This window comes from Polistes dominula, unplaced genomic scaffold (genome assembly GCF_049000335.1).
Source record: "Polistes dominula isolate Pdom_NZ unplaced genomic scaffold, Pdom_raw_medaka contig_80, whole genome shotgun sequence".
Taxonomy (NCBI): Eukaryota; Metazoa; Arthropoda; class Insecta; order Hymenoptera; family Vespidae; genus Polistes; species Polistes dominula.
The window spans coordinates 1-1,153,433 of NW_028301111.1; the positions used below are offsets into that span (position 1 = coordinate 1).

General features: G+C 26.4%; 36 protein-coding genes, 5 long non-coding RNA genes, 19 other non-coding genes and 3 pseudogenes across 93 annotated transcripts; 34 read left to right on the forward strand and 29 right to left on the reverse strand.

Moving 5' to 3' along the window:
- Nucleotides 1–8: 8 nt before the first annotated feature.
- Nucleotides 9–6,113, forward strand: LOC107072745 (nose resistant to fluoxetine protein 6; the record flags this gene model as incomplete). Its single annotated transcript, XM_089176593.1, is given in 13 exon segments — nucleotides 9–304; nucleotides 2,520–2,764; nucleotides 2,837–3,030; nucleotides 3,118–3,230; nucleotides 3,496–3,723; nucleotides 3,839–4,055; nucleotides 4,205–4,370; nucleotides 4,449–4,528; nucleotides 4,627–4,722; nucleotides 4,958–5,087; nucleotides 5,192–5,366; nucleotides 5,452–5,594; nucleotides 5,685–6,113. Coding segments are annotated over 13 exon segments (2,124 nt in total). The 3' UTR covers nucleotides 5,811–6,113.
- A 1,562-nt stretch (nucleotides 6,114–7,675) lies between these two features.
- LOC149031089 (5S ribosomal RNA) lies at nucleotides 7,676–7,794 on the reverse strand. The gene has a single exon (XR_016178041.1). It is a non-coding gene; the product is annotated as a 5S ribosomal RNA (ribosomal RNA).
- A 19,111-nt stretch (nucleotides 7,795–26,905) lies between these two features.
- LOC149031090 (5S ribosomal RNA) lies at nucleotides 26,906–27,024 on the forward strand (annotated as a pseudogene).
- Nucleotides 27,025–28,356: 1,332 nt separating this feature from the next.
- Nucleotides 28,357–34,495, forward strand: LOC107073609 (nose resistant to fluoxetine protein 6). The gene is made up of 13 exons (XM_089176616.1): nucleotides 28,357–28,686; nucleotides 30,902–31,146; nucleotides 31,219–31,412; nucleotides 31,500–31,630; nucleotides 31,878–32,105; nucleotides 32,221–32,437; nucleotides 32,587–32,752; nucleotides 32,831–32,910; nucleotides 33,009–33,104; nucleotides 33,340–33,469; nucleotides 33,574–33,748; nucleotides 33,834–33,976; nucleotides 34,067–34,495. The coding sequence occupies exons 1-13, from the start codon at nucleotides 28,476–28,478 to the stop codon at nucleotides 34,190–34,192; spliced, it is 2,142 nt and encodes a 713-aa protein (XP_089032742.1). The 5' UTR covers nucleotides 28,357–28,475; the 3' UTR covers nucleotides 34,193–34,495.
- A 7,114-nt stretch (nucleotides 34,496–41,609) lies between these two features.
- LOC149031091 (uncharacterized) lies at nucleotides 41,610–44,883 on the reverse strand. Its single transcript, XM_089176615.1, has 4 exons — nucleotides 44,663–44,883; nucleotides 43,215–43,368; nucleotides 42,456–43,056; nucleotides 41,610–42,269 (listed from the first exon to the last, which is right to left on the reverse strand). The coding sequence occupies exons 1-4, from the start codon at nucleotides 44,881–44,883 to the stop codon at nucleotides 42,103–42,105; spliced, it is 1,143 nt and encodes a 380-aa protein (XP_089032741.1). The 3' UTR covers nucleotides 41,610–42,102.
- A 26,244-nt stretch (nucleotides 44,884–71,127) lies between these two features.
- LOC107072743 (basic helix-loop-helix ARNT-like protein 1) lies at nucleotides 71,128–212,833 on the reverse strand. Of its 5 annotated transcripts, none has more exons than XM_089176597.1 (16): nucleotides 212,743–212,833; nucleotides 211,619–211,870; nucleotides 184,500–185,172; nucleotides 125,037–125,708; nucleotides 115,567–115,638; nucleotides 106,397–106,634; nucleotides 88,714–88,806; nucleotides 85,568–85,685; nucleotides 80,901–81,083; nucleotides 77,229–77,475; nucleotides 76,869–77,007; nucleotides 76,677–76,795; nucleotides 76,510–76,592; nucleotides 76,016–76,176; nucleotides 75,206–75,353; nucleotides 71,128–74,745 (listed from the first exon to the last, which is right to left on the reverse strand). In XM_089176597.1, the coding sequence occupies exons 2-16, from the start codon at nucleotides 211,641–211,643 to the stop codon at nucleotides 74,561–74,563; spliced, it is 3,156 nt and encodes a 1,051-aa protein (XP_089032723.1). In that variant the 5' UTR covers nucleotides 211,644–211,870; nucleotides 212,743–212,833; the 3' UTR covers nucleotides 71,128–74,560. The 5 variants fall into 5 exon arrangements, with proteins under 5 accessions (XP_089032723.1, XP_089032720.1, XP_089032722.1 ...); XM_089176594.1 differs by having other exon boundaries at nucleotides 75,206–75,374; nucleotides 212,743–212,831; XM_089176596.1 differs by having other exon boundaries at nucleotides 75,206–75,374; nucleotides 211,619–211,838; nucleotides 212,743–212,795.
- TRNAK-UUU (transfer RNA lysine (anticodon UUU)) lies at nucleotides 90,490–90,569 on the forward strand. Its single transcript is given in 2 exon segments — nucleotides 90,490–90,526; nucleotides 90,532–90,569. It is a non-coding gene; the product is annotated as a tRNA-Lys (tRNA).
- On the forward strand, nucleotides 111,554–111,672 carry LOC149031093 (5S ribosomal RNA). The gene has a single exon (XR_016178028.1). It is a non-coding gene; the product is annotated as a 5S ribosomal RNA (ribosomal RNA).
- Nucleotides 120,758–120,876, forward strand: LOC149031094 (5S ribosomal RNA). The gene has a single exon (XR_016178039.1). It is a non-coding gene; the product is annotated as a 5S ribosomal RNA (ribosomal RNA).
- LOC149031095 (nose resistant to fluoxetine protein 6-like) lies at nucleotides 127,989–152,671 on the forward strand. The gene is made up of 14 exons (XM_089176742.1): nucleotides 127,989–128,337; nucleotides 145,229–145,369; nucleotides 147,391–147,635; nucleotides 147,708–147,901; nucleotides 147,989–148,101; nucleotides 148,369–148,596; nucleotides 148,712–148,928; nucleotides 149,079–149,244; nucleotides 149,323–149,402; nucleotides 149,501–149,596; nucleotides 149,832–149,961; nucleotides 150,066–150,240; nucleotides 150,326–150,468; nucleotides 150,559–152,671. The coding sequence occupies exons 1-14, from the start codon at nucleotides 127,989–127,991 to the stop codon at nucleotides 150,682–150,684; spliced, it is 2,403 nt and encodes an 800-aa protein (XP_089032868.1). The 3' UTR covers nucleotides 150,685–152,671.
- On the reverse strand, nucleotides 129,831–129,949 carry LOC149031096 (5S ribosomal RNA). The gene has a single exon (XR_016178042.1). It is a non-coding gene; the product is annotated as a 5S ribosomal RNA (ribosomal RNA).
- Nucleotides 160,139–170,601, forward strand: LOC149031097 (nose resistant to fluoxetine protein 6-like). Its single transcript, XM_089176612.1, has 13 exons — nucleotides 160,139–160,507; nucleotides 162,726–162,970; nucleotides 163,043–163,236; nucleotides 163,324–163,454; nucleotides 168,287–168,514; nucleotides 168,630–168,846; nucleotides 168,996–169,161; nucleotides 169,240–169,319; nucleotides 169,418–169,513; nucleotides 169,749–169,878; nucleotides 169,983–170,157; nucleotides 170,243–170,385; nucleotides 170,476–170,601. The coding sequence occupies exons 1-13, from the start codon at nucleotides 160,297–160,299 to the stop codon at nucleotides 170,599–170,601; spliced, it is 2,142 nt and encodes a 713-aa protein (XP_089032738.1). The 5' UTR covers nucleotides 160,139–160,296.
- On the forward strand, nucleotides 175,789–180,747 carry LOC149031098 (nose resistant to fluoxetine protein 6-like). The gene is made up of 9 exons (XM_089176614.1): nucleotides 175,789–175,999; nucleotides 178,219–178,463; nucleotides 178,536–178,729; nucleotides 178,817–178,947; nucleotides 179,197–179,424; nucleotides 179,540–179,756; nucleotides 179,907–180,072; nucleotides 180,151–180,230; nucleotides 180,329–180,747. The coding sequence occupies exons 1-9, from the start codon at nucleotides 175,789–175,791 to the stop codon at nucleotides 180,426–180,428; spliced, it is 1,572 nt and encodes a 523-aa protein (XP_089032740.1). The 3' UTR covers nucleotides 180,429–180,747.
- Nucleotides 183,389–183,507, reverse strand: LOC149031099 (5S ribosomal RNA). The gene has a single exon (XR_016178038.1). It is a non-coding gene; the product is annotated as a 5S ribosomal RNA (ribosomal RNA).
- LOC149031100 (5S ribosomal RNA) lies at nucleotides 206,590–206,708 on the forward strand. The gene has a single exon (XR_016178043.1). It is a non-coding gene; the product is annotated as a 5S ribosomal RNA (ribosomal RNA).
- Nucleotides 212,834–218,045: 5,212 nt separating the features above from the next.
- On the forward strand, nucleotides 218,046–218,164 carry LOC149031101 (5S ribosomal RNA). Its single transcript, XR_016178044.1, has one exon. It is a non-coding gene; the product is annotated as a 5S ribosomal RNA (ribosomal RNA).
- A 3,847-nt stretch (nucleotides 218,165–222,011) lies between these two features.
- LOC149031102 (5S ribosomal RNA) lies at nucleotides 222,012–222,130 on the reverse strand. The gene has a single exon (XR_016178029.1). It is a non-coding gene; the product is annotated as a 5S ribosomal RNA (ribosomal RNA).
- Nucleotides 222,131–240,152: 18,022 nt separating this feature from the next.
- Nucleotides 240,153–240,271, reverse strand: LOC149031103 (5S ribosomal RNA). Its single transcript, XR_016178030.1, has one exon. It is a non-coding gene; the product is annotated as a 5S ribosomal RNA (ribosomal RNA).
- Nucleotides 240,272–279,585: 39,314 nt separating this feature from the next.
- On the forward strand, nucleotides 279,586–280,401 carry LOC149031104 (uncharacterized). Its single transcript, XR_016177997.1, has 2 exons — nucleotides 279,586–280,115; nucleotides 280,193–280,401. It is a non-coding gene; the product is annotated as an uncharacterized LOC149031104 (long non-coding RNA).
- Nucleotides 280,402–281,459: 1,058 nt separating this feature from the next.
- LOC107072754 (uncharacterized) lies at nucleotides 281,460–285,656 on the forward strand. 2 transcript variants are annotated; one of them, XR_016177998.1, is made up of 3 exons: nucleotides 281,460–284,172; nucleotides 284,848–285,039; nucleotides 285,120–285,656. It is a non-coding gene; the product is annotated as an uncharacterized LOC107072754 (long non-coding RNA). The 2 variants fall into 2 exon arrangements; XR_016177999.1 differs by having other exon boundaries at nucleotides 281,460–282,459.
- Nucleotides 285,657–290,673: 5,017 nt separating this feature from the next.
- On the reverse strand, nucleotides 290,674–294,535 carry LOC107072747 (plasma membrane ascorbate-dependent reductase CYBRD1). Of its 2 annotated transcripts, XM_015332925.2 has the most exons (6): nucleotides 294,330–294,535; nucleotides 293,935–293,985; nucleotides 293,194–293,424; nucleotides 292,848–293,056; nucleotides 292,602–292,759; nucleotides 290,674–292,198 (listed from the first exon to the last, which is right to left on the reverse strand). In XM_015332925.2, exons 3-6 carry the CDS (start codon nucleotides 293,420–293,422, stop codon nucleotides 292,042–292,044), a joined length of 753 nt encoding a protein of 250 aa, XP_015188411.2. In that variant the 5' UTR covers nucleotides 293,423–293,424; nucleotides 293,935–293,985; nucleotides 294,330–294,535; the 3' UTR covers nucleotides 290,674–292,041. The 2 variants fall into 2 exon arrangements, with proteins under 2 accessions (XP_015188411.2, XP_089032901.1); XM_089176775.1 differs by lacking the exons at nucleotides 293,935–293,985; nucleotides 294,330–294,535 and adding an exon at nucleotides 293,564–293,915.
- An 809-nt stretch (nucleotides 294,536–295,344) lies between these two features.
- On the reverse strand, nucleotides 295,345–311,568 carry LOC107072746 (uncharacterized). Of its 2 annotated transcripts, none has more exons than XM_089176774.1 (6): nucleotides 311,505–311,568; nucleotides 309,107–309,312; nucleotides 308,851–308,983; nucleotides 306,731–306,864; nucleotides 298,154–298,349; nucleotides 295,345–296,330 (listed from the first exon to the last, which is right to left on the reverse strand). In XM_089176774.1, exons 1-6 carry the CDS (start codon nucleotides 311,551–311,553, stop codon nucleotides 296,218–296,220), a joined length of 831 nt encoding a protein of 276 aa, XP_089032900.1. In that variant the 5' UTR covers nucleotides 311,554–311,568; the 3' UTR covers nucleotides 295,345–296,217. The 2 variants fall into 2 exon arrangements, with proteins under 2 accessions (XP_089032900.1, XP_015188410.1); XM_015332924.2 differs by having other exon boundaries at nucleotides 311,177–311,555.
- A 942-nt stretch (nucleotides 311,569–312,510) lies between these two features.
- Nucleotides 312,511–322,272, forward strand: LOC107072749 (uncharacterized). 2 transcript variants are annotated; one of them, XM_015332928.2, is made up of 14 exons: nucleotides 312,511–312,704; nucleotides 313,148–313,322; nucleotides 313,405–313,580; nucleotides 314,073–314,194; nucleotides 314,284–314,400; nucleotides 314,798–314,960; nucleotides 315,448–315,687; nucleotides 316,813–316,923; nucleotides 318,068–318,201; nucleotides 318,356–318,487; nucleotides 318,609–318,776; nucleotides 319,088–319,179; nucleotides 319,270–319,382; nucleotides 321,778–322,272. In XM_015332928.2, exons 1-14 carry the CDS (start codon nucleotides 312,524–312,526, stop codon nucleotides 321,978–321,980), a joined length of 2,127 nt encoding a protein of 708 aa, XP_015188414.1. In that variant the 5' UTR covers nucleotides 312,511–312,523; the 3' UTR covers nucleotides 321,981–322,272. The 2 variants fall into 2 exon arrangements, with proteins under 2 accessions (XP_015188414.1, XP_015188415.1); XM_015332929.2 differs by having other exon boundaries at nucleotides 318,086–318,201; nucleotides 321,778–322,271.
- Nucleotides 318,018–325,021, reverse strand: SmB (small ribonucleoprotein particle protein SmB). Of its 5 annotated transcripts, none has more exons than XR_016177984.1 (5): nucleotides 324,780–325,021; nucleotides 323,816–324,350; nucleotides 323,643–323,720; nucleotides 323,280–323,340; nucleotides 318,018–318,133 (listed from the first exon to the last, which is right to left on the reverse strand). XR_016177984.1 is itself a non-coding variant. In XM_015332931.2 (4 exons), exons 1-4 carry the CDS (start codon nucleotides 324,780–324,782, stop codon nucleotides 323,333–323,335), a joined length of 624 nt encoding a protein of 207 aa, XP_015188417.1. In that variant the 5' UTR covers nucleotides 324,783–325,020; the 3' UTR covers nucleotides 322,631–323,332. The 5 variants fall into 5 exon arrangements, 2 of the variants coding, with proteins under 2 accessions (XP_015188417.1, XP_015188416.1); XR_001476639.2 differs by lacking the exon at nucleotides 318,018–318,133 and adding an exon at nucleotides 322,631–323,080; XR_016177983.1 differs by lacking the exon at nucleotides 318,018–318,133 and adding an exon at nucleotides 322,631–323,080 and having other exon boundaries at nucleotides 323,280–323,720.
- A 4,366-nt stretch (nucleotides 325,022–329,387) lies between these two features.
- Nucleotides 329,388–329,506, reverse strand: LOC149031105 (5S ribosomal RNA). The gene has a single exon (XR_016178031.1). It is a non-coding gene; the product is annotated as a 5S ribosomal RNA (ribosomal RNA).
- A 630-nt stretch (nucleotides 329,507–330,136) lies between these two features.
- On the reverse strand, nucleotides 330,137–332,007 carry LOC107072755 (uncharacterized). The gene is made up of 2 exons (XM_089176608.1): nucleotides 331,280–332,007; nucleotides 330,137–330,997 (listed from the first exon to the last, which is right to left on the reverse strand). The coding sequence occupies exon 1, from the start codon at nucleotides 331,719–331,721 to the stop codon at nucleotides 331,281–331,283; it is 441 nt and encodes a 146-aa protein (XP_089032734.1). The 5' UTR covers nucleotides 331,722–332,007; the 3' UTR covers nucleotides 330,137–330,997; nucleotide 331,280.
- A 34,323-nt stretch (nucleotides 332,008–366,330) lies between these two features.
- On the forward strand, nucleotides 366,331–370,978 carry LOC149031106 (uncharacterized). Of its 2 annotated transcripts, XM_089176622.1 has the most exons (3): nucleotides 366,331–370,195; nucleotides 370,351–370,644; nucleotides 370,716–370,978. In XM_089176622.1, exon 1 carries the CDS (start codon nucleotides 367,402–367,404, stop codon nucleotides 368,833–368,835), a length of 1,434 nt encoding a protein of 477 aa, XP_089032748.1. In that variant the 5' UTR covers nucleotides 366,331–367,401; the 3' UTR covers nucleotides 368,836–370,195; nucleotides 370,351–370,644; nucleotides 370,716–370,978. The 2 variants fall into 2 exon arrangements, with proteins under 2 accessions (XP_089032748.1, XP_089032747.1); XM_089176621.1 differs by having other exon boundaries at nucleotides 370,351–370,978.
- Nucleotides 370,979–377,497: 6,519 nt separating this feature from the next.
- On the forward strand, nucleotides 377,498–377,616 carry LOC149031107 (5S ribosomal RNA). The gene has a single exon (XR_016178032.1). It is a non-coding gene; the product is annotated as a 5S ribosomal RNA (ribosomal RNA).
- A 13,390-nt stretch (nucleotides 377,617–391,006) lies between these two features.
- On the forward strand, nucleotides 391,007–391,125 carry LOC149031108 (5S ribosomal RNA). Its single transcript, XR_016178040.1, has one exon. It is a non-coding gene; the product is annotated as a 5S ribosomal RNA (ribosomal RNA).
- A 2,719-nt stretch (nucleotides 391,126–393,844) lies between these two features.
- Nucleotides 393,845–397,611, reverse strand: LOC149031109 (uncharacterized; the record flags this gene model as incomplete). Its single annotated transcript, XM_089176647.1, is given in 5 exon segments — nucleotides 393,845–394,215; nucleotides 394,294–394,486; nucleotides 394,585–396,388; nucleotides 396,390–396,933; nucleotides 397,410–397,611. Coding segments are annotated over 5 exon segments (2,910 nt in total), but the record flags the coding sequence as incomplete, so codon positions are not given.
- A 4,901-nt stretch (nucleotides 397,612–402,512) lies between these two features.
- LOC149031110 (5S ribosomal RNA) lies at nucleotides 402,513–402,631 on the forward strand. The gene has a single exon (XR_016178033.1). It is a non-coding gene; the product is annotated as a 5S ribosomal RNA (ribosomal RNA).
- A 4,689-nt stretch (nucleotides 402,632–407,320) lies between these two features.
- On the reverse strand, nucleotides 407,321–407,439 carry LOC149031111 (5S ribosomal RNA; annotated as a pseudogene).
- Nucleotides 407,440–409,485: 2,046 nt separating this feature from the next.
- Nucleotides 409,486–411,455, reverse strand: LOC149031112 (uncharacterized). The gene is made up of 3 exons (XM_089176617.1): nucleotides 411,236–411,455; nucleotides 409,586–411,135; nucleotides 409,486–409,521 (listed from the first exon to the last, which is right to left on the reverse strand). The coding sequence occupies exons 1-3, from the start codon at nucleotides 411,453–411,455 to the stop codon at nucleotides 409,486–409,488; spliced, it is 1,806 nt and encodes a 601-aa protein (XP_089032743.1).
- Nucleotides 411,456–416,360: 4,905 nt separating this feature from the next.
- Nucleotides 416,361–428,442, forward strand: LOC149031113 (uncharacterized). Of its 2 annotated transcripts, none has more exons than XM_089176648.1 (4): nucleotides 416,361–416,605; nucleotides 424,546–424,623; nucleotides 425,305–425,470; nucleotides 427,724–428,442. In XM_089176648.1, the coding sequence occupies exons 1-3, from the start codon at nucleotides 416,440–416,442 to the stop codon at nucleotides 425,451–425,453; spliced, it is 393 nt and encodes a 130-aa protein (XP_089032774.1). In that variant the 5' UTR covers nucleotides 416,361–416,439; the 3' UTR covers nucleotides 425,454–425,470; nucleotides 427,724–428,442. The 2 variants fall into 2 exon arrangements, with proteins under 2 accessions (XP_089032774.1, XP_089032775.1); XM_089176649.1 differs by having other exon boundaries at nucleotides 427,728–428,442.
- LOC149031114 (5S ribosomal RNA) lies at nucleotides 426,815–426,933 on the reverse strand. Its single transcript, XR_016178034.1, has one exon. It is a non-coding gene; the product is annotated as a 5S ribosomal RNA (ribosomal RNA).
- A 736-nt stretch (nucleotides 428,443–429,178) lies between the features above and the next one.
- Nucleotides 429,179–430,033, forward strand: LOC149031115 (uncharacterized). Its single transcript, XM_089176650.1, has 2 exons — nucleotides 429,179–429,310; nucleotides 429,608–430,033. Exons 1-2 carry the CDS (start codon nucleotides 429,208–429,210, stop codon nucleotides 429,865–429,867), a joined length of 363 nt encoding a protein of 120 aa, XP_089032776.1. The 5' UTR covers nucleotides 429,179–429,207; the 3' UTR covers nucleotides 429,868–430,033.
- Nucleotides 430,034–444,021: 13,988 nt separating this feature from the next.
- Nucleotides 444,022–445,519, forward strand: LOC149031116 (uncharacterized). Of its 2 annotated transcripts, none has more exons than XM_089176684.1 (5): nucleotides 444,022–444,235; nucleotides 444,316–444,656; nucleotides 444,737–444,805; nucleotides 444,900–444,941; nucleotides 445,021–445,519. In XM_089176684.1, the coding sequence occupies exons 1-5, from the start codon at nucleotides 444,171–444,173 to the stop codon at nucleotides 445,179–445,181; spliced, it is 678 nt and encodes a 225-aa protein (XP_089032810.1). In that variant the 5' UTR covers nucleotides 444,022–444,170; the 3' UTR covers nucleotides 445,182–445,519. The 2 variants fall into 2 exon arrangements, with proteins under 2 accessions (XP_089032810.1, XP_089032809.1); XM_089176683.1 differs by having other exon boundaries at nucleotides 444,024–444,235; nucleotides 444,861–444,941.
- Nucleotides 445,520–448,936: 3,417 nt separating this feature from the next.
- On the reverse strand, nucleotides 448,937–451,213 carry LOC107072739 (dehydrogenase/reductase SDR family member 11-like). Its single transcript, XM_089176721.1, has 5 exons — nucleotides 450,902–451,213; nucleotides 449,761–449,887; nucleotides 449,489–449,621; nucleotides 449,185–449,328; nucleotides 448,937–449,053 (listed from the first exon to the last, which is right to left on the reverse strand). The coding sequence occupies exons 1-5, from the start codon at nucleotides 451,206–451,208 to the stop codon at nucleotides 449,000–449,002; spliced, it is 765 nt and encodes a 254-aa protein (XP_089032847.1). The 5' UTR covers nucleotides 451,209–451,213; the 3' UTR covers nucleotides 448,937–448,999.
- A 1,419-nt stretch (nucleotides 451,214–452,632) lies between these two features.
- TRNAS-GGA (transfer RNA serine (anticodon GGA)) lies at nucleotides 452,633–452,710 on the reverse strand. Its single transcript has one exon. It is a non-coding gene; the product is annotated as a tRNA-Ser (tRNA).
- A 9,318-nt stretch (nucleotides 452,711–462,028) lies between these two features.
- On the forward strand, nucleotides 462,029–467,043 carry LOC107072751 (RNA polymerase I subunit F). The gene is given in 6 exon segments (XM_089176624.1): nucleotides 462,029–462,799; nucleotides 462,873–463,015; nucleotides 463,351–463,546; nucleotides 465,126–465,303; nucleotides 465,306–465,415; nucleotides 465,976–467,043. Coding segments are annotated over 6 exon segments (1,677 nt in total). The 5' UTR covers nucleotides 462,029–462,608; the 3' UTR covers nucleotides 466,835–467,043.
- A 136-nt stretch (nucleotides 467,044–467,179) lies between these two features.
- On the forward strand, nucleotides 467,180–470,468 carry LOC149031118 (uncharacterized; annotated as a pseudogene). Its single transcript, XR_016177987.1, has 2 exons — nucleotides 467,180–468,506; nucleotides 468,602–470,468. The product of XR_016177987.1 is annotated as an uncharacterized LOC149031118 (transcript).
- Nucleotides 470,469–472,992: 2,524 nt separating this feature from the next.
- Nucleotides 472,993–776,977, forward strand: LOC107072744 (uncharacterized). Its single transcript, XM_089176696.1, is given in 9 exon segments — nucleotides 472,993–473,182; nucleotides 473,462–473,745; nucleotides 473,747–473,857; nucleotides 475,159–475,206; nucleotides 647,335–647,469; nucleotides 651,374–651,849; nucleotides 651,951–655,969; nucleotides 656,505–657,511; nucleotides 775,397–776,977. Coding segments are annotated over 6 exon segments (1,944 nt in total). The 5' UTR covers nucleotides 472,993–473,182; nucleotides 473,462–473,499; the 3' UTR covers nucleotides 652,879–655,969; nucleotides 656,505–657,511; nucleotides 775,397–776,977.
- On the reverse strand, nucleotides 671,349–672,772 carry LOC149031119 (uncharacterized). Its single transcript, XM_089176631.1, has 2 exons — nucleotides 672,084–672,772; nucleotides 671,349–671,732 (listed from the first exon to the last, which is right to left on the reverse strand). The coding sequence occupies exon 1, from the start codon at nucleotides 672,388–672,390 to the stop codon at nucleotides 672,085–672,087; it is 306 nt and encodes a 101-aa protein (XP_089032757.1). The 5' UTR covers nucleotides 672,391–672,772; the 3' UTR covers nucleotides 671,349–671,732; nucleotide 672,084.
- On the forward strand, nucleotides 679,312–679,430 carry LOC149031120 (5S ribosomal RNA). Its single transcript, XR_016178035.1, has one exon. It is a non-coding gene; the product is annotated as a 5S ribosomal RNA (ribosomal RNA).
- On the reverse strand, nucleotides 704,969–709,380 carry LOC149031121 (uncharacterized). Its single transcript, XM_089176646.1, has 3 exons — nucleotides 709,130–709,380; nucleotides 707,653–707,808; nucleotides 704,969–705,599 (listed from the first exon to the last, which is right to left on the reverse strand). Exons 1-3 carry the CDS (start codon nucleotides 709,330–709,332, stop codon nucleotides 705,248–705,250), a joined length of 711 nt encoding a protein of 236 aa, XP_089032772.1. The 5' UTR covers nucleotides 709,333–709,380; the 3' UTR covers nucleotides 704,969–705,247.
- LOC107072378 (thyrotroph embryonic factor) lies at nucleotides 763,788–952,556 on the forward strand. 8 transcript variants are annotated; one of them, XM_089176703.1, is made up of 7 exons: nucleotides 763,793–765,250; nucleotides 796,545–796,574; nucleotides 941,707–941,852; nucleotides 945,588–945,828; nucleotides 947,096–947,244; nucleotides 948,040–948,177; nucleotides 949,806–952,556. In XM_089176703.1, exons 1-7 carry the CDS (start codon nucleotides 764,812–764,814, stop codon nucleotides 949,890–949,892), a joined length of 1,230 nt encoding a protein of 409 aa, XP_089032829.1. In that variant the 5' UTR covers nucleotides 763,793–764,811; the 3' UTR covers nucleotides 949,893–952,556. The 8 variants fall into 8 exon arrangements, with proteins under 8 accessions (XP_089032824.1, XP_089032829.1, XP_089032823.1 ...); XM_089176704.1 differs by having other exon boundaries at nucleotides 763,798–765,250; nucleotides 947,141–947,244; XM_089176699.1 differs by lacking the exons at nucleotides 763,793–765,250; nucleotides 796,545–796,574 and adding exons at nucleotides 835,904–835,979; nucleotides 836,065–836,954.
- Nucleotides 938,890–939,008, reverse strand: LOC149031122 (5S ribosomal RNA). Its single transcript, XR_016178036.1, has one exon. It is a non-coding gene; the product is annotated as a 5S ribosomal RNA (ribosomal RNA).
- LOC149031123 (5S ribosomal RNA) lies at nucleotides 939,396–939,514 on the reverse strand. The gene has a single exon (XR_016178037.1). It is a non-coding gene; the product is annotated as a 5S ribosomal RNA (ribosomal RNA).
- LOC149031124 (uncharacterized) lies at nucleotides 950,094–955,074 on the forward strand (the record flags this gene model as incomplete). The annotated part of the gene is given in 2 exon segments (XM_089176618.1): nucleotides 950,094–950,174; nucleotides 950,177–955,074. Coding segments are annotated over 2 exon segments (195 nt in total), but the record flags the coding sequence as incomplete, so codon positions are not given.
- Nucleotides 955,075–963,093: 8,019 nt separating this feature from the next.
- LOC107072381 (juvenile hormone epoxide hydrolase 1) lies at nucleotides 963,094–969,987 on the forward strand. The gene is made up of 8 exons (XM_015332254.2): nucleotides 963,094–963,281; nucleotides 963,831–963,945; nucleotides 967,125–967,317; nucleotides 967,712–967,953; nucleotides 968,270–968,385; nucleotides 968,477–968,673; nucleotides 968,782–969,016; nucleotides 969,347–969,987. Exons 1-8 carry the CDS (start codon nucleotides 963,226–963,228, stop codon nucleotides 969,615–969,617), a joined length of 1,425 nt encoding a protein of 474 aa, XP_015187740.2. The 5' UTR covers nucleotides 963,094–963,225; the 3' UTR covers nucleotides 969,618–969,987.
- A 5,083-nt stretch (nucleotides 969,988–975,070) lies between these two features.
- LOC149031125 (uncharacterized) lies at nucleotides 975,071–976,792 on the reverse strand. The gene is made up of 5 exons (XR_016178012.1): nucleotides 976,646–976,792; nucleotides 976,336–976,496; nucleotides 976,139–976,226; nucleotides 975,354–975,985; nucleotides 975,071–975,257 (listed from the first exon to the last, which is right to left on the reverse strand). It is a non-coding gene; the product is annotated as an uncharacterized LOC149031125 (long non-coding RNA).
- Nucleotides 976,793–983,103: 6,311 nt separating this feature from the next.
- LOC149031126 (uncharacterized) lies at nucleotides 983,104–984,849 on the forward strand. Its single transcript, XR_016178011.1, has 5 exons — nucleotides 983,104–983,250; nucleotides 983,400–983,560; nucleotides 983,694–983,781; nucleotides 983,935–984,566; nucleotides 984,663–984,849. It is a non-coding gene; the product is annotated as an uncharacterized LOC149031126 (long non-coding RNA).
- An 8,741-nt stretch (nucleotides 984,850–993,590) lies between these two features.
- On the forward strand, nucleotides 993,591–995,472 carry LOC149031127 (uncharacterized). The gene is made up of 3 exons (XM_089176662.1): nucleotides 993,591–993,729; nucleotides 994,027–994,340; nucleotides 994,563–995,472. The coding sequence occupies exons 2-3, from the start codon at nucleotides 994,074–994,076 to the stop codon at nucleotides 994,617–994,619; spliced, it is 324 nt and encodes a 107-aa protein (XP_089032788.1). The 5' UTR covers nucleotides 993,591–993,729; nucleotides 994,027–994,073; the 3' UTR covers nucleotides 994,620–995,472.
- Nucleotides 995,473–995,482: 10 nt separating this feature from the next.
- LOC107071795 (acyl-CoA Delta-9 desaturase) lies at nucleotides 995,483–1,001,535 on the reverse strand. The gene is given in 7 exon segments (XM_015331108.2): nucleotides 995,483–996,429; nucleotides 997,965–998,147; nucleotides 998,253–998,370; nucleotides 998,373–998,457; nucleotides 998,937–999,067; nucleotides 1,000,232–1,000,406; nucleotides 1,000,902–1,001,535. Coding segments are annotated over 6 exon segments (1,023 nt in total). The 5' UTR covers nucleotides 1,000,377–1,000,406; nucleotides 1,000,902–1,001,535; the 3' UTR covers nucleotides 995,483–996,068.
- Nucleotides 1,001,536–1,004,145: 2,610 nt separating this feature from the next.
- Nucleotides 1,004,146–1,027,939, reverse strand: sxc (O-linked N-acetylglucosamine (GlcNAc) transferase sxc). 2 transcript variants are annotated; one of them, XM_015331049.2, is made up of 12 exons: nucleotides 1,027,056–1,027,939; nucleotides 1,023,489–1,023,639; nucleotides 1,023,158–1,023,401; nucleotides 1,022,335–1,022,403; nucleotides 1,017,606–1,017,802; nucleotides 1,011,896–1,011,985; nucleotides 1,011,025–1,011,205; nucleotides 1,009,098–1,009,700; nucleotides 1,008,374–1,008,891; nucleotides 1,007,329–1,007,782; nucleotides 1,006,233–1,006,609; nucleotides 1,004,146–1,005,843 (listed from the first exon to the last, which is right to left on the reverse strand). In XM_015331049.2, exons 1-12 carry the CDS (start codon nucleotides 1,027,240–1,027,242, stop codon nucleotides 1,005,666–1,005,668), a joined length of 3,249 nt encoding a protein of 1,082 aa, XP_015186535.1. In that variant the 5' UTR covers nucleotides 1,027,243–1,027,939; the 3' UTR covers nucleotides 1,004,146–1,005,665. The 2 variants fall into 2 exon arrangements, with proteins under 2 accessions (XP_015186535.1, XP_015186532.1); XM_015331046.2 differs by lacking the exon at nucleotides 1,027,056–1,027,939 and adding an exon at nucleotides 1,024,023–1,024,770.
- A 720-nt stretch (nucleotides 1,027,940–1,028,659) lies between these two features.
- On the forward strand, nucleotides 1,028,660–1,032,426 carry awd (nucleoside diphosphate kinase). Of its 6 annotated transcripts, none has more exons than XR_016178005.1 (5): nucleotides 1,028,660–1,028,889; nucleotides 1,029,315–1,029,416; nucleotides 1,029,503–1,029,767; nucleotides 1,032,105–1,032,189; nucleotides 1,032,289–1,032,426. XR_016178005.1 is itself a non-coding variant. In XM_089176658.1 (4 exons), the coding sequence occupies exons 1-3, from the start codon at nucleotides 1,028,710–1,028,712 to the stop codon at nucleotides 1,029,743–1,029,745; spliced, it is 525 nt and encodes a 174-aa protein (XP_089032784.1). In that variant the 5' UTR covers nucleotides 1,028,660–1,028,709; the 3' UTR covers nucleotides 1,029,746–1,029,767; nucleotides 1,032,289–1,032,426. The 6 variants fall into 6 exon arrangements, 4 of the variants coding, with proteins under 4 accessions (XP_089032784.1, XP_089032785.1, XP_089032786.1 ...); XR_016178004.1 differs by having other exon boundaries at nucleotides 1,032,292–1,032,426; XM_089176658.1 differs by lacking the exon at nucleotides 1,032,105–1,032,189.
- Nucleotides 1,031,923–1,036,915, reverse strand: LOC107071772 (lipopolysaccharide-induced tumor necrosis factor-alpha factor homolog). Its single transcript, XM_015331052.2, has 4 exons — nucleotides 1,036,670–1,036,915; nucleotides 1,033,213–1,033,352; nucleotides 1,032,449–1,032,593; nucleotides 1,031,923–1,032,212 (listed from the first exon to the last, which is right to left on the reverse strand). Exons 2-4 carry the CDS (start codon nucleotides 1,033,307–1,033,309, stop codon nucleotides 1,032,110–1,032,112), a joined length of 345 nt encoding a protein of 114 aa, XP_015186538.1. The 5' UTR covers nucleotides 1,033,310–1,033,352; nucleotides 1,036,670–1,036,915; the 3' UTR covers nucleotides 1,031,923–1,032,109.
- Nucleotides 1,036,916–1,037,150: 235 nt separating this feature from the next.
- Nucleotides 1,037,151–1,068,004, forward strand: LOC149031128 (uncharacterized). The gene is made up of 3 exons (XR_016178006.1): nucleotides 1,037,151–1,037,666; nucleotides 1,037,863–1,037,912; nucleotides 1,066,599–1,068,004. It is a non-coding gene; the product is annotated as an uncharacterized LOC149031128 (long non-coding RNA).
- Nucleotides 1,042,559–1,075,047, reverse strand: LOC107071786 (uncharacterized). Of its 5 annotated transcripts, none has more exons than XM_089176652.1 (8): nucleotides 1,074,416–1,075,047; nucleotides 1,073,517–1,073,832; nucleotides 1,070,596–1,071,469; nucleotides 1,060,827–1,060,935; nucleotides 1,048,451–1,048,783; nucleotides 1,047,426–1,047,658; nucleotides 1,046,661–1,047,038; nucleotides 1,042,559–1,046,558 (listed from the first exon to the last, which is right to left on the reverse strand). In XM_089176652.1, the coding sequence occupies exons 3-8, from the start codon at nucleotides 1,071,048–1,071,050 to the stop codon at nucleotides 1,046,276–1,046,278; spliced, it is 1,791 nt and encodes a 596-aa protein (XP_089032778.1). In that variant the 5' UTR covers nucleotides 1,071,051–1,071,469; nucleotides 1,073,517–1,073,832; nucleotides 1,074,416–1,075,047; the 3' UTR covers nucleotides 1,042,559–1,046,275. The 5 variants fall into 5 exon arrangements, with proteins under 5 accessions (XP_089032778.1, XP_089032783.1, XP_089032780.1 ...); XM_089176657.1 differs by having other exon boundaries at nucleotides 1,042,559–1,046,572; XM_089176654.1 differs by lacking the exon at nucleotides 1,073,517–1,073,832.
- A 132-nt stretch (nucleotides 1,075,048–1,075,179) lies between these two features.
- On the forward strand, nucleotides 1,075,180–1,075,967 carry LOC107071788 (U6 snRNA-associated Sm-like protein LSm5). The gene is made up of 3 exons (XM_015331086.2): nucleotides 1,075,180–1,075,365; nucleotides 1,075,474–1,075,670; nucleotides 1,075,767–1,075,967. The coding sequence occupies exons 1-3, from the start codon at nucleotides 1,075,320–1,075,322 to the stop codon at nucleotides 1,075,797–1,075,799; spliced, it is 276 nt and encodes a 91-aa protein (XP_015186572.1). The 5' UTR covers nucleotides 1,075,180–1,075,319; the 3' UTR covers nucleotides 1,075,800–1,075,967.
- Mos (proto-oncogene serine/threonine-protein kinase mos) lies at nucleotides 1,075,788–1,077,038 on the reverse strand. The gene is made up of 3 exons (XM_015331085.2): nucleotides 1,076,822–1,077,038; nucleotides 1,076,352–1,076,737; nucleotides 1,075,788–1,076,267 (listed from the first exon to the last, which is right to left on the reverse strand). Exons 1-3 carry the CDS (start codon nucleotides 1,077,036–1,077,038, stop codon nucleotides 1,075,953–1,075,955), a joined length of 918 nt encoding a protein of 305 aa, XP_015186571.1. The 3' UTR covers nucleotides 1,075,788–1,075,952.
- Nucleotides 1,077,039–1,077,409: 371 nt separating this feature from the next.
- Nucleotides 1,077,410–1,108,778, reverse strand: Ae2 (anion exchange protein Ae2). The gene is given in 10 exon segments (XM_015331080.2): nucleotides 1,077,410–1,084,465; nucleotides 1,084,467–1,084,746; nucleotides 1,084,830–1,085,931; nucleotides 1,086,001–1,086,601; nucleotides 1,088,096–1,088,158; nucleotides 1,088,466–1,089,153; nucleotides 1,092,241–1,092,741; nucleotides 1,094,483–1,094,564; nucleotides 1,095,355–1,095,532; nucleotides 1,106,193–1,108,778. Coding segments are annotated over 10 exon segments (3,993 nt in total). The 5' UTR covers nucleotides 1,106,298–1,108,778; the 3' UTR covers nucleotides 1,077,410–1,084,072.
- Nucleotides 1,108,779–1,118,591: 9,813 nt separating this feature from the next.
- Nucleotides 1,118,592–1,119,734, forward strand: LOC149031129 (uncharacterized). The gene is made up of 2 exons (XM_089176663.1): nucleotides 1,118,592–1,119,098; nucleotides 1,119,453–1,119,734. Exon 1 carries the CDS (start codon nucleotides 1,118,787–1,118,789, stop codon nucleotides 1,119,090–1,119,092), a length of 306 nt encoding a protein of 101 aa, XP_089032789.1. The 5' UTR covers nucleotides 1,118,592–1,118,786; the 3' UTR covers nucleotides 1,119,093–1,119,098; nucleotides 1,119,453–1,119,734.
- Nucleotides 1,119,735–1,153,433: the final 33,699 nt, after the last annotated feature.

The following is a 1,153,433-nucleotide window of genomic DNA, read 5'->3' on the forward strand; positions in this document are numbered from 1 at the left end:
GTCTTCTGATAACTTTCCAACGGATATACTTCGGGCTTTTATGATCATTTAGTATTATTATAAAAGTAACTAGAAGACAATTACACAGTGAAAATGGCACGTTCAGGATTTCAATTGATCCAGTATTTTGCAGTATTTATTGTGTTTTTAAATGATTGTTCAGCAAATGGAATAAAAGAATGGAGTACATTGCCAGTTTATGGGATGCTAGCAAACGCAGAACTATTAAATTCAACTAAATGTGGCAAGGAACTCACTGAATTTCGACAAGCCATTGATAAGCGTATATTATGGAGCATAAGAGGTACGTGAAAGTTATGAAATATAATTTCTATTACTAGAGATTTGAAATATTATTGAAGAAAATAATTATTCATCTCATTATAAACAATATATTTCGAATGAATATTTTATTCAAACAAAAATGTACCATAACGGCCATATATTTACGTTAACCTACCAAGATCGTATTGAAATCGTTGTATATATGTTCATTCAAGAGACATACAAAAACCAAATTTAAATTTTTATAAGTCCCTAGCGTACGTTATTAAATGAAAAAACAAAGGATTCTTAATTGTTCATATTTAGATAATTTTTAATATTTTTCTATTCCTAAGTAAAATTTCTTGCGGGCACATACATACGTACATACGGAAATATTTATATTTTTATAGATATTTTCAACTGAAATTAACTCAAATTAAATTAATATGATTAATATTTGATAGCTAAACCCTTATTTCTTAAAACCTCGGCACACTTACGTTCCATAGTTTCGATAAGTCAAACGCATCGACTAACTGGTATTAAAGACCAAGCTTCTTTAACTATGGCATACAATTCGTTAATATTTTCTAGCTTTGTTTTTTGACATGTTTGTCCACATCAATTAATAACATTTTAATGGAGTTTAATTCCGGAGATTGTTCTAGCAACTTTATTAAACTAATATTTTATTACACTTAAAAGAGATTTTACAACACGTACGGTGTTTTTCTGATCATTATTCGCTTGATAAATCCAATCATGCGGCATATACTCCTCAGCAAATGGTACTGACTGATTCTTTACAATATTTAGATAAATAAATTTGTCCATAATACCTTCGACGTGGTGAATAGGGCCCGTACCGTTTATAATCATTGCACCCCGTACCAATACCGAATCACCGCCACCTTTTACAGTAGGTCTTAAACAATATTTCTTATATTCTTCACTTCTCCGACGTCTAACATACACTTTCTCGTCAGAACTTAATTAAATAAACTTCGATTCGTCCGTAAGTATAACTTTGGACCATTGTTCGAGTGTCCAATAAATATGCTCTTTTTCGAAGGAAATCCAGGCCCTGCAATTCTTTTCTGGTATGAATGGTTTTCTACTGGTAACACGCCCATTTAATGGAAATTCATTCAGTCGTCGTTGAACAGTCCTTACACTTATTTTAGTATGTAAATTTGCAGTCATCTCTCTGTGTATATCGACTGCAGTTTTAAATCTATCACCTTCAAAGAGACGATGAACTTTTTTATCCGTTCTTCTATCATTTTTTTGAAGTCTTGACTTACAAGGAGTGTTGTCCGATGTACCATTATGTTCAATATATTTGATTGCTTAGTGACACGCCATAACTGACAGCCCCAGTTCTGCAAATATTTGTCGATATGATTTTTTACTTTTGCGAAAACGTCGTACTAATCGTCGTTGTTCTAGCGCTATATTTTATAGCTTACTCATTGCGAAAAACTTTATATCACGTCTTAATTATTCAAATTGTCGATGAAAACTAAAAATTACTGTTTATATTCTCAAAATAGCGCATTAGATACGACAAATCTCTATGTACGTAAGTAGTTGTCCGCTACGAAATCTATACATCGGAGTACAATGTTTAAAAACTGCTTTATTTTTTGGAATGCATAAAAACGCTATTGTTAGTAGATGCTTAACCATCGAAACTTCTTAGAAATAAAGCGCTGAATCAGATAGCTAAGTATAAAAAAAACATAAGAGAGTTTAAAAGTTAAAATGTACAGTGTACGTAAGTATACTGCCGCCTCTGTATATATGAGTATATGTTTGGTTATTATAAATTTTAGGCAGCAGAAATTGTAAGAATTCTACCATCGATTGTAGCTAGCTAAACAAGATAAATAAACAATTTTTTATAGTTTACATTTATATAAAGTCAGTGAATCACTATACTAAAAACATTTTAAGAATATATAATAAACAACTTTAGGAAGAAAATTTTTAGATTTTGTATAAAATTTCAACTATGTTTTTTGCAAAACTGCTTGCGCGTACTAAGATGAAATTTTCTAAAAAAAAAAATACGAAATAGAAAGTAAACAAAGTTTTCATAATTTTATACAACTCTATATGAAAAAAAGAATTCATTTAAAATTGATTATATTTGCGACCACATTACTGGTTTTATCATCCTAAGCGGCAAATCAAAATTAAATTTGATAAACAAAAGGATGATTTTTGTATTTTATTTTTGTTTTGTGAAGTAATCGACGCAAGCGGCAGACCCACATCTGGATTCATTTTCGGAAATAATTATTGGTTCGGTAGTAAAGACCAGTGCGAAGATGTCGAAAATAGAAATCCTTTAAGTTTATCGAAAGAAGTACTACAAAATAATTCGAAATATCGTCCCATCGAAGATGAATTTCCACCTTTCGAAGTGAAATATTTTGTCGCTAATATTCGACATAATAGCACTATGCAATATCACATTGTAGTAGATAACGAAGTAAGTTTCTATCAAAAATTAAATATAAGTTATTTTAGAAATTCAATCAAATCTTTTTATTTTCTTTTATAGGACATAATAGTATTAGGTATGTGTTTACCAGCATCCTGTTCAAAGGATCAACTTTTTACTCTATTAGAAATCTCCTTAAAAGATGGGACTATTCTTCAAGACGAACTATATTTAGCCCACTTTTCATTGGTTGAAGTCAGAGATCTAATCGATGACTTTGAATGGTTGTCAAGTGGAAGATTTATTATAATGGCGTATGTAAACAATTCTTCTATATTATACAAAAGTCCCTCATATAATATACAATATAATTATATTTCTTATCTTACTTCTCTTTTTAGTGTAATAGTCGCAAATACAATTCTATTTATGATAATAGGAACGATCTATGATATTCTGATACACCAAGAAAGTTTAAAAAAAGATAAACAATGCGTTCAGGAACCTAAAAATGGTAAGTCTCTAACTATAGGTAAATTTATTTAATAATTTTTAACCCTTTTGTTATAAGATATTATAACGTAAATATTATTCTATAAAAAATCCTTTATATACTCTACTGAAGGATGAAGAACAACGCTAATATTTTTTGGTAATTCATACGAAGTATTTGCATCAATAAGATATGTGTATTGGTAACTAGTAACAAAAGGGTTATAATAGTTTATTCTTTTAGATAAACAAATAATTATTTAATATCATAATATTAATGTTTTTAGAAGATCCACAAACTCTAAACGATGATAACAAGGATGAAATAAAAAAATTCAAATACCAAAGTTTTATTTGGAAATTTTTCTTGGCTTTTTCCGTATATTCAAACACTAAAATAATATTTAAAACAAATTCTGAGGATACAGATGTTCCGGTTATACACGGATTAAGATCTCTCACAATGATATGGATTATCATTATACATATATTTTTTTATTCGAGGGATTTTTACGGTAAATTACTAATGAATATGATTGAATTTGATTTATATTAATATAAAAGATTTCATTTAAATTTAATACGATTATCTTCATTATTTCATTTTTAATCTTTTATGTTTATTCAAAGACAATAAACCATATTTTCTAAGAAGTTCGGAGAATTTCATCCAACAATTGATATTCAATGGGGGCCTCGCAGTTGATACATTTTTATGTTTTGGTGCTTTTCTGGTCACTTACTTGTATTTAAAGAGAGACATGGGCAAGAGTATACGTAGTAAACCGTATAATTATTTAAAAATTATCCAATTATATTTTCTCGCTCTCCTGAAAAGATTTATAAGGTAAGACAATTCTTGTTAATGCTACATTTTAGTGTATTAAATTATATTTACATCTAATTCCGAAAATCACAAGTATATTATTAGCCTAAATTTGAAATATAATAATTTAAAATACATCTCATTTATTCATCGCTACTTTTATGTTGTAGATTGACACCTACATTCATGGCTATAATCGGATTACTGCAAATAAATATGATGCGAAACAGAAACACTTCCCTTTTTCCTATAACGGAACGGAACTTCCAAACTTGTGAAAAAAATTGGTGGAGAAATCTTCTTTATATTCAAAATTTCTTTAGTATAGAGGATATGGTATGAAAAATCTCAATAATTTAAGTAAAAATTTATTATATTAGGTATAACATTTCTTATGAATATTAATCTCTCCAGTGTATGAATTGGAGCTGGTACTTGGCAATCGACACGCAATATTACATGATTTTAATTTTCCTGTTATTTTTATCTTCAATGTAAATATCTTTACTTTGTAATTAACATATTTGTGTATAAAAAAAATATAAAACCTCAGACAATCTTAATAACATTAATAAACCAAATCTTATTTCAGGTACTTCACAGTAGCAGCCGGTTTATTGGGTCTTATGTTTACATCATCGTTAATCGCTACTGGAGTTGTAGCATACATTTATGATTGGGAACCAGCGTAGATATCAATATTAATGATTATACATATAAAAAAATTGAACACTTACATTATTAGCGACTTAAATATTAGTTGACTGTGTAATAACTCGTATATACAACTAGCCGATGAATCAATTGTACTATTCTGCAATTAATATGCAAAAGCAAATTTTAATAGAATCATATTCTTCTCAAAATACGCTGTAATGAAAGTGTTATTTCATCAAATAAATAAGCGTTTTATTGATTTATAGATGGGACAAAGTATTCCGTCTTGTAATAATGGTGTACTATTCACCATTGACTAGAATAGGACCTTATTTCGTTGGTGCGATCACTGCCTATATTGTTTTTAAATTAAATAATACATTACATTGGAAAAAGGTAAACAAATTATACTAATCGTCTGTTTCTTCGACAATTTTTTATCATTAAATATGCATATTGATGATATTAATGTTTACTTTAATGTTAATAATTGATTTTAGAAAACGATATTATTAGTTTGGTTACTCGGCAGTCTGTGCAATATATTGGCAATGTTTGGATTGTATCCGAACAGAATATCAGGTTTAACTGCTGCTCTTTATACTGCTCTTAACCGAACAGTATGGTCAATTGGTATTTCATGGATAATTATAGCATGTTCTACAAATAATGGAGGTATAAATAATAATATAATTCGATTCTTTTTATTTGGATATTATTACTTTGTAATCGTTATTAATTAAATCATTTTATATTGTAGGTATAGTTAAAAGTATCCTATGCTGGAAATGTTGGATTCCGTTGAGCAGATTGAGCTACTCGGCATATCTTTTAAATCCATTTCTTATACTTTCTTTTAACTTTTTAAGTAAAAGTACCGTGCATTTTGATAATCTAGCAAACGTATGTATTATTCTTTCTTGTTTCATCATGTCGATAGATTAATATGAATTTTAATGAAATATCATTATATTGTTTTGTTTTCTTTTTTAGGCAATTACTGGTTTAGGATTCGTTATAGTTACTTACATATGTTCTTACATCGTTTCGTTGATGTTTGAAATGCCGTACGTTTTCTTGTTGAGGGAGTGGAGTAATTATTCGAACAAGGGAAAATGATTCGTTTTTTTCACTTTTTCGTTAGTATTTTCACATCGCAAGATCAGGAAGAAATTACAATCATTAGTGTAATACGTAACTTATTTTAATCCATTCTTTATATTTTAGTTAGTAAGTTTGTTGTATTAGTTGATAAGTTTATGTTAGCTACCAAGTGTATGTTCAGTTTTCGATGCCATGTTTTCATTTTTATTGCTTGAATTTAGAAAAGTGTAGTTTTTATCATCTATTCCACCTACTGATCATACAGATGCTCTTTGTTATGTATGGTAACAATATTATAATAAATAAATCCTACAATTATCTTTCTCTTGATACTGTGCATTCGTCTCATTCTCTCATAACTTAGTTTTTTGAATATTTCACTTCTAACACATTTTATCCGCACATATGTTATTTTTGTTTTATTTACTATTATATTTAACTACATAATTATATATTTCAATAATATATTTATATGACATATACGTATATATATAAACATTTAAATATTTATGCATTATACATATAATATAATATAAATTATATTTATGATTTATTTTATTATATAATTATTATTTTGATATCGTAATAAACAATACTCTTGTTAGTAGTTTTTTTTGCATTTAAAATTTTAATTCTACTATCAATATGTTCATTTCATAATAGATCTTTTTATTTAATATTTATTTTTTTTTTTTTTTTTAAGAGAAAGTTTTCATTGCTAAACAATAACTGATTCGTAAGCTGTGGAAAGTTACTTAGAAAAAATCAATGCTTTCATTTTTTTTATTTTGTATTAGAAACGAATATATTTATACACATTTAAACGTGAGAATAAAGAAACGTGTAGAAGTAATGGTTTCAAATCGAAGGACTAAACCACGTGGGAGACTTTAATGCACGAAATAACAGTACGAGGATTCTCAATCAACTACCACTGATGAAATCATATTTCTATGGTAACCGATGAATATATATTAATAAAATTTAAGAATAAATATATACAATGGGTGTAGCAAATATTCGTACACCAATCAATTTGAAATAAAATGTTGTGAAATTGTAGTTTGTTTACTAATTTTTTATAAATGATGAATTTGTACATATTCTTGAAAGTTTCTACAATAGATATAATGAAATAAAAAAATAATTTTTTTTAATAAAAAATGCATTTCTCTCTGCTCTGCTCTCTCTCTTTGGGACATACACCTGGTCGATTAATTTACACTAATTATTCGAATATACTCGTCATTGCATCTCTGTACGTTGTAAACTTATCCTATTATCCGTTTAGGTATACGCAACTCGCATAACTTCCAAATAACGATCTCCGAGATTATTCCCTATCGATCGTTTTTTGTTTTTTTTCTTTTTTATTTATTTATTTATTTATTTACTCATTTATTTATTTATTTATTTATTTATTTATTTTATTTGGATTAATCCAATAAATAGGGAGTTAGGTAACTGTCCTTGAGTAAAGTAATATCAACTAAAGATTATTAGCAATAATTAAGACTTAATTTTATAAATGATAAAAATAATACGCTGATAATTAGAATTTATATTTAAAAATGTAAGTTATCATTTCATCCGATTTCTTTATTTTTATCATTAATTGTTAATATAAATTCGTGAGATAGGTAATAATGATTTTGTTTATTTATTTTTTCCTTACTTTTAATATTTGTTAAAGTAATAGTATATAAGCCATTTGTAATAAGAGTTTGTATATAAACGATAATGTAAACACAGAGAAGAGAATAAGAAAATATTATCAAAAAATGTTAAATTAAATTTGATTTTGATGATGATTTTTTTACCATTCATTAATAAGATCTTTCATTAATAAGAAAAATAGAATAAAAAAAGAAAAAAAGAAGTGTTACCAGCACACGGTGTTCCCAAGCGGTCACCCATCCAAGTACTAACCGTGCCCAGTGATGCTTAACTTAAGTGATCGGACGAGAACTTGTGTTTTCATCACGGTATGGCCGTTAACGATAACTAACCATATACTATATGTACTTCCCTTATACTTCGTAATATTAAGTATAAAAATACATATGTGTAGATCACAGCACGTTAGGAGTGAAACCTTCAAAAAAAAAAAAAAAAAAAAAAACCAAACTTCAAGAAAATGAGACAAATACACAGTATCAAAAGTAAGTTAATTTTAGAGTTCATTTATTATAATATTGTAACTATATATATATTCATATAAAAAAATAATATTATATTAATTATTATATATTGAATTGTGTGTGTGTGAAATAATAATAAATTATTAATCATATATACATTAATAATTAATATAAGATATTATCAAAAAATGTTAAATTAAATTTGATTTTGACAATGAATTTTGTACCATTCACTAATAAGAAAAATAAAATAAAAAAAGAAAAAAAAAAGTGTTAACAGCACACGGTGTTCCCAAGCGGTCACCCATCCAAGTACTAACCGTGCCCAGTGATGCTTAACTTAAGTGATCGGACGAGAACTTGTGTTTTTTTTTTTTTTTTTTTTTTAATTGATGTTTATTTTCTCTTTTATAAAAATACATTTTTCTTTTACATATATGGTGTTTGAAAATACATCACAAAAATATACCATAAATCTTACTGTCTATATTTATTAACTTAGTCTAGTGAACGCGTTAATAAACTAATTTTATTTATTATTCCAGTAACATATTACTAAAACTAGTATAAATTTTCAGTCAATTATTTTGATTATCACTTTTATGTTTCCAAGTTTTGGAGAAAAAACAGAGATCCTGTTTACGAATAAACTATCCCTCTGCAAAAAACCTGTTCTAACCGTTACTTTATATTAATTTTTTAAATCTTACCTTTTGCTCACTATTTAGCTTATTTTAGATATGAATTATTTAATAAAAAAGGATAAATATAAATATAATTATACAGTATAGTGAACTCTTAACAAGAATCTTAAAAACCTACTATTTACATATGTACAAGAATACTAATGCTTAATATCACAACTTTTGTGGTTTAGAGAAACTGAGTCTATTACTTCTTTCTATCCCTTATTACTAAGTCATATCTTTTTTTTAATTCTTGTATAGAGTTATCCTCATTACAAATCCACCAATATTTTTTAGCTAATCTTGAGAAGTCCATAATATCTTTCTTTGGTAATGCTGTCGAGTATCTAAGATTAACTACTTGCTTATTTCTTATTCTGTCTTTATAAGTAATTTTTTTATTGGCTTTATTTCTAAAAATGTGGTATATTATTGGTACATTGTTTTGGTTTTGTATTAATCCATCCTGGTCCATTGTTATAAAAGCTTCAGGGGGAATAAATCCTGATTCAAACGATCTTTCATGATATTGTCTATTCGGGTATACACTTGATCTTATTAGATTATTATTATCTATCTTTTTTATATTAGCAAAATAATTTCGAGTAAGCTTGATAATAAAATTATCAATTCTATTAATATTTACTTTTCTATATAGTGTACCATTGCTGATATATTTTTTATATCCTGTGTCTGCGGACCTGTACAATTATAACAAGCACGTAAACATTTTCTTTCAAATACTCTGAGTTTTTCAGCAGTTGAGTCATTAAAGTTCATCCATACAGGGCAGGCATACGTTATTATAGGTCTTATTAGAAGCTGATAACATATTTCTTTGATCTTAGGATATAGGTGCCTCGAATAAAAGATTCTGCAGTTTGCCATGAAGGCCTTTTTTGCTTTGCTAAGTTGGATGTCTATATGTTTGGTGAGTTTTATCCTTTCGTCTAAATTCATACCCAAATATTTAACTGCATGCTTGTGAGGAATTTCTATTTCTTCTCCAGTCTCTTCATTTTCTATTTTTATTTGAAAATCTCTCCAATTTCTTGCCGATTTGGCAATTTCGCTTAAATTCCTTCGGAATAAAATTGTCTCACATTTCTGCGGGTTGGCTTTCAGTTTCCAAGTTTTATAATATTTAATTATTTGATTTACCTTGATCTCTAGTTTTTTTTGGATTTCAGATGGTTTATTCCCTGTAATATATACTATGAAATCATCAGCGAATGCTAATGCTGATGTATCTTCCTCTTCGTTCATACCATATAAATGCAATATGTCGCTATTATACACGTTGAAGAATATCGGTGCATTCACTGTTCCTTGTTGCAGACCATCCTTTATTATGAAATCTTTATCCGAGGTATGAGTCCCATCTGTGATTATAAAAGTTCTGTTATCGAACATATCCATAAGTAAGTAAATTAGTTCCCTAGGAAATTTCTTTTTTAACATTTTGTACAATAGCCCCTTAATCCAGACAGAATCGAAGGCCTTCTCGAGATCAATTAAACAGGCACCAACCATTTTCTTGCCATTGAGAGCCCAACATAAGTCTGCAAGAAACTTGTGTATGGCGTGCACTGTCGAGTGTTTATATTTGAATCCAAATTGATGATCTGGTATTGTTTTATTTATTGTTGTAATGTGATTAATTGTAGTATTAATGACTATTTCAAATAATTTACTTATATTAGACATTAGGCAAATTGGTCTATAGTTGTTAACATTATTCCTTTCTTTATTGGGTTTTAAAAATGGCATTACTTTTCCCTTTTTCCAACCTACAGGATAATATGCATTATTAAGAATGTTATTAAATAATATTGCATAGCACTCTATTACATTATCAGGTAAATGTTTAATCACTATGTTAGGAATGTTATCCACTCCTGAAGATGTTTTATTATTTAATTTGCTAATTATTTTACTAAGTTGTTGTCTATTACAGAGGTATGTTAAATTCTCCTTCAAGGATTTATTTTTTGGATAGTTTGCTTTATTTTCACTGTTGAATTCACAGATGCCATTCCACTTTTTTCTGTCTTTATTTAATTTATCATATTCTCTGTTGATTATATTGTCCAATCTGGACTCATCCTTCATTTCTTTTGATTTATAAACTCTTTCCAGGTGTGCCCCAATTAAGTCCAATTTTTGGATCGGGTCACTTACTACATAATGATCATCAGTTTGGTCGATCTCAGATGTTTTGATTTCTATTCTGTCTATAGTTTCCTGATCTTTTTTTGATAAGAGTAGGTTGCCTATCGAGGTAGCTTGTTTACTTCTAAATTGTTTATTAAGTTTTGGAAAAAAGGAGGAGGAATCATTATGTTTAATTTTTTTTGCAGCGTTAGTCCAATACTGATTATAAGAAGCAGTGTATTCTTTTTTAATAAGTTCAGAGATTTGTTTCAATAATATGTTAGTTAACTCGATCTCAGCTCTATTTTTTTTCTGATCCCTCTTAAAGCTTCTCATAATAGAATTAAGAGTCGACTTGGTTTTTAACATTTTTTTGATTTTATTGTTTTTATATTTTTCCATGCTATTCTCATAATGATATTTAGGTATACTTTTTTCCATACTACCTACTATAAAAGTCTCTAATTCCTTTATATAAAAATCTATTTCTGTATTTTTTAAATTTCTTTCTACTGGAATATTGATATTGAAGTCTTTCGCTGCTTCTTTTTTGAATTTAATCCAATTAGTTTTTCTGAATACGTATCTCTCCTTATTTAATTCATTTATTGGTAATTCGTTAGAGAAATGATCTAAATTGATGGGCACTATCAAAGCACGGTGGTCACTTTCATAATCTGCTGTTATAATTTTATCTTCTCCGTTTAGATTGATCGATAATCTAGAATCAATAATAATAACATCAAGAAAAGATTTTCCATGCACATACGTTGCTTGGTCCGGTCCTTTTATGGTGCATCTATTTATTGTATTATTATCATCGATCCAAGTTTTTAATATTTTTCCTCTCTCGTTACTCATGTTATCTCCCCAATCTAAATGTCTAGCATTAAGATCCCCTGCCAGGAGATAATAGTTTGAGGGATTGCTTAAATCCAGTATCATAAATAGTTTTTCTAATTCTACTATAAAGTCTTTCTTATTAATGCTGCTAGTTGCATATGCACTTATTATAATAAGATTCTCGTCCTTGAGTTTTAAGGAGATTGCAGTCGCTTCTAATATTTCGTTGTTATAGGTTTGGCAATTTACCTGTTTACATGAGATATTTCGTTTATGTAGAATTGCAACACCCCCGCCTTGTACCGAGTTATGTCTATCTTGCCTTATCAATACGTAGTTTTCGAATTGCATCTTATGTTTCTCATTAAGTTTAGTTTCGTTCAAGAGTAATATATCAGGATTGTGTATTTTAATAAAATCTAACAGATAATTTCTTCTTTCATTGGAAATAATTGAGTTTACATTTATAGCAATTACTTGTAGTGTACTTTTGAGCAAACATTTTTTTTTATCGTTGTTATTATTTACTCTATCCATTCTAAGTTTAGTCTTCTTAGTATAAAGTCAATTTTTCTGGTATTAATATCTACTTGATTTACAATATTATCTAATTTGATCGAGAGGGTGTTTATTATATCATTTTTAAATAAAGACAATATACTAGCAATATCATTTTGGTTATTCATTTGGTTATGCTGAATGTTATCTTGATAGTTATAATTAATTCTCTCTTGAAAATTATGAATTCTATTTCTTCTATTATCAGATTTGGAGACTGCTTCTGCATAAGTTAACCCGGGGTTTACTATTTTGGATATTCTTCTAATTTTTTCCATTCTTTTATTTTTTTCTTCCTCCTTTTGTAGATTAACTGTTTTTTGCGCAAATTTTAAGAAATCACATCCTCTGTATGACGCCGGATGTCCAAACGAACCGCAATTCACACATTGTACTTCCTCGCTGGGATTTTGGTTATTTAATTGGCATTCACCAGGATAATGTTTTTTAGTACATTTAACACAACGGTATTCTAGATTGCAATTCGAACTCGTATGTCCCACTCGTTGACATCTATGGCATTGATAAATTTTCGGGTTTCTGAAAGGTTCCCATCTAATTATTTGATTAAACAATTTGTTTATTTGTATAAGATTCTTTGTTTTGCTTTCTCCTGTCAGATTCACTAAAAGTATTGGGTTTAAAGATGTTTCATTACCTTTATTATTTTTTAAAATTGACACTTTTGTAATTTCTATCTCCTTTACGTTTAGTGCTTTCAATTCATTCTTAACTTCATCTACATTGTAGCTGCAACAGATACCTTTTAGAACCAAAGTTTTCTGCTTCATACTCTTTGGTGTGTATGTGTAAAATTTTATTGATTTTTCTTTCAAGATATTCATTATTTTCCCATAGTTTTCTAAGTCATATGTATATATTGTTGTATTATTTGAGTTATTTGTTCTTAAACCATATTTCATTTCCGCATGATTCTTAAGAATCATGTTAAGCTTTTTAGCATCAATGTCTATAGTATGAATAGGCGGTGGTTTGTTGCCCCTTTTTTTGTTTTCGTTTTGCTCACTAGATTTGTAATCATTGTTCTGTATTGTTAATTCAGAGGAATAATTAGGTTTGGTGTTCTCTGATAGTCTATCAAATTTATTACTTACTGAGACTGTATTTAAAGGCGTAAGAGCTATTTTGTTTTGCTTCTCTGGAGATAAAGATTTTTTCGGAATTTCCCATATTTTTGAATCGCAACCCACCTCATCTGATCGTAGATGATCGTCATCATCCATCACTGTTTCCACATCATTGTGAATATTTATGTTAGTATCACTTTTGTGTGTATTAAGTGCAGTTGGACGTATTGTTGTTCTTTGTACAAGGTTAGGTTGAGTAAGGCACTGAGATTTATTGTTTCCTAATTCTCTAATTACTCGTTGGTATTGCTTTTCAAGACTCTCAGACAGAGCCATTTTTGCCGGTTTTTGTCTACCACCGTTTGTTACATCACTTTCATGAGTGAATTCCCTATGCTTTCTCTTCTGCGAACTTTTAAGGTTAGGTCTATCTTTATATAAACTAACGTTACATTTTATATTGGAATCGTCTACATCCAACATTATAAAAGATAAATTGCTTCCATTATTATCAATATATACAAGATAACAGTAAAAAACTGAAAACTATTATTACTTAATACTGTTTATTTACTACACGAACTAAGCACGTCTTTACGATTTCACGAGAACTTGTGTTTTCATCACGGTATGGCCGTTAACGATAACTAATAATATACTAAATGCACTTGCCATGCACTCCCTAACTTCAAGAATAAAAAAATAAATATTGATTTTGAGGTTACTAGGTATGCATATCATAAATGTAGGATTTTCGTTTGGGTTAGAGATGCGAGGTTAACATACACCCAGTTTAATCCTACTGATAAGATATATTGAAAATAGGCATTAGAAAAAGATACAATAGTGCTTCACAGTCTTACGATAACAACAGATATAAACAAGTGCACTCTTACAACTGAATAACGACTGATGACGACTTCTGACGAGAACTTGTGTTTTCATCACGGTATGGCCGTTAACGATAACTATTAATATACTAAATGCACTTGCCATGCACTCCCTAACTTCAAGAATAAAAAAATAAATATTGATTTTGAGGTTACTAGGTATGTATATCATAAATGTAGGATTTTCGTTTGGGTTAGAGATGCGAGGTTAACATACACCTAGTTTAATCCTACTGATAAGATATATTGAAAATAGGCATTAGAAAAAGATACAATAGTGCTTCACAGTCTTACGATAACAACAGATATAAACAAGTGCACTCTTACAATTGAATAACGACTGATGACGACTTGCGACTACTACTACCCTCTGACTCAATCCTCGTCCCTTTATATCCATCCCCACGCTGTTCTTGAATTTTCCAAACGCCCGGTCCGATGCAATAAACAAAGCATTGATATCGCTCGAAAACCTTCCTGACTCACACAGAATTACACATACAACTTACACAACTTACAAAGCAGACCACACACCGTCTTTCTTTATTTCGACTATCGGTTCGTTTGTCTTTTATTCTTTCGTCGCCTATCTGCTTATAAATGTTTATTCTTCTACACTTAAAACTCTCCTACATAAATAAAACAAAAAAACAGAGCTTGGAGAGAATGAGACGAATGCATAGAGAAATGCATTTTTTATTGAAAAAAAATTATTTTGTTATTTCATTATATCTATTATAGAAATATTCATGAATATGTACAAATTCATTGAATATAAAAAATTAATTAATAAACTACAATTTTTCAACATTTTATTTCAAATTGATCGGTATAAGAATACTTTTTACACTTACTGTATATATTTTAATTATAAAATCATGAAAAAAAAGAGAAAAAAGGAAATCTAAACAAATTAAAAGACAATACACACATTTACACACACACACACACACACACACACACACACACACACACACACACACATATACATATTTACAAATTTGAAGAAAAAAATTAATGTTGAAAAAATAATAAAGAATACTATAATAATACAAAAACGTATCGATAAGAAAACTTACTCTTGAACAGTCGAAATATTAAAACACCTTCTTTGTTGTAAATGTTGTTGTTGTTGTAGTTGTTGTTGTAGTTGATGATAAAAATGTTGACCGCACAAATCGTGGGCCCGTGTTTCCTGATGAATATGAGGACAAAATTCTTCCAACGATATAAATTCTTGGGGTTCTTGAACTTGATGAATAAGTTGCGTGTAACCTTGTGCCATATCATCGGCCATCATTTCTTGTCCCATTGGTGCAGAATATTGTAAAATATTATGTAAATCTAATCCACTTTCTACCTTTTTTTTCCTCTTCTAAACTTTTTCCTTCTCCTTCTTCTTTTCCTCCACCCCCTCCACCACCACCCCCTCCTCCTCCTCCTCCTTCTTCGTCTTCTTCTTCCTCTTCCTCTTCTTCGTCCACTTTTTTCTTTTCTTCTTTTTCCTCTTTTTGCGAATGACGAAGAAGACGTTGATCTGGTTTTTCTTCTTGTTCTTGTTCTTGGTGCTGTTGTTGTTGTTGTTGTCGGTATCGTCGTTCTCTTTGTTGCCGACAATGACATTGAGAACGTTGACGATGATTATGAATACTCATAGAACTGCCATCTTTAATCACCGTCTCATTTTCAATAATATCACCATTGTCCAATGGTAACTCATCATCGTCTGAGGAAATTTATTGATGATGTTTTTTTTTTTTTTTTTATTAAGGTTATGTTGTTGTTTTTCTGATTTTGTTTTCTTTTTTATTTCGTACGTCAGAATGGTTGCACTTTACTATAATACTTGATTGTCTGAAATGTTCGTATCCGTTGATTGCTCATTGCGTAATAATTAATAGTCCAGTCAAATTAGGAGAAACCCACGGAATTTGAGATACCAAGCTATAAATTCGTATAAACTTGTATTTTGACATTTTAAAAGTTGTCTCAAAACCTACCTATGGTAGGGTGTACGTGAATATTAAAATCTAAAGTCAAAGCTCACAAAAATCGATTTTTTGCATATTTTTTGCAAATATCTCGTTTCCTATGGGTTTTTCGCTATTTGTATTTATTATCAATATTGTAGAGGATTAAATTCCCTACAACTTTTGTACAATAAATTTTTTTATACGTTGAATCGTTTTCGAGATACACGGCGGAGAGTGCGCGGTTAGAGCATCATTTAAGGTCAACAGGTAGTCCAGGTCAAAAACACGCAATATTAAGTTTATTAATTATTGATAAATACATATTAATAATAATCTTCATTTCTTATTAACTATTACATTATATTTAATAATTATTTTATTTACGTATCTATTTTTAATTAGGTTTCAATTTATTTAATAACACTTACCTTCCCCTATAGTTATAGAATTGTTAAGGAAAATACTTAAATTGAACAACAATTAACAATATTACAATTACAATTAACAATTAAAATATAAATAATTATTATGATTAAGTAAGAAGTAAATTAGTAATTATTATTAGAATTATTATTATTATTATAATGAATATATATTATTATGAATAATGTTATTTACAATTAACATTATTCATTATTCATTGAATACAATTGAACATCTGTCCCTACTGGCTAAAATGATACTATATAAAATAGTACAATTTTTAACGTTATAAAATAATTTAAGAGTTTACAGATTTTAAAGAAGATGTATTTAATTATTTTCTATTTAAAATGTATTTAGAGTGAAAATTAGGATATAAATAAAATGTAATTAAAGTTTGTCCCTTAATTATTTTTTAATTGTAGGAATCGGTTATAAATGTTATTCAATAGATAGGTATTTAATTAATGAAAAAAATTAATAAATATAATGTAATAGTTATTAATAAACGAAAATTAATTATAATTATGTATTTATTAATAATTAATAAACATTATATTGCGTGTTTTTGACCGGGACTACCGGTCAACACCTTAAATGATGCTCTAACTGCGCGCTCTCCGCACGCTATCTTGAAAACGATTCATTGTATAAAAAAATTTTTCAAACAAAAGCTGTACGGAATTTAATCCTCTACAATATTGATAATAAATACAAATAGCGAAAAACCCATAGGAAACGAGATATTGGCAAAAAATGTACAAAAAATCGATTTTTGTTACCTTTGACCTTAGACTTTAATAGTCGCGTACACCCTACCATATGTAGGTTTTGAGACAACTTTTAGAATGTCAAAATACAAGTTTATACGAATTTATAGCTTGATATCTCAAATTCCGTGGGTTTTTTTCTAATTTTGACTGATTTGACTAAACTATAAACACAAATAACATTTTAAGATGAGCTTTGTTGTTTAGTTAAAAAAATTTTTTAAAAAATTTTTTTATTAATATATTTACGTTGGATAATTTATAATATGGGTATAATACGTGTTTCTTATTATTTTAAAAATAAAATTTATTTATTTTTATTAATGTGTTATCGTTGGATTACTTATATGTGTGTAGTAAAGTGTTTTTTATTTCAAAAAAAAATAAATTATATTTATTAACATATTCGCGTTAAATTATTTGTAATATATGAGTATTACGTATTTCTGATTAGGAATCGGATAACGAGTAAAATATTATATGTAATTGAAATATATTTCATATACATTGACTCACGATAATATTTGAATACTTATCATGTGTGAAACATTTTAATTATTATAATAAATAGGGGTGCCCCGCTACGCGTTGTAGACTACAGGCCCGATCTAAAAAATCGATGGGTCATATGATCCCGCAGGAAACCTGTATTGGACGATAGAAGGGCATAAAATAATAATTTTTAGCACTATGCCGTGACTTGTAAGCTGTCCAACTGAGTGCAGGTGAGAATTAAAAAGCACAAAATAACCGGGTGCTTTTTTATCAAATAATTTTTTACGGCATTCTTACCACTGATAGATCCATTGAAAATAATGGAAAAACACATAATGCCGTTAAAAAATAGTAAGCCACAATGTCGGAAAAAATTTTTGATTTTCTGACAAAACCCCCGGTCTATTACATCATTTGATTATTTACGGCGATGGTTTCATACAATTTAAATACCTATTCTAATTGATTATTTCGCAACGCCGTGCAAAAATCATGCAACAAGGGAGAAAACTCCAGGGTTAAAATCCACCTTTCTCCACGGGTATGGGGGATGATCTAAAAATCAACGGCATCAATTTCAGTTTATTTTTTAGCACTCAGAAGTATTAATTAAAATAATGCCGTTTAAAAATTGTTGTTTTTTGAATGTATATCAATTATTAACTTAATTTAATCGTATATTTGATTTTTACAGCTGTAAAATCATTTGATTCTGTACGGCAACTTGTTTTTTAACATGATACTGCTAAGTACAATTGTTCTGTATTATTGCCGATAAAAAAAAACTGTTCTAAAAAAAAATATAAAGTAAACAAAAAATGAAATTTTTTCAATTTTTGTAAAAGTTTAAGTTTTCGTACATTAATAGCATAAAGCAATATCTTAAATGTTATTGTTGTTTTAAATAGTATAAGGGGCAATGAATTAAGAAAAAATCATGCTGTTGATTTTAATGCAGACCATATTTTCTGGCAGATAAAAATAACACTACTGTTTTAGGGGATACATCTAATACTGTACGGCATAAACATATTTTTAAGGGGAACAGTTAATGATATGTAAAAATCATTATGCCGCTTATTAAAAGTTAAACAATGTCAATATTATATTCAAAAAATAAAAACTATCAAACTCAGTATTAACATTTTTCAATAATTTTTGATGAAATATACTTCAAATATTGTTATAATTTGTTTAAATAGGAAATATTATTAAAAAATAAAAAGTACTACAATTTTATTAAATAATTTTACATATGTTTTATGAGTAAACAATAAAATTGCTGATAGTTGACTTAAACTACACAATATTTATGTGGAAATATATATATTTTTAATTTTATGACTTGCTTATTTAATATTGAAAGTACAATTAAAAATAACTAGTATTGTTAAACTAAAAAGTTGTTATAAAGAATTTTTTTTTGTTACAGAATTCCCAGCAAGAAAAAATAAAATTAATGTCTATTGTTGTTTATTTGGTTGTACAAACATAGCTTGTCGTGATGAAAAAATTAGGTTTTTTACCTTCACGTAAGTATTTTCAACAATTATTTTTTCTGGTTATCATAAATTGTTAAATCAATAAATTTACTCATGCCTATATTGTTTTTGTGCATTGTTATAGCTATTGATTCAACTCGAACTTATTTAAAAAAAACAAGTATTCCTAGTCAAAATCTTCCTTTAGGATCATCCAAAGAATGTGCTTGTCCTATAGATCAAATAGATTCTCGAGAAGAAAGAATACGTAGGAGATCAATTAAATTAGTGACAGTTAATGATATTGCAATACTGCAACAACATATTTACAAATACCACTTAAACCAGCCTTGTATGAACAACTCATTCCAATTATTCGACCATTTTTTAATATTCTACCAGTTATTTCATGTGGATTTCCTTTAATATGTCAAGTTTGTAAACAAAAAGCTAAAATACTTATAATATTACAATCACGATTTGGTACTTGCCCATACTTAATCACATGTCCAGCATTTAATACACTTTCACTACCAACAAAATTTTTATTGCTTGGTTTTGTAATATGTTTATCTAATATACACATATACATACATATACAATATGCGTATATATTATATTGTATGTATACTTCGCGTTCGTACTACCCTCCTGAACACTATATGTACGTATTACAAATGTAAATTAAATAATAGACAAGTATTTTAATAAATAAAACATTCATATAATAAATAATATTTACTATTTGTTTAATATTAATTTTAAAGTAGAGTTCATTTTACGAAGCAAACAACATAAAATAAAAATTATATATATTTATTATTTTTATTACTTTTTTATGAATATAAACTACCAGATTTGTACGGCATTGAGTTTTTGTAGACGATTGCATTAAATAAAAATACACTTTCTAAATGCCGTACAAAAAAATGTCGAACTAAATATCACTTAAAAGAACATTTTTTTACATGGATTTTTCTGAAGTTTTTTTCCTCCTACAGACCCTTGGACCAAAAAAAATTTACAACATGGGGAAAAATGTTATCTATGCATAAAATACATTCAAAATAAAGTAATTTTATGTAGTATCAGATCATCCCCCAGACCCGTGGAAAAAGGTGGATTTTAACTCTTGATTTTTCTCCCTTGTGGCATGATTTTTTCACGGCGTGTCGAAATAATCAATTAGAATAGGTATTTAAATTCTATAAAATAAACGCCGTTACTAATCAAATGATGTAATAGACCCGGGGTTTGTCAGAAAATCAAAAATTTTTCCGACTTTGTAACTTACTATTTTTTAACGGCACTACGTGTTTTTTTATTATTTTCGATGGATCTATAGGTGGTAAGAATGCCGTAAAAAATCATTTGATAAAAAAGCACCCGGTTATTTTGTGCCTTTTAATTCTCACCTGCACTAAGTTGGACAGCTTACAAGTCACGGCACAGTGCTAAAAATTATTATTTTATGCCCTTCTATCGTCCAATACAGATTTCCTGCGGGATCATATGAACCATCGATTTTTTAGGTTGGGCCTGTAGTCTATTGCTGTAGCTCACAATCGGTATTACCTTCAGAATATTATTAAAAATCACGTCATTCATTGCCAGACACTTAACATCGTGGCAACCCCTTCTCAGACACCCTGAATGTTCATGAAATTATAATTCTACTTATGTTATAGTATAAAAGCTAATTTTTATGTACAATACTTTGGTAATAATTAGATGATGTTTCCTCATTAACCAGACATTTTTGATAGTTCTAACCCCTTGCCAGAAGAGATTCGTGATAAGAATGACTTATGCAAATAAACTTTTTGGCATTTCATGAACATTCAGGGTGTCTGGCAAAGAGTTGCCACGATAATAAGTGTCTGGCAATAAATGAAGTAATTTTTAATAATATTCTAAAGGTAATACCAAAAAATCGCACTTTATTATTTGATGAATTTAGATCGATATTTTACACACCTTTAATACTGCTTACCTGCAAAAGCCACGGTAACCCAAACTTCATAATGGTCCATCGTTCTTACCTGTGTTGGGAGCATGCGCTGATAAACTTCTAGCGTTTATAAAATAACGAAAATGTGGCGTTCACGGGCCCTTAGACTACAAGTGTTACAAAAAACTTACTAAAGTGTATGCATAATAGTTTACAAAATGTTATTCATGTTATATTTAATTATATTAAATATTAAATATATTTCAAAGTTATTTGTTCAAATATTTTTGTGAGGCTTTAGCAATCTTTACGATAATAAGTATTAAAATATAACATTGTATTTAAAAAAACAAAGTGGATCAATAAATTTCAAAAATGATTCAACTTAATAAAAAAAATATTAGGATCATATAATAGTCCTAAGTTTTTCATGCAACTTTTTTCTTATTCACTTTTCTGTTATTATTATACTTTCGAAGCTATTAAGGTGGCAAGAGCTGATGAATAACACTGTATATTTATATTTTGATTTTGCTTGAAATTTGACTTATATATAATCAAGAATTATGTTAGATAGTATCTTGGTAAATGTTATATAATATAATTATTATAATTAATAAAGTATTTCACTTGAAGTGTTGAAATACTTTCGTGAGTCACTGTATTTATTGAATGTCATTTGTATTTATTAGAAATTAATTTATTATATAATTTATTATTTTGAGATACACATATATATATATTAAAAAATAAATATAATAATTAAAATAATAAATAATATATATATACATATAATTAATATATTATTATATAATTAATATATTATATAATTTTTATGTTATATAATTATATAATATAAATATTAATATATTTAATAATATTTATTATTTATATTATTGATATATGATAAAATTATTATATTATTTATATAATTAATATATTATTATATAATTATTAATATATATATATATATATTAGTAATAATATTTTTTATATATGAATAATTACAATATTAGATTGAATCTTTGATAATTGCATTTAGAAAATTTATGCGATATAATACGATACTAATTAATACTATAACAATTTTTTAAATTCTTCGAAATTTTTTAAATTAATAATATTTATAAATTATAATTAATAAATTTAATAAATTAATAATTTATATATATATATATTTATTTATTTATTTATTAATATTATTCTCTATATATTTTGAACCCGATGAAATTAAAACAAATACCTCATGCTTGTTTTTTCTTTTAATATAAGAATCAAATTAATAGAATTAATATATTACACATGTGTGTAATATTATATATATTTTATAGTACACGTATGAGAAACGATACGAACTTTTCTAGAATAATTTAATAACACTTGATTTTAATTTTATATTCAACTTGTCGTTTCTTCGAAGAAAAGAAATAAAAAATACTTTTAATCAAAATATTCTAAAAATAAAAAATATAATATATAAAATTTTTGAAAAATTACATTTTCAGTTTCAACATTATACAATATTTGATATATTCAACGAAAAAAGGGGGAAAAAAAACTACATAAAAAAAATAAAAAAAAATAAAAGCACGCCTTGCAGAAATCTTCAATTCGTCGACCTACTTTTTAATATCTCAACTGATTCATTTCCCATACACCTAATCATCACGTTTACCATTCCACATCCTACTGCTTATAATTCTAATTTTTTAATTTACTTTTTCCCATTAACCTTTTTTCTTTTCTTTTTTTTTCTTTTTTTCTTTTCTTTTCCTCTTTTTCTCTTTCGTATACAATGACTCGAAAATAATAATGTTTTCCTGTAAAATATTAAATAAACTACAGGTAGCTTTCTTATAACACGGTATCTCATAACACGATTCATAAATTCGGGAACTCTCCTACAACACGGCATCCTATAAAACGGTTTTCTTTCAAAAAAAACCTTTGTACAACACTGTAGTTCTACAGCCTCAGCGAGGCTTGCCGTCTTAAAGATACTGTATTACGGAAAGTATTTACTTTCATTTCTATGGCCTGAAAACAAAAGTGTCTCATGCAGTTGTGAACTGAAAACATCAACGTTAAGTGCGTGTTGAAAGAAGATATGGCCTTTTTCAGTTGAAATAGAAAATGTGCGTTAATCGTCACAAAATGAAATTGGTGGCATATTAGAACTTGCTAAATCAATCGGAGACAAAGATTTTGTGGATATAGCTATTGAGGACGTTCAAGGTTTATTAGTGGAAGAAGAAGTTGACGAAGCAGATTTGATGGAAATGGTATCCGAAACTGTAAATCAAATTGATCCTGAAGACGCTAGGAATGATGAAGATTGTGCAGTTAATAAGTTAACATTAAAAAAATTACAAGAAAGCCTAAGCTTAGCTGAAAATCTCGAGTCATTTTTCTTGAATGCAGACCCTTCCGCAGAAAGGAGTCGAAAATTCAAAAGGGAGTATCAAGACTGTCCAGTTCCATATCGAGAAATTTACAATGACTTGGTAAGAAACAACAAGCAAAGTAAAATTACAGATTTTTTCAAGAAGGAAGAAAATGCAAGAACTTTAAATGAAGAAAAACGTTCTGAAAGTGAAGGCGATATCATTCCACCGAAAAAATGTTCTCGGTTGATTATATTGAGCAGTGACGATGAAGAAATTAATTAAATTAAAGTTGCGTTATATTAAAATAATAATTTTTTGTTTTGTATTGTACATACATTTATATTTTTAATAAAAATTAAGTTGTTTATTAAAAAAAAAAATATTTGTGTTTTTAAAAAGTTTTCAGAATGTAACCCCTCTTTTTGCATTAGCTCTGGGTCTCATACAACACGGTTTCACACAACATGGCATTTTCTAGAAACCTATCTACCGTGTTATCACGTTCGTCGCCATGGCACCGTATACCGGAGACGGGCATGCTTCTCCAGGGCCCTGTCACCGTATACGGTGACGCTCTTCTTGTTAGAGTTATAGTATTTTTAGTTGAAAAAACTTATCACATTTCCCATTTCGAAACAAAATTATTTTTGGTAAATAAAAGGTAGTTTTATATTTTATTATTTTCAGTAAATAAACAATATTTTTATATTTTATTATTTTTTGTAAATAAACAATATTTTTATATTTTATTATTTTTGATAAATAAACAATATCTTTATATTTTATTATCTTTGATAAATAAAAGATGGTTTTATATTTTATTATTTTTAATAAATAAACAATATTTTTATATTTTATTATTTTCGATAAATAAAAAATATTTTTATATTTTATTATTTTTGATAAATAAAAGATGGTTTTATATTTTATTATTTTTGATAAATAAACAATATTTTTATATTTTATTATTTTCGATAAATATAAAATAGTTTTATATTTTATTATTTTTGGTTAATAGACGATATTTTTATATTTTATTATTTTTGGTAAATAAACGATATTTTTATTATATTTTATTATGTTCGATAAATAAAATATAATAACACGTAGATTGGAACTTAAATAGTGGCAACTATTTATTCACAACCGATACAAAAGAGTTACATGTTTGTTCCTGTTACTGTCCTTCAAAGTAGTCACCAGCGTTGTGTAGAACCCGTTGCCAACGATTTGGAAGGCGTAGTATACCGTTAGCAGAGCCTGTTCTGTTGATGGTGCGAATGGACCGGTCTACTGCCATGAGACCATGTCTCATCCAGTGTTACGATACGGCGTAAGAAAGCCTCTCCTTCGCGCTCATAGCGCTCCAAGTGCGTTTGAGCAGCTTTGTAACGCATCCATTTCTACATTTCCATCAATTCATGCGAAACCCATCGTGGCATTCGCTTCAGAACTGTTCCAGAGATTCGACAGGCAGTAGACCGCTCCATTCGCACCATCAACAGAACAGGGTCTGCTAACTGCTAACACAACGCTGGTGACTACTTTGAAGGACAGTAACAGGTGCAAACATGTAACTCTTTTGTATCGGTTATGAATAAATAGTTGTCACTATTTAAGCTTCAACCTACGTATAATGTAACCATAATACTCGGGTCGCATTGTTGATATTTCTACTTATCGCTTCTTTACGTTACGTAGGCGCGCCGACAGTCGAATTTTGGGCCTGGCGAGAAACTCAATCGAAACGGACTAGGTGACGAACGTGTTACTTATCTTTTAAAATAATATTTTTTTATCTTTTTTTTTCTTTTTTTTTTTTTTGATGTCATTTGAAAATATTCTACAAATGACTGTAAATTCTGTTTGTTAATTATACCTAGCTACCGTTTAGTATTTACATATTCTTACATATTAGTAGTTTTGAATAATAATATATTATTGCAAAACAATTTTCCATGAGTAATGCTCGAACACGCACAAAAAAAGGGGAAAAAAAAGAAGGAAAAAAAAACGTTCGTACATAATGATAACAATGTTTATCACATTTATAACAAAACAAAAAAACAACCAAAAGGCCTTGAATACAAACGTAACATTGATTATAAATAAAAAGATAATAATATTTTAAATAAAAAAAAAAAAAAAACTAATCCATAAGCGTGCGTGAATGCGTCCATAATTTTTTTTTCATCGATGCACGTTTAAATTAAAAAAAAAAGAAAATGCGATAAATAAACAAAAAGTTGTTAATTGTTTCCGGATCAAAGTAAAAAGAAAAGGGGAACTTTGTAAGAAATATGTGCAAACAAAATAACACGTTACGTAGACGTAATAATATTACATACATATTAACAACCTTCTACCTTCCTACCCCAGTCCCCCCCCCAACCCACCCCCCACCCTTCACTCCCCCTGCTTGTAGTACGGTAATTACGATATGCAAATGTCACGTATTCTTAAAGGTATTTAGGCGACGTGACCGGAAAGTTACGTAACTTATTGAACATTTAATTGTGACGTCAAATAACATGGATATTATATATATATAATTATTGTTATTACAAAATGTAATTATCCAATTGATCTTCATATTATATATTTCGATATTTATTATAAGAAAATATTAAATGTTTAATATATAAACTGGTGTGTGTGTGTGTGTGTGTCGTGTATTTTGAAAATTTCAAAAAAGAAATATTAGGAATAAGATTATATTATAAAAAAAAGAGAATATTTTTTAAAAGAAAATATATATTGAATATTGTGTAAACTTATTCTTTGAATTTTAATAAAAAATTTTAATAATTAAAAATATCTTATTTGCAATAAGATTTTGTTTAATTATTAGAATTTTTATATTATAAAAGCAAGATTGTGAAAATTTATATAATTTTTAGAAATTATTTTTTAATTATGTGTATTATTATAAGATATTTTTTAATTATTTCATTTTTTATATCATACAAAAAAAGTGTTAAAAAATTATATAAATTGTAAATTATTACTTCAATAAGTATATTTTAATAGGATTTTTTAAAAATTATAATTCTCATATTATTATATAAGAGCAAAATTTCGTAAATTTATATAAATTGCAAATTACTCTATTTAAATACGTATATTGGATTAAGATTTTTTTTGTACATTATTAGAACTTTTATATTATATAAAAACAAAATTTTGGAAATTTATATAAATTAGAAATTATTATTAAACACGTATATTAAAATAAGATTTCTTTAAATTATATATTATAATCCTTATAGAGTTAACGGCCTTGCCGTGATGGAAACACAAGTTCTCGTCCGATCACATAAGTTAAGCATCACTGGGCACGGGTTAGTACTTGGATGGGTGACCGCTGGGAACACCGTGTGCTGTTAACACTGGGAATGGAAAGGAGGAAAAGAAGAAAGAAGAGAGAGGATGAGAGGACGCGGGCCGGGTGCACGAGGATGGCGATGGGGTGAGAAAGGGAATGCTCCGGATTGCGACTGGAAAGATGGAGGCAGGATGCTCCAGAGATTGAGATGGAGATGATGGGACGGGCCAGTGACTATGTAGGAAAGATAATGGAGTGGAGGAAGGAAGATGGCCAAAGGAGTGTGTGTCTGTTGGAGGAGGCGAGGTGCACAGAAGACAAGGAAAGGAAAAAAAAGATACCAGGAAGGAAGGGTATTGGACGAAGGAACGACGAGAGGAGAAAAAAAAAACAGGAAAATGGATGAACAGACTCTAAGGAACTTCAGAGAATGGGAAGAACAACAGAGGGAGAGAGGACCCCGGAGCGTGAATGGTAGGGAAGGCTCTTTTGGAAGGGAAAGTGTTAGTAGAGGAGAGATGTGTGAGGTAGCAAGGTCTTTTGAGAGGGTAGCGAGGAGAAGAAGAGAATAGGAAATGAGTAGTTATAAGAAAGTAGGATAAGGAAATATGTGACACTGTATGTAGCAATAGTCCAGTCAAAATAGCCCTGAAATCGGGTTTTTGAGCTATACGGCTGAAAAAATATGGAAATTATCAGAAAAATGCGTACAATACTGTGGGCAAAGTAAAAAAGTTCTCAACCACCGGGAAAAAGGGGTGAAAAAAATTAAAAACTACCCCAAATTACGATTTTTGGATTATATGTTGAAAATATCAAAAAAAGTTTCAAATAAAAGTTGTAGAGCATAAAATTTTAGGCCTATCTCTCTCAGACCATTTTTTCCCCTAAAACGTACCCTTTCATCCCTACGACGGTTCAAAGTACTCAAAAAATTAAAATTCAATAAAAAATATAAAAATTGGACTTTAAAAAATTTTTTTTTTTTAATTATCTTTAAAAAACTACAAAGAACAATCGTAGGGAAACAAAAAATTTTTTTTTCATCCCTTCTATTAAAAATCAAGGGGTGAAAACGGTTTTTGCTCGATATTTCGCTTAAAACGGGTTATTTAAAAAAATTTTCTTTTTCATATGAATTTTTAATTTATTTTTTAAATTTTAGTGTTGAATTTATATTTATAAATATTTACCTGTAGGAAATATCCCAATTTAAAGACAGGTAATTACTCCCTTAGTCCTACGCCTTTGTAGAAAGAAACAGAAAATGAAGCTATCCTGCTCTTACTCATTGCGACGTAGGTCGCCATGGCACGCATGCGCAAACTCTTAGCTTACATGCGTGCAAGAGAGATAGACAACCTATATTAGCTTCGTCCAAATGTAAACAGACATTCAAACAAAAGTTTTACTTCAGTTCGGGTCTTCTGATAACTTTCCAACGGATATACTTCGGGCTTTTATGATCATTTAGTATTATTATAAAAGTAACTAGAAGACAATTACACAGTGAAAATGGCACGTTCAGGATTTCAATTGATCCAGTATTTTGCAGTATTTATTGTGTTTTTAAATGATTGTTCAGCAAATGGAACAAAAGAATGGAGTACATTGCCAGTTTATGGGATGCTAGCAAACGCAGAACTATTAAATTCAACTAAATGTGGCAAGGAACTCACTGAATTTCGACAAGCCATTGATAAGCGTATATTATGGAGCTTAAGAGGTACGTGAAAGTTATGAAATATAATTTCTATTACTAGAGATTTGAAATATTATTGAAGAAAATAATTATTCATCTCATTATAAACAATATATTTCGAATGAATATTTTATTCAAACAACAATGTACCATAACGGCCATATATTTACGTTAACCTACCAAGATCGTATTGAAATCGTTGTATATATGTTCATTCAAGAGACATACAAAAACCAAATTTCAATTTTTATAAGTCCCTAGCGTACGTTATTAAATGAAAAAACAAAGGATTCTTAATTGTTCATATTTAGATAATTTTTAATATTTTTCTATTCCTAAGTAAAATTTCTTGCGGGCACATACATACGTACATACGGAAATATTTATATTTTTATAGATATTTTCAACTGAAATTAACTCAAATTAAATTAATATGATTAATATTTGATAGCTAAACCCTTATTTCTTAAAACCTCGGCACACTTACGTTCCATAGTTTCGATAAGTCAAACGCATCGACTAACTGGTATTAAAGACCAAGCTTCTTTAACTATGGCATACAATTCGTTAATATTTTCTAGCTTTGTTTTTTTACGTGTTTGTCCACATCAATTAATAACATTTTAATGGAGTTTAATTCCGGAGATTGCTTTAGCAACTTCATTAAACTATTATTTTATTACACTTAAAAGAGATTTTACAACACGTACGGTGTTTTTCTGATCATTATTCGCTTGATAAATCCAATCATGCGGCATATACTCCTCAGCAAATGGTACTAACTGATTCTTTACAATATTTAGATAAATAAATTTGTCCATAATACCCTCGACGTGGTGAATAGGGCCCGTACCGTTTATAATCATTGCACCCTGTACCAATACCGAATCATTGCCACCGTTTACAGTAGGTCTTAAACAATATTTCTTATATTCTTCACTTCTCCGACGTCTAGCATACACTTTCTCGTCAGAACCTAATTAAATAAACTTGGATTCGTCCGTAAGTATAACTTTGGACCATTGTTCGAGTGTCCAATAAATATGCTCTTTTTCGAAGGAAATCCAGGCCCTGCAATTCTTTTCTAGAATGAATGGTTTTCTACTGGTAACACGCCCTTTTAATGGAAATTCATTCAGTCGTTGTTGAACAGTCCTTACACTTATTTTAGTATGTAAATTTGCAGTCATCTTCCTGTGTATATCGACTGCAGTTTTAAATCTATCACCTTCAAAGAGACGATGAACTTTTTGATCCGTTTTTTATCATTTTTTCGAAGTCTTGACTTACAAGGAGTGTTGTCCGATGTACCATTATGTTCAATATATTTGATTGCTTAGTGACACGCCATAACTGACAGTTCCAGTTCTGCAAATATTTGACGATATGATTTTTCACTTTTGCGAAGACGTTGCACTAATCGTCGTTGTTCTAGCGCTATATTTTATAGCTTACTCATTGCGAAAAACTTTGTATCACGTCTAACTTATTCAAATTGTCGATGAAAACTAAAGAATGCTGTTTACATTCTCAAAATAGCGCATTAAATACGACAAATCTCTATGTACGTAAGTAGTTGTCCGCTACGAAATCTATACATCGGAGTACAATGTTTAAAAACTGCTTTATTTTTTGGAATTCATAAAAACGCTTTTGTTGTTAGATACTTAACGATCGAAACTTCTTAGGAATAAAACATATAATCAGATAGATAAGTATGAAAGAAACATAAGAAAGTTTAAAAGTTAAAATGTACAGTGTACGTAAGTATACTGCCGCCACTGTATATATGAGCATATGTTTGGTTATTATAAATTTTAAGCAGCAGAAATTGTAAGAATTCTACCATCGATTGTAGCTAGCTAAACAAGATAAATAAACAATTTTTTATAGTTTACATTTATATAATGTCAGTGAATCACTATACTAAAAACATTTTAAGAATATATAATAAACAACTTTAGGAAGAAAATTTTTAGATTTTGTATAAAATTTCAACTATGTTTTTTGCAAAACTGCTTGCGCGTACTAAGATGAAATTTTCTAAAAAAAAAAATACGAAATAGAAAGTAAACAAAGTTTTCATAATTTTATACAACTCTATATGAAAAAAAAGAATTCATTTAAAATTGATTATATTTGCGACCACATTACTGGTTTTATCATCCTAAGCGGCAAATCAAAATTAAATTTGATAAACAAAAGGATGATTTTTGTATTTTATTTTTGTTTTGTGAAGTAATCGACGCAAGCGGCAGACCCACATCTGGATTCATTTTCGGAAATAATTATTGGTTCGGTAGTAAAGACCAGTGCGAAGATGTCGAAAATAGAAATCCCTTAAGTTTATCGACAGAAGTACTACAAAATAATTCGAAATATCGTCCCATCGAAGATGATTTTCCACCTTTCGAAGTGAAATATTTTGTCGCTAATATTCGACATAATAGCACTATGCAATATCACATTGTAGTAGATAACGAAGTAAGTTTCTATTAAAAATTAAATATAAGTGATTTTAGAAATTCCATCAAATCTTTTTATTTTCTTTTATAGGACATAATAGTATTAGGTATGTGTTTACCAGCATCCTGTTCAAAGGATCAACTTTTTACTCTATTAGAAATCTCCTTAAAAGATGGGACTATTCTTCAAGACGAACTATATTTAGCCCACTTTTCATTGGTTGAAGTCAGAGATCTAATCGATGACTATGAATGGTTGTCAAGTGGAATTTTTATTATAATGGCGTATTTAAACAATTCTTTTATATTATACAAAAGTCCCTCATAAAATATACAATATAATTATATTTCTTATCTTACTTCTCTTTTTAGTGTAATAGTCGCAAATACAATTCTATTTATGATAATAGGAACGATCTATGATATTCTGATACACCAAGAAAGTTTAAAAAAAGATAAACAATGCGTTCAGGAACCTAAAAATGGTAAGTCTCTAACTATAGGTAAATTTATTTAATAATTTTTAACCCTTTTGTTATAAGATATTATAACGTAAATATTATTCTATAAAAAATCCTTTATATACTCTACTGAAGGATGAAGAACAACGCTAATATTTTTTGGTAATTCATACGAAGTATTTGCATCAATAAGATATGTGTATTGGTAACTAGTAACAAAAGGGTTATAATAGTTTATTCTTTTAGATAAACAAATAATTATTTAATATCATAATATTAATGTTTTTAGAAGATCCACAAACTCTAAACGATGATAACAAGGATGAAATAAAAAAATTCAAATACCAAAGTTTTATTTGGAAATTTTTCTTGGCTTTTTCCGTATATTCAAACACTAAAATAATATTTAAAACAAATTCTGAGGATACAGATGTTCCGGTTATACACGGATTAAGATCTCTCACAATGATATGGATTATCATTATACATATATTTTTTTATTCGAGGGATTTTTACGGTAAATTACTAATGAATATGATTGAATTTGATTTATATTAATATAAAAGATTTCATTTAAATTTAATACGATTATCTTCATTATTTTATTTTTAATCTTTTATGTTTATTCAAAGACAATAAACCATATTTTCTAAGAAGTTCGGAGAATTTCATCCAACAATTGATATTCAATGGGGGCCTCGCAGTTGATACATTTTTATGTTTTGGTGCTTTTCTGGTCACTTACTTGTATTTAAAGAGAGACATGGGCAAGAGTATACGTAGTAAACCGTATAATTATTTAAAAATTATCCAATTATATTTTCTCGCTCTCCTGAAAAGATTTATAAGGTAAGACAATTCTTGTTAATGCTACATTTTAGTGTATTAAATTATATTTACATCTAATTCCGAAAATCACAAGTATATTATTAGCCTAAATTTGAAATATAATAATTTAAAATACATCTCATTTATTCATCGCTACTTTTATGTTGTAGATTGACACCTACATTCATGGCTATAATCGGATTACTGCAAATAAATATGATGCGAAACAGAAACACTTCCCTTTTTCCTATAACGGAACGGAACTTCCAAACTTGTGAAAAAAATTGGTGGAGAAATCTTCTTTATATTCAAAATTTCTTTAGTATAGAGGATATGGTATGAAAAATCTCAATAATTTAAGTAAAAATTTATTATATTAGGTATAACATTTCTTATGAATATTAATCTCTCCAGTGTATGAATTGGAGCTGGTACTTGGCAATCGACACGCAATATTACATGATTTTAATTTTCCTGTTATTTTTATCTTCAATGTAAATATCTTTACTTTGTAATTAACATATTTGTGTATAAAAAAAATATAAAACCTCAGACAATCTTAATAACATTAATAAACCAAATCTTATTTCAGGTACTTCACAGTAGCAGCCGGTTTATTGGGTCTTATGTTTACATCATCGTTAATCGCTACTGGAGTTGTAGCATACATTTATGATTGGGAACCAGCGTAGATATCAATATTAATGATTATACATATAAAAAAATTGAACACTTACATTATTAGCGACTTAAATATTAGTTGACTGTGTAATAACTCGTATATACAACTAGCCGATGAATCAATTGTACTATTCTGCAATTAATATGCAAAAGCAAATTTTAATAGAATCATATTCTTCTCAAAATACGCTGTAATGAAAGTGTTATTTCATCAAATAAATAAGCGTTTTATTGATTTATAGATGGGACAAAGTATTCCGTCTTGTAATAATGGTGTACTATTCACCATTGACTAGAATAGGACCTTATTTCGTTGGTGCGATCACTGCCTATATTGTTTTTAAATTAAATAATACATTACATTGGAAAAAGGTAAACAAATTATACTAATCGTCTGTTTCTTCGACAATTTTTTATCATTAAATATGCATATTGATGATATTAATGTTTACTTTAATGTTAATAATTGATTTTAGAAAACGATATTATTAGTTTGGTTACTCGGCAGTCTGTGCAATATATTGGCAATGTTTGGATTGTATCCGAACAGAATATCAGGTTTAACTGCTGCTCTTTATACTGCTCTTAACCGAACAGTATGGTCAATTGGTATTTCATGGATAATTATAGCATGTTCTACAAATAATGGAGGTATAAATAATAATATAATTCGATTCTTTTTATTTGGATATTATTACTTTGTAATCGTTATTAATTAAATCATTTTATATTGTAGGTATAGTTAAAAGTATCCTATGCTGGAAATGTTGGATTCCGTTGAGCAGATTGAGCTACTCGGCATATCTTTTAAATCCATTTCTTATACTTTCTTTTAACTTTTTAAGTAAAAGTACCGTGCATTTTGATAATCTAGCAAACGTATGTATTATTCTTTCTTGTTTCATCATGTCGATAGATTAATATGAATTTTAATGAAATATCATTATATTGTTTTGTTTTCTTTTTTAGGCAATTACTGGTTTAGGATTCGTTATAGTTACTTACATATGTTCTTACATCGTTTCGTTGATGTTTGAAATGCCGTACGTTTTCTTGTTGAGGGAGTGGAGTAATTATTCGAACAAGGGAAAATGATTCGTTTTTTTCACTTTTTCGTTAGTATTTTCACATCGCAAGATCAGGAAGAAATTACAATCATTAGTGTAATACGTAACTTATTTTAATCCATTCTTTATATTTTAGTTAGTAAGTTTGTTGTATTAGTTGATAAGTTTATGTTAGCTACCAAGTGTATGTTCAGTTTTCGATGCCATGTTTTCATTTTTATTGCTTGAATTTAGAAAAGTGTAGTTTTTATCATCTATTCCACCTACTGATCATACAGATGCTCTTTGTTATGTATGGTAACAATATTATAATAAATAAATCCTACAATTATCTTTCTCTTGATACTGTGCATTCGTCTCATTCTCTCATAACTTAGTTTTTTGAATATTTCACTTCTAACACATTTTATCCGCACATATGTTATTTTTATTTTATTTACTATTATATTTAATTACATAATTATATATTTAAATAATATATAGTTATATGATATATATGTATATATATAAACATTTAAATATTTATGCATTATACATATAATATAATATAAATTATATTTATGTAGGGATTTAATTTATTTAGGGTGAGAGGTGCGAGGTGAACATACACCCAGTTTAATCCTACTAATAAGATTTATTTAAAACAGGTATTAGAAAAGGTACAATATTAGTTTCACAATCTTACGGTTACAACTTAGATGAGCGACTGAATTCTTACGACTGTTACAACTGATACGACTGCGACTGTTACAACTGATATCTAACTACGGCTATGACTGCTACTGTTCTCCTTCTACGACTGAGACTCTATTGCTTCTACCACCGAGACTCTCCTACATTCGGCCATTCTGCGAATCTTCGGTCCCCGAAGATTGAGTTTCTTCTTCGTACTGTTTATCGCGTTCTTTTCTTTTTCTCAACAGGCCGTTTTCCAACGTGAAATCTTCATATGGTCGTGGTTCTGCAATCGTCCTAATCGCTTCTATTTTCTTTTCTTCGGATATCAACATTGTTTCGTCTTTTTCAATCTCTTCTTCTTTGATTTCTCCGGTGGGTTCCACTTTAACCGTTGTTTTTATTTTTTCTGGAATTACAACTGCATTTACTGTAGGCTTTTCAAGTTTACTTTTTACAACATCTATCATTGGTATTTTTTCTTTGCTTTCTTCCACCGTGATCTTTATCAAATCTTCTACAATTTTTATTTCTGGTTTAATTTCTGCTTCCTCTTGTATTTTTTCAACATGTTCAGCTAATACTTCTTCTTTAATTTTCATTCTTTCCTGTACAACATCTTCTTTTAATTCCTCTTGGTCTACTGGTTCTGCGATCTCTTCTTTGGCTGGAGGCACGATTTCTACTTTTTCGTCAAACTCTTTAAATTTTTTAACTTCACTAGGTGAGACACTTTCGACACTTTCTTCCAAGTATTGCGTTATCTGTCCGTATAAAATTTCTTCATCACACGGAGCTAATCTACGCGATTTTAAAACTACGGATTTATTATCATGCAACTTAATTCGTACTTCTATCGGAGTTTTTACCTTTTCTACGGGTTTATGATCTTTAATCAACTGATTTACTTCCTTCGCACACTGTGGTCTAACATCTAACTTACGCACCGTTATATCAAAAACACCTTTCGTTGTCTCTTCGTTCAACACTGTGTCGGCGTCTTCTTCGTCGACGGATCTTGCATAATCTTCTTGATCGGCGTGGTTCTTGATTTCTTCTTCTACATCTTCTCGTTCGGCGTGGTTCTGAACTTCTTCTCCTACATCTTCTCGTTCGGCGTGGTTCTGAACTTCTTCTCCTACATCTTCTCGTTCGGCGTGGTTCTTGATTTCTTCTTCTAAATCTTCTCGCTCAGCGTGGTTCTGGATTTTTCCCTTCTCTTCGTTTTCTCGTATTGTACACATTTTCACAACTTTATCCTGTATCGCCATCGACTTTGAATCTTCCGAAGCGGCGATAAGGTTGACACGCTTTTCACAAGTCTTTGAAATGTGTCCAAATTCGTTACAACGGAAACATTTTGGACCTTTCTCTACCATCGGACATTGTTTTATATTATGATCGAGTGAACCACACGAGAAACATCGTAATTTTGTCATCTTAACTTCCTCCGTTCTTCTTTCTCTTTTGACAACATTATCACCTCTGCTTGAACTCTTCGTAGCTCTTGACTTTCCTTTCATAATGTCGTAAATTTCCATATTTCTTTTCAACTCTTCTAAAGATCGTGATTGATACAGAATCCCTTTATTCATCTCATCGTCTACCACCCCGTTAATTACGTATTCTATCAACGCTCTTTCTTCTACTCTACCAAATGCTGCTATTCCCTTCATCACGTAGATATATTGACGACCTGTTTCGTCCGGCCGTCTCTTTCTTTCAACCAACTGAGCGTGAATCGTCGCGCTACTGACATTATCTTTAAACTCACCAGATAACTTCCTTTTTAAAACTGCCCACGAGATGATACCTTGCTCCGATTCTACAAATTGCTTAGCGGAACCTCGCAGCATCAGTTTTCCATGGATCAACTTTTGCAGATCGTTCCATTGGAGGATTTCTGCCATCTCTTCGAATTGGTTTATCCACTTTTTTACTGAGACTAAACCATCTCCATCAAATTTTGAAAGACTATCTTCCACATCTCGAATCGAAAAAGGCGACGGTGCACTTCTCTTCGTTTTTTCGTATTCATATTCCGATTCTGTGTCTTCGTCCATCTCTTCGTCTGTTTCTTCGTCTGTTTCTTCGTCTGCTTCTTTATTTATTTCTTCGATATGTGTCAGCAGTCTCTTTCTTAATACTTCCTTCGTGCCGCTTGTTGATAACTGCAGCTTCCTTGCTTCTGCTTTTAATTCAACTGATTTCATTTTCTTAATCACTTCTTTTGTCAACTGGGTCTTGTTATTTTTGCAACTTTTGCGGACAACCGTTCTGTCCAATTCTTTACCTGAGCCGCAGTCTACGGGTTCTACGTGTGCGTCGGTCATCTTACGGTGTTACTTTACAACTTCACAACTTCACAACTTCACAACTTTACGATTTCACAAATTGGCAAATTTGCAAATTGACAATTTGGCAACTTGACAACTTTACAACTTTACAACTTTACAACTTTACAACTTTACAACTTTACAACTTTACAACTTAACAAATTGACAACTATGCAATTTGACAACTTTGCAACTTAACAACTTTGCGAATAAACAACTTAACAACTTTCGTCATGTGAAACTAACAGTAACTTTTTCTTTTACCTTTTCAATCCCGGCTGAGCCCCCAAATGTAGGGATTTAATTTATTTAGGGTGAGAGGTGCGAGGTGAACATACACCCAGTTTAATCCTACTAATAAGATTTATTTAAAACAGGTATTAGAAAAGGTACAATATTAGTTTCACAATCTTACGGTTACAACTTAGATGAGCGACTGAATTCTTACGACTGTTACAACTGATACGACTGCGACTGTTACAACTGATATCTAACTACGGCTATGACTGCTACTGTTCTCCTTCTACGACTGAGACTCTATTGCTTCTACCACCGAGACTCTCCTACATTTATGATTTATTTTATTATAAAATTATTATTTTGATATCGTAATAAACAATACTCTTGTTAGTAGTTTTTTTTTGCATTTAAAATTTTAATTCTACTATCAATATGTTCATTTCATAATAGATCTTTTTATTTAATATTTATTTTTTTTTTTTTTTTAAGAGAAAGTTTTCATTGCTAAACAATAACTGATTCGTAAGCTGTGGAAAGTTACTTAGAAAAAATCAATGCTTTCATTTTTTTATTTTGTATTAGAAACGAATATATTTATACACATTTAAACGTGAGAATAAAGAAACGTGTAGAAGTAATGGTTTCAAATCGAAGGACTAAACCACGTGGGAGACTTTAATGCACGAAATAACAGTACGAGGATTCTCAATCAACTACCACTGATGAAATCATATTTCTATGGTAACCGATGAATATATATTAATAAAATTTAAGAATAAATATATACAATGAATGTAGCAAGTATTCGTACACCAATCAATTTGAAATAAAATGTTGTGAAATTGTAGTTTGTTTACTAATTTTTTATAAATGATGAATTTGTACATATTCTTGAAAGTTTCTACAATAGATATAATGAAATAAAAAAATAATTTTTTTTAATAAAAAATGCATTTCTCTCTGCTCTGCTCTCTCTCTTTGGGACATACACCTGGTCGATTAATTTAAACTAATTATTCGAATATACTCGTCGTTGCATCTCTGTACGTTGTAAGCTTATCCTATTATCCGTTTAGGTATACGCAACTCGCATAACTTCCAAATAACGATCTCCGAGATTATTCCCTATCGATCGTTTTTTGTTTTTTTCTTTTTTATTTATTTATTTATTTATTTATTTATTTTATTTTATTTTATTTGGATTAATCCAATAAATAGGGAGTTAGGTAACTGTCCTTGAGAAAAGTAATATCAACTAAAGATTATTAGCAATAATTAAGACTTAATTTTATAAATGATAAAAATAATACGCTGATAATTAGAATTTATATTAAAAAATGTACGTTATCATTTCATCCGATTTCTTTATTTTTATCATTAATTGTTAATATAAATTCGTGAGATAGGTTATAATGATTTTGTTTATTTATTTTTTCCTTACTTTTAATATTTGTTAAAGTAATAGTATATAAGCCATTTGTAATAAAAGTTTGTATATAAACGATAATGTAAACAAAGAGAAGACAAAAAGATAATATTAAAAAATAATAAATTAAATTTGATCTTGATGATGTTTTTTTTACCATTCATTAATAAGATATTTCATTAATAAGAAAAATAGAATAAAAAAAGAAAAAAAAGTGTTAACAGCACACGGTGTTCCCAAGCGGTCACCCATCCAAGTACTAACCGTGCCCAGTGATGCTTAACTTAAGTGATCGGACGAGAACTTTTTTTTTTCTTATTAAACTTTATTCAAAAATAATAACAATATTATGTACATTAATACATTTTTTACAAATATATAAAGGCACTTAACAGTTTTACGTTTAGATTGTAGCACCTACTCTAATCTAAGAGTTTAATCTACAGTTCTTATTTAATATTATTAAGCTTATTCTTTGGTTTGAGTTAACATTATCAGATGTGGTGTATAAATTGGTAAGTAAGTGTCTGTAGGAAAACAATATGAGAAAAACCTACTTTCGGAAATGTACTAGTTTTATGTGTAATTAATCTATGAATGTGTTAAAGATGTGTAATTTATCATAAGGTAGTTTATGCTTATATTCGAAAGGCATATTGTAGCTTCTTAATTTAGTAATATCTCATAATAGTCTATTGCTCTTTAATTGATTTTCATAAAATCTTTCTCCTAGTTGTTTAATATAATCATCGATATATTCTATGTTTGTTTCATCATGTAGGTGTATAATTGGAGTGTATCTGTCTGCAGAAAGTATCAATCTTAGGCATTTGTTTTGTAAAATTAGCAATTTCTTTATTTGTATTTTAGCTGCACTGCACCAGACAGGTGCAGCATATGTAATTATAGGCCTTAGTATTGTTTTGTATATGAATTTTTTGTTTGAAGACGATAGTGGTGAGTTTCTTACTAATAGTGGATATAATTTCTTCATTACTGCATATATTTTCGTTATAATTTGTTTCATATGCATATGATATGTTAATTTGGAATCAAGATGGACTCCTAAATATTTTACTGAATGTACGGGTTTTATTGGATGGCCATATACTGTGATTGGCTGGAAGATTTTTATGTTATTGTATTTTTTACTGATTACAATTACCTCTGTTTTGGTTTCATTTACTTTTATTTTCCAGTTGCTATAATATTTTTCTAGTAAGGAGATATGTATTTGCAATTGCTTCGCTGCTACTATTGCTGAGAATGAGTGTGAGTATATGGCTAAATCGTCGGCGAATAAGGCAGTATTAGTTTTTTCAAATTTTGGTATGTCGTTTATAAAGATGGTGAACAGCTTCGGACCGAGAACCGATCCTTGTGGTACTCCTGCTCTGACTTTACGTTTGGCAGATTTTTCGCCGTCTACTGTTACTATTAGATGTCTATCTTTAAGAGAAGAGTGTATAAATTTAATAAGAACGTCCGGATACTTGTATTTAATCATTTTATATAATACGGCATATTGCCAAACCTTATCAAATGCTTTTTCTATGTCAAGCAATGCCATCACCGTTACCTTGTTTCTGTTAAAGTTGATGCTAATGTCGTTTACTATTCTTGTAACCTGTTGTACCGTGTTGTGATTTTTCCTGAATCCGAACTGCTCATCTATTAAGATTTCGTGTTTACTTTCGTGGTTATGAAATCGTTTTAATATTATTTTTTCTGTTAATTTGCTTAGTGTACTTAGTAGGCAAATTGGCCTATAACTACTTGGGTCATTACTCTTCTTACCAGGCTTAAGTATCGGAGTTACGAGTCCAGTTTTCCAGTGAGATGTAAAGTGAGCATATTTAATCGATGCATTTATTATATACATTATTTGTACTATTATTTTCTTTGGTAAGTTTTTAAGAATTATATTTTGAATACTGTCCAAACCAGGTGCTTTTTTCGAAGGTAGTTTATTTATTTCTTGAGTGATTTCTTTAGGGTTGGTGTAGTATTTTTGAGTTTCTTTGGTTACTGTACTTTCCAAATAGTTCTTTACTGTTTCTATAACGTTTTTCTGCGCTGTTGTATTATTTGTGAGATTAATATTGTACACATCTTCGAACTGTGAAGCCAGTAGATTAGCTTTTTCTTCTGTTGTTATAGCCTCAATACCGCTTTTCTCTAGTGTAGGTATTCTATTGTATTCTGTCTTGAAGATTTTTGTCATTCTCCAAAGAGAGTTATCCTTGGGATTGAGTTTTTTAAGTTGTTTATTCCATTTTTCATTTCTATATTCTCTTATTTTTCTCTTAATAGTCCTATTTGCTTCATTTAATTCTATTTTGACTTGTGGCATTCGAGTTCGTTGCCACCTTTTCCTTATCTTATTTCTACTCTTAATTAAATTTAGTATATCATAAGGCAGTCTATCATTAGTATTACTTACTTGTCTAATAGGAATACTTTGTTGAACACAATAGTTAATATTATTTGTAAGTTTTTGTACTTCTAAATCTATTTCTTGTGAGGACGTTAGTTTTGATGTAATTTGTACTCTGGAATTTAATAGTTGTCGAAATTTTCCCCAGTCTGCTTCTTCGTAAATGTAGCATTTTATGTTTCTATATTTTTTGTGCTGAGCTCCAAGGTAAAATATTATTGGATTATGATCTGAACTTAGCTCGTGTTGTACTTCTATATCTGAAATGTTTCTTACATTTTTATTTATTATTATGTCTATAGTTGATGGTGTTGTATTATTGGAAGGGTAATTGGTTGGTTCATTCGGAAACATTATTGCACAGTTATTATTTTGTGTAAAGTCATGTAAGATTTTCCCACTCTTGTTGATTCTGTTGCAATTCCAAGCAAGATGTGTTGCATTTAGATCTCCTACGATCAATACTTTTTCTCCTGTGTTCATTAATGTATTAATTTCCTGTTCATTGAGAGTCCAGCAAGGCCTTCTGTAGGTGGATATTATGTTGATGTCGCTTAACAGCTTTATTCCAGCAACTTCTAATGTTAAATTAGTATTAATACTGAGTGGTTTATGTGGAATAGTATCCTTAATCAAAATAGCTACCCCTCCTGCGGAGTTATCCCGTTCTTTTCTGTAGCAAATATAACTTTTAATTTTAAATTTATCCCTGCAAGTAAATTTGGTTTCATTAAGTAATAATATATCTATCTTATTTCTATCTAAGTACTCTATTAATTCGCCCATTCTTCCCCTTAGTCCATTTGCATTCCAACTACAAATTTTTAATCTGTCCATTGTGCCTCCAATGATTCAGAGAAGTTGACAAATACCAAAAATTGTTCCCTTCTATTGTGACATTTTTCTAGTTTTTCCCTTAATTCTTTTACTAATTTAAGCATTACATTAATATTGCAAATCTGATTTATTTTATTAATTTCTGATGATAGTTCTGTAAATATAGAGCTTTGGTTAGTAGTAGTGTTTATGTGTGTGTTTTCTTGATATGCATTCTGTGTGTTTTTATTTTGAAATAACATGCTCGTGGCGTTCCATGGATTTGTAGTAGGTACTTTTGTTTTAAGAAGTGGAAATTCCTTGTCATTATTTAGTTGGAGTGTTTGTGTGGACACCCTACCTTTTTGTAAATTCTTGATATTAGTACTATTGCTTTTATTTGTAAGGAGATTGAGTCTTCTTTGGTATGCCTTACATACTGTTGCATTTGCTGGATGGTCTCCACCACAGTTGGCACAAGTAGCAGGTACATCTTTGGATTTATTACAATCTTTGGTAAGATGATTTTTGGAGCATTTTAAGCAGACCGGTTCTGCATAGCAATTCGAGGTTGCATGTCCCCACTCTTGACATCTATGGCACTGAGTTATTCTTTTCTTGTTCATGTATGGTTCCCAAGTGATTTTTGTCTTGTTAAGGTACCGTACTTTATGCTTTAGTTGTGTTAAGGTTATGTTAGCACCGCATGTTACCATAAAAAGTGGGCTCGCTGTATTTTTCATCAAATTAGCTTGGCTAGTGTTAATGTCTTGATCATTAAGTTCTTGTATAATTTCTGTTATGTTTGTATTTGCATTAAGCCCCCTTATTACAAATACACGTTTTTTATTGTCTTTTTCTGTAAACGTGTGAAATTGCACGCTGCTGCTTTGCCACTGCGTTTTTAATGATTGATAGTCTTGTTTCGTTTTAGTATACACTTCTGTGTAACCTTTCCTGTACTTTATGTAAAATTTATCTTTTAGTATTTTACTAATTGCGTTTAAGAATTTGCTATGCTCACTTATTTCTCCATGTATGACCAAGGATGGAGGGATTCTTTCTGGTTTAGTTTTTTGTATTTTTAGTTGATCATCAGTGCGATGAGCGTCGTTTTTACTTTTGGTATGTCAGAGTCTTCGTCATCCGTTTCCATGTCACTGAGAACGCTGTATTTGTTATATGTAGGTACATTAAGGGTTATGTCCCCTTCCAAAATTTTGCTTTTTTGTTTCTTAGATTGCATATCAGAAACTTCTACGTTTTGTAATTTTCTTTTATTAGTTTTGATTACGAAGTCATTAATTTGGCATTTTTCGCTCTCCGATGCATCAGAGACGACGCTTTCGTTTTGGAGGTTAGAATCGTTAATTTTTTATTTTATCACTTTGCTTATAAATTGCACAGATCTATATTGCACAATTTGAAAATTTACAATCAATATCTATCACAGACGTGATTTCAATTTGTTATTCTTAATTTGCTTTGAGAATATTGTTAAATTCGGACAAGAACTCACGGACGCGTCCGAACCGCACGGTGGTCCGAGTCGGACTCGGACGAGAACTTGTGTTTTCATCACGGTATGGCCGTTAACGATAACTAATAATATACTAAATGCACTTGCCATGCACTCCCTAACTTCAAGAATAAAAAAATAAATATTAATTTTGAGGTTACTAGGTATGCATATCATAAATGTAGGATTTTCGTTTGGGTTAGAGATGCGAGGTTAACATACACCCAGTTTAATCCTACTGATAAGATATATTGAAAATAGGCATTAGAAAAAGATACAATAGTGCTTCACAGTCTTACGATAACAACAGATATAAACAAGTGCACTCTTACAATTGAATAACGACTGATGACGACTTGCGACTACTACTACCCTCTGACTCAATCCTCGTCCCTTTATATCCATCCCCACGCTTTTCTTGAATTTTCCAAACGTCCGGTCCGATGCAATAAACAAAGCATTGATATCGCTCGAAAACCTTCCTGACTCACACAGAATTATACAAACAACTTACACAACTTACAAAGCAGACCACACACCGTCTTTCTTTATTTCGACTATCGGTTCGTTTGTCTCTTATTCTTTCGACGCCTATCTGCTTATCAATGTTTATTCTTCTACACTTAAAACTCTCCTACATAAATAAAACAAAAAAACAGAGCTTCGAAAGAATAAAACGAGCGCATAGAGAAATGCATTTTTTATTGAAAAAAAAATGATTTTGTTATTTCATTATATCTATTATAGAAATATTCATGAATATGTACAAATTCATTAAATATAAAAAATTATTTAATAAACTACAATTTTTCAACATTTTATTTCAAATTGATCGGTATAAGAATACTTTTTACACTTACTGTATATATTTTAATTATAAAATCATGAAAAAAAAAGAAAAAAAAGGAAATCTAAACAAATTAAAAGACAATACACACACACACACACACATATACATATATACAATTTGTTTGAAGAAAAAAATTAATGTTGAAAAAATATTAAAGAAAACTATAATAATACAAAAACGTATCGATAAGAAAACTTACTCTTGAACAGTCGAAATATTAAAACACCTTCTTTGTTGTAAATGTTGTTGTTGTTGTTGTTGATGATAAAAATGTTGACCGCACAAATCGTGGGCACGTGTTTCCTGATAAATATGAGGACAAAATTCTTCCAACGATATAAATTCTTGGGGTTCTTGAACTTGATGAATAAGTTGCGTGTAACCTTGTGCCATATCATCGGCCATCATTTCTTGTCCCATTGGTGCAGAATATTGTAAAATATTATGTAAATCTAATCCACTTTCTACCTTTTTTTTTTCCTTTTCTAAACTTTTTCTTCTCCTTCTTCTCCTCCTCCCCCTCCACCACCGCTACACCCTACTCCTCCTCCTCCTCCTTCTTCGTCTTCTTCTTCCTCTTCCTCTTCTTCGACCACTTTTTTCTTTTCTTCTTTTTCCTCTTTTTGCGAATGACGAAGAAGACGTTGATCTGGTTCTTCTTCTTGTTCTTGTTCTTGGTGCTGTTGTTGTTGTTGTTGTTGTGTTGATGTCGGTATCGTCGTTCTCTTTGTTGCCGACAATGACATTGAGAACGTTGACGATGATTATGAATATTCATAGAACTGCCATCTTTAATAACCGTCTCATTTTCAATAATATCACCATTGTCCAATGGTAACTCATCATCGTCTGAGGAAATTTATTGATGATGTTTTTTTTTTTTTTATTAAGGTTATGTTGTTGTTTTTCTGATTTTGTTTTCTTTTTTATTTCGTACGTCAGAATGGTTGCACTTTACTATAATACTTGATTGTCTGAAAAGTTCGTATCCGTTGATTGCTCATTGTGTAATAATTAATAGTCCAGTCAAATTAGGAAAAACCCACGGAATTTGAGATACCAAGCTATAAATTCGTATAAACTTGTATTTTGACATTTTAGAAGTTGTCTCAAAACCTACCTATGGTAGGGTGTACGTGAATATTAAAATCTAAGGTCAAAGCTCAAAAAAATCAATTTTTTGCATATTTTTTGCAAATATCTCGTTTCCTATGGGTTTTTCGCTATTTGTATTCATTATCAATATTGTAAAGGATTAAATTCCCCACAACTTTTGTACAATAAATTTTTTTATACGTTGAATCGTTTTCAAGATAGCGTGCGGAGAGCGCGCAGTTAGAGCATCATTTAAGGTGTTGACCGGTAGTCCCGGTCAAAAACACGCAATATAATGTTTATTAATTATTAATAAATACATAATTATAATTAATTTTCGTTTATTAATAACTATTACATTATATTTATTAATTTTTTTCATTAATTAAATACCTATCTATTCAATAACATTTATAACCGATTCCTACAATTAAAAAATAATTAAGGGACAAACTTTAATTACATTTAAATTATATCCTAATTTTCACTCTAAATACATTTTAAATAGAAAATAATTAAGTACATCTTCTTTAAAATCTGTAAACTCTTAAATTATTTCATAACGTTAAAAATTGTATTATTTTATATAGTATACTTTTAGCCAGTAGGGACAGATGTTCAATTGTATTCAATAAATAATGAATAATGTTAATTGTAAATAAAATTATTCATAATAATACATATTAATTATAATAATAGTAATAATTCTAATAATAATTACTAATTTACTTCTTACTTAATCATAATAATTATTTATATTTTAATTGTTAATTGTAATTGTAATATTGTTAATCGTTGTTCAATTTAAGTATTTTCCTTAACAATGCTATAACTATAGGGGAAGGTAAGTGTTATTAAATAAATTGAAACCTAATTAAAAATAGATACGTAAATAAAATAATTATTAAATATAATGTAATAGGTAATAAAAAATGAAGATTATTATAAATATGTATTTATCAATAATTAATAAACTTAATATTGCGTGTTTTTGACCGGGACTACCGGTTGACCTTAAATGATTCTATAACCGCGCATTCTCCGCCCTCTATCTCAAAAACGATTCAACGTATAAAAAAATTTTTTAATCAAAAGTTGTACGGATTTTAATCCTCTACAATATTGATAATAAATACAAATAGCGAAAAACCCATAGGAAACGAGATATTTGCAAAAAATATACAAAAAATCGATTTTTGCTACCTTTCACCTTAGATTTTAATAGTCGCGTACACCCTACCATATGTAGGTTTTGAGACAACTTTTAGAATGTCAAAATACAAGTTTATAAGAATTTATAGCTTGGTATCTCAAATTCTGTAGGTTTTTTTCTAATTTTGACTAATTTGACTGGACTATAAACACAAAAAACATTTTGGGATAAGCTTTGTTGTTTAGTTAAGAAAATTAAAAAAATATATTTTTTTATTAATATATTTACGTTGGATAATTTACAATATGGGTAAAATACGTGTTTTTTATTATTTAAAAAAAAAATTTATTTATTTTTATTAATATGTTCTCGTTGGATTATTTATGTGTAATACGTGTTTTTTAATATTTTAAAAAATAAAAATAAATTGTTTTTATTAATATATTGTCGATGGATTATTTACATGTGTGTAGTAAGGTGTTTTTTATTTCCAAAAAAAAAAAATTATATTTATTAACATATTCGTGTTAAATTATTTGTAATATATGAGTATTACGTATTTCTGATTAGGAATCGGATAACGAGTAAAATATTATATGTAATTGAAATATATTTCATATACATTGACTCACGATAATATTTGAATACTTATCATGTGTAAAATATTTTCATTATTATAATAAATAGGGGTACCTCGCTACGCGTTGTAGACTACAGGAACGACCTAAAAAATCGATGGGTCATATGATCCCGCTAGAAACCTGTATTGGACGATAGAAGGGCATAAAATAATAATTTTTAGCACTATGCCGTTACTTGTAAGCTGTCCAACTGAGTGCAGGTGAGAATTAAAAAGCACAAAATAACCGGGTGCTTTTTTATCAAATAATTTTTTACGGCATTCTTACCACCTATAGATCCATCAAAAATAATGAAAAAACACATAATGCCGTTAAAAAATAGTAAGCCACAATGTCGGAAAAAATTTTTGATTTTCTGACAAACCCCGGGTCTATTACATCATTTGATTATGAACGGCGTTTGTTTCATACAATTTAAATACCTATTCTAATTGATTATTTCGACACGCCGTGCAAAAATCATGCCACAAGGGAGAAAAATCCAGGGTTAAAATCCACCTTTCTCCACGGGTCTGGGGGATGATCTGAAAATCAGCGGCATCAATTTCAGTTTATTTTTTAGCACTCAGAAGTACTAATTTAAATAATGCCGTTTAAAAATTGATTTTTTTTGAATGTATATCAATTATTAACTTAATTTAATCGTATATTTGATTTTTACAACTGTAAAATTATTTGATTCTGTACGGCAAGTTGTTTTTTAAAATGATATTGCTAAGTACAATTGTTCTGTATTATTGCCGATAAAAAAAAACTGTTCTAAAAAAAAATATAGAGAAAACAAAAAATGAAATTTTTTCAATTTTTGTAAAAGTTTAAGTTTTCGTACATTAATAGCATAAAGCAATATTTTAAATGTTATTGTTGTTTTAAATAGTGTAAGGGTCAATGAATTAAGAAAAAATCATGCCGTTTATTTTAATGCAGACCATATTTTTTGGCAAATAAGAATAACACTACCGTTTTAGGGGATACTTTATCATCATCTAATACTGTACGGCATTAACATACTTTTGAAGGAAACAATTATTCATATGTAAAAATCATTATGCCGTTTATTGAAAGTGAAATAGTGTCAATATTATATTCAAAAAATAAAAACTATCAAACTCAGTAATAACATTTTTCAATAATTTTTGATGAAATATACTTCAAGTATTGTTATAATTTGTTTAAATAGGAAATATTATTAAAAAATAAAAAGTACTACAATTTTATTAAATAATTTTACATATGTTTTATGAGTAAACAATAAAATTGCTGATAGTTGACTTAAACTACACAATATTTATGTGGAAATATATATATTTTTAATTTTATGACTTGCTTATTTAATATTGAAAGTACAATTAAAAATAACTAGTATTGTTAAACTAAAAAGTTGTTATAAAGAATTTTTTTTTGTTACGGAATTCCCAGCAAGAAAAAATAAAATTAATGTCTATTGTTGTGTATTTGGTTGTACAAACATAGCTTGTCGTGATGAAAAAATTAGGTTTTTTACCTTCACGTAAGTATTTTCAACAATTATTTTTTCTGGTTATCATAAATTGTTAAATCAATAAATTTACTCATGCCTATATTGTTTTTGTGTATTGTTATAGCTATTGATTCAACTCGAACTTATTTAAAAAAAACAAGTATTCCTAGTCAAAATCTTCCTTTAGGATCATCCAAAGAATGTGCTTGTCCTGTAGATCAAATAGATTCTCGAGAAGAAAGAATACGTAGGAGATCAATTAAATTAGTGACAGTTAATGATATTGCAATACTGCAACAACATATTTACAAATACCACTTAAACCAGCCTTGTATGAACAACTCATTCCAATTATTCGACCATTTTTTAATATTCTACCAGTTATTTCATGTGGATTTCCTTTAATATGTCAAGTTTGTAAACAAAAAGCTAAAATACTTATAATATTACAATCACGATTTGGTACTTGCCCATACTTAATCACATGTCCAGCATTTAATACACTTTCACTACCAACAAAATTTTTATTGCTTGGTTTTGTAATATGTTTATCTAATATACACATATACATACATATACAATATGCGTATATATTATATTGTATGTATACTTCGCGTTCGTACTAACCTCCTGAACACTATATGTACGTATTAAAAATGTAAGTTAAGTTAATATTTATTTTGAAAATAGTGAGAATTGAGAACATATACAAATGCTAATAAAAAAAAAAACTCTTATAAGGTTTCTAGTCATTTAAGACATTTCATTTTCAACTTATTTAAACTCTATTATGTATCTTTACATATAAAAATAGAAAAAAAAAAATTTACCTCCCAAGATTCGAACCCTAAAAGACTTGGCCCACTATTGGAAGAAACCGCCGAATCGTTGTCATTATCCTAAACCTATTATATACCATTGCGAGTGATGGTCGAGCGTTCGAAGCGTACGGTCACGGATCCAGGTAGCTCGTGCTTTGCGAATACATCTCGGACAATCAAGTGCAACATCGAGTGCAATATCAAGTTAACAATTGAGTTTCTTTCTTTCTCATACCCCTGCTTTATTTCTACACTATTTTTTATTTTTTTTTACTTTTTAATTTCATCACTCCCCTTTGTTACCGAAAAACAAGCAGTGAGTGCACATAACAAACACGAAAAATCGGGCGAGAAAAATGTGTAATCCCTACTTCCCCGAAACACCCCTCCGAGCCTAATATCGCGGGAGATAAGTAACAATATGGAAATTGAAGAGCAATTAAACGATGTGCTAGACAGAACAATGGCCTCAAACGACAACACAAAGACAGGACACCAAGAATGCTCCCCACCATGAGCTTCTGGCCCAGCACTGCACGATAACCGGTATAAACAGACAAAAGGACAAGGAATAACTCCACTGGACAAACTATTTATCCAAGCAAGAAAACAGCTTGGATATAGACCAACAACACCGACAGGCTTAGCACCAAACCTAGCCGCAGCGAGAAAAAGACCACTGGAAAACTCGCCAACAAGTGCAACAACACCGCAAATACTCACCGAACAAAGCGGCCACCAACGTTCGTCCGAATGGAACGAACCGAAAAGAGTGGCTAGACAACCACAATTACCGGACAAAGCTAAAATTCAAATTGAAAACAAATACGCGCGCCTGCTGGATTACGAAGACATCAAGCAGGATGCCAACCAAGGGAGGGAACACAGCACACAACCTGCCACTGCAGCATTGTGGGGAACAAGGTCAACGGAAAAGGTTGATCTGGAGATTTACGCGATAGTCGTCAATTTAAGTAACAAAAATATATAAATTTATTAACAAGATACAACTAAACTCTTGGACGCCATATATAGGACTAACTTACATTTCGACCGTTACGTTCAACTTGGGTTTAGTTAGTCTAGTACCCGCATAGGGAGGAAGGGCGCCAGTGTGCCGCGTCGATACACTAAGCACGTATCGCCACAACCACTCCCTCCCTAACATTTAACCTATCTTATTCTTAACAATATGTACAGTCTTTGAGGTTAATAATCTTTGGTACCTAATAAGTTTTAAATTGCACAGTTTTCTTTTCTTGTAGGTTTTCAAAAAATGCTGGTTTTAAACGTTCTGTAGACATATTTGTTGCTATTCCTTTGTAATCTATTTTAAAAACATGATCTGTCAGTCTTTCTATTATTGGAAATGGTCCTTCGTATGGTGCGTCTAATGACTTTTTCATTGCGTCTACTCTTACAAAAACATGGGTGCAGCTGTACAAGGTTTTGTGTACGAAAGGTTTGCTTTTTATATGATGTGCTGTTGGTACAGGACGTATACTTCTCATATGTTCTCTGAATTTTTCTATATACATCTGTGGATTATCTGGTAGCTCTTTATTTAGAAAAAATTCTCCGAGAAGTCTTAGCGTTACTCCATATAGCATTTCTGCTGCGCTTGCTTTTAAATCTTCCTTATAGCTAGTACGTAAACCTAATAAAACTGTTGGTAAAATATCAACCCATTCTGTTGAACCGCTACAAATTATAGCTGTTTTGAGAGATCGATGCCATCGCTCTATTATTCCATTTGAAGCTGGATGATAAGCTGTTGTGCGAGTTCTCGTGCAACCTAAAAGTTTAGTCAGTGCATTAAATAATTGAGATTCGAATTGTGTACCTTGGTCTGTAGTAATCGTAACCGGAGCTCCAAATCTAGCGATCCATGTGCTATATAATGCGGTTGCTACTGTGTCAGCTGTTATATCTTTTATTGGAGTGGCTTCAGGCCATCTTGTAAAACGATCTATCATTGTAAGACAATATGTATATCCTTTTGATGGTGGTAATGGTCCTACGATATCTATATGTATGTGTTCGAATCGTCCCCTGGGTACCTCTATTTTTTTCGGAATGATTTTGTTATGGCGTTGTATTTTGCTTTTCTGGCACTTAATGCATGTTCTACTCCATTCTCTGATGTCTGCGTTCATTTTTGGCCATACGAAACTTTTCGCGATGATTCTCTTGGTGTTTCTACCACTGGGATGCGATAAGTTATGGGTGGCATTGAAAATTCTTTTACGTAGACTGTTCGGTACGTATGGACGTATATCATCTTTCTCTATGTCACAATACAGGTAGGAGTTTGAATCGTTTATTTTAATTTTGTACAGCTTCCACATAGGCATGCTTCCCTTTAAAATCTGTTGAAGTTCTTCATCTGTAGTTTGTTCTCTGATGAGTTCTTCAGTGGAGATTATGGTTGGCATGTCAATTTGTTCGATTCTCGATAGCGTGTCTGCTATTTGGTTATTTTGGCCTGTTATATGTACTATTTTTGTTGTAAATTGGCCGATATAATCTAGGTGTCTTAATTGTCTTGGAGTGGCTTTGTCGGATTTCTGGTGAAAAGCTTGAGTCAATGGTTTATGGTCTGTTTGTATAGTTATGTCTTGGCCTTCTAGAAGATGTTTGAAAAATTTTATACTTTTGTAGATGGCCAAAAGTTCTCGATCATAAGTGCTATATTTGAGTTGAGCTTTTTCGAGTTTTCTAGAGAAAAATCCGAGAGGTTTCCATTCGTCATTTTCCAATTGTTCCAAGACAGCTCCAATCGCCTTGTCTGAAGCATCAGTTGATAATCGTAGTTTTGCGTTTTCCTTAGGATAGTGTAGCAGTGATGTATCTGATATTTGTTTTTTACATAACTCAAATGCTTCTTCTGCGAGTGGAGTCCATTTTATCGGACGTTTGTCTCTTTTTTTTGTTCCAGTTAGTAAGGAGTTTAGCAATATATGAGTTTCTGCTGCTTTTGGTATAAACCTCCTATAGATATTTAGTATACCTAGAAAACGTCTTAGGTCTGTTATCGTTTTAGGTTTGGGGTAATCCTGAATTGCCTGAACTCGTTCTGTCAACGGTGCAATACCAGCAGAACTTATTTCAAAACCTAAATACCTGACTTTTTCTTTTGCCAATATGCATTTGTCTATATTTATAGATAAACCGTACTCCTCTAATCTTTTAAATACTGTTTGTAGATGTTGGTAATGTTCTTCTACTGATTTAGAAGCTATTAATATGTCATCTATATAGCAATAACAGTAGTGAAGGTTACGTAATACCGTGTCCATAAATCTCTGGAAAGATTGTGCTGCATTGCATAAACCAAAAGGCATTACCAGATATTCGAATAAACCGAATGGTGTAATTAATGCTGTTTTTTCTCTGTCTTCAGGAGCTATGGGAATTTGATGATAAGCACGAGCGAGATCTAAAACTGAGTATATTTTTGAGCCTTCTAACTGATGTGTAAAGTTGTGTATATGAGGAAGAGGATACCTATCTGGTTGAGTTATACTATTGAGCCTACGGTAGTCACCGCATGGTCTCCATTCTCCAGTTTTCTTCCTTACCATATGTAAAGGACTAGCCCATTGACTTTTTGACGGTTGACAAATACCTTGTTTTAGCATTAATTCGAATTCTGTTTTTGCAGCTTTAAGTTTTTCGGGTGGAAGACGTCTCGCTTTTTCTGTAATTGGAGGGCCTTTAGTTACTATGTAATGTTGAACTCGATGCTTTGTACTATTGGTGAAGTTTGGCTTGGTGATCGCCACGAATTTCCTTAGCAGCTCGTGACATCCACTACTGCTATTGATCGTAGTAATTGTGGGGTGACTGGAATTGCTAATTTCACCTCTGCTAGAAAGTTGCGTTTTGCCATCAATCAATTTTTTATTTTTTATGTCCACCAGTAAATTATAATATCCTAGGAAATCTACTCCCAAAATTGCTCTTGTTGTTTTTGCAACTGTGAACTTCCATATAAATTGTCTACGTAAGCCTAGGTTTATGGAAAGTACTTTTTTACCATACGTATGAATGGTTGAACCGTTTGCAGCATATAGGTTATATTCGCTGTCTAATGTTCTCCTGTCACCAGATGTTATTGGGATAACAGATATATCAGCGCCTGTGTCTATCAAAAATCTTATTCCGGATATTCTGTCTGGAATTATGAGGCGGCTTTGTCTCTGTGCACCATCTCCAATCGCCTCAATATTAGATGGTGTATCTAGTTTCCCTGTTTTCGCTGATCTGGGCCGGTCCAGTTACAAGATTTACGACATCTCCATGACTTTTCGCCAAATTTTGCATGGAAATAGCATGGTCTATTCCTATTACGACTCCTAGATCTTGATCTATTCCTGGAATGATAAACTGGTCGATCATATTGTCTGCCATGATATTTACCTCTTACTAAGGTTTCCAGGTGGGCCATTTTTTCTGTGAGCTGTGCCATTTCGTCATGTAGTTTTCTATCTTGTGTTTCGTCTCCCGAGCTTTTGTCAACTATGGTTGCTACCTCATAATGCCCTGTTCTTTCTATTGTTTTATCGGCTAGGGTTGCTAGACGTTCGAGACCAACGTCTTCTACGACTGCTAGTACTTCCTGTATTCTCGTTGGCAATCTCTGTAACCATAGGGTTTGTAGGACTTGGGTACTTACATTGTCTCCTGCTAATAATTTCATTTCTCTTAGCAGAACTGAAGGTTTTTTGTTCTGTAGCTCCAAGCCTGTAAGGAGTTGTCGAAATTTTGATTCTTCCGACGCTGTTAAGCGTGTGATCAGTGCCTCCTTTATTTCAGTATATGAATCGTTAGACGTGGTGGCAATTATGTCCGCCACAATTTTCAAGGTCGCAACATCCAAATGTCGGACAACTGCTGCGCTTTTTACGGCATCAGAGCGTACATTATAAGCTGCGAATTCACGCTCTAGCATCATGAACCATAGCATTGGTTCGTCTCTCATGAAAGGAGCTAATTTAACGCTACGAAATTCGCTTGCCTGCATCTCGGGTCCTTTGTTCTCTGTTCGACTATCTGCGCCATTTTTTGCTGTACCGGTCTTTGTTCCCTGAATTTCCATTTTTTTCTTTTTTTTTGTATTCCCGGGTTTCGGCACCAATTATTTATGTGGGGAACAAGGTCAACGGAAAAGGTTGATCTGGAGATTTACGCGATAGTCGTCAATTTAAGTAACAAAAATATATAAATTTATTAACAAGATACAACTAAACTCTTGGACGCCATATATAGGACTAACTTACATTTCGACCGTTACGTTCAACTTGGGTTTAGTTAGTCTAGTACCCGCATAGGGAGGAAGGGCGCCAGTGTGCCGCGTCGATACACTAAGCACGTATCGCCACACATGCTGTGTATCGACGCGGCTCACTGGCGCCCTTCCTCCCTATGCGGGTACTAGACTAACTAAACCCAAGTTGAACGTAACGGTCGAAATGTAAGTTAGTCCTATATATGGCGTCCAAGAGTTTAGTTGTATCTTGTTAATAAATTTATATATTTTTGTTACTTAAATTGACGACTATCGCGTAAATCTCCAGATCAACCTTTTCCGTTGACCTTGTTCCCCACAGCATGGCCAGCCCTAACGCCACCTAGACCGACAAGGAATATCGAAACGACCAGTAGCGCCACTCCACTCCACCGCGCAGAGGGCAATGAACCCTGCAACACCGACGGAACATCACCCCAGTCAAAGCCAGAGGGCACCCCTCGCCGAGCGAAGGGTGGAGGAACCCAGACGCGGCAAGGACCGTCCACCGCCGATTTACGTATGTGATATACAATTCGAGAACATAAAAGGTGTTCTCAAAAAAATGAACTCAAAAGACCTTATTATAAAAAAGACAGATAGTGACTCGTGCACAATTTTTGCCTCGTCACTCTCCACCTATAAAGACACTATCAACATCTGCAAGGTTAATCAATTTAAATTCTACACCTATACTCCAAATAGCGCGAAACCTAAAAACTTAGTCCTCAAGGGCATAGAAGGCAATGTTTCAGCTGAGGAAATCAAAAACGATCTGCTCAGCTTTAACTTGCCTAACACTAACATCATAAAGGTATCAAAAATTAAATTCCACAAAATTAGCGAGAAAGAACATTTTTTAATTCAACTAAGCAATCATAGTGATACCCAAAGTATCACGAAAATTAGACATTTAGACATGCAAAGAGTCTATTGGGAACCTCTCAAAAGGAGAGGTCTCTTCCAATGTGTAAAATGCCAGCGTTTCGGACATTCTAGCGTTAACTGTTCACTGGGATACCGATGCGTCAAATGCGGCAAAGACCACGAACCGGGAAAATGCACAATCCCGAAAGGCATAAATGAACCCAATACTTTATACTGTGCGAACTGCCAAAGCGCAGGACATCCAGCCTCATACATAGGCTGCCCTTATTATAAGTTCGCGAGAAAAATACATGTAGAAAATCGCGCTTCCAAAAATCTAGAAAGAACTAAACGTATAAATCTAATTAATAATTACGTCGACAAAGCCACCACACCCCACTCTGCCAACCCTAACACTCAACATAACATGCCAGCAAGAAATAACATCCCTAACCGCATCCAAAACCTCAATAACACACAAAACGCATGGTTCAGTACCAAAAACACAAACGAACACCTTTTCGGCAATAACAGCCGCAGTAATGCCATCTATAACACTAGCAACAACAATAACAGCTTCAATTTTGAATCATTTCTCACCCGCATAGAACAACAAATAGACAGAGCAATTAACAACAAACTAAACCAAATACAAACAGCGATTAACGACAACACTAAGCGAATTGACACCATATTCGAATATCTCAACACAAGCCTCGAATATGTTGACTAACACCAGTAGCATCGCCAATTCCAACCACACAGATAACAATCAAATAATCGCTAATAAGTGTATCAAAATCGCAGCCATTAATGTTAACTCCCTCATATCCCTCAGTAAAAGATACGAACTTCTCAACTTCATCAAAACCAATAACCTCGACATCTCCTTAATCAGTGAAACCAAACTAAACAAAAACCATAAAATACAATTCAAAGATCACAATATCATAAGAACAGACAGACCCAACAGCACCAGAGGCGGTGGTACTACAATCATTATAAAAAACAACATAGCTTATCAAGTAATTTACTCCCCCTTCATCCAGAAACAACACCATCCTAGAATACACAATAATTAAATTAAAAACAACCAACAATAAAAACATATTCATCATTGCACTTTATGCCAATAATAAAGACAACAAAATATTCGCCACCGAAATCGAACAACTCTTCAGTAGCCTAAAACTAAACAATCCTAACAATTACTACTTAATGGCTGGAGATCTAAATGCACGTAACATCCTCTGGGGGGACACTACCACATAAATTAAGGGCAAGCTTCTCAAAAGATGGGAAGAAAACAATGGCATCCAATACTGGACAAAAATCTACCCACCATCCACGGCCACCTTCCCCAGTGCCAACTCCTTCCTAGACCTTTGCATAGCCGATAATAGACTCCCAATCAGCAACCTAGTTAATGATAAAATAGAAACCCGCAACTACAACAGTAACCACAAAGCTCTCCTAATTAACATCAGCCTTGACTACAATCTAAATCACACAAATCCCTCCGCAAATCTCAGATAAATCTACAAAAAAACAAAATGGTCAGTTTTTACTAGAAAACCCAAAAATATTTACAATGTCCCAGTACCTCACAATACCAACCTCACCAACACAGAAATAAACGTAATGATAGAAGAAATTGATAAGACAATCATAAAAGCAATCGAAAAATATGTACCAAAATACAAACCACAAGACAATGTTCTTAATTACGTCAATTTCAAAATCAAAAAACTACACAAATACAAATCATACCTCGTCTCATCCCTCAACAAATCTTACAGGACAACATATCAACACAACAACCAACACTCCCCACCATATCTCAAATACCTTATACACAAAATTAATGACATACTTAAAAACGAATACAGAACAGCCTATGTAAAATACTGGGACACACAGTTTAAATCAATAAACCACAGGAGCTCCGAATCCTTTTTCCCAAAGCTAAATAGATTCTTCAGACCAAAAAAGCCAATATCCATCAACACTATCTCGATAGACCTCAACAAAAATCACTTGCTACACCGATTCAATTGTAACACATCCGAATTACCCGTAATTGATAATAAGTACCTCCTACAAAACCCACAAGATATCCTCAATACGATAGGAGCCTTCCTAGAAACCATAAATGCTCCTAGGTACTTAAATAATGGCACAGCCCTCAAAAGAACAGTCGATACAAAAGTAGAAGAACTTACAAACAACTTTAAAAATAGAGAGCAACAGAAACTAACTATTACCCAATTCAGTGAAGCAAACCCAGCATTCTACCCCTCACAACAGGCTAACAACACATATTTTCACAACACAACCCAAGTTCATAAAATTATCTCCTCACTACCAAACAAAACCTCATCTGGTCTAGATAACATTCCCCCAATAGTCTTAAAACACTTACCTGACACTATAATACGCGACTACACGACCATATTCAATAACTGCCTCAATAACCGATATTTTCCAGAATCCTGGAAAAAATCCAAAATCCTGCCTTTGCTCAAAAAGAATAAACCACCCGAGGACGTAGCCAGCTACCGCCCAATCAGTCTAACCCCAGCAATCAGTAAAGCGTTTGAGGCTGTCATTAATAACATAATCAAATCACACTCCTCATCGAACAATATAATTCCTGATAACCAGTTCGGTTTTAAAAGGAACCACTCCACAACTCATGCCATACATAAAATCATCACGGACATAAATCGACATCTTCATAGAGGAGAGGTGATAGGTGCATGCCTAATAGATCTAGAACGAGCCTTCGATTCAGTTTGGATAAATGGTCTCATATATATCCTAAACAACCTCGAATTTCCCGAAGATTTAATCCACTTGGTCTGGAACATGACCAATGACAGGAAATTCGTAACATGGAATGGAGACACATTCTCTTCTGCTACCTTCAATATAATTGAAGGCCTTATGCAAGGCACAGTAAATTCACCAGAGCTATTTAACATATTCACTCACGCAATCCCAAACCTCCACCCACTAAACACTAACAACAATTCTTACTCCGCAGCATTTGCCGACGACCTCATAATCTTATATGGCGACAAGTCTCCTCTGACGGTCCAATCCAAACTAGAAACCTTAGTAAATAAAATCAACTATCGATACCTACAATGGAACTTAAAAATCAACCCAGCTAAAAGCGAAACAATCCTCTTCCACAAACCACTCAGATTCCTAGGCCAAAAAACCAGACTCGAAATTAAAAACTTCCAAATCCATATCCATGACAACAACGTTAAGCACCCAATACAAAACAGAAAGAATGTTAAATATCTAGGCATGTCATTAGACTACCTACTAAGACTAACGCCCCACGTAACAAACCAGATCCAAAAAGCCAAGGCTGCATTTAAGGCTAGTTCTAGACTATTCTTCAACAAAACGTTATATCCTAGAGCCAAAGTAATTTGTTACCTAATACTGATCAGGTCAATCATTACATATGCTTCCCCAATCTGGTGGAACTTAAGCGCCTCCACTATGGAAAAAATGCGCAAATTCGAAAGACACTGTCTCCGAGTTTGTCTCCACGTTTTCCGCAAACGCAACTCAGACGACTTTGTTAACAATAGAACCATTTACAATTTAGCAAATATCCCCCGAATCGACAACTTCCTATTAAAAATAAACAGGGAATACTTTGCGTAACTAAAATCCATAGACAACAAATACCTAAAAGAATTCAGCCAAAATGGACTTAAAAACATCCAGGACGAAGCAATCTCAGGCTACATCCCGCCACATGCATTCATTTTCTTCGACAAATTAGGATACCTACAGAATGAATCAAACATACCGATCCTTTACCACACTCCCAGAAATCCATCCAATAAATCCATTCCCCGGAATCTAGCCGATACCCCTAGCCGATATCTAAAATACTCTACAACGATTCCAAACAGAGATACCAACGACTTCCACAGACTTAAGACAAATAGATATTGGTGGCTTTCAGAAGACGCCAGATTCATTGACGATATCAGGAGAAGAAAACTCAGCCTGAATCGCCCATAAAGACTGGCATACTAAGTCAATAGATATAGTAAATAGGATAGTATAAGCGAAACCAAAGACATTTGATCTCGTTGTAAATACGTCAAAGTAGGATAGTAGGCGAGCGTACACGTAATAAGCGCCCACATTGTGATCGTTAGATTTAATCATATGCTCCTCCCTTGTAAATATAACCCCTCCCCCACTAGTATTAAGGCTAGTTTATAATTTTAAACAGAGTATACGAGTTTTTCGTTAATTTTTCTCGTAACGCATCCACCGTCATACAAAGTAACATCCGGCGAATGTGCCTTTCACTATTAGTATTAACATAGTACAAATCTATTAGAAATAAGCCACCGTGCAATAGCGAGTTCGCCCTACCCAATGGGTCAAACTATTGTCTAGTCTAATAAGACAGTAAGTGTATGGTTTTTGTTAGTAGTTTTATTTGTACCAATTTATATATTTTATATGTTATTGTACACTTTTAAACAAATAAAAACTTTAAAAAAAAAAAAAGAAAAAATTATATACCATTGCTTACTTCAGAAGTAAATTTAAACACTAGATAGCATCATAAGCATTTTTAATGGCAAATATCTCAAAAATTATTGAGTAGTGGCTCCTATAACACTATATATTCGTAAAAAGGTAAGCAAAATCTATCATCCTGCAAAATTTGAACAGAATCCGAGAGGGCAAGACCTTGCGCTGTCCTTGTCAGTGGTGAAACTTAATAAAAAGTATCAGGTAAGAGAGTAATCATATTTTTTTAAATATATCTCGAAAAGTAAGGAAGATATAACATTTTAGTACTAAACCTTTTTTGTAGCAAATAAAATTGTCTACAAAACATAATTAATACAAAATCGCTTTATCTCGCTTACTTTTTGAGATATTTTCAAAAATCTATCATGCTGTTACAGATGCGCGCGAGACTCTCGAGCTATAGAGAATATAGAAGAAAAAGAGAATATATTTAAGAAATAGGGTGCATCGCGTTATACTGTTTACATTTAGACGAAGCTAACAATAGGTTGTCTATCTCTCTTGCACGCATGGAAGTTAGGAGTTTGCGCATGCGTGCCATGGCGAACTACGTCACAATGAGTAAGAGCAGGATAGCTTCATTTTCTGTTTCTTTCTACAAAGGCGTAGGACTAAGGGAGTAATTACCTGTCTTTAAATTGGGATATTTCCTACAGGTAAATATTTATAAATATAAGTTCAACACCAAAATTTAAAAAATAAATTAAAAATTCATATGAAAAAGAAAATTTTTTTTAAATAACCCGTTTTAAACGAAATATCGAGCAAAAACCGTTTTCACCCCTTGATTTTTAATAGAAGGGATGAAAAAAAAAATTTTTTGTTTCCCTACGATTGTTCTTTGTAGTTTTTTAAAACTACAACTTTTATTTGAAACTTTTTTTGATATTTTCAACATATAATCCAAAAATCGTATTTTGGGGTAGTTTTTAATTTTTTTCACCCCTTTCCCGGTGGTTGAGAACATTTTTACTTTGCTCACAGTATTGTACGCATTTTTCTGATAATTTCCATATTTTTTCAGCCGTATAGCTCAAAAACCCGATTTCAGGGCTATTTTGACTGGACTAGTTATTTCTTTTTATGGTAATGCACGTGTTTACATAGGAATCCGAAACTCCTCAAAAATCCCGACACTACACAAAGGGTTTTAATTGCACCAATATATCTCGATAATTCTTAGGTTTGTTTTTAGTTTTATGGCCTTCCTAATCTTTTCTTGTAGTCTCTGAATAGAGATTTCCTTTCTAGAAAAAAAAAAAAATAGAAAGAAAAGAACTGAAAACTAGTTTTTCGTCTACATCTTCGATACTTAAGGGGTCTACTCCAATTAGACACACTAAAGAAAGACAGTTTTTTAGAATTTTTTTAACACTTTTATATTATTAATATTGATATATAATTTATTGCACTGTATTAATACACTATCGAACTACATTAAACAATTTTTTTTTGTATATTTTAATAACTTCCTATACATGAAAATGATACTTCAAAAAACGTCCTAAAAAAAGGTGTTTCCTCGCTGTTGATAAAATCTCTGGAATAGTAGGTCTGAAAAAAAATCTAACATTATTTGATTTAGTATATTGATAGCTATAGCGCATATCGAACGATTTTTTATTTTTCATAAATTAAGAAATTAGCGGACATTTTTCGAAAAAAAAAGAAAAAACGCGTTTTTTTACTGTTTTAGGCAAAAAAAAATAGTTAAAATAAAAATCTAAAAAAATCCTCCATATGCGCTATAGCTATAATAATAAAGAATGTGTGGAAAAAATTTTAGAGGGATCGGGCTAGTAGTTTCGGAGATTTTATCAACAAGGCTTTTGAAAGCGTCGTTTTAAGAAAAACGCGTTTAAAGTTTTTTTCAAGAAAAAATCGTGAAAAAATTTTACCTGTTCTTAATCAGCGATACCTGCACTATACATTAAACCTTCCTCTTCTTCATAACGTTCATTTTCATCCAAAATAGCGTTTCTGCGTTGCGTCCTGGCTTCTTTAGAGGCATTATAAACTACAGGCCCGACCTAAAAAATCGATGGGTCATATGATCCCGCAGGAGATCTGTATTGGACGATAGAAGGGCATAAAATAATAATTTTTAGCACTGTGCCGTGACTTGTAAGCTGTCCAACTGAGCGTAGGTGAGAATTAAAAAGAACAAAATAACCGTGTGCTTTTTTATCAAATGATTTTTTACGGCATTCTTACCACCGATAGATCCATCGAAAATAATAAAAAAACACGTAGTGTCGTTAAAAAATAGTAAGCCACAAAGTCGGAAAAAATTTTTGATTTTCTGACGAAACCCCGGGTCTATTACATCATTTGATTATTTACGGCGTTTGTTTCATACAATTTAAATACCTATTCTAATTGATTATTCCGCAACGCCGTGAAAATATCATCCAACAAGGGAGAAAAATCCAGAGTTAAAATCCACCTTTTTCCACGGGTCTGGGGGATGATCTGATACTACATAAAATTAATTTATTTTGAAAGTATTTTGTGCATAGATAACATTTTTCCACATGCCGTAAATTTTTTTTGGTCCAAGGGTCTGTAGGAGGAAAAAAACTTCAGAAAAATCCATGTAAAAAAATGTTCTTTTAAGTGATATTTAGTTCGACATTTTTTTGTACGGCATTTAGATAGTTTATTTTTATTTAATGCAGTTTTCTATAAAAAATCAGTGCCGTACAAATCTGGTAGTTTATATTCATATAAAAGTAATAAAAATAATAAATTTATATAATTTTTATTTTATGTTGTTTGCTTCGTAAAATGAACTCTACTTTAAAATTAATATTGAGACGTGTCACGCGCGAGTTAGAACGCGAGTGTAAACAAATCGTTTACATTATAGTGAATGGTTCAGGGTATAAATTTAAAGTTCCACTGTAAAATTTAACTGCTATCTTGTAAGTGATTAAATAACGCATTCAAACTGCTTTTGCAGTTTGAAATGCAATAACAATCCAACAACATGGCTTCTGACAACAGGGGTCAACTATATAAAACTGCACTACAAAAAAATACAGCATCATACGACAATGTTACCTTTCAATACACCAGTCCAAAGAAAGAACAAGCAATAATACTTGACTCAATCGAAGGTTTTTCTAATGATTATTATATTGATGAAGAAGTAAGTGAAGAATGTAAGTGCTGCCTTATACAATTTTAATACTTATTAAAATGGCTAAGTTGTGTGATAAAAATTTAAAAATACTATACTGGAACTGTCACTCTATTTCTGAAAAAGAAGAAGAAGTACGTCACTTGCTAACTGACTTAGACATTCTAATATGTGTCGAAACATGGCTCACCAAAAACATCGAATTTCCTGGATTTAGAACATTCCAAAAAAATAGGCTACATTCAAGAGGAGGAGGTATTCTAATTTTAGTACGCAAAAACCTGGTATGCTATGAAATTAAAAATTTAAGAGTGCCGGACATAAGTGTTGAATTAATGGGAATAAGTATTCAAAATGTTAAACCTGCCATTGATATATTTACGTGTTATAGAGCCCCAGGTGGAATCTTATCTGAGTCACAGTGGGATACGGTTATTAATAATATAGATAATACTAAATTTACTCTCTTCGCGGGAGATTTTAATTCCCACCATACAATCTGGAATTGTCCAAAAAATGATTCTAATGGTGAAAATTTACTAGAAAGTATTAATAAATCTAATCTTTTATTACACAATACAGATACTATAACATACATTCGCGAACCAATTAACTATACATCCAATTTAGACCTCATTTTTTCTAGTATTAATCTAGCTGATAAATTACATGTACAGGTCAAAGATGAAACTTGTGGCTCCGATCACTTTCCTGTTAATATAGACGTAAATATTCAAAAATCGGTTTATAATAAAAAAGTTTCAGACTTAAATCTATGAAAACTAATTGGACCCTATTTCTAGAAGTATTGGAATTAAATTATGTAAAGTTATTTACTGTAGAGTATGAAAGCTCTAATGCAAGCTCAAAATATTTAATTCTCACTGATTTAATAGTTAATGCACTTTAAAAAGGCACTCCAGAGAAAAAACTTGTCAATAATAATATACACAGAAATCCTGTTTCTTGGTGGGATCCAGAGTGTGAAAAAGCCTTAAGACTCAGAAAAGCTTCTTTTAAAAAATGGCGGTTTTCCAAAAGTATGAATGATCTTATAGATTATAAAAAGAACTATGCTATTGTAAGACGTTTATTCAAAACAAAACGTAGAGAAAATTATAAAAAATTTGCAGAAAAAATCAATATACATACTAGTCAAAGCTACGTTTGGAATACTTGTAAAATAATGAAAAATAAATACACAAGAATAAGGCCTTGTCACACAACAGAAAACCATCAAACCGATGATTGTTTATTAGGCACAGCCTTAAATAAAATTAGTCCATCTTGGTGCCATACTGATCCTAATTTTTTACCAAATTGTGAAAAGAATGAAATGCTTAGTAAATCATTTAATTTCTCAGAATTTAATATTGCCTTAGATAGTAGAAACGTACATTCTAGTCCGGGTATGGATGGAATAGACTACGAAGTGCTAAAAAAACTACCTGTTAAATATAAACTTATCCTACTAGACATATTCAATGAAATGTATAGTACTAATAACTACCCTGTTTCTTGGACAGACGTATATGTACATTTTGTCAAAAAACCAGATGGTACGAGCATGAGACCAATAAGTCTAACGCAGTGTCTATGTAAACTCTTTGAAACGTTAATAAAAAATCGTTTGCAATGGTGGGTTGAGAAAAAAAATTCTTCCAAAAAGCCAAATCGGATTTAGAAAAGGACAATCAACATCAGATAATCTATTAAGTCTAGCCCTTCAGGTAGAAGAATCATTTATTAACAAAAAAGACATTTTAGCTGCTTTTCTTGATGTCAGTGAAGCATTTGACAATGTCAACATTGAAATTCTATTACTTAAAATCACACAAATAGGCTGTCCACAAGAATTGACTAAATTTATAAAATTTATTACATTCGAAAGATCAATATACACTGATAAAACAGGTAATGAAGCTAGAAAAGTTTATAAAGGAGTGCCTCAAGGTGGTGTGCTTAGTCCCCTACTATACTGTATATATGTTTCTAACGTTATTGATAGGATTCCAAAAAGTGTAAAGATATCACAATTAGCAGATGACATTGCACTTTACTGCAATAGAGGTTCTTTTGAAACAAGTAAAAGACTGCTTGAAAAAGCGTTAAAACAAATGTTCGAAAATCTTTGTGAACTGGGGCTCTCTTTAAACGAGTCAAAAACAATTTTTATACATTTTAACAATCGCAACATTAAGCCTGGCGAAACTAAAATAAATATTAACAATACGATCATAAAATCTAGTAATCACGCACGATTTCTTGGAGTTTTATTTGACTATAAATTAACATTTAAAGAACATGTAAATAAAGTATTGAACAAATGTACAAAAGCAATAAATATCATTAAATCCTTGCGAGGTACTAAATGGGGTGCAGATCCTGAAACTCTAATTATTATGTATAAAAGTTTTGTACGATCAATCATTGATTACGCTAGCTTTGTCTACTTTCCCATACAAAAAACTCAAATAGAAAAACTAGAAAAATTACAATATATGGCTATAAGACTAGCCTTAGGATACAGAATCAACACCCCAACTAATATTCTTATCTCCGAATCAAAACTAACCTTTATACAAGAACGTACTATATATTTATGCAATAGTTACTTGTACAAGATTGCCTCAAATACTAGTTTAAACATATATGAAAATGTTTTTGATTTTAAAAAACAGATAGAATGTAAGGAACATTTGTTTGTAAATAATAAACGTATTTTTGTGAATTACATAAAAAATATCAATCAAGTAGACTCTCTTATATTCAAAAGCGATTACTATACCTGTTACAAGCATGCATATGATATAATAATAGGTGATATAAATATCGATTTCGAATTTGGTAAAAAATTAAAAAGTTCTAATGATCCTAACTTGCTGGTGGACGAACTTACTAAAGATAGAAATACGTATGCAATATATACTGATGGAAGTAAATCAGAAAATTCTAACTCTGTTGGTAGCGCTTGCATCTGTCCGAAATTAAATATAAGTATTCTGACTAGCTCCAACAAACATGCTTCAATATTTACTGCTGAATGCATAGCCTTATCGAATGCAATCGACATTACTTTGAATCGTCCACACTGCAACTTTTTAATTTTTACTGATTCTTTAAGCACTTTAGTTTCATTAAAAAATTGTAAAAATAGTGTACATACAAACCCTTATATATACGAAATCAAAAAGAAAATCCTTGCATCAAACAAAAAGCGCAATGAAAATTGTAAAATTAAGCTTGTCTGGGTACCGTCCCATATAGCTATCAAAGGTAATGAAGAAGCTGATGCTACAGCTAAATTAGTATCTGGAAAACCCTTCTCAACTCATGTTAAAATTCCGTATACTGACTTCAAAGAACTAGCAAAAAAAAGCTTTTACGGCCACTAATAACATAATTATTGAAGAAGGACGTACAAAAGGTTTTGAATTTTTCCAAAAGTATCATAACACTAAAGCTAAACTTTGGTTCAAAAATAAAAAATTACCACGTAAATTTATAGCTACAATTAACAGATGTAGATCTGGCCATTATAGTTTAAATGCATCGTTAATAAAAATCAATGTCACTAATGATCCGTCTTGTAATTGTGGTTACCAACAACAAACTCTTGACCACATACTTTGGCAGTGTCCTCTGTATGAGGAACAACGAAAAAAGTTTAAAAAGAGGCTTCACAAAGTTAAACTAGCCCAACCTCTAGCATCTTTTGTTTTGCTCCATTCTCCTACAAGGTATATTTGTAATAGTTTCTGTAATTACCTCGAAGACTGTAATCTTAACTTGTAGGCATGCGATTATAAAGTAATGTATTTGTATATCTTCTTTTTTCAATAAACTACACAAAATAATCTCTCCTTAGAGATTAAAATTGTTTATATAAAAAAGTAAAAAAATTAATATTAATCAAATAATAAATATTATTTACTAAATAAATGTTTTATTTATTAAAATACTTGTCTATTTTTTAATTAACATTTTTAATTAATGAAATAACTGGTGGAATATTAAAAAATGGTCGAATAATTGGAATGAGTTGTTCATACAAGGCTGGTTTAAATGTTATTTGTAAGTATGTTGTTGCAGTATTGCAATATCTTTAACTGCCACTAATTTAATTGATCTTCTACGTATTCTTTCTTCTCGAGAATCTATTTGATCTACAGGACAAGCACATTCTTTGGATGATCCTAAAGGAAGATTTTGACTAGGAATACTTGTTTTTTTTAAATAAGTTCGAGTTGAATCAATAGCTATAACAATACACAAAAACAATATAGGCATAAGTAAATTTATTGATTTACTAATTTATAATAACCAGAAAAAATAATTGTTGAAAATACTTATATGAAGGTAAAAATCCTAATTTATTCATCACGACAAGCTATGTTTGTACAACCAAATACACAACAACAGACTTTACTTTTATTTTTTCTTGCTGGGAATTCCGTAACAAATAAAAATTCTTTATAACAACTTTTTAGTTTAACAATACTAGTTATTTTTAATTGTACTTTTAATATTAAATAAGCAAGTCATAAAATTAAAAATATATATATTTCCACATAAATATTGTGTAGTTTAAGTCAACTATCAGCAATTTTATTGTTTACTCATAAAACATATGTAAAATTATTTAATAAAATTGTAGTACTTTTTATTTTTTAATAATATTTCCTATTTAAACAAATTATAACAATATTTGAAGTATATTTCATCAAAAATTATAGAAAAATGTTAATACTGAGTTTAATAGTTTTTATTTTTTGAATATAATATTGACATTGTTTAACTTTTAATAAGCGGCATAATGATTTTTACATATCATTAACTGTTCCCCTTAAAAATATGTTTATGCCGTACAGTATTAGATGTATCCCCTAAAACAGTAGTGTTATTTTTATCTGCCAAAAAATATGGTCTGCATTAAAATAAACGGCATGATTTTTTCTTAATTCATTGACCCTTACACTATTTAAAACAACAATAACATTTAAGAAATTGCTTTATGTTATTAATGTACGAAAACTTAAACTTTTACAAAAATTAAAAAAATTTCATTTTTTGTTTTCTCTATATTTTTTTAGAACAGTTTTTTTTTATCGGCAATAATACAGAACAATTGTACTTAGCAATATCATTTTAAAAAACAACTTGCCGTACAGAATCAAATAATTTTACAGCTGTAAAAATCAAATATACGATTAAATTAAGTTAATAATTGATATACATTCAAAAAAAAATCAATTTTTAAACGGCATTATTTAAATTAGTACTTCTGAGTGCTAAAAAATAAACTGAAATTGATGCCGCTGATTTTCAGATCATCCCCCAGACCCGTGAAAAAAGGTGGATTTTAACTCTTGATTTTTCTCCCTTGTTGCATGATTTTTTCACGGCGTTGCGGAATAATCAATTAGAATAGGTATTTAAATTGTATGAAACAAACGCCGTAAATAATCAAATGATGTAATAGACCCGGGGTTTTGTCAGAAAATCAAAAATTTTTTCCGACCTTGAGCGAGCGTGAAGAGAGGAAGGCGGGAAGCAACATCTACGTTTGTTACAGATGCAGCGGGAGAAAAGTAGGCGCTTTTCGCCCGGGTAGAAAAGTAGGCACTTTTCGCCCGGGTAGAAAATTAGTATATTATTATTTAATTACAAGCGAACTTTCGATCCAGGTGTGAGAAAAAATTGTATACTCACCACGGTAGCAAAGTATGACAATATTACGCGGGTCGGGATGTCATACTTTGCTCCCTAGGTGAGTAATATACTATTCTCTGTCTGAAACCACCCCCACAATAGGGACGATAAATAGCAGCTTCTTCGGTGAACAAAAGAGCGCGCGGTATCAGACCGAGCGTAGTAAGGTAAAGGTCGCAAAAAAATACAGTTACACTGCTCCGATCTTTATAAAATTTTAGTATGCTACTTCTAGATATGTATACTTTCGAAAAATGTAAAAAAAAAAAATCGATTTTTTAAAAACTCTAATTAGGGTAGACCCCTTAAAACTCTCTTACATATATACTTGTAAATAAAACAAAACTAAATAATAAAAGGAATAAATAAAACCTATGTATAGGGTTTCACGAAATATTTCGTTCTTTTTCTTATGATAAGTAGCACAATATTGTATGCGCATAGTATTTTTTATATTATTTTATTAAATAATATCGATTTATCTCTATATACTTTTTTCTTTACTAAAATGCAGTATTTACTGAATATTCTGTGTTTTCTTTACTATATTTAGTGTATATTAAACACTAATAAAATTGTGATCGTAAAATTATTTAAAAAAAAAAAATAAGAAAAAAAAACTTTTGGGATGAGTCTAAACGAATATAAACAAAATGGAAGATGTTTAGTTAAAGTTTAATAAAAAGTAAAATGTTTAAAAATGTTTATAAAGCGAATAATAATAATGCATCATGCGAGATCATTGTTCATTAAAAATTAATTTTTTTTTCAATTGCTTATTTTTTTTCTTTGTTTTTCTTTTTTTTCTTTTTATGGTTGTTGCCTAATATCTCAATAGCATGATTAAAGGCTTGTAACTCCCAGTAAATGATGGAGTTTCAGTGGCGTGTGTTGGCTTCAATGGTGGTTTAATCGTAGACGATTCCTTAGTTAGCTCCGTTTAAGATTAAAAAAAATATTATTTCAATTGAACGCAACTTTAATTTAACAAATTTCTTCGTCGTCTGCTCAGTTTAATCAACCCTTAACGCCTTTTTTCGAAGAAATGATATCGCCTTCACATTCAGAACGTTTTTCTTCATTTAAAGTTTCTGCATCTTTTTCCCTCCTTACGAAATCTAATTTTACTTTGCCTGTTTTTTCTTACCGGGGGTATTGTGAATTTCTCAGTATGGAACTAGACAGTTTTACTAGCTCCCTTTCAAAATTTTCTCCTTCTTTCTGCGCAATGACCTGCATTCAAAAAAAAAAATGTCTCGAGTCTTTCAGAAAAGCTTCGGGCTCCTTTTAATTTTTTTAATGTTAAATTATTAACTGTTTTTTCTTCATTAGTAATAGAGGTTTTATGTTCAGCCCTTTGCTAAACAACGTGGATTGTAGTCTCACGTAGATACGTATTCTTCTTTTAGCTTTAATCTAGTATAATTATCTAAAATAGCATCACTGATGTGTCAATGAAGTTGCTAATACCTAAATCTTAACTCGACAGTACAAAGTATTTTTATTTTCTTTCCTATTATAGTCTATCAATATTTTCATAGACTACTACAAGTGTGTAAAATTCAATAAATATCGCAGGGGTTCCTACCTTACCTTCCGATGGTTAGCTACCACCGGGACAACTAGAGATCGATGGTAGGTACCTTACTTGGTGATGGTAAAATATTATCAAGGAGCGGTAAGTTATTATCAAAGAACGGTAAATTATTATCAATGAATAAAGTGTTAAATCCTATTATCACCTACTGATGATTAAATTAGTAATTAAGATAAATCTATTTAGACAAAAAAATTCATGTGTACAGATCACTCGTGTTAGAAGTGAGACCTTCAAAAAACTAATTTTCGAGAGAATGAGACGAATAAACTGTATCAAGAATAAGATAATTGTAGTATCTATTTATTATAATATTGTTACCATAAATAAGAAAGGGCACTAGCATTATCTCGGGGTGGGATTCCTGATAAAAACAAAACTTTTCCAAATTCAAGCAATAAAAATGGAATGCTGAATGCGATAGCCATAGATAGACATCAAAATCGTAGGATGTCTACTGAGGAAAATATAATTCGACGTAAACTAAGTAAATATAAAAGATCGTTTTTGTGAAATTCAGATATAAAAATGTAAGGATTTTGTTGTCACTTGTTTAAATAAACATTTGTCTTAATTGGTGAACAACTGATTCCTACATCTGATATATATACACATATATGTTAAGAGAATTTGATTTTTTTTAAATTTAACACGTCTAATATGCTCCGCGCGCTTCTATGAATCCTGCTAGATGTCTCGGCCATTATTAAATTAATTGAGAACTATGAGAGTAATCGACAGCTAGGTAAAGGAAGATAGAGAAAGAGAGATAGATAAAAGAATTATAAGAGAAAACAAGTAATAAGATAAAAATTACATAAGGATAATTAGTTGTTATAAACAAGATAAATGATTAAAACAGACTTGTGAAGAAGAGGCGAATAATTGATCTTAATTTTCGTCTCTTATTTACGGAAAACTTGTAAATTTTGCATAAATATTGTAAATAATAATATCAGTTATAATATTAATCTCTTATTTTATAGAGAAACTTATTTGGTTTATTTATTATGACAATCACGACTCTTTATATAAAAAATAATTATATATATTTACTACTCATTCTTTTTCTCAACTTCCTGTGTTATGAAGTTAATCAATTTGCCAAATGTAGCATCCAATAATCGATGACGTAATAACAAGTCGCACTTTTATTTTCAAGTAATAAAATAAAATTTAAATAAATAATGCTATCAATTTAATGCATGTTTTTTGCAATATCTTCATTTCATTCATTCTTTTTATTGAATGAAAACAAATATTTCTAATTATAAGACAATATCGCGTTGTACTATGTTTGTTAAGGCAAATGTATTTTATTGTATGTATTTTCTTTTTTTCTTTTTTTCTTTTTTTTTCATTTTGATTTAGAAATATAGTAATCTTCGTTTCTTTACAACACTAGATAAATCAAATATAATGTTAAAAGAGGTATAGTAAAATAAATGATAATAATTCTATTGCAACTTATTATAAATTTTTTATATCTTTTATTCTAAGTCTAAGGGATTATCTTAATTCTAGATATATAAGCAAATTGTTTTATAATTAATCTATTACTTCAAACAATTTTCCTATGTGTATGTCTTTTCTTTTTTCTCTTTTCTATTTTAAATCTAATATCTCTCTCTCTCTCTCTCTCAGCTTTACGAATTTTACACATATAAAGCAATTTTACAGAGCAAAAGAAAATCAGTTTTCACAGCCTTGATCTTCACTCTTCGACGTATACTATATATTTAATTATTTGGCGAGAAAAATAAATTAAAATATATTAGGTCGAGTCATAAGTAACTATTTTCCGTATTAATCTACTATAAGCAACCGAAACAAAGTTATTTTCGATATCATTATACAGATAAGGATTCAGTTCGTCTTCTGTTAACTTTTTTAAATAATGAATGTAACATTTGACAGTTTCTCTTAACTGCTGAAACGGATATTAAAAAATTCACATTACACATTTGACATGTAATATTTTAGGAATTTAAATAAAGCAATAGCACTAAGGTGGCAGCTGAAAAAATATGCACTGTGTACGGTGTAGATCTGATAACTGACAAGGCAGTCAGAAATTGGCTTGTAAAATTCCGTTCTAGAGATATGATCTTAAATGACAACCCATGTACAAGATGTCTTTTCGATATTGACGAACCTTTCAAAGGTAATATTGGAAAGATATCTAATATATACGTTCAACAGATACAAATAGTGCGAAAAAAAATCTCCATTAAAAGTGTCTTGCACATTTATGTCGCAGAAACGCCATATTTTGTCTAATAAAAAACGGAGGTTATTTGTGACTCGACCTAATATTTAAAATAACCCCAAAATTGTGGACGAGACCTTACAATTTTTTACTGTGTGTGTGTGATTTTCTTTTAAATTTAATTTTCAATTTAATTTGATCGTTTCTGATCATTTAATTAGAACAAAAAACAAAAAACAAAATTAATAATAATATCAGTTAATAAAAGCGCACAAAAATATAATCCATCGAAGAGTAAGATATAGTCTTCTTCTATATTTCATATTTCATTGAAATAATAATGAAATATAAGTTATATTCGTAATGTGTGTGTGTGTGTATTAGGAGTATTATTTATAAAATGAAACCATATATCTAAATACATATAATGGATATGTTCGAAATAGTCAAATATTTAAAATTCAATAATTTCTCGGACATGTAATCACATAAGTTACAAATACTTACATAACACATATTTGAAAAATTAACATTACAGTTTTGTGTAGAGAATTTATCATTAGGAATTCCAATATTGCACAATATTGACATCCGCAATACTCTAAACACCATAGTTAATTCCACAATAGTGTGATAGAGATATCTTCAAATAGATGCTGAAATTCTTAATTATTAATTAGGTACACTTAGCATCATGTTACAATAATAGATACCTTATTTATATTATTTACAATTAGAGCGTCTATATCATTATTTTTAGCAAAATTTTTGTAAAATATTGAAAAATTTAATTTTTTTATCGACATCATCATCATCAACATTTTTCCTTATAGGATATTTTTTCACAATATCGCATATTTAATTATAAATAAATTATTTTCTATTAACCTAATTTGACAGACATCAAATTTTGGTCTTACACACAAAAGTCTATTTTCTTTCTAAACATTATGAATGATAGATACATTCTTATTTTTTTTCCATGTAGTATTATTTAATTTTAAGCACATAAAATGTCAAAATATTCTATCGTGTTATTCTGTTTTTTGTTTGTTTGTAACATAACAATTAATGCTAAGGAACATGTTCATAAAACGTCGACAATCAAATGTCACATATGATTCACTGATTTATATTCCACATAACACAACTTTAGCACCATATATAAATTCTATACGTCAAAAGAACAAGCATTATCAAGTTTTTACTAACCTATGTGTACCATTTAATAGAAATACTTGGAAGTTTCATTGAATAATTCATCTGTATATATATATATATATATATATATATATATATATATATATGTTTGAGTCTTTAAAAAAATGTTTTTGTCAAAATTTCGATTACAGGTACATATGGAAGTGTCATTTATATACATATATAGTATATACACTTTTTCACTAAAGATTCTTATACAAATGTGTTCACTAATTTTCAATGGAGGTAACGAAAAAGAAAGTGTAATAAAATAAAATTAAAAAAAAATCACTAAAGTAGTTCACATTATGGTAAAGGCCAAGGTAATCCGGTGAAATCAACAGGTCCACCCAAACCAGCATCAGCTTCCAAAAGGCTCATGATCACAGCCATAGCTGCTTCGTCATTTCCATCGGAGGGTACTGGATTTGGGGATTCATTAATTGTTGTCCCACTGATCATTTCCATCATATCCTCGTCTGGTAACGGTCCTAAAAAAAGTTATATTTAACGTTGCGCGTGATTTTTACTATTTGTATCCAAAGAGAATAATTGTATATAGGAACCGTGCAAGATTTTTTTTTATTCAATGCCCGTTAAAAGATTTTCTACCAAAAAAGAAAAAAAAAAGAAACTAAAGAAAGAAAGAAATCCGTATAATATAACAATATATTTTCGTTAAAAATAAATATACTATATGAAAAATAATTATTGTCCATGAACATGCATATATATGAATATATATGAGTATTATTATGTTATACATATATTTCCATGATCATGCACATAAAATCCAATTATGTCGTTTTCCTGTCACAAATTATTTTTTCTTCTCCTTTCTAATTTATATGATTTTCCAATCTACATATTTCTATTCTTCTCTTCTGATAAATCCGGCATTCGCACTACACACCAATATAAACGACTCCTAGAGACAGTAATAGCTATGACCTTGGTCGTTCGCGATGCTGTTGAGTTGTACGTTGTTGGCTACATGGTTGTACGTGGACGTTGGGTTGCTACTGCTGTTATCAGCACTTATTCCTGCTTGTGGGACCTCGTGAATTCTTTTAGGCGAAGCTGTCGTCGTAATCTGCGACTTAGGTCGGAAAGATGATCCCTAGTGTATCAATCGTTATAGATAGTTGGCTCCTAACACATTTTCATACATAGTACAAATATTAGATTGTCCCAAAAGTTTTTTCTTTTTTTCTAATACCAAATAAATACACAATATTTACCATTCAAAATATTATTTATTTTGTTATATAAGAACCCTTTTGCTTTAATACCTTCTTCTATCTTTCAGGCAGCATTACTATGCCTTTTTTTCTAAAATTCTTATGTTTTTGACAAAAAATAAGTCAGAAGGTGCGCTTTTTTCCGCTGATTTCTTTGAAACGCAGATCACGAAGAAAAATTTTGAAGGGAAAAAAGAAGTTATTATCAAACGGAATTCTGGAGAGTATGCAGGATACGGTAAAACATCCCAATCAACCTGTAAGAGCGTTTTTTTTTTATCGCTAATGCAATATGTGGTCTCGAGTTGCTATGCCTTATCAGTAAGTGTAGAATCCAAAATTTGATGCGATTACCATATCCTGAATGACTAAAACGTACGATATAGATAGCCTAATAGATAAGGCTGCATATTTGCACGAGCAGAGCAAAATAAAGCAATTTATAGCGTGATGAGAAATAAACTATTGGGACTACCTAATATTTATATTTTTATGAAATTTAAATACAGTTTATTTTTACCTCGGTATTTAACAATGCGGATTCTACACCTGGGCATGGACTACTTCCTGAAGATGAATCTTCACCACGTCTTTGAAGATCCAATACGTTTTCCGCTATTTGTCGTCCAATTTTACTTACCTCTACGTGACTCGTTATAAGTCTTTCCAAGCCTCCATTGCCTAGAATTAAAAAAAAAATAAGAAACAACTAACTATTATCTTTTAATAAGAATAATTTTAGAATAGTCTATTAAGATGTTGCATATATGAAATATCGGATTTTTAAATGAATTTATAAAACTATATATAGGAAGGGAATACCTTTGAGAAAATTTCCTATGTTTAAATGTTACTCTGACAATAGACAGTACAATTATAACAAAAGTTATGCCAAAAACAAAAGAATAACGAAAACAGTGAATGACAAATGTTTACATTTGTAAAGAAAATCCGACATCTCATGTGTACCAACCTAATATTTATTCGACACTTAATATATTTATAAATATTTACTTTGAGTAAAATATTCATAATTTTCTTGAACGCTGGAATCTTCGGATTTATTCGTACTACTTCCAGCTTGTCGAATGTCACAACTAAAAACAAATATAATATTATAATGAAAAAAAATATTTAGAAAAATATTATTTAAAAATCATATTACAATAGACAAGACTCACTAGACGGCTGAATTCTTGGCTATCAAATATTCGATATCTTTGGTCCATGGATTCTTAAAAGATTTCCATTCAGACTGTAACCTCACAAAATTCGAACTTTTATTTCGAAACCTATAAACCTAAAAACACAATACAATACAATTATAGTTTAGTCCCTTGTAGAAGATAATCGTCATTTATTATTAAACTTACTTGGGTTGTAACACGTTCGGAAGATTGTAATGCAGATTTGTGTGATTCTGCTAGGTGTGGTATATCATCGTGATGATAATATTCATACATGCTAGTACCCAAAAGTTCCTGAGGAAGAAAACCAAGTACCAATGTGGCTCTAAAGATAGAAAAAAAAATTATATATTATTATTATTATTATTATTATTATTATTATTATTATTTTGTTATTATCATATTCTTTACCACAAAAATATAGAGAAAAGAAGAACTTTATTAACATTTGCGGTCATTCAATAAAACGGCACAATAATTTCTCTCTTCCTCATCAATAGTTTTTCTAGTCGTTTTATTGCAAAATAGTAGCTGATACTAACTGACCTTTGATCCACGAACAAGAATTTCCCGTCCATGGCGTGTCTCGAGATAAATTCTATCGTTCGAAGACGTGGTCTTCTTGGTGAGGTTGACGGTGTTGGTAATACGCTTTGAATTCGACCTACTGCGACCAAACACGACAAATTGCAAGCTTCCCCATCGGTTTCACCTTCTTGTTCTTCCAAACCAATTTTTGCTGGTGCCCATGACTTCAGGTAACCGGTACATTGTATGACGCAATACTTCCAATCTAAGGATATACGTAAAAATGATTATACAATTAAATAATTATTCAATATTATCATTTTAATAAGAAAACATTTTAAATAATTTCTATCAATATGTTCATAAATTGATATATTATTATTCGTATAAGTGTAATGTAAAAGAAAACAAAAACAAAAAAAAACAAATATTAAAAATGATATATTAAGGGTACCGAAAAGAAATCAAAATTTCTTCGATGAGTACACTCACATTTAGATTGTGTCAATAAAAATTCAAAGAACTTTTTAAAAAGGAAATTGAACAGTTCTCTTTACGTAAGGTAAAATGAGTTGGAAGATGATGTAACAATTTTTTGTTAACATTTAGACATATTTTTTATTTCATTTTATTTCATCTAGAAATGAAACTCATTCTTAAACATTAAAAAGAAATAAAAATAAAAACCCCCATAACTTAGATGAATATAAAATCTATTTTACTTTCAAAGTATCAATTATCCAAAGTATATATACATTCATACACATACAAAGCATAGATACGTAAAACGATAAAGGAAATTTATGCGAATCTACAACATCTCTTCTTACCATGTTATTATGGGGTTTGAGAAAAAAAACAAAAAAAGAACGTTATTCCCGGGATTCTCGAGATAGTAATAACGATATTTCAAGTGATGCTACATGAGTAAAACGCGCCAACAACATTCCACGTCCTTTCACCGATCATCAAGATTTTTCACATTCGATGAAGAACTTTGTGTGTTACCTGAATTATAATCTTTTTCTCTCTCTTTCTCTTTTTCATTGAACGCAAGGAAACACGAATTCCTTTCGAAATATCAAATTTTTATAAGTTAAAGTTAAACGTAACTTTGTGTTTATACGTGTATTAGTGTGCGTATGTATGTAATTTCCATAATATATATATTTTATTAATAAAAATATTCACCATTCACATTACGAACAAACTAGTTAAAAGAATAGCTAAGTGTTATTATTTTAAAATTATTTTTTTTGAAAAAGAGGACAACACACGAATCGGTCATTAACATTATGATAACTTCAATTACATCATCACCAATCTAATATTATTTTTATGAGGAAAATATAGTATTCTCTTAAATATTATATGAAGTTTATTATATTAAATATATCACTAAATTTATTTTATTAGTATATTTAAATATTATATTATTATTATTATATATTAAATATGTTATTATAATATATTATTGTGAATTTATCATATTATTTTTTATTTAACATTTGATATCTTATAAATAGATAATTATTTTAATTTACAATCTGTTGAATCAGTAAATGATTTTTTTTTGTTATACGTAATATTATAATATTATTAAGATGTGGCTTTGTTATACAAAAAATGTTAATTTAATATATTAGGTTATTAACTACGAAATGTCTGATTACTCGAACTATTTTCATCTCAAGATCAGACATTTCATATTTAATGACATAAAAACTCTAAACTATTTACTAATTTATAACAATACTTAAAATAATACAACAACTAGAATGGAATACATAAAATAATAATACATGAAAAAATTTAAAAAGCATGGTTAGGTTATGTCATGTGTAAATCTGAAATAAACGTATGACGTGAATGTATCAAAATAATTGAATTGAAATACAATGCTATCTGTTGAATATTTACAAAACCTTGAGACATTGATAATCTCCAAATAATAAATCATTTAATTCTCCCGAAAAAATAAAAATATACGCGAAAAAACTATCCCATATACTAAGATGTAGAAAAATACACAGAACAAAAAAATTTCGTTAAGATAGGTTTAGTAGTTTCGGAATTATTAGTGAACAAAAATATTGTGATACTGAATTTTTATATATAAAGAAATTATTACAATAAATTATTAATTTTATTTAATTATTATTTGTATATTTTATTATTCCTATTATTAGGTCATTAAGTATGAAATGTCTGAATTGGGACGGAAAGTTTGGTTTATTATATCTCGGACAATAAATAATATAATTAATCAAAATATGCACCTAAATTATCAATACAACGTTGCCATTTTACCGATAGCTTATTAATACTGCTAGCGAAAAAATCTAGAGAGCAGCTGGTGATAAAATCGTGAAAGGCATTTTCCACCGCATGTTGGGAATTAAATACTTTTCCTTGCAAAAAATTGTCTAAAGCTCGGAAAAAATGGTAATCGGGTGGTGCACGATCTGGCGAGTACGTTGGAGTGACAAAGTTTTTCCTGGTCCAGTTCCTGTAGTTTAAGTAATGTCGATCTTGAGACGTGTGGTCGAGCGTTGTCCTGCAGAAGGATTGGTCTGTCCCTGTTGACCAATCTCGGCTGCTTAATTTGCAGCTGCCTCATCATTTCTTCTAACTGTTCACAGTAAAGTGTTCACTTCTCATCGCACGTGACTATCCGATGCCAAAATGAATCGCCTTTTAGTCTTAATACTAAAGAACAGCAAGCTTTGAAGCGGTTCCGTTGCTGACGCTCGTTTAATTCATGCGGAACCCACCTATCCGTCTCCTTTACTTTTCCGATTGCTTTCAGATGACTTAATATTGTTGGGATGGTAACTTCAAACCTTGCTGCTAGTCCAGGGGTCGTTTCAGATGGATTTGCTTCCACTACAGCTTTCAGTTGGTCGTCATCCGCCTTGCTCTTAGGCCACCCGCGTGGTTCATTTTGAAGATCAAAATCTCCAGATCGGAATTTTGTGAACCATCGAGATTCTGTTCTATCGTTAGCTACATCCTTGCCGAATACTTCGTTAACATTTCGGCTTTTCTGCACTGCATTAGTTCCATGACGGAAGTCATATTCGAAAATAACTCGCATTTTTGTCTTATCCATGGCTTACAGTATTTAACCTCCAAACGTCAATACGATAGACAATTAAAAACAAAAGAGTGCATCTGAAAGCCAGATAACGTACCTTCTTAATGCCAAAAAGAAAAATAAAGGACAATCGAAGTAAAATTTCGGAGATATCTGGTATCAAACGTGAGGCTTTAGGTAATCAGACATTTCATACTTAATGACCTAATAAAAACAAGTTTCTAATATTTCCTACTGTACATTTGATATAATTATTTAAAATGTTACAAAAATTATTTATTTATTTTTGTAGTTTCTTATATTATTTGATATTGTTGTGATATGTGTTCTGCAAATAAATCTGTTTCTATTGTATGTATATTGAATTACTGAAACCTTTTTAGACCATAAAATCAGGTAACGTGTTGGCATGAATAAAAAAAAATGAAAGAGTGATTCGTTCCAAAAAATCACAAACGGTGTGTGCTATTGATTATTCCACATAATATATTCACTGATAGAATGGAATAAGTATGAAAAGGTTTTTCTTAAAAAGTTACTTGAAATCGTCAAAAGGGGAAAATAAAAAACAGAGTGAAACATTTATAACTAACCGACATTTTGTTGTTTCTTTCGTCGGTGACAACCAGTAGTTGTATCGGCTTCTTCTTTGACTTGCAACTCGTTGCATCTAACACCTTCGACCTTACGTTTCATTCGACAAAAGAAGGATCTTCTTGCACCAGGACAAAGTCGGGACACTCCTTGCGGAACGTCGGTTTTTACTGGCAGCATTGCTAAAATAAAAATATTACGATAACATTTTTAGAAAGCATGTTAGTCGTTCATTGTCAATACTACACGTAACACATGACTGGTTGTAAGAATTTTTTTTTGCACAATTTTGTTTAAAATTTATTACAATTGTTATTGAGTGATTAATATTTTTTGCTATACGTATATAGTAAAATATATGACTTTTTGAAGATGGGTTATTTGATTTATTATAATAAAAATAACTATTAGGTGGCTTGGAAAGTACTTTCATTTTTCTTTTGTAAAAATGAAGATAATTTTTGCTTCGAGGTTAAACCTAAACCTTTCAAGTGGTCATAAATAGTTGAATTTGATAAATCTGACCTCTTATCGATCTCACGTATTTTTATTTGTCGGTTTGCATCAACTAATGCATGCCATTATTGCGTTAGTAAAAAACGAAACGACTTTCCGAACCACCTAATATATATAGTATTAATAAATTTAATGCTAATTAAAGCTGATATTTACTTGATCAGTAGTTTTCGATATTTTTACTGTATATTTTAAACAAATGATAAATTTATACAAAAAAATGTCAGTATAAACATTTTAAATTAATAATCAAACTTTTATGCAGTCCTGTATTAACGTGTAATCTATCAAAAATACTGGTCTTATCTATTCATTAACATAATCCTAATAAACATAATCATTGCAAGTTACAATCTATTTTAAACATATTACCTTAAAGATTGATATACAAGGATACGACGCGTATCGTTGCATTAGGCTTGTTTAGAATGAATAGGAATATTTCAAATACACCTTTTTAAAATATTAGACTCGTAAAGGAAGAAAATAGCATTTTACGAACATGTTGGGGAAAAAAACCTTTGCAGAAATATATTTTAAAATAATTGAATGTATAAAAATAAAAAAAAATGCAAAGATAACATTAAAAAAATCACTTCAATTGAAAATTTCAAATCATTAGGTTCTTGCATAAAAACAATAGATTTAAAGTATATTTTTGTTAATATTTATAATAAATAAGTATTAAGTAAATATATATATATAATTATATAAATAAAAGTATAAATTATATTCTTAATAAAATAATAAAAATAAATATTAATATAAATATTAAACAGTTATTATATATTTTATTGTAATATTTATTGTAAATATATCTACTCTTTTTATTTATTTATTATTTATTTATAAATTATTTATTGATTTTTCTTTTTTCTATTTTTTATTGCCACTAATTTCTCTTCGTCTTTTTTATAGAAATTTTTGTACCAATGTACAACCCTTCAACAAACAAATAAATATACAAAATTATTATTTTTATTAATAATAATATATATATTTAATAATTATTATTTATTTCATTGTAAAATTCATTGTAAATATCTTTACATATTAGTTATTAATTATTTATAAATATTTCTTTAATGTAATTTATTTATTTTATTTTATATTTATTTATTTATTTATTTTTCTTTTTTTCACCCTTTTATTTTAACTATTTTCTGTTCTGTCTTTTTTTTGCAAATTAAAATATAAATAATATTGTAATAATATTGTAAAAAAAATATTAAGCTATTTAATATTAATAATAAATAAAAATAATAATAATATATATTGTTATTATTATTTGATTATTGTATCATATTATATTTTTATTATTATTGTATTAATTTTATATTAAGAATAATAATTATTATTATTATATTAACTATTATTAATATTTATATTTTATTAATTTTTTTATTGTTATTATTATTATTATATTTAGGTTTTTATTATATTATATGATTATATTTTTAAATAATCAATTTATTTATTATTAATAATAATAAATTTTGTTAATATAAATATAATAAAATATATAATAATATAATAAATATATAAAATAAAATAAATATAATATAAATATTAATAATAAATAAATAAATTAATAAAAAGAATATAAATAATTATTAAGTACATATATTAATGTTTATTGATATATGATAAATAGAGATAGATGATGGTTGTGGTGAATAGGTCATGATGAATATTTTGCATCATCATCATCATAATCATTATTATCATTATTATCATCAACATCACCATAATCATCATCATGATCATTCTCGTTTAGTCTATTTTTCTTATTGAATGCATGAATCCTTTCGTAATCTTTGGTTTATCTCTGCTAATACCGATTTTCAAAGATGTTTATCGACAAACGGTCTTGGAAGCAAATGTTGCAGGACGACTGACATTTCATCGGGTGAATGTAGAAGAAAATCTTACTGAGTAATCTGCGTTATCCTGATCAACGCGTAAGCCACAGTCAGGTGAATGTCGAAAGGTGCTATAATTAATGGATACCTGGGTCGAAAGTCAAATATGGATGTTTTAAGGAGATACACACAACTTTTTCTAACCGAATATAAACAGAATTATTTTTTTTTTCTTGGAAAATAAATGTATCATTATTTGTTTCTTATTATCCTAAATTTGATTTTGCTTGCTTTTATTATTTTTTCATTTTACTGATTTTTATATGAGCTGTTGATAATCAGAAAAAAACCATCTTGTTAGTTGTGATTTTGAAAACAAAAAATAAAAACAAAAAAAATTCTTTAGAAAATTGTACAAAATTATGTCAATTTGTTTTAGATCACATCGCTAGCTTTGAAGCTAATTTCTTTTTTCAATTAATTTTAATAACAGACAGATTTTAATAATGAATCAGTTTTATTACAAAAAAAAATACCGACTATTTTTGAAGAAAATGAAATATAATTGAATAATTCACACGGTTATCAATGCATCATATATTATCAAAATATTATAAACACATACAGTGGATGTAAAAAGTATTCGTACACCAATTATTTTGAAATAAAAGTTTCTAAAATTATAAATAAAAAAAAATGAAAATTGGCGAACTTCGAGAAAATAACGGTTTTTCTAAAAAAAAATCCGAAAATTCAGGGAGCTTATCATCTCAAAATTTTGTTGTATTTTTTTCTCATAAGTACATCTAAAAACAAAAATTTAAAAAAAAAACGTCCCAATAGGTAGAATTTTGAAGAATTTATAGCCATTTAAAAAAAAAAGCCATTTTTTTTAAATCATAATAATTTCTTTTTAGGTTTGGTAAAAAAATTTGAAAAAATTCTGCGAACTGTTTTTCATAGGGTAGAATAGGATGAAAAACTTTCAGCCAACTCGAAAAGGGTCAGGGTCAAAAGTGATTGATTTGGTATGGAATACCCCATATACATTTATTTTCTCTTCTGAATCTTACAAATCTCTAGTTTTTCGATTGAATAAAAAATATAATTTGGCAGACCAAAAAATCATCAAATTTTCGTGCGAAATTTGAAACGTTTCTTTTTTCAATTCCGCCATTTTGATAAAATTTCAATTTTTCGTTGCGATCGAGTTTCATGGTACGGGAAATTCCTTCTACTTTAATCAACTTTTTGGTTTTTTTGATTTCATGCATTGTAAAAGTCGCTATAATTGCAGCAGTAGGAGGACTTTCTTTTTGGGGCCTTAGGAGATGGCGAATAACTCGCATAATTTTCAATTTTTCGGTTCAAAAATTTGGTCATATATTATTTACATATCCATGAATATCTCCTTAAAAAATTAATACATTTCATGCAGTAGTTTGCTTTAAAAAAAATTCCGAAAAATCACCTTTTTCTCAAGCGGTCACACTAGCGGTTTCTCTTAACCCTTTGACTACTGTTGGCGCCTATTGGCGTCCGACACATGTTGGCTTCCTGGTACTGTTGACGCCTATTGGCGTCCAAATCAAATTTCGCTTGTTTCGCACGTTTTAAAATTTTATAATTGGTCTTATGGTAATGTAGACCTTCAATGGTAATGTAGATTACCTATTTCGATTAACTTATTTAGATTCATTTAAATTTAATTAAACAAATATTAAGAAAATACTTAGATGAAACTAATGGATATAAATTAGGAGGTAGAGATACTAACAATGAGTCTTTTCGTTTGACGCAAAAGCATTTTCCGTCTCTATATGAAAGTAATACAGCAATTCGGAAAAGTGCAAGGCGTAGATGTGTAATGTGTGCAAAAAATGATAAGAAAAAGGATACACATTACGAATGTAAAATATGTAATGTAGGATTATTTATTCATCCGTGTTTTGAAATATATCATACGTTATTATATTATCAAATTTTATTATTAAACATTTTTATTTAAAAAAATAAAATAATGTTATTTAAAAAAAGCTTAATATTAATGTTCACTTCAAGTAATATTTTTTTAATGTAATAAATTTCAGTATTTTGAATATTTTAATATACTTCCGCAGAAATGCGTCGTTCCCTTTTTATGACGTCGTGAGTGAATTCGTACCGTACCGTACGGCCAGTGCGTGCCTAAGTCTGCCGTAGTCAAAGGGTTAGTAACTAACTCAATTTAGTTGAAAAATGAACAACTTCATTTTCCAAATAAATGACAGATATATACTTATACTTACTTTTCGCATCAATGAGTCGTTCTCTAGGACTTAAATCTGACGAGGATAATTGCTCTTTTACTTTGGCCACGTCTTTCGGATGAAGTATGTCGAACCAACTTTGACCCAAAAGGTCACCCTGAAATATATTCTTATTATTATTATTATTTTTTAATTTTATCCATTTTAGACATTCAATTATTTGTATTGTACTATATGTATATACATAGCGAATAATAATAATATGTATTGGCATATAAAGTAAAGTAGAGCCTGTTTTTGAGAGGGGGCCTTTTCTATGCAATTTTTTTTGTGCGATCTTTTTTTATACGGTATATGAATTTCAGCGGCGTCAACACCAGTTTAATGTTTCCTATCAGTGTACATATACATGTATGGACAAACCCTGACTACGTGGACTCCTTGACGATAATGGAAATTTATACAATCACTGGATCAGGGCATAATCGAAAATTTTAAGAAACATAATCTCAAATTTACTTTTAGCTACATTCTGAAAAAACTAGAGAACGATGAATTAGGCCTGACTGAAGTTTGGAAAAAATTCTCAATTTTAAACTGCATAAACTATATTACTGCAGCAGTTGGTCAAATAAAACAACACACATTAAATTCGTGCTGGAAAGCGATCTGGCCTGAATGTGTAATTAATCGAAATGTAACCGAAAACGCGTCCACGTTATTATCTGAAATTACTGCACTCGCACATATGGTAAGATCAGCGGAGAGGGCTTTGATACTTTCGGCGAAAATGATCTTGACAAAATGATTGAGGACGAAACTGTCAATGATGGTGACATTATATATATATGTTTTTTTATTTATATTATATTTAGATCGGGTCATAAATAACTTCCCTTTTTTATGAGACAAAGAATGGCGTCTCTACCACTGATAAGTGCAAGACACTTTTCATGGAGTTTTATTTTGCACTATTTGCATTTGTTGGACGTATCTATTGGATTTTGAACTAATATTACCTTTAGAAGGTTTGTCAAAGTTGGAAAGAAGTCCTGCAATTGATTCCTCTTTAAAGGTCGTATCTTCAGAACGGAATTTTACAAACCAACTTCTGACTGCCCTATCAGTTAACAGTCCTACACCGTACACAATGCATATTTTTTTAGCTGTCACCTTAGTGCTATTGCCTTGTTTAAATTCCTAAAGAATTACATGTCGAATAGGCACTTTTTACTATCTATTTCAGAGGTTCACCTATTTGCATCATTGCGCGGAATATTACACAAGCCGTGAGTATCTACTATCACCAAGAGCGAAATAATCCGCATAAGAAGCATTGGTTTTTCTACCTGTAAGCATTTTACCGGTGATACCGGTCAATCGTAAGTTTTATGTCTTGGATACTTAAGCAAGGAAGACTAGTTTTAATCATGATGCAAATGGGTTAAGAAAAACGGTTAAATGTAACATTCACAACATAAAAAAGTTGACAGAAAACTAACTAAATCCGTATATTTTGATGACTAATATTAGGTCATTAATTATAAAATGTCTGATTTGAAACCGAAAGTTTGGTTGACTATATCTCGGGCAATAAATAATATAATTATTTAAAATTGTACCTAAATTATCAATACAACGTTACATTTTAACGATAGCTTATTAATACAGCTAGCGAAAAAATCTGGAGAGCAGCTGGAGATAAAATCGCGAAAGGCATTTTCCACCGCATGTTGGGAATTAAATACTTTTCCTTGCAAAAAATTGTCTAAAGCTCGGAACAAATGATAATCGGTTAGCGCGAAATCTGGCGAGTAAAGTGGGTGACAAAGTGTTTCCTGGTCCAGTTCATGTAGTTTAAGTAACGTCGATCTTGCAACGTATGGTCGAGCGTTGTCCTGCAGAAGGATTGGTCGGTCCCTGTTGACAAATCTCGGCTGCTTAATTTGCAGCTGTATAATCATTTCTTCTAACTGTTCACAGTAAAGGTCTGCCGTTATCAATTGCCTAGGTCTCATAAAACTATAGTGTATAACACCCGCGCTGGATCACCAAACAGACATCATTAGTTTTTTTTTGTGTATACTCGGCTTTGGGGTTTGTTTTGGCACTTTATCCTTGTCCAACTATTCTGCTGAGCGCTTGCGATTATCAAAAAGTATCCACTTTTCATCGCACGTGACTATGCGGTGCCAAAATGGATCGCCTTTTAGTCTTGATACCAAAGAACAGCAAGCCTCGAAGCGGTTTCGTTGCTGACGCTTGCTCAAGCCATGCGGAACAAACCTATCCAGTTCCTTTACTTTTCCGAGTGCTTTCAGATGACTTAATATTGTTGGGATGGTAACTTCAAACCTTGCTGCTAGTCCAGGGGTCGTTTCAGATGGATTTGCTTCCACTACAGCTTTCAGTTGGTCGTCATCCCCCTTGCTCTTAGGCCACCTGCGTGGTTCATTTTAAAGATCAAAATCTCCAGATCGGAATTTTGTGAACCATCGAAATACTGTATGTTCGTTAGCCACATCCTTGCGGAACACTTCGTTAACATTTCGGCTTTCCTGCACTGCATTAGTTCCACGATGGAACTCATATTCGAAAATAACTCGCATTTGTGTCTTATCCATGGCTTACAATATTTAACCCCCAAACGACAATACGATAGACTATTAAAAACAAAAGAGTGCATCTGAAAGCCAGATGGCGTACCTTCTTAATGAAAAAAAAATAAAGGACAATCGAAATGAAATATTCGAGATATCTGATATTAAACTTGAGGCTTCAGGTAATCAGACATTTCATACTTAATGACCTAAAAATGGGTAAATACGAAAAATAGATTCTGCATAGCCGCATCGGAAGTTACTTATGACTCGGCCTAAAAAAATATAAATAATTAAAATTTATTAATATATTAAATTTAAATTTAATTTAAATATAATAAAATAAAACATATAATTACAAATATATATAAAAAAACGATATACTAATCGATAATAATAATAAATAATGAAAATATAATAAAATAAAATAATGTATTATCTAACAATTAAATATATGACAATATAGGTAAAGTATGATATCGATTATATGTATACATTTGTATGTCGCAACCATTAAAACCATAAGTTTAAGCTTGTCGTAAAGCTCAAACTCGTGAGTTTGTTTCTTATATCGTGATTAGGTACCTGAGAGTAATTGAGAGTTTGCGAGACCGACTCGGATACGTAGAGAATTCTTCCACGATCGCAACCCACCACGAAGACGAAGCCTTCCGCGGCCTGAAACAGGAGAAGTTGACCGTTACGTCATTGAAAACAAGCATTTAATTGAAATTACATAACGTGCAACTAATACAACTGTTTTAACAATGTTGCTATAACCACGTTACCTATCATCTTCTCCTTATTTATAATGCAACTATTTTCAATGGGACGATTTGTTTGTTCTAGTTTACAATTGTTTAAATTATTATTATTTATTTTATTTTATTTTTGTTCAGTTTTCTTTTATATATATAACACTTGGACTGAAAAGGCTGTTGGCTAACATAGTAAAACACACTTTTTTAATAAAAATCAATTTTTTTATTTAATATAGTTGCCTTCAAGAGCAATACAACAATATAAAGCGGTCATATAATTTTTCGATACCATTTTTATAGTATGATTTCTCTTTAGTCTCAAAATAAACCTAAGTTTCGGCAATTACCTCTTCATCAGTGCTGAATTTTTTTCCAGCGAGTATTCTTTTGAGATCTGCAAACAGAAAAAAGTCACTGAGGGCCAGACCTGGAAAATACGGTGGATGAGGAAGCAATTCGAAGCCCAATTCATACAACTTTGTCATCGTTTTTTTGATCGATTGTGAGCACGGGCGGCACCCATTTTGCACACAGCTTTCGCATGTCCAAGTATTCATTTATTATATGTCCTACACGTTCCTTTGATATCTTTAGAGTCTCAGCTAATCTAATCAACATTACTTGACAGTCATTAAAAAATATTTTGGGGACTTTGTTGATGTTTTCGTCAGTAACAGCCTTTTTCGGTCGTCTGCTGCATGCATCATCTACGACGCTCATTTCACTTCTTTTAAACTTAGCAAGCAACCTCTCAACGGTTGATTTTCCTGGTGCAGAGTCCGAATTATGTTTATCAAGCCAAGCCTTGGCTTCAACAGTATTTTTTTTTCAATAAAAAGCAATGTTTTATTAACACACGAAAATCTTTGTTATCCATCTTTTTGAAAATAACAAAAGCCGCTTCACTCAAAATGCTACATCTCAGGAATCAACTACTCGACAGCTGGGAAATTTATACACATATTTTTTGAAGATTAGTACTAACAAAAAATAATATGGATTTAATCTTAATAATGTCATCTGTGTGTTAGTTTATGGACTTTTCAGCCCAACTGTTATATATATATATATATATAGGTTTTTCTGGTCCAAATAACAATTTTTCATTTCAAATTAACATTTATTCATTTCAAAATAACAATTAGAAAAACAGTTAGAAATGAAATAATAAATGATAATTTAAAAAACTAATTCACATAATCGAGCAATGTTAATTTTTTAAATTTATGTGTAGTCATATTTAAAACAGTATTTATGGAATTAATGTCAGAAAATAATAAACTTTAAAAATAAATAAATTTGATTAAAAAATGCATTTGATTTGCGTCCGCTACGCACCTGTCAGTATTTTTAGAATTTAATAAAACAAAATTAGAAAAAGATATCTTCATTTATATAAATAATAAAAATAATAATATAAATATAAAAGATATATATTATAATAAATAATATAAATACAATAAATATAATATAATAAATAATATAAATATAAGTAATATAATAATTTAAATATTCAAAATAATAATAATATAATAATAAATCAGAATAAATAATATATATGTATAATATATATACTGTAATAAATACTTTAAAATTTATAGGCCTGTTAGCTCAGTGGGAAGAGCATCGCACTTTTATGTTCTTAGCGAAGGTCGCGGGTTCGATCCCCGTCACAGGCCGGTGGTGTATATTTTATATAAAATATATACAATAATATTTTTGTACAATTTTCAAAATAAATGTATCCCATATGTCATGGAATGTTTTTTATATGTGTTATAAATATATACACGTATACATATATATATTAAATATATAGGTTTTTCAGGACAAAATAACAATATTTCATTTCAAATGAACAACTTTTAATTTCAAAATAACAACTTTTCATTTCAAAATAACATTTGTTCATTTCAAATTAACAATAAAAAAACAATTAGAAATAAAATAATGAATGATAATTTAAAAAATTAATTCACATAATGTTGCTATGTTAATTTTCATAAATTTATGTGCAATTATATTTAAAACAGTATTTTTAAAATTAAATTCAGATAATAATAATATTTAAAAATAAATAAATATGCTAAAAAATGCGTCGTATTTACGTCCACTACACCACTGTCAGTATTTTTGGAATTTAATAAAACAAAATTAGAAAAAGACATCTTCATAAAAAAAACATATATTTATATATCTTGTCAACCAATGATAACTATTTATCATTGATATCATCGGTATTTATTATTGGTTACTAAGTTCTCCATTGATTAGATTAAATGAGATGATTCACTAATTAATAAAATGGACAATGTTTATAATGAATTAAACAGTAACTTGAACAATACGTCCTCAACGAGATCCAATTATGGCAGAATTATGGAATCAAGTAATGATTTTGATAGCCGTAGTGATGAAAATGTAGAAAATTTAGTTGTTGAACGGAAAAGATATCGTATTTCAACAATAAACCACAAGATAGGCTTAGAAAAGAAAGAAATTTTAATAAAACTATATGAAAAATGTAAAACAATAGTCGAATCAGCGCAAATATCAGTTATTAATAAAAATACAGCCTCTAATGTATTGAGACGTTACAAAAATGATGCTGGTGTTGTTTTAAACAAAAAATGAGTTGGTAAAAAAATGTTCAAACTGTCCGACGAAGTTTTAACACATAAATTTAATTAATAATAGAACGCAGTCCAGCAATTACATTAAAAAATATCAAAAGTGAACTTCTGCAAAGGAAAACCGTAAATCTTAGTACTAAATCAATTTTGAACGCATTGAAAACTTTGAAAATAACTCTTAAAATTGCTACTTTGCATTGATTATTAATCTTAGTTCAATAAATTATCATTCATTATTTTATATTTTTCTATATTTTTTAATTGGTAATTTGAAAGGAAAAATTGTTATTTGTTTTTTATAAATTATTGTCATCTCACTGTTTTTTTTAATTGTTATATTGAATGAAATACCTATATATATGTACATGACAGTAACTAATTAATGTAATATTTTTACAAATACATATATTATTATTATTATTATTATTATTATTATTATTATTATTATTATTATTATTATTATTATTATTATTATTATTATCTCGAAATTTGTAGAAAATTTCTTTTTATATACAAATCATTATTTACCGAAAATAATTTTCCAGAAGAAAAAGCAAAAATTAACAAAATCATAAAATATATATTTTCATTGAAATATATTCTTTTGTTACATATTTATATATGAAATGAAATAATAATTTTAAAAAAGTATTACGTATAAGCCGTCTGTATACATAAATATTAGTTATAACAAAATGTTGTGTATAATAAAAAAAAACCATTAACTGATTTAACAGATTGCAAATTACAATAATTATCTATTTATAAGATACCAGATTTTATATATAGTATCAAAACGTTTTCAAATAAGGAATTAAAATATTATACAATATATTATATTATATATGAACTGAAACTATCTTTAGTTACTGAAAGTTTGCAATAGAAGGCACTATATTACAATTCAATTATTTCAATATATTCACGTCTCATACGTTTTTTTCTAATTTATATAGAACATAACCTTACTTTTTCTATTTTTTATTGTATTATTACTTTATGTATTCCATTCTAATTGTGGTATTATCTTGTGTGTTATTATTTATATATTATACATTGTATAAATTAAAAATATTATGTTGTTTTATGCCTAATTTGAATTCCCAGAAATTATTAGTGAATATTAATTTCATTGTATTAAATTGTTTAGAGCTACTAGGCTGTCCAATAGGTTTTGCGGTTCGATAAGAGCGGAGGTTGCTACTAACCTAAATTTTTTTTGTTATGTTGGTACACTCTTCATATGAACGTATGTAAAGTTTCATTTTAATTTGTTAATTCATTCTTTGTTTACAAGCCATTTAGTATCGACGTGTAACAGTATTTTTTTACATTGAAAAAATCAAGTATCGTGCAATGATTGAATTTTTATTTTTGGAATGTTTAAAAGCAAAGGAAATTTATGAACGAATTTTGAAAGTGTATAAGGACTCTTCGTCTTCAATCAGACGTCCAAAAACAGCAACAACACCGGAAATCGTAGAAAAAATACAGGATATCATATTGGAAAATCATCGAGTGACTGAAAGATATTTAGTAGAAGCCTTAGGCACCTCATTGGGCAGTGTAAGCAATATTTTGACTGAAGTATTGGTTTTCAAAAAGCTGTGGGCACAATGGGTGCCGCATTCGCTAACAATGGAAATAAAACACATTCGAATGCGACTTTCTCAGCAACACTTAGAGCGTTTTCGAAAGGATAAAGTGGATTTTATGCGTCGATTCATCACTATGGATAAGACTTGGGTCTATCACCATGATCCTGAATCAAAACAAGAGGCTAAAGAGTGGTGTAAACCTGGTTCTTCGGCTCCGAAACGAATTCGTGTCCAGAAATCGGTGAAGGTGTAATTACCATCAGTTTTTTAGGATGCGAAAGGAATTTTGTTTGTGGATTACTTGCAAACTGGTAAAACAATAAATGCTGAATATTATTGTAACCTTTTAGACCAGCTAAAGGAAAAAATTTGTGAAAAATGACCCGGTTTTCAGAAGAAAAAAATCCTTTTTATCAGGACAATACACCGTGTCACAAGAGCCATTTTGACAATGGCTAAAATTCATGAATTAAAGTTCGAATTGTTGAAGCATCCACTGTATTCACCACATTTAGCCCCTAGAGATTTCCATCTGTTTCCCGACCTAAGAAAAAATCATGCGTGGAAAGCGTTTTTCATCACATGATGAGGTCATAACAGCTGTGGAAGCGTATTTTACAGCCCTTCCAGATTCTCACTTCAGGGATGAAATTCATAATTTGGAATCTCGTTGGAACAAGTGTATTGATGTTCAGGGAGACTATACTCGATAATAAAGTGTATTTTAAAGCATAAAATTGTGTTTTTCTTATCGAACCGCAAAACTTATAGAAAAACCCACAATATTAAATCAATGTCTTATAACAAAGTCACAGCAACACTTGACCGGAGAAGTCTAGTATATATATACTATACATATATATACATGACACAATAAATAATGAACGTAATTGCTTACTCTCATATGCTAAGAGTTTTTTTTAACTTTTTTTTTATGTATATTTTGTTTTTCTTACTCAGGAAATATGCACCTATACGTATTACATAATTTTCTTTTTAAGGGGACACGTCACCTTCGAGTGCAAAAAAAAAGCGGTTTTTTTGTGAATTTTTTTTTGCAGCCAGTTTTATTAATATCAATACAAATTGTTGGCATATGTCAGTTATATATCTGAACTATATTTACAATTTTTTGTGTGTAAAAATATTGTAAATTGTGTCGTCTGTGGCCACTTTTCTAAGAGTCCAAAAAAAAAGGTGATTTTCGATTGCCCTCACTGGCAAAAATTGGTTCATCAGAAACATAAAAACCGAGTGTTATCCTTTAGTAGAGATGTTGGCGCAGGGAATGAACGGCAGGAAATTTTGATTTTTTAATTTTTCTCAAAATAGTCGACTTTTTCCGAAAAAATTGACATTTTTGCAGAAAAATCGCCGAGTTTTTGAGAAAAGAAAAAAAAATTTGCATTTTTTCGAAAAATCCTTCCGTTCATTCCCTAGATACGTGTATCTAGTATTACTGTACAAAATTTGGTAAGGATCGGATAAATGGTCTGGACGCAGCGAGGGCAACCGTTTTAACCCTTTCGCTACTACGAGCGACTATAGTCGCTCTCCATGTGATGCCACTCAGGTACTACGGGCGACTATAGTCGCTTTCCATGTGATGCCGCTCAGGTACTACGGGCGACTATAGTCGCTCCCGCTAAAGATGTCGCGTAATTGTATATATGATAAGCGTCTGCAGTTGCTATGCACAGAGTATCTCACTCTAAACATGCCGCATGAGTCTTTCGTTTTGCATCATTCGTTTTTTACGGGCTTCAATAATAAACCAAATGCCTAGATCATAAGTCTTAAGACACCGGCTCGAACGTTGCGTGCACCGTGCACTGTTTCGGTGTAGCGCGCCGTACTGCGGGAGTACCTCGGCGGAGATCCGTCCCGTAGCGAATGGGTTAAAAACGGGAATAGGAGAAATTAAAGTTTAAAGTTTTGGACACTTACTTGGAGCAATACGGCGCGCTCAGTTTAAACTACTACAGTTTCGTAAATAATGCGCGGAACTTTACCAAAATTTGAAGAAATATTTTCGAAATAATATTCTTTCAGAATATCGAAAAAGAAAAAAATCGATTTTTTTGTTGACGTGTCCCCTTAAATACAAACAAACACTCGCAATATCCTATATCGTTTTATTTTTTATTCTTTTATTATTATTATCTTTAAACTTTTCGGAAAAGCTTTCCGAACGAACGATAAAACAAAAACTTATCTAAAATAATGTAAAAAAAAAAAACAATTAAAAAAAACAGTAAACTAAATTTTGAAATTAATTACAAATTAAAATTTCGACACGTTTGTTATAATAGTATTATTAGAGTTTAAAGTTAAAATACTTAAAATCTTGTTAACACATTAACGATTGTATTAGTATAACGATATATGTATTGTATATATGTGTATACATTCATGAAAATTTCGATAAAGATTACAAAAAGGAACGTACTTAGGTAACGTGTATCTATTAAATAAATTAAAAAATAATAATTTCATTAAATTTGATCATTATTCGAATAATTAATTAAATCAATAATATTAATAAAAAAAGAAACTCATCAAAAGAGAATTCAAAAAAAAAAAATTATTAATAACTACGCACATGACGACTCCTTAACACTAAGTTACTTTTATTGCTTACAATGCAACAACAATATTTCTCGTAAAAAACTTACAATAAAAAATAAAAGAAAATTACTAACAACAAAGAAACAAAAAATGTAAAAAATAGAGGGGAAAAAAATAAAACTGTAAAAAAATATCGACATTGTTTGAAAACAATGCGGAAAATATATTTATTTATGTTAATATATAATAATACATCTGTATGTGTCTATTCTCGGTCATGTAAATTAATACTAACTACGTAATATATTTTTCAAATAGATAAGTCTCCTTGCTGATTCATCAAATCGTTCATAGAATTATCATCATTGCCATTGCCGATGATCTATGAGAATTATAGTCTTAAAAAAAAAGAAAAAAATCAAAACGATATTATCTCATGAGGATTAAAATAGTACGATTAAATTCTTCGAAAGATGTCTAATGATTTTTATAATTGTTAGTTCATTACCACAATTTCGTTATTATATTTCTTAGTATTGTTCTAACATTAGATAAATAAATGATTAGAAAGGTTATATAATTCATTTTTAATCATTCATTCAAAGTATTACAATTTGTTTAATCATCATCATCTAATTTATCTTTATAAATACAAATTCAGTTCCACATTGTTCGTTTCCAATGAACTTTGAAGCTACTGAACCGATCTTAACGAAATTTTTTTAATTTTGTGTCATTTTTTTCAACTAAGGACATTGGATACTTTTTATAGCGATTAATTTTATTTTTTATTGCTAATTTAATGATTTATAGTTTAAAGCTTATCTAGATCTTTAGGTACTGTAAATTTTTAATAGATGTCGCTGTATTCCAACTTCATTATTTCGATATATTCACGTCATACGTTTTTTTTTTGTCGAAATTACATATGACATAATCTAACTATGCTTTTTATATTTTTTCGTTTATTATTATTTTATGTATTTCATTGTAATTGTGATATTATTTTGTGTTTTGATCGAATTTATCAAATAACTTAGAAATATATTAAATCAACATTTTATCAGAAAAGGGAGAATCTTAGTATATATTGGGTATAAAAGTATGTTTCCAGGGTTTTTTCATAAAATTTGAGGGTTTATTCCGAAAAAATAGTAACATATTTTTCATTCAAAATATTGTCCATTGAAAGATACAATTTGTTCCCATCTTTCTGGCAATTTGTGAATTCTGGACCAAAAAAAAGGTCTCGTCTTTTGAGCCCAAGAACGTATTGAGCCAAATTTTGATCCCTCTACTGAAGTAAATCGCATTCCGGAAAGAGCGCTCTGCATTGACCGAAAAAACAGGTAGTCGGATGGCGCCAAATCTGAACTATAAGACGGGTGAGGTAGAATTTCTCATCCACTATTATCCATGTAGTTTTTGACCGGACGCATGTGGCCAAGCGTTGTCGTGGTGAAAAATTACGGACTCGTGCCTGGTCTGATATTCTGGCCGTTTTTCCACCAATGCCCGCTTCAAACGAATTAGTTGGGCTCGATAAAATGGTCCTTTGATGATTTGACCACTCGGAAGCAGTTCGTAGTATATGACACCTTTCTGAACCTACCATATGCAGAGCATGACCTTATTTATGTGAATATTTCACTTCGGCGTCGATTTAGCCGGCTCGCCAGGCTTTGCATATGTTTTTTTTGCGTTTAGGATTATCATAATAGATCCCCTTTTCGTCACCAGTGACAAAAAGATGCAGAAACGACTTTTTTTTATGCCGCTGCAGCTACATTTCTGACATGCAAAATCGCCATTCGACATTTCTCGGCTTCAGCTCATACATCACCCAATTTCCAACTTGTTGGATAAATCCTAAAGCTTTCAGGCGCAGGGAAATGGCTTGTTGTGTGACACTAAATGATGCAGCAAGCTCTTCTTGAATTTGACACGGATTCTCATCCCGAAAAGCCTCCAATTCCTCGTCTTCAAAATTTTTCGGCTTTCCGGAGCGCTCCTTGTCTTCAACGTCAAAATCACTATTTTTTAACCGTTCGAACCACTCACGACACGTTGATTCGCCAATACATTCCGCTCTGTAAGTTTTCAGAAGCAAACTATAGGCCTCAGCTGCACTTTTCTTCATATTTAAAAATGGAAGCAGTGTTTCCCGCAAATGACGCTTATTTGGCGCAAATAAATCCGTTCATTGGCGGAAAAACGGCCAGAATAACAGACCACACACGAGTCCGTAATTTTTCACCACGACAACGCTTGGCCACATGTTGCTGCTCCGGTCAAAAACTACATGGATAATAGTGGATGAGAAATTCTGCCTCACCCGTCTTATAGTCAAGATTTGGCGCCATCCAACTACCACTTGTTTCGGTCGATGCAGAACGCTCTTACCGGAATGCGCTTCATTTCAGTATAGGGAATCAAAAATTGGCTCAATACGTTCTTGGGCTCAAAAGATGAGAACTATTTTTGATTCAGAATTCACAAATTGTCAGAAAGATGGGAAAAAATTGTATCTTTTATCAGAATAAACCCTTAAATTTTATTTTTTTTAAACGCTGGAAACTTACTTGTAGACCCAATATATTATTAAGAAATGGCCTCAGAATGAAAAGATCATGTAAAAATGTAACTATTAGGGTAGCTAACACGATTTTGGGGAAAATTGAGTTAGGCCAATTTCGAAATAAACGGCTAAAATATTTATTAAAAAACTAATTCAACTGGAAATCATGTTCATCCTTATTATACAAATAGTAAAATATCAGTCAAATATGATCGAAATAAACACGAATAACTTTATTTATTCGCGTATAGTCAAAAACCGGATATACAAATAATATCATATCGACGTTTAGGTACAGAAGAAATACGAGGCAATTCACAATGAAACTTTATGCTGCAATTATAAACTCATGCAGTCACGACAATAACGTTGAAGTCTGGTATTTTGGGCGTGGTCACTTTTACACCAAAGGAAATATATATATATTTACTTTATAGTAGTGTACTTACATAGAAAAAAAAAAAGAAAAAGAAAAAGAGAGAGATAGAATCGTTCAAGTATCACCTTTTATCTGTGATAAATAAAAGAGAAAGAAGAAAAGAAAGAGAGAGAGGGAGAAAGAGAGAGTGAATGTTAAGAAAAGTTACAATAGTAGATAAAACTAACTTGTATGTATGTATACACCTATGTATACGTATATATATATATATATATTTATATTTATATGTATGTATTTACATAGTTACATGCACAGGACAATGAGAAATGCATGCAACTGGCTAACCACCGTTTCAAACTCTCTGTGCTCAGCTGCGTAACGGAATCTGAAGTGAATCGAAATTATGGTAGGCTAGTTGGATTGTGTCCCTTCCACAAACGTTATTCGATTATCGTTCGTGCGTATCGTGCTATTAAAAAGTGGTCCATATTATCGTAGATCTTAAGCTACATACTTAAATGTTTATATTTTACCTTTTTTCTATTTCACTTTAAACTATGCGATTGTTATAATAGAATTTTGAAGAAGCAAACGGGGAAAAATAAATTTATTTAAATTGTCTATACGATTGTTGTTAAATTATTAATTGATACTTAGTTTTTATGTGATTTAATAATTCATCTGTTTGTTATATACTAAAATACACGAAAAAAATCGAAAAAACAAGGTTATATCTTACGTAAATCTGAAAAAATGAAATGAAATACGGCGCCGTCTATTGAATATTTACAGGAACTAGAGAAGAAAAATTACCTCTATATAATAAATTATTTAATTTTCCAATAAAAAAGAAAAATAATCTTGATAAAATCTATTCTATATTCTAAGTCAGAACAAATCAAACAAAATTATAAAAAAATTTTCAATTAAATCGAGTAAAAGTTACGGAGTTATTCGAAGACAAACATTGTGACACCGAATTTTTATATATATAGATATATGATTTAAAAGAGCGTATAACAATGTATTGTTCCAATATCAATTAAAAAATGTAATGAAAAATGTAAAAAAGCGCGTTAGAGAATGCTTAGAATGCAACGGAGGAATATTCAAACACTTATTCTAATGAAAAACATTACTGATACAAAACTTCAAATATCTCGTAAACTATTGACATTTCAATGACCTTCACTTAATACTTTTTAACGCAGAATAAAAAAAGGAATCGAACAGTTTAAAAAAATATAAAGTTTCATTTTAAAAAAAAAAGTGCAACTGCATCTAGCAGGTGCATCGATGCATTTTCAAAAAAAGTAAGGTCACAGGAAGGTGACATGTGATGTGCCATATAACTTCTTTTATAATCATTTTTCTCTATTGTTACTTAAAAAGTAGTTATTACCCGTCCCAGTTACAAGATTCGTCCTGTATAAGTAGTCCAGTCAAATTAGGTAAGAATTTCGGAATTTGAGATACTGAGCTATAAATCCGTATAAACTTGTATTTTGACATTCTAAAAGTTGTCTCAAAACCTACATATGGTAGGGTGTATGTGGTTATTAAAATCTAAGGTCAAAGCTCAAAAAAATCGATTTTTTGCACATTTTTTTGCGAATATCTCGTTTCTTATGGGTTTTTCGCTATTTGTATTAATTATCAATATTGTAGAGGATTAAATTCCCTACAACTTTTGCACAATAAATTTTTTTATACGTTAAATCATTTTCGAGATAGAGGGCGGAGAGCTCGCGGTTAGAGCATCATTTAAGGTCAACCGGTAGTCCCGGTCAAAAACACACAATATTAAGTTTATTAATTAGTGATAAATGCATAATTAATAATAATTTTTATTTATTATTAACTGTTACATTATATCTAATAATTATTTTACTTGCGTATCTATTTTTAATTAAGTTTCAATTTATTTAATAACACTTACCTTCCCCAATGGTTATAGAATTGTTAAGGAAAATACTTAAATTGAACAACAATTAACAATATTACAATTACAATTAACAATTAAAATATAAATAATTATAATGATTAGGTAAGAAGTAAATTAGTAATTATTATTAGAATTATTATTATTATTATAATTAATATGTATTATAATGAATAATGTTATTTACAATTAACATTATTCATTATTCATTGAATACAATTGAACATCTGTCCCTACTGGCTAAAATGATACTATATAAAATAGTACAATTTTTAACGTTATGACAGAATTTAAGAGTTTACAGATTTTAAAGAAGATGTATTTAATTATTTTCTATTTAAAATGTATTTAGAGTGAAAATTAGGATATAAATAAAATGTAATTAAAGTTTGTCCCTTAGTTATTTTTTAATTTTAGGAATCGGTCATAAATGTTATTGAATAGATAGATATTTAATTAATAAACAAAATTATTATATATAAGGTAATAGTTAGTAATAAATAAAAATTAATTATTATTATGTATTTATCAATAAATAATAATCTTTATATTGCGTGTTTTTGACCGGGACTACCGGTTGACCTTAAATGATGCTCTAACCGCGAGCTCTCCGCCCTCTATCTCGAAAACGATTAAACGTATAAAAAAATTTATTGTACAAAAGTTGTAGGGAATTTAATCCTCTACAATATTGATAATTAATACAAATAGCGAAAAACCCATAGGAAACGAGATATTTGCAAAAAATGTGCAAAAAATCGATTTTTGTGAGCTTTGACCTTACATTTTAATAGTCCCGTACACCTTACCATATGTAAGTTTTAAGACAACTTTTAGAATGTTAAAATACAAGTTTATACGAATTTATAGCTCAGTATCTCAAATTCCGAAATTCTTACCTAATTTTGACTAACATAAGATGACTGGACTAAAGTATATGTATAAACGTTGTTTGATTATATTTCAATATTATCATCCAATTACATACATGCAAATATATATCATATTGTAATCGTATAATAATTCGTCTAGACTTGTAACATAACTGCCATGTTAGTTGACTTATCAATTATTACGAGAGATCATTAAATTCGTATTTATTTGTTACGTTTGAAAGTAGTAACCGACAATGTATAATTGCATGTAATGTATACTTTCCTATATATACACTATAATATACTCTCTTTTAGTTAGTTGGAAAATAACGTTAATTGGTTCAAAATCAAAAGCGTAGGTGAATAGTTGACCTAAGTATTATACTGATTGTGAGTATTGCATGGGTACTGTTAAGACATATGTTAGAAAGAGAAAGAGAGAAGTATGTTACCTGGTATATACCATAAATCTATGTGCTTTGGTATACTAACCCTTTCCTTTCCCTTCCCTTCCCCTCCCTTCCCTTCCCTTCCCTTCCCTTCCCTTCTCTTTTCTTTCCTTCCCTTTCGCTGGCACGAGACTTAAGATCGATGAAAAATCTGTAGCACGCGGGAGAAAGGTTACCCATGGATTTTGCCTCGGTTCTATCTCTACATTTTGTCGAGAAAAAGAGAGAGAGAGAGAGAGAGAGTAGAGAGAGAGAGAGAGGAGACAGAAAGAGAGAGAGAGAAGACAAGAAACAACATTGCAAAAGCTATTAACGAAAGCCAATGCTTGTTAAAAGTTTTACGAAAAAGTTCAATAATTTTTATTATTTATATTATTCTTTTTTTGTCTCTTTTTTGTTTTTTTTGTTTTTGTTTTTGTTTTTGTATTTACTTATAATTATAAAAAATTTTGATTATCTTTATTACTCTTTCTCCTTTTTGTTTGTTTATTGTTCTACGAATAAATAATTTTTATTATAATACCTTTGTAATTTTCTCTTTTTTTTTGGTCCTGTTTTTTACTTATTATTATAAAATTTTTATAGTGTTTTTATATAAGTTCTACGATAAAGTTAAATAATTTTTATTACTTTTATTATCCTTATAATTCTTTCTTTTTTTTTCTTTTTTGGTCTTAAGTTTTTACTTATAATTATAAAAGTTGTATAGTATTTTCATTTAAATTCTACGAAATAATATTTTTATATATAATTATATTATATTATATTATATTATATATATATATATATATATTATATTCAATTTTTTTATAGTATATAATATATTTAATTTTATTATATCATATATATTTTATATTTATTTATATTATATTATTATTATTATTATAATAATAATATTATTATTAAATTATATAATACTATTATTTATTTATATAAGTTCATTCGACAAATTATTAATTTATTTTTTATTATTCTTATAATTCTTTCTATTTTTATTTTTTTTTGTTTTTTTTTTGTTTATTTTTACCTATAATTTAAAAATTGTATATAGTTTTCGTATAAGTTAGTTCTACGAAATAATAATTTATTTATTCCAAGAATAAGTAATTTATATTATCCTTATGTAACTTTTCTTTTTCTTCTTGTTGTTTCTTTGTTTTTACTTAGAATTTAAAAATTCTATATAAATGTATAATACGTAATTGAAATTAATATATATAAAGGTAAATGTATAAAAATAGAAAATACAAAAAATACAAAAAATAAATGATAAATGACATAAATTAGAAGGTGTTAGAGAGAGAAAGAGAGAGTATCTTGAGACAAAAACGTAGTAATACTATAAGGTACACGTAATATCGGCATTTAGAATTACGTAACCACTTGGAAGTTACCAGGAAGTCTTATACCGTGTTTGTACATAAGCATACACATACACGAACACATACCTATGCACAAATACGTAAACTAACTTAAACTTTCTCTCTCTCTCTCTCTCTCTCTTTCTTACTCTCACACTTTTTGTTTCAAACGTGTATAAGTTAGAGTAATAGATGAATGGCCACCTATCGAGCTACGGGAATCCCGCGAAATACGATTTTCTAGGAACATTAATTCTACTTGCATTTGGTAATAATAATAATCATAATAATAATGAGACAAGCATTTAAAAATTCCTCTTCTTCTCCATCTTCTTCTATTATTTCTCCTACTTCTTTTTTATCTTTTTCTTCTTCTTATTTACATCGTTAAAATATACTCAACGTTTTTGTTATCCTCATTAAAAGAAATCAATGATCACCGTATTCCTTATACGATTCTTAAGCATTTACCGCTCGTGAGAATTTGATCTTTTACTTTTCATTAGTAATACCAAATAATACTTTCACTTATAGTTTAAACAATACAAGAAAAAAAAGAAAATAATCAAAAAAATAAAGTAACTCGTTTTATAAATGTATTTTTATATCAGATTTACGAAAAAAATTTGACTGATTAAAAATTTAATTACTATTAATACTATTTATTTTATTACTATTATACTATTATAATATTTATTAATTATTATTATTACTATTTATTTAATTACTGTTAAATATATATTAGTTTTTAAATTATTATTTTCAACGTTAGTTAAAAAAAAATTAATATTCAAGAAAATAAATTATCTCTTTATGTAAATGTAATTTAAGACTAGATTTATAGTCAATTTGATTCATTATTAATTTAATTACTATATATTAGGTCATTAAGTGTGAAATGTCTGATTTAGAACCGAAAGTTTAGTTTATTATATCTCGGGCAATAAATAATATAATTATTTAAAATATGCACCTAAACTATCAATACAACGTTGCCATTTTACCGATAGCTTATTAATACAGCTAGCGAAAAAATCTGGAGAGCAGCTGGAGATAAAATCGCGAAAGGCATTTTCCATCGTATGTTAGGTATTCAATATTTTTCCTTGCAAAAATTTGTCTAAAGCTCGGAAAAAATGGTAATTGGTTGGCGACAGATCTGGCGAGTACAATGGGTGACAAAGTGTTTCCAGGTCCAGTTCCTGTAGTTTAAGTAACGTCGATCTTGCAACCTGTGGTCGAGCGTTGTCCTGCAGAAGGATTGGTCTTTCCCAGTTGACCAATCTCGGCTGCTTAATTTGCAACTACCTCATCATTTCTTCTAACTGTTCATAGTAAAGTGTTCACTTTTCATCGCACATGACTATCCGGTGCCAAAATGGATCGCCTTTTAGTCTTGATACCAAAGAACAGCAAGCCTCGAAGCGGTTTCGTTGCTGACGCTTGCTCAAGCCATGCGGAACAAACCTATCCAGTTCCTTTACTTTTCCGAGTGCTTTTAGATGACTTAATATTGCTGGGATGGTAACTTCAAACCTTGCTGCTAGTCCAGGGGTCGTTTCAGATGGATTTGCTTCCACTACAGCTTTCAGTTGGTCGTCATCTGTCTTTCTCTTAGGCCACCTGCGTGGCTCATTTTGAAGATTAAAATCTCCAGATCGGAATTTTTTGAACCGTCGAAATACTGTACGTTCGTTAGCCACATCCTTGCCGAACACTTCGTTAACATTTCGGCTTTCCTGCACTGCATTAGTTCCACGACGGAACTCATATTCGAAAATAACTCGCATTTGTGTCTTATCCATGGCTTACATTATTAAACCCCCAAACGACAATACGATAGACTATTTAAAACAAAAGAGTGCATCTGAAAGCTAGATGGCGAACCTTTTTAATGCGAAAAAAATAAAGGACAATCGAAGTGAAATATCGGAGGTATCTGGTATCAAACCTGAGGCTTTAGGTAATCAAACATTTCATACTTACTGACCTATTATGTAGTAAAATAATTTATATAGTCTATAAGTCTATAATTTAACTACTATATATATGTGTGTTTAATATTTTTGAAAAAACATGCGTTGGTATTTAGTTATGTAATAAAATATATACGTAAATATTTATTTCTTCCCATTAAATTCAATTCTATCGTTCAAACGATGTTTACAAGTCATTAAAAATCAAAGAACGAAACACGTTCGTAAATCTTATGTTAATGAGACTATACGATTGACTATTTATGAATATATTTGAATATATAGAATATATATAATTTGAAATAAAATCTTGTGAAAAATTGTACTTTGTTAACTAATTTTGTATAAACGATTAATTTCATTATATTTTAAATTGATAGGTGTGCAAATACTTTTCTTACCTACTCTATATATTAGGTTAGTGCATATGAAAAGTCATTCTTTTTTTACATGCAAACGTTTCTCTTCTTGTTTTCGTTATATTTTTGTTTTTGACATAAACTCTTTTATCACTCTGACTGCCACGTCGCCCGTATTCGGTTGCCAGTAAAGTTTCTGATCGGGCTGCGTCACCCGTATTGGGGTGTCACTTATCCGACTACTTGCGAAGAATATTCGTATGTGCTTGAAAATATATTTCGCAGAGGAAGTAACAAAACTATTAAATATTAATTAATATTAATAAACTATATTTATTAATATAAACTTAAATTTATAGTAGATTATTCATTAATATAAACTATTGTTATAGAAGTATTACGATAATGATTTTTTAAGAAAATTATTAAGAATGTAAAACTTTAGAAACAAAAAAAGCACTTAAAAGCACTCATGTTTTAAAGACTTTTTGGGAAGTGTATATTAAAGCGAATGGAGATTATTTGGATTAACACATCGAGCGCCACGTCAGCCACCGATGACTGACAGCGTTTAACATGCTATATCTAAGCGGTACTCGTGGCCTGACGGAGACGACTTCTTTGAAAATGAGTGTGGCCTGACGGGGACTTCCTTGAAGATGAGTATGGCGCTCAATGTGTTAAATAAACAGCTTTTGTAAAAAGATATGCACTATTATATATTCACTTAAAAATCTGAAATTTTATACGCAGCAATCTAATGTAAATGTTAAAAATGAAATATCTTACTTGAAGTATTAATGTTTTGTGTTCTTGATCACTGAGAAATGCTGGCTTGTAATGACCCTCAGTATATGAGGTAACAGCACCCAGGATTGTTTTTAAATGTTGAACAGCCATTCGTAATACAGTCAACTTGTCTAATTTCCTTGACATAGCGTGACACATTGGCACCATAGCTGACAGTTCTGTGATGTATGTATTCATCTTGTCTCTTCTTCGTTTTTCTATTTCACTGTGGTTTTGCCTAAAAAAAAAAAATCCGTGATTTTCGTTAATCGATTTATCTATTCGAGATTGGATTTTTTTAGAAGTGGGGTGGGAGGATATTATTTCTTAAATTTAATAAAACAAATTTTATTAAATCTTTACAAGAGTTGAAAAGTTTTGAATCTTTTAAGAGAAAGGTTGAATAATTTTGCACCTAACGCACGAAAAAAGTCATTAAGAAAAATTTTATAATTTTAATTATACATTTCTTTTTGTATATAATTTATTTGTTTGTTTGTTTTTTTTTTTTAATTTATAATATATAATAATTTATATAAGAATGTAAATATGAAATTTATCTATTTATTCCCACATAACACGAAAGCTTTTAAAATCTTTCAGTGAAAGTTTCGTAAAATATTTCCAAAAACTCTTTTAGAAACCTTGCCGGCATCATTCTAAAATATTTTGAATAAATGATTTTACAGAAATATTTTTCAAACATTTCTAAAATATTTTACTGATAGAGTAATCTTTTGCAAGTCTCTGAACGCGGTCATCCTCACCTTGTAGAAAGATTTTTTAGAAATCTTTTGAAAGATTTAAAACTTTTTAAAGAAATGTTTTAGAAAATTTTTAGAAAGTTTTTGTGTTATATAGGTTGTATTTCTTTTTTTTTTTTTTTTTTGAAACGACTGAAGAAAAAAAATTTGATTTATTATCAACTTTGTTCCTTCCTTGTTTTTATTATTGTTCATCGTGTAATTAAATTGTAAACTTTTATTTAATAATAAATAAATTATATTTTAGGTCTGAATTTTTTAAATATTTAAAAGTAATGATTTTATCACACAAGGAAAATTGCATTAAAATTATTAATTAAAGTACAATTAGAAAAAAAAAGAAACATGACAAAACGAATACGTCGCATTTAATCGATGAAATAATTTTTCTTACATAATAATAACATTATCTAATTATTATCTTTCGAATATAGTAAAAAATGAGAGAAACGAATTAAAATTTGTTTATATAATTGAATGCAATACTTTTTATACAAATACGAGATATATTTATTTATTTCTTGTTTTTTTTTTTTTTTTTTTTTTCTTTTTTTTTTTAATAAAAATATTTATATATCGGATAATTTGGAAAGACAATCAAACTTTTGATCTACAATCCGTCTTTGATAAAAAAAAAAAAAATTCAAATGCAAATCTCGTAAGCTGTGTGACTAGGCGTCAATACACGAAGAACGTTGGTATTGAAGAGATTTATGTCAGCCGGTTCAACAAGCCATGAACGAGAAGCTTTTGAAAGACCGTGAACCGCTGATTTGCTAACCAAGAATTCGCATTCATATCCCGGAGCAATGAATTGACCAGCGGAAATCTCGCATAGAAACTGGTTCAACGGTTTTATCCAACCATTACACGAAAATATTATATATACCTGTATTTGTCTTTCATGTAATTAATGTAATAAAATTTAAGAAAAAAAAACACAAAACAGTAAAAAAAAGGAGGAGAAGGAGAAGGAGGTAGTGGTTGGGAAGGGGTGGAGTGGGAGGGGGAGGTTTGAAAGGTAGGAAAAAAATAAGATCACACGATTATCCCAACATCCGTTGTAACGGTTTACTATACTTATAGAAATTAGATTATTATTCTAGAACGATCAATAATTTCCATAATGTGCCATGTAGTATAAACCCATTTGTTATTTTTTTCTGTTTTTTTTTTCTATTTTTTTTTTTCTTGCTCGAATTTAATAACATACTTCGTACGTTCCACTAGGTATATTACATAGATAGAACGTATTGGCAACGTATTCGAGACATGCGAGACTTAGGTTTGATGCAATATGTGGTTTGAAAAAAATGATTGAAAATAAAAAAAAAGGAATTTTCAAGATCACTCGTAAAGGTATCTAAGAAACACAATAAGATACTTTCTAAATCTTGTTCGTCATTTAATTTGATAACAAAATAATATATTATGCAACTAGTGCGGAAAGTTGTCGATTACTTACGAGAGCGAAGTTGGTCAATTCGCTCGAGTGGTCAATCGACTACTTCGCACTAGTTGCATATACTATTTTTTATTAATATTTTATTACGAATGCGGGGACATATTCGGTACATAATTGGGGTCCAGGGACAGAACCTTAGCGGGGATTGGGGAATTTACATATGACATACCTAACCCTACTTTTTATATTTTTTTCGTCCATTCTAATATATAAGCCTTTTATTTTGAAAGTGACCTAACTCCATTTATGTTCGAATCGAGATATTGAAAAGTTTGCGTTTCAATGCAATTAAAAATATACGTAAGGGATACTAACAAGTTAAACTCTGCTTAAATGTATCTAAAGGTTTAAATTTACAGTTTCTATTAAAATAGTGACAATTATTAAGTTAATAATATGCGTTTTCTAACTACGAATGGAGTTAGGGCATTGTCAAAATTATTAACTAAATTCATTATAAAATTTGAAGGAGTCCAAGTCCATTCAACATAATTTAAGATGCTTCAAATTGAAAAAAACAATACTCAATTTATTTTACATATATTTCAAACACTCTAGAAAAATAATTTACGCGATTCAAAACATTTTTTAACTACATAACGTACAACATTACAAACATAACCTATAAATCAATTTACTACTTATCTACATTTTGTGTATGTGAAAGGGATTGGAAGAAATCATGATATTCCGTTGACATATATCGTAATAGGTTAATTATGCCCTTGAATTTTGCTGTTGAAATTTGTCTGATATTTTCATACAGTGAGGTCAATACAATATTTTCGAACTTTCTTTGTCTATCCCGACGTGGTAATAAATTCAGGACTTTAAAATTTTCATTCTCATTCATCAATGTCTTATAGAAAATTTGATACGGTTCATTACTGACAAAACAAAATTTCTCAACAAAATTAAAAAATACTCTATTATTATATTTTCACCAATTTTTTTGTATTTTCATTTTTATTTAGAAGAAAAAAAATCTTCCACATTTCTTACTTAAACTATACAATAATTAGTGAACGGTATTAAAGTCCGATGAGTATGACTGGGAATAAAAAATTGTAATACAATCTATTTAATAGGCCTATTTAAAAATAAGTTTTACAAATGCGATTGAGCTTGAGTTGTCTGTTGTCTTGCTAAAAACTTCAGATTATTAAGAATACTCATGTTTTCGATCCTTCCAATTTGATTTTTTTTTTAAATATGTTAAAGATTTATATTTACAGTGTTATTAATTATCAAATTTCCAATTTCACTTAATGTTACGCAACCAAAAATCATTATTAATACTTTCAAATTTTGTAATACAATATATTAATTTACCATTTTTTCTTTTATTAGAAATTTAATAAATAATTAATATAAATAATATATGTCTAAAAAGATTAATAAATGACCTAATGTTGAAAACAATATCTCCAGGGATTGCTTTATAAATAATCGAATTATGAAGAAAGAATTGTGGTTAGTCTGTATATTTTTGAGAGTTTCATTATATTAAATATTTATTATATAAAATACATAATATATAAAATACATTGAGCCAATTAGCTGCATAGTCCTCATTGAAAACTGTGTACCAAAAATATTTTGCCGAATCAACGCGATGATGAGTATACTCGTCAAACGTAAAATATTTATTTAGCTGTAATAATATTGAATTGAGTTTTAATGGAATGAATATTTTATTTTTTCGAAAAAATAATTTTTTATTTACTATTAGCATATATTTATTGACTTGATTTAAGCATATAGTTTATGAGATCATTTAATTAGAAAAATGTAATCGAAAAAAAATTTGTCTTCCACTCGCTTTTATTTCGGGCGAATGCTCTGTATCCTTCTGAGCTACCTAAGAACAACTTTTGGACCAAATTATTCAAACTATTTTATCAAGAAAGTCATCGACAATATTGATATTGTATCAAACAAATTCCTTTGTTTCTTTCTAGAAATATACACACTCCGCATAGTATCTATTCTATTGCAAGTGCGTGATTTTTCAAGGATGATTGAACATTAAGGAAGAAGTAACAACGTAACTTAGCAATATTGTCAAAGATTGTCTAAATAAAACCTATTGAACAATTCGGGCTTCGGTTGTTTATAGACCGGGACTCGAACCCAGGACCTTTCGCTTGCCGAGCGAGCGCTCTACCATCTGAGCTATGAAGACACATGAAACTTTAATTCATAATAATGTATATATAATATGATGTATCTAATTATCCAATAAATCCGTACGGTTTGAGCTGTATTTTTGTACTTTTAATTAGTACCTAAGAATAGAACATACTTATGTATGTTCATAATTCATCTATCCATAAGAAAAAAATATCAAATTATTATATCGTATAAATCATAGTGGGTCCATTATGTTCTTGAATTTTGCCGTTGTAATTTTTCTGATATTTTCATACGGTGGTCCCGCAATACATATATTGAGTTGTGGGAAAATATCTTCGATTGATTTAGCAAGTTCTAATATCTCACCAATTTCATTTTGTAACGATTAACGTACGTTATCTATTTCAACTGAAGAAGGTCATATCTTCTTCCAACATGCATTTAACGTTGAAGTTTTCACTTTACAACAGCGTGAGACACTTTAGTTTTTAGGCCATGGAAATGAAAATAAATACTTTCCGTAATACAGTATCTTTTAGACGGTAAGCCTCACCGCGGCTGTAGAAATACAGTGTTGTTAAAAGGTTTTTTGAAAGAAAACCGTTTTATAGGATGCCGTGTTGTAGAAGAATTCCACAATTTATGAATCGTGTTATAGCAAAGCCGTGCTATAAGATACCGTTTTGTATTAGAGCTACATGTACCTAGTAACCTCAAAATTAATATTTCTCTTTTTTTATAATTGAAGTTAAGGAGTGCAGGATAAGTGTATTTAGTATATGGTTAGTTATCGTTAACGGCCATACCGTGATGAAAACACAAGTTCTCGTCCGATCACTTAAGTTAAGCATCACTGGGCACGGTTAGTACTTGGATGGGTGACCGCTTGGGAACACCGTGTGCTGTTAACACCTTTTTTTCTTTTTTTATTCTATTTTTCTTATTAATAAAATATCTTATTAATGAATGGTAAAAAAATCATCATCAAGATCAAATTTAATTTATTATTTTTTGATAATATTTTCTTTTTCTCTTCTCTGTGTTTACATCATAGTTTATTTACAAACTCTTTTGTAAATAATTCGAAATAAGAACTGTACGATTATTTATTGCTCGTATGTTTCTGCCAATTTTTTTCATTTTTCTTATCAATTTGTTTATTTATTCAAAAAAATTATTTCTTATTTCATTATATCTAATGCAGAAACTTTTGAGAATATTTACAAACTCATTGTTTATAAACAATTAAATAATAAACTACAATTTCTCAACAATTTATTTCAAATTGATCGGTGTATGAATACTTTCTACACCTACTGTATCATTTCATATTTGCTTTAATTTATTTTCGTACGTTATTAAGACGTACTTTGCTAGAACGTAAACGTAAACAAAAAAAATATCTTGTTATCATATCAAACTGCTAGATGGAAACATATTGTTCAAAAATTCCACGTAAACATTCCTTTTACGGACTAGTGCAAAACCGAGTCAATCCATTTTGTTTGTCAGTGCTAAACGAGGAGACATTAATTATTGAAAAAATTTCTGATGCTACTTCTAACTTAAATAAAACTTTTTATAATGTTCATTTTTTAATATTCATTTACATTCTTTTAGCAATATAATGCTCCTTACTGTATATCAAAAGTAAAAAAGAATAAGATACATTTTATATTTAATTTTTTACCTAATTTCATTACAAGAAAAATATAATCATTCTAGTTAATGATACGAAAATGACGTATATTAATTAAAAAAAAAACAAAGACACATTGAGGATGCGAATAAAGTAATTAAAAATAAAATTAAAAAAAAATTAAAAATGAAAAAAATCTCAAAATCACACGAAAATGTATCCAAGAAAGTAAATAAGATAATTTTTTCATTTTTTGATTTATTTAATTTTATTTAAAAAAAAAAAAAAAAAATATATATATATATATATATATATATATATATATATATATATATATATATATATATATATATATATATATATCGTTTTAGTTAATGGTAGAAAAATATTTCAAGATCACTGGAAAATTTATCTATTATAAAAAAGAAAAGAAGATCCTTATGTTAAATAATATCTCGGTAAGTGTTGTATAATATAATTATTATAAATAATAAAATATTTTACTAGAAGTGTTCAAATACTTTCATGAGTCACTGTATTTATTGAATGTCATCTGTATTTATTAAAAATTAATTTATTATATAATTTTTTATTATATACATATAATATGTAACCATTTTGGTACCGGACACAAAAATATTTCAAGATCACTCGAAAACTTATTTAAGAAAAAAAATAGGACACTTATTAATTACTATTAATTTTGTTCCTTATTTATTTTGATTAAAAAAATATATACATACATATAGTGACTCAAAGAATTGATCAAATGTTCTTACAGTTTTTAAATTTTTACATAGCTTTCGTAATTTACATAGTACAGAAATAATTTAAATATGTTACACATTTTACATAACTTTTGTTGTTTATATAGTACAGAAATAATTTAAATATGTTGCATATTTTAAGCAGAATTAAAGAAAATTAACAAATCTGGGATTTGATCAATTTTTTGTTTCTGGGAAAAACGAAATTTTAGTACTTCGTATACCCTCTTTTAGCTTTCAATACGGTTTTTCTGCGTCTTTGTATGCTATCTACTAAATTTTTGCACTGTTTTCATTATTTTCCTAGCAACTTTTACTTTTGACCACAATTCAAATATACATCTCGAATTACGATCGAAATTGACAACTGCTCTTTTCAATAAACCCCATAAGTGATCTATTGGGTTCAGATCGGAAGACTATGGGGGAAGTCTAAAAAAGCAAATCCATGAGCTTTAAACCACTTTTCGGTGATTTCTTTCTGGTATTTAGGGTTGTTTTCGTGCTAAAAAATGACTTATTCTGCTTTCATATTCTATTTTGCCAAGCTTCCAATTAAACTTTTCTACAGAATGGATGTGTATGATGTTGCTGTCATTCGACCTTGAATTTTTTAACGCATCCAATGACCACACTGGTCATGTAACCCTAATGTACAAGATATGACCTTCTCCAAACTTGGAAAAAACTGTGAGAAAGTTGAAAAACTTTCAAAATCTGTGAGAAAATTGAAAGACTTTGAAAATCTATGAGAAAATTGAAAAACTTTGAAAATCCAATTAAACTTTTCTACAGAATGGATGTGTATGATGTTGCAGTCATTCGACCTTGAATTTTTTAACGCATCCAATGACCACACTGGTCATGCAACCCTAATGTACAAGATATGACCTTCTCCAAACTTGGAAAAATCTGTGAGAAAATTCAAAAACTTTCAAAATCTGTGAGAAAATTGAAAGACTTTGAAAATCTGTAAGAAAATTGAGAAACTTTGAAAATCTGCGAGAAAATTGAAAAACTTGGAAAATCTGTGAGAACATATGATCAATTCTTTAAGTCACTGTATATGTAATCATTTTGGTTAATGATACGAAAAAGACGTATACTTAGATATAAAAGACAAAGAGATATTAAAGATGCAACGAGATAGTCTTACTGGAATTCCAATCCTCTCGCGCAAGATGATGAACATCTTTTATTTAACGAGTTAAATGTTGCCAATGACGTAATCGGTAATGATCCTCCCATAAATCTTTCTAAGACTCATTCATTCCTTCTATTACTTCGAAATCGTTTGTATGTTTTTTTATTTTATGTTTTTTCTCTCTTTAAATGCTAATAATTTTTGACGCAATAAAATGAAAGAGAAAGAAAGAAAAAAAGGAAAGAAAAGTTGAGGATAATATAATTAGATGAAAAAGAAAAATTATACAGATAAAATGATTAAAAATATGATATTTTCTATATAGATAAGATAGTTTAAACAATTTATTTAATTTCCATCCAAGATCACGTAGAAATATATTGGATTAGTGACGTTGTTGATGAAGCCAGAGAATAAAGTACTATTACTTAGACTTAGGTCAAGGTAGTGGTCACCTTGACAATATCTGACATAATACAACGTAATCGTTAACTGAGTCAGTATAATCTCTTTTATCTAACTAACCATAAGTTCATCTGAAGTTACATCAGTGTATCACGTAATTTCTTGAAAGATCATTGTACCATGAAATGGGATAAATGTTATAATAAAAATAATTGAAATAATATCAAATATTTAATTACAATAAGATAAAAATAAGTATAGAAATTATTTCAAAAAATAAATAAATATTGTATTATAATTTATTATTTTTAAATTTATCAATATTTATAAATAATTAAAAATAAAATAAACAAAAATATATATTTCACGATTTTTTCTTTGCGATATTTTTTCACAAAACTAGCATAAAAGAAATTCTATTTTACCAATTAAATAGGTAATACAACAATATTATTAAAAGAGAACAAAACATACGCATATTATATATATATATATATATATATATATATATATATATATATATATATATATATATATATTAATTATAATTTAATGATATAATTGTGCCCATAATTATGAGAGTTGTCTAAGTCATGTATCTCTTGTTTCGAGATATTTAAAGATTTATATTTGAACACTATATGAATTCTATATAATATTGTAATAACAAACATTATCCGACGATACATTTTTGACATTATCTTGAAAATTACATTGAATTTATTTAGTTTCTAATAATGTGGTGCGTAATAACTGGTAAACTCATTTTTTTTTGTTTAATTTTAACTTAGACCACTTTCATAACTATGGGCACAATTATGTATATAGATATATTAAAAAATGTACTTACTTTTTACTATCATCGTTTGTGCGTACTGATTTAGCATCATCCCCAATATCATCCAACAAGTCGCTTCCATCGCTTTAAACAAAAAAAAAAAAAAACAATTAAACAATTCTATAATTATATTATATTATTTTTTTTTCTTCTTCCTCTCTCTACTTTTGATTTTGTTTCTTTTTTTTTTTTTTTTTGTTGCGTCGAAATCTTTGATCGAGATTATTTTTACAGGAGAGAAAATTTAACACACGAAATAAGAATTTCTTTGTACTCGATGTACTTCAAAGAGTTAGCGAACCCTTTGACGAGTTGAATTTCGTCAAGTTTCGCAGATCTATTGCTTCCTCGTACCATTGAATTTGGTTTGATGTTACGAAAAGGTTTCCTTCTTCGTACGAAGAAACATTCTTTGTAATTTGACGTTACATTACTCTAAGAATACATATTTATATACAGGGTGTTTAACGAAAAAGCATTCAATATTTATATGGTATATAGGGCTCACTTTGTTGTATAAAAAAGTTCTTGTAAACATAGGTCGAAAGGTCAACCATTTCCGAGATATTAGGACCTTGAATAAGTTCTCGCTATTTTTTACAAAATAAAAACTTTATTTAAAATGTAAGGAAAAAAAAGACGTTTTATTGAAAGTATTGCTTATCACTAGAGACCACTTTCTCCCATCTTTCTGGCAGTATATGAATTCCGCGTTGGAAAAACGATATGTCTTTTAAGGCTATCCAAGAATCGACCCATTTTTTGGTTCTTCGTAAGAATGAAAACGCTGGCCAGCTAAGCCATGTTCCATCGAACGAAATAGGTGAAAATCGGAAGGGGCTATGTCAGGTGAATACGGCAGGTGGGGTAGAACTGACCATCGAAGCGTTTCCAGGTAGGTTTTCACTGGTTTTGCAACATGAGGCCGGGCGTTGTCATGTAACAAAATCACTTTGTCGTGTCTCTTCTCGTATAGCGGCCGTTTTTCTTTTAGGGCTCGACTCAAACGCATCAATTGAAGTCGATAGCGATCTCCCGTGATAGTCTCATTCGGTTTGAGCAGCTCATAATAAATTACACCCTGCTGATCCCACCAAATACAGAGAAGAAGCTTCGAACCATGGATATTTGGTTTTGTGGACCATGTTGATGCATGGCCAGGCTTACCCCATGATTTTCTATGCTTTGGATTATCATAGTGTATCCATTTTTCATCGCCAGTCACGATACGGTGCAAAAAACCTTTTCTTTTCTGCCGTTGAAGCAGTAGTTTACACGTGACAAAAAGCCGTACGATGTCTCTTGGCTTCAATTCATATGGCACCCAATGTCCTTGCTTCTGGATCATTCCTAACATTTTTACACGTTTTGAAACAGTTGACTCATCAACTTGTAATGTTTTTCCAAGTTCTGCTAGCGTCCGAGATCGGTCTTCATCGAGTAATTCCTCCAATTCACTGTCTTGAAATTTTTTTGGTGCGCCAGAACGTTTTTTATCCTCAAGTTCAAAATCATTATTTTTGAAGCGTCGAAACCAGTCTCTGCATGTCGTATCTGACAGAGCATTGTCACCATAAGTCTGAACAAGAATTCTATGTGCTTCAGCTGCCGATTTCTTTTGAATAAAATAGTGCAATAAAATTCCCCGCAAATACACTTTAGTTGGCACAAAAGTAGACATTTTCAAAACTTATAAAAAATTACTGTGTTTACACTAAAGTGAACTATCATACACTGAAATTTCAGGTTACATACAGTACTTCCTTGCAAGTGCGTTACCAATTTCAAGCACGGAGTACTGCTATTGCCATCTTTGATGAAACAGCGAGAACTTATTCAAGGTCCTAATATAAACATTTTTTTTTACTAGTATCATGATTGACTTACTTGCTTCCGTCGCATGCGTTATTTACTTCAGTGTTTTTAAATCGCGTTCTGAGGTTAGTCGTGGATCAGCAATTGTAGCTGTTAGATAGTTACAAAGATTCATTAAAATGTTGGAATATTATTCAAACGAAGAAATGGCAGACACCCATTTTATGTACGGTCGTACCAATGGAAGTGCTTTAGCGGCAAAACGTCTTTCTCTAATCGAAGGGTTCCCTCTCATACACTCTTTCAAAAACTTCACCAACGACTTTGTGAATCCGGCTCATTTAAATCTTGCAATCGATGTGGTACATGCATTATGGAGCATCAGCTCATTTTTTACGTAATGTGAGAGTTCATTTAAACACGGTGTTCGGTCAAAGGTGGATTGGACATAGTGGACTAGTTGCATGGCTTTCTCGATCCCCCGATTTAAACCCTTTGGACTTTTTTTATGGGTTATCTTTAAATAACCCCATAAAACTTTGGCTTTTTAAAGCCAAGTGTAAGCCTTGCCAATAAACAACGTAGAAAAATTACGTAAGTGAATCCATCATACTTGTCAAGTAATTCTACAAAAATGGGAAATTTTCGAGAGAGTTTGTGACTCTTTAAAAAGAAGATGCCAAACGTGTGTAGAAATGGATGTTGGACAAGTAGAAAATCTTCTGTAAATAACGGCAATTCGGTAGAAAGTCAATCATAATAATAACAAATAAAAACGTTTATATCTCAGAAACGGTTGACCTTTCGACCAATGTTTACTTGAACTTTTTACTCGACATAGTGTGCCCTTATCTACCATATAAATATTGAACGCATTTTTTTAACACCATGTATATATATTAGGGTGGATCAAAAAATCAATTATTTTTTTGTTTACAAGTGCCACGGAAAAATGGGTTGCTAGACACCTTAAAACAATTCTCACCAAATATGAGTTCTTCATTTTAATAGGTAGATCCTCCGCATCGCAGTTTTTTATTTTTTTCTCAGTCTAATAGATTAAAATTCATACCTCATTATTTATTGATTGTACAGAAAAATGTTCTAGACGAATTTTGTAGGAAATTTAATGCTCTAAAAAACAGGTATCTTATATTTTTTCCGTAAACCTCACCATTTGAATGATATTAAAGATTTAAATTTGATGATTTTTAGACATATTTCATTTTTGTTTATGAATTTTATAACTCGACAATAAATGACTATTAAAAAGTGCACAATACAAATTTGTGTAGGAAATTAACTGCTCCATAAAAATGGTGTCTTATATTTTGGCGATTAAATTAAGCGTTCAAAAGATATTCATCATCAAACTTTCATGTGTACTGATTTTTGTCTCTGAAGAACAGACAATGTCGTTCTCTACGCGAGTACATTAAAATAAAGTATTTAATGATTAAATTAAAATTTTTCTTTAAAATATATTGCATATACTTTAACTTTAACAATTTACTTTAATAATTAATAATACAATTAGGTATGATATATTTTTAAAAATGTCATCCGCGAAAGTCACTATAGTGACGTGTCGTACTGGAAGATGGCATCCGCGTAGTGCCTAAGAGGTTAATATCTCAATTTATATTAGCAATATTATTTTATTGCGAATTATTTGTTTATTAACAAAGAGTCATGATTATCTTTGTTAGTTCGACAAGATTCTAACAAATGGCGGTAGAAGGTAATTCGTTGATTTAAAGACGTGTGTATCGGACTGATTGTGAGCTACAGCAACGCGTGGCGGGGCACACCTATATATATATATATATATATATATATATATATATATATATATATATATATATATATATATATTTAAGACAAATGTTTTCGTCCTAATATGAGATTTTATACGTATGCATTGAAAATTTAATTTTAATTAAATTTTTTTTAATTAGATCACATATGGTTTATATGTAATAATTATTAAAAATTAATAATACATTAAATATAAATATTAATAAATTAAATATAATATTTAAATATATATTAAATATTAATAATAAATGTTATAGTATATAAATATAAATATAAATAATAATTATGCAAATATTATATCGCATATTTACTATAAATGAGATATATAGAAACAGCAAGGTTATTTCGTATTTTTTATAATATAATATAATTATGCAATAAAAATTATGCAAATAATAAATAATTATTATATATATATATATATAAATATATATATATATATATATATAGGTATACATCCTTAAACCAAAATATTGATGTTATTGATTGATTAGCAATTAATTTGAATGGTATAGGTTTAAGATGAAACGTCAAGGGTGTAGTTTCTAGAAATCGTAAGGACGAAGGGTAGGAAGAATAAAGGTCGAAATGGGGTTTGCAAGTTCAAGATTCCAAACTTGATAGGTGTCGAACATTTCGATGGTTTCTCTTTGGTTTCTGGTAACATTTCTATACGGTATAACGCGAATTCCTATAGACGTCGTCAAACATATTATAACTAGAGTTTTCAAATAAAACGATTCCTCTTGTACGCTACATGTGTTATTTATAATAAAATGCGCGAATATCTACATTTTAATAATCAATAATTTACTTTTAATTGACCAATTGCATCGTCGTTGTTTTTATCGTTAGTAATTTTTGTTTTACTCTTTAGTAATTGTTTCGTTTTTTTTTCCTTCTCTCTTTATTTTCCTATTTATTTCAAAACTCTACGTTATCAATTAATTGTTTGCGGAAATGAATAATTATTTTTTTTGTTTCTTTTACATCTAATAATATTCTATATTCTATATCTAGGAGCGATATAAGTGTAGAAGAATAAACATAGATAAGCAGGTAGGTGACATAAATGACAAACGAACCTACTGTAGAAATAAAGAAAGACGGTGTGTGGTTTGCTTTGTAAGTTGTGTAAGTTGTATGTGTAATTCTGTGTGAGTCAGGAAGGTTTTCGAGCGATATCAATGCTTTGTTTATTGCATCGGACCGGGCGTTTGGAAAATTCAAGAACAGCGTGGGGATGGATATAAAGGGACGGGGATTGAGTCAGAGGGTAGTCGTAGTCGCAAGTCGTCATCAGTCGTTATTCAGTTGTAAGAGTGCACTTGTTTATATCTGTTGTTATCGTAAGATTGTGAAGCACTATTGTATCTTTTTCTAATACCTATTTTCAATATATCTTATCAGTAGGATTAAACTGGATGTATGTTAACCTGGCATCTCTAACCCAAACGAAAATCCTACATTTATGATATACATACCTAGTAACCTCAAAATCAATATTTATTTTTTTATTCTTGAAGTTAAGGAGTGCATGGCAAGTGCATTTAGTATATTATTAGTTCTCGTTAACGGCCATACCGTGATGAAAACACAAGTTCTCGTCCGATCACTTAAGTTAAGCATCACTGGGCACGGTTAGTACTTGGATGGGTGACCGCTTGGGAACACCGTGTGCTGTTAACACTTCTTTTTTTTCTTTTTTTATTCTATTTTTCTTATTAATAAAATATCTTATTAATGAATGGTAAAAAAATCATCATCAAGATCAAATTTAATTTATTATTTTTTGATAATATCTTTTTGTCTTCTCTTTGTTTACATTATGGTTTATATACAAACTCTTTTGCAAATAATTCGAAATAAAAACTTTACGAATTGCTTGTATGTTTCTGCTGATTGTTTCGTTTTTCTTGTCAATTTTAAGATTTATTTTAAAAAATTATTTTTTATTTCATTATATCTATTGAAGAAACTTTCAAGAATATGCACAAATTCATTGTTTATAAAAAACTAGTTAATAAACTACAATTTTACAATATTTTATTTCAAATTGATTGGTGTACGAATACTTTCTACATCAACTATATAAGTATATACATACACTACAACTATATATATTATCATGAAGTAAATTTAAATAATTTTGAAAAAAAAATTAAGAAGAAAAATAAAAATCATTTTTAGAGATTATTTATGTTAATACGACGTGATTTCTTATAATGTTAGTTCGAATAACGCATTACAAATTAACCGCAGTTTGCCGGAATATGTATAAGTACAATCTCGAATAACCTTGAAGTTACATTCCGATATGATAAGTTTTTTTGTTTTTGTATAAATAAATTTTTTCCTCCTCTTCTCCAGTATGACGTTAGCGTATTTTTTCTTTTTAATATCTCTTATGAAATAGATCGATAATTTTTGTAACGATCATCAATTTTTTCTTGTAATATCTAAATAAATGTAATATTATTGTGAAAATGGTTACTTTATTGTTAGTTTGTGTTTAATGGTAACTATTTGTTGGTAAAAACCTATCAACGTTATTCAACTCATTTATAAAATTAAATCTTCATATATTATTAATTTTTTACACAAATTAAATTCAATAAATTTGAAAATAATTCATGAAATATTTAAACGTTTTTGATTTAATATAAGAAAATAATAAATAAAAAAAAAAGCAAATAAAAAATTCTATATAAAAAAAATTTAAAAATAATAATTTTGTGCTTATGAAATGTCGAATTTTTTTTACATATGAACGTTTCTTTTCCTGTTTCGTAATTTATTTGTTTTTTGATATACCTTCCTTTATATATTATTTACTATTGCTAAAATCACATTTCTACAAAGATTTTCTTAAAAGTTATTAATTTTGTAATTTTTTTGGGGGGGTCTACAAGTAGGTTTTCAGCGTTTTTTAATAAATTGTGTAACGAGTAGATTTCGGGCAGAAATGTCTTAACTCATGTGTCATTTTTAAAGCTTGTGTATCTGTTAACAACATTGCATCATTATATTTGCGCATTTCTATCAGCGTCTTATATTTTATGAAGCAGAAACATGGTAAGTTATGTGCCAAATGAACGTCATTTGCAAGAAGCGCTGCTTCTATTCTTTAATATGAAGAAAAGTGCAGATGAGGCCTATAGTTTGCTTCTGGAAACTTACGGGGCGGAATGTATTGGTGAATCGACGTGTCGTGAGTGGTTCAAACGGTTCAAAAATAGTGATTTTAACGTTGAAGAGAAGGAGCGCTCCGGAAAGCCGAAAAATTTTGAAGACGAGGAATTGGAGGCTTTGCGGGATGAGGATCCGTGTCAAATTCGAGAAGAGCTTGCTGCATCATTTAGCGTCAAACAACAAGCCATTTTCCTGCGCCAGAAAGCTTTGGGATTTATCCTAAAAGTTAGAAATTGGGTGCTGTACGAGTTGAAGCAGAGAGATGTCGAACGGCGATTTTGCATGTCAGAAATGTAGCTGCAGCGGCATAAAAAAAAGTCCTTTTTGCATCGCATTGTCACTGGTGACGAAAAATGGATCTATTATGATAATCCTAAACGCAAAAAAACATATGGAAAGCCTTGCGAGCCGGCCGAATCGACGCCGAAGCGAAATATTCACATGAATAAGGTCATGCTCTGCATATGGTGGGATCAGAAGGGTGTCATATACTACGAACTGCTTCCGAGTAGTCAAACCATCAAAGGACAATTGTATCTAACCAAACTCATTCGTTTGAAGCTGGCATTGGCAGAAAAACGGCCAGAATATCAGACCAGGCACGAGTCCGTAATTTTTTACCACGACAACGCTCGGCCACATGTTGATGCTTCGGTCAAAAACTACTTGGATAATAGTGGATGGGAAATTCCGCCTCACCCGCCTTATAGTCCAGATTTGGCACCATCCGACTATGAGTTGTTTCGGTTGATGCCGAACGCTCTTACTGGAATGCGCTTTATTTCAGTAGAGGGAATCAAAAATTGGCTCCATACGTTCTTGGACTCAAAAGACAGAACTTTTTTTGGACTGGAATTCACAAATTGCCAGAAAGATGGGAAAAAATTGTATCTTCCGATGGACAATATTTCGAATGAAAAATATGTTACTATTTTTTCTTAATAAGCCCTCAATTTTTATGAAAAAACGCTGAAAACTTACTTGTAGACCCAATAAATTTCTTAAGGATACGAATTCAAGCCGATGTTTGTGTTATTTTTTTTTTTTTTTTTGAATATGAGTATAAACTTAATAAGAATGTTGTAAAAACTGCGAATAATATAAACAAGGAGTTTAGGGAAAATTCTGTTAAACGTTAGTTTTAAAAATTTCTGTTTGGTAATTTTTTCCTTACAAATTGAATTGCATGGAATAACCAAAACTTCTATGAAAAATAATGAAAGCATTGGTGGAAACGAATCCAATTTCATCCACAAGGGAGTTTCCTGTCATAATGAAAGTTGATTATACAAAATCATTGCGATATTTTATTGAAATTACCAAAGTGAAAAAAAAATTAACTAGATTGGTTAAACGTATGTTGATTGTAACAAACTCAATTTTTACACATGAATTAAAATATGAAATTTTGTAGAGCACAAATTATTCGTTGAATTTTTCGCTAATTGAATTTCATTCTTTTTTTAATCGTTTAGAAAAATGTTTACAGGTTAAACAGTTTGAAAATGAAGACATTTTGAAAAATGTCACATTAGAGTTTATTGATACTAAATGATAAAAGTTTCATTAAGCCCGGCGATACATGTAAAATAAAAAAAAATCGAATTTTTTTCATAAATAGTTAGTTTACCATCTTAAAAATATGCCTGTAAATTTTAGGAATGAAATTCCCATTATTTGTCGATTAAAAATTCATTTAAGTGGTCCGCCTCAACTCGGCGCTAGTCGCGAACGCTAAACTTTGAACGCGTTTTTCTCGAAGCGACTATTTTCAAACTGTGGTGAAAGATAACTCAAAGAGATTTCAACCGATTCTTATGAAATTTAGTACACATTTTCTTTATAGTATGAGCTTCTAGTTGAAATTTAAAAATGCCACAAAAATTTTCAAAAATTGCCATTTTTGACCCAAAAACCGTTAAAAAAAGGGTCAAAAACCAGACTTTTTTGTCTGAGTCGTGCCAATTTACAATTTTTTAACTTTTTAGTTTTTCCTTAGTTCAAATAGAAGATATATGTTTTATGAACACGCTCCGACCTTTTTTTTTTAATTTTAGATTGCTGTAACTAAAGCTAAAAATCACCATGATTGATGCGTTTCGCCGCGAGGGCCTCAGGAAATTAATTACTACGGCGGCCCATTTTGAAAAAAAAAATCAGATTCTTATATTATAATATGTAATGAATAAACATGCTGAGTTTCAAAATGATTCATTTATTCCTTCCATTTCAAATAAGCCTCTGAAAAGCGGTCAAAATTTAGGCGTTTACATGTATCGCCGGCCTTGAAACAAACCTACATGCATTAAAATCTCATTAAGAAAAGTGTATTGAAACAAATAAAGTTCATTTTGAATAAATAAAGAAATTATTTATTCGCAATATCAATTATATATTTATTTAATTTATATAAAAATAGTATATATAAATATAAAAATATTATAAATTATAAAATATAATTAGTATATATAAGAAATATTATAATATTATAAAAAATATATTATAATATTATATTAATTATATAAATTATAAATTATAGAAACAAATATATTATATCCAATCAAAATCCGAAATTTCATATGCTCCAATCTAATAGATAACAATCTTTGATAAAGATGAAAAAAAATTATAAGAAGAAGAAGAAGAAAATTACTTACTGACAAGAAAGTTTTCTCTTCTTAGAAACAGGAATAAAATCCTCAGATGTGTCAGTGCTACTAGGTTGACAATTATTGGAGGTATTACGAGTGGGGCTGCTGTTTGATGATCCACGATGATGATGATGATGATGGTGATAATGATTATGATAATGATGTCCGGTGGCGGGTGCCTGGTCTGGAACCATCGTCGGGGATGTCTCCATGTGCCGGGGCAGTTCAGCCCCCGTTGCAACTTGCGGGGTTGTATCTGTGCCAGTTGTAGTGGTGCTAGTTGCGATACTGCCCTTGTCGTTGTTGTTGTTGTTGTTATTATTGATATTGTTGTGGTTGTTGTTGCTGTTATTATTATTTTTCGTAGATGTGATTGTTGTATTAACAGTTGTCGTACCAACGATATCTTCTTCCGAAATATTACTATCGGTAGTAGAAATAGTATTGTCAAAGGTTGTAGTTGTAGTTATAGTAATGCTTGTAGTGGTGCTAGTTGTTGTTTTTATTATGGTGCCGTTCGGTATTCTAGGGGTGATTACGTTGTTACCAGTACCGTTACCGTTGCCGGGGGTTGGAGTTGGGGTAATCTCGTCGGCACTCTCAGTCCCGACCCCCGTCAAATCTCCCACCCCCGAGACCGAGCCTATCTCGCCAAAATAGACCGTAGAACAGGAACTTCTAAAAATCAAACAAATTTATTTATTTTATTTTATATTATCTACTGTGAGACGAATTTTTATTATAAATTAAAATACACCTTTTTTTAGAATGGAAAATAACAATAATTCAGAGGTTTGGAAAAACGGTTAAATGTAACATTCATTACATAAAAATAGTTGACAGAAGACTAACTGAATCTTCTTCTATATAGTGATATCGAATATCCGTTTGTTTCGGTGACTTATACTAAATAAATACGAAAACTAGATTCTATATAGCCGCAACGGAAGTTACTTATGACTCGACTTAATAATATTATTAAAAAAAAAAAATTGTTAAATATCTTCGTTTTGAAAGTTTCATTATTTCTAATAATATACGTCAACGATATTTGAAGAATTTGCGACGAAATGATTTTGAAATATTTTCCTTTGTTATTTTCTTTATCTCCGAACGATTCCAAACTCACTACAAGTGTAAGTCATTAAAAACCCGATTTAAACTGGTTTTTATTGTGTGTTACATATACAGGGTGTCCCATGTAACTGCATTCACAATTTTCCAAGTACTTACGATAACCTGACAAAAAATACGTAAACAAAAGTTGTACTTCTTTTTGATTTACTATACATTGGAATAAAAACAAAGTTTCAAAAATACCTTTCTTTTTTTAACGTTTTTTAAAGGCTACTTTTATTTTTTTCGGCACCCTATATTTTTAATCTTACAATATAATATTCCCTGTTAAAACGAATTACATAAACTAATAAACCATGATCATTAAATAACCTTAAGAGTTTAACCTATCGAAGCAAAACGAACAAATTTCGATGAAACGTAAGGATGATAAAATATTATTAACAAATTTATTTTTAATTGGTAATGTTCGACAATTCCTAGAACATATTTCTACTAATACAACTCTTACTCAAAGTTTCTGACATTCATTACAATTACGAGTATTTGTGTTGATTACAATACGAATTGTAACTACGGATTTTAATTACAATACATAAATTTTTTTAAATTACGATTTAAAGTTATAAATTAGTATTAGTATTTAAACGATATTACCAAAGTAAATAATAACTACATTATAAATTTACATTTATAATGTAAAAAAGAAATTATTAAATGAGCCGTTTATTTTGAAAATGGCCTAACTTCACTTATGTTCTAGTCGAGATATTGAAAGGTTTGCGCCTAAATGCAATTATTAGTCCATTAAGTATGAAATATTTGATTACCTAAAGCCTCAAATTTGATACTAGATATCTCCGATATTTTACTTCAATTGTCCTTTATTTTTTTTTTTGCATTAGGGATCCTATAGAAGGGATGCGCCATGTACATTGTTGGGGGACCCGGAACTTGATTTTGTGCGCAAATGATTCAAACATTGAAATAATTAAAAACTAATGAATTGCATCAAATACAGAAAAAAATGAACTATATTTAATGATAATTAAAAATTTATATTACAATAGAATAGGTTACACGAAAAAATTATTATAAATTCAAGCGGTCCCCCAAAATTTTCAGCCAATGGCACATGAGGTGAATATGAATGGCGCATCCCTCCTACAGGATCCCTATTTTGCATTAAGAAGGTACGCCATCTGGCTTTCAGATGCACTCATTTGTTTTAAATAGTCTATCGTATTGTCGTTTGGGGGTTTAATAATGTAAGCCATGGATAAGACACAAATGCGAGTAATTTTGGAATATGAGTTCCGTCGTGGAACTAATGCAGTGAAGGAAAGCCGAAATGTTAACGAAGTGTTCAGCAAGGATGTGGCTAACGAACGTAGAGTATTTCGACGGTTCAAAAAATTCCGATCTGGAGATTTTGATCTTCAAAATGAACCACGCAGGTGGCCTAAGAGCAAGGCGGATGACGACCAACTGAAAGCTGTAGTGGAAGCAGATCCCTCTGAAATGACCCCTAGACTAGCAGCAAGGTTTGAAGTTACCATCCCAACAATAATAAGTCATCTGAAAGCACTCGGAAAAGTAAAGGAACTGGATAGGTTTGTTCCGCATGGCTTGAGCATGCGTCAGCAACGGAACCGCTTCGAGGCTTGCTATTCTTTAGTATTAAGACTAAAAGGCGATCAATTTTTGCACCAGATAGTCACGTGCGATGAAAAGTGGATACTTTTTAATAATCACAAGCGTTCAGCACAATGGTTAGACAAGGATGAAGCGCCAAAACACATCCCAAAGCCGAGTATACATCAAAAAAAACTAATGGTGTCTGTTTGGTGATCCAGCGCGGGTGTTATACACTATAGTTTTATGAGAGCTGGGCAATCAATAACGGCGGACCTCTACTGTGAACAGTTAGAAGAAATGATGAGGCAGCTGCAAATTAAGCAGCCGAGATTAGTCAACAGGGACAGACCAATCCTCCTGCAGGACATCGCTCGACCACAGGTTGCAAGATCGACGTTACTTAAACTACAGGAACTAGACCTGGAAACACTTTGTCTCCCACCGTACTCGCCAGATCTTACGCCAACCAATTACCATTTTTTCCGAGCTTTAGACAATTTTTTGCAAGGAAAAATATTTAATTCTCGACATGCGGTGGAAAATGCCTTTCGCGATTTTATCTCCAGCTGCTCTCCAGATTTTTTCGCTAGCGGTATTAATAAGCTATCGTTAAAATGGCAACGTTGTATTGCTAGTTTAGGTGCATATTTCGAATAATTATATTATTTATTGCCCGAGATATAATAAACTAAACTTTCGATTTCAAATCAGACATTTCATACTTAATGACCTAATAAAAATATACGTACAAGATACTAACGAGTCATAGTATTTATATGTATCTTAAGGTGTTAAATTTATAGTTCCTTTTAAAATAGTGGCGATTATTAAGTGAATAATATGCATTTTCTTGTCAAGAATGGAGTTAGGCCACTTTTAGAACAAGCTTTTTCATCACTCCATTAATCAGAAAATTTTCTTCTTACAAAAGCTTCATGATTTTATATATATATATTATTAAAAAATTACCTCAGAATGAAAAGATCATGTAAAAATATAACTATTACGGTAGCTAACTCGATTTTATTGGAAAATGAAGTTAGGCCATTTTCATAATAAATGGCTCAAATAATGTATTTATTAATTTATGTTGTTGTTAAGTTATCGCAAGTTCTTGAAAAATCATGAATACATTTATGTGGGACACTCTGTATGTATAAATTAATCACATATCAAAGAACAATCTACGAAAGTGACACTGATATATGCAAGGGGAACGTAGCATGAATAAACACATAACCGATCGTTCTACCGATCACAACGACAGGTCCGTGCTGAACATGGAACATTATCGATAGGCGAACTGATCTAACTGTCTCGGGCGTCATACTTATCGCCTCTAACCACTTTTCTACGAACAATGCTAGTTGTTACTGCTGGCACTATTATATTCAGCTGCTGCTGCTGCTGCTGCTGATCCATTCGCTTTTCTACAATATTTTTATACTCGTTAAAAAAATTTTCTTCCCTTTCCTTTACTTTTCTCATTATTATTATTCTTCTTATTCTTTTCTTATTTTTATTCTTCTATTTCTTCTTCTTATTATTATTACGAAATAATATTCATCTTGTTGAAACGACAAATCTATACAAATCAATCATTTTTCATAGATATTATTGATTCATCAATTTCTTTTATATCAAGAATATAACAATTCAAATATACATATATTTATACAGTGGGTGTAGCAAGTATTCGTACACCAATCAATTTGAAATAAAATATTGTGAAATTGAAGTTTATTAATTAATTTTTTATAAACAATGAGTTTGTAAATATTCTCAAAAGTTTCTGCATTAGATATAATGAAATAAGAAATAATTTTTTTGAATAAATAAACAAATTGATAAGAAAAATGAAAAAAATTGGCAGAAACATACGAGCAATAAATAATCGTACAGTTCTTATTTCGAATTATTTACAAAAGAGTTTGTAAATAAACCATAATGTAAGCACAGAGAAGAGAAAAAGAAAATATTATCAAAAAATAATAAATTAAATTTGATCTTGATGATGATTTTTTTACCATTCATTAATAAGATATTTTATTAATAAGAAAAATAGAATAAAAAAAGAAAAAAAGGTGTTAACAGCACACGGTGTTCCCAAGCGGTCACCCATCCAAGTACTAACCGTGCCCAGTGATGCTTAACTTAAGTGATCGGACGAGAACTTGTGTTTTCATCACGGTATGGCCGTTAACGTTAACTAACCATATACTAAATACACTTATCCTGCACTCCTTAACTTCAATTATAAAAAAAAGAAAAATATTAATTTTGAGGTTACTAGGTACATGTAGCTCTCATACAAAACGGTATCTTATAGCACGGCTTTGCTATAACACGATTCATAAATTGTGGAATTCTTCTACAACACGGCATCCTATAAAACGGTTTTCTTTCAAAAAACCTTTTAACAACACTGTATTTCTACAGCCGCGGTGAGGCTTACCGTCTAAAAGATACTGTATTACGGAAAGTATTTATTTTCATTTCCATGGCCTAAAAACTAAAGTGTCTCACGCTGTTGTGAACTGAAAACATCAGCGTTAAATGCATGTTGGAAGAAGATATGACCTTCTTCAGTTGAAATAGATAACGTGCGTTAATCGTTACAAAATGAAATTGGTGAGATATTAGAACTTGCTAAATCAATCGAAGATATTTTTCCACAACACAATATATGTATTGTGGGACCACTGTATGAAAATATCAGAAAAATTACAACGGCAAAATTCAAGAACATAATGGACCCACTATGATTTATACGATATAATAATTTGATATTTTTTTCTTATGGATAGATGAACTATGAACATACATAAGTATGTTCTATTCTTAGGTACTAATTAAAAGTACAAAAATACAGCTCAAACCGTACGGATTTATAGGATAATTAGATACATCATATTATATATACATTATTATGAATTAAAATTACATGTGTCTTCATAGCTCAGATGGTAGAGCGCTCGCTCGGCAAGCGAAAGGTCCTGGGTTCGAGTCCCAGTCTAAACAACCGAAGCCCGAATTGTTCAATATGTTTTATCTAGACAGTCTCTTGACAGTATTGCTAAGTTACGTTGTTACTTCTTCCTTAATGTTCAATCATCCTTGAAAAATCACGCACTTGCAATAGAATAGATACTATGCGGAGTGTGTATATTTCTGGAAAGAAACAAAGGAATTTGTTTGATACAATATCAATATTGTCGATGACTTTCTTGATAAAACAGTTTGAATAATTTGGTCCAAAAGTTGTTCTTAGGTAGCTCAGAAGGATACAGAGCATTCGCCCGAAATAAAAGCGAGTGGAAGACAAATTTTTTTTCGATTACATTTTTCTAATTGATTGATCTCATAAATTATATGCTTAAATCAAGTCAATAAATATATGCTAATAATAAACAAAAAAATTATTTTTGTGAAAAAATAAAATATTCATTCGATTAAAACTCAATTCAATATTATTACAGCTAAAGAAATATTTTACGTTTGACGAGTATACTTATCATCGCGTTGATTCGGCAAAATATTTTTGGTACACAGTTTTCAATGAGGACTATGCAGCTAATTGGCTCAATGTATTTTATATATTATGTATTTTATATAATAAATATTTAATATAATGAAACTCTCAAAAATATACAGACTAACCACAATTCTTTCTTCATAATTCGATTATTTATAAAGCAATCCCTGGAGATATTGTTTTCAACAATAGGTCATTTATTAATCTTTTTAGACATAGATTATTTATATTAATTATTTATTAAATTTCTAATAAAAGAAAAAATGGTAAATTAATATATGGTATTGCAAAATTTGAAGGTATTAATAATGATTTTTAACATAACATATAATGATTTTTAACGTAACATTAAGTAAAATTGGAAATTTGAAATAATTAATAACACTGTAAATATAAATCTTTAACATATTAAAAAAATCAAATTGGAAGGATCGAAAACATGAGTATTATTAATAATCTGAAGTTTTTAGCAAGACAACAGACAACTCAAGCTCAATCGCATTTGTAAAACTTATTTTTAAATAGACCTATTAAATAGATTGTATTACAATTTTTTATTCCCAGTCATACTCATCGGACTTTAATACCGTTCACTAATTATTGTATAGTTTAAGTAAGAAATGTGGAAGATTTTTTTCTTGTAAATAAAAATCAAAATACAAAAAAATTGGTGAAAATATAATAATAGAGTATTTTTTAATTTTGTTGAGAAATTTTGTTTCGTCAGTAATGAACCGTATCAAATTTTCTATAAGACATCGATGAATGAGAATGAAAATTTTAAAGTCCTGAATTTATTACCACGTCAGAGTAGACAAAGAAAGTTGGAAAATATTGTATTGACATCACTGTATGAAAATATCAGACAAATTTCAACAATAAAATTCAAGGGCATAATTAACCTATTACGATATATATCAACGGAATATCATGATTTCTTCAAATCCCTTTCACATACACAAAATGTAGATAAGTAGTAAATTGACTTGTAGGTTATGTTTGTAATGTTGTACGTTATGTAGTTAAAAAATGTTTTGAATCGCGTAAATTTTTTTTCTAAAGTGTTTTAAATATATGTAAAATAAATTGAGTATTGTTTTTTTCAATTTGAAGCATCTTAAACTATGTTGAATGGACTTGGACTCCTTCAAATTTTATAATGAATTTAGTTATTAATTTTGACAATGGCCTAACTCCATTCGTGGTTAGAAAACGCATATTATTCACTTAATAATTGCCACTATTTTAATAGAAACTGCAAATTTAAACCTTTAGATACATTGAAGCAGAGTTTAACTCGTTAGTATCCCTTACGTATATTTTTAATTGCATTGAAACGCAAACCCTTCAATATCTCGATATATATATATATATATATATATATATATATATATATATATAACGCAACTTTAATTTAATAAATTTCTTCGTAGTCACTGCTAAGTTTAATCAACCGAGGATTAAACTTAGGATTTCTTTTAATTTTTGTAATGTTAATTTATTAATTGCACAATTTTCATCAGTGCCTAGTGTCCTCAGGATCAATTTGATTTACAGTTTCGGATACCATTTCCATCAAGTTTCCAGTGTTAGGAGAAACCGTGTTGTTAGAGGGATTGCCGCAAATTGTAAATCGTGTAATTGCGAAACCATGTTAGGAGAAACCGTGTTGTTGGAGGGATACCTGTATATATAAATATAGAGTACTTTTAAAAAGAAAACAAATATTTACATTGAAATCTCGTAAAAAAAAAACAAGATCAACATTGAAGAAAAATTCTTTTTATCATTGGATACCAGCATTAATGTAACAAATTTCTCTATAAAAATTTGTTGAATATAATTGAAAAGTTAATGAAATATTTTAAGTGTGTGTTCCAATTTATATGGTCCACCCAGTATATATAATACTATAATTCGATGATAGAAGCTCTCGTGTATTAGTAGTATGATGCTAACAATGGTCGCGTGCATGGTCTCGTATCTATGAATAAACAGAATTACGCTAATCGCTAGAGTTACATCACGATACACGGAACCACTTGCGCTTTCTATCGGTTGGTAGATAAGTGGCTGACCTTGGACTGACATTTTTCCTAGAGCAATGCAACACACTTTGACGTTGCGTAGAAAAGAAATTTACCTCCTTTCTTTTTAACTTTCGATAAGATCGAAAAGCTTGTTTCTAATAATTCAATTTTTTTTTCTTTTTTATTATATCCTTATCGATTCTTTCAACTATCACGATATTGACCTGGCACAAAACCTTTATATTGATTTATTACAAAAATGTATTTTATCGAAATTATTATCAATTCTTCCTTATCAATAAAATCAAATAATATCAAACATATACTTATAAATAAACAAATATATATTAGGGTGGGTCAAAAAAATGACTTATTTTTTCTTTTTCAAGTGCCACGGAAAAATGGGTTGCTAGACACCTTAAAAAAATTCTCACCAAATATGAGCTCTTCATTTTAATAGGAAGATCCTCCGCATCGCAGTTTTTTATTTTTTTCTCAGTCCAATAGAATAAAATTCATACTTCATCATTAATTGATTGTACAGAAAAATGTTGTGGAAGAAATTTTTTATCATATATGAAAAATAAATTTTAGAAGAAAAAATGTATTACGATTTTTATTCTACTTTGAAATATATATTTAAATATAAACATTCAATGTCACGTTGTTGGTTTTCTAGTAAATTTTGAAACTACTAAATCAGTCTTAAGAAATTTTTTTTTTATTCTATGTGTTTTTTTACAACGTAGTACATAGGATAGTATTTATCAGGATTATTTTTATTTTTTTCTGGCAAATTAAATGATTTATTATTTAGAGGTTATCTATGTCTTTTAGGTTTTGTAAATATTCAACAGATAGCATTGTATTTCAACTCAATTATTTTGATATATTCACGTCATACGTGGTTTTTTTTTTTAAGTTTCTATACAACATAACCTTACTTTCTCTATTTTTTAATATATTATTACTTTATCTATCCGATTCTAATTGTGGTATTATTTTGTGTGTTGTTATAATTTACTAAATCGTTTAGAATTATATTAAATCAACATTTTATATCAAAGCCACATCCTAGTAATAATATATATATATATATATTACATTTAGCTAATATCAGGAATTTTTAAACATTCCATTGTTATTTATTTTGATATAAAATATTAAAGATTCCTTTTCAGAAAAAAAACACAATAATTAACAAATTCATAAAATATATAATTTCATTGAAATACATTCATTCGTAATGTATTTATATATGAAATAAAATAATAATAATAAAAAAAGTATTATACGTATAAGTCGTATGCATAAATACGTATTAATTGTAATAAAATATTATGTATAACCAAAAAAAAAATGTACCCATTTACTTATTCAACAGATTGTAAATTAAAATAATTATCTATTTATAAAATATCAAATGTTATATAATATATCGAAATGTTTTCAAATAAAGAATAGAAATATTATACAATATGTAATTTTCTATATGAACTATTTAGTTTGAAAGTTATCTAAATACATTATTATTTTTTTTCCTTAAAATAATTTTTTTTTATTATAACTAACTACGTACTCGTTGAGTTACATTTTGTGTAAGTCAATTTTTTGATTGTACTAACTGTAACTCGTTGATAGTACATTTTACTAATTGTAAAGTTAACAAGAAACAATATTGATAAGAGTACTTGAGCTATCTTCAAAATATAAATGACTCATAAATTGAAATATAAATTATTAGGTTCAAACATTATTTATCAACCAACCTAACCCAATACATACACACAAACATATGTACACACTATCTTTATGTATAAAAATTCAGTGTCACGTTGTTGGTTTTCAATGAACTTTGAAACTACTGAACCGATCTTAATGAAATTTTGTTTATTTTTTATAATTTTTTTCAACTTAGAATATAGGATAGTTGTTATCGAGATTATTTTTATTTTTTATTGCTAATTTATGGAATTATTATTTAGAGGTTAAATAGGTCTCCAAGTACTGTAAATCTTTAATAAATAGCGATGTATTACAATTTAATTATTTTGATATATTCACGTTATACGTCTTTTTTTTGGATTTACATATGACATAACCTAACTGCTGCTTTTTATATTTTTACGAGTATTATTATTTTATGTATTCCATTCTAATTGTAGTATTATTTTGTGTAGTGTTATATAATAAATATATATATTATCTTTAAATATAAACATTCAACGTCACGTTGTGGGTTTTCTAATAAATTTTGAAACTACTGTTTCAATAATATACCATAATATATGTACATTAGGGTGGGTCAAAAAAATCAATTATTATTTTTTTTACAAGTGCCACAGAAAAATGGGTTGCTAGACACCTTAAAACAATTCTTACCAAATATGAGCTCTTAATTTTAAGAGGAAGATCCTCCGCATCGCAGTTTTTTATTTTTTTTCAGTCCAATAGATTAAAATTCATGCCTCATTATTAATTGATTGTACAGAAAAATGTTGTGGAAGAATTTTGTAGGAAATTTAATGCTCTAAAAAAAAGGTATCTTATATTTTTTCCGTAAACCTCACCATTTGAATGATATTGAAGATTTAAATTTGATGATTTTTAAACATATTTCATTTTTGTTTATGAATTTTATAACTCGACAATAAATGACTATTAAAAAGTGCACAATACAAATTTGTGTAGGAAATTAACTGCTCTATAAAAATGGTGTCTTATATTTTAGCGATTAAATTAAACGTTCAAAAGATATTTATCATCAAACTTTCATGTGTACTGATTTTTGTCTTTGAATTTAATTTTAGTATATATATATATTAAAAATTAATGTTGTTTTATGCCTTTTTTGAATTCTCAGAAATTATTATTAAATAATAATTGTACTGCATTAAATAGTTTAGAATCATATTAAATCAACGTTTTATAACAAAGCTACCATGTTATCGAAGAATCCTATATTCATATATGAATAGATGATACTTACTTAATAGTTATTGAAGAAAGGAGAAGAAAAAACGATAGGAAATCTCATCGAAGATTCCGATACTTTAATGTCGACCGATGAAAGATGTAACGACCGGACGGTAACACGCCAGAGACAACGATAATATCATCTTACGTAATCATCGTCAACGTTTCTTATATGTATCTATGTATATGTATGTAACTACATATGTGTATATGATATATATATATATATGGAGGGTAATTCTTGTAACGGGGACTGGTAATAACTTATTTTTAAGTAACAATAGACAGAAATCATAAAGGAAAAAGTTATATGGCACAATAAATGTCAACTTTCTATGACCTTACTGTTTTTGAAAATGTATCGATACACCCGCTAGATGCAGTTGCACTTTCTTTTTAAATAAAACTTTATATTATTTTTTTACACTATTCGATTCCTTTTTTTATTCTGCGTTAAAAAGTATTAAGTGGAGGTCATCGAAATGTCAATAGTTTACGAGATATTTAAAGTTTTATATCAGCAATGTATTTCATTACAATAAGTGTTCAAATAATGTTCCTCCATTGCATTGTAAACATTTTCTAATGCGCTTTTTGAAGTAAAAACTACTTTAGAATAGGAGTGATCTGAAAAGTAAATAAACGCGGTCGGTCAGGAAACGGAGCTATGAAACGGCTGCTATACTAAATAACGAGAGAAAGAGAGACAAACATATAGGATTGAGCCTGCGAGAGAATGAGACGGAATATAGCTATACAGTTTTTCCTATTCTCGGTCTCCTCTTTATGCTATGCTTCGTAGTTATCGCTCATGGTTGTATATATGTGTGTTTGTGTGCGTCTCCATACAACGAAGAGTGGACACATATTATTACGATACTCAAAATGTTTGTAGGTAGGATCTATAGAAGGGTAGAAAAATAAGCAGAGATAAGAACGTAGGTATGCGACAAAAGAATAAGGTACAAACGAACTGACGGTCGAAATAAAGAAAGAAGGTGTGAAGTCTGTCTTTGTAAGTTGTATAAGTGTGTAAGTCCCTGCGAGTCTAGAAGGTATATATTTTTTCTATTTAAAAATGTTTCTATTTTATTGAAAAATCAATATTAAATTTATTATTTCGCAAATATTTTAATTAATAATTATGAAATATATAGAATATAATAATTGTATTGTCTGCAATATTTTACAAAAAAAAAGAAATGATTATCAGATACATCAGAGAAAAAGAATTAGACAATATTGTAGAATATTTTTCTTATAAATATCCAAAGACATGTTTTTTAATTATAATGTTTGCGTATTTAGGAAATTTATACTAATTTTTCAATAAAATAGAAAAGTTTTTAAATAGAAGAAACTAGACACGTGACAAAAGAAAATAAATCTTATTTACTTTATATTTCCAATAAAAATACAATAATATATAACTTATTTTACAAATATAGAAAAAAAATATAGAAAATAAATTTTTAAAAAAATTTTTAATATTATAAAATAAAACAACGGAAATAATAAATAGATATTAAAATCGTTGTAATTCAAAACCCGATGAAACGAAACAAATACGACCAGAATTATTCCTTTCTTTTGCAGCATCTTCAGATATTAGTTGCAACACAAAAAGAAATACTTGTGTGTGTTAACCCATAATAAAGATATCTCACATTCACAGAAAGTGTGAAAAGTGTAAATGAAAAAAAATTTATCTACCTGAGTTTCAAAAAAAGATATATTATATTTACTTAGGTTAAGATAGGATATCTTTCCACCGACAAACATTCTACCATTTTTGTTTCCATCTATAGCTATCGCATTTAGCATTCCATTTTTATTGTTTTAATTGGGAAAAGTGTACTATTTATCAGCTATTTCACCCAGAGACCATACCGGTGATCTTTATTATAAATGGTAATAATATTATAATAAATAAATCCTACAATTATCTTACTATTGAAACTGTGCATTCATCTCATTCTCTCGATACTTAGATTTTTGAAGGTTTCACTTCTAACACGTGTGTTCTGCACACATGTTTTTTTTTACATTTTTCATTACATTTTTTAATTGATATTGGAACAATACATTGTTATACGCTCCTTTAGACCATGTATGTTCATTGCGTCTATTGAACATTCCATTATTCGTAAAAGTGCATTCATCTGTCCATAAAATTCTTTCTGCAAAATTTTCCCTTCGTTGTACCTGTCTAAGAAAAAATTGACAAAAACGCATTCCTCTAATATCATTCCCCACATGTAAAGTGTGTCCTATCAAATAACGATATGGATGTGTATTCACGTCCTTTTATATCAGTCGATGATTTAAAAGAGCGTATAACAATGTATTGTTCCAATATCAATTCAAATCAATGTAATTAAATACATTACTAATATAAAACTTCAAATATTTTGTAAACTATTGACATTTCAATGAACTTCACTTAATACTTTTTAACGCAGAATAAAGAAAGAAATGAAATGGTATAAAAAAATCTAGAGTTCTATTTAAAAAAAGTGCAACTGCATTTAGCGGGTGCATCGATACATTTTCAAAAAAAGTAAGATCATAGAAAGTTGACATTTGTTGTGCCATATAACTTCTTCCTTTATGATTTTTTTCTATCGTTACTTAAAAAAAGTTATTACCCGTCCCCGTTACAAGAATTATCCTATATAGAAGAATAGCATCTTATAACATCATACGTAAATTATATATCGTAGCATATGTGAAAAATAAAATGAAGAGAGGAAACTTTGAAAGTTATCCCCCTCTTCCCCCTTTCCCCTTTTCATCGCTCTACTCAATATTTCGTTACACCATTATTCTGTTATATATATATTCATATATTATTATTATAAATTTCGTATTATATTTATAATCGTCGCGAATCAAATCTTTACACAATTTTGGAAAAATAATAACCTATCTTTGTTTTAATAAATATATATTATTAAATTTTATATATAAAATAATTTATGTTTTATATTATAATAAATTTCACATATATATGTGTGGAAAATAATTTATAACTTATATATATAATATACTATAATATATTATAACATACAGTAGAGCCTGTTTTTCTGCGGTCCTTTTTTATGCGACTTTTTTTTTTGGTGCGATTTGTTTTGTGCGATCTTTTTTTATGCAATTTTTTTGTGCGATTCTTTCTGTGCGGTATATGAATCTCAGTGGCGTTGGCACCAGTTTAATGTTTCCTATCAGTGTACATATACATGCTCGGACAAACCCTGACTACGTGGACTCCTTGACGATAATGGAACTTTATACAATCACTGGATCAGGGCATAATCGCAAATTTTAAGAAACATTATCTCAAATTAACTTTTAGCTACATTCTGAAAAAATTAGAGAACGATGAATTAGGCCTGACTGAAGTTTGGAAAAAATTCTCAATTTTAAACTGCATAAACTATATTACTGCAGCAGTTGGTCAAATAAAACAACACACATTAAATTCGTGCTGGAAAGCGATCTGGCCTGAATGTGTAATTAATCGAAATGTAACCGAAAACGCGTCCACGTTATTATCTGAAATTACTGCACTCGCACATATGGTAAGATCAGCGGAGAGGGCTTTGATACTTTCGGCGAAAATGATCTTGACGAAATGATTGAGGACGAAACTGTCAATGATAGTGACATTATCAATAATTTGATAGATTATGAAGTCAGACAAGAAGAACCGGAATCTATTACAGCCGATAAATTATATGCAGGAATCCGGATTTCTAAAAAATTGGGAACGCATTTTCTTAAAATCGATACTAATTCTTAAAAAAGCTTGAAATTCCAAAAAAAGCTAAGATCATGCATTTCTTGCTATCGTAACGTGTACAAGCAACTGACCAAAAAATTGATCACTGACTTTCTGGTGCCAAAATCAATTGAAATCGTATCTTCAAGTGACGAAAGCGATATGAAACCAATTCGTCACAAGAAAATGCGCGTTTTGGATTACAAGTAGCAGTGAATTATTTATAATATATTTTGAAAATTTCTGCATGTATACAATGAGAAATAAAGTGTTTTTAAAATATTTCCAAGTCTCATTTACTTATTTAATTTGTTGTTAAGCATTTTCTGCTATATTTCCTAAATAATTGATGTATTTTCTAAGTGTGACTTTTTTTATGCGGTCCCTCTCCGCCGCATAAAAAAATTTTATTTAATATATCGTACAAAGTTGTTTATTATATGTAAGTATTTATAAAATTTCCGAATATTCTTTTGTATGATTTTTTTTATTCAGTCCCTATCCTCCGCAGAACAACAGGCTCTACTGTATTTTAAAAATAGACACCAAAATCGTAAGAAGTTTATCTATGGAAATATACCCTGTCCTAAGGTACGTAAATATAATTTATTCTAATTTTGAAACTCATGCAAATTTAAAACTTTCTATTTATATGAGATATGCATATTAATGTTAAAAAAAAACCAAGTATTTCCCATTATAATTAATTCCTTTAGAAATTTACCGACTAGGAGTCGATTAATCGTCTTGTTGTTGTTCAACTCTTAACAATCCGGTTGTTCGCAATCAAACCAGTAGTTGATTGATCGATTTTTTTATATATTAGACTTGATCACGATCTGAAACGAGCCAGTATTTGGAAAGATCTGCGGTTGAACGGTAGGGGGCAAAGGCATAGAATCTTACAAATCCACCGATCGTTAAAGTGTTAAGCGCTGAGCAGCAAAGAATCGATTAATCGACTGCCGTTCGGTAAAGTATGAATAAATCTTCAATCTAGTCTAAATAGTCTCGTCTAAAAAAACATCTGAAAAAAAAAGAAATTCTAAAAGAAGCATTGAATCTTATAACTCTCTCAGCTTATGGTGTTTACGTAATGGACTACGCGGGAATCTCATATATAACATATTATTTTATTATAGAAATATAGGTAATAAATAAAACATAACTACTAAAGTTGGAAATAAATTAAAAAAATCAAAAGAAATTAATTCGATGAGATTCGATTTAACGATGTATCAAATACGAGTTTGCGTTTATACACGTTTTGTTTTTTTTATTTATGGCTTATTTTTTCTTTTACATAAATTAAGATATAAATTCATTTTTATTGTCAGCTTAAAATTATGGAATAAATTGGAGATTAAATCTAATTGTTTTGAATAATACGAAAAGATTTGGATTGACATAAATGAATGTATGTTGCAAAAGCGAATTAGGACAATATCGTTACGTTAGATTTACAACTTCTGAAGTTCTTTAGAAATCTGACAAGATTTGCAGATATACGAAAATGTATTAAAGACGAAGAATATTCAACAAAAGCTACACTACGATTATTAATCCTATATTATCATTTTTAAGGGGAATAAAATAATCGACACTACCATATTATAATTTGTCTTCTGTTTGACAATTATATCTTCACGATAAACAGACTCGATCTTTACATCAACTTTTATTTCTCTTCTCGTCGATTAAAAATAAGATTTATCGAGACATGCATATTTATAGACATAAATTCATGAATACAATATGTATATAAGGTAAGTCGGGGGAATGTGCCACAGCTAAGGAAAAAGTCAATCTAAAAAGTACATAAATAAATTTAATGAAACTTAAATACGTGGATTTAATAAACACTGCCTTTATTTATTATTATATGCTCAATAACATTTGTCTAAATATTTATTTATTTATTTATTTATTTATTAATAAGAATAAATTAGTGCGTGTTGAAAGTAGCATATTCCCCACATGTAGGGATAATATGCCACTTACTCAGAAAAGAACTTAATTTCATATAAATATCACAAATAACTCGTAATTTAATACTTTTACAGTATAACAAATATAATTTCGATTAACTACATTAATAATTATAATAAATAGTTTCAAAAAAAATGAGATAACAATAATAAATTTGACAAATTTTATGATTTACATATAGGACACGTTTAACTTTTACAACAAGTTTCGTACATCCTTTCTTCACATTTGCCACATTGCACCCAATCACATTTCGGTCCTTTCTTACTATCAAAACTTATGTAGCACACAGGACAAAAATCACCACTGGCATATTACCCCAACTCATTTTGTGGCATTTAGCCCCAAATACACAAAAAAAAATGTTAAAATAAAAAAAAAAAAGAAAAAAAATCTTACTTATTATGTTTTAAAATCAGTGGTGTTATGAAATATTATTAATTCTACACAATATACAAAAACTTGTTTGAAGAAAAACGTAGAAAATATGATAGAAAATAAACATTAAAGTTACAGAAAATTTAAGATTCTCATCAAGTTAATCCAACTGTGTCTAGAAAGCAACTGAAAACTACGTCGGTATACTGTAGTATTTACGCAGTGTAGTCAGCTGTACATAATAAACACCTCAATCTTGCTCCTATCGATATCTACTTATAATTATAGGAGATATAGCAAAGTGACATATTACCCGCACTGGCATATTTCCCTGCTAATTTAAGGAATTATTATTTAGAGGTTAAATAGGTCTCTAAGTACTGTAAATTTTTAATAGATTACGATGTATTACAATTTAATTATTTTAATATATTCACGCTATACGTTTTTTTTTTTTTAGATTTACATATGATATGACCTAACTCTTGCTTTTTATATTTTTACGAGTAGTATTATTTTATGTATCCCATTCTAATTGTAGTATTATTTTGTTGTATTATTTTGTGTAGTGTTATATATATATATATATATATATATATATATATATATATATATATATATATATATATATATATATATATATATATATATATATATATATAATATAATATAATATAATATAATATAATATAATATAATATAATATAATATAATATTATATAATATAATATAATATAATATAATATAATATAATATAATATAATATTATATAATATAATATAATATAATATAATATAAACTAATATAATATATATATATATATAATATGTTATATATATTATCTTTAAATATAAACATTTAATATCACGTTGTTGGTTTTCTAATAAATTTTGAAACTACTGTTTCAATAATATACCATAATATATGTACATTAGGGTGGGTCAAAAAAATCAATTATATTTTTTTTTACAAGTGCCACGGAAAAATGGGTTGCTAGACACCTTAAAACAATTCTCACCAAATATGAGCTCTTAATTTTAAGAGGAAGATCCTCCGCATCGCAGTTTTTTATTTTTTTTTTCAGTCCAATAAATTAAAATTCATACCTCATTATTAATTGATTGTACAGAAAAATGTTGTGGAAGAATTTTGTAGGAAATTTATTGCTCTACAAAAAAGGTATCTTAGATTTTTTCCGTAAACTTCATCATTTGAATGATATTGAAGATTTATGTTTGATTATTTGAAGACAAATTGCATTTTTGTTTATGAATTTTATAACTCGACAATAAATGACTATTAAAAAATGCGCGATACAAATTTGTGTAGGAAATTAACTGCTCCATAAAAATGGTGTCTTATGTTTTGACGATTAAATTAAGCGTTCAAAAGATATTCAGAGATAGAAATCAGTACACATGAAAGCCATGATGCTCAGTAAGAAGAGAAAAAAAGACGAACATATAGGATTAAGCCTGCGAGAGAATGAGACAGAATACAGCTATACAGTTTTTCCTATTCTGGGTCTCCTCTTTACGCGCTGCTTCGTAGTTATCGCTCCTAGTAGTATATGTGTGTGTTTGTGTACGACTGCATACTACGAAGCGTAGACACATATACAATAATTTCGATACTATACCTGTTTCTAAGTAGGAGCGATAGAAAGTTAGAAGAATAAAAAGACATGAGAATTCTAATAAAAAGTTTTATATATATATATATAATATATAGATATAATATATATATATATATATGATCTTTGACGTAAAAAAGTAAAACTAACTTTAAAATATTTTATCATTCATGCCAATACATTATTTTTGTAAAAATATCGATAAAATATAAAAATAAAGATATTAAATATAATTGATAAAAGTTTAAATAATAAGAGTATAATCTAATTTAAATATTACTATAAATATTAAATGAAGTATATTAGTTTTATAAATTACCAAATTAATAATGTTTTCGATTTTCTAAATATTAAAGTAAATTTGAAAAAAAAATACAAAAAAAATCTATTAAAAAAAAATAATTAAATATAAATTACATTTAAAGAATTTCACATAATTATGAGGTCATCGCATCATTATGAGGTATAATTAATAATGCCTAATACATAAAAGTATTTGTCCTATAATATTACGTACACGCTCTCACAAATCCATCAATATACTCGAAAGGCGTATATATAAACTCTCACAAATCCATCAATATACTCGAAAGGCGTAAATATAAGCTCTCTGTATTTTTTTATTATAACATCTTTATTGCTGTTTTACCGATTAATTTTACATGGAATTTATTGTGATATGTAACATAAAAATTAAATTACTTTAAAAAAATTTTTTTAAAATTCATATTTTTATTTTATTTACCATTATTATCTGTTTTGGTTAGTTGTCAATAGAAAAACAGTCGCAGCGACCGACATACGAAAACTGCGTCCTTCATATTAATGGATTGGTTCGAGAGCGCGTTGTAGTAAAAGAATTTATGGTAATTTTGAAAGTTATGGTGATAGTAGATGGGAATGAATTTATGAAAGGACAGATTCAAGGAGGGGATGAGCTATAAGAAGCTACGCATTTTGTTTTTCAGCATTTGAAAAGATGTTATACTTCAATTTAGATCTTGTGATAAATTTTTAACGGATATACTTCAAGATTTTATGTTCGTTTAGTATTATTATAAAAGTAACTAGAAGACAATTACACAGTAAAAATGGCACGTTCAGGGTTTCAATTGATCCAGTATTTTACAGTATTTATTCTGTTTTTAAATGATTGTTCAGCAAATAGAACAAAAGAATGGAGTACGTTGCCAGTTTATGGGATGCTAGCAAACGCAGAACTATTAAATTCAACTAAATGTGGCAAGGAACTCACTGAATTTCGACAAGCCATTGATAAGCGTATATTATGGAGCTTAAGAGGTACGTGAAAGTTATGAAATATAATTTCTATTACTAGAGATTTGAAATATTATTGAAGAAAATAATTATTCATTTCATTATAAACAATATATTTCGAATGAATATTTTATTCAAACAACAATGTACAATAACGGCCATATATTTACGTTAACCTACCAAGATCGTATTGAAATCGTTGTATATATGTTCATTCAAGAGATATAAAAAAACAAATTTAAATTTTTATAAGACCCTAGCGTACATTATTAAATGAAAAAACAAAGGATTCTTAATTGTTCATATTTAGATAATTTTTAATATTTTCTATTCCTAAGTAAAATTTCTTGCGGACACATACATGCGTACGTACGGAAATATTTATATTTTTATAGATATTTTCAAATTAAATTAATTTAAATTAAATTAATATGATTAGTATTTGATAGCTAGCAACTTCATTAAACTAATATTTTATTACACTTAAAAGAGATTTTACAACACGTACAGTGTTTTTCTGATCATTATTCGCTTGATAAATCCAATCATGCGGCATATACTCCTCAGCAAATGGTACTAACTGATTCTTTACAATATTTAGATAAATAAATTTGTCCATAATACCTTCGACGTGGTGAATAGGGCCCGTACCGTTTATAATCATTGCACCCCGTACCAATACCGAATCACCGCCACCTTTTACAGTAGGTCTTAAACAATATTTCTTATATTCTTCACTTCTCCGACGTCTAACATACACTTTCTCGTCAGAACCTAATTAAATAAACTTGGATACGTCCGTAAGTATAACTTTGGACCATTATTCGAGTGTCCAATAAATATGCTCTTTTTCGAAGGAAATCCAGGCCCTGCAATTCTTTTCTGGTATGAATGTTTTTCTACTGGTAACACGCCCATTTAATGGAAATTCATTCAGTCGTCGTTGAACAGTCCTTACACTTATTTTAGTATGTAAATTTGCAGTCATCGCTCTGTGTATATCGACTGCAGTTTTCAATCTATCACCTTCAAAGAGACGATGAACTTTTTGATCCGTTCTTCTATCATTTTTTCGAAGTCTTGACTTACAAGGAGTGTTGTCCGATGTACCATTATATTCAATATTTTTGATTGCTTAATGACACGCCATAACTGACAGTTCCAGTTCTGCAAATATTTGACGATATGATTTTTCACTTTTGCGAAGACGTTGCACTAATCGTCGTTGTTCTAGCGCTATATTTTATAGCTTACTCATTGCTAAAAACTTTATATCACGTCTAACTTATTTAAATTGTCGATGAAAACTAAAGAATGCTGATTACATTCTCAAAATTGCGCATTAAATACGACATATCTCTATGTACGTAAGTAGTTGTCCGCTACGAAATCTATACATCAGAGTACAATGTTTAAAAACTGCTTTATTTTTTGGAATTCATAAAAACGCTTTTGTTGTTAGATACTTAACGATCGAAACTTCTTAGGAATAAAACATATAATCAGATAGATAAGTATGAAAGAAACATAAGAAAGTTTAAAAGTTAAAATGTACAGTGTACGTAAGTATACTGCCGCCACTGTATATATGAGTATATGTTTGGTTATTATAAATTTTAAGCAGCAGAAATTGTAAGAATTCTACCATCGATTGTAGCTAGCTAAACAAGATAAATAAACAATTTTTTATAGTTAACATTTATATAATGTCAGTGAATCACTATACTAAAAACATTTTAAGAATTAATATTAACAATATAAACAACTTTAGGAAGAAAATTTTTTGCTTTTGTATAAAATTTCAACTATGTTTTTTGCAAAACTGCTTGCGCGTACTAAGATGAAATTTTCTAAAAAAAAAAATACGAAATAGAAAGTAAACAAAGTTTTCATAATTTTATACAACTCTATATAAAAAAAAGAATTCATTTAAAATTGAGTTTATTTGCGACCACTTTACTGGTTTTATCATCCTAACCGGCAAATCAAAATTAAATTTGATAAACAAAAGGATGATTTTTGTATTTTATTTTTGTTTTGTCAAGTAATCGACGCAAGCGGCAGACCCACATCTGGATTCATTTATGGAAATAATTATTGGTTCGGTAGTAAAGACCAGTGCGAAGATGTCGAAAATAGAAATCCCTTAAGTTTATCGAAAGAAGTACTACAAAATAATTCGAAATATCGTCCCATCGAAGATGAATTTCCACCTTTCGAAGTGAAATATTTTGTCGCTAATATTCGACATAATAGCACTATGCAATATCACATTGTAGTAGATAACGAAGTAAGATTCTATTAAAAATTAAATATAAGTGATTTTAGAAATTCAATCAAATCTTTTTATTTTCTTTTATAGGACTTAATAGTATTAGGTATGTGTTTGCCAGCATCATGTTCGAAGGATCAACTTTTTACTCTATTAGAAATCTCCTTAAAAGATGGGACTATTCTTCAAGACGAACTATATTTAGCCCACTTTTCATTGGTTGAAGTCAGAGATCTAATCGATGACTATGAATGGTTGTCAAGTGGAAGATTTATTATAATGGCGTATGTAAACAATTCTTTTATATTTTACAAAACTCCCTCATAAAATATACAATATACTTATATTTTTTATATTACTTCTCTTTTTAGTGTAATAGTCGCAAATACAATTCTATTTATGATAATAGGAACGATCTATGATATTCTGATACACCAAGAAAGTTTAAAAAAAGATAAACAATACGTTCAGGAACCTAAAAATGGTAAGTCTCTAAGTATAAGTAAATTTATTTAATAATTTTTAACCCTTTTGTTATAAGATATTATAACGTAAATATTATTCTATAAAAAATCCTTTGTACGTACTCTACTGAAGGATGAGGAACAACGCTAATATTTTTTGGTATTTCATACGAAATCTTTGCATGAATAAGATATGTGTATTGGTAACTAGTAACAAAAGGGTTATAATAGTTTATTCTTTTAGATAAACAGGTAATTATTTAATATCTTAATGTTAATGTTTTTAGAAGATCCACAAACTCTAAACGATGATAACAAGGATGAAATAAAAAAATTCAAATACCAAAGTTTTATTTGGAAATTTTTCTTGGCTTTTTCCGTATATTCAAACACTAAAATAATATTTAAAACAAATTCTGAGGATACAAATGTTCCGGTTATACACGGATTAAGATCTCTTACAATGATATGGATTATCATTATACATATATTTCTTTATTCGAGGGATTTTTACGGTAAATTACTAATGAATATGATTGAATTTGATTTATATTAATATAAAAGATTTCATTTAAATTTAATACGATTATCTTCATTATTTTATTTTTAATCTTTTATGTTTATTCAAAGACAATAAACCATATTTTCTAAGAAGTTCGGAGAATTTCATCCAACAATTGATATTCAATGGGGGCCTTGCAGTTGATACATTTTTATGTTTTGGTGCTTTTCTGGTCACTTACTTGCATTTAAAGAGAGACATGGGCAAGAGTATACGTAGTGAACCGTATAATTATTTAAAAATTATCCAATTATATTTTCTCGCTCTTCTGAAAAGATTTATAAGGTAAGACAATTCTTGTTAATGCTACATTTTAGTGTATTAAATTATATTTACATCTAATTCCGAAAATCACAAGTATATTATTAGCCTAAATTTGAAATATAACAATTTAAAATACATCTCATTTATTTATCGCTGCTTTTGATGTTGTAGATTGACACCTACATTCATGGCTATAATCGGATTACTGCAAATAAATATGATGCGAAACAGAAACACTTCCCTTTTTCCTATAACGGAACGGAACTTCCAAACTTGTGAAAAAAATTGGTGGAGAAATCTTCTTTATATTCAAAATTTCTTTAGTGTAGAGGATATGGTATGAAAAATTTTAATAATTTAAGTAAAAATTTATTATATTAGGTATAACATTTCTTATGAATATTAATCTCTCCAGTGTATGAATTGGAGCTGGTACTTGGCAATCGACACGCAATACTACATGATTTTAATTTTCCTGTTATTTTTATCTTCAATGTAAATATCTTTACTTTGTAATTAACATATTTGTGTATAAAAAAAATATAAAACCTCAGACAATCTTAATAACATTAATAAACCAAATTTTATTTCAGGTACTTCACAGTAGCAGCCGGTTTGATGAGTCTGATGTTTACCTCATCGATAATCGTTACTGGAGTTGTATCATACATTTATGATTGGGAACCAGCGTAGATATCAATATTAATGATTATACATATAAAAAAATTGAACACTTACATTATTAGCGACTTAAATATTAGTTGACTGTGTAATAACTCGTATATACAACTAGCCGATGAATTAATTGTACTATTCTGCAATTAATATGCAAAAGCAAATTTTAATAGAATCATATTCTTTTCAAAATACGCTGTAATGAAAGTGTTATTTCATCAAATAAATAAGCGTTTTATTGATTTATAGATTGGACAAAGGATTCCGTCTTGTAATAATGGTGTACTATTCACCATTGACTAGAATAGGACCTTATTTTGTTGGTGCGATCACTGCTTATATTGTTTTTAAATTAAATAATACATTACATTTGAAAAAGGTAAGCGAATTATACTAATCGTCTCTTTCTTCAACAATTTTTTATCATTAAATATACTTATCGATGATATTATTGTTTACTCTAATATGAATAATTGATTTTAGAAAACGATATTATTATTTTGGTTACTCGGCAGTCTGTGCAATATATTGGCAATGTTTGGATTATATCCGAACAGAATATCAGGTTTAACTGCTGCTGTTTATACTGCTCTTAACCGAACAGTATGGTCAATTGGTATTTCATGGATAATTATAGCATGTTCTACAAATAATGGAGGTATAAATAATAATATAATTCGATTCTTTTTATTTGGATATTATTACTTTGTAATCGTTATTAATTAAATCATTTTATATTTTAGGTATAGTTAAAAGTATTCTATGCTGGAAATGTTGGATTCCGTTGAGCAGATTGAGCTACTCAGCATATCTTTTAAATCCATTTCTTATACTTTCTTTTAACTTTTTAAGTAAAAGTACCGTCCATTTTGATAATCTAGCAAACGTATGTATTATTTTTTCTTGTTTCATCATTTTGATAGATTAATATGAATTTTAATGAAATATCATTATATTGTTTTGTTTTCTTTTATAGGCAATTACTGGTTTAGGAATCGTTATAGTAACATACATATGTTCTTACATCGTTTCATTGATGTTTGAAATGCCGTACGTTTTCTTGTTGAGGGAGTGGAGTAATTATTCGAACAAGGGAAAATGATTTGTTTTTTTTCACTTTTTCGATAGTATTTTCACATTGCAAGATCAGGAAGAAATTACAATTATTAGTGTAATACATAACTTATTTTAATCCATTCCTTATATTTTAGTTAGTAAGATTGTTATATAAGTTGATAAGTTTATGTTAGCTATTAAATGTGTGTTCAGTATTTGATACTTAATTATCATTTAGTGTAATAAATATTTTTATTTAACTAATATACGATAATTTTTGCTTTAAATACTGAAAATAAATCTTGTTTATCTTTTGCTTAGCTTACTAAAATTTGCCTTAACGAATATGTAACATAAAAACTTCATATAGAGATAATCTGTCTTCTATGTGAATTATTTAAAATGATTTTGATTGGTTTCATATATACTTCTGATTTAATGTTACTCTTGGTTTAATTGTTCTACTGCGAAAATATTTGACGTCACATTAAACTAAAAATTTTGAATATCTTATGAAACAATACTTACAAATATTAAAATAGACAAATAAAAACCACGTTTCTATTAATTTATTATTTTTCTGTGTTCTATCCTAAACAAAATACGTGGATAGATCTTTAAAGATTTAGATCATTCGTTATGAATATTGTAATATACATACTATAATTATGTAAATAAATAATGTTACATACTTGTAGTGAGTTTAAATATAATTAAATAGATACATCTTTTTCTAATTGTGGAATGTTTATCATTGAACATTTCATAGTATCTTCTCTTCCCGTCGCCTTACCACTTAAAAAAAGTAGAGTGCTCACCTGAAGCACGAATGACGTTTTTGTAAAACATTACAAGATTCATAAGTAAATAAACACAAATAGAAGACAAAGAATAATCAATGTCATATGTAATAAGTGTCGTTTCTCTCTTACATTTAAATAAATCCTATCTAGCACCTGTATTACTGTTCAGCTAACGTAGCACAGTAATCATAAATAACCATCTGTTCGACCAAGAATTTTTAATCTTGTGCGCGTGGATAATTATCACTTGAGTTATTTCATTTTTATTTAGAAAATATTAAATTTAGAATGCAACATATTTATATTAGTAAGCTTTTCTTGTCCCCAAAAAAAAAATATTCTTTCTGAAGTGAAAATTTCTTTAGAATAGGGTTGATCTGGAAAAAAAATGAAACGGCTGTGATGTTACGGAGCTGTGAAACCGAGCAAAGAAACGGCAACAATAGTAAATAAAAAAAGGAAAAAAAGAGACGAACACATAGGATTAAACCTGCGAGAGAATGAGACAGAATACAGCTATACAGTTTTTCCTATTCTGGGTCTCCTCTTTACGCGCTGCTTCGTAGTTATCGCTCCTGGTTGTAAATGTGTGTGTTTATGTGCGACTGCATACCAAGAAGCGTAGACACATATACAATAATTTTGATACTATACCTGTTTGTAGGTAGGAGCGATAGTAGGGTAAAAGAATAAACATAAATAATCACGTTGGTATTCGACAAAAAATAAGGTATTGGGATGTTCAGAAAGTAATTTCGTTTTTTCCCGACAGAGGATTTAATTGTATTTTTTCGAACCTAACCTCACACTTAAGCCGCATAATTATTATATGTTTTGAGAGCTGATATAGCAAGGCTTGTGTGTGAAAAAGTTCAATTAATTCTAGACAGTAGTTTTTGGTTGGTGCCTTTTTTTTAATATGGAGAGCAATAAGCAGCATTTTCGTCATATTTTACATTTTTGCTATAGAAAAGGTAAAAATGCTGTTAAAAACCAGAAAGAAATTAATCGATGTGTATGGAAAAGATGTGTTGACAGTACGCCAGTTCCAGAACTGGTTTGCAAAATTTCGATTCGCCAATTTTGACGTCAAAAATGCACCACGTTCTGGAAAGCCGGTTGAAACTGATAAAGACACGATAAAGGCATTAGTTGATGCAAATCGGCAAATAACAACATGTGAGATCGATGAGAGGTTAAATTTATCAAATTCAACTGTTTATGACTACTTGAAAGGCCTGGGTTTAATCTCTCGAAGCTCGGTATATGGGTTCCCCATATTCTCACGGAGATAAATTTTTGTCGTCACGTTGACGTCTGTGATTCGCTTCTCAAACTTCACAAAAAAGTATCCATTTTTGAAACGCATTATAACTGGAGATGAAAAATGGGTTGTATATAACAATGTCAAACACAAGATATCATAGAGCAAAAAAGATGAACCGGCTCAAAGCATTTCGAAAGCCAATATCCTTTCAAAAAATGTGGTTCTGCCTGTTTGGTGGAATTTCAAAGAAATTGGCTTTTTTTTTTGAGCTTTTATCCAATAGCACAAAAATTAATTTGGAAGTCTACTGTCATTAGATGAACAAACTGAATGATGCACTTCAGCAATAAAGGCTAGAATAATCAACAAAAAAGATGTAGTGTTCCAGCAAAATAATGCGAGACCTCATGCAAGTTTGGTCACTCGCCAAAAGCTTTTAAAGCTTGAATGGGATATACTGTCACACCCACTATACTCTCCAAATCTCGCACCTTCGGATTATTATTTGTTCCAGTCACAGAAAAAGTTGTTAGACGGTAAAACAATTAATTCAAATGAGGAAGTCAAAAATCACCTCGATCAGTTTTTTGCCAGCAAAGAGCAAAACTTTTATGAGCATGGAATCATGCTACTATCAAAGAGATGACAAAAGGTATTGGACCAGAATGGCCAATATGGTGTTATGTAAAGGTGCGATTTCATGCTGACGCTTGATGCTAGCTTTGAGCGTCAAATTTAACCACATTATATAATTTCGATTGAAGTGCCATCTAGATAAGAAGCAGCTTCAAATCAGAGCGTCAAACTTTAGCGTCAAGCGACATTGACGAATAAAAATAGCGTTTTGCAAGTAACAAAAATCGAAAGTTGACTTATCGATTTATATTATTCCCTAACCTATTCAGATCAACAACACAGTTAAATTAACAGTGCAAAAATAATAATTTATAAAATACTTGTTACTTGGCATATTAAAATATTTGTTTATATTTTTATGAGTATCAATAGGTTAGAATGTAGTATTTAATTTTTTACAAAGCAAAAAATGATTTGTTTAATTTATATGAAACAGAGAATTGTTATAGGTATTACCTCTTCAAAATCTATAATATGTTATATATTATAATATTTCATAAATAATTATTTTAAAAAACGTAATCGATGTAATCGTAATTATAATCGTAATTATAATTGTAATCGTTTTTAGCGTCAAGTAAATGATACCAGCGTTAATTAATTTAAAGCTCAGATATTTTCAGCTTTATCGCTGCTTCTTATCTAGATGGCACTTCAATTGAAATTATATAATGTGGTCAAATTTGACGCTTAAAGCTAGCATCAAGCGTCAGCATGAAATCGCACCTTAAGACTATTGCATTCAGCATTCCATTTTTATTGCTTGAATTTGGAAAAGTGTACTTTTTATCAGCTATTCCACCTAGAGAGCATACCGTTAACGCTTATTATATATGGTAATAATTTTATAATAAATAAATTTTATAATAATCTTATTCTTAATACTCTGCATTTGTCTCTTTCTCTCGAAACTTAGTTTTTTGAAGGTTTCACTTTTAACACGTGTGATCTGTACACAGGTTTCATTTTATTTATTTTTTTGTTTTATTTTGTTTGTTTGTTTGTTTGTTTGTTTGTTTGTTTGTTTGTTTGTTTGTTTGTTTGTTTGTTTGTTTGTTTGTTTAAATACGCTGTCGATCTTAGTGAAAGAAAAAATTCTATTCAGAGATTACAAATATTATAATATAATATAATTATAATATAATTAAAATTTAATATACTTAAAATATAATTATAATATAATTATAATATAATATAATATGATTATAATATAATTATAATATAATATAATATAATAAACATAATAATTCTGGAGGGCAATAAAATCCCAATCAATCTTAAGAGTTTTCGAAACATATTGGTGGGAAACAAACGTTTGTAGAGTGTCGAACCCTTTGAGTGATCTTGGACATTGTCTCTTACGTTAAAATGTTATTGTTATCAGGAGTTTTCGTTCATATCTGTATAAAGTGCTTTATGTAAGATAATACCAACACGATGAGGCGCTGCTTGAGAAATAAAAACACTGAACCACTAAAAATCACTAACCGTAAAGTTAACTCGTTGGTCAAGTGGTTAAAACTTCAATTATATATGTCAAATAGTTGATAACTTTTTAATAAATAAAATTAAAAGTTCGACGAACTAGAAACAGGGTAAACGAAGTAATGTGACAGATCAAACGCGATTACTGGGAAAAATTATCAGCTGGCATGGAACACGATCTATACGGAGCACAAAAGAAATTATGGAACATGCTAAGAAACCGAAAGAAACATGTAAACGAATACGTACAGATCGCTAGAATCACAACAGACGAATGGAAAAAAGATTTCTCAGAGCTGTACAGAAACGGGACGAAGAAAACTAATAATATACGCATAGAAGAGGAAGAAGAAAAATCACATGACTAAACCATCAACACTGAAGAAGTTTATAGAACAAGGGATAAATTAAAAAACCGAAAAACTCCAGGTACAAATGAGATTAAAAATGAACTAATCAAATATGGAGGAAATGCACTAACAGAGAAATTAAGTATCCTCTTCGACAAAATATTAACCCTTTCGCTACGGGGCGGATCTCCGCCGCGGTACTCCCGCAGTACGACGCTCTACACCGAAACAGTGCACGGTGCACGCAACGTTCGAGCCGGTGTCGTAAGACTGATGATCGAGGCATTTGGTTTATTATTGAAGCCCGTAAAAAACAAATGATGCAAAACGAAAGACTCACGCGGCATGTCTAGAGTGAGATACTCTGTGCATAGCAACTGCAGGCGCTTATCATATATACAATTACGCGACATCTTTAGCGGGAGCGACTATAGCCGCTCGTAGTATCTCAGCGACATCACATGGAAAGCGACTATAGTCGCCCGTAGTACCTGAGTGGCATCACATGGAGAGCGACTATAGTCGCTCGTAGTAGCGAAAGGGTTAAATGAAAAAAAAGTACACGTGCAGTGGAAAGAGCGTATAAACTTACCTATATTCAAAAAAGGGTCAAAGACAGATATAAAGTACTACCGCTGAATTAGTCCTTAAAGTGCAGTACAGAAGTTGATGACAAAAATCCTGGCAAAGGAAATAGAACAGACTGGAATAAGCGAAGAACAACAAGGCTTCCAGCAGAACAGATCCACAATGGACGCAATATTCATACTACGACAAATAGCTGAAAAAGTGATAGAATTAACCAAACTAATATTTATGTGCTTCGTTGACCTCCAGCAAGCGTTTGACAAAGTGAAGCTTGGTGACGTGCTACAGCTCTTAAGAGCCAGAGGAGTGAACGGAAATATAATACATAGAATAAAAGAACTCAACACCCAAAACAGAACAATAATAAGAACAGGTAACATGACAATACATATCCGAATGAATATGACATGACATATCCGAATAACAAGCGAAATCAGACAAGGAGACGGTCTAAGTTCGATCCTTTTAAACCTGATCATTGACGAAATAATCGAGGAGGTGGGAAAAACTGGAGAAGGAGTTAAGCTAGGGAAAAAAAGCTAAAAATTATATGGTACGCCAACGACGCAGTCAACATGTCGGAAGATGAAGATGATTCTAAATGGATGTTATACAAGTTCGATAAAACGGCAGGTAAGCTTAATATGACTATTTTGGTACAAAAGACCGAATCACTCACCATCTTCAAGGAGCTTAGACGATGCAAGTTAGCAATATACAATCAAAGTGTCAACCAAGTGATGCGATTTAAATACCTATTAACGATCATTACGAGCAATAGAATCCTAGAAGAGGAGGTAAGAGATTAAACAATCAAAGCTTCCATAATCTCTGGATACCTTAGGGATATCATATGGAGAAACAAACATATGAGCATCAAAAGCAAGACACGAATATACAAGACTTGCACCAGCCCTGTAATGACTTACTTGGCAGAGACAAGTGCAGAGTTAGCGATAATCAAACGTATCCTAAAAACTACAGAAATAAAGGCGCTATGAGCCACAACAGGGAACTCACTAGAAGACAGAAGAAGGAATAAAGAAATGCGAAAAGAATGTGAGACCCAAGAAGTGATAAGGTGAATAAGAAGGAGGAGAAGAGAGTGGCGAGACCATGTAGACAGAATGGACGACAGTAGGCTCCCGAAAGTGGCAAAAATAGGAAAGATAGGAACGAGACCACCAGGAAGACCTCCAAAACGGTGGTATGAAAGCTGGACATCAATGTCGCAGGAACAACAAACGCCTTGAGTATGACTATACAGAAAAAATATAACAGGACAAAATTCTTATAAAAAGATGAAGAGGAAGAAGGAGAAAATTAGAAGATTATACTTCAGTTTTTATTATCTGAGACTCGTAATAATGAGAAAATAAATGTAAATAGATAATTAGACATAATTGAAGAAAGACATTTTTAAGTATTATTCTACAATTTTTTGTCTAATAGAGAAAAATAAATGTAACATCATATATAATAATTTGAAACAAAGTATTAATAAAATGTTTATTTATTTCTAAATTTTATAAATAAGAATTTTAATAAAATTTTATATTTGAAATAAAAAGTTTTATATTTATATATTGTGACGTTCCGCCACGATTCGCCACCCAAAATTTTTCGCAGTGATTCAAATCCAGTTGCGCGAGACATCATTCCAGTAGTTCACCAAATAACAATAGAAACAATTATAAGTAGTACATATAGAAGAATAATTATTACTCGTAACTCTCGAACATTCGTTCTCTTTATCGAAATAAACTAGTGGAAAGACTGTCCCGTGCAAAGCACAAGTCGGAACCATAGAAACATTCCTTGAAGAATCTCTTCCTGGAAGAATAAATACCGGTTTATACATTAAAATCTGACACTACTCCAAGATTTTCCATGGCATCAGTAATATTTACTGCTGAACCCCTAACTTCCTTTAACCAACGTTTAAGGACAATCAAAGAGTAAATAAATGTTAAAGGAAAAGGGTCAAGTTCGAGACTCGCTATGTAACCAACTAAAAGGTGTTAATAGCAATCGATATGTTCCGATTTTCTCGCGTGGGCCCACTAATAAAAAAAAGGGGAGATCTCCCCGGAAATTCCTCCACCTTCGCAAGCCTCTCATAAAATCACCACCTATAACGCAGGTAGGCAACCCTTACCTGCATCCTGGGAATGACCGTCCCCCTTGCAACCGAATGTTAACCCCCTCAAGTCATAAAACCTTTTCCCGCGACTGAGTGCCGCCAGGCTAGGAGATGCTGGTAAAGGCCACGTAGGCCCAACGAAATGTTACTCTGTAGAACCTTCTAGAATCAAGGATAATTCTTAAATACCTTCGCGTCGAGACAATGTAATTTGCGATATTATGCGCCTGATTGAATATATGTAATTAAGGATACCTTAGGATAAAGTATAAATAATTAATTTCTAGAATTGCGCCAAGTACGTAGCTAATCGAAGAATAATATAATACAAACGTTCGAGAATAACGAATTCATGGTTAATTAAGTATTAACGAGATGTAAACGAGAATAATTGTCGTATATATAAACGTATAATAAGCATAAGAAAGATGTTAACACACGAGTAGTAAGCTACGAGGTTATATGTATATGTAAGAAAATGTTAGATATATAAATGTATTTGTAGTCCATGCAGACAAGAGAATTTTCTCGAACGAGGATGCCCGGGACGCTTGGGCCAGCTAGGACTCCACGAAGGATTTTCGGGGGCTATATAAGCCAGAGTTCATCGCCCCCGCAGTCACTTACGGTTCACACGTCACTTACGGTTTTCATTCACTTATAGTTTTTCAGTAACTTACGGTTTTAACTTGCCACTTACGTTTTATTTCAACATTTATAAATTCAGTTAGTCATTTTGATACTTATAATCTAACTTATAGTTTAGCTTCGATTTATATTTGGACGTCAACTACTAGCTATCAGCTATTCAATATTTAAATAATTAACTTCGGGTCTTTGAGTGTCTCAACCCCGTTAGAAAGAAACCAGCCCAAGCCTCCCGTGCAATCTCGGAAGCAACCAGCAACTGTACTAAATACTGTAAGTCACCAATCATTTTCATTATCATTAAATTGTTGTCAAACCAGAGCTGCGGTCCTCTAATCTTCCCACTTACTTCAAAACCTTCCTCAATCCACCCTCTTACCGTACGCTTTTTGCCAGATTATATCACTATTTTAAACGAGAAACGAACCAGCCTGGTCCCGGTTAAACTCGGTGAAAGAAGAGTGACCACAACAGGCATTACAATTACTACTTAACTTACTTCGTCCTCTAGGACGTAACAATATATATACAGTAGAGCCTGTTTTTGTGCGGTCCTTTTTTATGCGATTTTTTTTGTGGGATCTTTTTTTTATGCAATTTTTTTGTGCGATTCTTTTTATGCGCTATATGAATTTCAGCGGCGTTAGCACCAGTTTAATGTTTCCTATCAGTGTACATATACATGCATGGACAAATCCTAACTACGTGATCTCCTTGACGATAATGGAACTTTATACAATCACTGGATCAGGGCATAATCGCAAATTTTAAGAAACATTATCTCAAATTAACTTTTAGCTACATTCTGAAAAAATTAGAGAACGATGAATTAGGCCTGACTGAAGTTTAGAAAAAATTCTCAATTTTAAACTGCATAAACTATATTACTACAGCAGTTGGTCAAATAAAACAACACACATTAAATTTGTGCTGGAAAGCGATCTGGCCTGAATGTGTAATTAATCGAAATGTAACCGAAAACGTGTCCACGTTATTATCTGAAATTACTGCATTCGCACATAACATCAGCGGAGAGGGCTTTGATACTTTCGGCGAAAATGATCTTGACGAAGTGATTAAGGATGAAACTGTCAATGATAGTGACATTATCAATAATTTGATAGATTATGAGGTCGGACAAGAAGAACCAGAATCTATTACAGCCGATAAATTATATGCAGGAATCCGGATTTCTAAAAAATTGGGAACGCATTTTCTTAAAATCGATACTAATTCTTAAAAAAGCTTGAAATTCCAAAAAAATAGCTAAGATCATGCATTTCTTGCTATCGTGCCTATAGTCACCCGCTCCAAAAATGGAACCAAATGTTAAGATAAATGGTATCGCTTCGTGTATTGTTAATTGTATTGTTGAATTAAAAATATATCCATGGAAAAATTATGAACACAAATCATTTTGTTTCTAAAAGTAATGTCACAAAGCCGTTTTTGAGACAAAAGTCTTGGCTCCGAATGCTAAAGACTGCGCGCGCTTAATGTTCCCACTTTCGGTACGGCGCTCCGTTCTAGACGAGGTACTCCGCGGCGAGGCCCACCGTAGCGAAAGGGTTAAGGAGGGGATGAGCTATAAGAAGCGAAGGATTTTCATTTCCGACATTCAAACAAAAGTTTTACTTCAGTTCGGGTCGTCTGATAACTTTCCAACGGATATACTTCGGGCTTTTATGATCATTTAGTATTATTATAAAAGTAACTAGAAGACAATTACACAGTAAAAATGGCACGTTCAGGATTTCAATTGATTCAGTATTTTGCAGTATTTATTCTGTTTTTAAATGATTGTTCAGCAAATGGAACAAAAGAATGGAGTACATTGCCAGTTTATGGGATGCTAGCAAACGCAGAACTATTAAATTCAACTAAATGTGGCAAGGAACTCACTGAATTTCGACAAGCCATTGATAAGCGTATATTATGGAGCTTAAGAGGTACGTGAAAGTTATGAAATATAATTTCTATTACTAGAGATTTGAAATATTATTGAAGAAAATAATTATTCATCTCATTATAAACAATATATTTAGAATGAATATTTTATTCAAACAACAATGTACAATAACGGCCATATATTTACGTTAACCTACCAAGATCGTATTGAAATCGTTGTATATATGTTCATTCAAGAGACATACAAAAACAAATTTAAATTTTTATAAGTCCCTAGCGTACGTTATTAAATGAAAAAACAAAGGATTCTTAATTGTTCATATTTAGATAATTTTTAATATTTTTCTATTCTTAAGTAAAATTTCTTGCAGACACATACATACGTACATACGGAAATATTTATATTTTTATAGATATTTTCAACTTAAATTAACTCAAATTAAATTAATATGATAATTATTTCATAGCTAAACCCTTATTTCTTAAAACCTCGGCACACTTACGTTCCATAGTTTCGATAAGTCAAACGCATCGACTAACTGGTATTAAAGACCAAGCTTCTTTAACTATGGCATACAATTCGTTAATATTTTCTAGCTTTGTTTTTTTACATGTTTGTCCACATCAATTAATAACATTTTAATGGAGTTTAATTCCGGAGATTGTTCTAGCAACTTCATTAAACTAATATTTTATTACACTTAAAAGAGATTTTACAACACGTACAGTGTTTTTCTGATCATTATTCGCTTGATAAATCCAATCATACGTCATATACTCCTCAGCAAATGGTACTAACTGATTCTTTAATATATTTAGAAAAATAAATTTGTCCATAATACCTTCGACGTGGTGAATAGGGCCCGTACCGTTTATAATCATTGCACCCCGTACCAATACCGAATCACCGCCACCTTTTACAGTAGGTCTTAAACAATATTTCTTATATTCTTCACTTCTCCGACGTCTAACATACACTTTCTCGTCAGAACTTAATTAAATAAACTTGGATTCGTCCGTAAGTATAACTTTGGACCATTGTTCGAGTGTCCAATAAATATGCTCTTTTTCGAAGGAAATCCAGGCCCTGCAATTCTTTTCTGGTATAAATGGTTTTCTACTGGTAACACGCCCATTTAATGGAAATTCATTCAGTCGTCGTTGAACAGTCCTTACACTTATTTTAGTATGTAAATTTGCAGTCATCTCTCTGTGTATATCGACTGCAGTTTTAAATCTATCACCTTCAAAGAGACGATGAACTTTTTGATCCGTTCTTCTATCATTTTTTTGAAGTCTTGACTTACAAGGAGTGTTGTCCGATGTACCATTATGTTCAATATATTTGATTGCTTAGTGACACGCCATAACTGACAGCTCAAATTCTGCAAATATTTGTCGATATGATTTTTTACTTTTGCGAAAACGTTGTACTAATCGTCGTTGTTCTAGCGCTATATTTTATAGCTTACTCATTGCGAAAAACTTTATATCACGTCTTACTTATTCAAATTGTCGATGAAAACTAAAAATTACTGTTTATATTCTCAAAATAGCGCATTAAATACGACAAATCTCTATGTACGTAAGTAGTTGTCCGCTACGAAATCTATACATCGGAGTACAATGTTTAAAAACTGCTTTATTTTTTGGAATTCATAAAAACGCTTTTGTTGATAGATACTTAACGATCGAAACTTCTTAGGAATAAAACATATAATCAGATAGATAAGTATGAAAGAAACATAAGAAAGTTTAAAAGTTAAAATGTACAGTGTACGTAAGTATACTGCCGCCTCTGTATATATGAGTATATGTTTGGTTATTATAAATTTTAGGCAGCAGAAATTGTAAGAATTCTAGCATCGATTGTAACAAACTAAACAAAATAAATACACAATATTATATTGTTTACATTTATATAATGTCAGTAAATTAAAATAATAAAAACATTTTAAGAATTAATATTAACAATATAAACAACTTTAGGAAGAAAATTTTTTGATTTTGTATAAAATTTTAGCTATGTTTTTTGCAAATGTACTTGCTGGTACTAAGATGAAATTTTCTAAAAAAACACGTAATAGAAAGTAAACAAAGTTGTAATAATTTTATAAAACTCTATATAAAAAAAAGAATTCATTTAAAATTGAGTTTATTTGCGACCACTTTACTGGTTTTATCATCCTAACAGGCAAATCAAAATTAAATTTGATAACTAAACGGATGATTTTTATATTTTATTTTTGTTTTGTCAAGTAATCGACGCAAGCGGCAGACCCACATCTGGATTCATTTTCGGAAATAATTATTGGTTCGGTAGTAAAGACCAGTGCGAAGATGTAAAAAATAGAAATCCCTTAAGTTTATCGACAGAAGTACTACAAAATAATTCGAAATATCGTCCCATCAAAGATGAATTTCCACCTTTCGAAGTGAAATATTTTGTCGCTAATATTCGACATAATAGCACTATGCAATATCACATTGTAGTAGATAACGAAGTAAGTTTCTATTAAAAATTAAATATAAGTGATTTTAGAAATTCAATCAAGTCTTTTTATTTTCTTTTATAGGACTTAATAGTATTAGGTATGTGTTTGCCAGCATCATGTTCGAAGGATCAACTTTTTACTCTATTAGAAATCTCCTTAAAAGATGGGACTATTCTTCAAGACGAACTATATTTAGCCCACTTTTTATTGGTTGAAGTCAGAGATCTAATCGATGACTTTGAATGGTTGTCAAGTGGAAGATTTATTATAATGGCGTATGTAAACAATTCTTTTATATTATACAAAAGTCCCTCATAAAATATACAATATACTTATATTTTTTATATTACTTCTCTTTTTAGTGTAATAGTTGCAAGTACAATCCTATTAATGATAATAGGAACGAGCTATGATGTTCTGATATATCAAGTAAGTTTAAAAAAAGATAAACAATGCGTTCAGGAACCTAAAAATGGAAAGTCTCTTACTATAGGTAAATTTATTTAATAATTTTTAACCCTTTCGTTATAATATATTAAAGCGTAAATATTGAAAGTAAACACTGAAAAATATGTATTAGTAGTACTTGTATTTACTCGGTCATGTATGTGTATATTTTCTTGTGGAAACGCGTGAACGTTTAAATTTAAATTGAGTAAGCTCCGAACTGGCGTTTACTCAGGAGTGTGCCTAACCATTCTCCTCTTCCCACGTTTTTAACCAACAGGTTATGGGCCCAGAGCTCTCTGTACTTAATCAAGAAGACGAAGACGAAATCGGAAATTTTTGAGAAATAGTGAGAGTGAGACTGAAAGTAGTGATTCTGAACTAGACATAATGTCTGAACCAAGAGTTTACCATATTCACCGTTTCAACGGTCAAAATTATCAATTATGGAAACGGCAGATGGAAATTTATATGGTTGAAAACAAATTGAAGAAATACATTGATGGATCTACACCGAAGCCTACTACTGCCATCGACATACCAGCTTGGGAATCGAAGGACGCTGAAGCGCAAGCTTTTCTCATGCGTGGTCTTGAATTGGAGCAGCTACGTTTTCTAACGGATTGTCATACAGCGGCTAGTATGTGGGCACGTTTACGAATGATTCATGCTGAGAAAAGCGACCAATCTATACAGGTACTATTAAATCAATTTATTAATGCAAAAATGGAGCCAAATGAAAGTATGGCTGATCACATTGCAAAAATTGTATCTCTCGCGCAAAGACTTAGAGATATGAATATGGAACAAAAATCGCCTGTAGTTATTGCCAAAATTTTATCGAGTTTACCATCGAAATTTGATAATGTACGCACTGCTTGGTACGCTGTTCCGAAAGATAAACAAACTATCGAAACTCTAACGGATCACCTTGTAAATGAAGAGTTGCTTTTGAATATGCGTAAACAAGAGGATGTAAACGACATTTCTCAAGAAGTGTATTTAACGCGTGGTAAATATAATCATAATAATGCTAGAAAATTTTTTCAAAACAATTCTAAACGTGCTAGCATAAATAATAATAATAATAATACTGAGAAAAATTCGAATTCAAATGATAACGTAAAACGTGGAAAATGTCATTTTTGTGGAATACCGGGTCATTATGCACGCGATTGTCGTAAAAAGAAGGCGTATTTAGAAAATAAAAATTCTTTTAAAAATTCGAATAAAAATCAATCACTAGTTGCCGAAACAAAGTCAAACCAGAGTGATACGTTTCTTTTTAATGTAGAATGCGTTAATGCTGAAATCGAATCTAATGTAAAAGAGATATGGTTCGCTGACTCAGGAGCGACTGAGCATATTTGTATTAGGCGCGATTGGTATACAAAATATATTCCGTTTAAAGATGATAATTAAAAAGTTCGAGTTGGTAATGGAAATTTAGTAAGTGCGTATGGAACTGGAGATATTAATGTAAATGTTAAAAATTCTGATGGTCGTGTAGATACTTATACTATTGCTAATGTTTGGTATGCGCCTGGAATTCATAAAAATTTAATTTCTATTGGTCGTGTATGTGAAAAAGGTTTTGCTGTTGTTCATGAACCAGGTGGTAAAGAAATTGCATTCTATAAAAATGGTAAATTAATTGTTAACGGTTCAAGGCAACATGGTGAATTATATAAATTAAATTTACTACCATCAGTTAAAATTAGTCAGGCAAATGTAATTGTTAATGGTACTTTGATGGATTGGCATGAAAAATTAGGCCACGTAAATTTTCAAACTTTGCGTCAAATGATTTCTAGTTCATGTGTAGATGACATGAAAGTAACAGATTTGAATGTAGAAAATCCATTCTGTAAAGGCTGTGTTTTTGGTAAACAACACAGAAATTCTTTTCCACAAGGCGAGGCTGTCAGAGCCAAATATCCAGGTGAACTATTTCATGCTGACCTCTGTGGTAAAATGAGTACGAGTTCAATTGGTGGTTCCAATTATTTTCTATTATTGAAAGATGATTTCTCAAGGTTCTGTTATGTATACTTTTTAAAAGAGAAAAATAATGTTCTTGAAGCCCTACGAAAATTTATCACAGATATGCAAGCTGATAGTTCTAGAAGTAAATTGTTCAATAAAACGTATGAAAAAGATCCTTCTTATAAAGTTATTAAAAGACTAAGAACTGACTGTGGAAAAGAATTTTGTAATGACGCGGTTGATACTTTCTTACTCCAAAATGGTATAAAACATGAATTAACAACACCTAGAACTCCTGAACAGAATGGATATATCGAAAGACAAAATCGAACTATTATTGAATGTGCGAAGAGTATGTTACATGCTAGAAATATACCACTGTATTTGTGGGCTGAAGCTACTGCGACAGCCGTGTATGTAAAGAATAGAACGGCTACTAATACTTTGAAAGGAAAAACACCGTACGAGTTTTGGTTTGGAGAGAAACCTTCCGTCGGTCATTTAAAAATATTTGGTAGTGATTGTTATGTACATATTTCAAAGGACGTTCGAACTAAGTGGGAGAAAAATTCTGTTAAAATGATGATGATTGGATATAGTGATGGCAGTAAGGCTTACAAAGTGTACGATCCAGTTTCCAGAAAAAGTTTTGTTAGACGAGATGTTATATTTGACGAAAAGTTTAACCAAAATGATACTATTATAATTCAGGAAAATTCGCAAAATGAAATTGATGATCAGAATGATGATGTTTTTGAGAACGTTGATAATCAGAAAGAAAAACCAAAAAGAAGAAATCCAAGGGAACCTATCCCAAGAGAACCTTACCCGTTTAGATCACGTGCAATCAGTGCACCTTCTGAACAAACGTTCGCTAAAAATGAAGCTGAATTAAAAATTGCAGAAGCCTTACTCTCAGTCTGTGAGCCACAAACTTTGTATGAAGCGATAGAATCATATGATGCATCTCAATGGATCGCAGCAATTAATGAAGAGCTACAATCTCTTGAAGAGAATAAAACTTGGATTCTAGTACAACGTCCTGAAAACAAAAATGTAATATCCAATCGCTGGATTTTTAAACGAAAATATTTAGCTAATGGTGAAGTTGATAAATATAAAGCACGTTTAGTAGTTAGAGGGTTTTCACAAAAAGAAGGCGTTGATTTTTATGAAGTTTTTGCCCCTGTTGTAAAATATGATACTGTAAGAACTATATTATCAATTGTTGCTGTAAATGATTTACACATGAAACAATTCGATGTGAAAACCGCTTTTTTGTATGGCAAACTCGAAGAGACTATTTACATGGAACAACCTTTCGGTTTCGAAGTAGATGATAGAGTTTGTCTCTTAAAGAAAAGTCTCTATGGTTTAAAACAGGCTCCTAGGCAATGGAATAAAATGATAAATAAATTTTTCACCGACTATGGTCTAAAACAATCACACGCAGATCCATGTTTATATTATTTAATAAATGATGAAATTATTTTGTATGTAATCCTATATGTTGATGATGGAATAACTTGTTGTATTAATGAAACTAAAATGAATGATTTATTGAAACAAATGAGCGATTCATTTAAGATTAAAATATCAGAGGCTGAATGTTTCGTTGGTATACAAATAGAAAGAGACAGACAACAGAGAATGTTAAAAATGTTTCAAAGCGCATACGCTACTAAAATTCTAGAAAAATTTAGACATTCTGATTGTAATCCTCTTTCTATTCCAGCAGATCCTGGTGTTAAATTTCGTAAAAGTATTGAAAATTTATATGATGAAAATTCAGAAGTTTTTCCATATCAACAAGCAATTGGCTCTCTGATGTTTCTTATGACTGGTACAAGACCGGACTTAGCTTATATTATAAGTTTGTTGAGTCAATTTTCTAACATGCCAGATCGAAGTCACTGGAATGGTGTAAAACATGTATTACGTTATATTAAAGGAACAATTGATCATGGTATAATTTTTGGACGTATAAATGACGGAAATCTTATTGCATACAGTGATTCCAATTGGGCAGGAGATTTAAATGATAGAATTAGTACGACTGGATGGTTATGTTTATTGAATGGAGGACCCGTAGCTTGGTCGTCACGTAAACAGTCGACTGTTGCGCTTTCTACAACAGAAGCAGAGTTTATAGCTCTATGTTCAGTAACAAAAGAAGTGATTTGGTTAAGAAAGTTATTAAATGAATTAAAATTGAGTCAAAATTTACCTACTACTGTTTACTGTGACAACCAACCTGCTATCCGTTTAGTTCAAAATCCTGCAGCGAGTAATAGATCAAGACATATCGAAACACAATTTTTCTATACTTGCGAAAAGGAAAGAAATGAAGAGATCAAAGTTACATATATTCCAACAAACGAACAATTAGCTGATCCGTTTACTAAGGCATTGCCTCGAAAGAAATTTTGTTATTTCATGTATGAAAGTGGAATCACAAATTCATTTAAATAATCATTGTATTTAAAATATAACATTTTTTCATTGAGTGGGAGTATTGAAAGTAAACACTGAAAAATATGTATTAGTAGTACTTGTATTTACTCGGTCATGTATGTGTATATTTTCTTGTGGAAACGCGTGAACGTTTAAATTTAAATTGAGTAAGCTCCGAACTGTCGTTTACTCAGGAGTGTGCCTAACCATTCTCCTCTTCCCACGTTTTTAACCAACAGTAAATGTTTTTCTATACAAAATCCTTTGTACGTACTCTACCATAGGATGAGGTACAACTCTAACATTTTTCTTTAATTCATACGAAGTATTTGCATCAGTAAGATATGTGTATTGGTAACTAGTAACAAAAGGGTTATAATAGTTTATCCTTTTAGATAAACAGATAATTATTTAATATCATAATATTAATGTTTTTAGAAGATCCAAAAACTCTAAACGATGATAACAAGGATGAAATAAAAAAATTCAAATACCAAAGTTTTATATGGAAATTTTTCTTGGCTTTTTCCGTATATTCAAACACTAAAATAATATTTAAAACAAATTCTGAGGATACAGATGTTCCGGTTATACATGGATTAAGATCTCTTACAATGATATGGATTATCATTATACATATATTTCTTTTTTCGAGGGATTTTTACGGTAAATTACTAATGAATATGATTGAATTTGATTTATATTAATATAAAAGATTTCATTTAAATTTAATACGATTATCTTCATTATTTTATTTTTAATCTTTTATGTTTATTCAAAGACAATGAACCATATTTTCTAAGAAGTTCGGAGAATTTCATCCAACAATTGATATTTAATGGGAGCCTTGCAGTTGATACATTTTTATGTTTTGGTGCTTTTCTGGTCACTTACTTGTATTTAAAGAGAGACATGGGCAAGAGTATACGTAGTAAACCGTATAATTATTTAAAAATTATCCAATTATATTTTCTCGCTCTCCTGAAAAGATTTATAAGGTAAGACAATTCTTGTTAATGCTACATTTTAGTGTATTAAATTATATTTACATCTAATTCCGAAAATCACAAGTATATTATTAGCCTAAATTTGAAATATAATAATTTAAAATATATCTCATTTATTTATCGCTACTTTTATGTTGTAGATTGACACCTACATTCATGGCTATAATCGGATTACTGCAAATAAATATGATGCGAAACAGAAACACTTCCCTTTTTCCTATAACGGAACGGAACTTCCAAACTTGTGAAAAAAATTGGTGGAGAAATCTTCTTTATATTCAAAATTTCTTTAGTGTAGAGGATATGGTATGAAAAATTTCAATAATTTAAGTAAAAATTTATTATATTAGGTATAACATTTCTTATGAACATTAATCTCTCCAGTGTATGAATTGGAGCTGGTACTTGGCAATCGACACGCAATACTACATGATTTTAATTTTCCTGTTATTTTTATCTTCAATGTAAATATCTTCACTTTGTAATTAACATATTTGTGTATAAAAAAAATATAAAACCTCAGACTATCTTAATAACATTAATAAACCAAATTTTATTTCAGGTACTTCACAGTAGCAGCCGGTTTATTGGGTCTTATGTTTACATCATCGTTAATCGCTACTGGAGTTGTAGCATACATTTATGATTGGGAACCAGCGTAGATATCAATATTAATGATTATACATATAAAAAAATTGAACACTTACATTATTAGCGACTTAAATATTAGTTGACTGTGTAATAACTCGTATATACAACTAGCCGATGAATTAATTGTACTATTCTGCAATTAATATGCAAAAGCGAATTTTAATTAAATCATACTCTTTTCAAAATAAGCTGTAATGAAAGTGTTATTTCATCAAATAAATAAGCGTTTTATTGATTTATAGATTGGACAAAGAATTCCGTCTTGTAACAATGGTGTACTATTCACCATTGACTAGAATAGGACCTTATTTTGTTGGTGCGATCACTGCTTATATTGTTTTTAAATTAAATAATACATTACATTTGAAAAAGGTAAGCGAATTATACTAATCGTCTCTTTCTTCAACAATTTTTTATCATTAAATATACTTATCGATGATATTATTGTTTACTCTAATATGAATAATTGATTTTAGAAAACGATATTATTATTTTGGTTACTCGGCAGTATGTGCAATATATTGGCAATGTTTGGATTATATCCGAACAGAATATCAGGTTTAACTGCTGCTGTTTATACTGCTCTTAACCGAACAGTATGGTCAATTGGTATTTCATGGATAATTATAGCATGTTCTACAGATAATGGAGGTATAAATAAAAATATAATTCGATTCGTTTTATTTGGATATTATTACTTTGTAATCGTTATTAATTAAATCATTTTATATTTTAGGTATAGTTAAAAGTATTCTATGCTGGAAATGTTGGATTCCGTTGAGCAGATTGAGCTACTCAGCATATCTTTTAAATCCATTTCTTATACTTTCTTTTAACTTTTTAAGTAAAAGTACCGTCCATTTTGATAATCTAGCAAACGTATGTATTATTTTTTCTTGTTTCATCATTTTGATAGATTAATATGAATTTTAATTAAATATCATTATATTGTTTTGTTTTCTTTTATAGGCAATTACTGGTTTAGGAATCGTTATTGTAACATACATATGTTCTTACATCGTTTCATTGATGTTTGAAATGCCGTACGTTTTCTTGTTGAGGGAGTGGAGTAATTATTCGAACAAGAGAAAATGATTCGTTTTTTTTACTTTTTCGTTAGTATTTTCACATCGCAAGATCAGGAAAAAATTACAATCATTAGTGTAATACGTAGCTTATTTTAATCCATTCTTTATATTTTAGTTACTGAGTCTGTTTTGTTAGTTGATAAGTTTATGTTAGTTATGAAATGTGTGTTCAGTTTTTAATATATTAAATTATTATTTAGTGTAATTAATATTTTTAATTGACTAATATAGGATAATTTTTTCTGTAAATACTGAAAATAAATTTTGCTTTTCGTTTTGCTTAGTTTACTAAAATTCGCCTAAACGAATATTTATCATGAAAATTGAAAATTGCGATAACCTGTCTTTTATGCGAATTATTGAAATTAGTTTTATTGGTTTTATATACACTAATGATTTAATGTTACTCTTGACTTAACTGTTCTACTGCGAAAATTTTAAACGTCACAATATACTAAAAAATTTTTAATATTTTATGAAATTATACTTACAAATATTAAAATAGACAAATAAAAACCCCATTTCTATTAATTTATTTTTGAAGTGAAAACTTCTTTAGAATGGGAGTGATCTGAAAAGTAAATAAACGGTAACGCAGCTATGAAACGAAGCTATATAACGAAACTGTGTAACGAAGCTATGTAACGAAGCTATGAAACGGCTGCTATACTAAATAATGAGAGAAAAAGAGACAAACATATAGGATTTAGCCTGCGAGAGAATGAGACGGAATATAGCTATACTGCATACTGCAAAGCGTGGACACGTATTCTTTCGATACTCGAAATGTTTGTAGGTACGAGCGATAGAAAGGTAAAAAAATAAACAGAGATAAGCACGTAGGTATTTGACAAAAGAATAAGGTACAAACGAATCGAAGGTCGTAATAAAGAAAGAAGGTGCGTGGTCAGTTTTTTTTTACCAAACGTGTCATCTTTTTCTATTCTTAAAAATGTTTCTATTTTATTGAAAAATTAATATTTAATTCTTTATATCGCAAATATTATAATGAATAATTATAAAATATATAGAATATAATAATTGTATTGTCTGCAATATTTTACAAAAAAAAATAGGGAAAAATGATTACGAGATGCATCAGAGAAAAAGTATTAGATAACACTATAAAATACATTAGGAGCAGCTGAAAAAATTATATTCAAAAGCAAGTAAATTACTGTCACATTTTTATTTTGCTTCTTCATAAAATATATTTCATTCATAAAGACAAAATATGTCTATTAAAATTAATGTTTATATGTTTTTATAAAAAATATACAAAGATTTGTTTTAACCCGGGAATACAAAAAATTATATTAATTATTTTAATATTTACGTATTAAAGAAATTTTCTCTTAATTTTTTAATCAAATAAAAACATTTTTAACAGGCTGAATACCCAGCGTGAATCGGTGGAGTTTACCACGTGGCCCAAAGTGAGACTCGTTGTTTATACAGTTCGATAAGCTGAGAGAGTGATACGACTCAATGCATTTTTTAAATTTTTCGTTGTTCAGACCTTTATTTAGACGAGAGTATTTAGAAAGATAAGTTTGTGATCCAAAGAATAAGGACAAAAAATGTTATAAATAATAAGGGTCTCGAAGTATGACAGGCTATGGAGTTTAAAAAGTATTTCTCGAAAAGATCTCTATTTGAATTTATACCAGAATTTTCGTTCAGCCCAGCAGTATATTCCATATGTTTTGCGTAACATCTTATTTCGTCATTCCTAAAATGTTTGTTTGACAGTCCAAAAATGTAGATGAAAACGACAAATTGAAAACCATAGTAAGAAATACAATTTTATAACAGAGTTTCAAAAAAAAAGATATTCTATATTAACTTATTTTACGACGAATTATATTTCCCTTGATAAAAATCCTACGATTTTGGTGCTATTTAAGACTATTGCATTCAGCATTTCCATTTTTATTACTTGAATTTGGAAAAGTGTACTCTTTATCAGCTATTCCACCTAGAGAACATACGGTTGACGCTTATTATATATGGTAATAATATTATAATAAATAAATTTTATAATTATCTTACTCTTGATACTCTGCATTTGTCTCTTTCTCTCGAAACTTAGCTTTTTGAAAGTTTGACTTCTAACACGTGTAATATGCACACATGTTTTATTTTAATTATTTTTTTTTCTTTTTTTTTTTTTTGAATAAGCTGTAGATATTAATGAAAGAAAATATTTTATTCAAAGATTAAGAATATTAATAATATTATTATAATTATTAATTAGCATTAGAAACTTGAAAGTTCATTGCCGCAAATACCAAATCTCGCCATTGTTCCCGTCCTTGAACGCGATTTTTCCATTCGCGGTCTTCGTACCTATTTCTTTTAGGTCTCTTCTAATATTATCCTTCCATCTACGTCTTGGTCTACCTAATGGTTTTTTCCCGTTTGGTATACCGACTAATATTTTGTGCGCCTTTCGATCCTGCCTTATAGTCGCCACGTGACCAGCTAATCTTAATTGGCGTGATTTTATGACGTTTATAATGTCCGGTTTGTTGTACGATCGATGTACTTCAACGTTATGGAGTTTTCTCCGTTCGCCCCTTTCCTCATCACGTTTTGCACCGAAGATTTTACGAAGAACTTTGTTTTCGAAAACCCTAAATTTCTTTTCGTCCCGTATCGTAAGCGACCACGATTCGCTACCATTAAGAACTACTGGCAGGATGATTGTCCTGTATATCCTGATTTTTAATCGCCTAGAATGCAACCGTGAGCTGAGTAATTTGTTAACCGAATAAAAACATGAATTGCCTAAATTGATTCTTTTCTTAAGTTCTTCGTTAATTTTGATCGTCTGGTCTATGATCGATCCTAAATACCTAAAGTTGCTGACCCGCTTAAAAGTTTTATCCCGGACAACCAAATTTCCAGTACAAAGCTTATTCTGAACTTTATCGGTTATCATATATTGGGGTTTTTTTGCGCCTTTTTGCCGTCCCATATCTTTAGTATTATCTATTAATATTTTCGCGTTAAAAATTAATAACTCTTCATTGTCCCCTAACAAAGCAATATCGTCCGCGTATGTCAACAATTGTGTTGTACCGTTCAACTGTAGACTATCTTTACTTTTCTGCAATTCTTTGACAGTGAATTCCAGTACTAAATTTAACAAAAGGAGTGACAATGTGTCCCTCTGTTTTAACCCGCTATGAATACTAAAAGCTTTCGGCATTTGGTTGGCTATCCCTACTTTACTCCTAGTTTCTTTTAGGCAAAGTTGAACAAGGTTGACCAATTTTCTTGGTATCCCCTGTCGTATTAGGATTTGTAGCATTTTTTCTCGTTTTACCCAGTTGTACCCTTTTTGAAAATCTTTATAAAATTGATGTACCGTGTGGTTAAATTCCCACTTTTTCTCTAAGTTTTAAGAATATACATTGTATATTGTACATATCTGGGACCGTGGATATTCCACACACACACACATGTACGACTCCCCACCTAGTATGTATGAGGGTGTCGTACGAGAGAAAGACGCGCGACGATGTGGTGGCGCTGTAGGAGTTCCGCTATCGCTTGTTACACTCACGCTTCGTTAGTTTTTATATAATAAAAGAGAGTTAGTAAAATCACCGGTACTTATAATGGTTAACCTACATATAAATTCCCTCCTGTTTTCCTTAACACTAAGATCTGCCGAATAGCAAAAATTTGATCTGTAATCGATCTATTTCTCCTAAAACCGCACTGGTGATCTCCTATTATCTCGTCCGCATACGGTACTATTCTAGCTAGTAAGATGGATTAAGAATAATATAATTGTAATATAATTAGAATTTAATATAATTATAATATTTTTATAATGTAATAATTATATATCAAAATATATATATATATATATATATATATATATATTACTATATATTATTACTATATATTATTATATATATATAATAAAATCCCAATCAAACTTAAGAGTTTTCGAAACATATTGGTGCGAAACAAACGTTTGTAAAGTGTCGGACCCTTTGAGTGATCTCGGACATTGTCTCTTACGTTAAAATGTTATTGTTATCAGGAGTATTCGTTCATATCTGTATAAAGTGCTTTATGTAAGATAATACCAACACGATGGGGCGCTGCTTGAGAAATAAAAACACTGAACCACTAAAAATCACGAACCGTAAAGTTAACTCGTTGGTCAAGTGATTACAACTTCAAGTACATATCTCAAATAATTGATAACTTTTTAGGAACTAAAATTGAAAGATTATACTTCAGTATTTATTATCTAAGACTCGTAATAATGAAAAAATAAATGCAAATAGATAATTAGCCATAATAAAAGAAAGACTTTTTAAAGTATTTTTCTGCAATTTTTTGTGTAATAGAGAAAAATAAATGTAACATCATATATAATAATTTGAAAAAAATTATTAATAAAATGTTTATTTATTTCTAAATTTTATAAATAAGAATTCTAACAAAATTCTATATAATATAATATAATATAATATAATATATATATATATATATATATATATATATATATATATATATATATATATATATTATTATATATATATTATATATATATAAAATCTTTGACGTAAAAAAATTAAACTAACTTTACAAATTTGACCATTCATGCAAATACTTTATTTTTGTAAAAATATCGATAAAATAACAAAATAAAGATATTAAATATAATTGATAAAAGTTTAAGTAATAAGAGTATAATCTAATTTAAATATTACTAACAATAGTAAATGAAGTATATTAGTTTTATAAATTACCAAATTAATAATTTTTTCGATTTTGTAAATATGAAAGCAAATTTAAAAAATAAATAAAAAAATAAAAATATACTAAAACAAAAATAATTAAATATAAATTACATTTAAAGAATTTCACATAATTTCCTTATCGCATCATTAGCAGGTATATTTAATAATGACAAATATCAATAACTAATATCTAATTAATGGTCATTTTGAAAGTTATGGTGATAGTAGAAGAGACTGAGTTTAGAAATAGACGGATTTAAGGAGGGGTTGGACTATATGAAGTAACGGATTTTATTTTTCGGCATTTGAAATGAAGCTTTACTTCAGTTCGGGTCTTCTGATAACTTTCCAACGGATATACTTCGGGCTTTTATGATCATTTAGTATTATTATAAAAGTAACTAGAAGACAATTACACAGTGAAAATGGCACGTTCAGGATTTCAATTGATCCAGTATTTTGCAGTATTTATTGTGTTTTTAAATGATTGTTCAGCAAATGGAACAAAAGAATGGAGTACATTGCCAGTTTATGGGATGCTAGCAAACGCAGAACTATTAAATTCAACTAAATGTGGCAAGGAACTCACTGAATTTCGACAAGCCATTGATACGCGTATATTATGGAGCTTAAGAGGTACGTGAAAGTTATGAAATATAATTTCTATTACTAGAGATTTGAAATATTATTGAAGAAAATATTTATTCATTTCATTATAAACAATATATTTCGAATGAATATTTTATTCAAACAACAATGTACAATAACGGCCATATATTTACGTTAACCTACCAAGATCGTATTGAAATCGTTGTATATATGTTCATTCAAGAGATATAAAAAAAAAATTTAAATTTTTATAAGACCCTAGCGTACGTTATTAAATGAAAAAACAAAGGATTCTTAATTGTTCATATTTAGATAATTTTTAATATTTTTCTATTCTTAAGTAAAATTTCTTGCAGACACATACATACGTACATACGGAAATATTTATATTTTTATAGATATTTTCAACTTAAATTAACTCAAATTAAATTAATATGATTAATATTTGATAGCTAAACCCTTATTTCTTAAAACCTCGGCACACTTAAGTTCCATAGTTTCGATAAGTCAAACGCATCGACTAACTGGTATTAAAGATCAAGCTTCTTTAACTATGGCATACAATTCGTTAATATTTTCTAGCTTTGTTTTTTTACATGTTTGTCCACATCAATTAATAACATTTTAATGGAGTTTAAATCCGGAGATTGCTTTGGCAACTTCATTAAACTAATATTTTATTACACTTAAAAGAGATTTTACAACACGTACAGTGTTTTTCTGATCATTATTCGCTTGATAAATCCAATCATGCGGCATATACTCCTCAGCAAATGGTACTAACTGATTCTTTACAATATTTAGATAAATAAATTTGTCCATAATACCTTCGACGTGGTGAATAGGGCCCGTACCGTTTATAATCATTGCACCCCGTACCAATACCGAATCACCGCCACCTTTTACAGTAGGTCTTAAACAATATTTCTTATATTCTTCACTTCTCCGACGTCTAACATACACTTTCTTGTCAGAACTTAATTAAATAAACTTGGATTCGTCCGTAAGTATAACTTTGGACCATTGTTCGAGTGTCCAATAAATATGCTCTTTTTCGAAGGAAATCCAGGCCCTGCAATTCTTTTCTGGTATGAATGGTTTTCTACTGGTAACACGCCCATTTAATGGAAATTCATTCAGTCGTCGTTGAACAGTCCTTACACTTATTTTAGTATGTAAATTTGCAGTCATCTCTCTGTGTATATCGACTGCAGTTTTAAATCTATCACCTTCAAAGAGACGATGAACTTTTTTGATCCGTTCTTCTATCATTTTTTCGAAGTCTTTACTTACAAGGAGTGTTGTTCGATGTACCATTATGTTCAATATATTTGATTGCTTAGTGACACGCCATAACTGACAGCTCAAATTCTGCAAATATTTGTCGATATGATTTTTTACTTTTGCGAAAACGTTGTACTAATCGTCGTTGTTCTAGCGCTATATTTTATAGCTTACCCATTGCGAAAAACTTTATATCACGTCTTACTTATTCAAATTGTCGATGAAAACTAAAAATTACTGTTTATATTCTCAAAATAGCGCATTAAATACGACAAATCTCTATGTACGTAATTAGTTGTCCGCTACGAAATCTATACATCGGAGTACAATGTTTAAAAACTGCTTTATTTTTTGGAATTCATAAAAACGCTTTTGTTGATAGATACTTAACGATCGAAACTTCTTAGGAATAAAACATATAATCAGATAGATAAGTATGAAAGAAACATAAGAAAGTTTAAAAGTTAAAATGTACAGTGTACGTAAGTATACTGCCGCCTCTGTATATACGAGTATATGTTTGGTTATTATAAATTTTAGGCAGCAGAAATTGTAAGAATTCTAGCATCGATTGTAACAAACTAAACAAAATAAATACACAATATTATATTGTTTACATTTATATAATGTAAGTAAATTAAAATAATAAAAACATTTTAAGAATTAATATTAACAATATAAACAACTTTAGGAAGAAAATTTTTTGATTTTGTATAAAATTTTAGCTATGTTTTTTGCAAATGTACTTGCTGGTACTAAGATGAAATTTTCTAAAAAAAACACGTAATAGAAAGTAAACAAAGTTGTAATAATTTTATAAAACTCTATATAAAAAAAAGAATTCATTTAAAATTGAGTTTATTTGCGACCACTTTACTGGTTTTATCATCCTAACCGGCAAATCAAAATTAAATTTGATAACTAAACGGATGATTTTTATATTTTATTTTTGTTTTGTCAAGTAATCGACGCAAGCGGCAGACCCACATCTGGATTCATTTTCGGAAATAATTATTGGTTCGGTAGTAAAGACCAGTGCGAAGATGTAAAAAATAGAAATCCCTTAAGTTTATCGACAGAAGTACTACAAAATAATTCGAAATATCGTCCCATCAAAGATGAATTTCCACCTTTCGAAGTGAAATATTTTGTCGCTAATATTCGACATAATAGCACTATGCAATATCACATTGTAGTAGATAACGAAGTAAGTTTCTATTAAAAATTAAATATAAGTGATTTTAGAAATTCAATCAAATCTTTTTATTTTCTTTTATAGGACTTAATAGTATTAGGTATGTGTTTGCCAGCATCATGTTCGAAGGATCAACTTTTTACTCTATTAGAAATCTCCTTAAAAGATGGGACTATTCTTCAAGACGAACTATATTTAGCCCACTTTTCATTGGTTGAAGTCAGAGATCTAATCGATGACTATGAATGGTTGTCAAGTGGAAGATTTATTATAATGGCGTATGTAAACAATTCTTTTATATTATACAAAAGTCCCTCATAAAATATACAATATAATTATATTTCTTATCTTACTTCTCTTTTTAGTGTAATAGTCGCAAATACAATTCTATTTATGATAATAGGAACGATCTATGATATTCTGATACACCAAGAAAGTTTAAAAAAAGATAAACAATACGTTCAGAAACCTAAAAATGGTAAGTCTCTAACTATAGGTAAATTTATTTAATAATTTTTAACCCTTTTGGTATAAGATATTATAACGTAAATATTATTCTATAAAAAATCCTTTGTACGTACTCTACTGAAGGATGAGGAACAACGCTAATATTTTTTGGTAGTTCATACGAGATCTTTGCATGAATAAGATATGTGTATTGGTAACTAGTAACAAAAGGGTTATAATAGTTTATTCTTTTAGATAAACAGGTAATTATTTAATATCTTAATGTTAATGTTTTTAGAAGATCCAAAAACTCTAAACGATGATAACAAGGATGAAATAAAAAAATTCAAATACCAAAGTTATATATGGAAATTTTTCTTGGCTTTTTCCGTATATTCAAACACTAAAATAATATTTAAAACAAATTCTGAGGATACAGATGTTCCGGTTATACACGGATTAAGATCTCTTACAATGATATGGATTATCATTATACATATATTTCTTTATTCGAGGGATTTTTACGGTAAATTACTAATGAATATGATTGAATTTGATTTATATTAATATAAAAGATTTCATTTAAATTTAATACGATTATCTTCATTATTTTATTTTTAATATTATATGTTTATTCAAAGACAATAAACCATATTTTGTAAGAAGTTCGGAGAATTTCATCCAACAATTGATATTCAATGGGGGCCTTGCAGTTGATACATTTTTATGTTTTGGTGCTTTTCTGGTCACTTACTTGTATTTAAAAAGAGACATGGGCAAGAGTATACGTAGTAAACCGTATAATTATTTAAAATTTATCCAATTATATTTTCTCGCTTTTCTGAAAAGATTTATAAGGTAAGACAATTCTTGTTAATGCTACATTTTAGTGTATTAAATTATATTTACATCTAATTCCGAAAATCACAAGTATATTATTAGCCTAAAATTAAAATATAATAATTTAAAATACATCTCATTTATTTATCGCTGCTTTTGATGTTGTAGATTGACACCTACATTCATGGCTATAATCGGATTACTGCAAATAAATATGATGCGAAACAGAAACACTTCCCTTTTTCCTATAACGGAACGGAACTTCCAAACTTGTGAAAAAAATTGGTGGAGAAATCTTCTTTATATTCAAAATTTCTTTAGTGTAGAGGATATGGTATGAAAAATTTCAATAATTTAAGTAAAAATTTATTATATTAGGTATAACATTTCTTATGAATATTAATCTCTCCAGTGTATGAATTGGAGCTGGTACTTGGCAATCGACACGCAATACTACATGATTTTAATTTTCCTGTTATTTTTATCTTCAATGTAAATATCTTTACTTTGTAATTAACATATTTGTGTATAAAAAAAATATAAAACCTCAGACAATCTTAATAACATTAATAAACCAAATTTTATTTCAGGTACTTCACAGTAGCAGCCGGTTTATTGGGTCTTATGTTTACATCATCGTTAATCGCTACTGGAGTTGTAGCATACATTTATGATTGGGAACCAGCGTAGATATCAATATTAATGATTATACATATAAAAAAATTGAACACTTACATTATTAGCGACTTAAATATTAGTTGACTGTGTAATAACTCGTATATACAACTAGCCGATGAATTAATTGTACTATTCTGCAATTAATATGCAAAAGCGAATTTTAATTAAATCATACTCTTTTCAAAATAAGCTGTAATGAAAGTGTTATTTCATCAAATAAATAAGCGTTTTATTGATTTATAGATTGGACAAAGAATTCCGTCTTGTAACAATGGTGTACTATTCACCATTGACTAGAATAGGACCTTATTTTGTTGGTGCGATCACTGCTTATATTGTTTTGAAATTAAATAATACATTACATTTGAAAAAGGTAAGCGAATTATACTAATCGTCTCTTTCTTCAACAATTTTTTATCATTAAATATACTTATCGATGATATTATTGTTTACTCTAATATGAATAATTGATTTTAGAAAACGATATTATTATTTTGGTTACTCGGCAGTCTGTGCAATATATTTGCAATGTTTGGATTATATCCGAACAGAATATCAGGTTTAACTGCTGCTGTTTATACTGCTCTTAACCGAACAGTATGGTCAATTGGTATTTCATGGATAATTATAGCATGTTCTACAGATAATGGAGGTATAAATAAAAATATAATTCGATTCTTTTTATTTGGATATTATTACTTTGTAATCGTTATTAATTAAATCATTTTATATTTTAGGTATAGTTAAAAGTATTCTATGCTGGAAATGTTGGATTCCGTTGAGCAGATTAAGCTACTCAGCATATCTTTTAAATCCATTTCTTATACTTTCTTTTAACTTTTTAAGTAAAAGTACCGTGCATTTTGATAATCTAGCAAACGTATGTATTATTTTTTCTTGTTTCATCGTGTTGATAGATTAATATGATTTTTAATGAAATATCATTATATTGTTTTGTTTTCCTTTTTAGGCAATTACTGGTTTAGGATTCGTTATAGTAACATACATATGTTCTTACATCGTTTCATTGATGTTTGAAATGCCGTACGTTTTCTTGTTGAGGGAGTGGAGTAATTATTCGAACAAGAGAAAATGATTCGTTTTTTTTCACTTTTTCGTTAGTATTTTCACATCGCAAGATCAGGAAAAAATTACAATCATTAGTGTAATACGTAGCTTATTTTAATCCATTCTTTATATTTTAGTTAGTAAGTTTGTTGTATTAGTTGATAAGTTTATGTTAGCTACCAAGTGTATGTTCAGTTTTCGATGCCATGTTTTCATTTTTATTGCTTGAATTTAGAAAAGTGTAGTTTTTATCATCTATTCCACCTACTGATCATACAGATGCTTTTTGTTATATATGGTAGCAATATTATAATAAATAAATCCTACAATTATCTTTCTCTTGATACTGTGCATTCGTCTCATTCTCTCATAACTTAGTTTTTTGAATATTTCACTTCTAACACATGTTATCTGCACATATGTTATTTTTATTTTATTTACTATTATATTTAATTACATAATTATATATTTAAATAATATATAATTATATGATATATATGTATATATATAAACATTTAAATATTTATGCATTATACATATAATATAATATAAATTATATTTATGATTTATTTTATTATATAATTATTATTTTGATATCGTAAAAAACAATACTCTTATTAGTAGTTTTTTTTGCATTTAAAATTTTAGTTCTACTATCAATATGTTAATTTCATAATAGATCTTTTAATTTAATATTTATTTTTTTTTTTTTTTAAGAGAAAGTTTTCATTGCTAAACAATAACTGATTCGTAAGCTGTGGAAAGTTACTTAGAAAAAATCAATGCTTTTATTTTTTTATTTTGTGTTAGAAACGAATATATTTATAGACATTTAAACGTGAAAATAAAGAAACGTGTAGAAGTAAATGGTTTCAAATCGAAGGACTAAACCACGTGAGAGACTTTAATGCACGAAATAACAGCACGAGGATTCTCAATCAACTACCACTGATGAAATCATATTTCTATGGTAACCGATGAATATACATATATTAATAAAATTTAAGAATAAATATATACAATGGGTGTAGAAAGTATTCGTACACCAATCAATTTGAAATAAAATGTTGTGAAATTGTAGTTTGTTTACTAATTTTTTATAAATGATGAATTTGTACATATTCTTGAAAGTTTCTACAATAGATATAATGAAATAAAAAAATAATTTTTTTTTAATAAAAAATGCATTTCTCTCTGCTCTGCTCTCTCTCTCTCTTTGGGACATACACCTGGTCGATTAATTTACACTAATTATTCGAATATACTCGTCATTGCATCTCTGTACGTTGTAAGCTTATCCTATTATCCGTTTAGGTATACGCAACTCGCATAACTTCCAAATAACGATCTCCGAGATTATTCCCTATCGATCGTTTTTTGTTTTTTTCTCTTTTTTATTTATTTAATTATTTATTTATTTATTTATTTATTTATTTATTTATTTATTTATTTTATTTGGATTAATCCAATAAATAGGGAGTTAGGTAACTGTCCTTGAGTAAAGTAATATCAACTAAAGATTATTAGCAATAATTAAGACTTAATTTAATAAATGATAAAAATAATACGCTGATAATTAGAATTTATATTTAAAAATGTACGTTATCATTTCATCCGATTTCTTTATTTTTATCATTAATTGTTAATATAAATTCGTGAGATAGGTTATAATGATTTTGTTTATTTATTTTTTCCTTACTTTTAATATTTGTTAAAGTATTAGTATATAAGCCATTTGTAATAAGAGTTTGTATATAAACGATAATGTAAACAAAGATAAGACAAAAAGATAATATCAAAAAATAATAAATTAAATTTGATCTTGATGATGATTTTTTTACCATTCATTAATAAGATATTTCATTAATAAGAAAAATAGAATAAAAAAAGAAAAAAAAGAGAAGTGATAACAGCACACGGTGTTCCCAAGCGGTCACCCATCCAAGTACTAACCGTGCCCAGTGATGCTTAACTTAAGTGATCGGACGAGAACTTGTGTTTTCATCACGGTATGGCCGTTAACGAGAACTAATAATATACTAAATGCACTTGCCATGCACTCCCTAAACTTCAAGCATAAAAAAAAATATTGATTTTGAGGCTACTAGGTATGTATATCATAAATGTAGGATTTTCGTTTGGGTTAGAGATGCGAGGTTAACATACATCCAGTTTAATCCTACTGATAAGATATATTGAAAATAGGTATTAGAAAAAGATACAATAGTGCTTCACAATCTTACGATAACAACAGATATAAACAAGTGCACTCTTACAACTGAATAACGACTGATGACGACTTGCGGCTACGACTACCCTCTGACTCAATCCTCGTCCCTTTATATCCATCCCCACGCTGTTCTTGAATTTTCCAAATGCCCGGTCCGATGCAATAAACAAAGCATTGATGTCGCTCGAAAACCTTCCAGCTCACACAGAATTACACACACAACTTACACAACTTACAAAGCAGACCACACACCATCTTTCTTTATTTCGAATATTGGTTCGTTTATCTTTTATTTTTTCGTCGCCTATCTGCTTTGAAATGTTTATTCTTCTAGACTTAAAACTCTCCTACATAAATAAAACAAAAAAACAGAGCTTCGAGAGAATGAGACGAACGCATAGAGAAATGCATTTTTTATTGAAAACAATTACTTTGTTATTTCATTATATCCATTGTAGATACTCTCAAGAATATGTACAAATTCATTGTTTATAAAAAATTAGTTAACAAACTGCAATTTCACAACATTCTATTTGAAATTGATCGGTGTATGTATACTTTCTACACCCACTGTATATATTTTAATAATAAAATCATGAAAAAAAAAAGAAAAAAAAGGAAATCTAAACAAATTAAAAGACAATACACACATTTACACACACACACACACACATATATATATATATATATACATATATACAATTTGTTTGAAGAAAAAAATTAATGTTGAAAAAATAATAAAGAAAACTATAATAATACAAAAACGTATCGATAAGAAAACTTACTCTTGAACAGTCGAAATATTAAAACACCTTCTTTGTTGTAAATGTTGTTGTTGTTGTAATTGTTGTTGTTGTTGTTGTTGATGATAAAAATGTTGACCGCACAAATCGTGGGCACGTGTTTCCTGATGAATATGAGGACAAAATTCTTCCAACGATATAAATTCTTGGGGTTCTTGAACTTGATGAATAAGTTGCGTGTAACCTTGTGCCATATCATCGGCCATCATTTCTTGTCCCATTGGTGCAGAATATTGTAAAATATTATGTAAATCTAATCCACTTTCTACCTTTTTTTTTTCCTTTTCTAAACTTTTCTCTTCTCTTTCTTCTCCTCCACCCCCTCCACCAACACCCCCTCCTCTTCCTCCTTCTTCGTCTTCTTCTTCCTCTTCCTCTTCTTCGTCCACTTTTTTCTTTTCTTCTTTTTCCTCTTTTTGCGAATGACGAAGAAGACGTTGATCTGGTTTTTCTTCTTGTTCTTGTTTTTGGTGCTGTTGTTGTTGTTGTTGTTGTTGTTGTTGTTGTTGTTGTTGTCGGTATCGTCGTTCTCTTTGTTGCCGACAATGACATTGAGAACGTTGACGATGATTATGAATACTCATAGAACTGCCATCTTTAATCACCGTCTCATTTTCAATAATATCACCATTGTCCAATGGTAACTCATCATCGTCTGAGGAAATTTATTGATGATGTATTTTTTTTTTTATTAAGGTTATGTTGTTGTTTTTCTGATTTTGTTTTCTTTTTAATTTCGTACGTCAGAATGGTTGCACTTTACTATAATACTTGATTGTCTGAAAAGTTCGTATCCGTTGATTGCTCATTGCGTAATAATTAATAGTCCAGTCAAATTAGAAAAACCCACGGAATTTGAGATACCAAGCTATAAATTCGTATAAACTTGTATTTTGACATTTTAAAAGTTGTCTCAAAACCTACCTATGGTAGGGTGTACGTGAATATTAATATCTAAGGTCAAAGCTCACAAAAATCGATTTTTTGCATATTTTTTGCAAATATCTCGTTTCCTATGGGTTTTTCGCTATTTGTATTTATTATCAATATTGTAGAGGATTAAATTCCCTACAACTTTTGTACAATAAATTTTTTTATACGTTGAATCGTTTTCGAGATACACGGCGGAGAGTGCGCGGTTAGAGCATCATTTAAGGTGTTGACCGGTAGTCCCGGTCAAAAACACGCAATATAAAGTTTATTAATTATTGATAAATACATAATTATTAATAATTTCCATTTATTAATAACAATTACATTATATTTATTAATTTTTTTCATTAATTAAATACCTATCTATTCAATAACATTTATAACCGATTCCTACAATTAAAAAATAATTAAGGAACAAACTTTAATTACATTTTAATTATATCCTAATTTTCACTCTAAATACATTTTAAATAGAAAATAATTAAGTACATCTTCTTTAAAATCTGTAAACTCTTAAATTATTTTATAACGTTAAAAATTGTATTATTTTATATAGTATAATTTTAGCCAGTAGGGACAGATGTTCAATTGTATTCAATGAATAATGAATAATGTTAATTGTAAATAAAATTATTCATAATAATACATATTAATTATAATAATAGTAATAATTCTAATAATAATTACTAATTTACTTCTTACTTAATCATAATAATTATTTATATTTTAATTGTTAATTGTAATTGTAATATTGTTAATCGTTGTTCAATTTAAGTATTTTCCTTAACAATGCTATAACTATAGGGGAAGGTAAGTGTTATTAAATAAATTGAAACCTAATTAAAAATAGATACGTAAATAAAATAATTATTAAATATAATGTAATAGTTAATAAGAAATGAAGATTATTATAAATATGTATTTATCAATAATTAATAAACTTAATATTGCGTGTTTTTGACCGGGACTACCGGTCAACACCTTAAATGATGCTCTAACTGCGCGCTCTCCGCCCTCTATCTTGAAAACGATTCATTGTATAAAAAAATTTTTGAAACAAAAGTTGTGGGGAATTTAATCCTCTACAATATTGATAATAAATACAAATAGCGAAAAACCCATAGGAAACGAGATATTTGCAAAAAATGTACAAAAAATCGATTTTTGCTACCTTTGACCTTAGACTTTAATAGTCGCGTACACCCTACCATATGTAGGTTTTGAGACAACTTTTAGAATGTCAAAATACAAGTTTATACGAATTTATGGCTTGGTATCTCAAATTCTGTGGGTTTTTTCTAATTTTGACTAATTTGACTAAACTATAAACACAAATAACATTTTGGGATGAGCTTTGTTGTTTAGTTAAAAAAATTAAAAAAAAATTTTTTTATTAATATATTTACGTTGAATAATTTATAATATGGGTATAATACGTGTTTCTTATTATTTTAAAAATAAAATTTATTTATTTTTATTAATATGTTCTCGTTGGATTACTTATATGTGTGTAGTAAAGTGTTTTTTATATCAAAAAAAAAAAAATAAATTATATTTATTAACATATTCGCGTTAAATTATTTGTAATATATGAGTATTACGTATTTCTGATTAGGAATCGGATAACGAGTAAAATATTATATGCAATTGAAATATATTTCATATACATTGACTCACGATAATATTTGAATACTTATCATGTGTGAAATATTTTAATTATTATAATAAATAAGGGTGCCCCGCTACGCGTTGTAGACTACAGGCCCGACCTAAAAAATCGATGGGTCATATGATCCCGCAGGAAACCTGTATTGGACGATAGAAGGGCATAAAATAATAATTTTTAGCACTATGCCGTGACTTGTAAGCTGTCCAACTGAGTGCAGGTGAGAATTAAAAAGCACAAAATAACCGGGTGCTTTTTTATCAAATGATTTCTTACGGCATTCTTACCACCTATAGATACATCGAAAATAATGAGAAAACACGTAGTGCCGTTTAAAAATAGTAAGCCACAAAGTCGGAAAAAAATTTTTGATTTTCTGACAAAACCCCGGGTCTATTACATCATTTGATTATGAACGGCGTTTGTTTCATACAATTTTAATACCTATTCTAATTGATTATTCTGCAACGCCGTGAAAAAATCATGCAACAAGGGAGAAAAATCCAGAGTTAAAATCCACCTTTTTCCACGGGTCTGGGGGATGATCTAAAAATCAACGGCATCAATTTCAGTTTATTTTTTAGCAATCAGAAGTACTAATTAAAATAATGCCGTTTAAAAATTGTTGTTTTTTGAATGTATGTCAATTATTAACTTAATTTAATCGTATATTTGATTTTTACAGCTGTAAAATTATTTGATTCTGTACGGCAACTTGTTTTTTAACATGATATTGCTAAGTACAATTGTTCTGTATTATTGCCGATAAAAAAAACTTTTCTAAAAAAAAATATAGAGAAAACAAAAAATGAAATTTTTTCAATTTTTGTAAAAGTTTAAGTTTTCGTACATTAATAACATAAAGCAATTTCTTAAAAGTTATTGTTGTTTTAAATAGTATAGGGGTCAATGAATTAAGAAAAAATCATGCCGTTTATTTTAATGCAGACCATATTTTTTGGCAAATAAAAATAACATTACCGTTTTTAGGGAATACTTTATCATCATCTAATACTGTACGGCATTAACATACTTTTGAAGGGAACAATTATTAATATGTAAAAATCATTATGCCGATTATTGAAAGTGAAACAATGTCAATATTATATTCAAAAAATAAAAACTATCAAACTCAGTATTAAAATTTTTCAATAATTTTTGATGAAATATACTTCAAATATTGTTATAATTTGTTTAAATAGGAAATATTATTAAAAAATAAAAAGTACTAAAATTTTATTAAATAATTTTACATATGTTTTATGGGTAAACAATAAAATTGCTGATAGTTGACTTAAACTACACAATATTTATGTGGAAATATATATATTTTTAATTTTATGACTTGCTTATTTAATATTAAAAGTACAATTAAAAATAACTAGTATTGTTAAACTAAAAAGTTGTTATAAAGAATTTTTTTTGTTACGAAATTCCCAGCAAGAAAAATTAAAAGTAAAGTCTGTTGTTGTGTATTTGGTTGTACAAACATAGCTTGTCGTGATGAAAAAATTAGGTTTTTTACCTTCACGTAAGTATTTTCAACAATTATTTTTTCTGGTTATTATAAATTGTTAAATCAATAAATTTACTTATGCCTATATTGTTTTTGTGTATTGTTATAGCTATTGATTCAACTCGAACTTATTTAAAAAAAACAAGTATTCCTAGTCAAAATCTTCCTTTAGGATCATCCAAAGAATGTGCTTGTCCTGTAGATCAAATAGATTCTCGAGAAAAAAGAATACGTAGGAGATCAATTAAATTAGTGACAGTTAATGATATTACAATACTGCAACAACATATTTACAAATACCACTTAAACCAGCCTTGTATGAACAACTTATTCCAATTATTCGACCATTTTTTAATATTCCACCAGTTATTTCATGTGGATTTCCTTTAATATGTCAAGTTTGTAAACAAAAAGCTAAAATACTTATAATATTACAATCACGACTTGGTACTTGCCCATACTTAATCACATGTCAAGCATTTAATACACTTTCACTACCAACAAAATTTTTATTGCTTGGTTTTGTAATATGTTTATTTAATATACACATACACATACATATACAATATGCGTATATATTATATTGTATGTATACTTCGCGTTCGTACTACCCTCCTGAACACTAAATGTACGTATTAAAAATGTAAATTAAAAAATAGACAAGTATTTTAATAAATAAAACATTCATTTATTAAATAATATTTATTATTTGATTAATATTAATTTTAAAGTAGAGTTTATTTTACGAAGCAAACAACATAAAATAAAAATTATATATATTTATTATTTTTATTACTTTTTTATGAATATAAACTACCAGATTTGTACGGCATTGATTTTTTATAGAAAATTGCATTAAATAAAAATAAACTATCTAAATGCCGTACAAAAAAATGTCGAACTAAATATCACTTAAAAGAACATTTTTTTACATGGATTTTTCTGAAGTTTTTTTTCTCCTACAGACCCTTGGACCAAAAAAAATTTACGGCATGTGGAAAAATGTTATCTATGCACAAAATACTTTCAAAATAAATTAATTTTATGTAGTATCAGATCATCCCCCAGACCCGTGGAAAAAAGTGGATTTTAACCCTGGATTTTTCTCCCTTGTTGCATGATTTTTTCACGGCGTTGCGGAATAATCAATTAGAATAGGTATTTAAATTGTATGAAATAAACGCCGTTAATAATCAAATGATGTAATAGACCCGGGGTTTTGTCAGAAAATCAAAAAATTTTTCCGACTTTGTGGCTTACTATTTTTTAACGGCACTACGTGTTTTCTCATTATTTTCGATGGATCTATAGGTGGTAAGAATGCCGTAAAAAATTATTTGATAAGAAAGCACCCGGTTATTTTGTGCTTTTTAATTCTCACCTGCACTCAGTTGGACAGCTTACAAGTCACGGCATAGTGCTAAAAATTATTATTTTATGCCCTTCTATCGTCCAATACAGGTTTCCTGCGGGATTATATGACCCATCGATTTTTTAGGTTGGGCCTGTAGTCTATTGCTGTAGCTCACAATCGGTATTACCTTCAGAATATTATTAAAAATCACGTCTTTCATTGCCAGACACTTAACATCGTGGCAACCCCTTTATAGACTCCCTGAATGTTCATGAAATTATAATTCTACTTATGTTATAGTATAAAAGCTAATTTTTTTATACAATACTTGGGTAATAATTAGATGATGTTTCTTCATTAACCAGACATTTTTGATAGTTCCAACTCCTTGTCAGAAGAGATTTGTGATAAGAATGACTTATGCAAATAAACTTTTTGGCATTTCATGAACATTCAGGGTGTCTGGCAAAGAGTTGCCACGATAATAAGTGTCTGGCAATAAATGAAATGATTTTTAATAATATTCTAAAGGTAATACCAAAAAAATCATACTTTATTATTTGATGAATGTAGATCGATATTTTATACACCTTTAATACTGCTTACCTGCAAAAGCCACGGTAACCCAAACTTCATAATGGTCCATCGTTCTTACCTGTGTTGGGAGCATGCGCTGATAAACTTCTAGCTTTTATAAAATAACGAAAATGTGGGGTTCACGGGCCCTTAAACTACAAGTGTTACAAAAAACTTACTAAAGTGTACGCATAATAGTTTACAAAATGTTATTCATGTTATATTTAATTCTATTAAATATTAAATATATTTCAAAGTTATTTGTTCAAATATTTTTGTGAGGCTTCAGCAATCTTTACGATAATAAGTATTAAAATATAACATTGTATTTAAAAAAACAAAGTGGATCAATAAATTTCAAAAATGATTCAACTTAATAAAAAAAATATTAGGATCATATAATAGTCCTAAGTTTTTCATGCAACTTTTTTCTTATTCACTTTTCTGTTATTATTATACTTTCGAAGCTATTAAGGTGGCAAGAGCTGATGAATAACACTGTATATTTATATTTTGATTTTGCTTGAAATTTGACTTATATATAATCAAGAATTATGTTAGATAGTATCTTGGTAAATGTTATATAATATAATTATTATAATTAATAAAGTATTTCACTTGAAGTGTTGAAATACTTTCGTGAGTCACTGTATTTATTGAATGTCATTTGTATTTATTAGAAATTAATTTATTATATAATTTATTATTTTTAAATACATATATATATATATATATATATATATATATATATATATATATATATATATATTAAAAAATAAATATAATAATTAAAATAATAAATAATATATATATATACATATTATTAATATATTATTATATAATTAATATATTATATAATTTTTATGTTATATAATTATATAATATAAATATTAATATATTTAATAATATTTATTATTTATATTATTGATATATGATAAAATTATTATATTATTTATATAATTAATATATTATTATATAATTATTAATATGTATATATATATTAGTAATAATATTTTTTATATATGAATAATTACAATATTAGATTGAGTAATCTTTGATAATTGCATTTGGAAAATTTATGCGATATAATACGATACTAATTAATACTATAACATTTTTTAAATTCTTCGAAATTTTTTAAATTAATAATATTTATAAATTATAATTATTAAATTTAATAAATTAATAATTTATTTATATATATATATTTATGTATTTATTAATATTATTCTCTATATATTTTGAACCCGATGAAATTGAAACAAATACCTCGTGCTTGTTTTTTCTTTTAATATAAGAATCAAATTAATAGAATTAATATATTACACATGTGTGTAATATTATATATATTTTATAGTACACGTATGAGAAACGATACGAACTTTTCTAGAATAATTTAATAACACTTGATTTTAATTTTATATTCAACTTGTCGTTTCTTCGAAGAAAAGAAATAAAAAATACTTTTAATCAAAATATTCTAAAAATAAAAAATATAATATATAAAATTTTTGAAAAATTACATTTTCAGTTTCAACATTATACAATATTTGATATATTCAACGAAAAAAGGGGGAAAAAAACTACATAAAAAAAATAAAAAAAAATAAAAACACGCCTTGCAGAAATCTTCAATTCGTCGACCTACTTTTTAATATCTCAACTGATTCATTTCCCATACACCTAATCATCACGTTTACCATTCCACATCCTACTTCTTATAATTCTAATTTTTTAATTTACTTTTTCCCATTAACCTTTTTTCTTTTCTTTTTTTTTTCCTTTTTTTCTTTTCCTCTTTTTCTCTTTCGTATACAATGACTCGAAAATAATAATGTTTTCCTGTAAAATATTAAATAAACTACAGGTAGCTTTCTTATAACACGGTATCTCATAACACGATTCATAAATTCGGGAACCCTCCTACAACACGGCATCCTATAAAACGGTTTTCTTTCAAAAAAAACCTTTGTACAACACTGTAGTTCTACAGCCTCAGCGAGGCTTGCCGTCTTAAAGATACTGTATTACGGAAAGTATTTATTTTCATTTCCATAGCCTGAAAACAAAAGTGTCTCATGCTGTTGTGAACTGAAAACATCAACGTTAAGTGCGTGTTGAAAGAAGATATGGCCCTTTTCAGTTGAAATAGAAAATGTGCGTTAATCGTCACAAAATGAAATTGGTGGCATATTAGAACTTGCTAAATCAATCGGAGACAAAGGTTTTGTGGATATGGCTATTGAGGACGTTCAAGGTTTATTAGTGGAAGAAGAAGTTGACGAAGCAGATTTGATGGAAATGGTATCCGAAACTGTAAATCAAATTGATGCTGAAGACGCTAGGACTGATGAAGATTGTGCTGTTAATAAGTTAACATTAAAAAAATTACAAGAAGCCCTAAGCTTAGCTGAAAATCTCGAGTCATTTTTCTTGAATGCAGACCCTTCCGCAGAAAGGAGTCGAAAATTGAAAAGGGAGCATCAAGACTGTCCAGTTCCATATCGAGAAATTTACAATGACTTGGTAAGAAACAACAAGCAAAGTAAAATTACAGATTTTTTCAAGAAGGAAGAAAATGCAAGAACTTTAAATGAAGAAAAACGTTCTGAAAGTGAAGGCGATATCATTCCACCGAAAAAACGTTCTCGGTTGATTAAACTGAGCAGTGACGATGAAGAAATTTATTAAATTAAAATTGCGTTACATTAAAATAATAATTTTTGCTTGGTATTGTACATACATTTATATTTTTAATAAAAATTAAGTTGTTTATTTAAAAAAAAAAATATTTGTGTTTTTAAAAAGTTTTCAGAATGTAACCCCTCTTTTTGCATTAGCTCTGGGTCTCATACAACACGGTTTCACACAACATGGCATTTTCTAGAAACCTATCTACCGTGTTATCACGTTCGTCGCCATGGCACCGTTTACCGGAGACGGGCATGCTTCTTCAGGGCCCCGTCACCGTATACGGTGACGCTCTTCTTGTTAGAGTTATAGTATTTTTAGTTGAAAAAACTTATCACATTTCCCATTTCGAAACAAAATTATTTTTGGTAAATAAAAGATAGTTTTATATTTTATTATTTTCGGTAAATAAACAATATTTTTATATTTTATTATTTTTTGTAAATAAACAATATTTTTATATTTTATTATTTTTGAAAAATAAACGATATTTTTATATTTTATTATTTTCGATAAATAAAAGATAGTTTTATATTTTATTATTTTCGATAAATAAACGATATTTTTTTTATATTTTATTATTTTCGATAAATAAAATATAATAACACGTAGGTTGAAACTCAAACAGTGGCAACTATTTATTCACAACCGATACAAAAGAGTTACATGTTTGCTCCTGTTACTGTCCTTCAAAGTAGTCACTAGCATTGTGTAGAACCCGTTGCCAACGATTTGGAAGACGTAGTATACCGTTAGCAGAGCCTGTTCTGTTGATGGTGCAAATGGACCGGTCTACTGCCATGAGACCATGTCTCATCCAGTGTTACGATACGGCGTAAGAAAGCCTCTCCTTCGCGCTCATAGCGCTCCAAGTGCGTCTGAGCAGCTTTGTAACGCATCCATTTCTACATTTCCATCAATTCATGCGAAACCCATCGTAGCATTCGCTTCAGAACTGTTCCAGAGATTCGACAGGCAGTAGACCGCTTCATTCGCACCATCAACAGAACAGGCTCTGCTAACGGGTTCTACACAACGCTGGTGACTACTTTGAAGGACAGTAACAGGTGCAAACATGTAACTCTTTTGTATCGGTTATGAATAAATAGTTGTCACTATTTAAGCTTCAACCTACGTATAATATAACCATAATACTCGGGTTGCATTGTTGATATTTCTACTTATCGCTTCTTTACGTTACGTAGGCGCGCCGACAGTCGAATTTTGGGCCTGGCGAGAAACTCAATCGAAACGGACTGGGTGACGAACGTGTTATAGGAGGTTTACCTGTACTTATCTTTTAAAATAATATTTTTTTATCTTTTCTTTTTCTTTTTTTTTTTTTTTTGATGTCATTTGAAAATATTCTACAAATGACTGTAAACTCTGTTTGTTAATTATACCTAGCTATCGTTTAGTATTTACATGTTCTTACATATTAGTAGTTTTGAATAATAATATATTATTGCAAAACAATTTTCCATGAGTAATGCTCGAACACGCACAAAAAAAGGGGGAAAAAAAAAGAAGGAAAAAAAAACGTTCGTACATAATGATAACAATGTTTATCACATTTATAACAAAAAACAAAAAAACAACCAAAAGGCCTTGAATACAAACGTAACATTGATTATAAATAAAAAGATAATAATATTTTAAATAATAAAAAAAAAAAAAACTAATCCATAAGCGTGCGTGAATGCGTCCATAATTTTTTTTTCATCGATGCACGTTTAAATTAAAAAAAAAAAAATGCGATAAATAAACAAAAAGTTGTTAATTGTTTCCGGATCAAAGTAAAAAGAAAAGGGGAACTTTGTAAGAAATATGTGCAAACAAAATAACACGTTACGTAGATGTAATAATATTACATACATATTAACACCCTTCTACCTTCCTACCCCAGTCCCACCCCCCCCACCCCCCACCCTTCACTCCCCCTGCTTGTAGTACGGTAATTACGATATGCAAATGTCACGTATTCTTAAAGGTATTTAGGCGACGTGACCGGAAAGTTACGTAACTTATTGAACATTTAATTGTGACGTCAAATAACATGGATATTAATATATATATATATATATATATATATATATATATATATATATATATATAATTATTGTTATTACAGAATGTAATTATCCAATTGATCTTCATATTATATATTTCGATATTTATTATAAGAAAATATTAAATGTTTAATATATAAACTGGTGTGTGTGCGTGTCGTGTATTTTGAAAATTTCAAAAAAGAAATATTAGGAATAAGATTATATTATAATAAAAAAAAGAGAATATTTTTTAAAAGAAAATATATATTTAATATTGTGTAAATTTATTCTTTGAATATTAATAAAAAATTTTAATAATTAAAAATATCTTATTTGTAATAAGATTTTGTTTAATTATTAGAATTTTTATATTATAAAAGCAAAATTGTGAAAGTTTATATAATTTTTAGAAATTATTTTTTTAATTATGTGTATTATTATAAGATATTTTTTAATTATTTCAATTTTTATATCATACAAAAAAAGTGTTAAAAAATTATATAAATTGTAAATTATTACTTGAATAAGTATATTTTAATAGGATTTTTTAAAATTATAATTCTTATATTATTATATAAGAGCAAAATTTCGTAAATTTATATAAATTGCAAATTACTCTATTTAAATGCGTATATTGGATTAAGATTTTTTTTGTAAATTATTAGAATTTTTATATTACATAAAAACAAAATTTTGGAAATTTATATAAATTAGAAATTATTATTAAACACGTATATTAAAATAAGATTTCTTTAAATTATATATTATAATTCTTATAGTATAAAAGCTAAATTTTGGAAATTTATATATATTGTAAATTATTATTTAAATACGAATATTATTATATTATTTTTTTAAATTATTAGAAATTTTATATTATGTAAAAACAAAATTTTGGAAATTTATATAAATTAGAAATTATTATTAAACACGTATGTTAAAATAAGATTTCTTTAAATTATATATTATAATTCTTATAGTATAAAAGCTAAATTTTGGAAATTTATATATATTGTAAATTATTATTTAAATACGAATATTATTATATTATTTTTTTAAATTATTAGAAATTTTATATTATGTAAAAACAAAATTTTGGAAATTTATATAAATAATAAATTATTATTTAAATACATATACTGTAGTAAGATTTTTTTTTAAATTATTAGAATTTTTATGTATTCTAAAATAAAATTTTTCGATAAATATTTAAATAATAATTAACTTCACATTGTTAAATATATAAATTACTGTTACTGTTTTTACGCTCAAATTATAATAAACATGCATATATATATATATATATATATATATATATATATATATATATATATATATATATATATATTTGGTCTACAAGTAAGTTTCCAGCGGTTTTTAATAGATGATGTCACGAGTAGATTCCGGGCAGAAATGTCACATCTAATGTGTCATTTTCAAAGCCATTGTATCTGTTCACAACATTGCATCATCATATTTGTCATCATATATCATTTCTATCGGCGTCGTATATTTTATGGAACAAAAACATGGCAAGTTATGTGCCAAATAAGCGTCATTTGCAGGAAGCGCTGCTTATATTCTTTAATATGAAGAAAAGTGCTGCTGAGGCCTATCGTTTGCTTCTGGAAACTTACAAGGCGGAATGTATTGGTGAATCGATGTGTCGTGAGTGGTTCAAACGATTCGAAAATAGTGATTTTGACGTTAAAGACAAGGAGCGCTCCGGAAAGCCGAAAAATTTTGAAGACGAGCAATTGGAGGCTTTGCTAGATGATGATTCGTGTCAAATTCAAGAAGAGCTTGCTGCATCATTGGGCGTCACACAACAAGCCATTTCCCTGCGCCTGAAAGCTTTGGGATTCATCCAAAAAGTTGGAAATTGGGTGCCGTACGAGTTGAAGCCGAGAGATGTCGAACGGCGATTTTGCATGTCAGAAATGTAACTGCAGCGGCATAAAAAAAAGTCCTTTCTGCATCGTATTGTCACTGGTGACGAAAAATGGATCTATTATGATAATCCTAAACGCAAAAAAACATATGCAAAGCCTGGCGAGCCGGCTGAATCGACGTCGAAGCGAAATATTCACATGAATAAGATCATGCTCTGCATATGGTGGGATCAGAAGGGTGTCATCATACACTACGAATTGCTTCCGAGTGGTCAAACTATCAAAGGACCATTGTATCGAACCCAACTAATTCGTTTGAAGCTGACATTGGCAGAAAAACGGCCAGAATATCAGACCAGGCACGAGTCCGTAATTTTTCACCAAGACAACTCTTGGCCACATGTTGCTTCTTCGGTCAAAAACAACTTGGATAATAGTAGATTGGAAATTCTGCCTCACCTGCCTTATAGTCCAGATTTGGCGCCATCCGACTACCAGTTGTTTTGGTCGATGCAGAACGCTCTTACCGGAATGTGCTTCACTTCAGTAGAGGGAATCAAAAATTGGCTCAATACGTTCTTGGGCTCAAAAGACGAGAACTTTTTTTGATCCGGAATTTACAAATTGCTGGAAAGATGGGGAAAAATTGTATCTTCCGATGGACAATATTTCGAATGAAAAATATGTAACCATTTTTTTTAGAATAAACCCACAAATTTTATTTTAAAAAACACTGGAAACTTACTTGTAGACTCAATACATATAAATAAAACAAAATAAAGTTGAAAGAAGAAGAAAATAAAAAATAAAGTATAATTCGCGATATATTAGGTCATTAAATATGAAATGTCTGATTTCGAGATGAAAATAATCCGAGTAATCAGACACTTCATAGTTAATAACATAATAAAAACAAACAAAAAATCATAAAATAAAATACAAAAAATAAAAAAAACTAGAAAAATAAAAACAAGGAAGTAAAACAAATTAAACTGATTGTAAGTGGAAAGAATAAATAGATTCTATGTGTTACGTAAGAGCATAACGAAATTATAGTGAACAAATCAAACGTTAAATCTCTTTGTGTTATGAGGAATTAGCAATAATTAATCAGCTGACTGATGTATTCGTGATTCATAAACCAACGAATAAAATGAATAAACGAACGAATGAACGAATGAACGAATGAACGTATAGAATGTAGATACCCTAACGCCTGCGGGAGTACATTAATTGCTAGTATGCACCGACAGGCAGATAACTCCGAATTTTTATGACATTTATCCGTTAAGCAACGTCATGTGGTCGTCGTCGACAGTTTCTAACCTTATTTTCTCCTACGTGTACAAAGTTCCATTCATTTGTATATTATATATCCAACGTATATATAATGTATATAATATATGTAATATATTAGGGGGACCGAAAAGAAATCAAAATTTTTCTTTGCTGGCGAAAAACATTTATTTATTAAAGAAATTTTAAATGCTAATCAATAACAAATTTCTTCATCATTTTCTAACACTTGTTGCATTACGTAAAAGGACATTATTCAATTCTCTTTTAAAAAGTCTTTCGATTTTTTATTGACGCAAAATAAATTTGAGTGTACTCATCGAAGAAATGTTGATTACTTTTTGGTACCCCTAATATATAATGTGTCTATATTGTATTATTATATTAATTATTATATATTATTATATACATATATAATAATTAAAAAAAGGATACTATAATATATAGATATATATTAGGAAATAGATATAAGATATATATATAAGACTCTATAAAAATAATAAATATTATTTATTATGATTTTTATTATTATTATTTTATTAGATTACTATTTTTTATGACTATTTCATTTTTTTATTATTATACTATATTATTTTTATTTATTAATGTTATTCTAATTATATAATATATGTATATATATATATTGTATGTAATGTATATTATATTATTATATTATATTATTATATAAATATATAATAATGAAAAATGATTTTTTATAAATATATATATTCAAAAATAGATATAAGATATTATAAGATTAAATACAAATAATAAATATTATTTATTATTATTTTTATTATTATTATTTTATTTTATTATTTCATTTTATTACTATTTTTTAATACTCTCTCTATTTTATTTTTTTATTATTATACTAAATTTATATATTTTATATATGTATAAAATTAAAAAGCAATAGAATAAACAACATAATTAATAAATTAATAAATTAATAAGGTATATATACTAAATTGTAGAAATTTATATAAATTAAATATTATTATTTTTAAATACGTATATTGTAATGAATTGTTTTTTAAATTATTATAAATTTTTTATTATGTATTATGTATTATGTATTATCTATTATGTATATTAAAAAATAGATATAAGGTATAGATATAAGATTATAAAAAAAATAATTATTATTTTTTATTATTATTTTTGTTTTTATTATTTTATTTTATTATTTTATTTTATTACTATTTTATATTACTGTTTTATTTTGTTATTAATATACATACCATTTTATTATTATTTAGTAATATTATTATTATTATTATTATTATTATTATTATTATTATTATTATTATTATTATTATTATTATTATCAATATACAATCAATATATTATATTATATATAATTATAATATATAATATATTATATATTACATATATTTAATATATATAATATATATAATGTAATATATATATATATACATTATAGAACACTGTGTACCTACAGTGTGAGACAAAAGTATTCATACAGTCAACACATGTAAAAATATATAAAAAGATCTTTATCTTATACATTATAAATTATAATAAAATATTATATATTTTTACCATTTTACACACTGATATAAATAAAGCAAAGTTAATTATAGTATTTTGTATATTATAAAATAGTGTGGGATATATAACACTGGAAATATATAATATTAAAAAAAAAATTATGGTTTGTATTGTATTATCCATGTCGAACAGACTAGATTTAGTTTTTTATTAACAACAAAGGAAATCTTATAAAATATTAACAATTACATTTACCAATAAATACATCTTGATATACTTGTTATTTATTATTATTTTTATTACTTATTATATTTTAATTTATTAGTTTATTTAATTACTATATATATATATATTTTTTTTTATTATTATTATTAGTTTCTTTTATTATTATTTATTAAATATTATTAATAATTATTTATATTAATAGTTAATATAATTAGTATTATATTACATAATATATATATATATATATATATATATATATATGTATGTATTATTTATTATTTTTATTATTATTATTTTCTTTTCTATTAGTATTATTTATTTCTATTAATAATTAATATTATTATTATTATTATTATTATTATTATTATTATTATTATTATTATTATATTATATATAAATACTATTTATTATTTTTATTATTACTATTTTATTTTTCTTTTATTATCATTATTTACTTATATTAATAATTAATATAATTATTATTAAATTGTATATATTATATATTATTTATTATTATTTTTTTTATTATTAAATTATTTAATTATTATTATTTAATAATATTAATATAATAATTATTTATAATAATTGCTTACACTTATGTGTATTTACCCTTACTTTAACTTAAATTTATGTATTTAGCATTAAATTATGTAAATTTTACCATTCGACCAATATTTATGTCTGGTAAATTATCAAAATACTATAATTAACATTTTAATTTTTTTTATATTAGTAAATAAAAAATGTAAACATATATATAGTAGTATTATATTACAATTAATAATATTGAAAATATAAATTTTATTTCTTCTTACATACTTAATGTACGAATACTTTTGTACCACACTGTATGTGATACGCATATATACATACACTGGTATCTATCTATCTATTTATTTCTTACTTTCTTTATTTTCTCTCTCTCTCTCTCTCTTTCTCTCTTTCTCTATCTGTCTCACTCTCTTTATCTCTCTCTCTCAGTCTCTCTCTGTCTCTGTATCTCAGTCTCTCTCTTTCTCTATCTGTCTCACTCTCTCTCTCAGTCTCTCTCTGTCTCTCTCTCTCTCTCTGTCTGTCTCACTTTCTCCTTGTCTATCTCACTCTCTCTCACTCTCTATCTGTCTCACTCTCTCTTTCTGTCTCCCTCTGTCTTTCTCTCTGTCTCTCTCACTCTCTATCTGTCTCACTCTCTCTTTCTGTCTCCCTCTGTCTTTCTCTCTGTCTCACTCTCTCTCTCTGTCTCTCTCTCTCTCTCTCTGTCTGTCTCACTCTCTCTCTTTCTGTTTCTTTCTTGAGGAAGAATGTTCTTTGATGGCGATATAAACATTCTACGGAGAGACGTCTCGAACGATTTCAATTCAACCCAGTGAACTAACCAGTCCCTGAGGCACGATCTAGATACGCGTCAACTTATGTTCCTTCTCACTCTCTCTAACTTTCTTTTTAAATAATTAATTGGTACAAAAATAAAGAATTATCTAATACTATTTTTTAGTCTAATTTTCTTTTTCTTGCGAATTTTAAATAAATATTTTATTTATTTATTTGTTTAATTGTTAACTAATTTTCATTTATGTCTATTTGTGTTCCTTCTCACTCTCACCTTCTTTCTTTCTTATTTTTTTTTTTTTTAAATAATTAATTAGAGCAAAAATAAAGAATTATCTAATATTATTTTTTAGTCTAATTTTTTTCTTGCAAATTTTCTTTAAGTATTTTATTTATTTATTTATTTATTTAGTTGTTAAGTGATTTTCATTTATGCTTATTTGTGTTCCTTCTCTCTCTCTCTCTCTCTCTCTCTCTCTCTTTCTCTCTCTCTCTCTCTCTCTCATACTTTCTTTTTAAACAATTAATTGATGCAAAAATAAAGAATTATCTAATATTATATTTTGTCCTTTTTTTTCTTGCAAATTTTATTTAAATATTTTATTTATTTATTTATTTATTTAGTTGTTAAGTGATTTTAACTTACGTCAATTTATGTTTTTTCTCACTCTCTCCTTCTTTCTTTCTAATTTTTTTTTTAAATAATTAATTAGAGCAAAGTAAAGAATTATCTAATATTTCTTTTTGTCTTTTCTTTTACGAATTTTACATTAGGCAATTTATTTATTTATATATTTATTTATTTATTTATTTTTGAGTTAATTTTCATTTACATCCTTTTTTATTCCTTCCATATTTCTCTCTCTCTCTCTCTCCCTCCCTCTCTCTCTCTCTCTCTCTCTCTCTCTCTCTGTCTCTCTGCCTTGGTTACTTTCTTTTTGAACAATTAATTAGTGTAAAAAAAGTATTATCTATAACAATATTTTTTTTGTTATTTTTTCGTTTGTTAATTTTCATTGTGTAATTTATTTATTTATCAATTGTGAGTTGATATTAATTTATGTCAATTATATTATATTCATTCTGTCTGTGTGTCTGCCTGTCTCTTTTTTTCTTACATTAATTAAAAAAATTAATTAAAATGAAAACAAAAATTATTTATTTATTTATTTATTTATTTATTTATTTAAATGTAAATTGATTTTGATTTATGTCAATTTGTGTTCTTTCAAACTTTTTCCCTTTCTCTCCCTTATTTTCTTTAATGAATACATTAAAAAAAAAAAAAAAAGAAAAAATAAAATTATTTTCTAAGATATTAATTTTGTTTCAATTTTACATAAAAAATAAATTGATCTATTGACAGTTAACAATAAATTAATTTATACATACAAATCGAAATATTAATTCATTATTATGTTCTCACAAATACTAAATTATTAACGAAAAAAAAATTTCATAAAATCCTATTTTCGTAAACTAATTAAACATATTAATTTTTCTTCTATTATTAAACTAAAAAAGAAAACATTGTAAAAAATAGAAAAATATTTAAAAAAAAAATACAAAGAACATTCCATTTATATTATTCTTCCAATCTTCATCTAATTTAATTTCTATATATTAATACCAAAAAAAAATAAATTTTCAACCAGTAATATATTAATCATCTCAATAAAAATTTTCATCTAATGTAAGATAATTTGAAATGATTGTTAAAAGTTTTGAATCATGAAAATAATCAAGCATATTTCTGTAAAATGTATAAATAAATCTCTGTAAATATATATAATATATAAATAATATATTATAATATTAATTATAATAATTATATTAATATAAATTATATATATATATATATATATATATATATATATATATATATATATATATATATATTTATATATATTATTATATATAATATATATATATATATATATATATATATATATATATATAATAATATAAAATATATAAAATAATATATAATAATATATATTTATATATATTATTTATATTATTATTAATATTAAAATAAAAAATATATATATGTAATTATCATTAATAATAATAGTATCGATTTAGTTACATTAATCAACAAAAAACAGCTTCCAACTATTCGCGATCGATTTTCTTTTTCTTATGTAAGAAGAAAACACTATGATCTTGTTTCTCCCCCCCCCTCTGTCTCTATTTCTTTCTCTTTCTATTTAAAACTATCTGTTTTTTACTTAGGTTAGTTCGTATGTTGTAGAATTTGTAAGGTATGAAATAAACCACTTACTGTTAATCTCACCGTACAACTGGTTTTATCTTTTCTCAGACTTTGAAATAAAAAGAATTAATAATAATCTCTCGCAATAAGTAGATCTCAAACGTCTTATTCAACCTTTTAAGCACTACGCGTCATTATAGTGGCTTTCGCGAATTCCATATTTCAGTACGATGCACCATATTCCATCTTCTGATACGACGCGCCACTATAGTGGATTTTGTGGATAACATCTTTTGAAATATACTATATCTAATTTTATTATAAATTATTAAGGGGCATTTTTTTTTTTATTTTGAGGTTTGTTTACCCGGCCGCTCAGTCTCTGGACCATTGTACCCGGGCCCCTTGCGGAGAAAAACCTATGACCATAGCGGTCCCGCGGGCAGCCCCGACTCCCTTGCAAAGCGCAGGAGTCTGGCATAAAGGGGCATTACTAGTGTAAAATTTGAAAAAAATCGATTTTCTTTTTTGCGTAGTTCGATAGTCTATACCAGTGGTTCCCAAACTTTTTTGTCTTATCGCCCCCTTAAAATTATTTATTGCACATATGATCTTTTTTTAATTGCACACTCGCACACTTAAAATTTCAGTTTTTATCTTGTCATCATCCCCCTTGACCGCTTTATAGCCCACCAGGCCCACCAGGCACGAAGATAAGAAACAGAGAAGCCTAAATAAGAGAATTTCTTTCTAGTCATTAAGTATGACATGTCTGATTACCTAAAGCCTCAAGTTTGATACCAGATATCTCTGATATTTCACTTCGATTGTCCTTTATTTTTTTTTTTTGCATTAAGAAGGTACGCCATCCGGCTTTCAGATGCACTCTTTTGTTTTTAATAGTCTATCGTATTGTCGTCTGGAGGTTAAATATTGTAAGCCATGGATAAGACAAGAATGCGAGTTATTTTCGAATATGAGTTCCGTCGTGGAACTAATGCAGCGCAGGAAAGTCGAAATGTTAAAGAAGTGTTCGACAAGGATGTGGCTAACGAACGTACAGTATGTCGATTGTTCACAAAATTCCGATCTGGAGATTTTGATCTTCAAAATGAACCACGTGGGTGGCCTAAGAGCAAGGCAGATGACGACCAACTGAAAGCTGTAGTGATAGCAAGCCCATCTGAAATGACGCGTGGACTAGTAGCAAGGTTTGAAGTTACCATTCCAACAATATTAAGTCAACTGAAAGCAATCGGAAAAGTAAAGAAGCTGGATAGGTGGGTTCCGCATGAGTTGAGCAAGCGTCAGCAACGGAACCGCTTCGAGGCATGCTGTTCTTTGGTATCAAGACTAAAAAGCGATCTATTTTTGCACCGGATAGTCACATGCGATGAAAAGTGGATACTTTTTTGATAATCGCAAGCGTTCAACACAATGGTTGGACAAGGATGAAGCGCCAAAACACACCCCAAAGCCGATTATACACCAAAAAAAACTAATGGTGTCTGTTTGGTGATCCAGCACAGGTGTTATACACTATAGTTTTATGAGACCTGGGCAATCGATAACGGCGGACCTCTAATATGAACAGTTAGAAGAAATGATGAGGCAGCTGCAAATTAAGCAGCCGAGATTGGTCAACAGGGACAGACCAATCCTCCTGCAGGACAACGCTCGACCACAGGTTGCAAGATCGACGTTACTTAAACTACAGGAACTAGACCTGGAAACACTTTGTCACTCCACCGTACTCGCCAGATCTTGCACCAACCGATTACCATTTTTTCCGAGCCTTAAACAATTTTTTGCAAGGAAAAGTATTTAATTCCCAACATGCGGTGGAAAATGCCTTTCGCGATTTTATCATCAACTGCTCTCCAGATTTTTTCGCTAGCGGTATTAATAAGCTATCGTTAAAATGGCAACGTTGTATTGATAATTTAGGTGCATATTTTGATTAATTATATCATTTATTGCCCGAGATATAATAAACCAAACTTTCGGTCTCAAATCAGACATCTCATACTTAATGAAGTAATAATAACTTATTATTATTGACACAGTATCGATATACTGACATTTTTGTGTACCGTACTATAGCTGCGTGGGTCAGCCTCCGCTGACATTTTTTCCTATTTAGTAATTCATTTCCCCTACACCCAAATTTCACCTGGACCGCTTCAGTGCCCATCAGAGGATGATATCGCCCACTTTGGGAACCACTGGTATATGTGTATCATTTGTTTGAGAAAAATTAAAATTTAATCACGAATAAAAAGAGAACAGCTATTGTTCATCACACATCGTAATTTTATCGTTTACACGTAATTCTTGTTCTACAGTACAGAGAAACAGTCCTGTGCAACATTCAGCCGTGCCAAACAGGTTTATGTATACCAAAAACGAACAATTACGTCGTAAACATGTAACATCGAGATATATGTAATCGTGTTAACTAATCCATGTAATCTATAATTCAAAATTATCTACTAAAAGATAATTGTAAATTACATATACAGTGAGTGTAGAAAGTATTCTTACACCGATTAATTTGAAATAAAATGTTTTAAAATTGTAGTTAATTAACTAATTTTTTATAAACAATGAATTTGTACATATTCTTGAGAGTTTCTACAATAGATATAATGAAATAAAAAAATAATTGTTTTCAATAAAAAATGCATTTCTTTCTGTACTCGTCTCATTCATTGAAGATTTCACTTCTAACGTGTTGTCATCTGTATACATGTATTTTTATACTTAATGTCACGACGTGTAAGACAAGTGCATTTAGTATATTATTAGTTATCGTTAACGGCCATACCGTGATGAAAACACAAGTTCTCGTCCGATCACTTAAGTTAAGCATCACTGGGCACGGTTAGTACTTGGATGGGTGACCGCTTGGGAACACCGTGTGCTGTTAACACTTTTTTTTCTTTTTTTATTCCATTTTTCTTATTAATGAAATATCTTATTAATGAATGGTAAAAAAATCATCATCAAGATCAAATTTAATTTATTATTTTTTGATAATATTTTCTTTTTCTCTTCTCTGTGTTTACATTATGGTTTATATACAAACTCTTATGCAAATAATTCGAAATAAAAACTTTACGAATTGCTTGTATGTTTCTGCTGATTGTTTCGTTTTTCTTGTCCATTTTTTAATTTATTCAAAAAAATTATTTTTTATATCATTACATCTATTGTAGAAACTTTAAAGAATTTGTACAAATTCATTGTTTATAAAAAATTAGTTAAGAAACTACGTACGAAAACTTTCTACACCCACCAACACTCTACAAATGTATTTTAATTGTCTTCATTTAAACCATAAAAGACGTTTATAGAATATGAAACAATAGTTGATATTTATTTAACTGTATTATTTTTGTTATTTTTTATTTTTTATTTTGTATCTGGAAGATAATATATTAATATTCAAACAAAAACAAAAATTATTATATCGGACGTATTGAGTAGAAAAATAAAGAAAAACAAAAGAAAGTTGTTGTTAAAAAAATATAAATAATATTTAAAAATAACAATAGTTATAGATAGTTAAAAGATATAAATTGTTATAAATATAAATTAAAAATATAAATAATATTATATATTTATATATATTTGTTTTCTTCTCTCTTGTTTAAATTCTAAATTAAAAACAAAATTAAAAGATAGCAACAAAAATAACCAATGTATCTCTATTTATAAATCAATCTACGTGGTTTTAAAAAATATTCAATGTTACGCACAAGTTCATTCTTTAAAAATAAAATTGTTCAGTATTATAATCATTTACTTATTATTTATCAGAAATTATTTATTTTCTTTTCTTGTCAGTCGTCTTCTAAGTCATTAACTTAAATTTTCATTATATAAAAAAAGGATTTGCATTGTATAGGAAATTAGTGCATTTTAACGTGTTATTCTCTCATTATTTCTGTTTGGCAGCATTTTCTCGTTACTGTTTAACCCTTTGCACTATGCTGAAATTCGGAAGAAGCTGTGCCTAAACCATGCACCCGAATGGCTGCGAAAAGAAACGAAGGGGCGGAGCCTAAGTGTCGAAATTTTAGTTTTCAAATGTTATCTGGACTACAAGAATGTATTCTAAATAGCACGTAAAACTGTATTGGGAAACAAGATATAAAACACTCATACATATAAAGAAGAAAAAAAGAAGAGATAAGATTTTACTCAAACATTCATACTTTGCTCGAGATTAAAAACACGAGTACGACTCGTGATATTCATGTTTGGTCGGAACCAATCGATTACGAGTCAGACTCGTGATATTCGCGTTTGACATGAAATTTAATAACGAGACTGACTCGTGATATTTAAGTCTGATCTAATAGACTACAGGCCCGACCTAAAAAATCGATGGATCATCTGATCCCCCAGGAAACCTATATGGGACGATATAGGGGCATAAAATAATAATTTTTAGCACTATGCCGTTACTTGTAAGCTGTCCAACTGAGTGCAGGTGAGAATTAAAAAGCACAAAATAAACGGGTACTTTTTTATCAAATGATTTTATACGGCATTCTTACCACCGATAGATCCATCGAAAATAATGAGAAAACACGTAGTGCCGTTAGAAAATAGTAGGCCACAAAGTCGAAAAAAATTTTTGATTTTCCGGAAATTTTTCGGGTTTATTTAATCATTTGATTTTGTACGGCGTCGGTTTCATACAATTTCAATACCTATTCTAATTGATTATTTCGCAACGCCGTACAAAAATCATCATGCAACAAGGGAGAAAAATCGAGGGTTAAAATTCACCTTTTTCCCTGGGTCCAGGGGGTGATCTGCATGATTTTTGTACGGCGTTGCGAAATAATCAATTAGAATAGGTATTTAAATTGTATGAAACAAACGCCGTAAATAATCAAATGATGTAATAGACCCGGGGTTTTGTCAGAAAATCAAAAATTTTTTCCGACTTTGTGGCCTACTATTTTTAAACGGCACTACGTGTTTTCTCATTATTTTCGATGGATCTATCGGTGGTAAGAATGCCGTACAAAATCATTTGATAAAAAAGCACCCGGTTATTTTGTGCTTTTTAATTCTCACCTGCACTCAGTTGGACAGCTTACAAGTCACGGCATTTTGCTAAAAATTATTATTTTATGCCCCTATATCGTCCCATATTGGTTTTCTGGGGGATCAGATGACCCATCGATTTTTTAGGTCGGGCCTGTAGTCTATAAAATTTCTCATCACGAGTCAGACTCGTGAAAATAATGCAAGGGGTTACAGGTTGAATGCCACACCAATTTCACCGGGAATGTCCGTGGTGCCACGATGTGGAATATATTTCTATTAATCTGGACACACCGGTCATCAGTGGCCCCCATGGCGTCACAGCCAAGTTAAGTAACGGTCACCGGTGACCCCCGTGGCATTCAACCTGTTAATTACTTTATCTTTTCTTTTCATAATTCCTCTCTAACGCGCGAGAAATCAACGATAACGAAGATCTTTCGATAAGAAACAACACTACGTAAGGTTTCTTCAAAGAGGGATACTTATATAAAAAAGAAAAATAAAGAAAAGAGAAATTATGCAAAGTGTTATTTTGTTTTGTTTTCTTTTGAATAATTGAATACCTTGAACGTTTGACCATGAGAATCCGTATCACTGCGTATGATTGGTTAAATAGTTAATCACAATCTTATTACACATTTAATACTATTCACGTGCTTTATTTAGATTATATAAATAAATGAATAAAGAAAGAAAGAAAGAAGTGTTGAAAGAAATGAAATATAATTATATTCACGATAAAAATGCCTGATATTTGGAAAAAAGAAAATAAAAATAAAAAGGAAAATGCATTCACTTGATAATAAACAAAAAAATCACGTGACCAAAATACAGACTGTGGTATCCTCGCATTTGTTCAACCGACAAGGGGATTAACCTTTTTTTTGTTTCAAATTGTCAACAAAAAATGAGACAAATGAAAAACAATTAAATATAAAATATAAAAAGTAAATATAATTGTATTGCGAAAAAGGTCTGATATTTCGAAAAAAGAAAAATAAAAAGGCAAAAAAATTAAAAACAAAAAAATTAAAACAAAAAAATTACGTGACCAAAATACAAACTGTGAATCCTCGCATTTGTTCAAACGACAGGGGCAAGGGGTTAACCTTTTTTTTGTTTTACATCGTTAAAAAAAAATAAAAGAAAAATAAAAATAAAAAATAAATAATATTAATATAGGTATATTTATAAAATTATATAAATATAATTTGTGTAAAAATTATATTTATATAATAAATTTATATAATAATTTTCGTATAAAAATTAAATATAATTGTAACGCGAACAAATGCCTGATATTACGAATAAGAAAAAATAAAAAGGAAAGTAAAAATAAAAATATAAATAAAAAGAAAAAGAAAAATGTATTCACTTGATAATAACAAAAATCACGTGACCAAAATACAGACTGTGAATTCTCGCACTTGTTCAACCGACAGGGGTTAGTTAACCTGTTTTTTTATTTTAAATCGTTGAAAATAAATAAGACAAATGGCAAACAATTAAATATAAAATATAAAAAGTAAATATAATTGCATTGCAAAAAAAATGTCTGATATTTCCAATAAAAAAAACAAAAACAAATAAAAACTCAATAATAAAAACAATTCCGTAACAAAAATACAAAATATGAATCCTCAAACTTGTTCACCCGAAGAGGTTATGGTTAACCTTCTTTTTTCGTTTTAAATTGTCAAAAAAAACTAAAAAACAATTAAATAGAAAATATAAAAATTAAGTATAATTGTATTGCAAAAAAAATGTCCGATATTTCGAATAAGAAAAAAAAAAATAGAATAAAAAAAAAATGCATTCACTTGATAATAAACAAAAAAATCACGTGACTAAAATACAATCTGTGAATCCTCGCACTTGTTTAACCGACAGAGGTTAGTTAACCTTGTTTTACGTTTTAAATCGTTAAAAAAAAAAATAAAAATAACTCAAAACAATTAAATAAAAAATATAAAAATTAAATATAATTGTATCACGAACAAATGCGAAAAATTTCAAATAAAAGAAAGAAAAAAAAGAAAAATCAAAATAAAAAAGGAAATGCTTTCACTAAATAATAAAAACAACTCCGTGACAAAAATACAAACTGTTAATCCTCGCACTTCGCATTTGTTCAACCAAAAGGGTTAACCTTTTTTTTCGTTTCAAATCATCAAACATAAAAAATACAAAAATTAAAAAAATTTAAATACCAAATATACAAATTAAATATAATTGTATTACAAAAAAAATGTCTGATATTTCGAATAAAAAAAAATGAAAAATGCATTCACTCAATAATAAAAACAATCCCGTAACAAAATTACAATATATGAATCCTGACACTTGTTCACCCGAAGAGGTCATGTTTAACCTTTTTTTTTCGTTTTAAATTTTCAAAAAAAAAAAATAAATAATTGATCGAAGAAACGACGTTGTCTATTACCAAGACCATGCACGAAGAAATTGTTTGAGTATTAAATCTTGTAGAATATTTTCTTGGTAACACTAGTAGCAGTAGTACTATTAATAGTTAATAACAGTAGTAATAGTAGTAGTAGTTACTATTACTGTAGTAGTATTAGTAGTAGTAGTAGTAGTAGTATAGCAACCATTCGGACGAACGAAGTAGTAAAACAAATGATAAAGAACAATCTGATGCTGATGTTGATTTTCTTGATAATACGATGAAGATAATGATGACGATGAAAATATTGACGATGAAGATGATGACGATGAATATGATGATTGTGGTGGTTGTGGTGATGGTTGTCTTACCAAGGAAGAGAGAGACGTCGTACATACGCGTGCTCGTCGAGGAAGAAACAACGACATCGTCAAAGAGGAGGCTTCCTTGGCCTTCCCTCCTGCCGATTGACGTTTCACCTTCTTCCAAACAATTGTCTTCTCTAACTCGCGTGATTGTAACGTTGATTATAAACAAACCCGCGATTATAACAATCAATATATATATTTTTTTTGAGTCACCATAACTTGTCTGTGTGTGTATTACATATCAAAAAACAAATACTAACACAACGTACCAAGGATAAAATATATTACGCAAATATAATAAAACATATAAATTATATTACGAAAATATAAATAATATAATATAAAAAATATTTAAAAAAAATATATATGTTAATATTAATTATTAATAAATAAAAAATAATATTAAAATTGATAGTCGTAGTAATTAGTTATGACGTAATTGATGAATATACATATATATATTTTTCTAATTCACAAAAACTTGTGTATATTACATATTAAAAAACAAATACACGAACTAACAATAAAATATATTACGAAAAAATTAAAAAAGAAAATATGATAATAATTATTATTATTAATAAATAAAGAATAATATTAACATTGATAATAGTAATAATTATTTATGACGTAATTTGGGTGAATATATATACATATGTGTATATATTGTTTTGGTTTACGACTAACTTGTGTATGTCACATATCAAAAAACAAAAACAAATACAACAACCGAATAATAAAATACACTAAAAACCAAACTTTAAAAGAAAAGTTAATAATTATTAATAATTATTGATAATTATTGATAAATAAAAAATAATATTGAAATTGATAATGGTAATAATTATTTATGACGTAATTGATGAATAAATATATATATGTATATATTGTTTTGGTTCACGACTAACTTGTGTATATCACATTTCCAAAAACAAAAACAAATAAAATCGAACGAACAATAAAATGCACTAAAAGCAAAACTTAATAAAAAAAAGAAAGTTAATAATTATTAATAAATAAATAAAAGAAAAAAATAATATGAAAATAGATAATAAGTAATAATTAATTTATAAACTTGTAAAAATTGTTTAACACACGAGATATAATTATTATTCCGTTTTTAGTACCTGGCGAACAAACTCAGCACGCGACACTCACGTCTTTGAAAGGAGCCAGTTAGGCACTGTGAGAAACACCTTCCTCCTCCACTGGTAGTGGTGGTGACGGTAGTAGTGGTAGAGGTAGGGTAAGGTAGTGGTAGTGGTAGTGGTAGTGGTAGGGTAGTGGTGGTGGTGGTGATGGTAGCGCCTCTATGCGAGTGGTGGTAAAGTGATTGCTATTGCTATCACAACGATGACAACTACTACTACTACTACTACTACTACTACTACTATTATACAATGATATAATAGTAATAATACTGAAGTATAACACTGCAATGATTGAATAAACGAGAGAGAGAGAAAGAGAGAGAAAATAGAAGCAACTATTCGAACCACGTGGTCCTGCGCAGATGGGAGTGACTAATACCGCCCTGTACCACCCCTTTTACCACCTCTTGTACCACCTCTTGTACCACCCCTTGTACCACCCCTTTCACCACCCATTCACCAGTATCGTGAGAAGGGTGAAACTCGACCTTCCCATCTGACCAAGGTCAAGCTTTGTTAATACTACATTTATGAATATTTTGATTTCTATTTTTTTATTAATTTAGAAACATTTTTTAAATTAAGAAGTAGATAGAGGGGAGGAATTGATATTCAACCCCTTGACCTATTTGAACATCGGTCGCGCGCTGTGTCATTCAACTGTTCTGTTGCGTACCCGCTCGTTTAAAACACATATTCTTTATCACGAGTCAGACTCGTGGTGTTAGCTTATGGCACAAATTCTTTACCACGAGTCAGACTCGTTGTATTCGGTTTAGGGTACAAATTTTTTACCACGAGTCTGACTCGAAATTTTATTTATTTTCATTTTATATATATATATATATATATATATATATATATATATATATATATGGACCGTTTATGTTGAAAGTAGTGTATAAATCCATTTAAAAAAAAAAAATGAGATATCACGTAATTTATGCTGAATTTAATGTAAACTTTTTATGTATAACTAGTTAGTATTTAATTTCTTAAAATGTGCTCATGTTTTGTACAATTTAACATTGGTCGATAAAAGAAATTGCCTTATCATTGCATATGAAAGTGTTGTAAGTCCAATTTCCATAGTAAAACAGAAAAAAAGGGAAAAAGAATTTCCTATAGAAATCACAGGATTATTATGATTTAATAACACAATGTAGAAAACATAATAAATTTATTTTACATGAAATAAAACGAGAGGATTTTGTTTCAACAAAAAATCTTCCAAATGCAGTCGAAAAACAAATAAGAAAAAACACTAATGGAGAAAAGGTAAATTGGGTTAAAAATATGTTCGATGAGGTTTCTTAAAAGTGCATCATAAACTACTTTGTATAAAACATCGATGAAGGACAAAGAATTTAAAACTGCAAATTACCTAGACGTCCTAAAAAATCGGTAAAATTTGAAAAAATAGCTCTGGCACCTTTGTACCAAGATGTCAGACCTATTAGTTATAAAAAATATAAAGATATCAAGTAATTATTACCTTACATACCTCCTGTGCATCATGAATATTTCAAAACACTGTCATATACAGAGCATAAGTAAATACTACCAATATCTTGCAATTTTAACAATGCAATTAACGTCTAAAATTAAAAATACTGCTTCTATTTTACGTCTTGTCATTATTTGTAAACAAAATTGAATTAATATAAAGTATATTTGAAATAATATTTGATTTGTCAAAATTGAAATTAAACGATTTTTACAATTGTTTCATTTTGAAAGTGATGTTAGTTCATTTACAGCCAGTAAATATACATTAGTTTAGTCAAATTCAGTCTAAAACAAATTTATATAACAAAATGACATATTGATAAATCAGTAAAAACATTGCCAGTCTTTATATAATTTGCCTAAATTTTGTAATTAACAGATATACTAACTTTTAATTTTCTCGAAACAAGAGAAAGTAGATTTACATCATTTTCAAAATAAACGGTCCTTATATACATACTACGTGCCCAGGCATGTATTTTTATGTATTTACTGGTATTTAAATATAATATTAAACTATTCAAAAAATAGAGTCAAATTAATATTCACCTTTGTAAATAATTCATGTAATATATTTAACATTTTTTTTTTATTATAAATTATATATTGTATAATAAATTATTTAATAAATTAAGAAACGAAATTAAAATAATACACAAAATTTTGCAGATAATTATTATTTTGTAGTAAAATATAACTACAAAATGATACCACAATTAGGATAAATTACACACACACAAAAAATAGAAAAAGTAAGGTTATGTTTTATATAAATCTGACAAATGCTTGTGAATTATTTGAAATAATTCAATTGAAATATCACGCCATCTATTGAATATTTATACAACCTAGAAACTTAGATAACCTCTAAACAATAAATCCATAAATTAGCAATAACAAGTCAAAAATACAAAATAATTGCAATAAAAACAATCCTATATTTAAAGTTGGAACAAATCACACAAAATAAAATAAAATTCCATTAACATTGATCAAGTGATTTCGAATTTATAAATAAACAAATATTGTAACACTTTATTTATATATATATATTGTTCAGTATCAAATATTGTATATTTAATATGCAAGTTCCCTCTCTTTTCTTTTTGTAGGCATACGTCTTGCACGCATTTTATTTCTCTGTTCTTTTACATAACACATTCCTAATTATCTAGAACCCACATGGACTCTATTTATCCTAAAATACACACATTCTATCGCAACGGACACATTTTCTTTCTTTCAGTCATTAATATCCTAAATAAAAATCCTTTCGATATATCCCATCTTACATCATTCGTTCCTTTATCGACTCGCTTCATCTCATAAACACGTACACAATTAGCTATCACTAAATCCTTAAATACTTTATCTCTCACACATACATATGTGCATTTGTAACATTATACAGCTTTCTTAAATCATCCACACTAAACCTTCAGGCCAGTCTTTCTTCAGCATTCATTCTTTATTCTTTCTTGAACATTCATACAGTTCATACCAAGCATTCAAACAATTGTAACATAGTCGCTAAGACTTAAATAATAAATTAATTGTTAACTAAAGAACTGCTTTTAAAATTACTAAAAAACCACTCACACCTTATTAATTTACTGTCGTGTGATTTCCGTACAAAACGTGCGTATAATTTCAACGTAAAGAATTTGTACGTTAGTTTGAAACGGATTCGCGTTAGCATACATACAGTGCACATGAACTGATATAAATTAATGAAATGTTTAATGAATAAAATTGATTCAGTTCGTAAATCCAGTGTGTTTAATTTCTTATAGTAGAATATGTAAAATATTGATATTATATTTCTCATGTTAGAATAAAAGTATGTTTTTATTTGATTTGACGTAATACATATCTCTTTAGGAAATCGTTCGTCGGCTTTAAAGTTTGAGCTTTAAGAGTGGAACGAGAATCGACAAGAAGAGGAAGTCCCTAAAGTGTTGCTTCTTTGATTCCTAACTTGCATCTCGCGTGTGTATATGGGCGATTGATACACAAGTCTTTTAACAATTCGATATAATAAGAAGAAAGATTTCTATATGAGTTTCATATATATTTTATTTTATTTTATTTTATTTGCTATTCTTATGGTTATATTTTAGTTTATTTTATATTCTATTACTTGAGATATATTATAAAAAGAAGGAACGAATCGCGTTCAGCTTGTTTTTTTATCTTCAAGAATAAATATAACCTAAAAATTTTTTGTTTTATTCTATGTTTTTATAAATATTACAAAATAAGTTATGTTTATAGGATGAATAGGTATTTTGAAAAAGATTAATGTCTATTTTTCTTTTTTATTTATTTTTTTTTTTCAAATGATATATCACATTATTTGTGATCAATTTAGTGTAAACTTTGTTTATTTCTAATTGGTTATTATTTAATATCTTAAAATATACTAATATTTTATTGTAATGAAAATTGGTCAATAAAAGAAATTGCATAACGATTGATTATAAAATTGGTTAAGTCCCATTTTCATAGACTAAAATAAATTATGTTAAAAATTGTTCAATTTGACTTAACAAAAATTTAAAGAAAATAACCTTAATTCAGTTAATTAATGAATAAACAAGGGAAAATCTTTAAATAATATTTCAAGTTACATTTCCATAAATATATTAATATAATTAATGTTTAAAATGAAAGATACTACTTTTGTTATTATTTATAAACGAAATTATAGATTAATACAAAATATATTTAAAGTTATATTCAATTTTTTATCATCGAAATTAAATGATATTTATGAAAATAGTAAATACATATTATTTCAGGTAAATTCACCTAGAAAATAAATTTATATAATAAAATTACCTTATTGATAAGTTAAAAGAAACATTGAGATACTTGATATAAATAATTGATATTTTGAATTGATTAATATGGTAACCTTTTTTTAATTTTCTCGAATCAACAGAAAATAGAATTGCACCACTTTCAAAATAAATAATAAAATATATACAGTTAATGTAAAAAGTATTCTTACACCGATCAGTTTGAAATAAAATGCTGCAAAATTGTAGTTTATTAATTAATTTTTTATATTCAATGAATTTGTACATATTCATGAATATTTCTATAATAGATATAATGAAATAACAAAATCATTTTTTTTCAATAAAAAATGCATTTCTCTATGCATTCGTCTCATTCTCTCGAAGCTCTGTTTTTTTGTTTTATTTATGTAGAAGAGTTTTAAGTGTAGAAGAATAAACATTTCAAAGCAGATAGGCGACGAAAAAATAAAAGATAAACGAACCGATAGTCGAAATAAAGAAAGATGGTGTGTGGTCTGCTTTGTAAGTTGTGTAAGTTGTGTGTGTAATTCTGTGTGAGCTGGAAGATTTTCGAGCGACATCAATGCTTTGTTTATTGCATCGGACCGGGCGTTTGGAAAATTCAAGAACCGCATGGGGATGGATATAAAGGGACGGGGGTTGAGTCAGAGGGTTGTCGTAGTCGCAAGTCGTCATCAGTCGTTATTCAGTTGTAAGAGTACACTTGTTTATATCTGTTGTTATCGTAAGATTGTGAAGCACTATTGTATCTTTTTCTAATACCTATTTTCAATATATCTTATCAGTAGGATTAAACTGGGTGTATGTGAACCTCGCATCTCTAACCCAAACGAAAATCCTACATTTATGATATACATACCTAGTAACCTCAAAATCAATATTTATTTTTTTATTCTTGAAGTTAGGGAGTGCATGGGAAGTGCATTTAGTATATAATTAGTTCTCGTTAACGGCCATACCGTGATGAAAACACAAGTTCTCGTCCGATCACTTAAGTTAAGCATCACTGGGCACGGTTAGTACTTGGATGGGTGACCGCTTGGGAACACCGTGTGCTGTTAACACTTCTCTTTTTTTCTTTTTTTATTCTATTTTTCTTATTAATGAAATATCTTATTAATGAATGGTAAAAAAATCATCATCAAGATCAAATTTAATTTATTATTTTTTGATAATATCTTTTTCTCTTCTCTGTGTTTACATTATGATTTATATACAAACTCTTTTGGAAATAATTTGAAATAAAAACTTTACGAATTGCTTGTATGTTTCTGCTGATTGTTTCGTTTTTCTTGTCAATTTTAAAATTTATTTAAAAAAATTATTTTTTATTTCATTACATATATATTGTGGAAACTCTCAAGAATATGTAAAAATTCATTATTTATAAAAAATTGATAATAAACTATAATTATACAATCTTTTATTTCAAATTGATTGGTGTACGAATACTTTTTATGCCAACTGTATGTATTCTAATATATAAACTCTGGGCAAAATATCGATATAATCTATAAGTATATCAAATATCCGACATATTCGGAAAAACCTTAGCAAACAAAGAACAAATCTTGAAGGTCGTTGTACGAAAGATATACATATGTTTTATGAGAAAAGTTTTAAGATATCCAATACACAGTTATCTTGAAAGTAAACCTTACGTTTGTACATGATATAAAACCATTTAAATATCTTCAAAGTTATTTCATTAATTTGAAATTGTACAAAAATGAAAGTACAAATTCTTACACGAATATTTTCGTAACAAATATATTAACCAAATAAATATTTAAAAGATATACTATATAATAATTTGTTATTTGATTGTAAAAAAAAAAGCTTTAAAATTCCACTAAACAGAAAATCTCTTTTAAAAATTACCAAGCTTTTAAAATGATATATTTATATTATCGTAAAAGAATACTTTATTGTTTGAAAAATATATATCTAAATTTTTAATTTGAAATTTTAATTTGCTATTAAATAATAAACCTATTTGTAAAATTACTAAACTGTTAAATTGATATATTTATTTTATCGTAATAGAAATATATCATTAGAAATATTATAAAAGAGAAATTCGTCTAATAATTAATAATTGGATTTACTCCATATATACAATAAATAATACAGTATAGTATACTATAGTATAAATCAGTGGTTCCTAAAGTGGGCGATGTGATGAAGAGAGTCAGGGTGCCGATAATGATGGCCATAGGCGCATTTGCGGGGAAGGAGGGAGAACGATGAATTTTTGAATTTTCTTTTTTTAGTTACTAAAAAAAAAAGGAAAACTAAAAAATTAATTTTCAGGGGGGGGCGATAAGTAATATTTTTTCTGGAAAGGGGGTGATAAGATAACAAAGTTTGAGAACCACTGGTATAAATAATACAGTAAGTACATATATATTCTATAATTTTCATACTACTATAATCCTAATAGAAAGAAAATACGAGAACAAAAAATATGATAGTTAATATATATATTTATTATATATTAACTATAAAAAAATAAAAGTATAATTGCGTTTACTTGATATATAAAATATAGTACATATATGTGCCTATAATTATGAAAGTGGTCTAAGTCAAAATTAATAAAAAAAATGAGTTTATCAGTTATAACGCACCACATTATTATAAACTAAATAAATTCAATGTAATTTTCACGATATTATCAAAAATGAATCATTAAATAGTGTTTGTTATTTTAATATTGTGTAGAATTCATATAGTGTTCAAGTATAAATAAATCTTTAAATATCTCGAAACAAGAGATATATGACTTAGACCACTTTCATAATTATGAGCACATATATTCTATACTTTGCATAACACTATAATTCGAATACAAAAAAAACCACGATAAGAATAATATGACATAAACATAAAATACCACGAATAATAAAAACCACATCATTTAATATAATTTAAATATCAATACTATAGAGTAAATAAAAATCATTTAATATAATTTAAATATCAATATTATAGAATAAGTAAAAATCATTTATATAATATAATTTAAATATCAATAAAAATATAATTTAAATATCAATAGTATAGTAACGATAAATTTACCTATATGTTTCTAACAACAAGTATCCACATGACGTATACATATATGTATTATATAGATATACGTTTATAAAAGAAAAAAAATATGTTAATGTATAAGATATATTAAAAAAAAAAAAATAATAATAATATTATATAATATATTTTATAATAGAAAAAAAAATAAAAGAAAAAATATATAATATAATAAATATATTAACTGTCATATAAAAATATAAAAATATAAAAAAAAAAAAACAATTATAATTTAATATAATTTAAATTTCAATATACTATAGAGTAATGATAAATTTAGTTATATGTAACTATCTACATGACATATGTGTATTATATACACATATATATATATATATATATATATATATATATATATATACGTTTATATAAGCCAGCATTAATTGTTATTATCGATACTGTCGTCCCTTAGCTTGTAACTATAACAGTATAACCCTAACACACAGCTTTCATGCTCGGCATTGACGTTTGAAGTGACCACACAGTTGATCTCCCTCTATCTAAATCTGCCTTGTCCACTCTCATTAACGTGATTTTTTGGTAACTAAAAATTATAATCCTCCTACTCTCTTCCAATTATTATCCTTTTCTCTCTCCCTCCCTCTCTCTCTCTCTCTCTCTCTCTCTCTTTGGGACATACACCTGGTCGATTAATTTACACTAATTATTCGAATATACTCGTCGTTGCATCTCTGTACGTTGTAAGCTTATCCTATTATCCGTTTAGGTATACGCAACTCGCATAACTTCCAAATAACGATCTCCGAGATTATTCCCTATCGATCGTTTTTTGTTTTTTTCTCTTTTTTATTTATTTAATTATTTATTTATTTATTTATTTATTTATTTATTTTATTTGGATTAATCCAATAAATAGGGAGTTAGGTAACTGTCCTTGAGTAAAGTAATATCAACTAAAGATTATTAGCAATAATTAAGACTTAATTTTATAAATGATAAAAATAATAAGCTGATAATTAGAATTTATATTTAAAAATGTACGTTATCATTTCATCCGATTTCTTTATTTTTATCATTAATTGTTAATATAAATTCGTGAGATAGGTTATAATGATTTTGTTTATTTATTTTTTCCTTACTTTTAATATTTGTTAAAGTAATAGTATATAAGCCATTTGTAATAAGAATTTGTATATAAACCATAAGGGTTTATTTATTTATTATAATATTGTAATCATATATAACAAAAGCATTATTTTATATATAATTTTTATATATATAATAAAAATAAATTACATAATAAATTAATTTCTAATAAATACAGATAACATTTAATAAATATAGTTACTCATGAAAGTATTTGAACACTTGCAGTGAAATATATATATATACTTTATTATTTATAATAATTAAATATAAATCTTCGTATGATATTTCATGAAACAAAATGATTACATATACAGTGGGTATAGAAAGTATTCGTAGACCGATAAATTTGATTTGAAATGTTTTGAAATTGTAGTTTGCTAACTAATTTTTATAAATGATGAATTTGTACATAGTCTTGAGAGTTTCCACAATATATATGTAATGAAATAAAAAATAATTTTTTTAAATAAATTTTAAACTTGACAAGAAAAACGAAACAATCAGCAGAAACATACAAGCAATTCGTAAAGTTTTTATTACAAATTATTTACAAAAGAGTTTGTATATAAATCATAATGTAAACACAGAGAAGAGAAAAAGATATTATCAAAAAATAATAAATTAAATTTGATCTTGATGATGATTTTTTTACCATTCATTAAAAGATATTTCATTAATAAGAAAAATAGAATAAAAAAGAAAAAAAAGTGTTAACAGCACACGGTGTTCCCAAGCGGTCACCCATCCAAGTACTAACCGTGCCCAGTGATGCTTAACTTAAGTGATCGGACGAGAACTTGTGTTTTCATCACGGTATGGCCGTTAACGTTAACTAATAATATACTAAATGCACTTGCCATGCACTCCTAACTTCAAGAATAAAAAAATAAATATTGATTTTGAGGTTACTAGGTATGTATATCATAAATGTAGGATTTTCGTTTGGGTTAGAGATGCGAGGTTAACATACATCCAGTTTAATCCTACTGATAAGATATATTGAAAATAGGTATTAGAAAAAGATACAATAGTGCTTCACAATCTTATGATAACAACAGATATAAACAAGTGCACTCTTACAACTGAATAACGACTGATGACGACTTGCGACTACGACTACCCTCTGACTCAACCCCCGTCCCTTTATATCCATCCCCATGCTGTTCTTGAATTTTCTAAACGCCCGGTCCGATGCAATAAACAAAGCATTGATGTCGCTCGAAAACCTTCCTGACTCACACAGAATTACACAAACAACTTACACACTTACAAAGCAGACCACACACCATCTTTCTTTATTCCGAATATTGGTTCGTTTGTCTTTTATTCTTTCGTCGCTTATCTGCTTATCAATGTTTATTCTTCTACACTTAAAACTCTTCTACATATACAGGTTCTTTTACTTAACTATCCCTGCTTAAATATATCGCATATTTCCTACGACATTTTTCTTTCAAATCTTTTTCTTTTCGATTCTTTTGATTCCCTTTCACACACACAAAATGTAGATAAGTAGTTAATTGTTTTGTAGGTTATGTTTGTAATTTTGTACATTATGTAATTGAAAAATGTTTTGAATCGCATAAATTATTGGTCTACAAGTAAATTTCCAGTATATTTGTGATAAATATTTTCATAAATTCTTGCACACAACACACAAAAACACACAACACACACGCTCACACATTTCTTTTCTCTTTCTCTCTCTCTCTCTTTCTCTCTCTATCTTTCTTTCTTTCTTGTTTATTTACTTTTATCAATATCAAAATATAAATCCCAGCGATTTTTTCAATTGACGATATTTTTATTTAACGGATCAAAGAAGAGGAGGGAGGATTAAAACGAAAACAAAAAATAGTATTATATTTTTACGTAAAAAATAATAGGACAAAAAAAGGAGACATACCTAAAAAAGAAAGAATATAAAAGTAATATTATTTTACGTAAATGAGTTTTCTATAATTATACTTAAAACAAAACACATTTTCTTAACAATAAAATATTCACATACATACACATAAACACAAAGCTAGTGAAAAGTGTAAATAACATAAATAAACGAAAGGTTTTTCGTTATTGATAAAGAGTATCGATCATTTCTTTCTTCTAACTGAAGAACAAAATGATTGTTTTGCATTGGAATACGTATTTATAAATACAAATAATAAATAATAATAATTTTAGAAGAATATAAAAAAGAATGAAGATGAAAATAAGAGAATAATTAAAACAACTAAAAATAGAATAATCACGTGACTTATAATACTATATATCAATCGATTTACATTGATTACTTAATATTTTATCTTCTTTCATTTTTTCGTTTTTCTTTTTTCTCTTTTCTTTTTCATTTTCTTTGAGAAATGAAAAGAGAATAATATCAAATTACATTGATTGTATCCGGTCAAGAAACGAGATTTCTTGATTAGGTATTACTATAGTGATTATACACTATCCGAAGTATCAAAATGTCCTTTTGATTAGTAAACTGAACCTGGTCAATTCACTGAAACTTTATACTTTCTGATCTCGTTGAAGAAAAGTAACGATCTAATCAAATTACATTTCTCCTATCTATACTATATATATATATATATAGATTTTTCAGGTAAAGATAACAATTTTCCACTTCAAATTAGCAACTTTTCATTTCAATTAAACAAACAGTTAGAAATAAAATAATGAATGATAATTTAAAAAAGTAATTCACATAATGTTGCTATATTAATTTTTAAAATTTATGTGCAGTCATATTTAAAACAGTATTTATGGAATTAAATTCAGATAATAATAATATTTAAAAAATAAAAACATCACGTTTTATTATTTTTCAACGTAGAAACAAATTTAACAAAATAATACAATATAAACAAAAATTATTTTTACATTGAGTCAGTTTTGTTAACACTTTGACTGTATGAGCGTATGAACTTTTTACAATTGAACAAAACTGAATGAAAATTGAAAGATAGTGCAATAACTTTTTTTTAAGTAATAATAGAAAAAAATCATAAAGGAAAAAGTTATATGGCACAACAAATGTCAACTTTCTATGACCTTACTTTTTTGAAAATGCATCGATGCACCCGCTAGATGCAGTTGCACTTTTTTTTAAATGGAACATTATATTTTTTTTTACACTATTCGATTCCTTTTTTTATTCTGCGTTAAAAAGTATTGAGTGAGGGTCATCGAAATGTCAATAGTTTACGAGATATTTGAAGTTTCATATCAGCAATGTATTTTATTAAAATATAAGTGTTCGAATGTTCCTCCATTGCATTCTAAACATTTTCTAATGCGCTTTTTTACATTTTTCATTACATTTTTTAATTGATATTGGAACAATACATTGTTATACGCTCCTTTAGACCATGTTTGTTCATTGTGTCTATTGAACATTCCATTATTCGTAAAAGTGCATTCATCTGTCCATAAAATTCTTTCTGCAACATTTTCCCTTCGTTGTACTTGTCTAAGAAAAAATTGACAAAAACGCATTTTTCTAATATCATCCCCCACATGTAAAGTGTGTCCTATCGAATAACGATATGGATGTATATTCACGTCCTTTTATATCAATCGATGATTTAAAGGAACGTATAACAATGTATTGTTCCAATATCAATTCAAATCAATGTAATTAAATACATTACTGATATAAAACTTCAAATATCTCGTAAACTATTGACATTTCGATGATCATCACTTAATACTTTTTAACGCAGAATAAAAAAAGGAATCGAATAGTGTAAAAAAAAAATCTAAAGTTCCATTTAAAAAAAAAGTGCAACTGCATCTGGCGGGTGCATCGATGCATTTTCCAAAAAAGTAAGGTCATAGAAAGTTGACATTTGTTGTGCCATATAACTTTTTCCTTTATGATTTTTTTCTATTGTTACTTAAAAAAAAGTTATTACCCGTCTCCGTTACAAAAATCACCCTGTATAGAAGATACTTTGAAATAAAAAGTGTCTTATTGTACAACTAAAATTTTTTATTAACATCAATTTATTATTATTTTGCCATTATATGATTTGGACGTGGTAATCAAAGGGTTAATACATAAAATAAACATGTAATATTTAAACATATTATGTACCTTGGTATCTACGTCGATCCAATGCACGTTCCTCTCCATTTGGATCCATGATGTTAATATCTGAACAAAAAAATAATTAATATAATTAATATTAAATTAAAAAAGAAAAAGTAAGCAAATAAAGTGAGAAGAAAAAAAAGGAAGTTTGTCAGTTAGGGAAAATGCTTAATTACAAAGGACAGTAAGGAAAATCTTTATTTCGATTTTATCCTCTCGTTATTTCTTTTTTTTTTCTCGCTTTTTTCTGTCTTTTTTTTTTTTTTTTTTTTTTTTAACAGTTTCTATCTCTCGCTAATTGCCCCATCGGACTACGGACAACGGGAGAGACTGATTATTGAATTCCTGCTTTTCCCTCTCTCCTTATTGTGCATTTTTATAATTGGCCGATTGTTGATGGATTGCTCATCGAGCTGTAGAAAAAAATATTCCTACAAGAAAAGTCTCTTCTTTCCTCATTCTTTTTTTTTTTTGCTTACTTTTGTTTCGTTTTTTAATTTTTTTTCATTTTTTTTTATTTTTATTTTTTATTTTTTTTTAGTTTTTGTTAAACGAAAACAAATTCTCAACTGATTGTTGTTCGAGTTTTATTACAAAAAGAATATTATATAGAATGTTGTTAAAAAGAAAAAAATGTAATGGAATTGAAATGATTCCAAAATTAATCAAAAAAATAAGATTTTTCATTTAAATAAAATATAAGAAAGGTATAATTAATTTTTTATTGTATTTGTCAATCAATTCTTCTTTTTGTTATTGAATAATTTTGAAACGATTAGGTGTATTTTGATAAGTGAGTAATTTTGTTTTTAAATTATATTAAATTTTAATTATCTTAATAATAAAATATTTAGTTTTGCAATTAAATTGATATCAATTTTAAAATACAAGATAATCATAAAATATGTTTGTAATAAAAAAAATAATTTGAAAATGTTATATTACAAGAAAATATTGATTGTTTTAAATTATATTTATGCATATATATGTTATATTATATTTAAAATGAACCTTATTAATTAACCGACTTCAAAAAAGGAGGAGGTTCTCAATTCGTCTGTATTTTTTTTTTTTTCAAGAATATCTTCAGTCACAATCCAACAAAAGTCACAGTCAAGATAAAGAAAGAGTAACACAGAGCTTTCTATTCTTTTTACTTTTATTGAAATGTATTTTTGCAATTATAAATTGATCTTAATTTAAAAAAGAATACAGGATACTTCTAAAATATATTTTAGAATTATGTTAATTGTTATGTTAATGAATGTATTAATTATTCTACATTAAAATGAAGAATAATATAAAAGTATTATATTACAAGAAAATATTAATTGTTTTTCAATTATATTTATATTATATACATATGTTATGCTTAGAATGAGCTTTCCTGTTTTTTTTTTTTTCAAAATTATCTAGAGTGACAATTAAACAAAAGTCATATCAAAACCAAGAAAGGTTAAATACAGAGTTTTATGTATTTTTCTTTAAAATAAAATGTTCTTTTGCAATGAAATTGATATCAATTAAAAAATACAAAATAATCCTTAATTATGTTTCTAAGGTAGATTCATTTGAAGATATTATATTACAAGAAAATATTGATTGTTTTAAGATTAAGATTAAATTGATATCAATTTAAAAAATAAATACAGGATACTTCTAAAATATGTTTTAGAATTATGTTAATTGTTATGTTAATTATTGTGGTAATTATTCTATATTGAAATGGAGAATAATTTAAAAATATTATATTACAAGAAGATATTAATTGTTTTTCAATTATATATATATATATATATATATATATATATATATATATATATATATATATATATATAGGTTATGTGTGTTTAGAATACACTTTCCGTTTCTTAATTTCAAAAATATCTTAGGAATAAAGATCAAACATAAGTCATATGCAAAATAAAGAAACGATAATACAGAGCTTTCTATTTTTTTTTTCTTTTAATAAAAATGTATTTTTGCAGTTAAATTGATATCAATTTAAAAAAAAAAAAAAAAATACAAGATACTTCTAAAATATATTTTAGAATTATATTAATTGTGTTATGTGAACGTTAATTGTTATATTAATTATTATGTTCTGCATAAAAATGTAATATTTAATATTAAATTAAAATGTAGAATAATTTAAAAATATTATATTATAAGATAATATTGATTATTTTAAATTAAATATATTTATGTTTATATATATATGTATGTTATGTTTAAAATGAACTTTATCTTTTTTCAATTTCAAAAATATCTTGAGTGACAATCAAACAAAAGTCACGTATAAAGCCAGAAAACCTTAAATACAGAGAATTTTGCTTTTTTCTTTTAAATAAAATGTTCTTTTACAATTAGATTGTTATCAATTTCAAAATACAATATAATTCTAAAATATTTCTCTAATATTTAATACTTTGGAAATATTATAGTATATTACAAAAAAATATTGATCATGTTAAATTATATATTTACATGTTATGTTCAGAATGAACTTTCCTTTCCCTAATTTCAAAAATCTCTTGAATATAAATCAAACAAAAATCATGTTGAAGACAAACAAAGCTTGAACACAGAACTTTTTATTTTTTTTTTTTGTAAATAAAATGTTCTTTTGTAATTAAATTGATGTCAATTAAAAAAAAAAAATACCAAATAATTTTAAAATATGTTTTACAATTGTGTTAATTGTTATGTTAATTATTTTACATTTAAATGGAGAATAATTTGTAAATATTATATTACAAGAAAATATTAATTGTTTTAAATTATATATTTACATGTTAAGTTCAGAATGAACTTTCCTTTTCTTAATTTCTAAAATATCTGGAGTTACAATCAATAAAAAGTCATGTACAAAGCCAGGAAAGGTTAAATACAGATTCTTTTGTTTTTTTCTTTTAAATAAAATGTTCTTTTACAATTAGACTGTTATCAATTTCAAAATACAATATAATTCTAAAATATTTCTCTAATATTTAATACTTTGAAAATATTATAGTATATTACGAAAAAATATTGATCATGTTAAATTATATATTTACATGTTATGTTCAGAATGAACTTTCCTTTCCCTAATTTCAAAAATCTCTTGAATATAAATCAAACAAAAATCATGTTGAAGACAAACAAAGCCTGAACACAGAACTTTTTATTTTTTTTTGTAAATAAAATGTTCTTTTGCAATAATAAACCTAAAATCTGTTTCTAATACAAAATAATCTGGAAATATTATATTAAACAAAAGTATTGATCATTTTAAATTATATATTTACATGGTATGTTCAAAATGAACTTTCCTTTTTTTAATTTCAAAAATATCTTGAAGTCATATGCAAGAACAAAGAAAGGTTTAACACAGAATTTTTTATTTCTTTTTTTTTTGTAAATAAAATATTTTTTTGCAATTAAATTTATATCAATTTAAAAAAAAAAAAATACCAAATAATTTTAAAATATGTTTTACATGTGTGTTAATTGTTATGTTAATTATTTTACATTTAAATGGAGAATAATTTGTAAATATTATATTACAAGAAAATATTAATTGTTTTAAATTATATATTTACATGTTAAGTTCAGAATGAACTTTCCTTTTCTTAATTTCTAAAATATCTGGAGTTACAATCAATAAAAAGTCATGTACAAAGCCAGGAAAGGTTAAATACAGAGTTTTTTGTTTTTTTCTGTTAAATAAAATGTTCTTTTACAATTAGATTATTATCAATTTCAAAATACAATATAATTCTAAAATATTTCTCTAATATTTAATACTTTAAAAATATTATAGTATATTACGAAAAAATATTGATCATGTTAAATTATATATTTACATGTTATGTTCAGAATGAACTTTCCTTTCCCTAATTTCAAAAATCTCTTGAATATAAATCAAACAAAAATCATGTTGAAGACAAACAAAGCTTGAACACAGAACTTTTTATTTTTTTTTTTTTGTAAATAAAATGTTCTTTTGTAATTAAATTGATGTCAATTAAAAAAAAAAAAATACCAAATAATTTTAAAATATGTTTTACAATTGTGTTAATTGTTATGTTAATTATTTTACATTTAAATGGAGAATAATTTGTAAATATTATATTACAAGAAAATATTAATTGTTTTAAATTATATATTTACATGTTAAGTTCAGAATGAACTTTCCTTTTCTTAATTTCTAAAATATCTGGAGTTACAATCAATAAAAAGTCATGTACAAAGCCAGGAAAGGTTAAATACAGATTCTTTTGTTTTTTTCTTTTAAATAAAATGTTCTTTTACAATTAGACTGTTATCAATTTCAAAATACAATATAATTCTAAAATATTTCTCTAATATTTAATACTTTGAAAATATTATAGTATATTACGAAAAAATATTGATCATGTTAAATTATATATTTACATGTTATGTTCAGAATGAACTTTCCTTTCCCTAATTTCAAAAATCTCTTGAATATAAATCAAACAAAAATCATGTTGAAGACAAACAAAGCCTGAACACAGAACTTTTTATTTTTTTTTGTAAATAAAATGTTCTTTTGCAATAATAAACCTAAAATCTGTTTCTAATACAAAATAATCTGGAAATATTATATTAAACAAAAGTATTGATCATTTTAAATTATATATTTACATGGTATGTTCAAAATGAACTTTCCTTTTTTTAATTTCAAAAATATCTTGAAGTCATATGCAAGAACAAAGAAAGGTTTAACACAGAATTTTTTATTTCTTTTTTTTTTGTAAATAAAATATTTTTTTGCAATTAAATTTATATCAATTTAAAAAAAAAAAATACCAAATAATTTAAAAATATGTTTTACATGTGTTTTAATTGTTATATTAATTATTATGTTAATTATTTTACATTAAAATGGAGAATAATTTGAAAATATTATTCTACAAGAGAATATTAATTGTCTTAAATTATATTTTTACATGTTATGTTCAGAATGAACTTTGGTTTTCTTAATTTCAAAAATATCTTGTGTGAATTAAAATCAAACAAAAGTCATGTTGAAAACAAGCAGAGATTGAACACAGAACTTTTTATTTCATTAAAAAAAAAAAAATGTCTTGTTTTTGCAATAATAAACCTACAATCTGTTTTTAATACAAAATAATTTTAAAATATTATATTACAAAAAAATATTGATCATTTTAAATTATGTATTTACATGTTATGTTCAGAATGAACTTCACCTTTTCTTAATTTCAAAAATATCATGAATAAAAATCAAACAAAAGTCATATGCAAGGACAATGAAAGTTTTAACACAGAGTTTCTTTTTTTGTTGTTGTTGTTTTTTTTTTTCTTTTTTAAGTTGTATTTCATACTTAAACGGAGCTATATAAATTTCGATTATATAAGCACAGATATAACAGTACAACAATTTAACCACGTGATTATATAAACGTCATCAGGTCTGTTTCTGACAGACCATACCTTGCCAACGACATCCCCTATCCTCAACTACTACTACTGCTCTCTTCTGTACTTGCTACTCAAAACCGATCCCTTTGACCTACGAAACAATCGTTGTGTGTATGATAATACCAAAATAAAGTGCAATATTGTGTGCAATTGAATCTTTAGTTCTCAAACTAACCAACTCTAATAACAATAAGAAATATATATTTGCGTTTCGGTTTTTATATTCCAATCATGAATAATACAATTTATAAATAATTTTAAAAGATAAAAAAAAAAATAAAAAAAAAACGAAAATATATATAAAAGAGAAAAAGAAACAAAAAGATTGAAAAATTATTCTCGTCAAGAGGATTATTATTTAAAATGAAAATAAAGAAAAAAAAAACATTTTTTGAAACAACACGTATGAAATAAATGTTTGAAAAAATAAGTATTTTCTTATTTTACTGTTAAATCATTTTTAAATTTCGTAAATTTAATTATGTTAATTGTGTCTGATAATATATAATATTATGTGTTAATAATATAATTATTATAGTGTGTGTTATATTTTTATTATGTATTATGCATCATATATATATATATATATGGATGTGTTATACATATAACTGTATACACATGCGTATACACAGTATACAAGTATGTGTATACAGTATACAGTATTCAGTATACAGTTTACAGAATACAGTTTACAGTATACAGTATACAGTATACAGTATACAGTATACAGTATACAGTATACAGTATACAGTATACAGTATATACAATGTGTACTGTATACAGTATACAGTATATACAATGTGTACTGTATACAGTATACAGTATATACAATGTGTACTGTATACAGTATACAGTATATACAATGTGTACTGTATACAATATACAGTATATACGTAATGTATAACATGTAACACATATAACATATTTATGTGTTATAATGTAAACAATATATAATAATTATGATTTATGTATCATATCATGCAGTAATGTGTTTTAATATAATTAATATGTAATAATTACGTGTTATGTATCATATATATACAGTCATGTATTATAAAATAATCAATATGTAATAATTACGTTTATATATCATTTATATACAGTTATGTGTTATAAAATAATCAATATATAATAATTATGTGTTATGTAGCATATATATATATATATACAGTTGTGTGTTATAATATAATCAATATTATAATAATTACATGTTATATATATATATGTATCATAAATATGTATATACAGTTAAGTGTTATAATATAATTAATATATAATAATTATCTCTGTTAAAAATCATTTGAAAATTTCTGTATTAAATTTGTATAATTGTATATTTTTTATTTAATTGGATAAGATAATAATTATATAAATAATTATGTGTATATTGTTGTTTTTCAATATAAAAAAAAGAACGACACTAAATGTACCTTTTATACATAAAACATACATATACACAGAGATATACACATCTATATAAACACACATACATACATATATATAGATAAAAATTCAGTGCTGTACATTCTGTGTAAATTTTTAATAGATGGTGCTGTATTACAATTCAATTATTTTAATATATTCACTTCATACGTTTTTTTTTTAAGTTTATATACAACATAACCTTACTTTTTCTATTTTTTAATGTATTATTACTTTATGTATCCAATTCTTATTGTGGTATTCTTTTATGTGTTGTTATAATTTACTTAATAGTTTAGAATTATATTAAATAACCATTTTATAACCAAACCACATCCTAGTAATAATATATATATATATTACATTTAGCTAATATCAGGAATTTGTAAACATTCCATTGTTATTTATTTTGATATAAAATATTAAAGATTCCTTTTCAGAAAAAAAAACACAATAATTAACAAATTCATAAAATATATAATTTCATTGAAATACATTCATTCGTAATATATTTATATACGAAATAAAATAATAATAATAAAAAAAGTATTATACATATAAGTCGTATGTATAAATACGTATTAATTGTAATAAAATATTATGTATAACCAAAAAAAATATACCCATTTACTTATTCAACAGATTGTAAATTAAAATAATTATCTATTTATAAAATATCAAATGTTATATAATATATCGAAATGTTTTCAAATAAAGAATAGAAATATTATACAATATGTAATATTATATATGAACTATTTAGTTTGAAAGTTATCTAAATACATTATTATTTTTTTTTTCTTAAAATAATTTTTTTTTATGATAACTAACTACGTACTCGTTGAGTTACATTTTGTGTAAGTCAATTTTTTGATTGTACTGACTATAACTCGTTGATAGTACATTTTACTAATTGTAAAGTTAACAAGAAACAATATTGATAAGAGTACTTGAGCTATCTTCAAAATATAAATGACTCATAAATTGAAATATAAATTATTAGGTTCAAACATTATTTATCAACCAACCCAACCCAATACATACACACAAACATATGTACACACTATCTTTATGTATAAAAATTCAGTGTCAAGTTGTTGGTTTTCAATGAACTTTGAAACTACTGAACCGATCTTAATGAAATTTTGTTTATTTTGTATAATTTTTTTTCAACTTAGATTATAGGATAGTATTATCGTAATTATTTTTATTTTTTATTGCTAATTTAAGGAATTATTATTTATAAGTTAAATAGGTCTCTAAGTACTGTAAATTTTTATTAGATGGCGATGTATTACAATTTAATTATTTTAATATATTCACGTTATACGTTTTTTTTTTTTAAATTTACATATGACATAACCTAACTCTTGCTTTTTATATTTTTTCGTATATTATGTATTTTATGTATTGTAATGTGTTGTATTATTTTGTGTGTTGTTATAAATTACTAAATAATTTAGAATTATATTAAATTAACATTTTATAAGAAACTCACAGCAACATTTGGCTGGAACATTTTAGTTAATATATAAAGTTTTAAAAATCACTTTAAAATTTCTATATTAAATGTTTATAATTAATTGTATATTTTTTAAATAATTATGTGTACATATTATTGTTTTTCAATATAAAAAAAAATAAACGATATTAAATGAACCGTTTATACATAATACATATGTATATACACAGACATATATATATATATATATATATATATATATATATATATGTGTATAAAGAGATAAAAAGAATTGTCGAATATAAAAGATTCGTGGCAGGTGAAGATAAGTAAATGAGATCATTTGCGTCAGGATTTCTATGAAGATCTCATTCCCCTTTTCATCCTGGTACACCTGTATTCGTTTTGAAGTAGCCAGTTCAAGTATTTCTAAAGCTTCGACAAACATAATAATCGAAACAAATTGTTTCTGAAGATTTGAAAATAAGTTTAAATAAATTAATTACAAAATTATTACCAATATCTAACATTATTTTATTATTATATATAAATGTTTTTTGTCAATTAATTTTAACTTAACGTTTAATCGAAAAATAGAAAGTAAAACAATTATATTTGTTTAGTTCGAAATTTTGAAAATATTTATTGAAATTATGTTTTTTTTTTATATATATATAATTTTAATTGAAGAAACTTTTAAAGTATGTTGATTTATATTGTTTTAAATTAATCATTAATAAAAACTTTTGTTGATTAAATATAATTTTGAAATTAAACGAAAAAGAATATTATTTATTTTTGTTCTTATAACATTCTACTATTTTATTCTTAAAAATTTATATTTATTCTTATAATAATTAATAAAAAATAAAATAATATTAAAATAAAAATTATATTTTATTCATAAAAATTTATGTTTATTTTTTAAAAAATTCTTCAATTTTATTCTTAAAAAAAAAAATAATGTATTAGTATTTTCATAACAATAATATGTAAAATAATAAATACGTTATTTTATATAAAATAAAAATAGAGTATACAATAATGTGAAAATAAAAGAAATTTTGATTATTAAAAAAAAAACAAGAAAAATAAATTTAAAAAAAACAATTTTTTTATCAACAAAATAAAAAAAAATTTGAATGTACGTTTCCTAATTTATTGTTCTTTTTTTTTAAATTTTTAATAATTAATTATAATTAAATTAATAATTTTATTTAATTTTATTTTCATTATAAAAATATTATATTAATTATAATTACAATAAATAATATAAAATAATAATAAAATTTATTTAGAATTCACAGATAATTAAAAATACATCTAATTAAAATAATAAAACAAATTTATATAAATAAACAAATGTAGAAAAAATTATTATAATTTTATTATCTACCAATAAAAATGTCAATAAAAAAGAAGAAAATATAAAAAGCAATTTTTTTTTTAATACAATAAAAAAATAAATTTTAATTAACGTTTCCTAATTTATTGTCTCTTTTATTTTTTTAATTTTTTAATAATTTATTATAATTATATTAATAATTTTATTTTTAATTAATTTTAATATTAAATTTTAATATTATAAAAATATTATATTAAATTTTTTTTATTAATTATTACAATAAACAATATAAAATAATAATAAAATTTATTTAAAATTTACAAATAATTAAATACATCTATTTAAAATAAAAATAAAATAAAAATACAAATGTAAAAACAATTATCATTATTTTATTATCTACCAATAAAAATTTCAATAAAAAAAGAAGAAAATAAAAAAAGCAATTTGTTTTCTATAAAATAAAAAAAAATAAAAATTTTAAGTAATGTCTCATAATCTATTGTCTCTTTTTTAAAATTTTTTATTAATTAAATTTAAGTATAATAATAATTATATTTATTATTAATATAATATTGCAAAAATATTATATTATAATTATAATTAAAATAATTAATATAAAATAATAATAAAATTCATTTAAAATTCATAAATAATTAAAAACATCTATTTCAAAAAAAATAATAATAATAAAAAAATATAAATATACAAATATAGAAACAATTATTATTATTATTTTATTATTTATCGATAAAAATATCAAAGAAAATTAGAAATAACCATATGTTCAGTGATATAATAAATTATCACATGTTATATCATACAAACGTATGATTATACAGTTTCATTAAAAAACAAATACAAATTATATATATATTATCCTTTTTTTTAAGTAATACATACATATACATATACACACAAACAAAAACATAGGAAAAATGAAAGAAAAAATAGAATAATTATCTTTAAGGATGAACAACTGGATCATAATATATTTACAGATTGATAATGTCAAGGCGATAAGTTTATTTCCTTATTAATACGTTATGTATGTGTGTGTATGTGTGCATGTGTTACATAATCAGCTTAAAGTATGGTGCATCGATAACACAAGCAGCTTTCAATGTCCACAGTGAACGTCTGACCTGTGACGTAAACCTGAATGCATTATCAAACGTACGAACACTCATACGTATAAACGTGCATAAAAAAATAATATATATATATATATATATATATATATATATATATATATATACATATGTATGTAGGAGAGTTTTAAGTGTAGCAGAGGTAGACAAAAGCTAGTATTCAGTCCTTTCTGTAGATCTCATTTTATTTGAAAAAGAGAAATCTATCTAGATTAAAAGAAAAGATTAGGTGGGCCATAAAACCATAAACGAACCTTGAGGGTTATTAGGATATTGGTGTTATAAAAAACCATGTGTGCAGTGTAGGGACCCTTTGAAGAATTTCCGATATGCGATGCCATAAAAAGGTGTAACATTCCGATGTGCTAGATTAAGTTTCTGTATGCATAGTTCCCACTACCGAAAACCATAGGCTGTACCTGTCGGTGGACTATGGGGTGGATCCTTATGCTATTGGTCAGTAAGATTTGTAAGTTTCTTTCCTCTCAAAAAGGGGTGTAGGTGATTTCTGATATAAAAGACATGGAAAGGAATAAGAAAGGAGAGTCTCGGTGGTAGATGTAAGGTAGTCTCAGTCGTAGAAATAGAATGTAGTTGCAGTCGTAGCCGTAGTTAGATCTCAGTTGTAACAGTCGCAGTTGTATCAGTTGTAACAGTCGTAAGAATTCAGTCGCTCATCTAAGTTGTAACCGTAAGATTGTGAAACTAATATTGTACCTTTTCTAATACCTGTTTTAAATAAATCTTATTAGTAGGATTAAACTGGGTGTATGTTCACCTCGCACCTCTCACCCTAAATAAATTAAATCCCTACATGTATAATACATATTGATGTATAATAAATTTGTAAATATTAACAAATATGATAATTTTGATATTAACATTTACTTCAATGTAAAGTGATCACTTTTAATCGTATGTGAAAACGTGAAACAAAGTGAGACATGTGTTGTTTGAAAACAAAAAAATAAATTAACATTTTAATGTTTAAACTTATTTAACATTTTTTAAACAGTAAAATGTCAATTTTTTTGTTTTTGTTTTAGTTTTCTACCAACACGTGTTTCATTTTTTTCTTTTTTTTTCTTCTTTCTCTTTCCTATTTTTTTATTTATGTAATAATTTTATTTTTCATTTATTTTTGTTTAGCAAGAATAATTAATGAGAAACTTCAAATTTCAAATAATCCGGAGCAAAATTATTCGTACAATAATCTTTTATACTTTCTCATTTGTAAACATTTTAAATCACTCGTTTTTAATAATTAAAACAAGTGTAAATAAATAAAATGGTTAACAGGTTGAACCATATGTCATTTACAATTTTACATGATTAAAAAAAAAAAAAGAAAGAAAGAGAAAATTAAATATCATGTGTGCAGATCACACATGGTAGAAGTGAAACCTTCCAAAAACCAAGCTTCGAGAGAATGAGACGCATGCACAGTATCAGGAGTAAACTAATTGTAGGGTTTATTTATTTATTATAATATAGTAATCATATATAATAAAGGGCATTATATTATATATAATTTATATATATATATATATAATAAAAATAAATTACATAATAAATTAATTTCTAATAAATACAGATAACATTTAATAAATATAGTAACTCATGAAAGTATTTGAACACTTGCAGTAAAAAAAATATATATATATGGCTAGTTCTAAAAAAAAATCGAAAATGGCTTTATCGAATTGATCAGTTTTTTTTTAACTCGTAATCGAATTTTTTTTTTTTTTGCTCAAGTCGTAGTATATGTCTTGTTTGAGAAAAATATTACAGTGGTTCCCAATTTTTTTGAGTTTGAATTGAATATAAAAATTTATAAAAAATTTGAAAATGAGGGAATGACAGATTCGTGAGGGAATGATTTTTAATTTGATTCTACAATAATTAAAAACTTTATAATGCACAAATCATTTGTTTTATTACAAAACTATAATAATTAAATAATTTTATTGGAAAAATGTAATAATTAAATTCATACTTAATTATTAAATCCAGTCTTTAGTTATTTTCACAAGTTTTTATTTTTTTTTCATCGACTTCTTTAACAAAATAAAAGCCTCAACTGAGTAACTTTGGGGGTTTAATTTTTCGAAAAACATCAGGCCAAGCATAAAATTTTTCATCTTTAACTGTCGGCCATTTCCAGCATTTTGATCCTTTCTTCATACACCGTACTAAAGCCCCATCATCAGATAATGAAAGAATTTTACCCGGATAGACTTCGTTATTCCATGTTATAAGGACATGGTCACCAACTTTATATCCATAGGTATTTTTTTCAGAAGGAGTAATCTTTGATATCTTCACATTACTTTCTACTTTAACTTATTTTCTTTTACGTCGCGTTGATACTGCTGGTGTGTCCTTATCCGATACTTCAAAAGTTTTATAGTAACCAAGATGAAAATGTTGGCATTTTCCAACGCAGTCAAAACAAGATAGAGTTCTAAATTCAAGCACATCATTTGAGAACACAAATTGTCGGATTTTTTGAGTGCCAGGAAAAGTTGAAATAGACTTACATTTTTTGATTAAGTTATAAGTATTATTGATTTCCGCTGTACTTACCTCAATAAGCATTATTAAGGGACACTTTGAACTCAGAATATTTTAAAAAATTAAAAAAATTTTATGGGGGAATGACGAAACGAAACAAAATTGCTATAAACTTAGGAAAATAAACCTTTTTTTCTTACGAATTGTAAACAGTACTTTATTACTACCGAACAAATATAAAAATATGCTATGATTATTAAATAAAAAAATGCTTACCTTTTGATAACATCACATGAGGGAATGACGTTAAAAAATGTAATATTCATAAAACTTATTGTCAAATTGATTTTAAGAAAACATCCTTTCTTCAATTGTCCATTCTAGAGTATGTTATCAAGGGCAATGTTGCTAACTACAAAAAAAGTTAAAGTGGGATTTGGTAGGCCTTGGAGTATTGCTCCAATCACACTGTTACAAAACGGTGAGGGAATGATATTTTTTTTAAGGACAAATTTTGAACTATATTTAAAAATATTTCCATTCGCATTTATGCTTATATACTCATATAGGTATAGTCAATACTATCCTATATAAGTAAAAAATATGATAATAAACAATTTGTAGGGAATTTTACGTTTTAAGTTAATGATTATCTTCAAATTTAGCGCTTGGGACATAGTGAGGGAATGATTTTCAGGGTACTTTCTTGGACATATCTTTGTTGTTTATCATATAAAAAATAAATTTGTTTCATACATTCGTAGATCTAGTACAGTCGTATTATTAAAAAAAAAAACTTTTCATAATTGACGATCCTGGTTTATAAAAATGATCAAGGACATCAATTTCGATTTTTTTTTGAGAACCAGCCATATATATATATATATATATATATATATATATATATATATATATATATATATATATATATATATATACTTTATTATTTATAATAATTAAATATAAATCTTCGTATGATATTTCATGAAACAAAATGATTACATATACAGTGGGTATAGAAAGTATTCGTAGACCGATAAATTTGATTTGAAATGTTTTAAAATTGTAGTTTGTTAACTAATTTTTATAAATGATGAATTTTTACATATTCTTGAGAGTTTCCACAATATATATGTAATGAAATAAAAAATAATTTTTTTAAATAAATTTTAAAATTGACAAGAAAAACGAGACAATCAGCAGAAACATACAAGCAATTCGTAAAGTTTTTATTTCGAATTATTTACAAAAGAGTTTGTATATAAATCATAATGTAAACACAGAGAAGACAAAAAGATAATATCAAAAAATAATAAATTAAATTTGATCTTGATGATGATTTTTTTACCATTCATTAATAAGATATTTCATTAATAAGAAAAATAGAATAAAAAAAGAAAAAAAAAAGTGTTAACAGCACACGGTGTTCCCAAGCGGTCACCCATCCAAGTACTAACCGTGCCCAGTGATGCTTAACTTAAGTGATCGGACGAGAACTTGTGTTTTCATCACGGTATGGCCGTTAACGATAACTAATAATATACTAAATGCAGTTGTCTTACACATCGTGACATTAAGTATAAAAATACATGTATGCAGATGACACACGTTAGAAGTGAAACCTTCAATGAATGAGACGAGTGCACAGTATCAGAAGTAAGCTAATTATAGCTATAAATATATAACAACACTTTTGTGTGTGTGTGTGTTGTGTGTGTGGATATTCTCTAAATAACTAGACATAAATATTGTCGCTTACATAAAGGAAAAAAACACATTCTAATTCAATATTATTAATTATTAAAAATGTATTTAATTTTAAATATTTGTTTAATATCTATTGTTAAAGCTTCACTTCTCCTAACTCTCCCTTATTAATTAAAAGGTGCCAAAAAGAACCCATCATTTTACCAATAATATTCTGAATTGTCGTGACTCTCACAAAAGAGAGCTACAACTTCTCATCGTAGTTGCATCGACTCAACCTTACACTAAGAAAATTTGAAGATATGTATATTACACATATGATCCTGTAAATAGAGGTCTTTAAGTATTTTATTACTGGAGTCTTACGTAGAGACTATACAGTAAAACAGCTTTACTTGTGAGAAACACAGATAGTCTAGTGGCTAGTTGATTAACTAATTTATATTTTAACACGTTTAGCGCCACGCGAATTCTTACGGAAATCTCCGTCAGGCCACGAGCATACTTTGTATTAAAAAAACCCATTTGATGTCAGTCATTAGTGACTGACACGGTTTATATGAAGAGTTTTATTGTCATGATAATAAAATTTAGTATAGATAATAAAATTTAGTAATATAGCGTCGGTGACTAATGACTGACATCAAACTGCAGATAACCCTACTATAATACGGTACATAGGGTCCTAAAAAATGCCGTGTTATATGAGACCTAAAGCCAACGCAAAAAGGGCGGTTATGTTCCAAAAACTTTTTAAAAACAAATATTTTTCATTTTTTTTTAAATATACACCTTAATTTTTATTAAAAATATAAATGTATGTACAATACAAAACAAAAAATATTATTTTAATATAACGCAACTTTAATTTAATAAATTTCTTCGTCGTCACTACCTAATATAATTAACCAAAAACGTTTTTTTGGTGAAATGATATCGCCTTCACTTTCAGAACATTTTTCTTCATTTAAAGTTCTTGCATTTTCTTCCTTCTTGAAAAAATCTGTAATTTTACTTTGCTTGTTGTTTCTTATCAAGTCATTGTAAATTTCTCGGTATGGAACTGGACAGTCTTGATGCTCTCTTTTGAATTTTTGGCTCCTTTCTGCGGTAGGGTCTGCACTCAAGAAAAATGACTCGAGATTTTTAGCTAAGCTTAGGGCTTCTTGTAATTTTTTTAATGTTAACTTATTAACAGCACAATCTTCATCAGTCCTAGCGTCTTCAGGATCAATTTGATTTACAGTTTCGGATACCATTTCCATCAAATCTGCTTCGTCAACTTCTTCTTCCACTAATAAACCTTGAACGTCCTCAATAGCCATATCCACAAAACCTTCGTCTCCGATTGATTTAGCAAGTTCTAATATGCCACCAATTTTATTTTGTGACGATTAACGCCCATTTTCTATTTCAACTGAAAAGGGCCATATCTTCTTTCAACACGCACTTAACGTTGATGTTTTCAGTTCACAACAGCATGAGACACTTTTGTTTCCAGGCCATGGAAATGAAAATAAATACTTTCCGTAATACAGTATCTTTAAGACGGCAAGCCTCGCTGAGGCTGTAGAACTACAGTGTTGTACAAAGGTTTTTTTGAAAGAAAACCGTTTTGTAGGATGCCGTGTTGTAGGAGGGTTCCTAAATCTATGAATCGTGTTACAGCGAAACCATGTTATGAAATACCGTGTTGTAGGAGGGTTACCTGTATAAGCCACGTCGGTCAATAATGACTGACGTCAAGCTACTACTACTTCATACTACGTTTACACACAAACACACACATATACAACGCTTAGTAGCCAGGAGTGGGGACTACGAAACAGCGCATAAAGAGGAAATTGAGATAAAAGAAACACTATCTTCTATCTCTTTTTCTCACAGGCTTAATCCTATATGTTTGTCTCTTTCTAAAAGTGTTTCGTCGCATTTTTCGTAACAGCGTTTTATTTTTTCAAATCACTTCCATTCTAAAGAAGTTTTCATTTCAGAAAAAAAGAAAAACCATAAGTTATCGAGAAAATTAACGTATAATTAATATTTAACGATATACCATTGACCAAATTTTTCTTTCCTCCTGAACTGTAATAAATATAATATTGATATATACAGGTATACAGGATGAGAATATATAATTGTTGTTGAAAATAATATATTATTACTTTACGAAATAGGAAATGTCAGTCTCGTAAAGATCTTTTCTACTAAATCAAAATACTGTTTGACAGTAAAATTCAATTCAATATTTCATCCGTCATCTCACACGTTATTCAGTAGGAAAATAGATAAATAGAGAGATAGAATTAGGTATAGAAATAATAATTATTATCAAAGTACATGTTTATTAACCCATTAGCTGCCACAATCCCCATTTGGGGATTTTGGAATTTTAAATACACCACTCAGTTTTATATGGACTGTATGGAAAAATGACATAATAATGGCTATTTTGTATGTATCAGATAATAATAAAAGAAATAAGTAAATTTTTTTTTTTTCCTTGAGGTTTGTTTACCCGAGCGCTCAGTCTCTGGACCATTGTACCCGGGCCCCTTGCGGGGAAAAACCTATGACCGTAGCGGTCCCGCGGGCAGCCCCGACTCCCTTGCAAAGCGCAGGAGTCTGGCCGCTCCTGAGCCCACTAGGTCGAAGTTGTTGGCGGTGGTCCCAAGGACATCATTTCTGACGTCCGCGAGCCCAACGCATTGAGTTATGAGATGGAGGGGGGTATTCTTTCCTTCGCCACACTTGCCGCAGACCGAGTCTTGTGCAAGGCCCAGTCGCGTAAGGTGCTTTCTAAGGTGCCAGTGCCCGGTGACCAATCCTACAACCAGCCTCAATTGGGCTCGGTCCAGGTTGATCAACTCGGTACCTAGCTCCTCCGAAAGCCCTGAAAACAGAGCCTTCGTGTGCCTCATGCCAGGGCCTTGCACCCAGAGATCGCTGAAGCGGTCCGTAGCCCACTTCTTAGACCTCCACCGCATGAGCCCCTCTGACACGCTGATGTAGCATTGGCTTGCCAGATCGTGCCGTGAAGCTCCAAGTCTGGCAAGCTCGTGCGCCAAATAAGTAAATAGTCTCTTATTAATTTTTTTCGTGCAACCAGCTACAATTCCCATATAAGACATTTTAAAAAATATAAATATTTTTGAAACAAAAATTAATTTGCTAGTTAACGGATTAATTTACATACATTACCAGACACATTACCTGATTTAAAGAAGAAGAAAAAAGAAATGAAAAAGAACCATAACTTATAGTGAAAAAATTAACGTATAATTGTGAACATAATTATAAAAGTGGTCCAAGTAATTTATCATTTGTTCCGAGAATATTTAATTGAATAAATAATTTGAATATATGAATATAATGTAATTATTTAAATGAAAATAATAATTAATTCTGTATAATGTTTAAATAACAACCATTATTTAATGGTTCATTTTTGACAATTACATTGAATTATTTTAGTTAAAAATTATGCTTTGTATGAAATAACTGATAGATTTGTTTATTTTAATATTTCATTTGATTAAATTACTTTTATAATTATATATTTTGTTTATTTATTTAATATATTTTGTTATTTAAAAGGATTATATTTGAACGTTATAATGAATTTTATATAATATTGAAATAACAAACACTATTATATATAAACAGTTTATTTTTGACAATTGCATTGAATTAATTTAGTTGAAAATAATGCTGTGTATGAAATAACAAATAAATTTGTTTATTTTAATATTTCATTTTATTAAATTACTTTTATAATTACATATTTTGTTTATTTATTTAATATTTTTTAATATTTGAAAGGATTATATTTAAACGCTATAATGAATTTTATATAATATTGAAATATAAAACACTATCAAACAGTTTATTTTTGACAATTGCATTGAATTAATTTAGTTTCAAATAATATATTATGAAATAAGTGATATATTTATTTTATCTTAATATTTGACTTTGTTAGACTACTTTTATAATTATATCTTTTGTTTTAAGAATATTTAATTGAATAAATAATTTTAATACTATACTAAATTTTGTATAATATTTAAATAACAGTCACTATTTAATGGTTCATTTTTGACAATTATATTGAATTAATTTAGTTGAAAATAATGCTTTGTATGAAATAAAAGATAAATTTGTTTATTTTAATATTTCATTTTATTAAACTACTTTTATAATTACATCATTTGTTTCGAGAATATTTTAATTGAATAAATGATTTGAACACTATAATAAATTCTGTATAATATAAAAATAACAGCCACTATTTAATGGTTCATTTTTGACAATTATATTGATTTAATTTAGTTTAAAATAATGCTGTGTATGAAATAACTGTGATAAATTTATTTTCTTTTAATATTTAAAATTGTATCTTTTATTTGAAAATATTTAAAAGGATTATATTTGAATAGTTAATGAATTTTTTATAATATTAAAATAACAAAGATTTAACTAATGAATCATTTTTCATAATATCATAAATATTATATTGAATTAATTTAGTTGAAAATAATGTGATGTGAACTAATTAATAAGCAAATTGTTGTTTTTAATTTTGAATTATTGTTAAACTACTTTCATAATTATAGGCACAATTATGTCTTTTGTTTTGAGATATTTAAAAAGGTTATGTTTGACTATTAAATTAATTCAATATATTATTTATAATATTATGAAAAATGACATGTTAAATAGCTATTTGTTATTTCAATATCATATATAATTAAATTTTAAAATAATGTGGTGTGAAATAATTGATAAATTTATTTTCTTTTAATATCAAACTTTGTTAGACTACTTTCATAATTATATCTCTTGTTTAGAGATATATTTAATTAAATAAATAATTTAAACACTATAATTAATTCTATATAATGTTGAAATAACAAGCTTTTAACTAATGAGTTATTTTGGACAATATCATGAAAATTATATTGAATTTAGTTTAAAATAATGAAATGAGTGATACATTCATTTACTTTTAATATTTCTCTTTGTTAGACTACTTTCATAATTGTATCTTTTATTTTGAAATATTTGAAAAAATTATATTTGTATATTAAATGAATTTCATATAATGTTCAAATAACAATCACAATTTAATGGTTCATTTTTGACAATATCATGAAAATTACGTTGAATTAATTTAGTTTAGAATAATGTGATGTAAAATAAGTGAGATAAATTTATTTTCTTTTAATATTTGAATTTGAACGACTACTTTAATAATTGTATCTTTTATTTTGAAATATTTCAAAGGATTATATTTAAATATTAAATGAATTTCATATAATGTTCAAATAACAAGTATTTAACTTACAATTCATTTATCATAAAATCAAAAATATTATATTGAATTAATCTATTTTAAAATAATGTATTAAGAAATAATTGATAAATTTATTTTCTATTAATATCACACTTTGTTAAACTACTTTCATAATTATATCTCTTGTTTACAGATATATTTAATTAAATAAATAATTTAAACACTATAATTAATTCTATATAATGTTGAAATAACAAGCTTTTAACTAATGAGTTATTTTTGACAATATCATGAAAATTATATTGAATTTAGTTTAAAATAATGTGGTGTGAAATGAGTGATACATTCATTTACTTTTAATATTTCTCTTTGTTAGACTACTTTCATAATTGTATCTTTTATTTTGAAATATTTGAAAAAATTATATTTGTATATTAAATGAATTTCATATAATGTTCAAATAACAATCACAATTTAATGGTTCATTTTTGACAATATCATGAAAATTACGTTGAATTAATTTAGTTTAGAATAATGTGATGTAAAATGAGTAAGATAAATTTATTTTCTTTTAATATTTGAATTTAAACTACTACTTTAATAATTGTATCTTTTATTTTGAAATATTTCAAAGGATTATATTTAAATATTAAATGAATTTCATATAATGTTCAAATAACAAGTATTTAACTTACAATTCATTTATCATAAAATCAAAAATATTATATTGATTTAATCTATTTTAAAATAATGTATTAAGAAATAATTGATAAATTTATTTTTTTTTAATATCACACTTTGTTAAACTACTCTCATAATTATATCTCTTGTTTACAGATATATTTAATTAAATAAATAATTTAAACACTATAATTAATTCTATATAATGTTGAAATAACAAGCTTTTAACTAATGAGTTATTTTTGACAATATCATGAAAATTATATTGAATTTAGTTTAAAATAATGTGGTGTGAAATGAGTGATACATTCATTTACTTTTAATATTTCTCTTTGTTAGACTACTTTCATAATTGTATCTTTTATTTTGAAATATTTGAAAAAATTATATTTGTATATTAAATGAATTTCATATAATGTTCAAATAACAATCACAATTTAATGGTTCATTTTTGACAATATCATGAAAATTACGTTGAATTAATTTAGTTTAGAATAATGTGATGTAAAATGAGTAAGATAAATTTATTTTCTTTTAATATTTGAATTTAAACTACTACTTTAATAATTGTATCTTTTATTTTGAAATATTTCAAAGGATTATATTTAAATATTAAATGAATTTCATATAATGTTCAAATAACAAGTATTTAACTTACAATTCATTTATCATAAAATCAAAAATATTATATCTAATTAATCTATTTTAAAATAATGTATTAAGAAATAATTGATAAATTTATTTTCTATTAATATCACACTTTGTTAAACTACTTTCATAATTATATCTCTTGTTTACAGATATATTTAATTAAATAAATAATTTAAACACTATAATTAATTCTATATAATATTGAAATAACAAGCTTTTAACTAATGAGTCATTTTTCATAAAATCATAAATATTATATTGATTTAATTAAGTTGAAAATAATGTGAAATAAAATAACTAACAAATACATTTTTTCTAAATTTTGATTTACAATGACACCACTTTTATAATTACAAGTACAATTAATATTTAACAATAATACCATAGACAAACTTTCTTTTCTCAGGACTGTAATAAAAATACTATTGATATATACAGAATGAAAATATAATTATTGTAAATAATAATATATTCCTATTCCTTTTACTCAATAGGAAATGTCAGTCTCGTAAAGATCTTTTCTACTAAATCAAAATACCGTCTGACAGTAAAATTCAATTTAATATTCTATCCTTCATCTCACACGCTATCCAATAGTAAAACAGACAGATAGAGAGATAGAATTAAGTATAGAAATAATAATTATTATCAAAATACGTGTTTATTCATATACACACACACACACATATTACAGATAATATATGCACATACGTACTCACGTATAGATACATAACTACTACAACATGTATTACTAACATGTACTTACAAAATATTACATAGATACGTGAAGCTAACAGAATTTGCATTTGAAATACTTTGACCTTTCGAGTTATTTGAAACGCGGTAGTTTGTGGTTACCTACATTTTAACTTCCTTCTATGTATCACACGTATATATACATATATACAATCAGTCTGTCCGTCTGTCCGTCTGTCAGCCTGTCCGTCTGTCCGTCAAATATACACAAGTCAACCATAAGACTTCGGTAGACACCATGGTGTGCTTTTAAAGGGACCCTTTTCTCATTTCCGTATTTTCAATCGGCCAACTTTTCAACTTTTCACCATCACCACTACCACTACCATTACCATCTATTTATGTACCAGTTACGGGTATATATTTAATTAAAATAGAATCTCGCGTGCGTAGAATGCAGTAACAAATAAATGAAGTAACAAGAAAAAAGGAAGAAATAAAAAAAAAGTAGAATAAAAAGCATAGGTTTCTTTGAGTAAAAAAAAAAAAAAAAACAGAACAAGTTGGTAAATCCTTTTAAAGTATACCCACGTTACCTGATTACGTGCTAACAAGGCACACCGTTTATATTGCTATTACGATAAAAGTTGTTTTCTCTTTTAAATAGTTAACTTTTACACATCGAGTTTTCACGAGATTTCTTATAAATTTATATAAAAAAAAAAAAAGGGTTTCGTTTGAAAATACCCCAGTTATTTATTTACCAAATGTTATATATATTTATCAAATGTAAATGTACAATGTATATATATAAATATAATAATAATAAATATAATATATTATATATATTATATTTTATTATTAATTTATATTATATATATTATACATTGCATTATATTCTCTCTCACTATATACATATATTATTATTATTATTATTTTTATATTATATATTATTTAATATTATATATTATATCTTAATATATATAAATTATACGTGTCACGTTGTTTGTCCGCAATGGACTCCTAAACTACTGAACCGATTTTAATAAAATTTTGCACACTGTGTGCAATTTCATCCAACTTGAAGGATAGGATAGTTTATATCTCAATTTATAATCGCAATATTATTTTTAGCGTTCAAAAGATATTCAGAGACAGAAATCAGTACACATGAAAGTTTGATGATGAATATCTTTTGAACGCTTTATTTAATCGCCAAAACATAAGACACCATTTTTATAGAGCACTTAATTTCCTACAAAAATTTGTATTGCGCATTTTATAATAGTCATTTATTGTCGAGTTATAAAATTCATAAACAAAAATGAAATTGGTCGAAAAATCATCAAACTTAAATCTTCAATATCATTCAAATGGTGAGGTTTACGGAAAAAATATAAGATACCTTTTTTGTAGAGCATTAAATTTCCTACAAAATTCGTCTAGAACATTTTTCTGTACAATCAATAAATAATGAGGTATGAATTTTAATCTATTAGACTGAAAAAAAAATAAAAAACTGCGATGCTGAGGATCTTCCTATTAAAATGAAGAGCTCATATTTGGTGAGAATTTTTTTAAAGTGTCTAGCAACCCATTTTTCTGTGGCACTTGAAAAAAAAAAGAAGTAATTTTTTTGACCCACCCTAATATATATATAACTAAATTAAATAATATTTAAACGTATAATATTATTATAAATAATTATAAATTAATATTTCGAATGTTTTTTTCTCTTTGTTTCATTCATTTATTTAGTAGCTTTATTTTTTATTATTAGTATGAAAAAAAAAAATCAGTTATTGCATTATACAAATTGCATTATTATAATAAAAGTATTATATGGATATATGAAAAGTATTATAATAATAATTATAAATAAATATTTAAATATACTTAATAATAATTAAATTAACAATTATAATTAATTAAATATGTTTTATTTAATTTCTTGTTAATTTTTTTTTTATTTAAATTATTGCAGTTATTACAATTTTGTATTAATATAATATAATACAAAATATTATATTATTGTATTATTTGTATTTATTTTATTTAAATTATATAATTTTAATAAATAATAAAAAAAAAAATCACACACGAATATAATTTTTAAACGTAGCTTTTGTTAATTTTCATTTTACCTCTTATTTCTTATTTCCTATTTTTCATTGTTTCGATCGCTTACTCGGATATTTTTTCCGAACGACGAACGTGCACGAAAAAATATAGCAAACTAGGGGAAAAGAAGAAAGGTAAAGGGAGAGGGAGAGAAAGAGAGAGAGAGAGAGAGAGGGAGAGAGAGAGGCAGAGAGAGAGAAGATTTTATTGACTCATCGGTTCATTGCCGGTGCTCATCTTTCACCTTTCAAGGTATTTTAATTGAAAGACACACGAAACGAACGAAAGAAAGTCTTCATCATTAAAAAAAAGAACAAAACAAAGAAAAAAGAAGACATGTATTTCTGATAGTATTTTTCTTACGAAAATATGACGTAAAATGTACTTTCGTTCACTATATCAATACGTAATAGGATACTTTTTTTATACAAATTAAACTACACAATTTTTAAGTAACATATGAAATATTAAATTATACTTTTTTGAAAAAAAGATATGTTATACTTTCGTTTTACTTATATTACATATATATATACATATATATACATTATATACATATATATATATATATATATATATAGTTGAAAAAAGTTGGCCGATTAAAAATACGGAAATGAGAAAAGGGTCCCTTTAAAAGCACACCATGGTGTCTACCGAAGTCTTATGGTTGACTTGTGTATATTTGACGGACAGACGGACAGGGTGACAGACTGATTGTATATATATATATATAAGGTACTCAGGTAAAAATAACAATTTTTCATTTCAAAATAACAATTTTTCACTTCAAATTAACAAATTTTCATTTCAAATTAACAACTTTTCATTTCAAATTAACAATTTTTCATTTCAAAACAACAATTTTTTCATTTCAAATTAACAGTTGTTCATTTCAAAATAACAATTTTTTCATTTCAAAATAACAACTTTACATTTCAAAACAACATTTTTTTCGTTTCATAATAACAACTTTCCTTTTCAAATTGACATTTGTTCATTTCAAATTAACATTTGTTCATTTCAAATTAACATTTGTTCATTTCAAATTAAAAATTTTTCATTTCAATATAACAATTTTTCATTTAAAATTAACAATTTTTTATTTCAAAATAACAATTTTTCACTTCAAATTAACAAATTTTCATTTCAAATGAACAACTTTTCATTTCAAATTAACAATTTTTCATTTCAAAACAACAACTTTTCATTTCAAATTTACAGTTGTTCATTTCAAAATAACAACTTTTCATTTCCAATTTACAGTTGTTCATTTCAAAATAACAATTTTTTCATTTCAAATTACCAACTTTTCATTTCAAATTTACAGTTGTTCATTTCAAAATAACAATTTTTTCATTTCAAATTACCAACTTTTCATTTCAAATTAACAACTTTTCATTTCAAATTAACAACAATTCATTTCAAATTAAAAATTTTTCATTTCAAGACAACAATTTTTTCATTTCAAATTAACAGTTGTTCATTTATTTAAAACAGTATTCATAAGTAATATTTTTAAGTAACAATAGAAAAAAATCATAAAGGAAAATGTCATATGGCACGACAAATGTCAACTTTCTATGAACTTCCTATTTTTGAAAATGCATCGATGCACCCGCTAGATGCAGTTGCACTTTTTTTAAATGGAACATTATATTTTTTATTATACCATTCGATTCCTTTTTTTATTCTGCGTTAAAAAGTATTAAATGAAGGTCATCGAAATGTCAATAGTTTACGAGATATATAAAAAAAGTATCTATAAATTAAAATTCACATTAATATTAAATTTAATCGGTGAAGCAGGTTACTTTCAAAAAACAATATGTATCAACATTTAATTATACCTAATAAAATAAATAATGCATATTCTATTAGATTGCTTCATAAGTATGTTCTATTCTTACTAATTAAAAGTACAAAAATACAGCACAAACTGTACGGATTTATTGGATAATTCGATACACCATATTATATATACAATATTATGAATTAAAGTCACATGTGTCTTCATAGCTCAGATGGTAGAGCGCTCGCTCGGCAAGCGAAAGGTCCTGGGTTCGAGTCCCAGTCTAAACAACCGAAGCCCGAATTATTTCAATAGTTTTATCTACCTCGTAATCGCGATGCTGTTAATAAGTTACGTCCTTACTTCTTCCTCTCTATTCAACATCCTTGAAAAGTTACGCACTTGTAAAAGGTACTATGCGGAGTGTGTATATTTCAGGGAAGAATAAGGGAATTTGTTTGAGACAATATTAGCAGTGTCCGATTCTGGGTGTGATAAAATAGTTGAATAATTTGGTCCAAAAGTTGTTCTTAGGTAGCTCAGAAGGATAATGAGCATTCGCCCGAAATTAAAGTGAGTGGAAGACTAATTTTTTTTTGATTATATTTTTCTAATTGATTGATCTCATAAATTATATGCTTAAATCAAGTCAATAAATATGTGCTCATAATAAAAAAAAAAATTATTTTTTCGAAAAAATAAAATATTCATTCTGTTAAAACTCAATTCAATATTATTACAGCTAAAGAAATATTTTCTGTTTGACGAGTATACTCATCATCGCGTTGATTCAGCAAAAAATTTTTGGTACACAGTTTTCAATGAGGACTAAGCAGCTAATTGGCTCAATGTATTTTATATGTATTATGTATTTTATATAATAAATATTTAATATAATGAATAACTATAAATAGATATATAGATAAATAGATATATGATAACTATAGATATATATCCATATATATCTTCCCCTTTCATTTATTAAATCTTATTATGATATTTTAAAATATATATGAAATTTATATATAGAATATATAAATAATATATATATATATAAATAATAATAACATAATTATAAATAAAAATAAATAATATATATGAATAATATATATACTATAATATAAAAATTAAATTTTATAGTCCTGTTAGCTCAGTGGGTAGAGAATCGCACTTTATGGTAAATAGCGGAGGTCGCGGGTTTGATCCCCGTCAAAGGCCGGTGTGTTGGTATATATTATTAATAAAATATATATAATAATATTTTTGTACAATTTTCAAAATAAACGTATTCCATATGTCATAATAGTAGTGTTTTATAAGATACAAATATACACGCGTATACATATATATATGTATACAAATAATATATAGGTTTGTCAGGTCAAAATAACAATTATCCATTTCAAATGAACAACTTTTCCTTTCAAATTAACAATTTTTCATTTCAAAATGACAATTATTCATTTCAAATTAACAACTTCTCATTTCAAAATAACATTTTTTTTCATTTCAAATTAACAACTGTTCATTTCAAAATAACATTTTTTTCATTTTATAATAACAACTTTTCTTTTCAAATTGACATTTGTTCATTTCAAATAAACATTTGTTCATTTCAAATTAACAACTTTTCATTTCAAATTAACAACTTTTCATTTCAAAATAACATTTTTGTATTTCAGATTAACAATTTTTTATTTCAAATTAACACCATTTCATTTAAAATGAACAACTTTTTGTTTAAAATTAACATTTGTTCATTTCAAATTACCTATTAAAAAAACAATTGGATATAAAATAATGAATGATAATTTAGAAAAACTAATTCACATAATGTTGATATGTTAATTTTCATAAACTTATGTGTAATTATGTTTAAAACAGTATTTATAAGTAATATTTTTAAGTAACAATAGAAAAAAATCATAAAGGAAAATGTCATATGGCACGACAAATGTCAACTTTCTATGACCACACTTTTTTTGAAAATGCATCGATGCACCCGCCAAATGCTGTTGCACTTTTTTTTTTTAAATGGAACTTTGTATATTTTTTTTTAACTATTCGATTCCTTTTTTTATTCTGGGTTAAAAAGTATTAAATGAAGGTCATCGAAATGTCAAAAGTTTACGAGATATATAAATAAAGTATCTATAAATTTAAATTCACATTAATATTAAATTTAATCGGTGAAGCAGGTTACTTTCAAAAAACAATATGTATTAACATTTAATTATACTTAATAAAAAAATAATGCATATTCTATTAGATTGCTTCATAGGTATGTTCTATTCTTACTAATTAAAAGTACAAAAATACAGCTCAAACCGTACGGATTTATTAGATAATTCCATACATCATATTATATATACAATATTATGATTTAAAGTTAAATGTGTCTTCATAGCTCAGATGGTAGAGCGCTCGATCGGCAAGCGAAAGGTCCTGGGTTCGATTCCCAGTCTAAACAACCGAAGCCCGAATTGTTTCAATAGTTTTATCTAGAAGTAACAACTCTGTATTGCTAAGTTTTTACTTCTTTTTTTATTTCTTCGTACTTGAAAAATCACGCACTTGCAATAGATACTATGTGGAGTGTGTATATTTCTGGGAAGAAACAAAGGAATTTGTTTGATACAATACCAATATTGTCGATGACTTCTTTGATAAAATAGTTGAATAATTTGGTCCAAAAGTTGTTCTTAGATAGCTCAGATGGATGCAGAGCATTCGCCCGAAATAAAAGCGAGTGGAAGACTAATTTTTTTTCGATTACATTTTTCTAATTGATTGATCTCATAAATTATATGCTTAAATCAGGTCAATAAGTATATGCTAATAATAAACAAAAAAATTATTTTTGTGAAAAAATAAAATATTTATTCTGTTAAAACTCAATTCAATATTATTACAGATAAAGAAATATTTTACGTTTGACGAGTATACTCATCATCGCGTTGATTCGGCAAAATATTTTTGGTACACAGTTTTCAATGAGGACTATGCAGCTAATTGGCTCAAGGTATTTTATATATTATGTATTTGATATAATAAATATTTAATATGATGAAACTCTCAAAAATATTCAGACTAAACACAATTCTTTCTTCATATATCTATTATTTATAAAGCAATCCCAGGAGATATTGTTTTCAACAATAGGTCATTTGTTAATCTTTTTAGAGATATATTATTGATTTTATTTATTTACTAAATTTCTAATACAACAAAAAATGGTAAATTAATATATGGTATTACAAAATTTGAAAGTACCAATAATGATTTTTGGTTGCGTTGCTTTAAGTGGAATTGGAAATTTGATAATAATTAATAACACTGTAAATATAAATCTTTAACATATTAAAAAAAAAATCAAATTGGAATAATCGAAAACATGAGTATTAGTAATAATCTGAGGTTTCAGCAAGACAACAGACAACTCAAGCACAATCGCATTTGTAAGACTTATTTTTAAATAGATCTATTAAATATACTTTATTACAATTTTTTATTTTGAGTCATGCTCATCGGACTTTAATATCGTTTACTAATTATTGTGTATGATTTAAGTAAGAAATGTGGAAGATTTATTTTCTTGCCACTACTAAATGAAAAATAAACTACAAAAAGAATGGTGAAAATATAATAATGGGGAATACTAATATAATAATAGAAAATATAATAGTAGAGTAACCTATAAATATATATTTTAATACAATATATCATAGTAATATTCTATAATACCCAATGCAATAAAAAATAATATTCTATATATATATATATTCTATATTATATTATATTCTATATGATATAATATAATAATATTCTATATCTATTTTATAATAAATAATATAATATAATAATATATTCTAGAATATATTGTTTATTTATTCTATTATGTATTATTATAATATTATAATATACAATAATATTCTTATAGAATTTTAAAAATAAAGCTGTCCAATTTACGAAATGTTATATATATATTATAATAACAACAAATTTCATAATAACAATTCTTTATTTCAAATTAACAACTTTTCATTTCAAAATAACAATTTTTCATTTCAAATTAACAACTTTTCATTTTAAAATAACAACTTTTCATTTCAAATTAACATTTGTTTATTTCAAATTAACAACTTTTCATTTCAAATTAACATTTGTTTTTTTCAAATTAACAATTTAAAAAAAACAGTTAGAAATAAAATAATGAATGGTTATTTAAAAAACTAATTCATATAATGTGTTATGGTAATTTTTCAAAATTTATATGCAATCATATTAAAAACAGTATTTTTGGAATTAAACTCAGATAATAATAATATTTAAAAATAAATTAATATGCTAAAAAATGCGTCGGATTTACGTCCACTAAATAATTGTCAATATTTTTGGAATTTAATAAAACAAAATTAGAAAAAGACATCTTCATAAAAAAACATATATTTATATACCTTGTCAACCAATGGGCTTATACTAATGATAACTATTTATCATTGATATCATCGGTATTTATAATTGGTTACTAAGTTCTCCATTGATTAGATTAAATGAGGTGATTCACCAATTAATAAAATGGACAATGTTTATAATGAATTAAACAGTAACTTGAACAATATTTCCTCAACGAGATCCAATTATGGAAGAATTATGGAATCAAGTAATGATTTTGATAGCAGTAGTGATGAATGTGTAGAAAATTTAGTTGTTGAACGGAAAAGATATCGTATTTCAACAATAAACCACAAGATAGGCTTAGAAAAGAAAGAAATTTTAATAAAACTATATGAAAAAGGTAAAACAATAGTCGAATCAGCGCAAATATCAGGTATTAATAAAAATACAGCCTCTAATGTATTGAGACGTTACAAAAATGATGCTGGTGTTGTTTTAAACAAAAAATGAGTTGGTAAAAGAATGTTCAAACTGATCGATGAAGTTTTAACCTATACATTGAATTAATAATAGAACACAATCCAGCAATTACATTAAAAAATATGAAACGTGAACTAATGCAAAAGAAAAACGTAAATCTTAGTAGTACATCAATTTTTAAGGCAATGAAAACTTTGAAGATTACTTTGAAAATGGCTACTTTGTATTAATTTGTAATCTTAGTTCATTAAATTATCATTCCTTATTTTATTTCTAACTATTTTAATAATTTTTAATTTGAAATGAAAAATTGTTAATTTGATGTGACAGATTGTTATTTTGAAATGAAAAATTGTTATTTTAATTTGAGAAACCTATATTATATATATATAGATATCATATATTTATTTTATATTATTTTTATATTATTTTACGTATATACATATATAGAAAACATACATATTACAAAACTATAAGATTAGAAATTTGTTTAGGATTCTTAAAAAACTATAAAGAAACAGCTATTAATTTTGTAATTTATTTTAATTAATTTTATATAATTTTTATTAATTTTATATATATATTACTGAATCTATGTTTCCTAAAGTATTTCTAATCACATATTTTGATACTTAGTTGTCACAAAGACGACGACTTTAATAATGATATGCAATATTTGTAGAATTTCCTGGTATATGATTAAACTCAAACAGGTTTTAAAAAAGTGTCACGCGATGCAGAAACCAGTTGAATCACTCGTAAAAATGTTTCTATCTACGTTCGTTCAATGACACGATTTATTTTAATATTTTAAATATTTAACTATGAATGTACAATGAGATTAGAATCTAAACTGTTCATTGCAATTTCGAGTTAAGCTTATACTTTAGAATGTTAAACAATGTTTATTTTTTTATTATAGTACATTATTACTAATTAATAAATTATCATCTTAAAAAAACAACGAAACGTTTTCCAACAAATTAACAATTTTCTGCCTTATTTCTCTTATAATTTTTTTATTTAAAAAAAAAAATTCTTATTCTAAATTTACAAAGTTACTTTATATTCTTAACGATTTTTATAATTATTATTAAATGATAATTATGTGACTGAAAAGGGAAAGAAAACAAGTAAGATATTTTTTTAATTTAATATTTTAATAAAAATGTAATAAAAACATTTATTATTAAACTATTATTATTGTATTCAATATTAAAATATTATTAAAATATTATTCATTAAAATAATATTTTTGTGTTATCAAACACAAAAAAATTATTTTAAATTATTAAAAAAAATTACGGTCAATTTTTAAATGTAGAATTTGAAACAATATTTGAAATATTTATGCACATACACAGGGTGATTCTTGTAACGGGGACAGGTAATAACTTTTTTTAAGTAACAATAAAAAAAAATCATAAAGGAAAATGATATATGGCACGACAAATGTCAACTTTCTATGACTTTACTTTTTTTGAAAATGCATCGATGAACCCGCTAGATGCAGTTGCACTTTTTTTCTTTAAATGGAACTTTTTTTTTTTTTTTTAACTATTCGATTCCTTTTTTTATTCTGCGTTAAAAAATATTAAATGAAGGTCATCAAAATGTCAATAGTTTACGAGATATATAAATAAAGTATCTATAAATTTAAATTCACATTATTATTAAATTTAATCGGTGAAGCAGGTTACTTTCAAAAAACAATATGTATCAACATTTAATTATACCTAATAAAAAAAATAATGCATATTCTATTAGATTGCTTCATAAGTATGTTCTATTCTTACTAATTAAAAGTACAAAAATACAGCTCAAACCGTACGGATTTATTGGATAATTCCATACATCATGTTATATATACAATATTATGAATTAAAGTTAAATGTGTCTTCATAGCTCAGATGGTAGAGCGCTCGCTCGGCAAGCGAAAGGTCCTGGGTTCGAGTCCCAGTCTAAACAACCGAAGCCCGAATTGTTCTACAGTTTTATCTACCCTCGTAATCGCGATGCTGTTAATAAGTTACGTCTTTACTTTCTTCCTCTCTATTCAACATCCTTGAAAAGTCACGCACTTGTAAAAGGTACTATGCGGAGTGTGTATATTTCAGGGAAGAATAAAGGAATTTGTTTGAGACAATATTAGCAGTGTCCGATTCTGGGTTTGATAAAATAGTTGAATAATTTGGTCCAAAAGTTGTTCTTAGGTAGCTCAGAAGGATACAGAGCATTCGCCCGAAATTAAAGCGAGTGGAAGACTAATTTTTTTTCGATTACATTTTTTTAATTGATTGATCTCATAAATTATATGCTTAAATCAAGTCAATAAATATATGCTAATAATAAACAAAACAATTATTTTTTCGAAAAAATAAAATATTCATTCGGTTAAAACTCAATTTAATATTATTACAGATAAAGAAATATTTTACGTTTGACAAGTATACTCATCATCGCGTTGATTCGGCAAAATATTTTTGGTACACAGTTTTCAATGAGGACTAAGCAGCTAATTGGTTCAATGTATTTTATATATTATGTATTTTATATAATAAATATTTAATATGATGAAACTCTCAAGAATATTCAGACTAAACACAATTCTTTCTTCATAATTCGATTAATTATAAAGCAATCCCTGGAGATATTGTTTTCAACAATAGGTCATTTGTTAATCTTTTTAGAGATATATTATTGATTTTATTTATTTACTAAATGTCTAATACAACAAAAAATGGTAAATTAATATATGGTATTGCAACATTTGAAAGTACCAATAATGATTTTTGGTTGCGTTGCTTTAAGTGGAATTGGAAATTTCATAATAATTAATAACACTGTAAATATAAATCTTTAACATATTTAAAAAAATCAAATTGGAAGGATCGAAAACATGAGTATTAGTAATAATCTGAAGTTTAAGCAAGACAACAGACAGCTCAAGCACAATCGCATTTGTAAAACTTATTTTTAAATAGACCTATTAAATAGATTGTATTACAATTTTTTATTCCCAGTCATACTCATCGGACTTTAATACCGTTCACTAATTATTGTATAGTTTCAGTAAGAAATGTGGAAGATTTGTTTTCTTTCCATTACTAAATGAAAAACAAAATACAAAAAAAAATGGTGAAAATATAATAATAGAGTATTTTTTAATTTTGTTGAGAATTGTTGTTTTGTCAGTAATGAACTGTATCAAATTTTCTATAAGACATCGATGAATGAGAATGAAAATTTTAAAGTCTTGAATTTATTATCACGTCAGAGTAGACAAAGAAAGTTCGAAAATATTGTATTGACATCACTGTATGAAAATATCAGACAAATTACAACAGCAAAATTCAAGGACATAATTAACCTATTACGATATATACCAACGAAATATCATGATTTCTTCAAATCCCTTTCACATACACAAAATGTAGATATTTAGTAAATTGTTTTGTAGGTTATGTTTGTAATGTTGTACGTTATGTAGTTAAAAAAGGTTTTGAATTGCGTAAATTGTGTTTTTGAAGTTTTTTCAATATATGTAAAATAAATTGAATATTTTTTTTTTAATTTGAAGCATCTTAAACTATGTTGAATGGACTTGGACTCCTTCAAATTTTATAATGAATCTGGCTGGTCATTTTGAAAATGGCCAAACTCATGCAAAATATTAATAATTCTTATATTGATTACAATATATAATAATATTCCATAATATAATAATATACAATTATATTTTTATTCCATTTTCAAAATAAATCTATTTATATATGTTACACAATGTTATATAATAAAAATATATATATAGATTTATCTTCCTTTTTCACTTACAAAATGTATAATAATATTATTCTATAATATATAATATAATAGAATATAATAATATTCTGCAATACACAATATATTATAATAACATTCTATAATATATTATTTATATATTCTATTATATAATACAATAATATTCTATAATATATAATATAATATTATAGTATGCTATAATATATAATATAATATAATAGAATGCTATAATATATAATATAATATAATATAAAATATGCTATAATATACAAAACAATATAATAATATTCTATAATATATATAATCTAATATAATAATATTCTATAATATATAATATAATATATATATATATAATAATATGCTATAATATAAAATGTAATATAATAACATTCTATAATACATAATATATTATAATAAAACTCTATAATATATTATTTATATATTCTATTATATAATATAATAATATACAATAAGATTGTTCAACCATTTGCAAAATGAAGTTATAAAATTCATAAACAAAAATGAAATTTGTCTGAAAATAATCAAACTTAAATCTTTAATATCATTCAAATGGTAAGGTTTACAGAAAAAATATAAGATATCTTTTTTGTAGAGCATTAAATTTCCTACAAAATTCTTTCAGAACATTTTTCTGTACAATCAATTAATGACGAGGTACGAATTTTATTCTATTGGACTGAAAAAAAAAAAACGAAAAACCGCGATGCGAAAGATCTTCCTATTGAAATGAAGAGCTCATATTTGGTGAGAATTTTTTTAAAATGTCTAGCAATCCATTATTCCGTATCACTTGTAAAAAAAAAATAATTGATTTTTTTGGCCCACCCTAATATATATATATGTATAAAATGATAAAAGAATTACTATGTCGTAAATAGTATAATCCAATACTTTCGATGGAAACTGCATCGAACGATTACTCTCGTTAATAAATACGTACAGGTATCTTTCTTATAGTTACTATATATAAATATATGTGTGTGCCTACGTGAATGTATAGGTGGTATGTATAGAAGCACATATACACACGTTCATATAGTTTGAAAGTGTTACGTAATAATTCTTGCGTGTTTTGCGGTGTGTATTAGCTCATATCGAAGCAATTCTCGAACAAGTCGCGGTCATTTTCCCACCGAGTTAGCAATAACAGAATACCGAAAGGGACCTTCTCTCTTTCTTCAACCCTTTCCCTTCTCTCTTTCTTCAACCATTTCCCTTCTCTCAATAACACCCTTTAACCCTATACATCATCTTCAATTATATCAACTTCCTTTTTATTAATATTTTACTTCTCTTACTAGAGTTTCTTTATTTATTCGAATAAATTTATAAATAATTTGTAAAGTATCTTTTCTACATTTTTTAAATGATATTATATTTTAATTTATATTATTATAATAATTTTGAAATAAAAAAATTTGAATTTTTTAATAATTTAACATTTTTATTTTATCAATCGATTATTAATCGTTTTACACTCAAAGTGGTTGATTTCATTTCATATGTAATACCAGCAAGTTACAAAACAATTTTAATTAAAAAAAATAATCATATTGACAAATTATAAATAAATAATATATGTATGAGTATTAAAAGAAAAAAATCATAGTTGATATATTGTAAATAAAATTGAATTTACTTTAATTCTTTAATACTTTAATTAATTTTTATCTAATTTAATTCTTTAATACTTTAATTAATTATTATTATTATTATTAATATTATTATTATTATAAATTATAATAATATATAACAAAAATAATAATAAAAAAAATAATAAAATAATAAACTATATTATATTATTATTATTATAAATATAAAATAAATTATATATATATATATATATATATATATATATATATATATATATATATATATATATATATATATATATAATTATAATATAATAATAATAATAATAATAATAATAATAATAATAATAATAATAATAATATATATATATATATACAATACAATATGTTAATATAATAATAATTAATATAATAATATATAATATTTAATATAATATAATATAATATAATATAATATAATATAATAAATATATATATATATATATATATATATATATATATATATATATATATATATATATATATATAATAGTATATAATATATAAAATTATTATTAATAATAATTATTATTATTTTTTTATTAATTATTATTATTATTATTATTATTATTATTATTATTTACTTAGTTTTATATATTATTTACTACTATATACTATTACTATTATTATTATATATATTATATTATTACCATTATATATTAATAGTAATAAATACTTGTAATATTACAAGTATATAGAAATAAGTTTATAATTATGACCAGTTGTCGATTAAAAATTTAAAAAAGAAAAAATGATTTATTTTATGCTTCATCTCGTAATACAAAAAATCGTAATGTTTTATTATAAAAATAAATTTATAATATAAATTTAATAATAAATTATATTCAAATTACTTACTCCACACTAATATCAAATGAAAATATTGAAATATATTGAATATTTGCTATATATGAAAATTTATTATTACATTATGAGAGATTATTATTATAACAATAATAATAATAATAATAATAATTGAATGAATGGATGGAGTAGGACGTCCTTGGTAATATATTGGAAATCACGAGAGAGATCACGACCCAGGAGTCCTCCTAGTCGATTATTCATGTATTTCGTGCCACTTCCGAGAGACCCAAGCAATTTCACTTTCGATAATACAATTTTCCTCGCTTGATCGCGACTACTCACGGAACGTTAGATCTATAGATCTATGAGAAAGAAAGAGAAGAAGAGAAAGAGAGAGAGAGAGAAAGGGAGAAGAGAGAGAGAGAGAGAGAGAGAGAGAGAGAGATGGAGAGAGTTGGTATACCTACTTACTTACTTTGCTTACGTAACAAACTCAACGGCGTCTATCGGTCGAGTGCAAATCTCGAGAAAAAACTGAATCATGGATTACATTTACGAGGTTGCTGTTGCACCCATCGACTACAACGATTTGTAAATGAAAGATGAAGATATATATGTGTATATATATATATTTAATATATATTTTCAATTCAAATGAACATTTTTTTCAATTCAAATGAACATTTTTTCATTACAAATTAACATTTTATTCATTTCAAATTAAAAATTAATAAAATAGTTAGAAATAAAATAAGGAATGATAATTTAATGAACTAAGATTACAAATTAATACAAAGTAGCCATTTTAAGAATAATTTTCAAAGTTTTCAATGCGTTTAAAATTGATGTACTACTAAGATTTACGTTTTTTTTTGCACAAGTTCATTTTTCATATTTTTTAATGTAATTGCTGGATTGTGTTCTATTATTAATTCAATGTATAGGTTAAAACTTCATCGATCAGTTTGAACATTCTTTTACCAACTCATTTTTTGTTTAAAACAACACCAGCATCATTTTTGTAACGTCTCAATACATAAAAGGCTGTATTTTTATTAATACCTGATATTTGCGCTGATTCCACTATTGTTTTACCTTTTTCATATAGTTTTATTAACATTTCTTTTTTTTCTAAGCCTATCATTGTTGTTTATTGTCGAAATACGATATCTTTTCCGTTCAACAACTAAATTTTCTACACATTCATCACTACTGCTATCAAAATCATTACTTGATTCCATAATTCTTCCATAATTGGATCTCGTTGAGGAAATATTGTTCAAGTTACTGTTTAATTAATTATAAACATTGCCCATTTTATTAATTGGTGAATAACCTCATTTAATCTAATCATTGGAGAACTTAGTAACCAATTATAAATACCGATGATATCAATGATAAATAGTTATCATTAGTATAAGCCCATTGGTTGACAAGGTATATAAATATATGTTTTTTTATGAAGATGTCTTTTTCTAATTTTGTTTTATTAAATTCCAAAAATATTGACAATTATTTAGTGGACGTAAATCCGACGCATTTTTTAGCATAATAATTTATTTTTAAATATTATTATTATCTGAGTTTAATTCCAAAAATACTGTTTTTAATATGATTGCATATAAATTTTGAAAAATTACCATAACACATTATATGAATTAGTTTTTTAAATAACCATTCATTATTTTATTTCTAACTGTTTTTTTTAAATTGTTAATTTGAAAAAAACAAATGTTAATTTGAAATGAAAAATTGTTATTATGAAATGAAAAGTTGTTAATTTGAAATAAACAAATGTTAATTTGAAATGAAAAGTTGTTATTTTAAAATGAAAAGTTGTTAATTTGAAATGAAAAATTGTTATTTTAAAATGAAAAATTGTTAATTTAAAATGAAAAGTTGTTCATTTGAAATCAAAAGTTGTTAATTTGAAATGAACAAATGTTAATTTGAAATACAAAAAAGTTATATTGAAATGAAAAATTGTTAATTTGAAATAAACAAATGTTAATTTGAAATGAAAAGTTGTTATTTTGAAATGAAAAGTTTTTAATTTGAAATAAAGAATTGTTATTATGAAATTTGTTCTTATTATAATATATATATAACATTTCGTAAATTGGACAGCTTTATTTTTAAAATTCTATAAGAATATTATTGTATATTATAATATTATAATAATACATAATAGAATAAATAAACAATATATTCTAGAATATATTATTATATTATATTATTTATTATAAAATAGATATAGAATATTATTATATTATATCATATAGAATATAATATAATATAGAATATATATATATATAGAATATTATTTTTTATTGCATTGGGTATTATAGAATATTACTATGATATATTGTATTAAAATATATATTTATAGGTTACTCTACTATTATATTTTCTATTATTATATTAGTATTCCCCATTATTATATTTTCACCATTTTTTTTGTATTTTGTTTTTCATTTAGTAGTGGAAAAAAAAAAATCTTCCACATTTCTTACTTAAATCATACACAATAATTAGTAAACGGTATTAAAGTCCGATGAGTATGACTGGAAATAAAAAATTGTAATACAATCTATTTAATAGGTCTATTTAAAAATAGGTTTTACAAATGCGATTGTGCTTGAGTTGTCTGTTGTCTTGCTGAAACTTCAGATTATTACTAATACTCATGTTTTCGATTATTCCAATTTGATTTTTTTTTAATATGTTAAAGATTTATATTTACAGTGTTATTAATTATTATCAAATTTCCAATTCCACTTAATGCAACGCAACCAAAAATAATTATTGGTACTTTCAAATTTTGTAATACCATATATTAATTTAACATTTTTTCTTTTATTAGACATTTAGTAAATAAATAAAATCAATAATATATCTCTAGAAAGATTAACAAATGACCTATTGTTGAAAACAATATCTCCAGGGATTGCTTTATAAATAATCGAAATATGAAGAAAGAATTGTGGTTAGTCTGAATATTTTTGAGAGTTTAATCATATTAAATATTTATTATATAAAATACATAATATATAAAATACATTGAACCAATTAGCTGCATAGTCCTCATTGAAAACTGTGTACCAAAAATATTTTGCCGAATCAACGCGATGATGAGTATACTTGTCAAACGTAAAATATTTCTTTAGCTTTAATAATATTGAATTGAGTTTTAATCGAATGAATATTTTATTTTTTCAAAAAAATAATTGTTTTGTTTATTATTAGCATATATTTATTGACTTGATTTAAGCATATAATTTATGAGATCAGTCAATTAGAAAAATATAATCGAAAAAAAATTAGTCTTCCACTCACTTTAATTTCGGGCGAATGCTCTTTATCCTTCTGAGCTACCTAAGAACAACTTTTGGACCAAATTATTCAACTATTTTATCAAACCCAGAATCGGACACTGCTAATATTGTCTCAAACAAATTCCTTTATTCTTCCCTGAAATATACACACTCCGCATAGTACCTTTTACAAGTGCGTGACTTTTCAAGGATGTTGAATAGAGAGGAAGAAGTAAGGACGTAACTTATTAACAGCATCGCGATGTCAGGTAGATAAAACTATTGAAATACTTCGGGCTTCGGTTGTTTAGACTGGGACTCGAACCCAGGACCTTTCGCTTGCCGACCGAGCGCTCTACCATCTGAGCTATGAAGACACATTTAACTTTAAATCATAATATTGTATATATAATATGATGTATCCAATTATCCAATAAATCCGTACGGTTTGTGCTGTATTTTTGTACTTTTAATTAGTAAGAATAGAACATACTTATGAAGCAATCTAATAGAATATGCATTATTTTTTTTATTAAGTATAATTGAATGTTGATACATATTGTTTTTTGAAAGTAACCTGCTTCACCGATTAAATTTAATATTAATGTGAATTTAAATTTATAGATACTTTATTTATATATCTCGTAAACTTTTGACATTTCGATGACCTTCATTTAATACTTTTTAACCCAGAATAAAAAAAGTAATCGAATAGTTTAAAAAAAATATATATAAAGTTCCATTTAAAAAAAAAAGTGCAACTTCATCTAGCGGGTGCATCGATGCATTTTCAAAAAAATAAGGTATTAGAAAGTTAACATTTGTCGTGCCATATAACTTTTTCCTTTATGATTTTTTTGTAGTGTTACTTAAAAATATTACTTATAAATACTGTTTTAAATATAATTACACATAAGTTTATGAAAATTAACATATCAACATTGTGTGAATTAGTTTTTCTAAATTATCATTCATTATTTTATATCCAATTGTTTTTTTAATTGTTAATTTGAAATGAACAAATGTTAATTTTAAACAAAAAGTTGTTAATTTGAAATGAAAAGTTGTTAATTTGAAATGAACAAATGTTAATTTGAAATAAACAAAGGTCAATTTGAAAAGAAAAGTTGTTATTATGAAATGAAAAAAATGTTATTTTGAAATGAAAAGTTGTTAATTTGAAATGAAAAAAAATGTTATTTTGAAATGAGAAGTTGTTAATTTGAAATGAATAATTGTCATTTTGAAATGAAAATTGTTAATTTGAAAGGAAAAGTTGTTCATTTGAAATGGATAATTGTTAATTTGACCTGACAAACCTATATATTATTTATATACATATATATATATGTATACGCGTGTATATTTATATCTTATAAACCATTTCTATTATGACATACGGAATACGTTTATTTTGAAAATTGTACAAAAATATTATCATATATATTTTATTAATATTATATACCAACACACCGGCTTTTGACGGGGATCAAACCCGCGACCTCCGCTATTTACCATAAAGTGCGATTCTCTACCCACTGAGCTTACAGGACTATAAAATTTAATTTTTATATTATAGTATATATATTATTTATATATATTATTTATTTTTATTTATAATTATGTTATTATTATTTTTCTATATATTATTTATATATCCTATATATATATATATATATATATTTCATATATTATAAAATATCATTATAAGATTTATAAATGAAAGGGAAAGATATATATGGATAAGTATTTATAGTTATTCATTATATTAAATATTTATTATATAAAATACATAATATATAAAATACATTGAGCCAATTAGCTGCGTAGTTCTCATTGAGAACTGTGTACCAAAAATTTTTTGCCGAATCCACGCGATGATGAGTATACTCGTCAAACAGAAAATATTTCTTTAGCTGTAATAATATTGAATAGAGTTTTAATCGAATGAATATTTTATTTTTTCACAAAAATAATTTTTTTGTTTATTATTAGCATATATTTATTGACTTGATTTAAGCATATAATTTATGAGATCAGTCAATTAGAAAAATATAATCGAAAAAAAATTAGTCTTCCACTCACTTTAATTTCGGGCGAATGCTCTTTATCCTTCTGAGCTACCTAAGAACAACTTTTGGACCAAATTATTCAACTATTTTATCAAACCCAGAATCGGACACTGCTAATATTGTCTCAAACAAATTCCTTTATTCTTCCCTGAAATATACACACTCCGCATAGTACCTTTTACAAGTGCGTGACTTTTCAAGGATGTTGAATAGAGAGGAAGAAGTAAGGACGTAACTTATTAACAGCATCGCGATTACGAGGTAGATAAAACTATTGAAATAATTCGGGCTTCGGTTGTTTAGACTGGGACTCGAACCCAGGACCTTTCGCTTGCCGAGCGAGCGCTCTACCATCTGAGCTATGAAGACACATGTAACTTTAATTCATAATATTGTATATATAATATGATGTATCGAATTATCCAATAAATCCGTACAGTTTGAGCTGTATTTTTGTACTTTTAATTAGTAAGAATAGAACATACTTATGAACCAATCTAATAGAACATGCATTATTTATTTTATTAGGTATAATTAAATGTTGATACATTATGTTTTTTGAAAGTAACTTGCTTCACCGATTAAATTTGATATTAATGTGAATCTAAATTTATAGATAATTTATTTCCTTAATTTTCTTAATTGCCGTTTGAAGCGCTGTTGTACAGTTAAATCTAGGGATCCTATAAGAGGGATAAAAAACACCGTCTTTTACTGCCTAATTTATCCACTGCGTGCGCTAGTGTACATTTCGGCTTCCCCTACCATGACTTCGCACGGTGCCTATAGGAGGGACGCGCTATACACATTGCTGGGGGACAGGAACTCGTGTAGTCACGTGATTGCGCGCGAATGATTCAAACGATAAGTTATAGGTTATGTTTGTACATTTATATTTGTTATGATTAAATGAGTAAATTAAACTTACACTTATAGAAAACTACTAATAAAAAAACAAAGCAATTAAACATATATCACAATAAAACTATAAGTATTCCAAATTTAAACTAACCACAGCCGTTAATACATACTGAAGATAAACATGGCTGCGCGATGCAACGGAAGCTGTCCCCCCAAATTTTCAGCCTAGCAATGTGTATGGCGCGTACCACCTATAGGGTCCCTACTAGTAAATAGGGACCCTGTAGGAGGGATGCGCTATGTACATTGCTGGGGGACTGGAACTCGATTTTGCGCGCGAATGATTCAAACATTGAAATAATGAATTGCATCAAATACAGAAAAAAATGAACTATATTTAATGATAATTAAAAATTTATATTAAAATAGAATAGGTTAAACGATAAAATAATTATAAATTCAAGCGGTCCCCCAAAATTTTCAGCCAATGGCACATGAGCTGAATATGAATGGCGTATCCCTCCTACAGGATCCCTAGTTTAATCATTTATCCATAAAAGAAATATCAAATTATTAAATCGTTTAAATCAGTGGTTCCTGAACTTTTTTGTCCTATCACCCTCTTGAAAATTAATTTCTTAATTTCGATGATTCGTAACCTTTTTTTTTTTTTAAGTAACTGAGAAAAACTAAAAACTATTTATTGCACTCATGACCTTTTTTTACAACATACTTACAGTTCTTACAGTTTTTCATTCCCATTTTGTCACTCCCCCGCCCCCAAAGTTCACCGGTGGTTGTCATCGACCCCCCTGGACCGCTTCATCATCCACCAGGGGGCGTTATCGCCCACTTTAGGAGCCATTGGTATAAATCGTAGTAGATCCATTGTGTTCTTGAATTTTACTGTTACAATTTGTCTGATATTTTCATACAGTGGTGTTAATATAATATTGTCGAACTGTTTTGATCTACCCAGGTCTCGTAATAAATTCAGGATTTTCAAATTTTCATTCTGATTCATTGATGTCTTATAGAAAACTTGATACGGTTCATTTCTGACAAAACGAATTTAACATATTTTTAACCAGTTTATTGCTCTTCATCATAATTCTTTACCCTTTTAAAAATCGCGTCTTCTAATAATTTTATTACTACGAAATCTTCTTGTCTCATTTTATTTACAATAAAGTATTATCATATTTACTCGGAATATAAGCAACCTCAAATGCTTTATTATAACATAACTTGAAGTTGTACAATAACTAGATGCAACCGTAAAATAATAAATGACGAATGAAGTTAGGCCACTTTCCAAATAAACTTTTCATCATTCTATTGATCAGCAAATTTTCTTGTTACAATATCTTCATGATATTAAATATATTTGTAAAAAATTACTTCAGAATGAAGAGACCATGTAAAAATGTAACTATTATGGCAGCTAACTCGATTTTTTTGGAAAATGGAGCTAGGCCACTTTCAAAATAAGTGGCTCATATTATTAAATTAATTATTATATTCTAAAAGTATAATTTTAAATATATATATATTAATTATTATATTTATATATATTAATTATTATAAAAATATAAATGTAAAATATATATTATCATTAAATTAATTATTACAAAATTAATATTAATAAATTTTATATAAATAAATAATAAATAATTATTGAAGAACTTTAAATGTTTCTAGATTACAAATAAAAGAATATTATGTTGATTTAAAAAAAAAGAAAAAAATGAACTTTAAAAAAATTAGTAAACGAACATTAGTTAGAACAATTTGTCTTGAAAACTTTTCTTAATAATTTTATTCACGTATAATTTTTATTATCTAATAATAAGATATAGTTTTATTGACTTTTGTGCATCGATCAAGCCTGCATATGCTACATTGTATGCATATATATATATAACCTTTTTATCTTTGTTTTGTTACATCCTATATCGCGATTATTGTTACGTAAGCAATGGTCAATGTAGTTGACATAGAATAACAAAAAGTAAAACTAATTATTTATATAATAGTCTTTTGCTAGTTGGTAAACAATAAAAAGAACAACAACTTTACGATAGAAGAAATAATAATAATAATAAGAAGAGATGACAATCGATTTAATTTGTTTATATGGAAGATTAACATTGCAAATGTAAGTGTATAAATTAAATAGTCTTTACATTATCTTTTTTTCTATTTCAAATAAATTATTTTAATGTTCATTTATCTTTGTTATTTTTATTTTATTTTTTATTTTTTAACATATTATAATCAGAAATATTATTATTTTATATACTACAATATTAACACGTAAATTTTTGTTTTTGTTTTATGTAATTCTTTTATATACTTTTATTTTTTTTTTATATTAATATATTATATTATTTATTTTATTATATATAATAATAAAATATAATAATAATAGTATAATAATATAATATTTATAATATATTATATTTTTATAATAAAATATTATATTAATTTTATATACTTTTATATACTTATATATTATATAAATATATACTATAATTATATTTATAATTTAATCGGATGAATATTTCCCAAATTATTTCAAATATCAATTAGATTTTTTTTTATATATTTATATAAAAAATTTAGATATATATTAGAAAAAATATATATATATATACCTATACCATATTATACCGATTCGGTAAATTTATTCCATTAATATAAAACAATGTAAAAACGCATACATTATGAATTAGAAATTACGAATCGTTTGTTAATTTAGGTCAAAATTTAATTTAACAAATACACGTAGAAATAAATATTATTAAACTGAATTATGTTTCAAAATATTGGGTCTACAAGTAAGTTTCCAGCGGTTTTTAATAGATGGTATCACGAGTAGATTCCGGGCAGAAATGTCACATCTAATGTGTCATTTTCGAAGCTTGTTAATCTGTTAACAACACTGCATCATCATATTTGCGCATTTTTATCGGCGTCGTATATTTTATGAAGCAAAAACATGGCAAGTTATTTGCCAAATAAGCGTCATTTGCGGGAAGCGCTGCTTCTATTCTTTAATATGAAGAAAAGTGAAGCTGAGGTCTATCGTTTGCTTCTGGAAACTTACAGAGCGGAATGTATTGGTCAATCGACGTGTCGTGAGTGGTTCAAACGGTTCAAAAATAGTGATTTTGACGTTGAAGACAAGGAGCGCTCCGGAAAGCCGAAAAATTTTGAGGACGAGCAATTGGAGGCTTTGCTGGATGAGGATCCGTGTCAAATTCAAGAAGAGCTTGCTGCATCATTGGGCGTCACACAACAAGCCATTTCCCTGCGCCTGAAAGCTTTGGGATTCATCCAAAAAGTTGGAAATTGGGTGCCGTACGAGTTGAAGCCGAGAGATGTCGAACGGCGATTTTGCATGTCAGAAATGTTGCTGCAGCGGCATAAAAAAAAGTCCTTTCTGCATCGTATTGTCACTGGTGACGAAAAATGGATCTATTATGATAATCCTAAACGCAAAAAAACATATGCAAAGCCTGGCGAGCCGGCCAAATCGACGCTGAAGCGAAATATTTATATGAATAAGGTCATGCTCTGCATATGGTGGGATCAGAAGGGTGTCATACACTACGAATTGCTTCCGAGTGGTCAAACCATCAAAGGACCATTGTATCGAACCCAACTAATTCGTTTGAAGCTGGAATTGGCAGAAAAACGGCCAGAATATCAGACCAGGCACGAGTCCGTAATTTTTCACCACGACAACGCTCGGCCACATGTTGCTGCTTCGGTCAAAAACTACTTGGATAATAGTGGATGGGAAATTCTGCCTCACCTGCCTTATAGTCCAGATTTGGCGCCATCCGACTACCACTTGTTTCGGTCAATGCAGAACGCTCTTACCGGAATGTGCTTCACTTCAGTAGAGGGAATCAAAAATTGGCTCAATACGTTCTTGGGCTCAAAAGACGAGAACTTTTTTTGATCCGGAATTTACAAATTGCTGGAAAGATGGGAACAAATTGTATCTTCCGATGGACAATATTTCGAATGAAAAATATGTAACCATTTTTTTAGAATAAACTTTCAAATTTTATATAAAAAAAAACGCTGGAAACTTACTTGTAGACCCAATACATTTCAACATAAACTAAATAGTCTCATAATACACTTGTATATATATAATTTAAAATAATACTTGAAATGAACTTTTCTATTGGTGGACATTTTTGAAAATTTTTACAAAATTCAAATGAAAAAAAAATATTTAATTAAAAACACTAGATAAACTAATACTGCCAGAATACTGTCAGCCTATTAATAAAATAAAGATGATTATTTTGTTTGTTTGTTTATTTTTTTCTTTATTTAAATAAAAATAATAAATTTAAAATATTTCAATCAATCATACTGGGGATTAGGTCAATTAAGTATGAAACGTTCAATTATTAAAAATACTAGCTTGAAATATCGATTATTTCATGTTTAATTAACCAATACATATGTATAAATATAAATGAACAAATGAGTAGTTTATTTTGAAAATGGCCTAAAACTATTTACCAAAAAAAAAAAAAAATCGAAAAACCATAATAGTTACATTTTTTCATGATATTTTCATTCAGAAGATACTAATATATTTAAATTCATTAATTGTATAATTTGGTAAGATGAAAACTTGGTAGTTAAATGAAGTGATGAAAATGTTTATTTTAAAAGTGATCTAATGTAAGTCCAATTATAGCTATTAAAAATATATTATTTCTTAAATAATATTATTTATGTTAATTGGTATAATAAATTTAAAACCCATAAAAACCTAAAAACATTATTAAATTATGTCATCTGTTATTTATATTTTTAAATTTAATTTAACTCAAATCATATGACCACTAAATTCAATTATTACTGATCAAAAACATATTATTTCTTAAATAATAATAATTATAAGAATTGGTATGATAAATTTGATATTTTTAGAAACTAGAAAAACACATTATTCTAAATACTATGTCATATTTGTTATTTGTATTTTTAAATTTAATTTAACTAAAAGGATAAAACCACTAAGTCCAATTATACTGATCAAAAACATATTATTTCTTAAATAATATTAATTATGATAATTAGTATGATAAATTTGACATATTTAGAAATTAGAAAAACATTATTCTAAAAACTATGTCCTATTTGTTTATTTGTACTTTTAAATTTAATCTAACTAAAAGCATAAGACCATTAAGTAAGTCCAATTATACTAATCAAAAACATATTATTTCTTAAATAATATTAATTATGATAATTAGTATGATAAATTTGACATATATAGAAACTAAAAGAACATTATTCTAAATACTATGTCATAATTGTTTATTTGTATTTTTAAATTTAATCTAACTAAAAGCATAAAACCATTAAGTAAGTCCAATTATACTGATCAAAAACATATGATTCCTTAAATAATATTAATTATATTAATTATATTAATATTATTAAATATATTATGTTTCTAAAATTTGATACTTTTAGAAACCAGAAAAAACATTATTTTACAAATATCATCAGTTATTTATAGTTTTAAATTAAATCTAATTCAAACCCAAACATAAATGGGACTTAAATCAATTTAAAAAAAAAAAAAAAAAAAAAAAAAGAAACAGCAAAAAGAATAAAATACAAACTGTGCAGAAATAAATGAACTTATTGATTTGTAAAAGAATTGTCTACAGGCTTGCTTACACATACAATCAAACGTATAATGCATGAGGGTTAGATTAGGTCGAAGTTTGATGATGATGTGAAGTGCATGCTTAACAAATAAATGCATAAATGTGTCTGTCCTCTATATATGTTAGTCGATTGCACTCGTTGTGTTGTATGTGTTGCTTGCCTTCAAGATTATGTATACTATATACATATATACATACATACATATGACGAAGACGACGACGACAACTACGACGAAACGATGATGATAAGCAACAAACTACAGTGTTATATCATCGTTCGAGACGATATCGCAACAAGAACTTCACTTGTTAGTCTTTTTATTGATATGCAATGATGATGCATCATCATCTATACAGAAGTTCATTTCTCATATGAAATAGAAGATGAAATTGTTATTAATGTATTATATCTTCTTTGTATGTTGTTTTATTATCTTATTATTATCATTTATTATTATTTCACTGTATATTTTTTTTTTCCAATCGTGATGGTATATAAATCATTTTGATTTTCTTTTTCTTTATCTTTTTCTTTTAATTTTATTTTCTAATTTTTTTTTTTTTTGTAATATAATAACAATAATACAAACAATAGTAAGGCGACAGATGTAACTGTAAATTTTGATTGTTGTATTTATTAAATAATTATATTATTAAATTATTTAATTAATTAATTATTATTAATTTTATTATGATATAATAATTTATAAATAATATATAATTAATAATGAATATATTAAATATGATTTGATAATAACGCATACGAAAAAAATATTAAATATAATATTGTATTTTAGATATAAAATATTTAATAACGAGTATATTAACTATTATTTGATAATATTTAATAATAAATATTATTATAATATAATAGTTAATCGATAACATATAATAAATAATAAATATATTACAAATTATTTGAATATATTTAATTATAAATTTAATATTATAATATAATAATATATTATTAATATATTTAATAATTGGCATATTAACTATTATATGACAATATTTAATAATAAATATTATAATATAATAATTTATTAATAATATATTTAATAATAGGCATATTAACTAGATAAGATAAGAAGTTTATTTCAGGTATACCCTTTTAGGGTGTTTACCCCGAAGGCCCCCCCTACATGGGCATATTAACTATTATATGATAATATTTAATAATAAATATTATTACAATATAATAATTTTTTTTTTTTTATATAAACAATTTTAATCTCTAAAGAGAGATTATTTTGTGTAGTTTATTGAAAAAAGAAGATATACAAGTACATTACTTTATAATCGCATGTCTACAAGTTAAGATTACAGTCTTCGAGGTAATTACAGAAACTATTACAAATATACCTTGTAGGAGAATGGAGCAAAACAAAAGATGCTACAGGTTGGGCTAGTTTAACTTTGTAAAGCCTCTTTTTAAACTTATTTCGTTGTTCCTCATACAGAGGACACTGCCAAAGTATGTGGTCAACAGTTTGTTGTTGGTAATCACAATTACAAGACGGATCATTAATGACATTGATTTTTATTAACGATGCATTTAAACTATAATGGCCAGATCTACATCTGTTAATTGTAGCTATAAATTAACGTGGTAATTTTTTATTTTTGAACCAAAGTTTAGCTTTAGTTTTATGATACTTTTGGAAAAGTTCAAAACCTTTTGTACGTCCTTCTTCAATAATTATGTTATTAGTGGCCGTAAAAGCTTTTTGTTTTGCTAGTTCTTTGAAATCAGTATACGGAATTTTAACATGAGTTGAAAAGGGACAATATAATAATTGATAAATAATATATAATTAATAATAAATGTATTAAATATGATTTAATAATATTGTATACGAAAATGATATTGAATTGAATATTATCTTTTAGTAATAAAATATTCAATAACAAGTATATTAAATATTATTATAATAAATATTATAATTTATAAATAACGTTAATGAATAATAAGTATATTAAAAATTATTTGATAATATTTAATTATAAATCTAATATTAAAATATTATAATTTATTAATAATATATTTAGTAATAAATATTATTAAATAATACATACGAAAACATTATTACATGTAATATTATTTTCTAGTAATAAAATATTTAATAAATGGCGAATTTTATATTATTTCATAAAAGTTTAATAATAAATATTATTAAACCATAATTTATAAATAATATATCTAATAATAAATATATTATATATTATTTCATAATATTTGATAATAAATATTATTAAATAATGTATACGAAAATAAATTCATTTCATAATATTTGATAATAAATATTATTAAATAATGTATACGAAAATTATATAGGATATGTAATGTTAAATTTTTAATAAGAAAATTAATAAAAAAAAAAAAAAAAAAACTATATAAATAATATATACGTGAGATAGGTTTAAGATTCTTATTTTTATTTTTTTTTTCTTTCAATTCTAACATTTCAATCTAACATTTCAAAATAACAAACTGTTACTTGTTTTATTTCGATCTAACACTATTATTATTTAAAAAAAAAAAAAAATAATAATTTTCATATTTTGTTTAAAATGAAAACTATTATTCAATCGGCTTTCGTAATATCAGTGTTTTATAAATAAAATCAGATGTCTAATTTTTTATACTAATATTTTATCGTAGAAATAAGATTGTACAATTTTCTTTTCACCTCAATTTAATAATTTAACTATGCATATCTATAATTTTCAAAATTGAATTGTAATGTATATATATATGCACATGTGTGCATCTGTGTGCGTTTGTTTGTTTGTTTATGCAATAGGAAATATCACAAATACATATTTCACATAAATAATACTAAAATAAATAATTCTTCGATGTAATGTATTTTCTAAAATGATTTATAAGTCGCGTGATTAGTTACTCTTTCGTTTTATCTGTAAAAAAGAAAAAAAAGATCAGATATATTTGTTCGATTAAGTCATTCTTCGTATTACGTACGTGTCTCGTGCAATGTCTTATTACATATATTTACATTTCCAATTGCAATCACGACGGACATTTTTTTTTTCTATTTTATAAATATCTTTCCAATTTTTTTTTTGCTACTACTATTCGCATGATCAATAAATCTTCAATTTTTTATAGAATATAATTTATATATATATTGTATGACATATTAAACAATATTATATAATAAAAAATATATATATATTATTCTATATTTATACATTTTTTTATTATTTAATAAAATAATGTTTCATTATTATATTTTAATATACTATAAATTTATTATGCTTTAAGATAATACAAAATATATATATAATTAAGCGTTCAAAAGATATTCAGAGACAAACATCAGTACACATGAAAGTTTGATGATGATTATCTTCATTAATGTATATAAATTACGTGTCACGTTGTTTGTTCGCAATGGACTCTTAAACTACTGAACCGATTTTAATCAAATTTTGCACACTGTATGCAGTTTCATCCAACTTGAAAGATAGGATAGTTTATATCACAATTTATAATCGCAATATTATTTTATTGCGAATTATTTGTTTATTAACAAAGATTCATGATTATCTCTGTCAGTTCGATAAGATTCTAACAGATGGCGGTATAAGGTGCCACAGCAACGCGTGGCGGAGCACCCCTAGTATTAATATAAATTATTAATAATATAAATTAATACGCAGAATAAATAAATATATATATGATAAATATATAGTTATATAGTTATATATAGTTTATGTGCACATGTATATATTTATAATATATAATAATAATAAAATATAATAATATTTATATATATATAATATAATATTAATCTAATATTTTATTTATTTATTTTATTTATCTCTATTTATTTCATGTATTTATTTTATTTTTTTATTACTTATACTGTGCATATAATATTATAGATTATATGAATAAATGTGTGTGTGCGTGTGTGTTCGGTAAGAATGATAAAAATAATTATTATACAGAAATATTTAAAATATATTTTTAGAGATACAGATATTTTTAATAAAAAAAATAAAAAATAAAAAAAAATTAAAAAACAAGAAAGTAAAAAAAAGACAAACTGATAAATGAAATAAAAATAAAATTATTGATCAGACAATAGAAAAAAATTCTATTTATCTATAATAACAGGCAACAATTCCTAGTATCATTCCTTATTTTCTTTTTTTTTTTTTCTAAACTAAATAAACTCATAATCCATTCTCTCTATTACGTGATACTAATTATTACTTAATGATTCAACTTTATCCTACAAGACGTTTAACATATATATATATATATAGATAGATAGATATATGTATGTGTATATATAAATAGGAATGTGAAATGTGAGTAAGCAATAATTTTATATTTCTTTTTCTTTTTTTATCAAACATAAAATCCCGGTTGAAATATAAAATTACACAACCCTTTTTAATCCTTCGAACCCTGTGTGCACATTTTAATGTACATAATACTTTATACAAATATTTATATTATTATTATATTATGTAGATTAATATATGTTGAATTTGGCGGTAATCAGTGTGTCAGCATACACATACACATACATATACATTAGGGTGGGTTAAAAAAATCAATTATTTTATTTTTTACAAGTGCCACGGAAAAATGGGTTGCTAGACACCTGAAAAAAATTATCACCAAATATGAGCTCTTCATTTTAATAGGAAGATCCTCCGCATCCCAGTTTTTTATTTTTTTTTCAGTCCAATAGAATAAAATTCATATCTCGTCATTAATTGATCGTACAGAAAAATGTTCTAGACGAATTTGGTAGGAAATTTAATGCTCTACAAAAAAGGTATCTTATATTTTTTCCGTAAACCTCACCATTTGAAAGATATTGAAGATTTAAGTTTGATTATTTTAAGACAAATTTCATTTTTTTTTTTATGAATTTTATAACTCGACAATAAATGACTATTATAAAATGCGCAATACAAATTTTTGTAGGAAATTAACTGCTCTATAAAAATGGTGTCTTATGTTTTGGCGATTAAATTAAGCGTTCAAAAGATATTCATCATCAAACTTTCATGTGTACTGATTTCTGTCTCCCACCCCAATATACATATAGATGGCGGGTCGAAGACTTAACTAGTAGGGATCCTGTAGGAGGGATGCGCCATTCATATTCAACTCATGTGCCATTGGCTGAAAATTTTGGGGGACCGCTTTCGATCCAACGCGCAGCCATGTTTATCTTTAGTATGTATTAACGGCCGTGGTTAGTTTAAGTTTGGAATACTTATAGTTTTTATTGTGATATTTATGTTTAATTGTTTTTTTTTTTTTTTTAGTAGTTTTCTATAAGTGTAAGTTTAATTTACTCATTTAATAATTACAAGTATAAATGTACAAACCTAACCTATAACTTATCGTTTGTTTACAGACTTATTGTTTGTGATGAATAATCATGGTTCGACAATGTATTCTTAATTACTGCAAAAGTTCAACAAAAACTACGCAAGACCGTAAATACCTTATACCATCGCGTAGGTATAATCGCAAAAATTTACAAAATTTTAAGCAAACAAATCTCAGTTCGAGTAAAACTATGACCATGTACCACATTAAGAAATAAAAATATATTAAAATAAATCTATTTTTTAATTGTTTTATATATTTGTCTTATTATTATTATTATTATTAATATAATATATATAGTAGATAATTATATTTATCAAAATTGTATAAATTCCTACAGATTATTTTGAAATTTCAAAATACTGTAATGCCTTTTATCAAATCAAACTTAATTAAGTCTTTCTTATTGAATTTATAATAATTTTCTCGTTTAACCTATTCTATTTTAATATAAATTTTTAATTATCATTAAATATAGTTCATTTTTTTCAGTATTTGATGCAATTCATTATTTCATAATTATTTCAATGTTTGAATTATTCGCGCGCAAAATCTAGTTCCGGTCCCCCAGCAATGTACATGGCGCATCCCTCCTATAGGATCCCTATTAACTAGTAGGGACCCTATAGGAGGTACGCGCTATACACATTGCTAGGCTGAAAATTTGGGGGGACAGCTTCCGTTGCATCGCGCAGTCATGTTTATCTTTAGTATGTATTAACGGCTGTGGTTAGTTTAAGTTTGGAATACTTATAGTTTTTATTGTGATATTTATGTTTAATTGTTTTGTTTTTTTATTAGTAGTTTTCTATAAGTGTAAGTTTAATTTACTCATTTAATAATAACAAGTATAAATGTACAAACCTAACCTATAACTTATCCTTTGTTTACAGACTAAAATGTTTGAATCATTCGCGCGCAATCATGTGACTACACGAGTTCCTGTCCTCCAGCAATGTGTATAGCGCGTCCCTCCTATAGGCAGTGCTGTCAGATCGTGGGTAAATCTTACCCTCTCCCTGTGCCACTGGGATTGCACACAATGAAAGTTTTCCATGTCCGTGTGCTTGGGATTTCGAAAGAAGTCGAGTGTAACCGAAGTTGGCGGGCACGCCGGAGTGGCACACTATGAAAGCGACTCGTGTCGTCCGAACACATGGACACGAGTCGCTTTCATAGTGTGCCAATTCGTGGCCAACCGCCAACTTCGGTTACACTCGGCTTTCCTCGATATTCCAAACACACGGACATGGAAAACTTTCATTGTGTGCAATCCCAGTGGCACAGGAGAGGGTAAGATTTACCCACGATCTGACAGCACTGCCTATAGGCACCGTGCGAAGTCATGGTAGGGGAAGCCGAAATGTACACTAGCGCACGCAGTGGATAACTATGGCAGTAAAAGACGGTGTTTTTTATTTTGGTGTTCACAAAACATACGTGTGACAATTCATTTTATGATATTTTTATAAAAATGTATAATAGAGTTTTCCTTTTTAGAAAATAAAATATAAAGAAAAGAACTGAATACTAGATTTTCGTCTACATCTGCGACACTTAAAACTCTCCTACATAAATATTTATTTTTTTTATAACAATGTCACATCGTACTTTATCTGCTTGCCAATATTATTTAAAGTTTGATCTACTGTGGCTATAATCTAACCTTTTATTTACTACAGTAAACGCTACAGCTTTCATACTGTTTTTAAATTATTAATTATACTTACATTTTAGCGGTAATTTTTGTATCATAATTGCACAAGATTGAAATTTTATTGTCACATAGTTTGACATGCAAAAAAAAATGATTTTATTAACAAAAATGAATTGTTATCGCAAAGCCCTATACGTTTAGATATTAAAAACCTCAGCAGCAGCGTCTTTTAGTTCCATAGATACCATGGCGCTACCATGGCGCTGCAATCACGCACGGTGCCTATAGGGTCCCTATTAACTAGAAGAGCTCTTATCTTACGTGTCTTACGTCGGATTATTCGGATTTTGTACGCTAACGAGTAAACAAGTTGTTCATTTTCTTTTATTTTCTTTTCTTTCTTTCTTTCTTTCTTTCTTTTGAACTTAGATTAACCGTTACTTAACTTATAATAAACTATCTTATTTTTCTTATACACATAATTCTTTTCTATTCGATTCACGACAAATAAATCCAACAGATTATAGGCCCAGGACGAATAGTGAAAGGAAAAGATTAAAATTAAACGAAGTGGAAAATAAGGATAACGTGTTACATGTAACGGCCACGTTTGAAGACAACGTGAAGGACGAAAGGTAAGAAGTAAGAATCCACAAAGACAAAATGAACTTAGGAAGGATAGAACAAATTCAAAAGTTAACTAGCACAAATTATGAAACGTGGAAAATACAAATGAAAAGTGTGTATTAAGGTTTAACGATTTATGGAAATACATTAGCGGAGAGTTCATAAAGCCTGAAGGTGACTAGGGCGAATGTCAAAACAAAGATGAGAAAGCCATAGATTAAATAATACTAAGCATACATCCGAATCAGTTTAATTATACATTAAAGACGCTACTACCACAAACGAAATATGGAAATCATTGAAAGATATATATGAATCCAAAAATCCAATGAGACAAAGTGTATTATTTAAGCAATTATTTAGATTAAAAAAAAGTCACAGAATGAAACTATGTCAGAATTCTTAAACAAATTTTTAAGAATTGCATAACAATTGGAAGAGTGTGATCTGAAGTTACCGGAAAACCTACTAACGATTTCGTTGCTGAATGCACTACAGTATTTAATAATATATTAATATAGGGAAATTCATTTAGGGTGAAAGGTACGAGGTGAACATACACCCAGTTTAATCCTACTAATAAGATTTATTTAACACGTTGACGCCGGCGCCGATTTTCAGTGTCTGCGCTGTGGGGCGGCACTGGAATCTAAGATACGCTTCATCTGGCGGCGCGTGATTTTTGCTTGTTCAAACCTGGACTAAAGTGGACCACCGGTGGTACGCGCCGCCCTATGGGACAGTCTTGCGCGAGCCACCGGTGGTATACGCCGCCCTATGGGATAGTCTAGCGCGAGCCACCGGTGGTATACGCCGCCCGATGGGACAGTCAAGCGCGGGCCACCGGTGGTACGCGCCAGAGTGAACGTGTTAAAACAGATATTAGAAAAAGTACAATAATAGTTTCACAATTTTACGGTTACAACTTAAATGAGCAACTGTATTCTTACAACTGATAACGACTTATAATACAGCTGCGACTACTAAATGACTATTAAAAAGTGCACAATACAAATTTTTGTAGGAAATTAATTGCTCTATAAAAATGGTGTCTTATGTTTTGGCGATTAAACTAAGCGTTCAAAAGATATTCATCATCAAACTTTCACGTGTACTGATTTTTGTCTCAGAATACAAATATTGCTTAAATACCATATATACCTTTTAAAATATACATTTACAATTTATAAATAAATAAATAAATCTTTTGTAATAAAAAGTATATTATTGCTTTTATAATCATATGAATTAAGTTAATATTTTATTATAAAAATAATGTTTTCTTAAACGTAAAAAAAAATTCGAATCTGAAGCGGTTAAATGGATTCCTTGCTCTGTCTTTCTTTCTCTCTCTCTCTCCCTCTGTCTCTCCATCTATCTCTATCTCTCTCTCTCTCTCTCTCTCTTTCTATCTCTTAATGAAACTTCTCTCAAAGAGTAAAACATAATTCTTTATGACTTCAATCTGTAATAAAAACAATTCACTAAGAGTTGCATCGCTATGATGACACCGATAAATCCAATCTTGCGATATGAAGAGTGATGGGAATGAGAAGGGGTTAAGAGGGGGGAGAATGGGGGGATTGGTTATAAAAGACGAGTTAAAAATCATCACTCGATAGATATTAATTGGAGTTCGATCGAATTGTGTTCAACAGAAAGAGAATGAGAACGAGAAAGAGAGAGAGAGAGAAAGAGAATGAAGACTTATAAAATATTATGTAACGTTAAATGTCTTTTATGTATTCTAAATAAAGTGCTTAAAGTTTTATTAAATAATAATAATGATAATAATATAATAAATTTTTCGTTTATTTAATTAATAATATATTCATAATAAAATATTAATGTTAATAATATTATAATATTATTAATAATTATTGCAATAATAATACATTGTTTTAATATTATGTGTATGAATTATATATTATATTATATATATTATTGTTTTATTATATATTATTAAAAAAATATTATTATTATATTATTATTATTATTATTATTATATTTTATATTATATATATTATATTATATACAGTAAAGACCATAACTGAACCAATAACTCCACTCTAATTTTGTATAAATCTTAATTTATTGCTAAGAATGTAAATGAATATTAAAAAATGAACATTATAGTAAGTTTTATTTATTTTTTTATTAATAATAATTAAGTTTTATTATTTTTATACATTATTTATATTCTTCGCAATAAATAAAAATTTATACAAAACTAGAGTGGGATCATTGGTTTAGTTATGCTCTTTACTGTATATTATAATTTTATTATTATATTTTTTTTTTAAATTAAAGTTTTCATTAGAATAATAATAATAAATAATAAAAATATAAAAAAAGTTTTAATAAAAATAATGTTAATTTAATTAACAATTGTAAAGGTAAGCACAAGAGTTTCGTCTATCCATGGACCAACTGCCAACGAACGACTCTTCAATAAGGCTTGAACACCGGGCACAATGGTTCAAGGACTGAGCGCCCTGGATAACAAATCACACGAAAAAAAAAAAAAGGCTTGAACAGGTTGATCCTACCTCCCTAGACCTAGATGAAAATCCACTTCTATTTATCAGGTACTGATAACAGGTATCAAAGACGATGCTAAAAAGTTTACTTGCATAAGTCATTCTAATTACAAATCTCTTCTGGCAAGGGGTTGGAACTATCAAAAATGTCTGGCTAATGAGGAAACATCATCTAATTATTACTCAAGTATTATATATAAAAATCAGCTTTTATACTATAACGTAAGTAAAATTATAATTTCATGAACATTCAGGGTGTCTGGTAAGAGGTTGCCACAATGTTAAGTGTCTGGCAATGAATGATATAATTTTTAATAATATTCTAAAGGTAATACCGAAAAATCACACTTTATTATTTGATGAATTTAGATCGATATTTTACACAACTTTAGTACCGTTTACCTGCCAAAGCCACAGTAACTCAAACTTCATAATGTTCTTACATGTCGTTGTCATCGTTCTTACCTTTGTTAGGAGCATGCGCTGACAAACTATCAACTTTTATCAAATAACGAAGGTCTGGGATTCACGGACTCTTGTTCTATGTCATGTAACAAGGCTTCTCAATCTTTTCCACTTACTGACCCCCTTTTATGTGAAACAAATATTTTCACGACCTTGAGAATATGGACTTTATATTATCTTCATTTTCATTATCATTAACCTAAATACATACCATACGTGTTACATTATCAAACTGGTTTAGAATTAATTATCAGTCGTTGTGAGCGTTAAGTAATTTTTGTTTTTAATTTTCAATACAATTTCTTTTTTTTTTTAATTTATTTTCTACCAATAAATTTAATTACGTTAATGTTTAAGGTTTGAAATTTTCTGTCTGTAATATATAATAATATTACATAATACTTTACGATAGAAAATATTGTAATTAATTATATAATTTGATATTTGTGTATTTGATTACGAATATTATTGGATATTCAATCATATACATATGTATATATAAAAATATAAAAATATATAAAAAAGAAAAGAGCACGTACTTAAAATTTGCACACCAACACATAAACACACATATATATACATACATATATATATATATATAATACAATATTAATAGTTTTTTATATTATATATAAAAATATTAATATTATAGTTTATTATATTATATATAATATAAAATATATTATAAAAAACTATAAAATAGTATATATAATATATTATATAATAGTATATATAATATAATATATATATATATATATATATATATATATATATATATATATATATATATATTAATAATATTATATATTAATAAAATAATAATAAAAAAAAATTAATAATTAATAATAATTATATATTTTAATATATAATTATTATAATATATAATACAATATTAATAGTTTTTTATATTATATATAAAAATATTAATATTATAGTTTATTATATTATATATATATATATTATATTATATTATATTATATTATATTATATTATATTATATTATATTATATTATATATAGTAATAATAATTATAATAATAATAAAAAAAATAGTAATTAATAATAATTATATATTTTAATATATAATTATTATAATATATATATAAATATATTATATTATATTATATTATATGTAGTAATAATAATTATAATAATAATAAAAAAAATAATTATTATTATAATATATAATTATTATATATATATATGTATATATATATATATATGTATGTTAGTATGTATATGTGTGTTTATGTGTGGGCGTGCAAATTTTAAGTACGTGCTCTTTTCATTTTTTTTTCGTGAAACAAAACTCGTATTTTATGAAAGAATGCATACTCGCGAAAAATGAGATGTCACAAGGCACCATTTTAACCACTATACATACAACTTATGATAATTTATAATAAGGAAGTAAGTATCATTGAAAATAACGAGAAAATTTCAACGGAATAATGGAAAATCGTTGTATTCGAATATATCGTGTAATTATCAAATTCCACGAACTTTTGTTTTTTTTTCTTCTTCTTCTTCTTCTTGTTTTTTTTTTTTTTTTTTTTTTTTTTATATAATCGCATTACACGAAGTTTAAATCGGTTTTTTTTTTCAAGGATAATCGTTTTACCAATCAAATATTGCGCGTTCATTTAAAAGAGAATTAGAAAATAGAAAGAAAAAAAGAAAAAGAAAAAAATAGGAAAATAACGAATTCTCATAAATAATTTATTTACATCGATAATAATGTTTTAATAAAAATCAGAAGACATTTTTAACGAGAAATTTTGTTTACTTACACATTTGTAATGTAAATACTGTATACTTACGTTAAAAAAAAAAAATACATGTTAACATTCTAATTGTTTTTTCTTTTTATCAAAACTTTTGAAATAATTATTAACTAAAAAAAACAGGAGAAAAAATACATTTAATAAAAACCTGAAGAAAAACTTTTTACAATATTTCATTTTAACACCATTTTTGACTTTCATTTTTATCATTTTTTGATTCGCTCACCCATTCGTCCAATCACCTCAAAGCTATTTAAACTCGTCTTTTAATTCGTCCGATCATTGATGAAAGATACCGACGAACGAATCCAAATGTTCGTAGATAATTGATTAAATTATTTACAAAAAAATGATTACAAAAAGATAATTCTAATTTTAATCTCGTTCACCTGTATCTTCAATCTTATCTTTTTTTTTTTATTAAAGTATCAATAATATAAAATATACGATTACGAGATGATACAAAAAAGAAAAAGAAAAAAAAAGAAAAAAATTCATTAATAAACAACAAAATAAAAATACGATACACAAATACTACGTGAATCAATATTCTTGATTAAAGTGTGATACAAAACGTGTTAGATCAAATCAATAATTGTTAACGAGTGATCTGATATCTGAGAAATAAGTTTAAAAAAAAAAAAACAAAGTAAATAAGAACAATTATGGACGAAACGATAGAGTATAGTAAAAGGAGGCGGGGGTAGGGGGGAGGTGGAGGGGTGAGGGTGAGCCAATAGTCGAGGGAGGAGGGGGTATGGGGGGATGTGTCAAGAAGAGGCACGTTCCTATCACATGCAACGATTGAAGATCATAAAGAGATGAGTAAATGCAAATTTTCTTATCGTCTCTCAGTGCAACGTGGCTCGTTGCAATATGTATGCATGTACGTACATACATACATACATATGTGTATGTACGTATGTGTGCGTGCATACGTCAGTGCGCGTAAATGTATATATACATTTATCAAAAAAAAAGAACATATGCAGATACAACAAAATGATAAAATAATAACAAAAAATGAAAGGATTCAAAAACTCACCACAAAAAAGTGTTGTCAAATGTCGACATAATGTAAATTTTTCATTTTCTTTTTTTTTCTCCTTTTTAATTGAATGTTTTCTATCGAATGTTAATAAATCACTTTTGATGAAGTCTTTAATGGATTAGAAATAAATTGAAGGTAATGATAACTGTTGGTAATATAATGTATATATGTTTGTTTGTATATATAACAAGTAATTATTAAATAGAAATAAAAAGAAAACACTAATAAGAAGTTCACAAAAACGCGCCGACGCGATGCAATGCACAATTAGAAGAAACGCGGCACCAACACACAGTGAATAATGCACATCACACAACGCCGTCTCGAAGATTGCCGCGTATATAACTCACGGCGCGAGAACTCATCGGAAAAACTTTGAAAAAGTACGCGATCCGTTAGTCGGCGCCACTATACAACGACGCTTTCTATTGGTTACATCGTTACCGCGCTGAACGATCGTATACGGAAATATACGATTAGAAACGAATTCGTTGTTTGACGAATCTCTTTGCTTCTTTTTTGTATCTATATGTGACACGTGGTATTACGTTTAATATGCGCGCGTCAATTTTTAAATTTAAATATATTACTTTTCGCGAAATATCTAATAATAAATCAAATTATATTTATCTTGCTGTATAGACGACATAACATTTTTATTTTTATTGTCATATACTGAATTATATATGTATTTATGCTTATATAATAATATGTATTAAATAATTATTATATAATAAATAATATATAATTTATTATATAATTTAATTAATTATAATTTATTTTTATTTATTTTTAATTTAATATTAATTTAAATTAAATTAATATATATAATAAACATAAATATATATTATAATATAATATAATATAATATAATATAATATAATATAATATAATATAATTATAATATAATATATTATATATTACACAATTTTAAAGTTCACCACTGGAGTCAAAATTTTGAAAAAAACGAATTTTTTTTTTTTGCATATTTCTGTAATCTATACCTTTAAAAATAATATACTAAAATTTTAAGTACATATCTCAAATAGTTTTTGAGTTTTACAGCCATTTAATATTTCTTGATTTCTAACGATCAAATCAGTAACTAAACGCATTTTTCTCGTAACTACATTTTTTAAATTTGCTACAATTATAATTCAAAGACAAATCATCTGATCGATTTGATTCTTATTGCAGCTTCTTTTATATATATTTCTTCATACCATGTATCTCTAGTTTTTCGATAGAATAAAAAATGTAATTTTGGCAGGCCAAAAATCATCAAGTTTTCGCGCGAAATTTGAAACGCTATAACTGTAGTAGTGAGGAGACTTTCTTTTTGGGGCCTCTGGAGATTGCGAATTATTCGCATAATTTTCAATATTTTGGTCCAAAATTTTGTTCATATATTCATTAGATATCCGCGAATATCTCTTTTAAAAATTAAAACATTCCATGCAGTAGTTTTCTTTAAAAAAATTCCGAAAAGTCACCTTATTTCAAGCAGTCACATTAGTGGTGTCCCTTTATATATAATGTAATATGATACATATTTAATTTATTTATGTAATATAATACATTAAATATGTATATATATATATATTATTAATTATGTATTTAATTAATTTATAATAAAAATTTGATTATTTCAAGAGCAACATTCACAATTATTAAATGTTTTAAATTAATAACTAATAATCTTTGATTAAAATAAAAAAAAGTTTTAAATTTAAATTTAAATATATAAATTTATATATTAAATATTATTATTAAATGTATATATTATTATTATTATTATTATTATTAAATATTTAAATATTAAATTTAAATATATTTTGGGAATATCTAATAAAAAATCGAATATATTTATTTTGCTATAACGACATAAAATTTTTATTTGTATTACCATATATTAGAATAGATATGTATTTATGCATAAATATATTATTAATAATATACTTAATTAATTTATAATAAAAATTCAATGATTTTAAGAGCAATATTCACGGTTATTTAATTTGTTAAATTAATATCTAATAGAAACAAAAGTAACTATATTTTTAACCCTTATTATTTGTAAGTCACTTCCTACGTGACTTACAAATAAAAATATGTTATTAATAATTTATTAATAATTTTATATAATTTTAGTACTCCTTCAAAAAAAAAAATAATACATTATTTTTAATAAATAATAAATTTTTCTTATAATACTGAACAATTCAGTAGGCATATTTTACCAAAACCAATTTATAATTAATTATATTATGTTATATTAATTATATTATAATTAATTATAATTAATTAGTTAAACCTGACGACCAATAAGAGTTAAATTTAAATGTATCAGTATTGGGGATAATCTAATAATAAATCAAATATATTTATCTTGCTGTAACGACGATATATTACATTTTTATTTATTTTCATTGGAATATATATGTATTCATGTGCATGTGCATATATATATATATATATATACATGAAATGTTTTTTATTAATTTATATAAAAATTCGATTATTTCAAGAGCAATATTCACAGTACTTAAAATTTGTTAAATTAACAACTAATATTTGATTAGAAACAAAAGTAATTATAAAAATATTGTATATAATTATGAAGTCTTTCTTCATGTGATGCTGCAATCATTTAGACAGTCTTCAATTGGAAAAAAAAAATAAATATCAAAGATTGTATTATCTAATGGAGTCTACGTTTAATGTTGCAATCATCGTGGCAAGAATCTGATTGAAACTTAACGAAATGATAAATTAATGTATAAGGAATGTGAATAAAACTCGATGAAGTTCGAATTGATTTGACACAATAATTAATAATAATTAATCCCTTGCACTATTTCCACGAGTCTGACTCGTGATGAGAAATTTTAGATCAGACTTGAATATCACGAGTCAGGCTCGTTATTAAATTTCATGTCAAACGCAAATATCACGAGTCTGACTCGTAATCGATTGGTTCCGACCAAATATGAATATCACGAGTCGTACTCGTGTTTTTAATCTCGAGCAAAGTATGAATGTTTGAGTAAAATCTTATCTCTTCTCTTTTCTTCTTTATATGTATGAGTGTTTTATATATCTTGTTTCCCAATACAGTTTTACGTGCTACTTAGAATACATTCTTGTAGTCCAGATAACATTTGAAAACTAAAATTTCGACATTTAGGCTCCGCCCCTTCGTTTCTTTTCGCAGCCATTCGGGTGCATGGTTTAGGCACAGCTTCTTCCAAATTTCAGCATAGTGCAAGGGGTTAAACAGTAACGAGAAAATGCTGCCAAACAAAAATGATGAAAAAATAACACGTTAAATTACACTAATTTCTTATACAATGCAAATCCTATTTTCATATGATGAAAATTTAAGTAAATAATATTTGTATATTATATTAAGTGTTAATTACTTGTAAATGAAATTAATATCAAAAGAGCACCATTTAATATTTAAAATAGCACCATAGATAATAATAATAATAATAACAATAAAAAAAAATATATATATATATATTATATATTATATATATATATATATATATTTTATATTATATATTAATTAATGTATAACAATTGAACAAATATTAAATATAGAATTGATAATACTTAGAAAAAGGAAATAACAAATATTAAAAATTTGAGACCAATAAGTAAAAACTTATCAAGAGCTTTCAAAGCACAAAAAGCACATAGATAAGGATATCATTTTGAAGATACAATAATATCTCATCATTTGGGTTTAGTTTCTATTTGTCAACAATAGATTATCTTCAGGTCTAGGTAAACGTTTATATTGTCCCTGCGATACTAAATATACTGCTAATGCTCCAAAAATAACCAAAAATAGTCCGATACTGTTTATCAAAATTCCTTCGGAAGGAAAATCTTGATAATTCCTGAAATATAAAAATAATATTAATTTTGTAATATATAATATTACACATATTTAACCTTTTCGCTACGGGCGTATTTTTCGCGGTGCTACTTCTACTGTACAGGGGGTGTTAATACGTGCAACATCGAAATTGCAATTTATTTTCAAGTAATTTTGTCGTTGATGTTAACGATTTTTAATCAAAATAAACAAAACATTAAAATTACATGTCCAGTCTGGGGATATTTGACTTAGTGCTATAACTGCATATGTTCGTCAAATGTAAAATACGCGGTATTTTATGGAGGGCCATTATATTGGCCCGTAGTATCTCAGTTGCATCTTATGAAGGGCCACTATAGTGATTAGTAGATAATTAGTAGCGAAAGGGTTAATTATTATTATTATTATTATTGTGAACTAACTTTACAGAAAAGAATGCTTTTTCATTGAGTCCTATTAAACAGGCAGCAATACTTCCAACAAAAGTTGCTATACCAAAGTAAACGTGTATTGGCATATAAGATGACCGTAATGATTCATGTAAACCAGGATAAAGAAAAGTAATAAAACCTGCGAGCAGCTGTTAACAAAAAAATAAATAAATATATATGTATATTTATATGAATTATAAAAATGTGTATATCATTTTACACAAAGTATTGACTTACTTGGCAACAAAACAATATTACACTTGTTAATCCTATCCAACTATGTAAAGTATACATGTTTGGTATGGGTGGATCTTTTAAATTATGACTATCAAAGACTGCAACTAATGCAATTACTGTCAGTAAAATTGTAAGTACCATCAATCCAGTGTGCATTAATTTTAATCGCCTTTTTCGAACGTTCCTTTGTGTTCTGTATATAAGCATAGCTACAATGAAAAATAACAAAATTAGATTTAGATACGAAAAATAGATACTACATAGCTACATCGAAAGTTACTTATGACTCGACCTAATATATATATATATATGCTATTAAAAAAAATAAATAATAAAATTGTGTTACCATTAGCATAAAGAACAACAAATCCAATAGTCATTAACAAAGGATGCCAATTGAATTCAAGACTTGGATTAGATGTCCAAGAGAAACCACCTCTAAATTCGGTAATCCATACTATCATTAAAATAATAAGCACAGCTCCTGTCAATTCTAAAATTGTAAATAAAAATGTAAATCCTTCAGGTTTATTTATAGGTGATGGTGGTTGTTGTTGTTGTTCCGTTTGCTCCATATCTGAAAAATAAAAAGCAAACAAGTACATATTATGTTTGTATTTAATCTAACAAAAATTATATATATATACAATATCATATTTTATCATTAATAACTTGCTTGTAATTATCATAAAATTTGTTTGAATGAAAATACTGACCTGTTAGAAGACTGTATGAAGCATGCATGACAATTATAAATATCCTTTTGTTATTATGTAATCACTGATTTGTCCATATCACCCATATAATACAAAGAAATAACTAAGCAAGGATATTTTTCCATACAAAAAAAAAAATATTGTCAACTATTCAATATAACACATATAACGTAATAAACGTTTGAAAATAAGCACACACACATACACACACATATACACAAACAACACATATATGTATATACAATTTAATTTTACGTTAACACGTCAACATATGCCTAATTAAAAAATACAACGCATATGTGTAAATGACATATATATTTAGAAAAGGAAGAAAAAAAATAAAAACAAAGTCATAAAATTATATCCTTTACCTGAAAGTTCATAGAATTGGAAACAGGTGTCAGAACATCCAACAGGTGGGTCTATAGCAACGAAAATAACATTCATGAAATATAAAAGGAGAATATATATATATATATATGTATATATACACGTTACAACTTTTAAACGTTTCGGTTTAAATTTGTAAATAGATAAAGTTGTATGTACGTAAATAACTATTATCTTATAGATATAAAAACATTTACATATATAACGTTTACAACACGATATGAGTCAGAACGAAGTTATTTCAATCATTAATGCGACTATGTATATTTTATAAGAAATATTTATGACAATTAAATTAAATGATTTTTTCTTTTTTATTAATACTCATTTAATAATCAAATTTTTATTATTATTTACGTAAAATATTAACACTTACTATAGAAACGATTAGCAGTTTATTCTAAATTTGCGTTTATCCACTAAGCTTCACATTAAACAGCAGCAGACTATCACTTCCTTTATCGATCGGAAATCTTCGGTAATGTTCGGCAATGTTCGAACGGTTACTCATATAAGCGCGAATTTTTGAAATAATATTTTTCTTATCGATCGATACTAAATTGTTATTTGTATAATTATCTGTTTAATTATTTCATAATTTTGATATAACTGTCATTTTATTATTTTTTACGAATAATTAAGATACAATTTGTAGGTTATTTTTATTCGATGTTTAATTTAAAATGGAAAATATATTAAGACAATCACAAGAAAATAAATAAAAAAAGAAGAAACATTAAAGCAATTTCAATTGATTAAATTGATATTCAATTAAATATAATTATTTAATCATTTTGATAATTGTCTTTTTATTATTTCTTTCAAATAATTAAGATACAATTCGTAGGTTATTTTTATTCGATGTTTAATTTAAAATGGAAAATATATTAAGACAATCACAAGAAAATAAATAAAAAAAGAAGAAACATTAAAGCAAATTCAATTGATTAAATTGACATTCAATTAAATATAATTATTTAATCATTTTGATAATTGTCTTTTTATTATTTCTTACGAATAATTAAGATTAATACAATTTGTAGGTTATCTTTATTCGATGTTCAATATAAAACGAAAAATATATTAGATAATGATGAAAATAAGTAAAAAAAAAAAACAAAAAAATTAAAGCAAATTAAATTTAGTCCATCAATTATGACTTTTCTTTTATATTTCGAATAAATTATTTAATTATAATATGTGAATATGATTTTTCTATATTGAAATTGCTTTGAGTTGTTGCTAATATGAATGAAAAAAAAAAAAACTTCGAGAATTAACAATTTAGAATAATTCTTTAAAAAAATGTTCAAAATCCAATTGTGGAATGAATCTATTAGATTTGATTTTTTTATGATGATGGAAATTATAAGGTATTAAATTACTTGATAGAATTTTTCAATAATTTATATAACACCATATCATACACATCAACCAATGCTAATTCCTAAATATATGGACACTTTTTCTCAATACTTATCTTTGCCATCCGAATATAATTTATGTAGTTTCATTAAATAAAAAACATTTATACACACCATACTTTGACTGAATAAAACATATTGTAAGAATTATTATATTCTTAATTGTTTCTTTCTTGTATATATATACTTTGAATTATTTTCCGAATAAATATATCCTCGAAAGTAAATAATAAAATATTCCATCAATAAAAACATATTATATACATATTCTACTTTTAACAAAGTACATTTACTATTTCTTCTTTTATTTATTTATATAGTTTTTTTTTTTTTTTTTTTTTTTTTTTTTAATTACTCTTGGACTTTTCTTTTTTTTTCTTTTTTTTTTTTTGAAATATTTAGCATTTTATGAGATTGTTATTAGTATGAATCGCTGTATTGTTCTCTTTAATATTGACTGTAGAAACATCAATTATTTGTTTAACCTTATTACACAAAGGAGTTATATTTCTAATCTAAAAACACGTTTATAGAGATAAATCACTTATGAAGTTCATAAAATTTCAAGCATTAGTAAAAAATAGCTGCACGACGACAAAATCGTGTCTATGAATGATAGCTTTGCAACATAATACGATCATTGCACCCTGCATTTCTGTATAATCAAGGAAGACAACGTGATTGTTCGTTCGTATATTCATTATTTTTTTTTTGTTCTTTTTCTTTTTCTTTTCTTTTCTCTTTTTTTCTTTTTTTTTCTTTTTTTTTTTTTTAGTTTTACTTACGCATATTCATTTTTTTTTTTTATACAGTTTTATTAGATATATAAATTGACGTATATTAAGAAATTAATGTGCGCTTTGCACAGATTATGCACGACATTGTCACCAATGCTAATTCGTGCATGCTCCTGACAGCAAAAGATGAAGGCATTGACGTTAGGATAATTTGAACTGAAACAAATAACAAACAATCAATGAACATGAGAACAATACAATATCTACTTTATCAACTGTAAATATAATATGTGCTTATAATTGAGCCGTTTATTTAGAAAGTGGCATAACACCATTTATGTTTGAATCGAGATATTGAAGAGTTTGCGTTTCCATGCAATTAAAAATATAAGTACAGGATACTAACGAGTTATACTGCTTAAGTATATCTAAGAATTTTAAATTTACAGTTCTTATTAAAATAGTGACAATTATTAAGTGAATATTATGCGTTTTCTTACCAACAATGGAGTTGGGCCACTTTCTAAATGAATAACCAGATTTATTATAAAATTGAAAGGAGCCCAAGTACATTAAACATAATTTATGTGATTCAAAAGATTTGTTAACTATCAAACAGTCCATTTTTAATAATTACATTGAATTAATTTAGTTTAAAATAATGCTGTTTGAAATAACTGATAAGCTCATTTTTTTTTTTACTTTAGACACACATATTATATTAGGTTGTCAAGTATGAAATAGGGCAAAGTTCATGTTATTTATTTCAATTGCACATAACCTCATTTAGACGCCGTATTTTGGCATCATTTGTTTTTCGTATGAAAGGTACATTCTTTTCCTCCTTTTAACGCATATTCCAGTTTGAAAAAATTTGTATACGTGATTAAGTGAGACCATGGAAATCCAGCTAAATTCGTGTGTTGATGAAGTATGAGTTCTACCGTGGAGCCACAACACGATAGGCAGTCGCCAATATCAATAGTTTGTTCGGCATTTAAGTGGCTACAAAATTGACTGTAGCCCGTTGGTTTGAGAAACTTCGTTCGGGAGATTTCGACCTGTCTAATGAACCGCGTGGTCGACCCAAGACTCGGGTGGATAATGACGTCCTGAAAGCCACTGTGGAAGCGAATTCCAGCCAAAGTGCACGTGAATTATCATTAATGTTCAATGTATCAAAGCAAACAATCGTGACTCATTTAGCATAAATCGGTAAAGTGAAAAAGCCGGACAAGTAGATACCGCATGAATTAACTGATGCACAGAAAGAAAGAAGACTCGACGCATGTCGTTCTCATCTTTCTCGCAACAAAGCCGAACAATTTCTGAATCAAATCGTTACGTACGATGAAAAATGGATCATGTACGATAGTCGTAAGCGTTCATTGCAATAATTGGACAAAGATGAACCACCAAAACACTGTCCAAAACGAGACAACCACCAGAAGAAGCTGATGGTCACTGTTTGGTGGTCTAGCTCAGGTGTCATCCACCACAGCTTTACGGAATCTGGCCAATCAATCACGGCGGACGTCTACTGTTATCAACTAGACGAAATGATGAGAAATCTTGCGATTAATCGGATGATTCTAATTCTCCTGTACGACAACGCTCGACTACATGCCGCACGAATAACCGTGTCAAAGCTATGGGAGTTAAAATTGAAAACTCTCCGTCACCCACCATACTCATAAGACCTTGGCCCCACTGACTATAATTTCTTTAAAAATTGTAAACAACTTTTTATCTGGAAAACAATTCAATTCCACACAGGTTGTCAAAATGACGTTTCAAGAGTTCATCGACTCCCGTGATCCATGCTTATACAGCAAAAGAATAAATGAGTTACCTCTAAAATGTCAAGAGTGTATCGATAATATGGGTGCATACCTTGATTAAAAGTAAAAAGTTTTTATTGGAAAAAAAATCGAATTCATTTATGTGCATTACCCCATGCATGTGCCCCATTTCATACTTGACAACCTAACAGATAAAAGAAAAAAAAATAATAATTCATATATGAGGTATATAATTACTTGTCTTCTTCCTAATATCAGCATACTCTTCATGATTCATAGGATAATCTGGTATAGTAGAATGGCAACTAATTTCCAAATATCCATTATTTCCAGCATGTAACTCAGATAGTTGTACCATTAATTTAGCAGTTGCAGATAGTAATTGATCATCATGATGAGTATGAGGGTAATGATGTACCGATGTGACATCCACCTATATATTACAAAATAAATATGATTAGTTAATAAATTTGATAATGAATACTTTTTATCGGAGAACAAAGAAATATTGATAGGTTTCTTTAGTATTGTGCCGTACCTTTTGAAACAACATGCTTGTTGTAGCGTGTGATTTAAAGTGCTATTAATAGTAGTGCTTGTTCTATTAGACAGACCGTGTTAGAAGAAAAGGAAAACATGAAGAAACCCAAGAGACATTGTGCTTTAAAACTATTTTAGTCCTACGATTGCATTAAAGGTGATGTAAATAAGTCCATGAAAATGTGCAGTCGCATATGTGCAGTCTTGAGGTGTGCGCACAGGTGACTGGTCAAAATATTCCAAGGTTCTCTGCATCCACAATGGCCAATGTTATGATATTATACAAGAAGGTGTTAAAGCATGATTAAACAAAGCGTGATCTTATTTCTAATTCATAAATGATATTAGGTATGAAAACATTGCACTCCGAATGCACTGGATTTTTACAATAATTTACAAATGCAAGCAAAGTACTTACTACGCCCAAGATCTAAAAAAAAAAAATAATAATAACAAGAGAACGCATACAGGTGTATTCTAAGTGCAGTTAATTTGACTGTGATAGAACACAGGAGACATTTACATTAGTGTATTTAATTTGTCTCCGAAACTAACATTCAAATTAATAATAATATTGTTACATAAAAATAAATGTATGAAATTGAATTACATTACAAATAAATCTTTCTTTCATGTTTTTTTGTAGCATAAATATCGTAAGAAAATTCATCTATTTATAGCTCGCTCATTGTCATCTTTAATCAGTGTGATTATTTTTTTTTCTTTTTTTTTTTTTAATAGGCACTCTCTTATTTTGATGAAATGTTATGAGAAGAAAAGTTTGATTCAAAATATATTTTTAATTCACGTTGAAAGCCTTCCATATGATTGTGATGTTTACAAATGATAACTAAAAAGAAATACAAAATTGTCTTATTTTTCATTTTCTTCCTTTCTCTCTCTCTCTCTCTCTCTCCCTCTCTACAATACAAATATTGTTCTTAAAGAAGTGCATTGTAATAAGAGTGCAATATTATTGACATACCCTTTCGATATACAAGGTATTATGAAATAATACTGATGCATAAAATTTATTGCATTATGCAATATTAGGATTTTCATAAATTCCTTCAAAATGTAACATATAAAAGTAAAATCTATTTTGTTGATACTTATAAACACATATGATTTGATTATTTTTGATAAAAACTGAAATAAAAATATACTGTTAATTTTTTTTTTTAAGACAAAAGTAATGTCAATCTGAAAACATAAACAGAAACATAATATAAAGAAATAAACTATGAAGGATAATATTTAAAAATATATATTAATATAATATATATTATAATAATCATATATTAATATATTTAATAATATTATATAATATAATATATAAATATATAATATACATTATAATAACCGTATTATTATATATAATAATATAATTATATTATATAATAATAAATATAATATAATATAGTATATATTATAATAATCGGTATTAATATATATATATATATATATATATATATATATATATATATATAATAATAATAATAATATATTATAATATAAATATATTAAAATAATTAAAATATACATATTAATATAAATATATAATATATATTATAATAACCGCGTATTAATATATATGTATATAAAAATAGGGGGGTTGGTTGGTTAGAGGGAGTGTATATGGAAGGTAAGCGTGGGTTACGAGTGCGATTAGAATATTAAAGAAGGTTTTCGAAGAGAGGGAAATCTAGTTTTAGAATGAGAGGAAAGAGAAGGCGGAGAGGTACCAGGAGGAGTGTGGGCGAGAAAGAGAAGTAGCTAGAGAGAAGGTCGTGGGATGCCGTGAAAAACGTTGAGGGTGAACAGCTACTGAAACTGACGGAAGAGAGAGGATCGCAGGCACATCGCAAACGGAAACGTCGAAGGAAACTAAACAGGAGAGTAGACGTACGTGGGCGTGAGGGTGGAGACGGTGATAGACTACATCATGATGAATACAGCGGGACTAAACGAGATGTCAAAGTTCAAAGTCAAAGAGAGGACGGTGTCGGACCACTTACCCCTGAGCGTACAATTCGAAGTAACGGAAGAGATTGAGAGGAAAGAAGAGGAAGAAGAAGACCCGGAGGACGAAGAGATTGAAATACAACTGAGGAAGCTGAAGAGATTGAAATACAATTGAGGAAGCTGAAGAGAAAGAAAGCGGCGGGTCAAGACGGCATTCCGGGGGAAGCATGGAGGTTCTGTGAGGGAACGACACGGTTGAAATTGAAGAAGATACTGAAAAGGGTATGGAAGAGGGAGGTTTTCCCGAGCGAGTGGAGAAAGGGTATTATAGTCCCAATTTTTAAAAAAGGAGAGGTAGAAGAAGCAAAAAACTACAGAGGGATAACGTTACTGGATACGGCCTACAAAATATACGCAGCTATTCTAAACGAGAGGATAAGGGATCAGATAGAAGAGAGAATACTGCCAAAGACACAAGTAGGATTCCGAAGAGGAAGGGGAACGATAGACAACGCATACGTCTTGCAGCATGTAGAGACCCTATAGGAGGGACGCGCCATGTACATTGTTGGGGGACAGGAACTCGTGTAGTCACATGATTGCGCGCGAATGATTCAAACGATAAGTTATAGGTTAGGTTTGTACATTTATACTTGTAATTATTAAATGAGTAAATTAAACTTACACTTATAGAAAACTACTAAAAAAAAAAAAAAAACAATTAAACATAAATATCACAATAAAAACTATAAGTATTCCAAACTTAAACTAACCACAGCCGTTAATACATACTAAAGATAAACATGGCTGCGCGATGCAACGGAAGCTGTCCCCCCACATTTTCAGCCTTGCAATCTACATGGCGCGTCCCTCCTATAGGGTCTCTAGCAGCATGCAGTCGAAAGAGAACTCAACAAGAAAGCCGGGAAAGTATACGCTCTTTTTATAGACAATGCAGCAGCCTTCGATAAAGTAGACTGAGGGAAACTGCGGAAGGTAATGGAAGAAAGGGGAGAAAGAAGAGAACTAATAGAAAGAGTCAAAGAGAAATATGAAGAAACAGAGAACGTGATTAGAACAAGCAAGGGTGAGACAGTGAAGTTTAGGACAACGGTGGGCGTAAGGCAGGGTTGCCCGCTGAGCCCATCACTGTTCACGATTTTCACGGCAGACCTGGAAGAGGTACTCAAAAGAGGTCAAGATGAGGGACTTATGGTAGGAAAAGAGAAGTTCTGGTCACTAGCATATGCGGACGACATAGTGATGGTAACAAATGAGGAGAAGGTTATGAGGGCAATGATGAAGAGGCTGGAAAGATACCTTGACCAAAAGGGATTGCATTTGAATGCAATCCTTTTCCCATCCCGCTTCTTTCGTCCATGTTTCGATAAGACCCTATTCCGTCAAATTTCTGAATGTATTGCCAAGACTCTTTGTCTTTGTTCTCTACCCCTGCTACGTTCCAGAACAGAAACCTTCATTTTTGCTGTCTCTTCATTTCCACTCCCTCCTCCTCCTCCTCCTCCACGCTACTGCTTAGTCGGGTTTTCAATGAAAATTTTTCCCTCCTGTAAATTCTCCCTTTTTTGTGTGCCAGTAGATCCATTTGTCATCTATTCGTAATTTCTGGAATCCTTCTCTTACTCTTCTTCCTTTCCTCTTTTCTTCCTTGGCGATTTCTACTAGTTTTCTCTGTACACTTCGTTCCCCTCTCGTCAGATCATTATCTATGTATATCTCGCTGGCTAGTAGTTTGCTTTTACTTCTCATAACCTCTTGTTTTGTCTCCCAGCTCTCTAGACCCGCTAAAATTAGTTTTTTTTCTCCTCCTATCACTCTTGCCCATCTTATCCTGCTTCTCTCCCCCTAGTCCTAGTTCTAGTTGGTCTTCTCAAAGCCTCTCTACCTGTTCTTTCAAATCTTCCTGTATTTTCTTCATCCCGTGTATCATAACGTTATTCCTTTTTTCCATCTTGTCTTACATCTCTACTAATTTCTTTACTTTCTCCAGCTCCGTGGTAATCCTCCTTTCTGTTTCCCTTCCCTTTTCTTCTTCTATCACGTTTGGCCTTGGCTGTCCTATTTGCTCAATCCCCGTCGCTCCTTTTTTCTCTAACAGTTTGACTCTGTCACTCATTTCCTGTAGCCTTGTTTTCCATTCTTGCTTTTCTCTTTCCCAGCTTTTTTCTCTCTCATTGGAAGCGTTTTGTAACTTCCTGATTTCCTCGTTCTTCGTATCCAATACCTGCCCTAGGTCTCTAATCTTCTCCGTTAGCAACCTTATTGATACACTTATCCCTTTCAATAGTTGTTTTTTGACTTCTTGCTTCGGTTCTGTCTCTTTCCCTTCCCTTTCTGCTCCCTCTCTCTTCATCTCTGTACGTATTGTTCTATCGTTCCTCTCTTTGCTGCTTTCTCCGCTTTCGTTGACCTATCCCTCCTTCTTCTAACTTCTTCTTCTGTGTCGGTTCCAGTTTTGCTGACTTCGTTCTCCTTTCTCCCTCTCGCATCAGCGTCTCGCCCTCCTGCCATTTCCCGTACTCGTTTCCTAACCTGTTTCACCGCTTTTCTTCTTCCTCGCCCACGCAATACTCTAACTACACACCCACTGGTACCTCTCCGCCTACTCTTTCCTCTCATTCTAAAACTAGATTTCCGTCTCTTCGAAATCCCTCTCTAACCTTTTAATCGCACTCGTAACCCACGCTTACTTCTCACACACACTCCCTCTAACCAAGTCCCCTATAAATATATAATATATATTATAATAACCGTATTATAATATATCTATATATATGATATAATATAATATATATTATAATAATCGTATTAATATATGTAATAATATAATATAATATAAAAATATATTAATATATATAATTGAAATATATATTAATATAAATATATAATATACATTATAATAATCGCATTATATATATAATATATATATATATTATAATATAATTATATTATATATATAATAATAAATGTAATATAATATAAATATATAATATATATTATAATAATCGTATTTATATATATATATATTAATATAATTATATTATATAATAATAAATATAATATATAATATATAATATATTATAATAATTATTATATATATATATATATACGATTCTACTTATAGTGTAGATAATTAAGAAAAAAAAAAAAAGAAATAAGTAATAAAATAAAGAAAAATATAAAAAAATACATAAAAATGTTGTTCTAACTACTACCTATTATAAAATAATAATATATAATATTTCTGTCACTACGTGCTATAAAATTATAATATGAGTTATTTCGTACTCAGAGCCAATCTTAGGCGTAGATAGCGTGGATGATCTGCGGGATGTAACACACTTCTCCAATAAAGTAAATCTCAAGTGGATCTGCTTATACCTGCAGTGCTATCAGCGTAAAATGGAGAGTTTCACTAGTGCAGTGTTTTCACGATTCCCATGTCAATCCTCCTCAAAGTAGAAGGTATAAGCTCTTAAAGTAGAGGTCAATCGAGGGTTGATGAAAAGCTTGGCAGTGTACATTGTCATTTCCCCATCTTCCATTTAGCCAGTTGTGATCCATGAAACGTCTCAAGAAACGAATGTCTTCGCACATAATCCACATTGATCGAAAAATACTGCACTAGTGGGATCGTTTTCCAATAACTATAACTACACAAAACATCGATTTACAAATATAATCATTTCATGCAGAAAAAATACACATCAAATGAATATGTTTTACGTGTGATATTGATTCGCGCACTTACGCGTGCATATTCATTGGAGCAACACAAATAACGCTCGTGAATAATAATAATAATAATAATAATAATAATAATAGTAATAATTATAATAATAGCAAATATTAAATTGTTCGTGTATAAAAAAATGTTCGATAGTACCATGTTCATATGAATATTAACACATTCGTGACCGTTTATATGAATTACATGTATTTACGTCTTTTTAAGTTCTATTCCTGGTTGCCGTTGACGTAATTCACTTCGTTTCACATTTTATTTAATAAAAATACATTTTTAAATATATATAAATAAAATATATATTATAAATTTATATTTAATTATTTAAACACATAATATTATTATATTATATTTAATATATATAATATTAAAGATAATATTTAAGTAATAATAATTATATTTTATTATTACTATTTAATTAATGTATATATAATATAATAATATATAATACATAATATATTTATAATTAATTTATAATATATATTAATATATATATTATATAATATAATATATAATATACTTATATTATTAATATTATTATATATATATATATATATATATATATATATATATATATATATATATATATATATATATTTAGTTTATATTTTATATTATAATTATATATTTTTATATTTATTTAATTTATGTTTATATATATTTTATACATTTATATTTATATATTAATATAAATTTTATATATTTATATTTATATACAAAATATATGCAAAAAAATTATTGTTTTTTCGATTTATCATCAAACTAACTCCAGAAATTTTAAATTTTCTTTCTACTCAACTTTTTCAAATTACCTGTAATATAATACTAAATAAATTTAGCACAATAGTAACAAGTGGTCTATTTTATCTACCTATAAACCAAATATACAAATTATAAAAATCTCTTTATTCTAAACAACACATAATTGCAACATTGATATTTCAAAACAAATTTTTATCATTTTTTATCCTTGCTTTAACGATACAAGTTTGCTGCAACCAGTTTTAGAATTTTATTATTTTGTGACCGGTACTAATTATTAAAAAAAGGAAAAAATATGTTAACCACGAATGTATTAACATTGTGATTTAAAATATATCTGAGCATTTAAATAATTAAAGATAATGTATAAGTATTAGGTCGAGTCATAAGTAACTTCCGATGCGGCTATGTATTAGGTTGTTCGGAAAGTCGTTTCGTTTTTCTTTTGTAAAAATACAGACAATTTTTGCTTCGAAGTTAAACCTAAACCTTTCAAGTGATCATAAATAATTGAATTTGATAAATTTAACCTTTCATCGATCTCATGCGTTACTATTTGTCGGTTTGCATCAACTAATGCCATTATTGCGTCAGCAAAAAACGAAACGACTTTCCGAACCACCTAATAGAATCTATTTTTTCGGATTTACCAACTATAAATCACCAAAACAAACGGATTTTCGATATCACTGTATAGATGAGAATACAGTTAGTCTTCTGTCAACTTTTTTATGCAATCAATGTTACATTTAACCGTTTTTCTTAACTTCTGAAATGGATAGTAAAAAATGCATATTCGACATGTAACGTTTTAGGAATTTAAACAAGACAATAGCACTAAAATTGCAGTTGAAAAAATATACAGTGTATACGGTGCAGGACTGATAACTGATAGAACAGTCAGAAATTGGTTTGTAAAATTCCGTTTTGGAGATACGACCTTAACACTAGATATACCAGACTAGTCATTTTGACTGGTTGACGACGCCATTTTAATTCCAAATTTATACTTTATGTAACATTTGATTTCTGTTAAAAATGTAAAAATATCTATAAATCCATTTATCTATTAAAATTATTATTGTTAAACATTTTTTGTTATTTTTTAAGAGTAAAAAAAGACTGGAAGCCTCAAAAAGCATTTCTTTTTATAAACCAGTCATTTTGATTAGTGTGGTAGAAATAGGTATACTAAAAATGGTGGTATATCTAATGTTAAAAGTAATATTAGAGCAAAATCCAATTAAATACATCCAATGGATGCAAATAGTGCAAAAAAAAAAAAAACTCCTTGAAAAGTGTCCTGCACTTATCAGTCTCAGTAACGCCATTCTTTGTCTTATAAAAAAAACGGAAGTTATTTATGACTCGACCTAATAAATAAATATATCTGTATTATATGAGAAAAAAAAACTAGATAATGTGAAGAAAATAAAGAAAAAAAATATTGATTGAGGAAGTATACAGAGTTATTTTTAAATCAACGAATTTTTATCATGTATGCTTGTATATATATATATATATATATATATATATATATATATGTATGTATGTATGTATATATATATGTATGTATGTATATACTTCAATCATGCACAAAGAGAGAAAACACTATCGATTCGTTTAATCGTATAGATGTAATGTGTACTTATATACGTGTATATATATGTACGTTAATATGTGAATATACGTAAGTAGTATATATTGATGAGCACTTACGCCTACCTACATACTGTGTAAATATACGTGTTTACGTGTACGCATGTTTTGTGTGATGATACCTCTTTTCCATTTATGAACCAAGTTAAATGAGGAACAGGTAACGCCGCTGAGGACGAACAGTTTGCTTCTAAATAATCACCGATCACATAAACGCTCTTTTCGAACTGTATCATCGGATTCTTAGTCTGTGGTACTATTAACAAAAAATATTATTATAAAACTGTAATATATATATATTTAATTATTAACATTTATATAAATATATTTAATGTAAATTAATTATTTATTTATACACTAGATATACCACAACAGCCATTTTAATTAAAAATTTCTACTTTATGTAACATTTGATTTCTGTAAATAATTTAAAAATGTCTACAAATCAATTTATTTATTAAAATTATTATTGTTAAACAATTTTTTGTTAATTTTTAACAATAAATAAAGACTGAAAACCTCAAAAAGCATTTTTTTTATACACCAGTCATTTTGACTAGTGTGGTAGAAATAGAAATACTGAAAATGGTGGTATATATATCTAGTGTTAATAAAATTTAATATAAATAAATTAAATAATAAAATTCTATTATTAATAATTAGAATTTGTAATATAAAAAAAAAGAACATTAACACACACATACACACTAGATATACCAGACTAGTCATTTTGACTGGTTGACGACGCCATTTTAATTCTAAATTTCTACTTTATGTAACATTTGATTTCTGTAAATAATTTAAAAATGTCTATAAATGCATTTATCTATTAATATTATTATTGTTAAACAATTTTTTGTTGTTTTTTAACAATAAATAAAGACTGAAAACCTCAAAAAGCATTTTTTTTATACACCAATCATTTTGACTAGTATGGTAGAAATAGGTATATTGAAAATGGTGGTATATATCTAATGTTAATAAAATTTAATATAAATAAATTAAATAATAAAATTCTATTATTAATAATTAGAATTTGTAATATAAATAAAAAAAAGAACATTAAATATATTGAATAAAAAATATACTTAATGTTATTTATTTTAAATATAAATTAATAATAAATATTATACAGGGTGATTCATGTAACGGGGACATGTAATAACTTTTTTTAAGTAACAATAGAAAAAAATCATAAAGGAAAAAGTTATATGGCACAACAAATGTCAACTTTCTATGACCTTACTTTTTTTGAAAATGCATCGATGCACTCGCCAGATGCAGTTGCACTTTTTTTTAAATAGAACTTTATATTTTTTTTACACTATTCGATTCCTTTTTTTATTCTGCGTTAAAAAGTATTAAGTGAAGATCATCGAAATGTCAATAGTTTACAAGATATTTGATGTTTTATATCAGCAACGTATTTAATTAAAATAAGTGTTCGAATGTTCCTCCATTGTATTCTAAACATTTTCTAACGCGCTTTTTTACATTTTTCATTACATTTTTTAATTGATATTGGAACAATACATTGTTATACGCTCTTTTAGACCATGTTTGTTCATTGTGTCTATTGAACATTCCATTATTCGTAAAAGTGCATTCATCTGTCCATAAAATTCTTTCTGCAACATTTTCCCTTCGTTGTACTTGTCTAAAAAAAAAATTGACAAAAACGCATTCTTCTAATATCATCCCCCACATGTAAAGTGTGTCCTATCGAATAACGATATGGATGTATATTCACGTCCTTTTACATCAATCGATGATTTAAAGGAGCGTATAACAATGTATTGTTCCAATATCAATTCAAATCAATGTAATAAAATACATTACTGATATAAAACTTCAAATATCTCGTAAACTATTGACATTTCGATGATCTTCACTTAATACTTTTTAACGCAGAATAAAAAAAGGAATCGAATAGTGTAAAAAAAAATCTAAAGTTCCATTTACAAAAAAAGTACAACTGCATCTGGCGAGTGCATCGATGCATTTTCAAAAAAAGTAAGGTCATAGAAAGTTGACATTTGTTGTGCCATATAACTTTTTCCTTTATGATTTTTTTCTATTGTTACTTAAAAAAAAGTTATTACCCGTCCCCGTTACATGAATCACCCTGTATATTAGTATACTACAGTTATAGAGTATACTTAATAGAAAAAGTTCATTCTGTTATGTATCTATATTTAATCAAGATAATGCGTTATCTAAAATGAATGAAAATACTACTGACCTATCACTTTCATTTGTACATTATCGGAAGGCTTTGTATAAATAGGAGTTGAAGTAGAAACTGCACAGGAATATGTACCGGACATTGACAAACCAACGTCCTTTAGTTTGATTGTCGTGCCATTTTCCGAGTACTAAAAAAAACAAAAACAAAAAGACATAATTTTAAAACAGACAAAAAAAAAGAAAGAAATAAAAAACTAAATGAAAAAGTGTATATTTTAATTCTTTGTTCTTTTTTAATACTATTTTCTTACCTCCATATCTGTACCGTGTGGGGGTGTTATTACAAAGGGTGGACTTCTCTCTTTTATATATTGAAATATTTTCTCTTCATTCTTCATAAATTCTATTTTATATAGTTCATCATCTGGAACACTGTGATTACAATAAAGCGTAACCGTACTGCTGCGGTTAACGTAACGTGGTGCAATTAATTGCACCTGCACCACACAAGTTGCATCTACAAAAACAAAAAATATTTATTATTATTTATTACAAACTTTATTCATCTTTTATCTTAATTATTATTTTATTCATATATACTTATAAATATATATATACTTATATATATATATGTATGTATGTATGCACATGTATGGATGTAATTTGTAAAATGTGTGGATGATGTTTCATAATGCAATACAATTGCAAAATATGTAATACAGTAATATATAACAGTAAAACATACATATTATAAATATATATATATATATATTTTTTATAGTTTAAAAAATTTTTTTATATTTAAAAAATACAATTATTTATATTTAATAATTTTATCAAATTATATTTATAGAATATATATATATATATATATATATATATATATATAATAAAAGATCATCTTTTATCTTAATTATTATTTCGTTTACACATACATACTTATATATATATATATATTATTACAATATAAAATATATTGTTTATTTTATTTAATATTAAATATAAATATATATAATATATATATATATATTATTTTTACTATTTTTCTATAATTAAAAAAAAATATTTTTATATTTAATAATTTTATCAAATTATATTTATATAATATAATAATTATATATATATATATATACAATATAATTTATTTATTTTTTTATTATTAGTAGTAATCTTGTAATAGTAATTAGTATTACAGTAGTATTTTTTGTAATAGTAATTAGTATTACAGTAGTATTTTTTGCAATAGTAATTAGTAAATTAGTAATTTATTATTACAATACAATAAGATATATAAAAAAAAATCTATAATAAAATAAAAATAATATATATAGATAGATAGATAGATAGATAGATAGATAGATAGATAGATAGATAGATAGATAGAAAAATAATTATTGATATAATTGGGTTTGAATTTAATTTTGAATGCACCCAATGTAATCAAAAAATTACTGTTACATTTTTCTTAATGATTTTTTTGTTTCTTCTTTTTTTAGATAAAAATTGATGTCAATTAAAAGATGAATAATATTGTTGATGGAATAAAAAATATAATAGATAAATATAAGATAATCTTTTCATTGATGAAATAATGTCTAGGTCGATTATAACGACTTGCGGTGGTGTCCTGTTGCTGGGAGGTGTTACCGTATCGATCACAGGAAACGCGTGTTACGTACGTAAGTAATACACATTGGATATTATTATAAAATAACAATGAAGATAAAATTCTATAGAAAATGATAAACAATAATTTTCCTATAACATCTTTACTTCATTAATATTTTATTATATAATATCATGTTATACGATAGAAATATTGAAACAATTTAAAATAAAAAAAATAAAAAAAAATAAAAATAAATGAAGATATTCTGGTTACATCGATTAAATGATTAAATCGATCAATAATTATATTACAAACATTTTTCCTTTTTTTTTACAAAATTAAACAAATTTATAAAAAAAAAAAAAAAAAAAAACATTTAACCAATGACAATTTGTAACAAACAATGAAACATGCAATTATGATTAGTAAATTAATTTGATCAATTATAAATGTGAATATAAATTAATAATGCTTGATCAATGATCACAATTTTACTGTTAAATATTTCTATTATTTAATCATTTTTATTTATTTAATATAATTTATTCTAATTTTTGTTTTCTTGTATTTTGTAAAATTCATCGTATGAAATAATTAGATACATTGAATTAAAATCTAACGTGATGTAACATTTAATTATGATATTTAATATTAATAATATAATATAAAAAATGATAATAATAATAATAATAATAATAATAATAATAATAATAATAATATATGCTTTTTTTTTCAAAATGTTAATAATTCATTGAAATGTTATATAACTTACGTGAGAATAATTGTACAATATTTAAGAATACAACTTTTTTCCAGTGGGCAAATGAACGCGGCATTATTGCAGGATATGTATATACATATACATATATATATATATAATAAATATATATATGTATATATATTTGGATATGTATAATATAATAAAATTATTATTATATATATTTAATTTGTGTTTAATCTTTTTTTTTATTTTTTCTTAATTTTAAAGATTTTTTTTTCTTGTTTTTTTTTGGGGGAGGTGGGGGGGTATTTAATTATTCTAATTTGACTGCTTATTATAAGAAAAAAAAAGTGCGACTATGTTATAATATAATATGTGCCTTTAAAAACTACACAAACTTCGTGCGGTGTCGTCGCTACAACTGACATACTACATTCGATCGTTCAACCGACCTCCATAGACTACAAAACATAGAGTGGAAGCTTCCTACATTAATGAATTTATGACAAAAATGTATATATATATAAATACTTATATATATATAGATTTATTTCATGAGAAAATATTAAAGATAAAATCATTTCTTCTATCATATAGTTGTTAACTTGATTAACTTAACCTAAAAAAAAAACATATATTTTTATTTCACTTCAATTTCCTATTAAATTCAAATACACATATATATACATATTATAAATATTAACTATAAAATTATTTTACTTCCTGTATTTTAAAAACATATTATAACATTTTTTATTTATTCATTTTTGTTTTTCAATTTAAAATTTTCCATCATTTAAATTAAAATAAAATTCCTTGTCTTACTTGCGTCACTTTCTTTTCTGTTGTTTTTTTTTCCTTTTTTCTTTTCAATTTCGATCATTATTTCTATTTAATATTTTGTTTCGATCAATTTGAAATTTGTTTCGTATAATATTTATTATTATTGTTATTATAAAATGGAATATATGTAATTATTTCTTTTCTTTTTTTTTTTTTTTTTTTAAATAAATCAGTCAATATTATAGAAAAATTATAAACGTTTATAGTATATTTGTACGTAAGAGATATTGGGTAAAATTTTAACGTAAATCTATGACAGCGCCATCTGTACATTCTTGACCAAATAAAGGAACTAATGTTTATACCCGCCAATTTTGAATTCAATTTTTCTTCTTCTTACATTTTTCCATGAAATAATATATTATGATGTTTAAAAATAATAATAACATGATTAATAATTAATCAATGTTCATACTTGATAACGTAATAATATGAAAATCAATTAAATAAATTCTTATGAAGAATAATTTATATAGTTTATGTTTATTACCAATCTACAAGACAAGTCAAATGATATATCCCTAGTATTGTAAATTCTAAATCTCTCTATGTGTAATGATAATAATAATACGTGAAAGCCTCAATGATTCTGTCAGCGAAGTACAAAATGTAGAAAATGTATTTGAATTGTTTCAAAAGTCTAATATAATCTACATCAATATGGATAACAGAGTTTATTCATCGATACGACGTGAAATGACACGAGACGAGTGTAGAAAATGTTTACGCTATCTAGGTAAGATTACAATAAAAATAACTATTTTCTTTAATAAGTAATAATTAATAAACCCGTTTGTCTGTGTGGTGTATTTTATCTTAGCATAATTTCTTTTCCCTTTTTTCAATGAATATGTTTTTTATTAGCCATTTTTTGTCTTATTTCTTTCAACTAATTGCTTTACCTTCAACGTTAAACAGTTAAATGACACAAAATGATTTTCATGATTAAGAATGATATCCAAATTTTCTTTTATTTCATTTTAATTATGATGAACATTTCCTTGGGATATTTTTCTATTGTACTACCATATTACATGTGTGTGTATATCTCTTATATTAATTATACATACATATATATATATATATATACATCTTTAATTTAATATCTGTAATATTAATATGGCATTGAATAGTCAATATTTCAATAAAATTCTACAAATGAAATTTTTCATTATACAGAATTAGATGCTTATGGAAATATGGTATCGGTTTTACGTGCTCAAGGACTTTTAACTAGTAGCAAACAAAGATTGTTACAAGAACTTGCTAAAATTCTTCATATATCTAATGAAAGACATCGTGCAGAAGTACGTAGAGCTGTTAACGATGAAAAACTCACAATGATAGCTGAACAGTATGTATCCATATATTTATTAGAATTTGTTTATTTTACAGTATTGTATAATAAATATTATTGATTTTATTATATTAAACAGGTTAAACGGACCAAATACTGCTTTAGATTGGATCATGGAAGGTCGTCGTTCAACACCACTTTTACCTAGATTGAAAGCACGAAATGCTTTTACAATGTTAGCAAACAGTCTATCACTTGCAACAACTCGTGCTAATGAAAAAAGTCCAATTGAAGAGAACAAGGAGGAAGATAAAGGTGGTCTTATCATATCGAATGAATTATATTACTTTCTTTTTTATTTTTATTGATTTATTTTTTTTTTCTAATGAAAGAATTAACATAAAGTCTAGTTCTCTTAGAATTCAAAAAATAATTATTTTGTTTAACACTTTGTAGAAAAATCTTTAATCTCTCAAGATTATATGATCTTGGGATGGTGATGTATTTTATGGATACATTTTTGTTCTATCCAATTTTATTTTGGTGAAGCCTATTAAGTTGACTCTCTCTCTCTCTCTCTCTCTCTCTTTCTCTTCCTTTGTTTAAATATTATGCTACTTCTTTTTATTATGTGAAAAAAAAAATTGTAAAGAAGTCGCTGTTACGTACAACCATAAAAAACTGGTCAGTTGTTAGTTTTTTTTTTTGTGTAATATTATTTTAGAATGTCTTTTTAATTGATACATTATTTTTGTTTTGTTTTAATTTACACATTTAATTAATCTGCAAATGTTTATTTTCAATCAGATATATTAGATGAATCGAAGAAATGTTTAAAAATTGAAAAAGTATCATCAGTTGAAGCAGAATCATGTAATGCCCAAGCAACTATCAATTGTAGAAAAAGGTCCATACACGAAACAAATAAGGTGTCCTGTTTATTTTGTATTATAATATATTTGAAGTATTATCTATTTTCTTTAAATGGTGATAATAAAATAAAGACTACATGTTATAGGTACTAAATATTGATAAGGATCAAGAAAAAAGGCCTATAAAAATAAAATACCAAGATATTCAACAAGTTAACTCTGCCAAACAAGATCTTTCTTCATTTTCACCACCACACAATAAGGTTATTTTTATGTTATACTAGAGAGCTATACGTCCGATACACACGTCTTTAAGTCAACGAATTACCTTATACCGCCATTTGTTAGAATCTTATCGAACTAACAAAGATAATCATGACTCTTTGTTAATAAACAAATAATTCGCAATAAAATAATATTACGATTATAAATTGAGATATAAACTATCCTATCTTTCAAGTTGGATGAAACTGCACACAGTGTGCAAAATTTGATTAAAATCGGTTCAGTAGTTTAAGAGTCCATTGCGAACAAACAACGTGACACGTAATTTATATATATTAAGAAGATATATCTGACCTTTTACAGGCAATGTTCAACTATTTGCATGTATAAGATTGATTTAATCATATGAATATAAAAAATTATATTAATTTACAGGTATTGGTGTTATCTTCTAATTCATTGGAGACATTGAATCATGCTAATGAAAATGAAACAGTACTCGAAGCTAAAAAGGAGCAAAATGAAACAACGATTTCACAGCACCAAGGTGTTACTCTTATCCCACTCTCTGTGATGTGTGCAGGATCTAGTCTAATAGGTTTAACAATATTTTTTTATCTTTATTAACTCTTTGGGGCACGGTGGGATTAAAAGTGTCGTCCCACCTTTTTGATACACCATAATGCACGGTGAGACATTTTTAGTCCCACCTCGAAATATTATTGCAATAGCTACACATGCTCATAAGTTTATACATTTCGTCTTATTTACTCAAAACAATTGGTTATTAACTCTTTTTTTTATGTTTTTACATTATTACATTATGTAATAGCATTATTAATAAAAAATATACCAATTTAGTTTAATTTAAAACGTAATCAAATTTCTATGCAACATAGGGCTATTTTTAACCGACTTCAAAAAAGGAGAAGGTTCTCAATTCGACTGTATTTTTTTTTTTTTTTTATGTTTGTTACCTCAGAACTTTTATTATCTGAAATTCTATGCCGCAAAGAGTTAAACCATCTTTTTCTTTAAGTATTTTATATATCTATAATATTAATTACTTTGTATTTTTATAATAGCACCTTCGAAAGATGTACTGTCAGAGAGTACAAATACTTTGGTATCCGTTCATTCAACAATTAATAGTAATACAAAAGTTACTACTTGTGCAACTAATTCCACCAAGAATAAAGATAAAACAACAGTACAAAATAAGATTAATACAAGATTACCAGTTAATACTGGAACATTAGATAGTTTATCATCACACATCAGAAATAGTGAAACACAATCAGAAAATCGAGATATACAATTACGTCGTATGTATTATTATTTTCTCGAAATATTAGTTCGTCTCAAAAATTTCTTCCTTTTTTTGGTGATAAGTTAAACAATATTACATGCGTAATATACTTTGTTTTTTATATTTTATATTATTTTACTAAATAATATCAATTCTAAGTCAATTTTACCTTTTTCTATACTTGAAATTATTCAACCTAAAAAATATTGTGCCAGCAGAATTACTAAAAGAAAAGAAGAAACTTATGGGACGACTTAATATTATATTATATTGTATAATATTAATATTAATATATTAATTTTATATATCTTAACACACTATCGGTGGATAACACCATGAGCTTAACTCACACGTATAGTGAGCAAAAATTAGTGAAGTATGAAAAAAGTGCACTTTTCAGAAAACATGTAAAATGTTTTATATGTAATAATTACTTAGGTTGGAACTTAAATAATTGCAACTATTTATTCACAACCGATACAAAAGGGTTACATGTTTGCACCTGTTACTGTCCTTCAAAGTAGTCACCAGCGTTGTGTAAAACCCGTTAGCAGAGCCTGTTCTGTTGATGGTGCGAATGGAGCGGTCTACTGCCTGTCGAATCTCTGGAACAGTTCTGAAGCGAATGCCACAATGGGTTTCACATGAATTGACGGAAATGTAGAAATGGATGCGTTACAAAGCTGCTCAGACGCACCTGGAAGGAGAGGCTTTCTTACGCCGTATCGTAACACTGGATGAGACATGGTCTCATGGCAGTAGACCGGTCCATTCGCACCATCAACAGAACAGGCTCTGCTAACAGAATACAACACCTTCCAAATCGCTGGCAATGGGTTCTACACAACGCTGGTGACTACTTTGATGGATAGTAACAGGTGCAAACATGTAACTCTTTTGTATCGGTTGTGAATAAATAATTGCCACTATTTAAGTTCCAACCTAGGTACAAAGAGTTGTGCAAAACAAAATATTCATTAAATGATAAAAAAAACAAACATTGGTAAGTGTTTTCTTAACACTTAACGTACGTTCTGTATAAAAGGTATTAATACCTGACCAGTCGATAGTGTATTAATATTTCTTAATTATTATACATTTTTGTTTTATTATAATGATATATTTGTATTTATGATTACAGCACCAACTTCAAAATCAGAAGTAGCAAATTTAAATCCTTGTGTTAAAAATTTACCAACGACAGTACAAGCTAACGTGAAAACTGTTTCATCTATTAAATCTGCTATATCAAGTATGTATTTACGAAATGGAATAATACTGTATATATATATGTATATATGAGCCTTTTATTTTGATAGTGGCCTAACTCCATTTATGTTCGAATCGAGATATTGAAGAGTTTGCGTTTCAATTAAATTGCGTGCAATTAAATATATAAGTACAGGATACTAACGAGTAATACTGTTTAAATGTATCTAAAGGTGTTCAATTTATAGTTCCTATTAAAATAGTGGCAATTATTAAATGAATAATATGCGTTTTCTTATCAACAATGGAATTAGGCTACTTTCAAAATAAACTTTTTCATTGCTTCATTTAATCAGCAAATTTTCTTCTTACAAAATCTTCATGATTTTATATAAATTATTAAGAAATTGTTTCAGAATGAATAGAGCAAGAGCCCACGACAGCCAGACCTTCGTTATTTTATAAAAGCTGAAATTTTTTCTGTGCATGTTCCCTATACAGGTAAAAACGACCAGCGACTATAAAATTTAGGTTGTGATTACTTGGGTAGATAACAGGTAGTAAAGGTGTATAAAATAGTACCTTAAATTCGTTAAAGTATAAAGCTCAATTTTGGTATATTTTCTTCGAGATAACTTTAGAAATCTCGTCATCTGTATAAACTTTAATAAATTATAATTATACTTTCGTTATAGTATAAAAGAGACCAGGTAGATTGCTTTACCGGTATTCTCCATTGAGATACCCAGCATGCAGTTTAGGGGTGCCTGGCAAGTGGTAGCAACTGTCATAAGTGTCTGGCAATGGATTGCCGAGATTTCTAAAGTTATCCCGAAGAAAATATACAAAAATTGAGCTTTATACTTTAACAAATTTAAGGTACTATTTTATACATCTTTACTACCTGTTACCTGCCCAAATAACTACAACCCAAACTCTATAGTCGCTGGTCGTTCTTACCTGTATAGAGAACATGCACAGAAAAACTTTCAGCTTTTATAAAATAACGAAGGTCTGGTCGTCGTGAGCTCTTTGAGCTAAAAAAAAAAAAAACATGTAAAAATGTAACTATTACAGTAGCTAACTCGATATTTTTGAAAAATGGAATTAGACCCATTTTAAAACTAAACAGCTCATATATGTATATAGTTTATTTTCTTTGTATTAAGTAATATAATTTTTTATAGCTTGTGCACGATTTACAGCTCCTGGAACAATGGTATCAAGCGGTCCTGGTCCACCTATTGTTAAATCTGTGGTAACAAATTTAGCATGTAAAAAATTGCCAGTTGCGATTATCAATCAATCTGCTGCTAAAATGGTATGCAATAAATAAGACAATTCTAAATATATTTATACATAATATATGCATTCAATATATATATATATATATATATATATATATATATATATATATATATATATATATATATATACACATGATACATAGTTATAGAGTTATATTTATTTTACAGCGCATGACATTAAATTCAGATAAAACTGTAAATATAACTAATCATCCTAATAAAAAATTAACAACTAAGACTAATGTAATAGTAATACAAAAAGGAAGTAACAAAGGCATAATGCTGTCTCATGCAGGCAAGGTATTTTATCTTATTGTAATTAAATCCTTTAATTTTTTTTTCTTTTTCTTTTTTTTTATAATAACTACATAATAAAATTAACAATTTTTTTCTTTTTTTTTTTTTTTCAATTTCTTTTTAGGAAGTATTAGGTAAAGTAATAATGGGAGGAAAGAAATTATCGGTAGCTAATCAACAAAATCCAAGTACGGTTAACATTTTACCACATCCTATTAATTTAGATAATTGCAATCAAACACCAACAATGTTAACAACTACGCATGTGGATACTATAAAAACAAGTATAAAGGTACACACATTTAATACTTATTCATTATTTATGTTCTTGATTATAAATATAGTAATATTATCTTTTTTCCATATAAATTTGTGTTGTATTTTTATTAAATTTGTCGTAAGACATTGTACATGTACCATTTGCAGGAAGACAAGTAAAATATGTACATATATACAGCATCGTAGAGCTTTTCACTTTTTATTAAATAATAATAATAATAATTCTTATAAATATAATCCAGTATTTATCTTCTTCACACTATAATAATGAATTTATGTAATATAAAAATGGCAATATAGAGTATAAGTAGTCGCTTATTACAGGAAGGAGATAACAATGAAGTGCATTTAAAAGATACTGGATCTTCTTTCAAAACTAACAGTTCAATTAATACATTAGAAGAAACAGTATGTAGGTAAGAAATACAATTATAATTAATCAATAGATAATACAGTAACAATTAATCGTACAATTCTTTATTTTATTCATAATATTTATTTGATAGAAAATCTAACGAAGTCTGCCGAGAAGTTCATTCTCAAGTAGTAAATATTGCAAATCTTAAAAAACTTAAGAGAAATGAAGAAGATCGTACATATTCTAAAACAATTACACAAGGTAAGCTTTGATATCAAACAAATGTATTAGGTCAATAAGTATGAAATGTCTGATTACCTAAAGCCTCAAGTTTGATACCAGATATCTCCGATATTTCACTTCGATTGTCCTTTATTTTTTTTTTTTTTTTTTTTGTATTAAGAAGGTACGCCATCTGGCTTTCAGATGCACTCTTTTGTTTTGAATAGTCTATCGTATTGTCGTCTGGAGGTTAAATATTGTAAGCCATGGATAAGACAAAAATGCGAGTTATTTTCGAATATGAGTTCCGTCGTGGAACTAATGCAGTGCAGGAAAGCCGAAATGTTAACAAAGTGTTCGGCAAGGATGTAGCTAACTAACGTACAGTATTTCGATGCTTCAAAAAATTCCGATCTGGAGATTTTGATCTTCAAAATGAACCACGTGGGTGGCCTAAGAGCAAGGTGGATGACGACCAACTGAAAGCTGTAGTGGAAGCAAATCCATCTGAAACGACGCGTGGACTAGCAGCTAGGTTTGAAGTTACCATCCAACAACATGTGAAAGCTATCGGAAAAGTAAAGAAGTTGGATAGGTGGGTTCCGCATGAGTTGAGCGATCTTCAGCAACGAAACCGCTTCGAGGCTTGCTGTTCTTTGGTATTAAGACTAAAAGGCGATCCATTTTTGCATCGGATAGTCACCTGCGATGAAAAGTAGATACCTGATAATCGCAAGCGTTCGGCACAATAGTTGGACAAGGATAAAGTGCCAAAACACAACCCAAAGCCGAGTATACACCAAAAACAAACTAATGGTGTCTGTTTGGTGATCCAGCACGGGTGTTATACACTATAGTTTTATGAGACTTGTGCAATCAATAACAGCGGACCTCTACTATGAACAGTTAGAAGAAATGATGAGATAGCTACAAATTAAGCAGCCGAGATTGGTCAACAGGGATAGACCAATCCTCCTGTAGGACAACGCTTGACCACACGTTGCAAGATCGACGTTACTTAAACTACAGGAACTGGACCTGGAAACACTTTGTCACCCACCAGACTCGCCAGATCTCGCACCAACCGATTACCATTTTTTCCGAGCTTTAGACAATTTTTTGCAAGGAAAAATATTGAATTCCCAACATGCGATGGAAAATGCCTTTCGTGATTTTATCATCAGCTGCTCTTTAGATTTTCTCGTTAGCTGTATTAATAAGCTATCGTTAAAATGGCAACGTTGTATTGATAATTTACGTGCATATTTTGATTAATTATATTATTTAACGCCAGAGATATAATAAACCAAACTTTCAGTCTCAAAAATCAGACATTTCATACTTAATGACCTAATAGTTATTAACACACTATCGGCGGGTTGGGTATTTTTACCCGTTCCACAGACTGGCGCTAGTCGGCGGGTCGCGTATTAATACGTTTTATACAAAACTTAAGCTAATTTTCAATAAAATACTTATTAATACTTGTTTTTTTTTTCATTGTCACTAATTTTTGAGCAGGAATGATGTTTCTGATTGTTACTTTTTGTAAAATCTGACCAGTGTTTAGTCTTAAATTAATGAATTTTTAAGAAAAACTAATAATTTGATGAAATGTGCTATTTTGACACTGCAAGCTTCGTGCTTACAAAGTAGCATAAATTCAGTTAATTAATTTTGATAGCATTGAGTTTAAGTTATCTACATCTTCGAAATACTATTTGATATCTATTTTTCAAATTTCATTGAAATCATACTATTAAATGTGAAGTTATAAGATGTTTTCTAAATCACGCTCACGACCTTCCCGACGATAGTGTGTTATTATTATTGTAAATAAGCATTAATGTATTCATTATTTGAAAAAAGAAAATCATCATTAGTATGTTATATTGTAAAAAAACCAAAAAAAAAGAAAAACGTTTTTCCATTTATATTGTAATACGCATTTAATTATTTTATATATATATATATATAAGTAGTTTGTATTTATATAATTTTTACAATTATATCCTTGTATATGGGGTATTCTATACCAAATCAACCACTTTTGACTCTGACCCTTTTCGATTTGGCTGAAAGTTTTTCATCCTATTCTACCCCATGAAAAAAAAACAGTTCTCAGAATTTTTTCAAACTCAAATTTTTTTACCAAATCCAAAAATAAGTGGCTCTTTTTTTTAAATGGCTACAACTTCTTCAAAATTCAACCTATTGAGACGTTTGGTAGAGAAAAATTTGAAAACATTCTGAGAATTGTTTTTCACAGGATAAAATAGAATAAAAAACCTTCAGCCAAATCGAAAAGGGTCGTCAGGATCAAAAGTGGTTGATTTGATATGGTGGAAATATCCCATATGTATTTTTCGGATGATATTATTTGTAAGAAAAAAAAAAAAAAATTAACAAGATCATAAATTTATCTTATGTTTAGATAATTCTCCAAATAATCTACAAAAGGAAGATACACTTAGCAGTACGGAAACGAATACAAATATATTTGAAAATGGATTTCAATCGACTGACATTAACTTAGAAAATTTTGAGTGCCTGGTGGAAAATGGTGATCATATCCCGGAAAATAAAAACAATTCGATATCATCTATTACCTATAAAAATGAACCGAGTGATTCGTAGTAGCAAATTAATTACGAAAATACATTTTTTCAATGCTATAAATACAAAAAAAGGCTCATGTGATGATTTATAGTTTCGAGAACATACATTTTATAAGATTATATATATATATATATATGTATATGTATGTATATGTATGTATATATATATATGTTCAATTCATAAGATATTTTAATACTTTCAAAATGAAAAAATATAATATACCTATATACAATACTTTCAATTTCAATAATAATAATAATAATTGTTAGAACATATATACATGTATATACATATATAATTGTTCTAACAATTATTAATTATTACATACATATTACACACGTATATATATGTATAACATGTATATATATGTGTATAATATATAATATGTATATATTACGTATATACGTATGTACGTATATACGTGTATATATACGTATATACACGTATATATATAAAATGTACATATATATATATATATATGTGTTATATATTGTTTTTTAAATATTAAAATTATCAATTGTGAAATAATTAAATTATATAATAATAAGGTAAAGTAAATTTTACTGATTTTTTTTTTTTTTTGTAATATAAAGAAGTAGTATCAAAGAATTGTTATAAACAAAATTATTGCCATTTATACAGAAACTATATTGTGATTTGCATGTTCCTTTTTTTTTTTTTTTTTTTTTTAATTATTTTTTATACGAACAACAAGTGATACACACCCAGTGCACAGATGAAAAAATATTTATATTTTATTATATAGTATATTATATAGTATATTAATACACATCAATTTCTTTTAGTATAATTATTATTTTATTGTTATTATATCGTCACTATTATTATTATTATTATTATTAGAAAAACAAATTGGTTGTGATTATTTTATATATAATAGTTGATAAATAATGATCTAAGAGCACACATGAACATAGACACGTTTTTAAAAGTAACCAATATATATATATATATATATATATATATATTTCATATTCACATAAACTATATTCAGATGAATTTTTGTGTGTGTGTGTGTGACCTTAATAGTACATCTTATATTAAATTTTGGTTGTAAAAACCTGCCATATGCCATGCATAAAACTATAGCAGCAGTGCTGTAAAAACAGTGTAAAGTGTAAATATGAAATTTGAAAGAAATGATATATATATAAAAAAAAAAAAAAAAAAGAAAAAAAAAAAGTAACAAACAAAAATTGAAAAAATACTTCTTAAAAATAAAGCAAACTAAGTAATATAAATAAGAATATGTAACTAAAAGATGATGATATTACATCCTGGAACATCTTTTTTTACCTTCCTGAAACATTTGTAGCACTCTGGAATGTCCATCCTCAAATATCATAAGATCAATATGCTGAAAAAGTTAGATTCTTTGAATATGTACTTTTATGTTATATCTGAAAATAATTAACTAACTAATTTTTTGATATATATATTATGAATAATTAAGAAAACTTAAATAAACTATTAATATCCTTTGTACAAGATTACAAATACCACCACAATAAACATAACATACAACATACACATACATACATACATACATACATTACAAATATGGTTTTATTATTACTAGTGATGACAAAAAATACAATTAATAATGTACAAAGTATCATTATTAATATGGACGTGGAGGTGGACCTCCACGCATCATACCAGGTGGTGGGCCACGCATTCCTGGTGGTCCCATTGGTGGGCCGCCTCTTCCCATTGGTGGCATTCCAGGTGGCATTCCTATAATCAAAATTAATATATAATATCCTATACTACTTTTTCCTTTAAATAGATAAATGTATATGATGAAATAAAATCAAACTGTTATTTTTTACCCATCATTCCTGGTGGTGGTCCCATCATACCAGGTGGTGGTCCACTAACAGGCATACGTGGAGGACCACCTGGATGCATTTGCGGTGGTGCTGAAACTTGACCTCTACCACCAGGTGTCATTATTTGTTGCGATGGACCACCAATGCCTCTAACTGGTCCTTGTAAACCTGCAGGTACTCCTGCAATACTCGCTGGCATGCCACGACCAGCAGGTCGTCCTATACCAGGACCTGGTGCAGCCCCTGGTATAGGAACTCTAGGCAATCCTTCTTCCGGAGGTGGAGGACCTTCTACGGTAAGCGAAACAATATTTTCTCCTCTCAATAGTACAAAACCTAATACGCGTTTTTGTTCAGTTTCAGGTTGTTTCGTATTTTTCGGTTTAATTTTACGAAATTCTTCACAATCTCCAAGAATAAGATTCATATGCTTATCAAATGCCTTAAATGTTCCTATAAAGGTTCGAGAATCTTGAAGAATGATTCTAACCCTATAGTTAATATGCTGAAGCATTTTATTGTTCTTTCCGATCGTCTGAAAAATACAATAGATGAATTATGTATAATAAAATATATAAAATGTGATTAAATAAACATATGTACATACACACGTATGAATTACATATATGAAAACTGTCATTAATTTGTCAAATACAATAGTTTTCTTATATTTTGACAATGTCAAATATTTTACATGATAAATACAATAATTTTCATCGTATATTTTTATCATGTAAAGTATTTTGATCGAAAACAGATTTTAAACATGGCAAAATTGAACAATGTGAATGTTCCATTTAGAAAATTATAAATAAAAATCTTAAGTCACGTTTATATATTGACATTCATAATACGAAGAGAAATAAATACTTTTTAATAATATTAATAAAATACATAAATAATATAAATTAAAATGGATATTATTGTTGAAATAAAATGATATTACTTAACCTTAATATCTTACCATTTTTGAAACTTTTGTCGGTTACAAAGTAAATGTAATTACTAATCTTCTTTTTTTTTTGTAATTGAATGTTATATTATTTTTTAACACTGTATAATAAGTTTGGGACGTATTTGGAATCGATGAATAATAATAATGCAACCAAGCGAGTAGAAAAAAATTATATTTATTAAGATAACGTGTAAAGAAAGAAATAATTGCACTCTACTACCGCCTGCTTCTACTGACGCTTGTGCTGCCCTCTAACGTTACTAGCAGGTGATAGCTGGGAAACGACATTCAGTAGGGATACGCGTGTAGCGTACCGACGCGATACACTAGCGCCTCTTCTCCCTATACGGGAACCACACCAGTTAAGATCTAAAATATGTAACGTTCGAAATATATCAACATCATATATGGCGTCCAAGAGTGTCTTGTTATTTATAACATATATGTAATACTCCTATATGGATAGTTGATATGGGAAAGAATGTCCTAACATTACGATGCCGACAATATTTATTTTCTCTCTTTTCCGAAAAACTTTGTCCAATTTGCGCATGCTTGAAATTTCTCTAAAATATCACTAGTGGGGACATAAACTGGAGAATAATTTTGTGGCTAAAATTGTGTTCACAGTATTATTCATTATTATAATTCAGAAAAATAATGGTAAATTTTTACAAATTTGTGATTTTAATTTATCAATAACTTCTTTTCATCAACTAGTTATTAAAAAATGGTGAACTCGTGTTATTTATATTTAAATAACATAAAAAGTTATTATAAAAATATATTCTATTTGAATTACTCGACGTTTTCCCGCATGCGCACATGCAGAACTGAGCTGGAAGCTCAGAGGATAGAGAAGGTGACATTATCCGTCTCACTTTGTTGGAACAGCTTCCATTTATGGAAATTGTCCATATAGAAGTATTACATATATGAATATAATATATATAATATAACAAAATTCATGTGTAAGAGACAACAATATGTTTTATATTTATTTAACAGTGTATCAGATGTATAAAGTATAATCAGATATTTAAACAATAATACATTGGTTTAAACATTGCATATCTATTATATGTTAATATTGTATGTTACAATAAACGAAAAAATAGTGTTACAGAATAATGGGAAAAAATTATTAAAAAGAACTAAATATCTTAACTAGATCTTCCAGTTTAATGAGTTAGGAAATATTTAATTGATTGTATATGTAAAAAAGTCCTTTCACTACAGTGAGATACGTCTAGATCTTTATTTATTATTAGATACTTCTTGTGATGTATGTATGTATTATAACGCAAACATCGATGGGTAAAATGTACATTACAAAGAATAATGCTAAACATTCAGATGTCAATATTGAAACTGTTTAAATAATTATTTGAACCGCTTATTTTAAAAGTGGCCTAACTCCATTTATGTTCGAATCGATATATTGAAGGGTTTGCGTTTTCATGCAATTAAAAATATATGTACAAGATACTAACGAGTTATACTTCTTAAATGTATCTAAAGGCTTTAAATTTATATTTCCTATTAAAATAGTGGCAATTATTAGGTGAATATTATGCGTTTTCTAACCACGAATTAAGTCATTGTCAAAATTAATAACAAAATTCATTATAAAATTTGAAGGAGCCCAAGTCCATTCAACATAATTTAAGATGCTTCAAATTGTAAAAAACAATACTCAATTTATTTTACATATATTTAAAACACTTCAGAAACATAATTTACGCGATTCAAAACATTTTTTAACTACATAACGTACAACATTACAAACATAACCTACAAAACAATTTACTACTTATCTACATTTTGTGTACGTGAAAGGGATTTGAAGAAATCATGATATTCCGTTGGTATATATCGTAATAGGTTAATTATGCCCTTGAATTTTGCTGTTGTTATTTGTCTGATATTTTCATACAGTGAGGTCAATACAATATTTTCGAATTTTCTTTGTCTATCCCGACGTGGTAATAAATTCAAGACTTTAAAATTTTCATTCTCATTCATCGGTGTCTTATAGAAAATTTGATACAGTTCATTACTGACAAAACAACAATTCTCAACAAAATTAAAAAATACTCTATTATTATATTTTCACCAATTTTTTTTTGTATTTTGTTTTTCATTTAGTAGTGGAAAGAAAAAAAATCTTCCACATTTTTTACTTAAATTATACAATAATTAGTAAACGGTATTAAAGTCCGATGAGTATGACTGGGAATAAAAAATTGTAATACAATCTTTTTAATAGGTCTATTTAAAAATAAGTTTTACAAATGCGATTGTGCTTGAGTTGTCTGTTGTCTTGCTGAAACTTCAGATTATTACTAATACTCATGTTTTCGATTCTTCATATTTGATTTTTTTTAAATATGTTAAAGATTTATATTTACAGTGTTATTAATAATTATCAAATTTCCAATTCCACTTAAAGCAACGCAACCAAAAATCATTATTGGTACTTTCAAATTTTGCAATACCGTATATTAATTTAACATTTTTTCTTTTATTAGAAATTTAGTAAATAATTAAAATAATATATGTCTAAAATGATTAACAAATGACCTATTGTTGAAAACAATATCTCCAGGGATTGCTTTATAAATAATCGAAATATGAAGAAAGGAAGAAAGAATTGTGGTTAGTCTGAATATTTTTGAGAGTTTCATTATATATTAAATATTTATTATGTAACATACATAATACATAAAATACATTGAGCCAATTAACTGCGTAGACCTCATTGAAAACTGTGTACCAAAAATATTTTGCGGAATCAACGCGATGATGAGTATACTCGTCAAATGTAAAATACTTCTTTAGCTACAATAATATTCAATTGAGTTTTAACCGAATGAATATTTTATTTTTTCAAAAAAATAATTTTTTTGTTTATTATTAGCATATATTTATTGACTTGATTTAAGCATATAATTTGAGATCAATTAGTTAGATAAATGTAATCGAAAAAAAATTAGTCTTCCACTCGCTTTAATTTCGGGCGAATGCTCTGTATCCTTCTGAGCTATCTAAGAACAACTTTTGGACCAAATTGTTCCTCACGGTGATCTAACTCAGCATCGAGACATTGTTAATATTGTCTCAAACAAATTCCTTTGTTTCTTCCCTGAAATATTACACACAGTCCGCATGGTATTTATTGCAAGTGCGTGATTTTTCAAGGATGATGAACAGTGAGGAAGAAGTAAGGACCGTAACTTATCAATATTGTCAAGATCCCCTTTTTATTGATTAAACGCACTGAACAATTTGGGCTTTGGTTGTTTAAGACTGGGAATCGCACCCAGGACCTTTCGCTTGCCGAGCGAGCGCTCTACCATCTGAGCTATGAAGACACATTTAACTTAAATTCATAATATTGTATATATAATATGATGTATCCAATTATCCAATAAATCCGTACGGTTTGAGCTGTATTTTTGTACTTTTAATTACTAAGAATAGAACATACTTATGAACCAATCTAATAGAACATGCATTATTTATTTTATTAGGTATAATTAAATGTTGATACATATTATTTTCCGAAAGTAACCTGCTTCACCTATTAAATTTGATATTATAATGTGAATCTAAATTTATAGATAATTTATTTTCTTAATTTTTTTATTTCTGTTTGAAACGCTGTTGTATAGTTAATTCATCTATCCATAAAAAAATATCAAATTATTAAATCGTATAAATCAGTGGTTCCCAAACTTTTTTGTCCTATCACCCTCTTGAAAATTAATTTCTTAATTTCGATGATTCGTAACCTTTTTTTTTTTTTAAGTAACTGAGAAAAACTAAAAACTATTTATTGCACTCATGACCTTTTTTTACAACATACTTACAGTTCTTACAGTTTTTCATTCCCATTTTGTCACTCCCCCGCCCCCAAAGTTCACCGGTGGTCGTCATCATAAGATGACATAAGCAACCTCAAATGCTTTATTATAACATAACTTGAAGTTGTACAATAACTAGGTGCAACTGAAAAATAATTAATGACGAATGGAGTTAGGCCACTTTCAAAATAAACTTTTCATCAATTTGTTGATCGGCAAATTTTCTTGTTACAATCTCTTCATGATTTTAAATATATTTGTAACAAATTGCTTCAGAATGAAAAGATCATGTGAAAATGTAATTATTATGGTAACTAACTTGATTTTTTTTGGAAAATGAACTTAGGCTACTTTCAAAATAAGCGGCCTATTTATTCATTTTTATAGATACAGTTAGTATAAAAAGTAACTAATATATTTATAAACAATGAATTCCTACATATTCTTGAAAAGAATACTACAATAAATCGGATGAAATAAAAAAATAATTTTTTTAAATAAATTTAAAAATTGACAAGGAAGACGAAAAAATTGGCAGAAACATAGGAGCAATAAGTATTCGTACAGTTCTTATTTCAAACTATTTACAAAATAGTTTTTATATAAACCGTAATGTAAACACAAAGAAGAGAAAAAGAAAATATTATCAAAAAATGTTAAATTAAGTTTGATCTTGACGATGATTTTTTTACTATTCATTAATAAGATATTTCATTAATAAGAAAAATAGAATAAAAAAAGAAAAAAAAAGTGTTAACAGCACACGGTGTTCCCAAGCGGTCACCCATCCAAGTACTAACCGTGCCCAGTGATGCTTAACTTAAGTGATCGGACGAGAACTTGTGTTTTCATCACGGTATGGCCGTTAACAAGAACTAACCATATACTAAATGTACTTCCCTTATACTTTGTAATATTAAGTATAAAAATACATATGTGTAGATCACAACACGTTAGGAGTGAAACCTTCAAAAAGACCAAGCTTCAAGAAAATGAGACAAATGCACAGTATCAGAAGTAAGCTAATTGTATGGAGATTATGCATGTGATCTATGTTCAGTATCAAATACGTTTTGATATAAAAATTCCCTCACCGTTCTTCTTTTAAGCATTTTCTTTCTCTATTTATTACATAACACATTTCTAATTCTCTAAAACCTACATGGACTCTACTTATCCTAAAACATACATGATGTTATTATATTATATTATACATTATAGAATAATATTATATTATATTTTATTTAATAGAATATTACTATATTAGATTTATAATACCAAAAAAAAAAAAAAAAAAAAAGATTGACGAAGATAAAAAGAAATCTGTAAATACATAGAATGAAATACAAACGTGATATCCAGAAAAGAAGAAACCAATGTTGTGAGAGATGACATTGTACTATATATGTTGCAACACTTTCTTCCAATGCAACGCAGTAAGGGTAAGGTCGTACGTGTAGATTTCCGGATTTGTGTGTGTGTGTGTGTGTGTGTGTGTGTGTGTGTGTGAAAGAGTTACTATGTACCAATGGCGCGTAGTTTCTTCAGTACAGTTTCAACTTTCCAGTTCATGCAGGTTCTTGAAAGGCGAGTGTTATTCATGAACGAAATTTCAAATGTCTCAATGATTAAAGAAACAGTTATAGTGATTAATTCAAATAAAGATAACAAGAAAGCAAGAATAAGAAAGAGAGAGAGAGAGAGAGAGAGAGAACAAAAAACAAATTTGTATTCTCTCTCACCCTTCTCTTAATCCTTTAAGCATTAATAAAAAACGAAGGGAATACTTTGATAATATTAAATAAAAGTTACATTTAGTGTAGTCAAAAGTTAAAAGGAAAACATTGAAGAAAAATAAATATGTGAAAGTAGTGAGAAATAAAAAGAAGAAGAAATCAAAGTTGGAAAAAGGTGTTACCAAGAAAAAGAAAAATGTTCATTCTTATTCTAATCAGCTGTGCTCTCTTCAGTGGAGGTAATTATTTTTTACGTTGACATCACACCTGAGAATACCACATGTACTGAACGTGTTGGCATATTTTTTTCTTTTTTAACTTGTTGTGAGTAACGTAGTGATCGAGTCACGTGGTCACCATTGAGTCACATACGGGTTTACGAATGAAGGGTTCATTCTGGTTCTTACGCCGAAAAAAAGGCTATTTTCACGATTTTTGTTTAGGCTTAGTAGGATACATATACATATGAAAGTTGTTGGGTATGATAAATACACTCTAGAAGTACGAGAAAACAATTTTTTTGTATTGTTTTTAACATATTTTGACATTCAAAATGGCTGACAAACGTGAACCCTTAAAACGTAGGTATGCTGTTGGCGGAGATCGAAATTTGAGAACGGTTGGTCTAAAACAACAAAATTTAAACGGTTTTAAATTCAGTAGGACAATGGCTATCGGGTATGCTACAACTATCAATTTTTATGAAAAACAAAACAAAATGACGGCCATTTTGACTTGGTTGTAGCATGCGAGATAGCCATTCATGTGTAGAGTATGTGGTTAAAATTTCAGAAGGATCGGTTGAGTAGTTTCGGAGATATCATGCCCGCCAACCGAAAAAACATTGTTTCGAGAAAAACGCGTTTAAAGTTTTTTTTACAAAATTAAAAAAAAAGTCTGACTTTACCTTATTCTAAGATGCCTGCATCATACAGTATGCCTTCTGCTTCTTCAAAATACTCATTATCTTCCACTCTAGCCTTTTTTTGTTGTGTCCTGGCCTCTATCAAAGCTTCTCCGCTCAAACAATTGGCTGAGCGCACGCGCGTATTGCCGCGGTTACTAGCGTAATTGACTGCGATAGGGCCAAGTTTTATCACCAAAACGTGCATTATTTTCAGTATTGGATCAAAACCTTCGTTGAATATACAAGCTGCCAATTTACAAGTTATTTCAACAATTTTGTTTACCATTAAATAGGTGTTTAGGCACCATAGCCCAAACGCATTTGTTGAAGCACTCATTATTATTTTAAATGTGTGGCCACCTAAACATCTTTCAAGTAATTCTGTTTTTGTCAGGTCAACATCAACCTTTTGTTTTATGCAGCTATATTCATGCAGAGACATTTCCACTTACACAACCGCAGATGGTTTGTCTCCTCTATCTGTAATATCTCTATGTGTTTGGGTCGCAAAATAATATACTTAAACTGCTCGGAACGTTCTAAGATTTTTGTATGATAATTCTACATATGTCTACTTTCGAAAAATGCAAAAATATAAAAATTGATTTTTTCAAAATGATAAACCAAAATGAACCCTTAATTTAATTCGTGATTTCGATTATCGACAATTTCTTGTTATTTCACATGATGTGTGACTCGACTGATCTATTATTTCGAATGATTTAGTTTTTTTAATATTTTATAATAATTCTATTTTTTTATTATAATTAATTCTTTTTTTTTGTATCGTTTTCTTTTTCATTTGATTCATAAATGATAAAAATTTGGTTTTTCATTTGATAAAACATAACTTTCGTAAAAATCACCGTTGATATTTATTCATAATTAATACTCTGATGTATTAAGTTAACAATTTAAAAATGAAACAACATTCGAACGATTTTTTTTAATAATGGTGTATATCATACAGCGATAAATAATATTTTATAATGCGTATCGCATAAATGACATAAAAAAAATGACCCCTCACTTCGGTATCTTCTCAGAAATGATAAATAGCATTCTAGAAAATTTCTATATCTACGTCAGTTGTTATTAATATACTAGAAATTATAGATTAAACATTTCGATATGGATATAAATTAATTTAAAAGAGACTTTGTGAATTAAAAAAAAAAAATGAAAAGTTTTATTACTTTTATTATTATTATAAATATATATATATATATATATATATATTATATTTACGTAAAAAGAAACGAAAAGAAACCAATAAGAGAAAATGTCTCGTTGAATTTATATTATATTAATTTATAATTTAATTTATATATATATAAAATTGAAAAATGTAGATAAAATTAATTAAGAATTATTTAAAATATACATAAAATTTTTTATATTTTATTTGAAATTAAATCCTTCTGATATTAAAACGAAAATTATTACGATTAAAAATATAACAATTGTATTTAATTGTTAAAAAAAAAAAAAGAAATATGAAACACACTATATCTTGTGTCTTGTGAAATATAATATAAATTTTATAAAACGTGAAAAAATGAATGAAGAAAATATACAGTAGTGATGATGAGTTTTATATTGAACATTTTCAAAGTTATATTAATTATTCTGACACTAGTATTATTAAAATTAATACAGGCAAACGCGAAAAACAATAAAATTACACAAAAAATGTGGAAATAGTAGATTGTGCAGATCATCATATTAATTCTTTATATAACTAAGGTATAAAATCATTAAAATTATTAATCTGATTGTGTGTGTGTTTCATTCATTTGTTGTTGATTTTTATACCATTGTTTGGTTCTAATTGTCAAATATTGTTAAGTAGTTGTGCTAAGCCTGCTGCAACCACTCTGCATTCATAGACTTTAGCCCAGATCAAGCAGGTTCCTTCTTCTAAAGATTAAACAACGATGAAGAAATCAAGTTATGCAAAATGATTATGTATTGGTAGGACAAACAATGATGAAATGAGGAAATTGAATTGGTTTATAAAAATTATGATTTACCACAGTATTGATACACAAAATATTTAATAATGATATGATCATTTTGATTGTTTACAAAAGATTAATACAAGAAAGATCTGCGAATGTAACAGGAACACTTAGAGTCGTTCTAATAGTCTCCAAAATTCTTACCAATGATTCACATTCAAACTAATTATGCACAGCAACTAATTTTTTTCTAATAAGCACCAATAAGTCAAGTTATAAGTAATTTTCGTAGTATCTATTTTTCGTATTTATCTACTATAAGTCATCGAAACAAACGGATTTTCAATATCACTATATATCTGTGAGCTTAAATAAACCAAAAGGACCCTAATTAGAGGGGATCATGTCGTCCTCATTCTTTGACACAAGTTAATTCAAATCTTCCTGTTGCATTACGCTTTTTACGCATACATACTTAACGCATACAAGGATTTTCATAAGTTTATATAATTATTTTACATCAGTTTCCAGTATTCTTATAACTATTTGACATAAAACTCTCCTGAGTCTAGTTCCTGAGTCTAGTTTTCAATCATATGTCAATTAACCCATTGACTGGCAGACATATTTAGAGAATCTTGCCCTGGGTCTGTTAAGGTTTTATTTTAAAGAATACATACACACACACACACACACACACACACACACATTTGAACTCTTACAAAATATAACAATATTAAGTTACTGATATAATACTGTAATATTATTTACAATAATTGATCATTAATGTTTTTTACATCATATCAATTTTTTGATTCAACCTTTTCTAACCCTTATAGTGTTATGGACGCATATATGAGTTTGGTAAAAATTACTAGAGTGGTTTATCGACGCACATACATGTTTGTTAATATTAATGTAAAATAATGTAATACGTTTATATTTATTAATTTAATTATATTCACACACAGAAAGAAAAACTGTAATTATTAAATATAATTTATTATTAGAACGTTGTTAATAATAAATTATTCCGTAATCTTACAAAACATTATTGTTCGATACCAAATCATTTGTAAACAATAAACTTATATTTAGTTTATTTTTCTTATATTCAATATCAATTGAAGAAAACCATACGATAAGTTTATGAAATCAAATATTATAAAATACGTTAACTATTAGTTATAAGGTATCGTTTATTTAAAAGGTTTCATTCAAGGATGAAGAAAATTTATGATAGCCATAAATCCTCAAATCATTTCAACGACCATCGAAACATATTGGCGTAACTAAAAGCATACCAGTGTCGGGTCCTTCGAGTGGTATACAATACTTAAGTGAACATGAGACAATGCACATGGGAAGGGTACTATTCGGAAAGGAAATTCCTTATATTCCCAGAAACCCCCTACTACCATCCTTCCCAAAAAACATAAACTTTCCTAACGGGTTACCCTGGTGGGTGGACCCTCCTACTATTGGTTAATAAGTTGCATTCAGTTCCTTCCCTCTCCAAAGGGGTGTAACTAATTTAAATATAAAAACATGTGAAATCAAGTAAGAACTCTATGTCCGTCAAAGTATATTATACACTTTGTTCATTATGCATTTTTGTGTTATACATTTTACACATCATACATTTATACAGTCCACATTAAACAATTGTAACATAGTCGCTAAGACTTAAGTTAATAAATCAGAAACCCCCCACTACCATCCTTCCCAAAAAACATAAACTTTCCTAACGGGTTACCCTGGTGGGTGGACCCTCCTACTATTGGTTAATAAGTTGCATTCAGTTCCTTCCCTCTCCAAAGGGGTGTAACTAATTTAAATATAAAAACATGTGAAATCAAGTAAGAACTCTATGTCCGTCAAAGTATATTATACACTTTGTTCATTATACATTTTTGTGTTATACATTTTACACATCATACATTTATACAGTCCACATTAAACAATTGTAACATAGTCGCCAAGACTTAAGTTAACAAATCATTGTTGACTGAAGAATTGCCTTTAGTATACTACAAAACCACTCACACCGTATTAATAAACCGTCGTGAGACTTCTGTATAAAACGGGCGGATAATTGCAACTTAAATATTGTACGTTAGTTTGAAACGGATTTTCGTCAGTATAACATATAGTGCGCGCGAACAATTTTAGTTAAAAGTATTTATTACTCAAAAGGTTAATAATTCTTAACAGGTTGAATGCCACGCCAATTTTGCCGGGATTGTCCGTGGCGTCACGATGTAGAATATATTTCTATTAATTTAAGCACGCCGGTCACCGATGGCCCTCATGGCTTCACAGTCAAGTTAAGTGCCGGTCATCGGTGACCCCTGCGGTATTCTACTTGTTAAATCAAATAACCATTTGTAATTAATTTAAAATTGTAGCACACACTACGAGATATCTCGTAGTTGACAGTTTTGGTGCAAACGTTTATTACGAGATATCTCGTAGTTGACAATTCAATGGGTTAATAATATTTTATTGAATTTTTGTAGCAGGTAAATTTACGTTAGTATTTTTGTGCACCTCTAAGATTTCTCAAGTATCCAAAGATTATAGCAGATAATTATTTTTTTTATAATTCTATAATTTGTTGATCCGATTTTTCAGGAATCCACAAATGGGACTCTCGAGAACATTCTACATAATTTCTTTTAGTTACGATTGTTTTTGAGACATCTTGTCGATCGCATAACTGCCACCCATTTTAACATTTAGTTTTTGTAAAAAGGTTCATGTAGCTGTTATTCATTATAGTCTTACTCAATGAGTTCTAAACGACCATCATTAACTCGTGATATTCGCGTTTGACATGAAATTTAATAACGAGCCTGACTCGTGATATTCAAGTATGTAATTTTACTATGAGGTTCTATCGAGTGACAAATATTTTCCAGATTACAAAGATTTGAGGATAATTTTGATAGTCTCCAGTTCTTCTTCTGTGTTTTTGTTCGTTGCTCGTTGTTTGAAGATGATTATGAGGAGATAAATGAGTCCGTTTCAAGCTGGCCCAAATAAATATACACTGCAACCGTAGATTGAATGTAAAACGTAACTTCGAATGATTGTATCTACTACCATTTTGATGATTTTGGAATATGATAAATATGAAGAATACTTCAAAGTTTATCAATCCGAGATTAACAGATCTGCTTTAGAGTTTTCAGTCTTGTCCTCCACCATCCTTCAGGAGGTTCCCGGTCCAGTAGGTCAGTTAGATCTTTACTGTCATTTGGACCATGGTGTTGACCTTTAGATCGCAAAAATCAGAGTATTGCGATCAGCCACAGGTGTCGTTGTTCATTAGACTGGGTAATGCAGTAAGTTGATGTACCATTGACCCTCAGTCTAAATTTGGATACACCATTTCAGAGAACAAGTATGCCAGTTTTATGTGTGTCGTCGCATTGATGCATGAGTTGTTCGACTGGGTATTCCGCAGGTCCTTTGTGTACCGCTGATAGGTGGAAAAGCGGCCCATAGTGATAGACCATTCGAATTGTTACAATCTTACATCGCACTACGGGTGCCGGTATATTTTTGGTGATTTGCGTAATTTTGATGTAACCCTCTGTCAATGTAGTTTAGCACCAACACAGGTTACATTCGCCGATGACGTGTAGGAAGATCATGGAGATGTTAGTCCCGCCGTTGTTGCAGTCAAAGTCGATGAGTGGTTTTATGAGACTTATTTTTACCATTATTATGTAATAATATACAGAGAGATCATTTTTTTTTTTTTTTTTGAAATTTTGTCGATATTCTTTTCTTACAGAAATGTTAAGAGTTTATATTTAAAGTAATGCTAATTAAATTTTCATTTTAATTTTTGTATCGTTTTAGCCTATCTACATGAACCTTTTTTGTTTCTTTCTTTTCCAAGATCTAATATTGCGTTGTTGTTTTCTAATAGTTCTAATAATTTGAATGGGCGTGGTATGTGTTGTCAAATGTGCCTACTTTTATTGCCGATAAGAAGGCGTAATCTTTATTTTTCGATCATAATACCCTAGTCGCACAAAATATTGAAAAATATTGAATATACATGTGTATTTAATATTAATTTAATTTAATATTAAAATGAGATTCAATGTCTTTTTAATATTAAATACACATGTATTCAATATTTTTCAATATTTTGTGCTACTAGGATAATTTTTACAAACTTTGGATTCTCTGTTAGATAATATGAATCCACGTTTCGTAATATTTATTCGCATACAAACACACACATTTACAACGCTTAGCAGATAAGAGAGGGAAGGCTACGAAGCTACGAAGCACTGCACAAAGAGACTGAAAGAGTTGGAAAAACTTTTTACTATATTCTATCTCATTCTCTTGCATTCTCAATTCTATAGATCAGTGATTCCCAAAGTGGGCCCCATCGCACCCTGATGGGTGCTGCAGCGATTCAGGGGGCAGTGATGGCCACAGATGCCAATAAATAGTTTCATAATTTCTAAGTTCAATGTTTCTAATTTACACCTTTCTTTACTGCAGTTTACGAAAAAGGTAGAAACATTAATACATATATATTTCATATGATTTGCTATTAAAATTTAAATATAATTAATTTCATGTAGAACAAAACAGTTTGGGAACCACTGCTATAGATGTATATACGTTTGTCTCTTTTTTCTCTTTTTTTATCTCGATGAAATGGGTCCGTTTTATCCAGCAGTCTCGCTTTTTCGTTTTTTTTTAGTTTCAAATCACCCTGATTCTAAACAAATGTTTACTTAACAAAAAAGAGTAATAATTTAGTTACATTTGTAATATTTGTTGAAAATATTACTACCAACTGTTTTATGCAAATAAGACGAAATATAAACTTATGAGCATGTAGTTATTGCAATATTTCGAGGTGAGATTAAATATGTCCCACTGTACATTACGATGCATCAAAAAGGTGAGACATTTTGAGTCCCACCATTAATCCAAAGAGTTAAAACAAGAAGTCAAAGCTAAGGATCGGGGTACGGCTCGTGGATTGGGCCCATCGGAGTAGGTGGAGTCGGAGAGTAGTGGGGGACGATGATCGTGAAGATCAGGGTGATTGTGGAAGGGATGGTTCAAGAGTAGAATGGGAGGAGTCAGAGAGCTTACACGCCCTGGGACCTTCGTTAGGCGTGTCATTCTAACATACTGGGCGTCGCTGGCACTCATAGTGCCAAACAAAATTTTACATATTTCGCTGATCGGGTCGAGTAAACCTAGTCGGCGCCTTGTACTTGTTACTTGATGTCCAATGGAGGAGAATAGTCGCTCGCGACTGTCCTTAGCCATTAATAGTTGATGCTGCAGGTTGCAGATAGACGTTTTTTGAAGACAGTCTTTACAAGTTCTTAAAACAAGTGTCGTTCCTCGGATAAGGTGACGCTCATGGACCTCGAGATCGTTGAGGTCGACGTATGCGAGCAGAATCCACGTAGAATGATAAAGACGAACCTCGCCTAGTTGCTCCAAGTAGACTGCGGGTAATGCATTGAGCGTGTGCATGTGATAGGGAGACTCCTTTTCCTGTAAGTCACTAGATGAATGGCCTAGCAACAGGCTCATTAACATTATGATTAGCAGCATTCCTGCAACAAATTAGTATTAGTAAATGTGCTTGGGGCGGTATATTTCCATGAGAGTTTTGCTTTCGGTTTTAATGTTTCCGGCGTAGATACATCTATCGGGTTTGGAGTTAGTCTAATCCAACCGTGTTCTGATAGGTATTGCGAGGGCAACAACAAGTTACATTCTTCATATAAGATATCTGAATATTGTGAACCGGCACATGTTCCGTCGACGCCTAATTTGCTGCAAAAGGTTACGGAGCGGGCTGTGGTGCTGTTTACTTTTAGTCCGAATAAGGTTATTCCAATTCCGAGAGTGAAGGTACCGGTCTGATGCATAATTTGGCATTGTTGAAGAGTAGGTTCGTAAAGGTATTCGGCAACGCCGTTAGTAACCATTGATACGTGTGAATGTGCGCCGCAGTAAAGTGCTGTGCGTGCCATCTCTATTTTGCACTGGATAAAGAGGATGACTTGGTATTCGACAGTTTGAAGTAAATGTATATAAGTGCGTGTAATGTTTAGTCGACGCGGCGAGGTATCGCAATCGCCCACCTCACGTAGCGAAACTGTTGTAACGTTCAACGAGCAAAGTTGTTAAGAGAGTTAAATCATTCGTATAAATAAAGGGGTTGGTAGAAATACGACGATCTGACGAAAGATCCAGCGATACGATTATGAAGGAATCGATAAAGTCAAGCGACCATCGTAGCTGCGATAAGAATAAGACTGCAACATACACAGACGATAAAAACGCAGATAAGGAAGTCGAAGTTATTAGCGCAATGATGAAAATAAGTTATGTAGATACGAATGAAATCGAGGTAAAGACGCGTGTAGAGAAATTAATACAGAATTATGAACCGAATGCTAGAATAGACGCCCGAACGGAGACTAAGATAATATTAACAGATAGTATTCCAATTTGTTCCAAGCCGAGGAGATTAGCTCCGAAAGAAAAGAATATAGTAGCACAGCAGATAGATGAGTGGTTAAACGAGGGGATAATTCGACCAAGTACGAGCGAATATAGTAGTCCGGTAGTGGTAGTACCCAAAAAGAACGGAACGTATAGAGTTTGTGTTGATTTTCGTAGATTAAACGCAAAGATAATAAGGGATCGATTTCCAATGCCATTGATCGAGGATTGTATCGATGCGTTGACACGGGCGAAGGTGTTCTCGATAATTGATCTTAAGAATGGATTTTTTCATGTTAGAATCGCGGAAGATAGTCGTAAGTTCACTTCATTTGTTACTCAAGACGGTCAATTTGAATTCCTTAAAACACCTTTTGGATTATGCAATAGCCCTACTAGTTTTCTAAAATTTGTTGATTAGGTCTTTGGCGATTTAGTAAGAAAGAAAGTAGTGATAACATATATGGATGATCTCATTATCCTAGGCGTTGATAACGAGGAGGCGTGTGAAATGCTAGAAGAAACGTTGAAAGTTGCAGAACGGAGCGGATTAATTATAAATTGGAAGAAATGCAAATTCTTTTAGGAGACAATCGAATTTTTAGGACACGTAATACAGGATGGGAGTATCTGCTCATTACCGGTGAAGATAAAGACGGTACAATAGTTTCCGGAACAAAAAAATAAAAAACAGGTGCAGAGTTTTTTTAGGACTAACAAGTTATTTTCGTAAATTCATTAAAGATTATGCAAAGATAGCAAGGTCATTATCAGATTTATTAACACTAGATTTACGAATTGAGCCAATTTGACTCATTGAACATTCGATTATTATATATTTATAAAATTTAAATACTATTTTTAAAAACTTATATTGGTTTTTAGTTATACGTAATGAAATATACGTAAATATTAGTTTCATTCCTTTACTCAACCCTTCATTCAAACAATGTTATTAAATCATTAAAAAATAATGAACAGAACATCCGTAAATCTAGTGTTAAAGTCGAATAAGGTATTCATTTTCGATACAGCCAAAAAAAGATCGTTTTCACAGTTGAAATATCTTTTATTTAAAGAGCTGGTACTTTTTATTTATGATCCCGAAGCGATAACAGAATTACAAACAGATGCAAGTATAGATGGATTGGGTGCCGTATTATTGCAAAGGTACAGCAACGAAAGTTATTTTCTTCCAATTTATTACAAGTAAGTTTGAACGTTTCGCCAAACTGTGTTGTCTAACTCTATAGGTAAGAGGATTAGTGACTTTACCTCAGAGAGTGAGTTTGAGAAAGAAATGCCACTTGTAAGGCAGGTGTGATTATTAATGATTGTTAATTAAGGCTATCGACAATTGTATTGAATCAGGTTTGTCAATTAATGATAAAACATTGTAAATAGTAAATCAGCATTAGCTAATATGTAAATATGTTTTGTTTATTACAGTTATTTTACTGCATCAATCTGTGTTTGATTTGTAAACCAAAATAACCACTTTTTTTCAACGTCTCTGATTTCGAGACTTACATACATGAGTCGTAAAACATCAGAAGGAATCATCATTCGTAAAACAATCAAGGTAAGTTCTCGTTATACTAAAGAATTACCAAGTCTATCCTTTTCCTGTCCTATTTTACTTCTATAATCATGACTAATGAAAATGCGAAACAAATTTCCCAATTAATTCATAGACGTGGTATTTTAAAGGCAAAACTAACACATTTTAAGAAATTTGTCGATAAATTTGGGAAACATGACGATAAGACGCTCTTATCGGTTCGCATTGAGAAACTAGTAGAAGCATTTAATTCATTTGATGATATACAAAACTCAATTGGAAATGTTAGAACCCACCGTAGATCATCTCGCTATAAGATTTGAAATATTAGATTCTTTTAAAGAAGCAATCGCAGATGCCAGGCATCGGTTAACACCACATACGGATACGCGACCTACGATTACGCCACGTGAGCAAGTCAGTCATACATCAACTTCTATCGAATCGCAGAATAACACTGCAACCTTAAGATTACCAAAGATAGAACTTCCCAAATTTGACGGAAAGCACGAGCATTGGCGAACTTTCGAAAATGCATTCAAGACCATTATACATCAGCATCAAGGCTTGTCAAACGCGCAAAGGCTCCAGTGCTTACGCTCAGCTTTAATTGAAAGTACATCAAAGTTTATTGATTCATTTGATATCATCGATGAGAATTACAAAGAAGCATGGAATGTCTTGAAAGTAAACTATGATAACGAACGAGTGATAGCATTAGGACATATACAAAGATCATTAGAATCACACGCTTTAACCTTAGAATCTCCAACAGGATATGAATCTTCAAGGATGACACCAATGAAGCAAGTATTTGTAACAGATAATATCAAACCATATCCTGTTTGCAAAGCTCAACATCGAATTTTCAAATGTGAAAAATTGATCAATTTATCAATTAAGAAGAGGATAAAAGCGGTAAGACAAGCAAAAATTTGTCTCCATTGTCTACGAACGGGACACAAAACAATGCAAGGCAAAGGTGGTTGTTGTACAACATATAGCAAACAACACAATTCACTATTACACTTGCCGACGGCACATGAATCTCCTCCTGTCAAACAAGAATAATCATCACACATCATATCATCATCTACGGGAAGTATTCTGATAACTAACATACATAAACACGAATTTATCATCAACGCGCGGTTACACATATTAGATACAAATTAAAGATTAATTCAATGTCGTATTTTATTGAACACATACTTTAATTTAAATTTTATCACAGTACACGTAGCAAAGAAATTTAATTTAACAATAAAGAAATACGATATAACTATTGGTGGTTTAAATAATATTACCACAATCACAAATCATTTAGTAACCGCTACAATACAATCGCGATATAACAATTATGTAAAACATTGCGTTTTTACACAAAACCTCATTTCAGATTTACTTTCAAGTCGACCATTCAATCATTCACAATTACAATTCTTATCACATTACACTAAATTTTACTGATGCATAGGCGTAAAGGCACAACCAATTAAATAAAAACCTCTCCGAAGATTTCCTTCGCATTCATAGTATCGAGAACCCCCGCCTATGTTTCGACACATGAAGTCTAACTGTTAGGCCCAACGTGAACTATGCTGTAAATACCTGCTTGGGTGTACTCTTTTGATCCCTTGGAAAACCTGTTTAAAAATGCTTGGCCTAGTAGATAAAATCTATACCTGCGTTGGAATAGCAAACCGAATATAAAATTTTTCCGTCTTTTACGCCGAACATAAAAATGTGGAATTTTAGGCATTCCCCCACTGCACCGTGGGCTCACCAATAAGAAACCCTTAATTTATGAAAGAACGCCCTTCTTCTAAAGCATTCTTTGTTCCGATTTCCCTTAAAAGGATCTCCCTCAACATCCGAAACTCTCTTCTTCTACTCTGACCATTGCGCTTGTAAGTTGTCTGTATCCGAAAGTGAATCTGTGTTAAATAAAGTTATTCTTTCCAAAACTTGGAAATCCTTGTTCTTAATACGATTACAAGAATTCAATAACCCGAATTCTTACGTTATCCGGAAATCAATGCAAATTGAATTTCGCGCGAACATTTCCGCGTAACAGGTAGATGACTCCATTTAATATTTCTCTAAAAAAAATAATAATTACCATAAATAATGCGAGCCGATAGGAAATGGGATAAAAAAAAAAATATAAAAAAACATAAATCTACCAAACACGGTATGTTGTGATTGGTAGTGAGATAGCTCTTTTTAATAATTTGCTAAAAAAATTATAATTATCCTAAATAATGCGAGCTGATGGGACATAAGATAAAAAAAATATAAAAAAAATAAATCTACCCTAAATATTTGATATTCTTAGAATGGAATTGACTTCTTTTTTTGGGGATTTTTTTTACGTGATATTTATTAACAGATTTAATGCCACGCTAATTTTACTGTGATTGTCCGGTGCGCCGAGATGTAGAATATATTTCTAATAATCTGGGCACGCCGGTCACCGGTGACTCCCGTGGCATTCAACCTGTTAATACCAGTCTCTTCCACCTTCGAATGTCAATTTTCCTTACTTCACTACTTTTCGTTATTTGCACAATTTGCATGCGTGCACCGTAACGAAAAACGGTATTATGCAATTTCAATCAATAATCATCAAATTTTTGGTTTTTCATTGTACTTCGAACAAATTGTTGCTTCATTGAGACCTTACATAGAATCTTGAAATCAATTTTCTACATTTTATAATCGATCAAAATTTCATAATACACACATTTCAAAGTGAATTAAAAAATTTCTATTCCAAATATTAGCTAATTGTATCGAAAAAAAAATATTTTCCTGACAAGGTATGTTGTTATTGGTAGGTATGTTAGGCCCAACGTGAACTATGCTGTAAATACCTGCTTGGGTGTACTCTTTTGATCCCTTGGAAAACCTGTTTAAACCTGCTAGGTCTAGTAGATAAAATCTATACCTGCGTTGGAATAGCAAACCGAATATAAAATCTTTCCGTCTTTTACGCCGGACATAAAAATGTGGAATTTTAGGCAATCCCCCACTGCACCGTGGAAACACCAATAAGAAACTCTTAACCTATTAAAGAACGCCCTTCTTCTAGAACATTCCTTGTTCCGATTTCCCTTAAAAGGATCTCCCTCGACATCCAAAACTCTCTTCTACTCTGACCATTGCGCTTGTAAGTTGTCTGTGTCCGAAAGTGAATCTGTGTTAAATAAAGTTATTCTTTCTAAAACTTGGAAATCTTTGTTTTCAATACGATTACAAGAATTCAATAGGCCGAATTCTTACGTTATTCGGAAATCAACGCGAATTTAACTTCACGCGAACATTTCCGTGTAACAATTTGGTGGCAGCGGTACGGGATTTCCAATGGAAAGTATCAGCGACTTAAAGGTCCTGAAGAAGATAAAGCTCGGCAAGTTGACCCAAGGGCACTTGAGAAAGCAAACGACGCATCAATTGTACAAGTACAAGTAGTAAGTACAAGTTTTTATTAACCCAAATACTGCTACAGACGTGTCTAGTATCCCTACTGACGAGTCAGTAGTTAAGTATTTGAGAGATTATTGCTGAAAAAAATAATAATAAATAAATAAATATAAAATGGCTCAGAGTATAGAAGCAGCAGAAATACAAAAATTCTCCGAAATCGTATCGGAAAAAATGAATCAGATGGGTGATCTTTAAATACGGCTACAGAGTAAAGTAACGGCAATGGATAAAGAAATGAAAAGCATGTCTAATAAATCAGCTCTGTCGGAACAGAAAATAGAATCAGTAGATAATTTAGACAATAGGGAAAGTGTAACAGAAGATGAGGAAGGAAGTTGCGCTAGTATTAACAATCGAGGCAGTAATATTCGAAATCTAATGGATCATTTGAATTTTATAAACGAATTCGACGGAAAAACTACGTCAGTCGAAGGATTTATTTAAGAAATAAAAGGTGTATTAGCTATACTTACCGAAAATGAAAGAAAACTATTCGTTAAATTAGTCCGGACAAATAAAATAATTGGCGAAGCCAGAAGTATGCTAGATGGGTGTGACATCCGCACCATAGATGAATTTATTGAAACTCTCCGCTTATATTTCGGGGAGGTAAAAACCCTTTCAAGTTGTAAAATAGATAGGAATAAATGTATACAAGGAAGAGACACGATATTAACTTACAATAAAAGATTTACAGCAGCCCATCTAGACGTAAGGAGAGCAATTATTAACGACTCTTCTTTATCAGCATCACATAAAAAGATTAGCTTATCGGACAAGGACAAACAAGGACTAGCAGAATATATTTGCGGACTAAATCAATATATAAGAATTGCAGTACAGGCTTGTAGACCTGAAGTATTAAAAAAAGCACAGAATATGGCATTAGATATAGAACGAGAAGAAAAAGCGTCGCAATTAGCTCACAGCCAAGCCAACCAATATTCAATACCACAAAATAATAGGAATTACAACCCAAGTATGAATCGTAATCCTTTCTTAGTCAAAACTAAATAGCACTTACCATCGCGAAATTTTAACATACCGAATACACAACAGACCCCGAAAAATTTGCACACTCAAATTAAATGTTTCAAATGCGGGAGTATGCAACATTTCGCTAACGAGTGCCCAAAACGAAATTTTTACACAACAAACCTCAATTGGGCATCGCCCGAGATAGGGAATAATGCTTGAAGAATATGACTACGAGATAGCATATAAGAAAGGCAAGTTAAACGTAAATGCTGATGCATTATCGCGCAATCCAATACTAAAAGTCGAGGCTTTAGTTAGGAATATTAGGCTCACGGACGAGCCGATGCCCCAAGCATCTGGAAAAGATAAGATAGTGCTTTACGAGCTAGACGATACTGTAAACGGACGCGAAGAAGTCCTCTTCCCCGAACCACATGTGGTTCGGTACTTAAAATAAGGCCAGGGTCAATAACGTTACCCTACGGAAACACGAATACTCACGTATATTTACGAAACCTCGAGAGGGTCGCGGGTGAGAATCTATCCTAAATAAGATAAAAACAAGATTCAAAGAAGATACCGAAGGAACAATATTTATACACGATGTAAATTAAATATTACCTGATAAAGAGGATATAGGAAGAATTTTGAAGGAAAACCATGACTCTCCTGTAGGTGGACATCGAGGTGTCCACAAGACTTATCTAAGAATTATGAATCAATATTATTGGAAAGGGATGCTCCAAGATATAAAAGAATACGTAGGGCACTGCGAAATTTGCTAAAGGACAAAAGCTAATCGTAGGCCAACAAGAATGCCAATGGTGATTACAGACACACAAACTACCTTTAACGAAAAAATCGCTATGGACATTGTAGGACCATTAAAAGAGACACAAAAGGAAAATGAATACATCTTAATGTTGCAATGTCTACTTACAAAATATTGTTGGGCATCGTCCCTAACTAGTTACACCGTAAAAAGTTGTGCAGCCGCATTCCTAAAGCATTACGTATGTACTTATGGAACTCCAAAGAAAATATTAACGGACAATGCACAAAATTTTACATCCAAATTCATGAAAGAGTTTGGGAAACGGTTAGGGATCCAACATATAAGAACTACAGCTTTACACCCCGAGAGCAATGGTAGTCTTGAAAGAAGTCACCAAATGCTAAAAGACTTTTTAAAAAGCTATTGAAACAAAAAACAAGCTAAATGGGATGATTTTGTCGAATTTGTAACTTATAACTATAATACTTCTTTTCATGAGTCCACAGGGTATACACCATACGAACTAGTATTCGGAGCACCACCAAATCCAATAAGTAGTCACGCAAACGAGTTCAAAAACACATACGAAAATTACATCCAGGAACTTGGAACTCATCTAAAGGAAATGCGTAACAATGCACGAGAAGCATTAAAGGAGGCAAAGAGGACTTCCAAAGAAAGATACGACCGATTTACCCGTCCTAACGTTTACAGAAAAGGAGACATGGTTTGGTTAAAACGAGAAAAAAGAGATAAAAATACCGGTCTCAATGTCCCTTTCGAGGGACCTTATGAAACGCTTGACGTACCGAGTGACGTCAACATATTAATAAACATTAAAGGGAAACCCTTACTTGTACATTGTAATCGGTGCAAATTCGCTAATACTAATTTGTTGCAGGAATGCTGCTAACCATAATATTGATGCGCCTGTTGCTAGGCCAATCATTTAGCAACCTACAGGAGAAGAAGCCTCCATACTACATTCATACGTTCACTACACTACCCGCAGTCTACTTGGAGCAACTAGGCGAGGTTCGTCTTTAGCATTCTACGTGGAATCTGCTCGCATACGTCGACCTCAACGATCTCGAGGTCCATGAACGTCACCTTATCCGAGGAACGACACTTGTTTTAAGAACTTGTAAAGACTGTCTTCAAAAAACGTCTATCCGCAACCTGCAACATCAACTATTAATGGCTAAGGACAGTCGCGAGCGACTATTCTCCTCCATTGGACATCAAGTAACAAATACAAGGCGCCGACGAGGTTTACTCGACCCGCTCGGCGAGATATGTAAAATCTTATTTGGCACTATGAGTGCCAGCGACGCGCAATATTATAATAGCGAAATAGATTTAGTACATAAGGATAGCAAGCGTAACGCGGAATTATTCAAAAATCAAACCCAATTAGTAAAGATATCTTTAGAAAAAACCAACGAAATGTTAATAGACTATAAAAATAAGTTAATGGTCATAGAGGAAAATTTTAGCACTCTTTCCAAGCAGAACGCAAACGGTAGAGAAACTGAACAAATATTTAGTCATGTATTTGATTTAGAAGTAGCAACCACAGAGTATATACGAACCTTAGACTTACTCCACCAGGCAATCATAAATGCTACAAGGGGTGACATATCCCCACAGTTAATTGAACCGGCGCTCTTAAAAGACGTCTTATTACAAATTAGATCAAAGGAAGGCTCCGATCGCTTACCGATAGAAATCAACGATAATAATTACTTTGAATATCTAACCGTTAGTGAAATAAGCATAGCGTCTATCAAAAATGACTACTGTATCACATAAAAGTCCCCATCATGGAAAAAGATATATTTAAAGCAACTACACTAGTAGTCATACCCGGTAGAAGTAAAGAAGGACGGTTCATCTATATAGACAATCAATATGAATACATTTTAACAAACTTAGCTAGAACTGTAATCACACCCATAGACAAGGAATACCTAAAAGATTGTAAAACATTAGAGGGTAAATATATTTGTAAAAGAAAAGCAACCAAGTTTCTCACAAATATGCAAGGTGCATGTCTAAAATCAACTATAAATTCTGTAGATTACGTAGATGCCTCCAAATGCACACCTCACATGCTTGTCATAAACTCACTCATATTCATTGCCTTATCAAATGGCCGGTCTTGGATTGCTATACCGCCCACCGAACAAGAAATAAAAATCATTTGCAATAATTTGTTATACAGTACTACTATAAGAGAACCATGCATATTATCTATGGGACCTGGTAGCACTGCGTCAACAGATACAGCAATATTAGACGCACAAAGTAACACGAAAAGCGAAAATCAAGGGAAAATCAAATTGGATATTATTCACTTTAATATAACATCTGTGACGTTCCGCCACGATTCGCCACCCAAATTTTTCGCAGTGATTCAAATCCAGTTGCGCGAGACATCTTTCCAGTAGTTCACCAAATAACAATAGAAACAATTATAAGTAGTACAGATAGAAGAATAATTATGATTCGTAACTCTCGAACATTCGTTCTCTTTATCGAAATAAACTAGTGGAAGGACTGTCCCGTGCAAAGCACAAGTCGGAACGATAGAAACATCCCTCGAAGAATGTTTTCCTAGAAGAATAAATACCGGTTTATATATTAAACTCCGACACCACTCCAAGATTTTCCGTGGCGCCAGTAATATTTATTGCTGAACAGAGACCTTCCTTTTAACAAGCATTTAAGGGCAATGAAAAATAAATAAATGTCGAGGGAAAAGAGTCAAATTCGAAACTCAGAATGCAACAGACGAAAAGGGTTTTAATAGCCACCAAATATGCTCCAATTTCTTTACATGGACCCATTAGCTAACCTATAAATTTTACTGATGCATAGTCATAAAAGCACCACTAATAAAAAAGGACCTCCCTGAAGATTCCCTCCACCTTCACAATGCCATATACATATGAAGCCTGTCATAAAAATCCCACCTACGACGCAGGTAGGCAACCCTTACCTAAATCCTAGAGAATGACCATCCCCCCTTGCAACCGAATATTAACCCCCTCAAGCCATAAAACCTTTTCCCGCGACTGAGTGTCGCCAAGCTAAGAGACGCTGGTAAATGTCACGTAGGCCCAACGGAAATGTTACACTCTAGAATTTTCTGGAACCAAAGATAATTCTTAGATATTTTCGCCCCGAGACGATGTAACTTGCGAAACTATGTGCCTGATTGAACGAACGACTAAATATGCGGAATAAAAGATATCCTAGAATAAAAGATGTCCTAGAATAAAGAATAAATAAACCTTATCGCTAGAATCGTACCAAGTATGTAGCTAATTAAAGGATAATGAAATGTAATCATTCGAGAATAACGCATTGATGATTGATTAAGGATTAACAAGATGTAATTAAGAATAATTGACCAAAAGACGTATAATGAATATAAGAAGGATATAAATGCGCAAATACTAAGCTACGAGATTATATATATGCGTAATATGTAAAAATATATTAGAGATGTAAATGTATTAGTAGTCCATGAGGACATAAGAATTTTCTCGAACGAGGATGCCTAGGACGCTTGGGCCAGTTAGAGACTAAGAGTGGGGGTACCAGAGCTACCCCTCCCACGAAGGATTTTCGGGGGCTATAAAAGCCAGAGTCCATCGCCCCCTGCAAGCACTTCCAGTTTTCACCTCGCACCTGTCAGTTTTCACTTTTAACTTAAAGTTTTCTGCTTACAATTTGACCTCAATTTATAGTTTGACTTCAATTTATATCTTGATCGTTACTACTAGCTACCAGCTATTCAATATTTAAATATTATTTGACTGATCAGTTATAATAAATAATTAACCTTCGGGTCTTTGAGTGTCTCGACCCCTTTGGAAAGAAACCAGCCCAAGCCTCCTGTGCAATCTCGAAAGCAACCAGCAACTGTACCGAATACTGTAAGTCACCAATCATTTTTTTTTATCATTAAATTGTTGTTAAATCAGAGCTGCGGTCCACTAATCTTCTCCTTGCTTCAAAACCTTCCTCAATCCACCCTCTTATCGTACGCTTTTTGCCAGACTATATCACTGTTTTAAACGAGAAACGAACCAGCCTGGTCCCGGTTAAACTCGGTGAAAGCAGAGTGACCATAAACAGGCATTACTTATACTACTTAACTCACTTCGTCCCCTAGGACGTAACAAAATTGGTGTCAGAAGTGGGACTCGAGTTCGTCTTTCGTTGCAAATAGTGATAGAAAATGGCAATGGGCACCCGCGGTAAGACTAATTTGTCCGTGGAAGAAATCGGTATAATGATGGAAGAAATGAATAAGAAAGAGAAACGAATTAACGAAGAGAAGAAAGCGATGCAAATAGAAAAGGAACAGGCCGCGGAACTAATTAAACGACAAAACGAGGAATTAGAGAAATTAAAGGCGCGTCTAGAAGCTTTTGAAAGGTCTGCGAATCCCGAACCGTCGAACACTCCTCCCTCCCACATTCCCGTTTCTCGCCAATTTTCGCAACCCACAACCTTTAGTCACGCGTATTCACCTAGAGAGATAATCGAACAAGTGCCTAAGTTCAACGGAGATGGTTCTCAGACCGACACCTTTATTAAAGCTTGTCAACGGGCCGCGCAGTCATTGCAAAATTATCCGGTCGATGAGGTAATAGCCGCGTTGAGGAGTAGGTTGACCGGAAACGCAGACGATCTTTTCGCAAACGCCGAGTTCGAATCTGTAGAAGCGTTCATAAGGAAGTTAAAAATAAATTTCAACCCGTGCAAATCCACACTCGAGTATGTCGCCGAATTATCTCGTTGGGAACAGGGGCGTAATGAAAGCCTAATCCACTATAGCCTTAGAACACATCGAATGGAAGCCGATTTAAGGAATTCCCTCCGTACCAATCCCATGGAAATCGCCATCATCGCGGATGGACAAGTTAGTCAGTTAGTGATAAGTCGGTTCATAAAGGGTCTACATCCATCGATTCGTACGGGCATGCAAAACACGACTTTCGCTAACCTAGGAGAGGCTACCGACCGAGCAGCCGAAATCGCGGGGAGTGACAACATCGGTTAATCACTTAACCAAACCTATCAGCCGAGAGGACAACCCTCTTCTTATAGAAATAATTATCGCGAGAACACAGAAGACAGAAACAGACGCATCGACTATTATCGGGACAACAATGATCAGCCGAGACAACCGAGCGCCTTCGAAAACCGGAATTCCGAACGATCTATTAACCCCAGATACAACAATAATTTTAGTCCCCGTCGCTACACCGATCGACAGAGCCCGAGTTACAAACCCAACGTGTATAATTTTCAAAACACTTATCGGCAAAACAATTACCGCCCGAATAATTATCGTCCCACCATGCGTTTTGTCCCCGCACAGAATCCACAAAAGACTGTACCGCCCCCGGAAAATTACGCCCCCGCTAGAGATCAGACTGCGCAAAATCAAAAACCGGCGGAAATTCGCGCGTTATCAGCGCAGGAAGCCTCAGAATCCGCCTATGTAGCTCCCGTCCGCGATCTATCCGATGTACTTATGGAGAAAAGAAATTTTTTAGGGGAGGAACCCCCTTATCCGGCGAATTCCCAGTAAGGGTTTCGACAAAAAGACAAGGGGGTAGAGCAAAACTAGTAGCTACGTGGTTGGAAGGAGTAGGAAAAATCATCTTTGCTGTAGACACCGGAGCAGACTTAAATATAATAAAATGGACGGCACTCCCCCCCGAAACTGAAATTAACGGCACATTCACTCGACGCTTCTCCGGAATAGGAGGTTTATCCACGAAATTCGAATCAATAGGCATGGTAACTTTATGCGTGTACGGCAAATGTTTACCCTTTCACGTAGTACCGGCCAACATAGGTTTACAAGCCGACGGTGTCCTGGGAGACGAATTTTTCGAAGATAAGGTTGCCCTACCTAGATACGACAACCGAACTGTAGAATTCGAAGGTGTCAACGTCCCCTTTTTCGAATCGACCATCAGACTTCTCCCGCCGAAACAAACGTCGAATGTAAGAGTATGCGTTCTGAATCCAGAAGTTCGCCGAGGTTTAGTAAGAGGAAGAAATGCAGGCCCCGGTATATATTTCAAAGATACCATAGTAGATGTCGAGGAAGGAAGATGTATAATCAAAGTTTATAACGATTTTGATAAAACCGTTCCGCTAGAAATTCCTACCGTCCTAGTCCACCCGCTAGAAAATGGAAATCCTTTGGAATTGGGCGAAGTAAGTGATCATGCTGCGTCAGTCGTAGACCATCACAGGGAGCCTTCGTTCGAAGGGAGTTCGTTGAATAGCAAAGGACAAAAGGAAAATCACCAAACAAATAAAGAATTTACGTCCGCGTCACGCGTAGAATCGGCGTTCGAAGAATTGTTAGGTATTTCGCCAGACTTATTTGAAATCGACAATATTAAAGAAGGATTAAAATTGAGTAGAAGTAACGAAAATATTATTGAGGATGTTAACGAGAATATTATTGAGGATATTAACGAGGATAAGAATGAGAATATTACGATTGAAGAAAATTTAAACGTAGATGAATTGTTGGAAAATGTTGAATTTGATGATGATGAATTGTTTTCAGAAGAAATTAGTAGTGAAAAGAATAACGTTAGTAGAAATTTCAATGAAGGAAGCGCGAAGATTAACAATTTGAATAGTATAAATGAAGAATTCGATCCAGAATTAGAACCGATTATTAATTACGCGGAATTACAGAGAATGGAATTTGAATTAGAAATTGATAAAGAAAAATTAAGACTTCGGAACGATAATAATTGTTATAAAATAATGTCATGTAGTGCGATAGATACACCCAAGGCCGTCATTTTAACTTCTTTACTAAACACAGATAATCTAGGAGAAAAAGAAAAATCATGTGTAAAGCTAATTGCAAGTAAATACTCCGAAAATTTCCACCTACCAAACGATACTCTTGGCGCGACGAACGTAACACAGCATAGAATCTTAACCACAGACGAAATCCCGATACATGTAAGGCAATATCGATATCCCGAAGCTTGTAAAGACGAAATTAAGGCACAGATACAGACGATGTTGGACAACAAAATAATTGAGCCCTCAAAGTCCCCATATAACAGTCCTCTTTGGATTGTGCCAAAGAAACCGGATTCGCAAGGAAATAAACGCTGGCGTGTAGTGATTGATTATCGGAAACTGAACGAAAAGACTATCGCCGACGCTTACCCTATACCGAATATAACGGACATCTTAGATCAGTTAGGTAACGCGAAATATTTTAGCACGCTCGATCTTGCATCAGGGTTCCATCAGATAGAAATGCATCCAGCAGACGCTCATAAAACAGCTTTCTCGACTCACTCCGGTCATTACCAATTCAGGAGAATGCCGTTCGGCTTAAAGAACGCTCCAGCCACCTTTCAACGAACAATGAACGAAATATTAAACGGTTTAATAGGCGAAATACTATTCGTTTACTTAGACGACATAGTGATTTACTCAAAAGATCTAGACGAACACATGCACAGAATCGACGCATTCATGAAACGCATTAAAGACGCAAACTTAAAATTGCAACCAGATAAATGTATATTTTTGCAAAACGAGGTTCACTATTTAGGTCACGTAATAGGAAAGGACGGAGTCAAACCGAACCCCGACAAATTAAAAGCAGTACAAAATTTCCCTGTACTTAAAAATCAGAAAAACATAAGAGAATTTCTAGGTCTCGTAGGCTATTATCGTAGATTCATACCTAATTTTTCGAAAATCGCCAAACCCCTCACCGACCTACTGAAACAAGATAAGGAATTTAAATGGACAGACCTACAACAACAAGCTTTCGATACCATGAAAACAGCCCTATGTACGAAACTGATACTGCAACACCCGGATTTCTCTAAAACCTTCATAATAACCACCGACGCATCGAATTACGCGATAGGAGGCGTTCTCAGCCAAGGAGAAATAGGAAAAGATTTACCCATCGCTTACACATCACGTCTGTTGAAATCCGCCGAATCTCGTTACTCCACAATAGAAAAAGAGTGTTTAGCAATTTTGCACTGCGTTACACAATTCAGACCTTATGTTTACGGACGACATTTTAAATTTATAACTGACCACAAACCTCTCGTGTGGCTAAATTCAGTGAAGGATAAAACTTCTAGACTATGGCATTGGCACCTGAAACTAAGCGAGTACGACTACGAGATAATCCATAAATCGGGAAAGGTGAACGCGAATGCCGACGCACTCTCGCGAAACCCAATAGAATCATTAGTCCCTTGGGACACAGAAGGGAAAATTTCCAAGATCATGTACCTCTACGGCTATGATCAAGGTCAGGGACTTGGAAAAAATTCCGATGGAATTACAGTCCCCATTCAACCGACATTCCCACCACTGCGCCGTGGCATCAAACCCGTGCTACTCGGAAATAGAGAAGTTAACGTAATTGCTCCTATCCACACTCGTTCAAAACGCAACGCCCCCTCCTCTCCACCTACCGAAGAAGAACAACCATCTCGCTCTCCTCCCTCGAAAAGACCAACCACCAAAGCCGACACGCCTATAGAAGGTCCCAACACGCTTGACCTTTCCGAACATCCCCTCCCTTCTCCTGACCCATCCCCACCACAGTCGCCACCGTCTTCTAGACCTTCATCCCCCTCTTCCTCAAGTTCCTCGGACTCCGATGAACCCGAACCGCATGCAGTCCCCCGCCCCGCAGCTCTGACTTCCCTTTTTAAACTCGTTGATTCCAGAGATTGCCTAAAATTCCGAAAAGATAATTTAGTGATATTCATATCATACCAAGGCAAACCCCTTGATAAAGGCGCCTTGGAACTCCATGAAAGCAAAATGCTGCCAATATTCAAAGACATCATGCCCGAAAGAGCGAAAGTAACGAACATAACAAAAGATAAGAAGTTAATAGCACTACCGATAGCCGATCCTCCAACCAAACAGAGCATAGTCGAAGCATTGAAATCATTACTCGACGTAGTTACCGAATTAGGATTAAGTTCAATGAGCATTTCAAAAACAAATTACATGAGTGATCTTCCATGGAGAACAATAGAAAACAAACTTAAACAAATATTTTCCGAATCTAATCTAGCTGTAATCATTTGTAAATCATTAGTTCGCACTCCTTCTGAGGACGAAAAGATTAACATACTACAGGAATATCACTCATCCCCTACAGGAGGTCATAAAGGTGTGAGCAAAACTTACTGTCGCATTAGAAATTACTACTTTTGGAAGAACATGAAAGACGATGTCAGGAACTTCATAAGCAAATGTAAAACGTGCCAAATGAAAAAGATGACCCGAGTAAAACCAAAAAGGCCAATGATACTCACCGATACTCCCGGTCGAGCTTTTGATAAAGTAGCTTTAGACATCGTGGGGCCTCTCCCCATGACCCGTAAACGAAACTCATACATATTAACCGTACAAGACCTATTGACTAAATTTTCTCGAGCCATACCTTTAGCGTCAATCAGCGGCGAAGCTACCGCCGAAGCTTTTTACCAAGAATACATTTGCCTTTTTGGAGCTCCTCGTGCCATAATTACTGATCAAGGTAGAAATTTTATATCCACCGTATTCAGAAAAATAGCCAAGAAATGTAATATTAAACAATTTACTACGACCGCTTATCACCCCCAATCCAACGGATCACTCGAAAGATCTCATCAGGTTCTATTAGAATATTTAAACGCTTATGTAAATAGTAAAGGAAACGATTGGGATTCATGGTTAAACTCAGCCATGTTCTCATATAACACTAGTGTACATGAAGGAACAAAGCACACTCCGTACGAACTGGTTTTCGCTCGACTCGCCCGTTTGCCGAGCTCTTCCCCTCCGATAGAGGAAGACGTAGACGTTACCTATGCGCAATATTTGAATGAACTTTTTGACGAAATAGACAGACTACAAGATCTCGCTCGCAAAAACTTGGAAGAGGCAAAGGCCAAAAGCAAAACGTATTATGATAAAAAGGTTGTATCACAGAAATTGAAAGTCGGAGATGATGTCTTCCTATTGGCAGTGAAACAGGGTAAATTCGGTAATACTTACAATGGTCCTTTTAAACTAGTAAAACTGTTAGAAAATAACAATGCGATCATAGAATTAAAAGAGGGAAAAACCAGAAGAGTACACGTCGATAGATTGAAAGTATACAAAAACTAAAATTTAAATTTATATACTTTACACACCGTGGTATTCGTCATTTCTCTTATCCTGACTAAACTCGATTTTTATAAAAGGAAAAGTAATTTTCAAAATAAACTACTCCGAGATTGGAGAAGCGGCGAACCCCACCCGCTATACACCTCAGACTTTCTCCATAAGCGAATCGTCATCGTATGCGAAAAACCTCCTCTCGATCATAAGCATGTAATAAGTACGATATCATGTATTAGAAAATGTTGCGTCACGTCGCTCTGGTTCTTGCCACCACAAACATCGCAGGAGAATTCATCGGATTTGATCGCAATATCCAGCCCGACGCTTGAACGCCTCGCGCACCCACATTTAACTACACAAATACAAAGGTATTAGTTATACTCGATGCAGGATAATGGCTACGTTGCATAACACGGATGGATTGGACTAACATCTAACCCAGTAAATGTACTCGCATCTGAAATATTGAAACAAAGCAAGGCTCTCATAGAAATATACCGCACCAAGCACTCTCGCCACCAGCGGTATCTATACGCCTCAGCAAATCGAAAAATTAAAAGACCATCTGATGTATCCTTCTGAACAACAAATTATACAAACAATATTATGAGGACAAGGACCGGCAGACAACAGCTGACCGATGGGTTGTACCTCTCAAATTTATAATCCGAAGATACACTGGGAAAAATAGCAGATTCCACCGCAAAGAAAGTGTCGGATGGTTTCATTAATTTCGGCTCTCTCTCCGCCGGATTCATTACAATATTTGTGATTTTCAGAACAATAAAAGCATTGGTCAATTCACTAATAAAAGGATACACCAAGTCCTCCGCCACGTATGCATCGGTTACCTGCTGTGAACCACGCGAAGCAAACTAAGTACAGTCAACTACGCTGCAACCAAGCCGAAGAAAACATCGTTGGAAGATACAACACCGTGAAACTACAGAAGGATCAAGAGGTCACAAGCGAATGCGAGAACCAACGAGCGCCGTTGCGTACAGTAGTATGTAATAGAAAATCTTTGATAACACCCACACTAACAAAAACATACGTCTAGTGAAAAATAAAGTCATCGCCTTCACGATAACTTTATTTTTTCTAAGAGGGGGAGGTGTGACGTTCCGCCACGATTCGCCACCCAAATTTTTCGCAGTGATTCAAATCCAGTTGCGCGAGACATCTTTCCAGTAGTTCACCAAATAACAATAGAAACAATTATAAGTAGTACAGATAGAAGAATAATTATGACTCGTAACTCTCGAACGTTCGTTCTCTTTATCGAAATAAACTAGTGGAAGGACTGTCCCGTGCAAAGCACAAGTCGGAACGATAGAAACATCCCTCGAAGAATGTTTTCCTAGAAGAATAAATACCGGTTTATATATTAAACTCCGACACCACTCCAAGATTTTCCGTGGCGCCAGTAATATTTATTGCTGAACAGAGACCTTCCTTTTAACAAGCATTTAAGGGCAATGAAAAAATAAATAAATGTCAAGGGAAAAGAGTCAAATTCGAAACTCAGAATGCAACAGACGAAAAGGTCTTTAATAGCCACCAAATATGCTCCAATTTCTTTACATGGACCAATTAGCTAACTTATAAATCTTACTGAAAAGCACCACTAATAAAAAAGGACCTCCCTGAAGTTTCCCTCCACCTTCACAATGCCATATACATATGAAGCCTGTCATAAAAATCCCACCTACGACGCAGGTAGGCAACCCTTACCTAAATCCTGGAGAATGACCATCCCCCCTTGCAACCGAATATTAACCCCCTCAAGCCATAAAACCTTTTCCCGCGACTGAGTGTCGCCAAGCCAAGAGACGCTGGTAAATGTCACGTAGGCCCAACGGAAATGTTACTCTCCAGAATTTTCTGGAACCAAGGATAATTCTTAGATATTTTCGCCCCGAGACGATGTAACTTGCGAAACTATGTGCCTGATTGAATGAACGACTAAATATGCGGAATTAAAGATATCCTAGAATAAAAGATGTCCTAGAATAAAGAATAAATAAACCTCATCGCTAGAATCGTACCTAGTATGTAGCTAGTTAAAGGATAATGAAATGTAATCGTTCGAGAATAACGCATTGATGATTGATTAAGGATTAACAAGATGTAATTAAGAATAATTGACCATGAATATAAGAAGGATATAAATGCACAAATACTAAGCTACGAGATTATATATATGCGTAATATGTAAAAATGTATTAGAGATGTAAATGTATTAGTAGTCCATGAGGACATAAGAATTTTCTCGAACGAGGATGCTTAGGACGCTTGGGCCAGTTAGAGACTAAGAGTGGGGGTACCAGAGCTACCCCTCCCACGAAGGATTTTCGGGGGTTATAAAAGCCAGAGTCCATCGCCCCCGCACGCACTTTCAGTTTTCACCTTGCACTTCCAGTTTTCACCTTGCACTTCCAGTTTTCACCTTGCACTTCCAGTTTTCACCTCGCACCTTTCAGTTTTCACTTTTAACTTAAAGTTTTCTGCTTCTACTTACAATTTTGACCTCAATTTATAGTTTGACTTCAATTCATGTCTTGATCGTTACTACTAGATACCAGCTATTCAATATTTAAATATTATTTGACTGATCAGTTATAATAAATATTTAACTTTCGGTTCTGTGAGTGTCTCGACCCCTTTGGAAAGAAACCAGCCCAAGCCTCCTGGTCAATCTCGAAAGCAACCAGCAACTGTACCGAATACTGTAAATCACCAATCATTTTTTCATCATTAAATTGTTGTTAAACCAGAGCTGCGGTCCACTAATCTTCTCCTTGCTTCAAAACCTTCCTCAATCCACCCTCTTATCGTACGCTTTTTGCCAGACTATATCACTGTTTTAAACGAGAAACGAACCAGCCTGGTCCCGGTTAAACTCGGTGAAAGCAGAGTGACCATAAACAAGCATTACTTATACTACTTAACTCACTTCGTCCTCTAGGGCGTAACAAAGCGCTTGACGTACCGAGTGACGTCAACATATTAATAAACATTAAAGGGAAACCCTTACTTGTACATTGTAAGCGGTGCCAATTCGCTAATACTAATTTGTTGCAGGCATGCTGCTAACCATAATATTGATGCGCCTGTTGCTAGGCCAATCATTTAGCAACCTACAGGAGAAGAAGCCTCCATACTACATTCATACGTTCACTACACTACCCGCAGTCTACTTGGAGCAACTAGGCGAGGTTCGTCTTTATCATTCTACGTGGACTCTGCTCGCATACGTCGACCTCAACGATCTCGAGGTCCATGAACGTCACCTTATCCGAGGAACGACACTTGTTTTAAGAACTTGTAAAGACTGTCTTCAAAAAACGTCTATTCGCAACCTGCAGCATCAACTATTAATGGCTAACGACAGTCGCGAGCGACTATTCTCCTCCATTGGACATCAAGTAACAAATACAAGGCGCCGACGAGGTTTACTCAACCCGCTCAGCGAGATATGTAAAATCTTATTTGGCACTATGAGTGCCAGCGACGCGCAATATTATAATAGCGAAATAGATTTAGTACATAAGGATAGCAAGCGTAACGCGGAATTATTCAAAAATCAAACCCAATTAGTAAAGATATCTTTAGAAAAAACCAACGAAATGTTAATAGACTATAAAAATAAGTTAATGGTCATAGAGGAAAATTTTAGCACTCTTTCCAAGCAGAACGCAAACGGTAGAGAAACTGAACAAATACTTAGTTATGTATTTGATTTAGAAGTAACAACCACCGAGTATATACGAACCTTAGACTTACTCTACCAGGCAATCATAAGTGCTAGAAGGGGTGACATATCCCCACAGTTAATTGAATCGGCGCTCTTAAAAGACGTCTTATTACAAATTAGATCAAAGGAAGGCTCCGATCGCTTACCGATAGAAATCAACGATAATAATTACTTTGAATATCTAACCGTTAGTGAAATAAGCATAGCGTCTATCAAAAATGACTACTGTATCACATAAAAGTCCCCATCATGGAAAAAGATATATTTAAAGCAACTAAACTAGTAGTCATACCCGGTAGAAGTAAAGAAGGACGGTTCATCTATATAGACAATCAATATGAATACATTTTAACAAACTTAGCTAGAACTGTAATCACACCCATAGACAAGGAATACCTAAAAGATTGTAAAACATTAGAGGGTAAATATATTTGTAAAAGAAAAGCAACCAAGTTTCTCACAAATATGCAAGGTGCATGTCTAAAATCAACTATAAATTCTGTAGATTACGTAGATGCCTCCAAATGCACACCTCACATGCTTGTCATAAACTCACTCATATTCATTGCCTTATCAAATGGCCGGTCTTGGGTTGCTATACCGCCCACCGGACAAGAAATAAAAATCATTTGCAATAATTTGTTATACAGTACTACTATAAGAGAACCATGCATATTATCTATGAGACCTGGTTGCACTGCGTCAACAGATACAGCAATATTAGACGCACAAAGTAACACAAACAGCGAAAATCAAGAGAAAATCAAATTAGATATTATTCACTTTAATATAACATCATTACAAGACGATCTTAACAAAATCGATAATGCAACATTATATAGTCTTAAATCTTTAGAATCACCGAAAATAGAAACATCCGACTTTAAATTATATGGCAAAAAATTGGACGAACTAGTAAATGAGGCTGAAATGATAGGTAGTCATATGCGAACTCGTACTCTTATAGAAACAGATTGGTACTGAATGCCTTATGCGGGTTATGGCCTCCTGGCAACCCTTTGTTTGTACATTGGAATCAAATGCAAAATATTCAAATTATTATCAAGATCAGCAGAACCTTGTACCGTAGTATATACCAACTGTTTCAATTTAGGGGGAAAACACAAGATTTCACAAGACACAGAGTGCTCTATAGCTCTAGAAAGTATTAGGGATATAAGACCAAGTACTTCCGTTCATGTACAATCACCAATGGCGAAAAGAAAGCGTAGTTTCAGATTAGCCATTCCATTATCAGAATTTGATGAAAATTCTATATAAATCTATAATTTTCATTCTTATCGGGGGGGGGGGGGAGTGTTAGGCCCAACGTGAACTATACCTGCTTAGATGTATTATCTTGATCGCTTGGAAAACCTGTTTAAACCTGCTAGGGCTAGTAGATAAAACCTACACTTGCGCTGCATACTAATTTAAGGAACATCCGTTTCTACTTTTTCACGCCGAACATAAAATTTGGAATTTTAAACAATCCCCCACTGCACCGTGGGAACACCAATAACAATCCCTTAACTTATGAAAAAACGCCCTTCTTCTAGAACATTCCTTGTTCCGATTTCCTTTAAAAGGATCTCTCTCGACATCCGAAACTCTCTTCTTCTACTCTGACAATTGCGCTTATAAGTTGTCTGTATCCGAATGTGAATCTGTGTTAAATAAAGTTATTTTTTCCAAAACTTGGAAATCCTTGTTTTTAATACGATTACAAGAATTCAATAACCCGAATTCTTACGTTATCCGGAAATCAATGCAAATTGAATTTCACGCGAACATTTCCGCGTAACAGGTAGATGACTCCATTTAATATTTCTCTAAAAAAAATAATAATTACCATAAATAATGCGAACCGATAGGAAATGGGATAAAAAAAAAATATAAAAAAACATAAATCTATCAAACACGGTATGTTGTGATTGGTAGTGAGATGGCTCTTTTTAATAATTTGCTAAAAAAAATTATAATTATCCTAAATAATGCGAGCTGATGGGACATAGGATAAAAAAAAAATATAAAAAAATAAATCTACCCTAAATATTTGATATTCTTAGAATGGAATTGACTTCTTTTTTTGGGGATTTTTTTTTACGTGATATTTATTAACAGGTTTAATGCCACGCTAATTTTACCGTGATTGTCCGGTGCGCCGAGATGTAGAATATATTTCTAATAATTTGGGCACGCCGGTCACCGGTGACTCCCGTGGCATTCAACCTGTTAATACCAGTCTCTTCCACCTTCGAATATCAATTTTCCTTACTTCACTACTTTTCGTTATTTGCACCATTTGCATGCGTGCACCGTAACGAAAAACGGTATTATGCAATTTCAATCAATAATCATCAAATTTGTGGTTTTTCATTGTACTTTGAACAAATTGTTGCTTCATTGAGACCTTAAATACGATCTTGGAATTAATTTTCTACATTTTATAATCGATCAAAATTTCATAATACACACATTTCAAAGTGAATTAAAAAATTTCTATTCCAAATATTAGCTAATTGTATCGAAAAAAAAAATTTTCCTGACAAGGTATGTTGTTATTGGTAGGTATGTTAGGCCCAACGTGAACTATGCTGTAAATACCTGCTTGAGTGTACTCTTTTGATCCCTTGGAAAACCTGTTTAAACCTGCTAGGTCTAGTAGATAAAATCTATATCTGCGTTGGAATAGCAAACCGAATATAAAATCTTTCCGTCTTTTACGCCGAACATAAAAATGTGGAATTTTAGGCAGTCTCCCACTGCACCATGGAAACACCAATAAGAAACCCTTAACCTATGAAAGAACGCCCTTCTTCTAGAACATTCCTTGTTTCGATTTCTCTTAAAAGGATCTCCCTCGACATCCGAAACTCTCTTCTTCTACTCTGACAATTTCGCTTATAAGTTGTCTGTATCCGAATGTGAATCTGTGTTAAATAAAGTTATTCTTTCTAAAACTTGGAAATCCTTGTTTTAAATACGATTACAAGAATTCAATAGGCCGAATTCTTACGTTATCCGGAAATCAACGCAAATTGAACTTCGCGCGAACATTTCCGCGTAACAGACCATCAAAACCCATTGGCGTAACTAAAAGCATACCAGTGTCGGGTCCTTCGAGTGGTATACAAAATACTTAAGTAAATATGAGACAATGCACATGGGAAGAGTACTATTCGGAAAGGAAATTCCTTATATTCCCAGAAACCCCCCACTACCATCCTTCCCAAAAACATTGTTGGAATGTGTAACTCAGATTTAAGAATGAAAATCAATTTCTTTGGTTCTGTTCTTTCATTTCTAGAAAACCATAGTTTATTTTAACACGTATCAACTTGCATGCTGTGGAGATAGGCTGACGTCACAGATATCGCCGATATAGAGAGCTAGTCGTAAACCTAATATGTGTGGACCTTTCTTAATCTATTAGAAACAGCCCTTCGATAAAGACGTGCCACATTCCTTGTGTACTTAAATATAAAAGTTTTCTGTTTAAAATTATATTTTGTGTTAATTTTTATTTATAAGAACCCAATAATCCGACAGTAAGTTTATCTGAGATAGATAAAAATTATGATTTCCGTGAAATAAATGGTTACAAGTTACAAATTTTAAGTATTTTTCAAATAGATGTTTATATCTTTGAGATAGAGATAAAAATGAAATTTCGTGTCGTGCCGGATAATACCATGGATCACGTTGTGTTGCTCGCAAGGGATTTTTTGTCAAATTTGTCGGTAAAAATTTTAGTAGACAGAAATATTTAAATTATAAGAAACGATTCTGAGTCTATAAGAAATGAGAATAATTGTCTTAGTAATAAGATATTGACTCTTGAATATTTAGAAAAACCAATCAAAGTAGGCGAAACGTTACCAATTAGTTCTAGCATTCTTTCTGACAACAAAAAAGAAATAGAAAAATTTATATGATACTGAAGATAAATCAAAATTAGATTCGGATGTTATTGAAAAGGGACACGAGTGTGAAATGGTACGAACAACCGATCTTTTTCCGACTAAGATGATTAGTTTTTAATTCCGAATAGGTTAATGTCCGATCGTATTATTAACACTTTGGGGCATGGTGGGATTAAAAGTGTCTCACCTTATTGATACACCGTAATGCACGGTGGGACATTTTTAGTCCCACTTTGATATATTATTGCAATAGCTACACATGTTCATTAGTTTATATTTCGTCTTATTTATGCAAAACAATTGGTTATTAACTGTTTTTTTATGTTATTGGGCGGACAAGTGGAGTGAAGAGAAGAAAAGAAGAGTGGCGAGGTTCAGATTGGGGAATGAGATAAGGGAAGGAAGATGCTGGGAGGAGGAGGAGAGGAGACGATGCAGGATGTGTGGATGGGAGGGAGAGACATGGGAGCATGTGTTGGAAGGCTGCATCAGAACGATAGGTGAGGAGGACTGGATTGGAGTGGAAGAGAAGATAAAGGAGATTTTGGACGAGAGTGAAATGGAGGAGGAGTGGATGAAGAGGATTGGGAGTATAAGAGAGGGGTAGGAGAGACAAGGTTGGGATTGAGGAAGGTAGAAGCGGAGGTTTGGAACGGGTGGAGGGGGACGGGAGGAAGAGAGAAGTGAGGGAGAGAGTAGTGTTAAGATAGGTTAAGGATATAATTGTAAAAGGAGTGTAACCCTTCGAGGAAGCAGTAAAATGTATCTATCTATCTGTCTATCTCTTTTTTATCAGTTTGTATATCTGTATATCCGTCTGTATTAGTCCTTAGTTCTCAGTTTAATAATTATACTTTCAATCTGTTATATTCGTCTGCGTATTTTGTCGGTCAGTTTATCAGTTTATTAGTCAGTCAGTACGTCTTATATTCATAACTTATTTTGTATTCTGTATTTTTGTTAACCTTTTGTAAATAACGCTTAACATCACATAATTAATTAAATAAACTATTACACGTATCACATATCATATCATTCATCATCAGTTAAATTATATTTCTCTGTTGGAACCCTACAATGTAAAGAGAAAAATAGATATGAAGTGATTCGTGTGGGTGAAGGTGAAGAATCAAAGATTACCACAACGGCGAAGCAGATTTTATGAAGCCATTTGAAGACCTAAGACCTTGACCATTACTATAGCCGTAACTTAACATTTTTATTCGATATTTTTCCAGATGTATCCTATGAATCTGTTGCTTTTACGAATTTCACGGGGTTTTTAAAGAGTGCATACACATTCAAATTTAGCTTTTCCGGTTTATGTACGATCTTGTAATCATAATTGTTTAATTTTAGGTGCCAATGCCATAATCTATAAGCTTTGTCCTTTACTGATTGATTTAAAATGTCTGATATCCGTGGAATAGGATAAGAAACGTTAATAGTTTTTTCATTTAATTTTCTATAATCTACTACTAAACGCTATTGTTTGTTTCCATGATTGTCAGTTTTTGCGGGTACTAATCGTATAGGGTTATTGTACGGTAAATGGAACGTTCTATTATTCCATTTTCTATCATTTCTTTGATCCGTTTGTTTATTTCTTCTCTATGAACTATGGGACGCTGATTTTGTTTTAAATTTATTGGCTCGTCATTCTTAGTTAAAATATGATTTTTGATTACATTTGTTGCGCTGAGTATGTCCCTCGGTAGATGAAAATTCTCAGAATATTTATTAGCGATTAATTCTACGCAAGATCTTTCTTCTTCCCCTAAATTGTCCAAACTAAGCAATGACATTAATATACCGGCTCTATCTTGATTCACGTTTTTATCGCACTTCAATGAATTTTTTATTGTTGGATCATGTTTGGGATTTAATCTGCCCAATGAGAACTCGCGACAGTTGTCGCTGTGTGCGGACTCGCCATAATTTATCACGGCGGTTGAAGAATCATCGTCACGCCGGCTTCTCTGTTAGTCATCTCTTTGCCATGACATATACAACACGTGTCTTTTCATTACATTCTAAAATATCATCTTTTAGTACTCTTCATCTCGTTCCAACTACACGTGTCTTCTCAACTCTGCTATAAGTCTTCTCACAAAAGTACAAGTTCGGTGGGATTAATATAATCTTCATCGTTCGGATCTTATCTGATTAATATAATCAGGCCGGCTCTAGTCTGCTCATTGTAATATTTTCTCTGTAAAACTCGGAACGTGGTTCGCTCAACGGCTTTTCTTTTGAATCTCAACCGACACGCGGTGTACGTACAAATTTAAATCAATCTGACCACTCACAGCAAATGCTCGGCGTTCTTCTCATTAAGCCTACTCAATTCCTCAACATTTGGTCCTTCGAGCCGGATCGAGCATTTGCAATGCAGATTTATAAAAATTAGTGAAGTTCATTGTGTTCGGTTCATTTCGTCATTTCAGTTTCTTTGTCTCGTGAAAGTAGTGCTAGCTCAAGTAGTGTTCTTACGCGTGACGTAGTGCCGTGTCACGCCTTCTCTTGTTACGCGAAAAAGTAGTACCATCTCAGTTTCTTTGTTACGCGTGAAATAGTGCCATCTCAAGTCGTGTGGTTACGCGTGACGTAGTGCCGTCTCACGCCTGTCTTGCGTCGTGAGAAGTAGTGCCGTATCGCTCGCGTTAGCGTGACGCGTGAGCCGCCCTCCTCTCTCACTCTCGAGTAGGGTGGGATATAGCCATCTCTCTCGCGAGAACCGTGTCGTCTCACTCGCTTCGCGCGACCCGCGAACAGTTCCCCCTCTCTCACTCCCGAGTAACGTGGGGTATTGTCATCTCGTTCGCGGTGTTTACCAAACAGTGCCGTTATCTTTCGCGACATTGTCTTCTCATTGGCACTACTTATTAACAGTGACTCTCATTGTGATCTTATCAATCAGTGGTACTCAATACAGACATCTCGATTAATCATCACGATGGTGCTTGTGCGTGATGAAGATCAAAAGGCCAAGGCATCAGGCAGTCATGATGACCAAGCAACCGCTCAGCCAGCTCAACCGACCAGCTTGGCGGTAACATCCACGTCTGCTCATGGCCAAGGTCCCCGGATCAGGAGCCAATCTCCGGTACCACTCAGTAGTGAACTGACACTGCGCGTGCGGGCTCAGAATGAGCTTATTGTAACTATGGAGGATATACTCAGTCAGATCGGTGAGTCCTCCGAGGGGATCACCTTGACAGAAGTGAACATGATGCTCGAGCAGCTTGAGGAGCTACATAAGACCTTTCGACTCGAGCACGCACAGCTCGTTTGCAATTGGCCTCCCAGCCAAATGGAACATCCGTACCTCACTGAGATGGTCAGCATCACCGAGTCGAAGCTGATGCTGAAAACAAAAAGATTGCTTGGTCGGCTCAGAGAACAACTCACGCAGACAGTTCAACCAGCTCCTCAACCTGAGTCTGGTGCTCGTGCCCGCTCCCGGCTTCTTGAACTAACAGTGCCTACGTTCAGTGGCGAATGCCGGAAATGGCCTGACTTCAAGGTCATGTTCAGCTCAGTCATCGGAGACCGCTCAGACCTCAATGATCTGAAGAAATTTCAGTATCTTAAGTCAGCGATGCAAGGTGAGGCCTACGAGCTCATCGCGAACATCACTCCAGACGACTCCTCATATGAATCGGCGTGGACACTGCTCATCTCACGGTTTGAGAACAAACGTCTCATAATAAAATCCCATCTAGAAAGGCTGCTCAACCTCAAACCAATGCAAAAGCGCCAAGCCACCTCGCTGACAAAAATGGTCAATATCATTAATGAGACCACTCAGGCACTCAGAACACTCACAGTGGAGAACAATAATGATTGCCTCATGGTCACTCTCCTCACTGGACTGCTCGATCGAGACACTCGCGAGAGGTGGGAGACATCTCTTGAATCTACCGATGAATTTCCGACACTCAGCCAGCTCACCGAATTTCTGGTCGCTCGTGCTCGCACATTGGAGACCATAGAATTCTCATCCACGCCAGCTCAATCCAATGTACAGAAAGGGGCTATGACTACTTGGGCAAGCTCGCATCAGGCGTCTCAACAACCTCCAGCTAGCTCTACAAGGTCGGTAGCTCATCCGACTTCTCGTCCAGCTCAGTCCCGGACAGTATATCCGTGTGACTGTTGTGGGCAAGATCACTACATCGCGATCTGCCCAAGAATGCGAAGCTACTCGGTCAACCAAAGGGTGAGGTTGATCAAGTACAGGAGCCTATGCTGCAATTGCCTAGGCAGGCACAATCTGAGGAAGTGCAACAGCCGACGGCATTGCAAGACGTGCAACGACTTCCATCATACCTTGTTGCATGGTGCTGACCTCTCAACCATCTTTGGTCCACCAAGAGATGGGGCTTAGACCGCTCAGGAGGTGCCGGATGCACCCGCTCCCTCAGACAAGTCTTCTCAAGCATGAAGCTCAGAGCAGCTTGTTGAGAGTTGCGATCACCCTATGTCTAGCTCAGCGCATCTCAGTCATCTCACATTGCTGGCCACAGCGACAGCGATAGTCGTCTCAACAACAACATCAGTTCAAGTTCGTTTGCTCATTGACCCTGGATCAGAAATCTCCTTCGTCTCAGAAAGGCTCACCCAGCAGCTCAAGCTTGAACGAAGGCACTCAAGGCTGGACGTTTATGGTGTCGGCGGAAAACGGACTTCTCAAACAAGAGGAATTGTCACGCTCAACCTTCAATCAAGGTATAGACCACTCACAGTGACAATTTCAGCTCACGTACTGAAGACAGTTACCACCATCCTGCCGGCCATAAAGATACAACAGGAACCCGAATGGCCTCACCTGACGGGTTTAAATCTCGCTGATCCAGAGTTTCTCGTTCCAAGGGCAGTAGAGGTTATAGTCTGAGCAGACTTCTCCCGAGCAGGCTGAGGTCGATACAGCTCCTGATGACTCATGTGCACAAGAAGCTCGTGCTCGTGTCGCACATCACGCGGTACGATCTTCTCCGAGTTATCATTGGGATCTCATTCATCGATTCTCAACGCTCAATAGGTTGCTCCGAGTTACAGCTCTCTGTAGAAGATTTAGTAAGAGGCTCTCAGGAGAGCTTGACTCGATACCAGCAGCCTGTATCTCAGTCCAAGGAATGGAAGACTCACGACTCTTTTGGGTCAAGGTTACTCAATCGGCGTACTATCCAGAAGAAATCTCAGTGCTCTCAAGACAATCTCAACTGCCAAGCTCGCACCCACTCTCTAGGCTCACCGCATTCGTTGATGCCGGCGGTGTGCTCAGAGTGGGCGGTCGCCTCTCAAAGTCCGAACTCATGTACGAGGCAAAACATCCAGCTATTCTCCCTCGTAACTCCAGGTTCTCAGAACTCGTCATCGCCCATGCTCATAAAAAGACGATGCATGGAGGCACTCAGTCGACTCTAGCACTCATCAGACAACTTTACTGGATCATCGGAGGAAGAGCCCCAATAAAGTCAAATGTTCTCAGGTGTGGTGTGTGATCGTTACAGGGGGATCCGTGCTCAGCAACTGATGGGCCAACTACCTCTGGCGCGAGTCACTCCATCACGCCCGTTCTCTCACACAGGCATTGACTACGCTGGAACGCTCACGCTCAAGACCACTCGAATTACTCAGCGATGATCCAGAATCGCACGATCCTCGGTGCTAACATCAGGGCACTTTCTCATTGGAACGGTTCCTGAAGGCTCATCGTTACACATCTCAGCAAGTCGGCTTTCCAGGTAACAGTTCATCCAGCAACGCGTTCAACAGTTCTGGCGCATGTAGTCAACTCAGTACTTACAACAGTTACAAGCCATCTCAAAGTGGCATTACGCTCACAACCACATTCAGGTAGGTTCACTCGTTCTCTTTACTAATGAGCGTTTGCCTTCAGGAAAATGGCCCATGGCTAGGATGCTCCAGTTGCTGCCAGGGGAAGATGGACTCACCAAGGCGGTATCACTGAAAACGGCTACCACAACACTCACCAGGCAGATCGCCAAGCTCGCAGTCCTCCCAGTAGCCCCTCAGAAGACAGCGTAACTCATCATCAACTCCGTTGCTGATGGCGGGCGGAAATGTTTGGGATTTAATCTGCCCAATGAGAACTCGCGACAGTTGTCGCTCTGTGCGGACTCGCCATAATTTATCACGGCGGTTGAAGAATCATCGTGACGCCGGCTTCTCTGTTAGTCATCTCTTTGCCATCACATATACAACACGTGTCTTTTCATTACATTCTAAAATGTCATCTTTTAGTACTCTCCATCTTGTTCCAACTACACGTGTATTCTCAACTCTGCTATAAGTCTTCTCACAAAAGTACAAGTTCGGTGGGATTAATATAATCTTCATCGTTCGGATCTTACCTGATTAATATAATCAGGCCGGCTCTAGTCTGCTCATTGTAATATTTTCTCTGTAAAACTCGGAACGTGGTTCGCTCAACGGCTTTTCTTTTGAATCTCAACCGACACGCGGTGTACGTACAAATTTAAATAAATCTGACCACTCACAGCAAATGCTCAGCGTTCTTCTCATTAAGCCTACTCAATTCCTCAACAGATCACTATCTTCAAATTCTAAAATTTGTTGGTCTATAATCATCTCATGCAATAAACGACAAAAATCCGCGTAACTTGTTTCGCTTTCCAATTCTGGATCAAATTCATTATCTTCCAAATCATCTTCACTTTCGCTTTTTTTGATAACTTTATCATTTTCTACACCTGACGTAAAATTTACCTTTTCCGGTTTATGTACGATCTCGTAATCATAATTGCTTAATTTTAGGTGCCAATGCCATAATCTATAAGCTTTGTCTTTTACTGATTCTAGCCAATCGAGTGGTTTTTGATCGGCTATAATTTTAAAGTGTTTTCCGTATATATAAGATCGAAATTGTGATATACAATACAAAATTGCCAAACATTCCTTTTCTATTGTCGAGTATCTTGTCTCAGCGGGTTTTAATAAACGAGATGTATACGCGACTGGTAGATCTTTTCCGACGTCACCCTGACTGAGGACACCTCCCACCGCATAATCCGATGCTTCGGCAGTGATTAAGAAAGTTTTTGAAAAGTCTGGGAATTGTAATATGGGTTTTGAGTAAAAAGCTCCCTTTAATATATTAAATGATTTTTGTTGTAAGCTTGTCCATTTAAATTTGCAATCCTTTTTTAACAAATCGGTTATTGGTTTAGCAGTTTTTGAAAAATTAGGAATGAATCTACGATAAAAACCCGCTAAGCCTAGGAATCTTTTTATATTTTTTCGATTTTCGGGTTGAGGAAAGTTTCTTACGGCTAGTATTTTATCTGGATCTGGTTCTATTCCGTCACTGCTAAGTATATGTCCTAAATACTTCACACGTGTTTGTAAAAATTCACATTTGTTTGGTTTCAATTTTAAATTAGCGTCTTTTATTCTTTCCATGAAAAGGTCGATTTTATACATGTGTTGCTGCAAATTTTGTGAATAAATTAGAATGTCACCCATATATACGGAAAGTGTATCACCTTGCAGTCCGTTAAAAATTTTGTCAATAGCTTTTTGAAAGGTGGCCGAAGCATTTTTTAAACCACGAGGCATTCTTTTGAATTTATAGTGTTCAAATGAGGTGGAGAAAGCTGTTTTATGTGCGTCAGCTTCGTCTATTTCTATTTGAGTATATCCATGCGCGACTTTGAGCTTACTGAAGTATTTATTTGGTCCTAATTGATCTAAAATGTCTGATATCCGTGGAATAGGATAAGAAACCTTAATAGTTTTTTCATTTAATTTTCTATAATCTACTACTAAACGCCATAGTTTGTTTCCATGATTGTCAGTTTTTGCGGGTACTAATCGTATAGGATTATTGTACGGTGAAATGGAACTTTCTATTATTCCATTTTCTATCATTTCTTTGATCCGTTTGTTTATTTCTTCTCTATGAACTATGGGACGCTGATTTTGTTTTAAATTTATTGGCTCGTCATTCTTAGTTAAAATATGATGTTTGATTACATTTGTTGCACTAAGTATGTCCCCCGGTAGATGAAAATTCTCAGAATATTTATTAGCGATTAATTCTACGCAAGATCTTTCTTCTTCCCCTAAATTGTCTAAACTAAGCAATGACATTAATGTACCGGCTCTATCTTGATTTACGTTTTTATCGCACTTCAATGAATTTTTTAATGTTGGATCACTATCTTCTAATTCTAAAATTTGTTGGTCTACATTCATCTCATGCAATAAACGAGAAAAATCCGCGTAACTTATTTCGCTTACCAATTCTGGATTAAATTCATCATCTTCCAAATCATCTTCACTTTCGCTTTTTTTGATAACTTTATCATTTTCTACACCTGACGTAATTTGATCACACTTCCATTTTCTTATTTCTAAAGTATTTCTTTCTTCCACCGGATGAATTCGAAGTGGGGGAACTGTAATTGGTACAATATTTTTTGTATCGTTGTAAATGTCAATCTCACATCTTCCATTTTTGAGTGTTACCATCGTGTCTATAAAGTAAATGCCTGGAGCAAGTTCTTGTCCTTTCAATAGTCCTACGAGCAACTCAGGATTTACGATATTTATTATAACTTTGGATAATTGTTTTGCAGGGAGGTTTATCATTTTAGGTTCGTGAAAAGGGATGTAGATGTCGTTTAATTTTATGTGTCTTTTTTCGTAATTAAATTCAACTGTGTTATCCTCGAAGAACTCAGCTCCTAGAATTCCGTCACCACGTGTGATAATATTGGCTGGTACTACGTGAAATAGTATTTTGCACCCGAATATGTATAAATTTATAGTACCTAATGTTTGTATTGGTGGACCTACCAATCCTCTCACCATACGAATATGTCCGGTGTTAATACTGGTTTTGGGAGGAAGAAAATCATCTTTTAATAAGCTTAATTCTGCGCCCGTGGATACCCGTAACAAAATCTCTTTCCAGTTTTCCACCCATCCAGCCACGCATTTCGATCTACGCAACACTTCTTCACCTTGGGAAGTGATGGATATGATGTCGGTTAAGCAAGGAACGGAAGCGACGGGTTCGATGCATTCAGGGCTTATGAAAGAATTTGATTGGGTGTCGAACTGGATTGAATTATAATTATTGGGAGGAGGATGATATGTGTCATGTTGGTTTTTGGAATAACGATTGTAAGAATTTCTAGGAGGGGGAGTGTTCTGTCTGTAAGAATTCGGTCTTTCATCGGCATACCTTTGTGGTCTTGGGCCGTTATCGTATTTTGGATTTTGATAGCGTTCTGGGTATTTATTACCTCCGTTATTTTCCTGTCTCATGTATCTATTGTTATGGTACCAGTCATTGTTTCTATTATAATTGTTTGGTCTGTCATTACCTTCTGGGTACTCTCGATAATAATTTCTGTATTGTGGAGGGGGAGTATGTCCTCTTATATAATAGGATTGATGATCTGGGTAGTCAGTCTCATAGGTTTCTTCCATTTTTGTCACTTTGAAAGATTGTCTACTCTAAAGTTTTACACGCCGAAGCTTTTTTCGGATGTAACCCAACGATGAAATGTCTTACCAATATGATCTTGGAAAAACGAAACTCGTATTCTACCTCTGAGATCAGTTTTTTTACTTCCTGACTGACCAATACGATTAAATAGTAAAGCTAACAATAAGATTGTTGTGGTAACTCTGCATTCGCTGAGTTTAAACGAGATCAGACAGATTTGTTCTTCTAATGATTAAACAATGATTAAAAAGGGTAAGAGAGAAAATTATATGGATGGCAAATAATAATGGAAAGGAAGAATTTGTCTGGTTTATTTTAGTCATAAGTAACTTCCGACGCGGCTATGTAGAATCTATTTTTCGTATTTACCTACTATAAGTCACTCAAACAAACGGATTTTTGATATCACTATCTAGATGAGGATTAAATTAGTCTGCTGTAAATTTTTTATGTGATGAATGTTATATTTAACCGTTTTTCTTAACACTTTACCGACGGCTAGGGTTCCAACAGCATATACACGTCTGACTAACAGTTGAGCCGCAAATTCTATTAACAAATTTTAACACATTCGCGGCTAGCATATTTTTTCTGTTTCTTATACTAAGTACTGGCAAAAATAATGAAATTTTGAAAAAAAAAACAATAATTTTTACATATATTTCATATTTAAATATATATATATATATATAAATATAAGTTGAAATTATTTAAATTTATATTTAAATAATAAAATATAATAAAATATATAATTATTTAAATATTATATATTTAATTATTATATTTAAGTAATTAAATATAAATTTATTATGTAAAATTTTTATGAATGTATATATAAGTATATATATAAACTACTATTAAAATAATAATATAAAATAATAATAATTATAAAATATAATATAAATTTATATAATACATATTATATAATATATAAATTTATTTTTATTAAATTTTTAAAATGTAAATATTTCATATTTAAATATATATATAAATAAGTTGAAATTATTTAAATTTATATTTAAATAATAAAATATAATAAAATATATAATTATTTAAATATTATATATTTAATTATTATATTTAAGTAATTAAATATAAATTTATTATGTAAAATTTTTATGAATGTATATATATATATATAAAATACTAATAAAATAATAATAAAAAATAATAATAATTATAAAATATAATATAAATTTATATAATATATAAATTTATTTTTATTAAATTTTTAAAATGTAAAATTACGTGAATCACGTCAGCGGCAACTAGGAATAGAACTTGAAAAGACGTGAATTCTCGTCAGCGGTCGCGAATGTGTTAATAAAGAAAAAATAATTTTGATTACTTACAAAAGGCTAATACAAAATCCGTGGATGGAACAATTCTCAAGCTTGAGAATTTTGATGGTTTGCAATCCAAATTCCAAATCCTTTGCTTTAGTGCGAATCGATTATCCAGGTAATTATTCTCTTAACTTGTTAACCGAAAAATTCACTTTTTAATTAAGCAAGTTGTTTTATTACTTATTTTTTTTTTATTATTTATTATTATTTATTATTATTTATGCTTAAAATAAATGAAAAGACTATGAAATATATATTTTTTTCATTTATTTATATTTAAAGTACAAAGGTTTGTACTTTTCTCTTTAAAGGAATACGTATGACGTATATATACGTCCCGCCCGGTTAACAGGTTAATAGATAACCAATAATCACCAATATTACACAATGTGAAATATCAACACTTTAACTCATATAACACCTTATTCACATCAAGGATAAGACTTTGAATTAAGAATTATCGAGTATAACAAAAGCACAACTGTATTGGTCGAAGAATACAATGATAAACTCAGAGAGGTTCTGCACAGATCAAAAAATAAAACGGTAAGGAGCTAGCATAGGCGAGTCCCTTAGCTTATATAGGTCAGAAAAGGCCCCTAGTCTGTGCTGCCAGATCGTGGGTAAATCTTACCCTCTCCCTGTGCCACTGGGATTGCACACAATGAAAGTTACCCATGTCCATGTGTTCGGACACGAGTCGCTTTCATAGTGTGCCACTCCGGCGTGACCGCCAACTTCGGTTACACTCGACTTCTTTCGACATCCCGAACACACGGACATGGGTAACTTTCATTGTGTGCAATCCCACAGTGGCACAGGAAGAGGGTACGATTTACCCACGATCTGGCAGCAAAGCCCCTAGTGGAAGGGATAGGATAGTCCCCACTCTTCGACACAAGTCCTGTTCCTTAGTTCTCCTGTTGCATCACGTGATCCACACGTGCATACTTAGATACCAGTAGGGCGATCGACATAGGAAAATAACTAGCAAACGCGACTGGAAAGAAAAGGAAAGATCATTTTCAAAAATTTTCAGCTAGATTTCGTTATGTTCGCTAATGTCAGGTTTATGACGTCATATTTTTCATTAACAATTGTTGACAATACTGCAACAATTGTATTAATGTTTTTTTAATTTATAAAAAGTAATATTTATTTAAAAATGGTAAATAAATGTATTGTTCACGGGTGTACAAGTGAACGAGTCAAGGATCGTAATAAAAATTCTAAAAAATTAAATCAGAGAAATACATCTTTATTCACTTTACCGTAGGTAATATAACCTTAATGAGCCTTTTTCCTGGGAAGATTAAAAAAAGATCCGCTAGGAGGGGCAGCACCAGTAGGGGTACATATGTTTTGAATTCTCTATTGACAACAACGTTAAACGTACGTCTTATTACTATTAGAATAAATAAATATTCTGATCAAAAAAATTTAAAAAAAATAAATTATCATGCCTACAAAACATTGTGCATTCGCTAATTGTACGTCTGATAGTCGGCACAAGCAGGATGATGTAAAATTCACATATGTACCCCTCACTGGTGCTGCCCTTCCTAGCGGATCTTTGTTTAATCTTCCCAGGAAAAAGGCTCATTAATAGTTGTTAATTACTAATATAAAAAAATGCAATGATGCAAATAATAAAAAGTCTAGTCATGTAAAAAGTGCAATTTACGATAATAAATTACAATTTACATTTAATTGGATTTTTTAAATTTAATTTTCCATCCTTTACTCAATTGCGACTAGGTAAGATGAAATTGAATAGATTTACACAAGTTGACGATAATATCTTGGGAATAATTGTAATATAAGAAACAAATTTTTTCTTAATGCTATTTTTAACGTTAATTATAAGATTTGGTTAAAATTTATTTTGACTAACGCGTGAGTACAATTGTAACATTACCGACACAATAAACAAGGTTTTAAAATATTATATTATTTCAATTCCATATATAATAATTAATATAATATTATTTTTTTTAATGAATATATATATATGGTTACAATATTATAATAAATGAACCCTACAATAAGCTTTTTTCTGATACTGTGCATTTGTCTCATTTTCTTGAAGCTTGGTCTTTTTGAAGGTTTCACTCCTAACGTGCTGTAATCTACACATATGTATTTTTATACTTAATATTACGAAGTATAAGGGAAGTACATTTAGTATATGGTTAGTTATCGTTAACGGCCATACCGTGATGAAAACACAAGTTCTCGTCCGATCACTTAAGTTAAGCATCACTGGGCACGGTTAGTACTTGGATGGGTGACCGCTTGGGAACACCGTGTGCTGTTAACACTTTTTTTTCTTTTTTTATTCTATTTTTCTTATTAATGAATGGTACAAAAAATCATCGTCCATTATCTTTTTCGTTAAATCAAATTCCTTTATCTTTTCCGTTATTTTTGTGCTTACGCTATATGCCCTACATCGCCATCTGTCTAATGTCGGTAATGAAGATCTTAACCATAAGAGAAGCGATTTTCTTTATATATATAAAATTAATATAAATATATATATAAATTTTTTATATATTATATTTATATTTATTTATTTAAATATAAATTTAAATAATATGAATTTATATTTACACAGATTTTATATATATTTATTTAATTTATATTTTATTTTATAATTATATACTTTCATATTTATTATTTTATATTTATATATTTATATAAATTGTATATATTACATGTATATTTAATTATTTAAGTATAATATTTAAATAATTATATTTTATTATATGTAAACGATAAGACTAATATTTAATTCTTTTCCTTTATATTTAATTTTCTATTTGAATATTCTATCGATCTTAGTGAAAGAAAAAACTCCACTCCAAAATTAAGAGGAATATTTTGGAAGGGCCATAAATTTCCAAACAAACTTAAGAATTACCCAAATATATTGGTGCGACGAAAAACCTTAGTGCAGTGTCAGGCCCTTCGAGTGGTCTCGGATTCCTATATAGACCCATACGACACCATAGGGAGAAAAGATATTCCTTTTTCTAGACAAAGTTCCTTTATGCATAATTTTCACTACAGTCTTTACCAAAAACATCAGCTGTTCCCATCGATGGACTATGGTGGTTAGTTCCTTCTACTATTGGCCAATAAGATTCATATATTTCCTTTCCCTCTCCAAAAGGGTGTAACTCATTTTGAATATAAATATGTGAAAGAAAGTAGAAAAGCGTCTATCAGTCTATCTATCAGTCAGACAAGCTATCATACAGTCAATCTATCATATAATCAGTCAGTCAATTATACAGGGTGGGTCACCACATTTTACCATCTAGATTTACATTATTATTATTACGCGTAGCAGACAATGTTTCACATGGAGTTGAATGGCTTTGAAAGGGGGTTCATACTGATGGTACTTTTTTTTTGTAGGTGGACGTGTCAAGGACATATAAAGGTCATTAATGTGTTTTTAAACGGAATCATATATTTTTTTATTGCATCATCTGATGTTCTTTCATATTATTTACAAAAAAGTATTAACCTATTTATGTAATTTTAATATCTCTCTTGTTAGTCTGTAGTTAGTCTGATTTTATAACTTTTCTGTATTTTGTACACTGCACCCACGTCACTTTTTGTAAATACCGCTCGACTTAATAATACCAACATTAAATAAACTATTATTTTATTCGATATCTGCATCAGTGTCTGTCCATTTGGATTTTTATTATTTTAGTATATTTTCTCTCTGAACCCTATATATATATATATATATTATTATATTTTTCATTATTTAAATATAAATTTAAATATTAGTTTAAATAGTAGTAAAGTAGTAATTGTTAAATAGTAATAAAATTTATATTATATAAATATAATTGTATAAATTTATATTTATATAATATAAATTATAATATTATATAAATTTAAATATTATTAAATTTAATTAATTAAATATTATTGAATTTAAACAAATTAATTCGGTCCGTTTTTTTTTTATCTCAAATGCATTTATTTCAAAAGATAATGAATTAACAAATTAATCAAAATATTGTCCATCACTTCTTACAACTTTTTCCCACCTCTTAGGCAATTTTCGAATTCTATCTCGGATAACTTCTCGTCTTTTGAGACGATCCAATTTTGAAGCTAATTTTCTATTTCTTTGAAAGAAGTGAAGTGGTGACCTTCCAAATCGTTTTGGTGGTCACCAAAAGGAGCAATGTCCAGAGAATACGGCGGGTGCGATATGATATCCCATTTGATCGTTTCTAAATATTTTTTGACAACTTTTGTGACGTAAGGCCCAAAGTTATCATGCAAAAGAATAACTTTGTCATATCTGTTCTTATATTCTGGCCGTTTTCTCGTATAATGCCCCTAGATTTTAAACGTACAGACACTGATTTTTGTTTCAACCCCAACGTAAGTGCAAACTCGTCTTGCATTTGACTCGGATCTTCATCGAGTAATGCCTGTAATTCATCGTCTACGAATTTTTTTTGACTGTCCGAAGTGAGGTCTATCTTCAACACTGAAATCATCACTTTTAAAGTGTCGAAACAATTCTCTACATGACTTGTCAGTTAGAGCATTGTCATCGTAAACTTCCACAAGCATACGATGAACTTCAGCTGCACTTTTTTTCCAATTAAAACAAAAATTTAAAACTTCCCGCAAATGCTGTTTAGTTATCATAAAATCTGAAATTTTCAACAGCGTAACAAAAAACGTTTTGTACAAAACTCAAAATGATACAAACTGAATGTTATCAGCAGATGTCCAATCTGTCTAAAACGTACCTAATCAATCAGCAATCAGCTGTTAATATTTCAGAATTGAATGCTTTTAGAGTCATTTTTGAAAACGAACCGAATTAATTTGTACTCCCAATATATTTAATTTTGCCATTATTAACGTCATAAAATTACGCTGATTAAGATGGGCTGGTCACGTGGCGCGCATGGGGAAGAATCGAGTGGCGTACAAAATATTGGTCGGTATACCGAACGGGAAAAGACTTCTAGGTAGACCAAGATGTAGATGGGATGATAATATTAAAAGGGACCTAAAGAAATAGGATACGAAGACCGGGAATGGAAGAATTGCGCTCAGGGATGGGAACAATGGCGGGATTTGGTATTTGCGGCAATGAATTTCCGAATTCCTAATGCCAATTATTATTAATAATAATAATAATAATAATAATAATAATAATAATAATATATTTAATTTATATTTTATTTTACAATTATATAATATATATTTTTATAATTACATTTAATTAATTTAATTATTTAATATAATATTAATAATTTAAATAATATTATTAATAAAATTATTTAATAATTAAATTAATTATTTAATAAATTTTATTATTAAAAATTTAATAAATAAAAAATTATTTAATTATTTATTTAATTTATGTTATAATTATAAATATATTTCTTTAATTTATATTTATATATTTATATATATATTTGATATATTTGTGATTTTCCGCCACGATTCGCTTATCTAAATCTTTCCCACTAATATAAATCTAATTACAGGAGATATTACTCCAGTGGTTCGCATAAATAACAACAAAAACAATTACAGGGATAGAGTATATATAAAAAAAATTAATCATTTACGTGCAATACTTGATATTTATTCTTAATTTTGAAACGAACTATTTGTAGGAATGGCATTCATAAGACACATACTGAAACCATAAATTATCCTTCAGATACTACCTCCCAAGCACCATATATGCTACAACCTTTATCCTTGCCTTTTGGTACAAGGATCAAGAGGATAAAAGAACACAGAAAATAGAAAATAAATTTTAAAAACTTTTCATAGCCCTACCAACGTTCTTCTATTCTCTTTCGGAGACATTATGACAACCCTCATAAACTTTACAAAGCATAGGCGTAGGAACACATCCAACTACAAAAAAAAATCTTTATTAAAGGCTCTCATCATGCATATAGCAGAACAATAATGGGAATCTCCGCCAATGCTTAGCCATATGGAACTTAGCAATAAAATAGAAACCATGATACAAAGAACAGTATTCTTTCCAAAATCTCAGAGAATAACTCTACTGGCGTGCAACTGAAAAAATAGAATAAATTATAAATAATAGGGCCCAGACCACCTATTTCGTCCTTAACCCTCACAACCGAATGCCATCAAAGCAGGTCAAAACTTGCTGAAAGTCACGTAGGCCTAACGAAAATTCCACCGTAGAATATTCTGAAAAAAAAAGAAAACGACAATTTTCTAACAACGAAATCTTACGTTTCAACAACGACAATCTTAAAACGAATGAAACTCACGAAAGTATATGTACAATTGAATGTATGATTAAGTATAACAAATTCTAGATATAATCAAAAGTAATGAACATGTTGATTTAACACGTTCGTTGCCATGCACTGTATACCGGAGACGGGCATGCTTCTCCGGGGCCCCGTCACCGTATACGGTGACACTCTTCTTCTTGAAGTTATAGTATTTTTAGTTGGAAAAACTTATCACATTTCCCATTTCGAAACAAAATTATTTTCGATAAGTAAAAGATAGTTTTATATTTTATTATTTTCGATAAATAAAATATAATAATATAATATAACCATAATACTCATGTAGGGGGAGTCCTTCGGGGTAAACACCCTAAAGGGGTATACCTAAAAAATAAGAACTTCTTCTTCTATAACCATAATACACGGGTTGCATTGTTAATATTTCTACTTATCGCTTCTTTACGTTACTACGCTCCGATAGTCAAATTTTGGGCCTGGCGAGAAACTCAATCGAAATGGGCTGAGTGATGAACGTGTTAATATAGAATTCTATGGAAATATTAATGCTTAAGGTATATCAAAATATAATAAGGAACTTATATATGAGAATTGCATTAAGATATCGAATATGTAATAAGTTACTAAGAGTTGGTATGAACTTATGTATAATAATTTAGAATACAGTAATGTAAAACATGCATGAGAATACAAGAATGTAAGAATGTCTAGAACAGGGGTCGGCAACCTGCGGCTCGCGAGCCACATGTGGCTCTTTGGATGTGAAGTTGCAGCTCTTTAGTTTCATACGCAAATATTATTTATTTTATCAAAAAAAAAAAAGACATTGATGAGATGCGAATACTATTTATTGTTGGCAAGACAAAATTTGGTGGCTCTTTAAAAACTTTGAAATTTTGTAAATTGTAATTTTTGACTTTTCCAACTCAAAAGGTTGCTGACCCCTGTTCTAGAACGACGATGCGTAGAAAGCTTAGGCTAGTTTGAGTAGGTGTTCAGTGTAAAATACATTTGGTAGGCAAGTTTCCTCTTTCGTCCTTTTTAGACATACGTCTGCTCACATTTCTTTCTCTGCTTTACATCACATAGTCCTAATTCTCTAAAAATCACATGGACTACACTTATTCTAGACACACACGTTCTATCGCAACAGGCAGACCTTTTGTTTCCCAATATATTTTCTTCTTGAATCATTTGTTACTTCGTCCCTTGCTTTATTTCATAAACACATACACAAATAGCTGCCTCTAAGCTTGTAAATATTTGGTCATACACTTATGGGCACTTGTAACCTTATTTGCAACTTTCTCATATTGTCCACACTAAACTTTTAGGTCAGTCTTTCTTCAGCATTCATTCTTTATTCTTTCTTGAACATTCATACAGTTCATATCAAGCATTCAAACAATTGTAACATAGTCGCTAAGACTTAAATAATAAATTAATTGTTAACTAAAGAACTGCTTTTAAAATTACTAAAAAATCACTCACACCTTATTAATTTACTGTTGTGTGATTTCTGTACAAAACGTGCGTATAATTTCAACGTAAAGAATTTGTACGTTAGTTTGAAACGGATTCGCGTTAGCATACATATAGTGCACATGAACTGATATAAATTAATGAAATGTTTAATGAATCAAATTGATTCAGTTCGTAAATCCAGTGTGTTTAATTTCTTATAGTAGAATATTTAAAATATTGATATTATATTTCTCATGTTAGAATAAAAGTATGTTTTCATTTGATTTGACGTAATACATATCTCTTTAGGAAATCGTTCGTCGGCTTTAAAGTTTGAGCTTTAAGAGTGGAACGAGAATCGACAAGAAGAGGAAGTCCCTAAAGTGTTACTTCTTTGATTCCTAACTTGCATCTCGTGTGTGTATATGGGCGATTGATACACAAGTCTTTTAACAATTCGATATAATAAAAAGAAAGATTTCTATATGAGTTTCATATATATTTTATTTTATTTTATTTGCTATTCTTATGGTTATATTTTAGTTTATTTTATATTCTATTACTTAAAATATATTATAAAAAGAAGGAACGAATCGCGCTCAGCTTGTTTTTTTATCTTCAAAAATAAATATAAACTAAAAATTTTTTTATATTCTATGTTTTTATTAATATTACAAAATAAGTTATGTTTATAGGATGAATAGATATTTTGAAAATGATTAATGTCTATTTTTCTTTGTTATTTATATTTTTTTTTTCAAATGATATATCACATTATTTGTGATCAATTTAGTGTAAACTTTTCTTATTTCTCACTGGTTATTAATTAATATCTTAAAAGATACTTATATTTTATTCTAATGAAAATTGATAAATAAAAGAAATTGCATAATGATTGATTATAAAATTAGTTAAGTCCCATTTTCATAGACTTTTAAATTATGGTAAATATTTTTCATTTTTACTTAACAAAAATTTAAAGAAAATAACCTTAATTCAGTTAATTAATGAATATACAAGGGAAAATCTTTAAATAATATTTCAAGTTAATTTCCATAAATATATTAATATAACTAACGTTTAAAATGAAAGATACTACTTTTGTTATTATTTATAAACGAAATTATAGATTAATACAAAATATATTTAAGGTTATATTCAATTTTTTATCATCGAAATTAAATGATATTTATGAAAATAGTAAATATATATTATTTTAGTTAGATTCATCTAGAAAAGAAATTTATATAATAGAATTACCTTATTGATAAGTTAAAAGAATATTGACATATTTGATATAATTAATAGATATTTTTGAATTGATTAATATGGTAACCTTTTTTTAATTTTCTCGAATACACAGAAAATGGAATTGCACCACTTTTCAAATAAATAATAAAATATATACAGTAAGTGTAAAAAGTATTCTTATACCGATCAATTTGAAATAAAATGTTGAAAAATTGTAGTTTATTAATTAATTAATTTTTTATATTCAATGAATTTGTACATATTCATGAATATTTCTATAATAGATATAATGAAATAACAAAATCATTTTTTTTTTCAATAAAAAATGCATTTCTCTATGCGCTCGTTTTATTCTTTCGAAGCTCTGTTTTTTTGTTTTATTTAAGTAGGAGAGTTTTAAGTGTAGAAGAATAAATATAAATAAGCGGGTAGGCGACGAAAGAATAAAGGACAAACGAACCGATAGTCGAAATAAAGAAAGACGGTGTGTGGTCTGCTTTGTAAGTTGTGTAAGCTGTGTGTGTAATTCTATATAAGCTGGAAGGTTCTCGAGCGACATCAATGCTTTGTTTATTGCATCGGACCGGGCGTTTGGAAAATTCAAGAACCGCGTGGGGATGGATATAAAGGGACGAGGATTGAGTCAGAGGATAGTCGCGTAGTCGCAAGTCGTCATCAGTCGTTATTCAGTTGTAAGAGTGCAGTTGCTTATATCTGTTGTTATCGTAAGATTGTGAAGCACTATTGTATTTTTTTTCTAATACCTATTTTCAATATATCTTATCAGTAGGATTAAACTGGATGTATGTTAACCTCGCATCTCTAACCCAAACGAAAATCCTACATTTATGATATACATACCTAGTAACCTCAAAATCAATATTTATTTTTTTATGCTTGAAGTTCGGGAAAGCAGGATAAGTACATTTAGTATATTATTAGTTATCGTTAACGGCCATACCGTGATGAAAACACAAGTTCTCGTAACAATACGTCCAACTGCACTTAATACACACAAAAGTGATTCTAACATAAATATTCACAATGATGTGGAAACAGTGATGGATGATGACGATCATCTACGATCAGATAAGGTGGGTTGCGATTCAAAATTATGGGAAATTCCGAAAAAATCTTTATCTCCAGAGAAGCAAAACAAAATAGCTCTTACGCCTTTAAATACAGTCTCAGTAAGTAATAAATTTGATAAACTATCAGAGAATACCAAACCTAATTATTCCTCTGAATTAACAATACAGAACAATGATTACAAATCTAGTGAGCAAAACGAAAACAAAAAAAGGGGCAACAAGCCACCGCCTATTCATACTATAGACATTGATGCTAAAAAGCTTAACATGATTCTTAAGAATCATGCGGAAATGAGATATGGTTTAAGAACAAATAACTCAAATAATACAACAATATATACATATGACTTAGAAAACTATGGGAAAATAATGAATATCTTGAAAGAAAAATCAATAAAATTTTACACATACACACCAAAGAGTATGAAGCAGAAAACTTTGGTTCTAAAAAGGTATCTGTTGCAGCTACAATGTAGATGAAGTTAAGAATGAATTGAAAGCACTAAACGTAAAGGAGATAGAAATTACAAAAGTGTCAATTTTAAAAAATAATAAAGGTAATGAAACATCTTTAAACCCAATACTTTTAGTGAATCTGACAGGAGAAAGCAAAACAAAGAATCTTATACAAATAAACAAATTGTTTAATCAAATAATTAGATGGGAACCTTTCAGAAACCCGAAAATTTATCAATGCCATAGATGCCAAAGAGTGGGACATACGAGTTCGAATTGCAATCTAGAATACCGTTGTGTTAAATGTACTAAAAAACATAATCCTGGTGAATGCCAATTAAATAACAAAAATCCCAGCGAGGAAGTACAATGTGTGAATTGCGGCTCGTTCGGACATCCGGCGTCATACAGAGGATGTGATTTCTTAAAATTTGCGCAAAAAACAGTTAATCTACAAAAGGAGGAAGAAAAAAATAAAAGAATGGAAAAAATTAGAAGAATATCCAAAATAGTAAACCCCGGGTTAACTTATGCAGAAGCAGTCTCCAAATCTGATAATAGAAGAAATAGAATTCATAATTTTCAAGAGAGAATTAATTATAACTATCAAGATAACATACAGCATAACCAAATGAATAACCAAAATGATATTGCTAGTATATTGTCTTTATTTAAAAATGATATAATAAACACCCTCTCGATCAAATTAGATAATATTGTAAATCAAGTAGATATTAATACCAGAAAAATTGACTTTATACTAAGAAGACTAAACTTAGAATGGACAGAGTAAATAATAACAACGATAAAAAAAAATGTTTGCTCAAAAGTACACTACAAGTAATTGCTATAAATGTAAACTCAATTATTTCCAATGAAAGAAGAAATTATCTGTTAGATTTTATTAAAATACACAATCCTGATATATTACTCTTGAACGAAACTAAACTTAATGAGAAACATAAGATGCAATTCGAAAACTACGTATTGATAAGACAAGATAGACATAACTCGGTACAAGGCGGGGGTGTTGCAATTCTACATAAACGAAATATCTCATGTAAACAGGTAAATTGCCAAACCTATAACAACGAAATATTAGAAGCGACTGCAATCTCCTTAAAACTCAAGGACGAGAATCTTATTATAATAAGTGCATATGCAACTAGCAGCATTAATAAGAAAGACTTTATAGTAGAATTAGAAAAACTATTTATGATACTGGATTTAAGCAATCCCTCAAACTATTATCTCCTGGCAGGGGATCTTAATGCTAGACATTTAGATTGGGGAGATAACATGAGTAACGAGAGAGGAAAAATATTAAAAACTTGGATCGATGATAATAATACAATAAATAGATGCACCATAAAAGGACCGGACCAAGCAACGTATGTGCATGGAAAATCTTTTCTTGATGTTATTATTATTGATTCTAGATTATCGATCAATCTAAACGGAGAAGATAAAATTATAACAGCAGATTATGAAAGTGACCACCGTGCTTTGATAGTGCCCATCAATTTAGATCATTTCTCTAACGAATTACCAATAAATGAATTAAATAAGGAGAGATACGTATTCAGAAAAACTAATTGGATTAAATTCAAAAAAGAAGCAGCGAAAGACTTCAATATCAATATTCCAGTAGAAAGAAATTTAAAAAATACAGAAATAGATTTTTATATAAAGGAATTAGAGAATTTTATAGTAGGTAGTATGGAAAAAAGTATACCTAAATATCATTATGAGAATAGCATGGAAAAATATAAAAACAATAAAATCAAAAAAATGTTAAAAACCAAGTCGACTCTTAATTCTATTATGAGAAGCTTTAAGAGGGATCAGAAAAAAAATAGAGCTGAGATCGAGTTAACTAACATATTATTGAAACAAATCTCTGAACTTATTAAAAAAGAATACACTGCTTCTTATAATCAGTATTGGACTAACGCTGCAAAAAAAATTAAACATAATGATTCCTCCTCCTTTTTTCCAAAACTTAATAAACAATTTAGAAGTAAACAAGCTACCTCGATAGGAAACCTACTCTTATCAAAAAAAGACCAGGAAACCATAGACAGAATAGGAATCAAAACATCGGAGACCGACCAAACTGATGATCATTATGTAGTAAGTAACCCGATCCAAAAATTGAACCTAATTGGGGCACACCTGGAAAGAGTTTATAAATCAAAAGAAATAAAGGATGAATCCAGATTGGACAATATAATCAACAGAGAATATGATAAATTAAATAAAGACAGAAGAAAGTGGAATGGCATCTGTGAATTCAACAGTGAAAATAAAGCAAACGATCCGAAAAATAAATCCTTGAAGGAGAATTTAACATACCTCTGTAATAGACAACAACTTAGTAAAATAATTAGCAAATTAAATAATAAAACATCTTCAGGAGTGGATAACATTCCTAACATTGTGATTAAACATTTACCTGATAATGTAATAGAGTGCTATGCAATATTATTTAATAACATTCTTAATAATGCATATTATCCAGTAGGTTGGAAAAAGGGAAAAGTAATGCCATGTTTAAAACCCAATAAAGAAAGGAATAATGTTAACAACTATAGACCAATTTGCCTAATGTCTAATATAAGTAAATTATTTGAAATAGTCATTAATACTACAATTAATCACATTACAACAATAAATAAAACAATACCAGATCATCAATTTGGATTCAAATATAAACACTCGACAGTGCACGCCATACACAAGTTTCTTGCAGACTTATGTTGGGCTCTCAATGGCAAGAAAATGGTTGGTGCCTGTTTAATTGATCTCGAGAAGGCCTTCGATTCTGTCTGGATTAAGGGGCTATTGTACAAAATGTTAAAAAAGAAATTTCCTAGGGAACTAATTTACTTACTTATGGATATGTTTGATAACAGAACTTTTATAATCACAGATGGGACTCATACCTCGGATAAAGAATTCATAATAAAGGATGGTCTGCAACAAGGAACAGTGAATGCACCGATATTCTTTAACGTGTATAATAGCGACATATTGCATTTATATGGTATGAACGAAGAGGAAGATACATCAGCATTAGCATTCGCTGATGATTTCATAGTATATATTACAGGGAATAAACCATCTGAAATCCAAAAAAAACTAGAGATTAAGGTAAATCAAATAATTAAATATTATAAAACTTGGAAACTGAAAGCCAACCCGCAGAAATGTGAGACAATTTTATTCCGAAGGAATTTAAGCGAAATTGCCAAATCGGCAAGAAATTGGAGAGATTTTCAAATAAAAATAGAAAATGAAGAGACTGGAGAAGAAATAGAAATTCCGCACAAGCATACAGTTAAATATTTGGGAATGAATTTAGACGAAAGGATAAAACTTACCAAACATATAGACATCCAACTTAGCAAAGCAAAAAAGGCCTTCATGGCAAACTGCAGAATCTTTTATTCGAGACACTTATATCCTAAGATCAAAGAAATATGTTATCAGCTTCTAATAAGACCTATAATAACGTATGCCTGCCCTGTGTGGATGAACTTTAATGACTCAACTGCTGAAAAACTCAGAGTATTTGAAAGAAAATGTTTACGTGCTTGTTATAATTTGTACAGGTCCGCAGACTCAGGATATAAAAAATATATCAGCAATGGTACACTATATAGAAAAGTAAATATTAATAGAATTGATAATTTTATTATCAAGCTCACTCGAAATTATTTTGCTAATATAAAAAAGATAGATAATAATAATCTAATAAGATCAAGTGTATACCCGAATAGACAATATCATGAAAGATCGTTTGAATCAGGATTTATTCCCCCTGAAGCTTTTATAACAATGGACCAGGATGGATTAATACAAAACCAAAACAATGTACCAATAATATACCACATTTTTAGAAATAAAGCCAATAAAAAAATTACTTATAAAGACAGAATAAGAAATAAGCAAGTAGTTAATCTTAGATACTCGACAGCATTACCAAAGAAAGATATTATGGACTTCTCAAGATTATCTAAAAAATATTGGTGGATCAGTAATGAGGATAACTCTATACAAGAATTAAAAAAAAGATATGACTTAGTAATAAGGAATAGAAAGAAGTAATAGACTCAGTTTCTCTAAACCACAAAAGTTGTGATATTAAGCATTAGTATTCTTGTATATATGTAAATAGTAGGTTTTTAAGATTCTTGTTAAGAGTTCACTATACTGTATAATTATATTTATATTTATCCTTTTTTATTAAATAATTCATATCTAAAATAAGCTAAATAGTGAGCAAAAGGTAAGATTTAAAAAAATTAATATAAAGTAACGGTTAGAACAGGTTTTTTGCAGAGGGATAGTTTATTCGTAAACAGGATCTCTGTTTTTTCTCCAAAACTTGGAAACATAAAAGTGATAATCAAAATAATTGACTGAAAATTATACTAGTTTTAGTAATATGTTACTAGAATAATAAATAAAATTAGTTTATTAACGCGTTCACTAGACTAAGTTAATAAATATAGACAGTAAGATTTATGGTATATTTTTGTGATGTATTTTCAAACACCATATATGTAAAAGAAAAATGTATTTTTATAAAAGAGAAAATAAACATCAATTAAAAAAAAAAAAAAAAAAAAAAACACAAGTTCTCGTCCGATCACTTAAGTTAAGCATCACTGGGCACGGTTAGTACTTGGATGGGTGACCGCTTGGGAACACCGTGTGCTGTTAACACTTTTTTTTTCTTTTTTTTATTCTATTTTTCTTATTATTGAAATATCCTATTAATGAATGGTAAAAAAATCATCGTCAAAATCAAATTTAATTTAACATTTTTTGATAATATCTTATATTAATTATTAATATATATATGATTAATAATATAATATTATTTCACACACACACAATTCAATATATAATAATTAATATAATATTATTTTTTATATGAATATATATATGGTTACAATATTATAATAAATTAACTCTAAAATTAACTTACTTCTGATACTGTGTATTTGTCTCATTTTCTTGAAGTTTGGTTTTTTTGAAGGTTTCACTCCTAACGTGCTGTGATCTACACATATGTATTTTTATACCTAATATTACGAAGTATAAGGCAAGTACATTTAGTATATGGTTAGTTATCGTTAACGGCCATACCGTGATGAAAACACAAGTTCTCGTCCGATCACTTAAGTTTAGCATCACTGGGCACGGTTAGTACTTGGATGGGTGACCGCTTGGGAACACCGTGTGCTGTTAACACTTTTTTTTTCTTTTTTTATTTTATTTTTCTTATTAATGAATAGTAAAAAAATCATCGTCAAGATCAAATTTAATTTAACATTTTTTGATAATATTTTCTTTTTCTCTTCTTTGTGTTTACATTATGGTTTATATACAAACTATTTTGTAAATAGTTTGAAATAAGAACTGTAAGAATACTTATTGTTCTTATGTTTTTGCCGATTGTTTCGTTTTCTTTGTCAATTTTTTAATTTATTCAAAATAATTATTACTTATTTCATTATATTTATTGTAAAAACTTTCAAGAATATGTAGAAATTCATTATTTATAAAAATATTAGTTACTTTTTACATTTAATATATCTATAAAAATAAATAAATAGTTATTTAAACAGCTTTGATAATGACATCTGAATTTTTAGCCTTATTTTTGATAATGTACATTTTACCAATCAATATTAGCTTTATAATACATTCATCACAGGAAATATTAAATTTCTTTAGTTTAATCCTACGTGATTTTCTGCATTTTAATCTGCCTTAGACGAAACTAGATCGTAAAGATTAGAAAATGAGAACGGATATCCGAACCCTATAGTCCAGTCAAAATAGCCTTGAAATCGGGTTTTTGAGCTATACGGCTGAAAAAATATGGAAATTATCAGAAAAATGCGTACAAAACTGTGGGCAAAGTAAAAAAGTTCTCAACCACCGGGAAAGGGGTGAAAAAAATTAAAAACTACCCCAAAATACGATTTTTGGATTATATGTTGAAAATATCAAAATAAGTTTCAAATAAAATTTGTAGAGCATAAAATTTTAGGCCTATCTCTCTCAGACCATTTTTCCTCTAAAACGCACCCTTTCACCCCTACGACGGTTCAAAGTACTCAAAAAATGAAAATTTAATAAAAAATATAAAAATTGGACTTTTTAAATTTTTTTTTTTTTAATTATGTTTAAAAAACTACAAAGAACAATCGTAGGGAAACAAAAAATTTTTTTTTTATCCCTTCTATTAAAAATCAAGGGGTGAAAACGGTTTTTGCTCGATATTTCGCTTAAAACGGGTTATTTAAAAAAATTTTCTTTTTCATATGAATTTTTAATTTATTTTTTAAATTTTGGTGTTGAATTTATATTTATAAATATTTACCTGTAGGAAATATCCCAATTTAAAGACAGGTAATTACTCCCTTAGTCCTACGCCTTTGTAGAAAGAAACAGAAAATGAAGCTATCCTGCTCTTACTCATTGTGACGTAGGTCGCCATGGCACGCATGCGCAGACTCTTAACTTCCATGCGTGCAAGAGAGATAGACAACCTATTGTTAGCTTCGTCCAAATGTAAACAGTATAACGCGATGAAACCCTTTTTCTTAAATATATTCTCTTTTTCTTCTATATTGTATAGCTCGAGAGTCTCGCGCGCATCTGTGACAGCATGATAGATTTTTGAAAATATCTCAAAAAGTAAGCGAGATAAAGTGATTTTGTATTAATTATGTTTTGTAGACAATTTTATTTGCTACAAAAAAGGTCCAGTACTAAAATATTTTATCTCCCTTACTTTTCGAGATATATTAAAAAAATTAAAAAACTATTCCCACCTTTTTTTACATTTTTGAAAATATCTCAAAAAGTAAGCGAGATAAAGCGATTTTGTATTAATTATGTTTTGTAGACAATTTTATTTGCTACAAAAAAGGTCCAGTACTAAAATATTTTATCTTCCTTACTTTTCGAAATATATTAAAAAAATTAAAAAACTATTCCCACCTTTTCTTACATTTTTGAAAATATCTCAAAAAGTAAGCGAGATAAAGCGATTTTGTATTAATTATGTTTTGTAGACAATTTTATTTGCTACAAAAAAGGTCCAGTACTAAAATATTTTATCTCCCTTACTTTTCGAGATATATTAAAAAAATTAAAAAACTATTCCCACCTTTTCTTACATTTTTGAAAATATCTCAAAAAGTAAGCAAGATAAAGCGATTTTGTATTAATTATGTTTTGTAGACAATTTTATTTGCTACAAAAAAGGTCCAGTACTAAAATATTTTATCTCCCCTACTTTTCGAGATATATTAAAAAAATTAAAAAACTATTCCCACCTTTTCTGTATAGGAGGTGTAGACGGAAAAATTAATATTTGGGAATTATTAGAAGGTAAAAATGATAATGAAATTGAGAATCCAAAATATGAATTTGAAATATCAAATGATAGCGTGAATGGTGTGAATGTACATAAAAGTTTTCCGATTGTTGCAACAAGTTCAGGACAAAGAATTTATGATATTGAAGGGGTAAATAGAGATAACAGCGTAAGATTATGGTGGTCCAATTAATTCATTACACCAAATACAAATGCCTTTAATTTATAGATTCAATAGCAATATACTTAATGATATATTTGTACATTATATATTATTTTTATACATTATTATAGAAATGACTAAAAATATATATTTTACTTTTATTATCACCAAAAATAAGTTTTGTTAAAAACAATGAATGTTAAACCATACATTTAATTGAAGATGATAATTTTTAATAACATATTTTCAATGTAATTTTGATTTTTTATGCAAAAGAAACACTAGGCAAAGAAACTGAAAAGTTAATAAGTAATAAGTTAAAGTTGAGTGTGTACATAAATTTATAAAAAATTATATTATTGATAAGTAAAAGTTTAATGTAAGTCTATAAGTAAAAGTTTAATATAAGTCTATAAGTAAAAGTTTAATGTAAGTCTATAAGTAAAAGAGTATATGTAAGTCTATAAGTAAAAGAGTATATGTACAAAAGTTATACAATACTGATTATTAAAGTACATGTTTAGTGAAATTTCTCGTGGATCTTTTTACTACTCTAACCGGAGCGGAAATTATTACACAATTATTAAGTATATGTATTTAATAATCAATAATTTAACTTATTACTTATTTTTTGGAGTATCCCATGAAATCAAATCTCTATTGGGTGAAGGAGGTTTTATAGGTGTATTATTATCTTGTAAGAAGCTCAATCTAACTTTGCTACATCTAATATACGGTGTCATTGGAAGAGTGAATTTACTTTCTTCACAGGCTTCGCAATCTTCAGCTAAGAAAAGTTATTGTTATTATTTTGTGAACAATACATTAGTTGTTATTTAAAATCATATTATTATTTTATTTTTACCATTAAACTTCACACTTTTTCGAGAGGATCTTCTTAGCTCTTTTTTTGCATTTACTGGTGTGACATAGATTCCTTTTTTTACATTAACTTCCTTTTCTTCAACATTAATTGACTTCTTTCGTGATTTTTTTTTTGATTTTAGAGGACTCTTCTTTTCCTTTTGATTATTTTCATCCTTTCCATCAATTAAATCCTAAATTAATGATTTGTTAAATAAGCCTTTAAAAAAAAAGAAAAAAAAAAAAAGCATACTGATATATTGCATCATAAAGAAATTCAATTGCAACTTACTTTATTATTACTTTTTCTACTTCTTGTAGACATTCTGTTTGTAGAGTTTTCCGTTACAATGGTTCTGTTTCTAAGAGTTCTCCTATTAGTTTTATTTTTTGGAGATTCCTCTAATGACATATTTAATATGTTTTGATTCTTAGGTGAAGAAGCATTTTTGTTAAATTGTTTGCATGTCTTATGATTTAGAAGAATATTATCTTCTTCGTTAGTTACAGTAGATGAAAGTAATTGCTTATTATTAAATTGTAAATTATTTTCTGAATCTTGAAAAGAATTATCGAATTCAAGTTTCCTTTCAATTTTCGTGTTATTATTTACGTATTCATTATCCAAATCGTAACTGTCTATTCTAGCTAATCTAGCAGCTAAACTATCTTCGGCTTCTTCATCAATAGACAGCTCATTCAAGACCACTTGATCATTAAAGTTAACTTTCTGCGTGGATCTTGTTAAATGTATATTATTTATTGGAAAATCATCAGAACGTTTTAAAATGCTTTTACTTGGTGTTTGTTTACAGTTAATATACGATATGGAATCGTCTAATTGAATTTTTGGCGTTTTGTACATTTGGCTTATTTTCATTATGGTCATTGGAGTTTTTACAGCTTTACATGTTTCCGATAAAAGAGTTTCTTTTAATAAACTTTGTCTAGAATTTCTATTTGTAGCAACTACAGATAACTTATCCTTAGAGTCTGTAGATTTCAAATGTTTAATATCACCATTGAACAAGGTATTATCCCTGTTTTCTATATCAATATTATTTACGGAAGTTAAAGATTTATTCGCATCTAGTAATATTTCGGGATTGTTTGTATTATTTTTCATCTTTTGCTTAGCAGCCAAGATAAAAGCTTGGACTGAACTTTTCTTCTTAGGCACAACTTTCTTCTTTGACACTACTTTTCTTTTAGGTTTAACTTTGGCAACAATTTCTTCTTGTTCTTCTTCCCAGCCTCTAGAACGAAGCTTTTCTAATGCTTCAAATCGTAAATCACAATTTTGAATTTCCATGTACATCATGTCCCAGAATCCTTGCAAGTCTCTACCAGTAACTAACATTTCTCCTTTACCACTCTCGCAATCACATACTAGTCTTTGAAATCTTTCAAATTTTTTATTTATTAACAAACGTGTTTGTCCTATAGCTTGATTAATTAGATATTGAGCATCTTCTGTAATATGTGACTCTTTTTGAATATCTGTCCACTTATTGATAAGTTCATTAAGTTTGTCTGTTTCTTTTTTTAATAGGAAAGCAAAATATTGCGCAGTACGTTCTTCATCTTCAATCGATAAGTTAAGAGTTTGCATAACTGTTTCTTTAGTAGGAATACTATCATCTGGAGAACCAATACCACGACGTAATTGTTGTTCCTTTCTAGCATTACTTTTACCTCGTCTTGATACTATGTATGGTGAAAAGTATGCTGGATCCTTACATAAATTAGCATTATCCTTTGTTGAAGGAGGTGTTTCTTTACTTGAATTGCTATTTATATTTTTAGGGGATTCGTTTATAACTTTTTCCTTAGAAATATTTGTTGAAAAAGAAGTTTTAATTTTATTATTTGAATTTTCGTGTGTTTCTTTTTCTGTCATGATGGGTGAAATATTGCCAGGCGACAGTATAATTTTTGAATGATTACTATCATCGGAAAAAGTACTATTTCTAAGAAATTCTCCTTCTTTGTCAAGAAAATCAAATGTCATTTCACGATTATTTTTTAATGTTTCTATTGAATTGTTAATTATGCTAGTACTAGGCATTTTATCATTTATATCAGTTTTTTTCATTACATTCTTGACCTAATAATTCTGACTTTTTATTCAACAAAGATATTTCTTCTTTAGTCTTATTTTTAATTGATTTTGAATCTTTTACAGGTGTAAGTATTATATTCACACGACCAAATAAAGGCATACTTGTTATATTGCTTGGAGCAGTAAATGTATAATTATCAGGTGCAAAAGATTTTACTTCAGTTTTAACGTTATTTTTTCTTTTATTTTTTCCTTCAGATTTCTTTTGTTTTTTTTCTGTAACATTTTGTTTTGGTGGTACTTCGGTAGTCAATATCTCTTGTTTCCTAAGAAGACGTTTTTCAGTAGCTCTCGTTATTCTTTTCGATGGTAATGTAGGTTGTGTAACTTGTTTTTGACTATTTATAGATAATTTAATAGCAGATAGTACATTAGAATCTTTTATCGGAGGAGAGTAGTAATTATGATGGACTACGCCTACTTTGAAAGCAGGTTTTTTCTTTGTCTGTTCTATTTTTTTAAGTCTATCACGTTCTGCTCTCCATTTTAATAGCTTAAGGGATCTGCTATCCTTGAGATCTAAATAAAAAATATAATTAATTAATTAGTAAGTACAGAAAAGAAAGACTATAAAATTATAAAATAAAATGTAATATAATACAATGTATAATTTGTATATGCATAGAGTTTATCTTTTTGTACAAATTAGATAATACAATTAATCTTTATAACGGTCTATTTTATTATCCACACCATAATATAATCTCATCTCTATCTCTATCGCTTGTTCATTTATATTATAAGTCAAATACGAACATTTATGAATATTAATAATTTAAAAACTCAGTCATTAGCTTAGGATAGTCTAAAATCTTCTCAATTATGAATTCTTTTTCAAAAAGTATCTATTAACACTGAGTTACCTTTTTTGAAAATATATTATTCAATAAAAGTAAACATTTTTGCCTATTTTATTGGATAATTTTAGCAAGACGTACAAACATACATTTAACAGACTGTAATACAATTCAAAAAGTTAATCTTAAACAAATTACCTTCTGTTTCTTCAATAGGAATAATTTCTAATTCACGTTTCTTTGAAAAGTCCTCAATTCTTTGTTCTTTACGTTTGAGTTCAGATATTCTAGCACGTTTAGCACGATTATTTTTAATGTTTCCAAAATTATTATTTATCTTATATTGACTTTGATGATTAGCCATATTTAATGTCAATAAATAAAATTTGTAAATTTTCAAACAATGTCAATGGTAAAAAAAAAGAACAGTTAACTAATATAAAAACTTATACAGCTGATCTACAAAATCAATTAAATACCGGTAAAAATAATTGTAGTCACTGAAGGAAAGACGAATATAAGGGATGAGCTTTCATTAGTTACATGCTTATATACTAAATCCCCCCTCTCTATACCGCTTCTTGTTCTTTCCCTTTTCGCGTACTTCACCTTAAACTACACTGTCGTTTGAAATTCCTACTTCGCATCATCACAGATAGCAACAGATTTCATGATCCAAGTGTTTAAAATCACGTACGTTAGAAACACACATACAAACACACTCATACATTTTCCCATTTCTTCATACCACAACAACGAAAACATTTCTTACAGCTCTACCTAGAAAAAAAAAAAACGTCTTTATGCTACAAATATCTATTAAATTTGTTTGTGAGAAAATCCTCTTTACTTATTCTAGAAATATACAGAGTGATCAATAAGTTGTGGTACTAGCGAAAAGGGGGTTATTCTACATAACAAAAAATAAGTCGAAAATATAGAATAAAAATTGTTCGTTTTAGGCTTTGTTTTCGAGAAAATCGACTTTGAATTTTCGCAAAGTACGCGTCCACTTGATCATGTCTCGTTATAACAGATCTCACTGTAGATCGTTTTCTCTATTGGACACGTCAATTACAAAAGTAATTTATATATTTTTGATTTATTTTTTTTATGTAGAATAACCCCCTTTTCGCTTGTACCACAACTTATTGATCACCCTGTATATTTAATTTTATAAGAAGAACGCTTGTGCCTTATTCTAGAAATATCATTTACGCTTGTTGATAAGAAAAACATCTTTACCTTTTACTAGTAATATGTATTTAACCTTGTAAGAAGAACGTTTTTACTTTATTCTAGAAATATCTGTTTAGATCAGTACAAATACAATATCATCTATTGATATGAAAATACCTTTATTCTATGCTAATGTGAAAAATGTATTTATTCTTTTCTAGAAATACTCTCATTTCTTCATATCATAACAACAGAGGACGGCATTTCTTATACTTTTACCTAACAAAAAAACATCTTTGTTAATCTTAAAATATTTTTTTATACTTATAAGAAGGTCGTTTTTACCTATTGAATAAGAAAATAAGAAAATTACTACCAATATTTTATTAAAGCAATGCATACATTATAATACCAGAATTGCAGATAATAAAATACAAAAATATTTTTCCAATGTTTTACAATTTTTTTTTCATAATTGTATTCCAAATATTATACATTATTTAACTTTATTTTTTAAGTAGCCCAATAAGAAAAAGTCGAGTGGCATTAGATCTGGTGATCTACTGCCGATGAACAAACATGGTCTAAAGGAGCGTATAACAATGTATTGTTCTAATATCAATTAAAAAATGTAATAAAAAATGTAAAAAAGCGCATTAGAAAATGTTTAGAATACAATGGAGGAACATTATTCGAACACTTATTGTAATGAAATACATTGCTGATATAAAACAAAAAAATATCTCGTAAACTATTGACATTTCGATGACCTTCACTTAATACTTTTTAACGCAGAATAAAAAAAGGAATCGAATAGTGATCAATTTAGTGTAAACTTTTCTTATTTCTCACTGGTTATTAATTAATATCTTAAAAGATACTAATATTTCATTCTAATGAAAATTGATAAATAAAAGAAATTGCATAATGATTGATTATAAAATTAGTTAAGTCCCATTTTCATAGACTTTTAAATTATGGTAAATATTGTTCATTTTTACTTAACAAAAATTTAAAGAAAATAACCTTAATTCAGTTAATTAATGAATATACAAGGGAAAATCTTTAAATAATATTTTAAGTTACATTTCCATAAATATATTAATATAACTAACGTTTAAAATGAAAGATACTACTTTTGTTATTATTTATAAACGAAATTATAGATTAATACAAAATATATTTAAGGTTATATTCAATTTTTTATCATTGAAATTAAATGATAATTATGAAAATAGTAAATATATATTATTTTAGTTAAATTCATCTAGAAAAGAAATTTATATAATAAAATTACCTTATTGATAAGTTAAAAGAATATTGACATATTTGTTATAAATAATTGATATTTTGAATTGATTAATATGATAACCTTTTTTTAATTTTCTCGAATACACAGAAAATGGAATTGCACCACTTTTCAAATAAATAATAAAATATATACAGTAAGTGTAAAAAGTATTTTTAAACCGATCAATTTAAAATAAAATGTTGAAAAATTGTAGTTTATTAATTAATTAATTTTTTATATTCAATGAATTTGTACATATTCATGAATATTTCTATAATAGATATAATGAAATAACAAAATCATTTTTTTTTCAATAAAAAATGCATTTCTCTATGCGTTCGTTTCATTCTCTCGAAGCTCTGTTTTTTTGTTTTATTTATGTAGGAGAGTTTTAAGTGTAGAAGAATAAATATAAATAAGCGGGTAGGCGACGAAAGAATAAAAGACAAACGAACCGATAGTCGAAATAAAGAAAGACGGTGTGTGGTCTGCTTTGTAAGTGTGTTAGCTGTTTGTGTAATTCTATATAAGCTGGAAGGTTCTCGAGCGACATCAATGCTTTGTTTATTGCATCGGACCGGGCGTTTGGAAAATTCAAGAACCGCGTGGGGATGGATATAAAGGGACGAGGATTGAGTCAGAGGGTAGTCGCGTAGTCGCAAGTCGTCATCAGTCGTTATTCAGTTGTAAGAAGAGTGCAGTTGCTTATATCTGTTGTTATCGTAAGATTGTGAAGCACTATTGTATATTTTTCTAATACCTACTTTCAATATATCTTATCAGTAGGATTAAACTGGGTGTATGTTAATCTCGCACCTCTAATCGAAACCTAAAATCCCCCATTTGTGGACCCCACCGGGATTCAAAAGGTAAAAAGAAAAAGCTACCGTTAGCTTCACATAACAAAAATTGTAAAGTTGTTAAGTTGCCAAATTATCAATTCGCCAATTTGCAAAGTCGTAAAGTTGCACAGTAGTAAAATTGTGAAGTGATTTAATTAAATTAACACTGTAAGATGACTGAAGCACACGTAGAATCTGTAAACTGCGGCTCAGATAAAGAATTAGACAAAACGATTGTTCACAAAAGTTGTACAAATAAGAACATTCAGTTGACAAAAGAAATAGTTGTAACAATGAAATCTGTCGAATTAAAAGCAGAAGCAAAAAGGCTACGGTTATCGACATGCGGTACAAAAGATGTATTAAGAAAGAGACTGCTCGCACATGTCGAAGAAATAAATAAAGAAACAGATGAAGAAACAGATGAAGAAACAGACGAAGACACGGAATTGGAAGAAAAATACGAAAGGACGAAACGAAGTGCACCATCGCCGTTCTCGTTTGACGACGTGGAAGATAGTCTTCCAGAGTTTTCAGGAAACGATCTGGTCCCAGTGAAAAAGTGGATAAACAAATTTGAAGATATGGCAGAACTCCTCCAATTGAACGATCTACAGAAATTGATCTACGGAAAGCGAATGCTGCGAGGTTCTGCTAAACGATTTATTGAATACGAGAAAGGTATCACCTCGTGGACAGCCTTAAAGAAAAGATTATCTGGTAAGTTTAAAAATAATATCAGTAGTGCGACAATTCATACACATTTAGCTAGAAGAAAGAAACAGTTGAACGAAACAGGACGTCAATACATCTACGCAATGAAAGGAATAGCAGCATTGGGAAAAGTTGATGAAAGAGCGCTGATTGACTACATAATTAACGGGGTTGTAGATGACGAAATGAATAAAATGATTTTGTATCAGTCCCGATCATTAAAGGAGTTAAAAAGAAACATTGAAATATACGATATCATAAAAGAAAAATCAAAGATCACTAAGAGGTCAAGAAGAAAGGATAATGAAGACAAAAGAGAAAGAAGAACGGAACCAACTAAGATGACCAAATCACGATGTTTCTCGTGTGGTTCACCCGACCATAAAGTAAAACAATGTCCGACCGTAGGGAAAGGTCCAAAATGTTTCCGTTGCAATGAATTTGGTCACATTTCAAAAGCATGTGAGAAGCGTGTCAACCTTATCGCAGCTTCGGAAGACTTAAAGTCAGTAGCGTTACTGGGGAAAGTTGTGGCAAAATATGTCAAAGACGAGAAGATGTAGAAGAAAAAATCAAGAACCACGTCGAGTGAGAAGATGTTACGGGATCCGCCGACGGAGAAGACGCAAGAAATTTGGAAAATTTTAAAATTGAAAATGCTATTTCTCTCTGCATTAGTCTCATTCTCTCGAAGCTCTGTCTTTTTGTTTTATTTATGTAGGAGAGTTTTAAGTGTAGAAGAATATACATTGATAAGCAGATAGGCAACGAAAGAATAAAAGACAAACGAACCGATAGTCGAAATAAAGAAAGACGGTGTGTGGTCTGCTTTGTAAGTTGTGTAAGTTGTGTGTGTAATTCTATATAAGCTGGAAGGTTCTCGAGCGATAAAAATGTTTTGTTTATTGCATCGGACCGGGCGTTTGGAAAATTCAAGAACAGCGTGGGGATGGATATAAAGGGACGGGGATTGAGTCAGAGGGTGTCATAGTCGCAAGTCGTCATCAGTCGTTATTCAGTTGTAAGAGTGCACTTGTTTATATCTGTTGTTATCGTAAGATTGTGAAGCATTATTGTATCTTTTTCTAATACCTATTTTCAATATATCTTATCAGTAGGATTAAACTGGATGTATGTTAACCTCGCATCTCTAACCCAAACGAAAATCCTACATTTATGATATACATACCTAGTAACCTCAAAATCAATATTTATTTTTTTATTCTTGAAGTTAAGGAGTGCATGGCAAGTGCATTTAGTATATGGTTAGTTATCGTTAACGGCCATACCGTGATGAAAACACAAGTTCTCGTCCGATCACTTAAGTTAAGCATCACTGGGCACGGTTAGTACTTGGATGGGTGACCGCTTGGGAACACCGTGTGCTGTTAACACTTTTTTTTCCTTTTTTTATTCTATTTTTCTTATTAATGAATGGTACAAAATTCATCGTCAAGATCAAATTTAATTTAACATTTTTTGATAATATTTTCTTTTTCTCTTCTTTGTGTTTACATTATGGTTTATATACAAACTATTTTGTGAATAGTTAAAAATAAGAACTGTAAGAATACTTATTGTTCTTATGTTTTTGTCGATTGTTTCGTTTTCTTTGTCAATTTTTTAATTTATTCAAAATAATTATTACTTATTTCATTATATTTATTGTAAAAACTTTCAAGAATATGTAGAAATTCATTATTTATAAAAATATTAGTTACTTTTTACATTTAATATATCTATAAAAATAAATAAATAGTTATTTAAACAGCTTCGATAATGACATCTAAATTTTTAGCCTTATTTTTGATAATGTACATTTTACCAATCAATATTAGCTTTATAATACATTCATCACAGGAAATATTAAATTTCTTTAGTTTAATCCTACGTGATTTTCTGCATTTTAATCTGCCTTGGACGAAACTCGATCGTAAAGATTAGAAAATGAGAACGGATATCCGAACCCTACTGTTTATGACTTGTACTATTTACACAGCTGCATCAGGTATAGAGTTATTTTCTGAGATCCTTGGACATGATCGTGATTTTTAAAAACCTATAGGAGTGTTTTGTCTGTGTCTTATCGCTAAGTTCCATATGGCCGGACATAAGCGAAGGTTTTTTTCTCTTGTTATTTGTATGATAGTAAATTCTAACCCATTATCCGAAAAAATACGAAAATGCAAAAAAAATATTTAATTAATTGTATAATGATATTCATACTAACTAACAAAAAAAGCATAATTATATTTTGTTTCATTCTCTCGCAGGCTTAATCCTATATATACATATATATATATGTAAAGAAAGTGTACTTTCTTTGATTTAAATTTGCCGCGCTTTCATAGACCAGCGCGCCTTCTATAATAGAATCGTTATGTTAGTGAACTAGAAAATATACCGCGGTATTCATAATCCGGTCTCAAGGCAATCCTTAAGGTTATCTTAGCTAAGGTCGTCTTATAGCTTTTAAGACTACATGTATTCATAGAAATACATTAAGATGATCTTAGGTAAGACTTTTGTATCATGCGTGACTTAAGCTTAGCTTTGATAAGATAACGCTTAAGATAATCTTAATTTAGGGATCCTGTAGGAGGGATGCGCCATACATATTCAGCTCATGTGCCATTGGCTGAAAATTTTGAGGGACCGCTTCCGATCCAACGCGCAGCCATGTTTATCTTTAGTATGTATTAACGGCTGTGGTTAGTTTAAGTTTGGAATACTTATAGTTTTTATTGTGATATTTATGTTTAATTATTTTGTTTTTTTTTAGTAGTTTTCTATAAGTGTAAGTTTAATTTACTCATTTGATAGTTACAAGTATAAATGTACAAACCTAACCTATAACTTATCGTTTGTTTACAGACTTATTGTTTGTGATGAATAATCATGGTTCGACAATGTATTCTTAATTACTACAAAAGTTCAACAAAAACTACGCAAGACCGTAAATACCTTATACCATCGCGTAGGCGTAAGGTATAAGGTATAAATCTCAGTTCGAGTAAAACTATGACCATGTACCACATTGAGAAATAAAAATATGTTAAAATAAATCTATTTTTTAATTGTTTCATATATTTGTCTTATTATTATTATTAATAATATAATATATATATAGTAGATAATTATATTTATCAAAATTGTATAAATTCCTACAAATTGTTTTGAAATTTCAAAATACTATAATGCCTTTATCAAATCAAACTTAATTAAGTCTTTCTTATTGAATTTATAATAATTTTTTCGTGTAACCAATTCAATTTTAATATAAATTTTTAATTATCATTAAATATAGTTCATTTTTTTTCTGTATTTGATGCAATTCATTATTTCATAATTATTTCAATGTTTGAATCATTCGCGCGCAAAATCGAGTTCCGGTCCCCCAGTAATGTACATGGCGCATCCCTCCTATAGGATCCCTATCTTAATTTATATTCGTCGATTTCCGTAATAATTCTCATGTATCCGATAATTTGATTCGCTTAAAATGTTCACACACACACACACACACACACACACACACACACACACACACACACACACACACACACACACACACACACACACACACACACAAAATTTGTTATTTATTCAAGGTATTTTGTAATACCAAAGATAAATTTAATTTTTTGTATAAGCACAAGAAAGTGCAATTGTTAGTTATAATTAAGTTTATAATTACAGTTTTTAAGACATATTTAGTTTATATGCAAATGGCAATAAATGTTATTATTGAATAAGAAAATAAGAAAATTACTACCAATATTTTATTAAAGCAATGAATACATTATAATACCAGAATCGCAGATAATAAAATACAAAAATATTTTTCCAATGTTTTACAATTTTTTTTTCATAATTGTATTCCAAATATTATACATTATTTAACTTTATTTTTTAAGTAGCCCAATAAGAAAAAGTCGAGTGGCATTAGATCTGGTGATCTATTGCCGATGAACAAACATGGTCTAAAGGAGCGTATAACAATGTATTGTTCCAATATCAATTAAAAAATGTAATAAAAAATGTAAAAAAGCGCAGTAGAAAATGTTTAGAATACAATGGAGGAACATTATTCGAACACTTATTTGAATAAAATACATTGCTGATATAAAACATCAAATATCTCGTAAACTATTGACATTTCGATGACCTTCACTTAATACTTTTTAACGCAGAATAAAAAAAGGAATCGAATAGTGTAAGAAAAAAATATAAAGTTCTATTTAAAAAATAAGTGCAACTGCATCTAGCGGGTGCATCGATGCATTTTTAAAAAAAGTAAGGTCATAGAAAGTTGACATGTGATGTGCCATATAACTTTTTCCTTTTATTAATTTTCTCTAATGTTACTTCAAAAAAAGTTATTACTCGTCCCAGTTACAAGAGTCACCCTGTATATATATATATGTTTATCTCTTTTTCTCTTTTTAGTGACATAGCACTTATTCAGTTATGTAACATTCGGGTATTCTCACCATTACATCTTCTGTCTGCGTTGCATCTGTTTTCAAATAATCCTGATTCTAAAGAAGTTTTCACTTAAAAAAATGATGAAAGCAACTACAGTGTACTAATACAGCAAAATACAGTAAAATACAGTAAAATACAGCGAATACAATAAAAAGAAATAACAATAGTAATTGTGCGGTTGTAGGGACGTTGGTTGGTTCTCACTTTCCTGCTGTGCACACTTACGTTCACGCACTTTCCCTCTCTGTTCGGAAAAGGAATGCTATTATCCTTTTACACTTCTACCTTATAAGGGAGAAACTAGTTCATCCAAAAAAAAAAAACGCACTTCAATTCTAATGAAATGAAGATGTATTTAACCCATTGCCGCAAATGACGGCTATAACCGTCCGATCTTCGTATTTCTAAGCACGATCGTCAAATAAAAGTGTGCGGCAATGGGTTAAATACTCTGATTTTACAGCAGACCAGAGTGGTCATCGATCCATGTATCGTTATCTGCAATAATCTGTTTGTTTCTTACTAGTACTAATCTCTGATTTATAAAAACGGAAATAGAAATATCATAAGTATTATCTCATATTTATCGTATAACACTCGAAGAACCCGAAACTGCACAAATAAGTTCGTCGAACCAATATGTTTATATAATCGTTGAAATGATTTCAGAATTTATGACCCTCCAGAATTTTCTTAATCTTTAAGTAAACGATACCTTATACCTACTGCCTATCTTATTCTATGATATTTTATTTCATTGACTTATCGTAGGATTTTGTTTAACAGAAATTGAATATTAAAAACACACGTGTTAGAAGTGAAACCTTCAAAAAACTAAGTCTCGAGAGAATGAGACGAATGCACAGTTTCAAGAGTAAGATAATTGTAAGGTTTATTTACTATAATATTATTACCATATATAACAAAGGTCACCGGTATGGTCTCTGGATGGAATGGATGATAAAACGTACACATTTCCAAATTCAAGTAATAAAAATTGAATGCTGAATGCAATAGTCTTAGATAGCTCCAAAATCGTAGGATGTTTATCGAGGGAAATAATTCACACACACATGAACACACACGCACAAACAATTCACCCAAGTGTGGTGTCGTGTGCGTGTCCCGTGTCTCGTGTCTCGTGTCCTGTGTCCAGTGTCTCGTACGTTGTCGTGAACTAGTCTCGTGAAAGAGCCTCGTAAACGAGCTTATATTTATTTTATTAATTATTTTTATTATTAAATATATATCAATCTATAATAAAAATAAAAATAATAATAATAATAATATATTATATATAATGTAATAATATTATGATTATTATATTACCAATTAAATATTTTATATTAAATAATGTAATATTATTAATTATATATTTCATAGAAAATAATACAATATTATTTCAACTATATATTCATATAAAAAATAATATTATATTAATCTGAAAAAAAAATAATATTATATTATTAATCATATATATATATTAATAATTAATATAAGATATTATCAGAAAATATTAAATTAGGTTTGATCTTGACGATGATTTTTTTACCATTCATTAATAAGAAAAATAGAATAAAAAAAAGAAAAAAAAGTGTTAACAGCACACGGTGTTCCCAAGCGGTCACCCATCCAAGTACTAACCGTGCCCAGTGATGCTTAACTTAAGTGATCGGACGAGAACTTGTGTTTTCATCACGGTATGGCCTTTTTAACTTTTTTTTTAACTTTTTAATATGTTTATTTTGGCACAAGAAATTTACAATATGTTTTACAGAACTATAAAAATAAACAAAAGTTTGAAATAAAAATTTTAAAAACGCCTAACTTATATGATAACTAAATTAGGAACTAAATAATAATCGCTTATTTAATTTGGCTAAGGGGAGATTAAAAAGGAGTCCCTGTAGCAGACGCTAGGCACAGTCTTTTGACTAGAGTGTTTAATAAGCCTCTACGCTAAATAATTGTACATTTACTTGAATTGCATCCCAAAAAGTGCAGTAAAAAGGAAGCACGCATAACTTGTTTAAAACTTAAAATTACGCTTAAACTAATAAGGAGCGAAAAGGAGCGGAATAATGGAGTAAGAGATAGGGAAGATCAGGAGCATAGGAAATTACTATATACAGGGGGGGGGAAACATAGGTTCTACCTTAGAATAACTTAGAAAATAAAAATGCATCCTACACACTTAGGAGTTAAATTGCCTTATCTAAAGTTTTCTTAGACTTTATTTTGTATCACTGGGGATTGATTCGGTCTTCAAGCCACCAGTAGTGTAGATAATTTAAATTTTTTACCTCATGAATGTCTCGCTTGGGTACTCTCGCGTCATATCGATAACCGAGCTCCGAAAGAAGTGCTGATGCAAACTCATGTAGATTGTTGTGTGCATCATAAGCTATCGCCTTTTTTGTTCTACGCCTTGAGATATGGTATAACAGTGGGACTGCTTTTCTATTTTGAACAATACCCAATTTATCGAGATAAAGGAAGGCTTCCGGAGGTACAAATCCAGTATTTAAAGCCACCTTTATATAATTATCGTCTGGATAAGGAATAGGAAAGATGAGACTGTTACATGAAACAGTTGCCACATTAGCAAAATAATTTCTGATTAATTTAATAATAAAGTTGTCAATTCTATTAATGTTGGCTTTTTCATAGATAATTATATTGCTGACATGTTTGGTGTAATTTGATTTAGCTGATCTGTAAAGTCCTAAGCAAGCTCTTAGGCATCGTCTCTCGAAAATTCGGAATTTCTCCATTATATTAGCGCACACATTATACCATATCTCGCAGCCATAAGTCAAGATAGGCCTTATGAGGCTTTGGTAACAGATAATTTTCGCTTTCGGCGATAATGCACGCGAATGAAAGAGTCTCGCGCATAAAGTAAACACAGTTTTCGCTTTTTGGAGTTGCTGTAGAGGGTGAGCATTCAGTAAAAATCTCTCGTCTATATATAACCCTAAGTATTTGACAGCTTTTTTATGTGGGATCTTTTTGCTTGCAGCTGGGTCTGCATTTATGTGGAATGATTTGTAGTTATTTTTGATGATACATGAGGCTTTTTGCGTCGACGGTCTAAAAAGTATTGTTTCGCACTTGTCAATGTTTACTTTTAATTTCCACGCCGTGTAATAAGAAAAAATACTATTAATCGCTTTTTGCAAGTCCGCTTGAACTTTTCTCGGATCCTTTCCAGCTCTGTAAACTATTAAGTCATCAGCAAATGCAATCATCGAGCATCCGGTTTTGTGGGGACCAAATAACTGTAAAATATCATCAGTGTAGATATTAAAAAGCACCGGAGAATTTATAGTACCCTGTTGTAAACCATTTTTAATGACGCATTTGCTCGATTCTTGGTCTCCGATCATTACTCGGAATGATCTGTTACTAATCATGCTGATTAATAATTTTAACACCAACAGAGGGAAGTTTTTCTTTCTTAGTTTATGTATAAGACCATTGATCCATACCGTGTCAAATGCTTTCTCCAGGTCGACCAGACAAGCACCCACACACTTGCCCCCATTAAGTGCCCAGTTAACATCAGAAGACAGTTTGTTTATAGCATGCAAAGTAGAGTGGCGTTTTTTAAATCCAAATTGATTTTCGGATATGATATTATTAGTTGCACAGATATTTAAAATTATATCATTTATTACTTTTTCGTAGATTTTTCCAATATTGGAAAGCATACTTATCGGGCGATAACTATTAACGTCTGTTGCAGATTTACCTTTCTTTAGAATTGAAATAACTTTCGCAGATTTCCAAGAATCTGGAAAAATACCATTATTTAGAAGATTATTGAACAAAATAGTGTAGGCCCGGATAATGTTAACCGGAAGTTTTTTTAATATAAAGTTTGGCAGTTGATCATTTCCTGCTGATTTTTTGTTATTGAGCTTCTTGAATTTTCGTTTGACTAGATCCAAGTTAGTGAAATAAAAGGCACACGAAGGGGGTTGTTCCGGCTTTAAAGCATTATTAACTGGACTGAACGTGCATATGGTGTTAGGATGAGCTGATGATATTTCATCTAGTAGTATGTTTACCCTATTATTTACAAAATTTCTAAACACAACATTGTTTATATTTTCGTTCTGATTGTTAACTGACACATAGTGAGCTGCTAGTAAGTTAGCCTTGGCCTTGTCATCGTGAATTATTTTCATTCCATCGCCATCTGTCAGACACGATTGATTGTTGATTCCAGCTGCCAATATCAAATCAGCTCTGTTGGCTGCGACTTTCAAATCACCGACTTTATGTCCGCCTTTATTGCGAAATAATTTATTTATTTCTGAGAACATTTTATCCGGTCTTCGAGGATCAATTGACGAAACCCTATTAAGCCAATAACTCGCGACGTTCTTTTCTATAAGGAATTTTAATTTTCTCCTGATTGCAGCAATCATGTTCGTAAAATTGTGAATTAAATGCTCTTTCGTTGCCCCTTGGAAATTCCATTTTCTTAACTTCCTTAATTCGTTGATAAGAGATTTTTCTCTCGCCACTAGCTTTCTTGCGTAATTGTTGATATATTTATCTGTAGAATTAAACGATTTGCTTTTTGGAGAGGAGCGCCTCATTGCATCTAGTATGGTGTCTTTAATATGGTCTAACTTGGCCTCAACAACACTTAGATCCAAGTTAAAATCAGGATTGACATCAGGATTAAATTTAGAGAGAATTTTCTCAAATTTGGTAAACCTAATTTTAGAAAAAGAAAAATTGTTATTAATGGTAAATGATGAATCCCTGAGGTTTCTATCCTTGATGCTAAAGGTGGCCATTATCGCTTCATGGTCACTTGGAAAGTTTTCTGTGCTCAATTTATCATCTAAGGTATGCTTAAATGATAATCTCGCGTCAGCTAGAATTAGGTCTAGGAAGGAGTTTTTCCTAGGGTAAGAAGGGGTTGAAGAGTGAAATAATTTTAGCTTAAAATCTATAGCTGCCTTATCAATCCATTTACTAAACGCAACGCCTCTTTCGTTGTTTAATGGATTACTCCAAGAAGTGTGTTTTGCGTTAAAGTCTCCACCTACAAAATAATAAACTTTTGGAGAGTCAAGTTTCAACGTACAAAACAAATCGTTTATTTCATTGATAAAGATCAAACTTTTTCCTTTCCTCGCATAAATTGCTGCAACCAGAAGAATACTGTCCTCTGTCAAATTTATTTTTATAACAGATACCTCTATGGTTGAATATTTTTCGCCTAAATTTACAATTTCAAACTTTAAATTTTTCTTTACAACAATGGCTGTGCCACCACCTGAACCATTTACTCGATCATTTCTGACTATGGTGTAGTTTTTAAAACTAACTAAGTGTTTCGGTCCTAATTTAGTTTCGTTTAGGACCGCTATGTCTAGCCTATGTGATTCTAAGAAGTTTATTAGTTCCACACGCTTAAAATTACTAATTAGTGAATTTACGTTTAACGACGCACACTTAAATTCATGATATGGGTTTAAAGACCTAACTTTGTCCATAATTTAGCAGTGATAATAAGCTACCAACTTGTGCGCTAATCGCATTTAGTTGGTTAGATACACTATTCAAGGAGTTTTCCAATTTTTCCGTTCTAGCCTCCAAGTATGCCAACTTAGCTAGACCAGCGTCCGTGGGAATTTGCTGCATGTTATGTCCGGCTATGTGCTCCTTGTGATTTAGGGGATGAGTCTGAAGAGACTTGCCAACCATTGACGCATAAGAAACTCCATTCTGCAAAAACGCCTGGTTGGTTATTTTCCGTGCTGCTGGCTTTTGGGATGTTTTCTTTCGTTTATTCTTTAGCGCGGCAAATGCCTGCGCTTTTTGGCATCCTCTGAATGACGCAGGGTGTCCGAATTGACCACAGTTGACACTGTGTTTTCATCACGGTATGGCCGTTAACGATAACTAACCATATACTAAATGTACTTCCCTTATACTTTGTAATATTAAGTATAAAAATACATATGTGTAGATCACAGCACGTTAGGAGTGAAACCTTCAAAAAAAACAAACTTCAAGAAAATGAGACAAATACACAGTATCAGAAGTAAGTTAATTTTAGAGTTAATTTATTATAATATTGTAACCATATATATATTCATATAAAAAAATAATATTATATTAATTATTATATATTGCATTGAAATAATATAATATTATTTCAATTATATATTGATACAAAATAATATTATATTACATTATAATTCATATTTATCTTATTTAAAATAATATAATATTATATCAATTATATAATACATTTACATATAAAATATTGTAATATTATTTCAATTCAATATATAATAATTATATAATATAATATTATATTATAAATTATATGTTCATGTAAAATAATATTGTATTACTAATTAAATATTCCATACAAAATAATATTTCCATACAAAATTATATATTTCATATAAAAAAAATATTATATTATGAATTATATATTTAAATATTTAACAATAATTTACTTTAGTTAAACTAAAACAAATTTTATAAAAAATAAAATTTTTCGTTTGAAAATTTTGGATTTTTAGTAAATTTTGTTTGATTAAGCAAACATTTAATTTGAACAATAATTTTTTTTGTATAATAAATAAATGTTTAATGAAATGTATTGTTTCAATTATACATTCATATAAAAAAAAATAATATTATATTATAAACTATATATTCATATAAAATAATATTGTATTACCAATTATGTATAAAACAATAATTTATATAGATTAAACTAAAAATATTGTTAAAAATAAAATTTTTTAATCAAAAATTGATAAAATAAAAAAATTAATTTGATACTATAAAGTGATTAAACAAAAATTTAACTTAAAAAAGAATATTTATTGCACAATTATATATTTACATAAAAAATAATTTATTTTAATATAAAGTAATATATAATATGTAATTATATAATCGTATAAAATAATATTATTAATTAAAAATTTCATATAAAATAATGTAATATTATTAATAATGTATTTCTTACAAAATAATTTTATCTTACTAATTAATTATTTATATAATTTATTTAATAATTTATTTAATTAATTTATAAGGCTTTTTTACGAGATTCTTTTACGAAGATTATTCGCAATTGTATATTGTGAATTGTAATTCAAGTGTCTCTCGACCGAAAATTAATTCCGAACAGTGTCGTGAAAGTCTGCAGAAAGAAAATATTAGGGAAGCTTCAAAGATTTCGACGGAAAGCGTTCGTTCATTTCGTGCACGCAGAGTGGTGTTTAATAACCATACATATTTTAGTTACCATAAGAAACTCGTCTCATTTCTTCAAATTGAGAACTTGCTTACTGTGTAATATGTTATGTATTATATGTCAATAAAACGTAAAATAATTTTTTAATATGGTAACAATATTATAATAATAATATTATAATAATAATATTATAACAAATAAACCCTACAACTATCCTATACCTGATATTCTACATTCGTCTCAATCTTTCGAAACTTAGTTTTTTTGAAGGTTTTACTTCTAATTTTATTACGTATGTTTAAATGTTAATATATATTGTTTTTTAAAAGTAACCTGCTTAATCGATTAAATTTGATATTAATGTGAATCTTAGTATATACATAATTTATTTCCTTAATTTTCTAAATTGCCGTTTAAAGCGCTATTGTATAGTTAATTCATCTATCCATAAAAAGAATATCAAATTATTATATTGTATAAATTAATGGTTCTCAAACTTTTCATTTAGTAGTGGAAAGAAAAAATAATCTTCCACATTTCTTACTTAAATTATACAATAATTAGTAAACGATATTAAAGTCCGATGAGTATGACTGGGAATAAAAAATTGTAATACAATCTATTTAATAGGTCTATTTAAAAATAAGTTTTACAAATGCGATTGTGCTTGAGTTGTCTGTTGTCTTGCTGAAACTTCAGATTATTACTAATACTCATGTTTTCGATTCTTCCAATTTGATTTTTTTTTAATATGTTAAAGATTTATATTTACAGTGTTATTAATTATTATCAAATTTCCAATTCCACTTAAAGCAACGCAACCAAAAATCATTATTGGTACTTTCAAATTTTGCAATACTGTATATTAATTTAACATTTTTTCTTTTATTAGAAATTTAGTAAATAATTAAAATAATATATGTCTAAAATGATTAATAAATGACCTATTGTTGCAAACAATATCTCTAGGGATTACTTTATAAATAATCGAAATATGAAGAAAGAATTGTGGTTAGTCTGAATATTTTTGAGAGTTTCATTATATATTAAATATTTATTATGTAACATACATAATACATAAAATACATTGAGCCAATTAACTGCGTAGACCTCATTGAAAACTGTGTACCAAAAATATTTTGCGGAATCAACGCGATGATGAGTATACTCGTCAAATGTAAAATACTTCTTTAGCTACAATAATATTGAATTGAGTTTTAACCGAATGAATATTTTATTTTTTCAAAAAAATAATTTTTTTGTTTATTATTAGCATATATTTATTGACTTGATTTAAGCATATAATTTGAGATCAATTAGTTAGATAAATGTAATCGAAAAAAAATTAGTCTTCCATTCGCTTTAATTTCGGGCGAATGCTCTGTATCCTTCTGAGCTATCTAAGAACAACTTTTGGACCAAATTGTTCCTCACGGTGATCAAACTCAGCATCGAGACATTGTTAATATTGTCTCAAACAAATTCCTTTGTTTCTTCCCTGAAATATTACACACTCCGCATGGTATTTATTGCAAGTGCGTGATTTTTCAAGGATGATGAATAGTGAGAAAGAAGTAAGGACCGTAACTTATCAATATTGTCAAGATCCTCTTTATTGATTAAACGCACTGAACAATTTGGGCTTTGGTTGTTTAAGACTGGGAATCGAGAACCCAGGACCTTTCGCTTGCCGAGCGAGCGCTCTACCATCTGAGCTATGAAGACACATTTAACTTTAATTCATAATATTGTATATATAATATGATGTATCCAATTATCCAATAAATCTGTACGGTTTGAGCTGTATTTTTGTACTTTTAATTACTAAGAATAGAACATACTTATGAACCAATCTAATAGAACATGCATTATTTATTTTATTAGGTATAATTAAATGTTGATATATATTATTTTCCGAAAGTAACCTGCTTCACCGATTAAATTTGATATTATAATGTGAATCTAAATTTATAGATAATTTATTTCCTGAATTTTTTTAATTGCTGTTTGAAACGCTGTTGTATAGTTAATTCATCTATCCATAAAAAAAATATCAAATTATTAAATCGTTTAAATCAGTGGTTTCCAAACCTTTTTGTCCTATCACCCTCTTGAAAATTAATTTCTTAATTTCGATGATTCGTAACCTTTTTTTTTTTTAAGTAACTGAGAAAAACTAAAAACTATTTATTGCACTCATGATCTTTTTTTACAACATACTTACAGTTCTTACAGTTTTTCATTACCATGTTTTTACTACCCCGACCCTAAAGTTCACCGGTCGTCGTCATCGACCCCCTGGACCGCTTCATCGTCCATCAGGGGGTGTTATCATTCTCATTTAGTGATGTCCTATAGAATATTTGGTACGGTTCATTTCTGGCAAAACGCATTCAACATATTTTTAATCAGTTTATTTATCCCTCATCAGAATTCTTAACCCTTTTCAAAATTGCGTCTTCTAATAATTTTGTTCTTACAAAATCTTCTTGTCTCATTGTATTTACAATAAAGTATTATCACATTTACTCGAAATATAAGCAACCTTAAATGTTGTATTAAAACATAATATGAAGTTGTACAATAACCACGTGCAAACGGAAAATAATACTTGACAAATGTAGTTAGGCCACTTTTTAAATAAACTTTTCATCATTCTGTTGATCGGCAAATTTTCTTGTTACAATATCTTTATTATTTTAAATATATTTGTAACAAATTGCCTTAGAATGAAAAGATCATGTAAAAATGTAATTATTATGGTAGCTAACTTGATTTTTTTGGAAAATGAACTTAGGCTACTTTCAATATAAGCAGCCCATTCATTCATTTTTATAGATACAGTTAGTATAAAAAGTAACTAATATATTTATAAACAATGAATTCTTGATGAATTTTGTAAATGTAGTTAGATCACTTTCAAAATAAACGGCTCATTTATTTAATAAAAAATTATATCCATTGATTTAAATTGTATTTTAATAAAAACACAATTTATTAAACTTATATGTAAGTAGATGTGTATCCAAAATAGAAGAAAACAAAATCAACTTTTGCAAAAGTTAAATAACGAAAGATATCAACAATTTGAAATCAAAGTATAATCATAAAAAAAAAACGTTAGAATTTAAATTTCCAATGATAGTTTATAGGTTGATTCCCCCACTAATTTCTTACATTATCTTTGTATACCCAACCACGACGTATAAATATCCCCATTAGTAAGAAATTGTTCTTCTATCAATTTCTCACGACTTCATTCTTTGTTTCAATTTAGTATATTTAAAATATTTAACAAATTCACATTAGAAAATCTAAAAGAAAATATATAAAAGCAAATTCATTTGCACTTACACATATCTATACATCTATACACTAATATTAACGGGTATACTAATAATCGTAAAGAGAACAGTAGAAAATTGAAGTTCAATCAAATCTTTCAAAATCTTTGAAAAAAAAAACAAAATGTCCACAAGACTAATATCGAATCCTTTCTTATCTATTCAACTTCCGATGATAAAATTACCGAACAATTGTTTTTATCCATTTAACCCAAGTGTAGATAACGAACTTCGAAGATTATTTCCAGAATCATTTGCAAATCAAATTAATTACAATCCTGGACTTAAAGGTAAGCATATATTAATTTATTAATAATTATATATATATATTTATTCTTATATGTTTTATCAAAGCTTGATTATGAAAATATAATCAGTTTTTGTTTTATTTTGATTTTTCTATTTACTTGTTTTTGTTTTGTTTTGTTTTGTTTAATATGTACTTTTAAACTTCAACTGACATAATTTTAATTTTAACATTTCTCTTTCAAGTAAACAAACAGACAAATACTTTCCCGCGAATGATTTCATTTTGTTTTTGATTACAGTTCATTCTCTTTTCACTGTACTTAACTTCGTATTACTTTATTGTTAAAATAAAAAGAAATCACAAATAACATTTATTTCATTTTCTTGTACTTTTAAAATATAATTTTGAATTAACCCCTTGAGTACTGAATTATTTGAAAATTTTTATGTATACATAACGAATTTAATTTGTTATTGTAATTATATATGAATTAATATGTAAAAGTAATACATATTTTTAATTACGTATTAATTATTATTATATTAATTATTAATTATTAATTATCAATAATATAATTAATAATTATTTGAAATATATTTATATTGATGATATAAATATATTTTTTTTGCAACAACAATTTCATTACTATAAATATTAACAAATATTATAAATAAAACAAAATACCTAAGTAAGCAGATAACGTGACTCACTCGTCAAATGTACCCAAAGGGTTAATTTTAGTCGCTTGTTAGTTTACGACTTACGTAGTTCATTTTCCTTAATTTCAACGAGAAAATGGCTACGTTATAGGTTACGGTTTGATTCAAATTAAGTTCCGGAAATAAAAATTCGAAATAGAAATACCAAAAAAAAAAGAGATAGTTAGAAAAGAAAAGAAAAATGAAATAAAGGAATAAAATAGAACTGTGTTGGTTCGTTTTCTTTTTTATTTCAAGGTATAGATAAAAAAAATCCAGTCTCTCAACAGTCATTTTTCAATTTCAACAAATGTAATTAAAAATTATAAAGAATTAAATTCATTTGACTGGACAATTAACAAGATATTTTAGGAAATTTAAACAAATATTCGAAACTTGTATAAAAATACGTTGGTAGTAATACAAAAAAAAAAAAATAATTAACCGTCATGGATTTTAAATTTACTTTTAAGACAAGCTTCCCCTTCGTGAATATATCGTTTCAAAGTAATTTCTATATTTCTAAAGATTATTATTTTTCTTTCTTCAAACTGAAAACAAAGACAATAATACAATTAGAAAGGACCATAGAAAGAAAGAGAAATAAAATTACTGGGACTTTATTTTATCTCAAGGCTAACTGTGTTGAAAAAAATTATTTAGTTTTAAAAAACATTTTTCTTATGGTTTCCATTAAGGCCGGCGATACATGTAAACGCCTAAATTTTGACCGTTTTTCAGAGGCTTATTTAAAATGGAAGGAAAATTAATGAATCGTTTTAAAACTCAGCATGTTTATTCATTACATATTAAAATATAAGAATCTGATTTTTTTATTTCAAAATGGCCGACGTAGTAACTAATCTCCTGAAGCCCTCGCGGCGAAACGCATCAATCATGGTGATTTTTAGCTTTAGTTACGGTAATCTAAAATTAAAAAAAAAGGTCGAAGCGTGTTCATAAAACATGTATCTTTTAGTTGAACTGAGGAAAAACTAAAAAGTCAAAAAATCGTTAATTGGCACGACTCAGACAAAAAAGTCTGATTTTTGACCCTTTTTTTACCGGTTTTCGGGTAAAAAATAGCAATGTTTGAAAACTTTTGTGGCATTTTTAAAGTTCAATTAGAAGCTAATACTATAAAGAAAATGTGTGCTAAATTTCATAAGAATCGGTTGAAACCTTTTCGAGTTATCTTTCAGCACAGTTTGAAAAAAGTCGTTTCGAGAAAAACGCGTTCAAAGTTTAGCGTTCGCGTCTAGCGCCGAGTTGAGGCGGACCACTTAAATGAATTTTTAATCAATAAATAATGCAAATTTCATTCTAAAAATTTACAGGCATATTGTTAAGATGGTAAACTAACTATTTATGAAAAAAGAAAATTCAATTTGGTTTTTATTTTACATGTATCGCCAGCCTTAAAGGGACGATGGGAGGCAGAGGGAAATAATATTATATATAAATATATTGATAATGTATTTGTTACTAGGCCAAGGGTTTCTGACATTAAAGAAGAATTAAATACGATGATATCTTTTTTAACATAATTGATAGATATATCATTATGTTGAAATTGATTAGATCGTTTAGGATTATTTTATCTATTAAGGGACCATCTCAGTGTAACCGGCCAAAAAAAATGTCAATTTTCGTGATTTTTTTTCGGATGGATAGGTGGAGGGGATCGCGATGTTTTTTTTCCCCGAATAAGACCACTCTTCAGCAATAAAAAAATATTTTTTTCATTCGTTTTTATTTATTTTTACTTATTGTTAATAATTATTTCAAAAAGTGAGTAAAAAAAAAATGGGGGCAATCAACGATTGTGATCGCAGTTTGCATATGAAATAATATCCTAATAATTATAAATTTACAACAGATATTTACGCGTTTGTCGTGAACTTTATATTTGATAAAGTATTTTTCCACACAAAGTTGTTCTTTAACACGTTCACACCGGCGCCGAATTTCTGTGTCTGCGCTGTGGAGCGGCACTAAAATCTAAGATGCGCTTCATCTGGCGGCGCGTGATTTTTGTTTGTTCAAACCTGGACCAAGGTGGACCACCGGTGGTACGCGCCGCCCGATGGGACAGTCAAGCGTGGGCCACCGGTGGTACAAGCCGCCCGATGAGACAGTCTAGTGCGGGCCACCGGTGGTACGCGCTGGCGTTAACGTGTTAAACGTATTATTAAGTTTGATAAAATCTGACAGTGTTAAGAAATTGATGATAAAATTTATATACAAGTTTGAATATATGATATAAAAAGAAAGAAAAAGAAAAAAAAGAAGAGGAAAGATAATCGCACTATATCACACAAAATTACACTTTTCAATGCTATTAATATTTATCTTATTCAGTTAGAGTTATATAAATATAATATCATTTAAAATAATTGTTTCTGAAGAAGAAGAAAAAAAGAAGAAGTAAATAAAGCAATGTATTTACACCAATCGTTTATACTTTTCAACATTTAACCATTTTTATTTAAAAGACCATCTCAGTGTAAAATTAAAAAAAAAATCGATTTTTTTTTGGTCTCATCTTGAAGTACATATAGTTGTGCGTGTTCTGTAAAATTTTCAAATCTAAATTCGAATAATTACGGTCGTTATAACCTTTCTTGGAAAAAGAGATTAGAGCGTAAGTTGACGCGCGGATGGGCCAGCCTACCGTTCAACTGTCATTTCTTTTGTTTCGTCCCTTACGGCACATCCCTACCTAAGGTTCTTACCTGTTCTTCTATAACCGAAATAGAATGATTGATTAGATGAATTCCTCAATCTCTTGTTGTCATTCAGAATGGATAGACGTGAATCTGTAAGGAAAGACCGAAAATGTTTAAGTACGCATTCTCAACAAGTCAGGAAGAGGCCTGCAGGGTTTAAAGGCACAAATCAGCATTCCATCGAGACCGATACTACATTCGCGAGCACTTCCGCGGCAAAAATTGCAAGAGAAAGTATTAACTTCGATGTAAAAATCGATCAAACTTTGAATTATTGTTTTGTCGAGTTTTGTTTGGTTTTTGGTACATTGCAACAACTGTTAAAATGCAAAAAATGTGACAGTGATGTGAAGTTTAACAAAAAATCGATTCGTGGACTGGGTTTCAAAATTTGTGTTGATTGTTCGTGTTCTGACCCGGCAGAGATTAATTCTTGTCCCCTGATAGCAAAAGCATACGAAATAAATCGTCGATTTTGTTTCGTGATGCGAATTCTTGGCGTTGGCTTACAAGGTATCAACAAGTTCGTTGCTTTGATGGATTTGGGTTCATGTTACAGCACAACTTATTACGAAATCTTAAATACGCTGCAAATTGCTGTAAAAACGATTTATGGGGTCGTTATCAAAAAGGCGGGTATTGAAGAGAAACAGAAAAATTCGGAAATGGAAAATGAAGCGAATATTCTCACAGTGTCTGGTGACGGATCTTGGTCGATGCGCGTTTCCTCCTCATGGATAGGTATTGTGTCTGTGATTGGAAAATATACCAATAAAGTGTTAGACGTTGTCGTCAGGTCGAGTTTCTGCAAAGCTTGTTCATTATGGGAGGGAAAAGAAAAAACTATTGAATTCGAGACATGGAACGCGACGCACGAATCGGAGTGCAATTTGAATCGCGAAGGCAACGTGGAGAAAATGGAAGTTGATGGGATGCAGGAAATTTTCAAAAGATCAGAGCAAATGCATAAAGCAAAATACGGATTTTATATTGGAAACGGAGATACGAAAACATTCGAGATGTTGTTGGAAGCCAAACCTTATGGTGAGAGTTTTGTCATAAAACTAAAAGAATGCACCGGCGCAAACACTCAAAATAATAATGAAAGTTTCAATCATTGCATCTCGCAACTCGCTCCCAAACACATATCCTGTGGGAAACAAGTAATTGAAATTGCGACGTATATTGCGGTATGCATCTTCAATGAAGGCTATGATCCAATCCTCAAGATTATGGAGGCCATGGGAGTGACGATAGGACCAACAGCGGCGAACTTTGTCAAGACAGATGATGCGAAGCGCATCACGGATGCAAACAGTCGCAGCTCCTTGGACAGTAAAGATACCAAGACAGCTCGACGGAACAAAATTTCCATCAACAAGGATTAATTCAAGCAAGAAGAAGGGATTTTGTATGGAGCTGGGATCGCCGATTGATTGTAATTAGACAATTTATGTAAAAAAGAAACCCTCCTCTAAACTTTAAACGCGTTTTTCTCAAAATGCCCTTTTTACAAACTGTATCACCTCTCAGAGGGAGAATTTTCAAACTATCGACTTGAAATTTTTACAGAATTTTTTTTTTACTTTATTCTTTATGTCCCTATGAAAGCTTTTTTTTTTTAATTCTTCCTATTTTTTTCACACGAAAAACTGTTGAAAAACAGGCCTAAATTTTGTGCTATTTCTTCAAGCCGTCGCCATTTTGTCAAATTTCAAAAAAAAAAAAAACCTTCATAGGAACAAAGCGGCTTCCCTACAGATTAATAATCGATTTGATTTTTTTCTTTCAGATGCAAACTGCGATCACAATCGTTGATTGTCCCTCATTTTTTTTTACTCACTTTTTAAAATAATTATTAACAATAAGTAAAAATAAATAAAAACGATCGATTTTTTTTAAATTTTACACTGAGATGGTCTCTTAAATAAAAATGGTTAAATGTTGAAAAGTATAAGCGATTGGTGTAAATACATTGCATTATTTACTTCTTCTTTTTTTCTCTTCAGAAACAATTATTTTCAAAGATATTATATTTATATAACTCTAACTGAATAAGATAAATATTAATAGCATTGAAAAGTGTAATTTTGTGTGATAAAGTGCGATTATCTTTCCTCTTCCTTTTTTCTTTTTCTTTCTTTTTATATCATATATTCAAACTTGTATATAAATTTTAGCATCAATTTCTCAACACTGTCAGATTTTATCAAACTTAATAATATGTTTAACACGTTAACGCCGGCGCGTACCACCGGTGGCCCGCACTAGACTGTCCCATCGGGCGGCTTGTACCACCGGTGGCCCACGCTTGACTGTCCCATCGGGCGGCGCGTACCACCGGTGATCCACCTTGGTCCAGGTTTGAACAAGCAAAAATCACGCGCCGCCAGATGAAGCGCATCTTAGATTCGAGTGTCGTCCCACAACGCAGACACTGAAAATCGGCGCCGGCGTCAACGTGTTAAAGAACAACTTTGTGTGGAAAAATACTTTATCAAATATAAAGTTAACGATAAACGCGTAAATATCTGTTGTAAATTTATAATTATTAGGATATTATTTCATATGCAAACTGCGATCACAATCGTTGATTGCCCCCATTTTTTTTTTACTCACTTTTTGAAATAATTATTAACAATAAGTAAAAATAAATAAAAACGAATGAAAAAAATATTTTTTTATTGCTGAAGAGTGGTCTTATTCGGGGAAAAAAACATCGCGATCCCCTCCACCTATCCATCCGAAAAAAAATCACGAAAATTGACATTTTTTTTGGCCGGTTACACTGAGATGGTCCCTTAATAGATAAAATAATCCTAAACGATCTAATCAATTTCCACATAATGATATATCTATCAATTATGTTAAAAAAGATATCATCGTATTTAATTCTTCTTTAATGTCAGAAACCCTTGGCCTAGTAACAAATACATTATCAATATATTTATATATAATATTATTTCCCTCTGCCTCCCATCGTCCCTTTAAGGCTGGCGATACATGTAAAATAAAAACCAAATTGAATTTTCTTTTTTCATAAATAGTTAGTTTATCGTCTTAAAAATATGCCTGTAAATTTTTTGAATGAAATTCGCATTATTTATTGATTAAAAACTCATTTAAGTGGTCCGCCTCAACTCGGCGCTAGACGCGAACGCTAAACTTTGAACGCGTTTTTCTCGAAACGACTTTTTTCAAACTGTGCTGAAAGATAACTCGAAAAGGTTTCAACCGATTCTTATGAAATTTAGCACACATTTTCTTTATAGTATTAGCTTCTAGTTGAACTTCAGAAATGCCACAAAAAATTTCAAAATTTGCCATTTTTGACCCAAAAACCGTTAAAAAAAGGGTCAAAAATCAGACTTTTTTGTCTGGGTCGTGTTAATTTACGATTTTTTGACTTTTTAGTTTTTTCTTAGTTCAACTAGAAGATACATGTTTTATGAACACGCTCCGACCCTTTATTTTAATATTAGATTGCTTTAACTAAAGCTAAAAATCACCATGATTGATGCGTTTCGCCGCGAGGGCTTCAGGAGATTAGTTGCTACGGCGGCCATTTTGAAAAAAAAATCAGATTCTTATATTTTAATATGTAATGAATAAACATGCTGAGTTTCAAAACGATTCATTAATTTTCCTTCCATTTTAAATAAGCCTCTGAAAAACGGTCAAAATTTAGGCGTTTACATGTATCGCCGGCCTTAACCCTTTCACTACTACGGGTGACTATAGTCACCCGCCACAAAACGACACCCGCACACGACGGGTGACTATAGTCACCCGTCACACGATGCCATCTATACGCGACGGGTGACTATAGTCATAGACTATAGTCACATAATTATGAACACAAATCATTTTGTTTCTAAAAGTAATGTCACAAAGTCGTTTTTGAGACAAAAGGCTCCGAATGCTAAAGACTGCGTGCGCTTAATGTTCCCACTTTCGGTACGGCGCTCCGTTCTAGACGAGGTACTTCGCGGCGAGGCCCACCGTAGCGAAAGGGTTAATATCAACATGCTTGACATAAGAACTACCTTTTAGGGTAGAAATCCCCACTTCTTCTTATCATCGTTGGTAGCAACGTATTTCACGAATAGCATTTTAAAATCAAATAATCAACGACTACTCACATACATACACACACTCTCATTTTTCTTCATACCACAATAATAGAAGAATAATAGAATATGACATTCTTTATATTTATACCTAAAAGAAAAACATTTGGCTTATCCTAAGATATCTAATAATACTTATAAGAAGTTTGTTGTTACTTTTTCTAGAATTATCTATTTTCGTTATTCCTATATGTGAAAAACTTATTTACCCTATTCTACAAATATAACTACATAGAACTAAACGTAAGGATAAACACATTTACGTACACGTTTAAATAAATTTAATATTTTCAACAGTTTAATTATTCGAAAATAAAAATATACAAATTTGTACGATAGTTTTGTTTTTTCTTCAATTATTTTATACATTTATTTGTAATTATTTTAATTATAAGATTTTGTCATTTATCTCTTTTTTTTCAGAATGCTATATTTGTGGACGTACGAGTAAAAGTCCGTGGCCTAATTATTTTGAATGTTGTCAACGATATACATCACTCGGTAATATAATTCTAATTATACTATTATATATATACACTTATTATATATATATATTATATTCTATATAAAACAATTTACACGTTTCTTTCATTTAATAATTTAATTTTATTAATCTTTCAAACGTATCTCAAATTTATCTTATATTTCTTTATTTTTATTTTTATTTATATTATATATCATTATTGGTTATTAATTATGAAATGTCTGATTACTCGTATTATTTTCACATGAAAATCAGACATTTCATATTTATTGACCTAATATTATTATTTTCAAACGTTCAAATATTACATTCGTGAAACAAATCGCGAAAAGAGAGAAGTAAATACTTTAAAAGATTTCCCCCCCCTTTCTTTATTATATTGAAGAAATAAATACTTCAAATTATTTGTCTTTAGATCTTTTCTCAAAAAAAAAAACGATGAATTATTTTTTCAAGTAAATTTTAATGTTTATAAAATCAGTAACATTTTATACTTCTAAAAAATTGGATATATTTTTTTCCCTATGTGTTTGTTCTCTTTCATTAAAATCAAATTTTAAATCTTAACGCGATTAAATGTATAATCTTATTACCATACGAAAATTCTAACGAATTATTAACAATAACGTATATTGAGTAATAAACAAAGGAATTACAATGTCATATTATTCAAATTATTTGTTTGTTTTTGTACACAGCTGATCCAAAGAGCGATTTCTATCAAAATGGTACCTCTGATATTATATATGACACTGAAATCGAACCGGGGAGAAAGTTGCCTATGCGATCGTCAATATTAAACAGTTCTCTTCAGACCTCGACTTCGATCGCAATAAAAGCATTTTAAGAGATAGGAAACAAAATGTACGTGAGTTTTATTAAATATTATTTTCAATTTATTTATTATAATATTTGTTTAATAATGTTTATTAAAAGGTTAAATAAGATATAGTGAAATAGAATAAAATCGTGAAGTATCTAGAATTATTTAAATTAATATTTAACCGTTTGGTTGCTAACGTATTTTTCGGATATATGCCAAAACAACGGCACTAAGTAGAGATTTTGAATTAAAATGACTCGACTAGTCAAAATGACTGGTCAGGTATATTTAGTGTTAAACAATTCGCAGTTTAAAAAAAAAAAAGCAACTCTTGACATTTTCGGTATAACATAAGCAGCCAAACGGTTAATACTCGTTGCATGTGTTTCATGTTACTTTAATTATTAACATAATTCTTAACAACAATATATCTTCGTAATTATATTTGTATTATTCGTGCTTCTTATATCGTATTCTTTCATGCAAAACACACCACTCGTAATTTCTAAAATAAAATCATACAAGTACGCGCCATTTTGTCCTTTTCTTGTCTATATAGTATACTAATCATGTCTCTTTGTCTATCATTTTCGAAACTTCTCGATCATTCTCGAACATACAAAATTTAAATTATTCCTTTACTTTCCGTTAGAGAATATTCGAAAAGTTTTGATTCCATCAAACATTAAGCGATAGACTTAAGTGCACTGCCTACTTTGAAAATAAAACGCATGCGTTTCCATTCAATGAAAACGCGTTATTTATTTTGAAAATTATTATACACTTAATTTAATGTTTTTTTTTTATTTTTATATTCTAACGGGTAATGTGTGATTTAAGTTTTTTTTTGTTCATACGAAACAAAACAATCTGCTTTTCTGTTTGTTCTCGAATTTTCTCTCACTTTCACAAGTATGTATATTTTCGAAAAAGAATGGTGAACATGAATTTTGTTTATACATCTCATATACTTAAATAAATAAAAACCAATAACAGTATACAATGAGCCCATTTTAAGGAAACCGTTGGTTTGCTGTAATTTTATTTAACATTGTTTTGTTATACTAACACATTGTTCCCAATTTAGCTAATCCATCAATTCGTATTACAATAATAAAATATAACGGTATAACGTATTTCTTATGAAACGTTCTTAGTGATGGATCTCCATCTTCTCTTATTTGTTCACATCTGTCGGTAAAGAAGATTCCTATTCTAATATTTATTTTTTTTTATATATATTATTCTAATACATTTGTTCGTATCACAAAAGCGTTATTTATTTTGAAAATCATTATACACTTAATTTAATTTTTTTTATTTTTATATATATTTTTTTTTATTCAAAATAATGATTACCTTTCGGGATACATGAAAAAAAAAGGTGTTAACAGCACACGGTGTTCCCAAGCGGTCACCCATCCAAGTACTAACCGTGCCCAGTGATGCTTAACTTAAGTGATCGGACGAGAACTTGTGTTTTCATCACGGTATGGCCGTTAACTTATTTATGTTAATATTTAAATGGGTAATGTGTGGTTTAAGTTTATTTTCGTTCATACAAAATAAAACAATCTGCTTTTTCTGTTTGTTCTTGAATTTTCTCTCACTCTCACGTGTATGTATATTTTCGAAAAAGAATGGTGAACATAAATTTTGTTTATACATCTCAAATACTTAAATAAATAAAAACCAATAACAGTAGACAATGACCCTATTTTAAGGAAACCGTTGATTTTCTGTAATTTTATTTAGCATTGTTTTGTTATACTAACACATTGTTATCAATTTAGCTAATCCATCTATTTGTATTACAATAATAAAATATAACGGTGTAACGTATTTCTTATTAAACGTTTTTAGCGATAGATATCCATCTTCTTTTCTTTTTTTTACATCTGTCGGTAAAGAGGATTCCTATTCTAATATTTATTTTTTTTTATATATATTATTCTAATACATTTGTTCGTATCACAAACGCGTGCACAGTTTTGATAATAGAGGGCTAAAAACTCATTTTTAATTTCAAAATTCATTTTTATTTTTTATTTTTCGTAAAAAGAAACCAAGAAAAATCCTTACAAAATTTGTATTGTAGAAATTGATAAAGGATATTATATCATCGAATTTCGTTTGTTTTTTATTTTTTTATTTACAGATCATCGGTTGGTATTTATAATTAATATAATACTGATCGAGTGATTTTATTTGGTTGTATTTGCATGTTTTATATTTGTTAATATTTAAATTAAAAATGTTATATTATTTTGTTTTTTTTTCTTTTCCAAATGAAGACAGAACGCGTGCCAACATTTGCGGCACAACTGAAAACACAGAACACATGACAAGTCATTGTCCACTAAAAATAGAGACAATGATAATAAAAACGGGAACAATAAATCGAACAATTAGCTATAATGTATTTTTTTAACGTACATTTAAATTTGACGAATTTATTAATAATTTTATTCTGCAATCTGGGTAGTTTTGGGATGAAGAGAACAAAGGTCGTTTTCAGATTGACAAAACGCGAATGATCGTATTGTCATATAAAGTGCAAAAAATACGAAAAGAGATTAGCTAGCTGAATAATTACAGTAATCGAAATAATACTACAGGTAGCCCTTCTACAGCACGGCAGATAGGTTTCTCGAAAATAACATGTTGTGTGAAAACCAGAGCTAATGCAAAAAGAGGAGTTGAGTTTCGAGAACTTTTTAAAAACAAACAACTTAATTTCTATTAAAAATATAAATGTATGTACAATATGAAACAAAAAATATTATTTTAATTGAACGCAACTTTAATTGAATAAATTTCTTCGTCGTCACTGCTGAGATTTATCAAACCAGAACGTTTTTTTTTTCTCGATGAAATTATATCACCTTCACTTTCAGCAAGTTTTTCTTCATTCAAGGTTTCTGCATCTTCTTCCCTGTTTACAAAATCTGTAATTTTATTTAGTTCGTTAATTCTTACCAGGTCATTGTAAATTTCTCGGTATGGAACCAGACAGTTTTGCAGCTTCCTTTTGAAATTTCGGCTTCTTTCTGGGGAAGGGTCTGCATTCAAGATAAATGACTTAAGATTTTCAGCTAAGCTTAGGGTTTTTTGTAATTTTTTAATGTTCAATTATTAACTGCACAATCTTTATTAGTGCTAGAGTCCTCAGGATCGATTTGATTTACATCTTTGGATGCTATTTCCATCAAATTTGCTTCGTCAACTTCTTCCACTAATACAAATTGATCGTTTTCAAGATCCATATTCATAAAATCTTTACTTTCGATTGATTCACCAAGTTCTAATGAATGATCAATTTTGTTTTGTGACGATTCACGCACATTTTCTATTTCAACTGAAGAGGGCCATATCTTCATCCAACACGCAATTAACGTTGACGTTTTCAGTTCATAACAGCGTGAGACTCTTTTGTTTTCGGGCAATGAAGATGAAAAGAAATACTTTCATGAGGGAATCGTGGAATGCACAATTTGTAAATCGTGTTACCAGATACTGTGTTGTAGAAGGGTTACCTGTACTATTTTTGTCTTTAATCTGGTTGTATATTTAATATGTATATTTACATAAATTATTATTATATTTTGGGGGGGGGGGCACGTTCGGGATGAAAAACGCGTATGTTCGAAAATTTCCGTGAGTTAATTTGACTACTTGGGAAGAAAGAAATACACACACACATTTCATCAAAGACGGGACAACTTAGACGAACAGTAGTCAGAGAACAAATAGGAGAGGTGGAGCTAAAGCTGTAATAATGGAGGAAATGTGGGAGGAGCTTCTACAACAACGTCCAAAGATCAAAGAATTCTTGGGCAGCTCACGACCAGGAAAACCGAGGTGCAGAAACACAGCCCCAAGTATGTAGATCTAGTTATTTTCTAATAAATTCTATAGAAGAAGGAACTAGACGATTTACGTGTACCACGTTTTTCCCTCCTCCTCTAGTTTCCTCTATCTGATTGATTGATAGATTGATTGATGTTTATTAGCTTCAGTAGCTACAGGTTACAATTTTGAAGTATAACTTTAAGTTCATAATCTATACAGTTTTGTTTTATTTATATTATTTATTACTAACTCGGTTCTTTCACACTACTACTCTGGAAGAAAGGCTATATTATTTATTTTGTTAAGAATTAAATATGGTCCCTCAGAATCACTTTTGAGCAACAATGTTCTTGAAGAAAATTCATCGATTTTCATGGAGAAACAGAAGAAACGATTTGCGGAATTTCTTGAAGTCAATGCGAAAGAGTTCGAGGAGAATTCGGGTGACGAAAGATGTGACGTCATGGAGCATGCAATCAGATTAACCGAGAAGGAACCAAATAAGCAAGCACCCCGGAGGTTTCCACATCAGTTAAGAAAGGAGTTGAATCGTATCATCGACGAAATGCGGGAGCACAAGGTGTAATCAAGGAACCGGATAGTTCCCGGGTCTCACCTGTGGCACTTGTACAAGAACGAGGTAGCTAGAAAGTGATTGGAGGAGACCTTATTTAATTTTAGATCAAATAAATAAAGTAGTCTTTCGGATAATGGAAACTAGTAGAGTGGGGAACACTTATTTAGGGGAAAAAAGGGAAAACATAGATTAGATTTTAAGCGTTGTTGTTTAAAAAAAAAGGGGGAAAGCAAATAGGTTATGTTTTACAGAAAAAAATTCTGTTTATGCGTGTTTTCGTTTAGGTAAAGTTTGAAGATCCCACACAGGGCCGGAAAAGAGAAAAATCGTATTCGTTCTAAAGGAATGAAAACTGTCCTGGTGAAATATGATCAAATCCAATGAAAGACGTGCTGTCCAGAATTACAATGTTTGACACGGAGGAAGTCATTCTATCTTAAAAGGCATCCCATTCCGGACAGCTGTCTTGGCAACTGGTATCAAAGACCTCGTGGGGTTTTTCACACCATGGTTTTCCTTCGGACGAAGTGAAATTGGGCTCTGGGTGAATACCAGGTCAGTGAGTGGCGTGGTGGAGGCCATGAGGCCATGGCCATTGGCCATTTCCATGCCAGAGAGGTACGCCGGATCAACTGTGAGAGGACAAGTAGCCTGAGATGAAAGAGTGTCGAAATGAATAGAATAGCATTTTCCTGTTCGAAAAGTACTACAATTGTTGGGACAATAACTTTCAATAAAGAGGTCAATGTTGCCAGCAACAGTGGGCAGCTCTGAAATGAAGACCATAAAGGCCGTTTTCCGATTGACTCGAGAAATTTTTATGGTGTGAGGTTACGAAAAATCTTGATAGGTTGCCGAAGCGAACTTACGTAACAGGATAGTATTAAACGCACGTGATAGATACACTATGACGTCAGGCTACTTTTTATATTATATTTTTCCGTGCTTATACACCTGCAGCCTGAGCTTTTATTAATATACTCTTCTTTACGTTTCTCTCATAATCAATACATAGAATAAAAAGCAAGCGAGATTTAATTCAATAGTTACATCAATTATATTATATTAAATCAATAATAAGCAAAGAATTGGTTACATGTACATGAAATTTATTATATATGTTAATTATATATTTTGTTCATGTTGTAAAAATATTTAAGAAAAAGAAAAAAGAAACAAAACTCATTTTATAATTATGTATTTTAAATAGTTGATGAAAAATTCATGGTTTTAATTCATTAAAATAAAACACGTCGTATAATTATGTATTTTACAGTGTTGACGAAAAAATCATGCCTTTAATTCGTATAATTATTAATGACAAATTTCTTCATTAAGAATTTCAATCGTGAAATACTTTAAATTTCTTTTTCTTTTTGTTTTTTTGTGTATACATATATATATTCAGACGAATGATAATTCGTCATTGAAAAGAATTTGTATAAGGTTTCTATTAATAACAAATTGTAAATAAGTATTAAGAAAGACAAATATGTTGTTAAATTTTGATATTGTAGATAAATAAATACTTCGTTAAGCGCAATTAATTTATTAATTATAAATATTATATTTGATACATAAAAATATACATAATAATAAATATATTCAAAATGTGCGTCTCAGTCATTTTAGGTATTTCGAAGTTTCAATATTCGTGCCTTTCCACTCTTCAAATCGTTGCTAAGCAAGCCCCGCTGGGCCTGCTTAGAAAAACGATCTTCCTATTCATTCGCTGGACCCCTACGAGGACAAATCGTAAATGACAAGAAAATAATATATACAAGAAAAACGATCGAGAAGTGGGACATGCTCATCTATCATTATAATTGATTTAACATCAAGGATTTTTAGGTCGCAAGATTTTTTCCTTACCAGCTAGTAATGTGTTATATTTTCTATCAACTCAATCATGTTTTTCAATTTTCATTTTAATTAAACTCTTTATCTTTATCATCATAGTTTATCAAAATCAGCAAAAGACTACATGTTGAAGAAACGTGTTAAAAAAAATTAACAAAAAATCCTGTAATATTACTTATAAACTTATAATAACAATGATAATAATGTGGGATTCAGAAAAAAATGAAAATGAAATATATTATAATATTAATATCGGAGTTCGGAGAAAAATATATGATAGTTTATTTAATTACTAATTATGTCGAGCAATAATTTACAAGGGTTTACAAAAAGTAACGTGGTTGCAAAAATACAGAGTAAAAAAGAGCTACAAATATAAGACCGACTGACTAACTTACTGATAAACTGATTGATTTGTAAAATGACTGATATAACAGATAATACACAGACGGATATAACAGACTGATTATCAAAGACAAAGGACAGATACAGACAGCACCTTTCTTATTTTCTTTCACATATTTATATTAGAAATGAGCTTCGCATCCCTTTGGAGAGAACCCTTTTGGAAATGGAATGAAATTATGAGTCTTATTGAACAATATTAGAAGAATCCACCCCATAGTCCACCGATGGGTACAACTTATGTTTTTGATAAAGATCTTAGTGGAAGTTATGAATGAAGAAACTTTGTCTAGAACAGTATAACAGTGGTTTCCAAACTTTTTTTTCCTATCACTCCCTTTCCCAAAAAAATATTGCTTATTGCTTGCTTGAAAAATTTTGTGTGACCTTTTTTTATGATAAATTGAGAAATGGACAAACCAAAATTATTTATTGCTAATGCACTCGTGTGCATTCGTGCACTCATGATCTTTTTTTAATTGCACACCACAACTCCATGACCTTTTTTTAATGCACACCGGCACACAAAGTTTCAGTTTTTACCTGAGGTCGTGTCAATCGCCTCTCTGAACCGTTTCATCGCCCACTTTGAGAGCTATTGGTCTATCATTTCTTCTTATGGTGTCACATGTATTTACATAAGAATCCGAAACCACTCAAAGGGCCCGACACTGCACAAAGGTTTTCGTCGCACCAATTTGTCTCGGTAATTCTTAAGTTTTTTCTGGAGATTTATGGCTCTCCCAGAATATTCCTCTTAATCTTTGAGTGGAGTTGTCCTCTTCCACTAAGATTGATAGTTTATGGAAAACTGGCTACATAAAAAGGCTTGTTATTGGTACACGATTCATTTCTATTGAAAAAGGTTCCTTTTGTATAGCAGAACATAAATCTGCCTGTCTGCCATCCCAAAACCGTAGCTTAAAGCTTGGGCGAACGATTGAAAACATGAAATTTAGGTGTGAAAAAAAAACATAAGGTACACAGTTTCTAATTAGGGAAACAGCTTGTATTTACATTAAGAAAACGCTGAAAAATATTGGCAGACAGTTTTCTAGGGATTAAAGTGTCGCCAGAGCGCGCCAAAGGGGTGTAAAAGTTAATTAAAAAAAAATTCACGATGTACATGAACAAAAACTATTTTATTTTATTATTTAAACATTAAGAAAACAATTTACTAAATGGCAGACAAAAATTTGGTGGCTAAAGCCTTGGCAGACTGCTTGAAAAAATTATATGGCACAACAGATGTCAACTTTCAATGACCTTACTTTTTTTGAAAATGCATCGATGCATCCGCTAGGTACAGTTGCACTTTTTTTCTTAAATGGATCTCTAGATTTCTTTTTATACCATTTGATTCTTTTTTTTATTCTGCGTCAAAAAGTACACTTTTCCAAACTCAAGCAATAAAAATGGAATGCTAAATGAGATAATTATAAATTGACACCAAAATCGTAGGTTGTTTATTAAAGGAAATATAATTCGTCAGAAATTAGGTAAAAATAAATAATCCTTTTTTTGAAACTCAGGTATAACATTTTTTTTTGTTAGTATGGTTTTCTATTTCCCGTTTTCATCTACATTCTTGCGCTATATAACAAATATTTTAGGATAGACGAAAAACATATGGAAAATACTGCTGGACTAAACGAAGGTTCTGGTAAAATGCAATGAAAGATTTAATAAAGATATTCTCTAGAAATGTTTTTTCAACTCTGTAGCCTACCACACTTCGAGACCCTTATTATTTATAACATATTTCGTCCTTATTCTTTGGACCACAAACTTATCTTTATAAATACTCTCATCTAAATAAAGATCTAAACAACGATATGTTAGGCCCAACGTGAACTATACCTGCTTTGGTGTACTCTCTTGATCCCTTGGAAAACCTGTTTAAACCTACCAGGCCTAGTAGATAAAACCTACACCTGCGCTGCATACTAATTTAAGGAACTTCCGTTTCTATTATTTTACGCCGAACATAAAATTTGAAATTTTAGGCAATCTCCCACTGTACCGTTGGAACACGAATAAGAAACCCTTACCTATGAAAAAACGCCCTTCTTCTAGAAGATTCCTAGTTGATTCCGATTTCCCTTAAAAGGGGTTCCCTCGACATCCGAAACTCTCTTCTATCCTGGCCGTTACGCTTGTAAGTTGTCTGTATCCGAAAGTGAATCTGTGTTAAATAAATGTTATTCTTTCCAAAAACTTGGAAATCCTTGTTTTCAATACAATTTCAAGAATTCAATAGGCCGAATTCTTACGTTATCCGGAAATCAACGCGAATTTAACTTCACGCGAACATTTCCGCGTAATAGATAAATCTAAAAAACGCATTGAATCGTATCGCTCTCTCAGCTTATCGAACTGTGTACACTACGAGTCTCAAATTTCAGCTCCGTGATAAGCTTCACCGATTCACGCTGGGCGTTCAACATCTTAACCCTTTCGCTACTACGAGCGACTATAGTCGCTCTCCATGTGATGCCACTCAGGTACTACGGGCGACTATAGTCGCTTTTCATGTGATGCCGCTGAGATACTACGAGGGGCTATAGTCGCTCCCGCTAAAGATGTCGCGTAATTGTATATATGATAAGCGCCTGCAGTTGCTATGCACAGAGTATCTCACTCTAAACATGCCGCATGAGTCTTTCGTTTTGCATCATTTGTTTTTTACGGGCTTCAATAATAAACCAAATGCCTCGATCATAAGTCTTACGACACCGGCTCGAACGGTCTGTGCGGATTACGTTAGTGCTTACAAATCGTAAGAACCCGTTGCAAAAGTGTGTAGTCTGTACTAAAAATGATAAGAGGAGGGAATCGCGATATCAATGTAAGATTTGTGATGTTGGCCTATGTGCAACACCGTGTTTTGAAAAATACCACACGCAGTATCATTATTAAAATCAATTCTAATCATACGCTTATATCATGTTGTATAATATTATTATATTGTGTAATATCATTTGATCTCAGTAAATAAAAGTGCGCATGTTAATAAATTATAAATACTCAGTTTTAAAACAAGTTTTTTCGTCGAAAGTACCAGCCAAGAACGCAGCTTACAATAAGGCATTGATGCGACTGCTGCGATCGGTTGCGTGCACCGTGCACTGTTTCGGTGTAGCACTGAGGGAGTACTGAGGGAGTACCACGGCGGAGATCCGCCCCGTAGCGAAAAGGTTAAAAATGTTTTTATTTTATTGAAAAATTAGTATAAGTTTCTTAAATACGCAAATATCACAATTTGTAATATAATTTTCATATATGCATGTTTCAGTACATCTCTTTGGATATTTTTCATAAAAACATATAAAAATCAAATTGAATAGACATATTTTGTCTTTATGCATCGAATATATTTTAAAAAGAAGCAAAATAAAAATATAACAGTAATTTACTTGCTTTTGAATGGAATTTGTCAGCTGCTCCTCATTTATTCCACAGTATTCTCTAATTCTTTTTCTCTGATGTATCTGGTAATCCTTTTTTTTTTTTTTTTAAATATTTCAGACAATACAATTATTATGTATTCTATGTATTTCATAATTATTAATTATAATATTTGCGAGATAAAGAATTTGATACGAATTTTTTAATGAAATAAAAACATATTTAAATAGAAAAGATATGACACGTTTTGTTAACCCTTTCGTTACGGGCGGTGACTATAGTCACTCAACGTTTGATGCTCACTACATACAGGGCGGCTACATACAGTATAGTTACTCGTGTAAACGCACGAGTAATTCTTATGTGTATTTCCATGGTAACCCATCGCAATTGTTAAGCATTTGTTTTACATTCTGAGATTTTTTAACTAGCAATATGAACTTCAGTATAAAAGAATCGTTTCGGCAGTACGCTTGCTTGAGTTGGCTCACTCGTTTGAAACCTTTTCACGTTAAGTATGTGTTTTGTATTTTTTTTTTATTTTTCGCATTATTGCATTTTGTTTTTAATTTTTTTTTTTTTTTTATATGTTCGATACCAAATCATTAGTAGACGATAACTTATATTTAGTTATTTTTTGTATATATTAAATTTCATTTGAAGAAAACCATACCATAAGTTTATGGTAGCAAATATCATAAAATACAATAGGCAGCAGGTATAAGGTGCTGTTTACTTAAAACAATAAGAAATTCCAAAGGGTCATAAATTCCCAAACTATCTCAATGATCAAATTATTATATTTTTTGTTCGCATTATGTGATATTTGAAAACAATATATTGTTATGTGATAATTTGTTATTTAATAATTTGGTAATCCTTTCCTTTCAACGAACGACTACAGTCACTTCGGATAAGATGCAGCAGCGGTTCTGAACGTTCGGCAGGCGACTTTAGTACTTCCGCAAGTGCACATTTGTGGCGTAGCAGCTCGTCCCTCGGGAATAGCGCCCCGTAGAATTCGTCCGTAGCGAAAGGGTTAAAAAAAAACCTATAGGCATGAATACTATCGCATCATTAATAAAGATTATAAATATAGATCGAATTTCAACAGACCTTTCCTATTTTATAGAATTCTGTTCTCATGAAAGGGAACCGATCTTGGGGTGTAGGTGACTGAAAAAAATTAACATTTTCAAAACTCTATCAATCAAGATAGAATGTCGAATTTGATTGACATAAATAATAACCAAAAATGTAGAATACGCCGTCTTAACCTAAGTAAATATAATATATATTTTTTTTTTTGAAACTCAGGTAAAAACTCGGAATTTCTTCTTCCACTCTTTTCACCCTTCCTTTGAATTTGAGATATCTTTTTCATGGGTTAGCATACACAAATATTTCTTTTTGTGTTGCGACTAATACTTGTAGATGCTGTAAAAAGAAGGGAACAATTGTTGTCGTATTTTTTTCGTTTAACACGTTCACGCTGGCGCGTACCACCGGTGGCCCGCACTAGACTGTCTCATCGGGCGGCTTGTACCACCGGTGGCCCACGCTTAACTGTCCCATTGGGCGGCGCGTACCATCGGTGATCCACGTTGGTCCAGGTTTGAACAAACAAAAATCACGCGCCGCCAGATGACGGGCATCTTAGATTCGAGTGCCTCCCCAAAGCGCAAACACTGAAAATCGGCCCCGGCGTCAACGTGTTAATCGAGTTTTGAAATACAACGAATTTATAATTTATTATTCATTAGTTTTCATTGTTTTATTTTTTATAATTTATTTAATATAAAAAAAAATTTTTTTTTGTTTAATTTGTTTTTTACTCTTTTTTCTATATTTCAGAAATAAGATACATTATTTTATTTTTACTGGAAATAAAATAAAAAAGTATGTTTTATTTCTTGGTCTTACGTTTCCAGCTTCTTCTATTTAAAAATGCTTCTATTTTATTGAAAAATGAATGGAAATTTCCTAAATAATAAAACATTATAATTAAATAACACATCTTTAGATATTTATAAGATTATAAGAAAAATATTCTACAATGTTGTCTAATTCTTTTTCTCTGATGTATCTTGTAATCTTTTTTTCCTTTTTTTTTTTTTTGTAAAATATTGCAGACAATACAATTATTATATTCTATATATTTTAAAATTATTAATTATAATATTTGCGATATAAAGAATTTAATATTAATTTTTTAATAAAATGGAAACATTTTTAAATAGAAAAAGATGACACGTTTAGTGAAATAAAAACAGACCACGCTTCTTCCTTGTTTATGTCGGCCGTCGGTTCGTTTGGACCTTATACTTTCGTCGCATACCTACGTGTTTATCTCTGTTTATTTTTTTACTTTTCTATCGCTCCTACCTACAAACATTTCGAGTATCGAAAGAATACGTGTCCACGCTTTGTAGTATACAGTCGCACACAAACGCACACATATACAACCAGGAGCGATAACTACGAAGCATAGCATAAAGAGGAGACCGAGAATAGGAAAAACTGTATAGCTATACTCTGTCTCATTCTCTCGCAGACTCAATCCTATATGTTTGTCTCTTTTTCTCTTCTTACATCCGATTCGGCCCGTTTTCGTTATGCTGTTCCGTTACATTTTTTTTTAAATCATCCCTATTCTAAAAAAGTTGTCACTTCAACAAGCAACGACGTGTATACACGTCGAACGCATTTAACTGTTTAATTATTAATGGTAATTATTAGTTATTCTTGTTTTGTATCAATTTATAATACATTAATTTCTACCAATATATAAATATGTATATATTGCAATTAATTAACCTGTGTCACCCTCTTTCCGCTAACAGAGAGTATATTCCCTTACCATATATTTCATTTTGAACCATAAGAACTAAATATTCCTAATTTCTCATGGTAACACTATAAAATGTAGTACTGAAATTTGCTGTAAAAGAACTGTAGAAAAGTAAAGATAGTCTACAGTTGAACGGGACAACACAATTGTTGATATACACGGACGATACTGCTTTGTTAGGGGACAATGAAGAGTCATTAAACAAATTCATTGATACACTTTAGTTTATCACATTAATCATTGAAAAATAATTAACATCAATTATCATTCAAATGTCGGAAATCACTGACGAATTTTTGGGTAGATATTATTAAGCTCTTAAGCAGCACACTCGAGTTAACTCCAGCAGCGTATTATTTTATATTTCTATGATTGTTTACACTCAAATATAATAAAAAATTGAAAATAAGAATGTCAAAGCAAAGAAATAGAATCGTCTTATTGATATTTATCATTTACAAGCTATAACAATTATTTATTTATTAATAAGATATAATCTTTTTCATGGAACAAAATCCAAATTAACATAAAACTATTGATTTTTTCTGTATTTTTTAAATTTCTTTGTCAAAACAATGTTCAAAGCTATGCTTTTATAAAAAAACAAAATGATTTTATCTGGCCGTTTTTTTTTCAAAATGCTTACTGCTGAAGGGGTTAATTAACAAATCTTTTGAATCGCATAAATTATGTTTCTCAAGTGTTTTAAAGATATGTAAAATAAATTGAGTATAGTTTTTTTCAATTTGAAGCATCTTAAATTATAATGAATAGACTTGGGCACCTTCAAATTTTATAATGAATGTGGTTGTTAATTTGGAAAGTGGCCAAATTACAGTTTTGATAAGAAAACGCATATTATTGGATTAATAATTGCCATTATTTTAATAAGAAACTAAAAAATTGAACTTCTTTAAATATACTTAAACAGTATGACTCGTTAATATCCTGTACGTATATTTTTAATTGCATTGAAACGCAAAAACTTCAATATCTCGATTCAAACATAAATGGAGGAAGGCAACTTTCAAACTAAATGGTTCATTTACATAAATTCTTTTTCCAAAGCAACACATGTTTCACCTTCAAATTTAAGGAATCAAATTTCCTTAAGATTACAACCTGAACGAACCCCGGGAACAGGAAATAATTCTTTTTAAGTAACAATAGAAAAAAATCATAAAGGAAAAAGATATATGGCACAACCAATGTCAACTTTCTATGACCTTACTTTTTTTGAAAATGCATCGATGCACCCCCGTAGGTAGCTAAAAAAAAACTAACATCTTCAAAACTCTATCCATCAAGAAAGAATGTCGAATTCAATAGCCATAGATAGTAAAAAAAATTGTAGAATATTTGTCAACAGAAATATATGCTGTCCTAACCTGAGTAAATACAGTATATTTTTTTGTTTGAAACTCAGGTAGATGAAGTTTTTCTGTCACTCTTTTCACCTTTCCTTTGAATTTGAGATATCTTTTTCATGGGTTAGCACACACAAATATTTCTTTTTGTGTCGCTCCTAATACCTGAAGATGCTGTAAAAAGAAGGGAACAATTGTTTTCGTTTAATCAAGTTTTGAAATACAACGAATTTAAAATCTATTATTCATTAGTTTTCATTGTTTTATTTTTTATAATTTATTTAATTAAAAGAAATAAATTTTTTTTTATTAATTCGTTTTTTAATTTTCTTGTAATTTTAATTGTTTTTTCTATATTTCAGAAATAAGATACATTATTGTATTTTTACTGGAGATAAAATAAAAAAATATGGTTTATTTCTTGGTCTTACGTGTCCAGTTTCATCTGTTTAAAAATGCTTCTATTTTATAGAAAAATAAATGTAAATTTCCTAAATACTCAAACATTATAATTACAAAACACATCTTTAGATATTTATAAGAATATCAGAAAAATATTCGACAGTGTTGGCTAATTCTGTTTCTCTGATGAGAATCATTCTAATCATTTTTCGTTTTGAAGTGAAAACTTCTTTAGAATGGGAGTGATCTGAAAAATAAATAAACGAAAACGGAGCTATGAAACGGCTGCTATACTAAATAACGAGAGAAAAAGAGACAAACATATAGGATTAAGCCTACGAGAGAATGAGACGTAATATATATAATATATAGCTGTACATTTTTCCCTATTTTCGGTTTCCTCCTTATGCTATGCTTCGTAGTTATCGCTCCTGGTTGAATATGTGTGTGTTTGTGTGCGACTGTATACTACGAAGCGTGGACACGTATTCTTTCGATACTCGAAATGTTTGTAGGTAGCAGCGATAGAAAGGTAAAAAAATAAACAGAGATAAACACGTAGGTATGCGACAAAAGTATAAGGTCCAAACGAACCGACGGCCGACATAAACAAGGAAGGAGCGTGGTATGTTTTTTTTTTTACCAAACATGTCATTGCTTTTCTATTTAAAAATGTTTCTATGTTATTCAAAAATAATTATTAAATTATTTATTTCGCAAATATTATAATTAACAATTACGAAATATATAGAATATAATAATTGTATTCTCTGTAATATTTTACAAAAAAATAAAATGATTATCAGATACATCAGAGAAAAAAAATTAAACAACATTGTAGAATATTTTTCTTATAAATATCCAAAGACATGTTTTTTAATTATAATGTTTGCGTATGTAGGAAATTTATACTAATTTTTTAATAAAATCGAAAAGTTTTAAATAGAAGAAACTAGACACGTGACAAAAACAAATAAATCTTATTTACTTTATTTTTCCAATAAAAATACAATAATATAACTTATTTTACAAATATAGAAAAAAAAAATATAGAAAATTAATTTTTAAAAAAATTTCTAGTACTATAAAATAAAACAACGGAAATAATAAAAAGATATTATAATCGTTGTAATTCAAAATCCGATGAAACGAAAAAATACTATCAGAATTGTTCCCTTCTGTTACAGCATCTTCAGGTATTAGTTGCAACACAAAAAGAAATAGTTGTGTGTGTTAACCCATAATAAAGGTATCTCACATTCACAGAAAGCGTGAAAAGTGTAAGAGAAAAATTCATCTACCTCAGTTTCAAAAAAAAATATATTATATTTACATCGGTTAAGACAGGGAATCTTTCCACCGACAAACATTCTACAATTTTGGGTTTGTATTTATAACTAGCGCATTCGATATTCTATCTTTATTATTATTATTATTATTATTATTATTATTATTATTATTAATTGGCGTTAGGAACTCGAAAGTTCATTGTCACAAATACCAAATCCCGCCATTGTTCCCGTCCTTGAGCACGATCCTTCCATTCGCGGTCTTCGTATCTTACTTCTTTCAGATTCCTTTCCAATATTATCCTTGATGTTCTATCTTCATGGGCACAATTTTGAAATATTAGTTTTTGTCAGCTACCTACATCCCAAGGTTGGATCGTTTCCATGAGAACAGAATTATAAACAACAGAGAAAGTCCGTTGAAATTTGACTTACATTCCTAATTTTTATTATTGGTTCGATAATATTCATACCTACAGTTTTTCAAAGAATATGGATGTGTTTTCATCATTCCTACTCACTTCCCAAATTCTTTCGTTAAAGATATCTTACTCTGTATATTAAAAAATTAAAAAATACATCAGAGAAAAAAATTAGACAACACTGTATAAAACATTAGAAGCAGATGGCAAACTCCATTCGAAAGCAAGTAAATTACTGTTACATTTGTCTTTTCCTTCTTCATAAAATATATTCGATTCATTAAAATTTAAATAATGAATTTCATATTTATAGGTTTTTATAAAAAATATACAAAGACTTGCATTGACCCAGGAATACAAAAAAATTTTATTGATAATTATAATATTTACGTAATAAAGAAATTTATGTTAATTTTTTAATCAAATAAAAATATTTTTGACAGGCCTAATGCCCAGCGTGAATTGGTGGAGTTTACCACGGGGCCCAAGGTCAGACTCGTTGTTTACACATTTGGATAAGCTGACAGAGCGATACGATTCAATGCGTTTTTTTAGATTTATCGTTGTTCAGATCTTCATTTAGATGAGAGTATTTAGAAGTATAAGTTTGTGGTTCAAAGAAGAAGGACGAAATATGTTATAAATAATAAGGGTCTCATAGTGTGGCGCAGGGTTACAGAGTTGAAAAAACATTTCTAGATAATATCTTTATTAGATCTCTCATTGCATTTTAACAGAACCTTCATTCAGTCCAACAGTATTTTCCATGTTTTTCGTAACGTCTTTATTTCGTCTATCCTAAAATGTTTTTTATACAGCCCAAGAATGTAGAACGTAGATGCGCCCCGTAGAATTCGTCCGTAGCGAAAGGGTTAAAAAAAACCTATAGGCATGAATACTATCGCATCATTAATAAAGATTATAAATATAGATCGAATTTCAACAGACCTTTCCTATTTTATAGAATTCTGTTCTCATGAAAGGGAACCGATCTTGGGGTGTAGGTGACTGAAAAAAATTAACATTTTCAAAACTCTATCAATCAAGATAGAATGTCGAATTTGATTGACATAAATAATAACCAAAAATGTAGAATACGCCGTCTTAACCTAAGTAAATATAATATATATTTTTTTTTTTGAAACTCAGGTAAAAACTCGGAATTTCTTCTTCCACTCTTTTCACCCTTCCTTTGAATTTGAGATATCTTTTTCATGGGTTAGCATACACAAATATTTCTTTTTGTGTTGCGACTAATACTTGTAGATGCTGTAAAAAGAAGGGAACAATTGTTGTCGTATTTTTTTCGTTTAACACGTTCACGCCGGCGCGTATCACCGGTGGCCCGCACTAGACTGTCTCATCGGGCGGCTTGTACCACCGGTGGCCCACGCTTAACTGTCCCATTGGACGGGGCGTACCATCGGTGAACCACGTTGGCCCAGGTTTGAACAAACAAAAATCACGCGCCGCCAGATGACGGGCATCTTAGATTCGAGTGCCTCCCCACAGCGCAGACACTGAAAATCGTCCTCGGCGTCAACGTGTTAATCGAGTTTTGAAATACAACGAATTTAAAATCTATTATTCATTAGTTTTCATTGTTTTATTTTTTATAATTAATTTAATATAAAAAAAAATTTTTTTTTGTTTAATTTGTTTTTTAATCTTTTTTCTATATTTCAGAAATAAGATACATTATTGTATTTTTACTGGAAATAAAATAAAAAATCATGTGTGCAGATCACACGTGTTAGAAGTGAAACCTTAAAAAATCTAAGTTTCGAGAGAATGAGACGAATGGACAGTTTTAAGAGTAAGATAATTGTAGGATTTATTTATTATAATATTATTATTATATATAATAAAGGTCACCGGTATGGTCTCTGGGTGAAATAGCTGATAATAAGTGCACTTTTCACAATTCAAGCAATAAAAACGGAATGCTGAATGCGATAGTTATAAATAATCACCAAAATGGTAGGATGTTTATCAAAGGAAATATAACGATAAATCCATATATGTAATACTTCTATATGGACAGTTTAAATGGGAAGGAATATCCCACTTTTAAGGTGCCGACATATACTATTTTCTCTCTCGTCCCAGATACCTGGTTCACGTTGCGCATGCTTGAGAATTTCCCATGATGTTAATAGAGGGGGAAGAATGAGGGGAATAATGTTGTGGTTATGATTCTGTTTACAAATATATTTATTATTGTAATTCAGAAAAACAATTATAAATTTTAAAAAACTTTTGTTTTTATTTAAATAATATTCTTTTTCCAACAATCAGTTATTGAAAAATGGTGAAGTTGTGTTATTTATGTGATAGAAAAGCGTCGAGAGCTGACAATATTTCTTTGCATCAGTAAGTGCAAATTATTTTTAATTTTTTAGATGAAATCCTTTATTATGTTATTAATAATATTTAAATTTGATCAATTTTAGATTTCCGAAAAATTTGGAGATACGTTTGAAGTGGCTAAATGCTTGTGGATTAACTGAAAATAATGATGTAAAAAGAACTTGCATATGTTCCAGACATTTCAAAGCTGATGATATTTGTCAATCAAAAATTTTTGGAGTTGTTAAATCTTCTATAAAACGTAATGCAGTTCCTACACTTTATTTAACAAATCCACTCGGTATTGATAAAACTAGTAAATTACCACCAAACACGCCGCTATCGGAAGTATTTGATGAGAATGGAGTCAGCAATCAATCGTCATCATGTTTTCCTGAGAATAATATTGTCAACCAATATAATGTACTCAATACTTTGCAAAAAAGTAAAATAATAAGATTTATGTATAAACATAGAAGGATAGTAACAAAAAAAATATTTATATATTATTTCTACTATTTGTAGGTCCAAAAAAATGTTTTGAAGTAGACAATACTGAATGTCAAACCTCAAATAATAGTAGCATTAATTTTGGTAAGTTTAATGGAAAAATTTAATTTTTTAATATTGTTAAATATTTTAATTCCAGGAGCCTCTTGTAACCAATCTGATTTAAATGAATTTATAGAAAATGCAAAATCAAATCCTATCAGCGAAGACGAAAATACTGGTGAGAATAAATATTATATTTTATTGTTAATATTTTTCAAATATTTTTCTAATTAATACTGTTTTATTCTTATTTAAAGTTCCACATGAAATTGATTCCCTAAATCAATTTCGAAAGCGTAAATTTTACGAGCCTCGTCATGTTAGTGAAATTTCAATATCAGATTTTGCGACGCCTAAAAGGAGTAAAAGAACCCTTTCTTTAATAAAAGAGACTGATAAAAAAAATCGGATAAAATAAAGCAGCTACAGAGGCAAACGAGGAACCTCGAGAAAAAAATTTCATCTTTGCAAGATTTAATAAATCATCTTAAGGAAAACCGTATGTTAACTGATGAGAGTGGTGATGCTCTAATGGTATAGTATATTCTTATAACTAATATAAATTGTATAATTATAAAATTGTAAATATTTTACACAAATGTTATGGATCACGAATTTAACTAATAATTTAGTTTATTGATGTTTTATGATAAGGTATTTATCATCAAATATTTGTAGCAATTGTACATATTTACATATTTAAAATTTTATTAATTGTACATATTTTTTGTGTAAAATAAACTTGTATCAGTTAAACGATTAGTTACATTTTTTTATTTTATTATATTTCACTAATATTTTCACGTCCAAGTACTTAAGATATAATTTAAAATTTTTTACAAGCATTTCCAAGAAACAAAAATAGTTTGAGTGAGGTTTATTTTTTTTTTTAATTTCAAAAATACTTCTTCTTTTTAATAAAATTATTCTTTTAAATTCTCCTAAACAGTAAAAAAATAATTGTTCAGTATTATCTTGTATTTTAAAATAAATTTGCATTGAATTAAAAAAAAAATTTTATAATAACATTCCTGTTTTGAATAACCCGCTGCTTTCCCCTTTGCGCACAAAAGAATGCGCAGAACCGAGCTGGAACCTCAGAAGACAGGGAAAGTGTTATTCTTCTGTCTTTCTTAGTCGAAACAGCTTCCACTTATAGAAACTGTCCATATAGAAGTATTACATATATGGATAAATCTAAAAAAACGCATTGAATCGTATCGCTCTCTCAGCTTATCGAAATGTGTAAACAACGAGTCTGACCTTGGGCCCAATGATAAACTCCACCAATTCACGCTGGGCATTAGGCCTGTCAAAAATGTTTTTATTTGATTAAAAAATTAACATAAGTTTCTTTATTACGTAAATATTATAATTATCAATAAAATTGTTTCGTATTCCTGGGTCAATACAAGTCTTTGTATATTTTTTATAAAAACATATAAATATGAAATTCAATAGACTTATTTAAATTTTAATGAATCGAATATATTCTATGAAGAAGGAAAAGACAAATGTAACAGTAATTTACTTGCTTTCGAATGGAGTTTGTCATCTGCTTCTAATGTTTTATACAGTGTTGTCTAATTTTTTCTCTGATGTATTTTGTAATTTTTTAATATACAGAGTAAGATATCTTTAACGAAAGAATTTGGGAAGTGAGTAGGAATGATGAAAACACATCCATATTCTTTGAAAAACTGTAGGCATGAATATTATCGAACCAATAATAAAAATTAGGAATGTAAGTCAAATTTCAACGGACTTTCTCTGTTGTTTATAATTCTGTTCTCATGGAAACGATCCAACCTTGGTAGCTGACAAAAACTAATATTTCAAAATTGTGCCCATGAAGATAGAACATCAAGGATAATATTGGAAAGGAATCTGAAAGAAGTAAGATACGAAGACCGCGAATGGAAGGATCGTGCTCAAGGACGGGAACAATGGCGGGATTTGGTATTTGTGACAATGAACTTTCGAGTTCCTAACGCCAATTAATAATAATAATAATAATAATAATAATAATAAAGATAGAATATCGAATGCGCTAGTCATAAATACAAACCCAAAATTGTAGAATGTTTGTCGGTGGAAAGATACCCTGTCTTAACCGATGTAAATATAATATATTTTTTTTGAAACTGAGGTAGATGAATTTTTTCTCTTACACTTTTCACGCTTTCTGTGAATGTGAGATACCTTTATTATGGGTTAACACACACAACTATTTCTTTTTGTGTTGTAACTAATACCTGAAGATGCTGTAACAGAAGGGAACAATTCTGATCGTATTTTTTTCGTTTCATCGGATTTTGAATTACAACGATTATAATATCTATTTATCATTTCCGTTGTTTTATTTTATAATATTAGAAATTTAAAAAAAAAATTATTTTCTATATTTTTTTTTTCTATATTTGTAAAATAAGTTATATTATTGTATTTTTATTGGAAATATAAAGTAAATAAGATTTATTTGTTTTTGTCACGTGTCTAGTTTCTTCTTTTTAAAACTTTTCGATTTTATTAAAAAATTAGTATAAATTTCCTACATACGCAAACATTATAATTAAAAAACATGTCTTTGGATATTTATAAGAAAAATATTCTACAATGTTGTTTAATTTTTTTTCTCTGATGTATCTGATAATCATTTTATTTTTTTGTAAAATATTGCAGAGAATACAATTATTATATTCTATATATTTCGTAATTGTTAATTATAATATTTGCGAAATAAATAATTTAATAATTATTTTTGAATAATATAGAAACATTTTTAAATAGAAAAGCAATGACATGTTTGGTAAAAAAAAAAACATACCACGCTCCTTCCTTGTTTATGTCGGCCGTCGGTTCGTTTGGACCTTATACTTTTGTCGCATACCTACGTGTTTATCTCTGTTTATTTTTTTACCTTTCTATCGCTCCTACCTACAAACATTTCGAGTATGGAAAGAATACGTGTCCACGCTTCGTAGTATACAGTCGCACACAAACGCACACATATTCAACCAGGAGCGATAACTACGAAGCATAGCATAAGGAGGAAACCGAAAATAGGGAAAAATGTACAGCTATATATTATATATATTACGTCTCATTCTCTCGTAGGCTTAATCCTATATGTTTGTCTCTTTTTCTCTCGTTATTTAGTATAGCAGCCGTTTCATAGTTCCGTTTCCGTTTATTTATTTTTAGATCACTCTCATTCCAAAGAAGTTTTTACTTCAATAATTTTCTTTATCTCTATAAAATTCTCCTGTAACAGTGTTTGTTATTCTTATTCTCCGAAACGACTTGACCGATTTATATGAAATTTTTGGTGTATATTCGGTAGGTATGAGAATAGTTTTTCTTATATTTCTGATACCCCTGAGTGATAAGGGTGACCCACCATAATTATGTTTCCTCTAAAAGGATATTAAGATAAAAGAGAAAAATAAGACAAATGTTAAGTGCGTAAATTCAGATCTATCTATATATTTATTAGCCACAGCAACGCGTGGACGGGGCACCATTAGTAATAATATACAATTATGAATGGTATATTATGCTTCAATACCTAATTGAACTGATAATAAAATTGTCACGATTTTTTACGATAATACTTAATCTTTTCTTTTTACTACATTCGAGTCAAATGTATAATTTAAAAGATTTTTCATTGAGGATAAAAAAAATAACTCTTGAAATTATGCAACCCGAAATTACGCATGAAAGTGCTTCTGAAATTTGCCTATCATTATGCGCAACAGAAACTATTAACAATGTCTTTATATATTTGTTACGAATTTTAAATGTACGAATATAAAAATCGTATTAATAATTTATTTATATTATATTATACTATTCTGTCTCTCTTTTCTATTATTCGTTGGTTAAAATATTCAAAGGGTTGAGAGGTCAATGAATAATACAAAATGTTTTATATGTGTAGTACAGAATGACAATTTTAAATGATATGAAAGATAGAGAATAAAATTCCAATAGGAGGTGAAAAGTGGTTAACATACATATTTGATCCGTATATATAGGTATGTACGTATGCTTATATACATATGTTTATATAACAAATACTATAAACAATGAATTTATATTCGGAATATGCTGAATAAGTATTTTGTTTTATTATTTAATATTAATTTATATTTATTTATAATGTTTAGTGTGGTATCATAACTTATAGATATTTCCTTATACATAAAATATATATTTTTACATAATATAATATTAAATTTTATCAGGTATAACCCCGTGCAAAGGTGTAATTGCTAATTCATCAATCTAAAAGCAAAAATTATATTTTATTTTGGTTAATAAAATTTACTTAAAGAATTTTTTATATTATATTTATATGCATAAGTATAATTTTTCTATATGCTACATTATACGTATTATTTAAAAATAGTACTTACTTCAACATTAATTGGGCTGGCTAATGCATAAATAATTCCATCAGTAATATTCTTTGTTGATAACAACTTCAGTTTGCTCAAAAGTTCTGGTGGTACATTGAAAATTTTAATCATATCAGTGTCCACAAGACCAGGGCTAATATTCTGTTTGAATAATAAACAATGATTAATTTTTTTTTTTAATATCGAATTAATAAATGTTGATTTATTTGATATATTTAAATATTACTAAACTATGCACAATACATAAAAGTATTTTTATAACGAAAAAAAAACAAACAAATTGAAGTAATACAAATATTACCGAAATTTTAATGTTTAATCCATCACTCAGGATTTCATTACGAACATTTTCGCACATAGCCCTTAAAGCATATTTGCTGCCTGCATATAAACTGAGTGGTATTTTTATGTTTCCTGCATTACGGCTACAAATGCTGCATAAATAAATTAATTTATATTTAATAAATTCATGATTAATAAAAAAAAACCATAATAAGGTATAGAATAAACTTGTTTATTTGTCCTAATTTCAATTATTAATAGCATAATAATAAAAAGTATATTTTGCTTTACCTTGTAATATTGATAATGTGTCCTTGATTTTTTGATTTGGACATTAATCTAACAGCTTCTCTTATGCAAATAGCAGCTGCGATCACATTAACGTCCATAATATTACGAAAGTTTTCCGTTTTGCCATCTGCAAATAAGGGAATATGATCTCGATATAGATACATTTCTATTTTGTATTGTACTTTTTCAAATTTAATGCATATCGATTTCGTTTTTATTTTTTCTTTAGAAAATATCATGCAATTCTAATACACACATATAACTTTACTTGTTTAAACGTAATTATAGATATAAAATTCTTAGAGAAAAGTAAAATTTTATCAGTAATTGTCTTAACATTTAAATTACAAAGCAATTATAAATAACAGATATAAGTATATTACATATAATTATATATATAGTATAATATATAGAGACTGTCCATTCTGTTTCTATTTTAATACAATTACTTGTAATAATCGTGTCTTGCAATTAAAGTCTCAATGTCAATTATTTATACTGTTTATAGATGTCATAAGTAAAATTATCTATAAAGTTCATTTTATAAATCTTTAAAATAATTATTTACAATAATTATTATACAAATGTCAAATATTAGAATTAATAATTGTATTAATAAAATGCATTAGAAAACATTCCATTTTATTAATAAAAGTATATCAATGTTTTTGATTGTTCCTATAAAAAAAAAAAGATTTTTTTACCCTTTGTTTTAGATTTAAAACAAATAGCAAAGAAATTTTTTTTACCAATTCACAAAATTTCCTTAAATCTTTTCAATATATTTATTTTAAAAATATTTCTTATTTGTAATTTATAAAAATCCTGAAATATGTTTATTCTTATGAATATCTCACGTATTTTATATATTAATTATTAATTACTTGTGATATCAATAACAATTAACATTGTACTTCTAAACAAAAAAAGTATTCTACCTACAAAAATCTAAATGAATATTTATATTCTTATGTATATTTCTTTGTAATTTTGGTAATTGTAATATCATGTGAATTAACTGTCATAAAGACAAACACGTTGTCTAACAATAAGTTGAATTAATAGAGTATCCTAAGAATTTATGACTTATATACATATGAACTGTAAATAAAAACAAAATTTATCAAGATAAACACTTTACCAAGTATTTTTTCGTTGAAAACGACACCGGCATTGTTAATAAGAATATTAACTTCATCGTGTTCCTTTTGAATATATTTGAAAACATTTAAAATTTCTTCTTCTTTAGTGAGGTCACATTTCATAGGATAAATCGTGCCCGGTAAGTTTAATGATTCTATTTTAGCTTTTAATTCCTCCAACTTGTTAAATTGTATATCAATGGCAACGACTTTGACATTATATCGTACCAATTCTGTGACAATGTTAGCACCAATCCCAGAACTTGCTCCTGTCACTAATGCTACTTTACCTGACCAACGTTCCATTTTTATAAGACTTCTCACAGTTTAACGTTTAACTATGCCTGTTTGTCTACTTTCTGGTAGGCTTTTTCCCTCGCACTGCCTATTTACCGGTTCTCTTTCATTTCCCTTTCCCTCCAGTGATCCTAGAGACTTTAGTTCGTCTGATCGACACAGGGGCGTAAAATTATCGTACGCGGCAGAAAATGATCGTACGCCCCGGGACAATTTGAAATCCGACAAAAATCCAACAATCTCCGACAAAATTTTCAAGAAGTTGGAAAAAGTGTCCAAGTTCCAACTTTTTCAAGTTGATTCAAACCCTATCATGAAAACGATAAAAACGGTTGTCCGCTGGGTAAGGTGGTGGTAAGGGTGGTGACGATAAGGGTGGTGGTGGTGGTGATAGTAGGGGCGGCGGTTGAAGTGGTGGTGGTGGTGGGGGCGGCGGTCAAAAGGTCATCAAGTTTTCGAAATTCCAAATGGATCGTACGCCACGAATTTTGGATCGTACAGGGCCTCAAATTATCGTACGGATGGGATCGCTGTTTCCCTCGTATGGGGAGCTTGTATCCGCTCTGTGCGTGATTGCAGCGCCATGGTATCTATGAACTAAAGAACGCTGCTTCGGAGGTTTTTAATATCTAAACGTATAGGGCTTTGCAATAACAATTAATTTTTGTTATTAAAAACATTTTTTTTTTGCATGTCAAACCACGTGACAATAAAATTTAAATCTTGTGCAATTATGATGCAAAAATTACCGCTAAAATGTAAGTATAATTAATAATTTAAAAACAGTATGAAAGCTGTAGCGTTTATTGTAGTAAATAAAAGGTTAGATTATAGCCACAGTAGATCAAACTTTAAATAATATTGGCAAGCAGATAAAGTACGATGTGACATTGTTAAAAAAAAACATGAATATATATTTAGGAGAGTTTTAAGTGTCGCAGATGTAGACGAAAATCTAGTATTCAGTTCTTTTCTTTATATTTTATTTTCTAAAAAGGAAAACTCTATTCAGAGACTAGAAGAAAAGATTTAGGAAGGCCATAAAACCATAAACAAATCTAAGGATTATCGGGATATATTGGTGCAATAAAAACCCTTTCTGGAGTGTCGGGACCCTTTGAAGAATTTCGGATTCTTATGTAAACATATGCAATACCATAAAAAGAGGTAATATTCCGATGTTTTAGATCAAGTTTTTTTTATGCATAGTTCCAATTACCAGAAAACCATAGTCTGTACCCGTCGGAGGACTATGGACTATGGGGGTGGATCCTTATATTATTGGTCAATAAGATTCGTAAGCTCCTTTCCTTTCCACAAGGGTGAAGGTCATTTCTGATATAAAATACGTGGAAAGAAATAAGAAGTTAGCAGTAGTCGTAGTAGTAGTACTAATTATGTAAGATTCGTGAAAAAAAACTGGACCGCTGGACTGACTGGACCGGGACTCGAACCACGGATCTATCGCTTTCCGGGCGACTGCTCTTTAACCAATTGAGCTATCCAGGGCCCACCGACCAGTTCCCTTCCACGAATGCTTATCAAGTTTGGCATGGAGGCGTTCGTCCCACAATTATAAATTTAAATTTTTGGTGGAGACTTCAGAAGGAGAATGATAATGTTCAACTCAATGGTGAAGAGTATATGTATGTACGCAGTGGAAATTTGGGGGATAGAGGAGAGGAAAGAGGTGGAAAGAACACAGGAGAGGTACTTGAGGAATATACTAGGATTGGATCTATGTGTATCGGGATATTTGATAAGAGAAGAAACGAAGGTGGAAAGAATAGCAGTGGAAGCAGGAGTAAGAGTGATTAAATATGAAGAAAAGATTAAGAGTGCGGAAAACGAATTACTAAGACATTGCAGAAGAAAAATGGATAAGGAGAAATGGGAGGAAACGAGAATGGGTAGATTGAGGGTAAAAATGTATGAAAGAGCAGGACTAAATAGATGAGAAGCAGAGGCAAGAGATGACAGTGGACAGAATGTGACGGAGATATAGAGAAATAAAGTGATAGAAGAAGAAAGAAAGGAAAGGGATAAAAGGATAGAAGAATCGAATTACAACAGGGAATATAAAAGATGGAGAACAGAAGGGCTACCAGAATACCTGCAAGAGAAAAGTAAACGCAGAAAATCCAATTTGAGCTGTCAAACGATTGATGCTACAACCTTGCGAAATATATCATATAACAAGATGGATATTGCATAAATATTAAACAACGACATCCCGTAACAGTTACTTCATTCATTATAAACATCATTACTTCATTTAATTTGATATTTATGAATATACTAGGTAGAAGTGAAACCTTCAAAGAAAACCAAGCTTTCATACGTGAACATATTCAAATAATCGATTTGTAATACAGATCATTGTAATACAGATATTTGTAATACAGAGAAAAAAAATCGCAATAAAAATTATGCTAGGTTCTAAGTTGAACAAACAAACGCGTGCAATAAAACAAATTTCATTAAGATAAAATAAGTAGTTCCAGAATTATTAGTGAACAAACATAATGTAACACTGAATTTTTATAAATAGACTTTTATTTATTAATTAATATATAGAATAAAAAATTATATATTGAATTTTATTATATAATAAATTATCTTTGTTTAATCGGTGTTACGTTCTTCTGTTTCACGATTATTAAATCCATCTAATTCTGAAAAAGTTTTCACGTCAAAAAAACCACAGCAACGCGGGCAAGGGCACCCCTAGTACATATATGTATTGCAATTAATTAGCCTGAGTCACCCTCTTCCCGCTAACAGACAGTATATTCTCTTTCTATATATTTCATTTTGAACCATAAGAACTAAGTATTCCTAATTTCTCATGGTAACACTATAAAATGTAGTACTGAAATTTGCTGTAAAAGAACTGTAGAAAAGTAAAGATGGTCTACAGTTGAACGGGACAACACAATTGTTGATATATACGGACGATATTGCTTTGTTAGGGGACAATGAGGAGTCATTAAACAAATTCATTGATACACTTTAGTTTATCACATTAATCATTGAAAAATAATTAACATCAATTATCATTCAAATGTCGGAAATCACTGATGAATTTTTGGGTAGATATTATTAAGCCCTTAAGCAGCACGCTCGAGTTAACTCCAGCAGCGTATTAATTTATATTTCTATGATTGTTTACACTCAAATATAATAGAAAATTGAAAATAAGAATGTGAAAGCAAAGAAATAGAATCGTCTTATTGACATTTATCATTTACAAGCTATAACAATTATTTATTTATTAATAAGATATAATCTTTTTCATGGAACAAAATCCAAATAAAAATATAACTATTGATTTTTTCTGTATTTTTTAAATTTCTTTGTCAAAACAATGTTCAAAGCTATGCTTTTATAAAAAAACAAAATGATTTTGTCTGGCCGTTTTTTTTTCAAAATGCTTACTGCTGAAGGGGTTAATTAACAAATCTTTTGAATCGCATAAATTATGTTTCTGAAGTGTTTTAAAGATATGTAAAATAAATTGAGTATAGTTTTTTTCAATTTGAAGCATCTTAAATTATAATGAATAGACTTGGGCACCTTCAAATTTTATAATGAATGTGGTTGTTAATTTGGAAAGTGGCCAAATTACAGTTTTGATAAGAAAACGCATATTATTTGATTAATAATTGCCATTATTTTAATAAGAAACTAAAAAATTGAACTTCTTTAACACTAGATTGCCCAAGGCAGTCATTTTGACTGTTTTTTATTTTCAATTAGAAAAACAATTATGTATATAATGACACAATTTCTTAGAATTTGGTTTTTATTGTTAATATTTACTAATAACTTGTTGTATAACTGTAAATAATATAAGAAATATTAAAAATTAATTTTAAACAAATTTGTTTACACATTAGTTATTTTTTCACAATGCAGTCATTTTGACTGTTTTTGGGCAATATAGCTATACAAGAAATCTCGGGCAATCTAGTGTTAAATATACTTAAACAGTATGACTCGTTAATATCCTGTACGTATATTTTTAATTGCATTCAAACGCAAAAACTTCAATATCTCGATTCAAACATAAATGGAGGAAGGTAACTTTCAAACTAAATGGTTCATTTACATAAATTCTTTTTCCAAAGCAACACATGTTTCACCTTCAAATTTAAGGAATCAAATTTCCTTAAGATTACAACCTTAACGAACCCCTAAAGTTCCTCTATGAAACGACCAAAATTCTTTCCATACCTAGGAAAAAATAAATTGAGTTATTGGTTTTTTCAATTTAAAGCATCTTAAATTATAATAAATAGACTTGGGCACCTTCAAATTTTATAATGAATGTGGTTGTTAATTTGGAAAGTGGCCAAATTACAGTTTTGATAAGAAAACGCATATTGATTGCTTAATAATTGCCGTTATTTTAATAAGAAACTAAAAAATTGAACTTCTTTAAATATACTTAAACAGTATGACTCGTTAATATCCTGTACGTATATTTTTAATCGCATTGAAACGCATAAACTTCAATATCTCGATTCAAACATAAATGGAGGAAGGCAACTTTCAAACTAAATGGTTCATTTACATAAATTCTTTTTCAAAAGCAACACATGTTTCACCTTCAAATTTAAGGGGCATTTAATCCCTTTAATCTTGCATCCCTTAGTGTGTCCGCTTAAAATGCATATTATTTTTCCAAATTAAAAAAAAACTACTGCATGGTACATTTTTATTTTTTAAGAAGATGTACGTGAGATATGAAGAAGATAATATTTATTTAATAGAAATAATATCCCTTGGGGGACAGGGGTTTCTTAAAATTACAACCTTAACGAACCCCTGATGTCCCTTTAAAAGACAATTTCAATTCTTTCCATACCTAGGAAAATAAACAACCTTGAAAAACTTTCTCTTTTTTTCTAGAGGTAATAAAATAAAAAGAAAAATCAGATCTTAAGAAGGATGTCTAAAAAATGAGAATTCCAATAAATTCTTTTTCCAAGGGATCATATGGAGTTCCTATCCAAATTGAACAAAGCTTTTTTTATTAATCTTCTTTCTTTAAATTCTTACACGTTCTCAAAACAAATGTTAACCCATTCGAGACCGATTGCACACCGTGTGTGCAATTGCTTTCCGAGGCTAAAAGACGGGTTGCACACCGTGTGTGCAATAATAATAATGAGCAATTATCAGTTATTCTGAGTAAAATAATCGTCGAGAGAAGATTTTTTTTGAATTAATAGTATCTATAAAGTATAGAAAAACAAAATTTGGCATTGGTTTTATTGCGTACCAAAACAAAACAAAACATTTTGTTTGGAGTTTCAAAATCTACATTTTTAGAAAATATCAATGTAAGAACCCATATTTATCTAATTCTATTTTTCAAATTTATCACCAATAGCAATAGTATCGCCTTCTATATATACCGCCTAATCAAATAATGTAAGAAATAATTTCTTACATTGAATATTGCGTATTCATAATTTCTTATAATGTAAGAAATTATGAATACGCAGGCTGAGGCTTGATATTACATTATACATTACTTTATTACCTTTAGACATTTTTCTGAAAATTTATTTCTTGTTTATATTATTTTCTTCATTGTTCAAATTATTTTTTTGATTTTTTACTATTTCTTAAAAATTTTCTTTGCATTATATTCTGTTCTTCATTATTGAAAGCAACATAACGATTTTATATTATCTAATTATTTTTAAAATAAATATTTATCAATTTTAATGATGTATTTTTATTTTACCTTACATTGCACACATGGTGTTCAATCCGCTCCTCGCAATAAAAATTTTCTGAGGAGCGAGTTGCACACACGGTGTGCAATCATCTTATTTATGCAAATTCGCTTACGAATTGGGTGATTTCTGTAGTAAACAAGTTTTTTTATTAAAAATGAACAATATGAACAAAAAAAAAATTTCGCTCCTGGGGACCGTGTTCGAAAAAAATCGCCGTCTCGAATGGGTTAAAAAAGGAAACAATAGATTTCAATAAAACTGTCGTAGTGATTGATCCTAGTAAAGAAATGAAAATAATAAATGATAAGATCTACTGAGGAGAATCATTGAACTTGGGAACAATCTAAATGAATTGTCTCTTTGAGAAAACCTAAGTTTTTTACCTGCGAAAGGGATAATACAAAGACATACCTGAAGTAATAAAATTTTTTTTCTAAATTTCACGAAAAATTATAGAAGAAATCCGGAGTACAAATTTCTCTTTGTTTTTCTACTACGATTGACCAGTTCTTTCTTTTTCTTTAACCATTTTTCGTTTTCTATTTTATAACTGCTTTGAAGATAATCTACAAAAATCCTACATAAAAAAAAAGAGTAAAAGAAAACGTTTTATTTCAAATAAACTATTTTTTATCTTTAATCCAACGAAAACCTACCAAACTTTCCATACAGTTTTAAACTTTTCACTTAAAACTGTATAAAAAAAAGATAGTATTTAATTAATAATATATTGGGAAATTAGTCTTATTTCACATGAATTTATTCAAATATATTTTATAATCCCACAATGTTAATCATTGTATTTTTAATCAAAATTAATTTACATAGATCTATTATTCACCGATTAAAAATAATCTTTCACTAGTTACATTTTTTTTCTTATTTTTACATACATATGTAGCCTTCCTGCAACACGGTATCTATAACACAGTTTCGTTATAATACAATTTCATAAATTGCTGAAAAATCTTCTGCAACACGGTTTCCTTTCAAAAAACCTTTGTACAACACTGTACTTCTACAGCCGTAGCAAGGCTTGCTGTTTTAAAACTACAGTGTTACGGAAAGTATTTCTTTTCATCTCCATGACCTAAAAACAAAAGTCTCGTACAACCCGGTTTCACACAACACGGCATCTTCTACAAACCTATCTACCATATTATAGGAGGGTTACCTATAATAATAAAGTTTCTCTAAGCACCTTTTTAAAACTGCTGTTCTAATCGAATTAAAATTTCGTGTATCGAAAAGTAGATTAAAATCCATTAAAATGTGTATACTATTTGTTTTCAATATCTCTTTATAAGAGATATTTTTATCAGAAGTACAGATAGTCATCTTACAACACGACATCCTATAACACGGTTCGCTAAAACACGATTTCATAAATTGTTAATATATATTTTTATTTTTTTAGGAGATGTACGTGAGATATCAGGAAGATAAGATTTATTTAAAAAAATAGAGGAAGGAAAGAAAAGTGGGGTTCGTTAAAAAAAATAATAATAATCTTCTTCCAAATAGGTACAATTGCCTGTTCCTCCTCATCGCGACTCGCCAGGCGAGTCATCGGATTCTGTGAGCCTGTTCTAGGTTTTTACGTCGAGCAGGGGACTAACCTAAATAATAATAATAATAATAATAATAATAATAATAATAATAATAAAGATTAATAAAAAGTATACATAAAGAATTAAAAATGCAAATAATAAAATACATATACAGGGTGATTCTTGTAACGGGAACGGGAAATAATTCTTTTTAAGTAACAATAGAAAAAAATCATAAAGGAAAAAGATATATGGCACAACCAATGTCAACTTTCTATGACCTTACTTTTTTTGAAAATGCATCGATGCACCCCGGTAGGTAACTAAAAAAAAAAACTAACATCTTCAAAACTCTATCCATCAAGAAAGAATGTCGAATTCGATAGCCATAAATAGTAAAAAAAATTGTAGAATATTTGTCAACAGAAATATACGCCGTCCTAACCTGAGTAAATACAGTATATTTTTTTGTTTGAAACTCAGGTAGATAAAGTTTTTCTGTCACTCTTTTCACCTTTCCTTTGAATTTGAGAAATCTTTTTCATGGGTTAGCACACACAAATATTTCTTTTTGTGTTGCTACTAATACTTGTAGATGCTGTAAAAAGAAGGGAACAATTGTTTTCGTTTAATCTAGTTTTGAAATACAACGAATTTAAAATCTATTATTCATTAGTTTTCATTGTTTTATTTTTTATAATTTATTTAATTAAAAGAAATAAATTTTTTTTTTATTAATTTGTTTTTTAATTTTCTTGTAATTTTAATTGTTTTTTCTATATTTCAGAAATAAGATACATTATTGTATTTTTACTTGAAATAAAATAAAAATATATGGTTTATTTCTTGGTCTTACATGTCCAGTTTCTTCTATTTAAAAATGCTTCTATTTTATTGAAAAATGAATTTAAATTTCCTAAATACTCAAACATTATAATTAAAAAACACATCTTTAGATATTTATAAGAATGTCAGAAAAATATTCTACAGTGTTGTCTAATTCTTTTTCTTTGATGTATCTTGTAATCATTTTTCCTTTTTTTTTTGTAAAATATTGCAGGCAATACAATTATTATATTCTATATACTTTATAATTATTAATAAGAATAATATTTACGAAATAAATAATTTAATATTAATTTTTCAATAAAATAGAAACATTTTTAAAAAGAAAAAGATGACACGTTTGGTAAAAAAAAAAAAAAAACAGACCACGCACCTTCTTTCTTTATTTCCACCGTCGGTTCGTCACCTACCTACGTGTTTATTTCTGTTTATTCTTTTACCCTTCTATCGCTCCTATTTACAAACAGGTATAGAATCGAAATAATATGTGTCTACGTTTCGTAGTATGCAGTCGCACACAAACACACACATATACAACCAGGAGCGATAACTACGAAGCATAGCATAAAGAGGAGACCGAGAATAGGAAAAACTATATAGCTATACTCTGTCTCACTCTCTCGCAGGCTAATCCTATATGTTCGTCTCTTTTTTCCTCTTCTTATTTACTATTGTGGCCGTTTCTTTGCTCGGTTTCACAGCTCCGTAACATCACAGCCGTTTCATTTTTTTTTCAGATCAACCCTATTCTAAAGAATTCTTCACTTCAAAAAGAATATTTTTTTTCTTGGGGACAAGAAAAGCTTACTAATATAAATGAGTTGTCTTCTAAATTTAATATTTTCTACATGAAAATGAAATAACTCAAGTGAAAGTTATCCACGTGTACAAGAGTAAAAATTCTAGTTTGAACAGTTAGTTTTTTATGGTTACTGTCTTACGTTAGTTGAACTGTAATAGAGATGCTAGATAGAATTTATTTACGCGTAAGAGAGACGACTCTAATTACATATGACATTGATTATTTTCGGTCTTTTATTTGTGTTTATTTACTTATGAATCTTGGAATGTTTTACTAGAACCTCACTTGTTCTTCAGGTATGCACTCTACTTCTTTTTAAGTGATGGTCGGGGAGAGAAGATACTAAAAACTCGAATTAACTCGAGCGTGCTGCTTAAAGGGGTTAATAACGCGAAAATATTAATAGATAATACTAAAGATGTGGGACTGCAAATAAGCGCGGAAAAAACCAAATATATGATAACCGATAGAGTTCAAAATAAGCCTAGTAGTGAGACTTTGGTCGTCCGGGATAAAATTTTCGAACGGCTCAGCAACTTTAGGTATATATATATTTAAGATCGATCATAAACCAGAAGAACGAAATTAACGAAGAACTTAGGAAAAGAATCAATCTAAGCAATTCATGTTTTTATTCGGTAACCAGATTTCTCAGCTCGCGGTTGTTGTCTAGGCGATTAAAAATCAGGATATACAGGACAGTCATCCTGCCGGTAGTCCTTTATGGTTGCGAATCGTGGTCGCTTACGTTACGGGACGAAAAGAAATCTAGGGTTTTCGAAAACAAAGTTCTTCGTAAAATCTTCGGTGCAAAACGCGATGAGGAAACGGGCAAATGGAGAAAACTCCATAACGTTGAAGTACATCGATTGTACAACAAACCGGTCATTATCAACGTCGTAAAATCACGCCAATTAAGATGGGCTGGTCATGTGGTGCGGTGCATGGGGGAGGATCGAACGGTGCCCAAAATATTGGTCGGTATATCAAACGGGAAAAGACCATTAGTTAGACCGAGACGTTGATGGGAGGATAATATTAGAAGGAATTTAAAAGAAATAGGATACGAAGACCGTGAATGGAAGGATCGCGCTCAGGGATGGGAACAATGGCGGGATTTTATATTTGTGGCAATGAACTTCTTAGTTCCTAATGCCAATTTATAATAATAATAATGATAATAACATTATAAAATGTATTTCTTATTTAATATAAAATTTGTTTATATAAATTATAAAACACAATTAAATATATGCGTACGTACATATTATACATTACAAAAAAATATTATAAAATAATAGATTTACAAGATTGTGTATCTATATGAAAATTTATTACGAGATCCGGCTGCAAGATGAGTGCACTCATCGAGTTTTTGCTAAAAACCTCATTTTTCGTATATTTATGATTAAGAGAATACATATCTGCCAGGTTGCCTATCAAAATGAGGCTGTTAGTATTTTTAATTAAATTATTGTTAATTAATTTTTCGGAAAAAAATTCATTCACTTGTTTTTTAAATAAAATATCATCCACTTCACGGCAATATGTGTAAAGACTTTGAAAAATCACAGTTGCTGTTGCGCACTTGGCAGCACCTCTTCGCAGCTAGGTGTAAACAGGTATGATTTTGATATATTTATACGTTCATAACGTACATTTATTATTTATATATTAAATTAAAGCTAATTTTTTTTTGTTTATTATGATATACGGTTGTTTAATTAAATCTGACCGCAAATAAGGGTTCCTGGCTGTTAAAGATGGTAAATATTAAAGGTAGAGTGAGAGAGAGTTAACACGCAATATCACTTGTCAGACGAGGATAGTGATTGCCAGCTGTACGACACTTAAAAGCCACTGCGCATGCGTCGAACGCTAATGTTTTTAACCACTGGTGCAAACAGCGTGGTCTAAAACAGCGTGGTTAGAATAATAATATCGCAGCTATTCAGTTGAGATTGTATATATTTAATTGTGTTTTATAATTTAAACAAATTTTAAATTAAATAAAAAATACATTTTATAATGTTACCATGCGAGGTTAGGAACATTTAGTTCTTATGGTTAACCTCACTGATCAATTTTTTCCTTTGAACCAAATTGTTATTTGTGATTGTAATTCAAACAAAAACAAATAAATGACATTATTCAATCTAAGAATCTAATATGGATATAATAATATTTGCATTCATAGAATAATATTTAATATCCTTACTTAAGAAAAGTAATATAAGAAAAAATAATGTCACTATGATTCTCCCAACATATAAACTGTCTTTATTCCGGATGCAACGAAATTATTTCTAACTTCCTGTAAAGAAGCAGACAGGCATATTGCAGATGTTGTTTAGTTTACAATAGAATCTTATTTTTACACAGTGTTCAATAAACTTGACTTATTGATAAGCAATATTTAATAATAATTTGTTAATTGAATTGGTTTTTTATAAATAAAATGAAGTTTAATCCATATACAGGTGTAACCTGGTCTTTATTAGAATTAGAAGGTCTTTTAGAAGATGAAAATTCACAAGTACATTATGAACGTATGAAAAAGCATCTTGCATTACATCCATTTCATTTGAATGATCTTAGCAAAGCATTACATGAAATACTGAGTTCTGGCTTGAACACATATGATAACGAGTATGTATATCGAACAATATAATTAAAATCAATTCTAACAAATATATTTATAATATAATATAATTTTTTATAGGTTAAAAGGTTTTCTTTTGGCTTATAAGAATCCTAAATTACTGACTACACTTGGAGGTGTATTTTATGACTCATATTTTATTCATATCGATATTGAAGCAGACTTTTATGTATTTAGACCACAAGTTGGTAATTTATTAAAAGGTAATGTATATTATCTAATCACAAGGATAGTAAATAAGAAGTATGGTGTTTATTCGATACAAACATAAATAAGATGTCAATAAGACTGAATGAAATTATTGATATTTATTACATATACTTATTATATGTAATTAATATTAATAATGTATAATATGTATATATTTATATATGCTATATATAAAAATTGACACACAGGAATAAGATCATAACATATTTCACCATATTTTTGACATGTCAATCAAATCATATTTACTATCCCTGATCTAATGTATTTTTTATTTTTAAGGTTATATTAAGATATTTTTTTTCTATCATAACCTCTAATTTATGTTTAGGTATTGTTCATAAAAAGGGAGCTAATTACATTGGTGTGCTTATGCACAAAACTTTTAATGTATCCATTTTTAGACCAGAAAATGGTGAAAAATGGCCAGGTGATGTGGTGAATATTGGTCAAGAGGTTAAATTTGAAGTTACATATTTGGATATTAATAGTAGATTACCATTCATTCGAGGAACATTCAATCAAACGTAAGTTAATTATTAATTTATTCTTTTTTTTTTTTTAAAAGCATTATGTTTAACACTAATCATACCAAGACTTAATATATACCTATTTCTACCATAGCGGGTCAAATGACCCGACTTTATGTTTCATGCTTGAATGTATGAAATATGGATGTTAGGAAGGAAATAAAAATATAAATTAAATTTATTATAATTAAACAAAATAGTATGTTGAGCATTTCTATTACAAAAGCAAAAAATAAAAATTTTTAATTCATAGTTCATCGCATTTTTTACATATAAGTGTGTCCATTGTACATTTTCCGCAAACATATTTTTTACATTTAGAGCAAATTTTGTTGGTTTTATTTTCTTTACAGTATCCTATTTGACATCTCATACGTTTATAAGCATCTGTAGTAGACTTAGGCAACGATCCTTTCGTATTTGTTTCTTGTTTTGGTTGTTCACGGGCTTCTCGAAAATCGGCGCCAAGTTCTTCTGCTAGCTTGAGTAAAAAATCTTGTCTCGAGATATTTTCTCCTGTCGTTTGCTTGTACAAAATCCAGGCATTTATGCCAGCTAAATCAAGGATATTGAAAAAAACTTGGAGAGGCCATCTGCAAGACTTAGATTTTGTAGTAAATTTCCTCGCCATTTGATCGGTCATGTCTACACCAAATTTGGTTTTATTGTAATATGAAACAGTTTCAGGTAAACGTTTATCATTGTTTTCTACTTTAACGAATTTATGTTTAGAACTAAGTAAAAGTACTTTTTTTGTTGGCTTACTTTTATAGATTGTAAGAGTACAATTATCTGTTGTAAAAATTTTCGATGAAAATCGTTCCATATCATCTTTCTTTTGCTTCGCAATTAGTGGTAATTCTCTTTTATTTGACCGAATAGTTCCAACTAACGTAGTTTTTTTGGCTAGGAGTTGTGTTGCTAGGGATTTGCTTGTAAAGAAGTTGTCTGTGGTCACAGTTCTTCCGCATCCCGTAAATGGCTCAATGAGTTTGAGTACAACATATTCAGAGAGTGGTACTGAAGAGGGCCTATATTCATCTTTTCCAAGATATGGAAGTGCATTTATGACGTATTTGCTATCGACGTCCGATGCTAACCAAAATTTGATTCCAAATTTATCCGGCTTGTTAGGCATGTATTGCTATTTTCAATAAGCTATTTTCAATCTAAAATTTGATATTTTCTTGAAATTATTCTGAGCTATTTTCGTTGAACTACTTTACGCAACAGTCTTTGGAAGAATGTGCAACTTACTGACTACAAATATGACTCGATAATCTCATAAAACAAAAAAATTCTCTCCGGGTCAAATGACCCGTTGTGGTAGATATCGGTATACAACAAGGATTACTCAGAATAAACAAAACAAAACAAAACAAAACAAAAAAATTTTTATAACTGTACATTAATTACTTAGAAAAAGTCATGAAGTCAAATGTGCAAACGCAATAAAATTATACGTGCATTTTCAATGCAAAAGTTCAAAATGGGTCATTTGACCCGTTATGGTATGTTTAGTGTTAATTATTGAAATGGTAGACTATATTTTAATGATTTATTTTTGTTTATTTAGCGACTATCTACAAGGTTGTAAATTACCTTTGCACAGAATTACTAATGGATCATTTTATGAAGCTAATGAAAGTGATGATACTGACAGTTCGAATGCAGTGAAACAACAATCTAGGAATAAGAAAAAGAAAAAATCGAAAGAAACAAATGAAGATGTATTTTCCGAAGAACAACTTGTTACGAAAGTAAAAGAAGTTTTAGCAACGATGATACAAGAAATGAAGATAGTTCAAAGCATTCGAAGAAAAAGTTAAAAACATTGGAAGAATCAACGAATGAAACAGAAAAGGAATATGAACATTCTGATATTTCTCATCACGAGGGTAATTATTTGAATGACGATGAAACGTCTATTAAGAAAAAGAAAAACGTGACAAAAGTTTAAAAAGCAAATCTTCTGAATTATCTGATATAACAGATTCAGAGTTTGATTTTAGTAATGTTAAAGTTAAAGTAGAAAAAAATGTTTCCAATTCTGAAAGCGAATCAAATATTCATGTTAAGAAATCAAAGAAACATTCGAAAAAGGATAAAGATTCTACTGAAGAAAATTTAAATGTAAACGTACATTCTGAACATTCTGATATTTCTCATCACGAGGGTAATTATTTGAATGACGATGAAACGTCTATTAAGAAAAAGAAAAAACGTGACAAAAGTTTGAAAAGCAAATCTTCTGAATTATCTGATATAACAGATTCAGAGTTTGATTTTAGTAATGTTAAAGTTAAAATAGAAAAAAATGTTTCCAATTCTGAAAGCGAATCAAATGTTCATGTTAAGAAATCAAAGAAACATTCGAAAAAGGATAAAGATTCTACTGAAGAAAATTTAAATGTAAACGTACATTCTGAACATTCTGATATTTCTCATCAAGATGCTAATTATTTGAATGACGATGAAACGTCTATTAAGAAAAAGAAAAAACGTGACAAAAGTTTGAAAAGCAAATCATCTGAATTATCTGATATAACAGATTCCGAGTTTGATTTTAGTAATGTTAAAGTTAAAGTAGAAAAAAATGTTTCCAATTCTGAAAGCGAATCAAATGTTCACGTTAAGAAATCAAAGAAACATTCTAAAAAGGCTAAAGATTCTACTGATGAAAATCTAAATGGTAATAATGTATATTCTGAAACACAAGAATTAGAAAGTGAAAGATATTCAAATAACGAATTTACAACACCAATTAAATCAGAGAAATTATCCAAGTCAAATAATATCAAAGAAGAATCTCCAAATCATAGACAGAAATCATCTAATAAACGAATCAAAAAATCTTCAACAGATTCTGAACCAGAATTTGGTAATAATGTTACAATTAAAATTGAAAAATCTAACAAATCGGAAAATTCCCAAGAAAGTAATAAAGAAGTAAATGATTCACAGATAGAATTAGAAGAAACACAAATAAAAACAGAAAAGCGTAAAATAAAAAATGAATTTATTCATGAAGATGTTAAATATTTATTTTCACACGAACCAACGATTAGTAAAGCACGCAAGAAACGTTCTAAAAATGAAGTTAACAATGAAGAAGATGTAAAACCTTTTAAAAAAAGTAAATTAGATAATTCTATATCGGATGAAAGTAATATTTATTCTACTCCTAAGAAACGTTCGAAAAAATCTGATGAAACAACAAATACAGGATTTTTACCTAACAATGTAAGAATTAAAGTTGAAAGATCGTCATCAGTTGAAAGTTAGAATGTATGTATGTATATAAGCATGATTTTGTATATATTATTATTATCTATGTACATAACAATATAACTGGACCATTTTAATAATAAAAATTTGTTAATTTGTACAATCATAAATTAAGGTGGTCCCTATTTTATGTATTTTTCAATTTGGATGTGTCCAGAGGCTCATATGATATAAAATGAATAAAAAAAAATATTCTCCTCCAAAAATTACAAGTTTTTATTTTAATTGTAACCTTTGTCACACAGTAATATAAGTTTTTCATCTAAATAATATGTAGTTTTTGAAATCAAATGATCAATTTTTTATTCGGAGTAAAGTAATTGTTAAAACTTTGTTGTTTTGTTTCTTATAATTGTTGCTACAACTCATCATTTTTACAGATTTTTCACTATATTATAATTTTAAAGTTTGAGAATTAAACAAATTCAATGATACACTTTAGGTCATCATTTTAATCATTTAGAAATAATTAAAATCTTTTCTATTTAATTCATATATATCATTCATATTTAATTCAAATAAAAAATATATATGAAATATATTATATATATACAGGGTGGGTCACCACATTTTACCATCTAGATTTACGTTATCATTATTACGCGTAGCAGACAATGTTTAACCCTTTGAGTGCTACGGACGCATATATGCGTTTGGTAAAAATTACTAAACATTATCATTCGAAGCATATACGTGTTTGTTAATATTAATGTAAAGTAATTTAATATTTATATTAATTAATTAATTAAATTATATTCATAAAAAAAAAACTTTAATTATTAAATATAATTTATTATTAGAATCTGGTTAATAATAAACTATTCTGTTCCTACAAAAACATTTTAGGTAAAAGTATTTAGCATTCAAAGGGTTAACATGGAGTTGAATGGCTTTAAAAGGGGTTCATACTGATGGTATTTTTTTTTTTAGGTGGACGTGTCAAGAACATATGAATTATGAAGGTCATTAATGTTTTTTTAAATGGAATCATATATTTTTTATTGCATCATCTGATGCTCTTTCATATTATTTACAAAAAAGTATTACCTTATTTATGTAAAAAAATTATTACTTTAGGAGATATTTAAATTTTTATGTCTATTTATAAAAAAGGTTCAATGTGGCGACCATTTGCATCAGAACACTTTTTGAATCGAGAAATTAATGATTCATTAACGTTTCTTAATGTATCTGATGTTATTTTCTAGCATTCATTGACGATACGATCCCTCATATCAGCCATTGTAGTCGGAGGCTCAGCGTAAACTTTATTTTTTAAGTAGCCCAATAAGAAAAAGTCGAGGGGCGTTAGATCTGGTGATCTAGCCGGAAAATGAATGGGCCCACCCCGTCCTATCCAACGATTTGGGAAGTGTTAGCCGCAGTTACGATAAATCCATCCGTTAGCTCTCGCGAAATCGAAAGACAAGCTGGAATTAGCCGCAAAAGCATTTACGCATACTGAGAAAGCACAAATACCATTCATATCATGTATCATAGGTTCAAGAACTGACTGCAAATGACTGATATAAACGTTTAGAATTTTGTAATTGGGCTCTCACTCAAAGAGACAACTTTTTCATTTTCCGGCTAGATTAATGAACAATGGACATCGGATTTAGAGACACCTGAAATGAATAAAAGTTTTCCTACAAAATCATCAGAGAAAGTAATTAATTTGATTTAATTTAATGCTAATGTTTATTATTGTATGTGTCGATTAAATACATGTTTAATAATGTAATATTATTGATTATATTTTAGATCGAATAAACTAATTATTTAAAAGATTGTACACCAAATATATATAATTCAAATTCTACGAATATATTTGATGATAATCTACTTCAACGTCTCCTGTGATAAATTATACAAGAATAAGACGAAGAATTAAAAGGAGAATTTTAAAGAATATTTCATCTAACGTAAACGTTGATAATATTGCATTGAATAATCAAGGTAATGAAGATAATGATATTGTAGTTATGAATACATTCGATGATATAGAAAAGAAAAATATTTTTTTAGAAGGTAATAATGCACAAGATTTTTTCTCTGATGCTTCTTTTGCTAGCGTAGATCAAATTTGTGTTAAATTCGCTAAAAATAATGATATGCATAATATTGAAAGTAATAATAAGAAGAGGCGTTTTGAAGAAGTATCAGAAGATGTTACAGTATTAAGAAGAAATTATAATGTAGATAAAAATGAATGTGAAGAAAAGAAAATATTGAATAGTAATATTAGAATAATAAGTGTGACAATGAATAATATAGGATTTTCTACAACAAGTGGAAAACACAAAAATGTATCAAAGTCTGCTATATCCAAATCTTTGCTTAAAGCAGATGACATTACATCCTTAACGAATATTCAATTAAACAATGAAAGTAATTTACTTAATAATCATAAAATAACAAATCTATCACATCTTCTTTAACAACATTTGATGGTCAATCATTGAATATTTGCAATAAAACATTATCCAATGCTCAGAAAATGCTGTTTGAACAATTAGATGACATTCAAATTAATAAGAACGTTAGAAATGAATTAAAAAAACATGTTGAGTCACTAGAGGATTTAGAAAATATTAACACAAATTTAAATGAATCTCTTTTAGAAAAAAACAAACTTTCAAAAATTGGATTTACAACTGCACTTTTCTAAGGAAACATTAAACAAAGCTGAAAAATTTCTTTCTGACGATACTTCCGATATTAATCAATGCAATAATTTGCTTAACAAACCTGTAAATAAACGAAAGAGCCTAAACATGTGTGATAATACTACAGATAAATTATTATGTAATACAAAGAAAGTAAGACTGTCTGACACCGATATTATAGAAGAAAAAGAAAATCGAAAGTTTTATGATAATACAGAAAATATTAACTGAAGTAATATTTTTTTAAATGAAATAATGGCTAGTACAGCTGCACTCTTAGCAGATGAAAGAGATAATGTTTAAACCATGGAATGGATTTCTTAAGTAGATAATTGTGAAAAAGAAGTACCGTCTATCTCTAGAAGACAACCTACTATCTGAAAAAGGGGTAAAAAGAGGCGTTTACAGTATAGCATAAAGCAGAATTTGAAACTAATGATTAAAGATGATACAAGTAATGATATTAATGAAGAGAGTGTTAAATGCAATAATACTTCTAAAAACAAACTTATATCGAAGCAAGAAATAAATTTAAAGCCTAACATTGATCTATCCGACTACAATGGCCGATATAAAGGATCGTATCGTCAATGGATGCAAGAAAATAACATCAGATATATTAAGAAACGTTAATGAGTCATTAATTTCTCGATTCAGAAAGTGTTCTGATGCAAATGATCGCCATATTGAACCTTTTTTGTAAATAGACATAAAAATTTAAATATCTCTCCTAAAGTAATAATTTTTTTACATAAATAGGGTAATACTTTTTTGTAATTAATATGAAAGAGCATCAGATGATGCAATAAAAAATATATGATTCCATTTAAAAAAACATTAATGACCTTCATAATTCATATGTCCTTGACACGTCCACCTAAAAAAAAAATACCATCAGTATGAACCCCTTTTAAAGCCATTCAACTCCATGTTAAACATTGTCTGCTACGCGTAATAATGATAACGTAAAACTAGATGGTAAAATGTGGTGACCCACCCTGTATAGTTCATTGATACCAGTTAACGTTATGCTACAACTTAAATATCGTTACGATCGTCAAATTGATAGATTGCAAAGGTCATGTTTAAGAAAGATATTGGAAAAAGATGATTGTACATCCAAACGAATGGTTTTATTTGTATCATTTATTACTGAGGTAAATATTTAATTAACCCTTTGCACTCCGCACGACTTTCGACGCTGGGTAGCAGCAACTCAGCACATTTACAGACCTTCCTATTAAGTGGGTTTTAAGTGAAAAGTTTAAAATCGTATGGAAAGATTGGTAGGTTTTCGTTGGATTAACGATAAAAAATAGTCTCTTTGAAACAAAACGTTTTCTTTTACTCTTTTTTTTTCATGTAGGATTTTTGTAGATTATCTTCAAAGCAGGTATAAAATAAAAAGCGAAAAATGGTTAGAGAAAAAGAAAGAACTGGTCAATCGTAGTAAAAAAAAACAAAGAGAAATTTGTACTCCGGATTTCTTCTATAATTTTTCGTGAAACTTAGAAAAAAAATTTTATTACTTCAGGTATGTCTTTGTATTATCCCTTTCGCAGGTAAAAAACTTAGGTTTTCTCAAAGAGACAATTCATTTAGATTGTTCCCAAGTTCAATGATTCTCCTCAGTAGATCTTATCATTTATTATTTTCATTTCTTTACTAGGATCAATCACTACGACAGTTTTATTGAAATCTATTGTTTCCTTTTTTAACATTTGTTTTGAGAACGTGTAAGAATTTAAAGAAAGAAGATTAATAAAAAAAGCTTTGTTCAATTTGAATGGGAACTCAATATCTTCCCTTGGAAAAAGAATTTATTGGAATTCTCATTTTTTAGACATCCTTCTTAAGATCTGATTTTTCTTTTTATTTTATTACCTCTAGAAAAAAAGAGAAAGCTTTTTAAGGTTGTTTCCTTTTCTTAGTATGGAAAGAATTGAAATTGTCTTTTAAAGGGACATCAGGGGTTCGTTAAGGTTGTAATTTTAAGAAACCCCTGTCCCCCAAGGGATAATATTTCTTTTAAATAAATATTATCTTCTTCATATCTCACGTACATCTCCTTCAAAAATAAAAATATATATAATAATAGTAGGTTCATTAAGTTCTTGAATTTTGCTGTTGAAATTTTTCTGATATTTTTATACAGTCAAGTTATTCTGTAAATTGGAGGGGATGGGTACCCCATGTGTTTTCTTGGAAAAAAAATTTATTCTAACGTTCATTTATAAGACATCCTTAGAAAATTCCAAATTTCTTCTTTTTAATATTCTATTGTGAAGAAAATAGAAAGTTTTTCAAGGTTGTTTTTTTTCCTAGGTATGAAAAGAATTAAAATTGTCTTTTAAAGAGACATCAGGGGTTCGTTAAGGTTGTCAACTTTACGTTCCCCTGTCTCTCGAAGGGATATTAATTCTTTTAAATAAATATTATCTTCTTCATATCTCACGTACATCTCCTTCAAAAAAAAAAAAATATATATAATAATAGTAGGTCCATTAAGTTCTTGAATTTTGCTGTTGAAATTTGTCTGATATTTTTATACAGTCAAGTTAATCTGTAAATTGGAGTGGGTGGGTACCCCATGTGTTCCCTTGGAAAAAAAAAATTTATTCTAACGTTCATTTATAAGATATCCTTAGAAAACTCAAAATTTTTTTTTTTTTTAATATTCTATTGTGAAGAAAATAGAAAGTTTTTCAAGGTTGTTTTTTTTCCTAGGTATGAAAAGAATTAAGATTGTCTTCTAAAGGAACATCAGAGATTCGTTAAGGTTGTCAACTTTACGTTCCCCTGTCTTTCGAAGGGATATTAATTCTTTTAAATAAATATTATCTTCTTGATAGCTCACGTACATCTCCTTCAAAAATAAAAATATACCATGTAGTAGGTTTTTTTTTTTTAAATTTTGGAGAATCACATGTATTTCATTGATTGTTGCTTTAGAAAAAGAATTTATTATAACGTTAATTTATAAGACATCTAATAAAAAATCTGATTTTTTTTTTCGAAAATTTATAGAATGTTTTTCAAGGTTATTTTTTCAATAGAAAAAGAAGGAATTTCGGTTTTTTTTTTAAAAGGGATTTCAGGTATTCGTTAAGGTTGTCTCAAGGGGCTATAATTCTTTTAAATAAATGTGTTTCTTTGACAAAATAATTTAGATAAATGTCCATTTCTGAAACATTTTTGGATAAATGTGATTTTTCTTTGTCACCTTTTCGGTTTTTCTTTATTTCATTCATTGTGAAAGTTTCTAAAACTGTTTATTTAACAGTGGGGAGAATTTTTTTAGTAGTTTTCTGTTATAAATTGTATGATTAATCTTAAAAAATGTCAAAATGTATTTAAACCTATTTTAAATTAGTGATCAAGCATTTGGTGGGGCTAATCACGTGACTCGAGTTTGGATGCGCGCGCATCAACGGTCGGTGGTGGGGGAACGCCTTATAACCGCTCAGCAGAGAGCTGATCCTCAGTGAGATTTCTACTGTCAGCGCGACTGTCTGAGATGAGGTAGCACCGATCGTTCCTCGCTCCTCTTCTCATTCAGAAGGGTGGTTTCTTCTCAATCAGAGTGGGAGAGAGTAAGAGAGAGTAAGAGAGGGTGGTTATATTTCGTTCACTTCTCATCGTCGTTGTGTAAAGATCGATCGGCATTCTTCGTGAGGTGAGTTAAATTTGTTCAGAAATATAAATCGTCTATAAGAAAATACATCATCTAAATAATTTACAGTGAAAATAATATTTTGTGCTAATAATTATATTATTATAAAATAATCGATTATTAAAACACGCGAATAATGATCCATATCGGATAAATCGAAGCATCTCGTTCGTTTGTGCATTTTCAATCGTCATTTATCTTCGCAATATTCATTTTTTGTTTGTTTTTTATATTTACCGGTATACCAAAATTAAATTGTTTTTGATTAGTGTAAATAAAAAGTTATAGTGAAAGTGAAATAAAAGAAAGAAAATAAAATCATGGCTGTGGAAAGTGTATCGTCTTCGTCAAAAGTGCAATTTGCAATAGGTAATGAAGTATCGGCTCACTGTCATTTTTTTAAAAGTTCTTTTGCCCGTTCACTCGTTAAAAATGTTCGTGATTGCAAATCCCTGGATTATGAGTTACACAACAACAACAATACCATCATCGAGGAATCATCTGAATCTAACGTCGACGATAGGAATAATAATTATTTTTCTTTACTCGACTTTCGTTCCGAAAAAAACTACGACCACCACAACAACAACAACAACTACCAATATGAATTCGAATCATCGAACCAGCGCCGAGAAAAATCATCAAATCTCCGCTTGTGATTCATCAGCTTCTACCGAGGTAAGTTATAGTTCATTTTTTATATTCTTTACATTTTTCTAGAATATCCTTACTTTTTTTTATCAAATTACGTATCAGATTTAATAAAGACGCCAAGATGGTTCATTTAAAAAAAAATTAATTATATAAAATTGATACTAACAATATTCTTGTTAGTTTGAGCAATTTATTAGTCAAAATGTCTACCAAATTTTTTTTCCCGTGCAATTTGAAAAAAATTGATCTTTTTCTTTTTTTTTTACCGTCATGGCGATCCATTTAAGAAAAAAAACTATTATAAAGTAGATACTAACATTATTCTTGTTAACTTGAGCAATTTTTTAGTCAAAATGTCTAACAAATTTTTTTTCCCATGTAGTTTGAAAAATATTAATTTTTGTCTTTTTTTACCGTCAGGTCGATTCATTTCATAAAAAAACCAATATAAAATTGATACTAACATTATTCTTGTTAATTTGAACAATTTATTAGTCAAAATGTCTACCAAATTTTTTTCCCCGTGCAATTTGAAAAAAATTGATCTTTTTCTTTTTTTTTACCGTCATGGCGATCCATTTAAGAAAAAAAAACTATTATAAAGTAGATACTAACATTATTCTTGTTAATTTGAACAATTTATTAGTCAAAATGTCTACCAAATTTTTTTTCCCGTGCAATTTGAAAAAAATGGATTTTTTTCTTTTTTTTTACCGTCATGGCGATCCATTTAAGAAAAAAAAACTATTATAAAGTAGATACTAACATTATTCTTGTTAATTTGAACAATTTATTAGTCAAAATGTCTACCAAATTGTTTTTCCCGTGCAATTTGAAAAAAATGGATTTTTTTCTTTTTTTACCGTCATGGCGATCCATTTAAGAAAAAAAAACTAATATAAAGTAGATACTAACACTATTCTTGCTAATTTAAACAATTTATTAGTCAAAATGTTTACCATATTTTTTTAACCGTGCAATTTGAAAAAAATTGATCTTTTTCTTTTTTTTTACCGTCATGGCGATCCATTTAAGAAAAAGAACTATTATAAAGTAGATACCTCAATATTCTTGTTAATCTGAACAATTTATTAGTCAAAATGTCTATCATATTTTTTTAACCGTGCAATTTGAAAAAATTGATCCTTTTCTTTTTTTTACCGTCATGACGATCCATTTAAGAAAAAAAACTAATATAAAGTAGATACTAACATTATTCTTGTTAATTTGAAAAATTTATAAGTCAAAATGTCTACCATATATATTACCATTAGCCTTGATAAAAACAATGGTTAATTTTTTTTCTCTTATTTTTTTTTTTACAGTCGAACCATTCCTACGTGAACATCGAGGAATTGGAAAGACTTCGGAAGGTAAGTCGTTTTTATTTTTTGCCTGCTTTTTCTTCTTTAGAAAAAAAACCTATTATTATAATTACTATTATTCTCGGCATTTTTTTTTGCTGAGAAATATTTGTTTATAGAAAAATCTTAAAAAAAATATTTCGTCTTCAAATATATTTCATATTTCGTCGAATATATGAATATATATATATATATACATAAACTATTTACACAATTAAAATAATGTATTATCAAAAGGTTATTGTACCTTTAATGGTTATACACAACGAAGAAGTTTTACTTTAAAAGAAATGTTATTTTTCGTAACGAGTAATCCGGATACCCGGATTAGATTCTTCTTTCACGAATTCCTTTTATTTTTCTCTTATGTTACCTGGAACAACTCTGACGGTAATGGTCTTATATTACTTTCTCGACAATGTCCACAAATTATGGTTATTACAGGAATGGAATTGCTATTGTCTTATGGACACTTTGAAAATATTTCTACAAATGAATTTATTCTCTTTTTTTTTTTTATGATGATTTTATTTTACGCGATTTAGATATTTGATATTCACATAATATATCTCCCCATTCCCCCAAACCCCCCTTCCCGCAGATTGTATAATACGTTTTGTACAAAAATTTCAATTAATTTTGATAATTTACAGTACCGATTCGTTTTATCCATTGAAAAACGTTTAATATTTACGATATTGTTTTTATGTTTAATTTTTTTTTTATATTTATTTTTCTGTTTATTTTATGTTATTTTTTTTTGTATATATATATAAAGCTTTACCTGAAATGTATGTATAAAATGAACCAATATATAATACATATATATGTGTGTGTGTGTTCATTTGTATATAAATTATATATAATTCAAATTTACATAATTATGTCAATGTAATTATTTTATTTATTTTTTTTTATTTAATTAATTACATTCAATTAATAAATTATGTATTATAAAAATTTAATTAATTATGTCAATGTTATTATTTTATTTATTTTTTTTTATTTATATAAATTACATTCAATTATTAAATTATGTATTATAAAAATTTAATTAATTATGTCAATGTTATTATTTTATTTATTTTTTTTTATTTATATAAATTACATTCAATTATTAAATTATGTATTATAAAAATTTAATTAATTATGTCAATGTAATTGTTTTATTTATTTTTTTTTATTTATATAAATTAAATTCAATTAATAAATTATATATAATAAAAATTTAATTAATTATATCAGTACAATTAATTTTATTTATTTTTTTTTATTTAATTAATTACATTAATTAATTCTTACAATACTTAATAATACAAGTATATGTAATAATTAATAATATATTAATATTAATTAATTAACAATAATATACATTTATAGGTTGTTTCGAATAAACGTTAATTTTGATACAATATAATAGTTTATTCTTCATTCCTTTTTTTATTTTTTTTTTTATTTCAGATTGAACCTATTATAGTACCATTGGATATTAGTATACAAAATTTACCCATATATATTTTCCCCCTGAAAGAGAAATGAGATTCTTCATCGTAATTGTATACCTAATCTTATCGTCAATGTAAATATCAATGTTCGAAATGAATTATCGGGAAAGGTTGTTTTGAAATAAGAGACACACTTTTTTTTTTTATTCCTACAATAGGAAGAAATGCGTTATAGTTTTTATATGTTTAGAGAGGGAGAGAGAGAGAGAGAGAGAGAGAGAGAGAGAGAGAGAGAGAGAGAGGGAGAATATAATAAACAGTGAAATAAGGTAGAGAAAGAAAAGATAAAGAAGAATAAAGAAGAAGTACACCGCAGGTGTTCTCAGACTTTGATCTTTGGACGTACAAAAGTACTTGCCACTTAAGAAAAAAAAGAAGAATTTCTTTTATAATACTTTCAATACGATTTATTTATTATATTCAACTAACTGACCATGCTTCCGTTTCTCTCTTTATCTTCATTTTCTGTTTCTTCTTCTTCTTTTTTTATTTTTTTTTTTTAAAGGTGCATTACACGAGAGGAGAAACTTTCAAAAACTGGTACTATGAATGTGTTTCAATAACACAGTTTTATTTTTTTCCTTTTCTTGAATATTTTCTATTAACTATTATTAAAAACTTCCTCCTCCTTTCCCCCTTTTCATTCTCTTCTTTTTTTCTATTTGCCTTTCATTATTTTTATATATATATTTTTTTCCTTTTTTTCTCATTTTTGATCTGTTTTTTTTTTTTTTTTTTTATTAATTTCCTTTTTTTTTTCAATGTTTTATTTTTGATTTTCTTTAATTTTCTGTTATTTTGTCTTTTATTTGATCTTCATTATATTCCATCTTTTCTTTTCATTTTGCATTTGATTTCCATTAATTTCATTTTTTTATATTTTTTTTTATTTGCTTTGTATTTAATTCCTTTTTTCTTGTTTGACTTTCGTTAATTTCCTATTTTGTTCTTTTTTTATTCATTTTTTATTTGCGTTGTTTTTTGCATTTTTTGTTTGCATTGTATTTAATTTCTATTTCTTTTCAATTTTTTTAAATCGATATTCGTTAATTTCCTTTTTTCTCATTTTTTTTAAATTTGATTTTCGTTTATTTCCTTTTTTTATTCATTTTGTATTTGCATTGTATTTAATTTCTTTTTCTTTTCAATTTTTTTAAATCGATATTCGTTAATTTCCTTTTTTTCTCATTTTTTTTTTTTTTAATTTGATTTTCATTCGTTTCGTTTTTCTTTTCCTTTTTATTTCTTCATTTTTAATTTTCCTACTCTCCCGAGTACCTACTCACTTATTCCTTTCACAGTTAAACTTTATCTTATCTCAAGTTAGACCCTTATTACTTATCTCTGAGAGGACAATGAAAGATAATTAAGCTGTAACTAGTGAAAGGTTATTTTTAATCGGTGAATGATAGATCTATGTAAATTGATTTTGATTAGAAATACAATGATTAACATTGTAGGATTATAAAATATATATTTGAATAAATTCATGTGAAATGAGAATAATTTTCCAAGATATTATTTATTAAATGCTATCTTTTTTTTTATACAGTTTTAAGTGAAAAGTTTAAAATCGTATGGAAAGATTGGTAGGTTTTCGTTGGATTAACGATAAAAAATAGTTTCTTTGAAACAAAACGTTTTCTTTTACTCTTTTTTTTTTTATGTAGGATTTTTGTAGATTATCTTCAAAGCAGATATAAAATAAAAAGCGAAAAATGGTTAGAGAAAAAGAAAGAACTGGTCAATCGTAGTAAAAAAAACAAAGAGAAATTTGTACTCCGGATTTCTTCTATAATTTTTCGTGAAATTTAGAAAAAAAATTTTATTACTTCAGGTATGTCTTTGTATTATCCCTTTCGCAGGTAAAAAACTTAGGTTTTCTCAAAGAGACAATTCATTTAGATTGTTCCCAAGTTCAATGATTCTCCTCAGTAGATCTTATCATTTATTATTTTCATTTCTTTACTAGGATCAATCACTACGACAGTTTTATTGAAATCTATTGTTTCCTTTTTTAACATTTGTTTTGAGAACGTGTAAGAATTTAAAGAAAGAAGATTAATAAAAAAAGCTTTGTTCAATTTGAATAGGAACTCCATATGATCCCTTGGAAAAAGAATTTATTGGAATTCTCATTTTTTAGACATCCTTCTTAAGATCTGATTTTTCTTTTTATTTTATTACCTCTAGAAAAAAAGAGAAAGTTTTTCAAGGTTGTTTTTTTTTCCTAGGTATGGAAAGAATTAAGATTGTCTTTTAAAGGAACATCAGGGGTTCGTTAAGGTTGTAATTTTAAGAAACCCCTGTCCCCCAAGGGATATTATTTTTTTTAAATAAATATTATCTTCTTCATATCTCACGTACATCTTCTTAAAAAATAAAAATGTACCATGCAGTAGTTTTTTTTTTAATTTGGAAAAATAATATGCATTTTAAGCGGACACACTAAGGGATGCAAGATTAAAGGGATTAAATGCCCCTTAAATTTGAAGGTGAAACATGTGTTGCTTTTGAAAAAGAATTTATGTAAATGAACCATTTAGTTTGAAAGTTGCCTTCCTCCATTTATGTTTGAATCGAGATATTGAAGTTTTTGCGTTTCAATGCAATTAAAAATATACGTACAGGATATTAACGAGTCATACTGCTTAGTTGTATCTAAAGGAGTTCAATTTTTTAGTTTCTTATTAAAATAATGGCAATTATTAAGCAATCAATATGCGTTTTCTTATCAAAAATGGAAATTGGCCACTTTCCAAATTAACAACCAGTTTCATTATAAAATTTGAAGGTGCCCAAGTCTGTTCATTATAATTTAAGATGCTTTAAATTGAAAAAACCAATAACTCAATTTATTTTACATATCTTTAAAACACTTCAGAAACTTTATTTATGCGATTTAAATGATTTTTTAACTACATCAATTACAAAACAATTTACTATTCATTTAAATTTTGCGTGTGTGTGTGTGTGTGATAGGGATTAAAAGAAAATATGATATTCCGGTGGTGTATATCGTAGTAGGTCCATTAAGTTTTTAAATTTAGCTGTTGTAACTTGCCTGATATTTTTATACAATCTTGTCAATATTTAAATCGGAATTTGAACCCCATGTGTTCCTTTGGAAAAAAAATTTATTTTAAAGTTCATTTTTTTTTTTTTATTATTTTTTTTATTCGTGTAAGTTGTAGGTAAACAAAAAATGAGATTAAAATTTTTTCTTCTCATTACATAAATTAATCATAAAAGAATTTTGAATAAATGGATTTGAACTTTCCTTCCGTCTATATATATTAGGGGGACCGGAAAGTAATGTCGTTTCTGCGCATGCCAATACTTGATTGTCATTTGTCAGCTCATTGTTTGGTTCAGAGGCGTACCAAAGACATTGTGAGGTTATAGTGATTTCTTTACTTATAGAGAATTGAATTACAATTTTTTTTTGTAATTTTGGGTAAAATGGCCAGCCAAATACCAGAAGAGGTACACATCCGGCATTGCATGCTCTTTGAGTTTCGCAAGGGAAATAACGCAACAGTTGCTACCAAAAACATTTGCGATGTTTATCCAAATGCACTGGACATTCGTAAATGCCAAAGGTGGTTTTCCAAGTTCAAATCGGGTAATTTTGATCTTTCCGACTCGTATCGATCAGGAAGACCATCAGCGTTAGACAACGACGTGTTAAGGGCGGAAGTGGAAGTAAATCCGTGTCAGACGATCGAGGAATTGTCAAACAGTCTCAACCAACCTTGGTCGACCATCCAAGAACATTTGAAGCAGATTGGGAAAGTAAGCAGAGCAGGTGTTTGGGTCCCGCATAATCTGTCCGAACAGAATAAGGCTAACCGATCAATCACATGCAACTTATTGCTTCAACGACACAACACAGAAGCGTTTTTTGATCGCTTAATCACAGGAGATGAGAAATGGGTCCTGTATGATAACCCAAAACGCAAAAGGCAGTGGCTCTCTTCAAATGAAATCCCTCGGAGTACTGCTAATCCAGGTTTACACCCCAAAAAAGCGCTTTTGTGTGTTTGGTGGAGTATTCGCGGCATTGTTCATTTTGAATTACTGAAACCTGGACAAACTGTTACTGCAGACCTCTACAGCGAACAATTGCAGCGAGTCAATCAATCTTTAATTGAAAAGTGGCCAGCGATTGTCAACCGAAAAGGCGTCATTCTCCAACATGACAATGCAAGACCGCACTGCGCAAGGCGAACTCTAGAAAAAATTAATGAATTGGGGTGGGAGGTGCTGCCTCATCCGCCATATTCGCCCGATGTTGCTCCATCGGATTTCCACTTATTCCGAGCGCTGCAACACTTTTTAAGTGGCAAAACATTTGCAAATTTGGATGATATCCAAAATGCCATCTCTAGATATTTTGCCGAAAAACCAATTAATTTTTATCGATCAGGGATTGAAAATTTACTCACTAGATGGCAAAAGGTTATTGACAATGATGGGGAATACATCATTGATTAAAAATAAAGACTCGTTAAAAATGTATGTGTTTGTATTTAGCGTAAGAAAACGACATTACTTTCCGGTCCCCCTAATATATATATTTATGTAGGAATATTCGTGTACAATAAAACACCAGTAAAATAGGTAAATGTGTTGTTTCTCGGTCGTTGGCTAGTAAAATTTTCAGAAATACTCGAAATAGTTAGACCACTCATCATGCAAATATGGCGGTGGTCAAGCAGTAATATAAAACCAGGTGAAATTATTCTAAAATAATATGGAATTACTTCAATGTGGTAGAATAATATTTATGCATATTATTTATATACAATAATACAATATTACATGTATATTATTAATTATATTGGATTAGCAACTAAGTCATTGCTGATTTGAAAATCAACAAAATCCGCGATTATTTATTTGCCAACTCAATATATTCAATATTAATTATGCTAATATTCGTATTATAGTAATATTATTATTATAAATAAATAATATTTTTCATATTTTAATTTAATATAAAATTTTTAAAATAAAATTATTTATATATATTAATATAAATTTAATATATATATCATATTCACTACTAGTATAAATAAAACCTTACAATTAAATTGTAAAAATATTTTACAAGGCAAATTTTTAGCTTCGCAATTTTTCTTTAAAGATTTTCTTTTTTCTTTTTTTCATTGCCTATAGAAAATACAAAGAAAATAATAATATATTTAATATAAATAAATAAATTATTTACACATCAGCGATTGCTGTATTATCGTATATAAACATTAATAATTAATTAATTCTTACGTAAAATATAATTAACGTGTGATTTTCATTTACTAATTTACGAATACGTTTTAACAAATATAATAAATATATTAATTAACAATAAATTAATATTCTTCTATTTTTTTAAACAATATTTTATTGGGAAATATATTGACATTTGTATTGGTGAAAAATGTATCAAAGAAAAAAAGATAACAAAAAAAAAAATGTATATCGAACACGATAGGATTGGTTTTGTACAGTAACGGAAGTTCGGTTAGGGCCCTTCCCATAATTATTATCAGCAGTTCCAATGGGGTTCATGGGTATTGTCCGTTCAATGCGAAACGAAACAAAATAAATAAAAAAAAAAAAATTCTAAAAAAACAGAAAAAAGAAAGACAGCAGGACGTGCCCCACACGGTGACGTCACTATTCACGTACACAACAACATTTTCAAACGCGCATGTACACTCACACACATATTCAAAACTAGCAGGATGTCGGACGTTTATACGGGTACCATAGGAAATGATTAGCCACCCTTTTGCTTTTTTCTTTTTTTTTTTTACCACCACCATTACTACTTGCACTACTACTATTACAACTTGTATTACTGTAAATATTACTGATACTACTGACTTGGTGAACCTTCCTTTCCCCTTTCTCTTCGTGTGAACTCGTTCTTCGTGTCAGGGTTTCATCGAATTAAGTTCTCACTTGTGATTTATTATTATTATATGGGATCAATCATCTCTTACACTTGTCAGATGTTCTTTTTGTTTATATTTTTTGTTTTCATTTTTGCTTAATTCTACGAACTCGTATAGTTGTGGGGAGGGGGGTGGGTAGGATAAGATAATAAATCATTAATGGGGATTTGTAGAAATTATAATCGGTGATTACTTTAAATCGAATTTTTATTTTTTTTTTTTTATTAAAAATTATTTTCTATATTCAAACAATATTTAATTTGTTATTGTAATTAATATAATCGGTGATTACTTTAAATCGAATTTTTATTTTCTTTTATTTTTTATTTTTTTTTTTATTTTTATTCAAACTTATTTTCTACATTCTAACAATTTTTAATTTGTCATTGTAATTAATATAATCGGTGATTACTTTAAATCGAATTTTTATTTATTTTTTTGTATTTTTATTTAAACGTATTTTTTACATTCCAACAATTTTTAATTTGTTATTGTAATTAATATAATCGGTGATTACTTTAAATCGAATTTTTATTTTTTTTTTTTTATTAAAAATTATTTTCTATATTCAAACAATATTTAATTTGTTATTGTAATTAATATAATCGGTGATTACTTTAAATCGAATTTTTATTTTCTTTTATTTTTTATTTTTTTTTTTATTTTTATTCAAACTTATTTTCTACATTCTAACAATTTTTAATTTGTCATTGTAATTAATATAATCGGTGATTACTTTAAATCGAATTTTTATTTATTTTTTTGTATTTTTATTTAAACGTATTTTTTACATTCCAACAATTTTTAATTTGTTATTGTAATTAATATAATCGGTGATTACTTTAAATCGAATTTTTATTTTTTTTTTTTTTATTAAAAATTATTTTCTATATTCAAACAATATTTAATTTGTTATTGTAATTAATATAATCGGTGATTACTTTAAATCGAATTTTTATTTTCTTTTATTTTTTATTTTTTTTTTTATTTTTATTCAAACTTATTTTCTACATTCTAACAATTTTTAATTTGTCATTGTAATTAATATAATCGGTGATTACTTTAAATCGAATTTTTATTTATTTTTTTGTATTTTTATTCAAACGTATTTTTTACATTCCAACAATTTTTAATTTGTTATTGTAATTAATATATCGTATTTTATGTATATACGTAAATATGTATATTTGTACGTATAATGCGTGGTTTATTATATTTATTTATTTATTTATTTATTTTTTTTTCTTTTTTGGTAGGGATGTATTTTACAATTTATAATAAGGTAGTTCTTTAGCTGAAAAACTTGTCATATTTTTCCATTTCGATAGAAAATTCTTTGCGATAAATCGAAGATAATTTTGTATTTTATTCCTTGCGATAAATCGAAGGTATTAATATCATAATATAATAATCAGAATGCTCGAATAACATTGTATATATTTCTGCTTATCGCTTGTGTTTACGTTGAGGCATGCCGAGGGTCGGATTTGGGATCTTGAACCACCCCCCACCCACCCCCAAAACAAATGAGTCATACGTGTGTTATTACGACGAACGTGTGCTAGTATATCGTATTGTATATATAATTTAATATATATAAATTATGATATATATTAAATATTTACTATTTGCTAATATAATACTAGTATTACAGTAATATTATATGTATAAAGCATGTTTTATTTTATTATTATTTTTTTTTTTTTTACTAGAGACACAGGGTGTATTTTACCAGAGAATGATGTGGTCAGAAGTGTAAACTTTCAAATTTTTTTGATATTTTGTACAATTTTTTTTTTTTATTTTTTTGTTTTAAATTGGTTCTTTTTTTAATGCTTATAATATTAAAATTATCTTATGATAATACAAAAGAAAATAATAATATTATTAATATTATAATTACTTGAATCATTATTTAAATATAATATGTAATTATTATAAATAATGATTATAAATATAGAAATATAATTTGGAAAGTCACGAAATCAGAGAATATCCTTTCTCTCAGATTGAAAACGCGACCATTTAGAAATATACGGTAGACAGTTTATATTTAAACACAATGATTACTGTTACGCGAGTTGTGGAAATGGTGAGAGAGGGAAGTAGAAGTACTGGAACGCTCTCATGGGTTTGAAACACTTACCGCTTCTCACGGACCTCCCCCCCATTCCTCCTCCTCCTTTTTCTCCTCCCCATGGTCCTACTCCTCTTTACGTACCAAGCATATTCATACGTGGAAGTTTCGAACTATGTGAAAGGAGTACATTTTTATTCGGTTTTTTTTTTTCTTTATTTCTCTTCTTTATCATTTATCGTATTAAATGACATTTTTTATTTTTATTTTTTTTTTTAATTTTAATCAACGTCAATACAAATATTGATAAAATTGTTCGTACGAAAAGTTTGTTACTCATATATATATATATATATATTTTTTTTTATTTTTTAATTTAATAATAATGATAAATTTCTATATAAGAATTATTACTTAACTATCTCTATTATTATTGTAATTATAAAATTATTAATATTATGATAATAATTTTTTTACTATTTTTTTTTTTTTAATATTTAGTATTTCTTCATTTTTTTTAGCACTATTATATTGTTATTTTTTAATTAAATTATCTAAAATATTTTACTAGATTTTTTTTTATATAATATGTATTTATTAATAATTTTTTTTATTATTATTTTTGTGTGTGAATATTTTGTATTTTTTATTTTTTAATTTTTATCACTATTATATTTTTTGTTTTCAAATTAAATTATCTAAAATGTTTCACGAAATTTTTTTTTTTTTTTTTTTTTTTGATTTTTTTTAGATATCCTAGGATTGTATTTAAAATAATAAAAAAAAATAGAAATGATAAAGCGAAAATGTACATTTTTACGAAAAATTATCAAAGTTTACACATGTGAAAGGATACATGTATAATATTCGTTAGGTTCTTGTTTCCATGGGGTTATTAAGTAAACGCGATTACGGTATATATCTCTCCTTTCGTGAACTAACCAAAGCCTTCTACACACCTGTGCGACACGCATCGTGATTATTATTCCCTTCTTCCTGATTCTTCCCTTCTTTCCCTTTCGTAACTTTTTTTTATATCTTTTTGTATGTCTTTGTTTTTTTTTTTATTTTTTTTTTTATGTTACTTCTACGTCGTTCACTAAAACGAACCTTATGTTAGCTAAGAATTTTTACAAGTAAAGGAAGTACTGTCCTTCCTGCCTGTGTGTTCCTTCGCATAATAAAATTTGATTCAAATATTCCATTAAATGTAAGATCTCGTTCTGTTTGTCATTTTTTTTCTTTTGTTGATATTTATTCTATTAAACTAAATATTTATAATTATTATAAGATTCATATTAAATTCAATTTATTAACTGAATTAAATTAATTGAGTTTAATTCATTAAATTCATTACATTTAAATTCATTAAATTAAATTTAATTTGAAGATTAATTATTAATTGTAATTAAAATAATGAACAATACGAGATTTCATATGCATGAACATTTTTATTTTTTGTTTCAGTTTACTGAATGCACACACGTTCACATTATGAATGATACTGGGGTTTCATAAGCATGAACAATTTTATTTTATTTTTTTCATTTTCATGCACGCACTCGGATTCACATTAAGAATGATGCAGAATTTTATACCCATAATAATTTTTATTTTATTTTTTTCATTTTACCACACGCTCACACACACACACACTTCATAATTAATGCTAAAGGGTTTTATATGCATGAACATTTTTATTATTTTTTTTTTTTCATTTTCACGCACGTTCTCATACCCACGTAATGAATGATACAGGGTTTCATATGGATGAACTTTTTTATTTTATTTTTTTTCATTTTCACGCACGCTCACACATTCAAATTAGGAATGATACAGTGTTTTATACTCATAAACATTTTTATTTTTTTTTTTTCATTTTACCACACGCCTACACACGCACACCCTTACATTGTGAATGGTAAATAGTTTTGTATGCTTAAACATTTTTATTTTATTTTTTTCATTTTCATGCACGTATTAATACTCACGTAATGAATGATGCAGGGTTTCATATGCATGAACATTTTTATTTTATTTTTTTTCATTTTCACGCACGCTCACACGTTCACATTAGGAATGATACAGTGTTTTTTACCCATAAACATTTTTATTTTATGTTTTTCATTTTTACACACGCTTACACACTCCATAATGAATGGTAAAGGGTTTTATATGCATGAACATTTTTATTATTTTTTTTTTTTCATTTTCACGCACGTTCTCATACCCACGTAATGAATGATACAGGGTTTCATATGCATGAACTTTTTTATTTTATTTTTTTTTCATTTCCACACACGCTCACACATTAACATTAGGAATGATACAGTGTTTTATACCCATAACCATTTTTATTTTATTTTTTTTTTTTTCACGCACGCTCACACATTCACCTTAGGAATGATACAGTGTTTTATACCCATAAACATTTTTATTTTATTTTTTTCATTTTACCACACGCCTACACACACACACCCTTACATTGTGAATGGTAAATAGTTTTGTATGCTTAAACATTTATATTTTATTTTTTTTTTCATTTCCACACATGCTCACACATTAACATTAGGAATAATACAGTGTTTTATACCCATAAACATTTTTATATTATTTTTTTTTTCATTTCCACACATACTCACACATTAACATTAGGAATGATACAGTGTTTTATACCCATAACCATTTTTATTTAATTTTTTTCATTTTTCCACACCCTCACACACACACACACACTCCATAATGAATGCTAAAGGGTTTCATATGCATAAACATTTTTATATTATTTTTTTTTTCATTTCCACACATACTCACACATTAACATTAGGAATGATACAGTGTTTTATACCCATAAACATTTTTATATTATTTTTTTTTTCATTTCCACACATGCTCACACATTAACATTAGGAATGATACAGTGTTTTATACCCATAACCATTTTTATTTTATTTTTTTTTTTTTTCACGCACGCTCACACATTCACCTTAGGAATGATACAGTGTTTTATACCCATAAACATTTTTATTTTTATTTTTTTCATTTTACCACACGCCTACACACACACACCCTTACATTGTGAATGGTAAATAGTTTTGTATGCTTAAACATTTATATTTTATTTTTTTTTCATTTCCACACATGCTCACACATTAACATTAGGAATGATACAGTGTTTTATACCCATAAACATTTTTATTTTATTTTTTTCATTTTACTACACGCTCACACACACACACACACACACATTCATAATTAATGCGAAAGGGTATTATATGCATAAACATTTTAATTTTTATTTTGTTTTCATTTTCACGCACGTTTTCATACTCACGTAATGAATGACGCAGGGTTTCATATGCATAAACATTTTTATATTATTTTTTTTTTCATTTTCACACATGCTCACACATTAATATTAGGAATGATGCAGTGTTTTATACACATAAACATTTTTATTTTATTTTTTTCATTTTACCACACGCCTACACACGCACACCCTTACATTGTGAATGGTAAATAGTTTTGTATGCTTAAACATTTTTATTTTATTTTTTTCATTTTCATGCACGTATTAATACTCACGTAATGAATGATGCAGGGTTTCATATGCATGAACATTTTTATTTTATTTTTTTTTTCATTTTCACGCACGCTCACACGTTCACATTAGGAATGATACAGTGTTTTTTACCCATAAACATTTTTATTTTATGTTTTTCATTTTTACACACGCTTACACACTCCATAATGAATGGTAAAGGGTTTTATATGCATGAACATTTTTATTATTTTTTTTTTTCATTTTCACGCACGTTCTCATACCCACGTAATGAATGATACAGGGTTTCATATGCATGAACTTTTTTATTTTATTTTTTTTTCATTTCCACACACGCTCACACATTAACATTAGGAATGATACAGTGTTTTATACCCATAACCATTTTTATTTTATTTTTTTTTTTTTTCACGCACGCTCACACATTCACCTTAGGAATGATACAGTGTTTTATACCCATAAACATTTTTATTTTATTTTTTTCATTTTACCACACGCCTACACACACACACCCTTACATTGTGAATGGTAAATAGTTTTGTATGCTTAAACATTTATATTTTATTTTTTTTTCATTTCCACACATGCTCACACATTAACATTAGGAATAATACAGTGTTTTATACCCATAAACATTTTTATATTATTTTTTTTTCATTTCCACACATACTCACACATTAACATTAGGAATGATACAGTGTTTTATACCCATAACCATTTTTATTTAATTTTTTTCATTTTTCCACACCCTCACACACACACACACACTCCATAATGAATGCTAAAGGGTTTCATATGCATAAACATTTTTATATTATTTTTTTTTCATTTCCACACATACTCACACATTAACATTAGGAATGATACAGTGTTTTATACCCATAAACATTTTTATATTATTTTTTTTTCATTTCCACACATGCTCACACATTAACATTAGGAATGATACAGTGTTTTATACCCATAACCATTTTTATTTTATTTTTTTTTTTTTTTTCACGCACGCTCACACATTCACCTTAGGAATGATACAGTGTTTTATACCCATAAACATTTTTATTTTATTTTTTTCATTTTACCACACGCCTACACACACACACCCTTACATTGTGAATGGTAAATAGTTTTGTATGCTTAAACATTTATATTTTATTTTTTTTTTCATTTCCACACATGCTCACACATTAACATTAGGAATGATACAGTGTTTTATACCCATAAACATTTTTATTTTATTTTTTTTTTTTTTTCACGCACGCTCACACATTCACCTTAGGAATGATACAGTGTTTTATACCCATAAACATTTTTATTTTATTTTTTTCATTTTACCACACGCCTACACACACACACCCTTACATTGTGAATGGTAAATAGTTTTGTATGCTTAAACATTTATATTTTATTTTTTTTTCATTTCCACACATGCTCACACATTAACATTAGGAATAATACAGTGTTTTATACCCATAAACATTTTTATATTATTTTTTTTTTCATTTCCACACATACTCACACATTAACATTAGGAATGATACAGTGTTTTATACCCATAACCATTTTTATTTAATTTTTTTCATTTTTCCACACCCTCACACACACACACACACTCCATAATGAATGCTAAAGGGTTTCATATGCATAAACATTTTTATATTATTTTTTTTTTTCATTTCCACACATACTCACACATTAACATTAGGAATGATACAGTGTTTTATACCCATAAACATTTTTATATTATTTTTTTTTTCATTTCCACACATGCTCACACATTAACATTAGGAATGATACAGTGTTTTATACCCATAACCATTTTTATTTTATTTTTTTTTTTTCACGCACGCTCACACATTCACCTTAGGAATGATACAGTGTTTTATACCCATAAACATTTTTATTTTATTTTTTTCATTTTACCACACGCCTACACACACACACCCTTACATTGTGAATGGTAAATAGTTTTGTATGCTTAAACATTTATATTTTATTTTTTTTTTCATTTCCACACATGCTCACACATTAACATTAGGAATGATACAGTGTTTTATACCCATAAACATTTTTATTTTATTTTTTTCATTTTACTACACGCTCACACACACACACACACACACACTTCATAATTAATGCGAAAGGGTATTATATGCATAAACATTTTAATTTTTATTTTGTTTTCATTTTCACGCACGTTTTCATACTCACGTAATGAATGACGCAGGGTTTCATATGCATAAACATTTTTATATTATTTTTTTTTTCATTTTCACACATGCTCACACATTAATATTAGGAATGATGCAGTGTTTTATACACATAAACATTTTTATTTTATTTTTTTCATTTTACTACACGCTCACACATTCACATTAGGAATGATACAGTGTTTTATACCCATAAACATTTTTATTTTATTTTTTTCATTTTTCCACACCCTCACACACACCTACACACTCCATAATGAATGGTAAAGGGTATTATATGCATAAACATTTTTATATTATTTTTTTTTTCATTTCCACACATGCTCACACATTAACATTAGGAATGATACAGTGTTTTATACCCATAAACATTTTTATTTAATTTTTTTCATTTTACTACACGCTCACACATTCACATTAGGAATGATACAGTGTTTTATACCCATAAACATTTTTATATTATTTTTTTTTTCATTTCCACACATACTCACACATTAACATTAGGAATGATACAGTGTCTTATACCCATAACCATTTTTATTTAATTTTTTCATTTTTCCACACCCTCACACATACACACACACACTACATAATTAATGCTAAAGGGTTTTATATGCATGAACATTTTAATTATTTTTTTTTCATTTTCACGCACGTTCTCATACCCACGTAATGAATGATACAGGGTTTCATATGCATGAACTTTTTTATTTTTATTTTTTTTCATTTTCACGCACGCTCACACCTTCACATTCGGAATGATACAGTGTTTTATACCCATAAACATTTTTATCTTATTTTTTTCATTTTACTACACGCTCACACACACACACCCACACACTCCATAATGAATGGTAAAGGGTATTATATGCATAAACATTTTAATTTTTATTTTTTTTTCATTTTCACGCACGTTTTCATACTCACGTAATGAATGACGCAGGGTTTCATATGCATAAACATTTTTATATTATTTGTTTTTTCATTTTCACACATGCTCACACATTAACATTAGGAATGATACAGTGTTTTATACCCATAAACATTTTTATTTTATTTTTTTTTTTTTCACGCACGCTCACACATTCACATTAGGAATGATACAGTGTTTTATACCCATAAACAAATTTATTTTATTTTTTTCATTTTACCACACGCCTACACACACACACCCTTACATTGTGAATGGTAAATAGTTTTGTATGCTTAAACATTTATATTTTATTTTTTTTTTCATTTCCACACATGCTTACACATTAACATTAGGAATGATACAGTGTTTTATACCCATAAACATTTTAATTTTATTTTAATTTTTTTTTCACGCACGCTCACACATTCACATTAGGAATGATACAGTGTTTTATACCCATAACCATTTTTATTTAATTTTTTTCATTTTACTACACGCTCACACATTCACATTAGGAATGATACAGTGTTTTATACCCATAAACATTTTTATATTATTTTTTTTTTCATTTCCACACATACTCACACATTAACATTAGGAATGATACAGTGTTTTATACCCATAACCATTTTTATTTAATTTTTTTCATTTTTCCACACCCTCACACACACACACACACTTCATAATTAATGCTAAAGGGTTTTATATGCATGAACATTTTAATTATTTTTTTTTTTTTCATTTTCACGCACGTTCTCATACCCACGTAATGAATGATGCAGGGTTTCATATGCATGAACTTCTTTATTTTATTTTTTTTTCATTTTCACGCACGCTCACACCTTCACATTCGGAATGATACAGTGTTTTATACCCATAAACATTTTTATCTTATTTTTTTCATTTTTCCACACACCCACACACTCCATAATGAATGGTAAAGGGTATTATATGCATAAACATTTTTATATTATTTTTTTTTTCATTTCCACACATGCTCACACATTAACATTAGGAATAATACAGTGTTTTATACCCATAAACATTTTTATTTTATTTTTTTTTTTCACGCACGTTCTCATACCCACGTAATGAATGATACAGGGTTTCATATGCATGAACTTCTTTATTTTATTTTTTTTTCATTTTCACGCACGCTCACACATTCACATTAGGAATGATACAGTGTTTTATACCCATAAACATTTTTATTTTATTTTTTTCATTTTACCACACGCCTACACACACACACCCTTACATTGTGAATGGTAAATAGTTTTGTATGCTTAAACATTTATATTTTATTTTTTTTTTCATTTCCACACATGCTCACACATTAACATTAGGAATGATACAGTGTTTTATACCCATAAACATTTTTATTTTATTTTATTTTTTTCACGCACGTTCTCATACCAACGTAATGAATGATACAGGGTTTCATATGCATGAACTTCTTTATTTTATTTTTTTTTCATTTTCACGCACTCTCACACCTTCACATTCGGAATGATACAGTGTTTTATACCCATAACCATTTATATTTAATTTTTTTCATTTTTCCACACCCTCACACACACACACACACTCCATAATGAATGCTAAAGGGTTTCATATGCATAAACATTTTTATATTATTTTTTTTTTCATTTCCACACATACTCACACATTGACATTAGGAATGATACAGTGTTTTATACCCATAATCATTTTTATATTATTTTTTTTTCATTTCCACACATGCTCACACATTAACATTAGGAATGATACAGTGTTTTATACCCATAACCATTTTTATTTTATTTTTTTTTTTTTTCACGCACGCTCACACATTCACCTTAGGAATGATACAGTGTTTTATACCCATAAACATTTTTATTTTATTTTTTTCATTTTACCACACGCCTACACACACACACCCTTACATTGTGAATGGTAAATAGTTTTGTATGCTTAAACATTTATATTTTATTTTTTTTTTCATTTCCACACATGCTCACACATTAACATTAGGAATGATACAGTGTTTTATACCCATAAACATTTTTATTTTATTTTTTTCATTTTTCCACACCCTCACACACACCTACACACTCCATAATGAATGGTAAAGGGTATTATATGCATAAACATTTTTATATTATTTTTTTTTCATTTCCACACATGCTCACACATTAACATTAGGAATGATACAGTGTTTTATACCCATAAACATTTTTATTTAATTTTTTTCATTTTACTACACGCTCACACATTCACATTAGGAATGATACAGTGTTTTATACCCATAAACATTTTTATATTATTTTTTTTTTCATTTCCACTCATACTCACACATTAACATTAGGAATGATACAGTGTCTTATACCCATAACCATTTTTATTTAATTTTTTTCATTTTTCCCCACCCTCACACATACACACACACACTACATAATTAATGCTAAAGGGTTTTATATGCATGAACATTTTAATTATTTTTTTTTTCATTTTCACGCACGTTCTCATACCCACGTAATGAATGATACAGGGTTTCATATGCATGAACTTTTTTATTTTTATTTTTTTTCATTTTCACGCACGCTCACACCTTCACATTCGGAATGATACAGTGTTTTATACCCATAACCATTTTTATTTTATTTTTTTTTTTTTCACGCACGCTCACACATTCACCTTAGGAATGATACAGTGTTTTATACCCATAAACATTTTTATTTTATTTTTTTCATTTTTCCACACCCTCACACACACCTACACACTCCATAATGAATGGTAAAGGGTATTATATGCATAAACATTTTTATATTATTTTTTTTTTCATTTCCACACATGCTCACACATTAACATTAGGAATGATACAGTGTTTTATACCCATAAACATTTTTATTTAATTTTTTTCATTTTACTACACGCTCACACACACCTACACACTCCATAATGAATGCTAAAGGGTTTCATATGCATAAACATTTTTATATTATTTTTTTTTTCATTTCCACACATGCTCACACATTAACATTAGGAATAATACAGTGTTTTATACCCATAAACATTTTTATTTTTTTTTTTTTTTTCACGCACGTTCTCATACCCACGTAATGAATGATACAAGGTTTCATATGCATGAACTTCTTTATTTTATTTTTTTTCATTTTCACGCACGCTCACACATTCACATTAGGAATGATACAGTGTTTTATACCCATAAACAATTTTATTTTATTTTTTTCATTTTACCACACGCCTACACACACACACCCTTACATTGTGAATGGTAAATAGTTTTGTATGCTTAAACATTTATATTTTATTTTTTTTTTCATTTCCACACATGCTTACACATTAACATTAGGAATGATACAGTGTTTTATACCCATGAACATTTTAATTTTATTTTAATTTTTTTTTCACGCACGCTCACACATTCACATTAGGAATGATACAGTGTTTTATACCCATAACCATTTATATTTAATTTTTTTCATTTTTCCACACCCTCCACACACACACACACACTCCATAATGAATGCTAAAGGGTTTCATATGCATAAACATTTTTATATTATTTTTTTTTTCATTTCCACACATACTCACACATTGACATTAGGAATGATACAGTGTTTTATACCCATAAACATTTTTATATTATTTTTTTTTTCATTTCCACACATGCTCACACATTAACATTAGGAATGATACAGTGTTTTATACCCATAACCATTTTTATTTTATTTTTTTTTTTTTTTTCACGCACGCTCACACATTCACCTTAGGAATGATACAGTGTTTTATACCCATAACCATTTATATTTAATTTTTTTCATTTTTCCACACCCTCACACACACACACACACTCCATAATGAATGCTAAAGGGTTTCATATGCATAAACATTTTTATATTATTTTTTTTTTCATTTCCACACATACTCACACATTGACATTAGGAATGATACAGTGTTTTATACCCATAACCATTTTTATTTTATTTTTTTTTTTTTTTTCACGCACGCTCACACATTCACCTTAGGAATGATACAGTGTTTTATACCCATAAACATTTTTATTTTATTTTTTTCATTTTTCCACACCCTCACACACACCTACACACTCCATAATGAATGGTAAAGGGTATTATATGCATAAACATTTTTATATTATTTTTTTTTTCATTTCCACACATGCTCACACATTAACATTAGGAATGATACAGTGTTTTATACCCATAAACATTTTTATTTAATTTTTTTCATTTTACTACACGCTCACACATACACACACACACACTACATAATTAATGCTAAAGGGTTTTATATGCATGAACATTTTAATTATTTTTTTTTTTCATTTTCACGCACGTTCTCATACCCACGTAATGAATGATACAGGGTTTCATATGCATGAACTTTTTTATTTTTTTTCATTTTCACGCACGCTCACACCTTCACATTCGGAATGATACAGTGTTTTATACCCATAAACATTTTTATCTTATTTTTTTCATTTTACTACACGCTCACACACACACACCCACACACTCCATAATGAATGGTAAAGGGTATTATATGCATAAACATTTTAATTTTTATTTTTTTTTCATTTTCACGCACGTTTTCATACTCACGTAATGAATGACGCAGGGTTTCATATGCATAAACATTTTTATATTATTTGTTTTTTCATTTTCACACATGCTCACACATTAACATTAGGAATGATACAGTGTTTTATACCCATAAACATTTTTATTTAATTTTTTTCATTTTACTACACGCTCACACATACACACACACACACTACATAATTAATGCTAAAGGGTTTTATATGCATGAACATTTTAATTATTTTTTTTTTTCATTTTCACGCACGTTCTCATACCCACGTAATGAATGATACAGGGTTTCATATGCATGAACTTTTTTATTTTTTTTCATTTTCACGCACGCTCACACCTTCACATTCGGAATGATACAGTGTTTTATACCCATAAACATTTTTATCTTATTTTTTTCATTTTACTACACGCTCACACACACACACCCACACACTCCATAATGAATGGTAAAGGGTATTATATGCATAAACATTTTAATTTTTATTTTTTTTTCATTTTCACGCACGTTTTCATACTCACGTAATGAATGACGCAGGGTTTCATATGCATAAACATTTTTATATTATTTGTTTTTTCATTTTCACACATGCTCACACATTAACATTAGGAATGATACAGTGTTTTATACCCATAAACATTTTTATTTTATTTTTTTTTTCACGCACGCTCACACATTCACATTAGGAATGATACAGTGTTTTATACCCATAACCATTTTTATTTAATTTTTTTCATTTTACTACACGCTCACACACACCTACACACTCCATAATGAATGCTAAAGGGTTTCATATGCATAAACATTTTTATATTATTTTTTTTTTCATTTCCACACATGCTCACACATTAACATTAGGAATAATACAGTGTTTTATACCCATAAACATTTTTATTTTTTTTTTTTTTTTCACGCACGTTCTCATACCCACGTAATGAATGATACAAGGTTTCATATGCATGAACTTCTTTATTTTATTTTTTTTTCATTTTCACGCACGCTCACACATTCACATTAGGAATGATACAGTGTTTTATACCCATAAACAATTTTATTTTATTTTTTTCATTTTACCACACGCCTACACACACACACCCTTACATTGTGAATGGTAAATAGTTTTGTATGCTTAAACATTTATATTTTATTTTTTTTTTCATTTCCACACATGCTTACACATTAACATTAGGAATGATACAGTGTTTTATACCCATGAACATTTTAATTTTATTTTAATTTTTTTTTCACGCACGCTCACACATTCACATTAGGAATGATACAGTGTTTTATACCCATAACCATTTATATTTAATTTTTTTCATTTTTCCACACCCTCACACACACACACACACTCCATAATGAATGCTAAAGGGTTTCATATGCATAAACATTTTTATATTATTTTTTTTTTCATTTCCACACATACTCACACATTGACATTAGGAATGATACAGTGTTTTATACCCATAAACATTTTTATATTATTTTTTTTTTCATTTCCACACATGCTCACACATTAACATTAGGAATGATACAGTGTTTTATACCCATAACCATTTTTATTTTATTTTTTTTTTTTTTTCACGCACGCTCACACATTCACCTTAGGAATGATACAGTGTTTTATACCCATAACCATTTATATTTAATTTTTTTCATTTTTCCACACCCTCACACACACACACACACTCCATAATGAATGCTAAAGGGTTTCATATGCATAAACATTTTTATATTATTTTTTTTTTCATTTCCACACATACTCACACATTGACATTAGGAATGATACAGTGTTTTATACCCATAAACATTTTTATATTATTTTTTTTTTCATTTCCACACATGCTCACACATTAACATTAGGAATGATACAGTGTTTTATACCCATAACCATTTTTATTTTATTTTTTTTTTTTTTTCACGCACGCTCACACATTCACCTTAGGAATGATACAGTGTTTTATACCCATAAACATTTTTATTTTATTTTTTTCATTTTTCCACACCCTCACACACACCTACACACTCCATAATGAATGGTAAAGGGTATTATATGCATAAACATTTTTATATTATTTTTTTTTTCATTTCCACACATGCTCACACATTAACATTAGGAATGATACAGTGTTTTATACCCATAAACATTTTTATTTAATTTTTTTCATTTTACTACACGCTCACACATACACACACACACACTACATAATTAATGCTAAAGGGTTTTATATGCATGAACATTTTAATTATTTTTTTTTTCATTTTCACGCACGTTCTCATACCCACGTAATGAATGATACAGGGTTTCATATGCATGAACTTTTTTATTTTTTTTCATTTTCACGCACGCTCACACCTTCACATTCGGAATGATACAGTGTTTTATACCCATAAACATTTTTATCTTATTTTTTTCATTTTACTACACGCTCACACACACACACCCACACACTCCATAATGAATGGTAAAGGGTATTATATGCATAAACATTTTAATTTTTATTTTTTTTTCATTTTCACGCACGTTTTCATACTCACGTAATGAATGACGCAGGGTTTCATATGCATAAACATTTTTATATTATTTGTTTTTTCATTTTCACACATGCTCACACATTAACATTAGGAATGATACAGTGTTTTATACCCATAAACATTTTTATTTTATTTTTTTTTTTTTCACGCACGCTCACACATTCACATTAGGAATGATACAGTGTTTTATACCCATAAACATTTTTATTTAATTTTTTTCATTTTACTACACGCCTACACACACACACCCTTACATTGTGAATGGTAAATAGTTTTGTATGCTTAAACATTTATATTTTATTTTTTTTTTCATTTCCACACATGCTTACACATTAACATTAGGAATGATACAGTGTTTTATACCCATAAACATTTTAATTTTATTTTAATTTTTTTTTCACGCACGCTCACACATTCACATTAGGAATGATACAGTGTTTTATACCCATAACCATTTTTATTTAATTTTTTTCATTTTACTACACGCTCACACATTCACATTAGGAATGATACAGTGTTTTATACCCATAAACATTTTTATATTATTTTTTTTTCATTTCCATACATACTCACACATTAACATTAGGAATGATACAGTGTTTTATACCCATAACCATTTTTATTTAATTTTTTTCATTTTTCCACACCCTCACACACACACACACACTTCATAATTAATGCTAAAGGGTTTTATATGCATGAACATTTTAATTATTTTTTTTTTTTTTCATTTTCACGCACGTTCTCATACCCACGTAATGAATGATGCAGGGTTTCATATGCATGAACTTCTTTATTTTATTTTTTTTTCATTTTCACGCACGCTCACACCTTCACATTCGGAATGATACAGTGTTTTATACCCATAAACATTTTTATCTTATTTTTTTCATTTTTCCACACACCCACACACTCCATAATGAATGGTAAAGGGTATTATATGCATAAACATTTTTATATTATTTTTTTTTTCATTTCCACACATGCTCACACATTAACATTAGGAATAATACAGTGTTTTATACCCATAAACATTTTTATTTTATTTTTTTTTTTTTCACGCACGTTCTCATACCCACGTAATGAATGATACAGGGTTTCATATGCATGAACTTCTTTATTTTATTTTTTTTTTCATTTTCACGCACGCTCACACATTCACATTAGGAATGATACAGTGTTTTATACCCATAAACATTTTTATTTTATTTTCTTCATTTTACCACACGCCTACACACACACACCCTTACATTGTGAATGGTAAATAGTTTTGTATGCTTAAACATTTATATTTTATTTTTTTTTTCATTTCCACACATGCTCACACATTAACATTAGGAATGATACAGTGTTTTATACCCATAAACATTTTTATTTTATTTTATTTTTTTCACGCACGTTCTCATACCAACGTAATGAATGATACAGGGTTTCATATGCATGAACTTCTTTATTTTATTTTTTTTCATTTTCACGCACTCTCACACATTCACATTAGGAATGATACAGTGTTTTATACCCATAAACATTTTTATTTTATTTTATTTTTTTTTTCACGCACGCTCACACATTCACCTTAGGAATGATACAGTGTTTTATACCCATAAACATTTTTATTTTATTTTTTTTCATTTTACCACACGCCTACACACACACACCCTTACATTGTGAATGGTAAATAGTTTTGTATGCTTAAACATTTATATTTTATTTTTTTTTCATTTCCACACATGCTCACACATTAACATTAGGAATGATACAGTGTTTTATACCCATAAACATTTTTATTTTATTTTTTTCATTTTTCCACACCCTCACACACACCTACACACTCCATAATGAATGGTAAAGGGTATTATATGCATAAACATTTTTATATTATTTTTTTTTTCATTTCCACACATGCTCACACATTAACATTAGGAATGATACAGTGTTTTATACCCATAAACATTTTTATTTAATTTTTTTCATTTTACTACACGCTCACACATTCACATTAGGAATGATACAGTGTTTTATACCCATAAACATTTTTATATTATTTTTTTTTTCATTTCCACTCATACTCACACATTAACATTAGGAATGATACAGTGTCTTATACCCATAACCATTTTTATTTAATTTTTTTCATTTTTCCACACCCTCACACATACACACACACACTACATAATTAATGCTAAAGGGTTTTATATGCATGAACATTTTAATTATTTTTTTTTTTCATTTTCACGCACGTTCTCATACCCACGTAATGAATGATACAGGGTTTCATATGCATGAACTTTTTTATTTTTATTTTTTTTCATTTTCACGCACGCTCACACCTTCACATTCGGAATGATACAGTGTTTTATACCCATAAACATTTTTATCTTATTTTTTTCATTTTACTACACGCTCACACACTCACAACCACACACTCCATAATGAATGGTAAAGGGTATTATATGCATAAACATTTTTATATTATTTTTTTTTTCATTTCCACACATGCTCACACATTAACATTAGGAATGATACAGTGTTTTATACCCATAAACATTTTTATTTAATTTTTTTCATTTTACTACACGCTCACACATTAACATTAGGAATGATACAGTGTTTTATACCCATAAACATTTTTATTTAATTTTTTTCATTTTACTACACGCTCACACATTCACATTAGGAATGATACAGTGTTTTATACCCATAACCATTTTTATTTAATTTTTTTCATTTTACTACACGCTCACACATTCACATTAGGAATGATACAGTGTTTTATACCCATAAACATTTTTATCTTATTTTTTTCATTTTTTCACACACCCACACACTCCATAATGAATGGTAAAGGGTATTATATGCATAAACATTTTTATATTATTTTTTTTTTCATTTCCACACATGCTCACACATTAACATTAGGAATAATACAGTGTTTTATACCCATAAACATTTTTATTTTATTTTTTTTTTTTTCACGCACGTTCTCATACCCACGTAATGAATGATACAGGGTTTCATATGCATGAACTTCTTTATTTTATTTTTTTTCATTTTCACGCACGCTCACACATTCACATTAGGAATGATACAGTGTTTTATACCCATAAACATTTTTATTTTATTTTTTTCATTTTACCACACGCCTACACACACACACCCTTACATTGTGAATGGTAAATAGTTTTGTATGCTTAAACATTTATATTTTATTTTTTTTTTCATTTCCACACATGCTTACACATTAACATTAGGAATGATACAGTGTTTTATACCCATAAACATTTTAATTTTATTTTAATTTTTTTTCACGCACGCTCACACATTCACATTAGGAATGATACTGTGTTTTATACCCAAAACCATTTTTATTTAATTTTTTTCATTTTACTACACGCTCACACATTCACATTAGGAATGATACAGTGTTTTATACCCATAAACATTTTTATATTATTTTTTTTTTCATTTCCACACATACTCACACATTAACATTAGGAATGATACAGTGTTTTATACCCATAAACATTTTTATTTTATTTTTTTCATTTTTCCACACCCTCACACACACCTACACACTCCATAATGAATGGTAAAGGGTATTATATGCATAAACATTTTTATATTATTTTTTTTTTCATTTCCACACATGCTCACACATTAACATTAGGAATGATACAGTGTTTTATACCCATAAACATTTTTATTTAATTTTTTTCATTTTACTACACGCTCACACATACACACACACACACTACATAATTAATGCTAAAGGGTTTTATATGCATGAACATTTTAATTATTTTTTTTTCATTTTCACGCACGTTCTCATACCCACGTAATGAATGATACAGGGTTTCATATGCATGAACTTTTTTATTTTTTTTCATTTTCACGCACGCTCACACCTTCACATTCGGAATGATACAGTGTTTTATACCCATAAACATTTTTATCTTATTTTTTTCATTTTACTACACGCTCACACACACACACCCACACACTCCATAATGAATGGTAAAGGGTATTTTATGCATAAACATTTTAATTTTTATTTTTTTTTCATTTTCACGCACGTTTTCATACTCACGTAATGAATGACGCAGGGTTTCATATGCATAAACATTTTTATATTATTTGTTTTTTCATTTTCACACATGCTCACACATTAACATTAGGAATGATACAGTGTTTTATACCCATAAACATTTTTATATTATTTTTTTTTTCATTTCCACACATACTCACCCATTAACATTAGGAATGATACAGTGTTTTATACCCATAACCATTTTTATTTAATTTTTTTCATTTTTCCACACCCTCACACACACACACACACTTCATAATTAATGCTAAAGGGTTTTATATGCATGAACATTTTAATTATTTTTTTTTTTTTCATTTTCACGCACGTTCTCATACCCACGTAATGAATGATGCAGGGTTTCATATGCATGAACTTCTTTATTTTATTTTTTTTTCATTTTCACGCACGCTCACACCTTCACATTCGGAATGATACAGTGTTTTATACCCATAAACATTTTTATCTTATTTTTTTCATTTTTCCACACACCCACACACTCCATAATGAATGGTAAAGGGTATTATATGCATAAACATTTTTATATTATTTTTTTTTTCATTTCCACACATGCACACACATTAACATTAGGAATAATACAGTGTTTTATACCCATAAACATTTTTATTTTATTTTTTTTTTTCACGCACGTTCTCATACCCACGTAATGAATGATACAGGGTTTCATATGCATGAACTTCTTTATTTTATTTTTTTTTCATTTTCACGCACGCTCACACATTCACATTAGGAATGATACAGTGTTTTTTACCCATAAACATTTTTATTTTATGTTTTTCATTTTTACACACGCTTACACACTCCATAATGAATGGTAAAGGGTTTTATATGCATGAACATTTTTATTATTTTTTTTTTTCATTTTCACGCACGTTCTCATACCCACGTAATGAATGATACAGGGTTTCATATGCATGAACTTTTTTATTTTATTTTTTTTTCATTTCCACACACGCTCACACATTACCATTAGGAATGATGCAGTGTTTTATACACATAAACATTTTTATTTTATTTTTTTCATTTTACCACACGCCTACACACACACACCCTTACATTGTGAATGGTAAATAGTTTTGTATGCTTAAACATTTATATTTTATTTTTTTTTTCATTTCCACACATGCTTACACATTAACATTAGGAATGATACAGTATTTTATACCCATAAACATTTTAATTTTATTTTAATTTTTTTTTCACGCACGCTCACACATTCACATTAGGAATGATACAGTGTTTTATACCCATAACCATTTTTATTTAATTTTTTTCATTTTACTACACGCTCACACATTCACATTAGGAATGATACAGTGTTTTATACCCATAAACATTTTTATTTTATTTTTTTCATTTTACCTCACGCTTACTCACACACACACACACTTCATAATTATTGTTAAAGGGTTTCATATGCATGAACTTCTTTATTTTTTTTTTTTTTCATTTCCACACATGCTCACACATTAACATTAGGAATGATACAGTGTTTTATACCCATAAACATTTTTATTTTATTTTTTTTTCATTTTCACGCACGCTCACACACACACACACACTCCATAATGAATGCTAAAGGGTTTCATATGCATAAACATTTTTATATTATTTTTTTTTTCATTTCCACACATACTCACACATTAACATTAGGAATGATACAGTGTTTTATACCCATAAACATTTTTATATTATTTTTTTTTTCATTTCCACACATGCTCACACATTAACATTAGGAATGATACAGTGTTTTATACCCATAAACATTTTTATTTTATTTTTTTCATTTTACCTCACGCTTACTCACACACACACACACTACATAATTATTGCTAAAGGGTTTCATATGCATGAACTTCTTTATTTTTTTTTTTCATTTCCACACATGCTCACACATTAACATTAGGAATGATACAGTGTTTTATACCCATAAACATTTTTATTTTATTTTTTTTTCATTTTCACGCACGCTCACACATTCACATTAGGAATGATACAGTGTTTTATACCCATAAACATTTTTATTTTATTTTTTTCATTTTACCACACGCTTACACACACACACCCTTACATTGTGAATGGTAAATAGTTTTGTATGCTTTAACATTTATATTTTATTTTTTTTTCATTTCCACACATGCTTACACATTACCATTAGGAATGATACAGTGTTTTATACCCATAAACATTTTTATTTTATTTTTTTTTTTCACGCACGCTCACACATTCACATTAGGAATGATACAGTGTTTTATACCCATAAACATTTTTATTTTGTTTTTTTCATTTTACTACACGCTCACACACACACACACACACTTCATAATTATTGGAAAAGGGTTTCATATGCATGAACTTCTTTATTTTATTTTTTTTTCATTTCCACACATGCTCACACATTAACATTAGGAATGATACAGTGTTTTATACCCATAAACATTTTTATTTTATTTTTTTTTTTTTCCCGCACGTTTTCATACTCACGTAATGAATGACGCAGGGTTTCATATGCATAAACATTTTTATATTATTTGTTTTTTCATTTTCACACATGCTCACACATTAACATTAGGAATGATACAGTGTTTTATACCCATAAACATTTTTATTTTATTTTTTTTTTTCACGCACGCTCACACATTCACATTAGGAATGATACAGTGTTTTATACCCATAAACATTTTTATATTATTTTTTTTTATTTCCACACATACTCACACATTAACATTAGGAATGATACAGTGTTTTATACCCATAAACATTTTTATTTTATTTTTTTCATTTTACTACACGCTCACACATTCACATTAGGAATGATACAGTGTTTTATACCCATAAACATTTTTATTTAATTTTTTTCAATTTTCCACACCCTCCACACACACACACACACTTCATAATTAATGCTAAAGGGTTTCATATGCATGAACTTCTTTATTTTATTTTTTTCATTTTCACGCACGCTCACACCTTCACATTCGGAATGATACAGTGTTTTATACCCATAACCATTTTTATTTAATTTTTTTCATTTTACTACACGCTCACACATTCACATTAGGAATGATACAGTGTTTTATACCCATAAACATTTTTATATTATTTTTTTTTCATTTTACCTCACGCTTACTCATACACACACACACTTCATAATTATTGCTAAAGGGTTTCATATGCATGAACTTCTTTATTTTATTTTTTTTTTATTTCCACACACGCTCACACATTAACATTAGGAATGATACAGTGTCTTATACCCATAACCATTTTTATTTAATTTTTTTCATTTTTCCACACCCTCACACATACACACACACACTACATAATTAATGCTAAAGGGTTTTATATGCATGAACATTTTAATTATTTTTTTTTTCATTTTCACGCACGTTTTCATACCCACGTAATGAATGATACAGGGTTTCATATGCATGAACTTTTTTATTTTTATTTTTTTTTCATTTTCACGCACGCTCACACCTTCACATTCGGAATGATACAGTGTTTTATACCCATAAACATTTTTATTTTATTTTTTTCATTTTACTACACGCTCACACATTCACATTAGGAATGATACAGTGTTTTATACCCATAAACATTTTTATTTTATTTTTTTCATTTTACCTCACGCTTACTCACACACACACACACTTCATAATTATTGCTAAAGGGTTTCATATGCATGAACTTCTTTATTTTATTTTTTTTTCATTTCCACACATGCTCACACATTAACATTAGGAATGATACAGTGTTTTATACCCATAACCATTTTTATTTTGTTTTTTTCATTTTACTACACGCTCACACACACACACACACACTTCATAATTATTGCTAAAGGGTTTCATATGCATGAACTTCTTTATTTTATTTTTTTTTCATTTCCACACATGCTCACACATTAACATTAGGAATGATACAGTGTTTTATACCCATAACCATTTTTATTTAATTTTTTTCATTTTACTACACGCTCACACATTCACATTAGGAATGATACAGTGTTTTATACCCATAAACATTTTTATATTATTTTTTTTTTCATTTTACCTCACGCTTACTCATACACACACACACTTCATAATTATTGCTAAAGGGTTTCATATGCATGAACTTCTTTATTTTATTTTTTTTTCATTTCCACACATGCTCACACATTAACATTAGGAATGATACAGTGTTTTATACCCATAAACATTTTTATTTTATTTTTTTTTTTTTTCACGCACGTTTTCATACTCACGTAATGAATGACGCAGGGTTTCATATGCATAAACATTTTTATATTATTTGTTTTTTCATTTTCACACATGCTCACACATTAACATTAGGAATGATACAGTGTTTTATACCCATAAACATTTTTATTTTATTTTTTTCATTTTACTACACGCTCACACATTCACATTAGGAATGATACAGTGTTTTATACCCATAAACATTTTTATTTTATTTTTTTCATTTTACCTCACGCTTACTCACACACACACACACTTCATAATTATTGCTAAAGGGTTTCATATGCATGAACTTCTTTATTTTATTTTTTTTTCATTTCCACACATGCTCACACATTAAAATTAGGAATGATACAGTGTTTTATACCCATAAACATTTTTATTTTATTTTTTTTTTTTTTCACGCACGTTTTCATACTCACGTAATGAATGACGCAGGGTTTCATATGCATAAACATTTTTATATTATTTGTTTTTTCATTTTCACACATGCTCACACATTAACATTAGGAATGATACAGTGTTTTATACCCATAAACATTTTTATTTTATTTTTTTTTTTTTTTCACGCACGCTCACACATTCACATTAGGAATGATACAGTGTTTTATACCCATAACCATTTTTATTTAATTTTTTTCATTTTACTACACGCTCACACATTCACATTAGGAATGATACAGTGTTTTATACCCATAAACATTTTTATTTTATTTTTTTTCATTTTTCCACACCCTCACACACACCTACACACTCCATAATGAATGGTAAAGGGTATTATATGCATAAACATTTTTATATTATTTTTTTTTTCATTTCCACACATGCTCACACATTAACATTAGGAATGATACAGTGTTTTATACCCATAAACATTTTTATTTTATTTTTTTCATTTTACCTCACGCTTACTCACACACACACACACTTCATAATTATTGCTAAAGTGTTTTATATGCATGAACTTCTTTATTTTATTTTTTTTTCATTTTCACGCACGCTCACACATTCACATTAGGAATGATACAGTGTTTTATACCCATAAACATTTTTATTTTATTTTTTTCATTTTACCACACGCCTACATACACACACCCTTACATTGTGAATGGTAAATAGTTTTGTATGCTTAAACATTTATATTTTATTTTTTTTTTCATTTCCACACATGCTTACACATTAACATTAGGAATGACACAGTGTTTTATACCCATAAACATTTTAATTTTATTTTAATTTTTTTTCACGCACGCTCACACATTCACATTAGGAATGATACAGTGTTTTATACCCATAACCGTTTTTATTTAATTTTTTTCATTTTACTACACGCTCACACATTCACATTAGGAATGATACAGTGTTTTATACCCATAAACATTTTTATTTTATTTTTTTCATTTTACTACACGCTCACACATTCACATTAGGAATGATACAGTGTTTTATACCCATAACCATTTTTATTTTATTTTTTTTTTTTTCATGCACGCTCACACATTCACCTTAGGAATGATATAGTGTTTTATACCCATAAACATTTTTATTTTATTTTTTTCATTTTACTACACGCTCACACATTCACATTAGGAATGATACAGTGTTTTATACCCATAAACATTTTTATTTTATTTTTTTATTTTACTACACGCTCACACATTAACATTAGGAATGATACAGTGTTTTATACCCATAAACATTTTTATTTTATTTTTTTCATTTTACCTCACGCTTACTCACACACACACACACTTCATAATTATTGCTAAAGGGTTTCATATGCATGAACTTCTTTATTTTATTTTTTTTTCATTTCCACACATGCTCACACATTAACATTAGGAATGATACAGTGTTTTATACCCATAAACATTTTTATTTTGTTTTTTTCATTTTACTACACGCTCACACACACACACACACACTTCATAATTATTGCTAAAGGGTTTCATATGCATGAACTTCTTTATTTTATTTTTTTTTCATTTCCACACATGCTCACACATTAACATTAGGAATGATACAGTGTTTTATACCCATAAACATTTTTATTTTATTTTTTTCATTTTTCCACACCCTCACACACACCTACACACTCCATAATGAATGGTAAAGGGTATTATATGCATAAACATTTTTATATTATTTTTTTTTTCATTTCCACACATGCTCACACATTAACATTAGGAATGATACAGTGTTTTATACCCATAAACATTTTTATTTTGTTTTTTTCATTTTACTACACGCTCACACACACACACACACACTTCATAATTATTGCTAAAGGGTTTCATATGCATAAACATTTTTATATTATTTTTTTTTTCATTTCCACACATGCTCACACATTAACATTAGGAATAATACAGTGTTTTATACCCATAAACATTTTTATTTTATTTTTTTCATTTTACTACACGCTCACACATTCACATTAGGAATGATACAGTGTTTTATACCCATAAACATTTTTATTTTATTTTTTTCATTTTACTACACGCTCACACATTAACATTAGGAATGATACAGTGTTTTATACCCATAAACATTTTTATTTTATTTTTTTCATTTTACTACACGCTCACACATTCACATTAGGAATGATACAGTGTTTTATACCCATAAACATTTTCATTTTATTTTTTTCATTTTACCACACGCTCACACACACCTACACACTCCATAATGAATGCTAAAGGGTTTCATATGCATAAACATTTTTATATTATTTTTTTTTCATTTCCACACATGCTCACACATTAACATTAGGAATAATACAGTGTTTTATACCCATAAACATTTTTATTTTTTTTTTTTTTCACGCACGCTCACACATTCACCTTAGGAATGATATAGTGTTTTATACCCATAAACATTTTTATTTTATTTTTTTCATTTTACTACACGCTCACACATTCACATTAGGAATGATACAGTGTTTTATACCCATAAACATTTTTATTTTATTTTTTTCATTTTACTACACGCTCACACATTAACATTAGGAATGATACAGTGTTTTATACCCATAACCATTTTTATTTTATTTTTTTCATTTTACAACACGCCTACACACACACACCCTTACATTGTGAATGGTAAATAGTTTTGTATGCTTAAACATTTATATTTTATTGTTTTTTTCATTTCCACACATGCTCACACATTAACATTAGGAATGATACAGTGTTTTATACCCATAAACATTTTTATTTTATTTTTTTCATTTTACCAGACGCCTACACACACACACCCTTACATTGTGAATGGTAAACATTTTTGTATGCTTAAACATTTTTATTTTATTTTTTTTTTCATTTCCACACACGCTCACACATTCACATTAGGAATGATACAGTGTTTTATACCCATTAACATTTTTATTTTTTTTTTTTCATTTCCACACACGCTCACACATTCACATTAGGAATGATACAGTGTTTTATACCCATTAACATTTTTATTTTTTTTTTTTTAATTTCCACACACGCTCACACATTATCATTAGGAATGAGACAGTGTTTTATACCCATAAACATTTTTATTTTATTTTTTTCATTTTACCACTCGCCTACACTCACACTCCTTAATGAATAGTAAAGGGTTTCATATACATGAACTTTTTTATTTTATTTTTTTTTTCATTTCCACCCACGCTCACACATTCACATTAGGAATGATACAGTGTTTTATACCCATAAATATTTTTATTTTATTTTTTTCATTTTACCACACGTTTACACACACACACCTTCACATTGTAAATAGTAAATGGTTTTGTATGCATAAACATTTTTATTTTATTTTTTTTTTCATTTCCACACATGCTTACACATTAACATTAGGAATGATACAGTGTTTTATACCCATAAACATTTTAATTTTATTTTAATTTTTTTTCACGCACGCTCACACATTCACATTAGGAATGATACAGTGTTTTATACCCATAACCATTTTTATTTAATTTTTTTCATTTTACTACACGCTCACACATTCACATTAGGAATGATACAGTGTTTTATACCCATAAACATTTTTATTTTATTTTTTTTATTTTACTACACGCTCACACATTCACATTAGGAATGATACAGTGTTTTATACCCATAACCATTTTTATTTTATTTTTTTTTTTTTTCATGCACGCTCACACATTCACCTTAGGAATGATATAGTGTTTTATACCCATAAACATTTTTATTTTATTTTTTTCATTTTACTACACGCTCACACATTCACATTAGGAATGATACAGTGTTTTATACCCATAAACATTTTTATTTTATTTTTTTTATTTTACTACACGCTCACACATTAACATTAGGAATGATACAGTGTTTTATACCCATAAACATTTTTATTTTATTTTTTTCATTTTACCTCACGCTTACTCACACACACACACACTTCATAATTATTGCTAAAGGGTTTCATATGCATGAACTTCTTTATTTTATTTTTTTTCATTTCCACACATGCTCACACATTAACATTAGGAATGATACAGTGTTTAATACCCATAAACATTTTTATTTTATTTTTTTTTTTCACGCACGCTCACACATTCACATTAGGAATGATACAGTGTTTTATACCCATAACCATTTTTATTTAATTTTTTTCATTTTACTACACGCTCACACATTCACATTAGGAATTATACAGTGTTTTATACCCATAAACATTTTCATTTTATTTTTTTCATTTTACCACACGCTCACACACACCTACACACTCCATAATGAATGCTAAAGGGTTTCATATGCATAAACATTTTTATATTATTTTTTTTTTCATTTCCACACATGCTCACACATTAACATTAGGAATAATACAGTGTTTTATACCCATAAACATTTTTATTTTATTTTTTTTTTTTCACGCACGCTCACACATTCACATTAGGAATGATACAGTGTTTTATACCCATAACCATTTTTATTTAATTTTTTTCATTTTACTACACGCTCACACATTCACCTTAGGAATGATACAGTGTTTTATACCCATAAACATTTTTATTTTATTTTTTTCATTTTTCCACACCCTCACACACACCTACACACTCCATAATGAATGGTAAAGGGTTTCATATGCATGAACTTCTTTATTTTATTTTTTTTTCATTTCCACACATGCTCACACATTAACATTAGGAATGATACAGTGTTTTATACCCATAAACATTTTTATTTTATTTTTTTCATTTTACCTCACGCTTACTCACACACACACACACTTCATAATTATTGCTAAAGGGTTTCATATGCATGAACTTCTTTATTTAATTTTTTTTTCATTTCCACACATGCTCACACATTAACATTAGGAATGATACAGTGTTTTATACCCATAACCATTTTTATTTTATTTTTTTTTTTTTCACGCACGCTCACACATTCACCTTAGGAATGATATAGTGTTTTATACCCATAAACATTTTTATTTTATTTTTTTCATTTTACTACACTCTCACACATTCACATTAGGAATGATACAGTGTTTTATACCCATAAACATTTTTATTTTATTTTTTTCATTTTACTACACGCTCACACATTAACATTAGGAATGATACAGTGTTTTATACCCATAAACATTTTTATTTTATTTTTTTCATTTTACCTCACGCTTACTCACACACACACACACTTCATAATTATTGCTAAAGGGTTTCATATGCATGAACTTCTTTATTTTATTTTTTTTTCATTTCCACACATGCTCACACATTAACATTAGGAATGATACAGTGTTTTATACCCATAAACATTTTTATTTTATTTTTTTCATTTTACCAGACGCCTACACACACACACCCTTACATTGTGAATGGTAAACGTTTTTGTATGCTTAAACATTTTTATTTTATTTTTTTTTTCATTTCCACACACGCTCACACATTTACATTAGGAATGATAAAGTGTTTTATACCCATAAACATTTTTATTTTATTTTTTTTTTAATTTCCACACACGCTCACACATTATCATTAGGAATGAGACAGTGTTTTATACCCATAAACATTTTTATTTTATTTTTTTCATTTTACTACACGCTCACACATTCACATTAGGAATGATACAGTGTTTTATACCCATAAACATTTTTATTTTATTTTTTTCATTTTACTACACGCTCACACATTAACATTAGGAATGATACAGTGTTTTATACCCATAAACATTTTTATTTTATTTTTTTCATTTTACCTCACGCTTACTCACACACACACACACTTCATAATTATTGCTAAAGGGTTTCATATGCATGAACTTCTTTATTTTATTTTTTTTTCATTTCCACACATGCTCACACATTAACATTAGGAATGATACAGTGTTTTATACCCATAACCATTTTTATTTTATTTTTTTTTTCATTTCCACACACGCTCACACATTCACATTAGGAATGATACAGTGTTTTATACCCATTAACATTTTTATTTTTTTTTTCATTTCCACACACGCTCACACATTCACATTAGGAATGATACAGTGTTTTATACCCATTAACATTTTTATTTTTTTTTTTTTTTAATTTCCACACACGCTCACACATTATCATTAGGAATGAGACAGTGTTTTATACCCATAAATATTTTTGTTTTATTTTTTTCATTTTACCACACGCCTACACACACACACCCTCACATTGTGAATGGTAAATAGTTTTGTATGCATAAACATTTTTATTTTATTTTTTTTTTCATTTCCACACACGCTCACACATTCACATTAGGAATGATACAGTGTTTTATACCCATAAATATTTTTGTTTTATTTTTTTCATTTTACCACACGCCTACACACACACACACCCTCACATTGTGAATGGTAAATAGTTTTGTATGCTTAAACATTTTTATATTATTTTTTTTTTCAGTTCCACACACGCTCACACATTAACATTAGGATTGATACAGTGTTTTATACCCATAAACATTTTTATTTTATTTTTTTCATTTTACCACACGCCTTCACACACACACCCTTACATTGTGAATGGTAAACATTTTTGTATGCTTATACATTTTTATTTTATTTTTTTTTTCATTTCCACACACGCTCACACATTTACATTAGGAATGATACAGTGTTTTATACCCATAAACATTTTTATTTTATTTTTTTCATTTTACCACATGCTTACACACACACTCTCACATAGTAAATAGATAATGGTTTTGTATGCTTAAACATTTTTATTTTATTTTTTTTTTCATTTTCACGCACGCTCACACGTTCACATTAGGAATGATACAGTGTTTTATACCCATAAACATTTTTATTTTATTTTTTTCATTTTACCAATCGCCTACACACACTCCTTAATGAATAGTAAAGGGTTTCATATACATGAACTTTTTTATTTTATTTTTTTTTTCATTTCCACCCACGCTCACACATTCACATTAGGAATGATACAGTGTTTTATACCCATAAACATTTTTATTTTATTTTTTTCATTTTACCACACGTTTACACACACACACCTTCACATAGTAAATAGTAAATGGTTTTGTATGCATAAACATTTTTATTTTATTTTTTTTTTCATTTCCACACACGCTCACTCATTCACATTAGGAATGATACAGTGTTTTATACCCATAAATATTTTTGTTTTATTTTTTTCATTTTACCACACGCCTACACACACACACCCTCACATTGTGAATGGTAAATAGTTTTGTATGCTTAAACATTTTTATATTATTTTTTTTTTCAGTTCCACACACGCTCACACATTCACATTAGGAATAATACAGTGTTTTATACCCATAAACATTTTTATTTTATTTTTTTTTTAATTTCCACACACGCTCACACATTATAATTAGGAATGAGACAGTGTTTTATACCCATAAACATTTTTATTTTATTTTTTTCATTTTACCACACGTTTACACACACACACCTTCACATAGTAAATAGTAAATGGTTTTGTATGCATAAACATTTTTATTTTATTTTTTTTTTCATTTCCACACACGCTCACACATTCACATTAGGAATGATACAGTGTTTTATACCCATAAATATTTTTATTTTATTTTTTTCATTTTACTACACGCCTACACACACACACACCCTTACATTGTGAATGGTAAATAGTTTTGTATGCATAAACATTTTTATTTTATTTTTTTTTCATTTCCACACACGCTCACACATTCACATTAGGAATGATACAGTGTTTTATACCCATAAATATTTTTATTTTATTTTTTTCATTTTACTACACGCCTACACACACACACACCCTTACATTGTGAATGGTAAATAGTTTTGTATGCATAAACATTTTTATTTTATTTTTTTTTTCATTTCCACACACGCTCACACATTCACATTAGGAATGATACAGTGTTTTATACCCATAAATATTTTTGTTTTATTTTTTTCATTTTACCACACGCCTACACACACACACCCTCACATTGTGAATGGTAAATGGTTTTGTATGCATAAACATTTTTATTTTATTTTTTTTTTCATTTCCACACACGCTCACACATTCACATTAGGAATGATACAGTGTTTTATACCCATAAATATTTTTATTTTATTTTTTTCATTTTACTACACGCCTACACACACACACACCCTTACATTGTGAATGGTAAATAGTTTTGTATGCATAAACATTTTTATTTTATTTTTTTTTTCATTTCCACACACGCTCACACATTCACATTAGGAATGATACAGTGTTTTATACCCATAAACATTTTTATTTTATTTTTTTTTTCATTTCCACACACGCTCACACATTATCATTAGGAATGAGACAGTGTTTTATACCCATAAACATTTTTATTTTATTTTTTTCATTTTACCACACGCCTACACACACACACCCTTACATTGTGAATGGTAAATAGTTTTGTATGCTTAAACATTTTTATTTAATTTTTTTTTTCATTTCCACACACGCTCACACATTCACCTTAGGAATGATACAGTGTTTTATACCCATAAACATTTTTATTTTATTTTTTTCATTTTACCACATGCCTACACACACACTCTCACATAGTAAATAGATAATGGTTTTGTATGCTTAAACATTTTTATTTTATTTTTTTTTTCATTTTCACGCACGCTCACACATTCACATTAGGAATGATACAGTGTTTTATACCCATAACCATTTTTATTTAATTTTTTTCATTTTACTACACGCTCACACATTCACATTAGGAATGATACAGTGTTTTATACCCATAAACATTTTTATTTTATTTTTTTTATTTTACTACACGCTCACACATTCACATTAGGAATGATACAGTGTTTTATACCCATAACCATTTTTATTTTATTTTTTTTTTTTTTTCATGCACGCTCACACATTCACCTTAGGAATGATATAGTGTTTTATACCCATAAACATTTTTATTTTATTTTTTTCATTTTACTACACGCTCACACATTCACATTAGGAATGATACAGTGTTTTATACCCATAAACATTTTTATTTTATTTTTTTTATTTTACTACACGCTCACACATTCACATTAGGAATGATACAGTGTTTTATACCCATAACCATTTTTATTTTATTTTTTTTTTTTTTCATGCACGCTCACACATTCACCTTAGGAATGATATAGTGTTTTATACCCATAAACATTTTTATTTTATTTTTTTCATTTTACTACACGCTCACACATTCACATTAGGAATGATACAGTGTTTTATACCCATAAACATTTTCATTTTATTTTTTTCATTTTACCACACGCTCACACACACCTACACACTCCATAATGAATGCTAAAGGGTTTCATATGCATAAACATTTTTATATTATTTTTTTTTTCATTTCCACACATGCTCACACATTAACATTAGGAATAATACAGTGTTTTATACCCATAAACATTTTTATTTTATTTTTTTTTTTTTCACGCACGCTCACACATTCACATTAGGAATGATACAGTGTTTTATACCCATAACCATTTTTATTTAATTTTTTTCATTTTACTACACGCTCACACATTCACCTTAGGAATGATACAGTGTTTTATACCCATAAACATTTTTATTTTATTTTTTTCATTTTTCCACACCCTCACACACACCTACACACTCCATAATGAATGGTAAAGGGTTTCATATGCATGAACTTCTTTATTTTATTTTTTTTTCATTTCCACACATGCTCACACATTAACATTAGGAATGATACAGTGTTTTATACCCATAAACATTTTTATTTTATTTTTTTCATTTTACCTCACGCTTACTCACACACACACACACTTCATAATTATTGCTAAAGGGTTTCATATGCATGAACTTCTTTATTTAATTTTTTTTTCATTTCCACACATGCTCACACATTAACATTAGGAATGATACAGTGTTTTATACCCATAACCATTTTTATTTTATTTTTTTTTTTTTCACGCACGCTCACACATTCACCTTAGGAATGATATAGTGTTTTATACCCATAAACATTTTTATTTTATTTTTTTCATTTTACTACACTCTCACACATTCACATTAGGAATGATACAGTGTTTTATACCCATAAACATTTTTATTTTATTTTTTTCATTTTACTACACGCTCACACATTAACATTAGGAATGATACAGTGTTTTATACCCATAAACATTTTTATTTTATTTTTTTCATTTTACCTCACGCTTACTCACACACACACACACTTCATAATTATTGCTAAAGGGTTTCATATGCATGAACTTCTTTATTTTATTTTTTTTTCATTTCCACACATGCTCACACATTAACATTAGGAATGATACAGTGTTTTATACCCATAAACATTTTTATTTTATTTTTTTCATTTTACCAGACGCCTACACACACACACCCTTACATTGTGAATGGTAAACGTTTTTGTATGCTTAAACATTTTTATTTTATTTTTTTTTTCATTTCCACACACGCTCACACATTTACATTAGGAATGATAAAGTGTTTTATACCCATAAACATTTTTATTTTATTTTTTTTTAATTTCCACACACGCTCACACATTATCATTAGGAATGACACAGTGTTTTATACCCATAAACATTTTTATTTTATTTTTTTCATTTTACTACACGCTCACACATTCACATTAGGAATGATACAGTGTTTTATACCCATAAACATTTTTATTTTATTTTTTTCATTTTACTACACGCTCACACATTAACATTAGGAATGATACAGTGTTTTATACCCATAAACATTTTTATTTTATTTTTTTCATTTTACCTCACGCTTACTCACACACACACACACTTCATAATTATTGCTAAAGGGTTTCATATGCATGAACTTCTTTATTTTATTTTTTTTCATTTCCACACATGCTCACACATTAACATTAGGAATGATACAGTGTTTTATACCCATAAACATTTTTATTTTATTTTTTTCATTTTACCACACGCCTACACACACACACCCTTACATTGTGAATGGTAAATAGTTTTGTATGCTTAAACATTTATATTTTATTTTTTTTTTCATTTCCACACATGCTTACACATTAACATTAGGAATGATACAGTGTTTTATACCCATAAACATTTTTATTTTGTTTTTTTCATTTTACTACACGCTCACACACACACACACACACTTCATAATTATTGCTAAAGGGTTTCATATGCATAAACATTTTTATATTATTTTTTTTTTCATTTCCACACATGCTCACACATTAACATTAGGAATAATACAGTGTTTTATACCCATAAACATTTTTATTTTATTTTTTTCATTTTACTACACGCTCACACATTCACATTAGGAATGGTACAGTGTTTTATACCCATAAACATTTTTATTTTATTTTTTTCATTTTACTACACGCTCACACATTAACATTAGGAATGATACAGTGTTTTATACCCATAAACATTTTTTATTTTATTTTTTTCATTTTACTACACGCTCACACATTCACATTAGGAATGATACAGTGTTTTATACCCATAAACATTTTCATTTTATTTTTTTCATTTTACCACACGCTCACACACACCTACACACTCCATAATGAATGCTAAAGGGTTTCATATGCATAAACATTTTTATATTATTTTTTTTTCATTTCCACACATGCTCACACATTAACATTAGGAATAATACAGTGTTTTATACCCATAAACATTTTTATTTTTTTTTTTTTTTTTCACGCACGCTCACACATTCACCTTAGGAATGATATAGTGTTTTATACCCATAAACATTTTTATTTTATTTTTTTCATTTTACTACACGCTCACACATTCACATTAGGAATGATACAGTGTTTTATACCCATAAACATTTTTATTTTATTTTTTTCATTTTACTACACGCTCACACATTAACATTAGGAATGATACAGTGTTTTATACCCATAACCATTTTTATTTTATTTTTTTCATTTTACAACACGCCTACACACACACACCCTTACATTGTGAATGGTAAATAGTTTTGTATGCTTAAACATTTATATTTTATTGTTTTTTTCATTTCCACACATGCTCACACATTAACATTAGGAATGATACAGTGTTTTATACCCATAACCATTTTTATTTTATTTTTTTTTTCATTTCCACACACGCTCACACATTCACATTAGGAATGATACAGTGTTTTATACCCATTAACATTTTTATTTTTTTTTTTCATTTCCACACACGCTCACACATTCACATTAGGAATGATACAGTGTTTTATACCCATTAACATTTTTATTTTTTTTTTTTTAATTTCCACACACGCTCACACATTATCATTAGGAATGAGACAGTGTTTTATACCCATAAATATTTTTGTTTTATTTTTTTCATTTTACCACACGCCTACACACACACACCCTCACATTGTGAATGGTAAATAGTTTTGTATGCATAAACATTTTTATTTTATTTTTTTTTTCATTTCCACACACGCTCACACATTCACATTAGGAATGATACAGTGTTTTATACCCATAAATATTTTTGTTTTATTTTTTTCATTTTACCACACGCCTACACACACACACCCTCACATTGTGAATGGTAAATAGTTTTGTATGCTTAAACATTTTTATATTATTTTTTTTTTCAGTTCCACACACGCTCACACATTAACATTAGGAATGATACAGTGTTTTATACCCATAAATATTTTTGTTTTATTTTTTTCATTTTACCACACGCCTACACACACACACCCTCACATTGTGAATGGTAAATAGTTTTGTATGCTTAAACATTTTTATATTATTTTTTTTTTCAGTTCCACACACGCTCACACATTCACATTAGGAATAATACAGTGTTTTATACCCATAAACATTTTTATTTTATTTTTTTCATTTTACCACACGCTCACACACACACACACACTTCATAATTAATGCTAAAGGGTTTCATATGCATGAACATTTTGATTATTTTTTTTTTTTTCATTTTCACGCACGTTCTCATACCCACGTAATGAATGATACAGGGTTTTATATGCATGAACTTTTTTATTATATTTTTTTTTTCATTTTCACGCACGCTTACACATTCACATTAGGAATGATACAGTGTTTTATACCCATAAACATTTTTATTTTATTTTTTTCATTTTACCAGACGCCTACACACACACACCCTTACATTGTGAATGGTAAACATTTTTGTATGCTTAAACATTTTTATTTTATTTTTTTTTATTTCCACACACGCTCACACATTCACATTAGGAATAATACAGTGTTTTATACCCATAAACATTTTTATTTTATTTTTTTTTTAATTTCCACACACGCTCACACATTATAATTAGGAATGAGACAGTGTTTTATACCCATAAACATTTTTATTTTATTTTTTTCATTTTACCAGACGCCTACACACACACACCCTTACATTGTGAATGGTAAACATTTTTGTATGCTTAAACATTTTTATTTTATTTTTTTTTTCATTTCCACACACGCTCACACATTTACATTAGGAATGATACAGTGTTTTATACCCATAAACATTTTTATTTTATTTTTTTCATTTTACCACACGTTTACACACACACACCTTCACATAGTAAATAGTAAATGGTTTTGTATGCATAAACATTTTTATTTTATTTTTTTTTTCATTTCCACACACGCTCACTCATTCACATTAGGAATGATACAGTGTTTTATACCCATAAATATTTTTGTTTTATTTTTTTCATTTTACCACACGCCTACACACACACACCCTCACATTGTGAATGGTAAATAGTTTTGTATGCTTAAACATTTTTATATTATTTTTTTTTTCAGTTCCACACACGCTCACACATTCACATTAGGAATAATACAGTGTTTTATACCCATAAACATTTTTATTTTATTTTTTTTTTAATTTCCACACACGCTCACACATTATAATTAGGAATGAGACAGTGTTTTATACCCATAAACATTTTTATTTTATTTTTTTCATTTTACCACACGCCTACACACACACACCCTTACATTGTGAATTGTTAATAGTTTTGTATGCTTAAACATTTTTATTTTATTTTTTTTTCATTTCCACACACGCTCACACATTAACATTAGGAATGATACAGTGTTTTATACCCATAAACATTTTTATTTTATTTTTTTCATTTTACCAGACGCCTACACACACACACCCTTACATTGTGAATGGTAAACATTTTTGTATGCTTAAACATTTTTATTTTATTTTTTTTTTCATTTCCACACACGCTCACACATTTACATTAGGAATGATACAGTGTTTTATACCCATAAACATTTTTATTTTATTTTTTTCATTTTACGACACGTTTACACACACACACCTTCACATAGTAAATAGTAAATGGTTTTGTATGCATAAACATTTTTATTTTATTTTTTTTTTCATTTCCACACACGCTCACACATTCACATTAGGAATGATACAGTGTTTTATACCCATAAATATTTTTATTTTATTTTTTTCATTTTACTACACGCCTACACACACACACACCCTTACATTGTGAATGGTAAATAGTTTTGTATGCATAAACATTTTTATTTTATTTTTTTTTTCATTTCCACACACGCTCACACATTCACATTAGGAATGATACAGTGTTTTATACCCATAAATATTTTTGTTTTATTTTTTTCATTTTACCACACGCCTACACACACACACCCTCACATTGTGAATGGTAAATGGTTTTGTATGCATAAACATTTTTATTTTATTTTTTTTTTCATTTCCACACACGCTCACACATTCACATTAGGAATGATACAGTGTTTTATATCCATAAATATTTTTATTTTATTTTTTTCATTTTACTACACGCCTACACACACACACACCCTTACATTGTGAATGGTAAATAGTTTTGTATGCATAAACATTTTTATTTTATTTTTTTTTTCATTTCCACACACGCTCACACATTCACATTAGGAATGATACAGTGTTTTATACCCATAAATATTTTTGTTTTATTTTTTTCATTTTACCACACGCCTACACACACACACCCTCACATTGTGAATGGTAAATAGTTTTGTATGCTTAAACATTTTTATTTTATTTTTTTTTTATTTCCACACACGCTCACACATTAACATTAGGAATGATACAGTGTTTTATACCCATAAACATTTTTATTTTATTTTTTTTATTTTACCAGACGCCTACACACACACACCCTTACATTGTGAATGGTAAACATTTTTGTATGCTTAAACATTTTTATTTTATTTTTTTTTTCATTTCCACACACGCTCACACATTTACATTAGGAATGATACTGTGTTTTATACCCATAAACATTTTTATTTTATTTTTTTTTTCATTTCCACACACGCTCACACATTATCATTAGGAATGAGACAGTGTTTTATACCCATAAACATTTTTATATTATTTTTTTCATTTTACCACACGCCTACACACACACACCCTTACATTGTGAATGGTTAATAGTTTTGTATGCTTAAACATTTTTATTTTATTTTTTTTTTATTTCCACACACGCTCACACATTAACATTAGGAATGATACAGTGTTTTATACCCATATACATTTTTATTTTATCTTTTTCATTTTACCACATGCCTACACACACACTCTCACATAGTAAATAGATAATGGTTTTGTATGCTTAAACATTTTTATTTTATTTTTTTTTTCATTTCCACACACGCTCACACATTCACATTAGGAATTATACAGTGTTTTATACCCATTAACATTTTTATTTTTATTTTTTTTTAATTTCCACACACCCTCACACATTCACATTAGGAATGATACAGTGTTTTATACCCATAAATATTTTTGTTTTATTTTTTTCATTTTACCACACGCCTACACACACACACCCTCACATTGTGAATGGTAAATAGTTTTGTATTCTTAAACATTTTTATATTATTTTTTTTTTCAGTTCCACACACGCTCACACATTCACATTAGGAATAATACAGTGTTTTATACCCATAAACATTTTTATTTTATTTTTTTCTTTTTTCACACGCTCACACACACACACCCTTACATTGTGAATGGTAAATAGTTTTGTATGCATAAACATTTTTATTTTATTTTTTTTTTCATTTCCACACACGCTCACACATTCACATTAGGAATGATACAGTGTTTTATACCCATAAACATTTTTATTTTATTTTTTTTTTCATTTCCACACACGCTCACACATTCACATTAGGAATGATACAGTGTTTTATACCCATAAATATTTTTATTTTATTTTTTTCATTTTACTACACGCCTACACACACACACACCCTTACATTGTGAATGGTAAATAGTTTTGTATGCATAAACATTTTTATTTTATTTTTTTTTTCATTTTCACACACGCTCACACATTCACATTAGGAATGATACAGTGTTTTATACCCATAAATATTTTTGTTTTATTTTTTTCATTTTACCACACGCCTACACACACACACCCTCACATTGTGAATGGTAAATGGTTTTGTATGCATAAACATTTTTATTTTATTTTTTTTTTCATTTCCACACACGCTCACACATTATCATTAGGAATGAGACAGTGTTTTATACCCATAAACATTTTTATTTTATTTTTTTCATTTTACCACATGCCTACACACACACTCTCACATAGTAAATAGATAATGGTTTTGTATGCTTAAACATTTTTATTTTATTTTTTTTTCATTTTCACGCACGCTCACACGTTCACATTAGGAATGATACAGTGTTTTATACCCATAAACATTTTTATTTTATTTTTTTCATTTTACCACTCGCCTACACTCACACTCCTTAATGAATAGTAAAGGGTTTCATATACATGAACTTTTTTATTTTATTTTTTTTTTCATTTCCACCCACGCTCACACATTCACATTAGGAATGATACAGTGTTTTATACCCATAAACATTTTTATTTTATTTTTTTCATTTTACCACACGTTTACACACACACACCTTCACATTGTAAATAGTAAATGGTTTTGTATGCATAAACATTTTTATTTTATTTTTTTTTCATTTCCACACACGCTCACACATTCACATTAGGAATGATACAGTGTTTTATACCCATAAATATTTTTGTTTTATTTTTTTCATTTTACCACACGCCTACACACACACACCCTCACATTGTGAATGGTAAATAGTTTTGTATGCTTAAACATTTTTATATTATTTTTTTTTTCAGTTCCACACACGCTCACACATTCACATTAGGAATAATACAGTGTTTTATACCCATAAACATTTTTATTTTATTTTTTTCATTTTACCACACGCTCACACACACACACACACTTCATAATTAATGCTAAAGGGTTTCATATGCATGAACATTTTGATTATTTTTTTTTTTTTCATTTTCACGCACGTTCTCATACCCACGTAATGAATGATACAGGGTTTTATATGCATGAACTTTTTTATTATATTTTTTTTTTCATTTTCACGCACGCTTACACATTCACATTAGGAATGATACAGTGTTTTATACCCATAAACATTTTTATTTTATTTTTTTCATTTTACCAGACGCCTACACACACACACCCTTACATTGTGAATGGTAAACATTTTTGTATGCTTAAACATTTTTATTTTATTTTTTTTTATTTCCACACACGCTCACACATTAACATTAGGAATGATACAGTGTTTTATACCCATAAACATTTTTATTTTATTTTTTTCATTTTACCACACGCCTTCACACACACACCCTTACATTGTGAATGGTAAACATTTTTGTATGCTTAAACATTTTTATATTATTTTTTTTTTCAGTTCCACACACGCTCACACATTCACATTAGGAATAATACAGTGTTTTATACCCATAAACATTTTTATTTTATTTTTTTTTTAATTTCCACACACGCTCACACATTATAATTAGGAATGAGACAGTGTTTTATACCCATAAACATTTTTATTTTATTTTTTTCATTTTACCAGACGCCTACACACACACACCCTTACATTGTGAATGGTAAACATTTTTGTATGCTTAAACATTTTTATTTTATTTTTTTTTTCATTTCCACACACGCTCACACATTTACATTAGGAATGATACAGTGTTTTATACCCATAAACATTTTTATTTTATTTTTTTCATTTTACCACACGTTTACACACACACACCTTCACATAGTAAATAGTAAATGGTTTTGTATGCATAAACATTTTTATTTTATTTTTTTTCATTTCCACACACGCTCACTCATTCACATTAGGAATGATACAGTGTTTTATACCCATAAATATTTTTGTTTTATTTTTTTCATTTTACCACACGCCTACACACACACACCCTCACATTGTGAATGGTAAATAGTTTTGTATGCTTAAACATTTTTATATTATTTTTTTTTTCAGTTCCACACACGCTCACACATTCACATTAGGAATAATACAGTGTTTTATACCCATAAACATTTTTATTTTATTTTTTTTTTAATTTCCACACACGCTCACACATTATAATTAGGAATGAGACAGTGTTTTATACCCATAAACATTTTTATTTTATTTTTTTCATTTTACCACACGCCTACACACACACACCCTTACATTGTGAATGGTAAACATTTTTGTATGCTTAAACATTTTTATTTTATTTTTTTTTTCATTTCCACACACGCTCACACATTTACATTAGGAATGATACAGTGTTTTATACCCATAAACATTTTTATTTTATTTTTTTCATTTTACCACACGTTTACACACACACACCTTCACATAGTAAATAGTAAATGGTTTTCTATGCATAAACATTTTTATTTTATTTTTTTTTTCATTTCCACACACGCTCACACATTCACATTAGGAATGATACAGTGTTTTATACCCATAAATATTTTTATTTTATTTTTTTCATTTTACTACACGCCTACACACACACACACCCTTACATTGTGAATGGTAAATAGTTTTGTATGCATAAACATTTTTATTTTATTTTTTTTTTCATTTCCACACACGCTCACACATTCACATTAGGAATGATACAGTGTTTTATACCCATAAATATTTTTGTTTTATTTTTTTCATTTTACCACACGCCTACACACACACACCCTCACATTGTGAATGGTAAATGGTTTTGTATGCATAAACATTTTTATTTTATTTTTTTTTCATTTCCACACACGCTCACACATTCACATTAGGAATGATACAGTGTTTTATACCCATAAATATTTTTATTTTATTTTTTTCATTTTACTACACGCCTACACACACACACACCCTTACATTGTGAATGGTAAATAGTTTTGTATGCATAAACATTTTTATTTTATTTTTTTTTTCATTTCCACACACGCTCACACATTCACATTAGGAATGATACAGTGTTTTATACCCATAAATATTTTTGTTTTATTTTTTTCATTTTACCACACGCCTACACACACACACCCTCACATTGTGAATGGTAAATAGTTTTGTATGCTTAAACATTTTTATATTATTTTTTTTTTCAGTTCCACACACGCTCACACATTCACATTAGGAATAATACAGTGTTTTATACCCATAAACATTTTTATTTTATTTTTTTCATTTTACCACACGCTCACTCCACACACACACTTCATAATTAATGCTAAAGGGTTTCATATGCATGAACATTTTGATTATTTTTTTTTTTTTTCATTTTCACGCACGTTCTCATACCCACGTAATGAATGATACAGGGTTTTATATGCATGAACTTTTTTATTATATTTTTTTTTTCATTTTCACGCACGCTTACACATTAACATTAGGAATGATACAGTGTTTTATACCCATAAACATTTTTATTTTATTTTTTTCATTTTACCAGACGCCTACACACACACACCCTTACATTGTGAATGGTAAACATTTTTGTATGCTTAAACATTTTTATTTTATTTTTTTTTTCATTTCCACACACGCTCACACATTTACATTAGGAATGATACAGTGTTTTATACCCATAAACATTTTTATTTTATTTTTTTTTTATTTCCACACACGCTCACACATTAACATTAGGAATGATACAGTGTTTTATACCCATAAACATTTTTATTTTATTTTTTTTATTTTACCAGACGCCTACACACACACACCCTTACATTGTGAATGGTTAATAGTTTTGTATGCTTAAACATTTTTATTTTATTTTTTTTTTATTTCCACACACGCTCACACATTAACATTAGGAATGATACAGTGTTTTATACCCATATACATTTTTATTTTATCTTTTTCATTTTACCACATGCCTACACACACACTCTCACATAGTAAATAGATAATGGTTTTGTATGCTTAAACATTTTTATTTTATTTTTTTTTTCATTTCCACACACGCTCACACATTCACATTAGGAATTATACAGTGTTTTATACCCATTAACATTTTTATTTTTATTTTTTTTTAATTTCCACACACCCTCACACATTCACATTAGGAATGATACAGTGTTTTATACCCATAAACATTTTTATTTTATTTTTTTCATTTTACCACACGCCTACACACACACACCCTTACATTGTGAATTGTTAATAGTTTTGTATGCTTAAACATTTTTATTTTATTTTTTTTTTCATTTCCACACACGCTCACACATTAACATTAGGAATGATACAGTGTTTTATACCCATAAACATTTTTATTTTATTTTTTTCATTTTACCAGACGCCTACACACACACACCCTTACATTGTGAATGGTAAACATTTTTGTATGCTTAAACATTTTTATTTTATTTTTTTTTCATTTCCACACACGCTCACACATTTACATTAGGAATGATACAGTGTTTTATACCCATAAACATTTTTATTTTATTTTTTTCATTTTACCACACGTTTACACACACACACCTTCACATAGTAAATAGTAAATGGTTTTGTATGCATAAACATTTTTATTTTATTTTTTTTTCATTTCCACACACGCTCACACATTCACATTAGGAATGATACAGTGTTTTATACCCATAAATATTTTTATTTTATTTTTTTCATTTTACTACACGCCTACACACACACACACCCTTACATTGTGAATGGTAAATAGTTTTGTATGCATAAACATTTTTATTTTATTTTTTTTTTCATTTCCACACACGCTCACACATTCACATTAGGAATGATACAGTGTTTTATACCCATAAATATTTTTGTTTTATTTTTTTCATTTTACCACACGCCTACACACACACACCCTCACATTGTGAATGGTAAATGGTTTTGTATGCATAAACATTTTTATTTCATTTTTTTTTTCATTTCCACACACGCTCACACATTCACATTAGGAATGATACAGTGTTTTATACCCATAAATATTTTTATTTTATTTTTTTCATTTTACCACACGCCTACACACACACACACCCTTACATTGTGAATGGTAAATAGTTTTGTATGCATAAACATTTTTATTTTATTTTTTTTTTCATTTCCACACACGCTCACACATTCACATTAGGAATGATACAGTGTTTTATACCCATAAATATTTTTGTTTTATTTTTTTCATTTTACCACACGCCTACACACACACACCCTCACATTGTGAATGGTAAATAGTTTTGTATGCTTAAACATTTTTATATTATTTTTTTTTTCAGTTCCACACACGCTCACACATTCACATTAGGAATAATACAGTGTTTTATACCCATAAACATTTTTATTTTATTTTTTTCATTTTACCACACGCTCACTCCACACACACACTTCATAATTAATGCTAAAGGGTTTCATATGCATGAACATTTTGATTATTTTTTTTTTTTTCATTTTCACGCACGTTCTCATACCCACGTAATGAATGATACAGGGTTTTATATGCATGAACTTTTTTATTATATTTTTTTTTCATTTTCACGCACGCTTACACATTAACATTAGGAATGATACAGTGTTTTATACCCATAAACATTTTTATTTTATTTTTTTCATTTTACCAGACGCCTACACACACACACCCTTACATTGTGAATGGTAAACATTTTTGTATGCTTAAACATTTTTATTTTATTTTTTTTTTCATTTCCACACACGCTCACACATTTACATTAGGAATGATACAGTGTTTTATACCCATAAACATTTTTATTTTATTTTTTTTTATTTCCACACACGCTCACACATTAACATTAGGAATGATACAGTGTTTTATACCCATAAACATTTTTATTTTATTTTTTTTATTTTACCAGACGCCTACACACACACACCCTTACATTGTGAATGGTAAACATTTTTGTATGCTTAAACATTTTTATTTTATTTTTTTTTTCATTTCCACACACGCTCACACATTTACATTAGGAATGATACTGTGTTTTATACCCATAAACATTTTTATTTTATTTTTTTTTTCATTTCCACACACGCTCACACATTATCATAAGGAATGAGACAGTGTTTTATACCCATAAACATTTTTATATTATTTTTTTCATTTTACCACACGCCTACACACACACACCCTTACATTGTGAATGGTTAATAGTTTTGTATGCTTAAACATTTTTATTTTATTTTTTTTTATTTCCACACACGCTCACACATTAACATTAGGAATGATACAGTGTTTTATACCCATATACATTTTTATTTTATCTTTTTCATTTTACCACATGCCTACACACACACTCTCACATAGTAAATAGATAATGGTTTTGTATGCTTAAACATTTTTATTTTATTTTTTTTTTCATTTCCACACACGCTCACACATTCACATTAGGAATTATACAGTGTTTTATACCCATTAACATTTTTATTTTTATTTTTTTTTAATTTCCACACACCCTCACACATTCACATTAGGAATGATACAGTGTTTTATACCCATAAATATTTTTGTTTTATTTTTTTCATTTTACCACACGCCTACACACACACACCCTCACATTGTGAATGGTAAATAGTTTTGTATTCTTAAACATTTTTATATTATTTTTTTTTTCAGTTCCACACACGCTCACACATTCACATTAGGAATAATACAGTGTTTTATACCCATAAACATTTTTATTTTATTTTTTTCATTTTACTACACGCTCACACATTAACATTAGGAATGATACAGTGTTTTATACCCATAAACATTTTTATTTTATTTTTTTCATTTTACTACACGCTCACACATTCACATTAGGAATGATACAGTGTTTTATACCCATAAACATTTTCATTTTATTTTTTTCATTTTACCACACGCTCACACACACCTACACACTCCATAATGAATGCTAAAGGGTTTCATATGCATAAACATTTTTATATTATTTTTTTTTCATTTCCACACATGCTCACACATTAACATTAGGAATAATACAGTGTTTTATACCCATAAACATTTTTATTTTTTTTTTTTTTTTCACGCACGCTCACACATTCACCTTAGGAATGATATAGTGTTTTATACCCATAAACATTTTTATTTTATTTTTTTCATTTTACTACACGCTCACACATTCACATTAGGAATGATACAGTGTTTTATACCCATAAACATTTTTATTTTATTTTTTTCATTTTACTACACGCTCACACATTAACATTAGGAATGATACAGTGTTTTATACCCATAACCATTTTTATTTTATTTTTTTCATTTTACAACACGCCTACACACACACACCCTTACATTGTGAATGGTAAATAGTTTTGTATGCTTAAACATTTATATTTTATTGTTTTTTTCATTTCCACACATGCTCACACATTAACATTAGGAATGATACAGTGTTTTATACCCATAACCATTTTTATTTTATTTTTTTTTTCATTTCCACACACGCTCACACATTCACATTAGGAATGATACAGTGTTTTATACCCATTAACATTTTTATTTTTTTTTTTTCATTTCCACACACGCTCACACATTCACATTAGGAATGATACAGTGTTTTATACCCATTAACATTTTTATTTTTTTTTTTTTTAATTTCCACACACGCTCACACATTATCATTAGGAATGAGACAGTGTTTTATACCCATAAATATTTTTGTTTTATTTTTTTCATTTTACCACACGCCTACACACACACACCCTCACATTGTGAATGGTAAATAGTTTTGTATGCATAAACATTTTTATTTTATTTTTTTTTTCATTTCCACACACGCTCACACATTCACATTAGGAATGATACAGTGTTTTATACCCATAAATATTTTTGTTTTATTTTTTTCATTTTACCACACGCCTACACACACACACCCTCACATTGTGAATGGTAAATAGTTTTGTATGCTTAAACATTTTTATATTATTTTTTTTTTCAGTTCCACACACGCTCACACATTAACATTAGGAATGATACAGTGTTTTATACCCATAAACATTTTTATTTTATTTTTTTCATTTTACCACACGCCTTCACACACACACCCTTACATTGTGAATGGTAAACATTTTTGTATGCTTATACATTTTTATTTTATTTTTTTTTTCATTTCCACACACGCTCACACATTTACATTAGGAATGATACAGTGTTTTATACCCATAAACATTTTTATTTTATTTTTTTCATTTTACCACATGCTTACACACACACTCTCACATAGTAAATAGATAATGGTTTTGTATGCTTAAACATTTTTATTTTATTTTTTTTTTCATTTTCACGCACGCTCACACGTTCACATTAGGAATGATACAGTGTTTTATACCCATAAATATTTTTATTTTATTTTTTTCATTTTACCAATCGCCTACACACACTCCTTAATGAATAGTAAAGGGTTTCATATACATGAACTTTTTTATTTTATTTTTTTTTTCATTTCCACCCACGCTCACACATTCACATTAGGAATGATACAGTGTTTTATACCCATAAATATTTTTGTTTTATTTTTTTCATTTTACCACACGCCTACACACACACACCCTCACATTGTGAATGGTAAATAGTTTTGTATGCTTAAACATTTTTATATTATTTTTTTTTTCAGTTCCACACACGCTCACACATTCACATTAGGAATAATACAGTGTTTTATACCCATAAACATTTTTATTTTATTTTTTTCATTTTACCACACGCTCACACACACACACACACTTCATAATTAATGCTAAAGGGTTTCATATGCATGAACATTTTGATTATTTTTTTTTTTTTCATTTTCACGCACGTTCTCATACCCACGTAATGAATGATACAGGGTTTTATATGCATGAACTTTTTTATTATATTTTTTTTTTCATTTTCACGCACGCTTACACATTCACATTAGGAATGATACAGTGTTTTATACCCATAAACATTTTTATTTTATTTTTTTCATTTTACCAGACGCCTACACACACACACCCTTACATTGTGAATGGTAAACATTTTTGTATGCTTAAACATTTTTATTTTATTTTTTTTTATTTCCACACACGCTCACACATTAACATTAGGAATGATACAGTGTTTTATACCCATAAACATTTTTATTTTATTTTTTTCATTTTACCACACGCCTTCACACACACACCCTTACATTGTGAATGGTAAACATTTTTGTATGCTTAAACATTTTTATATTATTTTTTTTTTCAGTTCCACACACGCTCACACATTCACATTAGGAATAATACAGTGTTTTATACCCATAAACATTTTTATTTTATTTTTTTTTTAATTTCCACACACGCTCACACATTATAATTAGGAATGAGACAGTGTTTTATACCCATAAACATTTTTATTTTATTTTTTTCATTTTACCAGACGCCTACACACACACACCCTTACATTGTGAATGGTAAACATTTTTGTATGCTTAAACATTTTTATTTTATTTTTTTTTTCATTTCCACACACGCTCACACATTTACATTAGGAATGATACAGTGTTTTATACCCATAAACATTTTTATTTTATTTTTTTCATTTTACCACACGTTTACACACACACACCTTCACATAGTAAATAGTAAATGGTTTTGTATGCATAAACATTTTTATTTTATTTTTTTTTTCATTTCCACACACGCTCACTCATTCACATTAGGAATGATACAGTGTTTTATACCCATAAATATTTTTGTTTTATTTTTTTCATTTTACCACACGCCTACACACACACACCCTCACATTGTGAATGGTAAATAGTTTTGTATGCTTAAACATTTTTATATTATTTTTTTTTTCAGTTCCACACACGCTCACACATTCACATTAGGAATAATACAGTGTTTTATACCCATAAACATTTTTATTTTATTTTTTTTTTAATTTCCACACACGCTCACACATTATAATTAGGAATGAGACAGTGTTTTATACCCATAAACATTTTTATTTTATTTTTTTCATTTTACCACACGCCTACACACACACACCCTTACATTGTGAATTGTTAATAGTTTTGTATGCTTAAACATTTTTATTTTATTTTTTTTTTCATTTCCACACACGCTCACACATTAACATTAGGAATGATACAGTGTTTTATACCCATAAACATTTTTATTTTATTTTTTTCATTTTACCAGACGCCTACACACACACACCCTTACATTGTGAATGGTAAACATTTTTGTATGCTTAAACATTTTTATTTTATTTTTTTTTTCATTTCCACACACGCTCACACATTTACATTAGGAATGATACAGTGTTTTATACCCATAAACATTTTTATTTTATTTTTTTTTTATTTCCACACACGCTCACACATTAACATTAGGAATGATACAGTGTTTTATACCCATAAACATTTTTATTTTATTTTTTTATTTTACCAGACGCCTACACACACACACCCTTACATTGTGAATGGTAAACATTTTTGTATGCTTAAACATTTTTATTTTATTTTTTTTTTCATTTCCACACACGCTCACACATTTACATTAGGAATGATACTGTGTTTTATACCCATAAACATTTTTATTTTATTTTTTTTTTTCATTTCCACACACGCTCACACATTATCATTAGGAATGAGACAGTGTTTTATACCCATAAACATTTTTATATTATTTTTTTCATTTTACCACACGCCTACACACACACACCCTTACATTGTGAATGGTTAATAGTTTTGTATGCTTAAACATTTTTATTTTATTTTTTTTTTATTTCCACACACGCTCACACATTAACATTAGGAATGATACAGTGTTTTATACCCATATACATTTTTATTTTATCTTTTTCATTTTACCACATGCCTACACACACACTCTCACATAGTAAATAGATAATGGTTTTGTATGCTTAAACATTTTTATTTTATTTTTTTTTTCATTTCCACACACGCTCACACATTCACATTAGGAATTATACAGTGTTTTATACCCATTAACATTTTTATTTTTATTTTTTTTTAATTTCCACACACCCTCACACATTCACATTAGGAATGATACAGTGTTTTATACCCATAAATATTTTTGTTTTATTTTTTTCATTTTACCACACGCCTACACACACACACCCTCACATTGTGAATGGTAAATAGTTTTGTATTCTTAAACATTTTTATATTATTTTTTTTTTCAGTTCCACACACGCTCACACATTCACATTAGGAATAATACAGTGTTTTATACCCATAAACATTTTTATTTTATTTTTTTCTTTTTCACACGCTCACACACACACACCCTTACATTGTGAATGGTAAATAGTTTTGTATGCATAAACATTTTTATTTTATTTTTTTTTTCATTTCCACACACGCTCACACATTCACATTAGGAATGATACAGTGTTTTATACCCATAAACATTTTTATTTTATTTTTTTTTTCATTTCCACACACGCTCACACATTCACATTAGGAATGATACAGTGTTTTATACCCATAAATATTTTTATTTTATTTTTTTCATTTTACTACACGCCTACACACACACACACCCTTACATTGTGAATGGTAAATAGTTTTGTATGCATAAACATTTTTATTTTATTTTTTTTTTCATTTTCACACACGCTCACACATTCACATTAGGAATGATACAGTGTTTTATACCCATAAATATTTTTGTTATATTTTTTTCATTTTACCACACGCCTACACACACACACCCTCACATTGTGAATGGTAAATGGTTTTGTATGCATAAACATTTTTATTTTATTTTTTTTTTCATTTCCACACACGCTCACACATTCACATTAGGAATGATACAGTGTTTTATACCCATAAATATTTTTATTTTATTTTTTTCATTTTACTACACGCCTACACACACACACACCCTTACATTGTGAATGGTAAATAGTTTTGTATGCATAAACATTTTTATTTTATTTTTTTTTTCATTTCCACACACGCTCACACATTCACATTAGGAATGATACAGTGTTTTATACCCATAAACATTTTTATTTTATTTTTTTTTTCATTTCCACACACGCTCACACATTATCATTAGGAATGAGACAGTGTTTTATACCCATAAACATTTTTATTTTATTTTTTTCATTTTACCACACGCCTACACACACACACCCTTACATTGTGAATGGTAAATAGTTTTGTATGCTTAAACATTTTTATTTAATTTTTTTTTTCATTTCCACACACGCTCACACATTCACCTTAGGAATGATACAGTGTTTTATACCCATAAACATTTTTATTTTATTTTTTTCATTTTACCACATGCCTACACACACACTCTCACATAGTAAATAGATAATGGTTTTGTATGCTTAAACATTTTTATTTTATTTTTTTTTTCATTTTCACGCACGCTCACACGTTCACATTAGGAATGATACAGTGTTTTATACCCATAAACATTTTTATTTTATTTTTTTCATTTTACCACTCGCCTACACTCACACTCCTTAATGAATAGTAAAGGGTTTCATATACATGAACTTTTTTATTTTATTTTTTTTTCATTTCCACCCACGCTCACACATTCACATTAGGAATGATACAGTGTTTTATACCCATAAACATTTTTATTTTATTTTTTTCATTTTACCACACGTTTACACACACACACCTTCACATTGTAAATAGTAAATGGTTTTGTATGCATAAACATTTTTATTTTATTTTTTTTTCATTTCCACACACGCTCACACATTCACATTAGGAATGATACAGTGTTTTATACCCATAAATATTTTTGTTTTATTTTTTTCATTTTACCACACGCCTACACACACACACCCTCACATTGTGAATGGTAAATAGTTTTGTATGCATAAACATTTTTATTTTATTTTTTTTTTTCATTTCCACACACGCTCACACATTCACATTAGGAATGATACAGTGTTTTATACCCATAAATATTTTTGTTTTATTTTTTTCATTTTACCACACGCCTACACACACACACCCTCACATTGTGAATGGTAAATAGTTTTGTATGCTTAAACATTTTTATATTATTTTTTTTTTCAGTTCCACACACGCTCACACATTCACATTAGGAATAATACAGTGTTTTATACCCATAAACATTTTTATTTTATTTTTTTCATTTTACCACACGCTCACACACACACACACACTTCATAATTAATGCTAAAGGGTTTCATATGCATGAACATTTTGATTATTTTTTTTTTTTTCATTTTCACGCACGTTCTCATACCCACGTAATGAATGATACAGGGTTTTATATGCATGAACTTTTTTATTATATTTTTTTTTTCATTTTCACGCACGCTTACACATTCACATTAGGAATGATACAGTGTTTTATACCCATAAACATTTTTATTTTATTTTTTTCATTTTACCAGACGCCTACACACACACACCCTTACATTGTGAATGGTAAACATTTTTGTATGCTTAAACATTTTTATTTTATTTTTTTTTATTTCCACACACGCTCACACATTAACATTAGGAATGATACAGTGTTTTATACCCATAAACATTTTTATTTTATTTTTTTCATTTTACCACACGCCTTCACACACACACCCTTACATTGTGAATGGTAAACATTTTTGTATGCTTAAACATTTTTATATTATTTTTTTTTTTCAGTTCCACACACGCTCACACATTCACATTAGGAATAATACAGTGTTTTATACCCATAAACATTTTTATTTTATTTTTTTTTTAATTTCCACACACGCTCACACATTATAATTAGGAATGAGACAGTGTTTTATACCCATAAACATTTTTATTTTATTTTTTTCATTTTACCAGACGCCTACACACACACACCCTTACATTGTGAATGGTAAACATTTTTGTATGCTTAAACATTTTTATTTTATTTTTTTTTTTCATTTCCACACACGCTCACACATTTACATTAGGAATGATACAGTGTTTTATACCCATAAACATTTTTATTTTATTTTTTTCATTTTACCACACGTTTACACACACACACCTTCACATAGTAAATAGTAAATGGTTTTGTATGCATAAACATTTTTATTTTATTTTTTTTTTCATTTCCACACACGCTCACTCATTCACATTAGGAATGATACAGTGTTTTATACCCATAAATATTTTTGTTTTATTTTTTTCATTTTACCACACGCCTACACACACACACCCTCACATTGTGAATGGTAAATAGTTTTGTATGCTTAAACATTTTTATATTATTTTTTTTTCAGTTCCACACACGCTCACACATTCACATTAGGAATAATACAGTGTTTTATACCCATAAACATTTTTATTTTATTTTTTTTTTAATTTCCACACACGCTCACACATTATAATTAGGAATGAGACAGTGTTTTATACCCATAAACATTTTTATTTTATTTTTTTCATTTTACCACACGCCTACACACACACACCCTTACATTGTGAATTGTTAATAGTTTTGTATGCTTAAACATTTTTATTTTATTTTTTTTTTCATTTCCACACACGCTCACACATTAACATTAGGAATGATACAGTGTTTTATACCCATAAACATTTTTATTTTATTTTTTTCATTTTACCAGACGCCTACACACACACACCCTTACATTGTGAATGGTAAACATTTTTGTATGCTTAAACATTTTTATTTTATTTTTTTTTTCATTTCCACACACGCTCACACATTTACATTAGGAATGATACAGTGTTTTATACCCATAAACATTTTTATTTTATTTTTTTCATTTTACCACACGTTTACACACACACACCTTCACATAGTAAATAGTAAATGGTTTTCTATGCATAAACATTTTTATTTTATTTTTTTTTTCATTTCCACACACGCTCACACATTCACATTAGGAATGATACAGTGTTTTATACCCATAAATATTTTTATTTTATTTTTTTCATTTTACTACACGCCTACACACACACACACCCTTACATTGTGAATGGTAAATAGTTTTGTATGCATAAACATTTTTATTTTATTTTTTTTTTCATTTCCACACACGCTCACACATTCACATTAGGAATGATACAGTGTTTTATACCCATAAATATTTTTGTTTTATTTTTTTCATTTTACCACACGCCTACACACACACACCCTCACATTGTGAATGGTAAATGGTTTTGTATGCATAAACATTTTTATTTTATTTTTTTTTTCATTTCCACACACGCTCACACATTCACATTAGGAATGATACAGTGTTTTATACCCATAAATATTTTTATTTTATTTTTTTCATTTTACTACACGCCTACACACACACACACCCTTACATTGTGAATGGTAAATAGTTTTGTATGCATAAACATTTTTATTTTATTTTTTTTTTCATTTCCACACACGCTCACACATTCACATTAGGAATGATACAGTGTTTTATACCCATAAATATTTTTGTTTTATTTTTTTCATTTTACCACACGCCTACACACACACACCCTCACATTGTGAATGGTAAATAGTTTTGTATGCTTAAACATTTTTATATTATTTTTTTTTTCAGTTCCACACACGCTCACACATTCACATTAGGAATAATACAGTGTTTTATACCCATAAACATTTTTATTTTATTTTTTTCATTTTACCACACGCTCACTCCACACACACACTTCATAATTAATGCTAAAGGGTTTCATATGCATGAACATTTTGATTATTTTTTTTTTTTTTCATTTTCACGCACGTTCTCATACCCACGTAATGAATGATACAGGGTTTTATATGCATGAACTTTTTTATTATATTTTTTTTTCATTTTCACGCACGCTTACACATTAACATTAGGAATGATACAGTGTTTTATACCCATAAACATTTTTATTTTATTTTTTTCATTTTACCAGACGCCTACACACACACACCCTTACATTGTGAATGGTAAACATTTTTGTATGCTTAAACATTTTTATTTTATTTTTTTTTTCATTTCCACACACGCTCACACATTTACATTAGGAATGATACAGTGTTTTATACCCATAAACATTTTTATTTTATTTTTTTTTTATTTCCACACACGCTCACACATTAACATTAGGAATGATACAGTGTTTTATACCCATAAACATTTTTATTTTATTTTTTTTATTTTACCAGACGCCTACACACACACACCCTTACATTGTGAATGGTAAACATTTTTGTATGCTTAAACATTTTTATTTTATTTTTTTTTTCATTTCCACACACGCTCACACATTTACATTAGGAATGATACTGTGTTTTATACCCATAAACATTTTTATTTTATTTTTTTTTTTCATTTCCACACACGCTCACACATTATCATTAGGAATGAGACAGTGTTTTATACCCATAAACATTTTTATATTATTTTTTTCATTTTACCACACGCCTACACACACACACCCTTACATTGTGAATGGTTAATAGTTTTGTATGCTTAAACATTTTTATTTTATCTTTTTCATTTTACCACATGCCTACACACACACTCTCACATAGTAAATAGATAATGGTTTTGTATGCTTAAACATTTTTATTTTATTTTTTTTTTCATTTCCACACACGCTCACACATTCACATTAGGAATTATACAGTGTTTTATACCCATTAACATTTTTATTTTTATTTTTTTTTAATTTCCACACACCCTCACACATTCACATTAGGAATGATACAGTGTTTTATACCCATAAACATTTTTATTTTATTTTTTTCATTTTACCACACGCCTACACACACACACCCTTACATTGTGAATTGTTAATAGTTTTGTATGCTTAAACATTTTTATTTTATTTTTTTTTTCATTTCCACACACGCTCACACATTAACATTAGGAATGATACAGTGTTTTATACCCATAAACATTTTTATTTTATTTTTTTCATTTTACCAGACGCCTACACACACACACCCTTACATTGTGAATGGTAAACATTTTTGTATGCTTAAACATTTTTATTTTATTTTTTTTTTTCATTTCCACACACGCTCACACATTTACATTAGGAATGATACAGTGTTTTATACCCATAAACATTTTTATTTTATTTTTTTCATTTTACCACACGTTTACACACACACACCTTCACATAGTAAATAGTAAATGGTTTTGTATGCATAAACATTTTTATTTTATTTTTTTTTTCATTTCCACACACGCTCACACATTCACATTAGGAATGATACAGTGTTTTATACCCATAAATATTTTTATTTTATTTTTTTCATTTTACTACACGCCTACACACACACACACCCTTACATTGTGAATGGTAAATAGTTTTGTATGCATAAACATTTTTATTTTATTTTTTTTTTCATTTCCACACACGCTCACACATTCACATTAGGAATGATACAGTGTTTTATACCCATAAATATTTTTGTTTTATTTTTTTCATTTTACCACACGCCTACACACACACACCCTCACATTGTGAATGGTAAATGGTTTTGTATGCATAAACATTTTTATTTCATTTTTTTTTTCATTTCCACACACGCTCACACATTCACATTAGGAATGATACAGTGTTTTATACCCATAAATATTTTTATTTTATTTTTTTCATTTTACTACACGCCTACACACACACACACCCTTACATTGTGAATGGTAAATAGTTTTGTATGCATAAACATTTTTATTTTATTTTTTTTTTCATTTCCACACACGCTCACACATTCACATTAGGAATGATACAGTGTTTTATACCCATAAATATTTTTGTTTTATTTTTTTCATTTTACCACACGCCTACACACACACACCCTCACATTGTGAATGGTAAATAGTTTTGTATGCTTAAACATTTTTATATTATTTTTTTTTTTCAGTTCCACACACGCTCACACATTCACATTAGGAATAATACAGTGTTTTATACCCATAAACATTTTTATTTTATTTTTTTCATTTTACCACACGCTCACTCCACACACACACTTCATAATTAATGCTAAAGGGTTTCATATGCATGAACATTTTGATTATTTTTTTTTTTTTTCATTTTCACGCACGTTCTCATACCCACGTAATGAATGATACAGGGTTTTATATGCATGAACTTTTTTATTATATTTTTTTTTTTCATTTTCACGCACGCTTACACATTAACATTAGGAATGATACAGTGTTTTATACCCATAAACATTTTTATTTTATTTTTTTCATTTTACCAGACGCCTACACACACACACCCTTACATTGTGAATGGTAAACATTTTTGTATGCTTAAACATTTTTATTTTATTTTTTTTTTCATTTCCACACACGCTCACACATTTACATTAGGAATGATACAGTGTTTTATACCCATAAACATTTTTATTTTATTTTTTTTTTTATTTCCACACACGCTCACACATTAACATTAGGAATGATACAGTGTTTTATACCCATAAACATTTTTATTTTATTTTTTTTATTTTACCAGACGCCTACACACACACACCCTTACATTGTGAATGGTAAACATTTTTGTATGCTTAAACATTTTTATTTTATTTTTTTTTTCATTTCCACACACGCTCACACATTTACATTAGGAATGATACTGTGTTTTATACCCATAAACATTTTTATTTTATTTTTTTTTTCATTTCCACACACGCTCACACATTATCATTAGGAATGAGACAGTGTTTTATACCCATAAACATTTTTATATTATTTTTTTCATTTTACCACACGCCTACACACACACACCCTTACATTGTGAATGGTTAATAGTTTTGTATGCTTAAACATTTTTATTTTATTTTTTTTTTATTTCCACACACGCTCACACATTAACATTAGGAATGATACAGTGTTTTATACCCATATACATTTTTATTTTATCTTTTTCATTTTACCACATGCCTACACACACACTCTCACATAGTAAATAGATAATGGTTTTGTATGCTTAAACATTTTTATTTTATTTTTTTTTTCATTTCCACACACGCTCACACATTCACATTAGGAATTATACAGTGTTTTATACCCATTAACATTTTTATTTTTATTTTTTTTTAATTTCCACACACCCTCACACATTCACATTAGGAATGATACAGTGTTTTATACCCATAAATATTTTTGTTTTATTTTTTTCATTTTACCACACGCCTACACACACACACCCTCACATTGTGAATGGTAAATAGTTTTGTATTCTTAAACATTTTTATATTATTTTTTTTTTTCAGTTCCACACACGCTCACACATTCACATTAGGAATAATACAGTGTTTTATACCCATAAACATTTTTATTTTATTTTTTTCTTTTTTCACACGCTCACACACACACACCCTTACATTTTGAATGGTAAGTAGTTTTGTATGCTTAAACATTTTTATTTTTTTTTTCATTTTCATGCACGTATTAATACTCCCGTAATGAATGATACAGGGTTTCATATGCATGAACATTTTAATTTTATTTTTTTCATTTACTCACTCCCACTCAAACTCACCCCACTCTTCGTCGTTTTTGTATTGAATAAATTTTTGTTTGATTTTGTTTGTATTTCGTTTAAGGTAATATTTGTTTAGAAAAAAAAAATTGTTTTCTATCTAACCGTGTGTGCATGTGCATGTTTTCTTTCTTTCTCTTTTTCCCTTTCTCACTTTTTCTTTTTTCTCTCATTTTTCTCCCTCATCGTCTCGTCGCGAAGCAGACAGAGGGTGGTAAATCGTCATTTAAAAAGCACATTCTTTCTCGACTGCGTTGACTATATTTATTCGTGCAAGCATAATCCTTGACTTTTCGAACTTGACTCGACGTCTGAATTTTTTTCTTTCTTCCTTTTTTTTTTCTTTTTCTATTTTACCTCTTCTGGTAGAATTAGGAAATATAATATATATAATTCTTTTAATTTTTTTAATGATATTTATTGTCTATTTTTTATTTCTTATTATTTTTTTTTCAAAATTCACATTCAGAATTGTACTTTTATCGTCAGATATTTCTTTTTTTTTTTTTTTAATATTTTTTTTCTATTATTATTTTAATTTTGTTCAAATTGCAAAGACAATAAATCAACATTTATACTTTATTATTTAAAATATTTAATTAACATTTTAGAATTTATTGTTAGATATTTTCACTAGATCTGTAACATCGGTTGCCATTTTTCTTTTTAATTTTTCTTTCATAATAGTATTAGAAAGCAATTTTTTTTATAAATTTACAGAAATATTTACATACTTTCCATTATTATTATCAATATTGTTATTTTTATGATAATTAACTATTAGAATTTTTCTTTCATCATCAGATATTTTTCTTGTATATTATTCTTTTAAATTATTTCACAAATTTCGAAAAGAATGAATCATCATCATCCCCTCTCCCCTTACACTTTAATTATTTTAAATACCTAACTACCATTAAAGAACTTAGATTTTCTCATTAGATAATGTGTAACATCGTTTACTATATTTGTTCGTTGTTTTCTTTGAACGTTCCCTTAAAATTACCTTGTTCTAGTTTTCACGTATACTACAAAGATGATTAACGTTAACGTTTAAGTTAACGTATATTCTATAATACAACATACACACATTTACATCGAATCAACATGAGCGAAAAGTCGTGTTTAATTAACCAGATTAATCGTGTCATGAGTAAACTGAGATATTTCAACGAGAAAAAGAGTTTGCACCCTTTTCCTAAGAAGCAAAGAAAAATTACGAACATCATCATCATCACCCCTTACATTTTTGCGAATCTTTACTGCCTTTCTTTTACACACACATACACACACATACACACACAAAGAAATACATATTATACACACAGCAGACATCAAATACATATTACATGCACATTAAACACATAAAAACACACAAACACACATAAAATGCATACTATAGACACGAACACAAAATACGAACTACACATATAAACATATATAAAATACATACTTCACATATAAACATACACAAAATACATCCTTCAATCATAAAATGCATACTTCTCTTATAAAATACATACTATACACATAAACATACACAACCCAGTGAACGCAATTACATCAAAATGACGACAAAATGATTTTGCACTATGTCAGGATTTACGTAAGATATAAGTCATATATGAGTCACATGTGACACATTATTTCACACTTATTGACGTAAGACTTACGTAATAAATACGATGTTTAGCTGACCTGACGAAACAAAAAGAACAAAAAAGCAATGATGAATAAAGATGTCTAGTTGTCCAGTTGTCTAGTTGACTAATCTATTATTACTAGATGGACATTACTGGATGGTGATTTGCCTCACTGAGCTTTTGAACTTTTCGATGCATACATGCTTACTTCACACAAAAACATACATAAAAAAAATACTTCACACATAACATACACAAAATACATCCCTTACATATAAAATACATGCTACACACATAAACATACACAAAATACATTCTTCCCACATAAAATACATTTTTCACAAATAACATACACAAAAAACATAATTCACACATAAAATACATACGTACACATAAAAATACACAAAATACATCCTTCAATCATAAAATACATACCATACACATAAAATACATACTATACTCATAAAATACTTATTACATATACAATACATATACAAACACACATAAAATGCATACTATAAACACGAACAAATAAAATACATACTACACATATATCATACATAAAGTACATACTATACACACAAACACAAATAAAATACATACTTTTACACATAAAATAATTAACTTCTCTCATAGAAACACACATTTATTTATAAAAAGATTAGAACAAAAATATATAAATAAAAAATAAAACACAACACCCATGATTACACTACTACTACCATTACCACTTCATCACCATTACAACCATTACCATCGCTACCATCACTAGTACCATAACGCGCTCATTTTCGCGCTTCGTTGAAAGCTTTAAAGGTGGGCAAACAACCCTTGCACGATGCCTTTGATCAATTTTCTCTTCCTCCCTATTACCTTACCCCAATCCCTCGTTGTCAATTTGAACGCTTCGGTTGACACGTCTCGATCATAAAAAAAACCCCTTGTCTTTTTTATGTATTTGTAATAAAACACATACGTAAACATTTAGAAGTTTATAAATATCTAATAGTATGAAGAACATTTTTGATGAATATTTTTTATCACTGATTTTACACCTTATTTTTATTTCTTTTTTATTTTTTTTAAATTTGGTATTTTTTTTGTTTATAATTTTTTTTAATATTTTAATTTTTGTTTTTATTTTTTTAAATTTGCTACTTTTTTTGTAATGTTTATAATTTTATTTTTTTAAATTTTATTTTTATTTTATTTTTTTAAATTTAGTATTTTTTTTATTTTTTTTTAAATTAGGTATTTTTTTTATAATTTTTTTTTTTTATATATTTTTTTTATTTTTTTCTTAAATTTGGTATTTTTTTATTTTTTTTTTATTAAATTTGGTATTTTTTTCTTTTTAATTTTTTTAAATATTTTTTTTTATTTTTTTTTTCAATTTGGTACTTATTTTTTGTTTATAATTTTTTTTAATATTTTAATTTTAATTTTAATTTTTTTAAATTTGCTACTTTTTTTGTAATGTTTATAATTTTATTTTTTATAATTTTATTTTTATATTATTTTTTTTAAATTTAGTATTTTTTATTTTTTTTTTTAAATTAGGTATTTTTTTATAATTTTTTATATATATATATATTTTTTTATTTTTTTTTAAATTTGGTATTTTTTTTAAAATTTTTTTTAATTTTTTTTTTTTAATTTGGTACTTATTTTCTGTTTATAATCTTTTTTTTTTAATATTTTATTCTATTTTTTTTAAATTTATTCTTTTTTTTTTTAAGTACGACATATATTGTTTTTTTTTTATTCACGAGATTTATATATTTCTATATTTTTTTTTTTTTTAAATAAGGTATTCTTTTTTATAATTTTTTTTTTATATATTTTTTTTATTTTTTTTTTTAAATTTGGTATTTTTTAATTTTTTTATGGAATTTGGTATTTTTTTCTTTTTATTTTTTAAAAATATTTTTTTTAATTTTTGTTTTTCAATTTAGTACTTATTTTTTGTTTATAATTTTTTTTAAATATTTTAATTTTAATTTTAATTTTTTTAAATTTGCTACTTTTTTTGTAATGTTTATAATTTTATTTTTTTTAATTTTATTTTTATATTATTTTTTTTAAATTTAGTATTTTTTTATTTTTTTTTTAAATTAGGTATTTTTTTATAATTTTTTATATATATATATATTTTTTTATTTTTTTTTAAATTTGGTATTTTTTTTTAAATTTTTTTTAATTTTTTTTTTTTTAATTTGGTACTTATTTTCTGTTTATAATTTTTTTTTTTTAATATTTTATTCTATTTTTTTTTAAATTTATTCTTTTTTTTTTTTTAAGTACGACATATATTGTTTTTTTTTTATTCATGAGATATATATATTTCTATATTTCTTTTTTTTTTTTTTTAAATAAGGTATTCTTTTTTATAATTTTTTTTTTATATATTTTTTTTATTTTTTTTTTAAATTTGGTATTTTTTAATTTTTTTTATGGAATTTGGTATTTTTTTTCTTTTTATTTTTTAAAAATATTTTTTTTAATTTTTGTTTTTCAATTTGGTGCTTATTTTTTGTTTATAATTTTTTTTTAATATTTTAATTTTAATTTTAATTTTTTTAAATTTGCTACTTTTTTTGTAATGTTTATAATTTTATTTTTTTTAATTTTATTTTTATATTATTTTTTTTAAATTTAGTATTTTTTTATTTTTTTTTTTAAATTAGGTATTTTTTTATAATTTTTTTTTATATATATATTTTTTTATTTTTTTTTTTAATTTAATATTTTTTTTAATGTTTACAATTTTATTTTTTTAATTTTTTTTATTTTTATTTATTTTTTTAAAATCAAAATTAAATGAAAAAACCAAAAATATAATGATTATTTATTTAAATTGCACAATACCGTTTTTCGTTACGGTGCACGCATGCAAATGGTGCAAATAACGAAAAGTAGTAAAGTAAGGAAAATTGACATTCGAAGGTGGAAGAGACTGGTATTAACAGGTTGAATGCCACGGGAGTCACCAGTGACCGGCGTGCCTAGATTAATAGAGATATATTCTACATCTTGGCGCACCGGACAATCTCGGTAAAATTAGCGTGGCATTAAAATTGTTAATAAATATCATGTAAAAAAAAATCCCCAAAAAAAGAAGTCAATTCCATTCTATGAATGTCAAATATTTAGACAAAATTTATTTTTTTTTTATTTTATTTTTTTTAAGTTAAGACTTTTTATTTTTTTTTTTTTTAAATTAGGTATTCTTTTTTTTTTTTATTGTTTTTTATTTTATTCTTTTTAAATTTAGTATTTTTTTATTTTTTTTTAAATATTTATTTTATTTTATTTTTTTTTTAATTTGGTACTTATTTTTTGTTGATAATTTTTTTTTTACTATTTTTTTTATTTTTTTTTTAATTTGGTACTTACTTTTTGTTTATAATTTTTTTTTTAAATAATTTATTTTTTTTTTTTAAATTTGTTCTTTTTTTTTTTAAGTAAGACATATATTGTTTTTGTTTATTCTCGAGATTTAGATATTTCTATATTACTTTTTTTTTTTTTAAATAGGTTCTTTCCTTTTTTTATTTTTTTTTCTATTTTTATTTTTTTAAATATATTATTTAATTTTTTTAAATTTAGGTATTCTTTATTTCTTTTATTTTTATTTTATTTAATTTTTTTAAATTCAGTATTTTTTTATTTTTATATTTTTTTTTTTAATATTTATTTTATTTTATTTTTTTTTAATTTGGTACTTATTTTTTGTTTATAATTTTTTTTTTACTATTTTTTTTATTTTTTTTTTTAATTTGGTACTTACTTTTTGTTTATAATTTTTTTTTTAAATAATTTATTTTTTTTTTTTAAATTTGTTCTTTTTTTTTTAAGTAAGACATATATTGTTTTTGTTTATTCTCGAGATTTAGATATTTCTATATTACTTTTTTTTTTTTAAATAGGTTCTTTCCTTTTTTTATTTTTTTTCTATTTTTATTTTTTTAAATATATTATTTAATTTTTTTAAATTTAGGTATTCTTTATTTCTTTTATTTTTATTTTATTTAATTTTTTTAAATTCAGTATTTTTTTATTTTTATATTTTTTTTTTTAATATTTATTTTATTTTATTTTTTTTTAATTTGGTACTTATTTTTTGTTTATAATTTTTTTTTTACTATTTTTTTTTATTTTTTTTTTTAATTTGGTACTTATTTTTTGTTTATAGTTTTTTTTTACTATTCTTTTTTATTTTTTTTAAATTTAGTCTTCTTTTTTTAAATTAGGTATTCTCTTCTTTTTTTTTTTTTTTTATTTTTATTTTTCTAAATATATTATTTTTTTTTAAAGCAGGAATTTTTTTTCTTTTTAAGATTTTTATTTTAATTTTTATTTTTTTAACCGTATTTTTTTATTTTTTTTTTTAAATTTGGTATTTTTTTTTTAATTTTTTTTTTATTTTTTTTTTAATTTGGTACCTATTTTTTGTTTATAATTTTTTAAAAATATTTTATTCTATTTTTTTTAAATTTATTCTTTTTTTTTTTTAAGTACGACATATATTGTTTTTGTTTATTCTCGAGATTTAGATATTTCTATTTTACTTTTTTTTTTTTTTTTAAATGCCATTAATTTTATTTTTTGTTTTTTTTAATTAGGTCGGGTATTTTTTTTTTTTTTTTTTTTTTCTGTGTTAGCACAACAGCTGCTAATCTCGGGGAAGAAAAACTAGTTTTTTTAGTGGTCCCCGGGGTGGGTGGGTTCCAGTCACCACCACACAGCGCGTCCTCAGGTTGCGGATAGAGGAATGACCTCTTTGTCTTAGATAGGGATTGAGGTTAGCTGCGAATAAATTGAATAAGCAGTCGCGGACAGCCGACTTGGAATTGTCTCTCCTGTTCGGAGAAGTGGGGTAGGTCTTATTACCCCACACCGTAAAAACGACTTTATCGAGAATCAAAAAATGCCGCCATGGATTCCACTAGGGTCAAATCTTCTGGAGGTGATCTAATTCCCAGTTCGGATTTCCAGGTGGTGATTACTTAAAGGAATTTATGTCGGATAAAGTCGAAAAACAGGAGGGATTACAAAGTGGGTACTTGAAACGTACAAAACCTGTTCAGACCCAGGACGTTTCAGGTGAGGGTCGGGGAGGTTGAGTAATACGGGGCAGAAATTATTTTTCTTTTTTTATTTTACGATTATTATAATACGTGTGACTCATTAGAAAGGATTGAGGACTTTTTGTATAGATACGTATTTTTAGTATTTTTTTTTTTTTATGGGAAGTATTCATTCATTCACAGAGCCACGTGAAAGGCCAGAGAAGGTTGCTGAATTATTCTTATTTATATAATTACGTATATATATACATATAATACGTATTCAATTATTTGATTTATCAATTTATCATTTATCTATGTTATCTATGTATTTATATACATAATTCATTTATATATATTTATTTATTTTTATATTTATATTTATTTGTATATTTGTGTTAGCATAACAACTGTTAGTCTCCAGGGAAGGAATATTAGTTTGTTAGTGGTTGCTGGGGTGGGTGGGATGTATTTATTTTTGTGTGTATATATATATATATATATATATATATATATATATATATATATATATTATAATAGATATACAATATTTTATATTTTGTATATATATATACATATATATATTTGATAAACATTTAATTTATTTATTTTTAAACTTATACAGTATTGATAAATATCTAATTTATTTATTTTTAAAATTATACAGTATTAATTAGCATTTAATTAATTTATTTTTAAATTTATACAGTTTTGATAAATATTTAATTTATTTATTTTTAAATTTATTTAGTATTGAATAATATTAAAAATTTATTAATTTTTTCCTTTTCATATGTATATTATTAAATAACATTGAAATGAATATATTTACATGTTAAATGAATTCAACAAATGTTATATGAATTCATTGGACAGAGTATACATGTAACAAATACATATATATTTATATATTTTTGTTAACAAACAAGAAAAGAGTATAGTTAATAAATAATTTTGAATGGAACTGTAGAAAGTAGTTAAAACTTCCCACGGAATTGTTTTGTAATGATCGAGGAGAGTAGCATGTTTAAAGATAAGGTCGAAAAATAAGTTGTACATTCGTGAAGGGACTACAAGAAAACACATATACATATTTGATAACGTACATGTATACACGCAGAGATACCACATATATTTTATTTGTGTGTGTATTACTGAGGATAATGTTTACGATTGGCTACAAGTCATGACTGAGATACGAAAACACTTTTTTTTGTCTCTCTTTTCTTTTCTGTAATACGAAATCTTATTTCTTATCTTTTCTTTTTATTTTTTCGTTTTATTTACGAAGCACCATATCGAAAGGTGTTGAGACAAATAAATTCGTGTAATTTTTTTCTTTGTTTTTTATATTTACGTATATCAAAGTATAATAAAATAATTTATATAATATAATCTACAATAAATATAATAATTATTTAAATAAATATAAAATATACGTAATATATAGATATTATAATGTATATTATATGATAATAATATATGAATATATTATTATAGAAATATATTTATTTCAATATTATATATATTAATATATTATTTTATATATTATATATTAAATAAATCATTATTATTATATATATATGTTGCGGCTCGCGTTTAGCAGCGCCATTACCGGCGGAAGCAAACACTACAACCGAGACCCGAATTCCACTAGGCGTCCGGGGCCTGCCATCTTCCGGCTGGCACCGACTTTCGGTCGCCGCTTCGCGGCATACTGAAAAAGGCGCGTTTGGACTATGAGATTAGATTACGACATTCGTCTCGACTAATTCTTCTTTGCGCACAGACTTCAATAAAATACATATTGATTACAATTATCCTCGATCCGGATTTTCATTCGACTAATCCTTTTTTTATTACTAATCCTTATCTCTGTATCAAGGAGACTCCACCTGGAGCTCCTAATATATACATCAGTCTTTTTTCACGAATCTTATAATAAGTTTGGCGGAGGTGTTTCGTCCCAAATTCCACACCCCTACAACAACAACATTTGACACTGTTTATTTCGTCATCTAACATCTCTCTTATACTTCTTTTTACGCTGTGTGTATAATATTCCAGCTGCTAGTCTCTAGAAAACTAGTTTCTTAGTGGCTCCCAGGGTGGGTGGTGTTTCAATCACCACGACACAACGCGTCCTCAGGTTGTGAATAGAGGAAGACTCTTTTTTATTCTGCATGGGGACTAAGATTAGCTGAGAATAAATTAAATAAGCAGTCACGAGACTGCAGATTGGAATTGGCTTTTCTGGTTCGGAGGTTAGGCGTGGGTTTGATAGCCCACATCATAAAACGACCACTTTTTCATGAAACAACGAAACGTCTTCATACGTATCATTGTGAACTTCATGTTGGGCCGCTTAAATAGACCCTTTGCCTAGTTCTTCATGCCAACCGTTTTCACTTCGTCACTATTAGTCTCGTTACTTGTTACAGATTGTTACAGAACATATTGCTCAAGCTTAAGGCTATCTGCTTAGTTCTTCACGCCAACCGTTTTTACGTCGCCACTATCGATTTTTAACATCTTATTTTACATCTTTATTTTAATTAGTTTCCTCGTGTATTGTAAACATTGTAAAGCATGTTAACCAATTTACATCGTGATTAGAATTAGTCTTCCTTTTTCAAACATCTGAGACATTAAACTTACGACTAATCCGGTATCACCGGTCAAATGCTCATAGATAGATAAACCAATGCTTCTTATGCGGATTATTTCGCGCTCGGTGATAGTGGACAGTCCTGGTAATAATTATTTATTTATTTATTTATTATATTTATTGATAATAATTTATTCAACTATTTATTATAATTAAAGAAAAATTTCATCTTTTCATCTCTTTGATTGTTATCCCTTAACAAAAAGAGAAATTAGTGAGGCATAAAACACTCATTGCATATTTATATGTGTATTTACAAATACATATAAATTATATGTACACGATAGTAATAAAAAGAAACACTGTAATTTCAATTGATTTCTAAAAGAGTACCGTCTCTTCTCATGTGAACAAATAACACACACACACATATATATATATATATATATATATATATATATATATATATATACATACACATATACAAGTTTATATACATTTAGTAAGTAATTAATTAACGAGGCTTGTTAATTAACGTGTATTTGCTCGATTGCAATTAGCTGGTTCTATACATCGTGTATAGAATGTGAACGCATAGAAAATATATATATATATATAGGAACTTTCATTAAGTTTTGTATTAGTATACTATTTCGTACAGTTGGTAAGTTTTAAAGGATATAATGCAATACGAATATTCTTGCAACATACATCATATTTGTATTTATGTATGTATGTTTGCGTGCTTACTAAATTTTCGATCATTTATAATGCTATATAATTTGTTAGATAGTTGAATTATATATAGACGAAGTATTGTAATATTTTATATTGTATTGAGATAATATTCATTATCTCAATAGATAGATGTTAAATGAATCTATTTAATCTACATTATAATTTAAATGTATAATTATAATATATTATATATTTAATTAATATATACATAATATCTTAGTATCACATAATATTGAATACATGTGTATTTAATATTAAAAAGACATTATATAAATCTCTTTTTAATATTAAATACACATGTATTCAATATTTTGTGCTACTAGGGTATATTTAATATATATTATAATTATTATTATTTTTTAATTATTTCTGTCCGATTTCTCGAGCATATTAGCGTGTCAGACAGGCCTCTTGCCAGGTCTGACAGCTTTAATCTCCAGAATTTAGGAAGGCTCTGGTTATGTTGCATGTTTTTAATATAACCGCCTTTTGTATTTCTTGGTGTATGTTTGGGTCTAGTTGTAGCTGTTTAAGATGTGATTTAAAATTATTCGGTGTAATGCCTGTTGCTGATATGATAAAAGGGATGATGAGTACCTTTTTTTGTTTCCATATTCTGTGTATTTCTTGTGCAAGTGGTGTGTATTTTTCTATTTTTTATTTCTGTATTTCTGTGTGATGTTGATGTCGTTTGGTACTGAGATGTCTATTAGATATGTTGTCTTGTCTTCTTTGTTTGTAAATGTGGTGTCCGGTCTGTTGTATTTTACTGTTTTGTCTGTGTGTAATGTTGTGTCAAAGTATAGTTTGTACTTTTCGCTATCTATTATTGTTGTTGGTGTGTATTTGTAGTATGATGCTGTAGTGTTCTCCAGTTTGTATTTGTTCACTATTGCTTTATGTATGAATTTTTGCTGCCGAGTTGTATCTTTCCGTATATTCGGTGTTTACTAGTATTTTACAACCCCCCGTTATGTGTTCGGCTTCTAATTTGCATTTCTGGCATTTATCATCTTGTATGTTTATATCTTTTATTATGTATTTAAAGTAGTTTTTTGTTGAGATTACCTGATCTTGTATTGCGATTATGAATCCTTCGGTTTCTGGAAAGAGGTTTCCTTTATTATTAATATTATTATTATTATTATTATTATTATTATTATTATTATTATTATTATTATAATATTATAATATTATAATATTCCCCGTGGGGGTGGCGGGGAAGAATACCCCCCAGTAATCCCTGCTTGTCGTAAGAGGCGACTAAAAGGGAAAACCCAAAAAAAATGGGTTATTATATATACATATGTATATATATAGAATATATTTTATACTCATTTCTTAATTGTCCCATTTTTTCGATTTAATATTTAGTCATTTGTAAACTAAAAATCCATGCAATGCGATATTCTATAGTCTCTTTATTGGCTGTGATTTAAATTTTTTCTTCCTTTGTCCTTTTTAGGTAGTAAGTAACAATTTTTTGAAAGTATATGAAAAGCGATTCCTTCTCTTTCTCGACAAATATGAATATATGTGTAGTTTTTTGTATTAAATAGTGATGTTTAGAGTTTTATTGTGATATTTCATGAGTAATTATTTTTGAATATTCCCCATAATAAAGTTTTCTTCTTCTTCTTCGTCTGCGGGTCTTCTTTCTTCAAAGTAGTCAACACAATTTTGCCTGTTCTCATCGTGACTCGCCAGGCGAGCCATCAGAATTTGTAAAAAACCTACTCTAGGGTTTTTTACGACGAGCAGGAAAACTATTTTAACCTTTCAGGACCCTCAAATATCTTCCTTTATCCGGGGCTTGAGGGGACCGACACATAACCATATACAGAGCTACTCAAGTCCACCCTGTGATCATGCTGCCGGATTAAATTGTTAACGGCGCACGGCTTCCCTAGCGGGTCACCCATCCAAGTACTAAACCGTGCCCAGTGCTGCTTTACCTCGGCAAATGACGTTGACTTACTATTCTTAGCTCGGCTATGGCCGTTAACGACAATCAGGTTGATATTTTTATAATATTACGTATTCCAAACGTACCTAATATATTATTTGTGACTTTTTATTTTTTCCCGATCCCCTGATTAAGGGAAGGTTTCGAGGGAGAGGCTAGCATCCTACCCTCGGTAAAAAAAAAATAGCTAACAGAACTAACTTCACAGCCCTTTTAGCACATTCAAAAGCACGACTTTTTTCAAATATATTTAACCATGAAGTTAGTTCAAGTTTAAGTGAAAATAAGTTTTTATTATTGTGTTTTAAAGTGAAATATGTGTTACTTTTGTGTAGTTATACTTGGTAAATAGTGATGTTTAAAGTTTTATTGTGATATTTAGTGAGTAATTTATGTTAAATAGTTATCGTACACAGGTCTATATATTTTTTTTAATATCATTTATTCCGAGGATACCTACAGTTGCATGTGTGTTTTTTTATTTTTTCCCAATCCCCTGATTAAGGGGAGGGTTCGAGGGAGAGGCTAGCATCCTACCCTCGGTAAAAAAAAAAAATAGCTAACAGAACTAACTTCACAGCCTTTTTAGCACATTCAAAAGCACGACTTTTTTCGAATATATTTGGCCATGAAGTTAGTTCAAGTTTAAGTGAAAATAAGTTTTTATTATTGTGACTTAAAGTGAAATATGTGTTACTTTTGTGTAGTTATTCGTGTTAAATAGTGCTGTTTAGAGTTTATTGTGATATTTAGTGAGTAATTTATGTTTAATAGTTATCGTACACAGGTCTATATAATTTTTTAATATCATTTATTCCGAGGGTACCTACAGTTTTATGTGTGTTTTTTTTTACCCAATGCCCTGATTAAGGGGAGGGTTCGAGGGAGAGGCTAGCATCCTACCCTCGGTAAAAAAAAAAATAGCTAACAGAACTAACTTCACAGCCTTTTTAGCACATTCAAAAGCACGACTTTTTTCGAATATATTTGGCCATGAAGTTAGTTCAAGTTTAAGTGAAAATAAGTTTTTATTATTGTGACTTAAAGTGAAATATGTGTTACTTTTGTGCAGTTATACTTGGTAAATAGTGATGTTTAAAGTTGTATTGCGATATTTAGTGAGTAATTTATGTTTAATAGTTATCGTACACAGGTCTATAAATTTTTTTAATATCATTTATTCTAAGGGTACCTACAGTTGCATGTGTGTTTTTTTTTATTTTTTCCCAATGCCCTGATGAAGGGGAGGGTTCGAGGGAGAGGCTAGCATCCTACCCTCGGTAAAAAAAAAAAATAGCTAACAGAACTAACTTCACAGCCTTTTTAACACATTCAAAAGCACGACTTTTTTCGAATATATTTGGTCATGAAGTTAGTTCAAGTTTAAGTGAAAATAAGTTTTTATTATTGTGACTTAAAGTGAAATTTGTGTTACTTTTGTGTAGTTATTCGTGTTAAATAGTGCTGTTTAGAGTTTATTGTGATATTTAGTGAGTAATTTATGTTTATTAGTTATCGTACACAGGTCTATAAATTTTTTTAATATCATTTATTCTAAGGGTACCTACAGTTGCATGTGTGTTTTTTTAATTTTTCCCAATCCCCTGATTAAGGGGAGGGTTCGAGGGAGAGGCTAGCATCCTACCCTCGGTATAAAAAAGAATAGCTAACAGAACTAACTTCACAGCCTTTTTAACACATTCAAAAGCACGACTTTTTTCGAATATATTTGGTCATGAAGTTAGTTCAAGTTTAAGTGAAAATAAGTTTTTATTATTGTGTTTTAAAGTGAAATATGTGTTACTTTTGTGCAGTTATTCTTGGTAAATAGTGATGTTTAAAGTTGTATTGCGATATTTAGTGAGTAATTTATGTTTAATAGTTATCGTACACAGGTCTATAAATTTTTTTAATATCATTTATTCTAAGGGTACCTACAGTTTTATATGTTTTTTTTTTATTTTTTCCCAATGCCCTGATGAAGGGGAGGGTTCGAGGGAGAGGCTAGCATCCTACCCTCGGTAAAAAATAAATAGCTAACAGAACCAACTTTACAGCGCTTTTAGCACATTCAAAAGCACGACTTTTTTCGAATATATTTGGCCATGAAGTTAGTTCAAGTTTAAGTGAAAATAAGTTTTTATTATTGTGACTTAAAGTGAAATTTGTGTTACTTTTGTGTAGTTATTCGTGTTAAATAGTGCTGTTTAGAGTTTATTGTGATATTTAGTGAGTAATTTATGTTTAATAGTTATCGTACAGAGGTCTATATAATTTTTTAATATCATTTATTCCGAGGGTACCTACAGTTTTATGTGTGTTTTTTTTTTCCCCAATGCCCTGATTAAGGGAAGGGTTCGAGGGAGAGGCTAGCATCCTACCCTCGGTAAAAAAAAAAATAGCTAACAGAACTAACTTCACAGCCTTTTTAACACATTCAAAAGCACGACTTTTGTCGAATATATTTGGCCATGAAGTTAGTTCAAGTTTAAGTGAAAATAAGTTTTTATTATTGTGACTTAAAGTGAAATTTGTGTTACTTTTGTGTAGTTATTCGTGTTAAATAGTGCTGTTTAGAGTTTATTGTGATATTTAGTGAGTAATTTATGTTTAATAGTTGTCGTACAGAGGTCTATATAATTTTTTAATATCATTTATTCCGAGGGTACCTACAGTTTTATGTGTGTTTTTTTTTTCCCCAATGCCCTGATTAAGGGAAGGGTTCGAGGGAGAGGCTAGCATCCTACCCTCGGTAAAAAAAAAAATAGCTAACAGAACTAACTTCACAGCCTTTTTAACACATTCAAAAGCACGACTTTTTTCGAATATATTTGGTCATGAAGTTAGTTCAAGTTTAAGTGAAAATAAGTTTTTATTATTGTGTTTTAAAGTGAAAGATGTGTTACTTTTGTGCAGTTATACTTGGTAAATAGTGATGTTTAAAGTTGTATTGCGATATTTAGTGAGTAATTTATGTTTAATAGTTATCGTACACAGGTCTATAAATTTTTTTAATATCATTTATTCTAAGGGTACCTACAGTTTTATATGTTTTTTTTTATTTTTCCCAATGCCCTGATGAAGGGGAGGGTTCGAGGGAGAGGCTAGCATCCTACCCTCGTTAAAAAAAAGAATAGCTAACAGAACCAACTTTACAGCGCTTTTAGCACATTCAAAAGCACGACTTTTTTCGAATATATTTGGCCATGAAGTTAGTTCAAGTTTAAGTGAAAATAAGTTTTTATTATTGTGTCTTAAAGTGAAATTTGTGTTACTTTTGTGTAGTTATTCGTGTTAAATAGTGCTGTTTAGAGTTTATTGTGATATTTAGTGAGTAATTTATGTTTAATAGTTATCGTACAGAGGTCTATATAATTTTTTAATATCATTTATTCCGAGGGTACCTACAGTTTTATGTGTGTTTTTTTTCCCCAATGCCCTGATTAAGGGAAGGGTTCGAGGGAGAGGCTAGCATCCTACCCTCGGTAAAAAAAAAAATAGCTAACAGAACTAACTTCACAGCCTTTTTAACACATTCAAAAGCACGACTTTTGTCGAATATATTTGGCCATGAAGTTAGTTCAAGTTTAAGTGAAAATAAGTTTTTATTATTGTGACTTAAAGTGAAATTTGTGTTACTTTTGTGTAGTTATTCGTGTTAAATAGTGCTGTTTAGAGTTTATTGTGATATTTAGTGAGTAATTTATTTTTAATAGTTATCGTACACAGGTCTATATATTTTTTTTAATATCATTTATTCCGAGGGTACCTACAGTTTTATGTGTGTTTTTTTTCCCAATGCCCTGATTAAGGGAAGGGTTCGAGGGAGAGGCTAGCATCCTACCCTCGGTAAAAAATAAATAGCTAACAGAACCAACTTTACAGCGCTTTTAGCACATTCGAAAGCACGACTTTTTTAAATTTTGATTTTCTGTGAAGTTTGTCATAATAATAATAATGATTATTATTACTATATTCGAAATATTTTTACATTTTCATATTTTTTATATTTTTATATTTTCATATTTTTTTATTTTTATATTTTTATATTATACTAATAATTATATAATATAATATAATCTAATAGAAAAGTATACATACAAGATAAAACATTAGAACTATATAAGTTAATTTAAATAAATCTTAGGTAACTTAAAGGTAGAATATATAATAATAATAATAAAATAACGATAAAAATATTTAATACAATATAATAGTTAGATTAAAATAATAAAATAATTAAAAAAATTTAATAAAAGAAAGAATCTAAAACTGGAATTTTTATGTACCGGAAATAACTCCGTTAATACATTACCAATTAGAGACCGGTTTTATATTTTTTTTTTCGATTATTTGATCAAAGTTATTGTAGTTTAACGATTGTTTATATGTAAATATTTGTCGTTGTCATTGTCGTCATCTTCTTAGTATTTCGGTAGAAACACATTATGGGCACCCTGTTAGACAATTTTCTTAGCACCATACTATTATTTTTTTCTGCACCGTCGAATCAAGTTCCACTTGGTTGGTTTGTAAGTCTCTTCCGGTTTTACTTACCTCTCGTTGATTTTCAAAATACGCACTTTTGCGTGTATGTCACATACGTGATGCATTAAAACATGAAAATTCTAGTCTCTTCAAACTCTGTGATTTAAATTTTTTCTTCCTTTGTCCTTTTTGTTGTTTTCTTTTTTCTCTAATTTTCGAATTTTTTTAAAATTATATATCTTAAAATTAAATATTTATTTTGTAGTAGACTGCATACAACATAAACATTTTAGCCTTTTGAAACTGTGATTTAATTTTTCTTACAATGCCAAATCTTTAAATATTCCCCGTGGGGGCAGCGGGGAAGAAGAATACCCCCCCAGTAATCCCTGCTTGTCGTAAGAGGCGACTAAAAGGGAAATATATATATATAAAACATATTTATTTAATTTTATATTAACAAGCATATTAAATTAATTGATTTCTTAAATAATGAATTTTTTAATTTTATTTTTTTAAAATTTAGTCTTTTTCTTTTTAATGTTTATAATTTTTTTTTCTTTTAATATTTTTATTTAATTTTTTTTTAAATTCGGTCTTTTTTTTAATGTTTACAATTTTTATTTTTAATATTTTTATTTTTATATTATTTTTTTTAATTAAGTATTTTTTGTAATGTTTATAATTTTATTTTTTTATTTATTTATTTCTATTTATTTTTTAAAAATAAAAATTAAATTTAAAAACCAAAGATATAATGATTATTTATTTAAATTGCACAATACTGTTTTTCGTTACGGTACCCGCATGCAAATGGTGCAAATAACGAAAAGTAGTGAAGTAAGGAAAATTGACATTTGAAGGTGGAAGAGACTGGTATTAACAGGTTGAATGCCACGGGAGTCACCTGTGACCGGCGTGCCCAGATTAATAGTGATATATTCTACATCTCGGCGCACCGGACAAATTGGTAAAATTAGCGTGGCATTAAACCTGTTAATAAATATCACGTAAAAAAATCCCCAAAAAAAGAAGTCAATTCCATTCTAAGAATGTCAAATATTTAGAGTAAATTTACTTTTTTTTTTTTTTTTTTTTTAAATTAGGTATTCTTTTCTTTATTTAATTTTTTTTTAATACCGTTTTTTTCGTTACGGTGCACGCATGCAAATGGTGCAAATAACGAACAGTAGTGAAGAAGTAAGGAAAATCGGCAACGCAAGATCCAATGTAAGAGATCCACAATGAAGTAACAATTTTTTGGAAGTATATGAAAAAGCCATTTCTTCTCTTTCTCGACAAATATGAATATATGTGCAGTTTTTCGTATTAAATAGTGGTGTTTAGAGTTTTATTGTGATATTTAGTGAGTAATTTTTTTTGAATATTCCTCATAATAAAGTTTTCTTTTCTTCTTCGTCTGCGGGTCCTCTTTCTTCAAAGTAGTCAACACAAATTTTGCCTGTTCTCATCGCGACTCGGCAGGCGAGCCATCAGAATTTGTTAAAAGCCTTCTCAGGGTTTTTACGACGAGCAGGAAAACTATTTTAACTTTTCAGGACCCTCAAATATCTTCCTTTATCCGGGGCTTGAGGGGACCGACACATAACCATATACAGAGCTACTCAAGTCCACCCTGTGATCATGCTGCCGGATTAAATTGTTAACGGCGCACGGCTTCCCTAGCGGGGGTCACCCATCCAAGTACTAAACCGTGCCCAGTGCTGCTTTACCTCACCAAACCACGTTGACTTACTATTCTTAGCTCGGCTATGGCCGTTAACGACAATCAGCTGGATATTTTTATAATATTACGTATTCCAAACGTACCTAATATATTATTTGTGACTTTTTATTTTTTCCCAATGCCCTGATTAAGGGAAGGTTTCGAGGAGAGGCTAGCATCCTACCCTCGGTAAAAAAAAAAATAGCTAACAGAACCAACTTTACAGCGCTTTTAGCACATTCGAAAGCACGACTTTTTTAAATTTTGATTTTCTGTGAAGTTTGTCATAATAATAATAATGATTATTATTACTATATTCGAAATATTTTTATATTTTCATATTTTTTATATTTTTATATTTTCATATTTTTTTATTTTTATATTTTTATATTATACTAATAATTATATAATATAATATAATCTAATAGAAAAGTATACATACAAGATAAAACATTAGAACTATATAAGTTAATTTAAATAAATCTTAGGTAACTTAAAGGTAGAATATATAATAATAATAATAAAATAACGATAAAAATATTTAATACAATATAATAGTTAGATTAAAATAATAAAATAATTAAAAAAATTTAATAAAAGAAAGAATCTAAAACTGGAATTTTTATGTACCGGAAATAACTCCGGTAATACATTACCAATTAGAGACTGGTTTTATATTTTTTTTTTCGATTATTTGATCAACGTTATTGTAGTTTACCGATTGTTTATATGTAAATATTTGTCGTTGTCATTGTCGTCATCTTCTTAGTATTTCGGTAGAAACACATTAAGGGCACCCTGTTAGACAATTTTCTTAGCACCATACTATTATTCTTTTCTGCACCGTCGAATCAAGTTCCACTTGGTTGGTTTGTAAGTCTCTTCCGGTTTTACTTACCTCTCGTTGATTTACAAAATACGCACTTTTGCGTGTAAGTCACATACGTTATGCATTAAAACATGAAAATTCTAGTCTCCTCAAACTCTGTGATTTCATTTTTTTCTTCCTTTGTCTTGTCTTATACTCATTTCTTAATTGTCCCATTTTTTCAATTTAATATTTAGTCATTTGTAAACTGAAAATCCATGCAATGCAAAATTCTAGTCTCTTTAAAGGCTGTGATTTAAATTTTTTCTTCCTTTGTCCTTTTTGTTGTCTTCTTTTTTCTCTAATTTCCCAACTTTTTAAAAATTATATATCTTAAAATTAAATATTTATTTAGTAGTAGACTTTATACAACATAAACATTCTAGACTTTTGAAACTGTGATTTAATTTTTCTTACAATGCCAAATCTTTAAATATTCCCCGTGGGGGCAGCGGGGAAGAAGAATACCCCCCCAGTAAACCCTGCTTGTCGTAAGAGGCGACTAAAAGGGAAATCCAGGAAAACTGGATTATAATATATACATATGTATATATATAGAATTTATTATTTATTGATTTGATCATCAACAAAAAAGCCAATATGTATATATATATATATATGCATAAAAATATATTTTATATTATAATATTCCCCGTGGGGGCGGCGGGAAAGAAGAATACCCCCCAGTAATCCCTGCTTGTCGTAAGAGGCGACTAAAAGGGAAATTCAGGAAAACTGGATTATAATATATACATATGTATATATGTATAGAATATAAAATAAATAGAAAAAAAATTAATCGTCACTGGCACAATATTAATATATATAAATTATATATTTAATATTAATAAAAATAAAATTTAATAATAATAATAATAATATATGATATTTTATTAATTTATATTAAATATGTATAAATTTTTCTATATACCGTTATTAACGCGATATATATGTATATATTTATTTAATAGTATATATTAATAAATTATAAATATAATAACATTTATTTAAATATCTATATAAACATTTTTTACATACATATATATATATTTTTTTTTTTATTTATTCCTGTAAATTAATATCTTCGCGAATTTATAAATTTATATTTGTTTATTTATTTATATTAATTATTTATTTATTTATTTATTTATAATAATTATTTATTTATTTTTTTCTTATTTATAATATTTATTTTTTTTTTTGCTTATGGTATTTATTTTTGTATTTATTCATTTATTTATTTATTTTTGTATTTATAATGTTAATTTATTTATTCAGTTAATTTTTTATTTATAGTATTTATTTATTTATTCAATTATTTTATTATTTATAGTACTTATTTTTGTACTTGTAATATTTATTTATTTATTTATTTATAATATTTATTTTTTTTTGTTTAAAGTATTTATTTTTGTATTTATTCATTTATTTATTTATTTTTGTATTTCTTATATTTATTTATTTAATTGTTTTTTATCTATAATATTTATTTATTTATTCAATTGTTTTTTTATTGATAGTACTTATTTTTGTTCTTCTAAAATTTATTAATTTATTTATTTATTTATAATATTTATTTTTTTTTGTTAATAGTATTTATTTTTGTATTTATTCATTTATTTATTTATTCAGTTATTTTTTTATTAATAATATTTTTTTATTTTTTCAATTATTTTGCTATTTATAGTACTTATTTTTGTACTTCTAATATTTATTTATTTATTTATTTATAATATTTATTTTGTTTTTATTTATAGTATTTATTTTTGTATTTCTAATATTTATTTATTTAATTGTTTTTTATCTATAATATTTATTTATTTATAATATTTATTTATTTTTTTTGTTTATAGTATTTATTTTTGTATTTATTCATTTAATTATTTATTCAGTTATTTTTTTATTATTAATATTTTTTTATTTATTCAATTATTTTGTTATTTATAGTACTTATTTTTGTACTTCTAATATTTATTTATTTTTTTTATTTATAATATTTATTTATTTATTTATTTATTTAATTAATTTCTTATTTATAGTATTTATTTTTGTATTTATAATATTTATTTATTTATTTAGTTATTTTTTTATTTATAGTAGTTACTTTTGTATTTATAATATTTATTTATTTATTCAGTTATTTTTTTATTGATAGTAGTTGTTTTTGTACTTCTAATATTTATTTATGTATTTATTTATAGTATTTATTTATTTTTTTGTTTATAGTATTTATTTTTGTATTTATATTTTTTTACTTATTTATTTATTTACTTATTCAAGTATTTTTTACTTATAGTATTTATTTTTGTATTTATAATATTTATTTATTTATTTATATAAATAATTTTTTATTTATAGTATTTATTTTTGTATTTATAATATTTATTTATTTATTCAGTAATTTTTTTATTTATAGTATTTATTTTTTATTTCTAATATTTATTTATTTATAATATTTATTTATTTTTTTTGTTTATAGTATTTATTTTTGTATTTATATTTTTTTACTTATTTATTTATTTACTTATTCAAGTATTTTTTTTACTTACAGTATTTATTTTTGTATTTATAATATTTATTTATTTATTTATATAAATAATTTTTTATTTATAGTATTTATTTTTGTATTTATAATATTTATTTATTTATTCAGTTATTTTTTTATTTATAGTATTTATTTTTTATTTCTAATATTTATTTATTTATAATATTTATTTATTTTTTTGTTTAAACTATTTATTTTTGTATTTATTTATTTATTTATTTATTTATTTACTTATTCAAGTATTTTTTTTATTTATAGTAGTTATTTTTGTATTTATAATATTTATTTATTTATTTATTTAGTTATTGTTTTAATAATAATATTTATTTATTTATTCAATTATTTTTTTATTGATTTGATCAACAACAAAAAAGCCAATATGTATATATATATATATATATATGCATAATTAGTATAATATATCATGGTATAAATTAATACATTATGATTTTCTCATGATAATAAGACGTTGCAGTGTTGATATATGTACATATATATAGATATACATTTATCTATGAAGGATATGTACAATAAATTAGAAAATAAAGTGTTAAAAGATGTGAGATAATTGCAATTACAAAAGCGTAACTTTGAAATCATTCAACTCATCGTATATTTTTAATTCGTTTGTCCAAAGATTAGAAAAAAAAAACATTTAAAAAAATATATTAAAGAAAAACCTTGACGGTGGTTTTATAAACGTGGTTAGAATTTTTCTAATTTTTTTTTCTTTTAATTAAATATTTAAAACAAAAAAAATTATTTCTCTAAACAAATATCTAAACTCAAAAAGTATAATGTTTAAAAAGTATTATTAATCAATTGGTAAAATTAATTGTACAAATTGAATAGAATATTATAAATAACTGTATAAATTAATTGTACAAATTGTACAGAATATTATAATTAATTGTATAAATAATTGTATATTAATTGTACAAATTGTATAGCACATTATAATTAATTTTAAATTAATTGTACAAATTGTACAGAATATTATAATTAATTGTACAAATTGTACAGAATAATATAAATAATTGTAAATTAATTGTACAAATTGTACAGAATATTATAATTAATTGTACAAATTGTATAGCATATTATAATTAATTGTAAATTAATTGTACAAATTGTACAGAATATTATAATTAATTGTACAAATTGTACAGAATAATATAAATAATTGTAAATTAATTGTACAAATTGTACAGAATATTATAATTAATTGTACAAATTGTATAGCATATTATAATTAATTGTAAATTAATTGTACAAATTGTACAGAATATTATAAATAACTGTATAAATTAATTGTACAAATTGTACAGAATATTATAAATAACTGTATAAATTAATTTTACAAATTGTTTAGAATATTATAAATAACTGTATAAATTAATTGTACAAATTGTTACAGAATATTATAATTAACTGTATAAATTAATTGTACAAATTGTTACAGAAACTTATCATTCATTTTATATTTTCTCTTTTAATCTTTTTTTCTTATTTTTTATCTTTTTTTTTCTTTTTTTTTTTTTTCGTTTGATCGAAGTTACGTTTCATTGAAGAAATTTTCCCATTGAAAAAGGATCCTTCGATTTTCCTATACTACTACTACTTATTTACTCTTTTTCTTTTCTATGCATATACGTGTATGATGTATCTATGTAATGTTTTACGGTTCTATTTTGTTTTTTTTTGTTTTTTTTTTTCATTTTTCTTTTTTTTTACATTTTCTTGCAAACGTGAAACTAGCTAGCTAAGCTCTCTTGAGACGCTGTTTGAAAAGGCGAGACGCTTTTCACAGTAGTAACAAGCCTTGTATAGTCAGACTTGGCAACACAAATACGCGTATAGCTTTTTCAAACGAAACTTTTGGAATTTTCTACGCTTATTTTACCATGCCTTCAACCCCCATCAACAAAACCCCTATTATACGTACATTTATATAGATGGATATATCGTTGTTGAATTATTTCAACAACATTGATTATTATTATTAAATAAGAATATAAATTATATTTGTTTTTTTGTTAATTTATTTGAATGAGATATATTAAATAATAGAATAGTTAATACTAAATAATTTCATTTTTAGTATCATTGTTGAGTTATTTCAACTTACATATTTTTGATGAATTATTTCAAATTTTACATCATTGTTAAATTATTTCAAAACATTGATTATTATTATTAAATTAGAATATAAATTATATTTGTTTTTTTTTAATTTATTTGAATGAAATATATTAAATAATAGAATAGTTAATACTAAATAATTTCATTTTTAGCATCATTGTTGAGTTATTTCAACTTACATATTTTTGTTGAATTATTTCAAATTTTATATCATTGTTAAATTATTTCAAAACATTGATTATTATTATTAAATTAGATTAAACAAATATCTGTTTTTTTTTTAGTATGTCAAATGAAATAATAGAAAATTTTCCTAATAGAAAATTTTTCCTAATCAAAAATTCATATCATTGTTAATACTAAATAATTTTATATTTAATATGACAATATAAAAATATTTGACTTGTTAATTTATCCAAATATTATGAAATATAACATTAATAGAAAATTAATATCATTGGGTAATAATATAATTCATTTGAAGTCCTCGAAGAGTGTTAAAAAATAAATAAAGAAAATTTGTTATTATTTAATAACAAATTATATTATTTAATAAAATAATAATAATATAATAATTATAATTATTTTAATAAATTATTTAATCAAATAATAATAATATAATAATAATAATTATTATTTCAATAAAACATTCAATCAAATAATAACAATATAATAATAATAATAATTATTTCAATAAATTATTTAATCAAATAATAAAAATAATTTTATAAAACTTTTATAAAATAATTTTATAAAAATTATATTATTTAAAAAAAAAAACTTAATACAAAAGTATAAAACACAAGAAAACAATTAATTAAAAAAAAAAAAATAATAATAATAATATCTCATTAAAAAAAATCGAAAAAAAAAGATGAACAAATAAATTTGATCAAACAATGATCGATAATTATCTCGTATTATTATATCATATATCTTTCTGACAAAAATAATCACGTTTTAAATATTCCCTAAGAAATATTAAAAAATTTATTCGTAAAAAAAGATAAAAAAATATGTCACATGACTAGAATTGATTCGAATGAGAAAGAAAAAAAAAATCTGTTGAAAAGTGAAGAAGTGAGATGGGGATTATATTTGAGATTCAGTTCATTATCAGTCACATTTTCATCAATTTCTCAGTAAGATACCAGAAATATTTGATTAATGGTTAGCTCATTAACGTGTAATGTGTATAATTGTATATGATCAAAAAATACAGTGGTTACCCAGTTGTCCACGACTCTGGAATAATAATTGATACTTTATAAAAAAAAAAAAGAAAAAAATAGAAAAAAATGTTAGATGAGGTGGAGGTGAATCCCCTCACTTTCTCGAACGATTATTAAATGCATTGACAATGAGAAAATAATTTTCCATGTCTTTGTAAATCGTTACAAAACATACCATCATTTTATATCAACAAAATATACATACAATATACACATACAAATTATTATATATATAATTATATATTAATTAATATATAATATATAAGTATATTAGTATAGTATATACATACATATATATAATATATATATTAGTAATCACAGGTATTACTAATAATATATATATATATAGGCCACACGTTGTTGTGGTTTTTATATAAAATGTTGTTTTAATATAATTCTAAATTATTTAGAAATTATAACAACACGCAAAATAATACCACACATTAAAATACATAAAATATATATAAAATACATAATACACGGAAAAAAAAAAAATACAAAAAGTAAAGTTAGGTTATGTCATATATGAATATATCGAAGTAACTGAATTATAATACAGCGCCATTTATTAAAAACTTACAGTACTTAATGACATAAAAAAAAAAAAAAAAAAAAAAAAACAATAAAAAATACAAAATAATGGCGATATAAATTATTTAAAAAAAAATCACAGAAAATACCAAAAAATTTCATTAAACATGGTTCAGTAATTTCGATATATATATACATTTTGTATATACATATATACACATAATTCACATTGTTGTGAATCTCTTTGTCTTTCTCCAAAGTACTTTCAATGATAAAATTCAAAGAAACAATTCTAGTATAGGAAAAAAATGTTGTTTAATTGAATCAAAAGGATGGTACAATTAATCGTGTTGATTTTTTAGGAAACTAATATGATATTTTTCGTTAATCAATGATTAACATTTTTGATCACCATGAACATAAAGATGAGATTGTAATAATTATTTTTTTTTTTAATTAATTGTAAGTCAAACAAAAAATATTTCAAATTCTTGGAGTATTTTTAAATATCTTTTTAATGATTAGAAATCATTAAATTATTTTATTAAACCCTTGGCACTCCGTAAGCGCCAATATTAGCGCCATTTATATTCAGTGCAGTTACAAAAATATTTACAAAATTGTAGCTAGTGGTTCAATGATTAGCACATCTGTAATTTATATTTTTATTATTTGATTATTATAATAGATATTATTATTATTATTTCTTAACAGTAGAAATCATTAAATTATATTATTAACCGTTTGCACTCTGTAGGCGCCAATATTAGCGCCATTTGTTTTCAGTGCAATTACAAAAATATTTACAAAAATGTAGCTAGTGTATATATTATTATTATTATTATTATTATTATTATATTGTAATATTCCCCGTGGGGGCGGCGGGGAAGAAGAATACCCCCCCAGTAATCCCTGCTTGTCGTAAGAGGCGACTAAAAGGGAAACCCAAAAAAAAATGGGTTAATATATACATATATATGTATATATATAAAATATAAAATAAAAATAAAAAAAGTTACTAGCACAATATTAATATAAATAAATTATATTTTATGTTAATAAAAATAAAATTAAATAATAATAATAATAATATAATAACATTTTATGAATTTATATTTATTATATAAATTTTGTTATATACGTATATATAATATACGTATAATTTAAATAAATATATAAACATTTTTTATATATTTTTTTTATTTATAGTATTTATTTTTTAGTTATAGTATTTATTTTGGTATTTATAATATTTATTTATTTATTTATTTATTTATTTATTCAATTATTTTTTTGCTATAATATTTATATTTTTTACTTTATTGTATTTATTTCTTTATTATTTTTTTATTAATTTTTTTAATTATAGTATTTATTTTTGTATTTATAATATTTATTTATTTAATTATTTTTTTATTTATAGTATTTATAGTATTTATTTAGAGTATTTATTTTGGTACTTATGATATTTATTTATTTAATTGTTTTTTTATTTATAACATTTATTTATTTATTCATTTATTTATTTATTTATTTATTTATTTATTTATTTTTGTTATTTGTTTTTTTATTTATAGTATTTATTTATTTATTTATTCAATTATTTTTTTATTTATAGTATTTATTTTTTATTTATTCAATTATTTTTTTTCTATAATATTTATATTTTTTTATTTATTATATTTATTTCTTTATTCATTTTTTTATTAATTTTTTTATTTATAGTATTTATTTTTGTATTTATAATATTTATTTATTCATTTATTTATTTTTTTTTATTTATAGTATTTATTTATTTATTTATTTAATTATTTTTTTATTTATAGTATTTATTTATTTATTTAGAGTATTTATTTTGGTACCTATAATATTTACTTATTTATTTATTTAATTGTTTTTTTATTTCTAGTATTTATTTAATTATTTATTTATTCAATTATTTTTTTATTTATAGTATTTATTTTTTATTTATTTATTTATTTATTTATTTTTTTATTTATAGTATTAATTTTTGTATTTATAATATTTATTCACTTATTTAATTATTTTTTTATTTATTCAATTACTTTTTTATATTTCTATTATTTTATTATTATAATATAAATATAAATTGTATCATATTGTATTATATAAGTATTTAATTATATAATATATATTATTATTATTATATATATTACTTTTTCAATATCTTTGAAAAAATGAAATAATAATTTCCTTTTATTTTTTTTGGAAAAAAATAGTATTAACAATGATTTGACTCATAAAAATTTGAACGCACGGACTAATTATTGTAATTATTATATTAACAAAAATAATAATAAAATAAATATTATCAGTTTAAACAAATTAATGAATATAACAATTGTTTTGAGATAATTTAACAATAAAATGTAACATTTATAAAATTTTTCATTATATTTCATTATTTACATAATTATTTCATGACAACTGTTACAATGTTAAAAAACAAAATATGAGAAAATTATATTGTTAGGAATCGGTAAATTAATGATGATTGTTGGTTTAAAAATATTGAAATGGTCGGTTACATTTGGAACAAACCATCATATTTTTACATTTGAAACAAACCATCATATTTTTACATTTGAAACAAACCATCATATTTTTTCTCGTTAACATATATTTATACATTAATATTATGTAATTACATGAAAAGATATAAATATTACGTATATGCATAGTTTTATAAAATATTTGTTTCTTTTTTTTTTTTTATTTAAAAAAGTTTATATTCTCACGCGATCATCACCATGTGAGATAAATTTATCCCCATGGTGTTTTCACTATTCATCATCTCGAGGACATGGGATATCATATGTGTGTTGTATACATATATATATATAAAGAAAAAGATGAAGTACGGAAGGAAAGTTAAAGAGCAAAACGAAAAACAAACAAAAAACAAAAAAAAAAAGATAAAAAATAAAAGAAAATAAAATGAAAAGAAAAAAAATGGCGGTTGGAATTTCGCAGCAGCTGCCAACTTGGTTGAAATAAACGAACGAATGAAATCGTACGCTTTTCGTTTTTATGTTAGTTAGGTTATGTTGGTTAAAACAGTACAACCTTCGAAAGACAAAAAGATAAAAATAAAAAAAGATAAATGATAAAATAAAATTAAAAAGAAATATGACGGTTGGAATTTCGCAGCAACCGTCAACTGTTCGTTGAGATGAACGAACGAATGAAATCTTACGCTTTTTGTTCTTATGTTAGTTAGGTTATGTTGATTTAAACAGTACAACCTTCTTATTTATATATATGTACATATTCTTGATACATATCTAACGTCTTAGAGATGTCAGTTAAATAACTGACGTATGTATAATCTTGCTGTATTAAATGATATTAATTAATTTTTAGAACAGGATCAACAATGTTGTTAGTGTTAGAATCTTGATAGATGAGAACGGATAGTTTAAATCTTTTTTAATTATATTTTTCAAGAAAAGTGATAAATTGATAGATACAATGAATGATTTCGTATATTTGTTTATTTGGTTGTAAATAATGTAAACTTTTTTGTTAGATTATTTAAATTATTTATCAATGTATATAATGTATATATGAACAAGTTTAGACTTAATTATTCTGTTAATTGATTATTTATTTATTTATTTTTTATTACAGTGATTTTTAATATATTAGATGCCCAAAAATTCCGGGCAATTTAATTTGTAAATTATTATTTTTAAAATCAATTAATTTATTTATTTAATCATTTATTTATTATTGCAGTGATTTTGAATATATTAGATGCCCAAAAATTCCGGGCAATTTAATTTGTAAATTATTATTTTTAAAATCAATTATTTTATTTATTGTTTTTTTTATTATTTATATATTTATTATATTTAAAATATTTATTTATTTATTTATAATATTTATTTATTTATTTAATCATTTACTTATTATTGTAGTGATTTTAAATATATTAGATGCCCAAAAATTCCGGGCAATTTAATTTGTAAATTATTATTTTTAAAATCAATTATTTTATTTATTGTTATTTTTATTATTTACATATTTATTGTATTTGAAATATTTATTTCTTTATTCATAATATTTATAATATTTACTTATTTATTTATTTATTTAATCATTTATTTATTATTGCAGTGATTTTGAATATATTAGCTGCCCAAAAATTCCGGGCAATTTAATTTGTAAATTATTATTTTTAAAATCAATTATTTTATTGTTTTTTTTAAATTATTTTTACATTTATTATATTTATAATATTTATTTATTTATAATATTTATTTATTTATTTATTTATTTATTTATTTATTTAATCATTTACTTATTGTTGTAGTGATTTTGAATATATTAGATGCCCAAAAATTCCGGGCAATTTAATTTGTAAATTATTATTTTTAAAATCAATTATTTTATTTATTGTTTTTTTTATTATTTATATATTTATTATATTTGAAATATTTATTTATTTATTCATAATATTTATAATATTTACTTATTTATTTATTTATTTAATCATTTATTTATTATTGCAGTGATTTTGAATATATTAGGTGCCCAAAAATTCAGGGCAATTTAATTTGTAAATTATTATTTTAAAATCAATTATTTTATTGTTTTTTTTTAATTATTTTTACATTTATTATATTTATAATATTTATTTATTTATAATATTTATTTATTTATTTATTTATTTATTTATTTATTTATTTAATCATTTATTTATTATTGCAGTGATTTTGAATATATTAGGTGCCCAAAAATTCCGGGCAATTTAATTTGTAAATTATTATTTTTTAAATCAATTATTTTATTGTTTTTTTTTTAATTATTTTTACATTTATTATATTTATAATATTTATTTATTTATAATATTTATTTATTTATTTATTTATTTATTTATTTATTTATTTATTTAATCATCTACTTATTATTGTAGTGATTTTAAATATATTAGATGCCTTAAAATTCCGGGCAATTTCATTTGTAAATTATTATTTTTAAAATCAATTATTTTATTTATTGTTTTTTTTATTATTTTTACATTTATTATATTTATAATATTTATTTATTTATAATTGTAATATTTATTTATTTATTTATTTATTTATTTATTTAATCATTTACTTATTATTGTAGTGATTTTGAATATATTAGATGCCTTAAAATTCCGGGCAATTTCATTTGTAAATTATTATTTTTAAAATCAATTATTTTATTTATTGTTTTTTATTATTTTTACATTTATTATATTTATAATATTTATTTATTTATAATTGTAATATTTATTTATTTATTTATTTATTTATTTATTTATTTAATCATTTACTTATTATTGTAGTGATTTTGAATATATTAGATGCTCAAAAATTCCGGGCAATTTAATTTGTAAATTATTATTTTTAAAATCAATTATTTTATTGTTCTTTTAAAATTATTTTTACATTTATTATATTTATAATATTTATTTATTTATAATATTTATTTATTTATTTATTTATTTATTTATTTAATCATTTACTTATTGTTGTAGTGATTTTGAATATATTAGATGCCCAAAAATTCCGGGCAATTTAATTTGTAAATTATTATTTTTAAAATCAATTATTTTATTTATTGTTTTTTATTATTTATATATTTATTATATTTGAAATATTTATTTATTTATTTATAATATTTATTTATTTTTTTATTTATTTATTTATAATATTTATTTATTTTTTTATTTATTTATTTAATCATTTACTTATTATTGTAGTGATTTTAAATATACTAGATGCCCAAAAAATTCCGGGCAATTTAATTTGTAAATTATTATTTTTAAAATCAATTATTTTATTTATTGTTTTTTTTATTATTTTTACATTTATTATATTTATAATATTTATTTATTCATAATTATAATATTTATTTATTTATTTATTAATTTATTTATGTAATCATTTACTTATTATTGTAGTGATTTTGAATATATTAGATGCCAAAATTCCAGGCATTTTAATTTGTAAATTATTATTTTTAAAATCAATTATTTTATTTATTGTTTTTTTATTATTTATATATTTATTATATTTGAAATATTTATTTATTTATTTAATCATTTACTTATTATTGTTGTGATTTTAAATATATTAGATGCTCAAAAATTCCGGGCAATTTCATTTGTAAATTATTATTTTTAAAATCAATTATTTTATTTATTGTTTTTTATTATTTTTACATTTATTATATTTATAATATTTATTTATTTATTTAATCATTTACTTATTATTGTAGTGATTTTGAATATATTAGATGCCCAAAAATTCCAGGCATTTTAATTTGTAAATTATTATTTTTAAAATCAATTATTTTATTTATTGTTTTTTTATTATTTATATAGTTATTATATTTGAAATATTTATTTATTTATTTATTTATCTATTTAATCATTTACTTATTATTGTTGTGATTTTAAATATATTAGATGCCCAAAAATTCCGGGCAATTTCATTTGTAAATTATTATTTTTAAAATCAATTATTTTATTTATTGTTTTTTTTATTATTTTTACGTTTATTATATTTATAATATTTATTTATTTATAATTATAATATTTAAAATATTTATTTATTCAATTATAATTTTTATTAATTAATTTATTTATTTAATCCTTTATTTATTATTGCAGTGATTTTGAATATATATTAGGTGCCTAAATATTCCAGGCAATTTAATTTGTAAATTATTATTTTTAAAATCAATTATTTTATTTATTGTTTTTTTTTTATTATTTATATATTTATTTTATTTGAAATATTTATTTATTTTTTTATAATATTTATTTATTTTTTTATTTATTTATTTAATCATTTACTTATTATTGTAGTGATTTTAAATATATTAGATGCCCAAAAATTCCGGGCAATTTAATTTGTAAATTATTATTTTTAAAATCAATTATTTTATTCATTGTTTTTTTATTATTTTTACATTTATTATATTTATAATATTTATTTATTTATTTATAATTTTTATTTATATATTTATTTATTTATTTAATCCTTTTTTTATTATTGTATTGATTTTGAATACATTAAATGCCCAAAAAATTCTTATCAAATTAATCAACAAACATATAAATATGACAAAAAGTATATCCTACTAAATAAATTAGTATTTCGAGTACACATTAGAAATTACGATTTGAAGAATCAATTCTAAAAGAATTTCCGATTATTTGTATTTTAATTAATTAATTAAATTAAATTCAGTGTCACATATAATCCATACGAGATTAATCAACACTAATACTTTCTTTAATAACCCATTAAAAAAATATTCTCAGAATTATAACAACTATACTAAAAATATATAGAATCATTTGTTACATCATATCGAATTTAAATCATGCTGGTAGAATAGATTTAAAATTAAACTATGTCGTTTTTGTGTTTGTGTGTGTTAGATTTTTAAATACCGTTTTGTGATAGATTATATGCTGGTAAACTAAACGGTACACATTTTATCGAAATGATAAAAAACCGTATAACATATTGCATATATTTATCTAATATAAAACACACAATACCAGATATATACAGCTAACCCTCTTATAACACGGTAGATAGATTCCTAGAAAGTGCCATGTTGTGTGAAACCGTGTTGTTTAAAACCCCAGAGCCAATGCAAAAAGGGGAATTACCTTCCGAAAACTTTATAAAAACAAATATATTTTTTTTTAAATAAACAACTTAATTTTTATTAAAAATATAAATGTATGAATAATACCAAACAAAAAATATTATTTTTATTTAACGCAACTTTAATTTAATTAATTTCTTCATCGTCACTGCTCAATGTAATCAACCGAGAACGTTTTTTTCAGTAAAATGATATCGCTTTTACTTTCAGAACATTTTTCTTCATTTAAAGTTCTTGCATCTTCTTTCCTCTTGAAAAAATCTGTAATTTTACTTTGCTTGTTGTTTCTTACCAGGTCATTGTAAATTTCTCGGTATGGAACTAGACAGTTTTGCAGCTACCTTTTGAAATTTCGGCTTCTTTCTGCGAAAGGATTTGCATTCAAGAAAAATGACTCGAGATTTTCAGCTAAGTTTAGACCTTCTTGTAATGTTTTTAATGTTAACTTATTAACTGCCCAATCTTCATCAGTCCTAGTGTCCTCAGGATCAATTTGATTTACAGTTTTGGATACCATTTCCATCAAATCCGTTTCGTCAACTTCTTCTTCCACTAATAAACCTTGAACGTCCACAATAGCCATATCCACAAAACCTTCGCTTCCGATTGATTCACCAAGTTCTAATGTGTGATCAATTTCATTTTGTGACAATTCACGCACATTTTCTATTTTAACTGAAAAGGGTCATATCTTCTTTCAACACGCACTTAACGTTGATGTTTTCAGTTCACAACAGCGTGAGACACTTTCATTTTCAGGCCATGCAAATGAAAAGAAATACTTTCGGCAACACTGTATCTTTAAGACAGCAAGCCTCACCGCGACTGTAAAAGTACAGTGTTGTACAAAGGTTTTTTTTTTTTTGAAAGAAAATCAGTTTTATAGAACGCTGTATTGTAGGAGGATTCTCGCAATTTATGAAATCGTGTTACGAGATACCGTGTTGTAAGAGGGCTACTGTATATATATATATATTACAGTTAATGTGTATGTGTGTATATGTATGAGGTTAATAACCGTTTTTTAGTTTGGTCACCCGTTAGAATTGCAATAGATGATTATGATAGTGGTGATCTCAAACACAAGGACAATGAAATATTTTTTTTTCTCCTTTCTCTTATTTGTCGAGCACCAGAGAAAGAAAAAAAAGATAATCGAGAGGAAGTTTTATAACATCTCGAAATAACTTTTAAATTGCTAAAAAAATTTCAAACTTTCTAAAAGTATTAAACTTACTATTACAATTGTGTTGTTCGTATTTTATCGTTTCATACGCGTTTGACGTTTCTTTCATTTTTTATTTTCTTTTTTTTTTTGTTTTTTTGTTCATTATGCAATGGCATTTTTATGACCAATTACAAGTTGTATAAATTTATCGTAATATTATTTCTTTAAAAATTCGAATTTATAATCGAATTATTCCAATTGTAAGATTTATAACAAAATCCTTTCTAACCTAACCTTAAACTAAGTTAGATTTATAATAATGGTTTCTAACCTAAGTTATTAGTAAAAATTAAATTACCGTTTCTACAGACATTTTCTTCTTCTTCTTCTTTTTTATTTCAATGTTTAACAAATCAATTATATTTTTTTTTTTTAAATTAGAAAACAATTGATTTGCAATATTATGAATTTAATTTAAAAAGAAAAAAGGAATAATTGTTTTTAAAAACGAATTCAAAATTTTTGATGATTCGCGTATCGTCCAAATATTGAAAATATTTCTTTTTATTTATTCGTTAAAGAAAAAATAATAATAATAATAATAATAATAATAATAATAATAATAATAATAATAATAACGGTATAAAACGTAAAAACAATATTTAGAAGAAATGTCGTTGACTCAGACGTGCCAACAGACTGCTAAAAAAAAGAAAAGAAAGATGATGGAAGGCAAAAAAAAAACAGAAAAGAGAAATAATAAAAAAAAAAATGGGAAAGACAAAAAGTAAAAAGACAAAAAAAAAGGCGCGAACCTTTAGTCGAGACTTTAGAACCGGAGGGAGGAACATGGAATGAAAGAGACGCAGAAGATGCTCAAGGCCGTACTAGAGACCGAATTAGATTTCTCATCCTTTCTTCTTCTTCTTCTTCTTCTTCTTCTTCTTCTTCTTCCTCTAGGAGAAGGAAACTTGTCAAATGTTTTTTTTTTTGTTCGAAACGTTTTGCAATTTTTCTTCCTTTTTTTCATCAACAAAAAAGTTTATATATATATATATATTATTATAATAATATTATAATATTCCCCGTGGGGGCGGCGGGAAAGAAGAATACCCCCCCAGTAATCCCTGCTTGTCGTAAGAGGCGACTAAAAGGGAAACCCAAACAAAATGGGTTAATATATATATATATATATATATATATATATATATATATATGGGACGAGCGCCTTTTTCACGAATCCCACATATATATTATATTATATATTATTATAATTTTTTAATTATATTGAATGTTTATAATCTAAATTAATATAATATAAATATATTTCATTATTAAAATAACATAATTGTATTATAATATAATATAATATAATAAATATATACAATTATTATATGTTATTATATTATATTAATATTATATTAATACATAAATAATTATGTTATTATTTATATACAAGTAATATTGTTATTATTAATATATATATATAATAATAATACAATAACATTATATAAATATTATTACACACAACAGTATGATCTACTTTTTATACTTATTCCGATTTGTAATATTTCAAAGTCACAATTTTTTTCACGAATCCCACATATATATTATATTATAATTTTAATTATAAAAAATATTTATATTATTAATTAATATAATATAAATATATTATATTATTAAAATAACATAATTGTATTATAATATAATATAATATAATATAATATAATATAATATAATATAATATAATAAATATATGCAATTATTATATGTTATTATATTATATTAATATTATATTAATACATAATAATTATGTTATTATTTATATGCAAGTAATATTGTTATTATTAATATATATATTATTACACACAACAGTATGAACTACTTTTTATACTTATTCCGATTTGTAATATTTCAAAGTCATAATTTTTTTTACGAATCCTACATATATATTATATTATTAAAATAACATAATTGTATTATAATATAATATAATATAATATAATATAATATAATATAATATAATAAATATATGCAATTATTATATGTTATTATATTATATTAATATTATATTAATACATAAATAATTATGTTATTATTTATATACAAGTAATATTGTTATTATTAATATATACATATATATATATATATATATAATAATACAATAACATTATATAAATATTATTACACACAACAGTATGATCTACTTTTTATACTTATTCCGATTTGTAATATTTCAAAGTCACAATTTTTTTCACGAATCCCACATATATATTATATTATAATTTTAATTATAAAAAATATTTATATTATTAATTAATATAATATAAATATATTATATTATTAAAATAACATAATTGTATTATAATATAATATAATATAATATAATATAATATAATATAATATAATATAATAAATATATGCAATTATTATATGTTATTATATTATATTAATATTATATTAATACATAATAATTATGTTATTATTTATATGCAAGTAATATTGTTATTATTAATATATATATTATTACACACAACAGTATGAACTACTTTTTATACTTATTCCGATTTGTAATATTTCAAAGTCATAATTTTTTTTACGAATCCTACATATATATTATATTATTAAAATAACATAATTGTATTATAATATAATATAATATAATATAATATAATATAATATAATATAATAAATATATGCAATTATTATATGTTATTATATTATATTAATATTATATTAATACATAAATAATTATGTTATTATTTATATACAAGTAATATTGTTATTATTAATATATATATAATATATAGCTAGAATAAAAAAATTAAATAGAATTATTGGAAATTATATATTTCAATTAGTGAGAATAATTTTAAGTAGTGTTAGAAATTTAAATAGTCAAAAATTAATAAATAGTTAGAATAACATTATTAATTATTTAGTAAAAATTATTTAATTGAAATAGTGAGAATTATTTTAAGTAGTTTAAATATTGCAAATAGTAAGAAATTATTAAATAGTGAGAGTAATAGTACAAATTATTTACTAGGGATTATTTATTTCATTTAGTGAGAATAATGTTAAATACATTAAATAATGAGATTAATAGTATTAATTATTAAGTAGGAATTATTTAATTCGAATAGTGAGATTAGTTTTAAATAATTTTCATATTTTAATTAGTGAATAATTATTAAAGTATAGTCAGAATAAAAATATTAATTAGAATTCTTGGAAATTATATATTTCAATTAGTGAGAATAATTTTAAGTAGTATTAGAAATTTAAATAGTCAAAAATTAATAAATAGTTAGATTAACATTATTAATTATTTAGTAAAAATTATTTAATTGAAATAGTGAGAGTAATAGTACAAATTATTTACTAGGGATTATTTATTTCATATAGTGAGAATAATGTTAAATAGATTAAATATTGAGATTAATAGTATTAATTATTAAGTAGGAATTATTTAATTCGAATAGTGAGATTAGTTTTAAATAATTTTCATATTTTAATTAGTGAATAATTATTAAAGTATAGTCAGAATAAAAATAATAATTAGAATTATTGGAAATTATATATTTCAATTAGTGAGAATAATTTTAAGTAGTATTAGAAATTTAAATAGTCAAAAATTAATAAATAGTTAGATTAACATTATTATTTATTTAGTAAAAATTATTTAATTGAAATAGTGAGAATTATTTTAAGTAGTTTCAATATTGTAAATAGTAAGAAATTATTAAATAGTGAGAGTAATAGTACAAATTATTTACTAGGGATTATTTATTTCATATAGTGAGAATAATGTTAAATAGATTAAATAATGAGATTAATAGTATTAATTATTAAGTAGGAATTATTTAATTCAAATAGTGAGATTAGTTTTAAATAATTTTAATATTTTAATTAGTGAATAATTATTAAAGTATAGTCAGAATAAAAATATTAATTAGAATTATTGGAAATTATATATTTCAATTAGTGAGAATAATTTTAAGTAGTGTTAGAAATTTAAATAGTCAAAAATTAATAAATAGTTAGAATAACATTATTAATTATTTAGTAAAAATTATTTAATTGAAATAGTGAGAGTAATAGTACAAATTATTTACTAGGGATTATTTATTTCATATAGTGAGAATAATGTTAAATAGATTAAATATTGAGATTAATAGTATTAATTATTAAGTAGGAATTGTTTAATTCGAATAGTGAGATTAGTTTTAAATAATTTTCATATTTTAATTAGTGAATAATTATTAAAGTATAGTCAGAATAAAAATAATAATTAGAATTATTGGAAATTATATATTTCAATTAGTGAGAATAATTTTAAGTAGTATTAGAAATTTAAATAGTCAAAAATTAATAAATAGTTAGATTAACATTATTAATTATTTAGTAAAAATTATTTAATTGAAATAGTGAGAGTAATAGTACAAATTATTTACTAGGGATTATTTATTTCATATAGTGAGAATAATGTTAAATAGATTAAATATTGAGATTAATAGTATTAATTATTAAGTAGGAATTATTTAATTCGAATAGTGAGATTAGTTTTAAATAATTTTCATATTTTAATTAGTGAATAATTATTAAAGTATAGTCAGAATAAAAATATTAATTAGAATTATTGGAAATTATATATTTCAATTAGTGAGAATAATTTTAAGTAGTGTTAGAAATTTAAATAGTCAAAAATTAATAAATAGTTAGAATAACATTATTAATTATTTAGTAAAAATTATTTAATTGAAATAGTGAGAATTATTTTAAGTAGTTTCAATATTGTAAATAGTAAGAAATTATTAAATAGTGAGAGTAATAGTACAAATTATTTACTAGGGATTATTTATTTCATATAGTGAGAATAATGTTAAATAGATTAAATAATGAGATTAATAGTATTAATTATTAAGTAGGAATTATTTAATTCAAATAGTGAGATTAGTTTTAAATAATTTTAATATTTTAATTAGTGAATAATTATTAAAGTATAGTCAGAATAAAAATATTAATTAGAATTCTTGGAAATTATATATTTCAATTAGTGAGAATAATTTTAAGTAGTATTAGAAATTTAAATAGTCAAAAATTAATAAATAGTTAGATTAACATTATTAATTATTTAGTAAAAATTATTTAATTGAAATAGTGAGAGTAATAGTACAAATTATTTACTAGGGATTATTTATTTCATATAGTGAGAATAATGTTAAATAGATTAAATATTGAGATTAATAGTATTAATTATTAAGTAGGAACTATTTAATTCGAATAGTGAGATTAGTTTTAAATAATTTTCATATTTTAATTAGTGAATAATTATTAAAGTATAGTCAGAATAAAAATATTAATTAGAATTATTGGAAATTATATATTTCAATTAGTGAGAATAATTTTAAGTAGTGTTAGAAATTTAAATAGTCAAAAATTAATAAATAGTTAGAATAACATTATTAATTATTTAGTAAAAATTATTTAATTGAAATAGTGAGAATTATTTTAAGTAGTTTAAATATTGCAAATAGTAAGAAATTATTAAATAGTGAGAGTAATAGTACAAATTATTTACTAGGGATTATTTATTTCATATAGTGAGAATAATGTTAAATAGATTAAATATTGTAAATAGTAAGAAATTATTAAATAGTGAGAGTAATAGTACAAATTATTTATTAGGAATTATTTTTTTCTCATAGAAAATTATTGATTATTATTCTTATTGTTAGATCTTTATATCAACGTGTTTATTTCCTTTTTTTTTTTTTTTACCCACGAGGTCACAACGGTTCAATAATTATACACATTTCTTTTCATTTATTAATGAAAAAAAAGAAAACAGAAAAAAGAAAAAGAAAATAAAATATTGGGATCTCTAGCACTTGAATACGCTATCTGGTGGCTAAATTCAGAACTAGAGCAGTAAGGAGAAATTGCTGACAGCTTTTTTAAAACTACACGATATTTATGTGGAACTATTTATATTTTTATTTTTATGACTTGCTTATTTATTATTGAAAGTAAAATTGAAAATAACTAATATTGTTAAACTAAAAAGTTGTTGTAAAGAATTTTTTTTTGGTTATGGAGTTTCCAGCAAAAAAAAATACACGTAAAGTTTGCTGCTGTATATTTGGTTGTACAAGCATAGGTTGTCATGATGAAAACATTAAGTTTTTTCAAATTCCATTTTGTAAAAAACAATTTGTTTATCGAATAAACAAATTTGCTGATAAAGAAATAATTGATAGACAACAACAACATGTTTACAAATACCACTTAAACCAGCCTTACATGAACAAATCATTCTAATTATTCGATTATTTTTAATAGTATTACAATCACCACTTGGTACTTGCCCACATTTAATCACACGTCCAGCATTTAATACACTTTCACCACCAACAAAATTTTGATTGCTTGGTTTTGTACAAACAAATTTAAAAAATTTCTTGCAATGTAAATTTCATTTTATTTAATTTTACTACAAAAAAATTATAATAATAATATAAATAATAATTAATAATAAATAAATGTTATACACGTTGTTCTCTATTTTGGTTATACAAGTAATGCACAGTATCATCCAGTCTCTAGTTCATATTTTTGCCGCTAGGGTAAGCCAGAGACGCCCCTGCCAGAGATCCCAATATATTAAGATTATACAATTAGTAATTCGTATTACGTTATGACACATTTCTCATTAATTAATTAATTTCAATAATTCATAACATAGCATATATGATTACAAAAAAAAACAAAAGAAAGTATCAAATAAAGATAAAAAAAAAACTAAATCTAAATAATTCTACGTCATAGTCATGACTATTACGTTTCACTATAAATAAATAGTTCTATATATACATACAAGAAATAATAGGATAGAAATATGATACATAAAATAAAACACAGCAATCTAACCTGTACAATTTAATCGCAACTCGATCTCTGTAATTCGATATTACAAATTAAATATAAGAGAAAATAAATATACCAAAAGATAGAAGAAGTTAGATATGAAAAAAAGAAAGAAAATATTAATGAATGAATGAATGAAAGAAAAGTAAAGCAAAGCGAAGTAAATTGAAAGAAATGAAAAAAAAAACATATATAATAAATAAAAAATAAAAGAAAGTGATATAAGGTGTAGAGGAGGAGGAGGAGGAGGAGGGGAGGGGGGTATGGGAGGGGAAGTAGTATTTCATGATTGGTCGCGTTAAGGAAGTTGCAAAAAACCGGTTTGCAAGATTGTTGTGTTGTTTTTGTTTGATAAAAAAGAAATGACAAGTAGAAAATACACGAGTAATTCGTTTATTTGTATTGTAAAGTAAAAGAAGAGGGAATGATGGTGTAAACGGGGGAAAGAGGGTTGGGAAGGAGGAGAAAATCAAGGAAGAAATACTGTAAGCGTTTATGCATCAGGTGTAACGTTGGCCATCTTCGAAGGTCACGATCGGCAAAGTATCTTAATTATATATCGTTTATAATACGATGGTTGTATATATATGTATATATATGTTAGTTTTATTTTTTAAACAACCATCAATACTAGCAATCACTAATACTACTACTAGTAGTTGTAGTTGTATTAGTTGTATAATATTATATAGGAAGTATTATAGGGGAAGTCATTAATTAACTATCACCTTTTATTAACTTTTAACTTATATTTATATATCTCGAGATTTTCTCTCTTATCTTTTTAAGATGTTAAGATTAAAACTTGTAGAAGATATAAATTGTCTAGCACTAGGGAATTTCTTTAAAGGTTTACTTATGGTTAAGAGTACTTATGGTTAATATATCTATGAATGTATATATATGTATATATGTGTATATTTATAAATGTGTATATGTATATATGTGTATATGTGTATGTGTATATATTTGTGTGTTTATTAGGTAGATAAGTAAATTGGTAATGAATATTTTTTTTTCGTTTTTTTTTCGTTTTTTTTTTTTTGTATAGATGATACACCAAGTTTGACCCTAACTTATACTAATTTTTATCTTGACTTCGTGATAAATATAAAAAAAAAAAAGAAGAAACAAAAAATACTAGCGTGGGAATCGATTAGTTTCGGTTAGTATATACTCAATTTGTACAATTTAAGTATTAAATTTAATGATTAATTTGACCTCTTGGTAAATGTGTGTGTATATAAAATACACGTGGTTTGTATATAAAATACTCGTGTGTGTATATAAAATACACGTGTGTGTATACAAAATACACGTATGTATGTATATAAAATTCGTTTGATGAAATTTCATTTTATTTTTGTCTCTTTTTGGTGATTTTATTTTTATTTTTTTTTTTTTTTTTTGTATCATTTCTCTGGTATTTTTTTTTTTTTGTTAATTCTTTTGGATTTTTATTTTAGTTTTTTTCCAGTTTTTTTTTTTTTTGGGTGATTTCTTTTGGATTTTTCTTTTGGTATTTTTTTTCTGAAATTTTTTTTTGTATGTTTTTTTTTTGTATTTTTTTTAAATTATTAATTTCAAATATTAATGCAAATGTCTCTAGTAAAATATACAAATAAAAGTAAAATAATGAATGAATGAACGAAGGAACGAAACGAATGGGAGAAAATGAGGACACTATAATAAAAGTATGAGTCATGGGACAAGGAAATTTAAAAAAGAAGAAAAAAAAAAGTCATCTCACTTTCGTAGTTCTCGATAATTAAGTGGAATAATTATCGCGTGACTATGTGTTGTAAGAGAAAATGTTAACTCAAAAGATATAAAGTGAAGAAAAAAAAAATTAAAGAAAGAGGAAAAAGAAGAAGAAAGATGTGATGATAATTGTATTATTATATAATATATATATTATTATAATAATATTATAATATTCCCCGTGGGGGCGGCGGGGAAGAAGAATACCCCCCCAGTAATCCCTGCTTGTCGTAAGAGGCGACTAAAAGGGAAACCCAAAAAAAATGGGTTAATATATATATAATACATATGTATATATATATTAAATATAAAATAAAAATAAAAAAAGTTAAGCGTCACTAGCACAATATTAATATAAATAAATTATATTTTATGTTAATAAAAATAAAATTAAATAATAATAATAATAATATAATAACATTTTATGAATTTATATTTATTATATAAATTTTGTTATATACGTATATATAATATACGTATAATTTAAATAAATATATAAACATTTTTTATATATTTTTTTTTATTTATAGTATTTATTTTGGTATTTATAATATTTATTTATTTATTTATTTATTTATTTATTTATTTATTCAATTATTTTTTTGCTATAATATTTATAGTTTTTATTTATAATATTTATTTCTTTATTCATTTTTTTTATTCATTTTTTTATTTATAGTATTTATTTTTTTACTTATAATATTTATTAATTCATTTATTTATTAATGTTTTTATTTCTAGTTTTTTTTTTGTATTTATAATATTTATTTATTTAATTGTTTTTTATCTATAATATTTATTTATTTATTCAATTATTTTATTATTTATAGTACTTATTTTTGTACTTCTAATATCTATTTAGTTATTTATTTATAACATTTATTTATTTATTTTTTCTTATAGTATTTATTTTTGTATTTAAATGTTTTTATTTATTTATTTTTTTTTATTTTTAGTATTTATTTTTGTATTTATAATATTTATTTATTTATTTATTTATTTAATTATTTATTAAATAATTTTTTTATTTAAAGTATTTATTTTTGCATTTATAATATTTATTTATTTATTCAGTTATTTTTTTATTTGTAGTATTTATTTTTGTATTTATAATATTTATTTATTTATTTATTTAATTGTTTTTTATCTATAATATTTATTTATTTATTCAATTATTTTATTATTTATAGTACTTATTTTTGTACTTCTAATATTTATTTATTTATTTATTTATAATATTTATTTTTTTTTTGTTTATAATATTTATTTATTGTATTTATTCATTTATTTATTTATTTTTGTATTTATATTTTTTTATTTATTTATTTATTTACTTATTCAAGTATATTTTTTATTTATAGTATTTATTTTTGTATTTCTAATATTTATTTATTTATTTATTCAATTGTTTTTTATCTATAATATTTATTTATTTATTTAATTGTTTTTATATTGATAATACTTATTTTTGTACTTCTAATATTTATTAATTTATTTATTTATTTATAATATTTATTTATTTTTTTTTGTTTATAGTATTTATTTTTGTATTTATTCATTTATTTATTTATTCAGTTATTTTTTTATTAATAATATTTATTTATTTATTCAATTATTTTATTATTTATAGTACTTATTTTTGTACTTCTAATATTTATTTATTTATTCATTTATAATATTTATTGTTTTTTATTTATAGTATTTATTTTTGTATTTCTAATATTTATTTATTTAATTGTTTTTTATTTATAATATTTATTTATTTATAATATTTATTTTTTTTTGTTTATAGTATTTCTTTTTGTATTTATTCATTTAGTAATATATTTTCTTATTCTTAGTATTTATTTTTGTATTTATAATATTTATTTATTTATTTATTTTTTTCATTATTTATTTATTTATTCATTTCTTTATTTTTTTTTATTTATAATATGTATTTATTAATTTTTTTGTTTATAGTATTTATTTTTGTATTTATTCATGTATTTATTAATTTTTTTATTTATAGTTTTTTTTCGTATTTTTAATATTTATTTATTTATTTATTTGTTTATTTATTTTTTTATTAATAGTATTTATGTTTGTATTTATAATATTGATTTATTTGTTCAATTATTTTTTTATTTATTGTATTTATTTTTTTATCTATTATTTTATTTATTTTTTTATTTATTTTATTATTTAATTATTTAGTTATTTTTTAAATTAATATCTTTGCGAATTAATAAATTTATATTATCGATATAGATTTATAATCGATAATAATTTATTATTTATATATGGAACGAGTTCTTAGAACGGCAATGGCTGTTAACACATGTTTGTCATTCGTTTTTATATGTGTTTGTGTGTCTGTGTTTTCCAATGAGAGAAGAAACTTGACCAAATTCGGTAAGAATTAAATCGTCTTTCATTGGCCTCCAAAGCTTTCTGATGCATTTCAACGATGATGTCATTTCTTTCTTTTATTTCTTTTCATTCCTTCAATTATATCCCTTTTTTTTCATGTATAAATTTCAAGTAATGTTAGCGATAATAAAGCAAGTAAAATTAGGGATAATAGATGTGATAACTTAATGATAAGTTACTATTTTGTGTATAATTTCTTCCAATATGTGCAATTGATCTGTGATATTTAATTTAATTTTGATATTTTGTGATATTTTATATAATTTTGCAATATTAAATATAATTTTTATTTTTTATTTTTTTACTTGTTTCATTTTTTTTTTTAATTTACAAAGTACAAGTGAAATTGATAGCAATGAAAGTGATAAATTTTTGTTTTGTGTTTAATTCCATTAAATATGTGAAATTAGTATGTAATATTCAATTTAATTTTGATATTTTGTGATTTTTAATTTAATTTCTTTTTTCTTATTTTGTTTTTTTTACTTTTGTTTTTATAAATTACAAGTCAAATTGAGGGTAATTGATGTGATAATTTACTGATGAGTTCCTGTTTTGTGTACAATTTTTTCCAATATGTCCAATTGATACGTGATATTCAATTTATTTCGATATTTTGTGATAGTTAATATAATTTTGCAATATTTAATTTAATTTTTATTTTTATATTTTTTTAAATTAAAATTAAATTAAAAAACCCAAAATCTGATGATTATTGATTGAAATTGCAGCATACCGTTTTTCGTTACGGTGCACGCATGCAAATGGTGCAAATAACGAAAATTAGTAAAGGAAGAAAAATTTATAATATAATATATATACATTAATAGTATATATTTATATTAATAATTTATATAATATTTATAATATTATTTTATAAATATTTATTAATATTATATAATAATTATTAATAATTTATAATATATAAATTATTAATGTATAATATATAAATTAGTAATATATATTTTACAAATATAATATATATTTACTAATTACAAGTGAAATTGGGGATAATAGATGTGATAACTGACTGATAAGTTTCTGTTTTGTGTTCAATTTTTTCCAAGTGTGCAATTGATATGTGATATTCAATTAAATTTGATATTTTGTGATATTTTATATAATTTTGCAATATTTAATATAATTTTTATTTTTTATTTTTTTACTTTTATAATTTTTTTTTTTTTTAATTTACAAAGTACAAGTGAAATTGATGGCAATGAAAGTGACAAATTTTTGTTTTGTGTTTAAATCCCTTAAATATGTGAAATTAGTATGTAATATTCAATTTAATTTTGATATTTTGTGATATTTAATTTAATTTCTTTTTTCTTATTTTGTTTTTTTTTACTTTTCTTTTTTACAAATTACAAGTCAAATTGAGGGTAATTGATGTGATAATTTACTGATGAGTTCCTGTTTTGTGTACAATTTTTTCCAATATGTCCAATTGATACGTGATATTCAATTTATTTCGATATTTTGTGATAGTTAATATAATTTTGCAATATTTAAGTTAATTTTTATTTTTATATTTTTTTAAATTAAAATTAGATTAAAAAACCCAAAATCTGATGATTATTGATTGAAATTGCAGCATACCGTTTTTCGTTACGGTGCACGCATGCAAATGGTGCAAATAACGAAAATTAGTAAAGTAAGAAAAATTAATAATATAATATATATACATAAATAATATATATTTATATTAATAATTTATATAATATTTATAATACTATTTTATAAATATTTATTAATATTATATAATAATTATTAATAATTTATAATATATAAATTATTAATGTATAATATATAAATTAGTAATATATATTTTACAAATATAATATATATTTACTAATTACAAGTGAAATTGGGGATAATAGATGTGATAACTGACTGATAAGTTTCTGTTTTGTGTTCAATTTTTTCCAAGTGTGCAATTGATATGTGATATTCAATTAAATTTGATATTTTGTGATATTTTATATAATTTTGCAATATTTAATATAATTTTTATTTTTTATTTTTTTACTTTTATAATTTTTTTTTTTTTTTTAATTTACAAAGTACAAGTGAAATTGATGGCAATGAAAGTGATAAATTTTTGTTTTGTGTTTAAATCCCTTAAATATGTGAAATTAGTATGTAATATTCAATTTAATTTTGATATTTTGTGATATTTAATTTAATTTCTTTTTTCTTATTTTGTTTTTTTTTACTTTTCTTTTTTACAAATTACAAGTCAAATTGAGGGTAATTGATGTGATAATTTACTGATGAGTTCCTGTTTTGTGTACAATTTTTTCCAATATGTCCAATTGATACGTGATATTCAATTTATTTCGATATTTTGTGATAGTTAATATAATTTTGCAATATTTAATTTAATTTTTATTTTTATATTTTTTTAAATTAAAATTAGATTAAAAAACCCAAAATCTGATGATTATTGATTGAAATTGCAGCATACCGTTTTTCGTTACGGTGCACGCATGCAAATGGTGCAAATAACGAAAATTAGTAAAGTAAGAAAAATTAATAATATAATATATATACATAAATAATATATATTTATATTAATAATTTATATAATATTTATAATACTATTTTATAAATATTTATTAATATTATATAATAATTATTAATAATTTATAATATATAAATTATTAATGTATAATATATAAATTAGTAATATATATTTTACAAATATAATATATATTTACTAATTACAAGTGAAATTGGGGATAATAGATGTGATAACTGACTGATAAGTTTCTGTTTTGTGTTCAATTTTTTCCAAGTGTGCAATTGATATGTGATATTCAATTAAATTTGATATTTTGTGATATTTTATATAATTTTGCAATATTTAATATAATTTTTATTTTTTATTTTTTTACTTTTATAATTTTTTTTTTTTTTTTAATTTACAAAGTACAAGTGAAATTGATGGCAATGAAAGTGATAAATTTTTGTTTTGTGTTTAAATCCCTTAAATATGTGAAATTAGTATGTAATATTCAATTTAATTTTGATATTTTGTGATATTTAATTTAATTTCTTTTTTCTTATTTTGTTTTTTTTTACTTTTCTTTTTTACAAATTACAAGTCAAATTGAGGGTAATTGATGTGATAATTTACTGATGAGTTCCTGTTTTGTGTACAATTTTTTCCAATATGTCCAATTGATACGTGATATTCAATTTATTTCGATATTTTGTGATAGTTAATATAATTTTGCAATATTTAATTTAATTTTTATTTTTATATTTTTTAAATTAAAATTAGATTAAAAAACCCAAAATCTGATGATTATTGATTGAAATTGCAGCATACCGTTTTTCGTTACGGTGCACGCATGCAAATGGTGCAAATAACGAAAATTAGTAAAGTAAGAAAAATTAATAATATAATATATATACATTAATAATATATATTTATATTAATAATTTATATAATATTTATAATACTATTTTATAAATATTTATTAATATTATATAATAATTATTAATAATTTATAATATATAAATTATTAATGTATAATATATAAATTAGTAATATATATTTTACAAATATAATATATATTTACTAATTACAAGTGAAATTGGGGATAATAGATGTGATAACTGACTGATAAGTTTCTGTTTTGTGTTCAATTTTTTCCAAGTGTGCAATTGATATGTGATATTCAATTAAATTTGATATTTTGTGATATTTTATATAATTTTGCAATATTTAATATAATTTTTATTTTTTATTTTTTTACTTTTATAATTTTTTTTTTTTTTTTAATTTACAAAGTACAAGTGAAATTCATGGCAATGAAAGTGATAAATTTTTGTTTTGTGTTTAAATCCCTTAAATACGTGAAATTAGTATGTGATATTCAATTTAATTTTGATATTTTGTGATTTTTAATTTAATTTCTTTTTTCTTATTTTGTTTTTTTTTACTTTTGTTTTTATAAATTACAAGTCAAATTGAGGGTAATTGATGTGATAATTTACTGATGAGTTCCTGTTTTGTGTACAATTTTTTCCAATATGTCCAATTGATACGTGATATTCAATTTATTTCGATATTTTGTGATAGTTAATATAATTTTGCAATATTTAATTTAATTTTTATTTTTATATTTTTTTAAATTAAAATTAAATTAAAAAATCCAAATTCTGATGATTATTGATTGAAATTGCAGCATACCGTTTTTCGTTACGGTGCACGCATGCAAATGGTGCAAATAACGAAAATTAGTAAAGTAAGAAAAATTAATAATATAATATATATACATTAATAATATATATTTATATTAATAATTTATATAATATTTATAATATTATTTTATAAATATTTATTAATATTATATAATAATTATCAATAATTTATAATATATAAATTATTAATGTATAATATATAAATTAGTAATATATATTTTACAAATATAATATATATTTACTAATTACAAGTGAAATTGGGGATAATAGATGTGATAACTGACTGATAAGTTTCTGTTTTGTGTTCAATTTTTTCCAAGTGTGCAATTGATATGTGATATTCAACTAAATTTGATATTTTGTGATATTTTATATAATTTTGCAATATTTAATATAATTTTTATTTTTTATTTTTTTACTTTTATAATTTTTTTTTTTTTTTTAATTTACAAAGTACAAGTGAAATTGATGGCAATGAAAGTGATAAATTTTTGTTTTGTGTTTAAATCCCTTAAATATGTGAAATTAGTATGTAATATTCAATTTAATTTTGATATTTTGTGATATTTAATTTAATTTCTTTTTTCTTATTTTGTTTTTTTTTACTTTTCTTTTTTACAAATTACAAGTCAAATTGAGGGTAATTGATGTGATAATTTACTGATGAGTTCCTGTTTTGTGTACAATTTTTTCCACTATGTCCCATTGATACGTGATATTCAATTTATTTCGATATTTTGTGATAGTTAATATAATTTTGCAATATTTAATTTAATTTTTATTTTTATATTTTTTTAAATTAAAATTAAATTAAAAAACCCAAAATCTGATGATTATTGATTGAAATTGCAGCATACCGTTTTTCGTTACGGTGCACGCATGCAAATGGTGCAAATAACGAAAATTAGTAAAGTAAGAAAAATTAATAATATAATATATATACATTAATAATATATATTTATATTAATAATTTATATAATATTTATAATATTATTTTATAAATATTTATTAATATTATATAATAATTATTAATAATTTATAATATATAAATTATTAATGTATAATATATAAATTAGTAATATATATTTTACAAATATAATATATATTTACTAATTACAAGTGAAATTGGGGATAATAGATGTGATAACTGACTGATAAGTTTCTGTTTTGTGTTCAATTTTTTCCAAGTGTGCAATTGATATGTGATATTCAATTAAATTTGATATTTTGTGATATTTTATATAATTTTGCAATATTTAATATAATTTTTATTTTTTATTTTTTTACTTTTATAATTTTTTTTTTTTTTTTTAATTTACAAAGTACAAGTGAAATTGATGGCAATGAAAGTGATAAATTTTTGTTTTGTGTTTAAATCCCTTAAATATGTGAAATTAGTATGTAATATTCAATTTAATTTTGATATTTTGTGATATTTAATTTAATTTCTTTTTTCTTATTTTGTTTTTTTTTACTTTTCTTTTTTACAAATTACAAGTCAAATTGAGGGTAATCGATGTGATAATTTACTGATGAGTTCCTGTTTTGTGTACAATTTTTTCCAATATGTCCAATTGATACGTGATATTCAATTTATTTCGATATTTTGTGATAGTTAATATAATTTTGCAATATTTAATTTAATTTTTATTTTTATATTTTTTTAAATTAAAATTAGATTAAAAAACCCAAAATCTGATGATTATTGATTGAAATTGCAGCATACCGTTTTTCGTTACGGTGCACGCATGCAAATGGTGCAAATAACGAAAATTAGTAAAGTAAGAAAAATTAATAATATAATATATATACATTAATAATATATATTTATATTAATAATTTATATAATATTTATAATACTATTTTATAAATATTTATTAATATTATATAATAATTATTAATAATTTATAATATATAAATTATTAATGTATAATATATAAATTAGTAATATATATTTTACAAATATAATATATATTTACTAATTACAAGTGAAATTGGGGATAATAGATGTGATAACTGACTGATAAGTTTCTGTTTTGTGTTCAATTTTTTCCAAGTGTGCAATTGATATGTGATATTCAATTAAATTTGATATTTTGTGATATTTTATGTAATTTTGCAATATTTAATATAATTTTTATTTTTTATTTTTTTACTTTTATAATTTTTTTTTTTTTTTAATTTACAAAGTACAAGTGAAATTCATGGCAATGAAAGTGATAAATTTTTGTTTTGTGTTTAAATCCCTTAAATACGTGAAATTAGTATGTGATATTCAATTTAATTTTGATATTTTGTGATTTTTAATTTAATTTCTTTTTTCTTATTTTGTTTTTTTTACTTTTGTTTTTATAAATTACAAGTCAAATTGAGGGTAATTGATGTGATAATTTACTGATGAGTTCCTGTTTTGTGTACAATTTTTTCCAATATGTCCAATTGATACGTGATATTCAATTTATTTCGATATTTTGTGATAGTTAATATAATTTTGCAATATTTAATTTAATTTTTATTTTTATATTTTTTTAAATTAAAATTAAATTAAAAAATCCAAATTCTGATGATTATTGATTGAAATTGCAGCATACCGTTTTTCGTTACGGTGCACGCATGCAAATGGTGCAAATAACGAAAATTAGTAAAGTAAGAAAAATTAATAATATAATATATATACATTAATAATATATATTTATATTAATAATTTATATAATATTTATAATATTATTTTATAAATATTTATTAATATTATATAATAATTATTAATAATTTATAATATATAAATTATTAATGTATAATATATAAATTAGTAATATATATTTTACAAATATAATATATATTTACTAATTACAAGTGAAATTGGGGATAATAGATGTGATAACTGACTGATAAGTTTCTGTTTTGTGTTCAATTTTTTCCAAGTGTGCAATTGATATGTGATATTCAATTAAATTTGATATTTTGTGATATTTTATATAATTTTGCAATATTTAATATAATTTTTATTTTTTATTTTTTTACTTTTATAATTTTTTTTTTTTTTTTAATTTACAAAGTACAAGTGAAATTCATGGCAATGAAAGTGATAAATTTTTGTTTTGTGTTTAAATCCCTTAAATACGTGAAATTAGTATGTGATATTCAATTTAATTTTGATATTTTGTGATTTTTAATTTAATTTCTTTTTTCTTATTTTGTTTTTTTTACTTTTGTTTTTATAAATTACAAGTCAAATTGAGGGTAATTGATGTGATAATTTACTGATGAGTTCCTGTTTTGTGTACAATTTTTTCCAATATGTCCAATTGATACGTGATATTCAATTTATTTCGATATTTTGTGATAGTTAATATAATTTTGCAATATTTAATTTAATTTTTATTTTTATATTTTTTTAAATTAAAATTAAATTAAAAAATCCAAATTCTGATGATTATTGATTGAAATTGCAGCATACCGTTTTTCGTTACGGTGCACGCATGCAAATGGTGCAAATAACGAAAATTAGTAAAGTAAGAAAAATTAATAATATAATATATATACATTAATAATATATATTTATATTAATAATTTATATAATATTTATAATATTATTTTATAAATATTTATTAATATTATATAATAATTATTAATAATTTATAATATATAAATTATTAATGTATAATATATAAATTAGTAATATATATTTTACAAATATAATATATATTTACTAATTACAAGTGAAATTGGGGATAATAGATGTGATAACTGACTGATAAGTTTCTGTTTTGTGTTCAATTTTTTCCAAGTGTGCAATTGATATGTGATATTCAATTAAATTTGATATTTTGTGATATTTTATATAATTTTGCAATATTTAATATAATTTTTATTTTTTATTTTTTTACTTTTATAATTTTTTTTTTTTAATTTACAAAGTACAAGTGAAATTGATGGCAATGAAAGTGATAAATTTTTGTTTTGTGTTTAAATCCCTTAAATATGTGAAATTAGTATGTAATATTCAATTTAATTTTGATATTTTGTGATATTTAATTTAATTTCTTTTTTCTTATTTTGTTTTTTTTTTACTTTTCTTTTTTACAAATTACAAGTCAAATTGAGGGTAATTGATGTGATAATTTACTGATGAGTTCCTGTTTTGTGTACAATTTTTTCCACTATGTCCAATTGATACGTGATATTCAATTTATTTCGATATTTTGTGATAGTTAATATAATTTTGCAATATTTAATTTAATTTTTATTTTTATATTTTTTTAAATTAAAATTAAATTAAAAAACCCAAAATCTGATGATTATTGATTGAAATTGCAGCATACCGTTTTTCGTTACGGTGCACGCATGCAAATGGTGCAAATAACGAAAATTAGTAAAGTAAGAAAAATTAATAATATAATATATATACATTAATAATATATATTTATATTAATAATTTATATAATATTTATAATATTATTTTATAAATATTTATTAATATTATATAATAATTATTAATAATTTATAATATATAAATTATTAATGTATAATATATAAATTAGTAATATATATTTTACAAATATAATATATATTTACTAATTACAAGTGAAATTGGGGATAATAGATGTGATAACTGACTGATAAGTTTCTGTTTTGTGTTCAATTTTTTCCAAGTGTGCAATTGATATGTGATATTCAATTAAATTTGATATTTTGTGATATTTTATATAATTTTGCAATATTTAATATAATTTTTATTTTTTATTTTTTTACTTTTATAATTTTTTTTTTTTTTTAATTTACAAAGTACAAGTGAAATTCATGGCAATGAAAGTGATAAATTTTTGTTTTGTGTTTAAATCCCTTAAATACGTGAAATTAGTATGTGATATTCAATTTAATTTTGATATTTTGTGATTTTTAATTTAATTTCTTTTTTCTTATTTTGTTTTTTTTACTTTTGTTTTTATAAATTACAAGTCAAATTGAGGGTAATTGATGTGATAATTTACTGATGAGTTCCTGTTTTGTGTACAATTTTTTCCAATATGTCCAATTGATACGTGATATTCAATTTATTTCGATATTTTGTGATAGTTAATATAATTTTGCAATATTTAATTTAATTTTTATTTTTATATTTTTTTAAATTAAAATTAAATTAAAAAATCCAAATTCTGATGATTATTGATTGAAATTGCAGCATACCGTTTTTCGTTACGGTGCACGCATGCAAATGGTGCAAATAACGAAAATTAGTAAAGTAAGAAAAATTAATAATATAATATATATACATTAATAATATATATTTATATTAATAATTTATATAATATTTATAATATTATTTTATAAATATTTATTAATATTATATAATAATTATCAATAATTTATAATATATAAATTATTAATGTATAATATATAAATTAGTAATATATATTTTACAAATATAATATATATTTACTAATTACAAGTGAAATTGGGGATAATAGATGTGATAACTGACTGATAAGTTTCTGTTTTGTGTTCAATTTTTTCCAAGTGTGCAATTGATATGTGATATTCAACTAAATTTGATATTTTGTGATATTTTATATAATTTTGCAATATTTAATATAATTTTTATTTTTTATTTTTTTACTTTTATAATTTTTTTTTTTTTTTAATTTACAAAGTACAAGTGAAATTGATGGCAATGAAAGTGATAAATTTTTGTTTTGTGTTTAAATCCCTTAAATATGTGAAATTAGTATGTAATATTCAATTTAATTTTGATATTTTGTGATATTTAATTTAATTTCTTTTTTCTTATTTTGTTTTTTTTTACTTTTCTTTTTTACAAATTACAAGTCAAATTGAGGGTAATTGATGTGATAATTTACTGATGAGTTCCTGTTTTGTGTACAATTTTTTCCACTATGTCCCATTGATACGTGATATTCAATTTATTTCGATATTTTGTGATAGTTAATATAATTTTGCAATATTTAATTTAATTTTTATTTTTATATTTTTTTAAATTAAAATTAAATTAAAAAACCCAAAATCTGATGATTATTGATTGAAATTGCAGCATACCGTTTTTCGTTACGGTGCACGCATGCAAATGGTGCAAATAACGAAAATTAGTAAAGTAAGAAAAAATTAATAATATAATATATATACATTAATAATATATATTTATATTAATAATTTATATAATATTTATAATATTATTTTATAAATATTTATTAATATTATATAATAATTATTAATAATTTATAATATATAAATTATTAATGTATAATATATAAATTAGTAATATATATTTTACAAATATAATATATATTTACTAATTACAAGTGAAATTGGGGATAATAGATGTGATAACTGACTGATAAGTTTCTGTTTTGTGTTCAATTTTTTCCAAGTGTGCAATTGATATGTGATATTCAATTAAATTTGATATTTTGTGATATTTTATATAATTTTGCAATATTTAATATAATTTTTATTTTTTATTTTTTTACTTTTATAATTTTTTTTTTTTTTTAATTTACAAAGTACAAGTGAAATTGATGGCAATGAAAGTGATAAATTTTTGTTTTGTGTTTAAATCCCTTAAATATGTGAAATTAGTATGTAATATTCAATTTAATTTTGATATTTTGTGATATTTAATTTAATTTCTTTTTTCTTATTTTGTTTTTTTTTACTTTTCTTTTTTACAAATTACAAGTCAAATTGAGGGTAATCGATGTGATAATTTACTGATGAGTTCCTGTTTTGTGTACAATTTTTTCCAATATGTCCAATTGATACGTGATATTCAATTTATTTCGATATTTTGTGATAGTTAATATAATTTTGCAATATTTAATTTAATTTTTATTTTTATATTTTTTTAAATTAAAATTAGATTAAAAAACCCAAAATCTGATGATTATTGATTGAAATTGCAGCATACCGTTTTTCGTTACGGTGCACGCATGCAAATGGTGCAAATAACGAAAATTAGTAAAGTAAGAAAAATTAATAATATAATATATATACATTAATAATATATATTTATATTAATAATTTATATAATATTTATAATACTATTTTATAAATATTTATTAATATTATATAATAATTATTAATAATTTATAATATATAAATTATTAATGTATAATATATAAATTAGTAATATATATTTTACAAATATAATATATATTTACTAATTACAAGTGAAATTGGGGATAATAGATGTGATAACTGACTGATAAGTTTCTGTTTTGTGTTCAATTTTTTCCAAGTGTGCAATTGATATGTGATATTCAATTAAATTTGATATTTTGTGATATTTTATATAATTTTGCAATATTTAATATAATTTTTATTTTTTATTTTTTTACTTTTATAATTTTTTTTTTTTTTTTTTAATTTACAAAGTACAAGTGAAATTCATGGCAATGAAAGTGATAAATTTTTGTTTTGTGTTTAAATCCCTTAAATACGTGAAATTAGTATGTGATATTCAATTTAATTTTGATATTTTGTGATTTTTAATTTAATTTCTTTTTTCTTATTTTGTTTTTTTTACTTTTGTTTTTATAAATTACAAGTCAAATTGAGGGTAATTGATGTGATAATTTACTGATGAGTTCCTGTTTTGTGTACAATTTTTTCCAATATGTCCAATTGATACGTGATATTCAATTTATTTCGATATTTTGTGATAGTTAATATAATTTTGCAATATTTAATTTAATTTTTATTTTTATATTTTTTTAAATTAAAATTAAATTAAAAAATCCAAATTCTGATGATTATTGATTGAAATTGCAGCATACCGTTTTTCGTTACGGTGCACGCATGCAAATGGTGCAAATAACGAAAATTAGTAAAGTAAGAAAAATTAATAATATAATATATATACATTAATAATATATATTTATATTAATAATTTATATAATATTTATAATATTATTTTATAAATATTTATTAATATTATATAATAATTATTAATAATTTATAATATATAAATTATTAATGTATAATATATAAATTAGTAATATATATTTTACAAATATAATATATATTTACTAATTACAAGTGAAATTGGGGATAATAGATGTGATAACTGACTGATAAGTTTCTGTTTTGTGTTCAATTTTTTCCAAGTGTGCAATTGATATGTGATATTCAATTAAATTTGATATTTTGTGATATTTTATATAATTTTGCAATATTTAATATAATTTTTATTTTTTATTTTTTTACTTTTATAATTTTTTTTTTTTTTTTAATTTACAAAGTACAAGTGAAATTCATGGCAATGAAAGTGATAAATTTTTGTTTTGTGTTTAAATCCCTTAAATACGTGAAATTAGTATGTGATATTCAATTTAATTTTGATATTTTGTGATTTTTAATTTAATTTCTTTTTTCTTATTTTGTTTTTTTTACTTTTGTTTTTATAAATTACAAGTCAAATTGAGGGTAATTGATGTGATAATTTACTGATGAGTTCCTGTTTTGTGTACAATTTTTTCCAATATGTCCAATTGATACGTGATATTCAATTTATTTCGATATTTTGTGATAGTTAATATAATTTTGCAATATTTAATTTAATTTTTATTTTTATATTTTTTTAAATTAAAATTAAATTAAAAAATCCAAATTCTGATGATTATTGATTGAAATTGCAGCATACCGTTTTTCGTTACGGTGCACGCATGCAAATGGTGCAAATAACGAAAATTAGTAAAGTAAGAAAAATTAATAATATAATATATATACATTAATAATATATATTTATATTAATAATTTATATAATATTTATAATATTATTTTATAAATATTTATTAATATTATATAATAATTATTAATAATTTATAATATATAAATTATTAATGTATAATATATAAATTAGTAATATATATTTTACAAATATAATATATATTTACTAATTACAAGTGAAATTGGGGATAATAGATGTGATAACTGACTGATAAGTTTCTGTTTTGTGTTCAATTTTTTCCAAGTGTGCAATTGATATGTGATATTCAATTAAATTTGATATTTTGTGATATTTTATATAATTTTGCAATATTTAATATAATTTTTATTTTTTATTTTTTTACTTTTATAATTTTTTTTTTTTTAATTTACAAAGTACAAGTGAAATTGATGGCAATGAAAGTGATAAATTTTTGTTTTGTGTTTAAATCCCTTAAATATGTGAAATTAGTATGTAATATTCAATTTAATTTTGATATTTTGTGATATTTAATTTAATTTCTTTTTTCTTATTTTGTTTTTTTTTACTTTTCTTTTTTACAAATTACAAGTCAAATTGAGGGTAATTGATGTGATAATTTACTGATGAGTTCCTGTTTTGTGTACAATTTTTTCCACTATGTCCAATTGATACGTGATATTCAATTTATTTCGATATTTTGTGATAGTTAATATAATTTTGCAATATTTAATTTAATTTTTATTTTTATATTTTTTTAAATTAAAATTAAATTAAAAAACCCAAAATCTGATGATTATTGATTGAAATTGCAGCATACCGTTTTTCGTTACGGTGCACGCATGCAAATGGTGCAAATAACGAAAATTAGTAAAGTAAGAAAAATTAATAATATAATATATATACATTAATAATATATATTTATATTAATAATTTATATAATATTTATAATATTATTTTATAAATATTTATTAATATTATATAATAATTATTAATAATTTATAATATATAAATTATTAATGTATAATATATAAATTAGTAATATATATTTTACAAATATAATATATATTTACTAATTACAAGTGAAATTGGGGATAATAGATGTGATAACTGACTGATAAGTTTCTGTTTTGTGTTCAATTTTTTCCAAGTGTGCAATTGATATGTGATATTCAATTAAATTTGATATTTTGTGATATTTTATATAATTTTGCAATATTTAATATAATTTTTATTTTTTATTTTTTTACTTTTATAATTTTTTTTTTTTTTTAATTTACAAAGTACAAGTGAAATTCATGGCAATGAAAGTGATAAATTTTTGTTTTGTGTTTAAATCCCTTAAATACGTGAAATTAGTATGTGATATTCAATTTAATTTTGATATTTTGTGATTTTTAATTTAATTTCTTTTTTCTTATTTTGTTTTTTTTACTTTTGTTTTTATAAATTACAAGTCAAATTGAGGGTAATTGATGTGATAATTTACTGATGAGTTCCTGTTTTGTGTACAATTTTTTCCAATATGTCCAATTGATACGTGATATTCAATTTATTTCGATATTTTGTGATAGTTAATATAATTTTGCAATATTTAATTTAATTTTTATTTTTATATTTTTTTAAATTAAAATTAAATTAAAAAATCCAAATTCTGATGATTATTGATTGAAATTGCAGCATACCGTTTTTCGTTACGGTGCACGCATGCAAATGGTGCAAATAACGAAAATTAGTAAAGTAAGAAAAAATTAATAATATAATATATATACATTAATAATATATATTTATATTAATAATTTATATAATATTTATAATATTATTTTATAAATATTTATTAATATTATATAATAATTATTAATAATTTATAATATATAAATTATTAATGTATAATATATAAATTAGTAATATATATTTTACAAATATAATATATATTTACTAATTACAAGTGAAATTGGGGATAATAGATGTGATAACTGACTGATAAGTTTCTGTTTTGTGTTCAATTTTTTCCAAGTGTGCAATTGATATGTGATATTCAATTAAATTTGATATTTTGTGATATTTTATATAATTTTGCAATATTTAATATAATTTTTATTTTTTATTTTTTTACTTTTATAATTTTTTTTTTTTTTTAATTTACAAAGTACAAGTGAAATTCATGGCAATGAAAGTGATAAATTTTTGTTTTGTGTTTAAATCCCTTAAATATGTGAAATTAGTATGTAATATTCAATTTAATTTTGATATTTTGTGATATTTAATTTAATTTCTTTTTTCTTATTTTGTTTTTTTTTACTTTTCTTTTTTACAAATTACAAGTCAAATTGAGGGTAATTGATGTGATAATTTACTGATGAGTTCCTGTTTTGTGTACAATTTTTTCCAATATGTCCAATTGATACGTGATATTCAATTTATTTCGATATTTTGTGATAGTTAATATAATTTTGCAATATTTAATTTAATTTTTATTTTTATATTTTTTTAAATTAAAATTAGATTAAAAAACCCAAAATCTGATGATTATTGATTGAAATTGCAGCATACCGTTTTTGTTACGGTGCACGCATGCAAATGGTGCAAATAACGAAAATTAGTAAAGTAAGAAAAATTAATAATATAATATATATACATTAATAATATATATTTATATTAATAATTTATATAATATTTATAATACTATTTTATAAATATTTATTAATATTATATAATAATTATTAATAATTTATAATATATAAATTATTAATGTATAATATATAAATTAGTAATATATATTTTACAAATATAATATATATTTACTAATTACAAGTGAAATTGGGGATAATAGATGTGATAACTGACTGATAAGTTTCTGTTTTGTGTTCAATTTTTTTCAAGTGTGCAATTGATATGTGATATTCAATTTATTTCGATATTTTGTGATATTTAATATAATTCTGGAATATTTAATATAATTGTTATTTTTTATTTTTTTATTCGTTTCACTATTTTTTAATTTACAAAGTACAAGTGAAATTGATGGTAATGAAAGTGATAAATTTTTGTTTCGTGTTCAATTCCTTTAAATATGTGCAAAAATACTTTGTTTTTTTACAAATTGCAAGTAATATTGGGGATAATAGATGTGATAACTTACTGATAAGTTTCTGTTTTGTGTTAAATTTTTTCTAATTAATATGTGATATTCAATTTCATTTTGATATTTTGTGATTTGCGGCATTAAACCTGTTAATAAATATCACGTAAAAAAAAATCCCCAAAAAAAGAGGTCAATTCTATTCTATGAATGTCAACCAAATATTATTTACAATTTGAAGAGTTACATATACAGATTGAAGGGAGTATAGTTTAAATTTATATTTCATGCATTTTTTTTTTTTAATTTATTCATTATAAAAATAATGTATGCATATTTTATTATATGCATTATTTATTATAATGCACCAAAATTATACATATTTGTTTATGTATTAATTCTATATGTATTTATATACATATACATATACATATATATATAAATAATATTATTAATAATTTATATAATATTTATAATATTATTTATTATATATTTATTAATATTATATAATATTAATTAATAATTTATAATATATAAATTATTATTATATAATATATAAATTAATAATATATATTTATATTAATAATATTATTAATAATTTATATAATATTTATAATATTATTTTATATATATATATATATTTATTAATATTATATAATAATAATTAATAATTTATAATATATAAATTATTAATATATAATATATAAATTAGTCATATATATTTATATTAATAATAGTATTAATAATTTATATAATATTTATAATATTATTTTATATATATTTATTAATATTATATAATATTAATTAATAATTTATAATATATAAATTAATAATATATATAATGTTATTATTAACATAGGAACAAAAATAAATTTGTTTAAATTTTATGTATATTCTTGCAACAAATTACACTAGCTGTGATATAAATTATGTGATACTATATAATATATAATTTGATAAATAATATATGTGATAAATAATCTACTTCAAAATTTATTTTAATAATAATCAAAGGATTTATCGTTCTTATTAATTTACATATTTATTTATTAGAAATATGTTCATATATAATAATATTCTCAGTTAAAATTGTATAAAACTGTTGAACATATTTACAAGACATGATACAATAATACATAACTGTTATTTTACACGTTTAGATCATTTCTATAAACACATTTTATCGTTTTACGATTGGTTATATAAGATTTCACTTCTTACACTATAGTTTTTTCGAGTTTATAACGGTCGACGACTTTCTCATCATCAACTCTTATCGAATTGCGAGCATTAAACTCGTCCTCTATAGAAATATTTCTTCTAAAATACAAAAATACGATAAATTATTTTCATCTTTTCTAATTGATCTTTCGATATCTTTTTTTTTTTTTTTTGTTATTTTATACAAATTACAAATACAATTGTATGAATGATGAAAGTAATATAAGTTTGTGTGTTTTGTATTCAATTATTGTTTTTATATGTGAATTTGATATTTGGTATTCAATAGTTTAATATGTTTTTTTTTATTTTTTTATTTTTTTTTTTAAATTACGTAGAAGAAAAATTGTAGATGATGTAGATGATGAGAGTGATAAAAAGTCTTGCTTTGTGTTCGATTTATTTCATATGTGCAATTGATATGTGATATTCAATTTAGTTTTGATATTTTTTGATACTTAATATAATTTTTGATATTTTGTGATATAGAATATAATTATTTTTTTTTATTTTTTTTTCTTATTCCTTTTTATATTTCACATTTTACAAATTACGAGTGAAATTAAGGGTAATTGATGTGATAACTTACTGATAAGTTTCTGTTTTGTGTTCAATTTTTTCCAAGTGTGCAATTGATCTGTGATATTCAATTTATTTCGATATTTTGTGATATTTTATATAATTTTTATTTTTTATTTTTTTATTTGTTTCACTTTTTTTTAATTTACAAAGTACAAGTGACATTGATGATAATGAAAGTGATAAATTTTTGTTTTGTGTTTAATTCCTTTCAATATTTGAAATTAGTATGTGATATTCAATTTAATTTTGTTATTTTGTGATATTTAATTTAATTTCTTTTTTCTTATTTTGTTTCTTTTACTTTTCTTTTTTACAAATTGCAAGTAAAATTGGGGATAATAGATGTGATAACTTACTGATGAGTTCCTGTTTTGTGTACAATTTTTTCCAATATGTGCAATTGATCTGTGATATTCAATTTAATTTTGATATTATGTGATATTGAATATAATTATTTTCTTTATTTTTTTTTTCTTATTTCCTTTTATATTTCATATTGTACAAATGACAAATAAAATTCAGGGTAATTTATGTGATAATTTACTGACAAGTTTCTGCTTTGTGTTTAATTCCTTTCAATATGTGCAATTGGTATTTGATATTCAATTTAATTTTGATATTTTGTGATATTTAATTTAATTGCTTTTTTCTTATTTTGTTTTTTTTACTTTTCTTTTTTACAAATTACAAGTCAAATTGAGGGTAATTGATGTGATAATTTACTGATGAGTTCCTGTTTTGTGTACAATTTTTTCCAATATGTGCAATTGATACGTGATATTCAATTTATTTCGATATTTTGTGATATTTTATATAATTTCTATTTTTTATTTTTTTATTTGTTTCACTTTTTTTTAATTTACAAAGTACAAGTGACATTGATGATAATGAAAGTGATAAATTTTTGTTTTTTGTTTAATTCCCTTAAATATGTGAAATTAGTATGTGATATTCAATTTAATTTTGATATTTTGTGATATTTAATTTAATTTCTTTTTTCTTATTTTGTTTCTTTTACTTTTCTTTTTTACAAATTGCAAGTAAAATTTATGATAATAGATGTGATAACTTACTGATAAGTTTCTGTTTTTATTCAATTTATTCCATATGTGTATTTGATATTTTATATTCAATATTTCAATATTTCAATACCTATTATTTTCTATTTTTTTTTTCATTTTTTTTTTTTTTTTATTATTACAAATTAGAAGTAAAATTGAGTGAGATAGAAGTGATAAGTTCCTATTCGTTTTCTGTACAATTTCTTCCATGCGTTCAATTTCATCAATGTGTACCAATAGATACTTGATATGTATTTGTATCTTTGTGTCTATGTGTACGTGTATATGTATTAGAGTAGCAGAGATCATACTTAAGACGAAGTATGATATTACAAGTATCTTCCGATGTTTTCTTTTGTATGAATTGTGTACCGCAATATTGCTATCCATGATTTCGATCGTGGGAGAGATGAACTCGAGTATAGTTTTGCGAGTAAAAAAAAAAAAAATAGAAAACGAAACAAATAAAAAGGAAACAAATCGAAGAAATAATAAAAAAAAAAAAAAAAGAAATAAGAAGAGAAAACCGTTGCTACAAGTTGCCTTATAGTCAACGACCTTTTCGTATCTTACAAAAAGAAAGAGAGAAAGAATCATTCTTCTTACGAAAGAATGGGAACGTGTCGAATTTTAGATGATGATGATGATGATGACGACGATGATGATAATGACGATAAAACATTCAAACGTGATTCTTCGATTTAAAGAATTTGTTCTTTTTAAAAAGAGAACAAATAGAATTCTATATTTTTATTTATCGAATGTTATATTATATATTTATATATATGTTATACATATATGTATGTTATGTATGTTATACATAATAACATAACATAACATATATATTTATGTAATATATTAATATACATTTACTATTATATATTATTCTTAATACTATATTATATTAAATATATATATATATATATATATATATATATATATAAATATATTATTAAAAAAATATAATATATAATATATATAATATATAATATATATATATATATATATATATATATATTTCCTTTTTTTCTATATTGAGTTAATATTTTTATTTTATATTTTTTTTTTTTTACTTTCTTTCCCATAACATATTATATTTATTTATTTATTTCTCTTTTTAATAATAATTTATAATATTTTAATTTTGTTGTATATATGTATGTATATATGTATATTTTCTTTTTTCTTCTTTTTTATATTTCTATGCCGAATAATTATGTTTTTTTTATATTCCTTTTTTTATAATAATTTTTTTCTAAAACATACAATAATTATTTTTCTAATTTAATAATAATTGATAATGTATTAAAATTTAATTTTACTAAATATTGTAATTATTTTTCATATTTATTTATTTAGGGCCTTGAATAAGTTCTCGCTGTTTCATCAAAGATTGCAATAGCAGTACTCTGTGCTTGAATTTCGAATGGTAACGCACTTGCAAGGAAGTACTGTATCTAACCTGAAATTTCAGTGTATGATAGTTCACTTCAGTGTAAACAATGTAATTCTTTATTAGTTTTGAAAATGTCTACTTTTGTGCCAACTAAACTGTATTTGCGAGGAATTTTTTTGCACTACTTTATTCAAAATAAATCGGCAGCTGAAGCACATAGAATTCTTGTTCAGACTCATAGTGACAATGCTCTGTCAGATACGACATGCAGAGACTGGTTTCGACGCTTCAAAAATAATGATTTTGAACTTGAGGATAAAAAACGTTCTGGCGCACCAAAAAATTTCAAGACAGTGAATTGGAGGAATTACTCGATGAAGACCGATCTCGGACGCTAGCAGAACTTGGAAAAACATTACAAGTTAATGAGTCAACTGTTTCAAAACGGTTAAAAATGTTAAGAATGATCCAGAAGCAAGGACATTGAGTGCCATATGAATTGAAGCCAAGAGACATCGTACGGCGTTTTGTCACGTGTGAATTACTGCTTCAACGGCAGAAAAGAAAAGGTTTTTTGCACCGTATCGTGACTGGCGATGAAAAATGGATACACTATGATAATCCAAAGCATAGAAAATCATGGGGTAAGACTGGCCAAGCATCAACATCGTCCACAAAACCAAATATCCATGGTTCGAAGCTTCTTCTCTGTATTTGGTGGGATCAGCAGGGTGTAATTTATTATGAGCTGCTCAAACCGAATGAGACTATCACGGGAGATCGAAATCGACTTCAATTGATGCGTTTGAGTCGAGCCCTAAAAGAAAAACGGCCGCTATACGGGAAGAGACACGACAAAGTGATTTTGTTACATGACAACGCCCAGCCTCATGTTACAAAACCAGTGAAAACGTACCTGGAAACACTTCGATGGGAAGTTCTACCCCACCCGCCGTATTCACCTGACATAGCCCCTTCCAATTTTCACTTATTCCGTTCGATGGCACATGGCTTAGCTGACCAGCGTTTTCATTCTTACGAAGAAGCTAAAAAATGGGTCAATTCTTGGATAACCTCAAAAGACATTTTTTTCCAACGCGGAATTCATATACTGTCAGAAAGATGGAAGGAAGTGGTCTCTAGTGATGGGCAATACTTTCAATAAAACGTTTTTGTTCCTTATATTTTAAATAAAGTTTTTATTTTGTAAAAAAACCAGCGAGAACTTATTCAAGGTCCTAAGAAATTGTAATATTTTTTTTGTATTTATAAATTTTATTTTATAATAATAATTTACATACAATATTTACTTTTGATAATTATTTGTATTATTGCGCAATTTTATTTATTTTTTGTAATCAATTTCTAAATATATCTATAATATATTATTTCTAATATTGTAATAATTAATTAAAAGGTAAAAATTAACTAATTAAGATTAAATAATATTAATTAAAAGTTAAAAATAATAGTATTATTATTTTTAATATGCAATATTTTTGTATTTTTTCAATTTATTTATATATGAATTTGTAATATTTATGTATTTGTAATATTTTTATTATATGTATATATTTATTGTATGTACATATTTGTAACATATTTATTATGCATGCATATGTAATATTTCTATTATATATATATATATATATATATATATATATATTTGTAATATATTTATTGTATGTATATATTTGTAATATATTTATTGTATGTATATATTTGTAATATATTTATTATGTATGTATTTGTAATATTTTTATTATATGTATATATTTGTAATATATTTATTGTATGTATGTATATATTTCCCGGGCTCACCGGGCCTCATGCAGAGGTCCGGGGGCATGGGTGAGGCCAACCGGGCGCGTCTTCAGGTGGCGGATAGAAGGATGTCCAGGGGGGAAGTTGGCTTCTCGTGGCGGGGAATGGAGCGTCATTGGCGACCCCGACCCCGAGCACGAGGGCCAAAAGAACCCCGGGATAGCGCAGGCTATAAGGGACTCGGCTGACGTAAAAATCGGCCTAGGGGACCGAAGGCCACGCCGCGGACCACTCCCCAAGCTAAGGTGGAAGCAATCGTGCCGATGGCTGGATGGCACTTGGGTTAAGTGTCGCAAACGATGCCCTTGGGGTACCGGGCAACCCCCCATTGTATTTTGCCTTATCACCGCAACAGGCTCTGTGGTGACGGACCGCTTATTTCCTGTCTACTCGTGGGACTCTTATGGATTCCATCAAAATAATGAAAATAAAAACACAAGCTGGCGTGGGGACTTCGCAAGAAGAACCCACTCCAGTCGCGATAAATTCGATCTTGAGCGCTGAGGACGAGGGATCGGCGAAAGCTGGACCCACGGACTCATCGCCCAAAACAATTGAGAAGAAGAAAAGCAGGAGCGGGGCTGAGAAGAGAAGGGCACGCAAAGCCAGACTGGCTTTGCAGGGCCAAACTCCCAAGCCGCACCGCGAGGATGAGGAGAAAGGGGAAGCCGGCGGTCAGGGCCCTACCAAAAGGCCCAGACCTTCGGACAACACCCCGCCGGAAAGGTCTGCGGTAAACAAAAAGAGTAGGATCACCACAAGTCCTACCAACTACGCAGATGCTGTGGCTGGGGTTATGAGGCTGGCAATTGCGCCGGCTGATTACCCCGAAGTGACACTCGGCCAGGAGCAGAGTGTACCACTAGTGCGGGCACTCATCAGGGCGCTGGACTCGATCCCAATGGATCAGGTAGTCCCGTGCTTTGAAAAGACCCGTTACGGGCAGGGAGTTCTTTGGGTAACCTGCTCGGACGACAAGGCGAAGGCATGGCTTAAAGCCATCGTCCCGGGCCTTAAACTTGGGAGGGAGCTCAACTCCAGGTGCTGGAGAAGAAATACATCCCGAGGCTGAAGAGGATGACGGCGGTGTTCCCCGACACGGACGAAGACATGCCGACCATCCTCAAGAGACCCCAGAGGCAGAACCCGGGACTCTCAGCCTCCTTGTGGAGGGTGTGGGGCCGAAGGGCTGTCCAGGACAAGGTCCACGCGGTTCTAGGTGTGGATATAGCCTCTTTAGGCCAACTGAAGAAGCGGAAACTCGCCCCTCACTTCGGTATGGGCAGAGCCCGTTTTTACGAAGCCCTGGTCGGAACGGAGGCGGGAGGGCGAGCACCTGCTCCTGGGGTAACCAAGAGTGATCCAGGAGCAGACGCGCAGAGGGGGGCCCGGTGGAGTCGACTGCGACTACAGGGACCACCGCTACGCAGGAAGCCGTCCCCAGGCTGGCGCCGAAGGAGCGGTAACCTGCCAACGCGTCACAAGCGTCTACTGACGCAAAGGATGCGGGGGCAAGGGCTCAGTCCGACGGTAATACGGAGGGCGGGGTGAGGGCCAAAGGTAGACCACCCAAGGCCATCACCCTGGTCAAAACCACCCGCGAGGAGACCCGGCGTGGTGTCCAACGGACCATTACTGGGTCCCTAACGGGGCCGTCCACAACGCCCCAGGGAACCATAGAGGCTCCGAAGGCAGTTGGGAGACAGGGGATCGAGGACGATGGCCGGTAGCGTGACCTGTTGTCCTCTTCCCCTTTCCACACCCCCTCCAGTACCTATCCCCTCCTCCTCTTCCTTTCCTTCCCCCTCCCTTTCCCTCTCCCTAAATCATAACAGAGAGAGAAGGGCGCACACGCCATCACCTAGGAGGGTAATGTGCCTCCAACTCTCTCAAATCAATCTGCAACACTGCATAGCGGCCTCGGGTGTTCTCAGCCGGAACCTAGCAGTGGAGCAGACAGACATATCCCTTATACAGGAACCCTGGATCTATGGGGGACTTGTTAAAGGGATCGATCGCAACATGGGAACATTGGTATATGACCCATGTGATCTCGGCCCAAGGGCGTGTGTCTTTGTTTCCAAAAGGCACCACGCCTCGAAGCTAAGCAGATTCTGCAGCAGGGACCTTGCGGTGGCCTCGGTTAGGTTAAAGTTGGGAGGTGGGCTGACAGACCTTATCGTCTGCTCAGCATACTTCCCCTACAACTCGGCCGAACATCCGCCTACAGAGGAACTGAGGGCCGTAGTGGAACACTCAAATACAAATACAAACAGCTCAAATACAAATATGAGAGGGACGGCTTTGCTGGAATACCTCTCGTCGTCGAATCTAGAGATCCTCAACAGGGGATCCAGACCTACCTTCGTCACCTCGAGGAGACAAGAGGTGATTGACTTAACACTGGGCACCCCGAGGATGGCTCGGTGGCTGGAGGAGTGGCGAGTGGACGATGAGGATTCACTCTCGGATCACCGCCGCATCCTCTTCAAGCTCAGGACTGAGACGGAACAGCCCGTTATCAGGACCTACCGAGACCCTAGGGCCACTGACTGGGCTCTCTACAAGAGGAACCTAGAAGGCAGGCTCGAGGGTATAAACGGAGGGCTAAGAACTGAGGATCTGATTGAGGAACGGGTGTGCCTACTCTCCTCTTCCATCACTCAGGCCTTCGAAGCTGCTTGCCCTCTTAGGACACGTGGGGGCAGGACAAGAGTGGCATGGTGGAACAAGGAGTTGAGCTCACTGCGCTCGAGTTCTCGCCGCCTCCTAAATAGAGCCTTAAAATCAAATGGCTCTGAAGATTGGGCTAACTATAGGAACGAGCAGAGGGCCTATAAGAAGCTCATCAAGAAATCCAAATGCGAGACCTGGAGAAAATTCTGCTCTGAATTTGAGGCCCTTCCTCTAGTGGCCAAACTTCGCAGAGTCCTCGCCAATGGCCCACAACCAAGCCTCGGTGGACTCTCTCTCCCGAATGGGGAGCAGCTTGAGAAACACGAGGACATCCTTGCCCACCTATTGGAGGTACACTTCCCGGGATCCGGCCAGGTCGAGAATAACCCCCTGATTCAGGGGGAGCTCCGCGCCACGAGACCCGGTGATTGGACCACTGCTGCTGCAGTGGTAACGTATGACAGGATTCGCTGGGCTCTGGACTCGTTCGACGGGTACAAGAGCCCAGGGCCTGACGGGCTCCTCCCCGCTCTTCTTCAAAATGGAGGGGACGGGCTAGTCAAGCATCTGATCCGTGTCTTTAGAGCGTGTCTCGCGTTGAGATACGTACCTAAGCCATGGCGGGAAGTCAAAATAGTCTTTATCCCAAAAATGGGAAAAGACAGATATGACCAAGCCAAGGCTTTCAGGCCTATCAGCTTGACGTCTTTCCTGCTGAAAACGCTGGAAAGACTCGTTGATAGGTTCATAAGGGATGGAGCGCTGGCGAGGATGCCGGTGCAGCCATCACAGCACGCTTACCAAGCAGGTAAGTCTGTCGAGACGGCTCTTCATGGCCTCGTTCGCGAGATAGAAGGTGCCCTCGACAGAAAAGAAGCCACGTTATGTGTCTTCTTAGACGTCGAAGGAGCGTTCGATAACACCTCCTTCGAAGCCATATGCGGAGCAGCGAGGGACTTCCACATCGACGACACTATCGTCCAGTGGATGGACTTCATGCTCCGCTCACGTATTATCACTGCTAGTCTCAGCGGGACGGACATCAGGGCGCACGCCGGCAGAGGGTGCCCTCAGGGTGGAGTTACCTCCCACTGATGTGGCTCATGGTTGTCGATGGGCTCCTGAACAGGCTCGGGAAGCTAGCGGTTAAAACGGTTGGGTTTGCCGATGACATCTGCATAGCGGTCGCCGGCAATCACCCGGCCACGATGTCGAGCAAGATGCAAAGAGCGTTCGACATCGTTCAGGATTGGTGCACGTCGAAGTCTTTAAGGGTAAACCCGAATAAGACTGAGATGGTGCTTTTTACGAGGAAGAGGCTTTTCAATATAAGGCCTCCCTCAATATTTGGAACTGAGCTGACGTTCTCCCGGGAAGTTCGCTACCTAGGGGTAACGCTAGATAGCAAGCTCAGTTGGAAATGCCACATCGACAACCAGGCCTGGAAGGCTATTAATACCTTCTGGGCCTGCAAGAAGATGTTTGGTAAGACGTGGGGGTTAAAACCACGGATGGTTAGGTGGATTTACACCGCAATACTGGTCCCTCAACTGACGTACGCTTCTCTAGTTTGGTGGCCCGGCGTCGAGCGGGCTCAAAACAGGAAAGCGTTAGACAGGGTCTACAGGCTAATAGGGCTGGGAATTACGGGCGCCATGCGCACTACCCCGACCCTGGCTCTAGGGGCTCTGCTCAATATCTTACCTCCGCACATTGCGGCGGAGGAAAGAGCCAGAAGCGCAGCCTTTAGGCTGTTAGTCAGCGGGAGCTGGAGACGGGCCTCCTACGGGCACGCATCGATCCTTTCAAGAACGTAAGACTTCGAGGAAGTCAACCGTCTTGGGGGTGACTGGTGCCCAAAGGAGTACCATTTCCAGTACAACTACGAAGTCTTCCCAGATAGATAGTCATGGGCAGAGGACCCAAATCATTTATTAGCACCCGCAGGGCCCGTCTGGTATACAGACGGGGCTAAAGCGGGTTCCAACGCGGGAGCAGGGGTCTGGTCTGGAGGGCCTAGAACCGAATTGTCCTACACCCTAACCGGTACCGCCTCTGTTCTTCAAACGGAGCTGTTTGCCATTTGGGCCTGCGCCCACAGTATCCTTGAAAGGGGATACTATGGCAAACACATCTACATTTGTAGTGACAGCCATACTGCGCTCAGACTTATACACAGCACCGTGGTCAAGTCAGGGCTGGTGAAGGACTGTGTCGATTTGTTGACACGGCTAGGCAGTGTCAACAGAGTAAGGTTGCTCTGGGTGCCGGGTCACAGTGGCGTTCAGGGCAACGAAAGGGCGCACGAGCTTGCCAGACTTGGAGCTTCACGGCACGATCTGGCAAGCCAATGCCACATCAGCGTGTCAGAGGGGCTCATGCGGTGGAGATCTAAGAAGTGGGCTACGGACCGCTTCAGGGATCTCTGGGTGCAAGGCCCTGGCATCAGGCACACGAAGGCTCTGTTTTCAGGGCCTTCGGAGGAGCTAGGTGCCGAGCTGATCAACCTGGACCGAGCTCAATTGAGGCTGGTGGTAGGATTGGTCACCGGGCACTGGTACCTTAGAAAGCACCTTACGCGACTGGGCCTTGCACAAGACTCGGTCTGCGGCAGGTGTGGCGAAGGAGAGGATACCCCCCTCCATCTCATAACTCAATGCGTTGGGCTCGCGGACGTCAGAAATGATGTCCTTGGGACCAGCGACAACAACTTCGACCTAGTGGGCTCAGGAGCGGCCAGACTCCTGCGCTTTGCAAGGGAGTCGGGACTGCCCGCGGGACCGCTATGGTCATAGATTTTTCCCCGCAGAGGGCCCGGGCACAATGGTCCAGAAACTGAGCGCCTGGGTATACAAACCTCAAGATAAAAAAAAAAAAAAAAAAAATGTATATATTTGTAATATATTTATTATATCTATTTATTTGTAATATATTTATTATATGTATTTATTTGTAATATATTTATTGTATGTATATTTTTGTAATAAGTTTTATATATGTAATATATTATTTGTAGTATCTTTTTATTATTATTTTACTATATTATTCTATAATTATTATATTATATTGATTAATGTATAATTATTTATTTAATTAACTATAATTAAATTATAATTATTAATTTATATTATAGTATCTTATTAAATTAAAATAATATATAAAAATAAATTATATTTAATTTTTAATTTAATAGTTATTATTATATTATTTTTTATTTAAGTATAGTATTCAATTATATATATATATAATCAATAATATAAACAATAATAATTAATAATATAATCATTAATATAATCAACAATAATTTACTATCTAATGATAAATTATATGTTAATATAAATTATTATTATATTATCATGTGATACATATTTATATATCACCTACACTAATTTTAATCCTATGTAATGTGATTAAACATACACTATTACAATATATAATTATTGTAATAAATACAAACAATTATTATTTGAAAGATTTAATAATAAATCTGATGAATTTATCTAACACTTAGAGATGAGTTTAGAATTTCGTCAGAGTTTTATCAACGATTAGTATTTTATCATTATACTAAGATAATAAATTGTCATTTTATTATTAGAAATAGAATGAGAGATGTAATATTTCACGCGTTTAGGTTTCACAAATAAGAGATGACATTTTTATTTTACGTAAACTCATTGACCTAGATAGATAGGACAGAAAAAGGGACGACGAACTGAAAGAGAGAGAGAGACAGAGAGAGAGAGGAAAGGAAAGCAAAAGAAAAATATGTGTATGTTTGTATGTATGTATTAGTGGTTGTTTATAAATGTGTATTTTAAAATCTGGTTCAAGTGGATTCTTTTGAACGAGCTAGAAAATTCGTTCTCACCGGAAGTTATTTTCAAAGTTTTTCGTAAAAGACACACACACACACACACACATACATATATACATACATACAAGTGGAATTAGTAAAATGATACTACTTCTCAAACTGATGATGTGATCTTTATCAAATATGTATCTAACCCCGTTTTTTTTATTATTTAATCGGATTAGAACTAAATGTCATAATGTTTTATTTTTTCACTGAAGTTACTTGTGTGTAGGTGTGTTTGTGTACGTGGTTTTTGTGTGTGTGTGTGTAGGACCATTCCAAACAAAAAAATAATTTATGTCCCTCGGTCTCATTAAAAAGAATATAATTGATTTATAAATGATTAAAAATTTGCTTTTGTATGAATTTTTGAATCATTTAAAAAATATATCAAATATGAAAAAAAAAAGGTTATTTTAAAAGAGAATGGAATAAGAAAAATTTGAAGTATTGTGTATTTTGAATATTAAGTGTTAATTATACAATATTCAGTATTATTTATTCTTATGTTAGACAAAAATGATTTTAAAAAATTTTGTATAAATATATAAAAATTAAGAAATAATTATGCGACGAAAAATAATAAAAAATAAAATAAATGTATAATATTTAACCATAAAATTTGAATTAATTAATACAAAAACGATTTAAAAATTTTTGTATAAATATATAAAAAAAGGCGGAATAATTTTATGATAAAAAATAATTAAAGATAAAACATAAATTTAATATTAATTGATACGATTTGAAATAATTATGACAAATATAATTTAAAAATTTCCGTATAAATATACAGAAATGAGAAATAATTTCACTATGTAATAATTACAAATAAAATAAATATGAAATATCTAAACATAAGATTTGAAATAATTAATGTAAAAATAATAGACATATTTTTGTATAAATACAATAAGTTAATATTTTAATACATTATGTATAAAAATTAAGGGAATAATTATGTGATGAATAATAATGAAAAATAAAATAAATGTATAATATTTGACCATTAAATTTGAATTAATTAATACAAAAACAATTTAAAAGTTCTTGTATAATATATATATATATATATATATATATATATATAAATGTAGGATAATTTCATTTTGAAATAATTATAAATAAAATTAAAATAAAAAATAATATTTATTCGTACGATTTTTAAATCGAAACCTTTTAAGGTTTCAATGATTTTAATTAGGAATGACATGTAAAAAAAAAAAAAAAAAAAGATAATAAAGTTATTTACCATTAACATATTTGACAAATTTGGAAAATATATATATAATACATTTTTTAGAATCGATTGATCGAGAAAAATATACGATTACGTGTATAATTTTAATCGCATGCGTTCACGTCCTTCCTCAACTTCCGGTGCATTCGATGAATACCTCTACTGACTCTTCTGTCGGAATATTATGACTTCCGTTGTCATTCTCTTTATTTCGCTTTTTATTTCTTTCTATCTCTTTCTCCGATATTTATATATATATATATATATATATATACGTATTAAACGATTGTAGGATTGTCGTGAAATAGTCAGTTATATAATTCCACCCCCCCCCTTCCTCCTCCTCCCCACCTTCCCCTTACCCCTGATCCTCGCAAAGGAATTGTATAACATCAAAACTATTATGTACTCCAGTATACTACCATAATTCAATTCAATAAATATTATGTAACACATATATAAAATAATATATGATGTAATATATAAATATAAACAATATTTCATATATATATATATATATATATATATATATATATATATATATATATATATATATATAAATAATTGTATATATTTATATATTATATTGTATAATTATATTATTATATTATATTATGTAGTATTATATTTGTACTGTATAATATATATATATATATATATATATAATATATTTTATATTAATTACATAAATTATATTAACAGGTTAAATGTAACGTGGGTCACCGGTGACCGGCACTTAACTTGTCTGTGATGCCATGAAGGCCACCGGTGACCGGCGTGCCCAGATTAATAGAAAATAATATTCCACATTGTGGCGCCTCGGACAATACTGGTAAAATTAGCGTGGCATTCAAACTGATATTTTTGCTTAAATATGGCGCGAGCTTATCCCGTAACCTTTTCGGTAGAGTCACTCGATGTTGATAGGGCTGACCACCTGATAAACCGCTTCTCAGCTTCGGCATTCATGAATAATATACTTATAATTATTATATATATTATAGTATTATTATATATAGTAATATATAGTATTACTATATATAATAATAATACTATATATTACTATATATTAAGTATTAATATATATATAGTATACTATAGTATTACTATTTTATTAATATTTATGTATATATTTATTTGTATTTAATAATATATTTTTTTTTTAAATAAAGGAATTGTTTCTAATATAAATTATTTATTTTAATATTTATATATTTATATTTATTTGACTAATATGTTTTTCTTTTTTTTAAATGAAGGATTTATTGTTTTTCAACGTGAATTAAATTAATTCTTTTCATTTTATTTTATTTTATTTTATTTTTTTTTTTTATAACTTCGAAATAAGGAAATTTGTTTTTGATTATTATACAATGTATCCGATAATTATATAGTAAATTTATATTATTTATTAATTAATTTATTTATAATTTTAAATAAAGTGATAATACCTGGTATTATCATTCATAAATAAAAAAAATGGATGTGATATATAATTAATATTTTTATAACAAAAATACATTTTAATAACACGAATAATAATTTTTCAATGTACACATATTTTTTTTATTTTTTTTTTTTTTTTTACAAGAAAACACAATATTAATCTTTAGCATGGTAAATTATTTTTATTCATTTTATTTCATTTTTTATAACAATTTTTTTTTATTTTTTTTTTTATTTTTTTTTTTTTTTTAATGAGTATTTGTAAATATTTTGTATCCAACGACAACGGTAACGACAACGAGACGAATTGCGGATAGAATTTCGTGTTTGTGTCGGAGGTTTGTGACTGAAAGAGAGAAAAGGTTCTTATGAATGGCGAAAGGGAAAGGAAAATTATTCGTAAAGCTTGCGCTATTTTCAGAAAATGCGTTCCGGTGAAAACACGCACACGACGGCGCCTGTAACATTATTCCTGGGGTTAACATTCGTTGAATTCATAACCTCTGTCACTGAACTCTTTCACTTCAATATTTTCTTTTCTTTTTTTGTTCCATTAATTTTTATTATTATTAGTATTATTATTATTATTATTATTATTATTATTATTATTATTATTATTATTATTACACAAATTTAAATTCGATTCGTTTGATTCAAAATTTAAATAAAATTTTGATAAAAGTGTTTCGTAATATTTGAACACACTATATATTCCATATAAAACCCATTCACATTCACATTCATACGCACATACACACAAGTTAATAATTATTTTACAATTTTTAAGCAACATTATAAATTATGTTTATTTTTAATTTAAAATTGTTAATAACAAAGGAAACAAAACAACACAAAAATATCTGTCAATAAATTTGTTCTTCATGTTATTTATTGGTTTTTTTTTTTTTCAATTAATTTCTATTATTATTATTATCTCACAGATCTAAAATTCAATTTGATTCAATTGATTTGATTCGAAATTAAATATAATTCGATAAATGTTTCGAAATATTTGAACACCTTATATTAAAAACATACACACACAAGTAAATATTTATTAACCTTCCTCTATTAATATAAATTGTTTTAAACGTTTATACTATATTTATTTTTAATTTGAAATTATTAATAACAAAATAAAACTATATTTAACACGTTCCATGCCAAGCCCTTTTTATTACTTGACTTGTCATTCAGGCCATTTAATTTTGCTTCAATAAAATCAACTATACATTACATGTAATTATTATTTATTGTAAATAAAACAATTAAACAAACTTATGTGCTTTGTTTTATACTACATTTTGTATAATGCATCAATATTTTAATAGAAATAATTTTGTACAGAATTAAATTTGTTATAAACGTAAATTTTCAGTACATTATATAAATATGTCTAATATTAAGTGTGTACCACCGGTGGTACACGTGGCACGGTACGTGTTTAACCAATATTCTCAAAGATCCTAAAGATAATTGAACTCTGTGTGTGTGTGTGTGTGTGTGTGTGTGTGTGTGTGTCTAACCTTTTTTTTCATCTTTTAAATAATAATAAATACATCGAACAAAATTCCACCCCTTTTTTTCTCAACTTACTCTTAAATTACATCAAACAAATTATATAAAAATATAATTTATATAAAATATAATATTATATAATATATAATATTTTATACAAATATTTATTATAAATATATAATATTTTATATTTTATATAAAAATAATTAATTTAAAAAAAAATAAAAGAAAAAAAGAAATAAAAGAACAAAAAATAAAACAACAACAACAAATAATAGTAAACTTATTTATTCTTCATTTCACGAAACGTGATGTATCTTTTTAATAATCTTCGTCACGTCTGGGGTACCTTGAAGGGACAATGAAAAATAAATAATAAAAAAAAAAAAAAACAGAAAATAATAAAAAAAAAACAAAACAAAACAAAACAATACAAAAAGAACAAAAGTCCAATGAAAAGAAATTCGAATTGATTGTCCATTTCTTCTTATACACATAACATTTACATGTACAGACCCACACTTAACACACACATACACACACACGTACACACTTTTATTATACATTATTTCTTCTTTTACACGTATGCACACGTACCTACATACATGTATACAAATAAAGAATGCAATTTTCTAAAGAAACAATGTGATGTAGCGCCGGCGCTAAAACTGAATACAAATCACGTTCAAATATGATGATGATGGTGTTAGTTATGGTAGTGATGGTGATGGTAATGGTGTAAAACTTGTACATTCAGCTCCCACCCTTCGAACGAGCACCATTTTAAGTTTCCAACATGGCACGCGCTTGAATCGAGCCAATTAGCATTTACGAGACGACGTGATACGTATACACGACACACAGTCATCTTTATAGTTGTGGTTTGTTGGTTGGTTACTAGTTTCTATTATCATAATTTTTATTATTATTATTCTTATTATTATTATTGATTGATTGATTGATATGAAAGAAGGAAGGAAAAACGTGCTTTATTTTCTTTTATTTTAACCGTTAGCATTTTGTTTCTATTATTCAAACAACAAAGTTAGATGATTTTTATATATATATTTTTTTTTTAATTTTATTACATTTACATTAATTATTATTATTATATAAACCGTTTATTTTCAAAGTGGTGTAAATCTATTTAACACGTTGACGCCGGCGCCGATTTTCAGTGTCTGCGCTGTGGGGCGGCACTCGAATCTAAGATGCGCTTCATCTGGCGGCGCGTGATTTTTGCTTGTTCAAACCTGGACCAAGGTGGATCACCGGTGGTACGCGCCGCCCGATGAGATAGTCTAGCGCGAGCCATCGGTGGTACACGCCGCCCGATGGGACAGTCTAGTGCGGGCCACCGGTGGTACGCGCCGGCGGAACGTGTTAAAAAAAAAAAATAAGAAATGTCACGTAATTTATGCTCAATTTAATGTAAACTTTTTATTGTATAAATGGTTAGTATTTAATTTCTTAAAAAGTGCTGATGTTTTGTACAATTTAAAATTGTTCGGTAAAAGAAATTGCGTAATCATTGATATTATGAAAGTAGTGTAAGTCCAATTTCCATAGTAAAAAAAAAAAAAAGGGAAAAAGAATTTCCTATATAAACCACAGGATTATTATGATTTAATAAGACAATGTAGAAAATATAATAAATTTATTTTACATGAAATAAAACGAGAGAATTTTGTTACAAGAAAAAAATCTTCAAAACGCAATGAAAAAAAAAAAAAAAAAAAAACAGATAAGAAGAAACATTAATGGAGACAAGGTTTAATTTGGTTGCAAATATGTTGGATGAGTTTTCTTAAAAGTGCATCATACATTATTTTGTATAAAACATCGAAGAAGGACAAAGAATATTTAAAACTGTAAATTACCTACAGGTTCTAAAAAATCGTTAAAATTTGCAAAAATAGCCTTCGCACCTTTGTATAAAAATGTCAGATCTATTAGCTATGAAAAATATAAAGATATGAAGTAATTATTACCTTATATACCTCCTGTGCATCATGAACATTTCAAAACACTGTCATAAACAGAGTATTAGTTAATACTACCAATATATTGCAATTTTAACAATTCAATTAACGTATAAAATTAAAAATACTGCTCTATATATATATAGATATAAAGTAATTGATACTGAGTTTTTAGATTATTAATTAATTCATCTATTTTATGTATATTAGAAAACACGAAAAAAAATAGAAAAAAAACAAGGTTATGTCGTATCTTAATCTAAAAAACGCGTGTGACGTGAAAATAATTGAAATATCACGCCATCTATTGAATATTTACACAACCTAGAAACCTAGATAACCTCTTAATAATAAATCTTTAAATTTGCAATATAAAAAATATATAAAATAATTTTCATAAAATTATTATATTTAAATCGTAGAAAAAAAAAACACAAATTTGCCCTTTTTTTATTTCTGATTGAATTCAAGCAAACGACAAAATACTCTTTAAATCTTATTTGTTTAAATAAAACAAAATTATAGAAATACAAATTAATATGAACATCTGTGTGTGTGTTTATGATTATAATAATAATTATAATGATGATTATATATAATGAAAGTGATAATAATTAAAAGAAATAGAATAAGGATGAAAATGATTGGAGAATAATGAGAAAAAAGTGTTTGTTTTAAAAAAATAAATAAATAAAAAAAAAATAAGCAATTAAAACGTTGGATGTAAAAGCAAAAATATTCAAACTGCAAGTGAAATGGAATTTCGGCATTCCAATAAGATGAGAAGAAGAAGGTGCCGCACATATTCTCAGTTAAAACTTTTCGTCTGAGAAAAGTTTGTGAGTATGTGTGATGAGAGAAGAGGAGGGGGTTTCTCCTTTACTCTGACCATTCGTTTGGAATGCACCAAAAATAAATTCACCGCGAGACTACGCGCCATTTTGGTAAAACGTTGCTTTCCATCCAGGCTGCTTATTTTCTCTCTCTCTCTCTCTCCCTCTTTGTCACTTTCTTTATACTTTTATTTTACAACATTTATCAAATCCTTCTCACTCATCCTTTATCTCTCTCTCTCTCTCTCTCTCTCTCTCTCTGTCTCTCTCTGTCTCTTTATCTTCTTCATTTTGTTTATTTTGTTTTATTTTATTTTTTTTTTAATCTCAATAGAAACATAACCTATAATTTCTTTAATTTTTATTTTCTACAATGGATACGAGTTCTGATTTTTATTATTTTAAGTAGTAATAGATTTTATTTCTTTTTTTATGTGATTTAAAGTGTGCAATTTATGGTTAACTATTTTTATAATTAGGTGCTTAATTATTTATTATTAAGTATTATTCTAAATAACTCAAATTATATTTCTTTATGTGATATATAATGTGTAGTTTTAGGTTAACTTGAATTATTAATATTTACATAATTATGTGTTCAATTATTTATTTTTTTATGTGATATTTTATTAATAAATTAATATAATAAATAAATTGTATAAATAAATTACATAAATAATAAAAATTAATAAAATAAGGAAAATTAATAAATAAATTATTAATAAATTAATAGATAAAAAATAATAATAATTAATTAATTAAATAAATTACTGAAATATAAATTAAATAAATCAATATAATAAATTACCTAAATATTATTTAAATAAATTAATATAATAAATAAAATACAAAAATTAAACTTAAAAAAAATAATAATCAAATAACGATACGATAATTATTATATTTATTAGATAAATAACAATTAATTATTGTAAATATCAATAATATATTTTTCTTATTATATTTTAATATGAACAATAGCTGTAATATTTAAAAAAATAAAAACAGGTATCATTTTTATCGACTAAATAAATAAACAAATAATTAAATAACGATACAATTTTATTATAATTATTACATTTATTTGATAAATTAGAATTTATTATTAGAATCATTTTAAAATTAATCATTCTTATTGTACTAACATTAACTCGAGATATATATCACACATATGAAAAATTATCGTGAGAAATATTTCAATTCTTCTTCTATTTTTATTTCCTATAGTATTTCTTTTTTTTTCTTTTTATCTTCTCGCAATTGTTTCTATTTTTCTCATAGAAAATTATTGATTATTATTCTTATTGTTAGCTCTTTATATCAACGTGTTTCTTTCTTTCTTTTTTTTTACCCACGAGGTCAGAACGGTTCAATAATTATACACATTTCTTTCCATTTATTAATGAAAAGAAAAAAAAAACAGAAAAAATAAAAATAAAATAAAATATTAGGATCTGTAGCACTTGAATACGCTATCTGGTAGCTAAATTCAGAACTAGAGCAGTAAGGAGAAATTGCTGACAGCTGATTTAAAACTACACGATATTTATGTGGAACTATTTATATTTTTAATTTTATGACTTGCTTATTTATTATTGAAAGTAAAATTGAAAATAACTAGTATCGTTAAACTAAAAAGTTGTTGTAAAGAATTTTTTTTTGGTTATGGAGTTCCCAGCAAAAAAAAATACAAGTAAAGTGTGTTGCTGTATATTTGGTTGTACAAGCATAGGTTGTCATTATGAAAATATTAAGTTTTTTCAAATTCCATTTTGTAAAAAACAATTTGTTTATCGAATAAACAAATTTGCTGATAAAGAAATAATTGATAGACAACAACAACATGTTTACAAATACCACTTAAACCAGCCTTACATGAACAACTCATTCTAATTATTCGATTATTTTTAATAATATTACAATCACCACTTGGTACTTGCCCACACTTAATCACACGTCCAGCATTTAATACACTTTCACCACCAACAAAATTTTGATTGCTTGGTTTTGTGCAAGCAAATTTAAAAAATTTCTTGCAATGTAAGTTTCATTTTATTTAATTTTATTACAAAAAAAATTATAATAATAATATAAATAATAATTAATAATAAATAAATGTTATACACGTTGTTCTCTATTTTGGTTATACAAGTAATGCACAGTATCATCCAGTCTCTAGTTCATATTTGTGCCGCTAGGGTAAGCCACGCCCCTGCCAGAGATCCCAATATATTACAACAGTAATAAAAATTATATGTCTACGTGTCTTCGTATTTATATAATTTGATTACAAAGATGTGAGGGTAATTTTGATTGTTTCGAGTTCTTCTTCTGTGTTTTCGTTCGTTGCTCGTTGCTCGTTGTTCGAAAATGGTTTTGACAAGATAAATGAGTGAATTTTAAACTGGCCCAAATAAATTTACACCGCAACCGTAGATAAAATCTAAAGCAAAATGTATATTATAATTATTATTATTATTTATTTAATGTTTATTAATGAATATATTTATTATTCTAATATATTCCCCGTGGGGGTGGCGGGGAAGAATACCCCCCCATTAATCTCTCTTTACATATGTGTATATAAAATTTTCTCGTGATTTAACTTAGTAAAAAGGAACCATGGTTGCTTTGATTGTTACGTTCACCTACGATGACTCCTCGTTCAATGACTTTTCACTTCTATCTTATTCTTCCTACAACTTTACAAAGAGTTTCACGATTACGATGTTATACTATTAGGTAATATTGTTATTTTTATGGGATTGGATGAAAAGGAGGGAGGGATAAGAGAAGAGGAGGTGGCTTGATGAAAGTTTAAACAAAATTTGACATTTTTTTATCTTTCTTCTTTCTTCTCTTCCTCTCCTCCCACCAATTGGCATCATTTAAATTCGTATTACTGGTTTTGGGTCAATATTTTAAAACTATTTTTAGTATTGTAATATTATTATTTATTTAAAACAATAGGAATATAACATTATATATTATTTATTCGAAATTATTTATTGTAAATAGTTAGAAGTTATTAAATAGTAAAAATAACAGTATTTCTTATGAGTTATTTATTTCAATAAGTGAGAATAATTTTAGGTAATTTAAATATTGTAAATAGTAAGAAATTATGAAATAGTGATAATAACAGTCATAAGTATTTATTAGAGCTTATTTATTTCAAATAGTGAGAATTACAGTATTCATTATTTATTATGCGAATTATTTATTTTAAATAATAAAAATAACTTTAAGTAGTTAAAATATTGTAAATAGTAAGAAGTTATTTAATATTAAAAATAACAGTATTTATTATGAGTTATTTATTTCAATAAGTGAGAATAATTTTAGGTAATTTAAATATTGTAAATAGTAAGAAATTATGAAATAGTGATAATAACAGTCATAAGTATTTATTAGAGCTTATTTATTTAAAATAGTGATAATAACAGTATTCATTATTTATTATGCGAATTATTTATTTTAAATAATGAAAATAACTTTAGGTAGTTTAAATATTGTAAATAGTACGAAATTATGAAATAGTGATAATAACAGTCATAAGTATTTATTAGGGCTTATTTATTTCAAATAGTGAGAATAACAGTATTCATTATTTATTATGCGAATTATTTATTTTAAATAGTAAAAATAACTTTAAGTAGTTAAAATATTGTAAATAATAAGAAATTATTAAATAGTAAAAATAACAGTATTTATTATGAGTTATTTATTTCAAAAAGTGAGAATAATTTTAGGTAGTTCAAATATTGTAAATAGTAGGAAATTATTAAATAGTGATAATAACAGTCATAAGTATTTATTAGGGCTTATTTATTTCAAATAGTGAGAATACCAGTATTCATTATTTATTATGCGAATTATTTATTTTAAATAATAAAAATAACTTTAAGTAGTTAAAATATTGTAAATAGTAAGAAGTTATTTAATAGTAAAAATAACAGTATTTATTATGAGTTATTTATTTCAATAAGTGAGAATAATTTTAGGTAATTTAAATATTTTAAATAGTAAGAAATTATGAAATAGTGATAATAACAGTCATAAGTATTTATTAGAGCTTATTTATTTCAAATAGTGAGAATTACAGTATTCATTATTTATTATGCGAATTATTTATTTTAAATAATAAAAATAACTTTAGGTAGTTTAAATATTGTAAATAGTAAGAAGTTATTTAATAGTAAAAATAACAGTATTTATTATGAGTTATTTATTTCAATAAGTGAGAATAATTTTAGGTAATTTAAATATTTTAAATAGTAAGAAATTATGAAATAGTGATAATAACAGTCATAAGTATTTATTAGAGCTTATTTATTTCAAATAGTGAGAATTACAGTATTCATTATTTATTATGCGAATTATTTATTTTAAATAATAAAAATAACTTTAAGTAGTTAAAATATTGTAAATAGTAAGAAGTTATTTAATAGTAAAAATAACAGTATTTATTATGAGTTATTTATTTCAATAAATGAAAATAATTTTAGGTAGTTCAAATATTGTAAATAGTAAGCAATTATTAAATAGTGACAATCATAGTATAAATTATATATTCGAAATTATTAATATCAAAAAGTGTGAGTAATTTTAGATAGTTCAAATATTGTAAATAGTAAGCAATTATTAAATAGTGACAATCACAATATTATATATATTTATTTGAAATTATGTATTTTAAATAGTTAGAAATTATTAAATAGTAAAAATAACAGTATTTATTATGAATTATTTATTTCAAAAAGTACAAATAATTTTAGGTAGTTCAAATATTGTAAATAGTAAGCAATTATTAAATAGTGACTATCACAGTATGAAATATTTATTCGAAATTATTTATTATAATAGTTAGAAATTATTAAATAGTAAAAATAACAGTATTTATTATGAATTATTTATTTCAAAAAGTACAAATAATTTTAGGTAGTTCAAATATTGTAAATAGTAGGAAATTATTAAATAGTGATAATAACAGTTATAATTATTTATTAGGGCTTATTTATTTAAAATAGTGAGAATAGTTGTAAATATCTCAAACATTGTAAATAGTAATAAATTATTAAATAGTGATTATAACGTTATTAATTATTTATTAGAAAAATATTTATATCAAATATAGTAAAAATAATTTTAAATAGTTTAGATATTGTAAATAGTAAGAAATTGTTAAATAGTGAGAGTAATAATATAAATTATTTATTAAGAGTAACAGAGTAACATAAAATTATTAAATAGTCAGAATACCAAGAGTAATCATTTATTAAAAAAATATTAATTTTAAATAGTAAAAATATCATTAATTATTATTTATTAAAAATTACTTCTTATTTTTTTTTTGAAACTTGTATTACAAATAATATATAAAATTCTTAATGCAATAAATTTCATTTGTCACTACCAATGTGACTTACAACCACAAAAATGACAAAATATCATTGTCACTTGAGAAATGACTTATGATTGTGTGTGTGTGTGTGTGGGTTGTGTGATTAGGTTTGAAATTTGAAATAAAAAAATAAAAATAAAAATAAAAATAAAAATAAAAAATACATTTATAAAAGTTATTTATGATTTTGTTTTAACGAATAATATTTTGTTCTAAGAATATCTAACAGACAAACAACACAACACATTGTCGATGATAGGAAGAGGGGGGTAGAGCTTTCTTGCCTAGTTTTCGTGCGGTTTGTTGCGTTCGGAAACGTAGAAGAAATACTGAATAATTCAGGCAGTGACCGTATCGGGTGACGTCACTATAGTATTCACTCGGTGGACGGTTCAAGCTGAGCGACCATGCGAAACCCCATCCGCTTTGGCTCGTCGTTCAAAATTTCAGCTTTCCGTACAAATTCAACCTTTACTTTGTTAATGTGTTTTTCTCTTTTTCTTTTCTTTTCTTTCTTTCTTTCTTTTCTTTCGTTTGATTTCATTAGACGATTAATTGAACTAATACGTTTATGGTGTATTTATCAATGAATTTGATTATTATTATATAGTGTTTGGGATTTAAATATAACACGTGTGATCAAATGACACGTGTCTTGTAATTCGTACTAAAAAATTGTTTAATACAAATACAGAATGTATATATATATATTTTTTTTATTTATAAATAAATGGAAATTGTTTTGTTTAATATCCAATTGGTTAAAATGTAATTCTATTTATATTTTTTATTTTTTATTTTTTATTTGTTTTGTCAATGAATTTGATAAAAATTATACAATTATATTCATTAAATATTATTTTTATTATTTAATATATTTATTATTAAATATTTTTTAATAAATATATTATATTTATATTAAATATTATTTAATAAATATAATAATTTATAAATTTATTTAATATTTATTATACGTGTGATCAAATGACACGTGTTTTGTAATTCGTACTAAAAAATTGTTTAATCCAAATACAGAATGTACATATATATATATATATATATATATATGTACATTCTGTATTTTATTTTATATATATTATTATATATATAATATATATATCTGTATATTATTTTATTATATAGGAATTATATAGGAATAGATGTACGTGACGTATCGCATTAAATTTTAGGGTTAATTAAAAATATTTTTTTTTTTCAAATAAAAAAAAAATAAAAAAAGAAAAAAAAATGAAAAAGAAAAAAAATTAAGCGTAATTATTTTTATCTGTTTTTTAAACGATAGAAATATATGTATGTGAAGTATAGATAGGTATTAAAGTTAATTATTAATATTTTTACTCAAAAAAAAAAAAAACGAAAAACAAAGGGAAAAAAGGGAAAAATTTATTTACTTTTTTTTTAAATTTTTTTTTTTGAACGATAGGAATAGATGTGCATGAAGTATCGCGTTAAATGTTAGGGTTAATTAAAAATATGTTTTTTTTTCTGTAAAAAAAAAAATCAAATAAATCAAACGAACTAATGAATAAATTTCCTTTTCACTTGGCAAAACGATTTTGTTCCTTTCTATTTAATTAAAATTTCTAAAGTAAGGAACAAAAATAGGATCGTATTAATAGAAAGGGATTTCAGTGTTTTTCTTTTTTTCCTAATGATTCGAGATAGAAATTTTCCAAGATTGGATCGAAATCGGTTTCATTTCTTCTTTCTTTCTAGTATCACGCGAAACGATTCGACCGACCGTGCGAGATCCTATGAACTTGGAAAGCGCGTTGTTCCACTTTCTGTCGCAAATAACTTTACTACGACATATGTCTCTCTTTCTCTCTCTCTCTCTCTCTCTCTTTGTTCAAATTAAACCCAGTAGGTATATTGCTCACGTGTGTTATCTTTAAAAAAAAAAAAATAAATAAATCTGATATTAATTGATCGTTTATTTAGAAAGTGATGCAAATGTATTTCATTTTGTTTCCTGAAAATGAATACTTTAATGGCCGCACGTGTACGCACTCAAACGTCGTCAGGGGCCCAATAATATTTTTAAAGAATTAATTTAAAAAAATAAAGGTTAATTATCATAAATAAGAATTTAACAAGAAATTTAATTTTATATGCAAATTTGAATATGTATAAAGTTAGAAATAAAATAATGGCTAATGTTCCGGCTATCACACACATGTTGTGTGAGCGGCCATTAAAGTGTTAATATAAGGCTAGTTTAGTAATCAATTATAAAAATATAAATCAATTATGTTAAGTCTAACAATGTTTCTATTAATTTATAAATTATGAAATTTTATTGTATTCATTTTGTTTTACAGAATTATAATTAATATAATATATAGTTATTTTGATATAAATTTCATTTTTCAAATTTCAAATTTCATTTGTGTATAAATTTTATTAATTAAATTACAAATTTCATTTTTCAAATTTCAAATTTCATTTGTATATAAATTTTATTAATTAAATTACAAATTTCATTTTTATATAAATTTCATTTTTTAAATTACAAATTCCATTTTTATATCAATTCCATTTGTATATAAATTTTATTATTTAAATTTTAAATTCCATTTGTATATAAATTTTATTATTTAAATTTCAAATTTCATTTTGATATCAATTTCATTTTTCAAATTTCTAATTTCTTTTGTATATAAATTTTATTATTTAAATTACAAATTTCATTTTGATATAGATTTCATTTTTCAAATTTCAAATTTCATTTTATATTAATTTTATTATTTAAATTACAAATTTCATTTTTATGTAAATTTTATAAATTAAAGTTCAAATTCCATTTGTATATAAATTTTATTATTTAAATTTCAAATTTCATTTTTATATAAATTTCATTTTTAAAATTTCAAATTTCATTTGTATATAAATTTTATTATTTAAATTACAAATTTCAATTTTATATCAATTTTATTTTTCAAATTTTAAATTTCAAATTTCATTTCGATATAAATCTTATTCTTCAAGTTTTCAATTTGATTTTGATATAAATTTCATGTTTTAAATTTCTAATTTCAATTGTATATAAATTTCATTTTTCAAATTTCAACTTACATTTTTATATCAATTTCATTTATTAAATTTCAAATTCCACTTTTATATCAATGTCATTTTTCAAATTTTAAATTTCAAATTTCATTTTGATATAAATTTTATTCTTCAAATTTCCAATTCAATTTCTATTATTTTATTATTATTTTTTTTTTTTAATTTAAATTACAATACAAAATGTAATTTTCGATATGGTGAAGAAATTTTTTTCAAACAATTAATTCACCTATTATTTCAAAATCTAATCGACAAAATAAAAAAAAAATAAAAAACAAATATAAAATCGATTATCAAAATATTACGTACACCTCTTTGTATCACGTACACCTTCACCTAGATAAATCATAGTCCCCGTTGTTATCTAAAATCATTGTCCTTGAGATGTGCTAAAAAAAAAAAACAAAAGAAAAAATAAAATTTTTTTAAATCCAATAATAACGGTATAGGAAGTGTATGTTTATGGTAAATTAAAAAAAAAAAAAAAAAAGAAAAAGAAAGAACAAAACTATTCTTAGATTAGAATTCTTTCGACATCCTTCGAAATCATTTGTGTATTATTTTCTATTTTGTGTCTATGTGTTGTGTTATGTTGCGTTGATCCTTACGAACAACAACCCGTTATCATTCTTAGACCATCTCACCGGATATATCGCAACTCTTCAACTCTTTTTCCACGCTATTGTATGGAAATGTCAGAAAGAAATCTTTCGCGTGTGTGTTCATTCAAGATCCTTTCCCCCTTCACCTCCCACTCTCTCAACTCTCCCCACCACCACTCCCAGCTCTCCCCACCACCGTCTTCTTCTATTTGTCTCTGTAATTCAAAGGTATTCTTTTTTTTTTTTTATACAAATTTTCACGAATTTGTTTTTTTTTTTTTTTTGGTTTACATTAAAACTAAAATACGTTCGTTCATTTTTGTTTTTCTAATTTTTAGGTGTACAAATTAATTCGGTCCGTTTTTTTGTTAGTTCAAAAAATGCATTTATTTCAAAAGATAATGAATTAACAAATTAATCAAAATATTGTCCACCACTGCTTACAACTTTTTTCCAACTCTTACGCAATTTTTGAATCCTATCTCGAAAAAACTTCTCGTTTTTTGAGACGATCCAATTTTGAAGCTAATTTTCGATTTATTTGAAAGAAGTGAAGTGGTGACCTGTCAAATCGTTTTGCATCCGTCGAAACAGTCAATAGTCAGAAGGAGCAATGTCTGAAGAATACGACGGGTGTGGTATGATATCCCATTTGATCGTTTCTAAATATTTGTTGACAACTTTTGTGACGTAAGGCCCAAAGTTATCATGCAAAAGAATAACTTTGTCATATCTGTTCTTATATTCTGGCCGTTTTCTCGTATAATGCCCCTAGATTTTAAACGTACAGACACTGCTTTTTGGTTCAACCCCAACGTAAGTGCAAACTCGTCTTGCATTTGACTCGGATCTTCATCGAGTAATGCCTGTAATTCATCGTCTACGAATTTTTTTTGACTGTCCGGAGTGAGGTCTATCTTCAACACTGAAATCATCACTTTTGAAGTGTCGAAATTATTCTCTACATGACTTGTCAGTTAGAGCATTGTCATCGTAAACTTCCACAAGCATACGATGAACTTCAGCTGCACTTTTTTCCAATTAAAACAAAAAATTCAAACTTCCCACAAATACTGTTTAGTTATCATAAAATCTGAAATTTTCAACAGCGTAACAAAAAACATTTTGTATGAGACTCAAAACAATAATACAAACTGGATTTTATCGACGGATGTCCAATCTGTCTAAAAGGTACCTAATCAATCAGCAATCAGCTGTTAATATTTCAGAATTGAATGCTTTTAGAGTCATTTTGGAAAACGGACAGAATTAATTTGTACTTTTCCAGTATTTTATATTATAATTTTGATATTTTAATGATGAGAATAAATATGTAATAATGAAAACTAGAGTGTTATTAGAATAATAACACTATTTATGAATTAATAATGAAAACTAGAGTGTTATTAGTATAGTATAAAGTCTTTGTTGCTGACTACTTACGTAGTTAAAAAATGTTTAGTTTTTATTTAACAAAAATTCCAGATAAATAACTTCAATTACATTATTATTTATATTATTTAATATAATAATATTTTAATTTTTATTAATATAATTATATAATATTTCAATAATTATTATATTATTTAATAATATTATAATTATATTATATATATATATATATATATATATATATATATATATAAATTGCAATAAGATAAAATTAATTTTCTCTGTAAAAAAGTAGAATTGATATTTGTGTTGTGTTTTATTTGTTTTCAATTAATGTTTACAAAACTTTTGTCGGATTGTGTACACTTACCTACTAATTCCAATTTCCTTTTTCTAATTATAAACCAAAGGATTTATGTTAAATCCTTCAATGTTGAGTACATCCATTATTTTTTTCTTTTTGTTGTTGTCATTTTCATTATTAACTCAACATGCTGATTGTTTTATCTTTTCTTTTTTTTTGTATTTTTTTTTTTTTTTTTGAAAATAATAATACGATTTAAATGACTCTTTTCGTTTCTTATAGAGAAAAATAACTATGTGCGATTAGAAAATATGATATTTTGTTTTTTGTGTGTATTTGTCGGTCGGATAATTTAATTTCTATTCGCATTTTATTCTAATAAATTTTTTTTGTATAAATTTAATTAGATTTAATAAGTAATTAATTAGAATGAATTATTGATCAAAAATAATGATATTATTGTGATATAAAATAAATATGGAATAATTACTATTATAATGTTATTTTATATTTATTTACGTGTATATAATTTACAGTAATAATTAAACAATTTATTAGGAGTTAAAAATTTGATTTATTTTTTATTAAAATAAATATAATAATAAAATAATTCATTTTTGTATTGATTTTAATTTAATTATTCTTTTAGTAATAATTGAATAATTTAATAGCAATGAAAAATCTTATTTATGTTCTATTTATTTAAATAATATTATAATAATAAATTGTAATATTTATTTAAATTTAAAAAACTTCGTAAAAATTAAAAATGTTATTTTTTTTTGTTATTTATTAAAATAATATTATAACAATTAATTTTAATATTGAATTTTAAATCTAATTAATCTCATAGTTATAATTAAATAATTTATTAACAAATGAACATTTTTATTTATGTTCTATTTGTTGAAATAATTTCTAATAATAATGAAATAATTTAATATAGATGAATTAAATAATTGTATTTATTTTCTATTTATTTAAATAACATTACAATAATTATATTTATATAAATAATATCATTACGTATGTGATATTTAAATTCTATTTCCTAGTAAATGAATTAATCGCGAATCAACGATCACTTGAATAGGTAAATGTATATTCGTTCTGAATTCTATTACACAAATTCCGTATCGCTTGTAACAGTAGTAGTAATAGTAGTAATAGTAGTTTTACGGTTTGTCATAGGTGTGTGAGTGATCGGCACTCCCGTGTGAAAATCTCCCACGTGAGGTGAAATACGATATTAACGGCATCATTCTTAGTGTTAGAATACATATATGTGTGTTGTGTATTTCTCTATATAATAACTTACTCATTTACATATATAGTAATTATTTTCTATAAATATATTAGGGTGGGTCAAAAAAATGAATTATTTTTTTTTACAAGTACCACGGAAAAATGGGTTGGTAGACACTTTAAAAAAAATTCTCATCAAATATGAGCTCTTCATTTTAATAGGATAAGATCCTTCGCATCGCAGTTATTTTAACTTTTTTCTCAGTCCAATAGAATAAAATTCATACCTCATTATTTATTGATTGTACAGAAAAATGTTCTAGACGAATTTTGTAGGAAATTTAATGCTCTACAAAAAAGGTATCTTATATTTTTTCCGTAAACCTCACCATTTGAATGATATTGAAGATTTAAGTTTGATTATTTTCAGACAAATTTCATTTTTGTTTATGAATTTTATAACTCTCAGTTCAATAGAATAAAATACATACCTCATTATTTATTGATTGTACAGAAAAATGTTCTAGACGAATTTTGTAGGAAATTTAATGCTCTACAAAAAAGGTATCTTATATTTTTTTCGTAAATCTCACCATTTCAATGATATTGAAGATTTATGTTTGATTATTTTCAGACAAATTTCATTTTTGTTTATAAATTTTATAACTCTCAGTCCAATAGAATAAAATTCATACCTCATTATTTATTGATTGTACAGAAAAATGTTCCAGACGAATTTTGTAGGAAATTTAATGCTCTACAAAAAAGGTATCTTATATTTTTTCCGTAAACCTCACCATTTGAATGATATTGAAGATTTATGTTTGATTATTTTCAGACAAATTTCATTTTTGTTTATGAATTTTATAACTCTCAGTTCAATAGAATAAAATTCATACCTCATTATTTATGGATTGTACAGAAAAATGTTCTAGACGAATTTTGTAGGAAATTTAATGCTCTACAAAAAAGGTATCTTATATTTTTTTCATAAATTTCACCATTTGAATGATATTGAAGATTTATGTTTGATTATTTTCAGACAAATTTCATTTTTGTTTATGAATTTTATAACTCTCAGTTCAATAGAATAAAATTCATACCTCATTATTTATTGATTGTACAGAAAAATGTTCTAGACGAATTTTGTAGGAAATTTAATGCTCTACAAAAAAGGTATCTTATATTTTTTTCGTAAAGCTCACCATTTGAATGATATTGAAGATTTAAGTTTGATTATTTTCAGACAAATTTCATTTTTGTTTATGAATTTTATAACTCGACAATAAATGACTATTAAAAAATGCACAATACATATTTTTGTAGGAAATTAAGTGCTCTATAAAAATGGTGTCTTATGTTTTGGCGATTAAATGAAGCGTTCGAAAGATATTCATCATCAAACTTTCATGTGTACTGATTTCTGTCTCTGAATATCTTATGAACGCTTAATTTTTTGAAGTTTATATTTTTGGACGATACAAGTAAGAACTGTTGATTAATTAATAAAAAGAATGATATTGTCTTGAATATAATTGGGTATCTCAGGATGATGAGTTTTGTTGAACGAGCTTTCCGCTCCTCTTATCGTTGACGTTGTTTCGCGAGGGCGTGTATCCGGGAGTGAAAGGCTCGATATTTAAGATTCAACCTCTCTTCTTCTCAACGGGAAAGTCTCAGAGTAAATGCTTACCTTGGATTCTTTTAACAATAACAATTTATTAATACACTCCGAACAAGATAGGAAATGATTTGATTCAAGTAAAAGGTTAATATCGTTCATTAAATTTAATCTAATCTTTTATTCTTTAAAGATACTTTTAAATAAAAAATGATCTTTTGTTTTTATTTTTTTATTTTTTTATTTTTTTTTACAAATAACAATACAATGAAATTGAATATAATTAAAAAAAAAAAGGATCGTGTAATATGAGTAATATTTTTTCCACAATAATTAAAATGATTCGAATTTTAAATTCAAAATGTTCTTATGAAATGTTAAATAGAAAACAATACAAATTGTTGTTTTTTTTTTTATGAATAATAATAATAAAAAAAAGTTTCAATTGCTCCAAAAAGGAATACATAAAAATTATTTTATATATATAAATTTGATGTTAATAGTATAATATTTAATATATAATATTTAATATATTTTATCTATAAAATATATTATAATGTTTAATTAAAATAGTAATAAATAATGTTAATTATGTTATAAATTAAATTATATTTTAATTACATAGCATCATAAATTAAATTATATTTTAATTATATAACATCATAAATTAATAATTATTGTTATTTTAATAATGTTTAATTAAATGTTATAATTAATAATATATATATAAATTATTAATATATTATTCTATGTATTATATATAATAATATATAATATATACAATAACATATATTACATATATATATATATTATTATAATGTTATTATACAATATATATTATTATATGTAATTTAATTTATAATTATATTTAATATTATATATATTTAAATTTATTATAATTTAATATATATATTATATATGTAATATAATAATATATATGAAATGATTTATATATATATATAAATATGCATATGTATATATGTATGTATGTATGTATGTATGTATGTATGTATGTAAATATGAGGTTAAGTATACAACATACTTAATACATAATACATAGTCTGTTTTATAACAGACATATGATTTAGAACAGTGCTTTACATTATACTTCTAATGGGCAGTTCTCTACGAACGAATAAAACTCACTGAAACTTTCTTTTTTGACCATTTCAACTACTAAAACCACAACGTTATTATTATTTCTTATATACGTTACACATATACAAATACATGCTTAAACATATATATATGTTTCTATATATGTCATTACGTACTAAAAATATTATTTAATATTTATACGTTTATTTCTATTTCGTTTTATTATCATTGATCTTTTTTTTTATTATCTTTTATCTTTTCTTTTTTTCTCTCTTTTTATCCTATTGTATGTATTGTATATAAATATTTGTATATATATGTTGAAAGGATTGTGTTGTTTACGAAAGTGAAATTTTTAAAATATTGTTTAAATTATTTATTTATTCGTTAAAATATTAAATAATATCGTTAATATAAGTAATATTGAATAATAGCGTAACAATTCTAATAAATTCTAACAATTCTAACTTGGAAAAGAAAATAAAAGAAACAAAAATGTTATTAAATTTACAGATCTATGTTTAAATTGTTAAAAAAAGAAACCAAATATTCAGAGTTATTTTTAATTAATTATTTAAATGATTATTAATTTAAATAATTATTTAAATTAATAATTTAAAAGATTACTTATTATTGATTTGTTGATAATTGATATTTGAATTCTAATTTGGAAAAACAAAAGAAATAAAAATGTGTATGTGTTATTAGATTTACAAATCTATGTTTGAATTGTTAAAAATAGAAAAAAAAAGTCAAACATTTGATGATACTTGTAACCCAAATAATAATTTAATTACTAATTTGTTAATAATCGTTAGGAATAATAAATTGAAAAATATAAAAGTGTTTTTAATCAATTTTAACAATTCTAATTTAGGAAAAGAAAAAAAGAAACAAAAACGTTATTTAATTCATAGATCTATGTTTGAATTGTTAAAAAAAAAAAAAAACCAAACATTCGGTGATATTTGTAACCCAAATAATAATTAAATTATTAATTTGTTGATAATCGTTAGGTATAATAAATTAAATAATATCATTGTGTCTCTAATCAATTTTAACAATTCTAATTTAGAAAAGAAAATAAAGGAAACAAAAATAGTATTAAATTTATAAATCTATGTTTGCATTGTTAAAAAAGAAAAAAAACCAAAGATTCAGTGATATTTGTAACCCAAATAATAATAAAATTATTGATTTGTTGATAATCGTTAGGTATAATAAATTAAAAAATATAAAAGTGTTTTTAAACAATTTTAACAATTCTAATTTTTGAAAACAAGAATAAAAAATTTGATGTTTTTGTTATTAGATTTATAGATTTATATTTAAATTGTTAAAAAAAAGAAAAAACCAAAAATTAGTTGATCATTTTGATTTATTGTTTTATGATAATTAAATTATTAATTTGGTAATAATCGCTAGGTATATTAAATTAAAAAATATAAAAATGTTTCTGATAAATTTTAACAATTTTAATTTTTGAAAAATAAAATAAAAAATTAGATGTTTTTGTTATTATATTTTAAAATCTATGTTTGAATCGTTAAAAAAAAAAAAATTACCAAACATTCGTTGATATTTTTAACCTAAATGATAATTAATTATTTATATGTGGATAATTTAACAATTCTAATTTAGAAAAGAAAATGAAATAAACAAAAATGTTATTAAATTTACAAATCTATGTTTGAATTGATAAAAAAGAAAAAACCAAAGATTCGTTGATCATTTTTATTTATTGTTAAATGATAATTAAATTATTAATTTGTTGATAATCGCTAGGTATATTAAATTAAAAAAATATAAAAATGTTTCTAATAAATTTAAACAATTCTTATTTTTGAAAAAAAAACCAAAGATTAGTTGATCATTTTGATTTATTGTTTTATGATAATTAAACTATTGATTTGTTGATAATCATTATATACATTAAATTAAGGATTATACGGAAATGAAGTGATGATGATTTGTTGCTCGTTAAATTATTGAAATATTCATGGAATGTGGAATCTTTTTGCATTTGTACAAAGAATAAAAACAAATATTTTTTTTTTTTTTTTTATTCTTTTCTATCTATTTCTCGACTCGTGAGAAAGTTTTGCCCCCGGAGTTTGTCGTAAGATTTGCAAAGAAAGAGAGAGAAAAAGATACTTCGATAGATAAATAGAAGAAAAAAAAAAAGAAGAAGAAGAAAGAAAGAAAGAGAAAGAGAAAGAGAGAAAGAGAGAGAGAAGAGAAATGTTGAAGGAAGAATCTTTAGCGATTAACTCGTGCGAGCACGAGTAGGATTCGTTCGTGCGATCGTAAATTCTCGTCTTGCTTAGTAACTTGTAACAGCATCCTTCCTGGTCCAACTTGAACTCGATCATCTCATCTCACAATCAGACAAGAACATGCCAAAGGAAAATTTTAACTCACTTCAAATATATTGAGTTATTTTAACATTATTACAAAACACGAGAGTAAATACAATTTTTTTTTTTTTTATTAACATCTTATTCATTTATTATTTATATATATATATATATATATTTTATGAAATATTAATTTATTATAATTATTATATACAATTTAATAAAGCAAATATATATAATTAATATAAATATAAATATAAATAATAAATAATAAATATAAATTATAAATTTAATAAATTTATTAAATTTATTAATTTATTATTTTTATATATAATTTATTAAATTTTTATTATAATAAATATATATATATATGACTTCCGGTTGGGATTTGTAGAGGGAAAGAGCGTGAAATTGAGCGGAGGTGAAATAGGGTGGAAGTGAGTGAATAGAGCAGTGAAGGAGATAGGGAAGGTCAGAGCAGGTAGAAGGAAAGTCAAAGGGAGCAGGAGGCAGAGAGAGATAGGGGGAATTGGTGAGTGAGAAGAAGAAAAAGGTGAGAAAGGGAAGCAGGTGAAAGCGAGGTTAGGAGTTTGTGGCGACGACAGCGACATCGGTGGAAGAGAGTGGAATCAGGTTGGAGGAAAGATTCGGTAAGGCAGGAAACAGGCAAGCGGATGAGTGAAGAGAAGGGGATAGGAGGTGAGAAGAAGAGAGGGAGGAAAACAAACGCAGAAAGGATGGTGAGAACGAGAAGTGAGAGCCGGGGGAGAACGGCAGGAGTTAAGGAAATGTGGATGAAGAAGAGGGAGATGGAGGATGAAGAGGAAGAGAGAGCGTTTAGAAGAAGTCAGAAGATATCTAGATCGCCGGGGAGGGGTGAGGAAGGAAGAGGTGGCGTGCAAGAGAAAAGGGAGGTGGAAGAGGGGCAAGAGGAGCGGATAAGGGAGATGGAAAGAAGGGAAGTCAGAGTGGAGCTGGACCAAGAGTGGATGGAGGAGGTGAAGAATATAGTAGAGAAAGAGATTAGTGGGGTGAAAAAGGAGCTAGATAGAGTGAGAGGGGAGATGGCGGAGAAGGAAACGAAATTGAGGGAGGAGATGGAAGAGAAAGAAGCGAAATGGAGGGAGGAGATGGAAGAGAAAGAAGCGAAATGGAGGGAAGAAAGAGAGAAACTGGAGAGAAGGATTGAAGATTTGGAGGGGAAGCAGGGGAAGGGGGTTGGGGGGGAGGGTAGCAAGGTAGGGGTAGAAGAGGAAAAGAGGGTGGCAGGGGGAGCAGTGGATATGGGGGCGAAGAAGGATGAGGGGGAAGGGATTAGGTGGAAGGTGAAAGAAATGGAGAAGAGGATGGAGATGAAAGAAAGGGAGGATAGGAGAAGAAATGTGATAATTAGGAGAGTGATAAGGAGAGGTTCTGCGAAAGAAACGGCGGAGAGGTTGTTGGATAGAATAGGGGCAGGTGTGAAGGTAGAGGAGGTGGAGGAGATAGGAAGAAGGAGGAGGGAGGGGGAGGAGACAGTCCTGAAGGTAAAGCTAAGGAACGTGGAGGAGAAAAGGGAAGTGATGTGGAAAAAGAGCAAGCTGCAAGGGAGGAGGGAGCTATTAGGGGATGATTGGACGTGGAAGGAGAGGAAGATGCAATGGATGCTTAGGGAGGTGGGGAGCAGGGAGGCAAGGAAAGGAAGGAGGGTAAGAGTGGGGTATGGAAAGATATTCATAGATGGAAAGATATGGGTGTGGGACGAAGAAAAAGAGGAGTTGAAAAATGGTAGGGAGGGGGGGTATGAGGGAATAGAAGGAGAAAGGGAGGAAAATCAGGGGGAAGGGAAAGATGGGAAACGAAAGATGGGAAAAAACTAATAGAAGGGGGGAGGGAGTGGGACGGGGGGAGGAAATTGGAAGATAGGGTTCTGGAATGTAGCAGGATTAATGAATAAGGATAAGGATTTTTGGAGGGTAATAGAAAAGTGGGAAGTAATTGTTTTAATCGAGACATGGATGGAGGAAAAAGCTGGGAGAAGGTAAGGAGACGATTACCGGGGGGGATATGTGTGGACGGTGCAGGGGGCGAAGAGGAGGCATAAGAGGGGAAGAGGGATAGGGGGAATGGTCGTGGGGGTGAGGAAGGAGATGGCGGGGGAGGGGGAGGATGACAAGGAGGAAGAGGAGGAGGGAATCATGGTGAGGAGGGTGAAGGCTGGGGGAGAGGTGTGGACGGTGGTAGCGGTGTATGTGAATGGAGATATGGAAAGGAAGTTGGGGAAGATAAGGGGATGGATGGAGTTGCAGGGACAGGAGGGGAAGGTAATTATAGGAGGGGATTTCAATGCAAGGACAGGTGAGACAGGAGGGAGAGAGGGAGGAGAGGAAGGGGAAGAGGGGAGAGGTAGAAGGTCCAAGGATAAGGTGTTGAATAGGGAGGGGCGGTTGTTAACGAGTATGATGGGAGAGGTTGGTTGGGAGATTTTGAATGGAGGTATTGAGGGGGATGAGGAGGGAGAGTTTACATATACGGGGGGGGGGACGGGCACGGTGATTGACTACGTGTTAGGGGATGGGAGTACGAGGAGTGGGATAGAGAGGGTAGTAGTGGGTGATAGGATAGACTCGGATCATCATCCGTTGATAGTGACCATGAAGAAAGGAAGGAGGGGCAGTAGAATGAGGAAGAGTGGAGGAAAGGGAGGGAAACGAGGCAAATGGTCGGAGGAGATGAAGAAGGAGTATCAAAAGGGAATAAGTGAAGTAAGATTAGAGAAGGTCGGAGTGAAGGAGATAGTGAAGGAGATGACAGAGAAGGTGAAAAGAGAAATGGTGAGGAGTGAGGAGAAAGGAGGAAGAAGGGGAGGGAGTAGGAAGGAGGGATGGTGGGACGATGAGTGCAGGGGGATGAAAAGCGAAACGAGGAGGGTATTAAGGGAGTGGAGGAGGGGGAGAGGATCAAGAGAAGAGTACGGGAGAAGGAAGGCAGAGTACAAGCAGCTGTGTGAAAGGAAAAAGGAGGAGGAGAGAGACAGGGTGATGAGAGAGATAGAGGAGGCGAGGACGGAACAAAAAGTTTGGGAGATAGTGAACAGAGGAAGAGTTAGGAGGAAGAAGGTGAGCGAGAACATAGGGAAAGAGGAGTGGAGAGAGCACTTCATGAGGTTGCTGGGTGGGACGGAGGAACGAGTCGTACTGGATACAGGGAAGGGGAGGGGAGAAGATGGAGAAGAGGAGATAAGTATGGAAGAGATGGAGAGGGTAGTAGGGAAGCTGAAGGAAGAAAAAGCGGCGGGAATAGATGCGATTCCTAACGAGGCCTGGAAGTTTGGAGGAAGAAAGGGGCTGGAGATGATTAGGGCGGTCTGCAATGGGGTGTGGAGAGGGGAGGGCTGGCCGGAGGAGTGGAAGGAGGGGCTAATAATCCCAATAGTGAAGAGAGGGAGAAGGGGAGAAGGTGTCTGACTACAGAGGCATAACACTCATGCCGTCTCTGTACAAGGTGTACGCAGCAGTTCTGGCGGGCAGGATAGAGGAGGAGGTGGAGAGGAAGGGGATGGTGCCGCAGAACCAGACAGGGTTTAGGAGAGGTCTAGGAACGATAGACAATATATATGTGTTGAATTATCTGGTGGGAAGACAAGGAAGGAGAGAGAGGGGGAAGCTGGTGGCGACGTTCCTGGACTTCAAGGCGGCTTTTGACTCGGTGGACCGGGAGGTGCTGCTGCGTGGGATGGAGAAGAGAGGGATAAGAGAGGAGCTCAGAGATAGGGTGAAGGAGGTGTTGAATGAAACGGCGAGTAGGGTGAAGGCAGGGGGGAGGAGGGTGATAGATTCTGGACGGCAAGAGGGGTCAGGCAGGGTTGTCCAATGAGCCCGATGCTCTTTAACCTCCTGACTGCGGACTTGGAGGAGGAGCTGTTGAAAGGAAGATGGGGAGGGGGTGAAGGTGAGAGGGAGGAGGATTTGTTCACTAGCGTATGCAGACGATGTGGTGTTGTTGGCGGAAAGGGAGGAGGAGATGGAGAGCATGCTGAGGCGAATGGAGGGATATTGTGATAGGAAGAAATTGGAGGTCAGTGTGGAGAAAACGAAGATAGTGAGATTTAGGAGAGGAGGGGGAAGAAATAGAGAGATTGATTGGAACTGGAAGGGGAAGAGAATAGAGGAGGTGAAGGAGTTTAGATACCTGGGCTATGTTTTCAAGAAGAATGGAGGTCAAGAGGCGCATGTGAAGGAGAGGGTGAAGAAGGCTGGGGCGGCTATGAGGCAGATTTGGGGACTGGGGAAGAGGATGTTCGGCAAGGATTGGGTGAGGAGGCTGTGGCTGTTTGACAAGCTAGTGTGGACGGTTTTGAGTTATGGAGCGGAAATATGGGGGTGGGAGGAGAGGATGGAGATCGAGGGGGTGCAGGAAAGATTTTTGAGGTGGACTATGGGGGTGGATTGGAGAACACCAGGGTACATGGTAAGGGAGGAAGTGAAGAGAGACAAATTGAAAATAAAGGCGGCGAAGAGAGCGTGGAGGTATGAGGAGAAGTTAAGGAGAGGAGAGGGAAGTGAGCTGGCGAGAGAGTGTTGGAAGGAGGCGCAGGAGAGAGAAAGGGAGATAGAAGTACGGAAATCAAAGTGGGAAGTAGAGAGGATGAAGTTCAAAGAGAGGATAGCGCAGGACGGGGTGGAGGTGGTGGAAAGGTGGGATGAGATTGAGAGGGAGGAAAGAAGGCGACAGGAGGTGGAGAGATGGGAGAAGATATTGGAGTCGAGATACAACATGTGGTACAAGACGGTGGTTGCGGAAGGTTTGCCAGGATATTGGGTAGGAAAGTGGAGTGAAGAGAGAAAAAGAAGAGTGGCGAGATTTAGATTGGGGAATGAGATGAGGGAAGGGAGATACTGGGAAGAGGAGGAGAAGAAAAAATGTAGGGTGTGTGGTTGGGAGAGAGAGACATGGGAGCACGTGTTGGAGGGCTGCAGTAGAGCGGTCGGGGAGGAGGACGAGAGAGGAGTGGAAGAGAGGATCAAGGAAATTTTGGATGAGAGTGGAATGGGGGAGGAGTGGATGAAGAGGATTGGGAGCATGAGAGAGAAGAAGGAGAGGCAAGGAGGGGAAGAAGGGAGGAAGAAGTGGAGGTTTGGAACGGGTGAAGGGGGAGGGGAAGAAGAGGAAGTGAGGGAGAGGGTAGTGTTAAGTTAGGTTAAGGAGATAATTGTTAATGGAGTGCAACCCTTCGGGGACGCAGTAACTATCTATCTATATCTATCTATCTATATATATATATATATATATATATATATATATATATATATATATATATATATATATATATATATATATATAATTCACTAAATAATAATTTATGAAAATTATTATATTATACAATTTAGAAAAATAAATATATATATATATAATTTATTAAATTTTTATTATAATAAATATATATATATATATAATTCACTAAATAATAATTTATGAAAATTATTATATTATACAATTTAGAAAAATAAATATATATATATATATAATTTATTAAATATTAATTTATTATTTATATATTTATTATAATAATTATCTATACATATAATTCACTACATATTAATTTATTATAATTATTGTATACAATTTAATAAAGCAAATATATATAATTTATTAAATATTAATTTATTATATACAATTTATTATAATAATTATATATAAATAATTTACTAAATATTATAACTTATTATAATTATATATATGTTTTATGAAGTCAGTGGTTGACTTCGGTTGTCCCCGAACCAGTCCGGGACTGTTGTGCACATTACTTCGGGCTTGCTTAAATATACTGTAATATTACAAAATATTAATGATACTATTTTCTTTCTTTTCAGGAATGCCAATCTTTGAGAGAAGATAATAAAAAATTACAAAACGCATTGACGTTAAATCAAGTGCCACACGTCCAAGTGATCGACAATGTTTTTCTTCAAACTCAAATTGAAACACTTCATTGGCAACTTAAACAGGTAATTATCATCATCATCATCAATATTATTATTAATATTATTATTATTATTAACATTCATTACTTTTAACCCTTAAAGTGCACATGGGGTGTTTGACACCCCAACAAATGTTTCATCTCTCGAAAACGGTACTGAATTCGAAAAAAATGAGTTATTTGTCGCCATCTAGTGTTAATTCAGATGAATATAAAACCTATTCTATTTTAAGACAAATGTATTAAACTACTTTTAAAAAAATTGCGAGATCTAAATATCAAATAGCGGCTTCAGGAGACGAGTTCAAACAAGTTGAGGTGTCAAACACCCACAGTGATGCACTTTAACTAACTTTTACCAATTATGCACTTTAATATTAATATTATTAATTGACATTATTAACATTAATATTAACATTCATTATTATTAATACAAATTAATACTAATAACCAATAATACCCATTAATATTATTATTTACATCATCAACATTATTATTACCATTCATTATTATTAATACCAATTAATACTAATAATCAATAATACCCATTAATATTATTAATTACATTATCAACATTATTATTAATATTCATTATTATTAATATTATTAATTGACATTATTAACATTAATACTAACATTCATTATTATTAATACAAATTAATACTAATAACCAATAATACCCATTAATATTATTAATTACATTATCAACATTATTATTAATATTTATTAATATTAATATTATTAATTGACATTATTAACATTAATATTAACATTCATTATTATTAATACCTATTAATACTAATAATCAATAATACCCATTAATATTACTAATTACATTATCAACATTATTATTAATATTCATTAATATTAATATTATTAATTGACATTATTAACATTAATATTAACATTCATTATTATTAATACCAATTAATACTAATAATCAATAATACCCATTAATATTATTAATTACATTATCAACATTATTATTAATATTTATTAATATTAATATTATTAATTGACATTATTAACATTAATATTAACATTCATTATTATTAATACCAATTAATACTAATAATCAATAATACCCGTATTTATTATTAATTACATTATCAACATTATTATTAATATTCATTAATATTAATATTATTAATTGACATTATTAACATTAATATTAACATTCATTATTTTTAATATCATTATTTACATTATCAACATTATTATTACTATTCATTATTATTAATACCAATTAATACTAATAATCAATAATACCCATATTTATTATTAATTACATTATCAACATTAGTATTAATATTCATTAATATTAATATTATTAATTGACATTATTAACATTACTATTAACATTCATTATTAATATTATTATTGTTATTATTATTATTAACATTGAAAAATATTATAAAAGGCATGTATAAAAAGATTGATAACATTTCAAACAAAACTTGTTCACCTTGCTCCGATTATTCGATATCGAGCTCGTTGTAAATTGTAACCGGTACAACTAACCCAACAGTGCACAGTTATTTAATCGGATTTCCCTCTCGTCTTTCCTTCCTCGTTCATGCCTGATTTCGCGTTCCGGTGTTAAATTCGTCTTTTATCCTTATCGTCCTTGTATACGACATTCTCACGAATATCATTACGTTCAATCCGTTTGATCATTCTTTTGTAAACATATGTATCTTACTGTTATCAATTATTATACAAATTATCTAAATAACGTGTAGATTAACTAAGGTGATCGAACATGTTTCATTTCTCAAATTATCTTAGATAATTCGCACATTATCTACTTAGGTACTCGTTAGAGTGAAAATCAAAATCTTTTGCTGTAACAACAGCAACGTATTATCTACGATTTAAATTAACATAACGTTATTTATTTACATTTCGATATTCAAAGAATTAATTTAATACGATCGAACGGATCGAACAAAATTAAATTTGATAGAATCGATCGTCGATCGATTAAAAAAAAAAAAACTATAATAGAAAGAATGATAACGGTTTTAAAAATAATTATTACGATTATGGAAATGATTTTTTTTTCTTTTGACAAAAACGTATGATCAAATTTATGCTTTACTTATTTAGGGCAAATCTAAAGATCGGTGACAACTTTGAATCACGTAACAAATTGGTTTTTTTACAATGAGTATATCTATTTGTGGTAGATTTAGATTTGTAGTCACATTTTCTGAAAACCATGCCCAGGATACCAAGGGATTGTTTTATCGTTGTTTGACGTAAAAATATTTCTACAACTGGGACAACTTTTTTTAATGATACCCTTTAACTGTTAATGTGTAAATTATCTAGATAAAATGAACTAATCAGTTAATCTGGAGATTAGCTAGTTAATGTGCACATTAAGAGTATTTTTAATATGATTTCAAATTTGATTGAAATATAAACGGTTAATTGTGATCAATATTATGAAACTGGTTTAAATCTTATTATCTCTTGTTTCGAGATATTTAACAGATTACATTTGAATATTAAATGAATTCTATGTAATGTTGAAATAACAAACACTGTTTAATGGTTCATTTTTTGACAATATCGTGAAAATTATATTGAATTGATTTAGTTTAAAATAATGTAATATGAAATAACAGATGAATTCAGTTCCTTTTAATTTTGATGTATTGTTAGACTGCTTTCATAATTATATCTCTTGTTTAGAGAATATTTAATTGAATAAATAATTTTAACACTATAATAAATTCTGTATAATATTAAAATAACAGTCAGTATTAATTGGTTCATTTTTGACAATTACATTGAATGAATTTAGTTTAAAATAATGCTGTGTATGAAATAACTGATTAATTTATTTTCTTTTAATATTTAAAATAGTGTCTTTTATTTTGAAATATTTAAAAGGATTATATTTGAATACTTAATGAATTTTTATATAATGTTAAAATAACAAAGATTTAACTAATGAATCATTTTTCATAATATCGTAAATATTACATTGAATTAATTTAGTTGAAAATAATGTGATGTGAACTAATTAATAAACAAATGGTTGTTTTTAATTTTGAATTATTGTTAAACTATTTTCATAATTATAGGCACAATTATATCTTTTATTTTGAGATATTTAAAATGGTTATGTTTGAATACTAAATTAATTCAATATAATATTTATGATATTATGAAAAATGACACGTTTGATAGTTATTTGTTATTTCAATATCATATTTAATTAAATTTTAAAATAATGTGGTGTGAAATAAGTGATACATTAATTTTCTTTTAATATTTCACTTTGTTAAACTACTTTAATAATTGTATCTTTTATTTTGAAATATTTGAAAGGATTATATTTGAATATTAAATGAATTTCATATAATGTTCAAATAACAATCACTATTTAATGGTTCATTTTTGACAATATCATGAAAATTACGTTGAATTAATTTAGTTTAAAATAATGTGGTGTGAAATAAGTGATACATTTATTTTCTTTTAATATCTCACCTTTGTTAGACTACTTTCATAATTGTATCTTTCATTTTGAAATATATGAATATTTAATAAATTTCAATATAATGCTGAAATAACAAATTTTAAGTTAATAACTAACTTAATTTATATTAAAATTAAATAAATACTTAACTTACAAATCATTGTTAATAGTATCATAAATATTATATTGAATTAATTTATTTAAAAATAATGTGATACGTGAAATAACTGATAAACTAATTGTATTTTTAAATTTTGACTTAAAAAGCACTTTCATAATTATTAGCACAATTAAATATAAAAATTGTGATTTTCTTTCTTTTCCTGTTGATCCAGTTATAATAATTTTCTAATCCATTTTTCTCTCTTCCAATAATTAATCTTTTAACAAAAAATATATATATATATATAAATATTAATTTTAAAAATTGTTATAGATCGAATCAAATAAACAAATGTATCGATCATTGATGGAAGAAGTGGCACGTTTTTTGGACCGAGCCCACAAGAGCCTGATTATTCTTCACGAGAAGAACAATTCCAAGGACAAAAGTAATGCTCGTGTACCACGTAGTAGAAGCGTTCATGCAGTCGATACAACCGATTGTTCACCTAATCGTGGCAATTCAACAACGTCATCGTCGTCATCTGGTTCATCGTCAGCATCATCTCGTTTTACTCGAGCAAAATCGGTCAATCAGATTTCAGGTGGTTCAGCGTTTCGTGAATTCACATGGTCCGTTTTACGTCGTAATCAAAATTCAAATTTGGATAATAACGGACAACAATGTGAACAATCCTATCATGATGAGAAAAAAACAATGGCGGACGATGTATCATATATGAAACCTAAACAAATGGAATTAAATCCTGATGACGTACCACCGGAAAAATTGTCTCAAGAAGCATTTAGGTAATACATATTTAAATTAATTATTTATTTTAATTATTTTAATGTTATTTTATTGATAATTAATTAATTAATTAATTAATTATTATTATTATTATTTACAGGTTAATGAGAACTGTACAATCATTGTTATCAATGAGAGAACCAGATTTATCAAGAGTATCACCATACGATGACAGTGGAATATCACCATCACCAACTAATAATCATTATCATAATCATCATCATCAATATCATCATCTTCATCATCATCATCGTCACGACAGTTCAATGTCACAAGGAGACAATTTTATGAACACGTCTATTGTACAAGACGACAATTATGATGATAGTAATAGATGTATCGATGAAAATGAACGTGAACTTATTAATAATGAAACTAATTGTTTGGAATATCAAAATCGAGATAATTGTCAATCGAAATTATTATCATCGTCATCATCGTCAAGTAATACGGATGTTAATCGTAATATACAAAATTTATTACCAGGTGTTAGAACATCTGTAGATGCATCTTCGTATAATTCTGCTAGTAGTAGTAATAAAACAATGGAAGATGATGAACAACAAATAATTGTTTCCAATCGTGATAATACAATTGATAATAATACCCGTAATGAACAACGTATTTGTAATACTGTAAACAATACGTCAACGCCATTAAACAAATGTCAAAAACGTATTGATAAAAAAGGAATGAACAATAATAATAATGGTGGTGGTGGTGGTATTAATGATCTCATGGTTAGAGCTGTTAGAGCTAAATTGGCAAACAGCGTTAGTAGTGCTGACGATGAAAGTGGATTTTCATCTATGAGCTCATTTCAAGAAGTTGGTTTACCAACTTCACCTGTATCACCTATCAAAGGTTGTCACACGGAAGTTGGTTTACCTGAGATTCCAATTGATAAAGTTGCACATAGACGATGGTCTTCTAATCCAACCGAAATACAAGCACTTATTAAACGACACAGTGCTACCAATTTTACGACCAATCAAACCAATAACGAATCTTTAAGCGTTTGGGTTTAAATTTAATATTACTTTATTGTAGAATTAATTATATTACTTTTTAAGTGTACAATTTGTTTAGTTTTTCTTTTTTTTTTTTTCTGTTCGTTTAAGTCTTGATGTTATTAATCTCGTCTTGTTTAAGAGAAAGAGAGAGATAGAGAGACTATTTCTTCGAATAACAAGTGATTTACAATTATTTATATTTATATAAGATTTAATTATTATATGTTAACATTTTGTCTAATTAATTGTGTCCTACTAGATTGTTTTCATTAAACAACAACAACAAAAAGAGATCTGAATCTTATCTCTTTTTTTCTTATTTCTTTATACATATACATATATTTTTGTAAATATAATTTGTCTTCTTTTTCTTTTTTTAATTATAGTATTAGATTGTCAAGTATGAAATGGGGCAAAATCGAATTCAATTATATGCATTTTTTGTCCCATTTCATAATTGACAACCTAATTGATATACGTAAGCACCACACATGTGTGAAATCTCGACTCTACACATAAACAGTCTCTCTAATAATTCATAATTTGTTTATTGTTTATTAAAAAAAAAAATGCTACTTTGACTGCCACAAGCTAAAATCGTACAAGTATATTATCTAATTATTATGGTGTTTTAATACAATATGACGTATACATAGATATATATATATATATTTAATGGAACGATTCATGCATTATGTGTTTGTGTATATTATTTGAATTGTGAAAAATAATTTAAAGATTTGTTTATTAAAATTAAAACTTGTAATGGATTGATAAAACAATTTTCGATTGATTAAATGGTGTGAAAGATATTTGATGGAAGATTACAATTTAATTATAAATATTAATTATTAATGTTAATCCAAAGTTTGTTGAATGATCTTGCGCGAAAATTCATTTTCATGTTATATCCTTTTAAAAAAAAGAAAATGTAATCGTTAGAAAAGTAATAATCATTATTAAAAATCATTATATAGAATTTGTCGAATTTCTCATGTATACAATTTAGCATTAGAATTATTATTATTATTATTATTATTATAATTATTATAATTATTATTAATATTAATATTATTATAAGATAATTATGCGATTAATTGCATTTGCGCATGCATTTATTTGTAATATTTTCAAAATTTATGATTCAACTAATTGTAATTTATTTTCATTTGGTTTCCTCTTTTTTTTTTTTGGTGAAAATTAATTCGTATTAAAAAAAATTTTTGAAAATATTCACGGATTGTTACAAAAATTATAATAATAATATATATATAATGATTAATAATTACAATATTACATATCAAGATTATGCGAGATGTGTGTGTGTGATGTCATTCATAAATTATGTATTTTAAATTTAAGATATAATATACGTATACATATGTGTACTAATATATTCGTAAAATTGTTTAAATTTTTATCGATGTGTTTCTCATTTATTAAATACAAGTTTATTCAAACAAATGATGGGACAATAGAATTAATGATTGAACATTTAAATCATATATATATATATATATATATTGTAACAATTTTTATTTTTCACCTTCTTTTTCGGAAAATTTGTTATATTAATGTTCTCACCTTTGTCATTTGAATTTATTCATTAAATAATAAAATGGAATTTTCAGAAAAATTGTTAAATTTTCTTATTTCATCTTTTCATTATTATTTCATATGAAAGCCCCTAATGATAGGCAACCCGTTTTTCGAGACTGTCAATGAAATATTTAAAAATGAAATGCTGCTTCATTAAATACGATTATTTAAAATTTCTTTTAATTATTAAACTATTAACAAATCATCTAATTATAATAATAAATTTAAATAATTATTATATTATACATTTAATGAAGTTTTGTCTAAATAATATTATCGAATCAATAATTAATTTCATTCTAAATTTTTTATTCAATTTATTTTAAAAATAAACGCATAATGAATTAAAAATGAAAAAACAATTCGAATATAATAATATATATTAATTTATTTATTAATAAAATAAGTAGGTAAATAGCTTTACAAGCTACCAAAATTATCCAATAGATGGTGCATGTGTCGAACTTTACGAAACAGTTTCAACATGGCTTCCCATCGATCGAGATTGTGCAGTTTTTTTACTTCGACTTTGATTTCATCAATAATTCGAAAAAAAAACAATCGAATAAAATCAATAATAGTGTAAAACGTTGTAAAATAATGAAATCTTTTAAAATATATTAATTTTGAGTGGTGTCACGTCGATGAGAAAGTATAATCGAGTAATAACCGAAACAATAGTGGAATTTCAAATCAAATTTAGTTTCAATTTTAATCGATGGCGCGTCGATCAACATTTCCCGCGCAATTTCATATCGTTCTTCTACTTTACCAGATAAAAACAAATCCGTAATTCATTAATATTAAATCATCTTTAATCTATCGTACGAAAATGAATGAAAAAGTCAGCTTTGTTTTAATTTTGATAATACAATTTATATTACCTTGCTTAAATCCAAAGAATTTTGAATCATACAAGACGAGATAAAATATAAAACAAAACGAAAAGGAAGAATTACATTATTATTATTAAAATCATAATATAATCTTATTAGATTGATTAATAAATAATATTTATTTACATACAAATTCATACAAAAAATTCTAATATTACTTATCTAAATAACAATGTTATCAAATGTAATAAAATATACGAATAAAATGATGAGATTGAGTGAGTGAGTGAGTGAGAGAGAAAGAAAGAGTAAAAAGAAAGAGACAGTGTAATAAGGAAGAGTGGGGGAAGTTGTGGCGGTATTGGAATGCGCGCGCAATACGATAAGGAAGAAGCAAAAGCTTAATTCGTTATCAGTGCGACGTAGGCTCGGCCACGAGTCGGTCCAACATTTATCCAAGAGATCGCGCCACCGGAGCGGGCTACTTTTAGATTGATTTTCAAGAGCACACAGCACATACATCATCATATCACATCACATCACATCATATCACATCACATCACACATCACACATAACATCACATAACATAACACCACAGCAAAGTAACAGCAGCAGTAGCAGCAGCAGTAACAGCAGCAACGGAGTAGAAGAGGAGTAAAAGCACAGCACAGTACAACAGAAAAGAACAAATCGAAAGAGAAGAGAGAGAGAAAGAGAGAGAAAGAGAGAGATTGAGAGAGTAGGGGTGAAGAGGGAGAGGAGGGAGGAGAATAGAATAGTGGGAGGGAAGAGGAGTGTGGAGAGGAGTTAGAAGTACCGTGTGCCGGTGCACGGGGCCAAAGAGGTCCGCGTTTATTTTAACGTAGTTCGAAGGGCGTTCGAACGGGCCGCGATTGGACGGTCGGTGTCGGACGCTCGCTCGGATGAGTCGACCTTCGCGTACAGAAGAACAAGAGTCCCATCAATAAGAAGTTTTGTTAATTCATAATTTTTTAAAACCGTTATCGAAGATTATTATTACAATAATTATTATTAATATTATTATTATTATTTTGGTGTTATTCCTTGTCACACTTTTATCTCAATCTCCCCCCTCTCTCTTTCTCTCTTCTGATTCTTCTTTCACCTTCTTGGAAATTTTCTTTACAAAAAAAAAAAAATTCCTATCGAAGAAAATACTGGAATATTTCTTATTCCGTTGATAGTGAGGAACTCCTTTCTACCGTCGTCGTCGTCGTTCCTTCAAGCTCGGCTAACCGTTTAGTGCGGAACACGCAGGCGCTCAAACGCTATCATCTTTCTCTTTTGCTCACTTGCTATCATCTGTCCTCTCTCTCTCTCTCTCTCTCTCTTTCTCTCTCTCTCTCCCTCTATTCCCATCTTTCGCGTGCTGCTTCATTCTCTCTCTTTCTCTTACTATCTTTCATTTACCATACCACACAAATCCTCTTCCTCCTTCACCACCTCCTCCTCATCCTCATCATCATCCTCCTCCTCCTCCTCCTGCTCTTTCTCGACAACGCAAACACTCCACTACCCTACCAACACAAGCTTACTATCGCTACCCCACCACCAGTAACTCTATCACCACTAGCAGTAACCCATTAGCATTACTAGTAGCACCGGCACCCTCCTCCTCCTCGTCTCTCTGTCTCTCTCTTTCTTTTCCTTATTCACTCTCACTCTCTCTCTCTCTCTCTCTCTCTCTGTGTCTTTATCTATCTATCTATCCATCTATCTTTTTATCTATCCATCTATCTCTTTCGCGCGCACACCTCCGGCCACCAGCGCCGAACGTTCGTACGTTCTGTACGTACGTACGTCTGTCTGTCTGTCTGTCTGTCCGTCTGTCTGTCTGTCTGTCTCTGTCCGTTTGTCCGTCCGTTCTTACTTCCTTCCTTATCCCGCAAACCGGAGTCGAGTTAAGTGTGTGTCTTATATACACCGATTATTAACGCGGGCTCTTCTATAAGCCACCACCACCACCACCACCAACACCACCACTACGGGGTATACCACAAAGATAAAATAAACGGAAGTGTGTGCAAAAGCGCGTGTGTTGTTTTGAGCCCCCCGTCGTAACGAAGAGAAGTGTGCGGTTTTCTTCGTGGCGCAGTGCGTGAAATGAGCGACAAGGACCGTTCTTCGCCAACCCTAGTTGAAAACAGCCTCAAGTCGCTACTCGACCAGCCGAGTATCTTTCCGCTGATCGGTAAGTTACAAGAGATCAAAAGTTATATATATATGTATATCTATATCTATATCATATATCTATATATGTGTGTCACGCGCATTCGCGCTGTCTCTCTCTCTCTCTCTCTCTCTCTCACTCTTTCGTACTGTCTCTTTCTGTCTCTCATACACACAACACATGTTCTTCGTTGTTCTCTGTTCTTTTCCTCGTCAATTAACGTACATTAAAAAATTCTTTTATACTTTCATTTTTTTTTTTAATTTTCATTCTTCATTTTGAAATATTCTGTGTGAGAAGTACGCGTATATGAACTGTTAGAATCAATCGGTGTTGTTATCTATGTGTTTTATTTTTCCTAACGTATCTTTCAAAGAATTTTTTTTATAGGTTTAGAACGTTCATAAAATTGTACTTTTCTTTTTTTTTTTATCTCTGTGTGTTATCTCTCATTCACCATCTTTCTCTTTTTCTCATATTCTTTAGAATTGTATATACTACAGTTAGCATTTTAACACGCGCGATCGTCTTCGAAACTCGCGCAAATTCTACCCCAGCGCTCACTGGTGGCGATCTTATAAATATATATACATGTGTGTATATATATATACATTTTCTACACACATATAAATATAACGCGGATAGATCGTGATTCGAATTTCCTCGTGATTTTATCGTCATCATCATCACATCGTCATACCTCCATCTCTTTCTCTCTTTTTATCTTTCACATATATTCTCTTATAGATGTGTGTGTGTGTGTGTGTGTGTGTATGTATTTCTTCGTATAGTAACGCATTTAAATGTACGAATGAACGAAAAATGAATATGAAAAGTAATTAATAACTAAAATAGTAGATATAAAAGGAATACTCTTAAGAAATAGAATAATGAAAGTAATAATTAATTAAATAATAAATAAATAATAAATGTATAAAATAAAAAAATGGAGAGAGAGTGAGAGAGAGAGAGAGGTCAACTAACGCGTGGTAGTACACACGTTTATTGTTGCGCCGGCGCTCGTCTCCCGATTAACCTCATTCGGACCCCGTGTGGCGGACCACGTGACACATTCCGCCGGCCTAACTTGCTGCCTCTTTCCCCCTCCACTACCCTCATTCTCACCCTCATTCTCTCTCTCTCACTCACTCACTCACTCACTCTCACTCACTCTTGTATCAGTTCGGTTCGGTTCACACCCAACCTAACCAGACATCGCGACATATGTGTGCATGGTTGTGTGTGTGTGTGTGTGTGTGTGTGTGTACACTGCTGACGAAAACGCGTTCGGTTTCTTTCGGCCTCGGGTATCTATCTTATGTTAAAACTTCGTGATAGTTCGGCCACGTTCGATTCCATTCGGGTTTACACGCGAGAACCTGGATACACTACTAGCCTTACCGACGATACGACACGATACGACACGACACGACACGACACGATTGTGAAACGAGCTGGCGTTTTATTAATGCCATGTGATGATAGAATTCTCTCGCGTATTAAACGATTCTCTTCCTACGAAAATTACTCATTTTGGAAGGAAGTATCTTCTTTTCCTTTTTCTTTTTCTTCTTCTTTTTCTTCGTACGTTTGATCGTAATCGTAGTTATATTATGTACGCGAGTGACCATGAACGAGTTGAATTCTTTTCGAACGTGACCATGTCCTTCATATTTTTTTTTCATTTTTTTTTCTTTTATTTTACTTTCATTTATATTATTAGAATATTATAGAGTAATATTATAAATGCTTTTATACGTATAGAAAATAGTAGGTTGAAAAGTTTTGAACTTAATATAGAAATAATAAATTTTTATTTATTTAAATAAATGTTTATATATATATATATGATGAAATTATTAAAATATTATAGAGTAATATTACAGAGTAATATTATAATTAATAATTATTACTTTATAAATTATATATATAATATTAGTTATTAAATAATTTATAAATTAATTTATAAACAAATGTTTAAATAGTTAATAAATTAGTTAATTAATTAAATTAGTTAATATATAATAACTATTAATAATTATTAATTAATTAGAGGGTATATTGAAAAGTTGTGAGCTAAAAATAATAATTATTTTTTTCATTCTAATAAATGTCGTTTATATATATATATATATATATATATATATATATATATATATATATATATATATTAAAATATATTATATAATATTAATTATAATATTATGGTAAATAAATTAATATAATATAATAATTAATATATTAATAAATATTAATAATATAATAATTAAATTAATTATATATTATAAAAAATTATAATATATAATAAATATATAAAATATAGAATAATTAATAATAATTAATAATAATACATATTAATATATAATTAATAATATATATATATATATGATAAAGTTATTACAATATTACAGAATAATATCATGAACGTTATATGCATATATGATGGTAGGTTGAAAAGTTTTGAGTCAAAAATAAAAATAATAATTTTTTTTATTCAAATAAATATCATTTTATACTATATATGACACAACTGTTTAATCTCGTTAGAATATCATAATTATAGGTTCATCATACTAATGTCTTATTTCGTATCACATGTTAAAACATATTTTGATTACAATTTCGTTGGAATAATAATACTTTTATTATTTTGTTTTTTTTTTAAATTATTTTTTTTCTTTTTTTTATCAAGTCGTTTATATTCATACTTTAAGGTTTTAGAAATAGCTTTGAAATGTTATTACCTGTGTATTATATTATTTAATCTCACTATATGTATCATATTAGATCAAAAGATATGAAAACGTTTTGTTTTCGTTTAGATAAAATCAACGATTGTTAAGAAGTTAATATTTTTTTTTGTGCTGATAATGATACATTATTTTTTTTTTCATTTACGATTGTATTTTTTAAAACGTAGTTTAATAACTAATCGTATTATAGAGAACGACGATTAATTTTTTTTTTTTTTTTTTCATTTAAAAATCGTAGTAGTTTTATTTGTAATAAAATGGTCATATTTTAATCGATGTAATAATGTTTTCTGCATGAAACTCGTAAACAGATGTAAGTAATAATTTTAAATGGAAAAAAGAAATGAGATAAAATGAACGTTGATTATCTTCTACTTTTTTTGTCTTTTTTTTATATAGTGGAAATTAGAATCGTTACTTTGAATGAAACAGTAATTTTGTAATGGTGGATATGTTTTTTCTTATTTTTTTTTTTTTTTTGAGGAGATAAGTAAATAACACATTATAGTTGATTAACGAGAGTCTTTATGAAATAGGTTTAAAGATGAAGGTTACATTGATTAATAGCAAATAAGAATGAATTATAATTCCTTGAAAAAGTATATATATATATATATATATATATATATATATATATATATGTGAGTATGTTTGTTAAAATAGAATTCATAAATATTTCTTATTGATTTGTGGAAACACGTGTGATGTTTTATTTCTTTTTTTTTTCCTTTATTTTTCTAATACAAATGTTTGTGTGTTTAAAATCTTGAAAAATATTAGTATTAAATCATATGAGTTAGTTTCAATTTTTATTACTCGTTATTAATCATTTATAATCGTAAATAATAAAATTTATATTTATTATAGATAATCTTATGAATTTATATATATATATATTATATTATATTATTAATATAATTAATTATTATAAATTAATTATTAAGATATAGTTATTAATATTATTAAAATTAATATTAATAATAATTAATGTTATAATTATTATAATATATAATTAATTAATTATAGTTATTTAATTAATTATTAAGATTTTAATTTTTAAGATATAATAATTATATATATATATATTATTAATATAATAATTTATTATAAATTAAAATTATTAATAACTATTAAAAAAATTATTAATAAGACTAATATATATATAAATAAGAAAAGTAATAAAACAAAAACTTCTATATATATATATATGATCTGAGATATTATTAATGCAAACACATAAATGCTTACATTGTAATTATACCCTAGTTTTGCAATCATTATTATGTTACATCGTATACCAGTCATCAATATTAAACTTTATACAATATTAATGAGATTTCAAATATCTACGTTTTAATTTTATATTCTTAGTTTTATTTCCTTATCTTATATGATACTCATATATATATATATATATACAAGATGATTCACCAGCACTTGCCACTTTAACAGCTATGAAAGTATAATAATAGCAGAAAAGTGTATAAGGAAAAAGTTGCATGAAAAATTCAGGACTATAATATGACATTAGTATTTTCTGACTAGGTTTAGTCATTTTCGAGATTTATCGATCAACTTTGTTTTTTTAAATACAATGTTATATTTTAATACTAATTTTCGGATAGCGGCTGTCAAGACGAATCCAATGATGTGTAACATTAAATACAAAACTTGACAATGACCAATAAAAACTATTCGGAAAATATCTGTTCTGTCCGTTGTCGAAACAACTAAAGTATGACGCAACCCTGACACAACCCTGACGCGACCACGACGCGACCATGACGTGGAGGAGCTGTATTGTGACCGGCTGGTTCGCCAGGTTTTGACCTTTGTTGATCTTCAAAAATATTAATGTTGCATATCATTGAATTCGTCTTGTCAGCCGCTATCCGAAAATGAGTATTAAAATATAACATTGTATTTAAAAAAAAGAAAGTAGACCGATAAATCTCGAAAATGATTAAGCCTAGTAAGAAAATGCTAATGTCATATTGTAGTCCTAAATTTTTCATGCAACTTTTTCCTTATCCACTTTTCTACTATTATTATACTTTCGGAGCTAACCAGGTGGCAAAGGCAGGTGAATCACCCTATATATATTGTTTTATTAGGTTTACTAAAAAATGGGTTAAAAGTTTTTTTTTGGTGGATTTATCTAAATAATTATGAAATTAATATTATTAATTATTTAATTTAAATTACCTAAATAAATTATTTCAATTATTATTAAATTATTATTATAATATTATTATTTTATATATATATATATATTTTAATATTAATTATTATTATTTAATATATTATATATATATATATTTGGTATAATATATTATATTAATATATTAATAATATTAATATAGTATTATGAATTATTAATAATTAAAAATAATAATAATAATAATAATAATAATAATAATAATAATAATAATAATAATAATAATAATAATAATATATATATATATATTTATAATTATTAATATTTATTATATAATTTATTTTTATAATATTATATATTTAATATAAACTATATATATTATATTAAAAATAAAAATAATAAACGCACAATATAATATATATTACAATATAATATTACAATTATTATAATATAATATGAAATAAAATATTAAAATATATTATAATATATATCCTATCTTTCAAGTTGGATAAAACTGCACACTGTGTGAAAAATTTTATTAAAATCGGTTCAGTAATTTATGAGTCCATTGCGGACAAACAACGTGACACGTAATTTATATATGTATATGTTAATATATGTAAATACAAATTTGTAATAATTAGTTCGTCATAAATTCGTGTTGAAACTTTTAACCCTAGAAAGCCCTAGAAAAATAAGAAACCAAAAATCTTTGATAATATGATACGTACGTATTTTATAATGACTTTAATCAATATTATTTTATTAATTTTAAATTAAAGATTACAAGTGTTTCAAAATTGTATTTTTTTTTTGTAAGTTAACAAAAAACAATTGTAAAGATAATAATCAATGATACTTATCAATGATGCACACTTTTGATAACTCATTGAACTGGATTAATTTGAATGAAAAGTATAATCGATTTGTTAATTTATATTATCAAACGTGATTCAATATAATATTTAACAATTATCATTATTATCTAAATATTTCAATATTTGTGTATACTTTTTTTTAATGTCTCGTTTTATTAAGTATCTTATTCTTTTTATCTTTTTATCTACACATCAAGGATTACATCGTACAATTTACGCGAATTTCAATGTTTATTGAATTAATCCGAAAATAAATTGTTTCTTTTTCTTTTTTTTGGTTCTTTTTATTTTTCTCAAGTGTAAATTTAAAACTCACATAATTTATGAAAGTTTCAATGTTAGGAAAACTTCAATATGTATATGTATATATATGTATATATGTATATATGTATATATCGAACGTAAATATATTTGAAGCATTCTGTGGAGCCTGGTAATCGTCGATTTGCGATATCTTGAAAAAGAAGAAGATAATATTGAGTCAGTTTAAATTAAATACGTAGTTTCAAGATAATACTAACAATAAGTGGGTCTATAATCTATTCATACTTATATGTTATATTTAACAATAAGTTATTTACCTATATGTATGATCAATTTATAAGTATTCGGTATAAACAAAAATTCCGATTAATTAATAAATAAATTAATATAACTGCAATTAATTATTTAATAAAAATATAAAAAATTATAAATATATATTTAAAAATATATATTAAAAATATATATATATATATATATATATATATATATATATATATATATATATATTTATATATTATTTATAAATATATATTTAATAAAAATTAATTATTTAATAAAGATAAATAATAAATATATAACGATTAATTAATATAACTAAAGAAATTATGTTATCATAAATTTAATCTAATAAGATAAATACGAAAAAAATGTTATATTCAATTCTATGTTTAAAAAATAATAAAACAAATATTTAAAGATAAATAATAAATATAACGATTAATTAATTAATATAAATAAAGAAAATATGTTATCATAAATTTAATCTAATAAAATAAATACGAAAAAAATATGTTATATACAATCCTATGTTTAAAATATAATAAAACAAATGTTTAAAGATAAATAATTAATATAACGAATAATTAATTAATATAACTAAAGAAATTATGTTATCATAAATTTAATCTAATCAGAAAAATACATTAAAAAAATGTTATACTTAATTCTATAATTAAAGGAAGCATTTAATTCGATATTTTAATTAACAAATTTAATATTTATTATTTTATTTTATTTTATAAAGTAATTATCGTACACCCGTTATATTCTTCGAACCTTGTACTCAATTTTATATTTGAAAAATAATTAAAAAAATTATTTAATGATAAATTATAAATATAACGATTCATTAATTAATATAACTAAAGAAATTATGTTATCACAAATTTAATCTAATCAAAAAAATACGATGAAAAATTGTTAGATACAATCGTATGTTTAAAAAATAATAAAACAAATATTTAAAGATAAATAATAAATATTAATTAATAATAAAATTAATTAATTAATATAAGTAAAGAAATTATGTTATCACAAATTTAATCTAATCGGAAAAATACGAAGAAAAATTGTTATATTCAATCCTATACATTTATTTGTATCATTTAATTTGATATTTTATTAAACAAATTTAATATATATATATTTATTTATTGTGAAATAATCATCATACACCCGTTATATTCTTCGAACCTTATATTCTCAATCCTATATTTAAGTGTAGCACATAATTCGATAATTTTTTAAACAAATGTAATATTTATTTATAAAGTAATCATCATACACAATATTATTCGAAATAGTTTTCATTAATTAGTTCAATTTTTTTTTTTATGAAACTGACGCGAATTTTTGTTTGCTATATTCTAAATACAGTGAAAGTTAAATTTTAAAATTAAATTTATTATTAATCATTATTATTTAATTTTATTATTTAATTTATTCGATTAAATTATCAAATTTATTATTAATGACTATTATTTCATTTTTATTGTTAAATTTATTCAATTTTTAAATTAAATTTCATAATAATAATTTGTTATTTAATTTTTCTATTACATATGTTTAATTTTAAAAAGAAATTTATTAATATTAATTAATATTTACCTTTGTTATTAAATTTATTAAATTTTTAAATTTAATTTTTATATTAATAATTATTATTTAATTTTGTTATTAAATTCATTTAATTTTTCAATTACATTTCATATTAATAATTATTATTTAAATATGTTGTTAAATGTATTTAATTTCAAAATTAAATTTGTTATCTATAATTATTATTTAATTTTGTTATACTAAATGTATCTGTATTTAATTATAAAATTTATTCAATTTAATTATTAAATTTATTATTAATGATTATTATTTAATTTTATTATTAAATTCATTTAATTTTAAAATTACATTTCATAGTAATAATTATTACTTAAATATGTTATTAAATGTATTTAATTTTAAAATTAAGTTTGTTATCTAAAATAATTATTTAATCTTTTTATTAAATGAATTTTTATTGAATTATCAAATTGATTATTATTTAATTTTATTATTAAATTTATTCAATTTTAAAATTACATTTATTAATAATAATTAGTATATAATTTTTTTTTTAATTAAATTTATCATGAATTTATATCAAAATTAAATAAACTATTAATAATAATTATTTAATTTTCTTATTAAATGTATATTTAATATTAAAATTAAATTTGTTACCTATAATAATTATTTAATCTTTTTATTAAATGAATTTATATTTATTTGATTAATAATGATTATTATTCATATTTATTCATGATTTATGTTTTATGATTTATTTATGATTTATTATTCATTATTATTCATATTATCAAATTGATTAATAATGATTATTATTTAATTTTATTATTAAATTTATTTAATTGAATTATTAAATGTCATATTAACAATTAACATATTATAGTATATTGTTTAATTGGTATAAAATAAAACTAAAAGATAGTTGACTGAAATAACGTAGTGTTTTGAACTATAAAGAATGAAAATTGTGGTCGTTTGAAAACGATTCAAAATTTCATTTCTAAAATCGTTTTGTGAGATTGAGATAAAAGGGAAACAGAGAAAATAGTAGAGACATGTTCGTTCCATGGTAAAAGCAAGAATTGATTATGTGCCAAGCTTTGAAAACCTCGTTCTTGCTCGATCGGTCAACGAGTGAGAGAAACGAACACGAATTCCAAGTAATGGGATAGAAAGAGAAAGAAGTAAATAGAACAGTGATACACGATCTAATTGGTTCGGTAAATTTGGCCTGATCGAAGCTTTAATTATTTCTCAATCGTTTTTTTTTCTTTTTTTTTTTTTTTTTTTGTTACAAAACCACTCAATCGATTTTATCTATACAGATTATTAATGTTATTACAGGATTTAATTATCATACATTGTCAAATTAAACAAGATTAACCACACACACACACACACAAAATGATAAAAAAAAATTCATTTACATATTTAAATAATCAATTATTATTATGTTGAATATTTGAAGTGAAAACTTCTTTATTATCAGGGTGATTTGAAAATTGTGAAACGGAAAAACGTGAAACCAATAAAACAAAAATAATTAATTAATTAATAAAATTCAATATATATATATTTTTTTTATCTTGAGGTTTGTATACCCGGGCGCTCAGTCTCTGGACCATTGTACCCGGGCCCCTTGCGGGGAAAAATCTATGACCATAGCGGTCCCGCGGGCAGCCCCGACTCCCTTGCAAAGCGCAGGAGTTTGGCCGCCCCTGAGCCCACTAGGTCGAAGTTGTTGTCGCTGGTCCCAAGGACATCATTTCTGACGTCCGCGAGCCCAACGCATTGAGTTATAAGATGCAGGGGGGTATCCTCTCCTTCGCCACACCTGCTGCAGACCGAGTCTTGTGCAAGGCCCAGTCGCGTAAGGTGCTTTCTAAGGTGCCAGTGCCCGGTGAACAATCCTACCAACAGCCTCAATTGGGCTCGGTCCAGGTTGATCAGCTCGGTACCTAGCTCCTCCGAAGGCCCTGAAAACAGAGCCTTCGTGTGCCTCATGCCAGGGCCTTGCACCCAGAGATCCCTGAAGCGGTCCGTAGCCCACTTCTTAGATCTCCACCGCATGAGCCCCTCTGACTCGCTGATGTGGCATTGGCTTGCCAGATCGTGCCGTGAAGCTCCAAGTCTGGCAAGCTCGTGCGCCCTTTCGTTGCCCTGAACGCCACTGTAATTCAATATATAATTTAATTCTATATATTAATTAATTAATTAATAAAAAATTCTATATATATAAAAATTCAGTGTCACAATATGTTTGTCCACTAATAATTCAGAAACCACTCAACTTATCTTAATGAAATTTATTTTATTTCACGTGATTTTTTCCAACTTAGCACATAGCACAATTTTTATCGCAATTTTTCTTTTTTTTTTTATTATTATTTTTTATTACTAATTTAAAGATTTTCATTTAGAGGTTATCTAGGTTCTGTAAGGTTCTTTCAATAGATGGCACTGTATTACAATTCAATTATTTCCATATATTTACGTCTCGAAGTTTGGTTTTCTTTAAAGGTTTTTTTTGTTTAATTTTTTTTTTGTTAGATAAATTTCGTTAATATTTTTATTACTTCGAAAATATAATCTCGAGTTGAGTTAATTTTTTTTTTGTTTTTTGTTTAAATTGTATCTCCTTTTTTGATTCGATTAATTAATTGAATTTATCATTTTAATTGATAAATAATAAAAACTTTGTAGAATTTGTAATTAATTAATTAAGTACGTATCATATTATCAAAGATTTTTTTTTTTTTTTTGTATTCTCGGGTTAAAAGTTTAAGCAAAAATTTATGACGAATTAATCATCACAAATTTGTATCAGTACAAACACACACACACATACATCTATATATATATATACATATGTATATATGTATATAAATTTTATAATTATTAATTATTATTTAGTTTCATTATAATAAAACTATTTAATTAAATTATCGTATTTATTATTAATAATTATAATTTTAATTTTGTTATATATTTTTATTTATTAAATTTTAAAATTAAATTTATTATTTATAGTTGTTAGTTAAGTTTGTTAATTAAATTATTATTATTATTATTATTATTAACTATTCTTTAATTTTATTATTAGATTTATTTAATTTAATTATCGAATTTATTAATTATAATTATAATTTAATTTTGTTATTTAATTTATTAAATTTGGAAATTAAATGTATTATTTACAAATATTATTTAAATTTGTTAATTAAATTATTATTATTATTATTAATTATTCTTTACGTTTATTATTATATTTATTTAGTTTAATTACCGAGTTTATTATTAATAATCATAATTTAATGTAGTTATTTAATTAATTACATTTAAATATTAAATTTTTTATTTATAATTATTATCGAATTTATTAAATTTTGAAATCAATTTTTATTATTTATAATTATTATTTAATTTAATAAATTTTGAAATAAAATTTATTATTTATAATTATTATTTATTTTTGTTATTTAATATATTAAATTTTAAAATTAAATTTATTAATAATAAGTATTACTTAATTTTGTTGTTAAATTTATTAAAATATAATTATTCTTTAATTTTATTATTAAATCTATTAAATTTAGTTAACGAATTTATTATTAATAATCATAATTTTTTTAAAGAATAAACTTCAATTTATTATTTATAATTATTATTTGTTTTTATTATTATTTAATAATAAAATATTATATATATATAAGGAACAAATATAATAATTTTTAAATTATATTCATTGTCACAGAAAAAAAGAATATATATTTTAATTAAATTAAAATTAAAAAAAAAAAGAAGAAATTTCTCAAGAATATTTTTTTAGACATTTAATAAAATATAAAAAGGAAAAAATAAACAATAATAAAAAAAAAATATTAAATAAATAATAATACAAGATTACATATATATTTACATTGAAATATCGAAAGAAAAATTATGGAAACGAAGAAAGGTTTGTAAAATTCTAAATAAAAAATAAGATGAAAAGATAAAAAGAGTAAGGAATGAGTAAAGGGAATAGGTTGAGGGTTAGAATAAGAGGAAGATGTTTGTATGTGTTTGTGCGGATAAAAATATGTTTAAGCGTACATAAGTATTGGATACATTTTATATAAATAATAAATATAAAAAATGAATTGAATGAATAAAATATATAAAATAAATAAAATAACTAAATGTGAAAAATACATTAAATACATTAAATAAATTAAATAAATAAAATATATAAAATATATAAATAATAAATATGAAAAAATGCATTATTAAATAAATAAAAATCAATAAAAATAAAAAAATAAAAAAATAAATAAATATGTTATGAGAAGTTTCGAAAGGCTGGCCAGGAAAATGGGCCAAGATAGGGGGGGGGAAGGGGGAACGAGAAGATAGACAGAGTGTGAGTGGAACAATTACACATATAATGAAATACATGTAAGGAATATGAAGTATATATATGTTATAGTTTTATATAGTCTATATAGTTACCAAATGTGGTATATTGTTTAATGTTGTTTATATTGTTTTATATTGTTAATACTAATATCTAATATTATATTAGGGCATAATTAGAATTAAGTATATTGTCAAGGTGAACGAACATGTAGGGGGGCGGCCTTCGGGGTAAATACCCTATAGGGGTACAAGTGAAAATAAACTACTAAATAAATATGTTTAATAAAATAGAAATAAAAATTAAATAAACAATAATAATAATAATAATAATAATAATAAAAAAATTATTATACGCCTAAATATTGAAACAAAAAATTATCTGAACAATTTCAACAATATCAACAAATTTCATATATAGGAAATTAGATTAAAAAAAAAAAAAAGAAATAAGAAATAAGAAATGAGAGAGAAGAAAACGGAATAGATAGAGGGATAAAGGGTTAGTATAGAGTTTGTATGTAGGATGAAGGAGGAGGAAGGGGGGTTAGAGGGGTAGATAGGAGGGGAGAGCGGCGAGAGGGGGGGGGGGGTTGTGGGGTGGAAATATCTATAGGCCGAATTATGCAGAGGCGTGCAGGAGACGAAGCGCACCGGCACGAAGCAAACTGCAACTTCGTATTTATGTCGATCAATATAAAGGGGTATAAACGAGAGCAAACCGGGAATGGAAGAGGGGTGGGATGAGGAGGTGGGGAGGAAGGTAAACGGGAGAAGGGGAAGACAGGGAACCAGAAAAGGCCTCAAGACTTTTTCCAATTCGACCAATTACCTTTGGGTTCTGCCTAATGGCTCTATTACTTTCCCCCTCCCTCTTCATTCTTACGATTAGTTTTTCAATTTTTTTGTTTTTTATAATTCCCACTCTCACCCCCTAATTGTTTTTCTACACCATGGGAAGAAGAAGAAAGTGGGGTGGGTGGCGGGGGTAGGTGAAAGGGGTTGAAGAAATTTTTGTTGTTTTTTTTGGGGTTTTTTTTTTATTTAATTTTTATGAAGGTTTTTTTTTTATTTTGAATATTTCGTTTGTTATTTTTTTGATGATTTTTTATTAACGCGAAATTTTTTAATGAAAATTATGAAAGTTTATTTACGTTGGTAATATCCCATCTTCTTCTTCTTCTTCTTCTTCTTCTTCTACCCCTAAACCTATCTCTTTTTTTTTCACCTATTTTTCACTATATCCTTTTTTTTTATAAATTTCTAAATCTTTTTTTATTATAAATTTTTCCTCGTTCTTATAATTTTTGTATTAATATTTATGCGTTTAATTTTTTGTATTATTATTTATTTAATTTTTTTTCTTATTATTATTATTGTTTATTTTATTCTTTGATTTTTTTTTTTTTAATAAACGATTATTATTTATTTATTTTTTTTTTATTAATTATTATTTATATAATTTTTATTTAATATTTATTTAGGCTTGTACATATTTTTACATACATACACACATAAGTCACATATACCCTTTCTTTTTCTTCTTCTACCCCTCAAACTCTACCCCTTTTCTTCTTTTGCACTCTTTCTTTCTTTTTATCTAATTTTCTTTCTAGAATTTGACAAACTTTTTCAAATTTTCTCCCATATGAGATGATACTCCTTACCTCTACCCTCCATACTTTGAACGCAGGGCAAATGGTACTATTAAGGGTTCATTCTGATTTATATGCCGAAAAAAAAGGCTATTTTCACGATTTTTTGTTAGGCTTTGTAGGATACATATACATATGAAAGTTGTTCGGTATGATAAATACACTCTAGAAGTACAAGAAAAAAAAATTTTTTTTGATTGTTTTTAACGTTTTTTGACATCCAAAATGGCTGACAAATGTGAACCCGTCAAAAGTAGGTATGCTGTTGGCGGGCATCGAAATTTGAGAACGGGTGATCTAAAACAACAAAATTAAACGGTTTTAAATTCAGTATGACAATGGCTATAGGGTATGCTAAAACTATTAATTTTTATGAAAACAAAACAAAATGACGGCCATTTTTCGAAAAATAAAAAAATCAACGATTTTTTTCGCAGTTTTTTGTAAAAAAAAATAGTAAAAATTAATATTTTGACTTAGTTGTAGCATGCGAGATAGCCATTCATGTGTAGAGTATGTGGTTAAAATTTCAGAAGGATCGGTTGAGTAGTTTCGGACATATCATGCCCGCCAACCGAAAAAACGTTGTTTCGAGAAGAACGCGTTTAAAGTTTTTTTTACAAAATTTAAAAAAAAGTCTGACTTTACCTTATTCTGCGATGCCTGCACCATACAGTATGCCTTCTGCTTCTTCAAAATACTCATTATCTTCCACTCTAGCCTTTTTTCGTTGTGTCCTGGCCTCTTTTAAAGATTCTCCGCTCAAACGATTGGCTGAGCGCACACGCGTGTTGCCGCGGTTACTAGCATAATTGACTGCGATAGGGCCAAGTTTTATCACCAAAACGTGCATTATTTTCAGTATTCGATCAAAACCTTCGTTGAATATACAAGCTGCCAATTTAAAAGCTATTTCAACAATTTTTTTACCATTAAATAGGTGTTTAGGCACCATAGCCCAAACGCATTTGTTGAAGCACTCATTATTATTTTAAATGTGTGACCACCTAAACATCTTTCAAGTAATTCTGTTTTTGTCAGGTCAATATCAACCTTTTGTTTTTTGCTGCTATATTCATGCAGAGACATTTCTACTTACACAATCGCAGATGGTTTGTCTCCTCTATCTGTAATATCTCTATGTGTTTGGGTCGCAAAATAATATACTCAGACTGCTCGGATCGTTCTACAATTTTTGTATGATAATTCTACATATGTCTACTTTCGAAAAATGCAAAAAAAAAAAAAATTAATTTTTTCAAAATGATAAACCAGTATGTACCCTTAAACATTTTACGAAAAAGGCAGGAGGATTATATTTTTATTCAAAGTCAGCAAAACTAACAATTCGTTTCTGAATACGTTATTCTTACTAAAAGCTTGAAAATTGTCAAAAAAAAAAAAAAAAATAATAATATACATAAACAAGAAAAATTGAAGATAACAAGAAGAAACAAGAAAAATAAGAAAATAGTTTAGAAAATGTCAAGCTATGTATGTGTGATATGTTTCAAAGCACGGTACTATGCAAAGTGCAGCTTCACAGGTCGTACAACAAAACCTTGTTTCCTTGCATTTTCCATTTTTTCAGCAAACATCACATCTTATAAATAAAAATAAATTAAATAAATATAAATAAAATACATAGTGGTCGTATTGGTAATATAAAGGAAACATATCACCAAATAATATTCTCATTACATTTTATTGACATTTCGAGTTTTTATAATGAATATTAATTTTTTATTTTACACGATGAGTTTATACGTCAAAAGTACCGCAGTAGAGATTTGGTACGACGTGTATACACGTTGAACGCACTTAACTGGTTAAATTGTACATTGTATTGATTGGAAGAAGAAAATAAAAATAAAAAAAAAACAATAAATTCGAAAAAAAGTGAAATATTAAAATGACCAACATAACATTGTAAAATTCATTCACGAGCATATTATATTTGTCCGACGTGGAAATATCTGTTATTGCGTCAACATCATGCGATAATTTATAATCAGTTAAATGTTCGTTTTATCGATGATCCTGAAATTTAACCCGAAGTATAACCAATGATAATCCTAATTCATACGTATACACACATGAGATATCATTTCGAATGAGCACAATTTTTAATTATTATTTTTTACATGTATCATATAGAGTCAATTAATTATATCAATTTAAAAATACAAATAAAAAATAAATTAATAATATTTATATATATATATATATTAAGTATTTATATACGTACACGTATAAAATAAAACATTGGCACGTGTGCGTATTCGTTTATCAATAAAAAAATAAATAAATACAAAATTAATTAAATATTTTTATATTAATAATAGATTTATATATATTTATTATTTATATATATATATTTATATTATTTATATTAAATTTGATAGGTCAAAAGATTATACTGTTTGAAAGATTTATTACTTAATCCAAACTTGGCCAAATAATTCGCATAATTCAGCGATGGTTCAGACAAGACAGTTGTGTTCGTGAACTGTACTTACTGCGATGAACTATAACATCGTTTTTATTATATATCGATCGAATGAAAGTGAATGAGAAATGAAGAGACATGAAACACGCCGACTTCTTGGCGTCAATCGAGGTCCGAGCTTCCAAGTGCTTTCCACCTGTACAAAGTACACCTTAAAAAAGCCCCAGGGTCATCATTGATAACGTCAATACTCAATTTTATATATACATATGCGTATCACGAATACACGCACATGCACACGCACACAAACTCGTAACAGGCAGACGTTTAACGATGACAAGAAAAAAAAAAAAAAAAAAGAAAAAATACACCAAACGTGAAATTTATTTGCAAATATATTTCTTTTGAAATTGTTTACAATTTTAATTAAAATTTTTATAAAAAATAAATTAATTGTAAGTTGGTATAATATATTGTAATAGATAAAATAAATCAAATTAAATATTAGAAATGATTGCGTTATCAAATTAGCTCGAAAAAGACGAATTTGTTTTTGATTTTGGAGAATAACGTTTTGAAATTGTAAAAAATTGCAAGAGTATAATTTATTTCTTTTTTTTTTAGAAATTTTACTAATTAATTTCTCACTGTAATATAATTTTCTTTTTAATAACAAATGTTTTTTCAACCTTTCATGTTGTTTTTTTTTAATTTTAACTTTAAATTTAATTTTGTTTTTATATTAATTTGAATTTCCTCTTTTTCAATTTAAAATTGACATAAAATGTATTTTAATTTTGGTTTTTTTTTAATTTTGTAATTTTATTTTTTTTACTTTTTTTTTAAATTAAATTTTAATTTCAATTTGATAACATTATTTTTTATTAATTTTTTTTTGTTTAATTTAAATTTTAACTTTGTTATTTTATTTTTTTAAATTAATTTTTAACTTTTATTTTTCTTTTAACTTAATTTTAATTTTAAATTATTAATTTTATTTTTTTTAATTTTTTCTTAATTAAATTTTAATTTCAATTTTTTCACTACTTTCTAAAAATAATTCTTATGAAAAATAATCTATAATATATTTAATTATATTATTATATTAAATTATATTATCATATATATATATATATATATATATATATATATATATATATATATATATATATATATATATATATACATAATAATCAAGAATGAATAATAGGAATATTTGAACATTGGAATTAGCATTTATTATTTTCCATTTATTTTCCATTTATTTTCCATTTATTTTCCATTTATTTTCCATTTATTTGTAAAACGTTATACGTTTAAAAAAACAAAAAAAAGGGATAAGATTAAATGTTTCCTATTTGAATTAATGTTTACATAGTAAATCGTAGAAAGTGAAAGAGAGACATATGTCAAACAGTTTCAAGTGGTGTTGGTAAATGCTAATATGTAAAGTGGAATATAACGCATTTATCTATCTCTATCTTTCTCACACCCACACATCTATACACATACTCATACATATAGACATACACATGCGTTCTTTCTAGTTCTCTCTGTCTATCTCTTTCTTTCTTTAGTTAGTAGTGGAAAACCTTAAAATAGTAAGTTCCAACTAGGCGTGACAGTTATACGAGGATGCCATCTGGCATATAGTAAAGCTCTAACACGTAATAAAGTATTCTCTTAGGGCAGAAATAGACAGCTATCTTTAAAGTTTGAAAAGTCGAGCTTATAAGCACGACTTTTCAATTTCAATTTCAATTGCAATTTCAATTTGTTGTTCATCGACTATCAACCAGCGTTAATACAACTTCAAATATAAATATTCAAATTATATTTTGAAATACAGCATACTACAATATAATAATTATTTATTATTATTATTATATATATATTAGGGTGGGTCAAAAAAATCAATTATTTTTTTGTTTACAAGTGACACGGAAAAATGGGTTGCTAGAAACCTTAAAAAAATTCTCACCCAATATGAGCTCTAAATTTTGTAATTAACAGATATGTTTATTTTGTATTTTTTCGAAAACAAGAAAAAGTGGACTTAATACGTTCGCGACGGGGTGTACCACCGGTGGTACATGCAGAATTGTTCCATCGGGCGGGATGAGCCACCGGTGGTACACGCCGGTGTCGATCTAATAAAAAGGTGATTATTGTAACTAACAAATTTATTGACATATTTATATACATAGAAGAACTATTTATTTTTGTGAACTTCTCCGAAACGTTGTATACACAAAGCCGACTGATTGTCGCAAAGAGGGCAAAGTGTCGTAACGCGGTTGGCTTTTTTTGCGGCTATGACGGGGCCCCGCACACGTTCTGACAATTTACTGTAACATTCCCTGCAGCGCTTGCGAACATTTCTTGCAATGCCTGGATATCTCTTTATAAAATGAAGGTTGCTATCCTTTATTTGCCCCATTGACATTTCTTCAGTTGTTAATAATTTATCAATAATTTTTTCCCTAAATTTCCAAATGCTCATTTCACCACTAACCCCATGTTTTGTGTATGTAATACGCATTTACTATTGCTGTCTCGCAAAGTAGCTGTATTGTGATCTTCCTATACCATTTCACTGTTTTTCTTAAGCAACTGTAATAAGATGCCATTTGATCCGATATTCAAGTCAATTGCTATAATGCGGCAAGGTTCATGTACCACCGGCTCAGCCCGCCCGATGGGTTCGAGTACGAAAAACAGCCCCGCCCCACGGTGCAGCTGGTGAATTCAGGCCCCGTCGCGAACGTGTTAAGGCATTTAATAAATTATTTAATGATCTCAATGACATGATGCATAATGATAATACTATTAAACGTAAACATTATATACATTATATACATGTTACTAATTGTATTTAGTATTAATGCAATTTACTTTATTAATCAGGTATATATATATATATATGTTTTTATTCGATATTATTATGGTTTTGTATTAAAAAAAAAATAATGATGTTCTTAGAGAATGAATAATAATTCATTCGTGTAAATTATAATTACGATGAATTACATTTTCCAACAATACAACATTTCATTATATCAATCATAATTCGTGAGAATAATTCTAATAGAAATAATTGCATCCTTTGAAAAAAAGAAAAAGAAAAAAAACAGAAAGAAAACAACTAACGAGAAAGAATGTTTGCGTGTATTTAAATACTGCGAATATACATATTACAATATTTGTTTTTTTTGTTTAAAACAGTCTCATGAGTCATTAAACTACGTGTGAAATTACTTCTAACGCGGAAAAGAAGGTTACTTTTCAGTAATTAAAATGTAATTAGTAATAACGAATAATTAATATTCATGAGTAAGAAATATTCATAATTATTCAATGAAAAAGAAATAAATCGATGAACGTTTTGAATATAAAAATGCGAAAATAAAAATTTTTCTGAACGAAAACGAAAAGCACAAAAGAAAAGAAGAATTTTTTTTATCTGACATTGTAGTAAACAAAAAATAAAAACAAAACCAAAAGAAATAGAACAAAATGTTTAAATATAACAAAAGGGAGAGGAGATAATAATATTATTATTATTATTATATTTAGGTAATTATAAAATAATAAAATCAAATTTTTTCTGACAAAAATAAAAAAATACAAGAAAAAATGGAATTTAATATTACAAAAAAAAAAAAAAATGAAGAAATAAAATATAGAAATGGACAAAAATGTTTAAATATAAGAAAAAAGATGAAGAATAATAATATTGAAAAATTTTAAATAAAACATACAAATATTTAAATAAACAGAAAAGATAAATTTTTCTTTTTCTAATATTACAGTAAAATGGTACCTTTTTAAATATTACAGTAAAATTACTAAAAAAAGGTGTCTCTATGCAACACAGGGCTATTTTATTATCTGAAATTCTGTGCCGCAAAGAGTAATAAACCACCGCAAGTATTTTGCGGTTTTCAAATCGTTTTACGAACCGACCGTAAATTATAGAAACGTTAGAAAACGTGTGGTAACCAGCAGTTAGCATGATGTTAGTTTGGTCACACGGTTTCGTTCGTTCATACGTTTTAACAACTCTTGCCAGATAAAACGTCACGAGATTATTAATTCGAAAATGAAAAAAAAGAAAGATAGAAAGAACACACAAAAACAAAATGGTTGTACGATAAATCGTGTGGATACTAAGAATTTAGTGGCTGGTTAAACAATTAAACCAAACTTTGAAATAGAAGTTTGACAAAGATATTATGGTAATAAACGAGAATGATAAAAAGATCGAAAATTTTGGATTAATCATAAAAATGTTATAAACTTTGATATTTTTACTTTTTTTCTCTCTTTTTTTTTATACAAGAAAATGTTCGAGGTTAATATTATGAATTTGCTAATTTTTGAAGATTATTTAATTAACATTTGTTTGGATAATTAATTATAGAAGTAGAAGAAGTTTATTTTTCAGGTATTTTTTTTCATTTCATTCATCACAGGTTATTATTTTTCAACAAACCTTTAGGGTGTTTACCCCGAAGGCCTCCCTTACATGTTCGTTCCCCTTGACAATATACTTAATTCTAATTATGCCCTAATATAATATTAGATATTAATATTAACAATATACAAAACAATATAAAACAATATAAACAACATTCAACAATATACCTCATTTAGTATGGATAGTTAATTATAATTATTTTATGTAGAATTTGGTCAATTGTTTTTTTATTAATTTTGTTGATATATTATAGCATTATTTTCTATTAATATTTTATAATATAATAATTATATTAGTATATGTTATTAATAATATTTAATTAATTATTAAATTATAATTATATAATTAATTTTATTAAATTATTATATATATATAATATTGTATTATATAAGAAATATATAATTAATAATATAATATAATATTATTATAAATATATATAAAAATATAATTGATAATATAATATGATTTTATATTAATATATAATTCAGATTATATTAAATTATTATATTAAATATGAATATGTAATTGATAATATAATATTATATTTTATATTAATTTAAAATTGAAATAATATTATAATATTTTATATATAAATATATAATTGAGATAATGTTATATTATTTTAAATAAGATAAAAATATAATTAATAATATAATATTATTTTATATATATATGTAATTGAAATAATATTATATTATTTCAATTCAATATATAATAATTAATATAATATTATTTTTTTATATAAAAATATATATGGTTACAATATTATAATAAATGAACCCTACAATTAGTTTATTTCTGGTACTGTGCATTTGTCTCATTTTCTTGAAGCTTTGTCTTTTTGAAGGTTTCATTTCAAAAATATGTTATGATCTGTACAAATGTATATTTTCATATTTAATATTACGAAGTATAAGACAAGTGTATTTAGTATATGGTTAGTTATCGTTAACGGCCATACCGTGATGAAAACACAAGTTCTCGTCCGATCACTTAAGTTAAGCATCACTGGGCACGGTTAGTACTTGGATGGGTGACCGCTTGGGAACACCGTGTGCTGTTAACACTTTTTTTTCTTTTTTTATTCTATTTTTCTTATTAATGAATGGTAAAAAAATCATCATCAAGATCAAACTTAATTTAACATTTTTTTTTTTGATAATATCTTATATTTATTATTAATATAAATATGATTAATAATATAATATTATTTTATATCAATATGTATAATTGAAGTAATATTATATTATTTCAGATCAATATATAATAATTAATGTAGTATTATTTTTTATATTGAATATATATAATTGATATAATATTGTATTATTTTATATGAGTATATAATTGCAAATATTATATTATTTTCTATGCACATTAATAATTTGTAATATAATATCATTTTTTATCAATATGTATTTGAAATAATATTATATTTTATAATTATCATTTTATGTATATTATTTCTATATGAAATAATATTATATATATAATATTATTTTAGGTCAATATATAATAATTAATATAATATTAATTTATATTAATATATTATTGAAATAATACTACATTATTTCCTATGAAAATTTATAATTAATAATATAATATTATTTTATATCAATATGTAATTGAAATAATATTATCTATAATTATTATTCTATATATATATATATATATATATATTATGTCTATATAAAATAATATTATGTAATTGAAATAATATTATATTATTTTAGATCAATATATAATAATTAATATAATATTATATTATATATATATATTTATATATAATAGATATAATATTATATTATTTTTCTATAAAATATATAATTAATAATATTACATTATTTTATATAAAACATTTAATTGGTAATATAATAATCATAATATATTATTACATTATGCATAATATATTATTACTCTATCATCATTTTTATTAAATATATATATATATTTATTTATTTAATAATAAAAATAATATAATAAAATAAATATTAATAATTCATATATGGTATAAAAGTAAAATGAGATTATAGTTAGTTTAATTGTAGGTTAAATGATCACAAGCTAGATTTGAAAAGGATGATAAATATATAAATGATTTTGTTCATTGGTTGTTTTACATGAGTGCTTTTCCACGATACGTTTTATAGACGCGTATTTTTGGCGCATCTTTGGGTACACTACCCATTTGTACCCACGTCAATCGATTTGATGGACAGCCATGGAATTCAAGAAAAACATTAATGCCAACAGTTGACTTTAGTATACAAGATTTTTTCCATCTGTTCTTTTTATTTAATCCAATACTTTTTTTTTATATCCTTATTTAGTATCGGTTTTCTTTTTTTTTATAATAATATATAATAAATACAAAACTTTTTTTTAATCTATTTAATTGTTCAATTCTATTTTATTCTTTTATACATTTATTGTATGGTTATTGAACCAGACGAACGAAATTAACGAAGAACTTAAGGGGACACGTCCACCTTCGAGTGCAAAAAAAAAGCGGTTTTTTTGTGAATTTTTTTGCAGCCAGTTTTATTAATATCAAAACAAATTTTTTGTATATGTAAGTTATATATCTGAACTATACTCACAATTTTTTGTGTGTAAAAATATTGTAAATTGTGTTGTCTGTGGCGACTTTTCTAAGAGTCCAAAAAAAAGGTGATTTTCGGTTGCCCTCACTGGCAAAAATTGGTTCATCAGAAACATAAAAACCGAGTGTTATCCTTTAGTAGAGATGTTGGCGCAGGGAATGAACGGCAGGAAATTTTGATTTTTTAATTTTTCTCAAAGTAGTCGATTTTTTGCGAAAAAATTGACATTTTTGCAGAAAAATCGCCGAGTTTTTGAGAAAAGAAAAAAATATTGGCATTTTTTCGAAAATTCCTTTCGTTCATTCCCTAGATACGTGTATCTAGTATTACTGTACAAAATTTGGTAAGGATCGGATAAATGGTCTGGACGCAACGAGGGCAACCGTTTTAAAAACGCGAATAGGAGAAATTAACGTTTAAAGTTTTGGCAACTTACTTTGAGCGCTACGGCACGCTTCGTTTAAACTACTACAGTTTCATAAATAATGGGCGGATCTTTACCAAAATTTGAAGAAATATTTTTGAAATAATATTCTTTCAGAAAATCGAAAAAGAAAAAAATCGATTTTTTTCTTGACATGTCCCCTTCAAGAAAAGAATCAATTTAGGTAATGCATGTTTTTATTCGGTTAACAAATTACTCAGCTCGCGGTTGTTGTCTAGGCGATTAAAAATCAGGATATACAGGACAATCATCCTGCTGGTAGTCTTTTATGGTAGCGAAACGTGGTGTCACTTACGTTACGGGCCCAAAAGAAATTTACGATTTAGAAAATTAAGTTGTTTCGTAAAATCTTCGGTGCAAAACGCGATGAGGAAACGGGCGAATGGAGAAAACACCATAACGTTGAAGTACATCGATCGTACAACAAACTAGACATAATTAACGTCATAAAATCACGCCGATTAAGATGGGCTGGTCACGTGGCGCACATGGGGGAGGATCGAAGGGCGCATAAAATATTGGTCGGTGTACCCAACGGGAAAAGAGCACAAGGTAGACTGAGATATAGATAGGAGGACAATGTTATTTCAAAATCTTAAAGAAATAGGCTACGAAGCCCCCAAATGAAGGGTTCGTCGCGTTTAGGGACAGGAACACTCGGCGGAACTGGAACCATCGAGTTTCAAATTAATACCAGGTGTACCGGAAAGTCATTAGCGGTTTTGTTTCGGAAGAAAACTACGTAATTTTCAAGAAAATGGAAACAATCGTAGAAAAAATACAGGATATCGTATTGGAAAATCGTCGAGTGACTGAAAGGGATTTAATAGAAGCTCTAGACATCCCATTGGGCAGTGTAAGCAATATTTTGACTGAAGTATTGGGTTTCAAAAAGTTGTGTGCACAATGGGTGCCGCATTCGCTAACAATGGAACAAAAACACATTCGAATGCGACTTTCTCAGCAACATTTAGAGCGTTTTCGAAAGGATAAAGTGGATTTTGTGCGTCGATTCATCATTATGGATGAGACTTGGATCTATCACCATGATTCTGAATCAAAACAAGAGGCTAAAGAGTGGTGTGAACCTGGTTCTTCGGCTCCGAAACGAGTTCGTGTCCAGAAATCGGTCAAGAAGGTGTTACCATCAGTTTTTTGGGATGCAAAAGGAATTTTGTTTGTGGATTACTTGCAAACTGGTAAAACAATAAATTCTGAATTTTATTGTAACCTTTTAGACCAGCTGAAGGTACGTTGAAGTACATCGATTGTACAACAAACCGGACATTATCAACTTTGTAAAATCACGCCGATTAAGATGGGCTGGTCACGTGGCGCGGTGCATGGGGGAGGATCGAAGGGTGCACAAAATATTGGTCGGTATACCAAACGGGAAAAGACCATTAGGTAGACCAAGACGTAGATGGGAGGATAATATTAGAAGGGACCTGAAAGAAATAGGATACGAAGACCGCGAATGGAAGAAACGTACGGATCAGGAACGGAAACAATGACGGGATTTGGTATTTGTGGCAATGAACTTTCGAGTTCCTAATGCTAGTTAATAATAGTAATAATAATAATAATACATTTCAATGAAAATTTTTGTCTGTCATATATAATTTTTTTAATGATGAAATTTATTATTATAAATATATTAATATTTATGTATTTGTATTATTTATTATTATTATTTATTATATCATTTGTTATAAATATATGATTTAGGTGTTATTTTTTATAATAAATAAAAATTTATTTTAACGTATTTGTTTCCTTTCTTTTTTTTGGTATATTTCAATTAAAATTTATTGTATCTATAATAATATGATAATAATAATCAAATTAAATCAAATTTATATTAATATTAATATAAATATACTAATATCAAATTTATTATTGAATATTAATTAATATACATTTATTATATATTTATGATTTAGTTATGGGTATTTATATCAAATAAAAACTTATTTTAATGTATTTGTTTATTATTTTTCTATTTTTTTTTTGTACATTTCAGTTTAAATTCATTATAACATATAATAATATTTTTTTTAATATCAAATTTATTATTAATATTATTTATATATTTATTATTGAATATTAATTAATATACAATAATTACGTAATTATGATTTAGGTATCGTTATTTAAATTAATTTCTAACCAATCATTTATTTCTCCTATTTTAATTACAATTTAGATAATGAATTATTTTATCATTAAATTAAAAAACAAAATTTAAATCTAGGAATATGAAATTGTTAAAAATTTATATTAAAAATAGATAAATTCTATATTATAATTATTATAATAATAAATTTAGAATAAAGGTATAAATGTGATTGTAGAAAAATATAATATAAGTGTACCAAATGAATAATTTAAAATGACTATATATATCGATTATCGATAACATCATAATATCTATATTCAAAGTTAAAGTACCCTTTCTGAAACTTTGATTGCACACTTTCGAATTCTCATCGTCCTTGACTACTAACAGAAACTATAATGAATCTATCTATACAAGTATTCTCCCTTTTTTTCCTTTTTTTTTTTTTTTTTATTCTATTCACGTGAAATCATAATGGAATGGTTATAATATAAAAATTTTTTTACATAATAATTTCAATTTTAAAATTTTATTATTAATTTTTATATATTATTATTATTATTTTTATTAATTATATTCATATATTCATATATATATATATACTTTATGATAATATTAATTATATTTTATTATTTCTTATTTTATTAATTATTAAATTCATTATAAAATATAAATTATAAAATATTAATTGTAATATTAAAAATAATATATATAGCTAATGCTTTATAGCAAAACTAATATTTATATATACAGTGACTCAAACAATTGATCAAATGTTCTCACAGTGTTTAAATTTTTGAATGTTGGATGAACGTGATGTGGTCCCAGTTGTTTTTTATTTCCTCACCATGTCCATTCGTGTTCACTGCACCAAAAACGATTAATTTTCGTCTTATCTGATCATACTACTCGGGCCCAATCGAGATCTGTATAATTTTTATATTTTTTTGCAAACACCAGTCAAAGCTTCCTGTGTCACTTATAGGAGAGGTTTCTTTATTTTTGATCACGTTCAACATTAAAGTTTGGAGGAGGTCATATCTTGTACATTAGGGTTGCATGACCAGTGTGGTCATCGGATGCGTTAAAAAAATTGAAGGTCGAATGACTGCAACATCATACACATCCATTCTGCAGAAAAGTTTCATTGGAAGCTTGGCAAAATGGAATAAGAATGCAAAAGAAGTCATTTTTTAGCACGAAAACAACCCTAAACAACCGAACAAAATCACCAAAGAGTGGTTTAAAGCTCATGGATTTACTTTTTTTAGACTTCCCTGATAGTCTCCCGATCTGAATCCAATAGAACTCCTATGGAGTTTACTGAAAAGAGCAGTTGTCAATTTCGATCATAATTCGAGATGTATTATTGAATTGTGGTCAAAAGTAAAAGTCGCTTGAAAACAAAATGAAGCCTAAACAGTGCAAAAATTTATTAAATAGCATGCCAAGATGCATAAAAGCTGTACTGAAAGCTAAAAGAGGGTAATACGAAGTACTAACATTTCATTTTTCCCCAGACACAAAAAATTGATCAAATCCCAGATTTGTTAATTTTCTTTAATTTTGCTTAAAATATGCAACATATTTAAATGATTTCTGTACCATATAAACAATAACAAGTTATGTATAATGTGTAACATATTTCAATTATTTCTGTACTATGTGAATTACGAAAGTTATGTAAAAATTTTAAAAAAACTGTTAGAACATTTGATCAATTGTTTGAGTCACTGTAACTGCATTATAGTGAAATGGTTATCTAGAAATTGATTAAATATCTTCTACTTAAACAAAAATCACATATTTCAAAAAAATAATCTATATTTCAACCTGTACAATAAATATATTATTTATTATATTTTATTATATTCCTATAGTATATTTCTCCCAAAAAAATATACATGGATATTGCACAATATTAATTACACAATAATAAAACAAAGTTTAATATATAAAATAATAATCTTTTTAAATGAAAACAAAAAACGAAATAGAAAAAAAAAGAAAAAGAAAAAGAAAAAGAGAAAGAGAGTTAACAAGACAAAGACAAAGATAGGTTTCACGTAGAGTTTCCATTCCAAGGGAATAAAAGGTTAGTCCTAGAGGGACATAGAGGGTGACAATTGAAAAGAAATAGTAGTAGTAGTATTAGTAAGTAGAATACAGAGAATACAGTAAAAGAAATAGTCTCTGTCTCTCTATATATACATATATACGTATATACACACATATATATGCATGTATGTTTGTATATAATGTATGTGTGTGTGTTATATATATATATATATATATATATATATATAAGTTTGGAATAAAAGGAAAAGGTCGTTGAATCGTACTCGTAGAAAAGTCCGCAGTTTCGATCGAAGTCCTTCGAAACGCGACGATAGTCTTCGACATTTCCCCTTCAACCCTAAAACCCCCATGCCCCATGCACCCCGCCCCCGCCCGCGCCCCCCTTTTGTGTTTTTTTTTTTTATTTTCATATAGATAGGGGTTAGGCTGATCTTTTTTTTTTGCTTCACAAGCTAGACGTTTCGAAAGGTACAACTACAAAGATGAGGACTAAGGACTAAGGACGAGTACTAGGACGAGGTGGAAGTGCAGGAGAAGGGAGGAGGAGGTGATGGTGGAAGTGGAAGTGGAAGTGGGGAAGGAAGAAGCAGCGTTTGCCTTTGGCCTGGCATGGCCTCCAAACTAAAGAGAGAGAGAGAGAGAGAGAGAGAGAGAGAGAGAGACAGAGAGAGAGAGAATACAGTTTTCTTCTTATCTTGGCAAATTTCCAAAACTTATGCCAGATTTCAACATACCCTCGGTCGACATGGATATTTTCGGATTTGCGGCGAAACTGCAACGTCTCCTCACCTTCTCCTCTCTTTCTTTCTTTTTTTTGTGTGTGTGTGTGTTTTATTTCTTTCTTTTGGTCAAAAGAGAATTGCAATTTTTTCTTTAACGAATGAAACAGTGGGACAGAGAGAATGGAAATGGTGGAAGAAAAGGGAAGAAATCTTGGGACTAGTTTTTATCGGTATAGGGGATTCTTTAGTTAAGTTGGTTGTTGATGTTGATGTTTTTGTTGTAGTTTGTGACTATGAGGTTCAGAAGACGAATTTTTTTGGGGATTGGTTTTTATTTATTGGTGATTTGAAAGTTTTTTCTTCTAAAGTTTTCTGTTAGTTATTTGTAGTTGTTGTTTTTTTTTTTTTTTTTTTTTAGGTTAGAGTGGAAATTGGATTATTAAATTGTGGGATTGATGTAATGAAGGTTTTTTTTTTGTATTTGACGAACATGAGAGATAAATTGGCAAATTTAGGAATTATTTTTATTTATTTATGGGTGATTGTCTGATATTTTTTTTTTTATTAGGTTTGTTGTTTAAATAATTTTTTAGGTTAATATGATAAGTTGTAAAAGTTTTATTTGATTTTTAAACAATCTGATGTGTTTTTATGTTTGAAATTTTTAAAATTTTATTTTTTTAATCTAAATTGTAATTTATTTTATTTATTAATCTACATTTTTATTAAGATTAATAAATTGTAAGAGAAAGTAAGGAATTTTTTGTATTTGACGAGCATGAGAGATAAGTTGGCAAATTTAGGAATTATTTTTATTTATAGGTTATTCTCAGATGTTTTTTTTTATTAGGTTTGTTGTTTAAATAATTTTTTAGGTTAATATGATAAATTGTTAAAGTTTTATTTGATTTTATTGTTTGAATGTAATATTGTATAAAGAAAATAAGATAAACAATTTGATGTGTTTTTATGTTTGCAATTTTTTAAATGTTACTTTTTTTAATCTAAATTGTAATTTATTTTATTTATTAGTCTACATTTTAGTTTAGTTTAACAAATTATGAGAGAAAGTAATGAATTTTTTTTGTATTTGACGAGCATAAGAGATAAGTTGGCAAATTTAAGGATTATTTTTATTCATAGGTGATTCTCTGATGTTTTGCTGAGGTTTTTAAAATTAGATTAATCAATTATTTAAAAATATATTTAAAAATTAAAATTATAAAAATTATTTGAAAATTAAATTATTAAATTGTTGAATGAGGTAATGAATTTTTTGATTTACCGAACGAGAGAGAAAAGTGTAAGACAAATTTGTGGGATTTTTTTTTTATATATAAGTGAGTCTTTGATGTTTCTTCTTTTTTTTTTTTTTTTTAGGTTGGTTGTTTTAAAATTAAGATTAATAAATTGTCAGAAAAAGTAATATTGGATTTTTTTATTTGAATGATACTATAAAGAAAAAGAGACAAATTTTGAGGTTACTTTTATTTATAGATGATTTTGATGTGTTTTTATGTTTGCAATTTTTTTTATTTTATTTATAATTCTAAATTTTAATAAATAATGACAAGTACGTAAATTTTGAAATTATTTTTATTTATAGGTTATTCTGATGTTTTCTGATCTTTTGATTTGTTAAACTAACAAAACAGTAATTTAAACTTAACAGAATAATTATTACGATTACTTTTATCTATAGGGTGATTCTAAATTTCATTTAGCTTTGTTTATAGTTTACAAATTAAATTAATAAGAGTATTGCGATAAAGTAATTAATTTTTTGATTTGCCAAACAAGAAACAAACAAACAAACAAAGAAACTAAACAATAAGAAATTAATTTGTTCATCTTACTTTGTATCTACAGGGTGAATCTAAATTTCATTTAGATTTGTTTGTAGTTTTAAAAATTAGATAAATAAAAAAGTGAGATATTAATTGATTTTTTGATTTGCCAAACAAACGATAAAGTAACTGAAAAATAAAAGAATAATTTTGACGATTATTTTTATCTATAGGGTGATTCTAAATTTCATTTAGATTTGTTTGTAGTTTACAAATTAGATTAATAAATTTTACCATAAAATAATATAAATTTTTGATTTGCCAAACAAACAACTAAAAAACCAAAAACTAAAAAATAAGACAATATTATTTTCGCCTACTTTTATCTATATAGGGTGCCTCTAAATTTCATTTAAAAATTAAATTAATAAGAGTATTGCGATAAAGTAATTAATTTTTTGATTTGTCAAACAAGAAACAAACAAACAAAGAAACTAAACAATAAGAAATTAATTTGTTCATCTTACTTTGTATCTACAGGGTGATTCTAAATTTCATTTAAATTTGTTTGTAGTTTACAAATTAGAATTATAAGTTTTACCATAAAGTAATTATATTTTTAATTTGCCAAACAAGAAACAAAACAAAAAAAAACGAAAAAATAAGACAATATTATTTTCGCCTACTTTTATCTATATAGGGTGACTCTAAATTTCATTTAAAAATTAAATTAATAAGAGTATTGCGATAATGTAATTAATTCTTTGATTTGCTAAACAAGAAACAAAAAAAAACAAAAAAACTAAAAAAATAAGATAATAATGTTTTCATCTTACTTTTATCTATAAGGTGTGACTGTAAATTTCATTTAAAAATTAAATTAATAAGAGTATTGCGATAAAGTAATTAATTCTTTAATTTACAAAGCAAGAAAAGAAAGAAAAGTTAAAAAATAAGAGAATAATATATTCTGCGTTTATTTGTATCTATAGGGTGATTCTAAATTTCATTTAGATTTGTAGTTGAAAAATTAGATAAATAAGCTTTGTGTTAAAAAATTCCAAAAATTAAAACTTACTTACACTGAATGTTTTATTTTCAATTATTTATTGAAAATAAATGAAAATAAATTGAATTGTATATTATTTGTAAAATTCAAGACTACAGCATCGTTTTTCTTCGAATCATATATACTGCATGTTTTATTTTCAATTATTTATTGAAAATAAATGAAAATGAATTGAATTGTATATTATTTGTAAAATTCAAGATTACAGCATCGTTTTTTTTCGAATCATACGTTATATCTTTTCTCGAGATTTCTTTAATCAGTATTAAGACTCTAGTAGAGGTATTTACGAGCTTGTAAAAGGGCGCCTCGATAAGATAAGAAGGAGTGATTTAGAAGTATAGTTTATTCTACTGGAATAACATGGTCCCTTTTTTTTATTTTATTTTTCTTTGTAAAGTACGATAAGTATACTTTAAACGGTCGATTATATTTATTAATACCTTTTTTTTTTTATTTATTAAACACGACATTTCTTATTTCTTATCGTTTCTAATCAATAAATTCTAATCGTTTTAATTACATTCTACAAAATATTTGATGTTTAGAATGAGAGGGTACATAAAAAAATTATATTTTTCTTTCTCTATTATTTTATTACAAAATTTTCAATTCAATTCAATTCGTTTATTCTGCTTATAAGTTACATACTCGTAGCAGAGTGAGTTCTTTGTATATTCATTCATGATCTATGATTAACAATGTTTAAACTAAGAAAGTTTCGCACGCGTAATTGACGGTCAGAATGTAAGAGGGTATATTATTCGTACAGGATAAAAGCTCTTAACATTAACGCATTCACAATATATGCATAAAAAGCCTTCAAGTCTCTAGTTTCTTTTAGATTACAAATTGTCATTAAAGAGTTCGCAGAGTTCTTTATGATGCTCTTCAGGTAATGTTCACGCATGCTGTGGTAGGCAGGGCACTCGAATAAAAAATGGCTGGCTGTTTCATTGACTTTTAAGTTACAAATAGAGCACAACACTCTTTGGTCGATTAAATATGATTCGCCCTTGTACGAAAATCTTAATACATAGATAGTGGAAAGTCTTAGTTGCGCTAAGATCTTTGCAGCGTGGAACATATTTCGGTTATATAGGTACTTAGCAGCCGTGCCTTGGGTTACTCTCAGCACTCTACATGTTAAAGATTCTGTGCTGAGGCATTTATTGAGATCCTGTGCCCTCAGTAACTGTGCAAACTTTTCGCAAGCGTAGCTTTCCTTTTCTTGCCAATATTCTGGGTTCAAGTTTTCCCACATGTAGCTTAGACCTATTGGCTCTAGCATTTTGTTGAGTTGGGCTACCCAATTGTATTTTACGTTTAACGTATTATCGTTTCTAAATAGGTGTATCTGGCGTAACAAGCAGAGTCGTGGGAGTCTACGTTGATCCATTTGTAATAATTTAATTACCCATTTCCATGCATATTTGAAAACTTGTAGCGCCACTTTTACGAGGCCTAATTCTAAGCGTAACAGTCCATTAGGTGCACTTCTCGGCAGTGCCAGGACCCTTTTAAAGTAGTTCGTCTGTACTATTTCCATTTCGTTCAATTGTCTGAGCCCCCAAATATGAGCCGAATACAAAAGTGTCGAAGCAATCAGGCTATTGTACAGTTTTATACGCCCTTCCCACGAGTCCGCCTTGGATTTGCCCAGTATTTGCATCGTTGTGCCTATCGCCATATTTGCGTTTCGGACCGCTGACTCTCTCGCTGTTCTACCTAATCCGGAAGAGGAAAACTGAATGCCTAAGTACTTGTATACCTTTACGACCTTGAGGGGGGTTTTATTAAACGCGAAGGTTTCTTTTGATGCTCGGCTTCCTCTGTGGAAATTTACGACTTCCGTCTTCGTCGTGTTTACTTCTAGACCATTTGCGGAACAATATTTTTCTAGGGCTGTTATAATTTTCCTCAAGGTTACTGGGGTTCTAGCCAGAGCTACAGCATCGTCCGCGAATAGCAGTAGTATAATATCGTTCAGTCCGTCAATGCTTATACCGCCCAAGTCAGCTCCTCTAAGGGCTTTCTCCATATCGGAGATGAATAGAACGAATAACAGTGGACTTAGTATTTCCCCTTGAAGAACGCCCTCAGTAACATCGATTGGCCTGGATAGTTCCATGTTTATCTTTACGCGAAAAGAAGCGTGGTCATAAAGCGATCTTAGCACCCGGATAAATTTCGAGCTGACCCCCAGTTTGTGTAACTTTGACCAAAGAAGCGGATGTTTAATTGAGTCAAACGCGCGGCGGAAATCTACAAAAAGGGCATATAGAGCACCTTTATTGAGTCTTAATTGGAAATGTACCGCCGACTGTAGGACATAAATATTGTCTATACAGCTGCGTTTATTCCGAAAGCCGCACTGTGATTCCGGCAGCACACTTCTGCTTTCAGCCCAACTACGCAGTCTCTTGGCTAAAACCTGGGTGAATATCTTCGATATGACATTACAAAGTGCAATACCTCTATAATTTCCTGGGTCTTTTTTGCATCCCTTTTTGTGAATCAGCGTGAGAATTGAACACGCCCATTTTTTCGGCATTTGTTCCTTATTGATTATATTATTGAACAGTGATTGCATATAGTTTAACCAAGACCGCGGTAAATTGCGGTAAAATTGCGCTGTTATGTTGTCTTCACCTGGAGATTTACCTGGTTTACATTTTTTCAAAGCCTCGATAATTTCTGGAAACGATATTTCTGAGTCTAACAACGTGTCAGCAACATCGGCATATATCACCTGTAGGCTAGGTCTGGGCGGGAATATTTGTCTATAGAACATCTCCCACTCTTTCAAATCTATCAGGTTTGGAGTAAAGGTGCTAATTTTACATCTACGTACAGCCTGCCAGAATTCTTTTGAATTCCTTACCCCGGCAAATCTATTCTTCAATTCTTTGTAATAGTCAGCTTTTCTATTGGCGATTGAGAGTTTGTATTCTTTTTTTGCTTTGAGATACTCGGCTTGCAGTAAGTTGTTGTTCATATCCGAATTTTTAATCTTCCGAAGCAGTTTTTGAGCTTTTCTTTTATGGACCAGAATTTCTTTATTGTACCAAGGGGCATGAAACCTCCGCACATTGGATCTTTTTACTTCTTTCCACATTCCGGTTTTCAGAGCCGCCTTTTGAATTGCTGTCGATAGGATATTACTTTGCTCATCCACTGATAAATTGTCAGTGTTTGTAAAGGCTTCCACTGGTACACTTAAATTATTTAATAGGTCTTGGTATTCAGCAAGCTTGCTCGGTTCCCATATGAATTTTGGTTGCTTAATGTATTTTGTACTTTTTTCCTGTTCATTATTTGCATATTCTCCAACGTTGAGTGGCAGTTGCAGACTCACTCCAATTGGGAAATGATCCGATCCCGTAACAGTTTGCAATACCTCAAAATTTTCTACAATATCCATGAACTGCGTATTGATCCAACATAAATCAATTGTACTTTGACCGTTATGGTTCTCAAAAGTATACTCGCCCTTTAGGTCTCCTATCGTTCGGCCATTTAACAGAATAAAACCATTACTTTCCATAAAATTATTTAGTTCTGTACCCCGTGAATTTACTTTGAGATCTTTAGAATTTCTCTGATTACTAAGCACAGTATTTTCTACAACCTCCGCCTCAAGGTCACCGATCGAGCCAAGTCTTGCGTTGAAATCGCCTGCAATTACGATTGGAACATTTTTATAGTCCGTCATAATTTCGTCTAAAATTAGTTGTAACGATTCTAGCGCAATGTTTATATCATAATTCAGTTTCCAGTAGATGGTTCCCAACACATATTTTACATCCCTTTTACAGACACACACAAAGACATACATTTCTGATTTTCCTATTAACAACATATCGTAATCCTTATGACTTAAAACCATAAAACCACCACTCGCACGGCCAGTACTTTTTTCTTTGACTGCTTCTGAGTATTCGCAGTTGTAATTGTCCCAAGGCGCCGGTGCCGCTACTATCTTCTGCGAGACCCATGTCTCACAAATGCCTAGAAAATCAGGTTTTGTTGGGAAGCTCACTGTGCCTAGGTTTCGTATCCCGTAGATGTTCCAGAAGATTGCATGGAATACTGGGGTCGGAGAGGGGGCCATCCTTTGTCGTTTTTTCTCTGCTGACCTTTGGGTTGGTTTTTTGCCACTGGCTGGATATTGTTAGAGTCAGCCTGCCAATGGAATAGCTGTCCGTCGATCTCGATGGTTTTATTACGTATCGTGGCTCTCTTTCCTGCCTTTTCGACTTCTTTGGCTCTAGCTCTTAAGCTCAGGAAGATCTTCCGATCTTCTGGTGTGCGATCTGGCTCGATGTATATATCTTTTCCGTTTAGCTTTTCTTTCTTCAGTTTTAGAATCGTACGTTTAATATCGGATGACTTCAGTTGGACAACAACGATGGAGCGAGTCCCAGGTTTAGACACCATTCTCGCTGAGAGCACCTGGTCTTCAACACCGAATGTGACTTGTAAAAATGTGTTGACTTCGGTTAACAGAGTCTGGGTTCTTGCACGAAGGCCTTTAATTACGATATTATCTCTTCTACGGTTTCTTTCCATCCCATTTGCCCAGGTAGCTACCTCCTTAACTCTTTTGCACACTTCCGCGTAAAGGGGGATTGGTGGATTGGAATTTGATGTTTCTTCTAATGCCTTGATTCTACCCTCCATGTCTATGATGTATTGGTCTTCCCGGGGGCTTTTCTCTAGTTTGTCGAGTCTTGCTCTCGTATCGTCTTGGAAATCTTTGATTTCCTGTTGGAAGACACTGAACCTTTCATCCCGCTTTTCTATATCGGCTTTCAAGCTCTCTATTGATTTTTGGAATTCTTGTAGCTGCATAGAGATAGTCGTGATGATGTTCCCTGACATAGCGTCCAGGTAAGCTTTAAGTTCCGGGGCTAGAGCTTTTGGCAGTGAGCTGTTTTCGCTGTCCATGTTGTGACTGTCTAAGAGAGGTTTTCCTTGCTCTTTGCCCGCTGCGTGGCAAAAAGAGTCCAGATGTTTTGTGTTGTATCGCTTTACAGGTGAGAGAGATAGGTTTTCAGAGTCTGTCGGTGACGTTTCCTCACTACGCGTACGCTTACGTATGCGGTTCACGCTCTTCGGAGTAGCGGAATTTGAAGTCGCAAAGTACTCTGTGAGCTTTCTTTTGTTCTTCTCACCTTCTTTCTCCAGTTGTTCGGTATTGCTCGGACGGCCTCTCGATTTCGTATTTACCGCGTCGGGGTGCTTCAGTATATTATCGGTAGTTGTCAGCACATCCCGGTCGCTCAACGCCGGTTGCGCCATACGAAACGTCACGAACCTACTTTGACAGTTGACTTTTTGACGGTTGACTTTTTGACGGTTATACTCTGACAGACAATTAACTCCTTATGCCACTTTTTTAGATCTTCCTCGCACGGCGCCGGCCTATAGGCGTTCTCACCCTTTACTGAGCTCTTCGACCTATTTCTTTTCGATTGCTTCTTCATGCAAAGTCGAATTTTATGGCGAGCATACGAACGCACACAACACTACTACAAAGCGCCAAAAACCGCAAATACCTTAGTATAAACGAATAAAAATGATATTTATAATAATCGAGGAAAAAAGAAAACTGTCCTTCTACGTGTTAATGTGTTATACAAAATTATATTTTTAAAATAAGTATTTGAAAGTATATCCGTATGATACGAAGCCGAATGAAAAAATATGTATAACAAACGATACTAACGATGTTTACGTTACGACGTTCAAATCAGAACTCCATTTTATTACAAAATTAATAAATGTGGAAATATTAATTTTAAATAAAATTCATATTTTATTAAATTATTTCTACTTTTGTATCTTATTTTAATAAAATATTAATAAATATTGAAATAATATCTTAAATAAATTAATATTTTATTAAATTAATATTTCTTTTCATCTTATTTTAATTAAAAATTAATAAATATTAAAATAATATTTTAAATAAATAAAAATATTTTATTAAATTAATTCTTCTTTTGTATCTTATTTTAATTAAAAATTAATAAATATGAAAATGATATTGTAAATAAATAAATTAATATTTTATTAAATTATATTTTTTTTCTATCTGATTTTAATTAAAATTAATAAATATTACAAGAATATTTTAAATAAATTAAAATATTTTATTAAATTATATTTTTCTTTTTATCTTACTTTAATTAAAATTAATAAATATTGAAATAATATTTTAAATAAATAAAAATATTTTATTAAATTAATTCTTCTTTTGTATCTTATTTTAATTAAAAATTAATAAATATGAAAATAATATTTTAAATAAATTAATATTTTATTAAATTATATTTTTTTCTTTCCATCTGATTTTAATTAAAATTCATAAATATTACAAGAATATTTTAAATAAATTAAAATATTTTATTAAATTATATTTTTCTTTCTATCTGATTTTAATTAAAATTAATAAATATAACAATAATATTTTTAAATACATAAATAATTTAAAAATTAAATTAATGTTTCTTTTAATTTTATTGTAATTAAATATTAATTAATATTAAAATATTCTTTTAAATAAATTATTATTCTATTAAATTAATTTTTCTTTTTATCAGTATCGTAATACACAATTTAATCGCAATTATAAAAAAATAATGAAAAGAAATATTCTATTTTTATCGATACAATATTATCTCACCTCAGATTACTATTATTATTATTATTATTATTATTATTATTTATATTTTTATCAATTTTTGTGATTAGAAATAAAACAATCTTCTCGTATAAAATTAAACGATAACATTGTCGCTCATTATTGATTTATTTACTTTTTATTTTTTTATTTTTTTTTATATATATATATATATATAAACGTCATTTGATAATTATAAAAATAATATATATTTCTATTAAAATACATTGAAAATATAATACGTAAATCAATAATGATATTGATAAGGTATATAAACTTTTTGTTTTAACGTTTTATTTATATCTGACGAATTAAGATTAATAATAAAGAAGGGGAAACAAAATGACAAACGTTAAAAAGCCGTTTATATTTTATCAATATTACAAAAAAAAAAAAAAAATAAAAAAAAATATAGGTCAAATGTCAAACTCGTCATCCAAGTAGATATGTTTCTTTTTTCTATTATAATATATGAGCCGTTTATTTTGAAAGTGGCCTAACCTCCATTTTCCAAAAACATCAAGTTATCTACCGTAATAGTTACATTTTTACATAATCTTTTCATTTTAAAGCAATTTGTTACAAATATATTTCACATCATGAAAATATTGTAACAAGAAAATTTTGCCAATCAACAGAATAATGGAAAGTTTATTTTGAAAGTGATCCAACTTCATTTGTCAAGTTTTATATTCCGGTTACACCAGGTTATTGTACAATTTCATGTTATGTATCAATAAAGCACTTGATTTTGCACATACTCCGAGTAAATATGATAATACTTTATTGTAAATGAAATGAGACAAGAAGATTTTGTATGAACTAAATTATTAGAAGACGCAATTTTGAAAAAGGCTCAAGAATTCTGATGAAGAATCAATAAACTGCTTAAAAATATGTTGAATGTGTTTTGTCAGAAATGAAACGTATCAAATTTTCAATAAGACATCAATGAATGAGAATGAAAAATTTGAAAGTCCTGAATTTATTAGCACGTCGGGGGGGTAGACCAAGAAAGTTCGAAAATATTGTATTGACATCACTGTATAAAAATATCAGACAAATTACAACAGCAAAATTCAAGGACATAATTGATCTATTACGATATATACCACTGGAACATCATGATTTCTTCTAATCCCTTTCACACGCACAAAATGTAGATGAGTAGTAAATTGTTTTGTAGGTTATGTTTGTCATTTTGTACGTTGTGTAGTTAAAAGAATGTTTTTCAATCGCATAAATTATGTTTCTGAAGTGTTTTAAAGATATGTCAAATAAATTGAGATATTGTTTTGTTTTCAATTAGAAGCATCTTAAATTATGTTGAATGGAGTTAAGTCCCTTGGAAATTTGATAACAAATCAAATTGTTGATATTGACAGTGACCTAATTCCATTCATGGTTAGAAAACGCATATTATTCACTTGATAATTGCTAATTTTTTTTTTATAGAAAATATAAATTAACACCTTTAGATACAGTATGACTCGTGAGTACCTTGTATGTATATTTTTGATTGCATTAAAACGCAAATTCTTCAATATCTCGTTTCGAACATAAATGGAGGTGTAGGCCACTCTTAAAATAGGCGGCTCATATATTTAGTGTTATTATTAATTTGACATATTGTATATAATTTGTCAAACATTAAATAATAATAATAAAAAAAAATAAAATAATAAAAATATGTTGTATATTTCAAGATGATAGTTAATTTTTCTTCTTTTAACATCGTCAAAGATATTAAATTAGGTATAATGTATCTAGTTGTGTGATATTAACTAAGATAAACCACAATGACAATTTATATTTCATTTATCTTCCTTTATCAACGTAAATCAACCAATGACAACCAAACGTTCATCTCTGGAACTATTTTTTTTTCTTTTTTTACTTATGAAAAATCATTCACTGAAAAAAGGGAGGAAGGTTTATTTTTATATTATTATAATTAAATTAATGTAATATGCTCTTAACTATTTTTATTACATTTATTTTATATATAATGATTGGTTGAAAAGTTTTGATTGTGAATTTGAATAAACAAAAAAAAATGGCTTGGCATGGAACTGTGTTAAACGTTTTTCTTCTTTGTTTTTTTTTATGTTTCTTATCGTTCAGTATTGAGGAGAGAGAGAGAGAGAGAGAGAGAGAGAGAGAGAGAGAGAGAGAAACGTTGAAGTTTTAATGTAATTGAACGAATAACATATACATACACAGATATAAGATGACACGAAGCCTCTGTGTCCCGTTGCATGGGTACATATGGCTTCTAAAAACATGAACTCGTTTTATATTCTTATGGGAAATCCTATAAAGTTTCGTTTATCCTTTATTTTATTGACTTTTTTTTTCTTTCTATTTCTTTATTTTGTATTTTAAAATTTATTTATACTTTTTTTTTACTTAACCGATCGAGTATTAAAGTTTTTTTTTTTTTTTTTTTTTAAATAGCAACGAATTTAAGATATTTCAATTTTTATTGTAAAAATAAATTAATTAGTGAATATTAATATTTTATATAGATAATATGTTAGTATATTTTTTATTTTATATATTTATTGTATTTTATTATTATCTTGTTAATTTATATTTATTATATTTGATTATTATTTAATTATATTATTATTATTATTATATAATTATATTATTTGTATATTATATTCTTTTTTATATATTTTAAAAATAATTTTATTATTTTTATATAATTAAATTATTTTCTATATATATAACAAAAGTATTGGATAATAGTTTTCTATTTAATATATTAGAAATAATTGAATAATAATTTAATTAATTTTTAATGTTTAATTTTTAATAATTTTCGTTTTAATTAAATAGGCTTAAGATTTTTCAACTAACATATTGTTTTTAATTTTTTTATTTCATACGTTAAACATGATTAAATATTATTTGTTATAAGTATGAAAAATTTTATGAAGAAGAATAAAATAATGATTTGATTTACATTAGTCATATTTCATATGATTTTGATTATGTTAACAAGAATGCCGATGGTTTCTTAACTGTCGGTGCCGTGCAAAAGGTTTCTTTAATAACAAATGGCTGAATGACTGCCAAAGAGCAAAGATATTTTTAGCCTCGTCCAGGGTTGTTCATGCATATTCCGGATATTTTCAAATAAATCGTACGTCGATTTCTTCCCCGAACGCGTTTCTACTCTCGAATCTATTAATCTCTATTATTATTTGTAAGAAATTACTTTTTATACACACACATATGTATATATATTAGGGTGGGTCAAAAAAATCAATTATTTTTTTTTTTTTAAAAGTGCCACAGAAAAATGGGTTGCTAGACACCTTTAAAAAATTCTCACCAAATATGAGCTCTTCATTTTAATAGGAAGATCCTCCGCATCTCAGTTTTTTAATTTTTTTCTCAGTCCAATAGAATAAAATTCATATCTCATTATTTATTGATTGTACAGAAAAATGTTCTAGATGAATTTTGTAGGAAATTTAATGCTCTACAAAAAAGGTATCTTATATTTTTTTCGTAAACCTTACCATTTGAATGATATTGAAGATTTAAGTTTGATTATTTTCAGACAAATTTCATTTTTGTTTATGAATTTTATAACTCGACAATAAATGACTATTAAAAAGTGCACAATACAAATTTTTGTAGGAAATGAAGTGCTCTATAAAAATGGTGTCTTATGTTTTGGCGATTAAATGAAGCGTTCAAAAGATATTCATCATCAAACTTTCATGTGTACTGATTTTTGTCTCTGAAAATGAATTATTTAAAAGAAGATATTCGATACAATTGATATTATTAGAAAAAAATTAAAAACGAATGAAAATACAATTTAGTATTGTAAAAATATTTATAATGTTTAAAACAATGGTACTGTAAAACTAATTGGTATGTTTTTAATCTAAACAAAATTAAAATGTCAAAGATGCATTTCCATTTTTGTTGATCAAAAAATTAAAAATTCGATGAAATCATAGAAAATAAAAAGAAAAATTTATACAAAGCTGAAACAGTCATTAGAATTAAGAATAGAGTATATAAAATAATTTGAAAATATTTGAAATAATTTTAATTGAAAATATTATATAAAACAAAATTTGTTCCAAGAACAGTTCATCAAACTTTCATGTGTACTGACTTCTGTCTGATAATCTTTTGAACGCTTAATTTAATCGTCAAAACATAAGACACCATTTTTATAGAGCACTTAATTTCCTACAAAAATTTGTATTGTGCACTTTTTAATAGTCATTTATTGTCCAGTTATAAAATTCACAAAAAAAAAATGAAATTTGTCTGAAAATAATCAAACGTAAATCTTCAATATCATTCAAATGGTGAGGTTTATGAAAAAAATATAAGATACCTTTTTTGTAGAGCATTAAATTTCCTACAAAATTCGTCTAGAACATTTTTCTGTACAATCAATAAATAATGAGGTATGAATTTTATTCTATTGGACTGAGAGTTATAAAATTCATAAACAAAAATGAAATTTGTCTGAAAATAATCAAACATAAATCTTTAATATCATTCAAATGGTGAGGTTTATGGAAAAAATATAAGATACCTTTTTTGTAGAGCATTAAATTTCCTACAAAATTCGTCTAAATCATTTTTCTGTACAATCAATAAATAATAAAGGTATGAATTTTATTCTATTGGACTGAGAGTTATAAAATTCATAAACAAAAATGAAATTTGTCTGAAAATAATCAAACTTAAATCTTCAATATCATTCAAATGGTAAGGTTTATGAAAAAAATATAAGATACCTTTTTTTGTAGAGCATTAAATTTCCTACAAAATTCATTTAGAACATTTTTCTCTACAATCAATAAATAATGCGGTATGAATTTTAATCTATTGGACTGAAAAAAAAAAAAAAACAGCGAGGCGGTATGGTTTTAAGTTACTGATTTAAATGAATAATAGATAATTAAATGTTAACGAAGTGCTTCTTAAAAAAAATATAGTTAAAATAATAAACAATAAGTGTTAAAGATAGAAAATAATAGAAAAGTAAGGGCAAATAAATAGAAAAACGTACCGATGTAAATGGATATAAAATGGCACGTGGCCATGAATTATAACTGTAAACACAATTTTAACCACAAAATTATTCTCCAGTTTTGGGATCTTTGGCAGGGGCGTGGGGCATAACAATTCAACCTATCTACTTTAATTTTGAATTTAGCCACCAGATAGCGTATTCAAATGCTAGAGATCCCACGTGGCGTAGCAATTCGACCTATCTACTCTAATTTTGAATTTAGCCACCAGATAGCGTATTCAAGTGCTAGAAATCCCAATAAATGTCAATAATTATTAATAGAATTGAAACAATAATTAACTAATTTAATTTTTTCCCCTAAATAATTCCTATTATCCCTAAATATCCCTATCTATAACAAAATACTCGAAAATTAATTGAATTTAAAATTTGATTAAATACTTTTTTCTCATTTTTATTTCTTGATAATTTTCAATTAATATTAGTACGCATAAATGTTAATAATAATTAACAGAAATATTAAAATAATTAATTTATACAATTTTTTTCTCCTAAATAATTTCTATGATCGTTTTAATGTAACCAACGAAGTAATAAAAAAAAATGAATGTACTTAAAAATTTAAGGTTAGAATTTTTGTTCTTCTTTCTTTTCTCATAATTTTTAATTAATAATTTTTCTAATAAATAATATTTATAAAACATTCATAATAATTGATAGAAATGTTATAATAATTAAACATTTGACCAAATCGTTGGTTGTACGTACAAAGTTAGAAAGAGAGTTGCTATGCAAAATAATAGTCACGAGGTGCACGAGTTAGTATATATGTATATATATGTATATATGTGTGTGTGTACGTGAACGCATCATTAGCGAGAGACTATCATTAGCCGACAAGGCCGAGACCAGGGCCGTCTCAATCGTCTATTAGTACCCACCGAACTATCTCACATCATTTCACACGTTTAACTATAGCTATTTTTTTATTAAAAAAAAAAAAAGAAACAAAAAAGAAATAAAAATATACAAAAGTACAACAGAGCATAGAAATTTTCTTCCACTTTGAAAAAAAAATTGTATTTATTGTTTAAAAATAGAAAAATAGTTGAATGGAAGAGTAACTTAAAACAAACTTTAAAAAAAATGAGAATTTGATTGATGTTTCCTATTTTTATTTATTTATAAAATTATTATAAAATGTTAAAAATTTTTTTTGGTTATTTTTGTTGTCGTTGATGTCTGTTCTGAAGTTTTTTATTTTTTTTTTATTTTATACGACCTTGTATCTGTTACAAAGTTTCTTCGAATATTAATGTCATTGATTGCATCGATGATTATGCATATTTAGAAGAGAAAAAAAAATTGAAAAACAACAAAAAAAAAAAAAAAAGGAAAAGAAAAAACTTTTACGAGTCAGTCTGCTATTATTTTTATTTTTTTTTATTTTATTCTTCTTCTTCTTCTGTTCGTTTGAACGAAAGAAAAAAAAAAACGAAACTCTTGAATGCTATGTAAATATTATTTAAACAAAATATATATGTATATAAACGAAAAAAAAAAACATGGAATTCGTGAACATGATACTGAAATAGATATATGACATTACAATTGTAAGTTGAAATTTCTAAAAATAAATTTATTATAGGTTAGGTTATTTATAAATATGTTAATATGAAATTTTACGATGTTTTTTTACGTTAAGTATTAAATGCACGGCTCGTTCGTGTGAAATAACAATTTTTTTTTCTCTTTCTTCTCTCTTTTTTTACCACTAATATTATATACAATGTGTCCGAGTTGAAAAAGTTTTCAGCTTGACATAGAAACCTTGTTCTTTTTTTTTTTTCAATTCAATATTATATTTTGAATATGAAAATTGTGAATGTGAATTGTAAGGATGAAGATTTGTGAATGAAAGTGAAATTTTGTATGAAAAGATTTATAAAAATGTTTATAAAAATAATAAAAATATCTTTTATTTTATTTTTTTTTATCCAGTCAAACTGAACATTAAATTTTGAATATGAAAATTGTGAATGTGAATTGTAAAGATGAAGATTTTTGAATTAAAGTTAAATTTTGTATGAAAAGGTTTATAAAAATGTTTATAAAAATAGAAAAATAATTTTTATTGTATTTTATTTTTTTTTCTTATTCATTCAAACTTAACATTAAATTTGGAATATGGTAATCGTGAATGTGAATTGTGAAAATGAAAATTGGTGAATAAAATGAAAAGAGTGAGAGTAATTACTTAAAGAAAAAAGTGAAAGAAAAAATGTTGATAAAATAATTTATAAAAAAATAAAAATATCTTTTATTTTATTCTTGTAGTTTCAGTTAAAATAAATATTTATATTTTCGATACTTTGTTTAAAAATTTGTTAATGAAAGTATAATCTTTCTAAAAAAAAAAAAACGGTTTATAAAAATAATAATAATAATATCTTTTTTTTTATTATAATATTAATTTTGTATAAAATTAGACAAAAATTATAAATTTAAAAAAATATCTTTTTTCATTTATAAATTCTATTTAATTTTTTAACTTAAATAAATAATACGTTTATTTATAAATTTAGACAAATATTATTATTAATTATTAAATATTAAAATATAAATATATAAAACAAAATATTATTATATATATATATATTAAATAGAAGAAAACGAGAACTTGTGTTTTCATCACAGTATGGCCGTTAACAATATATATTAAATATTAAATATTGTTTAATAATATAATTATATTAATTAAATATTATAATATCTTTAGTTTATCTTATTTTATGTTTTTTTTTTCCAGTCAAAGCCAATATTATATTTTCGATAGTGCTTTTGAAAATTTGTAAATAATAGTATATTGTTTATAAAAAGATTTATAAGACAATTAATTTATTTTATTTTATTTTTTCTAGTTAAATCCAATATTATATTTTCTATAGTTTGTTTGATAATTTGTTTATCAAAGTATAATCCTTATAAAAAAAAGAAATCTATAAAAACAGAAAAATATCTTCGATTTTATTTTGCTTTTTTTTTTTTTCATTACAAAAAGTAAGGAAGAGTTGTACGTGTTGTTGTAAAAAGTGGTCTATTTATCTTTTCTGTTTATTATTTTTTACAAATGACATGAAATAAATATTTAAAAAAGCGCGCTTTAGTGTAAATATTATAATAATATGTGTATAGTAAAATGATCAAATAAAAAAAATAAAATAAAATTATTCCAAAAATGACACGTAAAAATCGACGTAGAAATTTTCCTATGACAAAATATACAAAATTTGCCTAAGATTTGTAATAATTTAAATTTCTTATGTGTTAGTGTAAATATAATATAATATAATATGTATATATATATATACAGTGTCACGATCATTCAGGAATTTTTCTTAGCATCGTAAATTAAAATTTGGTACATTTTCTTCGACGATTAACTGTAAAAAAAGAAAAGATAAAAAAGATAAGAAATAAGATTAATAATCTTCTAATTATATTAACAATATCTTATAAATAAATAAATAAATAAATAAATAAATATATATATATATATATATATATATATATATATATATATATATATAATAACATATAATATTAATTAATTTTGAAGTGTTAAAGATAAACAAAACGATGATAAATTAATAAAAAAAAAATAAAATAAAAAGAAAATGACAAAAAATATTCTGCAGTGTTAACAAATCAAAATGAATCATTAAATAAATTTTTTTTTTCTCGACAAGTGTACAAGTACACGTTTTTACTTATGTGTATAAGTAATTGCAAATAATATATATATATATTTATTTATTTATTTATTTGGTTTTTATTTTTCTATCGATGTGTATTCTTAACTTATCTTATCTCGAGGAAGAAAATGAAATAAGAAATTCTGATTTATCGATTACTTTGTTGAATTTCTATAGGTAGACAAGTTTAGTTTCAATGCGAATAATATTGATAACGATTACAATATATCTTTTATCGTATTATTACATGTATATACAGTAACACAAATTTTCAATAAATTCGTATAATTTCGATCGAACATTGAAGATTATTTCAAAATTTCTATTATCAATTCTAATGAAAAAATTCGATAGTTACGTATTTACGTCACTGCAGCAAAATTTCGCTATATAATTTTTATAATAATTAATGATAATAATCTTTAATAATAATTAAATAAATAAATAAGTAAATAAAAATACTTACCAAAAAATAGAAAAATGGAAAAAGAAAATAAACAATCCAGGATGAAACAAACAATCCTCTCGTAGTTTTGCTCCAAAAAAAAAGAAAATTTAGATAAAAAAAAATAGAAAATCGATAAAAAAAATCGTCTTGATCAATACATATCAGTGATCGGTGGATTGATCGATTGTGGATCACGTATAGAACCATCTGGATCGGTTAAACTTGATCTATCGCTTAATGTTTCGTTTCTCGAGTTATTATCGTCGTCCCTGTTATTATTAGTTTTCGATTGTTTCTGAGCCATTTCATCCATTTCCAAAATTTCTGATGTACCACATCTTCTACCCGAACGCCTCTTCCTTCTCCTTCTACTTCTACTTCTACTTCTCCTTCTACCACTTCTACCTCTCCTTCTGCGATGACTTCTTCTTCTGCACATACTTCTTCTTCTTCGAGATGATCTACTCTTCCTTCGTCTTCCTCTTCTTCTTCCGGATCTTCGACTATAAACAAACAACAATGATTATTATTATTATTATTATTATTATTATTAATATTACCAGGTGTACCGGAAAGTCATTACCGGTTTTTTTTTAACAGATGTTAACATTAACAGAAATTCATTTAATATTCAAATATAATCCTTTCAAATATTTCAAAATAGAAGATACAATTATGAAAGTAGTTTAACAAAGTGAAATATTAAAAGAAAATAAATGTATCACTTATTTCACACCACATTATTTTAAACTAAATTAATTCAACGTAATTTTCATGATATTGTCAAAAATGAACCATTAAATATTGATTGTTATTTGAACATTATATGAAATTCATTTAATATTCAAATATAATCCTTTCAAATATTTCAAAATAAAAGATACAATTATGGAAGTAGTCTAACAAAGTGAAATATTAAAAGAAAATTAATTTATCACTTATTTCACATCACATTATTTTAAAATTTAATTAAATATGATATTGAAATAACAAATAGCTATCTAACGTGTCATTTTTCATAATTTCATAAAGATTATATTGAATTAATTTAGTATTCAAACATAACCTTTTTAAATATTTAAAAACAAAAGATATAATTGTGCCTATAATTATGAAAATAGTTTAACAATAATTCAAAATTAAAAACAACCATTTGTTTATTAATTAGTTCACATCACATTATTTTCAACTAAATTAATTCAATATAATATTTATGATATTATGAAAAATGATTCATTAGTTAAATCTTTGTTATTTTAACATTATATAAAAATTCATTAAGTATTCAAATATAATCTTTTCAAATATTTCAACATAAAAGACACTATTTTAAATATTAAAAGAAAATAAATTAATCAGTTATTTCATACACAGCATTATTTTAAACTAAATTCATTCAATGTAATTGTCAAAAGTGAACCAATTAATACTGACTGTTATTTTAATATTATACATAATTTATTATAGTGTTAAAATTATTTATTCAATTAAATATTCTCTAAATAAGAAATATAATTATGAAAGCAGTCTAACAATACATCAAAATTAAAAGGAACTGAATTCATCAGTTATTTCATATCACATTATTTTAAACTAAATGAATTAAATATAATTTTCACGATATTGTTAAAAAATGAACCATTAAACAGTGTTTGTTATTTCAACATTATATAGAATTTATTTGCTATTCAAATGTAATCTTTTAAATATCTCGAAACAAGAGGTAATATGATTTAAACCAGTTTCATAATATTGATCACAATTAACCGTTTATATTTCAATCAAATTTGAAATCATATTAAAAATACTCTTAATGTGCACATTAACTAGCCAATCTCCAGATTAACTGATGTGGTTCATTTTATCTAGATAATTTACACATTAACAGTTAAAGGGTATCATTAAAAAAGTTGTCCCAGTTGTAGAAATATTTTTACGTCAAACAACGATAAAACAATCCCTTGGTATCCTGGGCATGGTTTTCAGAAAATGTGACTACAAATCTAAATCTACCACAAATAGATATACTCATTGTAAAAAAACCAATTTGTTACGTGATTCAAAGTTGTCACCGATCTTTAGATTTGCCCTAAATAAGGAAAGCATAAATTTGATCATACGTTTTTGTCAAAAAAAAAAAAAAAAAAAAATCATTTCCATAATCGTAATAATTATTTTTAAAACCGTTATCATTCTTTCTATTATAGTTTTTTTTTGTTTAATCGATCGACGATCGATTCTATCAAATTTAATTTTGTTCGATTCGTTCGATCGTATTAAATTGGTTCTTTGAATATCGAAATATAAATAAATAACGTTATGTTAATTTAAATCGTAGATAATACGTTGCTGTTGTTACAGCAAAAGATTTTGATTTTCACTTTAACGCGTACCTAAGTAGATAATGTGCAGATGATCTAAGATAATTTGAGAAATGAAACAATGTTCGATCACCTTAGTTAATCTACACGTTATCTAGATAATCTGTAGAATAATTGATTGCTGTAAGATGTATATTAATTTATGAATTTTATTAATTAATAAAAATTGTAATACCTCATGCATCTGCTACGTCCTCTTCGTCTTCTCGATGAACGATGTCTCTTGCATCCTCGAGATCGTCTTCTTCTTGGTCGACATTTTAATTCATTAATGTCGTGCTTGTCCATTGGTTGTTTTCGAAGAAAATCTTGAGCGCAGGTGTAATATCCTCTGTGTGTTGAAACAAATTTTTCTTTATTCTATTGCAAATCAATTTTATTAATTGTTTTATTGTCTTCTTTTTTTAAGTTTCATCTTCCGTGTTTATTTTTTTGTTGTTGCTCTTTAAATTATTTGAATTTAAAAAAAAAAGACGATTTTATCTTCGTAATAATATAAAGATGATTATCATCATATCAATTAAAAATTCTTCATATCTGTTCTGTGTTTAAGTAATTTATTGCAGAATTAAGTTTTAATAAATCTTTGTGATTTGTGTAATTAAAAACAATCGATTATGTTTGTACAAGTCTAATAAAAAGATTATAATTTTTAAATCTTTTTTTACATTTTATAATAGAAAATAATTTAGAGAACAATTCAACCTAAATAAAGTTTTGGATTGAACAAAGTTAATTGGTCAAATTAGGTTAACTATTAGTTCATATCGAATCAAGAAATGTTATATTATTTGAACCGATAACGTTATCAGACATTGCGATAAGCAAACTTATTTTTTTTCTTTCATTATCTCACTCATTCTCTCATTCATCTTAGTAATTTTTCATGGTGGTATAATGCATTACAAAATTTATGATATTATTATATATAGATATGTAATTATAAATTATGTATTATTATTATATATATTTTTATTAATATTTTAATTCCTTATTTATCATATATTATAAATAATTATATATATTAATAATTTAATATATTAATATAATAACTATAGATTAATAATATTAATTTATTTTATTTTAATATATTAATTTATTATATTATTATATTATTAATAAATTAATAATATTAATTATTTTATTTTTATATATTAATTTACAATTATTGTATTAATATTAAATTATTAATAATTAGTTTATTATTATTATATTATTAATAAATTAATAAATTAATAATATTAATAATTTATTATATATATATATATATATATATATATATATATATATATATATATATATTATAATAACTATATATATTAGAATATATTATAATAAATAATATAATAAATATTATTATAAATATTATAATAACTAATATATTATATACTATATTATAATATATTTTAAAATATATTATATTAACTCAATTATATATATAAAATTTTAATATATAAATAATATATAATATAGGTATATATTATATTTTATTTTCATATATATATATATATATATATACATATAATTTAAGAGAAAAATCAATGATATGAAACAGTATATATATGTTAAAAAAAAAAAATTAAAAAAAAAATATAAATAGATAATATATAAATAATAATATAAATTAATTGATAAATAAAATCATTTCATACCCTTTAGATTTTTGTAGAATTCCATAAGAAACACCACGTTTGAGGGCAAGTTTAATTTGTTTTTTAATTTCGGAACTTGGTACATCATATTCCTTGGTTATGTAATTACTAATTTCACGTGGACTTAAACCTTGTGCATCCTGTAGACGACGAATCGCGTTAACTACGAGTGCCTCAAATTTTGGTGTCTTTTTCTTTCCCATGATGGATGGATGGAAGGATGGATGGATGGATGGATGTTTGTTGATCTTTCGATGTGACGATTTTTTAATCGATTACTTTTTTTCTTTCTTCCTTTTTTTTTTATTGGAATTTTTTTTTTTTTTTACTTTTTTATCAATTCATTCGTATTACGTAAAAAAAAAAAAAAAAAAAAAAAAAAATAAACTTTTGTTAACTTGGAAGTTTATTTTCTTTTTCTTTCTTTTTTGTTGAAAGTTTTCTTTTTGTTATTTAATTCGTTCGTAAACTTTCTTCCGAGAGGATTGATTTATTGTGTAAATAAATAAATAAATAATTATCTTCAAATTATACGTTTGTATAGGACATTCGTACGAAATATGATTTCACTTTATTGGATTATGTTGTTAATAAATATTTGTTTTTTAATTTTTATTTCTATTTCTATTTCTATTTGAATTTTATTTTTTTTTTTTTTATTTTTTCTCAATTAATTTTTAAATATTTACTATTAAATTTGTCAAATTAACGATCTGTTAAAAATATATTTGTATTATCGGTTCAAGATTACGGCTAATTTTAACTATTAAACATTTTCAAATAACATAACTACGGTATCCTAACAACGATCGTCATAATAATAATAGTTTTTTTTTTTTTTAATTTTTTTTTTTTTCTATCTACGATATTTCCTATCAGTTGTTTCAAATGTACGATTTTCATAGAGATATTACAGATAGATTAGACAAACCATAGGCGGTTGTGTAAATGCAAATGTCTCTGCATGAATCTAGCAGCAAAAATCGAAAAGGTTGATGTTGTCTCTCTCTAAATCATGCGGTACACATATATATATATATTAGGGTGGGTCAAAAAAATGACTTATTTTTTGTTTTACAAGTGACACGGAAAAATGGGTTGCGTCAGACACCTTAAAAAAATTCTCACCAAATATGAGCTCTTCATTTTAATAGGAAGATCCTCCGCATCGCAATTTTTTATTTTTTTCTCAGTCCAATAGAATAAAATTCATACCTCATTATTTATTGATTGTACAGAAAAATGTTTTAGACAAATTTTGTAGGAAATTTAATGCTCTACAAAAAAGGTATCTTATATTTTTTTCGTAAACCTTACCATTTCAATGATATTGAAGATTTATGTTTGATTATTTTCAGACAAATTTTATTTTTGTTTATGAATTTTATAACTCTCAGTCCAATAGAATAAAATTCATACCTCATTATTTATTGATTGTACGGAAAAATGTTTTAGACAAATTTTGTAGAAAATTTAATGCTCTACAAAAAAGGTATCTTATATTTTTTTCGTAAACCTTACCATTTCAATGATATTGAAGATTTAAGTTTGATTATTTTCAGACAAATTTCATTTTTGTTTATGAATTTTATAACTCTCAGTCCAATAGAATAAAATTCATACCTCATTATTTATTGATTGTACAGAAAAATGTTTTAGACAAATTTTGTAAAAAATTTAATGCTCTACAAAAAAGGTATCTTAAATTTTTTTCGTAAACCTTACCATTTCAATGATATTGAAGATTTAAGTTTGATTATTTGAAGACAAATTTTATTTTTGTTTATGAATTTTATAACTCTCAGTCCAATAGAATAAAATTCATACCTCATTATTTATTGATTGTACAGAAAAATGTTTTAGACAAATTTTGTAGAAAATTTAATGCTCTACAAAAAAGGTATCTTATATTTTTTTCGTAAACCTTACCATTTGAATGATATTGAAGATTTAAGTTTGATTATTTGAAGACAAATTTCATTTTTGTTTATGTATTTTATAACTCGACAATAGATGACTATTAAAAAATGCACAATACATCTTAAATTCTATTATTTAGGTAATTAATTTCGGCTATGCACATGCGCAACGTTTGAAAAATCATATAAGCAAAATTAAATAAAAGAATTGTCATAGAGGACAACGTGTTAGTCTGAAGGTGAATTTCGAAAGAAACGGTTCATGGAACGTGTATTCCATGCTTTTATACTTTTTAACAACAATAGACCTTCGCATTGATTAATTAACAATTATTATAATATTTTAATACACTCTACTGATATTACAGCAAAATTTTACATTCGAAGTTCTCATTACGTACAAACGATAAAACAATTACGTTAGAATGAAATAAATACTAAAATCTGAACATTATAATCTTAAATTCTAATTATTACAAATAATATTCTCATTACACACATGCGTAACATTCGCAAAGTCATATAAACAACATTCAATAAAAGAATTTTGATAATTGACAACGTGTGTCAGTCTGAAGTTGAATTTCCAAGGGGAAGGTTCATAAATCATATATTCCGTCCTTTTTAACAACAATAAACAACCTTTGTATTATTTAAATAACTATTATTTTAATATTCTAATGCATTCTACTTAGTATTTATCAATTAACAATTATTATAATATTCTAATGCAATTTATTGATATTACAGCAAAATTTTATATTTGAAGTTTTCATTAGGTACTAACAATAAAACAATTACGTCAGAATCAAATAAATACTAAAATCTGAACATTATAATCTTAAATTCTATTTATTACAAATAATATTCTCATTAAACACATGCGCAACATTCGCAAAGTCATATAAACAACATTTAATAAAAGAATTTTGATAATTGACAACGTGTGTCAGTCGGAAGTTGAATTTCCAAGGGGAAGGTTCATAAATCATATATTCCGTCCTTTTTAACAACAATAAACAACCTTCGTATTAATTAATTAACTATTATTTTAATATTCTAATAATACATTCTACTTATATTACAGAACAATTTAACCTTTAAATTTTTCATTTGCACACGCCAATTTATCAACCTTTCTCGATACATTGAAAAATAATAAAGTAATTAAATTTGTAAACTTCAATTAATTTATAACATATAAACAATTTATCTCGATTATATTTACTTTAAAATTATTGTATTATTTATATTAAATTTAAATCAATTTATTACAACTTCCAAGCTGAATTTAACTCATTTCTAAAAAAAAAAAAACTAAATATATTTAAAATCGTATAACATATTTCACTTCTAATAAAAGCTAATAATAATAATTCAACATTAACTTAAAATTTTTATCATACGATTCATATGTATTATTAAAATCATTGTTCGAATGTTTATCCTATTAATTTATTAATTAAATTATTTTTTGTGGTACTTACGCAGCAAAAATTCCGCTAATGCGCCAATAAAGAGCAATCTTGTTGTTCGCACACAACAACCTTGTTGTTTGCACATAGCAACCGTCAGGGTTTCGTCAGAGTTGCGTCAGGTTTTCGTCATTTTTTAGTGCTACGAAAATGCGTATTTGGAAATTGCCAAAAACAGAACAAGATGCGAGACATCATTTGGAATCTTATTTATCAAAGTTCATATGGCGACAGCATCAGGTGAAAAAAAATAGAGACTGTTTTGAATCTATGTTAAATTCTTTATCGGCCCCATTTTCCACCAAAATCCGATTGACTACTTTTTATAAATAAAATGTTTCGAATTTTCAAAGTGTTTCGATTTTAAATAAAGTTTTTTATTCTATGATTTGTCGCAACAATTTTACGGTGTAGATTGGCGCATTAGCGGAATTTTGCTGCATTGGCGTTAAATACGTAAATACCATTTTTGTTGTCAATCTTTTTCGATACGTTGAAATCAAACGATTTATAAGTTATATTAAAATTATTGTTCAAATGTTTATCCTATTAATTTATTAATTAAATTATTTTTTGTGGTACTTACGTATTAACGCCACTGCAACAAAAATTCTGCTAATGCGCCAATAAAGAGCAATCTTGTTGTTCGCACACAACAACCTTGTTGTTTGCACACAGCAACCGTCAGGGTTTCGTCAGGGTTTCGTCAGGGTTTTGGCGACAGCATGAGGTGAAAGAAAATAGAGAATGTTTTGAATCTATCTTAAATTCTATATCGGCCCCATTTTCCACCAAAATTCGATTAACTACTTTTTATAAATAAAATGTTGCGAATTTTCAAAGTGTTTCGATTTTAAATAAAGTTTTTTATTCTATGATTTGTCCCAACAATTTTACGGTTTGCCGTAACAATTTACGGTTTATACGGTCGCAACAAGTTTTACGGCGCATTAGCGGAATTTTGCTGCATTAGCGTTTAATACGTAAATACTTTTTTTGTTGTCAATCTTTTTCGATACATTGAAATCAAACGATTTATAAGTTATATTAAAATTATTGTTTGAATACTTATCGTATTAATTTAATAATTACATTATTTTCTTCTGTTGTCAACTATTCTCGATGATTCATTGGTTCGATCATTACCGACGGGGTTTCTAAAAGGGAAATGGTCAAACGTGGGATAAGTTTTCTAATAATAGTTAGTATAGTACGTTGCGACCTTAATGCTACGCTTCTACCAAACCCCCCTCTCTCTCTCTCTCTCTTTCTCTCTCTTTCTCTCTCTTTCTCTCTTACTCTTTCTTTTTGATTATCTCTGTCTTTGTCTTACGTTAGTAGCAGAGCTTCGTGCAGAAATAAAACAGCACCGAATGACACCAGGAGAACGTCAGACCTTTGGACTGTGACGTCATGAACATCTCTCTCTTTCTCTCTTTCTCTTTCTCTTTCTCTTTCTGTTTTGCTCTTTTCGTGGTTTAGTAAATATAGAGAAGTAGTTCTTCTTCCGACTATTTCTCTCTCTTTTCATCTTTACTACCCTCAATCACCCACACACACACTCTCTCTCTCTCTCTCTCTCTCTATCTGTTTCTTTCTTTTTATTTATTCATAAATCGATCAGAATCGATCTAATCGTTTATTTTCTTTCACATACCATTGGAACATGTTTCTTTTTAAATTTATTTTGTTAAAGTTTGTGTATTGTTCATACAGAAAGATTAATATATATATAGAATTAAATAAATATAATATAAATTAGTATAATTTAATATTTCAAGAAGAAGGAAATGAAATTGTTTGTGAATAATTGGTTAAAATATTTTCTTTGAAAATTTTTCTTGCAAATAGAAAAAAAAGAAGATGAATATATATTATAAATTAAATAAATATAATAAAGTAATATAAGTTTGATATCTCAATTAAAAAATGAAATTATTTTAGAATTATTAGTTAAAACAATTTCTTTTAAAATTTATGTTGTATAAATATCAACAGATGAATATATATTATAAATATATAGAACTTAAAATATGCTAGGGGTGCCCCGCCACGCGTTGCTGTGGCTTATAATCAGTCCGATACACACGTCTTTAAGTCAACGAATTACCTTATACCGCCATCTGTTAGAATCTTATCGAACTAACAGAGATAGTCATGACTCTTTGTTAATAAACAAATAATTCGCGATTAATAAAATAATCTTGCGATTATAAATTGAGATATAAACTATTCTATCTTTTAAGTTGAATGAAACTGCACACAGTGTGCAAAATTTGATTAAAATTGGTTCAGTAGTTTAGGAGTCTATTGCGGACAAACAACGTGACACGTAATTTATATATATTAAGATAAATAAAACATAAGAGAAGGAAATTTGTTAAAGCATATTTTATTAAAATTTGTTTTTGTTAATACAGAAAGATAGATACATTATTATTGTATCGAAATAATTAAATAAAATTAAAAGATATAATTTAATATAGAAATTTGATAAAATACTAGAATATTAGTAAAAAAAACATTTTTATTGTAAATATATAAAGATATATGTGTTATTATTGCATAGGATTAATAATGTATAATAAAAAGATATATTACTTTAATATACATATATAATAAATTAAGAATGTAAGAAATTAGAATTGTTTCAAAAATACTAATTGATATATTTAGTTCTAAAATTTGTATTATAGTACAAAAATATAAATATATATTATTACATCAATTAAATATACAATAGTATAAAGAAATATAATTGAATATAGAAAATATAGAAAATATTATACCATTGTAGTGAAAGTAATATGTTGTTGCACATCTTAATATATATAAATTACGTGTCACGTTGTTTGTCCGCAATGGACTCCTAAACTACTGAACTGATTTTGATAAAATTTTGCACACTGTGTGCAGTTTCATTCAACTTGAAAAATAGGATAATTTATATCATTCTAACAGATGGCGGTATAAGGAAACTCGTGTACTTAAAGACGTATGTATCGGACTGATTGTGAGCCACAGCAACACGTGACGGGACACCCCTAATATATACATATATATACAAAATAAAATTATAATATTGTTTATTAACATTTCTTCGAGATAATCATAAAAATATCATTCACATACACGCACACATATGAATATAAATATTTCTTTAGATAATCATAGGTATTAAATATAACATAGTATAAAAATATACTACACCACTTATAACAAAAAATTATTAATTAACAATATATTAATAAAATATACAATAAAATAAAATAAGGATTAATTAGATAAAATAAATGAATAATTTATTTGTATAATAAATTAATTATTTTGGTCTCACATCCTGTATGATAATTATTTGACGACATTTAATATTTGAGATTATAGGAAAAAGAGAGAGAGAGAAATAGAGTAAGAGAGAGAGAGAGTATTTTAGTGTATTTATTTTTTTAAAAATTTAGAACTTCGAAGGTCAAACGTTCTTTCATTCATTCATTTTTCTTACGTTTAATTGACGTCATATGATTTTTGTTTCATTTTATTTTCGCTTGTGAAGACTCCTTTGATCTTTAAAAATGAAAGTGAGAATGGATATTTCAAAGACTTAATTTGTTGAAAAGAATTTTTTTTTTTTTTTTATATTCCAAATAAAATATTTCTTTTTTATATATATATATATTAATGTTTGTTGTTTGTTATTTAATTCGAATTTGATCATTGAAATATTTGTTGTTTGGTTTTGTTTCAGGTAAGTTTAAATTACTGATGGACTGTTTCAAGGGAAGAGGAAGGAAGGTTGTTTTCTATTAGGTGATAAATTACTATTATTATTATTATTATTATTAATATTTTTATGTTGATATAGTCTAGTAAAAGAGAATTTAATTATAATAATTAATTTGTTTATTCAAATTATCATAAAATGACAATGACAATAAGATTAAGATGACAATAAAATGTCATAAGAATATTTTTATTCAAATCAAGTTTTTTTTAAATAAATTTTAGTATAATATATTTCCTTTCATATAAATTTTATATATATTCTTTTTTATATTGTATTTTTTAATTTAATTTTATATTAAATAAAAAGAAATTTTATAGGTAAAATAATCAATTAATACATTTTCTAAAATTATAAAAAAAAAAAACTCTATTCTAATCAATCTATCTTAATATATATAAATTACGTATCACGTTGTTTGTCCGCAATGAACTCCTAAACTACTAAACAGATATTAATCAAATTTTGCACACTGTGTGCAGTTTTATCCAACTTGAAAGATAGGATTGTTTATATCTCAATTTATAATCGCAAGATTATTTTATTAATCGCGAATTATTTGTTTATTAACAAAGAGTCATGATTATCTCTGTTAGTTCGATAAGATTCTTACAGATGGCGGTATAAAGTAATTCGTTGTAGAGACACTGTAGGAGGGATGCGCCATACATATTGCTGGGGTTGCTATTAGCTGAAAATTTTGGGGGACAGCTTCCGATGCAACGCACAGCCATGTTTATCTTTAGTATGTTTAAATAACGGCTGTGGTTAGTTATGAAGATATAATACCCAGGAATCCTAGCTGATTTATTAATATTGGAAATTAAAAACAAATTGTACGAATGATTAAAATAATTGCAAATATAATATATATATAGTAGATAATTGTATTTATCAAAATTGTATAAATTCCTACAAGTTGTTTTGAAATTTCAAAATACTGTAATGCCTTTTATCAAATCAAATTTAATTGAATCTTTCTTTTTGAATTTATAATAATTTTCTTGTGTAACCTATTCTATTTTAATATAAATTTTTTCATTATCATTAAATATGGTTCATTTTTTTTTCTGTATTTGATGCAATTCATTATTTGATAATTTTTTCAAACCAATTCACCACTCTACTCTCCTACATTATTCACTATTACTATATACAACTTTTATACTATTTAAAATGTTTGATTCATTCGCGCGCAATCACGTGACTACATAACTTCCTGTCCCCCAAAATTCTTTGGCGCGTCCCTCCTACAGGGTCCCTAATTCGTTGACTTAAAAGACGTGTGTATCAGACTGATTGTGAGCACACAGCAACGCGTAGCGGGGCACTCCTAGTTAATAATAAATCATAAATCATTTTTATGAAATGTGAAACGGTAATCGGATTTTACTTAATTCAATAGAACACGTTTAATTAAGTTATTTATCATTCTCCATAAATGTTCTTATTCTTTTTCTCTTATTTCTTTTTTGTTCTGTTTTTGTTTCTCGTGTGTATGTATACCTAACATTTATTCAACGATTTATTATGGTATTTTCATAATTGTCAAATACGCGGAATGTTTGATTTAATCAACGATTGGTCAAAAGTAAACGAAGCAAAAAACGAAAAAAAAAAAAAATGAAATAAAATTAAAAGAAAAAATAGAAAAAATCCTTTTTAATGATACTCCTTAGTTTTGTAAGAAAAAACCAAAAAAAAAAAAAAACAAAGAAAAAAAAGAGGAGAAAAAAAGCAACCCACACATGCATAAGAGTAACGAATCGATTTAGAAAATGATTAGAGAAAAGTAAAAGTAACATTTTTCTTTAATATAGCAATAAATGATGTCATAATACTGATTTAAATTACTATTAAGTCACGTCTATCTTTCAAACTGTAATTACTGTTTGGAATTGCGAGTATGCAATATCGGTTAACGATCGATATTTATCGATTACTCTGATCCAGTTTCCTTCATATCGTTCGTTCTAATCAAAATACAAGCTTTTCAAACATTGTTTTTTTTTTTTTTTTTTTTTTTTTTTTTTTTATTTCTATTTTCTTTTAATCAAAACTAATCAAAGATAATAATATACACGTTACACACGTACTTTCTTTTATTTCAATTTTTAACTTATTACCTTTTATTTTTTTAGTTTACTTTACTTTTTATTTTTCATACACCTGCATATACAATTATTACAATTATTATTATTATTATTATTATTATTATTATTGTAATATATAAATATAAGTTATGATAAAGTAACATAATAATATAAATTAATATAATATATAAGAAAAAATATATATATATATATATATATATATATATATATATAATAAATGATAAATATTAAAAAATTAATGAAATTAATTTAATATATTTAATTATTAATATAATTGGTATTATTATTATTACAATTGTATGTTATTAAAATTATATTATTATACAATTAATTATTATTATAATTGTATTATAGGAATATTAATTATTGAATTTTTCTATATTTGATCAAAGATTTGAATATTGTATATTTAATTTTATTTTTTTAATTATTTTTATAATAATAATTAGGGTTATATAGATTTAATTTTATTTAATTATATAGATTATATTTTCTATATTCTATTTAATTTTTCTATATTTGATCATAGATTTTAATATTGCATATTTATTATTTTTTTCCTATTATTTTTTGTTTTTATTAATTTGTGGATATATTTATGTAATTTTTATTAATTATATAAACTATATTTTCTATATTTTATTTTATTTTTTTTTTTATATGAAATTTTTTATTGTATATTTAGTGTTTTATTTTAATTATTTCTATATTTAACTACAGATATATATTTAATGTTTTTTATTTATAGATAATATTTTCTATTTTTAATTATTAAATATATATATATATTAATTTAAATAATAGTAACATTATGAAAAGATTTTAATAATATTTTTATGAAATTAATGGAATTTTTAAATAATATTTTAATTGAATTATATTTTATTATTTAATATATTAATAATAAATTAATCTAATTTATTAATTACAATAATTGAAATATAATAATGTTATATTAAAATAATTAATTAAATATTTCAATAATAATAATAATATTATGAATAATTCTAATAATAATGATTCTATATTTAATTATTACTAATTATTATATTAATTTAAATAATTGTAATAATTTAATAGGATTTTAATAGATACAGATAGATACAGATACACTTTATTCTCATGTCAACCCTCGCGGGTTTTTAACATAGCCTCCTTGCTACATACTACTTTATTTTTCCTATTCTTTTCTCCTCGCTATCCTCTCAAAGACCTTGCCACCTCACACATCTCCTCTACTAAAACACTTTTTCCCTTTTTTTTTTCCAAAGCCTTCTTCTCTCTTTCTTCCTCTCCTTCCTTCTTCCTCTCCTTCCTTCTTCCTCTCTCCTTCCTTCTTCCTCTCTCCTTCCTTCTTCCTCTCTCCTTCCTTCTTCCTCTCTCCTTCCTTCTTCCTCTCCTTCCTTCCTTCCTTCTTCCTCTCCTTCCTTCCTTCTTCCTCTCCTTCCTTCCTTCTTCCTCTCCTTCCTTCCTTCTTCCTCTCCTTCCTTCCTTCTTCCTCTCCTTCCTTCCTTCTTCCTCTCCTTCCTTCCTTCTTCCTCTCCTTCCTTCCTTCTTCCTCTCCTTCCTTCCTTCTTCCTCTCCTTCCTTCCTTCTTCCTCTCCTTCCTTCCTTCTTCCTCTCCTTCCTTCTTCCTCTCCTTCCTTCTTCCTCTCCTTCCTTCTTCCTCTCTCCTTCCTTCTTCCTCTCTCCTTCCTTCTTCCTCTCTCCTTCCTTCTTCCTCTCTCCTTCCTTCTTCCTCTCCTTCCTTCCTTCCTTCTTCCTCTCCTTCCTTCCTTCTTCCTCTCCTTCCTTCCTTCTTCCTCTCCTTCCTTCCTTCTTCCTCTCCTTCCTTCCTTCTTCCTCTCCTTCCTTCCTTCTTCCTCTCCTTCCTTCCTTCTTCCTCTCCTTCCTTCCTTCTTCCTCTCCTTCCTTCCTTCTTCCTCTCCTTCCTTCTTCCTCTCCTTCCTTCTTCCTCTCCTTCCTTCTTCCTCTCCTTCCTTCTTCCTCTCCTTTCTTTCCTCCTCTCCTTTCTTTCCTCCTCTCCTTTCTTTTAATAGGATTTTAATAATATTAATAATATATTGAATGATATTTTTAAATAATTTTTGAATACAATTATATTTGAATATTGAATACATTAATAATAAATTAATGTATTGTACATTAATTGGAATTTAATTAAGTTATATTAAAATAATTAATCGAATATTTCAATAATAATAATAATAATAATAATAATAATAATAATAATATTATGAATAATTCTAATAATAATAATTCTATATTTAATTATTACTAATTATTATATTAATTTAAATAATTGTAATAATTTAAAAAGATTTGAATAATATTAATAATTAATTGAATGATATTTTTAAATAATTTTTGAATACAATTATATTTGAATATTGAATACATTAATAATAAATTAATTATACTAAGTAATTAAATTAATTGTAATATACTCATATTATATTATAATAATTAATGGAATACTCTTAAATAATTGTAATAATTTAATAAGATTTGAATAATATTAATAATTAATTGAATGATATTTTTTAAAATAATTTTTGAATACAATTACATTTTAAGTAATGAATACAATTATAATAAATTACTGTAATGTAATTAAATACATTAATTAAAATTTAAACATGTTACAGTATAATAATTAATCCAATATTTAAACAATAATAATATTACAATAATTGTAATAATAATGATTATATATTTAATTATTATTAATTATTATATTAATTTAAATAATTGTAATAATTTAATAAGATTTGAATAATATTAATAATTAATTGAATGGTATTTTTTAAAATAATTTTTGAATACAATTACATTTTAAGTAATGAATACAATTATAATAAATTACTGTAATGTAATTAAATACATTAATTATGATTTAATTATGTTATATTATAATAATTAATCTAATATTTAAACAATAATAATATTACAATAATTGTAATAATAATGATTATATATTTAATTATTACTAATTATTATATTAATTTAAATAATTGTAATAATTTAAAAAGATTTGAATAATATTAATAATTTATTGAATGATATTTTTAAATAATTTTTGAATACAATTATATTTGAATATTGAATACATTAATAATAAATTAATTATACTAAGTAATTAAATTAATTGAATTATACTTATATTATATTATAATAATTTATCGAATATTTAAACAATAATAATATTATTCTAAAAAACTTTAATAATAATGATACTATTATTAATATATTATGAAAATATATTATACAATTGATATATTGATATATAACAAGAATATGAGATAATATGTGTAAATTATTATTTATCATTATGTCATTACTTTCGAATAATAAATAAGAAAATAAGAGAAATAAAGTGAAATAATATGAGAGAAAAAAAGGAAAAAGAATTCAATGAAGCAATTTATAACACACTCCCTGTGTTGAATAGGATTACGATAAAATCTCATATTTGTATCATTTAAATAATAATTTACACGACATGAGCTTTGAAATATGTCATTAGAAAAATATGAGATATTACTTGAGATAAATACGAATGAACGTTTTACATATTCAACATTAATTCTCTAACTAGACGACAATTTATGAAAACTTATTTGAAAAAAAACAAAAAAAAAACAAAAAAATTTCTATAATCAGTCGGGTGTGTGATTTAAAAGTTCTCAGACATAAATCTCCGAGATTTTTATCATAAAAGAGATCGAAGTTTGCAAGTAATTACAAATAACACAAATGCAATTGATTTTTGAAATTTAGAAGAAAAAAGAATTAAAATAAAATAAAATGAAAACGTTTTTATTATACACAATATTATTGTTGTTGTTATTATTATTAAATATTAATTTAATTTTTGAAAAAATGATAAAAGAAATTTTGTTGTTATTATTATTGATAAATAATTATTTATTATTTTTAGAAAAAAATAACAAAATATTGTTTTTATCCATTGATGTTTATTTATTTAATTTAAAAAACAGAATGATAAATATTTTGTTGTTATTTTTATTGATAAATATTTATTTACATGTTATAAAAAAAAAAATAACAAGATTTTTTGGTTTTTTTTATTGATAAATAATATTTATTTAATATTTTTTGGAAAAAAATAACAAAATATAGTTTTTATCATTTATGTTTATTTATTTACTTCAATAAACAAAATAATAAAATTTTGTTCTTATTTTTATTGATTAATATTTATTTAAATGTTATAACAAAAATAACAAAATATTGTTGTTATTATTATTACTATATATATTAATTAAACTAAAATTAAATAAAACAAAATAAAAATATTAATTATAAAATATTAAATAAAATAAATTAAAATATTTTTAATGAAATAATAATTAAATTTCAAAAAAAATTACAAAATGTTTTTATTATTATTGATGTGTTTATTTTATTTTTCAAAAAATAAAAACAAAATTTTGTTGTTATTATTATTGAAAGATAATTATTTAATTTAAAAAAAAAAATAACCAAATTTTTTCATTATTAATATTATATGTTAATTAAATAAAAGTTAAATAAAATAAATTAAAATATTATTAATAAAATATTTATTAAATTAAATTAAAATATTATTAATGAAATAATAATTAAATTAAAAACAAACATAGCAAAATTTTGTAGTTATTATTATTATATATGTTAATTAAATTAAAATTAAATAAAATAAATTAAAATATAATTAGTAAAATAGTAATAAAATTAAAAACCAAAATAAAAAAATGTTTTTATTATTATTGATAAATATTTATTGAAATGCTTAAAAAAAAATAACAAAACTTTGTGGTTATTATTATTATATATATTAATTAAATTAAAATTAAATAAAATTAATTAAAATATAATTAGTAAAATAGTAATTAAATTAAAAACAAAAATAACAAAATGTTTTTATTATTATTGATAAATATTTATTAAAATGTTATAAAAAAATAACCAAATTTTGTCGTTATTATTATATATTAATTAAATTAAAGTTAAATAAAATGAATTAAAATATTATTAATAAAATATTAATTAAAATAACTTAAAATATAATTAAGAAAATAATAAATAAATTAATAACAAAAATGACAAAATGTTTTTATTAAAATTGATAAATATTTATTAAAAAAATAACCAGATGTTTTGGTTTTTATTATTGATAAATATTTATGTAAATATTTAAAATAAAAAAATTTTTGTTGTTATTAAAAAATATTTATTTAATTATTTTTGAAAAAAAATAACATAAATAAATAATAATATCGAACAACAATAATCGTATATCGATACGATCGCGTTTAAATGATAAAAAATCAACGTTTAAAATTTTTCTAAATTAACATTTAAGGCATTAAGGTGGAATAAAAAAAAAAAATAAAAAAAGTTAAAAATGGAATTCTAGGAAACCAGTCAGTCAGTCATTTGACCGGTTTTGTGTCAGATACGTTTAGCATTTAATGCAATTCGGTTTCTCTCGAATTTTGCAATTTTTTTGCTTTTTCTGCTTACGACAAGTAAAGAAGAAAAAAGAAAAAGAAGAAGAAGAAGAAGAAGAAGAGAAATACAAAAAAAAAAAAAACGAAAAAAAGAAAAAAAGAAAAAAAAAACCAAATAAAAATTTTTATTCGATATGGGTAATAACTCGTTGCGAACAATATCATGAATATTCAATTGATCAGGTATCTAAATTTATATCATGATAAGTAAGTTAATTTACGCGAGTTGATTTAATAAAAAATAATAATAATAATAACGATAATAATAATAATAAAAAAGCACAAGAAATATGATCGATGTATCGTTTCGTAAAATCATAACATTCACATGTCATTGACTGCTTTTATTAATCGTTTAGTATTAAATAAAAAATATCATTTCTAATGCGAGACCGTGTATATGAGTGAGTGTTGGTATGTGTGATTTTTCGTGTGTGTGTGTGTGTGTGTGTGTGCAAGTAAAAACCCGTGAGAAATTAGGTGTGAAAGATATTTCAAATGTTACACGTTCTTATATACACACGTTTTTATAATAATGATATAAATATAGAGATTTTTTATTTTAATATTTAATTATTTTATTATTATTTATTTATTTATTTTTCTTTTTTCTTTTATTATTTAAAATTTTTTTATTTTTATTTTATAACACTATTATTATTTATTTATTTATGATTCTTATTTTATTTTGTTATTTTATTATCTATTTATTTTTATTTTATTATTTTGTATTTTAGTATTTTTTTTTATTTTATTGCATTTTATTTCTTTATTTTATTATTTTATTATTTTCTTACTATATTATTATTTATTTATTCTACTTATTTTATTTTCTTATTCCTTATTTTTTTTTTTTTTAATGTTATTATTTTGTTATTTTATTATTAATTATTATTATTTATTTTTATATTTTTTTTATTTTTTTATTTTGTATTTTAGTATTTTTTTAATTTATTGCATTTTATTTCTTTATTTTATTATTTTATTACTTTACTATTATTATTTAATTATTTTTCATATTTTATTTTCTTATTCCTTATTTTTTTTTTTTTTATGTTATTATTTTGTTATTTTAGTATTATTTTTATTTTATTGCCTTTTATTTCTTCATTTTATTATTTTATTATTTTTTTTTTTACTTTATTATTATTAATTTGTATATACTTTTATATCAAAGTTAAACGAGAAGAAAATGAAAACATTTTATTTATCTACAATTTGTTTTTGAACAATATTTTTGAAAATATAAAAACGTTCGTAAATACATAATTATTCATAAATCATTAAAAAAAATAATATAATAATAAAAATAATAATTTTATTAAATTTAAATTCGTTCTTTATGAAACTTTTTGTTTTTTAGAAAATTATTATATTATTTCAAATATTATTTAAAGAAATTGTAAATATATTTAAATTGTAAATATAATTCTATGTTTAATATACAAATAAAGATGATTTATTCGTTTAAAAATGAAAAACAGATAAATCTAGACAATCTCTAAAAATAATATATATATATATATTTATTAACATTATAATTAATATCAATTATTAAGTTAATTTTTAAAATAACTACGAACAAAAAAAATAAATAATAAAATGAACATTATTGTTGATTTGACTCGTGTTCTTTTTTTTCTGAAAAGATTTTAAAAAATCAATTGCAATTGATATAATTCTTAAATAATTACACGAACAGGATAAATTATGTGAACGGTCATTTATTAATAAATAATTATATTTATCTTCTCGATTTGTATGACAAAAAAAAAGAAATAAAATTAAAATTCAAAACTAAATATTAAAATAAAAATTATTGTTGATTTGATATGTGTTTTATTCTGGAAAAATGTTCAAGAATGAATTGCTATCAATATAATTGTTAAATAATTGTACAAACAGTAGAAATTTCGTGAACATTCGTTTAAATGTTAATAAATAATTATATTTGTCTTCTGGATTCGTATGAAAAAATAAAAAGAAATGAATATAATAATTAAAATTACTGTTGATTTAATACATCTTTCTTTCTGGACACTTTTTAAAAATGAATGACAATCGATATTATTTTAATTGTTAAAACAATTGTACAATGAATGAAATATTATTTAAAATTCAACGATTAACATAGACACGTGTTATATATATTTCATTTTCGTTGGATCTTCTATAATACATATTCACTCAGTCTAACCTAAGTAATGCAAAGAGAGTCGTGTACAGGTTGATAATAATTTGCATCTACGGGTAAACCTAATTCGCACCGAGGTACGAACAACTCGTACAAAGGAAAACGAGTTTTGCAATGGTTGCGAAAAAAAAAAAATGAAGAAAAAAAATCTAACTAGAAGTAAAATAAATTAGAACGAACGTAAGAACGAAAAATGTATTATTTTCGAAGAAAATTTTGCAAATATGATTATTGAAACGAAAAAAGAAAAAAAAACAACAACAACAACAACAAAAGAAGAAAAATAAAAAAAATATATCTTCTTCAAGAAACACCAAAATATCCATTGAGTTTTGAAATTCTGCATCATCTGTTTTTCCTTTGGGTAATTCTGTGTTCTGTCATGTTTCCAATCTTTCCAAATTTTCTATTTCTTCATTAATGGCTGTTTCCCAATGGTCTCCCTTATGGTGACTAAAGGAGCTTCATTTATACTATTCGGTTCTACGATTTCGATCAAATTCAATTCTATTGCTTCTTTCGATTTACCCTTTCGTCCGTACGAATTTCGTATCGTTTTCTTAGGCCTACCAATCTTTCTTTTGGGTACTGAACTATCTTCCTCCTCCACTATCTGCGTACTCACAGTTTCCTTATGGGAGTCAGCTTCAGGGCTATTATCTGGCGCATCAACATCCGTTTCTTCATCACTCGATCGTTCACTTGATGATTCCTCGAATTGTTGACTCAAATTTGTTGCATTCTTTGTTAGATCCCTGTTCCTATTCTGAAACTGAAAGTGAAAGGTAGTATTCCCGTTGAAATATTCGAATCCCACCATACTTTCATCAAACTTCACGTGCTTTGTATGTATTACATCCTTTACTATTGGATCCCATAGCCGAAAACCCAAAATCCCAACGAATACCTGACAAATATGCGGGTTTGTGCACGTGGGTCTAACTTTATTCTACCTTGACTGGGAAGATGAGCATACGCTAAGCACCCAAATACCTTTAAGTGCTTGACACTTGATTTTTTTTTAACCAAATTCCCTCTGGTTTACCTCCCTGTACATTGCTGTGTACAATCCTGTTGCGCCCATATACAGCTGCCGCTACAGCTTCGGCCCAAAATGTCTGAGGTAATTTCGTTGAGGATAGCATTGATCTAAACATTGAGCCCTTTCTGCTACCCCGTTCATCTGAGGAGTTTCGACACATGTCCTCTCATGCATAATCCCTCGTTCAGTAAAGAATTCTCTAAGCTCTCTCTTGCAGTATTTCAAACAGTTATCGGATCTAAATCGTTTGACTTTCCGTTCCTTTTGATTTTCAATTCTGATTATGTGTTCTTTCAGTTTGCCCACTACTTCGTCCTTTGATCTTAAAAACATTACATCTATTTGCCGTGAATAATCGTCTATAACAGTCAAAAAATATACTGAACCTCCATTTGACGTCACCGGCATCGGTTCACAAACGTTTGTGTGAAGTAATTCCATCGTTTTGGAAGATGACCTTTTGATTGGTGCTTTTGTCGACTTTCCCAAACAGCATCCGTGACATTGTTTTACATTCGCTGTTTTGTCATCCAATCTATACACGTAATTCTTCTGTGCTAGTTCAGAAATAATTCTATTATTTATGTGGTAGAATCTGTGATGAACCACATTCCTGGTTCATTTAGGATTACTAAATGGAGTTCTCTTTTGACAAATGTCTGTTTCGTCACATTTTCCTGTAAAACATACAAGTTATCCTCTCAACGAGCAGTAGCAACAGTGTTTTTCGTACATTTATTTATCATTTTTGCCATTCCTTCATTGAATGTAACCAGTTGTCCTTTTCTTTCTATTTGTGCCACTGATAAAAGATTTCTGCGGCACCTGGGGACATAATAAACATTTTGTAGCGTTATCTCATAGTCAATGGAATTTTCTCTCGTGTGCAATTTAACATCTCCAACTCCTTCTGCTGTTAGGGTTGTTTCATCCTTTCTAAGTATTGTTTCAGCTGTACCAATTAGTTCTGAATTAATCTGCCTGAAATTCTGAAACCAGTCTTTATTTTTGCACACATGATCGGTTGCTGCACTATCAATTAACTATGCATCTTCCAATGTAACATGATTTTCAATTGATAGTACAAATGATCCTTTCTCCTGACGGTGTCCCTGACTATTATCTGCCTTTTTTCATTTTACATTGGTGTGCAAAATGACCAGGCTTACCACAATTAAAACATTTCTTATCTGTTTTCTTGTTAGATGTGTAGCTATTGCCCTTACCTATCTGGTTTGCTGATGCCTCACCTCTTTGACGGTTCTGATCTTGGTCTTTTGACATGCGCCTTTCATATTCCATCAGCAATGCTTTTTTTATTTCATTTGAATTGAACTTAGCATCTTCTAAATTGGCCAAGGACATTGCTAGCGCATCATAAGAATCTGGCAGTCCTGAGAGCATCGCATAAGCCACATCCTCATCATTTATTTCTGATCCAGCATCCTTTAGGTAGTCTGCAATTATTTTCACTCTTGATAAATATGAGGCCATCGTCTCATTTTCCCTCAAACGAAGTCTGACAAATTCTCGCTTGAGCTGTATAATTCTTTGTCTAGATTTTAGCTCATATACTTGCTGAAGCACACTTGTGCACAGCTGTGCTACTGTTTTACAGTCCACTATGTGTATTTGTTGATCTGGTTCAACGGCTAATGCTATAGAACTTTCGACTTTGCAATCAAATACCTTTTTCTCATCCTGCGAGGTATTTTCTTCGAGCTTTTCATCCCCATTTACGTAAGGCCATAGGGCCTTTTGAATCAAATACATTGTTGTCAAGAACTTCCATGTTCTGTAATTATTTTCATTCCAACAGTCTACTTTTCCGGCCTTCGAAATGCTCGCCATTCTGCACGTGTCTCTGTGAAACTTTGTTTTCAACTCTAACCTCAAAATAATACAATACTTGGGCCCATAACCTTATTGAGGCAGCAGGGTTAGAGTAAATCACGTGTATATGAATATATATATATATATACTTTATTCTTGATAATTATATAAGGTTATAATAAGATAAATATGATTGCACTTAATTAACACAGAAACCACGACTAGATCGGTGTATAGGATGCTTCTATAATAAAACGAACACGTGGTAGAAAAATAATAAAGCACGAAGGGCCCAGCATTCATCGACTGTGACGACTCGCTACGGCGGGCCTATGGAGGGTAGTAGGGACCCTATAGGAGGGACGCGCTATGTACATTGCTGGGGGACAGGAACTTGTGTAGTCACGTGATTGCGCGCAAATGATTCAAACGATAAGTTATAAGTTAGGTTTGTACATTTATACTTGTAATTATTAAATGAGTAAATTAAACTTACACTTATAGAAAACTACTAAAAAAAAACAACAAAACAATTAAATATAAACATCACAATAAAAACTATAAGTATTCCAAACTTAAACTAATCACAGCCGTTAATACATACTAAAGATGAACATGGCTGCGCGTTGCAACGGAAGCTGTCCCCCCACATTTTCAGCCTAGCAATGTACATGGCGCGTCCCTCCTATATGGTCCCTAGAGAGTAGATGTAAGGAGTAACATCTGTGTATATGAAAAGTGTCCATCGAAATGCATTCAATTAGGGTGGCGCCACAGTAGCATCAGGGTAAATTTTAAAGAATGCGCCAAATATTATTAGAGTAGGATTGAGAAATAAACATGGAACACAAATTTTACAACGCAAACTTTACCCCATAACTATTTTGTTATTCACATACTTTTTCATAAAATTAAATGATAAAAAATCAATAAACGTACTATTAACAGTTTACGAAATAAAATCATTCTAGTTACACGTTTTCTCATAATAATTCTTTAAGTTTATATTTACCACATTATTACATAACTCGGCATACTTCAATTCGTTTACAATTGCTACATTCATACCATACCTTTTGTCTATACCAGCGCCATTCTGGAAGGTTTCTGAACTATTATTTATAGAAAAAAACGCTGGACACTTTTTCACATTTTCTCCCATAAGAGATGGTACTCCTTACCTCTACCCTCCGTAAACAAAAAGAACACGTGATAGAACAATAGTTCTACCTTCACAAAGGGCTTAGCGTCCATCGACTGTGGCGACTCGCTACGGTGGGCCTTAATAATATTCGCGGCGGGAATTATAACTCAATTACAAATATTATATCACTAAATGTATCAAAGATTCATATAATATTTTATTCATTTAATAATAAAATTCATATAAAAATAAAAATATCAATAATAATAAAAAATAATGTTGATGTTAATAATTAAATGTTTGTTTAATACACGCACATACGTTCACATACATATTACTTTCATCTCATAATATTAATTACATATACGATTGATTAAGAGTTTTTTTTCTAATTGATTTCTCAATATTGATGAAAATAAAAACTAACCTCATTTTCTAATTGAAGTCTAATTTTTCTATGTAAAAAATTTGCAAAGGTAATATAACAATGTTGATAAAAAATAAAATACTGTATTAATACATGAATCAAAGATTTATATAAAAATAAAATTATTAATAATAATAAAAAATAATGTTGATGTAAATAAATCAAATAAGATGAAATTTTTCGAATGCTTTTATATTTTCAAATGTTTCAAATATTTATACAGTAAAAAGAGAAAAACGACAACTAAATTAATAAGTGGACCATTTAATAAAAGATAAATTAATAAGTGGACAACCGTAAGATAATTAAATGAACAAAACTATATATTCAATAAAAAAAGAAAAAACAATAAAAATCTCTAATAATCAAAATGGATGTAAAAACACGTTCAACATTTACAAGCAAACAAAAAATTTGACTACTATATTAATGAAATTATACAGTATTTTCACGTTATTGTTTAAAACTTGATGTTATTTTTAATATAATTGTTAAAAATTGGAGAATATAATAATTTATTTAAAAAAAAAAAAAATATTTAAAGTGTTTTGTTAAGTTTTGTTTAACGTTGTAGAAAATAAAGCATCACAACGATTAATATGAGAACACTTTACCTAATTATTGGTTAATAATGTGGAAAAGGTAGAGTGATAGGAAAAGGAAGAGGGGAGGAAGTGAGGGTTAAGGGAATAAAAGGTCGAGATGACAAAGGGCGTGGGGAATTATTGGTTGAACTGATACAACACATTTATGGCTAGAAAAAAATCGATAGACCTCTTTTCGTTTAATAAATAAATACATTTTAAACTTGTTAGAAATTATTTGTTCTTTTAATTATTATTATTATATTAAGTGAAGTTAATTAATAAATTTTTATTATTAACAATTATTATTATTATTATTATTAGTATTATTAATTATTATTTTCAATTGATCGAAATTTTATGATTGATTGAACGCGGGAATTTTGAAAATTTATAACCTTAAAAAACAAATATAGTAATTTTTCAACATTTTAATTTTTATAATAATTAATATTATTATTATTATATTAAGTAAAGTTAATTAATAAATTTTAATTATTATAAATTATTATTATTATTATTAGAAAATATGTCTTTTTTCATCGTAATATTTTAATTTTTATAATTATTATTATTAATTATTACTTTCAATTGATCGAAATTGCATGACCATTTAAACGCGGGAATTTTGAAAATTTATAACCTAAAAAAACCAATAATTTTTTACCATTTAAATTTTTATAATTATTAATATTTTTTATCACTTTTATTGATTGAAATTTTATGATCGATTGAACGTAAGGATTCTCTAAACTTGTAACCTAAAAAATTTGTCAACATATTGTTAAAAAACTTGTTGTTTTTTTTTTTCAACAGAATTATTGAGAATTCATTTGCCATTTTTTGTTTGTTATTTTTACAGTTATTTGAATAATACAATTCAAAATTAATTGACATAAATTTATATGTTGTTTTGTTTCTTTGTAAAGATGATATTAAGATGATCATCCGAGTAAATAGAACGAAGATGTTGAAACAATGTCCTGCAGAGAGCAGCACGTACGAACATTAGACTCTGCTGGCATCTAGCAACGATGAGCAGAATTTTCTCTGATTATATATCTACTTTGTTAACCAAGGATAATAATAGGGATAATAATATAAGATACCAAAATGATATCGTGTGAGAAATTATAGTAAAAGCGCGGGAATTTTAAAAGAAGAAAAAGTAAAAAAAACTTTTATTCAGGAAGTTTATCTCGTTAAAGATTTTTCATATTTTATTTGGTTGTTTGAAAAAGTAATTTTGTTTTTATTTGACACAATTTTGGCATTAGTTGATGCAAACCGGTAAATAACAATACGTGAGATCGATGAGAGGTTAGATTTATCAAATTCAATTGTTTATGACTACCTGAAAATCGAGAAACGTATAAAATATTTTATTTTATACTGAAATAAAATTTATACTGAATTTGTTTTATTTATTTTTAATATTTTTATTGTTAATTTTATTTCATTGCATACACCATATTCGAAAAACCTATAAAATACTTTTTTTATATTAAAATAAAAATTATACCGAATTTATTTTATTTATTGTTAATTTTAATTAATTGCATACACCATATTCGAGAAACTTATATAAAATATTTTATTTTATATCAAAATAAAAATTATGTCGAATTACAACATTTAAAACAAAAACGAACAATTTAAAAATTGACAAATGTGAATAACGTTTGAACAAAAATAAATGATAAAATAATATAAAAAAAGAAAAAAAAGAAGAAAAATAGATAAATAGAATAGTACAGTGAAATAGAAATTTTGCAAGGACACCGGAAAACGTGGTACGCATCCAAGCGAATCTATTCACCGACACTTTCCCACGTGTTTCTAATCGTAAATGCATAGACACACGATCGTGCACGAGAAAATGCACCGAATAAATGCACATTTTTCCTAAATAACAAATAATAACAACAGCAACAATAATAATAATAATAATAATAATAATAATAATAATAATAATAATAATAATAATAATAAAAATACTCCTTGTCCACAAGACAACATTGAATTGTTTTATCGTCTTTTTTTTTGGTTTAAACTTCGTCATTTTTAAATTATTTTTTTTCTTTTTTTTTTTTTTTTGAAACAATAGAGAATAGAAAAAATATCAATGGGGAGGAGCGCATAAATAGAAGTGGGGGTAGAGCGAGGTAAAGTGAGGGAAAGAAAAATATAATCGCGAGACAAATAATCAAGGAAATCACGTTAACACAACATTGGGATATATATATATATATATATATATATATATATATATATATATATATATATATATATATAGTATGATGGAGTAAAGAAGGAAATAATAATAATAGATTTGTGGATAGGGAGACAGTAAGAGAACACTCGATTGTGATTCTAAGCTATGCAATTTAAAAAAGTACGATAATGTGAATATAATGATCAGTTAGTTACGCTACAACGTTTCATCTTTAAAGATTTCTGACCTTGCACAAATACTAAACTATTTCACAAAATTATATATATATATATATATTTATCTATCTTATTTCTTTATCTAATCTAATTTATCTATCTATAAATATAGGAATAGAGTGACTCAAACAATTGATCAAATGTTCTAACAGTTTTTTTTCAATTTTTACATAACTTTCGTTATTCACATAGTATAGAAATAATTTAAATATGTTACACATTATACATAACTTGTTGTTGTTTATATGGTACAGAAATCATTTAAATATGTTGCATATTTTAAGCAAAATTAATGGAAATTAACAAATCTGGGATTTGATCAATTTTTTGTGTCTGGGGAAAAATGAAATGTTAGTACTTCGTATTACCCTCTTTTAGCTTTCAATACAGCTTTTATGCATCTTGGCATGCTATCTAATAAATTTTTGCACTGTTTAGGCTTCATTTTGTTTTCAAGCGACTTTTACTTTTGACCACAATTCAATAATACATCTCGAATTATGATCGAAATTGACAACTGCTCTTTTCAGTAAACTCCATAGGTGTTTTATTGGGTTCAGATCGGGAGACTATCGGGGAAGTCTAAAAAAAGTAAATCCATGAGCTTTAAACCACTCTTTGGTGATTTTGTTCTGTTGTTTAGGGTTGTTTTCGTGCTAAAAAATGACTTCTTTTGCATTCTTATTCCATTTTGCCAAGCTTCCAATGAAACTTTTCTGCAGAATGGATGTGTATGATGTTGCAGTCATTCGACCTTCAATTTTTTTAACGCATCCGATGACCACACTGGTCATGCAACCCTAATGTACAAGATATGACCTCCTCCAAACTTTAATGTTGAGCGTGATCAAAAATAAAGAAACCTCTCCTATAAGTGGCACAGGAAGCTTTGACTGGTGTTTGCAAAAAAATATAAAAATTATACAGATCTCGATTGGGCCTGAGTAGTATGATCAGACAAGACGAAAATTAATCGTTTTTGGTGCAGTGAACACGAATAGACATGGTGAGGAAATAAAAAACAACTGGGACCACATCACGTTCATCCAACATTCAAAAATTTAAACACTGTGAGAACATTTGATCAATTGTTTGAGTCACTGTATATATAAATATTAGTTTTGCTATAAAGCATTAGCTATATATATTATTGTTAATATTACAATTAATATTCTATAATTTATATTCTATAATGAATACTATAATTAAATTATAAAAAAAATATAAAAATTATACAGATCTCAATTGGGCTCGAGTAATATGATCAAACAAAACGAAAATTAAAGCTTAAAAAACACAATAAAAAATGAATACCTACTTCCATACTAATAATAATAATAATAATAATAATAATAATAATAGTAATAATAAAATAAAAATGATTGATAAAATGACGTTATTTGAATACTATGAAAAATATGAAAAAGAAAAAGAAATAGAATAGAAAACAAACAAACATAAATGGAATATGTTGTATATGTATATTGATTTTGAAATTGGATTTATCGAAAACGTGTATGTGATTTATTGGAATAAAGCGAAAGTACTTTCGTGTTCGCATAAATGTCGGCATCACAATAAGGAACACGACTTAACGTATGCGGAGAGATCGGAGTACCGGAAGCGAAAGGCTTCACCACCAGCTTTTGCGTTTCGTTCAATACCAGACTACCGTATATATATGTATATAATATATGAATCATATATATATATGTATTTTTGCATAATTTATAATATTAACAAAATTATTATTCATTGAAATTAATAAATGTAAATTTATTTAATTATTAATAAAATTAATTATTTTATTATACCAAAAATTAATTATTAATATTAAATGATGTATATATCATCATTCATATATATATATATATATATATATATATATATATATATATATATATATATATATATATGAAATATACAAAATTACTGATTATATTATATGAATTTATAGTATTATTATCATTATTATTATTATTTTATTATTAATTAACTACATCGAATAATATATTTTTTTAATATTATTAATTGTGCAAATATAGAATACTTAATTATAAATATAAATATAAATATAAATATAAATATAAATATAAATATAAATATAAATATCCAATCAAAAATCCTATTATTAAATGTAAATTAATTAATTTCAATGAATAATAATTTTTGTAATATTATTAACTATGCAAATATACAATATTTATTTATTAATATAAATTTAAATATATATATCTAATTAAAAATAAACTTAATTTAATTAATTTCAATGAAAAATAATTTTGTCAATATTATATAACTATGCAAATATATAATAATTAATTAAAAATAGAAATTTAAATATTATCCAATTAAATGAAGATAAATTAATTAATTTCAATGAATAATTATATTTGGTTATTATTTTTAATTATGTTTATATCCAATTAAATAAACATACTATTATGATGTTTTATATTTTTATTTATATAATTTCTTCGAAATTATTCTTATCTATATTATGTTATTCAAATTTTTCTCGTTAACATTTGTTACAAATCAAATTAAATAGAAATAAAGATGTGAAATTAATTTGATCAATAAAATTATTAAATCAAAATGTTTTTTTTTTATATACAGGGTGTGTTTCAATGAAATCAATTCACTTAAATATCATCGTAACTGTTGATAGTAGAAAAAAATGTTTAATTATTAAACAAAAGTTAAATAGTTTTAAGAGAAGGTACATTTTATGATACTATTAGTTTTTTTTTTTTCTAAGTGGACACGTGAAGGTCATACGAAGATCAACTTTGATTTTTTTCTTAATAGAATCATATATTTTTTAATACACCATTTCATGCGGGTTTTCATTTCCTACATAAAAGTAGTAAAACATTTATGAAAAATCATTGATTTACGAGACAAACCAAAAAGTACTAAAACATTATTAAAAATCATTATAATTTATGAGAAAATTTAATTTTAATAATAATGATAAATATTATACATCATTTTGTTAATGTTAATAATCTATATATCTTGTATAATATTTATTATCTTATGAATTTATTCAAATAGAATATAATATTAATTATAAATAAGTTAATATAGATATATAAATATAGAAAAGAAAATTATCTTATTATTTATTAATATTTATGATTGTATGGATTTATTCAAATAGAATATAGTATTGATTATAAAAAAAATTAATATATAAATACATCAAATAAAATTATAATATTATTTATTAACATTGTTTCTCTCATCTCCATTTATGTTCGAATCGAGATATTGAAGGACTTGCGTTTCAATGTAATTAAAAATATACATACAAGGTACTCACGAGTCATACTATATCTAAAGGTGTTCAATTTATATTTTCTATTAAAATAGTAGCAATTATCAAGTGAATAATATGCGTTTTCTAACCATGAATGAAATTAGGTCACTGTCAATATCAACAATTTGATTTGTTATCAAATTTCCAAGGGACTTAACTCCATTCAACATAATTTAAGATGCTTCAAATTGAAAACAAAACAATACTCAATTTATTTGACATATCTTTAAAACACTTCAGAAACATAATTTATGCGATTGAAAACATTTTTTTAACTACACAACGTACAAAATTACAAACATAACCTACAAAACAATTTACTACTCATCTACATTTTGTGCGTGTGAAAGGGATTTGAAGAAATCATGATGCTCCAGTGGTATATATCGTAATAGGTCAATTATGTCCTTGAATTTTGCTGTTGTAATTTGTCTGATATTTTTATACAGTGATGTCAATACAATATTTTCGAATTTTCTTGGTCTACCCCCGACGTGCTAATAAATTCAGGACTTTCAAATTTTTCATTCTCATTCATTGATGTCTTATTGAAAATTTGATACGGTTCATTTCTGACAAAACGCATTCAACATATTTTTAAGCAGTTTATTGATTCTTCATCAGAATTCTTGAGCCTTTTTCAAAATTCTATTTATTACAAATAATATTCTCATTACACACCTGCGCAACATTCGGAAAGTCATATAAACAACATTCAATAAAAGAATTTTGATAATTGACAACGTGTGTCAGTCTGAAGTTGAATTTTCAAGGGGAAGGTTCATAAATCATATATTCCGTCCTTTTTAACAACAATAAACCTTCGTATTAATTAATTAACTATTATTTTAATATTCTAATAATACATTCTACTTTTATTACAGAACAATTTAACCTTTAAATTTTTTATTTGCACACGCCAATTTATCAACCTTTCTCGATACATTGAAAAATAATAGAATAATTAAATTTTGAAACTTCAATTAATTTATAGCATATAAACAATTTATCTCGATTATATTTACTTTAAAATTATTGTATTATTTATATTAAATTTAAATCATTTTATTACAATTTCCAAGCTGAATTTAACTCATTTCTAAAAAAAAAAAAAAACTAGATATATTTAAAATCGTATAACATATTTCACTTCTAATAAAAGTTAATAAAAATAATTCAACATTAACTTAAAATTTTTATCATACGATTCATATGTATTATTAAAATCATTGTTCGAATGTTTATCCTATTAATTTAATAATTAAATTATTTTTTGTGGTACTTACGCAGCAAAAATTCCGCTAATGCGCCAATAAAGAGCAATCTTGTTGTTCGCACACAACAACCTTGTTGTTTGCACATAGCAACCGTCAGGGTTTCGTCAGAGTTGCGTCAGGTTTTCGTCATTTTTTAGTGCTACGAAAATGCGTATTTGGAAATTGCCAAAAACAGAACAATATGCGAGATATCATTTGGAATCTTATTTATCAAAGTTCATATGGCGATAGCATCAGGTGAAAAAAAATAGAGACTGTTTTGAATCTATGTTAAATTCTATATCGACTCCATTTTTCACCGAAATCAGATTGACTACTTTTTATAAATAAAATGTTTTGAATTTTCAAAGTGTTTCGATTTTAAATAAAGTTTTTTATTCTATGATTTGTCGCAACAATTTTACGGTTTAGATTGGCGCATTAGCGGAATTTTTGTGCGGTTGCGTTTATATGTAAGTACCGATTTCATTACTAAAAAATATAAAATAATTATATTATTTATTAACATTGCATATATTCATATACATGCATATAAATATAAATATTTCTATTGATAATCAAATGATCGATAAGATAGTAATCAAAATATTTTTTCAATCAACTGAAAACACAACGATACAACGATCTTTCTTATATGATAAATAATAGGAGATAGAATAGAACAAAAAAGAAAATAGAAAAAGAATTGCGGCCAGGAAACACAATTATCGTAGAACAATGCAATGTTGATGCGCACGCGCGCATATATATGTATGTGTGTATGGGAGATGATCAATTTCTCTCTCTCTCTCTCTCTCTCTTTCTTTCTTTCTTTCATATTTCCTACACATCAGTGTTTCGTTGTTGCGTAAATCATTGCATTCAAGGTATTTCATTCACTCAAGTTTTATCAATGTTCAACCTAACTCAGTACTTTGCATTAACGTTCACACACACACACACACATACACACACATACACACACACACACACACACACACACATATATATATATATATATATATATATGAGATCGAACGTAAATTGATGTTTCACAAAACATATGCACGCATACATTCATATATATGTATATATAAAGTATGTTATGTACTGTAAAAGTAATACGAGTGTAAGAATATTTTTCTTTAAATTTAATTAGCTTAATTTGATGATTATTAGAATATAAATTAAAATCCACTGACAATATAAGGCATCATATATGTATATATATATTTATATGTTATGTAATATGACATGCGTGTATGAAATTCTTGTTGTTTCATTCTTTACTTCTTTTTCTTTTTCTATTTGTGATGCTACGAGATAATTTTTTTCAAAATTATTTTATCCCTCGAAAAGTATTACATATATATATGTATATATTATTTGTTTATAAAGTAATCTACATATACTATATTGTTGTTAAAAGTATATTATAATATTATAAGTATTATTATAATTAATACTATATAATTAATATTATAATTAATCAAATGAAAATATAATAATATAAAATGAAAAAAAATAATACAAAATAATTAATATTACTTTTAACTTTTATTTTATTTTATTTTATATTTTATTATATTAATAAAATTTAATTAATATGCATATATATTAGGTATATATAATTGTCTTTTAATATAGAAATATTTTAATAATATTAATACCTATATAATATGTGTTTACTAATATATACTTTAATAATATATAAATATTTATATGTAATAATATATATTTTTTTTAATTAACATATATGTGAGAAAATATATTATATATATGTATTATTATTAATAAAAGCACATTAATATTTTAGTAGTATTTTATTAATTAATATTATATAATTAATATAATAATTAATAGAATGAAAAATAATAAAATATTATTAATATTATTATTATATATATATTTGTAATAATTTTTATTTAATTATTATTGAATTTATATATATATATATCTATAATACATACTTTTTTAATATATAAATATTTGAATAATAATCATACTTTAATAATATGTGTGTGTACTGTTATATACTTAAATAACATATAAATATTTATATAAAAATTTGTTAAACGTTTATCAATATTAAAATGAATAGAAAAGATTTGATTGGAATGAGATCGATGTCATATCAAAAGAAATATTGATCGAGAGCCTGTTTGATTACAAATATGACATGTTTTCCATTTGCTTACCAAATGCAATATCGTAAACAGAACAACTTGTACCTGTCTTGAACTTAATTAATAGTTGCGTAAACAGAATTCAACATTAGTTCGAATTTCACGAAATGAAAGTTAAATGATCTGTTTTATTATAGATCATAGAGAAAATCAATAAACTATTATACAATGTTTTTTCAATTATAAATTTCTTAAACGATTATTAATTTTTTATTTTTTTATTTTTTTTCTTCTCAATTGATTTATATTTCTGTTTATTTCTTTTAATTGTGTATTTTAAAAAACAAAAACAAAAACAATTAGATTATCGATTTATATTTTAAAATATGTTGATAAAGAAAAAATCGAAATATATTTAAATGTATAATTTTAAAAAAAATTTTTTTGTAATTTTTTCTAGAAATTTTTTGTAAATGTAAAACACGTATCGGTTTGTTTTATACAAAAATACATCATTTTAATTGGTTTGATTGGATGATACTAATCTTATCAGTACTCATTATTGTTGTCATGTTATATTGTAAGATTAATGTTTATTTGTCATTGTCATAGTTTGATGAATTGCATTTGATGATTGTTTTTGCAATTGATAACAATTTAAAACCAATTTGAAAGCAATCATTTCATTGCATTGATACCAATGATGATCATTTTTAACATTTTTTATAACTGTAAATGTATTTCACATTTTTTTGCTTTTTTTTTTTTGGCTCAAATGACCTTCGTTGTGTCATGCAATTTTTGTTTCAAATATTGTTTCTACTATTACTATACTTTCGGAATTATTTTTAGATAGAAATAATTAAAACCTCACCCTGTACATTTTATAATATGTTTAATTAAATATAATACATATTATAATATATTATTTATTTATTTATTTATTATACCAGAAAAAAAATAATTTACATAGTAATAACAAGGTTAATCTTAATATATATAAATAACGTGGCACGTTGTTTGTCCGCAATGGACTCTTAAACTACTGAACCAATTTTAATAAAATTTTGCACACTGTGTGCAGTTTCATCCCACTTGAAAGATAGAATAGTTTATATCTCAATTTATAATCGCAATATTATTTTATTGCGAATTATTTGTTTATTAACAAAGAGTCATGATTATCTCTGTTAGTTCGATAAGATTCTAACAGATGGCGGTATAAGGTAATTCGTTGTAGAGACCCTGTAAGAGGGATGCGCCATACATATTGCTGGGGTTGCTATTAGCTGAAATTTTTGGGGGACAGCTTCCGATACAACGCGCAGCCATGTTTATCTTTAGTATGTATAAATAACGGTTGTGGTTAGTTATGAAGATATAATACCCAGGAATCCTAGCTGATTTATTAATATTGGAAATAAAAAACAAATTGTACGAATGATTAAAATAATTGTAAATATAATATATATATAGTAGATAATTGTATTTATCAAAATTGTACAAATTCCTACTAGTTGTTTTGAAATTTCAAAATACTGTAATGCCTTTTATCAAATCAAACTTAATTGAATCTTTCTTTTTGAATTTATAATAATTTTCTTGTGTAACCTATTCTATTTTAATATACACTTTTTCATTATCATTAAATATGGTTCATTTTTTTTTCTGTATTTGATGCAATTCATTATTTCATAATTTTTTTGAACCAATTCACCACTCTATCCCCTACACTATTCATTATTACTATATACAACTTTTATACTATTTAAAATGTTTGAATCATTCGCGCGCAATCACGTGACTACATAACTTCCTGTCCCCCAAAATTCTTTGGCGCGTCCCTCCTACAGGGTCCCTAATTCGTTGACTTAAAGACGTGTGTATCGAACTGATTGTGAGCCACAGCAATGCGTAGCGGGGCACCCCTAGTACATAGTAAATCCTTCAAGAGGTAAACATAGTTACCTGTACATAGGCTGGTACATACTAAAATTACTAATACTTAAAATTAAGAAATATAAATCAATTGAAATAACAATATATAGACTTAAAAATAATTGTCAACAGTGATATACCAGTATTTAGTTAAACTATATCACATATTACATTTGTTAATTTACGTTTAATAGTATTATCACATTATGCATCATGTCTTTGAGATCATTAGATAATTTATTAAATGCTTTAACACGTTCGCGACGGGGCCTGAATTCATCAGCCGCACCGTGGAGCGGGGCTGTTTTTCGTACTCGAACCCATCGGGCGGGCTGAGCCGGTGGTACATGAACCTTGCCGCATTATAGCAATTGACTTGAATATCGAATCAAATGGCATCTTATTACAGTTGCTTAAGAAAAACAGTGAAATGGTATAGGAAGATCGCAATACAGCTACTTTGCGAGACAGCAATAGTAAATGCGTATTACATACACAAAACATGGGGTTAGTGATGAAATGAGCATTTGGAAATTTAGGGAAAAAATTATTGATAAATTATTAACAACTGAAGAAATGTCAATAAGGCAAATAAAGGATAGCAACCTTCATTTTATAAAGAGATATCCAGGCATTGCAAGAAATGTTCGCAAGCGCTGCAGGGAATGTTACAGTAAATTGTCAGAACGCGTGCGGGGCCCCGTCATAGCCGCAAAAAAAGCCAACCCCGTTACGACACTTTGCCCTCTTTGCGACAATCAGTCGGCTTTGTGTATACAATGTTTTCGGAGAAATTCACAAAAATAAATAGTTCTTCTATGTATATAAATATGTCAATAAATTTGTTAGTTACAATAATCACCTTTTTATTAGATTGACACCGGCGTGTACCACCGGTGGCTCATCCCGCCCGATGGAACAATTCTGCATGTACCACCGGTGGCTCATCTCGTCCCATGGGACAGGAATGATACCATCATCATATCATATCATAACATGATATCAGTTTAATATATAAAAAATCAAAATAATTTTGATTTTTTTTCAATTTTGATTTTATTATTTTTATTTTTGTTTCAATTCTGATTTTATTATTACTTTTATTGTTTCAATTCTGATTTTATTATTATTTCGGTTTCAATTCTGATTTTATTATTATTATTTTGATTTTAATTCTGATTTTATTATTATTCAATTTTTTCTTTTTTAAACTTTAAGCAAGATAAAAAGAAAATAATCCGTACGATACGTCATTTTTGCAGTAATGTGACATTTTATGTAACATTCTGGAATTATAAAGCACAGATATAGAAAACTGATATACCTTGAATATAAATGCGTACTAAATAGTTGGATATCATTGAAAATATGCATAAATGTACGTAATGAATAACTAGTGTATTTATAATCTTGCTGTTTATTTAAAACAATTTATTATTATTATTAAAATATATTTAATTTAATAAATATATTGTTTAAAACAATATTAATCTATATATATTCTTGTGATACAATATTTCCAAAATACATTACACACTTATAAACACATTTATTCAATTTTGAAATTATAATATTAATATATCATTAGAAATAAATGAATTATTATAAAATAGATCAAGATTTGACAAAATTGACATGATTCGTATCACAAAACAATAATAATTGTCTAAAATATATTACACAATGCTAAACATAAAAATTATTAATTCATATTTTTAATAATTAGTAATCAAACTATTTAAAATAATTTATAAAATAATTATTTTCTTTTTTATTATATTTTATATAAATTCAAATAACTCTGTTTGTGCAAAAACAAATTAATAAATCATTTAAAAATAAAAATTAAATTTATTTAAATTTATTTGACAATAAAATAATATAAATTTTACAATGAAATTTAATATCAATTTGATATTTTTAATGAATTTTAATTGTTTTTTCAATATTAAAGTTAATAAAATTTTGTATTAAATGTAAATGACAAAATTATAATTTTCAATGATAAACAAATTACGTGAATATTCTTTTATAATTTATTGCATATACTTTTATTATATTTTTTATTTAAATTGTTAATTAAAATTCTTAATAATTAATAATTAAAATAATTATAATTATTTATAAGATAATTATTTTAATTTTTATTATATTTTATATAAATTCAAATAACACTATTTGACAAAACGAATTATTAAATTATTTAAATAAGAATTAAATTTATTTAACAATAAAATAAAATTTTTTACAATAAAATTTAATATCAAATTGATAATTTTAATAAATTATAATTGGTTTTTCAATATTAAAATTAAATAAATAAAAATAAAATAATATAAATTTTATAATGAAATTTAATATCAATTTTATATTTTTAATTAATTTTAATTAGTTTTTCAATATTAAAATTAAATAAATAAAAATAAAATAATATAAATTTTATAATGAAATTTAATATCAAATTGATAATTTTAATAAATTATAATTGGTTTTTCAATATTAAAATTAAATAAATAAAAATAAAATAATATAAATTTTATAATGAAATTTAATATAAATTTGATATTTTTAATAAATTATAATTGGTTTTGCACTATTAAAATTAATCAAATTTTGCATTTAATGTAAATGACAAAATTATAATTTACAGTGATGAACAAATTACGAATATTCTTTTTTAATTTATTGCATAAAATATATATATATATATATATATATATATATATATGTATGCATGTATGTATGCATGTATGTATGTATATATACAGGTGTAAGAAAAAAAATTATCCAAGTAATTAGATAGAGACGGTACCTTTCACGATAGTAAACCTAATAGCGTGGGACATAATTTATCACACAGATTAAGTCGTTGCATTTGTGGTCGCAACTTGTATCCGTTGTCCTTGCGGCATTCACAAAGTATTTCCACATCCTTGTTAGAGAACGCCATGATATATTATACGGGAATATCGAAATAAGGTTTTTTTTTTTCTTTTAAATGAAAATAACATTTTCTTACCTGTTCACATTGATTGTCAATTTGGATTAATCGTAAATTTGTAATGTGTACAGTAATAATATCAGATATTTTATTGATTATTCGGTTCATTAATTTTATGACATTTCAATATTTCATATTTTTATTTATGAAATATAAATTTTATTGCTGTTATTCATGATTTCTTTTTTTTTATAAAATAATTGTTGAATTAAGAAATGTTTTATATAATTAGATTAATATTTTTTTTTTTTTTTAAATATTTTTTTGAAGAATATTTTGCATTAGGTGGTTCGGAAAGTCGTTTTGTTTTTTCTTAACGTAATAATGGCATTAGTTGATGTAAATAACTAAAATAGTAACACATGAGACCGATAAGAGGTTAAATTTATCAAATTCAACAATTTGTGACCACTCGAAAGGTTTAGTTTTAACCTCGAAACAAAAATGATCTTCATTTTTACAAAAGAAAAATGAAACGACTTTCCGAACCATCTAATATTTGATAAAATGTTTTATTTTTTGCATTTTTATTAATATGAAAAATAAAAATATTCTGTTTTTATTTTTTAGATATTTATTGGGTTTCATTAATTTTTTATTCTTTTCGATATTTTTTATTTTAATTTAAGGAATAATATTTTATTCATTTTTATTTACGTCCATTTTTTTTTATATGAAATGAATGATATTGCAATAGAAAATATTTTTTTATATTTAGATAAATTTTTAAACTTTTTAAAGAATATTTTTTTGAGAATACAAGTAACCCTCCTATAACACGGTAAATAGGTTCCTAGAAAATGCCGTGTTATGTAAAATCGTGTTCTATTAGACTCAAAGCCAATGCAAAAAGGGGGTTTACCTTCCGAAAACTTTTTAAAAACATAAATATATTTTTTTTTAAATAAACAACTTAATTTTTATTAAAAATATAAATGTATGTACAATACTAAACAAAAAAACACACACAGTAGAAGTGAAACCTTCAAAGAAAACCAAGTTACGAGATGTGAATATATCGATACAATAGAATTGAAATACAGTGCCATCTATTGAAAGAACCTTACAGAACCTAGATAACCTCTAAATAAGAATCTTTTAATTAGTAATAAAAAATAATTTTAAAAAATCGCGATAAAAATTGTGCTATGTGCTAAGTTTGAAAAAATCACGTGAAATAAAATAAATTTCATTAAGTTAAATTGAACAGTTTCGCAATTATTTGTGGACAAACATATTGTGCCACTGAATTTTCATATATACAATTTAATTAATTAATTAATTATTTTTGTTTCATCGATTTCACGTTCTTCCGTTTCACAATTTTCAAATCACCCTGATTCTAAAGAAGTTTTCACTTCAATATTATTTTAATTGAGAGAACGCAACTTTAATTTAATAAATTTCTTCGTCGTCACTGTTCAGTTTAATCAATCGAGAACGTTTTTTTCGATGGAATGATATCGCCCTCACTTTCAGAACGTTTTTCATCATTTAAAGTTCTTGCATCTTCTTCCCTTTTTACAAAATCTGTCATTTTATTTTGCTCCTTTTTTCTTACCAGGTCATTGTAAATTTCTCGGTATGGAACTAGACAGTTCTGCAGCTCCCTTTTGAAATTTCGGCTTCTTTCTGGAAAAGGGTCTGCATTCAAGATAAATGACTTAAGTTTTTCAGCTAAGCTTAGGGTTTCTTGTTATTTTTTAATTTTCAATTATTAACTGCACAATCTTTATTAGTGCTAGAGTCCTCAGGATCGATTTGATTTACATCTTCGAATGCCATTTCCATCAAATTTGCTTCGTCAACTTCTTCCACTAATACAAATTGATCGTTTTCAAGATCCATATTCATAAAATCTTTACTTTCGATTGATTCACCAAGTTCTAATGTATGATCAATTTCATTTTGTGACGATTCACGCACATTTTCTATTTCAACTGAATTATGGCCATATTTTCTTCCAATACGCAATTAACGTTGACGTTTTCAGTTCACAACAGCGTGAGACATTTTTGTTTTCAGGCCATGTAAATGAAAAGAAATATTTTTCGCAATACTGTATCATTAAGACGGCAAGTCTCGCCGCGGCTGTAAAAATACAGTAATGTACAAAGGTTTTTTTGAAAAAAAAAAAAAAACAGTTTTATAGAATGCTGTGTTGTAGAAGGATTCTCGCAATTTATGAATCGTGTTATAGCGAAACCGTGTCATGAGGTACCATGTTTCGAAGGGCTACCTGTAATCTATAGAATATTTTATTTTAAAAGTTAATCTCAATGAGTTGATTAACGTAGATAAATATATTTATTAATCATTCAAAAGATACAGGATAAAATTCTTGCTGTATACATGTGTATATATGTATATATATAAATATATATGTATATATGTATAGACATATTTTGATTATTAAAGAATATATCTAAAAATAGAAGGTTGGTAGAAATGAATAGAAAATATCTTGTGGATTTTACGCGAAACGCTTGGAAAATAATTACGCGTGACACGGCGGAAATAAATAATGAAAAAAAAAAAAAAAAAAAAAAAAACAATAATTGTAATTGATTTTACATCATTTTCAAGCTGCTAATAAATTACATACAAACATATATATATATGTAGGTTTTTATTATCTTCGTTGTGTTTGAAGATTATTTCATAATTTCTAGACGTTGAGGAATTTCAAGTATTAGAAATAATTATTATCTCAAAACCTAACATCGTTTTCATCATTTGTTTTTCTTTCTTTCAGGTTGACGTGATTTATTTCAAAAATAAATTCAATTAACATTTTTCCCAATTTTTATATATACATATATGTATATATTTATTTTTATGTTTGTTTTTTTGTTTTTTTTTTTTTTTTTGTTTTGTTAACCATTCATATTTTGCATTTTTTACCTACTATACTTTTTCTTATTTTTTTTTTTTTTTTTTTTTTTTTTTTTTATCATTTATTTTGTCACCAACGATGAAAAATTATCTACGAACGAATAAACGAAAGAAAGAAAAAAAAAAAAAAGACGAAAAAGGATGATAACGTTAAAACCTTGACCAGAGCAAATGCACAAAACAGGAAGAGTGAAATTACCGTTTGACCGATATATATTTTCTGTTGCGTCGAACCATGCATAAAAAAAAGAAAAAAAATAAAGGTAGAAAGAGAGACAGAGAGAAACACACATACGAATTGTTATAAAATAAAATAAATTAAAACAAAATAAAATAAAATAAAATAAAATAAACAATACGTATTGTACGTGTGTAATAATGTACGAGAATATCCGAGTAATACAATTGAATTATAAATACAAAAATATTAGTTTAATTATTATTTAATATTTATTTATTTATTTATTTATTTATTACTTAAAATTTATTATTTATATATTTATTATTTATTATTTATAATTTATGATTTATTACTATTAAATTATTATATATATATATATATATATATATGTATATATACAAAAACAGTTTATTTTATTTTATTTATTATTTATTATTTATTCTAATTCAATTATTATATATTTAAAACAACATTTTTTATTTTATTTATTATTGATTGTAAGTTCAATTTTTATATATTCGTATAAAAATGTTCTATATTTTATTTATTGTTTATTATTTATTATAATTCAATTATTATATATGTACTAAAATATTTTATTTTATTTATTACTTATTATTTATTCTATTATTAAAATTCATATTGCAATATAAATGCAAAATATTATTCTATTTATTATTTATTATTTTAATTCAATTATAATATATACCTAGAAAAATATTTTATTTTATTTATTATTTATTATATATTATTTATTATTTTAATTCAATTACAATATAAATGCAGTAATATTATTTTATTTATTATTTATTATTTATTATATATTATTTATTAAAATTAAATTACAATATAAATGCAATAATATTATTTTATTTATTATTGATTATTTATTATAGTTTAATTATTATATAAGTAAAAAGATATTATATCTTTTTATTTTATTTATTATTTATTATACTTATTACAATTCGATTATTATATATGTAAAAAAATATTTTATTTTATCTATTATTTATTATTTATTCTATATTATAATGCAATTATAACATATACTTATAAAATAATTTAATTTATTATTTATTATTTATTATAATTAAATTTTAATATATATGTGTACAAAAATATTTTATTTAATTTTATTTATTATTTATTATTTATTATAATTCAATTTTAATTTATACGTACTGATATATTATATTTTGCTTTATTTATTATATATTAATTATTATTTATTCTTTATTATAACTTCATTTGAATATATACGTACAAAAATATTTTATTCTCTATTTATTATTATATTATATACTATCTATTATAATTCAATTATAATATACGTATAAAAATATTATTCTTATCTATTATTTTATTTACTTATTCTTTTTATTAATTATCTACATACAACATTGATTAAACAGTTCATAAATATATAATAATTTAAATAAATAAAACTTTCTATAAATACATGCAATAATAACATATAAGAAAACGTAAAATAGAAATAAACAAAATTTCACAAAATATTTACAATATTAATTAAAAAAATAAAAGTAATCCCTTATCCTATATATTTAAATATACTACATATATATACATACATACATATATACAGTATTGTATAATATTTTACATCTATTGTTAGATGAAGTTATTTTCGTTTCAAATTAGTTATACTCGTATAAATCTTGGTATAAAAAAAGGAAAAAAAAATAAAAAAAAAATAAAAAAAACAGAAATAAAACAAACAAGCTTCCTGGTTCGAATCTAAAAGAGTGAGAGATGGAAAGGGAAGTGAAGGGAACGGAAGGGAGTAGGATGATAGGGAGAGGGAGAAAGGTGGGAAGATAGGGGAAAGGAGGGTTGACGTTGTTGGAAACGAGCTTCCACGTGTCGACCTTGTTTGGTGGTGAATTATCACGAGTAATGCCACGTGAGTTTATGGCTTGTTCGATCAATGCAAGTCGTAACGTGGAGAGGGTTGCTTTTAATGTGCTAGTCACTCTTGTATACATATATATATAGGTATACAAATTCATTACGATTCTGACAAACTCTATACATATTTTATCATATACATCTTATATATATATATATATATGTAATATAAATAAGAAAACACATGTATTAACTAAAAATAAATAATTATAAATAAATATATTTATTAGTATTATAAAAATATAAAATTATCTAGAATTACAAATTGTGCAATTAATCCAAAAAGATTAAAAGGGTTAAAGTAGGATAATATTATAATACTTTTTTTGTTATTAATTATTAATATAAATTATTAATAATAGAAAGGGTAAAAGGTTATTATTAGTAAGATTATTATTTTAATTGTTTTAAATTGTATTTTACAGTTTTATATAATTTATAATATTTTTGTATATAAATTATATTTATTATATTATATAATTGATAATATTTTCGATATTTTATTTATTTTTATATGTAAATATAATTTATATAGAAAAATATATCAAATATTTATGTAACCTATAATTTTAGATATTTATTGGTAATATTATATTTGATCAATTATAATATAATATAATATAATATTATATTTTATAATATTAATTTTTTACAATATTATATCAATTTATTAATATAATAAATAATTATTTAATTGTAACCAACGTATGGTTTATTCGAGTTTGAAAGATAAATGTTTTTATTTTTTTTTTATTTTTTTTTTCTACTGGTCAATTATATCATACAAATTCATCAATTTTAACTATTAATAATAATTAACTATTTCGTTATGAACAACGTATGGTTTTATTCGAGTTTAAACAACAAATTCATCATAATTTTAACAAACATTGGTACATATTATATCATGCATATCTTTTATATATAAATAAAGAAAAACATAAGAGTATTATCTAAAAATAAATAATTATAAATAAATATATTTATTAGTATTATAACAATATAAAATTATCGAGAATTACAAATTGTAAAATTAATCAAAAAGGTAAATGATTACAGTAGGATTATATTATTTGTTTTTTTTTTTTTTACTTCTATTTTAAATTTATAATTTATATATATATGTTGTAATGTATTTAATTTTATAAAATATTTTATAATATTTTATTTTATAATATTACTAGGATACTTTGACCACTCGTTACTGTGGCTTTGTTATAAAACGTTGGCTTAATATAATTCTAAACTATTTAATACAGTCAAATTCACTAATAATTTCTGGGACTTCATATTAGGCATAAAACAACATCAAATTTTTAATATACATAATATATAATATGTAAATAATAATAAACAATTTGATACTACAATTAAAATGGAATACATTAAATAATAATACACGAAAAAATATAAAAAGTAAGGTTAGAAAAACTTAGAACGTGAATATATCGAAATAATTGAATTGTAATGCAGCACCATCTATTGAACATTAATTTAATATAATTCTAAACTATTTAATACAGTCAAATCAACTAATAATCTCTGGGACTTCATATTAGGCATAAAACAACATCAAATTTTTAATATACATAATATATAATATGTAAATAATAATAAACAATTTGATACTACAATTAAAATGGAATACATTAAATAATAATACACGAAAAAATATAAAAAGTAAGGTTAGAAAAACTTAGAACGTGAATATATCGAAATAATTGAATTGTAATGCAGCACCATCTATTGAACATTAATTTAATATAATTCTAAACTATTTAATACAGTCAAATCAACTAATAATCTCTGGGACTTCATATTAGGCATAAAACAACATCAAATTTTTAATATACATAATATATAATATGTAAATATGGGGAGGGGTTAAGGTGAGAGGGAGGAGGATTTGTTCACTAGCGTATGCAGACGATGTGGTGTTGTTGGCGGAAAGGGAGGAGGAGATGGAGAGCATGCTGAGGCGAATGGAGGGATATTGTGATAGGAAGAAGTTGGAGGTCAGTGTGGAGAAAACAAAGATAGTGAGATTTAGGAGAGGAGGGGGAAGAAATAGAGAGATTGATTGGAACTGGAAGGGGAAGAGAATAGAGGAGGTGAAGGAGTTTAGATACCTGGGCTATGTTTTCAAGAAGAATGGAGGTCAAGAGGCGCATGTGAAGGAGAGGGTGAAGAAGGCTGGGGCGGCTATGAGGCAGATTTGGGGATTGGGGAAGAGGATGTTCGGCAAGGATTGGGTGAGGAGGCTGTGGCTGTTTGACAAGCTAGTGTGGACGGTTTTGAGTTATGGAGCGGAAATATGGGGGTGGGAGGAGAGGATGGAGATCGAGGGGGTGCAGGAAAGATTTTTGAGGTGGACTATGGGGGTGGACTGGAGAACACCAGGGTATATGGTAAGGGAGGAAGGGAAGAGAGACAAATTGAAAATAAAGGCGGCGAAGAGAGCGTGGAAATATGAGGAGAAGTTAAGGAGAGGAGAGGGAAGTGAGCTGGCGAGAGAGTGTTGGAAGGAGGCGCAGGAGAGAGAAAGGGAGATAGAAGTAAGGAAATCAAAGTGGGAAGTAGAGAGGATGAAGTTCAAAGAGAGGATAGCGCAGGACGGGGTGGAGGTGTTGGAAAGGTGGGATGAGATTGAGAGGGAGGAAAGAAGGCGACAGGAGGTGGAGAGATGGGAGAAGATATTGGAGTCGAGATACAACATGTGGTACAAGACGGTGGTTGCGGAAGGGTTGCCAGGATATTGGGTAGGAAAGTGGAGTGAAGAGAGAAAAAGAAGAGTGGCGAGATTTAGATTGGGGAATGAGATGAGGGAAGGGAGATACTGGGAAGAGGAGGAGAAGAAAAATGTAGGGTGTGTGGTTGGGAGAGAGAGACATGGGAGCACGTGTTGGAGGGCTGCAGTAGAGCGGTCGGGGAGGAGGACGGGAGAGGAGTGGAAGAGAGGATCAAGGAAATTTTGGATGAGAGTGGAAGGGGGGAGGAGTGGATGAAGAGGATTGGGAGCATGAGAGAGAAGAAGGAGAGGCAAGGAGGGGAAGAAGGGAGGAAGAAGTGGAGGTTTGGAACGGGTGAAGGGGGAGGGGAAGAAGAGGAAGTGAGGGAGAGGGTAGTGTTAAGTTAGGTTAAGGAGATAATTGTCAAAGGAGTGCAACCCTTCGGGGACGCAGTAAATATCTATCTAATAAAATCTAATATAATATGTAAATAATAATAAACAATTTGATACTACAATTAAAATGGAATACATTAAATAATAATACACGAAAAAATATAAAAAGTAAGGTTAGAAAAACTTAGAACGTGAATATATCGAAATAATTGAATTGTAATGCAGCACCATCTATTGAACATTAATTTAATATAATTCTAAACTATTTAATACAGTCAAATCAACTAATAATCTCTGGGATTTCAAATTAGGTGTAAAACAACATTAAATATTTAATATACATAATTTATAATATATAAATAATAATAAACAATTTGATACTACAATTAAAATGGAATACATTAAATAATAATACACGAAAAAATATAAAAAGTAAGGTTAGAAAAACTTAGAACGTGAATATATCGAAATAATTGAATTGTAATGCAGCACCATCTATTGAACATTAATTTAATATAATTCTAAACTATTTAATACAGTCAAATCAACTAATAATCTCTGAGATTTCAAATTAGGTGTAAAACAACATTAAATTTTTAATATACATAATTTATAATATATAAATAATAATAAACAATTTAATACTATAATTAAAATGGAATAGTAAAAAATAAATTTTAATTATCAATAATAAAAAAAAACCAACAAAGAGAAAAACAAAAAATGTAAAAGATAAACAATTGAAACAAAATTGAGATATCTTTTTGTTTGATACGATTAAGATTAAATTCGAGAAAAACAATGTAACTAGAACGAATAAGAAGAAGTGAATGAAGAATGATAAAAAAAGAGAAGAATATGAAAGTCGAATAAGGAAGAAAGGTACGTTGAACCCTCTATTGACCTGACCTACGACAAGCGTAAACGAAACGCGTATGTTTTAAGGATTTAAGTAACCGTATATCAAAGTTCAATCTCATCCATGGATTATCATTGTTTTTTAATGGGAACTGACCCGAGAACGGGACATTAAAAAAAAACATGGCTAACTATTGTGCTCGATCAATGAATTCATTTCGTTTGTTTATATTCAATATAATTAATTTGTATATTTTAATTATTATTTATATTATATAATGTTTAACTTTTGATTACAGTTCACAGATAGCAGTAAAAATTTTTTTTTATTAATGATGAGAACAATTTTCAACATGGACGTTCAATATAAAACAAAACAACAAATTTTTGTAGAAAAAATTTGAAGATAATGTAAATCAGTTGTATGATCTTTTGAATTTTACAACAGTGTGTTTATAAAATCATTTTTTTTTCTGTATAATATTTATATAAAGTATTGAAAACTCATTATATTTATACTTTATTAAATTATTTACATCAACTCATCTTTTAGGTTAGCTTAGGTTATGATTAATTGAATTTATTTATATCAACTCATCTTTTAGGTTAGTTTAAGTTATGATTTAGGTTAAATATTGTTAAATTATTTGGTAATAGAATATTACTTCTTTCAAAATGCAAATAAAAAAAAAAAACAAAACACTTTTATTTTTAGAACACGTTGCCAGGTTTTTAACCAATCTTTTTTGCAACCCTAACCTTTTTTGTTATTCAAATATATTTTCGATATAAACAAAACTGCTATTAGGCTAAATAATTGCATGTAAACTAATATATAAATTTTCATGTGATTTATTATTCAACCACATACATAATACAATTAACTGTATATTTATTATTTTTATTCAAAAGTAATTTTTTTCACTTGAAAGTGATTAAATTATAATTAATAAGATTATTAATAGTACATTTTAAACAATACTTATTTACTTTATTTATTTTATCTTATAATAATTAATGAATTTTATGTTTTAAGGTATTTATATTAAACTGCAAACAGTACAAGTAGTTTCTTTTTTTGGCCACCAGACGACGTGACTGAAGTGATCAGTTTTCAATTGCAAGAAAACAAAAATGAATATTTAAATTATTATATAATTTACACAATTATTCACAAAACCATAAATTCTATTTTTATTATTTTGCACGCATAGATAATTGTATCATTATTATATATTATATGTTAAAAAATATTTAATAATTAATTATAATATATAAACTAAAAGTAATTTCATTTTTGGCTACTAGACGTCGTGACTGAGGTGATCAATTGCATTCCAATTGCTTGAAAACAAATATATATTCAAATTTTTATATAATTTACTGTAACAATCATTCACAGCATAATTACATTTTATATTTATTTATTTTTACGCATAAATAATTGTATTACTTGCATTTTATATGTTAAAAAATATTTAATAATTTATTATACTATACAAACACTAAAAGAGTAATTTCTTTTTGGCCAGCAGATGTCGGGATTAAAGTAATCACTTTCCCAATACGTATTGGGATCTCTGGCAGGGGCGTGACGTAGCAATTTGATCTATCTACTCTAATTTTGAATTTAGCCACCAGATAGCGTATTCAAGTGCTAGAAATCCCAATATGGTTGTAAGTGACTGGTTCAAATGAATAATAGATAGTTAAATGTTAACGAAATGCTTCTAAAGAAAAATATAGTTAAAATAATAAACAATAAGTGTTAAAGATAGAAAATAATAGAAAAGTAAGGGCTAATAAATAGAAAAACATGCCGATGTAAATGGATATAAAGTGGCACGTGGCCATGAATAATTAAACACAATTTTAACCACAAAATTATTCTCCAGTTTTGGGATCTTTGGCAGGGGCGTGGGGCGTAACAATTCGACCTATCTACTCTAATTTTGAATTTAGTCACCAGATAGCGTATTCAAGTGCAAGAGATCCCACGTAATGTAGCAATTCGACCTATCTACTCTAATTTTGAATTTAGCCACCAGATAGCGTATTCAAGTGCTAGAGATCCCACGTAATGTAGCAATTCGACCTATCTACTCTAATTTTGAATTTAGCTACCAGATAGCGTATTCAAGTGCTAGAGATCCCACGTAATGTAGCAATTCGACCTATCTACTCTAATTTTGAATTTAGCCACCAGATAGCGTATTCAAGTGCTCGAGATCCCAATATATCTTTTTCCTTTTGTTCCTTTTTTTATTTTAGAATACAATTAAAAACATGAAAATCAAGTAAGGCAATGTTATGTAGATTTTTCAAAGTTTTTATTAAGATGTATTTTGGAATCGTGCTTCGTAACAACGTTGGATCATTTTATTGCATCAGTAGTATTATAATGCTCTTTCGAGTATTATTATTTATTTATACATATTATTACTATTTATACATATATATTGATAACCGTTTTTGCTGAAAGGCTTAAGAATTATTACGAAGAGTAAGACGTATAAATATATAATTAGACTTTATATAAATATAACTAGTTTAATTTAATAATTTTACGTAAACCCTGGGTAAATTGAAAAGCTTTGAATTTAACAATTCATAAATAACGTAACAATTTCTTTTTTTTTTTTTAAGTCAAAGGTTCAAATTTAGAAGAAATCAAAATTTCTTTCTTATCAATGTTCGTCAATTTTCAATTTATATTATTTTATTTATAGTATAGCTTATGCTTATATATTTTTTAATTATTATTGATTGTTTTTTAACATATCTACAAAATTATTTTCAAATTAATCTTGAAAAATCTGAAAAATAATTATACTTATCTTCTTATTTAAATTATTATGATGAATAAATTTAATTATTGATTAAAGATAATAATAATAATAACAATAATATTAATAATAATAATAATAATAATAATAATAATAATAACAACAAAAAGTGATTTATTTCGAAATCTATTAAATCACACGAAAGAGCATTTAAACTAGATAAAATAAAAAAGAAAAGTTATTCTAAATATTATTAATAATTTTGATCAATAAATTTAATTATTGATTTATAAAATTATAATAATAATAATAATAATAATAATAACAAAAAGTAATCTATTCAAAATCTATAAAATCCCACGAAGAAGGATTTAAACAAGATGAATTAAAAGCAAAACAAAAAAAAAATTCAAAAAGGGTATACCATTCATGGGGATTATCCCCATACACGTTGATATATCTGATTTATTCTCTTAAATCATACAACGTGTACATTCATAATTATCTTCAGAGATAGGATAGATCCACATGTATACAAAACACATCCACATAATTATCGTAACTAGTATAGAAATAAATCACTATTGTATCGTGATAGAAAATTGCAATGCGCGGACTAAAGATAATTATAGTCGACGTGTTTTTCGATAAAAATCAAATTTTCATACGATATTTTACTTAATCTTTGCTAAAAATAAAAAAAAATAAAAATATCAAATATAAGAATAGAAAAAATCCTTAGCAATGATAATAAAATAATCAAAAGAACAATCAGTCATTGTAAATTCGAAAATTTTTTTCGAAATAAGAAAAAAAGAAGAGAAATAAATAAATAAACGAAATCATGCTAAATTAATCTAAAATTGTCCTTTTTTTTTTGTTCGTATAAATGAGCCGTTTATTTTGAAAATGGCCTAACTCTTATTGCTTTCGTTTCAATGCAATAAAAAATATACGTACTAGATACTAACTAGTTATAAATCTTAAGTGTATCTGAAGGTGTTCAATTTATATTTTCTATTAAAATAGTAGCAATTATCAAGTGAATAATAATGCGTTTTCTAACCATGAATGGAATTAGGTCACTGTCAATATCAACAATTTGATTTGTTATCAAATTTCCAAGGGACTTAACTCCATTCAACATAATTTAAGATGCTTCAAATTGAAAACAAAACAATACCTCAATTTATTTGACATATCTTTAAAACACTTCAGAAACATAATTTATGCAATTGAAAAACATTTTTTAACTACACAACGTACAAAATTACAAACATAACCTACAAAACAATTTACTACTCATCTACATTTTGTGCGTGTGAAAGGGATTAGAAGAAATCATGATGTTCCAGTGGTATATATCGTAATAGGTCAATTATGTCCTTGAATTTTGTTGTTGTAATTTGTCTGATATTTTTATACAGTGATGTCAATACAATATTTTCGAATTTTCTTGGTCTACCCCCGACGTGCTAATAAATTCATGACTTTCAAATTTTTCATTCTCATTCATTGATGTCTTATTGAAAATTTGATACGGTTCATTTCTAACAAAACGCATTCAACATATTTTTAAGCAGTTTATTGATTCTTCATCAGAATTCTTGAGCCTTTTTCAAAATTGCGTCTTCTAATAATTTAGTTCATACAAAAACTTCTTGTCTCATTTTATTTACAATAAAGTATTATTATATTCACTCGGAATATATGCAAAATCAAGTGCTTTATTGATACATAAAATGAAGTTGTACAACAACCAGGTGCAACCGGAAAATAATAATTGACAAATGGCTTTAGGCCACTTTTAAATATTATATTAAAAGAATAAAAAAAAAAACAAAGAAATAAAAATGATAATAATAATAAATGTTTAAAATGTTGAATAGAATGAATAGAATTAATATATAATCGTTGTGTTTTTTTGTTTTGTTAATTTCAATGAACGTATCTTTAATCGATGGTGTTTTATACCACTTAAGAAATCGAAGGTGGACTACTCTCTTTCCAATGATATTACGTAATATCTTCAAGCAGTGTGTAAACAGTTAACAATTATATAATGACGATTGCATTACGATTAGATTTCAATGTGGATAGATATAAATTACAAATGCCTATGTTAATGCAAATAATTTATCTAATTAGTATCGAAGTATATATGGTAGATAGAAGGAAATTATTCCATTGTTGACATTTACGAGAGAGAGTTCTAATTTATGAGAAAATATGAAAAAGAAAAAAAAAAGAAAAAAAACAGAAAAATATTAAATATAGAAAAAAAAAAATACTGAAACAAGATTTTTATCAAAAATTCAGACAAGAATTGACATATATGAAGTTCATTGGTAACATGATTAAGAAATGCTTGAATTCTAACCGTGGGAAAATTATTTCGGAGTATAATGGAACAGATTATGATTAATAAAAATGAAAAATAAAAAAAAATAAAAAAATAAAAAAAAACAGAAAAATATTAAATATAGAAAAACAAAAACAAAAAAAAATACTAAAACAAGATTTTTATCAAAAATTACGTCAAGAATTGACATATATGAAGTTCATTGGTAATATGATTAAGAAATGCTTGAATTCTAACCGTGGGAAAATTATTTCGGAGTATAATGGGACAGATTATGATTTATAAAAAATGAAAAATAAAAAAAAATAAAAAAAAAAAATAACTAAAAACAGTTGTGTTGATTTGTTTGACTCAAGGAATTATTAAAAGATTGGGAATAATAGAAATGAAAAATAAAAATAAAAAAGAAAATAAAGAAGACAGTTATTTTGGTTTGTTTAACCAATGAATTAATAAGACAAAGGATTATTAATAAAAATAAAAGTAATAAAATAACAATGAAAAGTGTCTGTTAATTTGTTTGATTAATAGAAAAAGATTAGGAGTAATAAAAATGAAAAATAAAAAGAAAAACAATAAGAAAAATAGGTTTACGTTGGTTTGTTTGACCAATAGGAAGATACATACGTACATATACATATATACATACATACATACACGAAAGATGTCATCAATGTCATCATTTGATCTTATCCCATGATAATAATTAAAAGCTCGGTGTATAATAATTACATCAAGAAACTTACTTGGAAGGATAATTGATACTTTCTCAAATCTCGAATAAGGGATGATTGAAAGATGAATTAAACTAACAATAAGAAAATCATAAATTTTATCATACGTGTATATCGTATATTACGATATTATAATACACGATTATTATTGTATATTATTTTATATATTATAATTAAAAATAATGTATTATTTATGAAAATAATAATATATTGAAGTTATGATGAATGAATTTTAATGCAAATTTTTATCAAAAGTTTCATTTTGATCATATAAATTTGAAAGATGTGTAATCAATGTTTGAAAATGATGATGATAGTGTTGGTGGTTGTTTATATTATATATATAACATCTCGAGAAATGGATGAGAAATTAAATTTATATAATTTAAATTATAATTGAACTATAAGCATGATAAATATCAATTAAAAAATTTATTTTGAGAATATTTTTCATCATGTGTAATTATTAATAAAATTTTTTTTATTAATAAGAAACTTGTTATATTTCAAATGAATTGTTTTTTTAATAATTAAACGTAACATTGTTAAATATTATATTAATAATATATAAATAATATATATATATATATATATATATATAACTGTTCGACAAAATAATTTTGTTAACTATAATAATATGCACTAATAATATTATAATTATATATAAAATATATTACAAATATAAAAAATAGAATATAATTTGTGAAATTATATATATTATAATATTAAAATAAATATAATATAATATTATCATTAAAAATTATAATATTACAATATAATATTTTAATATATTAATAAAATAAATTTGAAAATCTTATAATTAAATAAAAAATATGTTAAAATACAGTATTATATATATATATATTACAATACAATTTTTTTTATATATAATATTTAAATATAATAATTACATAATATAAATAATATTGTAATAATAATGAAAGAAATATATAACACTACTACAATATAATATTTTATTATATTAATAACATAAATTTAATGCAATATTATAATAAAAACAAAATATATATATATATATATATATATATATATATATGTACATTATTTAATTATTACAGTATTACAGTATAAGATTTTTTAATATATTAATTAAATAAATTTAATAATATTATATATATATATATATATAAAATTTGTTACAGTATTATAGTATAAAATTTTAATACAATAATTAAATAATATCTATATATATAATATTATAATAAAAATAACAAATATTTTGCACTATTACATTATAATATTTTAATATATATTGAATTACATAATACCAATAATATTATAAATAAATATCAAATTTATTATACAGAATTACACACAATATAATGTTTTTATATATAAATTACATAATATTACTAATACTATAATTATCTATAAAATATAGTATTACAATAAATATATATATATCTATATATACTATATTTATAAATATTATATATTCACTCATATAAATAAAATAGCCAACACAAAATAAAAAAAAAAAAAGAGAAAGATTGAAACTAACCTAAGTAAACCAGAGAGAGAGAGAGAGAGAGAGAGAGAGAGAGAGAGAGAGAGAGAGAGAAACCGAGAGAGAAAGAGAGAGAGAGAGACAGAGATGAACAGGGGTAGGTTGGTAAGAGGTAAAAGGGGTTGCGTACACGTGATCGAAAAACGTGTTTCTTGGTACACGTGTACCCATTCGCGAACCTCTCTCCTCCCACCAATCATGTCCACCCCTTTTGCCCTGTTTAACCACCTCCCCTTTCTTCCTACCCTCCTACGGTTGTCTAGATATACATACATACATACATATCTATCTATATATATATATATACACACACCCCCTCGTTTACCTAGCTTTCAACCCTCTTCGTCTACGTTTTTCACCCGGAGGAGAGAGCAACTTTGCTCTGATTCCTCTCAGTCAGTCATCGACGAGCCTCTTTGGGCTATGCGTGCGCGATTTCATTCTCCGTTCGATATACGCAACGTTCTCTCTCACTCTTTCTCTTTTTATCTATTTATCTCTCTCTCTCTCTCTCTCTCTTTCATTATCTCTCACACACTCACACTCACATTCACATTTACTGGAATATCTTTCCTACTTGTTGTTAAGTTCTATTTTTCTTCTAACCCATTTTTTGTTCCCCATTCTTAATTTGACGATTTGATTATTCCATTCTATTGTTTTTGTTGTTTCTTACCACCCTCTTTTACCACCCTCCCCACCTAAACACTCACCCCACTATCTACTCCCACTTATCTCACCTACACGTTCTCCCACAATCCCACCACCACCAATAATAGTTGATCATCATTCTTATGTATTTACACTCTTTTACATATTGTCATTGAATTTTTTTATTTTATTTTTTTTTTAATTATTATTTTTTTTCATTTGTTTTTCTGTCTCTCTCTCTCTCTCTCTCTCTCTCACTCTCTCTCTTCCTCTCTGTCTCTCTTTTTTGATTTGTTGGGTTTTTTTTTCTTCTTTTCCTATATCCATCTTTGTCTGATCTGATTGACGTTAATTATTTGAAGATTAGTTTGTTTTGAAATACAAACATACGAAAGTGAATTTTAAATATTGTTTTATTTTTTATTATTTTGTTTGTTTGTTTGTTCTCCTGTGATTTCGATTTTTTTTTTTTTTTTTAATTAATATTCAAAGACACACATAAATCAGTTTTTTTTATAAATGTGGTGTGGAAAATGTGTAGATATGATTATACAGTCTTTTTTTCTTTTTTATAGTGAGAATAGAGATTATTTTTTTCTTATTTTATTTCTTTTTTTTTTTTTTTTGAATTAAATTAAATTAAAGTATACTCACGTTCATATTTATTTATTTATTTATTTATTTATTTTTATTATTGTTTTGCTGAATGAGTAGTAATACGTTGAGTTTTTTTTGTGAATTGAATATATTATCTTGTTTTATATACATATATACACACATATACATATTTATATATATATATATATACTGTGTACGAGATTTAGATTAATGTCTAGTTTTGTTTAAAATTAGTGACGAAATAATCAGAAAATCGTTCGCGTTTTTTCTTTTTTTGTATAGAAATATTATATTTCTATTTTGTAGGGAATTTTGTATTTGTGAGAAAAAATAAAAATATTCCTCGTATTTACTGAGTGTTCCAATCTTTTTTGTGCAAATAAGTATATTGAAAAAAAATAAACAAATTTCATTAAAAAAAAATTGTTATGTCCTAAAACAAAATTTCACTAGTTGCAATAAAAATTAAAAAAAAAAAAAAACAAACAAAAAACCGAAGTATAAAAACAAATAATTATTTTGCACACGATAAAAAAAAACTCAAACAGAAAGTAAAAAACAAAAACAAAAAAATGCTTAAAAACTTCTCGATTAAAAATATAATTGTTATTAAATAATTCTTTAATTATTATTATATTATGATAAATATTTGATTAGTTTATTCTTTGTTTTGGTTTAAAAAAAAAAAAAAAAAAAAAAAAAAAAACCAAAAAAAATTCATAACACAAACGGAGAAAATTTGTTTTATTTTATTATTTTTTTTTTTTTTATGCAAATAATTCTCGACTTTCGGAGCATTTCAGTATGCAAATAGGTATATACATATATATATGTATATTTTATTTTTTTGTTCATAAAAAAAAAAAAATAAGTAAGAATAAAAAAGAAAAAAGTCAAAACCTATCCCATTTTTAAACGATCGATTTTTCGATCGATCGTCTTCCCCTCTTAATTATTTTATTAATTAATCACAAAATAAAAAAATAAAAAAAAATAAAAATAAGTAAGCGAAATAATCGAAATAACAAAAGTCGGATTTATTCAGGAAAAATGTGAAAAGTGTTGCAATATAATTACCTGTTGAGTGTATGATAATAACACAGTGAACGACGATCAGTGTTAAGAAAGAAAAAAAATAACAAGAAAAAAAGAAGAAAGTGAAATCTAATTTAAAAAAAAAAAAAAAAAAAAAAAAAAAAAAAAAAAAAAACAGGAAAAAAGTGATTACGTGAGAAATGATCAAAGAAGAGAAACAATTACAAAAACAATAAAATACATACTTTAAAAAAACAAACTAAATACAAATCAATGTATCTATGAACCGAAAGCATTCAATAATAATAATAATAATAATAAAAGAATTCACGACAAAAATGTCGAAAATCGTTTGAACTGTGAAACGAACTAGAGAGAGGGGCGATTAATACCAAAATTAGAAAAAAAAAATAAAAAAGAGGAATTGAACAAATTTAGTGCGAAACAAAACCAAACGAAACAAAACCAAAAAAAAAGGTAGAACAAAAAAAGAAGAAGAAGAACACCAACAACAAGAAAAAGAAAAGAAAAAAGAAAGAAGGAATTTTGATAGCAAATAATAAAAAATAACAAAAAAAAAAATAGAAAAAAAGGGACTGAACATTTTGTGTGCGAAATAAAACAAAACAAAACCAAAATAAAAGAAGAAGAAAAATAAAAGAATAAACAGAAGAAACAAAACAGAAGAAAAACGAATTTCGATAGAAAATAAAATAAAATAAAATAAAATAAAATAAAATAAAATAAAATAAAATTAAAAAAAAAGAAATTCAAATTTATAGAAAAGAAACTCCCCTCCCCTCCCCTCCCCTCCCCCCATAAAAAATTACGTATTCCTCAGGGAAAGTGCGAATGGGGAGCGAGGAGGGTAAAGGGGTGGCTTATACGGATGCCGCCACCTCATGGCAACCGTATTATACCTGTTGTTCACCTTATTCTCACTCGCATCCCCATAATCAGCAACATCAACATTTAAATCATCCTTATCAATATCAACCCCAACAACAACAACAACAACAGCAACAACAGCAACAAGCTCCAAATGGTGGTGTTAATGGTAGTGGTAGTGGTAGTGGTAGTGGTAGTGGTAGTGGTAGTGTGCAATATAAGCAACACCCACCATCTGGTTCCACTATGAACGCTGTTTCCACCCTTTATCCAACCTCCCAGCATCATCAAATGCAATTGCAACCCGCCCAGCAACCACCACCACCATTGCACCAACAACAACAGTTCCAACCCCTACCAGGACAATGTACAACAAGGAAGGTCCTGTCTTACGATGGTCCAGGTATCTAATATATAGGATTATTTTGATTGATTTTATATTGTTTATTTATAATTAAATGTTTATAGATATATGTGTAATATTTTTGGATGGTAATAATTATGAGAATAATAATATAACGTTGGTTTATATAACGTTATTTCTATTATTATTATTGATCGTTTTGAATTATTGTTAATTGTTTATTCGTTTGATTTTATCAACGAATTGGTTCGAAAATGAATATATTAATGATTTCTAAAGGTTATACTGATTATATTGATTATATTGATTATACAGTATTATACGTGTGTTTATTTTAAAATGAAAATAAATAAAATATATTTACATTGATTCGTAAATGAATTTTTTAGAAGAACGAATCAATTGTGAAATAAGAGTTGCAATATTTAATATTAAATATTTAATTAATGGTTGATATTTATTTATCATTGATTAGATTATTGTGTTACTACAGAGAAGCTGTGTTTGATTTAATGAAAAAATATAAATTAAAACAATAAATAAAAACCATTTTATTTAATGGTACTCTTAAATGTTAAGAAAAAAAAAAGACACAAACAGAAGGAAATAAAAATTGTAGAAGATAAGAAAAAGGAAGAAAAAAAGAAGAAGAAGAAGAAGAAGAAGAAGAAGAAAAGTGTTTGAATTTAATAAATAAAAAAAAAATAGATTTAAACAAAGGCCGACATTACTTTATGTGATACCAGTAATATTTAGAAGAAAAAAAAACACAGAAAAAAGAAATAAAAATTGTGGAAGATAAAAAGAAGGAAAGAAGAAAAAGAAAATTGTTTAAATTTAAGGAACAAAAAAATTAAATTGAAAAAAGGAATAAAAACATTACTTTATGTGATACTCTTAATATTAAGAACAAAAAACAAAAATTGTAGAAGATAGAAAAAAATAAAAAATAAAAAAAAGTATCTGAATTTCATTAATAAAAAAAAAAAAAAATTAAAAGAAACGATAGTACCTTATGTGACATAACCCTAATGATTTTGAAAAAAAAAAAAAAAACATAAAGAAAAAAAAAGAAACATTCTGGAAGATAGAAAAAAAGAAGGAGAATAAAAAAAAATTTTTTAATTTATTTTTAAAAAATAAATAGATTTAAAAAAATATTAAAATGACATTACCTTATGGTACCACTAATATCTAGGGAAAAAAAAGAAATAAAATTGTGAAAGATAGGAAAGGAAAAATAAGAAGAAGAAGAAGAAGAAGAAGAAGAAGAAGAAGAAGAAGAAAAAGTGTTTGAATTTAATAAAAAAAAAAAAAAAAATAATAATAAATTAATTAAAAAAAAAGGACATTACTTTATGTGACAAACCTCTAATCTTTAGAAAAAAAAAACACACACAAAAATGAATAAAAATTGTGAAAGATAGGAAAGGAAAAATAAGAAGAAGAAAAAAGAAGAAGAAGAAGGAGAAGAAGAAGAAAAAGTGTTTGAATTTAATAAACCAAAAAAAAAAACAAAGAGACATAAATTTATGTCACATACCCCTTATATTTAGAAAAAAAAAGTACACACACAAGAAAAAAATGAATAAAAATTGTAGAATATAGGAAAGAAGAAAGAAGATAGGAAGAAAGAAGAAGAAAAAGGGGACTGAGAAAAAAAAAGTAAAAAAAAAAAAAAAAAAAAAAACACTGTACTTTTAGAAGTAGCCTCTTGTAGAATCCATTTAATCAAGTAGCCGTTTAAAAGGGTACCGATTAGGCTCTATTACTCTTTCCGTGTATCGTCCAACGCGGAAACTTAGGCTTCTTTTATATGAGAGTTACCGACGATCTATACCTACTCTACCTTTCTATCCTACTAGTATCTCTCTACCAATCGTTATTCTTTGCTTTTTCTTCTACTTCTTCTTCTTCTTCTTCTTCTGGGCCCTGAAGGATTTCCATGGGAAATTGCATAAGCACGAAACGTTCCGTTTAGATAGTCACGCAACGTCAATCAACAAATGGCTAGATCCTTTTATAAAAAGGATTAATAACGTCATCTTCCCAAATTCTAATACCCCACACTAACTGTCTCACCCTTTCTATAGGGTTTTTTCTTTTTTTCGTTTTGTTTTTTTTTTTTCATATATATCGTCCTATATACCCTAGAGAGAAAGAGTTGATTTTTTTTTCTAGTTGTATCAATATTTTTCTTGGAATCAAAAAGTAGATTCCTTTTTTTTTTTGTTTGAAATAATAAGATCAACGAAATTCTAGGGATTATATTATATTTTTAGGATAGATATGATTGGTTTGATTTTTTTTTTGACTGTATATTTAGAATTTTATTCAGAAATAAAATTTTTAATTCATTTAATAAGAATACAGATTTTTTTTTGTTTAAAATAATAAGATCAACGAAATTCTAGGATTAATATTATATTTTTAGGATAGATATGATTGGTTTGATTTTTTTTTTTGACTGTATATTTAGAATTTTATTCAGAAATAAAATTTTTAATTCATTTAATAAGAATACAGATTTTTTTGTTTGAAATAATAAGATCAACGAAATTCTAGGGATAATATTATATTTTTAGGATAGATATGATCGGTTTGATTTTTTTTTTTGACTGTATATTTAGAATTTTATTCAGAAATAAAATTTTTAATTCATTTAATAAGAATACAGATTTTTTTTGCTTAAAATAATAAGATCAACGAAATTCTAGGATTAATATTATATTTTTAGGATAGATATGATTGGTTTGATTTTTGTTTTTTTTTTGATTATATATTTAGAATTTTATTCAGAAATAAAATTTTTAATTCATTTAATAAGAATACAGATTTTTTTTTCGAAATAATAAGATCAACGAAATTCTAGGGATTATATTATCTTTTTAGGATAGATATGATCGGTTTGATTTTTGTTTTTGACTGTATATTTAGAATTTTATTCAGAAATAAAATTTTCAATTCATTTAATAAGATTATTAGGATATATTTCTATTCAGATTTAGAATATATTGAATGATTGTTTGACATTTCTTATTTTTTTCCAAATAAAATTGTTCTTATTTCGGTTGATAAAATTATTTAGAAATTTGTTTATGTTCTAATAAGATTATTAGGAATATATTTTTAATCAGATTTAGAATATATTTCATATAGAATAATAGAAAGTTTATTTTGAAATTAGCCTAAAGCCATTTGTCAATTATTATTTTCCGGTTGTACCTGGTTATTGTACAACTTCATGTTATGTATCAATAAAGCACTTGATTTTGCATATATTCCGAGTAAATATGATAATACTTTATTGTAAATGAAATGAGACAAGAAGATTTTGTATGAACTAAATTATTAGAAGACGCAATTTTGAAAAAGGCTCAAGAATTCTGATGAAGAATCAATAAACTGCTTAAAAATATGTTGAATGCGTTTTGTCAGAAATGAACCGTATCAAATTTTCTATAAGACATCAATGAATGAGAATGAAAAATTTGAAAGTCCTGAATTTATTAGCACGTCGGGGGTAGACCAAGAAAATTCGAAAATATTGTATTGACATCACTGCATAAAAATATCAGACAAATTACAACAGCAAAATTCAAGGACATAATTGACCTATTACGATATATACCACTGGAATATCATGATTTCTTCAAATCCCTTTCACACGCACAAAATGTAGATGAGTAGTAAATTGTTTTGTAGGTTATGTTTGTAATTTTGTACGTTGTGTAGTTAAAAAATGTTTTCAATCGCAAAAATTATGTTTCTGAAGTGTTTTAAAGATATGTCAAATAAATTGAGTATTGTTTTGTTTTCAATTTGAAGCATCTTAAATTATGTTGAATGGAGTTAAGTCCCTTGGAAATTTGATAACAAATCAAATTGTTGATATTGACAGTGACCTAATTCCATTCATGGTTAGAAAACGCATTATTATTCACTTGATAATTGCTACTATTTTAATAGGAAATATAAATTGAACACTTTCAGATACACTTAAGCTGTATAACTAGTTAGTATCTAGTACGTATATTTTTTATTCATATTATAAACCTGTTACAAGTGATTGGATTTAATAGGATACTAGTAAACAATGATATTTAACATAGTTCTATAATTTCTATCACCATTTTAGAAATACAAAGTTAAATATAATTAACAATTAATTAACGATATATTCTACATTTAAACATGCATGTAATATTACATTTTTTTTTATTATATCTTGGAAACAATTAAAAGCACATAATAACTATAAATATCTAAGATATTTTATTACAAAAAAAAAGGTATTATAAATTTTAACAAATTGTTTAAAATTGATTGGTTTAAATATAATAATAGCAAACAGTAATATTTAAAAACCATTAATCTTAAATTTCTATCACAGTCCGAGCTGACAGGGGTCGGCAACCTGCGGCTCGCGAGCCACATGCGGCTCTTTGGATGTAAAACTGCGGCTCTTTAGTTCAATACGCAAATATTATTTATTTTATTAAAAAGAAATAATAAAAACATTTAAAAATCGTTCTGAATCGATTAACAAGGATTAGGCACCAATTCTATCTCTCAGCGGCTGAGAGATGCGAGTAATATTTATTGTTGGCAAGAAAAAAATTTGGTGGCTCTTTAAAAAAAAATTTGAAATTTTGTAAATTGTAATTTTTTGACTCTTTCAACTCAAAAGGGATTACGTCAGGGTTGCATTAGGGTTCAGTTCCTGATCCTGGGGATTTATTATGCTGACCCTGTCCTAGCATAATACAAAATTAACCCTTTGACTGCTGAAGACGTATATATACACTCTCACAAATTCATCAATATATACGAAAGGCGTATATATACGCTCTCACAAATCCATCAATATTAACGAAAGACGTAAATATACGGCCTCTGTAATTTTTTCCTATAACACCTTTATTGCTGTTTTACAAATTAATTTAACATGGAATTTATTGTGATTGGTTTATGTAAAATAGCAACTATAAATATTGGCAATTATTTCAATGTCGTTTAGTTAATTGCATTTATATTTGAAATTTGTCGTTTATTTTATTAATTTGATTATCTTTATTCGTTCATTATCGTTTTATTATTTTTAATAATTAGGTTAAAATTATTCAAATATTCTGTTAAAGTTATTATACACTGTGTTACATTATAAATTTTGTATGTTTTTTCTTTTATATTTAAAATTAACGATTATTATTGAAAGAAATGTATAAAATAAATAAAATAAATTAAAATAGCTTAAAAAATTACTTTAAAAAAAATTAAAAAAAAAAAATTCATATTTTATATTTTATTTGCCATTATTATCTGATTGGGTCAGTAGTCAATGAAAAAACAGTCGCAGCAACGATTGACATTCAAAAATCGCGCCATTCATATTAACCTTTGTTAACCACCCTTCCTGGAGTAACACGCTTACCACACCCGGGTCCAAAGGACCCGGACGAAAAAATCGTTATAAAAAAAAAACTATTGCATAGATTTACTTCAACATTTTTTTTGACACTTCTTTAATACTTACTTAAAAAGATTATATAGGTTTTATAGCTTTAAATCAAATTTAAATATGTTTAAAAAATTATCAAAGTTGAACAATTAAGAAAAATGACTCAAGTTGCAAAAAAGGTCTGGGTCCTATAGACCAAGTGTGATAAGAAAAGGTTAATGGATTGGTTCAACAGCACGCTGCAAACAAAGGCTTAAATAAAATTAACAATTAATCAACTATATATATATATATATATTTATTTATTTGTTACAATATTATATTTCTTTTGTTATATTTTGAAAACGTATGAAAGTACCTAATACTCATATAAAAAGTATCAAATATATTATTATAAACAAACAAACAAACAAAAAAAAAGAGAATACATGAAATTGTCAGAAGAGATTGGTTTTTAATATGACACTAGAAGGGTACCTATATGTATACGTTTAGAAAAATACAATATGTATAAAAATACTATAGAGGGTGGAAAAGACAATCGGCCGAATGGAAGCAACAAATTGTTATGAATAATTCAATTGCATCTTTTTACCACACATCCCTTTATTCACATTCTGCATTCCTATATTCTATATATATATATATATATATATATATATATATATATTGTTCGCATCAAGATTCTTCTTATACTATCCCCTACCCCCTACACCCCCACCCATCTCCCCATCATCCCTTTATACTTCATCTCACCCTTTTTTTTCTATCTTTTTCTTACTTTTACCTTAAAAATGGTTATGCCAGATTTGTCTTACGGAAACACTGTCAGTGTCTCTTCCAGTTCGTCGTCTTTATACAAACCAGACGTATTTATATGTGTATGTGTATGTTTAAGTGTGTATTTATGTATTACAGTATATGAAATCTAACCGACATTACGCAAATCGTTTTTCAGAAAAATCGCATTGTTTTCCGCTCGAATGTGTTTTCCTTTAGCCGACAGGACGGCGCCCATGCTAATTTTGTCCTTTTTTCTGTTTTTTTTTTTTTTTTTTAAATTTTATTTATCACACTTTTCTTTTCCTTCCTTATTTTACTTCTATTTACAAGTACCCACACATACATATATATATTAGGGTAGGTCAAAAAAATGACTTATTATTTTTTTTTCAAGTTCCACGGAAAAATGGGTTGCTAGACACCTTAAAACAATTCTCACCAAATATGAGTTCTTAATTTTAATTGGAAGATCCTCCGCATCGCTGTTTTTTATTTTTTTGTTCAGTCTAATAGAATAAAATTCATACCTCATTATTTATTGATTGTACAGAAAAATGTTTTAGACAAATTTTGTAGGAAATTTAATGCTCTACAAAAAAGGTATCTTATATTTTTTTCGTAAACCTCACCATTTGAATGATATTGAAGATTTAAGTTTGATTATTTTCAGACAAATTTCATTTTTGTTTATGAATTTTATAACTCTCAGTCCAATAGAATAAAATTCATACCTCATTATTTATTGATTGTACAGAAAAATGTTTTAGACAAATTTTGTAGGAAATTTAATGCTCTACAAAAAAGGTATCTTATATTTTTTTCGTAAACTTCACCATTTGAATGATATTGAAGATTTAAGTTTGATTATTTTCAGACAAATTTCATTTTTGTTTATGAATTTTATAACTCTCAGTCCAATAGAATAAAATTCGTACCTCATTATTTATTGATTGTACAGAAAAATGTTTTAGACAAATTTTGTAGGAAATTTAATGCTCTACAAAAAAGGTATCTTATATTTTTTTCGTAAACCTTACCATTTCAATGATATTGAATTTAATATAATATAATATAGAAATATATTAAAAATAAATATAATATAATATAATAAATAAATAAAATATAATACAATATAATATAATATAGTAATATATAAAAAATAAATATAATTTAATATAATAAATAAATATAATGTTATATATATATATATATGACATGTTGGGCTCAAATTATTGATAGGTTGATTATTGAAATTTTCGATTAATTTAATCAATAAACAATTTATTATATAAATTAAACATTTTTGTAATTTGTTTGTCATCTTTGTTAGATATTATTATCTTTTTTTTTTTTATTTCTTTACATATTAATTTAAATATTTACAAAATTGCGTTTAAATTATAAATATGTTGATTATTTAAATTCAGATTAAATTGTGTTTAATAATAATTCAAGTTTGCTTTTTTTTTTCTTGTTTTTGTTTACGTTTATTTTATTCGATCGTTTCAACATAATTACTTAAAGGTTGTATACTTTTTACATGCTTTTTGACACCTTCTCACAGATATTTTTTATTATATTTTTCTTTTTTTTTTTTAATTACAAATATAATTTTAAATATGTACAAAATTGTGTTGAAATTTATAGTCATGTTTAGATTAACATAAATTTACATCAATTTATTCGTACACAATTCAAGTTTGTTTGTTTTTTTTTCTTTTTTTTTTTTTTCTATTAATTTTTATACTTTTATTTTATTTGATCGTGTGAACATACAGTTATTTTAAAAATTAAACATTTTTACATTTTTGTAAATTCTTTGACACCTTTCACAGATATTTTTATCATATTTTTTTATTTTTTTTAAATTATAAATTGTGATTAAATTTACAGCCATGTGTTGATTAACTTAAATTTAGATCAAATTATCGATACACAATTCCAGTTTATTTTTTTATTTTTTATTTTTATTTATTTATTTGATTTGATTTGATTTTATTTAATCGCTTGAATATATAGTTATATTTATAAGTTGATTACTTTTACAAGTTGTTCGACACCTTTCTTAGATATAGATCAACTAGTTTTAATAAATATAAATAATTTATCTGACTGGTTTTGCAAATAAATTACTAACAACTAGAATAATTTTACTTAGGAATGATACCCTTTTTCAAATAGGTTCATTATTTTTCCTTATTTTAATAATAATAACATATATATATTTATGCGTACGTTATATATATATATATATATATATATATATATATATATATATATATATATATATATATATAACATATATAATAATTAATTATATTTTATAAATATATTAGTATTTAATATTTAATTAATTTTGTCAAGAAAAACAAATATTTTCTATTGATTATATTCTGAAATTATTTTTTTAAATAAACAAATTAAAATTATTATTCTCTTAATTTTTTTAATAATTATAATAATATAATAATAATAATAGTAATAGAAAAGGTATTTTAAATAATAGAAACGATAATATAAATTTATTAATATTATACAATTTATTAATATTATAAATTATTATATACTTACAATAATAAAAACAAGATTTTATAAATTTGTTATTATTAACAATAGATCTTTTGTAATATAATTTTTTTTTCAATTTTATTTTATATTAAATATTATTCTGAAAATCATTTTGAAAAATAACAAAAACTATATACCATCAATAATAGAAAAAATATTATAAATTTGTTATTATTAACAATAATATCATTCTGTAACTATTTTTTTTTTTTTGTAAAATATTCTAAATTCTTTTTTAATGAACAAATTAAAATTGTAATTCTTTAAATTCTTTCAAAATTAGAATAATATTATTATAGGAATAGAAACATATTTTAAATAATAGAAACGATAATATAAATTTATTAATATTATACAATTTATAAATATTATAAATAATTATATACTTACAATAATAAAAACAAGATTTTATAAATTTTTTATTATTAACAATAGATTTTTTGTAATATAATTTTTTTAATCTTATTTTGTATAAAAATATTATACTGAAAATCGTTTTGAAAGATAAAAAAAAAAAGTATACTTTGAATAATAGAAAAAGTATTACGAAACTTATTGTAATATACTATCAATAATAGACAAAATATTAGAAATTTGTTATAATTAACAATAGATCTTTTGTAATATAATTTTTTTTTTTAATTTTATTTTATATAAAAATATTATACTGAAAATCATTTTGAAAAATAACAAAAACTATATACCATCAATAATAGAAAAAAATATTATAAATTTGTTATTATTAACAATAATATCATTCTGTAACTATTTTTTTTTTTGTAAAAAAATTCTAAATTCTTTTTTAATGAACAAATTAAAATTGTAATTCTTTAAATTCTTTCAAAATTAGAATAATATTATTATAGGAATGGAAACATATTTTAAATAATAGAAAAAAATAAATTTATTATTATTTACTTATAATTTTATACTTAATATTAATACTTAATAATTATAAATTGATTATTATTTATCAATTGATTTTTCCTAACTATTCTTTCTTAATTTTTATTTATATAAAATAATAATGTAAAAATACTTTTGAGAGATAAGAAAAACAAAAAATAAACTTTTAATAATAGAAAAAAAAAATATTATAAACTTCTTATTATTAAAAATAATATCATTTCGTAATTATTTTTGTTGTTGTAATATATTCTTAATTTTTATTTTTAAGGCGTTAACCCTACTTGTAACGCAAAAAAAAGGCCTTTTTCATGAATTTTTTTAAAGAAAACTATAGAACTTTTTTAATTGATTAATATACCATCTTAAAATACACATCTTGGAGAACTTTTTAGTAATTTTTTAATTGAAAAAATAATACATTATTAAGTGGTAAATGACAGTCGAATGAATGATGTTTTTTTTAGGCGGTTTGCGGTGACCAACATTGAGGCGAAGTGGATTATCTGAAACCAAAAATTCGGACGGATTTAGTTAGATATAAGTATAAACTAGTACTAATGTATTATTTTTCAATTAAAAAATTACTAAAAAGTTCACCAAGATGTGTACTTTAAGATGGTATATTAATTAATTAAAAAAGATCTATAGTTTTCTTTAAAAAAAATTCATGAAAAAGGCCTTTTTTTTGCGTTACAAGTAGGGGTAACCTCTTAAATAAATACAAAAATTGTATAATAATATTCTCAATTCTTTCAATATTGCAATAATAATAATAATAGAAAATTTGTTATAAATTTATTATCATTAACAATAATATTATTTCATAATTATTTGTTTAAATTTTATTTTTTATAAAACAATAATCTGAAAATCGTTTTGAAAGATAACAAAAAACAAAAAAACAAAAAAATATTCTTCCCATGCATTATCACAAATGCACAAACACACGAATATATATTTAGGTATCTCTTTGAGTAATGTCGTAACACAAAAGAACACATACACACACACACACACACACGTAACAAACATACATATAGAGAAAGACAGATAGAAAGAAAGAAAGAAAGAAAGAAAGCTTATCTAATCGTCATATGCAATTTCAACGAATGAATTCGAATAATTTTGAATCTGAAAATAGTATTTTCTCGTTTATTTATACATACGTTGCATAAATGGCTTCCCATTGGTTACCATATTACAATTCTTTTCTCATATCCATTCGCATCCGGTTTAGTATAGTCTATTTAAATTCGAATCTTTCAGATAAATAAAATGAAAAGCATTGAAAAAAAAATATATATATATATAATAAAAAAGAAAAACAATTGCGAACAATAAAGCATTGAAAACAAATAAAAAAAGAAAAAATGATTGAAATTATTAAAACATGAAATAAAAAAAGAAAAGAAAACACGTTTAAAAATAATAAAATATAAAAGAAGAAAAAGAAAAAAAAATATTGAAAATAATAAAACATTGAAAAAGAAAAAAAGAAAAACTAAAAAACGATTGAATCTAATAAACCATGGGAAGAAAAAAAAGAAAAAAAAAATTGAAGATAATAAAACATGAGAGAAGAAAAAACCTAAAAAACAATTGAAATTATTAAAACGTGAAAAGAAAAAAAGCAAACATGAGTAAAAATAATAAAACTGAAAAAAAAAAAATATAAAAACTAAAATACTATTGAAAAAAAAAAAATAAAAACTAAAAACGATTGAAATTAATAAACCATGGAAAGAAAAAAAAAAGAGAAAAAAATTGAAAATAATAAATCATGAAAAAAAAAAGAAAAAAAAATTGAAATTAATAAAACATTAAAAAAAAAAAACTAAAATATTATTGAAAAAAAAAAAAACTAAAATACTATTGAAAAAAAAATAAAAGCAAAAAAAAAAGGATTGAATTTAATAAACCATAGAAAGAAGAAAAAAATTGAAAATAATAAACCATGAAAAAAAAAGAAAAAAAAATTGAAATTAATTGAACACTGTTTAAAAAAAAAAAAAAAAAACAATTAAGAATAATAATAATAATAATAATATATAATAATAACGTAAAAAAATTAAGACAAATATAAATAAATATGATATAATATAAGAAAAATAAAAAAAAAAAGTAGAATGGAAAATGGCGGGCAAGAGTTTAGACCAATCGGCAAATGGCGTTAGTTTGGACTTTCAAGACGTTAACTATGGACGTTGTTTCCTTGTTCAAGGACGATGACAATCATTCTAAGAACTTCGTTCCGTCTCGTTGCTTAGAATAATAAGGTCTCAACCTTTTTTTTTCTTTTTTCTTTTTCTTTATTTTTTTTTTTTTTATCCTTTTTCTTTATCGCGGATATTTAACGCGGAATAATGAAAATCCTTACTAATAATAATAATAATAATAATAATAATAATACGAATAATGATTATGATTAGTGACAGAAGTGAATGACAGGTACGAGATTGTAATTAAAAGAAAAAGAAAAAGAAAAATAATAATAATATTAATAATAATAATAATAATAAATAATTGTGAGATGAAAACACATGTATACGTCATATAAAATAAATTTGATTTAAGTTTATTTATTAAGACGATAGAAAATAAACATGATAATAAAATTCGATAATATTTAACAGATACGTTTATTTAAAGTTTATTTATTTATTTATTTATTCAAAACTTAATATATTGATTAAATTATGAGACTACGCGTAAATAATAGTATTAAAAATTTAATAATAATAATAATAATAATAATAATAATAATAATAATAATAATAATAATAATAATAATAATAATAATAATAATAATAATAATAATAATAATAATAATACTTGAAATAAACATTTGCTAGAAAATAAATAGATTAATAAAATTCCACAATATTTTATAAATGTGTTTATTAAAGTTTATTTTTTCAAAAAAAAAAAACACACACATACATTGATTAAATTTTGAAACTACGAATAATAGTAATAATAATATAATAATAATAATACTTGAAATAAATATTTGCTAGAAAATAAATAGATTAATATATATAGTTATTAGTATATATATATACTAAATAAATTTTGGAACTATGAACAATAATAATAAAATTGCCATATTAATAAAATTCAGTAATATTTTATAGAAATGTTTATTTAAGTTTATTTATTCAAATGTTCACACACACACTGAGCAAATTGTGAGACTATGACTAATAGTAATAATAAAATAATAATACGAATAATAATAATAATAATAATAATAGTATTTCAGATAATAATTTTTTCGCATTAGCGAACGTGTATTTATTTTAATTCGTGAAAGAAACTGAACAAAAAGTCTATTCATTAACAAACCAATACTAAATTGTATATTTAGTTTATTATAATATTAAAATAATAATAATAATAATAATATAATTACAATAATAAAATTTATAATAATAACAATAATATTTCAGATAATAATTTTATCTCATTAGCAAACGTGTATTTTTTTTTAAATTCGCAGAAGAAATCGAATAAAGTCTACTTATTAACAAACTAATATTAAACTGTAATATAGGAAGGAATAATAATAATAATAATAAAATAATAATAATAGTAATAATATTTAAAATAATAATTTTATTGCAGTTGCAATCGTGCATTTCTTTAAATTCTGAGAAGAAATTGTACATAGTCTAATCATTAAAAAAACCAACAAAATATATTGTTATCCAACAAATAATAATAATAATAATAATAAATTAATAATAATAAAAAGAATATTAAAAAGAATCATTTAATTGCATTAACTAACGTGTATTTATTTTAATTCGTAGAAGAATCTGAACAAAGTTAACTCATTAGACAACAGACAATAAATTGTAATATAGAAATTAATAATAATAATAATAATAATAATAATAATAATAATAATAATAATAATAATAATAATAATAATAATAATAATAAAATAATTATAATAATATTTAAAATAATAATCTTATTATTAATTTCTAATTATTTCAAAAGGCGAATTTCAATTTGCAGAAGAAACTGAACAAAGTTTACTCATTAAAATACTGACACAATAAATTGTCATCCAACAAATAATAATAATAATAATAATAATAATAATAATAATAATAATAATAATAATAATAAAATAATAATAATAATATTAAAATGAATCATTTAATTGCATTAAATAACGTGTATTTATTTAAATTGACACAAGAAACTGTTATTAAAGTTATATATATATATATATATATATATATATATATATATATATATATATATATATGTTTTTCTCTGTTTCACATTTGATTCCACGCCTATTTCTCCGCCTATTTCTATTTTCTATGCATATCCCTTACTGTATTCGATCGTGTATGAAAAAAGAAGAAAAAATAGAGAGAGAGAGAGAGAGAAGAGAGAGAGAGAAAATAATGCATCTAGTAAAAGACTCCATCTTTTTTCTTGATCGATGATGATTCGAGAACGTTTATCCTTGAAAATTTCCAACTAGCCTACCACGTTCTTTACGTTTCATATTGCAAAATTCTACGATCTAATGTTTTCAAGCGTTTAATGATAAACAATAAGTATTAATAATAATAATAATAATAATAATAATAATAATAATAATAATAATAATAATAATAATAATAATAATAATAATAATAATAATAATAATGTATTAAATATTCTTACACGAATATCACATTTCTAAAATGTTATTAGATTTCAAGTATGATTTATGATACGATCAAGTATTTCTTTATAATATCTTTATATATTTTTTTATTTTTTTCTTTCTTATTCTTATCTTTTTTTATCTTCAATTTTATCTTTAATAATTTCTGTTAGATTGTTTAGTATATTATTTTAATTTCGTTTCAATTATCAAATATATACCAATTTCATTTTATTTTAAATCAAATTTTATTTTATTCCAATTCGTATTAATTTATTACAACAAAATAATTACGTGATAAAAATCTTTTTAATATCAAAATAATACCACTTAAATATTTAAATTAAATAAATTTAAAATAATATAAATTTAAATATAAATTCCTATATATATATATATAAGAATTTATATTACAAATAATAACAGTCGAATAAAAATATATACCTATACTCAATTGTGTTGATTGTTAATAATGTTTCAATTTCGTTTTAATTATCAAATATTTTAAATTGTTATTTTATTCCAAATTAAATTTTATTCTATTCCAATTCGTATTTATTTATTACAACAACAAAATAATAACGTGATAAAAATCTTTTTAATATCAAAATAATACCCTCCCCCTTCTGATGTTTAAAAATTTATATTACAAATAATAAATATTATATTATAAAATAAACAAATATTTTTATCGTATTAATTTACTATACATACAATTAAAAGAAAAAAATAATTGTAAAATAAAAATTACGTGTCACGTTGTTTGTCCGTAATGGACTCCTAAACTACTGAACTGATTTTGATAAAATTTTACACAATGTGTGCAGTTTCATTCAACTTGAAAGATAGGATGACAATTTATATCATTCTAACAGATGGCGGTATAAGGAAACTCGTTGACTTAAAGACGTGTGTATCGGACTGATTGTGAGCCACAGCAACGCGTGACGGGACACCCCTAGTATATATATACAAAATAAAATTATATTATTGTTTATTAACATTTCTTCGAGATAATCATAAAAAATATCATTCACATACACGCACTCATATGAATATAAATATTTATTTGGATAATCATAGGTATTAAATATAACATAGTATAAAAATATACTACACCACTTATGACACAAAATTATTAATTAACAATATATTAATAAAATATAAAATAAAATATAATAAGGATTAATTAGATAAAATAAACGAATTAATTTATTCGTATAATAAATTAATTAATTTTGACTCCTATCCTGTATGATAATTATGTTTACATTACAATGACGACATTTAATATTACTACATTACTACATTATTACAAAACAAACAAATATAGTTTACGTATTGATTTACTATGTACATACAAAAAGCAAAAAAAAAATTTTTTAAATAAAAATATTATTTTTTTTTAAGATAATAAATATTTTTACTAAATAAACAAAATATCGTATTGATTTACTATAAATACCAAAAAAAAAAAAAAGAAAAAATAATCTTAAAAAATCGTCATATTTATTAATATAAAATATTATAATATTTTGCATAATTATTTTAAAAATGATTTCCAATTTTTGTCTGAACTATATAATAATAATCACGTGAATTGACATTTCTCATTGATAATAAAAATTCGATACAAAAGTTCTTACATAATTATTTTCTTCATCTTCTTCTTCTTCTTCTTCTTCTTTGTTTTTTTCTTTATCCTCATCTTGAATTTCTTCATTCTCTTCGTAATTCTCGTTTTTCCGTCAGGTAGATTGATACCCATCTACGTTCGTCAGGTGGGGATAACTCATAAATTTCAATGAGAATGTGTCACCTTTTACTATTACTTATACTTCATACATTCTTCGCGTATTACCTTTAAGTTAGTAGCAACCATAAATGATTAACGATCTATTCTTAAACGAATCATTTTCAAATTTTGTTATTCAAGTGCATCGATTTTTTTTTCTTTATTTCTTTTTTTCAATTTTTTTTTTTCTTAATTTCTATTTTTTAATTTTGTCACTCATTTCTTTTTCTTACTTTCTAGTTTTCATTTATTTTTATTTATTTTTTCTTTTTTTGCACTTTTTTCATATTTCCTTTTTTTTCATTTTTTTTCATATTTTTTTCTTCTTTCTTTTTTCTTTGATTTTCTCCTATTCTTCATTTCTTTTCTCGATTTATATTTTTCATTTTGTCTTTCACTTCTTTTTCTTACTTTCTAGTTTTCATTTATTTTTTTCTTTTCATTTCTTCTTTTTTTTTTTGCATATTTTCTTTTTTCATTTTTCTTCTTCATATTTTCTCTTTTTTCCCCTTTGATTTTCTCCTTTTCATTTCTTTTCTCAATTTCTGTTTTTCATTTTTTTTTTGCATATTTTCTTTTTTTTCTTCGATATTCTTTTTTTCATTTCTTTTTTTTTCTTATTTTATTTTTTTTTTCATTTTTTTCTGATCTTCTTTTTTCCATTTATTTCTCTTCATTGTTTCTTTTTTTCTTATTTTCTTTTCTTTTTTTCTGTTTGACACCAATCCCACCCCCTGTTTCCCCCTGTTTTAACGAGATTGTTTTGAAAGATAATTTAAAGAAAAATAAAAATTAAAATAAAACAAAATATATATACAAAATTAACTAACAATTAGATACGAATTTATAACTTGACGAGATATTTTTAAAAGTAAATTTTTTTTTAATGTTTTTTTTTCTTTATCTTTTTCTTTTTCTTTTTCTTTTTCCTTTTCATTTATTTTTCTCTTCTCTTTCTCTTTTACGAATAGTAAGCTATAATCAACGAAGAGTAATTAGTATTTTTATGGTAACAATCAAAATGATTAATAGCCTGTTTTTTTCTTTTCTTATTTTATTTAACGATTTGAAACGATATCGATGTGTCGTCGTTCATCGTTGTTTTTATCGTCTTTAATTATTCTTCTTTTTTATTTTCTCTTTTTTTTTTCATTTTATTAACTAGAATTTTTAAAATAAAACTATTACACATATCCGTGTTTATGAATTACGTTTCTTCGTTATCGAGTTAAAAACAAAAAAAAACAAAAAAAGAAGAAGAAAATAAATTACATATACAATGTGTATGTAATTTTATACAAAAACAATTGGTATAATATTACTAATTGTTTATTAAACTACTGTTGTGTATTCAATAGAATATACAATCATGATTACATTTGTTAAGTAAATAAACATAATGTCACATATGCAGGTTATTGCATGCACCTTATATAATTGTTCTCCTGTTACTTATTATATAAAAACTTTCAAGATTATGAATAAACATATATATATATTCACCCACATTTATATATATCTATATACATATGTATATATATATATACATATATCTATATACATATGTATGTATACACATTTAAATATGCGTACTTTTATGTAAGCATGAAAATTGTTATGGTTGATTAATTCTAAAAATGAATTTTAATATCTATGACAATTCGGGTTAATTAATTTTTCTTATATTAGGGTGGGTTAAAAAAATCAATTATTTTTTTTTTACAAGTGCCTCGGAAAAATGAGTTGTTAGACACCTTAAAACAATTCTCACCAAATATGAGCTCTTCATTTTAATTGGAAGATCCTCCGCATCGCAGTTTTTTAATTTTTTTTCTCAGTCCAATAGATTAAAATTCATACCTCCTTATTTATTGATTGTACAGAAAAATGTTCTAGACGAATTTTGTAGAAAATTCAATGCTCTATAAAAAAGGTATCTTATATTTTTTTCGTAAACCTTACCATTTCAATGATATTGAAGATTTAAGTTTGACTATTTTAAGACAAATTTCATTTTTTTTTGTGTGAATTTTATAACTCTCAGTCCAATAGAATAAAATTCATACCTCCTTATTTATTAATTGTACAGAAAAATGTTTTAGACAAATTTTGTAGGAAATTTAATGCTCTACAAAAAAGGTATCTTATATTTTTTTCGTAAACCTCACCATTTCAATGATATTGAAGATTTATGTTTGATTATTTTCAGACAAATTTCATTTTTTTTTGTGTGAATTTTATAACTCGACAATAAATGACTATTATAAGATGCGCAATAGAAATTTTTGTAGGAAATTAAGTGCTCTATAAAAATGGTGCCTTATGTTTCGACGATTAAATTAAGCGTTCAAAAGATATTCAGACAGAAGTCAGTACACATGAAAGTTTGATGAACTGTTCTTGGAACAAATTTTGTTTTATATAATATTTTCAATTAAAATTATTTCAAATATTTTCAAATTATTTTATATACTCTATTTTTAATTCTAATGACTGTGTCAGCTTTGTATAAATTTTTCTTTTTATTTTCTATGATTTCATCGAATTTTTCATTGTTTGATCAACCAAAATGGAAATGCATCTTTGACATTTTAATTTTGTTTAGATTAAAAACATACCAATTAGTTTTACAGTATCATTGTTTTAAACATTATAAATATGTTTACAATACTAAATTGTATTTTCATTCGTTTTTAATTTTTTTCTAATAATAATATCAATTGTATCGAATATCTTCTTTTAAATAATTCATTTTCAGAGACAAAAATCAGTACACATGAAGGTTTGATGATGAATATCTTTTGAACGCTTAATTTAATCGCCAAATCATAAGACACCATTTTTATAGAGCACTTAATTTCCTACAAAAATTTGTATTGTGCACTTTTTAATAGTCATTTATTGTCGAGTTATAAAATTCATAAACAAAAATGAAATTTGTCTTTAAATAATCAAACTTAAATCTTCAATATCATTCAAATGGTGAAGTTTACGAAAAAAATATAAGATACCTTTTTTGTAGAGCATTGAATTTTCTACAAAATTCATCTAGAACATTTTTCTGTACAATCAATAAATAATGAGGTATGAATTTTATTCTATTGGACTGAGAAAAAAAATTAAAAAACTGCGATGCGGAGGATCTTCCTACTAAAATGAAGAGCTCATATTTGGTGGGAATTTTTTTTAAGGTGTCTACCAACCCATTTTTCCGTAACACTTGTAAAAAAAAATATAATTCATTTTTTTGACCCACCCTAATATATATATTTATTTATATATTCACAAAAATTAATGTTTTATATTCATTTGATAATAATTTCACTTTTCAAACGCACGTAAAACAAAAAAAAATTATCAAAATTTTGATATAATTAATAAAATGAAAAATTTATACTAATATTTCATGGGAAAATACTTAAACACTGTTAAACTTATTGTCATTGAAACGTAAGAATTTAGAACGATTAAGAAAACAAAAAATTCTACATACTTATATATATATAAATACTGTTAATTATATAAATACTGTGGGAATATTAGGTAATTAAGAATGCAATGCGTTACAAGCTTGTCTACCCACCCCATGCTTCGAAGTAAAGTATAGTTAATTATACGTCTTTGCAAAATACCGTCGATGTATATTATTTACGGGGGCAGAATAAAAAAAAAAAAAAAAAAAAAAAACAAGAGGAAAAAATTAATAGAAAGTATTCGCGACGTTTAGTATTAGTATAAAATATATACTACACTTTACCCAATATTATTGATTGATAAAATTAAAATGATTGATTGTTATTACGTTATTTTAGAATTTTTATCGTTATTATATACCTATTAAATTATTTAAATATTTATGCTAAATACTACCTATCAAAAGTTTCAAAGTTTCAATATTTTAGTTCAAGAAATTATTTTCAATAAAAAAAAAAAAAAAAAAAAAATATTCAATCACTGAACTATCACTCAAATCAATTTCTTAATCTATGTCAAATCAAATTATACAATATTTGTATATTATAACATATCTATATATACAGGGTGTCCCATTTAACTGAATTCACAATTTGTCAAGTACTTGTAAATGTACTTCATGTGATTCATGTGATTTAGTATGGTGATGGTCATCATGTACTGAGGTGATTCATCAGCTCTTGCTACCTAAATAACTCAGAAAATATGATAATACCAGAAAAGTGGAAAAGAAAAAAAAATTGCATGAAAAATTTAGGACTACAATATGACATTAGTATTTTTTAACAAGGTTTAGTCATTTTTGAGATTTATCTGTCAACTTTGTTTTCTTAAATACAATGTTATATTTGAATACTTATTTTCGGATAGCGGCTATCAAGAAGAATCCAATGATGTGCAACATTAAATACAAAACCTGACAATGACCAATAAAAACTGTTCGGAAAATATCTGTTCCGTCCGTTGTCAAAACAACTAAAGTATGACGCAACCCTGACACAACCCTGACGCGACCACGACGCGACCATGACGCGGAAGAGTTGTATTGTGGCCGGCTTGTTTGCAAGGTTTTGACTTTCGTTGATCTTCAAAAATATTAATGTTACACATCATTGGATTTGTCTTGACAGCCGTTATCCGAAAATAAGTATTAAAATATATTGAGTCTTCAAATAAGTTTCTAGCGTTTTTTAATAGATGGTGTCACGAGTGGATTCCAGGCTGAAATGTCACATCTTATGTGTCATTTTCGAAGCTTGTGTATCTGTTAACAACATTGCATCGTCATATTTGAGCATTTCTATCGGCGTCGTATATTTTATGAAGCAAAAACATGGCAAGTTATATGTCAAATGAGCGTCATTTGCGGGAAGCGCTGCTTCTATTCTTTAATATGAAGAAAAGTGCAGCTAAAGCCTATCGTTTGCTTCTGGAAACTTACGAGGCGGAATGTATTGGTGAATCGACGTGTAGTGAGTGGTTCAAACGGTTCAAAAATAGTGATTTTGACGTTGAAGACAAGGAGCGTTCTGGAAAGCCGAAAAATTTTGAAGACGAGCAATTGGAGGCTTTGCTGGATGAGGATCCGTGTCAAATTCAAGAAGAGCTTGCTGCATCATTGGGCGTCACACAACAAGCCATTCCTCTGCGCTTAAAAGCTTTGGGATTCATCCAAAAAATTGAAAATTCGGTGCCGTACGAGTTGAAGACGAGAGATGTCAAACGGCAATTTTGCATGTCAGAAATGTTGCTGCAGCGGCATAAAAAAAGTCCTTTCTGCATTGTATTGTCACTAGTGACGAAAAGTGGATCTATTATGATAATCCTAAACGTAAAAAAACATATGCAAAGCCTGGCGAGCCGGCCAAATCGACGCCGAAGCGAAATATTCACATGAATAAGGTCATGTTCTGCATATGGTGGGATCAGAAGGGTGTCATATACTACGAACTGCTTCCGAATGGTCAAACCATCAAAGGACTATTGTATCGAACCCAACTAATTCGTTTGAAGCGGGCATTGGCGGAAAAACAGCCAGAATATCAGACCAGGCACGAGTCCGTAATTTTTCACCACGACAACGCTCGACCACATGTTGCTGCTTCGGTCAAAAACTACTTGGATAATAGTGAATGGGAAATTCTGCCTCACCTGCCTTATAGTCCAGATTATATTTAAAAAAAAAAACAAAGTTGACCAATAAATCTCAAAAATGACTGAACCTAGCAAAAAAATACTAATGTCTTATTGTAGTCCTGAATTTTTCATGCAACTTTTCTTTTACACACTTTTCTGGTAATATCATACTTTCGGATGTATTGAGGTGATAATTATTGGTGAATCACCCTATATATTAATATATAATAATTTAACATTCTATACCTAGTTTTTCGTTCTTCTTATGCATTACTATTTCTTTTATTTTTTTTTCCCACACATTTGATATCTAACTTATATCTCTAATCGTATTTCTGCGATAATTAATGGATAAGACGTACTAATGAACTGACCGATATTTAAACGATTTTAATGATCGTTTATGTTTGTAATTTTTATTTTTCAATTTTTTCTTCTTCTTTCATTTTTTTTTTTTTTTTTTTTTAATTGCTACCGAAAACTGGATCGTAAGAAAAATTAAAAATTATATGACCGTTTCTAATGATAGATAAAATTTACTAATAAGGTATAATAAATTAATAGAGTTCTTATTAATACTTACGTAAAATTGTTTCTTTTTTTTTTTGTTTTGTTTTTGCAATCGAAAACTGGATCGTAAGAAAAGTGAAAAAATATATGATCGTTTCTAATGATTGGTAATAAAATTTACTTATACATTATAATAAATAAATACAGTTCTTATTATTACTTACGTAAAAATATTTTCTCTTTCTTTTTTTTTCCTTTTTTGGGACAAATCAAATATGAGTTTTAAATTATGAAATTAGATAAATACAAAATATTATTATGATTTATTATTAAATATTATATTGTAATAAATTATATTGTTAAATTGTCAATAAGTTAATCATAAGTAATGAATTAATGAATGATAATAAAAATAATTCGAAGTATATTTAAAATTTATTAGAAAATTATTAAAAAAAATGAAATCTTGTTGACCAACCAAATGATAAAATTAAAGAATTGAACAAAATTAAAAAAAAAAAACGAAGAAATTGACAAAACCAAAATTCGAAGAAAAAAATGTTGAAGAAAATGACTTTTAATATTAGAAGTATATTGAAAAATTGATTAGAAAAGTTAGGGATTAAAAGTTTGCTAAATTACATGGCAAAAATAAGGTATTAAACAAAATTAAAATAAAATATCAAATAAAAAAATGATAAAATAAATAAACATAAAAATAAAATTAAAAAAACAAAAACTCAAAGAAAAAATGTTGAATAAAATGATTTTTATTGATAGAAATATATTGAAAAATTGATTAGAAAAGTTAAAAATTAAAATTTGCTTAACCAAATGGTAGAAATATAAAAAAGTTATTAAACAAAATTAAAAAAAATAAAATTAAATAAAATAAAATAAATAAAAATAAACATAAAAAACAAACAAACAAAAATTTAAAGAAAATGTCGAATAAAATGATTTTTATTATAAAAAAAAAAAATTGATTAGAAAAATTATATATAAACATTTGCTTAACATGATAGCAGAAATAAGGTTGTAAAAACAAAATTAAAAAATAAAAAAGAAATAAAAATAAAAATAAAAATGTAGAAAAACAAAAATTGAAAGAAAATGTCGAAGAAAATGACTTTGCGTGCATAGATCGAGATAAGAGGATATGTCGGACTCGAAGAATGCCACGATTTGTCAATGGCGTCCTCGAGAACTTCGAAAGAGGATGCACGCGATGCTGTCACGTATATCTATACAGTATATATATATATATATAAATGCATATATGCATTCATAGTGATGCATCCTCGATCATAAAAATATTTCTTATCGATTACCGTCCATCCAATCGAAGAATATAATTTATTTCATTAAATACTATTCATTACTAGCCAATAAATTAATCAAATCTATCATACTAATATATTATCATTTATTATATCAAACGCGTTAATGCGATATAATGTGATTTCTTTTTTTCTTCTTCTTCTTCTCAATATTTTAATAATTATTCTTTATAATTTTTAATTTATATCGTGATTTATTAATTTAAATAAATTTAGAATAAATAATTACATTTAATATTTCAATGTAATATTAAAATATTTATATGTTTAATATTTAAATAAATTTACTATTAAAAATGAACACATCAAATAAACATTTGATGATATTTTTGTCTTAACATTATAATAATACATTTAACAATAATATAATAAGACAATAATATTACTATAGCAATAATACAATATAATAATTAATTCCATTATTTAAAAACAAACGTATTAATCCATATTAATTAAAATATCAAAATCAATTTTTTTCTAAATATTCAAAAAAAAAAATATAAAAACTGTATACATTGCATACACCTATGCATTATTAGAATACGAATTTTATATTTAGAACCAATAAAATGAAAAATACAGATAATAATAATTACAAATTTCATATTTTTATCCTAACAATATAATAAACATACGTATTAAACATCACATTAATCAAAATACCAAAACAATTTAGTTCTATATATGAGCCACTTATTTTGAAATCGACTTAGCTCCATTTATATTCGAATCGAGATATTAAAGGGTTTGAGTTTCAATGCAATGAAAAATATACATACAAGGTACTAACGAGTCATACTGTATCTAAAGGTGTTCAATTTATAGTTTCTATTAAAATAGTAGCAATTATCAAGTGAATAATATGCGTTTTCTAACCACGAATGGAGTTAGGCCACTGTCAATATCAACAATTTGATTTGTTATCAAATTTCCAAGGGACTTAACTCCATTCAACATAATTTAAGATGCTTCAAATTGAAAACAAAACAATACCTCAATTTATTTGACATATCTTTAAAACACTTCAGAAACATAATTTATGCGATTGAAAACATTTTTTTAACTACACAACGTACAAAATGACAAACATAACCTACAAAACAATTTACTACTCATCTACATTTTGTGCGTGTGAAAGGGATTTGAAGAAATCATGATGTTCCGGTGGTATATATCGTAATAGGTCAATTATGTCCTTGAATTTTGCTGTTGTAATTTGTCTGATATTTTTATACAGTGATGTCAATACAATATTTTCGAACTTTCTTGGTCTACCCCCGACGTGCTAATAAATTCAGGACTTTCAAATTTTTCATTCTCATTCATTGATGTCTTATAGAAAATTTGATACGTTTCATTTCTGACATAACACATTTAACATATTTTTAAGCAGTTTATTGATTCTTCATCAGAATTCTTGAGCCTTTTTCAAAATTGCGTCTTCTAATAATTTAGTTCATACAAAATCTTCTTGTCTCATTTTATTTACAATAAAGTATTATCATATTCACTCGGAATATATGCAAAATCAAGTGCTTTATTGATACATAACATGAAGTTGTACAATAATCTGGTGTAACCGGAAAATAATAATTGACAAATGGAGTTAGGCAACTTTCAGAATAAGTGGTCCATCATTCCCTTGATTGGCAAATTTTCTTATTACAATATCTTCATGATTTTAAATATATTTGTAATAAATTGCTTGAGAATGAAAAGATCATGTAAAAATGTAACTATTATGGTAGCTAACTCGTTAAACAAATTTATGTGCTTTGTTTTATTGGGATCCCTAACACTTGAATACGCTATCTAGTGGCTGAATTCAAAATTAGATTAGATAGGTCGAATTGCTACGCCACGCCCCTACCAGAGATCTCAATACTGCATTTTGTATAATGCATCAATTTTTTAATAGAAATATTCTTAATATTCTTTTACGAAATTAAATTTGTTATAAACATATATTTACAGCGTATTAAATAAATATGTCTAATGGTAAATGTACCATCGGTGGTACACGTGGCACGGAACGTGTTAAAAACAAACGTATTAAACATCATACTAATTGAAATATCAAAATCATTCGGAACTATATATATATATAAATTATATAATAAAAGAAGTAATTGTACACATTATATAAACTTATGCATAATTAGAATACGAAATTTATACATAGAACAAATACAATTAAAAATACAAATAATAATAATAAATGATTTCATATTTATCCTAACAATACAATAAACATTCGCATTACTTGTTTAAAAACAAACGTATTAAACATCATACTAATTGAAATACCAAAATCATTCTCAACTTATAAGATATCTTTCCCTTACGAGAGAAATCATAAATCTTAAAACACCATACTTTTAATACTATCTTTACATGAATGAAACTCCAATAATAATAATAATAATCATCATAATAATAATAATAACAATAATACTACTACTACTAATAATAATGATAATAATAATAATAAAAAAAAAAATCGGTACGGTGAAACGAATCGTATAGGAAGTCTGGAGGTGTATGCGAACCTAAAACAAAGCCCAATAAAGGGTAGAAGAAGAAGAAGAAGAAGAAGATGAAGAAGAAGAAGAAGAAGATGATGATGAAAAAGAAAAGGAAGTAAAAAGGAAGAGAACGATGAAGGGAGAGAATAAAATGCTAGAGAGGGGGATAGGGGGCAACTAAGAAGGAGGAGGATTGGGGGGGAAGGGTAGAAGAAGAAGAAGAAGAAGAAGAAGAAGAAGAAGAAGAAGAAGAAAAGATCGGGACACAAAGGGAGCCCTTTTTTGCGGAGGTGTTTCTCCCTAACGATAGAATGAGAAAGAAAATGAGTGAGAAAGTAAGAGAAAAACAAAATGAGAGAGAAAGAGAGAGAGAGAGTAAGAGAGAGAGAGAGAGAGAAGAAGAAGATTGTTGGAGTATTCGCAGCCTCCCACTTGCGCATTATGCGAGAAGATAAAGTATCTCTCGCGGGAGTAACATTTTCCAGTTCTTTTCTCTGCAATGTTGTGATCCCTGACCCCACAACACACGTACACACACGCAAACACACACATATGCACATATATACATGGATACACATGACAGGGCCCTGCCCATACTACGAGTAGTGTACCTTCAGGCCCACGCTTTTAAGAAAGATCTCGACAAGGACTTTATATCTTGTTCACTATTTCTATTCTTTTTTTAAATATTTATATATTTTTTTTTAATATGTATTTATCTATCTATTTATCTGTGTCTATCTATCTATAATGTTTGTTTGTTTATCTGTCTTTTTATTTATTTATTTTATTTTTTTTTTCTACAATAATTAGTAAAATGTTATCATATTTTTGTTTACATGTGTTGTTATAATTATATTGGGGTTTGTGTCCATTTAGAAATTTTGTTTTGAGAATATTTAATTGTATAAATAATTTGAATATTATTATTGAATTTTATATAATGTTGAAACTAATTAATGAGTCATTTGTTATATTAATATAAATATTATATTGAATTATTAGATTGGAAAGTATGAAATGGGCGTTTTTCTTGTTTTGTTTAGTCTGTGTTTTTCAATTGTTGTTTATTAATTCTATAAATAAAGATTTTTTGTTTTTTTTTCAAAATGGCATATATGATTTGCCCAATCGTTGGCAAAAAGTCGTTGATGTCAATGGAAATGATTTCAATTGAATATAATAAATAATGTGAAAAATTGTGCTTTTTTGTTTTGTATTTTCATTCAACGACCATTTCATAGTTACCAACGTAATCATTTAGTTGAAATTAATGTAATATGAAATAACTGATGAATTCAGTTTGTTTTAATATTTGGCTTTCTTTGACTACTTTGAGATATTTAATGAATTACATTTGATGATTGTAATGTACTATATTTAATGTTAAAATAACAACCATAATTTAATGGTTAATTTTTGACAATTACATTGAATTAATTTAATTTAGGAATAATGTGATATGAAATAACTGATGAATTCAGTTTCTTTTTTAATTTTGATTTATTGTTAGATTACTTTCAAAATTATATATATATATATTTTGTTTTGAGAATATTTAATTAAATAAATAATTTGAAGACTGTTATAAATTCTGTATAATGTTGAATTAACAATCACTATTTATTCATTTTTGACAATATCGTAAAAATTACATTAAATTAATTGAGTTTAGTAATAATGTAATATGAAATAAGTGATAAATGTATTTTTTTTTAATATTTAAAATTGTATCTTTTATTTTAAAATATTTAAAAGGATTATATTTGAATACTTAATAAATTTTTATATAATGTTGTAATAACAAAGATTTAATTAATGAATCATTTTTCATAATATCCTAAATATTATATTGAATTAATTTAGTTGAAAATAATGTGAAATAACATAACTAATAAACACATTTTTTGTCAATTTTGATTTATTGTTAGACTACTTTCAAAATTATATATATTTTGTTTTGAGAATATTTAATTAAATAAATAATTTGAAGACTGTTTTGAATTCTGTATAATGTTGAATTAACAATCACTATTTATTCATTTTTGACAATATCGTAAAAATTACATTAAATTAATTTAGTTTAGAAATAATGTGATATGAAATAACTGATGAATTCAGTTTCTTTTAATTTTGATGTATTGTTAGACTGCTTTCATAATTATATTTCTTATTTAGAGAATATTTAATTGAATAAATAATTTTAACACTATAATTAATTCTATATAATATTAAAATAACAGCAACTATTTAATGGTTAATTTTTGACAATTACATTGAGTGAATTTAGTTTAAAATAATGCTGTAGATGAAATAACTGATTAATTTATTTTCTTTTAATATTTAAAATTGTATCTTTTATTTTGAAATATTTAAAAGGATTATATTTGAATACTTAATAAATTTTTATATAATGTTGTAATAACAAAGATTTAATTAATGAATCATTTTTCATAATATCCTAAATATTATATTGAATTAATTTAGTTGAAAATAATGTGACGTGAAGTAATTAATAAACAAATGGTTGTTTTTAATTTTGAATTATTGTTAAACTATTTTCATAATTATAGGCACAATTATATCTTTTGTTTTGAGATATTTCAAAAGTTTATGTTTGAATACTAAATTAATTCAATATAATATTTATGAAATTATGAAAAATGACACGTTACATAGCTATTTGTTATTTCAATATCATATTTAATTAAATTTTAAAGTAATGTGGTGTGAAATAAGTGATACATTTATTTTCTTTTAATATTTCACTTTGTTAAACTACTTTTATAATTGTATCTTTTATTTCGAAATATTTGAAAGGATTATATTTGAATATTACATGAATTTCATATAATGTTCAAATAACAATCATTATTTAATGATTTTATTTTTGAAAATATCATGAAGATTACGTTGAATTCATTTAGTTTAAAATAATGTAATGTAAAATAAGTGAGATAAATTTATTTTCATTTAATATTTGAATTTAAAATACTACTTTCATAATTAGATCTTTTATTTTGAAATATTTGTAAGAATTATATTTAAATATTAAATGAATTTTATATAATATTGAAATAACAAGTATTTAACTTACAATTCATTTATCATAAAATCACAAATATTATATCTAATTAATCTATTTTAAAATAATGTATTGTTAAATAATTGATAAATTTATTTTCTTTTAATATCTCACTTTTGTTAAACTACTTTCATAATTATATACTTTGTTTAGAGTATATTTAATTAAATAAATAATTTAAACACTATAATTAATTCTATATAATGTTGAAATAACAAGATTTTACCTAATGTGTCATTTTTAACAAATATCATAAATATTATATTGAATTAATCTATTTTAAAATAATGTGTAATGAAATAACTGAGATGATTTGAGTAATTGATGATATAAAATGAATGATTTGTTGTTAACTATTCATTTGTGACAATATCATGAAAATTATATTGAATTAATTTAGTTGAAAATAATGTGTAATGAAATAACTGAGATGATTTGAGTAATTGATGATATAAAATAAATGATTTGTTGTTAACTATTCATTTGTGACAATATCATGAAAATTATATTGAATTAATTTAGTTGAAAATAATGTGTAATGAAATAACTGAGATGATTTGAGTAATTGATGATATAAAATAAATGATTTGTTGTTAACTATTCATTTTTGACAATATCATGAAAATTATATTGAATTAATTTAGTTTAAAATATGGTGGTGTTAAATAACTGATAAATTCAGTTTCTTTTAATTTTTATTTATTCTTAGACAACTTTCATAATTATGGGCACATATATATTTATAATTTATTTCTTACTGTTTATTTTGATCGATTAAATTTGATTGATTAATGTGTATTAATCGATCAATCGTATTAATGATTAATAATGATCGATTAATTTGAAATTAATATCAATTATTTGTCATACGATTATTGATGGATACAAATATATTCTCTATTTCTCTTTCTAAAATATCTATCATTCTTTTTATTGAAAATCTTGTTATTCATTTTCATTAAATTTCATATTCATTATTATATATTTGTATTTTCATAATTTTATCTTTTTTTCTAAACAAAAAAGTCTCAACGAATTATATAAATTTAGAATATTTCTCTCTCTCTCTCTCACACACACTTTCTGTTCTTTTTTGTTCTTTCATTTTCTCTTTTCATTTTATTCTCTGTTTCGCAACGAAAAAAAAAAGAAACAAAAAAACAAAAAAATGTTCAAACAAATTTTCTTTTCAATCTTATCTTCCTTCTTCTTTCAAATCAATCTAAACATAAACATTAATACAATCTAAACACACACATCACATATTTACAATTTTATTAATATATAAAAAAAAAAAAAAAACAACATTTTGTTTAAACTCGATCGCATAATCGTTCAATTTCAAAAGTATTTTTTTTATTTATCTTTTCTATTCTTTTTTTTTATTATTTATCCTCAATCATATTCATTCAATGTTCTCATTCTATTCTTTTTATTATTCAATTTTTGTTTTAACTTTTACTATTTTTTTTTTTTTTTTATTTATTTCTAATATGAAAATTTCAAGAAAATTTGAACAAGAAGCAAACAGTATGAATTATTTTTCGTTAGTTGAAATTTTTGAAAAACTGAAAATGAATTTCATTCAGGAGAATAATTTCAGTTTTCATTTTTAAAAAAAATTCAGGACAAAAAAAAAGCATAAATTAATTTTCATTAGCTGAAATTTTCATTTTATTATACTATTGTATTTTTTTTTCTTTAATCCAAAAATTTCAAAAAAAACAAAAAAAAATTCAGAAAGCAAAGAACACGAATTATTTTTTATTAACTGAAATTTTCATTCTTTTCTACTGTTTTTTTTTTCCTTTTTTTTTCTAAAACGAAAATCTCAAAAAAAAAAATTCAAAGAAATTTCATCAGGTGAAATTTTCATTTTTCTCTATTGTTTTATTTTATCTTTGTTTGTTTTTTTTTTTTTTTTGTTAATTTGTTAGTTGAAAAATACACACCACGCATATACACATTTAAATACGATACATACACATATATTACATATACGTGTAGTGTACGTAGAAAAGCGCGCAATTACATACGTGAAATTTCACGAAGTACTGTAATTGTATCATTTTCAGGTGACCCCATGATAACATCCTCACTAAAGGGTAAGTGATATCATCGAAGGTTCATTCATTTTCTTTTTTTTATTTATTTATTTTATCCCCCCTCCCCCCTCCCCTCCCCCCTGTTTTTTATTTTTTATTTTTTTTTCACAAACTACCATTTGTTTTTTTTTTCTTGCATTCACGCTCATACCTCCACCCATCTATAACAGTTTGCTTTTCGATTTTTTGGGTTTTCTTTTTCATTAAAAAAATAAATAAATAATTAAATAAATAAAAATAAAAGAAATATAAAAAAAACAAAGCTTTTCGATTCGTTGTGGATTTTCTTTTAAATATTAAAATTATTTGCACGATAATAACACGAGATAATTTATATTTGATATTATCTTTTTATTCTGTTTGTTTGTTTGTTTGTTTTTTTTTCTTTCTTTCTTTTTTTTTCTGTTTGTTTGTTTGTTTTTTTTCTTTCTTTCTTTTTTTTCTCTCTTTTGTTCCTTTTCTTGGTTGTGTTATTATTTGTCTTATTATTTTTTCATTGCATGGGGATATTTAATCTTGATTTTAAATTTATCTTTTTCTAATTTCATTTTTCCATGACTTTTATCGTTGTTTACTTTATTATTCTCTAGCAATGAGGATTTTTCTAAAGATAATATTGCATCTTCGTTTTTATTATTTATTTTTTTCTCGCTTACTCTCTCTCTCTCTCTCTATCTCTCTCTTTTTCTTTCTTTCAATACAAATTAGTTCTGACGAGAAATTTATAAACATAATATGAAAGAAGACAATAAATATATACATAAATATATATATGTTGATAAATATATTGTTTCCTTAAATAGATAAAAAAAAAAAAAATAAAAAAATATTTTAAAACATTCAAGATTCGTGTGGATGACTTTTTTTTGTAGGAAATTTGTATAAAACGTAAATATATATTTACATATATATTAAATGTATAATATAAATATATATAATATAATAAAAGTATATGTCAATATATTTCATATTTTATTTAATTTATTTTACATATTAATATAATAAAATATAATAAAATATAAAAAGAAATAATAAAAAAATATATCAAAATTAAAAGAAAAGAAAAAATGAATAAAAAGTGAATAAAATAAAAAATTAATAATAAATATTAAGTAAAGTAAAAAAAATAAAAAAAAAAAATAAAAAAAATAAAAAAAAATAATAAATAATAAAAAAAAATAAAAAAAATAATAAATAATAAATAATAAATAAAATAAAAAAAATAAAAAATAATAAGTAAAGTAAATAATAAATAATAAATAAAATTAAAAAAAAAAAATAATAAAAAAATAAATTAAATGAAAAAAAAATAAATTAAATGAAAAAAAAATAAATTTAAAAAATAAATAATAAATAATAAAAAAAAAAAATAAAAAAAAATTTTTTTTAAATATAATACATATATTATATTATATTATATATTTATATTTTTTTAATTTAATACAATAATAATAATGATAATAATATATATTTACATATGTAAAAAAAAATCAAAAAAATTTCTTGTCAGAATAAATCTTTTTTATTTTTATTTTATTTTTTTTTATTAATATTACATTTGATAATTTTACATTTGACCTTTTAATTAAATATATTTTATTTTATTATTACGTAATTAATTCGTAGGAATTAGATTTAGAAATTATAGCCTTTTAGAATTTAGTATAGTTTGCAAAGTAGTTAAAAATTAGTATTAAATTATAATAATTATTTGCGTAATTACTATAAAAAGACATTATCCATTTACATTGTGATTTAACTAGCTGTTAAAAGAGCTATATTAATAACGTTGAAAGAAAAATACATTTTGTTGATAATAATCTTTAAGTAATTTATCGAACCTTTTAACGGGATTGATAAATGCGATCTTTTCAGATTTGTAATTGTGACACTCATCGAGTCTTTATTAAAAAAAAAAAAAAAAAAGAATGAAATAATCAAGCAAATAAATTAATTAATTATCTATTCTAAATGACTAACTGTTATTACCGTTACTACTATTAATAACAAAAATAAATAAAATTAAAATAAATATTAATAAAAAGAAGTATGTGTAATCATTTTAAATAAAACATTTCAAAAATATTTTAAAAAAATATTTGTAAATAAGCTTTCATAAAAATAATGATAATAAAGTAAAGAACGTTTTAAATGTTTTAATAAAAATATTAATAAATAAATTATCATTATCTTATCACTATTATCATTACTACTACTATAATGATAATAATAAAAATTAATTTTAATAAAATAAAGTATAATCACGTAAATAATGTTTCATAAATGGGTTAATAAAAATAATTATTATAAATTATATTATTTTTATTTTACTATACTACAATTACTAGTACTACTACTACTACTGCTAATAATAATAATAATAATAATAATAATAATAATAATAATAAAAATAAATTTTAGTAAAAATAAAGTATAATCATGTAAATAATGTTTCAATAACGTTTTACAATAAAAATAATTGTAAATAAATTATTGATTATCTTACTAATAATAAATAATAATATAAAATTATTTGTATACAAAGTATATTATATAAAATAATAATAAATAATAATATAAATTTATTTGTATACAAAGTATATTATATAAAATAATAATAAATAATAATATAAATTTATTTGTATACAAAGTATATTATATAAAATAATAATAAATATTAATAAATAAATTATTACTGTCGTACTATTGCTACTACTATTTAATAATAATATTAACAATAAATTTCAGTACAAATAAAGTATAATCGCATAAAGAATGTTTTAATAAAAATATTATAATAATAAATAAATTATAATTTTTTTATCTTGCTAGTAATACTACTACTAATAACAATAATAAAAATAAATTGTAATACAAAAAAAAAGTATAATCACATAAATAATGTTTCAATAACGTTTTACAATAAAAATAATTGTAAATAAATTATTGATTATCTTACTAATAATAAATAATAATATAAAATTATTTTTATACAAAGTATATTATATAAAATAATAATAAATATTAATAAATAAATTATTACTGTCGTACTATTGCTACAACTATTTAATAATAATATTAACAATAAATTTCAGTACAAATAAAGTATAATCACATAAAGAACATTTCAAAACTGCTTTAATAAAAATAATTATTAATAAATAATATTATATTTATCTTGCTAGTAACACTACTACTAATGAAAATAATAAAAATAAATTGTAATAAAAAAAAAAAACTATAATCACGTAAAGAATGTTTCAAATACGTTTTATAATAAAAAAAAAATAAAAACGTTTTAAAAAATATAAAATAATGATAAATATTAATAAATAAATTATTTTTGCCTTACTACTGCTATTACTAATAATAATCATAATAATAATAATAATAATAATAATAATAATAATAATAAATCTTAATAAAAATAATTATTTTCACGTAAAGAACATTTTGAAACGTATCAATAAAAATATTAATAAATAAATAATTATTTTTATTTTACCGCTACTACTATTACTAACACCAATATAATAATAATTATAATAATAATATTAATAATAATAATAATAATTTAAAATAATATTACAATCCTAATTAAAGAACTAATCTAATTAAAAGTATCGATCAGTTTCGTATTGTTTTTATATCTTACAATAAAAAAAAAAACAAATAATTATTGAATTACTCGTACTACTTTTTTCTCTTTCTAACTACAAAGAAAGAATACAAAAAAAAACAAGAAACAAAAATATAGAATTAATAAAAGATAAAAAGAATAAAAGTATTAAACACACCTTAAAGTAAGGAATGAAAAAGGAAGGATGATGAGTTTTGACGAAGAGAAACGCGAATAAATATGATATTAATAAGCACATTAATTCAGTACGTTTCATCGTCAATAATTTATAAGTTGCTAAGAGCTATTAATTACAAGTTGCTTACTAAATTATTCGTAATAGAGCTTCCTTGACTTGTAAGGGAATAGCTATTCTAGTTAAACACGCACAGTAGTAGGACAAACGAGTTTTAAATAACATCATTTTTTTTCAATATTTAAATCTTTTTTAATTTTATACTATTACTTATTATTCATTTTAATGTGAATAATATACAATAATAATTATTTATAATATTATTTATAATGTTATATTATAATTAATAATTAGTAGTGATATTTTTATGATTTAAATTTTATGATTTTATAGATATTATATTATTATTATTATAATAATAATATTATAATATTAAATATTAATTTTTATTTATCAATTATTAATTATATAGATTATATAATAAATTTATAATATAATTATTTATTTAATTAAATAATAATTATTACTTAATAAATTATTATAATAATAATACTATAATATTATATATTAATTATTATTTAATAAATTATTAATTATATAGATATTATATTATTATAATAATAATACTATAATATTATATAATAATTATTATTTAGTAAATTAAAATAATTATTAATGTAATAATATTTTGTAATATTATTATTGTATATTACATACACGAAAAAATAACAATTACTTTTTCTGTATATTTATAAACACACACAGTAGTCGGATAAACAAATTAATATTTAATAATCTTTTATACTTTTATTTATTCATTTTAACAAGAATAATATACAATAATAATAATTTATAATATTATTTATAATTTTATATTATAATTAATAATCAATAATAATTATTATAATATATATATAATAATAATACTATAATATAATAATTATTATTTAATAAATCATTAATTATTATTAGATATATAATATAAATTAATTAAAATAATTATTAATAATATTTTGTAATATTATTATTGTATATTACATACACGAAAAAAAAAACAGTTACATTTTTTCGTATAATTATAAACACGCATACGAGAGATTTATTAGTATTAGTTTCTTTTTTTTTTTTACTTCTAATCTTTACCAATCTACTCATATTTTACGTATTATTATATTATTATTATTATTTGTTCACTTAAATAGACTAAATTGAAAAAATGAAGATCAAATTAATTAGCTATGTTCAAGTTGAATTTAAATTAAATTAAAAAAAAAAGAAAAAATAATAATATATCATATATTATATGAACTATAAATAAATAATTAATTAATAAATACTCAAATACAATTTGATAAGAATAAATTTAACACAGTGATTGTGTAGTTTTATTAATAATTTTTGTTTTACTTATTAATTATAATTTTACCAATTAATCGTATTCTATGTATTAATTATTATTTATTAAAGTTAAATTAAACAAACAAACAAAAAAAATGATTGTACAATTCCGTATAAAAATAAAATAAAAAAGAAAAACTTTTAAAAAAAATAATACAACATATATTGTATAAACTATAAATAAATAATTAAATAATAAATATTCAAATATAATTCGATAATAATAAATATGTCGTTTTATTGATATTATTTATTATTATTTTTTACTATTATTTATAATTTTACCAATCAATCGTATTCCATACGAATTAATTATTATTTATTAAAGTTAAATTAAAGAAACAAACAAAAAAAATGATTGTACAATTCCGTATAAAAATAAAATAAAAAAGAAAAACTTAAAAAAATAATACATCATATATTATATAAACTATAAATAAATAATTAAATAATAAATATTCAAATATAATTTGATAATAATAAATATATCATTTTATTGATATTATTTATTATTATTTTTATTATTATTTATAATTTTACCAATCAATCGTATTCCATACGTAATAATTATTATTTATTAAAGTTAAATTAAAGAAACAACTAAACAAATGTACAATTTCATATAAAAATATATATATATATAAAATGAAAAGGAAACAAAAAAGTAATAATTATAAATTATATAACTTACAATATATAATTTAAATAATTAATTATAAAAAAAAACGTATTTAAATACAACTTGATAAGAATAAATATACAAATGATCGAATAAATCATACCGGTTACGGTGATAATAACGTTTGATATTTTTATACAAAAATTCAAATACCTGCTTATATGATTATACGCGTATGTATATGTATGTGTATGTGTATGTACATTAGAAAAAGATAGAAAAAGATATAGAATGTGCCGTCCTTGTGACGTCACATCCTGTCGTGCCTTCGTACCTGCTCACATTACAATAGCCACAAAGTGCATCGAGATATCCATGTACTCATACATACTGTATTTATTTATATATATATGTATGTGTGCATGTGTATATGATCTGAACGTGTGTGTAAGTAGTATCTATTTGATGTGTATGTGGTATGTATGTATGAGTTCTGTTTCTCTGTTCTAAACGTACCTGTGTGTTTGTATGTAAGTGTGTGTATATGGTATGAAAGTTTAAATATATATATAATAAAACATTAATATATATAATTTAAATATCAATATAAATAATTTAAATATTAAATATAAAATGTTAATATAATATATAATAATAATATATAATAAATAAAAAAATATATATATAATAAAAGATTAATATATAATTTAAATATTATATATATAAAATTAATTATAATTAATTATTATATATAAAATATTAATATAGTATATAATTATTATTATATATAAAATTGTTTATATATAGTTAAATTCATATATATATATATACAGGGTGGGTCACCACATATTACTATATAAATTTACGTTATTATTATTACGCGTAGCAGACAATGATTTACATGGAATTGAATGGTTTTAGAAGGGGTTCATACTGATGGTACTGATGGTATACTATAAAATTTTAAATCCTTGTTACACACATATTTATATATAATCATATATAAAAATAAAAAAATTCGTTATTCTCATTAATTTCATTAATTTCATGTACAAATATATCAATCATAAAATTGTATGAAATTTTTTGTTCTGTTTCTCATTATGTGTGATGTGTGTGTATTTTTTCTTTTTTTTTTTTTTTTTTTTTTTTTTTAGTATCTCAATCGATCTATAGATAACAGGAAATCAATGAAGATATTTTGATTGGTATCACGGAAGAGTCAGTGTGATTTTTTTTTAATTCGTAACAAATCCCGTTTTTGTTTCCGGATTCGAATTACGAGTCCCGGCATTAGTCCATTCGCGGAATACGAGTTGTTACTTTCGAGATAAACGATAGTGGTTTTTAGTTTTGCTATACTTATTTACACACACCTATCTTTTTCCGCGTTGCTCGCTCGTGTGGTTTTTTCCTTTTTTTTTTTTTTCCTAATCGCAATTACGCAGTTAAAACAACATTCGTTTTAAAGTATTTTCGCGTGCCATCTAGTCGCCCAGACCACCTATATGTGTATCTGTATGTATCTGTGTATATCTGTGTGTATCTGTGTGTATCTGTGTGTGTATCTGTGTGTGTATCTGTGTGTGTATCTGTGTGTGTATCTGTGTGTGTATCTGTGTGTGTATCTGTGTGGTTTTGTGTGTGTGTGTTTTCAAAGTTTTCCAACGTTTTCAACAATCTTAATATATAACATTAACTTTCTTTTTGTAATATTCGATCATTTTATCTTATCTAATTATTTTGCAAATAGAAAAAAAAAGTTATTAGTTTGTTTTATTTTTATATTAAATTAAAAAAAAAAAAAAAAGAAAAATATTTCTCTTATGGGATATTTATTATAAATTTTTATTATTATGAAAGATAGAAATATTATTTATGAGTAGTTTTGTTTTGTTTTTGTTTAAGTAGTTGTTTAATTGTACATTCATTGGATATGGTTATTAAACAATTTTTTGTTTTCTTTATTATTTAATAAATATATTTATTAAATGTAAAAATATTTATATTATATTTATTATAAATATAAAAAATTATCATTTATATATTTATAATACAATTAGTATTCAAATATTCATTTAATTTGAATTTTTTTTTCTGTCAAACCTAATTACTTTATTCACTAATTATACCTAATATATATTTATTTGTGATTTTAAAAATAAATATTTATCATTTATATATGTAATATTAATAATTCAATTGATGTTCAAATATTACCAATTTAAATTTTTATTCATCAAACCTAATTATATATATATATATATATTTTTATTCACGAATTAAAATACATTTTTATTTTTGATTTTAAAAATAAATATTTAACATTAATATATGTAACATTAATCATTCAATTGTTATTCAAATAATATTAATCTAAAATTTAATCAACAAAATCTAATTATTTTATTCTGTAATTATATATTAATTTTTGATTTTTTTAAATAAATATTTATCATTTTTATATATTAAACATTAATAAGTCAATTGATATTCAAATATTATCAATTTAAATTTTTATCTATCAAATTTATTAAATTTATTCTTTAATTAAAAACATCTATTTGATTCTTAAAAATAAATTTGAAAAATAATATTTTTATTTGTTATTCAAATAATATTAATCTAAAATTTACTCAACAAAATCTAATTATTTTATTGTGTAATTGTATATTAATGTTTGATTTTTTTTAAATAAATATTTATCATTTATATATATATATATATATGTAACATTAATAATTCAATTGTTGTTCAAATACATTGCTAATCTTAATTTTGTATCTTTTAAATCTATCAATTTTATTTTCTAATTATTCATATAATTAGAATTATTTAATTTAATAAATATTCAAAAAATGTTAATCTAAATTCTAATGTATCAAATCAATCAATTTCAATTTCTAATTATACATAATATATTTGATTTTAAAAATAAATATTTATCATTCATATATGTAATATTACTATTTTAATTATTGTTCAAATAAATTGCTAATTTAAATGTTAATCTATCAAATCAATCAATTTCATTTTCTAATTATACATATATCTGATTTTAAAAATAAATATTTAGTATTTACATAAATATATTATATTATTATAATAAAGTTGTTATTTCAATGCTGCTAATCTAAAATTTGATCAATACAATCTAATTATTTTATTGTGTAATTATTATTTATATATATATATATATATATATATATATATATATATTATTTTTTGATTTTTAAAAAATAAATACTAATTATTTAAATAAATCATATTTATAATCAAATTGTTATTTAAATAATACTAATCTTAATTTTTATCTATCAAATTCATTAATTTTATATACATTTTATTTATACATGTATTTGATTTTTAAAATAAATAATTATTATTCAAATATACTGCTATATAAAAAATAAAAATATACTATATAATAAATAATATATATATATAGTATAACTTAAATATACTATAATAAAAATAAATAATTATTATTTAAATATACTATATTTGTAATCCGGCAATAAGCTTTCGAGTTTCTAATGCCAATTTTTTAATAATAATAATAATAATAATAATAATAATAATAATAATAATAAAAATATTTATAATCAAATTATTATTCAAATAATAATAATCTAAAAATATATCAATCTAATCTATTAATATTATTCTGTAATTAAACATAATTATATTTTATATATAAATAACATATTAAAATAACAATAACACAATATATTATTTGATTTTAAAAATAAAAATATTTATCATATTCATAGTATTAATATTATTAAATATTTCAATTGTTAATTAAATACACTGCTAATCTAAATGTTTCTAATCTTTCAAATTTATTTATTTTTTTTTATTTCATAATAACAATTTCTAACAAATTAATGAAACATTATTACAAATTAAATTAGAATTTCTATTTTTTTTCACTCAATAATTTTAATTATTCAACTAACGATCGTATTAACTGATATAATTTTGTTTAAAAACAAATTTTCAATTACCTTAAGGATTATATTAAAAAGAAGGGAAAGTAATCATCGACGCGTAAAAATGAGTTCTTCGTTCCCGGACATCCTAGTCAACTGAAAACACGTTTTTATTTAACCTCCCCATTCGGATTCTCGTTGCTTTCAATAGAAGGCAGACAGACATGTTTGCACAAGCTTATGTCTGCCGTTGGCATATGCCTTTATCGAGATTCATTACCGTGTTATGAAGGAAAACTTGAATCATCGTCATATTATTGGTCGTTTAATTCAATTGTTAATTCATACGATTTTTCACATGGGTTTTAAATATCTGAAAGTGAAAGTTTTCGTCAAAAACATCTCAAACAATTCAAAACATTACAAAACATTTCGTAATATGATCCTCTACCCCATAATATTACATATTGATTTAGTATCAATTCTTTTTTTTTTCTCTATTTTTATCATTCAATTTTTCAATCGATATTTTTAATTTTTATACACATTTTAAATATTCATCGTCAAATATAATTTTTGTATATACAAAAATGTTATTATTTTTCATTTAAATATTATACGTGAATAAGTTGACGAGATTTTTAATTTAACACATCAATTTTTTTTTATATTTATATTTTTATTTGAATAAAATATAAGTTCGCGATTGAACAAAAATTGCTTCCATATTTTGATTAGAAATTTTTTTATTTATTAGTGACACTTCCTAATATTATTTATATATATATACTAGGGGTGCCCCGGCTACGCGTGGCTGTAGCTTTTTTGACGTAAAAACTTCTATTTTATTGCACTCGGTTTTTTTTTTCAACTTAGCACAAGCCATAATTTTTATTGCGATTTTTCTTTTTTTACTATTAATATATACTCCCGTATTTATATGAGTAACTTCTTTAAACACTAATTAGATCTTAATGTAATATTTTAATTAGCACACGATTTTTGGTAACACGATAATAACACGAAAGAAACAATAAGAGAAATACATTGACAATTTATAAATAAACAATTAAATAAATATACAACTTAAATTGGACCAAATTGTAAATCTAAACCATTATCGAATACACCTTAAGACACACACAAAATTTTATTAAAATCGGTCCAGCCGTTTAGGGAGGAGATCAATTACATAAATTTGCACAGAAGAAATATATATATATATTAGGTTGTCAAGTATGAAATGGGGCACATGCATGGGGCAATGCACATAATTGAATTCGATTTTTTTCCAATAAAAACTTTTTATTTTTAATCAAAGTATGCATCCATATTATCGATACACTTTTGCCATTTTAGTGGTAGCTCATTTATTCCTTTGCTGTAGAAGCCTGAATCACGGGAGTCGATGAACTCTTGAAACGTCATTTTGACAACCTGTGTGGAATTGAATTTTTTTTCCAGATAAAAAGTTGTTTACAATTTTGAAAGAAATGATAGTCAGTGGGGGCAAGGTCTCGTGAGTATGGTAGGTGACGGAGAGTTTCCAACTTCAACTCCCGTAGCTTTGACACGGTCATTCGTGCGGCATGTGGTCGAGCGTTGTCGTGCAGGAGAATTAGAATCATCCGATTAACTAATTTTGGCTGTTTAATCGCAAGATTTCTCATCATTTCGTCTAGTTGATAATATTAGACATCCGCCGTGATCGATTGGCCAGGTTCCATAAAGCTGTGGTGGATGACACCTGAACTAGACCCCACCAAACAGTGACCATTAGCTTCTTCTGGTGGTTGCCTCGTTTCAGACAGTGTTTTGGTAGTTCATCTTTGTCCAACCATTGCGATGAACGCTTACGATTATCGTACGTGATCCATTTTTCATCGTACGTAACGATTTGATTCAGAAATTGTTCGGCTTTGTTGCGAGAAAGATGAGAAAGACATGCGTCGAGTCTTCGTTCCTTCTGTGAATCAGTCAATTCATGCGGTATCCACTTGTCCAGCTTTTCACTTTACCGATTTGTGCCAAATGAGTCAAGATTGTTTGCTTTGATACATTGAACATTAATGAAAATTCACGTGCACTTTGGCTGGAATTCGCTTTCACAGTAGCTTTCAGGACGTCATTATCCACCTGAGTCTTGGGGTCGACCACGCGGTTCATTAGACGAGTCGAAATCTCCTGAACGAAATTTCTCAAACCAACGGGCTACAGTCAATTTTGTAGCCACTTAAATGCCGAACACACTATTGATATTGGCGACTGTCTGCCGTGTTGTGGCTCCACGATGGAACTCATACTTCATCAACACACGAATTTCGCTGATTTCCATGGTCTCACTTAATCACTAATTCATTATTAATAGATTTTAATTAAACAAATTCTATTAAAATTCTATTAAACAAAACAACAAGAAAATTTCCATTGTTTTATTTTTTTTAAATCCTTGAGCGTAATCAAAGTTTTTCCGACTTATTTTTTTTCTCTTCTTACCTTCCCTTTTCTCCTCCTCCTCCTCGTCTCCCTCCTCGTCTCCTCCTCTTTCTCCTCCTTTTTCTCGTTCTTCTTCTCATCGTAATATCCTCAGAACGTGAAACTTGAAACCAGACGTCGACCGCACGGGATTATCCTTCCATGGTGTCGAGCACGCTAACCCATAACACGCCATTGCTACATCTTGCAAGATAAAATGTAAAAGTACGATACTTTAAAAGTTACAACCAGATATCGTTCAATGCCCTTTTTGTTTTACCAACAATCCCAACCCCCACTCAAACTCCTCATCCCTTTTCTAATATTTTAATTTTGAACAAAGTTAAATACAATTTGTAAACACAAATATTTTCATATAAATAATCAACCTTTTCTATCTTTTTTCTTAAACAAATCCTTTAACTCTTTGGATACATTTGACGAATGAGACTCGTCATGTGTTCACTTCGACGAAGTTACGGTGGACGAGTCTGACTCGTCATCTGAATTTAAGATGATCTGAATTTAATGATAAGCGGTCTTTAGCTAAATTTCACTTGCCATTATGAAATGTATAGCATATAAAAATATGATAAACATTACATGGAAAGTAATATCCATTGCCCAGGACTAACCACGTGGAGGTAACCGCTTCTGAAGACCCAAGAGGGATGTGCATGCTAAAGATGCTCACATCCGAATATAATTCAAAAAAATGAACAAAACTTTTAGGCCCTTCCATAAGAGTACCACCATAAAAAATATCGTTAAAATTATTATCAATAATTTCAATACTAAAAAATACAAAATATGATAAACAAGGAGTGTAATCTGAAAAGAAATTCAATAGAATCATGTGTGATGTTATTTAAAGCTAACACAACCTAGAATAACTTCAACTTATAGAAATACAATCTCTATATACATTTATATACATAATTTTCAATCTACATAAAATAAAGTATAATAATTAAAAAGAGTATACAATTATAAGTTGTTCAGTGCTTATCTCTGTTTATTCTTGTACCCTTCTATCGCTTTCTACCTAGAAACATTTCGAGTATCGAAATAAAACGTGTCCATGCTTTGTAGTATGCAGTCGCACACAAACACACACATATACAACTAGGAGCGATAACTACGAAGCAGAGCATAAAGAGAAGACCGAGAATAGGAAAAACTGTATAGCTATATTCCGTCTCATTCCCTCGCAGTCTAAATCCTATGTTTGTCTCTTTTTCTCTCATTATTTAGTATGGCAACCGTTTCATAGCTTCGTTACATAGCTCCGTTTCCGTTTATTTACTTTTCAGATCACTCCCATTCTAAAGAAGTTTTCACTTCAAAAAACGATTCATATAGTTTTACTTCATTGAAAACATTTATGAAGGTGATCATGGGTATAATTATTAAATCTTTAACAACAACAACAATAATAATAATCATATTAATAGAAAAATTGTAGAATAGCTCTAGGTGTTAAAGTTATCAAGAAAATTATCCAAGGAGTGTTCAATTGGAATCGTTGCAATGCCACCAACTGGTAGTCTTTCTTTATATGGAAGGCTGCTTAATCATTCGCTAACGACGAGAAGAATACAAAGTGTGAAACGAGATGGTTGAGAATGTACCATCGTGTCACCATGAAAAACGAGTCTTGGATCATCTCGTGATTGGAGTATACGAGTTGATCACTTAAAGGTGGGGTAGGGTGCGGTGGGGGTTTCTGTTGCATGAAAGGAAAGGAAGGGGAAGGAAGAAAAAAAAAGTTAAAAGGACTCAATTTTATTATGAATTTACATGCGTGTGTTAGGTTGTTATTAGATGACATCACGTTTTACTAACTAACTAACATTTTTTTTTTTTTTTATTTTTTTTTTTGACGTATATTATTTTCTAGGTTTGTAGATCATAGGTTTTTCTGTTTTTTTTTTCTGCTTTACATTTGTATTTTTTTTTCTTTCTTATAAACGTTCTTATAAACAGTTATGAATATTTATTTGTTTTTCTAATTTTCTAACGTGATTTTTTTTGTTTTTTTTCTTTTTTTTTTTAATTAATACAAATGAGAAAAACAATTTGTCATATTATAATTGAATTTTTATATTCTTTACTTTTTTTGGTTTTTTTTCTTTTCTTATAAAATGATTGAGATAAAAAGTTGTTAAATAATTTAAAATATTCATAATAATAATAATTATTATTATTGTAATAATTGAATTACTTTGTTTATTTGATTTGTTTGTCTCTCGGTGAAAAATTGTGAAAATAAATTTGGTTAAATTTAGGAAAATGTTTCGAATTGATTTACTGTTTTTCCTTTTTTTTAAAAAAAGGGAGTGGAGTTTGTTTCGTGGTTTTCTTGTTTTTTTTTTCTGTTCGTAAATTTACGATAGATTATTATTTATTGGAACAAACGAATGAGAAACAGGTGGCATTAACGTGACGTGAGGAGGAACATTATTATGCCGACATAATTGCTCGTAACGTTTGCCGACGCCGTAATTTAACTCATAATGCTCGTTTGTCATTCGATAAAAAAAAAAAGAAAAAACAAAGAAAAAAAACAATATATGATAAGAATCGTGTGATCGTGTGTGTCATCTTATGTCGACGATTATTTATTTCTTCTTAGGTTTTCTCTTTTTTTTTTTTGTGTTTCTTCCTTCGTCACGATTCCGGGTGCATTTCCTTCACGTTTATACAATTATTATTTACAATTATGGAAAATCATCATGGTATTGATTTTTGTAAAAAGAAAAGAAAAAAATAATAAACAAAAAAAAAGAATTACAATTCTAATAAGAAAAGAGATAAATCTTAATTATCGTTATTTTTTGTTTTAAAAAATTGATAAAATAAATAAATACATGAAGTATAAATTGGTGTTCTTTTTTAAATTAAAAATTGACATAAAAAAAGAAAAGAAAACAAATTAAAATTCAAATAATAATAAAAATAAATCTTAACTATCGTAAAATAATTATTTTTTTGTTAAATAAAAATTAACAATATAAATAAATACAGGAAGTATAACTGGTGTTTTTTCTTTGTTTAAATTAAAAATTGGAATAAAAAAGGAAAGAAAAAAAAAACTAAAGTTAAAACTAAAATTTAAATGAGAAAAAAAAAGAAAATTTTAAATATCTTTAAAAATATATAATAAATTTTATTTATTTATTTTTTTTTTTTAATGAAATTAAATTGAATTTTTTTAAATTAAAGATTGAAATAAAAAAGAAAAGAAATAAAATACCTTTTTTTATTTGTTTTAATAAATTTAACAAAATAACAGTAAACACATCAAATATTATAATTGACGATATTTTTGAATTGAAAATTGAAATATATATATATATATATATATATATATATATATATATATATATATATATATATATATAAAAGAAAGAAAACGAATTCAAATTCAAATAAAAAAAAAAAGAAAGAAAAAAAATAGTAATTATTGTAAAATGTGTGTAGAAAATTATATTTTTTTATTTTTTTATTAAAATTAATAGTATATTAATAATAATAATAAAATAATAAGTAAACCCTATGAAGTATAATTGCTGATATTTTTTAATATAAAAAAATTGAAATTAAAAAAAAAAAAAAAGAAAAAAATTGTAAATTACAACACTTTTCGTAAAACTATAGAATAACAATTATTGATAACAAAATAAATATAACAAAAAAAATAATGAAAACAATTTATCATCTGACCTTGTCAACCTTGTCAAAACCTTATCAAAAAAAAAAAAAAAAAAAACATTCGTAATCGTCAAACTTCTCCTACTTGTAAGTCAAATAAAAAGGGGCTGAATAGGATAATAGATGAAATATTACAAACAATAACATTATTTTATTTACAATTTTTCATTTCATATTTGTAAAATAAAAATACAAAAAAGAAAAAAGAAAAGAATGGAAAAATATTTGTTTTTCTTTTAATTTTATTTTTATTCAAATCAAGTAAGCTTGTTTCTTCAAACGATATTGGTAATAATGATGATGATGGTGTAACGAATGGAATGATAAAATAAGAAAAAAAAAAAAAAAAAAAAAGGAAAAATGTGTAAACATATGCACGTCCGACCGACTTTCGTTGATCGACATAATCGATAAGCATTTATAACAGCAAACTAATTATAATCAAAGAATTTTCTGCTTCACTGCAATTACTCATTATATCTTAACAATATATCTTCAATGTAATTTACCATAACATTTATAATAGCGTTACAATTGATCCTATTGAATGTAACTAATTCTCAATTTTATAATATCAATGATAAAGAGTCACATTTTATATATATATATAACGTTACAGAAAATGATTTTTGCATAATATTGTTTAACTATTAGAATCATGATCAAAGAAGAAAAAAACAAAAATGTAGAAAATATTAAAAGAAAAGTGAAATAAGACACATGATCTAAATTCTTGATAATTCGTCATTTGATAAATGAACCATTTATTTAGAAAATGGCCTAACTACATTTATGTTCAATGCCATTAAAAATATACGTACAAGATACTAACGAGTCATACTGTATCTAAAGGTGTTCAATTTATATTTCCTATTAAAATAGTAGCAATTATCAAGTGAATAATAATGCGTTTTCTAACCACGAATGGAGTTAGGCCACTGTCAATATTAACAATTTGATTTGTTATCAAATTTCCAAGGGACTTAACTCCATTCAACATAATTTAAGATGCTTCCAATTGAAAACAAAACAATACTCAATTTATTTGACATATCTTTAAAACACTTCAGAAACATAATTTATGCGATTGAAAAACATTTTTTTAACTACACAACGTACAAAATGACAAACATAACCTACAAAATAATTTACTACTCATCTACATTTTGTGCGTGTGAAAGGGATTTGAAGAAATCATGATGTTCCGATGGTATATATCGTAATAGGTCAATTATGTCCTTGAATTTTGCTGTTGTAATTTGTCTGATATTTTTATACAGTAATGTCAATACAATATTTTCGAACTTTCTTGGTCTACCCCTGACGTGCTAATAAATTCAGGACTTTCAAATTTTTCATTCTCATTCATTGATGTCTTATAGAAAATTTGATACGGTTCATTTCTAACAAAACGCATTCAACATATTTTTAAGCAGTTTATTGATTCTTCATCAGAATTCTTGAGCCTTTTTCAAAATTGCGTCTTCTAATAATTTAGTTCATACAAAATCTTCTTGTCTCATTTCATTTACAATAAAGTATTATCATATTTACTCGGAATATATGCAAAATCAAGTGCTTTATTGATACATAACATGAAGTTGTACAATAATCTGGTGTAACCGGAAAATAATAATTGACAAATTGAGTTAGGCCACTTTCAAGATAAACTTTCCATTATTCTGTCGATCCGCAAATTTTCTTTTCACAAAGTCTTCATGATTTTAAATATATTTGTAACAAATTGCTTCAGCATGAAAGAATCAAGTAAAAATGTTACTATTACGTTAGCTAACTTGATTATTTTGGAAAACTGAGGTTAGCCATATTCAAAATAAGCGGCACATATATATTTTTTTGTTTGTTTATTCAAAAGTCACATCCCCGTATTTTTGATAGATTTTAAATTACGATTGATTAGTATATTATTAAAATGCAATGAAATTCTATTGGGATCTCTGGGAGGGTCATGGCGTAGCAATTCGTCCTATCTACTCTAATTTTGAATTTAGCCACCAGATAGCGTATTCAAGTGCTAGAGTTCCCAATAAAGGGTTGAATTGAATTTCAAAAAAGTTATTATATATATACATATTATTTTTTTATAATATTTTCTTTTACACCGATTGAAAAATACTCTTCCTTCTCGTCGTATTTAATAATAATAATAATTATTATTATAATAATAATAATGTTGTCTAACAAAAAATTAAAAAAACAAATGGAACAAAAACAATTGAAATGATTCTATCTCGTATTTCGAATTAAACAAAAATAATAATGACAATAAAAATAAATAAATTAGAAAAATTTAGTTAAGAACATAGGTGTGTCAATTAGTTCAGTTAGGATCTTTTTTTAAAATAATAGAAAAACAAAAATAGAATGTTAATTAACAGCTGACTGACAGATGTCGAGTTAAAGTTAGCAAACGTATATATACATGAAGATACATATATACATGTTATTGATTACAAAAGCAAGCCGTAACGAATCGTTTGAAAGGAACATCTTTTCTCTTTCTCTCTCTCTCTCTCTCTCTTTCTTTTTCTTTTTTTGTTTGAAGATTACGATACTTGAATAGAAAGATAGTACACGTGCCAATGTTGAATCGGTAAATATAAGACTGTAAATGATAACACGATAGGATGCAATAATAATAATTAATATAAATTAACTAGCTTTGTTTATATATATATATAAATATAATAATAACAATAAAATAATATATATATGTGTTTCTATATTTGAATGAGTTTATTAATTACTACAAATATAAAATATATAATTAAATATGAATGAACTAAAGTATCTATTAATATAATAATTAGATATAGTTAAACTATTTCTAATTTTATTCTAATTGAAATGTAAGCTTACATAAAGAGAAAGAGAGAGAGAGAGAGAGAGAAATCTTATGCAAATGCACCTTTAATATAGATTTTCTAATACTAATATTCTAATTTCGTCGAATAGTGATGATCTAATACTTCAATTAAACAATGAACTTTAAATAAAGTATTTATATAATATTGTATATTTATTTGTTGTTACTATTAATACATTTGTTTATATTATCAGAGTTCTTTTAAAATTATATTTAAATATTTATATTATTATTATTATTATTGTTATATTCTGTATTAATTTTACTAAAAATAAAATATTATGATACAAATCATCATTTGAATTCTTATTATTTTTAATTAGAATTATATTCATATAATATTGGAGATTTATTTATTTTTTTTTTTTAATATTATTAATACATTTATTTGTATTATCAATGATATTATTTTTCTTTCAATTAAATCTTATTATTATTATATTTTTTACTATTTTTAATTAGAAAATTAAATTTATAATCAAAATCGTAAGAGCTTTAAATAATCATTCGAAAGATGACAAACAACAAATATTTAAATTTAAAAATCATATGAAATAAATAACATTACAATTTTTATCGTTAAATTTAAAAAAAAAAAAGAGAAAACCAAATAAAAAACAAAAATCCAAAGTACAATCAATAAACATCTTAAAACAAATTATACAATTACTTTCGTATCAAAAAATATAAACGTTAATTGAAAGAGAAACCATTTAAACATAAACCTTTAAACGAAACCCCCTAAAATAACGTCCCATTAACGAACAATCCTAAATATATTTTCTTAATTCGAATTCATAGAAATAAAACCATCTCTTCATCCTTAAAAAAAAAAAACTAAAAACAAAAATAAAAAAGAAAAATAGAAATAAATTATTTCTATTCGTAGTTTTCGTAATGGTGTTTTACAATTAGTTAAATTTTCTAAAGTACAAATGGTGTCCCATTAATACTATATATTCAATTATGGTATATAATTGATTGCTCTTATGCTAGTTTCATCTCCCACCATCACATTCACCACTTCGATTTCTTAATCATGTTCGTTTTAATGTTGATACTCTTCCGTGAACACGTTCTCTTCCTCCCCCCTCCCTGCCACCTTTTTTCATGACTTTTCGAGTTAGCAAACGAGTTGCTCACGTTTAGTGAAATGAAAAAAAAGAAACTACTCCATGATTATACGCTAATCTTTCATCATTTTCTCTCTTATTATATTTTTTCGTTAATTTTTTCTTTTCTTTTCTTTCTATTCAACAGTTTTCTTATCTACCATGAACAATCTTTGAATAATGAAAATAAACTTCTGTGTTAGTTCGCGTTTAAATTTAATGATTATGTTTACAAGTTTATATATTTTATTTAAATAAAATATAACATTTATTATTATATATTATTATTTATATAGTTAAATTAAATATATATATATATACATATTTAATATATAGTATATTGTAACAATATGTTATATTGTAACATGTTATTTAATATATATTGGGTCAACAAGTAAGTTTCCAGCGTTTTTTAAATGAAATTTGAGGCTTTATTCTGAAAAAATACTTACATATTTTTCATTCCAAATATTGTCCATCGGAAGATACAATTTTTCCCATCTTTCTAACAATTTGTGAATTTCGGACCAAAAAAAAGTTCTCGTCTTTTAAGCCCAGAACATATTGCGACCAATTTTTGATTCCCTTTACTGAAGTGAAGCGCATTCCGGTAAGAGCGATCTGCATTGATCGAAACAACTCATAGTCGGATGGCGCCAAATTTGGACTATAAGACGGGTAGGACAGAATTTCCCATCCACTATTATCCAAGTAGTTTTTAACCGAAGCAGCAACATGTGGCCGAGCGTTGTCGTGGTGGAAAATTACGGACTCGTGCCTGGTCTGATATTCTGGCGGTTTTTCCGCCAATGCCCGCTTCAAACGAATTAGTTGAGTTCGATACAATAGTCCTTTGATGGTTTAACCATTCGGAAGCAGTTCGTAGTATATGACACCCTTCTGATCCCACCATATGCAGAGCATGACCTTATTCATGTGAATATTTCGCTTCGGCGTCGATTTGGCCGGCTCGCCAGGCTTTGCATATGTTTTTTTGCGTTTAGGATTATCATAATAGATCCACTTTTCGTCACTAGTGACAATACAATGCAGAAAGGACTTTTTTATGCCGCTGCAGCAACATTTCTGACATGCAAAATCGCCGTTCGACATCTCTCGTCTTCAATTCGTACGGCACCCAATTTCCAACTTTTTAGATGAATCCCAAAGCTTTCAAGCGCAGAGAAATGGCTTGTTGTGTGACGCCCAATGATGCAGCAAGCTCTTCTTGAATTTGACACGGATCCTCATCCAGCAAAGCCTCCAATTGCTCGTCTTCAAAATTTTTCGGCTTTCCAGAGCGCTTCTTGTCTTCAACGTTAAAATCACTATTTTTGAACCGTTTGAACCACTCACGACACGTCGATTCACCAATACATTCCGCCCCGTAAGTTTCTAGAAGCAAACGATAGGCTTTAGCTGCACTTTTCTTCATATTAAAGAATAGAAGCAGCGCTTCCCGCAAATGACGCTCATTTGGCACATAACTTGCCATGTTTTTGCTTCATAAAATATACGACGCCGATAGAAATACACAAATATGATGATGCAATGTTGTTAACAGATACATAAGCTTCGAAAATGACACATAAGATGTGACATTTCTGCCCAAGAATCTACTCGTGACACACCATCTATTAAAAAACGCTGGAAACTTACTTGTAGACCCAATATGTGTAATTGTACATAATTATATATTATGTTCCTAATATATATATATAATATTTTTGTGTGTAATTTTTTGTAATGTATATTACATTATATATAAGTATTGTATTTATTATAAATTTTCTATTACACACAACGAAAAATAAATAATTTTTTGATAAGAAACAATAACAAAAGATTGTGCAATACAAAAGATTAAAATAAAAGTTTGAGCTTAGCAACAAAAAGAAATAAATGTCTGAATTATAAAGAAGTATAACGAAAAAGTAAACGCATTTACGGTGATAAAAGAACACTCGGAGAAAGAACATTATTGCTTTTCTCTTTTTTTGGTCAGGACCAGGCCAAACCACTTTCGGCAGGTAACTTTCTCCTCGCGGTGAAATGTTGGCCCTCCTTATTTTTTCTTCTTTTTTACCTTCGTTTAACGATTACAACAGAATTCGTTTGGCTACGTTCTCTCTTTCTTTCTTTTCTTTATTTTTTCCTTTCTTTTTTCTTTTTTTCTTCTTCTTCAATTAGTTTCTATTTCATTTAACTTTTACTACGATTTTCTAACAAATCCGTTTTATTTTCTATAATTGGGTCATTGGTTGGAATTTTATCCAATAATTTCTTTTATAATAAATTTAATTACAAAAAGTTATATTTTTTAATACAAATTTTGTAATCGATTTAACAAATAAATAATTTTTATATGTTGTTATTTTTTTTTGTTAAAATAAAATATTAAATGATCGATAAACATTAGACTCATTTATATATATGCACATATTTTTTTATTATAATCATTTTTTTATTCTACAATACTTACATAGAGCAAAAATACTTTGCATCTATTGTAAAAATTGATAAAATAATAATTATTATTTAAAAAAAAAATTCAAAATTTACTTTTATACTTTATACTATACTATATACTTTCTATATACTATTATATTATATAATATATACTATACAATTTTTTTAATTTACAATACCTACACATCGAGTAAAAATATTAAAAAATTCTAATCTTAAATTTAAACAATACCTAATATTATGAATATAAAAAAATATTGCAAAATACATCTCATTTATTTATCTCCCATAAATAAATCATTTATATTTTTATTATTATTATTATTATTTATCTTTTCTTATTATTTTTCTTTTATTATTATTCATCTATTATACTTATATTATATTTAAAGAAAAATTTGTTTTATTATTCTTATATGTTTTTCTTTTTATTATTATTATTATTATTATTATTATTATTATTATTATTATTATTATTCATCTACTTTATAGTTAATAAAAGAAAAATTATCCATTTATTTAACTAAAATTAATTTTTTCTTTCGAGTAAATTTTAATTCGAAAAATAATAATTACATCATATTCGAATATAATTATGATTATACTTATAATTAAATTGTTGTAAAAAAAAAAAAAAAAATTAATTAAAAACGTTCATACGTGCGCGATTAACATTTTCGAATAATAATAAAAAAAAAAACAAGTTTGAAATGCGAAAAGCGGAACAGAAAACCAAAATAGGACCACTTTCTTTTTGCCTCGACCTCTTCGTTACACGCATTAGAAAGAATTCCGGTCTTTCCTACTTTGCAAATCCCTTCCCTCCCCCACCCCAACCCTTCCCCTCCTCTCCACCATCCTCCTTCAACTCCAACAACCTCTTATACGTATATTTTCTTTTTTCTTTTTTCTTTTTTTTTTTTTTTTCATTTTTAACTCGTTTAACTCGCACAACGCTGAACCGTTAGACGACGAGTTTTTTATTTTTTTTTCTTTTTTCTTTTTTTTTTTTTTTTGCTTTATTTCTTTCTTTATTTCTCTTTCTTTATTTTGTATTCTTTTATCTCTTTCATTTAAACGGTCTATTAATTTTCACTCGTACGAGAATAAATTTCAAGTATTGTCATTAATTAATGTCTACACACTTCGTCATTTGAGATTATTTTTATTATTATTATTATTATTATTTTTCTAAATAATAATTTTATCGATTTATCATTCGATTTATTTTCAATCGAATGATCGATCAAAAATATAATTTTCGATATGTAATTTGATTCGATAATTATTTTTATATTTTTTTATGATTATTTTTGTTTTTGTTTTTGTTTTTTTTTTATTACGTTTGTGATAAAACACACACTGATAAACTGTGTGTTAATGTGTGTGATAATCAGTGTGTAACTGATAAACAATTGTTTTTTAGGAAGTGCGAGGAGAATGACGAGAAATATTATTCTTAATTTAGAAAAATTATTAATAATTTAATTAATTTGTTTACTTACATTGTGTGTACACTAACACGAATCTGTTTCAAACAAAATAATAATACACACACACAAAAATAGAAAAAGTAAGGTTATATCCTATATAAATTGAAATAATTTATGGAGGGTAGAAATAAGGAGTAACATCTGTGTATATGAAAAGTGTTCATCGAAATGCATTCAATTAGGGTGGCGCCACAATAGCTTCAGGGTAAATTTAAAAAGAAGCGCCAAATATTATTAGAGTAGGATTGAGAAATAAACAAGGAACACAAATTTTACAACACAAATTTGACCCATAACTGTTTTGTTATTATTCACATACTTTTTCATTAAATTAAATGATAAATAATCAATAAACGTACTATTCACAGTTCACGAAATAAAATCACTCTAGCTACATGTTTTCTCATAATAATTCTTTAAGGTTATATTTACTACATTATTACATAACTCATTTACAATTGCTACATTCCTTCAATTAATACAGTAGAAAGATGGGTTTCTGAATTTAAACATGGTCGTACAAACTTTGAAGACAATCCACGTCAAGAACGTCCAAAAACAGCAACAATACCGGAAATCGTAGAAAAAATACAGGATATTGTATTGGAAAATCGTCGAATGACTGAAAGAGATTTAGTAGAAGCCCTAGGCATCTCATTGGGCAGTGTAAGCAATATTTTGACTGAAGTATTGGGTTTCAAAAAGTTGTGTGCACAATGGGTGCCACATTCGCTAACAATGGAACAAAAACACATTCGAATGCGACTTTCTCAGCAACATTTAGAGCGTTTTCGAAAGGATAAAGTGGATTTTGTGCGTCGATTCATCACTATGGATGAGACTTGGATCTATCACCATGATTCTGAATCAAAACAAGAGGCTAAAGAGTGGTGTGAACTTGGTTCTTCGGCTCAGAAACGAGTTTGTGTCCAGAAATCGGCTAAGAAGGTGTTACCATCAGTTTTTTGGGATGCGAAAGGAATTTTGTTTGTGGATTACTTGCAAACTGGTAAAACAATTAATTCTGAATATTATTGTAACCTTTTAGACCAGCTGAAGGAAAAAATTCGTGAAAGAAGACTCGGTTTGCAGAAGAAAAAATCCTTTTTCATCAGGACAATGCACCGTGTCACAAGAGCATTTTGACAATGGCTAAAATCCATGAATTAAAGTTCAAATTGTTGGAGCATCCACCGTATTCACCAGATTTGGCCTCTAGCGACTTCCATTTGTTTCCAGACCTAAAAAAAATCATGCGTGGAAAGCGTTTTTCATCAAATGATGAGGTTATAACAGCTGTGGAAGCGTATTTTGCAGCCCTTCTAGATTCTCACTTCAGGGATGGAATTCATAAATTGGAATCTCGTTGCAACAAGTGTATTGATGTTCCAGGGAGACCATACTGAATAATAAAATGTATTTCAAACCATAAAATTGTGTTTTTTCTTATCGAACTGCAAAACTTGTTGAGCAACCTAGTATATTGAGAAGGATGTTTATTTAAGATATCAATGATTGAAAGAAAGAAAATGTGCTTGCTGCAATAGAATGTGTGTGTCTAGGATAAGTAAAGTCCATGTGAGTTTTAGAGAATTAGGAATGTGTGATGTAAAAAACAGAGAAAGAAAATACGTGCATGACGTATGCCTAAAAGAAGGACAGAGAGGGAACTTTCATATGAAAAATGTATTTGATACTGACCATAATTTAACGTGCAATAATTAATCAAGGTACACTGTCATTTTTTAAACGTCGTTTCGTTAGATTTTCTTCAAATGATTTATTATATTATGATTGACATACTAATTTCATTTCATTCTTGACTAATCAGAATAATAAATACACTTGATTTTGGTTTTATTTTGTTGTTCTTTCTTCTTATCTTTTTACACAATTTTGATTTAACCAAGTTGAGCCAAATTTTAAGAAAAAAATATTTGTAAAATTTACGGTTTACTTTTGTATTACTTTTGCTGATTTTCTTCAAATTCCAACCAATATTTTATTATATATTTTTTTATACAAATTTTTTAAAAAGTGTTATTCGTATCAAATGTATATATCGTCTTAGAAACAAAATTAGGTTTGTATTTAATATAATATAATTATTTTTTTTGCAGTATTTCGATTTAAAACGATCGAGTTTAATTTGACAAGAACAAAAATGAACAACAACAATTTGTAATTAATCGTATTATTATTTGTGCTAATATTTTAAAGATTTGCAACTAATCTTTCATATTTCGATAAACGAAATACATAATTTTCTTTTTTTCAAACGTATTCATCAAATATATTTTCAAATATATTATCATTTAAAAAAAAATACAAAATTAGATTGTATTATAATATATAATAAAACAACGTAAAGAAAAATGTTAAAACATTTTGATAAAATTGTTTCTTGAGTTAAAAAAGGAAATCAAATATCGAAAGATGTATCGTCATAAAATAAAAAGAAAAAGAAGAACAAAAAAACGAAGTGTTCAACGTTATATATCAAAGGATAGAGAGCAGGAGTGAAAGGTAGTGCACACAGGGATCAACAGGTTGTTCGATCCTCTCCTTTCGTACATCTACGTCACCGTTTCTTGCTTAACCTTTGCCTACGTAGAAAACCCAAACGAGCTGCCTTTTGCACGCGTTCACATCTCTTCAACGAGTAATATACGTCGTCGTATTATGAGTGTCCATTTTAACGCAACTTAGAATATCATCTTTCACGAACATTCAAACAATAATAAATAATAATTATGTGAATAAAAAATATCTAAATAGTATATTAATAATATATACAAATATTATATAAAAAGTATATAAAAAAATGTAATATAAAAGACAAATAATTTATTTATTCAACGTTTTTTTATTTTTTTTTTTATTAGATATTATTTTTAAAAAGTATAATTAATATATAAATATAATTAAATATTATAGAAAATTTATTTTGTTCGATATAATTTAAAATACATAAATAATAAATTATAATTAAATTAATTTTATTAAGAATATTTAAGAAATGTTTAAGAGAAATGTAGAATTTATTAGAATATATATATATACAAACGAAGTATCTGTTTAAATTTTTTAATTAAAAAATTATAAATATTAAAAAACAGTAAAATTTTAACTTACAGCTATGATTTTTAAGGGGGGGTGGGGGTGGGGGGTTAAGGTTAATTCGTACCAAAAAAAAGGCATGTTTTTGTAAATTTTTTCTCACGACACAGTTAAAATCTCTTGATTAAAACCAATGGTACATTGAAGTATGACATTTGAAGAAAATTGTATAAAATTTTCACGAAGAAATATTACAAAATACAGCAATGGCAGCAATTATTCGAACGTGTCTCAGGAAAAAAGTAGAATTGCAGTGTCCCTCATAACTTGGTGCTGGATCTTTGAAGGATTGGAGAATTTTTCAAAATTTCAATTTTTCACTTTTTTTTTGGAACACTCTGAAGGGAAAAATCGGCTGATGTTCGTACAATTTTTACAATTGTTTACAAATGTTTAATTATTTATATTAAAAAATTATATTATTAATATTGAAAATAGTACAAAATTTTAACTTGCAGATTATGATGTTTAAAAAAAAAAAGAAATTCCGTTATTACAGACATTAGTTCAATTTTTACAATTACTGTATAAATATTCAATCTATAACGATTACCTGTAATCAAGGTGATCTTAATAATAAGTTGTAATCATTGATCGATCGATCCAATATATCATTCGAATTACTTTTTTTTTCTTTTTCTTTATTATTATCATCGATCATAATTACGTAAAAACCGATGTTATAAATAATAATTAAAAAAAATAAATAGATCAAAATTGTGAAATAAATTTTACATTTGTTTATTTGTTATTTATATTAAAACAAAAAAAGAAGAAGAAGAAAATAAAAGGAAATAAAATAATAGGAGTTTTTTTGTATGTGAGTATTTTTCAAAGAACCGAAACTACGTAGAAGGATTAAAAATGGAACAAGAAAAAGGTTTAAAAAAAAAAATGGGATGGGGAAGAGTAAAAAGAGAAGAAGAAGAAGAAGAAGAAGAAGAAGAAAAAAAGTAAGAAAAGGATAAAGAAATTCTTTCGGAGATTTTGCTGTGTGTTTCGACTCGGAACGGTTTCCGCATTCACAAGAGTGGTATCCCGTATACGGTACTGGACCGGTTTTGAACCCATTTTGGGATTCGCTAAAGAAAAAGACAAAGAAAAAAGAGAAAAAGAGATATTACATTGATTTTTAAGTATTATCTTTATTAAATAATTTGTATGAATTATTATCAAGATTTTGATAACTTAATATATGTCATAATTAATATAACATTTAATTAATATTTATTATATTTTATATAATATCATTATTTGTATCAGGTGTGTGTATTTGTGTGTGTATGTGTATGTAAGAAGTGTGAGTGATATTGTTTTGAATATTACATTCATTTTTAAATAATATATTTATATTTAATAATTTTCTGAATTATTATCAAGATTTTAATAACTTAATATATGTCATAATTAATATTAATTATATTTTGTATGCTATCACTATATGCATTAGGTGTGTATAAAAAGTGTGAGTAATATTTTTTTATTTAATGTTACTTCAGTTTTAAATAATTTCCTTTTATTTAATAATTTTATCGAAATTTTAGTAACTTAATATATGTCATAATTAATATAACATTTAATTAATATTTATTATATTTTGTATACCATCACTATATGCATTAGGTGTGTGTAAGAAATAATTACTATTTGTTTATTAAATGTTACTTCAGTTTTAGATACTTTTCTTTTTATTTAATAATTTTATCGAAATTTTAGTAACTTAATATATATGTCATAATTAATATAATTTTATTATTATTTATTATATTTTATATACTATCATTATTTATATTAGGTGTGTTTGTGTGTAAGAAGTGAATAATATTCTATTTAAATATTACCTTCATTTTTAAATAGTATTTTCATTGAATAACTCAATCAGTTTTTATAACTATATTTTAGAAATTCAATATATGTCATCTGAATATATATAAATTACGTGTCACGTTGTTTGTTCGCAATGGACTCCTAAACTACTGAACAGATATTAATCAAATTTTGCACACTGTGTGCAGTTTCATCCAACTTGAAAGATAGGATTGTTTATATCTCAATTTAAAATCGCAATATTATTTTATTGTGAATTATTTGTTTATTAACAAAGAGTCATGATTATCTCTGTTAGTTCGATAAGATTCTTACAAATGGCGGTATAAGGTAATTCGTTGTAGAGACCCTGTAGGAGGGACGCGCCATACATATTGCTGGGGTTGCTATTAGCTGAAAATTTTGGGGGACAGCTTCCGATACAACGCGCAGCCATGTTTATCTTTAGTATGTTTAAATAACGGCTGTGGTTAGTTATGAAGATATAATACCCAGGAATCCTAGCTGATTTATTAATATTGGAAATTAAAAACAAATTGTACATATGATTAAAATAATTGCAAATATAATATATATATAGTAGATAATTGTATTTATCAAAATTGTACAAATTTTTACAAGTTGTTTAGAAATTTCAAAATACTGTAATGCCTTTTATCAAATCAAACTTAATTGAATCTTTCTTATTGAATTTATAATAATTTTCTTGTGTAACCTATTCCATTTTAATATAAATTTTGTAATTATCATTAAATATGGTTCATTTTTTTTCTGTATTTGATGCAATTCATTATTTGATAATTTTTTCAAACCAATTCACCACTCTACTCTCCTACACTATTCACTATTACTATATACAACTTTTATACTATTTAAAATGTTTGATTCATTTGCGAGCAATTACGTGACTACATAACTTCCTGTCCCCCAAAATTTTTTTGGCGCGTCCCTCCTACAGGGTCCCTAATTTGTTGACTTAAAGACGTGTGTATCGAACTGATTGTGAGCCACAGCAACGCGTAGCGGGGCACCCCTAGTAGTTAATATAATTTTATTAATATTTATTATATTTTATACACTATCATTATTTATATTAAATGTGTTTGCATGTGTATTTGTATGTAAGAAGTGTGAGTAATATTTTTTTCATAAATAACTTCCGTTTTTTATGGGACAAACAATGTCGTTTCTGCGACTGATAAGTGCAGGACACTTTTTATACAGTGTTTTTACACTCTTTGCATTTGTTGAATGTATCTATTGGATTTTGTTTCAATATTACCTTTAAAAGGTTCGTCAAAGTTGGAAAAACGTCTTTGCACTTGGTTCGTCTTCAAGGTTGTATCTCCAGAACGGAATTTTACAAACCAATTTCTGACTGCCCTATCAGTTATCAATCCTTCACCGTATACGCTGTATATTTTATCAGCTGCAACCTTAGTGCAATTGCTTTGTTTAAATTTCTAAAGCATTTCATGTCGAATATGCAATTTTTACTATCCATTTGAGAGGTTAAGAAAAAGGGTTAAATGTAACATTGACTACATAAAAATGTTGACTGAAGATTAACTGAATCCTCATTTATACAGTGATATCAATAATCCGTTTGTTTTAGTGACTTATAATAGGTAAATATGAAAAATAGATTTTACATAGTCGCATAGGAAATTATTTCTAACTCGACCTAATAAAATATTAATTTATTTTAGTGAAAGTCAATGAAATATTGTTATCTTGTTATTAACTTCAAAACAATAAAAACGACAACAATATAATAAAAATAAATATAAAAATAAAATACAAGATAAACAAGTTCGATAATTCCAAATTTCTAAATTATTTTCGAAAAAATTAATTTATCACGCAAATTTCTCAGAGAAAAAGTCAAAGAGAAAGTCTATTGAATATTTAAATATTTGAATATTTTCGTTGAAAAATGAATTCATTAAAACAAACTTGAGAATAAAAAATATATCTCATATACAGGGTGTGACCCATATAACTGTATTCACGATTTTTCAAATACTTGCCTGTACTAACCTGACAAAAGTTGACCCGTTTTTGATTGATTATAAATTGCAATAAAAAAAATGTTTCTTTTTCTAGGTTTTTTTAAAGCTAGCTTTGACCTTGAAAATAAAGAAATTAATAGAAATGAACGATAATAAATTGTATTTATTATTAAAATACTCGAAATTACATTAAATTCAGGAACATTGACTAATATTTCATTACTAAAAATTTAATTACGAACAATCAATTGTTTATAACAAATAAAAAATTGCTATTTACAGTTCGTAAGTTTCATCAAAATTTGTTCCCTTGGTGCTGGTAGGAACTGAATTTCAAGGTCAACTAAAAGTCATGGCATACTAGTTCGTTGAATTCGTATTAACACGAGCAACTATAATACAGTAAGATCAAAAATATAGTGTGTCATTTAAACAAATAAAGGTAACCTTAAAAAAACAATAGAAAAAAAAAACAATTTGTTTAAACTTTTTTTTTTCATTACAATTAATCAGCAATAATTAATTTATTTATGTTGCAAAAAATCAAAAACAGTTTAACTTTTGTTTAAAGAATTTGTTTCTCAAGTTATCTCGAAAGTACTTGAAAAATCGTGAATACTGTTATATAAGGACACCCTGTATATATTTAATCGAGAAAATAATAAATCTTAAAGAATTTTGTTATTCATTTATCTCCATTAATCTAATAAAAAAAAAAAAAATAAGATATTTCATTTAACTTTGCATAAACTCGTATATTAGAAAACTTGTTTAAAACGATTTCACTTTCGCTTTTTAAAATAATTGCTGATTAAATTAAGATTGTATTTGTTTTTTCTTTTTCTTTTTTTTTTCTTTTTTTTTTTTTTTGTTCTTTTTTTCTGTTTAACATCTAAACAGAATTACCGTTCATTTTTACGGATTTAAAATCACAATCGATATATGTAGCCAGCCAGGTATCGAAAAGTAGGTCGATCCGTGCACGAAAACGAGGACGTGCGTAGAGTCAAATGTTTCTTTTCTTTTTTTTTTCTTTTTTCTTTTTTCTTTTTTTTTTCTTCTTCTTCCTTCTTCTTCTTCTTTTTGTCTTCTTTTCACCTGTCCAACTATACATAATGCATTAGATATATATATATGAACCGTTTATTTTGAAAGTAGTTTAAGTTTAGTTATCTTTTTTCTTCTAAAAATACCAAATTTTTATTTATAATTAGTTCATGCATTTAATGTATAAGCCCAGTGTGTGAAAGCCCAAAATTTTGACGTTTTTTTTTCATGAATTTTTTTACACATGAAAATAAAATGTGATTTTTTTTTTGAAATTTAGATATATTTTTATTACTGTCTTAAAGTGTACAGAACAATATTTCTTCACTTTATTTGACATAAATTTGTTTATGATTTTCTAAGTCAAAGTGGAGTCTTCCAAAAAAAAAAGTAAGTTATTTCGGGAAAACACACAGCCTTCCGTAATCATCTAAAAACCAAATATTCAAACAGATTATTATTCTGTAGACTTGTCGCTAATGACTACATTTCTATAGAGACCCTAAAGAGGGACGTTGTTTGTTCGCAATGGACTCTGAAACTACTGAACCGATTTTAATCAAATTTTGCACACTGTGTGCAGTTTCATTCAACTTGAAAGATTGGATAGTTTATATCTCAATTTATAATCGCAATATTATTTTATTAATCGCGAATTATTTGTTTATTAACAAAGATTCATGAGTATCTCTGTTAGTTCGATAAGATTCTAGCAGATGGTGGTATAAGGTAATTCGTTGATAGTGACCCTATAGGAGGGACGCGCCATGTAGATTGCAAGGCTGAAAATGTGGGGGGACAGTTTCCGTTGCATCGCGCAGCCATGTTTATCTTTAGTATGTATTAACGGCTGTGGTTAGTTTAAGTTTGGAATACTTATAGTTTTTATTGTGATATTTATGTTTACTTGTTTTTTTTTTTTTTTTTTTTAGTAGTTTTCTATAAGTGTAAGTTTAATTTACTCATTTAATAATTACAAGTATAAATGTACAAACCTAACCTATAACTTATCGTTTGTTTGCAGACTTATTGCCATTTATCAAATCAAACTTAATTGAATCTTTCTTATTGAATTTATAATAATTTTGTTGTCTAACCTATTCTATTTTAATATAAATTTTTTAATTATCATTAAATATAGTTCATTTTTGTTTTCTGTATTTGATGCAACTCATTATTTTATAATTATTTCAATGTTTGAATATTTCGCGGGCAATCACGTGACTACACGAGTTCCTGTCCCCCAGCAATGTACATGGCGCGTCCCTCCTATAGTGTCTCTAAATTTCTAATATGCAAACATTTTTTAAAAATAACAAAATGGCGAACTTGCTAACAACAAATTTTTAAGTCAAAACAAATTGTTCTGTACACTTTAGGACAGTAATAAAAACATACCTATATAAATTTCAAAACAATCGCATTTTATTTTCATGTATAACAAAAATTTGTAAAAATACGTCGACATTTTGAACTTTCACACCAGGCTTATATCTTAAGGAACGCCACTAGTGTGTGTGATATTTTGAAAATATCGAATTATTTCTTTTTTTGCATATTTTGATAATCTATACTTTTAAATAAAAAAACATACTCAAAGTTTGCACTTCCAAAAATTGCAAATAAATATTTCTAATAGTTTTTGACTTACAGTCATCTAATAATTCTTCATTTCTAACGATTAAGTCAGTAACCTAAACTTTAAACGCGTTTTACTCGAAAACTACATTTTTTCAAATTTGCTGCAATTATAAACTCGAAGACAAATTACACTGGTCTGCAAGAAAATCCTCCTTCATAAAAATTATTTTTTATAAATATGAAGATTTTGATGCTCTGTATCTGTTCACGTTGGCTGATTATTTCTATGACGTCACCTTATTTTCTTAAGGGGGGCGGGGTTGGTAAGGTTAATTCGTACAAAAAAGGCATATTTTTGTAAATTTTTTCTAACGACACAGTTAAAATCTCTTTATCAAAACCAATGGTATATTAAAGTATGACATTTGAAGAAAATTGTATAAAATTTTTACGAAGAAATATTACAAAATACAGCAATGGCAGCAATTATTTGGACGCGTCTCAGGAAAAAGTAGAATTTCGGTGTCCCTCATAACTTGATGCTGGATCGTCTGAAATGAAAAAATCAAAGTTCATTCGTTAGATAATAGTTTTCCTCAGATAACGCTGGAAAAGGTTTTTCGAAATTTCAATTTTTCACTTTTTTGGAACACTTTGAAAGGGAAAAATTGCGATTTTTTGCGAAAAAAAATCGACTACTGTTCGTACAGTTTTTACAATTGTTAACAAATGTTTAATTTTTTATATTAAAAACTTAACAGACGTTTTTGCAGATCAGTATTTAATATAAAAAATATTATGCTCGTAAAATTATTAAAACAAAAGAAACAAACAAACATTAAAGGGTGCTACCTTATATAATTTTCAATCAACTAACGTAGACGAAACTTTTAAAATTTACTAAAAACAATATAAAACAACAAAACAAAAATGAATTTGCAAAAATATAAAATACAATAATAATAATAATTTTAAATAGATAGAGAATGATAAAATAAAACAAACAAAGAATAGAAAGAGAGAGTGAGATAGTGAAAGATTGAAAGAGAGAGTGAAAAAGAGAGAGTAAAAGATTAAGAAAGAAAAAAAAGAAAGAAAGAGAAAGAGAGAAAGAAAGAAAGAGAGAGAGAGAGAGAGAGAATGAGAGAAAGGTAATATGTCCACCTTCTCGCGAACGCGGAAGCTGAATCCCGTCGACGAGAATTGTATATCCGATCGCTTGTGTTCGTTCGAGCGTATTAGATACAAATAAAACAAAACAAAAAAACAAAAAGAAACAAAAAGAGAGAGTGAGTGAGAAACCGTGAGTGGTGGGGGAGGAGGAAAATGAGAATGAAACAGTAGGCAAGAAACAAATGCAAAGTGTTAGGAGGAGGAGGAGAAGGAGTGGGGGGAAATAGAAGAAAAACGTTGAATAAAATTAAAAAAAAAAAAAAATTAAAAAAAAAAAATTGTAAAGGCTATTGAGAGAAACAGACGGACACCGACAACCTTCTTAAATGTATTAGTAAAGAATAGAACAAGTGTGAGAAAGTGTGAGTGAGTGAGTGAGTGAGAGATAGAGAGAGAGAGAGAGAGTGGGAGGGGGAAAAAAGGTGGTGGCTTAGAGTGGTGGTTGGTTGTACGATTAGTTCGAGTAGTAGGAGGATTAGAGAGGAGTGGGAGTATCTAGTGGTGGGGGGTGGGGGCGGGTTAAAGAATCTGAGTGGTGGGAATACACTATGCATAGATATACTTGTGTTATACATTATATAAATAGGAGAGATAGAAAGAGTGAGATAGATATCTTACAAATACTTGTATACACATATTATACATTAAAATGAAATAGAAAGAGATGGATATTGCTATTTACACATGTATATATAAGGGAAACTTTTATTTGTCGAATTATAGTAATATAGTAAGTGACAAATGAAACCTAACCTTACATGTATAGAATTTTAATATTATATTTAGATTATATATATTTATAAATATATAAATATAATATATTAATTAATATTACATAAATATATATAATCTAAATATATATATATATATATATAGCGAAACTCTTATTGGTCGAATTAAAGTAATCCAGTAAGAAACAAACGAAACATAACCTTAAAAAAAGAGACAGATATAAATAATTGCATATAATATGTATATAAAAAGATATATGTACATGTATGTACAAATGAAATGATAAAAATACTTTAATATTACATATATACACATACATACATATATACATACATTCATAAAACAAAACAAAAATACAGTAAGAATGAGATAATGTAAATTATGATAGTAAATAGTAAAAATTGTTTTCTTATCAAATCGTACAACACAATAACAACACAGATATAGTTTCATAGATAAGTAAATAGTAACCACTGAAGTTCTTTTCTTTTCTTTTCTTTTTTATTTATTTTTCGTTTTATTTTATACAGTATTTCTATTTTATTTCATTTTTCTGTGATTTGCAATATGATAAAAAAAAAAAAAGAAATAAAGAAAAAGGATAAAACAAAATATAACACAGCTGATGTTCAACTTCATATCCTCACTTTACAGATTTAAAAAAAAAAAAGGAAAGATACAGAAAGATAGGTTAGGTTTCGTTTGTTGTTTTTTACAAGATTGCCTTTAATTCAACCAATGGGAGTTTCGCTTCAGGTATTGGGATCTCTGGCAAGAGGCGTGGGGCGTAGCAATTCGACCTATTTACTCTAATTTTGAATTTAGCCATCAGATAGCGTATTCAAGTGCTAGAGATCCCACGTGACGTAGCAATTCGACATATCTACTCTAATTTTGAATTTAACCACCAGATAGCGTATTCAAGTGCTAGAGATTTCAATTAGTTCATCCAATCATTGCATGTATCGAATGGATTGACTGTAATAAGTGCCGATTTTGACAATTTACACACAACTACGCAAAAAACATGCACTTTTGCGTTATACTAATTTTTTATTATCAATTTTTCTATTTTTTTCTTTTATTGTTTTTTTTTATCTTTAGTTGGAAATAAATTAAACATACATGAGACACTTGTCTTAGATAAGTTTGTGAAATATGTGACACGTTTTTAATATTATTTATATAAATAATTCATTATTATTATTATTATTATTATTATTATTATTATTATTATTATTATTTTTATTATTATTATTATTATTATTATTATATGAATAATTATGAAAAGTATTTATAACAATATTCTTTTCTTTTTGTTTAGGTGTCTTTTTTTATTTTTTTATTTTTATTTTTATTTTTATTTTTAAGTCTTTTCTTCGATATTCGTTTTAGTGTTGTTTACGAATTAATTATTTGATTCGAATAATTGTTTATATAATTAATGAAATAATTATTATTTTAATAATTATGAAAGACTTTTTAAGTTTATGTATTTTTTCTATTTTAATGTTTTTTTATTTCTTATTTTTTGGTTTTTCTCTTTGGTATTCGTTGTTGTATTGTTTATGAATTAACTATACAACTCAAATAATTAATTAATTAATTAATTAATTAATTGTTATGATATTAATAATTATGTAAAATGTTGAATCATTTTCTTTTAATTTTTTAATTTCTTCGGTATTTGTTTTGGTATTGTTTATCAATAAATTACAAGACACGAATATAACTATTTGTTTATTTTATATAATTATTATACTAATCATTTAAGACAACCATTAACTATATACTCTTATTATTTTGTTATAATTTGTTATTTTGTTCTGTGATGTTATCTATGAAGAAATTAATTACTTGTCTCGAACAATTATTTATTTAATCAATTATTTATTATGACATTAATAATTATGTAAACTATTTAATTCTGTTCTTCTAATTTCTTATTTTTTGTTTTATTTTTTAATATTACTTATGTTTTATTTATGAACAAACTACACTATATGAATAATTATATAATTAATATACTAATGATTTCTAGAAAACATTACAAAATTAATATTCATTCGTTTCATTTATTCATATAACAATTATATTAATAATTATGGGAAAAAAAACTTTATAATAATATTTTTTAAATTTCATTTGAATTAATTATTACGTTCTGTAAAATGTTGTTGTCTATAAACAAACTACTTAATACAAAAAATTAAATAATTATTTTACTAAACATTTAAAACAAAAAAATTGTGAATAATAAGTATTATATTAATTTCATTTGAACTAGAGTTATTATATTCCATATATATTAGTTCTGAAAAAGATTGTCTATGAAAAACTATACAGTAGTATAGTTTTGTCCTTATATAGTTTTTTATTGTATATAGTTCTTTATATTGTTTGTATAGTATACTATAGTATACTATATACTATGGTATACTATTTACTATAGTATATTATAGCACACTATATAAGTACTATATGGTATACTGTATAGTATTGTATAGTATAGTATACTTTATAAGTACTATTTAGTATGCTATATAGTATGGTATAGTATAGTATAGTATACATATAAGTACTATATAGTATACTATATAGTATATTATAGTATAGTATCTATATAGTATTTATATAGTATTGCATAGTATAGTATAGTATACTACATTGTATCTCATAATATAGTATAGTATACTACATCGTATCTCATAGTATAGTATAGTATACTTTATAAGTACTATATAGTATATTATAGTATAGTATGTATATAGTATTTATATAGTATTGTATAGTATAGTATATATATAGTATTTATATAGTATTGAATAGTATAATATACTTTATAAGTACAATATAATATACTATATAATATTTTATAGTATAGTATATATATATAATATTTATATTGTATTGTATAGTATAGTATAGTATACATACAAGTACTATATAGTATACTATATGGTATATTATAGTATAGTATATTTATAGTATTTATACAGTATAGTATAGTATAGTATAGTTTACTACATTGTATTTCATAGTAAAGTATAATTTATAAGTGCTATATAGTATACTATATAGTATATTATAGTATAGTATATTTATAGTATTTATATAGTATAGTATATTATATACTTATATATATATCATACTTTATATAGCTTTTTAGTATAATAATTCTAAAATGACTCCTGTCGTACTGGATTATTATATTAAATGTTAAAAAAAAAAAAAACCCTACAAAAAATAATATTCTTTAATATCATACGAGTTAGTAATATTGTTTGATATATTCGTTCTGTAAAATGTTAATGTCTACGAACAAATTATTCAACACGAATAATTACAAAATTATTCTACTGAACATTTAGAAAAAAAAAAAAATATAAAAGTCTTATTATAATTACATACGAATTAGTAATTTCGTTTCATATATTGGTTCGATAAAATATTGTGTTGTCTATGAATAACTAAACTACTCGACACGAATAAGGAAATCACCCTACTCTACTACTCTAACAGTGCGGTGTGTGACTACTGCCAAGAGGATTCCCCGCTCCTTTCCAGTTTGTCGACGACTGTCGAACCGAGCGCGTCGTTTCGCGTCTCGGGTCTCTATATTTCTTCATTCTCACTTTCGATCGGTATACTTAATCGTTTTATACTACTACTACTATTACTAGTACTACGAACAGTTTTTCTCTTATCTCTTAATCTTCCTCTCATCTCGTTTCCTATTTTTATTCAACAAAAAAAAAAAAGAAGTCTTTTATTATTACAAGAAAAAAAAATTAATTTGTTATTTTTGAAACAATAATTTTCCATCATAGTTTTTTTTCTTTTTTTTTCATTTGGTGTTTTCAAACCTTTTTTTTTTTTTTGGTTTTTTTCTCAAAAGTAATTAGGAAACAACATTTGACATTTGGACATTTAACATTTGGACATTTAACATTTCAAACAAACAAAAAAAAGAAAACAATAAGAAAGAGAGAGAAGGTAATATATTGTGCGTGTATTTTATACAAATATTACAAATCATATATATATACATATGTATATATGTAGATAAAATTTATTGTAGATGTGCGTGTGTATCGATCGAAAGCAATCAGAGGAAGTTCAAGGACGAAGCCTCGGTAGTGTCACTTCTTCTTCTTCTTCTTCTTCTTCTTTTCAAGCTTACAAACAAAAATTAATAACAATTGTGTATTTCATATTTCTCTCTTAAAAAAAACAAACTCACAAACTAAAAATTCATTCTATTTTATTTTCATATTTGAATTTAAAAAAAAAAAGAGAAAAAAGACAAACAAATAAAATTGTGTGTTAAAAATTTGAAGATTAGAATCAAAAGTGTCAAAAGAGAAGAAAAAGAAAAAACCTCAGTTTGAAGACAATTTTTGGTTTTCTTTTTTTTTTTTTTTTTGACAACAAAACTGAACAAAAACAAAATAGTTGGACACAAAAAAGGAACATTTTTACAAACTGTTATAAAAAAAAAAACAAAAAAATAATTATTGGTTTGATAAATGTGCGTGTGAAATAAACGAATGACGAGTTGCGCTATGGAGTATCAACAATTGGCACCTCCACCGGTACCAACTGGGGTGCTACATCAAGCACATCATCCACAAACACAACACCAACCACCACCACCACCCCATCCACCACATCCACATATTGTTGTTGCACCAGCTCATCAACAACAACAACAACAACAACAATCTCAACCACAATCTCAATCTCAATCTCAATCTCAACAACAACAGCAACAAAATCAAGCTCAGCAACAACAACAACAACAACAACAACAACAATCTTTACCACCAACTTCACATGGTCATCAGGTTCATGCACCTTTACCACCGATTCATGATGATAGTACTAGCTCAAGATGGACACAGTATCAACATCTTTGGCGACAGCATCATGTTTATATGAACGGTAGGAACTTTGGGATTAGAGGAGGAGGTGGGGGATTTTATATATACATTTTTTTTTTTTTTTTAACAATATTTCTTTCATCATATGTTTTACAGGTTTTTATTATTTTTTTATTTCATATATATATAAAATATAAACATTTTTATATATTACTTTTTATATTATATATAATATAATATAGGAATGAGAAATTGTTTATATACATATATATGTAATTTAGGGATTTTTGAATTAAAGGATGAACCGAGGGATTATAATATTATTTTATATTTCATCATTTTATAATATTTTATAAATTTTGACTATACCTTTATTATATTTATATACATCTTAATATATCTAAATGACGTGTCACGTTGTTTGTCCGCAATGGACTCCTAAACTACTAAACAGATTTTAACAAAATTTTGCACACTGTATGCAGTTTCATCTAACTTGAAAGATAGGATAGTTTATATCTTAATTTATAATCGCAATATTATTTGTTTATTAACAAAAAGTCATGATTATCTCTGTTAGTTCAATAAGATTCTAACAAATGGCGGTATAAAGTAATTCGTTGACTTACAGACGTGTGTATCGGATTGATTGTGAGCCACAACAATACGTGGCGAAGAACCCCTAGTATATATATATATAAAGAAAATATGTAATATTTTTATATATTATTATTATATAATATTGTATACAGAAATTTTGGGAATTAGAGAAGTAGGTTTTGGATTTTATATAATTTCTTTTTTCTAAATATTTGTTTCATAATATGTTTTATAGGTTTTTATTATAAATTTATTATATTTATTTTAAATATTAGGTCATTAAATATGAAATGTTTGATTTCGAAATGAAAATAATTCGAGTAAACAGACATTTCATAGTTAATAACCTAAATTATTATGGGGTGGGGGATTTTACATCTCCTTTTTTTTAAAAATAATTTTTTCATTGATTTTTATTGTATCTTTTTATTATATTTATTTTTTATAATATATATTTATATATATTAAATACACATATAAAGAAAATATACATTTTTATATAATAAAAAATAAATATAATATAATAAATGAATAATATAAATTATATTTAATATAAATGAATTTAAATATTATAATGAAAAAAAATTACATTATATAATTGATATTAATTATAATATTTCGATAAAATTTATATATTATTAATATTAATTAATTAATTATATTAATTATACAATATAGGAATTTTGGGATTAAAGGATGAGGTGAAGGATTAAAATATTATTTTAACTTTTATTTCATCATTTCTATGAACGTCTCTGACCACTATGACATATATATATATATATATAATTAATTTATATTAATAATATTAATCTCATATATATTTAATATTTAATATAATGATACTCTATGAAATTTTTTGTTTAAGTTAATTTAAAAAAATCATAAAACAAAATTATTTCAATGTATTCTCTGATTATTATACTGATACGTAAAAATTATTCTGATTTTTTTATTTTTTTAAATTTTATTTTATTTATTCTTCTTCATCTTTTTTCTTTGTACACAATCGTAGAACGTAAATATTATATTTTAATAAATAAAAGAAGAAAAGAAAGGAAATACATTTTTCTATAGGAAAATAAGAAACAAGAGAGTTTTATTGGTATTATTAATGCAAATATCGTTTTAAAGATTATTTTCATTTCTTTCCTTATATGACTGTACTATTGTATGAAATATTTTATTTATGAATCGTCACGTTCGATGATAATTATTTTTATCAATTCGAAGAAAGGAAAAAAATTTAATAATAGAAAAAATCAAGAAATAACTATTACACTTATATGTATATATGAGGGTGGGTCAAAAAAAATCAATTATTTTTTTTTTTTACAAGTGACACAGAAAAATGGGTTGCTAGACACCTTAAAACAATTCTCACCAAATATGAGCTCTTCATTTTAATAGGAAGATCCTTCGCATCGCAGTTTTTTTATTTTTTTTCTCAGTCCAATAGAATAAAATTCATACCTCATTATTTATTAATTGTACAGAAAAATGTTTTAGACAAATTTTGTAGGAAATTTAATGCTCTACAAAAAAGGTATCTTATATTTTTTCCATAAACCTCACCATTTGAATGATATTGAAGATTTAAGTTTGATTATTTTCAGACAAATTTCATTTTTGTTTATGAATTTTATAACTCTCAGTCCAATAGAATAAAATTCATACCTCATTATTTATTGATTGTACAGAAAAATGTTTTAGACAAATTTTGTAGGAAATTTAATGCTCTACAAAAAAGGTATCTTATATTTTTTCCATAAACCTCATCATTTGAATGATATTGAAGATTTAAGTTTGATTATTTTCAGACAAATTTCATTTTTGTTTATGAATTTTATAACTCTCAGTCCAATAGAATAAAATTCATACCTCATTATTAATTGATTGTACAGAAAAATGTTCTAGACAAATTTTGTAGGAAATTTAATGCTCTACAAAAAAGGTATCTTATATTTTTTTCATAAACTTCACCATTTGAATGATATTGAAGATTTAAGTTTGATTATTTTCAGACAAATTTCATTTTTGTTTATGAATTTTATAACTCTCAGTCCAATAGAATAAAATTCATACCTCATTATTTATTGATTGTACAGAAAAATGTTTGAGACAAATTTTGTAGGAAATTTAATGCTCTACAAAAAAGGTATCTTATATTTTTTCCATAAACCTCACCATTTGAATGATATTGAAGATTTAAGTTTGATTATTTTCAGACAAATTTCATTTTTGTTTATGAATTTTATAACTCTCAGTCCAATAGAATAAAATTCATACCTCATTATTTATTGATTGTACAGAAAAATGATTTAAACAAATTTTGTAGGAAATTTAATGTTCTACAAAAAAGGTATCTTATATTTTTTCCATAAACCTCACCATTTGAATGATATTGAAGATTTAAGTTTGATTATTTTCAGACAAATTTCATTTTTGTTTATGAATTTTATAACTCTCAGTCCAATAGAATAAAATTCATACCTCATTATTTATTGATTGTACAGAAAAATGATTTAAACAAATTTTGTAGGAAATTTAATGCTCTACAAAAAAGGTATCTCATATTTTTTTCGTAAACTTCACCATTTGAATGATATTGAAGATTTAAGTTTGATTATTTTCAGACAAATTTTATTTTTGTTTATGAATTTTATAACTCTCAGTCCAATAGAATAAAATTCATACCTCATTATTTATTGATTGTACAGAAAAATGTTTGAGACGAATTTTGTAGGAAATTTAATGCTCTACAAAAAAGGTATCTTATACTTTTTCCATAAACCTCACCATTTGAATGATATTGAAGATTTAAGTTTGATTATTTTCAGACAAATTTCATTTTTGTTTATGAATTTTATAACTCTCAGTCCAATAGAATAAAATTCATACCTCATTATTTATTGATTGTACAGAAAAATGTTTTAGACAAATTTTGTAGAAAATTTAATGCTCTACAAAAAAGGTATCTTATATTTTTTTCGTAAACTTCACCATTTAAATGATATTGAAGATTTAAGTTTGATTATTTTCAGACAAATTTCATTTTTGTTTATGAATTTTATAACTCTCAGTCCAATAGAATAAAATTCATACCTCATTATTTATTGATTGTACAGAAAAATGATTTAAACAAATTTTGTAGGAAATTTAATGTTCTACAAAAAAGGTATCTTATATTTTTTCCATAAACCTCACCATTTGAATGATATTGAAGATTTAAGTTTGATTATTTTCAGACAAATTTCATTTTTGTTTATGAATTTTATAACTCTCAGTCCAATAGAATAAAATTCATACCTCATTATTTATTGATTGTACAGAAAAATGTTTAAGACGAATTTTGTAGGAAATTTAATGCTCTACAAAAAAGGTATCTTATATTTTTTCCATAAACCTCACCATTTGAATGATATTGAAGATTTAAGTTTGATTATTTTCAGACAAATTTCATTTTTGTTTATGAATTTTATAACTCGACAATAAATGACTATTATAAAATGCGTAATACAAATTTTTGTAGAAAATTAAGTGCTCTTTAAAAATGGTGTCTTATGTTTTGGCGATTAAATTAAGGGTTCAAAAGATATTCATCATCAAACATATATATATAATACTGTATTTCTATATAGAAATACATACTGACTGTATACACCGGACTATGTATATATAGTACTATATACATACCAGACTATACATATATACATACTGAATATATGTCACTATTATTTATTAATTTATTTATTAATTATTTACAAAATCAATGAATTTTACATGTTTTAACCGTAAATCATGTAAACGTGCATACTTATTAAGATATTTTTAAATTTCATTTAATATAAAATGTTTTATTTGTTTTAACATATTATATATACATATACACATGTGTATTATACACATTTATATTTCATGTTATACATACATACACACATATACACACATGTATATTTATTTCATTAATAATATACTTTATGCATATAGCAAAATTAATCAAATATTAAAAACATTGTTTTAAATTACATATTATTTGACATTTACATAATATTCATTCACATTACATATGATTACACAGATTTGTACCAATAATTATTCTATGTATATATTTTTATTTTACATAATATAATGTATATATGTATATTGTTATTGATATATGTGATAAAATGTTATTACAAGTTTTTTTTTTTTTTTTTTAATTACAAGTTTATATTATTTATAATTTTTTTTTATACGTTTATTTAATACAGTAACGCTTAAGTAAATCACTTTAAAAATTTAATGTAAAAAGGGGGAGATATGTAATTTATTTATTTAAAAAGAAATATTCTTTATTTTATATAAAATCAAATGTTTCAATCAAAATAAAATTTTAATTAAACAGAATGTATTTATATTCTGTTTAAAAATGTGTACAACAAAATTAAAATTAAAAACTGTAAAATTTAATATTGAAAACTGTAAAAAAGAAGATGAAAAAGAAAATTTGTGATTAATTTTAATAAAAATTTATTTTCATTTATTAAAATTGAAGAAAAATATTGAAAACTGTAAAGAAGAAGAAAAAGAATAAAATTTGTGATTGATTTTAGTAAAAAAAAATTATTTTTATTTATTACTATTAATAATAAATATTAAAAACTGTAAAAAAGAAGATGAAAAAGAAAATTTTCAATTGATTTTAATGAAAAAATTATTATCATTTATTAAAATTGAAGAATAATATTGAAAACTGTAAAGAAGAAGAAAAAGAATAAAATTTGTGATTGATTTTAATGAAAAATTTATTTTCATTTATTAAAATTGAAGAATAATATTGAAAACTGTAAAGAAGAAGAAGAAGAAAAAGATTTGTGATTTATTTTAATGAAAAATTTCTTTTTGTTATATTGGTTCCTATACAGTTATACTGCAATTTAAAAAAATAAAATTTTTTATACAGATTAACTTGTTCTAAGTGTTTTCCATTAGTAATAAATATATCTATCTACATTATATATATATATATATATATATATATATATATATATATATATATATATATATGTAATATGTCAATGACGATTAATGCAGTAATCTATAAATCTTAAAAATGATCAATTTTACAGTATTCCGTTAATGGCTTCTCATTTTTACAGTTCCAAAGTAGTATTTTAATAGAAAAAGACAAAATAAATATTCCATTCTTTTTTCTTTTTATTTTTTTAATTTATATAAATGTTTTATACCATTTAAACAGAATATAATGTACATATTATATATACAAGATGTCCTATTAAAATTTATCCACTTAAATATCTTCGAAACTATTAAAAATAGAAAACTAAAAAAAATATTTTATACAAAAATCCATTGATTTAGGGTGACACGTTTAATGTTTTTATTTTCTAAGTGAACTCATAAAAATGTCACACGAATATAATTTTTAATTTTTCGAAAATTACATTTTTAAATTTATATTTAATAAATTTGAATTTTGATTTTTACAAAAAGAAAGAAATATATATTTTTTTTATTTTATATTATTGCAAATATATTTATTAAATTAATTTTATTTTATTTTTTCTAATATTATTATTGTTTTTTTTTTCTAGGTGAACTCATAAAAAAGTCACACAAATATAAAATTTAATTATTCAATTAAATATATTCGAGAAAAAATATTAAATATATTTCTATATATGAAAAATATTATAAATATTAATTATATAAATTATATACAAAAAAAGATTGTATAAATAAAATTTGTATATTAAATAATATTATTAAACATATATAAAAAATTTTATTATATTTATTAATATAAAATATAAATATTCAATAATATTAATTATAATATTAAATTATAAATTACATATAATATAATAATACTTTAAAAGATATAAACTTAATATAACATAATATAAATATTAATTTAATTTAATATAACTTAATTAAAATTATTTATTTATATTAATAATAATATTAAATATATTGTAAATATATTAAATTTTATATTTTTATAATAATATTATATTATATATATATAAATATATAAATTTTTAAATAAATATATTTGAAAAAATATTAAATATATTTTTACATGTAAAAATTAAATATTAATTTTATAAATTATATACAAAAAAATTTTCCAAATAAAATTTATATATTAAATAATATTATTAAATATAAAAATTTTATTATATTTATTAATATAAAATATAAATATTTATTAATATTGATAATAATATTAAATATATTGTAAATATATTAAATTATATATTTATAATAGTATTATATTATTTATATATATATATATATATTTATGAAAAAAATATTAAATATATTTTTATATATAAAAATTAAAAAAAAATACTTAATTTTATAAATTACATATATAAAAAAATATTTCAAATACAAATTTATATTTTATATATATTTTTTTTTTTATAATATAATATATCACATCATATATAATATATATTAATAATTAAATTTAAATTATATATGTAATATAATAATTTAAATTGAATATAAAACAAATTAATTCTAATGAACAATTTTTCATGCACATTTATAATTCGTATCATAAAAATATTAAAAAATTAATTCTTACAATTGAAATTAATCTACCTATCGTTTACGAGATATTTGAATTGATATTCTGTAAATACACCCTATACATATATATATATATATATATATTAAAGTATATTATCGATATGTAGTTTCATTTTATGGTAAAGATAGAAACGCCCACCTGTTGCTCGTCAAATGCAATCTACCTACATACAAAATGTAACTACTGTATACTCCCCCTTATTTATACAGAAGGGGGATATTTACACCTTTTTTTTTTTATTACATCCACTTTATTTCTACTTATACATTTATGCATAATCTCAATCGAGATAATATTACAGATTTGATTTGAAACGTTTTCTATCCTATGATCGTTTAAATCTGACATTTTCAATCTCGTATTTCTTTTATTTATATCATTTGAAAGATCGAATGATGATGATGATGATGATGAATCATTCGCTTTTTAAACGCGTGTGAATCTTTTTTTCTTTTTTTTTTTTTTCTTTTTTTTTCTTTCTCTCTTTTTTTATTCACCTATCCTAGTTTACGCCGGAATTGACTCAAGGCTAGTTGTAATTTGCATCCTCCCACATATTTTTTTTTCTCTCACTCTTTTCTATCTTTTTAATTTTCTTTTTAATTTAATTCATCTTTCACAAAAGGTGATAAATGTTTTTTTGAAGTTAACAACTTCCTTAAAATTAGGGTGATTTGAAAATCGTGAAACGGTAGAACGTGAAACCGATGAAACAAAAATAATTAATTAATTACAAAAAATTCAATATATAATTTAATTATATATATATTTAATTCTATATATTAATTAATTAATTAATAAAATTCAATATTTAATTTCATTCTATATATTAATAAATTAATTAATAAAATTCAATATATAATTAAATTCTATATATATTAATTAATTAATTAATTAAATTCAATATATAATTTAATTCTATATATTTAATTCTGTATATTATTTAATTCCATATATTAATGAATTAATTAATAAAATTCAATATATAATTTTATTCTATATATTAATGAATTAATTAATAAAATTCAATATTTAATTAAATTCCATATATATTAATTAATTAATTAATAAAATTTATTATTTAATTTAATTCTATATATTTAATTCTACATTTTTTACTTATTTCTATATATTAATGAATTAATTAATAAAATTCAATATTTAATTAAATTCCATATATATTAATTAATTAATTAATAAAATTTATTATATAATTTAATTCTATATATTTATTTCTACATTTTTTACTTATTTCTATATATTAATTAATTAATTAATAAATTCAATATATAATTTAATTCTATATATTAATGAATTAATTAATAAGATTCAATATATAAATGATTTCTATATATTTAATTCTATATTTTATTTAATTCTATATATTAATGAATTAATTAATAAAATTTAATATATAATTTACTTCTATATATTTATTTCTGTATTATTTAATTCAATATATTAATTAATTAATTAATAAAATTTCTATATAGAAAAATTCAGTTTAACAACACGTTTGTCCACTAATAATTTCGAAACTTATTTAACTTACTTTAATGAAATTCATTTTAATGATATTCACGTCTCGAATTTTGGTGTTTTTTGTTTTTGAAGGTTTTTTTATCAACTACTTTTCTATCACACAAATTTATTTCATTTATATACCCATGTATCCCGAAAGGGAATCATTATTTTAAATAAATAAATATTTCATTTATATAATTTAAATATTACGTATCTTAGGTTTTATTTATAATATCAAAAAAAAAAAAAAAGGAACCCATTCATAGCATAAAAATATTATATACAATAATTCATATAGAATTCATCATTATTAAATTTCTATTACAAATTGATTTAATTTAAATATTATTTATTTAATATATATATATATATATATATATATATATATATATATATATATATGAAAAAAGAAAAGGAAAAAAAAAATAGGAATGTAACATTCGTTACAAAATTTATGAATTATTGAAATACTTCAATGTTTATCTTTTTTAGTTATTATTATTATTATTTTTTTTTTATTTAATATAAAATTATATCATAGGTAATAAGTGTGTTCGTAAATTTGAATTGATCGGTATACTAAAAATAATCTCTAACGAGTTTTAAAATCTTCAATGTATTCTAATGATCCTATAGACAACAATAAAGGGTTGGTCACATTCGTAGGGACTACAATAGAAAGAGGGCTCGGCTTTTAAAACCTCTCCTCATCCTGAACACACGACACACATACTAATAATTATCATTCACTTATAAATAGTATAAACGTCGATCTAAACTATTATAACTTATCGTTTTAATTCTTATTTATATTTCTAATTGTAATATTAAAAACAAAAATTTTACTTCTTGTTTTATTCCTTTTTTTTTTTTTTTGTAATTATATTCGTTTAATATAAACGAAATATATTTTACTATGGGTGCCCTGGAAACGCGTTGCTGTGGCTTTTTTTCACGTGAAAACTTCTTTAGAATCAGATTAATCTAAATTTCATTTAATATCATTTTTATCTGTTGAATGAAGTCTTAGTATTATTCATTTAAACTTATTTTAATAAAAGTTGAAAATGTTGAAACAATAACTAAATTTATCGTAATGCTATTGGATGTACAATATTTTCGGTTGATCCTTCAAGAGTTTACACAAACAAATTCAATGGTTTTCCCACCCTGGAACACTCGAATATTCTCTGTAACTCGAATATCGACTAACTTCAACCTATAAACATTTCGCATAACAATTTATAAATAAAATATTAATTAAACAAATAACTTAAATTGGACTGAATTTTAACGCAAAACCATTATCGAATTCACCTTAAGACACACACAAAATTTCATTAAAATCGGTCCAGCCGTTTAGGAGGAGATCAATTACATAAACGTGCACAGAATAAATATATATATATATATATATATATAAAAGATTGTTTATTAAATTTAATTAAGTGTGTGTTAGATTTGTTTTTTTTTTAAATAAATTGCTTATTTATAATAATATTTATAATTATTTATAATCTTATTTAAATGAATATTTTCAATTTTAATTAAATTTATTTATTTTTTTTTTAGTATGTTATGGTATTGAGTACCTTTTAATTTGACCAAATTATTATTAATTTAATTTATTATTTATTGAAATATTATATATTTTATTATTAAATTGAATTACCTATCGTTTGGTTTTTAAAACAAATTGTTTATTTAAAATAATATTTGTATTATTCAAATGAATATTTTCAATCATAATTAAATTTCTTTTCCTTTTTATATATTTTATTGTATGTGGCACGTTTAACTATAACCAATTATTATTAACTTATCTTTTCGAATAGTTTTCAATATCAATATTCCTTGTAAAAAAAAAAAAGAAAAAAAATGAAAATAAGTTAAAAATAAAAATAACAAAACTTATCATCCAACGGTGAATGTTAATCATTGAATTGTTATTTATGCGTTTGTTATACGTTTTTGTTTCTTATCATATGACAATTTATCATTATCAGTTTTTTCAGTATTCATTTTATATTTAAGTAAATGACTTAACAATAACGTAATTTTTAAAAAATATTATATATATATATATATATATTTTAAATAATATAATAAAATATAATTATAATATTATTAAAAGTATAATGAAAAAGTATAATGAAATAATAATTTCAATATTAATCTTCTTCTAAATATATATAAATTACGTGTCACGTTGTTTGTTCGCAATGGACTCCGAAACTACTGAACAGATATTAATAAAATTTTGCACACTGTGTGCAGTTTCATCCAACTTGAAAGATTGGATAGTTTATATCTCAATTTATAATCGCAATATTATTTTATTAATCGCGAATTATTTGTTTATTAACAAAGATTCATGAGTATCTCTGTTAGTTCGATAAGATTCTAACAGATGGTGGTATAAGGTAATTCGTTGATAGAGACCCTATAGGAGGGACGCGCCATGTAGATTGCAAGGCTGAAAATGTGGGGGGACAGCTTCCGTTGCATCGCGCAGCCATGTTTATCTTTAGTATGTATTAACGGCTGTGGTTAGTTTAAGTTTGGAATACTTATAGTTTTTATTGTAATATTTATGTTTACTCGTTTTTTTTTTTTTTTTTTAGTAGTTTTCTATAAATGTAAGTTTAATTTACTCATTTAATAATTACAAGTATAAATGTACAAACCTAACCTATAACTTATCGTTTGTTTGCAGACTTATTGCCATTTATCAAATCAAACATAATTGAATCTTTCTTATTGAATTTATAATAATTTTGTTGTCTAACCTATTCTATTTTAATATAAATTTTTAATTATCATTAAATATAGTTCATTTTTGTTTTCTGTATTTGATACAATTCATTATTTCATAATTATTTCAATGTTGGAATATTTCGCGGGCAATCACGTGACTACACGAGTTCCTGTCCCCCAGTAATGTACTTGGCGCGTCCCTAGTATAAATATAAATATTTGTTATAATAAATTAAACGTTAAATTAATGTTCATTATTAATTATTATTTATTTACATAGATATATATTTTTCTATTTATTTATTTATCTATTATCTATATATAATATATTATTATCTATAATTTTAATAATATTATACATTATCCTAATAAATTGATTAATATAATAATAAAATAATAAAAATAAATATTATCATTAATAATTAATAATAATTAAATTTAATTAATAATTAAATAATATTATTATTAAATATATGTTTAGGAGGGGGGGGGCAAAAAAATGGTTATAGAATAAAAAGTATCGCGTGTTTCATTTAGAACAAAAAAAAAGAAAAAAGAATGAAAAAAAGAAAAGAAGAAAAAAAAGTGTTATTGAAATAGTGCAATATAAGAATGAATAAACTATAAGTCGACGACCTTGTAGTTATTGAAGAGCGCATCTTTGAATAACAATTAGAGACGCAAGTTAAACGTTGACCTATGATCTTCTATGACGGATATCGTTCGCAACCTTGACAAAATACTTGCTATACTCGGCTATTTTATTATTTATCATTTTACGTATGAATTAACGATAATATCAGATTCCATTTATTTCCATTAAACAAAATTTTATTTAAAAAAAAAAAAAAGAACAAAGAAAATAAAAAAAAATGAAAATATAAAAAAATATATCCGTAAAAATATTCCATTAACCAAAAAAAAAAAAAAAAAAAAAAAACATTTTATCAAAGTTTTATTTGATTTTTCGAATATTGTTTTGTTTAAAAGAAGAAACAAAAAATACATTAAAAAATATACCTACCCATAAAAATTTGTCATTTACAAAATGATAATATTTCATCTAATTTTTATTTATTCAGTTGATTCATTTGTCTTGTTGATATTTTATTTAAAAAAAAAAAAAAAAAAAGAATGAAAATTATTAGTCAGTGAATTATAGAAAAAAAAATTTTTTTTAAATTAAAAATTATACATTTCATCGAAACTATTGATAATTAGAAACAAATTTTAATTATATCGTAAATTAATCATTTTTTCTTTGTGTGTGTATGTGTGTGTGTATGTACGTAGTTTAATAATTTTATATAAGGAATATTAATATGCATATAAAAATATTTGAGAAAGATATTTATATATTTATATAAATATTTTACATTTATTTTTGTATACTTTTTATATTTTATATTTTATATTTTATAATTAGTTTTGTATATTTTATATATTTTATATTTCATATTTTTATATCTTTTTTTTAAATAATTATATTTTTAATAATTATTTTATATTTTATATTTTATAATTAGTTTTGTATATTTTATATATTTTATATTTCATATTTTTATATCTTTTTTTTTAAATATAAAATATTGGTGCATCAAAAAATATATGATTCCGTTTGGAAATATAAAAAAATATTATAAAAAATATAATAAAATATATAAAATACATTTTATATTTTATATATATAAAAAAAAAGTAGGGAAGGCCTTCGAGGTAAACACCCTAAAAGGGTATACCTGAAATAAACTTCTTATCTTATCTATCTATATAAAAAAAAAAAAAATAATAATATCATTTAAATTATTTTTTTTCAAATCATTTAACTTTTGTCTCAAACATTTTTTTTACTATTATCAATAATTTCCAAGATATTTATATTAATTGATATGCATGTATGTATGTATGTGTGTTCGTGTGTGTTTAAAAATAATAATTATATTTATATTCAAACCGAATTTCTAATATATTATTATAACATATAAATTCTATAAATCTATTTATTAATAAATAATAATACACACAATAAGAATATGCAACTGTATAGTCTTATACAATGTATAGGTATGTTTGTATGTGTGTGTGTGTACATATGTGGGTTCTAACGTTTCCCGAAGACCGTGGCATAGTGACCGTAACTCGACCTTCCGAAGGCTATTCTTTAATCAGCCGCCTAAACGAAGCCGTAAAAATGGCGAATGTTCTTCTTCCTCTCTCTCTCTCTCTCTCTCTCTCTCTCTATCTCTCACTTTCTTTCTCTCTTTCTCAATGTTTTTTTTCCTTCTCTTCTATTCTTTTTCTATATTATTTTTTGAAGGAAGTATATTGGAAGTGACAAATTTAGATCATCGAGTTAGAATTATTAAGCTTTGATTTGAGTTCTTAAAAATAATCCTATAAAAAATTTTCTTACTTGGTGATTTTTAAGTAGGAAAGGGGTTTAATTTTCTTTTTTTATTTTTTTTTTACTAAATTAATCGTGAATAATACAAATAATTTATTATGACAATGATAATTGTGGAAAGATATATTTATTATTTATTTCAATTTATTTTACCTAAATTTACTATCTAAATTTATTGTCTACATTTATTATCTAAATTAATTATCTAAATTAATTATCTACATTTATTGTCTAAATTTATTATTAAATTAATTTTTTTTTTTTTACTTAATTGATCGTTAATAATAAAAATAACTGATTATGACAATAATAACTGTGAAAAGATAAATTTATTATTTATTTAAATTTATTATCTTAATTTATTATTATAATAATTAATATAATTATAATAGTTAATATAATTAATAACAATTAATATAATGTAATTTTATATATATATATATATATATATATATATATTTATTTATTTATTTATTTATTTATTTATTTATTTATTTATTTATATTATTATTTATTTAATATATATATTATATATATTAATGTATAACTTAAAATATAATTATATAAATAATTAAATTATTATTTATTTAATAATACAATTTAAAAATTATAATTGAATTATTATTATTAAAATAATATAAAATATTATTACAATTATAATTAATTATATAATTTAAATTATAATTTAATAATTTATATACAATTTGAATTATTATATAATATCAATTGTTATTTAATTAAATTAAATTATATTAATTACTGTATTATTAATAAATTAATATAATGTAATTAAATAATAATTTATTGTATTTAATATACTATAGATTATATAAATAATTTAATTATTTAATATGATTAGGAATATATATATATATATATATATATATATTGAATTATTAGATAATTGGTATAGGATTCATTTTTTTTTTAACGAAACTTTATTATTATTTAAAATAGATAAATATTTCGAAATAAAATCAATGTTTCTGTTTTTCTCTTTTTTTTTTTTTTTATTAGTTTTATGGTACCATTACAAATGTTTTTTTTTTGGTAATTGTTTAATAAAAAGTTTAAACATTCTAAACAATAAAAATATAAGTTAAGTGATTGAAACTTTAAAAAAAAATAAAAATAAAAGATGTAACTAATTGAATATCCTTAGTTTTTAAAATGTACGATGGTAACTAATGATTTATAAACAGTTGAAATGAAAAACAAAAATATTATTAGTAGATAATATTGGTTATCTTGATAATTGCTTATTTTTCATGCAAATATGTTAGACCTGCGTATTTGTATCTAAAAAACAAAAAAAAAAAACAAAAAAAAACAAGAAGAACGTAAAAGATATTACAAAGAATAAGAAAAAAAAAAAACGAAGGAAAAGAAAGAAAAAAAGAATGAATTTAAATTCAATACAATTCAGATAAAAATGAGATAAACGAAGAAATAAATTAATAAATAAATAAAGAAATAAAAAGAGAGAAGAAGTCAATTAAATTCAATACAATTCAATTAAAAATTAAATAAATAAATAAATAAAGAAATAAATTAATAAATAAAGAAAGGATTAAAGAAAGAAGTAAATCAATTTCCATACAATTCAATTAACATTTAAATAAATAAAGAAATTAATTATTAAATAAATAAACAAATAAATAAATAAATAAAGAAGTAAATTAAATTTGATACAATTCGATTAATAATTAAATAAATAAACAAATAAATTAGTAAATAAATAAAGATAGAAAGAAACACTATTCGATTTTATTGAATTAAAAATTAAATAAATAAATAAATAAATAAAGAAAAAATAAAATACAATTCAATTCAATGCAATTCATAATTAAATAAATAAATAAAGAAAAAATAAAATACAATTCAATTCAATTCAATGCAATTCAAAATTAAATAAATAAATAAATAAAAAGAAAATAAAATACAATTCAATTCAATGCAATTAAAAATTAAATAAATAAATAAATGAAAAGAAAATAAAATACAATTCAATTCAATGCAATTAAAAATTCAATAAATAAATAAATAAATAAATAAATAAATGAAATACAATTTAATTCAATTCAATTAAAAATTCAATAAATAAATAAATAAATAAATAAATAAATGAAATACAATTTAATTCAATTCAATTAAAAATAAAATAAAGAAATAAATTCAATTCGATTCAATTCGATTGAATAAATAAAATAAAATTAAATAAAATAAAATAAATAAAAGAGATAGTTATAGAGTGCACGTAATCATTTAAAAGTGCAAATTGCACGCGCGCATCCACGTGCATCGGCATTCATTATACTCGTGCAATCCGTCCGCGGAGAATCATCGAGAATAGCGAAATGCATTAAAAAATGGAGTAGGGATAGGCTTTCGAAGAAGAGGAGTGGGGGTTGGTCAGGGGTGTGCAAAAAAGAGGGGAATACTTGCATTGCATAGTGGGGTGGTGGGGGTAAAGAAGAAGCCTATTCGGAAAATCGGATTGCACTCTCATACACATATACATACATACATATATATATATATATATATATATATAGATGTGTCTGTGCATTGATTATTCTTACAAGACGCCTTGAAATGCGATTATCAATCGACTTCTCATTTTATTTTCAATGTCTCTTTTATTATTAATTTCTTATTTGTTTTTTTTTCTTTTCTTTTTTTTTATTTTTATTTTTTTATTTTTCTCTATTTTTTTCTCTTTTTAGTTTTCTTCTTTTTTCCATTTCGTTAACTTTATTTTTAATTAGCATAAGAATCAATTTAATGTATTTCTATTGTCTACTATATATCAATATTAATATTTTAATATATTCTTTTTATTATTATTAATTTTATTGTTTTTATTATTACTATTATTTAGATTATATACAATATATTTACATTTGTTCTTATTTTTAATTCTATTTTTTTTATTTTTTATTTTTTTTTATTTCTTCCATTTCATTATCTATTTTAATTAACATAAGATTGTATTTAATTAATGATGCATTTCTACAATGTATTATGTCAGTTGTTTATTTAAATAATTTTGTTTGTTTATTTCTAATTATTATTTCGATTATATTATTTTATATTCGATTATATATATATATATATATATATATATCTATTGAATACTTACAGTACCTAGAGGCTTAGATAACCTCAAATAATAAATTCTAAAATTAGCAATAAAAAATAACAAATAATTGTGATAAAAACTATCCTATATACAAAGTTGAAACAAATTACACAAAATGAACAAAAAAAAATTCATTAAGATCGGTTCAGAGTAGTTTCGAAGTTTTAAGTGGACAAGCATTGTGATACACTAACTTTTTATAAATAAAGAAATATATAGTATATTTATTTAAATATTAATATTTGAATAAACGAGACCTATTTTTTCATTTTACAGTTTACAAAAGAAAATATTTCTTTTTCTTTTTATTTAAATGTTTAAAACATAGAAACTATTATTCTCATCGTCAATGAAAATGTACGACAATTATCGATACGATAAAAATCATTGTAAAAAAAATATTAAAAAAATGAGATGAGAATAAAAAACTAATTAAATAAATAAATAAAAAAGAATCCTTTATTTATTCACGTTAAAATAAACGTTTTTATCATCTCGTGTTTTCTTATGTGTATATATATATATATATGTTGATCTTGTTTCGCATTTTTGTTTTCTTACCTTTTTTCCTCACTTCTCAAGGAATATTGCGTTATATGAGGAAAAAAAAATAATAATAATAAATAAAAAAAGAAAAAAGAACATTGGGGGCGTGGAACTTGGGTGAAGGGGAGGTGGAAAAATATATATGACAAGTTTGAAAGGTTATTATTATTAAAATTGACGTTAAGTCTTTTTTTTTGAAATAAATCGAGCGAGTGAAAATAATCAATCGAACGATCGATCTATTTTGATTGATCTAATGTCATTATTTTCCTTGCCAATTGCTGTAAACCCTGTAATATTACATTAATCATAATTAGAATAATATTTATAATAATAATAAAAATTATTTATTACGTTGTAACGTTAAGTGACATTATAATTTTTATATAATATTTTTATGTATATATATATATATATATATATATAATTTTCTATAAATATTCTTTTGTTTATTTCTTTTTTTTTTTTTTTAATTTAATTCATGTTCTTATTATATAAGTATATATACATATATATATATATTTTTAATTAAATTCATATTATTTTATATAAATATATTTTTTTTAATTAAATTCATATTTTTTATAAAAATATTTATTTTTTTTAAATTACATTCCTATTATTTTAAATAAATATATTTTTTTTCATTAAATTCATATTTTTTATATAAATATTTATTTCTTTTAAATTAAATTCTTATTATTTTAAATAAATATATATTTTGTTAAATTAAATTCATATTTTTTATATAAATATTTATTTTTTTTAAATTAAATTCTTATTATTTTAAATAAATATATATTTTGTTGAATTAAATTCATATTCTTTTATGAGAATATTTTTTTTTTTAATTAAATTCATTATATTTTATGAGAATATTTTTTTTTTTTTTTTTTTTTTTTTAATTAAAGTCATATAATTTTATATTAATATATTTTCTTGTTTTGTTTACATTAAAATTCATATTATTATCATAATTGTTACTAACGCAGCATCTTGGAATCTTTTTTTTCTCTATCACTCTTTTTCTTTTACTTTTTTTTTGTTCTCTATTTATTCTAATTTATTTATTTTTTTTTTTTATTATCACGCATGCATAATAAATAAATCATTTCCATAAATAATAAATAAGCTCAAAGAGAGATTTTAAGAACTATCAATTAAGAAACATTACAGGTTTGGTAAATCGTGGTTTAATTAAAAAAAAAGAAAAAAGGAATTACAAAAAAAAAAAAAGAAAAAAAGAAAAGGAAATCATGTCAGATATCTTAAAATTAATATTTATTTACGACGTATGAGTGTTAATACGATTAGGTGTGTCTGCTGGTCTATGTGTTAGTGCATGACAAGTGCATATTTAAATGCATGCATTTGACTTATTATAAATCATGCGATTATTTAATTATGTATCCAATTTCAATTTCTTTCAATTTTTTCTTTTTTTTTCTTAAGATATACCTTGTTTATTTTTTTCTTTATTTTTTTTCTTAATACTTATTCGATTGACTTTTGTCATTTAAATCTGTTATTATTACTATTACTATTATTATTATTATTAATATTATTATTATATAAGAATAAAACGCGTGAAATTAATTATAAAAGTAAAAGTAAAAATATAGTAGGTATTTATTAGAAAAAAAAAGAAAAAAAAAATCAAAACATATAACCATGTGTAAGACATTTTATGATAACCAATGAAAATTTATCATTTATTAATTATTGTTTAAACTAATTGTAAACTTATATTTTTTTTCTATTTTTCTGTTTTCAGGTAAGCAATTTGTGACGTTTTTTTTTAAATTGGGATAATATCCACGTATGAACTCGTAGAAGCGTAATTATTCTATTGGAATAATGTAAGTAATCATATTATTACTTGATTTATTTGTTTATTATTTAATAAATCGATATTTGCAAGTATCATTCGATTTTTTACAAAATTTTCAATGTAATAATATCGTAAGAACATAAATTTTAAATGCTTATTTTAAAAATCAATTATTTTAAGATAATATCCAGGAATAATAATATATCGTAAAAGTATAATTATTCTATTTGGAATTATCTAAATAAATTATATTATTGCTCTATTTATTTATTTATTTATTTATTTATTTATTTATCTATTATTAAAAATCAAAACTTGCACGTATCATTTGACGTTTCATAAATTTGTCTATGTATATCGAACGAATATAAATAAATTAATTATTTAAAGGAAAAATTAATTGCAAAATAATATCTATACATATAATTTAGTAGAAATACAATTATTCTTATTAAAATTATATAAATAATTATATTATTTTTATTTATTTATTTAAAAAAATCGAAACATGCAAATATCATTCCATGTTTCACAAATTTCTGTATGTATATCGAACGAATATAAATGAATTAATTATTTAAAGGAAAAATTCATTGCAAAATAATATCTATACATATAATTTAGTAGAAATACAATTATTCTTATTAAAATTATTTAAATAATTATATTATTTTTATTTATTTATTTAAAAAAAATCGAAACTCTTGAAAGTATCTTTTGATGTTCCATACATTTTTGAATACAGGGATGATTCTTGTAACGTGGACGGGTAATAACTTTTTTTTAATAAACAATAGAAAAAAATCATAAAGGAAAAAGTTATATGGCACAACAAATGTCAACTTTCTATGATCTTACATTTTTTGAAAATGCATCGATGCACCCGCTAAATGCAGTTGCACTTTTTTTTTAATTGAAACTCTAGATTTTTTTTTTACACTATTCGATTCCTTTTTTTATTCTGCGTTAAAAAGTATTAAGTGAATGTCATCGGAATGTCAACAGTTTACGAGATATTTCAAGTTTTATATCAGCAATGTATTTTATTACATTGATTTGAATTGATATTGTAACAATACATTGTAATACGCTCCTTTAAATCATCGACTGATATAAAAAGGACGTGAATACACATCCATATTGTTATTCGATAGGACACACTTTACATGTGGGGGATGATATTAGAAGAATGCGTTTTTGTCAATTTTTTTTTAGACAAGTACAACGAAAGGAAAATTTTGCAGAAAGAATTTTATGAACAGATGAACGCACTTTTACGAATAATGAAATGTTTAATAGACGCAATGAACAAACATAGTCTAAAAGAGGCGTATAACAATGTATTGTTCCAATATCAATTAAAAAATGTAATGAAAAATGTAAAAAAGCGCATTAGAAAATATTTAGAATACAATGGAGGAACATTCGAACACTTATTTGAATAAAATACATTGCCGATATAAAACATCAAATATCTCATAAACTATTGACATTTCGATGACCTTCACTTAATACTTTTTAACGCAGAATAAAAAAAGGAATCGAATAGTATAAAAAAAAATCTAGAGTTCCATATAAAAAATAAGTGCAACTGCATCTAGCGGGTGCATCGATGCATTTTCAAAAAAAGTAAGGTCATAGAAAGTTGACATTTGTTGTGCCATATAACTTTTTCCTTTATGATTTTTTTCTATTGTTAATTAAGAAAAAGTTATTACTCGTTCCCTTTATAAGCATCACCCTGTATATATATATATATATATATATATATATATATATATATAGAACGAATTATAAATGAAATAATTATTTAAAGGAATAAATAATCTTACGATAGTTTTTTAATTTTTTTTTTTTTTGATTAACGATCGATGATTTTAAGAATATATTTATCTTTTTCTCTCTTTCTCTCGCTCTCTCTCTCTCTCTCTCTTTCTTTCTCATTCTATCGTTATGAATATAAACGTTCAATAAATCTTGACATAAATAGAAATATATGTTATCGTACGACCCGAAAGGGTATGATAACAAATGCCTTCTTTCAGACCTCTTTTGATAAACTTTACTTTCTCTTTCTTTCTTACTCTCTTTTCTTTTATTTCTTACTTTTTCTTTTTCTTGTTCTTATTCTTGTTCTTTTTCTGCCTGTCTCTTTCTCCCTATTACTTTTTTCTTTTTTTTTTTTAATTTTATTAATAAAAATATATGAAAATAATTCTATTAAATAGTTAATACACAAATATACAACAATAATTTTCATCGACAAAGAAAAAATTCATTTACAATCAAACGAGAGAACATAAAACTAAAAACAAAATAAAAATAAAGCAATTGATTATTCGTAATAAATAATTAAACAAAATATTTATTAAAAAGAAGTGATGACAGAGAATAAAATGAAATTAAAAAAAAAAAAAAAAAAAAAAAAAGAAAATAAAAGTGAGGTTAGAATCAATTGTACTAGTGCGATGAAAAATCATTCATTTGTAATTATTTAAATAAAACCACACAAAAAAATGAAGCACTTGATTATTCGTAAAAAAAAAAAAAACAAATAAAAAAAAATATTAACGAAAAGAAGTGATGACAGAGAATAAGATGAAATTAAAAAATAGAAAAAGAAACAAAGATAAAAAGAAAAGTGAGGTTAGAATCAATCGTACTGATGCGAATAAAAATCATTGTTCTGTCATTATGTTAATAATTATATTAAATTTATTTATTTTCTTTTTATTTTGATTTTATTTTTAAAATATAATCAAAATAATCGAAATAATCCTATTTAATATAAATCTATGTGTAAACAATAATTTTCATAGGTAAAATAAATCTTTTTACGATCAAACGAGAAAAAATCAAACTACAAAAAAACCAAAATAAAAAAAAAAAGGCACTCAATTATTCATAATAAATAATAAAAAACAAAAATATTAAACGAAAAAAAGTGATGACAGAGAATAAGATGAAATTGAAAAAAAAAAAAAAGAAATAGAAACAAAGATAAAAAAAAAGTGAGGTTAGAATAAATCGTACTGATGCAAATAAAAATCATTCATATTTGTAATTATATAAATAATTATATTATGTTTATTTATTACCTATTTACTTTGATTTTATTTATATATAATAATTTACTAATTATTTAATAATTATTATAATTTAAAAATTGTATTTGATTTCAAAACTGAAATCAAAATAATTAAAATAATCCCATTTAATATATATATAATAAATTGCATAGCCAAAAAATTTCATTTACAATCAAACAAGAGAACATGAAACCAAACAAAATAAAAATTTAAAAAAAGCACTCAATTATTCATAATAAATAATTAAAAAATATATATTAACGAAAAAAAGTGATGACAGAGAATAAGATAAAATTAAAAAAAAAAAATAATAAAAGTGAGGTTAGAATCAATCGTACTGATGCAAATAAAAATCATTCATATTTGTAATTATATAAATAATTATATTACGTTTATATATTACCTCTTTATTTTGATTTTATTTATATATAATAATTTACTAATTATTTCATAATTAATATTGATTTTAAAACTAAATTCAAAATAATCAAAATAATCCTATTTAATATATATATATATATATATAATAAATTTCATAACCAAAAAATTTCATTTACAATCAAACAAGAGAACATGAAACCAAACAAAACAAAAACACAAAAAGCACTCGATTATTCATAATAAATAATAAAAAAAATAAATAAATTAACGAAAAAAAGTGATGACAGAGACTAAGATGAAATTGACAAAAAAAAATAAAATAAAAAAAAAAACAAAGGAAGAAAAAAAAAGGGGGATTAGAGTCAAACGTGTACTGGTGCGATTAAAATAAGTTCACTGGAACGAAGAAGAAAGTGGCTGGGTCATGACGTACTCTACATATATACTCATACACACTTGTCTTTGCTATCAGACTTACATTAAATAACATACATACATACATATATATACACATATATGTACTACGATACGGAATAGTGAGTTTGAAATCAGGATGAAACAAACACGCGATGAGAGTTCTCGGTTCGTCGTGTTTTGTGTTGTTGGCGAATTGCCGTTTTCACTTTCGAGTTTACTACTAACACGGAAGAATAAAAGTCCAAGTGTACTTAGAGTTAAATAAAAGAAATAAGAATTTTAATGTGAAATTTTATTGTAATAGTGCGATGACGGTTTATAAATAAAACGAAAAAAAAAAAAAAACAAGAAAAATATTTAATAATGGTAATCAAAATAGAAAAAGTCATGGGATATGTGGGTGAAGAGAGGGAGGGAGGGGGTTAAATGCATATCAGTTTATATTCTATTGGGAACTGACCCCGAAGGTGGGGCTATAAAAAACATGGCCGACTATTGTGTCCAACTAATGAATTATTCGTTCGTTTATATTTTAGTAATTATGATGTTTCTTTGTTTTGGTTTTTTTTTTTTTTTTAATAATTTATTGTTATTTTTACAGAGGGGTTTATTTATAAGGAATATTATATGTTTAAATATAATATTGAATTTTTTTTTTAATCTTAGAGTTTAATCATTTACATTATACTGTGCTGTATATATTAAAATTGGTGTGTTTTTTGACCATCAGATGACGTGATTGAGGTGGTCAGTTCCCAATTGCATAAAAATTATATTCTACATTAATAAAATAACAAATAATATTTTAATATAATAAAATAATAAATAATATTCTAAATTAATAAAATAAATTACAACTATATTCTGAATTTTCATATAAACTACTGTATTTTAATACACACAGTGTAATAATTTTTTTTTTTTTTTTACACAAAAATAATATTATATTACTCTTTCATAGTATATATTGAAAAATAACAAATTTATTTTCATTAATTCTTACGTTTTAATAAATTATATTATATTGTACATTAAAATTGGTGTGTTTTTTTGGCCACCAGGCGTCGTGATTGAGGTAATCAGTTTCCAATTGCATGAAAATTAATTTTAAATTAATAAAATAACAAATAATATTCTAAATGAATAAAAATAATTACAATTAAAATCTAAATTTTCATGTCATTTACTGAAACAATCATTTACAGTATATTAAATTCTACTTTTATTATAATTTTATACAGAAAAAATTCTATTACTTTCATAGTATATATTAAAAATTAATGAATAATTTACAGTTTATGTGCTTCACACTTTTAACTTCACACTAATTGATTTCTTTTTTGGCCACCAGACGTCGCAATTGAGGTAGTCAGTTTTTAATTGTATAAAAACTAATAATAATTAAATACTAACGTTATTTACTGTAAAAATCATACAATATACAAGAAATTCTATTATTATTATTTTTATACATAGTTCATGTTATCATTTTCATAATACATTTTTAAAATTAATGAATAATTTACAGTTTATGTGCTTCACACATTTCACTTTACAGTAATTGGTTTGTTTTTTGGCCACCAGACGTCGCGATTGAGGTAGTCAGTTTTCAATTGTATGAAAACTAATATTAATTAAATTATCACGTTATTTACTGTAAAAATCATACAAAATACAAGAAACTCTATTATTATTATTTTTATACATAGTTTATGTTATCATTTTCATAGTATATTTTAAAAATTAATGAATAATTTACAGTTTATGTGCTTCACACATTTCACTTTACAGTAATTGGTTTGTTTTTTGGCCACCAGACGTCGCAATTGAGGTAGTCAGTTTTCAATTGTATAAAAACTAATAACAATTAAATACTCACGTTATTTACTGTAAAAATCATACAAAATACAAGAAACTCTATTATTATTATTTTCATACATAATTCATGTAATCATTTTCATAATATATATTAAAAATTAATGAATAATTTACAGTTTATGTGCTTCACACTTTTCACTTTACAGTAATTGGTTTGTTTTTTGGCCACCAGACGTCGCGATTGAGGTAATCAGTTTGTAATTGTAAAAAAACTAATAATAATTAAATATTCACGCTATTTACTGTAAAAATCATACAAAATACAAGAAATTCTATTATTATTTTTATATATACATATTTCATTTTATCATTTTCATAGTATATATTAAAAATTATTTAATAATTTATTATACTGTACATTAAAATTAGTTTCTTTTTTGACTACTAGATGTCGTTATTAAAATATGATAATTTTCAAATATTATAATAAGAAAAAGAAAAAGTTTACAAAAGGCAGTGCTATACGTTTTCTGATAATCGACGTCATCGGTTAAACAGCTGAATGCACCTGCTGTATATTTGCTCATACATCATGCTAGTCTTCTTCGTAGTCGTTCACACTGCATTACAATCAATCTATCTATGTATATGTGTGTATATATGTGTTTGCGTGTGAGTTCGCGTAGATTTTGTACTCGCTCTCGCTTTCCTTTATGCTTAATCGGAAAGTATAATTGGAAATTATACGCCGGACTAACCCAACAAACAACCGAATACGCTCTTCCTTCTTCCGACACACACACACACGCACACACATACATATATGTGTACCTTTCTTTTATTTTCTTATCTTTTTATTTTTTTTTTTATAATTCTGTTAATGAGTTTTTGAAATTTTTCTGTATATACGAATTTGTTTTTAATTATTTTTGTTTTTACTTCTGACCTTTCTTTTATTTTTATTTTATATTATTCTTATTATTGAGATTTTGTTCATGGGTTTTTTGAAATTTTTTTTATTTATATATGAGTTTGTTTTTAGTTTTTTTTTCTTTTGTTTAATTTTTATCTTTCTTTTAATTTTCTTATCTTATTTTTCTTTTTTGCAATACTATTTTTTGGATTTATGAGATTTTTCTTTATTCTATTTTTGTGTGTGTGTGTTTTTTATTAGTTAAAAGAAGTAATTAGGTTTTTAGAAATATTTTTGTGTATAATACCTTATAATATTATTAGTATTTAAAATAACCACCTCAGTCGCGACATCTGGTGGCTAAAAAAGAAACTAATTTAAGTGTCCAGTATGATTTTGTAATTATTAAATATATTTTAATGTATACTATGAAAAGAGATAATAATTAAATAACAATAAATAATATTATTTTATAAATATTCAAATTCGTATATTTGTTTATTTTCAAATTAGATTTTTCATATTATTTTATTTTTGAGTATGTTTTTGGAAATTTATTAAATTCGTCTAGTGGCCAAAAAAGAAACTAATTGTAACGTGCAATACAATTCAAATTATTAAATATATTTTAATATATACTATAAAAGGTGATAATAATTAAATAATAATAAATAATATTAAATTATACATTTTATTCATATAATTGTTTATTTTTAAATTAGATTTTTCATATTATTTTATTTTTGAGTATGTTTTTGGAAATTTATTAAATTCGTCTGGTGGCCAAAAAAGAAACTAATTGTAACGTGCAATACAATTCAAATTATTAAATATATTTTAATATATACTATAAAAGGTGATAATAATTAAATAATAATAAATAATATTATTTTATCTATTTTACGTATTTGTATAATTGTTTATTTTTAAATTAGATTTTTCATATTATTTTATTTTTGAGTATGTTTTTGGGAATTTTTTAAATTCGTCTGGTGGCCAAAAAAGAAACTAATTGTAACGTGCAGTATAATTCAAATTATTAAATATATTTTAATATATACTATAACAGGTGGTAATAATTAAATAATAATAAATAATATTATTTTATCTATTTTACGTATTTGTATAATTGTTTATTTTTAAATTGGTTTTTTTATATTATTTTATTTTTGAGTATGTTTTTGGGAATTTTTTAAATTCGTCTAGTGGCCAAAAAAGAAACTAATTGTAACGTGCAGTATAATTCAAATTATTAAATATATTTTAATATATACTATAAAAAGTGATAATAATTAAATAATAATAAATAATATTAAATGTATTCGTATATTTGTTTATTTTTAAGTTAGATTTTTTTATTTTTTTTTTTATAACTTATAATTTTGGTAATTTGTCAGATGGAAAAACAAACGTGAGAAAAATAATTGTAAGATATTGCGTTGAAAATAATAATGGAAGAATGAACAACACTTTTCTTTTCTTCTTTTATTTATTTATTTTTTTTTTGGATTTTTACAAATTTGTAAAATTTAATTAGTAAAAGAAAAAAAATATGAAGTAATTTTCTTATTAACTTTTGATAAATTACAGTATTGGAATAGATGAAATTCCACTAATGATTTCTCTAATAGGATTTTTCCTACAATTAAAATAAGAAAAATGTAGTTTGAAGAAAAACACAACTCAAACGACAGAATGTCGTTTGTATGTTTTCATCCTATTTTATATACAGATGTATACAAATGTTATATACAATATATATATACTGCTATACATTCGAGGAAATAGTGTAAAATAGTTTTTATTTAAAAAAAAAGAACGTAGAAGGAAGTATCGTAGCATGAAAAGTGTTACACTTCCTGGTTGAAACGGAATAACTACGCTTACGAAAGATTAAAAACGAAAGAAAAGAAATTGTTAATCGTAATATGAATAAAAATTTAAATAAAATAATAAAAATTATATTATTTTTGCATATTTAATTATTAAACGAATTATTATTATTAAATTGGCATGAATATTAATATTATGAAAGATTAAAAGAAAAAAAAAATATATATATATATATAAAACATTATTTTTGCATATTTAATTATGAAACGAATTATTATTATTAATTTTGCATAAATATTAATATTATGAAAGATTAAATGAAAAAAAAAAATATAAAAAAAACATTATTTTTGCATATTTAATAATTGCATGAGTTATTATTAATAAATTGGCATGAATATTATTATTATTTTTATTATTATTATTGTTTTTACATAATTTACTTGAATCTAATATTTATTATTATATTCTATATATCTATATATATTATATATATATTATATATTATAAATATATATATATATATATATATATATATATATATATATATAAATTTTTATTAATTTATTATTATTGTAAATAAAATAGAATGATATTAGATAGATGTAAATGAAGAAAAAATATAAATAGATATAATTGTTAGAAAAACTTAATTATTTATTATTAATTATTAAAATTAATAATATTAAATTTTATTATTAATATATTTAATATTAATTATAATAATTATTTTTTACGTAACGAGATACATTTTTCAAAATTACAATCCTAAACAATTTCTCATTTCCATAATATCTATATTTCAAATATCAAATTTCTAATGTGAAAATGATATATTAGAAAGAAAAAAAAAAAAGAAAAGAAAAGAAGAAAAAAAAGCAAAAGTGAATTACTAAGAGAGAAAGAGAGAGACAGAGAGAGAGAGAGTGAGAGAGAGAGAGAGAATATGATCGAGCATTTTGTGATAACTTTCACCGAACGATGACTATGATCTAAAACATCAGCTAACAATTTCTAACAAGACAAATTGCTATACCTCCCTAACCCCTCCCACCTCCCACCCAAACATATTTTCCATATATAATTTTTTTTTTCTTTTTATATTTCATTCAAATTTGTTAGAATAACTATTTAAAAAAAAAATAATAAATTAATAAATAAATAAATAATATAATATAAAAACAGATTGTATCTTTCGAAAGATCAAATTTACATTTCCTTAACCCCTCTCCTCCCCCTCCCTCATCACAACCCATTTTTCATATTGAATTTTTTTTCTTTTTATATTTCATTCAATTCTGATGGAATAAATGTTAATAAAAATCATAATAAATAAATAAAAAAAAATAAATAAATGAATAAAATCTATGAAATAAAGACAGATTGTATCTTTCGAAAGATAAAATTAACATTTTCGTAGTTCTTCACCTTTCACTCTCCCCATGAACCATTTTCCATATATAATTTTTTTGCTTTTTATATTTCGTTCAATTCTGATGGAAAAAATATCTAAAAAAAAATAAATAAATAATAGAATAAATATTACAACAAATAATAATAAATAAATATAATATATAAAATAAAAAGAGATTGTATCTTTCGAAAGATCAAATTTACACTTCCCTAACACCACCCCTTTTTCACCCCCACTAAAACACATTTGTCATATATAATTTTGTTCTTTTTATATTTCATTCAATTCTGATAGAATAAATAAATAAATAAATAAATAAATAAATAAATAAATGAATAAATAAAAAATAGAAAATAAAAACAGATTGTATCTTTCGAAAGATCAAATTTACATTTCCTGAACCCCTCTCCTCCCCCTCTCTCACCACAACCCATTTTTCATATTGAATTTTTCTTCTTTTTATATTTCATTCAATTCTGATGGAATAAATGTTAATAAAAATCATAATAAATAAATAAAAAAAAAAAATAAATGAATAAAATCTATGAAATAAAGACAGATTGTATCTTCCAAAAGATAAAACTTACCCCTCCCTGACACTTTCCCTCCTCCTCCCTCATCACAACCCATTTTCCCTATATAATTTTTTTCTTTTTATATTACATTCAATTCTGTTAGAATAAATATTAAAAAAAAAAATTATAATAAATTAATAAATAAATATAATATATAATATCAAAACAAGTTGTGCATCTTTCGAAAGATCAAATTTACACTTTCCTTAATTCTGCCCTCCCACCTTCATCACAACCCATTTTCCATATATATATATTTTTTTTCTTTTAATATTTCATTCAATTCTAATAGAATAAATATATAAAAAAATAAATAAATAAATAATATAAAATAAAAACAAAATTAATCTTTCGAAAGATCAATTTTACACTTCCCTAACCTCACCCCTTTTTCACCCCCCACTACAACACATTTGTCATATATAATCCTTTTCTTTTTTATATTTCATTTAATTCTGATAGAATAAATAAATAAATAAATAAATAAATAAATAAATAAATAAATAAATAAATAAATGAATGAATAAATAAAAAATAGAAAATAAAAACAGGTTGTATCTTATGAAACATTTTACCTGAAAATAAAAATCAATCAATATCGATGGATCATTAAAATTGAATATAATTGACGTGAAGGAAAATTAATGAAAAAAAAAAGGAATAGTAATAATAATAATAATGATAACTTCCGTTTAAGAAAAATGTCGATATTACGTATAAATCGGTTCCCCTTCCGGTTCGTCCCTTTCCTCGATCGTAAACACGCGCGCATAAGTTTTCTAGTTTTTTGTTTTCTTTTATATATATATATATATATATATATATAAAATAAAAGAACCAATATATATATATATATATATATATATATATATATATATATATATATATATATATATATATATCTGTTCTTTATTATCGGTTCTTCTGGTAAAACCGGTTAAACGATTTCATACTACGTAGGATAACGTAGTTTCACCTTCCAAGCTGATTTTTCTTGCTGTATTTTAACATTTTTCTTTTTTTTTTTTTTTCTTTTTATATTATTTTGTCGTGTATCCCAATCGATAAGAAAAATACCAAAAAATACATTAAAATATTATCATCTTTGTTTATATATATATATATATGTCTTTAATAATAATGAAAATTAAAAATTGAAAAAAAAAAAGAAAAAAAAAGAGAAAAAGTTTATAACGAAAGAATACAAGTGTTAAAGTTTTTTTTTTTTACATTTGCTTATTTAGGAAAGAAAAAAATCGTCATTTATTAAAAAATAATATTATTCAATAAATTTATAACAATTTTGAATTTGATCAAAAGAAATCATAAAAGAAAAATAATTAATGTATACATATATATATATATATATATTTAAAAAATATTATTACTAGGTTTTATGTGTGTGTGTGTGTATGTTTGTCAAATATTTAAGAAAAAAATCATCATCGTTTATTATAAATAAAATTATTCAGTAAATTTAAAACACTTTTGCATTGAATAAAAAAATTATGAAAAATAAACAATCATATATTTAAACAATAGCAATAATATGTCTTACGTTTTGTTAAATATTTAAGAAAAAAATCATCATCGTTTATTATAAATAAAATTATTTAGTAAATTTAAAACACTTTTGCATTGAATAAAAAAATTATGAAAAATAAATAATCATATATTTAAACAATAGCAGTAATATGTCTTACGTTTTGTTAAATATTTAAGAAAAAAAAATCATCATCGTTTATTACACATACAATTATTCAATTAATTTACAACACTTTCGTATTGGATATAAAAAAAAATTTATGAAAAAATAAATAATAATATATTTAAATAATAAAATTATAGTAGTCAATCTTACATTAGTAGAATATTTGCAAAATAAATAATCATAGTTTAATATAATAAAAATCCAATTTTTTGGGAGCAACTTCAAGTCCCATAGTATTAAATAAAAAAAAAAAATCATCGAAGATAAATAATTATATTTATACAAAATGAAAAAAACACAATTAATCCTTGTTCAAACAATTTTTAATTATTAATATTATTATTATTATTATTATTATTATTATTATTATTATTATATATTAAAAGAAAAGAAAATAATAAAAAAGAAAGACATAAATTGTTGTTCAAACATTTTTTAATAATTAATATTATTATTATGATTATTATATATTAAAAGAAAAGAAAATAATAAAAAAGAAAAACATGAATTGGTGTTCAAACATTTTTTAATAATTAATATTATTATTATTATTATTATTATTATTATTATTATTATTATTATTATTATTATTATTATATATTAAAAGAAAAGAAAATAATAAAAAAGAAAAACATGAATTGTTGTTCAAACATTTTTTAATAATTAATTTTATTATTATTACACAATCACACACACACACATACGAGTATACCAACATTTAAAAATAATCAACGAGCTATTAATTTAATTAATATTTTATTTTTTAATGTTTATTGATGTATTTATTGCTTTGAAAAATATCTTACAAGATTTCCAATTATTCCATTAGTATTATATATATATATTCGTAAAAGAAGAAGAAAAAAAAAGTAAAAACTAATAAAATATTCATTGAAGTGGAAAAGATTAACGTATGGATCCCATAGGTGTTATGTTTGTATCTTTAATTGTGAAGAAAAAAGAAAAAGAAAAAAGAAACTTAGAAACGATAAAATAAAGTAAGGTGGCATTTGATTTCATTAAGCGTAGTCTTTCTCTACGATTGGTAAGATAAAAATATTGAACCTGCTCGTAACAGAACTAGTTCGTCGTTAGAGATAATAATATGTTGTCACGTAATAAATCAATCCGACAGTATCGTATCAATCTTATTATCTACAAGTGATTTTCAAGAAACATTTTGGTATTTCAAATATTTCTTTTTCTTTCTTTATATATTTTTTCTTTTTTTTTTTTACCTTTCCCATTCGTTCTTTCGTTAAAAGAAACCTAACCACTAGTCTTATTATAAATAATTTTAATATAAATAATAAATTTTAAATTATTATTTAAATCTTTGTTATATATTAAAAATCAAAATATATTTGATAACAATTTATTGAGTAAGGAAAATTTAATAAAAAATTTAAATTAAATAAAATTTTATTAAATTATTTTTTAACAAATAATTTAGTTAAATTAATTTTAAGAAAATAATAATATATATTAAATAATTATAATAAATTAAATAATATATGAGTATTATTATAATAATTATTAAATTAATATTATATTATATAATAATAATAATAATAATAATAATAATAATAATAATAATAATAATAATAATAATAATAATAATAATAATAATAATAATATATATTACATTTTATATAATAAATACATGTAATAAAATATTTTTGTCTAAATATTGAATTTTATTTATTACTAATTAATTTTACTTTAATTATAATAAATATTTTTAATATAATAATACAAAAAAAATATTTTATTTATAATATTTAAGTTTTATTAATTCTTTAAAAAAAAATAAAAAATATTTAGTATATATATATATATATATATATATATATATATATACTATATTTGTACAATTTGTTAATATAATAATTAATAATATTAAATATAAAAAAACTTTTAATATTCAACTATTAATAATTAAACTTATAATATAAACAAAAAGAAAATTTCATAAAATATTGAAGAAGATTATTTAAAAATATTTATAACATAAAATCCAATAATATTTTGTAAAAAAAAACCGAAAAACAATTTAATTCTTTTTTTATTTTGGTCATAAAACAAATGCTGTTTATTTATAAAAAAAAAAAAAAAAAGAATAGTTATAGAAATAATTTATATATAAATTTTACATTTATATTTACATTTTACATTTACATTTTACATTTTACATTTCTATATATAAATTATTATCCTATTACTCGAATAATTGAATAAATATATTATAAAAAAAAAATCAATATAAATCATAATTGTACAATTGATTTAAAAAAAGTTTATAATGTTTTTTTTTTTTTTCTGAAAACCATGAATAATTTGCAAAATTATCTTTTTCACGAAATACTCGCATACATATTCGAGAATGTCTCTACATGTATACATGTATATCTCTGTATATATACAGTAGAAATGTTTCATAAATAGTCTTGGCGCCTGATTCGTCATTAATTGTAATGACATCGCATTTATTTTTAACGTTAATCAGAACTATTTCCATTGAAATCACAAATGGAATTTTTCATCTCCTTCTTTAGGAGATTTACGATGATCTATCAAATCCACTAATACTATTATACAGATAAGTAACTATTTTAATTGTATTTAACGAATACTTTTGATTCATAATAAATTATTCTCTGTTTGATGAATAAATTATTAAAAAAAAAAAAACAAAAAAAAACAAACAAAATAATTCATGTGAAATAAATTAAACTTTATATATAAATAGATTTAAATATGTATAATAATATTTTAATCATTAAATATAATTAAATATAATATTTTTAAGTCATAAATTATTTAAACAAAAAAACAAACAAAATAATTCGTGTGAAAAAAGTAAAATTTATATATATATATATATATATATATATATATATATATATATATATATAATTAATAAATATATTAATATATTTAATTAATTTAATTAATATAATAATAATGTTTAATTAATACAAATTAATATTTAATAATTGTATATTTAAATATACATATAATACATTATAGTTGAATAATAAATAAATATTTAGATAGTTTAATTAATATAATTATAATATTTAATTAATTTAATTAATATAATATAACAATATTTAATTATAAAAATTAATATTTTATAATTGTATATTTAAATATACATATAATACATTATAACTGAATAACAAATAAATATTTAATTAATTTAATTAATATAATATAATAATATTTAATTATAAAAATATAGTATTTAATAATTGTATATTTAAATATACATATAATACATTATAACTGAATAACAAATAAATATTTAATTAATTTAATTAATATAATATAATAATATTTAAGTATAAAAATTACCATTTAATAATTGTATATTTAAATATACATATAATACATTATAACTGAATAATAAATAAATATTTAATTAATTTAATTAATATAATATAACAATATTTAATTATAAAAATATAATATTTAATAATTGTATATTTAAATATACATATAATACATTATAGTTGAATAACAAATAAATATTTAATTAATTTAATTAATATAATTATAATTTTTATAAATATGATAAAATCAATATTTTTAAGTCAATAAATTATTTTAAAAAAATAATAATTTATATTATTTGTAATATATAATATAATTTAATATAAATAATATAATTTTGATTATATATACACTATTCATATATATATATATTATTTAAATATAACAAAATTGATAATTAAAATTCATTGAATTATTTAAACAAAACAACAAAATAATTCATATAAGAAATGTGTACCTAACTTTATATGTATATATATATATATATATATGGATTATTTGAATATGATAAAATTGATATTTAAAAGTCGCATAACTCGAACATTTAGGGCGTGTCTCTTTGAAAAAAACTTTCGAGATCAGAGATAAGAAAAAGACCCTTTACGCGTTAACCTAAATTCAATGTCTACCAAGGTAAATTTCTCTTTCATGCGATATACGAAAGTGATGAGAAAAAGAAAGAAAGAGATAGTGAGTAAACTTATGTGTGTATTTACAATATATGTGAATGTGTTAACCAAAAGAATTAAAGAAAACGAAACACCATTAATATATTCTCTACACATACACACACACACACACATATACACAGCACACATATACCTATACATGTATTATTAATTCATATATTATACATATACACATATATATTAATATGTATTTGTATTTTATATATATTTATGTTTATATTTATATGTATATGTATATGTGTGTGTGTGTTTTTGTTTATGTGTGTATAGGTATTCTCAGAATCATACTAATTCATTACAACGTCCCCGTTATTTCGGTGAAAGTGAAAGTCACGTGGCATGCACAACTTCCTAGTTCATATATATATATGTATATGTATATGTCAATGTGTATATATAGAGACATATACACACGTACAATATTACAGGTACTATATTTACGTTTGATCAGTAGTTTTTTTTTTTTTATTTTTTCCAATGTGGCTTTTTCATAGATAGATCAATTTACTTTCGACGAATATCAGTATAAGAAAATACATAAGAAATCATTTCAAGGTTAAAATAAAACAAACCTACCACAGAAGTACGTGTGATTTTACTTTTGTGTTATTTTAAATGTTTACAATGTATTTTTATTTTTTTTTTTTATTAATAATTTTTTATTACAAAATTTCGAAAGGAGAGATTTTTTATTGATTTTATTTTTTTTTTTATTCAAAATTTAATAATTAATTAATTCTTGATTATGATATCATTTCTAACGTTTGATTAAATTATTTTTTTATAAGAAATTGTTTTGTAAAGTATGTTTCATAATTTTGACAAATATTATTAATAGATAAATTTAATAATTAAATTTATAATATTTATAATATTTATAATATTTAATTGAATGAATAATTAATTATAATTAATTACAATATGAAATAAATAATTAAATAATTACAATATGAAATAAATAATTAGATAATTACAATATGAAATAAATAATTAAATCATTACAATATGAAATAAATAATTAAATAATTACAATATGAAATAAATAATTAAATAATTACAATATGAAATAAATAATTAATTAATTACAATATGTAATAAATAATTAAATAATTACAATATGAAATAAATAATTAAATAATTACAATATGAAATAATCAATTAAATAATTACAATATGAAATAATCAATTAAATAATTACAATATGAAATAAATAATTAAATTATTACAATATGAAATAAATAATTAAATAATTACAATATGAAATAAATAATTAAATAATTACAATATGAAATAAATAATTAATTAATTACAATATGAAATAAATAATTGAATAATTACAATATGAAATAAATAATTAAAATTATAATTAATTATTTATTTAAATAAATATTATAAATATTATAAATTTAATAAATAATTATTCAAAAAAATAATTAAATTTAATAAATTTAATTAAATATTAGAAATTAAACATTGCTAATAATTCTTTTAATTAATAATAAATTTTATATTAAATAATTCAAGAGGATGTTTTATTCATACTTATACTAAAATAGAAAAATAATTAAAATTAAATTACATTTATTAATTAATTAACTAAACACATTATAACAATGTGCAAAGAATTAATTATTTTTTATATAAATTTGTATTTTCGAAACTATTAACATTAATGAAAAATTAATCTTTTTTTTTTTTTTGATTGTTTTCTGTTATTTATTTATGTGACAATTAGTTGTCAAAAAAACTTCACAATTTCGAATAAACATTTTATAAAACATTCTCGTTAAATTAAATAAATAAATATATATATGTGTTCTACGTTTACATTATAAAATATACTATTATTTAAATGATATTAGTTATTAATTAACCAATCAAAACTAGAAAAAAAATAGTGTGTAAATAATTTAAAAAAATAAAAAAGAAAATATAGAATGTTCATATTATGTCACAAACACAGCTACTTATTTAACCTTGAGGATAAAAATATCGATTCGATTTATCAAATGAAACGAGATGAAAATAATATGGATTATAGATATCGAGAAATATAAAGGAAATGAAAAAAAAAATAATAATAATAATAAAAATCCGATTAGCAGATTAATTTTTTTTCCGTTTTCTTTTTTTATATTATTTTATATTAATAAATATAATATATGTATATCTCGTATCAACAACAAAAAAAAACATGAAACAAAATAATTTTAAAAAGTAATTCAATATTTTATTTAAATTAAATTAAAAAAATATTGCAATTAAATATTTCATATTTTTATTTAATTTTACCAATTGATAATTAATTTTTTTTTTCAATTTTCTTTTTAATTATTTAATATTTGTAAATATAATAAGTGTACAACATCTGGTGAAAAAAATAAAAAAAAATAAAAAAAATAAAAAAAAATAAAAAAAAGAATTAAATGAAAATCCTATTTATAGGTTAGCTCAATTTTTTTTTCAGTTTTCTTTATTCTATTTTGTATTTGTTGATATAATACGTATATAAGTGGTGATAAAATAAAAAAAAAAACAAGAAAAAAAAATTAAAAAAAAAAAAAATAAATAAAAATCCTGTTGGTTTGTAATTTAATTTTTTTTCATTTTTTTTTTTTTTTCAATATTTATATATATATATAATAAGTACATTTCTTTTGTGTCAATAAAAAGAAACAAGAAAAAAAAACAAACACACACACACACACACTAAAAAAAAATAAAAATCTGATCAGTAGGTTAGTTGATTATTTTTTCTTGTTTTTTTTTTTTTCAATTTTCTTTTTAAATTATTTTATATTTATAGACATAATGAGTATATATCTAGTGTCAATAGAAAGAAAAAAAAAATTAAAAAAAAAAAAAAAAAAATGGTACTTCCTTGTCGCATGTGGTTGTTGTAAATCTAACGTTAGGCGACTTCCTAGATTATGCTAACAGGATCCAGTTTCAATTTCTATCTTCCTGTTGCTCCATATCTTTCGAAAGTTTATTTTAAGATAACCCAGAAGAAAAGAAATTTTATTCCTGTTCTATTAAATACATTTAATAAAAAATTAATTATTATTATAAATAATAATTAAATTTTTAGATTTTTTTCATCAAAATTGATTAGGAAAATAAATTATTGGAATTAATAAACTTAATCAATTTCATGAAAAGATTATAAATGTTGAAGGGTTAAAAATAGAAAATAAATTATTCATTTAACATTTTCAAGTTAATTTTTTAAATTTATAATTGTTTAAATTAATTTTTTGTACAAAAATTTATATAAAAAACAAAATTGTGAATGAAAAATTGATTTGAAACAAAATGATGAAGGAAAAATTGAAAATAAAACAAAATTATGCAGAAAAAATTAATTTAAAACGAAATGATGAATAAAAAAATGATTTGAGAACAAAATGATGAATGAAAATTTGAAAATAATACAAAATGATGTATGAAAAATTAATTTAAAACAAAATGATGAAAGAAAAATTAATTTAAAACAAAACGATGAAAGAAAAATTAATGTAAAACAAAAGTGATGAATGAAAAATTGAAAAATAAAACTAAAAAAATGTTTATTAATTATTATTTAAACACTTGTAAAAAATACAGAAATGAATAATAAGTTTGATCGTAAGATAAAAATAGAAATAGAAATTCTGAGCAAAATGATTAGAAAATAACAAAGGTGCATTGATTAAAGAACGAATTAGAAAATGAAGAAAAAATAAAGAAACAGAGAGGGGAGAAAAAGAATGATAGAAAGAGAGAAAGAGAGAAACAGAGAAAGAGAGAGAGAGAGAGAGAGAAAGAGAGAGAGAGAGAAAGAAAGTAAATGAAACCAATTAATGATAATAATGATTCCATTATAGGTTTGATTAGTTTTCTTTGTACAACATTAAACACATTATTATGTTCGTTTCATAATACATACTTTATTGTAATAATAATATCAATGTATTTTCAATTATTTATATTTTAATATAAATAAAATATATATTATCATTATTATTAATTAATAATCAGATAACTATTTGTATTTTATATTAAATTAAATATTTCATTAGAATAATTTATCATTAATTAATATCTACAATCAATTATGAATGAAAATATATTAAAAATGCAAATATAATATAAAATAATTTAATATAATTTAATATAGTATAATTAATTAAATTAATAATCAAATAAATATTTGTAAATTAATTTCAATTGAATTGTTCATTAAAATAATTTATCATTAATTAATATCTACAATCTATCATGAATAAAAAAAAAAATATTAAAAATGGGAAAATAATATAATATAATATAATTGAATATAATATAACTAAATAATTAATAATCATATAAATAATTGTATCTCAAATTGAAATAAATATTTCATTAAAATAATTTATCATTAATTAATATCTACAATCTATCATGAATAAAAAAATAATAAAAATGGGAGAATAATATATTATAATATAATTGAATATAATATAACTAAATAATTAATAATCATAGAAATAATTGTATCTCAAATTGAAATAAATATTTCATTAAAATAATTTATCATTAATTAATATCTACAATCTATCATGAATAAAAAAAAAATAATAAAAATGGGAAAATAATGTAATATAATATAATTGAATATAATATAACTAAATAATTAATAATCATATAAATAATTGTATTTCAAATTAAAATAAATATTTCATTAAAATAATTTATCATTAATTAATATCTACAATCTATTATGAATGAAAAAATATTTAACAAATGCAAATATAATATAATATAATTTAATATAATTTAATATAGTATAATTATTTAAATTAATAATCAAATAAATATTTGCACATTAATTTCAATTGAATTTATTCATTAAAATAATTTATCATTAATTAATATCTACAATCTATTATGAATAAAAAAATATTAAAAATGAGAATACAATATAATATAATATAATTAAATAATGAATAATCATATTAATAATTGTACTTCAATTTAAATTGAATATTTTATTAAAAAAAATTTTTTTTTTCAAGAATTAATAACTTGAATATCAGAGTTTTTGAGAAATAAGAAAAAATATGAAATGCAAATATAAGAATCCGGAATAAGAAAATGTTATAGTAGAGACAATCAAGTTTAAAGGTAGAACCTAACTAGTTCGTGAAGAACACAACACATGTGAGATAGTACAAGACAGAGAGAGAGAGAGAGAGAGAGAGAGAGAGAGAGAGAGAGAGAGAGAGGCCAACACGTAAAACTGACATTTCGATGGCCTCCTTTCTCCGATGAGAGCACGTGGGCTCGCACTTTTCGGATGCCCACGAGAAAGTTGCCGTTAGAACGGTCAGACAAATACACACACATACAAACAAACACATAAACACTAACCGTTATCCGAATAAAAATCTTACCTTGCTAAAGTTCACAAATTGATTATTATTCTACAGATTATTCAGATAATGTGTATAGATTAACTAAATTGATCAAAAATTCTTTCATATCTCAAATTATCTTAGATAATCTGCATATTATCTACTTAGAGGTATTCGTTAAAGTGAAAATCAAAATCTTTTGCTGTAACAACAGCAACGTATTATCTACGATTTAAAATTAACATAAAGTTATTTATTTATATTTCGATATTCAAAGAATCAATTTAATACGATCGAACGTATCGAACAAAATTAAATTTGATAGAATCGATCGTCGATCGATTAAACAAAACAAACAAAAAACTATAATAGAAAGAATGATAACGGTTTTAAAAATAATTATTACGATTATGGAAATGATTTTTTTTTTCTTTTTGACAAAAACGTATGATCAAATTTATGCTTTACTTATTTAGGGCAAATCTAAAGATCGGTGACAACTTTGAGTCACGTAGCAAATTGGTTTTTTTTTTTTTACAAAGAGTATACCTATTTTTGGTAGATTTAGATTTGTAGTCACATTTTCTGAAAACCATGCTCAGGTTACCAAGGGATTGGTTTTATCGTTGTTCGACGTCAAAATATTTCTACAACTGGGACAATTTCTTTAACGATAACCCTTCAAGTGTTAATGTGTACGTTATGTAGGTTAAATGAACAAATCAGTTAATCTGCAGATTAGAAACAAATATATTAATTAAGAATTTAGGTCATCTGTTTTATCAAAATCATTGGATCAAATTAAAATTCAAATTTGCGAATACGAATCACGGTGTTTTTATTTAATATTCTTCGTCAAAAGTGAAAGTAAAATAATATTTATAAATAATGAACAGAAATGTCAGTTTAAGTTTTGAACTAAAAAAAAAAAACAAAAAACAAGAATTATTTTTATATTAGCAAATTTTATAGCGATATATAATTAATGATATAATTTAAATGATAAAATGTAGGATTAACGAAAAAAATATCTACAAATGTCTTTTACTTAGAGAAAAGTATTAATTTAGTCGCAATTACTTACAATGTTTTCGTTCACGTTCAGTAAAAATAGGTTTCCTTTTTATTAGCAATAAAGTAAGACAAATATGTACTTGGATATCGTTAATATTAAAATGAATTGAAATAATTGGATAAAAATCATGTAACTGGTGATTAGATTGAAGATAAAAATTATCAAGAAAAATCTTAAATGTATAACGTAATAATTACGCTGTGACATTTAATGGAATATATTCTAATATACATATGCTAAAGTATAATTAATCCCTTTTTGTTGAACAGTTTACATAACTTAAGCCCTATGTTGGCAAAAAAAAAAAAAATATATATATATATATATATATATAAAAGAAAATCTTTGATTTTCTCCGACAACTCGTTTTATGTTTAACAAAAATTCATATTTCACTATAATTAACGTTTCGCAAATAATATTTCTTTTCTATATATATATATATATATAAATAAAAAATTTTTATTATATAAAATATTATAATTTGAATTTTATTTATATATATTATGTTTGTTAATTGTATATTATAAATTATATAAAATATTATAATTCTAATTCTATATATATATATAAATTATTAAATTTATTTTATATAATAATATTATTATAATAATTATATATAAATATATATAAATATATATATAAATATATATAATATAATTATATATTAAATATATATAAATATAATATTAAATTAATATTATATAATAATATAATATATATATATTTAATATATTTACTATATTTACTATATTTATATATATTTCAATTTTTTATATTTATTTATTTATATATTTATACATAATATATTATATATTATATAAAATATTGTAATTTGAATTTTATATATTTATATAAATATATATATATTTTTACTTCGTGTGTGTGAGTTGTCGTGTTTATTTTTCACCATTGATAAACAGATACAAAAACAAAATAATATGATAATAAATAAAATACATTTAAACACACTATAATTACTAGAAAACCAAACCAATTCTAAACCCACAGTTTATTTATTATTGTTAAAATATTATTCAATTATTTACAATTCAATTATTCTTACAATCTACTCGTATTACGAAAACTTTACTTTGAATTACTTAATGTTTTTGTTATCCTTATCAAGAAAGGAAGGTGTTAATGGTAGAAAAGAAAATTAAGAAAAAAAACGGTAAGAATAATAAGAAAAAGAAGATGAAATAAAAGAATGAAAGAAAGAAAGAAAAAAAGAAATAATAATAATAATAATATAATCCATCGATGATGGATATAATTGGCGTATCTTGATCATCCAATTCGTAAAGAACCCATCCAATTAAAAGGTGTCTCCTGGCTGGCGAATCGAATCAATTAAAATCACTACTATATATATATATATATATATATATATATATATATATATATATATATATATATATACACACACATATATTTTTATATAAATATATTATATATATATACAGGGTGATCTGTAATTGGTGATGTACAAACGAAAAATGGGTGGGCCCTTCTCACTTGTACCACCAGTTACAGGTCACCCTGTATATAAACGGCTAAATACGAAGGGTTACTTTAACCTGCAATGTAGTAGTACAAATAACCCCTTATTGTTTATATATATATATATATATATATATATATATATATATATATATATATATATATATATATTGATGAAGTTGAGAAAGTAACGAAGGAAAACGTCGGTAATTGTCAATTATCGTTCCAATAAATTACATATACCGTGAGTGAGTTAAGTGCGTGACCAGATAAGAGCTTGACTATCTTCAAAAGGTAATTACTGAGATTCAGTAAGATTCGATAATGACTATAATAATTATTATTATTATTTTTATTATTATATTTATTATATTATTATTATTATTATTATTATTATTTATATTAAAATGTGTGAATTGATATTTAATTTAACATTGAATTATAGCATATTTGAGTTATTGTTTTTTTCTTTTACAATTTCATCTGAATCAATATTCATAACACTTTTTAATATGAAAAAGTTAACAAATTTCTTACATAATCAAAATAAGACAAATAATTATATAATATGTGTAATACTAATTAATAATGATTATGTTATTATGTGAATGTGTAAATAAATCTTTGATTATTCTAACTTTTATTGTTATTATTAATATATATTAACTGTTTATTATATTAAATTGTAAATGTTATTGTAAAATAAAATTATATAACATATTTAATGTATCTAATTGTTTTTATTTTTTTTTATTTTACAATTTTGTCTAGATTTAATATCAAACAGTCTCGTTGATAATAAATTGTTGACAAATTGTTGTCATGTGAAAATTTAAGAAATAATTATATATTGTATGTACTAACAATTATTATTGTTATTATATTATGAGAATGTGTGTGAGACGATATTTAATTACTATAACAATATTATAGCATATTTGTGTAATTGTATTTTTTTTCTTTTTTTTTTTTTTAATAATTTTATCTGAATGAGTATTAAACAGTCTTATCGATATTAAAAAGTTTATAAACTTTTATAACAAATTAAAGAAATAATATCATAATAATATTTAATTATAATTATTATTGTTATAATATTACGTCAATGTGTGAATCAAAATCTTTGATTAATCTAATTAAATTATAGCGTATTAATTATTATAATATTATTATATTTATTTATAATAATATTATTATAGTAATTTTTTGTACAATTTTATTCTGAATCACAATATTGTTGAAATTAGACAATTTACAAATTGTTGTCAAGAAAAAAGAAATAGTTATATAATATGTTTAATAACAATTATTATTATTATTATAATATTAAATTAATGTATGAATTTATTATTATAACAAAATTATAACATATATTTGTCTAATTGTTTATTGTTATTTTTTTTTTTTACAATTTTATCTGTATCAATATCAAACATTTTTATTTATATTAAAAGATTTACAAATTTTACATCAAAAATAAGTGCAATTATTATATAATATATGTAATAATAATGATAATAATAATTATTATTATATTATGTGAATATATGGAATCGATATTTGATTATTATAATAATATTATAACATATTTATATAAATTAATTATATTTTTTTTTATATATATATATATTATTTGGTTCAATAAAATTAACGAGAGTTTTTTGTTTTTTTAAATATTACACAAGACCAAATTAACAAATAATTCATAATTAACATTAAAAAATGTACAAATGTTTGTGAAACTCAAAAGTAGAAGAATAAAATTATATTTATTATATTATAATAATATATTTTTATAATGATTATGATGATGATGATGATGAATATGATTATGATTATAATTATTATTATTATTGTTGTTATTATAATTAAAAATCAATTTACATTCTTGTCATATTTATATAAACATTTTGTTTTCTTTCCTTTTTCTTTACTTTTTTTTTTTGTTTTTTTGTTTTTTTTTTTTTTTGTTACATTTTATCCGGATTAATGAAATTAACGAGAGTGTTGGATATTATAGTGGAAAAAAAAAATTGTACAAATATTTGTCATGCCAAAAGAAATGAAAAAAAAAAAAAAAAAACAACTTTAACAACGGATAATAATTAATCTACGATTGATTAACATTCTCAGCATATTTTATTATCTTTTCTATTGTTTTTTTTTTCCTAATATATTCATAAAATTAACGATGTCGTTGTAAACTTTATAATATTTTAAGAATTTAGCCTTAACATAATAATAACAATAATAAAAATAATAATAATTAGATCAATTAATTCTCAGGATATTCCCATTTTTTTTTTACTTTTTCTTTTTATTTAATTTATTTTAAATTTTTTTTTTCATTTCAATTACAATAATAATAATAATAATAATAATAATAATAACAATAATTAGATCAATTATTATAACCAGTATATTTTTTTGTATTTAATTTTTTTTTTTTTTAATTAATTTCCATATAATTTATTCATCTCTATTATCATAATAACAAAAACAATAATAATAATAATAATAATAATAATAATAATATCAATAATAATAAGATCAATTATTGTAACCAGTATATTTTTTTGTATTTAATTTCAATTTAATTTATTCACCAATATATTACCATTATAATAATAATAATTGGATCAATTATTATACCAGTATATTTCTTTTTTTTTCTAATTGCATAATGATAATAATAATATTAAAAATTAAATTGAAAAATTGTCAACATATTTCTTTTTATTTTATTTAATTTCTATTGAATTTATTCATTTCTATTACCATAACAATAATAATAATAATAATAATAATAATAATAATAATAATAATAATAATAATAATAATAATAATAATAATATCAATAATAATTAAATCAATTATTATAACCAGTATATTTTTTTGTATTTAATTTTAATTTAATTTATTCACCAATATATTACCATTATAGTAATAATAATAATATCAATAATAATTAAATCAATTATTATAACCAGTATATTTTTTTTAATTTAATTTCAATATAATTTATTCATCAATATATTAACATTATAATAATAATAGTAATGATAATAATAATATTAAAAATTAAATTGATTAATTGTAAACATATTTTTTTTATTCATTAAATTTCTATTAAATTTATTCCTTTCTATTACCATAACAACAACAACAATAATAATAACAATAATAATAATAATAATATCAATAATAATTAGATCAATTATTATAAACAATAAATTCGTTTTTTTTCTTATTGTTTTTGTTTTTGTTTTTTTTTTTTTAATTAATTTATTATTAAATTAAACGAATAATAGAAAAGAAAAAAACATGAATGAATTTTATATTATATTTAGATATAATAGTTTTAGTAGGAAGTTAAAGTTAAATCGTGGCCTTGACACGTCGGTAAAGAATAATACGAATGAAAACTAAAAGAGAAGTTGCATTTAAACCATATACACATATTTATCTATTTATCTATTCTATCTATGTGTATGTACGTATGGGTACGTATGGTTTGTCGGCTAGCAGCTGTTAGGAATTAATTTTAGATTAGATGGAACCCGGTGGGTGCCTGACTAGGTCAACTTCGTTCGAGTCAACTAGCATAGTTACTGTCGTTATTATGACTCTCCTCTTATCATCTTCCTCTAACCAAAGACACAACACAACAACCATCTGTTACGAAATTTCTTTGAATTTTTTTTTCTTCTTTTCTTTTTTTCTTTTTTTTTTACTCTTTCATTTTTCTATTCATTTTTTTCTTCTTCTTTTATTTTTAGTGTTTTTTTTTTTTTTTTTTTATAAAATATTGATTTTAATATAATTCTAAATTATTTAGTAAATTATTATAACATACAAAATATTATCGAAATTAAAATGAAAAGCATAAAATAATAATGTAGTTAAAAAAAGCAAAAGTAAGGTTATGTTATATGTAAATCTGAAAAAAAAATTGTATGAAATGAATATATCGAAATAATTGAATTGTAATACAACACCATCTATTGAAAACTTACAGAACTTACAGACTTTGATAACTTCTAAATAATGAATCTTTAAATTAGAAATAAAAAAAAAAAATTACAAATAATTGCGATAAAAACTATCCTATATTCTAAGTTGAATATAGTCACACAAACTAACCAAAATTTCATTAAGATTGGTTCAGTAGTTTTGAGGTTATACGTAGACAAACATTTTAATAATGAATTTTTATTTATTTAATTTTTCTATCCATCTTCTTTTGGAATACATTTTTAAAATATTTACAAAAATAATCTGTATTTTTGTTTATATAATTTTTATACTAATTATAATCATCAATATCACGTTTTATTTTCATTCTTAAATAAAAGACTATATTATAACAAATATTATATATATATATTAAATAATCTTGTGTGTTAAATAGTATTACTATAAAAAATAATGGTTAATTATTATTTATTATTTATTATTAATATTTGATTTCAATTGAATTGAATTTTGTGCAAATGTGTGTTTGTGTGTGTGTGTGTGTTCGTTTGAATCTTAATATTTTTTTTTTTTTTAATTTATTTTAATTATTTTCTAAAAAAAATCTTTAAAGAATAAAAAGTATAGTAAGAAAATAAATAATAATAAAAATACAGAACGATATAGAAAAAAAATATTATTTCGAAATATACACGATAAAGATAATATATATACATATTAAAAAAAAAAAAAAAAAAAAAAAATAGAAGGTTTTCTTTTTTTTGTTTTTTTCTTTTTCATCGTTTTAGTATCACGAGACACGCGTGTACATTATTTGCCAATGAGTGTACATGGATATTAATGTTATCTTGACCGATTAACTAACTCATTAAAGTTATATCTTTTTACGAGGATCACGAAGGTTGCAATGATAATGATAAAAATAAATGTTCGAAGTATTAATAACGATTTATAAAAAAATGATTTTTATAATAATAATAATAATAATAATAGTAATAATAACAATAATTATAATAAAAGAAACAAATAGAAACTATCGAATAAATATTCAATTAAATTTTGTATAGAAAATTTATAGAACAAAAATTCACATAACAATTAAATATATTAAACATTAATTAAAAACAAAATATATCTTAATATATATAAATTACGTGTCACGTTGTTTGTCCGCAATGAACTCTTAAACTACTAAACCGATTTTAATCAAATTTTGCACACTGTGTGCAGTTTCATCCAACTTGAAAGATAAGATAGTTTATATCTCAATTTATAATTGCAATATTATTTTATTAGTCGCGAATTATTTGTTTATTAATAAAGAGTCATGATTATTTCTGTTAGTTCGATAAGATTCTAACAGATGGCAATATAAGGTAATTCGTTGACTTAAAAGCGTGTGTATCGGACTGATTGTGAGTCACAGCAACAGGTGGCGGTGCACCCCCGCCATAATAAAATACAAAATTGGATAATAAAAATAATTCATTTTTTCACCTTAAATTCAGATTTCTATCCATTATTTATAAATATTATTTGTGTTTCATTTTGACGAAGAATATTAAATAAAAACACCGTGATTCGTATTCGCAAATTTGAATTTTAATTTGATCCAATGATTTTGATAAAACAGATGACCTAAATTCTTAATTAATATATTTGTTTCTAATCTGCAGATTAACTGATTTGTTCATTTAACCTACATAACGTACACATTAACACTTAAAGGGTTATCGTTAAAGAAATTGTCTCAGTTGTAGAAATATTTTGACGTCGAACAACGATAAAACCAATCCTTTGGTAACCTGAGCATGGTTTTCAGAAAATGTGACTACAAATCTAAATCTACCACAAATAGGTATACTCTTTGTAAAAAAAAAAAACCAATTTGCTACGTGACTCAAAGTTGTCACCGATCTTTAGATTTGCCCTAAATAAGTAAAGCATAAATTTGATCATACGTTTTTGTCAAAAGAAAAAAAAAATTCATTTCCCTAATCGTAATAATTATTTTTAAAACCGTTATCATTCTTTCTATTATAGTTTTTTGTTTGTTTTGTTTAATCGATCGACGATCGATTCTATCAAATTTAATTTTGTTCGATACGTTCGATCGTATTAAATTGATTCTTTGAATATCGAAATATAAATAAATAACTTTATGTTAATTTTAAATCGTAGATAATACGTTGCTGTTGTTACAGCAAAAGATTTTGATTTTCACTTTAACGAGTACCTCTAAGTAGATAATATGCAGATTATCTAAGATAATTTGAGATATGAAACAATTTCCGATCAATTTTGTTAATCTACACGTTATCTAAATAATCTGTAGAATAATTAATCGATGCATTGTAGCTGTGTAACATATATTTATAAAAAAAAAATAAAAAAATGTCTTAGATCGCAATTTCATTTGATCGTTAGATCCTCGTGATCTATCGGAAGCGTCAAAACTTTAAGATCCTTCTTTTCTATCGTATGATTCATTTCACCGATGATTCATCATAGACGAACGCTATATAAATTATGTAAGATAACTGGAGCGTAGTCATCTCGATAACTGAGATTCTATTTGAACTATCATAGCTACCTGGTTACGATGTTATCGCATAATCTCTCCTCGTATACTGTCTCTCTTTAATTCATTATTTATCAAATGATTTTTAATCTAATTTTTCATTAGTCATAGTTATATTTGAATCATAAATAAAACAGATATTATAGAAATATTATATCAAATAAAAATAAGTAATGAGAATAATAATAATAATAATAATAATAATAATAATAATAATAATAATAATATTGAATAGATTTAATCATGGAACAATTTAAATACAAAGAGCTTTTTTTATCACAATTAGTTAAGTAATATTTAAATAAATATATTTATCATAATTATTATATGATCGTTATACAAATACAGAAATAAAATAATAGAATATAAAATTATCCATTTAATTGGTCATAATTAATTATAATGTTATATATATATATATATATATATTATTATTAGATAACAATGTTAACTATATTAATAATATTTTAAAAATATAAATAAAATTAAATATATATATAATAATATTAATAATAATAATAATAATAATAATAATAATAATAATAATAATAATAATAATAATAATAATATTATATATTATGTCAACTATTAATAATTAACATATAATAATTAGTATATTAATTATAATTGATACATATTAATTATTATAAACAATATACTAATATCTTTTACAATATTATATATATATAAAATATTATAATATATATTATAATATTTATATATAATATAAATATATATATGTTATAAACAGAGACAAATATTAAATAATAAATAAATTAAATTAAATTAAATAATATAAACAGTTAATATTATATACATATACATATACATATATATAATAATATATATATATACATATACATATATATAATAATATATAATAATATATATATATATATATAAACAGATAAAGAAAAATTACACCGAGTGTTCTCACTTTCGCTTGACTGCGAACAAGTAAGTAAATCCGTGGGAAGGAGACTCGTAATATGACATTTTCCTTCTCTCTCTCTCTCTCTCTTTCTCTCTCTCTCTCTCCTTTCTATACTCTCTCTTTCTCGTCTTTCCGCACCGACGACGATGCTCCTCTCAAGCAAGTCGACATGGGAATTTGTTCTTCTCTCTGCGAACAACTTCTCTGAGATAGTTGGAGGTGGTGAAAAAACGTGAAGGAACAAAAAGAAGGGTTCAAATAAAAAGGGTGAGGAACACAAGGAAGAATAGGAGGAAGAGAAGAAGGTGGAAAGAGAAGCCACAAGTTGTTCCTTTCTCTCTCTCTCTCTCTCTCTCTCTCTCTCTCTCTCTCACTCTCTCATTCAGTCACTCACTCACTCACTTATACACAAACAAACACACACACAAACTTATTTTCATTCGTCCTTGTATCCTGTATCTATCTTTCACTCTCTTTCACTAGTTTCAAAGATAAAAGAGAGAGTGCAAGGACGAAAGTGTGAGGGAGAGGGATAGAGGAAGAGAAACATAATAAAAAAAAAAAAAGAGAGTTAGAGAGAGAGAGAGAGAGAAAGACAGAGAGAGAGAAAGAGAAAACGAGAGAAAGGGAAAACGAACGCGTTCAGTTATCTTTCTATCTCTTTCTTTCTTTAGTATTTTTTTTTCCTTTTCTTTCTTGTTTGCTTGCTTGAATATACATAAGTTGATATATATATGTATATGTGTATATGTATAGATGTATATATATATATATATGTAGAAACGTGCTTCCGCGTGGTATCTCACCCAGATACTTACAAACTCGAGTAAGTTAACTTGAAACACACTCGCGTGACTGACTGATAGATCGACCACCCAACTCCTTTCTCCTCTATTTCTATTTTTTGTTTGCTTTAGTTTCATTTGATTTGATTTCATTCTATTTTATTTGATTTCATTTCACTTCTTTTGATTTGATTTGATTTGATCTTATCGTTAAATTGAAATTCTAACGAAATGTTTTGATAAAGAAAGAAAAAAAAGGGTTTACGATATTTATAATCTTTTCAGTTTTATTTTCATTTACGTTGGATACGTGTATTTGTATGATTTGTATTATCGTAATAGGAATTTTTGATGATAAGATTATTTACTTTTTTTTTATTAAATACTAGATAGGTGTCCCGCCACGCGTTGATGTAACTCACAATCAGTTCGATACACACGTCTTTAAGTCAACGAATTAGGAACCCTGTAGGAGGGACGCGCCAAAGAATTTTGGGGGACAGGAAGTTATGTAGTCACGTGATTGCGCGCGAATGAATCAAACATTTTAAATAGTATAAAAGTTGTATATAGTAATAGTGAATAGTGTAGGAGAGTAGAGTGGTGAATTGGTTTGAAAAAATTATCAAATAATGAATTGCATCAAATACAGAAAAAAAATGAACCATATTTAATGATAATGAAAAAATTTATATTAAAATGGAATAGGTTACACAAGAAAATTATTATAAATTCAAAAAGAAAGATTCAATTAAGTTTGATTTGATAAAAGGCATTACAGTATTTTGAAATTTCAAAACAACTTGTAGGAATTTGTACAATTTTGATAAATACAATTATCTACTATATATATATTATATTTACAATTATTTTAATCATTCGTACAATTTGTTTTTAATTTCCAATATTAATAAATCAGCTAGGATTCCTGGGTATTATATCTTCATAACTAACCACAACCGTTATTTATACATACTAAAGATGAACATGGCTGCGCGTTGCATCGGAAGCTGTCCCCCAAAATTTTCAGCTAATAGCAACCCCAGCAATATGTATGGCGCGTCCCTCCTACAGTGTTTCTACAACGAATTACTTTATACCGCCATCTGTAAGAATCTTATCGAACTAACAGAGATAATCATGACTCTTTAGTTATAAACAAATAATTCGCGATTAATAACATAATATTGCGATTATAAATTGAGATATTAAACTATCTTATCTTTCAAGATGGATGTAACTGCATACAGGGTGCAAAATTTGATTAAAATCGGTTCAGTAGTTTAGGAGTCCATTGCGAACAAACAACGTGACACGTAATTTATATACATTAAGATGATATTGTGATATTATAGATATTTTTTATTGCTAAATTGAGTTTATTAGAACTGTTTGTTAACAAGTTGTTAATTTATATTAATAAATGAATCGTACAATGAATCGAAATGCAATACAATACAAATGCAGTACGATATAAAAATGTATTATATTATATTTGCCACCCAATATCTTGTCCATCTATAAAATCGTTATTAACTTATACATATTATTATTAAATTTCTATTAATTATATTCTATTTATTATTATTATTATATTTCTATTAATTATAAAAGTTATTAAATTTGAATCATAGAATCACTCGAAATGCAGTACGATTAAAATGTATTATGTTATATTTGATACCTGATATTGTGTTCTTTTATAAAATCTTAATTAATTTATTCATACAATTATTAAATTTCTATTAATAACTATAGATAAATAACATTAATAAATACAAATAATAGAATCAATAGAAATGCAATACAATTAAAATGCAGTACGAAATAAATGCATTTATATTATATTTGCCACCTATTATTTTGCTTTTCTATAAAATCAAAATTAAATTATGCATATATTTATATTAGATTTTTTTTAATAATTAAGGTAAATTCAAGTTAACAAATTTGATTCATAATATTAATCTAAAAGCAATATAGTAAAAGTATTAAACATTATATTACTTGCAACCTGACATTGTATCCTTATATAAAATCCTAATTAATTTATTCATACAATTATGAAAATTCTATTAATAATTATAATTAATTAAAATTAATAACTTAATATCTATGAGTCGTACAATGAATCGAAATACAATATAGTAAAAGTATATAATACATTGTATTATTTGCCACCTGATATTATGTCCTTCGATAAATCGCAGAATCTCAACTCGTCCTTGACAATGTAACAAGTCGTCGTCGTCGTCGTCGTTGTCGTCGTCGTTGTCGTCGTCGTTATCGTTGTTGTTGTGTCGTCGTTAGTCTACGTAATACTTCGCAATCCTTTTAGGTAATCCTAACCGTTACATTCAATACACAAACACGATCACATTGTCTATATATATATATATACTTACTATTTACAATTACAAACGCAATTCTTGTTTCATCGTAAGACATTCTTCACGAGTCTTACTGGGTGCCTTCACGTAACGTCTAAGTGTATAACTATATACATCGATAGATATATATCTCACATATTAACATTGCTTACCATTATTTTTCCTTTTTCTTTTTTTTTTATTTTTTTTTTCTATACTACTACTTTATAGTACCGACAACCAACGTTAGTTTAGATCCGGGAACGAGGAAGAATTCACATACTTTAAAATGTGATCTTACAACGTCATCTTTTAACTTTCTCCACCATTTTGAAATTCTTTTAATGTCGATACGAAATTTCTCTTTTTTAATTGACTTTTATTTCTTTTCTTTTCTTTTCTTTTCTTTTTTTTTTTTTTTTAATTTATTTGTTTTGTTTTTTTTTTTTTTTTTTTTTAAATCCTACATCGACAAATTTTCTATGGTCATGTTCGTGGGAAAAAAAAAGAAAGAAATCATAGAAGATAGAATTTTTTTTTTAATTTAAATTGAAAGAAATATTTCTAATTTCTTTTTTTTTTAGTTTAAACGAGAAAACGAATTAATTAATTTCATTATTAACAATTAATAAAAATAATAATTAATTAAATAAAATTAATTTTAATTTAAATATATTATATTTAAATTGAAAGAGAAATATTTCTAACTCGTATTGTATATTTTAAACGAGAAAACGAATTAATTAATTTAATTATTAACAATTAATAAAAATAATATTTAAATTAATAAAATTAATTAAAATTTAATGTATAATATTATATAAATAATAATATTAATTATTTAATATAATTAAATATTATATTATTAATTAATTGATTGTACTATTTTTGTTTTGTTTTTTTTATTAAAAAACTTTCGATTTATTTTACATTTATTTCATACATGAAATAATATAATTGTTTTTTGTTTTTGTTTTTTTATTAGCATGATTATTATTCAAAAAACATATTTTTTTTTTTTTATAAATGTTAATAAAAATTAATTTCTAATTAATAATACAAAATTATTGTTTTCTACATAAATAGAATAGAATAAAAATTACGTTTGTTTAATATTGCTATAGTATATTAAAGAATGGCAGTTTTGCAGTTACAATTAATGAATGCACAAATGATATAAATATTTAAATAAATGTTCATTTTAATTTACAATTTATGATTTATAAATATTCATCAAGATTACTTGCATATATCAATTTTAACCTTTGTACTCCTATGTTCAGTGTAACCTTTTAGACATTAGTTGATATTCGACGTTTTTTTATTTATTTTTTTTTTTTGTATTAAACTGATTAAATTTCATTATTTTTCAGTCAATGTCAATTTTAAATATAAAATTTAAAATACATTGAGAATTGATCACTTTTTAATCATTCGATCTATCTACTCTAATTTTAAATTTAGCCACCAGATAACGTATTCAAGTGCTGGAGATTCCACTAATTCATTAGTTTCACAGACAATGGTCGGCCATGTTTAATAATGCAAATTATTAAATAGTAAAAGAACACAATTAAATATTACATTTATTTATATAAATATTTTTGTATATTTTTTATAATTATTTAACGTTAAAAATAACATAAATAAATTTCAAATAAATATTATAATTATTACGAAATAAACAAACGTATAATTCATTGGTTGTACATACAATGATCCGCCATGTATTTTAGCCCACCACCCTCAGGGTCAATTTCCAATAGCGATAGTAAAATTTAGAAAAAAAAGACAAAAAAAAAACAAGACAAAAACAATTAATACTAGTCGTAATATCTTATTGTTAGAATTATACAGTATGGAGTTCTGTATAGTTCTTTGAGTAGTCGACGACAACAAACTGTCGTGTAGATATTACGATGAGGTATCCGTTGTCATTGTCGTCATGACGATGTAATTATTATGTAACGAAAGGTAAAGAGAGACACACGATCGGGCGAAAGTCGACATTTCAAACTGACCTATGACAATGTCGCTTGACCGCAATTTCATTTTGCGTAGAATCAACGGGACAAAACAATATTTCAAAAAATTTCTTTTTTTTTTTTTCATTTTAATTCATTTTGTTTGTTCATTGTATTGTGATTATAATTGTGTTATTATTTTGTGTCTTGTTATAATTAACTAAATAGTTTAGAATTATATTAAATCAACATTTTATAACCAAACCACGGCAACACGTAACCAGAGCATCCTAGTATATAAAGGGTGATTCTTGGAACAGACGTCCTTACCAAAGATCCCAAAACTGGAGAATAATTTTGTGATTGAAATTGTGTTTACAGTATTATACATGGCCACGTGCCACTTTATATCCATTTACATCGGCACGTTTTTCTATTTATTTGCCTTTACTTTTCTATTATTTCCTATGTTTAACACTAATTGTTTATTATTTTAACAATATTTTTTTTTAGAAGCATTTCGTTAACATTTAATTATCTATTATTCATTTAAACCAGTCATTTACAACCATATTGGGATTTCTAGCACTTGAGTACGCTATCTGGTGGCTAAATTTAAAATTAGAGTAGATAGATCGATTTATTACGCCCCACGCCCCTGCCAAATATCCCAAAACTGGAGAATAATTTTGTGATTAAAATTGTGTTTACAATATTATACATGGCCACGTGTCACTTTACATCCATTTACATCGGCACGTTTTTCTATTTATTTGCCTTTACTTTTCTATTATTTTCAATCTTTAACACTAATTGTTTATTATTTTAACAATATTTTTTTTAGAAGCATTTCGTTAACATTTAATTATCTATTATTCATTTAAATCAGTCACTTACAACCATATTGGGATCTCTAGCACTTAAATACGCTATCTGGTGGCTAAATTCAAAATTAGAGTAGATAGGTCGAATTGCTATGCCACGTGGGATCTCTAGCACTTGAATACGCTATCTGGTGGCTGAATTCAAAATTAGAGTAGATAGGTCGAATTGCAACGTCACGTGGGATCTCTAGCACTTGAGTACGCTATCTGGTGGCTAAATTCAAAATTAGAGTAGATAGGTCGAATTACTTCGCCACGCCCCTGTCAGAGATACCAATATATAATATAATATATAAATTAATACGCATATTGAATAAATTTAAAACAATTCATATAACATTCAAATAATAATAATAATAATAATAATAAATATCTATAAATGGGGACGATGGAAGTGTGTAAGAAAAAAAAAAAAGTATGAAAGAATAACAATAACGAAAGATAATTTTATATTTATATTACGAAGTGAGAAATCGAGATAAATCGAAGAGAAAGTTTGAATTGTAAAGTGTTAGTAATAAAGATCGAACAGAAGGAAGAGGAATTCAAAGGGTTCTCGTTCGTTCATTTGTATCAATGTATATGTATATACACATATACATATATTGAATACAAACGAATAAGGAGAACACGCAAAGCAAAACTCAAGGAGAAATAGTTTCTTGGTTGTGTTGTATTGTGTTGTGTTGTGTTGTGTTGTGTCGTGCGGTCAGGAAGCAACCAGCGACCATAATTTTACAGATCATTTCCCGCGGGCGGACACGCAATTTTAAGGAAAATTGCAAGCCTCGTGAGGACTCCGCCTTCTTCACTTCTTCTCTCTTTCTCTTTACCCCCTTTTTTTTTTTTTATTCTTGTTTTTTCTTTTTTATTCAGTAGAGCCGCACGCGCGTCTATTCTATTCTGCTTCCGGTTTCTCATTCTGATTAAAACTTCTCATCTATATATGTTTTCTTTGTTTTTTTTATTTTTTTTTTATTTTTTAACCTTTAATTCTTCAAATATTCTCATTAATACAGTATATACAGTATATATTAATACATATATGTATATAGATATAATAAAATTATTTTATTTTAATAATTTTTAAAATTTATTTTTATATATTGGATTGGCAAGTAAATGATTGTGAATTTTGTCAATAGGTGGCTTTTGAAAATTTAGCTATTACTTCTTAGCTGCCAACCTAATATATTGTATATAATATTATTTTTAATTATTTGGGGTATTTTATTTTAATTATTTTTGAATTTTTGTTTATTTATATAAATATATTGTATATTATACAATTTTATATTATTTTAGATACATACAATACAATTATTTTATTTCATTTTAGTATACGTATTATTGTAATTATTTTTTATTTTAATTTATTTATATATAATAATATATTGAATTAAATATTATTTTATATTCTTTTAGATACATACAATACAATTATTTTATTTTAATAATTTTTGCAATTTAGTTTTATATATTGGATTGGCAAGTAAATAATTGTGGATTTTGTCAATAGGTGGCTTTTTAAAATTTAGCTATTACTTAGTTACTTAGTTACTATTACTAGTTACTTAGTTACTTAGCTTATACATATTATTGTATAATATTATTTGTAATTATTTGGGGTATTTTATTTTAATTATTTTTTAATTATATTTTTATATGTATAAATATATTGCATTATACAATTTTATATTATTGTAGATACATGCAATACAATTATTTTATTTTGAATATATATATATATATAATATATTGAATTAAATATTATTTTATATTTTTTTATAGACATAAAATACAATTATTTTATTTTAATTATATATAATATTATTTTATATATACACAATATAATAATTTTATTTATATATATTATTTTAATTATTTTTTATTTAAGTTATTTATATATGTAGATTATAATCAGTATTATATTATTTTATATTATTTTATATACATGTAATATAATTTTTTTTATTTCACATTTATATATTATTTTATACATATTGAATACAATTATTCAATTTGATTTTTCTTTGTATCTTAATTTATATCTTTATTTCAATTATACATATTACTTTATATACCTACAATATAATTATGTTTATTTCAATTATATTATATATATATTCAATACAATTATTCAATTTACTTTTCTTTTTTTTTCTTCTTTTTTTAAATTCTTATTTCAATTATTACCAAATTAATCAATACATACATTGATATATTTTATCATCGATATATCATTGTAATGAATACTATTATATATCATATCATATACAAACAATACATTTATATTATAATATGACAGTAAAAACAAACAATAAAATATAATCTATAATCTGAAACGTTCGTCAACGAGAGATTTGAAAAAGGTGATAAGAAACGAGTTGAAGTTTCGTTATCTCGAATAGAAAGTGAGAAACTAGAAAGTCCTGAGAAATAATACTTATACGCATACCTACATACATACATACATACATATATATACACACATTCTATGAATAATATGAATAATTTCAAATTTATATATATATATATATATATATATATATATATATATATATATATATATATATATTTATATATACATATATTTCTCTCTCTCTCTCTCTCTCTCTCTCTCTCTCTCTCTCTCTCTCTCTCTCTCTATCTATCTATCTCTTTTTCTCTCTCTCTCCCTCTCTCTCTCTCTATCTATCTATCTATCTCTTTTTCTCTCTCTCTGTCTCTTTCTCGAAATAGATTAACTCAAAAAGATATTTTATTACTTTTAATTTATTAATTAATACTTCAAATGTTAAAAGCAAACTAACCATTAAATTTACGACTCCTTTTTGTGTATACATAAAAAAAAAAAATGTAAAAATGATAAAAAAAAGAATAATTTTTTACAAATATATGTAAATATATTTAATAATAATAATATTGAAGAATTACTATTAATATTCAAATATTAAATATTAATATTCATTTTAAGTTGTCAATATTCGAATAGTAATGAAAATAATTATTTTTATTTACATTAAAATTTAAATACTCGTTTGCATACTTCATATATTCACATCAATCTTTCTTTGTATTTAGAATTATTTATAAATCATTTAAAAAAATTAGGAAACGAAATATATTTGCAAATCTAATGTTAAAACATATTCAAGAAAAATATTATAAATAAAATAAAAATAAAAATATAAAACTAAATGAATATTGATTTAATTAATCTCGTAGATATATCGCGTAGATTACAAAAAAAGGATAAAAATTTTTTTTAATTTTGTAAGATTGCACAATAATAATTAAAATAATTATTAAGTTAATTATATCAAATTTAAATACTCGTACCTATATTTGATATATTTAAAATATTACAAATAATTTTTAAATCTTCAATAAAATTTGGAAAGAAATATTCACAAATTTAATGTTAAAAAATATTTTTAAAATAATATTATAAATAAAAATAAAAATATAATTGAATATTGATCTTATAAATCTCGTAGATATCGTAGATTACAAAAAAAGAATAAATATTTCTTTTTATTTGTCAATATTGCAATAATAATTAATATAATTATTAAATTAATTGTATCTATATTTTAATACTCGTACCTATATTTGATATATTTAAAATATTACAAATAATTTTTAAATCTTCAATAAAATTTGGAACGAAATATTCGCAAATTTAATGTTAAAAAATATTTTTAAAATAATATTATAAATAAAAATAAAAATATAATTGAATATTGATCTTATAAATCTCGTAGATATCGTAGATTACAAAAAAAGAATAAATATTTCTTTTTATTTGTCAATATTGCAATAATAATTAATATAATTATTAAATTAATTGTATCTAAATTTTGATACTCGTGCCTATATTTAATATATTTATTATTCTTTCTTTAATTAAAAATTATTATTAAAAAAAATATTTATAAACGTCTTATAAAATAAAGGAACAAAATATTTGCAATATTGCAATAATAATTAAAATAATTATTAAATGAATAATTGTATCTAAATTTAAATACTCTCGTTCGTATATTTAATATATTTATTATTCTTTCTTTAATTAAAAATTATTATTAAAAAAAATATTTATAAACGTCTTATAAAATAAAGGAAGAAAATATTTGCAAATGAATTATTAAAAAAAAAATATTGAAACAAGAAAAAACAACAACAACATATTATAAATGACAAGAAAAAGAAAATGAAATAAAAATAGAAATCGAAATAAAAAAAAAAATGAAAAATGAACAAAAAAAAATAAATAAATAAAAATAAAAATGAACATTGATCTCCTAGATCCATATGAGTTAAGCATGTGTGGGTTATAAATCGGATACGTAGTCGTGGATCTCTGGCATTTATGCGAGTTCGCGGTCCGGAAGCCAGCTGAGCGAACGATCCGTTCGTTCCCGGTTGGGGAAAGTGGCCAGACCAACTTTCACTCGCAACTCGACACACAACAATCTTATATTCTACACAGAGAACTGATATATACCAGAAAGAGAAAGAGAGAAAAAGAAAGAGAGAAAGAGAGAGAGAGAGAGAGATAGACAAAACAGATCTAATCAATTCTACGATGGTAGTCTGTAATATTCTTTTTAACTCATTATTACAACAATGATAATTACAATGATTGTTTGTTAATTGTAACAAATTTAAATATCTAAGAGAAGGATTTATTATTTAATATTTTTTTTATCTTTTTATTTTTATTTTTTATTACACAGTATATGTAGTATAAAATACTAGACAGATTTAATAGGTAGTTAATTTTAACGATGAAGTATGTAATATTGTTTTTACTTAGTAATTATTGTAATAATAATTAATTGCTATCATTATTATTATTATTATTATTATTATTATTATTATTATTATTATTAATTGTTAATTATATCATATTAAAATATCGTTCTTATACTTGATATATTATTATTAATTACACAATATTAAATACAAAATACTAGACAGACAAATGGATCATTCATTTTACGATACAAATGTGAATTATTCTTTGTAACTTGTTATTGAGACAAACGGTTATTACTATTATTAGTTTTTAATTATATCAAATTTAAATATCGTTCTTATACTTGATATATTATTATTAATTACACAATATGAAATACAAAATACTAGACAGATTAATAAGTAATTAAGTTTACGATCGAGTATGTAATATTTCTTTTTAACCTATTATTAGAACAATAATAATTGCAATTATTATTCAGTAATTGTAACGAATTTAATTATCATTCTTTTATATTTGATATTTTTTTTATTATACAGTATGAACTAAAAAATATTAGGCTAATATCTTGGATAATACACTACAATAATTTAATATATTTGATATTTACGAGTACACGGTATAAAATACAAAATACTAGACAGATAAACAGATTATTCATTTTACAGTAGTAGTCTGTAATATTCTTTTCAATTTGTCATTACTACAATAATATAATCACAATTAGTAATTGTTAGTTGTAACAATTTTAAATATATCCTTCTTTTATATTTGATATATTTTTTATATTATACAGTATAAAATACAAAATACTAGACAGATAAACAGATTATTCATTTGACTGTAGTAGTCTGTAATATTTTTTTTAATTTGTCATTACTGCAATAATATAATCACAATTACTATTTGTTAATTGTAACAATTTTATAAATATACTATTATATTTGATATTTTTGTTATTATACAGTATGAAATATAAAATACTAGACAAATATCTTGTATAATAAACTGCAATAATATAATATACTTGATATTTATTAATACACAGTATGAAATACAAAATACTAAACAGATTATTCATTTTACAGTACTGGTCTGTAATATTCTTCTTAACCTATTATTAGAACAATAGTAATTGCAATTATTATTCAGTAATTGTAACAAATTTAAATATCCTTCTCTAATATTTGATATTTTTTTATATTATACAGTATGAAATATAAAATACTAGACTAATATATCTTGTATAATATACTGCAATAATATATAATGTACTTGATATTTATTAATACACAGTATGAAATACAAAATACTAAACAGATTATTCATTTTACAGTACTGGTCTGTAATATTCTTCTTAACCTATTATTAGAACAATAGTAATTGCAATTATTATTCAGTAATTGGAACAAATTTAAATATCCTACTCTTATATTTGATATTTTTTTATATTATACAGTATGAAATATAAAATACTAGACTAATATATCTTGTATAATATACTGCAATAATATATAATGTACTTGATATTTATTAATACACAGTATGAAATACAAAATACTAAACAGATTATTCATTTTACAGTACTGGTCTGTAATATTCTTCTTAACCTGTTATTAGAACAATAGTAATTGCAATTATTATTCATTAATTGTAACAAATTTAAATATCCTTCTCTAATATTTGATATTTTTTTATATTATACAGTATGAAATATAAAATACTAGACTAATATATCTTGTATAATATACTGCAATAATATATAATATACTTGATATTTATTAATACACAGTATGAAATACAAAATACTAAACAGATTATTAATTTTACAGTAGTAGTCTGTAATATTCTTTTCAATTTATCATTACTGCAAAAATATAATCACAATTATTATTTGTTAATTGTAACAATTTTACAAATATACTTTTATATTTGAAATTTTTTTATATTATACAGTATGAAATCTAAAATACTAGACTAATATCTTGTATAAAATACTGCAATAATATAATATACTTGACATTTATTAATACACAGTATGAAATACAAAATACTAGACAGTTAAACAGATTATTCATTTTACAGTAGTAGTCTGTAATCTTCCCTTTAATTTGTCCTAACTGCAAAAATAAAATCACAATTACTATTTGTTAATTGTAACAATTTTAAATATCCTACTCTTATATTTGATATTTTTTTATATTATACAGTATGAAATAAAAAATACTAAACAGATAAACAGATTATTAATTTTACAGTAGTAGTCTGTAATCTTCCCTTTAATTTGTCATTACTGCAATAATATAATCAATTATTATTTGTTAAATGTAACAAATTTAAATATCCTACTCTTATATTTAAAATTTTTGTTATATTATACAGTATGAAATATGAAATACTATATTATATTAATTGTATTATATTTCACTATACTGAATTATAAAATACAATTAAATTATACTGAAAATTCGTATACTTAATTAACCAATTTGATCAACTATTATACTTCAAATATACATTTTAAATTTGTTTCTAAAATTCATAACCAATAATAATGTAATAATTGTTTTTATTTAAATGAAATTTCATATTGTTCAATTAACATATTCGATCAACTCAATTATACTTAAAATAAACTTTTTAAAATTACTTAACATAGAAAAATATACTCAAACAATAATAATAATAATTATTATTATTATTATTATTATTATTTTATTATTGAAATACAATTGAAAAATTCTATTGAAAAATTCATATTGTTTGAATTTTATTGAATAATAATTGCGATTTTCTAAGAATAATCGATCATCCATTTGATTTTTGCGATTAAAAAGAAAATGAGGAAAGGAGTTGGTGACATCCTGTTCGCCCACGAATAAAATTTCTTACCTCTACCTCCTCCAACCTCCTTCACCTCCTCCTCCACCTCCACCTCCTCCAGAGCAATATAGAGAAATCAGATTGTCGACGAAAGAGAAATCCATGAGTTCCAAGTAGAAAGAAGAGAGGAGAGAAGAAAAGTAGTTGCTTTGGGAGGAGTGGGGGGGTAGTAGGAGGTGATGGTGGTGGTGGTGGTGGTGGTGGTGGTAGAGGTAAAGGTAAAGGTAAAGAAAAAGGAAAAGGAAAAAGAAGAGAAAAGAATGAAAGATAGAATGATATTGTAGGAGGAGGAGGAGGAGGAGGGGGAAGGGGATTTGCAGGTCTCTACCTGTGGAGAGGGGGAAGGGGATTTGTAGGTTTCTACCTGTGGAGAGGGGGAAGGGGATTTGCTGGTCTCTACCTGTGGAGAGGGGGAAGGGGATTTGCAGGTCTCTACCTGTGGAGAGGAGGAAATGGGGGAATGAAGAGGGGAGGAGGAATGGGGCAAGGGGGAGGGGTAGGGAGGGGGAATAGGGAAATCCTGGAATAAGAGAGAAGAGAAAACTCCTTCACCTTCAACTTTATCTTCTCCTTTATTTCTTTTTTTGTTTATTATTATTATTATTTATTTTTTTTTTTTATTATTATCGTTCATTTTCACTTTTGAAATCTATCATTCGTGTTTAATTACAAAAAAAAAAAAAAAAGAAAACGAATAAATAATTTATTTTAATTACTATCAAACGTCAATGAGATCTTTTTCATTCGGGTTTATTAATATTGAATAATTATTATAAATATTATCATTATTTTGGTTTTATTTTGTTAATAAATGTTTTATTATTAATTTGTTTTGGTATAGAAGAGTAGAATATCAAAAATTTTCTAATATTTAAATCATTCATTCGTCTCATTCAATTTATCTTCAATTTTATCTTTTTATTTTCTTTTTTTTTTTATCGTTCATTTTTGTCTTTTGAAATCTTTCATTCGTGTATATAAAAATAATATGAATAAATAATTTATTTAAATAATAATTATCAAACGTAATGAATTAGGAGAATGAATTTTTTATTAAAATTCGATAATTAAGATATTATTATTGTTTTTGTTTTTTTTTTTTTATTAATAATATTCGTTATTGATTTGTTTGGATTAGAAGTAAAATATCAAAACTTTAGTATTCAAAATTCCACCTTTATCTTCAATGTTATCTTATCCTTTATTTGTTTATTTTATTATTTTTTCATAAACATCCTTCATTTTTAATTTTGAAATCTTCCCTCGTGTAATACAAAGAAATAAATGAATATTTAACAATTTTATTCAATGATAACAATTAATTTATATTAATTAATATTAATTATCATAAAATAGTTTATATAAATTATATATAAAATAAATAATAAATAATAATAATAATAATATTTATAAATAAATAAATAAATAATATAAAATAATGATATATAAAATATCTATATAAATTATCATAAAATAGTTTATTTAAAATATATATAGAATAAATAATAAATACTAATAATATATATAAATAATTAATATAAAATAATTATATAAAAAATATTTATGTAAATTATCATAAAATAATTTATATTAATTATATATAAAATAAATAATATATAACAATAATAATAATAATATATATAAATAAATAATATAAAATATTTATATAAATTATCATAAAATAGTTTATATACATTCTTTATAAAATAAATAATATATACCAATCATATAATATAAATAAATAAATAATATAGAATAATTATATATAAAATATTTATATAAATTATCATAAAATAATTTATATTAATTATATATAATATTTTATTATTTATAAATATAATATAAATTTGTATATAAATCATATTATATAAATAATATGTCATATTTAAAATTATAAATTTAACATTATTTATATATAATTTCTACTCGATTTAAAATCTAATAATTAAAATATCATTATTTATGTTTTAATTTAATTAATAATATTTCTAATATATTCCTAATTAATTTGCTTTGAATTATAAAATGTGAAATATTTTTAATAAAAAAAAAAATCAAGAAGAAAATTATTATGATTGTATTTCTAAAATATTTTCAATTTTTCAAACAAATCTAATTAAGAAACAAACATGAAACAAAAAAATTATGTAAACGAGTATATATATATATATGATATTATTTTATTTAAATCAATAGATAATATATTATAAATAACAAAAAAAATCGTAATAATAATTTTTATTATTATATTTAATGTAACGCAATGAAAAATGATACTGAACATTTAAAAATAAATGTTTATTTCTTTTATTACACGTTTTATACGTGATTACAAGAACAAATCAATGTGATCATGTTAAAATTTAATTCTTATTAATGTTAAAATTATTGAAATGATCCAATAAAATAATATGGTTGTAATAATCGTATATTAAATCGTATTTAATTAAATCTTACAACACCATTTAACACATAGAAATTTCGTTCTAATCTCATTTATCTCATGTATGTTTATATGCATCTAACTGTGTATGACTGTGTGTGACCATGTGTGTCTGAATGTGTATATGTGTGTGTGTGAATTTGTACACATGTTTATTTATAACGCTTGTCAAATTTAATTACATTTTATTTTTATTAACAAATTGAAAAATGACCTCGTGTCAAATTTATTATTTAATGTCACTAAGTGTGAGGTGGGTGTGTGGGTGGCGGGAATGAAGGGGGGGAAAAGCGACACAACAATAAAACGTACAATTTTATGCGAAAAACTCGATCATGCGTATAATTAGATGCAAATTGTATTTAAATAAAATTTATTTATAATAAGAACGCAAACGAAAAAAAAAAGCAAACGTAGAAAAATGATTAGAAAAAAAAAAACAACAACAGAATAAAAATTAGAAATATATTATTTCAAATTTTTTTTTCCTTTTTTTTTTTTTTTAACAATTCAATAATAATTTGATAGGAATTCTTTTTGAATAAAATAATATTAGGTATTGTATGTAATTTTTTCAATTAGATTTTATTATTACATTTATTATATTATTATATATTTAATTTAATTAATTAATAATAATATATTAAAAATATTATATTATATATATAATATATTATATTTAATATTTTAATTACTATTTTTTTAATTTTAATTATTATATTTAATATTTTAATTACTTTTTTTTTTAATTTTTATTTTTATATTTAATATTTTAATTACTATTTTGTAACTTTAATTATTATATTTAATATTTTAATTTTTTTTTTTTAATTTTAATTATTATATACTTAATATTTTAATTGTTATTTTTTTAATTGTAATTAATATATTTAATATTTAAATTACTATTTTTTTATTTGTAATTATTGCATTTAATATTTTAATTATTATTTATTAATTTTAATTATAATATTTAAAATTTTAATTATTACAATATAATAATATTATTTATTACATATAGAAGATATATTGTAAAATATATAATAATATTTATATAATAAATTTAAATAATAATAAAATAATAAAATAATAAATATATATTTTAATAATATAATAACATGTTGTAGTAATTTTTTTTATTGTTTTACGTAATGCAATCAATCAATAAAAAAAAATTAAATAATTTTACATAATTGGAAAACACAATACTTTTGAAATTATATTAACATATTTTGAAACACCTTGCATTTATAAACAAAACAAAAAAAACAAGAAAAAAAAAGTAAAAGAAAAAAAGAGAGAGGAACCTTTGAGCTGTAACTTACCTTTTGCTTTTTTCATATTCTGTTATATTTAGTGATCAACACACTGTATTAAAGTCCACGTGACTTGTCAATACAAATATACAGGTTGATTCACCAGCTTTTGTCACCTGAATAGCTTCGAAAGTATGAAAGTAACAGAAAAGTGCATAAAAACAAAGTTGCATGAATAATTCAGAACTACAATATGACATTAGTATTTTTTTGCAAGGTTCAGTCATTTTTGAGATTTATCGGTCAACTTTGTTTTTTTTAAATACAATGTTATATTTTAATACTAATCTTCGGATAGCGGCTGTCAAGACGAATCTAATGATATGCAACATTAAATACAAATCCTGACAATGACAATGAATCTGTTCCGTCCGTTGTCGGAACAATTAAAGTATGACGCAACCCTGACGCAAACCTGACGCAACCGTGACGCGACCATGACGCGGAAGAGTTGTATTGTGGCCGGCTTGTTTGCCAGATTTTGACCTTCATTGACCTTCAAAAATATCAATGTTGCATATCATTGGATTCGTCTTGACAGCCGCTATCCGAAAATGAGTATTAAAATATAACATTGTATTGAAAAAATCAAAGTTGACCGATAAATCTCAAAAATGACTGAACCTAGCAAAAAAATACTTATGTCATATTGTAGTTCTGAATTTATCATAAAACTTTGTTTCTGTCAACTTTTCTGCAACTATCATACTTTCGAAGTTATTTAGGTGTCAAGAGCTGATGAATCACCCTGTATTTACACACACATACAGCCAGATAGATAGACGTATGCAGACAGACAGTATAGACATACACACGCATATCGTTTTTCAACTATAGGTGAACGTAAATGTAAAGGTGGAGGTTGAACGAAAAAAAAAATGGCAAAAAAAAATATAAATAAGAAAAATGACGGAACACGTTAGCAAAGTATGTTTGCAAATGCGTTCATCGATTACATTTAAGAATTGATTATTATTACAGGATCTTCCTATACATGTATTTTTTCTTCTTCTTCTTCTTCTTCTTCTTCTTCTTCTTCTTCTAGCAAAGATCCTGTATAGTTTAAAATTAGATAAACGTTATATGTTTCGTGGAAATATCGTTTTTTTTTTTTATACAAATCAATCATGTATAAAACTTGTATTTTACTTAATTATTTTTTTTTTTTTTTTGCTTTTTCATCATTTCTCTTTATTTCTATTTTTATTTGTCTCTTGTTCTTCTGTTTTTTTTTTTTTTTTTTTTTTTTTTTTTTTTTTTTTTATTAGATGACAATGAAATTTTAATTCCTTCCTTTTTTATTGTATTTCTTAATTTTTTTGGTTTATTTCTCGTTTCTTTTTTTCTTTTATTATTTATTAAATAATAAAATATATTATGAAAGTATTATTACGTATTTAAATTCATATTTTAATCTCACTTACATCTTTTTTTTCAATATTTACAATTTTTTATTAATATTTTGAAAATAATAAATAAAATTTATTTCTTATTTTGATATGTTATATTTAAATATACAGGATAATCTGTAACTGATGGTACAAGCGAAAAAGAAATGATTCTACATAAAAAAAAAATAAATCTAAAATAAAGAATAACAATTTTTCGTTTGAAGTTTTGTTTTCGAGAAAATTGATTTTGAATTTTTGCAAAGTATCACTTTTCGTTAGGCCGCGTCAGTCACAAATGACTGACGTTTAACTATTTTTTGCAATACAAAGTAACGCCTGTGGCCTGACAGGAATTTCCCTAAGAATTCGCGAACGGCGCTCAACGTGTTGTTAATCATGTCTCATTGTAGATCATTGTATAGATTGAAATTATGTTGATAAACACTTCCAATATCACGGAATTGTTTTTCTACCTTATTATCTTACTATCCGACTTTTATCGTAAAACACTATCAGTATCGATTAGTATTCAGTAATCAAATCCTTTAATTTTCTTAATATTCAATTTCTGTTAAATAAAATCCTGCAATAAAACTATGAAATAAAATATCATAGAATAACACGTTGAGCGCTAGGGGAATTTTAAGGGAAATTCCCCGTCAGGCCACAGGTGTTACTTTGTATTGCAAAAATAGTTGAACGTCAGTCATTTGTGACTGACGTGGCCTAACGAAAAGTCGTACTTTACAAAAATTCAAAATCAATTTTCTCCAAAACAAAGCGTCAAACGAAAAATTCTTATTCTTCATTTTCGATCTATTTTTTCATGCTGAATCCACCTTCTTTTCACTTGTACCACCAGTTACAGATCACCCTGTAATGTGCCTATAATTATAAAAGTTATCTAAGTCATGTATCCTCTTGTTTCGAGATAATTAAAGATTTATATTTGAACACTATTATGAATACTATACAATATTGAAATAACAAACATTATCTAACGATTTATTTTTGACAATATCGTGAAAATTACATTGAATTTATTTAATGACCACTTTCATAATTATGAGCACATATATTTATTCAAATGATACATTAAATCAAACCAATACTGTCTTCTATATACTGTTTTATGTATAATATATATATATATATACAATCTTGTTCTAAATATTTTCAATTTTTTATTAATATTTGTAAAATAATAAACTCAAATATATTTCTTAATTTGATATATTATATTTAGATATATATATATGTTTACATTTATATATATATGTTTATATTTATATATATTATAATATATATAAATTTATTTATATTATATTAATATAATAATTAATTTATTATTATATATTATATATTTTAAATAATATTGTTTTCTTTAATAAATGTTTTTCCATGTTCAAAGTATACCATATATAAATATATATAAATATATATATACTATTAGCTTACGTCATCGCGGTCGAGACGATCAACGTTGTATGTATTTATGTACATACGTACTTCATAGCAACTTCCAGTAGTATAGTAATAGTAATAGAAGTAGTAGTAGTAGTAATAGTAGTAGTAGTAGTAGTAATCCAAGATAGAAGTAGGAATTCCAAAGGAAAGCGAAAGTTCTTTCACTCTCGTTCAACAAGTAAACTTCTTGCCAAGGATAGTTTCACTATCTTCTTAACGAACTAACTCAAATCTTTTAATATCTTCTTTCTCTCTTATTTCATTTTTTTCTTCTTTATTCTCTTCTTTTTCTTTTTATATATTTTTATTCTTTATTTCAATTTATCGTACGTTTTATTTAAAAAATAGTTTTATTAGGTCAAACTATTTATTTATTTCTTCAAATATTAAAAATATAATATTATTATATATTTTGTTTATTTGTATAAATATTTTAACGCGTTTTTAACACGTTCGCGGACGTGAATGCTATAGCATTCATTTTCATGATGATGCAGAATGACATGAATGCTACAGCATTCAAATCTTAAAGTCAATTATTTTTAAAAATAAAATGACTGTCAATTTTTGCACCTCGCTGAAACTTTTACTGTCCGCGAACGTGTTAAGTAATAATAATATAATCTTTCTTTTTTTTTTTTTTTTGTTATTTTATTTTGAATTTATAATTATTACTATAATACGTAAAAATTGTTATTAAAATTTATTCTATATTATATAATATATAAAATATATATACATTTAAATATAATGTATATATATACATACAGTATTTATTGTATAAATACATGTAAATTTTTATTGAGAAATTAATTCTATATTATATAATATATAAATACATTTAAATATATTGTACTTAATTTTATTAATATATATTATATATTTAATATAATTATTTTTATTATTTTTTATAATATGTTATATATTTTAATATTTAATATATTTTAAAATATTCTATATTATATAATATATCAATACTTTTAAATATAATGTACTTAGTTTTATTTTGATACATTATATTAATTAATTATTTTTATTATATTTCATAATATGTTATGTTAAATATATATATAAATTACGTGTCACGTTGTTTGTCCACAATGAACTCCTAAACTACTGAACCAATTTTAATAAAATTTTACACACTGTGTGCAGTTACATTCAACTTGAAAGATAGGATAGTTTAATATCTCAATTTAAAATCGCAATATTATTTTATTGCGAATTATTTGTTTATTAACAAAGAGTCATGATTGTCTCTGTTAGTTCGATAAGATTCTAACAGTTTACTTATAAATTAAAACATAACTATCCTTAGATAATTTTTTGAATCTTTTTTTCTTTTATTTTCTTCTTCTTCTTTTAAATAAGACAAAAATTACAGCTAAGAACTTACAACGAGCTATTATAATTATTGTTAATTACTTGTCTTGTTTTTCTAACTACTTTAGTTATATTTTTTCCTTACGAGAAATTTACAACGATTTACGTACGTCATGATGTTTATTAAATATCTCTCTCTCTCTCTCTCTCTCTCTCTCTCTCACACACACTCTTTTTCTATTTGTGTAGGTCTGTTGCAACAACCAACTTCGATTCTATTAAACTGAATTTGATTAGTTAACGATGCATTTTCTCATCGTCTAACTCTTGTTGAGCTCATCGTCGCGATTCGATCTGTCTGTTAATAATGTTTCGTGGAATTCAAGAAGAAAAACATGTTTCACCGGTATTAAACGTATAACGCATATATATATATATGTATATATCTTTTTAAAGTAATTAAACCAATCTAACTTCTTATTATAGTATCCTCAAAGTTGTCTCGTTATCTTATATTATGAAAATTCTACTAGAATATTCTTTTTTTTTTTTTTCAATATAAATTCAGTAATAATATATACATACATTCGCAATAAAATAATATTGCGATTATAAATTAAGATATAAACTATTCTATCTTTCAAGTTGGATGAAACTGCACACAGTATGCAAAATTTTATTAAAATCGGTTCAGTAGTTTAGGAGTTCATTGTGGACAAATAACGTGACATATAATTTATATATATTAAAATGTACATGCTTATTATATTTACATACAAATATATTTTACATACTAGGATGCTTCTGTCAGGTGGTTTTATTGTGACTTTGTCTTAAAAATGTTTATTTAATATAATTTTAAATTATTTGGTAAATTATAATCACATACAAAATAATATCATAATTAGAATGGAATATTCATAAAATAATAATACAGAAAAAAATAGAAAAAGTTAGGTTAGGTTATGTCCATACATAAATCTGAAGAAAAAAAAAAGTGAAATCATTGAGTTGTGATACAGTGCCATCTGTTGAAAACTTACAGTACCTAACAGACACCTACATAACCAAATTTAAATAAATCCTTAAATTAGCAATCAAAAATACAAATAATTGCGATAAAAATTGTCCTATATTTTAAGTTGTAACAAATCACACAAAATAAACGAAAATTTCATTAAGATCGGTTGAATAGTTTTGAGATTATAAATAGACAAACATTTTGTTACTGAATTTTTATATATATATAGATATTTTATTATTTTATTTTCGTAGTTTTCAACTTCATTCGTCAAATAATTCATGAAATGATACTTTCAATTATTCTTTCAAATTTATTACACATATATTAAAGCGACAAATGATTTTTATTTATTACTATTTTTATTATTATAATTAGTTTATTATAATAGTTTTGAAATTAATTAGAAATCTCATCCAAAAGTGTCATCATTTAACGGTAGAATGCTTTATACATATATATATATAAATAATACATAAATTATGATACAATTAGTATTGGTTAGAATGAATTTAATAAAGGAAAATCTTTCTGGAAATAGAGTCGATCACTATCGTATTATATATACATACATATATATATATATATGGTTTTGCTTGTAAGTGAGGAAATGATTCTCAGGAGGTCCGGAGGCTATCGGAGGAGCGGCCAAGGACAACTTCACAAGTTTGCAACGTTTAATCCGTTATATGTTACGAGCTCGTAACTCACATAACTTATACGAAACGTCTATCGATCATTATTTTTCTCTCTTTCCTATTTCCTTTGCTTCCTACTCGATTCATCTCTCACCCAACCTGTGTTTTTCTTATTTTACAAAGTTACGCACTTTTATTTACATTTGTTTATCGTTCCTTTTCTTTTCTTTTTCATTTAAAATGAAAACTTTTTTAGAAATAGGAAGTGAGTTGAAAAAAAAAATGAAACGTCGCGACGATGTAACGGAGCCAGCGGGGGGCGGCTATGTAACGGCAACGATATTTAGTAAGAAGAGAAAAAGAGACAAACATATGGGATTAAGCCTGCGAGAGAAAGAGATATAAGATAGTAGTATGCATTTGTTTCTTATTATCTCAGTTTCCTCTTTACGTGCTGCTTCGTAATCCCTAATTCTGGCTACTAAGGTTTGTATGTGTGTGTGTTTGTGTGCGACTGCATACTACGAAGCGTGGACTCATAAAATATCGATACTAAACCTGTATAGTGATCAATCGAAGAACTTCCTTTAAAACAGAAGTTAGTTCTTCGACTGGCCGCTATTGTTCGCATTTTTCTTATAAACAAAATTATTTCATGAAAACTGTTAAAAAAACTTCTCAGTGTAAGGCTGAGTCGACGAAACTGTGATGTACAGTTGTTCATATTTTTTGATTTTAATAAAACAACAATATAGAATGTTTTTCACGAGGTTCTCTCACGATGCTCGTTCACGAGGCTCACGTTCACTTAGTATACTAGATACTAGTATACTTAGTAATATATAAGTAGTATCTAGTATACTAAGTATAGTAAGTACTACTAAGTAAACTAGTATACTACTTAATATACTAGTACTTATACTTAGTATACTATTACTTATTATACTAAGTATACTAAGTAGTACTAGTACTCCTAGTACTTAGTATACTGGTACTTACTATACTTAGTATACTAGTACTCCTAGTACTTAGTATACTGGTACTTACTATACTTAGTATACTAGTATACCTAAGTTGTACTAGTATACTAAGTACTAGCAGCACTAGTACTATGTATTAAACTAGTACTTAGTATACTAGTACTTACTATACTTAGTATAAACATTATATTTCTAATATATAAACTAAGGTTTCTTAGGAAAGGAAGCTTTTCTTTTACGAACAAATAAGGTTTTAACTCAACACATTTCTTCAAATTGAGTACTTGCTTACTGTATAATATATTATGTATTATATGTTAATAAAACGTAAAATAATCTTTGAATGTAGTAACAATATAATAATAATATTATAATAAATAAATCTTACAATTATCCTACACCTAAAATTCTGCATTCGTCTGATTCTCTCGAAATTTAGTTTTTTGAAGGTTTCACTTCTAACACGTGTGATCTGCACACATTATTTTTATTTCATTTTTTTCTTTTTTCTTTTTTCTTTTTAGTCGCATTTTATTCATTTTAACATTTGTTGTTTTCAAAATTCGATTAAAATCATTCGCGAAATATTACATTTGTCAGATAGTTTGATCATAAACGGGTTATAGAAGAAGCACCTTGTAACTCATTACCTTGATCATTCCTATAACACCTGTGTATACTTTTGTAATACTATTAAACTAATGCTAGAGGAATGTTAGTCACGTGACAATTGTCAACTATCATATATATATGTATATATATAAATGCATATTAATGCACATAATTTCTTTAAATAAATGTTTGCTAATATTTCTATTATATCTCTTTCAATAAATTATTATAATTACATTAATTAATAATGTAGACGTTTAATTTTTACTTGCAAAAATTAAACAGAAATAGAAAGGAAAAAATAAATTGAAGAATACTAAATAAGGACTGACTTAGGACTGCATTTAAGGACAGATACAGACTGAGCACTAAGGACTAAGGACTAAAGACAGATACAGACTGAGCACTAAGGGCTAAGGAATGACTAAGGACAGATACAGACTGAGCACTAAGGGCAGATACAGACTGAGCAATAAGGACTAAGAACTAAGGACAGATACAGACTGAGCACTAAGGGCTAAGGAATGACTAAGGACAGATACAGACTGAGCACTAAGGGCAGATACAGACTGAGCACTAAGGGCAGATACAGATTGAGCACTAAGGGCTAAGGAATGACTAAGGACAGATACAGACTAAGCACTAAGGACAGATACAGACTGAGCACTATGGATTAAGGACTACAAACACTTTCTTACTTATTTCCACATATTTATATCAGAAATGAGCTACACCCTAAAAAATATAGTTAAAATAATAAACAATAAGTGTTAAAGATAGGAAATAATAGAAAAGTAAGGGCAAATAAATAGAAAAACGTGCCGATGTAAACGGATATAAAGTGGCACGTGGCCATGAATAATAACTGTAAACACAATTTTAACCACAAAATTATTCTCCAGTTTTGGGATCTTTGGCAAGGGCGTGGGGCGTAACAATTCGACCTATCTACTCTAATTTTGAATTTAGCCACCAGATAGCGTATTCAAGTACTAGAGATCCTACGTTGCGTAGCAATTCGACCTATCTACTCTAATTTTGAATTTAGCCACCAGATAGCGTATTCAAGTACTAGAGATCCTACGTTGCGTAGCAATTCGACCTATCTACTCTAATTTTGAATTTAGCCACCAGATGGCGTATTCAAGTACTAGAGATCCTACGTTGCGTAGCAATTCGACCTATCTACTCTAATTTTGAATTAAGCCACCAGATGGCGTATTCAAGTGCTAGAGATCCTAATATTTCGATAATTCTTAGGTTTGTTTATCGTTTTATGGCCCTCCTACAATCTTTTCTTTTAGTCTCTGAATAGAGTTTTCCTTTCCAAAAAAAAATAAAATATAAAGAAAATAATTGAATACTAGTTTTTTCGTCTACAATATATATTATATATTATTAATCATTTATATATTAATAATTTTTAATATAAAATAAATGATAAAATTCTAATTATTAATATTTTTGATTTATTATAGTTCATTATCATAATTACCAACACACATGATGATCACCATATTCATAATTATTTCCTTTATCTGTTTTTTTTCTAAAGTATCTCAAAGCAATATCTTTAAGATAACGTATAATAATCTTTCATACGTTTATATCATTTCTTCGATATTTATAAATAATTAATTATGTATATTATTATTATTGCACTTACAAAAAAAGAATTTTTCCCGGATTATGGTCATCTATTAAAACTTTTCAAGGTAAAAAATATTCTCGTATCAATAAACAAATATTTATATCTAATTATGTCTTTTATAAAATTGCATATTTTGTGTTTTTGTTTTTGTTTTTATTGTATATAATATGAATAATTACATAATGCACTACGACTTGTTTTATTATATCTTATAAGTGTTTATTTTTTTTGTGGTTTTTTTTATTAATAAAACTCGTGCAAAAGTGATAGGTAAATAATTAGATGGCATCATTCTTATATCAAGTTATATTCTTTTACTTCCATTAAGGTCACTGCTATAATTAGAGAATATGTGATTGCAGGATGCTATTAACGTCTTTATGATGCGTTAAGAAATAATCGAGCTTTCCTGTAATAATAAAAAATAAGAAATAAAAATAATAGGGAATAAATGGGGAAAAAAAAAAATAAATAAAAGGAAAAAACCAAGAAAAGAAAAAAAACCTTTACTTTTCTTCTTGCCAAAAAAAAAAAAAAAAAAAAAAAAAAAACAGAAAAAAAAGCTTAACGCCCAACTATAAAATCACAAAAGGAATAATAGAAAAAAAATATAAATACAGAATACAAAAAGAAAAATATTATACGTTATATACAAAATGTAAAAAGAAAAAACAAAATTATTTTCTTTCACTAACCAAAAAAAGAAAAAATAACAAAAATAAATTTATATATATACAAATAGAAATATATATAAACAAAATATATATAAAATATATATAAAAAATACAAAAAAATATATATATATAACATTATATGTATATTGTACAAAAAGTGATAAGAAAAAAAGAAAAACCAAAAAATAAAAAAAAATAGAAAAAAATTTTCCAACACCAAATAAAAATAAAAAAATATTTATATTAGGTTTTTAACTATAAAATATCTGATTAATTGAATTATTTTCATCTCGAGATCAGACATTTCATATTTAATGAACTAATATATACATAAATTCGAATGACGTCATATTTATGTGAATTTTGTTAAGAAAATATTAATGATCGTTAGATAACCTTGTAATTAATTTATTTATTATGATAGAATTGAAAAAACGGAATACAATTAATAATTATTCTCGTTATAATTGTTTTTGTTTTATTTTTTTTTTGTTTTTTTTTTTTTTTACTTTTTTATATATATATTTTTTTTCCCATACAACATGTTCGCTATCATTATGCTCACCTAAGTGTATCTATAATTAGAAAAGATTGGACTAATTAGAGCGTATTCGCACCGGTGAAAGTGTTTTGGGAAAAGAAGCTCTCGCTTTTCCGGTTTACTCGAGTGAACGACCCTAAGTCATTCGTTAGATTAAATTATAAATCAAATTGTTCTTCATTCTTTTTTTTTTCCTTTCTTTTTCCCCTCTTGATTTATTTCCTTACTTTTGTGTGGATACTGTTTTAAATGTAAATTAGAATTAAAAAAAAAAATTAAAAATGGTATAACGTATTATATTGAAAAAATAAATAAAATTGATTACTTAATTAATAATAATAATAATAATATAATTAATAATAATATTAGTTTATAATAATATTAGTTTATAATAATATTAGTTTATAATAATATTAGTTTATAATAATATTAGTTTATAATAATATTAGTTTATAATAATATTAGTTTATAATCATGATTAGTAATAATAATAATAATAATTACGTATTTAATATCGGCTTCGTGGCTCGGTGCTAGAGTAACAGGCTCGAAGATTGCAGTATCGTGGGATCGAATCCTGGCAGTCACGAAAAATAATAAAAATTTGTGTATCATATATATTACAGTTTTAAATATAATAATACATTACATAATATGATTTTTTATATTCATATATTAAATTATATTCATATGTAAAATAAATATTTAACCAATAATTTGTAATATAATCATAATAATTTAATATTAATATAATAGAATAATAATAGTAGTTATATATTTTACAGTTATATATATCTTATATACAATAGTATTTTAAATAAATATAATTAATATATAAAATAATATGTAATATAATATATAACAATAATATTATATATAATATAAAATATATATCAAATCAAACATATATTATTATATATAAATATACATATATATACTACATGCTATTTTATATTAATATAATAAATTATATTAGTATGTCAAATAATATGTAAAAGTAATTTGTAATATAATTTATAAAAAAAATTTAATAATAATTTAATAGAATAATATATATATATATTAGTTATATATATTATTACATTACAATTAAATATATTTTATATACATAGTATTTTAAATTAATATATTAAATTTATATCAATATATAAAATAATATGTAATAGTAATTTGTAATATAATATTAATGTAATAATAATTATGTAATATAATATAAAAATAATAATAATATATAATATAAAATATATATTCAGATATAAATCTCTTTCGTCAGACTATATAACAATTATTATTATTACTTTTATTATTATTATTATTATTATTATTATTATTATTATTATTATTATTATTATATTAAAAATATCCTAATTAACATATTATTTATTTTTAATTTTAATATAGAAAAATTGATAACATTATTTTTTTCGTATTACGTTCGAAATAATTTTTCTTTTTTTTTTATATAATATTTTGCAACAAATTAGGCAAAAATTATTTCTCTGAATTTGACACAAATTTTCTTGTTTTTGTTTTTTTTTTATTATTATTTTTCTCTCCCTAACAGATCAATTAAAAAATTACGTCTCAGAATTTGACAGAAATTTTTTTTTATATTTTTTTTTCTCTTCAACGATCAGTGCAATAATTACGTCTCAGAATTTGACAGAAATTTTTTTTTTATTATTTTTTCTCCACAATGATCAACGCAACAAGTTTTTCTCAAAAACAATAAAAGAAATAATTTATTAATAATAATAATAATAATAATAATAATAATAATAATAATAACAACAATAATAATAACAACAACAATAACAACGACGATAAGAAGTAGTAAAATCATTTTTTAAAGGAAAATATATCTACGAGATAAAAGAAACATATTTTAAAAGTTTCAATGGGAACTAGAACACAATAACGAAAAGATAATTTATACGAGGTCTTTTAAAAACATTTTCTCAGAAAAAGAAAAAAAAAAAGAAAAAATAAAAAAGAAAAAAACGTGTTAACGCAATAAAGATAAGACAACAAATACAACATAAGGTGTTCGTTGAAAAAGAATGTATATATATGTATATACATTTAATTTTCTTTTTTTTATTTATGTTCAGTCAAAAAGAAATCACTAACAACATGTTTCATCAAAACAAAAACAAAAACAAAAAAAATAAATAAAACATTGTTACTAAAATATAAATCGTTATACATTTATTTGAAATTTTTATAAACAATTTTTAATTTGACTAACTAACCAATGAAATCTGATTAAAAATATCTGTAAAAGTATGAATAAAAAAATTGGATACTTGAAAAATATTTAAATGAAAAAACAAAACACAATTTTTTACATACATGCTTCCATTCTAAAAATAATAAATAATTACATTCAATAAAAATGATTAATAAATAATAATAATAATGTAATAATAATTTAAAAAAAAAGTAATTATACGTATGTACATGCAATTGCATTTCAATCTAGTGTTAAACATAAATGTTAGTTACTGACTTTTGACTTGACACAGATCATATATATATATATATATATATATATATATACCTAGTGTCCCATTTCAAATCAATTCACTTAAATATCTTCAAAACTATTGATGATAGAACAAAATGTTTTAGACAAAAGTTTAATCATTTAAACGATTACATTATCTGATATTATTATTTTGTTTTTAGGTGAATGCATAAAGGTCACATGAAGGTCAACTTTAATTTTTCAAATATAATTATATATTTTTGAATGCACCAATTTACGCAGGTTTTTATTCCCCATATAAAAGTATTAAACTGCATATTAAAAAAAATTATTAGTTTCAAAGATATTTTATATTTTTATATCGATTAATTTTATTTTACTATGAACATGTACTAATATATTTATTAAGTGTTCAAAAATAAATCATCTTTCAGTCTGAATGCAAAAATTTGTTCTATTTCTAAACAATTTGTCAATTATTTGTAACATTTTTACAAAAAATTTGTTGATACACGCATAAAATATCTTTTATTTTAAGTCATTTAGTATCATCGAAATAATACAATATTTTTCTAATATTAAAATTAAAATATCTTTTAAACTAATGATTTTTCGTCATATATAATTTCATACTTTTATATAGGAAATAAAAATCTGCATAAATTGGTGCATTAAAAAATATATGATTTCATTAAAAAAATCAAAGTTGACCTTCATGTGACCTTTACGCGTCCATTTAGAAACATACTAATAATATCAGTTAATATGTCTTCCTTAACCATTTAACTTTTGTTTAAAACATTTTTTTCTATCATCAATACTTTCGAAGATATTTAATTAAATATCTTTGAAATCTGTGAGACACCCGGTATATAAGAGAATGTGATAGAAAAATAAAAATAAAAGAGGATGGCTTTTTCTAATAGAATTGAAGTTTAATGTCGGTTAGAGAACAGAACTCGTGCATTAGAATGAAGTTGAGGATGAGGATGACGATGATGATGATGATGATGATGATGATGATGATAGTGGCTTACCGCACCATACAAATCATCAGGTGGACACCGACAACTCTTATGTTAAAGATTTATCGGTCGTAAGTCAACTCCTTCGTTTTACTATTCCTATTTATTATTATTATTATTGGTAGTGGTAGTAGTAGTAGTGGGGGTATTAGTTTCTTCTATTCTTTCGTAATTTTTAAATGATTTTGTTTTTTTTATTTTTTTTTATTACACTAGACAACCATGATTTGTTCATCTTTATTTTTATGTGATCCATTCATCTTCAACAACAACATTTTCTTGTAGGTTCAATAATACTTTCGTTTTATCATTCTTATTTATTATTATTATTTTTATTGTCATTGTTATTATTATTGTTAGTAGTACTAGTAGTACTCTTTCGTAATTTTTAAATAATTTTTAAATAAATAATAAATAAATAATTTTTTCACTTCCACGTGATTCATTCATCTTCAAAACAACACTTCGTTTTATAGATTTTTAAAAATTCTAATTATTATTACTATTATTATTATTATTATTATTATTATTGGTAGTAGTAGTAGTATTCTTTCGTAATTTTTAAATAATTTTTAAATAAATAATAAATAAATAATTTTTTCACTTCCACGTGATTCATTCATCTTCAAAACAACACTTCGTTTTATAGATTTTTAAAAATTCTAATTATTATTACTATTATTATTATTATTATTATTGGTAGTAGTAGTAGTAGTAGTTTCTATTATTATTTCGTAATTTTTAAATAATTTTTGTTTTTTTTTTATTTATTTATAACATTAGATAATATGATTTATTTATCTTCACCTTCACATGATTCCTTCATCTTCAACAACACTTTTGTTATAGGTTTTTAAAATTTCTAATTATTATTATAATTGTTATTGGTAGTGGTAGTAGTAATAGTGGTGGTTTCAATTTCATCTATTTTTTTATAATTTTTAAATAATTTTTAGTTTTTTAATTTTTTTTTTTATTAGACTTTACAATATGATTTATTTATCTGCACTCACATGTGATTCATTCATCTTCAACAACACTTCGTTTTATAGGTTTTTAAAATTTCTAATTATTATTACTATTATTATTATTATTAGTAGTAGTAGTAGTAATAGTAGTAGTTTCTTTTATTATTTGGTAATTTGTAAATAATTTTTGTTTCCTTTATTTTTTATTTTTTTATTACACTAGACAATATGATTTATTTATTTTCACTTCCACGTGATTCATTCATCTTCAACACTACTTTATAAGTTCAACAACACCTTCGTTTTACCATTCCTATTTATTAATATTATTATTATTATTATTATTGTTATTATTGTTAATAATTTTGTTTTTTTTCTTATTATTTTTATTTTTTTTGTTATTATACTATACAGTATGATTTATTCATCTTCATATTTAAATGATTTATTCATCTTTAAAACACTTTGTTATAGATATAGGGTATCAAATCATTTTTCAATCATTTTTCAATCATTTTTTAATCATTTTTTATTTTTAGGTTAAACATAAATTTTATAATTTTTTCTTTTTTTATTTTTAATTTTTATTTTAATTTCAATTCATATTTTAATAATTAATATTAACCATTTATTCGAATTAATTTGTTTATCATCGTCATTGAAGTTGAATTGGTTTACAAATAATTATGTTAATTCGATGTAAAAAAAATACTGTTTTTTTTCTTCTATTTATGTTATAAATTAATCCTCTATTAAATTATAAATAAAATCTTTTCTTTTTATTATTTAAATTGTATCAAGGTTATCTTAATTATCTGTTTTTTTATTTCAAGATTTCAATAATTTTTTACACATTTTTTAATTCTTCGACATAAATTTCTGAACTTTTATCTTCTTTTTTCTTTTAATCTTTTATTTTAATTTTTATTCATATTTTAATAATTAATATTAACCATTTATTCGAATTAATTTGTTTATCATCGTCATTGAAGTTGAATTGGTTTACAAATAATTCCTCTGTCAAATTTTAAATGTTTCTTTTCTTTTTATTATTTACAAAATTATTACAATTATCTTAATTATCTTTGTTATTTTATTTTAAGAACAATCAACAACGAACAATAGAACGTCAAGTTTTTTTAACTTCTAGTTTCTAATTTTTTTCTTCTTCTTCTTCTTCATTCTTTTAAGTTTCTTTCTTCTTTTCCGTCACAAGGTAAAAAAAGGTTTATCATTGAAGCGTGTCCTGTCGAAGGACACCCATATAAGATATTACAAAACTACTTGATTATATTTCTTTTATTTCATCTAATCAAAACAAAACAAAACACAATAGAAAAATAAAGTTTAGATGAAAAAGGAGAAGAAGAAGTAGAAGAGGTGCAAAAAAACCAAACAATTAATTATTCAAAAAAAGAAAAAAAGAATGATATTGAAAATGAATGAATGAATGAATCCTATTTTTAATGATACAGAAGAAAACAAAAACAAAATAAAATAGTTAATAATAACTGACATGAATAAGTGAAGTTAATTTTAATTAACAAGAATGTAAAAAGAAGGGAGAAGATAATATAAACAAAATAAAATAAATAAATAATATCCAAAATGATTGAGGGAGGGAGAAGGAAGAGTTGAGATTTTAATTGATCAGAATGTAAAAACAAAATAAAATAGCAAATAATATTTAAAATGATTGGGGTGAGTTGATTTTTTTTAATTGATATAAATGTAAAAAGAAAACAAGAAAATGAAATAACACAATAATAAATAAAATAATACAAAATATCCAAAATGATTGAGGAAGGGAGGAAAAGTTGAGATTTTAATTGATCAGAATGTAAAACAAAATAAAATAATAAAAAATATCCAAAATGATTAAGGGAGTTAATTTTTATTGATAAAAATGTAACAAAAAAAGAAATAAGCAAAATAAAAAATGGTAAATAATATCGAAAATAATTGGAAGGGTTGATTTTAATTGATGGGATTGTAAACAAAACAAAAAAAAGAAAAGAAGAAAAAGAAATAAACAAAATAAAATGGTAAATAAATATCTGACATGATTTGGTGAGGTTGATTTCAATTAACAAGAAAGTAAAAAAAAAAAAAGAAAAGAAAAGAAAAGAAAAAATAAATAAAATAAATGAATAATATCCAAAATGATTGAAGGAGGGAGAAGGAAGAGTTGAAATTTTAATTGATCAGAATGTAAAAACAAATTAAAATAGCAAATAATATTTAAAATGATTGGGGCGAGTTGATTTTTTTTAATTGATAGAAATGTAAAAAGAAAAAATAAAATGAAACAAAATAAAATAATAAATAATATTCAAAATGATTAGGGTGAGAGGAGGACTTGATTTTAATTGACAGAAAGATAAAAAAAAAAAAATGAAATAAAATACTAAATAATATTTGAAATGATTGGAACTGGTTTAAAGGGTTGGAAGGATTGATAGGAATTTATAAAAAAAAAAAAACAAACACACACACACACACAGAAAATAAAAACAGTGAATAATATTCCAAATGATTGGGGTGAGTTGATTTTTTTAATTGATATAAATGTAAAAAGAAAAAAAAATGAAACAAAATAAAATAATAAATAATATTCAAAATGATTAGAGTGAGAGGGGGACTTGATTTTAATTGACAGAAGCATCAAAAAAAAAACATTTAAAAAAAAATGAAATAAAATACTAAATAATATTTGAAATGATTGGAACTGGTTTAAAGGGTTGGAAAGGATTGATAGGAATTTATAAAAAAAAAAACACACACACACAGAAAATAAAAACACTGAATAATATTCAAAATGATTGGGGGCGAGTTGATTTTTTTAATTAATATAAATGTAAAAAGAAAAAAAAATGAAACAAAATAAAATAATAAATAATATTCAAAATGATTAGGGTGACAGGGGGACTTGATTTTAATTGACAGAAACATAAAAAAAAAAAAAATGAAATAAAATACTAAATAATATTTGAAATGATTGGAACTGGTTTAAAGGGTTGGAAAGGATTGATAGGAATTTATAAAAAAAAAAAAAAACACACACACACACACAGAAAATAAAAACAGTGAATAATATTCCAAATGATTGGGGTGAGTTGATTTTTTTAATTGATAGAAATGTAAAAAGACAAAAAAAAAATGAAACAAAATACTAAATAATATTTGAAATGATTGGAACTGGTTTAAAAGGATTGAAAAGGATTGATAGGAATTTATTAAAAAAAAAAAAAAAAAAAAGAAGAAAATAGGAAGGAAAAAAAAGAACAACAAAAGATCACTCAGGGCTTTTGTCAGTTTGAAATCGCGGAAATAGATCGCGTGGCATCGTTACCGATCGGATAAACAATCACATTTGTTTGAAGATTACTTCCTCTGGCCTTGCTCGCTCGAGCTATTTCGGACCAAACGATAGACCTATAAATATATATATATATAGAGCCATATGCATTTATCTGTGTGTGTGTGTATGTGTGTGCGTGAGAAAGATGATCGAACACATTCGACATAGACCACTGAACTCATTTAAAAAAAAAAAAAAAAAAAGATTAGAACCATTGTGATTCCTAGATTCGATTAATCGAGAAGACTATTTTCAGTTTCTTTTTTTATTATTATTATTTTTATTATTATTATTCTTATTATTATTATTCTTATTATTATTATTATTGTCTAGGAAATGAGAAGAATAGAAATATCAGGCCACTTAACTATCGATTTCAATCTATTGTATATACATTAGTGTACGTGTGTACGTGTATGTTTGTATATAAATAAGTGAATAAATGCATTAGTGTTAAATATGTAAGTAATATATTTTATATATATAAAGATAGTAAAGTATATATGTACTTAAGTATATAATATAATTAAAAATATGGTTTTGAATTGAACATTGCAATAATTTATTATAGATACAATTATAAATTTTATTTTCAAATATTAATAATTATTAAATAATTAAATAAATATACATTAAAAAAAAATAAAATTTAAATATTAATATTATTATTAAATTAAATATAATATTTAATTTAATTTTTATTTACAAAATATAAAATAAAATATAATAATATATTTCAATATAATATATATATATATATATATATATATATATATATATATATATATATATATATATATATATATATATTAATAATAATAAATATTTATAATATTAAATTAAATTATATTATATTTATATATAAATATTTAAATTTAATATAAATATTTAATATAATTAATTAAATTATTATTAAATTATAATTTATTTAATTATATTATAAATTCTATTATATTATATTAATTATATAATATTATTAAATTATATAATAAAATTAATAATAAAAAATATTAAATAATAGAATATATATAAAATATAAAAAAATACAATTAAATATTAATATTTAATATGTACTATATATAATATATAATATATAGTATTAAAATTAGTAATATTTTATAACTAATTAATACAATAATAATACGATATCAGATTAAACAATAATTCGTTGTAAAAATTTTCTAATTTAACAAAAAAAATAAGATATTATTATTATTATTAGACTATTAATAGTATAAAATATTGAATTAAAAATTATCAAAGTTATTTATTGGTCAAGTGGATGAATATACCGATGATATAATGATTTTTTTTTTATTTCTTCTTTTTTTATTCTTCGTTAAAATGTACACATATTGTGTACAGTACCAACTAATAAACACACACATACACACACACGCATACAAATAAATAGATAGATATATATATGCAGTTGTGAATTTTCTTCTAACTCGGACGGAGCAATAGAAGGTTTTGCGGTTGCCACGAACTCGACCGGTTTACGATAATTGTATACTATCACGAGAGAACAACGAAAAGGCACTGTCATCTTGCAATATTACTTGCTCTTTCATTCGACGATAAACGAAGGCCACAATAATAAATTGTTTTTATTTTTATTTTTATTTTTAAATCGGACGGATAACAACTAACTTCCATTGGCATACGGAAATGATCAATTGCATTAGAAAAAAAAATTAATTCTAATATCACAATTAATTCAAAATTTTCATCTGTTTTGCATATTATTCGATTTTACTCTCCATTAATTTGCAAAATAATAGTAATTGTTTTTTTTTATTTTAATAATAACAATTTATATTAATATTTAATTTTATGAATAAATTATATTCAGTCAAAATTCTAAACTAATTTTAATCTTTTGTTCGATATTACTTTCCATTAATTTGCAAAATAATAATTAATAATGTGCACAATAATAAATTGTTTTTATTTTTATTTTTAAATCGGACGGATAACAACTAACTTCCATTGGCATACGGAAATGATCAATTGCATTAGAAAAAAAAAATTAATTCTAATATCACAATTAATTCAAAATTCTAATCTGTTTTGTATATTATTCGATTTTACTTTCCATTAATTTGCAAAATAATAATTGTTTTTTTTTTATTTTAATATTAAAAATTTATATTAATATTTAATTTTATTAATAAATTATATTCATTCAAAATTCTAAACTAATTTTAATCTTTTGTTCGATATTACTTTCCATTAATTTGCAAAATAATAATTAATAATGTGCACAATAATAAATTGTTTTTATTTTTATTTTTAAATCGGACGGATAACAACTAACTTCCATTGGCATACGGAAATGATCAATTGCATTAGAAAAAAAAATTAATTCTAATATCACAATTAATTCAAAATTCTAATCTGTTTTGTATATTATACGATTTTACTTTCCATTAATTTGCAAAATAATAATTGTTTTTATTTTTTTATTTTAATAATAAAAATTAATTCAATATTTAATTTTATTAATAAATTATATTCATTCAAAATCCTAAACTAATTTTAATCTTTTGTTCGATATTACTTTCCATTAATTTGCAAAATAATAATTGTTAGTTTGAATGATAATAATTCTTTTTATTTTATTTATAAATCGAATGTGTGTGGATAATATCCAATGGGATAAGAAAATTATTAATGATAATACGACAAAAATTGCAACATCACAACAAATTCATAATTTTAATCTGATTTATAATCTATTATTCAATTTTACTTTGAATTAATTTGCAAAGTAATAATTGTTTTTATTTTATTAATAAAAATGAATGAATGAATTAATTAATTAATTTAATTCGTAAATTATATTAATTCAAAATTTTAATCTGATTTTGATCTCTTATTCGATTTTACTTTCAATTAGTTTGCAAAATAATAATTGTTTTTATTTTATTAATTAAAATTGTATTAATTAATTAAAAGAAAACATTCTGCTATTAAACAAAAATTAAACAAATAAAAAAAAAACTCTAATTTTGTAACAAATTCAAAATTCTAATCTGTTTTGTATATTATTCGATTTTACTTTCCATTCATTTGCAAAATAATAATTGTTTTTTTTTATTAATAAGAATTAATTAATTAATTAATTAAAAAAGACATTCTACTATTAAACAAAAATTCTACAAATCAAAAAAAAATTCTAATTTTGTAACAAATTCAAAATTCTAATCTGTTTTGTATATTATTCGATTTTACTTTCCATTCATTTGCAAAATAATAATTCTTCTTATTTTATAAATTAAAAATTAATTGATTATATTAATTCATTAAATTAATTCAAAATTTTATTCTGATTTTAATCCTAATCGAATTTTATTCATCATTAATTTGCAAAATAATAATTGTTTTGATTTTATTTATAAATTGGACGAACAAATTTCTCTAGGATACGAAAATTATTAATAATATTAGAAAACAAATGCTAATACCACAATACAATTGCAAAATTCTAATCTGATTTTATTTCAATTGTTTATTTTTAAAACAAAAACTCATGAAAATTGCTTTAACATTCCATTAATTAACAACAACAACAACAATAAATAAAAAATGAACCCCACCCTTAAATAAAATTATTAATTTTAAATTGAAAAATCTGAATATTGTCAAAGTTTTTTTTTTCTATTCTTCTAAGAGAAAATAAAAAAAAAAAAAGTTAGACTGAATTTTTGAAGATTTTTGAAACCGTTAATCAGTGTGCAAATGAAAAAAAAATAATTTGAAATCTTTTAATAATACATAAATCCTAAAACAACACCCATGTGTTCACCCATATGCCCACGCATACATACAAACAAACAAACAAACAAAGTTTAGATATATGTGTATACAACTTTGACGAAAGTGGTAGTAGTAAAAGTTCATTCTACTTCTAGTAAAAATACTTCTAAGTTCTTTCATAAAAAGTTATATATAAAAGACTGTTATTATTATGGTACCCTATAGTTTTTGTAATGGTCTAAAAAGGAATTTAAAGTTGAAAACTATCTATTTTGAACGTTATACACCTCGAGGGTATCTAAAAATCACTATCGCGTGTGTCTATACATATACTTAAAAAATAAAGGTAAAGAAGTAGAGAACAAGAAGTAGAACGAGAGAACAAAAAGTAGAACGAGAGAACAAAAAAAAGATGACGATGAAAATAAAGATGATGATCAAGAAGCAACAAAAAGAAGAAGAATAAAAAGATAAAGAAAATTATGAGAGAAAAAAAAGTACAAAAAAAAGAAGATATGAAGATGAAGTTGAAGATGAAGTGAAGGTTAAGGTGACAATAAAAATGAAGAAGAAAGTGCAAGAAGATGAAGATGATAAAAAAATATGAAGTAAAAGAAGAATTAAGGATAATAATAAGAACATTATGAACAAAAAAAGAAAAAGAAAATGACGATGAAGATGAAGATGAAGATAAAGGTGAAGGTGAAAATAAAATTAATGATGGAATAAGGAAGATGAAGATGAAAAAAAATATGAAGTAAAAGAAGAATTAAGGATAATAATAAGAACAATATGAACAAAAAAAGAAAAAAAAAGAAAAGAAAATGAAGATGAAGATGCAGATGAAGGTGAAGGTGAAAATAAAATTAAAGATGGAATAAAGAAGATGAAGATGAGAACAAATATGAAGTAAAAGAAGAATGAAGGATAATAATAAGAACAATATGAGGAAAAAAGAAAAAAAAAAGAAAAGAAAATGAAGATGAAGATGAAGATGAAGGTGAAGATGAAGATAAAGGTTAAGGTGACAATAAAAATGAAGAAGAAAGTACAAGAAGATGAAGATGATAAAAAAATATGAAGTAAAAGAAGAATTAAGGATAATAATAAGAACAATATGAACAAAAAAAGAAAAAGAAAATGACGATGAAGATGAAGATGAAGATAAAGGTTAAGGTGACAATAAAATTGAAGAAGAAAGTACAAGAAGATGAAGATGATAAAAAAATATGAAGTAAAAGAAGAATTAAGGATAATAATAAGAACAATATGAACAAAAAAAGAAAAAAAAAGAAAAGAAAATGAAGATGAAGATGAAGATGAAGGTGAAGGTGAAAATAAAATTGAAGAAGAAAGTACAAGAAGATGAAGATGAAAAAAAATATGAAGTAAAAGAAGAATTAAGGATAATAATAAGAACAATATGAACAAAAAAAGAAAAAGAAAATGAAGATGAAAGTGAAGATGAAGATTAAGGTTAAGGTGAAAATAAAATTGAAGAAGAAAGTACAAGAAGATGAAGATGAAAAAAAAATATGAAGTAAAAGAAGAATTAAGGATAATAATAAAAACAATATGAACAAAAAAGGAAATGATGATGAAGTTGAAAGTTAAGGTGAAAATAAAATTGAAGATGGAATAAAGAAGATAAATATGAGAAAAAAATATGAAGAAAAAGAAGAATTAAGGATACTAGTAAGAAGATGAAGATAAGGATGAAGATGAAGTTGAAGATGATGATGGAGGTGAAAATAAAGATGAAGAAGAAAATAAAAGAAGATGAAGATTACAAAAATAATATGAAAAATAAGAATAAAGAGAATAAGAAGAACAATATAAACAAAAAAAGAAAATGAAGATGAAGATGAGGATGAAGTTGAAAAAAAAAAGCAGAACAAAAAAGAAAACGAAGATGACACGAATAAGAAGAAAAAGAATAATAAGGAGACTGAATATGAAAAATATGAGCTAAAAAGAAAAAGAAGATGAAGATGAGGATAAAGATGAAGATGAAGATAAAAATGAAGAAAAAAAATAAAAAGAAGATAAAGATGACAAAAATGAGAAGAAAAATAGAAGAACGGAGCAGTTTAAGAAGAACAATATGAACAAAAATAAAAAAAGAAGATGCAGAAGATGAGAATAAAGATGAAGTTGAAGATGAAAATAAAAATGAAGAAAAAAAATAAGATAAAGATGACAAAAATGAGAAGAAAAATAGAAGAACAGGGCAGCTTAAAAAGAACAATATGAACAAAAAAAAAGAAGATGAAGAAGATGAGAATAAAGATGACGTTGAAGGTGAAAATACAAATGAAAATATTATACGAGTCCACACTTCGTAGTATGCAGAATGAATTCATAGAATGCTAAAGAAATTTTCACTCCAAAAAGAAGAAGAAGATGAAGATGAAGTTGAAGATGAATAAATAAAAAAATAAAAAGAAGAATAAAAATAAAAATAAGAATAATAAGTAAAAGAAGAGGTTAGTTCGCGTGTCGTCGATTACGTAAACTAAACGTTCTGAAGAAAAGATAAAGAAAAAGAATGTTAAAATGGAGGAGAAGTTTAAGGAGGTAGGAGTGAGGATGATGGGATAAGGGAGGAGGTGGGGGGAGAATAGAAGAGAATACCGCCATTAAAGAAAGAAAGAGAAAGATGTGAAGTCGGTGAAGTTAAAAAGAGACCGGTTCTGTAGTTGTAACGGAAATCGTTGCCATACTTGCTGGACCCAAGAGTGGAAATAGAAAGACAGAGAGAAAGAGAGAGAGAGAAAGAGAGAGAGAGAGGGAGATATAGAAAGGGGTGGAGGGGGTAGGAAGGAGAAAAGATTCCTCGTGAGGAGAGAAGTGCCCTTTACGGTACTTCCGCTTTCGTTACGCGAGAGTACCGATACCGATTAACAAACAGGAACTCCGTTTGACTTGGATACCTACTTTCCTACCTTTTTCTTCAGTGTCTTATATATTAGGTTTTACACGAATGAGAAATAAAAATAGGAAAAGGGAAAAATGTATAAGGATATAGATTTTCCTTTTTTTCTTTTTTTTTTTTTTTGTATAAGTATTATCAAGTAGTATTATTCGATATTTACAGAGCGTTTATTTTAAATATGGTGAACGAATCGATTTTTTATTGGTTCCAGAAAATTTTAGAGGTTAGGATATTAATCACAAAAAAATAGGACAAATATATGGATATTGGGATCTCTAGCAGGGGCGTAGCATAGCAATTCGACCTATCTACTCTAATTTTGAATTTAGCCACCAGAAAACGTATTCAAGTGCTAGAAATCCCAATATGGTTGTAAGTGACTGGTTTAAATGAATAATAGATAATTAAATGTTAACGAAATGCTTCTAAAAAAAAAATGTTGTTAAAATAATAAACAATAAGTGTTAAAGATAGAAAATAATAGAAAAGTAAAGGCAAATAAATAGAAAAACGTGCCGATGTAAATGGATATAAAGTGGCACGTGGCCATGAATAATTAAACACAATTTTGACCACAAAATTATTCTCCAGTTTTGGGATCTTTGGCAAGGGCGTGGGGCGTAACAATTCGACCTATCTACTCTAATTTTGAATTTAGCCACCAGATAGCGTATTCAAGTGCTAGAGATTCCAATAGATTGTTGTTTCTTTCTATTTTTTTTGTTTTTTAATTTGTACAAATATTATTTACAATATAAACGAAGGGTTAATTTAAAAATGGTGTACAATTTGATTTTTCATTGGTTTTAGTAAATTTGAGGTTAGGATATCACTAGTCGATTAAAAGATATAAATTAATTATGTCAAGTCTGGTTTTATGTTTTTCTTAACTTATTAACAATGTTAATTTGTTTATATAAATTTTTCTTTTAGGCTAAAATAAATAATTTAAAATATATCCACCATTTTTTTTTACAAATATCATTTAATTTCAATTATGAACAATGGAATATCACTTACAAATGTATTTTCTATTAATTCAATTTTTATCTATAAATAATAATAATAATAATAATAATAATAATAATAATAATAATAATAATAAAAATATAATAAAAATATCTTTTATATTGAATTAAAATCACTTTAATTTAACTTAACATTAACTTAGATTTTTATTAAAAATATAGAAAAAAACCTTGAAAAATTTTTTTCTATCAAAGAATAGAAAAAAAAAAAAAGAAAAGAAAAGAACTGGTATTAAAAATGACAAAACCACAAGTGAACACGCAGAATGTTAGTTTCATAAAACTTAACACATACATATATCTATAATATAATTAATACATATGTGAAGAACAAGTACATATGTATAGAAACACATTTTCTCACGAATCATAATGACAATTTACTATTGTCTTTTACGAGGAAAAATAAAAAAAAATAAAAAAGATTTAATTTAAACGATAATACAAACAACAAATTGTTCGACAGTAAAAAATTCAAAATCTTTTTTAATAAAATAAGAAAAATGTTTCTTCATTCGTTTTTAATATTATTAAATTATTATCATATTCTATTATATTTTTTTATTAATTTTTTTTTCTTTCAATAATTTTCTTTCTCATTTTAAATAATAAAATCATTTAAAAGGGATTTTTATCAAATATTATAATCAATTTTGATTTTAATATATATTTCAATCGTATTATAACAACACGTATGTAAATCACCATAACTCGTATTCCACGTTGGTATACCTAACTGCGGTCAGTTTTTAATCATTGTACATATAATTTCAATATAATACTGCGTCATAGAGTTAGAACGAAACGATCAATCTTAGGTGAAAACAAGGTCAAGGTTTGTTCACATACAAGGTTTGTTCACACACAAAGTTTGTTCATTTGATACATATACATATTTATATTTTCAAATTTATTAATATATAAATTATTTTTAATTAATTTAGATTAATTAATAATAATCTAAATTATTATTAATTTAAAAAATCAATTTGAAAAATCAATTTGAAACATTATTTTCTTCATTTTCTTATTAATAATTTATTATATAATTAATAATAATTATTATAAATAATTAATAATTTTTTTTAACGTATTCTTTTCTTTTTTTTTATATACAACTTATTATTTATGGTATTTCTTTAAATTCTTTTATTATTTAAATTAATTTAATTAATTAATATTTATTAATAATAAATATATATATATATATATATAGTAGTTAATAATAAATTATAATTAATAAATGAAATGTAATTATTATATATAATTTCTTTTTAAATTATATATAATAATAAATTAAAATATAATTTATTTATATTTATAAATTATAAAAATTAATAATAAAATATAATTTATTATTAATTTGAAAAATATAATTTTGAATTAATTTAAAAATACTTTTCTTCATTTTTTTTTTTATTAATAATAAATAAATTTAATTCACTTTATTTTTCTTATTAATAATAAATAATTTTTCTTGATATTAATTTGAAAAATTTATTTAAAAAATTACTTTCTTCATTTTCTTAATAATATAATTATTTAAAAATAATAATTATGTCTATTTATTCTTTTGTTGTTCAACAACTATAATTTTCCCATATTTCTATTCGTAATTTATTATTCGTAATATCAAATAAAGAAAAAAATAGTGATAACGATAGTAGTAAACTATCTCGAATGAAACTTTATTCCTTTATCGTAATTAACATCTTCGTGACTTCTATTTACAAGTGCTATTAATAAATGACGAAAGTGTGAGTGAGATGAAACGATGACTAGGAAACTAAATTAACACGTGATCCTCTCCTTCTCTCACTCTCTCACTCTCTCTCTCTCTCTCTCACACACACACACTCTCTCTCTTTCTCTTTTTCTCTTATTTTTTTTTTCTTGTCTTCGAATGGTTATAATTATCATAAAAATTTTAATTAAATATCTTTTATATTGCTATTGAAATATTAATTTATAGTAACTCGTGTGTGCAAATCTTTGTATTAAATAAAGTATTCACTTGCAACCTAATTCATTTATATATTATATTATATGTTATAATAATTACTATAATAATATTATAAAATATAAATTGTTATAATTATTATCAAAATTTTAATTAAATAGCTTTTATATTGCTATTGTGAAATATTAATTTATAGTAACAGGTGTGTGCAAATCTTTGTATTAAGTAAAGTATTCACTTGCACCCTAATTCATTTATATATTAGATTATATATTATTATAATTACTATAATAATATTATTAAATATAAATTATAATAATTGTCATCAAAATTTTAATTGAATAGCTTTTATATTGCTATTGAAATATTAATTTATAGTAACACGTGTGTGCAAATCTTTATATTAAATGAACTATTCATTTGCAACCTAATTCATTTATATATCATATTATATTTTATAATAATTACTGTAATAATAGTATAAAATATAAATTGTTATAATTATCATCAAAATTTTCATTAAATAGCTTTTATATTGCTATTGAAATATTAATTTATAGTAACACGTGTGTGCAAATCTTTGTGTTAAGTAAAGTATTCACTTGCACCCTAATTCATTTATATATTATATTAAATTTTATTAAAATTATTATAATAACATTATAAAATATTAATTATAATAATAGTCATTAAAATTTTAATAAAATAGCTTTTATATTGCTATTGAAATATTAATTTATAGTAACACGTGTGTGCAAATCTTTATATTAAATGAACTATTCATTTGCAACCTAATTCATTTATATATCATATTATATTTTATAATAATTACTATAATAATAGTATAAAATATAAATTGTTATAATTATCATCAAAATTTTCATTAAATAGCTTTTATATTGCTATTGAAATATTAATTTATAGTAACTCGTGTGTGCAAATCTTTGTAATAAATCAAATATTCACCTGCACCATTAATTCATTTATATATTTTATTATATCATATTATAATCATCATAATAATGTTACAAAATATAAATTGTTATAATTATCATCAAAATTTTTATTAAATAGCTTTTATATTGCTATTGAAATATTAATTTATAGTAACACGTGTGTGCAAATCTTTATATTAAGTAAAGTATTCACTTGCACCCTAATTCACTTATATATTTTATTATATTATATTATAGTCATCATAATAATGTTACAAAATATAAATTGTTATAATTATCATCAAAATTTTTATTAAATAGCTTTTATATTGCTATTGAAATATTAATTTATAGTAACACGTGTGTGCAAATCTTTGTATTAAGTAAAGTATTCACTTGCACCCTAATTCATTTATATATTATATTAAATATTATTAAAATTATTATAATAATATTATAAAATATAAATTATAATAATTGTCATCAAAATTTTAATTAAATAGCTTTTATTTTGCTATTGAAATATTAATTTATAATAACACGTGTGTGCAAATCTTTGTATTAAATAAAGTATTCACTTGCACCCTAATTCATTTATATATATATATATATATATAATAATAATTATTAAAGTAATTATATATTAATATATATATATGATATATAAAATATAAAACATATGTTTATTAAATATTAATACAAAATATAAATAATATATAAATAAATACAGAAATATATAAATAATATACATAAAATTGACATATATATATATATATATATATATATATATAAATTATATGTAAATTATTTTCCTTCATATTTGTATAAAAATCATAATACGATTTTATAATATTTCAATACGTAACAAACATAATCTATAATTTTTAAAATTCATCCAACATTAATTTAAACAAATTAATCATTAAAACACGTGAACATTAAAGAAACATTAATATTCTACACAGAAACTGAAAGAACTAGTTTAATCAACGCATGCATGATATTTAAATTTAAATCACAATTTATTAATTAATAAAAAAAAAGAAAACCTTTACGATATTTGAAGACACATTGAAAAAATTGACTTGTTAATTAGTTGATCAAATATAAAAAAATAAATCAAATGGGAGAATGAGAAGGGAGTAAATATTAGTCAAATTTTAACGAAAGTGGGGTGAATAAAAGACCAAAAACTTAAACAACTAAACAAAATGATCGGAGAATCGGTAAATTTGGTTCAAGGTTACTTCGTTATCGTCATCAAAACTCGGTTTACTCTTTTGCAAAACTAATCTCATGTTGCAAAGTCACTTTAGGCCGTTTAGGGGAAGAAAGAGTTAAACTTGAACACGAGGGGATGCTTTCAGAAAACCCCATGAGACTCGTCTTCCTTTTACTTCATCCTATTTGTTCTATATTAAATAGAACATTTTTTTTTTCTAATGTTTTTTATATTTTTTATTTGACTTTTTTTGTTTTCGTGTTCTATCTCACTATTTTTTTCTTTCTTTTGTTTTTTTTTCCAAATTTTTTTACTGTTTTTCAATTTTCGTTACGATCCTCCGTCGGTAACGTAGATTTGTTTAAAGTTAATTATTTTTTTTTTATATATATTAAATTAAAATGCTAAAAAACAAAATAAAATCATTAAACAATATTTCAGGAGTGGTAATAAATTTTTACAGTATTTTTTCAATAACAATAACATTGATAAAAGTAATTTAAATACACGATGATGGTACATAAAATCTACTTTACCGACGAAAGGTAATACATATATAATTTGTATCCTTTAATATGACATATTTTATTTTGTATTCTTTATTAAAATTTTGTCGATATTAAAAATACATTTATTTATTTTTGTTTTTGTTTTTTTTTAAATAATTATTATTATTTATCTCAAATACAAACAATTAAATTAATTTTCTTTAGTTTTATTTACTTTTATGGTAATTTTCATAGAAATTTATTGTTTTTTGTACACAATTACACTCTTCAAATTTTTTAATTTAATTATAATTAATATAAATAATTCTATACATAATAATATCTTATGCAAATATATTTTAAATAATAAAATAGAAAAAAAAATTAATATAATTCATTTTCTTTATATTTGTATTAAAAAAAAAAAAAATACGATTTTTCGAATTTAAAATGAATATATTCGATTGTTAATTATAAATAATAATGCAAAACAATTCTATTATTTAACTTGATTTCTTTTCACACACACACACACACATATTTTTGTTTTAATATTTTTTTTTATTCTTTTCATTTTTTTCTTTCTATACTTTTATTAAAATTCAAAGCGATACGAACGAAAAATGAAAATACAATGATCGACATATAACAACGTTCTATTTAAGTATTGTTACGACTCAAGGTTGTTTTGACAATGCACAACACACCACCTTCTTTTCCTTCTTCTTCTTCTTCTTCTTCTTCTTCTTCTTCTTCTTTGCTATGTGCCTTTTGGATAGACGAAAAAAAAAAAGAAATAGAAAAAGAGAAAAAAGTAACGAATAGAAATGAATTAAGTATAATAATGGTTTTCTATTTATGATGAAGATGAAAAAGAAGAAGAAAAAAGAAAAAGTAGAAATTATTTTTCTAAATAAGTTGAAAAAGGAGAAAAAAAAATTAAATTAAAAATAAAATCAAGATTTAAAACAATTAAAATACATTAATTAAATGAAATATTATTTTGTTATTATTTTTAGAATACTAATTAAATCAAAATTAAAATATTTGAATAAATTATAATAAAATTAACTTATTGAAATAAATTAATTAAAATAAATTAATTATTAAAATAAATTAATAATAAGATTAAAATTAAAATAAAAAATAATTACAAGACATTAAATAAATAAAACAATAATTAAATAATTTTCTTTTTTAACCTTTCTTTACCACCCTTTTTGGAGTAACACACTTACAACACCCGGGTCCAAAGGACCCGGACGAGAAAAATCGTTTAAAAAAACAAAATTATTGCATAGATTTACTTCAACATTTTTTTTGAGACTTCTTTAATACTTACTTAAAAAGACTATATAGGTTTTATAGCTTTAATTTAAATTTAAATATGTTGAAAAAATTATCAAAATTGAACAATTGAGAAAACTGACTCAAGTTGCAAAAAAGGTCTGGGTCCTTTGGATCAAGTGTGATAAGCAAAGGTTAAAAAAAAAGAAGGAAAGAAATTATGTTTATTTATTATTGGTAAAAAAAAAAATTTCGAATAAATTACAAATTAAATTTAAAAAAAAAAAAATAATTACAAAATACTAATTAATTAAAACAATTGATTAATTTTGTTATTAAAAAAAAAAATAAGGACAAATTTTATTTGTTAGATTTGGTGTGAAACAAAATTTGAACAAATTAAAAATATAAATCAAAATAAAAACCAATAAAAAAATCTTTTGTTCTTTTTGTTTTTTTTTTTAATAAATCTTAACTTATAAAATTAATAATATAAAAAAAAAAAAAAAAAAAAAAAAAAAAAAAAAAACAGGAAAGAAATTTAGGAACATTTGTCTTTTTTCTTTCTTACGGAAGTTGACTAACATAAACGATCAGAAAGTTTGGAGAAGAGAGTTTTGGATCGTTGTTGACCTTGGAAATGCTTGTTTCAAAAATAGTGGTCTACCTAGTGGCTCAGGGTCTTTCCTTTTTACTTTTTTCTCTCTCTTTCTTTCTCTCTCTCTCTCTCTCTCTCTCTTTCTATTTCTCTTTCACGTTTTTAAACACATTCAAAATATATTTTAAAGTATATATATATATATAGGTTTAGAAATGATCTATAGAAAACCATGCACACGAGTAACGAACGAACGAACGAACGAACGAACGAACATCCGTCATCCATCTGTCGAAAAAAAAAAAAAGAAGAAAAAAAGAAAGGGAATGAGAAAGAAGGAAAAAAAAAGTCAAGGAAGAGAAAAATGACGAAAGTAAAAGGCTTAAATATCATTGTTTAAGGAAAGAAAAAAATTACGAAATAAAAAAGATATAAATAATATAATAAATACGAAATATAATTATTATAATATTTTAAATAAAAAAAAAAATATATATATATATATATATATATATATATAATAATAGTTGATATTAATATTGTAATTGTTATTATAAATATTATATTAATATTATTTAATATTCATAATTTTATATTAATTAAACGTTTATTGTAATAATTAACAAATTTTTTTTTAGTAATTTCTTATATAATATATAAATAATTAAAAAAAAATAAATAAATAAATAAATAAATTTGAAAAGAATAAAATTAAAAATATATAAATAATTATATAAAATACATAATATTAAATTAAATTATTATTATGATTATTATTAACTGGCATTAGGAATTCGAAAGTTCATTGCCGCAAATAACAAATCCCGCCATTGTTTCCTAATTAAATAAATATAAAAATTACAAATTTAAAAATTATAAACAACGTAACACGTAATTTATATATATATATATATTAAGAAGAAGATATACATATAAGAATAAATTAAATAATTGAGACAAGGAAAACGAAATAAAATCGACAGAAACATACGACCAATAAGTAATTCGTACAATTCTTATTTTTCGAATTATTTACAAAAGAGTTTGTATATAATGTAATACATAATAATAATGTTTATATAATGTAAACACAGAGAAAAGAGAAAAAAAAGATATATTCTCAAAAAATGTTTAAATTAAATCAATTAATCTTGATCTTTGATTTTTTTTACATATAATTAATAGGCCATTTCATTGATAAGAAAAATAGAATAAAAAAAAGCAAAAAAAAGTGTTAACAGCACACGGTGTTCCCAAGCGGTCACCCATCCAAGTACTAACCGTGCCCAGTGATGCTTAACTTAAGTGATCGGACGAGAACTTGTGTTTTCATCACGGTATGGCCGTTAACAATAACTAGTAACATACTAAATGTACTTCACTTATACTTCGTAATATTATGTTTAAAAATACATATGTATATATGTATACACAGCACGTTAGGAGTGAAACCTTCAAAAAAAAAACCAAGCTTCAAGAAAATGAGACAAATGCATAGTATCAGAAGTAAGCTAATTGTAGGGTTCATTTGTTACTATATTGTAACCATATATATATTTATATAAAAAAAATTAATAATATATTATTGATCATATATATATATATATATATATATATATATATTAATAATTAATATAAGATATTATTATCAAAAAGTGTTAAATTAAATTTGATTTTGACGATGATTTTTATACCATTTATTAATAAGAAAAATAGAATAAAAAAAGCAAAAAAAAAGTGTTAACAGCACACGGTGTTCCCAAGCGGTCACCCATCCAAGTACTAACCGTGCCCAGTGATGCTTAACTTAAGTGATCGGACGAGAACTTGTGTTTTCATCACGGTATGGCCGTTAACGATAACTAACCATATACTAAATGTACTTCCCTTATACTTCGTAATATTAAGTATAAAAATACATATGTGTAGATCACAGCACGTTAGGAGTGAAACCTTCTAAACATAACCTCTAAAAAAAAAAAAAAAGAAAAAAAACAAAGCTTCGTAAAAATAAGACAAATGCAGATAAAAATTCATTCATCTTTCAATTCACAAAAATTATTTTTTTTTTTTATTATTTCATTATTTATCTATCGTAGATAATTTCTAGAATATGTACAAATTCATTGTTTATAAAAAAAAAATTCATGAATAAAGTACAATTGTACAAGATTTTATTTCAAATTGATCAGTGTACGAATACTTTTGACATCTACTCTGTATATTACATGTGTATATTCGAGTATGTGTAATAAAAAAAAATTATTTGGTATCGAACATTTTCACAATTGTTAAACTAAACATTTTTCAAATCAATCATGCATATAGTTTATATAATGGTTTTTAGTAATGTCTCAATCAAAATGTATCACTTAAATGTACACATATAATATATATACATATATATATTTACATATGCAGTTAATTATGTAAATATATGTATAATCTGTGGGAACATATGAATTTGTAAGCAAACAAAAAAAAAATGAAAGAAATGTATAATTTCTCAACGAAATACACGATAAAAATTTGTTTTTTTCTTTTTCAAACGAGTTTTAGAAATAAATGCTAATTAGATTCGTTTGACCAAAAAAAAACAAATGAAATCGTGAGAAATAAATAAATGAAATTGATTTGAGGAATGGAAAAACCAGTAATATTATATAAATCAAAGGATTAATTACTCAATAAATTTTCTGATTTATATATGATCTTATTACGATAATTATTGTCGTGTTTCTAATCATTTTGTGCAATGAAAAATCGCGTTATATGATACATATTTAATTATCAATTTTATTTATATATATATATATATTAGGGTTAAAAGAATCAATTATTTTTTTTTTGTTACAAGTGACACGAAAAAATGGGTTGCTAGACACCTTAAAAAACAATTCTCACCAAATATGAGCTCTTCATTTTAAATAGGAAGATCCTCCGCATCGCAGTTTTTTTATTTTTTTTCTCAGTCCAATAGAATAAAATTCATAACTCATTATTTATTGATTGTACAGAAAAATGTTTTAGACGAAATTTGTAGGAAATTTAATGCTCTACAAAAAAGGTATCTTATATTTTTTTCGTAAACCTCACCATTTGAATGATATTGAAGATTTAAGTATGATTATTTTCAGACAAATTTCATTTTTTTTTAATGAATTTTATAACTCTCAGTCCAATAGAATAAAATTCATACCTCATTATTTATTGATTGTACAAGAAAATGTTCTAGACAAATTTTGTAGGAAATTTAATGCTCTACAAAAAAGGTATCTTATATTTTTTTCGTAAACCTCACCATTTGAATGATATTGAAGATTTAAGTTTGATTATTTTCAGACAATTTTCATTTTTGTTTATGAATTTTATAACTCTCAGTCCAATAGAATAAAATTCATACCTCATTATTTATTGATTGTACAGAAAAATGTTTAAGACGAATTTTGTAGGAAATTTAATGCTCTACAAAAAAGGTATCTTATATTTTTTTCGTAAACCTCACCATTTGAATGATATTGAAGATTTAAGTTTGATTATTTTCAGACAATTTTCATTTTTGTTTATGAATTTTATAACTCTCAGTCCAATAGAATAAAATTCATACCTCATTATTTATTGATTGTACAGGAAAATGTTCTAGACAAATTTTGTAGGAAATTTAATGCTCTACAAAAAAGGTATCTTATATTTTTTTCGTAAACCTCACCATTTGAATGATATTGAAGATTTAAGTTTGATTATTTTCAGACAAATTTCATTTTTTTTTTTATGAATTTTATAACTCGACAATAAATGACTATTATAAAATGTGCAATAGAAATTTTTGTAGGAAATTAAGTGCTCTATAAAAATGGTGTCTTATGTTTTGGCGATTAAATTAAGCGTTCAAAAGATATTCATCATCAAACTTTCATGTGTACTGATTTCTACCTCTGAATATCATAAATTATGCATAAAATTACATTTGATAAAAAATTTTGATTCAATCATTTGAATGATTTACTTTATTTACATATGTTTGTAAATTTTTCTTGTTTTGTTTATAGGGAAGCAAGGGAAAGATGGACCGGAAGAAAAGAAGGATGCCGATGGAGAGTTATGGGGCAACGTGGAAGCGCAGGCCGCCTTCCTCGGGCCTAATTTATGGGACAAAACTTTGCCCTACGATGCCGACCTGAAGGTATTGAACCATGTATGTACAAAGACACGCGATACGGTAAGCCCGCACCTTATGTGAATCCACTATTTAAAAGAAAAAATCATTGATTCTATTTAGAATCTAAAATCATCAAGTGATAAGGAAATTATTTTATTTTATATGTGTCATATATATATATATATATATATATATATATATGTAGATATGTTATAACGTGAAAGATCGAAATTTAATTATAAAAAAATAAATTGGAAATTTTAATTTATACTATAATAAATAATTGTTACAAATCTTTATTTATATTATAATATAATAAATTAATACTGGAAATTTTAATTCATGTTATAATAAAATATTATTAAAAATTTCAATTTAAATTATAATAAATTATACTATAATAAAAATTTCATTTATACTATAGTAAATTATTATGGAAAATTTTAAATTTATGGTATAATAATTATTAATAATTTTAATTTAATTTATACTATAATAAATTATAATTGTAATAAATTTAATTTATACCATAATAAATAAATATTGCAAAAGTGTAATTTATATTATAGTAAATTAATATTGGAATTTTTAATTTTAATATTATAATAAATTAATATTGGAAATTTTAATTTTATTTATACAATAATAAATTAATTATAATTATTATAATTATTATAATTATTTTATAATTAGATAATTTATATATTAATAATAAATTTAATTAACATTATAAATTAACATTGAAAATTTTAATTTTTACTATAATAATATTTAATATATACTGTAATATCAATATTTGATCTTTTACAAATGTATTTGATATGTGTGTGTGTGTTGACATTTTAACTATGTGAATCTTGACATTATCTAATTTCTGTCTTTCACGATAACTAATATATATATATATATATATATTTATGGATTTGGGTCAAGAAATTTTTTAGATAATGTTACAAATTATTTAATTTTTTTGTTCTCAATATTTTTTCAAATTTATTTTATTTAAAGATACTTTTTAATTTAATACTGTTAATATTAGAATAAATAATATCGAATAAAATTAATCAATTGTTTAAGTTATCTAAAAAAATTTTTGACTCACCTTATACATGTATTATATATTTATAAATCTATACATTTATACACTAATTTCATTTGTTAATTACATTGCTTGAACAATAAGTAATATCATCATATATATATATATATTGATTAAATATATTTTTTTTAATATATCATAATAATTATATATAATAATATAAACTATTAAAGTATTTAATAAAAAATTAAATATATACATGTATAATAATAATATTAAAAAATATTACTTATTGATCAATCTAATAATTCATTAAAAAAAATAATTCCAAATATCGTACACATTATTACAAAATCTCATATATGTATTATAATTATCTTAATCGAATGATTAAAAAAATTGTTATAAAATTTGTAATAAAATTACAGAAAAGAAAAATTTACATAATAATAATAATAATAACATAGTTAATACATAGTAAATCCTACAAGAGGTAAAAACATAGTTACCTGTACATATTAATTTTATTTCAAAGCAGAGACACACATAACAACCTCATTTATTATGACCATATATATACTTTATGGTCTTTTCTTTTTAGTGTGTGTGTGTATGTGTGTGTGTGTGTTTTTTTTTATTAATCTTATTTTAATCTCTTTTATTTTAATCTCCTTTAATTTTATTATATTTCAAGGCAGCACACACACGACAATCTCATTTACTAATGACTATACTTTTTTTGGTGTTTTATTCTTCATTAATTTTATTTTAATTATTTTTATTTAATTTATAATTTGATTTATATTTAATTTAATTTTATTTTATTTCAAGAAAGTACACACGAAAATCTTGTTTATTATTCTTATACATTTTTGTTAATTTTATTTTAATTTTATTTTACTTCAAGGCATATTTCTCATACGAGAATCTTGTTTATTACGATTATACTTTTGTGATGTTTACTTTTTCGTGTTATTTTTTTATTAATTTTATTAACATTATTTTAATTGTAATTTTGTTTAATTTAATTTGATTTAAAGGCAGGCCAGCAACATACACACACACACACACACACACGACAGTCTCGTTATTGGTGTTTTCTTTTTGGTGTGTGCTTTTTTTTCCTTTTTTTTTTTTTTTTTTAATTTGATTTTATTCTTATTATTCTCGTAATAATTTACCTTCCTGTATCGAGAAACCGTGAAAGCAAAAACGTCACCGTAGTCGTTGTATTTTATATACTTGCAACTAAAACTTTCTCCGTTATGCTTCGTCGAAATTGAGGAAGAAGTTTTTGGTATACTTCGTTTTATTTTTCTTTTCTTTTATTATTATTATTATTATTATTATTATTATTATTATTATTATTATTATTAACGTTAATTTATTCTTTCTTATTCTCACACTTTCTTTCACTATTTTTCTAAATATTATTATTTTTTCTTTGAATATACATTCTTTTTTTTCTATTTTCTTTTCAAATACTTTTAATCCATGCAATTAATTTGAAATTACAATAACGTCTTTTATTTTTATTTTTTTATTTTTATTAATGTTAAGTTATATTCTCTCTCTCTCTCTCTCTCTCTCTCTCTTTTTATTTCTCTAAAATTATTCCAATTTGTTTTGTGTATTTTTTTTTTTTTCGTATTATCATAAATAATTTCATTTTTTCTTGTTCTTCTTCTTATTTTTTTTTTTTAAACGTTTATCGTTATCTTTTAAAATAACTAATTACGTACGACCACGTGGATCATTAAAAACAAAACAAAACAAAAGAAAAAAGAACAGAAAATCTATACGTTAAAAAAAGTAAATAATATGAAGGATGTTTCTTATGTCAATTCGCGTGCAACATAAATCGAACGTAACTATTGAAATCATGATTCTTTTTACCCCATTGACACTTCTTGCTCCGACAAATGAACCTTGAACTTTTTCTCAACAACCATAAATTATACTTCTATATTATATACTATACTGTATATATATATATTATACATAGACACATTAATCTAAATGTATATAAACAATTGAGATAAAAGACATAAAAAGAGACAAAAGATAGATCACATTTAACTATTCAAATAATTCCATGTGGAAATTTTCGATCTATGATTAATTCTATTCTATTTGTAATGTAATTTCTATGAATTTATTATTATTTTATAAATAACATTAATTAACACGTTGACGCCGGCGCCGATTTTTAGTGTCTGCGCTGTGGGGCGGCACCCGAATTTAAGATACGCTTCATCTGGCGGCGCGTGATTTTTGCTTGTTCAAACCTGGACTAAGGTGGACCACCGGTGGTACGCGCCGCCCGATGGGACAATCTAGTGCGGGTCACCGGTGGTACGCGCCGCCCGATGGGACAGTCTAGTATGGGCCACCGGTGGTACGCGCCGCCCGATGGGACAGTTTAGTGCGGGCCACCGGTGGTTCGCGCCGGCGTAAACGTGTTAGAGAGTCGTAGTTAAAAAATTTGTGTCATAAGCAAGCACCACGAGTCTAACTCGTAGTAAAGAATTTGTGCTATGAGCGAACATGCGAATATAATAACAAGCGAATAATGAGCGAATGCATTGAAATTATAATAAAATAATAAAATTCAAAAAATAATAAAATTCAAAAAATAATAAAAAAAAAAATGAAAAATTTGTATTGAAAAAAAAAGAAAGAAAGAAAATAAAAAAAAAAAATAAAAAATTGTTCATTAATTTGTTCGATAGTACGTGGACCTGGACGAGTTTCTCTCCGAAAATGGCATCCCTGTTGATGGTGTAGCCGGTGGTGGGCAAGGTACTATGCAAGGTGCACAATTGCACAAGATCAACAATACTGAAGCTGCGAGTCATCAGGGACCAGCAAGTCTTCATTTAGAACCGGTCACCAAAAGAGAAAGGTCACCCTCGCCGAGTGAGGGTTGTTGTTCACCTGACACCTTAAACCCACCTTCACCAGCGGACTCCAGTAAGTTCTCATTATTATTATTATTATTATTATTAATATTATTATTCATTATTTTGTTTTCTTTGATATCTTTTATTACCCCTCTTTATGACGTTAAGGGTGAATTCAATTTTCTCAGGCATGAATTTTTGTTTCCTTCAATTATTATTGTATTTTACCTGTTTATTCAATTTTTATTAATAATAAATTTATTTTATTATTAATAAATTTTAAATATCACATAAATAACAATTATTTATTTAATTATAATTGTCGTTATATTATTATTATTATTATTATTATTATTATTATTAATATATTTTGTTCAATTATTATTTAACCTTTTTATTCAATTTTTATTATTTAATTATTAAACTTCTTCGTATTTGTTTACACAAACATTTGTTTTTAATTTTATTTTTATTTTTGTATATAAGATTGATCAGAAGTTTTTTTTTTTTTACAGACTAGAAATTTGTACATTAAACTTACTAGATATATATATATATATAGAAAATCACTAGTCTAGGAATTTGTTTCATGTCTGATACGAAATAAACTAAAACTTTAAAAGGTTGTCTGATAAATCGATGAAACTTTTTCGAAACATTTTTAGATGCTTAATTTAAGTTGCAATTTGATAAATTTCAATAATTGATTTAATTATCTTGAAAGAAAATTAATCTACTACTTGTAAAAAATCATCTAGAGAAACAGTAAATAAGATAACGTTATTTGTAAGAATTTTTCAAAATTACTGAAAAAACTTTCTTTTTTTTTATTTTTCTATTTCCTTATAAATACTATAATTATATTACAGAAGAATAATGTAATACAATTTATTTATAATTCGCAATTATATGGAATAATATTTTAAGATGAATTTATCGATGATAATAATAATAATAAACATGACGATCAAGCTTAGGATGAAAAAATAATTAATTAACAATTGTTTTTAATCTTAATAACATTTTTTTTACAATTAAATATATATACATGTATCAGTTAATAAGAAAAATATTAGAATTATCATTTATTGTATAAAATAATGAACGTAGAAAACGTTTGACGATATTTTTCGTTAAAAATTAAATCAAAAAAAAAAAAAAAAAAGGAAAAGAAAAAATCCCCCTTTTTTCTGTAAATAAAATTAAATAAAAAAAAAAAAAAAAAAAAAAAAAAAAAAATAAAAAAAAAACCGTTTAATAATAATTACAGAAATTAATTTCATAGACTAACGTCCGTAATTTGTTTCCGATTATTTTTGAATTTTTTCGCGCAACAGATTCGGAGGACTCGTCACGAATACAATATGGCTTCTCTCTTGTAGCGCTCTCAATGGCGTCATCGGGACGAGATTTCGATCCACGAACAAGGGCCTTTTCCGACGAGGAACTTAAACCACAACCGATGATCAAAAAGTCACGGAAACAGGTAAAATCAATTTAAATATTATACAACACAGTTACTTACACACACACACAATTTTCACGCCATAAAACACACAAACAAACAATCAAACAATCAAACATAAAATAATAACATAATATAAAATATAATAAATCTTTTAAAAATTAATAATAAAATTAAAAAAAAAATGAAATAAATAAAAATTAACAACCCTTTATTATTAATTATCATAAGAAAAATAAAACAAATAACAAGAAGAAAGAAACAAAAAATATAAAATAAATAAAATAATTGTTATTAAATATATAACATTTTTTATATAAATTATTAGATAATTATTATATAAAATTAATAAATAATTAAATAATTTACCATCAGTCGGTAATAAAGTAAATTTTTTTTACAATAATTGTAGCTATGCGAATATATTTTCAATTATTATTTAATTACAAAAAAAAAGGAAATCTAACAAAATTCTCAAATATACACTTTTGAGGTTAACTTTAAAAATATTAACCTATAAACTTTAAATAACAAATAAACCTAACAATAAATCATTTAAATGACACACACATACATGTTGTACCAATTAGACGGAAGGTTTTAATAATGGGTTTGTCATTGATATGAAAAAAGTAAAATAATAACAAAAAATAGAAAGAGGTTATGACCCTAAACTTACAAAAGAGACAAACACCATCATTACGACCACGAACACCAACATTAACATTAATACACTAACACTACCATTACAATTACCATTACAATTATATCCTATGAAACGATCGACACAATGTCCTGCATTATGTGTTCTTATAGTTCGTTCCGGATGACTTGAAGGATGACAAATACTGGGCGCGTCGTAGGAAGAACAACATGGCGGCGAAACGATCACGAGACGCACGACGCATGAAGGAAAACCAGATAGCTCTCAGGGCCGGCTTCCTTGAGAAAGAAGTGAGTCCTATCTCTCTCTTTCTATCTAATTTTTTGTTTTTTATTTATCATTCCATTTTTAAATTTATCTTTTTTTTTCTTCCTAATAATATGATCGATAATATTCCAACCATGTTTTTTCATTAAAACTAAATACAATTTATTATTTGTTCATTTCAACATTGAAACTTGCTAACAATAATTAAAAATATTACCAAAATTAATGGAATGTATTTTTATAAAAAAAAAAAAATTAAATTTCATAGAACTAACTGTCATCTTTTTTATTTTTAATCTTTTATAAGATCTAATAGATAAATGTTATTCATCATTCTAATAATTATACATAATTTACACATCACGCATAAATGGAAATCCTTCGAATGAATAATTAACAAAATAATTTTTACAGTAACAACAGAAAAACCATATGACAACTGGCTGACATTGTGTAATATATAATTTCAAAAAAAAAAAAATGAACAACTATGCGTGCTTTTTGATTAAAGCTGGATCAAAATAAATGTTAATATTTTTTCTATTCATTTTTTCTAATTGTTTAATTATTTATTTATTTATTTTTTATTTTTATTTACTAATTTATTGATTTATTTTTCTAATTGTATTACTAATTGTATTATTAATTTATTCAAACTGTACTGTAAACATTAAAATTTTATTATTGTTTCTTTAACGAGTTTTATACATTTTTTTTTTTTTATTAACACATTTTGTTATACTTTGCAATAATAGTTTTTGTTTTTTTTTTTTTGAACAGGTCACCCATCCAATTTACTAACCGTGGATAGGTTGCTTGACTTAAATAATTTTAAAAAGAAACATATTTGTTGTTTTTTTTTTCTTTTTAATGTGGCTAGGTCGTTGATTTTTTATTAATAAAAATTTATGAAAAATTCAAGAAACGACTAAACTAATACACACACACATATATATACAGGTAACCCTTCCATAAGGTAGATAAATAGGTTCCTAGAAAAAGTGTTATATGAGTCCCATAATTCATTATTCCTTCATTACTATTTGCTATTATTTTTATATTATTCTATTATTATTATTTTGCTATTATATATTTGCTATATTATTATTATTTATTATTTTAAAATAATTTAGTTTATAAATATATTAATACAAGAATTATATTACCCAGTGTTATAAAAGTACAGTCTTATACAAATTTATCTAGCACAAATTTTCTTATTGTGTTTATTAAGATTAGGGTTTCATCAATTTATGAATAATGCTATAGCAAAACTGGGTTATAAAAAATGCAATGTTGAAAGGGAGGGTTTACCACAATTTATGAATCATGCTATAGTAAAAACATGTTACATTATGTCGTGTTGTATTGGATTGGCAACTAAGTCATTGCTGATTTTAAAAGGCCACCTATCGACAAAATCCACAATCATTTACTTGTCAACCCAATAGAAAAGTTTTTTTAATTTATGAATCATGGTTTAGCAAAACCGTATTATAAAAATTGCCACTTTATATACAAAGATTCTACTACCTGTATATGAAATACACACACACACTCACAGAGATGTATTAAATAGAAACAAATATAATGAGATAATTTACAGTTATTTATTTTATTATATTATATTATTATAATTTTCTTCTTCTAGAACATGGGTCTACGGCAAGAATTGGATCGGTTAAAGAACGAAAATATGTTGCTGCGTGACAAGCTGAGCAAATATACGGACGTCTAACAGCAGCCATTTAGTAGCAGCAGCAGCAGTTAAAACAAAAGAAAATAATAAAAAAAAAAAAGAAATTTATAAGGGCAGAAGCAAAAGCAAAAAGAGCATCAAGATCAGTCAAACAAGCCAGCCAGTCAGCCAATCAGCAAGCCTGCCAATCAGCAAGCCAGCCAATCAGCAAGCCTGCCAATCAGCAAGCAAGCCAGCTAGCTAGCAACAGAAGCAGAAGCAGCAAAAGTTAAGCAGAAACAACAAAAAGTGCAGCAGAAACAGCAACAGAAACAAAAGTTCAGCAGCAGCAGCAGCAACAAGAGCAACATCAGCGACAGCAACAAGCAGCGGCAGCAACTAAAAACAAAAAGTTCACCGGCGGCACTACCAACAAAAACAACAAACGACGATTCTAGGAGGATTACAAACAACAGACCACGAAACAAAATTGAAAGAAAAAATTTTGTGTGTCGGTTATACCCTATATTCCTCCTTCCTCCAATTTTCACACTTACAATTTCGTCGTCTCATTTAAAGAAAGAAATGAAAAGAAGAGATTATATATTGAAAAAAAAATTAAAACAAAAATAAAAAACAAAAGAAGGATAGAAGGATGATAGAAAGAAAGAAATAAAGAAAGAAAGGAAAAGGAGTGTGCCGATGAAGATCAGAATTAAGATAACAATACAAAAAAAACTTCAGGAAAAGAAAAATAAATTTATATACCTTGTCCCCTTTTTACGATTATCAACAAAATATTCGCTAAATATTCAAATCAACCCTTTTTTTCTGTTTGATCCCCCTCACCCATCGATTTTATCATCTTATTTTTAATATATTTACTTCCTCGTGCATCTCCCTAACTTGTACATAATTATATGAATAGTTAGATTACTTATATACATATATATGTATATACATATATATGTACATACATATATATATACATATGAATGAAATATGAAAAACAAACAAAATAATGATATCCATAAATCATATATTATATTATAGTATGAACAATATTGAAATATTGAACGTAGAAAGACAAGCCTTTGATTATTATTTCCCTTCCCCTGTCACCATCCTCTCCCCACCACAGTCTCTGCTCTTTCCCCTCCACATTTTCATTACCAATACCAACTCTTGTTTTTAACCTCACTCCCACTCTACCTTCTCCCCACTCCCACTCTACCTTATCCCTACTTCCATTCTACCTTCTCCCCACTCTTTTTCTTTTATTCTACTTACAATTAGCCGCAAACGAATAAATAACGTTTATAAGTAGCAACCCCGCCCCCTCAATCCTTTTTTCATATATGAATATGAGAATGATTTAAAAAATAGAATAAAAAAATAGAAAAATATATTAGTTAATATATTACAGAGTCTTCTTATCTTTCTTTTTCGATGATAATGGAAAAATAAAAAAAACAACATGTTTTTGAAGAAGAAACATGGAATAAAAATTGTTTTTCTTAATCACGACGAACATTTTGTTCGTGTTCGTGCTTTTGAAATGAATTTAATTAATTAATAACAATTTAATTATAACATGTTTTTCTTCTTCTTGTTAATCATCATCGTCATAGTTTATTGTCATTCTCTTCTTCTTCTTCCTTTACCACCCCTGCCCCCCAAACCACCAATTTCTTCTTCTTTATATTATTATTATATTCTTCCTAATTCTGTGTTACCATTACGTTAGTTATCTATTATTATTATTATTATTATTATTATTATTATTATTATTATTATTATTATTAATATTATTATTATTATTATTACATTGTAGTTTTTATTGAACTATAAACGAAAGAAAACAAACAAAAACAAAAAAAAAGAAATAGAGAAAATAATAAAAAAAAAAAAAAAAGAAAAAAAAAAGAGAAGCTTTTACTCGCCGTAACTCTCTTCTCCTTTTTTCCATCGACAAATAAACAAATAAACAAACTAACAAATAAACAATCAATCAAACAAACAAACAAACAAATCATAAGCGAGATTCATCTTGTCTAAATTGTTTTTGTTTCTTCTTTTTTTTTTTATATCTATATATATTGCACATACATGTGCATATACATTACACGCATACATACATGCATACATATTTATATATGTATATAAGAATGACATGATAAAAATTGTTTATAAATTGAATGATACGATACAAAATAATATTGAAATAATTTTCGAATCTTCTTACTTTTATGGAAGAAAATTTTGGTGTAATTTTTCGATATATATATAATTTTGCATATTTATGTATGTATGTGCAATAATACCGCATTGAGGGACGCGAATGTGTATGTGTATAAAGATAAAAACAAAAAAAAAACCAAAAAAAAAAGCAAACAATAACGGAGGTTGTTGTTTTACCACCACACATTTCTTACTTTATTAAAAAAGGAACACGAAAATAATAAAAAAAAAAAAAAAAAAAAAAATGATAAAAAAAAAAGATATAAATAAAAAAAGGAGAAATTAAAATGTACGAACGTTTAATTCGCTTTAATGATAATAAAAAAAAAAAAAAAATGATATTACATGATAATAAAAAATGATAATAAGAAATTTATAAAAAAAAAAAAAAAGGAAAGTATCGAATGGGATACCTTTAAACAGGCGCATATATATGATAAATAAATAAGTATAAGAGAGAGAGAGAGAGAGAAAAAAATAAAACACCCAATAAGAATTTATAATGGCGATTATTGATTCTTTTTTTTTGTTTTTTTTTTTTTTTTTTTTTTTTTAACATATGTATATTTTTGATCAGTTGTAAATAAACGAAATATCACGTTCTTTCTCTTTTCTTCTTTTTCTTCTTCTTCTTCTTCGAAAATTAAAATATAATAATATAATATAATATATACAATATTATAACATAAACAATATAATATAAAAAATAAAAACAATAATACAATTTTATATATATATATATATATATTGGGTTGTCAACTAAATATTTGAGGATTTTTCAAGGAAAATGATTGGTGAATTATGCAGTAACTTAATTGTCAACTCATATATATATATGATCATTTATTATGCATATATTTGTATAAATACATAATAATGTATAAAAAAAAATAAAATATATATATAGATAATAAATGATCATATATATATATAATAAATGATCAAACACATGAACACACGTAAGAGAAAAAAAAATAAAAATGATAGACAAAGTTTAATTACAAATAAAAAAAGGAAACATTTTTCTCTAAATGATCAGTGATCGATGATCGATCATTGATCATCGAAAGAGAAAAAGAGAGAATCGAGTGTCATCGAATCCGAAAAAAAAACTATGCTAAATCATTCTAATCGAACATGATTATGATTAACAATGAAAATATAATTCAAAAAAAAAATGAAATATTAGGAAGAATCAAAAGTTCATGAGTTTTGTTCTTTTTTTTTATTAACCCTTATCGGTTGTCAGATTTTTATATTAATGATTTTCACTAAATTATATATATATATATCAATGGTTTTAATATAAAATTAATTTAAATCTGATATAATAATTCAATAGAAATTATAAATGATTAAAATATTGAACAAAATTCTTCAATATTATAAAAGAACAACTTATTAATTATTCTTTTGTTTTTTTTTTTGAAGGAGTACTACAAATAAATAAAATTAATAATTATTTAAACCCTTTGACTGGTACTTCGAAATCATTTGTTTTTTGCCCCAGGACACCACGGCATTATTTTTATTATTTAAAAAATATCATGGCAAAATAATAATAAATTAATGTTAATAAAAAATTGTAATTGTAATTGTTCAATAGGGCACTATTTTTTTATTTCAAAGTATCTTCTATATATCAGTCATATTCAACTAAACTAACTTTCAATTTTCATTTAGTTTTTTACAATTGTAAAAGGTTCACCAATGACCACCATGGGCGTCTCAGGGAAAACCGTGGCCAATGTGCCAGTCAAAGTGTTAAATTATAAATGGTTTCAATATAAAATTCAATATAAATTATAAATGTTTAAAATATTCAACAAAATTCTTCAATATTATAAACGAATGACTTATTAATTATTCTTTTGGTGTTTTTTTTTTGTTTTTTGAATGAGTTCTACAAATATATGAAATTAATAAATTATTTAATTATTAATAAAATAATTGTATTTATAATTCACTTCTCACGTGACTTAAAACGACCAATAAAGTGTGTTAAATAATTAACTTAAATATAAAGTACAATAATTTTATTCACTTCAAAAAAAAATTGTATTATCAGAAAAACAACACAATAAAAGCGCGAATTTTTGATTCACGTTAATAAATAAAAAAAATATTTTGAGAAGAAATAAAAAAATAAAAAAATGTGATGAAAAAAGAAGAAGAAAAAGAAGAAGAGGAGTAGGAGGGGATAAGAAGGAAAATGGACGATGTAAAAAAAAAGGATAAAAAAAGAAATAATAAAAAAAAAAGAATGAAAGAAAGAAAAAAAAGATAGGAAAATAATTTGAAAAAAAAAAATGACACAGTTAAGAAAACAAAACAAAAATGGATTTACGATGAATTTTAATTAAAATTGATGAATTTTATTTGTTTTTTTTTTTTTGTTTTTTCTTTTTCTTGTGGTAAATCGTTAAATTTTATTTTGTCTTCAGTTGTTGTTGTTTTTTTTTTTTTAATTTTTATTTCTATTATTATATTCTATTTTCTTTTTTTTTTTCCAAAACCAACGTTATTTCAAACATACTTTTCTCATTATATTTATACTTTTATTATAATTAATGACACACGTGATCGTGAGCAACGATAAAAAAAAAAAAAAAGAAAAAGAAACACAAACAAATTTTATGACTGCAAATAAATTCGAGACAAAAGAAAAAACTGACAAAAGACAAATATTATTATTACAACAAACGTTTGTCACACTTTTTTATTTTTTTTATTTTTTTTATTCATATTTATTTAACATATTTTTTCTTTTATTTTATTATATATATATAATTGCATTAAAATATCATAAATTTATAGTAAATTGGATAGGAGACACATTTTGTTTTGGGCCCTCATTAAAAATGAATTATATTTATTCATTGCAATTTTATTTTTATATTTTATTTTATTATTATTTTATTTATTTTTTTTTTTCATTTCCACCCATCAAACAACACCTTGACAGCATTCTATTTCTACATCCTGCATGTTTCTTTTTTTTTTATCTTTCTTTTATATTTTTTAATTCTTTTTTTGTTTTTTTTGTTTTTATAATTTATTCGTACTCTTGTTAATTTTGTTTTATTAATCTCCTTTTTTCTCTCTCTCTCTCTCTTTTATTTTATCATTTTTCATATTATTTTATTACTTTTCTGTTTTTGCTTGTTTTTATTTTTAATTCATTGATCACTATACATATATATATATATATATATATATATATATTGTATAAAAAATGATATACTAAAATCAAATTGATGCAAAAAAAAAAAAAAAGAAACATCAATATGCGTAAGAATTCTTTCTTTCTTTTCTTTTTTTTTATATCATTTAATTAAATAACAATATATAATATATCATCGAAAATAGTCGTGCAGAACTGCAACGGTGATCGTTGATCGATCGTTATAAATAAATAAATATATATAGAAATGATTGTATTATTATTATTATTATTATCATTAATATTATTATTATTATTTTTATTATTATTTTTATTATTAATCTTTTCATTATTATTATTATAATTATTAATATTATTATATATATATATATACGTTTTTTTTTAATCCGTACAAAACTTGAATTTACATTTATACAAAAACAAAAATATATATATTATATATTCAATATACAGATATATCATATATAATATAATTTTGGTGTCGTGTATATAATAAATAAAAATTTGTTATCGTTAATTCAATGAATTTATATATATATATATATGTATGTTATTAAAAGAATATTAATATATATATATATATATATATATATATATATATATATATATATGTTATTTAAAGAAAAAAAGCAAATGTTCAATATTAAAAAATGAAATTTTTTATTATTATTATTAATTATTATTATTATTATTATTATTATTATTATTATTATTATTATTATTATTATTATTATTATTATTATTATTACCTTTATTACAATTATTTTTATTATTATTTTTATTGTTATTATTATTACTTTTATTCGAACTACGTCACCGTTGTAAACATTGTCAAAATAAAACAAAACAAACAAGATGAAAATAAAATAATATCAATTGAAAATAAAATACATACGTAATACATAAATACATACATACATACATATATATCATGTATATTTACGACAAAAAAAAAAAAGAAATATCGATCTATCGAATATAATATGCGAATATTACTTATTCCTACAAGATATAAATTTCAAAAATCAAAAAGAAAAAGAAAAAGAAATAGTAATCGATGAGACTAATAAATAAATAAATAAATAAACAAACAAATAAGGAAAAAAAATTATAATAATAACGAGCTTGGAAAATAAACTTATGGTTGCTGCTACTTGTGTGTGTACATGCACTATAGGACACACCTTTTCATTTTATCATTTTGCGTTCTCTTTTTTTTTTTTTTTTTATTAACAAAAAAATAAACATGAAGAAGAAAAGTAAGAGAAAGGATATGATAAACGAGAATAAAAAAAAAACAACAACAACAACAAAACAAAAAACAATGGTTGCTGCTACTTGTGTGTGTACATGCACTATAGGACACCTTTTCATTTTATCATTTTACGTTCTCTTTTTTTTTTTTTTTATATTAACAAAAAAATAAACATGAAGAAGAAAAGTAAGAGAAAGGATATGATAAACGAGAATAAAAAAAAAACAACAACAACAAAACAAAAAACAACAAAACAGAACAAAATAAAACAATAAAACCATACAAAACAATACAAAAATAAAACAAAATTAAATAAAAGAAAAAAATTACAAAAAAAATTACAAAATAATAATAATAATAATAATAATAATAATAATAATACCGATTAACTTTATGCTTTAACACTATTATTATATTTTATCCGCAAATTCCTTGTAATAAAAAACATTGTACGTATAATAGGATTGCTAGAAACATTAATTATGAATAAATAATAAATATAATAAATTGTACAGAGGAAGAAAAAATGCACTCAGCTATAGAATTAAACAGACGATAAATTAAACAGAAATAAAAATAAAAACAAACAAAAAAAAACAGAAAGAAAATTAAACAAAACAACACACACATAAAACATTTATATATATATATAAACATAGATAAAATAAACATGGTGAGAAAAGCTTTGACTAACGAAGGATTATTTAAAATCGTTATAATATATGCTCGAATTTAAGTGACAATAAATCGTAAATGAAAAAAAAAAAGAATGAATACGTTTTTAAATAACGTTAAAAGCAAAAAAAAAACAAGAAAAAAAAAGAAATAAATAAACAAATAACAAACTACTATTATTGTAATCAAAAATAATTTCAAAAGAAATGAAAAAAAAAGAAAAAAATTAATACGAAACATAGAGAAACATATATTATATATAAATAAATAAATAAATAAATAAATAAATAAATAAATAAATAAATATTACATATTATTAAAGGGTTATCGAAAAGTAATGAAAAATTTCTTCGATGAGTACATTCACATATTTAATTTGTGTCAATAAAAAATCAAAGGACTTTTTGAAAAAAAAAGAAAAAAAAAATCGGTACTTGAACAAATTCCTCAACGTAAAGTAAAAAAAAAAGGTTTTATAAAATGATGAAAAAAAAAAAATGTGGTTTTGATTAACATTGAAAATTTCTTTAAAATAAATAAAAAATTTTCGCAAGCAAAGCAAACTTTTTGATGACTTTTCGATCCCCCTAAAATATAAAAAATATATACGATTATGATTATAATTATGATTTGATGATAATGTGCTTTTTTTTTCTTATACAGAAAATTATTCTACGTTCGTTCGAATATTATTTTACGTTTTACGCACTTAAATGTTGCTTATGTAAATAAGAAAGTATATATATATATAATTAATTATCATAAAGTGATAATAATTTCTTATTTTTCATTACGTTGAAATTATTATTACTATTATTATTATTATTATTATTATTATTATTATTATTATTATTGTTGTTATTATAACATATTGATTATGTTCAGCCAAAATTCACTGACTACATTTTCATATTTATTTTTGTTTTTTTTTTTGTTTTTTTTTTTTTTAATTTACTAACAATTATTCTACATAAACAAAAAAAAATTTAGTTAATGGAAATTTGAGTTAATGGAAAACATTAAAAATGTAATGTTTTAAATTTTTGTTTTAAAAAAATATTAAATGAAAAAATATAATTTAACCCACAAAAATAAAAGTAACAACAGGAAAAAGGAACTTAATTTTGAAAAATTGGAAAAAAAAATATTTCTTTAATGATCAATAATTAAGATTATAACAAATAATGTTAATTAATGTGACTTTTGGCTGAATATAAAAAAAGAGGGATATATATATATATTATGTGCAATGCTAAGTCGAAAAAGTGTAGATATTTTTTTCATCTTATCAGAAAAAGAAATAAATAAACGAAAGAAAGAGAGAGAGAGAGAGAGAGAGAGAGAGAAAGAGAGAGTGATAAAAATAAATATGCGTGTGTATGTATGTATGGATATCGATAATTTCAATGAAAAATTCATTGAAATCAAAACAACAGGGTGCAAAATCCCCTCAAAAAAAGTCTCTATGCAATATTCGATTTGCAAGTTAAATAATTCCCTATTTTTTTTTTTTTTTTTTTTTTACTGGATCAACTGTACTTGAATTAAAATTACGTACGATTGTAATTATGTCAAACAAACAATATATTAATTGCGAGTGTGCATGAGAATATTTGAATTATGAATTTAAAACGATTGTTAATAATTAACTAAATATACATTATATGTGTTTTATTTAGGAACATTTTTTTAATCTCATTAAACATTTGTTTGAAAAATCTTCGTTAAATGATTTCATTAAAATGATTTTAGAAAAAATTATTTTGTAAAATCATTTCTTCTGAAAATGATTTCGTAAAATGATTTAGCAAAATAATATTGCAAAAGTGGATTCTTAAAATGACTTTTTAAAAAATAATTTCGTAATATGATTTCTTAAAATAATTTCGTAAATCATTTTAAATTATTTTAAATGATTAATCATTTAAATGATGATGTTTATAATTGGTAAAAACATATATAAGTATTATTTGTTTTATTCCTTTTTTTTAATTACACGTATTTACGTACATTCAAAAAAAAAAAAAAAAAAACAATGTATTTAAGAAAAGAGTGAAAATTTGAATTGCGATCATCATCTCCTCCTTCTTTCTTCTTCTTTTTCTTATAAAAAGAAAAAGAAAGGAAAAAACCGTTTTAAAACCTTTTCAAAAACTTGTTCACACATTCGATGAATCAATAATCATCCTATTATTATTTTTATCAAGAAAGGTTTTTACCTTTTTTTTTTCATTACATTAATTCGTAAATTCAAACACTTCAATACTTTTATATTAAGAAGAAGAAAAAACACACACACATACACAAAACAAAGCAAATATTAAATTACGAATTATTACACGGCGACAAGGTATGTAAATTAAATTCGTTTGCGATAATGTAAAAAAAAAATAAAAAAATTAAAAAAAGAGAAAACGAATGCGAATGAACGAATTGACTTCTTGCAAAGAGAAAAGAAAAGAAAAGAAAAGAAAAGAAAAGAAAACGAAGACAAAACGATGATAATGAAAATTTAAAATAATAAAACATAAAAAAACAAAACAAAATAATAATAATAATAATAGTAATAATAATAAAATGCAATTCCATGGGTAAGATTCGTCTAGGTACACTTAACACTTATCACCTATCTATACGACACACACATATATATATATGCATATACTTTTAATAAACGAGAGACAAACAAAATAAAAGTACGAATGAATGAACGTACAAACAAACAAACGAATGAATGAATGAAACAAATAAATGAATGTATGAAAAAAAAAAAATAAGGAAAATCCTTCCGAATAAATGCGAAATCCGATTGAGGACGCTAATTTACGATTGCCTTGCGTATATTTAATAATAATTAATATTAATACTAACTAATAATAATAATAATAATAATAATAATAATAATAATAATAATAATAATAATAATAATAATAATAATAATGATAATAAAAACAACCACGTAAAGAATTCATTAGAACAAGAGAAAGAAAAAAAAATTCAAAATAAAACAAAAATATGTGAATGTTTAAAAGTTGCTACGCGTAGTTTAATATGAATGAATTTGTTTTATTGAATATTTTTTTTTTTATGCGTGCGAAATTAAAAGAAAAAAAAGAAAGAGTGTGAGAGTGTGTGTGTGTGAGAGAGAGAGAGAGAGAGAGATTCACATATGTATAATAAGATTTCGATAAATGATGCTTTAGAAAAAAAATAACAAAAACAAAAAAAAGAATTTATAATATAATTATAAATATATTATAATTAATATTATAATTAATATAACATATTTATATTATAAAAAATTATAATATATTTATAAATATATCAAACAACATAAATAACAAACAAACTTGCGTTTGTAGACAGAACAACAGACGTAATTCAGATAAAAAAAATACCAAAAAAAAAATTACAAAAAAAAAAAGCAAACAGCATATATACAAATTTAGTAATGATAATAATAATAATAATATTATAAATTAATATTCTTAGAGAATAAGAATATTAACAATAGTAATATTAATAATAAAATTAAAATAAAAAAAAAAAAGGAAAAATAAATTGATGTAGGGCAGTGATTCGCAAAGTGAGCGCCACCGCACCCTGGTGGATGCTGCAGTGATTCAAAAAGGCGGGAAAAACATTAATACATATATATATCCTATTAACCCTTTGAGTGCTGAATACTTTTCATTAAAATGTTTTCTAGGAATAATTTTATTATTAACCAGATTCTAATAATAAATTATATTTAATAATTAAAATTTTTGTTTCTGAATATAATATTATTATTAATTAATATAAACATTACATTATATGACAATAATATTAGGTTATTAACTATGAAATGTCTGATTATTACTCGGATTATTTTCATCTCGAAATTAGACATTTCATATTTAATGACCTAATATTAACAAACACGTATATGCATCGATAGACCACTCTTACCAAACGAATATATGCGTCCATAGCACTCTAAGGGTTATATATATATATAATTGCTATTACAATTAAAAAAAAGATTAATTTCCAGGTGGCGCTAATTAATCATTTTTTTGGGGGAAATGGGGGCGGTAGGACAAAAAAGTTGGGGAACCACTGATGCAGGGCATGCGTGTGTAAATGTGTGTATGTACATTGATCATTGTTATTAGGCAATCGATCAAAAAAAAAAAAAACTAACAATAAATGCCAATTTACGGCATTATAATAATATCCGTTAACTATTTTACTTAACGCGCTAGCATTTACTTTGATAACAAAACTTTAATGATGATAATAATGATGATGACGAAAAAATATGGACAAAAAAACAAAACAAAAAAATAATAATAATAATATAATTATAATAATAACAACGATGATAATAATAATGATGATGAGGATGATAATATTAATAATAATAATAATAATAAGAAAACGAAGAAGAAAGAAACAAAAAAAAACAACATAACTTCTCTAATATCTTTTTGTCATTTCGTTAACATATCCAAGACTGCCATCTCGATGATATTTTTTATTGCCAATAACAATGTTTAATTGTACGAACTGAGTATTGGTGGATTTCGATTTTAAAAATAATTGGTTTGTTTAATAAAAAAAAAAGAAAAAAAGAAATTAAAAATTGTGAGAGAGAAAGGAAGAAAGGGAAGGAAGGAGAAAAAGGAGACGCACGATAACACAGTTTTTGGTGTTTTAGACACCATAATCTGACGATAGTAATTATTGCAAATGATTAATTATAAAAAAAAAAATTAAAAAGGAAAAGTATATATGTATACACACAATATATATATATATATATATATATATACTTCTATATATAGTTAGTAAATAAATTATAGTAGTAAAAAAAAGAATATTTAGCAATTGTGGTAGCAAACGCTTTTTGTTCTAAAAATAGAATTTTGTTAAATATAAATAAAAAAGAAAGGGAAATATAGATGATGTGTACTATATACTGCGTCCATAATAATAATGATCATGATTATAATGATGATGATGATGATGATGATGATGATGATGATGAGGATGATAAATCGCCATCCGATCCAATAAAAAAAAAAAAAAAAAAAAAAACAAATACGAGACAAAAGAGAAGACAAATGTGTGAAAAAGGTGCAAATAAAAATAATAAAAAAAAAAAAAAATAAATATAACGAAATATCCACGACCACCGGCAGGACATAAATGGAAAAAAATTCTACTGTGTCACATTTCGAGAAATATATATATATGTATTTGTTATTGTTTTAATTGAATCCTCGGATATTGTTTATACGATACCTTTGCATCCCAATCCCCAAATATTAATAATCAGGAGGAAACTTTGATCACAATCATCATTAAATAATATAATTCTTAAAACTTACACGTATTAACTTTTATTAAGATAATTAAAAAACCACAAATAAAATTAAATAAAATAATAAAATTTAGCTAATCAATGTTTATCGTTCAGATGAGGGTACACCATTTACATCATTCGAGTTAGCACGGCCCTGGATATAATGTAATTATATATATATAATATATATTATAATTTAATATATTTTTTAATTTTATCGAAATTTTTTATTAATAATTGAAACTTTAATTTTTCTATAATTGAAAAATATCGATTATTTTCTATGGTATTTGTTAAATAGGTATTTATTTTTAATTTTACAGATTTCTGTAAAATTATGTTATCGACCAATAAAATGTCGGTAAAGTAAAATCTTACTAGAATACGGTCGGTAATCACAGTCGGTAAGTACAGTCGGTAAGTACGGTCGATAATCACAGTCGGTAAGTACGGTCGATAATCACAGTCGGTAAGTACGATTAATAATAATTGAGGAGAAAATATTTGACAACGTCATGGTTCTATTAAGTGAAAACAATTATTGTATCAAGAAACCTTTCTTATCTTCCTAACAGTCCGTGATTGACGTTCTGTTCTATCTAGGATATTGCACAACAGGTATTTAACGGAAAACACTCCTAACTATCTCCCAGTATCTTCTTGAACGTTGTAAATAACAGAACGTAAGATGTGGAAAACAACGACGGTTATACTTGTGTTGGCAATTGGTTTATATCATCTTATGTAAGTGTGTGATTAATATTTGAAATGATATAACATTGTATGTTATTTGCTTTATAAAGTACAATGTCTAAAAGATAACTGTCTAATTAGAGATAAAAGATAACTATACTATAATACAATGTAAATTTTATTATTTTAATATTTAATTTTTATATACGATGAAAATTTAAAATGAGAATTGAACTGTCACCGATAATAATAATTGATAATAATAATAAGAAAGATAATAATAATGATATTAATATTAATACAAGCCAACGTAGTTTTAATTTTTTTTTCTTATTTTTTATTTCTCGACGCAGAAAATACGACGATACAATTATTAATGTCGAAGTATGCTATTACTTTTTTTTTATTTTTTGTTTTTTATTTGATCCACAATCTTATTTTTAATAATCATATACGTATATCGAATAATATAATCAACTATTGTTTAAATGTTACAAATAAAATAAAAAAATAAAAAAATAAAAAAAGCAATTACAATTGTTCCTTTTTTGATTTTTATTATTATTTTCTAATTTTTTTTTTTTTTTTTTTACAATAAAGATTCAATTCGGAACAATTGAAGAAACCAGATTTGCCGGAAACATTTTGGGGACCAGACAAGAACAAAGGAGCATCGAAAGAAATTCGACCATTCAAGATAGACGTACCACAATCGGTAAATAAAATGTTTTTTCTCACACCTGGATGGAAAGTACGTATTTTGCTCCCTGTTTTCAGGGAGCAAAGTGCCCCATTCCCGCCCGGTTGAATCTGTGCCAGGGAGAAAAGTGCCTCATTCCCTCCCGCTTGAAGTAGTAACGAATTAGTGCGCATGCGCTAAAAAATAGAAGCATGCGTACTATTTCCTTAACCTTAAAAATGTTTTAATAAATTACTGCTCATGCTTATATATATTATATATTATGATATATAATTAATGATTTTAATAACATGTGTTGTCTCATATATTTTATATTTTATTTATTTTTACAAGTTTTAAAGATATTTGTTTAGTTAAATATTACAAACATAAATAGGTTACTACGTATACATTTAGTTATTTTCTTGATTATGAGAGTTGTATTTGTTATTATTTATTATAATCTGTTTAAACTTACAATTCTTGAAAGTGACAAAAGGTGTATTGACGGTCAAAGAATCAATCACTTCGTTCTCGATTTGAATTTCATTTAAATGCTTTTTTTTGGACTCACACAGACTTACACACACAACCTCTTCGATTTTCAACACTCCCCAGAATAATAATAATTTATAAACTCCCTACTTAATTAATTAAATTTTATTTTAAAAAATATTTTTTAAACTTAAACAATAATGTATATTTTTAATAGAATCTAATTTTATATTTAAATTTTTTTTTAAGTTTTTTTATATTTTATTTTATTTTTATATTTAAATTTTCTTAAAGTGGGGGGCTCCGCCCCGTCCCCGGCGGGGGCTCCGCCCCCTCAACCCCCGCAGGGGCTGTGCCCCCGGACCCCCCTAATTTTTTTTTTTCTGGGGGCTTCGCCCCCAGGCCCCCATCGGGGGTTTCACCCCTGGACCCCTTGATTGTTGTTAAATTTGCATAATCTTCGCAAAATGTATTAATTGACAACAAATAAAATAGTATATTACATACCTAGGACAGTATAGTAAGAAAGCGGCAACTTCGTTTTACGCAGCGAGAAGAGAGGAAGGCAGGAAGCGACATCTACGTTTGTTACAGATGCAACGGGAGAAAAGTAGGCGCTTTTCGCCCGGGTAGAAAAGTAGGCACTTTTCGCCCGGGTAGAAAATTAGTATATTATTATTTAATTACAAGCGAACTTTCGATCCAGGTGTGAGAAAAAATTGTATACTCACCACGGGAGCAAAGTATGACATCCCGACCCGCGTTTTTGTCACCCTCGCCTTCGGCTCGGGTGACAATATTACGCGGGTCGGAATGCCATACTTTGCTCCCTAGGTGAGTAATATACTATTTTCTCACACCTGGATGGAAAGTACGTATTTTGCTCCCTGTTTTCAGGGAGCAAAGTGCCCCATTCCCGCCCGGTTGAATCTGTGCCAGGGAGAAAAGTGCCTCATTCCCTCCCGCTTGAAGTAGTAACGAATTAGTGCGCATGCGCTAAAAAATAGAAGCATGCGTACTATTTCCTTAACCTTAAAAATGTTTTAATAAATTACTGCTCATGCTTATATATATTATATATTATGATATATAATTAATGATTTTAATAACATGTGTTGTCTCATATATTTTATATTTTATTTATTTTTACAAGTTTTAAAGATATTTGTTTAGTTAAATATTACAAACATAAATAGGTTACTACGTATACATTTAGTTATTTTCTTGATTATGAGAGTTGTATTTGTTATTATTTATTATAATCTGTTTAAACTTACAATTCTTGAAAGTGACAAAAGGTGTATTGACGGTCAAAGAATCAATCACTTCGTTCTCGATTTGAATTTCATTTAAATGCTTTTTTTTGGACTCACACAGACTTACACACACAACCTCTTCGATTTTCAACACTCCCCAGAATAATAATAATTTATAAACTCCCTACTTAATTAATTAAATTTTATTTTAAAAAATATTTTTTAAACTTAAACAATAATGTATATTTTTAATAGAATCTAATTTTATATTTAAATTTTTTTTTAAGTTTTTTTATATTTTATTTTATTTTTATATTTAAATTTTCTTAAAGGTGGGGGGCTCCGCCCCCCAGCCCCGGCGGGGGCTCCGCCCCCTCAACCCCCGCGGGGGCTGTGCCCCCGGACCCCCCTAATTTTTTTTTTCTGCGGGGCTTCGCCCCAGGCCCCCATCGGGGGGTTTCACCCCTGGACCCCTTGATTGTTGTTAAATTTGCATAATCTTCGCAAAATGTATTAATTGACAACAAATAAAATAGTATATTACATACCTAGGACAGTATAGTAAGAAAGCGGCAACTTCGTTTTACGCAGCGAGAAGAGAGGAAGGCAGGAAGCGACATCTACGTTTGTTACAGATGCAACGGGAGAAAAGTAGGCGCTTTTCGCCCGGGTAGAAAAGTAGGCACTTTTCGCCCGGGTAGAAAATTAGTATATTATTATTTAATTACAAGCGAACTTTCGATCCAGGTGTGAGAAAAAATTGTATACTCACCACGGGAGCAAAGTATGACATCCCGACCCGCGTTTTTGTCACCCCTCGCCTTCGGCTCGGGTGACAATATTACGCGGGTCGGAATGCCATACTTTGCTCCCTAGGTGAGTAATATACTATTATTAAAAAAAAAAAAAACAACAAAAAAGTAAACGTACAATTATGTCATTTATTTTAATAATGGGTTTATTTATGTACGTCTATTTTAAAATTTTTTGTTGTTAATATTATTGTTGTTGATCGCAAAAACATCTACACTTGAAAAATAACTGTTATAAAAACTATTGAAAAAAAAAAAGATATAAAATTGAATTTAAATTGCTATCAAAATAAGCGGATTAGTATTATGTAATATTATAAAAAAAAAATTATTAATTATCATTTATGAATAACCATTTGTGTTATTGTACATCGAAGACTTGTTTCATAAAAAAATCAAAAAATTCATATTTTTATGTAATTGTGTTTGTAAGTAAAACAATTAAGAAGATGTAATTTAATGACTTGTACAAAGTTATTTATTCAAAGTCTAATAGTTCACTGATAACTCACGTTTACTACTTTAAACTTTAAAAATAGACAAATGTTTATTGTTTGAATTATTCCAATATTTTCCGTTTTCTCTTTTTTACAAAAAAAATTATTGAAAGAAAAACTAATTTTATTTTTTTTTTTTATTTTATCCATTAAAGGTCCTAGATGATTTAAACAAACGTTTAGAGAATCCAAGATTAAATGTCGAACCATTGGAAGGTGTTGCATGGACTTACGGTGTACCAGCGCCATATTTGAAAAATATTATTGAATATTGGCGTAATAAATATAATTGGAACGAGAGACAAGCTCTTCTTAACAAATATCCACAATTTGTAACAAACATTCAAGGTAAACTTATGACAACAATTATTAATAATTATTCTTCTTAATTAATTATTACTTTTTTTATTATTATAGACTTATTTGATAATCACCTTGGAATGCTAAGAATAAGATTAAATAACTAACAATAAAAAGATCCAACTTATTGCATTGTACTTTTTGTTATCGTTAAAATAGTTCAGTTAGGGTCTTTGCCCTGTTGAAAGTAGTTACAAGACTATTGAAGATGTACAAGTGTGTTTTATTATCTTTCATTCCCGTTAGTTCACTTCTAGTTACTAGTTAGTACTTAGTTTATCTTACCATAAACCTAAATCTATTGAAGAGTCTTTCATACCATTTTTTATTCAAAATATATCAATTTTTTTACTATAATATATTTTATCTTCTTTTTATTTAGGTCTCAACATCCACTTTTATCACGTAAAACCGTCGAATTTACCAAAAAATAAGAAAATCAAAGTTATACCGCTTCTTATGGTACATGGTTGGCCTGGTTCAGTGGTAGAATTCCAAAAGATTATTCCATTATTGACCACACCCAAACAAGACAGGGATTTCGTTTTTGAAGTAATTGCACCATCTTTACCTGGATATGGTTTCAGTGATGCTGCTGTACGACCTGGATTATCACCAGCCCATGTATATATACATTTATTATTTATTATTTCTATGTTTTTATATTAATATTTTAACAATCTTATCTGGATTGATTTTATTTTTAATTATTCTAATTATTATATATATATATATATATATATATATATATTTAATATTATATATAATATTAAATATTTATTATTAGCAATATTAATTATTAAATTAAATTATTATAAATTAAATTAAACTATTAATATATAATATTAATATGATATTTATTTAATATTTATATATTTAATATTATTAATTATTACACAATTATGTTTTATTATTAATTTAAATAATACTTGTTATTTAGATCGGTATTATTTTTAAAAATCTCATGACGAGGCTTGGTTTTGAAAAATATTATATCCAAGGAGGTGACTGGGGTGCTATTATTACATCTTCAATGGCTGTTCTTTATCCAGAAAAGTAATCATATATTTTTATTTTTATTATTTATCTTCTTTTTTTATAATAACAAGTATCTGTGTGATATATATATATGTATATTTTAACGCAGAATTTTTGGACTACATTCGAACATGTGTACGAGTAAATTATTCAACAACTTTTGGTATATCATTGGAACATATTTCCCCTCACTTGTCGTTGATAAGGAATACGAAAATAGAATTTATCCGATGAAAGATAAATTCTTTTTTATATTGGAAGAAAGTGGATATTTTCATTTACAAGCTACTAAGCCAGATACGATTGGTAAATATTATTTTTAAAACATTTAAAATCAAATTGGAAAAAACGAAAACATTTATTTTATTTAAAAAAAAACAAAAAAAAAACAATTAATTTCTTTTTTTGTTATAGGCTTGGCATTGATGAATTCACCAGTGTCCTTGGCAGGATACATACTCGAAAAATTCAGTACATGGACAAATAAAGAATATAAAACTAGAAAGGACGGTGGTCTACTTGATAAATTTACTTTGGATGAGCTTTTGGATAATATTATGGTATACTGGGTGACCGATTCTATAACGTCTAGTGCACGTCTTTATGCTGAAGCAAATACCCACAAAAATAGAGATTTACAAATCGATGAGTAAGTTTTCTTTTTTATATAAAATCATAGAAAGATAATATTTCATTTCAAATTAAATGATAATTGTGTAAAAGAAAAACATGTATATTTAGATTTATAATTTAATAATTATTATTTAATATTTATTCTATATATTAGGTGTAAATATTAATATATTAATATATTTAATAATTATTCTACATAATATATTTTTATATAATTTATTTTATTAATATATATATATTTATTATATAATTATTTAATAATGTAAATTACTAAAATAATAACTAAAATCACTAAAATTATTAAATTACTAAAATAATAATTTATATTTATATTATTATTTTCTAGTATGCCCATTGATGTACCAACAGCTTGTGCCTTATTTCCACACGAATTGATGTATGTACCAGAAAAACTACTTAAAAGTAGATATTTGAATTTAATTCAAGTGAACCATATGCCAGGAGGTGGTCATTTCGCAGCTATGGAAGAACCTCTTTTACTTGCAAATGATATATACGATTTTGTTGCCAAAGTTGAAAAATTATCAAAGAAAGATGATAAAAAAGCAACTGCGATTCCACAACAGGATAATAAAAAAACTCAAAAAACAAAATAGATTTAAGCTTTTGAAATATTTTTCATTTAAAAAGTATTTTGCTTAACGGTTTGTACTTTTCCCTTTTTTTTTTACAAGTATTTTTATAAAGAAATTTTTATAATACATTAAATTGATATTGATATTAATTTTAGATTGCATATATATATATATAAGAATACGTCACAAATTATAAAAATATTTTATAAATCATTGTGAAAAAATAATTATTTTATTACTGTAGAAATATATTATTATAAATTAATTATAAAGTGAAGGAATTAATAAAAAAAAGTATCGTGTAAAATTTTCTTACAATTCTATATAGATTATTTTTACTATCATCACAAAGTATTATATGTATATAAAATAAATTTGTTTCTACATTACATATACCACTTAATTAATTCTTGACAAATAGGAAACTATTTTTAGAATACATTAAAAATCAATGATTACTCATCGAGAATATCTAATCCAAGATGCTTAGAGATTTCCTAACGAGATAATTGAATTTGTACTAGTTTCGCATGACAATAGAATTATTGCAACATTAAAATTTACAAATTATGTTAATCTTAAAAGAAAAGAATTATACCACATTAAGGAAGACAATTAAATAATATAATGAAAATTATACTCGAGATTACAAATAAACAAAAAGAAATAATTTCATTGAACTATTATATTTTATAAATATTCAATTAGTTGCACAATCATACTTTCAAATTGAATGGATAATTAACGTTCATATTAGAATCGTTTCATATATTAAGTATTTATGAATTTTTATGATCCCAGAGGCCCCTAACAGTTATAAAAAAAAAAAAATAAAAAAAGATGTATCGCAAGTTTCAAATCTTTATTTAAATTTTAAGCTATACTGCGCAACGATGCAAGTTTTTCTACTAAATAAGATGTGAATAATCAATTATTTATTGAAACTACAAAGTAATTATTCCAAAAATTTAAAACTCTGTAGATTTTATTCTTATAACAGTAGCTATAACTAAGAATTTGTACAGATATTTGGTTACTACAATTCTGGAGTTGCAGCTAGTTGAAAGATTACGTTACTTAATTTTTTCGTTCACCCCTTTTCTCAACAAGTTTCGAATCAATGATTTTTCGAAAAACCTACATCTTTTTCTCGTATCATAGAAAACAGCAAAATTAAATCACATCCTTTTAAAATGCGTGTCATAAATATTATAAAAATAAAAAAAATAAAAACAGTAGATTCATTGAAGTCTTAAATCTGAAACAGATATGTTAATCAATTAAACATATTATTAACAATCATATTTAAAATCTTTTGTAAGCCTGTGCAAATATTCAATGTTACATTTATTATGGACTTGTAAATATTAATATTTAATATTTATTGTTTATATGTGTGCCTTCAGAAATGCATTTATACATATATCAAATAGAGGAGAATCAAAAGGGTTTATTGTTAAATCCAACGAAGATCACCTGAAACAAAAAGAAAACTATATTAATTATAGAATCAAGTGATACAGTAATTGCCTAACATATAAATCGTCCAATTCGCAGATGCACTTTTTAAGAAAATTCTCTATTTATTTTCATCAAATATCTATTTTTAAACGCGTGATTTTTACTTTACAAAAAATAAAAAAATAAAAAAGTAAAAGTACAAATATTAAGTTACTAGAGAAGATAATATCCATTAATTATTATGACTAGTACTTTTAAACTATATTATATAGAAAAGAAAAAATTACACATTTACAAAAATACGATCACAGTGAAAAATATTAAAGACGAAACAAGATAAAAGAAATTACTGTAACATTTACAAAAAGTTAATTAAACTCCAAAATTTAATAATACGGAAATTTTAATATTTATGACTTTAACTAATTAAACAAATATGCATCTTTTTGACGATGAGACACGAATTTGGTGTCCCAAGGAGATGGAATGGTCCATCATCTCCAATTACAACTAAAAATTAATGACGAGCAAAAAAGTAAAAAAATAAAATATAAAATATGACTAGAGAGCCATTCTCTAAAGGTACGAACTTGCTGTTGAACCTTTGAAAATAACTAAATAGCCTCAGTAGTTGCCCTCTTGAGCCACAATTAAGTGGGGGCCTCTTCAGCATTAAGCCTCTTCTTTCTTCATTCCATGAAAACTGCATTTGGACATTTCCTACGTGCGAGCAAGATAAGATCTTTCATACTAATTTTGCAAATGAACTTGTATTTTTCTAATTAACATTTCTCGTGGATCATCAATGAACTTTGAGTATATTGACCATACACGAGAATATTTATTCGAATGTCCAAGCAGATAATGATTTCCCTCGATGACCTAATAACACTTCGCACTTTTAACGTCGAGTAATAAAATTGAATTGAAATAAATAGTGCAATAAATGTAATAAATTTTTTTGCAATACCTTCATTTCATTAATTCGTTATATTTAATTATATAAAATATTTCTGGCTGTAAGACGAAATCGCGATAGTGCGTAGTGCTAATGCTGAAATACTTAAAACTAAGTATCAAATGCATCAAAGAATTTGCGAATTTGATTCGACTGTATCTCGTTCGAGATAAAATCGAAGTTGAAATGAATCTTTCAAATAGTTGCAAATACCTTTGAATCATGATACATAATAGAGATCACAGAATAGTCACAAAATATATATTAACAAATCAAGCATAATAGAACGAGATGATCAAATATTTTGTAACAATTCTGTATAAACCAGGAGGCAGAATTACCACTCCGGAGTGGAAGAAGGAAGTCTAATGCCTTTCCTGGATCCTACCTACTTAAAATTAAAATTTTCACATTCATTCAGAGAAGTATGCTACCTGCCTACCTATTACCCATATTTTAACCCATTTTAAGAAAAACCATACATACCCACCCACGCACTCCACGGTTCTCACACATACCACCAGGGTGCAAAAGCCTAAACTAGAGAGCATGCCCCGGGGCACCTCCGACACCCTAGTTCAACCACGTTTTCTAAACTTATATGCTAATGGGTATACGTACGTTTTGCTGAAATCGACTGCCAAGACTAATGATTATTGCATAAAAAACTAAAGCAAAAATACAAGTATACACTAGTATATATGTATGCATACTAGTAATATACAAGTATACCAAAGTTTCCACAAATAAATGCAGTAACTCTACTATGCAAACGATTATCAAAAAAATGAGAAATATTTAATATAAATATAAGAATGAAGATAGATATGAAGAAGTAATGCTTTAAGTATTTAATGATGTATTAAATGAATAAAAAAATATCGCGTAACGATGTACAATACACACTACCTAATACGCACACACAGGTGTAAAGTACATCGTGCAATCACTAGCACAATAACAGCCGCCAATAGGGGAAAAAACTAAAACTAAACCCACGCTAACTGTTTCTCACCCATACGTGTAACACCTGGGCACACGCATAGATGAGAACGCAGAAAGTATGGGGGGAGAAACGGGGGATTAGTATATTAGAAGCTGAAAATCCTGATCTAAAAAATATGATTAACACATAAACACATAAATACATTTGTATAAAAATTCATCTAAACGGACTAAGGACTCTACAAGTCATTTGGTGAATAATGACTTAAACAAGCGAATGAAAAAAAAAAGTTACCCCATATGAAACAATTGTAGTTTCGAGGTAAGGATGTATTAAAAGACTCTACGGTGATGATGGATATTTTTTGCAAACCTCGGACGATTCTTTCACTAAATGGCTGTTCTAATGAAAGAACTGGGCTTTGAGCCACCACTTAATTGCCAGAATCTATCCGTCGCGAATGAGTTTGTCTTCTTGCTCATTTATTTAAAATATCAAAATCATGATATATCAAAATAATTCTCGATTAGATAAACTATGTACGAAGCAATGCATGTAAGACATTTATTACATACTTTTCTGGACGAAAATGAGTAAATTAATGCTCGGTTTCATCACTAGTGACCACGAACAAAACACATAATAAACAAGAGAGTGCATTTATTAATTGCATTATTAATTAAATGAAATTAACCGATGAGACAAGAAAACCTATCCTGAACTAATAATAAAACATACAATAAAATATACAATTTTCATGAGTAACTCCTAAAAAGGAATTACTCATGTGCTCGTCAATAATTTATTGAAATAATTACAACCAGTAACTCGTGCCGATTTGGACCTTTCATCCTCGGCATGATTGAGCACTGGAGGGACTTTAAATAAAAACTCATGGTTTAAGAAGTTCTGCGATGGCTCCAAAACACTCCTACTTCGCAGCAAGTATTGAAGTCTGACGATGGAAGATATTACTCGATTTGCCATTGAAGAAGATCCATCGAAGATCCATCCAACATCTTTGAAAGGAAGAGAGAATCCATGGTTATATCTGTTAAATAAAATAGACAAAACGATAAGTTATCTGGAATATTATCCAAAATCATGTTAAAGTAAAATCGAATAAAATGTAAATAAAAATGAATACTTACAATGCATTCCAATGAGATGCAGCTCTATTGCACCATGGTGATGCACCACGCGTGAATCTAAAAACGCGGTATAAACGATAATAAGAAACTATAGATGAGTTTCTTATCGCGAAACCGAAATATTATTATACGACGAACAACACTGACTCTAATTCGCGTTTGATTTTAACTTATTACTCGCCCGATCACTGATTCTAGACTGCACTAATTTAAAGACTGCATTGCTCGCAGTCAAATGCAAGAACAAAAATTTCACTCCCGATCACTTCACATGGGCCATTCTTGCACGATTGCAATCTGAAACTAAATTAAAAAACAATACTATTAATATCATTACTATTATAGAAAATCATTAAAATTTTTAAGGAATTATTTAATAAAACAATATACTCACTTTAAATCTTTATTGATGAATGCACAATGGGTCTCCTTTCCTTAGGATGACGATGACAATGCACAAATAATGACTATAAAACTGCATTATATTCAGTTAATTCAATTAACACTAGATTTATGGACTGAGCAAATTTGATTCATTTTAAACTTTTTTGTTACATATATATATAAAATAGAAATATTTTAAATTAATCGTAATGTAATAAAATTTAAATTTAATTAACTTTAAAGTAGAATATTTTTTTTTAATTATATGGTAATTTTTAATGCTATAATGAAATATACATAAATATTAATTTCTTTCTTCTATCCACTTTTTCATTTAAATCACGTTTGTAAATTTTTAAAAAATAGTGAACAAATCTAGTGGTAAACGAATTTCTAAATGAATTTAATTAATAAAATGTGAATAACATTCCAACGATGATCTGAAACACAAATAAAAACAACATTATATAAATTGTTGTTATATAAAAATTACTATAATTATTGAGAAAATGTTTAATAGAAAAATATACTCACTTTGATGGATGCAGGATGAATGCAAGATGGGTATCCTACCCTTAGGATGACGATGAGCACATGTTTAAACCGAATAAAAGAAACTTGCGAGTTTCTTAACCGAGCAAACGAAACTTTAACATACGACGATCAACACTGAATTTACTTGTCGACTTTTTTATATTTTATTTTAACACGATGCAACACACGAAAACCTCATTGCCTACGCGCTCGATTGCAATGATTTTCTATAACAGAAAAAGAAAAAGAACAATTAATATCACTGTTGTAATAAAAATCAATTGAAATTATCATAGAAATGTTTGATAGTAAAATATACTTACTTTTAGTCTTCGTTGATGACTGCAGGATGGGTATCCTACCCTTAGGATGACGATGTATAAAATAAAATTAAATAAAAAGTCTAAAAAGCTGAAACATACTAAAGACTATATTACAATATTTCCTGTAAATCATTTCTGAAGGCAGGGCACACATTGAAACCATTGAATATTTTTGATAGAATGGTATTCAAGTTATTAAATATTTGTGAAATTGATCAAAAAATGCAACTATTTGCTTGCAATATTACATATCAAGTATGTATTGTTAGTATAAATATTAATTAAAAATCTTTAAAGTTGTCTAAATAAAACGGTAATTGTATCAGCAAACTCAATAAAGAGTAACATAAAAAATAAACCAGTTTTTATACCATTCTATGCAATGAAAAGCTTTTTAAACTATTAAAATCAAAACGATAACGTTAGAAATAAAATTATTAAATAATTTAATACGTTTATTTTTCGTTGATGTTGTCTCGTCGAAGGATAAAAGACGAATACGAGATACGTTACTACGTAACCTTGCTAGAGGAGATCTCGGGAGTGTCGAACGCTCGGCTATTATACGTATGTTATCGGCTGTTTACGTTTTGTCGTTGGAAATTCGACGAAGAAAATTCCTCGAGAAATTCCTGGAAATAAAAATACACATTTATAATAACTTATATGTCGAGTGTATTGTTTTCTTATTCTTCCTCTCTTTCTCTCTCACTCCTTCTCTCTCACTCTTTCTGTAGTATTTCTATATGCTTATATGCTTATATTTAAAAAATAATAATGCTCACCTCGCCGTATATGGAGAAGATAAAAAAAGTTGCCACAAGGTTAAAATATTAGTGAATTCGTGTTATAACTCTTCCCATGCTTAGAAAGCTAAAAAATAAAAGTAAAATATGAAAAAACTCACGTATAACATTCGTTATATATAACACCATATATATAACAGGAAGGTGTACGTTAGATAATTAATTGAAACAATTACCTGAAATTAACGGGATAACAAAATCCGCTGCAACACGTATACAGATGACAGATTAAAAAATTCGAAAGATTCGCCATATTGAAGTGCATAAAACAGGCGCATAAGACTGGCGCGAAAATACTGCATGCGCGAAAATGATGCGTAGTAGATCTTCTTTCCACCTATAATAAAGAAAAATTTCGAAAGATTAAAAATACGATATAGAAGCATAAAAATTGTCAAAATATACTCAAAAAATCAAAATCGATCCTTTTATCCTTTATATATTGTAATAGAAAGGTGTGAACCTTACAAAATATCTTTTAATTACCTGATTTTAACGAGACGATTACACTCCGATGTGTTCTCCACGAAAGACGCCATGAAACTAAAGAATTCGGACGAAAGCTTGGCTGTGATTGGCTAATTCATTTTTTTGAACATGAAAAGGGTCCTAACAGCTTCTTACACGGACAGAATCTGACCTTCTTTATGACCACGCTGGTCAAACTACATATGATAATTTATTTATTAAATAAATTAAAAATCATTTCTATTTTTCTAATAAATGTACACAACACTTATAAATATTCTAAAAATAATGAATTGAATAAAGACAATGTAGACATTACGAAAACTTTGTCGTTTCGCATAAAAGAATACAATCATATAGATGAGAATTGTCGATATAAAAATGTCTAATATAAAATGCAGCATATGAAAGAATAAATTACCAAAATCTGTATCGATAAAGAATCTTTACAATTTAAATACTTTCCGATATACATAATTGTTTTAAATAAATTTACAATAACGTTTATACACGATTCACACGAAGATCATTCTACATGATTTTCTATGCTATAAGATCCTACATTCTCTTTATTCTATTCATTATTTTTAGAATAATTATGAAAAACGTGTACGTTTTATTTCTAATCGAAAAAAGAAACATAAATTTATAATATATCACAATTATTTTCTATTTAATGTACCTTAAATCCTATGAAATATTTAAACCAATGTATATGCCTAGAAACAATCTGAAATGTAATTAGAGAATATTAGAATGATAAAATAATTGTTAAATAATTAATATAAGTGCATATTGTTATCTAATAACTCATTACATATGATCTATGTACCTTTCTCTTCAAGATTCACCTTTTAACTAAGGCATTATCCTCAATGAAAATGTTTTTATTCAATTTTGGTTATGTTATTTTCCAAATGTTGCCCATCTATGCAACGCAAATAACATTCAAAATAAAGAGAAATTTAGATTATAACTCTCTTATTTTTACACTCTTTTCACTAGAAACAATACTTTACACACTTTACTTGTAAATATTATAAAAATAATGAATAGAATAAAAAAGAATGCAGAATAAAAACATTATCTCATTGCATAAGAGAAAACAACCATGTAGAAGAGAAACGTTGTCAAAGAAATTTGGAAAACAATTGATAATCTATCGCTTGCCACCCGTAAAAAAATAAATCTCTACCATAAAGGCGTATTTTTACGTTATCGATACAAATAATAGGGACTTTACTACTGTTGGCAAACGATAGATTGTCAATTGTTTTACATATTTCTTTGACAATGTTTCTCTTCTACATGGTTGTTTTCTCTTATGCAATGAGATAATGTTTTTATTCTGCATTCTTTTTATTATATTCATTATGTTTATAATATTTACAAGTTACATGTGCATTTAATAAAAATAGTAATTACATGAAGAGAGTTATAATGTTAATCTCTGTTTAATTGGAATGTTTTATTTTGTTACATACATGGGCAACATTTGGAAAATAACATAACCAACATTGAATAAAAGCATTTTCACAGAGGATAATGTCTCAGTTAAAAGGTGAATCTTGAAGGGAAAGGTACATAGATCATATGTAATAAGTTATTAGATAACAAAATGCACTTATATTAATTATTTAACAATTATTTTATCATTCTAATGAGCGGCTCAGTCTATAAATAAATTTCGAAGAGGAAGGAACTCCGAAAATATATTTCACACTTTTAAACAATTATTAATACTTCTATCGATTAATTAACAATTATTTTAATATTCTAATACACTCTACTTATATTACAAATAATTTAACACTCGAAGTCATCACTGCTCATGAACAATAAAATAATTACATTAGAATAAATGAAATAATAAAATCTGTACGTTATAATATTGAATTTTCTTTATTAGAATTATAATTATCGTTGCACACATGCCCGAAATAAAAAAAAGAAATATAAACAACTTTCTAATTAATGTTTAGTTTTAAAGAACAACGGCTCAGTGTATAAGTGAATTTCGAAAAGGAAGGTACTCCAATAATTTATCTCGTACTTTTAAACAATAATCGACACTTCTATCGATTAATTAACAATTATTTTAATACTCTAATACACTCTACTTATATTACAGCATAAGTTAACACTCGTAGTCATCACTGCGCATGAACAATAAAATAATTACATTAGAATGAATAAAATAATAAAATTTGAACGTTATAATATTAAATTTTCATTATTAGAATTATTATTATCGTTACAGAAATAATCCACATAAGAAAAATCATAAACAACTTTCTAATTAATGTTTTGTTTTAGAGAACAATGGGTCAGTCTGCAAGTGAATTTCGAAGAGGAAGGTACTCCAATAATATATCTCGTACTTTTAAACAATAATTAATACTTCTATCGATTAATTAACAATTAATATAATATTCTTATACACTGTACTTATATTACAGGACAATTAAACCCACGAAGAGTCATCACTGCGCAGGTGTGATAAATTAATTCTATTACAATGAATAAAATAATAAAATTTAAACGTTATAATATTATAAATTTTCTTTATTAGGATTATTACTACAGTTGCACACGTGCTCGACATAAAACAAAGTCATATAAACAACTTTCTAATTAATGTTTTGTTTTAGAAAACAATGGGTCCGCCTGCAAGTGAATTTCGAAGAGGAAGGTACTCCAATAATTTATCTCGTACTTTTAAACAATAATCGACACTTCTATCGATTAATTAACAATTATTTTAATACTCTAATACACTTTACTTATATTACAGCATAATTTAACACTCGAAGTCATCACTGCGCATGAACAATAAATTAATCACATTAGAATAAAAATAATGTTTAAATCCGAACGTTATAATCTTGAATTTTCATTATTAGAATTATTATTACCATTGCAGAAATAATCAACATAAGAAAAATCATAAACAACTTTCTAATCAAAGTTTTGTTTTAGAGAACAATGGGTCAGTCTGCAAGTGAATTTCGAAGAGGAAGGTACTCCAATAATATATCTCGTACTTTTAAACAATAATTAATACTTCTATCGATTAATTAATAATTAATATAATATTCTTATACACTGTACTTATATTACAGGACAATTAAACACTCGAAGTCGTCACTGCGCAGGAACAATAAAATAATTACGTTAGAATAGATAAAATAATAAAATCTGTACGTTATAATATTGAATTTTCTTTATTAAAATTTTTATTACCGTTGCAGAAATAATCAACATAAGAAAAATCATAAACAACTTTCTAATCAAAGTTTTGTTTTAGAGAACATTGGGTCAGTCTATAAGTGAATTTCGAAGTGGAAGGTACTCCAATAATTTATCTCGTACTTTTAAACAATAATCGACACTTCTATCGATTAATTAACAATTATTTTAATACTCTAATACACTCTACTTATATTACAGCATAATTAAACACTCGAAGTCATCACTGCGCATGAACAATAAATTAATTACGTTAGAATGAATAAAATAATAAAATTTGAACGTTATAATATTGAATTTTCTTTATTAGAATTTTAATTACCGTTGCACACATGATCAACATATATGAAGTCATATAAACAACTTTCTAATCAATGTTTTGTTTTAGAGAACAACAGCTCAGTCTATTAGTGCATTTCGAAGAGGAAGGTACTCCGAAAATATATTTCGTACTTTTAAATAATAATCGATACTTCTATCGATTGTTTAACAATTATTTCATTATTTTAATATACTTTAATTATTTTTCAGATTGTTTCAACGCATATACATTAATTTAAACGTTACATACCTATTAACATACTTTGAATAGAAAATAATTTTAATATGAATTTATTTTTTCAATTTATCAGATAACTGTCTTCAACTTGATTGCGTTCCTAGATCGGAAGGTAATATAATATACTCCAAGTACTTACATTGCAAATAAAATTGTATTAATATTCATTAGAAATTTCTGTTTCAGAAGCGGTTCAATGGGTAGCGGGTAAATTTTTTGTTCGTAAAGGGTGGTACCATTTACAAATAAAGAATTTACTTCAGGGATGCGACTCTGCCCACGCGAGCCATGATTCTATCTTCTTACTCCCAAGGATAGTAGAATCATGTTCATTTAACTTTTAAACTTGAACTACCGTCCTTTTTTTTTCTTTTTTTTCTTTTTTGGCTTTTTGATATGCATTGATAGATATGCATTTAGCATGGGAAACTGAAGCTTCATTGTAAGGGAAGGCATCTTCCGCTAATTGTTAGACGGACCCAAGGATTCATTTCCGTAAGTTCGCAATAGTATACGGTGTTGGACTGAACATTTAGTGTAGGTTTCTCCTAAATTTAGAGTCAGTGGACTAGTCCAATCGGGGGGAAACCACTTAAAAAAAAATCGTGAAAAGTTCTGCTTTAAAAGTTACACCCATCCCCCCTTTTTTCCTATCCCTTTTATTGTTTAACTCTTTTTTATCCCTTTGTTTTCTGTTGCAGATTGGACTATGGTAAGGAAACGACCACAGGTGGACCAGAGGAGGACCATAAAGGCACCAGAAATGGACTTGGTAATATAGGATAGTATAAAATAATTATTTGTATAAATAAAATGAAAATGTGTATCGTTATATAATTCTCCTTTTAGCATCGAACGTGTTTGATAATTATTTTTAATGTATTTTCTTTATTTATAGATTCCATGGTACAACTTATAATTGTATACTCTTTTTAATTATTATACTTTATTTTATGTAGATTGAAAATTATGTATATAAATGTATATAGATTGTATTTCTATAAGTTGAAGTTATTCTAGGGTGTGTTAGTTTTAAGTATCATCGATGATTTTATTGAATTTCTTTTCAGATTACACTCCTTGTCTTTCATTTTGTATTTTTTAATATTGAAATTTTTCTCTGGTATTTTCGATAATAATTTTAACGATTTTTTGAATGGTACTCTTATGGTGGGGCCTAAGAGTTAGATTTATTCCTTTGAATTATATTCGGATGTGAGCATCTTTAGGATGCACATCCCTCTTGGGTCTTCAGAAGCGGTTACCTCCTCGTGGTTAGACCTGGGCAATGGTATTTTACTTTCCATGTAATGTTTAACATATTTTTATATGTTTTACATTCCATTGCAAGTAAAATCCAGCCAAAGACCGCTTACCATTAACATTATAATTGTAATTAGTTTCTGTAATTTTCCAATGAACATATTTTTATTCCTTTCCTTAGCTCCTTCTATCCATTTCATCTCCAGAAACTAATTACCTTATAATGTTTTTTAATAACTTTTATAATGTTACAGGCATTACACCGATAAAACAAGAAATCTTTTATTGTAATATTTATTTTATTTAATTTCAGGATAAAATTATTTTTGTTATAATGCATATTTTATTTTTTAAAGCAGGTTTCTACTATCTCACAATTTAACATATATTAAATAGAAAACAATTTTGATAGATTGTCAATTGTTTTCCAAATTTCTTTGACAACGTTTCTCTTCTACATGGTTGTTTTCTCTTATGCAATGAGATAATGTTTTTATTCTGCATTCTTTTTTTATTCTATTGATTGTTTTTATAATATTTACAAGTAAAGTGTGTAAAGTATTGTTTCTAGTGAAAAGAGTGTAAAAATAAGAGAGTTATAATCTAAATTTCTCTTTATTTTGAATGTTATTTGCGTTGCATAGATGGGCAACATTTGGAAAATAACATAACCAAAATTGAATAAAAGCATTTTCATAGAGGATAATGCCTCAGTTAAAAGGTGAATCTTGAAGAGAAAGGTACATATATCATATGTAAGCTTTTAAATTAAAGTAGGCAATCTCATTCTTTAATTAACAATTATTTTATCATTCTAATATTCTCTAATTACGTTTCAGATTGTTTCTATGCATATACATTGGTTTAAACATTTTATATGTTTTAACATACATTAAATAGAAAATAATTTTGATATGTTATAAATTTATGTTTCTTTTTTCGATTACAAATAAAATGTACACATTATTCATAATTATTCTAAAAATAATGAATAAGATAAAGAGAATGTAGTATCTTATAGCATAGAAAAGCATGTGGAATAATCTTCGTGTGTGAATCGTGTATAAACGTTATTATGAATATTTTTAAAACAATTATGCATCTCTGAAAGTATTTCAATTGTGAGGATTCTTTATCGATATTGATTTTGGGAATTTATTCTTTCATATGCTGCATTTCATATTAGATATTTTTCTATCGACAATCTCTTCTATACGATTTTGTTCTTTTGTGCAAAACGACCAAGATCTCTTAATGTCGACATTGTCTTTATTCTATTCATTATTTTTAGAATATTTATAAGTTACGTATACATTTATTAGAAAAATAGAAATGATTTTTAATTTATTTAATAAATAAATTATCATATGCAGTTTGACCAGCGTGGTCATGAGGAAGGTCAGATTCTGTCCGTGTAAGAAGCCGTGATGACCCTTTTCATGATCAAAAAAATGAATTAGCCAATCACGGCCAAGCTTTCGTCCGAATTCTTCAGTTTCATGGCGTCATTCGTGGAGAACACATCGGAGTGTCATCGTCCCGTTAAAATCAGGTAATTAAAAGATATTTTGTAAAGTTTACATCTTCCTATTATAATATATAAAGGATGTAAGGATCAATTTTGATTTTTTGAGTATATTTTGACAATTTTCATGCTTCTATATCGTATTTTTAATCATTAAAAATTTTTCTTTATTATAGGTGGAAAGAAGATATACTGCGCATCATTTTCGCGCATGATGTATTTTCGCGCCAGTCTTACGCGCCTGCTTTATGCACTGCAATATGGCGAATCTTTCGAATTTTTTAATCTGCCATCTGTATACGTGTTGCAGCGGATTTTGTTATCCCGTTAATTTCAGGTAATTGTTTCAATTATTATTTTAATGTACACCTTCCTGTTATATATTAAATGATATATAACGAATGTTATATATCAAATGCATACTACATGCATAATTTTTATATGTGTTTTCATATTTTACTTTCTTTTAGTTTTCTTAACATGGGAAGAGTTATAACACGAATTCACTAATATTTTAACCTTGTGGCAACTTTTTTTATCTTCTCCATATACGGCGAGGTGAGCATTATTATTTTTTAAATATAAGCATATAAGCATATAGAAATACTACAGAAAGAGTGAGAGAGAAGGAGTGAGAGAGAAAGAGAGGAAGAATAAGAAAACAATACACTCGACATATAAGTTATTATAAATGTGTATTTTTATTTCCAGGAATTTCTCGAGGAATTTTCTTCGTCGAATTTCCAACGACAAAACGTAAACAGCCGATAACATACGTATAATAGCCGAGCGTTCGACACTCCCGAGATCTCCTCTAGCAAGGTTACGTAGTAACGTATCTCGTATTCGTCTTTTATCCTTCGACGAGACAACATCAACGAAAAATAAACGTATTAAATTATTTAATAATTTTATTTCTAACGTTATCGTTTTGATTTTAATAGTTTAAAAAGCTTTTCATTGCATAGAATGGTATAAAAACTGGTTTATTTTTTATGTTACTCTTTATTGAGTTTGCTGATACAATTACCGTTTTATTTAGACAACTTTAAAGATTTTTAATTAATATTTATACTAACAATACATACTTGATATGTAATATTGCAAGCAAATAGTTGCATTTTTTGATCAATTTCACAAATATTTAATAACTTGAATACCATTCTATCAAAAATATTCAATGGTTTCAATGTGTGCCCTGCCTTCAGAAATGATTTACAGGAAATATTGTAATATAGTCTTTAGTATGTTTCAGCTTTTTAGACTTTTTATTTAATTTTATTTTATACATCGTCATCCTAAGGGTAGGATACCCATCCTGCAGTCATCAACGAAGACTAAAAGTAAGTATATTTTACTATCAAACATTTCTATGATAATTTCAATTGATTTTTATTACAACAGTGATATTAATTGTTCTTTTTCTTTTTCTGTTATAGAAAATCATTGCAATCGAGCGCGTAGGCAATGAGGTTTTCGTGTGTTGCATCGTGTTAAAATAAAATATAAAAAAGTCGACAAGTAAATTCAGTGTTGATCGTCGTATGTTAAAGTTTCGTTTGCTCGGTTAAGAAACTCGCAAGTTTCTTTTATTCGGTTTAAACATGTGCTCATCGTCATCCTAAGGGTAGGATACCCATCTTGCATTCATCCTGCATCCATCAAAGTGAGTATATTTTTCTATTAAACATTTTCTCAATAATTATAGTAATTTTTATATAACAACAATTTATATAATGTTGTTTTTATTTGTGTTTCAGATCATCGTTGGAATGTTATTCACATTTTATTAATTAAATTCATTTAGAAATTCGTTTACCACTAGATTTGTTCACTATTTTTTAAAAATTTACAAACGTGATTTAAATGAAAAAGTGGATAGAAGAAAGAAATTAATATTTATGTATATTTCATTATAGCATTAAAAATTACCATATAATTAAAAAAATATTCTACTTTAAAGTTAATTAAATTTAAATTTTATTACATTACGATTAATTTAAAATATTTCTATTTTATATATATATGTAACAAAAAAGTTTAAAATGAATCAAATTTGCTCAGTCCATAAATCTAGTGTTAATTGAATTAACTGAATATAATGCAGTTTTATAGTCATTATTTGTGCATTGTCATCGTCATCCTAAGGAAAGGAGACCCATTGTGCATTCATCAATAAAGATTTAAAGTGAGTATATTGTTTTATTAAATAATTCCTTAAAAATTTTAATGATTTTCTATAATAGTAATGATATTAATAGTATTGTTTTTTAATTTAGTTTCAGATTGCAATCGTGCAAGAATGGCCCATGTGAAGTGATCGGGAGTGAAATTTTTGTTCTTGCATTTGACTGCGAGCAATGCAGTCTTTAAATTAGTGCAGTCTAGAATCAGTGATCGGGCGAGTAATAAGTTAAAATCAAACGCGAATTAGAGTCAGTGTTGTTCGTCGTATAATAATATTTCGGTTTCGCGATAAGAAACTCATCTATAGTTTCTTATTATCGTTTATACCGCGTTTTTAGATTCACGCGTGGTGCATCACCATGGTGCAATAGAGCTGCATCTCATTGGAATGCATTGTAAGTATTCATTTTTATTTACATTTTATTCGATTTTACTTTAACATGATTTTGGATAATATTCCAGATAACTTATCGTTTTGTCTATTTTATTTAACAGATATAACCATGGATTCTCTCTTCCTTTCAAAGATGTTGGATGGATCTTCGATGGATCTTCTTCAATGGCAAATCGAGTAATATCTTCCATCGTCAGACTTCAATACTTGCTGCGAAGTAGGAGTGTTTTGGAGCCATCGCAGAACTTCTTAAACCATGAGTTTTTATTTAAAGTCCCTCCAGTGCTCAATCATGCCGAGGATGAAAGGTCCAAATCGGCACGAGTTACTGGTTGTAATTATTTCAATAAATTATTGACGAGCACATGAGTAATTCCTTTTTAGGAGTTACTCATGAAAATTGTATATTTTATTGTATGTTTTATTATTAGTTCAGGATAGGTTTTCTTGTCTCATCGGTTAATTTCATTTAATTAATAATGCAATTAATAAATGCACTCTCTTGTTTATTATGTGTTTTGTTCGTGGTCACTAGTGATGAAACCGAGCATTAATTTACTCATTTTCGTCCAGAAAAGTATGTAATAAATGTCTTACATGCATTGCTTCGTACATAGTTTATCTAATCGAGAATTATTTTGATATATCATGATTTTGATATTTTAAATAAATGAGCAAGAAGACAAACTCATTCGCGACGGATAGATTCTGGCAATTAAGTGGTGGCTCAAAGCCCAGTTCTTTCATTAGAACAGCCATTTAGTGAAAGAATCGTCCGAGGTTTGCAAAAAATATCCATCATCACCGTAGAGTCTTTTAATACATCCTTACCTCGAAACTACAATTGTTTCATATGGGGTAACTTTTTTTTTCATTCGCTTGTTTAAGTCATTATTCACCAAATGACTTGTAGAGTCCTTAGTCCGTTTAGATGAATTTTTATACAAATGTATTTATGTGTTTATGTGTTAATCATATTTTTTAGATCAGGATTTTCAGCTTCTAATATACTAATCCCCCGTTTCTCCCCCCATACTTTCTGCGTTCTCATCTATGCGTGTGCCCAGGTGTTACACGTATGGGTGAGAAACAGTTAGCGTGGGTTTAGTTTTAGTTTTTTCCCTTATTGGCGGCTGTTATTGTGCTAGTGATTGCACGATGTACTTTACACCTGTGTGTGCGTATTAGGTAGTGTGTATTGTACATCGTTACGCGATATTTTTTTATTCATTTAATACATCATTAAATACTTAAAGCATTACTTCTACATATCTATCTTCATTTTCATATTTATATTAAATATTTCTCATTTTTTTGATAATCGTTTGCATAGTAGAGTTACTGCATTTATTTGTAGAAACTTTGATATACTTGTATATTACTAGTATGCATACATATATACTAGTGTATACTTGTATTTTTGCTTTAGTTTTTTATGCAATAATCATTAGTCTTGGCAGTCGATTTCAGCAAAACGTACGTATACCCATTAGCATATAAGTTTAGAAAACGTGGTTGAACTAGGGTGTCGGAGGTGCCCCGGGGCATGCTCTCTAGTTTAGGCTTTTTGCACCCTGGTGGTATGTGTGAGAACCGTGGAGTGCGTGGGTGGGTATGTATGGTTTTTCTTAAAATGGGTTAAAATATGGGTAATAGGTAGGCAGGTAGCATACTTCTCTGAATGAATGTGAAAATTTTAATTTTAAGTAGGTAGGATCCAGGAAAGGCGTTAGACTTCCTTCTTCCACTCCGGAGTGGTAATTCTGCCTCCTGGTTTATACAGAATTGTTACAAAATATTTGATCATCTCGTTCTATTATGCTTGATTTGTTAATATATATTTTGTAACTATTTTGTGATCTTTATCATGTATCATGATTCAAAGGTATTTGCAACTATTTGAAAGATTCATTTCTACTTCGATTTTATCTCGAACGAGATACAGTCGAATCAAATTCGCAAATTCTTTGATGCATTTGATACTTAGTTTTAAGTATTTCAGCATTAGCACTACGCACTATCGCGATTTCGTCTTACAGCCAGAAATATTTTATATAATTAAATATAACGAATTAATGAAATGAAGGTATTGCAAAAAAATTTATTACATTTATTGCACTATTTGTTTCAATTCAATTTTATTACTCGACGTTAAAAGTGCGAAGTGTTATTAGGTCATCGAGGGAAATCATTATCTGCTTGGACATTCGAATAAATATTCTCGTGTATGGTCAATAAACTTAAAGTTCATTGAGTATCCACGAGAAATGTTATTTAGAAAAATACAAGCTCATTTGCAAATTTAGTATGAAAGATCTTATCTTGCTCGCACGTAGGAAATGTCCAAATGCAGTTTTCATGGAATGAAGAAAGAAGAGGCTTAATGCCGAAGAGGCCCCCACTTAATTGTGGCTCAAGAGGGCAACTACTGAGGCTATTGAGTTATTTTCAAAGGTTCAACAGCAAGTTCGTACCTTTAGAGAATGGCTCTCTAGTCATATTTTATATTTTATTTTTTTACTTTTTTGCTCGTCATTAATTTTTAGTTGTAATTGGAGATGATGGACCATTCCATCTCCTTGGGACACCAAATTCGTGTCTCATCGTCAAAAAGATGCATATTTGTTTAATTAGTTAAAGTCATAAATATTAAAATTTCCGTATTATTAAATTTTGGAGTTTAATTAACTTTTTGTAAATGTTACAGTAATTTCTTTTATCTTGTTTCGTCTTTAATATTTTTCACTGTGATCGTATTTTTGTAAATGTGTAATTTTTCCTTTTCTATATAATATAGTTTAAAAGTACTAGTCATAATAATTAATGGATATTATCTTCTCTAGTAACTTAATATTTGTACTTTTACTTTTTTATTTTTTTTTATTTTTTGTAAAGTAAAAATCACGCGTTTAAAAATAGATATTTGTTGAAAATAAATAGAGAATTTTCTTAAAAAGTGCATCTGCGAATTGGACGATTTATATGTTAGGCAATTACTGTATCACTTGATTCTATAATTAATATAGTTTTCTTTTTGTTTCAGGTGATCTTCGTTGGATTTAACAATAAACCCTTTTGATTCTCCTCTATTTGATATATGTATAAATGCATTTCTGAAGGCACACATATAAACACTAAATATTAAATATAAATATTTACAAGTCCATAATAAATATAACATTGAATATTTGCACAGGCTTACAAAAGATTTTAAATATGATTGTTAATAATATGTTTAATTGATTAACATATCTGTTTCAGATTTAAGACTTCAATGAATCTACTGTTTTTATTTTTTTTATTTTTATAATATTTATGACACGCATTTTAAAAGGATGTGATTTAATTTTATTGTTTTCTATGATACGAGAAAAAGATGTAGGTTTTTCGAAAAATCATTGATTCGAAACTTGTTGAGAAAAGGGGTGAACGAAAAAATTAAGTAACGTAATCTTTCAACTAGCTGCAACTCCAGAATTGTAGTAACCAAATATCTGTACAAATTCTTAGTTATAGCTACTGTTATAAGAATAAAATCTACAGAGTTTTAAATTTTTGGAATAATTACTTTGTAGTTTCAATAAATAATTGATTATTCACATCTTATTTAGTAGAAAAACTTGCATCGTTGCGCAGTATAGCTTAAAATTTAAATAAAGATTTGAAACTTGCGATACATCTTTTTTTATTTTTTTTTTTTATAACTGTTAGGGGCCTCTGGGATCATAAAAATTCATAAATACTTAATATATGAAACGATTCTAATATGAACGTTAATTATCCATTCAATTTGAAAGTATGATTGTGCAACTAATTGAATATTTATAAAATATAATAGTTCAATGAAATTATTTCTTTTTGTTTATTAATTAATATCAATATATTTATATAATATTTCCCCTAGCCTCCCATCGCCCCTTTAATATCGTCATGCTTTTATAAAACTACCTTTTCAGTAGAAATCCCCACTTCTTTTTACCATCGTTGGTAGCAACGTATTTCATGATTAGCATTTTAAAATCAAATAATTAACGTCTACTCACATACATACACACACTCTCATTTTTCTTCATACCACAATAATAGAAGAATAATAGAATATGACATTCCTTATACTTATACCTAAAAAAACATTTCGCTTATCTTAAGATATCTATTAATACTTATAAGAAGTTTGTTGTTACTTTTTCTAGAATTATTTACTTTCGTTATTCCTATGTGTGAAAAACTTATTTACCCTTTCCTAGAAATACAACTACTTAGAACTCACCGTAAGGTTAAACACATTTACGTACACGTTTAAATAAATTTAATATTTTCAACAGTTTAATTATTCGAAAATAGAAATATACAAAAATTTGTTCGATAGTTTTATTTATTTTTTTAATTATTTTATACATTTATTTGTAATTATTTTAATTATAATATTAATATTATATTATATATTTATATTATATATAATATTAATTATTATTTTAATTATAATATTTTAACGAATTATTAACAATAACGTATATTGAGTAATAAACAAAGGAATTACAATGTCATATTATTCAAATTATTTGTTTGTTTTTATACACAGCGGATTCAAAGAGCGATTTCTATCAAAATGATACCTCTGATATTATATATGATATTGAAATCGAACCGGAGAGAAAGTTGTCTATGTGATCATCAATATTAAACAGTTCTCTTCAGACCTCGACTTCGATCGCAATAAAAGCATTTTAAGAGATAGGAAACGAAATGTACGTGAGTTTTATTAAATATTATTTTCAATTTATTTATTATAATATTTGTTTAATAATGTTTATTAAAAGGTTAAATAAGATATAGTGAAATAGAATAAAATCGTGAAGTATCTAGAATTATTTAAATTAATATTTAACCGTTTGGTTGCTAACGTATTTTTCGGATATATGCTAAAACAACGGCACTAAGTAGAGATTTTGAATTAAAATAGCTCGAATAGTCAAAATGACTGGTCAGGTATATTTAGTATTAAACAATCCGCAGTTTTAAAAAAAAAAGCATTTCTCGACATTTTTGGCATAACATAAACAGCCAAACGGTTAATACTCGTCGCGTGTGTTTTATGTTACTTTAATTATTAACATAATTCTTAACAACAATATATCTTCGTAATTATATTTGTATTATTCGTGCGTCTTACATCGTATTCTTTCATGCAAAACACACCACTCGTAATTTCTAAAATAAAATCATACAAGTTCGCGCCATTTTGTCCTTTTCTTTTCTATATAGTATACTAATCATCTCTCTTTGTCTATCATTTTCGAAACTTCTCGATCATTCTCGAACATACAAAATTTAAATTATTCCTTTACTTTCCGTTAGAGAATATTCGAAAAGTTTTGATTCCACCAAACATTAAGCAATAGACTTAAGTGCACTGCCTACTTTGAAAATAAAACGCATGTGTTTCTATTCAATGAAAACGCGTTATTTATTTTGAAAATCATTATACACTTAATTTAATGTTTTTTTTTTTTTATTTTTATATTCTAACGGGTAATGTGTGATTTAAGTTTCTTTTTGTTCATACGAAACAAAACTATCTGCTTTTCTGTTTGTTCTCGAATTTTCTCTCACTTTCACAAGTATGTATATTTTCGAAAAAGAATGGTGAACATGAATTTTGTTTATACATCTCATATACTTAAATAAATAAAAACCAATAACAGTATACAATGACCCCATTTTAAGGAAACCGTTGGTTTGCTGTAATTTTATTTAACATTGTTTTGTTATACTAACACATTGTTCCCAATTTAGCTAATCTATCAATTCGTATTACAATAATAAAATATAACGGTATAACGTATTTCTTATTAAACGTTATTAGTGATAGATCTTCATCCTCTTTTATTTGTTCACATCTGTCGGTAAAGAAGATTCCTATTCTAATATTTATTTTTTTTTATATATTATTCTAATACATTAGTTCGTATCACAAACGCGTGCACAGTATTGATAATAGGGGGCTAAAAGCTGAAGAAATTCTTTTTTATTTTTTATTTTTTATTTTTTATAAAAAAAACAACAAGTAAAACCTAGAATGATAAAATTCTATAATCTAATAAGATTGTTTTCTTTTCTTTCTCTTACACAATTTGTATTGTAGAAATTGACAAAAGATATTATATCATAGAATTTCGTTTGTTTTTTTTTTTTAATTTACAGATCATCGGTTGGTATTTACAATTAATATAATAATGATCGAGTGATTTTATTTTGTTGTATTTGCATGTTTTATATTTGTTAATGTTTAAATTAAAAATTTTATATTATTTTTGTTTTTTTTTTCTTTTCCAAATAAAGACAGAACGCGTGCCCAATTTGCAGCACAACTGAAAACACAGAACACACGACAAGTCATTGTCCACTAAAAATAAAGACAATGATAATAAAAACGGGAACAATAAATCGAACAATAAATTATAATGTATTTATTTAACGTACATTTAAATTTGACTAATTTATTAATAATTTTATTCTGCAATCTGGGTAGTTTTGGGATGAAGAGAATAAAGGTCGTTTCCAGATTGACAAAACGCGAATGATCGTATTGTCATATAAAGTGCAAAAAAATACGAAAAGAGATTAGCTAGCTAAATAATTACAGTAATAGAAATAATACTACACGTAGCCCTTCTACAGCACGGTAGATAGGTTTCTCGAAAATAACATGTTGTGTGAAAACCAGAGCTAATGCAAAAAGAGGAGTTGAGTTTCGAGAACTTTTTAAAAACAAACAACTTAATTTCTATTAAAAATATAAATGTATGTACAATACAAAACAAAAAATATTATTTTAATTGAACGCAACTTTAATTGAATAAATTTCTTCGTCGTCACTACTGAGATTTATTAAACCAGAACGTTTTTTTTTCTCGATGAAATTATATCACCTTCACTTTCAGCAAGTTTTTCTTCATTCAAGGTTTCTGCATCTTCTTCCCTGTTTACAAAATCTGTAATTTTATTTAGTTCGTTAATTCTTACCAGGTCATTGTAAATTTCTCGGTATGGAACCAGACAGTTTTGCAGCTCCCTTTTGAAATTTCGGCTTCTTTCTGGGGAAGGGTCTGCATTCAAGATAAATGACTTAAGATTTTCAGCTAAGCTTAGGGTTTCTTGTAATTTTTTAATGTTAAATTATTAACTGCACAATCTTTATTAGTGCTAGAGTCCTCAGGATCGATTTGATTTACATCTTTGGATGCTATTTCCATCAAATTTGCTTCGTCAACTTCTTCCACTAATACAAATTGATCGTTTTCAAGATCCATATTCATAAAATCTTTACTTTCGATTGATTCACCAAGTTCTAATGAATGATCAATTTTGTTTTGTGACGATTCACGCACATTTTCTATTTCAACTGAAGAGGGCCATATCTTCATCCAACACGCAATTAACGTTGACGTTTTCAGTTCATAACAGCGTGAGACTCTTTTGTTTTCGGGCAATGAAGATGAAAAGAAATACTTTCATTAGGGAATCGTGGAATACACAATTTGTAAATCGTTTTACCAGATACCGTGTTGTAGAAGGGTTACCTGTACTATTTTTGTCTTTAATCTGGTTGTATATTTAATATGTATATTTACATAAATTATTATTATATTTTGGGGGAGGGGGCACGTTCGGGATGAAAAACGCGTATGTTCGAAAATTTCCGCGAGTTAATTTGACTATTTGGGAAAAAAGAAACACACACACATTTTATCAAAGACGGGACAACTTAGACGAACAGTAGTCAAAGAACAAGTCGGAGAGGTGGAGCTAAAACTGTAATAATGGAGGAAATGTGGGAGGAGCTCTACAACAACGTCCAAAGATCAAAGAATTGTTAGGCAGCTCACGACCAGGAAAACCGAGGTGCAGAAACACAGCCCCAAGTATGTAGATCTAGTTATTTTCTAATAAATTCTATAGAAAAAGGAACTAGACGATTTACGTGTACCACGTTTTTCCCTCCTCCTCTAGTTTCCTCTATCTGATTGATTGATAGATTGATTGATGTTTATTAGCTTCAGTAGCTACAGGTTACAATTTTGAAGTATAACTTTAAGTTCATAATCTATATAGTTTTGTTCTATTTACATTATTTATTACTAACCCGGCTCTTTCACACTACTACTCTGGAAGAAAGGCTATATTATTTATTTTGTTAAGAATTAAATATGGTCCCTCAGAATCACTTTTGAGCAACAATGTTCTTGAAGAAAATTCATCGATTTTCATGGAGAAACAGAATAAACGATTTGCGGAATTTCTTGAAGTCAATGCGAAAGAGTTCGAAGAGAATTCGAGTGACGAAAGATGTGACGTCATGGAGCATGCCATCAGATTAACCGAGAAGGAACCAAATAAGCAAGCACCCCGGAGGTTTCCACATCAGTTAAGAAAGGAGTTGAATCGTATCATCGACGAAATGAGGGAGCACAAGGTGAAATCAAGAAACCGGATAGTTCCCTGGTCTCACCTGTGGCACTTGTACAAGAACGAGGTAGTTAGAAAGTGATTTGGGGAGACCTTATTTAATTTTAAATCAAATAAATGACGTAGTCTCTCGGATAATGGAAACCAGTAGAGTGGGGAACACTTATTTAGGGAAAAAAACGAAAACATAGATTAGATTTTAAGCCTTGTTTTAAAAAAAAAAAAAAGGGGGAAAGCAAATAGGTTATGTTCTACAGGAAAAATTCTGTTTATGCGTGTTTTCGTCTAGATAAAGTTTGAAGATCCCACACAGGGCTGGAAAAGAGAAAAATCGTATTCGTTCTAAAAGAATGAAAACTGTCTTGGTGGAATATGTTCAAATCCAATGAAAGACGTGCTGTCCAGAATTAAAACGTTTTGACACGGAGGAAGTCTATCCTAAAAGGCGTCCCATTCTGGAAAGCTGTCTTGGCAACTGATATCAAAGACCTCCTGGGGGTTTTCACACCATGGTTTTCCCTCCGGACGAAGTGAGATTGGGACGACGCACGTGATAGATACACTATGACGCCACGCTACTTTTTGTATTATATTTGTCCGTGCTTACACACCTGCAGTCTGAGCTTTTATTAATTTACTCTACTTTACGTTTCTCTCATAATCAATAGATAGAATAAAAAGCAAGCGAAATTTAATTCAATAGTTAAATCAATTATATTATATTACATCAATAATAAGCAAAGAATTGGCTACATGTACATTAAATTTAATATATATGTTAATTATATATTTTGTTCATGTTGTAAAAATGTTCAAGAAAAAAAAAAGAAACAAAACTCATTTTATAATTATGTATTTTAAAGTGTTGATGAAAAATTCATGGTTTTAATTCATTAAAATAAAACTCGTTGTATAATTATATATTTTACAGTGTTGATGAAAAAATCATGCCTTTAATTCTTATAATTATTAATTAAAAATTTCTTCATTAAGAATTTCAATCGTGAAATACTTTAAATTTCTTTGTTTTGTTTTTTTTTGTTTTTTGTGTGTATGTGTGTTCAGACGAATGATTATTCGTCATTGAAAAGAATTTGTAAAAGTTTTCTATTAATAACAAATTGGAAATAACTATTAAAAAAGACAAATATGACGTTAAATTTTGATATTGTAGATAAATAAATAATTCGTTACGATTAATTGATATTATATTTTATACATAAAAATATACATATTAATAAATGTATTCAAAATGTGCGTCTCAGTCATTTTGGGAATATCGAAGTTTTAATATTCGTGCACCCCCCCACTTCTTCAAACCGTTGCTAAGCATGCCTCGCTGGGCCCGTTAACAAAAACGATCTTCCTATTCTATCGCTGGACCCCTACGAAGACCCCTACGTAAGCGACAAGAAAATAATATATACAAGAAAAACGAGCTAGAAGTGAGACATGCACATTTATTATTATATTTGATTTAACAACTAGGATTTTTATGTCGCAAGATTTTTTCTTTACGAGCTAATAATAATGTGTTATATTTTCTATCAACTCAATCATATATTTTAATTCTTATTATTTAATCGTATCAAACCTAATATACAATGTTATTACAATAAATAAATTGTTAGGATAAAATCATCTATATTCAATTTTCACTCGAATAATTTTAACTTTTCATCGAGAATGATCATTATTATTAATATAATAATTTATGGACGATAAATTATGGTGTTTTTTTTTAATTTGACAATTTTTGTTTATCTACGCCACCACCAAATCAATAATAATAGTTTTATTTGGCCTTATTTAATATCCTTGCGTCTTGAACATCTTCCGTATTAATATCTGGATCATCCCAACCCCAAATAGCATTATTATGATTGTAATCCAGTTGATGATCTTCGACATTTTTATATTTTGTACCATCTCCCGTTCTACATGCACGCTTTTCAATCATTTCACGTGTGACTGTTTTAAGATCATAAGCCCAACCAATTTTGGCAAAACCATCGATAATTGCTGTTGTAAGATTTAATTTGTAATTTCCTAATTCAGCAGCTTTGTAATCCCACGGAAATACGTGATGATAATTGTGCCAACCTTCACCGACTGCAAGAAATGAAACTGCAGGGATTTCTGTCGGAGATATAGTACTGCAAAAAAAGGAAATAATAATAAATCTTAATATATATATAAATTACTTAAATTTTTAAGTTACTTATTCTCATTATATTAATATTTTCTCTTATATATATATAATATAATTAAAGTTTAAAAAATATAATATGATAAAGTTACTTAAGTTAATATATTACTAAAAATCTTAATATATATAAATTACGTGTCACGATGTTTGTTCGCAATGGACTCCTAAACTACTGAACCGATTTTAATAAAATTTTGCACACTGTGTGCAGTTTCATCCAACTGGAAAGATAGGATAGTTTATATCTCAATTTATAATCGCAATATTATTTTATTAATCGCGAATTGTTTGTTTATTAACAAAGAGTCATGATTATCTCTGTTATTTCGATAAGATTCTAACAGATGGCGGTATAAGGTAATTCGTTGACTTAAGGCCGGCGATTTTTTCATAAATAGTTAGTTTACCATCTTAAAAATATGCCTGTAAATTTTTAGAATGAAATTCGCATTATTTATCGATTAAAAATTTATTTAAGTGCTCCGCCTCAACTCGGCGCTAAACGCAAACGCTAAACTTTGAACGCGTTTTTCTCGAAACGACTTTTTTCAAACTGTGCTGAAAAATAACTCAAAAATGTTTCAACCAATTCTTATAAAATTTAGCACACATTTTCTTTATAGTATTAGCTTTTAGTTGAACTTTAAAAATGCCACAAAAATTTTCAAAAATTGCCACTTTTGATCCAAAAAACCGTTAAAAAAAAGGGTCAAAAATCAGACTTTTTTGTCTGAGTCGTGGCAATTTACGATTTTTTGACTTTTTTAGTTTTTCCTTAGTTCAACTAGACGATACATGTTTTATGAACACACTCCGACCCTTTTTTTTAATTTTAGATTACTGTAACTAAAGCTAAAAATCACCATGATTGATGCGTTTCGCCGCGAGGGCCTCAGGAGATTAGTTACTACGGCGGCCATTTTGAAAAACAAAAAAATCAGATTCTTATAATTTAATATGTAATGAATAAACATGCTGAGTTTCAAAACGATTCATTTATTCCTTCGATTTTAAATAAGCTTCTGAAAAAACAGTCAAAATTTAGGCGTTTACATGTATCGCCGGCCTTAATTTATTTTTGTTCATTCCTAAAGTTAACAATGAATAAGTAATTTATTTTAAAAGTGAATGTCAATTTTGACATTTTAATCAAATATTGATTGACTTTATCGATTAGATATTAAAAATTTGCATACTCGATAAAAAAAAAAAGGTCATTGATAACGTAGATGATTATATTATTGATTAAAAATAAAAACTTGTTAAAAATGTATTCGTTTGAATAGAAAATTATAAAGCGACATTACTTTTCGGTCCACCTAATATAATTCTGCTTGAGTAACATACGGAACTAAAACTGAAGCAACGTTTTTTCATGCAGCACTCCGTTACAATTGTACTTTGAATACACGCATACTCACATATATCAAACAATTGTCCAAATATAAACATATAATTATGAATACATAATAATTAACATACCTATCATACGGTTTCATGCCCCAAATATGTGCAGCAGAATTCACTAGCCAGGTAATATTTAAGCTTAGGACGTATCTGGTAATTGTTGCATACCAAGCGTTCTTCAAACACTCTCCCCAAAAATATACGGGTATCAATGTAGGAATGATGAAACAAATGAGTGGCATGAGAATTCTATAATGTCTAGTTAGTTAAAAAAAAAAATAAATAAAACAAACAAATAAATCGATTTTTATTAATATAAAAAAAAATATTTCCAAATATTCTAAAGTAATTGATATTGTTTACCTGTGTTGCCATACGACCACCGGATCTTTCTCAAGATCGCTCATATCTATGGTAGCACCTTTTTTTTTAACATCCGGATGCTTTTTTAACATAAGCCAACCAATATGAGAGAAAAAAATCCCCTTTGCGAGTTATGAGGATCGGCATCGGTGTCGGTGAACTTGTGATGGACACGGTGATCTCTGACCCATTCATAAATGCTATTCTGCAATACCAACAACTGCATTTAATTGTTCACACTTGCATAAACTCGTGTATGTGTCTTTTTTTTTATTAGCATTTCATGAATAATAATTTAATGCATTTGTCCTTGAAAAATGTATTTTTCAATCAAGTGAAATAATTGATATTTAGTTTAGATATTTATTACTTTATTTATTATTTGTAGTTCATATTATTTTTTTTTTTTTATTTAAAATCGGTATATAATATTTATTGGTTTTTTTCTTTTTTTTTATTACAAATAATGAATTGTTCGATCGAACGGAAATAAAATGAACACAAGTGTTTTGTATGATTATTTATATTTATATTTAAAAATGTAATCAAAGTGAATGAACCCTAGTAGCACAAAATATTGAATGCATGTATATTTAATATTAAAAAGAGATTCAATGTCTTTTTAATATTAAATACACATGGTATTCAATATTTGTCAATATTTTGTGCTACTAGGTAACTTACTTGAAATGCCATAGTTTGACAAATCATTAGTATTAATCTCATTGGCCATTTAGCTTTGTAAGATTTATGTGACCATAATCTATGAGCACCTGCAGTAATACTAACGGATGTTATTTGAATTGAAATAATTACTGAAAAATTTAAAAATACAATATTATTATTATATTGTTTTTATTTATTTTTTTTTTTTTCATAAAATTTATATCTATGTATTATTTTTAGTACTATAAATAAAAATTTGCAATAGATCGTTGTCAATGATAATAGAATAAATGTCTATTATACAGTAGCGGCCATATACTTTACATACAATTAGCAAGATCACATTGAAATCGTTGTATATATATGTTCATTCAAGAGATATACAAAAACCAATTTAATTTTTTTAGCATACATTATTAAATAAAAAAAAAATAAAGGATTCTTAATTGTTCATATTTAAAGAATTTTTAATATTTTTTCTATTTTTAAATCAAATTTCTGAGTGTAAATACAATTTTGGACCCATTGTTCGAGTCCATTTGCAGGCCTTTGCAGGGCAATTTGGGCCCTGCGATTATTTTCTGATATGAATAGGTTTTCTTCTAGTAACACGGCCATTTAATTGAAATTCATTCAGTCTTCGTCGAACAATCTTTACATTTACTTTGTTATGTAAATTTACAGTTATCTCTCTGCAGTTGAAAATCTATCATCTTCAGATAGACGATGAATTTTTCAGAACCGTTCTTCTATCAGTTTTTCGAGGTCTTTAATTATTATTCGATGTAATATTATGCTCAATGTATTTAACAGCTTGGTGACATGTAATAACTGACAGTCCCAGTTCTGTAGATATTTGTCAATATGATTTGCCACTTTTGTGGAGACGTTGCATTAATCTTCCTTGTTCTGGTGCAATATTTTTTCGCTTACTCATTACGAAAGATTTTAAATCACGTCTGATCTATTCAAATTGATGAATACTGTGTACATTCTAAAAATATCGCGTATTAAATAATAAAATACGACAAATCTCAGTGTACGTGAGTAGTTGATCGCTGTAAAATCGATACTTCGGAATACAATGTTTAAAAACAGCTTTATTTCTTTGAATTCATTAAAACGCTGTTGTTGGTAGATGCTTAACGATCGAAACTTCTTAAAAATAAAACATTGAATCAGCTAGATAAGTATGAAAAAAATATAAAAATGTTTCAAAGTTAAAATACGAAGTGTACATAAGTATATATGGCCGCCACTGTATATGATATTGTACTATTGATATTTGCAATCGATTAATTGTAATAACTTACTGAATATCGTAGTATATAATTTTAGTGCTGTTAAACTTAAATATATTCCATAAAGGCTACTTATGTGAAAATAGAGAAAAATTATAACATTTTTCCATATAATATTCCATTTATATTTTGACTTGAATTCTTTTGACGTTTCCATATCCCTGCTTCCAATGAGAGTTTATTTATTCTGAAGGAAATAATATAATTAACGTATTAATCGAATTTTATTTTAAAATATTATAATATTATTGAATTATAATAAAATTAAAAAAAAAAAAAATGTATCATAATAATCTCTTAATTTTAATAGGAAGATCCTCCGCATCGCAGTTTTCATCAAATATTCAGAGACAGAAATCAGTACATATGAAAGTTTGATGATGAATATCTTTTGAACATTTAATTTAATCGCCAAAACATAAGACACCATTTTTATAGAGCACTTAATTTCCTACAAAATTTGTGTAGAACATTTTTCTGTACAATCAATAAATAATGAGGTATGAGATTTATTTTATTGAACTGAGAAAAAAAATACAAAACTGCGATGAAGAGGATCTTCCTATTTAAAATGAAGAGCTCATATTTGGTGAGCATTTTTTTTTTTTTTTTTAAGGTGTCTAGCAACCCATTTTTCCGTGTCACTTGTAAAAAAAAAAATAATTGATTTTTTTTGACCCACCCTAGTGTTCATACTGATTTAACGAATATTCTTGAATTAATATTACACTGATTTTCACTATAAAAAAATAGAACAAAAAAAACATTGAACGATTTTTACACGAAAGTAAAAGTCAACTTTTTACCTATTCAATTATACACTTGTATTTTATATAAGCTAGACGACAAGAAAATGATTACAATCAGTAAAATAGCATTATTAAAAGATTAGTAAAACGTTTAGCTGTTGACGTATTTTTTTCTTTTTTTTTATCTAAAACTACGACACTAATATTAACGTCGACTACGTATATAATAAAGAAATATAAAATATACTTTGAAATATGTAATTATGATTAAAATCTATGAATAGATATCAATAATTATCAAATATATGTCCTGTAAACGCAAAGCGTTTCATTAGACGAACAAATTCTACTGATTCATCGTTATTACACTTTTTACAATGTTGAAGAAAAAAATAAACAGCCTACGTATTTTCAACACAAAATAATAAGAACGCGATAACGCTAAATTAGCAGTTAAACTTAAAGCACATCTTATCATTTTTGAAAGATATCATTTTCTTTTCAAATGAACTTCAATGATTATCTTTTGTTTTGCATTTTCATTTTCACCCAACGATCACTAATATCCTTATTAAAACTAGGTTTACGGGAGTTTCTTATATACCTTGTGACGGGTGGATGAAAATTCGTATTTACTTTAAGAAAAAATCAATTTATTCACACTAAGTCTGAAATGAACAATATAAGGCTTCACGTAAAAATAAAATATTAATAAGTCAAAATCTTTTTTTTTTTTTTGAAGTTATCATGGAAATGATAACAATAATATAAACGCTACAGGGGGTAACCATTTTTATCGAGCACATTTTTTTACATATGTATTGAATTTCGTTCGTGCATTTTCCGCATACGTTTTTTTTTCTTTTGCAATACATACAGCAATTACTGCTTTTATTTTTATTTTAGTAGTCCACTTGGCAACTTTTTCGGACTCCTGATGTTGAAGGTTACAGAACTGAAACGTTTGAACTTTGACGAACGTTCTCCTTGTTTTCTCCAGCTAATTCATCAGTTAAAGAAAATATAAACTCCTTTCTGGATATTTTCGATCAGGTACACTCTTTATACAATATCCACGCATTTATCGCTGCCAAATCTAAAATATTATAAAAAAAAAAAACTCGTCCTCTCTTCCTCGGTGTCAGAACAAGAAATAATTCGCTTCCTTTTCTTGTTACGACACATATTGAAGAAGTTTTCCTCTTCATTATCCAAAGATCCTTCTATTTCTCTAGTTTCAGTGGATTCAGAATATTCACTGTAATCATCACTTTCACCTAATTCATATTGATCTTCTTCGGAGGTACCCTCAGAACAATCCTCATTGATGTTGGTAATGTTGGTCAATTTCTTATTATATCTCCTGTTTCTACTCATGATTGCTAGAAAAGGGTGATCGGTGAGAGTAAAAAATACTGTGCCCAAATTCAATTATCCTATTGTAAATACTTACAATAAGCGGAGACTACAATAACCAAAACTTTTGCACACTGTCTTTGAAAAATGTTCTTACCACTGTCACTGCAGCAACTATGTATACTGAAGACCAGCTCGTGCCTTAGAGATGTCTTCGAAGATCGTTACAAACCGATACTTGCGGCATACGAAACTCAAAGCAAATCGCAGCCTAACGTCGGCGATCGTCGGCTGTGAAAATTGCTTGTGTGTGTGTGTGTGTGTGTGTTATGTTTGCACCAACATATGAACCGAATGTCTTTTCAATACGAAATTTAGTCTACTGCATGCTTTGAGTTTCGAATAACGCGAGGATCACTTTGGTAAGCGATTTCATTCAACGCAAAGTAACATGACACCCGGGCCACACAATTCGCTTTATGTCACTTATCAAGGCCGCTATGGAGATAATGAGTTGGGGGCATCTTAGACGTTATTTCTTTCACTCTTATATTTACTATTGGAGAAATAATTTTACAAACGAAGCAAATATATAAGGATTGTTTACGTAATCCTCAGCTAACCCGTCAATTTGACGAGTTTCGTAGAGATAGGTATATCACATACAAATTTCAAAATTTATAAGGCTTATGAAAATAATAATTGTGTGTATAAACTCTTTTAATGAAATTATAAATTTACGATGCAAAGTAGTTAAGATTAATGCTATGGTTTTTTGCGTGTTTCATTTCAAAGTTTGTAATCCGTCAAATTGACGGGTCCCGTAAACCTAGCGTTAACGAAGAACTTAAGGAAAGAACTCAATCTAGGCAATTCATGTTTTTATTCGGTTAACAAATTACTCAGCTCGCGGTTGCTGTCTAGACGATTAAAAATCAGGATATACAGGACAATCATCCTGCCGGTGGTAGTCCTTTATGGTAGCGAATCGTGTGATCGCTTACGTTACGGGAAGAAAAGAAATGTAGGGTTTTCGAAAACAAAGTTCTTCGTAAAATCTTCGGTGCAAAACACGATGAGGAAACGGACGAATGGAGAAAACACCATAACGTTGAAGTACATCGATTGTACAACAAACCGGACATTATTAAGTTTGTAAAATCACGCCGATTAAGGTGGGCTGGTCATGTGGAGTGGTGCATGGGGGAGGATCAAACGACGCACAAAATATTGGTCTGCATACCAAACGGGAAAAGACCACTAGGTAGACCGAGACGTAGATGGAAGGATAATATTAGAAGAGACCTGAAAGAAATAAGATACGAAGACCGCAAATGAAAGGATCGCATTCAGGGACGGGGGAACAATGGCGGGATTTGATATTTGCAGCAATGAACTTTCGAGTTCCTAATGCCAGTTAGTAATAATAATAATAATAATAATAACTCAATAACTTGTATTATTATCTGGTAATAATATTTAAGGTAACAAATCCTAGTTATTCTTGGAAACGTAAATGATAACTGCAAAGATTTTTTTTGTGTTTTTTTTTTGTTTGTTTGTTTGTTTATATATGTATTTACACAGTTATTATTATTTAGCCGCTTATTATTATACAATTCTATCGAAATTTTATTTCATTCATGAACGCCTTGTTTTCCTATTAATATATAATTATAGTAATAATAACAATATAATTAATTAATTAATTAATTAATAATAATAATAATAATAATAGTAGTAGTAATTATAATACCTTCGTACAACTCATGCTTTCAAATCAGATTCTCACCACCTCATTTAATTAATTTATTCATTTACTTTTATATATATATATATATATATATATATATATAGTTCTTAGTTTTATATATAAGAGAAGATACTTCGTTTTTCTATTTATTTATTTTTTTGTTTTTTTTTCATTTTTTTTCTCTTCTTCCTTCCCTTTTCCAAAACCTTCGTTCTTCGATTTGTCGAATTAATGAAAAATAATTTGAATAGAAAAAAATATAATGAATCAATAGTATGATTGACTTGAAACATTGTATTGGATGATAAATGAAACATTTAAATTATTCAATCAATACATACAAAGATTTATAAGGATCATTTAACATATATATATATAGTGTCCTGCGATGAGTAGGACAACAAAAAGAAAATGAATGAATGAATGAATGAATGAATGAATGAATGAATGAATGAATAATACAACCATAAGAGGGAGGAGGGAGAAAGGGGGGGGATGATGACGACACATACAAAACTGTGCGAAAGCTTTTCTTTTTTTTTTTTTTTTTTTTCAAAAAAAAAAAAAATCATTAATACAAAGAAAAAGAAAAATACTGCGTTGACTGTTTGTCGCTTGTTGTAAAAGTTAAAATAAAATAAAAACCAAAAATTCAAATAAAATAAAAAAAAATAAAAAATAAAAATAAAAATTAAGGAATTGTAAAAAAGGAACATACGAAGCGTATCCTATAATACAATTCATTTCAATTTCTCCTATTTATAACACCACACACCACATCACACTCATCAAACATCCACACACACACACATAACACACATCATACTTATTATATGGTATTTCAAAAAATGAAATACATCACATCATATTGGGAATAAAAAGTTATATTGTGTGATATTAATGGAGGAGGGATGTATTTTATGTATGTTTGTATGTATGTATGTATGTATGTATATTTCTATATATGTAATGCTATTATGAGATTGCTTGAACACAACAATAACTCTCTTCTTGTTTTTTTTTTCTTTTTATCTCATATACCATTGTTGTGTGTGTACCACCAATTACCACCAACTACCACCCCCATTTTCTGATCACAGAGTTATTATTATATATATATATATGTAGATATAGGATTTACTATAACACTTGTTTTTCTTTCTCTGTGATGTTGAAAACTCGAAAAACCATTCATCATCATCATTATCATGTGATTGAAGAAGAACTATAGATATTATCTATGACTTATGTGATTTTATCGGTACAAAATATTATCATTGATTGATTGATAGATAGATAGACAGATAATATGAGAAAAGAATATTTTGTTAGGAATTTAATTATTGATGGAAATGATATTAATAAAATTAAAATTAAGATTAAAATTAAAATTAAAAAAAAAATAGAAAGAGAGAGATAGAGATAGAGAAAGATAGAGATAGAGAGAGAGAGAAAGAAAGAAAGAAAGAATGAGACAGTGAAGAGCAACAACAAGTTGTACAACTCAATAATATAATAATAATCTTATAATATGATTTCTAATAAACGTAAAAATAATAATAGTAATAATATATTCAAAGTCGACCAATCACTTCTCATTTTTGCATTGTTTCAATGAAGCCGCCACGTGGTCCGGTTTTTCTCCTCTTGCAAAACGTTCCCACATTAATGTATACAACATTTCCATACCATGGGCGTATGCTCGACAATCGAATAATGGACTTTCTGAACGTGCCTGCCATACTTTTGCTCGTGTTGCTTTCAAGCTAAAAAAAAAAATACAAATATAATATTATTATTTTTTTTATAATATTTTGTAACAAAAGATAAATATAATAAATATATATTGTTGTTTATTATTTATGATCAAAAGTTACTAGATAATTTAAAATATTAATTACTAATAATAACTATATATATTATTATTATTATTATTATTTATGGTCAAAATTTACTAAATAGAATTTAAATATTAATTACTATTTCTTTTGTTTATATTAATTATGACATGACAAAGAACGTGTTAACATAAAACTTCATTCGATTGATTTTTAAAATCATCTAGGAACTTTTAAAAACCTCTTTTCCTATAAATATATGTATAGGGATATATTTGTATTCATGTATATGTGTATATTATATAAAATGTGCATACTATTCTCGATCAGTTCCCAATCGTATAGCAATATCTTGATATTCCTGTCTCGTCCTAGCAACTAATTCGGGACAACCAAGTGTGTTCAATTGGCTAGCAGCAACACGAGAAGCCAAAGTTTCACCGGGTAACGTGACAACCGGTGTACCAGTCCAAAGTACATCCATACTTGTTGTGTGTCCGTTGCATAATGGTGTATCTAAGCAGACGTCGGCTAATTGACCACGCCTAACATGTTCCTCTTTAGCAGCAACGTTACTGAACAGTATCCTACCAGGTGCAAGACCTAATTGTTGTGCTGTTGCTTGAAGATTTGGTTCACCTACTGCTGGGAATCTTAAAAGCCAGAGTACTGAATTTGGCACGTTCTTTAAGATCTATAATTTAAAAGACAAATATTATTATTAATTAAAGATATACATCATATTATTTTTATTAATTTTAAAAAATTAATTAACTCTTTATGACACTGAATTTTGGGAGAGGTGAGGGGATTATATTGTTTTGTAAATGTAAAATAATTCAATCATAAAAACATTGTTCAAGTTTCCCATTTGTTTGATCTTGAAACCTAATTAAATATATTTAATTTATATTATTATTTAGTTATATTATTTATTATAGTACTATTATACTATATTAAGTGGTATAGAGGTTAGTTTTAAATATTTAAGTTTGAAACCTTCATAACCTCAATAACCTTTAAGTGCTGAACACTTTTAATTAAAGTGTTTTTGTATTATTGCCATTGTGTTTTTGTTGATTAATATTACACTAATCAAATTTAATAATAAATTATATATAATAATTAAACTTTTTGTTTGTAATATAATTTTCATGTGACAAAATTCAAAACAATAATCAATATATACAAAACCAACAATTCAATTATTTTACATTCATATTAACAAACACGTATAATATACATCAATATAGACCACATTGACAACTTTTACAGAACGCATATATGCGTCCATAGTAGTCAAAGGGTTAAAAAAAATATATGAAACCGTACGTGTGTGATTTCTAGGTTATGTGACGTCATAGAGAGTTAATTATGTTTCTTTTTTTCTTGTCCTGGTGTTTGAATACTCACGTGTGCCCACATGTGAAGAGTAAGAGGATCGATCTTATACAATTGATTAAAATTACAATAAACAACGGCATCTTCTGGTAAACCGTATTGTTGTCTCGTCGTAATAACAATATTCTGAGGCACTTCCTCTCCCGTAGCAGTTTTATTATTAACTTGATTAGTCGCCATACCGTTTTGTACTACAACCCCATTTACAGACATTTGACATTGACCAGATGCAATCATTGTTTCAATAGGAGTTGTGGTTGGTAATTCAGCAACTTTCAATGATATTTCAACAGGTTGATTTTTCGAATCTGGCACTACTACTTCACGTATTTCCTTAATCAATGTATTTTCTATCATTGGTGATAAATCAGTAGCGTTTATAACAGCTACGTTGTCAGCTACTTTGCCTTTTGGATTTAATTTGTCTGTTAATATTAAACGTTCTTTAAGATGTGGGAACATTTGTCTGTAAAATAACAAAAGAAACAAAATTATTAATTAATTTATTAATACTAATTTTATTATCAATTATTAATTATTAAAATCATTTCATACATTGGATTTGTAACTAAAACTAAACTAGAATTGGTTGCGGATTTTATCGATAGATGGCTTTTTAATATCAAGTCACTTTAGTTACCAACCCAATAATAAAATATAGAAATAATTAAATTAATAACAATATATATATATAATAAATATTTTTTTTTCGTGTTGTTTGTTATCCCGAGCGCTCAGTCCTTGGACCATTGTGCCCGGGCCCCTTGCGGGGAGCACATATCATTGTGATGGTCCCGCGGGCAGCCCTGTCCCCCGTGCGAAGCACAGCAGTCGGTCCCCCCCCCCCCGAGCCCACCACGTCAAATGTTGGCGGTGGTCCCAAGGACATCATTTCTGACGCCCGCGATCCCAAAGCCACGACAACGAGAGCAGGCATGTCCCCTCGTTCGATGTCGGAGAACGGGGGGACTCGAACCCGCGAACTCCGGGTGGGAGTCGAGCGTTCTACCGACTGAGCCATGCCCATGCTCAATAAATATTATTGTTAATAACTTACTTGTGATCTCCAATGAAGTATGTGTGTGGCATATAAGCAAGTTTTTCGCTATATTGACTAGCAAGTTCTAAGGGAGAGGTAACTTCGTCAGTGATTAAATAATCCATAAAACTGGCACCTGAAGTACCAGGATAACCAAGCCACATAACTTGAATTGGTGCTGGTCTTAATGCAAAGATTTCATTTCTAGCACCTTTCGTGTAACCATTCATGTTAACGAGTATATGAATACCATCGGCATTTATACGATCAGCTGCTTTTCCATTGCATGGTGTTTGTGATAAATCGACAAAGTGTTCTGATTCTCTGGCAATTTTAGCGCGAAATGTTGTACCGTCGTCGGAACTCAATGCGTAACAAAAAACTTCAACGAGTTCACGATTGTGTAGGCCAGGAATTGATTGCATCAGATGACTCGTTGGATGATTACCAAAATCGGAGGATACGTAACCAATTTTTAAACGACCATTTGATATTTCACGTGGATATTTAAATGGTTGTTTGTGAAGAACGTGAATCTGTAAATAATATAATTTCAATCATAAGATATAATATATTATGTAACAAAAGAAGTATGGGGTGACAGAGAGATAAATTGTAGAATATTTTTAGATATTTTCTATCATCAATGTTCATGAAAAGGAAAATGGAGGAAACTTAAGGGAGAACAAAAGTCTATAAATTGATAAATTAATTAATTATGAAAACAAATCTAATACAATACCTTTTCAATGCATAGATTAGCATGCCTAGCAGCAATAGCTTTTCGAAAATCATGAGACAATGGATAAAGCATCGAATGATGAGGATGTACACTTGGTAATCTGTTCTTGTCAAGTTGTTCGGCAACGATTGATACTAATTTCTTCATCCTAGCTTCGTAATCGGTCCAATCGCATACAATTTGAAGACAATGCGCCAAGTTACAATAAGCGTCAGGAAAATCTGGTTTTAATTTCAATGCGGTCCTGTAAGATTGTATCGCTTCAGGAATATTTCCTGAATCCTTGTGAATGGAAGCCAAGTTTGAATGAGCATCGGCAAAAGCTGGATTTATTTGTATGGCTCTTGTATAACATTGAAGAGCTCCTTGAATATCTTGCATCTCTTTAAGGGTATTACCCATATTCGAATAAGCATCTGCAAATGTTGGCTGTATGCGTATTGCTTCCTTGTAATGCATTAAAGCTTCATTTAACTTTCCTTGTTGTTGCAAAACTGATGCAAGATTGCTATGCGCGGCTGCAAACTCTGGAAATACTTCGAGAGCTTTCAAATAAAGTCGTGTTGCTTCTTCTATGTATCCTTGCTCACGTTTTATGTTGGCCTATAAATATAAACATATAATATGATATTAATACAACAACTAAATAAACAAAGTAATTAACCCCTTACATTATTTTCACGAGACTAACTCGTGATGAACATTTTAGGTTAGACTTGAATATCACGAGGTCAATTTAGGCATGGCTTTTATTCCGAATTTCAGCATAGTGCAAGGGGTTAAATTTTTTTTTATTGCAATTTACAATCATTAAAAACAGATAACAAATACAATTATCCTATTCGAGACCATTTCCATACAATGTGTGCAATTATAATATACTTAACTATTATCAGTTATTTTGAGTAAAGTATTTGCTGAGATAATTCGTTTTTTTTTTTTTTTTTGTATAAATAGTATCTTTAAAGTATACAAGAACAAAATTTGTTTGGCATTGTACAATTGGTAATATAATAAAAAAGAAATGGTTCCTAGAAACTGTGTTTGAAAAAAGTCGTGGTCTCGAATGGGTTATGTTATATTATAATTAAATAAACAAGGAAGTTCGAGTCATAAATATGATTACACAAAATTAAGAACAATTACAAACTTTCTTAATTACTTTAATGTGTGTATATACTAGTATTTATTTGTCTACTGCTAACGATAATGTATTTTACAATTTTAAAGTAAAATACATAATATGAGATCTTTATTTACAGTTTAAATATTTAAAAACGTATCTGGGCAAAATCATAAGTAACTTCCGATGAGACTATGTAGAATCTACTTTTCGTATTGACCTACTATAAGTCACTAAAACAAACGGATTTTCGATATCACTGTATAAATGAGAATTCAGTTAGTCTTCAATCAACTTTGTTATGTAGTCAATGTTACATTTAACCATTTTTCTTAACCTTTCAAATGGATAGTAAAAAGTGCATATTCGACATGAAATGCTTTAGGAATTTAAACAAGGCAATTGCACTAAGGTGGCAACTGAAAAAATATACAGCGTATACGGTGCAGGACTGATGACTGATAGGACAGTCAGAAATTGGTTTGTAAAATTCCGTTCTGGAGATACGATCTTAAAAGACGAACGAAGTGCAGGACGTCTTTCCGACTTTGACGAACCTTTTAAAGGTAATATTGGAACAAAATTCAATAGATACGTCCAACAGATGCAAAGAGTGCAAAAAAAAAAACTCCATGAAAAGTGTCCTGCACTTATCAGTCGCAGAAACGTTATTCTTTGTCTCATAACAAACGGAAGTTATTTATGACACGACCTTTTAAAATCCTAAATAACTTTGAACTATTTTTCATATTTATATCAAGGACAACAACGCGTGTGTATTCAATTCGAAATATGAATACTAACCAAATTATTGAGAGAATCGGCATGAGTTGGGCAAAGTCTGAGGGCGGTATTGTAACATTCTTCTGCTTCGACCACTTGCCCCTTCTCCTTAAGAGCGTTCGCCAAATTGCAATAGGCATCTGGAAAGTTTGGCTGTAGCTCAATGGCACGACGATAAGTGTCAATCGCAAGATCAATGAGACTGCAATCAATAAATAAATTGTTTTAAACATCATTCACGTTCATCTTAACATTAAACATCATCAATGTTCATCTTAACGTTAAAAATCATCATCAATGTTCATTTTAAAGTTAAAAATCATCATCAATGTTCATTTTAACGTTAAATATCATCATCAATGTTCTAATTTTGTTCTTTTTTATTTGCAATAAATTTATAATTTAAATCAATCAATCAATTACTGTATACGTAAAATACATGATACTGTATATATAATATTTGTAATACAAATATTATATTACTATACTGTACTATTAATATTTTAATAATCATATTAATAATTAAAATTATTAAACAAATAAACCAGTATACAAAGATATATATTACTCAATTATAAATGTAAATTTCAAAAAAAAAAATTCAAATTCAAATATTAAGAGGACCGGAAAGTAATGTCGTGTTTCCACGTATGTAAATTCTTATATTTTAATTAAAAATTGATTGACTTTATCGGTCCAATATTAAAAATTTGCATGCTAAATGAAACAAGGTTGTTGATAACGAAGTTGATTATGCTATTAATTAAAAATATAAATTTGTTAGAAATTTATTCATTTAAATTTAAGATTAAAAAGCGACATTACTTTCTAGTCCACACCTAATATTTAATCCAAAAAAAAAAAAAAAAATGTAACAAAAATAATACCATACCCTTGTTCATAATAAACGCATGCCAAATTTCCATGAACGACTGCATTATTTGGACTGAGATTCAACGCACGTAAATAGGCAGCTACAGCTCTGTAAAAAAAAGAAATGACAAAATAAAACATTGAAATATTAAAAAATAAAATCATATTTATACGAGATTAAAATATAAATAATCTCGAATATAAATCAACAAATCCACTTACCACTCTTAAAATAAAATAAAAATAAAAAAAGTCAAGTAAAAAATGTAAAGTTTCAATTAAACAAAAATTAAAATAATAAAACAGATGTTCTTGTATAACAAATAAGAAAAATCTGTAAATCTAATTACAGAAGAAACAAATCGTTGCAAAGAATAAAACACACGATTAGAAAACACGTGTGTAAGAAAACCTATGAACAACGAGACCTAAACCTAAACCTATATAAACGTCCTTAAATATAATAAATCTTCTTTTATATTATAATAATAATAATAAGAAGAAGAAGAAAAAGAAGAAGAAATGAGAGAGAGAGAGAGAGAGAGAGAGAGAAGATGTAAATATATATAACAAATAAATAAACCTTTTGACCCAATGTTTAATCCAGGAAGTACATCCAGTAACTTGATTATTAGAATTATACAAAGTTCTTTCTAATCTTCTTACAGGAAAAAATGATGGAATCGAAGTAGAAGGCGATATCACCGTATAAACTATAACACACTGGCAGTCCATTCCTTTTCCATGATGACGTACGACAAGGAACGTAGTTGCTAAGAGAATGCTTCACATCCTTCTGAAAACCTACTCTTCTCTTCACTTCTCTCTTCTCTTAGTAAAGAATGTATATATGTGTATATATGTATGTATAAATGTGTATATGTGTACCGTGTATATACGTGGTTAGGTCGGGTATATGTGTGGACGCGTGCGCATGCACACTTATATATACAATGCATATATATATACATATGTGTGTATGTATACTTGTCCTGTATACTTGCTGTATACTTGTCCTGTATACTTGTATGTATTTAAGTGTATATAAATGTTAGTATGTATTTGTTAGTGAGTATGTTTTTTTCAAACTTACGCGTGCGCATACATTTATATAAATACAATGTGTGTATGCATGTATACTTGTATGTGTATACTGTATATATATATCCTATGTATGTATTTTAGTATGTATTTGTTAATGATTATATGTTTTTTTCAAATTCATGCATGCGTATGCACACGTATATATACAGTATGTGTACGTATGTGTATTTGTATATTATATATATCTGTATATATCTGTGTATGTATTTGTTAGATGAGTATATGTATTTTTTGAAACTCACGCAGACTCATTGAAGTGAACCATGTTTTTGGCAAATATTAGGTGGTGAGCTTGGAAACAGGACGAGGGTAGGAAGAAAGGAAGGGAGGAATGAAGGAAAAAGCAGAGTAAAGCAGAGAAGAGAAGAGAAGAGAAGAGAAGAGAAGAGAAGAGAAGAGAGTACAGTAGAAGAAGACTAAAGCAGAACTGTAACGAAGGGTGTATCTTGGGGGGCGGAGCAAATTCTCTCTGAATCGATATCCTGCCCTCGAGGATTCTCCTTTATCCCTGTGCGTAACTTCGAGGGTTGCTTTTATCAAGGTTTAATCCACGCTCATGTATCACAAGTAATATACACCACGTAAATTATTAATATAGATATATATATGTGTCTATATGCGTGCATAAATGCATGCATGCATGTATATATGCATGTATGTACAATATGTATGTATTATATGTATGTATGTATGTTATATGTACAATATATATATTTTTTAAACATATAAGTTTTATTTATACGTATGTATAAATAAAATGTATATATGTATATATAGGGGGAGAAATATACAGTAACGTATGTTATACTACACTATTCAATAACAAGGTCTATTATATTATGGTGTTGTTGTGTTGAGTTGTTATTTGTGGTGTCCTTGTATGTAAAGATGATATAGATAAAAATGTATATGATATATATTTTACTTTGATATAATATTTAATATTATTATTTTTATTATTGTTATTATTTAAAAATTATTATTTAAAGGAGATTGTTCATTAGAATAATCTTGAATTATATTATAATCATTTTATAATTTAAGTTTCATTTATATTCTTTTAATTATTATTATTATTAATTGAAATTAATATTATTTTAATTAATTATTATATTATAGTGATATTGTTGTTGTTGTTATTACATTGATATAATATTTAGTATTATTATTATTATTATTATTATAATTTAAAAATTGAAAGAAAATTGTTTATTGGAGTAATTTTACAATAATTGTAATCATTTTATAATTTAAGTTTGATTTATTATTATTATTTTTTTTTTTTTGGTTTAATTTCTAAGAGAAAATAATCTTTTTAATTTTGTTTATTAATTTCATATGATTTTGAGTTAATTTAATTTATTTTTTTAATTTCTGAAAGAAAATTAATCTTTCAAAATAATGTTTTATTTATTTTCATATGATTTTGGAGTTTGATTAATTTCTAATATTTTAATTCAATTTGAAAATATTAATATTCATTTTTTATTATTGATTTTATTTTTGAAGTGAAGGGTGGAGTACATATCACGCATGTGTGTTTTGTATAATGGTAGAGGATAGAAGAAGAGAACAAAAAAAATATCCCGAATATTCTCAGGACAATGAACTTTTACACAACAGGGCTTCCTATCACGTAATATCGATCGATCTTCACTTATTTACACGACGAGTCATGCGCTCTACTGCTTTTTCGCGACTTTCCCAAATAGTGCAAAAAACAAGCAGAAAATTTATCTTCTATTTCACAACCACCCCCTCCTCTACCTCCTCTACCTCCTCCTCCTCCTCCTCCTAAAACCCACGCCTACACCCACACCACCCCCTCCTTTCCAAACTTTTATTTCCACGATATTGCTTTTCTTTGGTTCTTCATTTTATTTGATTTTCTTCTGTGAGTTATTTATGTTCTCTCTCTATCGTTGTGAAGAAATACCACAATATATTTGAGCCGTTTATTTTGAAAATGGCCTAACTCCATTTTCCAAAAAAATCAAGTTAGCAACCGTAATATTAGGTGGACCAGAAAGTAATGCCGTTTTTTAACCTCAAAATTCAAACATATAAATTATTCCAACAAATTTTTATTATTAATCAGTAATTAAATTAATTAATCACGTTATCAACAATCTTTTTCTATCTGGTATGCAAATTTTTAATATCGTAACAATAAAAATCATCAATCGGTTTTTTGATTGAAAATATTAGTAATAATTTGACATGCGTAGTAACGGCCATTACTTTTCGGTCCCCCTAATAGTTACATTTTTACATGATCTTTTCATTCTGAAACAATTTGTTACTAATATATTAAAAATCAATAATATTTTGTAACACGAAAGTTTACTGATAAATGAAACGATGAAAAAGTTTGTTTTGAAAGCAGCCTAACTCCATTTTCCCCCCAAAAATCAAGTTAGCAACCGTAATAGTTACATTTTTACATGATCTTTTCATTCTGAAATAATTTGTTACTAATATATTAAAAATCAATAATATTTTGTAACACGAAAGTTTGCTGATAAATGAAACGATTAAAAGGTTTATTTTCAAAGTGGCCTAACCTCAATTGCCAATGACTATTTTCCGATTGTCTATAATTACTCATAATGATAGAAATTTTGACATGGTAGAAATGCCATTAAACAAAATTATTTACCATTTGTCCTCCAAAGATTATTATAATATTATCAGAAAGTACCAAAAAGGTAATAAACTTTATTGTAAATCAAATGAAACAAAGAAGATTTTTGTATGAACAAAATGAATAGAAAATGCAATTTTTAAAAAGGGTTACACAATTCTAACGGTGAATCGATAAACTGCTTAAAAGTATGTTTCAATGCGTTTTGTCAGAAATGAATCGTATCAAATTTTCTATAAGACATCGATGAATGAGAATGAAAATTTGAAAATCCTGAATTTATTAGCACGTCGGGGGTAGACCAAAAAAAGTTCGACAATATTATATTGACATCACTGTATGAAAATATCGGACAAATTAAAACAGTAAAATTCAAGGAGATAATGGACCTACTACGACATATACCAACGGAATATCATGATTTCTTCAAATCCCTTTCATACACGCAAAATGTAAATGAGCAATAAATTTTTTTGTAATTGATGTAGTTAACAAATCTTTTGAATCACATAAATTATGTTTCTGAAGTATTTTAAAGATATATAAAATAAATTGAATATTGTTTTTTTCAATTTGAAGTATCTTAAATGATGTTGAATGAACTCGGGGGCTCCTTCAAATTTTATAATGAATCGAATTGTTAATTTGGAAAGTGGCTTAAAAAATCTATTCTTGATAAGAAAACCGCATATTATTCACTTAATAATTGCCACTATAAATTGAACTCTTTTAGATACACTTAAGTAGTGTGGACTCATTAGTATCCTATATAAAGAGTAATATAATAATAATAATAATAAGAAATAAGTTTAACTCTTATTGATTAAAAAAAAAAAAATTGTATGGCTCCTTACTCCCTTATGACGTCAGAAATCAACATCAAAGGAATAACTTCGGTGACCAAATTTAATTTAGCACAAAATTTATATTCATCGCTTATGGGATTAAAAGCGATGACAGATCAAATCGTGCATTGAATATATGTGGGATTCGTGAAAAAAACTGGGGACTGCTGCTGACGGATTGGAGGACCGGGATTCGAACCATAGATCTTTCGCTTTGCGGGGCGACTGTTCTTTTTAACCAACTGAGCTATCCAGGGCCCACCGACCAAACCTTCTCACGAATGCCCATATAAGTTTGGCATGGAGGCGCGCTCGTCCCACATATATATTTTTCTCAAGGACATTTGAAATTCTGAAACGAAACGTGAGTCCAGGATTCCGACTCAAACTAAAAACATCTCCACCTCTCTTATCGTACAAAAATTTCCTTTTCAAAATTACAAAAATAAAATTGAAAATTCTAACACCTTAAAAAGACATTCTAACAACCTTCTACACGTAAATAAAAATATGGGAGAAAATAAAAATGAAAAACAACCTAGACCACAATAAAAATAACTATAACTCATTGCGGATGACAACTTTATCAGCCAATTCAGGTAGCAGGACGAGACGATTTTTGCAAATATGTCGAGTGTGTTAACATAGTACAATTAAGTAGACCTTCCATATCAATTTTGTCATTTTTTAAATTAAATCTGGTAAACAAAAGTTAAGAAACCCTCTTCCAAATACCAATAGTCCATTCCCTTTAGTTAGAATTAACAAAATATAGCCATAAACACTGACTGTCGCCTCTCACTCGCCACTCGTCCCCTGCCAAATGAAACGTCGTGGAGACCAAAAGTCGCAACTCATCCTAAACAGCGCGAAACTCCGTGGCGACTGAGACTCGCAACTTGTCCTGCCGAGTGAAACTTCGTGGCGACTCTCGGTCACCATTCATCCGCAAAGGGTTAATATTATAGTCCTATACTCGTACGAAGAATAACCAATAATAAAAACGAACTAAACAAACCCCCCCCACCCACCCACTCTCCCTAATTACGAATGAAAATAATTGTTGCATCTTAAGAAGAAACAAAATTAAAAAAAAAGTATTCATAAAAATATGAAATAATAAATGTTATCCTTACCTGTCAAATATGCGTGCCTCCTTGAGTACATTTCCTAAATTGATGTAAGCATCCAAAAAGTTAGGATCCAATGCAACAGCTTTTTCAAAATGATGAATGGCCAACCATATTTCTCCTTGTGCATTGAAAACGCAACCGAGATTGCTCCAAGCTACTGCAAAATCTGGTCTAGTCTCGATCGCCTTCAGATAGCAAGCCTAAAGATAAAACCGACGAGAATGGAAAGATAAACATTAATTTTTCATTTTGTTTGTTCGCATACTCGAAAGGTGACGCGCGCCGCGCGCATTGCCCGACCTCCCATCGCCGCGCTGCACAGGCTTATTATTATTATTATTATTATTATTATTATTATTGGTTGACCTTCCTTGAAAGAAAGCTTTTTGTTGTGTTGTTGGTTGGTTGGTTGTTGAAGAAGAAGAAGAAGAAAGTCTTTTCTATGAATTTTTATTGCCTCTGTATTTTGTTTTTGTTTTTATCTCTCTTTATCCTCTCTCTTTCTTTCTTTCTCTCTTTTTTTCCCTTTCTTTCAATATTTTTTTTTCAGAATTTTAAATGACATATGTAATATTCATATTAATTTTTTTCTATTTATTTTATTTTTAATTTCTTTTTATTTTAAATATTTAAAAAAGTAAAAAGTTCTGAGATTTTCTTTTAACCAATATAGCGTATAATACCAATATGGCGTATAATACAATATGGCGTATAATACAATATGGCGTATAAAACCAATATGGCGGAACTTTACTAGAAATTTAAATGAATTTACATATAACCTAAATTTCATTATATTTATATTAAAAAATATTATCACCAATATATTAAAATAATGTATTCAAGTTTAACGAACAATTTGAATTCTAATATTTCTGTCAATTGTAATAAATTTCTAAACAATTATAAAACATGAATTAGAGAGAAAAAGAGAGAAAGAATGAGTGAGTGAGAGAGAGAGAGAGATAAATAAAGAAAGACACATATAAATATTTATACAGAGGCAAATAATTTCACTAGATATCAAAAGTAAATACATATTGCAGTATTGATGATACTGGTGAAGGAAACTGATGTGAATTATAGTCAGGAAATTTTAAGGTAACAGGATGCGCGCTAAGAGTGTCGTCATTGATGGCGAAAGACGCTATTTTAAATCTCGTGTTTAACGATTCTCCGAAATGCGTCCGGTGGAACACGTCGAACACGTTTAAAACGCCGTTCGCCATTATATTTTTCTTCTTGATCAGATTTTCCATTCACACTGTCTGCATTTGAAGAACAATCGCCGAAAAAATTCTAAAAAATATATTATTATCTATTAGTAATCATCATTCATACTTGTGTGCTGCCAAAATTCGAATCCTTGAGAGAGAGAAAAGAAATAATGACATGTATATATATACTATTATAATATATAATATATAATAATATATATGTATATATTTATGTATATATATATATACATCATAAATTTTTAAGAACACAATATAATAATAAAGAAATGCTTTTTTTTTTTTGAGTGTCCTCTTATTTTTGTTAATATTTCTTTTCTCCTCTAACGAAAACGAAGAAGACAATAATGATTGACGACACTCTTAAAAAAGAAAATGGGACAAGCATGGATAAAAAAATCGCGCGTGCCGAGAGGCGGGCTGCATTTCATTTTGAAAAAACAGTGTAATCCGTACCTAAACAATAAGTAAAAGGGCATTTACAGTTGGCCGATCCCTCGAGGGTACGGTGAGTTCTCTGAAGTGGATATATATATATATATATGTTGATGATGGTTGGTTGTATACAATATTAATTTGAACAAATTCTGATCTCTCAATTTTCTTAATAATAAAATACTAATATTAATTTGTTATCTTAATCTCAAAATGAAAACTTAAATAAAAAAACTTATTGAAGAAGAATGGCAACTTGGTGATTGCAGATTTTGTCGACAGATGGCGGCTTTTTTTTTTAAAAATCAGCAATGACCTTTAGTTACCAACACAATATATATATAAAAAAGAAAAAAAAATTAATAAATAATAATAAAAAGATAAGAATATGATCAGTATATTGAAGGATTTGAATTATTCAAGGAATAAAATGTGTGATTGTGGTAAAAAATGTGTTTGGAGATTACGTACATTTGTATTAAATAGGAAATAAAATGAGGAGGTAGAGAAGAGATCGGCCTTGGGAATTACTTTACCTGCAGAGTACCCTTCGCGGTAGGTTGATGGTAGGTACGGCTCGCAAGCTCTCATATTAAACTTAGAGACACCGAGAGACAGTGTGTGTGTTACTGAATAACCAGATTCAGATTCACCCTTTGACGAAGGAACTGGTGGAAACTGACCAATCACATTGCTCCGACTTCCCATCCTAGAGTCGATCATCCCATCCACAACAATAAGACAGCTGCGTTAATGTCTCTTCACTTGATATTACTCTTCGCCTCAATTTTTGTCTTTTTATATTTTTTTTTATATTTTTTTAATTTATTTTTTTATTTATTTAATTCTTTTTTTTTTATACGTATATTATATATATATATATATTTTTTTTTTGTTTTAATTGAAAATATTTTATGAAAACGTTTTTCATGCTTTTCATTACAAGCATGGTCAATCCACCATTTTAATATAAAAATATATATATATATATGTTTGTATATATATATATATATATATATATATATATATATATTTTTTTTTATTATTATTTTTTGAAATAAAACCCAATATAAAAATCCCCCCCCCTTCCAAAATATTAACGAAATTTGTAATTAATGATATTATAAAAGTAAATCAAATCAACAACTGTATATATACATATACATATATATATATATATATACATGTACGTCATTGTGCGATGAAACTGTGTGTCCAGGCGGCTGAACAAGCTAAGCGAGATATCAACGAGCTAACAAACGAGATCTTAGGAATGGTAGACTAATTCTCTAACGGAAAGCTTTCCTAATTGTCCAAATATTTTGAAAATCCGATTAATCGTGTATCTATGCGTCGATATCTCTTAACTAAAAACGAAAAGAGAAATAGAAAATAAAGATTAATATTTTCTTTCTTACTTTCTTACTTTCTTTCTTTCATTCATTCATACTATACATATTTATTATGTATTTAAAGTTTTCTGTAAAAAGTGAAAAGAGGTTATGTTATATATCTGTAAATAAAAAAAAAAAGGTACGGATACATACACAATTATATCGGTTTACGCTGCGCCGCGCTGCAAAAACATGGATTACCTGACAGATTACGTCTATCATACTCTTTTGAACGATTAATATGATAACTCGTAAAAGTCAGCTGACTTTTACGAGTTTCGTTTGTTTGTTTGTTTCTTTTACAAACGACATTTTTTGTTGCTATTGTGTTATTACAATATTCATTCTCATTTTTTCTATTTGTATATTTTTTAGATTAGCTATTGTTTTTATTAGGAAATTATTTTGTATAAAAAGAAATATATATATATATATATGTATATATATATTAATACAAAATGTAAAAGATTTTCTGTATAAATTTGTATTAGCATAAGTATGCAATTTAAATTAGTCAGGTAATCCCGCGCTCAACATTATTGTACACACTAAAAATTCTACTGATCTCGTTGAGTAGTGGGGGAACAGGATTGCAATATGCCCACAGGTGTGTGTGTGTACAACCTGTATGATGCCTATAGTAAAAAAATATTCTGAGGAAGATACGTTTTGAGTAGAAAATTCACAAAACTTAATTATTAAATATTCGCGCGCTTCATGACAAAACTTATCATCAACATTTTATTATTATTAATAATATATATATATATATATATATTTCTTTAATTGTTATTACAGAATATAATGTGATTACAATTTTATTACAATTTCAGATAAGTTTTGTTTATGATACATAATTTTGCTGTAACGCTATTGGTCAAGAATTTCAACATTGTGTAAAAGCGTTACGGCAAAATACGCAATGCCAAAGTTGGATCCTATTAAAGATGATTTTGCTTGATACTTTTAGGATTCAAAAACACATTTTTGCAAAAACGCATTCGATGTTTTTTATAATATTATTATTATTCATTTATTATCCAATTATATTTCTTTTTTTATCTCAAATCAATTTTCATCTATAAATTGCAACATCGAATGCATTGATAATATTGTATAGGAACATAACCTATAATGTGTGGGAAAAAAAAATTTGCACGCGATCTGACATTTTAAATAATTGACATAATGATAATGATAATGATAATAATAATAATAATCATAATAATAATCATAATAATCATAACAATAATAATAATAAATGTTAATTGAAATTGTTTTTTAGAGAAAAGGAAAGAAAAAAAACAAGATAAAAAAAAAAAAAGATTAAAATACCAGATCAGCGTGCAACCGCCGCGCGTTCATCAAAATTGCATTGACAAAGAGAAAAAGAAAGCTTTCCGCACTGAAACGCGAAAAAGATTTCGCTCTAACGCATTCCAAAGAATCACATTTTTTTATGCTCGTGCACATGTAAACGATACACACTTGAGTATCTTCTTAAAGATACCATTATAATTGGTCACGATGAATTATCGTTGAATATACATTTTTTTTTCTTCTTTTTTTTTTTTTTTTTTTTTTTTTATACATCGATACCAATGTGTACGAATACATGTGCAAAACATTATTTTTTATTTCTAATACAATTATGGTTGATAAACCTACCTTGGCTTCATCAAGTCTTGCTAATGCTTTCAAAAGATTACCGAGATCACTCCTCACACAATAAAGATCCTGTTAACACACAAAATAATAATATATATATATATATATAAATATATTCATTAACTTTCTAATTCTTTGTGGTACAACATTTCTGATAATAAAACAGCCTTATGTTGCATAGAAATTTTAATTGTGTAATGTAAGTGTAATAATAATAATTATTATTATTATTATTAATATTAATATTTATTGGCATTAGTAACTTGAAAATTCATTGCCACAAATAACTAAATCCCACTAGTATTCCCACCCTGAATGCAACCCCTTCATTTATGGTCTTCATAACCTCTTTTGCAGGTGAGACCACTTCTAATCTCACTGTATGCCTACAAAGCTAAATATGCATAAAAAAAAGAACACTTTATATAATAATAATTATTATTATTATTAATTGACATTGGGAACTTGAAAATTCATTGCCATAATTAACTAAATCCCACTAATGTTCCCATCCTTGAACATAACCCCCCTTCATTCATGGTCTTCATAACCTCTTTTGTAACCTGAATTCTATTGGTGACCTATTATTATAATTAGCATTAGGAACTTGAAAATTCATTACCACAAATACTAAATCCCACCAATGTTCCCACCCCTGAATGCAACCCCTTCATTCATAGTCTTCATAACCTCTTTCATAACCTGACTTCTATCAGTGACCATATATTTGTTTCTTTTTTTTTTTTTCAACGCTTATTTGCAACCCCAGTTATTTTGTATTACTTATTAGTATGTTTGATAAATATTATAAAAATATTCTTACAGGATTGTATTGCAGAGCAGTAATATATGCTTGTACAGCTTGCTCCATGTCCCCTGCCGCAACTAAAGCAGCTGCTAAGTTGATATATCCATCGATGAAATCAGGTTTAAGTCTTACAGCGTGTCGATAATTTTCCAATGCTTCTGGAAGTTGTCCACGTTCTTTGAAAACATTTCCTAAATTGCTATAAGCTTCCGCCAACAATGGATTTTGTTTAATTGCCAAGCTACTATAATGTGCCGACCTGTATAAACAAATAAATAAAAAGATTTATAATGAAATATATAATCAATATAAATAAATATGAATTATAATTAAAAATAATACATACTTTTCTAATCGTCTGCATTGAAAGTGAATTGATGAAAGTAGTAACAATACTCCTGTGTTGTTAGTTTCTTGTCGCCATAGTTGCATGCAATGTCTTTCTGCATTTTCATAATCACCAGCTTGATACTCCCTATGCGCTAGTTCCAATAACCCTGGGATCATAATGAATATATATATAATTATTAATCAAAATAATTTATAATAATAATTTAAAAAAAGGGATTAATTTTCCAAAAAAAAATGTGTAACAGATGTATTATATCTGATATAGTATGTTTCGCTTAGGTTCGAGACCCCACGCGGCGTAAGTGTAATTAAAACGAGTCAAAAATATTTGAATTGCATAGATGGCGCTGTAGGTCTATCGATTTTCTTCACACATATATACAAAGGAGGGCCACGTTTCTAAAAACGTATGTATACACACATACAATATATATATATATATATATATATATATATATATATATTAATCATTATACTTGTATTTAAACTAATTGAAATAAATTAAAGAGAAAAAATGAAAAATACGAACAGTATGAATCAACGGCAACACTGATCGTTTGATTATCGGCCAATGAGATCAATTCTTTTCCCTGTGTATCTTGGGAAACTAAGAGAAGATTTTGTCCATTTTGCCAATCGGCAATATCCTCCGGAATCTCAGCGGTGGTCGTCGTTCCGTTCAAAACGTTCGAACCAATGCACGAAGACGACCCGGTTTCTTTTTTCTCGGCAATACGTACGACACTCATTTTCGTGCTCGTTATTCTTTCACGCGTGGGAAAAAGAAAGAAAAAAAATCTGCTCCACCACCACCACTACCACCAACCAAGCTCTGCTTGCTTCTCTTGACGAACGAACGTTACGTTAAAAATTTAATGAAATAAAGGATTTAAAAAAACAAAAACAAAAAAACAAAAGAAAATAAAAATAGAAGAAAAACGCCGTTTTCTCGGCGTAGTAATACCGAGAAACAAAAATTCAAACAAAAAAAATCAATTTTTTTTCCTCTTCCTTTATTATTGGTGTAATTTTCCGCGCGTATATATAAAAAAAAAAAACTAACGCACAAAGAGAGAGAGAGAGAGAGAAAGACACACACACGAACGAAAAAATACTAAAGTTATTTAGTAAAACATTAGAAGTTCACGGTTTCCTTTTTTTTCTTTCTTTCTCTTGTATATATATGTATATATATATATATAGATATATATCGGGTGAACACGACGCGACGATGATGATCACAAAGTAAACTCGTTGCTTCTGTATTGCTGAGAGCGTTCGACGAACGGAGGCCTGTGACTTTACCCCGTCTAGGTAGGTTATCCCCTCCCCTCCACCCCCCGAAGCGAACAAGAACGTACGAACAGTCGATTGGTCGATATAGCAAAGGGGAACCAAGAGAGGGGAGGGGAGACGAATGGATACAACATGGCGGACGAAACGCACTGCTCGAAAGAGCACCCGGTGGTAAAATGAGGGGGAAGGGAGGGACAAAGGGGACATGCAGTGACGTATATATATCGTTAAGTACCCCCTACCGAAATTTTTCGTGGTCAATATTAATTAATTATATATATATATATATTTTTTTTTTTTTTCAAAAACAATAGAAGAAAAAGGAAATGTTTCTTTTTTCCTTTTTTTTCAAATGCAAATATTAAATAATGTAATAACAAAATGAAATGTATTAATTATAGGACAATTATTTGTTTTTTGTTTCTCTCTCACCTTCATTATAATTTTCTACATATACTACTTCGGTATAAGGCTGATTACTCTCGTTATTCGGTATCATATTCGTTATATTACTCGGTTAAATCACACATCCTTTGGTCACACGGTGTTTTCTAATTTACGATTATCATTATTATAAATGTGTTTCTCTTTTGGAACTTACATTAGAACTAACTTAGTTGTTATTCTCGAAAAATATTCTTGTTGAGTAAGAGAATATTATATATATGTGTGTGTGTGTGTGTGTCGTATTAATATTACCTCTTTCCCCAATTATGTTGACTTATACTATTTATATAAACTTTAATGTGACCTTTAAGAGTAGAAAGTGAAAACAATCCTACAGATTCTTTCATCTTCCGTGATTAGTATTCAATATTTTCTCGTCTTAGAAGATTTATTTGATCAGTATTAGAAATTAATTGTAAATGCATTTGTCAAGTATTTATAACGAATCGTAATATTTTATAGGTTAGAATTTACTCGAAAAATAACGACGTGTTATTAGTAATAATCATGACTACAGAATCAATATAATAATCAAATATATATATATATTAAAATTAAAATAATATTCACAAATAATAAATTAACTACACTTGAAAAATATTTAAAACGAATAAAATAATATATTAAAAAAAAAAAAAATTGTTAACATAAAAATATAAAAAAAAAAAAGAAAAGAAGAATAACAATCTATAAATAATGTTTAATCAAAGATATAAAAATAAGTGATAAATTTGGGATGGGTAAAGAAAAAAAACAAGAAGAAGAAACGGGCCCCTAAAAGTAATTCATACGGCCCTGATTAAAGCCAGGATATTACCAGAGAACGAACGCACACACAAAGAAAGGTAAGCGCGCACGTTCCGTGTTACGCTCGAGGCAGCAGGCAGATGGGAATGCTGTGTGTGGTGGTGGTAGTAACCAGTGGAATATTCCATCGGTGCTTTTGACGAGAAAGGCAATGGGGCGATGCGGGGTGGGGCGGGGTAAAGGGTGAAGAGAGGTTGTGGTTCGAGAGAGGAAAAGAGAAGAAAGAAAGGAAGAAAGAAAGAAAGAAAGAAAGAAAGAAAAAGAAGGAAGAACTGCGTATGCTAGGAACGAATGAGATAGAAAGAGAAAGAGAGAATCGAATATAAGGAACAAGAGGGTTAGAAAGAAGGAAGCAAGATGAGAATAAAAAGAATAAAATGTGCATGAGCCACTCGATGAGAAAACCCGTTACATTGGCCTTTTCTCTCTCAATGAAAAGAAAAAGAAGACAAATTTGAATGTCAGATTTAAAACGTGCAACTATTAGATTTGTAGTCCGATTAATATAATTTATATTATTAGAGTAATATCGATTATTAACAGATGTTGAAATATATATATATATATATATATATATATATATATGTAGAATAAAAATTTACAAATGAAATAATTTGTTTTATTATTCATAAACCAATATGGAAGTTGAAAAAAAAGATGCCACATGGAAATAGGCTTAAAGTAGTAACGTTCAATAAAATGTGTTTCATCTTTCTAACCGCTAATTTAAAATCGTTTTGTTATATGACGTAGCATTGAAAAAAAGTATCGTTGTTATGAGAGATGATATAAGAATTAATAATAAACTCGTGTTAATTGATGATAAATATATATATACTTATGAATTAAATTAGCAGAGCAAATTTTTGTTCGTAGTGTACCATGATATATATATATATATATATATATATATATATATATACCTAATACCAACCACCACGAAATCGAATCATATATATATATATACATATATATGAAATAAAACTTGAGATATAAATAAATAAATGCTTACCCACAGTAGAGAGTTGTTGTATTTCATTCATTTTAAGTATGACGCTGGTACCCGCCATTTGTTGTTGATGAGTTTGCTGTTGTTGTTGCTGCTGTTGTTGTTGTTGTTGTTGCTGCTGCTGCGGTTGTTGCTGCTGCGGTTGTTGTTGCTGCTGCGGTTGTTGCTGCGCTTGCATGATGGCCAGCATGAAGACGCGAAGTTTATAAGTAGAGAGAGAGAAAAAAAGAGAGAGAGAGAGAGAGAGAGAATGGGGAAACAGATGACGATCTCGATCGTGATATATATTGATCTAAAATAAATGATATTTTTTCTTTTTGTTTTTTTTTTGTTTTTTGGTAATATAATTATTACGATAATATCAAATATCGATTAATCGAAAATTTAATTCTTCCCGCGTTTAAATTGATCAATTTAATGAAAATCCGTTTGAATTATCGCGAAATAATTGAGCACGAATTGAAGTGAATTTTGATCAACGTGTATGCTGGTATGATGAGCTTTCCGAGCTATCCGCCATGATGGATCTCGTGTCTCTCACCAACAGCAATGGGGGATTCGGTTCCGTGATCGAGCCTACGAATATGGTAGAAAGAGAAGAAAGGACAGGACAAAGAGAGAAAAAGAGAAAGAGAAAGAGGTAGAGGGGAAATATAGTTCGAAAGTTAGGAAAAAATTCGAACTAACACACACTTTTGTCTAAACGCGCAAAACCCCCCCAATGCTATACGAATACGTCTTAAAACATTTTGTTTTCCCGTTTTAAAATCGAATTTTAACTTCTACTTGTGTAGTACGTTCTAACAACGTTCGATGCGTTCCATTTATCTGATTTCTCACTTGCGCAGTAAAGAACACAATATTACAGACAGAATGGAAAGCCAATCGATGCAACCACGGTCCTCTAACTTCGAGAATCCTACTAGAGTGGTTTCTACGCGGGAAATTTGAATTGCCGATTGAACGTTCTTAACAAAATCCTTTCTTTCTTTGATTTTTGTTTTTATCAAACTTTCTGTTGTGTTTGTTTATTTATTTTATTATTTATATGAATTAAATTATCTAGCAGATTTAATGTATATAATTGTTCAAATATATTAAACCAAATTATATATTTTTTAATCATATTTAATTTGATCATTTTAAAATTATTTCATTTTAAAGTCAATTCAAAGTTAATCATATTTACAAAATTATTTTGGAATAATTTCTTCGTTCTCTCATTGAAGCAGAAATTCATTTATAAAAAGTTTATTTTTTATTTTTAAATTTTAACTTCGAAACTATTTCTAATGTGGTAACTATTTTATCGTTATGATATATATATATATTAAATATAAATTTATTTTATTTATAATTATCTAATAATTATTAATTAATTAATTAATTAATTATATATCTAAATAACAATAGAAAAATAAATAAATAAATAAATAATAATAATAATAATAATAATAATAATAAAGAAACATATACAATACAATTCGTTCAATGTTCGTGCGCAAGCGTCGTCCATCTTGCATAAAGTGAATTCCGATTCCACGCGCTCTAGCGTGAAAAAAATGAATTAAACTCAATATCATTTCCCACTCCATTGTCGCAATGCGGATTACGTGTTCTTTACCTATCTTGTGAAGCCTTCTACCATCGAAAATCTATGGTCGTGTGTTCAGTTTTGACCTTCCTTCATTTCCTTTGCGAGTACATAATGGCCAACACGAAGGAACGCACCTTTATCATGATTAAACCCGATGGAGTCCAACGTGGACTCGTTGGGAAAATCATTCAACGTTTTGAAGAAAAGGGCTTCAAGTTAGTTGCCCTTAATATGGTTTGGGTAAGTTTAATTGTATTTGTGTAGCCCTTTAATTGCAATTCAAAGCGCAGACTCCGTTTCAATGTCTTCCACGTGGACAACCGGCTATTTTACAATACAAATTTTGTTTCCTGTTATTTTTTTTTATAATTATTAATATTATCTTAATAAAACTAAAGTAATAATAAATAATAGAAATATATATATATATATATATTTTTTATTTTGAGGTTATAAAAAATTCAATTACAAAAAGGTTATCTTCTACCCTTGTCAATGTCATTGCACATGCATGAAGTAACAATACGTGTCAATACTTGCCAACTTTTTTTTTTTTTTTTTGACATATTACTCTTACGAATTTAAATATATTATTTTAGACATCAGTTCTATATTTATAATAATTAAGATAATTGTTTATTTCTTTTTATTTTTTTTTATAACAGCCTTCTGAAGAATTATTACAAAAACATTATGCTGATTTATCCGCTAAACCATTTTTCCCTGGTCTTGTTAAGTACATGAGTTCTGGACCAGTAGTACCTATGGTAAATATATTTTGATTAAATTTAATAATAAAATATATAATATATCCAAAATTTGTTTCATTAATATTACATATTTTCTTATTAAGGTATGGGAAGGTTTAAATGCAGTCAAAACTGGACGAGTAATGCTCGGTGAAACGGATCCCAAAAATTCTGCACCAGGCACCATTCGTGGTGACTTTTGTCTACAAGTTGGTCGTAATATTATTCATGGTTCTGATTCGGTTGAATCTGCCGAAAAAGAAATCAAATTGTGGTTCGGTGAAAAGGAAAAATCTAGTGGCCTTACGGATTGGTCATCGTGGGCTGAAAAATGGATTTATGAATAAAACAAAGTAAAACAGCCAGAAGGTAAATTCATATTTTAACGAGGTTCAATATTTTTTAATTAATACATATATTAATTAATATAATATATATATAGCACGTGTTTTGAAATTATTGTACTCATAATTGTGTGTGTGCTGTATTTGGAAAACAATTGTATATATATATATATATATACAACAAATGGTCTCTTTGTGAGACTATGAACCGTTGTAATAAATATTCTTGCATGGCATTGATATTAAAAAAAAGAAGTATGTTAGAGCTTTTGTAGTAATTTGTTTATTTCTGTTAAATCCTTTTGTTAAAATATATATATATATATATATATGCGTAATTATTTTGTTTTCCCCATTTTTCTATCATAGGTAACATTTATTACACACTGCCGTTATTAAAGAAAAAAAAAAAAGAAATTGTGTATGCTGCAATTCCATAAAGAAATCTTCTAAGCCAGAACGAGAAAATAAAAAAAAAGGAATCCTTCTTCTATCAATTTTATACGAGTACTTTTGACAATACAAAAAAGATACTTGTATACAAAATAATTATCTGATATCTATAAATCATGTGTTTAATATCGTTGTTAATCGAATTGGATAATAGAGAAGAATTTGTATTTTGTAAAAATACAAATTTAGCTACGGATAATAATTTTATATATCGACAATACTCCTCTTATTATATGTTTATATATGTATTTATATATACGTATATAAATGTATGTGTATTTAACGTATCGAAATAATAAAGAAGATATATACAAAACGGAATAATAATCTTTTTAATAAACAAATTTTTTTTTTTAAACAAACTATGCGCATGCGTTTAAAAATATTTTTATCAATTATTTTTGCTATTACTTTTTCTTTTTTTTTATTGTTATAAGAAAAATTTCATTGTTTAATCATTAACGAAATATCTCATAAAATCAAATGCAATTTGGTATTTATGCATTACAAGTAAAAAAAAAAATAAACTCATTATACATGAAATTCTATTAATGAGAATTCTATTCGAAATGATTCTTTTACAAATGACAACTATATTGATTTCCTATTCGTAATGAATTATTTTTCAATTCTTTTTTTTTTAGATAAGTTTGTTTCTTATATGAGCCGTTTATATTGAAAGTGACCTAACTCCATTTTCCAAAAAAATCAAATTAGCAACCGTAATAGGTTACATTTTTACATTTTCTTTTCATTCTAAAGCAATATGTTATTAATATATTAAAAATCATTAATATTTTGTAACACGAAAGTTTGCTGATAAATGAAACGATGAAAAAGGTTTATTTTGAAAATGACTTAACTCCATTTTCCAAAAAAATCAAGTTAGCAACTGTAATATTAAGTGGACCAGTGTGTAATGTCGTTTTTTAACCTCAAAATTCAAACATATAAATTATTCCAACAAATTTTTATTATTAATCAATAATTAAATTAATTAATCACGTTATCAATAATCTTTTTCTATCTGGTATGCAAATTTTTAATATTGTAACGATAAAAATCATCAATCGGTTTTATGATTGAAAATATTAGAAATAATTTGACATGCGTAGTAACGGCCATTACTTTTCGGTCCCCCTAATAGTTATATTTTTACATGATCTTTTCATTCTGAAATAATTTGTTACTAATATATTAAAAATCATGAAAATTTTGTAACACGAAAATTTGCTGATTAATGAAACGATGAAACAGTTTATTTTCAAAGTGGCCTAACCTCAATTGCCAATGATTATTTTCCGATTGTCTATAATTATTCATAATGATAGAGGTTTTGGCATGATAGAAATGTCATTAAACAAAATTATTTACCATTTGTCCTCCAAAGATTATTATAATATTATCAGAAAGTACCAAAAAGGTACTAATGAATCTGGTTGTTGTTATTTTTGAGAGTGACCTAAATTCATTATTTATCAATAAATGCATAGTATTTTAACAGGAACTATAAATTGGACTCCTTTCGATACACTCAAGCAGTATGGACTCATTAATAATCATATTTTGAATTGCATTGAAACTCAAACCCTTCAATATCACATAAATGGAATTAGGCCACTTTCCTAATAAACGGATCAAATGATGATCCGTTCGATGACGGATAATTCTTCGTAATTAATATACAAATAATAATAATAATAATAATAATAAAGAGAAAACAAAAATAAACATCTGAATATATTTCGTTGGAATCTTCATCCTCCGAATCAACAACGTTTTCAAATGGCCATTATTTATATCGTTGACAAAATATCATACATAATACTTTCTTGAATAAAAACAGGATATGTTAATAAACAAAATAATAAATGTAAAGTAATAAGCCATGTATTTGCGTATCGTTAAGATGAATCAATTGGAAGACTCGCCGAGGAAAACTCCACAAGATGGACAATAATGTTTCTTAACTAAACAAGTATCCATACAATAAGGTACGCATACGCAGGGCCAACATCTGAAATAACAAAACGTTAATGTTTAGTTGAATATTTTTGTAAGATAATAATGTTCATTTAATCCTTTCGTTTCAGCAGTCCTGTCCGCCGAAGTGTCGTCATCGTACAGAAGTACGCGCAGATGCCGGATATATCAGGCGCATGAAACGAAAGGGGTTAACAAGAGCGTAATAATTTTATATATATAAAAAAAAAAGAAAAAAGAACGAAAAATGAAAGATTTAAATAATTTTACCCGATAATACATAACAACAAAGCAAACAAATGCGTTTTTGTGTTAGATTCTGTTTCCACGCGAGTTGATATATTTTGTCTACAATGTGGACATGTCATTACTCTTGATTCTGACCCATAAGCTTCAGTTGTCACGATTATCACATCTATTATAACAAAAAATTATATATATTTAATTAGTTTTTTTATTTTTTAATTATTTATTTATTTTAAAATATCTTACATTACAATATTATAATTATATATAAATATTATATGTAATATTAAATAATATATAATAATAAATAATTAAAAAAAAATAGTTAAATAATAATTAAAATAATTATAATAAATAATTTAATATTAATAAGATAAGAAGTTTATTTCAGGTATACCCTTTTAGGGTGTTTACCCCGAAGGCCCCCCCTACATGTTCGTTCCCCTTGACAATATACTTAATTCTAATTATGCCCTAATATAATATTAGCTAATTTAATATTAATATTATTATATTAATTTTTTAATTATTATATATACATATATTATATATAAATAAATAAATAAAATAATAAATAATAAAAATCGTGTCCCATTGATGGTATATGTAACGTAATGGTCAACTTTAACGTATACCATGAATAGTACACATGGCATGGAACGTTAAATTTAATTATTTATTCATTTGTAAATATTTAAAATTTAAATAATTGAATTTTTTTATTAATTAATAATTATGAAATATTTTATTAAAAAAAAGAAAGAACAAAATAAGAGAAAATTACGTACTTTGTTGGGGTGGTGGTGGTCCACCGCCATAAGGTGGGGGTGGTGATGAACCACTTGGTGGAATAAAACCAGGTTGTGGTGGTCCACTTTTATCCATGTCGATTTATTTTTTATTTTTTTTTTTTTGTATGAAATAATATCTAGAAGGAAAAAATAAAAAATAATATTAAAATATAATTATAAATTTGAGATAAATCACGTGGGAATTTTGTTTGAGGCAAATTGGGATTTTTCTGTGATTTTATTTCCATGATTTTTTCCACGTATAAATTATATATATTTAATAAATTAATAATTTATTATATTAAATTATATAATAATAATAATATTATTATTATTATTATTATTATTATTATGTTTATTAAATAAATATTTAAATATATTATTTATTTATATTTAAATATTTTTATGTTCATTTTTATATTTATATTTATATTGAAATGTTTTTATTTTATTATTATACATTTTATCTTTAAGTATAATATATTTAAATATACAGGGTGGCTCACCACATTTTACCACTTCGATTTACGTTTTTATTATAACGCGTAGAAGACGACAATGTTTCACATGGAGTTGAATGGCTTTAAAAGAAGCTCATACTGGTGATACTTTTTTTTTTTAGGTTGACGTGTCAAGAACATATGAAGGTCATTAATATTTTTTTAAAATGGAATCATATATTTTTTATTGCATCATCTGATGCTCTTTCATATTATTTACAAAAAAGTATTACCCTATTTATGTAAAAAACAATTATTATTTTAGGAGAGATATTTTAATTTTTGTCTATTTACAAAAAAGATTCAATATGGCGACCATTTGCATCAGAACACTTTATGAATTGAGAAATTAATGATTCATTAACGTTTCTTAATGTATCTTATGTTATTTCCTTGCATTCATTGACGATATAATCCCTTATATTGGCCATTGTAGTTGGAGGCTCAGCGTAAACTTTATTTTTTATGTAGCCCCATAAGAATAAGTCGAGGGGTGTTAAATCTGGTGACCTAGCCGGAAAATGAAAAAGTTGTCTCTTTGAGTGAGAGCCCAATTACTAAATTCTAAACGTTTATTATAAATGACGTTTAATAATTTTCAATGACGTATTTTTGAACATTTCAAAATGTTACTTTTGTGTGTGTGTGTAAATATTTCCCGTAACGTTGTATCTTTAAATATCGTGTTTTATTAGGAAACCAAATGTTTAATGTTAAATTTATGCATATCAAATGTCTCTTGAAAAATAATTTTCAATGTATCGCGTATGTGTCAATTCATCCTTGGAATATAAGGAAATGAAATGTCCATTATACGATGATTAATTAATAATTGCATTTATTATTCATTTATTAAAATTACTTTAGTCATTGTAAATTATGTAATGTGTTGTAGTACGTGTTAAAAATAATAATAATAATAAATATAATAATAATAATAATAATAATATTTTTTTTATTGAGAGAAAGAGAAAAAAAAACAAGAAGGAAAAAGAATGAGAATTTAATAGAACAAAATAAAAAAAAAAAATAATAAAAATAAAATAAAAAATATTCTCGAAGTAATCTTTGAACATTTTCTTTCTCGTTTATCTCTCGAGTTTTTTTTTTTTTTTTTTTTTATTAATAATCGTGAGTTATACAACGATGATAAGTGATAAGATAAACAGCTTGGTATACCATCATTGTAATCATTATCATCATCAATTTATCATCTTTATCCACGATCGATTTTTCGCCACGATGAAAAATTTCATAATTCACGAAACTGCCACCAGAGGCGCAACATATGATCGTTATTTTTTTTAACATTGTTTTTGCAATATCTTGATTTTTCATTTAAAAATTTATTTAACAAAAACAAAACAAAAATCGTGATTCGTTTAAGCGTATTTATCGACAAACAACCGATATAAAAAAAAAAAAGAAACACCGTTTGAATAAAATATTTTTCCCGCGCAAAATTGAAATACGCGGAAAAATTGGATTGTTTTTTTTTTTTGGTTTTAATTTTATTTTTCTTACGGTATGACAAAAATTAAAGTACATTTCATACGTGACTCATTTTTTTACATGAGTGTATATTTACCGTTGATAAAAAATACCTCGAGTTCGCGTGTACTTATCACGAATATCGTATGAAACTTTTTTTTTCTTTTTTTCTTCTTCGTTACTTAACGGTTAGAATAATAAACATACTCTCGAGTTTTTCGTGCATGTATCAAGAGTATCACATATCAATATTATTAAAACGATAATATCAGAAGGCTTGGCGGCCTTCGGGGTGTTTCGATTCGATCGATCGAAATATTTTCAAGTTGAATGATATCAATGTAAAGAACGATAGAGAGAAAAAACAAATATTTTATACACTTTTTACAAATTTCATAGTCTTTTAGTTTTGTTTGACAACAACAACAACAACAACAACAACAACAAAAGAAAAATTATAACACGATTGTTAACAATTTTTTTAATTTGACTTTTTTGGAAGGATTTTAAAAAAAGACCCTTTTTGGACTACCCCCACGGATCGAGTCCCCACTGGATCCGTGTGTTGGGTACATGACTATAAACATGAGAGCTACGAAACTCTTGGAAAATGTCATGAGGAATAAGAGTCATGAAGAAAGTAGGAAGAAAGAGAAAGCACTGTCCTGTCCTCTCCCCTCTACGCGACCATCAAGGCCTTTAACTCGTTACGCAGCATGCCAAATTTGGTGTAAATAACGGTTAAATCATCAAAGTAAGAAGAAGTTCTTGGAAGTCGCCCTCACATTCGAACTAATTTTGAAATGAAGTTAATCCGATTCCACTCAGTGTGGAATAAAACAAAAACCAAGTTAAAAATCCTTCCAAAAAGGAGGACTTTCTTAAAAAAAAAAAAAAAACATTGTCAAATTAAAAATAAAAAGAATTAAATGTATATATATATATAAAAATACTAATTGCAAATAATAAATTTTAATCATTCGCCAATACCAATTTCAATTTCAATTTCAATTTCAATCAAAAATGATTATCATTCTTCGTACGTTCGGAACACTAATGCATTATCTTCGTATGACGTTCGTTTGACATATAATCATATGATTGTTTTAATCGGAATCGAATAAATCCTTCTCCAATGTTATTTTTCAAGAAATAACGTACATGAGTCATAACCAAAGAAGAGAGAGAAAAAAAAAACGGAACTTATCGATAACGCACTTCTTCCTTATCGTTCGATGTATCTCGACTAATTTCACAATCATTTCAAACTTATTTATTATACAACTTATATACTATATTTTAATTACAAAATTGTACAATAAAACAAATGATATGAAATTTTTGGATGGGCGTGTATATGGAGGGTTTTTTTTTTTTTTTTAAGGAAAATTAGCCGATCGGCTATGATCGGATAATCTTCGTGAAAATTCGTATATTTATAAATGGTTACGTTTCATAAATACCTGTTGTACTTGATACTGATGTAATATTTGGCAGTGTATATTGTATCACCTCTTATCTTTTTGTTTATTTATAAATATTGTATTTAATTTAATTAAAAAAAAAAATCAATTTCTATATATACATATAATTGATTAAAATTCGTAATTAAATAGTACTGAAAAGGTTTACGTAGTACTAAAATATCACGATTAGTTATCTTGTAAAACTGTCGATTGGTCTAACGAAACATCGGTACTCTGTCACCTCCTAGTGTTAACTGAACTTGTCCGTGATCATCTCACGGATATGTACCGAATGAAACACTCCTGTGTTGTAGTAGTTGTTAGTAAAGGAAAGAAAGAGAGAGAACGATGGAAAGAGAAAGATAATAGGCTTCTACGAAACGTCACTGATACGCCAAGAAGTTCTAAAAACATTTTCTTTATCGAAACACACGCGAGAATATCGATCCAAGATCTTTTTATATCTATTTATTTGTATTTACGCACGTGTGCGTGTATTTCTTACGTAGGTGAACGCGCGTAAGCTCGTGCGCATGCGCACATTCACACGCATACACATTTTTCAATATTAATTTAATTGTTCTTGTTTTTCTATTGTTTGAAGTGAAAATTTCTTTAGAATAGGGAGTGATCTGAAAAACACATGAAACACGGTCGGTTACGAAACGGAGCTATGAAACGGCTGCTATACTAAATAATGAGAGAAAAAGAAACAAACAAATAGGATTAAGCCTGCGAGAGAATGAGACGGAATATATATAATATATAGCTGTACAGTTTTCCCTATTCTCGGTCTCCTCTTTACGCGCTGCTTCGTAGTTATCGCTCCTGGTTGTATATGGGTGTGTTTATGTGCGACTGCATACCACGAAGCGTAGACACATATACAATAATTTTGATACTATACCTGTTTGTAGGTAGAAGCGATAGAAGGGTAGAAGAATAAACATAAATAATCACGTTGGTATGCCGACGGTCGAAATAAAGAAAGAAGGTGGGTGGTCTGTTTTTTGTTTACCAAACACATCATTTCTTTTCTATTTCGAAATATTTCTATTTTTTTTATTAAAAAATGAATATTAAATTCTTTATTTCGCAAATATTATAATTATTAATTGTGAAATATATAGAATATAATACTTTTATTGTCTACCATATTTTACAAAAAAAAAAAAAAGAATGATTATCAGATCACATCTCGCCTTCGGCTCGGATGACAATGCCATACTTTTCTCTCTAGGTATGTATACATTTTTTTCTCACACCGGTATCGAAAGTTCGCTTGTAATTAAATAATAATATTATATTTCTTCCCTCCGGGCGAAAAGTGTCTACTTTTCTCTCGTTGCACCTGTAAGAAACGAAGTTGCCGCTTTCCGAATTCCTTTCTTCCCGATGTGTAAAACGAAGTTTCCACTTTCTTACTATACTGTCCTAGGCATGTAATATACTATTTTATTTGTTGTCAATTAATACATTTAGCGAAAATTATGCAAATTTAACAAAAAGCAAGGGGTCCAGGGGTGAAAGCCTTGGTGGGGGCTGGGGGCAAAGCCCCCAGAAACAGAAGTCAGGGGGGTCAAGGAGCACAGCCCCTGACGGAGGTTGGGGGCAGAGCCAAAAGACCCTACGGACTTATCGGAAAGACGGGCGGTTTTTTCCGAAAGGTAGTGAGGTTATTCCCGAAAAGTAGTGAGGTTTTTTCCGATAAGTCCGTAGGGTCTTTCCGTTAAGTCCGTAGGGTCTTTCCGATAAGTCCGTAGGGTCTTTCCGATAAGTCCGTAGGGTATTTCCGATAAGTCCGTAGGGTATTTCCGATAAGTCCGTAGGGTCTTTTCGATAAGTCCGTAGGGTCTCTCTAAAAAACCTTACTACTTTTCGGAAAAAACCTCATTACTTTTCGGAAAAAACCCCACATTCGAAATACCTTACTAAAAGTAGTAAGGTTTTTTCCGAAAAGCAGTGACGTTTTTTCCGAAAAGTAGTGAGGTTTTTTCCAAAAAGTAGAAAGAACCTCACTACCGTTTAGACCTTAGGACTTTCTTAAATAGCTTCTAATCAATATATATCTTTCTTTATCGTTTTTACTCATACTAGACAAGGATAATTTGAATAGATCACTTTTGTAACATTATTAATTTTTTTTTATTCCGATGATATGCAATTGGATGTTGTGATTTGTTATTTGAGTGTCTCTCGGCGGAATGTTAACGCCAGTTTCGCAAAATCAGCAGAAAGAAAATAATAGGAAAGTTTCAAATTGTTTGACGGAAGGTTTTTGTGCATTTCTTGCTTGCAAAGAGGTGTTTAGTTTTTTTACATTTTTTATTTACCAGAAGCAACTTGTCTTACTTCTTTGAATTGAGAACTTGCCTAGTGTGTAATATGTTATGTATTAAATGTTCGTAAATGTAAAATTATTTTTAATAATTGTAACAGTATTACAATATTAATATTATAAAAAAAAACCCTACAATCATCGTTCACCTGATATTCTGCATTCGTCCCATTCTCTCGAAACTTAGTTTTTCGAAGTTTTTACATCGAAAAGACACTACGGTCTTATCGAAAAGACCCTACGGACTTATCGGAAAGACCCTACGGACTTATCGGAAAGACCCTACGGACTTATCGGAAAGACCCTACGGACTTATCGGAAAGACGGGCGGTTTTTTCCGAAAGGTAGTGAGGTTATTTCCGAAAAGTAGTGAGGTTTTTTCCGAAAAGTAGTAAGTTTTTTTCCGAAAAGTCCGTAGGGTCTTTCCGATAAGTCCGTAGGGTATTTCCGATAAGTCCGTAGGGTCTTTCCGATAAGTCCGTAGGGTCTTTCCGATAAGTCCGTAGGGTCTTTCCGATAAGTCCGTAGGGTATTTCCGATAAGTCCGTAGGGTCTTTTCGATAAGTCCGTAGGGTCTCTCTAAAAACCTTACTACTTTTCGGAAAAAACCTCATTACTTTTCGGAAAAAACCCCACATTCGAAATACCTTACTAAAAGTAGTAAGGTTTTTCCGAAAAGCAGTGACGTTTTTTCCGAAAAGTAGTGAGGTTTTTTCCGAAAAGTAGTGAGGTTTTTTCCGAAAAGTAGTGAGGTTTTTTCCAAAAAGTAGAAAGAACCTCACTACCGTTTAGACCTTAGGACTTTCTTAAATAGCTTCTAATCAATATATATGTTTCTTTATCGTTTTTACTCATACTAGACAAGGATAATTTGAATAGATCACTTTTGTAACATTATTAATTTTTTTTTTATTACTACTCACTACTTATTTTATACTCACTACTCACTACTTACTCACTACTTTTCGGAAAAAACCTCACTGCTTTTCGGAAAAAACCTCACTGCTTTTCGGAAAAAAATCTTACTACTTTTCGGAAAAAACCTTACTACTTTTCGGAAAAAACCTCACTACTATTCTCCAGTTTGGTGATCTTTGGCAGTGGCGTCGCATTGCCATTCGATCTAATTACTCTAATTTTTAATGTAGCCATCAGATAGCGTATTCAAGTTCTAGAGACCCCATATTGGGGTTTATTGAAATGTATGTTCTAATGATTTTATGATTATTATTCTTTGCCCTTGGTGTTTGATAAATAATTTTATTTTTATTTTTTGTTAGAAAAGAAACAATAAGTTATTCTTTTCTTTACTTGAGAATCTTTTATCTATATTATCTATTTTTCTTTTAATATCTTTTTAATTTATATTCTTACACGGTTTTATAATCTTTCGAAGATTCCAATGAAATAAAAAAGAAATTTTATAATGTCTTATAAATGACATATCTAGATAAATTATACGTAGATTGAGACTTAAATAGTGGCAACTATTTATTCACAACCGATACAAAACAGTTAGATTCGTCAGAACAGAAGGTGAGGAGGACGGGAGAGGAATGGTGGAAAAGATAAGAGAAATATTTTATAAGAGTGGCAGGGGGGAAGAATGGATGATGAATGTGGAGAGTTGGTGAGAGGGAAGAGATGGACAAAGTTTGGTGGAAGGAGTAGAGTACGGTTGCTCAAAGGCGGGAGATGAGGGTAAAGAAGGAAAGGATGAGGTTGAAAGGATTGTGCAAAGGATTGTAACCCTTCGGGGAAGCAAATGGAGAAGATTATTCTATTCTATTCTATTCTATTCTTCTATTCTACAATAGAGTTACATGTTTGCCCCTGTTACTGTCCTTCAAAGTAGTCACCAGCGTTGTGTAGAACCCATTGCCAGTGATGTGGAAGGTGTAGTATACCGTTAGCAGAGCCTGTTCTGTTGATGGTGCAAATGGTGCGGTTTACTGCCATGTCTCATCCAGTGTTATGATACGATGAAGGAAGCCTCTCCTTCGCGTTCATAGCGCTCCAAGTGCGTCTGAGCAGCTTTGTAACGCATCCATTTTTGCATTTCCGTCAGTTCATGCGGAACCCATCGTGGCATTCGCTTCAGAACTGTTCCAGAGATTCGACAGGTAGTAGACCGCTCCATTCGCACCATCAACAGAACAGGCTCTACTAATGGTATACTAAACCTTCCAAATCGCTAGTAACGGGTTCTACACAACGCTGGTGACTACTTTGAAGGAAGTAACAGGTGCAAACATGTAACTCTTTTGTATCGGTTGTGAATAAATAGTTGCCACTACTTAAGTTTCAACCTATGTACATACACATACACATTTCTATGAAAACAATAGAATGTTGCAAGGTTATTTATTTTTAAATCGTCGAAATATTTAATTAGTATTAATACCACGATTTGTAAAAATATCACATGACGTAATTATATTATCATTGAAAGATAAAATAAAAAAGAATAATGTTATCTGACTTTTAATTGGCAAGTATTATATATATATATATATCTTTTATCTTCCTTCCTTTTTTTGATATTAATCCCACGCACTTGAAAAAAAAACCACACAAATCATTTTTACTTTTTTTTAAATGAAATATTTTTAGACCAAAAAAAAAAACCAATTATTTTTAATTTGATTAAATGATAAAAATAATAAAATAATAATTCCACAATTTACAAAAAATATTTAAATAATTGAAACAATTGATTATATTCTATTATTGATTAGTTTCCTTTAGTTTCTAATGTTTTATTTACAAAACTAAACTTAGATAATAATCTATAATCTGTAAAATATATTAATGTAAATATATATTAATATAATAATCTATATTATAAAAAATAATTATTAAATATAAAATTAAATTATATTATAATAAAATATAATTATAAAAAAGTAATAATCTGTATTATACAAAACCATTATAAAATACAATTTTTATATATATATATATATATATATATATATAATAAATTAATAATTTTATACAAATTATTTCTCATTTTTCAACATAAATTAAATAAAAATAAATAAATAAACGTAATTTAAGGAATTAATTAATCGAATTATTTAACTCGTCATTTGTTCTTATTTCTTTTATTTAAAAAAAAAAAAAAGAAAATTTCTCGACGAGTTGAAAAATAATAAAAAAAATATTACATTAAAAATTAATTATAATTATTAATTAATTCAAATAAAATTTCTAAATAATTATAAAAAAAAAAAAGAAAAAAAATAGATTCGAATTTTTTGAAACTTTTTTGACTATAATTTCTTCCTCTTCCCACCTTCCCCTCAATTTCAGTTTAGTTTTGTAGACAAAAAATTGGAGATTTAAAGAAATTAATCAAAAATGAAATAATTAATTGTTTAATTTATTTAATAATTTTTTTTTTTATATCACGAATTATTGCGGAAGGTTTTTTTTTTTTTTTTTTTTTTTGATGTGATGATTTGATTTGATTATGAAAAGTGATGAATGTTCTGACTTTTGATATTTTTTAAAATTTTTTTTTATTGAAAAAAATTCGCATCAAGCACATTTTTACGTGTATTTTAATATTTTATGTGTTTTTTTTTACTATTACAAAAATTCGAGATACAATTGTTGTAACACCACGTCGGTAATTGTTATATTACATTACTTTCTTTTTTTTTATTTTTTCTTTTAATTTTCTTTCGTTATTATTGTACTACAAAACCGAATACATACTCTTAAGTATTTCTAAATGTAAGAAAAAAAAAAAACAAAAACAAAAACGAAAACAAAAAGAGTATTTCTGCTTTATCGTAGGATTATTCAGATTCTAATATTTCTAATTTAATATGATTTTACGATGAGACAATTTGAATATGTTCTTTCTTTTTTTTTTTTTCTTTTTCTTGTCTATATATATATATATATATAGCCTATTAAATTCTTTGGCTAATATTTTAACAATTCGAATAATAAACGCGCTATAAACGTAACGATTTAAAAATCTTATATTAAAAAACAATAACGTTTTAATTAATTTTTTTTTCTTTTTATTTACCCCATTTTATTTTTATTCTCAATTTTTCTAATTATTATTTTTTTTTGTATAAATTCGAAACTATCACATCAAATTGAAAAAACGAGCCTTCAAGTTTTTATTCTTATTCAAATTTTTGGTCAAACCAATTCTCATATATATTAAGTTAATAATTTTATGTATATATATATATATATACTATTACAGTAATAATATATTCAAATACGTTCATTCAAATATACACTTTAAAATTACGTTTCACGTAGTATGTTTCGTGTAACCGTCAAATCATATTATATATATATGAGCCGTTCATTTTGAAAGTTACTTAACTCCATTTTCCAAAAAAAAATCAACTTAGCAACCGTAATAGTGACATTTTTACATTTTCTCTTCATTCTGAAGCAATATGTTATTAATATATTAAAAATCAATAATATTTTGTAACACGAAAGTTTTCTTGATAAATGAAACGATGAAAAGGTTTATTTTGAAAGCAGCCTAACTCCATTTTCAAAAAAATATCAAGTTAGCAACCTTGCTCAAAATTCAAACAAATAAATTATTCCAACAAGTTTTTATTATTAATCAATAATTATATTAATTAATCACGTTATCTACAATTTTTTTCTATCTGGTATGCAAATTGTTGATATCGTTACGATAAAAACCATCAATCGGTTTTTTGATTGAAAATATTAGAAATAATTTGACATGCGTAGTAACGGCCATTACTTTTCGGTCCCCCTAATAGTTACATTTTTACATGATCTTTTCATTCTGAAACAATTTGTTAATAATACATTAAAAATCATGAAAATTTTGTAACACGAAAGTTTGCTGATAAATGAAACGATTAAAAGGTTTATTTTCAAAGTGGCCTAACCTCAATTGCCAATGATTATTTTCCGATTGTCTATAATTATTCATAATGATAGAAATTTTGACATGGTAGAAATGCCATTAAACAAAATTATTTACCATTTGTCCTCCAAAGATTATTATAATATTATCAGAAAGTACCAAAAAGGTAATAAACTTTATTGTAAATCAAATGAAACAAAGAAGATTATTGTATGAACAAAATTAATAGAAAATGCAATTTTTAAAAAGGGTTACACAATTCTAACGGTGAATCGATAAACTGCTTAAAAGTATGTTTCAATGCGTTTTGTCAGAAATGAATCATATCAAATTTTCTGTAAGAAATCGATGAATGAGAATGAAAATTTGAAAATCCTGAATTTATTACCACATCGGGGGTAGATCAAAAAAAGTTCGACAATATTATATTGACATCACTGTATGAAAATATCGGACAAATTAAAACAGTAAAATTCAAGGACATAATGGACCTACTACGACATATACCAACGGAATATCATGATTTCTTCAAATCCCTTTCATACACGCAAAATGTAAATGAGCAGTAAATTGTTTTGTAATTGATGTAGTTAACAAATCTTATGAATCGCATTAATTATGTTTCTGTAGTGTTTTAAAGATATGTAAAATAAATTGAGTATTGTTTTTTTTCAATTTGAAGCATATTTAACCCTTTCACTACTACGGGTGACTATAGTCACCCGCCACAAAACGACACCCGCACACGACGGATGACTATAGTCACCCGTCACACGATGCCACCTATACGCGACGGGTGACTATAGTCATAGACTATAGTCACATAATTATGAACACAAATCATTTTGTTTCTAAAAGTAATGTCACAAAGTCGTTTTTGAGACAAAAGGCTCCGAATGCTAAAGACTGCGCGCGCTTAATGTTCCCACTTTCGGTACGGCGCTCCGTTCTAGACGAGGTACTTCGCGGCGAGGCCCACCGTAGCGAAAGGGTTAATTATGCTGAATGGACTTGGGGAGCTCCTTTAAATTCTGTAATGAATCTGGTTGTTAATTTGGAAAGTCACCTAAATCCATTCTTACTAAGAAAACACATATTATTCATTTAATAAAATTGTCAGTATTTTAATAGGAACTATAAATTTAACATCCTTCAATATCTTGATTCGAACATAAATGGGCTTAGGCTACTTTCAAAATAAACGGCTCAAATACGTTCATTCAAATATACACTTAAAATTATGTTTCACGTGGTTATGATTTGTGTAATTGTCAAATCATATAATATATATATATATATATTATTTATCAATCGTTTGTTAAATAAACATCTTACATCATAAATACCCTTTTTTTCTTTTTATTTAGTCTGGCAAACGAAGAGAAAGCTTGATAAAAAAAAAGAACATAATATTAGTAATAATAATAATAATCAAAATAAACCTAGAGGAATGAACTTATAGTTTATCTCGCAATGTATTAAACATTATCAGCATGATGTTTCTCTTTTTAACAACTTTGATATAAATTATGTTTGTGACAATAATAAATATGAACGGATAACCAATGTATGTGAATAAATTATAATACACAAAATATAATTAAATCACACGAGCAAATCCTTTGCATATCTATACGTACGTACACATACTTTTTCTTCCTTTTTCTTTTTTATTCATACACATACATATGTATATATAAATATAATCGTTATTATAGTTACATATATATATAGATATATACATAACTATAAAAGTCTAATGCAATTCGATATGCACGTAGAGTCGGCAGTATTGAATCAACGATTTCTCTTTTGCCTTGATTTAACAAAACAAAAAACAAAAAATATATATATATATATATATATATATATATATATATATATATATATTATTTATTTATTTATTTATTTATAAATCAAGTTTTATGGAATGATTTATCCTAATAAATGGAACGTCAAATGTAGCAAAATTATTTTATCTAACACAAGTTCAAACAATACCAAAATAATAAATAAATAATTATAATAATAATAATGAGAATAATAATAATAATAATAATAATAATAATCATATATATAAAGAAGAAGAAGAAGAAGAATAATTGATAACACAAAATAACGTATTTAGCATATCCTTAATAACAAAACAAAAAAATAAAAGAAAACCCGTTTAGAAGAGTGAAGAAGAGAGAAAAAAAGATTTAGGTTATGTTTAAATTTACATGAAACGTTTAAAAATAAAACGCAGTATATTTTAAATAATCACATGTTAGAAGAAATTGATTAAAAAAAAAAAAAAAAAAAAAGATCTAAGCAATCTTTTTTTGTAACATTCATACTCATATATTCTTTGATGTAATTGATGAATTGTAATAGTTCATGATGTACCACCATTACTACCCCCACCACTACTACCACCACCATTATTCGACGTAGTTGTTTGCTTCGATTTCAATTTGCGTCCAAGTAATCTTCGGAACGAAGATGTCCACTTGGAACGTGTAAATCCTCCCCCACTCGACGTACCACCCTGATCATCCGGTTCGCTACTGCTGAACGATTCGCTGATTTTTCTGCTTTTGCTACCGGTGCTACTGCTGGTACTGCTGCAACCATTTTCGAAACACCGTGATCTACGGTCTCCAATTTCCGATGAGAACCTAGAAACGTCCGTCTAGTTTTTTAACCATCTACTTTGTATTTGTGTAAATCATCATTGAGATAATTATGATAATAGAAATATTGGGTTATATAATAAATACCCTGAATCCGAAGAAAATGCTCGATTAGTGGGTGGTACATTTGAATTAGCTGATGACAATGACATCTCAGCAACAAGGGTACTTGGATAGGCCTCATCATCTGAAGCACTGTTACTACTACTGTTACTTGTAGTACTTCTACTGGTGGTACTTTCGGTACTACCACCATTACTACTATCAACACTTGAGTCATCGATGTAAGTAATTTCTCTTTCGGCCAATGGTGAACTTGTTCTAGGTGTACGCGATGAACCACTACCACCACCACCACCACCACCACCGGTACATGCTGAACTAGTAGTACACGTTGTTGAACTTGGTCTCAACCAAGTTCGCAAATCTTGTAAGGGCGCTTGAAGGCACTTGAAGAGATTACCACTGAAATAATAATCAATAAATATATATTAGATTGGTGCATATGAAATGTCGTTCTTTTTTTTTTTTTACATGCTAACAATTCTCTCCCTGTTTTCATTATGCTTTTGTTTTTGACATAACCAATGTCAGAGTTTGTTGATTCTAAAGATCAGAATTTTGTTAGGAAATGGCATTTATGGTTTAAAGAACTCTTGTTGGGAAAAGTGTATTGAAACGAATGGAACATATTTTGATGAAATAAACAACTTTTGTATAAAAAGATATGTAGTGTTATTTATCATTCACTTAAAAATCCGACATTTTATATGTACCAACTTAATATACAACAAATCAATTCTATGCGAATAGTAAATATGAAAAATATTCAAGATCATAGATCAAACTTACTCATCTTGAAAATCATCAACCTCAGCGAATGTACGTTGAGCGTAAAGACAAATTGAACATCTTCTACGACGACGGCAAGATGTGGCATGAAGTGTCGCTGCTCTAAGATGTCTTGCAGCATGTCTCAACGTTATTGTTTCACGCGTAAGAGCTGCTACACCTTCTTCTCTTCGACGTCTTTCAATACCTAATTCGTCCTCACCTATACGTAACTTTTCTTTCAACGTTTTGTTCTATTAACAGACAATAATATATTCATACATTTTTATTTGGTTATCCCTAAAGTATATAAAATATATACTTTTTATTTGTCTATAATAATAATAATAATTAGAAAAGAATCTTTTTTTCTTATAAACTGTATAAGCAGGTTATGTTAACAAAAAAATTGATTTCTATTTTTGTTTACGTCAAAAAATGGTTTCATTTTTGTATTGTTAAATATATTTCGTTAACTTCTTGTCCTACTTGCTAACTCCCGATTGCTCGATCAATAAAAATAATAATAACAAGTTTGGTTTATTTGCCGCATTTGACCCAAATTTCTTACCACGAGTTTAACTCGTTGTTGTAAAACAAAGGGTTCTTTTATAATAAATATAAAAGAAAAAGAATTCAAAGCTCTAGGAAGGTAGAAAAAATTGATAAACACATATATGCGTCCATAGTTACGGCAAATTGGTTTTAGTTTGGTGCATATATGAGTCTACAATTAACTCAGATGACTTTAACTGATGCTATGCGTTCATATTTTAAACAGACGACCTTTACTGGGCGCATATATGCGCTCGCATTTTAAACATGCGACCTTGGCTGGGCGCATATATGCGTCCATATCATTTAAAGGGTTAAAAGATTCCTACTATACCGATAGAACATATTTTTCATTTTTTTTTTCATTCTTGTGCGATTAATTTTGTGAAATATCTTGTTTTGAATGACTCTCAAAAATAAAAATAAAATAAAACGAAAAATGTTGAAAAATATAAAATTAGTATTGAATCGTCATGGATTAGTTTCCATACTTCTCTCTCAAGTGCATCTCGTTCAGCCCGAATGACGGTGGCCTGTCTTATGACGTCCTGCCGTGCCCGTTCGAGTGATTGTCTGGTTGCTTCGTTATGCGCCAACTGAAGTTGCAATCTTCTTAATGCCGTTTCGCGCTGTTGATCCAAACGATCGCGAGCAGCTATATAGTTGTCACGCTCCACCTTCGCACGTTCGACTTCTTCCTCCAATCGAAGTGTTCGTTCCAATTGTAAGAAAAGATCGTCCTCTTTACCTCTTAATTCAGATTCACAACCTTCCAATCTCATCTCCAAAAAACGACGTGCCTTTTCAAGTTTATCCCTTTCAGCCTAAGAACAAAACAAACAAACAAACGAAGAATTTTTATTAAACGTTTTCATTGATTTATTTATTAATAATAATCATCAATTTATATTTGTTATACTAATTAATGAATATTTAAGATAATAATTAGAAAAAGGGCAACATAGTTTTTAGATTTAGATTCTGATTTGACTCATTTAACACTTGACCCCCAACCCCACTAAGAATATTGTTGCTTGATTAAATTATATAATAATTATATTCCAATAGTATTAGGATCTCTGGCAGAGGCGTGACGTAACAATTTGACCTATTAAATCTAATTTGTAATTTAGCCACCAGATAGCATATTCAAGTGATAGAGATCCTACGTGACGTAGCAATTTGACCTATCTACTCTAATTTTGAATTTAGCTACCAGATAGCGTATTCAAGTGCTAAAAATCCTAATAATAATTTTATGAACAGGGCGAACTATAAATTTAAATAAGGTGTTACAATTTAAAAAAAAAAATGTATCCTCCATTTAAATGAAATCAATCAGAAAAAGTTTTCATCTAAATTGATTAAAATTTGATTGAAATTGAATATTACAAAGTCAGAATAATTTTCTTTTGTTAAAACAATAATTATTATTGTTAGTCTAAATAGTAATTTAGTAATTAATTTAGAAATTTATAAAAAAAAAAAAAAAAGGATTTGTTCTTTTTTATCCTTCTTTAATTATATTTAAATCATAACCTATAAAACCTTATCTCGGTTATCAGGTTTTTACATTGATGATTCTCACTAATATAAATTGTAAGTGGTTTCGATAAATATTCAACAAAATTGTTCAATATTATAAGAATAATTTATTATTTATTAGAAATTATTTATTTTTTATTAATGAGTACTATAAATATATGAAATTAATTAATTATTATTACTAACATATTTTTATTTGTAAGTTACTTCCCACGTGACCTACAATGACCAATAAGGATTAATATTTTCTAAATGATAACAATCCTTTTTAGTTTGTAACAATAAAGAACGACGACCTTAACCTGCTTGCGTATACACCTAACTGACCTACAATCAACTGTATAAAGCTAGACATTGATTGCGTCAAACTCGAGAAAGAAAGAAAGAAAGAAAAAAAAAATAAATAAAGAGAAGAAGGAGGAAGTACGTCTGTACCATTCTCGATTACTGTTAAAGAGATTATCTTTTAAAAGATGCGTGCGTAGGTCTCTTGTGACCGTCAATTACAAATAAACAAGGTTATTTGCATAATGAAAGATTAACTTAGCTGTATATATTCCTTTCAATAACGGTTCTTATTGTCTATCTAAACATGGCTCTTAAGAAAAACAGATTAAATCATTTAAACTACTTCAATATATATATATATATATATTAAAGTTATTATTATAATATTAGAATATATATAAATATTAATATATTAATTTATGATTAATATATTGTAATATAATAAATGTTAGGTTATATTTATATATATATCACATAGGTTATATTATATTATAGGTTATATATATTATATTTATATATATTATAGGTTATATAATTATATATTTATATAGATAATTATAGGTTATATAATTATATATTTATATAGATAATTATAGGTTATATAATTATATATTTATATAGATCATTATAGGTTATATTATATATATATATATATATATATATATATATATATCACTGAAATTTCAAGAATAAGAGATTGTATTGTATATTATTTTACATATATTATTTAAAAAATTATCCTAATAGTATTTTTTTTGTCATGCTAATTACCTTGGGCTTATTCAAATTTTATTTACTGTATTTCAATTTTCTACTGTTTCATATAATTCAAGCAAACAAACATATTATTTAGGGTGGGATGGTGGGGGTAAATGAGTCAAATTCAAAACAATATGATGCTTTTTGTAATCGTTTTCTTAAGTATCCTCATTAATTTGTATGAAAAATATAATAATTATAATTATTATTAGAGTGAATCAAAAGTTCGTGAGTTTATTATGTTGAAACTTTACTTTGAAATTGCATAACGTATTATTTTGAATTAATATTTAACTGTTAAAACAAAACTATGTATTTGTTTTGAAATTGCATTAATGTATTGTAAAATTTACTTTAGAAATATTAATTAAACAAAACACGAACATTTTTGGTTCATCCTAATAATAATAATAATAATAATAATAATAAATCAATGAAACATTTAATAAAAAAATAACAAATTAATTTGTTTACAATAGTATTTTACATTTCTTGCCAAATGAGTGAGTGTAACCTGTTCATAAAATTGCTATATTCATCAAATATTTAACAAAATGTAAGAAAATTTGATTATAAAATTAGAATAACTGGAGAAATCGGTGAATAGAGAAGAAAAAGCAAAAGAAGAAAAAGAAGAAGAAGAAGAAGAAGAAGAAGAAGAAGAAGATGAAGTTAGGAAAGCCAAAGAAAAGAGTTAAAATGATGGTGTTGAAGGAAGGGACGAACCAGTCTGGCAAGATGAAAAGTAGATTAAGGCGAGACCTCTCTTTCTCTTTCTTATTTTCTTTACTCTGTTCCTTCCTTCGTCTTATGTTTAGTTAGTGGACTGTAGAAAAGAGCATTCGTATGGCTTACACACCTCTTTACTTACACATATATATATATATATATATATAAAGGTTTGAGAAGGAAGAAAACACTTCTCACTGTAAACCCTGATACATGCATTTTAAGTATTATACTCTCTCATGAGAGAATATAAACCGTGACAAGGACATATCAATAAATAAATTCAAGAAAAAGAGAAGAATATTCTATTATATATATATATTGATAACTAGAAACTTTCCTTTTATATGTAAAAAAAGGTTATGATACTTTTTTAGATATTAATCTAAATTTAATATTACTGTTAGAATATTATTTTAGTTTTATATATGATTTACAAAGATTCAAATATTGATATATTAATTGATGATTCTTTAATGCATTTTAATAAATTAATAATTTATATATAATAAATAATAATATATATAAATTATGTGTCACGTTGTTTGTTCGCAATGGACTCCTAAACTACTTAACCGATTTTAATAAAATTTTGCACACTGTATGCAGTTTCATCCAACTTGAAAGATAGGATAGGTTTATATCTCAATTTAAAATCGCAATATTATTTTATTGCGAATTATTTGTTTATAAGATAAGATTCTAACAGATGGCGGTTATAAGGTAATTCGTTGACTTAAAGATGTGTGTATCGGACTGATTTTATAATAATACAATAATAATAAAAAGAATAATATTAATAATAGTACAATTACAATATTACGATATTATACTATTTTATAATATATTAAAAATATATTATATTAGATTAGCAACCAAAATAATTGCGAATTTTGTTGATAGATGGCTTTTAAAATCAACAATCACTTACAATTAATTGCCAATCTAATATAAATAATATATTACATCAAAAACAGAGTCATACTAGTTCCAATTTCTCTGATATCTCTTTCTACAAAGAAAAAATAAAAATAAAACAATAGTTGAATGGTTAGATAAGTAAAAATATAAAATATAACACAAGTCACCCTGTATACTTTTATTTTAGAAGATGCATTCGATTTGCACTTAGAAAATATATTATATTAACATATATATTATATTAATTAACAAGATATTATATAAAGATTTTTAATATTAGAAATAATAATGGAGATAATAATAATAATAATAAAAATATTATTAATAATAATAATGATAATAATAATAGTCGGTAAAGAACTTTCGACTTCACAATGCCAATTAATAATATTAATATTAATAATAATAGTAGTCGGTAAAGAGCTGTCGACTTTGTAATGCCAATTAATAATAACAATAACAATAATAATAATAGTCGGTAAAGACCTTTCGACTTTTTAATGCCAATTAATAATAATAATAATAATAATAGTAAAATCATAATATTATACTTTTATATTATATTATATTGAAAATATATTATATTGTATTATAATAGATTAGCAACTAAAGTGATTACGAAATTTGTCGATAGATGGCTTTTGAAATCTGCAATCACTTACAATCAGTTGCCAATGAAATTTTATATAAATAATATATTGTACAAATATATTATTATATCAAACATAGAATGAAACTAGTCCCAGCCAATTAATAATAATAATAATAATAATAATAATAATAATAATAATAATAATAATAATAGTACAATCGTAATATTATACTATTACATTATATTATATTGAAAATATATTATATTGTATTATATTATAATAGATTAGCATAACTAAAGTGAATACGAAATTTGTCGATAGATGGCCTTTAAAATCTGCAATCACTTAGAATCAGTTGCCAATGAAATTTTATATAAATAATATATTGTACAAATATATTATTATATCAAACATAGAATGACACCAGTTCCAATTTCTCTTAGATTTCTTATCTACAAAGAAAAACAAAAAAAAAGGAATAAAGCAGTGTTCAAATGGTTAGATAAGTAAAGCATTAAATCTATAGTTTGAGTAAAAGTATAAAATATAACACAAGTCACCTTGTATATTCTGTATTTAGATGATCCATTCGATATGCAAATAGAAAAAATGGGTTTATCGTCTTAATTTATTATCACATCAGTAAAGTAGAGATTGCAATAGCTTGCCAACTTCCTGAATTGGTTTTTTTTTTACCTCCTCCTTTTCCTTCTCCTCCTCCACCACCTTCATTTGAACTTTTCAAAGAGTTTCTTCCCTCTCCATCACCTTCATCACCATTTCTAACTCCTTTTCCACCACCTTTTTATCATGAACGATCATTTATTCGTTCTTTCGTTGATCGTACGTAGAGTTCTTCTTGTGTTCCCCTTTTATAGAGCTAAAAGAAAGGAATTTCTTCCTGCACAAGCTAATGCACCGTGCTGTTAATTGGCAAATTTACGGAGAAACTACTTCTCAACGAGGAAAATGGATCTCCCCACTTGTGCTTATCTCAATCCCGATAAGGTTTAAATAAAAACATTCCTTCTTTTTTTCTTCCCTTATCGTCATCGTCATTCCTTGCCTCTTCCATCTCTCCTCTTTCCCAACTCACACAACACCCCATTAACTGTGATTACAAACTTCTCTTTAAGTATTTTTATTCGTTTTATTTATTTTTCTTTTTTTGGTCTTTCTTTTTACTAGCTCTTCTTCATTTTTCTTGGCAGATTTTTAGAAAAACAATTGGAACAGGAACACAAAACTAGTTTCAGAGTATAATCGAGAACGTTTAAAATGGGTCATTAGTAATTATATTAAAAGTGTGCCAAATGTATTCCTAAGTGATTTGAAATATTCAATTATTTTTATTTTTGCTTTTATTTTTGCTTTTATTAAAAAGAAAGAAGGAGAAGTAGTTATGCAATTAAATAATTAAACTAAGTCAGACAATTGAGAGAAGAAGAAAAAAGAAGATATAATTAGTCTAGAAAGTTTTGAAAAAAACAAAGTGTACTAGACTTTGAAAATTATTTATACGTATTGTGTATACATATATACATATCTTTTAATGTTGTTATATTATTATTAATATATTATAATTATATAAATATATATATATATATATATATATATATATATATATATATATATATATATATATATATATAATATGTTATCTTTATTTATGTTATGAATAATATTGTTATTAAATTATTTCATATTATAAAATTATTTATATAGCTATATTATATAAAAAGTGTACTAAACACTTAAATTATTTAGAAACACTTTTAACATAACCTATAATGTATATATATATATATATATATATATAATATATATATAATATATATTTTAATAGTATTATATAATTATATTAGTATATTTTATTAATATCATATTATATATATATATATATATACATGTTATAATATGAATACTATTATTATGTTATTATTTAATATTATTATTTTAATTATATTATTATACTGTATATATTATTTTTATTATTAACGTATTATAATATATCATCATTATATATATTATACTGCTATTATTTAATTATTTAACATTATTATATTATATATTAGTATATTATAATTTTACATTATATTATATTACCATTATAATATACATATTACGAATACTATTATTATTTAATTATTTAATATTATTATTTTAATTATTATATTATAATATTTCTATATATATATATATTATAGTATAGTTATATAGTTATATAGTATATATATATTATAGTATAGTTATGATAATATATAATATATTATCATTATTTATGTTATAAATACTATTATTATTTTATTATTTAATATTTCAAAATTATTTATATATTTATATTATATAAAAACTTTACTAGATTTTGAAAATTATTTAGAGACACTTTTAACATAACCTATAATGTATTTATATATATATATATATATATCTATCTTTTAATATTATTATATTATTATTACCATATTATAGTTATATTAATATATAATATATTACATCATTATTTATGTTATAAATACTATTATTATTTTATTATTTAATATTATTATATTATATATTAATAAATTGTATAATTATATTAATATATATTAAATTACCATTATAATATACATATTGTGAATAATATTATTATTTTAATATTATATTATTTATATTATTAAATTGTATATATTATTTTTATTATCAACATAGTATAATTATAATAATATATAATATATCAGCATTATATATATATATATTTGAATATTATTATTATTATTTAATTATTTATAATATTTTTATATTAATTAATTTATTATATTATATATTAATATAATTATAATTATAATAATTTAAATATATAATAATAGTAATATATTAAATATAATAAATTAATAATATTTATATAAAGTATATTATCATCTTTTATTGTATGAATACTATTATTATTTAATTATTTAACATTATTACATTAATTATATTGTTATATTTTTTATATTATTTTTATTCTTATATATATATATATATATATATATATATATATGTACATATTATTTTATTTTTTTTATATAAGTTTATATTTGAAAGAATTCTCATCCGCTTGCATTATCTTGTTTTACATATCGTATATGCAAATTTGCATCTCTTTATTTAAAATACTACGCTTCGTTTGTTTAACTATCTTTCTAGAATAAGCTTAAGACATTTTTTTTTCTTCTTTTTTTATTTTTTTTTTGTAATTTCACGCTATTAATATAAATATGCAAATATAAAATTTAACGTATTATTAGAAAAAGAAAAAAAAATAGTGATCCATAGATGAACATACTTAATAATATTTTATTTCTCGTATTATATTATATGAAATATAAGATTAGAATTTATCGATTGGAATCAATTGATTTCTTTGTCTTTTTTTTGTTATATATATTTTTTTTTTGTTTTTTTTTTTTTATAGCTAATGACGTATAACGTTGAAATAAAAATTACGTAAAAACTCTTATGTTACGCGCGATTAGATTGAAAAAACACGTATGTGTCATTTACTATTTATTTTATAATTAATACATGACGCATTAAACTAAAGACAACTAAATTAGATAAATAGATAAGTGTCTCTGTAAATTCTTATCTAACAAAGATTATATATACATATATACATATATGTCGATATCTATGTAGATAAGTATATATTATATATGCTCTATACATATAAGTATATGTATAGCATAGCCTTATCGAATGCAATCGACATTACTTTGAATCGTCCACACTGTAACTTTTTAATTTTTACTGATTCTTTAAGCACTTTAGTTTCATTAAAAAATTGTAAAAATAGTGTACATACAAACCCTTATATATACGAAATCAAAAAGAAAATCCTTGCATTAAACAAAAAGCGCAATGAAAATTGTAAAATTAAGCTTGTCTGGGTACCGTCCCATATAGGTATCAAAGGTAATGAAGAAGCTGATGCTAAAGCTAAATTAGTATCTGGAAAACCCTTCTCAACTCATGTTAAAATTCCGTATACTGACTTCAAAGAACTAGCAAAAAAAAAAAGCTTTTACGGCCACTAATAACATAATTATTGAAGAAGGACGTACAAAAGGTTTTGAATTTTTCCAAAAGTATCATAACACTAAAGCTAAACTTTGGTTCAAAAATAAAAAATTACCACGTTAATTTATAGCTACAATTAACAGATGTAGATTTGGCCATTATAGTTTAAATGCATCGTTAATAAAAATCAATGTCACTAATGATCCGTCTTGTAATTGTGGTTACCAACAACAAACTCTTGACCACATACTTTGGCAGTGTCCTCTGCATGAGGAACAACGAAAAAAGTTTAAAAAGAGGCTTCACAAAGTTAAACTAGCCCAACCTCTAGCATCTTTTGTTTTGCTCCATTCTCCTACAAGGTATATTTGTAATAGTTTCTGTAATTACCTCGAAGACTGTAATCTTAACTTGTAGGCATGCGATTATAAAGTAATGTATTTGTATATCTTCTTTTTTCAATAAACTACACAAAATAATCTCTCTTTAGAGATTAAAATTGTTTATATAAAAAAAAAAAAAAAAAAAAAGTATATGTATAGAGTATTAAATAGTATATACAAAGTGTCTCAACAATTTTGATAGTATATATAAAAAATAGACGTTTCTTTTAAAATTATTCAAACGTTAATTAAATATTATATATTTGAATCATTTTTCTGTGGTTATCTTGTATTTGTGCCCATAATTACGAAAGTGATCTAATTGTAAATTATTTATCTCTTGTTTCGTGATACTTAAAAGATTACATTTGAATACTATAATGAATTCTATATAACATTGAATTATAATAAACTTTATGAAACGGTTCATTTTTGACAATTACAATAAATTATTTTAATTTAGAAATAATGTGATATGAAATAATTGACTTATTGTTAAACTGCTTTCATAATTATGGATACATTTCACTAATTGCAAGATATATATACAGGGTGAGTATCACAACAACGACCTGACTGACTGACTGCAAGTAATATTGTGCGGCTTCATTGGATTTCACCAACCGGTACAAGTCTCAGATTTCAATTATTCTTTACCATCTTCTAAATATATATATATATATATATATATATATATATATATATATATATATATATATATATATATATATCTTATAACTAGTATTACAAACAAACAAAAAATGATAAAATAATATTACGATTATAAATTGAAATTTAAACTATCCTATCTTTCAATTTAGATGAAACTGCACACAGTGTGTAAAATTTTATTGAAATCAGTCAAGTAGTTTAGGAGCCCATTGCAGACAAACAACGTGACACGTAATTTATATATATATTAAGATTAATAAAAATTCTAATTAATTTTTCTTTACTTCCTTAAATGTCGAAACATTATTTTGATTAAATGATTTTGTTAATTAATATTTATTATATTATGTTATATTCTATTATATTAATTACTAAGTTATTCTATTTATAAATTAAAATTGTAGAGACAACATTTATTCATATATTTACACGATATATATATATATATATATATATATATATATATATATATATATATATATACAATAATTAAAACTCTAAACAAAGATAATGAAGCAACCAGGTATATAACAAGATAACTGTAATGCATGCAACGTTATCAAAGTAATAACGAAAGAACAAACAAACGAACACGAACGAATGTAAATGAATGAATGAATGAATGAATGAAATGAATGAAATGAAAGAAATGAAAGAAATGAATGACTCAACGAACGCACGAACGAACGAACGATCTCATTTTTTTTGCGTGTGAACGTTGAAATCCACTCGGTCTAGTCGAAATCTTTTACTTTCACGAGGAACACCGATAATTCCAGGAAGTAGGTAGTTTTATCCAAACCTCCGAGCTATATTCTTTATTCTCTGATTCTTTTTTTCTTTCTTTCTTTCTTTCTTTTTTTTTATTTCTTCTTCTTCTTCTTCCTTGCTGCACTTTCACACGATTGTAAAAGAGGAAGCTGTTGTGTTGTTGGTTTCGTGATTTCTGGGATTACTCATCTATATATATATATGTATATCTTCTTTTTATATACCCAATCTTAATTAAAATTGTGTATATAAGGTTTATGTGTGTGCTAACAAATGTTTAATTAACAAATTGAGAACGTCGTTGTTAGATCAATATTTCATATTATTTAATGAATATTCATTTCACAACGTTCATTAATTAATATTCTCATAAATAATTTATCAATTCATTAGTAAAATACCTAATCCTAACCATATTGTAATTATATAATAATACAATGGTTTTATATTATTTATAACAAATTCTTAAAATTTCTCATAACAAATTATTTTACTATAATAATAATAATAATAATAATTTGTAACTTGAAATTTATATCAAATAATTATTATTATTCATAAAATATGAAAAAAGAAAAGAAATAAAATAATTCACAAATAAACTCATAATTCAATAATCAATAATAATAATAATAATAATAATTAGTTAATTATAATAATAATTGAAGTAATAATTAGAGATAAATAATATATAATATAATTATTAATAATAAATCCTTAACAACATTTTTTATTATAAACTAGGGGTGCCCCATTACATGTTGCTGTAGCTCACAATCAGTCCGATACACACGTCTTTAAGTCAACGAATTACCTTATACCGCCATCTGTTAGAATCTTATCGAACTAACAGAGATAATCATGACTCTTTGTTAATGAACGAATAATTCGCAATAAAATAATATTGCGATTATAAATTGAAATTTAAACTATTCTATCTTTCAAGTTGAATGAAACTGTACACAGTGTGCAAAATTTTATTAAAATCGGTTCAGTAGTTTAGGAGTCCATTGCGGACAAACATCGTGACACGTAATTTATATATATATTAAGATTGTTAGTAATATATTAACTTAAGTAACTTTATCATATTATATTTTTGTAATTTTAATTATATAATCTATAATGAGAATTAGTAACTTAAAAATTATAGCAAACAATTATTAATATTCAAAAATTTTAAAATATAAAATAAATAAAATAATTCATAAATGAACAACTAAACACAAATAATATATAATAATACAGTTATTTAAATAAAACAATTATTAATATTCATAAATTCTGAAAAAAAATAAATAAATAAAATAAAATAATTTAAAAAAAAAAAATAAACTCACAATACAATAACAATAAAGATACAAATAATATTAAGCAAAAAAAGAAAAAAAGATATTGAAAAAAAAGAAAAAAAATGCAAAACAGAAATTACAATAAAATTAAAGTAATAATTAATAACAAATAATAATATAATATAATACTAGTTATAAACGGATAAAAGTAGCAAAGGCATCATAAGTAAGCATCATAGTGATTCCTTGTGAGAAAGGAAACTACTTTCACGGAAAGTTGGTGGCCTTTATCGATTTCAAGAGTACTACTACTACAACTATTACTACTACTACTACTTCTCATAAAAAAAAAAAGAAAAATATAAAAGAAAACGAAGAGACGAACCCCAACTTCTTACTTTTGCTTTGACTAAACCGATATCGTATTACAAAGGAGAAATGAAAGTCTCGAAAGTTGCTTCTGGACAATGAAAAAAAATATACGTAAAAAGGACACTATATATGCATGTGTGTATGTGTGTGTGTGTGTTGTATTATTATTAATATATACAACAGAGTGTCCTTTTTCTTACAAAACATATACACAAATAAACACATACATATAAAAATGTTAAGGTGTGAATATACATGTAAGAGAAGAACGTAGTTTCCTTACACTTTTTTTTTTTTTTTTTGAGAAATCAGATATCATTTCTGTGGTTAATTAAAAAAAAAAAAAAAAAAAAAAAAGAAAAAACAGGAAGTTGATGACGATGATGATTATGATGATCTGTGGTTTTCTCTATTTTATTTTTATTTATAATAATAACAATAATAATAATAATAATAATGATAATAATATTTTTTTCTATTTTTAAATTACAAAAAACTTACCTTAACCTCATGGTAACGTTCTTCCAGGTAATAAGCAATACCCTTTGCTTCCTCGTATTTTGCAGCAAGGGCCACGTACTTGTCGTAATGTCGTTTAAAAAGTACGAACCTGTAAAAATATAAATGACAAAAATATAAATAAAGGATATAAAATATATTTAGTAAGGTTTGTAAACAAAACAATTCAAATTTCGCGCCATTAAATGTAAAAGATGACGTTAATTGTGTAGCGGGGTATTTAAAATTTTTTTCGAATTTTATGATAAGAAAAATATCTACATTATCGACGTCATTGGTTTTTGTTTGTTTAAATAATAATTAAATATGGATTAAATAAGCATGAAAAAGGTAAACAAAAGCTTACGTTTTTGAACGATCCATTTTATTTCGAGTAATCGATTACGATTTTTCTCGTTTCTTCGATACGATGTGATGTCCACTTTCGATTTATTCACTCAACATTAATGTTGATAGATACAATGACGAGTTTTGAAGTATCACTCAAAGATTTATAATTAAAGATTGAAGTAACACGAAAAATAAGTTTATTATGGAGAGAAAGAAAAAGAAAAAAGAAAAAGAAAATTACAAAAGTTTGATAGAAATGATGGAAGATTTAATGAGAATAAAAATGGCGAACGGAAGATTCTTTAAAGAGTTCAAGTATAATGTAAGTAAAAGCAAAAAAAAAAAAAAAAGGAATTTTCAAACTTTAATTAGTTTTCTTGTAACTTATTTGAAATGTGTTCTTTTTTTGATTACAAATAACTACGTTAACAAAAATTAATGAGTATTCGGATCTCTAGCATTTGAATACGCTATCTGGTGGCTAAATTCACAATTACAGTAGATAGGTCGAATTGTTATGCTACGCCCCTGCCAAAGATCCCAAAACTGGAGAATAATTTTGTGGCTAAAATTGTGTTTACAGTATTATTCATGGCCACGTGCCACTTTATATCCATTTACATCGGCACGTTTTTCTATTTATTTGCCTTTACTTTTCTATTATTTCCTATCTTTAACACTTATTGTTTATTATTTTAACTATATTTTTTTTTAGAAGCATTTCGTTAACATTTAATTATCTATTATTCATTTAAACCAGTCACTTACAACCATATTGGGATCTCTAGCACTTGAATACGCTATCTGGTGGTTAAATTCAAAATTACAGTAGATAGGTCGAATTGTTACGCCACGTGGGATTTCTAGCACTTGAATACGCTATCTAGTGGCTAAATTCGAAATTAGAGTAGATAGGTCGAATTGCAACGCCACGCCCCTGCCAGATATCCCAATAAGTAAATGTTATATTGATGTCTACAGAAAGATGATCAAATTATGACTGATAGAATAAAAGAATATATTCTAGAAAATAATATTTAATATATTTAAAATATTATTAATAATATAAAATGATAAATGAGTATAAGTAAATGAGTATGAGTTATTATTGATTTAGATATCTAAAGAAGAATAATCTAACATAAGTATGACCGATAATAGAAGAGAATATATTCTAGAAAATATTAATGTTTAATATATTTAAAATATTATTTAATAATAATTTTAAAATATTATTAATATATATGTTATGTATAAAAATATAAATGAATATGAGTAACCATCTTATATTGATGTTTAAACAAAGATGATCTAAGTATGATCTATAGTAGAAAAGAATATATTCTATAAAATACTATTTTATATATTCAAAATATTATTTAATATATAATATATTTAAAATATTAGTTAATATAATAATAATAACAAAATATAAATAACTACGTTATTTAAAAAAAAAAAAAAAACAATTAAATATAAGTAATCATCTATCATATATCATAAACAAGAATAACAAGGATGATCTAAGTATGACCAATAAAAGAAGAAAATAACCTATAAAATACTATTTAATATATTAAAAATATTATTTAATATTTAATATATTTAAAATATTATTAATATATATGTTGTGTATAAAAATATAAATGAATATGAGTAACCATCTTATATTGATGTTTAAACAAAGATGATCTAAGTATGATCTATAGTAGAAAAGAATATATTCTATAAAATACTATTGTATATATTCAAAATATTATTTAATATATAATATATTTAAAATATTAGTTAATATAATAATAATAACAAAATATAAATAACTACGTTATTTAAAAAAAAAAAAAACAATTAAATATAAGTAATCATCTATCATATATCATAAACAAGAATAACAAGGATGATCTAAGTATGACCAATAAAAGAAGAAAATAACCTATAAAATACTATTTAATATATTAAAAATATTATTTAATATTTAATATATTTAAAATATTATTAATATATATGTTGTGTATAAAAATATAAATGAATATGAGTAACCATCTTATATTGATGTTTAAACAAAGATGATCTAAGTATGATCTATAGTAGAAAAGAATATATTCTATAAAATACTATTGTATATATTCAAAATATTATTTAATATATAATATATTTAAAATATTAGTTAATATAATAATAATAACAAAATATAAATAACTACGTTATTTAAAAAAAAAAAAGAAATTAAATATAAGTAATCATCTATCATATATCATAAACAAGAATAACAAGGATGATCTAAGTATGACCAATAAAAGAAGAAAATAACCTATAAAATACTATTTTATATATTTAAAATATTATTTAATATCTAATATATTTAAAATAATATTTAATATTTAATATATTTAAAATATTATTTAATATTTAATATATTTAAAATATTATTTATGATTCATATATTTAAAATATTATTTAATATAATTTGAAAATATGATCAAATATTAAATAAATAATAAATAACAATATTATTATTATATTCAATATATTTTTACAGTATTATTTAATATTAATTTTAAAATATTACTCTTTAATAACCATGTCATATATAAAAAAACAAAAATAAATGAATACAAATAATCATCCTATCAATGACTAAACAAAAAAATGATCAAAGTATTGTATGATAAAAAATATTGTAAAAAATATTAAAAAAAAAAAAAAGGAAACTTTTTTTTACATACATCCAATTATTTCTTTTATTTTTTTTTATTTTTCAAGAAAATTGTTTGTGTGTATATATAATACGTGAGTATATATACACAGAATAGTTTATATGGAATATACGTCACGTTTTGTTACACTCGTTGGAAAGAGATTGAACTTTCGCTTTCACTTGTGTATTCCTCTCTTGAAATTAAAGAACTTTTCTCTTGGTAGCTTTTTTTTTCTTCTTTTTCTTTATATTCGATCGTTTTCTTCCGGTTTCTATTCGAAAAACACTTAGAAAACTAAACTCAACAACTTTGCGTACGTGCTTCAACAAAAACAACAACCGTCTGAACACGAATGTCTCATTTCTCATCTATTATATATTTTTCTATCATTTTTTTTTTTTTTGTCTAGTCGTGTCTCGTCGTAATCGTTATAGTAGTAGTATGGATTAGTAATAGTCACCGTCACGATCGTGATTTTCAAGTAAGACTAATAATATAATACGTAGTTGTGTATATTTGATTATTCACAACTACCTACTATATATATATATATATAGTAAAGTAATCACCTTTCAATAAGAAATACAACACTTTTATCGAGGTTATTTGTAACAGATAGTGCTTCGTTCTATCTGATGTAATCTTACCATCTACAAAATTATTTATTATGTATTATTTATTATATATATATATATATATATATATATATATATATATATATATATATATATGTATGTATTTATTTCCTATTTATTTCTTTTGCACACAAAATTATTTATTATATATTTAAATATGTGTATATATTATTTATAATATATATTTATTTCCCCTATATATTGGTCTTACATACAAAATTATTTATTATATATATATATATATATATATTTATTTATTTATTATTTTATATTTATATTATTTATTATATTTATTCATTCATTACTCGTATATTTCTTTAATACAAAGTAAATTAGTGCATATTTATTTATTTATTTTTTATATATATTTATCTAACACAAAATTATTTATTACATGTATATAATATATTTGTCTATCATATACTTGAATATATATATTATTTATTATATATATATATATACAATATTAATATACAATACATAATTCATATACAAATATAAAATAAGAATGAACAAATATCAATAAAATGGAAATTTCTATTTATTTATTCCTAGAATAAATATAAGTTACTAGAAAGTAACCAAAAGGAAAAAAATTATTAACTGTGTCATTAGATTTCCAATTATTATACTACAGATTATATATTGACCAATGAAGTATCACTTGAAAGAAGAACCCCCATAAATAGAAAGGAAAGATTGTATATGTGTATTTATGCACATGTATTATGTGTATTTACACACAATGTGTGTGTGTGTGTGTGTGTGTGTGTGTGTGTGATGTAGACTTTTGTATAAAGAATCAGAAAAGAAAACAATTACTTAAAATAAGTACACATGACACGTATATATGAAACACATACAACAAAAGAAAATTATAATACGTGAAACATTAGAAAGAAGTCGACCATAAACAAAGAAGAAGTAAAAGACGAAAAGAAAGAAAAAGAAGAAAAGAATAAAAGAAATCTATCATCAAACAAACAAACAAACAAACAAACAGTAGAGAGACAAACAAACAAACAAACGGCCACACAAACAAAAAGGAAGAAAAGAAGAATACTTGACTTTTCTTTTCTTTTCTTTTTGTTTATTTATTTTATTTAATTATCTCAAATGTGATTAAAAATCGATTCAATGAACGTATAATATTCATGTATAATAATAATAATAATAATAATAATAATGATAATATTAATAATAATAATAATAATAAAACGTGAGGATGATAACAACAGTGGATAAAAATAATGTCGGCTAAATTCAAAAGAATCTTTTTCCGAAGTTCATGGTTTTTGAAAACACGAGTGGAATAATTCCACGAATCCATATGTTCTGTTCTATACGTGTGTTGCATGTATATTATGTATATATGTACACACACATATATATTTTTAACTATTTTTATCCTTGAATGTCATAAAAATTCTTGCAGTCGTGTGCAATATTTATTTTCAAATTCCCCTGATTTTATACGTTAGCAGCAAATTTTGTTTTTTCTTCTTTTTTTTTTTTTTTATTTGTTTCTCTCTTTGTCCTTAAATATTATTCGACGACAGAAATAAATTCTGCATTTTCTTCGTTTGTTTTTTTTTTTTTATTTCTTTTTTTTTTTCATAAAATTTTTATTCTTAGAATTGATCAACAATATTTTTTCCAAAATATACTTCACCGATTGTCTTGAAATTTTGACACTACGTTGTATTCTCATGCAGCTACATGTTTATTACATTAATTTATTTATAAAATAATTAATTAATTTAAAAAAAAAAAATAAAGAAAAAGATACAGGTAAGTTCAGCGCCATCTGTTGGTCATAGATTTTGGTGATTGCGCGAAACATTTAAACATAACCTAACCTTTATCTATACGAAATATCATATTTTGGTTCACATGGACCACTATAATTCATGAGGGAGCCAGCTAGTATATATATAATAATGATTTTTAACCTTAAAATGAACATTGATGATACTTTTAACCTTAAAATGAACATTTAAGATATCTTTAACGTTAAAATGAACTTTGATGATGTTTAATGTTAAGATGAACGTGAATGATGTTTAAAACAATTTATTTATTGATTGCAGTCTCATTGATCTTGCGATTGACAATTATTGTCGTGCCATTGAGCTACAGTCAAACTTTCCAGATGCCTATTGCAATTTGGCGAATGCTCTTAAGGAGAAGGGACAAGTGGTCAAAGCAGAAGAATGTTACAATAACGCTCTCAGACTTTGCTCAACTCATGCCGATTCTCTCAATAATTTGGTTAGTATTCATATTTCGAATTGAATACACACGCGTTGTTGTCCTTGATATAAATATGAAAAATAGTTCAAAGTTATTTAGGATTTTAAAAGGTCGTGTCATAAATAACTTCCGTTTGTTATGAGACAAAGAATAACGTTTCTGCGACTGATAAGTGCAGGACACTTTTCATGGAGTTTTTTCTTTTTTGCACTCTATGCATCTGTTGGACGTATCTATTGAATTTTGTTCCAATATTACCTTTAAAAGGTTCGTCAAAGTCGGAAAGACATCCTGCACTTGGTTCGTCTTTTAAGGTCGTATCTCCAGAACGGAATTTTACAAACCAATTTCTGACTGTCCTATCAGTCATCAGTCCTGCACCGTATACGCTGTATATTTTTTCAGTTGCCACCTTAGTGCAATTGCCTTGTTTAAATTCCTAAAGCATTTCATGTCGAATATGCACTTTTTACTATCCATTTGAGAGGTTAAGAAAAATGGTTAAATGTAACATTGACTACATAACAAAGTTGACTGAAGACTAACTGAATTCTCATTTATACAGTGATATCGAAAATCCGTTTGTTTTAGTGACTTATAGTAGGTAAATACGAAAAATAGATTCTACATAGCCTCATCGGAAGTTACTTATGACTCGACCTAATATATATAGGATAATTTATAGTTTTCTAAATATTTTACTCTCTCTCTCTCTTTTTTTTTATTATTTAAATTAGAAATAAGAAAATTGATATAGTTTGCATATTGACCGATATAATTATTCATGTAAAAGCGAATGACGATTACGTATGACGGTCATGCACGAATTAACATTGTTCCTCGTCATGTCTCTTATTCTTTAAAACGAACACAGTATAATAATATCAAGAAAAAGAGAGAGAGAGAGAGAGAGAGAGAGAAATAGAGAGAGAGTAGTTTCCTTTGAATGATATCAATTATTATTATCGACTTGACTTACGTATGAACGTGTGTGTATAATAATAATAATAATTCACATCCCTTTCTAACGATCGCCATACTATTTCCGTGTAGAATCATTTCTATTAAGGAGTGTTTCTCGTGATGAATAATAATAATAATAGTAATAATAATGAACTATAAGAAATTTAAGATTAAAAAAATATAAAATGTATTCCATATGGTTTTCTTTAAATAATATTAAAAAAAGAATTATAATTAGTTAAATCATTTTTGAGGTTATTCGAATTAAAATTATTTTTAACTCGTCACAAACCTAATCAAATCATAAACCTAATTAATTGTGATTAATTAAAGGATTGGATAAAAATGTTTAGAATTGTAGTAAGATAAATTTGTCTGATTTTAAACAAACAATTTCTGCATTAATTAAAGCATACATCCTTCGAATATAAATTTGATTTGTTTTATTCTGATACGTATTTTATAAAAAAAAAAATTGTTTAATTAATTGTAAAATAGAATTTTTAAATAATGTTCAAAATTTCGGAATTTTCAATTAATATCGATTTTTAGTTACGAAATGATTAGCGTGGTTAGAAAGATAGAATGTAGATAATAAATAGTTACAAAAATATTGTATTTTGTAATTGATATCGATTTTTAGTTACGAAATGATTAGGGCAGTTAAAAAGATAGAATGTTGATAATTAATTATAATATAATTTGTAAATAACATTAAAATTTAACGAAACTTCAATTGATATCGATTTTTAGTTACTCAATGATTAACGTTGTTAAAAAAAAATATAAAATGTAGAGAATAATTAATTATAAAAATATTATATTCAGAATATTCTAATTATTATATAAAAATATTATTATAAATTATGAATTATAATAGAATTTTTAAATATCGTTAAAAATTTATGAATATTTAATTGATATCGATTTTCAGTTACGAAATGATTAGAGCAGTTAAAAAGATAGAATGTAGATAATAAATAGTTACATAAACATTGTATTTTGTAATTGATATCGATTTTTAATTACTAAATGATTAGCGTGGTTGGTAAGTTAAATTATTATTATATTATTAACTGACATTAGGAAGTCGAAAGTTCATTACCGCAAATACCAAATCCCGCCATTGTTCCCGTCCGTATAGATAAATAATTATATAAATATTCTATTGAGAATATTCTAATTATTTTATAAAAACATTCTAATTAATAAAAAATTATAATAGAAGATTCCTAAATAATTTTCAAAAATTAACCAATCTTCGATTGATTCGATCTTTCGTAACTAAATGATTATAATGAGGTTAGAAAGATAATATGTTGATAAATAATTACAAAAATATTTTCATTAATTATTAATTAATTGTCTTATTTTTAAATAAAGTTCAAAATTTACGAATCTTCGATTGATCAATCATATTTTTTTTTTTTTACTAAAATAAATAATTAATGCAATTGAAAAGAGTTAAATGTATTATAAATAATCATTAATTATATTCTATTGAGAAAAAGCGCGCGAATTTTGAACGACATAATGCTTAAAAGGAAACCAACTGGCAAAATTATTTTCGTCTAAAAATATAAGGGGACATACACACACACACACACACACACAAAACATACACATACACTAAAAACGGAGTTGGGGGCTTCGTTGTGTGTCAAGCACTTTCAGAAATGTTAAATGACTTCCGAGAGCTTTATTCTATCTCTGTGAGCAAAAGGATGTAACGAAAAAAAAATAAAACAAAAAACAAAATGGTGGAACTCGCAAAAGAAAAATTAGAAGAAAATTCTTTTTGTTTAAATGCTAAATTAAAATTAATATATTAATGTTGCAATTTAATAATTCAATAATACTCGTATATATTTGTATAATATGAAAAAAATCATTTTAAAAATGATCGATTAGGTTAAATCAGGTCTAAAAAAAAAAACAAACAAACAAATAATCGATTACAAAATGAACATAGAATTAAATTCAACATAGAAATCATCGATGAATGTGAAGCAACCTTATTAGAAGTTTATTTTTTTTTTCGAATGTTGATATAAAAAGAATACACAAAAGATAAGAAAAATCGATCGAAATCATCGAGCCTAATTTCAAAGTCGAAAGATAAAAAGAAACATAATCGATCAAATATGTCCTCCTATACTTATATATATATATATATGAATAAATACTAATATTTCACGAATATGTAGTATTATTTATTTTCTTTTAATATTAACACTAGATATACCAGACCAGTCATTTTGACTAGTCGCGCCATTTTAATTCCAAATTTCTATTTCATGTAACATTTGATTTTTGTAAATAATTAAACTTTTTGTTATTTAAAAATATCTATAAATCCATTTATTTATTAAAATTATTATTGTTAAACATATTTTGTTATTTTTTAAGAGTAAATAAAGACTGGAAGCCTCAAAAAGTATTTTTTTTTTTTATACACCAGTCATTTTGACTAGTGTAGTAAAAATGATGGTACATCTAGTGTTAAAAACTCTAATTTCATTTTACGTATAAAATAATCAAATAATAATAATAATCAAATAAATACACACACATTCGTATTATATATGTATATAGAAAAAAATATGATCACTAGGTTAAATGAGGTGTAAAAAAAAGAAAAAAAGAAATAAATCGATTACAAACTAACATATAAAATTAAAATTGAACATAGTAATCGATATACTTGTGGTGCTTACATGTATCGATTGAAATAACATCAGAATGACAAAACAGATAACGTCATCGTTTCGTCTTATTTTATCCTATATCATTTATTATACACACGATCCCACACACACACACACACACATAAATTAAATAAAAAAAAGTAAGTAAATGATATACACATACCTATAGAGATCATTCTCAGTGACGATATCACGAATGGAGTCTTCAGGATCGATACGATCGGTAAGAAGTCCGGCAGGTGTAGTAACAAACTTAGAAGCAAACAGTGTAGTAGTATTTGGTGTTGAATTATGTGTAGTAGTAGTGTTAGATGTTGATGATGATGATGATGATGATGATGGTAAAGAAGATGAAATATTAGTTGTTGTTGTTGGCAATCTTCTGGTATCACCAATGACAGCGTTAACCCGATGACGATGATGTCTTTCACGATCACGATCACTAGCCTCATGCAATGCACTGGCAGCTATCAAATCATCTTCTGATGCAGTACTTGGTAATCCAATACTTGGACTAGTTGATCTTGAATTTGGTATGACACCAAGAAGATCTTCACTCTTGGAATGTCTCATCTCTGGTACAACACCGTAAGAAACACCGGTACTAGTTTTAGCCATGTTATTATTTTTCTTATTCTTCTTCTTTTTATATCCGTTTCCGGTAAATTATTGTTACTACTTTTTTTAATTTCACCTTCACTACTATTATTACTAAAATTACTAACAACAACAACAACAACAATAACACCAATAATATTACTAGAAGTCAAACCACGTTTCTCTTCTTCTTTTTCAACAACGACGACTATTTCTTCTTCTTCTTGTTGTTCTTGTTTTCCCTCCGGTACCCCTTCTTCCCCTCTTCCACCACCTCCTCCTCCTCGTCCACGTCTACTACCTCCTCCTCCACCACCACCTCCACCACCTCCTCCACCTCTGGCACGCCGATTCGTCGACGTTCTTGGGTAATTACTATATCCTCTACTCGACGGTGCTCCCATCCGGACGTCTCTGAACACGTGTACTCCTGTTGTTTCCTATTTTACAATAATTTTTAATTTAACTTATGCTTTTTTTTTCAATATATATATATATTCATAATTGATATTTAATTATTATTATTGTTATTTTTTATTTTATTGTTTTATGACAAAATTAGAGAAAAGATGAAAGAGAAAGAGAAAGAGAAAGAAATGATCAACAATAATTCCAGGTACTAACATATATATATATGTTATATATAAATATACCTGGTGATTTTAAATTTTATATTATTTTCTTAAAATATTTTGTTTGTTTGTTCTTTGTTTTGTTTTCCAAAAAAAAAAAACTAGTACAATTTAATTATTTCAGTAAGATGAAGTTGTTGTGTAAGATGAATTATGATTTTTTGTACACATATATATATAGGTATATATTTTATATACCTGGTGACTCTTTAAATTTTATATTGCTTTCTTAAACAATTGCTCGTTTGTTTTTTTTTATTCTAAAAAAACTAGGTTAATTAATTACTTTTTAGTAAGATAAAGTTGTGTGAGATGAATTTTATGATTTTTTATATATATAGGTATATATTTTATATATATTTTATATATATACCTGGTGACTTCAAATTTTATATTACTTCCCTAAACAATTGCTCGTTTGTTTTCTTTTTAATTCTAAAAAACAAGTACAAATATTTACTTTAATAAGATGAAGTTCTTATGTGAGAAGATGAACTTTATGATTTTATATATGCATATATATATTTTATATACCTGGTGACTGTAAATTTTATATTGCTTCCTTAAACAATTGCTCGTTTGTTTTTTTTTTATTCTAAAAAAACTAGGTTAATTAATTACTTTTTAGTAAGATGAAGTTGTGGGAGATGAATTTATGATTTTATATATACGTATATATATTTTATATACCTGGTGACTTTAAATTTTATATTGGTTTCTTAAACAATTTTGTTTGTATGTTATTTTGTTCTAAAAGACTAATACAATGAATTACTTTACTAACAAAGATGAAATTGTTGTGTGAGATGAACTTTATAATTTTATATACCTGGTGACTTTAAATTTTATACTAATTCCTTAAACAATTACTCGTTTGTTTGTTTTGTTTTATTCTAGAAAACTAAGTTAATTAATTACTGTACTAAGATGAAGTTACGTGAGATGAACTTTATCATTTTATATATATTTCATATACCTGGTGACTCTTTAAATTTTATATTGCTCCCTAAAACAATTGCTCGTTTGTTTTATTCTAAAAGACTAATTATACAGTTAATTACTGTTTCCTAAGATGAAGTTGTTATGTGAGATGAACTTTATGATTTTATATATATTTTATATACCTGGTGACTCTTTAAATTTGATATTGTTTCCTAAAACGTTTGTTCGTTTTATTCTAAACGCTCGTTTGTTTGTTTGTTTTATTCTAAAAGACTAATATACAGTTAATTACTGTTTACTAAGATGAAGTTGTTATGTGAGATGAACTTTATGATTTTATATATATTTTATATACCTGGTGACTCTTTAAATTTGATATTATTTCCTAAAACGTTTGTTCGTTTTATTCTAAACGCTCGTTTGTTTGTTTGTTTTATTCTAAAAGACTAATATACAGTTAATTACTGTTTACTAAGATAAAGTTGGTAGTGTGAGATGAACTTTTACGATTTACTCAAGTAAAAATAAAAAAAAAAGAAAGGTATCCTGATAATTTGTTTTTTTCTTTTTTTTTTTCATTTTATTTCTCTCTGTTACTCTTTGGTAGACCAGTGAGTGGTAACAGGTAACGGGCACGAAAATGTCCGTTACCTTTTCGACGAGAGAAGCATTAGGAGAAGAAGATCTTCCTCATTTCAAGAAAATATCACGTAGGCGACTCTCGATCGTGTGGTCTACCTTCTAATTTTTTTTTTCGTTCTTTTATTTCTCTCTCTCTCTCTCTCTTTCTCTGTGTATTTTTCTTGTCATGTATTTCTTCACTGGGTCACGACGAGATTGGAATTTGATTATAATATTCCACGAATAAGTTCTCACAAATTTATAAGAAAAAGAAAAATAAAACAAAACACACCTTTTATTATTCCATACACTCTCACTTGACACAACTCTATTCTAATCTATGATATTATTATTATTATTATTATTATTATTGTTCTATTTTAAGTTCGTGATAATAATTATTTATTCATTGAGATGACAATTTTTATTAATAACAATAAATTATAGAAATACGAGGACGGATAAAGGATGACGGCCGAATTTCCGCCATCTTCTTATCCAAACTCCCAGCAACAGCAGCAGCAGCAGCAGCAAGTACACCTATGTGTTATAGTACACCTTTCCTGAGTTAGTTTTGTATCCCTCCGGTGTGCGTGTGCGCGCACGTCCTAGTTCGCGAAACACCGTTTATTTTAAAAAGGATACACTACTGTCAATACAAATTTTTTTCGTATGAATAACCTTGTTTTTTTTTTCTTTATTAATATTCAAATTATTTATTTCATTGAATGTACTTTTTCTTTTTTCTAAATACATTATATCAGTGACGGGTATTTAACGGTGACACGAAACACCTTTCGTAGTCATAAAAAGAAAGATGATATGATATATATGTATATGTATATATGTATATATATGATATATTATTATATATATATATATAATAAATGATCTTTTTTTTATGAGATTAAATGATTGAAATCATCTTTTTGTTAAGACATGTTTTTTTATTTTCAAAATCAAATTGAAATTAATTACGGAGTCTTTACGGTGACGCGAGATTGACATTTGAGAATTTCTCATCAATTTCAACTAATTTGACAGAAATCGATAGATAGTGTATTTTTATCGTAGTATTATTGAAAAACAATCTATTTCATCATTAATTGTCAATCTATATACATAACATACTTATAAATATATATACATATATATATTTAGAAAATATTGACTGATTGTATTATGACATGCCTTTGTATCTTTGATGCGATAGGTTAGGTCATTGACGATGACCACTCCAAAAACATTTCGAATATATCCATTGATCTTCCAAACTGTCAAATTTTTATTATTCAGACAACGAGTGATGATCACATTTCGAAATTCTAAAAAGAAAGTTGAAGGTCGTAATCACTCGAACGTGTTGCCTATAGTCATTTTCGTGTCATATCAAATGAATAATAATCACGATTTTATTATTTATAACGAATATAAAAACATAAATGAGCACGTTTTTAATCACATTTTAAAATTGACTGTTTTTTCTTGTTTTTAATACGATAATATTCGAGATAATTTAACACATTCACTTTTCTTTTTTTTCACGATAACACATTACCAAACCGACGGTCTTGGCTCCACTGTAACGTGTGATTTTCTGTCATTGACCAAAGGACCGCTTTAGTTTTGTTTGCGATACTAACGTCATCTACGAGTTTGCGAAATATTCGATTATCATTGGTTCTTCATTTTCGCGCCATTTTTGTTTGATCTTATTTCAATGATATCTCGAATAAAATATAATATATGTATCTCTGTTTTACCGTTAATATTTTACTTTTCATATTTAATTTTAATCAAATTATAATATTAATATTAAATTACTTCGATTTTAGTGATATTCTTCAAAAATATTCGTAATTTGTGAAAAACCGCGTAAATGAAATAACGTCGATAATGTAGATTCCTATAGTACAATGAGATTACTTTACCAATTGAATTTTGTTTCCATGAATTTGGTAACACTGAATCGTATGTTAAAAGCGCGCTATTGTGCATCACGTAAATATATTCTAAAATCTAATAAATATATATATATATTTTTTTTTTTACTTTGATTTAATTATTTTATGAAGATTAGGTTACATTGTAAATAATGACTAGTTCAGTTAGTACAAATCCATCAACATTATTACCATTGGGTAAGTTAAATGATAATATTATCAATATAATATTTTTGTGTGGTTATATTCATCATTAGTTTAATAATTTATTATTGTTTGAAAATTAATTGTTTATAATATTTACAGAATTAGTTGATAAGTGTATTGGATCAAGAATACACATTATCATGAAAAATGACAAAGAAATAGTTGGTACTTTATTAGGATTTGATGATTTTGTAAATATGTTATTGGAAGATGTGACAGAAAGTGAAGCAACACCAGAAGGTAGAAGAGTTACAAAATTAGATCAAATTCTTTTAAATGGTAGCAACATTACTATGGTTAGTATATTAAATTTAAATAAATAAAAGGACAATCATTAATTTTGCTTAATTAAATAAATATATAATTTAATGATAATTTATTTGTTATTACAGCTTGTACCCGGCGGTGAGATGCCAGACACATAAAATTACGATTCACCTTTTTTCTTTTTCATACATTTTCGATATATTATTATTATTATTGTTATTATCTGTAAACATCATTATTTAATAATGTATAAAAATAAGCTACGGGTATACTCGCAAGTATAGAATATAATATTTAATTTTAAATAAAATCTACTTATCTGCTAAGATATCAAGCATATGGATAACTTTACTTGCTATTGGTCTAACATTCATTTTTTGAGACCACATTTCTCTATACAATGATTTATATCGTCCATCAAATTCATCGTTGAGATCTTCATCGGATGGTCTTTTTCCTTTTATAGATAAATATATAATAGTATGCACGTGTAATCCCACAAATGGTATCTTTCTAGAAAGTAATTGCCAAGCTAAAACACCTAACGAATAAATGTCTGCTGCAGGACTAGGAATCATACCACATAACACTTCTGGTGCTGCATAACCTGGCGTACTTTTCATTACCTTTAAAAGAAAAACATCAACATAATGAGGCTTTTTTTTTCTATCAAACTATAAAAACAATTATTTGTACAAACTTTTACCTACGTAAGATATCTGTTGTTCGTGTACTTCATCTATTAACACAGAACTTCCAAAATCAGTAAGTTTAGGTTGACCACAATTTCCAATTAAAATATTCTTTGGTTTTACATCAGCATGAACGACACCCATTTTATGACAAAATTGAAGAGCACAAGTTATATCTCTCCAAATACGAACACGTTCCCTTTTATCTAATTCTTTCTCTTCCAATTGATCTTGCAACGTTGTACCACATAATTCCATTGTTATCAATGATAAAGCAGCACCTTCTTCAATGCTTAAAATATTGACGATATTGGCATGCCTCAATAAACAAGCGTGTTTCTCTGAATTTATTGTATTATTTTTATTCTTGGATTTTTCCAATATTTTAGCAGCTACTTGAGTTCCTATATTTCATTAGTTACAATTCAATTTGATAATAATACAATTAGTATGATTTAATTAATTAATTAATTAATTAAAATTATTACCTTTATACATTGCCTTGTACACTGTACCAAAACCACCAATACCTAACACGGTTCGTTGTTTATTAGGTAGACCATTTCGAAGAATTTCTTTTCTATCAGGCGTATTAACATTAAAAGGTGATAATTTATTTTTATTTTCCGGCGATTTAACATAATTATTATTTGTTAGAAGACTTCTAGGACTCAATGTATTATTTCTACAAATGATACTTCTCATTGAATGGAATGACAAAACACAACACAAGAATTGTTTTCTAATAAAATATTTTATTTAAATGAATTTAACGTTTTGCGTATTATTACCTTGAACTTGATATCGGAGATAAACTTCGAAATTTAGAAATTAATCTTGGCGATGCCATTTAATACACATTAACAATTTATTCATTTTATAATTAATCCAACAACGTGGAATAATAATAATAATTCAAGTAAATATATATATATATATATATATATATATATTTTGTTTGATAGATAGATAGATACAGGTAAAGGTTTCCTTATATCTTGTTTATGACAAAAGGTCACAAAAGAAAAACAAACGTAGATGTAATATTTAAGTAAATAATAGAATTTACAAAGGAAAGCAATTAAAATATTATATTTTATTCGATTCTCATTCTTTCTATTTATCTTAAGGCGTAAAATCAGCTACTAAGAGCCCTATTATTATTATTATTATTATTATTATTATTACTAATTATTACTTCTTAATACTGTACGATAATTAAATTATTTACAGTTTTTCTTTTTCTCTTCTTTTCTTCTTTATATCATTTCTCTCTCACTTCGTAACAATGATCGGTTTTCTTCTTTTTTTTTTGTTTTTTATTTTCTTCACCTTTTTTTTTTTTGTTTTAACAATCTTACTCTCAATATAATATCAGTGGTGTGAATACAATAACGTGTGCCAAATACTACAATAATATACGGTGTTGTCATTTTCTACTGACGATTTTGTGTATGTGTGTATTTTTTTTTATAATTTGTATGTATTACAAATGTAATATTTCTAATAAAGAACATGCTTGTAAATTACGCGAGAGATTTTTTTTTTTTTTACTTTTGTTATAGAACAAGAGCCCACGACGGCCAGATCTTCGTTATTTTGTAAAAGCTGAAAGTTTTTCTGTGCATGTCCCCCTTATACAGGTAAAAACGACCAGCGATTATATAGAGTTTGGGTTGTGGTTACTTGGGCAGGTAAACAGGTAGTAAAGGTGTATAAAATAGTACCTTAAATTCGTTAAATTTTTGGATTACCGTCTCGAAAGACCAGACCTCGCTAGCCGTTCAGGGTAGGGTGATCAGTCTCCCTAACGCCGTCCCAAGATCATCGTGGCGATTTGCGTAGCAGGCCTTACCGGTAATAACACGGGGCCCAAACGCTCTCAAACCACGATAGAGCAGACATGGCTTTCTCGTTCAATGTCGGAGAGCGGGACCTCGAACACCCACGACTCTCCGGATGGGAGTCGAGCGCTCTGCCAACTGAGCTATACCGTGCTCATGTTAAAGTATAAAGCTCAATTTTTGTATATTTTCTTCGGGATAACTTTAGAAATCTCGTCATCTTTATAAACTGTAATAAACTATAATTATACTTTCGTTATAATATAAAAGAGACCAGAGGTAGATTGCTTTACCGGTATCTCCATTGAGATACCCAGCATGCAGTTTAGGGGTGTCTGGCAGGGGGTAACAACTGTCATAAGTGTCCGGCAATAGATGACGAGATTTCTAAAGTTATCCCGAAGAAAATATACAAAAATTGAGCTTTATACTTTAACGAATTTAAGGTACTATTTTATACACTTTTACTACTTGTTATCTGCCCAAGTAACCACAACCCAAACTCTATAATCGCTGGTCGTTTTTACCTGTATAGGGGACATGCACAGAACAATTTTCAGATTTTATAAAATAACGAAGGTCTGGTCGTCGTGGGCTCTTAGGCTATTATTATTTATAAGATGTATATATATATATATATATACTTTGTTTTTTTGTTATTTTTTTTGTAATTATTTCTCTCAGTTTCTCTATCACAATTATAATAAGTAATCTACCTTACTTTTGTTTCTTGTTCGTAATTATTTTTTTTTGTTTATTCTACTTATTGTTTAGAAGAGATAATAATAACTATAATTAAAATGATTTAAGAGATACGTTGGAACGCATTTGTATGTAAGTACTTGTTTGTGTGTATTTATGTATGTGTAAAGTGTATTTGTATGTATGTAAATTCATAAGCGGCAAAAGTAAACATTTTGTTAACAATGTTGATACATATAATGATTAATAAAATATTTCGACGAATTAAAATATATATATTTTTTTTCTTCTTCTCTTACGTACTCTCTCTCTCTCTCTCTCTCTCTCTCACACACACACTCTTACTCTCATTCTTTCTAATTATTTTCTTTTTTTTTCATTTCAAAAATGTTATCTCTTTTTCATATTGCAAAATTGCAATATCATTGTAATATACAGTGTTACATTTGAATATGATTTAAAATGTGTAAATATTCTATATTCTATATATAATTCTAATATATTCTAAAAAAATGTAATGATAAAATCATCTTTCATCTTCGTCTTCATCATCATCTTAATCTTCTATCTATTCTCATGTCAATTTCTTGTTTTATACTTATTTGCATTACACACTTAATAATAAAGCATTTAATACGCATGGAACTTGTGAATAAAAATGAAAAAATTAAAAGGAAAATGAAAATTGAATACATATCTCTTATCAATACTCTTATCTTGATAATTAATTCTTAATGAATAAATTCGCAAGAAAAAAAGAATAATAATTAGATATATTAACAATAATAATATTTATATTTATATATATATATATATATGAAAGGATTATTAATGGAATTATTATTTCATTTAAGTAACCTCGTTAATGTTATTTTTATCATTTTGTATTTTTTTTTTTTTTATAAATGAAATTATTTCATGAATAATGAAATTTAGTTTTCGTTTATCAATTCAATTAAAATGAAAAAAATACTGTATAATTATTTCTTAATATAGATTATATATATATATAAATTTAAATGTATGCGAAAATATTTACTTTACAATTAGTTAAACGAAAAAATTTGTTTCATCTGTTCGAAAAATATCAACTTTTACATTGTTTTTGAGCTTTTAGTATCGAAAATAGCTATATATATTATAACGCAATAAGTAACGTACACAACGCGCTTATTACTCTTCTCAGGATTCAATGTATTAATTATTCAGGTACCTTTCATTTAAAATACATTTCTTTTTTCATTTGCTATTCTTCTTGTTTCTTTTTTTTTTTTTTTTAACTTTTTATTTATTTATATCTTTTTTTTTTTAGAGCACCACTTAGATTGCTTCGAAAAAAGAAAAATTAAGTAATACTTCTCTTTTTTTTTCTTCTTCTTCTTCTAAAGATTAATATTTTATCTCAAGAAAATTTGAATTTAATATATATATATATATAAGATATATATGAGCAATTTATTTTGAAAGTGATCTAAATCCATTTTCCCAAAAAAGTCAAGTTACCTACTGTAATAGTTATTTATAGTCATTTTGACTAGTTTGATAACTGTATTTTCAATATCAATCATGATTTTGATACCAAATATTGTACTTATTGTTATTATACATAGTTTTTAAAATCTCAGAATATGAAGTTCCTTTTGAAGAATAATAATAAGTCAATAAACATAAAAATATTCTAATTTTACATCTTTTTTTAAAGACGAGTCATTTTGTCTGGTTTTGGTAGAGACAGCTACGTCTCAACTGTCGGTAGTTCTAGTGTTAAAGAAGCAATGAAAAAATTTATTTTGAAAGTAGCCTGACTCCATTTTCCCAAAAAAGTCAAGTTACCTACTGTAATAGTTATTTATAGTCATTTTTACATGATCTTTTCATTGTGAAGAAATTTGTAATAAATATATTTAAGATACTGTAACACGATAGTTTGCTGATTAACACTAGAACTACCACACTAGTCATTTTGATAACTGTATTTTCAAATTCCTACTTCATGTTACATGATTTTGATACCAAATATTGTACTTATTGTTATTATACATAGTTTTTAAAATCTCAGAATATGGAGTTCCTTTTGAAGAATAATATAATAATAAGTCAATAAACATAAAAATATTCTAATTTTACATCTTTTTTTAAAGACGAGTCATTTTGTCTGGTTTTGGTAGAGACAGCTACGTCTCAACTGTCGGTAGTTCTAGTGTTAAAGAAGCGATGATAAAGTTTATTTTGAAATTGGCCTAACTCCAATTTTTAAAAAGGGTACACAATTCTAACGGAGAATCGATAAACTGCTTAAAAATATGTTTCAATGTGTTTTGTCAGAAATGAACCGTATCAAATTTTCTGTAAGACATCGATGAATGAGAATGAAAATTTAAAAATCCTGAATTAATTACCACGTCAGGGGTAGACTAAAAAAGTTTGACAATATTATATTGACATCACTGTATGAAAATATCGAACAAATTACAACAGCAAAATTCAAGGACATAATAGATCTACTACGACATATACCAACGGAATATCACGATTTCTTCAAATCCCTTTCATACACGCAAAATGTAAATGAGCAGTAAATTGTTTTGTAATTGATGTTGTTAACAAATCTTTTGAATCGCATAAATTATGTTTCTGTAGTGTTTTAATGATATGTATAATAAATTGAGTATTGTTTTTTTCAATTTGAAGCATCTTAAATTAAGTTGAATGGATTTAGGCTCTTTCAAATTTTGTAATGAATCTGGTTGTTACTTTTGAAAGTGACCCTAATCCATTCGTGATAAGAAAACGCATATTATTCATTTAATAATTACCACTATTTTAATAGGAACTACAAATTGAACTCCTTTAGATATACACAAGCAGTATGACACATTAGTATTGGGTTGGCAACTAAATCATTGTGGATTTTGTTTTACATCTGATTGTTTTTTGATAGCAAAGTTCAGAAATGTTATGAACGTGGCATCAATACAAATGGACTGTACCTAATTGAATAAACTTATATTTTTTGGCTGATATTTTGAATTTTCATTCTTATTTAACCCTTTCAATCAAATCAGTGCGGGTACGTCTCACTACAAAGATCAGTTCATTTCTCTTCCAAGCGATTATTAGATAAAATAACTTTTATGCCTAAAAGATTAAAGGATTTGGAGATGCACAAATGTCCCCATAATAGTGCATCATCAACAATAGTGATTTCACGATTGAGTTTTGAATTGATTGACAAATTTTTCCGACTGTGACAGCATATGTCCCAGCCTTGCCAAACTTAGTTGCCAACCCAATATCTTTTACTTATATTTTTAATTGCATTGAAACGCAAACATTTCAATATGTCAATTCAAACATAAATTGAGTTAGGTCACTTTTAAAATAAACGCCTCATTTATATAAGAAAATTAAATATTGATAAATCAGTAAAAACATTGCCAGACTTCATAAAATTTGCCTAAATTTTGTAATTAACAGATATGCTAATCTTTAATTTTCTCAAAACGAGAGACTTACAATGAACTTACACCACTTGCAAAATAAACAGCTCATATATAGATGCTCGTGAGATTAAGTACTATTAAATATTATAAAATATAAGAGTGTTATTATTTTTTGAAGATTCAAAGACAGATATAATATTTAAAGATTGAGTGTAATTAATTAAGTATAGAACTCTGTAGGCTGTGGAATATTAAAACGTAAAATGTATCCTTGTTATTAATTATTATATCACTACACCACATACATATGTGTATGAGGATATATATATATATATATTATATGTAAATATATAACATTAAGTTTCTCCTGAGAAGATACTGTGTTAATTATATTTTCAGACATTTTCAAGCTCGACTATGTCACTCTGAAATAGAGTGTTAAGTGTTAATTCAATAGGAAATTAATGATTAATTTTTCTTTCAAGTTTTTCTAATGAAAGAAGCAAAGAACTTTTATTTATTTATTTATTTTTTTCAAAATATGATTTGTTTGTTAAATAATTTGAAGCCCGTTGTCTTTTTTTTTTATTTCTTTCTTTCTTTCTACTTTTTTTTTTCAATTTTGCTTTTAGAATGAACGTTTGATAAACGTTTTTTTTTGTTTTTTTGTTTTTGTTTTCAAAAACTTCTATCTTTTTTTACATCATTGTAATCGTCAATGATTCTTTGAGATTTGTTTTTCTTTCTTTCTTTCTTTCTTTCTTACTTTGAGTGATCTCTCAAATTTGGCACTATTTTTTCTTCATATTTTACGTGCCTAAAAGATACGTGCACCGTTTATTTCAGTTGTTGTTGTTGTTGTTGTTGTTGTTATTATTATTTTCCTGAGTAAAACTATCTCATTCTTCTCATACTACACACAAAATATAACGACGCCTCGTAATTATTTTATTTAGAAGTGCGTACAACACCACGATGACACGATGTCAATTCATCATCTAATATATTCTAACATTTTTGTATATTTTTTTTATTTTGAAGATAAGTTACACTTATCTCAAATTGGGCATTCATTTAGGCATGCATACGTATAATCATCATCATCATTATCATCATCATCATCATCACATTGCTTAATCATTTTGATCGCATATTATATCGACAGTTCATCAACTATATATATACAATGTGTTTAATATAGAAAATAATCTTCACACATGTGTTCTTTTTTCTTCATATTTTGTCATCTTCATTAGTAACTTATTTCTAGTTACTTTTCTTTCCACTACTACAACATCAACATCAATATCAACATCAACATCATCATCATTATTATCATCATCATCATTATGGACTATATATATATATATATAGATTGATTTCATTTCTTGAATAAAATAAATGAATCCTCTCTTCTCTCTCTTTATTTCTCTTTTGAGATTGATCGGGGACAACTCATAAGAAAAATTATTATTATTATTATTACTTTTCTTTAAAGATATATATATGTATATATATGTATATAGATGATAATACACGAGAATAATATATACGAATATTATTATTATTTGTATTATTATTATTTCGTTTGGTTGTTTTGTTTCGAAGAATTAAGAGAGAAACGTGGTGTTGTTTTTTTTTTTTTTAGAGAGTAACGTTTTGTTTTAAAATAAAAATAAAACGTATATATATATATGAGAAAAAGTTATACATCAGGATGAGATAATTAGTCGTGAATATAAGGCACAGTCTAACCAGGTAGCGGAGCTTCCTCATAAAAGTCAGGCTCCTCTTCGGTGCTTTCTTTTTCCGGTTCTTTGCTATCAAGAGCTCGTAGTTCAGCAGGTGTAAAGAAGTGTTTCATTTGACTACGAAGTGGTATCATCAATATTAGGAAGAACGGTAGAGCTAGGGCTGCTTGTGTACTTTTAACGATCCATAGTATTGCTAGACACAAGATTTGTATCGTAGTGAATATGTGCATTTTAAATGTTTGTACACGCCGAACATAAGTGGCTGGCCCATGATGTTTAACCGGCATGAAGAAAAGCTTAACACGATCGAACAATTGTACGCCATTTGTAGAGGATATTCCCATGTATAGGAACACCCCTAGAAGGACGGACATAGGTACTCGTCGTAAAAAGTGGTGCCATTAATACGCTAACACCCATCAGTATTGCAACTAACAACGCACTGACACGTTGTTCTATGACTTGGACTATATGCGGCTTGTCACCAGGTGCATGTGTACGTGACATGATTGTAACAGCTGATACATGTGTTAAAGAACGTACAGATGCAGCACTGCACCAAGGTGAACCCGTTAATCCACAACCAACGTTCATCAGACATACCACAACGATATCCATGTGGTAACCGTTACCTTTACGCAATTTACGTTCCTTTTTGTCGATGATGAGCCTGTATTGACACAATAATATATAATAATGAGAGAAAAATTATAACAAAATAATCAAAAAAGGATATTAGTCAATAATACTTACTCGGAAATTTGAGTTTCCATGAAAACAAGGATGTAAACCAACAGGGCTGGAATGGCACAAGCAAAAGTCATCCAAACTGGGATAGGTCGACTTTCACCACCTGGAGAAACGAACCAATTTCTTCCAGCGACGGTTGGACTCAATCCTTCTGGTACCAATAACTTTTCTGTTTTTACGTTGGCCAAATAATCGATTAGGACGAATACGATAATACTAATGGGTACACCAAAATCACCGAACGCTCTTCTTGCGCTACGGCCAAGGTAATGACTGTTACGGAAGATTCGTAAATAATAAGCACCCAGGAACGTGCCTAAGCATAATATCGTACACATTAATGCTGTGTTTGGTTGATTTATCAATACTCCTCCTTCATCTTGTTTAGGTATTAGCGTTCTCATGTCGTCATAAGCTACTGATATTTCTGTACCGTTCCACATTTCGTAAATGATTTTTATTTCAGTTACGTTTATTGGTTGAGTTTGATTGCTGTCAGGTAAAAAGTTGTATTCCTCTAATAAAGGATTACGTACGAAATAATTGTACAATTTGATAAACGTTTCAACTATGTAAAGAAGAGAAATCAATCCTGTGAATATTTCTTCTGTAAAACGTGTGAATAATCTAACCAAAACTGAACCTTCAACCGAAGCAATAGCTAAAGCTATTATACCCATCCAAGCACCAATATAAACCCTTACGGTAAGGAACTCAAGTTCATTAGCCTTGCAAAATTTATAGAGACTCTCGTCAAACAGTAGAAGGGGTCCTGTAGTGCCAATAATGACCAATGGTTGAGTAGCAAACAATGCCATAATTACTCCTGTCCATGAACCGGATACCAAAGTTTCCGAAATTCCAATGGTATTTTGTGTTTTATCGCTCATCAATCCACCGAATGTTATTGCTGCGCATAGTGCTGCGAAATACATGAAAATTGCTGCTGCTATACAGGAAGAGCTTAATCCGTCGGTAAAATCGGATAGATAATGAGGATAACGTCTTTTGATGTCGTTTATTAAACCCCCAAAGGGACGTCGGGTTCTGCGTAATGGATCGTCATCGTCAGGTGGTTTCTTTTCTTCTTCACCAGCTAGAAGAGCTAAAATTATATCAATTATAACGATAGGAATTATTTGAATAAATATTTATTGATTTACAAAGTACTTACCCTTTTTTATAGCTGCTTCACTTTGTACAGGTTTGGTCTTTTCTTCAAGAGCTTTAGCTTTTCTTTTTCTAATTGCTTCACTTTTTGCTTTTAATTCGTTGAACGGTAACAAAGCTTGCCTTTCCCAATCCCCAGGTGGTAATACGATGGAATCATCAAGGAATTCATTAATTGCAGAAAGTAATTCTCTTCTTTCATTAGCTTTGTATGCAACTTTATGGAAAGAAGTATTTGCCATTAATGTGGCAATGGATCTACCAATTTCATGATAATCCAAATCACCGTTTCTTGGACCCAACAATGTGAACATGAATCTTACTGGTATTTTAACTTCCGTAATGGCTGGCATAAATACACCCTCGGCCAATCTAACAAATGCTATTGTAGGTTGATCGAGAAAATCAACGGCACCAACGAGTACTATCGTTGCTTCTGCACCAGCTGGTATTCTTTTTAATATATGCTCGTTTTGTCCTTTTTTATTAAGATCCTCGTTACTACTTGTAAATGTCAATTCTTCTTTCATATCTACCACGGCGTGATTACTATTGTCCAATGCCGAATTTGACGAGACGATTTTTGGCTTAGTGTCGTTCAAATTCTGTGAAAATAAAATGAAAATTTTGTTGTTGTTGTTGTTGTTGTTTTCTACTTTTTTTAATTTTTAAATTGTTTTTTTTTTTTTTTATATTTGTAATACATGTATTAATGTGATGTTCAAAGATAGAACGGGCATAGGTTTTCTGAATTTGGATTTTTACCACACGGTTGTGTTGAATGTTTGCTGTATGAAAAAATTAAATAAAATATTAAGAAAAAAAAGAAAAAGGCAAGATTAGGAATTTATTTCTTATATTATTTATACATTTTTTTTTGCTAGATATTATTATTATTATTATGACATATCTATGTTTTATATTCTAAATTTCTAAATCAACTATGTGAGGTAATAGAAAATCCTATGCACCGTTTAAGATATGACACGAAATATACATATGCGAATTAATGATAAGAAACTAATGGAAAAAAAAAAAAAAAAGAAAAACATGATAAGATCCAGATGATAGTAGATATTATAAACAAGGTGCAAAATACCTAATTAAAATGGAAGCGAAGAAAATTCGTTGCTATTAATGATAAATAAACAAATAGTATATATATATATATATAAATATATCATTGAAAAAGGTCTAATGTTTGAATGGAAAGAAAAAAGATAGGAGCCCTTGAATAAAAGGAAACATAAAATAAGATCAAAAAATGGCTAACTATATTTAAAAAATAACAAAACAAAAGGGTGCTAAAAATTGCGTGTCCATGAACTTACACAGGTCATCTTCATTAATAATTCGAACATAATTTTTATTTTTAAATTTTTCATACCTACACAACGTTAATAATAGGTGATATGATTATTATTGGACCTTGTAAATTCATGTTAAGGTCTTAACGAAGAATGCAGATATTAACTTTGATGAATATAGCTTACGAAGAGTAAAACAGAACAACGAAAAATATATGAGCCGTTTATTTTGAAAATGGCTGAACTTCATTTTCCAAAAAAATTGAGTTAATTACCGTAATATTAAGTCGACCGGAAAGTAATGTCATTTTTTAACCTCAAAATTCAAACAAATCAGTTTGGAAATAACAAGTTTTTATTATTAATCAATAATTAATTTAATTAATCTAATAATTAAAATAAATACAAAAATTGAGTATTGTTTTTTTTTTTTTCAATTTGAAGCATCCTAAATTATGGACTTGGACCTCTTCAAATTTTTGAATGAATCTGGTTGTGTTAATTTTGAAAGTGGCCTAAATTCATTCTTGCTAAGAAAACGCATATTATTCATTTAATAACAGTATGACTCATTAGTATCCTGTATTTATATTTGGAATTGCATTGAAACGCACCCTCTCCCCCTTCAATATCTCAATTTGAACCTAAATGAAGTTACTAGCCACTTTCAAAATAAACGGCTAATATAAAGTAATCAAAAAGTTAGCGTAATTAAATAAAAGAGAGAACAAAGAAAGAATTGATAACTGCATTCAATAATTCGGGATACGAATGTTTGTTGTGTTATTTTACATTTTGGGTTACATGGTTTTCAGTGGCTCCTCGTGCAGCCTCTTCTTCCTCCAGCCAGATGGACTGTGGAAATATGACATTGGGTAAATTATTTTTCCCCCTAATTTACAAACTATTACTATACGATTGGGATTAGTTTACTATATCATTAGTAGGACTCGTATATTTTCTTTAGTTTTATGTTTATTTGAAAACAAAAACAAAAAAAAAAGAAATAAATATTAGAAGTATCAAACAACACAAACTAAGAATATTTTCACGTATAACCGATTAGACCAAGATCCACTAATTGGTTGATCATCCAAGAACCATATCCTTTTAATTTACCTATAAAAACACATGACAAATATGATATTATTAATGAACCAACCTGTAAACTAGTGTAACTGGAGTAGTTACGTTTTCCAACAAAACGAAATCCTCGATCATGTTCATGTACGTGTCTGTGTTTCAATAGAAGAGCTCTCATGATAACAGATCTATCTTCTGGAAGTATCAACTCTTCAATCACCATTTGTTCAACCATTCTATAGGTAAGTCCGGGTAAATCCTTTTCCTCAAGGTCGAGTAATACAACACCGGTTTCGAGACATCGACGAAGATTTAGCAACGAATGAAAACTTAACGAAGCAACGTGCGGTCTGCCCCATCTGTCAGCACCTTCCTCAACATCTTCCTCGTATTTGATCCAACGTGCCGTTTCTCTCCATTCACGTTCCTCACCAACCCCATGAAGCTCGTCCAATTGTACGAACACCTCGTGGGGCGAATGATCGTACATTTTTTTGAAAGCCTCATGTGGTATACCACCTTCCTTTCTTCGTCCAATTTGTACTGTAGAATGGGCAGCCTTGTGACGTCTCATTCCACGTGGATCGTCGCTCCTGTGAGATTCCAAATCGTCTATGTCCAATTCTTGAAGTGTACTTGCCTCCTCCGGTTGTACGCTCACTCTCCTGGCAAGTATACCAGGACCATCTGGAAGACCAGCGCCAGAACGTTTTCTCCATTGTGGATCCTCTTGTAAAGAATATTTTCTAGATTTGTGATGGTGTCTTCTGTAACGAATCAATTATAATTGTATCCTTTATTTTTATTCTTTTGTATTGTTTTTTTTTATTTGATTAAATTTTTAATTAAATTTATTCAAATAAATGTCATGTATTATATTGTATATTGTAATATTGTAATCTATTGTATTTCTGTTATTTTGTATATAAAGATTTTCTAATTATACTGCAACTGTTAAGAATTTTAACATTATTTTGAAGATTGATATAGTTATTTCTGTATAAGTTCTGAATGATTAAGTATTATACAGATTTATTTTATATTTAATAGATGTGTATTTCAAATATCATAATCTACTGTATTCCTGTAATTTTGTATATATATATTTCCTAATGATACTGTTACTGTTAAGAATTTTAAACTTTTTTTGAAGATTGATACAGTAATTAGGTCGAATATTCTGAATTATTAAGTTTTATACAGTTTTATGTCATATTTAAAATATGTGCTTTTCAAATATCAGAATCTATTGTATTCCTGTTATTTTGTACGTATATATATTTCCTAATTATACTGCAAATGTTAAGAATTAATATTCTTTTAAAGATTGATACAGTTGTTAGGTTAAATGATCTGAATGATTAGGTATTATACAGGTTTATGTCGTATGTAATAAATGTGTTTTTTTTAAATATCATAATCTATTGTATTCTTGCCATTTTGTATATATATTTTCTAATAATACTGCAACTGTTAAGAATTAACATCATTTTGAAGATTAATGTAGTTATTTCTGTATAAGTTCTGAATGATTAGGCATTATACAGGTTTAAGTCATATTTAGTAGATGTGCATTCCGAAAATCTGTTACATATTGTATTCCTGTTATTTTGTATATATATATTTTCTAATTATACTGCTACTGTTAAGAATTTTAAACTTTTTTTGAAGATTGATACAGTTATTAGGTCGAATATTCTGAATTATTAAGTATTATACAGGTTTATGTCATATTTAATATATGTGTATTTTAAATTTCTTAATCTACTGTATTCCTGTTATTGTGTATATATATTTTTTCTAACTATACTGAAACTGTTAAGAATTGACATCCTTTTGAAGATTGATGTAGTTATTTCTGTATTAGTTCTGAATGACCAGGAATTATACAGGTTTATTTCATATTTAATAGATGTGTTGTACAAATATCATAATCTACTGTATTCCAGTTATTTTGTATATATATATATTTTCTAATTATACTGCAACTGTTAAAAATTTTAACATCCTTTTAATATATAGTCTGAACTATTAGGTGTTATACAGGTCTATGTAACATTTAATAAATGTATTTTTTAAATATCATATTATATACTGTAATATCATAATCTATTGTATTCACATATCATTCTGTATAAATACATATATATTTTCTAATTATACTGTAACTGTTAAGAATTAATATCCATTTGAAAATTGATACAGTTATTTCTGTATTAGTTTTGAATGATTAGATATTATACAATTTTATGTCATATTTAATAGATGTATTTTTCCTATTATGTTCTATAAATTGTATTCATTTGTTATATTACAATATCTATTACGTGTACAGTTTTGTTCAACTCGTCTATTATCTTAGTTGTACTGTCTGTAAGTTATTATTATTATCATTGTAATAATCATTATCATGATGATGATGATGATGATTATTATTATTATTATAGAATAAGAATCTGTATAATCTAATTCTGTTACAGCCGTCACACGTTGTGTCGTGTACACGTTTCTTTAGTAGAAAAGAGGTATGCGAACAAGTGCCAGCACAATTTTGGTACTGACCTTGACAGTGAATTAATCGTCTAAAGTATTACGTCAGTTGACAGACGAACGACAAGCACGAGATACAAACGTGCCGGCTGATATAACAATGTGTCTAACATTTTCTAACTTTAATATGTAAATCATTTTCTTTATTTTCTGATTTTATCATTTCATCCCTCACCTTACCCGATCCTTTCATCTCATCCCCTCCCCCTAGAAAGATTTAATTCAACTTTTGTTTGAAAAGTGTTGAAAAGTGTTGAAAAAAGTTGTGAAAAGTGAAAAATAAAACAAATAAATTGTTTCAATGATTTGAAATACCGTTTTTTGATTTGTCCAATACGCAAACGTTCGGGTGTACGTTCACGATAATTGCTGTACATGTTTTTGTTGATGATTTTTAGGGATGTCAAACGAACATTTTGAAACCTAAAGATTTACTTTTGATTTAACTTAATAAAGAAATGTGCACTCAGGTATAGATGATTATTTTCTTCTATTAACTGTCACTAATACCACGTTGTTAATGCACGACAAAAACGATTAGACTATCTTCTAGGACAATGAAAGACGGTCTTCTCAAGCAAGAAGATCGGAAATACGCTACGAATCTCTGGCTGATAGCCATGGCACCGAATGATAATCTCAACGAGTTCCTTTCGAGTTACCTAAACAAGATGGTACACCTTGTTCTTCTAATTTTTCTTTGTAGTCGTTAAAACTCGTGCGTTAAAACTCGTGACGATGACAAAGACACGATTCATCTTTTGGGATTAGTTTTATCTTCATTTATTATTATTATTATTATTATTATTATAGTAGAAGTGTTACAATATAGGTTAGAAAATACATTTATTTAATAATATCAAAAGTAGTTTCAGTTAATTTTGTATGAAACAATAAGAAAGATAAAATGTGTTTTGTTGAATTATGTTATCTTTTTCGTTAATTAGGAGATTATAAAATTTGTTACAAATGTTGAGCAATCCAAATCGTGTATAATCTTTGTTCTAATCCCAATAAAACCAAACAAAACACACACCTAGAGATGATATATATTTTATACAATTAAATGAAATACCAACTCCGCCTAGTTAATATCAAGATACCTAGATAATAACTAGTTGATCCCAAGCCCAGATAAAAGAGGAGGGTTTTTAGGGTGAGCTTAGCAACCTATCCTCGGTAAAGAGAAAAATAACAGCTCCCAGAACTAACTTTACAGCTTTTTGAGTCTAAAGTAGTTCTAATAGTAGTCCCAATAATAATAATAATAATAAAAAGAAATGAAATGTTATGTTAAAACTTACTTGTGCTCGGATTTATGATGTCTTCGACATTTACGATCGTCCTCGTGACCAGCAGTAGTCCAAGAAGATACTGGTGGTGAAGTTGACGTTGTTCCTTGATGAGAATTATGATTATTATTATTGTTATTATTATTATTATTATTATGATAATGATGATGATGATGATGTTGATGTTGGTTGTGATGATTTTGATGATTATCATCCGCGTTTAAACTGTTCGAATCTTCCTCGCGTATTTTTTCAAATTGTACTCTCGGGCTACCGATTGATGTCGAACCGTCACTGAAACCGGAAGCAGCAGCCCTTTCGGAAATTTGTGCCTCGCTACCACTGCTTATTATATTTTCAGTTTCTTCAGTTGTTTCTTCGTCAATTTCGGCATCGTTTGTAGCTGCTGATGATGGACCATTGTCCAATATGTTTATATCGTTTCCATGTCCTATTACGTTTTGACCATTTCTTTCCTCCTCTTCTGGGCTCACCTCAGCCGTTGATCCTTCACTGTATACAGTTCACATAATACAGTTTTTTTTAATTGCTTTTTTTCTTTTTTAAAATTAATTTTGTACAAGTGTGACATGCAATCTTGGAATTAATGAATAATACTGGTGAAAATAAATAAAATTTAGGTTATTAGTTTTAATTAATTGTACGGGAATACAATTAACCCTTAACGTTTCAAGTGTGTTTCTCAGACACCATCGATTTTTCGTGTTCTACTTCAAATATATCGTTGGATCGTTATTGGTAATTATTACGAAATAAAATTTTTTTTTTTTTTATATTCCTCAGTTATTAACAAGCGTCACTGTAGTATTTATAATCAAAATTAACACTTCATTGTAGTATTATATTTCAAATCTGACATTTAAAATTGTGCAAGTCGAAGTATGATAGTTAATTAAAATTCGAAGCGTTAAAGGTTAATAATAAGACAACAAAAATATAGTTATGGATTTGGTGTAAAGGTTATGTTGAATTTGTCAATATATTTTATTTTTGTAATTAATACAATTCTAATATTTTAATAATTTGCATTAATTAATCATTAATATAAATTAGGTTTATTAAAATAAATTAATGTAGATTAGGTTTTGTAAGCCATGTTTGATCAAATGATTATGCAATCATGGAATTTATGAATAATAATGGTTAAAATAAATAAAATTGAGGTTATTTATTTCTAATTAATTATATGGGAGTACAATTAATAGTATTACAACAAAAATATAGTTATGGGTTTGATCTAAAGGTTATGTTGAATTTATTAATATTTTATTTTTTAATTAATAGAATTTTAATATTTTAATGATTTGCATTAATTAATCATTAATATAAATTAATATATATTAGGTTCTATAAGCCATGTTTGATCAAATGGATACTGCAATCTTGAAATTTGTAAATAGTAATGGTGAAAATAAATAAAATTGAGGTTATTTATTTCTAATTAATTATATGGGAGTACAATTAATAGTATTATAACAAAAATATTGTTATAGGTTTAATCTGAAGGTTATGTTGAAATTGTTAATATTTCATTTTTGTAATTAATAAAATTGTAATATTTAAATATTGCTTTTTAATAATTTGCATTAATTAATTATTAATATAAATTAGGTTTATTAAAATAAATTAATGTAGATTAAGTTTTGTAAGCCATGTTTGATCAAATGATTATGCAATCTTAGTATTTATGAATAATAATGGTTAAAATAAATAAAATTGAGGTTATTTATTTCTAATTAATTATATGGGAGTACAATTAATAGTATTGCAACAAAAATATAGTTATGGGTTTGATCTAAAGGTTATGTTGAATTTATTAATATTTAAATATCGCTTTTTAATAATTTGCAACTGATTAATATTTTATTAGGTTCTATAAGCCATCTGTAGGAAAATGGCGGGAACAAAGAGTTGTACAGCTATTATATATATTAAATAAAAATAAAATAATTTTAAATAATTATAAATAAATAATAATATATGTTGATTTGTATTTTAAATATATATTTCATATTTTTATAGTAAATTTTATTTTCAATATTAATTGTATACTTGTTTAAACCATCACCCATATATTGGTATTAATAAGATTAATATAAATGAAATATTATAAATTTCAGACGTTCAATATTTTATTTTCAAATAATTAACGATTGAGATTATTGTTGATATTGTTAAGTAAAAAATAAAGAAAAAAAAATAAACGTAAACAATTCACAATAAAAAAACTCACGGTGAAAGATGTCGTCTCATAGATCTCGAGTGTAAACTTTTTAGTGGCATGTGGGGATGTGGATAACTTCTCTTACGATGTTCTGTAACAAAAATATACAATTTAAATGCAAAAATATAAATAATATTTACATAATAAGAAACAAACAAACAAACAAACAAACAAAAAACATATAAATAATATTTATATAAAAGATAACAAAAAAAAATAAAAAAATGTTAAATTGATTATTGAAAATGTTATTTTTATATTTTTAATATTTTTAATACTGTTAAAAATGTTTATTTCAATATTAAACATATTATTTATATATTTTTTAGTATTTTTAGTATTTTTAAACTATTAAAAATGTTAATTTCAATATTAATTATTTTAAGTATCAAATTGACGTAATTAACCCCTTCAGCAGCAAACATTTTGAAAAAGAAAACGGCAAAAAAAAATCTTTTTTTTTTCTTTTTCATAAAAGCATAGTTTAGAACATTGTTTTGACAAAAAAAAAAAAAAATTAAAAAAAAAAATACAGAAATAATATAATATTTTTATGTTAATTTTGGATTTTGTTCCGTGGAAAAAGGGTTACATTTTATTAATAAATAAATAATTGTTATAGCTTGTAAATGATCAAAATCAATAAAACGATTCTTTTTCTTTGCCTTTACATTCTCATTTTCAATTTTCTATTATATTTGAGTGTAAAAAATCATAGAAAAATAAAATAATACGCCGCTTGAGTTAACTCGAGCATGCGAAAATCGGCCGGTTTTAGGGCGCTCGAGTTAACTCGAGCGTGCTGCTGCTTAAAGGGTTAAATCTGTTAATTTGTACTTCTGTTATTACTGTTTAATTTGATCGAAATTTGAATGAATTACGATTAAGTTCATGGTCTCCATATCGTGGTGGTCCTCGATCACGATCACGTTCGGATCCTGCTGATTCTGTAGGTGAACCAAGCCGGGCTACGTCGAATTTTTCTCCGTCGTCCATCGCGAAAACCTTCTCCATCTCTTCGTCGAGTTCTGGAACCGTTTCCGCGCCATGCCCGTCGACCTATTGACATAATCAATATATATTATTTAATATTTTCTTCTTTTTTTTTTTATCAATAAAAAAAATCAATTATTTTCACATAATTTTATAATACAATTAAACATTTAAATCTACGACTTACACACTTAATCAAATTACACGTAATACACAATATATCATTCATATATTTCATTTAATTTTTTTTTTTTTTTTATCAATAAGAAAAATTATTTTAATTGTTTAATTAACATTTAAATGTACCACACTTGATCAAATTGCATGTAATCAATTTATTATTCAATATTTTCTTTTATTATCAACATGAAAGATCAATTATTTTCATTTAACTTTAAAATAGTTATTCAATGTAGTCAATATATCATTTGCGAATTATTTCATCTTCATTTTTATCAATAAACAAATTATTTTTTTAATTATTTTCACATAATTTTATAATAAATTTAACATTTCAATCTATCACACACTCAATCAAATTACACGTATTCAATATATTATTTATTATTTTCTTTTTTTATCAACAACAAAAATTAATATAATTATTTTATTAAATAATAATAAATAAATTTATTAATTAATTTTTATAATAGAATTTAACATTAAACCTATAACGCTTGATCAAATTACAAATATTCTGTAATTTGTAAGTAAACAAAATTTTTCAGATTATTTATTTATAAATAAAAAAATATATTATTCGTTATCCAATTGGCTACAATCTTATTCTATATTAACATATATATATATGTCTTATTTTTTAAACAATAAGAATAAGTATACCTGAACTGTCAGGTAATTAACTGTATTAAAGTAACTGTAAACATGACTTTATTATTATTAGTTATTAGTAATTATATTTATTAGTTTATTTATATAATTACTATTATAATAGAATATTTATTTACTATTAATACACACACACACACACACAATATATATATATATATTAATAGTAAAATTATTAATTATAATTAAAACTATTACTAGTTATTACTAGTTATTAATTAAAACTATATTACTAGTTATTAGTAATTATATTTATTAGCTTATTTATATAATTACTATTATAATAGAGTATTTATTTACTATTAATACATACACACACACATATATATATATATATTAATAGTAAAAAATAACACGCATAATAATATATAAATAATATTATAATATTATTTACTATTATAATAAAATTATAATAATAATATAATTAATAACTATATTAACTATAGTTATTAGTAAATATATTATTAAGTAAAGAATAATTTACTAAAGAGTAAAATTAACTGTAAAAATAACCAAAACACTAGGTTTAGTGTTAAGGTTTTTACTTAATTTTTAGATTACAAAATAAAACTATAAAATATTAACTGAATTTCAATAACGATTTATATCACAAATTATTTAATAAAGATTTTGTTGAAAAAATAAATTAATAAACTATTAACAATAATAATTAAATAATTGTATCTTCAATTTAAGTCAAATTATATATAAAAAAATATATCGCAAGTTTCAAACAACTTCATTTTCAAACAACATGTACGAGTAAAAAAACTGAACACAATTATTTTCTTTTTTTAACAAAAAACAAATACACCCCCCCCCCCACACACACACACACACAACGTAGTAATTATTATTATTATTATTTATTTATTTTTTGTTGTTGTTACTTTTTCCAAACTATGTTCATAACTTTAATAAGACGAAACAATTTCAACTAAATCAAACGATCATAATTTATTAACCAAAGAGAATATTTGGAAATAATACTGTGCATGTTAAATCATTCGTTAGAAAACGATTTAAAGGGTCGACACAAAGTATATAACAGGGAGTTCTATAATAAACTTCAGTGAAATAGACAACACATTTTTGCTGGGTACAGTTTGGTACGGAATGGTACTGCTGCACGTTATGGTACATGTCGGATAATAACGAGCTCGTGCTCGTTTAAAACTTTGTCATGGTTGAAAAAAAAAAAAAAAGAAAAATCAAATTAACGAGTCAAATTGGAACATAAACGAAACAATAGAAGAAATAATAAATGAATATTAAGTAACAACAAATCAATTAAACACACATTTTCATTAAAATTATCGTTCACTTTCTGATAATTGTTATTAAATAATTTCTAATATATTTGAATTTGAAATATTTTTAATAGATTTATATACTTTATTAATGGGAGACGGGTGGGGGTGGATGTAAATTTAATTTTGTTAAAAAAGAATGTTCTATTGGAAGAGAAAATTAGTGTAAGTTAGAATAAGTTACACCTATTTTTCATGTTATATTCTTCATACTATTCTTATTCAATAATTTTAGATATAGTTGGATTGATAATATTAATCCTTTAAGTGCTATGGACGCATATAAGCGTTTGGTAAAAATTAGTAACCTTATTGTTCAAAGCATATACGTGTTTGTTAATATTAATGTCAAATAATTGAATATTTTTATATTAATTAATTATATATTATATTGAGAAATACAAATTTCAATTATTAAATATAATTTATTATTAGAATTTGGTTAATAATAAATTATTCTGTTTCTATAAAACATTTTAAGTAAAAGTATTCTGCAATCAATAGGTTAATAATATTAATTAAAAAAATATTACTTCAATTATTATTATTAATATTAATATATGCTTTTAGTAATTAGTGCAAACTATTGAAATGTACCTAATTCTATAAAAAAAAAAATATATAAAAATAAAATCAGTGATCTATTAACTCATTATTTCTCATATAATTTTGAGAAATAGGATAATATTTATTTATATTTATATTATTAATTATTGATAATTATATTAATAATTTCAAATATAATCATATTGATAATTGTTTTAAAATACTTTCAGTATATAAAAACATATTATTAGAATAAATTTAATTCTATTTAACAACAACAACAACAACAACAACAACAAAAACAAAATATATATAATAAAAATAAAATCAATGATCTATGAACTAATAACTATTTTATTCATTACAAAATTATTAATAATATTAGATATAGTCATGCTAATAATAGTTTTAAAATACTTTCAGTATATAAAAACATATTATTAGAATAAATTTAATTCTATTTAACAACAACAACAACAACAACAACAATAAGAAAATATATAAAAATAAAATCAATGATCCTATTACCTATTTTATTTCCACCACAATTCCATACAAAACTAGAACTGACATTAAGAGTACTTGTGTTAGATATTACCATACTTTTTGGGGGGTACCATTTAATTTGATATGTAAAAAAAAAAAGAAGAAGAGATAAAAGTAGATTTAGTAAATGTTATCTAATCAACAGAATTTTACATCAATCGACAAATATCGATCTTGTAAAACGTGCAATGCTCTATCATATGTTTGCCATAACTTCATGGTAAATGATGAATACGTAATAGTTATTTATATATACATATAAATATCTTATTATTCTATTATATGTTATTTTTAAATATTACTATTATATTATACTATTATCTATAAGAGTACAAGATATTCTAATCATTTCTATTCTAACATAATTCAATACAAGTATTGTCTTCTTTTAATATTCAACTTGGAATTAGATATACAGTTATACATGTATGTATAAAACGTGCAATGTTTTATCGCATGCTTGCATAACTTGATGTTAAATGATGAATTATCAATTTTGAAGATATTATAATCAATTCGAACATAATTCAATTGGTATTGTCTTCTTTTAATATTCAACTTGGAATTAGATATACAGTTATATATATAAAGTGCAATGTTTTATAGTAGTCTTGCTATAATTTAATGGTATAGTATTAACTTGATGTTAAATGATGAATTATCAATTTTGAAGATATTATAATCAATTCGAACATAATTCAATATAGGTGTTGTCTTCTTTTAATATTCAGCTTGCAATTAGATATACAGTTATATATATAAAGTGCAATGTTTTATAGTAGTCTTGCTATAATTTAATGGTATAGTATTAACTTGATGTTAAAAGATGAATTATCAATTTTGAAGATATTATAATCAATTCGAACATAATTCAATTGGTATTGTCTTCTTTTAATATTCAGCTTGCAATTAGATATACAGTTATACATGTATGTATAAAACATGAAATGTTTTATCGTATGCTTGTCATAGCTTCAAAGTATAGTATTAACTTGATGTTAAATGATGAATTATCAATTTTGAAGATACTATAACCAATTCTAACAAAATTCAATATAGGTATTGTCTTCTTTTAATATTCAGCTTGGAATTAGATATACAGTTATATATATAAAGTTCAATGTTTTATAGTAGTCTTGCTATAATTTAATGGTATAGTATTAACTTGATTTTAAATGATGAATACGTAACAGTTATCTATATAAAACTAACAAATTATATAAAATAGTTTGAAGATATTATAATCAATTCTAACATAATTCAATATAGGTATCTTCTTCTTTTAATATTCAACTTGCATTTAGATATAAAGTTATACATGAATGTATAAAACATACAATGTTTTATCGTATGCTTGTCATAGCTTCATAGTATAGTATTAACTTGATGTTAAATGATGAATTATCAATTTTGAAGATATTTTAACTAATTCTAACATAATCCAATAAGTATTGTCTTCTTTTAATATTCAACTTGGAATTAGATATACAGTTATACATGAATGTATAAAACATGCAATGTTTTATCGTATGATTGTCATAGCTTCAAAGTATAGTATTAACTTGATGTTAAATGATGAATTATCAATTTTGAAGATATTATAATCAATTCGAACATAATTCAATTGTTATTGTCTTCTTTTAATATTCAGCTTGCAATTAGATATACAGTTATACATGTATGTATAAAACATGCAATGTTTTATTGTATGCTTGTCATAGCTTCATAGTATAGTATTAACTTGATGTTAAATGATGAATTATCAATTTGGAAGATACTATAACCAATTCTAACAAAATTCAATATAGGTATTTTCTTCTTTGAATATTCAACTTGCAATTAGATATACAGTTATATATATAAAGTTCAATGTTTTATAGTAGTCTTGCTATAATTTAATGGTATAGTATTAACTTGATTTTAAATGATGAATACGTAACAGTTATCTATATAAAACTAACAAATTATATAAAATAGTTTGAAGATATTATAATCAATTCTAACATAATTCAATATAGGTATCTTCTTCTTTTAATATTCAACTTGCATTTAGATATAAAGTTATACATGAATGTATAAAACATACAATGTTTTATCGTATGCTTGTCATAGCTTCATAGTATAGTATTAACTTGATGTTAAATGATGAATTATCAATTTTGAAGATATTTTAACTAATTCTAACATAATCCAATAAGTATTGTCTTCTTTTAATATTCAACTTGGAATTAGATATACAGTTATACATGAATGTATAAAACATGCAATGTTTTATCGTATGATTGTCATAGCTTCATAGTATAGTATTAACTTGATGTTAAATGATGAATTATCTATTTTTATTATTCAACTTGCAATTAGATATACAGTCATATATATATATATATATGTTATATATAAAACATGCCATGCTATATCGTATGCTTGTCATAGCTTCATAGTATAGTATTAACTTGATGTTAAATGATGAATTATGAATTTTGAAGATATTATAATCATTTCTAACATTATTCAATAGATATGTTCATTTTGTAAATATTCAATTTACTATTAGATATACAGATATATGTATATAGTCGTATATTTATGTATGTATGTATAGTTCTTTTGGTCATATAATGATTATGATTATTATAGTTAAACAAGAAAATAGAGTACTATCAGCTTTAAACAACATCGTATACTTTCGCTTGAATCCAGCTGAAAATAAATCGTGAGAGGGATGCAACTAGCGTTGATCACAATGAAAAGTAATGCATGTACGATCGAAGGGTCAGTTACTAATCGATGTTCCCTTTTATACACCTGCGTAATATTCTTTTCATTTCGAGATTTTACTTTATTTTCATTCTTTTAATCATTCTAATATAATTCAATACGTTAAATCTAATAATATATTCTTTTCAGTAAAAATATAATTTAAGCATTCAATATAATTATATATATTTAAATAAAAAAGTGTAATTCAAGTATTTAATATATTAATATATATTTTTTAATAAAAATATAATTCGAGTATTTAATATATTAATATATATTTTTTTAATAAAAATGTAATTCAATATTTAATGCAATAATATATTTTTTCAATAGAAATATAATTCAAGCATTTAATATAATTATATATATTTAAAAAAAAAGTTTAATTCAAGGTATTTAATATATTAATATATATTTTTTAATAAAAATATAATTTTCAAGCATTTAATGTAATAATATATATTTTTTTTTAATAAAAATATAATTCAAACATTTACTATAGTAATATATATTTTGTAATAAAAATATAATTTAAACATTTCATTTAATAATATATCTTCTCAATTAAAATATAATTTAAACAATATTTTTTCAATAAAAATATAATTTAAATAATAAAACATTTAACTTAATAATATATATATATATTTTTTGTATGTGTTATAAATTAATATATATTTTTTGCTAAACTGTTTTTGTTTTTGTTTTTGGCAATGTTAATTTAATTTAATTTTATTTAATTTAATTTAATATTTTATTTTTATTATTTCTTTAAAATCATTACGAAATTGTGTAAACTTAATTGTATAAGTGAATATAAATTTATTTTTATTTTATAGTGTTACATATAATAAATAATAATGTATAATATGTAATAAAATATAATGTAATAGTGTTACACAAAATTAATAATAATAAGTGTTACAAATAATAAATAAAATGATTAAAAAAAATTTTTAAAAAGATGAAAAACCCAAATTGTTGTTGCACACAAAAAAATTATTATTATTATTATTATTACTATTATTATTATTTTAAGATGTTTTTATATACTTTATATTAATAATTATAATGTAATTAAATTGTAAATTTAATCAGTTTTTCACACGTATCAAAGAAAAATGAGAGAAAAATCGATGAAAAAGGGGTTTAAAAAATTTATTTAAAAAAAAAATCCAAATTGTTGTTGCATAAAAAAGAATTTTTATTATTATTATTATTATTATTGTTTTATGATTTTTATATAATTTATATTAAATAATTATACTCAAATATTATAAATTTAATTAGTTTATCACACTTCGTATCAAAGAAAAATGAGAGAAAAAAAATCTATGGAAAAATGGGTTAAAAAAATTTATTAAAAAAAAAATCCAAATTGTTGTTGCATAAAAAAGAATTTTTATTATTATTATTATTATTATTATTATTGTTTTATGATTTTTATATAATTTATATTAAATAATTATACTCAAATATTATAAATATAATTAGTTTATCACACTTCGTATGAAAGAAAAATGAGAGAAAAAAAATCTATGGAAAAAAAAAGAAAAAGATGATAATCTTTTTTTCTTCTCTTACAACACGCATCACCACATTTTCTATCACACAAGTATCACAATGCTTTATTCACGCTCGAAGGAAGCTGTGAAAACGATAAAGGGTAAACGTTGATAATATAACCTGTGAAGTGAAGGGGTGTAAGGGGGTTGGTTGGTTGGGTTCTTGTGTCATCGATGTCACAAAACACGTACGTTAGTTTATATACCTGAAAAAGTATTTCAAACGTTGGTTGGTTGGACGAGTTCACTTTTATTCAAAAAGAAAAAAAAAAAAGAAAAAGAAAAAACTACCACTTTTCCACGTATGTACTTTAAATTCTCTCTTTCCATATTTTATTTCTCTATTTTCTTTTATCTTTTCTCTTTTTCTTGAATATTAAAATATTCTCATATTCTCTCATCTTGATACACGCACGTTAATAACATTCTATGCAAAGTGATTCAAAGCATGCATAGTTATTAAATAGAAAGCAGTAGCACACACACACACACACACTCACTCACTATGCGTTCTTAATTCTTCATTGACATAACTTTTGAGAAAAAAAAAAGAAAAGAAAAAAACAAAACTAAAGAAAATTATTCACAGTTAATAAAGTTGAATTAATATTTTTCTTCTTTTTTTTTTTTTTTTTTTTTTTTTTTAACCCTCCCAATATGTAAAACGCATTTTGCATTTATTTCTTTTTTTCTTTGTTTTTTGTTTTTTTGTTCACTTCTACTTTGCATGTGTCTCAAATAAATTTTATAGGCGTTAATTAGTGTTGTTATAAAAGAAATAAAAAAAAAAAAAGGGGTAATCAATCGAAATAAGGAATTAATATTTAATATTTTGAGTGTTATGAACGCATATAGGCGTTTGGGAAAAATTATTATTGTAGTATGATCGTTCAACGTATATACGTGTTTCTTAATATTAATGTAAAAAGTATATATATATTTTTATAATAATTAATTAAATAATATTCAAATAACCAAACATTTAATTATCAAATATAGATTATTAAATATATAATAAATAATATAAAAATAATGTTAAATATTTTTATAATAATTAATTAAATTATATTTAGATAATAAAAACTGTAATTATTAAATATAGATTATTAAATATATAATAAATAATATGAAAATAATGTTAAATATTTTTATAATAATTAATTAAATTATATTTAGATAATAAAAACTGTAATTATTAAATATAGATTATTAAATATATAATAAATAATATGAAAATAATGTTAAATATTTTTATAATAATTAATTAAATTATATTTAGATAATAAAAACTGTAATTATTAAATATAGATTATTAAATATATAATAAATAATATGAAAATAATGTTAAATATTTTTATAATAATTAATTAAATTATATTTAGATAATAAAAACTATAATTATTAAATATTATTTATTATTTTAGATTTTGATTTGGTTTATTATTTAATTTGGTTATTATTACTATTATTTTAGATTAGAATTTGGTTAATAATAAACTATTCCGTTTCTATAAAATATTTTAGGTAAATGTATTTAACACTGAAAGGGTTAAAAAATTTAAGAATTATTTTGTAAATGTAACAAATTTAATAAAATAATTTTTTTTTTTGATTGATAAATCACCACCAGCACCAAAACTACCACCATTGTTGTTAAAAAAATAAAAAAAGTAAAAACAAAATTAATAATCGAAAAAATTAATAATATTTCAAATCGTGTTGAAGATTTGAAAATTAGTTTGTAAATGTAAAATGTAAAAATGTATAAAAAATTGAATAAAATAATTTTATTTCGATTAACCAACCAACCACCACCACCACCACCACAACTATTACCACCATTATTTATTAAAAAAGAAAAAAGAAGATTAATAATTAATAAACATAAATAATATTTAAAATTGTATTAAAGATTTGACAAATTATTTTGTAAATGTAAAATCTAAAAGTGTATAAAAAATTGAATTAAATATTCTTCTTTTGATTAACCAATCACCACCACCACCACCACCACTATCATCACCGTTGTTAAAAAAGAAAAAGCAAGATTAAAATAATTAAAATCTCGATAAAGATTTGAAAATTATTTTGTAAATGTAAAATATAAAAATGTATAACACATTGAATAAAATCATTTTTTTTTCGATTGACCAATCACAATTAGCACCAACACTACCACCGCCATCAACACCACCATCAACACCACCACCACCATTGATGATTTAGCTCACAGCTCATATGTTTGGGATTTTGAGATCCCAGGAGACTCCTATTACTGGTCTCTTATTTATCAAATTGAATCGTAGGATTTTGTAAAAAAAAAAAATCCTTCAAATTAAAGAAACTTCAACCTTTACTTCAACTTTCAAAATACATTGATGAAAAAAAAAAAAAAAATTAAAAAACGTTACAGTGATTAATTAATTCGTACAAACACTATGACATGAAAAATTGATAAACCCCAATCACACATGCTGAAAAAAAAATAATTTATAATTGCACGATTTAATAATTATTATTTTTTTTTAGGGGGTTGAAAATGAACCCCAATCACACACAGGGTTAAAAAATAATTATAACCACACGATTTAAATATTAATTTTTTTTTGAGAGGGTAGATATTGTTAAAACACATTAAGAAAAGAGAAATTCATTGATATACATACTAACAATATTATTAATAATAATAATTGTTAAATAACACTGAGATGAAAATGATTAGATCAATCATACAATCGAGATAATTCTAAATGATTCAAAATTATCAAAATAAAAACTTAAATGTAATCTACAAAATATTCAAATCAATGATCATCAATAAAAATCAATCTAACAATTATACAAACATTAATTAACAATAAACACAATAATTAATAATTCAAATTCTACATTTACAGTCTGACATATGACAATTGGAAAAAAATTCAAATTAAAAAAAAAAAAAAAAAAGAAAAGAAAAGAACCAACCATTTAACAACAACAATAAAAAAAAAAATTAAAATTGATTAACAAAGTTGAGATTGATTAATATAAAAATAAAAAAGAATAAATAAAAAAAAAAGAATTAAATAACAGATTGACGATAATGATCATCATCACGATCAGCACCATTAATTAATCATCATCATCATCGTCATCATCATCATTCACCTGGTGAGTCGTCGTACGTAGAGAACGTCGTAGCCAGCGTAATACCTTGCCCCGTGCTTTTTGCAGGAACGATTTCCCAGAGGAACCAGCACCGGCCTCGGGCATGGCATCCCGGGCCGAAATGACACCCGGCTGCTGGCTTCCTACACGGTCGAGCTCGAGGATACGAACTGAGGGTGGGAAAGGTCTGGCACAGTGAAGGAGAAGGAGAGCAATATATAAAACATATAGAGAAAGACAGAGAGAGAGAGAGAGAGAAGGAGAGGGTTGTCGAGTTTAAGGGATGGTGGTGGGGATGAAAGCATGTCCCATACAGTACCAGTAATCACACGCATGTTCCAATATATCCCCCTATTCTATTTTTATATATGTGTTGGGGTGTATTAATAATACAGTTATATGATAAATAAGAAAAAGAATATAGGGGTAGTAGTGGTGTTGGTGTTGGTGTATATGTATAGGTTATGTTTGAAATATGTTAGTATGCTAAGGGATTTGTTCGAATAGGGGTAGTTGCAGTAGTGCACCATAATTTCCTTGTGGTGTTCAATTGTATGTAAGAACAAGATAGTAGTAGTAGTAATAGTATAGGTGTGTATATATATAGGTTATGTTTAAAATATGCTAGGGGATTTGTTCGAATAGGGGTAGTTGTAGTAGGAGTTCTACTGTGCACCATAATTTTCTTGTGGTGTTCAATTGTATATAAGAAAAAGACAGTAGTAGTAGTAATAGTAGTGGTAGTGGTGTTGATATATGTATAGGTTATGTTTAAAATGGTGGGGGTATTCGTTCGAAGATAAGTAAAAGTTCTCTTGTGTGTGTTTTAATATAACAGAAATGGTTAAATACAGATAAAGATAGTATTAGTGGTAGTAGTAGTAGTATTTGTATATGTATAGGTTATGTTTAAAATGGTGAGAGGATTCGTTCAAAGTAGAAGTAGAAATTCTCTTATCTGTGTACCACAATTTCTCTTGTGTGTGTTTCAATATGACAGAAAGTGTTAGACACACACAAATATAGTAGTAGTAGTGTCTGTATATATATATAGGTTATGTTTAAAATGGTGGGAGGATTTGTTCAAAGTAGGAGTAGAAATTCTTCTATGTGTGTACCACAATTTCCCTTGTGTGTGTTTCAATATGACAGAAATGGTTAGACACAGATGATAGTAGCAATAGTGTAGGTGTGTGTATATATATAGGTTATGTTTAAAATGGTGGGGGATTCTGCTGATGATCGCGTCGACGATCCTGTTGGTGGTGCTGGTGGGTTGATGGTAGGAGGGATAGGATGCAGAAGTAGCCGTCTGGGTCGATATCAAGCACTGTGTGTGGTGATGTGTGTTGGACTCGACGAAACTACGAAACCAGATGCGCTTTTACTCACTTTCCTTTTATACCCTTTTCCTTAACTACGTCTAATCTTATTATTAATAATCATTATTATTATTATTATTAATTGTTTGTTTTGTTTATCGATTTAATCGATGACAATTATCAGGATCAATGGGATGATTAGAATTTATAGAATTTGATCATCAAATCAAAAAACCTTGTTAGGATTCACAATGAACATTAGCCTGACTATTCGTTATTGAAATTTTCTTTGGTGCAAAACCGATTTGTAGGAAGGGTGCAACAAGTGTGTCACCCCTTCATCCCCACCCCATATCCCAGCCCCGTCGGCCGTGAAAATCTGGTACTCCAGATTGTGCTGAGGTGAATCGTAAAGATAGGAAGAAGCATCTGATAGAACTAGAAGTGGGGTATGAGAGTGGGGGAAGCTTAAAAGTGGTAGTTGGTAGTTGAGTAGGATGGTATTACAGTTTTTTTTTGATATATCGTTCAAAACTATAAACTGGTAGCTCAACTGTTGGGTGGTGTGCAGTTGGTAAGTGAATAAAGTAAACGTGAACCAGGCCAGGACTACCCCTGGCTAGGCCTAGGTCATAGCACGGTTGCGTATCGACCAGCTTCTACTATACACCACGAACCAGAACCACCACCACCACCAGAACTACCACCACCACTACTAGAATTACCACCACCACCACCAAGCACAATTTCCACTACCACTCGTTTTATACTTTCGTCATACAGATGGCGTTCTATACAACTTGGTAGCGGGCTAAAGAGTGGGGGTAATGGGATCAGGGTGGGGATTAAATGTATAGGGATAACGTTAAAGAGAAAGAAGGAGAGACAAACTGGAACCCCTTAGCATCGACCGAGTTCACCAGTGTATGTTCACTCGATTTCTCTCTTTCTCTCAACACATATATCTATATATACACGATATCTACGTTTACTGTTGTATTCCCTACTTCCTGCTTTGCCGACGACCTTGAACCTGAACCACAGCCTCCCCAGTTTATGCTCCGCCTATTGACCTTTCCCTCGAAACGTAGAGCAAGAAAATCGATAAACCGTTTGATACTTTTTTTCCCTCGTTTCCTCTTCATCAACGAAAACGTCTCATTTTTCTTAGACTTTTTCTTTGTTTTCTATTATTATTTTTACTATTTGTTTATTTCCTTTAACGCGGTATTGTGACCACGTGTTTTAAGACCACCATTTTAGAATATCATTTAAACAAATGATTTTTGAATTGATTGAACATTGGAAAGATTATAAAATAATTTTTGTTTTAAAAATGATTCAATAATAATAACTTAACCTATATATGTTAGTAAAATATCCTAACCTATAATTAATATATTTAATAATAATAATCTAACCTTATATGTCAGTAATAACCTAACCTATAATTAATATATTTAAAAATAATATTTAACCTATATATGTTAGTAATACTCTAACCTATAATTAATATATTTATAATAATAATAATCTAACCTTATATGTCAGTAATAACCTAACCAAATATTAATATATTTGTAATAATAATAATCTAACCTTATATGTCAGTAATAACCTAACCTATAATTAATATATTTAAAAATAATATTTAACCTATATATGTTAGTAATACCCTAACCTATAATTAATATATTTATAATAATAATAATTTAACCTATATATGTTAGTAATATAACCTAACCTATATATATGTTAGTAATAACCTAACCTAAAATTAATATATTTATAATAATAATAATAACCTAACCTATATATGTTAGTAATAACCTAACCTATAATTAATATATTTAATAAGAATAAACTAACCTATATGTTAAGATGAGGTTGAAGTTTTTAAAATTTACAAACTTTTGATAGGTTTGAAAATAAAATGGTAAATGAGATAAGAAAAAAAGATAAAAGGCAAGCTGTTGGAAAAAGTTAGAAATGAAAAAGGAATGTTTTGTGGTTAAAACAAAAAGAAAAGAAAAGAAAAGAAAAGAAATTGAAAGGAAAGATTGTTAGATTGAGAAAAGAAGAAGGATCGATGTTGAATAGAACCTCTTTTTTTTTTCTTTTTTTTTTTTTAACGATAATAGGATGACCTTTTGAAAATAAAAAAAAATAAAAGTAAAAGAAAATCAAGTGGGATGAAAACCTATAATAGGTAACTTAATAGGTTTTAAGTTGAAATGATGAAAGAAAAGGATCATCTTATCCATTTTATTTCAAAGAAGTTGCTGCATAATTCCTTCTTTCTTCTTCTACTTTTTTTTTCTTTTTATCAATCATGTTATCAAATAATAATAATAATAATAAAAAAAAAATAAATCGTATGATAAGATGATATAAATGATGATAAAAAAAATGAATAATATTGTAATTACCGTAGTATTTGTGAAAATTGACATTGGTTTTAATATTTTTTGGCAAACACTTGGACAACAACATACTTCCATTAGAAAATATTGATATGTGTGTGAGTGGTGTTAATGTATTATATATATATATATATATTTTTTTTATTATTATTATCTTTTTAAACTAAACCCACTAATCACTAGTGTACGAAGTTGTTCGTGCAAAGTTGTTCACGAGTAATCTAGTTTTATGACACTGCACCACAACGATTGGCACCATTCATTTAATCGAATTTACGGCTTCCCACCTTGCGTAAGTATCATCACCATGTGTGTGAATATGTTCAAGTACAAGTACGTGAGTTGATTTTTTTTTAAAAGCTTTTCTTATCCATCTAAATATAATTTATTGTGTTTGCGTTAATCGTATTTCGATGATTATATATCATGATGTAAATTATGATGAATGATAAATAATATTAAATATGATTAATTATATATATATATATCATGTTAACAATTCTTTAAATAAAAACATTATATAACATTTATTAAAATTATATCATAATGTAAATAAACAATATGATATATATATAGATTATATATTGTATTAATTATATATTTATTTTTTGTTAGATCTTAATATATATAAATTACGTGTCACGTTGTTTGTCCGCAATGGACTCCTAAACAACTAAACCGATTTTAATAAAATTTTGCACACTGTGTACAATTTCATTCAACTTGAAAGATAGGATAGTTTATATCTCAATTTATAATCGTAATAAGTGCATCGGACTGATTGTGAGCCACAGCAACGCGTGGCAGGCCACCCCTAGTATATTATAATTTGTAAAATTGTTTATCTAATACAATTGTTTGTGTTATAAATATAATTTGTTTTATTTGTTTTAATAGTATTTTGATTATTGTATTATTATATTAATTATATGTTTAGTTCTTTTTAAATGTAATTGTAAAAAATTGTTTATCCCTTTCCAATTGTTTATTATAAATATAATTCTTCTTATTTGTTATAAAATTATATTATTTGAAAATTGTATTATTATATTAATCATATGTTTTTTGTTTTTTTAAATGTAAATTATGTAAAATTGTTTATATCATCTAATTGTATGTCAATTCAACTATAATTCGTTTCATTTGTATTAATAATATTTAAAGATTATATAATAATTATATGTTTAATTTTTAAATGTAATTTGTAAAATTGTTTATCCGTAATTTTTTGACAGTCCAACTGTAATGCGTTTTATTAGTTATAATTGTATTTAAACATTATATATTATTATATTAATTATAGGTTAAATTTCTGTTTAAATGTTAATTGTAAAATTGTTTTTCTTTAAGTAGTTTTACATTTTTTTCTTTCTTTTTTTTTTGATTATTCATATTTTTTATTTTACCAATATTTTCTTCTTATGTCTATTTTTCTTGTTTTTTTTTGTTTGTTTTTTATTTTCTATTTTTTCCTTTTTCTTTATTCGAAAGCAATCATTTTGGCGTTAACCTTTCCAAGAGAAAATCGTAATACTTTTATTCGGGGTCGATGAACTATCAGACAACGTCATATCAACTGCTACTTTCAGAAGGCGCGAAAGGCACTTATGAATATCGATCTTCATGAAATGGAATTGTGCCAAGAACTAGCCAGGTTCCAATAAGATTTATGAGAAAGTCATGTGACGATGAAGTAATTCGATATCTTAAGAAATTGCGAATATATATATATATATATGATGATTATAATGATGATTATGATGATCCTAAAAAATGTTGACACCATATACAATAATATTCATCAAACAATCATGTGAATTTTTACGTTCAACAATTTCAATCTTTCACGCTGACATTTATGGACCCTATATTTGGAAAGTGGTGTAAGTTCACTTTCTTTTGTTTCGAAAAAATTGAAGATTTTCGTATCAATGATTCAATTCAATTTCTTTTACCGAACAATTTTAAATTGTACAAAACATGGACACTTTTTAAGAAATTAAATATTCAACTAGTTATCCACACACATTAAAAGTTTACATTAAATTCAGCATAAATTACGCGATATTTCATTTTTTTTTTTTTTTTAACTGGAGTTACATCACTTTCAAAAGATAGGTCCAAAATATAATATTATTATTATTATTATTTTTTTTATTGTTATTATATATAATTTCATATATACGTAAATATATTTTTATATGAAACATTTAATTTAGAAAATGGTACAATTTGATTTGTTGTGTTGTTTCGAGAAAATAAGAGAGGTTAGGAAAACTAGTCAATTCAAAGATTTAAATTAATTGTATTTCTTATTAATTTGTTGATAATGTTATTTGATTGTGTATATCTTTTATTATTATTAATATTATTATTATTATTATTATTTTATTGTTATTATATAAAGTTATGTATATGTATGTGTAAATATATTTATATAGGAAACATTTGGAATTTTGAAAATGGTACAATTCGATTTGTTGTGTTGTTTCGAGAAAATAAGAGAGGTTAGGAAAACTAGTCAATTCAAAGATTTAAATTAATTGTATTTCTTATTAATTTGTTAATAATGTTATTTGATTGTGTATACTTTTTGTTTATTATTATTGTTATTATATAAAGTTATGTATATGTATGTGTAAATATATTTATATAGGAAGAAACATTTTGAATTTTGAAAATGGTACAATTCGATTTGTTGTGTTGTTTCGAGAAAATAAGAGAGGTTAGGAAAACTAGTCAATTCAAAGATTTAAATTAATTGTATTTCTTATTAATTTGTTAATAATGTTATTTGATTGTGTATATCTTTTATTATTATTAATATTATTATTATTATTATTATTTTATTGTTATTATATAAAGTTATGTATATGTATGTGTGAATATATTTATATAGGAAACATTTTGAATTTTGCAAATGGTACAATTCGATTTGTTGTGTTGTTTCGAGAAAATAAGAGAGGTTAGGAAAACTAGTCAATTCAATGATTTAAATTAATTGTATTTCTTATTAATTTGTTAATAATGTTATTTGATTGTGTATACTTTTTGTTTATTATTATTGTTATTATATAAAGTTATGTATATGTATGTGTAAATATATTTATATAGGAAACATTTGGAATTTTGAAAATGGTGCAATTCGATTTGTTGTGTTGTTTCGAGAAAATAAGAGAGGTTAGGATATTAAAAAAAAAAAAAAAAAAATAAAAATGAAAGAAAAGACGTGATATCAAACGACGAACAAACAAACGATTAATCACATGGAAAATTAAATCGTATTGTTTACACTATTAAATAGAATAATTTTGCGGAGATAATCCTTTTGTTCGTTCAACATGTGGACAAGCAAGACGAAAATCATTTGCTTTTGCTTCTGTGTATGTGTGTATATGTGTGTGTATGTGTGTATGTATTACTTGATACGACAACGACATGAATTTGAAAAGCAGGACGACCTCGAGTGGACTGATTGGCCTGATTGTTGATGGTCGTAGGTCAATAACCATTTAACATCGAATATATTCAAAAGCTCTTCGAGGATACTAACACGAACACTATCTATAGAAATTAACTAACAATAAGAGAAAGAGATAAAGAGTGAAAGTTGAAATGAACTAATCACAAATTTTTAACCATAATAATTGACAATTTTTTTTTTTCAATTAAAAAATCAGTTTGTTTCTAATTTTTTTTTTTTTTAATATTCAAATAATCAATGTACAAATAATTTATATATTTATAGATGTTAGAATGTTGATATTTGAATGTTAAATGTGTACAATGTTGTTATATATAACAAATCTTAATATATATAAATTACGTGTCACGTTGTTTGTTCGCAATGGACTCCTAAACTACTGAACCAATTTTAATAAAATTTTACATACTGTGTGCAGTTTCATCCAACTTGAAAGATAGGTTAGCTTATATCTCAATTTATAATTGCAATCTTATTTTATTGCGAATTATTTGTTTATTAACAAAGAGTCATGATTATCTCTATTAGTTCGATAAGATTCTAACAGATGGTGGTATAAGGTAATTCGTTGACTTAAAGACGTGTGTATCGGATAGATTGTGAGATATATATATATATATATATATATATATATATATATATTAAATAATGATTATTATTATTATTAAATTGTTGAATGATGCATTATAATAATCAAAGTTTGAAAATCTTCAATCTTTATTGAAAATTAACATCGTTTACAATGAAGATACAATTTTTTATTATACAATATTATTATTATTATTATTATTTTCTATTTAATTATTAAATATTTATAATCATGATTAATTGTATTTTTTATTGTTTTTGCAACACAAAAATATTTGGATATATAAAATGAACCTAATTATAATATAACATTGTTTCTAATTATTCACTTAGTTTTTTTTTAAATAAATTATTATTAACTATTTGATATTATTATTTCTCCAAGTGAAGATTCTTATATTACGATCTGATGAGAATAAAAGAGAATAATCATTGTTTATCAATAACACATTGAACGATTATTATTCAATCGAATAAGATTCTAAATCTTCGAGTTGCATTCGAATGACGAAAGCATTGCAACTTCATTGACAGTAAGATTAAAATGAACCCGATCAAATATATCACATAAATAAACTGACATGTTATATTTTTACAAATTAATTCTAATAATACGATTTATTTTAAAATAATATGCGTAAAACGTTTATATTATCAATATTTTTAATATCTAACATTACATACGAATAAAATATTCTATCTTTAATAATTATTAATTATGTTTATTTATAAATTTGTACGTTTTTTTCATTGAAATTGTAATAATTGAATATTTAAATAATAAATTAATAAATAATATTTAATAGAATTATGACTTTATTATAAAATATTGATTTAATATAATCCGGAATTATTTAGTAAATTATAATAACACACACAAAATATTATAATATCACAATTAAAATGTAATACATCAAATAATAATACACGAAAAAATATAAAAAGTAAGGTTATGTCATATGTAAATCTGAAAAAAAATGTACAAAGTGAACATATCCAATTAATTGAATTGTAATACAGCGCTATCTATTGAAAACTTACAATACCTAAAGACTTAGTTAAACTTTTAATAATAAATCCTTAAATTAGCAATCAAAAATAACAAATAATAGCGATTAAAACTATCCTATATTTTAATTTGAAACAAATCACACAAAATAAACAAAAATTTCATTAAGATCGGTTCAGTAATTACGAAGTTATAAATGAACAAACATTTTGATACTGAAAAACCCCATGATTCGTATTAACAAATTTGAATTTGAATTTGATCCAATGATTTTGATAAAACAGATGACCTATATTTTTAATTGATATTTTTGTTTCTAATCTGCAGATTAACTGATTTGTTCATTTAACCTACATAACGTAGACATTTAACAGTTAAAGGGTTATCGTTAAAGTATTTGTCCCAACTGTAGAAATATTTTTACGTCAAACAACGATAAAACAAATCCCTTGATACCCTGAGCAAAGTTTTCAGAAAATGTGACTACAAATCTAAATCTACCACAAATAGGTACACTCTTTGTAAAAAAACCAATTTGCTATGTGATTCAAAGCAATCACCGATCTTTAGATTTACCCTAAATAAGTAAAGCATAAATTTGATCATACGTTTTTGTCAAAAAAAAAAAAAAAAAAAATCATTTCCATAATCGTAATAATTATTTTTAAAACCGTTATCATTCTTCAAATTTCATTTTGTTCGATACGATTCGATCGTATTAAATTGATCCTTTGAATATCGAAATATAAATAAATAAGGTTATGTTAATTTAAATCGTAGATAATACGTTGCTGTTGTTACAGTAAAAGATTTTTATTTTCACTTTAACGAGTTACCTAAGTAGATAATGTACGAATTATCTAAGATAATTGGAGATATGAAACAATTTTTGATCAATTTAGTTAATCTATACACATTATCTGGATAATCTGTAGAATAATTGATTTCTGCATTTATATATATATAGTAATAGTACTGTATATATTTAAAAGTTGAGAGTCGGTTTCAGTCTGCCTGCTTGGCACGTAAAATTGCTGAAAATAACACGAAACCTAATAATCTTGTTATACGTAACATAATCGAGTTGATAACAAACGCCGCTTCTCTTTTGCATGCCTTGATCTAACACGAGTTATCTCGCCAAGCACGAAAATCAGAATTAAACGAAATGCGTTTGAACATAATCTATTAAGTTATTCTCCCTTCCCTCAAACCCCTATCCCCACCCATTCTCCTTTCGTATGATGCGAATTGATAATGACTTTGAATTATTCATGAATCATTCGACAAAACCATTATCAATATGATACTTTGTGGTTTATTTTATCAAGAAATGTTTCTAGTAATAATTAACTTTTAGTTGCAAATGTTATTATGATCAAGAATAATAAAAAAAAAAAAAAAAAAATAAAAGTCAAAGAATATTAAATTATAGTTAGGTTAATTTTAAAATGAACGTTGAGTATATTTTATGAGAGAGTTAATTTTTAGAAGTGGATGGTATTATTTATTTTATTATGGTTAACAAAAAAAATATTAATGTTTATTAATATTATATTTTATTTAATAAGAATATTAATATTAATATATTATAGTTGTGTTAATTTTAATATTATATTTTATTTAATAAGAATATTAATATTAATATTATAATTAGGTTAATTTGAAAATAAATATTGAATATTTTTTATGAGAGTTAAGTTTTAGTAGTGAATGTTATTATTTATTTTATTATGGTTAACAAGAAAAAATATTAATATTATTATTATATTTTATTTAATTAGAATTTAATATTAATATTATAGTAATGTTAATTAGAATATTAATATTAATATTATATTTTATTTAATAAGAATATTAATATTAATATATTATAGTTATGTTAATTAGAATATTAATATTAATATATTATAGTTATGTTAATTAGAATATTAATATTAATATTATAGTTATGTTAATTTTATAATAAATGTTGAATGAGAGTAAAGTTTCAGTAGTAGATGTTATTATTTATTTTATTATGGTTAAAAAAAATTATTATTATTCAATTAATTAATATATAGAATTAAATTATATATTGAATTTTAATAATTAATTAATTATTTTCACTTCATCATTTTGTTTCACGTTCTTCCGTTTCACGTTCTTCCGTTTGACAATTTTCAAATCACCCTGATTCTAAAGAAGTGTTCACTTAAGGGGACCTTCTACTCTGCAATTAAAAAAAATTTATTTTTTTTTTTTTATTATTTTTCGAATGTATATATATGTAGAAATATTGTGTTAAAATTTCAAAAAGATCCGATGTCTCTAACTACATTTTTGGTGCCTGAACGTAACTACCTCGGACCGCTTTCCTGAGCGTTCGGCGCGCACGGACGACTCTTATCTTGTTCAATCCCTTTCTCTTTCATTGTTTATTCAAGCAGTTTTTTTTATTGTAATCTGTATAATCCTTCGTATTGTCAGGTATATTTTTCGGGGGATCAGACATAGAGAAATATATAACTGTCTGAAGATGATGATATATAGATTATTAAATTATGATGATGTTAATGGGCTAATAATTTGAATAAAACGTGGCCCATTGCTGGGCCCATTAATCGGCCAATGATCAACTACCATTAATAGGCCGATAATAACTGCCGGTAATGGGCCGATAATAAATGCCGGTAATGGGCCGATACTAAATGCCGGTAATGGGCCGATAATAAATGCCGGTAATGGGCCGATACTAAATGCCGGTAATGGGCCGATAATAAATGCCGGTAATGGGCCGATACTAAATGCCGGTAATGGGCCGATAATAAATGCCGGTAATGGGCCGATACTAAATGCCGGTAATGGGCCGATAATAAATGCCGGTAATGGGCCGATAATAAATGCCGGTAATGGGCCGATAATAAATGCCGGTAATGGGCCGATACTAAATGCCGGTAATGGGCCGATAATAAATGCCGGTAATGGGCCGATACTAAATGCCGGTAATGGGCCGATACTAAATGCCGGTAATGGGCCGATAATAAATGCCGGTAATGGGCCGATAATAAATGCCATTAATGGGCCGATAATCCTCCTGCCCGGCGATTGGCCATCCAAGGTCCTGTTTTCAAACTTAGTAAGGGGAATTATTAATATCCCTCGACTTGAACAAAAAAAAAAATAAATAAATAAAAGAATAACTCCACCCCAACTTTTAACCTTTACCAACCCCTACCCCAACTTCTTCTTCATATTCTTCTTCTTCCTCTTCCTTTTCCGCGTTGTGTTTACACTTCCCTTATTGTTTTCATTTTAATTCTCATTCTAATATCTTCGACAAGGAAACATTTTTATTTCATAAAAAGAAAAAGAAATGAGAAATGTTTAATTGATCATTGAAGTTGAATTTTATAAAATAACAGATTCACATGTTCTCAACCCTTTTCAAAGTTTGTTTGCATTTTAATTTATTTTCATTTCAACTTGTTCGTACACTTTCGACGGAGACTGTATCTTTCCTTACAAATAGAAAGGGATCATAATATCTCACGATTCATAAAAAAAAAAGATAATAATAATTACCATACGTGTTCCATCGACTGGTGTAAGTACCTCAAAACTAAGGCACTGAAGCAAAAATACAAGCATCCTCCGGCACTTTCTAAAGATGTACAGAAAGTGCTAAAGTCTATTTATGAGGATCTGACTAAGACAGAACTGCTGGAAAGATGTTTAGGTGGACATACGCAGAATAATAATGAAAGCTTTAATAACTGCGTATGGAACATGGCACCTAAACACCTGTTTAACGGCCAAGAAGTTGTTGAAATTGCGTGCAAAGTTTCAGCATGTATCTTTAACGAAGGATTTCAAACAGTGATGAAGATAATGGAAACGATGGGCATGAAACTTGGGCCAAGAGCGATCGACTTTGCTAAAAGACGCGACGACCGACGTATCGAATCTGCGAACCGTCGAAGCTCTGAGTGCTCAAAAGATGCCAGATCAAAGTGGAAGAAGGCAAGACTGGAAGAAATTGAAGAATATGAACAAGAAGAAGGTCTATTGTACGGTCCAGGCATCGCAGATTAAGTTTAGGTAAGAATTTTTAACGATTTTGAGTAGAAAAAAAAACTTTAAACGCGTTTATCTCGAAACTATGTTTTGAAATACTAGCTCCATCGTATCTCACGAACCAGTAAACCGATTCTTATAAAATTTAATCCACATATTCTACACATGAGCTGTAACAAAGTGACGGAGAGTTTTTTCTTATATTTTAATTTTTACTATTTATTTTTAGTCAAAAACAATAAAAAAAAGGTCAAATTTACGTTTTTTTTTGTAATTTGTCCACCATTTTTTTATTTATTAATAAAATTTTTATATAAAACTGTCACTTTGTAGCTGAAGTCATACAGAATATAAAACCATTTTACTTTTATGTTTCAGGTAAGCCATTCTCAAGTTCTGATGGAGCTACCAAAGCATTAAAGTTTTAAGGTGTTTTTTTATACTACTGTTTTTGCAATAAAAAATTAATTAAAATGAAAAAATAAAAATTCATTTATATAGTTTAAGACTCAATTTAACAAACCCAACAACTTTTAGATCGATATCTTTTATAGTTTTCTTGGAAAAAATTCGCGAAAATAGCCTTTTTTTAGGTGGTCAGAGTAGAAGGTCCCCTTAAAAAAAAAAAAATTAAAAATATGATAAAATATATAATGTAGTACTTACCGATGGTCTTTTAACAAAGCCCAAGAAGGATAACTTCCTTCTAAAACCTTCCGGATGCTCCATACTTCAGCAGTTCGCGATAATTGGCCCAGTTAAGATTAAGGAGTCGACTTTTTCCTGGGTGCCCGGCCGATCCTAAGTCGGGACGGCGATGTCCACATGTGGAGAAGTCTCTGTGATGGCAGCTCCGTTCTGCTGGCTGCTAAAACACCATATGTTTCTTATGTTAATTATGTTAATTATATCACATTGATAATGTTCTCATATATAGACATATACATATATATATATATATATATAAACATTCAAATTATTAATACATCAACGAATTTGTCAGAGTTAAAAGAACCTTACTTACACAAATATCATCTACAAATTGATTATATTTGTACAAATATTAATTAAAATGTATCTATCGTAAAATGTTATTCAATAATTTATTCTTTAATTTGACATATTGTAGATTTTATTAGTAAGAAATATTTTTCAATGTTTCTTTTTTACTTTCTATTTTTTTCTTTTTTTACAGTTATAAGTTTATTATACAATTTTAATATAGAATTTATTTATGATAATATTTTATATTTCTTTTTACTTTTTATTTTTTATATTTACTAGTTTATTATTGAATTTTGATATAGGATGTATTTAAAATATTATATTATATATATTTTTTTTGTTTTTCTTCTTCTCAATTTGTATTCACAAATTTGTAATCTACAATTAGATATAGAATATATTTATAAAATATGTCACATCGTCTTTTTTTTTTTTTTTTTAATTTGTGTTCACAGATTTATTAAATAATTTGATATAGAATGTATTAATGTTTCTCTTAGTTCTTTTTATTTATTTATTTTTTTCTTGTACTACAAAATTTATTTTTCAATTAGATTGTTGTATAAATTAAATGTAATAATTAAAAGTATTTAATAAATATATCTCACTTATATCTTTGTTGTTTCAATTTTTATTCACAAATTTATTATATTTAATTAAATTATTCATAAATTTTTCTTCTTCTTTTTTTCAATTAGAATATTGAATGTTTTAAATAATATCCTTTACTTGTTTTTCCTGTTATTTTTTTTGTATTCACAGATTTAAAATCTACAATTAGATATAAAATGTATTCAATGATATCTCTTCTTTCCTTTTGTTTTTTTTTTTTTTTTTTATTATATTCACTAATTTATTCTACAATAAGATAAAGAATGTATTTTCAAACATATCTCTCACTTCTTTTTCTGTCTTATTTTTTATCTTCACAAATTGATTATACAATTAGATGTATATGTATTTAAAAACATCTTTTATTTCTATTTCTTCTTTTACTTCTTTTGGTATTCACAAATTTATAATCTACAATTTAATAAAAAATATATTTAATAATATCTCTCTTATATTTCTGTTTCTTTTTATTTTTATTTTTTTTTTACAACTTCATATTTCATTTTGATATAAAATATATTTAAAATTATCTTTTAATTCTTTTTCTTCATTTGTTTTTTTGTAATCACAAATTTTTATTACAATTTAAAATAGAATATACTTCAAAATATCTCTTTTTTTTTCTTTTTCTTCTTTCATTTTTCTTTTCACTAATTTACTTTTCAATTTGATATATTATAAAATGTATTCAATATAATATTCTTTATTTCTATTTCTTCTTTTATTTTGATATTCACAAATTTATAACCTATAATTAGATATAGAATATATTCAATAATAACTTTAACTACTTTTTCTGTTACTTTTTGTATTCACGAATTTATAATCTACAATTTAATACAAAATATATTTAATAATATCTCTCTCATAATTCTTTTTCGTTGTTTGTTTTGTTTTACAACTTCATTTCTCAATTTAATATAGAATATACTTTAAACATATCTTTTATTTCTTTTTCTTCTTTTATCATTATATTGACTAATTTATTTAACAATTTGCCATAGAATATATTTAAAAATATCTTTTAATTCTTCTTTTGCATTCACACATTTCAAATTTTCAAGTAGAATATACGAGTAGAATGTATTCAATGATATCCTTTACTTCTATTTCTTCATTTTTTCTAATCACTAATTTATAATCTACAATTAGATATAAAACGTATTCAATAATTACTTTTACTTCTTTTTTTTCATTTATTATTGTATCTACTAATTTATTCTACAATTCGATATGAAATGTATTCAATAATATTTCTTACATTTTTCCTCTTATTGTTTTGTATTCACAAATTAATAATCTACAATTTAATGAAAAATATATTTAATAATATCTCTCTTATATTTCTGTTTCTTTTTATTTTTTATTTTACAATTTCATTTTTCATTTTGATATAAAATATATTTAAAAATATCTTTTAATTCTTCTTTTGCATTCACACATTTCAAATAGTAGAATGTATTCAATGATATTCTTTACTTCTATTTCTTCATTTTTTTTCTAATCACAAATTTATAATCTACAATGAAATATAGAATATATATAATAATACATTATATTTCTTTTGCTGTTTAATTTTGTTCATTCACTAATTTATTCTACAATTAGATATAAAATGTATTCAATGATATCTCTTCTTTTCTCTTTTTTTGTTTTGTTATAGTCACTAATTTATTCTACAATTAGATAAAGAATGTATTTTCAAACATATCTATCACTTCTTTTTCTGTCTTATTTTTTATCTTCACAAATTGATTATACAATTAGATGTACATGTATTCACAAATTTATTCTACAATTAGATGTTGAATGTATTTTAGAAATATCTCTCTGATTTCTCTCATTTTTCTTTCTTATTTTTTCTTTCAACAAATCATTTACTTTGACAGATAACATTCTATGTAAAGTAAACTTAAACTCGGACCTATTAATAAATCAATCTGAAGATTTATCACTGAAGAGATTATTTTAAATAGAATTTTTTCTTTTTCTTTTTCTTTTTCTATATATATATATATATATATATTACTTTTCTTCTATGTTCCTTTTGAAATTATTTCAAGTCGAGAGTTTCACAGATACTACTTACTTGTATTAAAGAAAATTGTTTATAATGAAATCACTTGAGACGATTCGTTTGATCTTATAAGAGAGATAACATTAAGGAAAAAATAGAGGAATCGGTAGAAATCGATTGTATTCGATGAACAGATATATTTTCTTAGAAATCTTTTAGTCATACTTTAACATTCTTAAAATACAAAGATATATATATATTGAATAATCTTCTTATTTTAATCCACAATAGTTTGGAATTTAGATAAATATCATAATATCTTTTTTAAAATCATTTTTTTTTTAATAAATATCCCAGTTGATAAAAGCAAATTATTTAATTAATTAATAATAAAAAAAAAAAAACAAAAAACAATGAACATTTTATATTTTAACCTACAATGTTAGTTTGTATTTCTTTTCAGTATTTAATTTTAATTAGTTGTATTTCATTTCACATTAAAAATTAATCTTTACGGACTGACAAGGTTATTAAAATTAATTAATAATTAAATAATACAAAAACAAAGGAAAATTTTATATTTCAGTTTAGAATAGTTTGTTATTAAGATAAATATTCAATAGTTTTTAAAAATCATTCTTTATAGATAACCTATAATATAAAAATTAATTAATTAATTATTTAATTAATAATAAAAAAAAAGCAAGGAAAATTTATTATTTCAATCTGCAATATTAATTTGTACCTTTTTGTTTTTTGTTTTATTTTATATTAAAATTATAAGTTTCATTCTATGTTTAATATAATATTAATTAAATTAAATCATTAAAAATTATTCTTTATACATCCTACGTGTGATAAGAATTAATTAATTATATTAATAATAATAGAAAAAAAAAACAATGAACATTTTAGATTTTAATCTACAATATTAGTTTGTATTTGATTTTTTCTATTTTATTTCAAAAAAATATAATTTTAATTATATATATATATATATTTTTTTTTAATTATTCTCTATACACTGACTACGTGATAAAAATTATAATATAAAAATTAATTAATCAATTAATAATACAAAAAAGAAAAAAAGAAAGAAAAAATTTAATCTGCAATATTGGTTTGTATTTTATTTTTGTATTTTATTTCATATTTAAAATTATAATTTTAATTATATATGATATATTTAAAAAATTATTCTATATATATATATATATATATATATATATATATATATATATATATACATATATATATATATATATATACATATATATATATATATATATATACATAATAATGCATTTATGCATTTTTATCACGGTCAATAACGTTGATCACAAGGAACACTCAACGATCGTTTGAATTTATTATTTGCCGACAATAAGCCGATCAAGAAACCCAACGACCTCAACGATAAATCTAATGTTCCTTCTATGTTAGAGAAGAGAAATTCTCGTGTCTTTTTTATCGTCTCCACTTTTTTTATTTTTTCTATTTTTTCCCCCCCTTTTTTATTTTTTTATGACGATTTCTCTATCGATAAAAAAAAGAAAGAAAAAAAACACTTCATTGATTTTATCTCAATGTAATATGTTTTCTATTTTTTGTTTTGTTTTGTTCTATTTTAAAGTAATTCATGACCGTATCAAAAATAGAACAAATCGTTTATAGTTTTTTATTGTTTATCGTTTACTATAAAAAAAAATTTGTTTATGTGTGTGTGTGTGTGTGTGTGTGTTCGTATTAAAAAATAATCGAGAAATTATTCGAAATGATAATGAAATGTTTGTTTGTCTTAAAAATCTTATCAATAATTTGTATTATTATCAAAATTATTAATAATAATTGGTATAAAATAAACTGTGTTGTGAATACAGTTGTAAAAAAAGAATAAAAAGATTAATAATAAAATAATTGTTTTGAAATAAATTGTGTTATCTTTATATATATATATATGTATAATTCTTTTGTGCGTGTGTTTGTTCCCGAACTCCTCCTAAACGGCTGGACCGATTTCAATGAAATTTTGTGTGTGTCTTCAGGTGAATTCGATAATGGTTTAGCGTTACAATTCGGTTCAATTTAAGTTGTTTATTTAATTAATTTTTTTATTTATAAATTGTTATACGAAAAGTTTATAGGTTGAAGTCAGACGATATTCGAATCATAGAGAATATTCGAGACGATAATCGAAGTTATTCGATTTCAGACAGAGATAATCATGACTCTTTGTTAATAAACAAATAATTCGTGATTAATAAAATAATATTGCGATTATAAATTGAGATATAAACTATCCTATCTTTCAAGTTGGATTAAACTGCACAAAGTGTGCAAAATTTTATTCAAATCGGTTTAGTAGTTTAGGAATCCTTAGGAGGATTGTTTGCAAAAATGGAAAAACAACGGGACAGTTTTGATGCACGGTTGTTCTCATTTCAAATTTACATATTCTTCTTCAATTTATAATTAAATACATGCTAGAAATTTAATGAAAAATTCTAAAATCCTGACATTTTAATTCTAATCAAATTCATAGTTTTATTTAATAAAAAAAAAAAATGATATACATCCATGAACAATTTTAACAGAAAGAAAAAAACAATCCTATCTTCCATTTTTATTTTTTCTTTTCTTCTTTTTCTTCTTTATATTCGAAACATTTTACGATTTAGAAAGGTAAAAGAAGAATCGATTTAACAATAGATCTTTCCATCTCACTCTTTCTAACAGATATCCCATTACAATGAACTTTTATACCACCTACCAACCTTTCAACCATTTCTTTCACAGCATGGGTGTGTACGACTGGTATACCACTAATAAAAAAAAAAAATAAAAAAAAAAAAAAACACACACAAAACGAATATTAAGCGATACTACGAAAGAACAAAAACATTTAGATTACACTTTAACTTCGATTCCTCTTCGTCACAATAGAAATTTACGAGTTACGTAAATCGAATTTAACACCACGTTCCTTGCCACGTGTGTGGGGAAATTTTCTATACGTCATTTTATATTATTCTTATTTTAAAATAAAGAAAAATGTTTCGAATAACGTGTTTTAAGTTAAATCGTTTCTAAAAGAATTTATTTATTGGATTACTTTCTATTTTTAATTTTATACATTTGATGTATTTCAAAATGTATATAGGTTATGTGATATTATATTTAATGTAAAATAAAGAATTAGGTTATGGAACATCTGTTTAAGTCAAATCATTTTTAAAAATGTTAATTTTTGACACCCTCGTTTTTAAATTTTATCCATTTCATGTGTTTCGAAATTTATAGGTTATGTGGTATTATTTTTATCGTAAAATGAAGAATAATATTATGAGGTTATGTTTAAGCAAAATAATTTAAAAAAAAAAATAAATTTATTAGCTTCATATTTGTTTAATTTTTTTTAAATTTGATGTGTTTCAAAATTTATAGGTTATGTGGTATTATTCTAATTGTAATATAAAAAATTAGGTTATGGAACACCTGTTTAAGTCAAATCATTTCTAAAAATGTTAATGTTTTGCACCCTTGCTTTTAAATTTAATGCATTTAATGTATTTTAAAATTTATAGGTTATGTGGTATTATATTTATTGTAAAATAAAGAATAATGTTATAAAACATATGTTTAGGTTAATTAATTTCTAAAAAAAAAAAAAAACACATTTATTAGCTTCCTTTTTTTTAAATTGCATAAAGTTGACGTGTTTCTAAATTTATAGGTTATGTGGTATTATTCTAATTGTAAAATAAAGAATGATTAATATTTAACAAATTTTAAATTACATACGTAATTTTTTTTATTATTCTTATTGTAAAATAAAGAACAACGTTATAAGCCACACCATTTAATCCAAATAATTTCTAAACAAGATAATCGTTTCATCCCTTCTTTTTTCTTTATGCATTAAATAAATTGTACATTCATTCAAAACTACGCCCACTTTTCTTGATAATTATTTACAATTTTAATTAATATAATTTCTTTTAAACATCACGAAACATATAAAAGCAAAGTTAACATACAATCGTGGGTCATATACGTCCCACACTGTCCTAAAAACAAATAATACTCTTACATCATGACAATAAACAACTTATTAAACAAACACACACACACACAAATAGAAAAATATTAAAAATCACATTAATAATTAACCCACAAACAATTATAATAATCACATGAAACAATTATTATATATAATCCATCCCTAAATCAAAAAACACTGATACACACATTTAATTGCAAATAAAAAAATATTGAAATACAATCTAACCTTTTAACGATCCACATGAAACAATAATAATAATAATAATAATAATTAATCTTCTAAAATTCTTCAAATTCCTTAACGATGAACAAGAAAAGCAAAAAAAATAAAAAATAATTGAACGTAGATAAATTATCCTGATGGAACTGTAGAACAAACGTTGATGAAATAAGCTTCAAGCACTTGTTAACATACCAATATATAGGGTGTTCGAAAAACAATAGTACAACCACTGTATTCTATTCAAACAATAAGCATAAACTATAGTACATATATATATGTGATATGATATAGTATATATATATGTATATTACATACACACACTGCCAAAAGTATAGTAGTAGAAGAATTGAATTGTTTCAATTCAATTTGTTTGTTTTTTCTTCTTCATTGATATGTAATATTTGATACACTATATATATATAAACTAAAATACACTAATATTAACAAACTATACTATTAATAGTATTAATACCTATTGTAAAACTCAACACAAATACAACACAACACACACAATACACATTTGTACACTGTTAATGTATTGAAAAATGTGTATACAGTTTAATTTGTTTCTAACATTACATTGTACGAATAAATAATGTAATAATAAATAGAGAACCATCTTTTAAACTAACATCATAATGAACAAAGATGATCTGTTGGGTTTGTATTATTACGAATAACAAACCGGCCTGCGCCGGTTTTACTTGTTGTCTCTTTTAAAAAGTTCCAATGGTTATGTTGGTTCCCTTTGTCAATTCAACAGCTGTCATGTTTTAAAGTAAGTTGTGTGTTACGTCTTCTTTTTCTTTTTTCGTTTTTTTTTTCTTTTTTTTTTTTTTGTAAGTTTGTATGTGTGTGTGTTTCTTCTGTGTGTTCTGTGTGTTTCTGTGTGTTTTTATGTGTTACTATCATCACGATTATTATTATCATCGTCGCATAACTTTAGTTTTACTTTTTCGTCATTTTCTTCTTCTTTTTCTTTTTTTTTTTTTTTTTTGTTTCTCTTATCCCGTTGTTTTTTTTTTTTTTTTTTATTTCTCACGTTATCTGAAAATTACTCAAATTGCAGGTAAAAAGAAAAATAGACATAGGGAAAAAAAAAAGATAATAATGATCTAATAATGCTTTCAACGGTATCTTTTTATTTTAATCTTTCTAGTATCTTTTATCTTTTTTTTTCTTTTTATTTTCTTAAAATGAAAGATTTGTATTTTTTCTTTTTTTGTTCTTAAAGTAAAAGATTTGTATTATTATTATTTTTTTTTCTTCTTCTTCAAATGATACATTTCTAATTTTTGTAATTTTTTTTTTTTCTTAAAATGGAAGATCTTCATTATTATTATTATTACTTTTTTTTTTTTGGAAATAAAAGATCTGTATAATTTTTTTTTCTTAAAATAAAAGATTCGTATTATTATTATTATTTTTTTTTTTTCTTCAAATGAAACATTTCTAATTTTTGTAATTTTTTTTTTTTCTTAAAATTAAAGATCTGTATAATTGTTTTTTTTTGTTGTTAAAATAAAAGATTTGTATTATTATTATTATTTTTTTTTTTTTTTTGAAACGAAAGATCTGTATAATTGTTTTTTTTTTCTTACAATGAAAGATTTGTATTATCGTTTTTTTTTTCTATTTTTTTTTTTTATCTTAAAATTCAAGATCTGTCTTCTTATATTTGATTTTATTTTTCACTTTAAATTCTTACTTGACGTATCTTTGAATACATAAGTCATCAAGTATCCTAACCTTACTATCGTTAAACTATTTTTCTTCAGAATTAACTTGTTGTCAATCGAACTATGCTTTTAAACCATTTGTCAACACCCATTATAATAACTATGATTTATGCGATTATTTTATCTATGCAGGATGCTTCTTTTTAACCTCTCCCCCTTCCCCTTCCCTTTCCCCTTCCCCTTAACCTTCTTCCCCATTTGGTTTTCATTTTTTATCTCGAAATGTAAAATGGACGATAATATTTCGAAGAATTGTAAATATCGTTTGACGTTTGATAAGTTTTGGTTATACATAGTTATTTTATTTCAATGATATTGTTTTAATCTGTACAAATTGACAAACGTGACAGATTAAAATATGAAAAATATTAATTAGAAAATTTATTTTCAAAACAAAAATAACAAATTTGTAAATACAAATGTGTTTTTTTTTTTCTTTCTTTTTTTATACTCAATAAGAATACATTTGTTAATATACTCTAATTTTTAATCGAAATTATATAAATATAAAATATATATATATATATATATATATGTAGTATATAAAATATAAATAATAAAATAAAAAATACTTAACCTAACTTTATATTTGTCAACTGAATTATTTTATTATTTTTGTTTTATTTTTTTTTTTTGCATTGCAATTTTTTTCAATATTATAAAACTTATCATAGAATTAAATAATTTTATTAAATTCATATATATATATATAGATATATAGTGTGTGTGTAGGTGTAGGTGTATGTGTATGTGTATAATTCAAATAATAATTATACTTGATAAAAGATAATGAAAATTTTGCAGTAAAAATTATTTTCGTATTTTACATCATAGAATTTTTTTATATTAGATATTTTTTGTAAATATAAAATTAACAAGTTTTGTTAAGTTCCTTTTGTATTTTTATTTTTTTATTTTTGTAGGTTACCAAACGTGTAATTACTTTAACATTATTAATAATAATTGTTTTTTTTTCTCATTGTATTAAAAAATACAAGAAAAATAATTGTTTTTTGTTTTTTATCTCGTGTAATTGTTTCAATTAAAGAGCTAATATTTTTTGTTTCTTATTTTTTTCATAATTTTTAGAAGAATTATTTTCAATTTTTGAAAACTCAAATATTTAACAGCAGATTTGCGGATACTTTGTTTTACTATTTTTAAAATAAAATAAAAAAAAACTTATATAAACATTGTTTGAACTAAAAAGTGATAAAGTAAAAAAAAAAACATTAAAAATCAACATATATTTAAAAAAAAAAACATATTGTAACCATATTGTAAATTCGAAAACACTAGATTTACGAATATTGTGTTCACCATTTTTAAACCAAAAATAACCTACAAACATAGTTTAAACGAAACAGTGAAAAGAAAAGGGCATTAAAAATCAACATGTATTTAAAAAAAAAAACAACTAATAATATTTAATAGTTTTACACATAAATACAGCAAAAGAAATTTTGAAAAATGAGTCAAATTAGCTCAGTCGATAAATAAAAGATAAAAAAACCAATGTTTTTATTGTACAATATAACAAATGTATTTTTCATTGTTCATTTATTTTTGCTTTTTTTTTTTTTGGTTTTGTTTCAAAGTAATTGTTACTTGGCTTTCAATTAAAAAATAAAATATTGTTTATGTATATGTATGCATGTGTGTGTGTGTGTATGGGCACGTGTTCGAATGTAAAAAAAAAAAGGATATTAAATAAGAATTAGCCTGAGGCTAACGAAAATAAAATATGCGTGTAGGTGTATAAAAAAAAATACATATAAATGAAAGAAACTTATATATATATATATATATAACACAACTGAAAGGTAGGTCTGATTTATGAAAGCAGGTCGAAAACCTCGAACGTGGTCCTCATGCTTGCATAACCTTGTTCCAGAAACAAGACGAGAGAGGAGAAACCAAAGAACGTGTGTGGGACTCCTTTCTCTTAACTAACATTGTCGAATCATTTGTTTTATCGATTTTGCTATGTAATCATTCTTGGAAGATCCTGTTTTCAACGAGAGAGAAAAAACAAAACAAAACGTATCGTTTACGTTCATTAAACGTACCTAACCTAACTTTGATTTTTCAACTGAAATTATTTTACTATTTTATACTTATTCTTTTTTTCTGATATTACAATATATATTTTTTGTATTATATTATGAAACTAATCATAGAAATATATAAATAATTTTATTAAATTTAATATATATATATGTGTGTGTGGGGTGGGGGGAGGTGGTGTATGTATAAAATTTAAATAATAATTATATTTGATAAAAGATGATGAGAAAATTTTTAATCAAAATTATTTTCGTATTTTTGATTGTAGAATTTTTAATTAGATATATACATATATATTCAATTAAATTGAAATTTTTCGAATATTTAATCGAAAACTTTTAAAATCAGTACACATGAAAGTTTGATGATGAATATCTTTTGAACGCTTAATTTAATCGCCAAAACATAAGACACCATTTTTATAGAGCACTTAATTTCCTACAAATATTTCTATTGTGCACTTTTTAATAGTCATTTATTGTCGAGTTATAAAATTCATAAGCAAAAATGAGATTTGTCTGAAAATAATCAAACTTAAATCTTCAATATCATTCAAATGGTGAGGTTTATGGAAAAAATATAAGATACCTTTTTTGTAGAGCATTAAATTTCCTACAAAATTAGTCTAAAACATTTTTCTGTACAATCAATAAATAATGAGATATGAATTTTATTCTATTGGACTGAGAGTTATAAAATTCATAAACAAATATGAAATTTGTCTGAAAATAATCAAACTTAAATCATCAATATCATTCAAATGGTGAGGTTTACGAAAAAAATATAAGATACCTTTTTTGTAGAGCATTAAATTTCCTACAAAATTTGTCAAAAACATTTTTCTGTACAATCAATAAATAATGAGGTATGAATTTTATTCCATTGGACTGAGAAAAAAATAAAACAACTGCGATGCGGAGGATCTTCCTATTAAAATGAAGAGCTCATATTTGGTGAGAATTTTTTTTAAGATGTCTAACAACCCATTGTCACTTGTAAAATAAAAATAATTTATTTTTTTGACCCACCCTTATATATATAGTTATAAATCATAAATGTTAATGTAAAACTAAAACTAACCTCATTTGCGACCAATTTGTAGAAATTACATGCAATCACAATTTTCGATATATTACAATTATTAAAATAATAATTATAATTATAATAATAATAATAATAATAATAATAATAATAATAATAAAACACAGAAAAAAGGGAAATAACGAATAAAAACATAACCTCACCAATTATTTATGATAATACTCATTGTTTAATATACAATGGAAAATAATACGTAATACTTAAGTGCTCATAGTACAAGGTTGGTACAATGAGGTTTTGAAATTGTAATCAAGCGAGTAATTAAAGCGTTTAAAGGCAACGCCAACGAAGGAACGAACGAACAAACGAACGAATGAACAAACAAACAATTTTGTGGTGTTACGCAAAAAATAACTTTGAAATGAAATGAATCGAAGTCACGAGTAGCAAAACTAAAAGAACGTGTGTAAGAATAAGGAAAAAAAGAAGAAAAAAAAAAAGAAGAAAAAAAATAAAAGAAGACAAAATTGCGTAAGAAATTTTCCACCACCTTAATCAACACCACTACTACTATTATTATTATCATCATCATAATCATCATAATAAAGTAATCATAATCGATTATTATCATAAGTTATTATCTTTGTCGTAAATTATAGTCGTCAAATTTTTTTTTCATCCGTGTCGTTGATATTTAAAAATTAAATGGAAAAGAAATATTAAAATAAAATATATATATATATATATATATATATATGTGTATGTATGTGAATATATGTATATATATAGATGGGAAAGGCATATGAAGTTTTCTTTTGATTATATGATTATCTTTTATATGAAGATAATTCGACGCGCCATCATAAAAGAGTTTAATTGACGCAATTAACGCTACCAAGACGAATTATCGGCGTCTTTAAAGTTTAATCTAACGATTGAGGAAAAGAAAAAAAAATTAACGTTAACTTATATGTTTTCAACCCCTTCATTTTATGACCTATTAGTCATTGTATATTTTAATATAAGACTTTATTTCTTTCTTATAATTATACTTGTATCATATATATCATATATCATATATCATAATATATATATATATATATATATATATATATATATATATATATATACCTAAAATTAAATAAAAAATACACTTTATATATCTCATAATAATAATTAAATAATAATAAATTAATTTTAAATAATAATAATTAATTTTAATATATTAAAATTGTTCATATTTTTTTATATATAATATATGATTATACAATTTTAAAAATAATATAGTTTTGTTATATAAATAATAAATCTATACACACAAATGTAAATTAATTTATATATCCACAAGAATGTATTGAAAAGTATTGAATCTTAATGAAAAATAACTTTTCCTTTACCTTTTTTTTTCTTTTTTTTTATTTTTATTTTTCTAAAAGCAAGTTTAATCAAAAAAGAAAAAAAGAAAAAAAAGAAATTGTTTATAATTTTGAATCAAAAATTTGTCAACTCACCACCATCCAAAATATGTGAACTAATTAGTAACAATTATTCTATTGCAATATTTATTAGATAAATTGGAATATTTAATTGCATAAACTAAATATTATTTATAAATAATACTATACGATAATAATAGTAATCAAGTACAATGTTGAAAGTGCTTTTTCGATCAAACAGCTAATCTAACAAGAAGCTTTATCTCATTGCGAATAAACGTGGGGAACACGATTAAGTATCGATAATACTATTTTTTTTTTTTTACATCATCCTTTCATTCTTTTTTTATTTTTGATTTTTTTTTTAATTAACGTAGAACGACTGTATAAAAAGATTCACTTTTTTCTTCTTCTTTTTTATATACAAACAATTTCTTTCATTGTTTACAATACGAATAGATAATAGATAAATTGGACCGATGGTCAATACTTAGCTGTTATATAAACGAGACTGTTCATTACATTCTGTAACACCCAGAAATCAATAAAACTTAATAACATTTAAAATTAAAATTACATCCTGTCTATGTCAGGAGTACAAAGGAATCCGTAAAAAAAGGGGACATCTTTTTTCCACCAATGTAGATAAACAATTATAAAGAATATAAAAAGAAGACTGAGTACAATACTTCCATCAAAAAACGTGCCAAAAGATGAAGTATATTTATATATATTTACTAGGGGTGCCTCGTCTTTAAGTCAACGAATTACTTTATACCACCATCTGTTAGAATCTTATCGAACTAACAGAGATAATCATGACTCTTTGCTAATAAACAAATAATTCGCAATAAAATAATATTACAATTATAAATTTAGATATAAACTATTCTATCTTTCAAGTTGGATGAAACTGCACACAGTGTGCAAAATTTTGTTAAAATCGGTTCAGTAGTTTAGGAGTCCATTGCGAACAAACAACGTGACACGTAATTTATATATATATTAAGATGTGTAACGTCAAGTAAAAACTGTTTTGTAGAGTTTAACGCTTAAATTTTCATACACAGTAGTGCGAATATTATAGGCCGTTGTGTTACCTGAAAGTCACATATTGAATATACTGCAATAAAATTGTTTAAACAACACAATTTTTTGTTCATTTGCATATATATATTTATAATTGCTGATTTTTCGTTCCTCCAATTTTTTTGAAAAACAAAATTTGGTTTATAGAGGGTTAATATAATGCACTATATTAATATTGCACGTAATTAACGTTTAAGTACTTATCTTATCTTTTTCTCATTTTTACATATACCTGTATATATATATATATTACATACATATATGTATAGTTAATTACTTACACACGTACACATGTGGTTTTAATAATATATTATCAACGTAACGATTATAAAACCTTTAGTGTTTCTCACGTAACAAGCATTTCCACTCGTTTCACACGAACACGAACAGTACAATGACACTATAAGAATCCATACACAAAGAGACTATCTTTAAATATATACGTGTTGATATGTATACCATATGTATATATATATATATATATATATTATACCCTGGGTCACGGCTAATCGGTTTGCGAGAAAATATGCTATGGCGTCAGTCATTGAACAATACTGTGTATTAACATTATACGACAATGCTAAGGCTACTATCGATCTTTTATCATCGAATAATCCAAACTGTTTCATTTATAATTTTCTTTTAAATAAAATATATTATTTAAACAAACAAACAAACAAAAAAAGAAGAGTATAAAATGACTGTTTCATTTATAATCTCATTTTAAAAAAATATAATAATATTATAATTCCAAAATAAATTAAATTTTAAATAATATTTAAAAAAAAAAATTGTCTCATTTATAATCTCGTTTGAAATAAATATATTATTTAAATAAAAAAAGAAATTTAAAAAATGTCTCATTTTTAATCTCGTTTTAAAACGTTGAACACCACACCTACTTTCAAGGAAGTCCCCGTCAGGCCACGTGCTTTGCTTAGATTTACATATGTTATACGATGTCAGTCATTTATGACTGACGTGGCCTAAACGTAAAGTCTAATGTCTGTCATCGATGACTGACTTGGCGTTGAACGTGTTAAATAGTTATATTATTTAAATCAAAAAAGAAAAGAAAAGGAAAGAAACACTGTTGTATTTATAGTCATGTTTTAAATAAATATATATATTATAGGGGTGCTAATAATCGGCTCACAATCAGTCCGATACACACGTCTTTAAATCAACGAATTACCTTATACCACCATCTGTTAGAATCTTATCGAACTAACAGAGATAATCATGACTCTTTGTTAATAAACAAACAATTCGCAATAAAATAATATTGCGATTATAAATTGAGTTATAAACTATTCTATCTTTCAATTTAGATGAAACTGCACACAGTGTGCAAAATTTTGTTAAAATTGGCTCAGTAGTGTAGGAGTCCATTGCGAACAAACAACGTGACACGTAATTTATATATTTTAAGAAGAACATGTAGGAATTTTATTTAGAGTAAGAGATACTAAATGAACAACAACAAAACTTAAAACCTACTAACAAAATGAATTTTAAGAAGTAATAGAAAAAGCACAAGAATAATAAAGAATGCTTTAGCATCTGATACAAATGAACAACTCAATTCATTCACAAACCACCAACATCTTATTGATTAGCAACCGATATCTTATTGATTAACAACTAACATCTTATTGATTAGCAACTGATAACTTATTGATTAGTAACTAACATCTTAGCAACTGAAAACTCATTGATTAGAAATTAACATCTCATTGATTAACAACTGACTGTTCCTTGACAACTCAATCCGCGTCTCTTTTAGTATATTGTGCATGGAGACTAAACAAGGAGCACGAGCTCCATGTATACAAATGGGATATAAAAATAAGAGGGCGCTCGTGTTCTCTTTGTACCAAAATGGAAGGGGAATAAAGCGGCAGTTAAAAATAAAAATTATAATACGAAACTAAGGGTTATCATTTAGGTTGTTTAAGTATAAATAATTGAAATTAAATAAATAATTATTTAATAATCGTAAAAAAACTGAGTAAATAGTAATAATAATAATAATAATAATAAATTTTGATTAAATTCTAATCATTTAGAAAAAAATACTATTAAATGTAAATTTTATTGATAATAAAATTCAATTAGATAAAAGTAATGGTTATTGTATTTTTTTTTTCAATAATTATTTACAAAACAAAGTTAAAAATATAAGTAAAATACTAATACTAATAGTCATGGGGACTACATAAGGAACACGAACTAATATCTTTGGTACTTTAAAAAACATAGGTTTTTTTTAAAATTCAATTCTCGTCTTCGTAGGAGATCAGTTGCACTCCAACTATTGCGAATTTTTAATTACGCAAACCCTGCCCATTTTAATATTTATCATTTTTTATTAATCTTATTTTTAATATTTTATTTTTGTTATTAGTTTTTTCTTTACATACAAGTATTAGGGTTAAGAACTATTTGCTCACTTCACGCATTATCGGTATGTTACTATATTCAAAACAGTACAAAAGGAACATTAGCGACACTAGTGGTGAAACAAGAAAACTTAAATATACGATTTGTGTGAACAGATTTTGGCAATTAATACGTTTGAGTTCGTCCTCCTTGTTTAGTCTCCATGATATTGTGCAACTAGTGCGAAAAGTTGTTGATTGTCCACGAGAGCGAAGTTTGTGCGCACGAACGAAGTAACATCTCTGTATATGAAAAATGTCCGTCGCAATCGAACCAATTGAGGTGGCGCCACATTAGCATCATGGTAAATTTTAAAGGAAGCACCAAATATTATTAGAGTAGAATTGAGAAATAAACAATTACGATACATTTACAATTGCTACATTCATACTATATCAAGTGTCTACACCAGCGCCATTCTGGAAACTGTTATTTATATGAAATATAAATAATATATTGAACATTTAATTAATATTTATTTTAATAATATATTTAAAAAATATAATTTTATATTAATAATATATAATAATAATAATAATAATAATAATAATAATTCTCCTATCTTTCTTTTTATTTTTATTTTTTATTTTTCTAGAATGCGGAAATAATGGATGACAAATCAAAAGAAAAATTTCATTATAAAATCAATTGAAGAAAAATTATGATGAAATATGATTATAATACTGTTATATGATTGTTATTATTGTATTAAAAGGTATGCAATACTCGTTTACGATTCTCACAAATTCACGCGTTTTGAATACGAAAAAAGTCTTGTGTTGTTGTTTTTTTCATTTCCAGTCACCACCTTGTTTTTTATTTGACGAAATCTTTACATGTATCTATATATATATATATAGCCCTGCAAAATATCTGATTATATCCATATACGTATATAAGTATTGTATATATATATGTACGTTACTTTTATTGGAATTCAATTGGTACAATTTTGAAATTCCACGTTGTATACCTGTGTGATTTCATCATCAACGAAGTCAGGGACTGTAGGTGCAAATTTTGAAGGCTTCTTTTTTGCGTAATGGCAAATTACTTTCTGCAAAGATTTGTCTTTGAGTTTTTTTTTTTTTTTTTTTAGAAAGTTTCACATGACGAATGAAAAAAAAAACACATAATTAAATAAAACGTTTAATAATAATTAAACACGTGTGAGCTAATTTGTAATTTTTTTCTTTTTTTTTTTTTTTACAGTTGAAATTGAAATGAGTTCATTTGCAAATTTAGAAAACAAAAACAAAAAACAACAAGAAATAAAAAGTTTTGTGTTTATTCGACAATTTTCATTTATCGCAATAATAAAATTGTCTGTGTTTATATTGAAAATAGAAAGAAATGTTAGACGAATTCATTGACTTTTTTTATTGTTAATATTTTTCAATCAATACTGTGTGCAAACAAAAATGTTTATTGTCAACAAATGAAAATGTTTATTACTGGATATAAAAGTGAATAAAATGAATGATGCTAACTAAAGCTAGCTATAAGCTAAAGTTGATACTTTAATTGAATAATTTACTCTTGTTTATTAATTATATTAAATATTATAATTTAATATTTTATTTATATATAAAATAATAAATAATTAATTTATATTATATAATAATAAAAATATATATTTTTTAATATATATATATTATTTATATTATTTATATATATATATATTAATTATTTTATATATATTTATAATATATGTAATATAATTTTAATATAATTATAATATTCTATGTAATATAATAATATTATATATTTAATTTTTATATAAATAATATAAATAATTATTACTATATAATAATAATTACGAAAAAAAAAATAAATATATTATAAAGTATATTATATAAATTAATAAATATATATTATATTAATATTATATTATTATTATTATTATAAAAATTAACTGTATACTTATACAAGAAAAATTCTATATATAAAAATAAAAACTAAAATATATATATATATATATATGTATATAAAAAGAAACGAAGGGAAAGAATGAATGCACATGGATGATTATTTCTTCTTTTTTCTGTTCTTTTTCTTGTTCTTTTTTTTTAAACTAAAAATAAACACGCAAAAGGAAGGGCTAACGATCATAGATAAAACGAGTTGTTGATGACAACCATGAGGTGGTAGTTGTGGTGTTGTTGGTGGTAGTGGTAAACGTTGTAAGAGTCTCATGTGTTAACACGATGTGACTATCGAATTACCTTATTAACGTTGCATGTAAAACGCTTATGATCGATAAACCTACACAATCTAATATATATATATATATATATATATATATACATAAAAGAAAACAAAACTACTCACAATTATATTTACGATTAAATGTAACACAACTTTCGAGTTGCGAGAATAATCGATTTCGATCATTCTTTTCATTAACGTAGTTGTTTTGAATGTTTAATACACAACACGTACATTATATGTATATCTATATATGTATACCACGTGACTATCAATTGACGACCACGTGACCAACAACAAAATTCAAATTATCGAACTTAATGAAAATAACGAATGTAATTATGAATAAGAAAAATGTTAAATATTATTTATAAATTAAAAAACAAACAAACAAACAAACAAGGCTGTAAATATTTATAACAAATGTTATTGGTGGATAATAAATACGATAAACGTATTGTACCTATCAAAGTTTTCATCACTTTTACGGATTCTGCTTCTGAGTTATGAGAGTTCACTGATTGGACAAAAGTATTGGACAATATTCGAATGTACAATATTAGTCAATGATATATCTAATTTTTTTTTTTATTAAAAAAATTATAATAATAATAATAATAATATTTATAATAAAGTAAACAATTGTAAATAAAAAAAAATATATCATCAAAGTTTGAAAATATGAAAATTAAATTAATTTGTACAATTGAACAATAAAATATATAATTAAAGTTTACAAATATATAATTTATAATATAATTTGTATAATTTGTGAATAATACATGGAATTTTTTTGAATATAAAAAAATAATAATAATATTTATAATAAAGTAAACAATTAAACAAACAAAAAATTTAATTAAAATTTAAAAATTAAATTATATATATTTTAATTATATAATATAATAAAAAATATGTATAATAATATATTTTAAAGATTTAAAAATATAAAAATTAGCACAATTCTTATACAACATTTCAGTAAAGAATTTTTTATATACAAAAAAGAAAATAAAATAATAATAACACTTATAATAAAGTAAACAATTAAACAAACAAACAAATTTAATCAAAATTTAAAAATATAAAATATAATAAAATAATTTATACAGTTCGTATACTCCATTGAATTTCTTTGACAAAAAAAAAAAAAAAGAAAACATATAATTAAACTATAAAAAATATTTAAAAAATTATTATATTTAAAAATAATTAAAACTAAGAAAATACCTGAAGTTGATGTATGATAATTGTCAATTTTTGTTATTCCAATCTGTCAAGTTTCCTCTTTTATTTTCCTTTTAAAAAAAAAAAAAAAAAAAAAAAAAACACCAACTCTTTTCACCAAACAATCCTTTTTTTTTCACTAAACAATCCTTTACTTTGAAACAATAATATAAATCAATTGATTTCGTAATATCAAATTGATAATATTCCTCATTGACGAGAACGAGGAAAGAAGGAATAGAATAAAAGAAATGAAATCGAAGAGGAGTCAATTTTCTAACTAAAAGAATTTACGAGAACTCGACACTATGTCCGAACGTTAACTGACTCGTGCTAACCGGCTTGTGTTAGTTTCCCACTGTCATAATCGAGTATGGTCGATTCCAACGACCATTGCCGATCACTGGCGACCATCTACCGATTCGGTAGAAGGGACCCTTCTAAGCTGGTTTCATCCGACTCCTATATACTCTACACTAGTATAGTATTATATATTATTATGCTACTGGATTAAATATGTGTATATTTGTGTACGTGTGTGTATATGTATGTACATGTGTGTATATGTGTTACACCAATGGAGATACCTTATAACTGTTGGGTATGTTGCTATACTATGCATACTTTGATATATATACAGTGTCTTCGTTAAAATCATCTTAAATGAAATTTTGTGTATCAGATTTATATATTTACATGATTGAAATTTATTTGTAATTGTTTTTTACTTTTTTCTTTTTTTTTTATATTGATAATTTGTCAATAGATTATTCAACGTTTATAAATTATTTTGTTAATAGATTGTGATGATTAAAATTTTGATATATGGCTATACCATGTATACTTAGCTATATATATACAGTGTATCATACAAAATACAGTTATATATGTATATAATAATTTGTATATCTTGGATTACAATTTAATATTAATTATTCAATAATTAGATTATTAATTGATTTTTAGGCATATATGGTTATATATATGGTATGTTAGCAATATATACAGTATCTTATACAAAATACAGCTTCATATATAAATTTATATATCTTGGATTAAAATTTAGTATTAAATATTCAATAATTAGATTATTAATTGATTTTTAGGCATATGGTTATATATATATGGTATGTTAGCTATATATACAGTGTCTTATACAAAATACAGTTTCATATATAAATTTATATATCTTGGATTAAAATTTAGTATTAAATATTCAATAATTAGATTATTAATTGATTTTTAGGCATATATTGTTATATATGTAGTATGTTAGCTATGTATACAGTGTCTTGTACAAAATACAGTTTCATATATAAATTTGTATATCCTAGATTAAAATTTAGTATTAAATATTCAATAATTTTAACATTATTAATAAATTTTAAGTTTTATAGTTAAAATTTTGGTATATGGCTACAAAAAATATGTATCTGTATACTTTGAAAAATATACGGTTTCTTATACAAAATACAGTTTCTCATATAAATTTATATTTATTGGATTGAAATTTAATATTAAATATTAAATAATTATATTTTTAACAGATTTTTAAGGCATATGGTTATATATATATATATGGTATTTTGACTATGTATACAGTGCCTTATACAAAATACGGTTGCAATATATACATTTATATTTTCTGGATTGAAATTTAATATTATATATTAAACAATTATATTATTAATAGACTTTTAACCTTACGGTTATATATATATATGGTATTTTGGATATATATATATATATACAGTGTCTTGTACAAAATACAATTTCGTATATATATCCTAGATTAAAATTTAATATTAAATATCAAATAATTCAATTACTAATAGATTTTTAATTTTATAATTAAAATTTTTGATATATGGGGGGGATGTACCATTTATATTTGGCTGTATATACAGTGTCTAATACAAAATACAGTTTCATAAATAAATTTATATATCCTGGATTAAAATGTAATATTAAGTATCAAATAATTCAATTATTAAAGGATTTGTAGTTTTATGGTTAAAATTTTGGTATGTGACTATACCAGGAATATTTTTTATACAGAATACAGTTTCATATATAAATGTATATATTCATGATTGAAATTTAATATTAAATATTAAATAATTATATTATTAATGCATTTTAATTTTTATGGTTAAAATTTTATTATAGGGCTATACTATTCATATTTGATTATATATACAGTGTCTTATACAAAATACAGTATTCATGATTGAAATTTAATATTAAATATTAAATTATTATATTGATAATATTTTGACAGAAAATATAACTTAAATAAATTATTTTGTTAATAGATTTTTAGTCTTATGGTTAAAAGTTTTGTATACAGCTATTCTATAAAAACTTTCTTATATACACAGTGTCCTTATTAAAATAATCCTAAGAAATACTTGTTATCAATTAAATTTATATTTTGTTCAAGTTTAGAATTTAATATTAACGATTAAATATAATTATATATTGACAGAAGATACAGTTTTAACAAGTTCTGAATGAGTCATGTCTTAACTAAGTTGATTTTATTATTTTTCTGTTGTTGACTGTAATTAACATTTACTGATTGAAAGTTAACTGTCATAACAAACATTTCGTGGAAAAAAATAAAAAAATCAATTTAGATTATTATGAAAATTAATTGCTCATTTTATTAATAGATTCTTAACATTAAGGTTATAAATTCTTGGTATATATGGTTATACCATAAATATATATACAGTGTATCTATATTTACAGTGTGTCTTTTTTAAAATCATTCTAAAATATATTTGTTACCAATTTAATGATTTCTTATATAATTTTATATTATTCAAGTTTAGAATTGAATATTAAATATTAAATAATTACATTAATAATTCAACACAATATATATACAGTGTATCTATATTTACAGTGTTTTATTTTTAAAATCATCCTAAAATATATTTGGTATCAATTTTAAAGATTTCTTATATAAATTTATATTATTCAAGAGTTTAGTATTTAATATTAAATATTAAATAATTGTATTAATAATTCAACACAATATATATACAGTGTATCTATATTTACAGTGTATCTTTTTTAAAATCATCTTAAAATATATTTGGTATGAATTTAAAGATTTCTTATATAAATTTATACTTTTCAAGTTTAGAATTGAATATTAAATATTAAATAATTGTATTAGTAATTCAACACAATATATATACAGTGTGTCTATATTTACAGTGTGTCATTTTTAAAATCATCCTAAAATATATTTGGTATCAATTTTAAAGATTTCTTATATAAATTTATATTATTCAAGAGTTTAGTATTTAATATTAAATATTAAATATTTACATTAATAATTCAACACAATATATACAGTGTGTCTTTTTAAAAATAATCCTAAAATATATTTGGTATCAATTTTAAAGATTTCTTATATAAATTTATACTATTCAAGTTTAGTATTTAATATTAAATATTAAATATTTACATTAATAATTCAACACAATATATACAGTGTGTCTTTTTAAAAATAATCCTAAAATATATTTATTATTAATTTAAAGATTGCTTATATAAATTTATATTATTCAAGAGTATAGTATTTAATATTAAATATTAAATAATTATATTAATAATCCAACATCAACATAAATATTTTATTATTATAAGATAAAACATGAACAAATTATTTTATCAATAAACTTTTCATCACTTTTATAATATAATTTGTATAAAAATTTACTTAATTAATTAATTAAAACAAAAATGATAAGAAATAAAATGAAGTAAAGTTATAATTGAAAATTCTTTCTTTGTTTGTTTTGTTATTTTTGGAATATAGAAAAAAAATGTTGAATTATAGTGAAAAAGGGGGATGAATCGTGATTGTGATAATCGATTGATGCTATACATAGGACACCCATAGGCAACAGTCACGAGTAATAAAAGGCGGTCTCCTTTTCAATGAGCTTAATCGATCCAAGGCACACGCAACGTCGTCTCGTGATGATGATTCACGTTTGTATCTAACCCTAAGTTGTGCACTGACTTCCTTCTACCATTCCCTCATTTGTCTGGAAATATTCCTTTTAACACTTTTACTCTCTTCATTCACATTTATTCCTTTCTTTCATTTAAATTCTTTCACAAATGGAAATTATACGGTTAACATTAATCTCACTTATACAGTTTAGTCTCGTTTACGTTTATATTTGATATATAAGGTTTTTAAAGGATTTAATTAATAACAATTAATAATTCTGAAGTTTGGATTTTTATTATATTTTATTACTGTTTCAAAATTATTAAAATACCAATAAATTTAATTCATTATATACTGATTTATTTATTTAAAAAAATGTAATAAAAAAAAAAAAAATACAAAATAAAATTTGACACTGTTTTATTTTATTTATTATTAATAATGTTTGGGTTTTTTTTTTCATTGAGTACAATATACTAGAAAAATTTGTCTAAAAATATAAGCATAAATATTTCGAGAATAAATATTATTTTTGTTCATCGGTTAAAAAACGACGTAAACATTTACCTTATCGTTGATAACAAGTATATATATATATATATGTTTGTGAATAGAATGTTTTTCATCAAATCGTATCGTAAATTAGAAATTATAAATTATTTTAAGTTTGATAATAAACAAGTAAAAGAATTATAATATAACGCACATAGAAAAATTTGCGATTAAATTGAAAATATAAAAACTAAAATTATAATAGATCTAAAAAAAAAAAAAAAAATTCGAAAAAAAAATCAGAAAAAATAATTAAAAGTAATAATAAAATAATTTCATTAATTTTAATAATTTTATAAAATATTATTAATAATATAATATAATTATTATAATATATTAATAGAAAAAAATTAATAAATTATAAACAAAAAAGTTGTATAATAAATTAATATAATATATTTAAAAAAAAACTTGTAATAATAATAATATTATAAATTATTAAAAAAAAAAAATAAATAAAACGACACATAATTAATACATTAAAAATACTTAAATTAATTTTTAAATAATTTGAATAATTTCAAAAACATTCTATATGATAATACATGTACATTAATTATTATTCAACTATTAAGATTTATACGCCACACACACACACAAATAAATACTAATACAAATAAAAAATAAAAGATAAAAATGTGTACGAGTATTAACAATGAAAAATAAAAATTGAGAAACCTAATAATTATTAAAAACAATATTACCGTTTGCAATATAATAGCAACGATTAATATAAACGTAAACCTCACAAGCCCCCCCCCCCTAACCACCCCTCTCCCCCCACCATAATCCAGATTACGATACTGCTGCCAGCTGTTAATTATTGAAGCATGATTCATGTCCGTCATGATACGAGAAATACACAAAAAGAATATTCAACGATCAACCTGATTCAAATTATGAATTCTTTTTTTTAGTTACAGGAAGAGAATTAAATTTTTATTACACTAATTCGATTGTATTTTTATTTTTCAATTTTTATAAACTTTTCAACGTTCATCAAAATAATACAATGTGTAAACAATGCAATTTTATCATTTATTTAATAAAAAATAAATAATTCATTTTAAAATAAAACAAAATGTGAAGTTTTACGTCCATTTTTATCTTTTTATATACTTCATTTGTTATTAAATAAAAAAAAATACATTTTTTATTGATTAATTTAAAAACATAAGAAATTGTAGACCAAATAAACACGAAGGGGGAGAAGACAGACCAATTTTGGGGCCTAATAAACGACGATTGGTCTAAAAGTTTCTAATCTACCAATGAGAAAGCTGATAAGTTCTAAGCCCACCAATAAGAGAGTTGAAAAGTTCTGAATCTACAAATAAGAGAGTTAAAAAGTTCTGAACTTACTAATAGGAGGTCTGAAAAGTTTTGAATCTACCAATAAGAGGTCAGAAAAGTTTTGGGCCCATTAAATGCATTTGGAATGGGTTGAAAAGTTTCGTCAGAGTTTATTTTCTTTATTTTTAACGAATAAATGGTAGTAGTATTATTTATTTACAGTTTAAATGGATTACATTTCAAATAATAAACTATCATAGGTTATTATACATTAGGCCTATTAGTTTTGGGCCTAATAAACGACGATTGGTCTAAAAGTTTCGAATCTACCAATGAGAAACTTGATAAGTTCTAAGCCCACCAATAAGAGAGTTGAAAAGTTCTGAATCTACAAATAAGAGAGTTAAAAAGTTCTGAACTTACTAATAGGAGGTCTGAAAAGTTGTGAATCTACCAATACGAGGTTTGAAAAGTTTTGGGCCCATTAAATGCATTTACGAAAGAGTTGAAAAGTTTCGTCAGAGTTTATTTTCTTTATTTTTAACGAATAAATGGTAGTAGTATTATTTATTTATCATTTGAATTGAATATATTTCAGATAATAAACTATCATAGGTTATTATACATTAGGCCTATTAGTTTTGGGCCTAATAAACGACGATTGGTCTAAAAGTTTCGAATCTACCAATGAGAAACTTGATTAGTTCTAAGTCCACCAATAAGAAAGTTGAAAAGTTTTGAATCTACTAATAAGAGGTCTGAAAAGTTTTGAATCTACCAATAAGAGGTCTGAAAAGTTTTTAATCTACCAATAAGAGGTCAGAAAAGTTTTGGGCCCTTTAAATGCATTTGGAATGGGTTGAAAAGTTTCGTCAGAGTTTATTTTCTTTATTTTTAACGAATAAATGGTAGTAGCATTATTTATTTATAGTTTAAATGGATTATATTTCATATAATAAACTATCATAGGTTAGACTTTTGTCATTGGTCAAAGGATACTAAATTATTCAAGATGAAAGAGTATATTAATGAATACGTATCTACTAAAAGTTTGATAGACGTATATTGTGTGTGTGTGTATGTGTACCTTTCTTATATTCTATTATCTTATCGATGTGTACAGAGTAGGTCAAAAGTTGTGTTACTTCGTTTAAAAAAAAAAAAAAAAATCAATAATTTTTTTATTTTTGTTCAAATTGTTTTTATTTTACTCAATTTCTCAACTCAATTATTATTTTTTTTTTATTATAATAAAAGTTATTTAATTTATTATAATATATTTAATATAATTTAATATAATTATTAATGTTAAATTTGTAATAATGTTTGTTGTAGGGATTTTATTTTTTTATTTTTTTCACACGTAATTTTTAAATTTTTATCTTCTAATTTGTATAAAAAAAAGAAAAAAAGAAAAATAGAAAAAATATGTCAATTTATATTCATAAAAATAAAAAGTTGTATTAAAAGCTTGTGAGATAAAAAAAAAAACAAAAAAAAGTTTGGTTATAGCTGATTCGTACAAAAATGTCACGTTTTGTCGGATTTAGTAACATTGCTGACTATTTACTATTTATTGTCGACTATAACCAGTGAGTTTTATTTCTTATTTTTTTTATTTTCACTTTTTTATATTTTTTTTGTTTTGTTTTGTCTTATTTTTGTTCAGTCAATATTATGTTCTTTACGCGCATAAGTATTTAATCCTATTATTATTTAGAAAGTATTACCAACGTTGTAATATCGATTAATATGTCTAATATTTTATCATTGTAAATGAAATATTAATGGTTTTTTTTTATAGTTTTCGTAGAAAATTATTATTCGAATGAATTTAATCGTCTAATTAGTACAAATAATATTTTTAGAAATGAAAGAAATTATAATTTCATAATTTTATTAATAAAACTAAAGAAAAAGAATGTTCATTAATTATGAATACAATTCTATACTCGTTTTAATTAATTGGAAATTCTTTTTACAGTGAATTTAATCATCTAATTACTATAAATAAAAATTTGATGAATATAGAAAAAATATTTTAATATTATTGATAATAAAAATTAACAGAAATAATGTTTATTAATTATTGATACTATTCTATTGGTATCTCTGACAGGGACGTGGTGTAACAATTCGACCCTATCTACTGTAATTTTGAATTTAGCCACCAGATAGCGTATTCGAGTGCTAGAGATCCCACGTGACGTAGCAATTTGACGTATCTACTGTAATTTTGAATTTAGCCACCAGATAGCGTATTCAAGTGCCAGAGATCTCAATATGGTTGTAAGTGACTGGTTTAAATGAATAATAGATAATTAAATGTTAATGAAATGCTTCTAAAAAAAATATAGTTAAAATAATAAACAATAAGTGTTAAAGATAGGAAATAATAGAAAAGTAAGGGCAAATAAATAGAAAAACGTGCCGATGTAAATGGATATAAAGTGGCACGTGGCCATGTATAATACTGTAAACACAATTTCAATCACAAAATTATTCTCCAGTTTTGGGATCTTTGGCAGGGACGTGGGGCGTAATAATTCGACCCTATCTACTGTAATTTTGAATTTAGCCAACAGATAGCGTATTCGAATGCTAGAGATCCCATGTGACGTAGCAATTTGACCTATCTACTTTTTTTTTCTTGGACATTTATTTTTTTCATGAGATTAATTAACAGATATTTTTCATTCGTTTATTTTTTTTTTTTTTTTTTTTTATATGAGAATCGTTGAGAAGGTACAATTAATTTTTGTAAAGGGTTTTTGTTTGATCTTTCTTTCTTTTTCTTTTTTGGCCCATAGTCCCTTTATTCGTTCTCTGTATTATTTTAATTATTATTATTTGGCTCTGACGATGAAAAGCATTTCATTTGACTTTATCTCGTTTAATTTCGTTTCAGATTGACTGTATGCATTTCGTCGGGTTGACACACGTGAAAATTTCGTAACTGAGTCTCACTTTGATTTCGAAATATCTTAAATTATATTTTCAATTATGTTCGAGTTAACGATGACGATGATTATGAATTCTTGGCTGCTTGAATATAAATCTCGCATTCAATTGTACAATAATTATTTTCAAATAAAATAAAACAAGTGTAAAATAGTATCAATAATTAATAAACATTCTTTTTGTGAATTTTTTTTTTAAATAATAGAAACAGAAATAAAAAATATGTGTAAAATATGATATAATGATAGAAATATTATTAAAAAATATATATATATATTAAATCAAAGATTATTTAACCCTCTAAAGTGCACACTTGGTAAAAGTTAGTTAAAGTGCATCACTGTGGGTGTTTGACACCCCCCAACGTGTTTGAACGCGTCTCCTGAAACCGCCATTTAATATTTAGACCTCGCAATTTTGTTTAAAAGTAGTTTAATACATCTTTTTTTTAAATAGAATAGGTTTTATACCCATCTGAATTAACACTAGATGGCGCTAGACAAAAATACCCATTTTTTCGAATTCAGTACCATTTTTGAGAGATCCAAAATTTATTGGGGTGTCAAACACCCCATGTGCACTTTAAGGGTTCAAAATAATTTCATTATTATTTATAATAATAATTATTATATATATATATCGATATAGTTATATTGAATGTGATATACGATAAGGATGTATTATTCTTTCAAAGAAAAAATGTATATATACATATATACACAACTTCCTATACTACACATCTACTACAAATATACTACACATATACTAAAGAGATATCGATTTAAAACATCGTTGAACTTGTTCGTTCTCCTTTCTTTTCTTTCTTTACCTGTGTCAATGTTAAGAGGGTAAAGTGTCATTTTGAAAGCTTGTCAGATGGCTAACAAAACGAGGACGTTTTATAAAGGATAAAAAAGGAAACCTTGAAAGATATTATATCAAATCAACATCTAACATTCTTAGTTGTTTTTATTCCACTCTACCTTTTTTTTTGTATTCCTTTTGTGTGAAACGTTTAAACAATTTTTTTCATTAATAATTAAACTAATAATAATAATAATATATTCTAATATTATCAACTGGTAATTAACCCCTTGAGTACTGAATTATTTGAAAATGTTTATGTATACACAAGGAATTTAATTTGTTATTGCAATTATATATATATGGATTAATATGTAAAAGTAATACATTTTATTTGAAATATATTTATATTGATGATATAAATATATTATTTTGCAACAACATTTTCATTACTAAATATTAATAAATATTTGAAATAAATCAAAATACCCATGTAAGCAAATGACGTGTCTCACTCGTCAAATGTACCCAAAAGGTTTAATGTTTTTATGAATTACCATAAATTAGATTAAAAACAAAATTTGTAATTAACTTTTGTTTTTAGGATTAAAACATTTGTGAAATTTGTCCAATATTTTAACAAATAATAAAATATAAAAAATACTAATTGTTTAATTAATTTAAAGGATAAAAATATAATGTCAAAATTAAATGAATATTTTGCATTAATTAAATGACAATACAAATATTACAAGGGCAAATAATTAATTCAAGTAATTACGAATTAAACGAAAATAAAAAGTAAAATACAAATTGAACAAATTGATTATATCTAATTAATTATTTTATAAACGACCAATTTTTAAAATAACAATCTAAAAATATAATATAAAAGAAAACAAAGAAAAGTCCTTCAACAATTGTTATCAATTCAAAATATTATTAAATTAAAATACGAACGATATTTTATACAAAAAAGCTTCTGAATAAATATTTCTACGTAAAAAACATTAATGTAATGATAAAAGCAAATTAAAAAATAAAAAAATAATATTAAATACGACAAAAATTACTAAAACAAATATTATTAATTAATAAATATTGTCAAATTAAAATACGAACGATATTTTATGCAAAAAAGATTATAAAAAATTATTTCCACGTAAAAAACATTATCATAATGATAAAAACCAATTAAAAAAATAGAAAAAAAAATTACTGAATACGAAAAAAATTACTAAAACAAATTTTATTAATTAATAAATATTGTCAAATTAAAATACGAACGATATTCCATATAAAAAAGATTATAAAAAATTATTTCTACGTAAAAAAACATTAATGTAATGATAAAAACAAATTAAAAAATAAAAAAAAAAATAATAGTAAATACAACAAAAATTATTTTTAAAAATATTAATAATTAATAAACATTGTCAAATTAAAATACTAACGATATTTCATGCAAAAAAGATTATACAAAATTATTTCTACGTAAAAAACATTATCATAATTGTAAAAACCAATTAAAAAACAAAAAAAAAGAAAATTCAACAAAATATGATACATTTTAACAAAACAAGACAAAAAATTGTAATTAAATAAATATTACATATAATAAGACAATTATTTTGAAAATAAAAATAAATAAACAATTAGTTATCTTTAAAATGGCTTTATTTATGAGAAAGGTTAGAATTGGTGGGTGGAGGATGGAAGGGGAGAAAAAGAAGGATCTTCCTGTTAAAAAAGTCACTTGCTTATTAAAATAACATAAATTAATTTAATTGGTTTTTAAAAGATAATGTTCAATGTTTGAAACGAGTTTTTCCCCATTCCCCCTTCCACTTCCATTCCCCTTACCCTTATCATCACTTCATCCCACCCCCATAATAGTTGTCGTTAAAATACTCGTAAGATATTTTCTATCTTCTTTTGGTAGGATTGGTGGGTAACATGTTATTACGCCATTATAATACGACATATAACCAATGCATGGGTTATTTCATCTTTCATAACTGTCCAACACGTTTCACATAATGTCAACGAGATACACACATATGTACATATATATATATATGTATATGTAAGGTTAGGTGTAGGTAATATACAAGTTTTATGTAAATATATATATACATATATATATGTAGCACGTGTTTACATTGATACGCACGTGTGACGATAATTTTAATGTTTGAAAAAAAAACAAACAAACAAATGTTAAAAGGAAAATGAGTAAACATTAATTATAGTCATTTTTTTTTCCTAATCAATTTTGAATATATATATATAAGAAACTATGGAGTGTAGAGGTAAGGAGTATCATCTCTGTATATTAAAAGTATCCGTCGAAATGCATTCAATTAGAGTGGCGCCACAGTAGCTTCAGGGTAAATTTGAAAGGAAGCGCCAAATATTATTAGAGTAGGATTGAGAATTAAACAAGAAACACAAACTTCACAACACAAATTTTACCCATAACTGTTTTCTTATTATTCACATACTTATTTATAAAAATTAAATGATAAAAAATCAATCAACGTACTATTCACAGTTAACGAAAATAAAATCACTTTAGCTGCACGTTTTCTCATAATAATTCTTTAAGGTTATATTTATTACATTATTTTGTACTACGCAAGTAGTATGGAAAGTAGAGGTAAGGAGTAACATCTCTTATGGGAAAAAATGTGAAAATGTGTCCAGCATTTTCTCTAAATAACAGTTTGCAGAATGGCGCTGATGAACGTAGAGGTGTTTGGTATGAATGTAGCAATTGTAAACGAATTGAAGTATGCCGAATAATAAATATTAAGAATTAAAGAATAATAAATTGAGTAACGTAGTTAAATGCAACAAAAAAAAGTCTTATGATACCAACAAGTGGGTTGAAATTATAAAAAAAAAAATAAAAATAAAAAGATATTTTTCATTTAATTGAAAGAATCAAATCACAATATTATATTTTGTAATTTATTTGTAATCATTAAAAGGAATGATTGATTAATTAATATATATATTTAACAAAAAATCTGTATTTATGTAAAAGTTACTTAGAATTTTTTTTTTTATTTATCTTACGTTTTAATGGTAATAGATTTAAAATCTTCTTCTAGATGAAAAACAGGACGACGACGACGACGACGAGGAGGAGGTAGATTTTAAAATAGATTTTCGTGCGTGCGATATTGACGATTTAAAAACAATTTATGTGTATATGTGATCTATATATATATATATGTATATATGTGCGTATGTCTGTATATGTATGGGTATGTATAAACGAAAAAGATATTTGGATTTCAACGAAACCATATATTCATATTTCTATAATGAAAATATTTAGATTATCTCAATTAATAATAAAAAAAGTATTCACTTCAAAGAAAAGAAATAAAAAAGAAAGAAAGAAATCATAAAATAAATAATATATGGTACGTATGGAAGTTTAAGCCAAAAAAAAAACAAAAAAATTGTAAATAAATAATTAAGATTAAAAGATTTGTATTTTTTGACTAGACAGATTTTTACTTCCACTTTTTTTTTATGAAAATAAAATTATTATACGTTAAAACATTAATACAACTTTAATATTCAAATACATA

What these genes read in the sequence shown, in the direction of transcription:
- Mos (XM_015331085.2), bottom strand. Translation starts at nt 1,077,038, where the DNA reads ATGAGAAGTATCATTTGTAGAAATAATACATTGAGTCCTAGAAGTCTT. An exon ending in GTACAAGGCAATGTATAAAG is followed by an intron (nt 1,076,738 to 1,076,821) that starts GTAATAATTTTA and finishes AATGAAATATAG; the next exon opens with GAACTCAAGTAGCTGCTAAA. An exon ending in ACGAACAACAGATATCTTAC is followed by an intron (nt 1,076,268 to 1,076,351) that starts GTAGGTAAAAGT and finishes TTTCTTTTAAAG; the next exon opens with GTAATGAAAAGTACGCCAGG.
- SmB (XM_015332930.2), bottom strand. An exon ending in ACCACCACCAGGAATGATGG is followed by an intron (nt 323,721 to 323,815) that starts GTAAAAAATAAC and finishes TTTTGATTATAG; the next exon opens with GAATGCCACCTGGAATGCCA.
- LOC107073609 (XM_089176616.1), top strand. Translation starts at nt 28,476, where the DNA reads ATGGCACGTTCAGGATTTCAATTGATCCAGTATTTTGCAGTATTTATT. An exon ending in TGGTAAGTCTCTAACTATAG is followed by an intron (nt 31,631 to 31,877) that starts GTAAATTTATTT and finishes TAATGTTTTTAG; the next exon opens with AAGATCCACAAACTCTAAAC. An exon ending in ATTTTGATAATCTAGCAAAC is followed by an intron (nt 33,977 to 34,066) that starts GTATGTATTATT and finishes TTTCTTTTTTAG; the next exon opens with GCAATTACTGGTTTAGGATT.
- LOC107072381 (XM_015332254.2), top strand. Translation starts at nt 963,226, where the DNA reads ATGTGGAAAACAACGACGGTTATACTTGTGTTGGCAATTGGTTTATAT. An exon ending in CTGGATTATCACCAGCCCAT is followed by an intron (nt 967,954 to 968,269) that starts GTATATATACAT and finishes CTTGTTATTTAG; the next exon opens with ATCGGTATTATTTTTAAAAA. An exon ending in TACTAAGCCAGATACGATTG is followed by an intron (nt 968,674 to 968,781) that starts GTAAATATTATT and finishes TTTTTGTTATAG; the next exon opens with GCTTGGCATTGATGAATTCA.
- LOC149031116 (XM_089176683.1), top strand. Translation starts at nt 444,171, where the DNA reads ATGGTGAAGTTGTGTTATTTATGTGATAGAAAAGCGTCGAGAGCTGAC. An exon ending in GACAATATTTCTTTGCATCA is followed by an intron (nt 444,236 to 444,315) that starts GTAAGTGCAAAT and finishes GATCAATTTTAG; the next exon opens with ATTTCCGAAAAATTTGGAGA. An exon ending in ACTCAATACTTTGCAAAAAA is followed by an intron (nt 444,657 to 444,736) that starts GTAAAATAATAA and finishes TACTATTTGTAG; the next exon opens with GTCCAAAAAAATGTTTTGAA.
- LOC107072746 (XM_015332924.2), bottom strand. Translation starts at nt 311,240, where the DNA reads ATGCCGCGTTCATTTGCCCACTGGAAAAAAGTTGTATTCTTAAATATT. An exon ending in CACACGGTACAGATATGGAG is followed by an intron (nt 308,984 to 309,106) that starts GTAAGAAAATAG and finishes TGTTTTTTTTAG; the next exon opens with TACTCGGAAAATGGCACGAC. An exon ending in GGTTCATAAATGGAAAAGAG is followed by an intron (nt 298,350 to 306,730) that starts GTATCATCACAC and finishes TGTAATATATAG; the next exon opens with GTGGATGTCACATCGGTACA.
- LOC107072743 (XM_089176594.1), bottom strand. Translation starts at nt 211,643, where the DNA reads ATGTACGACGTCTCTCTCTTCCTTG. An exon ending in ACGACTCATTGATGCGAAAA is followed by an intron (nt 81,084 to 85,567) that starts GTAAGTATAAGT and finishes TTTTTATTTTAG; the next exon opens with CAATGCTGCCAGTAAAAACC. An exon ending in CCGAACGTGTTACAACCCAA is followed by an intron (nt 76,796 to 76,868) that starts GTAAGTTTAATA and finishes TTGTGTTTTTAG; the next exon opens with GTTTATAGGTTTCGAAATAA.
- LOC149031112 (XM_089176617.1), bottom strand. Translation starts at nt 411,455, where the DNA reads ATGGTTGGCAAGTCTCTTCAGACTCATCCCCTAAATCACAAGGAGCAC. An exon ending in ACTGCTAAATTATGGACAAA is followed by an intron (nt 411,136 to 411,235) that starts GTTAGGTCTTTA and finishes TAAACTTCTTAG; the next exon opens with AATCACATAGGCTAGACATA. An exon ending in TTATATTAAAAAAACTTCCG is followed by an intron (nt 409,522 to 409,585) that starts GTTAACATTATC and finishes GTATTTTTCCAG; the next exon opens with ATTCTTGGAAATCTGCGAAA.
- LOC149031121 (XM_089176646.1), bottom strand. Translation starts at nt 709,332, where the DNA reads ATGGGAAAGAAAAAGACACCAAAATTTGAGGCACTCGTAGTTAACGCG. An exon ending in ATTCTACAAAAATCTAAAGG is followed by an intron (nt 707,809 to 709,129) that starts GTATGAAATGAT and finishes TTCAACACACAG; the next exon opens with AGGATATTACACCTGCGCTC. An exon ending in GGACGTAGCAGATGCATGAG is followed by an intron (nt 705,600 to 707,652) that starts GTATTACAATTT and finishes GTTTGTTTATAG; the next exon opens with TCGAAGATCCGGAAGAAGAA.
- LOC107072747 (XM_089176775.1), bottom strand. Translation starts at nt 293,591, where the DNA reads ATGCATGCTTCATACAGTCTTCTAACAG. An exon ending in TTCATACAGTCTTCTAACAG is followed by an intron (nt 293,425 to 293,563) that starts GTCAGTATTTTC and finishes TTTATTTTTCAG; the next exon opens with ATATGGAGCAAACGGAACAA. An exon ending in AAAGCATTCTTTTCTGTAAA is followed by an intron (nt 292,199 to 292,601) that starts GTTAGTTCACAA and finishes TTTATATTTCAG; the next exon opens with GAATTATCAAGATTTTCCTT.
- LOC149031119 (XM_089176631.1), bottom strand. Translation starts at nt 672,390, where the DNA reads ATGGTGCCTAAACACCTATTTAATGGTAAAAAAATTGTTGAAATAGCT.
- LOC149031129 (XM_089176663.1), top strand. Translation starts at nt 1,118,787, where the DNA reads ATGGCACCTAAACACCTGTTTAACGGCCAAGAAGTTGTTGAAATTGCG.
- LOC107072739 (XM_089176721.1), bottom strand. Translation starts at nt 451,208, where the DNA reads ATGGAACGTTGGTCAGGTAAAGTAGCATTAGTGACAGGAGCAAGTTCT. An exon ending in TTTCAACGAAAAAATACTTG is followed by an intron (nt 449,888 to 450,901) that starts GTAAAGTGTTTA and finishes CCTTATTTGCAG; the next exon opens with ATGGCAAAACGGAAAACTTT. An exon ending in GATTAAACATTAAAATTTCG is followed by an intron (nt 449,329 to 449,488) that starts GTAATATTTGTA and finishes TTATTCAAACAG; the next exon opens with AATATTAGCCCTGGTCTTGT.
- LOC107071788 (XM_015331086.2), top strand. Translation starts at nt 1,075,320, where the DNA reads ATGACTAGTTCAGTTAGTACAAATCCATCAACATTATTACCATTGG. An exon ending in ATCAACATTATTACCATTGG is followed by an intron (nt 1,075,366 to 1,075,473) that starts GTAAGTTAAATG and finishes TAATATTTACAG; the next exon opens with AATTAGTTGATAAGTGTATT. An exon ending in ATGGTAGCAACATTACTATG is followed by an intron (nt 1,075,671 to 1,075,766) that starts GTTAGTATATTA and finishes TTGTTATTACAG; the next exon opens with CTTGTACCCGGCGGTGAGAT.
- LOC149031097 (XM_089176612.1), top strand. Translation starts at nt 160,297, where the DNA reads ATGGCACGTTCAGGATTTCAATTGATTCAGTATTTTGCAGTATTTATT. An exon ending in TTTTTCGAGGGATTTTTACG is followed by an intron (nt 168,515 to 168,629) that starts GTAAATTACTAA and finishes GTTTATTCAAAG; the next exon opens with ACAATGAACCATATTTTCTA. An exon ending in ATTTATGATTGGGAACCAGC is followed by an intron (nt 169,514 to 169,748) that starts GTAGATATCAAT and finishes ATTGATTTATAG; the next exon opens with ATTGGACAAAGAATTCCGTC.
- LOC149031095 (XM_089176742.1), top strand. Translation starts at nt 127,989, where the DNA reads ATGAGAGCTGGGCAATCAATAACGGCGGACCTCTACTGTGAACAGTTA. An exon ending in CGTTCAGGAACCTAAAAATG is followed by an intron (nt 148,102 to 148,368) that starts GTAAGTCTCTAA and finishes TAATGTTTTTAG; the next exon opens with AAGATCCACAAACTCTAAAC. An exon ending in TCTTTAGTGTAGAGGATATG is followed by an intron (nt 149,245 to 149,322) that starts GTATGAAAAATT and finishes TAATCTCTCCAG; the next exon opens with TGTATGAATTGGAGCTGGTA.
- LOC107072749 (XM_015332928.2), top strand. Translation starts at nt 312,524, where the DNA reads ATGATAATAATAATACGTGAAAGCCTCAATGATTCTGTCAGCGAAGTA. An exon ending in TGCTGTCTCATGCAGGCAAG is followed by an intron (nt 318,488 to 318,608) that starts GTATTTTATCTT and finishes ATTTCTTTTTAG; the next exon opens with GAAGTATTAGGTAAAGTAAT. An exon ending in TTAGAAGAAACAGTATGTAG is followed by an intron (nt 319,180 to 319,269) that starts GTAAGAAATACA and finishes TTTATTTGATAG; the next exon opens with AAAATCTAACGAAGTCTGCC.
- LOC107072378 (XM_089176703.1), top strand. Translation starts at nt 764,812, where the DNA reads ATGGGGAGCGAGGAGGGTAAAGGGGTGGCTTATACGGATGCCGCCACC. An exon ending in CCTGTCTTACGATGGTCCAG is followed by an intron (nt 765,251 to 796,544) that starts GTATCTAATATA and finishes TATCATTTTCAG; the next exon opens with GTGACCCCATGATAACATCC. An exon ending in GATAACATCCTCACTAAAGG is followed by an intron (nt 796,575 to 941,706) that starts GTAAGTGATATC and finishes TTTTGTTTATAG; the next exon opens with GGAAGCAAGGGAAAGATGGA.
- LOC107071786 (XM_089176654.1), bottom strand. Translation starts at nt 1,071,050, where the DNA reads ATGGCTAAAACTAGTACCGGTGTTTCTTACGGTGTTGTACCAGAGATG. An exon ending in ACTGAGAATGATCTCTATAG is followed by an intron (nt 1,060,936 to 1,070,595) that starts GTATGTGTATAT and finishes ATATTTTTACAG; the next exon opens with GTTCGTACTTTTTAAACGAC. An exon ending in AACGTTACCATGAGGTTAAG is followed by an intron (nt 1,048,784 to 1,060,826) that starts GTAAGTTTTTTG and finishes TTTTGTTCTTAG; the next exon opens with GCTGAAAGGGATAAACTTGA.
- LOC149031098 (XM_089176614.1), top strand. Translation starts at nt 175,789, where the DNA reads ATGGCACGTTCAGGATTTCAATTGATCCAGTATTTTGCAGTATTTATT. An exon ending in TTATTCGAGGGATTTTTACG is followed by an intron (nt 179,425 to 179,539) that starts GTAAATTACTAA and finishes GTTTATTCAAAG; the next exon opens with ACAATAAACCATATTTTGTA. An exon ending in TCTTTAGTGTAGAGGATATG is followed by an intron (nt 180,073 to 180,150) that starts GTATGAAAAATT and finishes TAATCTCTCCAG; the next exon opens with TGTATGAATTGGAGCTGGTA.
- LOC149031127 (XM_089176662.1), top strand. Translation starts at nt 994,074, where the DNA reads ATGGAGAAACAGAATAAACGATTTGCGGAATTTCTTGAAGTCAATGCG. An exon ending in GGCACTTGTACAAGAACGAG is followed by an intron (nt 994,341 to 994,562) that starts GTAGTTAGAAAG and finishes GTTTTCGTCTAG; the next exon opens with ATAAAGTTTGAAGATCCCAC.
- LOC149031106 (XM_089176621.1), top strand. Translation starts at nt 367,402, where the DNA reads ATGGTGCTTGTGCGTGATGAAGATCAAAAGGCCAAGGCATCAGGCAGT.
- LOC149031091 (XM_089176615.1), bottom strand. Translation starts at nt 44,883, where the DNA reads ATGGGACAAGAAATGATGGCCGATGATATGGCACAAGGTTACACGCAA. An exon ending in AAGACTCTGACATACCAAAA is followed by an intron (nt 43,057 to 43,214) that starts GTAAAAACGACG and finishes TTTTACATAAAG; the next exon opens with TACAGGAAAGGTTACACAGA. An exon ending in TATCAAGAATTTACAAAAAG is followed by an intron (nt 42,270 to 42,455) that starts GTAGGGTGTCCA and finishes CTATATTTACAG; the next exon opens with AACTATCATCAGAAATTAAT.
- sxc (XM_015331046.2), bottom strand. Translation starts at nt 1,024,242, where the DNA reads ATGAGTGTCGTACGTATTGCCGAGAAAAAAGAAACCGGGTCGTCTTCG. An exon ending in CAATGCAGACGATTAGAAAA is followed by an intron (nt 1,023,402 to 1,023,488) that starts GTATGTATTATT and finishes TTGTTTATACAG; the next exon opens with GTCGGCACATTATAGTAGCT. An exon ending in CTAATCTATGCATTGAAAAG is followed by an intron (nt 1,008,892 to 1,009,097) that starts GTATTGTATTAG and finishes TATTATTTACAG; the next exon opens with ATTCACGTTCTTCACAAACA.
- LOC149031115 (XM_089176650.1), top strand. Translation starts at nt 429,208, where the DNA reads ATGGAGGAAATGTGGGAGGAGCTTCTACAACAACGTCCAAAGATCAAA. An exon ending in GTGCAGAAACACAGCCCCAA is followed by an intron (nt 429,311 to 429,607) that starts GTATGTAGATCT and finishes ATGGTCCCTCAG; the next exon opens with AATCACTTTTGAGCAACAAT.
- awd (XM_089176658.1), top strand. Translation starts at nt 1,028,710, where the DNA reads ATGGTCGTGTGTTCAGTTTTGACCTTCCTTCATTTCCTTTGCGAGTAC. An exon ending in TTGCCCTTAATATGGTTTGG is followed by an intron (nt 1,028,890 to 1,029,314) that starts GTAAGTTTAATT and finishes TTTTTATAACAG; the next exon opens with CCTTCTGAAGAATTATTACA. An exon ending in CTGGACCAGTAGTACCTATG is followed by an intron (nt 1,029,417 to 1,029,502) that starts GTAAATATATTT and finishes TTTCTTATTAAG; the next exon opens with GTATGGGAAGGTTTAAATGC.
- LOC107072755 (XM_089176608.1), bottom strand. Translation starts at nt 331,721, where the DNA reads ATGTCTCTGCATGAATATAGCTGCATAAAACAAAAGGTTGATGTTGAC.
- LOC149031113 (XM_089176648.1), top strand. Translation starts at nt 416,440, where the DNA reads ATGTCCACAAGACTAATATCGAATCCTTTCTTATCTATTCAACTTCCG. An exon ending in TTACAATCCTGGACTTAAAG is followed by an intron (nt 416,606 to 424,545) that starts GTAAGCATATAT and finishes CTTTTTTTTCAG; the next exon opens with AATGCTATATTTGTGGACGT. An exon ending in TCAACGATATACATCACTCG is followed by an intron (nt 424,624 to 425,304) that starts GTAATATAATTC and finishes TTTTGTACACAG; the next exon opens with CTGATCCAAAGAGCGATTTC.
- LOC107071772 (XM_015331052.2), bottom strand. Translation starts at nt 1,033,309, where the DNA reads ATGGATAAAAGTGGACCACCACAACCTGGTTTTATTCCACCAAGTGGT. An exon ending in ACCACCACCACCCCAACAAA is followed by an intron (nt 1,032,594 to 1,033,212) that starts GTACGTAATTTT and finishes TTGTTATAATAG; the next exon opens with ATGTGATAATCGTGACAACT. An exon ending in TTGTTGTTATGTATTATCGG is followed by an intron (nt 1,032,213 to 1,032,448) that starts GTAAAATTATTT and finishes TTGTTATTTCAG; the next exon opens with ATGTTGGCCCTGCGTATGCG.